Genomic DNA, 1,021,190 nt, shown 5'->3' with positions numbered 1-1,021,190 from the left:
TTTACATGAAAATAAATTTACATATTTTAAGGACAAGATGTTCATCACTTTAAAAACTGCATTGTAAATTATCAAAGCACTCAATAATTTAAGTTGTATTCTAGATTTTTCACTTGCATTTCACAAGTGAAAACCTATGGAATGCCACCACAATCAGTATTTAAATAGGTTCTTATTTTAAAAGATTTTAGTATTATTGCCATTCATGTGCACAGTTTGTTTGCACAGACTTGGGATGAAGAGTATATATTCCTTCAATGGTATTATTTAGACAATTGTGCAAGTAAATAATCAAGCAACTCTGCATATATACAAACTTTTGTGTATATGCAGAGTTGCTTATACACAAATATATGATATGTATCGACTTTACTCCTGTTTCTATGTAATTTATACATTCAGATTCTAAAATGTGTATAGAGGTTTATCATTTTATGCTTTAAAAAGATTAAATTCAGTATTTGATATGTAATGGAAAAGTGGTGGATAAAATGGTAATGAGAAAAAAAGTTGTCGCATATACAATTATATAAAGTGAAGCTGGTTTTTTTTTTATATATATATATATGTTTGTGATTGCCCAACTCATCTTAACATTCCATACATATTCAAAAATATGATAAATCATATTATTTCTTCCATTCATCATTAACAGCATCGTGATTCCTATTTAAAATTTGCCTATCCAAAATGCTTTGCCCATTTTGCCAATCCTGAAATGCCCTTTTTAAGTATGTAGTGTTTTCCCTTGTCTATATTTAATGCTACTTCATGGTTGAGTAAAATATATTTTGCATTGCTTTACACATATCAATTTGTCCTCCTACCTTCATATATTTGTGTTTGTTTGTATGTAATTCATATATTTTTTTTTACAATCTGTTTTATTATTTCACTCTTACATTGCAAGCAAAAACTGAATTGTTTCTTTTGAGTGAGTTTTATACCACTTCTAAAATACTGAAACTTTTAGTTGAATTGTTGTTATAAAGCATGTATTCTGCTATAAAACTCATTTGCATATTGAAGTGAAATAACATTTAATATTTTCAAAAAGGGATCCAGTGTTTAATATTTCTTTCTTAATTAATACAGTAACAGAAAAAAGAACTTTTTAACCATCTATTTTTACATCACAATTTTTTTTCTTGCTATTATTTCACGTGTGAGTTTTGAATACATTGATTATTAATATTGAAGATGTTCTGTACTCACTTGTTTAAAAGAACCGTTGCTATTATTAATTCCGCTTCTATTATATGTTATAATCATACTTTGGAACCTAAGTGAAACATATTTTCATAATCTGTATAAATAATTTGAACCTTTCTAAAAGCATCTGCCCAAATTTATGAATTCTCATAATCTTTAAAAATGTTATTCACATTTGAGCTCATGAATAATTACATTTCAGAGAAGTCTGTACAGATTGTGCCCAAACAAATAACTGAACATTGATGAATTGGTATGTGTGTAGGGGGGGGGGGCAGTTTAGTTTGCTTGAAGTTATTTATCTATTTTCAGATTTTTTTCCTGCTAATTTGTCATTGTCTTTTAAGTCCATAACAAATTATGGTTTTTGGTATGTGAGATTATTCACTATGGGTCTCCTTATCCTATATCATATACATTTTTTTTTTTTATTATTAATTAGTGTTACAGGATTATCGTGGGATTATCGCTTACACGGTAAAATGCCGTAACCGATAATCCCACAGAATAGGTTGGTTGCTCCTTATTCCCAGTAGTATCCCATGTCTGTTGATGTGTGTTCACAGGGCCGGTTTGCCTGTTTTTTGCAGGAGGAAATACTCCAGGATAAACTGTGGAAAAAAGCCCTGCTGTCCATGCCAAAGACCGGCTAACTTGGCTCTGGCTGAGGAAGATCCTTAAGCTCCTTGTGTCGTCGATGGGAATCGAACCTAGAACACTCCTTCCCCAGGCATATGGTTGCGAAGCACATAGCCACTTGGCTAACTGCGCAGACCATCATACACATACACACATTTTATTTTTTTAAAGCTTTCAATAATTACATTGATAATTATGCAAGCTTTAAAAATATTACCCATAAGCAGAGTTTGTTGTTTAATGAAACAGGTGCTGTTATATGATCCCCAACAAACTGAGTGCTTGAATGACAGTTTCATTCATCCTATTTTAATATTAATAATCTTGTTTGTTTTTCACATTTTCCTAATAAAGGAAAAATATAAATGTTTTCCAATTATCTTGTTTTGCGTATTACATTTATCTCAAGTATTTCATTGAATTTCAAATGTGGTCTAATTCCAAGTATATTCTGCTCTTATATTATGTAAGAACAGAGACAAAAGAGTCCCTTTTTTTTTTCATAAAAAGAACATATATACAAAAATCAGTTTGCTGACAATCAGTTGGCATTTAACATTGCTTGATAGTTGCCTATTTAGATTTCAGAAATGAATGGATTACATACTCAGAAAGAATAGGAGGCACCTTTCACACATCCCAGATTCTTCTGTTACCTGACATGTTTCATTTCTCAAAAGCATCATATTAGAATATAGAGAGGACATCTTCTACCCACCCACACACACACACCATAGCTAATTTGAAAAAACTTCACTAAATTTAAGGACTGAAAATTCTTTATTTAGAGTGGGCTGTAAAAATCTCATACTTAGTAAAGATGTCGTTAAGTGGTAATATAAACAAAAGTTCTCTTTTAATATTCAGCTAATGAAATGCAGGGATATCCTGACCAAAGCCCCATAGATACAATGCTATTCAAGGAAATTCACTGTAGCAAATTGTTTATCTTTTTCCAGCATGAGGTTACATGCAGCGCTTCCTTTAATTTTGATATATCTTCTAAATTATACTATGAATGTGGAATGTTGGTATCTCTTATAAGACTTTAATCAAATTATACTTCACAAGAAATCATATTCTTGTTTGCTCATTTAACCCAGGCATGAGCAAAAATCAGCAAAGGAGTTGACTAAAATTCATGTGTATAGCTCTGTAAAGAATCCATTTACTATATTTCCATGTCTTTCCCGATTTCAACTCAAATAACAACTATGAAAGGCAAGTAAAAACAAATAATTATGTGCAGATAAAGGCAAGCCCCCCCCCCCACACACACACCAAAATTCACTTGACAAATATATATTTGTGATGTGAATCACCAGCCTGGTTGGCCAAGTGATTAGCATATCTGCTCTCCAGCCAAAAGGCTGCAGGTTCGAATCCCACCATTGGCATGGATGTTTGTGATTGTCTGTGAAAATACTAGTGGTGGTGGTGGTGGTGAGTGGTAGATGGAGTTGGTGTAGATGATGGTAGTTGCTGTTCATTGTATAGTTGGTGGATTGAGTGGTGCCCTCCCTCCCTCGATGAGTCTTTGGACTCCCTGGAGGTGTCACGTAATAATAATATAAGGTCTCATTATGAACCTGTGATGTTCATTTTCATCTTCATTCTGCAGTACCACACTATTTACCATAACAGATCCTCTTTGACCCTTTCATCTCAAAAGTAGCATTGTTTGCTCTAATATACCATGTAATAAAATTTCCAACTTAGAATATACTCTTTTTGATCTTCACTAGCTAAAAACTTTGTGAATTCTATCAAATTCACCTATTATCTCTATTTCTCTTCTAATACCACTAGATATTCTGGTAATTTCCTTTCTTTAAATGTTGATTTCTCTAATCCAACTTTCTTAATAGTGAGGTAATATTCCTTGGAGATCTTAATGATCACAACTCCAACTGATTTTCATTTTCCAACTGCACAAATCAAGCAGGTAAAGTTGATGAGATATTTGTTATCACCAGTGATCTTGCACAAATTGTTCACGTGTCTATTAGATAACATAGCATCTAGTTGTAGAAAGTATCTACAACTCAGTATCTCACTTGGTTATAAATTAAATTAAAAATTGCAAAAAATTATATTCTTGTTTAATCCTTTATCCAGTTGTATAAAGGCTATATCTCCCATTAACTGCTTTAGTATTCCATAATGCAAAGCACACATCCTTTCAGGTGTGTATAATGGTATGCATTGCAGGAACGGCCACTACTCAGACCAGTTTCGACCTTTATTGAGGTCTCATCAGTGGAAGCCAGACCCAGAAGAGATACCAAGGTTGAATTAATGCAGAAGTCATATATATCCCATGTACAAGTACTTAAAATTAAATTTTCATTAAACTTTCCACAACTATTTCTAATCCAGATTATTTCAATAATAAGGTGTTACATCTTTTCACTACTTTGTATATGGTATATCACTTCTGCATTACTTGGTTACTACAACCTTGGTTACTACAGAGTTATCCAAATGCTGAAAAAAATCATTGCAAAAGAAAATAAATAAATTCATCCTAAACAAGAATGCAAAGTATGTAAAGTCCTTGGTTTCTCTTGTGAGAATAGATAACTGTTACAGATTCTTGTAAAAGTCTAGAGTAAGTTTTCTTTTAAATATGGCATGGTTGAAATATCCCTATCTGCTGTATAGCTAGTAGTTTGAGGAATGGTGGGCCTAACCAGATCTTTGCTTTCTTTTATGCTCAACATCTCCAACATGTTCTTTCTTTTTCACTTTAAATGTACAGCTTGTCTGTCCTATGCAGGTCAGATCACATGAGCAGTATGGTGTTCTATAGAGTTCAAGATGTTTGTAAAAGGGGTACTCTCCTTAAGAAATTTGAGAAGGCCGCAAACAGTTTGAATCAGCTTGAAAGTCACTCTGATATTATCTTTGAAAAGAACAGCAGTTCTAATGGATAGATTGCCAATGTATATGGAATGACAATGAAATCTCTGCACTGGACATTATGATTATGGAGAAAAAAAGGTGGTTTGGAAAAAAAATAAAATCTTGTTCAACTGTTTTTTTGGAATAACTATTAAGAAGATTAGAGAGGGCCTGTGGTCAGGGAAGGATTTAAGGTTGTTGTGGCTGCTAAGCTATAACTTTTAAGATACTCCTCTACTAAGTAAATTGTAAGTAAACTATACTGAGACAGAGGCCCCTTGTAATATGAGGTCCAGAGCCGTAGCTTCTCTAGCTTATGCATAAATCCAGCCCTGCCTATAATTCTGTCTTAAGTTGGTCTTCATTTTTTATTAAAATCAAACATGCTTGATTCTTGTGGATGCCTAGCTTTTGAAAAAGATAGTGAAGGGATAAAGTATGAAAATAGCATCCTGTGTGAATAGATTTACAATATATACCTCTATAACATTGTCAGGTTTCTTTATGATGAGGACATATAGCAATGTAAATTTACCATCCTTTTTCTAGTTCTAATGTGAAATTAATTGTGTTTAAAAGAATTGAGAAAATGAAAAAAAAAAAAAAAGCTGTAGACTTGCGAGGTCATATTTCCAAATAATGAAGACATAAAAATTAATAAAGAGATCAGCTGATGGAAGAGATAAGGGGCTATCCATTGCTAGCCTAAACAGTTGTTTATAAAAAATAAAAATAAAACCATTCTACTGAAAGAAATTGGATCAGATGCAGTGTTCAAACAGTTTGGTAATGTCTGGCAGAAAGATCTCCAGTATGGTCTAAAACATCATCCACTGGAACATTGATAAAAGAGATACTATATCAAGATTTCCAAGGATGTCTGAGGATGATATGTCTATATTAGACAGTTTCTGAGTGAAATTATCTGAACTTATGATTTCCTAAAAAACTAGGAATTTCAATAAAGCGTAAGTGAGAGAAAATTTGTATAAGTTGCATAATGACTTTGCTGCATGAAGGCTACTAAATTTTTAAGGTACTTTTACCTTTTTTTTTCAGAGGTTTTTTGTAAATTCATAATGGCCAACTTCTACCAACTAATACATGACATCCTATCTACCTTGGAGTGGAATAGGTCAGCAGGATTAATCAGATGCTGAAATTATGGATCCATTAAATTAACATTATTGTTAATAAAATACACTTTAATCATCAAAAGTTTCATATATATATATTTATATAGCCATAAGTTTTTCTCTAGAAGTTTGAGTTCCCCATGACCACTAATGACCAAATTTACCAAGACAAAAATATTTTTTTACTTTGTGTGGCCATTTCTATAGTGGTATTCTCTTTCTTTTAAATAAATATCACTAATGAAAGATGAATGTTTTTAAAAAAAAGTTATTATATTGGGGACAAAAAGAAAAAAAAAAAAAAAAAGAAGCTAATTAATATAAATAAGCCATCCACTGTTAAACTGTTCTTTTAAATTTTGCTCTGAAACAATTCCAGATCACTAAACTAGTATTAACAGATCATTTCTATTAATAAATGTTACATTAAAAAATTGCAAAGTAGATATATTCAAATTAAAAAAAATCATTAGCTCTTTTTCTAATTAAAAAAAATACAAATCAAATGTTAATTATATTAAGTGACATTTAGAAATGAATCACAATAGTTCAAAACTCAGTATCTCCTTTTTTTGCAGACAAAGATAGTGACTATCAGCTGGCAGCTAATATTATTCTATATATTGAAATCTATAAGAATACAAATGCATAAAATTATGAAACCAGTTTTTTTTTTAAAAAACAGTCTTGTGATTTTGAAAATGAAACATTAATAAATATAAAATGCTAGTTAAAATGAATTTAGGTTCTTGTTATTTCATTTCTTAAACAAATATTTCACTTTGCTTGGATTGGAAGTATTTCTTCTAATAAAGATTTTATCTATTAACTTACATTAACTTTTGATCAGGGTTTATAAATTTTACTCAAGTTAATGGACAGAAATTGAGCTTATTTTTCTAGTTCATCCATAACATTGAACTGATAAATTTTGTAATACTCTTTTTTTTTAAAAAAAAATGTTTCATTAGTTTTCTAATTCTTTCAGTCAACATCACAATACAGTAATATAGAGACTGGTAACCTTTCCGGTGAAAAAAGTGCTTTTCTTGGTTTCTTTTTATTTAAAAAGCTTTAAAAAAAAACACTTCCTGTTTGTTAGATTCTTAGTATTTTGCAGCAGAAGCCTGAAGGGAGAAAAATGCATGACACGGTATCCACTTACTTTGAAACTGTAACATCATTTGGGATCTTTACTACTAAAAAAAAAAAAAAAAGTAATCATAACACGTTAATGAATATTTTAATGTTTATTGGCTTTTTAAAGTTGGGACCTATATGAAAAGAGATGGTTATCTGTCATGCTTTTCTTTATTATTACCCTCGCTTGCTATCACACTACCATCAATCCTCAGTTCTGTTTATTGAGACCAATTATGGAATTAAAGTTAGTGCTAAACAACATTTGTCTAGAAATTTTGTAGCATGAAACATTTTATTTGTGCTATGCAGAACAAGTTTACAAAAATCTGGGCTTAAAGATTAATTACGGTATGAAGTCATTAATTAATAAATGAAGAAAGCAAAGATGCCGGCCTGGCTGGCTGAGTGGTGTTGCGTATCCGCTCTCCAGCCAAAAGGCTGTGGGTTCGAATCCTGCCATGGGCATGGATGTTTGTGAGTGTCTGTGGAAATACTAGTGGTGGTGGTCGGCGGTAGATGGCGTCGGTGTATTGAGCAGTGGAGACAGTTGTAGAGCAGGTGCCCTCCCTCGATGAGTCCTTGGACTCCCTGGAGGTGTCAAATAATAATAATAAAGATTAATCTTTGTTGTTAATTATTTAGCTTATGACAAATCAGAATTTACATTTTTCATATAGTAAGTAATGTCATTGAATACATGTAGTACTATTAATAAACAGTTATGATGATGTCAAGCACCGAGTGCCAAACATGGCTTTGCACGTAGCAGGTTGTTTACTAATAGAAAAATGCATTTTTTGAAAATTTCTTTACTAAAACATAATTGAAAAACTATGAAAGTTTGCATTTGTGTATAATCAAATCTTCAAATAAATTACATAATTAATGGGGGGGGGAAACATTCCATAGTGTCGCAGAACTCAAACTGCAAAAAGTTGGATTCTTTGTTTTGATACATATGTAGTTTTTCGTAGCCACATCTAAGAGGAAGTGAAAAAAAAAAAGAATTTTTAATGATGGTCCCATCCAGGCAACACCTGGCTTATTTGTGGTACATTAATATGAGTTTTTGAAATCCCAGCCATGAAAGGTTTCAAAGACAGTAATACCATGGATAAGCTAAAGATTAGATAATTCTTGATTCTTGCTCTTGAATGAATGGTTCAATAACCAGTCTTCATCATCAAATTCCTATGTACCCTCAAGGAGGTGTATAGGATGTTATGATATTATTATTATATGATTAAGCTTACATTATTATTAAACTCCTATCAAAAATTTTAATCCAGATTAATTATTATTATGATTCAGGCCTCCATGGAGTCAAAAGACTCATCATGGGAGGCCCATCCTAAAAAACATTGCATACAATATCACTCATTAACCGTTTGTGTGCTCTCATCATTCTATTAGGTAATGCATTCCACAGTTCAACCACCCTCCATGCAAAGAAACCATTCCTCACCTTCTTGCTCACAACTTCCTTTCATAACTTCCAGGGAGGACCCCTTGTCCTTGCTCCTTCCCTCTGTTCCACGAAGTGAAAAAACTCCCCAATGTCAACCCTGTAACTACCTCTCAACATCACATCGCATCACCTCTCCATCTATTCCAAATTCCCTCAACCTGTCTTCATAACCAACATTGTACAGTCCTGATACCATCTTTGTTATCTGCCTCTGCACTCTTTCAACAGTTAATTTATCCTCTTCAAATCCTGGGGACCAAATTTCAGAAACATAGTCCAAGTGTGGTCTGATCAGGGCTTTATACAATGGAGTGACAATTCTTTTATCCCTGCAGGTCAGCATCCTTTTCAGTATTGCAGCAGTTACCTTTACCACCTTTGCAATACGTTCCTTGAATTTCAGGTTTCTATTAATTGCCCCAGATCGCTTGCCTCTCCCCTTACCTCCTCCAGTACAGTTCCTCTGACAAAGTATGCAACCTCCCATCGATGTATTCCAAACTTGAAGACTTGACATTTTGCTACATTAAACTGGTATCCCCATTCATTTGCCCATTGTCCAGTTTATTCAAATCCTCTTGCAGGGCTGCCACATCTGCACTATTACTAATAACCCTTCCCAGCTTCACATCATCTGCAAACAATTAAATATCTCCCTGCAATCCACTGACAGGCATTGATATAAAGGTTAAACAATAGAGGTCACAGTACAGAGCCCTGTGGGACTCCCACTTGTAACCTTCTGCCTCCTTGATATTGCCCCCTCCCCCTCTTACACAACTCTCTGATACCTATCAGATAGCCAATCCTGAATCCTGTTCACTAATCTAACATCTAAACCCATGTGCTGCAACTTAAATATCAGCTTATCATGTGGCACCCTGTCAAATGGCTTTGCAAAATCGCAAAAAAATGGCAGAATATGCCTTTCCCTCATCAACCACCTCTTGTTATTTTATTATAAAAAGCAATCGTATTACTAAAGCAAGAGAGTCCCTTAACAAATCCATGTTGACTCTTACAGATAACATTACCCTCATCTGCCCAAAGCTGTATGTGGTCCCTCACTAATTTCTCCAAGATCTTAACAACTACTGACGAAACACAAACTGGCCTATAATTTGACACTTTCAGTCTGCTACCACCCTTATACAATGGCACTCTTATCCTCCTTCCACTCCTTGGGTACCTTTCCCTTGGCCAGACTTTCATTGAAAAGCCAGGTCAATGGAGCTGTCAATTCTTTAGCACATTCTCTCAAAACCTGTGGCAAAATTCCATCCAATCCCACTGCTTTATTGACATCCAGAGTAATCAGTATTTGAAACACACTCTCCTCTTGCACTTCTAAACCTCGAACCTGCCCTATCCCTCTAGTATCAAAACCTACTTCTCCAGGATTAAATATCCCAATAAAATGTTCATTGAACAACTCCACATATCCTTTGCATCAGTTCACTCTATTCCCATTTTATCCCACAGTGTCATTCTTCCACAATCATTTCTCCTCCTATTGGACACATAGCTAAAAAATTCCTTACGATTTTCTTTGGATCTCAGGGCCAAATCTCTTCTCATATTTCAGTTTTGCCTTCCTTACCATACTAGTCACTCTCCTGGCTTGAGTCTTATATTCTTCATGTATCTGTTCATGCCAAGTAACTGGATCCCTGAAGTGACAGAAGGCCTTGAGTGAGTGGAGTGAGATATTCATTTTACTGTGATTGAGGGCAGATTGCTCTTTAGAGTCGACCTATGAATCCATATACATTCCTGGTGGGGTGATCATGTTCAGAAAGTGATCTATTTGAAATCAAATCATCAGGCTACCCAAACAATGAGTAAGTATCATTTCTTGCATGAAATTCATTAATGTGATGTACTCATCCCTCCCCCTCCATTCGAGTTAAAGGTGTAGAGATTAGCTGTACTTGTTTTGTCGAATTGGGTTGACTTCTTTAAAACTAAATTGCATCTGCTTAATTAGCGAGTTTCTCTGTTTTGTTTCTAAACAAAAGATTTTACAGAGACTAATAGGAGAGATCGGAATCAAATAAGCGTGCAGACTGGTTTTCTACAAGTCTACATTTTTCGATTCAAAACAGAATCTTCAGCCCAACCATCAAGATCCTAAAGAAACTCAGAACTAGAAAACAAACTCATGAGAGACATGATGAAAGATGTCATCTGACAGGATCTGTGTGAAGGTACATTGGAGAAAGAACACAAACCAACAGGATAATTCAGTCATACATGCCACTGAATAGAATACTACAGTGCAAAAAAGGCAGCAACATTGCTCATAACACTAAAATTACAGAAATCATTTTCTTTGATAACTTTTTTTGTTGTTGTTGTTGACTGCAAACCAAGTTGTTTTTCACAATAAACATGCCAAGAAAATATCTTCGTAGCTTAATTGTCAGTTAGGGCAGCCAGGCAAGCAATAGCTTCTGAAGTCATTTGTGGAACAGTTTGGCAAAATGGTCACCAGGCTACAGCATCACTGTCCTCCCTAGAAAAACTACAATCACTTCCTTCTCAGTTGCAAACTCAGACTAGCTATCGGTACAAGATGGTGGGCAAACAGCAGGTGAAACTTGTTGAAGTAGGACTGAGAATCATGCAATAAGATCCTTCTACTATTTATGAGAATATTCCTTATGCAAGTTTCTATGATGACAGAGTAAATGATGACAGTGACATAGCTAGAGCTTTTGCTGCCTGGGACGGTCCCTGAGTTTGCCGCCCCTCTCAATACATGTGCTGTACCAAAAATACTACAAAAGTCAAAATGACATTTGGGAAATAAATTAAAACACTGTTTATTTTGAAGTAAAACTTTAATTTCAACATTCTAAAATTCTATTTTTCTTGATTTTCTGTTAGCAAAATTGTCAATGACATTGGCGAAGTCCATTTCATGGTAATGTAGGTAATTCTTAATCAATTTTATTTAGAAAAACTCCTCTCACAACTAGCAACACTTACAGCAATTGTGAGGAAAATTCGCAGTAGTATTACAATATCTGGAACTGAGTTCTCGAGATTGTATTTTAGAATTAACTGCAAAAATTCAAAAAAGGTTCCAAGTGCCACTTTGAACCTTTTTTGAACTTTTGTGGCTCCATGTGCTTCCTCATATATATTGCTTGGTGGCAAAGTGATGGTTGCAGAGAAGACACATGTAATCTACTAGCTTTTTGCCATTTCTGTTGTACATGCTACCAGCACGGGTCTTTGCCAGAAACAGACCTGGAAAAGGAAACTCTATCGTTACAATATTCCATATACAACACAATATGTATTGTATTTATAATACACAGCATAAATAATATATCCCTTCATTTATCAACAATGTTTTATAATGTATTACTTTCTAGTCGCACTATGAATTCTGACTATGTCTCAGGTGCTATAATACCCATCTAATGTATTACAGGAATAGTTGATCAGTGAAAATTTATTTGCATTGTGTCACTTAGCAAACAATGCTTTCAAATTTTCTTGCTTCTGAAACTGCTGTTTCTTCTTACTCCAAAACTTTTATACCTCCATGTGTGAGCATTTCTGATTGAATATCATCTGGTAACCTTATACAAATCAAAAATCTGCCCAGCTATGGAATACTGTTCTCACATTTGGAGTGAGGTCCCTAAGAGCTCCCTCAAAGATATATGGCAAATGTTAATCTATAACAGCATCAATAATTCCCCCACTTAGTACTAAGCCTGTTAGTACACGTGCAACTGCTGTCCAACATCACTTCACAGTGCACCTTGAAACCCACAGAACAAGTTTCTTTTCCTCCTCCTTCATCCCTGCTACTACTACTGTATTGTGAAACAGTCTTCCCTCTGATGTGTTTCCCATAGAATACAATATACAGTCTTTTAAATCAAATGTAAACAAGTTTGTCCTTTCCCAACCTCTCGTGTATGGGCTCAACATAAATTCTACTTCAGTCCACTTTTCCTCCTTTCAAGTGTCTGATTGTTTTTTCATACCTCAGATATGTACTTCCAATTGGTTGAAAATATTCAAGAGAAATGCACTGTTCTTCACTGCTTATTTCATTTAACAATCTTTCAAAATAATGACTCCAGACATCCAGAAAATCTTTAACTTCACTTTTATATCTCCATTATCATCTTTGATTCCATTTGCTATACCCTTTTCTCTATTCCTAAAGCTTTTTCAACAGCCTCCAAAACATTTTCACACCTTCATGACATTTATCTTTTGTCCACAAAGAAGTTTCAATATGCTTTCTTCTTTTCCAGGATTACCTCTTTAGTTTGTTGTCTCCTCCATGATGAAATTTTCTATCCTTGCAAACAACCAGTTTATTTTACAGTTAAAGATAACTGCCGATCAGTTACCATTCCCACTATTCCTGTTTAAACACAAGCAAATCTTGAGTATTTCTCCTTTAAAGGATCTCTCAGAGAGCCTTTATTGGTAACTGAAAAAGAAATGTCAGACAATTGGATGGAGGGTGACAATGGATTTGCTAATGCTTTGATGGGTTTCCCTTACATAATTTTATTTCACTAAAGTTATATGTGGTAATACTATATTAAAATTTTAATTTTTCTGTATTGTGGAAGCATATGAAAACGTGTGTGTGTGTCAGTGTGAGGACAGATTGAGGAAATGTAACTACAGAATTTAAAAATAGGACATGTGATATAATTGAGACATAAGATGTTGAGAAGTGTTCACCAAATAGATTGGAAAGACTTTTAAAGAGAAAAAACAAAGTACCATCACATGAAATATGAGCAGAGGCATGTAATGTAGATTTTTTTGCATGGTGTGATGAGCATGTACACTAAGAGAGTTAGCAAGAAAGTGAATGATTTTAAGAGATTTAGCAGAAAGTGAATGGTTTTAAGATGCGTTGTTTTGTGGAACATGGAGGACCTCTTGCAATAACTTTACAGACTGTGTGGAAGTCCTGTGGTGATGGTAATATTGTTACTGTTGTTATTTTAGCAGTCAGGCAGGAGACGTTTTGTTCATATAAAAGCTGAAAGACACAAACTCCATGTACTAAATTATATATACTACTAAATGTGTTAAGGACTGCTTTTATGTTTATGAGGGAGAAACAGGTGCACTTTCAGGAAATAAAACTACTTGGGGGAGGAGGAGGGGAGTTTGCTACCCTGCATGCAGGTTGGATTCTGTATGTTTTCACACTTCTAGCAAAGTGTGAAATTTATTTATGTGAATATTTTTTACAAATTTATAGCAGTGTTTTTTTTTTCAAGATACTATATTATACTACTTGAAATGCACTCCTTACGTAGTTCTGTATTAATAAAAATGAATATATATGTATATATATTCATTTTTATATACATATATATATATGTATATATTTTATATACATATATATATATGTGTATATAAAAATGAATTTAAATGACTCTATACTGAGAAAGAAAAGTTTAATGTTAAGATACGACTAGTTTTGTTGAAATTCAACTTCTTCAGGTATCACAGGCAAAGAATTACATAAAAAATAACAGAGACATGATAAAATACATTAACAGATCTAGTATAAAACACACAAGTACATTTAAAAACAGGAATGCATGCTTGAGTTCCAACTGAAGTTGACTACGTGTGTGAGCTGACACAAGTGCACCAGTATTGGACAGTGGCAATGTGTGCATCAGAAATATTGTAGCTAAGGCTGTTATTAATATGAGATGAATCAAGCGATATTTCTCTAGATTCAATTATTCTTCTTTCAAGTTCATCATAGCATACATGGATATTAGAAGTTTGTGGCCAGTCTATGAGGTGTTGGCGGCCTTCATCCGAGTTGACAGAGAAGAGAATGTGGCTAGAATGAGCGCTGGCCCTGGTTCTGTTGTAGGAAATGTCTCTTTGGAGTTCTCCCATGCGTAAAAGGATGGATTTAGCTGTCTGGCCGCAGTATGGTTTGCCACAATCACACAAAATCTTGTAGACTCCTGGATACTGAGTAGGAAGATGTTTCATTTTAGGTCTACTTAGTATGGAGCAAAGTTTAGGAAACGTAGTGAAGCAAGTCCTAATGTTGAATTTCTGAAGCATTTTGGCTAGTTTTGGGTAGAGAGAGAGAGAGCTGATATATGGTAACGAAATAAAAGCCCTTGATGGGGAAGAATCTTCAAAAGCAGTTGGGCGGTGGACAGAGAGAAACTTATTAATCTTTTTAAGAGAGAATCCATTGTTAACAAAAGACTTTTTAAGAAAATTGAGTTCATATTCAATTTCTGTTTCATCTGTTAATAAAGATCTGGCTCGATGTGCCAGGGTTGAAATAATACCAAACTTTTGTGGAGGGTAGTGATGGGAAGAAGCATGAAGGTATGTCTGTGTGAGTGGGTTTTCTTTTCATGTTCCCAGATGAAAAATATGATGTATTTCTCATCTGGGAACATGGTGTCAACAACCTCAACTTTTTCCGGGACCACCTCAACAAGTTTCATCAGAAAATCAATTTCACCTGTGAACTGGAATCCAACGACTCTTCCCTTTCTGGACTTAAAACTTAAGAGATGCGCTGAAAATATCAAAATCTCCATTTTTAGAAAACCCACTCACACAGACAGATACCTTCATGCTTCTTCTCATCACTACCCTCCAGAAAAGTTTGGTATTATTTCAACCCTTTGCACATTGAGCCAGATCTTTATTAACAGATGAAACAGAAATTGAATATGAAGTCAATTTTCTTAAAAAGTCTTTTGTTAACAATGGATTCTCTCTTAAAAAGATTAATAAATTTCTCTCTGTCCACCGCTCAACTGCTTTTGAAGATTCTTCTCCATCAAGAGCTTTTATTTCGTTACCATATATCAGCTCTCTCTCTCTCCCCAAAACTAGCCAAAATGCTTCAGAAATTCAACATTAGGACTTGCTTCACACGTTTCCTAAACTTTGCTCCATACTAAGTAGACCTAAAATGAAACATCTTCCTACTCAGTATCCAGGAGTCTACAAGATTTTGTGTGATTGTGGCAAACCATACTGTGGCCAGACAGCTAAATCCATCCTTTTACACATGGGAGAGCTCCAAAGAGACATTTCCTACAACAGAACCAAGGCCAGCGCTCTCTCTAGCCACGTTCTCTTCTCTGTCAACTCGGATGAAGGCCACCAACACCTCGTAGACTGGCCACAAACTTCTAATATCCATGTATGCTATGATGAACTTGAAAAAGAATAATTGAATCTAGAGAAATATTGCTTGATTCATCTCATTAATAACATTCATTAATAACAGCCTTAGCTACAATATTTCTGATGCACACATTGCCACTGTCCAATACTGGTGCACTTGTGTTAGCTCACACACGTAGTCAACTTCAGTTGGAACTCAAGCACGCATTCCTGTTTTTAAATGTACTTGTGTGTTTTATACTAGATCTGTTAATGTATTTTATCATGTCTCTGTTATTTTTTATGTAATTCTTTGCCTGTGATACCCGAAGAAGTTGAATTTCAGCGAAACTAGTCGTATCTTAACATTAAACTTTTCTTTCTCAGTATAGAGTCATTTAAATTCATTTTTATATATATTTTCTACCAAGTAAATTATGATCAATAATATATACATGCATGTGGATATGCATACATATAAGTGCATAATTTTTAATAAAAATAAATATTTAGCCACCGAATACTATCAACCTGTTCAACCTATCAATCAGTACAATCACTGCAACTCTGTAGAAACTTCTCTGAACAAAATTAAGAGATATTTAAATAAGATAGTTTATTTAGCAGTGTTTTATTCATCATTAATGAAAGAATATATTTTTAAAGGAGTCCTGTATTTTTAATTTATAAAATTATATAAATGAAAAGAATTTTTCAAAATCTCTTCATTAAAGAACAATTGAAATGGCTAATTCAGTTGAAGTAGGAGTTTTAATTTGAAAGAATTAAAACACCTACTTCATTTCTAATTAATACAAATTGAAAGAAAAGAGTGCATAATTTGAAAATTGGCTGTGTAATCACATTAGATGAAATAGTTGCTTGGCAAACTTTTTTTTCCAAAGTATATACTAGTGCTAGTCTTTGGTTTTTAGTTCCTCCTTTAGTTTTTAAATATGAGGTCAGTTCATTTAAATATTTTAGAAATTATATCATGTAAGATGTGTTTTAAAAATAGTAATCCTAATGTAATTGAGAAGCACAGTGATGATATTGTAATAGTTTAATCCTTAATGACTGCGCAGGGCATGGTTATCCAAATAAATTCGAAAAGTGATGTTAATTGCACAGAGTGTTAATAAGCCTTTGAATTTGAATAAAAATGATTTAAAATAGCTGTTTGTACAGAACACTGATACCTTTAAAAAAAAAAAAAAAAGTTGAAATGAAAATGCTACTGGGGAAGAGTGGAATGTTCTATATCATAACTGTATGCATTTCAAAAGAGGTCAATTGTTATGTCATTATTCTGATAACTATACTTATGTACACAGTTCTATGTTTTCTGTATAAGAAACATGAAGAAAATAATATAATTATTAGCATTTCTTTTAAAATTCTTATTACGTAAAATAAGTGTCTACCTCTAACTCATTTGAAGGAGAAAGTAGAGAGAGAGAAAAGTACTTTAATTAATATAGTATGGATCAATTGGAAAAAAAAAATTTCTGTATGAATTTTACTGGTATTCATTATTTTACTGATAGCCTGTTTGAAATAGTTTGAAATAATTTATATAAAATAGTTTAGTTTGAAACTAAACATTCATATTTCTGTATATGAATGTTTAGTTTTATTATTTTTGTTAATATACCTAAAAAAAAAAAAAGGAAAAGAAGCTGTTTAAAATAGTCATATTACCTCATTAATTAGACTTGGAACAGGGTAAGACCATGCACTTTTCTCAAATAGTTCATACTTCATTTTATATATTATGTATATGATCTTAAAGGATTTTTGTGTTAACACCATTTGAGCTCATCAAAATGTATAATGAAAAATATTCAGTAATATTTAAAAAAATTCATTGTAGTAAAAGTACTGTGCATCCACTAGGATGGACAGTATATTATGCCTACTAAAAATTATATTCTTGTTTTTGTCCATATTTTACCTAGTGAAAACAGAAGTTTGCATGTGAAGTATTTTTATTATAATTAATTGTAAAAATACATATCTCATATTTTAACACCACTTGTGTAAAATATAGTGAAAACAAGAGTATAATTTTATTTCAGGTGTATTGTAACTATTCAAATTAGTGGAAAAAACTCAGTTAATAATGTGATAAACATTGCTTGCGAGAAGTGTATGTATGAAATCTGCTATCAAGTTTAAAATAAAGTTTTGCAGTTGACTATAAAAATATGGTAATATACCATTTTGCTACTTGTATAATTGAAAAGTATGACTTTGCTATCAAGTTAATTCTGTTATCACTACAGATCCAGCTCCTTGCTGATGAAGTGTTTATGTGTGTGTGGTGAAGAACCTTCTATGATGAGTCATTGACTCCAGGAAGCAGATGAGATTTGGGATTGATGGTTGACAGTGTTTCAAAGATTGCATATCATAGTGCTTCTATGATAAGAAGTTCTCTGACATGTTGGGATAATGAAGTGAAGGAAGTGGCCGTGCCACTATATAAAGCACAGATCAGACTGCACTTGGACTATTGTGTTCAGATTTGGTCACCTGGTTTTCAGTGTGATATGGAAATATTGAAGAGGATCCAGAGATGAGTGACTAAGACAATATCAGGACTTTGGAATGCTGGCTATGGAGAAAGGTTAAAGAAATGTGGATTGCAGAGTTTGGTGGATAGGAGGAAAAGAGATGATATGATAGTAGACCTTTAAGTTAATGAGAGGATTTTATTGGATTAATCCAGATGGGATCATAAAAAGAGTAGAAGGGGAGATGGGAAGAAACCAGTGGCCATCCCTGGAAGTTATGTAAGAATGCTATGAAGAGGGATGTGAGGAGTAGATTTTTTACATGGAGAATTGTCAGTGAATGGAATGCATTACCAGAATGTGTTGTTAATGCAAGGAGCGTTAAGGATGATGAAAATGTTGTCAATTGAATGAACCTCCCGTGATGAGTTTGTCAACTCCATGGAGGGTGCAATAATAATAATAATATGTTCTGGTGCAGCTGACAAATCTTTTCTGGATAGTCTGCCAAAACCACAAAAGTAAGGGGCTGTTTCTTAGCTCGTGTGCCAAAATTTTATATTAAATACATTAATAATAAATTATTATATTTAATCATTGAATGATTTGTATATATATATATATATATTTTTTTTTTTTTTTAAAATTTTATGTTGGGTTGAGTAAATAGTAACGAAAAACTGCTTATGTTTTATTTTTCTTTATGCAGTTTATAAAGAAGTAGAATTCTGTTGAGAATTCTCTTATTTAGTCCAACATAAAAGTAGAGGGACTTATCAGACATGATTTTTTTCCCACAATAAATTATACATTACACCTTAACTTTCATGATGTGGTCATTAATTTATATATATTGTCTGATAATCAAATAATGATTTTTTTTTTACATTTTTTTTTTTTTATTTGGCTCCAGCATACTTTGATCTAACACTTGTGACTGTCTTCCTCGTTAGATGATGATTTGTTAGAGACTTGTTAAAATAAAGGAAATGTTAAGTTAGGATTCGGTTGTATAAGATGCTAACCCTGCCTTTGGTTTATTATCACAGATGCACTGTGCGACACAGTTTCCTCTTTTAAAATGTACATTTTGGATATACAGACTTCCTTCTCTATGTATCTTGGTATCTTGCCAACAAGTACTGTCTCATATTTCATTTTTCGCATGTATGCCATAGACTGTTGCTGTTTAATGGATGCCTGGGCAACTTGTAGTGAAGTCAACTATTCTCATTATGCAAGTAGCTAATCATGAAAATACTTCACACACAACTTTTATTCTTTGTTTATATTAAACTAAATATAAATGGGGAAAAAAAGTTATGTCTTGTCAAGTATAATGGGTTAAAAATAATAGCACTGAATATATCTAGATGTGTGTATTGTGCATAAGCATTTTCTTTTGAAAGAAAAAAATAAGCAAATTTAAGAAATTAATTTCATAAACTTGCTTTTTTTAATTTCTTATGAATGATGCTGCTATAATAGTAGTTCATTGCACTTTACATTAGAAAAACTGTGTAATATAGTTCATATATTAAAAGAAACTTTGCATGAGTCTTGTAGCTGTACTCCCATTTTAACTTTTAAGTGCTTTTTTCATGACATTTAACAATGGAAAAAAAAAAAGATTACCTGTTGGGAAATCTCTGATATTATATTTTCACTATTCTGATACCAGACATATACTGTATATTTCTTGCACAATTTCTTAAACACTGCCAAGCCTCTTTAAGAGAGTTGTCATATAAAATGACTACTTCATGCATATTGACTTTTATCACACCCATAACTTCATAAGGGTAAGTAAGCAATGAATCGGGTTGAAAAAGTTTCTATCTTTAATATGATTTTCTGCCTGTTTAAGTTGCAACTCATTTTAACAACACTTATTGCAGTTCTAAATTTGGGTCTCATATATAAACAAGTAAGAAATAATGGTACACAACACTGGTGGATTCTGGGAATGATGATTTTACCTCCTTCCCTGCCTGAAAAAAATCAGAACAAAAAATTATTTAAAATTTTCAGTTAAATAACAAAAAATAAACCTATCTATACTTTTTTTTTCTTCATTATAGTACAAATGAAAAAGTTGAAAGAAATATTTTAACTACAAAATAATTCAACTTGGAAAACTAAATAAATAAATTCAGATTTAAAATTTAACGATATGACTTGTAATTAAGAGTCTTAAGAGTCTGGCTTCAGTGTAACTTACATAGAAAGGAAGAATAACCAGAGTGGATTTCAAAAGTGACATGAAATAACATACAGTAAAACATATAGATCTGAAAGAGTTGTGAATAAAAGTAACTTTTTCTGTTCACCATTGTAAGATATATAAAGAATTTGAACCTGCATTTGTATTTTTGGCATTGTTAGTTGGTCAGTTAAAATAGTCTTAAAGTTTTTTACACTTGATTAGAAACTAAATTATACTAGCCTAGAAATTATATTCCTCTACTAGACCAGAAATTATATTCCTCTACTAGACCAGAAATTATATTCTTGAACAAAATTTGTATGTGAAGTATCTTCACAACTAGGTGACTTGTATATAGAGGCTGTTGACTTCACATCAAATTGCCTTCTGCATTGATTTAGTTTTCAGTATCTCCATGGGTCTAACTTCCACTGACAAAATCTTAATAAAAGTCAAAACCAGTCTGAGTAGTGACCCTTCTCATAATGCATGATAATATACACATCAAAAACTACTGTGTGTTATAAGCTACTGAGGCAATCTGATGAGAAATCATCAGTCTCGTATACCAATAGCTTAGTTGTGAAGATACTTCAGGAGCAAACAATGTTTGCTCACACTTGAGTAAAGGATTAAAACAAGAATATAATTTCTTGTTTAGTATCATTTAAAATAATTTCCCTTTTGCTAAATAGCATGAGAAGTGTATGTATGTGATAAATATATGTTGATTTCTCAGATGGTGTATAATCACTTCCTACTAACATCTTAAATGTAAACTGTAATATTTTATCTTATCCTATTATTCACTTGTATATCTATTCTGTACATTTTATGTTCTAAGCTTTTCCCCCTTCTCTCCCTCCTCCTGATGTGCTTGTATTCAGTTCTGATATCCATAGCCAGATTATTTGTATTCCAGAAGATAATCTATTCTACTTTTTTTGCTGTGGTACTTATTTATGTTATTTCTCATTCATTTCATTCTTTTGATCATTTTGTTTTATATATATATATATTTTTTTTTTTCTGTAGAATTTTATCATTGTATTTATTCATACTGGGCATAAGCAAATTAACAAGCTTTCTGTTTTTTTCTAACTAGAATTTGTAGCCTTCTATTTTGCAAGCTAGTTATCGAAAGTGTTTCACAATAAATGAATTGAGTGGTATGAATGGTGGATTGTATGGAATGGTATGCCCTCTTGTGATGAATCCTTAGACTCCTTGGAGGTGTCTAAGGATTCATCAATGCAAACTTTGTTTGCTTATGTTGGGATAAAGGATTAAACTAAGAATATAATTTCTTGGCATCTTTAATTTAATAAATAATTCTGTAAGGAGAAATATCCTGTTACATTATTTAAGAGAACATTTAAAATTTCCAAGAAGAAATAAAACATATGACAACTTATATTTATTCTGACTTTTGATATTATAATGTATAATAAATAAATAAAGTAGAAAGAGAACCCCCAAGTTGTCTAATTTAGATGGTTTTAATCTGGATGTCTGGAGGAGGCTGTTTCTTACATACTAACTGTTGTCTTGAACTGAGCTAACTTATTTTTCTAACTTATTTATCTTTCTTTGGTAATTTCCAAAGACTGGCTTGTGAGATTCTGGTCAGTATTAAAATAATCATCTCAGTGATTGACTCTCTTACAAATATGCTATAATGGTAAGCTCAGCAACTCATGGTGAAATCATGACATTTAGAAATGGAAGCATGAAGTTACTTCATGCACACAGAGGGAAAAAAAAAAACTATGTTTTGAAAAAAAAACAGACAGGTTGTTTTATTTGTGTGTGTATTAAGAATGGGTAACAAAAAAAGGGTGGCATAATTCTAATTATTACACCAAGCAGAAAAATCTAATTTCTTTTTAATGTCATGCATTAGGGGGAAGGGGATCTCCACTATTCCTTTGCACCAATTTATCCTTGCCTATTTAGTAAAACTCCCCCCCCCCCCCCCACACACACACACTGGACATCCAGATTAAAATCATCTCAATTAGAAAACTTGGGGTTCTCTTTCTACTTTCTTTGTTTATTATACATTATAATATTAAATAAATTGTACATTTTATTAAATTTTCTTTTGAATTATTAAAATACTTTGAAATAGATTAGGTTTTGTCACATTTTGAGCTTCAAAATTCACTCTGCTTGGTTTCAAGTGAATAGCATTTCTGCTTTCCAGCCTGCAGGTTTAAATCCCTTTGGAGTATGAATGTTTTGGAATATATATTAGTGCATGATTAGCATTGCACAAGCTGGCTTTCTTGGGTGCCTGAGATGGACTATCATAGTTGATCTCTAGATCAGACTTCCAGGATTAACTAATCCTTAGTTCACTCACAGTATTAATGCATTATAGGTTTATAACTTTTTACAGGCGAGATTGTCATAAATATGTGTAATTTTTCACAAATGTTTATGAAACTATACATCTGGATAAATATTGGCAGTAATTGACAGTGAAAATGATTTATTCATACGTGAAAACAAGGTTATACTGTTTTTTTTACATACCACTTCAAGCTTCCATTATAATAGCAGGGTGATAGTTTTATACTGGATGACAAAAGTGTACTACTTAATGTTTGTATTTAGATGAATGATTTAATCAATAAATAAGATTTAGAATATAGTTTGTTAGCAATTTAGATCTTTAAATAAATTTAGTAAAGTGAATATATACTTGATTTTTAAGCATTATTACCAAAAGAATCATATTAGCTATTAATTAACTCTAGTTTTACAGGGTAGGAAGATAGGGACTTACTGTGGTGGTGATAATCCAGCCTTGAGTGTTAATGTAAATCCCCATCCATGAAACATCATAAACTTGAAAGACACTTCCAGCAAACAGGGTGGTAATCTCACACCAGGCAATTGAAATGCATTTACCACCTAAGATTCACAAACATGCATGCTGTAGTAGGATTTGAACTCATGTCTGTTAGTTGAGAGCAGTGCCATCCACTTAACCAACGAGGCTAACTAATAATTATGTTCCTTCAGCTATTTGATAATATAGGATTTCATGTTTATGCTACATCTCTATGAACACAGAGACACCAATAGGTGATATGAAAACAAATGCTTAATGTATGTTATCTTGCATTAGGAAGGAAGGTGTTAGCATTCAGAATGTGCAAGCAGAGCTAATCTCAGGAGGTATGGTCACCTAAACAGAATGATAACGGTTAGAAAAACAGATATTTGATGCCAGTAAAAAAGATCCAGAGGAAGAATAAGATCTGAGTGGATCAATACAGTAGACAGTAGATGTGCCTTACAATACCAAAATAAAGATTTGACAATATTGGAGTCCTGAGAGATAAGACAAATTTAGAGGCAAATTGTCAATTATAGATCAGTAATGATGTACTATCTGAAAAGTTTACTAGTACAGTACATTCCTTGTGTGTACATGTGCAGGAATTTTTATATCAAAAATTGTCCAATTTAAATCAAAAGTGAATTTTGTCAATAAATTTCCATAAAAATAACATTAAATTTCATTACAATCCATCCAAGCAGAGCAGCTCTGCAACATCTCTATGAACACAGACACCAATAACTGATATGAAATAAAACAAAAGCTATATGTATCTTTCATTATTATCTTGCATCCTCAAAATTTATGCATGTCATCTGTTCAGTTACATCAAATAAGTAAATAGATGGAATGCATTGTGCACTGAGTAAAATAAACCATAGCATGAAAATCAAATGATATAATCTAAATGAAATAATAAAACAATCTGATATAATTTCTTCATCAAATTCCTGCTGTATATTCACTAAAATAACTTATAGAATTACCTAGTTATTGAAGAACATACTAAAAAGCAGAGATAAGAGAATCATCATAACTCTTTATAAGGCCTTGATATGGTGCCATTTTGACTATTGCACACAGATCTGGATTCCTTGGAGATGTAGAAGAAGTACAAACAATTCAGAGGCAGGTGACCATTTTGACTATTGCACACAGATCTGGATTCCTTGGAGATGTAGAAGAAGTACAAACAATTCAGAGGCAGGTGACCATATGGGATGCTCCTTATGAGGAGATTGAAGATTTGTGGGTTACAGAAATTGGCTATCAGAGAAAGGGGGGGGGGGATATGATAGAAACATATAAGATTGACACAGATGAAATTTTTCACTACATGACTAGTATGGGGAGAACTAGGAATCATCCCTGGAAATGAAGACAGAGTTTAACTAACAAGGGAATGAGGACTAGATTTTTCTCTTGGAGAATGGAGAGTGAGTGGAATGGGTTGCAAGAGTCAGTTGTGAGTGTAACAACGAACGAGTTCAAAACAAAGTATGACAGATGTGCAAATGACTGTTAATATTTGGTTTCCAGATTGTAAGTGGACCTCCTGCGATGAGTCTATGGACTTCATGGAGGTGTCCATAATAATAATAATCCTCAGGGGGAATGTACATAATACTACATTTTCTTCTTCAGTCCATCCATTCCTTAGGACGGGTAATCCCCTAATTAGGTGGGCACGGCAAAATAATACAATTGGCACATCGCTCATCTGCTCTCCTCTAAGGACCAAAAAAAAACTGAATTTCCTAGAGTTTCTACCAAAGGGCTCATCTATAGCAATTGAGCTACAGAGGCCCTATAATAGGACTACTACTACTGCATAATTTAGTTTATTATTCCATGCTTTCTATCAACAATTTTTCCTTCAAACAAATTTGTTATTTATCAGGAACTCCAAAACTGTTGAGTCTTACATTTCGGTCTTCTAAAGAACTAACTACATCATTCTCCATAGCTCTTGGAGAATGATGAACATAGACCAAGATATGCAAAAAACTAATGGCTGTTAGTCAATTGTAGTTATAATGTTAATTATAACTACATTTACAACTATTATAACCTTGAATGAAATGCATCCCTGTCTCCCCGAAGTACTTCCCCTATTTTTGGCTTCCATTTGCCTATTATCATTAGCAAAATGTTCCTTCTGTCCTCTCTGAAGATATTGTATCCTTTGCATTCTATTCCTATGACTTATATCATCATCCAAGGTGTAAAGGAGGCTGGCATCTCACAGCCCCTCCCCCCCGACCTATGAATAATGGAATTATCATCTAGTCTACCACTCTGCCAACTGAGCTCTGGAATCAATGCATTGCCGTTATGTATAATAAATTACTATCTGCCATTGCTCTTGAGAAAGCTAGTAGTAAAGTGGTAAAAAGCTTAGATTTTTGTATCAATAAAAAGAAATTGTGAATATTTCTTAGCCTGATTGACTAAATGGTTAGCATTCAATCAAAAGGCTGTCAGTTTGAATCCCAATATGATTTGAATGATATTTGTGAATGGTTTTAGGTGGTTGGTGATTTTTGTCGATTGGTGCAAGACAACCACCCTACTAATTAGAAGTCCCTTTAAAACTAAAAAAGTTACTTGCTTACTCTCCAGACCAGAATTTCTGCATTGCCTGTTAGTACACTCACAGTAGTAATGTGTGATAGGGATACAACCTTCATAGGTGCAATTCTCATAATAAATAAAATGATATCTAGTATAGTAATTGTTTTGCTAGATTGGGCTAAATACCTGGATTGTAAATCCACAAGATTAAGTAATCTGCTATAATATGATGATATGTCAACTGGAAATAATCTATCTGGCTTGAATAGGATATTCAGATCACTAACTTTTTAAAATGATAAGGCACACTCTTGGTCAAATTGCATTAAATATAATTTGCACTTTCAGTTAAAAATAAAAAATAAAAGTAATTGGCTGCATTGAAATCACTGTTATTAAGATGTGCAATTGATTTGCATTAGTTATTGAAATTAGCAGCTCAGCATTTTTCTTATATTGTGAAAGGATGTTGGGAGATTTTTTTTTTTTAAATACATTACCTCTCGTTATTTCTTTTATTTATTCTTGTGGGTATTAAACTCAAGTTGTGCTAGTCAAGTAAAAAAAAAGTTTGATATTAAAATTTAAGTTAGGCATATAAAATCTCTGTACATTTGAGATATCTTGTGGTTGAATCCAACTTAATATCTCTGCTAAGTATGCTTGACGATAAGTGAATTTGAGTGTGAAGGATGAAGAACAGGATGCATTTGAAAAGATGAAAAGAAAAATTGGAAGAAGAATGAAATGCTTATTCCACCAGGAAGTATTACTTTTAATTGTTACTATAGGTCTCAATTATTTTGTATGGAAGGAGCTAAATACTGTACACCACCACCATTGACTGACTATACCACCTTTTCTTTGGATGCCTCCAACCTTGCTCAAAAAAAAAAAAGATGATTTAATCAAATCCCTTGTGAGAAAAGTTGGAAGCATCTCATTGGAGTAGACCTCAAATCAGAAGGTAAACACTGATTTATCAAATATCATGTAATGAAATAATCCATTCGTAGATGCCATAGCTGTGTGTCATCATATTACCACTGTTTTTAGCAGCAAATTAAAGAGAAGCCTCATGTAGAACTTGATTTAAAATTTCAATCTATGTACATAGGGAATATGTCAAATTTTAATTTGTTTGAACATGTCAATGGATAGTCAACTGTACTGTAGTAAATATTACTGTGATTAACAATTATTTACCTGCAATTTAAAGGAAACTGCTAAATGTATTCAAGGACAGAAATGCCACAAACTGATCTCTTGTTCAATATTAATTGTGAGAAATAGAGAATAGTGATATGTGTCTTTATTACATCAGTGTCTTTTTTTTATATGAGTGGCAGCAGGTGGTAGTAACAATGCTCAAATAGTGCAGTCTTCTTTTATATGGAATGCTTGTATAAACCTATACGGGTGTCCCACTTGAATTCTTGGTGCTAGCATCAAAGTACAAGTTGTAAGTTGTACCAACTTGCCTTTGATAAAATTAATGTTTTATTCTCTAGTTAACCATTTTTCATTATATATTTCTTCATGGTATATACAGTACATATATATGTATATCTTACCTAGATATAAATGCATGTTTGTTTTCTTGCATCTCTGTGCATTAAGTATTCAGTACTTGGTTAACGTTTAGACATCTACATTTCTGTTCTTAATTTTTTTTTTAGTAGACTGTTTTAACTATGAAATTTCTGATGATTTATTTTTATAATGTTCACAGTGATAGTTTGTTGTAGCTTATCATACATCACACTTGCACTGGAAGAGGTGAGCATCATATATTTCTTCTTACTGTAAAATGTTTCACTACTACAATACTAGAAAAAAAATACACACACACACACACATATATATATATATATATATATATATACGTGTGTGTGTGTGTGTGTGAGTGAGTGAGTGATCAGTTTTCTGCCTAGTGATACATTCTGCATATTCATTTGTATATTATCATATGCTATATTGTATGCATTCATGTATCTGTACTTCTATTTTTTCTTCTGAACACTTGCTACAGTACATTTGGCATTTCTGAGGCCAGTGATGAATGATACAAACTAAAGTTTGTCAGTTTAAGTGGATAGCTATCTTGATTGATCAAATTCATAATCATAATTATAATGTATCAAATTATAAACAGTGGATAACTGCATTAACAGGTAGGTTTCATATATTCTCTAAATGAAATCTGAAGTTTGCTGAGGTAGATAAAATGCAATTTGAATAAATAGTTTAATGGGGGTTTTTTTCTACAAATCCATTAGTGATGTGAGGGGTCTAGTGATACAAATGTTTTTAATACAGTTTTCACATCAGCAAGAATAGCGATAATAAATTCCAGATATTGACTCTAGTCAGAGTTGTTTATGTTTTGTTTGTTTTTATTATTTTTTGTATAGAATTTTTTTTTTTTTTTTTTTTTTTTTTTTGTGAGAAAAGTCAAAAGTAAAGGACAGAGAATGCAGTGGGCTAACCATATGCCTTTTGAGAAGGGGGCGAGAGAAGTATTGTTAATTAAACTTTACCAAATAATGTAATTCGCTAGGTGCTTACAGAACTCATTAAAACAGAATTTTCTAATTTAATTTCCATTCACATTTATTGAATTGAGTTCTATAGTAGTAAATTAAACTGAAATAGTATAAACTTTATAGAATGATAGTTGAATCAACTCTCATATCATAGGGTGTTCTGTGAGCTGATGGTGTTCTTATTTTGGTATAAAATTTTATATAATCCTATCAGATAGACAGCTTTTCTTCTTTTTGGCATGTCTCATTGACAACTTTTTTTTTTTTTGGTTGGGGGGGGGGAACCCAGACAATTAAAATATTAGAATTAACTTATCTCAAAAGTGTTTATTGTCCCTACCACGTTTCTCTTACTGTGAAGATAATTTGACTCGATCATTATATTAAACTAATTCAATGAATTTCATTTATGGCTACTACATAATCATAACAACGCAACAACAACATATACTTGCACTGTAAGAACGAATTATTTTATAAGAGCAGCTGCAAGGATCTCTTAACATAGTATATACTACTGTAATGTTCTACTCTCATTCCAAGTTTTCTTACAGCTTGAATACAGATTCTGTTATCTGCTTAGAGCCCTTTAGAACATTTATACTGATATCTAAATGTTACCATGTTTTAACACATTACACACACTCTGTTTCTCTCTCTCTCTCTCTCTGATTATTTTATCAGCTGAAACTAACTTGCATTGTATATCAAAATTTATTACTGCTCATTTGATGCATATATTATATTCACACTAAGGTGTTTATTACATAAATTATTCCTTAAAAAATAACATAGGAATGGTGAGGAAGTGATGGAGAAATATTTAATGCACAGCTTGTCTTCAGTTGCTTTTGCTATTTGGTTAATTATCTTATTTGACAGAAGTTACAGGCACTACCTTGCACTCTGACAGTAAGGTAAGCCTGTATCTTTTCTCCTTTCAACACTCCTTAAAAGTTTCTTATATTCTCATTGCTTACAGTTCCAGGTTTTGTTTATCAGAGTTTCTTAGCATTTCACTGCTGACATATTATTCTCATATTACAATTATAAATTTTGGGTCAACCTTAGCCACAACCATTCCCCCCCGCCCAAAAAAAAAAAACTATCATTACTGTTCAAATTGGATCTTTTTTCTTTTGGGGAGGGGGGGGGGTTAGGGAATTGATAAGATAAGATAATCTTACTGTGCCTTTGGCTAGAACTGAAATTTCACTCCTGACAACTGTGACTAACCAGTTCAATTTTGTTGCAACCACCAACTTTTTTTTTTGTCATTTAAATTGTGACAGATTATCAAAATTTTTTTTACTATCGTTGTTGACTAACTTTTCATAATCACAAATGTTCAGTTGCATAGCATAAAAAAAACTTGAAATGATAAGTGCCTTGCTGCAATTTGGTGCTGAACTGAATTTCATTAGTGTCTGAGGCCCCCCCCCCCCCACACACACACACATCCACTTTGGTTTTTAATCATGCCAATACTTATTGTATATTGAAACTGACTAATGAAAATTGCTTCACTTATGTTCAATAGCTTTCTGACAGGTAAGCAAGGATCTAGAATTTAAATCAATCTCTAGCACCTACTGTGAGAACTACATAGAGATATATGAAAAATACTGTATTTCTACAGCAAATACTATAGTTAGTTATAAGGGATCTAATTTTATGGTTGTTTGCAGCAAACTATAAATGGAAATTTTACTTTAGCAACTGATGCCCTAGGATCAGAATTCAATGAATTTCAGGGGTTATGAAGAACAAAAAGCAATGATCAATCAAAAATAATCAAACCATAATCACACAAGTAATAAAAACAAGAGTAATGCTTTCTGCTGCTGAAGATGCAGAGTTTATATTCTTTACCAGTGATGCTAACAGTATCAAATGGTATCATTCTGAATCTTTCATCTGTTAAACTCATTAATGGTTTCTCCAAATTCAATTTTATTTCACAATATAATCTAGCTCTCACAGTAAAGTTTATTATTTCCATGTTCAGATTTCTGTAGTTGATAGTATAATTTGTCTGTTTTTCTGGCAAAAAACAGGAAAAAAAAAAATCAGCATAAGAAATGAAATTCTAATACCAATTTCAAATGACAAATACAAATCTTATTTTAATTGGACCTCTGTGGAGTCCAATATTCTTCATGGGAGCTGTGCCACAATTCATCAAACCGTATCTTAAATTCATTCACTGTTTCAACACTTACTTTCGAGCATGTCATTCTACTTAAACCATGCAAAACACATGCATTATACACTTTGTTCTATACTTGTTCCCCCTGTTCTAAAAATCTTTACATTAATCTGGTAAAACTGTTCATTTCCAATATCTCCAACCTACCTTCATCTCTCCAACACTTCAGAGATCTGACACCACCTTAGTTAGGTTCCTCTGGATACTACTGCTGTATGTCAGTGTTCTTTCTCATCACTACCATAATCCATGTATTATCCTCACAGTTCTAGCATTGTGTAATTGGACAAAATTGAGGAGGCATTTAAACCACTATAACAATTCTGATATTGTTAATATGATATCTGGATGATATTTGTGTCCCTTCTCATCATTGCCATAATCCACTATGTCAGCAGTTTTTTCACTTGGTTATACTATAAATTAAATAAATTAAAGATACCAAGAAATTATATACTTGGTTTAATCCTTTATCCAAGTGTAAACAAACAAAGTTTCCGTTTGAAGTATTTTCAGGACTAGGGCAACTCATATAAGGAAGCTAAGACTTCATATCACTTGCCTTAGTATTCCATAATGCAAAGCACATCTCCTTGCAGACATGTATAATTATGCATTATGGGAAGTGTCACTACCCAAACCAGTTTCAACCTTTATTGAGGTCTCTTCAGTGGGAGCCAAACCTGGAGGTGATACCAAGGTTGACTTCAGGCACAAACTTTGTTTGCTTACACTTGGATAAAAGGATTAAACCAAGTATATAATTTCTTGGTATCTTTAATTTATTTAATTTAATCCACTATGTCATCCTTACAATTTCAGCAATGTAGCACTTAAATTTCATATCCTTGTCTACTATTACCCCAGCTTCCTTATCTCTTCCACCTCCCTCACCAGTTGTATACTTGCATCCTATTCTTGCCTTTCAAATTTCAAAACCTTAGACTTCACAACATTGAGTTGGCAATCCCACTCAAGTAGCCATCTATTCAAATCAGCAAAAACACCTGCTTTATTCTGAATACCTCTCCCTAACTATATCATTAACACATCATTTTTTTAGCTTATTGCAGCATTAAGTTGAATTAAAACTATCTATATTGAGATATTTCTTCCAGTATATGCTTTTCCACCATATATAATGTAATTCAAAACCCAAACAGTATAGAAATGGTTTACAATACAATTAATTCATTGTTTAGGTGAAAATTAACAATTTTATCTTCCATTCACATATGACGTTTCTAAACCTAATTTTTACTAGCAAAGAGGCAGTTCATTAAAAGGGCAGAATATCTCTGAAATACACTTCATAAAAACAACTAGGAGTTATTAATCCAATTGAAGGGGTGCCACATCCCACTGCTTTTCCAATTGCACTACAAGTGTTATGGAGGAAAAAACCTCAGTTCAATTCTCATCATGAGGATGGATCATTATATGTTTTTTAGTTGAAGGTGAGTTAGTAGATTTCATAAGAAAGTACCCAATTTTTTCCTGGGAACCCTGGTTTTTCATCCCACATACAGACAAATTGACCAAGAGAATACAGCAATTTATGGACAACAAAATACTATTTGTGGGCAGTAGTAGATGTGTGTAGATGGAGGATCAATAGCAAAAATGTTGGTTGTGTGGAATGGAGTGCCTTCCTGCAATGAGTTCTTGAACTCCTTGGAGGTGGTACATAATAATAATTATAGCAGTAGCGGAATAAATTTTCATGTGGTTTGAAATTCTAAAAGTTGAATGTAAAATTGTTGGAATTGTTATCAATAATACAGCTATGGTATTTTTTGAAAGCTGTATATATGTTCTGCTAATTTTATGTGTGTGTCTAGCTGGCGGTAAAACCCTGCTATCTCTGCCTAAGACCAGCTGATTCCACTTTACTTATTAAAAACAGAAAATTCCTTGGAATTTTATGTGGTATGGTGTATGTGGTACAATCAAAAAACTAATACATGTCCCATTTCATTAGACCCTATACCTTTAAAACCAAGCTAAACTAGCTAGTCTCTAATGGAAATCACAGAACTAGTAACTAATGCAACAGACATCACCTCATGGCCTTAGCTACCTCAGCAATAATTAGAATTTGACTGAGCTGTTAATAATGCCAAGTATCCACTTTATATTGTAGAAACAAAGTTTCCTCATTTCAATTACAGAAACTCCTAAATGTGAATAACTGCCAGTGGAAAATGCTATTCCGGAAACGTAGATGCTATCACAAAATTTGGGGATGTTTTTCCTCATACCATTTTTTTAATGAGGTGGATAACTGAAAGTAAAGTTCCAAATAATTAGTATATTATATTGTAAATAACTTGCAAAGCACAAGAGAGTAATCTATATGGGAGGCTGTATGCTTTAAAATAGGGGTCAAACTAGTGAGCAGTTGCTTCATTTGTATTTCACCATTTCAACTTGCAAATGCACCAAATTTAATTTTATCTTTTCAACAGTATTACTCAGTAAACAGTTACATTATTAGATGTGAAAAAAAAAAAATATATATATATATATATGGAACAAAAAATTGGCACTTAAATGTTGCCAATTAAGTCAATTTTCTATATTATTTGTGTATAAAGACAGAAAAATCATTATAAAAGAAATATATAGGGAGTCTCTGTAACTCAGTTGGTATTGATTGACTATGCCTTTTGGTTGGAAAGATTTATGTTTAGATCTCATCTAGGAAGAGAAGAACATTTATCAGGGCTTTTAAACTGAAGATGAGTTACTCAGTTTCATGTGGAGGTGCAGAGTATTTCCTCCTGGTTTTTCGTCCATCCCAAAGAATACCTGCAATTTGCAGACAGTGCAAGTAGGATTAACTGCCCTATTATGAGAAGTAAACAGGTTTCTAAGATGCCAAGTGACTTGGCTGTGAAAAATCAATCAACCTAACATGAAAGAGAATATAGGATGGTATGTATAAGGTAAAAAAAAAAGAAGAAAAAAAAGATTGAATATATGAAATTTTGAAAAGCTAACAACACTAAGTTTTAGAAGATATTATTTATTAGAAGAATCCCTTCAACCATAAAATACTGCTTTTCACACCAGTTGCAAGAGACCATTACTATTGTCATTTGTCATGGCATGCGAAACAAAACTGGGTGCCATCTTTCTTGGTTATATATTACATGTAGGCAGTTTCTTGTTTGCAGCAATAGTAAACTACTTGGCTTTATCTTATTTATAAGTCTGAAATTCATTCTCTTCTAAAAGTCATTCTGTTAACTGTTGTCTTTCACTTTTGTTAAAATTCACCCAGTTTAAATTTTGTTCCTCTTGAAACTAACAGAATAATTATGTAATGAGATTATTATATCGAAAACAACACAACCCCAAATTGTGAAATATGCAGTTTGGTGCATAACAACTTCAACAAGGAAAGGGAGATCTTTACAGGATGCATGTCGGTCTCTTTCCTCCTTAAGATTTCTGCATCCTTTATGCACTGTGATACTTTGGCTAGCAGCTATTTCCACATTTTCATTGATGCCACTGCTGCATATGATCAGGGGTGCCCCCCATGGCTAAGAGGTGCCTTTGTTCAAAGTTATATTTCAGCACCCCCATAAAATAGAATTTGCAAATTAAAATGAAATGGTGCCCCCTCCTGATCACGGGCCTCTGTGCGCAACCTGCACATCCACATAGGACAGCCCATATGATAGTGTAATCCAATAGCAAGTCATTATTTGTTAATACTTGATGTATAACTCATATGCTGCTTATCTTTCTTACAGTATGTGAGAGAGAGGATTTTATTACTTCTCAACACTGCTGATCACTTGTTTAATATAATGGCTGCTTAGAATGGATTGTGGGTCATCAAAATATAGTTTCCAAGTATTCTACAAAATAGATTTGTTATGACAAAATTTGATATTATTATTATATCTCAATGCAGTATTCTAAGAGATCATCATAGGAGACTTACTGTAATAATATAATAAGTATGACAGTTAAGTTCATTCACTTACAATTACTCGGCATCCCCACTGGTAACCCATCCCATTTTCTTGGCATGAGAAAAATCATAAACCTCATAAAAGTTTGCTAACCATGTTTTTTTCTCAACTTCCAGGAAGACAGAACAACCTCCCCCCCCTGTAGCTATGTATTAAATCCTCATAATGAATGTTCTGCAATCTTATTGTCTTCATCTGTATATTTAAAGCTTTTCCAATATCTTCTTATCCCTATAGAATCCAGGCAACCAAATCTAAACATGGCAGAGACCAGCTTTCTTCATATGCAAGGCTTAAACAAAAAGAAATTCCTTATCCCTAAAAGTCAGTTGTCTTTAACATTACAGTAATCAACTGCATGTTGTCTTTATCCTTTAGTAATGTGACCTTTGTGAACTTCAGCTTCCTTTTTATTATTATTATTTTGGGCAACTCCAAGGAGTCGAGAGACTCATCAATGGAGGCCCTAACATCATGTCAATAACAACTATTCGACATTCGCACAGTATCTATCATACCTTGCCTAGAACTCATTCACGGTCGTAGCACCCACAACAGACTCTGGCAGCTTATTCCACTCATTCACCACTCTCCAAGTAAAAAACCTAGCTCTAACACCCTTGCTAACCACATTCTTGCCCAGCTTCCATGTATGGCCCCTAGTCCTCCCACCGCCAGTCCTATTCTCAAAAATATCTTCTGAATTAATCTTATAGAAACCCTTCAGTAATTTGAATGTCTCAATCATATCACCCCTTTTCCGCCTAACAACCAATTTTTGCAACCCACAAATCTTCAACTTGTTCTCATAAGGTTCATTCCATAGACCTGCTATCATCTTAGTCACTCGTCTCTCTCTGGGTCCTCTCCACCTCCTCCCCATCAGGAAGAAACCCTGGTGCCCATATCTGGGCACAGTAGTCTAGATGGGGTCTTATCAAGGCTCGATACAGGGGAACAATAACTTGTTTGTCTCTGCTCGTTAAAGTATTTTTCAGCAACCAAGTGATTTGATGAGCTGATTTAGCCACTTTTGCGATGTATCTCCTAAACTTCAACTCCCTATCCACCAACACTCCCAATTCCCTGGCCTCATCAATCTCCTGGAGTACGGTTCCACCAGTGTGATATACTGCTGCTAATCTTTTCACCCCAAAATGCATAACCTTACACTTTGCCACATTAAATCGACATCCATTTTCCTTAGCCCAGTCCTACAAACTATCCAAATCATCTTGCAAAATTTTGACATCATGTGCACTCACTATTGCTCTACCCAACTTTGCATCATCAGCAAACAAGTGAACACTTCCTCTCAGATCCTTTCCTATATCGTTAATGAACAAATTGAAAAGTAGTGGTCCAAGAACAGAACCTTGTGGGCACACCACTAGTCACAAGCTGTCTTTTGGACTCTACTCCTGAATAAACCACTCTCTGATATCTCTCCATCAACCACCCTCCTATCCATCTCTCCAACCCTATATCCATCTCCATATGCTGCAGTTTACTGATTAGAATTCCATGTGGTATCCTGTCAAAGGCCTTAGCAAAGTCCAGTAGAATCACTGTAAACCCATTACCTTTATCCATTCAGCCATCACTGTTATAAAACGTGAGCAAGTTACTGAGGCATGATCTACCCTTCACAAAATCATGTTGTCCCCCATACAGTATCCCATTTTCATCTATCCAATCCTGTATTTTTCTCTTGACTAATTTCTCCAAGACCTTGACAACGATTCCTGATATGCTAATTGGTTGGTAATTTACAACAGCAGTCTTGGAACCTCCTTTATGCAGTGGAACTATTTTCCCCTCTTTCCACCCCCTCGACTAACCCAGACCCGAGACTCAAATTAAACAAAATGGTCAAGGGCACTGACAATTCTTTAGCCACTTCACATACGATACGAGCTGGTATACCATCCAATCCCACAGATATATTGACATTGAGGTTTTGTAATAGACTACTCACCTCCACTTCATTCACCACAATTCCCAAATAATCTATTGGTTCATTCATTCCTGCAATGGCACCACCTGGATAATATATTCTTGGAAAGTGCTTGCTCAGTAATTCAACTATATCAACTGATTCAGTTACCTCCCTACCATCGGCATTCTTTAAAATCATTCTGCCATATACATTTTTTCTTTTACTTGCAACATATCGAAAAAACTGTTCGGGATTCTCTTTAGCCTGCATGGCTAATGTCCTTTCATAATCCGTTTTTGCTTTTCTTACCACACTCGCTACCCTCTGGCCTGCGCTTTGTACCGTTCATGTGCCTGCCGGTCACCTTTCTCCTTAAATTCCCTCCATAGTTGTTTCTTTTTTTGCAGCTCAAGCTTAATGGTGTTATTCATCCATTTAACCATGCTACCAGCCAAGACGTCTATAGACGTCAAGTTTATCATGGATGCAAAGTGCATATTAAAATTGTAATACCATTGATATTACATTGAAATATATGATGGATATGAAGCATATGCGGATGCGTATTTGATCCATAATGGCCGGTAAGGTGGTTAACCCCTACTTGATTTATTATGCAAACTTTAAGTATGCAGTCAGCCATTGCCTCATGCAAACACTTCCTAACCGCCTCCCATGCACTATCGACATCTAGCCCTTGCAGTTTTACATGCCATGGCACTGAACCAATCAAACTCCTAAGCTTGTCATACTTTCCAGCCCGATAATTCCACATGTACCCTGTCTTAATTGTAAATTCCACACCTTTAGCCACCTCCCAAGTCAAGATCCTATGATAACTCTCACCAATTGGTGGCAACGTGGTCATATTCGTTACAGCCAAATTCTCAGATGCAATTACTAGGTCAAGCACTGTGACCCCTAGTATTTTCCATTACATGCTGTCGCAGATAGTTATCCGTTAATAATCGCATAAAATCCAGTTCCTTCCTCACATGTGTCCTCTCCTCCTTCCAATCACTGTTACCATAGTTGAAATCACCCATAATAATACCCTTCTTCCACTCATTTCTTCTATTTGCTTATGCATACTATCTCCACCATCTATTCCATCACCTGGTCTATAGCAGCACCCAACTGTATATTTTGTTCTGCTAGTTTCAATCTCACACCAAATAGCCTCAAATGTGCTGTTTTCTCTATCCTGCAGTTCCACTTCTATTCTCCTTGACTGTAGCTAATCAGCTATCATCAATAACGCTCCTTCCCCATTTTATTCTCCCTGTCACTCCTGAACACACCATACCCCTCACATTCAATCCCACTAGCTATATCATCTTCTGTCAGCCATGTTTCACTAATGCCAATAACCTGTGGCCTGGAAGTGCCAACCAAGGCCAAAAATTCTTCCTTTTTGTTCCTAATACTTCTGGCATTAGTATACATGAATTGCAGAAGCCCATTTGTCCCATCCCTCTTTTGATGCCTTATACTAACTATCCCATTCTGATTCACAGTCTTTCATATTCGCTTGGGCATATTACACACATTCATACACTCAACTGTCTCCCTAAAGTCTACATATCTACTCCCCCTCCCTTAATAACTCTAGTTTCCCTGATTCTGCACATCCACTTCCACTACATTCGACAACACCTTTTCAAGTCTCCGTATACCAAATCCATTCAAATGTAAACCATCCATCTTATATAAATCCTTTCGCCCATCGAACTCACTCCACACATCCACAAATTCCACACCACTCATCCTACATAATTCACGCATAAAGTCATTTGCAATTATGGCCCTCCTTCTATACTCTTCACTGTCATACCACGGCAACAGACTCGCCATCCTAACTCTCTCACTCTTCTCTTTTGCTACCTCAAGCAATTCCTTCACATCCTCACTCATAGCCATTTTGTCTCCTTTAAAATCATTTGTACCTGCTACCACTATCAATTCTTTCGCTTGCTGCTTTTGCATTCTAATTGACTTGCTTACATCCTTAACGTTCGCACCAGGTTGGTACAATTTTGTTAAACTCTCAACTAACACACCTCTTACGAAGGAATCACCATACAACACTCGCTCTTTCATTTTGTTTACACTCACTATCATACGCTTATTTTTTCTATCATACTTTTGCCGTTTATTAGTTAGTATGCTCGGTAAACATTTTTGCTAACGCTCTAGCTGCCATTTTGCCCTGTGTATCGCTCCGCGTAACCGAGCGATCTCACTCCTTGCATCAGTCTCATCATTTTTATTCTCGGATAATTCATTTATTCATTCTGTATGTTTACCTTCATTCTCACTTTCAACGCCACTCTCACAGCTATCTGGTACTACCTCGCAAATGTCACTATTAATACCTCGCATATCACTATTTTCCAGATTCTCACTTTCAACAATGATATCACTCTCACGACCTGAAACACTCTTTAAATCTTCACATTCTTTACACTTTACGCACACATCCATTCCACTATTGTTGTTTAACCAGACTCCAACCACTCTCCTCAGTGCATATATTTTGCAAACGGTACACTGAATCAAATCCTTTAAATTAAAATTTTTAGACAGAGATGGCGACCTGGATGCCATCTTTGTTGTATTCCTCTTTATGGGGACCATGTGCACAGATAATCATATCTATCAATTTATTATTTAAAATACTCAGAAAACACACAAAAATCACCCAGACATGCTAAAATACGAAAAGTAAACAATACTATGTAAATACTGCAAATTAACAATTATTACTCAAAATAACACTTATCTGTTCAGGAGCTCTCCACAAACACTACACACCATGTAGCCCTCTAGTCTAATAGTTCATATCACTTCTAGTCATTCAAAATTATGAAAAGGAATGCTTATCAGTATCTGTTATTATTTTATACCAAGTAGGTAACAATTTTTACCTTTGAAACTAAAAGTTATAAAAATGATCACAAATTACAAAAATACAACTTGCAGTATGAACTGTGTTTAGTATTGCACTATTTAAAAGGCACAGACTCAGTGTGTGTGTGTGTCTATGTATTTACTTTTCATTGGTGTTTTTGATTAACAATTCACTGGTCATTTTTTTTTTTTTTTTTGAATTGTGGATTCTCATTGGAGACTGAGCAGAACTCAGAATACCTCAGTAGCTCATTTATATTACATATATATAATGTAAATATATAAAGCCTTTCACTTTTTTTTCTTAATTATGATTTACATACTGACGAAGAGTTCAGATACAAGAAAAAGACATCTTTCAAGCTATTGAAATATTCTGGGTTCTCTAATGAGAATCAACAGAATTCTCATGAAAAGGTTCTTGCGTGAACCTTTTCATTATGAGCACTAATAAAAGATAAATACACATGCTCCTGAGCAGAGCAATACCAAGGCAACTCATTCTGAATACTTATTTTCTTGGTAAGCACTTGCAAAACCTTTGTTTCAAAGACAAACATTATTTGCCTGCTGAGTGTAGATTAATAATGGCTATTTATTACCCTTCCTTTTCATATGATTAACTTCCAGGTTCTTTTATTTATTAATTAGAAATTATAATTTGAAGTGTGAATACTACCCCATAAACATCCATTAGGCAGGAATTTCTAAATATTTCAGCTTTCTCTGAGGATGGTTTATGTGGATAGTATCTCTGCTCTCTAATCAACAGATTCTTTGCTCAAATCTCATTATGGATATGAATATTTGTAAAAGTTGTTGGATTGTAGATCATTTATATTGCTGCTGGCATGAAAACCCTGCTTATTAGAGATCTGCAATGGCTTAAAAAAGCTTCATGTAAACACTGAAAACATTCTAAATTTAACCCCCATCCCTATCAGAACAATCAATCATAAAACATTATTATATTAGAATTATTACAAAGAATTATTACATCTATATACTGGTATTGGTTACATGGATATGATGCAGTTCTTTATTGCATTCAGATAAACTTGGCTGAGAAAGTGATTCACAAAGTGGGAAGAGAGAAAGAAAAGGGATTTTTTCTTTTTTTAATGTTTCTTGAGGAATTAGGAAGTTGCCAAGATCACTTGTGTCAGAATAATTTTACAAGTTATCTAAATTGTCACAATAAAAATTTTAAAAAAGGCACATCGCTATGAATTTGCCAAGGGTGCCAAAAACCTAGCTTTTACACTACTGGCTTAAAAAAAAAAAAAAGTTGTTTTAGAGCAGGGTCTCTGTTGTATTATCTAGGCCACCCACAGCACTAATAATAATGCACTATAAGCTAACAGCATTTAGTGGGTGTAAGGGTGTAATCCACATAAAAAAAAATAGTCTTGCATTTATATTATATAATAACAATTTTAATAGTAACATTTAGTCCCACTTTGCCAGAGAAGTCTGAATTCAGCACCAATTATAAATCCTTTCTGAATTAGATATGAGCTATATATCACTTAGGTTCTAGGAAGAGGTGCTAAACTTAATTTAAAAAGGAAAAAAAGGCAGAATCTATTATGAGCATTAAATACAACATTCTCTTTGCCCTCTCCTTAACTAGTTAACGTGAGGATCTGCCCTCTATAAATGCACCCTTTCATTATTTGAAATATAAAAGGAAATCTTGCAATTATATACTGAGAGGTTTTTATTTCCATTTGGCTTCTTAATCTACAATTTTTTCCCCATATTTGGAAGACAATCTGTTACAACAACTGAAACATTTGCATTATTCTTAGTAAGCAATTTATTTTAATAACGAAATCATGCCCATTATCAAAATTTCGAGCCATTTACTACAGCTACTTATCTACAATAATGGACAAGGCAACAAAACCACATGACAAAAATTGCTGACATACCCATTAAACTCTAATTTGGTTTTAATTTTCTAGTACAGTGTCATTAAAATATTTTCGACGGGAATGGAGACACTATTCACATAACGCAGAGACATCGGATAGTAATGCTAATTAATGTAGATAATTTGATTCGCATTAACGCTATATTCATCCATTCATTTCATATTCATGTACAGTTTCACAGTAAAGCAGCAAAATGTTACACGGATATTATCGTATGCATTATTTTTAGTGTATTTTTCCCCACGAGAGAGGATGTGTTTGTTTTCTCTACGTTGATAGTGAGCGAACTGCATTAAACAGTAACATGCGGCTTTTTAATCAACTCCTGATATCGATCAGGGTAGAAAGCTAACTTGTTGAGGCACATTAATGGCGACATGCTCTTAAATAAAGTTCTTTACAATATATATACATATAGCAAATAAATTTAAATTGCAATTTTTTGTCATAATATAAAAGAAATTAAGGGAAATACCCAAATCTCCGGCACATGGGTTTAAAACTGTCCGTATTGCAAAGGATTAATTAAACTTCCGTGTAGTATTTTTTTTAATCGTTGAATGTGTTAAATAGCGATCTTCCTGTAAAGAAATGAAGGTCATTTTTTTATTCTCATCTGAACTGTGACGACATTGCTTCACAAAGAATTTTTCTTCATCATTGAAGTTATGTAAGTTTTTAACTCGGACTTTCGTGCTCTTTATAATAACCATAGTTTGCAGTAATACTTCATACTGCCATCGCATATGATTCCGACCACTAGCACAAAAAAAAAAAAAAAATCAGATCAGAACTACCTCTTTCATACGTAACGTTTAGTGTGATAAATGAAAAAAAAAAAAAAAAGTACTCTAAACGATAATGCTAGTCCTTTAAAGAATATTACCGTTAGTTGATTTTTGTTTTCACTCATATCACGAAGCATATATGACATTCAGGGATAAATTTAAGTTTGTAATACCCATAAGCACTGTTTCGCACTTGTTTTTTCTTTTTTTTTTCTCGATTTACAAATGCATTCGTTATATGTTATTTAGACACATTATTTCATAAACTTTCTAATTGTAATGTTTATTATAAATTTCAAAGCGAACATATAGATCCTTTCATAATTCGGCCGCTTCGGTTGCGTTTCAGTATACATGATTTTTTTGTCATTTTTGGAAAACTTTTTTTTTTCAAGTGCATGAATATGTGTTATCTTTATTATTGACCACATCCATTTATTGATTTCTGTTCTTGCTGTGCTGTTACGGGGTTAATAACTTAATTTGTTGCTATCAGTTACACATGACAGCTCAAAGAATCGTGATTCGCCCTTATCGAATTTAAGTTATAAAGTGGGTGGGAGAAAAAATAAATAAATAAAACCACCATCCCTGCCCTTTCCGTCCTGAAACTCAGAATGTACTTTGACCGGCAATTTTACCATAGTACTTACTCTTCGTTTTCTTTTCTTCTTTTCTCATGTGCCTACAGGCAGGGGGTGCTCTGGTTGGCACAAATACCCTAGTGAAATAGTGATATTCTCAAGTTCATTCGTTTCCTTCATTTGCCCCTCCTCAAAAGCATAACATAACATTTATATATATTAAAAAAAAAAATCTCATTTATACAATGAGAGCATGCCTGGTGTTCTACGTGATAAGCCTAATGTGTGTGTGTTTATTTTCCATTGTCTATATATCAATTGTGGAACTCCGTGAAATATATAATAATAAACAGTCCTGTGGTTGATGTGGGGGAGGGGGGGGGATCACATAAGTTGAGATTCTGTGTTTCATGAAACAAGTCAAAAAGAAAAAAAAAAGTTATTAATGCATGTTTTCTGGATGTATGTTCCATGTAGTATTGTAAAAAAATGTGTAATTTTGAACCGTGTAAGTTTACCTAAAACAATCTTTCAAATGATCTTATTTTGGTGCATTACTGCACGTTGTTATTAATTTTATTATTGCAACTAAAGCATATTAAATAACTGGACATCAGGTTTATACCTAATTGTAACTGTTGTAATAATGACTGCTCTATTATCGGTGTGGCCATCTTTATAGCATTTGCTGGGATTATAAATGTGAAATTTGGTTTCTAAACTGTGTATTTAACTGTATATAAATATGACTGGTAGCGGTGCCACCTACAATTTGTACTGACTTGCATTGCTTGCTGAAGGTTTTTTCATAATAAAATTCACTTCATCTATATTTGCCTGCTGTTTATTATTTCAATACTCACTTTAATAAAATTCAGGAGGGGGTCAAAAACTCATTTACATAGTATTAAATTCATGGTCAAACTTAAAAGGGATCAAGCCAAAAGATTCAACTTGAAAAACATGATTTTCTTTAAATCCTATTAAAGATATTTTAACTAGTGTATATGTATATCCCTATGTCTTGCTCTCTTAAAATCCCCCCCCCCCACACACACACACTAGTTTAGATAACAGTGGGGGGAGGGGGGGAGCATAATATAAAATAGTATATTTTATTCCTGTTTATAACTTCTTACATAGGGAACTCCCACTCGAAGATAATGTTACAGTGTGGGCACCACGGATTGTCCATAGGTTAATGTCAGGAGGGCAGGCAGATCATGGAAGGCCGCTGGAAGCTTTTCACTTAGACCAGTGTGCGCACCTTTTTCTTTTGGGGAGGGGGCCAAGGGGCACTTCCTCCCCAAAAGAAAAAGGAAAAAACACTAGAAAAATTTCCAAAAATCTTTTCCTAATTATTATTTTTTTTTTTTATTTATGTTGTGTCTTCTATTTCTATACTACTTATGAATTAGCGGTCACATAAGGTGGGAATACCCTATAGCTCTCGGGAATCACGGCCGCTGTGAACGCAAGGCAAACGAAGTAGTGCTCTTGAGGACCGAGCGCTACTTTGTTTGCCCAAGCCGGGTCAGAGGAAATCACCGGTATCATGTATTGGGCGATCACTGCAGATGCTCAGTCATAGGTCGTATGCAATGTAGTGTGCATTCTCAAATCGTCGACTCAACTCTCCCCCCCCCCCAAGATTAAATTCTGAGTGCGCTATTAGCTTAGACTATAAATTATATATATTTAGTTTAATCCTTTATTCAAGTATAAGCAAACAAAGTTTACGCCGGAAGTATCTTCAGGACTGGGGCAACTCGTAGCAAAGGTGGACTGAGTTCTCATCACTTTCCTTGGTATCCCATGTAATACTATGCATTATGGAAAGGAGCCAGACCCAGAGGTGATACCAAGGTGGAAGCAATGCAGAAGTCATATTTCCATATGCCAGCTGCATTGCTCTCACTGAAGAGACCTCACTAAAGGTCGAAACCGGTCTGGGTAGTGACCCCTTCCCATAATGCTATGCATTATGGGACCAAGGAAAGTGATGAGAACTCAGTCCACCTTTGCCACGAGTTGCCCCAGTCCTGAAGATACTTTAGGTGCACGCTTTGTTTGCTTACACTTGGATAAAGGATTAAAGTAAATATATAATTCATGGAAGGCCGTACATTTGAGGCAATTAGTGCGCGTTAAAATCAGTTCAAGGCAAAATATATAGTCGGTTGATGCTATAGGCTTAGAGGTGGAGTGCAAAGGAAGATATAGATAGTATTTATCGGCAAATTAGTTCAATCAGCACAGGAATGTAATAATTGAGACTTCAATAATGTGAATGCAGATTGAAAGGAGAAAATGACACAAATATATAGAAATTGGAATTGATGTAGGTGCCCAGAGAATTACCAAAAACATCACGTGACGACTAAGGGGCTAGAGGTTTTAGAATGTTCAATTTGGTGATAACAGCAGAGGATTTGTTCATATCCACGGCAGCTCATACCTCCGATGGAGAGAATAATCGTTTTAAAAAGGGTACATGCAAAACTACACAGCCGGTGATTAGTGACAGTGACAAATTTAAGGAGAAGCTTGAGCTATGCCATGCCAATAAGAAAATGCAAGAAAAGGATGATATCGTACATAGGAAATGGTCGTGGAGGGTTTCAGGGAGGCGCACTAGACTGCATAACGATCAGGAGGACAAATCAGGTGGAAGTTAAATGGATGGGAGTAAAATAGCACAGCAGGAACTACAGAAGAAAATATGGCGAGACTGTCTCGCTATAAGGTGAAATGAGAGCAGCGTACTCGAACAGTACAAAGCCTAGGTAAGAAAGGTGATCAGCTTGGTAAGGGAAGGAAGTGAAATCAGATTACGAAAAGAAGTTGGCCGAGCAGGCCAAATGAAATTCCAAAGAGATCTTTACTATGTAGCGAGTAAAAGGAAGAATGGTTATGGAAGGATATCTTTAATAAATGCGGATGGCATAAAGCGGACAGAACTAGAAGAAATAATTCAATTATTGAGAAAATGCATCATTATGGAGATGATACAGCGATCGATGCTGAAAAACCAATGTGAGGATTGAAGTAAATGAACTGGAGGTACTTAGAATATTGCAAAATCTAAGTGCAAATACGGCTGTGGGATTAGATGAAATATCACTCTGTTACCCGAAGAGATGGCATTACCTTTAACTAGGCTCTAAGTTCCTGCAAACAGAGTCCCAGGAGAGTAGAAGGAAGATAACATAGTTCCATTACACGAGAGTGGATCTAAAACAGAAGTAGGAAATTATCGACCTATATAAGTCTGTCAGGAGTGGTGGAAGTTGAAGATCAGAATTAGGAATGGATTACTGTGATTAGGATACTCTATAGAGGACAGCATTACTTTATTAGCCTGGGGGATCTACCCTTAGCAATTTACTCTGCTTCTATAATTGCTACAATTGCAGTGGATAACAGAAATGGCTATACTATGATATTGCTTTTTTGCTAAGGGTTTCCTTTTAGAAACTAGGGTTTTTCATCCCACAAAAAAAAAAAAAAAAGGGGGCGAAATGGCTAGAAAAGCACGCATAATTTAGAAACAATACATGCTGACCTCATGGCCTTAGCTGCTTCGATTGTAATTACAAAACTTTGCAAAGACATTTGGAAGGATACAATACGATAATCTTAAGTAAGTTGAAACACATAAGGGAGGTATATGAAGTCGGACATGGATAAGAGTGGCGTATAATGGTGCAGAATAATAATAAGGTGGTATGCTTCGGGGCTCTGTACTTAGTCCACTGCTATGGGCATTCATGATATCGGAAATGATTTAAAGAGTAATAGTTGCTTATTAATGATAAATTATTAATATTAATAAAGTCAAGTTTTACAACAATTTGTTTTTTGTTGTGTCAAAACACAATTGAAAAAAATCCTCCAACCGTCATGGAAGAGGTTGGAGGCAAAGTGTTTACTAAGCTGCCTGGTTTAAAAATAAAAATGCACTGGGATAAGGAAGATACAAACAAAGCCCTCCTCTTTGGTCAGCGTCTAGGAAACATTACATTTATATCAGGAACAACCTAAAGATGTAGCTAAAGATGGCTGAATCAAAAAAGCTCTCGCGAGATAAGCTTATCATTCCATCAGAAGACTAGTTTAACTTGGTAGGTTTTATAATTTTTTTTTTCTCCTTCAAGGAGCACACTACCTAAAGAAACTGGAATAATTAAGGCTTTATGCGATGCAGTGGTCGCAAAATATCTTCAGGTGCACCAGTGTTCTTGAAGTGTGCGCGTGCATAAAAACTATATCTCGCTTACAGCACCAGAATCTACAACCAGGATGTTCGGTATCACAAGGATGGAAGTGGAAATATATCGCTGTTTCAAAGCAGAGTTAAGATAAAGAAAGATCGATAAGTATATTTAGTTGTATGATACTTAAGTAAAAACATTCGCAAAAATGCTCTAAGTAGGTCACAGTTAAATGTTAATGAACAAAAATGCTGGGGTACATTGAAGGAGCCTCCTCGTAGATTGTGTTATATACAAAGGCGATCACTCAGAAATCACAATCGGATGTACCCTGGGCAACGTTGAAACTCAACATTGGCTAATCCTTCAGCTACCGAAACAATCACGCGAACTATAAATCAGCCTTCTTCAAGGCTAGCTTTTAAGACGACTTCAATAAATATTGAAGGACTGTCATCCGAAAAGGAAGTTTTATTAGCAGACATATGTGATACACGTAAATGTGATGTTTTAGTTATCCAGGAGACTCATCGAGGGGTAAACAACAGTGGACCAAAAACCCATGGCATGAAATTAGTAGCTGAGAGACCACACGAACAATACAGTAGTGTTATATTTGCTAAACCAGCAAATATAACAAAAATGCTGACATTAACAAAACACTTCGCTTTCTTTTGAACAGTAAATATGTAGGCAGTTCAACAAACCGATGTTCAATACATATATTTCTTTAATATCATTTATCGCAAAAGAGGGAAACCATGTTGGCAAGGAATTGATATCATTTTCACATTTCTCAATGTTGCCGGTTGATGTGGAAATCAAAGTTTAGTGATTTTGACTTCCACATCAACTGGCAACATTGAGAAATGTGAAAATGATATCAATCCCTTGCCAACATGGTTTCTCTCTTTTGCGATAAATGATATTAGTTAAAAACACTGGATTCAAGTTTCGAATTCCAGCTTACAGGTCGTCGTTTGCGATCATCAGGAAGAAATGCAGTATATCCTCATACAATTCTACAAACGGTGTTCCAATACTTATATTTGAAAGAAGTGAACGGACCCCCCCCCCATTAGCAAGATGTATCGTGTGCTATGTAACGGGTCACGTGTTTGTAGCCAGTATAAATTGCGCGAACGTGATCTCGAGTCAGTGCAACTGTGTCCAAGAGAACTGGTTGTGAGTACTGTAGTGAATTAACGGAGTTTGAAGGAGGCGTTGTGATAGGATGCCATGTGACAGACCAATCTGTTTGGCAAATTGGGCCGTCCTAGGTCAACAATCAATGATACCATACTGATGGAAACGCAGGGAGTCAACTGCAAACGCTATCCACAGTGGACGACTGAACTGACCATCGGGTACTACGAATGATAATGTGTAAACACCACCATTCGTCGGCCGACACTTTGAATGCGGAGTTCTGGACGTCGACTGGAACACGAATCTGCACAAAAACAACGGATTTTAATGGTAAGCCCGTAATATGCAAGCCCCACATTACCCGAACCAACATGCAACGTCGTCTTCAGAGGTGCAAGGAGCTTGGAGGAACGAATCATGCTACATCCTCCACCGAGCACATACACGGGTGTGGTGGATGCCCGGTGAACGTCTCTTACCAGAGTGCGTAACCCCAACTATGAAATTCAGAGGTGGCGGTGTGATGGTATGGTCCTGGTGTGACCTCGTACCTCTGTTTACGGTGCCACGAACATTGAACTCCGAGAGGTTTCTGGACAATACAGTCTTCCTACTTTGTGACATTTCTACGAAACTGTCCATTGTCTCATTCAGCTAGACAATGCACTGTCATAAGACTGCTGCTATATCTTCGTGGTTTGTGGACACGAACATTACCATATTGCCTGGCCTCCATTGAGACCTGATCTGAACCCTATTGAACATCTTTGGGATGAACTGGAGCGTCAGCTGAGGTAAAGGGCCATCCACTCCACTAAAGGAGGTCCTACATAAGGTGGACGCCATGGTTCGTTCGTTGTTCTTCACGCTATGGTGTTCTATGACTTCTTTCTAAGTAGTGTATATATATATGTGTGTGTGTGCGCGCGCGCGCATCCTTTTGGTTGGAAAGACCTGGGTTCCAATCTCGTCTAAGATGCAAAGAGCCTTCATAGTGGTTTTTCAACTGAAACTGAGGGTCTCAAAAGAAGGTAGAGGGTTTTCCTTCCGGAAATTGGGGTTTTTCATCGCGCAAAACAGGAAAATCGACCGGAAAAACACACACTTAAAAGAAACACCTTATAGCATTAGTATCTTTGATGCCTTAACAAAACACTCTCTTTCTCTCCGTCTCTTCTCGCCGTGCAGAGGAAAAAAAAGAAGCTTGGGATGCCACTACTTAGGGGAAACCTAGTGACGCTGTACTTGTTATCAAATGTAGTGTTCTTAGACCGATTTGTCTGTTTTGAAAAAGTAGGAGAAACGAATTCCCAACATTTATCTTTAGTAAGACGCTGGCTTAGCCTTGCTTAAACAATATTAAAAAAAAAAAAATACATTTCATGTAGACAGGACTTGAACCCCTGGTGAATCTTAAGACGCCTATAAATGTTTTAAAATATATACAATAAAATCTCATAATTTTCCACCCATCAATATATATATATGATGCTCTTCAAAGCAATTTAGTGTAGTAAATGCTGATTCTTTAATAGTATCTGTAATTAATTTTCTCGAGAATTGACATCTTATCATGTGGAGCGCAAAGTACTGTACTTGACAGAATAATTAGCAGAACTGTTATCCTTAGCAGGATCGAGCATTCACAATGAGAAATAGGATTTCGTTCCCTTCCTACTTTTAACGCATCCTTAGATAACAACCAAGAGTGGAAAGCAAACACGTTTAGTTTACACCACTGAAATACTGCAAATCTATCGCAGGTTCATTTATACATATCTGTGAATAGATATTTCACTGCAAGCTTTTTACGACTTGTTTCTACAAATGCACTTTATAATATGCTTGTTGTTAATCATATAGATGCACTTCGTAAATGGCGTTCGTATCGTAACGCTGTTCATTATTACAAGAGTTGAGCCTCAAGTCATTTTTTGCGTAGACATAATTTTGTTTCATTTAATTTTGCCATTTATGATGTCCGACTGAAACGATTCTACACTTTTTTTTTTTTTTTGAATACACATCTTAAATATCAAATTTTATTAAATCTCATCCAGCTAGTTGCAGAATTATTAAACACAGACATATTGAAATGCACATCTATATTAAATGTCATCCAACCCACAGTTATTACAATGATTGATACGTTTTCTCCCTTTGTGTCACAGTCCGAGTGCAATAAAAATTGAGATGGCTCGACATACTTTCGTAGGGATTTCAATAGAGTTCGTGTAACTAGTATTCAGGTTATAACTACTGGGGGGGGGGGGGGGGAAATGCTTACGAAATTGCGAAACACTTAAAAAAGAAATCGTCTGGACCACCATCTTAATTAACGTTTAGGAAATAGGGCGACAAAACGAGGGGGTTAACTGGCAGCTGAGCAGTAGAAATCGGCAAGATTGCACTTAGAACTCCATCCTGCTTTAATTTATTTATGAAATAACCGTTTGTGAGTAATGTCACCAGCGGTGAAATTTCAAAAAAAAAAATAATAATAATAATAAATAACACACACACACACACACACACACACACACATGTATATATACACATAATAAATGCATTGAGAGCATCAATGCCGTTTTCGTGGAAAGTAAGCAGGTTGATACTGAAACGTTTACGTAAATGGGTCGAAAATATGTATGACTGTGGAACAGCTCATGAAGTGAGCAAGGATGGGAAACGTTCCACTAGAAAAGCAATATTTATCTGTGATAAAGAATACACTCACGTCAGTCCTAAAAAAAAAAAATTTAAAAAAATCAATAAATAAAACTGTAATAGTGTTGAATACCCAAAATAATTTACACCAAATAGGTATTTACAACCAGTGTCACCAGGCACATTAAAATTTAAAATTCCGAGATAGCTTTGGACAGCAGGTAACGTTTCTGTTATTTCATTTATTATTATTATTAATTTAGTGACTTTAATCTAATATATATGCATAATAATGAATAATATAAGCATTTTACGGTAACAGATGTTAGTTATATTCAACTCAGTTATTTTTCAAAATACCAATATATTTAGAAATATAAGAGGAATTGTTTAAACTTTTACTTTTTGTGATCACAGACTAGGCACCTCTTTGTAACAAAGTAATCCTAAGTCATCTTGAATGGCAGCTCCATTTCTTTAGTATTTTAATGTGAACTGTCACAACAGTAATGCACTCTTATTGTACACGTTCTGTTCGCCCTGATCCATAAGCTCGCAAGAAAATACATTTCCTTGTAAGTATTGCATTTGCAGATCATTTCCTCTTTCACATCGATAGCAAAAACGTCGAGTTTCTTTTATTCTGCACGACATTACGAAGTCTCCTTCACACCGTATTCGCGCGCCGTATAGAGTTATGTTCAATGCGGGAATACTGTCCGTCGGTTAATGCATGTAATAAAAAAAAAAGAAAAAGAAAAGTTAATGCGTTTCTTTTTCAATATTTGTGTACAACCGCGCTACATTACGATCCAGTGGGTTGAGTAGCTCACTCGCTTTCTCGCCCGCTGATGGTGATGGTACAAGACTATCAAATTTTAGTATAGCAAATTAGTTGACACAGGCCAATAAACTGGGAATCGCTACCAGAGAGAAATGCATTTTAAAGATCGCATAAGAATACCTTCAAAGGAAAAAAAAAAAAAAAACGAAAAGGTTTTGACGAGAGAGTGAAAGGAACAAAGAAAGGTCATGAACCCATGAGGCTGCCAGATATGCAATCAAATTATATTTGACTCGCCAACTAACCGTATTTGAAAACATACACCATAACATGAAGCAAAAAAATTTTTAACTGACACTTTATAACACATTACCTATATACTAACATGTGTTAGAAAATTCATTTTGAACATGGGGGGGGGGGGGATGAAATAAAATAAAGTAGAGCGAATGTACCTGAGAACTGCCAGTGCTTTATACACAAGCAGGTCAGTGAGATCTAAGTTCTCCAGCTATATTGTTTCATAATAGTTTAATATTAGCGGAAGGTTTGATAATTATAAATAATTACTCTTAGTTCATATTTACATAATAAGGTTTAAATTAATATTAAAAAAATTACATTTTTTCATAAAATAATTTCCATTATGTAATGACTGTTCCAGATTACTTTAAAATAATATAATGGAAACCTTTAATTAAATAAGTTTTTTTTTTCATACTTTCGGCGTTATGATTTTCCACCGCATGTTGTTACTTGTGAGGAGGATTGATGGTCTATATTTTTCCCTTTGCGTCCATTGTATTTTCATTTATTCTTTAAAGACGTAACCCAAGTCTAGGAAATGCATCTGAGACTGCATTATTCCGATGTAAGTTTTTCTTTGGCGTCTTTTCTTTTTTTAAAACTCGTGTCTCGTCTCGAAAGACTCATTAATCTTTCCCTAATCCATTTTTTTCGAGTGTTTTTCTTTTTCTTTTCTTTTTTTTTTTTTTTTTTCGTATTCCTAGAATAATTTTTGATACACTTTGTAAACTTCACCAGAAAGGCAACCACTTATGACGTAACGATTTTATTTTTATTCGTTAAACGGCGACTTCAGCTACTTGTCAGGTTCTGTTGTAACGCTCACAATCAATTCGCTCGTCGGTTGCCCACATAAACCAGAGCACTGGCAGTGTGCAAATTCGGTCAGAAGTCGAACCTGACAAGTTAAAGCAAAATTCCTTGGTTTATTGCAAGCGTCAATACTCTGTGGTTTGTTTGCGTGTAACTTCGTTTCACAAAGGAAGTTACCGAGTCGACCGTATGGTTATTTACACATAAAATTCATTAACAGAAGGTGACGGGAGAAGGGCATTCTTAACGCATCACCTCGAAACAGTCACGCAGTTGCATAGGAAATGATGTTAACTTTGCCCCCGTATAAGCAAACGAGTTTTCTTTTGTAAAATCGTTGCTTTCCTACCGTATGCTTACTAAAGGCTGAGATGCAGTTCTTTAAATCTTATTAGCTATTTGGATAAGAACATATTGAAGTGGAAGGTTTTCAATTATAATAAGCGTTCTCTTACTTGTTTAAGTTCCTTTAGTCCATGCGCAGTAACCCACATATCAATTTTCTGCCATGTGGTTGATATCAAGCGATTACGTTAGGTGCTCCCCCTACTGGCCTTTTCATAATTTCTTCTTTAAAATTTACAGGATCGTCAATATTCATTTATGATACTCATCGCAAATAAGGCGTTGAGTTACTTCAAACTTCGTTGTAGTTTAAAAATTATTTGTTTTGTAGACAACTATTGGTGTTTACATGGCACAAACTTCATTAGTAATAATCAAATAACGAAAATCGAGTGAGATCGTTGTCGACATGCGTGACAGACGCTATTTGTTATTAAGGAATTTTTCGTTTGGAATTAAACTTTACACATGGTTTTTATTTACCACACAGATTAAATAATGCTGTGGAATTATTTCTTTCGTTCTCACCGATTTTATTATACTGTTTCTGAAAGTCTGGGCACCAGAAAAATTGCTATAATCTCAAGTTAACTATAATTGTCTGGGCGGGCAGCTCATTTGTGTGCAGCACAAAGTAATTTTCTCGTAATTGTGTCAACAATCATTTCTCTTCAAGGCAAAGATTATCGAACCTAAATCGATTATTTTCACAGTGCACAAAGTCTGGTAAATAAAGCTTCTTCGAAGATTTGTCTCTGTCCCCAATTACCTCTCAGGTAATTCAGAAACAATTGACTATTTACAATATCAACAGCGTAATAATTTGCAAACCGTTGTTTGACATTCTAAACAACTTAAATTGCATGGTAACAGCTTATAAGAAAGTTCGCACATGAATATGACTTTGCTACACATAAAATTCGCCGAGCAATTTTAAAAATATTTGAATATTAAAATAATTACGAAAAGTAAGTTATTGGAATAAATTTTAAGTGGAAGGGGGGGGACTGCATATACAAAAAAAAACTTTTTTTTCCTATTCATAAATAAATTTACATATTAAAAATTGCTTTATTAAAAATATTTTATCCTTACCACGAACAAACACCAATAATAAAAGTTTCGTATCAATAGCAATGGCAAGTGCAAACGAATATCGGCGTTAGATCGCAGTGCATTTATTTCGTGTAACGATAATTGAAAAAATATTATTCTTTTCATATTTTAAACAGTGACACTCGTCATAATTCAGCCTTGTATCTATAATAAATAATTAATTATATGTTATTTTAATAAAATAAAATAAGATTTACAAAAAATAGTTCACCACGCACACGCACCAATAATAAACGTTTCATATCTCACAGAAATAATGTGCGTAAGGATACTAAAAATACACTGCCATTTGAGCAGTTCCAGTTGGGAATGACGTAACCATGCAATGACAAGCGCAAACTATCGGCGTTAGATCGCAGTGCATTTGTTTTGTAATCTAAAGCGTTAATCGAACAATTCCAATTATTAGCTATTCAATCAATGTTGAAATATAAGCTGTAACCTTTAACGTGTTGTATTGCATTTATATAATGTTGTAAGCATTGTTATTATTTATAAACACAAATTTTAGTTTTTTCATTTTTTTCTTGGGGGTACTACAGTGTCACAGTGCTTATATATACAGGGAAAGACAGGGTAAGGAGTACTAATTCTCTCCTGCAAAATTAGTTCTCTCCTGATATGTCTGGTAGAACATAGCAGAAGCCGATAATGCAGAATGCAGAGGCTGCTGTGAGAGACTACGTAGAAATAGGAAAATGATTCCGGAATGCTTCTGGATATCGGATCTCCTCAGTCAAGGAGACCCGATATCCCGAAGCATCTTCATCATGCTTTTGTAAAGAACAATGGATGTCATAAAGGGATAATATAAGGGGACAATTTAAGGTATGAAAATAAACAATTTGCGATTTGCAGATGATAATGATTATCGAAAAAGATGAAGAGGAACTTGAAAGAACAAGTTAAGTGAAGGAAAGAGATATGGGTTAATAATGAACAACGATAAAAACAAAAGCAGTGATATTCGGATGAAAAAGAAATTAAAGGTCAACGAACAAGAGCTGGAAAAGGTTAGCAACTTCACATACTTAGCGAGCAACATGACCAATGATTTAGACTGTAAGAAAGAAATAAGATCCCTGATAACAAAAGCTAAAGTAAACCAGTGGGCAATGGAAAAGTCCTTAAGTGAATCTCTCCATAAAGCTGAGACTGCCGGAAACATATATATTGCCCAGTACTTTCTATAGTTGTGAAACATCAATAATGGTCAGAGACTCTGTGACCAATACTGACTTTCGAAAGAACATGTGGTAGAAAGATTCTATGAATTGGATGGTTGCAAAATGAAGAACTGTATCGCAAAGTAAACTGCAAATGAATTCAATGTAGAAAATAATTCAATGGAAACTAAAGTTTTTGGTCATATCTGCAGAATGATAATGGTACGATGGGCAGAATAAATAGAATAGGACTGCCACAAGGCGAGAATGGAGAAACGATGTGAAAGAGTGATGTGGAGAGAGTTTGAGTTACCTGGCAATAGACAGAGGGAGAAATGCCAAAGAATGGTGAAACAAGCTTCAGACACCAACAGGCATTGGACTCGTGGACAATGATTATGATAACAACAAATAAGCTTCAGTTGCAATTGAGTAATAAAACGATATGACTTAAATTGCCATGGCAAGCAATTATCTCATTGTGAATTAATAAAAAAAATAAAATAAATAAAAAGATACCTAAGTCTATATCAACAGCATTTTGGTGAAGTCTCGTTACATTTTTGCCAAATAAAATAAGGTACATCATCAACAGAATAGATTATGTTAAAAAATGTGTCACTATAGAATTCCTTATATGCATATAGACTCATTAGCTAAAACATTATGACACCTAGCCTATTTCCGGCCAATCAAACTGCACGGTTAGCCTGAAACAGGCTGGCTAGAGGTAGTATGCTGGTATGGAGGTTGTTTTCACGGATATCACTAGGTCTTCTCATCCCCCACTGAACTCACCTTGATTGAATGAATATTTTGGCATCAATTAATCGCTAATTCTTATAATGGGGCCAATGTTATACGGCCCAATATTGTCCTACAGGGTAACAATGTGGAATCTGGACTCTTTCATATAATTAAGTATATTACGAATAATTATGCATAAATTATATGCAAGGGAAAAGATTAACGTTGGCAAAGACTAGTAAAACCCACCAGCACTGAAACTCCATGATCTTCGCTAAATTGAAACAAGCAAACTGAATAATTCGGTGTTTCTCTTGAAGATTTTTCTTCTTAATCCTTATCGTGCTTACGATAAAATCTATCTCTAGAGAACACAACTTTTTCGACGTGCAATAACAACAACAACCCAGATCTGGTTCTAGAAGGAATATTTTTTTAATTGTCATGCAAAGTAAAATTGTGAAATAAATGTTATCAGATAAAAATGAAATAAAGTATATATTGTACGCCCACCCTTCATAGAACCGAGGCTGGCAATGTGCCAAGAATAGCAATTCATGCTGAAGGGGAGAAAGTAATAAAGGATGTACGAATTAGTCACCAACACGCGAAATCATGCTTTATTACGTAAAATTTTCCAACTGTTGTACAAGCAAAATAGTTACCACTTCAAGAACTAGAATTTTCATCAAAGAAAAGCTAATTTTCCGAGATGTAATAATAAACACTCATCCTACGAAAATCATTGATTACCCTAATATCGGAATGGATTCTCCTTCTTCTGACATGCGCAGAAGTGTCTCGCATCCGTGGGCGTACAGTACCCAACAAGAAAGGTGAAAATGTTCAACGAACTTTCATCAACTGACTTCCCTTAAAATCTCAGTTTTCCCCACATTAAACTTGATCCGTGACCTAACGTGGCCCTTATTGGCATAAATGCATTATACGGCTTCTCAATGTCCAAAAGGGACAGTTAGATCAATCCATCAACCACCTCCTCTACATGTTCCTTAGATAAAAGCTAATAAATAATATTATTTCTGGTAATAATTTCACCAGGATGTTATCTGTAAAGCTCCACTTTCCTCTAAATCTGCATGAAAAGCAGATTCTGCAGAGAAAGACATTTTGGTTTTTTTTTTTTTGGGGGGGGGGGGGAGGAGATATTTTTAAAAATATTTTCTAAAAATTACAACCTCCATATTTAATGTTAATAATTTTCTCTCTTCCCAACTTTTCACCAAGCCAAGACATGCTTCTACCTCCTTTAATTTTTATTATGTGAATCTCATCCATGAAAGATTGTAAACGAATCTTACATTCGTTGGGTAGACTAAATGTCAGTTACAGTATTTTCCCGTGTATACGACGATACTTTTTTCTAAAATTTTTAGACCAAAAATTGGGGATCGTCAAACACGGGGAGAAGCAGTTGAGATACACGCGGTTGCCGTGGCGAAACTGCCGGTACTTTGTCTCCGCGATGAGGCTTCCGCCAATCACTAGCTTTTTTTTTTTTTTTTTTAATTGTCGATTGACAACAATTTTTTTTAAACTGTCGATTGGCGTCATAAACGGCTGATTCTGAGTAAACCAATCAGAACTCTGAAAGAGTCTGCAACTCGTTGGCGGGGTAAGTAAATGCATTAACAATATTTTGAGCACTAACCCATAAAAATGTCCGAAAATAAAAAACGATTGTCATATTCTTCAAAATTCAAGTTAAAAGTCATCAATTACGCAAAAGAACATGGAAATAAAGCTTCAGAGAGACAGTTTCGACCTCCTCCCACTGAGTGTATGATTAGACAGCGGAGAAAACAGGAAAAACAACTACTCGAGATGCCAAAAAAGAAGAGGGCCTTAAGAGGAAAATTAGCAAAATGGCCAAACTTGAAGCAGAGGCTTAAGACTTGGTTTATGGAGCAGCGCCAGAGTGGGATGGGTGTGTCAACCAAGCTTATTCAATATGAAGCAAAAAGGTTTGCAAGAGAAATGAACATTGTTGATTTCACAGGAAAGGCAAAATGGTGCTTCAACTTGATGAGTAGAGAAGGGTTGGCCATGAGAACACGAACCAAGTTAGCCCAGAAAATGCATCTTAGTATGTATCTTAAAAATATTACCTAATTACTAAATATACTTTGAATATTTTAAAAAATATCAAATGTGCTATTTTTTTATGTTTAAAATATTGATTTCTTAATTTTGGGTTCGAAAAAGTAGGGTTCGTCTTATTATTAGACACCTCCAGGGAGTCCATGGACTCATTAAGGGAGGGCACCTGCTCTACAACTCCGTCTCCACCATTCAATCACCAACTGACCGCAACTACACCGACGCCATCTACCGCCGACAACCACTGGTATTTCCACAGACAATCACAACCATCCACGCTCACGACGGGATTCGAACCCGCAGCCTTTTCAGCTGGAGAGCGGATACGCTATCCACTAGGCCGGCATGGAAAAATACGGTAATTTGGCAACCTTACACTAGAAATCAAACGGCCTCCTTCAAGCCGCTTCAATACGCAGAATGATTCGAACATACAACCTGTCGATTTGAGCAGGGAAACGCTTGATTAGCAAGTTCGGTAAATTCATGTTTGGGATTATCATTATAAAAAAAAAAAAAAAAAAGGAAAAAAAAAAGCATTCCGAAGCACAACGGGCTATTTTATTATCCGTTGGAAATTGCTGTAAGTGCTTTCAGCCAGTGAAACAGCAGTTGTCAATAGAATCGAGAGAGAGAGAGAGAGAGAGAGAGAGATGCCCATGTTTACCTTACCTACTTTGGATGCAAAATTGGTTTATCGTGCATTGATATTGGATGCGATGCAGAAAAATCTGTCAGTCAGTCACTATTTTAATGTCAGGTGATCTAAGAGCCTATTGAGAAAGCGTAGCTATAACAATCAAGGAGTAGTTGCAGATTTTTTAAAGGATATTTTTGCAAATACAGAAAATACGCCCGGTCAAACGAACACCAGTTTCTAAAATAAACCCGTGTGTTGCATTTGTCAGCTATTTGACAACAATAGAAGGGGACTGATGGACAATATCTACTTTGCATGCAACGTGTGAAAATAAATCTTCCAACTTCTCTCCTTTCTGACTGTTGGGACAGGTGTAAAATCAATACTGCGAAGAAACACGTTTCCATTTTGAATCCAGCGATCATTTCTGACTGTATAATCTACGGGTGTGCGACCAATCATACAAAATGCTATTGACGGTATTTATTTACTTTCGGAAATCAAAAATTTCAGATGCGCTCTTGATTAAGGTCATTCTTGTCACTTCAGCTTGAGAAGAATTGGAAGCAAAAACAGTTCCACGACTCGCAAAAGTTTGTATCCAATCTAAATAAGAGAAGTCTTTGTCCAGGGTGGATGCCTTTGTTCAAAATAGACTACACATGCGCCGGTATTGACACAAAACGTGCAGCGTTCCATCTGATTGTATTAAGTGCCGCAGTGGCTTTTTGAAAGCGGGAACACGTACGGATTCGCGGTGAAGAACGCTTGTCACGCGTCAATGAGATCCTTGGAGGCAGTCATTGACGGATCTAAGAGAGAAAGAGAGAGAGAGAGAGAGAGGAGATATAGAAAAAACCTTGGTTCTTTTTGCATCCCCCCCCCAGCTTAACATGTCAAAATCTTCTTAACAGAAAAAATTCGGAAAAGAATTTCAAAAAAAAAAAAAAAAAACGAGGCGCATACAAAGCGAAAAAAAAAAAGAAGTAAAACCTCGGAAAACGTTACGTCTTATATAATTTTTTTTCTATTGCAATATCACTGATCATAAAAAAATAAAATAAAATAAAATAAAAAAATTATATATTAACCTGTGCCAAACAGTTTCGAAAATAAAATATTGGATAGCAACCGAACAGCTTTAACTCTGTGATTAATCTCATAAAGTGCCAATTTGCAACAGCAGAGGTGTTGGTATTATGAGAGAGGGAAGGAGCTCAGATATAATCTTTGCTTTTTAATCTTGTGTACGAAACACTTAATAACACGTTGAAATTAAGTCCTGGAATAACTTGATGCAAATTCTAGAGTCGATTGATTCGATTCGCCTTCTAGTTTCGCTCGTGAGAGATCGGAGGAATCAATGAGTGACAGTCAAGACCAGATTGTAGCGGTTCATGTCGTGAACCATCGATTGTAGCGATGATGATTCAGAAGGTTGGCCGTTTGCACGCGCTGTCGGCGACGTTCGGTCTCGTTGAGGGTTATGTGCTGAGCAATTGAAAATCTATCGATGTTTAACTTTACTCAGGATCAGTATTTTTTTTTTCTTTTCTTTTTTCCAGTGACCACGTAACCAAGCCTTTCAGTTCATTATTTTGTTGTTCTTCCATCCTGGTATTTACAACAGTTTATAAACAAAAAAAGCTAATAATAATATTATATAATCATCTGATGTTTTTTGTTCAGGACACGGAATGGTTATCCGTAACATCATGTTTCAACACAAAGACAAAAGAAATAAGAAAACTCTCAAGAACCATGTTATTGTTGATCGAAATCTTCACGCAAGTTCAAGACAGCGAGTATCAGGGGATTTAAATTAGGAAGTGATCACTATTTAGTTTTGCACAGAGTGAAACTGAATATTATAATAGAAAGAAAGTGCGAAAGGAAGTTTTGAAAGAATCGGTCGAGCAGATTTCAAAGGCGAACTATAAACTCAACTATACAAATATTAATAAAAAAAAAAATCAGTTTTAAAACAAGAACGAAACATTGGAGTTAGTTGCAGACTGAAGAAAACTGGTTTATTCAGCAAGAGGACCATGTGGCGAAGTTCCCTGCAAGAATCAAAAAACCAGAACTCCGTGATGGATTCAGGAAGTTAAAGAAGCAGTCTTGAAAAAGAAGAAATCCTATCGAAAGTCTCTAGCAACTCAGTCACTATGTTCTCCAAGAATAATGTAAGAAAGCAAAGTACGTAAAAGTAACTAAACAGTGTCATGGGAAAACTGATAAGAATGAATAAAATACAGGTTGCAAAATGTTCTGGAGGCTGCTGAAAAAGATTAGAAATGGAGGAAATAATGGTTACATGAAAACTAAAGATATCCTAGATATCTGAAGTAATTACTTTGAAAGATGGTTAACATCAAACAAGAAGTGACAGAACATGAGTAGAAAATATTCAAGAAGAATACAATCACGGAACATGTCAATACTTGAGGCAAAAAAAGCCATCAAAAGCCTGAAATGTGGAAAGGCAGCTGGAGATGATATTTGACCAGAAATGCTGAAATATGGAGGAATAAAAGTTTTATAGTGGCTGCATTGCATAATTCAGAAGGGCTGGTCGGAGGGTTTAATTCCAGATTGAAGTGGTGCTCTCGTCTATAAAAAAGGGGAATAGAACAGAATGTGAGTATTACAGAAGAATTTCTTTATTGGGTGTTTCAGATAAGATTTATGCAAGTATACATGAGAAAGGGCTAAGAAAAAATTGTGGAAAGGAAACTTGAAGAACAAGCTGGTTCTTCAAGGACAAACAGGGATTATCAGGATTAGATTTTCACTAAAACAAATCATTGAGCAATCATGGAAATATAAACAGAATGTGTTTAAGTTTTGTAGAAATGGAACATATTGTGATTGTTATTATTATCACGTGACACCTCCAATTTAATCCTCCAACTACACACCACGCATCTACCGCCCACCATCAACAACAATAGCATTTTTTATCTGTCAACTGTGTTCTCACACAAGGATAAGATGCCTAGAGAAAAGCGATTCAAAGGGATACAGTTATATTTGAGTGTGAATTGTAATTCAGCAGTTAGAATCGTGAGAGTTATAGGAAGATGGTTTGATCAAGATCAAATCATCAATACATAATTGAAATAATAATGTATAAATATTAATGTATTAATAATGTATAAATGTAATGGAATTTTCATGTAGTACTGTCATAGTATTCTGTACATTCTCTTGGGGGTACAACATCAGGAATTTGATGATGATGATGACGTGTTCATTTAGGCTGGCTTGCGAATTAAATAAATGCATACGCTGTTCTTAACGGATACAATTGAACACAGTAAATGAAATGTGGAGTTTGTTTCAACATCTGCCATGTAGATATTAAAAATGAACTGTTCTAGCTAAGCCTTAAATTCTATTAATAGCGCTGCAGTGCGAAGAAACTAACATTTTTTCCTTGCGTTTTGCAAATTCGCATCCACGAAGGATTGTAAACTTATAGTACATTAATACCGTGCTGGGCTAAGGATTTTGGTTTCTATATATTAATTAATTTTTTTCTTATTTTTAACATAATCAAGAAACCCAACTCTATAGACCAAACGGAATTTTTGCCACTTCAAGCCTCCAATAAGGGGGAGATGATTTCACACTGCTCAATGAGATTCATCTCCCTCCTGAAGACAATAACAAGCATTGTTCAAGACCGGGTTCGAACCCTCAACCTGTTAGTTTGGAAGCGCATGCGCTAACCACTCAGCCAATCAGACTGACGACTTATTTGCACTTGGGAGCAGCTGTTCGAGTTTCTCTCTTTTCTGTCAGTCATACGCAACTGATCATCTTCTTACATGTCCCTACTATCTGATTCTACTTTCTTTTAATGTTTCTTCGACAAATACAAATCCACCTCCCTCTGAACATATTAATCCTGGATCTTTTCTTTCCTAAAATATTTACTCCACTATCTCAAAATTCTCATCTCAGATGAATTATTATTATTATTATTATTATTATTATTATTATTATTATTACGTGACACCTCCAAGACGTATTGATAGATTTTCGTAGGTGGGAATCAGATAAATTTTTTTTTAAAATCGTATTTCTAAAATGACATTTAGAAATACTTCAAAAATATAAATATTTAAAACTTATAATATAAAATAAATAAAATTTTATGTTAAAGTTTTAAGACTTTTAACTTTTTTTTTTAAATATTAAAAGCAGTTTAACTATCTGGAGATACTCCATTTCTTCGCTCGCTATTTTTTTGCTCTTTCTTTTTTGACCAAAGTGACCAAAAATAAACACGTTCATGCTTTATTTTAATAAATTTTTTATCAAAAATTTAGGGGGGGGGGGAATAAATTTTTAAAATAATTAAATTGATTGAAATTTTAGACAGAACTTGCAGTTTTGCTATAGGAAACATTTCTTTCCAACTTCCGATTCTCGATGGAATAACATTAATAAGCCCAAGTTCAAAGCAATTTGTTTTCCATTTCACTCTCCTGCAATTTTGAAGAACACATTTTATTTATTTTTATTGCAAAATATTTTCTTGAATTCGAATAGAACAACATGTTGACATATCAACGGAAACTGCGATACTAACAACGCGGAGTTCAGAGTGTTTCAAAACAAATCCACACATTCTGTACCGTATTTGGTAGCTCTACTGGCTCTTACCATTTAGTTTTTGATCAAGCAAAGAAGTCTGAAATATAAAAGGGCTTTTAGGGTGTTTTGTTTCATTTTTGAAATGTTTAGAAAAAGTCTAAAAAGTAAGTTCTAAAAATTCTTCGTGACATACGAAAAGCCCAAATAGGGGTTTAATTATTTGAGAAGTCTCTTCTAGTTCAATGGGTAATTTCCAACTAGGAATTGACATTTGATATGAGTGAAGGAGAACTCTGCTTCCACACAAGGTTTATTTATTTCCATAGAGAGAGAGAGAGAGAGAGAGAGAGAGAGAGAGAGAGAGAGAGAGAGAGAGAGAGAGAGAGAGAGAGAGAAGAACAAACAATTTCTAAGAGATTTGGTCCATTTTCTCCTAGCTTTATAAATTCTACAATCTTACACCAGTCTGGGAATTGGAAATCAACAACAACGATTAAAAAAAAAAAAATCTTTAAAAAACGTGTCACTGCTAATAAAGTTTCTTACTTCAAGCAGCCAACAAACCTTACGCGAAAAGAGGATGCAGAATGAGGGAAGAAAAAAAAAACCTCCAAAATTTAATTTACAAAATTACAACAGTGCATGTTTCCACCAAAGTTCCTTGTGTGCCAATCACTTTAAGAACCAAAGAAAATTTTAGGGAAAAAGAAAAGTGGACACCGATGCGAAACAAGATTCAAGGCTGTAGAATGCTTGTTCGTTAATGAGAAAACCAGAGGTGGAGCATCAATTTCAGAAGTCTACGATTTTGTTATTTTATTAATATTTTTTCTGTTTTCAACTAAAAAAAAAAATGAAAACATTCAGCGTAGGTAGTCTTGAAGTCTGGTTTCAACATAGGGGCAACTAATAGATTACCGTAATCAGGTTGCTTTCGCGTGCTGGTATTGTTTGATCGGACCGGCATAGATGAGAACAGTTAATAGCTTTGATAACCATTAGTCAGAAAAGATAAACAAGTAATACCAAACCAAAATTAACTGACTTTACTATATTAACAAAGTTCAAGTGTTTCGCCAACAAAGAATTATATAAAGTGCTCCACGTGCACATGAGGAAAAAAAAAAGAACTACAAAAGCCAAAATGGCTTTCACTCGAGAATCATTTGTTCGTCGTGCCCCAAACTACCACAGCATTATTTGCAATTCTTTCGGTCGGGAAAGTCGGTCTTGGAGCTACGATCATAACCACGAAGTGCAAACCGCCTCTATGAGAGATGCGTTCAAGGTCATTCCGTCAAATGACCTCACCATCTCTCCTCACTACGCCCGTCGTTCAGCAGACTGTGGCTATCATTCTCGGTTGAATGTCCGGAAATGCTGTCTGGCTGGTTTCGGGTTACCTCCCTTACTTGCTGTGCGATCCCTCGTTATTTATAGATCTTTCAGGGAATTCCCATTTGTCAGAAACTCCGCCAGATGTCGGCAGTTGAAACGTCGTGTGGACGCCATCCAGACATTAAAAAAAAAAAAAAAAAACAGAGTATAAAAACTTGCGGAGAACACGAGGTTGTGTCATTTTTCAGTCTTCTTGGTAAGCCTAATGCGTAACTAAAAATCTGAACCAAAGATCGCGATTATCTTGCCAGAAAGCGAGTTCTTACTTATGCTAATTTGAATGTGGCCATGACCTTTCTTTCCTGTAGGAACCCATGTGTAATGTCACGTGACGACGGGGAAGGGGAAGTGTAAATTCGTGCTACCAAAAATAAATATGAAAATGATTCAAAAGAAATCATTAAATTTAAAAAAAAAAAAAGATGTTTCATAGCTATATTTAGACCAATTAAAAGCGAGACCGACATGTGTTGATAATTTTTAATGAAAAAAAAAAAAATTACCAAATACAAGTTTCATTAACTTTCCTGTTTCTATGGTAACTGACAGAGACGACAAGTTTTTAGAAAATAAGCTGTTGTCTATTATCTGCCAAAAGATTTCCATTATCTATAATGAATTTTTCTTTATCGCTGTTAATTTTTTTTTATGACTGTAAGCGAATTTTCCGCCATCCTGCTAAACAATATCTTCATTAGTTAATCTTCGTCCTAATAATAAGAATTACAGCGACATTTTTTTTTTCATCCCCGAATTTCAACACCCAGCCGAGTATCAGTGTCTCGTTGGACATCGAAGATCATCAATTTATCTTTCGAAAAGAATGAGCTCAGCTTACGTTCCGATGTTTTATCAGTTTGCCTGTCATTACAGCAATAACTTCCTTACTTAATGTTGCTACTGGCAGTGATGTAGAAAAAATAAGGAACGCGTATCAGCGCAAAAGAGAAATGAAAAAAAGAAGAAGCTTCCTGTGGTGCTTAAACAGGAAAAGCAGACGCACTCGTATCGATATATTGGTGCGAAAGATAGGATTAACACCAATCTTATGTTTCCATTAAAATAAAATTACGGGATACAATTTCACATTAATGGAGTTTTTTTTTTTTTTTTAATGACGCAGCTGCATCTGAAAAGCGCGAACGAATCGAAGCAATTTTTTCATGTGCATGAAATTCAAAAAAAATCAGAATAATTAATGAATAATATCTTGGTAGTTTTGAAGCAAGTTTCTCTCTCTCTCTCTCACTCGCTATGTTTCCCCCCCCCCCCTATGAAATCAGAGAATGAAATAACGTGCTCAAGATTGATGTATTAGACCAGTAACATCACCTTCGGAAGCATTCATGGCTTGAGCTTTTTAACTAATAGTGAGAGAGTTAAGCCAGCGAAAGGATAAGATTAGCGACAATTCACGTTAGCTTAAGTCACATATTTTGGTCAACGAAATTAAGGACACGTAATCAACATTGGTTAAACATTAGATTGAATTACAACTCACTGAACTATTACATTACACGCTAATGATTATCCGCTACGAACTTCGCTGCATGGGAGAAATCTTCATGCTTGCTATGCTTGCTGCGCAAGCTCATTAATTGAGAGAGAAGTAATATTTATTTGTTAATAAATGCATGCATTTATAAGCATTCCATTTATTTTATTTTTGGCTTTTAGTTTTGTAGACAGAAGACGTCTTAAGCTTGAGCGGAAATAATTGAGCTTTGCGTTGTGTATCGAAGGCGGATGCTTGCTCGTCTAGTCAAAGCTACCTTCGCTTGCTCGGTTGTAGGAACTTCCAGATCCTCGCTACAGCACTGTGATTTCATGCGCACGCATGAAATCACAGTGCTGCAGAGTAATAGCAATTTTCGCTCCCTTCACGTCGTCTCAAACACAGGCCATACGCAGTCAAAGTAGCTCTAGCCAGTGAGCTTCAGCCAGCCTTTACAAGTGTGCGTGTTGCTTGGGAAAATTAAGTTACAACAACTTTTTATGACGATGTTATTGAGCAGTTCATAAAGAAGAACCGTAGGGTAGAATTTGTATTAAAATAGCTAAAATTGAAAAAGATAGAATATCATTTGTAAAATAAATGTTGTATTTGTATGATTAAATGTACATAGATTTCTAAATATATAGTTTTAAATGGTCAGTAATTGATTATTCCGCTAATCAGACTTAAATCACACCTCTCACTCCCTGAATGATAACAAGATTAAGCGTGAATTTCAAGACCAGCATTCGCTCCTGTTCGCTGGTTTAGTCAGGTCACTGTTTGACATAAACCCGCTTTCCAAAACATTTCCAAGCTTCCAGGACAACCCCAAGGCGAATTATAAAGAAATATAAAATGGACATAACTGGGAAGCTTTGGCTGTAGATCGGTCAAAAGGGAGAAAGGGGAATATAAAAGGTTCTCAGTATTTTGAAGCTGTATGGTGGACCCCAGAGACTGAGAAAAGAACAGGAAGAGGGCATCAGATATCGCATGGGCAAGTGCTCCTCAATCATCAGTATCTTCTGGGAACACATGTCATCACTTCGGAAAGTCGTGCAGATCACGCAGAGGCCTAATCAGCTGACTTCAGACTCCCAAGTAGCCACCAATAAATGAAAAATATTACATGGGAATGCGCTTGTGTTAAAATGATTTCCTTTCAAAATTCCAGTTTTGAAATAGAATTTCCTAAACTGCTAGGATATAATGTTTGTTCCATGCGGGCTCAATACAAAATAGTGCATATCCATCAGCAGAGCAGTTTCGAGGAGTTAGGTGAACGGTTTATTATATGTTATCAAAACGTTTTCTAAACTTCCGTTAATTTTTGCAATATTTCGATTTTCACAATATCTCTAACCCGTAATAGGATTTAGGATATTACCGAAGTCGGGGCTGAAGTCATCCCAACATGGGACCGGATGTTTGTAATTGTCTTTAGTTAGAAGATAAATTTCATCTCCTAACTAAGAGACAATTACATGAGACCACCACACTGCTTATCGGAGGCCTGAAGTGGTTGAAAAAGTTCCATGTTTGGTCTCAAGAGCAGGATTTCTGGATTATTTAATCCTTGGCCTATCACGATGCTAATACAAATGCAGTTCAAGTTTATATCCTCTCGTAAGTGGGTGGGATTCGCATAAAAAAAAACCTCAGTTGAGTTTCGGCTGCAGGTCAGTGAACGCTAATCATTTTGTTTGCTCTCAATGCTGAAAAAAAAAAAAACTAAACTAGTGTTTCTCAGCCTTTTGATAAACATAAAAAAGTTTCACATACCTTCAGGCTTGCTCCAATAATTTTATTTAAATGTAAAAATATATGAAATATATAGAAATAAAACGCAACAAATAAACAATTTACATATTTCTACATAATACCAACAACACTCTTCTCATACCCGATCAAAAGCATAGAGAAAGCAAGATAAAGCATGGAGAATGTTCTGTTTGTTGCGAAAAGTCTCGCTACGCCCCCTGAGATACCTCCACGATATACCGGATGCCACAACAACTTGTTGGAAACTAATGGTTTAAGGCAAAAAAAAGTGTGTGACGTTCAGTACTTGTTCTATAGGAGAGATTATTAGAAAATAATTCGGAATGCAGAACAAGTTTTTAAGGGGGGACAAAACCAAAGATTAACGATAAGGATTACCATCACTATGACAAGAAAAGGCAAAATCAATTTATTAAAACGCATTTTGTAACTGACAGAAAGTAAGACGTTAGAACGTGCTTATGACTTTGAAGCTTTCACTGGCATGTTGTGTAATAGGACGTGAATTTTTCATCGGAATAAAATCTATTCAGCCAAATCTTCGGATTAAAAGAAAATTCTGGTGGACTAAGGACTACAAAATCTAATCCAGAAAAGAAGAGCTTATGCAATTACCCAATGTAAGAGAATTTGTGGAATAAAAGCAACCATTTTGTTAGAAAAAAAAAACGTTAATCCGAAGGACTGAAGAATAACAGGATCCGAACGAAACGGAACAGAAGCTAATCGGATATGGCACAAGGCGAAACTACAGTTTCGCCTAATCTCATTAACACTCGCTAGCTTGACCTCTTTCCCCCCTCCCTCCCAAAAAAGAGGCTTAAGGTGGAAAGTACTTTTTTTGGGAAATCCTAGAGTCCTGTTGTTACTAATAACAGACGCAAATAGCAGTATTAGATCATTAATCTCCTTCGTTTTAATTTAAATGAACACACATACACACGCTACGATATTCAAGTCAGTGCAATACGAGAGAAAGAAAATGCTTTAAAATACCATGGGAGTACCTTAGAGTCCTTGCAAAAAAAAAAAGTGGCGAGGGAATGCACCGAGACCAATATTTGGTGACAGCTGTTAGTAGTATGGTAGCCACTTCTGACCAGATCAAGATCAAGATAAGATAAGGAATCGTGACGTGTTTGGTTGATAAGAAGATGACGTCATTGTGTGTGTGTGACGTCATGAGTTTGGAATTTCCCTGTGGGCATATGTGTCAATGACTTCAGTTCTTGTGTTTTGGCTCGCGTTTGGAATTATGGGTGATGTTAGAGATAAGGATTCGTGCGTGATTGGTGGGACACTTTGAACAATATAAAGATCAAGACAAGATAAGCAATCGTGTCGTGGGTGTGTTGTTTTCAGATGTAGATAAGTGACGTCATTTGTTATTATCGATAAGTGATGTAATTTGTTAGTTGTAAATAAGTGACGTTATTGTTTTGGGACACTTCTGACCAGATCAACATCAAGATAAGATAAGGAATCGTGACGTGGATGTGTTGTTATCAGATGAATATAAGTGATATAATTTGTTAGTTGTAAATAAGTGACATAATTGTTAGTTGTAAATAAGTAACGTTACTGTTTTGAATGGAAAAGGGAGATATATTAGTGGATAAGCATTCGTCTCGTGATTGGTGAGATACTATGAACCAAATAGGGGTAGGGTGAAAGGGGAGGCGATGTCAGTGTCCTGGATGTGTGTTGTTATGAGTTGTAGATAAGTAAATGGTTTGCATATGGTATTATGGGTGATGGATAGTGATAAGATAAAGTTTGGAAATGTTTGGAATTTTGCTGGGGAGCCCTCATCTGTCAAGTACATCACGTGGTGTGTTTGGATCGATTAAAGCATTGTGTGTGATGTTTAGAGATAAGGAATCGTGACGTTTTGTGTTTGAAAATTTATGGGGAACATACGTCTCTCTGTGATATCACATGGTGTTTTGGTTTGCATATGGAATTGTGGGCGATTTTTTGAAATACAATATCTTAGAATTTTCACAGGGTGACACATCTTTCATTGCCATCATGTTTTGTCTTTGGTTATCTATAAATGGCTGTACTAATTTTCCAATACATTTTAGGGTATTTCTTTCCTGTTAAAGGGTGAGAATTCTTAGAGTAAAGTCGTGATGGTGGCAGTGATTAGGCTTTTCTGAATAATTTAATTATATGCTGGTGTCCCTCAAACACACACACACATACACATATTAGACATGAAAAGTCGCTAACGTATCTATGTTGATACTGTAATATGTGCCCTATGATTATTCTTATGAAAAAAAAAACTCTTCAGTATTAGAATTACGCTTACCGAAACATACGAGCAGTGATTATTGAAATTACAATTATCAATTGTTATGTTTAAGTTAAAAAAATATAAAAAAATAACTTACATTTCTTTCCAGAATGGGAACATCTTTGTACTATCTAGGTTCCTGAATATTCCAAATTGTTGATTTTCAATATATATTCACAACACAGAACCCAAACACAAGTCTGAAAATGCAGTTGACTTTTTCATTATAGGTTACTGGGGATAAAATATATCCACAGCACAAAAACACACAAAACATAGGAGTTGAAAGATGTTACTGTAAATAACCAGAAAATATAGTTGACACATCGTTTAGATCACTACCCATTTGGTTCTGTTCGTTTTCTTGGAGATGACTCATTAATTTCCGGTCTTAGTTTTCGGTTCTCTTTTCAGACAATGGAACTATAGTTACTCATTTTGTATACAACTAATCACATCCTGTATTAGATGACATTCAAAAAGTATAATTTCCCACGTTTTTTTCCCGTGCTTCTGGAGCTTCTCTGATTACCGACATCATGGAAGAAAAGTAAACTCAGTGCTTGCCTTTCTGTTAATCTCATTTATTTCTGGTATTAGTATGTAGTTTAGTCTGTTTGTATTAATCACATCCTATAATATATGAGTTGCGGTATTGTTCAAATGGTATCGTTTTCCCACGGTTGGATGTTTCTCAAACACTTACATACGACTAAGTGATTAGCATTCACATGATTGTGATGACACATCCTAAACTTATTCATTCCTGATTAAGGATTTTATACACTTATTGTTTTCAAGTAGATGGCTTGTTTGTTTGTTTAGATTTTATGTAGCTAGGAAACTGGAATTTATTTCAAATGGATATTAGCTCTGTAATATATAATTTGTTAATTTCTATGTTATCTTTTATTTGACTATAATATTATTAAGAAATTATATTTATTGAATCTAATATACAGAAATTAAATAAAGTGAAAAGACATTTTTTTTCTATTTTATTCTTCTGATTTAACATTTGCGCTGATGTTCATAGTATGATTTTCCACTGGTGCTTATGTGTAATTCACATGATTTTTTCCATTTGACATTTCAAAACAAGTTGAACTATGGTTTTTACATAGTTCAACTATGTAAAACTCATTTCCGTTAGTCCCAATTGTACTCTCAGCCTGACATTTATTTCACAGTAGGGATATTTATATATATATTTTAACACAATTATTATATCAGATATTATTTTCAATACAAATAAATAATTATTTATTCTTATTTCAAATGAAAATTAACTCAGAAAGAAAGAAAGAAAAAAAAATGTTTACCCTCAAATAAATACTTATGATCACAGCAAACAAGAAATTCTTCAGCTTTTTCAAAGTTTTGAAAATCATACAAATATTGTTTTCATCATTTGGTATCATTTCAATGAAGAACGGATCTGGCTATTAAGTTCGTTAATGGTTTTTTTTATTTTTCTCTTCCAATGACGAGTATTATTTGATTTATGCATGTTGATTCACTTGATTTCATCTGCACACTATGATACCTTTTTTCTACAGCAATCTTTTTAAACATTTTAGTAACGTGTTGGTTTAAAATATCTAATATCTCTCTGTAAAATAACCAAATTCTAACAGTCATACTTTCAATACGACTGTTTTTTTCTAGTCTGTTGGATACAGACTACAAATATAATAACAAAATTGTGACTTTTCAGGTGAAATCTTCTCCACTAAAATTCTGTCTATTAATTTAATAACTGATTCCTTTTGCTTCCAAGAGTTGACAGTTTCTTGAAATATTTGAGGGCATGCATGAACAAATAAGACTTTTAATTTACTGAGTGGATTTTCAAAAAAAAAGTCTCTGCTTAATTTGTGGCATGAAATTTCACAAGGAAAAAAAATGTTATCATCTTACTTAAATTTGTATAATACATCAACAGCACCCAATTTGTTCATTTAAATTTATACATTTTATTTGAGTGACATATTATTTACAAATTGTATTTACTAAATCTAACATACAGAAAATAAATAAAGTGAAAAATACAATCTTTTTTTGTCCCTTAATCTTCTTATTGTTAAATTTGCACTGTTGTTCAAAGGTTCTTCCCATGCTTGTGGAATTGCCATCATGTGGTTTTTGACAATGTGACTCTCATCTGAAAGTTAATTTTCATTTGGTGATCATTGGGAATTTATTACTCTAGTAAAATTAAGGGTTGCATATTTATTTTTTTGAAACCAATACATATATTTCTGAGCATTATTAAAAGCACAGAATCTTTCATTATGTTTCCAAAAGCATTTCAAAGTACACATTATTTTTTAACCTTTTGGGCATCCAATTTCATTTAAATCAAGAACAGCCTCCCTATTAACTTCATTAATGTTTTTGATTTTTCTCTTCCTTTGGCGAGTAATATTTGATATTTGTATGTTGATATGTTGATTCTATCATCCAATTTCTTAGTTTGTCCAGAGATAGTGAACCAATTTCCCACTTCATCTGTTGGTTATATTTTATTAACCAAGAATTCTGTTTTTTAACTCTTTCAGGTAATTCTTTCCAACTACAAGGTGATTTTGTCAATGTATATCTTACAATAATTCCAAGAGAAATACAAATTTCTTTAGGAAATAAATTTGAAGTCTTATTCAAAAGAAATTGTACATCAATTATACAAATAATAACCGAAAATTCGTATTTTTCACCCAATGTAGATTTTGCATATTCGTTTTCCTTCATTCTTCTTCTTAGATTACTTCATTTGACACCACAAATAAATAGTTATTTATTATAATTATTACTATTATTTCACTGATTATTAGCTCTGATCTTATATTTTATGATAACTTTCTGTTACAAAATTCTGAACAATTAGAACTTTTCAGAAAGAAACTTTCAAAGAATTTTGTGGCTCACCCATTATTTTTACATTACCGAACACAAAACACCACAACACAATACAGCAGCTGCAGTGGATGAACGATTACCTAGAGTCCAAAGTCACTCAACTCTATGGTTTTTTCTTATAGTACTGTTTACCCTTACTATGCCCTACCCTGACCATTCCTTCAAAAATGAACCTTTGGCACAGATGGATCAACGACATGTTTTCACATGCTGTTGGATATACTGCTGGTGTGTTTTTATCTTACTTTGTGTGGGAAAAGGTAAAATTTGTATTTGTGTTATCTGGAGAGTACAAACATTTTTTCTATACCAAATTTTAAGAGTTTAAGTCACGTTTTTGGGTTAATTATCTGCTGTATCTCTGTAAAATAACCAAATTTTAACAGTTCGGATTTTCGATTATGTGAATGAATTGTTTTCAGATAACTCAAACAATGTCAATAGGTAGCATTAGACAATTTCTAAAATAATCAATTACATGGATATCAGTTTGCAACACTTTTTCCCCCGTTCCTGGCATTAATTTGACAGTAATGATTTTTTTAAAATAATTAAACAGAATTGCATTACGGTATAAAGTTGTGGATTTAAATATCAATTTCTAATCAGAAATTGATAACTGAATAAAAAAATTCGCTGTGTAAAAACACAATAACAAAAGCACACATCTTTGTTCATTTAATTTTACAAATGCATAATTTATTTTGCTGAAGTACTATTTACAAGTATATTCACAGAGAAAAATTCGAAACTTGTAATTACCTAAAAATATTTCACAATATTTAGTTTACACTCTATATTTTCCAAAGAGTTCAATGAATAAAATTTTTGTTACTCACTGTTTCTTGGTTACATTACATCAAAATAGCTGGTCATGCAAAAGAGTTTTTAAATCAGATACCATGGTAACCACACTTCCATACATTTGATATTGTATCAGTCTGGAAATGACACCATGCCTCCCTAAACACTGTGTATTCTTTTGTTACCAAATATACACAAACAGTTTTTGTAAAATGTTCTTCAATGTCCCAAAATAAAGAATCTTTATCGAATTGGATAAAATCTTGAAAGTCTAATTTTACCATTGATGAATTTAAATGATTAGCGATAATTTTCCCCATGATATGAATAGCTGGTAATTCAGTTTCCAAAAATAGTAAATGAATGTCGTACATTTTTGGTGAAAATCTCTTAGCTTCTTCACAAGTAATAGAAAAAACTTTACTTCCATCAGCTCCTGTATCATCAAGTATTAGTTCCCCATCTTGGCATTTCAGAATATAACACTCACTGAGGTCCATTTCGTAGTCAACTCTTCTTTGCAAGTAGCCAAGGATATCAGACCACTTCCTGAATAACTTTTCCCAAGTGGTCCTGGATAAATACATCACAATGTACGTGTCTTCTAAAATAGTAATCGGTTTCCATCCTTTTAGAGCTATGCAAAGAGTTTTGTCTCCTACTATTTTTCCAAAGAAAGAAAATTTCAGTGACTTTTGTGGCTCACCCATTATTTTACTTTACTTTCCTGGACACAAAACACCACAACACAATATGATAGCTACACCGGATGAACGAATTTCCATAACTGCAAAGACACTTGACTCGTTTGTTTTTCCTTATAGTACTGTTTACCTGACCCTTAACCCTGACCATTCTTTCCAAAATGAAACTTTCATGCAGATGATTCAGGGACATGTTTCTACATGCTGTTGGATATGATGTTGATGTGAGATTATCTTACTTTGAGACATCATGGGGCAAATCTTATCTCTGTGGCTCAAAGGGTGTTCTATATTATTTGCCCTTATTATGTTAAGTATTTTATCCTCAAAAAGTGTTTTTGATGTTAATCCATGTGACTAGTTCTCTCACTCATATGTCCGAAATTGTTGGGATGGGGAAAAAAATAACATTAGGTGGTGGAAGTGAAAAGGTAGTCGAGAGAGTGACAGAGGTCTTCCCTGAAATGCTCTCCCACCCCACCTCCTAACCCCATCATCCTCCTATTCCCCCCTCTCCTCCAGAAGATGTCTGCTCAGGCTAGTGGAGATTCATCATTTGTAGATATCTTTTAGTGATGTGACCTCCAACTGATACTGATAACTTTGGAGGAAAAAAAACCTCCAACTGATACTGATAAATGCAGAGCGAAAAAAGAAAGAAACGCTTCTGTGCAATGCTCCCCTACCCCATACTCTAACCCCCATCCCTCTCTCCTCCAGAAAATGTGTGAGCAGACATTTTCTGGAGTTATCAAATACTGATAACTTTGAAAAAAAAAAAAACAGTTTTTTTCCTCCAAAGTTATCAGTATCAGTTGTAGGTGACATCAATAAAAGATATCCACAAATGAGTCGCTCGCTCATCTCCACTAGGCTGAGCAGACATTTTCTGGAGGAGAGAGGGATGAGGAGTTAGAGTATGGGAGCATTGCAGGGAAGCATTTCTTTCTTTTTTTTGCTGTGCAGTTATCAATATCAGTTGGAGGTAACATCACTAAAAGATATCCACAAATGAAGAGCTCGCTCATCTCCACTAGGGTGAGCGGACATCTTCTGGAGGAGAGAGAGAGGGATGAGGGTGGGTTAGAGCATGGGGTGGGAGAGCATTGCAGGGAAGACCACTGTCACCCTCTCACCTCCACCACCTAATGCTATTTATTTTTTTCCCATCCCAACAATTTTGGACATATGGGTGAGAGAACTAGTCACATGGTCTTACATCCTGAGCAGACATATTCTGGAGGAGAGTAGGGTGAGGGATTAGGAGATGTGTGTGGGGGAACATTGCAGGGAAGACCACTGTCACCCTCTCACCTACCCTTTAACCTCCACCACCTAATGCTATTTTTTTCCCATCCCAACAATTTTGGATATATGAGTGAGAGAACTAGTCACATGCTCCAACATCAAAAACGCTGTTTGAGGATAAAATACTTAACATAATAAGGACAAATAATATAGAATACCCCTTTGAGCCACATCGATAAGGTTTGCCCAATGTGTCACAAAGTAAGATAATCTCACATCAACATCATATCCAACAGCATGCGGAAACATGTCTGTGAGTCATCTGTGCAAAAGTTTCATTTTGGAAGGAACGGTCAGTGTAAGGGTCAGGTAAACAGTACTATAAAGAAAACAATGGAGTCAAGGGGTTTTTTAGTTACTGCAATTTGTTCATCCAGTGCAGTTATCGTATTGTGTTGTGATGTTTTGTGTCCAGTAAAGCAAAATAATGAGTGAATCACAAGTCTTTGAATATTTTTAGGTAATTACATGTTTTTAATATTTTCTCTGTAAATAATATTTCAGCAAATTAAAATATGCATTTATAAACTTAAATGAACAAAGATGTGTGATGTTGTTGTTGTGTTTTCCACAATAAAATTTTTACACGTTTGTTCTGTTTAGAATTTGATAAAAAAATCCATAACTTTATATACCTTAATGCAATTCTGTTTAAAAAGGTATTGCACTGTGCAAGATAACACAAATACAAATTTTGGGGATTGAGAAGACAGGATAAATTAATGTTCATACAAAGTAAGAATAAGAAATAGACAGAAAACTTTTATGGTGCTTTCAAAATATAGAGAAGGTACATTTTCTTTTCTTTTCCCACATCTGTACAGATAAAACTTTAAAATCAAGTGACTGCGAGTCGAAACGTATTTCACAACTTTACCACCCATACTATTTTAGTGTAGAGAAATTAAAAACGGAAGTCTTAGCAAATAACAGGATTGTAGTTTTGAGAATAAATTACAAATGAAGTGAATAGTGACAATTTTGTTACTATATTTGTAGACAGCTCCACCAGACTAGAAGAAAACACTCATACCAAAACCATTTCACAATTCTAATGGCACGACTGTTAGAATGTGGTTATTTTACAGAGAGACAGTATATATTTTAACACATTACATTACTAAAACTCTTAAAAAGTTTGGCAAAGAAAATAAAAAGGTATCATACTGTGTGCAGAAAGCAAAAATACAAATTTTGGGGTGTGAGAAAACAGGATAAAGAAGAAATAGACAGAAAAGATTTATGCTGTTTTCAAAAATAAAGAGAAGGAACATTTTTTTTCTTTTCACACAAATGTAAATGATAAAAGTTAAAATCAAGTGACTTGAGTGCAAATCGAAACTAATTTCACAACTTTACCACCCATACATTCTAGTGATGGGGGAATTAAAAACAGAGACCCTAGCAAATAACAAAATTGTAATTTTGAATAAACTACAAATGAACTGAAAAATGACAATTTTTTTTCCTATATTTGGATAACTTCACCAAACTAGAAAAACAGTCATACCAAATTGGAACAAATAACTGTTAGAATTTGATTATTTTACAGAGAGACTGTAGATATTTTAACCCATCATGTTACCAAACTCTTAAAAAAGGTTGGTGTACAAAAGAAGAAACAACTGGAGAAACTGACATCCTGTAATTAATTATTTTAGAAAATTGTCTAATGCTACCTATTGACAATGTTTGAATTATCTGTAAACATTTTGTTCACATACTCAAACACCGAACTGATAAAGTTTTGTATAGAAAAAAGGTTTGTACTCTCCAGATAACACAAATACAATTTTACCTTTCCCCACACAAAGTAAGATAAAAATTTGATTATTTTACAGAGACTCCAGATATTTTAACCCATCACATTACCAAACTTAAAAAAGCTTGGTGTAGAAAATAAAAGAAGGTACATTTTTCTTTTCTTTTTAAACATTTGTACATGATAAAAGTTTAAAAGCATATGACTGACAGTCGAAACGTTTTTTTCAAAACCTGACAACACATGCTATTCCATTACAACAACGAAAAAAAAGAGACAGATGTGATAGATGATAATGTAATTGTGTCTTTTGAAATGAATAAAGTACAAATGAATTTTTTTGTGAAATTTCATGCCACAAACTAACCAGAGACTTTTTTGAAAATCCACTCCATGAATTAAGTCGTATTTGTTCATGCAAGCCCTCAAATATTTCAAGAAACTATTGACTCTTGGAAGCAAAAGGAATCGGGTATTAAATTAATAGCCCGAATTTTAGTGGAGAAGATTTCACCAGAAAAGTCACAATTTTATTATATTTGTAGTCTGTATCCAACAGACTAGAAAAAACAGCTGTATTGAAAGTATGACTGTTAGAATTTGGTTATTTTACAGAGAGATATTAGATATTTTAAACCAACACGTTACTAAAATGTTTAAAATGATTGCTGTAGAAAAAAGGTATCATAGTGTGCAGATAAAATCAAGTGAATCAACATGCATAAATCAAATAATACTCATCATTGGAAGAGAAAAATAAAAAAAATACATTAACGAATTTAATAGCCAGATCCGTTCTTCATTGAAATGATACCAAGTGATGAAAACAATATTTGCATGATTATCAAAACTTTGAAAAAGTTAAAGAATTTCTTGTTCGCTGTGATCATAAATATTTATTTGAGGGTAAACATTTTTTTTCTTTCTTTCTTTCTTTCTGAGTTAATTTTCATTTTAAATAAGAATAAATAATTATTTATTTGTATTGGAAATAATATCTGATATAATAATTGTGTTAAAAATATATATAAATATCCCTATTGTGAAATAAATGTCAGGCTAAGAGGACAACAGTCAATTGGGACTAACAGAAATGAGTTTTACATAGTTGAACTATGTAAAAACCATAGTTCAACTTGATTTGAAATGTCATATTGAGAAAAATCACGTGAATTACACATAAGCACCAGTGGCATATCATACACTATGAACATCAGCGCAAATGTTAAATCAGAAGAATAAAATAGAAAAAAATGTCTTTTTCACTTTATTTAATTTCTGTATGTTAGATTCAATAAATACAATTTGTTAATAATATTACAGTCAAATAAAATGTAACATAGAAATTAACAAAGTATATATTACAGAGCTAATATTCATTTGAAATAAATTTCAGTTTCATAACTACACAAAATGAAAACAAACAAACAAGCCATCTACTTGAAAACAATAAGTGTATAAAATCCTTAATCAGGAATGAATAAGTTTAGGATATGTCATCACAATCATCAAAAAAAATCAGCTAATGCCTATTTGTTCCAGTATAGGGAGTAGGTGGGCCGTTTACCCTATCTAACTTGTGGAGGCTGAGTGGGCAGTTCAATCTCCACTGGTAGCCAATCAGAGATATAGCTGGCCTGAGGCTATCACTGATTCATCGGTATGCAGTGAAGAAGGCGGCAAGCTAGTGCCGCCATCTCGTGGTCCCTAACCCTAACACAATATTTTTAATCTCTGAAAATAATGTCGGTTCGACGGTCGATTTTCTTGAGTTTATGGGACGAAAAACCCGAGTTTATAGGACGAAAAAACCCGCTCTCCCGTGCCAGAGATCGACTAACTCGGGAACCGGTCGAAAAAAGGCTTAGAAAAATTTCCTCTAGTCGGTGACTAGATTCGAACCACCAAATCCTTTCTTGGTGCAGTCAAGCATTGTAAAGTACAAACGCCACTTCTACTGAGCTACACAGGCCCATCACAATCATGTTAATGCTAATCACTTAATCATATGTAAGTGTTTGAGAAACATCCAACCATGGGAAAATGATACCTTTTGCACAAAACTGCAACTCATATATTACAGGATGTAATTAATACAATACAAACAGACAATACTACAGTTCCATACTGTGATAGAGTTCAAAAACTAACACCGGAAATAAATGAGATTAACAGAAACGCAAGCACTGAGTTTACTTTTCTTCCACGATGTCGGTAATCAGAGAAGCTCCATAACCACAGGGAAAAAAACGCGGGAAATTATACCTTTTGAACAAAACAAATCATCTAAGATAGGATGTGTGATTAGTTGTATACAAAATGACTAACTATAATTCCCGGAAATTAATGAGTCATCTCAAAGAAAATGAACAGAACCAAATTGATGCAACTAAACAATGTACTATATTTTCTGGTTATTTACAGAAATATTGTTCTTCACAGAAATAGTGTGAGCATTTATGTTGTGTTGTGGATGTAAAATTCAACTATTTTGGAATATGTTTTTTGGAATATTCGCATTTAGAAGAGCCATTCTGGAAAGACTGTATTTAATTTAAATTATCATTAGAATTTCTAGAAAGAATTCCCATAGTCTTTAGAATATGAATATGGAATATAATATTCATGAGCTATGTAAAAAAAAGTCTGTTTGAGGGACACCAGCATATAATTAAATTATTCAGAAAACCCTGAATAATTTAATTTAGGGTTTTCTGAAACTCAAAACATGACGACAATGAAGGATGTTTGTCACCCTGGGAAAATTCTAAGATATCGTATTTCAAAAACATCGCCCACAATTCCATAGGCAAATCAAAACACCGTGTGATATCACAGAGAGACATATGTTCCCCAGAAATTTCCAAACACAAAACGTCACGATTCCTTATCTCTAAACAACACACACAATACTTTAAGCGATCCAAACACACCACATGATGTCCCTGACAGATGAGGGCTCCCCAGCGAAATTCGAAACATTTCCAACCTTTATCTTATCACTATTCATCACCCATAATACCATACGCAAACCATTTACTTATCTACAACTCATAACAACACACATCCAGGACACTGACATCGCTTCCCCCTATTTGATTCATAGTATCTCACCAATCACAACATGAATGCTTATCCACTAATATCTTCCTTTTCCATTCAAAACAATAAAGTAATTTATTTACAACTGACAATTACGTCACTTATTTACAATTAACAAATTACATCACTTATATTCATCTGATAACAACACATTCACGTCACGATTCCTTATCTAATCTTGATCTTGATCTGGTCAGAAGTGTCCCACCAATCACGGCACGATTCCTTATCCACTAATATATCTTCCTTTCCATTCAAAACAATAACGTCACTTATTTACAACTAACAAATTACGTCACTTATTGACAACAACAAATTACGTCACTTATTGACAACAACAAATCACGTCATTTATTGACAACAACAAATTACGTCACTTATCTACATCTGAAAACAACACACAACCATGACACGATTCCTTAACTTATCTTGATCTGGTCAGAAGTGTACCACCAATCACGACACGAATCTTTATCTCTACCATCACCCATAATTCCATACGTGAACCAAAACACAAGAACTGCAGCCATTGACACATATGCCCACAGGTAAATTCCAAACTCATGACGTCACACATACAATGACGTCATCTTCTTATCAACCAAACACGTCACGATTCCTTATCTTATCTTGATCTTGATCTGGTCAGAAGTGGCTACCATACTACTACTGTTGACACTGTACTGAGGATAAAATGAATGGAAAATAACAAACTTTTGAACAATGAGTTGTAGGAAAATGATTAGGTCCAGAATCCCAATTTACAAGAAGACTTCCTTATGCTCGACTTTGAACGAAGGATCATTTAATTCCTAGTTATTTGAGACAATTGTCTTTCTGTTGGTAAGACTTGGGTTCGAATCTAATCTAGAATGCGTAGAACGTTTAGAAAGACTTTTCGAATGTAGCTGAATTATCTGCTTGTCTTATATAAAAAGGCAGGAAGGTTTTCTTCAAGAAACAGACAAACCAATCAGAAAACACACTCGATTAACAGACATAATGATACTGACCTGACAGGCTTAATTGCATTGGCCGTAATTTAAACTAGTCGAACCGCGACTGTTTGTAAGCCTGAGTTACACTGAAAGGGATGAATGTGCGTTGACCAAATGTTTATTATTCTGAGATCATTTCTGTTGAGGATGTGCTGGTTAAAAATGGTTTCATAGGCTTTGAAGTTTCTTTCTTGCTGGCATGTTCTTGTGATATGGAGCGGGTATTTTTCCAATCGATTTTATTGTCTGTTTTTAATAGTCATGAGCTACATGGGGAATAAAACGGATGTGGCGTTTATGTTCCTCCTTTCTGATGCATCCTGTCTTGTCGACATATATATAATTACACATTTATCCAATCTGCTACACTTCTACAAAGTGTTCTAAACGGTGAAGTTTAAAGATATTACGTTATATCTTGATGTGTCTTGACTCCAGGAGGTGTTCTAATGTTTGAGAAAGAGTGATTATACATACAAATTTCTGCATTTGCTTATAAGGATTACTCGTAGATGAGTGAGGCAAGTTAATCCCACCTACTTCGAAGCTTGGGTTAGCTTTTATGAAGAGAGTGGGATTTAGCCTTCACTATTTGTGTTGTTGCTACTGTTTATGTATGGGATGTAGGCATTGGATGCCAGTGATTTGTGATGTGTATATTAGTGTTAATGGTTTCTTAACTTTGTTGGTATATTTTCCAGAGTTCGTTTTTTAATGTTCTGTAGTTATCTACGTGTTTTAACTTTCTTGGTAGGTTGTTGAGTTGCGTGGGTATCTGATGTGATCTCACAAAAGAACCGTATGACTTGTTGAAGGGTGTGGGGATGTAGAGGATTGTTGTAGGTCGTGTTTGCGATATGTGTCTCTGTTGTTTCGATAGGTGATGTTGAAGTAATTCCTTGTTAATGTCATGTAGTGTTTCAGGTTTTTAATGCTCAGAATTCTGTGTATCGCCATGTGCTTGTCGGATATCGGTTGTTGCGTGTAAGGTGTCCAGATCACTGTTGACATGATTTCCCTGTGTAGTGTTTCTAATTTTGTTAGGTGGCTGTTTGATGTATTTGCCTAGACTGTTATTCCGTATCTGAGTAGGAATTCGCAGATACCATGATATAGGAGTTTTTTTATGTTGGGTGGAATAATGTTTTTAACTTGGAAGAGTTTTGCTGCGATGATCCGGAGTTTGGTGGGTAGGTATTCTATATCTTTTGTCCATTTAAGGTGGGAATCTATATAGAGACCGAGGTATTTTTCGTGTGTTACAGGTTTGATTTCGGAACATTGGCAGGTATTTTTGTTGTTAATGCAGCGGTATGTGTGACAATGTATCGATAGTGATGCAGGGCGTATGATTCTTAGGTTGTGTATTATCAACATCTGTGTTTTGGTGCCGTTGATTAGAATTGCGTTTTGGTGGAAGTATGTTGTGATTTCGTTTAGGTCTTGTTGTGCTTTGCAAAGAACTGCGTTAATGTCTGTGTGGATTGCTTGTAGTGCAGTGTCATCTGCGTATTGAAATATTTGACTTCTTATGGATATGTTATGAACATCGTTAATGTATATGTTGAATAGAGTGGGTGATAATATGGCACCTTGAGGTACACTGTGTTTTACTTGTATACTCCGACTGTGACATGTACCTATTTTTGTTACTTGTGTTCTGTTTGAGAGATAGTTCTTGAATGCAGTGTTCCTCTTATACCTATTGAGTATAGTTTGGTGAGTAGTATGTCATGTTCAAGCATGTCAAATGCTTTGGTTAGGTGTAACAGTATAAGGACGGCGTACTTGTTTTTGTGGAGAGCTTTGTTTATTGTGTCGGCGATGTCTTCTAATAAAGTAATGGTGCTTTTTGTTTTCTGAAAGCCGTATTGGTTTTGCGAGATGATGTTGTACTTCTGTGAATAGTTCTGTAGTCTGGTGAGAATAATAATAATAATAATTATAATTATAATAATTCTTTAGTGTAATATATATATACTATTAAATGAATTTAAACAACACTTTCTTAATGTAAATTAAAGTTACCAAGAAATTATATTCTTGGTTTATACCTTTATCCAAGTGTGCAAAGTTTGCACGTGAAGTATCTTCACGACTGGGCTACTTGTATATATAGAGGCTAATTACTTCACATTTGCCTTAGTATCCCATAATGCAAAGCACATCCCTTTTCTGACGACGTTTATAATGCTATGCATTATGGGAAGGGCCACTATCCAGAGCAGTTTCGACATTTATTGAGATTTCATCAGTGAGTGCCAGACCCTGAAGAGATGCTAAGGTTATAGTAATGAAGTAATACATTTCCCATAATGCATAGCATTATGGGAAACACAGTATATGACTTCTGAATTATATCATAAGTAATAATACAATTATAGTCCGTTGGACTCTAATTGTAATATTACTCGAAGTCTCCTTGTGAATAACAAAACGATGGTTTTGAAGTAAAAACATCAGTAAACATCGTTGCTATTCGTAATATTTCCACTGGTATTCGAAAAAATAAATAAAGAACAATTAAGAGAAGAAAGAAATCTTGGAACAGCGCGATATAGGAAACAAGTTTGCACTAAAAAAAAAGCAGCCAATCTATTAAAATTAAATGCACAGTATTTTTAAACACTATAAATTACAGGATGCGATTAGTCATAAAATTATTATAATTACAGGGATATTTACAAATGATAATTATAGCTTTAAACATTTATTACCATACAGAAGAAAAAACATAACACTAACAGACGCGAAACTTACCTTTAAGAACTATTCTCTGAAGTTTTTAATGTATCTGTTTACAATTATCGTAATTCAGACTTTGGCCACTAGGCGCGCACGTTGTGTTACTGCAATGGCGACCTAGCGGTAGAAAGGACATTGTTTTAGTGATTCCATAAATCCAGATCTGTATTGGTTATTCAGATAGGATTTGGAGAGCGTTTAATAGGGAGCCACAGTCTAGAACAATGGCTCCGAGTACGCTGAAACTGGCTATATTTCAGCGTAGTTTCATGGATAATACTAGAAAAAAAAATAATAAAGACATAAAATACTTGTTCTCAAACATTGATTATATTATTTAAAGATAAATCCTGATTTATTTTGGATATTGTTCTTGCTTCGCCATGTAAAAATCATAAAACTAAAGTACAAAACACTTATGCTAAGCCCCAAACGTAGAATCTAGCTAATACTCTCCCTGGTGCGTTGAATGAAATAGCGGCTGATGGGTCCATAAGGATATTCAAGGAAGGTAACATTGTAGCACAATATTCATTAATGTTAGTTGCATAAAAGATTAATATTCCTTTTTATTACAACCTGTTTTATAATACTAATACTTTCTAATCCTTAATTATTTTTACTTTTTTTTTCCCCAATACTTTAATGTATACATCTGAATACACATTTTTAAATGTATAAAATACGTTTTCATTTTATTTTTCTTTATAAAATATAATTTACTACTCCTCTTCTTTGTTTTTGGTATGCTTGGAACTGCAGCCGATGATTCTGGCTCCAATAAGAGTTCCTCACCTTATAAACTATTTAACGAGAAAGTTTACTGATGCAAAGTACTGCCCTGAGATCAGACGAAGAGTAGTTAAAATCGGTAAATAAGCAAAGAACTGGGAAATTGTATACAAACAACGAAAACAACATTTCATTAAACTTGCAACTTTTTTCTTCTTTAAGTAAATTTAGTTTATTACTTTGTATTACCTTCGTATTAATCGTACCTTTATTTAATGTTGTATTAGGCACTTTTATGAAAAGGCAGAATACGATAGTAATTTTCAATTACTTTCGTATTCTTTCTTTCTTTCTTTATTTTTTTTTTCTATTACCGTTAATTAATTCCTTTATCTTTTTTATCTTGGTGCTCAAGAAGAGAAATTCGTTTCCAGAAAATTTAAAATTAAAGAAAGCAAAGAGCCCTCCGATGTACAACGTACACATTTCTTGATATTTATTATTTGTAAACTCTGATTTGTTTTTTTATGCGGAACTCAAAGATATGAAACACAAGTAGAACAGAATGCTACAACAGTAATAACTGTATAATAATTTTTTGCCACATGTTCTCCAAATTTTTGCCCCCCCTCCCAATCCTAAGGTTCCCTTTTTTTCAGGTCACTGAAAGATCCTTCTGTTATGAGACTGTTATTTATATAATTAATTATCAATTAATTACGTTTTTATTTCATTATTATAAGATAATCATTTATTATAAAATTATTATATTATATATATACTCTATAATATAAAATGATAAGCTTTTTTTGTCACGTTTTTTGTCAATTTATTTGAAACGTTTGGAAACTCAGGTGCTAAGTCTTCAAAATTGGAGTCATCAGAATTCAAGGAGAACCGCCCTACTAGTCCGGAACTCGGGGGGTTGAGCGCCGTAGGCGTCAGGGGGGACGGAGCCCCCCTAGTATATATATATATATATATATATATATATATACGCGTGTGTGTGGGTGGGTGGGTGGGTGGTGATCGGCTTTTACTCGGTTGTTGTACATTTGAAGAAAATATAGATTTAATGACTATAAAACCGAGATATCATTAAAATCTTTATATGTTATCTCGGTTTTATAGTCATTAAATCTATATTTTCTTCAAATTAGCCTTCTTCAGGTAATATCCGTTTCAGATATTCTTAGCAAAGGTCTCAATTTTATTCCCTCACCAAAATTTATTCCTAAAGAATCTCTCCTTACAAAAATAGAAAAAGCAAGTTCACTCATTCCTAATTATTTGGCGAAACTTCTTCGTATGAATCGATTTTCATTATAAATAATGCCAAACCTCCAACAGATAATATTTCAGTAGCTGAAAGAAGAGCCCTAAAAAATCTAAAACAGAACAGCAACATTATTATTTTACCTGCAGATAAAGGCAACTCCACAGTCATCCTCAACTCCGAAGATTACCACAACAAAATGCTTCAATTACTTGGAGATAGTTCAATATATTCAATTCTTCAGGAAGATCCTACAAGAGAATTACAAAACCGAACAAACAACTTGTTAAAGACTGCGAGTGAACTTCCTCATAATGTTCGCCTCTCATTACGCTCTCTACATCCTCTTATCCCACGCATCTATGGAGTTCCCAAAATTCATAAAGAAAACACCCCTCTTCGCCCAATTGTGGAAGGAATTGATTCACCTACATATAAACTTTCAAAATATTTAGCAAAGTACCTCAAGTGTTTCTCAAATAAATCTTCATCTTTCATCAAAAACACCACAGATTTTGTTTCTCATATTAAAGATATTCCCATCGATGAAAATGACATTCTAGCCAGTTTTGACATTATATCTTTATTTACGAACGTTCCTACGGACGAGGTACTTACATTACTACAGGACAAATTATCCAAAAAAATGTTCGCTTTATTAAAGCATTGCATTCATTCTGGTTACTTCAGATATCAGGACTCCATTTACCAACAAAAACAAGGCCTGGCAATGGGCAATCCTTTGTCCCCAGTGCTAGCTAACATCTTCCTTGAAGATTTTGAAAAGAAAGCCATATCTTCCTTCTCACTTAAACCAAAAGTTTGGAAAAGATATGTTGATGATATATTCATTATTTGGAATCACGGGCACACATCTCTCACAGATTTTCTTCGTCATCTAAACATCCAACATCCCAATATAAAATTTACTGCTGATTTAGAAAGTAATAACTCCTTACCTTTCTTGGATGTTATGCTTACACGGTGCTCTGAAAGATTAAAAATCTCTATGTACAGAAAACCTACGCATACCAATAGATATCTGCATAATCTTTCTCATCATTTTCCACCACAAAAACTTGGAACTATATCTACCTTAGGACAGAGAGCACGTTCTCTCTTAAATGAACAAGATGAACTACAAAAAGAAATGAATCACCTCACTCTTATTTTTAAACAAAATGGATACTCTGAAAAAACAATTAAGAAATTGCTTCTGGATCCTCCTAGGCAGTGCACAACAGAGACTATTAATTTTAAAGGTAGCATCTCCATTCCATACATTAGCACAGTCTCCAAAAAAATAGCTAAAGTCCTTAAAAAATATAATATCAGGACCTTCTTCACCACACTTCCTAAAATCCGTTCTCTAATCAGCCATCCAAAACCTACTCATCACAACCTTAAGTACCCAGGAGTATATAAATTGTGGTGTGATTGCAATATCCCATACTTTGGACAAACTAACAAATCTATTGAACAAAGAATAGAAGAGCATAAGAGAGACATCTCTTACAAAAGATCTCATGCAACGGCGTTATCCAGTCATATTCTTTTTTCAAATAATCCTAATGATAACCAACAAAGCCACTCTGTTTGCTGGAATAGATCAGAAAATATCTTTCGCTGTGATGATGAGTTTGAGAGGAAAATTGTAGAATCAAGAGAAATCCTACTGAACCCACTCCACTTAAACAACAATTTAAGTTATAACATCCCAGATAGCCATGCTGCAGTTGTTCAATATTGGCGTTCACGTGAACCTGCACGCACGATTGCAATAAACAATGGCACGTCAGTTGGAACAACTTGAAAAAACACGTTTTTATGTATGGATTATGTGAGGCAATTTGTACCTGTAATTTCCAGTTTGCTTAAATAATTCAATGTTTATTAGTATTCCTTTATAAATACCTGAAGAAGGCTGCCATATGCCGAAACTAGTAGTATTCACTAGTAGTATTCTAGTATTCACGCATATATATATATATATATATATATATATATATATATATATATATATATATATATATATATATATATATATATATATATATATATATATATATATATATATATATATATATGCGTGAATGAACCCTTCCCACACTTAAAGATGTCAATGAAAATGGAAGAAAACAGAACTAGAAGATTATCTGAAGAATTCAATAATCACTTTGTGACGGTCAATGAAAGAATTCTGAGAAATATTAAACCCACCCTTCTGAATTGCACTTCCAAGAGAATTGATAACTCCGTATATCTTTTCCCCACTTGTGAAAACGAAATCAAAAGTGCTATAACTAGCCTTGCCTAAAAACAGCCACAACTTCAGAATACGGTGGCATTAGCACTAGCATTGTGAAAGAATACCAAATGTACATTATGGAAACCCCTAATGTACATTTTTAATTTATCACCGATGGCAGGCACGTTTCTATCGGATTTTAAGAAGGCCGTAATAGTACCGATTTATAAAAAAAAAGGAAACAAAAATGACTTGAAAAATTACAGACCGATCTCCCTTCTATCATCTTTTCGAAAATATTAAAAAAATTGGTAAAAATTAGACTCACGAAATTTTTGGACAAAAACAACTTCTTTGCAAAGAATCAGTTAAGCTTCAGGCAAAAGTTTAGCACAGAACATGCTCTGCTGAATTATAAATACAGTTTATACCTCGCTAGATGATCATAAACTAACATTAGCCTAAAACATTTTTAGATGGAGACACAAAACTTTTGACACTGTATCATGTGAGATTTTAATAAAACAAATTAAAAGTCATAGGAATATGGAGGTACTGCCCTAAATTGGTTAGAATATTAATTAAATGCTAGATCACAAATTGTAAAAATAAACTTTAGCAGTTGGGGCCAATTTTATTTAATATTTATATCAGTGATTTCTGCAATCTTAAACTAAACAGCAAAATAAACGCTTTTGTACATGATATCGTCCTAATTTTTTCTAAACAAATGCACACTAGTGAATGCAAATCTTTAAAAAGTAACAAACTGGCTCCAGTCAAATAAACTCAGTCTGAATGCCTCAAAAACTAAATGCGTAAATTTTATCTTGCGAAATACAACAGAAATAGAAAAAGTCAATGTAATAACCTATTTGAGATTAAAAATTGATAGTACTTTAAGTTGGAAACCGCACATCACCGATCTCGTAAATAAAGTGAGGATTATGTTAAACAGACTTTATTATTTAAATAGATTCTTAAATTTAAATATGTTAAAAAAAGCATATTCTGCATGGATTCAAAGCACACTACAATACGGTATTTTAAGTTGTGGAGGAACTATCGTACTACACTGAAACCTCTAGTTTCAACTTAGAATAAAGTAATTCGAATGTTAACCAGAAACAAATAAATACTAAATATACTACCGCTTAAATATTTATACGTTTATAGGGACTGGTATTCATAAGAAACGATAACGAATACATAAATATCAAACAAGTTTTTTTAGTAGCTAAATCAAATAAAGAAGCAATACACAAACATTTGTTTCAATAAGGAAATACCGTGAGTAGGCATATTTAAATAAATTATAATACCACAATAAACTCACGTAAAATATTCTTTTATTAGTATAATTTTCGCCTTAAGTATCAAAGGCATCTTAAGTACATGTAAAAAGCTAATCTAACAATAACCTGACGATTCCAAAAGGCGCATATGGAGTTAGTTTAGTTAGTTATCTGACTCGACACACACACACACACACACACACACACACACACACACACACACACACACATATATATATATGCAAGAGGACTTGAATACACTGTAATGGGTAAATGAGTGAGGATGTCAATTCAATGTTTCAAAGTGTAAGGTTTTGAAATTTGGGAAGCAGAGATGGGATGCAAAGTCACAATCGGTGGAAATATCTTGGAAGAGGTCGAGGAGATGAGAGATCTGGGAGTGATTGTAGACAAGGACCTAAAATTTCGGGGTCATATTACTAAAATGTGAGGACAACACAGTGGATAATGGGAATGATGCGGAGGACATTGACTTGTAGAAGTAAGGATGTTATGTTCCTTTGTATAAGACTTTGATCAGGCCACATATGGATTACTGTGCACAGATCTGGTCAGCTGGTTTTCAAAAAGATGAAAATGCGTTGGAAAAAGTTCAGAGGCGATTGACTAAGGTGGTTTCTGGTCTCTGGAATGTAGAGTATGAAGACAGATTGACAAAATGCAATTTGCAGAAATTGGTGCATAGAAGGAGGAGGGGGGGGGATATGATTGAGACATATAAACTGTTAAGAGGTTATTACCAGATTAATGTCAGCGCAGTTAGCCTAGTGGCTGGCTAACTGCGCTTGGCAACCATATGACTGGGAAAGGAGTGTCCTAGGTTCGATTCCCGTCGAAGACGTGAGGAATTTGAGGATCTTCCTCAGCCATAGCCAAGTTAGCCGGTCTTGGGCGCGATCAGTAGGATTTTTTCCGCCAGTTTATCTGGCGTTTTTCATCCCGCAAGCAGGCAAACCGGCCCCGTGAACACACACGGATCTACAGCCATAAATACTTATCCCCCCACATGAGGAGGCTCAACTCGCCCCAAAAGAGACGGGGGAGAAAAAGGGGGGAACTCCGTACGATTAAATAAATAAACCAGATTAATGTCGGGGGAGGTTTTGCACAGAATGGGTGAGGATAGCAGGAGAACAAGAAGTCAACCCTGGAAGCTGTATAAGGAGGGAGTGAGGAGCAGGTTTTGTTGCATGGAGAGTGGTGAGTGATTGGAATGCATTGCCCGAGGGTGTGGTGTGTGCAGAGACAGTGAATATATTTAAGGCACAGTATGATAAACTGTGTGTATAACAGTGGACCTCCCACGATGAGTCTTTGACTCCATGGAGGTTTTTATAATAATAATAAAGTCATTTTAATAAATTTTAATAGGAAATTTAATGACCTTTTTAGTTATCTGACATGGCGCCTTTTGGATTTGTCAGGGTATTGTTCGATTAGCTTTTTTCATGTACTGAAGATGCCTTTGATACTTAGGCGACATTTTACGTGGGTTTATTCCGGTATTATAATTTACACAAACATTATACAGTACTTAAAATATTCAATACACTACCTTTAACAGTAAGATGTGAAACCAAACCAAACAAATACAAAACTCTTAATCAAAGAATATGTATTTTTCTACATAAACGAGGAATCTGTGTTCAAAAGAATTGTATAAATGATTCGCTTTAGGCAATGGGTTCTAGCATATTTGTGTTGAAAGATCCAGGCTCATGCGTGAAATGTAAAATTTAAATGCTATTTAACTACTTTGTTTTATTTTTTTCAAAACCTAATCAATGTATGCAACTTTCTTTCTGTACATATCAGCATGTTATCAGGGTAACACACACACACACACAAACACACACACACACACACACATACATATCGTAACCTGGACGAGCTGTTGCTCTTAGGTTACACATATGACTGTTCAAAATTTTGTACTATAATATGAACTTCAGAATAAAGAATTTAGAAAAAAAATATATAAAGTTGCCGCATTTTTATGAGGTACTCTGAGCGGATGAAATAAATTGGAGAATGGAGGAAGGAAGAAACTTATTACAATTGGATTTGAATATATCTATCTGTAAGTTTGCAATGTTTGGAAAATACAAACGAAGGTTGTTCCAAAGAATGACGAGAAAATTAAGAGTTAAAAAGCTAATTCATCCAGTTCAGAGTTGCAATATGAACGGGCAACTGATGTAGTACGTGTTCTTAACAGATTGAAAAGAAAAGAAAAAAAAAAAAAAATTGGCTCGTGACATTTCGGACGAGAAAACAGTCTTCAATATATCTGTAGAGAATGCATGCAGCAATAATGTTCTGTACTGTAAGAAAGAGAGGGAGAGATAGCAGTAAATCAATGGAATGACTTTCTTTTGAATAGCGTATTATTATTATTAGGGACGGAGGCTTAGAAAGCAGGAAGTGCTACTCCAAATGCTGAATAGTATTCCATTGGACAGGAGCCTTAAAGGATATTAATAGCTGTTCACAAGAAAATAATGACGGAAACGAAAGAAAAGCTTTCATGTGGTGAAGGAAGAGAGGAAGAAAAGTTAGAACTTTTTTTTAATTAAAAAAAATACTGAAAAAGTTTCCACAACCTGAAGTTAATTAATTTCTTAGCGAAGACATTAGCGAAGTAAGGTAACCATTTTTAATCATGCCATTCTCAAGCAAGTCATCGTATCTCTTTATAAGGCCCTGATATTGTTCCATCTTGACTATTGCTCATAGATTTGGTAACCTGGGTTCCTTGACTTAGAAGAGGTGGAAAGGATCCGAAGGCGGATGACCAAGATGGTGGCAAGTCTATGGTATAGCTTTATACTGGCTATTGAGTTTTGAGATAATTTTATAATCGGATATACTTTGTTTCGACGGCCTGTTGTTTTAAGCTGTTTATTATTTCTGAATGATATAGAGCAGGGGTTCCCAACCCTATGCCCGCGGGCACCATGGCGCCCGTCGACCAGTTTGTGTGTGCCCGCCGCAGCTCAACCGTGTGCCGTATAGTTTGAAATAATCACGCAACAATTCATGGCATGCTATATGACGCATGCGTTAATGACACATGACGAGTATTAAACGCATACAATGTAAAGTAGACGCGCATTCGAAGTTGTTCATTCCAGTTTAAGAACTGGAATATCATCATATTCTCCTAATTATGAAGCACTGGCCAATGAAATGCAATGCCAAAGATCACACTAACTTACATATATATATTTAAATTTTTATATAATGTAAACTTTTAAGTAATAAAACATTTGATTATAATGTAAACTTTGTATGTATTCATTTAACAAAAGAATTCAAAAAATTTGCTTGAAAAATAGATGGTGCCGTCGCCCTATTGGTATTTTAGAATGTGCTCTAGGAAACAAAAAGGTTGGGAACCCCTGATATAGAGAATCAAAGGCTTCTTAAAAATCTACCAACACTAAGTACGCAGGAAGATTATATTCATTCACTTTTCTATTATGTACTTGGTTATTAGTGTGGATATGATCTGATATAGAGAATCTTGCTCTGAATCCTGCTTGTTCATATGGCTGTACATCATCCAAAAATCTTGTGATCCTATTTAATATAATGGATATAAACATTTTGTACAGATATGATAGTAAACTGATTAGAGTATAGTTGATATCATTCCTGCTGTCCTTTTTGATGTAATAAGATAATGAGGGATTTATGCCACTGCACCAGAATTTAAACCTGTAGTTAAAATATCACTGAACATATCCAACATGACTGTATGAAACTGGGAACCTCCTGATTTTATATGTTCTGCTAGTATTCCATCTTCTCCAGGACTTCATAATTCTTCCATCACGATGGGTGGTTCTGTATTAATCTTATCTAAATATAATAGAGGATCTGTTTCCTTGTCTGTATCGGTCCTTATAAAACTCACTACATATTTTTGTTATTTCTTCTCTATTGTATTGTGCTATTCCTTGCTTATTTTTCAATGTAACCCTTGTTTGATCTTCAGAGATTTTTTGTTTTTTTTTATTATGTTCTAAATTGTTCTTAAATTATATTTTCTAATATCTGTTTTGATTTCTCTTCTAACTTTCGCACTTCCACATATTGTATATTATCTTCGTTACTTCTGTCTCCTTTTTCTTAATTCTTCCATTTTTTTTAATTCGATGAAATGTCCATAAAGTAAGTTTTTTTTCTGTAGAAGTTCTATTTGTTGGTAATGATTTTCTTAAACTTTTAGCAACGTCTATTATTGCTGAAGCTGTTTCCTCCATTCTATCAGATAAGCCTCATTCATTCATACTTCTTCTCTCCGACTTTCCTTCCATTATTGCCTCAAATTTTTCTTTATGGTTTATTATATCTTCACCATCTGGTGTGGGTTTTTTCATTAACAATTTGAGGAAAAATCTCTCCCTCTTGATGTTTATTTTTATCCTTGCGGCTTGCTTTCACTAGCCTGTGGTATTATAATTAAACTGGCTGATAACAGAAACATCTAGTTTTCTATGCTGTTTACCACAATATGATGAATTTTATTAAAAACTTCTCCATTGGATAATCTCCAGGTCCAATTTCGTTTAGTTCGCTTTTTAAAGAACGTATTTCCTATATACAATCCCTCGTTTTCTGTAAATGCAACGTTTTTGTCCTCTCTCATTTCATTGGCCCATATTTTGAGCATATAAAACTTTCTCTCTCTCTCTCTCTCTCTCTCTCTCTCTCTCTCTCTCTCTCTCTCTCTGTTGTTTCATGCCCACTTTACAGTTAATATCACCCATTACAATTTTCCAGTGACATGTACTATTTGCGATAGCGTTGGAGAGATCCTCATCGAAATAATTATCCTTAGCGGTCTACAAGTTGTTAATTATTGGAAATACATGTTCTATTGCTACATTCGTTCCTGGTAAACAGTACTTAATGTAACCCATTTGAAGTGCTTCAGCTCATCGAACTGTTCTGCAGTTTCCAATATGACACAAAGTTGGTGTAGAAGTTCATGAATTCTTCAGCAACCCGTTTGTTTTGTATACCGCCATTGTTTATAATTTTATTTCACGAAGAATTTAAAATTGGTGGAACAACACAAGAAATTCGTTCCTTACACTAAAGATAAAATTGTTCTTTAGAACAATTATATATATATATATATATATATATATATATATATATATATATATATATATATATATATATATATATATATAAACATTAATTCGCCTTTTGAAATAATCTTTTGCTGTCAATTATATTTGTATGATAAACACCTAATCATGAACACTAAGGAAAAAAAAATCTTTAAAACCGAAATTCAGGACGTTTTCGGGCAATGTAAAAAAGTTAAAAAAAGTTTAACTGTTTTCTCGACAATGAACAGTCCAGCTACGTATAGTATATTTGCAAAATAAACGCGGTTTCGAGCAAGTCCTAAACAACATCCACCCCCCCTTCCCCGGAAATTCTTGGTTTTGCTACTACAAAAATAGACAAATCTGTCTCGAGAATTCATTCAATTTGCAAACCCAACATTGCTACTTTTTAGCCATCCACCGCTTACATAGGATACCAAGCTTAACATATGATTTCAAAATACTTTGGATAAAACGGCAGAGAATTTTTTTCCCTGCTTATTGATGCACATTTTAACAAAGTAATATTGCTGAGATAAGTCATGAATATAATTCATAAAATGTATTTATTTTTCATGCCTGTCTGACACGGCAGAATCGATTGGTTATTTTATATCACTGGAGTGGTTTATTCAATACTTGACATCAACTTCGGTAGAGAAACCATGAAAACTGTCGCCAGTATAAAATATATACCTACCCACGAAGAAAATTGAACGACAACCATATTTACAGATACTGCGGCCTTGATCATGAAGGGATTGAAGATATTTAAAGGATTCTATTATGGAAAATCTGGGAAATGTTCCCTTTAAAACTCGGAGGCGTAAAGAATCTAAATATTATTGCTTCCTCTTCAGAAATCTTCCATCTTTTACATGCGATACAGATGAAATATTTAAAAAAAAAAAAACTGTCTATCTAGGTTTTCACTTACAGAGTTGAATGACTTAGAACAGAGCCCTCTGCTAAATACCAGTTTCTTAAGTTGTTTGTGTCAAAACAGCGAAATTTCTGATTTTATGTTTAAAAAAAAAAACCTCTTAAGAAGAAAAAAAAAGGACTGCTTTAAAATTGACTTTTGCGAGTTTGTTTTTGCCTCGACATTCAATATAGGACGCATTTTGTATTAAAAGAAGAATAGCGGTTGAAAGAAGTATTTGTTTAGCCTGCGACAGCACCCAGAATTAAGTGAAATACGATTTAACTTGAGATTGCATATCGAAAACAAAAAAGGCATTTTTTGTGACAACAAATTCAACAGAAATATAGTATATACTGCTTCGAAAATAGTTTTGATAGAAGATGCAGAGGTTGAGTAATAAATCGATCAAAACAGAAAAAACTAATATCCTTCTCCTAGGCCATAATATTCGTTAAACTCTAGTTTCAGAATGAAATTACGTTCACGTCAATGCTTCCATTAACGTTAATGGGATTACAAAGGAATGTATCAATACATTGTGTTTTATACATGGATTAATAGTAATTAGCCAATGACTGGCATGTGTCCCTCTGAGTCCATACTGACGATGTCATGTTGGGCTGATAAGAACAGGTACTACATATGAAGCATAGCATCATTATCAGTAGAATCTTCTGATAAAAGGACCATTCAGTATATAACGTTATTTTGTATTCTACATAGAAGGAAAAAAAAAGCATCTAATTCTGGTGAATAAATGTTATTTTTTATTTATTTATTTTTGTCAAATCTATGGTAGGAGCGTCCTCCATCATCTTACACGAGGTAAGTATATATGTACTTTTTGCATACTGTTTCATTTCCTGTCATTTTTGTTATCGAAAGATGATACAAGAATAATAATAGCGGGCTTTCGTAACATAATTTTTTGAATGAGGTGATAAATTTTATGCCTAAATATATATCTACAAACTACAAAATAAACAATATAAATATATAACTACAAATAATTAATATAACGACTGGAAATCATGCCATTCTTGTCTCTTTCTAAAATGTGATATGTTACTATCGCTCTTAAAATCTTATTAATTTAGACTAAGAAGTGATACGTTTGGCTATTTGCATTTCAAGTTTTTTTTTTCTTAAATCACCGAAGTGCCGTTTAATTATTAAATTATCATTTCAGCTTTTATTTGCATTTAAATCATTTATATTTTACAATTTATTACAAGCATGTTTCGTTTGGTGGACGTATTTATGAACATATTTAATAAATTTGCCACAGGGATAAACTTCACTTTAATGATGCGCTTTACGAAATCGAAATTTATTATATATCATAATAAATTAGCCTAGGTTATCTGATTCTTAATAGGCGACTTTTGTTTGGTTTTTTTCGTTGGACGACTTGAAATTGTAATCCTTAATGCAGCACAAACAATTTCATTTTAATGATGCGATCGTTTCCGCTTTTCGCAAGATAAATTAAAAACGTAGGAAGAATATCAATTAACTTGACGAACATCAAAATATTTATTTTAAATCACCTATAACTAATATACTGAATGTAAACGATTCTGCAATCTAAACCTATTTTTGTCATATTTCAGCATACGAAGAAATGAACAAGAGTTTGAAATTTCTTTGTGGTTCTCAGATTACAGAAACCGCATAATGATTCTAATCATTTAGAGAGATCATTAGTCAAATGATTATTCGCATTTTTCGGTGAAGAAAATGACTTCAGGTAATTTGTGTATTGGTAATGGAGAATGTTTTTCTTAAATTGTTAATTCAAACGAAAACTGTAGAATGAACAGTTTAACAGTGTAGAGAATTAAGGCGATGAACAAAGAAATGAAAACTGCTCTTCTAGGTAGTGGGTTGCAGTGCTGTTTCCAACGTTAACTTTTATTGTATATGATATCATACTGTTATCTTGCTTTGCATTATTATTATTATTATTATTATTATTATTATTATAACCTTAGCACAAACTTCGAGGAAAACAACAGAAACGTCACCAGAACAAATAGAAAAAAAAAAAAAAAAAAAAAAGAAAAAGTGCAGAGCAGCAGTGAGAAAATTAATTATCAAAGTTAAAAATTATAAATTAATTATCAAAGTTAAAATTATAAATTAATTATCAAAGTTAAAAATTATAAATTAATTATCAAAGTTATTTATCAAAAATGAATGTCCTCAGTAAATTTTAACACTGCACATATCTCAATAATCCGTAAGATAACATTAGAATATACCTATTATTACGTATAAAATTAAAAATTATTACTATCATTATTATCATATCACTGATTATCCATGTTCAACCTTCTCTATGTGTTATTTTTAAGCTACTTAAGTCTTGTTAATTACTAATGTAAATAAATAAAAATAAATAACAAAAAAATTTCCAGGAGCTATAAATCCGTCTAAGGTGGCAACTGCATGAATTTCATAATTACTTAAGCTCATAAAGATACCAGGATCTTCACAAAAATACAATTATATTTTTGAGCACAAGAAGAATTCACGTTCATTAAGTGACTAAAAGTAGGATTTTTAAGTGTCTCCATCAGTACTGCATTTTCCGTCTATATAAACGTAAAAGCAAGCCTCTCTGACTGGATGTATTCTGATTATCTATCTTAATGAGTTTGAGATAAATTTATGTAAACATCAAAGATCATTGTTTCTTTTTTCTACTGCACTTTCGCCAGTAATCAAGGCAGAGTATTTGAATTTTTAATGCAGAAAACGAAACTATGTTATTCAAGCACCGGTGGGTACTCTCGTCAACAGGGAGCTTTGGGAACATCGGACTTTACGGCTCTGATGTTTTAAATTTCCCGTTGGATTAAAGTTGTGATTTGATTTAGTAAATTATTATGATTATCTTTCCATAGGGAACGAAAGCTTTTAAGTTTGTTTTTCTTTCTTTTTGCGTACGAAAATGCGATGGAGCTGATCTGTTTTCGTTGTAACTGAAGTTGCTTGTCTCGTGAGAATATTAACAAGTCAAGTTGATGCGACCTAGTTTTACGGTTTGGTGAATCACGAACTATTAAAAATTATTCTGAAACTTTGGGAAATTATTCGAGTAATTTAGAATATTAAATTGTATTATCAAATGCACATTAAAGGTGACCTGGAGTCCGTACTGTCATTACCTTATACTGATTAATATAAATTCAATTTTGAATGGAAAAAGGTATTGTAAAAAAAGCTGATACAAGCCGGATGGTAAAAAAAAAAAATTATATGGTTTTTACATGTAAGTTTTTAAAATTAGACACCAAGAAATTTTTTCTTTTATTATTTATTTATTTTTTTGTAAACTCTTTTGAGTTTCTAGTAAAAGTTGGATGCATGCATATACTACGGGATTTCAAATGCTACCTGATATAAAAATAAAATAAAATAAAAATAATCTTAAGAATTATTTCATAACATACTATTTCATTAAGTTCTTTTTTTTTTTTCGGGATTAGTTTAAGTGAGTAGCATTTTGTAGCTTGATATTAACTTCTATATGTTAAACTGGATATAAGTACGTTGCCGCTCGACATAAGATCGTATGCGTCGTGCAGTACAGTGATATCCATACCTTCCTCCCTGCTGCTGCTTAATTATTTGCATTAATCAAGCGATCAGAGGTGCTCACGCACGCACGCACATACACACACACACACACTATGAACTTTTTTTTATGTGACTCCCAATCACGAAACGTTGTAAGTCTTGTTGTACATTAGTACCGTGAGTGGACTAAGGATTTTCTTTTTATTTTTATATATAAAAACCTTCCAATAAACAGGGAAGTAGCCTCTCACCAGGTCACGAAATTCATCTCCTACCTAAAGACAATCGCAAACATTCATGCCTAATGCAGGATTCGAACCCACAACTTGTTGGATGGAGAGCGTTACTCGGTCAATCACGACGGTAACATTACCTTTCCTAGATTAGTTGGCAACCACAATACCTTTGGCTAAACAGAGGTGGGTTAGAATCCTCTCTAAGGCACAAAGAACCTTTGTAGGGGCCTTTTCCGAATGAAAGTGAGTTAGTCAGTAACATTATAGAGGTGGAGGTTTTCCCTCCCGGAAACTGGGATTTTTCATCCTGTAAGACAGACAAATCAGCCAGAAGAACACACGCAATTAACAGACATACTTGCAACTGACTTCAAACAACCACAAGACCGCAATTGCTCCCCCCGCATATAAATAGTGTGCTTCCTTGCAATTATAGTAAATTAGTGTATTTTTTCGAAAAGTAACTTTTTTTCCCCCCGATTTACATAACTTGTTCACCGAATAATGAGCTTTTCGAAATAGATTAAAAAGATGATTCAACAATTATTACAAATGTTGTTTTCAGTAAGCATATCTATGGTTGAGTCATTGACATATCGACAGCATTAGACGACGGAAGGAATAGTGTTCTATTTTAAGTAACCAATATACATAAATTAATTTCAAATTCAAATGCATTTTTCTTTGCTCAAGGATCGATATTCAGTTGCAGTGTTTGGCACCAGTTGAAAGTGTATGTGTGTGTGCAATTAGGTCGGGTTCACAAGAGATCAGCAGGGTGGCGAGAAAAGAGCTGTCATTTTCATGCAGCCCGTGATCCTGACTAAGAGGAAAAAGTTCTTTTAAATCTTCCTAATTATAATGCTATTACGTAATTTTGGCAGTCTGACCAAATAGCTAGTGAAATAAGGAACAAATGGTTCTGTTTTCTGGCACAAGTCCACAAAGGCTGTACGTATTTCTTGTTGGTAGTGGTTGGGAGGGGGGAAAAAAAGGAGGAGCAACATTCGTGCAGCGTTTATGAAGACTAAAATCAGTTCACGAAGACAGTGAAAACGAGTTCATTTCATTACCGGCATAAACTGCTGGGTATTGCCTTGTAAAGTGGACTCATCTCTCGAATACCATCTTATAAACCCAAGCTTATTTATTTCTCCGTATACATAAACACGACATTCTTTAGCTGATGTTTGGAAGTGATTCTGTGGCCACTTGTCATGTATCGGCTGAATTTGTGAGATATAACTTTCAACTCTAAGAAGTCTGGGTTCGCAAATCTAAGGCTCGATTCGCTGTGTCTCTCCTCAGTGTGAGTAAGAAGTTTACATGGATAAGTAGTTAGCCAGTAATGATGCTGGTGTTTTCAATCAGAAATTATTAAAGCATTCAGAGCAACCGTCATTGAGAAGAAAAAAAACATACGTGATGCAAATATTATGGCCACTACTAATGATGATATTAGTTGGTGCCAATCTTATCACTTTTTCATTTTTTGTCAAAAATAAACGAGTGGAAAATATGGCCAAGAACCAGCACGTACAGTAGGATGTAGAAACCATAGCACAGCGAAAGTGATATGGTTATTAGATAACATTTTTAAATCTGTGAAAAGCCGTGAAACTTGGCATGTCAACGTAACCAATGTTACCAAAACGAAAAGAGCAAAACGGTGAAATACTACTAAGTATTGACTATACGATGTGTTTGGGCAATAGTCATCAGGGAAAGGAAGAAAAGAATAGCAGTGGTATTCAACATTAACACGAAGATAAACTTGTGGAATGGTAATCACTTTCAAGTAGAGTGATGTGGACAAATTTCAGAATGGGAAATTGAACAATGAGACTTGTTTATTCAATACATTTCTATTGAGGATGTGGAATAGCCGTTACGAGTACTGTTCCGACATAAAGATATTCATAAATTCATACTGAGAGTGCACACAAGATATACGAAAAGTCATAAATTGAGTAAGTTATTTTTGATAGTGATATCTTCGTGTTGAATTCAGGAATACAAGAGGAGATAAAAAATGATGAAGTGGTCACCATTCAGTTTTGAGCCGAATAAAAACGATATCACATCAAGAAGAAAATATGTACCAAAGTTAAACAGAATCAAGGTCAAGCAGCTTTATGAGATCAACTGTAGACTCAAATATACGAATATTATTGGAGAAAAGTCAAAGAGTTTGAAAACAAGCCCAATCCCTATAGATTAAGTTGTAGACTAAAGAAAATATTGATTGCCTCAGTCAAAGAAGCATGTGGTGAAGCTCTTTGCAAGGACAGAAAAATCAGAACCTCACTTAAGAAGTTAAAGACTCAGTTATGAAAAAGAAGAAACCATACTGAAAGTGTATGACAAGTGAGTAGCAGGTACTACCCTTAGAGAATAGAGGAAAAAATGTAAGAAAAGCAAGCAACATGTAAAAGTTGCTAAACAAAAGCTATGGGAAGACTTTTCTTTAGGTGGTAGATAAGATTTAACATGGTACCAATTTTGTAGTTCACTTACAGTCACTACTGTCACAGAACTTATTTCTTGAGGTTGCATTTCTGAGGTCATAATTGTCAATAACCCCAATAATGTTCTAAAATAAAAACTATAATAAATGTTATGTCTTTAATTGTAATGTCCAAATATTTAAAGAGACGGAGATAAGCACTACGAACACTCTACTACTTGCGCAAACTGCATATAAACAACAGTGGAACTGCGCGACGGACAAAGCCGCATTACGCTAATAGCTCGCATCTCAATATGACGTGCATATGCTTGCGCGCGTGGCAATATGACACTGTGGTAAACACGGTGCTGCTAGCGTCCTTCGCCCTCCTAAGTGCTACAAGATGGAGTTTTATTATTTTTTTATAGAAAATAAGAGAATTGTATAGGATTGTTGATGATAAAATTAAATATTACAAGCAAATAGAAATAAATGAATAAATATATTTATATATCGAGAAAAATTGGGGGTGATGCAGTTCCGTAGTGCCTATACACGAGCCGTCCCTGAAGGTAACTGAAAAACATTCAGTGTTTTGTCAATGTCAAATCTATAGAACAAGTAAAGATGGCCAATTATTTTAAGGCATAATTTTTAGTGAAGAAAGCAAATTAAATTTGGAAAGATATAACAGAATAAACAATGATTTATTGTAGGGGGAATAAATGAATAAATGTATGGAGAATGAAAGAAAGAGAAAGAGAGAAATCTCTGAACATACCAAGCATAAGATGGTGTTAAAACTAGTTTTTAAATACAAATCCGAGGAGTTTGTCGAGAAAAAAAAAAAACAGTTGATCAAAGACAGGGATGGCATCAATGGGATGGCAACAGACGGCATCAATGGGAGAATTATATGAGAAACGAAGATAGAAAACATTATTAGCATTTAAGAGTGTGGGAACAGAGAACAAACAGAACTGAAAAGGGTAAAGCAGAAAAACGGATGTTTGATCAAAAGGAAAAAGATCTAGAGAAAGACCAAGACTGGACTGATACAGTCAGAAGTGCCTTCGAAGACCGAAACATAAGATTTGACGGTATTGGAGTCCCGACAGACAACAGATTAATTTAGAAGAAAATCATCGATAGGAAGTTAGTAATAAAGTAAAAAATTTCATGTAGTACTATCATATTTTGTACACTGTCTTGAGGATACAAAGCTGGAATTTGATGACGAAAATTTATAAAAAAAAAAAAGCTTAATTACCTGTTGTATTCGTTGTACGTCTCAACGCGTACAGTAACTATGATCTGGGTGGAGAGATATTAATAAAATATAGCACTTGGGATCTTTCCAACAAAAAAGTTTTGAAAGAATACAAAAAGTAACAAGTGCACTCCTCACTGAACGGAACGTACCAAAACTTGGTACATGGATCTCTTTTCCTTCCTTAACATCCTTTCTCTTTTTCTTTCTTTTTTTTTTCATGAATAGACAAACCGATCAGATAAATACGTCTAGTTAATTAACATTGACTTCATAGTCTTAGCATTTCGTCCTTAATTTCCAACAACCCAACCCAATCCAGAACTCCACTAAAATGTACAGCATCATTATAATTTTGGTTTTAATCGGTTCCATTTTAGTCGCAAAATTTTGCAAAAGGTTTCAAAACGATACAGACTTGTATGGTGCAAATAATGTTCGCAAACAACATAGGAAATTCCCTGCAGTAAAAAATTCTGATAGGCTTTCTTGTTTTAATAAGAAAGCGTAGAATAGCGCCTTTTATTCCCAAAAAGAGTAAAAGAGGCCGTTTAGCCCTAACTGGTGGACAGTCAATCTCCATCCTTACTACCACTGATAGATAAGACCAGGATTATCAATGATTTCAGAAGGCATTCTGAGAGGAGAGTACTGCAGACAACTCCCGCCATCTCGTGGTTTCTTACCCTAGCACTACATATTGTTGTCCGAAATGGTTTGAATTCTACGATCTCTCATTAAGTTGCTGGATTAAAAATCAGAAAAAAGAAGGGAAAAAAAATAAGCCTATTTACCCGTACCAGAGATCGACTAACTCAGAGCCCGTCAAAGATAGGCGTAGAAAAACTTCCTGTAGTCTGTGACTAGAATCGAAATTATACCGGTCTTTCTTCGGCCAGCCTAGCATTATAGATGAAAATGCCGTTGGGCAACATGTGCTTCGCTATACTTTATAAATGTTTAATATAAATTAATAATTTTGAATTATTTAGTTTATGTAATAAATATAACGAATGCTAAACGTTATTGAATATCTAAATAGTTCACCCATACTAATTTACGATAAGTTTGCAAGCATTTTGTGGGATTATGTTTTTACCGGAAAACATAATGCCTACAGAACGTCAAAGTGCGAAAAATCCATTACTGGTCGCTATATATAGTAATGTAATCACGAAAAGCATTTTTTTCTCGTGTCATTATTTTTATGACTTGAAGGCATACCTCAGATAGGATTGTAATATAAGATTGTATATCTTATCTGCTACACCTTTTTATCGCGACAATTAGCAGCACTGTTGAACCGACGATGAAGTACTATGTTAGAGCGATTCACGCTCTTCTCGTCAGTGGGATAAACACCTGTCGAGTGATTACGTTTTTATTAAGTGTATGTCTGATGTTCTCGTGACAAAAATGGAGAAGCGAAATTTTAAACAACGTTATAAGATTAAAGTTGTGTTGAATTGAACGACAGTGAAGTTCGTTAAAATTAAGCGGGCATGTGGTAAGGATTCTTTATCACCTGCTCAATAAATGACACAAGATATTTAGGAGGAGAAAAAGCATGAGCAAGTTCAAAACGAAAACCATGCTTGTCATCCTTTTCGAGAGCCATGGTGTGGTCCACCGAGAATTTGTACCTCCCGAAGAAATCCTTGAACGGTTGCGAAAATGCGTTTTACCGGTGGGTCCAGAGATTGCGAATGATTGGATCTTATCACGACAATGCACCTTCTCATTCTGCGGTGTTAATTCGCGACCTCGTAAAGAGTGAAGTTCCAAATATTATGATAGTCCAATACTAATGTTCCATGACTTAGTAGATCAATAGGTACCGACGTTAGTTGGAAAGAACCTGGATTCGTATCCTGAAGAACACTTATTAGAATTTTTCAACCGAACGTGAGTTAGTCGGTCTCATACGGAAGTGGCAGGAGTTTTCATACCACAAATTCGGGTTCATCATGCCGCAAGACAGACAAAATACATGCAGCGGACTATGCAAATAGCATTAATGAGCTTGTCAAAACCTTAATGAGGTTTATCTGAAGTCAAGTTACTTGGCTGTGAGAATCCACTAAGCTTAACGCGTAAGTATCGGTGTAAGTAATTAGCTGTCGACAATTTTCTTCCAAATTAGTCTATTATTTGTCAGGTACTGATTTGATCCGCTCTTGCATTTTGATTTTCTGTAGCATGTCTAACTGCATCAACCCCGCCGATATCTCGGTTTTCCTCTGGGTCTTTTCCTTACCAGTTTTGTTTCGAAGATTGTTTTGCCATTATCTCTCATCTCCTATTGTGTTTAGGTAATTCTTTCTAATAGGAGTTCACTCCCCTAATTTCCCACAGACGTCACATCTGTTCTCCAATTGCTTAAGGGGTTCAAGTTATATAAGTGGGAGGAGACATACGCAAAGTATGTAAGAAATGTTGAGAACTGATTGAAGCTTGTGACCAAAAGTCCAATTCTCGCCTCCCATGGTGCGCGCCCCGTTGCTAGATAGCGACCGAATGCTGAAGGAGGATGGGCTGGCAATTGAGACTTAGCCGACTACTGGATTCTATACAATATTTGGCTGAAACATGATGTTATTATACAATCAGATATCACGTCCATTGGAATGTCGTCCGATTATACAATGATTCGGCTGGAATAACCACAATTTTGATTCTGTTGAGAATTGAAATTGTGGCGATGGGCTCCATAGAAGAGATCAATGGAAATATGTCGACATAACGGGCATTGCTGAGCACTAAATAATAATTAAATAATAAATAACAAAAAAGTGAGCACTAAATAATAATTATAAAACGATTTTTTAAGCACTTAATGGTAGGCAATTTTAAGATGAGCATGAAGATAATTAATGAATCTGACAATGAATTAATTTGTGCGTCTCGTCTCAAAGAAAGTTTTGGAAGCGGAGAAGTACACAAATTTTCTATTATTATTATTATTATTATTATTATTATTATTATTATTATTATTATTATTATTATTATTATTATAATGTGACATCTCCAGGGAATCCAAGGACTAATCAAGGGAGGGTACCGACAAATAACCGACGGAAGTCTGTGACGGGATATAATAGAATGTTCGTAAACGTCAATAAAATGAAGGAGCGAGTGCTGTATGGGGATTCGCTATTAAGAGGCGTAATAATTGAGAGTTTAACGAAGTCGTACCAGCCGGGTGCGAACATAAAGGGCGTCAGCGAATCTATTCGACTGCAAAAACAGAGGGTGAAAGAGATGATAATAGTGGCAGGAACGAATGATTTGAAAGAGGACAAAATGGAAATGATAGAGGATGTGAGGGAGTTGTTTGAGGTAGCAAAAGAGAAGAGTGAGAGAGTTAGGATGGTGAGTATCTTACCGCGGTATGACAGCGAAGTGTTTAGAAGGAGGGCCATAACTGCCAATGACTTTATGCGTGGATTATGCATGGAGAGTGGTGTGGAATTTGTGGATGTGTGGAATGAGTTCGATGGGCGAAAGGACTTATATAAGATGGATGGGTTACATTTGAATGGAGTTGGTGTACGGAGACTTGAAAGAGTGTTGACGAATGATGTGGAAGTGGATGTACAGACTCAGGGAAACTAGATTTATTAAGAGGGGGGAAGTAGATATGCAGACTTTAGGGGGGGGGGCAGTTAAGTGTATGAATGAGTATATTATGCCCGGGCGAGTACGACGGACAACAAATCAGAATGGGATAGTTAGTATAAGGAATCAAAGTAGGGATGGGACAAATGGGCTTCTGCGATTCATGTACACTAATGCCAGGAGTATTAGGAACAAGAAGGAAGAGTTTTTGGCCATGGTTGGCACTTCCAGGCCACAAGTTGTCGGTATTAGTGAAACATGGCTGACAGAAGATGATAAAGCTAGTGGGATTGAATGCGATGGGTATAGCGTGTTCAGGAGTGACAGGGTGAATAAAAAGGGGGGAGGAGTGTTATTGATGATAGCTGATGAGCTTCAGCCAAGGAGTATAGAAGTTGAACTGCAGGATGGGGAAAAAAGCACATTTGAGGCTGTTTGGTGTGAGATACAATCTAGCAGAACAAAATATACAATTGGGTGCTGCTATAGACCGGGTGATGGAGTGGATGGTGGGGATAGTATGCATAAGCAAATAGAAGAAATGAGTGGAAGGAGGGTAATTATTAGGGGTGATTTCAATTATGGTAACATTGACTGGAAAGAGGAGAGGGCACATGGGAGGAAGGAATTGGATTTTATGCAGTTATTAAGGGACAACTATCTACGGCAACATGTATTGGAAAATACCAGGGGGCAGAGAGTGCTGGACCTAGTAATTGCAACTGAGAATGTAGCTGTAACGAACATGACCATGTTGCCACCAATTGGTGAGAGTGACCATAAGGTCATGACTTGGGAGGTGGCTAAAGGAGTCGAATTTACAATTAAGACAGGGTACATGTGGAATTACCGGGCTGGTAAGTATGACAAGCTTAGGTGTGTGCTTGGCTCAATGCCATGGCATGTAAAACTGCAAGGGCTGGATGTTGATAGTGCATGGGAGGTGGTTAAGAACTGTTTGCAGGAGGCAATGGTTGACTGTATACCAAGAGTCCGAATAATAAATCAGGTAGGGGTTAAATGGATGAATAACACTATTAAGCTTGAGCTGCAAAAAAAGAAACAATTGTGGAGGGAATTTAAGGAGAAGGGTGACCATCAGGTGCATGAACAGTATAAAGCTCAGGCCAGGATGGTAACAAGGGTGGTAAGAAAAGCAAAAGCAGATTACGAAAGGAAATTGGCCACGCAGGCTAAAGAGAATCCCAAACAGTTTTTTTAATATGTTGCAAGTAAAAGGAAAAATGCTCATGGTAGAATGATCTTAAAAAATGCTGAGGGTAGGGAGGTAGCTGAATCAGTCGATGTTGTGGAATTACTGAGCGAGCACTTTGCAAGAGTATATCATCCAAGTGGTGACTCTGCGGAAATGGAAGAACCAACAGCTTATACTGGAATTGTGATGAATGAGGTAGAGGTAACTAGTCTATTACAGAACCTCAATGTCAATACATCTGTGGGATTGGATGGTATACCAGCTCGTGTCGTACGTGAAGCGGCCAAAGAATTGTCAGTGCCCTTGACCATTTTGTTTAATTTGAGCCTCAGGACTGGGTCAGTCCCAAGGGGGTGGAAAGAGGGGAAAATGGTTCCACTGCACAAAGGTGGTTCCAAGGCTGCTGTTGAAAATTACCGGCCAATCAGCATAACAGGAATCATTATCAAGGTCTTAGAGAAAATAGTCAAGAGGAAAATACAAGATTGGATAGAAGAAAATGGGATACTGTATCGGGGACAGCATGGTTTTGTGAAGGGTAGGTCATGCCTCAGTAACTTGCTCACGTATTATAACACAGTGACGGCTGAACTGGATAAGGGTAATGGGTTTACAGTGATTCTGCTGGACCTTGCTAAGGCCTTTGACAGGATACCACATGGAATTCTAATCAGTAAATTGCAGCATATAGGAATGGACATAGGGTTGGTGAGATGGATAGGAGGGTGGTTGACGGAGAGATATCAGAGAGTGGTTTACTCAGGAGTAGAGTCCACAAGACGGCCTGTGACTAGTGGTGTACCACAAGGATCTGTTCTTGGACCACTGCTGTTTAATTTGTTCATAAATGATATAGGAAAGGATCTGAGAGGAACAGTTCATTTGTTTGCGGATGATGCGAAGTTGGGTAGGGCAATAGTGAATGCAGATGACGTCAAAATTTTGCAGGATGATTTGGATAGATTGGAGGTCTGGGCTAGGGAGAATGGATGTCAATTTAATGTGGCAGAATGTAAGGTTATGCATTTTGGGGTGAAAAGATTGGAGGCAGTGTACTGCATTGGTGGAACCGTGCTCCAGGAAATTGATGAGGCACGAGATTTAGGAGTGTTGGTGGATAAGGAATTGAAATTTAGGGGACACATTGCAAAAGTGGCCAAATCAGCTCATCAGATCACTTGGTTGCTGAAGAATACGTTGACAAGCAGAGACAAGCAGGTTATTGTTCCTCTGTATCGAGCCTTGATAAGACCCCATCTCGACTATTGTGCCCAGATTTGGTCACCTAGGTTTCTTCTTGATGGGGAGGAGGTTGAGAGGATCCAAAGGCGAGTGACCAAGATGATAACAGGTCTGTGGAATGAACCTTATGAGAACAGGTTGAGGATTTGTGGGTTGCAAAAATTGGTTGATAGGCGGAGGAGGGGAGATATGATTGAGACATTCAAATTACTGAAGGGTTTCTATAAAATTAATTCAGAAGATATTTTTGAGAACAGGGCTGGTTGTGGGAGGACTAGGGGACATCCATGGAAACTGGGCAAAAGTGTGGTTAGTAAGGGTGTTAGAGCTGGGTTCTTTACTTTTAGAGTAGTGAATGAGTGGAATGCGCTCCCTGAGTCTGTGGTGGATGCTGTGACAGTGAATGAGTTTAAGGCGAGGTATGATAGATACTGTATGAATGTCGAATAGTTGTGATGAAAATGATTTGGGGCCTCCCTCGATGAGTCTAATGACTCCCTGGAGTTGCCCGTAATAATAATAATAATAATAATAATAATAATAATAATAATAATAATAATAATAATAACACCTGCTCTAGAGCTCTGTTTCCACTACTCAATCCACCAACTAAACGAACCGCAACTACACTAACGCCATCTACCGCCGACCACCACCAGTATTTCCACAGACAATCACAAATTTTAGCATAAAGAAAAAAAACAAAAAAGAAAAAGCTGTTTACTACTATTTCTGTTTATGACATGAACTTCTCATTACTAATACGATGTTGTAACATAAAAATGTGCATAAATTCGCATGGATACACAATGCATAAACGATAACAAAAGTCTCATAAATTATGTTACTCTTGATAGTGACGTCCAGGGCCGACGAAAGGGGTTTGAGCCCCAGTGAAAACATTTTTTTTCTTTCCCAGCTGATAAGGATGTTTCCGAGAAAAATAAAAACATAAAAACATATGCAAGGTAATCGGACGGACTTCGGGTCAGCCCCTGCTGGATCTCAGGGCCCGGTAATTTGCACTACCCCCCCCCCCCCTTCTCATGAAGTCTTAGTGGTGATGGTGGTGTGCAAATTGATCCAACAAACTACCACCAAATAGATAAAAGAACAGATTTCTGGAAAACTGCAGCTAAAAAAAAAAAAGAAAAGAAAAGACATTTGTAACGTGAATTATAAAGACAGCGATCGTAAACGTTTATTTAGACAAAGAGAGAGCAGCGGTAGAGAAAACAAAAATTTAATTTCTCCGTATAAGCGAATCGTCCGTTCTATTCACTTTGTTCTAAGGATTGTAAAAAGGCTTTATCTTTTCTGTAACATGGAGCATATTGGAATATGGAGATTAGCGACTGTTGGCAGCCAGAAAGGGAAACGTGCAGTGTTACAAAAGTGAAGGATTAAGAAGGTTCTTCCGATAGCGAGGTTGGTAGGATTTTGTCGTAAGCCGCCAACAAACGACGCTTCTCTAGATACCGACAGAGGCTACACAACACATTTGGAATCTTACTGAAAGGTGTCTTTACAAGGACTTTAAATGCGCGCGACCTGGTTGCTGGGTAATTGTTAAATATGTGGCTTTGTAATTACAGGAACGTGACTAAGGAGTGGATTGGAGATTCAAATGAAATACAATCTAATGTATTATTCAGCGTTTCTCGGTTGGAGTTAGACTCAACGGAGCAGACGACGCGCGTGTAGCTACAAAACGGCACGCACAGAAGCCACTATTATGCACACAAACATTGCAGCGTGCAGCTGATACTGCTTTAACAGGCCACGCTCGAAATGACTTGAGTCTCGGTTACGGCTGTAAGAATTGGTTGTAATTAATTATGCTAATTTGAAGAAATTTCACTTTATTACACACGCGCTACGTTAAGACGCTGGTATACACACAGGTAAAGTGGTATTGGAATTCAGCCACAGAGTGTGTGTGCGTGTGCGTGTTGGGAAGTTAATGCCGCGTTAGGAAATATATTCCAAATATATTGTGCGCTGTATTCCCACTATTCAGAATGACTTAAATTTAATTGTTTTACTTGTAGTCAGTGCTAGCAAGCTATAAAAGCACGTAATGAATGTTTACAGAACGGATATAAAGTAGAAATAGGAAACCAAACGATATTCTGCACTTCAACTGCTGCAAACGACGCTAGCAATAAACTGCACGCGCAGCCAACCAGAGAAACTAAAGGTTTTCAAAGTACACAAATGCAATACAGGAGTTTTAACATAATCTATGAGGCTTATAATACGATTCTCAAACAACTACATCACTGTTTACGTTGAATTCGTACTTAAGTGAATTAATGTGTCACTTAAGTGACATCAGATGATATGTAATGACAGGTAAACATGAAATAACATATAAACATTATTTTCTCCTTTACTGATTTAAACCTACTTTTGATGTCAGAAGACAGCTATCACTTTGCGATCTATAACATAAAAGAACATGGATATAACATTTTAGAGTGATCCAAATTTATTAACGAATTCTCGTTATTTCATTTTAATTTTGATTTAACATTATATGTTTAGTTTGATGTTTCCAGTATTCATGCAGCATTATTCTGAATAGTTAATCTTATTGACGCGAAGAATTTTAATCTGGTCTCTTTCGACGAAAGGTGAGTTAGCCGGTCTCATACGGAGGTAGGTTTTTTTTTCATCCGGCAACTCGGGTTTTTCGTCCCCCAGAACAGGCAAACCGGCCTCGTGAACACACATAGTCATGAATATTGCCCTTAGGGGATGCAACAGAGGAGTGACGAACCGGTGCATTAATTCGTAGTAAGTCCCTAATTAAGGGAGGGACTTAATTAGGATTGAGTCTCCCCTAATGAGGAGCTTACTTGCCTCTATATTTCCCTTTGTTCTGTATAGTATAACGTTATATTCGGAATATCTAAAATCCCAATAAAATTTCGCTGACAATAGTACAATAATATATCATAATAGATTCGTGTACCAAACACAAAATTAACCATTATTTATTAACAAAAATACAATTATGTAGAATTATTTTCTCATCGAAATTCATATCTCCGTCTGTGATAGAGGTTACTAGACGTGATGAATAGAGCAGGACTGATACTCGGGTAATCTTCCCACAATATTGGCATATGAGAGCATTTGGATGCTTTGATACTACGCAAGAATCACATTAAATATTTTTGGCGATTACTATTTACATACAACTGCAGAATAAAATCGATGTTAATATAAATTCTCCATCATTCAAAATTTAATTTTATATAAAAGTTGGAGTTTTGTATACGCTACTGGCGAGGGACAAAAAATAAAAATAAAATAAAAATGGAGTAACTAAAACAGAAATCGACGTACTTGGGGAAGGAGGTATAAACTTACACTTTTCAACATAAACTGCGTTGAATAAGGATTGGTATAGCACTATAATTTGAGAAAAATCTAAAATGAACAGAGCTCAATAGTGCACGGCTTTCTCCTTGTCTCCGATCTCAATTTTTACATTTGATTATTGAGGCGCAGTCTTTTACTGATGTCGTGAATCAGCCCTCTGACACCTCTTTCCAAGTTTTCTCAACGTCCCACATGTATAGAATATACTTGAAAGAATTTCAATCTGTTTCAATTATATAGTAGTAAAATCCATGTGTGACAGCTCGGGTTACTGGATTTTTGAATTCCGACCGAAACAACTAAGATTACTTATGAAGTCAGCATATTATGTCTCTGAATTGTGTGTGTGTTCTTCAGGCTCATCTACCTGTTTTGCGGGAGGAAAAATTCCAGTTGTCTCAATACTTATTTAAACATAGTGCATAACATATGCGTAAATAGATCAATGCGTAAATAGATGGCCGAACTGTTGCTATTTGTTATACTGTACTTATGAGCAACATAACCAACGTACGCGAGAGAACTCTTCCTCTTTGAAAAGAAACCCGAACAATAACAACACCAAAAAAAGTTATTTTTAATTTACAAAAAAGAACGAGAACTATTATATAATGCAAATTAAAAATCTACAATAGATGTTGTTAGTGAAAACTGAATAAAATTATAATTTTTTAAATTTCTTTTTAAATTTTAATAATCTTTCCCGCCTTAGTTTAATCAATCATTTTTTCTTAAAAACTAACATCTGATGCACAAGTGACGAATAAAGAAGATTGGAAAAAAATCAAAGAATAGCCAGGTACGATCAAAAAATGAAAATTTCTTTTCCAATAACAGACTGCTTACTGCATGAGTGAAATTTATTTATCGATACGGTAACTGAGAGGCGTGTTATGTTAAGTTTCTACTTAACTGGTCTCCAATAAAAATGATTTCTTATCTCTGTTGAGTTTTTAACCGGGTTAAATGATTAAGAATGATTTACACCTATATGTTCTAATAATCTCCACTTGTTTACGCGTCACTTTCACATGGTATCAATCTTTTTTTATAAAATATATAAATAAAAGATAAAAAAAGCGTGTTATGAATTTTATTTTAAGGATTTTTCTAATTTTTATATGTACTACGGTAAATCCAGTCTTCAATGATGAAATTAATGTGTTGTTTTACTGGCTTCAAATTTCCAAATTATATCACAATCCAGAAAATCATGCATGCAGATTTCTTTTTTATTTTAACTGAAAATTACGATTTTTTTTTGCTACTCTGATTTCTACGTACAAATTAAAGTTCGTAAAGGAAAAACATTTCGAATTCTTTTCTATAGAAATATAAAAATTCAAAACTAAAACGGCTTTGCATCTGTTTCTTTCTTCTACTTTAATTTTACCTTTTCTTTACTTTATTTTTACGCCTAATACTATTTAGCACTGGGGCAGACGTACAAGGAAATATGTTTTTGCAGAGTCATGTCAATGCAGCCTTTTGTATTATATTTTATTTTAGTAGTTCCTATACGTTAATAACGCCTGGGATACTCCCAATAAATTTACATACATTTTGACAGTGTATGTGCACTTTTTCTATGTGTGAATGTGCTCTTAAAAGAGAACTCCATGATATATTTCTCGAGAGGGAGCCGCTAACGAGTTCCTTTCAGTTGTCATTAAGGACACCGTGAAGTCTTTCAGACGCTGTCTTGCAAACAGCTTCCGGGTTGACCTGGATTTGTTGACGAGTGCGGAAAGATAAAAAAGATTCCTGTCAAAGACCTGGAACGTTTTGGGACTTTTCTTCATTACTCAAAGCGTGGCATGTTCCGCATGAGCCTTATGACCCACACTCCCCACCCCCCTCTCTCTTCTCCTATCGTTGAGCTAAGCTTATAAAGCGCAGATTCTGATAACACCTTAAAAGAAAATCTATTCTGCTGTAATTAGTGGCGATAGAGATGAGCGCCATCTTCCTCTAAAACAGGAAGATATCTAACGATCTCATAAAGAAAGAAATAACGCCTTTTCCCCCCAACTAGACACGCGGTGTACAATCAAAGGACGCCTTTTCACTTACTGCAATATCGCATTCACAAGGCCGGAAATATCTAATAAAAGAAATGAGAGCCATAATAACAGTGATGAATGCGCACAATTGCTATTAATGGAGCATTCACACAGGAGCGTCTGTGTTTGAAGAGCAGCACTTCTGCGCTTAGAAATGAGCAATTTAAGCTCATTGTGCGATAACGAATAGCGCGGATATTTTGTAGGTTTCATTAATCCTCACTTTTACATCAAATTGCGCGAGATTCCTTTTCGATAAACAACTAAAAATTACCACTTTGAAATGTGCAATTAGATATGTGATTTGCATTTTTAATAAACAAAAAATCGAATATGAATTGCTTGATAAAAATCAGCTATATATCTGTACGCATAAAATGAATATACGAACAGAAAAAAAAAACTTTTAAATTAAATTATTGTACGTGATTATTTTCAGCTCGTTTAACTCTTAAAAACTAGTAACAAATTTAAAACAGAATTACTTTAAGTGGAAGTTAATAATTAAACTAAATTTTATTTTGCTCCCTATTCTTAACGAAGCAATCTCATATGCAAAGACAAAATTTTGTACAGCACAAAGGTCATTATAATTATAAGATTATATTCGGACTCAAATTTTTGAAGAACCCCCTATATTCCTTCCTTGGTATAAATTTTAACTTTTTTTTTTTTCTTAACTAGGTTTTTCGGGTACGAGATGTTTGTTTTCTTTTTCTTTCTTTCTATGTTTCTTTTATTTATTTTTTTATATATATATTTTTAAACCGACCACCATAACAAGCTGAACAAGCTCAACTAAATGGCAATTTACGTTTGTGTTTTCCAAACATCCTTCTATAAAAATAGTTATTTTTTTGTAAAAAATTAAAAAAAAAACTCAAAGATGATATTTTGAATTTATGTAAACGAATGTTTCTAAGAAAAACTTATATTAAGATTGTAATTAATATAAATCCTCCTTCTTTTTTTTTTTTTTTTGAAATTGGTAGACAGTAAGTTTCCTCGCTTAGTTCAACTGGTAAGAGTTCATGACCTCCACGATTTATAGCATCCACTGCCATTTTTAACTCGTATTATTGTGTAAAATAGAGAATTCTGTGATCGATTTTTCTGAAATTCGGCTTAAAAAAGACAAATTTCTGGGAGAAAAGACCTTACTTGCCTATTCCAGTGATCGGCGAAGTCAGGAACACGTTGAACAAATAAAATACAATAATGCAAAACCTGGGAAATGTTCTTTAATTCGGTAACTAGAACCGAACCTATAATGGGCTTTCTTTTATCAGTGGAGAGTTAAAAGAAGCATTTCCACCATTAAAAAAACCTCACTAAAGACCAACATAAAAACAACAACAACAACATAAGTCTACTTAATGGGGATTAGCACCTTTAACAATCTGTATCCTAAGCTAATGAAAAATTATTAGACTAACATTATTGCCCCCCCTCCCTCTCCTTCCACAGTTCAAACAGTACTTAAATTCTACCATGAACGCAAGTATCATCTAGTGAAGCAATTTGTCCTCGGTAATGCCTGGTCACATGTGGTGTCTTTTTTTATTTTTATTTTTTTTTTTATCCCCACTTACAAATATTGATTTTACGTTTACCTTCTGGACAATGCCCAGTTGCTAGGATGGCTATTAAGTTAAAATTCAGCATTATAAATTATTTATTACTACACGCAATAATGTAATGTAATGTGATATATAAATTAACGCTACTTTTTTTTTTTTCTGGATGAGTTACTAAAGGAATAAAGATAAATAACTTTACTAAAGGCTATTAACAAATAATATCCATCAGTGCACCGATTGTATCGACACTAATCAGAGAATGGAATTCGTTACTTAAGTCATTGTGTAACTTAAAACCTTGATTCTACGATGAGATTTCGTATTGGAATATCAAATTTTATCAACGCTAACAAGCGCCTTCGTAGCGCAATTGGAAGCGAATTTCTCTTCGATTGGAAAAAGCCTAAGTTCGATTCTCGTCGTGACAGCAGGAAGCTTTAATGTTTTTTTTTTTCCAATTGAAAGTGAGTTAGCCGATCTCATACGGAGGTAACAGGGTCTTTTCTCCCAGAAACTTGGGTTTTTCATCCCGCATACAAACAAATTGGCCTTTAGGACACACACAGTTTACAGACAAAAAATACTAGTGAGTGGTTGTAGTGGTCAGCAGTAGATGGCGTTGGTGTAGATGATGGAGACGTAGAGTTGTAGAATAGGTGCCCTCCCTCGATGAGTCTTTGGACTCCTTGGAGGCGTCACTAAATAATAATAATAATAATAATAATAATAATAATAATAATAATAATAATTAATTTGATGAATTTAAGCTTTGCTAATAGGTACCTATGTGCATTTTAGTAATTATCTCCCATATAAAATTCGATCAACATCTAGCCATAGTTAAAATGCCCTCGCTGCACACAGCTAGACAAACATTAGCTGCACATAAGCATTCTGCATATACCCTATATAGGAGGGAAAAAAATAAGGCGAAAAATTTATTCTAATTCGGAGAGATCGATATCAGTAAAGGAATCAATAATTAGTTTCCTTGTGTGTGTGTGTGTGTGTGTGTGTGTGTGTGTGTGTGTGTGTGTGTGTGTGTGTGTGTGTGTGTGTGTGTGTGTGTGTGTGTGTGTGTGGTAAAATTAGAAGAGGAAAGATAGAACAATAGAATAGCTGTGTATAGAAATGGGACGAGCATACGATAGTGTTTCGTGATAGGTTAGCCAATATTTTAATTCCCTGTCTATTAATAAAACACGTGATTAAGAGAATCATGTTAAAAACGGTGCATTTTGTAATATCAATTCTTTTATAACTATACCATTCCTTGGTTCATATATTAGAGATATAATTGTGATTGTCTAAGTTTGTTATCAGAATATTTCAACTGAAACAACTCAAACGTCAACAGTGATCCTAAATTATTATTGCTATTATTATTTCAAATCATTTTTGCCAATAAAAAATAATTTATAACGGAAAAAAAAACTCGTTCATCATAAACATGACTAGTTAAAAAAATAAAATAACTACACAACAACAACAACAACATGTAACTATATCAAACTTTGAAGGCTATTATGATCGTTTACGTACAACAGTTTGAACTTGTTTGGAGCCGAAATTTTCAATTATTAATATTTCTGCACATTTTATCGAGAAAATCATGATGTTTTTAATAACAAATCTGCAGCAGTCAAAGCGTTTTCTATCCCGTAATGGTATTTTTGTAAAAATCCATCTTAAAAATCAGACTTTATGGTGTGTGCGTATGACACGCCGGTATTCTAAGTATATAATCATTTTATTTTACTCCTAATTTTACTACGTTCTTCTTGTTGTTTGACTTCAAGCTGTGGGTTTTTAAGTCTGTTACGGCTCTTTCATCTGATCAATCCATCCTTTAATTGGACGGCCAATGTCGCTCCTTCCTTCCAATTGATATTCCATGATAAGTTTTGGCAATCGACTTTAATTCATTCGTTGTACTGTCGTGCCACCAGCTGGATCGATATTCATCGATGGCATGGAGACTGTGGACTCCAAGGTTTTCCCTTATTATTTCATTTCTAATAGAATCATTTCGTCACTCCACTCACTTCTAAGAAATCTTGTTACTGCTGCCTGAAGTGTCCTTCGCTATCTCTTTGTCAAAGTGTCTGCGTCTCACTTCCATAAAGGCCTGCCGATATTGCCATTACTTCGTATAATTTAATTTTCGTGTCGTTTCTAGATTATTTTGAAGTGTTTTTTTGGAAAATTCCATATATATATATATATATTATATATCTGCTATTTTCTGATGAATATCCGATGATAGGATATATGACATTCCAAAAAAAAAAAAAATTAAATTTGCTTACCAGCTCGATAATTTGATCAAATATAATTTTTTGATAATACAGTCCATTTACCTTTAAAAGGCAGCAATTTCTTTTTCTATTTTGGCATTATAAGATTTAGTTCCTTTGTTATTTTATATAGCTCGAATATACGTCTTTGTAATGTATTTTCTTCGCCAGATAAAATCATTTGGTTATCTGCAAGTACAATTTTTTAAAAATAAATTAAAAAACTGCCTGTTGATTGATAGTGTTCTCCAGCCGATTTTCCTGTATGCAATATGAACCGAATTTCGGGAAGAAAATACTCTGCCATATCCGTACGTGACCAACTAACCTTCAAATGAAAAACTCCATACAAAGATTCCTTTCGTCGTTGCCTATTAATTTGTTCCCTATTATTCCAACTGTCCTAAAGAGATGTTTGATTATTAATATCAGCTTAGCTGTTAATATCAGTTCGAATCATTTCGACAAGGTTTTGTCAATAAAAATAGCCCGACTGAAACTAAAATTTAACCAAGTACATCGAAAATATCCAAGTTATTAAATTCTTCCCAGTCAGAAAGAGAGCAGTTATTGGAATTATATTTTCGACGTCTCACCCTACTTATATATCTCAGTTTTTGCGTTCAGTGGGTTTGTATCTGCAAACTAGAGCAAATGAATTTCAACTGGACTAAAATTACGAAGAGTTAGCTTTGCATTAGGAACACCCACGATTTACATATTGGAGCGATAACGAAGCACCACGTGATATTAACATCAAGTGTGGCTACTATAAATGGATACACACATGTCCTCTGTACGTAATCAGTAAACGTTTGCCAGTAATGGGAAAAGTGGCGACGTAAGCCAATTTAACCGCGGGCAGATAGTTGGGGCCTGGAGGGCAGATGTCAGTATTTCAGGAACAGCTGCACTTGTTAGTTGCTCCCGTATTACTGTGTCAAGGGTGTACCAGGATTAGATTAACCATGAACAGACATCCGGTAGAAGGGCTCATATTATTCAGCCACGCGTGGCTAATCCTAGAGGCAAGCATTGGGTGTCACGACTGGTATCTCAGCAACGACGTGCAACAGTCACACGGCTCACCCACCAATACAACAGTGGGGCAATTCGATCCGTTTCCACATGCACCATACCTTGCTTCGCCTGGGGTTCCACAGTGGAAATGAACAACATGATGAGGCCAAGCATAGCAAACAACGCCTCGCAGGAACGTCGGCAATGGACCCTCAACAGATGGAAGAAGGTCGTCTGGAATGATGAGTCCCGTTTCTTACTGCACCATGCTGATGGCCAGGTTCACCTTTGGTGTAAATAGCATGAAGCCCTATCTCCTGGTTGCATAGTTGGGATTCAACAGGCCAGTGGAAGTGGTATTATGGTCCGGGGAGGTTTTTCCTGGCACGCCCTAGGTCGGTTGCTTTTCATCTCACAAACACTGAAGGGTGAATTACAAAGCCTGTTAGCCGATCATCTCCATCCATACCTGTAAGAAGTCTACCCCGACCACAGTGCCATTTTTCAACATGACAACGCACCTTGTCATCGGGCTCGTACAACTACTGAGTGGTTGGAGGAACACAGTAATGAATTCGCTACATTGCCTTGGCTCTCGAAGTTCCCTGGTAACCCAATTGAACATGTGTGGGATATGCTAGAACAGAGGATGTGATAATTGCTGATCCTCCTCCATGGCATGAGCGTGAACTGACAAAGTTGCTGCAGCGGACATGGGTTGAGTTACGCATGGAGGATGTTCCACACCTTGTGGAATCTGTTCCTAGGCATCTGTGAGCCGTGATTACACAGAGCAGTGGACCAACGCGTTCTTAGATGGGTCTTCCTAATGCAAAGCTAACTCATTGTGTATTCTTGTTTTTATCCTTTATCCGAGTATAAGCAAACAAAGTTTACGCGCGAAGTACATTCACGACGATACGGTCGTGAATGTACTTCACGAGTAAACTTTGCTTACACTTCGATAAAGGATAAAACAAGAATATAATAAGAGGGTCATTTCAAAAGTTCTACACACATCGCGCAGAATTTCTGAAATGACAAGAGCTCTCACCGATCTGTCAAACGTATCAACCAAAATAGTTAGCTAACAATTACGAGGCTTAGGTAGCATTTATAAAGCAGAATAGAGGTTATATTGAAGGTCTGTAAAAGTCCCTATTGTCAAGTATTTATTTAATGCTTGTTTGATAATAGGGATTACAGTGTGAAAAAGTTTTGAAATTAGTGCAAAAATTTTGCCTTATAAATTAAATAACTTTTTGTAATAATCTAAAAAACAGCATTATATTAAAATAGTAAATAAAAAAAAATTAACATTTTATTAAAAACTTAATTTTGTTTGTTAAAAAACTTTTCAAAAGTTCATAAAATTGGAAAAAGAAAGATAAACGCCACAGACAATTGCCAATTGCTATTTAATCCGATTATTCACTAATCGAAATGGCTTCGTTGAATTCTTTAAATTCGTTAAATTCTTTGCGACTAAAAAAAAAAAATAGATATGAAGAGTATAAAAATGTAATTTTTACAAGATGTAATTTTATAACAATTGCAATTAATTTTCTGCATTCATTACAAAAAAAAAACAAAAAAAAAACGAAAAGATAAAAACATAAAAGAGTGAAGAGAATAAAGTTGTCTTCAAACTGAAGCATATTATGCAGTGATTTGCTTTCTGACATTGTTCTATAACTCCCCCCCCCCTCCAAAAAATAACCATCGAAGCTAATATTCAGTGCGTTATACATATTCAAAATAAATATAAAAATATTAAAAAAAAAACAGCTTCAAAGTGAAAGCAATTGAGGCAAACCATTGTTCTTTCGAGGTGATTAAGTGCTAATTAATGTATTGTGCAAGTACTTAAATTACGAAGGATTTTCTAATGCTAATTCTTAAATGATGGCATTTTTCCCCTTCCGCTAATAAGCTTAAATTAGATTACTCTAATTGCATAATAACTAGAATATTCTAACAATCCATCTATCTACTTTGCGCATTTAATATCACTGCGTCTCTCAAAATGTAACTGTCTAATTACATGAACAATTTGTATAAATTCTTGGAACAAATTAGTCCATGTTGAGGGGACGGTTAGGTTTACCAAATAGCAGACAGAAATATTACCATTAGAATAGGGCACGCTATATTACACGAGTTAATTAGCTAAAGATTGTCGCTGTGAGGAAACAAAGGACACGTATTTCGAACATGTCTGGCTCACTTCCTATGCAGCGAGTATAGAGACGGTTTAACAAATATTTAGTAAATTGATTAACAATTTAGATTAATTAATGTAGTCGGTATTATCTTATCTAGTACAAACGAAAACAAGATGCAGGTTAATCGATGACTTGCAAGTGTTTCTTTATTACATTAAAAATATATTTCTACCAATGATTACGCATTAAATCAATTCTAGGATAATTAAACTTCACTCACCATCGTTAAAGTCATGGATACGAATCAATGATTCAAGCAAACCACTACTAGATGGCGCTCCAACTATTGTTTCATAAATAAATAAAAATATTGGACTTGAAAAAAACAATCGACGCTGACAAATATTAAAGCTAACGTGTGGTTTTAGTCAAACTAACAGATCTGACACTGTAATTAGCAGCAAATACAAGTATCTCACCTACTTCTCGAAAGACACCAGCAGAAGAGAAAAAGATATACCGTATAGTGTTTTTATTTATTTGTTTTATTAAAAATTTAATAAAACAGCCGAACGCTTTTCATTTCCCAAAAGGATTAGACAGAACTCTTTTATCCCTAATTTCTGAAAGTTTTGGGAAGAGAGTATGGCAGAGAACTGCCCTTTTGTGATCCTAAACCCTAACAATCATAGACTTGTCTGAAATAATGAGTTCTAGGTCATTTGTTTGTTTGTTTGTTTATTACAGATATAAATTAAGGGTTCTTCTGCCGTTTTGTAGCAACCTTTTTGGTCCCATAATGATAGACGGTTAGAAGAAAGAACGTTATACGTTCGGCTTCTAGTCGCGGACTAGAGAAACATTTTTCCCCTTGGCTTGTTTTCAGCCATTTCCTGAGCTAACTAATTTCCTGAGTTTAATGCAAAATGGCTTTTTTTGCCTTTTGAAAACTGAAGTTTTTAATCTCGCAACTCAGAAAACTGGCAATTAAGTATAATAATAATAATAATAATAATAATAATAATAATAATAATAATAATAATATATTAGTTAGGATTTAGGATCACGTGATGTTGCAGTTGTTTACCATACTCTTGTTCGGATGCTTTCAAAATAGCCGTGGACCCTGACTACAGGCAGAGGCCAATGCCCACGAATTTCCAAAAGTTATAACAAACAAACAAACAAAAAAAGCCCTACTCGCTACGCTTAGTGAACAAAAAGGAATTACAAGATTTTTTTATTGATTTTTAGTCTTCATGAGGGAGAATAAATACTGTGAAATAAAATTTGAATTAGTTATCGAAAATCTTAGGGATTCGGATCAATTTCAAGTAAAGCTATTGAAATAAAACTTTAAATGTTTTTAAATTGCATTATTTATTTTAAATATGTTTTTAGAAGGAAGCCATAATTTTGAAGCCATAATTTATTTATACAAAATAAATAAATAAATAAAAGAATTCTTATAAAACACTGACGTAAAGAACAACGTGCGTCACTTAATAAAGCCAGGTGATACATTTCCGATTTTATCACAGTTTATTAGTTGAAAAGGAAAAATACCGCGATAACTTGGAGGAAAGGGAAAAAAAAACCAAGAAGTTAGATACATCATCTAAAAAGTGACGCCGAGTGTGGTTATTGTATACGAATGAGTTACTGCATAAAAGTGGATTCATGTCTGGAGTAAGAACAAGACCTTTCGTGATAGCAAAATTCTTGGATTTGGCTGCAAGACATCATTTCACTTATGAATTCAGGTGCGAATCATCGCAGAGGCCTACCAAAGCCAGATGGCTTTGGTCTGATTCGTTTGGTTGCATACGAGTCGTTCCGTGTCCATGAGCTACAACTATAGTAGGTGACCGATATCTCCGATTATCTGCTCACCGAAACAGGAGAGCTACTCCGAATCATCTACGATCTGACCTCGCGTCGGCTATAGGAACATTGTTATCTACTTCTACTCTGCACAAAAGGGTTCACGAAGGTGGTATGTATGCTAAGCAACCAGTAGTGTGCGTGTCCCTGTCCCCAAACCGCAGGAGAGTACGTGAAAAATGGGCCATGCTCAATATCAAGTGAACCCAAGACCAATAATGGGATCGATATTCTTTCCAGACGAGTCCCGTTTGCTCTACAAAGTGATTCCAAGAGTGCTCTGATATGGAAAACTAGGGACATTATCATCACTCAGATATCTGTGAAATGAACAATGGAGGTAGTGTGATGATTTGGGGGAAGAATTTCGTTTGATAGATGCACCGACCTGTATGCGTTTCCTAGCGGAACCATGAATGCTGCAACTTACAAAGGTGAGATCCTGGACCCCCCCCCCCTCTGTTCATCCGTATGCGGGTGAGATAGGAGAGCCATTTATCCTACAAGACGATAATGCTCATCCTCATCGAGCGAAGCTCGTGGATCAATATCTTCGAGAAAAGACAATCGTATGTATAAACTGGCCAGCCAGATCTCCTGACCTTAATCCATTTGAGCATGTCTGAGATGCTGTAGATAGACATGTTGATGCTCTCGACTCCACTCTCGAAAACGCTGAGAGACTTATGAACAGCTTTGCAGGAGCAGTGGTTGTTATTAGCAACTGATCTCCTGGACACCATTATAAACTGTATGAAACATCGTTGTGAGCACTGTATTCCTGTGAAGGGTGACCACATTCATTATCGAGGCATTTTGACAATCTCATTTTGACTTTCTGATTTGGACTATTACCTTCATGTACACCTTTGTTACTGAATTAAACTATTTATTTACAACACAGAATTACATAGAAATTCATCATACAGTTTTTGAGTTATCGTGATTTTTCTTTTTGTTCCTTAATTTATGGAAACTGATGTACATACTTTGAAATATTATCTAATTTTTGGAAGTCTGGTGAATTATATAATTAAAAGCTTATACATCGTCCCATAGGTACGCTAATTTAATTATATCTATGAAAAATAGATTTTTTTTTTTACTTATACAGACTATTACAATTTTTGTTTCACTAAGCATTTTACGCCATATGAATATTTAAGAATGTATTTTTAATTACCCATCATCACCTTTGTTATTCACGTTTCACCTGGTTTGAATTACGCCATCTATTGCCTTTTTTTAAAAACAAGTTTTATTGCAAACGGATACTGACTTGAAATGCACCAAAAATTCATGTTTTATTTTATTTTATTTTATTTTATTTTAATTATCTTCAAGAAACAGTGACAAAATTTTTTTTGGCTATGTTGGTAGCTAAACAGTTATTTCAGTTACAACGGAAGCTTCAATGCAGACCACTTGGACGCTGTCAAACACAGGCTAATTATTAATACAACGTCCCACGCTATTCTAAAGAAAGGTGTACCTGTTTGTGACTATTCAATATGTATACAATGCCTGTTGGGACAATAAGTTGTTAAACTTGTTCTCTCAAGGGATTCGAATGTTAGCAACGTTTGCACGTATCGTTAACCTTTATGTTATTAAACGACAAGTTGGAAAATGTCACTCACGTACCATTCTGACAAGATAGACTCCTTCATTAATCCATTCACAATTGTTATTCATGTTGTGTGATAAAATGGCCACAAAGTTGTGTTCACACAAGCAGCGATTTAGGTTACATATGACAGCATGTATGCATGTACTTGTGGAAACATCTCCACAAGTATACACATAAATATATGTGCAGACATATATTTACTACTCAAGTGAGTGTCATAATTTGTAATTATTATTGACTAGTTTTGTAGTTATTATCTCGCATATTTCTGCTTTAAATATTTTTACAATAATAAATAAATAGATAATAATAATTTACTAGATTACAGTGATATTTTACTTCAGAATTCAATTTCTGGCTATATTATTCTTCTCGAATAAGATATCTGGCATGCATTTAAAAGAACTGCGGACACACATATACAAAACTTCAAAATAAGTTGAAAATTAAACTACATAAAAAAAAAATATTATTCGTGGTTGTAGAGGCGAAACTGATTTAAAGAACGTATTTAACAATAAACGTATTACTTTGAATAAATATTTCGTTCTCAATCATTAAAAAATATACATATATAGAATTATTATAACTGTTATTCTTACGTGACAACTCCAAGGAATTCAAGGACTCATCGCGGGAGGACTGCACAACCCACCGTTCACAATACCGAATTCTCCATCTGTCCGACCACAGATCCGAGACCCTAGTCTGGCAACGTGCCAAGAAGAGTCAATTCATGTTGAAGGGGAAAAAGAAATAAGACGGTGACCAATTCGGTCACCAACACGCAAAATCACGTGCTTTATACGTAAAATTTTCCTGTTATACAAGCAAAATAGTTATCACTTTAAAAACTATAAGGTTCATAAAAGAAAATTTAATTTTCCTACGTAATAATAAACAACTCATCCCGCAAGGCGGATTGATTACCCTATTATCGGAATGGATTCTCCTTCTTCTGACATGCGGAGAAGTGTCGAAGGGTGTCGTATCTGTGGGCGTACAGTAGGTCACTATTCTGCATCTACAAAACTACGTCACTATTCACCATCTACACACAACACCATCTACCGAAACAACAGTATTTCGTTTTGTTAATTGCGTGTGTTCTCTGACGGAGTTGTCTGTATGACGTATAAAAATTAGAGTTTCTAGGAAAAAAACCTTATTACCTCCCCATGAGATCGACTTACTCACCTTCTTCAATTGAAAAAGCCCAGATAAAGCTTCCTCTCATCAGTAGGAGAATCAAACTCAAGTTTTATTTTTATTTTTTTATTTTACAATCAAAGGTCCAACTACCCTACGGTTAGGAAAAATTAACTTAAGCTAACCGACACTTAAACACATCGACAGATTTGTTTACTATTCCAGCGACACACTCCTAAGATCTGTATCTATTTCTCTTAAGATAAAGTATTGTGGCCTATAATCCTCTGGGGAGGGATTTTTTTAATATCCTAAACCATCCTAAACATACGATGACGATATGGAAATTTTTTTTTAAAAAAAAGTTATAAATAAAATTAGATTAGGAGACGTGGAGCCATTTGTCAGGGCAGATTTGTTCAGTGTGCTGTTAATAATACTAATCATGTCACATACAAAAAATACTAATACGAAAGAGAAATAATGTTCACGAATTTTCTACAACTACTCCTTTTCGATTTTTTGCACCGAGTAAAAAAAATCATATAAAATATAAATATTTCCTGAAAATACAAAATGCTACTTTGAAATCTTAATAAACAATTTGAGAGCAGTTCCACCGTCTATTTCAAAAAATAATGATATATACTCCAATAGAGCAGCATAATTTGTGTGTGTGTGTGTGTGTGTGTGTGTGTGTGTGTGTGTGTGTGTGTGTGTGTGTGTGTGTGTGTGTGTGTGTGTGTGTGTGTGTGTGTGTGTGTGTGTGTGTGTGTGTGTGTGTGTGTGTGTGTGTGTGTGTGTGTGTGTGTGTGAGAGAGAGAGAGAGAGAGAGACAACGTTGAAAGAACATTAAAATCCTAAAGCCCACGAGGTTACCCAGTAAAACGCACTAAAAGCATTTTACTAAGCCTGGCGTCCTATATGCCAAAATATAACAGTAATCTCTTGATGGTTAACCAAGAGATTGCCAACAAAAATGCGAATGTCCAACCCGAACAGATTATGATCAAGATACATCCCGAAACAAGTAATAGTCACAGAAGAATCTAAAAATATAACTAAAAACTAGGACAAAAATAAACCAGAACTAACTCTCTATAGCTAATGATAAACTAAGAATTAAGTGGGATGAAAAAAAAAAGGGAGAAAATTTCAAAGAAAAAATCCTCCTTTAATTTTGTTTTACTTTTACAGAGATGTACTTGAAGGTGATTTGTGGAGATAATTCCATATGTTCGCTATCTCATTCAATACGGTAACCACACGAAATTCCTTAATGCATGATTCCCGAGAGCTTAGGGAAGCAAAACTAAGGCTTTTAGTTCCTCGACAGAAATTCTCAAGGTATTCAGGTGAAAGCCAATGAAACCTTGTTGAGAAGAATTCCAAAAATCCCATTTACGCCACCAGTTACAAGGACTTCGTGTATTGAACCTATAGCATCTTAAGGATGCTATTGAAGCAGTTAAGCTCATTTTTTAACCTTCCTACCGGCCGAGATGGATGAAAGAGATTAAGGACTAAAGAGAATGAAAGAATCTTCCAGATAATGCTGTAAAAGAACATTGAATTAATGTATGCATTTTGGTGGAAGCTGGACGTGCAAAATGTTTTCAAAGCAGCGACAGGCTTTGAAAACATTTTGAAAAATCAAAATTCTGCAGGAAAAGTGGAGTAGTACAGCAAGCATCAGTGTAAACATTATAAGTAACTAAATTAAGAATTAAGTGAGACGGGGGAAAAAGGGAGAACATTTCAAAGGAAAAATCCTCCTTTTATTTTGTTTTTTTTAAATAAAAAATTGGATAAGGTGGGATGAATGGATGGATGGATTTAATTAAGATATATGTTTCTTAAATCTTAAAATCGGAAAGAATTACTCTTTTTAGGCATTTTAATATCCTATCATTGATCTTCTATTTAAATATCATCTATTTAAATATATTTACCTAAAAAGAGTAATTCTTTCCAATTTTAAGATTTAAAGAACATATATCTTAATTAAATCCATCCATCCATCCCACGAAGGATAAGTATTTTAAGTCTGTAGATATGTGTGTTGTGTTCAGGGCGCAAGTTTGCATGTCTGCACCATGAAAAACTTTGTCAGTTCCGTGTGAGACCGGCTAACTTACCTTCGGATGAAAAGCCTTGATAAAGGTTTTTCGAGTCCTAGATGGGATTCGAATCCAGATATTTCTAACCAAAGTCTATACCGACTGAGCTATGGAGATTCTGTAATTAAATCGAACTATATAAATCAGATACAAACATACACTAGTACGTAATTACTTTACAAACATAACTTAATCTGTTGTCACTTTTTTCTTTTATTTCTTGTGTCTTAATTGATTTCCTCCCTCCTGTATTCGAATATGGTACACAAGTACAAAACGGATGCAAACTGTTGATCTAAATAACAACAGCTATCCATTGGAATACCTTTGACCATTTTAAGGTTGTGGTGGTAGTTCCAGTGCTATCACCGTTAAACCAGATGGCGTCGAACTGCACTGAAATTTGGGTTTCTTTCAATTGGCTCTCCTTTCTAGCTCTATTGTTGGCAATAAGATGCTCCATGGATCATGGAATATTTTATTGCCAGTAATGACGCCGGTGTTAGCTAACAAAAATCATTAAGCCGAGAGCATTAACGCCATTACTTGAAAATAAATTGGGTCAATGACATAAATATTTACGAAGAACGTAAATACACGAAATGGAAAATATGAATGAAACACGCATAGAGATTGGGAGGATAAGAAAGAGAAACGTAATATTTTAAGTCACGATCCTCAGGGTGAGTTGGCAGAGTAAGCAGAGAGCAGGAAAGCATCTGTCACTATGCTAAGAAATAGTGTAGATTTATTTGAATGCAAACGAAATGTCCATCGAAATGAATGCAATGAAAGGAGAGATGGCCTATCTCTTTTAAGCCTTAAATCTTTTGAAAATCGTGGAAAGCCGTCACCAATAGCTGAGTTCATGGCTATTTGCGATTTTTGAAGTCTTTCAAGGCATCGGGCAGAGAGAGAATGTTAGATAACTGATCCTAAATTCTCGTATTGTTGTTTAAAAATAGTTTTGAAAAAATAAGAAACCGCTGAAGGTCAATCTGAGGCTTGCGATGTTTCCTACACACATTATTTCCTACACTGATTGTTATTCTCCAATGGACCTCGCTACAGCCATTTTCATGGACCAATTGCTCAAAATCAGTACCAGGAAAATATACGGAAATAATTCAATATCATTTTTTATCATTTGTTGTCAATTCGCTATTCGCTCAAGTTCTCAGTTTGGATATTTCGGGGAAAATAAAAATCAGAAAAAAATCTCTCACTTATAGTACAGTATTTGATATATCAACAGCTTCTCAAGATAATAATTATTATTATTATTATTATTGTTCCGGGAAACTCCAAAGAGTCGACAGACTCATCGAGGGAGGCCCTAACATCATGTCTGGAACAACTATTCAACATTCACACAGTATCTATCATATCTTGCCTTGAACTCATTCACGGTCGTAGCACCCACAACAGACTCTGGAAGCTTATTCCACTCATTCACCACTCTCCAAGTAAAAAACCTAGCTCTAACACCCTTGTCAACCACACTCTTGCCCAGCTTCCATGCATGGCCCCTAGTCCTCCCACCACCAGTCATATTTTCAAAAATATCTTCTGGATCAATCTTATAAAAACCCTTCAGTAATTTGAATGTCTCAATCATATCACCCCTCCTTCGCCTATCGTCCAATTTCTGCAACCCACAAATCCTCAACCTATTCTCATAAGGTTCATTCCACAGACCTGCTATCATCTTGGTCACTCGTCTCTGGACCCTCTCCACCTCCTCCCCATCACGAAGAAACCCTGGTGCCCATAACTGGGCACAGAAGTCCAGATGGGGTCTTATCAAGGCTCGATACAGAGGAACAACAACTTGTTTGTCTTTGCATTTTAAAGTATTTTTCATAAGCCAAGTGATTTGGTGAGCTGTTTTAGTCACTTTCGCAATGTGCCCCCTAAACGTCAACTCCCTATCCACCAGAACCCCCAAATCCCTGGCCTCATCAATCTCCTGGAGTACGGTTCCACCAATGCGATATACTGCTGCTATTCTTTTCACCCCAAAGTGCATAACCTTACACTTTGCCACATTAAACTGACATCCATTTTTCCTAGCCCACTTCTCCAAACTATCCAAATCATCCTGTAAAATTTTGACATCCTGTGCACTCACAATTGCTCTACCCAACTTTGCATCATCATCAGCAAACAAGTGAACACTTCCTCTCAAATCCTTTCCAATATCATTGATGAACATATTGAAAAGCAGTGGTCCAAGAACAGAGCCCTGCGGCACTCCACTAGTCACAAGACGTCTTTTTGACTCCACTCCTGAATAAACCACTCTCTGGTATCTCTCCTTCAACCACCCTCCTATCCATCTTACCAACCCTATATCTATCCCCATCTGCTGCAGTTTACTGATTAGGGTTCCATGTGGTATCCTGTCAAAGGCCTTAGCAAAGTCCAGTAGTATCACTGTAAACCCATTACCCCTATCCAGTTCAGCCGTCACTTTGTTATAAAACATGAGCAAGTTACTGAGGCATGATCTACCCTTCACAAAACCATGTTGTCCCCCATACAATATCCCATTTTCATCTATCCAATCCTGTATTCTTTTCTTGACTAATTTCTCTAAGACCTTGACAATGATTCCTGATATGCTAATCGGTCGGTAATTTACAACAGCAGTCTTGGAACCACCTTTATGCAGTGGAACTATTTTCCCCTCCTTCCACCCGCTCGGGACTAACCCAGACCCGAGACTCAAATTAAACAAAATGGTCAAGGGTACTGACAATTCTTTAGCTGCTTCTCGCACTACACGAGCTGGTATACCATCCAATCCCACAGATGTATTGACATTGAGGTTATGCAATAGACTACTCACCTCCACTTCATTCACCACAATTCTCGTATAATCTACTGGTTTATTCGTTTCTGCAATGTCACCACGTGGATAATATATTCTTGCAAAGTGCTTATTCAGTAACTCAGCTATCTCAACTGATTCAGTTACCTCCCTACCATCGGCATTCTTTAAAATCATTCTGCCATGTACATTTTCCCTTTTACTTGCTACATATCTAAAAAACTGTTTAGGATTCTCTTTAGCCTGCATGGCCAATGTTCTTTCGTACTCCTTTTTTGCTTTTCTTACCACACTCGTCACCCTTCTGGCCTGCGCTTTATACCGTTCATGTGCCTACCGGTCACCTTTCTCCTTAAATTCCCTACATAGTTGTTTCTTTTTTTGCAGCTCAAGCTTAATGGTGTTATTCATCCATTTAACCCCTACTTGATTTATTATTCGGACTCTAGGTATACAGTCAGCCATTGATTCATGTAAGCACTTCTTAACTACCTCCCATGCACTATCAACTTCTAGTCCTTGCAGTTGTACATGCCATGGCACTGAACCAATCAAACTCCTAAGCTTGTCATACTTTCCAGCCCGATAATTCCACATGTACCCTGTCTTAATTGAAAATTCTACACCTTTAGCCACCTCCCAAGTCAAGACCCTATGATCACTCTCACCGATTGGTGGCAATGTGGTCATATTTGTTACAGCCAAATCCTCAGATGTAATTACTAGGTCAAGCACTCTCTGACACCTAGTATTTTCCATTACATGCTGTCGCAGATAGTTATCCCTTAATAACCGCATAAAATCCAATTCCTTCCTCCCGTGTGTCCTCTCCTCACTCCAATCAATGCGACCATAGTTGAAATCTCCCATAGTAATCACCCTCCTTCCACTCATTTCTTCTAGTTGCTTGTGCATACTGTCACCACCATCTTTTCTATCACCTGGTCTATAGCAGCACCCAATTGTATATTTAGTTCTGCTAGCCACAATCTCACACCAAATGGCCTCAAATGTGCTCTTTTCTCTATCCTGCAATTCAACTTCTATTCTCCTTGGCTGTAGCTCATCAGCTATCATCAACAATACTCCTCCCCCCATTTTATTCTCTCTGTCATTCCTGAACACACTATACCCATCACATTCAATCCCACTAGCTATATCATCTACAGTCAGCCATGTTTCACTAATACCAATAACCTGTGGTCTGGAAGTGCCAACCATGGCCAAAAACTCTTCCTTCTTGTTCCTAATACTCCTAGTATTAGTGTACATGAATTTAAGACCCCCATTTGCCCCAGCCCTACCTTGATGCCTTATACTAACCATCCCACTCTGGTTTGTTGTCCTTATTTGCTCTAGCATATTATATTCATTCACACATTCAACTGCCTCCCTAAGGACTGTATATCTACTTCCCCCCCTTAACAAATCTAGTTTCCCTGAATTTGCACATCCACTACATTCAGCAACATTTTCTCAAGTCTTCTTACACCGTAACCATTCAAATGCAAGCCATCCATCTTATATAGATCCTTTCGCCCATCGAACTCACTCCACATGTCCACAAATTCCACACCACTCGTCATACATAACCCACGCATAAAGTCATTCGCAATTATGGCCCTCCTTTTAAGCATTTCACTGTCATACCGTGGCAAAAGACTAATCATTCTAACTCTCTCACTCTTTTCTTTTGCTACCTCAAACAATTCATTCAGGTCTTCTATCATTTCCATTTTATCTCCTTTCAAATCATTCGTACCTGCCACAACAATCATTTCTTTCACCCTTTCCTTTTGCTCTCTAATAGATTCAGTTACGTCCTTTATGGTCGCACCAGGTTGGTACGATTTTGTCAAATCCTCTACTAACACACCTCGTACTAACGAGTCTCCATACAGCACTCTATCCTTCATTTTGTTCATGTTCACATTCATACGCCTATTTTCCCTGTCATACCTTTTATTATTGGTTGGTTCATTCAGTCGACTTTTGTTCATGCACTCTAGCTGCTGTTTTGCCCGTTCTATCGCACCATTCAACAACGCGATCTCACTCAATGCATCTATCTCATCTTTTTTATTCTCTGAGAAACCATTAATACTATCATTCACACTCTCATAATTCTCATGTACAACCTTGCCGTTTCTTGTCATATCGCTATTTTCTTCATTCTGAAGTTTGACAAAAATATCACACTCACGATCCGAAATACACTTCAATTCCTCATTCTCCCTACATTTTCTACACACATTCAATCCTTTATTATCATCTATCCACACTCCGACCGCATCCGCAAAGCGTACATTTCACAGCTAGTACACTGACTCATTTCTTTTAAACTACCGTTCTTTGATAAAGATGGCGAACCATCATTACTGGCCGCCATTTTCCTTCGTACAGGTGCCATAATAATTGCAACGTGTTTTATCAAATAATAAGTTATAACACACCAAAAACACACAAACAGACGCGCTAAAATACGCAAGGCAAACAAAACTACGCAATATTAAGTAAATTTTATCAACGATAACTGAAAATAATACTTATCTTATCAGGAGCTTGCACGAACACTACACGCTACGATATAACCTCGAACCCAACTTCAATTGGTATACAAAATCATATCTTTTGCATATCTTTTGGTATACCCAAAAGAATTTAAAAATATCTAATAGAATTAGATATTTTTAAATTCTATTTTTAGCTTCGAAATGGTTATTTTTTAAGTGTTAAATGAGAAACATTGTTTATGCTATTAAGAGTATAATTGTTTTGTTTAATATTTATTATTTTTTGATCAATATTTTAATAATAAACAATTTTTTTACTATTCTGTTTATTATTCCATTATAGATAATAATTACATGCTGGGTACGAGGTTACCGATCCATCTAGTAGCCACTGCTGTTGCTAAGTGAGTAAATTATTCATATCACGTGACATTACATGACAGGAATATATATATATATATAAAAATGTAATTCTCCGTGTTGAAATATTAAGCGCGTGATATGAATATCATTTACATAATTCTTTAGAGCACGCGTATTTCCTACACCGTTCTTAAATTTACTGACGTACAAAGTTAATGAAAGTCTTTTTCATATTCTTTGTAATGCAGTAGTATAATACATGCTTTTTCCTTCTTAGTATTTATTAGGGTTATAAACAAACACATATTTACCAAACGACAGTTCTACGGGAGGAAAAAAAAAACAGCCCTACTTCAAACAAGAAAAATATGAACATTAACACCAACACAAATGTTATCAAAACAGCTATTAAAATATACGATAACTTGTGTATGTCCTATTGATCTGTTCAAGGAATTTCGTTGCAAAAAACAGTAATTAAAAACATTAATTCTATTTACATTACATGAAAATATCACACCAATGGAATGTCTACATTTCTGTCTCCTTTTTTACAAGTGAGTTTTTTTTTAATGATAGACCTACTTACATCACAAGAAAAAATATTCACATCTTCCCTCCCCTATATATTATATGAATCAAACTATCCTACCGCAAGTCATGAAACACATTCAGAGATATAAATAAGACGTATTTATTGGCAGAAATCAACAGCGTGTTCGGCCTGAAATAACTGCTTAAATTTTCTATTTCTGTGCACAGATCTTCAGACGTCATCTGAAGAATGCAAATGCTTTCGTCAATGAGGATTTATAGCACATCCTTCAATTCAAAACGATGCACTAGCAGACAGAAAAGATTTAATTAGCCAAAGAAATCAATAATTAAGAGACATTTATTCCATTAGTCAATACTACAACGAGTGGCTGCACCAGATATTTCAAACAGTCAACAACAGGCGATTAGCTATTTAGAAACGTCATCTTTACCAAGGTCAGGTCATTTGTTCAAAACCAGACATTGAAAACTGTTTGTAATTACTGTGACTGATGCATTTTTACCTTTTCCCACATTGATGAAAGCACAGTATTCGAATTCATGTGAGCTAATTAAAGTTTTAAAAGAGGAGTTCACGTTTAATTTACGATCTTCGCACAAACCGAAGAATGTTGAAATCATGATAAAGCAGTTTTTTTCTTCTTCCCTTATTAGGCCTAGTGGCCTCTTACGGAGCTATCCTTAGCTCTTCTAAGTCGTACCTGTCCCGAGGATAAGTTAGCTAGTCCTATGTCTGTAGATACGTGTATTTCACGGGGCCGGTTTGCCAGCTTGCAGGAGGGAAAACCTCAGATAAACTGGAGAGGAAAAATCCTGATAAAGCAGTATAATAGCAAATTATGATGACTTAAAAAAAAAAAAATCCTAAGAGTGTTTTTTTTTTTTTTTTTTTTACAGTAAATGTTAAGATAATGACTTATCTTCTGTTGTTTTCTGAGCATTCAGAAATAACAAAATAAAATAAAATAAAAATAAATAAAAAATCGGGATCGCTATCGGTCATTTTGCTTTTATTAAATGTATTTAATTAACTTTTCTTAAGTGTATAAGTTGGAAAAATTATTGTTACGAAAGGATGACTAGAGAAATGGGGATTTCTCTCCATCTTACATAAGTATTTTTAACTGATTTATGAGTTTAAAACAGGACCAAGAAAGACTCCAAGACAATTCAGATTTTCATGACTCGTTTGTCTGAATGGTTACATCTAACATACCCAAGTGGGTTCGAATCCCACTTTAGTTTTCTTTTAGTCACATGATGTTCATCACCGGGTGTGAAACTACTATCATGGTTATTAGATACTCGAAGTGACTCCAAAACACACACACAATCGGCGCTCATTGTTTCCAATGATTACTATTGACTTCTTTACACTCTTTTTCTTTCCACATGGAATAGAATTTCTTCATGTAATATTTTATTTTTACTGGTGATGACAAAATTCACCTTTTGATCACATCCATTATTGCAAGCAGATTAAGTTTATCACAACCCAACGTGCCTTCTTATTAACTGCATCCTTTGATAACTATACAAGAGCTCATCTATCCTATGGCTGCCAGTTTGTTGGAGAGGCTTTTATGCCCCTATGATCCTTAGAGCACTGCCGACCGAATCGTATCCTGAAAGATCCATTCTAGGCAACATGGTCAAGAGATTTCAGATCAAGTGCGGACAAGGATCTTAACAGGTTATCCAGTGGGAAAAAAAAAAAAAATTATATTTCAATGGATGGAAAGAAAGATTTCCCTCTTGTCAAGTACTGTATGTATCGTCTAATGCCGTAACATTCCCCCATTAAACAAACACAGAGGTCTTCAAGATATTTTGTAATAAAATTACACTTCCAGAGGGTGACTGCTAATGACAAAGAACTCCTCTACGAATCCTTGAAGAAGGTCCAACAATAGATACTGTATTACGTATGCAATACTGGCAATGTAGAAAGCTTTAGCTTCTACCTCTCCAAGTACAATATTCTTTGTTACTTGGTGTGTCAATAGCTTTTACTATAAAGAAACTTCACCATAATGTGACTCTGGAGGAATAGGAGGAACGGATGCAGAAAGATAACTAGAATGTGTGGGATCTCTAGGGATATATTAGGAGAAATTGTAGGATGTGAGGATTGATGTGTTTGGGGATTATAGAGAGGAGAGTTTTATAGGATTGATAAAGAAAATATTTTCAGAGAATAGTTGAAGATTAGGTGTGGGAGAGGATAATAAGGGACATCACTAAAAGCTGTGGCGACTACAGAAACAGACTTTTTGTTTGTTTGTTTTTGTAGGAACAATGAATGAAGTAAGTTTCCGAGGAAGAAATAATAATAATAATAATAACAATAATAATTTTTATTGATTTCTAAAATATTTGCATATACAATACATATACATACAATACATGAAACATACATATATAATAACTGAGTGACATTCCAACTTAACTTCTAATTTTTAGAAAAGTCAGCACTAAGTGCTGCATATGTGATTCATTTCCTACGTTGGATTTAAATTAAATTTTTTAATAATACTTTTTGCCTCTATATTACGTATTTACAACACATGTTCTTCTAATATTCACAATGAAAATTATACAGAATTTTTTATATAATTAATAACTAATAGAATATTAATAAAAATAATTTTTGACAATGACAAGGTTTATTATCTTACAGAGTATTTACGTATATATACATGAGACATATTTTCTGTACAGTATAAGGATTCACTACAAAATGCAGATTACTTAATTCTTCATAAATACAATTATACCTTTTTTTAAACTAAATAAATATTTATCCACCGTATTTACATATGATTTGCATACAATTCACTACACAATGCAGTAATACAACTCGTAGTTCAATAGTAATAATAATAATGAAATGATTTTATGATTTATGATTTTTTTTTTTTTTTAAAGTTTGAGAAAGAGTGATTATTCATACAAATTTCTGCATTTCGTTATAAGGATTACTTGTAGATGAGTGAGGCAAGTTAATCCCACCTACTTCGAAGCTTGGGTTAGCTTTTATGAAGAGAGTGGGATTTAGCCTTCACTATTTGTGTTGTTGCTACTGTTTATGTATGGGATGTAGGCATTGAATGCTAGTGATTTGTGATGTGTATATTAGTGTTAATGGTTTCTTAACTTTGTTGGTATATTTTCCAGAGTTCGTTTTTTAATGTTCTGTAGTTATCTACGTGTTTTAACTTTCTTGGTAGGTTGTTGAGTTGAGTGGGTATCTGATGTGATCTCACAAAAGAACCGTATGAGTTGTTGAAGCGTGTGGGGATGTAGAGGGTTGTTGTAGGTCGTGTTTGCGATATGTGTCTCTGTTTTTTCGATAGGTGATGTGGAAGTAATTCCTTGTTAATGTCATGTAGTGTTTCAGGTTTTTAATGCTCAGAATTCTGTGTATCGCCATGTGCTTGTCGGATATTGGTTGTTGTAAGGTGTCCAGATCACTGTTGACACGATTTTCCTGTGTAATGTTTCTGATTTTGTTAGGTGGCTGTTTGATGTGTATGCATAGACTGTTATTCCGTATCTGAGTAGGGATTCGCAGATACCGTGATATAGGAGTTTTTTATGTTGGGTGGAATAATATCTTTAACTTGGAAGAGTTTTGCTGCGATGATCCAGAGTTTGGTGTGTAGGTATTCTATATGTTTTGTCCATTTAAGGTGGGAATCTATATAGAGACCGAGGTATTTTTCGTGTGTTACAGGTTTGATTTCGGAACATTAGCAGGTATTTTTGCTGTTAATGCAACGGTATGTGTGACAATGTATCGATAGTGATGCAGGGCGTATGATTCTTGGGTTGTGTATTATCAACATCTGTGTTTTGGTGCCGTTGATTAGAATTGCGTTTTGGTGGAAGTATGTTGTGATTTCGTTTAGGTCTTGTGCTTTGCAGAGAGCTGTGTTAATGTCTGTGTGGATTGCTAGTAGTGCCGTGTCATCTGCGTATTGAAATATTTGACTTCTTATGGATATGTTATGAACATTGTTAATGTATATGTTGAATAGAGTGGGTGATAATATGGCACCTTGAGGTACACCGTGTTTTACTTGTATATTCCGACTGTGACATGTACCTATTTTTGTTACTTGTGTTCTGTTTGAGAGGTAGTTCTTGAACCATGTATGTAGTGTTCCTCTTATACCTATTGAGTATAGTTTGGTGAGTAGTATGTCATGTTCAAGTGTGTCAAATGCTTTGGTTAGGTCCAGCAGTATAAGGACGGCGTACTTGTTTTCGTCGAGAGCTTTGTTATTGTGTCGGCGATGTCTTCTAATAAAGTAATGGTGCTTTTTGTTTTCTAAAGCCGTATTGGTTTTGTGAGATGATGTTGTACGTCTGTAAATAGTTCTGCAGTCTGGTGTGTGTTATTTTTTCTAGAATTTTTGAGATGACTGGTAGTGTAGCTATTGGCCTGTAGTTCTGAGTATCGTTTCTTTTGTCGTGTTTGTATATTGGCGTAATTACTGCAGTTTTTAGTTGTTGTGGAATAATGCCGGCGTCGAATATTATGTTCAAGAGTTTCAAAAGTATTGGATTTATTTGTTCAAAATGTGTGCTAATAATAATAATAATAATAATAATAATAATGGCGGCTATCACATTCAACACTGATGCACATTTGGAAAAGGTGACAAAATCTCTGAGAGATTTTCTCATGTGGTGGTGAAGATACATCGTTCACCAATCAGAAAAATATTACAGATTTTTCTTTTGTGTTAAATAATCAAAGGAGAATTTTATCAGGTTTACTATATATTTTAGTATATTATTTCGTAATGATTCACGTTAAAAACATACATTTCTTCCACAAGAAAGAACCAGATGGGATAGAATGCAATATTATTGAGTAGTCTACTAGTTTCGTGAGATTTCTTGTGTTTGCCATCATCATCAAAAGAAATATACGAATAAATAAGAAAAAAAAAAGATTATAACAGGTAACGTACATAATGAAAATATTTGAACAGAAATAACAAAGGCAAATACGCATTGCTATGACGTTGTTTGCTGGTTCGTGGTGTGCTGCACACGTGGTCACTACGTGAGTGTTGTGCTGAATTAGAGAAGACAAGACTTGGTGTAAAATCATCCCTTTTTTAGTTGTTGCACTGTTGAGGATGTTTGATTATTTCAGCTGATTCTTTGAACATTCTTGAGAAACATCTGTAATCTTTTGTTTATTGTCATAATACTTGATGTTTGGTTTCAGTTGTATGTGCTACCAGTCCTGTGTTTCGTGTTTCGTTTCGTTCTCGACATCCTTGATGTGTTCAGATTGGCGCACCTCTCGCGATCTGCTTATCTGTTCCATCTAGTGGAAACCACACCTCATTTTGTATACACCCACAGGAAAAAAAAAAAAAAAAAAAAAAAAAAAACTAAATTTAGCTTTTTACATTTTCTGAGTGATCGAGAAATAATACTTAAAATATTTTAATTTTTAATTCCATCCTGCCGATTGTCTTAAAATAAGGTTGTCCAAAAGTATAGGCAGTCTGTCCGATGTTGATAAAGTGAATGTGAGAGTGATTTTTTTTTTTAGGATATTGGCATGTCTTGTATAGTGTGCTTGGTAAAGACCAAGTCTTTTTTTGTTGTGGTTAGTTTTTGAGGGAGACTTATTTCAATCGCAATGCCGCTGTCATTCTTTGTTGTGTGTTTCATTTTTGATTTAGGACTAGATGAAAAGATCGAATAGGAACATGTAGTGAGAGGAGACACTCTCGGACGTGATTGCTGCATAAAGGTGGTTCCAAGGCTGCTGTTGAAAATTACCGGCCAATCAGCATAACAGGAATCATTATCAAGGTCTTGGAGAAAATAGTCAAGAGGAAAATACAAGATTGGATAGATGAAAATGGGATACTGTATCGGGGAAAGCATGGTTTTGTGAAAGGTAGGTCATGCCTGAGTAACTTGCTCACGTATTATAACACAGTGACGGCTGAACTGGATAAGGGTAATGGGTTTATAGTGATTCTACTGGATTTTGCTAAAGCCTTTGACAGGATACCACATGGAATTCTAATCAGAAAATTGCAACATATGGGGATGGATATAGGGTTGGTGAGATGGATAGGAGGGTGGTTGACGGAGAGATATCAGAGAGTGGTTTATTCAGGAGTAGAGTCCACAAGACGGCCTGTGACTAGTGGTGTGCCACAAGGATCTGTTCTTGGACCACTGCTGTTTAATTTGTTCATTAATGATATAGGAAAGGATCTGAGAGGAACAGTTCATTTGTTTGCGGATGATGCAAAGTTGGGTAGGGCAATAGTGAATGCAGATGATGTCAAAATTTTGCAAGATGATTTGAATAGATTGGAGGTCTGGGCTAAGGAGAATGGATGTCAATTTAATGTGGCAAAATGTAAGGTTATGCATTTTGGGGTGAAAAGATTAGGAGCAGTTTATTACATTAGTGGAACTGTACTCCAGGAAATTGATGAGGCACGAGATTTAGGAGTGTTGGTGGATAAGGAATTGAAGTTTAGGGGGCACATTGCAAAAGTGACTAAATCAGCTCATCAAATCACTTGGCTTCTGAAAAATACTTTAACATGCAGAGACAAGCAGATTATTGTTCCTCTGTATCGAGCCTTGATACAGAGGAACAATAATCTGCTTGTCTCTGCTTGTCAATGTATTCTTCAGCAACCAAGTGATTTGATGAGCTGATTTGGCCACTTTTGCAATGTGCCCCCCCAAACTTCAACTCCTTATACCCCATCTAGACTACTGTGCCCAGATTTGGTCACGTAGGTTTCTTCTTGATGGGGAGGAGGTTGAGAGGATCCAAAGGCGAGTGACCAAGATGATAACAGGTCTGTGGAATGAACCTTATGAGAACAAGTTGAGGATTTGTGGGTTGCAAAAATTGGTTGATAGGCGGAGGAGGGGAGATATGATTGAGACATTCAAATTACTGAAGGGTTTCTATAAAATTAATTCAGAAGATATTTTTGAGAACAGGGCTGGTTGTGGGAGGACTAGGAGACATCCATGGGAACTGGGCAAAAGTGTGGTTAGTAAGGATGTTAGAGCTGGGTTCTTTACTTTTAGAGTGGTGAATGAGTGGAATGGGCTGCCAGAGTCTGTGGTGGATGCTGTGACAGTGAATGAGTTTAAGGCGAAGTATGATAGATACTGTATGAATGTCGAATAGTTGTAATGAATATGATTTGGGGCCTCCCTCGATGAGTCTAAGGACTCCCTAGAGTTGCCCGTAATAATAATAATAATAATAATACGCAGAGCGACTTGCCAGAACGTGACCTTGACAGTGTCTCCCACATATCACCACTTGGACTCTCCTCTCCATGCACGACCTAGCAGAGTATGTGGCTGCGGGATTATGTACTCGATGACTAGGAAGTCTCCTGACTTTTTTAGTGACAAATTCGAGTCGGTTAACTACATGACAGCCAGCCTGTATCACCACCATTTTTACTGATATACCCTGGAAATGGAGTAAGTTTTAGGTTTCTAAGCACTGTTTGCCATGCTCTTGAAAATTAATCCCAGGCCAAAGATGGCATTTGCACTTCAGCATTCCAGTAAGCAGGTTGATGGTGTAGGTGTTTCACTCGTGAGTCAACTTAGCATTTCCTCCGACTATGATTTGAGATGGAAATTCGTGCTGGATACGCCAGAGCCCCATTTGTGGAATATTGCACATCACACCTGCCCATTCGTGGTTTAGCAATGTGTTATCACTGGGGGGGGGGGGGTTGTGAACCTGATGGACTTGGAAGTGGTAAACCTAAGTCAGATGTAAGCGTTATCTGTTACAGGGAAAGCATTCGTCTGAAATTTTGGAATATAAGCATTTATCTGCAAATCTGTTGAGACTTTTAAAGATCGATAGGATAATATTAAGAAATTAAAATGGCCGTAGGAAGAAATCGCGTTTATATTAATATATAGAGATACTATTTTATGATTATAAAATACTTATAAGGGACTACCAAGTGGTTTTCAAGATGTAATGATTAGTCGCATTCAAAGTACAGAGAAGAAAGATTTTTATAAAAAGTCAGTAACTGTAAAGATATTAAAGAGCTCCTATTCTACGAAAAAGGTGGTTGATAAACTGTACAAAATATTTTAAAAAATCTTTTGTGGACAGCTAATAAAACATAGAATCAATTTGTGTCTCTAAAAGAAGGTTGATAAAAAGCAAATCTGATTAAGGGTGTGTGTGTGAGGCGGAAACTTCTGCAGCGTGTCGCCCATTAATTAATACCCTGCAGACAAAATCATCCGCATCAGTTCTTTCCCTCCTTCGGTCAATCGATGTAAAATAATGTCAAAAAAAAAAAAAAAAAAGGTTCCAAGAAAACATGAAGAGGAGAATGCGTCATCCATTTTACTAGAGCAACTTACTCGATAGCATGTCCCAAAGGCTATCGTTAATAATAGCAAATGCATTTTTTTTATTTTTAATGTTTATTCTTTTAAAAAACTAAGACGGAAAAGATCGGATAGCTACGGCATATTTTAGTGTTGATGAATGAGTTAAAGGTTAGATAAATAATCTGAAAAAAAAGTTTGCCCTAAAGACCAACATTTTTTTTTTTTTTCAGCCAATTCAGGACTCCAGGAAGAAGACGAATATTGATTCGCAGAATCGCAGTGGAATGATGAGATGCAAAACTGGTGCATTCATTTTTTCGCCTCAACGCGAATACCAAATCTGAAGTTTGACTAAACTAATTATTTAAACCTGATTTTACTCTATTTCCCAAGTAAGCAAACAGACAAGTAAGTCAAGTTTGCGCCTGCATGTATTGCAAGTCTAGGTGACCCGTAAAGCAGTACAAGTCTAGGCAACTCGTGGTAAAGGTGGAATAACTCTGATCACTATTCTTAATATTTACCTTTAATGCAAAGCCCATCTTCTTGAGGAGATGTATGATGCTATGCATTAAAGGCAAGGGGCCACTATCCAGACCGGTTTCGACCTTTATTGAGGTCCCATCAGTGGGAGCCAGGCATAGAAATACCAAGGTTAAGTAATACAGAACTTATAAGTATTTTACCAAAACAAGTTACCATAAGGTGCTTTGACCTTATTAAATAAAAATCTCAGGATGAGAGATAGATGTAGAAAGTTTTTTACCTGGGTATAAACTTTCAACATCTTTCTCTAAATCCAGAGTAATTTAATAAAAAGGTAGCACACCCTTTGGCAACTCCTATAGGTAAAGATGACCTCGCTATTGCTTCTGCCTGGTATCTTCACCTCTGGGTCTGGCTCCCACTGAAGAGACCTCAATAAAAGTCGAAACTAGTCAGGGTAGTGGCCTTTCCCTTAATGCATAACATTATACATATCTGCAAGGAGATGTGTTTTGCATTATGGGAGATACTGAGATAAGAGTGCTGGTAGCTTTCTCCACCTTTGTTATGAGTTTCCCGGTGTTGTACTATCTTACCCCAGTCCTGAAGATATTTTCAGGCGCAAACTTTGTTTGCTCACACTTGGATAAATGATTAAACTAAATTTATTTTAGTCTAACCAAGTGAAAAATAAACTTTCAACATCTTAACATAAACTAATTATTATTATTTGGCTCCTCTATGAATACCCCAAATCGAGTTATTTCAACATCGATTATTTCACACGTCGCTTTCCACAATTCTCGCAACGCTGTTCCATGCATTAAATGTATTTTTGTCGATTTAAAACTTCTTAGGAATTCTTGTCTACTATAAACATCAAAAAAGTTTCTCAGTTTTTTTAAAAAAAAGAAACAAAGATTATATTCTATTATTGCTTAAAGAATAATAGAGAGAGAAAAATACTTTGCAATTATTTCGTTAGCTCTAGCATTATATTGCACTTATATTCTATTTGAGTCAACTCTTTAAACTTCCTAATAGGTATTTGAATGATAGATATAATCATCATCAAATGTTGTATTATACAGTATTTTCAATTTTTGTGCTAATGTATTAAACAGGTTCATATTTTGCCATTTGTCTCTTTATATAATAAGCTCGTTTCGTTTGGTTGTTATTGAACATGACAGATATGACGTCATGAACTCCATGTTGCCATGGCAATAATAAGTTCTGCCTTAGCACAATAATTAGTGCATATTTACCGATGACATCGTCTGAAGGAAATCATTAATAAATAATTTAAAAAAAATAGTTGTTTGTTACTGTAAGTTCTATTCGCACATATATGGAATAATTAATTGGGTCGTTTGCGGTTCGTATGATGATACAGTTAGTGAGTTTCGTCGTTTAAGGTAATATTCTTTTCTACAAAAGCGAAAATCATCTGCTGTCTAAGATAATGCTGTCTTCTAACATATTAACGCATTCAGCGATTATATATCTCTTGTAGCATGTATTTTTGTGTCGTTTCAAATCACTTTGCTTAATTGGTCCAATTTAAACCACCAATGAAATTACTGCACAGATTTTAGTAGTGTTTTTAAGTATTAATGTTCATTAAAATCAGAGCGGTTTACATTTATATACTTAAAGGTAACTATTTAACGATGATCTGTTAGTTAGCATATGTAGGAGAGTAAATCAAAATATAATAACATAAGTAATGGTAAAAAAAAATTCTTCGTAAATAAAAGATTACTGATGAATTAAGAAATTTGACACAGACAAAATAGAACATAGAAAATGAATAATCAGTGTTCTAACTATGGTAGCCTGCGATTTTGATCTGACAGACAGGTCGAAGGCAGGCCTTCTCTTTATTCTATTCTTTATCACCTATAGTGATAAAGAATCCCATATATCTACAGCAGTATTTCTCAACGTGGGGCGTACGGGACAATTTGAATATTTGGGCGGGGGGGGCAATTAGAAAATGTTCATGTACATATTTATACATATTTATATTATACTTTTTCAGAATTTGGCTGACTATTATATATCTACAGTATATGCAGTAAATGAACATGAGCTGAAAAATGATATGATGAATGTCTTAAAACTAAAAAATTGTAATTAAACATAAGATCTTAAAATATATTTTATTATATCTTTTAAAAATGGGAAATTTATTGGTCATTTAAAGGTTATTCACCTTCTACTACTATTTAAAGAAGATAAAAATGAAATGAAAAATTAGAGAACAATATCAATTATTATCAGTGGCAGCTCGTGACTTGAAATCGTGGGAGTGCTGCAACTTTCGAAATATACATACACACTGTAAGTACAGTGTATACGTGTTTGGATAAAATATCAAAATTATAGAAAAAAAAAAGTAAGCATGAAAAAATATTGTTTATTATCCATAAAATTATACAGTTTGGTATAATTCAAAATTACTTAAAAATAAAATATATTCTTCTTGTTTTGTTTCATGAAAAAAAATATTGTTTATTATCGATAAAATTATACAATTTAGTATAATTCAAAATTACTTAAAAATAAAATCCATTATCATAACCCCAATAATGTTCTAAAATAAAAACTATAACAAATGTTATGTCTTTAATTGTAATGTCCAAATATTTAAAGAGACGGAGTAAGCACGATAAGCACTACGAACACTATTGGCTAAAACTGCATATAAACGACAGTGGAACTGCGCGACGGACAAAGCCGTATTACACTAATAGCTGGCATCTCACTATGACGTGCATATGCTTGCGCGCGTAGCAAATACTAGTAATATGACTCTGTGGTAAGCACAGTGCTGCTAGCGTCCTTCGCCCTCCTAAGTGCTACAAAATGGATTTTTATTATTTTTTATGCAAAATAAGATAATTGTATAGGATTGTTGACGATAATATTAAATATCACAAGCAAATATAAATAAATTAATAAATATATTTATATATCGAGAAAAATTGGGGGTGCAGCAGTTCCGCAGTGTCTATGCGCGAGTCTCCCCTGATTATTATAATCATTTACAAAGGCCTCATAAACACATATCTACAACAACAACAAAAACCTAATAGTTGTTAAGGTGTTTTGTGAAACTCACTTGAAAAACGAAATAAGACACAAGTATATTTTTAATAATTCAGCACATGGAGACCTTTTTTTTTATAATTTAATTCACTGAATGTCGCAGTAGTAAAAGGTTTTGACTGTTTTAGTTTAGAATACGTTTTAGTTGATACCTTCTAATATATCCCAGATTAATAATTTTCTTCAATGCAGAAATAATTAATCACTTGATAGAAAGAGAACATTTCAATTTCATCATTTAATTCACAGACATGGTTTCGTATTTCCTGTAATGGTTGTTGCTGCTGTGGCATCGTTTATCAACCATAATATTGCCTGTCAGTCATTAACACAGTCTAAGTTAATTAATTCACATGATAATATGAACAATTTTCTTTACGTAAAAATTAGCGTGACCTGAAGTACTGTCGTGAAAACATTAAACTGCTTTAAATCTAATGCATTAAAGTGTCCTTTAAATTATTGATAATGAGAATGAATGAATGCCAGTTAATGGTAGAATTTATTTTTCATTTCATACAATTAAGCATTTTTATTACTTTAAAAGTTTAATATTTTATTTGAAAACTGGCGATAATGTTGATCATTTTATCAAAAATGTAACCTTTTATGTAGTCAAGTTATTTAATATCGACGCCTAGTGAATCGTCTGCTTAAAAATGCATGTTAATTTCATAGAGTTTTTATTTCCTGTTTATAGATGGCGTTTGACGAAAGCAAAGGATAGAAATGGATTAAATATTAATAGAGAAATAGCATTTTAGCAATTAAATTATCAGAGCTAGAAGTAATAGGAAAGAGCGTTATCATTATGAGATAATTTGTGCTTTTGCTTCGCTAATTGGTTATACCAACAGTTGTTACTATGACAAATTATGACGGTGTTTAACAGGCATTTATGCATAGGAACGTTTGCAATAAGGGACAATTACTTCGGTAATTAAGTTTAACAAGGACCAACGTACATATTTACACGACATTTTAGAAATGTTTTATGAACTGCATCATTATTCTTTTGATATTAACTTCAACTTTTTTTTGTTCGCTTTCACCTTATATCTAAATATTGTCGTGTAATTTATATCCTGCGGAGAAACAGGTGAAGAGTTTTGACTGGAATAAAAAGGTTTAATACTTTATACTTTTATAGTAATATTTTCAGTAACTACTTTTAAGTGCAAAAGTCGGGTATGTTAACGAAATTACAAGTTCGTTCCTTACTTATATTTAGCGTAATCCCGCTTGCGCTATCCTGTCTTGTGGCTATCTAAAAATAAATAAATAAAAATAAATAAAAAGTACAATCTAATTGAAAAGTTTCGCTCAGGATTCGCTTCAAGTAGCTCCAAGCGTCGAGAGACATGAGCATGAAATATTTTTAATTTATGTTATGGCAAAATTAAATAGAAGCTGCTCTCTTCGAAATTGCTACTCCAGCAGCAAACAATATATTTCCAACTCTTTTGCATATGCTTCGGGCGATGTTTTCTCACTATTGCTTACTTTTGAGAGAATTTATTTATTCAGAAAGAATTTTCTTCAGTACTATATAAATGAAGTAATCTTTATTGTAGAAAACATATTTTCACATAATAAGAAAACTTTTTCGATTACATATTAAACGTATGTTATGAGTGTCATCCTCAAATCAAAAAAAAAAAAACTAAATTGGAACCTTATAATTAACAATTAGTTTAAGGCAGTAATGATGAGGAAAAGCCAATAGACAAATAATATTAGATATTATTTTCACTAGCTGCTGTTTTAACTTTTTTATTTTTAATTTTTAACGCCTGATAATAGTAAATTATGTTAAACTAAATGCGAATAATGTTACTTTGAATAGTAAATTTTTTACATTATACAGATGCATTATAGGAGTAGAGAAGGAATAACAGATAGTGTTAGAATGAAAGAATTTTGCACACGGTTTATTTATTAATATGATGCAGCTGTATGTTTACTATTTTTTTAGAGAAAGAAAACACTTAAAATGAAAACACAGTATATTATTTATTTATTAAATAGCATTATATTATTTAATAGCAATATATTATATATTTATTTATTAAATAGCATTACTATTAATTCTAAACAGTGATGGGTTGAGTTGCAAATTACATTATCCTGTTTATCTTGTATTGGAGGATATGCTCGGTCTCCAATCAATAGTCTTCAGGTTCGAATCCCGACTTATTTGCGAATGTTTTTAAGTAGGAGATGAATTTAATCGCTGATGGGATTACGTTTTCGCTTCTAGAGACCTGAAGTGGCTTACAAAAGTTCCACGTTTGGTCTCTAGAGCAGGGTTGGGATTATGTAAATAAATAAATAAATAACTTCAATAAATAAATAAATAAATGACTTCTACCCTTTCGTGGGTAGAAGTCAATTTTTATGTGGTTTCCACCAATGAAAGGTTATTAGTAAACCTATAAGGTGGACTAAGGATTTCTTTTTTCATTTTTATCGGTTTTATACATTTTTTAAAATTTATTTTTTCATAGTCCGGAAACCCTGCTTTAGAGAACAAGTATGGAACGTTTTCAAGCCACTTCAGGATTCCAATAAACGGGGAAGTGGTCTCACACCGGGCGATGAAATTCATCTCCTACCTAAAGACAATCACAAACATCCATGCTCAAGGCGGGATTCAAACCCGCTGCCTGTTAATTGGAGAACGGGTAAACTAACCACTCGGCTAACCAACCGGCTTTAAAACAAAGAAATAAAAATAAATTCCAGCTACCCACATTAGAATGTCTCTACAGTAGTAATGACCATCTTCACGTTGAATCAACGCGGTTTTGAACACTGACACCGCAAATCATATCATCCAATAGCAACGGGTTACTTAATTTATTTGTAATTAGCTGCATGTAGCTTCCATTAATTTCTAGAAGCAGTTAACAAAATTATTATAAAAGTCTACAGGAATAATCGTAGCGAAAACACAGTTAAAGATTTTTATTAATTTTGCAGGTTTCATATCCCTCAGGAATACGCTTCATCCGGAATAATAATAATAATAATAATAATAATCACAGATGGTTTAAAGCAGAACAAACGTACATTTATTTATTTATTTATTCTTTATTTTAAGGGTTAGAAGAATCTGCAGGCGCCCATCGTGAGGAACATAAATTGTACACCTAGTGTCACGAACCAGAACAGTCTGGCTTAGCAGAACATGCCATCCCGACTAAACATAGAGTTATTTAGAAGATAACTAAACTCTTACATAAAAGTAGATTCCTTGTAGACCGGTTATACAAAGAGAGCCGTGAAGCATTTCGACACCGCCCGAATTAAAACTTATTATTTTTAATAGGAATTTACTGATCCGCTGTTCGCTGGAGTGTCACACACACACACACACACACACACACACACACACACACACACACACACACACACACACACACACACACACAGTCATTTCAAATGATTTTGAAATAACATTAGAATCGCGCATTTTTTTAAAATTAAAAAAAAAAAAATTTTTTATTAGATACAGCTGTAATTCAAATATTAATCCATGCTTTAGCTAATAAAATTGGATATCATAAAGAATGGCAAAGTTTCTGCTAAAATGCTGCAAAATTTTTAGTTAAATATAATCCAAAAAGATTTTTTTAAAAAGCAACAAAATTGCCTTTTTTTTTTTACTAAGAAAGCTCCTAAATTGGAATCGCTAGTCACTTTACCATTTTAGCAAAGTTTCATAGTAATGGAAATATCTTTCATCTGTTGCGCCTCCGAATATGTATTATACCTGGAATGAAAGCAGTTAAGTAATTGTACAATTTTATTTTTCTAGGTCCAAGTGTCGATTTCTCTGCTGCAGTTTGTATCACGTGCTAGTCAGAAAGACGCGGAATTTGTTTGAACAGCAGAAAATTTGCATTCCTTTTATCGCTCTGTGACAGCTGTAAATTGTCTTTTGTTCAATTTTCTCGCTTAAATTGCATCAATATAATAATAAAAAATCTGTTCTTACAGAGAGTTCGCCATCTTTTCTTTTCTTTTATTTTTTAAAAGAATATTATTGTTGAGGAATGTATGACTAATATTGTCAAGTTCTTTGCAGCTGGAACAAATAATATTGCTTGCTTCACGGAGCAGACGATATTTCGTAGAAATTGCCGTTTCAAGTACAATTTCGACCTTCATTAATTATAAATAAATTTTCGAAATAAAAAAATTTAATAAATAATATTATTTTTAAATGAAAAACAACTCCATTTCATAACTAGAAATAAGAAAGAATATTAACAACCGTTTTATATTTATAATTGATTATTTATATTATTGTTTATATTAAGAAATAAATGTTAAAACAGTATTTAACTTAATTTATTAGTTTCGATTGATAAAAGTAAAACCGAAAAGTTGGATTTGTTTAAATTATTGTATATTTAATATATTATTATTTTTTATTATTATATGGTTCGTTGTAATAGTTATTATGGCGAATGTAAACAATGTAAGAATGAATTGATATTTTCAATCGAAAGAGTGAGAGAGAGAGAGAGAGAGAGAGAGAGAGAGAGAGAGAAAATACAGTATGCATTTTACGATATTTTCGAGAAATTCACTTTCCTTATACAGAAGATACGGGGATCAGCAAAATTTTCTTTGAACTTGACTGTCGAGCTGGTCAATAAAATATTTCCTTTCAATGTAATTCTGAGTAGCATCTGAAGTGAATTTTCTTTCTTCGGATGCTACGAGACACTTTCTGAAGGAAGTCATGTAGATTTATAATTGCATTTGTTCAGATTTCAACGTTATACATGTTTAATAGCGGGATTGCTAGCTTATATAAAAGCAAGGAGAAGGATGAAATTGTAACGAAATAATAATATTGGTAATTTTAAGTTAAGTTTAAAATCACGATAATTGCCTCCCACTGAACGGCTCTCACTATTTATCTTAGACTTGCTTTTTCAAACAAACAAAAAAATAATAAAAAAAAATAGTGTGAAGTACTAAATAAAACTAATTTTTACATCGACGTTGTCGCCAATGACTTGGATCTAGTAAGTAGATAAGTAGAAAATGTTTAATATTTATCGTGTGACCAATAGATGGGGCTAGTGTTTTAGATTTATTATTATTATTATTACTGTTGTTGTTACAAATTAATGCCATTCGAAATTTTAAAATGTAAGATTTAACGCGTGTATGAACCCATAAGAATAGCAAAAGACTATTGTTTTATAATATTTATCATGTAATAAATATTTATTATCCTTATTTACTGATTGAATCGTTATTATGTTTTCTGTTGCTAGGCGCTGTGTTCCTACACATGCCACTTGTCCCCATTAAAAAAATCTGCCACTGAATTAAAAGAAAAAAAATACTATTAATCCAGAAGCATACGAAACTTGAAGATGCGCTATGGTATAAATCTCAGTTTACTATTGGAGGATTGTAGATACTAAATATAATTTTGTGATGTAATTTCACTAAATGTAATTGGGAATATGAATGGACATTACCAAGATTGGGTTACAACATGAAAGAGAAATACATGTGCCTCCATCTAGTAGCAAATTCTGATAGTTTAAGAATTTTAAAAATTCTTTGGGAATAGGGATATTCAGAATTAGTGCTGAAATTTATTGCGAGTGAAACCCCTACGGAAAGACCCAAGTGCAGAAAAGCACACGCACAGAAATAGTAGCGAAATATATCGGCGATTTATTATTTGAATTAAACGGTTTTAGTTCATGATAATGCATTTTGCTTTTTCGACTTTATTCACCGGAATAGGTTTCTGCAAGTAAAATCTTGGAGAACATAGCCAACACTTCACTGATCCATGTTGTTTAATTCACCACTTAAGAAATTCACTCGAAGTTTAAATAAATGATCACGTAACAGAAGATAAATTGTCTGAAGAGTTGTTCGCTCTAACCGGTACTAAATACGCATAGTAGAATCTTTTTTTTTTTTTTTTTTTTTTACTCAGTGATAGGATTAGCCAGGAAGAATCACGGCAGTGAGTGTTAAGCCAAATAGGACAAAATCATAACGGATCCAGATTCAACTTTCCTATAATTCCGGCTGTCAGGTTGAATATTATTGATTCTTCACTTTCATTCGCTAGAGATATTCAACAGAAAATAGCTCACGAGCTATTTTCTGTTGAATCATCAGTTTAAATTACTACTACTACTAATAATAATACTAATAGTAATAGCACTTTTATGAAAGTAGAAAAAAATGCTTATAAACGTTGTTTCGCTTTCTATGCTACAACTCGAATTCAACCCGATTTTCGATCACATTTGGAATTTATCATTTCTTGCATCGTATGAGATCTCTAGAAATGTTTACAGTAATTTAATAAAATTTCACTCGGTTATTATTCATCGTATGGTTTACTTTCTTTCTTAAGAAAATAAGTGATTCTTTCATAAGCAGTTGATTATGAACTGCAGTTAATTCTCTATGGTCTCAGTATACTTTAAAAAAAAATAGAAGAGAGACTGATACCCAGTATTCAATTTAAAGCTTGTCTCATCTAACCACAGATTATTATTATTATTATTATTATTATTATTATTATTATTATTATTATTATTATTATTATTATTATTATTATATTTCATTTTACGTGACACCTGCAAGGAATTTAAGGATTCATCATGAAAGAGCACTCTTCTCCAAATAACCCACTGTCTCAACTACTTAATCCTCCGTCTACATACAACGTCATCTACCTCCTACCAATAGTATTTTTGTGTGTAAATTGAGTGTCTTCTCTTGCCCGATTTGCCAGCATTCGGGATGTAAAATTCGAGAGTTTCGAAAGAAAAAAATCCGCTGAGAGATTGGTTAACTCACCTTCAGTTGAAAAGTCTATCATCTGAACTTCTACTCTCGAACAACAGTTACAAAATTCAACTTTTGGTTGAGAATCATCATCGTTGAACACATATAAGAGTTAAAGTTGTCAGCGTTGAACCTATACGGTTTCAAAGAAGCACATTCCTTAAAATATTATGGGTACACGATTTTCAGCTTGTTTCATTTTATACTATGCGTTTTACATTCAATTTCTCTTTGCAGTCCACTATACCCTGGCTAGATGATGAAATTTCGAACCACGTTAACTTCATAAAGTGGATCGTTATAGACTAAAGTAGATCCGTCAATTGATTTTTCAATGGATGAATTCCCAATAATCGGACTAAATTTTTCTTCACAGGAATAAGATAAGACTATCAAAGTGTGATAACATTTTTTTTTTTTTTTTTTTTTTTTTGAGACACGCTGCGCTGTTATCGAGTTTAATGATATTGTGGAATTAAGTCATCAGCTATGATGGGTTTCTTTTACATCTTTTTAAGCTATTTTTTTTCAGAAAAATGTGTTTCTTATACACACATTAGCCTGATTACTTACTAGAAGTCTCTATTATAGTCTCTCCATCCTTCTTTCTTTTTTTTTTTCTCTCTATTTAATGAAATGTACCGAAAGAAAAAAAAAATCTAATGGGTAAAAGTGACTAGTATAGGAAGAAAGAAAGACTTGTTGAGTTTAATTAAATTTTCAAGTGTCTAGTAATTCAGGCGTAGTATTTTGATTTCCAATTTCAGAATTCGTTGTTCAAAAGGTTTTTTTTTTTTTTTTTTTTTTTTTTAAGGTTATGCCTGACAGCACTTTTCTATAGCTGTTTTTCCATTCATGCACATCACCGTAAGCGAACACCAGTCAATCGCTACTCCCCACCCCTCGAATGTTGAGGGCGCACAATAAATGAGGGCAGAAGAAAGGCCACTAGTGAATTTTATTAGAAACTGCTATATCTATGCATGAAAGTATACTTTACGAAAGATTGCTACGTTATTATAACTCTAATTGTGTTTTTTTTAATTTTTTTTTTTTTTTTTATGGATATGTGATTATTGTGTGACAAAATTCAACATACAGTGGCCATCTTGGCTACAGAAGTTGGCAAATGTGTCGATGCGACTTTTCTGTGTAGACTTTTCACTAATTGTTTCTAAACAAAAGCAAGTAATTGGACTCATTCCTCCATCAAAATGGTCTAACTCTTTTCTGGTTTAGATACTGCTATAACATGCTTAAAGCTATATCATAACTATGAATATTCACAACATAGTTCTATTGTGGTATAAAAATGCTACTATTTCTATGTTACCTTTTTACACCTGGTTTGTGACGCAGTATAAAAAACTTGCGTTGTAATATTCTACTCATTTGAACGATCCTCATTAACACAAACAAATTAATACATTCTTAATAATCTACAGTTTTCATAAATTGAAATGAAATATCGCAAATGGTAATAAATTTCATTTGATTGTATTTCATCACAACTATTATACTGTTGGTGTCATGCTAATAATATTTCACACGACAAAATTCCCGTATGAGGAATCAGCCATTTATGGAGAACGACTTCTGTATTTTTTTTGGCTTAGATGGGTGAAGCAAGAATGCTTTTCATATTCCCCATTATCTGTTGAAGAAAATGTATGGATGGGATAATATAGACTGATCACAGCAAGAGGGTAACAGCAACAGCCGAGCCTCAGTTAAAACTTCATTGGCTACAGCATTACCCTCCCTGGGTACCCATTTTAGTCGCCTCGTACAACATGCATGGGCTGCAGTGGAGATATTCTTATCCCGGCCACCACACGGATTTATTTTCTATCTTTTTGTATAAAAGAATTATATTAACAGCAGAAAGGTGTACTTATAAAACTTGTATATCGCTTCAAAGTTTTCTTAATTAATTTAATACTTTAAAATTAGTATTCATATATAGATTTATTTCGTATTCTATATGAAATACTTAATTTCTGATACAAGAACATAAACAAGAAGTTTGTTATAATGATAATAGTGTATTCAAACTTCGAGTGATACTTTGGAAATTCAAAAATTGAAGAACTGATTCGAAGAGTTCGTCTTGACAAGTAGCTTTTTTTTCCCACTGACACGACAAGGGATCACCGCGTTAGTTTACAGTCCAGGCCTGGTTTCATCTGAGTTAGCTGGTCTCATACGGCTATGACAAGGTCTTTTCTTTAGACAGTTCGGGTTTTTCATCCCGTATAGCAGACAAAGCAGCCAAGTACGCACGCACGCACACACACACACACTTTAAAAAAAAATTTTTTTATAATTTTTTTTTTTTTACTTTTATATATTTGTTGCTATATTATCGCATATAAATGTAGGTTTATTCTATAATTAGATTACTTAGTTACTGAAAAATCGAAGTAAGTTTTAAACAAAATAATTCTCTTAGCACGTATGATCTCGACGGCATGATCTCGGTACGTATGCCGAGATCATGCCGTCTGGTTGATGGCACGATCGCGTTTCAACAACGTGGTTCGAACTGTTTGCGTTAAAAGTTGAAATTTAAATAGTTCCTTGTTCCCGTTTCATTTCTTTCCCTTGGTCGGCCTTGACCTCTACATCCTTCAACTGGAAAGTAGTGGAATATCTTTCTGGCTAGCCTGTGATGGTCCATTCTTTCAGTATCTTCGATCCATTTTTTCTGTATTTTTTTTATGTGATCCCTATGAAAGATCGTAACCCTACAGTACCTTCATACCATGATCGGGCATAAGGAATTCTTTTATAATATTTTATTATTACATTCACTTATTGTATTTTTATTAGTCGCAAGGTCAGAAATCCTTTCTTTAGAGACTAAACTTGGAACTTTTTTTTTTCAAGCCACTTCAGGCCTCCATCAAGCGGGAAGGTGATCTCATACTGGACCATGAAATTCGTGATCACCTAAAGGCGATTACAAACATTCGGACCAACGATCTCATACTGGACCATGATCACAAACATTCGGACCAACCGGTGGCCTGGGACATTTTCCAGATTGTTTTACCAAGGATGAATTAGCCAATCTTAGATGGTGATAACATTACAACCATTAGTTTCGTAAAATTTCACTTTACGAAACTAATGGTTGTAATGTAATTTTTGTCAGTAAACTGCGTGCATTCTATGGAAGACTTATCTATTTTACGGGATCAAAAACACGAGATTCAGGTAAGGAAAATGCTTTACACCTCAGTATGAAAAAAACCTTCTAAAGATTCTTCACGTGCTCGACAAGATTCGTTAACAACTGCGCTACGAAGGTACCGATTGCAAAAGTTGCTTTCGTTAATGCAATATAGAAGGAAATGTAGCAGAACACTGTTGAATAGCTCGAGATCAACTTAAATACAGTAATCATATTAACGGAAATGAACTTCCAACATTCGTTAAACATCAATAATGACGTTAAACTGATTGCATACCTGAAAGAGTTTTACATTTTTATTCCATGGTTTTTAAATCAATCAGGGGTGTATATTCCAAGCTGTAATAAGAGGAAAATTCACGATGAAATAACTTTTCAGCAGTTATTTACTTGAAATAATTTATTTATTCATTTATTATTTATATGGTGTTTATTTGAAATATTCATAAACGTTTTACAAATATCAAGCCATTCACGGTGATTATAAATCAGATACGGCGATCGTTTGCCATCGAAACACGCGTTGACTAGTCATACACTGCTCGGAAAGTCGACGAAAACTATAGTGTTAGGAACAAACAGTAATGGCGCCCACCTTAATAAGATAAAGGAACTCCCTTCTCTGCGATCATTGCAGCAATCCTAAGGGCATACTTTCCACATACGACAGCGATCAATGGAAATTTCGGACCATTCTTCCTGTAGGCATGCAATGAGAACGTAATTGTAACGGAATGTAATTGGCCTCACACGACGCTCAAGTTTACCAGACAGATGTTCAATAGGGTTGCTCTGTGGAAGCCAGTTCAGTATGGTGACGTTCATGTCCACAAACCACGCAGTTATAGCAGCAGCCTTACGACACGGTGCATTGTCTTGCTGAACGAGACAATGGTCAGTTACGTAGAAACGCTACAAAGTAGGATTGTCGAGAATGTTCAGATACATCTTGGAGTTCAGTGTTCATGGCAGCACAAATACGCATCCGAGGCCAAACCAGGAAAAATACGACTGTGCCATCACACAGCCACCTCCCCGAATTTCATGCTTGGGGTTACGCACTCTGGAAGAGACACAATCTGGTTCACAGCTGCATCTGCCATATCCAAACCCGTCCATCTACTCGGTAGATGGTGTAGCGTGATTGGTCGCTCCATAACAGAGCTTTCCAAGCTTCCATCCAACTGTACATGCTTTTTGCACCACTGACAACGACATTGCATGTTTGGTTCGGGGGATAATGTTAATGTGGAGCTTGCATGTTGCGGTCCAACCATGGAAACCCATATTGTGAGCCTCGGTTCTGAATGTTTTTTGTGCAGATTCATGGTGAAGTCGATCCCTGGAACTTCGCATTCAACGTGTCAGCTGACGTATGACGGTTTTACATATTATCCTACGTAGCACCCTACGTTGAATGCAGAGTTTCGGATTGCTACAGTGATGGCAGCGAATGGAATTCCTAGATGTTATTAAGGTGGGTACCATGGCTGTTTGTCCTAACACGATGGCGTCCGAAGACTTCTTTTCAAGCAGTGTATATATATATATATATATATATTAGGGTTACCAAGTAATTTTATAAGCTTGGTTATTTAACTCCTAATCCCAAGTATGCAAACAATTAAGTTTGCGCCTGAAACATAGTTCAAGTCTAAAGATGGTACAACACCAGGGCAACTCATTGTAAAGGTAGATAAAGCTCTGATCACTATTCTTAGTATTTTCCTATAATGTAAAGCACATCTCACTAAAAGATGTATACTGCAATACATTATGGGTGGGGTCACTACCCAGACCGGTTTCAACCTTTTTTGAGGTCTCCTCAGTGAGTAGCTAGACCTTAAATACCAAGGTTTTAGTAATACAGAGCCTTATCAACTTTACCTATAGAAGTTGCTGCAAGGTGTTTTTATTTTTAATAAGAATTTCTGGATAAGGTCTGGGTAGTGATCCCACCCATAATGTATTGCAGTATACATCTTTTAGTGAGATGTGCTTTACATTATAGGAAAATACTAAGAATAGTGATCAGAGCTTTACCCACCTTTACAATGAGTTGCCCTAGTGTTGTACCATCTTTAGACTTGAACTATGTTTCAGGCGCAAACTTAATTGTTTGCATACATGGGATTAGGAGGAGTTAAATAACCAAGCTTATAAAATTACTTGGTAACCCTAATATACAATATCCCCAAGTTAAAAAAATAATAATTACATATATATATATATATATATATATATATATATATATATATATATATATATATATATATATATATATATATATATATATATATATATATATATATATATATATATATATGTTAAAGATACCAAGACATTTTATACTTGGTTTTAATCCTTTTCCCAAGTAAGCCAAACAAAGTTTTGCATGTGAAATATATTGACATCTGAGCTACTTCCCCTTTCAGGCGTGTATAATGCAATGCATAATGGGAAGGGCCACTACCCAGACCGGTTTCGACCTATATTGAGGTCTTTCAGTGGGAGCCAGACTCAGAGGTGATATTGAGGTTGAAGTAATACACCAAGTATATAAAATTTCTTGGTGTCTTTAACATATATTACACCGAAAAAAACTTTCTACATCTTTCTCTCATCCAGAGATTTTCATTAAGAAGGTCAGGCACCTTTTGTCAACTTGTATATGAGATATATATGACTTCTGCATTACTTCAACCTTGGTATCTCTCCCGGGTCTGGCTCCCACTGAAGAGCTGAAGGGACTCAATAAAGGTCGAAACCGGTCTGGGTAGTGGCCCTTCCCATTATGCATTGCATTATACACGCCTGAAAGGGGGGGTGCTTTGCATTATGGGATACATACTAAGGCAAGTGATATGAAGTCATTAGCCTCTATATACAAGTAGCTCAGACGTGAATATATTTCACGCGCAAAACTTTGTTTTGCTTACTTGGATGAAAAGGATTAAAATCAAGTATATAAAATTTCTTGGTATCTTTAACGTATAATACGCTCAAGGTATATCTGATGACATTTTGAGTGTAAACGTATGTTCTGGGTTACACGTGTTTCTTTGTGACTTCTGTACTATCTAAATCTTGTAATCTTTTAAACAGCAGTCTTTTGTATTATTAGTATGTATAATAGATGGCGGCCCGCATAGTTTGCGACTCTGTGCATTTATATGGTCTAAGGATTGCTTCATGTCGATCCACATCTGCCGCAAACTTTCTTCAAAGTAGCTTTTAGATTTCTGAGTTGTGTCATTATACATTGTCCCTTAGCTGTTAAGATATCTAAATTCCTGCTTATTTACGTTTTTCTATAATCTGTATTTCTATTTCTATATTCACTCTGCATATGGTGTGGTGCATTTGCAGGCGAAAACGATTTTTAAAATTATACGAAGCAATAACTCTGCTCTTGCTAGATAGAATTTAACGAAATTTGTTATTTCTGATTTCTAATACGATTTGTCGTTATATCTAAATTTTAATTAGACCATTTGCAGTTTTAAAGTCGCTTGATTCTAATTTGTCGAAGCAGTAGTACGAATCTTACCACTCATCTACTAAACGCGAAATGTGCTGTTGTCATGGAAACATTACTTCCTGTCTATTGTCTTCCTGGAACGAAATTATTTTCATTGTACAGCGAGGTAAGAGGAACTTGATTTATAAAATGTTCGTGTTAGAAGCCAAAATGTCAAGCCACAACATGATTGATTCCACAGGGACAGGACTGATCGATCACTGGGCCGCATCTCTTTCTCTCGTGTGATAGTTGTTTTCATCTAATGAGCTTGTTATCGATTATCAACTTCTGTTCCAAAGTCATGTTGCATTCCGACTATTTCTAATGAATTATAATGCCCAAGAAGGTTATTATTATGTTTTTTGTTCTTCCTCTCAAAGGACTTGTTAAAGCAAAAAACATCCTGGACAAATTCAAATACTTTGTTAAATTTAGATTAATAAAAAGAGTAACGATTTCTCTCCAGAATGTAACTTTATTGCCACAGCGCTTATGGATACATTGTATGACACATCTTGCCATTGGAGATCTTAAATCCTAAAATTACACGATTTCAGTTCATTAATATTACTAGTAAAAATGTATTCATTCATTACACGATTAAAATACATATTTAATTTCAAATAAAGAATCGTTTCATGAGACCAAACTTGAACAGCATCATCTCATTATCATTTATTTGATAAACACGTAAAATACTGCTATAAATATGCAGCCAAACTTATTAATAAAATTGTTTATTACCCTTTTTCATTTTCAATATTATTCCAGGGGGCGCATATCACATATATTAAGACCGCAGTTGTTGTCAGTTTTTATGCTGCGCTTATTTGCAGAACATTCATTTGCTACAAGACACAATGTAATTACTTATCACCTTCGAAGCTTCGTTGGAGATCAAACACCGTACATGCTTAAATGTACGGTTTATGATCGTTAAAAAAACAAAACAAATATAACAGTTGTTAAATTTGTATCTCAGTGTGCCAACATAGCACCGAATCCGCTGATAAAATATAATCGAAACAATGAATTAATTTTTGTATAACGGATTCAAACATCAAATAGCATAGTAGCCAAAATCAGCAACACGTAAAGGCTTAATAGCAGTTCCCAAATACACAACTATGAATAATGTATGAGGAAAATTCATAAATAATAATGAGAGAATATTTTTGATGTGTTCTGTAGATTTGCTTGTTAGGAAAGTCTGTAGGCGCTACAGCGAAATACATCGCGAACTTCTGTGTGCATTTTCATGTGTCAGTTGAAGTTAGTGGGAATCAACAAATCTTGTTGTTCAAAGGTTGCAAAGGAAACTCTCCTTTAACTTTCTCGTGTAGCTTTGTTTTTCAAGTGAAGGCGAATTAGACGATCCTATACGGAGGCAGCATGGTTTTTTCTTCCATAAACACAGACATTTCATCTCTCGTACAGGCAAATCGGCCAGAGACACGCAGTTAACAGATAAAATACAATTAGCAGACAATAGATGGCGTAGGAGCCTTTGTAGCTCAGTAGAAGTGACATTTGCACTCTACGACCCTTGACCGCACGACTAAAGACTTGGGTTCGAATCTAGTCACAATAGAGGAACATTTTCTAAGCCTTTTCTCGATCGGTTTCCGAGTTAATCGATCTCTGGCACGAGCAAGCGGGTTTTTTTCTCCAGGAAACTCGGATTTTTCGTCCCGTAACTCAAGAAAATCGGCCGTTTGATCACAATTTTCAGACATTAAAAATTTTGTGTTAGGGTTAGGAACCACGAGCACTTGCTGGTCGCCTTCTTCACTGCGTACTGATTAATGAGTGATAGCCTTGGGCCAGATATCTCTGATTGGCTACCAGTGGAGATTGAACTACCCACTCAGTCTACAAAAGCTAGATAGAGCTAAAACGGCTTCGCCTACTCCCTATACGGGAACAAAAAGGCTTCAGCTGAATTTTTTTTTTTAGATGGCATAATGTGCGGATGGTAATTTATGTAGATATTAATGGGCAGTAGATAATGTAGCGTGGGCATTGGATCGCGCAGTGTGTAGATGGTGGATTAAGTAGCATAAATGCTGGATTTTTTTTTTTTGTTGTTGTTTAGCGTACCCTCCGCAATGAGTCTTTGGACACCAGGGAATGTTATATAATAATATTATTATTATCTCCCACAGCTTCTGATAATTCTGAACCGGATTGTACTGCGCCCTTCGATAGCCCATTTAAGAACGCAAAAGTCCAAAAATTAGAGATCAGAGTCGGAACGAATCTTGGAGATAGAGTTTAAATTGTTTGGTAAAAGAAGGGTTGAAGTATAAAATATAGTTACAGAAATTCGTGTGGTTTTAAGCACAGAAAACACACACTTCGATTTAACTCAACAATGCGAGTTGAGGCGTGTTGTTCTTCCGTCATTTGAAGTTCCAGGAACGCATTGTAAAAGCTGTAAAGGTTACACAGAAAGCTGCGTGCCATAATGGGAAGGATACATACTGACAAGTAGAGACAAGGAGGTGATAATACCGCTGTATAAGACATCGATAAACTCTCATCTAGATTTCTGAGCGCCAATCTAGTCACCTGGATATCTAGGTAATAAGAAAAAGCTACAGAAAATTCAGAGATTAAGACTGTCTCTTGACTGTGGAATGCTGAGTATGAGGATAAGTGAGGGAATGTGATCTGCAGAGCTTGACAGATAAGGGATGATATGATTGAGATAACTAAGTCAGAAGAGCCTATCTAACAGATCAGTTATTTGTTAACAGACGGTGGGAGAATGAGAGGTTTTCGATTGAAGTTGCGTACGTAAGGGTCATGTGAATAGTAAAGTAAGAAGAAACAGGTATAAAGGAAGCAGGAATGCAATGCTGGAGTGAGTGGTGAGTATATTCGAAGCAAGGTATGATACATGTTATGATCTGTAGAAAATTTTGTCTCCAAACAAATACGTGGGTGGTCTGAAACGTTCTCGGCCTCAACCATAAATGCAACACCATCGGCAAGATTTTTTTTTTCTAAGTTGGTACATCTGTCACAAACATCCATGTGAAATTGCAAGTCATTCTATCAAGTAGTTTTTTTTTTTATATAGCTGTCTGAAGCAAAAGTGTTGTCTGTATCTCTTGAATTGGATAAAATTGAGCATCGTGTGGTTATAAAATTCTTTGAGAAAGAAGGTTTAACGCCAAAAGAAATTCATTCGAAGTTCATAAAAGTTTATAGGCACTCTTCTCCTTCGTTTTCGACAATTAAGAAATGGGCTGCCGAGTTTAAACGCCATCTTACCAGCTTTGAAGATGATCCAGATGAAGGACGTCCAAAAAGTGTAACAACAGAAAAAATTAATCAGTGCACAATATGGAATTGGATGACCCGCGAGTCAAAGTGCGTGAAATTGCTGAGACTATAGGCATTTCAAAAGAACGTGTAGGATACATTTTGCATGAATTGCAAATAAAAAAGCGTTGTGCAAGATGGGTGGCATGCTTGCTCACAGCAGATCAAAAACGTATGAAAATTTCTGAACAGTGCTGGGAGCGTTTTAACAAGAATAAAACTGATTTTGTGCGTAGATTTATTACTATGGATGAGACTTGGATTCACCATTACACACCAGAATCCAAACAGCAGTCAAAACAGTGGACAGAAGCTGGTTGTTCAGCGCCAAAGAGACAAAAGTCGGTTCCAACGGCAGGAAACATCATGGCATCGGTGTTTTGGTAATATGAAAGGCATTTTGTTTATTAATCATCTTTTAGGTGTTTGGCAATAAGAAAATTAAGGGATCTGCACTATGAATTGTTGGAACATCTACCTTGTTTCCCAGATTTGGCTCCCTCTGACTTCTGTCTCTTCCCAAAACTAAAACTCTTCCTCGTTGGTCAGCATTTTTCTTCGAATCAAGAGGTGATTGCAGTTGTAGAGGAGTATTTTGCAGATCTTACTGAACGTGTAGGATACATTTTGCATGAATTGCAAATAAAAAAGCGTGATTAAGGGAGATTATGTTGAAAAATAAAAATAATTTTGAAATTATAAATTCGTTTTTTCATTGTTAGGCCGAGAACTTTTCAACCCACCACATAAGTTTTTGGACTCCATTGAACCTTGGAAAACAAACCACTAATACTAATTACTAATACGAATACTAATTTTCACGTTATCGACGCCAATCGTTGTCTCATTTTTCACTCTATTCTTCTTTTTTGTTATTTACCACATTCCCACTGTGTTAAATAGCAAATAATTAACAGTAATACTGTAAATCTTTATATGAGTGACGATTCCGTATTAATATTCCAATCAGCTTTATTTATGATCATGAAATTAAATATTTGGTTTCAAGATTATTTTGTTACTCTTAGATCTACTTTGTCTTATATAGCGATAGTTTCTCTTATAATATGTTGAAGCCTAATTAGCAACGTAGAGTGCAAATCTATAACATTTTTTGTACAGGAATGAAATACTAATTATACATCCCTCTAACTGGCTGACCATATTTCCTCGAGACAAAAACGGGACATTGGGATGACAAAAATGGGACGGGGTTTATGTAAGATTCTGTATTCATGAAAAAGTAAGTCGATAAAAAAAGTTTTATTACATAAACATATTGAGCTTACCATTATTATTGAGTGACAGAACCCATACAAAAAAATTATTTAGACGTAGAGGAGGACTGTATTTCATCACTATCGTACCATGAATATTTTTCCGATAAAGTGGTCTTACGCAGCAAATTTCGGTCTTTCAACACCTTATCATAAAACTTCTCACACTCCAAGACACAATTTTGTCTTACAACTAGCATAGCCCTCATTGTCTCAACACTTAATCTAGATTTCTCCTTTGGCCACATCCTGTTCATAACAGAAAATATTCTCTCAACAGGTGCTGTACTTCCTGGAAGACAAAGAATAAACTACAATATTACAAAATCTTGAAAGTGTAAGCGTTTTTCGCTCATTTCAGAAAAAAATCTATACTCATCTATCAGATACAAGGATGTTTTCTTTATTCCATGTATCCAACTGCCTCACAATTATAGACTTTATGAGGGTCAGCTGATCGAATACACGAGTTTCTTCTGTTTCTGTGCGTGTGATGAGTTCCTCGTTCAGGGTGTCCCATGTTTCTTTCCATTCAAGGTGTCTTCCTAGTAGCACACACTTGAACTTCTCAGTGTTTCCTAAACTGCACTTCCATCTGTTGACATATTCTAATCTGGTTTCATAGAAATTCTCAACTAACTAAAAAAACTTAGCCTCGTTAATTTCTCCTGAATCTACTAACATTTTTAGTTGTTTTTTGACAACAGTAGTTACAAACACTTCACTTTTTCTGGACTCTAAATTGTTGACAAGATTTTCGATGTTCATGGCTACTTCTGTAGCTGAAATATTATCTTTTTCAATTAAGCTAATGTATGTTTGGAACGTAAACACTTGATCTCTTCAAATGACAACCACAATTTCAAATAGGGATCTTTTTCGCAACATCACAGGGCATTTTTCTTGAGAAAGAAAATAAGAACGAAGCCCATCAAACATGCCTAAAATTCTGTCAATTGATGGACCCAAGGACAAAAATTTTGTATTTCCATGCTCTAACAATTTTACGTAATTGTTTCCTGCAAAGTCACTAACGTTTTTCAGTTCTTCAACTCTGACTTGTGTATATATTGAAGTATTTGTATACTTTCACTGCAAAAGATTCAATCTCAATTGGTAAACAGTCGACAACAGCAGCAAAATCCTACAGTAGAACAGACGCCTCGTCTGAGAAGCGCAAGTGTTGCCAATATGTTTTTTTTTTTTTTTTTTAATTTTCTCTGAATTTATTTTCACTGCAGATTCTATCTTTAGTATTTAACAATGCAACTCCATGGTTATACAAATTATTGATATCCATGATATTGATATACAATTATAGGTTATGAATAATAATTTATGAATGACCAATATTAAAGTATATTTATAGTTTTTATTAAAAACGGGACAAAAATGACATTTTTATTAAAACGACGGGATAGCCGGGAAATATGAAAAAAAAAAAAAAAACGGTACTGTCCCGTTCAAAACGGTACGTATGGTCAGCCTACCTCTAACTGATGTTTTCTTAGTTATTGATTTCTACTTAGATTCGTTTCTTCAACAAAAATACATTAATAAGCTAACTAGCAAACATAGTTTTAATTATTTATTTGTGCTTGTATTTTTATGGAAATTATTGTGTTCCTTACTTGTTGCGCCATCTATAAGTGAAAACTCAATTAGAATGAACCACGGTCAATTAAATAAAATTGTGGAAAGTATAAATTCTGGGAAATTAAAATTACACAATCTAAAGAAAAACGTGTGTTGTCTTATAGCAAAACTTTGGCAATTTAAAAATGCTTTTAAAATATTGGCGGAGTACATATTTGAACAGTTTAGTCCACAATAAAATTTAGTTTTCAAGCAACTCCAGGTTAATTTGATCGGTCACTGTTTATGACTATGTAACATGTAACAGAAATAAAATTTTAGTATAGTCATGTGGTGTACGCACAAAGTGCATGCAGCCATGCATTAACTAATTGAAATTATGCATCTGAGACAAGAGACAGTTGTGAATACTCACAGGGAAGGGAAGGGAAGGAGGAGGGAACAAGTCTATTTTAGAAGAATACCATGCTCAGAGCCGAACTATGAAGCGTAAAATTAGGGAAGCTTCTGCCCTTTAACAAACAAAGTCCAAACATTCAGAAAACGTAAATCCAGTGGAAACTTAACATTGTTCTTATAAACATTTGACAAACAACATACAAATCGCGTCATTTCCTCAAAAAAAACCCGTAAAGTCCAGGATCCTAAAACTGCACACACACACACACACACACACACACACACACACACAGAGTTTTGCCTTCCGTTATGCTAGCACTATAGTCATGTTTTCAATCTTTGCGCTTATGTTTTAGTAAACGGTTCGAAAATATAGCATGATTTCATCATAACATTTCTTGTTGCTAACATTGGCTTTATTATAAGGATCGCCAAGTAGTATTAATGAGATTTGCATCTTATCTCTTTTTCCTTTCCTTTTCTTTTTCTTTTATTATTATTATTATTATTTAAAATACGATAACGGTGTTGTCGCTCTATACTTTACTAATTCTTATTACTAAATCTGAGCAAGAGGAAGGAGTCAGAGTCGCAAACTCATCCTAGCCAAAGAGCACGTTCGCATCTCATTGTTAAATCCTATGGTTACTTACCCAACGTTAGACTACAAAAAATGATGAGAATTTCAATTTTATGTACAGGGAAATACACTGCTTGATAAGAGGTCACCGGACATCCCCATGGTCAAGGTGACTCGTTCCATGCAACGAGTCACATGCAGTCACATGTTCCATGCAGCCGGCGTTAATTGGAGGAATATGATGATACCAACGTGACCGTAGGGTCCTACGAAGGATAATACGTAAAAACCGCTACTCGTCTGCTGACACGTTCAATGTGGAGTTCCAGACATCGACTGGAACACGAATTTGCACAAAATCATTCAGAACCGAGCCTCACAACATGGGTTTCCATGGCAGGCCGTGTCAATATAATTATACGAAAACACAAAAAAAGAGAACAAAAATTAAATTGAGAGCGCGTGACATTATGTGCACTACCTGCTGCAGGAGAATAGTTTCATCTGCATTAATAGATATCCAAAATAAATTACAATAAAATAATTTAGTTAATAAATTATTTTTAAATATAAAGAAAAAATAATTAAAAATTAACGAACATATGAATGGTGAGTATCAGTCAGTATAACTTCCCAAAATTGAGAAAGTTTAGGCAATAATTTTTGTTTAGGTTTGGGTTGTGGATGTGTGCTTCACAGCTTTCTTTGTTACGTCTTTTCAGAAGTAAATAACTTCTGCGTAACACTTTGGTTTTGTTCCACTGAAACCCCCTGTTTTGCAGATAATGCGTGGCTTGCTAAAGGGGAATTTGTTGGATTATTTAAATGAAATGTATTCCACAAAACGATTGCTTAAAACTCTCTCTCTCTCTCTCTCTCTCTCAGTGTATTAGTGTACAGCTCCAGTTTCTATGTATAGTTGTGTAATACTGTACTGCATTATTAAACTATCGTTCTCTTCGTCATTTATCTCTGAAGTCAAATAAATGTGCAATTAGTAGACTGGAAGTTATGGGATATCAGTTAGTACTGTATTTGTGTTGTAAAGTACTTTAGTTACAATCTCTCTGATGGTAGGGATAAATGTTAACTTGTGGCATAGTTCATTATTTCTGACTAATTCGGATTTATTTTTATTATATATATATATATATATAAACACAGTATAGATCCAGATTTAGAGAAGACATGCCTCTTATATGACAGCAGACAAGCAGAAAAACGGTAATTTTGAAGCCGATTTAGATAGCTCTTTATCATCAAGACATTTCATCCTATTCATAAAATGGGTCTCAATAGATCGTAGTATGGTTTGCTGATTTAAATGGACATATAATCTCAGTAAGAAATATCCGATTATTTTTACTTATGATACTAATATCATGACCAATATTAATAGTGATGTTGAAGGTTTTTTCACTGGTTATACTATAAAGTAAAAGTCACCAAAAATTATATACTTGGTTTAATCCTTTATCCAAGTCTAAGCAAGCAAACAAAGTTTGCACCTGAAGTATCTTCAGGACTGGGGCAACTCGTAGCAAAGGTGGTATGACTTTACATCACTTGCCTTAGTATCCTATAATGCAAAGCACGTCTCCATGCGGACATGTATAATGCTATGCATTATGGGAAGGGTCACTACTCAGCCCGGTTTCGACCTTTATTGAGGTCTCATCAGTGGGAGCCAGACCCAGAGGTGAGGAGATTTCTGCATTACTCAACCTTGGTATCACCTCACCTCTGGGCCTGGCTCCCACTGATGAGACCTCAATAAAGGTCGAAACCGGGCTGGGTAGTGACCCTTCCCATAATGCATAGCATTATACATGTCCGCATGGAGATGTGCTTTGCATTATGGGATACTAAGGCAAGTGATGTGAAGTCATGCCACCTTTGCCATGAATTGCCCCAGTCCTGAAGATACTTCAGGTGCAAATTTTGTTTGCTTGCTTATACTTGGATAAAGGATTAAACCAAGTATATAATTTCTTGGTAACTTTTGATTTATTAATAGTGATGCTAAAATAACTCCGGTGTTAGGATAAGTTGTTGAATCGAGAGTGTAACGCCATGAAAATCAATCTGTGCAATGCGAAACTTTATGAGAACGTAAATGGGTGGAAAATAACGAAGGGGGCAAGCAGTAAGGGCGAAATCCTCCATTTTATATTTTAGTATTAGTAGTTGCAAAGAATTTGTTTTTGTGCAGACTGCTTTAATAAACTTGCTAGTGACATAAATCTGCTAGTAAGATAATCAGAGATTGAATTGACAACATACATTAGCACGGACAATTAACCCTAACAGTTGCTTACCGAATGTTGTGAAATTCATCGAAAAGAATGCGATTTATTTTTTTATTTCTTTCATTAATTTATTTATTTCCTTATTTAATATTTGTAAAAAAAAGTTTGAACTGTATAACTCGTAATGTTTATAAGTTTGTTTGTGTCAAATCTGATATTAAGTACTATTCGTGCTTCAATATCAGAGCGAGTTCATTAGCAAAACATTCTTTTTACTTCTGTCACATCGGATTGAAAGTTTCATTCCAAAAGACTCATTTCATCAACAGAATAATTAATTAACTAAGACATTAGAGCTGGAAAAAATGAGAGGAAAAAAAGGAACAAATTAATGAAAACATCAAGCAACAGTTGCAGTACAAATCCAACCGCATTTACAAGAATTGCAAACAAAATGGCACCTTGTTAAATAAACCTCTTTTAAGAGACTTAAGACATATAAAAAACATCCAAATGACAAGAAACTAGTTGTCCTTCTGTTTAGTTGAACAAAAAAAAAGTTTAATTAATGTCTCGGGGAAAAAAAAATTCGAATCAATTTAAAACGACTTCGACTTTGTAGTTTAGAAGAATTACACCTTCTCTGTGTAAGTGGTAATCTTTTCCTCGTTTGTGCCGCCTCTTCGTCGGAGAATTATAAAAAAAAAACAAGCGGTTGAGGTTTTACCGTAGATTGCTGCAGGTTTTACACTAAAAGACAGAATTAATATAGGCAAGGAAACAAAGGCTATTAAAAACGTTCAATTTGCTTGTGTCGATCTTGCAACGATAAGCCTTTTAATGAAATCCCAAGATGCACTGCGAACCATATCACAAAGCAATCGTATTTTATTTATTTTTTTTTTGCCGAAGAGGTTACAGTTTTCTTTGAGCGCTAATTGTATTTTTTTTTATATTTTTAACTCAAGAATATAGATTTGGCGTCTATCATTGGCAAATTTGTGTATAAATTCAATAGTTGGGAATAAAAAGAAGAGAAATATATATTAGTGTGTGTAGAGGAGGAATAATTTTACACGCTTCTGGCATTGTCATAGTTGCCCTTGTTTGTTAAGTTCTTTATCATCGTATTGTGAGTTATGGTATAGTGCTTTATTAATAACAAGATAAAATAAAAGCAAATAATATAATGAATTTGAACCAGTAGCGTTTCAGAATATGAGAAAAATTTGAATACACAATATTCTATAAATATTCCATTAAATATCTGTGCTTTTTTTTTTTTTTTTGCTACCTGAGTTCTTTAAAGTTAGCCGCTCATAAAGCAACACACTCCAGGAGCGCATCTGGTTATAAAATTAATTTTAAAAAAATGCAAGATCACAACGGAAGACTCACTGCTGCTTGTATCATTAAAGTAATGAAATTCAGTAATAAGCATGTACGTCTTAATGTACGTCTTAAATGCGTGTAACACTTCTTAGTTATGTGCATCAGTGTGAAATTACTAAAAAATATTTTAAAAAAATGCAATTTTTTCATGTGCAGAGTACCGAAACACCTGTTCCGAGTTTAGGAATAAATAAATAAAAATACTATATTACAAGAGCCTATTTATTTAATAAAACGAAGAATTTACTTACGAAGATAAATCAGTAACAAAATATCAGTCACAAAAAATACTTAGTATTTTGTATTGCATGCGTTTTTATATTAAACTTTATTTTATATTTTTAGTTGCCGATGTTCCCCTCCCCCGCCATAAAGTCGATTTTTCATCCCTCATACACACCGATCGGTTAGAGAACATGCGCAATTTACATACAAAAAGTGCCATTAGTGGACGGTAGATGGCGTTATGTGTATATCCAGGATTAAGTAGCGTAGACAGTGAGTGGTATGGTATTAGGATAATTTCCAGCGGCGAGTCCTTTGACTTCTTGGAGGTTTCACGTAATAATAATGATAATTATTGCACATTTATGTAATTCAAATAATGAAACACTTAATTAAGAACTCATGCTGAATTCTTAATTAAGTTTTCGTTATTTCGAAACGTATTAAAATGCTTCAGCGGTCTTCTTAGCTGTCATTGATTTTTAGAAACGTAATTTATCTTTCTGTGTCATTTCCTATTTCAATGACTGCTTTGTGGTGAATATTTTGGAGCCCTTCCAGGAAAGATCTACAATTCTCTCTCTCGCTTTCTCTTTTTTGCCACTGGGTATTAGTTAAAGCTGTCTATAAATTTACACAACATTCGCCTTAAAAGTTTATTACTAAGAATTATTTATATTCTATTCACACACGGCACTGACGTGCTATAGTCACATGACCTTTCTTGTGTGGATCTGCTTTAAAAAAAATATATGCACGAAATTATGGAGAATTCTTTTAATCTCTTCTTGGAAAAATCCGATTTTATATTTAAATTTTTAGCCACTTACTAGCTATTTCTTTTAAAGAATAGCTCATCATGGGAATGAAAAAAAAAAGTTTCCGGATACTGGTTCCTAATTAAAGTTTAAATACCATACGCTTTCCTCTCATATTCTTACCATTATCATACACATTGTCGGCATGCCATTCCGATTGAAATTTAATTCACGTTTTTGTTTGTTTTTGAGAGAATCAGTGAAATTTTTGATGTTTACAAAAATGATCGAATCATTGGTCTGTTTTACTTCACACAATTCAGCATTACTTTCTTGAGTACTTACAATCAGACTAATTTTTTTTTCGTGGACAATATCTGGAATACAGTCCACTATATTCGGACTGTATAAAGTCCGAATATAGTGGACTGTCGAGGGATATCGAGGGATACCTGTATAAAGTATTATACAGGTATCCCTCGATTAACGCAGTTAATTAATCCCTCGATGTTACCGCGTATATCAAAATCATGTTAATCAAATCTAATAATCAATGGTAAAAATTGCAATTCGTCCATGATCGATTACTGTATTAATAATTCGTTTTATATGGTACTCTTTTAGGAAAGATAAAAAATGAATGCAAAGTAAATGTTTAATAAATGATTGTGCCTACATTATTTACTGAATTTTTTTTTTTTTTTTTTTTTTTTATCAAAAGAAGTTATCAAGAGTCGCTTGAACAGTTTTAGCTTTTTTCTTATCGGCATAAATTCTACGATAACAAACAAAATGACTCTCCAGACCTCAGCAAACAAGTAATAAAACATAAAGAAAAAAACTGCAAATATAATACGTGATGGTACATATTCAGTGGATATTGAATCCAACATTATTTCATAGCCGAATACAGAAACTACAAGAGTTTCGTGCCGAATATATAGAAACTAAAAGTTTCGGCGAATGCAAGCATAAGCAACCTTATGGGCAACTCGTAGTAAAGGTGGAGTAAGCTCCAGATCACTTTCCGTAGTATTTTCCATAATGTAAAACATATCTCCTAGAAAACATGTATGATAAATAAGCCTTTGCCTCTCTATTTCAGCAATACATGATGGTTTATTTATTTTCAGTTACAATCTAGAAATTATTGAACAAAGAATAAAAAACAACAATAACTAAACCATACTATACTGACATCGGAGGTCGCGATATCTTTTTTATTTATTTGTTTTCGTTTGTTCTACAAACCACTTATAGAAGTTTACTACTGGAATGTTAATATACGCGCACAGGAAATTTCCCTTGATTGGAATAAAAGGAAATTAAATTTTCACAACAAGAGGGCCTTCGTGTTGCTGCGTTTATTTTTGAATTATCTTAATCATAAACTTTGTTTTCTACCACTGCACCATTGATCATACATTTTTGTGTGTGTGTGTGGGGGGGCTATATTTTAGGGAACCGCAAGAGATTTAAAAAAAATTTTAAAAAAATAAAAAAAAAAAAATTAAAAAAAATTTAAAAAAAAAACAAAAAAAACCCCCATAAATATCGATGAAAAAAAGAAAGAAAGAATAAGACTGATGCAGTTAGAGATTACAACCCACGTGATTTTTCGTATATAAATATTTGCTTATTTGATTTGAATTTCAAATCCCCCTTCTACTCAAGTAAATGAAGAAATAAAACCGCCACTATATATATAAACAGGGAAAGAAATTTAATCAAGTCAAAGGAATTGAACTAATGAATGTATTTTCGGCAATGTCACTGCCCTCTCGCAGGCAAGAGCTATTGCCTACGGAGTCGTGTTACCATGTTGAAATTATTATGTTGGCAGATGCACAGGATCTTAAGATTATGGTCCAAAGTACAGCTTAGATTTCATGTATATAGCCAAGCTTTATACATAAACAAAAACATTTCGAATGTAAGCTAATGGTTTTTTTGTAACGAAATGAGCCATGCTATCCGATTAAGGCGGTTTTTTAAAGACATTCTGCTTCCTAGTTGTGTGCCAATCAGGTCGATCGATACCCATTTAACCAGTGTATTTGAGAAAGTCCTGCAGATCATAATACACTACCTTCCCGTAATTTCTTTTCAGCGCGGCAACGTATCTTTTTTTTTTTTTTTTTCCCCTCCACTTCCAAAGCAACGTAATCATGTTTTTATGCTCACCAAAGAGAGGAAATGGAGAAGCGGAGGAATCACTAATAACAAAAACGAATGGAACTTTCGTGATAAGCTTACTGGAAATGAGAATGATTCGATTATTTGTTGCGTATCACACTTAGTCAATCAAACACTTTGTGATTGACTAAGAAGCTCAGGTTTGATTTTCAATTTATTGAGACTCTTCGTTATCTCTTCCCATATTACAGACAAGGATTAGCGCTAGAAGGCAAATAAGATATTTGTCCCAGGCGTGAAATAATAATAAAAAAATAAAATAAAAATATGCCAATTCACAAAAATAAATAAATAAAATAAATAAAAATAAAAAGGACGCTGATTTATAAAAATTGATAAAATAATAATCGCTAAATAATACTTATCTGGTATTATTTAGCAAAATTACAAAACGAAGTAGCAAAAGAAAAAAAAATAACCACTTGTGTTAAGAATTATAAACTATTTTCATTAAAAAAAAAAAAAAAAAACCAAACATATTAGATGTGTGAGTTGTGAAAACTCAACAGTGTTAGGCAAATTGTAATTATTCATCATTTAAATAGAAAGTCATAATAGCGTCTGGTATACAAATAGCACTTTCAGAAAGAAATATTAGCTATTAAAGTGAAAAGATCACATTCAAAACATTACAGAACAAACACGCATTTTTTAAATTTAATTAAGAATTTCTCTCCGACTGCAGTCGAAAACAGAATTTTGTTAGCTAAAACAGCAGAGCTTCACTGCAATGAATTATTAACATTACCCTATTTAAGTAAAGCAAAATACAGTTGATTAATATTCGTGACACTTCTAGTTGACAACCGGCTAAACTGGATATTTACCCAATTATTCTTCGGAACACCAACACTTCTCAAAGAATTCCCTTCAGTATATATCCTACAACTGGCTTTATTTCCACACTGTTTACGCTAAACTTTTTACATCTGATTCCATTCGAGAGTTACCGAAACTTCGTTGACTGTCTGATTGTGTATTTTCTATATTTAACTGCTGCAAATCTGATAAGTAAAAATAGCGGTAAGCAGACGAAGCTAGCTCATGTTTCTAGCAATTTATCTTCAACTGACAGTTTATTGGAGGAGAGTGACTACGCTGAATAATTGCTAGTACTAAGGTTAATTTATTATAATCTAAAAGAATTACTACCAATCTCAGTTAACACCACAAGAAGGTGAACGAAACTCTCTCTTTATTTTTTTAAAAGTAGTTTTGTAATTTGTTTTGCGGACCTTGCATAGGAAGCGGGAATAACGCGTAGTGAAAGAAGTTTTGTAATTTGTTTCTCAGTTTTAGTGGACACAGCGCCATCTGTAAGCAATTATGTTTACAATTCAACTTTTCACTTTCTCTCTCTCTCTCTCTTTTTAGTTGCGTTTTAGAAAAATGCGTTAAATGCGCTTATTAAATTCGTTTTTTTTATACATATACGCAAATTAATGAAATTTTATCCAGTTTCGTATTTATGACCGATGCTAAAATTTTTCTAGTTATCCGTCAAATAATCTAAGGAACAACAATTGTTGTTACCATAAATAATATGTAATGTCGATTTAATAAAAATAATGAAACAACTAAAAAAAGCGTTGATAAAATAACAAAAGTTCCGCTCATACACATCAACTAAGGAGATGATTTTCTACGATCTGTACTAAATTGACAAGATATTACAGAATTGAAAACTAAAAATGCAAAACAGGAAAGTGCGAATTTGGAACTGCGTGGTGGTGAATGTAATTAACGAAACAGTAGCTCACGAAATGAGTTAATAAATGCTAACTTGGAAACTGTGGGTGCTCCTGGAGAGCAGGCTGAAAATATATATGAAAAAAAAAAAAAAGTAAAATAAAGGTTGACTTTAATGAGGGCGAAATTGAAGTTGCGTCTGTTATTCACAACGGACACAGAAATAAAACTACTCTTAGAAAATTCAGAAATTTAATCCAAAGAAAATAAATCTAAGATAGTAAACGCTTTATGAGAAGAGGAAGATTCTTCCCCACACATGGTTCAGATGATCTCCTTCAAGTCTGTGATAACATTGGAACAAAACTGACTTGTGCCCCTTCATGGTTGAAGAGTGACAATATTTTGATATAATTTTTCATAAATGCTCATTCATTTAATAATTTAGTAGAATTCAGGAATTTCTTTAATCATATTTTAATCATTTTTAATCATGTTTAATTTTTAAAGCACATAAGGTAAACTATCAACTGGATATTTATCTCCATCATCGTCATCTTCTTGTATAGCAAGACCTGTGCAGTTCCATAATTAAACATTCACACCTGTGCCATAGAAATAAAATCATATAACGCCTTTTATTTCCGTATAGGGAGTAGGCGAGGCCTTTTAGCCCTATCTAACTTTTGGAGACTGAGTAGGCAGTTCAATCTCCACTGGTAGCCAATCAGAGATAGCTGGCCCAAGGCTATCACTAATTTAAGAATCCCGCAGTGAAGAGACGGCTTAACAAGTGCTACCATCTCGTGGTACACAATACTTTTAATGCCTGAACATAGTGTGGGTTCTGCGATCGATATTCTTGAGTTTACGGGACGAAAATCCCAAGTTTCTGGAAGAAAACACCTGCTTTTCTGTGCCAGAGATCAACTAATTCGGGAACCAGTTGAAAAAAAAAAGGCTTATAAAAAGTTCCTCTAGCCCGCCACTAGATTTGAATTTAAGTCTGTCTTCGGGCGGTTTAATACTGAAGAGCGCAAACACCATTTCCACTGAGTATATTTTATTAAACCAATAACAAATAAATGCATAGTAGTAAAAATAAATACAACATAAATAGAATATATACATCATATATTTACATATGCTTTAAACCTCCTTAAGGGTATTACTAATTGTTACGAGTACTGTAATTCATTTTGTGAATTTACTTCTCATAGTGATTAACAGTGAATAGTTACATGGCATTAATTACATTATTAGTTACATTCAGGTTTTAACTCTTAATACCTTTGTTTTACTGTTATTAATTATTTAATTGTTAGCTCTTTTAACACAGTTATTTGATTACACATTTTGATTTCTTAAAGTTCATTTAGCATTCCAGAAATTGTCTTATTAGCTGATGCTCTCTCTCTCTCTCTCTCTCTCTCTCTCTCTCTCTCTCTCTCTCTCTCTCACACACACACACACACACACACACACACACACACACACACACACACACACACACACACACACACACACACAACCTTATATATAAGGTTCTTTCTGTTCAGCTATCTGAAAGGTAGCCTTGGTTAATTCGATGCAAGTGAATTCCTAAGGACTCCCATTCCTCTTTGTTCATCTTTTTCAAAAGGATACAGTTTTCCTCATGACATCTTGAAGGTATCGATGGAACTTTGTATATTTGCATCGCCTGTTCTGTCATACATATGGTCACATCTGTATGTCCAAATAGTAAACATACTTATAATAATTATAATTGTTTGTACTCTGCTTAACTTTTTCTCGTTTACTCAAAATATTAGATTTTCATTTATTATTTGATCCTGTGGCATCCATTGCTTCACAAGACTTCCGATTTCTTCTGCTTTTTTACAATAAATCATCATGTGTAAAGTGTTTCTGGCTGTTGCCAGACCATCCATCCTTTTGCCACAATCCACATTATGGTTGGCAAACATGCATGATGAACTTTAAAGAAAAGTGTTTTATAGAACGGACTTACTGGAAGACTGAGCTTAGTTCGATCTCTCCTCTTTTTTGTTCTCGATGCTGAGGTATTGGAAAATGGTTCTAGTAGGTTTGCATATATTGCTCTTGATTTGGTACGTAGTAACTTCTCAATGCCGTAATTTTCTTTTATAAACTGGTATCCTTCAGCCATTTCAGTAAACATTCTTACACTCAGCTACACAGGCTATAGTAAAAAATAATATTTATTTTACAAAAATTTCGTCTTTCGTATTGTAAGACATCAGTGAGAGTTGAGAGCAATGATAAGGATTTTGAACAATAAAATGGAACAGCGCATATGCCAAATTTGAATCCCTCTGTACAAGTACTTAGGAATTTGTTAAGTTAAAATTATTGTACTGAAATGATAACTAATTAAATGAATTATTATAATACAATCTATTCAGGACACAAGTGTTAATAACGTATATTCTCTCGATTTTCCTTTTACTTGGGGAAAGGACCAGAGTTTCCAGAAAAACTCTTGCTAACTAAGTATGAGATTGGCAAACTTTTGGATCTTCAAATGCCTTTATAAGGGATTCTCGCATCCTAGACGGAATTGAAACGCAAGTCCTTCTAATCGAAATAGATCAAGATGAATTTTATCGTCCAGTGCGAGATCATGGACCTACATATTGGAGACTTGAAGTTGCTTGAAAAAGTTTCATGTTTGATCTCTGGAGCAGGGTTCCTGAACTATGCAAAAATAAATAAAATTGATAAAAACTTAATAAGAAAATGATTAGTCAACCTGTGGTACTAATGTGCTACAGGTTTATAACCATTTGTTGGCAGGAGTCACAAATAAAAAAAAAGTTCTGTTGTCCTCTCGACTTCGCTACGGGGTGGACGCTCATTAAAATTTATCATTCCCAGTGACTGAGGCAAACACTGTAGTGGGTTATTGACTACTCATGACGAGGGTTGTCTGAAACGTTCTCGGCCTCGATCATAGATGGCAACACTAACGGCAAATTTTTTTTTTCCAAGTTGGTACATCTGTCATAAGCATCCATGTGAAATTGCAAGTCACTCTATAAAGTAGTTTGTTTTATACATCTTGCTGAAGCAAAAGTGTTGTCTGTTGAGTATCGTGCGGTTATAAAATTCTTTGTAAAAGAAGGTTTAACGCCAAAAGAAATTCATTCGAAGTTCATAAAAGTTTATGAGCACTCTTCGCCTTCGTTTCCGACAATTAAGAAATAGACTGCCGAGTTTAAACGTGGCCGTACCAGCCTTGAGGATGATCTACGTGAAGGACGTCCAAAAAGTGTAACAACACCAGAAATCATTGATCAAGTGCACGATATGGTATTGGATGACCGGCGAGTCAAAGTGAGTGAAATTGTTGAAACTATAAGCATTTCAAAAGAACGTGTAGGATATATTTTGCACGAAGAATTGCATATGAAAATGCTTTGCGCAAGATGGGTGCCGAGCTTGCTCACAGCAGATCACAAACGCACTCGCATGAAAATTTCTGAACAATGCTTGGAGCGTTTTAACAAGAATAAAACTGATTTTGTGCGTCGATTTATTACTATGGATGAGACTTAGATACATCATTACACACCAGAATCCAAACAGAAGTCAAAACAGTGGACAGAAGCCGGTTGTTCAGCGTCAAAGAAGACAAAGTCGGTTCCATCAGCAGAAAAGGTCATGTCATTGGTGCTTTAGGATGCTAAAGGCATTTTGTTTATTACTCATCTTGAAAAGGGTAAAACAATAACCGGGGAATATTATTCCGATCTTTTAACCAAACTAGACGAAAAAATGTGTGAGAAAAAAACCCAGTTTGCAGAAGAAAAAAATCATCTTTCATCAAGACAACGCTCCTTCTCACAAAGGTGTTTTATGCACTATGACTTGTTGGAACATACACCCTATTCCCCAGATTTGGCTCCTTCTGATTTCTAAACTAAGACTCTTCCTTACTGGTCAGCGTTTTTCTTCTAATCAACAGGTGATTGCAGCTGTAGAGGGGTATTTTGCAGATCTTATTGAGAATCACTACAGGGACGGGATAATGGTGCTGGAGCATCGCTGGTATAAATGTATTAGTCTTAAGGGAGATTATGTAGAAAAATAAAAATAATTTTGAAATTATAAATTCGTTTTTTCATTGTTTGGCCGAGAACTTTTCAGACCACCCGCGTACATTGGCATGTATGCAAAAAATATGGCTTTCCTACTTCTGATAAGTGGCGACAGCATGATATAGAGACAGTATTGGAAAACTAAACAGCAAGAATTCTCTGGGACTTTCGAATATAAACTGATCGGCATTTGGAACACAATAGACCTGACATTACAATTATTGAACATCGACAGGTCTGGATTATTGATATCGCAGTACCTAGTGATAACAGCATTAACAACAAAGAACTGGGAAAAAATTACTAAATATCGAAATCTCACAATCGAATTTGGCCGGCAGTGGCTTAAACACATTGAAGTCATCCGTAGTTATCGCACTTGGTGCAATTTCAAAGAAGCTATCCAACTATTTACAGCAATTAAACATCAACGAATGACCTCCACATGATCTACAAAAAATAGCATTACTTGGAACAGTTCATATTTTACGACGCTACCTGACAGACTATTCTTAGAATCTTGGGTAGGATTTGAATTGCTCTATATCAGTCAAATTGTTGTTTGAAAGATATCTTGTTTTGACTGTGTATCAATTGTGTGAAAAAATAAATAAATAATAAATGCATCCCATAAATTAAAAGGCTTCATGTATACATTATCTTACGAAGTACAATAACAAAGCAATTCATATCAAAGATTTCTGCCTAAATATTATCTTAATTATTTTTGAGATTTTATCAGATTGGTATTTACAAAAAAATACTGCAAATTATTATTTAAGTTAAAGGATATTACATCCCATATTGTTTCATAGCCGAATAAGAAACTTAAAGAGTTTCATGCCGAATATAGTAAATATATAAAGTTCAGCGAGTCCAAGCGTAAGCAATTACCTGGACAGTGTTACAACTGACCCTTTAGGGAGTGCAACACTGAGGCAACTCATGGTAAGGGTGGAGCAAGCTCCGATCACTATTCTTGATATTTCCCCATAATGTGAAACCCAGCTCCTAGGAGCTGTATTACTGTTCTACATTATGATGTCGCCGAATTGAAGCCTTTGGCTCTTCATATAATTAATAATTTATTAGGACACCTTCTTGGCAAATCTCATAGTAATAGTAGGGTATATGTAAGTTCTGTTTGCTACAAACTTGGTATTTCTAGGTCTACCTACTCACTGATGAGAGGTGGACGCTAGATATATGAGAGGTTCTGCTTGGGATAGGTTTTTGCCTGTCTCTGAGTAGGGCCACCGCTGAGATTATGGCTCTGGCTGATGGTGGGCTGAGACTGCCACTGGGTAGAGCCAACGCTGAGAAGTTCTTCTCGGTGACGGAGTGAGTCTGTCACTGAGTGGAACAACGCTGAGTTGGACGGTCTTTCGGCCACTATTGAGTGGTCTAGGGATCGTCCTAATTTTTAGAGAGGTATTTACTTAAATACACCTCAATAAAGGCTGAAACCGGTCTGGGTAGTGACCTTCTCTCACTCATAATGTAGAACAGTAATACAGCTCCTAGGAGCTGGGTTTCACATTATGGGGAAATATCAAGAATAGTGATCGGAGCTTGCTGCACCCTTACCATGAGCTGCCTCAGTGTTGCACTCCCTAAAAGGTCAGTTGTAACACTGTCCAGGTATTTGCTTACTCTTGGACTCGCCGAACTTTATATATTTACTATATTCGGCATGAAACTCTTTGAGTTTCTTATTCGGCTATGAAACAATATGGGATGTAATATCCCTTAACTTAAATAAGTTTATGTCGCCGAATTGAAGCCTTTGGCTCTTCATATAATTAGCAAATTATTATTATTAATAATCATCCTTCTAAGAACAACAACAATAGTAATAAACGACATATAAACTTCATTACAAATATAAAAATAATAATTTCTTTCTATTAAAATTTTTTTATAATAACATATTATGTTTTAGAGCCTGTGTAGCTCAGTGGATGTGGCGTTTGCACACCACCGCGCTAGGCCGCACGAAGGAAGTCTTGGTTTCGAGTCTAGTCGGCGACTAGAGGAAATTTTTCTAAGCCTTTTTTCGACCGATTCCCGAGTTAGTCGATCTCTGGCACGGGCAAGCAGGTTTTTCCTCCCGGAAACTCGGGTTTTTCGTCCTGTAAACTCAAGAAATTCGACCGTAGAACCTACATTATTTCAGACATTTAATATATTGTGTTAGGGTTAGAGACCACGAGATGGCGGCACATTTGAGCCGTCTCTCTTCACTGCGTACCGCTTAATTAGTGATAGCCTTGGGCCATCTGTCTCTGATTGGGTACCAGTGGAGATTGAACTGCCCACTCAGTCTCCAAAAGTTAGATAGGGCTAAATGGCCTCGCCTACTCCCGTATATACGGGAATAAAAAAAAAAGGCGTTAGCTGATTTTTTTTTTATTATGTTTTATTGTGTATCCCTAATTCAATGGTAAACTTTTATTTTATTTATATTGGAAAATATCAATCTAGTATGTAGCATACTTTAAAACATACTTTCATAATTTTTACAGTTACGAAAACAAATAAATATACAGTGACACATGTTCGACTCAAGCATTGGTTTGTGATTTTTATATAAAAAAATTCTGTTTCTGACTATCGGTTCTGTGTACATGGAAGTTGATTTATGTGAATACTTACAGTGTCAGTTTAAATTCGCTTCAGTCATTTTTTTTTCTACGATGTTTATGTTCAGTTTTTAGAAGTTGAAGTTTTAGAAGAAAAGTTGGTTCTGAATATGTGACGGAGTAAAAAAAAAAGACGGTTATAAAAATTAGCGACTGAACTTACTGAATCAATACTTAATACCCCATTGAAGGAAAAAAAAAAACAAATTTGTTAGTTTTTTCTTGTTTCCCATTATCTCAGAGGTAAACTTTTCAATTTGAATAATAGGTTTTGTTTTACTTTAACCTTTGTGGCTGGATGGATCTCAAACCCTTGGATTATAATCCCTTCATCTCTATGAAAAATGGCTTAAATTAATGAGAATTTATCGAGCACCTGGCTCACCCATTTTAGGGCAGTGTGGAAGCGTCTGTACCGATGAGCAGAGCCGCTTTCGGACGCTTGTATTTCCACGTATCGTTTTCATCGTACTTAGATGACTCTCGAATGAGTTGATTGGGATGACTAGCTGCTTTGGTGAAATATGTAATGGCAGTATCACGGAGAAACATGTGAATATCAGAAATGTCAGCGTCTCGGTGGAAGAGAGTATTCCAGACAAACCACGGAGCATTGAATATCATACGGAGACATTTCTTCTGGATGACCTGTAGCTTTCTGATGTTACCAGGGGAGGTGTGACCCCAATTAGGTGATCCATAGGTCAATGTGGGTCTAATAATTGCTTTATAGATTTGTAGTTTGCTTTCAGTGCTGACACGGCTTCTTCGGTTGAGAAGAGAGTAAAGTTGCATAATTGCGGAGTTTGCCTTGCCCCGAAATTGTACAGAAATACGAGAAGCAAGGTGCTAAAACGGTCGTACGAAGATCAGAAAGATCCGTATCCTTTCGGAACGCTACAAAAGGGCAATTGCTAGAGAAGTCACGACGACTCGGAGGATCACTTCAGGCCATCACAACTGCTGTGTCATTGGACTCCCAGCTGGTTCTTCTTCCACCAACCAGTATGGTCCATCAACATGAACATACTGTTCATGTTGATGGACCACGTTCATGTTCAGTAAGTACATGTTCAGTAAGTACAGTATGTTCATGTTCAGTAAGTACAGCATGTTCTTCATGAGATGAGGTTTTTCTGGTGGACTGCGAAATGAAACTCTCATCTCGGAGGCGAATGCTTGGTGGCGTCTCTGCTGGTTTCAACAGTGTTTGCAATGAACCAATGACGAGTGGCGAATTGTCGGAAACGAAGGCGAAGAGTGCCCATAAACTTTTATGAACTTCGAATGAATTTCTTTTGGCGTTAAACCTTCTTTTACAAAGAATTTTATAACCGCACGATACTGAACAGACAACACTTTTGCTTCAGCCAGATCTATAAAACAAACTACTTTATAGAGTGACTTGCAATTTCACATGGATGCTTATGACAGATGTACCAACTTAGAAAAAAAAAATTGCCGTTAGTATTGCCACCTATGATCGAGGCCGAGAACGTTTCAGACCACCTTCGTCATGAGTAGTCAATGACTCTCTACAGTGTTTGCCTCAGTCACTGGGAATGAAAAATTTTCCAGTACTGATATTTAATGAGCGTCCACCCTGTAGCGAAGTCGAGAGGACAACAAAACTTTTTTTTTATTTGTCACTCCTGCCAACAAATGGTTATAAACCTGTAGCACATTAGTACCACGGGTTGACTAATCATTTTCTTAAGTTTTTATTTTTGCATAGTTCAGGAACCCTACTCCAGAGATCAAACATGAAACTTTTTCAAGCAACTTCAAGTCTCCAATATGTAGGTCCATGATCTCGCACTGGACGATAAAATTCATCTTGATCTATTTCGATTAGAAGGACTTGCGTTTCAATTCCGTCTAGGATGCGAGAATCCCTTATAAAGGCATTTGAAGATCCAAAAGTTTGCCAATCTCATACTTAGTTAGCAAGAGTTTTTCTGGAAACTCTGGTCCTTTCCCCAAGTAAAAGGAAAATCGAGAGAATATACGTTATTAACACTTGTGTCCTGAATAGATTGTATTATAATAATTCATTTAATTAGTTATCATTTCAGTACAATAGTTTTAACTTAACAAATTCCTAAGTACTTGTACAGAGGGATTCAAATTTGGCATATGCGCTGTTCCATTTTATTGTTCAAAGTAATTATCATTGCTCTCAACTCTCACTGATGTCTTACAATACGAAAGACGAAATTTTTGTAAAATAAATATTATTTTTTACTATAGCCTGTGTAGCTGAGTGTAAGAATGTTTACTGAAATGGCTGAAGGATACCAGTTTATAAAAGAAAATTACGGCATTGAGAAGTTACTACGTACCAAATCAAGAGCAATATATGCAAACCTACTAGAACCATTTTCCAATACCTCAGCATCGAGAACAAAAAAGAGGAGAGATCGAACTAAGCTCAGTCTTCCAGTAAGTCCGTTCTATAAAACACTTTTCTTTAAAGTTCATCATGCATGTTTGCCAACCATAATGTGGATTGTGGCAAAAGGATGGATGGTCTTGCAACAGCCAGAAACACTTTACACATGATGATTTATTGTAAAAAAGCAGAAGAAATCGGAAGTCTTGTGAAGCAATGGATGCCACAGGATCAAATAATAAATGAAAATCTAATATTTTGAGTAAACGAGAAAAAGTTAAGCAGAGTACAAACAATTATAATTATTATAAGTATGTTTACTATTTGGACATACAGATGTGACCATATGTATGACAGAACAGGCGATGCAAATATACAAAGTTCCATCGATACCTTCAAGATGTCATGAGGAAAACTGTATCCTTTTGAAAAAGATGAACAAAGAGGAATGGGAGTCCTTAGGAATTCACTTCTGGTTTCAACAGTGTTTGCAATGAACCAATGACGAGTGGCGAAAGTGACGTAATTGGATGGACGTGTGTGGGGGCTAGAGGGGCCCTCAAAACAGATATTATCAAGATTGTGGTGGTGTAGTCATGGTATTGGCAATGTTCTGTTTCTGGAGCGATGGCGGAGTTCTGTGGAAATTTAACCGAATGTTTCTTCCAGCAGGACAATGCGCCATGTCATGGTGCACATACAACATATAGGTACTTCACAGATTATGGCATTAGCTTAGCCTGTTACTTTGTCTGGCTCAGAGTCCCAATTTGAACCCCGGTTGAAGTGTTGTAAGATATTCTGGAGTGCCACATATTCCTGTGCAAGCTACCTGTCACCAGCCACCATTAACTGTTGCAGCCTTTGAAGGCCGAATTGCAACGTATCCCACCAGAACGGTGTCAGCAACTTGTGGCAGCATTCCACGACGTGAATCAGTGGTTATTGCTGGAAAGGGTGGCCCAGCAATAACCAATAGGCAAGTGGTGTCCAATATTTTTGGAAGGTATGGATACTTATGAAAAAGACAGCAGATTTGAAGTAAAGAAGCCTTTTTTTCTTTTTCTTTTGTTTAAAAAACCCCCTTACCTATCCTTTTTTTTATATTTCCTATTAAATTTTCCTTGTCCTTTAAAAATTATCTAAGGTTGATAGTCCTTAGAAGAATTTCTAAATTTCTACACAGAATTGTGGACAGATAAATATTTTAAAAAAAGATAACTGGTAAACATTTAATGAAAATGAAATAACTAGAGAAGAATTAGAAATCAGCCTGAAAGTAACAAGAAATGGAAAATCATCTGGAGAAGATACGTTAGGTTCAGAATTATATAAATATGCAGATAAGGTTTAAAGAAAGACTTCTTATTTTTAAATAACATCTATTCCACAAATAATCTACCAATAGAATGGAAAAAAGCAATAGTGATCCCTATCTTTAAAAGAGGTAGTAGTGATGATCCTAAAAATTATAGAGGTATAAGCATTCTAAATTCCTGTTACAAAATATATAGCAGAATTTTAAATAACGACTAATAAAATATTCTGAAAGATTTATTTTAGAAGTACAAAATGCATTTAGAAAAGAACGATCATGTATCGACCCGGCCTTTTGCATAAAATTAATAACAGAGAAAAGAAGAGAATACAATTTAGAAACACATACTGCATTTGTAGACTTTGAAAAAAGCATTGGATAAAGTTAAAAGAAGTATTTTATTTAACATATTAAAAGAAAGACAAATGCCAAATAATATTCTAAAAACTATCATAAGTATATATGAAAATAATAAAATACAAATAAAATTAAATTATGAACTATCATATCAGAGAGAGAGATAAACCAAGGAGTTCCGACAGGGATGTTCCCTTTCAGCAACTCTTTTTAATATTTATCTAAATGAAATAATGATAAAATGGAATAAAAATTTCCATCAAGGTATTAAACTTTCTCCTACTCTCCTTTTTGCTGATGACCAAATGATAATTACAAGTTCTGAAGATAACTTACAGAAGGATATTTTAAATTTAAATGAAAATAGCCAAAGATTATGCAATGATAATATGAACAGAAAAATAAAAAACGATGGCATTTAAAGGACAAGATCCAATAAGAATTAAAAGTTTAATAGATAACAAGATTTTAGAACAGGTGAATTCATTTGACTACCTAAGATGTAGGATTACATATGAAAATGAAAAAGATATAAACCTAAAAATTGGGAATATTTAAAAATAACAGGTGTAATTAATTCTATACAGCAGTGGTTCTTAAACCGGTGTTCCCCGGAACACTTGTGTTCCGCGAACTGGTTACAAGTGTTCCGCCGGTGAAAGATGTCACATGACATCAAAATATTGCCGGTAATATTGCATTACCGGCAATATTAAAGCCTGTACTAGACCAAGTTATAAATATGACAAATTACATCAAGTCAATATCTTTAAAAGCAGACCTTTTTAAAAAACGTTGCATATATATGGAAGCCAAGTACGAATCTTTGCTTTTGCACGCTGAAATAAGAGGTTATCCAGGAGTAAAGTGCTATTCCGAATTTTAGAACTTAAGAATGAATTATTGGCCTTTTTTCAAAATGAAGGTAGAGATGCTTTTGTATCTGTAAAATGTCTTCAAAATGATATTTGGTGTGCTGAAATGGCATATTTAGCCGATATTTTAATTACTTAAATAGCGTTAATACAAGTATCCAAGGGAAAAATGAAAATATTTTGACATCCACTGACAATTTGTCAGCTTTTCATAAAAAAGTATCTCTTTGGAAAAACCGCATATCAGAAAAAAATACTGTAGATATGTTTCCTTCGCTCCATAATACAAGTGTCGAGGGAATTATTTCCGTTATAATAGAACATTTAACGATATTGGAAGAAAAGATTCCAAGTTACTTTTCTTCCTTAAATACACACAAATATGACTGGATACGAATTCCATTTGGCACAGTTAATGATATATAATTTTGAATTTTCGTTACAAGAAGAAGAAGAACATTGTCAACGGATCGTATTGTAAGAATGAAATTCTCTGAAATAACTATTGAGGAATTTTGGATTTTTAAAATATTGTTACAGTTTCCAACATCATATTGGTATGAGCTCGGTTTCTCAATATTAACCAATATAAAAACTAAAAAGTGTGAAAGACTTCCTATAGACAGAGATGATGGTAGCTATATTCACATATTACACATCATGTTGCTGAAATGTGCAAAAGCCGACGAGTTCAAGTATCGCATTAAAATAAGTTCCATTTTTACAAAAGGCAAGTCCATGCATATTTTTATTGTTAGTTTTATGACCCTAATGCTTTTGGAGTTCCCCAAATTTTGCAAAATATACTCTGTTCTATCACAAAAGAAATTAAGAAGTTATGAAAGAATTAAACCAGGAATCAGCAATATAAAAAAATTCAAAAATATAAACATAAATGGATAGAACGTGTTGAAGGAATCAAAACAGAAAGATTACCAAAACAGCCTTAAATTATAAACCATTAAGAAAAAAAACCCAGGACGTCCTCTTAAGAAATTCAATGATGACTACTAAGGCCACTCTTGGCCTAAATCCTTGAAAAGCATTATAATGATAGTTCTTATATGAATAGTAACAGAATATCAGTGAACAGTCTCTTCTGGAATAGTTCAGATAAATATTCTGGTGTAAAATATGGGGAAACGAATAATAATAATAATAATAATAATAATAATAATAATAACTCAGAAAGAGAATGTATCAGAAAATACTGTACGCCCACAGATGCGAGACACTTCGGCGCATGTCAAAAGAAGGAGAATCCATTCTGATATTAGGGTAATCAATGCGTTTCGTGGGATGAATGTTTATTATTATACGTCGGAAAATGAGTTTTACTTTTATGAAAATTCTAGTTCTTAAAGTGGTAACTATTTTGCCTGTACAACAGTTGGAAAATTTGTGCATAAAGCACGTGACTTCGCGTGTTGGTGGCCAATTCATGCATCGTTTATTACTTTGTCCCCTTCAGCATGAATTGATTATTCTTGGCATAAAACCAAGGTAGGTTCTACGAAGTGTGAGCGTACAATAACTCAGTTTTTTTTTTCTCTTTCCGTTAAGCGCCGCCTTCCTCTATTTTTCATGATTTCATGGTTCCAGTTTATTTGCATGGTACCGTGATGTAGTGTGAAATACTCGTGTTAACTATACATTGTTGAGTAAATAAATTAAATTCTTTCAGGTTTGTACATATATTTGAAAAAAAAAAAAAATCGATGATAGATAACGTTTTATGTTTCAAAGTTTATACTGCATTTATGAAAAAAAAAAAAAAGTCAGTTTCGTCGAAATGAGAAATGAAAACATCTTCTGAGCACTCAGTTTTGATTCATCCGTCTTTGTAGTTTCATGGATTTCTGAATTTCATCATATTTAAATGTTTTAAAATTTCGCTAACAGAAAGAGTAAAATATTATCAGATTCTTTCCTGAGATCATAACATAAATTAGTCTAGTAAATCAAGCCATAAATTTTCATTATATATATATATATATATATTTTTTTTTTTATTTGAGGGGGTGAAAAGAGGGGAAAATAGTTCCATTGCGTAAAGGAGGCTCCAAAACTGCTGTTGCAAATTACCGACCGATTAGCATATCAGGAGTCGTTGTTACGGTTTTGGAGAATTTAGTCAACAGCAAAATACAGGAATGGATAGATGAAAATGGGATACTGTGTGTGTGTGTGGGGGGGGGGGAGCATGGTTTTGTGAAGGGTAGATCAGCCTTAGTAACTTGCTCACTTTTTATAATACAGTGACGACTGAACTGGATAAGGGTAAAGGGTTTACAGTGTACTGCTGGACTTTGCTAAGGCCTTTGACAGGCTGATGGAGAGATATCAGGTAATTTATTCAGGAGTAGAGTCCAAAAGAAGCCCAGTGACTAGTGGTGTGCCACAGGGTTCTGTTCTTGGACCACTGCTATTTAATTTGTTCATTAATGATATAGGAAAGGATATGAGAGGAACTGTTCATTTATTGGCGATGATGCAAAGTTGGGGAAAGCAATAGTTAATGCACATGATGTCAAAATTTTGCAGGACTATTTGGATAGATTGGAAGACTGGGCTAAAGAGAATGGATGTCACTTTAATGTAGAAAAGTGTAAGGTTTGCATTTTGGGATGAAAAGATTAGCAGCAGTATATCACATCGGTGGAACTGCACTCCAGGAGATTGATGAAGCCAGAGATTTGGAAGTGTTGGTAGATAGGGAATTGAAGTTTAGGGCGAACATAGCAAAAGTGGCTAAATCAGCTCATCAGAATCATTTGGTTACTGAAGAATACTTTGACGAGCATTGATAAGCAAGTTATTGTTCCTATTTATCAAGCCTTGATAAGACCCCATTTTCACTACTGTGCCCAGATCTGGGCGGCAGGGTTTCTTCTTGAGGAGGTAGAGAGGATTCAGAGGCGAGTGACCAAGATGATAGCTGGTCTATGGAATGAACTTTACGAGAATAGGTTGAAGATCTGTGAGTTACAGAAATTGGTTGATAGGCGGGAAAGGGGGCGATATGATTGAGACATTCAAATTACTGAAGTGTTTTTACAAGATTAATTCAGAGGAAATTTGTCAGAACAGGTCTGGTGGTGGGAGAACTAGGGCCAATCCATGGAAACTGAGCAAGGGTGTTAGAACTAGGTTTTTTACTTGGAGAGTGGTGAATGAGTGTAATAAGCTACAAGAGTTTGTTGTGGGTGCCATGACTGTAAATGACTTCAAAGCAAAGTATGATAGATACTGTGCGAATGCTGAATAGTTGTTCTTGACATGATGTTTAGGGCCTCCCTCGATGAATCTAAGAAATCCTTGGAGTTGTCCGTAAAAATAACACACACACACACACACACACACACACACACACACACACACACACACACACACACACACACACACACACACACACACACACACACACACACACACACACACACACACGATCAATCAGTCTTCTGTCTGGGGTCGGGGTACATTTTTGTAACATAACTTCTATCACTTACGTGCAATTACATAGTAGCCGTTTCACTGGAGTGGCTTTGACTTGATAGAAATGCCAGAATCCCTAAATTCTGTACACTTTCGTTAACAGATTTCTTAAGAATATCTAGAAACATCCATTTCTCCATATTTCTATCGAAATGTAAATTTCCAAGACCTGATTCCAGAATGCTACAGTCCCAGACCATCACACTCTTATTGTATTTTATCATTGCTTTCAGGTTTTTAAGTTTCAACTCTTTATTTGTTTTTCTCCACGCTGTTATCTTTCCATCTGATCCTTGCATATTAAATTTATTGTCATCAGTAAATAATGTATTTTACCAAAATTAAAAATCCCTGTGCATGTAATTCTACCAATTCCAGTCTCTTCTTTTTTCATGCATTGATATACAGCTTTTTCCCATCACTTGACAATGGGGAAATTTTTTCCCCCTTCAGTACTCTTCTAATATTCTTTTTTAATACTCTTCTAACCATGCTCTGCTTTTTTCGTTGTAGCAAGTTTGTGGAATGACCTTTATGAAAATAGATTGAAGGTCTGTAGGCTTCAAAAATTAGCTGATAGACGAAAAAGAGGAGATATAAGAGAATTTAAATTACAACGGGGGGGGGTTATAGGATTGACTCTGAAGACATTTTTCAGTACATGGAAAGAAGGGAGACAACAAAGGGTCACCAGTGGAAGTTGTGTAAGAGTATGGTTAGCAACGGTGTTAGGACTAGGTTTTTTTTGCTTGGAAGGTGGTGAATGGGTTGCCGGAGATGGTTGTGAGTGCTCATAAAAATTTAAAAAATTATAAAAAATTGCTTATAAAAAATTCTTTTAGTTTTCAACATAATCTCCCTTAAGACTAATACATTTATTCCAGCAACAGCGCCATTATCCCATCCATGTAGTGGTTCTCAGTAAGATCTGCAAAATACACTTCTATATCACCTCTTGATTCGAAGAAAAACGCTGATCAGTGAGAAAGAGTTTTAGTATTGGGAAGAGAGGGAGCCAAATCTGTAGAATAGGGTGATGTTCCAACAATTCATAGTGCATAAAACACTTTTGTTGGAAGGTGCATTGCCTTGATGAAAGATGATTTTTTCCTTCTGCAAACCGGGTCTTTTCTCACGAATTTTTTCGTCTAATCTGGTTAAAAGATCGGAATAATATTTCCCGGTTATTGTTTTACCCTTTTCAAGATGAGTAATAAACAAACTGCCTTTAGCATCCCAAAACACTGATGCCATGACCTTTTCTGCTGATGAAACCGACTTTGTCTTCTTTGGCGCTGAACAACCGGCTTCTGTCCAATCTTTTGACTGCTGTTTGGATTCTGGTGTGTAATGATGAATCCAAGTCTCATCCATAGTAATAAATCAATGCACAAAATCAGTTTCATTCTTGTTAAAACGCTCCAAGCACTGTTCAGAAATTTCCATATGTTTTTGATCTGCTGTGAGCAAGTGAGGCACCCAATCTTGCGCAAAGCTTTTTCATATGCAATTCTTCATGCAAAATATATCCTACAAGTTCTTTTCAAATGCCGATAGTCTCAGCAATTTCATTCGCTGGTCATCCAATACCATATCGTGCACTTGATCAATGATTTCTGGTAGGGTTACACTTTTTGGACGTCCTTCACGTGGATCATCTTCAAGGCTGGTACGGCCACGTTCAAACTCGGCAGTCTATTTTTTAATTGGCAAAAAGGAATGAGAAAAGTGCCCATGAACTTCGAATGAATTTCGTTTGCCGTGAAATCTTCTTTTACAAAGAATTTTATAACCGCACGACTCAATTTTATCCATTTCAAGGGATTTAGACAGCACTTTTTCTTCAAAAGTGTTGTCTATAGTGTTCCAAATTACTTGATAGAATGACTTGCAACTTCACATGAATGCTTATGACAGATGTACCAACTTAGAAAAAAAATCTTGCCGATAGTGTTGTCATCTATGTTCGAGGCCGAGAACTTTTCAGACCACCCTCGTAAATAAAGTATATGTAAAAAATAGGGTATTATACATTAAAGGTATTAATAAATAGTTATGTAATTAAAATTTATTATTATTTATATGGACACTCCAAGGAGCCAAAAGACTCATCGCGGGAGTCCCACTCTGCAGATTAACACAATACCTATTATACATCTTAAACTTATTCACTTTTGGGGCGCTCACACGGACTCTGGAAATCCATTCCACTCATTCACCATTCTCCAAGAAAAGAATCAATCGGCACATCCTTACTAATCACACTCTCAGACAGCTTTCAAGTGTAGTTCCTTGTTTCTTCCCTACTCTCTTCTGCGTCAATCTTATAGTGTTTCTTTAATAACCTATAAGTTTCTATCATATCCCCTCTCCTCCACCTGTCAGCTAAACTCTGCAACCCATATATGTTCAATCTATCCTCATAGGGAACAGTCCACAGACCTGTCACCAGCTTAGTCACTCATCTCTGAATCCTCTCCACCACTTCCTGATTCCCAAGAAACGTAGGGGATTAAATCTGTGCACAGCAGTAGTCAACATGTGGCAGAATCACACCTTATAAAGAGGGATAATAACCTTCCTATCTTGATTTGTCAATGTGCTCTTCAGCATCCAAGTAATCCTTTGAGCTATCTTGCCAACTTTTGCAATATATCTTCCGAATTTCAAATCTCCATCACCCAGAGAACCCCTAGTCAACTGTTGGCATTGGAGTGACAAAGGTCGTTAATTTGCCTCGACGTACAGACTAGGAATAGGCGATGCGCGAAATTCTGCAGTTGCAGTTCCGATGGCGAATAGAGACTAGACATCGGAGTTTACTCTTCTTGGCTGAAGTATAGACTTTGGTCCCCATAGTCAAGGTTTGATTTTATCAGTGCTTTGTACAGTTGAAGCATAGAACATCCATCACCATCCCAGTGGGTGGACGGTAGGGTACATGGAATGTTCACTGATTTACAGCTGTCTCGAAACTGACGTACCTGAGGGAGGAAAGTCAGTTTATTATCGCATATCAGTCCCATGAACTTGGCTTAGTGCAACTGGGATTAGTAATTGTCCTAGTCAGAGATCTGGGCGTGGATAGAGACCATGCTTGCACGGCAGAAATGCACAGACTTCTGCTGTGAAAATATAAACCCATTTGAAATAGCTCATTTTCTGTCATTCATATAATAAAATATGAATCATAGGAAGACAGCTGCGGCAAGCCATTGTTCATAAAACTCATATTTTATTATATGAATGACAGAAAATGGTAAAGTCATCCACATGTAGGGCATTGCTGTTGGAAGAAGTCATTCTGTTATCGAGTTGACCTTGATTGCAAAAAGTGTGACACTTAGAACAGGAACTTGTGGGAATCCCGCTTCTGGGTTATCGGAACGGGAGAGGGCAGTGCCCACCTGGACTTGGAATATTCGGTTGGACAAGAAGTTTCTGATAAAAAGAGGAAATTTCCTCTAAATACGAAATTATGTAAATCTTTCAGTGTTGGAAATCTCCGAGCAGTGTGATGCTTTTCTTATCGAAAAAAAACCGAAACTAGATTCTCGCCTATTAGGAAGGCATCTCTAATGGGTGCCTCCAGCTGGACTAGATGATCAGTAGCAGAGTGATATTTTAGGAAGCAAGATTATGTTCTAAAAAAAGGTTGTTTCTCTACAGAAAGCATAAAACACAAGAGCATAATCTTGCACAAGCAGCTAGTCAGAGCAACTGGACAGTAGTTATTTGAATCCTTCCACGGCTTAGGAAACTCAATTATAATTGCCTTTTGCCTGGTATTTGGAAATATGCTCTCACAGAAAATTCTGTTATATAGGTGCAACAGTTGATCCATAGCCGATGTTGACATGTTTTACCATCGCGTAATGGATATTATCAGGTTCAACAACAGTTGGACGACATTTAGGCAAAGTAGAAGTTGCTTTTAGTTCTACTTTGGTAAACGGTTTGTTGTATTTTTCCTTTGGCGTTCGAAGAAAACTGAATTTGTTTCTTTTTTGAGGACCTCAAGGGATAAGAAGATATTGCTGAAACCACCATGTTCAAGGTTTTCCCATACCTCTTAGTTGTTGGTGGATCTTGATATAGAAGTAAATTGGATTCAGGATTTTTAGGGCTTCTTTGGCTGCTGTGCAATCATCTTAGGCAAACGTGGGAGCCGACAAGATGTTTTAGGAACTGCAGTTGTGGTTTCTGCTATAATACATTGTTACATGCTTTACTGATAGATGGACTGGCTGTTGCTGAATCAAAATCTGATTACGAAGAAATTTTTCTTCATAATCCGTGATATAGTATTATAAGTACATGTAGGAAAGTGAATATCATGGGAAATCCCAAATAATTGTCATGTTTCCACTAAAACAGTGAATAAAGGGAGGGAGAGCAGATAGTTTAGTAGATGCAGTGAATGTCCAAGTTGCCATATGGAAGAGGGTGTTGCTTCGTGTGTTTAAGAGGAAGATATTATTGAGCATATGCTCAACAACTCTTCCTGTTTTCCAGCCTGTACCCGATAGTGTTGTTTATTTATTTAAATCCCCATTAAAAGTAAGGAGGAGATGATATCTGCAATGTGGCATTATCAGTCTTGAGAAATATCTTCCACAGGAGGAAATTAGATGCAACATACTGTTATATTTCCCTTTCTGACCGAGTCTTATAGCAACTGCTTCTACGTTGGTGTTTTTGTTGGAATGGGGTATGGCTGTGCACAAGAATGGTGACAACTCTGGGCAAGTCCAGCCCTTACGAATAATTGTCACATTAAGCAGAATTGTATCGACAACTTTAGGCGTTTATTATAAGAAGCATATTGGTCAGTATTCCTACAAGAGCATTGATATTATCCATGTTATGTCAGAATTCACAATTCCATTGTAGGAAGAATGTTTCCATTATTTCTTTTTGGTGCTATCACCTGCTTCCTCTGATGAGCGATTTTGTTTTCACTTGTGTTGGAATTTTTTTGTGAATTTTGGATTGCCCGTATCCATCCTTTCTGGAATTACATCCAAGACATCATCAAATTGCACATCCTCAAGGGCACTTGGAACAGTAATTGTTTTATCTTTCTGCAGGATGAGCACATGTATCCATGCTATCTGTTGATGGGTCCATCTAATAAAGGATCTAGATCAAGCCTGCACAACATACGGCATGCAATGCTATTTATTTTGGCCCGTCTGCCTGATTGAATTATTTAATCATACGGGGGAATATGAAATTAAACGATTTTTTCCTAGCGTTGAAATAAATTTTTACAAAGACTCTGAATGTTTACGTTCATGCGATTATTGTCACAATCATGTTTCTTTCAACCAGACAATAAACTACATTTCGAGTTATTCCCACTGCCGTATTTAATAACAAATTATTACAATCGCTTCGAGGTTTTGTTAGTGCTAGTGTCGCTACAGGGAAATTTAGTTACGTCTCAGTGATAACTTGAACGAGAACGAATCGCATTACACAAAGTTGGCCGTGCCTTGACTGACTTTGGCAGTGTAGTGGTTGGGTTTATCTGGAGTAGTACATTACATAACTGTTATCATAACCTGCATTATTGTGAGATTTCGGTGTGCCGAAAGCGTACAATCTGAGACGTAGACGTCATTTTCATTCGAAACATCCTAACCTTGGCAAGTTGGATGCAACTAAAAAGCAAATAAATAAAAGCAGCAAAGTTATTGAAAATCCTTAGCGGTGAGCAACAAGCCATAAGTGACATCTGCAAATGAAGTTGCCACAAAGGTGTAAGCTTAAAAATATCACAAGAAATAGTGTGTGCTGGCCAATCATTTACTGAGGGAGAGTAGATAAAAAGTGTCTGATGATTGCCATTTCCGAATTGGGTCCTAATAAGAAAAATAATTTTGAAAATATCAGTTTGTCCCGTATGACTGTTCAGCGCAGGGTGGCTGATATTGCCGAGGTTCTTAAAGATAACCTGCAAAAATCGGCTAGTGAATTTGTCTGCAAGGAGAGAAAAATTAGAACTCCATGGTGGACACAGGAAGTTAAAGAGGCAGTGAAGGAAAAGAAGAAAGCATATCAAAAGTTCCTGGCAAATAAGTCAACTTGTGCTCTTAGAGAATACAGAGACAAATGCAAGAATGCTAAACACTGTAAAACTAGCTAAACAAAAGCCATGGGATATTATTCGCTTGCTATGGATAAAAGTACTGACGTGAAAGACAGCTGTAAGAGGCATTAATAAGAATTTTGAGGTGACAGAGGAGCTTGTTGATGTGTTCAGTGAAAGGAAGAACACACAGGAAAGGAGATCGCAGAAAATGTAAGGGTGTGGGTAACCAAAAAACTATCCTTAAATTTCAAGAATTTAGTAGCAGTTTGCACTGATGGTGCCCCATCTATGTGTGGAAAAAATGTTGGTGCTGTAACATTTATTGAACAGTATGCAGATAAACATTGACAAAATTTCACTGCCTAATTAATCACCAGGTGTTATATTCAAAGGTTTTGCAGTTTGGAACACAGAATATTATTATTATTATTATTGTTCCGGGCAACTCCAAGCAGTCGACAGACTCATCGAGGGAGGCCCAAACATCATGTCAAGAACAACTATTCGACATTGACACAGTATCTATCACACCTTGCCTTGAACTCATTCACGGTCGTAGCACCCACAACAAACTCTGGAAGCTTATTCCACTCATTCACCACTCTCCAAGTAAAAAAACCTAGCTCTAACTCCCTTGTCAAGCACGCTCTTGCCCAGCTTCCATGCATGGCCCCTAGTCCTCCCACCACCAGTCATATTTTCAAAAATATCTTCTGGATCAATCTAATAGAAACCCTTCAGTAATTTGAATGTCTGAATCATATCACCCCTCCTTCGCCTATCGTCCAATCTCTGCAACCCACAAATCTTCAACCTATTCTCATAAGGTTCATTCCACAGACCTGCTATCATCTTGGTCACTCGTCTCTGGACCCTCTCCACTTCCTCCCCATCACGAAGAAACCCTGGTGCCCATAGCTGGGCACAGAAGTCCAGATGGGGTCTTATCAAGGCTCGATACATACGAACAACAACAACTTGTTTGTCTCTGCATGTTAAAGTATTTTTCAGAAGCCAAGTGATTTGATGAGCTGATTTAGTCACTTTTGCAATGTGCCCCCTAAACTTCAATTCCCTATCCACCAACACTCCCAAATCCTTGGCCTCATCAATCTCCTGGAGTACGGTTCCACCAATGTGATATACTGCTGCTATTCTTTTCACCCCAAAGTGCATAACCTTACACTTTGCCACATTAAATTGACATCCATTTTTCCTAGCCGTCCTCCAAACTATCCAAATCATTCTGTAAAATTTTGACATCCTCTGCACTCACAATTGCTCTACCCAACTTTGCATCATCAGCAAACAAGTGAACACTTCCTCTCAAATCCTTTTCTATATCATTGATGAACAAATTGAAAAGCAGTGGTCCAAGAACAGAGCCCTGCGGCACACCACTAGTCACAAGCCATCTTTTAGACTCCATTCCTGAATAAACCACTCTCTAGTATCTCTCCTTCAACCACCCTCCTATCCATCTCACCAACCCTATATCTCTCCCCATCTGCTCCAGTTTACTGATTAGGGTTCCATGTGGTATCCTGTCAAAGGCCTTGGCAAGGTCCAGTAGTATCAATGTAAACCAATTACCCCTATCCAGTTCAGCCGTCACTGTGTTATAAAACGTGAGGAAGTTACTGAGGCATGATCTACCTTTCACAAAACCATGTTGTCCCCCATACAATAACTCATTTTCATCTGTCCAATCCTGTATTCTTTTCTTGACTAATTTCTCTAAGACCTTGAGAATGATTCCTGATATGCTAATCGGTCGGTAATTTACAACAGCAGTCTTGGAACCACCTTTATGCAGTGGAACTATTTTCCCCCTCTTTCCACCCCTCGGGACTAACCCAGACCCGAGATTCAAATTAAACAAAATGGTCAAGGGTACTGACAATTCTTTAGCTGCTTCTCGTCCGACACGAGCTGGTATACCATCCAATCCCACGGATGTACGGACATTGAGGTTATGCAATAGATTACTCACATCCACTTCATTCACCACAATTCCTGTATAATCTATTGGTTTATGGGTTTCTGCAATGTCGCCACCTGGATGATATATACTTGCAAAGTTCTCACCCAGTAACTCAACTATATCAACTGATTCAGTTACCTCCCTACCATCGGCATTCTTTAAAATCATTCTGCCATGTACATTTTTCCTTTTACTTGCTACATATTAAAAACTGTTTAGATTCTCTTTAGCCTGCATGGCCAATGTTCTTTCGTAATCTTTTTTGCTTTTCTTACCACACTCGTTACCCTTCTGGCCTGCGCTTTATACCGTTCACGTGCCTGCCGGTCACCTTTCTCCTTAAATTCCCTCCATAGTTGTTTCTTTTTTTGCAGCTCAAGCTTAATGGTTATTCATCCATTTAACCCCTACTTGATTTATTATTCTGACTCTAGGTATACAGTCAGCCACTGCCTCCTGCAAAAACTTAACTGCCTCCCATGCACTATCAACTTCTAGTCCTTGCAGTTGTACATGCCATGGCACTGAACCAATCAAACTCCTAAGCTTGTCATACTTTCCAGCCCGATAATTCCACATGTACCCTGTTTTAATTGAAAATTCCACACCTTTAGCCACCTCCCAAGTCAAGATCCTATAATCACTCTCACCAATTGGTGGCAATGTGGTCATATTTGTTACAGCCAAATCCTCAGATGTAATTACTAGGTCAAGCACTCTCTGAACCCTAGTATTTTCCATTACATGCTTTCGCAGATAGTTATCCCTTAATAACCGCATAAAATCCAGTTCCTTCCGCCAGTGTGTCCTCTCCTCACTCCAATCAATGCGACCATAGTTGAAATCTCCCATAATAATTACCCCCCTTCCACTCATTTCTTCTATTTGCTTGTGCATACTGTCACCACCATCTTTTCCATCACCTAGTCGATAGTAGCAGCCAATTTTATATTTAGTTCTGCTAGCCACAATCTCACACCAAATGGCCTCAAATGTGCTCTTTTCTCTATCCTGCAATTCAACTTCTATTCTCCTTGGCTGTAGCTCATCAGCTATCATCAACAATACTCCTGCCCCCATTTTATTCTCCCTGTCATTCCTGAACACACTATACCCATTACATTCAATCCCACTAAATATATCATTTACAGTCAGCATTATTCACTAATACCAATAACCTGTGGTCTGGAAGTGCCAACCATGGCCAAAAACTCTTCCTTCTTGTTCCTAATACTCCTAGCATTAGTGTACATGAATTGAATACCCCCATTAGCCACAACCCTACCTTGATGCCTTATATTAACTATCCCACTCTGATTTGTTGTCCATATTCGCTCGGGCATATTATATTCATTCATACATTCAACTGCCTCCCTAAGGACTGTATATCTACCCCCTTAACAAATCTAGTTTCCCTGAATTTGCACATCCACTACATTCAGCAACATTTTCTCAAGTCTTCTTACACCGTAACCATTCAAATGCAAGCCATCCATCTTATATAGATCCTTTCGCCCATCGAACTCACTCCACATGTCCACAAATTCCACACCACTCGTCATACATAACCCACACATAAAGTCATTCGCAATTATGGCCCTCCTTTTAAGCATTTCACTGTCATACCGTGGCAAAAGACTAATCATTCTAACTCTCTCACTCTTTTCTTTTGCTACCTCAAACAATTCATTCAGGTCTTCTATCATTTCCATTTTATCTCCTTTCAAATTATTCGTACCTGCCACAACAATCATTTCTTTCACCCTTTCCTTTTGCTCTCTAATAGATTCAGTTACATCCTTTATGGTCGCAGCAGGTTGGTACGATTTTGTCAAATCCTCTACTAACACCTCGTATTAACGAGTCTCCATACAGCACCCTATCCTTCATTTTGTTCATGTTCACACTCATACGCCTATTTTTCCTGTCATACATTTTATTATTGGTTGGTTCATTCAGTCGACTTTTGCTCATACGCTCTAGCTGCTGTTTTGTCCTTTGTATCGCACCATTCAACAACGCGATCTCACTCATTGCATCTATCTCGTCTTTTTTATTCTCTGTAAAACCATTAATACTATCATTCACACTCTCACAATTATCTGGTACAACCTCGCCGTTTCTTGTCATATCCCTATTTTCTTCATTCTGAAGTTTGGCAAAAATATCACACTCACGATCCGAAATACACTTCAATTCCTCATTCTCCCTACGACATCACAAAACTACGCAATATTAAAGTAAATTTATCAATGCTAACTGAAAATAACGCTTATCTTATCTGGAGCTTTCACGAACACTACACACTACAAATCCCTCTAGCGGCGACTTTCCGACATAGATAAATTTATCAATGCTAACTGAAAATAACGCTTATCTTATCTGGAGCTTTCACGAACACTACACACTACAAATCCCTCTAGCGGCGACTTTCCGACATAGATTATGTTATAAAACACTTTAGTATACTAACTACACTAATAAAACTACAATAATATACTAAAATTACACAATTAAATCTAACAAAATATTAATAAATCAACAAAAATCACAAATCTTTCAGGAGCTCTCCGACAGTACCCTTTCACGAGCTAGCCTCGACACCACCCTATAGGTTTCTAGAATGTTACAGGCGTTTCTAGAAGAAAATGATGCCGAGTCCGGGGATCTACCATACCACACTGATGTACGTTGGTTGAGCCGCGGTCAAGTTTTGTCATGCTCTAAAAAATGAACTAGTTGAATTTTTGGAATCTCAAGATGATATGGAAAAATTCCCAAAAATAATGGAATCAAGATTTTTTTTTCCTTTGTGACATTTTGGGTCACTTAATGACCTTAACTTACAGCTTCAAGGAAAAAATAAGTTTGTTTTTCAGTTAATGTCTCTTATAAAGGCATTCAAAATGAAATTGTTTGTTTAAAAACAAACTTGCTAAGGAGGATATGTCACATTTCTTAACTTGTGGACAGAATATTCCATCAGAACATCATTCAATGGTGGGTGGAAAATATAAGCACATATCACTTCTAAGCGAGGAGTTTCAGAAAAGAATGCCATTGAGTAATGAAGATGAAGTCCGCATAAGTGATTGAGGATTCATTTTTTGTCAGGAAATCTACCTGTCGAACTCCAAATGGAAGTTATTGATCTCCAGTGTTCTGAAAACTATCAGATCAAGCATAGGGAGAGTAGTTTACAAGTTTTACTCTATTCTGGATCTGTATAAATATAAGTTTGTTGGATATTTCCTATCAGGTATTTTGTATGTTTGGGAGCACATATACTTGTGAACAAACATTTTCGGTCATGAACTTGAACACAAAACCAAATAGCGTTCATCTTTAAGTGATATATTTCACTAAGAATAAATGTGATATTCTCAGTGAAATTATTAGTAAACTTTGTGTTTAAGTGGTTAATATTGAGAAATTTTGCAACTATATCTATTTGTAAATAATTTTAATTGTAACTCTCTATAAAATTTAAATATGCATATTAATTAGTATTTACTGTAGACCTACTAACAAATTTACTTAAGTTTAGCTGCAGTGGAAGATTCTAGATCCAAAGTGATCTGGCCCTTGGCCCTCAAAGACAATCAAGTTGTGCAGGCCTGATCTAGATGCATGCTTTTGATCCTTGAAGAGGATTTTCATGTAGAGTAGAGGATCCTTTTAGGCATATCTCCAGGAGTGAGTCAATGATTTCTTTCATTTGTTCAAATGAGATAGCAAGTCATTTTTCAGGAATGTGTAAGGCAGGATCAACATCCTTGTCAATGTCCCAACTGCCATTTATTTTACCATTGCCTTCTCAGCATAAGAGGGTTAAGCAGATGTTGCTACTGTTGTGTATGTTGCCACTACCCCTCCTGCTGCAATGCATTGTTTTTAACTTTTGTATCTCCTTTTTGTTCCACCTTTGGCCTGCTCGGGAGTATGTCAAGTGGTTTCCCTCACAGAGCATTCTCCTGTTCTGAACTGTCCTGGCACCAATGGCTGAGCCATTAGCAGTTTGAGAATGACCATATTTCTGGCATGTAAAGAACTGTAAGTTGTTTGGGATATAGACTGTACTGGACAGTTAAGACATTCTGCTTTGACAGATGGTGGTGATATGTTAAAGGCAAGGTGGGAACCAGACTCCCATCCCTACATATTAGGATTCTTATGGCTGTCATCCCTCGAGTTTGGAGAATACATTTTCATCAGGAACATCATCAAGGTCCTACTCAGAGATTATACCTCTAGAACGTTTTGTGTGAGATGACCGTGATCAATATTTCTGATAGATGTTGAATGGAATACTTTTTCCTGCACACAACTATTCCAGAGGTGTAATATCTGAGTGATCTCCTTGATGTTCCCATTGAAGAGGTATGTTCTGAACTCAGGGACCAAGGAGTGACAGCCATAAGATGAATAGTGATACATTATTTTGGTCATCCAGATGAGCAAAAATATCAGTAGGAGCCAGATGCTCATCCTGAGGGATGAGCATCTGGCTCCTACTAGAAACATCGTTACCTTTAGCAAACCAAAACCACTAATATCTGTCAAAAAAGGATATCTCAACTGTCCAGCACCTCTCCCAAACCCATTTTTTTTTGCTTTAAATGTCAGAAATATGGTCATTCTCAGACTGCCTGTCATGGCTCTGTTACCTGTGCCTATTGCCACATCAGGCATTGGTGGTTTTGGTTTGCTAAAGGTAAGGATGTCTCTAGTAGGAGCCAGATGCTCATCCTGAGGGATGAGCATCTGGCTCCTACTGATATTTTTGCTCATCTGGATGACCAAAATAATGTATCACTATTCATCTTATGACTGTCACTCCTTGGTCCCTGAGTTCAGAACATACCTCTTCACTGGGAACATCAAGGAGATCACTCAGATATTACACCTCTGGAATAGTTGTGTGCAGGGTGAGTGTGATTAGTATTCCCCCAACAAATGTTGCATGGAGTAATTTTTCTGATTGTGCTACTGCACTGCTTCAAAGATCTACCAAACCCTTCTGGAATGAAGAACGGTGACATTTTTCTAATTGGCCATTCACATACTGACTGTAAGTGGTGTATTTATTGCAGCTTTTGATATATTTTTTCCTACTTTTTCAGTTGATAGTTCTCTGAACTTTGGGGTTGGAGCTTGTTAAGGGTCCCTAACAAACAAGAGGATGAAAAATTATTCATTCTCAGGAGGAATTTAGTTCAGTGCCAGAGCTCTCCAGCCACCATGGATGCCTACTGACCGGCAAGCAATGACTGCACTTGGGAGTGGAATGCCAGGGCTACCTTAGACACTATACAAGCCAACGGATCTTAGCCAGGCCACCACGACCCCATTTTTCGGATCGCACTGCAGAAAGGAACAACCACATCAGTGACAGACTGCCACTCAATAGAATAGTTAAGTCCTCCAAAATGTTACCTGATTCTGAAATGAACATCCTTTCCTATGGTTTACATTTTTGCAATCTCTCCCAGTAAGATTCCAAAATTGGATATTATGGTATAGTTTTACAAGCAAAAATTCATACAAATAATATCCCCAAAACAGACTTCAACTCAATCCTAGAAAGACAAAGATTATGGTTCCCAAAGGAAATACAAACAGGGAAGCTCTTAAGAAACAAGTGTACCTTAATCGGGAAAGAATTGTGGAAGTCAGCAAGTTTGAGTACTTGGGATCCATTATTTATGTGAAGAATTGCTGTTCAGAAGATCAGGAATGGCTAAAACAATGGTCAGAAACTTGTCTAAAATTTAAAAGGATGGATCTGTCTCCACAGGAACAAAGTTGAGGATTTTGGATGCAGCTGTTTTTCCAACAGCAAATTATGGATGCAAGACTTGGAACTTAAAGAAGACAGATAAGAAAAGGATAGCTGCTTTTGAGATGTGCTATTACAGAAGGCTGTTGAGGATATCATATACTGAAAGACATACAAATGAATGGGTGTTGGAAAAGATCAGTAGAACTTCGAGGCTCCTGAAGGATATTGACAGAAAGAAGTCGACAGACCCTGTGTGTGCTATACATTCTTTAAGTAATGCTACTTCTCTGCATTCATAAATTCTTAATGCACATTTAATCGTAGCTCGATCTTAAAAAACGAGGACACCATTTGTCTTTACACCTTAATAGAAATGTTAACCTATTGAGGAAGTTTTTTGTTTATGAAATTTATTCAATTTTGTAAGTTAATATCTCATCGATTGTTATTGTTAATAGTGATATCTTCACCATTGTTCTGAGCAGGATGAAACTTCACAGCATTACGACATTTTGCCTAGAGGCAAAATGTCATCTAAAACACAAACCTTATTTAAAAAAAAAAAAAAAAAAAAAAAAAAAAAACGAGTATGAAACCAAGAACCAATCCTCAGATACTCAGTAGCATTCTTATGAAAACATTGATATTAGCCAGAAGCTGAATGTTGTGAAGTTGTCTGGATGGGTAGAAAAATCAGACCTCCATGGTGGACTCAAGAAGTTAAATAAGCAGGTTGAAGAAAATGTAAGAAAGCAAAGCACTGTCCAAAAGTAATTAACCAAGCCATAGGAAGACTGTTTCAGTACTATAAAAAGAATCAGAGATGATAATGGTGAAATGAAAACTGAAAATATTCTAGATGTGTGGAGTAATTACTTTAAAATACTGCTAAATGACAGAAAAAGCCATCAAAAAACCTCAAATGTGGAAAAGCAGCTAGAGTAGATAACATTAAACCAGAAATGTTCAAACATGGAGTATAATAGTTTTACAGTGCACAGTATAATCTAGAAGTCACGGTCAGAAGGGCAATTTCTAGATGACTGGAGTAGAGTACTCATAGTAACCACAAGATGAAAATTACAGAAGAATTTCCTTATTGACTGCTCCAAGTAAGATTAATGAAAGCATACTTAAGAGACTAAGAAAAATTGTGGAAGGTAAACTTGGAGAATATGTTGGGTTGTTTGGGCCAAAAAGAGGATGTCAGGATCAGATTTTCCCTTTAAGACAAATAATTGAGAAATCATGAGTATATAAAACAAGGATCTGTATTTAAGTTTTGCAGATGTAGAAGGATGCTACATTGAACAATACTTTGTCAGCAGTTAAAACTGATTGATGCGCAAGATGGTTTGACATACAATCATGTCACAAGGATGCACACTATTGCCACTATTATTCATCATCTATAAAAATCACATTAAGAAGGAAAGTAGTATTAGGCCTAATATCAAAACTGGAGATGGTAATCTCAGTTCTTTATGCAGATGATGTTATAAATAAATCTAGTATAAGTTTGCAATTATTTAACTGAATAATTGCAATAAAAAGACAGAACTATGACAACAGTCAGGAACATTGAAAACATCAGCTGCAACCTGAATGGAAAACCCATTGAATAAGAAAAACATTTCAACTCTAGTTCAAATTATGGAGAACTGGGTTAGAAATAAACACTGGATGAAAAGTTGGAGAAGTGAACCCCATCAATGGCAGTATCATAATACACAAGGAATTAGGAACTTGATATTGTTAGCATCCAGGATTGTGTGAACTGAGCTAACCTCAGATGGTTTAGTCATGCAAAGAGAATGGGAGAGGAAAGGTTAGCAAAACAAAATTTGATGGCAGGTGAAAAAAAAGCTCACAAGATTAAGATGTTGACTGATGCAGTGCCATAGGTGAAAGAAATATAAGATCCGACATTATGGATCTGAGAGCTGGGTTAAAACAGCTGATTAAAGACTGGAGACCACAGATTTTGTTGGAAAACTGCTGACAGGAAGTTAGTAATAATGTAAATCTTTCATGTAATGCTAGTACTATCACCAATATCATCAGGAATTTGATAATGATAATATTGTTTTGTCTGTTCTGTGGAATGAAAAATTCCATCATTTTATAGCAGGAAATTATACTGCTGTATCTGAGTTCATAATTCCTAGAAAAAAAGTTCGTCGCCACTGGAATAGTAACTAAAGAATGAAATGACATTACATTTTCAGTAATAAATACATAACAAATTCCAATCAGGAATTTGCCATAAATCTGGAAAATAATAACTAAGTTTATTATTAATTACTGCATTGGCATTGCCTTACCAGAAAACAAATTTTAATTGCATTTCTAAGTGGCATTATATATTATGTCTTTTAAAATTGAGTAAAATGTGATTCTTAATTATAATGCTCATAATTACCATTTATGTTTCAACATTCTCTATTTTTCTATACTTTAATAATGTGTTACTGTTTGTGCATATACAAAAGAAATGAAACAGAGAGAGAGACAATATGACTATTTTATACACACCAGAAAACTTTCTTCATACTGATATATTATTTCAGGCAACTTTATTCCACTCACAAAGTGTATGTTTACATACAGAGGAAAGCAGAGGCTTGAGGTTAGAACATAGTCTGTTATCTAAACGTCATTCCGTGGTGGAATAAATTAACCTAAAAGGCAATATCTATATTTCTGGGAGGAGTCAGTGCACCTCTATATACAGAAGAGTTTCACAAGAATAATGCACTGACTTCAAACAGAAACCCCCAAGTGCTATATAACAAACTTGGATATGGTCACTACTTTTAATGGTTCATTTCTCCTTTCGCTTTAAAATTTCCGCTTCCAAAGTTCTTTTCACTTCTTACAGTTTATTAACAGACACAACTTACTGGCTTACAGTACAAAGACGAACAGGAGAAAATGAAGTTTCATGAATCATGCAATCTATCAATATTAGGACACCCAAAAAATGCAGATAATACAACAAATGTATAAAAATGTTTATAACTATTTTATACATCTCCCCCCCCCCATTTCTTGGACATGTTTTATTTACTTTCCCCCAGAATGGTGACATCGTTTCAAAGCTCTTGCTAGAATATAAACAGTTAAAAAAATATAACAACAACAACAGAAAAAAAAAAAAAGAAAAAACGTTTTAGATCAGACATAGATCACTGCAAACTGGAATCATTCACAATTTCATTCCACTGTAGTTAAATTTTCAAATAAGATGCAGTAATATATATACTTATACTGGTAGTTGGTTACTAGAGGAAAAATTTAATAAGGTGTTATTTGTAATATACATACATAAAAACAAAGTGCAACATTACAGAACTCTGTGATCTAGTAGTAAAAGCACCAATATTCAGTAAATGATTTATATCAAATTTTATAATTAGAAAGAACAACTTCTCAATATGACATTGTTGCTTCTTTAAAGTGATATTGAGTATTCAATAAATCTGACAAAATGAACTACTTTTTCAAACCTCAATATTTAAATGCCTACACACTTAAAATATTATGTATTGCATAAGAGCCTATCAAAATTAGATAAATTATGTTTAAAAAAAAAGCCATACTAAATAATACAAGAGTATTTATTTCCAATATTAAATATAAATAATTTTGCAACAAACACCAGGGGAAAAAAAAAAAAAAAAAAAAAAAGAGTAAAAGTATTTTTAAATCTCCACAACAGCATCAGCTGTCTGAAAGAAAAGTGTCCAGCTGGAATTTAATCTTATTTAAGAGATCAAATAAATTAAAAATATCAATACATATATTAAATAATCTTATCTGGAAATTCATGGAAGAAATCAAGTTAATATAGATTTAAATGAACAACTATAAAAGATATTTGGGTTATTACACAATTATTTTGTGTAAAATAGAGAATATATGCAATTATTTTTTTTCACAAGCCAGAACTGTTTTTTTTCTTTTTTACTTGGCAGCTATACATCAAGTTGCCAATAAAACCAATTTTTTAAAACTCTTTCATTTCTGCATTCCATAAGAAAAAAAGAAAAACATATATATATATATATATATATATATATATAAATGATAATAAGGTCTGTGAAATATATTTTAACAATTTCCATGAAAATAGTACCAAATTTTCAGTTTCAATTTTATGTTTATTTATTCCAAAAGTCCATCATAATAATAAAGTATAGTAACATTTTAAGATATATAAATGACAATCAGTGTTTAATAAAAATAATTTTTTTTCTCATGTCATTTTATCTTATATGATAAAAGGAACACTGTGAGAGAGAACCATTATTTTTTTTTTACACAGGAGGCAATTATGCTCATTTTAATATACTGTGAAGAATATTTTACAAACAAAATAAGATAAGAGAAATTAAACTATTCTTAGACTGGATAATGAAAACGGCCCACATCACAGCATTAAATACAGTTAGCTTAATTATGAAAATGAATTTATGTTTATATCCCAGACATATTTCATATTTCTAGCATTTATGGTTTCTGATCTAATTTTAACATTAATGACAGCGAAACATTTTCTCAGAATCTAAATCAATAAATTGAATTATGAAATTAATGAAAATAAATTTTAACTTGTGTTTTTCTATATTCTGTCTATTTTTCATGCATATACAAAGTTATCAAATACGGATTGGTAGGAAATACTGACATTCTTAACATAGCAAAAACATTATGTGAAACAAATTGCTTTATCTGAAAATTTACCAATCAAATTTTGCTATCAGTGTTAAGAGCTTCAAGATCAGGCAGTTCTGAATCAAAGCGTGATGAGCATAATTGTTCACATATTTAATTTTGCAGAAAGTATATTTTAAGCAATTAAGGGTTTATAGGTGTTTCAAGCTAATTATAGTATGAATCCTCAGAATGAGTTATGTAACTTAAAAATAAAGTATGATTAAAACTACCCAAGAAAATTCAGTTTTAATAACAAGAGATCTGGACAGGAAACTTTATCCACACATTACTTGGAGACAAAATTTTGAGAATGCATCATCAAAATTTACTAAAATAAATTATTAATACATTATTTGATGATAGGAATAATTTCCAAAGAAATTGAAAGCTGCAAATTACTTGTGTCCCAAATCATATCTAATAATGCAAGTTCTAACTAAATTTAGTTATGAATTTTTCTCAATGTTCATCATTATTACAAGATTACTTTTAATGTTATTACTAATATGCTTTTGTTTTTTTCTGTATTATTTTCATTATTGTATTTGTATTTTAACACACACAATCAAAATGGGGTTCCAATTTCACATAATAAAAATCAGAAAGCCATAAAAGCTGTTATAATATAGTCTAGGAATATAAATACGTTTTTCATTTTTTAATTAATGCAACTAAGAAACAGTGAGGAGTACTTTTACATTTTTAAATTGCAGAATATATCTCAACTATTAAAAGGTGTACAAAATGAAATATCCTTTCAAGTTCAATGACAAAATCACAACATATTTTATTTACTGCTTTACAAACCCTAAAACACTCATCAATAAACTAGCATGTTTCAGTTATAAGTAGAAGTCCACTTTTCAAAATAACATTTTAATTTAAACTCTTGGATGTTACATGTGATATTTGATAATTATAGACAGAAAAGTAATATACAATAGGAAACTGTTTTGAAGCGCTAATTTATATCATATTCTAAAAACAGGTCGTCTAATGAAAGCATTCATATTCTTTATTATTATTATTTTCCTTATGCATTCACATATGTGTATGTACACAAAACACAATGCAGGGAAAGTGAACCCCAAATATATATTGGGATATATTGTACATTAATGTCACCACATCACCAATGAGCTGCTTCCCACTCATCTCTATTTCATATTTTTTTTTTTTTTTTTTTTTTTTTGTATCTGATGCATATATAAAGGCAGGTAAAAACTGACTTAAATTAAAAAAAAAAAATATTTTGATCATTCAACTTTTTGGTCAGTAATCATCTAAATGGAATTATCGGTTACTAAATGTAACCTATAATTCTGACTTTACAAAGCACAAATTATCCTTCAATGGTTATATGGAGAGTGGGAAAAAAAGAAACAAACAAAAATAAAACCCTATTTTGAAGCTACTGGGAATAATGAGTCCACTACTTTTTCTTCTATGCATACACATTAGTCACCTCTTCATGTAGCTATGTCTGATCTGATGGTGCGAATATCTCAAGTTGTCGAAATAGGTCCCCTTTAACCTCATTCTATGTACAACGTGAAAAGTAAACGTGATATTTCACAAATGAAAACATAAGCACAGTGCATATACCAACAAATTAACATGATCATATAAACAAACTACAAAATGTTTTGTCTTAGAATTCAAGTACACAAACTACCATATCTTCTGAATGAGCAGTGACCACAAGTTATTAGAGTAACAATTCAGAACTGAAATTTTATTTGCCTTACGGCAGTACAATGGCTTCTGCATAAGCACAAGTACATATAGTCTTGTCCTTGGTGTCTCTGCTTAGCTTTGTTCCCCACAAAGCTATCTTCAGAAAATATCCCTTGTGCAACTCATAATTATCAATATTTACTAGGAATTAGACATAAAAGTGTTCTGACTTTTCCAGTCTTCTAATTCTTTTGTTTGTTGTCTTAAGAACAATATCCTATATAGGGAAAGGGTAAAAGAACAATTTAGAAATTATTACAATATACATACTAAAAACAATATACATTGTAGCTTTAGCTACAATGTCCAACTGTTAAATAATTTGATTCTAACACTCAATGATTATTACTAAATTTGATAAAATACACAATTTATGTTTTAAGAAACTATTTCATTTTTTTTGTGATATCATTATGATGAAAATGAACTTAATAAATAAACCTGAATGTTCCGGTTTTTTTAAACAGTAGGAGTCACCATCTGAGTTTCTTGGCAACACAAGAACATGCAAAAAAAATCTAAACTAACATCCTTCCATCATAAAAATTTCACTGTACAACTGGTGCACTACATACTAATGATAAAGATATCATTATCAAATTCCTGATATGTATCCTCAAGAGGGATGTACAAGATACAATAGTACTACATGAAAGTTATTACTATCTTCCTATTGACATCTATAAATGACTTATAATAGGCAAGAATCACGCAACACACACAGAGTACAGAAACTCCCAAATTGTGTACTTTTGTTTAGTATTGTTAGATCCTGAATGGACGAAAATTTAAGAAACTATTCATTCAGAATCTAACATGAGAATTTGGCTAACTCAGATAATACCTAGTTAACAGCACACAGTTCTGAATCTTTGTTGTATAGGAAGTTTTGTAATAACATGTAAATCGCATTAGAAAAATCTGGTAGTTGAAGACTAAACTGAAGGATTATCGGATTAATGAATTTGTAATAAGGAAAAAGTAGTATAATCTTGTCCCATTAAGCTGTCTTAAACTCAGTAAGTCGCCAAAGAAGTTAAGAGTACCAGTGCAAAGGTTGAGTTAAATACGCACGTATCGGCCGTAATGCCGCAAACACGATTCCCTAGAATACAGCACCTAAAGGCAGCTAGGACTTTGAGGATCATCTTGAGGGCATGAAAACGAAGGGTCGTGTGGAAAAGAAGGGATGAAATATAAGGCAATGCACACGATAATGCGAGGCTTTTTTCTGGTTGTTCCTGACTTCTCCTCGAGGATTCCTGACTAGTGGATGGAGAAGGGACGAGCAAGAGGGTCCCATAATGCCGGATAGTGGACAGGCACACTGAGTATGCTGAACAAGATTCCACGACGAGTAGCACGTGAATCGTAGGCCTACGCAGAAATTATGCCAGTCGCTGGATGTCCCATTCAAGTAGGAGCAGAGACAACACTGTATCGAGGAGGTGAGATGTTAAAGTCTGGAAGAATGTAAAACGGACGACGTAGTCATAAGCCTAATGCAGAAGCGACCGATCGAAGGAGGATCCGATTAACACGTGGCTGTTAACAGACCTTCGGAAAAAGATTGGGTAACGTAAAGACCTTTACTATATGTTTGAATGAGACAGAATTTAATATTAAAATTATAGTAAGCGGACAATTTATAGTGGACTATAATAAGAATTTGTGATTTGAGATAGAGTAATTCTGCTGAACAAAGGAATGTCAGGAGTGAAATTTTAGCTGCATGCGACTGAGATTATATGTGAATTTGTAATTTTGTAGATGATCTATACCAGAATAGTAACGGGTTGTGAATGTCTTTAAATGTAGCATGCAATAAGAGTTTGATTTAGAATAACATAGTTAGCTAGTTTTAATATTTTATAGTTTGTGTGTGATTAGCATTTTGATCTTTAAGTGTTTTGTTGATTTAGCATTGAATAACTAACTTAACAAGAGATTTTGAAAAGCTTAGTATCCAATTATAGCTGTAAAGTGTAATTTGTTCCAATAAACATGTTTTGTTGTATATGCCTGACTCATGCCTGATTTTGAGAATTCAAATTACCACTTCCAAAAATTTAGAACCATAGCAGGAGGAAACTTAATGAAAGTATTTTGAGTAATAGATTATTGGCCACGATTGCAATTAGTACCAGTATTTAGTGTATATTAGAATGAATGCCAATTAACCTAGGAATATTCCCTGAATTTGAATAAGCCCATATTACAGGACTCTGGCTGGTGCAGCAATAAAATTTAAATTTGCCAATGTCCAAAAAGGAAGCATTCCTGGGTGGGGTTGAGTAAGGCACACATAAGGAAGTATATAAAAGAGGAGTTTGTAAGGCAGATGAAATAAGTAAAGCGTTGAGATAAGAATAAATAAAAGGAATAAAAATAAAATATATACCAATAAATGGCATTTATAACAGTATGAAAATTACACCATTTTTTTTTTTTTGAAATAACTTTTTATATAATTTCAATACACAAATAGGCTAGTAGAATATTCTTCTTGAACAACTCATTCAAAATTAGAAAGTCTCCTTTCTCCATCTCCTTGCAGTTCTTCTGTGAAGTAAGGATAACTATAAGACTTCAATGCAAGGACTTTAAACACAGAACTGTCTCATAACAGATCTCGCTTCACTTTCCCTCATTTTTGATAATATTCAAATCTCAACCATAGCTTCATTAGCCTTCAAAATTCTAGATGTACTTTTCTGTTAAGACTAATTTTTACTTGTACAACTGCTGACACTGTATAAATTCCAAATCCACCAACACATTTGAGGTAGTGCACCTAAAACCTCCCTAAGGATGCCTGATGCTATCCACAACAAGTCAAGTCAAACGATGATTTCTCTTCTGCTGTACCTCCTCTAAAGACATTTTCATGGACAATGTTCTGTTGAATCAGCTACCATCGTTCTTCAACTTTCTTTCAAAACTGAAGGAATGCAAGCAACTACTTTCAACATCCATTTACTCTCCAGATTCAAACTTACCAAACCAACATCTCTTTCTCTTCTTTCATTATATTCACTTCTGTACTTTGAAACACCCTTCCCCACTCTGTCTTCCCAAAAACCACAACCTCCAAATGTTCAAGAAACACATCAAATTCCTTCTTTCTTCTTCACCTTCTACCCACACATGGTGCTGAGGTACTATAGGTTTTGCAATCTTTAGTGTGTGTGGGCTTGATTTTATATACAGTCATCTCTTGACCTTACATCAGGATTCTGTTCCATCTGGCAGGATACATTTAATTTAAGTTGATACATTAAATCAACAGAGTTATAGGGGTTAGGGACTTAATAAAAAGTATACTATCATTTTAATTTTTAAACCTTATAAACTGTATTGTGCATTACTCCACTATAAAACAGGACAATATTCATCCAAATCTTCCTCCACAATCACATCTTCATTACCTTCCCTATGTGAATGACCAGGCTGCAACTCTTCTGGTGTAACCTTTTATTTTTTGATGAAAGATTAAAAATTTTTATTCTATTATTGACCCTTTTTCTCCTATACATCAACAATCTTCTTTCACTTACCAATAATTCTATTTATAGTTCTGCTGAAGATAATACACTCAGTTAAAAATTTCATAATTTCAATTTAATAATAACAATAATTTCATCATATTTATGATCTTTCTCACAAATGGACCCTATCTTCAATAATACAGAAATCACTAATAAACCTTATTTTACACAACTCACCTCAACCTATAGAACATTAAATACCACTGCCCTCAATTCTGATCTCCAAGCCATCCTCCGATGGGGGGTTCAGATAACCTAGTCAATTTCGTTGCTAATAAAACCAAATACTATCTTATTTCTCATAAAAAAGAAATCTCAAACAACACCTTAATAACTCGATTGATACTTTCTCATTCAAAATCCGAAAGTTGGAAACAAAGCTTGAGATACTCGATGACGAGTGAACGATCGCAAGTGCATCTGTACTCGCAAATGAACTCCGAGATTTAATCGCATCAATGGCACACGCGTCGCTCGAGGCCGAAAACATGAGACTCAATGCCATTATTCTGTACTTTCTGGAGGAAAATGGTAAATCTTTAAAAGAAGATGTTAGCAAACTAGCAGGTGAATGCAACTTTGATCCTAGGAATAGCATCAAATGTCATAGTTTTGGACCCATAAACAAAAGAAAGGACAGAACGAACTTTCCACGTCTCGTGAAAGTGATCTACGATACACCGACAAACACATCCAAATTAATAACGGCGATATATAGCAAGTTAAAGGACAGTTGCCCCCAATCGCGTGTACGTGCTCGCCCTGACTTAACCTTTGCACAAAGGGAACAAAGACGCCAACTCCGAAGACAGCTAGAAGAAAAATGCCAAAATGGAGACAACAGCTGGACCATAGACTACAAACACCAAACTAGTGCAAAAACCAAGTGATGCCACTAATAGCCACCAAGGAGACGAGTGTGCAAGCACTGCATAGGAAACGTGCAAGACCCTTGCATATCCACTACACCAACATCTGTGGTCTCAACTCCAACCTTAATAGTGTCCACAACCACCTGCAGTCAACCAAACCCCGCCTACTCTTCTTAACATCAACTCAAATTTCACCTTTCCCCAGCACTATCCATCTCAACCATCCAAACTATACACTATTTAACTCCTTTCGACTCAAGGGTGGTGCGTATGCGCATATATCCGCTCTGACATACCCTGCCAGAGAGCACCTAACCTACAATCGCCCAACTTTGACCTTCTTTGGTTAAAAATACCCCCCCCCCCACTCAGTTAAATTCATCTGCTGTCTCTATCGCTCTCCTAATACCACCAACCACTTCGAGCTCTTTAATTTCATCTCCTCAAAAGTTGATTTTCTCCAGTCCCACTCTCCCAATAGTGAAATCATCCTCCTAGGTGATTTTAATGTCCATAACACCAACTGACTTTTCTCTTCCAGTTGTACAGGATCTGTACAATTCTGGTCAGTATGTTCACAAGCCGACCAGAATACTAGATAACCCAAATACCCTAGGTCTCTTCCTTACCTATGACCCTTCCAAATATACAGTGAATGTAATGAGCCTCCCTGGGTAATTCTGGCCACAACTGGCTCAAATTAAGAACTCCATCCTCCTTCAATGCCTATACCGAAGCCCGAAACAGATGCAAAAAAATTATCAATGATTCCAAAACAGAATTTGAATGGGCAAAAAGCAGGAAACGTGCAGCCTGTCCTAGCAGCAGTCACGCCTTTTGGTCTCATGCCAAAACAATTGGTCGCAACTTTTGCCCTACTACTCCCACCCTTATCATACCCAGATGACTCAATTGCAACATCACCCACAGAAAAAGCTAATTTCCTGGCTTCCCACTTTGCCTCCAATGCAAGCATAACTGATAATGGAAAATGCCCCCCCCCCCCCGCCCCCCGGTCATTCCAACTGCCCAACATACACTGCCCCTATATCCTTTTGCCAGAAAGAGATCATAAACTTGTTGTCAAAATTAGACAGACAAAAGCTCCTGGCCTTGATGGCATTCCTCCAATTGTCCTGAAGGTATGTGCAGCAGAACTGACTCCTATCCTGTCTCTTACTCCACTGGTGTGTGTATGTATGTATGTATATATATATATATATATATATACACACACACACACATATCCCAAAGCCTGGAAATTGGCCTATATTCAACCCATTCCCAAAGAGGATGACAAATCGCTGCCATCTACCGCCCTATCTCACTCACTTCAATCCTATCTAAAGTGATGGAGAAAACCATCAATTCTCAACTCCTACTCCACCTTGAAGGTACCCAGCTATTAAGCGACCACTAGTACGGATTCTGTCGATGCCAATCAATAGGTGATCTGCTCTCATATCACCCATTTCTGGACATATGCCATGGAAAAATTTGGGAAATCCCAAGTAGTTGCACTTGATATCTCTAAAGCCTTTGACTGGGTCTGGCACAAAGGCTTACTAATCAAACTTCCATCATTTGGACTGTCTCAGGATTTCTGCAGATGGCTTGCCAGCTTTCTGCCTGGACACACACACTATGTGTGGTGGTAGATGGCTCCCACCATCCAACTAATGCTGGGGTCAAACAAGGTTCAGTTCTCTCACCGACCCTCCTCCTTCTACTTCAGTTGACCTCCAACCCAATACAGTTTTGCAGATGACAGCACATTGCACTCCTCCCTTTCATTTGATAAACCTTACCCTACACATCTCACTTTGACCCACAGAACATCAACCATAACTTCCCTTAATTTGGACCTCCAAGACATCCTCCAATGGGCTCAGATAACCTCGTCAACTTCAACGCTAGTAAAACCCAGTTCTGTCTTATTTCCCAGAAAAAAATAACCATCCCCCCCCCCCCACTATTATTTTTGATAACAATCAAATTCCCAGACAAGATGAAATCTCTCTTCTCGGAATTACCATGACATCAGGCCTCTCCTGGCATAAACACATCACAACCATTGCATCCTCAGCTTCCAAAAAACTAGGCTTTCTCTTTCACTCAAAATGTTACTTCACTTCAAAACAGCTGTTAACTTGTACAAATCACAAATCCGAATCACATATTGAATTCTGTTCTCACATTTGGAGTTGGTTTATCAGTCTAATTGCTCACAGAGGAGAGCAATTAGACTGATAAATGATCCATCTCTTATCAACCCACTTCTCCCACTTTCACATAGAAGTTTAGTCTCTGCAATTTGTATATTCTATAAATATTTTCATGGAAAATGCTCATCTGAAACAGAATCAATAATTCTCCCACTCTGTACTAAACCCATTGGAACACATACAGCCACTGCCCAACATCCCTTCACAGTATACCTTGAAACCCACAGAAAAAGTTTCTTTTCCTCCTCCTTCATCCCTGCTACTGCTGAACTGTGGTGGAACAGTCTTCTCCATGATGTATTTCCAAGGAATACAATAAATAGGCTTTTAAATCGAATGTCAACAAGTTTCTCCTTTCCCATCCCACTACCTATATACGGCACTATAGGTTGACCAGCCAACCTCTCGTAAAATGGCCCGACATTAAAAAAAAAAAAAAAAAAAAGTTACTCCTAATAATTAAATAAATCCTGCATTATATCACTTAAGATCTACAACCAATATATAAGATCTTGAGTACAAGGATAATTTCATCATATTCATAGTCTTTCTCACAAAAGGACCTTATCTTCAATAATACAGAAACCACTAATAAACCATACTCTACACAACTCACCTCAACCTACAGAACATCAACCACCACTGCCCTCAATTCTGATCTCCAAGCCATGCTCGAATGGGGGGGGGGGGGAATTCAGATAACCTAGTCAATTTCAATGCTAATATTTTTTTATTAAAAAAAAAAAAAAAAAAAAAAATTTCTCCCAGTATTATTTTTGACAACACCCAAATTTCCAGACAATTTGAGATTGCTCTTCTTGGAATTAACCTGACATCAAGCCTCTCCAGACATAAACATATCACGACCATTGCATCCTCAGCTTCTAAAAAACTAAGATTTCTCTTTGGCTCAAGACGTTACTCTACCCCTGAACACCTTATACAAATCACAAATCTGCTTGGCCATTGAATACTGCTCTTACATATTGGGTGGGATCCCCAAAAGCTCCCTTGAAATGCTTGACTCAATATAGAGGAGAGTAATCAGATTTATTAATAACCCATCTCTTACCAACTCACCCCCTCTACTTTTGCACAGATGATTGTTCTCTATGTGTATTCTACAAATATTTCCATAGAAAATGTTCATCTGAAATAGCATCAATAATTCCCCCACATAGTACTAAGCTCGTTGGAACACATGCAGCTGCTGCTCAACATCCATTCACAGTGCATCTTGAAACCCACAGAACAAGTTTCTCCTCCTCCTCCATCCCTGTAACTACTGTACTATGGAACAACCTTCCCCTGTTGTGTTCACCAAGGAATACAATATACAGTCACTCAAATCAAATGCGAACAAGTACCTTCTTTCCCAACCCACTACCCATGCACGATACTAATATACTATAGGTTGATCAACCAACCTTCTTGAATGGGCTCAACATAAAACTAGTCCAGAGAAGATCTCCCTGGCATAAGTATATCACACCAAGAGCTTCCTCAGTGATTAAGAAACTGTGAATCCTTTTCTGCTTGAGACAATAGTTTTTCCCATCCAGCTATAGTTACAAATCCCAAATCTTCACAACTTTAGAATATTGTTCACGTTTGAGGTGGTACACTAAAAATCTCCCTAAAAAGTCTTGATGCTGTCCAGAGGAGAGCGATTTGATTCTAGATGATCCCTTACTCTTCTTCTTTTGCATTCCATTGGGCTCGCTAAAATAGAGCAGCACCCCATATCCTTTTACAATCCAACTGCAAACTCAACAAAGCTGCTTCTCTTCTTCCACTTTTATTCATCTGCTTCAGTTCTCCAAAAAAACAGCCTTTCTTACAAAACCTTCTGCAACAACTACAGAATATTGTCAATACGTTCATTCTATCCTAACCCTTGCCTAAATAACAGAACTAATCTACTATAAGTCTTACCACCTCCTTGTGTGGATTAATATATACACATATGTACTGCTTGGAAAGATGTCAACAGACACCATGGTGTGAGGAACAAACAGCCATGTCACCCACCTTAATAAGAAGTAGGATGTCCTTTCGCTGCGATGACTGCAACAATCCTATTGGGTATACTTTCCACAAGCATAAGATTGTGAGATAAATGTCCTTTGACATCACCCAGACAGATGTTCAATAGGGTGAGATCTGGGCTCTGTGGAGGCCAGTCAAGTGTGGTGATTCACGTCCACAAACCATGCAGTTAAAGCTGCTGTTGTAACTGCATGGTTTGTGGATGTGAATCACCACACTTGACTGGCCTCCACAGAGCCCAGATCTCACCCTATTGAACATCTGTCTGGATGGTCAGTTCTGTAGAAATGCCACAAAGTAGGAAGCATTGTATTGTTCAGAATGTTCAGATACCTCTTGGAGATCAATGTTAACGGCACTGCAAACAGAGGTCTGGGGCCAAACCAGGACCATACCGTCACACAGCCACCTCCAAATTTCATAATTGGGATTATGCACTCTGGTAAGAGACATTCAACTGGGCATCCACCATACCAGTCCATCTACTCGGCAGAGGGTGTAGTGTGATTCATCGCTTCATAACACAAATTTCCAAGCTTCTATGTTCCACTGTACACACTTTTTGCAACATACAGCGCAATCTTCAGTGGTGCAAAAAGTGTGTACAGTGGAACGTAGAAGCTTGGAAATTTGTGTTATGAAGTGATGAATCACACTCCACCCTCTGCCGAGTAGATGGACTGGTATGGTGGATGCTCAGTGAATGTCTCTTACCAGAGTGCATAATCCCAATTATGAAATTTGGAGGTGGCTGTGTGACGGTATGGTCCTGGTAATGTGGGGGCTTGCATATTGTGGTCCTACATGGAAACCCATGCTGTGAGCCTTGGTTCTGAAAGTTTTTGAGCAGATCTGTGTTCCAGCCAATGCGTGGAACTCTGACTCAACATGTTGGCCAACAAATGACGATTTTTACATATTATTCGTAGCAGCCTACAGTCACATTGGTGAGTCTGATGGGTCGTCCATTGTAGATAGCAGTTGACTCTGCACTTTCATCTCAGTATAGTATCACTGATTGTTGATCTGGGATCATCCAATTTGTCAAAATATGCTGAACAGATAGGCCTGCAACATTGTATCTTATCACAATGCCTCTTTCAAACTCCATCAGTTCCCTTCTTGCAGAGACACAGTTGCATTGATTTGGGAGCATCATATTAATCCAAATTTATACCGGCTACAAACAAGTAATTCATTCCATGGCATGATGCACCTTGTCCATAAGGGGTGTCCACTGACTACTTTCCAAGTGGTGTGTGTGTAGAAGGCTTGAAAAATATGCTTGTCTGTGTCTGACAAGTGAGAATTATTAGTAGATGAGTAAAAAATATCAGGAGAGGAGTTTTGGTTTTATCATCAGTTTCAATTAGGTAATGCTGATTCTGTTTCATTTTTAATGTCGTAATAGTTTTTTTTTTTGGTATATTTAACAAAACTTATCAGATCGCTAATCATTACGAATACTTTATTTTTGTTGATTGTTACCATTTAGTCATAATGGAATGCAACCAATAAAAGAATAAAATGTGCATGCATCATTTTCTTCTAAGAGAGCATTCAGTTTTATTGTGAAGTAACAAACTGATCGTGACACACTTACTTAACAAACTAACCTTAATTTATGTGAGCGTGTAACCCCTAGGGTTTTTATGATGCTGAATGTTTTTATTTTCTATGTTTGTTTATAATGGAAAGAAAAAAACTGTTTCCTTCCATAAACGTGATTCAAGAGAAATGTTAGAAGCAAAAAAAGTATCATTAATAAAAAAAAAAAAAACTATAGTCTGCACAGGTGAGAGAAAACCATAACTGGCAGAGCGCCAAAATAAATAAAAACAAAGGGATTTATGAATTCATTACCAACATGTGAAATCACGTGCTTTATACGTAAAATTTTCCAACTGTTATAAAAGTAAATAGTTACCACTTTAAAAACTAAAAATGTTCATAAAAGAAAAGCTAATTTTCTGATTGCATAAACATTCATCCCACGAAAAGGATTGATTACTCTATTATTGGAATAGATTCGCCTTCTTCTGCCATGCACAGAAGTCTCAAGGGTTGTCTCATCTGTGGTCGAACTATAGTCATGTATCACTTAGAAAATGCATTCATTTTTTCAGGAGAACACACTAATATATAAATAATACATGAACAAACTTGTTAACACTTATAAAATACTTTAAAATATTCTAAAGAGTATTCTACACTTGTAGTTATACAGAACAAAAATTAGCTTACCATTAACAAGCTTATAAATTGACCAGGCGATCGGTTAAGGGTCAAAGTCAAATAACTGGCAGGAGACCTCCACATCGCCTTTTAGGAATGCGGAGAACCAACTGGAGCTTCTGACCTAATGTCGAATCCTCACCTTCACATGGTGAGCTCTGTTAGTATACATCTACTAGGTACTGAATGAACATAGATATTCTGGCAATTTGGGACAGCCAACCAAATTATACTCTTTATTGGCTTAAACCACAAATGCACATGATTGTACAACATGATGAAATTTCATGCTGGCTGGGGCATTGCCCGGTTAAACAAGGTCCCTGGTGTTTTTGTTAGGGAACCAGGGCGAACAGTGAAAAGTCAACTAATGGAAAGGAAATCAAACTTGCAGAAGAATTGGAAAAGTACCACGTGGACGTAGTTGGCATTACTGAGACAAAAGAAGACAAAAACAGGTGAGATCTTACTAAATAATAAGTACAAGATATAATTTTCAGGCAATAATGATCAAAGAAAAGAAGGAGTAGTGACAGCTGACACCAAACATGAAGATAATCTTGTTCATTGCAAGGCACTTTCAAGTAGTGTTATGTGGGCAAAATTCAAAAGGGGAACATGGACAATGAAACTTATTTGTGCTTATGATCCCACAGAAGGTTCTACCAAGGAAGAAGTGGAGGAATTTTTTGAACCATTAGAACTTAGTATTAAGCAGAATAAAAATGGATATCACATGGAAAAGAACGGTATGTAAGAAAGTTTTAAAAAGAATTAAAGTTGAGCAGCTTTTACTAGTAAATTGTCGACTTGACTATACAAACACTATTGAAGAAAAAATGAAACAAATAAAACAAGAAGCAAACCTTGGAGTCTTAGTGGCAAACTCTGAAGAAGACACCGATTGATTCAGTCTGAAAGGATAGAAAAATGAGAGTACCATGGTGAATGCAAGAAGTTAAAGAAGCAATCCAGAAAAAGAAAAACACCATACCCAAAGTTTCTAACAAATAAGTCAGCAGATGCCCTAAAAGAATACAGAGAAAAATGTAAGAGCGCTAAGTTGTGTGTAAAAGTAGCTAAACAAAAGTAATGGGAAGACTTTGGTAAGAATATAGAAAATAAATATCAGGAGGGTGGCAAAATGTTCTGGAGGCTATTGAAGAAGCTTAGAAATGAAGAGAAGAGTACCGTAAAAGAATCAAAGATGATAAGAGTGACATGAAAACTGAAGATAAGGATACCCTAGAAGTCTGGAATAATTACTTTGAAACACACTTAAACAAACCAAGAGTGACAGAACCATACTAGAAAATCTTCAAGAGAAATGCAAACAGGAGTACATATCATGGGTACATATCAGGGGTGCTTAAAGGTCAAAGCTGTATAACTGAGAGGAGACCTCCACATAGCCTTTAAAGGAATGCGGAGAACCGACCAGGGCTTCTGACCTAATGTCCAATCCTCACCTTCTCGTGGTGCACCCTGTTGGGTATCTACTTTGATACTGAACGAACGAGGATGGGCTGGCAATTTGGGATTTAGCCGACCAAATTGTATTCTTATTGGTTAAACCAAAATAAAAAATGATGGTACAACATGACAAAATTTCATGCCGGCTGGGGCGTCGCCCGGTTAAACAAGGCCCCCGCTGTTTTCGCCAGGGAACCAGGGCGAACAGCGAAAAGTCAGCTACTGGAACAAATCTGAAAACAAACCCCAACTCAACATCACCAGAGTTAAGGATCGGTACTATCAACGTAAGAAGCCTGAATGGCAAAGAAATGGAGCTAGCTGAGGAATTAGATAAGTACCAGATCGACATAATAGGGGTGACTGAAACAAAAAAGACCAAAACTGGTGAGATCTTTCTGAGCAATAAATACAAAATGTTATATTCAGGCAATGACAATCAAGGAAAAGAAGGAGTAGCCATAGTATTCAACACAAAATACGAGGCTAATCTTCTTGAATGGCAGTCAGTCTCAAGTAGAGTAATGTGGGCAAATATGAGAATGGGGAACTGGACAATGAGACTTATTTGTGCCTATGGTCCCACAGAAGGTTCTACTAAGGTAGAAGTGGAGGAATTTTTTGAGGCTTTAGAAAAAGCAACCGACACAATGAAAAAGGAAAAGTTGGTCCTTGTTGGGGATCTAAATAGTAGAGTAGGAAATGATTGTGAGACATACAAAAAATATTTTGGGAAAATTTGGAGAAAAGAGCAAAGCTAATAATAATGGCAAATATCTGTTGGATTTCTGCTCAGGACATGGACTGGTTATTACTAACACCATGTTCCAACATAAAAATGTGCACAAATTCACATGGAGAGAAGAGGCTAGGAATAAGAAAAGTCTCATTGACTATGTTATTGTTGATAGTGATGTTTTCTCCCTGGTGCAGGACACCAGAGTGTACAGAGGATTTGAAATTGGAAGTGATCACTATTTAGTCTTGAGCAGGATAAAATTGAATTTCACATTGAAAAGAATAACATGTAAGAAAGTTTTAAAGCGAATAAAAGTTGAGCAGCTCTCAGATGTAAACTGTAGACTAAAATACAGAAATATTATTGAAAAGAAAATGAAAGAGTTTGAGAACAGGAATCAAACCTTGGAGATTCAGTGGCAAACTCTGAAGGAAACATTGATTGATTCTGCCAGAGAGGCATGTGGTGAGGTTGTGTGCAAAGATAAAAAAATCAGAACTCCCTGGTGGACACAGGAAGTTAAAGAGGCAGTGAAGGAAAAGAAGAAAGCATATCAAAAGTTCCTGGCAAATAAGTCAGCTTTTACTCTTACAGAATACAGAGACAAATGTAAGAAAGCTAAACAGTGTGTAAAACTAGCTAAACAAAAGTCATGGGAGGACTTTGGCAAGAATATAGAAAATAAATATCAAGAAGGTGGCAAAATATTCTGGAGGTTGTTGAAGAAGCTTAGGAATGGAGGAAAGAGTGCTGTAAAAGGAATTAGAGATGATAAAGGTGAAATGAAAACAGGAGAAAAAGATATCCTTGAAGTATGGAGTAATTACTTTGAAAAACTGCTAAATGAAACAAGCAGTGATGACAGCACAGTGATAAAAAACACTGACCAGGCATGCAGTCAGGAATACATATCCATACTTGAAGTAGAAAAAGCCATCAAAGGCTTGAAATGTGGAAAGGCAGCAGGAGTAGATGATATTCGACCAGAAATGCTGAAGTATGGTGGTATAAGAGTCTTACAGTGGCTGCACTGCATAGTTCAGAAAGCCTGGACAGAGGGACGAATTCCCGATGATTGGAGTAGAGCTCTCATAGTACCCATATATAAAAAGGGAAATAAAACTGAATGTGAGAATTACAGAGGTATTTCCCTACTGAGTGTTCCTGGCAAGATCTATGCAAGTATACTTGAGAAACGGTTGAGAAGAATTGTGGAAGAAAAGCTTGGTGAAGAACAAGCTGGATTCAGGCCAAATAGAGGCTGTCAGGATCAGATCTTCACTTTACGACAAATAGTCGAGAAAGCATGGGAATATAACAAAGATCTGTATTTAAGTTTTGTCGATTTGGAAAAGGCATATGACAAGGTGCCAAGAGAGAAGCTATTCAATACGCTGCAGTTATATGGTGTCATTGGGGCCTTATATCAAGCAATACTTAGTCTTTATTTGAGTTGTGAGTCAGCAGTTAGAATTGAAGGAAGTACAGGAAGATGGTTTAATGTTAAATCTGGTGTGAGACAAGGATGTACATTATCCCCTCTGTTATTCATTATCTATATGGATCACATTATGAAGGAATGTGGTATTAAACCTGATATCAAAATTGGAGATGTTAATGTCAGCTCTTTGCTTTATGCGGATGATGTTATACTTCTAAATAAATCCGCTACAAGTCTGCAAGATTCTCTGACTAAATTGAATAGCTGTTGTAATAGATATGGTATGAAGGTCAGCAATAAAAAGACAAAGACAATGAAAATAGGCAGAATCATTGAAAATGTCAACTGTGTTGTGAATGGAGAACCTGTGGAACAAGTAAAACATTTCAGCTACTTAGGCACAATTTTTACTGAAGATGGTAAACTAAATATAGAAATAGACAACAGAATCAGCAAAGCTGGTATCGTGGGAAGTCAATTGAATAAATTCATATGGAATAAGAAAGAAATTAGTCGGAACACTAAATTAGCTGTATACAAGACTGTGTTCAAACCAATTTTAACTTATGGATCTGAGAGCTGGGTCAGAAGTAAAACACTTGACCAAAGACTAGAGACCGCAGATATGAGAGTCCTGAGAAAGATTCGAGGCGTGAACAGATGGCACCAATGGCAATATCATATTAAAAATGAGGATATTAGGAAAGAACTTGACATTGTCAGCATCCAGGAATGCGTTAGCAGAGCTAATCTCAGATGGTATGGTCACTTAAATAGAATGGGAGAGGAAAGATTAGCAAAACAAGTGTTCTCTGCCAGGTTTGCAGGAAAACGACCCAGAGGAAGACCAAGATATAGGTGGATTGATACGGTACAAAGTGCCTTAGATGATAGAAATATAAGATCTGATAATGTTGGAGTCTTGACAAGTAACAGACTGATTTGGAGGAAAATTGTAGATAGGAAGTTAGTAATGATGTAATTTTTTCATGTAGTACTGTCATATCCTGTACACCCCTTGAGGGTACATGGCAGGAATTTGATGATGATGATGATGAGTACATATCAATACTTGATGTAGAAAAAACCGTCAAAAACTTGAAATGTGGAAAGGCAGCTGGAGTAGATGATATTCAACCAGTAATGCTTAAAGTATGGAGGTATAAAAGTTTTGAAGTGGCTACACAGCATAATTCAGAGGGCCTGGTCAGAAGGTCGAATTCTCCATGATTGGAGTAGAGCTCTCATAGTACCCACCAAAAAAAAAAAAAAGCAAATAAAACTGAATGTGAGAATTACAGAGGACTTTCTCTACTAAGTGAATTAAAGTAGAGCAGTTTTCACAAGTGTTCCAGGTAAGATTTATGCAAGCATACTTGAAAAGAGGTTGAGAAAGAATGTGGAAGAGAAACTTGGAGAAGAAGAAGAGGAAGCTGGGTTCATGCCAAATTGATGTTGTCGATCAGATTTTCACTTTAAGACAAATGATTGAAAAATCTTGGAAATATAACAAGGATTTGTATTTAAGTTTTGTTTATTTGGAAAAACATATGACAGGAGGAAAGCTCTTTAAAATGATACCATTATGTGGTATAAATGGAACATTATATCAAGCAACACACAGTCTCTATTTAAGCTCAACAGTTAGAAGTGAAAGAAATACAGAAAAATGGTTTGATATAAAATCAGGGGTAAGACAAGGATGCACATTATGAAACAAAGTGACAAGAAGCCTGCTTTAGAATTGGAGATGTCAAACTTAGCTATTTGCTTTATGCAGATATTGTATTCCTAAACATATCCCAGGCAAATCTCCAGGATTCACTAACTAAACTGAATAACAGCCGTAACAAATTTGGTATGAAAATCAGCAATAAAAAGCAACAAAAAACAAAACTATGAAAACAGGCAGAAGCACAGAAAACTTCAGCTACATTCTGAATGAAGATCTTATAGAAGTAAAATATTTCAGCTATTTAGGCACATTTTTTAGTGAAGATGGTAGGTTAAATCTGGAAATATACAACAGAATAAGAAAGCTGTATGGTGGGTAGCCAGCTGAATAAATTTATATGGAATGAGAGAGAAATTAGTCAAAACACTAAACTAGCACAATACAAGACGGTGTTTTAACCAGTCTTAAGTTGTGGACCTGAGGAGTTAGGTTAGAAATAAAGCACCTGATCAAAGACTAGAGACCACAGATATGAGGGTTCTGAGAAAGATTAAGGAAGTGAACTGATAGCATCAATGGCAGAATCATATTAAAAATGAAGATATTAGAAAGGAACTTGACATTATTAGCGTTCAAGAATGTGTCAACACAGCTAATCTAAGATGGTATGACTTCTTAAACAGAATGGATATTAATTAAAGGCAACTTTAATGAATAACTTCAATATTTCGGCAACGTCACGTTGCCATCTTCAGAAACATAAAAATATGGTATATGCATGCAGGCACTAAAAAAAGCAAATGAGGAAGAAGGCAAGAAACTAATATTGTTCTTAAAGTTCTAATGTTGCCCTCTGGCTGGCTAATTGGGTTGTCTTGGCCGTTGGGCTGAAGGTCTCATAATGTAGTCTCCCAAATTTGTTGAGGTTTGGTACATTTTTTAGAGCTGCTGATGATTCCTTGAATAATCTTTCGTACTTGAACTTGCTGCGGTGTATTATTTTAGTTTACTTCCAACGAATTCTATGGTGGGTATCTAAGGCATGGTCTGCCAACCCAGGGGCTGTACTGGTGAAACTGAATGTAGTCTTTGTGTTCTGAAATCCTGATATTTGCTGTCCTGGCTGTTTGGCCAAAGTAGGACAATTTGCAGCTGCAAGGGATCTGGTATACACTAGGTAGGTCTAGGGAAAATGGTTGGTCTTTGGTAGAGCGGATAAGGGATGCCAACTTTTTATATGGTCTATAACAAGAAGTCAGGTCATATTTTTTGAGGATATTGGTTATTTTCTCAAAGGTGCCCCAGATGTAAGGGATGGTGATTGATTTAGTGTAATCTTTATTGTGGAGGGGTGGTTGTGGTTTACTGGTTTTAGTATTTTTTGGGGATTATAGCCATTGGCTAAGAAAGTGTTGAGGATGTGGTTTAGTTCAGTGGTTAGGGCATCGTCATCTGAGCAGATTAATTTTGCCCTGTTATATAGTGTTTTTATAACCCCGTATTATTGTGAGGGGGGGGGGGAAGGATTGCTGGTGAATGTATCTGCCTGTATGGGTGGGTTTTCTGTAAACAGAGAAAACCAAAGATCCATCAGGCTGGCGAGTGATTAAAGTGTCTAGAAAGGGCAGGGTGTTGTTTTCCTCTTTTTCTAAGGTGAACTGAACTCTGGGTTGTTGGTTGTTTAAGTGTGTTAGGAAGGAGTGGAGTGTATCTGAGCCATTTGGCCAAATAGCAAACACATCATACACGTATCGAAGCCAAATAGTGAGTTTTTGTGGGGCAGAGTTTAAGGCTTTCTCTTCAATGGTCTCCATAAAGAAGTTGGCCAAGGTTGGGGAAAGTGGTGAACCCATGGATTTCCCCTCTATCTCTTTGTAGAATTTTCCTTGCTAAACGAAATAGCCTGAGTTCATTGTGAACTGAAATAGGGCTGAGATATCGGGAGGAAACTTGACTTGGATGAGCTCTGGGGCTTCTTTGAGTGGGGCATTAGAAGCACAAAAGGAGTTTAATAATAATGCAAACTTAATCATGTGGTGCTGTCATAGTAACCTGAACACCCCTTAGGAGTGCAAATCAGGAAATTGATGATGATAAATTGACCAGATCTGGATTAAACATGTGACTATGTTTGTCACATGTTTAATCCTTGGAATGCATGAAATTCATGTAAAGTGAACTTCTGTGTTAAACAAGGGATACTGTTTTTTTTTGTCTTTTGAATGTTTTTATATTGAATTTTTTTTTTCTTTTCTCATATGAATGCAGGTACAAAAGTGTATTATTTGTGCCTTGACGGGCATGAATTTTTGATTTTCTTTGTTGTTGTTGTCGTCTTGTCCTTTGAAGAGTCTTAGATGTTTCCGTGTGCTCCTTGAACTGCTTTGGCTATGTCGATGATTTTGTTTGTATAGAGTTGTTGTTCAGGATTAGAATATATTTCTTGCAAGGCTGCTGTAATTGGTGGATAGGTAAAGATGTGAGTGGGTGTCAGTTCAGTATTGGGGCAGTTGTTGCAGTTTCTATATGTTCTTGTATCATCCGTATTGATCTTCATTCCTCTATAATGTCCTGTTCGTAGTCTTGCTATCGTGGTGGAGGCTGTTACTCCCTCCTCAACAATTTTCTTTGTTGAGGAGGGAGTAACATTTTCACTCGCATCGTTAATTTTATCCTTACTTTAAAGGTTGTTCTTATTGTTGACCCACTTAATTTAAATTTATGCATGACGTGAATAATCTTAAAACCAGATCATCAGTTTTTGTATTATTTTTAACTTTTCACCCAAAATGGCTAACGGGATGCCTTATTTCATGTGCTAGCATATCCTTATTGCTGTGACCTTCCTTTGCTGGTCTTACTGACATGTTTAATAAGGATTCAAACCTGTAATAAATTATGTATGTGTGTGGAAACAATAGCATCGGAAGTGTATCGAACCAACATTTATGTACCTCTCTGATTTTCCAGTTTGTCTTCAAATCAGTAACAAATTTTGAACTCGCAAGATATGAGGTAATGCACGTATAAACATACAAGACAGTGGTTTAACACATGTACATGAGCACAGTGGCAGAAAAAAACTGCATAAAAGTGAGTCACTGTAAATTGGGGATTAGGCAACTATGGCAGAGTACATCCAGCCTAAAATTTCCCAATTACTGTTTGGGAAATTGTGTGTGTGTATAGCCACTCCTTGATTTGCAACCACTTGTACTTATGACAGCCATCAGCTGTTAACATGTTCACCAAATACGATAAGAATACTATATAAAAAGTTTACATTATTATTAACTTTCTGTTTGCCAATATTCCTCTAATGTAGTGTATTATTTGTCAGGACTTCAATATTGTGAGGGCTTATATTTCAGTCTTCTAAGAGATCTTCTAACTGTATTAATCCACCTCCTCTGGGTTTTTTTTCCAGCCATCAAACACATATTTTGCTAACCTTTCCTCTCCTTTTGTTTTAAGTGACCATAACATCCAAAATCAGCTTTGCTCAAATATTCTGAATGATGGCATTTGTTCAGTCCCCTAATTATTCTCAGAACTCTTACACCCGTGTTCTCCAGTCTTTGATCAAATGTTTTGTTTCTGTTTCTAACCCAGTTTCTCAGATCCATAGTTTTTTTTTTTTTTTTTTTTTTTTTTTTAAATTGGCCTGTGCTGTATATATTTAGTGTTTTGACTAATTTCTCTCGTCCGCACGGTTAGCCTAGTGACTATGCGCTTCGCAACCATATGCCTGGGGAAGGAGTGTCCTAGGTTCGATTCCCATCGGTGACGTGAGGAGCTAAAGGATCTTCCTCAGCCATAGCCAAGTTAGCCAGTCTTGGGCGTGGACAGCAGGGTTTTTTCCCTCAGTTTATTCTGGGGTTTTTCATCCCGCAAAGCAGGCAAACTGGCCTTGAGAACTTAACACTACAGGCCATAGGATATACCGGGGCATAGGGCTGGCCACCTTATCCTGTAAACGGATTGAGGTCCGATGATCAATGGACCCTCGACACCGCAAGGTAAAAGAGGGTATAAAGAAGATGAGATGAGACTAATTTCTCTCTTACCCAAATAAATTTATTCAACTGTATCAGCTTTCTTTATTCTGTTGTCTATTTTCATACTTAATTTGCCATTTTATTTCAAAAATGTGCACAAATAACTCAAATGTTTTTACAATTTAAAACAGAAATAAAATATAGAATTCAATTCCTCAAGATTTAAGCAAATGTCAGAAATGGTTACTAGCTCTCACAGCTAATAATAATCTCATTTCTATTGAGATGGGACAGGTTACATTTTTTTTTTATGTTGCTCCCGCCCATGAAGGTGCAAACTTATGGTACATTTTGCACTGTGAGTGGGTAAGGATTTATTTTTTTCTATTTTTATCAATTATATATATATTTTTTGTATTTTTAATCGAATTTTAATATAGTCCAGAAACTCTGCTCTAGAAGCCAAACATGGAACTTTTTCGAGCCACTTCAGGCTTCCAAATAAGTGGGGGTGGTGGTCTCGCACTGCGTGATAAAATTCATCTCCCGCCTAAAGACAATCACAGCAATCCATGCCCATGCAGGATTTGAACACACAGCCTGTTAGTTGGGTAACCCACACAACCAAACAAGCCAGCTACATATTATCAGCAAAATGTTGGAAGTTTATTTTTCACTTGGTTAAACTATAATAAATTTAGTTTAATCCTTTATCCAAGTGTAAGCAAACAAAGTTTGCGCCTGAAAATATCTTGAGGAAAGAGGTAAGGTAGTGCAACACCAGGCAACTTCGAGCAAAGGTGGACCAAACTCTCATCACTCCTTGTCTCAGAATCTCCTATAATGCAGAGCACATCTCCTTGCAGACATGTATACTGCTATGCATTATGGGAAGGGCCACTACCCAGACTGGTTTCAACCTTTATTGAGGTCTAGTCAGTGGGAGGCAGACCCAAACGTGGAGATACTAAGGCAGAAGTAATAGGAGAGGTCATATTTACCTATAGGAGTTGCCAACCGGTGTACCACCTTATTATTGAATTACTCTAGATTTAGAGAAAGATGTTGGAAGTTTATTTTTCACTTGGTTAGACTATAATAAATTTAGTTTAATCCTTTATACAAGTGTAAGCAAACAAAGTTTGCGCCTGAAAATATCTTCAGGACTGAGGTAAGGTAGTGCAACACCACTGACAAGACCTCAATAAAGGTTGAAACCCGTCTGGGTAGTAGCCCTTCCCTTAATGCATAGCAGTATACATGTCCGAAAGGAGATGTGCTTTGCATTATGGGAGATACTGAGACAAGGAGTGATGAGAGCTTGGTCCACCTTTGCTCGGAGTTCCCTGGTGTTGCACTACCTTACCTCAGTCCTGAAGATATTTTCAGGTGCAAACTTTGTTTGTTTACACTTAGATAAAGGATTAAACTAAATTTATTATAATTTTCAGCAAAGATGGCAGATTAAATATGAAAATAGATAACAGAATAAGTAACTGATATTAGCCAAGATAGTCTTCAAATTGCTTTTAACTTACAGATCTAAGAAAAGGGTTAGAAATAAAATGGTTGAAAAAAGATTAGGAACTATACATGGGAGTTTTGATAACTTATGTGCAGAAACTCAAAAGAATGTCTACATAATAGAGTATGTAGAAGAAATCTGCTCTCCTAACTAGGAGAAATTAAGATAACGAACAGATGATATTAATAATATAATCATAATAAATATGAAGATGTTAAAAAGAAACTTGATGTTGCTAGAATTCAAGATGTGTAAGCCAGTGGTTAAATACTAAACGAATAAGCTCTGGGGCCATTTAAGTAAGGATCATAAATGTGAGACTATTGCTAGATTGTCAGTATATTTTTTAAAATTGTATTTATTTATTTATTCTGGTGGAGTTTGTTTAGACCCTTCCCCTTTAATATGTATTAATCCATTTATCCACTCTGATGCTAACCGAATACCCTGATATGAAGAACTTGCACCTAAGGTCTGTACCTCTGCACATGTTATACACCCCAAACCACTGTCCTTACAAAATAACCAATTGTATTTATCTTTGAATGCGATCCACTGGTCGAGTGTCCAGCAAGTCGACAAATCTTTCCTTTCGTTCAACATATTAATATTATCGCATTGCAACTGATAGGAATTTTGTGTTTCTGTGGATTCGTTACAGACCTCTTTCTCTTCAGAAACTACACAAACTGTCATTACAAACTTGTTTTGTATTATCACTGTCATCCGAGCTATTTTTCCATTTAAAGAAGGTACCAATGTACTTATCTATAGTTGAAATACTGTACTTACTTGAATATAACTCGCCCTCGCATACTTACACCCCTGATTTTACTTTTTGAAAAAACAAATTAAAAAGTTTTGCATATATCTTGCATGAAAAAAGCTGAAACACGTTCACGTTGGGTGATAGTACCTTGCTCCTCATGGTAAACAACACCCTCCCCAATAGCCACTATACTGCAGAGGCAAGAAAATTGTACAATTTCAACACGATGGTCCATACACTAAAGTCGTAGTAACATGTTGAAGCTAGAGAGATTCAATGTGGACACCCTGTAGTTAGCTTGTGAAGCTGTACTACCTAAACAACTGTCAAAGAGATTCACTATCTCCATGTGGTCTGTGACAAATGACTAGTCGTTTTGATGAAACGGGACTGTAACATGTTGAAGCTAGAGAGGTCCAATGTGGACACCCTGTATTTAGCTCGTGAAGCTGTACTACTTAAACAACTGTCAAAGAAATTCACTATCTCCATATGGTCTGTGACGAATGATTAGTCGTTTTGATGAAACGGGATTGTTGGGAGTTAGACCTGGCAGAGATTGCAAACCAATCAGTTCATAACAAATGAATGAAGTTGCTAATGTCACTGTGGAGCAGGAACCAATACCGTTGGTTCCTGCACCTGCAGGACTTTGACTGGCTAAAGTGAATGCCAGTCAAATTTTAAAGTCCTGCTGGTGTAGAATTTTTCAGACAGTTGTGTATGCCATATCCATGTGTCTTGATATAGTACGTGCTATATCAAGCATCCAACTCCACTCAAGTGCACGTGCACTTGCTTGAGTGGAGTTGGATGCTGCATGGCCGTGGATGATTTTGTGGGGAGATAAGGTGCACTTTCAACTGAACAAAACTGTGAATAACCACAATTCCCAGGTATGAGCTACTCAAAACCAAATAAAATCCAACAAATTCCATTGAATTCACCCAAAGTTACTGTCTAATGCAGATTTACAGCTTTGTTTATAATTGGACCATTCTTCTTCGAGGACATTCACCAGCCGGGTCCTGTGAATTTCTCCATTACCAACGAGAGGTATTGCAAAATGATAAACAATTTTGTTGTGCCACAGCTACAGCAGCACTAGTGCATGGATTCAGTCATTTCCATGCAGGATGGGGGGCCTCCACACATCAGTCTATCTGTATAGAAGGGTCTTCGAGAACATTTCACAGAAGCCAGAGTGATGTATGGCCACCTCATTCACCTGATCTGACCTCTTGTGACACCTGGCTCCAGGGATTTCTCGAAGACAGAGGTTTATCAGGATCACCCTAATAACTTGCCAGTGCTGTAAGAGAGCATAACACAGAATGCAAGCAACTTCACTCTCGACCAGCTGTGTTCTGCTGTTGAACAGTACAGCCCATGAATGCATAAAGGAAGTGAATAAAACCGTGTTCTTTATGTTTGTGTCACTTTTCCCCTTCTTACACACACACACACACACACACACACACACACACACACACACACACACACACACACACACAGAAAAATTACTACATCTACATTCAGTACACCATGCAGTGCCTCCCTGGTGGCGAATTTTGGACCCCCCCCCCCCCCCAGATATTGCTTCCACATGATACAATGTATTCCTGCAAAAGTTTGCAGTATCTGGATCACTGGGTGGTGCTCCACAAGGCATTAAACAGGGATACTTTTGATTAAAGCATTACCCTGTATTATGTAACTGTTGTCGAGTACACTCGGGCTAACATCTGACGAACGAGATATTTGCCTGACTGGTGAGCCGCCACAAAATTTTTCAAGCCCTGATTACGTAGTACTATCCTGATATGTAGCCTTGAGGATACATATCAGGAATTGATGATGATGTGACCTCATATGTGAGGTCACATCATCATCAAAAAAAAAGTGAGTGAAGTACAGATAAAGTAGAAGTTTGGCTGCAATTTAGAATGGCTACTTTACTGATGTTTTTATTAGTGGTACTGCTGCTGTTATGGTATTACTTAAATTTCTTGGGGGGGGGGGGGGATTTATAAATGGAATAAACACTGAACTGTGAAGAGATGCAGCTGCTGTTTGTTTTTAACAGGCTTAGTGGAAATTAGAGGAATGTTGGATGATACTGTGGAATTTAACTATGAAAGTATTCATAGTTAAAAAGTCTGTGAGAAAGGATCATATTAGCCTAACTGCCCTCTTCTGAATAGCATCAAAATTTTTATTTTTAAGAAGGTCCTTGGTGCACTACCTCAAACATGAGAATGGAAATTCTAAGGTTTCATGGTTCTGGTATTTTTATGGGATTAGTAGCTGAACAAGTGTAAAGTAGTGTTAGTGCCTTGAATAGAAAAGAAATGGCACATGTTCATGCTCCGTCTCATCAGTGTTATACACACACCTGCTCAAATAAATTACATTTCCTGCATTGACTGACTCATTTTGAAAGAAGCATGTTAATATGTTGGATGATTCATATGATCTCTCCATTGGAAAATACAAAGGATACTATTGTAATTCTCGTGGAACTAGAGCTAATCCAAGCTAAATTTCTTCCTGATATCACAGCCCTATTTCAGTTCACAATGAACTCAGGCTATTTTGTTTGGCAATGAAAATTCTACAAACAAATAGAGGGAACAGCCATAGGTTCTCCACTCTCCCCACCCTTGGCCAACTTTTATATGGAGACTTTTGAAGAGAAAGCGTTAAACTCTGCCCCACAAAAACCAACCGTTTGGCTTCGCTATATAGATGATGTATTCGCTATTTGGCCACATGGCACTCCTCTCCTTCTTAACACACTTAAACAACCAACACCCCAGAATCAAATTCACCCTGGAAGAGGAAAAAAACAACTGCATTCCTTCCTTTCTTAGACACACTAGTCACCCGCCAGCCTGATGGAACCTTGGTTTTCTCGGTATATAGAAAACCATACAGGCAGATACATTCACCAACAATCCTCCTCACAACAATATGGAGTCATTAAGACACTACACAACAGGGCTAAACTTATCTGCTCGAATGACAATGCCCTAACCACAGAACTAAACCACATTCTCAACACTTTCTCAGCCAATGGCTACCCCCCCCCCCAAATCCAAAAAATATTGAAACCAGTAAACCACCCACTCCCCTGCCTCACAACAAGGATTACTCTAAATCCATCACCATACTCTACATCCGAGTCTTGCTGACCATACGCTAGATACCTGCCATAGAATACAGTGGAAGAAAGCCAGGATAATACACCGTAGCAAATACAGATACGAAAGGCTTTTCATGGAATCAGCTTCAGCCCTAAGAAACGATCCAAACCTCAACAAATTTGGCTGCATGAGACTTCCTCAAATTTGGGAAACCTACATCAGAAGACCTTCAGCCCAATCGCCCAAGAATACCAACATTGCCCGCTAGAGGGCACAATCAGGACTTTAGGAGAAATAATAGCTTCCTACTTCTTCCTCACTTACTGTTTTGTTGTGCCTGCATGTACGTGTCTTGTACTTAAGTTCTTGAAAATGGCAACGTGACGTTGCCGAAATATTGAAATATATTAAAATTTATTTTAATGTATATCCTAGTACGTTGTAATTTCCTTAAATTATATAGTGAAAATAAAGGATACTAAGTTTTTTTGCTAATAAGCATCAAAGACTGTTACACATGTTTACACCATGCAATGCATATATGTTTGGAACTGCACTTGCATAAAGATATCACTTGAAAATAAAATGCCAAAAAAGGCATAAAAAGCCAAATACTTTTATAAAACTTTTATAGTAACCAATGCCGGATTTAGGAGCAGGCTGACCAGGACCTTAGTTTTAGCACCACCTGCCTGTGGTGCTAAAACTAAGGCCGGCACTAGGGCCTTAGAGTCTGCACTCCATCCAAAAATAATGAAAAAAATTATTCACAAATTTCAAATTAAAAAAAATCACAATTTACTTCCAGAAAACATCAATTTGTGTTAGAAACTTTAAAATTTTTAAAAGCAACCAATTTGCAGAATACAGTTCCAAATACGTGGGTCGCATTGAGAATTCTGCTGACAATTCCTATAATGGTAGCAACAGCTGAAAGAAGTTTTAGCAAATTAAAACGTATTCAAAACATATTTGTAATCGACAATGGGGAGTGAGTGATTAAATTCTTTAGCCTTATTATCCATTGAAAATGCTGTTGCTCAGAAAATAGACATTATTCTTTCACTAAAGCTTTTGCAGATTTAAAATCCAGAAAAAAATATATCTAAATTATAATTGATTAAATTAAAATTACAGTGTAAAATCAATAATTTTTGTTTGTAATCATTTTTATTTGTTTCTTTTTTTTTATGTACTATATCTGATAATAATGAATAAATAAAAATGATAAGTAGAAATAATGAAGTTATGAAATTATTAATAATTTGAAAAAATACTCATACTTATAATCAGAAAGCACTTAAGAATAATAATAAAAAAAAAAAAACTTAGAGGCATCACACACGGAGTCTGCCTGGGGCGCAAAAATATCTTGGTCTGGTATTTATAGTAACATATATCAGAGTATCCAAAAGCTAAGAGTTAGGTTACATTGTTTTGGATTATGGCTGTATATGTGTGTTTCATTGGGTGATTTGCTTGTTTTGCAGGATGAAACATGTTTCTGAGAGAAAAATCCCTGCCACCTTCATATGCAGAAGCTATGGTGACAGTGAAGTTTCTAATAAGGATAACACCTATACTTATATAAATGGGAATAAAAAACTATATAAATACACACACATCGCTATACATATATAATAATCGCAGCATACTTCTGTTCCTGTAATGTGGCCTGAATTTCTGCTAATCTTACAAGAGATCTTGCCATCTTCAGTTCTGCTGATACTTGTGTACAATTTAAGCTACCTATATTATGAGCTTCTTCACTATAACGGCTAGCCTGAAAAGAAAGGAAAATTTATTTTTATGAATGAAATACTTTTATTAATCACTTTAAGGGGTATAGGCATAGAACTTTGCCTATATCCCTTAAAGCTGTCTTATCAAAAAAAGAGAATGTTTTTTTTTGAAAAAATAAAAATAAGAAACTCATAAAAATTTGTATAGCTAGGACTTGCTTATTTTCAATAAAATGAAGTTATTTTATTTTATCTAGCTATTTAAGAGAATATTTCTGCATAGAAGAAATTCTTCTTAATGCTATCACTACTTGATCTTTTAATTTATCTATTTAACAGTAATGTTCAAGGGTGGAAGTTCCACTCTGATATTACTCCTTGAGAAAGCTCAAGAGTCTTGTGACAGTTACTATGATGGGTATTTACAAGCAATGCTGCACAAAGGAGCTATCCCTTTGTGAATCACCTTTGTGCTTATGGCATATGACATAAGGAGTACTTTTTTTACTCCTATATAGAAGTAAATTTTTAGGGTTAATTTTGTTTTATTCCTATATAGCATGTGTTCATTTTTGTGCTTATGGAAAGATGTTTCAAGCAGGAATGCTCCTAAATGGAGCCCCCCCCCCCACTGATTTTGGAGATTTGTCAATCCTTATAAATAAAGAAGGCAACATTCTGCATGCAATATATTAATGTCTGATCATCAAAATGAGAAAAGATGATATATTTGTAGGTAACCCTGATTTTTTCTGTTTTCTTGTTATTTATTCAAGTGCAATGGTATCCTTACTAGTTTGAGGGCTCTTCATAAACTTGAGGATAATACTCATTTGCAAATGAAGGGATAATTTATTGCCAAAGTTCCCCACCTACCAAGAAGCTATGAATGGATGACCACTATCTGGAAAGCAACGATTGTGCTCAGAAGGTGAATGCCAAAGCCATCCTAGCACCATAGCAAGGTTTGGGCCCATGTACATGAACCATGAGAAGAACACTTAGTGCAACACTGCTGACCCTTGCAAGCCCACTAGCATGGCTAGGCCATTGAGGAATGCCAGTCTTGCTGAAACAGGTTCAAAGTAGTACAACACTACTAGAACTCATTTTTCCAGATGTTCATAGGCAGAACCACATGGCAAACAGAACAGAGTGTGGGATCCCGATAATGGTGGTCTGCAAAATAGGACAATACAAAAAGGCTCAGGAGAAGTAAAGTATGGGCAAAGATGAAGAGTGCCAGTACCATTACCGGGAGATATGGTCCTCTCCACCATGAAAAGATGCCTGACATGGAGGATTATAAATGTAGTGTTTTGAGCAGCTTTTCTCTTTGCACTTTGTCATATTCCTTTTGCCTATCTATGTATATGTTCATTGGGCATCCACAGATGCTGTATGGTCACTCCGATGCTCCACCGAGCATCGAGTGACCATACCACACCAGGCTTCGCCATGTAGTTCTGTAGTTTGCTTTTCTGGAGACCTCAACTCTCTGAAGATAATCACTCCACACACACATCATTCATCAGAGAAAGGATGGTCTACCCTCTTCCTCTTTTTCCAGGACTTTAAGTCTCTGACTGTTGTTTTCAGCCATTCCTAACCTTCTTCTGATGTCTTCTGAACAGCAATTCTTCACATTAATAATGGATTCCTTTCACCAAGGATCTTTATTTTCAAAACTTAAATACAGATCCATGTTATATTTCCATAATTTCCCGACCATCTGTCTTAAAGTGAAAATCTGATCCTGACAGCCCCTTTCACCTTGAAGCTTTTTCATGTGTATGTTTCTCTCAATTTTTCTGACCTCTTCTCAAGAAGGCTTCCATAAATTGTCCAAGAACCTTCAGTAGGGAATATAATGCCTTTTATTTTATTTTATTTTTTCAAATAGATGGATACTATGTGATCTACTCCAACTACCAGGAAGTAAACTTTCTAACTAGGCCTTTTCAATTATTCAGTTGGGCCTCTACAAAACATTTATACCCTCATATTTGAGCATTTCAAGTTTCTGATTATTATTATTTTTTAACTTCAAATACTGACACGTACTCCTGCTTGCATTCCTCTTGAATATCTTCTACTACTGGTCTGTCATTGCTTGTTTCATTTAACAGTTTTTGAAACTAATTAATGGCAACATCTAAAATATCTTTACTTTCAGTTTTCAGTCATCTTTTTAACATGGTTGCCACACATGAAAGTTTTTTTTGTAAACCTATAGTACATATGTACTGTGGGTGCAGTAAAGATTTTTTTTTAATATTAATTTTTTTATGTAGTCCAGAAACTCTGCTTTAGAGATCTAACATGAAATTCATCTCCCCAATAAAACAATCACAAACATTAATGCCCATCTGTTGGTTGGAGAGCAGATATACTAACTACTTGGCCAACTAGGAATGCTAGATTTCTTTTACAGTACTCTTTTCTAAACTTTTTCAATAGCCTCCAGAACATTCTGCCACTTGTTGATATTCACTTCTATATTCTTACAAGTCTTCCTGTGAGAGCTACTTTTACACACTGATTTGTTTTCTTACATTTTTCTCTGTATTCTCTCACTGTATATGCAGATCAACTTACAGGGAATTTTCAGAATGAATGTTTCTTCTTTTTCCAGGACTGCGACTAACTTCCCGAGTTCTGATTTTTCCATCCTTGCACATGACGATACATTCTCGCTGGCTGAATCAATCAGTATTTTCTTAACAGACTACTAGTAAATATCCTTTTTAAAATGTTTCTACTTATTTTTATTTTCAATATGAAATTTATTTTAAATTTAATGTAAATTATTTTATGTAAATTTAATGTAAATAGGAAGTGATTTCCACTTCCTATTTACAATCCCCTGTATATTCTTGTGTCCTGAACCAGTGTGAAGATATCACTATCAAAATTTGAGTCAGTGATTTACCTGCATTTAGAATTTAACCAAATCTATGAAGCCAATCCATCGATGGTATATGTATCAAGTGATGGTATAATTAATTTAGAGAAACTGGCAATGTTAAGCAACTTAAGTATAACCTGAGGACTTGGATAGAAAAGAAACAATTTGCTATCCAACCTTTGATTTCATTGCAAGAGACTTAATGAAGTAAAAAAAAAAAACGAATACTTAAAACTTTACATTTATTAAAACTAAATATTTCTCCTATGTAACACTAGTATGTTCAAAGCCAACACAATAATCAATAAACCATTAAGGAATAATAAAATTGTCAGCGACATAATTATGCTAAAATTATCAAGTAATCTTCCTCTAAAAAATAAAAATAAATAAATAATACAAATAAACAATATATATATATATATATTGTTTATTGTTAGCAAATTTAAAAGAAATATGATGAAGTGCTATTTAATATGCTTTTAAAGTTCACTAATCCTGGCATTCTGTGACAGAATTAGTGACCAAGACTCATCACATCTCATTTCATTTCAGTAGACTGACAATTTTGCCAAAATAATTAGGACCAAATGGGCATGAATTTCTGAAAACACAAGGTCAGATCACAAATGTGCTTTATTTCTATGGAAGGAAGTTGGTTTCTCGAAAAAAAAAAGGAATTTTTTAATGATAGGAACTTTTTCAGAAATACCTTTGACATAGGCAACAAATAGTCAGCATGACACTCCCAAAAAAGTGTGGAATTGTCTTTTTCTCTTTTCAGCAAATAGTAAATTTGAATGCATCAATAAATATGCTGATTATATCATATAAAAAATCCACACATAGCCAGATGATAAACAAACAATGAAACAACACTAAATAAAAGACTGGGGAAGTATCTCTCTGTAAAATAACCAAATTCTAACAGTATTGTGACTTTTCAGGTGGAATATTCTCCACTTTGGGATTTAGCCAACCAAATTGTATTCTTATTGGTTAAACCAAAATACAAAATGATGGTACAATATGACAGAATTTCATGCTGGCTGGGGGGTGTCACCCAGTTAAACAAGGCCCCAGTTGTTTTCTCCCAGGAACCAGGGCAAACAGCGAAAAGTCAGCTACTGGAACAAATCTGAAAACATACCCCAACTCAACATCACCAGAATTAAAGATCGGTACTATCAACATAAGAAGCCTGAATGGCAAAGAAATGGAGCTAGCTGAGGAATTAGATAAGTACCAGATTGACATAACAGGGGTGACTAAAACAAAAAAGACAAAAACCGGCGAGATATTTTTGCGCAATAAATACAAAATGTTATATTCAGGCAATGACAATCAAGGAAAAGAAGGAGTAGCCATAGTATTGAACACAAAATATGAGGCTAATCTTCGTGTATGGCAGGCAGTCTCAAGTAGAAGTAATGTGGGCAAATATGAGAATGGGGAACTGGAAAATGAGACTTGTTTGTGCCTATTGTCCCACAGAAGGTTCTACTAAGGTAGAAGTGGAGGAATTTTTTGAGGCTTTAGAAAAAGCGACTGACACAATGAAAAAGGAAAAGTTGGCCCTTGTTGGGGATCTGAATAGCAGAGTAGGAAATGATTGTCAGACATACAAATATATTTTGGGAAAATTTGGAGAAAAGAGCAAAGCTAATAATAATGGCAAATATCTGTTGGATTTCTGCTCAGGACATGGACTGGTTATTACTAACACCATGTTCCAACATAAAAATGTGCACAAATTCACATGGAGAGAAGAGGCAAGGAATAAGAAAAGTCTCGTTGACTATGTTATTGTTAATAGTGATGTTATCTCCCTGGTGCAGGACACCAGAGTGTACAGAGGATTTGAAATTGAAAGTGATCACTATTTAGTCTTGAGCAGGATAAAACTGAATATCATATTGCAAAGAAGAACATGTAAGAACAAGTTTTAAAGCGAATAAAAGTCGAGCAACTCTCAGATGTGAACTTTGGACTAAAATACACAAACATTATTCAAAAAAAATGAAAGAGTTTCAGAACAGGAACCAAATCTTGGAGATTCAGTGGCAAGCCTTGAAGAAACCATGATTGATTCAAGCAGAGAGGCGTGTGGTGAGGTTGACTGCAAGGATAGAAAAATCAGGACTTCATGGTGGACAAGGGAAGTTAAAGAAGCAGTGAAGGAGAAGAAGAAAGCATATCAAAAGTTCCTGGCAAATAAGTCAGCTTGTGCTCTTAGAGAATACAGAGACAAATGTAAGAAAGCTAAACACTGTGTAAAATTAGCTAAACAAAAGTCATGGGATGACTTTGGCAAGAACATAGAAAATAAATATCAAGAAGGTAACAAAATATTCTGGAGGTTGTTGAAGAAGCTTAGGAATGGAGGAAAGAGTGCTGTAAAAGGAGTTAGAGATGATAAAGGTGATATGAAAACGGGAGAAAATGTCCTTCAAGTATGGAGTAATTACTTTGAAAAACTGCTAAATGAAACAAGCAGTGATGACAGCATGGTGGTAAAAAAAAACACTGACCAGGCATGCAGTCAGGAATACATATCCATACTTGAAGTAGAAAAAACCATCAAATGCTTGAAATGTGGAAAGGCAACAGGAGTAGATGATATTCGACCAGAAATGCTCAAGTATGGTGGTATAAAAGTCTTACAGTGTTACACCGCATAGTTCAGAATGCCTGGACAGAGGGACGAATTCCTGATGACTGGAGTAGAGCTCTCATAGTACCCATATATAAAAAGGGAAATAAAACTGAATGTGAGAATTACAGAGGTATTTCCCCATTGAGTGTTCCTGGTAAGATATATGCAAGTATACTTGAGAAACGGTTGAGAAGAATTGTGGAAGAAAAGCTTGGTGAAGAACAAGCTGGATTCAGGCCGAATAGAGGCTGTCAGGATCAGATCTTCACTTTACGACAAATAGTTGAGAAAGCATGGGAATATAACAAAGATTTGTATTTAAGTTTTGTCAATCTGGAAAAGGCATATGACAAGGTGCCAAGAGAGAAGCTATTCAATACGCTACAGTTATATGGTGTCAATGGGGCATTATATCAAGCAATACTTAGTCTTTATTTGAGTTGTAAGTCAGCAGTTAGAATTGAAGGAAGTACAGGAGGATGGTTTGATATTAAATCTGGTGTGAAACAAGGACGTACATTATCCTCTCTGTTATTATCTGTATGAATCACATTATGAAGGAAAGTGGTATTAAACATGATATCAAAATTGGAGATGTTAATGTCTGCTCTTTGCTTTATGCGGATGATGCTATGCTTCTAAATAAATCCACTACAAGTCTGCAAGATTCACTGACTAAATTGAATAACTGTTGTAATAGATATAGTATGAAGGTCAGCAATAAAAAGACAAAGACAATGAAATAGGCAGTACAACACATCACAATCAACAATAACATATGAGACAAATAAATGCATCTTTGATGTGCTAAGCTGATCAGACTAGTAAGAAAGGGTACAAAAACATGACATCATCCTCCCTCATCAAATTGCTACATGTATCCTCTAATAGTGTACAGGATACCATGATAATACATGTTTAATTTTACATTCTTAGCTTCTTATTAACAATTTTCTTCAAGATTAATCTGTTGCTCATCACATCGTTAGTACATCAAATCTTATATTTCAGTCTTATCTTGGTCTTTCCTCTGTTTTTATTTCCCCCCCCATCATCCTGATATCAAACACTTGTCTTGCAAACCTTATCTCTCTCCATCTATTTAAGTTACCATATCATATGTTAACATATTCTTGAATGTCACTGTTGTCAAGTTGCTTTCTAAAATTATTTTTAACATGATTTTGTCACAGATGCACAATCTGTTCATTCCCGATTTTTCTCAGAACTCTCATATGTTTGTAGCCTTAGATCAACACAAACATGGCACTTTGTAAAATTGCAACATGCCATGTAAGAAAGAAACCAACTTGAATATTAGTTGGAATATGACCAATATACCTATCAAGTGCAAGAAGTGTGGCTATCTTTTCTAAAGCACCTTGGATATAAGGAATGAAATCATGGTTTTCTTCTGAAGGAAACAGAGCACAGTGACCATAGTCCTTTATCATCTTATCAATGAAACAACTGCTAGAACCCACCTAAGAATCATTCATCACAGGATCCAGTTTATTTTTTAGGAGCCAGATAACAGCTGCCTCCAATATTTAAATCTTATTCTAAAGCAACAACAAATGGAAATCTCCACTTCTCTATATACAGAAAGAATATTAACCAATACTAGGGAGCATCTGAATGCTATGTTTCATCATGATTCAAGTAAAGAGTTATATACTATTAAATGTTTGGTTCAACAATCCCACATGTTGTATAGATACCTAACGGCTAAAGTAGTTGCCCACAGATTAGATGAAGGTGAATGGTAATTGTGCACAAGCCCCAATAAGAGAATTTCCATTCTTTATATCCAAGGCATTTCGGAAATACTGTCATTATGAGATATTTGCTTTATAGTGAATTTAGAAGTATATGTACATTTAGAAAAAAAATTCTCCCAAATTCACTATAGTGAGTCATATTATAACAAACTTTTCTGGTCCCTATGGTTTCACTCAGTGTCTACTGCATAAAAGTCAATGTTTGTTTGTTAGAAATCTGTACTTTTGGATCTATAATAAATTTTGCATGGTATTTTATATTTGAAATGAAAATAACAAATAACATGCAAAGCAAGAATGGACATCACATACCTCCTAATAAATACACAAAAAATAATTTTTGTTATTTCTGAAGCAAAAAGTTTTACTTTTAGGACAGGTTTTTTTTAGCCCACAAATCTAGTAGCACAATGTAAGCCATCATTATGAGATATATATATATATATATTTGGACAAAAGCACTGGTTAAATAAAATGGAGTTAACCATACTACTTAGAATTATATAACTGTATTATAATTCACATATCAGAAAATTTGACATTAACAATCACAAAAAATAGACATCTGAATACACTCTAGATTAGACAATGGACTACTATGGCTAGTTTAAATAAAATTTAATCACCTGGGTGATGTCAAATATCTTGTAAATATAACATACACAATAAAAATTTAACTGTCTACATGGATATCATTCATTCTTAGTTTCAACGCATTGTAACAGTGAAATAACATGCTTCAGATGGGGTGCAAATTTTGTATGATATGGATGACTGTAAAAGCCAACTCAGGACAAGCTAATGTAGCTTCTTAAGTTTCTTTAAGATGTTTTAAAAAGATTTCAAAATTCTTTGAAATTCAGTCTGATTATAAAATGAAACAAAGAATTTGTACCTGTCTTTCAGCATGATCAGCTTGCCAACCAGTTACATGAGAAATGAGATCTTCACAATAATAATTGGCCAAAGATGGAGTTAGGGATGGTAAAGAAGGTTTTAAAACTGCAGTTGCTAAGGAACTAGTTCCTGTACCTGTTAGACTGTGTAAGCTACTTATACTAGATGTGGGACTGCCTCGCCTGTAACAATAAAAGTTTAATAAAAAAAAGTCAATATAAGGACGAAAACAAACAATTATTATTTATTGTTAACATATACAATAATCTACTATTTATCTGACCACACTGGAAAGGCAATTTTCCTGTTCTGATAACTGAAGGGGTGGATAATTGAAGTACAATTACATGGTGCTGCTGTGTCAGAATTCAGTTGATATGCAACGGTCAGTTAACTGAAGAGTCATTGTTTTGAAGGATGGATAAATGGTAGATTATATAATAGAATATAAGTAATGTATTTATTCAATTTTTATAACTGATTCAGTATCAAATTTTATCAATATAGGAATGCTGAAAAGTAAAGCCTAGTACTTTTTTGTCAAGTAGATATTGGAGTAAAAAAATGAGTACTTTTAACTTTAATCTGTTAAATAAACTTTGATGATTAATTATTTCTCAACAATTACTTCTATATCCATAAACTTCTGCCAATGACCACAGCTTCACTGGTCATCTCAACTGTTCTATCAGAGGGAGTCAAGTCTAGACTGTATGGTGGGTAGTTTAAGACACTACAACTGAGCTGGTCTGGTTGGGTTTTGGATTTAATGGCACAAGGACAGCTAAGGTTACACTGCACCAAAGACATGTCTCAGCATTAGACCGAGCAATAAATAAATAAAGCATGGAACAGGTATAAAAATTAGTGTAGAAAAACAAAACAAACCAGGTGTTAAAAGTATGTATGCATGGTAAGTTGAAATGATAAAATTAATATATATAATATGTGCATAATTTATGTAATGATAAATATTAATGCTTTGTAAAAATTTAAAAATGGAAATAATATTTGATAAATCTAATAAACTCTCCCATATCAGTTCAGACATATGAATATGACTAAAATAGTGACTGTACCCATTGATGAAGTGATGGCAGTAAATTAAAATTTGAATAATGGTAATTCTGGTACCACAGAACTCGCACAAAGGCATGTCATCAATAGGAAGGAGTGTGTAAGATGACAATGATCTATGCAGAGCTGAGCATGAACAACTTCCTCTTTATGGTCTCTTCAGAGATTAGACTGTCACAATTTGATTTCAGGTCAAATTTGATAACTTGTTGTTGGTCTCTCTGTTTCATGATGACTGCCACTGGTTCAAAACTTTGTCTGATGAGCTGATCAGTGTAGGAGATAAGCAGATGGTAAAAGATTGAAAAGCAAGCTGACCTAGCTGCAGTATCTGTAGCCTCATTTCCCATGATCCCAATGTGGCTTGGGATCCAACAGAAGTGTACATCCATATGTAGTTTACACATGTGAGGGAGGACATGTTGGATGTGAGAGCTCTGGATTTCTGTAGCCCTGGCCTCCTTACTGCCATTAAGGAGCTTTGTGAAATATATATAATGCACCTATGGTAACATTCCATACTGTTCAGTGAAGTTGTTACATTCCAGTGGGATCTGAGGATTATATTACTATCTGGGAAGACAAGAAAACCCACAGAGTTTCCGATTTTGAATTATCTATGTGCTTGAAAGGGTTGTTAGTAGACAATAGGAGAGGTGGAATATTTGGGTAACTGCAGAGAGAGAAAAGCTGCATGGCGGTATGTATGCCAAAGTGGTAGTCTATTTGATGGAATCCATGCAACATTGTCCACCCTAATATCTAGAGCTTCTATGAGTGCTTTTATAGTAGAGACAGCTGTTGACATCAAAGCAACAATGGTACTTCATTTACCTTGACATATAAAGGAATCGGTGAAGTTTGAAATGCTCCAACTCTTATAGCTTGATGGTGAATGGGATCCAGTCATCGAAGGGATATCTCTCTCTCTCTCTAGCACAGGGGTTCCCAACCTGGGGTACCCATACCCCCCAGGGGATACGGGAAGCTTGTCCAGGGGGTACGGTGAATAGCAGGTAAATAAGTATATTATGCTATTAATATATTCCAAAAATAGTTATGTTATCGACATTTCTGTGCTATTCCATGTTGGTACTGTCTGTCAGCCACACCAGCAACATTTCAGGTCTCTTTTCGGACACAGTGAGGTTGCATAGACTTTTTTCTCTCTGCAGGGTCCGATAACTCAAAATGCCTGGTTAAGATTCAAGATAGCAAGTGAAATTGCCAGATTGGCGCTCCCTCGAGGCTCGCCTCCACATTAACTGCAGCTCCAGTGCATGCGTGTGACGTACTGTATGGTACACACTCCAACTGCTTCATTTCGACATGCTCACAGTACACACGTTTTAGTGATAAACATAGGTTGGCTAAATTACTTTTGCTGACTAAATTTTAATCTAATCATAAGTAGCTTATAGTTTATTTTTAGCCTATTCTAAAAATGAAAGGATAGATCAAGATTTAAATACATTAAAATATTTATTTTTTAGCTTATTTTTAAAATGAAAGATTAGATCAGGATTTATATACAAAAAAATATTATTTTTGCAGACCCAAGGAATGACCATGCCAAAGAAACGTTGTTACCAAGATTCATATGTGCAATATGATTTTACTTTTGTGCTTGACAAAGAAGGTGTGCAAAAGCCGCAGTGCTTCATATGCTCCAAGATATTCAACAATGGCAGTATGAAGCCATCAAAATTGAAAGAGCATCTTCAGAATGTTCATCCTGAACATTCTAACGAGTCAGAGTCCTCATTTAGAATAAAACGAGCACGATTTAGTAAGAATATCACACTTCATGACCATGGATTTATTACCCCAAAGAAGCCAGCACTGGAGGCCAGTTATCGCATTGCATTGAGGGTCGCCAAAGAAAAGAAACCACATATAACTGCTGAGACATTAGTGAAGCCATGTGCTATGGACATGGTTGAGTTGATGTGTGGTAAAGAAGCAAAAGAGAAAATTGCACAAATACCGTTATCAAATAATACAATTTGTGATTGGATTCGAGAAATGTCAGAAGACATTAATTAGTTTACAGTTGGATGAATCAACTGTAAACTAATTGATGTCTCTAACTGTGCACAGCTTCTTGTTTTTACTAGATATACATACATCAGAATGAAATAAAAGAGGAATTGCTTTTTTGTAAACTCTTGAAAGAAACAAAAGGCAGTGGACATTATGAATTTGGTGAATGATTTTTTTTGATTCAAATGGCCTTTCATGGTAATTAGTAGAATCTATTTGTACTGACAGTTCTCCCGCTATGTTGGGGAAAAATCAGGTTTCACTGCTTTAGTTAAAGAAATCAATGATCATGCCCTGAACACCTTAAATGGAATTGACTGGAAAAGCACTAGTTGTCTACATCACACCAAAACATGGTATGAACGCAAATTTAAGGAAGCCTGTGAGATCACTATCAACCACCCTCAATCTGAACAATAATGATGGTCTAAAAATCTCATACATGTGGAAGGCATATATTCGTCCCATGAATCCTTCCTCTCTAAGACCAACTGTAAAAAATCCAGGATCCTAAATCAAAAATAACAATTGTAATACTAAAAAAAAAAAAAAAAAAAAAAAAAAAATAGAATATCACTGTTAAGGAAAAAATCTGTAAGAAAGAATGTTTATTCTTGTTGTAATTTATAATTTAAAAAAAGAAAAAAAATCAAAAATAACAATTGTAATAATAAAAAATAGGACATCACTGTCACTGGAAGGAAAACTATCTGTAAGAAAGAATGTTTATTCATGTAATCATAAATTAAATCTAGTTTGATGTAATCCCCCCCCCCCCCCCACTAGAGATCATGTCAGTAGAATAACATGTGATCAATTCATTGTTTCTCTAGCTTACGGTTTGTAATGTAACACAGCTTGTCTTGTATATTTGTGTATGCTCCAGATGACGGTTGTAAAATCCATAATTACAAAAAGCAACTAATTTGATTTGATTTGAACTGATTTGAGCAACTGATTAATTTCTTAAAATTATTGATTTTCCATCTTAACAGTAAGTTGATATCAAAACATTTTATAACCTCAAATTCTTCAATAAACCTTAAACATGGTATTTTAGTTTTTTCTTACAAGTGTCATATCATACCAGTTAGAAATTCGATCATGTCAATATAAAAAGTTATGCTTTCTTTTAGGCTTACACGGTGATCCGAATGCATTTTTGAAAATTATGGAGACAACTACCGTGTTTGAATAAAAACTTTTGTTTAATATATAATATTCAGGACATTACTGGTTTCTAGTCGTACGTTTACGTAAAAGGTAAATAAATTGGATTTTATCTACCACATTGAAAGAGGCATCAGATCCCTACCTAACAATATGGCAGATAAAATATGACTAGAAACCAGTAATGTCCTGAATACTAAGAAAACCATACAGAACAACCTGACAAAAACAGAATTAGCAGCAATTAAATCACTAAAAGCCAAACAAAACATAAAAATAACGAAAGCGGATAAAGGCAATGCCACTGTTGTCCTTGACAGGTCAACATACGTACTTCAAATGAATCAACTAGTAGCCGATAACAACACACATAAAATGGTAAATTATAACCCAACAAAAAGGATAAAACAGAAAAATTACTCAAGTCCGTCACTTCTTGGCCACCAGACACGGTTAAAAAACTCAAACCCCACTACCCCCCCCAGATTATGGGATTCTGAAAATACACAAACAAAATGTGCCCCTCCGACCAATCATGGAAGGAATAGACAGTCCCAATTACCACCTAGCCAAGAAATTAGCGGCAACACTCAAGGAGTTGATAGGTCATCCCCCCCCCTCCTACATAAAAAACACACAACATTTATAAACAAAATTAAAAACATAACACTCGACAAAGACGACTTATTAGTCAGTTTCGACGTTTCTGCCCTTTTCACTAATGTCCCCATCGATTCTCCTACTACAGAACAAATTTCCACCCGACATTACGGCCCTTTTTGCCCACGTACTAAAGTCCGGTTACTTCGTGTGGCAAAACAAATTCTACCTACAAAAAGAAGGTACAGCCATGGGCTCACCACTATCCCCCCAATCGCTAACTTCTACATGGAAACCTTTGAGCAAAGGGCTCTTGATTCTGTCACACTAAGACCGACAGTTTGGCTTAGATACGTTGACGTGTTCGAGATCTGGCCGCACAGCCGACAAACGCTAAACACATTCCTCAGCCACCCGAACAAACAACACGAACGCATACAATTTACCATCGAAATCAAAAACCAAAATTCGCTCCTGTTCCTAGACACACGTCTTCCTTCAGGCAGTCTATCCTTCACGGTCTACCAAAAACCGACACGCACTGGCCAATACATGCATGCTAATTCATACCACCACCCATCACAAAAATATGGAGTCATTAACACCCTTAAAAACAGAGCTACAACTATTTGCTCTAACTAGCAAGCTCTGAAACAAGAACTAAAAATCATTAGTGACACATTCATAAATAATGGCTATAACAAAAATACTGTTAATAAAATACTCTATAAAACTACAACAAAAACGAATCTAGATTACAGTAAAACCATAGCCATCCCATACATTAAAAGGTTATCAGAAAAAATCAACAGAATCCTACAACATTATAACCTCAATGCCACCTTTAAACCACCCGCTAAACTTAAAACCGTATTCAACTCCTCTAAGGATCCTCTCCTCCCCATTAGCACATCCTGGAGTCTATTGCATCCGCTGCACCTGTAACTTACCGTACATTGGTGAAACAGGACGGACAATCCCTATACGCAAGAAAGAACACATTAGACACATTAAATATAACCATTATGGTGAAGCAGGCCTCTCAGACCACACACTCAACACCTTACACCAAATCAACTGAAAAAAAGCACCCGCTCCTTACACCACACAAAAACTTGGTACGAAAGGAAATTTAAGGAATCTTGCGAAATCCTGATAAACCACCCAAATATCAAGAACAAAGATGGCATGAAAATTCCAAGGATCTGGATGGCACACATTCAGCCGACCTAATATGAAAGATCCAGCATAAGTCAGGACTCTAGCCAATCCTTAGCTAGTATTAGAAACCATTCCATACCAAATGGCTGGAATGATGTTAATATATGTATATAGTAGACAACACTAATAATAGGACTCTAGCGTTGATGCATAATTTTTTATTTTATTTCATTTTTAAAATTTTTATTTTTATTTTTTCTCACCAGAGGTCAGGCCAACAATTGTTGTAGCGGTTGGTCAGTGTCTTTAACAAACCAGTTTGATTGTAGCGTAGCTTGTTTTCTGTGTATAGTTGTATGCTCCAGAAGATGACCTTGACATAAAGGTCGAAACGTCGAATGTAGATTTTAGTTATATTAAACTAAAGTTTTTATTCCAACATGGTAGTTGTCTCCATAATTTTCAAAAATGCATAAAAAGTTATGGAATTTATCAATCCACAAAACCAGATTTATCCTAAGATATCCTATAATACATGTGTACAGTTTTTTTTTTTTGAGATGGTACATAATGGTACAGTGTAAAAGCACCTTATTAACAGTGACATGGGACTTGAAACTTGATTAACAAGTTTCAAGTTATAACCTGAAGCATGTAATGACAATGGTATAAAGCACAAACTGGTGACTGATTGATCGATGAATAAATACATTATGCATTTATGAGGATTAGAGATCGCCCCTGGGATTGAACCGAGGCCTTTCAATCTGCAGTGAAATGCTCTACCACTGAGCTACACCACCACTAACACATTGTATTATGAATGATTACACAAATGCTTCATTATACTTCTTCTTGAATTTATAGTAGATTGTGTATTGTAATGCTGACTTTGTGTCATGTTGTTATTAGTCACATTCACTCAAAAATTGGTAATTGCAATCGGTCTTATGAAGCAGCAAGTGATACAAAGTGTAGGGTTAAGAGTTGTCAAGCAACCCCTTCCTCACAAGTGTTAACAATGACACATGAGCATATATATTATTACCATAACTTAGTTGATTAACTCAATTATTTGACCTGCTCAGGTCCAAAAAAATCAGATGATAGAGGAACAAATGCACCTGTATTTTTTCACAATGAACTGGAAAGAAATTCTAAAACTATATTCGACATTTTTACTTAATTTAAAAATTAATATATCCATTTAACAACTTCTATTCTCATATTTTCGAAAAAGGAAAAAAAAAAGTTAACTTACCTTGAAGAATGTGTGCTATAATCTGATGATGGGGATATCCTCCCTTTGTCTAAATCTGTTCTGCCATCTACTGGTATGTGAGGAGCGGGCTGCTGCTGTGATGCAGGTTGTTGTATATGATAATTGGATACTGTAGTATGGCTGCTAGGTGGAGTGTGACTATGTCCACTGGAAATAGGTTGACTATGATTATTATGGTGGGGTACATTGGCATTGTGGGGCAATTGTAAGTGGGTAGTATGGGAATGACCTTGGGACATTAGTGGTGAAAGAGACTTTTGTGAGTGAGACTCTGATGGTGCTAATGAGATCATCGGAGAACGATTCACAACGCCTAAAAATTTAAATTGTTCATATAATTGATTTTCTATTATGATGAGTAATTATTTCAAAAAATAATGATTTTTTTTACATATATATACACATTATTTTATTTGTGTAGAGCAGTTGTATAAAACACTTTATATTATATAATTCACAATTAAGAAAGTATGATTCTTTCTTCTGATATTAAGTTTTGAAGTATCCAATTTGATCTTCAGATGATAATGTTCAACTGATCAGATTTTAAAGGCCTGTGTGGCTCAGCGGAAGCGGCGCTTACATCCTCTGTCCTAACATGCCTGAAGATGGACAAGTTCAAGTCTAGTAGTCGACTGGAGGAACTTTTTCTAAGCCTTTCTTTGAACGGTTCCCGAGTTAGTTGATCTCTAGCATGGGCAAGTAGGTTTTTTCTTCCGGAAACTCAGGTTTTTCATACCCGTAAACTCAAGAAAATCGGTTGTAGAACTCGCATTATTTCAGACAGTAACATATCCTGTTAGGGTTAGATACCAAGAGATGGCAGCACTTGTTTGCCCATCTCTTCATTGGTTGATGCTTACAATTACTGATAGTCATGGGTCAGATATCTCTGATTGACCAGTGGAGATTGAACTGTCTACTCAGTCTCCAAAAGCTAGATAGGGTTAAAAGGCCTCGCCTAAGGGAATAAAAGGCATTAGCTGATTATTGATTACTGATCAGTTTTACAAACCATATTAGTTCACATTTTCCCAATACAGCTACTATTAACTGTTAGTTTGCCCCAGTGCTCAAGTTAGACATAATAAATTTAGTGTAATCCTTTATCCAAGTGTAAGCAAACAAAGTTTGAGCCTGAAGTATCCTTCAGGACTGAGGCAACTCATGGTAAAGGTGGACCAAGCTCTCATCAATCCTTGTCTTAGTATACTTCAGGAGTAAACTCTGTTTGCTTACACGTGGATAAAGGATTAAACTAAATTTATTATAGTTTAACCAAGTGGAAAAAAACTTCCAACACCAAGCTCAAGTTAGATAATAGATAATGCTGCTCCTTAAAATAACCACTGTTCAGTTGTAGAAAGTTTTTGTTTTTCCACTTGGTTCCATTTAGAAATCAAACGAAACTTGGCAAGAAATTATATTATTGTTTAATCCTTTATCCAAATATAGATAATTATTTTCAAGAGTACTTGGCACAAATAGTAAAAGAAAATTAATGACAGGTGCAAGCAAGTCACCTTCATGTTCTATAAAAACACAAAGAACCAGAAGTCACTACTTCATCTGATCTTCAGGAAGAACAAAAGTGTCTTTTCTCATGGTCTTCCACCATTACCTCTTATTACCAATTTTTATATGGGACATTTTGAGGAAATAGCTTTGAACACATCTGCCTCTGAACCTAAATATGACTAAAAACATGAATTTTTTTGTAGTATGGTACCAAGGCTGTGATACTTAGGATCCCTTCCTCATCTCCAAGGAATCCAATTCACCATAAAGTTTATCTATGAAAATAACACAACTACTGCTATCCACTTTCTCTATATACACTATATATCACTAGAAAATTGTCACAGCACTGACATGACATTTATCCAAAATTATCTAAGAACAGAAGCTGTCTTCGTAGTTTAGTGAAATCGCTATGATACTTTTGATTCCCTTCTTTCTTTTTTGTCCCAAGAGTTAATTAAAAATTAACTTAATCTATCAAAAAACTGGCAGACTGTACTGTCATAATTGCAAGTTTTATCTGGTACAGTGCATTCTTGTTCAGTCTATTCCATGAGCTTCATCACTGATATATTGAAATTTTTTCCTTATGATTTGCATGTAATTGGTGTAAGGAACAGGATGGTATCTAAGGGTGACAAGCTCATCTAGGTGTAATGTCTGCAGCCTTGTTTCCTTGATCCTAACACTGCTTGGAATTTAACACAGGTTAATATCCCAGTGAAGTCTGCAGATGTCATGCAAAGAGAAGTTGGATCCATGCGAGCATGGATGTGAGGAGGGCACATAATTTCTCAATGTTTAGCAAACCTAATGATTCTAAATAATGTGCCATTGGTAGCATTTCATCTTTGCAGGATGCAATGCAAGCTCAAGGCAGGCCAGCAGCTAAGAAAGATAACTTTACATTCCAGATAGAGCTGTCAACTGTCATACTATGACCCTCATATTGTAGGAATGATAAAAAAATAGTAAAGTTGTCCAGATTACAGGCACAACTGTGTCCTAATTAAAGGAGGAGGAAGTTGTTCTGTTATTGGATTAATTATAACAGCAATGAATGTGACAAAGAGCCTTGTGGGGCTCTCATCTCCTCTTAAAAAAAGAATGGAAGCGAGTAGATCCCACTTAGACGGTTTAGTTAAACAGAAAATTTCTGATAAAAAGAGGGATGTTTCCTCTGACAACAAAATTGTCATACAGTTTTTAAGTACAGGTAACCTTCGTATAATGCAGATGTTAGGTTCCACAGAAATGCTGCGTTATATAAATCGCGTTATACGAGACTTAGATCACATAGAAAAAGTAGGGTGATCGTTTTTTTTTAAAATTATATAAACAACAATGACATATCCAACAAAAACAATATTTTTATTTAATTCAGGTAATTCATGTAAGTTAAGAAAACAAACTATGAGACAAATACGTAGCATAAAATTATACAAATTACACATAAATTTCATTGCACATAATGCATAAATGTTTTAGACACAATAAAATAAAACGCATAATTTAATCGTCATCACTGTCTTCAGAAATAACATTTCGTAGATGCTCTTTAAGTGGCCGGAGGTTGTCACCACTTGAAATCTCTTGGACATCATTTGTATAATTCTCATTGCATACTTCGGCTGGTTTAGTCATCAAGAAGTCAGTAATAAGACTTTGCTTTCCACTATGCTGCAATTTTTTATTAAGTTCATAATATGGCGCTAAACAAATATCCAATTGTCTCGTGAATTTTCCTGAGCGCTCCAATGAGGAATAATTATCTGTAAAATAACTGCCTAACTTTCTTGCCAAGTTCAATCCTTCTGCTAATTTCTTTAAACTGAATTCTTTAATGGATTCATCACAATCAGAATCTTGGCAGAACTATCTCCACCATCTATTAATTGTACCAGTTCCTCCATCAATTAATTCACTAATTTCATTTTCAACCATATCGCAAAAGCCCTCTCCACCAAAAATGTGTGCGACGTTTATCATACGACGTAGCTCGGCATCCACTAGGGATACGAAATTTTGTTCCAGAACGGCTTCAGGCCATATTTTTTTCCAGCAAGCATTCAGCATAGAGGGTTGTAATTCCTTAATGGACAGAGAAATAATTTTTACACGATTCAATATTGAAAACTCTTTCAATATTGAACTTTGAGGCAGTGTCATGTTTGGAGTAGATTCCATTTTTTCTAAAATTAATTGAAATGTTCCCCGAATATAATATGACTTAAACGTTGATATTATTCCTTGGTCGAGTGGTTGAATAAGTAAAATAGTATTAGGCAGCAAAAAAGTTATTTTAATATTCGGATGGCTTAAATTTGTTGGGTGGCCTGGCACGTTATCTAAAATTAGTTGAATTTTGAAGTCCATATTCTTTTTCTTTGTGTAACTTTCTACATCGGGTACAAAATACTTGAAAAACCAATTTTCAAACATGCTAGCCCAATGCCTTTTTGTTGGCCTGCCAATAAACAGGTAGGGTGGACTTGTCGAGCCCTTTCATCGCACGAGGATTTGCGGATCAGTTAATAAACATTGGTTTTGTCATGTAATCACCTCATGCATTACTATAAAACAGTAGAGTAATTCTATCTTTGGAAACTTTGAATCCAGGAGCTGATCTTTCATTTTTCGAAATATAGGTGCGTTTTGGCATTTTTTCTCGATATAACCCAGATTCATCTGCATTGAATCTGCATTGCAACTACCTTTTTTAATGATTTTTAAAAGTTCTGCTGGGTATTTCTGAGCAGCTTCAACATCTGCTGATGCTGATTCTCCCTGGATTTTAAGATTATACAAAGAAAACCGCTTTTTAAAGTTTTCGAACCAACCCTTACTGGCCCAAAATCCATGCTGAGAGATTTCTTCTAAAGAATCTTGATCGAGTTCTTTTAAATGTTTATAAACTTTGAGAGCTTTTTGCTTAATAAGGTGTCCATCCGAAGGAGTTTTCTTTTGAGTGCAATCTTCTATCCAAATCATTAGAGATTTCTCCATTATTTCTATAGAATATCGTGAACACGAGCAACGCGCTTTGCACTTACCGTTGACCCAGCAATAACACTTTTAGATTTTATGTTCATTTTGTTTGATTGTTCAAATTGTTGATTCATTTAAATTCAGAGTCCTTGCAATAACTCCTGGTTTTTCTCCAAATTTCAACCGATCAAAGATTTTAATTTTTTCTTCGAGAGAAATGAATTTTCTCTTCAATGTTTTGTCCTTTTCGTTGCAGTTAGTGGCCATTACAATAAAAATAAACTTTTACATAAAAAAAAGCATTACATATGTATGTAACTCACCAGAAAATAAACTGCTCAGCTTGAGAATAACACACTTGTGATTTTAAATGCGCTTTCCTGGCAGAAAACGAAGACAATTTTCAACAATAAACACTTCATACAGTAAACCCTAGATGGCGAACCTATGGAACTCGTGCCAGAGGTGGCATCTCTGAGAATTTTGCTGGCACGTCAACGATTTACAGGTGATATCCTTTTATACGCTTATAAATTATTCAAGTTTTTTTTTTAAAATTGTTACGATACGTACAAGCTGAATTTTGTTTTACACAGGACAGCAGCTATAAAGACGTGCATATGATTGGTGCGGTATTAACAAAAGATTGCGCGACCCAAAGACAAAAGCAACCGACAAGTGTTGAGTTGAAATGCTAATTCTCTTCAATCGAATTCCGTAACATCTGAAACTGTCATAACAACATTCAACAGGGTGTCATTAATCGTTCCGATGGAACTTCTCATTACTGACTGGCTCAACTCACATAAACGTTTCAACCCTTGGTTGAATTTTATGGCTTCTTGGCAGGCGAACTCACAATTCATTATATTGCATGTTTCAATTCTTGATAGTCTTTAATTTTAAGTTAGCCTTTGTGATCTGTCATAATGACATCGAGAATTTCAAATGCAATAAAACAAACACACTTATTTCATAATTGAAAAATTGGACAATAGTTTTTAGTTAGATACTGTGTTTCAGTGCAACGTATGGTTTTGCTTAAGTCTATATAGCATAGTTTCTGTGAGAAGGGACATGTGATTTATTACTTAGCGCTGTTTCTATTCCATCTGTCTCTAATTGCACTATTTGTTGAGAATGACACAGACTGCAAAAGCCTCTGTAGAGTACCTTATTCAGTGATACAATAAAACTAAATTCGATATTTATAACAATTTGCGTGATACGGGCAGAAAAATTTAACGAAGATAAAATATGATTTTTAAGTACCGCTGTGAAAAATATGAAAAAATAAATAAAGGGTTACTAGAAATTGTAGACAGCGTTATATCGAACCCATGTTGAACAAGGGATACTACAATTTGTAGACTGCATTGTATAAGTATCGTGTTATACGAGGGTTACCTGTATATCAAACAAGCTGTGTCATGCTTTTTTCCATTCAAAGAAAACCAATACTAAGTGCTCATGTTTTAGCAAAGTATCCTCAGTAGATATCTATCAAAAGTTATCTCATCTGATCCTGTGGCTTCCTCTCTTGAGAATGTTGCAGCTGATTACTAGGGAGATAGTGACGCAAGGTGGTTTCCTGTTGCTTTCCTTGCCTAAGTTATCCATGAATGATATTTTCAGATGCCAAGTTGTGCCTTGAAAAAGGACTTACTTATATAAAAATAACAGAGTACCATTTTTTTCAAGATTTTGCACAAGCAAATGGTCAGAGCTATTGGATGATAATTTGCCAGAATTTGTAGATCCTAATCTTACCTAGCTTTGGGAAGGCAAATACGAAATTTTTCTTGTAGAAGATTCTACAAGATTCCTGTTCTAATCTTATTTCATCTTTTCCTTGGTTGTCCTTGACTTCTGCATCTTCCAACTGGGTGGTATTGAAGTATCTACTTCTGAGGAAGTAGAGTTTCCACTCTACTTTCTCAGAAGGAACATCTATGATGTGACCGAAATGAACTCCATCCGTAGTATTTTGATAATTTTGGATTTCTTTGTAAATATAAAAAGTCTTATTTTTGCTTTAAGCTTCAGCTTGTTACATCATCAATACTTCAGTGCAGGCAGTCTGTCTGTTTTCTTGATCTATCATTTGATTTTTTTGTATTTGGGTTCCAGTTTTTTGTTAATTTAACTATACTCTTTGCAATCATTCTGTTAACATGTTTATTCCATTGTAATCTTTCTTTTTTTTATTCATTTGTTAATAGGTTGTGATTATCATTCTTTATAAATCTTTTCATTTTTTATTCTATCAAATTTTATTTTATTAACCATTTTTCTGAAAATTTTCATTTCACATTTAGCATTAACCTGTTGCATTTTTCATATTTCTATTCTTGTTTCACACATGCAATAGTGGTTGGTTACAGATTTTTTTTTTAGATCTCTATTATTCCATATAGCTAAATTTAAATATCCTGATATTGTAGCCTTCAGGGATTGTTTTACTTCATTCTGTTATATTTTCACTGTTCACAGTTCTTCCTAAGTTTTTAAATTTCATTAAATGTTTTAAGATTTTCTCATTTTGCATCTTATTGGTTATTTTGTACTTACTGCTGTTTTTGATTTCTCTGTTGATATTTTCAAGTTAGAACTGCTGCATATCTGTCGAAATTTAAACAAATGCTTTTTGAGATCTTCATTTACTGCAAGTAATACATCATTTGTATATCCAATCAAATCAAAATTTTCTTTCTTGATTTTTATTCCCTTTTAATTTCTATTTCTTCTTCAAAATAATTGTTATTATTTTATCCATAAAGAATCGCCTTGTCTGATCTATTTCACCCCTTCCTTATAGGGATTTCCTGTGTATTCTGTGTGTGTATATATATACCTTATCATATGACAATTTGTAGAGGTATCTTTCTTGATGGTAGTACTTTCAGAACATTCTGTAATGTGATTATGTCAAGAGTCTTCTTTAAGTGAATAAACACCATTTTGTTAAATTCTACAGCTTTTTCTATTATCTACTTTATAACAAAATATAGCTTCAGTGCATAATCTCCCCTTATGGAATCCTTGTTAATCATTATAATTTAGTCTTGATTCTAATTCATTTTTTGATAATCTTTATGAATGTTTGTTAAGGTAGTGCACAAGAAGTTTATTCCTTGATAGTTTTTGAGTTCAAATTTTATTCTCTTTTTTAAAAACTGATATTGTAATATTAATTTATCATTTGTTTGGTATTTCTCTTTTCTTAAAGATATATCTGATTAAATTTTCATGTTTTTAGTCATTTCTTTTGTTACCTCTGTATTTTAGTAATTCATAATACATTCCATCAATTACATTCCACAGCTGATTTCCAATTTTTCAGTATCATCTGTGTTTTCTGTAATATTTCTGACATTTTAAATTCTTCTTCATCTTCATATAATTTGGTAAAATAGTTTTGCTGCTGTTCTCTTTCTATGACAGTATATTTATGTATTTACAAATTTCTTTTCATTGATTTTAGATCATTCTCAATACTTGTTTCTGTGTTCTCTAAAAGATTCCAGTTGTTTAGAGTAGCCTTCCCAATATTTTTGCTTTATGAATCTTATTTTGTGTTTATTTCATTTCTTATTTTCTTTTTTATGCTCTTCATATTGCCTATATTTGTCATCGTCATCAAATTCCTGCCATGTACCCTCAAGGGGTGTTCAGGATATGATAGTACTACATGAAAAAATTACATCATTACTAACTTCCTATCTATAATTTTCCTCCAAATCAGTCTGTTACTTGTCAAGACTCCAACATTATCAGATCTTATATTTCTATCATCTAAGGCACTTTGTACCGTATCAACCCACCTATATCTTGGTCTTCCTCTGGGTCGTTTTGCTGCCAACCTGGCAGAGAACACTTGTTTTGCTAATCTTTCTTCGCCCATTCTGTTTAAGTGACCATACCACCTGAAATTAGCTCTGCTAACACATTCCTGGATGTTGACAATGTCAAGTGCTTTCCTAATATCCTCATTTTTAATATGATATTGCCATTGATGCCATCTTTTCATGCCCATAATCTTTCTCAGGACTCTCATATCTGCGGTCTCTAGTCTTTGGTCAAGTGTTTTACTTCTGACCCAGCTCTCAGATCCATAAGTTAAAACTGGTTTGAACACTGTCTTGTATACAGCTAATTTAATGTTCCAACTAATTTCTCTCTTATTCCATATGAATTTATTCAATTGACTTCCTACCATACCTATATTTGTCTTATCTTGTAAATGTTTATTAAATGCTATTTTCCCCCTTTTTCCTGATAGTGCTTTTATTTTTTCACTATACCAAGAGCCTATCTTGTTTGATGTTCATAATGATTCCAATGAGAATCTATATCTTCCTTATTACTGAAATTTTGTTTACATTGTTCTTTTAGTCTATTTTGATAAAAGTATTCTTATGCTTGTAATAATTCCATCTTAAATTATTTCCTTATATTTCTTTATTTTGATTTTTGACTTTATATTTTGTTGAGTCAAAATTTTCCCAAAAAGTGGATACAGAGATATCTATTTTGTGGGTAATGAGGCATTTCTTTGCCTTCTTTTTGAAATTTTGTTGTTTTCCATTATTTTTCTTAAATATGAATGTGAGACCACATTCATCCCCCCCACACACAACACACACCCTTCTTATAACCAATCTAGCAATAAGCAGAGTAAATCATAGTGTTCAGGGATGATGCAGTTGTGAGAAGATAGAACACTCATTCATTTTAATACTCCTCCCACTTCCCACGATACCTTCTCAGCATAAGTTTTTTACCAGATGTGATACACTCTCTTTCTCTTCTAATACTTGTTTCTGTGTTCTGTAAAATTCAGATTCCAGTTGTTTAGAGTAATCTTCCCAATATTTCTGCTTTATCAGTCTTATTTTGTGTTTAACAAAATGGCAGAGCCACAGCAGGCAGTATGAGCATAACCATATTTCTGCAGCAATGCAAAGGATATCGGATATAGTCTAACAAGGCAGTTAAGATAGTCTTTCACTGATACTGGAGGTAATAGGACATCAAATGTAAGAATGATATTCCGTGTCGACACAAAACCACCAATCCTGTGCATGAAAATTCTTCTTCACATGGCTGTCACTCTTTAATCTTTTAGTACAGAGAAAATCTCCTTGTCAGGAACAAACAATCTCACTCTGATATCACTCTCCTCTAGAAAGGTTCAATGTCCCTAATTAAGGTAACCTAACTGGGGTAATACCACTAATCCACATGTTGCAGGAAAGACGTTTCAACTAATACGTTCCATAAACAGAATTTTTTAAAAATAGGTTTTGGGGCTCTTGCCAACCTATCTAAACCCTACTAGATAAAGAAGAGTAACATTTTCACAATAGGACATTTACCCGTTGAAGGTATATAATGATAAAAGATGGAATATTTAGCAGTATCTCAGATGTTTTCTTTTTCTTTTTGTTCTTACTGTTAATGCAGCAATGGTTTCTGAACTTGGTTGAGACTTTCTGAAGGACTCTAATATGCTTTAGGATCAAAGACTCATATTCAAATGAAGGAGGGTTCAGAACTACCACAAAGCTACACATACATGTTCACTATTTGGCAAACTGCTGTTGTGCTTGGAATGCAAAGCTACTTCAAATCAATACTAACGTCACAGCAAGCTTTGAATCTTGTATGCAGATCCCACATTGAATGAGACTTACTGCAACACTGTTGGGCCTTTCAGGCAAGTTGAGTGATCTTGTCTAGTCCATTCAGGACTACTTGTCTTCCTGAAGCAGGTACAAAAGTAGTGCATGCACACTACTAGGATCCTCTTTCTGGATGCTCATAGGTTACACAGCATGGCAAACAGTGCCAGGACTTGGATCCCAGTAATGGAAGACAGAAGAGTAAAAATGACTCAGGAGAAACAGAGTGAAGAATGCAGAAAGAAAAGAATTGAAACAGAAGAATGAAAAGAGACAGCATCACTGAGGAGTCCCCACCACCGTGAACAGGTGTCCTATACGGAGAGGACCCATATAGCAGTATAGTGTTCAAATCAATTTTAGCATAGGCTAATCTAAAATAGATTACTTAAACAGAATGAGAAATGAAAGTGTTTGATGCAAAAATGGTAGATAAAAGACACAAGTGGGTTGTTGAAGGAGTGCTTTAGAAGATCTATAACTATTATTTTTCAGGAGACAACATATACTACAATATTAATTATAATAACTTTAATTAATACTTTACTATATTTTAGAAATGTTACATTGCCATCATCAGGGATCACAAAAACCATGATATGTGCATACAGACACTAACACTGGACGAATGAGGCTGAAGAAAAACAAACCAAAGTTGGGCCTAGATTCCTAAATGGCACTGTGTAGTGGGCTAGATTGGGTGGTGTTGGCTGCTGGGTTGAAGATCTGAGGATTAGTGCTTCCAAATTTGGGGCAGATTCGAGGAATAGCCTCTCATATTTGTATTTGCTGTGGTGTAATAGAGCGGCCTTCTTCCAGCATATCCTATGCTGGATGTCCACAGCATGGTCAGCAAGTCCTGACCAGCTGTAATAGCAGAACTGGATGTAGTCTTTGTGTTCAGAAATTCTGATATTGGCTGTCCTGCTTGTTTAGCCATATTAGGACAGTTTGCAACTACAAGGGACCTGGTAGGTCTAGGTAATGTGATTAGTCTTTGGTGCAACAGATAAGGGATGCCAATTTTTTATGTGGTGTGGAAGTGGTTGTATTTCCTTAGAATTTTTGGGATGTGCCCTGGATATATGGAATGGTAATAGATTTTGAGTAATCTCTTCTCTGAGAGGGAGCTCGGGTGCAGTTAAAGACTTAATATTTTTGGGGATTGTAGCTATTGACTAAGAAAGTGTTGAGAATATGGTCAAGTTCAGTAGTTGGGCACTGATTAACTTTGTCCTGTTATACAGGGTTTTTACAATCCCATACAGCTTGGGGGGGGGGGGGGGGGGCATGACTGCTGGTAAATGTATCTACCTGTGTGTGTGTGTGTGTGTGTGAGGTTTTTTTGTAAATGGAGAATACCAGGGATCCATCAGGCTGGCATGTAACCAGAGTGTCCAGGAATGGGAGACTGTTTTCATTTTCTAAGGTAACTGGATCCTGGAGGGGTGTTGACTGTTTAGCTATGTTAAGAAATGTTGAATGTATCTAGCCATGTGGCCAAATACACTGGCTACATCCAGCCTAATAAGTTTTAAAAGAGGTAAACCGTGAGTAGACATAACTATGCATAATAAATAACGGAAAAACTCACGTAGAAATATTATTTAATAGTATAATTTTCGCCTGTGTGTCACAGGCATCTTCAGTACAATTAGGCACAAAAATTAAACACTAACTGACAATTCCAAAAAGCGCCACCTAAGTAGCTGGTGTAAGATAACTAAAAAGGTCAATAACTTTCCTAAAAAAAAAAAAAAAAAAAAAAAAAAAAAATTAATACAATAAAAAGTTAGGAAAGATTAGCTGATTTGTAAAGTACTATCTCCCATAAAGGGGATAGACGTAAGCCGTCGGATCTGTTTAAGTTAGGAGAATGAAGTAGAGTTTCACATGCTTCTTTATAAAGGCGTTCCATGAGAAACTGACTTTTGTGAAGAACTTTTGTCTTTCTCCAATGAACTCTGTGTCTAGTGAAGATGGCATGTTCTGCAAGTCCAGACTTTTCAGGTTTAAAGTATTCAATATAAGATTGGTGTTCTTCTAGCCGAATGGAGGCAGATCTTCCCGTTTGTCCGAAATAACATAATCCACAAGAACACGAAATCTGGTAGACACCTGGATGATTAAGATGTGGAAGCTTGTCCTTTGGAGAAGCGAGAAAGGTGGAGATTTTCCTAAACGGTCGAAAGGCAACAAAAATATTCAGTGGTTTTAAAATTTTTGCTATACGTTCACTGATGTTGTATATAAGGGATGGTAATGCGCGTTATTTCCTCTGTGTTTGAAGAGGGAGACATATTAAATCTACTCAAAGTTCTTTTAATGAAGCAATTCTTATAGCCATTAGATAGAAAGGAAGAAGTTATATATCGTATTTCTTTCTGTAAAAGATCGTCTGTAGAACAAAAGGAGTGGGCCCGATGAACCAGTGTTTTAATAGTATGAGTCTTCTTTCTATAAACTGAGAAATGTAGGTTACCATCTGGTTGGCGAAGAATTAGAAGATCTAAAAAGTCTAACTGCTTATTTGATTCTACTTCTAGGGTAAACTTGATCCTAGGATGAAATGCGTTTAACTTATTGAGAAATTGTTGAAGTTCATCAGAAGAGCCATTCCATACAGCAAAAATGTCATCGACATATCTGAATACTTATCTTATATTGAATACTTTAAACCTGAAAAGTCTGGACTTGCAGAACATGCCATCTTCACTAGACACAGAGTTCATTGGAGAAAGACAAAAGTTCTTCACAAAAGTCAGTTTCTCATGGAACGCCTTTATAAAGAAGCATGTGAAACTCTACTTCATTCTCCTAACTTAAACAGATCCGACGGCTTACGTCTATCCCCTTTATGGGAGATAGTACTTTACAAATCAGCTAATCTTTCCTAACTTTTTATTGTATTAATTTTTTTTTTTTTTTTTTTTTTTTTTTAGGAAAGTTATTGACCTTTTTAGTTATCTTACACCAGCTACTTAGGTGGCGCTTTTTGGAATTGTCAGTTAGTGTTTCATTTTTGTGCCTAATTGTACTGAAGATGCCTGTGACACACAGGCGAAAATTATAGTAGAAATATTAAATAATAATAATATAATAATAAAAATCACGTAGAAATATTAAATAATATTTCTACGTGAGTTTTTCCGTTATTTATTATGTATAATCCAGCCTAATGTTGTTGGCAATATGGTTAGGAAGGCCGAGGATTACTCGTTCTACTTAGATCATTATTTCTTTCAGGTGCAAATGCACTAATTGCTTTGAAGCAATTATCAGAATTTCTGACAAGGACTACAACGGTTCCACCATTACAGCTGTTCAGGACTTACTAACCATGCTATGGATACCCACCATAGAATACAATTGAAAAAGCTCACTCTATGGTAGCAAACACAAATATGAGAGGTTATTCCTCGAATCTGCCTCAGTTATGAGATACTTCCCAGATCTCGACAAATTTGGGTGCATGAGATGGCTCCAAATTCGGGAAGCACTCATCCTCAGATCTTCAGTCCAACAGCTAACACCACCCAATCTAGCCAACTAAGAGGGTGCCATATTAGGACTCTAGGCTCAACTTTGATTGCCTTTCTTCAGCCTCATTTGTCCAGCAGTGCTTGCATGCACATAAAATTGTTTTTGTGATCCTGATGATGTAACACTGCTAAAATATCATCATCTTCATGTCATCAGAGGAGGTACCATGACAGTACTACACGAAGAAACTACATCATGACTTACTAACTTCCTATCAACAATAATCCCCCAAATTAATCTGTTATCTGTCAAGATTCCAATATCATTAGATTTTATATTTCTATCTTCTAAGACACTTTTTACTGTATCAATCCACCTATATCTTGGTCTTTGTCTGGGTCTTTTTCCTGCCAACCTGGCAGTGAACACTTGTTTTGCTAATCTTTCCTCTCCCATTCTGTTTAAGTGACCATACCATCTGAGATTAGCTGTGCTAACACATTCCTGGATGCTAACAATGTCAAGTTCTTTCCTAATATCCTCGTTTTTAATGTGATATTGCCATTCATGCTCCTAATCTTTCTCAGGATTCTCATATCTGTAGTCCCTAGTATTTGGTCAAGTGTTTTATTTCTAACCTAGCTCTCAGAACGATAAGTTAAAATTGGTTTGGACACTGCCTTGTATACAGCTACTTTAGTGTTGTCACTAATTTTTCTCTTATTCCATATAAATTCATTCATTTGACCTCCTACCACACCAGCTTTGTTGATTCTGTTGTCTATTTCCATATTTAATTTGCCATCTTCACTAAAAAGTGTGCTTAAACAGCTGAAATGTTTCACTTGTTCTATATGTTCACCATTCAGGATACAATTCAGGTTTTCAATGTTTCTGCCTATTTTCATTGTCTTTGTCTTTTTATTGCTGACTTTCATACCAAATTTATTACAACAGTTATTCAATTTAGTCAGGATATCTTGTAGACTTGTACTGGATTTATTAAAAGTACAACACCATCTGCATAAAGTAAAGAGCTGAGATTAACATCTTCAATTTTGATATCAGGTTTAATACCACTTTCCTTCATAATGTGATCCATACAGATAATGAATAACACAGGGGATAATGCATATTCCCACGTTGTCTCAACTATTTGTTGTAAAGTGAAAATCTGATCCTGACAGCCACTATTTGGACTAAATCCAGCTTACCTTCCGCAATCCTTCTCAAGTACACTTGCATAAATCTTGCCAGGAACACTCACAGGAAATACTTCTGTAATTCTCACATTCAGTTTTATTTCCCTTTTTGCATATGGGAAATAAAACTCCATACCTCCATGTATTCCTGCTGCCTTTCCACATTTTAGATGGCTTTTTTTTACTTCAAGTATGGATATGTATTCCTGATTGCATGCCTGCCTGTTGAGTGTTTTTTTACCAATCTTGAACTAAAGTTATTATAATTAATATTTCAGTATATGTTATTTCTTGAATAATAATAGTAATGAGTGAGCAACATATAAGCCTGTCTACCAGAATTAGTTAATTAAAATACATAAGCCGATCGTATCAGGGACCTGACAAATAATCAACCTATTTGGAAAAAATATGATCAGAAACTAGTCATGAAATATTGTGTTAGACTGTTATAATATAATTGCTAAAGATCATGAAGGTCAACATCAGAAAATTATGAACTACTTAGAGGTGTTCTAAGAAATTTCATCAAGACATTAATTATTGTGGTCTGACTGCTTTACCATATATTAATGGTAGCTGTGATATTCAAAGATATAATGGAATTTTGATGATTTTTGGAAGAGAAGTACTAGATTGATTACAATAAGTGATGTGTAAAGTATGGATAATGATAAAATAATCCATCATAAGTTACATTTAATTACAACTATAACATTTAAGACAGACTGTTTGTTTCCTGACTTAATTTTAATAAAAGATGGAATTGTTGTTTGGTAATAACTAGCACAAGTGAGGTGACGAAACTAACAAAAGAGACAACTAGAAAATGGCATTAGTGACATAGCTCTGAAATCTATTGGGCTTATGTTCCACTTTTGCCAAACAAAAAATACATTTGTAGGGATAGAAGCAATGGACAGGACTTTATCATTTATATTTTGCAGTATTACTGAATGTCTGATATGGAAGTGTCCACAGCCTGGGTAAAAAGTTTATGCTTCATATTATTAACTAATAGTTTTCTAATGTGCATGACTGTTGAAAACTGGAAATACACAGCTTAATTGGTGTTTTTTGAATATCATGTTTACAATTTTAAATATATGTGATGAATTTTTCAAGTAAATAATAAAATTCACATTTATAAACTGAGCCAAGGTAAAATAGTACTTGTCCTATTTGTGGAAACCAAAGTTTCAAAAAAAAAAAAAAAAAAAAAAAAAAAAAAAAAAAAAAAAAAAAAAAGCAATTTTTTTCAGCTATTACTTTAATAAAACTTTGGAATCTTGGAAAACAGTGAGTTCTTGATTCCTTAATTTATAAGAGGGGTGGATGTTCTGAATGTAATGCCTACAGAATGCAGTGTTTGGAATATAAATGGCTTTGAAAATGTTTAGTATTGTCCAGCGGTGTACGAGTCTTTTTACAAATTTGTTGAAGTGTGCAAAACAGAATGCAGTAATCATAAAATTGTGAGTGCTATTAAAATTCACTGCCAATTACAAGGCTTTTTATGGTGAAGCAGTATATGTAAGTATTGGACATCATTGGGCATGAAGAACAAGAAACAATAATTTTCATAAACATAAAACTCAGCAGTTAATTAGAGAAAATCAGCAAACAAGCACAGATCACTAGATATAAATGCTTCAAAAATTACACAAGGGAAGGTGAATTTTCTTCAAAAGTCATGACTGGGACAAAACTTGAGTTCATTATTATGACTGTGAAATGAAAATTCAATATATGAAATATCACTAACTTCCACAATGAGGGCCAAAAATAAAGTAAGACGAAACTTTCTAATCAGGAAGTGTACAAGTCTTCGGGGAGTACAAAGGTGTCATTAACCAGGACTGTATGGTGAAAGGAATGATAATAAATTTGAAAAGTTAAGAGAAGACCTCAACCAAATTGAAACAATGAATTAATTGTGTTTGTGCTAAAGAACAGCCACTGCTACATGACAAATGTGAGGATGTACATGAGTGTATGAGGATGGTCTGCAAAGTTCTCGGCCTCGACCATAGATGGCAACACTATCAGCAAGATCTTTTTTTTCTAAGTTGGTACATCTGTCATAAGCACTCATGTGAAATTGCAAGTCATTCTATCAAGTAGTTTGTTTTATACAGCTGTCTGAAGCAAAAGTGTTGTCTGTATCCCTGGAAATGGATAAAATTGAGTATCGTGCAGTTATAAAATTCTTTGTAAAAGAAGGTTTATGCCAAAAGAAATTCATTCGAAGATAATAAAATTTTATGGGCACTCTTCTCCTTTGTTTTCGACAATTAAGAAATGGGCTGTCGAGTATAAACGTGGCCGTACCAGCCTTGAAGATGATCCACGTGGAGGACGTCCAAAAAGTGTAACACCACCAGAAATCATTGATCAAGTGCACGATATGGTATTGGATGACCGGCGAGTCAAAGTGCATAAAATTGCTGAGACTATAGGCATTTCAAAAGAACGTGTAGGATATATTTTGCATGAAGAATTGCATATGAAAAAGCTTCGTGCAGAGCTTGCTCACCGAAGATCAAAAACGTACTCACATGAAAATCTCTGAACAGTGCTTGGAGCATTTTAACAAGAATAAAACTGATTTTGTGCATCGATTTATTACAATGGATGAGACTTGGATTCACCATTACACACCAGAATCCAAACAGCAGTCAAAACAGTTGACAGAAGGGTTGTTCAGCGCCAAAGAAGACAAAGTAGGTTCCATCAGCAGGAAAGGTCATCGTATCGGTGTTTAGGGATGCTAAAGGCATGTTGTTTATTAATTATCTTGAGAATGGTAAAAAATAACCAGGGAATATTATTCCGATCTTTTAACCAAACTAGATGAAAAATTCATGAGAAAAGACCCGGTTTGCAGAAGGGAAAAAATCATCTTTCATCAGGACAATGCACCTGCCCACAAAGTGTTTTGGCAACGGGAAAAGTAAGGGATCTGCACTATGAATTGTTGGAATATCCACCCTATTCCCCAGATTTGACTCACTGTTCCCAAAACTAAAACTCTTGGTCACTGGTCAGTGTTTTTCTCCGAATAAAGAGGTGATTGCAGCTGTAGGGGTATTTTGGAGATCTTACTGAGAACCACTAAAGGGACAGGATAATGGTGCTGGAGCATTGCTGGAATAAATGTATTAGTCTTAAGAGAGATTATGTTGAAAAATAAAAATAATTTTGAAATTATAAATTCGTTTCTTTCATTGTTAGGCCGAGAAATTTTCAAACCACCCTTGTATCTGCTCTACAAACAACAGGTTATGAGTTTGAATTCCACTACCTGATGTGAAACCACAGTCCCACATATTACAGGCCTGAAGCAGTTTGAAAAAAGTTCCACGTTTGGTCCCTAGAGCAGGATTTGAGAATAATGAAAAAATAAATTAAATTAATAAAAAGAAAAAATTCTTAGCCACCCATGGTATTAATATAGTATAAGTTTACCTTTCATGGATGGGAGTCGTATAATAATAATAATAAAAATATCTGAAGCTGTAGAACATCATCATGATGGTACTGTAGAACTACAGTACCATCCTACTTTAGGTTATTTCCTAAATTGGAAAAAAAAAAAAAAAAAAAAAAAAAAAAAAAACCCGCACCTTAATTATATCCATTTTGAAAATGACAAACAGATCAAAGCAGAGGTGAGAAAATAATTCTGAAAACAACCCCACCAAAAGTTTTACTAATGGCTTTGATAAACTTGTTACATGGTGTAAAAAATGTATTGAAAGGGATACGAAAGAGTCAACACTTCAAATTATCTCTCTCTCTTTTTACTTGACGAACATATCTCTTTTAGGTGGGGAAAACAAAAGATATTTTTAGGCATTCAATTAAGAATTTCTTGTTTAACAGTTTTACTTGCTTTTAGCTTTTGCAGAGTTGCTTTAATGATGAAAATGTAAAGTTTATAGAAAACAGGATCCAAAATTTATATATCTGCTTACCTGTCTGAGCTAAGCTTGTTACTTGCTTTGTTAACTGTAAAGCTTGTTGAATGGTTCTTAAGGCTGAAAAGAAACAGTTTATTCAATCAATTATATTGTATAACACTAAAACTCTTTTAAGGCAAAAGTATATGTGTATATTATTATTATTATTATTTCGGGCGACTCCAGGAGTCCTTAGACTCATCGAGGGAGGCCCTAAACATCATGTCCACACAACTATGCGATTACATTCTCACAGTATCTATCATACCTTGCCTTGAACTCGTTAACCGTCATAGCACCCACAACAAACTCTGGCAGCTTATTCCACTCATTTACCACTCTAAAAGTAAAGAACCCAGCTCTAACACCCCTGCTAACCACACTCTTGCCCAGCTTCCATAGGTGTCCCCTAGTTCTCCCACCACCAGTCCTGATCTCAAAAATATCCTCTGAATTAATCCTATAGAATCCCTTTAGCAATTTGAATGTATCAATCATATCTCCCCTCCTCCACCTATCAACTAGTTTCTGCAACCCACAAATATTCAACCTGTTCTCATATGGTTCATTCCATAGACCTGTTATCATCTTAGTCACTCGCCTCTGGATCCTCTCCACCTCCTCCCCATCAAGAAGGAACCGAGGTGACCAAATCTGGGAACAGTAGTCGAGATGAGGTCTTATCAAGGCTCGGTACAGAGGTACAATAACTTGCTTGTCTCTGCTCGCCAAGGTATTTTGCAACAACCAAGTGAGTTCATGAGCTGATTTAGCTACTTTTGCAATGTGCCCCCTAAACTTCATCTCCCTATCCACCAACACTCCCAAGTCCCTGGCCTCATCAATCTCTTGGAGTACAGTTCCACCAATGTGGTATACTGCTGCTAATCTTTTCACCCCAAAATGCATAACCTTACATTTTGTCACATTAAATGGACATCCATTCTCCTTAGCCCAGAACTCCAATCTATCTAAGTCATCCTGCAAGACTTTGACATCTTCTGCATTCACTATTGCCTTACCCAACTTTGCATCATCAGCGAACAAATGAATTGTTCCACTTAGATCCTTCCCTATATCGTTAATGAACAGATTAAACAGCAGTGGTCCAAGAACAGAACCCTGTGGCACACCACTAGTCACAGGTCATCTTTTGGACTCTACTCCTGAATAAACTACTCTTTGATATCTCTACATCAACCAACCACCTATCCATCTCACCAACCCTATATCCATTCCCATATGTTGTAGTTTACGGATTAGTATTCCATGTGGTATCCTGTCAAACGCCTTTGCCAGGTCCAGCAGTATCACTGTAAACCCATTTTCCTTATCCGGTTCAGCCGTCACCTTGTTATAAAACTTGAGCAAGTTACTGAAGCATGATCTACCCTTCACAAAGCCATGCTGTCCCCTGTACAGTATCTCATTTTCATCAATCCATTCCTGTATTTTTCCCTTGACTATTTTCTCCAAGACCTTGACAACGACTCCTGATATGCTGATCGGTCGGTAATTTGCAACCATAGTCTTGGATCCTCCTTTATGCAGTGAAACTATTTTCCCCTCTTTCCACACCTTCGGGACTAAACCAGACCTGAGACTCAGATTAAACAACATGGTCAAGGGCACTGATAATTCCTTAGCCGCGCAAGACCAGTGTCGGTATACCATCCAATCCCACAGATGTGTTCACATTAAGGTTCTGTAATAGACTAGTCATCTCCACTTCATTCATCACTATTCCCGTATAAACTAATGGTTCCTTCATTTTTTCAATGTCACCAACTGGATGATATGCTTTTGCAAAGTGCGCGCTCAGTAATTCCACTATATCGACTGATTCAGTGACATCCTTACCATCGTCATTCCTTAAAATCATTTTGCCGTGTACAGTTTTTTTCTTGCTTGCAGCATGTTGAAAGAACTGTTTGGGATTCTCTTTTGCTTGCAAAGCTAGTTTCCTTTCACAATCCGCTTTTGCTTTTTTTTACCACGCTCGTTACCTTTCTGGCCTGCACGTTCGTGTGCATGCAGGTCATCCCTTTCTTTAAATTCCCTCCACAGTTGTTTCTTTTTTTGCAGCTCAAGCTTAATGGTGTTATTCATCCATTTAACCCCTACTTGTTTTACTATTCGGACCCAAGGTATATAATCAGCCATAACCTCCTGTAAATGCTCCTTGACCACTTCCCATGCTCTATTGACGTCCAGCCCTTGCAGTTGTACATGCCATGGCACTGATCCAAGCAATCTCCTAAGCTTGTCATACTTGCCAGCACGGTAATTCCACATATACCCTGTCTTAATCGAAAATTCCACACCTTTAGCCACCTCCCAGGTCAAGACCTTATGATCACTCTCACCAATAGGTGGCAACATGGTCATATTCATTACAGTCAAATTCTCAGATGCTATTACCAGGTCAAGCACTCTCATACCCCTAGTATTTTCAATTACATGCTGTCTCAGATAGTTATCCCTTAATAATAGAATAAAATCCATTTCCTTCCTCACATGTGTCCTCTCCTCCTTCCAATCAATGTTACCATAGTTGAAATCCCCCATAATAATTACCCTCCTTCCACTCATTTCATCAATTTCCCTATGCATACTATCTCCACCATCTATTCTATCACCTGGTCTATAGCAGCATCCAACTGTATATTTTATTCTGCCAGTCTCAATCTCACACCAAATAGCCTCAAATGAGCTCCTTTCACTATTCTACGATACAACTTCAATTCTCCTTGGCTGCAGTTCATCAGCTATCATCAATAATACCCCTCCCCCCATTTTATTCTCTCTCTCTCTCCCTCCTAAACACAGTATAACCTACACATTCTATCCCACTAACTATATCATCTTCCGTCAGCCATGTTTCACTAATGCCAATAACCTGTGGCCAGGAAGAGCCAATCAAGGCCAGAAATTCTTCCTTCTTGTTCCTAATACTCCTGGCATTAGTATACATGAAATGCATTGATCCCTTAGTCCCACCCCTATATTGATGCATTATTCTAAATGACCCATTCCCATTTTTTGTACTTAGTGCTGGCTCGGGTACATTATATACATTCTTACACTCATCTGTCTCACTGATGTCTGCATATCCATTCCCCCACCCCCTCCTTGGTAGTTCTAGTTTCCCTGGTTTTGCACATCCATTTTCACGAATATATATACACGAACTGTATAGAAACACTACATGTTGCTTAAGAAAACATCTTTTGTCAAAGAAATCAGCAATGTTTAAAAACACTGAGTCAGTTCAAGACTAACACTCTCCAGAGTTATGCAGGTACTCAAGGATTATATCATTATATCTGACTGCGTAACAGTCACACTGAGATAGCCTTATTTCTTTGGATGTTACAAAGGAACCAAGATCTATTAGTGATTTCCCACTTTACATCCAAAGTATATTTCATATGATTTATTGATCAGAGGAATGAATACTGCTTGGCAGATTTTAATTATGCCTTTACAGCATGCACTGTTCACACACTTTTGAGATACTGTGTCATAAAAAATGAGACTATCCCAAAATGCCAGACTGGATTTGCGCTAAAAAAGGGACATGGTGCTCAGAGCAGTAACCGTATATGTATATATCATTGCTCTTCATGGTAGTGTGATTGCACCACATGATATGATGCAGTCCTTGAGTATCAGCTACCGTGTTATAAATAACTCTTTTAATTTTAATATTGTAGTCTGGTTTCTCTTTGTTTTTTTATTGAGGTCTTGTAGAGAATTTTGTTAACAAGACCGCAATAAAAAAAAATAAAAATAAAAAAAAAAGATAAACCAGACTACAATAAAACTATAACCATTCCTTACATTAAAGGGACATCATTAGTGACTTCCCTCACAGCCAACACTGGCCAGTTCTCCTAGATGTAGGAATAAAAATACCTCTTATCCAATCAATTCCCCACCCAAGATGGAATTTTCGAAGAGCCAATTGGGAAAAATATGCTACTAACTTGACAAGTATGCTTGCTTCATACCTGTACCCAATAACTACAACTGATTTGTAGAAATGGTCATCTCTATAGGTAAAAAACATATCCCCAGAGACTATAGAAAGGAGTATATCCCTGGATGGAACAAACTGAGTGAACAACTTTATGAGAAATTTCTGGAAAGCAGGGATTTGGAAATCGCAAACTACCTTCTCCATGAATTGGATGCAGCAAGACAACAGTACTGGATTGAAACAATTGAGGGACTGAACCTTAGGCACTCCAGTAGTAAGGCTTGGAGTATGTTACAGAAGCTAGGAGGCACTACAATGGTGACTACTAAAAAGACAGATGTTGCACCAAACCAAGTTGCTAATATATTAAAATATTGAGATGCCAACATGGCAGAAATCATACCATCGAAGTTAAAAGAGAAGCCAGAGAATTAAAGGGAAAGTTACAAGATGAATGAGGATATGCAAGACTTTTCAGTGACGAGGAAATCAAGAATGCACTAGCCGATACAAATAAGGGAAAGAACCTGGGGTTTGATGGAGTTCACCCAGAATTTCTTATTCACGCTGGTAAAAACATCAAAAAATGTTTGGTGTTTCATTTCTTTTCGGAAATGAACACTGGCGTGTTACCGAAAGAATTTAAGAAAGCTAAGATAATAGCTCTTTCCAAAAAACCTGGAAAATCAACTGATGACCACTAACTATCGACCAATCGCACTACTAATCTGCACACATAAGCTACTGGAAAGACTATTGTATAACCATATAAGCAACACCATCTTTGAACATGTTCCGATTGAACAGGCAGGCTTTAGGCCTAATCATAGTTGTTGTGACCAAGTTTTGGTGCTGACATCATACACAGAAGCAGGCTTTCAACAAAATTTAAAAACTCCTGCAGTTTTTTTTTATTTAACTGCTGCATACGACACTGCCTGGAGAGAGGGCATGTTGTATAAACTAATGAGAGTACTACCATGCCGAAGAACAATACAACTTGTTAATAATATGCTCGGCAATAGATATTTCTGTTTTGTCTGGAGAAAATATTAGTAACCAGAAGAAACTTAACAATGGCCTACCAGAAGGCTCAGTATTGGTCCCTCTCTTATTAAGCTTATATATAGCTGATATGACAGATACTTCTTGTTCTTCAACATTTTGGTTGTGTCCACTGCTGAATGAAGGTCTCCCTCATGATTCCAGACCACTCGGTTTTCTGCCTCTCCCATCCAGCTCACTCCTGCAATTTGTTCCAGTACATCCCTCCACCTTCTTTGTGGTCTTCCTCTTTGTCTTGCTCCATCCATTGGTCTTCACTCTGTTTTTTTCTAGTCCATCTCCTGTCACTGCATCCGGCAATATGGCCAGCTTTCTAGATACTGTATCTGTCATAGATACAGTATCTAGAAAATTCTGCTATGCATATGATATAGCGCTAGCCACCGGAAATAGAGAACTAAGACGGACAGAGGAAATCCTCATAAACGACCTTGCATCTATGCATATTTACTTTAAAAAATGGAGACTACAACCATGCAAGTAAAACTGAAGTGTCAACCTTCTATCTCAATAATAAGTTGGCATACAACGAGTTGAAAATCCCATTCAGAAATTCAGTCCTACACCATAATAAATACCCTAAGTACCTAGGAGTTACACTCAATCATACTCTATCATATGAGACACAGTTGGAAAAATAAGAACTAGAAATAACATCATTCAGAAATTATGTGGCACTTCCTGGGGTGCAGCAGCAAACATGCTATGAATATCTGCATTCGGTCTGGTTTTTTCGGTGGTGGAGTAATGTGCTCCAGTCTGGCTCAAAAGCTGTCATACTAAACTAATTAACAGTCAGCTTAACACCACAATGAGATTTATATCCAGAACTATAAATAACAACTCCTGTCTACTGGCTTCCAATGCTGAGCAACTTAATACCACCAAATCTATGAAGATATGATGCTCTATTACGAGAATATGACAAAATATTCAGAAATACTGAATTGCCTATAAATAATGACATATCAGAATTACAACTTAACAGACTGAAATCAAGAAAGCTCCCTCTTCGTGAAGCTAAACATCTGAGAATGACTAACTATAATATCAAAGATCAATGAAAATGAGCGTAGAGTATAAATACTAATGCCCAACTCAAAATTTGGTTTGATAGGCATTGCCACAACATCCTGGGTATGGCACTGAGCCGAAAGACATGGATTATTATTATTATTATTATTGTTCCGGGAAACTCCAAGGAGTCGACAGACTCATCGAGGGAGGCCCTAACATCATGTCAAGAACAACTATTCAACATTCACACAGTATCTATCATACCTTGCCTTGAACTCATTCACAGTCGTAGCACCCACAACAGACTCTGGAAGCTTATTCCACTCATTTACCACTCTCCAAGTAAAGAACCTAGCTCTAACACCCTTGTCAACCATGCTCTTGCCCAGCTTCCATGCATGGTCCCTAGTCCACCCACCACCAGTCATATTTTCAAAAATATCTTCTGGATCAATCTTATAAAAACCCTTCAGTAATTTGAATGTCTCAATCATATCACCCCTCCTTCGCCTATCGTCCAATTTCTGCAACCCACAAATCTTCAACCTATTCTCATAAGGTTTATTCCACAGACCTGCTATCATCTTGGTCACTCGTCTCTGGACCCTCTCCACTTCCTCCCCATCACGAAGAAACCCTGTTGCCCATAGCTGGGCACAGAAGTCCAGATGGGGTCTTATCAAGGCTCGATACAGAGGAACAACAACTTGTTCGTCTCTGCATGTTAAAGTATTTTTCAGAAGCCAAGTGATTTGGTGAGCTGTTTTAGTTACTTTTGCAATGTGCCCCCTAAACTTCAACTCCCTATCCACCAACACTCCCAAATCACTGGCCTCATCAATCTCCTGGAGTATGATTCCACCAATGCGATATACTGCTGCTATTCTTTTCACCCCAAAGTGCATAACCTTACACTTTGCCACATTAAATTCACATCCATTTTTCCTAGTCCAGTCCTCCAAACTATCCAAATCATCCTGTAAAATTTTGACATCTTATGCACTCACAATTGCTCTACCCAACTTTGCATCATCAGCAAACAAGTGAACACTTCCTCTCAGATTCTTTCCAATATCATTGATGAACAAATTGAAAAGCAGTGGTCCAAGAACAGAGCCCTGTGGCACTCCACTAGTCACAAGACGTCTTTTAGACTCCACTCCTGAATAAACCACTCTTTGATATCTCTCCTTCAACCACCCTCTTATCCATCTCACCAACCCTATATCTATACCCATCTGCTCCAGTTTACTGATTAGGGTTCCATGTGGTATCCTATCAAAGGCCTTGGCAAGGTCCAGTAGTATCACTGTAAACCCATTACCCCTATCCAGTTCAGCCGTCACTTTGTTATAAAACGTGAGCAAGTTACTGAGGCATGATCTACCCTTCACAAAACCATGTTGTCCCCCATACAATATCCCATTTTCATCTATCCAATCCTGTATTCTTTTCTTGACTAATTTCTCTAAGACCTTGACAATGATTCCTGATATGCTAATCGGTCGGTAATTTACAACAGCAGTCTTGGAACCACCATTATGCAGTGGAACTATTTTCCCCTCTTTCCACCCGCTCAGGACTAACCCAGACCCGAGACTCAAATTAAACAAAATGGTCAAGGGTACTGACAATTCTTTAGCTGCTTCTCGTACAACACGAGCTGGTATACCATCCAATCCCACAGATGTAATGACATTGAGGTTATGCAATAGACTACTCACCTCCACTTCATTAACCACAATTCCCGTATAATCTACTGGTTTATTCGTTTCTGCAATGTCACCACCTGGATGATATACTTTTGCAAAGTGCTCACTCAGTAACTCAACTATCTCAACTGATTCAGTTACCTCCCTACCAATAGCATTCTTTAAAATCAATCTGCCATGTACATTTTTCCTTTTACTTGCTACATATCTAAAAAACTGTTTAGGATTCTCTTTAGCCTGCATGGCCAATGTTCTTTCGTAATCCTTTTTTGCTTTTCTTACCACACTCGTCACCCTTCTGGCCTGCGCTTTATACCGTTCATGTGCCTGCCGGTCACCCTTCTCCTTAAATTCCCTCCATAGTTGTTTCTTTTTTTGCAACTCAGGCTTAATGGTGTTATTCATCCATTTAACCCCTACTTGATTTATTATTCGGACTCTAGGTATACAGTCAGCCATTGCTTCATGCAAGCACTTCTTAACTACCTCCCATGCACTATCAACTTCTAGTCCTTGCAGTTGTACATGCCATGGCACGGAACCAATCAAACTCCTAAGCATGTCATACTTTCCAGCCTGATAATTCCACATGTACCCTGTCTTAATTGAAAATTCTACACCTCTAGCCACCTCCCAAGTTAAGACCCTATGATCACTCTCACCGATTTGTGGCAATGTGGTCATATTTGTTACAGCCAAATCCTCAGATGTAATTACTAGGTCAAGCACTCTCTAACCCCTAGTATTTTCCATTACATGCTGTCGCAGATAGTTATCCCTTAATAACCGCATAAAATCCAGTTCCTTCCTCCCGTGTGTCCTCTCCTCACTCCAATCAATGCGACCATAGTTGAAATCTCCCATAATAATCACCCTCCTTCCACCCATTTCTTCTATTTGCTTGTGCATACTGTCACCACCATCTTTTCCATCACCTGGTCTATAGCAGCACCCAATTGTATATTTAGTTCTGCTAGCCACAATCTCACACCAAATGGCCTCAAATGTGCTCTTTTCTCTATCCTGCAATTCAACTTCTATTCTCCTTGGCTGTAGCTGATCAGCTATCATCAACAATACTCCTCCCCCCATTTTATTCTCTCTGTCATTCCTGAACACACTATACCCATCACATTCAATCCCACTAGCTATATCATCTACAGTCAGCCATGTTTCACTAATACCAATAACCCGTGGTCTGGAAGTGCCAACCATGGCCAAAAACTCTTCCTTCTTGTTCCTAATACTCCTAGTATTAGTGTACACGAATTTAAGACTCCCCCATTAGCCCCAACCCTACCTTGATGCCTTATATTAACTATCCCACTCAGATTTGTTGTCCTTATTTGCTCTATCATATTATATTCATTCTTACATTCAACTGCCTCCATAAGGACTGTATCTCTACTCCCCCCACCTAACAAATCTAGTTTCCCTGAATTTGCAAATCCACTACATTCAGCAACACTTTCTCAAGTCTTCTTACACCGTAACCATTCAAATGCAAGCCATCCATCTTATATAGATCCTTTCGCCCATCAAACTCACTCCACACATCCATAAATTCCACACCACTCGTCATACATAACACATGCATAAAGTCATTCGCAATTATAGCCCTCCTTTTAAACATTTCACTGTCATACCGTGGCAAAAGACTCATCATTCTAACTCTCTCACTCTTTTCTTTTGCTACCTCAAACAATTCATTCAGGTCTTCTATCATTTCCATTTTATCTCCTTTCAAATCATTCGTACCTGCCACAACAATCATTTCTTTCACCCTTTCCTTTTGCTCTCTAATAGACGCAGTTACGTCCTTTATGGTCGCACCAGGTTGGTACGATTTTGTCAAATCCTCTACTAACACACCTCGTACTAACGAGTCTCCATACAGCACTCTATCCTTCATTTTGTTCATTCACATTCATACGTCTATTTTTCCTGTCATACCTTTTATTATTGGTTGGTTCATTCAGTCTACTTTTGTTCATGCACTCTAGCTGCTGTTTTGCTCTTTCTATCACACTATTCAACAACGCGATCTCACTCAATGCATCTATCCCATCTTTTTTGTTCTCTGAGAAACCATTTATACTATCATTCACACTCTCACAATTTTCATGTACAACCTTGCCGTTTCTTGTCATATCCCTATTTCCTTCATTCTGAAGGTTGACAAAAATATCACACTCACGATCCGAAATACACTTCAATTCCTCATTCTCCCTACATTTTCTACACACATTCAATCCTTTATTATCATCTAACCACACTCCGACCGCACTCCGCAAAGCGTACATTTCACAGCTAGTACACTGACTCATTTCTTTTATGCTACCGTTCTTTGATAACGATGGCGAACCTTCATTACTGGCCGCCATTTTGCTTCGCACAGGTGCCATCCTTATTTGCAACGTGTTTTGTCAAATTATACGTTATAACACACCAAAAATAGACGCACTAAAATACGCAAGGCAAACAAAACAAAACTACACAATATTAAGTAATTTGTGTCGATAACTGAAAATGATACTTATCTTATCTGTAGCTTGCACGAACACTACACATTACGAATTCATCTAGCGGCGACTTCCCGACATAGATTATGTTATAAAACACTTTAGTACACTAACCACGCTAATAAAGCTCCAATAATATACCAAAATTACACACTGAAGTCCATTAAATTGAATCCAAAACACCAATAAATCAACAAAAATCACAAATCTCTCAGGAGCTCTCCAATAGCACGTCCGTTCACCAGCTAGCCTCGACACGATGGATAACACTGAACATGATTCGTACTGGCCATGGAAGATGTGCAAGCTATCTGTACAAGTGGGGGAAAATTCCCTCACTGGAGTGTGACTGTGGATACCTGAACCAATCAATCTGTCATATTTCTACTGAGTGCAGTCTTCGTGCATATATGGGTCAAAAAAGCTACTTCCTGGAGGCGACACCAGCTGCTATAGACTGGATCAGAGAACTTGATCTTAACTTAAGTGCTTTGTCCGTCGAAAGTGTAAGTGCCTATGTTTTACTCTAATTGTTTGTCATTTACATTAAAAAAAAAACTTTTTTTTTTTACATATTTGTACCGATATATGTGCATGTACTTTTATAACTGTATGTAGATTGCCATACAATAAATAAATGGAAATCTGGATATTACTGAAGATAAGGAGGGATGTCAGCTCTTTCTTGAAAGAGAGTAGACAGTATTAAATTTTACTGGCATTAAAATCTACAAAATGGTCCTTGTCCAGCTGAAGCTGGGAGATTGCAGTTCAGGCTACTGATCACAGTGGATCTTGAAGATTCTAATACTTGAGCACTACAAGGTTTATCAAATAAAAAGTAGGAATGGGGTGTAATGTCATCAGCAAAACTATGGATAGAATTAGAAGTCTGTGGGAGCAGATCGTTTATATACAAGAGGAAGAGAGTGAGTGAGAGCGAGAGAACAGAATCCCAGGGTACTCCTACACTGGTGAGAAAACCTGAGGAGGAGCCATTCACCATGACACACAGTGAGCAACCATCAAGAAAGTTGTTGATCCAGTTGAAGGGCATGGATGGCAGACCATAGGATAGCAGTTTGCTAAGTAGGGCACCATGTACCAAACCTGATCAAATGCCTTTGAAATGTCGAGAGCAATGATGTGAGTTTCTCCAAATTTTTCCATGCCTTGGGTCCAGAGGTGGGTAGTGAAAGCAAGAAGATTAGCTGTAGATCACAAGTGGCAGAATCCATATGGCTGGTCACTGATTAGTTGGTATGACTCTAGGTGGTTTGAGAGTTGGTTGTTGATGACCTTCTCTATAATTTTAGTGAGAACAGCAGTGAGAGCAATTGGACAGCAGTTTGGTGGTTGACTTTTCTTTGGGATGGACTGGATGTGGGCCTGTTTCATTTTGTAGGGTACATGCCAGTTGAATAAGATACATTGAAAAGGCACAAGTTTTTAACACAAAGGTGGGATACCATCAGGTTTAATTGCTTGATTGATTTGGGATTTTAATGGCACAAAGACAGCAAAGGTCACACTGTGTCGATCAGGACTAGATACCCTGTTTGTGTTCAGGTTATTAAGGATTCTTTAGATTTCTTTCTGGCAGAAGACTATGGGCGACATGGAGAGCAGTTCTTGGTGGAGTGGAGAGGAACTTGAACCAGTTCATCAATGCAGGAAATGGAAGAGAACAGTGATGCCAGTAAGTCGATCTTGTGTTTAGGTGTGGTGACTACAATACCATCTGGATATAACAGTAGTGGAAATCTGGGTGAAAAAAGTTGTGCAAAATGGCCTTGATAAGAGACCAAAAGGAGAGTTTACAGTATTTGGCCCTTTGAAAGTTTGATTTGGATTTGGTGATGATTCTTTTATAGCTGTTGCAAGCTGCAGTATGGGCAGAGTGGACAGCTGGAGTTTTGGTCTAGAGCCATTCGCAGTAAGCAGACATTTTTTTCTTTTACTACATTGGCACTTGGAGTCTGAGCAGGTATTTGGATCAGAAAAACTGGAGCAGTATTCAGACCACGGAAAGGAGGAATAGAGGTCATGAGACTGAGAACTTGTGAGTGAAGGTTGTTCTGTGGCAAAAGAGACTTGTATAAGGTTATGATCTGGGTCACCAAGAGAAGAACTGACATCGACAGCATACTTGAAAGGGGAGCTACAGTTAGGAAAAAAAAAAAAAGATCAAGTGTGTTGTCAAATTGGAGTGGATTGTCAGGTATTCTAGTAGGAAGAGCGATAATCTGTAATATGTTAATTTCTAATGGCAAACATCTCGGCACCCATGACTGCTTAATCATTGAAAACTAGAGAAAGGAAGTCAATTTTAGATGTCCAAGTTCCTAAAAAAGGATGACCTCACTATTAGGGTATTTTGACTAGAAAGTTGAATTCGAGAGAGAGAGAGCATATGAAAAGGAGGAAGATTCAATTTGCAATCTTAGGCATGGTATATATCAGTTCTGATGAATGTACACGTGTCACCATTGTAGTGAAAAGTGTGGCCAGTTGAGGTGGACAGTAATTCTCGTTTAGGTGACCACAGGTGGTGCACATTGTTTATATTGCTGTTGAGGCCACGGATGTCAGTGAAGTGGATGTATAAACTCTTTTTTATTGGGGTGGGTGGGTGGGAGTAAGAATTAAATGTTGGTGGTTGGTTTGTTTGTTTTTTTTGTTACATTTTTGTTGTTTCTTATGTTTTTTTTTGGTGGATTTTTTTGTTTTTTGGTTTTTTAAACTATTTTTTGTGGGATAATTTTTTTGATCTGTAGCAAAATTACATTTTTTTTTTTTTGGGTTGTGATCCATTTTATGTGGCGAAGTACAGATAAAAAGGAAGTGGGACATGGAGTAAAAGGTGACAGACTTGCTAACATACTGCTCCCATAGAGGGACCCCCCAGTTACCTATCCATAAGTGGCCTCAACAATTCACCCTGCAGTCACTGTACTTGACTTCCTCTAGTCACGAACTGGCAAAGTAACTAGCTGCAGGATTTGATGCTAGTTGATCAGAAGCCTCCAGATATGTTATTAACTGGTTTAGTACTGTGCACTAACCAGCCATATGTACTTACTGATGTAGTGCAAGTCTCTGGGACACAAGAACTAAATTGAATAACAGCTGTAACAAATTTAGCATGAAAATTAACAATAAAAAGACCAAAACTATGAAAATAGGCAGGAACACAGAAAACTTCTGCTGTATTCTGAATGGAGATCGTATAGAACAAGTAAAATATTTCAGCTATTTAGGCATAGTTTTTAGTGAAGATGATGGGCTAAGTCTGGAAATACACAACAGAATAAGCAAAGCTGGATGGTGGGTAGCTAGCTGAATAAAAGTATATGGAATAAGAGAGAAATTAGCAAAAACACCAGACAAGCAGTACAAGAAAGTGTTTAAACTAGTTTTAAGTTATCGATCGGAGAGTTGGGTTAGAAATAAAGCAATGGATCAAAGACTAGAGACCAAGGGTATGAGGGTTCTGAGAAAAATTAGGGGAGTGAACCGATGGTCTGGTGCATAGCAGAACATGCCATCCTGACTAAACATATTCTTTTGGAAAAAATCAACCACTAAGCTTTTACACAAAAGTAGATTCCTTATAGAGCAGTAATCAGGTCATCCCAAAAGTAATGTCACCTTTAGCACTAAGTTTTGGAAGGATATAAAAGAAAAATCACTTGCTAATTTAATCAAGTATACATTCTCCAATTGAATCAATAATGCTCTTGCAATGTTGTGAAAGCTTCATAATGCCATTTCTATAGAATTCAGGAAGTTTGGAGGCAAAGAAGTTGCATAGGCTCAATTTCTGCGCCTTTAATGTATCTTATTTTGTCTTTCATGTCTGCGCGGTTAGCCTAGTGGCTATGCGCTTTGTAACCATATGCCTGGGGAAGGAGTGTCCTAGGTTCGATTCCTGTCGCCGACGTGAGGAACTTAAGGATCTTCCTCAGCCATAGCCTAGTTAGCCGGTCTAGGGCATGGACAGCAGGTTTTTTCCCCAGTTTATCTGGGGTTTTTCATCCCGCAAGCAGGCAAACCTGCCCTGTGAACACATGGATCTACAGCCATAAATACTTAACCCCCCCATGAGGGGGCTCAACTCGCCCCAATAGGGAAGGGGGAGAAAAGGGAGGAAACTCCATATGAATAAATAAATAAAATTGTTTTTCATTAATGAAATGGTGCAAACTTCAAAATAAATGGTAACCTGAAGATGCAAGATTGGGAGAATACGGAGGATGTGGAGTTCCAGCTAGTTCCTCGAACTTGGAACAGGTGATTCTTGCAGTATGAGGGAATGTGTTATCATGGTGAAAAACAACACCCTTTCCACTGACCAGAGAGCACCTCTTTTCTTTTAGTTTTTCATTCAACTGATCAAGTTGTTCACAGTGTACTTCAGCCATATTCCACCAAACGCTTAACAAAACCTTCTAAAGATCTTGTTTTGGCTGAGGTTTAGCCTGTTCTCCTGAATGAACCCACTGCCTTTGGCACTTAACATTCTTGTAAAGAATCCACTTTTCATCACAACTCAAAAATGGAGATCAAACCTCTCAAGAATAAAGAGTAGTGTAGATGTTGACATGCTCTCTTCGATTCTTGTTTGTCAGGAACACACACTTGCCAAGCTTAGGCAATATCCCAAATTCTTGAAAACGGTGATGGATGGTCCATGACGAATTAAGATCTTTTGCTAAATCTTCAACAATTGCAGAGGCATTTCTTGCAATAGTGGCTTCCAGCATATCATTATCGAGAGAGAGACAGGGCACCCAGAGGGAGTGGAGTCTTTCAAACTAAAGTTCCCTTGTCAAAATTTTTTGAACCATCACTGGCACTTTCGCACATTCAAAACATTACTGCCATAAACTTCTTGCATATTTTTTACAGTGTTAGCAGCATTATAGCCTTTTTTGAACTCATAAAGCATGATGTGCTTTTCAGTGACCTCCATAGTAATAAAGCGTTATTTACAGAATAACTTATGTATGGTGTTCCTGCAAGGTGGAACTCCTTAGAATTAGGCTGCCTTAGCTTAATGGTATTTATAAAGCTTTAAAAATCCATGTTTAGACAAGCAGAGACAAGTTTGAACAAGTACAGCATAAAAAAATGACATTTTTGGAATGACCTGATATATAGAGAGAGCTATTAGGCCTTTAGTTATTCACTTTATGGGAAATATATCATTTTAATTCAAATTTCTGATTATTATATTTTGGTATTTATTTTTATAAATTGGGAATTAACTGATCATATGTTGTCCTACTGATGCTTTAGTGACACTTTTTGAAATAGATTCTTTTATTGTAATTTTATTTTGTGTTCCAATTGTTGTTATTGTAATGAGGATGTGTATGATCCTTCTTTGCTGATTTATGCTATGATAACTTTCGATATGCCTTCTTTTCCTTCACTGACTTTTTAACTTCCTGTGTCAACCATGGAGTTCTGATTTTTCTATTCTTACAGACAACCTCATCGCATGCCGCTCTGGCTGAATCAGTCAATGTTTTCTTCAGGATTTGCCACTGAATCTCCAAGGTTTGGTTGCTGTTCTCAAACTTTCATTTATTCTTGAATAAAGTGTAATTTAATCTACAGTTCACATCTGAGAGCTTCTCAACTTTTATTCGCTTTAATACATTCTTACATGTTCTTCTTTTCGATAAATGGTGATCATTTCCAATTTCAAATCCTCTGTAAACTCTGGTGTCCTGCATCATTGACAAAACCATCACTATCAAACACAATAACATAGTCAATGAGACTTTTCATATTCCTTGCCTTTTCTCTCCATGTGAAATTGTGTACATTTTTATGTTGGAACAAGGTGTTAGTAATAAACAGTCCATGTCCTGAGCAGAAATCCAACATGTATTTGTCATTATTATTAGCTTCGCTCTTTTCTTCAAATTTTCCCAAAATATTTTTGTACGTCTGACAATCATTTCCTATTCTACTCTTTTGGAATCTAAAGATTCCAAAAGAGAACCAACTTTTCCTGTTTCATTGTGTCGGTTGCTTTCTCTAAAGCCTCAAAAAATTCATTCACTTCTACTTTAGTAGAACCTTCTGTGGGACTACAGGCAAAAATAAGTCTCATTGTCCATTTTTCATTCTGATATTTGCCCACATCACTCTACTTGATATTGCCTTCCATTCAAGAAGATTAGCCTCGTATTTAGTGTTGAATACTATAGCTACTCTATAGTATTCAACATAGTTAAGTACTTTTTCTTGATTGTCATTGCCTGAATATAACATTTTGCATTTATTGCTCAGAAAGATCCCACCAATTTTTGTCTTTTTTGTTTGTCACTCCTATTATGTCCATCTGTTACTTATCCAATTCCTCAGCTAGCTCCATTTCTTTGCCATTCAGGTTTCTTATGTTGATAGTACCGATCTTGAACTCTGGTGATGTTGAGTTGGAACGTGTTTCCTGATTTATTTCAGTAACTTTTTCACTTTTTGCCCTGGTTCCCTAGCGAAAACAACAGGGGCTTTGTTTAACCAGGTGAATCCCCAGTCGACATGAAATTCTGTCATGTTGTACGATAATTTTATATTGTGGTTTAAGCTAATAAGAATGCAATTTGGTTGGCTCAATCCCAAATTGTCAGCTCATCATTGCTTGTTCAGTATCCTACACAGCTTTTAATATATGTAAGAGGCATTAATAAGAATTTTGAGGTGACAGAGGAGCTTGTCGATGTGTTCAATGAAAGGAAGAACAACAGGAAAGGAGATCGCAGAAAATGTAAGGGTGTGTGTAACCAAAAAACTATCCTTAAATTTCAAGAATTTAGTAGCAGTTTGCACTGATGGTGCCCCATCTGTGTGTGGAAAAAATGTTGGTGCTGTAACATTTATTGAACAGTATGCAGATAAACATTGACAAAATTTCACTGCCTAATTAATCAGCAGGTGTTTATATTCAAAGGATTTGCAGTTTGAAACACAGAATGTTATTATTATTATTGTTCCGGGCAACTCCAAGGAGTCGACAGACTCATCGAGGGAGACCCTAACATCATGTCAAGAACAACTATTCGACATTGACACAGTATCTATCATACCTTGCCTTGAACTCATTCACGGTCGTAGCACCTACAACAGACTCCGGAAGCTTATTCCACTCTCCAAGTAAAAAACCTAGCTCTAACTCCCTCGTCAACCACGCTCTTGCCCAACTTCCATGCATGGCCCCTAGTCCTCCCACCACCAGTCATATTTTCAAAAATATCTTCTGGATCAATCTTATAGAAACCCTTCAGTAATTTGAATGTCTCAATCATATCACCCCTCCTTCGCCTATCGTCCAATCTCTGCAACCCACAAATCTTCAACCTATTCTCATAAGGTTCATTCCACAGCCCTTCTATCATCTTGGTCACTCGTCTCTGGATCCTCTCCACTTCCTCCCCATCACGAAGAAACCCTGGTACCCATAACAGGTACCTGGATACCTAACAGGTGCACCACAAGGTGAGGATTGGACATTAGGTCGAAAGCCCTAGTCAGTTCTCCACATTCCTTTAAAGGCTACGTGAGATCTCTGTTATACAGCTGACCCTTAAGCACCTCCAATTATTTGTCTTAAAGTGAAAATTTGATATTATAACATCTATTTGGCCTGAACCCAGCTTGTTGTTCTTCAAGTTTTTCTTCCACAATTTTTCTCACGTCTTTTTCAATTATACTTGCATAAATCTTACCTGGAACACAAACACTTAGTACAGAAATTCCTCTGTAATTCTCATATTCATTTTATTTTATTTTATTTTATTTATTTATTTTTTAATAAATGGGTACTATGAGAGCTCTAGTCCAATCATTGGGAATTCGACCTTCTGACAATGTCTCTGAATAATGCAGTGCAAAACTCCATAGTTAAGCATTTCTGGTCAAATATCACCTACTCCAGCTGCCTTTCCACATTTCAAATTTTTGACTACTTTTTCTACCTCAAAAACTACTTTTGAGTACAAACTGACTACTTTTTCTACATCCTTTTTGTATTTCTCTTGAAAATTTTCTGGTACAGTTCTGTCACTGCCTGGTTCATTTATCAATCTTTCAAAGTAATTACTCCAGACTTCTGGGATATGCTTATCTTCAGTTTTCATGCCACCTTTATCATCTTTGATTCTTTTTACAGTACTCTACTCTTTCTTCCATTTTGATGCTTCTTCTATAGCCCCCAGAACATTTTTGCCACCTTCCTTCCATTTATTTTCTATATTCTTACCAAAGTCTTTCCATGACTTTTGTGTTTAGGTACTTTTACACAGCTTTGTTCTCTTATATTTTTCTCTGTATTCTTTTAGGGCATCTGCTGACTTATTTGCTAGGAAATTTTGGTATGCTTTCTTCTTTTCTAGGACTGCTTCTTTAACTTCTTGTGTCCACCATGATGTTCTTATTTTTCTATCCTTGCAGACAACTTCACAACATAACTTCATAGCTGAACCAATCAACATCTTCAGAGTTTGCCACTGAGACTCCAAGGTCTGGTTCTTGTTTTCTATTTAATTTTTTTCTTCAATAATGGTTGTATAGTGAAGTCGACAATTTACTTGTAAAGCTGATCAACTTTAATTTATTTTAAAACTTTCTTACATACTGTTCTTTTCAATGTGATATCCATTTTTACTCTGCTTAGCACTAAGTAATGGTCACTTCTAATTTCAAATCCTCTGTACACTCTCTTGTATGCTGAACGAGCATGAAGATATCACTATTAACAATGATGTAGTCAACAGGGCGTTTCGTATTTCTTGTGTCTTCTCCCCATGTGAACTTGTGCACATAATTATGTTGAAACATGGTATTAGTAATGATTAGTCCATTTCCTGAGCAGAAGTCCAGTAAATACATGTCATTATAATTAGCATGCCCTTTTCCCGAGATGTTGCTATATGCTTGGTAGGATTCATTTCCCAGTCTGCTGTTCAGATCTCTAACAAGGACTACCTTTTCCATTTTCTTTATGTCAGCTACCTGTTCTAATGATTTAAAAAATTCCTCCACTTCTTCCTTGGAAGAACCTTGTGTGGGACCACGGGCAAAAATAAGTTTCACTGTCCGCGTCTCCATTTTGAAGTTTGCCCACATAACTTCTCGAAACTGTCTCCCAATCATAAAGTTTATCTTCATGTTTGAGATTGAATACTATCACTACTCTTTCCTTTCCTTGATCATTATTGCCTGAAAATAACATCCTATACTTATTATTTAGTAAGATCTCACCTATTTTTGTTTTCTTTGTTTCAGTAATGCCAATTATGTCCATGTGGTACTTTTCCAATTCTTCTGCAAGTTCGATTTCCTTTCCATTAATACTCCTTATATTAATGGTTCCTATCTTCAGTTCTTCTGATGTTGGGTTTATTCTCCTTCTAGATGTTGAGTTGGAGCTTGTTCCAGTAGCTGACTTTTCACTGTTTGTCCTGGTTCTCTGACGAAAACAGCAGGAGGCCTTGCTTAACTGGGTGATGCCACAGCTGGCATGAAATCTCACCATGTTGTACAATCATATGCATCTGTAGGTTAAGCCGATAAAGAGTATAATTTGGTTGGCTAAATATTAAATGTCCAGCCCATCCTCGTTCATTCAGTACGCAGTAGATACCTACTAAGAGGGCATACCACGTGAAGGTGAGGATTGGACATTAGGCCAGAAGCCCAAGGTGGTTCTCATTCCTGAAAAGCAATGTGGAGGTATAACAGTTTCAGTAGTTACACTGTATAATTCAGAAAGCCTAACCATGATTCATATTCTAGATAATTGGATAGTAATCATCTATAAGAAAAGGAAACAAATCATTGTGAAAATCACAGAGAAACTTTCCTACTGAGTGTTCTAGCTAAAATATATGTAGCTCATGAAATGGCTAAGAAAAATTGCAAAAGGAAAAGTAAGAAGATGAGTTCATAAAAAATGAAAGAAATCAAAGAAAAAGAAAAAGAAAAAAAATCAAAAGAAATGCAAGATGAGTTCAGATTATATAAAGAATGTGAGGATCAGATTTTTACTTTAAGATAATCAGATGCTGTCTAAAATTGATATATTTTTTTTTTTTTTTTTTTTTTGCATAAGAATAGTTGATATATAATATAGCAAGTTTTCTTTCTTTCATGTTCAATAAGATACATAATACCATGTGGAGCAGTAAGTTACCAATCAGTGTTGGTTTAAACAGTGTGCATGAACATGATATAACACACATTCTCAATAACTCAGTTTTTCTTTTTTCTCATAAAAACAGAAATGCTTTTGAATCACAACTGATCTCAGACTTAAATAAGTGTTTTAACCATTATTAAATTCAAATAGTATTTTCATATGCAATTTATATTATCAGCAATAAGTATAAGTTATCAATGCAAAGTTTACTAATAACATTTTTTTTAATGTATTAATGAAATTATAATAGAATGAATATGAACAAACTTATTGTATATTGTAAAAATGATATAAAATATCATTTTTATAATATACATGCTTCTCATCATCCACCCCAGATAATCACAGTTTTTTCTGGGGTGGATGATGAATTATCAAAACATTAGTACACTGTGTACATATCTTATGCTCCATTGATTCTCATCTAAAAGCAGAAGTGACTTTTATCTCTAATGGCTGCAACTTCAGCATCATCACTAGAATAATAGACAACTAGAGGAAATTTCTGATGGTTCCATATATCCAAAAGTTATCTGAGAAACTTGCCAGACTTCTATATCAGAGTGACCTTCAAGTCTCTTTCTTCTTTCTAGTTGATAAACCAAATTCATTCTAATACACTCCAAAGGATATATATCTGCCCTTTTCCTATACAGGAATTTATTGAATTCCTAGCTCATACAGTTTCTCATATTATGGGCACAGTTTAGACTATTCGAATATGTTAACAACAAGAATACACCCATGATTCTGATAAATGGGATTTTGCCAGTCCTGCTATATCTTCTAGATACGAGATTCATTGGGATAAACCTAAAGTTTTACATCAGAACTGTGTTCTATATGACGCTGAGGAGCTGATATTTATCAACCAAAACATTGTCTAAAACAGAAATGGAATTCTAGAAAGTTATTCTACTCAATACCCCTCATGACTGTATTAAATAATTCATTATTTCAATAATTTCAGTGTCACTTCCTTGAATTCTAATAGAGATATCTTTTATTACAACACATGTACAATTTTTGACTGTTATTAGTTATTTTCTCTTTAACTGTATGCACTAAAAATGGTACTCAAACAAGACTGAAAATTCTGTTGTCACAAATTCATTACTTTCCAACATAAGTGAATTCTGTATCCTAATTACTTATAGCTAAACTTCACTGTATGGAACAATTGTTCCAAAAGATTATAAATCCACTGCTTCATCATGAAAATTCCTGAATTATGTTTTTCTTATATAAAATGTGTAAAACAATATGATGTTACAATACAATTACAAAAAAACAAACCAATTATATTAACTATCTAATAAAATCTTAATAAAATTGTAACACCTGAATTACACAGATAACATACACAGTTCTCGCTATAACAAACGACCAAAAAGTCATCTAAGTTTTTATATTAGCATATAATAAATCACTAGAGGAAATTTACTATAAAATCTTCTATTAACCAATTCTACAAACCAATTGTGGTTGTTATAATGGAAGATTTGGTACCTACAAGTTTGCTATAGTAAGAACAGAATGTAATATTGCTTCTTTGTAAACTTACCTTCTTGAGGAGACAGTTCTGAAAGGTTTGGTAATCCTTTTGTACCTGCTAGCTGAGAGATGAGCTTTGGCAAATTTGCTAAGGTTACTTGAGAGGGCGAAAGCAAATGTGACTGTGGTTGAGAATGGGGCACTGATTGAACAGACTGTGGAGGCTGAATCAACTGGGGAACATTAGGGGTTGGAAGGTGAGGCTGTGAAAGTGTAGAGGAAGACACTGGAGTCTGTGTTCTGGACTGAGGATAGCAGTCTGTTTGGCTAGTTGGAGTGTCACAACTTTCAGGAGATATGTCCATATCTTGTGTTTGAGAATCTAAAATTATAAGAAAATAGTTAATTTTGATTATGAAGTTTACAGATAATGACATCAGATAAATTACAAGTCAATCAAAAAAAATTATGACCAGTTTTGTCCCACCTTTCACGTAAATCTTAAGTAGCTAATGAAAGAGTTGAACATCCTTACTAGAATAAACTCCAGAACAATATAGGATAAAGCTTCATAGTCTCAATACTATTCTAAAATAAATTTACTATAGCAATTCTGTCACTAAAACAAACAATCTATACTTTTGGCCCCTACAAGTTTATTAAAAGATGACTGAAATCTAATATATATCCTAGACACAGGAGGTTGTGAAACCTATGGTACATCAGTGCTGTGCGTGTGGGCAGGCATCCACAAAAAAGAACCTGTTGATATGTTATTTATAGTCCTTACGGAAAACTGTGTGGAAGATTATCAGAGCAAAAAGTGAGGGTACGAAAGATGAGGACAAAAGGTTGATGTGAAATATTTGGAGCTGGAAACTGAATAGATGTTGATCAGCAACTGCTTTTGTGTTTATGGGCTTGAGAGAAAGTGGAGGAATGGTGTCGGCCAATTTGGCAGAACAGTGCCTATGAAAATATTCAGAGAAGAGGCAGCAGAACAGTATGTCTATGAGATAGAGACTGGAGTGAGCCAATGAGAGAAGAATTGCCAATTAACCAAATTGCTCTCTTCTGGGAAGCAGCAAATATTTTTGATGCACCACCCCATACGTGAGAACAATATTCTAAGCTAAGATGGATTTGCACGGTAATAAGGGTTGTAGGTGTGAAATAATGTCTTGAGTCAAAAATCACACCCAGTTTATGGATGTGATCTAGGAAGAAATGTCTTCAGTGGAGAACTGAGTACAGGTAACCCTCATATAACGCAGATGTTAGGTTCCACAAAAATGCCATGTTATTATGCAAGACTCAGATCACATACAAAAAGTAGGGTTAGGTTCCGAAATTTTTTTTAAAATTTTTTTTTAAAGATTATATAAACAATGACATATCCAACAAAAAATATTTTTATTTAATTCAGGTAATTCATGTAAGTAAAGAAAACAAATAAACTATGAAACAAATACATAGTATAAAATTATAAAAAATTATAAATTGTACGTAAACTTCATTGCACATAATACATAAGGTTTTAGGCAAAATAAAATAAAGTATATATTTTAATCGTTATCACTGTCTTCAAAACTAACATTTTGTAGATGTTCTATATTTACGATTGGCCAGGCGTCATCATCACTTGAAATCTCTTGGACATCATTAGTATAATTCTCATTGTATACTTTGGCTGCTTTAGTTATCAAGTAGTCAGAAATAAGACTTTGCTTACCACTATGCTGCAGTTTTTTTATTAAGTTCATAATATGGAGCTAAGCAAATGTCCAATTGTCTCGTGAATTTTCCAGAGCACTCCATTGAGAGATCATTATACATAAAATAACTTTCTAGCCAAGTCCAATCCTTCTGCTAATTTCTTTAAACTGAATTCTTTAATGGATTCATCACAATCAGAATCTTCGGCAGAACTTTCTCTGCCATTTGGTTCGACGTCATCTATTAATTGTACCAGTTCCTCCTCATTTAAATCTATTTCCACATCAATTAATTCACTAATTTCATTTTCAACCATATCGCAAAAGCGCTCTAAGTGGCCATTACTATAAAAAAATTTTTTTTAAATAAAAAAAGCATTACATATTGTATGTAACTCACCAGAAAATAAAGTGCTCAGCTTGAGATTAACACACTTATGATTTTTAATGCGCTTTCCTGGCAGAAAACGAAGACAATTTTCAATAATAAATACTTTATACAGTAAACAATTGACGTACATGCGTGCTAAAGAGTATATCCCCTAATATAAATTTGCTACTTATAACTACATGCGTGATACGGGCAGATGCAAATTTAACGAAGATAAAATTTGATTTTTAAGTTGCGCGTTGAAAAATATATAAAAAGATAAAGGGTTACTACAGTTTGTATGCCGTCTCATATCGAAACCACGTTGTATAAGTACCGCATTCAACAAGGGTTACCACAATTTTAGACCGCGTTGTATAAGTACCGCATTAAACGAAGGTTACCTGTATTATGAAAAGTGAAACGAGGTTTAGCTGTAGTTGGCTGAACATATCATCTACTCACCAACCAAGAGGATGCAGATATAAATCCTGTTTTGGATGTGAATGTTTGTGATTGTCAGGTGAGAAATGAATTTCATTGCCTAGTGTAAGATCACCGCCCTGCTTACTGGAGGCCTGAAGTGGCTTCAAAAGTTCCATATTTGGTCCATATAGAGTAGTTTCCAGACAAAGTAAAAAATAAATAAAATAAAAAAATAGAAGCACAATACAGATATCCTTCACTTAAAGCTCTAGATCATAGGTTCCCAAACTTTTTCGGGCCACTGCCCACTTTGCAAGACATAAATTTTGTAACGTCCCCCTATTATATACACATATATACATGCTCTGTTTCCTCATTGCCATAGAAAATTGACATCTATTTCTATCTGACATGGTAAATTTTCAAATGATTAAATAATTGAAATAGAAAATTGATAAAAAAATTGATCGTGTAAGACGGGCATAAGATGAATTAAAATGCAATATTTAAATTTTAAATGATTATCTAATTGCAAAATCACGAAAATAATTAATTTTTAAATATATATTATTAATTTCTTCTATAAAGAGCCACCGACCCCTAGACCGCCAAATGCTTCTGATCCCACTATAGCCCACCCCCACCTAGAAGGCTTCAGCGCCCACTGGGGGGGGAGAGCGGTGCCGCCCACTTTGGAACCTATGCTCTAGATAATGTCCATAATAATAATTTTTGAAAAGTAATTTTCCTGAGAACAAGTGACAATATTTTATAAACCCCAAATCTGCCTGACGTTCATAGGATGGTGTACTCTCAAGACCTCCTGTAGAATCCTTGACTTTACCTAGAAGAGCATTCTTCCTTTAATAGATGTTTCTCTCCCCGCAATTATATCACTAACTCCAATCACTTTCACACGTACATTTTATTTCTGTATTGTCTTTTCTATATTTTTTTTCCCTACAGGCATTGCTGAAATAAACTTGTCAGCACCATTCTTCTGCTTTTCTAATTTTTTCCAATTTCTCACTTTCTTCCTCTATGAATGCGAACTGCCAGTTCGCATTCATAGAGGAAGTTCTTCCTCTATGAATTCTTCCAGAAACATTAACAGATTTCTTTCTTCTCTCTACCTTCCCTAACCACTTGCCTATATATGGTACTATTGTGTTATAGGTCTTGAGACCTTTTGTGTAGTGACCTTTCCAGTAATACATGACAACATCCCATTACATTCCCAGGATCCTACTTCTTTCAGAAATGAATATTGCCATGTATTTTGGGATACCAGGGAATGTAATGTGTAGTTAACTGCCTCTATAAACAAGCCTAGTTATGGAGATACCTCACTAATTTCTTGACATATTCTCTTCCTCCTTTACATAAATGACCTCTCACCGACTTCAAATTGCCACAGCTATGCTGATAACAGTGCAGTCCATTCTCATTCTTCATTTGACAAGCCTAGAATTGCACAATCATCAAGGCCTCAAGATCTTCCACAACCAATGCTTTAAACTTAACCTCTTTGTTATCTGTCATTAGAGTAAACTTGGGAACTTTAATACTAAAACAAGCCTGTCCTTAACCAATGTTGGAACATTGCTAGTTGTTGCTATCACGTTCTGTGGTATCATGCATGCATGCTATATTCTAGGTCTGTGGCAGTTACATTTTTGATGAAAGCAGACATACTTGATGTAAAATTAAGGCTTGATTTTTATTGCATTGTGTAGAGATCAAAATTTCTACATTCACCAAAACCTCCACATCACCCCATGAAAAAAGTAGGAATCTATGAGATTCATTGCTCTTGTGGCACTTGTTATGTAGACCAGACAGGAAGGTTGCGACAAATCCAAATGTCTGAACATGTAAAAGACGTTGAAAAAAAGAGAGTATAAATTAGGCCTGGCATTCCACACAACCACTACTGGCCATCAAGTATTCTGGCAACAAACAAAAATATAATATATTGATTCTAACTGTTTTACAAGAAAATTTAAAGAAGCCATGCAAATGCTTAGGATCCCTACACAATGCAATAAAATTCAAGGCTTAATTTTACAAGTATGGTCTGCTTTCATCAAAAATTTAACTGCCGCAGACCTTGGATATAGAATGAATAATACCACAGAATGTGATAGTAACAACTGGCAATGTTCCAACATGCATACAAATGGTAACAAATTTACCATTTGTATTCTGTTTATCAATTATATTTAACAGTTGTGAGGTTATCAAAAACATCTAATATATGTAATTAATTGTTAATAGGTTTTTGTTGTGTAAACCTTTTATCTACCAGTACTACTGATGATGTAAGTCTTACGACGTACGAAACTTGTTGGGTTTTAATTGCTTAATCTTTATTAAACTCCTTATTTATATTATAATGTAAATTCAACACCAAAAACTACCAACACGGTTGTAACTATACCTCAAAATCTAATTTCATGTTCTTCTTTTTGCACATTAAAACCATCTCTTAGTGACCTCAGGTGATCTTATCCATAGCTTTGTTAATGACAGTTACACTCTGCTCATCTTCATTATTTAACCACCCTTATAGTGTGTGATTTTATTTTTTCTAAATTTTTGATATCCCACAAGAGGAAGAAGAAACTATAGGATATCATTGCTGTGTGAGAGTACTATAGGGTAAGGGTTGGAAAACAAGCTTACTGTCATATTTCTTGAAGAATTGAAGGTGGTAGCTGTTTGGTAATATTTCATGAGGGGGCTGTTCCAGAGGACAGAGGTGGATGGAATAAGAGGAATAGCAGAAGCAAGTCTGGTGCATTTGAAGATGTACTGAAAAGGGATATTCAGCAGCTGCTGCTCTTGTTTTAACAGGGTCAACAAAAAATGTGTGGTGGAAGTATCTCTAGAAAAGACACAAAGATGAAACAGTGAGTAGAGGTTGAAGTGAGTATGTGAGGGAAGGATCATCTATAAGCCAAACTAGTATCCTCTGCACAACATCAAGAATCTTCAGTGAAGTTTTGGGTGTATCATCCTAACATGAAAACAGTAATCTAAGGATGGGTTGATTTGGAGTTTGCATAGTTAATAGCTGGGTGGATGAAATCCACCCAGCTATTAACTCTATATTTCTGTATATATATACACACACTAGGGAGGCTCCACCCCCTGATGCCTACGGCAGCACCCCCCCCAAGTTCCGGACTGGTAGGCCGATCCTCCTTGAATTCTGATGACTCAGAAGGGGTTTCCTTCTGAGGAATTAGAAATGATAAACGTGACATGAAAACTGGAGAAAAAGATATGAAGTATGAAGCAATTACTTCGAAAAATTGCTAAATGAAACAATCAGTGACAGCACATTGGTAAAAAGCACTGACCATGCATGCAATCAGGAATACATATCAATACTTGAAGCCATCAAAAGCCTGAAATGTAGAAAGGCAGCAGAAATAGATGCTATTCAACCAGAAATGCTCAAGTATGGAGGCATAAAAGTCTTACAGTGGCTGCACCGCATAGTTCAGAATGCCTGGAAAGAGGGATAATTCCAGATGATTGGTGTAGAGCTCTCATAGTACCCATATACATAACCGAAAATAAAACTGAATGTGAAAATTACAGAGGTATTTCTCTACTGAGTGTTACTGGTAAGATATATGCAAGTATACATGAGAAACGGTTGAGAAGGATTGTGTAAGAAAAGAAAAGCTTGGTGAAGAACAAGCTGGATTCAGGCCAAATAGAGGCTGTCAGGATCAGATTTTCACTTTACGACAAATAGTTGAGAAATCATGGGAATATAACAAAGATCTGCATTTAACTAATTATATGAAGAGCCAAAGGCTTCAATTCGGTGACATGAACTTATTTAAGTTAAGGGATATTACATCTCATTTTGTTTCTTAGCCGAATATAGAAACTATATAAAGTTCGGCGATTCCAAGCATAAGCAAATACCTGGATAAGCAACACCTGACCCATTTGGTAGTGCAAACTGAGGCAACTCATAGTAAGGGTGGAGCAAGCTCCGATCACTATTCTTGGTATTTACCCATAATGTGAACTTAGCTCATAGGAGCTGTATTACTGTTCTACATTATAAGAGAAGGTCACTACCCAGACCGGTTTCAACCTTTATTGAGGTCTCATCAGTGAGTAGGTAGACCTAGTTAATACTAAGTTTGTAGCAAACAGAACTTACATCCATAATGAAGGTTTATTTTCTTGACCCTGAGAATTAGTAATAATATTTTTGGTTTACAGATCAAGTGTTCATCAATTTTATTAACTTAACCAACTAGTTTCGCCAAACTTTAACTGTTGGCGTCTTCAGGGCACTTACATATAGGTTGAAACAATCTCACAATTATGTGTAACTATAAAACTGACAAGAATAACTGTAAAAAACTGACTGGAATAATTACAAATAAAATAGTATCGAACTGCGTGAAACACGTATCGCGTGTGCAAGATTAGCTAGCTGTTGCTGAGGAACTTTCTGTAGTTTGTATTAAAGTTCATTTCTTTTGTTTTTAAAGATTTGATTAGGGTTTTCCATATCTCTGGGAGTATTAGGGCTCGATTTCGGTTAAGGTTGACCGTAGAACGGGCGACTGCGGCTGCTTCTTTGAAAATTCTTGAATGGTAATCTTCCTCTAAGTAAGGGGAACAACTTTTGTCCCACTCAATGACATGGTAGTTGTAGAGAAATGAGACGATAGGCCAGAAATGTCCTGTCTGTTGTTTTTGACATAGCCAATCTGCTCTTTTTGCCTGATTTCAAGGCTTCTCGAAGTCTGTCCGAAGTAACTAGAGCCACACAAGTATGGAATATTATAAACTCTAGCATATTTATAGAAAAGGTAGTTGTCTTTTGGAGATCTTAGTAGATCTCGACAGCCTCCTCAAACAACACAAAATAAGAGTAACATTTAAACCAACAGAATCTATTCGTAAACTACTAAGATCTCCAAAAAACAACCACCCTTCCTATAAATATACTGGAGTTTATAATATAATAATATAATTGTAGGATTCTATGTAAAGCTGAAGGTAAAAATTCCAGTCCTAGCAGAATCAAGCTGTCGCTGAAAAGTCCCATCGAGTTGTTCCTGAAATGCAAAAATTTGAGTCCGTTTTCGGCAGAAGGAATGAAGATAGCGTAACCCCTACGTTGGCGTATGGACAGCCAATAGATGAGAAGTATCCAGACATACACGTGGTGCAGAACGACGTGGAAAAAGCTCGGTAAGGTGCAATTACTCTAATTTTGTGTGAAAGTTCATTAGAAGAGAGAAGATTGTTTACGAATGTGAAATTAAGAGAACTTTATTAAGAGAATTAGAACTGTATTCTAAAGAACTCTGTGGACAGTCTCTATTTAGAAAGTTAACCTCCTTTGAGAGTAAGAAGAATTGTTTAGAAGAGATCTTTTGTAATTTTGTATGTGAGATAATGTTTGTCAGTTTTCTCTTACGAGTAATACTACTGAAAGGAATTTAGCTTAACGTCATATCATTTGCTATATATCCCAATGTGCAGTTACTGTGTTTAGCATGCCTTATAAGATTTAATTAGTTTAGAATGTGTTAATCTCTTAGTTTGAGTTTTATTTAGTACTGAGCATAACTGAGTGTATGAAATTTGTATTGCGTTTTAGACGTTCCAATAAACATGTCATATTTACCTGAACCTGAGTCATGCCCGATTATGATTCCAAATTACCAAATTTAGAGAGTGAATATAAATATAGATTTAGGTCACCACTGCAATAATCTAAATCTATACGGCAGTTTAAATAAGATATTGTGTAAGATTATTGTGTAAGCTAAGAATCTAGTATTGTCTCCCTGAGTAAGGATCTTTTCTACTCTAGGATACTGGCTGGCGCAGCAAAATATAAATTCGCCAGTATCCGAAGAGGAAACAATCCTAGATATAAGAATGAGATTAAAGTAAGAATAAATAACGAAAGGTGAATATATAACAATATAGCAGCTGGTAGGATTTTGATTATATAAGGTTTTAGGCAAGAAAGGATAGATATAAGTAAACAACAAATTAAGCATAAATCATACAGAACAACCTTTTAACAGTGTTCAAACCCATTTTAATTTATGGATCTGAGAGCTGGGTTAGAAGTAAAACACTTGACCAAAGACTGGCGACTGCAGATATGACAATCGTGAGAAAGATTAGGGCATTAACAGATGGCATCAATGGCAATATCATACTAAAAATGAGGAAATTAGGAAAAAATTGACATTGTTAGCATCCAGGAATGTGTTAACAGAGCTATTCTCAGGTGGTATGGTCACTTAAACAGAATGGGCAAGGAAAGATTAGCAAAATAAGTATTCTCTACCAGGTTGACAGGAAATAGACCCAGAGAAGACCAAGATATAGGTGGATTCATATGGTAAAAAGTGCTTTAGAAGATAGAAATATAAGATCTGAAAATGTTAGAGTCTTGACAGGTAAGAGATTGATTTGGAGGAAAATTGTATATAGAAAACTAGTAATGATGTAAATTTTTCATGTAGTACTATCATATTCTGTACATCCCTTGAGGGTACATGTCAGAAATTTGATGGTGATGTTGATACTGAAAGAAAATGCTATATGATTGTCACTGTGAAAGTGTGTTTGCGGCATCTGAGATGTGTTTGTCTACTGCTATTTCTAGAGCTTGGAGAAGAGAAGAGAAGAGCTTTTATCTGCAAACTGAAGGGTTTTATGGCAATCTATCAGGTGTCAGATACTTTTAAAGTGGGATGAAGTTCTTCTGTTATCAAGTTGACTTTGACTCCAAAAAATAATTTAAAACAGAAGCTTGAGGGACTCCCTGCTCTTAGATATAGGGTCAGGAGAGTGCAATTCCCACTCAGACTTTGAAGATTTGATTAGATAAGCAGTTATTATTATTATCCTAAGACCCCATGAAGTCAAAGCCCCATCTAGGAGGTATCTTTGTCATACACGTAGCTCATCATACTGTACATTAAACACATTCAAATTCTCTGCAGACACCACACTCTCAGGAAAGGCATTCAAATTATTCACAACTCTGCATACAAGAAACCTACTTCTAACTCCCTTCTTATACATCTTCCAGGAATGACCTCTTGTTCTCCCACCATTTTATGAAAAACCTCTTCAAGATCCTATAACAATCCCTTACCAACTAGTACGTCTATCATACTACTCCTCTCCCTCCTATCTACTAGACTCTGTAAATTGCATCTTCTCAATCTGTCCACATATTCAACATTCCAGAGATCAGAAACTACCTTAGTTAGGTCCAGAGGCAACCAATGTAGTTGCCTGTCCTTTTCAAAACCAGGTGACCAAACCTGTGCTCATTAGTTGATGTGCAGCCTAATCAAGGCCTTATACAACGGAACAAGAATCTCCTTACTTGTACAAGTCAGTGTCCTCCGCATCATTCCCAGAATTCGTTGTGTTATCCTCACAATTTTGACGATGTGCCTTCTAAATTTTAGGTCCTTATCCACCATCACCCTAAGATCTCTTATTTCCTCCACTTCCATCAATATATCTCCACCAAACGTAAATTCTACATCACATTTTTGTTTCCAAAATTTAAAAACCTTACATTTTGCAAAACTGAACTGGCATCCCCCACTCCCATGCCAATTCACTTAATCTATTCAATTCACAACATCTGTTATACTCCTCATAGTTCATCCCAACTTTGAATCATCTGCAAACAACTGAATATCCTGATCCCAAATCTTCCCCAATATCATTAACATGCAGATTAAACAGGCACACCACCGGTGATTTTCCTCTTTCAGGATATTACTCCCTCAATACACAACTTGCTGATACCTATCGGATAGCCAATCTCCGATTCAATGCACTAATCTAACATCCAACCCCGTCCGTTCTAGTTTGACTATCAACCTATCATGTGGTAATCTATCAAAAGCCTTTGCAAAATCTAAGTATATTACTGTGTGTCCATCTCCTTTGTTGGATGAAGCAATCACCTTATTGTAATAATTAAGCAGATTACTAAAACCTCCCTTTAGCAAATTCATGCTGTCCAACAAAGAAAACACAATTGTTGTCAACCCAATTCAGGATCCTGGTTCTCACCAGTCTTTCCAACATTTTAACCACAACATCTGACACACAGGCATATAATTTGATGCTTGAGTTCTATCACCTCTCTTATGAAGCGGCATAATCTTGCCCTCTTTCCACTCCTTTGGAACTTGATCCAGTGCAAGATTTATATTAAACAAATATGTAAAGGCAGATGCCAACTTCCTGACACATTCCTTCAAAATATTTGGTGGTATATTATCAGGTCCCACAGCATCATCGTAAAGTTTGCTGAATTTCCCATATACCTTTTGCTCACTTTTGTCTCCTTCTCATTATCAACTGCTCTCAAACTCTCCATGGTGTCACATTCACAAGAATGAAAGGCCTTTATGAACTGCTCATTAAATATATGAACTATATCCATTGCAGAAGATTTTCTTATATCATTTTCTTCAATCAATGTCATACTTCCATAATTATTCTGTTTTTTTTTGCTGGCTACATATCGAAATAACTACCTAGAATTCGTAAAAATCAAGTGGATATTAGATCCAGCATTATTTCAAAGCCGAATGTAGAAACTATGAAAGTTTCGTAAAAAGTAAGTTGACCAGAGAGCTTACAGGAATACGCCCGCCAGCATTTACGAGTCGCCCTAGCACGGACCACCTTATGCACACTGCCCAGGTGTGCATATATTTGCTTTCTAATTTGGTCTTTTTTTTAGGTTTCACTAGCTGACAGCTGTTTCGAACTGGTTTGGTTCATCTTCAGAGACCAGGCAGAAACCTTAAAAGAGCAAAAATCCCTCTTGCAATACTGAGAGCTGGGTCAGAAGTAAAACACTTGACCAAAGACTAGAGACCACAGATATGAGAGTCCTGAGAAAGATTAGAGGCGTGAACAGATGGCATCAATGGCAATATCATATTAAAAATGAGGATATTAGAAAAGAACTTGACATTGTCAGCATCCAGGAATGCATTAGCAGAGCTAATCTCAGGCAGTATGGTCACTTAAATAGAATGGGAGAGGAAAGATTAGCAAAACAAGTGTTCTCTGCCAGGTTGGCAGGAAAACGACCCAGAGGAAGACCAAGATATAGGTGGATTGATACGGTACAAAGTGCCTTAGACGATAGAAATATAAGATCTGATAATGTTGGAGTCTTGACAAGTAACAGACTGATTTGGAGGAAAATTGTAGATAGGAAGTTAGTAATGATGTAATTTTTTCATGTAGTACTGTCATATCCTGTACACCCCTTGAGGGTACATGGCAGGAATTTGATGATGAACTTGAAACGTCAGGAGGTGTATTTTTCATAAGTGAACTCTCGGTCGGTGAGTAAAAGCCTTTTGGCTCTTTATTTTAGTAAATCCCTAGAATTCTTTTTGGCTTCATTAGCTAACTGCTGCTCATACAGAACTTTTGCTACCCTTACAACTAAGTCGTCCTTCCTTCCCTGTTCTTTGTAATCTTATGTTGCCTCCATAATACCATTTTCCTCTGTATCGCATGCTAAATATCTTCATTCATCAATTTGACACCTACCTTCCTACTGACCCTTGGAATACATTTAGACATTGCTTCTACTAGACAGTTCATAAATATCACCCAAGAAGCACTGATCTCCTTTCCAGCCAACTCCTAATTCTATGCTACACCTGCAAGCTGTCTCCTTAGCTTCAGCATAATCACCAGCCTTGCAGTTCTACATATACCCTCTCCTAACAGAGGTCCTTCACACTGCTGGCAACCACCCAGGTAGTCACTTCATGGTCACTCTCACCAACTGAAGGATGATTTGACACCTCATTTATAATAACATCTAGTGATGAGATGATCAAATCAAAGACCCTCAATCCTTGTGTGCCCTCTGTTATATACTGCCTGAGGTAGTTGTCCCTCAAAAATACAAGGAAATATATTTTTGCATTTATTCCAGTTAGACTCCCCTAAATGTTTCCTGGCTTCTCATGATTCCTAAAATTAAACACAAGAAACTAATGCTTCATGAAGAGGGCAATTTTTGACATGTAAACATTGCATCCAATTCATGTTAATAGCCTGGGTGTGCATTCAAAATACATACACCTTTCAGTCCTTCAATCAGACGTACAGATGCACAGTGAGTCAAATTCTTAGTGTTGAGACAATTGCATCTAGAAATCAGAGGCTGTTGATTGGTTATTGTGTCATCCAATCCTAATGAAAGTTGTCATTTGTCATGAACTGCTATTTTTGTTTTCTGAGTCTCATCTGTTTTTTGTAGACAGGCTTAGACATTGGTTAGACACACTTCTAATTTTTTTAAGAAATGAGAATGTAAACTATATTGTTAATTATAAAAACTTTAATAACTACCCATATTTCAGCAAAGTTGCATTGCCATCTTGAGGGATTAAATAAATAAATAAAAAAAAAAAAGATATGTGCATGCAAGCACTAGCACTAAGCAAATGAGGCTGAAGAAGACAACTGAAGTTGTCCCTCGAGTCCTAAAGGTACTCCCTAGGGGGCTAAATTGGGTTGTCTTGGCAGTTTGCTGATGTTCTTAGAATGCAAGCTTCTCAAATTTGCGGCAGTCTCATACACCCACATTTATTGAGGTTTGGGAAGTTTTTCAGAGCTGAGGCTGATTCAAGGAATAATCTTTCATACTTGTACTTACTGTGGTGTAATAAAGTGGCCTTCTTCAGCATATTCTGCGGTGGGTGTCCAATGCATGATCAGCAAGTCCTGAGTGAATGTATTGGTGGAACTGAATGAAGTCCTTGTGTTCGAATATCTGATATCGGCTGTCCTGCCCGTTTGGTCATAGTAAGACAATTTGCAACTGCAAGGGACCTGGTATACTTGAGGTAGGTCTAATGCATAGGTGGCCAACAGCAGGACCACGGGCCGCATGCGGCCTGTAACGTGATTTTGTGTGGCCCGCGGCAGGATAAAAACTATATTAAATTATATGTATTATCAATTTAGTTATTAGTTTCGACTGCAGATTTTCTGATTGAATATATATAAATAAATATATCACAAATGTGTGTCTGCAATAACAAGCATTGCAGACACACATTTCAGTTGAATGTTGGATTATTGGTGGGCATTTGGTCTTTTCCAAATTCTTTCTCAGAATTTAAAAATTTTACACTACCATTCTGATTATAATTGGGTTGATTGTGAAGAGCTTCAACAAAACATTCTTTCAAGTGTCAAACTGGAAAGTACTATGTGCATTTTTCCATTGTCACATAGGATCCCGTGTCTAACAGAAACTTTGTGTTCTACAAAGATTAGATTTTTCACCTTGATGAAAATGGAAGTAACCCACATGTTCTGATTGTTGGATGTCTACAGTGGCGTAGTTATATTCATTATTTCTGATGACGGGAACAATCTATATTCTCAACACGGAATCAAAATTGCTTTAAAAAGATTATAAAATTTATAAAATCTACTGCTTCTCTATGCGAGTTGTAGTAGTGGTAGATTTCTATGCACTCCAGAGTAACGTATCATTGAAAGTCACTTGCTCTGCTCTGGTTACAGTGTTATTATTGCAGTTTGTGTTCCCTGGTCAGTTACTTCAGCCTTTATGTACTATGAGTAAGAAACGTCAGATCTGTGAAGAAAATAGATAATTTCAGGAGAAATGGGAAAATGAATTTCTGTTTATAAACAATAACGACAACAAACCACAGTGCCTTGTGTGTTTGCAAGTATTGTCTGGGCACAAGGAATATAACCTCAAATGCCACTACATACAGCACCATGCTGCTAAATACCAAGAATACGTTGGACAAGTACGTACTAAAATTGCACATAATTTGAAGAGAAAGGTTAGTGCTCAGAAATCTATTTTTACTAAACCAACATCAATACAAAAAAGCTCACTCTTGGCATCATTTGTTTTAAATGCAGAGAAAGCAAAAGCAAAAAAATCATTATCTGATGGTGAATTTGTAAAACACTGTTCTGTGAAAATGGCACGTGTATTCGGGGAAGATAAAATTGCCAGTAAGTTTGAAAGCGTCCCACTATCAAAACAAACAGTACAAAAAAGAGTTGAGGAAATAGGTTCTCACATAATAAATAAATTAAAAAGTGTTATTACAGATTCAGCTTACTTCTCATTGGCTCTGAATGAATCAACTGACATAGCAGATACAGCTCAGCTTCTAATTTTCATTCGAACTATCATTGCATAACACAGCCAAAGGTCAAGACATTTGTGATGCAGTTATGAAGGTTGTAAATGGTACTGGTGACATCAACAATCTCACAGCTATTGTGACAGATGGCACCAAATCAATGCATGGTACTCAAACAGGCTTAGTTGGCTTACTAAGGAAGGCTGGAATCAATTGCCCTGTATTGCACTGCATTATACAGCAGGAGGTTCTGTGCGGTAAAATTCTGGAGATAGAGGATGTTACGAAAACTGTAATGAAGTGTGCGAATCTAATTAAGGGCGGAAATCTGGCCTTGACACACTGCAAATTTCTTTCTTTTGTAACAGAAATGAAGTCAGAATATGACTATTTAGTGTTGTACACAGAAGTACATTGGCTAAGCAGAGAGAACTGTTTGAAATGGTTTTTTGCTTTGAGAAAGGAAATAAAACAGTTTTTAGAGGAACACAAGAAGACAAACAAAGAACTAATCACAAAACTATGTGATCCTCATTTTAACAGCTTACTTGCCTTTCTAACAGACATCACACACCACATGAATGAACTCAATGTGAAGTTAGAGGGACATAACCAAACAATCTCAGATTTTGTTGGACACCTAGATGAGTTCATAAGTTGACTGAAGGTTTTTAAATTCACCCTAGTCAGAGGGTGAATTTCAGTCAGAGGAAACTTGGTACATTTCCCTTCCTTCAGGGAGTTGATGGAGGAGAGTCATGACATTGACTTCAAGTTTTCTGTGCCAATGTTAGACCAACTTTTGGAGCAAATCAGTAAGCGATTTTCTGACTTCAGTGACATAGGGCCACAACTGACATTATTTAACAACCCAATGAAATGCGACATTTCAGAGCAGCATGACACTATTCGATTGGAGTTGTGTGACCCCTTTTTCCAGTTAAGAGTGGAGATAGGCACTGACTTTTGGAAACTGGTACCAAGGGAAAAATATCCTGCATTGAGTGATTTCACCTTGAGAATTGCATCTCAAGCTGAAATCAAGTGCATTCACATATGTATGTGAATGCACTTTCTCAACTATGAGGGCGGTTAAATCATCACAAAGAAGCCAACTGACTGATGACCACCTTCAGGATGTGTTAGGAATATTGTCATCATCGTTGAAAATCGACTTTTATGAACTTATTGCTGCACATGAACTCCCACAGTGATCTCATTAAGTTGCGTTACATGTAAAAAAAACAAAATTATGTAATTAAATTTAATTTAACAACTTATATTTAAATCAATCAAGTATTTTATATTGTTCTCCCAGTAGAAAATGATTTTAACAAATATAGTAATTCAATACATATAACTATTGCCTTGAAAAAAATGCAGAGTTTATTTTTATTTAAGTTCTGTCTAAAAGTGTGCAGTCCGTGACGCTACCACTCATCATATATTGGCCCTCGTATAGAATGAAATTGGCCATGCCTAGTCTCTGGATAAGAGAAAAATTTCTCATGTGGTTTGTAACTAGTTGTGAGATGATATTTTCTACGAATTTTTTTTTAGTTTTTCAGATGTACCCCAGATATAATGAATGATGATAGATTTAGAGTAATCTCTGTTATGAGGGGGGGGGGGGAGAGTTAACTGGTTTTAATAATATTTTTGAGAGGGTTGTAGCCATTAGCTAAGAAGGTGTTAAGGATATGGTAATGTTCAGCAGTTAGGGCATTGTTACCTGAAATAATAATTTTGCCCTGTTATATAGGGTTTTCATTATGTCATATTGTTGGGAGAAGGGGGGGGGGAATGAGACTGCTTGTGAATGTATCTACCTCTATATGTGTAAGTTTTCTGCAAACAGAGAAAGCCAGAGATCCATCAGGTGGCATTTAATCACAGTGTCTAGGAAAGGGAGACTGTTGTTGCTTTCCTTTTCTAAGGTAAACTGGATCCTGGGGTGTAAAGTATGTTGAGAAATTGTGGAGTGCATCCGGGTCATGCAGCCAAATAGTGAACCTATCATCCATGTAGCATAGCCAAACAGTGGGGTTATGTCAGGCAGAGTTTAAGGTTTTTTCTTCATAAAGAAGTTGGCCAAGGGTGGAGAGAGTGGAGAATCCATAGCTGTCCCCTCTTATCTGTTTAGAATTTTCCTTGCCAAATGAAATAGCCTGAGTTCATGGTGAGCTGAAATAGTGCTGAGATATCAGGAGGAAATTTGGCTTGGATGAGATCTAAGATATCTTTGAGTGGGACACTGGTGAATAAGGAGGAAACATCAAAACTGACCATTATGTCAATATGTTGGAGTGCAAGGTTTTCTATACTGAATTTAAAGTGGGCTGAGTTTTTTATGTGTGACGATGTGTTGCCAGTATATTGTGGAAGCATTTTGGCTAAATGTTTGGCTAATTTGTATGTGGGGGAATCGATACCAATTGCAATGGGACACCGCAGCAAGTACAGGTATGTAAGATTATTCCTTGAATCAGCCTCAGCTCTGAAAACTTCCTAAACCTGAACAAATTTGGGAAGCTTGCACTCTAAGAACATCCCAACATCCAAGACAACCCAATTTAGCATGCTAGGGGACATCTTTAAAACTGACTTCAGATGCACTATGCACTCTTAATATTTTCATATACATCAATAAAAATGTAATCATTCAGGTCAAACTTACGTGAATTTTGTAATGCAGGCTGCATGAGCCACAAATAAACAGTGTGGTTTTCTGCATATTGTTAGCAGCTCAAGAGAAATCAATAGCTAGTTTTAAAATGATAACTATATTAACTGTCATTTTACATCTCTACTCATACTTGAGTGGTCATTATGCAGAGCTGCAAAGTTTTGCATACATCTGGAAGTGGAATGAATTCAAATTCAGTTTCTTGGTGATGAGCTATCCACTTGGTCAAAATTTTTTCAACATAGGATCAGAACACAAACTAAAATTAATCAAATCATTCAAATTTTTGAACTTTATATATATATTTATTTACCTTCACTGTTTTTTCTAACCTCTGTCCTTCTATCTCCTTTTTCTCCACTTCGACACTCATTACGGATATGGTCTTCTTTAAATTGTATATTTCCACTATTACCACGATGGCTATGGTCAAGAGTTCTGCTTGAAGAATTAACTATTTTTCCTGTGCTAGTGGACTGATGAGTATGCCGTTCACTATGTGAACGTGATGACTGATGATGTGGATTTCGATCTGTACTTGTTGTGGAATGTTTTTCAGCTAAATAAATAAAAATAAAATAAAATATATATATATATATCATAATCATCAAATTCTGCCATGTACCTTCAAGGGGGGGGGGGGGGTGTACACGATGTGATGGTACTACTACATGAAAAATTTACATAATTACTAACTTTCCTATCTACAATTTTCCTCCAAATCAGTCTGTTACTTGTCAAGACTCCAACATAACCAGATCTTATATTTCTATCGTCTACGGCACATTGCACCGTATCAATCCACCTATATTTTGATATTCCTCTGGGTCGTTTTCCTGCCAACCTGGCAGAGAACACTTGTTCTGCTAATCTTTCCTCGCCCATTCTGTTTAAGTGACCATACCACCTGAGATTAGCTCTGCTAACGCATTCCTGGATGCTGACAATATCAAGTTTTTTCCTAATATCCTTGTTTTTAATATGATGATGCCATCTGTTCATGCCTCTAATCTTTCTCAGGACTCTCATATCTGCAGTCTCTAGTTTTTGGTCAAGTGTTTTACTTCTGACCCAGCTCTCAGATCCATAAGTTAAAATTGGTTTGAACACTGTCTTGTATACAGCTAATTTAGTGTTCTGACTAATTTCTCTCTTATTCCATATGAATTTATTCATTTGACTTCCTACCATAACAGATTTGTTGATTCTGTTGTCTATTTCCATATTTAATTTACCATACATACATCTTCAAGGCCCACCTTTCCTAATTGGATTTTGGGGGCAACAGCTGCAAGAGGAACTTCCAATGGTCACGATCCTCTGCCAGCAAGCTCAGGTGTTCTGGTGGGATTCCCAAACATGTCCACCCAAGGTTTTGGATATAATCTATCCAGCGAGTCCTTGGCCTTCCACGTGGCATCTCTTGTGGCATTCTGACCAGGTGCCCGTACCAACGTAATCTCTCAACACGGAGAAGCAGCAGTTGAGTATTGAGGGTTTCCCGATTTGCAGAGCTTCTGACTCTGTCAAATGCATCACCAAATAGAAAAGATGAGCACGAAAAGAGTAATCATAAGGAGATTTTAGTTATCCAAATATTGATTGGGTAGCAGTAGAATCTCATGAGAAGAATGTAAATGCATTTATTGAGCTGTTGCGGGACAACTTCCTCAAGCAGAAGGAACTCGAGGGCATTTCAGTTAAAGACGTAACTATTCTGCCTCCAGTTGGTGACAGTGATCATGCGGTACTCACTTAGGAAGTGACTAAGTTTATGAATGTTCCAATCAGAAAAGGTTACATGCTGAACTACAAAGCAGGAAATTATGACCAACTGAGGAGTATACTGAGTTTAGTGGAATGGGATCGGTTGCTGGATGGAAAGAATATCTACAGTGCATGAGAAGCATTTAAACAATTTAAACATCATTTAAACAATACTTAAATGATGCAATATCAGAATGTGTCCCAAGAGTTTGAAGAATAAATAGAGTAGGAGTCAAATGGATGTGTAATCTTATTAAGCAAGAGATTTAAGAAAAGGACGATGTGGAAGGAATACCATGTGCATAAGGATGACATCCGTTATGAACGTCATAAGCAGCAGGCTAGAATAGTCACAAGTGTAGTACGGAAAGCTAAGTCTGAGTATGAAAAGAAACTGGCTCTGCATGCTAAAGATAACCCACAAGAATTCTATCGATATGCTGCAAGTAAATAAAAGAACGAATATGAAAGAACTTGATATTGTCAGCATCCAGGAATGCGTTAGCAGAGCTAATCTCAGATGGTATGGTCACTTAAATAGAATGGGAGAGGAAAGATTAGCAAAACAAGTGTTCTCTGCCAGGTTGGCAGGAAAACGACCCAGAGGAAGACCAAGATATAGGTGGATTGATACGGTACAAAGTGCCTTAGACGATAGAAATATAAGATCTGATAATGTTGGAGTCTTGACAAGTAACAGACTGATTTGGAGGAAAATTGTAGATAGGAAGTTAGTAATGATGTAATTTTTTCATGTAGTACTGTCATATCCTGTACACTCCTTGAGGGTACATGGCAGGAATTTGATGATGATGATGATATGAAAGAATAACTCTTCTAAACCCTGATGGCATGAGGGTTACAGATACAGAAGAGGTTGTTCAGCTAATGAGTGCCCATTTTGTTAAAATGCTATCAACCTGGTGTACGTAACATTGAGCTCACTGTTATCTCTTCACTAGATGAAGAAACGCAGGTGTATGAGGATAAGGTATTAGAACTGTTGCACAAAGTGGATAAGAATTCAGCAATAGGGATGATGGGATATCAGCAAAGAGTGTTCCAGTTGAACAGGCCATTCCTTTGACCAGGCTGTTTAATATGAGTCTGAGAACAGAGAAGATTCCACAGGAATGGAAGGAATGTATGGTAATTTCATTGCACAAGGGTGGTGCAAAGACCGATGTATTCCATTATTGACCGATTAGTACCTCAGGAATAGTGGTGAAGATTTGGGAAAAATTGGTTAGGGCTTACATTAAGAAATGGGTTGACAGTGAGTCTCTACTTTGCAATGAACAACATGGGTTTAACAAGGCATGTTTTAGCAACTTGCTCACATTCTATAGCAATGTTACCATTGTACTAGACAAGGGGAATGGATACACCATGATACTTTTGGATTTTGCTAAGGCTTTTGACAGAATACAACATGGCAGACTGCTGCATAAATTGGAGAAAATGGATATAGATTATAGAATATTAGCATGGATAAGAGGATGACTGACTGACAGATATCAAAAAGTGGGTATATAGGGGATGCGAGTCTGCAAGATTAAAGGTAACTAGTGGTGTACCACAAGGATCAGTGCTTGGTCCACTGTTATTCAATCTGTACATTAATGATATTGGGAAGGATTTGACAAGCAACATACAGAATGATATATGCATGTAAACACAAGTAAGATATTTAATTAACCAAATATTTTGGTTGGAAATTATCATTCATATATCATTCAATCTTATGTCACAAGTATCCTTAAAACAGCAAGCAACATACAGCTATTTGCTGATAGTGTAAAGATAGGTAGGGTAATAAGGAATGCTGCCTGCTGATATGCAGTATCTGCAGAATAATTTGAATAGGCTGGAATTGTGGGCATGGGAAAATGGATGTCAGTAAATGTAAAGCCATTTACTTCAGTGTGGTTAGATAATCAATGTCGTATTATATTGTATTGGCAGGATTAGGCTAGAAGAAACTGATGAGGTTAGGGATCTTGGAATGTTAATAGGTAGGAAGTTGAAGTTCAGGGGTAATGTGGCAAAGATTGCAAATACAACTCAAAAGATAATTGTAATGCTGAAACAAACATTCATATGTAAAGATAAGGATGTTATTTTGCCTCTTTACAAGTCCTTCATAAGACCTCACTTGGACTATTGTGTGCAGGTCTGGTCTCATGGTTTCCGTTGTGATTCTGATATTTGTCGAGAGTAGAAAGGAGAGTGTTAAAAATGATATCACTGAGTATGAAGGCAGATTGAAATTTTGTAGACTGCAGACATTAGCAGACAGAAGTAAGAGGGGAGATATGATTGAAACTTACAAACTTCTGAAAGGACCATACAGGATTTCAATTGATGAAAATTTTCAATTTTATGGAGGGTGGGGAAAGGACGAGAGAGCGCATCCCTGGAAGTTGAGAATGAAGGCCGCTAAGAGGGGGGGGGGGAGTGAGGAGTAGATTTTTCTTTCACATGGTGGTGCGTGATTGGAATGAATTGTCATTGGATGTTGTGAGTGCAAGTAGTGTGAATGAATTCAAAAATAAGTATGATAGCTGGTGTGTGTAGTATATGGCCTCCCTCGATGAGGCTCTGACTCCCTGGAGGTCTCTCTTAATAATAATAATATTTCAACTTTTACAAATTCGTGCCAAATTTACAAGTGAAAACAGAACTCTATAATTAAATTACTGGTATGGATTACATTAATGATTTAATTACAAATTAAGTTGAAAGAATAATAAATCAGACATACCTGGGTAATATGAAAATCATCGATGGTGATGTTTAGATGATACATAAAACAAATTTTGGAAGGATCTTTAAATTCTGGATTTAAAGATTATAAGATTTACAAGCACACAAAAGTAGTACAGAAACCAGCCAGCATTATGATAGTAAGCTGACCATTTCAGTGGATTGTCACCAGATAAAGGATAAGAAAACTAGTTATGAGCTTGCTATATGGTTCACTAGATATTAGAGTTAGGCTGGTTTGAGAGCAAAGGTGAGATTAGTTTATTTAATTGTCAAGAGGATAAGATTCGATAGGGTCTTTGCATGTTTATGGTATAATTGTGATTGTGATATAAATGTGATTGTGATATAAATGTGATTTCTAGGTTTAAAACAGTGGGCGAGTACTTGTACACATTAATGAACTGTGTTAATAGTATAGATATTTGATATAATAAGGATCATAAGAAAGGAAATGTAAGTAATAATCAATGTTTGTGGGTTGGTAATAAAAAAAAAAAAAAAAAAAAAAGAGAGCAGTTCTTTTAATACAAAGCTTAGCTTTGTAGAAAAGTAGAAAAGAAAACTAGCTTTTAAAACCAAGAGTAGTTTTAAAAAAATATGAAAAACTACACAATGGTTTCATAGCAGCAAACAACAACAACCCAAGCTTTAATTTGCAAGATAACTGATTAATTCTTATGCATATATATATATATTCTATATATATAAAAAGATAAGCCGAATTTTGAAACGTTTTTATGTCACGTTTTTTGTCTCTTCATTGTTTTGAAACGTCCAACAATCTGTTTGCCTTCAATGAGACAAACCCATTGTTGTCTCATATCTCGAGTCATCAGAATTGAAGGAGAACCGGCTTACCAGCCCAGAAACTCGGGGGAATGAGCCCCATAGTATATATAAATTGATTATTAATGAAAGTCCTCACTTATCAAGAATTACAACAGTTGCATGCTTTATAATGAAAAGCCAAGCCACAGGTCAACAGTAACAATGATAATTTAAGCTCACTGCTGAAAGCAATTAAAGTCAATGAATTTTCTAGCACGCAATATTATATTTTATGTTTTGAAATCAATTATCTGTTGAATATAGACATGTTGATCTATATCTGATGATTCTTATTTTTAAAGGTACCTGTGGCATAGTATAATTATTAAAAGAACACGCAAGACCACAGTAATAACTTTTAATTAATAAAGGTACAGATATTTCATACCAAAACTAATAGTACATCTTCAGTGTCACACAAACAGTTATAGGAATGGAATATACAAGTAACGAACATTCAGTGGATCACCTATTAAAATATAATTGTTGCCACGTGCTAGGAAATGATAGAAAATAATAATTAATTAATATTTAAGATAATTGGTTTTTTAATTGGATTACATAAAATAAAAGTCTCCCAGATCTTCGAGAGAGAGAGAGAGAGAGAGAGAGAGAGACAATAATTTCAATTTAAATTCGGTCAGTGTAAAATAGCTTCACAACGAAATTTCTTTAAAAAGGGTTCATATTTGAACCTGCATCTATGGAGGAGAATAACTTTATCCCACTGGATATTATGAGTAGTGCTAATACTGTGTTGTGCTAGACCAGACTTCTGAGGTTTGTTGTATTCAATATAATACTGATGTTCTTTAATTCTTTTTTCCACAGAACAGCCAGTTTGTCCAAAATAAGAAACATTGCATTCACACGGTATTTGATAAATGCCAGCCAAAGATAGAGATGATAGTTTATCTTTTGTAGAAGGCAATAAAGAGGAAATTTTGTTCATAGGAACATACATGGGAATCAATTGGTACTTTTTCAAAATTCTACCTATAGGTTCTAAGATTCCTGGAATGTAATGGATTGAAACTGCAGACTGTTGAAGAAACCTTAGGTATTGGAACATAAGATTCAATTATCTGTTGGATTTGATTAGGGTTGTAATTATTCAATTCTATTAAATTTTTAATGATGGAAAGATCTTGTTGTAAGATTACTGGAGAAGGGAAAACTTTATGTGCTCTATTAATTAGAGATTTAAGAATGCCAATTTTCTGAGGTGTGGTGAGCAGACTTTTTATGAATGTATCTGATAAATGTGGGCTTTCTAAATAAGCTTGTAGATAAGGTACCAGAAGAAGTTCGAGTAAGGAGGTTGTCCAAAAATAGTAAAGTATCAGAATTTTCTTTTCCCATGGTGAATTGAACACGTGGGTGAAGGCTACTCATCTGTTATAGAAAAGTGGAAAGCTCATCTTCAGTATGTGACCAAATAGCAAAAACATCATCGACATAATGATATCAAAGAGATGGTTGAGGATGAATGGATGAAAACATAGTGTCTTCGAATTGTTTCAAAAAGTAGTTTGCCAAAGGTGGAGACAGAGGGCTACCCATGAGAGTACCTTCAACTTATTTGTAGATCTTGTTTTTCCAGCTGAAATAACCTGAATGGATAACAAATTCGAAAATCTTTGCGATATCTGGAGGGTAATCTTCATATAATAATTTGACTGTGTCGGCTAATGGAATATTGGTAAACAGAGAAACAATGTCGAAACTGACTAGCAACTCAGACTGATTTTTATATCCTTGATTTTTTCAAGGATATAAAAATTCTGTTGAATTTTTTCAACATTCAAGAAACTCTGCTGAATTTTTTATGTAGAATCTGGATAGCCTTCTTTATGGGTTTTTGGGAGTCCATAAAAATGGGGAATTCTTCCAAAGTAGGTGCGTAATTTATCCACGTAATTTGGGTCCCAACTGATAACCTCATCAAGTAATTTATTTAATTGTTTAATTTGTGAATTTGTAGGATTATGCATCATCTCTTGGTAGGTAGAAGTGTCTTCTAAAAGGCTGGATACTTTTGTCTCATAGTCTTATTCATGATTACAATAGCTTACCTTCATCGGCCTTAGAAATAGGTATGTTATTATCTCTCCTTAAAGAAGTTAGCCCTTTGATTTCAGCATTTGATAAGTTGCAGGGAGGTAATTTTCTTTTAAATAACGAAGTCGCAACTTCAAAACGAGGTTTGTTAGCATCGCCGCTAGAAAGTCCTGACAGATTACTTTCTATATTATGTAAAAAATCAAGACACGGAATACGTGTAGGAATAACTGCAAAATCAAGGCCTTTTGCTAAAGCACTTGTTTCGGCATCAGATAAAGGGCGATCGGAAATATTAACAATCCATTTATTAGTATAAGTGATGTCAGCAGTTAAGTTTTCCTTTTGCTTGTGATATAAAGAATTATATTTTTGCATAAGTCTGTGAAAATTTCTTTCATAAGAATGGGTTAAATATTGTTATGATCAACAAAGAAAAATATAAAAATATTTGTGATCCATTCAGGTTATTTCAGCTGGAAAAACAAGATCTATAAACAAGTTTAATGTACTGCCATGGGTAGCCCTCTGTCTCCACCTTTGGCAAACTACTTTTTGAAACAATTCAAAGACACTATGTTTTCATCCATTCATCCTCAACCATCTCTTTGGTATCGTTATGTCGATGATGTTTTTGCTATTTGGTCACATACCGAAGATGAGCTTTCCACTTGACTACAACAGATAAATAGCCTTCACCCACGAATTCAATTCACCATGGAAAAAGAAAATTCTGGTACTTTACCATTTTTGGACATCCTCCTTACTCGAACTTGTTCTGGTACCTTATCTACAAGCTTATTTAGAAAGCCCACATTTACTGGCAGATACATTCATAAAAAGTCTGCTCACCACACCTCGAAAAATTGGCATTCTTAAATCTCTAATTAATAGAGCACATAAAGTTTGCTCTTCTCCAGTAATCTTACAACAAGAACTTTCCATCATTAAAAAGTTAATGGAATCGAATAATTACAACCCTAATCAAATCCAACAGATAATCGAATCTTATGTTCCAATACCTAAGGTTTCTTCAACAGTCCGCAGAGTTTCAATCCATTACATTCCAGGAATCTCAGAACCTATAGGTAGAATTTTGAAAAAGTACCAATTGATTCCCATGTATGTTCCTATGAACAAAATTTCCTCCTTATTGTCTTCTACAAAGGATAAACTATCATCTCTATCTTTGGCTGGCGTTTACTAAATACCATGTGAATGCAATGTTTCTTATTTTGGACAAACTGGCTGTTCTGTGGAAAAAGGAATTAAAGAACATCAATATTATATTGAATACAACAAACCTCAGAAGTCTGGTCTAGCACAACACAGTATTAACATTACTCATAATATCCAGTGGGATAAGGTTATTCTCCTCCATAGATGCAGGTTCAAATATGAACGCCTTTTTAAAGAAAGTTGTGAAGCTATTTTACACCGACCGAATTTAAATTCAAATGATTCTCTCTCACTCTCTCGAAGATCTGGGAGACTTTTATTTTATGTAATCCAATAAAAAAAAAAAAACCAATTATCTTAAATATTAATTAATTATTATTTTCTATCATTTCCTAGCACGTGGCAACAATTGTATTTTAATAGGTGATCCACTGAATGTTCGTTACTTGTATTCCATTCCAATAACTGTTTGTGTGACACTGAAGATGTACCATTAGTTTTAGTATGAAATATCTGTACCTTTAGAAATTAAAAGTTATTACTGTGGTCTTACGTGTTCTTTTAATAATTATATCTGATGTTTTTAACTTTAACTACACAGAAATGCAATGTTGATATGGTGAAAGATATGAAAAGAGAACAAAATGACTTAGATATACCCAAAATTTTTTTTGGGTATATCTAAGGATCATTTCTCAGACGATCTTTTCTGAACATACCACACATCCACCTAATCATTCTCATCTCCACTACCTCCATCTGCTGATGTTATTTTTCATCAGGGCCACAGTTTCCATAGCATATGTCATAGCTGGTCTCACTACTCTCCTGTAGATTGTGCCTTTTAGATTGATCGGCACCCTCTTATCGCATAGCACTCCAGCCATCTCTCTCTTTCCAGTTCCTCCATCCAGCTTATATCCTGCATCCTACTTCCTTCTCAGCCTCTCCATACTCTTTCACTGTTGAACCTAAGCATCTAAAGTCCCTAACCTTCCTGATGACATTTCCTTCCAGTTCCAGATCTGTCTCATGGCTGTCATCCACTTTGCAACACCTCTGTCTTACCTCTCTATTCCAGTACTTTCCTCCATCTTTCCAGTTTAGCTGCCACTTCTTCTCCTGATTCTGCACACAGCACAATGTCATCTGCATACAACACTGTCCAAGGCATGTCTTCTCTCAGTTCCTACATCACCACCTCCATCACAATATTAAACAGGAACGGACTTAATGCTAACTCTTGATAGAAATCAACTGTCACTTGAAAACTTTCTGTCTCTCCCAGGCAAGTCGAAACTTTTCACATTTCTGTACATCTCCTGCACCAACCTGACATATTTAGTTATTTTTCGCTATCTGACTATTTATCTCTAAAAAGATTTCATAACAGCGTAATTACCAAAATCACGAGATTTTGATCCTACGAAACGTTCATATACAAACTGGCTCCCCTTCTCGAATTTTACAGATCAAGCCAGAAGGGAGGCTGAATTATTTGTTATTATTCGTGACCTAACAAAAATAATTAACCTACCAACCAGAATATTAGACAATCTTATCATTCTTCCAACAATCTGGACCTTTCTTAACCACCCTCCCCTTCAAATACTAGATATCTGCTCTCCTTTTGGCAACCCCCACCCATAATCTTAATCATGTTTCCTTTTCTGTAGATTAATCTGTATCCAGCCAATCTATCTGATATCCTATATATGCCAACAGTGGCGAATGGGATGACCTCAGAAATTCTTGCTCCTCTTTTCCATAATCTAATTACTGTTTAAGCTTTTTCTCAACTAAACACCTGCTCTGACCATAACTGAAATAATCCTAAATAGAATGTTGGCTTTCATTCTGCACATCACTGAAAAGTCCAGGAAAACTTTTATTCAAGCCTTGGTTGTCAGGTGCCTTTGCAGTCCATATAAAAAATACAGTATATATTTATACTGTATTTTTTTTAAATAGTTTGAGTCAAAAACCTGCTTCTCACTCAGCCTACGCTACAGCATAAAACAAATGTAAAAAATTAGCAACAAATCCAAAGGGCCAAATGCAATAAGGTTGTCTCCTGCTCAACTGGCAGTTAAGCCTTCTGGTCCCTCACTAAGACTGTTGGGCACAATTTCTGAGCTTCATTGTTTCCACTCTCTTACATCCTGACGATACTATGGTAATATCACTAAAAGATAAGGCAGGCCCTTGGCATGAGTCTTTTCCTCCAAATCTTTTTCGATTTGGAGGAAATTTTCATTGCTGATTTTCATGCCAAATTTGTTACAGCAGAGGTAAATCACCTCTTACAATACTGCAAACTCCTCACCACATGCTCCTTTGATCTTTCAACAGAAGAACATCAAAAAAATCTCCCTCAATCTTGATACCAATAAATCTCCTGGTGCAGTTGGTATCTTTCATGTTGTGCTCAAAACTTGTGCATACTGTACTGCCTATATAAGTTGTCATATTCATCTGGAATCTACCCAACAACATAGAAGCAAGTCCTGTCTCATTATTATCACCTCATTACTCACTTTTTAACTTTAAATTCAATTTACAGATGACAGTACTCTACACTCCTCTTCAATTGCAAAATCGTGTAGTAGTCAAATAATTCAAGCTTTAAGATTTTCCATAATCAATGTCTCACCATTCTGAAGACAACTTACTGAGTTTCAATAATATCAATACTCAGAACATCTTATTATACAGAACAAAGATCACATGCCACCCATCCCCTCTCACTTTCAACAAGGTCCAATTTCCATTCAAAATCAGTTTTCCCTTCCTGAGCTGATTTTCACATCTATAGATAGCCTTCTCATCAACCATAATCAATTTCCTGATGTGTACCTTCAAGTGATATACAAGCTACGATGAAGTACAACATTCAGTTAACATCACTATCAATTTCCTATAAATAATATTCCTCAAAATTAGTCTATCACCTGTCAGCACTCCAATATTTTGGTCTTCTAGGTCACTTCTAAAACAATCTGCCTAGATCTTCATCTTCCACTGGGTCTCTTTACTGCAATCCAAGCATTAAACATCTGATTTGCTAATTTTTCTACTCTGTTTAAGCGACCAAACCACTTTAGAATAGCTATGCTCACATATTCTTGTATGCTAAGAATGTCAGATTCCTTATTAATGTCTTAATTTTTAATATGATTCTGCCACTGATAACATCTGTTCCTCCACCCTAATTTTATCAAGAATTCTCATGTGTGATCTCTAGTCTTTGATCAAGTGCTTTTTTTTTTTCAATCAACTCTCAAATCAATAACTTCAAAATAGTTTGAATACTGTCTTGTATGCTGCTAGTTCAGTGTTTCAGTCAATTTTTCTCTTATTCCATATAAATTTATTCAACTGGTTCCTACCATAACAGGTTTGCTTATTCTGTTGTATATTTCCATATTTAATTTGCCATCTTCAGTAAAAACTGTGCCTAAATATCTGAAATATTTTACTTGTTATATAGGCTCGCCATTCAGAAATGCAGCTGAAGTTTTCTATGTTTCCTGCTATTTTGATAGTTTTGGTAAATTTTCATTACTGATTTTCATGCCAAACTTGTTTAAGGTTATGCAAGTTTAGTTAGAGAATCCTGGACTTGGATGTACATAGGAGTATAACATCTCATTTGCATGATGCAAAGAGCTCAGTTTGATACCTCCAATTCTAAAATTAGGTTTAACATCACATTTTCTCATAATGCAATCCATACAGATGATGAATAAGAGTAGACTAGTTCACACCCTTATCTTTGTAGACAATGTATTCCTGGTGTTTTCTTCAGAGGTTGCCACTGAGACTCTAAGGTTTGGTTCTTGTTTTCTATTTGTGTCTTCAATAACATTTGTATAGTCGAGTATGCAATTTACTTGTAAAAGCTGCTCGACTTTAATTATTTTTAAAACTTTCTTACATAATGTACTTTTCAATGTTATATTCATTTTTATCTTACTTAAAAAAATAAGAGATGATCATTACCAATTTCAGATCCTCTGTATGCTCTTATATGATGGTGGTCTGAAAAGTTCTTGGCCTCGACCATAGATGGTAACACTATCGGCAAGATTTTTTTTTTCCAAGTTGGTACATCTGTCATAAGCAACCATGTGAAATTGCAAGTCATTCTATCAAGTAGTTTGTTTTATACAGCTGTCTGAAACAAAAGTGTTGTCTGTATCCCTTGAGATGGATAAAATTGAATATCACGTGATTATAAAATTCTTTTGTAAAAGAAGGTTTAATGCCACAAGAAATTCATTCGAAGTTCATAAAAGTTTATGGGCACTCTTCTCCTTCTTTTTCAACAATTAAGAATGGGCTGCCGAGTTTAAACATGGCCGTACTGGCCTTGAAGATAATCCATGTGAAGGATGTCCAAAAAGTGTAACACCACCAGAAATCATTGATCAATGATATGGATGACCGGCAAGTCAAAGTGCGTAAAATTGCTGAGACCATAGGCATTTCAAAAGAAAGCGTCGATTATATTTTGCATGAAGAATTGCAAATGAAAAAGCTTTGTGCAAGATGGGTGCCACGCTTGCTCACAGCAGATCAAAAATGCACTCGAATGAAAATCTCCGAACCGTGCTTGGAGCGTTTCAACAAGAATAAAACTGATTTTGTGCGTTGATTTATTACTATGGATGAGACTCTGATTCACCATTACACACCAGAATTCAAACAGCAGTCAAAATAGTGGACAGAAGCCGGTTGTTCAGCACCAAAGACAAAGTCGGTTTCATCAGCAGGAAAGGTCATGGCATCAGTGTTTGGGGATGCTAAAGACATTTTGTTTATTAATTATCTTGAAAAAGGTAAAACAATAACCGGGGAATATTATTCCAATCTTTTAACCAGACTAGACGAAAAAATTCGTGAGAAAAGACCCTGTTTGCAGAAGAAAAAATCATCTTTCATCAGGACAATGCACCTGCCCACAAAGGTGTTTTGGCAATAGGAAAAGTAAGGGATCGGCACTATGAATTGTTGGAACATCCACCCTATTCCACAGATTTGGCTCTCTCTGACTTCTATTTCTTCCTCACTGGTCAGCGTTTTTCTTCGAATCAAGAGGTGATTGTAGCTGTAGAGAAGTATTTTGCAGATCTTACTGAGAACCACTACAGGGACAGGATAATGGCGCTGGGATAAATGTATTAGTCTTAAAGGAGATTATGCTGAAAAATAAAAATAATTTTGAAATTATAAATTCGCTTTTTCACTGTTACACCGAGAACTTTTCAGATCACCCTTGTATACAGAGGATCAGCTGACAATATCACTATTAATAATAACATAGTAAATGAGGCATTTCATATTTTTTGTGTCTTCTTTCCACATGAACATCTTTATGTTTTAAGATGGTTAAAATGTTAGTAATGATTAGTTTGTATCCTGAGCAGAAATCCAGTAGGTATTTACCATTATTAGTCTTGTGCTCTTCTCCAATTTTTCCGAAAACATTTCTATATGCCAGGAGGGATTCATTTCCTCCTCTGCTGTTTAAATCTTTAACAATGACCATCTTTTTCATTTTCTACTCTAATGTCTAAAACTTTCTTCATTTCTTCATTAAGAGAACCTTCTAAGGCACAAATAAGCTTCAATGTCTATTTCCTAATTCATTTCCTTGCTCATCAATGCCCGAATATAACATCCTATACTTATTATTCAGCAGGATCTAATTTAATCTTCTTTGTCTCAGTAACACGCCAATTATGTCGGCATGGTACCTTTCCAAGTTTGATTTCCTTTCTAATCATACTCCTTATGTTGATGGTTCCTATCTTCACCTCTTGCAATTTGGGTTTGTTGTTGTTGTTCTTCTAGATGTTGAGCTGGACTTTGTTCCAATAACTGACTTTTCACTGTTCACTCTGGTTCTCTGACAAAAACAGCAAGGACTTTGTGTAACTGAACAAATTCCTGGCTGTCATGAAGTCTTATCCCTTTTGTACTATCATGCTAATCTTTGGTTTAAGCCAAGAAAGAGTACAATTTGGTTTACAGACTCCTTAGCCTTTAAAAAAACATGGCATTCTTTTTTGATCTAAACATTACTACTCTTCTCAACTCCTAACTTAAAAAATTCCAAATCTGATCAAGCTTAGAATACCTTCCCACATTCTGGGTGGTGCATTCGAATATTCCTATGAACTGATGACTGAATACAGAAGAGGACATTCTGCCTAACAGATGACCTTATTCCCCCCCTTTTCTTTCTCATAGACTACCCCAATCACTTTCTCTGTTTCTGCAATATGCATTTTTTAAACAGGTACTTTAGTGGACATTACTCTAAATTGGTCACTACCATTCTTCTGTTTTTATTGTAATTAATTCTATGCATTGCAATATATAATTTCAATAACTAAACAATTTTTCTAATAATCTGAAATAGTCTAATCGAAATAAAAACTGTAAGGGCTTCAAACTTTCTATCTAATAAAACTCCAAGATCACTAGTCTGGTGAGTTTCATCCAGCAATATTATTATTATTATTAATAAAAACTGTAAGGACTTCAAACTTTCTATCTAATAAAACTCCAAGATCACTAGTCTGGTGAGTTTCATCCAGCAATATTATTATTATTATTATCTGAGACCTCTAGGGAGTCAAGGACTCATCAAGTGAGGCTATCTATACATCACCTAAACCAGCTGTCATACCTGCCTTTAAACTCTTATTCATGCAAGATGAACTGACTATCTCAAAAGACAAACTATTCCATTCATTCACTGCTCTGTGAAAATAAAAATTCAGCTCATACCCCTTTCTTCACCGTGAATAAACTTAACTACTATGGATGCTCCAAGTTCCCCCCCCCCCACCTTCCTTATAATGATATGCTATAACATCCATTCAGAAGTTTATAGATCAACATCATATCATCCCTCTATCTCCAGTTAACCAGATTCTGTAATCCACATACTCACAACAATCTGTCCTCATAATCTAAATCCTATAATCTCAACATAATCTTTGTAATGCTTCTTTGCATCCTTTCCACAGTTTCTTTATCCTCTTGAAACCTGAGCAATAAAATCTACACAATTTTCCAGGTGTGGTCTTATCAAGGCCTTATAATTATAGAGGCAAAATGACTTCCTTATCCTTATTATGCCAAGACCCCTAGTCTCATGCTTTTCTTGCAGCATAATCCTGCTAATATAATATGCTGCTGAAGATATCACACTAAAGTGCATAATTTTACACTTACTATGATTAAATTGACAGCCATTTTCATCATGATCATAAATTTCCTTATGTGTACCTCCAAAGGGATGTTCAGATTACCATGGCAGCACTATATGATTAAGTTTACTTTAGTATTAATCTCCCAGCAACAATTTCCCTCAAAATCAATCTATTACTTGTGAGTACTCCAATACTGCCATATCTACCATTCTGTGAGGCACTTCTGACTGAATCAATCTACCTAGACCAAGGTCTAGGTAGATTGATTCAGTCAGAATTCACTCAGGGTCTCTTTCCTACCATCTCGGCATCAAACACCTGATTTTCTAGCCTTTCTTCACCATTCTATATAAGTGGTCATACAACCTTAGATTAGCTCTGCTGACACATTCTTGAGCTAATAATCGAAGTTCCTTTCTAATATCTTCATTTTAATATGATTCTGTGATTGATGCCATCAGTTCACTCATCTAATTTTTCTCAGAACTATCATTATCTGCAGTCTCTAGTCTTTGATCAAGTGCTTTATTTCTAACCAACTCTCAGCTCATAATTTAAAACTGGTTTGAACACTGTCTTGTATACTGCTAGTTTTAGTGTTTTGGCTAATTTCTCTCTTATTCATATAAGTTTATTCAGCTGGCTACCCATCATACCAGTTTTGCTTATTCTGTTGTCTATTTCCAGATTTAACTTGACATCTTGAAGAATATCAATGTAAATACAGCTTTGGGATTAGATGGAATATCAGCTAAGGTATTGCGAGAATGTGCAAAATGGAACTGGCAATGCCTTTGACTAAGCTGTTTAATTTAAGTCTCAACTCTGGTAGAGTTCCAAGGGAGTGGAAAGTGGGCAAAATTGTTCCTTTGCATAAGGGAGGTTCTAAGACTACAGTAACAAATTATAGACCAACCAGTATATCAGGTGCGGTGTTAAAAGTACCAGAAAAATTGGTAAAAAAAAAGAATTCAAGAATGGGTAGATAAAAATATGATACTGTGAGGGTCAACATGACTTTGTGAAGGGTCGGTCATGCCTTAGTAATTTACTAACTTTTTATAATAGAGTAACAGCTGAGTTGGATAAAGGATGCAATGATTTTGCAAAGGCATTTCACAGAATACCACATGGAACACTGTTAAACAAATAAGAACAAAATGGGGATGGATATGACACTGGTTAAGTGGATAAGAGGGTAGCTGCTGGACAGATATCAAAAAGTGATATATGGAGGGGGCAGAATCAAGGCGAAAACAGGTGACTAGTTGAGTGCGGCAAAGTTCAGTGCTGGGACCATTGCAGTTTAATTCGTGAATAAATGAGAGTTAAAGTTGACAGGACATATTGCTAAGGTAGCCCATAAGATTACTTGGCTATTGAAGAACACATTAACAAGTACAGATAAAGACGTTGTCATTCCTCTTTATAAAGCCTTGACATGTCCACATCTGAATTAGTGTGCTCAACTCTGGTCCCCTAAGTTTCTTGGGGGATGAGGAATTAGAGTTGGTTGATAGGAGAAAAAAAGAGAGGATACGACAGAAACATTTAAGGTGCTTAAAGGATTTTACAGGATAGATGCAGGGGATGTTTCAGTACTTGGCTAGAGAGACCAGAACAAGGGGTTATCCATCGAAGTTGAATAAAGGTGTGGTCAGTAGGGGTGTGAGGACTAGGATTTTTGTTTGGAGAGTGGCGAATGAGTGGAATGGGTTGCCAGAGTCAGTTGTGATTGCATTTTCTGTTAATGGGTTCAAGGAGAGGTATGATAGATTGGGTCTCCCACGATGAGTCTTCGGACTCCATGAAGGTGCCTGTATAATAATAATAATCTTCACTAAAAACTGTGCCTAAATAGGTGAAATATTTTACTTTTTTTCTTATAGGATCTATATTCAGAATGCAGCTTAAGTTTTCTATGCTCCTGCCTATTTTCATGCCAAATTTGTTACAATTGTTATTCAATTTAGACTGAATAGTGAATCCTGGAGACCTTAGGAGTACAACATCATCTGCATAAAGCAAAGGTCTAAGTTTGATATCTCTAATTCTAATATCCAGTCTGATGCCACTTTCTTTCATAATGTGTTCCATATAGATGATGAATAAGAGCGGAGATAATGTGCATCCTTGTCGTACTGCTGATTTTACAAATCACCTTCCTCTATTTCATTCAATTCTAACCATATAATTGTAGTGTTTTGAAAAGCTTTTCTCTGGGCACCTTGTCATATGCCTTTCCAGATCTACAAAACTTAAGTATATGTCCTTGTGATATTCCCATAATTTCTCAACTATTTGTCTTAAAGTGAAAATCTGATCTTGACACCTCTATTTGGCCTGAACCCAGCTCATTCTTCTCCACAATTTTTCTTAGCCATTTCTCTAGAATACTTGCATAAATCCTAACAGGAATGCTCAGTAGAGAAATTCCTCTGTAATTCTCACATTCAGCTTTATTCCCCTTTTTACAGATGGGTACTATGAGAGCTCAATCATTGGGAATTTGACCTTCTGACCAGGCCCTATGAATTATTTCCATACTTATGGAAACTACATTTCCCTATGTATATTTCCATACTTAAGCATTTCTGGTCAAATATCATATACTTTAGCTGTTTTTCCAAATTTCAAGTTTTTGACAGTGTTTTCTACCTCAAGTATTGATATATACTCCTCTTTGAATTCCTCTCGAAAATTTTCTAGCATAGTTATGTCACCCCTTGGTTCGTTAAACAGTCTTTCAGAGTAATTACTCCAGATATCTTATTTTCCATACTCTTGATTTTATTTTCAATGAAACAAATTGAAAACAGCCTCCAGAACATTTTTCCACCTTCCTGATATTTATTTTCCATACTCTTACCAAAGTCTTTCCATGACTTTTGTTTAGCTAATTTTACACATAATTTAGCTCTCTTACATTTTTCTCTGTTAACTTCTTGTGTCCACCATGGTGTTTTTCTATCCTTGCAGACAACTTCACCACATACTTCCCTAACTGAATCAATGAATGTTTTCTTCAGAGTTCACCACTGAGAGTCCAAGGTTTGGTTCCTGTTTTCAATTTGTTTCATTATTTCCTTCAATTATGTTTGTATAGTCGAGCCTACAATTAACTTATAAAAGTTGTTCAACTTTAATTATTTTTAAAACTTCTTTACACACTGTGCTTTTCACTGTGATATCGTGCCATTTTCATTTGCTAAAATTTCTAGGCTATTCAGATCATGTTGTAAATGAAGGAAATGTCTGCGATTGTCCCGCCTATCTTTGCATTTTTGGCAAACAGTTGACAATGGTGCACATATGAAACAATATAATGTTCCACTGGATATATCAGCACATCAAAGTGCAAAAGTATACTTTTATTAACACTGAAACGACAGTAATTTTTCACAATTCCAGACTATTGAAATCATTCTACAAATACTGCATGTCAGTCATATATTAATGATTGCCTAGCCTATCTTTGCACATCCCATTTTTTGACATTTCTCAGCCAGCCATCCTTTTAACCAAGCTGATAGCTTAAAATACAATCCCATATCCTTCAACTTATGTAACAGCCTTCCATGCTATATCTAATCCCCTTGTCTAACCTATGACCTTCCCTTAGTAAAGCCACACTATTCAATGTAAAGCATAGATTCTTGGTCAAACTATTTCTGTGTGCAAGCTGTTAACAATTTTTCCAAAATTTTCACCACCACTCCTTGTGAAAAAAGGGATAATTTACATTCCTTCCACCCCTGTGCCGAGACTCAAATTATACAGCCAGTTCAACTAAACACTAGGTTAGCATCTGTGCTGATATCATATCAGTCCCACTGCCAAATTGTTATTCAGTTTATGCAGCATTCCTATTATCTCCTCCTCAAAGAAGTTTCTGAATCCAGTGTAGAGGTAGTATTGATGTACAGTAGTAGTATTCTATGTTGTATACACTAAATTAACAGCTTTTAGCAAAATGGGCACTCATTAATTGACCTATCTCTTCTGCATCTCTCACCTGCATACCATATGCTTTTAGTACAGTTCTTTCTTTCAAAAATTATTAATTATATTTTTTAAGCCAGTTTCTTTTTATACTTGCACTCAGGTTTCAATTATGCGTTCACTAACTGGTTTATCTCTCATATTTTTTTTGTTTAAAGGACATAGGGTTTTTCCAACTGTGAGAAAGAAATGTTCCTTTCTTCACTGATAAGTGTATTCTGATTCCCCCCCCCTCACAATTTTGCTTGCCTTCTGTGTTAAAGCTCTGCCATCAATGATATGTAGTACTTCCATCTAACCTGTATACTGCATTATGTAATGAAGCTGCTGTGACAGCATGCACAGCAAGAAAAATAGTTCCACATCAATCAACTACTATTAAGTTAGATTCCAACTAATAACCTTCCTTATTGCAGATTTAATTGAAAGTATTTTTCTGTTCATTCATTTAAAAATAACTAATTTTTAAATGAATTTTTTGCACTAATTTATTATTATTATTTTTTAATAACATGGATATTGTATATACATTCATAACAAATGCAACTTGTAGTGCTTCAATTCCAGGACTGAGTAAAATTTTTCATGAAAAATAAATATTGCATGCAATTATGGATAGGATAAATTGTTTTTCAGATGCTCTACACTAAGATTGCTTAGAGGAGAATTTGTACACATTGATTAATGTTAAACAATTTGAATCTCTTTATTAAAAAGCAATTAAACCCCTTACTTTTGCTACTTCCAACTGATGACTGACGGTCATGGCTTCTATCTTTTGATCTACTAGATTCATGTGGCAACCTATACAGTCCCTGCTGCCTGAAAATAATAAAGACATATTAAACTATTCTAAATGTTCCACGTGATTCAGAACTAATTTGCCATTAATTTTTTCAAAATTATTTTCAAAGAAAGGTTCATTTATATGCCTTGTGGGCTATCTTCCTAATTAGTAAATGACTTTCACTGCTCAATGAAATGGTAGCAAAGTATGCTTGTTGGAGGTAGTAGATAGTGTTATCTTTTGTCTACACTTTTTCTTTACACATACATGGCCTTGCTGGGTATGGTCTCTATACTGTAATTAATTAACTAGGGAGAAGCAATTCCTCCATTTGAGGGTACAGCAGTAAAACATTTTTTGGTAAAAGATCACTAGACAGTACTCAGTACCGAACCTGTTGCAACACTTAAGAGGCTTCCTGATCAGCCAGCAAGTAATCCTGTTGTTACTTACTCTGCCAGGTTGTTATACCAGGAGAAAGTCAGAATGCGGTAGCTTGCAGCACGTATTATTGAGGTCATGTTTGGATTGCAGTCTGGGAACTCTCCATGGGATCTAGTTGTCTACAAGTCCTTCATCCTTACTGTGTGCTACTACTCTATAGATTTCCTCCAGTATTTCACTACCATGAAAGTAAGCAAAAACTCAAAATTCCAAATAAAAAAAAATCCACATTGGCTTTATAATTATGTGGAGCATTAATACTAATATCAATGAATTACACTGAGGTTTTTAAGGGTCAAAGCTGTATAACTGAGAGGAGACCTCCACATAGCCTTTAAAGGAATGTGGAGAACCGACCAGAGCTTCTAACTTAATGTCCAATCCTCAACTTCTCGTGATGCACCCTGTTAGGTATCTACCTGGATACTGAAAGAACGAGGATGGGCTGGCAATTTGGTTTTAGCCGCCCAAATTGTATTCTTATTGGCTTAAACCACAATATTAAATGATGGTACAACATGATAGAATTTCATGCCAGCTGGGGTCATCTGGTTAAACAAGGTCCCCCGTTGTTTTCGCCAGGGAACCAGGGCGAACAGCAAAAAGTCAGCTACTGGAACAAATCCTAAAACACACCCCAACTCCATATCACCAGAATTGAAGATCGGTACTATCAACATAAGAAGCCTGAATGGCAAAGAAATGGAGCTAACTGAGGAATTAGATAAGTACCAGATCGACATAATAGGGGTGACTGAAACAAAAAAAAAAAAAAAGACCAAAAACTGGTGAACTCTTTCTAAGCAATAAATACAAAATATTATATTCAGGAAATGACAATCAAGGAAAAGAAGGAGTAGCCATAGTATTCAACACAAAATACGAGGCTAATCTTCTTGAATGGCAGGCAGTCTCAAGTAGAGTAATGTGGGCAAATATGAGAATGGGGAGCAGGACAATGAGACTTATTTGTGCCTATGGTCCCACAGAAGGTTCTACTAAGGGTAGAACTGGAAGAATTTTTTTGAGGCTTTAGAAAAAGCAACGCACACAATGAAAAATCCTTGTTGGGGATCTAAATAGCAGAGTAGGAAATGATTGTCAGACATACAAAAATCTTTTAGGAAAATTTGGAGAAAATAGAAAAGCTAATAATAATGGCAAATACTTGTTGGATTTCTGATCAGGACATGGACTGGTTATTACTAACACCATGTTCCAACATAAAAATGTGCACAAATTCACATGGAGAGAAGAGGCAAGGAATAAGAAAAGTCTCATTGACTATATTATTGTTGATATCCCTGGTGCAGGGAGAAAACATCAATTTCAAATTCTCTGTACACCAGAGTGTACAGAGAATTTGAAATTTTAAGTGATCACTATTTAGTCTTCAGCAGGATAAAATTGAGTTTCATATTGAAAAGAATAACATGTAAGAAAGTTTCAAAGAGAATAAAAGTTGAGCAGCTCTCAGATGTGAACTGTAGACTAAAATACACAGGGTGATTATTGAAGAAAAAAATGAAAGAGTTTGAGAACAGGAACCAAGCTTGGAGATTCAGTTTCAAGACTTGAAGAAAACTTGAAGAAGAGAGGCATGAGGTGAGGTTGTCTGAAAGGATAGAAAAATCAGAACTCCATTGTGGACACAGGAAGTTAAAGAGGCAGTGAAGGAAAAGAAGAAGCATATCAAAAGTTCCTGGCAAATAAGTAAGCTTGTGCTCTTAGAGAATACAGAGACAAATGTAAGAAAGCTAAACACTGTGTAAAACTAGCTAAACAAAAGTCACGGGAAGACTTTGATAAGAACATAGAAAAAAGATATCAAGAAGGTGGCAAGATATTCTGGAGGTTGTTGAAGAAGCTCAGAAATGGATATGAAAACTGGAGAAAAAGATAGCCTCGAAGTATGGAATAATCACTTCAAAAAATTGCTAAATGAAACAGTGATAAAACATACTGACCAGGCATGCAATCAGGAATACATATCCATGCTTGAAGTAGAAAAAGCCATCAAAAGTCTGAAATGTGGGAAGGCAGCTGGAGTAGATGATATTCAACCAGAAATGCTCAAGTATGTTGGTATAAAAGTTTTACAGTGACTACACAGCATAGTTCATAGGGCCCGGACAGAAGGACGAATTCCAGATGATTGGAATAGAGCTCTCATAGTATCCATATATAAAAAGGGAAATAAAACTGATTGTGAAAATTACAGAGGAGTTTCTCTACTGATTGTTACCTGGTAAGATTAATGCTAGTATACTTGAGAAACGGTTGAGAAGGATTATGGAAGAGAAGCTTGGTGAGGAACAAGCTGGATTCAGGCCAAATCTGTCTGGCTGTCAGGATCAGATATTCAATTTACGACAAATAGTTGAAAAGTCATGGGAATATAACAAAGATCTGTATTTAAGTTTTGTAGATCTGGAAAAAGCATATGACAAGGTGCCAAGAGAGAAGCTTCAATACGCTACAGTTATGTGGTGTCAGTGGATCATTATATCAAGCAATACTTAGTCTTTATTTGAGTTGTAAGTCAGTAGTTAGAATTGTAAGAAGTACATGGAGATGGTTTATTGTTAAATCTGGTGTCAGACAAGGATGTACATTATGAAGGAAAGAGGTATTAAACCTGATAACAAAATTGGAGATGTTAATGTCGGCTCCTTGCTTTATGCGGATGATACTATATATCTAAATAATTCCGCAACAAGTCTTCAAGATTCCTTGACTAAATTGAATAACTGTTGTGATAGATATGGTATGAAGGTCAGCAATAACAAGACAAAGATAATGCAGAAGCATTGTGAATGGAGAACCTATAGAACAAGTAAAACATTTCAGCTACTTAGGCACGATTTTTAGTAAAGATGGTATTAAATATGGAAATAGAAAACAGAATCAACAAAGCTGGTATGATTGGAAGTCAACTGAATAAATTTATATGGAATAAGAGAGAAATTAGTCAAAACACTAAATTAGCTGTATACAAGACGGTGTTTAAACCAATTTTAACTTATGGATCTGATAGCTGGGTCAGAAGTAAAACTTGACTAAAGACTAGAGACTGCAGATATGAGAGTCCTGAGAATGATTAGAGGTGTGAACAGATGGCATCAATGGCAATATCATATTAAAAATGAGGATATTAGGAAAGGACGTGACATTGTCAGCACCCAGGAATGCATTAGCAGAGCAAATCTCAGGTGGTATGGTCACTTAAACAGAATGGGCGAGGAAAGATTAGCCAAACAAGTGTTCACTGCCAGGTTGGCAAGAAAAGACCCAGAGGAAGACCAAGGTATAGGTGGATTGATACGGTAAAAAGTGCCTTAGAAGATAGATATATAAATATAAGGTCTGACAATGTTGTAGCTTTGACAGGTAACAGATTGATTTGGCAGAAAATTGTAGGTAGGAAGTTAGTAATGATGTAAATTTTTCACGTAGTACTATCATATCCTGTACACCCCTTGAGGGTAAATGTCAGGAATATGATGATGATGATAATGAAGTGCACCACCATCACTTACATGCTTCCACCCTTCTTCCTAGGAAAGTTACTCTCGCATCATAAAGCACTACAATATGCTGACCGGGATGGCCTTCAGGATTTCTATGCCTAATTTCCATGGTCTGATCTCCTGATCTAAGCAAAAAAACAGTGATCAAATAACTGATTATTCTTCCTGAAATGGGTGCTTTTATTTCCTATTGCCCAACAAATGTGCCAAAGCTGCCCAAAACAAAAATTTTGCATACATTCGATGACTCAAATTAAAAACTCCTGCATTTTATTTAGCTTATATTGCAATCCTAAATTCTGCAAAAAAAAATATCATTGACAAATTAAAAGCAGACTGTTAGGGCCCAATGAACTAAGATTTCCTGCTCAAATGGCAGTTGAATAGGGAGAAATAATTTCTAGTCCAACCAAGGTGGCTCAGCAAAAAACTTTCTCTAACATGTGTCCACCTCTCTTTCTCTCATCCTGGAGGTATAATGGTAACACTGCAGAAAGATGAGGCAGAACTCTTGGCATCAGCCTTTTCTTCAAATTCTTTTCTGCACAACCAAGGAAAATCTCCAACTATTCAATGAGCTATCCAAAGTATGTCTCCTCTTTTATCAGGAAACTACCTAATGGCCTTGATAATAAGTATCCTGGTCCAGATTTTAACTCCAGTTGTGTTAAAAACTTATCCTCCAGAATTAATACTTGTTCTGTATTACCTATATAAGATGTCACACTCATCTGGCATCTATGGTAGAATAAATTAATCTGAACAAGCCGAATTTCCATCAAGTGTTTGGTTTTTGTTTCAGTTTACTATCTTTGGTTTTGGTTTTAGTTCACTATTTTGGTTGAGTGCTGCAGTTTTAGAATAAGAGAGATAGTTTTAACTGTCTCTACGATAATAGATTTAGTTTAATCCTTTATCCCAGTGAGAGCAAACAAAGTTTGCGCCTGAAAATATCTTCAGGACTAAATATAGTGTTGTACTATCTTATCCAGTAAGTAGTGCAACACCAAGGCAACTCATGGCAAAGGTGGAGCAAGCTACCAGGCACTTCTAACCCAGTATCTCCCATAATGCAAAACACATTTCCTATGTGGATAAATTTTTCAAATAAAATTTTCAATGTCTCTACGATGTTTATTAATAGTGTTGTGCATTTTTAAGTGTAAACAAGTTGATATTTGTAGTGTTTATTCATTTTGTGTAGCTATAAAATGGATACAACCCCAAGAAAGCATTGAAAAATATGTACCCTTTCTCAGCACACATCCATGACTCAAAGACAAATTGCCAATGAGTGTGGGTGGTGTTGGTTTGGGTACTGTTAATGTGATTTTAAAGAGGGTTACCTTTTATTCTGACAGAAAAGAAAAATGAATCCAAGATTGTTTGCTGTAGACTTAAATAGAGAGTTGACAGCTAGTGTGGGATAAATGTTTCTGACATGACAGTCTGTTGGAAGCAGAGGACTGCCCACAGACCAAAAACAGAAACAACCGTTGACAAAGGCAATGCAGAAAAAGAGGCTCCAGTGGGCAAAAGCATACAAAGATTGGACTATTGAGAAGTGAAAAGTCATAATTTCAGATGACAGCCATTTCTTTGTCCAAGGAGAACAAGTACCCTATGTTCGCCAATCAGCTGCTGAGAAGACTTATTTCACCCACCTTTAACAAGCTCCTAAACTCCCAGCTAAAAAGATGTTCTGGGGTTGTTTTACACAGAACGGTCCAGGATCATTTGTGCCTGTTGACAGTATGATGAAAAGTGACCAATACATAAAAAATTGGAGAAAAGGGTGGTCCCACAGATCTAGAAAGACAAAGAATTCATCTTCCAACAGGATCTTGCTGCATGCCACGCTTCAAAAAAAGTGAAAGGGTCCCCCCAAAAATCACAACATCCAAGTGCTTCAGTGGCCAGGTAACTCCTCTGACATTAACCCAATAGAAAATTTGTGGGTGATAGTGAAAAAGAGACTTGGAAAATTAAATTGTAATACAAAGGATAACTTAATACAATCCATTATAAAAGTACGGTTTCGAGATGCAGAAATAAGAAAAATGTTTCTATGCTGGCAGTCCATGCCTAAGGGAATTAATGAACTTATTAGGAAGAGAGGAGCACATATAAATTATTAGATAAAGTTGGAGTTTGATTTTTGTACTTAGTTTCTTGTGAAATTAAAAGTTTTCTTTAAAATGTCAGCATTTAGATTAATTTGTTTGCCACAGTATCTAACAGCATGGAAGCATGCCTTTATCCCACTAAACTGACTCATTTTTGGACACAGGCCATGAAAAGATTTGGAGAAACTCATGTGGTTGCTCTCGATATTTCTAAGGCATATGATCATGTTTGGCATTAAGGTCTTAATCCAGCTACCATCTTACAGTCTCCTTCCTGCCTTTAGTGACTCCCAGCTTCCTCTCTCATCATTCAGCTGCATATCATGGCAGACGGCTTCTTCTCATCAGATTTCTTTATCAATGCTGGAGAATCTCAGGTTCTGAATTCCAATCCAGCATCACTAAATAAGTATAACTATATAAGTAAAAGTACAAACTATCATCATCATCATCATCAAATTCCTGCCATGTACCCTTAAGGGAGGTGTACGGGATATGAGAGTACTACATGAAAAATTTACATCATTACTAACTTCCTATCTAGAATTTTCCTCCAAATCAGTCTGTTACCAATCAAGACTCCAACATTATCAGATCCTATATTTCTTCTAAGCCACTTTTTACGGTATCAATCCACCTATATATTGGTCTTCTTAAGGGTCTTCTTCCTGCCAACCTGGCAGAGAACACTTGTTTTGCTAATCTTTCTTCTCCCATTTTGTTTAAGTGACCATACCACCTGAGATTAGCTCTGCTAACACATTCCTGGATGCTGACAATGCCAAGTTCTTTCCTAACATCCTCGTTTTTAATATGATATTGCCATTGATGCCATCTGTTAACCTCCCCACCGGCCGATGTGGATGAAATAGTGACACCAAATTGCACTTCTTATCCATGTTATTCAATGGGTGTTAGAGCTTCGTATCCAGATTTAGCTGAACGTCTATAGACATTGTGGCCGGTTGGGGGGGGGTGGGGGTAATGAGAAAGAAATTAATCTTTCTTAGGACTCTCATATCTGCAGTCTCCAGTCTTTGGTCAACTGTTTTACTTCTAAGTCGGCTCTCAGATCAATAAGATCAAAAATTGGTTTGAACACTAGAAGCTAATTTAGTGTTTTGACTAATTTCTCTCTTATTCCATATAAATTTATTCAGTACTAACTACCATACCAGCTTTGTTGATTCTGTTGTCTATTTCCATATTTAAATTACAATCTTCACTAAAAATCGTGCCTAAGTAGCTGAAATGTTTCACTTGTTCTATAGGTTCTACATTCACAATGAAGTTGATATTTTCAATGTTTCTGCCTATTTTCATTGTCTTTGTCTTTTTATTGCTGGCCTTCATACCATATATATATATTACAACATTTATTCAATTTAGTCAGGGAATCTTGCAGACTTGTAGCGATTGCCTGCATAAAGCAAAGATCTGACATTAACATCTCCAATTTTGATATCAGGTTAAATACCACTTTCCTAAATAATGCAATCCATATAGACAATGAACAGAGGGGATAATGCACATTCTTGTCTCACACCAGATTTAACATTAACCATCTTCCTGTACTTCCTTCAATTCTAACTGCTGACTTACAATACTCAAATAAAGACTAAGTATTGCTTGATATAATGCCCCATTGACACCATATAACTGTAGCGTATTGAATAGCTTCTCTCTTGGCACCTTATCATATGCCTTTTCAAGATCTACAAAACTTAAATACAGATCTTTGTTATATTCTCGTGATTTCTCAACTATTTGTTGTAAAGTGAAGATCTGAACCTGACAGCCTCTATTTGGCCTGAATCCAGCTTGTTCCTCACCAAGCTTCTCTTCCACAATCCTTCTCAACCGTTTCTCAAGTATACTTGCATAAAACTTACCAGGAACACTCAATAGAGAAATACATCTGTAATTGTCAGTTTTATTTCCCTTTTTATATATGGGTACTATGAGAGCTCTAATCCAATCATCTGGAATTGGAGTAGAGCTCTCACTGCATAGTGCAGAAGGCCTCTGTCCAGGCCTTCTGCACTATGCAGTGCAGCCACTGTTAAACTTTTATACCAACATACTTGAGCATTTCTGGTTGAATATCATCTACTCCTGCTGCCATTCCACATTTCAGGCCTTTGATGGCTTTTTCTACTTCAAGTATGGATATGTCTTCCTGACTGCATGCCTGTTGAGTGTTTTTTTACCACTGTGCTATCAGTGCTTATTTCATTTAGCAATTTTTCAAAATAATTACTCCATACTTCAAGCATACCTTTTTCTCCTATTTTCATGTCACCTTTATCATCTCTAATTCCTTTTACAGCACTCATTCCTCCATTTCTGAGCTTCTTTAACAACCTTCAGAATATCTTGCCACCTTCTTAATATTTATTTTCTATGTTCTTACCAAAGTCACCCCCCATGACTTTGGTTTAGCTAGTTTTACAGTGTTTGTCTCTGTATTCTCTAAGAGCACAAGCTGACTTATTTGCCAGAAACTTTTGACATGCTTTCTTCTTTTCTTTCACTGCCTCATTAACTTCCTGTGTCCACCATGGAGTTCTGATTTTTCTAGCATACAACCTCACCACATGCCTGTCTGGCTGAATCAATCAATGTTTTCTTCAAGGCTTGCCACTGAATCTCCAAGATTTGATTCCTGTTCTCAAACTCTTTCATTTTTTCTTCAATAATCTTTGTGTATTTTAGTCTACAGTTCACATCTGAGAGCTGCTCAACTTTTATTCGCTTTAAAACTTTCTTACATGTTATTCTTTTCAATATGAAATTCAATTTTATCCTGCTCAAGACTAAATAGTGATCACTTCCAATTTCAAATCTTCTGTAAACTCTGGTGTCCTGCATCAGTGAGAAAACATCACTATCAAACAATAACATATCAATGAGACTTTTCTTATTCCTTCTCTCCATGTGAATTTGTGCACATTTTTATGTTGGAACACTGTGTTAGTAATAAACAGTCCATGTCCTGAGCAGAAATCCAACAGGTACTTGACATTATTAGCTCTCTTCTCCAAATTTTCCCAAAATATTTTTGTATGTCTGACAGTCATTTTGTACTCTGCTATTTAGATCCCCAACAAGGGGTGCTTAAGGGTCAAAGCTATATAACTGAGAGGAGACCTCCACATAGCCTTTAAAGGAAAGTGGGGCGACCAGGGCTTCTGACCTAATGTCCAATCCTCACCTTCTTGTGGTGCACCCTGTTAGGTATCTACCTGGATACTGAATGAACGACGATGGGCTGGCAATTTGGGATTTGGCTGATCAAATGGTATTCTTAGTGGCTTAAATAACAATACAAAATGATGGTACAACATGAAAGAATTCAAACAGTAATTATGTTACAAATTGAAAGACAGTGATGTGTAGCATTAGACACATCAAGTGAAGTCTGTATATTGTTGTGCAAAACTCGTAGGTGATTGCTGATATGAGTTGTAAACTATACCTCCATTCTTTAGTTAGATGAAAACACATACTAGAATGTTCAAACAGTTCTGAAGTAATTCACTTGCATGGCACATTAATCAGAAAGCAAAGTATTATACTTAATGACATCTGGAAGTCCTTAATTCAAGTATGTAACATTTAACACCTCTGTTTTGCCAGTAATCATCTACAAATTTTGCATAACAATATAGACTGCATGATATGTGCAGTCTATATTACTGCTACGCATGACTGAGTGATTACTATCTTTAAATCTGTAAAATAATGGCTGTTCAAAGTATTTTAAATCTTTTTTGTACATTCCCTGTTTTCTTCCTGATGATGTTGCTGTTAGTCAAAAGACAATGAAATATGTAGAATAGTTTAAAATTCTACAAGTATTTATATTCTCCACTGTATACAGATGAGGACAATCCACCTAATAGACTCACTCCAGTCATTTTTTCAGCGGTACTCTGTTTCTGCATTATGTTCTTAAGAACTCTTTTATGGGAACAGGCAACTACCATTTTCCCACTTCCCTCTTATCATGTAAGAATACAAGCTGTCATTGCTTGTATTCTACTTGTTAACAGATTATTCAAACATACAGAATAACTTTGTATCTTCTTCTCCACTTCCAAAAAACGTTCTCCATGAAATATAATCCTCAGCTTTTCAAGAAATTTGTTAATAGATCTTGGAAGTTTATTTTTCACTTGGTTAGATTATAATAAATTTAGTTTAATCCTTTATCCAAGTGTAAGCAAACAAAGTTTGCGCCTGAAAATATCTTCAGGACTGGGGTAAGGTAGTGCAACACCAGGCAACTCTGAGCAAAGGTGGAGCAAGCTCTCATTATTCCTTGTCTCAGTATCTCCCATAATGCAAAGCACATATCCTTGCAGACATGTATACTGCTATGCATTAAGGGAAGGGCCACTCCCCAGACTGGTTTCAACCTTTATTGAGGTCTTGTCAGTGGGAGGCAGACCCAAACGTGGAGATACTAAGGCAGAAGTAATAGGAGAGGTCATATTTACCTATAGGAGTTGCGAACCGGTGTACCACCTTATTATTGAATTACTCTGGATTTAGAGAAAGATGTTGGAAGTTTATTTTTCACTTGGTTAGACTATAATAAATTTAGTTTAATCCTTTATACAAGTGTAAGCAAACAAAGTTTGCACCAGAAATATCTTCAGGACTGGTAAGATCTTACTCAGCAATAAATACAAAATTTTATATTCAGGCAATGACAATCAAGGAAAAGAAGGAGTAGCCATAGTATTCAACATCAAACACGAGGCTGATTTTCTTGAATGGCAGGCAGTCTCAAGTAGAGTGATGTGGTCAAATATCAGAATGGGGAACTGGACAATGAGACTTATTTGTGCCTATGGTCCCACAGAAGGTTCTACTAAGGGTAGAACTGGAAGAATTTTTTTGAGGCTTTAGAAAAAGCAACTGACACAATGAAAAATTGGTCCTTGTTGGGGATCTAAATAGCAGAGTAGGAAATGATTGTCAGACATACAAAAATATTTTAGGAAAATTTGGAGAAAATAGAAAAGTTAATAATAATGGCAAATACCTGTTGGACTTCTGCTCATGACAATATTCCAACATAAAAATGTGCAAACATTCACATGGAGAGAAGAAATAAGAAAAGTCTCATTGACTATGTTATTGTTTATAGTGATGTTTTCTCCCTGGTGCAGGACACCAGATTGTACAGAGAATTTGAAATTGGAAGTGATCACCAATTAGTCTTGAGCACGATAAAATTGAATTTCATCATGAAAAGAAGAACGTATAAGAAAGCTTTGAAGTGAATAAAAGTTGCTGCTCTCAGATGTGAACTGTAAATTAAAATACACAAACATGACTGAAGAAAAAATGAAAGAGTTTGAGAACAGGAAACAAACCTTGGAGATTCAGTGGCAAGCCCTGAAGAAAACACGACTGATTCAGCAAGAGAGGCATGTGGTGAGGCTGCCTGCAAGGATAGAAAAATCAGAACTCCATGGTGGACACAGGAAGTTAAAGAAGCAATGAAGGAAAAGAAGAAAGCATATCAAAAGTTCCTGGCAAATAAGTAAGCTTGTGCTCTTAGAGAATACAGAGACAAATGTAAGAAAGCTAAACACCGTGTAAAACTAGCTAAACAAAAGTCATGGGAAGACTTTGGTAAGAACATAGAAAATAAATATCAAGAAGGTGGCAAGATATTTTGGAGGTTGTTGAAGAAACTCGTAAATGGAGGAAAGAGTGCTGTAAAAGGAATTAGAGATGATAAAGGTGACATGAAAATAGGAGAAAAAATATCCTTAAAGTATGGAGTAATTACTTCGAAAAATTTTCTAAATAGAATAAGCAGTGATGACAGCACAGTGGTAAAAAACAATGACCAGGCATGCAGTCAGGAATACATATAAATACTTGAAGTAGAAAAAGCCATCAAAAGCGTGAAATGTGGAAAAGTAGCAGGAGTAGATGATATTCGACCAGAAATGCTGAAGTATGGTGGTATAAAAGTCTTACAGTGGCTGCACTGCATAGTTCAGAAGGCCTGCACAGAGGGACGAATTCCAGATGATTGGAGTAGAGCTCTCATACTACCCATATATAAAAAGGGAAATAGAACAATGTGAGAATTACAGAGCTATTTTTCCACTGAAATGGCAATGTGTTATCATAAGTGTTAGCAGAGTGTTCTTGGTAAGAGTTATGTAAGTGTACTTGAGAAATTGTTGAGAAGGATTGTGGAAGGGAAGCTTGGTGAAGGACAAGCTGTTTCAGGCCACATAGAGGCTGTAAGGATCAGATTTTCACTTTACGACAGATATTTGAGAAATCATGGGAATATAACAAATATCTGTATTTAAGTTTTGTAGATCTGGAAAAGGCATATGACAAGGTGCCAAGAGAGAGAGAGAAGCTATTCGAAATGCTACAGTTATATGATCTCAATGGGTCATTATATCAAGCAATACTTAATCTTTATTTGAGTTGTAAGTCAGCAGTTAGAATTGAAGGAAGTACAGGAAGGTGGTTTAATGTTAAATCTGGTGTCAGCCAAGGGTGTACATTATCCCCCCCCCCTCTGTTATTCATTATCTATATGGATCACATTATGAAGGAAAGTGGTATGAAATATGATATCAAAATTGGAAATGTTAATGTCAGCTCTTTGCTTTATGCGGACGATGTTATACTTCTAAATAAATCGGCTACAAGTCTGCAAGATTCCCAGACTAAATTGCATAACTGATGTAATAGATAAGGTATGAAGGTCAGCAATAACAAGACAAAGACAATGAAAATAGCAGAAGCATTGAAAATATCAACTGCATTGTGAATGGAGAACCTATAGAACAAGTGAAACATTTCATCTACTTAGGCACGATTTTTAGTGAAGATTGTAATTTAAATATGGAAATAGACAACAGAATCAACAACACTGGTATGGTAGGAAGTGAACTGAATAAATTTATATGGAATAAGAGAGAAATTAGTTGTACAGAAGACAGTGTTCAAGCCAATTTTAACTTATGGATCTGAGAGCTGGGTCAGAAGTAAAACACATGACCAAAGACTAGAGACTGCAGATATGAGAGTCCTGAGAAAGATTATAGGCATGAACAGATGGCATCAATGGCAATATCATATTAAAAACAAGGATATTAGGAAAGAACTCGACATTGACAGCATCCAGTAATGCGTTAGCAGAGCTAATTTCAGGTGGTATGGTCACTTAAACAGAAAGGGAGAGGAAAGATTAGCAGAACAGGTGTTCTCTGCCAGGTTGGCAGGAAAAAGACCCAGAAGCTGACCAAGATATAGGTGAATTGATATAGTAAAAAGTGCCTTAGAAGATAGAAATATAAGATCTAATAATTTTGGAGTCTTGACAGGTAACAGACTGAAGAGAAGGAAGTTAGTAATGATGTAATTTTTCATGTAGTACTATCATATCCTGTACATTTCTTGAGGGTATATATATCAGGAATTTGATGATGACTGCACATATTCGATACTTTGTTATATAACATTTGACATATATACTATGATAATATTATGACAGTTTAGGAATCTTACTTCTGTATATAATATTTCAAATGCTTCTTGAAATTGCATCTTCTGTAGTAAAGCTGTAAATTTAAGTCTGAGTTTTTGCAAGAATGTGCTGCAATCTCTTACAATTCTGATTTTTTTCCCCTTGTATTTATATGTCATAGAGGTGAGATATATCTATTCAACTTACTGCTCAAAAGGTTAAAGAGAAAGAAGGAATCTTTCTCTTTAACCTGTTGATGTGCTTTTTTGAACAGATGGAAGGTGTAGTAGTAGTAGGTGTAGTCCTTTGGGAAAAGAGTTTAATGAAGGCTGTTACAAAATAGAGGTAGACAGAATGAGAGAGAAGGATGTGAAGTTAGATTGATTGCTAAGATCAAAGCTGAACTATGAACACAAGCACAAGTAGCTCCCTCATATTTAAAGTCTTGGAGCAAGTGACAGTAAGTTTTTTGGAATTGAGGCCTTCCAAAATGTGATGTGTTTGTACCAGGTGAATGTTGAGGCAAGAGATGTAAGTATTATCCAAGGCGATGATAAGTGAAGATTGGAGTGAGATCATGAGATCCTTCTTATGAAAAAAAAAAAAAAAAACACCCATGTTTCAGTAAGATGTCCCTATTGCACCCTCCCCCCAATAAATTAGAAAATGCTAAGGAGATCAGTATATATGAAAACAGTTCGAATCCTGAAGCTATTCAGTTCTGTGGTAGATGGCACGAAGTATTCTACAAAGACTATGATCTCCAGCTCTTCAAGAAGAATATCAATAGATTTCTTTGCTTTTGATCCTAGCCCACACAAGGCATTTATTTGCTATAGGCTTTGCAACAACTTCTGTGTGGGAGTAATATATAAAAATCTAGGTACTCTGACATTGAGGGGAAAAAAAAAAAAAGGGGGGGGGGAGATAAATCCGAATAAAGAAAACTGGTACTCAATTACAAAGGCAAATCACGAATTTCTCAAAATCTTTCCATGGCTTGGCCAAAGGTGATTCGTGTTGGCTAGGAGATCTGATACGGATCTTCTCGTTATATATATTGGTGTCACTAATTAATTGGCAGACTTTCAAGTGAAGCATAGTGCGACCACAGATGCGAGACCCATCAACACTTCTGCGCATGTCAGAAGAAGGCGAATCCATTCCGAAAACAGAGAAATCAATGCATTTAATGGGATCAAATTCAAGATGTGAGAAAGAGGAATATTGGTGATGTCAAAATCCCCCCCCATCACTAATCTCTTTGACGTTGTCATCCAAACTAGTTACTTCATTTGGAAGGATATGCAGCTATGGTCTCTTGCCTCTCTCCTCCCCTAGACAATTTTTCTATGGAGAATTTTGTAAAATATGCCCATCATATTGCCATTAAAAAAAAAACAAAAACCCTTCTACCTGGCTAAGATACATTAATGATGTGTTCTCCATTTGGCCACATAGTTCAGACACGTTAGACTCCTTTTGCCCGACCATCCCACAGATGAGTGGGTATGATGCCCTTTGGTTGGAAAGATCTTACTGTAGCCTGTCTTGGGTGTGAAAAACCTTTATTAGGATTTTCCATCCGAAGATGAATAAGCCAATCTCATGGAGGTGACGAGGTTTTACCTCTCAGAAACTCAGGTTTTTCATCTCATATAACAGGCAGAGGGGGTCACAGAACACACACACAAACACAAGACACTGACTTCATAGTGTTAGTTCATTTGGTGGCAAATCCAAAGAACTTACTAACCAACCTCACCTGAACAGTCAGCACTGAGAAGAAGAAAACAACTAGATTTTCTAAACACTCTCATCATGTGCCTTGTCAATGATATTCGTTTTTATCTACTCACAGGCAAATATATCCAGAAACCTTTCCATCACCATTCCTACCAATACAGCATCACAAAAATCTTTGTTAACTTTTGTTTCAAGAAAGGAATACCATAAATAAGAATACTAAGAAACAAATACAAAAAAATGAAAATTCTCATGGAAAATTATATTTATTTGTAAATTTTTTCCGTGTTTCACAGGCATCTTCAGCACAAAAATAGAATAGCAACTAAACAATAACATAAAGTTCTAAAAAAAGTATAAAATAAAATATTTTTATATGATAAAAATGAATACCACATTGAAAAGATCAAATATCAGAAAGTTTCAAAAAGAATTAAAGTTGAGCAGACTTCAGGGGTAATATACAACTATATAAACATTATTCAAGGAAAAAAAAAAAAAAATAGCCACACATTGCAGTTTTGTTAGCAAACTGAAGAAAACATTGATTCACCTAGGAAGGTATGCGGAGAGGTTGTTTGCAAAGATTGAAAAATAAGAATGCATAGTAAAAGTTCATGGTAAATAAAGTTGGCAGATGATTAACAACAATATTCTAGATGCCTGGAGTAATTACTTTGAAGAGCTATTAAATGAAACAAGCGTGACACAGAGGAGGAAAACTATCAAAAGCCTGAAACATGGAAAGGCAGCTTGATATTCAACAAGAAATGCTCAGATGCACATTCAGACGCTCAGAGGTATAAAAGTTTTTTGCTGAAAAATGATGGTACAACATGAAGGAATTTCATGCCAGCTGGGCATTGCCTGGTTAAACAAGACCCCCCCTCCCACCATTGTTTTCATCAAAGAGTGAAAAGTCAGCTACTGGAACAACAAACCCAAACCACAACTCAACACCCACAGAGATCAAGATAGGTGAAATCAGCATAATCAACATTTATGGAAAAGAAATGGAACTAGCAGAATAACTGGATAAGTACCAGATCAACATAATAGGTGTTACTGACACAAAGAAGACAAAAAAACAGGGGAGATCTTTCTAGGCAACAAATACAAGATATTATATTCAGGCAATAACAATCAGGGAAAAGAAGTTGTAGCTATAGTATTCAACAGTAAATAGGAGGATAATGAAAGGCAGGCAATATTAAGTAGAGTGATGTGGGCTAATATCAGAATGGGGAATTAAGCAGCAGAGCAGGAAATGATTACCAGACATATACAAATGTTTTGGGAAAATTTGGAAAAAAGAGCAAAGTTAATAATAATGAGAAACACCTGCTAGATTTCTGTTCAGGACATGGATTAGTTATTACTAAAATGTTCCAACATAAAAATGTGAACAAATTCACATGCAGAGAAGAGGGAAGGAATAAGAAAAGTTTCATTGACTATGTTATTGTTGATAGTGATGTTTTCTCACTGCTGCAGGACAATACAGTACACAGAGGATTTTAAACTGGAAGTGATCGCTATTCAGTCTTCAGTAGGATAAAATTGAATTTCATATTGAAAAGAAGAAAATGTAAGAAAGTTTTAAAGCGAATAAATGCTGAGCAGCTCTCAGATGTGAACTGCAGACTAAATACACAAACATTCCAAATATCTGTGAAGTTCCACAGATGACCAGGAAGACATGCATTGCCAAATTAGTACAAATGAGTACACGTTTAGTGATTATTATGGGGGACTTCAACTATAGAGATATACTGGAAGAAAGAAAGAACACATGGCAGGAAGGAAATTGAATTTATACAACTGCTGATTATTGTGATATTGTTGGCATGGCACCAAAGACCACGTTGTCCAGCGATTTGAATTTGCAGGATGTTATTCAATGCAGTATATGCGAAATGTATTTGTCGAGAAAATTAAAGAATATGTGCAAGGAAATTGAAACTGGAGAGAGAGAGAGAGAGAGAGAGAGAGAGAGAGAGAGAATGTATTAAGTGTTTCAGAACTGAGTGTGTTAGGTGACAAGAACGCGACTAGGTCAATGGCATGCAGGGGGGACACTGTCCAAGGCCATACTTGGACTTGAGTCTGAGCACTCCCCCAATGTGCAAGATATGAACACAAGTCCCTCACCAGAGCTGCATATCCATATTCTTTGTTTCTTGAATGGGCTATCCTACACACACGTCAATAATAAAATTCTAGTGTTGTAACTGTGGATACAAAAAACTCATAAAAACTTACAAAAAAAATATAAAAATATGAAAAATATAACATAAAAAAATTGGAACAAATAATAAAAATATGTCCCAACCCACCAAAAATAATACCAAAATTTTTCCCAATTAAAAAAAAAAAAACTGATATCAAAATTGGTGATGTTAATGTCAACTCTTTGCTTTATGAGGATGATGTTATACTTCTAATTAAATCTGCTACAAGTCTGCAAGATTCTCTGACTAAATTGAATAGCTGTTGTAATAGATATGGTATGAAGGTCAGCAATAAAAAGACAAAGACAATGAAAATAGGCAGAATCATTGAAAATGTCAACTGTGTTGTGAATGGAGAACCTGTGGAACAAGTAAAACATTTCAGCTACTTAGGCATGATTTTTACTGAAGATGGTAAATTAAATATAGAAATAGACAACAGAATCAGCAAAGCTGGTATGGTGGGAAGTCAATTGAATAAATTCATATGGAATAAGAGAGAAATTAGTCGGAACACTAAATTAGCTGTATACAAGACAGTGTTCAAACCAGTTTTAACTTATGGATCTGAGAGCTGGGTCAGAAGTAAAACACTTGACCAAAGACTAGAGACCGCAGATATGAGAGTCCTGAGAAAGATTATAAGCGTGAACAGATGGTATCAATGGCAATATCATATTAAAAACGAGGATATTAGGAAAGAACTTGACATTGTCAGCATCCAGGAATGCGTTAGCAGAGCTATTCTCAGGTGGTATGGTCACGTAAACAGAATGGGCGAGGAAAGATTAGCAAAACAAGTGTTCTCTGTCAGGTTGGCAGGAAAACGACCCAGAGGAAGACCAAGATATAGGTGGATTGATACGGTACAAAGTGCCTTAGACGATAGAAATATAAGATCTGATAATGTTGGAGTCTTGACAAGTAACAGACTGATTTGGAGGAAAATTGTAGATAGGAAGTTAGTAATGATGTAATTTTTTTCATGTAGTACTATCATATCCTGTACACCCGTTGAGGGTACATGGCAGGAATTTGATGATGATGATGATGAAAAAAAAAACACTTTCGTATTCATTTCTCCAAACATTTGAGACATTAATATAAACATTAGTGACATACATCAAAACCTAATCTCTTTTTCCTAACAGAACCTCAGTTGGCATCCTCCACAACCCAGTCCACCTCAACTATCCCAACTACATTCTGCAAAAAGGGTAGAATATGTGCGCATGAAATCTGATATCCCTTGTCAAAGGCTATCCAACTTCGAATCCCTAGTTTTTGATCTCCTCTGGCTTAAGATTTTCTTACCTCATTTTACAGCCTTCACTTGGTGCCTTTACTGTTCTCTCAACTCTGACAATCCTGCTGCCCTTTTTGACCACCTATCACTAAAAATTGATTTCTTACAAATTATCCAAACTGTGAAAAACCCGCTCTCCTATTCCTAAATCACAGATCAAGCTAGAATGGAAACTTAATCATTTGCTATCAGTCATGACCTAACACAACTAGCCAATCTACCAACCAGAATACTAGACAATTCCCCATCATTCTTAACCAGTTCTCCCTCTAAATACACTGTGGATGTCTGCTGTTCCCTTGGCAATTCTGACCACAATCTTATTGAAGTCTCCTTCTCTACAGTTCGTCCTCATCCCAGCAAATCTCAACCATGTACCCTATGACACTATAATTGTGCCAACAGGGATTACTTCCAGAATTATGTCACTTTTCCATGGTCAGATTACTGCTTTTTGCTCTCATGATCTAAACACCTGAATTGGACTAATAACCGAAATAATCCTTGCTGGAATGAGAGCCTTCATTCACCACTCCACTGCGAATTCCTTGATCTCTATCCAAGCCATGGGTCTCAAAAAAAAGTGCCTCTGCCACCCACGATAAAAATGCAGCTTATGTTCAGTGGCCTACATTAAAAACTTCAGCTTCTCATTCAGCTTTCACAACAATTAGAAACTTGTAAAAAAATTATCAATGATTTCGAAACAGACTTTATAAGAATGAAATACCATAAACTTGCCTCCTGCTCAAATGGCAGTCAAGTCTTCTGGTTCCTTGTTAAGGCTGTTGGGTGTAACATCTGCCCTTCCCTGTTGCCACTTCTCTTACATCCTGATGGCACTATGGTAACCTCACCCAAGGAAAAGGCAGAACACTTGGCATCGGTTTTATTCTTTAACTCCCACTAGATCAACCAAAGCAAATCAGCTCTTGTACTTCGACAAACTGCTCACTGCATGCCTCCTCTGAAATTTTGCCAAAAGGACATCAAAAAAACTATCATTAATCTTGATATTAATAAGGCTCCTGGTCGTCTAGATGGTATTCCTCCAGTTGTGCTCAAGAGACTTGAGCTCCAGAATTGACATCATCCTGTATTACCTATATAAACTATTGTATTCTACTGGCATCTACTCAACAGCATGGGAGAAAGCCTACATCCAGCTTGAACCCAAAAAGGGAGATAAAAGTCGGCCATCTAACTATTGATTCATTGTTCTAATCTCAGTATTTTCAAAAGTGATAGAGAACACTCAACAGTTAATTAGTGACCACCAATATAGATTCCGTCATTCTCATCCTACAGCTGACCCCTAGCTTATTGCTCTTGTTACATCGTTGCTTTCTCTATATTTTACTGATTTATATCTTCCTATTCTATCTTTCAATCGCTAATCTACTTCTTTAGATATTGGGCATGATATACTTACATCTAGGATTGTTTCCTTTTTGGATACTGGCAAATTTATATTATGCTGTGCCAGCCAGTATCCTATAGCAGAAAAGATCCTTGCTCAAGGAGACAATACTAGATTCTGAGGCATTCTTACACACTGATTTAATTTTACACAGCCATATAGATTCAGACTGCAGTCGTGACCTAAATCTATAATTATATACACATTCTAATTCCTTCCCGCCAAAATAGGTTCTATTTTTATAAGTGGTAAATCGGAATCGTAGTCAGGCATGATTCAGGTTTAGGTAAATAAAACATGTTTATTGGAATATCAAAGCAATATCAATACACTAAGGAAATTCATACATTCAAGTATTCAATACAACAATTATGTCTCAATGCTAAATAAGGAAGCTCGAGTTAAGAGATTTAACATACTCTAAATTAAATCAAAGATTATAAAGCATGTAAAACAGTAATTGGAAAATGGGATAGATTGCAAATGACATGTTAAGCTAAAATTCCCTTCTTCAAGCTATTCATAAGATGACATGACAAACATTCTAATGTTATTCAGTTGCTATAAATCTACAATCCTAATCTCATTATGTTAATTCAATCACATGCAACACAAAAGATCTCTTCCAAACAATTCTTCTTATTCTCAAAAGGAGGGTAACTATCTAATCAGAGTCTGTCCACAAAGTTCTTTAAAATAATGTTCATAATTTACATTCACAAATAATTTTCTCTCTTCTAAGGAATTCTAAACACAAAATAGAGTAATTCTACTTAACCGAACTTTTTCTGACGTCTTGCAGCACCACGTTTGTGTCTGGTTACCTCTTGTTTATTGGCTGTCCTTACACCAGCGTAGGGGCTACGCTATCTTCATAATTACTGCCGATCACGGACTCGATTTTCGCGCCTCAAGAAACATCTCTATTCCTCTCAATGGGACTTCTCTGCGAGGGCTCGATTCTGCAAGGCTGGAAATTTCACCTTCAGCTCTGCGTGGAATCCTACATCATTTTCAGGAAAACTCGCCGTCCGACATCATAGCACTGATGCTTCATCCCCCTCACGCGAACCACCGGCTAACTTCCGAACCAGGAAAACGAATAGACAAGAGAGGCCGATACAGCGCTCATTCCCTTATATTCTTCGTTCGAGCGCCCCCTTTTTCGGAATCCCCTTTTGCACATGACCTACATCTTTTCTCCCCTTGGGTTCATCCCATGCTGTTATGCTCTGGTATTCATAGAATTCGTGTCGATGTACGTTCCACGTAAGCTACTGCCGCCGGCGTTACGCTGGACACGTGTAGTTGTATACCTTCTATGAATTGTTACTTAATATCTATCTGGTGACTCACAGTCATTCTATACAGCTTAAGTGAGCTTAAAATAAGTTAAATTATTCCACTTTTAATTTGATCTTAATATGATCACAATAGATTAAATACATGGTACATAAAATTAATGCAATTTTATACATATTTGAAGAAGTTTCACTTTAATTTCAGCTGATGTGCAGGTATTTCTCTTTGTCTCTGCGTAGTTTAGTATGTTAGATTCTGAATGAATGATTTCTTTGCAAGATTCCTTCATTCAGGATCTAACACGCTCACTATTTCAAAGGTATTTGATCATGCCTGACACCGAAGCCTCTTGAACAAGCTGCCTCCTTTTTACACTCTGAGATTGGATTGCTAGCTTTCCCATTGGTCGTTTACTGTGCATTATGGTGGATGGCTTCCTCTCATCAGATTTTCCCATCAATGCTGGAGTGCTCCAGGATTCTGTGCTCTCAACCACATTCTTCCTCCTTTCTCTGACATCAAATCCTATTTATAACTTCGCTAATGACAGTACTCTTCGTCCCTCTTCCTCAATGAACAAATCCTGCTACCCTAATATCAGATGACTCAAAATCTTCCATAACTAGTGACTTGAATACTAACTTCCTCAAATTGGGTGAAGACAACTCAGTAAATTTCAATGCCAAAAATACTCAGGCCTGCCTTATTCACTGCAAGAAAAATCCTACCTCACTCTGTCATTTTTTTTTTTATTCCTGTTCCAGTTTCTTTTCAAGATCAACTTTCTTTTGTTGGGTTGACTGCCACAGACAGTTTATCCTAGCAAAAACATATTACTTAGCCTCCTTTCTAAAACCTTGGTGCTCTTTTCCATTCTAAACGTTACTTCTCTTCCACTCGATTCTAATACTTCATAAGTCTCAGATCCAACCAAACTTGGAGTACTGTTCTTACAATTGGGATGGAGCACCCCCCCACCATACAAATTCTTGCTGATATTCAGAAGGGGGCAATTCGCTTAATAGATGACCTTTTTGTCACATTCTCTTCAGTCACTTTATCATAGGCACTCTGTTTCAGTGCTGTAACTTTTTTATAGGTACTTTCACGGGCACTGCTCCTCTGAATTGGCTGCTACCATTCCTCCACTTTCTTCTAACCATGTAAGAACCAGAGCAGCCACTGGCTAACATCCATACACTGTCTAGCTCCAAAAACACGGAACTAACTTCTCATCAGCTTCCTTCACTCCATTCACCTCTATTCTTTGGAACAATCTCCTTCATACTGAGTACAACATCTCACTCTTTAAGAAACATATCAACAGGCTACATTTTTCTCCTTGTTCGCTTGCCCACACATAGCACTGCAGTATTATAGGTCTTGTGACCTTTCATGTGTGGTAGAAAGTATTTTACCTTGGGTATAATAAATGTTAAAAATACCAAGCAATTTTAAACCTGGTTTTACTCCATTTCCCAAGTAAGCAAACAGACAAACAAGTCAAGTTTGCACCTGCAAGTGATGCAAGTCTAGCTGATCCTACAGGTAGTGCAAGACCAAGGCAACTCGTGGTAAAGGTGGCCTTGGAGATGTGTTTTGGCATTAAGGGTAAATATTAAGATTAGTGATCGGAGCTTATGCCACCTTTACCACGAGTTGCCTTGGTCTTGCACTACCTGTAGGATCAGCTAGACTTGCATCACTTGCAGGTGCAAACTTGACTTGTTTGTCTGTTTGCTTACTTGGGAAATGGAGTAAAACCAGGTTTAAAATTGCTTGGTATTTTTAACATTTATTATACCCAAGGTAAAATACTTTCTACATTTATATCTCCTCCAGAGATTTTTATTCAATAAGGTTAAAACACCTTATGGTAACTTGTTCTGGTAAAATACTTATAAGCTCTGTATTACTAAATCTTGGTATTTCTAGCCTGGCTCCCACTGATGAGACCTCAATAAAGGTTGAAACTGATCTGGGTAGTGGCCCCTTGCCTTTAATACAAAACATCATACATCCTCTCCTTGGAGATGTGTTTTGGCATTAAGGGTAAATATTAAGATTAGTGATCGGAGCTTATGCCACCTTTACCATGAGTTGCCTTGGTCTTGCACTACCTGTAGGATCAGTTAGACTTGCATCACTTGCAGGTGCAAACTTGACTTGTTTGTCTGTTTGCTTACTTGGGAAATGGAGTAAAACCAGGTTTAAAATTGCTTGGTGTTTTTAACATTTTTCATGTGTGGTGTCATCATAAAAAAATAAATAAATAAAAATGCTGTAATGTATGTAACATGTCTTAATGGTTTGATTGCAGTTATGGAAGGAGAAACTAAGGCTATGAAGATGTATTATGTCTGGTAATTGTGTATGTCCTCTGTCTAGTTTATGTTATCAGGGATGACAAACCCAAGTTTCTGGGAAGGGAAACCCTATGATCTCATATGAAATAAAATTCATTTTAGATGAAAAGTCTTTATAAAGATTTTTTATCTTATTTCTTCTAGATAAATCAGGAATGGTCAGGAAATAAATTTGAGAAACAAAGCTATATTAGAATTCATCAGCATTACTAGATGCATATATCCAACATTTTGGTTGGTTCAGATGGATTCAAAAATTAAATATCAAATGCTCCCCCTTCACCTCTCGAATACATACACTTTCTATTCAATAATCACTTCTAATATGTCTAAGCTTTCTTACAACAGGTTTTTAATCTATTAACATGTGAAAATTTTATCAGATTCATAACTATGAATTAAATTTATTTTTGAATATTAATTCAATCAATTAATTTGGCTTTGTATCTTACTTTTCCCAGTCAATCCATTCTTTTGGCTTTTCCCACTGGGAAACCTCAGTCTTGCAATTATAGTAATATTTCTTTCCAGAGGAACTAATATGTTCGGACCAATCTCCAACTTGTAATCGTTTTTCTTTTTCCTTAAGGGAGAAAAAAAAGTTCACTTGAAGAAAAAAAGCATTTGCTATTATAAAATAAAAAAAAAATACGTACAGCAAACAAGTGTTACTGGTATTTATGTGGAAGTTAGGTTGTACTATTAGAATATTTTGATATTAACAATTCTGTAAACTAAACAAAGCGTGCATGAGTGAGTGCACGCACAGACAGACAGAGCTTGGAAAGAAGTCAATGGATGCCATAGTGTGAGGAACAAACATTATGGCATTAACCTTAATAAGATGTAGGACCTTTCAGTGTGATGACATCAATCATATTCAGCATACTTTCCACAAGTGCAGGCTAGCAATCAATGGGAATTTTGGACCATTCTTCCTGCTGAAATGTAATAACTGGACTGTGGGACGGATGTCTCTTTACCTCACCCGACACTCCAGTTCACCTCACAGATGTTCAATAGGGTTGAGATCAGGGCTCTGTGGAGGCCAGTCACATGTTGAGACGTTCATGTCCACAAATCATGCAGTTACAGCAGCAGCCTTATGACATGGTGCAATGTCTTGCTGAAATAGACAACGACCAGTTCCATAGAAACATCAAATAAGGAAACACTGCATTGTCGAGAATTTTCATATACTCTTCAAAGATCAACGTTCATAGCAATGAAAACAGAAGACTGTGGATAAACCAGGAAAAACAGGACCATACCATCACACTGCCGCATCCGAATTTCATAGTTGGGGGTTATGAATTCTGGTAACATCTGTAGTGTGATTCATCACTGTATAACACAGCTTTCTTCAAGTTTCCACGTCCCACTGTACATGCTCTTTGCACTACTGAAGACAACACTGCATGTTGGTTCGGGTAATGTGGGCTTGCATATTGCAGTCCTATTATAGAAACCCATGTTAGGTATGAGCCTTAATTCTGAATGTTTTTGTGCAGATTGATGTTCTAGTCAATGTCCAGAACTCTGCACCAACGAATAGTGGTTTTTACATATTATTCTTTGCAGCACCCTACAGTCTTGTTTGATGAGTGTGGTGGGTCGTCATCTGTAGGTGGCACTTGCAGTTAACTCCCTGTACTTCTATCTCGGTATGGTATTACTCATTGTTGACCCGGGAAGGCCCAATTTGTCAACAATCTGCTGAAAAGATACGCCTGCAACATGCATCATATCATTATGCATGTTTCAAACTCTGCTAGTTTCCTTCTTGCAGCCATTTCACCCATACACAATTGTAGCAACTTGGGAGCATCATATCGCCCAATTTATACTGGCTATGAACACGTAATACAATGCACCTTGCCCATCGTGTCACGTGGGCAAGGTGCATTCGCGGTGTCAATTGACTACTTAATTGACTACTTTTCAACTGTGTGTGTGTTTTGACCTACATATTATGGTAGAGCAAATATAATAGAGCAAGGAACACATACTCTTATATCACTTATTATAAAAAACTCTTCTAGTCAGCAAAGGTATTTTTTTTTTTTTTTTTAAATATACATAGCCATAGCAGGGTTACTTAAGGATCAAAGCTGTATAACTGAGAGGAGACCTCCACATCACCTTTAAAGGAATGCGGAGAACTGACCAGGACTTCTGACCTAATGTCCAATCCTCACCTCACCTTCTCATGGTGCACCCTGTTGGGTATATACCTGGGAATGTATGAGGATGGGCTGGCAATTTGGGATTTAGCCGACCAAACTGTAATTCTTATTGGCTTAAACTAAATTATAAAATGATGGTACAACATGACAAAATTTCATGCCAGCTGGGCCGTCGCCCGGTTAAACAAGGTCCCAGTTGTTTTCACCAGGGAAAACAGTGAAAAGTCAGCTACTGGAACAAATCGTAAAAAACACTCCAATTCAACATCACCAGAGCTAAAGATTGGTACTATTAACACAAGAAGCCTGAATGGCAAAGAAATGGAGCTAGCTGAGGAATTAGATAAGCAACAGATCGACATAATAGGGGTGACTGAAACAAAAAAGACAAAAACTGGTGAGATCTTTCTGAGCAATAAATACAAAATGTTATATTCAGGCAATGACAATCAAGGAAAATAAGGAGTAGCCATAGTATTTAACAATAAATATGAGGCTAATCTTCTTGAATGGCAGGCAGTCTCAAGTGGAGTGATGTGGGCAGATATGAGAATGGGGAACTGGACAATGAGACTTATTTGTGCCTATGGTCCCACAGAAGGTTCTACTAAGGTAGAAGTGGAGGAATTTTTTAATGCTTTAGAGAAAGCATCTGACACAATGAAAAAGGAAAAGTTGGTCCTTGTTGGGGATCTAAATAGCAGAGTAGGAAATGATTGTCAAACATACAAAAATATATTGGGAAAATTTGGAAAAAAAGAGCAAAGCTAATAATAATGGCGAATATTTGTTGGATTTCTGCTCAGGACATGGACTAATTATTACTAACACCATATTCCAACATAAAAATGTGCACAAATTCACATGGAGAGAAGAGGCAAGAAATAAGAAAAGTCTCATCGCCTATGTTATTGTTGATAGTGATGTTTTCTCCCTTGATCAGGACACTCGAGGGTAAAGAGGATTTGAAATTGGAAGTGATCACTATTTAGTCTTGAGCAGGATAAAATTGAATTTCATATTGAAAAGAATAACATGTAAGAAAGTTTTAAAGCGAATAAAAGTTGAGCAGCTCTCAGATGTGAACTGTAGATTAACATACACAAAGATTATTGAAGAAAAAAATGAAAGAGTTTGAGAACAGGAACCAAATTTTAGAGATTCAGTGGCAAGCCTTGAAGAAAACCTTCATTGATTCAGCCAGAGAGGCATGTGGTGAGATTGTCTGCAAGGATAGAAAAATCACAACTCCATGGTGGACACAGGAAGTTAAAGAGGCAGTGAAGGAAATGAAGAAAGCATATCAAAAGTTCCTGGCAAATAAGTCAGCTTGTGCTCTTAGAGAATACAGAGACAAATGTAAGAAAGCTAAACACTGTGTAAAACTAGCTAAACAAAAGTCATGGGAGGACTTTGGCAAGAACATAGAAAATAAATATCAAGAAGGTGGCAAAATATTTTGGAGGTTATTGAAGAAGCTTAGAAATGGAGGAAAGAGTACCATGAAAGGAGTTAGAGAGATGATAAAGGTGACATGAGAAAGGGAGAAAAAGATATCCTTGAAGTATGGAGTAATTAATTCGAGAAATTGCTAAATGAAACAAGCAGTGATAGCACAGTGGTAAAAAACACTCAACAGGCATACAGTCAAGAATACATATCCATACTTGAAGTAGAAAAAGCCATCAAAGGCTTAAAATGTGGAAAGGCAGCAGGAGTAGATGATATTCAACAAGAAATGCTGAAGTATGGTGGTATAAAAGTCTTGCAGTGGCTGCACTGCATAGTTCAGAAGGCCTGGACAGAGGGACGAATTCCCGATGAGTGGAGTAGAGCTCTCATAGTACCCATATATGAAAAGGGAAATAAAACTGAATGTGAGAATTACAGAAGTATTTCCCTACTGAGTGTTCCTAGTAAGATATATGCAAGTATACTTGAGAAACAGTTGAGAAGAATTGTAGAAGAAAAGCTTGAAGAAGCTGGATTCCTGCCAAATAGAGGCTGTCAGGATCAGATCTTCACTTTACGACAAAAAGTGTAGAAATCAAGGGAATATAACAAAGATCTCTATTTGAGTTTTGTATATCTGGAAAAGGCATCTGATAAGGTGCCAAGAAAGAAGCTATTCAATACGCTACAGTTATATGGTGTCAATGGAGCATTATATCAAACAATACTTAGTCTGTATTTTAGTTGTAAGTCAGCAGTTAGAATTGAAGGAAGTACAGGAAGATGGTTTAATGTTAAATCTGGTGTGAGACAAGGATGTACATTATCCCCTCTGTTATTCATTATCTATAGAGATCACATTATAAAGGAAAGTGGTATTAAACACGATATCAAAATTGGAGATGTTAATGTCAGCTCTTTGCTTTATGCGGACGATGTTATACTTATCAATAAATCCACTACGAGTCTGCAAGATTCCTTGACTAAATTGAATAACTGTTGTAATAGATATCGTATGAAGGTCAGCAATAAAAAGACAAAGACAATGAAAATAGGCAGAATTGTTGAAAATGTCAACTGCATTGTGAATGGAGAACCTATGGAACAAGTAAAACATTTCGCCTACTTAGACACGATTTTTAGTGAAGATTGTAAATTAAATATGGAAATAAACAACAGAATCAACACAGCTGGTATGGTAGGAAGTCAATTGAATAAATTCATATGGAATAAGAGAGAAATTAGCCAGAACACTAAATCAGCTGTATACAAGACAGTGTTCAAACTAGTTTTAACTTATGGATCTGAGAGCTGGGTCAGAAGAAAAACACTTGACTAAAGACAAGAGACCGCAGATATGAGAGTCCTGAGAAAGATTAGAGGTGTGAATAGATGGCATCAATGGCAATATCATATTAAAAATGAGGATATTAGGAAAGAGCTTGACATTGTCAGCATCCAGGAATGCATCAGCAGAGCTAATCTCAGGTGGTATGGTCATTTAAATAGAATGGGCGAGGAAAGATTGGCAAAACAAGTGTTCTCTGCCAGGTTGACAGGAAAACGACCCAGAGGAAGACTAAGATATAGGTGGCTTGATAGGGTACAAAGTGCCTTAGATGACAGAAATATAAGATCTGATAATAACGGAGTCTTGACAAGTAACAGACTGATCTGGAGGAAAACTGTAGATAGGAAGTTATTAATGATGTAAATTTTTCATGTAGTACTATCATATCCTATACACCCCTTGAGGGTACATGGCAGGAATTTGATGATGATAGCCACAGCTTCTAATTTTTTTTAGAAAATGACAATGTTAACTAGATTATTAATTATAAAAACTTTAATTAATAACTAAATGGCTAAATGAAAAAATTAAAACTAAAAAAAAAAGTAAATGAAAAAAAAAAATTAATAGCTAAATGAAACAAGCAGTGACAGCACAGTGGCAAAAAACACTTAACAGTCTTAGAATGTAAGATTCCCAAATTTGTTGAAGTTTGGAAAGTTTTTCAGAGTTGAGTCAAATTCAAGGAATTTGTACGTGCTTGTACAAGCATGAAACACTATTCCTTGAATCTGTCTTGGGTGCATTAGACTACCCCAAGTTTATGAAGCATACATTATAAGTCCGGTCAACCCAATATAGCCCACTATGGGCACCGTTTAGGATCGACTTCTGTTGCCTTTCTTCAGCCTCATTTGCTTAGTGTGATCCCTGAATAATTGGCAATGTTACATTATAATTAATAGTCTAAAAATTATAAAATAAGTTTTTATAATTAATAATCTAGATAACATTGTTATTTCCTAAAAAATTAGAAGCTAGGTTTACCAAGGTATAAGCTTATCTAAAAGAAGTTATTGCCATATGCTGTCTGCTTTTTGACAGACCAACATACTGCACCCAATTTCAGATAACAGATGATAATCAATAAATTTCATATAATCATCAAGTGTTTCACACCCCTAATGGGCATATGACAAGTTCTGTAACTTCTTTTGTATAAAACTAATATATAATTACAACATCTGAATTTCTTGAACATCCATGTGTATAAGGATATTATTCTTATTAATGTACTCATAAATAGAATGATTGAAATGGTTCAGATTATTTATTTATTGTCACTTAGAATATATAATTCTGCATTGTTTCAATCATTCTACTTAATTTTGTCTGATTTAAAAAAAATAATGATAAATAAAAATAAAAAGTACAAAAAAGTGCAGGTAAAGAGAAAAAGAGTATTGCATAGAATTAGTGGGTGTCAAAATATTAATCGATTGGTCATTAGTTTTAGGATGTTAGGAAAGCACATAATCTACAATAATTTTAAATAACTTTGCTGAAAACCAGATTGAATGCAGATTCATTGATTATCATTTATGTTCAGCCTATAAGACCCTTCTAGCAAACAGAGAGCAATTAAATTTAAGCTTTCCTAAAGAGGGAAGAAAAACAGTAGAATAGCAGGTATCTTTGCTCCCTGTTTTGTATGATTATAAAAATTACATTATAGATAAGTGGCAATGAATACGATGTTTGGTGGCATACAATACATTCATGATGACAGCGTCATCTAGAATCAGAACAGTCAGATTACATCATTAAAAAAGGCAGCTGAATAATTGGTGACAAACATGATGAATAATTTTTCTGTGACAAAAGAGATACCGAACACTAATGAAACAAGAGGGTTTCCTAGGAAACATATCCATTATATATAAAAACATATTATTCATTCATTCGAATATTTTCAATAATTCTTTCAGAAATAATAATTACAAAAAAAAAAAGACAGATCTAATTTCTGTTTTCATGAAACAATTTTGGTTCCTTTTCCTGAATGGTCAAATTTAAGAACAGTTTAAAGATTGGCAACAAAATCATCTTATGAGATAAGTGAGCTCTATGAGCCTTTATAAATTTCAGTAATTTGCTGCAATATATTTCCTTTGTTCTTTCTTTATATTGCTATGTCAATAGAAAAAAAAAAAGTTAAAAGTAATTCAACAATTTTAATCCAAAAGCTATCCATTAAAAACAACATAATGGCAGATCACAGATGTAAAATACCTTGGTGAAATGCATATTTGAAGTTTGTCACTAAATTCTAGAATTATGCCAGTGAATAAAGTTAAATTAGGTAGTTTTTTTTTTTTAAACAGCAGCTAATAAAAAAAAAATTCTGGACTAGCAGACTGCTGTATATGAAACTCAGATGTGCCAATTTTTAGATCTTCAGAGTTGTTTCCACTGTAATATTCTTATAAAAATACATAATCTATTAATATATAACTTGAATGAAAAATTTGAATTGCATCAAATATTTTCAGGTGGCAATAATAAAGAAGTATTGCTTACCCTTCATTATATAACTGCATGCAAATTTTATTATTGTCTTCAAATTTCTCTTACATGCCCTCGAGAGTTGTGAAGGATGCTGTGATAACAGTAGATGATTAAGTTTAGATTATTAGTAACTATATCCTATCAATAATTTTCAGAGAGATCAGTCTGTTATTGTTCAGATTTCATTTATTCATCATAGATAACATTTCAGATATAATGCTTTCTTCTAACAAGTGTAATTCCATCAATCCACATAGGTCATGGTTTTCTAATGGATATTTTCCCTAACATCACACACCTGTTGGGCTAACCTTCCCTTTCCAATACTTGGTTCATTGCCATGTAGCACTAACATTGCATATTACGATACACAATTAAATAAACACACTCTAAACAGTCTAAAATCAGGAAAATACCAATAACGATTAGTGAGATCGCAAATATTAACTAAAAATAAAAGACGTGCAATGCTGCTGCTTCGAACGGGACAATGCTAGCAACCATTTATATGAAGGATTTTGGCTAAAACAACTTAGAGTAATCGTATTTCCTTTTTCTGTTGATCAAATGGAAAATGTATATACTATATTCTACTATAACCTGAGAAACTGGTTGAAAATTTTTATGTAAGGAAATGCATATGCAATGTGTTGCTGTCTGAGTGCAAATAAATTAAGATCCAAAAGCAGATGTTAGGCCAATAGCATGGGACAGAACCTAGCATATTCCTCAGCTGGTAATAATTTTCTGCTTTAAGTTCAGCCTGTAAATTTCTAAGTTACTTCCAAGGTCAATATACAGCACGATCACTATCACCAACTTTAGGCAGAAAAGTCACATCTCTTACTAAAATCCTTCCCAACACTGTAATCAATGTCTGATACTCCTTGACTTTTGAGTTCCTTCTGTCACATACCACTTAAGGAAATTCTTGCAACAGCTCAATTAAATTGGCTTCATTCTTTTCAAGAGATTTCACTGCACCCAATTAATGTTCAAATAATTAAAGTCATCCATGATGACTAATCATTCAGAACACATTAGCTTTATTTGGCCATGCATTTCATTGCCAATAGATGATCAAAACCATTGTACATCAGTATCTTTTTTTTCTTTGTTAATTTCTGCATATTTTAAACATCATCAAAACTTGCTTGAAATACTCAGAGTAATTATGGGCTGATACAGAATTCTCCAACTTCAGGATCTATTGCTACACTTTCACTTGGTGTGAAGGTTTGGTAAAAAAAACGATGGTAGAGGGGTTTCCCTCTACTCATTTTCTCACCAATGAAGGAGCACCCTAGAGTCTGTATTTTTCCCTACTCACTTCTTCCTGCACATAAATGAATTTCTCTCACTAGCTACAAATCCTATTAATATGTAGCTTTGCTGATGACAGTAGTTAGACTGCATTTTCTACCTCATTTGACAAACTTTGTAGTGTTAATCATTAGGATCCTCAAGATCTTTCATCATAATGAATGTAAATTCTGACGTTGAGCCAAGATAAATCTGTGAGCCTCAATACTACTAAAACACAGTTGTATCTTATTGCTCTCAAGAAAGCCACCCCTTCCTTCACTTATGCTTACCCTTGATAACACCAAGATCTGTACACATGATCAGATATCTTTTCTTGGACTGACACCTCCAGCTTTTCCTGACACAAACACATAGCTTCTTCAGTCTCCAAAGCTCTCAGCATTCTTTTCCACACACACACACAATGCTAAATAAATCCATCCTACTATGCAATGCTGTCACACATTTGATCTGGTGTACCAAAAACTTTCTAATAATGCTCAATGCCTTACAGAAGATTACAACTTACCACTTTTCTTTGGAACAGCCTTTATCAGTCTATCTTCCCTACCTACATGTGGCAGTTATATGCTATAGGGTTTGCAATGTTTCACAGGTGGATATAAAGAATTGGGAATGAGAGTGCTTGAAGAAGCTGAAATCTGAATTTCTGTTAGGGGAAGTGGTGTTCTGCAGACTGGAGAACTAAGATTTGGAGTTGGAACTAAGATAGTGTATATTTGAGAGTGTTTGGGAGGTTTTTTTCTGAATGAAATTTATTTCTCTTTGATTGACTTTTAATGATTTGTTTTGGAATAGTTCAAAATACATCAATTGCATAAGCATGAAAGCAAAATCTGGAAACCAACAGGTATCACAAATTTCATTTATTAGTTCATTGTACATAGTAATTAACAGTTTTTCCACGTGGCTATACTATAAATAAAGATGCCAAGAAATTATATTCTTAGTTTGATCCTTTATTCAAGCATAAGCAAACAAAATTTGCACGTGAAGTAATTTTACGACTGAAGTTACTAATGACTTCATATAATTTGCCTTAGTATCCCATAATGAAAAGCACCTATCCTTATGGACATGTATTTTGCTATGCATAATGGAAAGGGGGTCACTACACAGACAGGTTTCAACCTTTACTTAATTAAGGCAATTAATATGAAGTCATCAGCCTCTATATACAAGTTGCCCAGTCATGAAGTTACTTCATGTGCAAACTTTGTTTGCTTACATTTGGATAAAGGATTAAACCAAGAATATTATTTCTTGGCAACTTTAATTTATAGTATAAACAAGTGGAAAAACTTTCAACATTTATCTCTAATCAAGAGTATTTTAGTAACAAGATGTGACAACAAGGTGGTTACTTGTATATCGAAATATGACGTGCATTACTTCAACCTTGGTATCACTTCTGGGCCTGGCTTCCAGTGATGAGACCTCAAATAAAGTCAAAGGGTTCTTCTTGGTGGCAGGTTGGGCCTGCCACTGAGTGGAACTACTGCTAAGTTAAATGATATAATCCTTCAGATCACTCATTGTTGAGTAATCTGAGGGATCACATGAGTTTTTGAGGAGGTATTCCTGCACTTAAACAAACCTCAATAGAGGTCAAAACCAGTCTGGGTAGTGACCCTTCCCATAATGCATAAGGATATGTGCTTTGCATTATGGATTACTAAGGCAAGTGATGCGAAGTCATTAGTAAAGAATTAAACATAAGGATTAAACGAAGAATATAATTTCTTTCCATCTTTAATTTATAGTAATTAACAGTTAACTTTCTGGCAATCGGTTGTTGCAAAATTCCACAAATCATTAATTATAATAAGCAATATCAGTTTAAAATATTTTTTGATTTACTGAAATTAAATTACAGTTTCAGGAGTTTCTAAAGTACTAAACTTAAATTATTATTATTATTTTTACTGTAGTGCAACGTTTTTGCACATCAGAGGCCAAAATTAAAGAAGGCTTTAATTAATAATAAGCCAACAAATAGGTAACTGCTCACCACTCCATTATTTATTCAAAGAGTAGAGCAAAGATGAGTGTGGACCTTGAATATGATATAATACAGTACCCAAAAAATAAGAGATGAAAAACCATACTGGCAGTAAATTGTGTTAGGAATATCTAAGAAATGGAAAAGTGCCACAAACAACTCAAAGTTCAAAATAATTCATATAAAATGAAGATAAAGATATTTGGGATGTCTAGAGTAATTATTCTGAAAATTATTACATTAGGTGAGAAACAGAAAATATCCAGGAGGAATGCAATCAGAGGAGTGCACGCATGCACGCACACACACTCTTGTAGTAGGAAATGATGAAATATGTGGTATAAAGGTTTTGAAATGACTGTACTGAATAATTCAAGGGACTTCGTTGCAAGTTTGAATTGCAAATGACTAAAATAGAACCATAAATGTAAAAATGTATAAAAAATGGAAATAAAAATGAATGTGGAGATTACAGAGGAATGTTTCAGGAAAGGTTAAGAAAAATTACTGAAGCATACACTGGCGAAGAACAAGATTGATTCGAGCCAAATAAGATCGTGAAGTTCAGATTTTTATCTAATGAAAAATTGTAAAGAAATCTTTTTCTTCTTCATCTTCTCTTCAAGGATTAGGCATTTGCCCATTCCAGTTTCACTGGTCTTCCTATCTCTCTCTTTTTCCCTGTGGTCTATATATATATATATCCAATTGTTTTGGTAGCTGATATCTTTCCATTCTAAATAGATGTTCTTTCCATTTCTCTCTATATTCCTTGATCTTTTCATTTATGTCATAAATATCTAGTTCTTTTCTGATGTCTTCATTTCTTATATGGTCCAATTTTGTGCATCCTTTAATTGCTCTTAAAAATCTCATCTCTGTAGCTTGTATTTTACTTTCATTTTTCTTTTTAATGGCCCATGTTTCTAAGCCATATAACTGAATGGGAATGGCCATTACTTTATAAAATTTTAGTTGAGTTTCGCATGCTGTTTTTTTTATTCAATGTCCTTTTAATTGTTCCACAGATTTTCTGAAATTACTTTATTTTTCCATCCATATCTTTATGTTGAAGATATGTCATTATGCTTCCTGACTAGCAAATAATCCCTGACAGTTTATCAGATCATGCCTGGAGGGTCTGAGGGATGTGGTGTTTTATACAGATGGAACTGTCAAAGCCATGTGCGTGGACTAGAAGAATGGGTTACCTCTGTGCGACCAGTATCATCTTCCGTTACACATCCCTACACTTTATGTAACTCTTCCTTCAACTATGAACAAAGGCTAATGAAGAATATTCAAAATTCAAAGAGTTTTACTGCAGATCACACAGAACTTTTACAGATGGAACTGTAAACAACGCCACCACTACCACCACAAAAAAACTAATAATACTTGCAAAAGTTTCAATATCCATTTCTCCAATATTTTTGGCCATAACAACAATTTAAATTACATCCTCTGTCCAAAAAGAAACCAAACTTTTTGAAAATAGAAGAAACTAGTGACGCCACCTGTTGTATCTTTTTGTTGTCAAAAGCAGCAACTTCATTAGTGTTGTGTCAACTGTTTATGGCATTTGTTTCATTAGAAGCTGAGTTATAGTGCCAAGAGTAACAGCGTGTTTTGACGAACAGTTGGTTGTCACGATGTCCATGCCGTATGCGACGAATTCTCGCTATCAATCGCTTCAAAACTTCGAAATAAAATTCACCATTGACCGTTTGGCCAGGCAAAATGAATTCTTTCTGAATAAGCCCTTGGAATCGCAGAAACAAATCAGCATTGTCTTTACTTTTGACTTCTCCAAGCGACTTTTTTCGGATGCCCCTCTTCTGGTGGTCTCCACTCAGCACTCTGGCGTTTTGTTTCAGGCTCATACTCAAAACACCACATTTTGTCACCAGTAATGATCGTTTCAAGAAAGTTTGAGTCCTTACAAGCGGTTTTAATGAGGTCCTTGCAGTGTTCAATTTGATAAATTTTTTGGTCGTCGGTCAACTTGTGGGGAACAAATCGCGAATTCAATTTATGAAAGCCCAAACTCTCGGTCAAAATGTTGTGCACAGTTGATTTTGGAATCTCCAATTCATTTTCAATCTCATGGATGTTTTCGGGTTTTCTTTGAGGAAATCACACACTTTTTGAATGTTAACTTTGCTCAGTCCAGTTTTTGGACTGCTCAGCTTTTCGTCGTCTTCAAGTGTCTCACGACCACTTTGAAATCGCTTAAACCACTCTTAAACTTGAGTACAGGATAAGCATTCATCACTGTATGCTTTTTGAAGCATTTGATGCGTATCGCTAAAACTTTTACCAAGTTTAACACAAAAGTCAATCACAGCTCTCTGTTTGAAACTCATTTTCCGACCATTCGTCAAAACACACTGTCCCTCTTGGCACTATAACTCAGCTTGTAATGAAACAAATGTCATAAACAGTTGACACAACACTAATGAAGGTTGCTGCTTTCGACAACAAAAAGATACAACAGGTGGCGGCAATAATTTCTTCTATTTTCGAAAAGTTTGGTTTCTTTTTGGACAGAGGGTGTATGTGCACAACCATTTACAACAATCCAAACCAGACATGTTATTCCTAAAAGAACCCCAGCTGGAAACCTCAACAATCACTATCCACTTCAACTACTCAAACTACACTTTATACAATTCCTTCCATATCATATGGAAGGTTTAGTATCTTTGATATTCCATGTCAGAGAATGCTAAACTATGAATATTCCTATTCCTGCTGCAATGTTTAGAGAAATTAAGACAATGCAAATACACTATACTGAAATGAGTACCACTGAGACCTCCCATTTTAAAACATAACATACTGTTATATATTATTATTATAACAGTGTCTCCATGGAGTCGAGTCAGAAGACTCATTGTGGGAGACCCTACATTAACACAAACTAACCATTATTTCACATAATACCAATCATTCACAGACAAAGCACTCACACTTCTGGCAAAGCATTCTACACATTCACCACCCTCCAAGCAAAAAATCTAGTCTTAACACTTTTGTTAACCACAACTCTTATACAAATTTCCAGGGATGACCCCTTGTTCTCTCCCTTCCTGCATTGTACAGAAAATGTCACCAGTATCAATCCTATAAAACCACTTTAATAACTTATATGCTTCTATCATACCTCCTCTCTTATGCCTATCAACTAGTTTTTGAAGCCCCAGATTTTCAATCTATCTTCAAAAGAAACACTTCAGACACCTGCAACAATCTATGTCACTCGCCTCTGGATCCTCTCCACTGCTTCTATATCACCAAGGAATCCAAAGTGACTAGATCCATGTACAATAATCCAGATGTGGCCTTATAAAGTGAAACAATAACTTTCCTGTCCCTGCTTGTCAGTGTGTTCTTCAACAACCATGTAATTTGATATATATATATATATATATATATATATATATTCCTGTTATCATGTGTCTTCTATATTGCTATAGAAGATAAACAGTCAAATGTAGATCATACCATCAATGGAACATGGTGAAGAAATTATGGACTATAAAAGATGTGTTATCATATAATTCAATTTGTGCAATTAGCAAAGGAATACATCATCTAAAATCACTGTAGGCAACAATAGCAGCCAACAGAAATGTAATGATGCTACCTGAGCAAAAAAAGTTATAGGGAGACTCAAGAGGATAACACTAAGGGTGATATGGAAACCAAAAGCACAGCCATTTGATGTAGAAATAATCATTAAGAGTTTAGAGAATACAGATTAGTAATAAGATATTACACAGAGAGCTGCATCGTTTCAGCTTGTATGGAAGAGGCAGTGGATATCAGCCAAACATCAACCATGACAATCAATAATGCAGACTATACTGATGTAAAGAATGAGTTTTTGTAATGGCACTTGTGACATAGTAATGACATACTCACAAGTATAACAATTTTATCATTGCAAATATTTCAACCCGAAACTATCAGGTCATCATCAGTGCACTCTAGATCCTCTCTGGATGTTCAGTCTTCACCTTGTGAAGACTGAACAAAGAAATGTTATTCCTTTTTACAGATCTGAGTCATGTGCTGGTACCACCAAATGAATGGTTACAAAGTAAAATAAAAACATTTTGAAATACAATAGACAAACAAATAATTAAATCTAAATGACATGGAAAAAAATTGTACAAAAAAAAAAAGGGGGGGGGGGGCATGCTGTTGATTGCCATTTATGGGCAGAGTCTCCCAACTATTGCAATGGATAGACAGTCATTCCAATTTAAGGTTGGGCATTGTAAGAGCTTCAGCACTCTCTTCTTTATCTGCTCAAACTTGATACCAGTTTAAGTGCCAGTGCAAGTTTAAGTAATGGTGCAAAGAACATTACAATTGTTTTGTATTGTGTTAAACCTCTGCAATACGTAATGATAATCATGTTGTACCCTATTTTACGTGAAGGAGTACGAGTAAATGAATGCAGTTGTGGCAGAAGACTGGGTATGCCCAGGAATATTATCCCAACTATGATGTTTGGTAGTGTGGCAGTGATGGTCGGGACCCTGCTATGGACACAGACCTTTGACTTGAATGCTTCCAAAATTAATTGGCAGTTTTATGGAATAGACTGATGTCTCTTTACAAAATAATGCATTAATGTCATACTCTTATATGATTTGAGGAAAATAATGTGGAACTTAAATGGCTTTCAGAGGAACCCAAACTAACCCAAAAGTTTGGGATAACTGCAATGTCAGGTGTGAGCCAGACCAAAGTATCCAACAACAGACCATGCAATCTTTCTTCTACATTACATGATGAGAAATTACAGAGCAGACTGCCCTGTTTACTGTGCAACACTTGAAGCCCAGGATGTACATCTTGGACTTCAAAGTCCTGTATATCCTGGACTTTGAGGGTGCATATAAAAAAACACTGATGGTATGGTAATAAAGGAAATCAGTTATACTATTTCAAAATTAAATGTGATAGTGTAATTAAGCGTGCATCTTTGTCTTACACCTGATTTTACATCACATTTTCTTCATGATTGTTTAATGATTGTTGTAAACAATCCTGAAAAGTAGAAATTAGAAGAAACATGAAAATGATAACAATTAGCTCTGCAAATTCCTTCCTACAGCACACACAAAATTGAAATAAAAGTATTCATTAGGTACCTTCCTCTATAAGAAATATATAATAAAACATTGAATGCTAATTACTTAATACCCCAAAAGGTTTAAAGACAACATATACCTCTGTGTGACTCCTATCATGGTTACTACGATGAGCAGCAGCAGCTGTACCTTCTCCACTTTTTCGGGATGATACACTAGAGGATATCTGGTGATCTTTGCTATTACTGCTGCTGCTACTGCTACTACTGCATCCACTGATAGCCTTAATGCTTTTATGTGAAGGAGATTTACTGGACACTGAAGGAGAAAAAAAAAAAGATTGTTAACTATTTAATCAAATTTCATAAATATGATTCATTTTTTCAAGAAAGCTGCTCATGGATTCTTAATTAAAATTACATTATATGTTTATTTAAAGGCAGTGTAAAAAGTCGGAAATATTTAACAAAATCCTAAGGCTTATCTAAGTTAATATCTCAAAGCTAGATTAGTGAATTAAGTTTTACCTCACCAAAATTAAAAGGTCATTATTTTACAAGAATCCATAAATGAATTAAAAATTATACCGTTCAGTAAATCACAAAAATTCAATCCTGTATGAAGAGAACAGATGTTAAGAACATTTCAACACACTTCACAAGCCATTAGCTTGCAAACTTTGTGTACACTTTCCTTTTAACTTGGAATAAATTTTGTAAATAATAACATAATCTATTTTTAACCAAGAAATATTGTCACTGCTTTATAATGCTGAAGTATGCAAAATGAAATGTACTAACTGATGACAACCAGTATCTTCAATAAAGAAACTGCTTTATTTATTTATTTATTTTTATTAACAAATCAAAATTTTAGTAACAAATGGATAGATCATTTCATGGGGAAGGGCCCATTATTTAGACACCACCTTTGTCCAAATATAATAAAAAAATGTCAGTCCTACTCAAACAATGATGTATGCAATATATAACGCATAACTGACTTTTGATCCTACCCATTCACAAAAACGCTCCTAAAATTACTAGACTGTTATATCCAGGCCACCTGAAACCATTCAAAAACTTCACTTTATAATCATACCCCCCCCCCCCCATCTCCACCCACATATATGCAACAGACAAAATTTATGATTGCCAAAATTACACAAATACCTTTGAGACTAACAGTACTTATTCTCTTTCATATCAACTGGCCGCTCATGAGTGGCAATGATACCTCCAATGTCAAAATTCCATGCACTTCAAATCTTGCATCTCAAAGAAATAGGATGTTTTTCATCAAAGTTATGTGGCCAAATGGAGAACACATCTTCAGTGTAACATTTATCCATATTTTGAGTGTGAATGGAGTTGAGAACAATTTTTTAAAGTGTTCCATGAAAGATTACTGAGGAAGCTATAAGTGTGCCTTCGTTCTGTTTGCAGGTTTTTCATGCTGATTAAAATAACCAGATTGCAAGGTAAAGGTAATGATACCTCCAGGTAGAAATATCAGAGGGAAAAAAAAGAAAGTATGAATAAGTTCTGAGATTTCTTTTAGTGAACAAGTTCTTACTGATACCCAACCATAACATCAGTACATGAGGATTATGTCTGACAACATGGAGGCAGTGTAAACAGCAAACAGTCAAGAATCTATTTTACAATTGAAAACAAAAATAACTATCATCTTTCCCATGTCACTCGTCACCTGGCTACCAAGGATATTTATCCTTTTCCATCTGCAGAAATCATAAATAACAGGTGCATTCATCATCTCTTCCAACAGTACAATGTTATTAAATATAGCAAACAATAAAGAAATATGGAGTAAACCAAAAGTATATACAGCTAATAGAATATGTGAAAAAAGCAATCCTAGTATACTTGTATATGAATAAAGCAGCCTATTCCAAATAAGCAAAGAAGTATGCCAAGGAGATACTATCACATGCAAATTATTCAATGTAGTATTAGAATATGCCCTGAGTGAAGCAGATCAGAGAGAGAGAGAGAGAGAGACAAAGGGATTAATATCAATAGTAATAAAATAATCATTTACAATATGCTGATGATATTGTAGTAATACCAACAAAAAAACAGAACTAGAAGAAATGAATGAATTAAATACAGTATTGCATAAAGTAGGATTACACATAACTTACAAAAAACTAAATGAATGACAAATATCAAAGGAAACCAGATAATAAAACAAATAATAATAGACAATAGCAAAACAGAGCAAGTACAAGAATACATATATCTTTAAAGAATTTTTACATGTTAAAAAATAAGTTTTTATGAAGAAATAAAAAGAAGCTAGATGGGTGGCTTTTGGAAAACTGAAAAGATTCCTGTGCAGAAAAATAAAATCAGACTATAGAGCCACTTTTGAACTAGTGTAACACACCATTTATGACCTATGGTGTGTTACACTAGTTGACATGACCAATAACCAAACAAATACTGGACAAAATAAAGGAAACTGAGCATAGAATGAAGAGAGCTATGCTAACCAACAGAATGAAAGACAAAATAAGGATTGATGATATAAGAAAAGAAAGAAGAGTGCTGGATACAGGGGAAGAGATTTTAAAATTAAAAGGAGATGGGCAGGACATATTGCACAGCTGAGAAGCAAAAACAAGCACCCAATTCATGAAGAAGATGGAAGAATGTAGTAGAGAATGTTGGCATCAGGAAGCCTATAACCAAAAATGGTTATAAACTAGGGTTTAGAAGAAGAACACACACACTTGTATTTTTTCTATTATTATTTTTAGTCTCTAAGTGCAGGGTGTTCAAACAATGTTCTCTGAGACTAAACCTGGAACTTTTACAAGCCACTTCAGGCTTCCAATAAGAGGGTGGTGGTCACAACAAGTGATAAACAATCAAAACATCAATACCCATGGTGGAATTTGACATCACATCCTGGAGAACAGATCTGCTAACCACTTGGCCAACCAAGACCAGTATTTAAGTTTATTTTGAGCACCTTCACAGATTCTTTTAATATAGGAGACTCATTAAAACATACCAAAATGTCAAGATCAAATTTTGATAAGCACACTGCTATTTGCTACAGCAAATGATTCACTATAAACAATTAGTCCCGCGGTCTCTAGGAGTTTGCGAGAAATCTGGACACCATGCATCGGAAGATTAGCAACATGAGTGTGTGGGCAGAGTAATTATCATGGGGAAACTTCAACTATGGAGGATATACGAGGGTTGTTTGAAAAGTTTGGTAAATTTTCAATAGACTGTGACACAATTTGTTCATTCATACCGAGTCAAACCAGTTTTTTCTAGCAATGTGGCATGCAATAAATTGTGTTAATAAAGATGTGTTCTCACATTTTTATTAACCAAAATTTTATTTATCACATTTTATTTATCCAAAAATATCTTGCACATCTATCCTCCTATAAAAAAACTTCTTTCAATCTAACTTTACAGTAAGCATTTTGTGAAGCTTTCTGTTTTGCCAGCCTTGTTGGCAAAGTGGTTAGCATATCCGCTCTCCAAAAAACAGGCTGCAGGTTTGAGTCCTACTGTGTTTGTGATTGTCTTTAGGTGGGAGATGAATTTCATCACTGAGTGTGAGACTGCCCCCACTCCCTGACTAATTGGGGGCCTGAAGTGGCTTGAAACAGTTCCATGGCTGGTCTCTAAAGAAGGGTAAATGAACCAGGTTAAGAAATAAAAAAAGAAACCTTTCATGACAAAACAGCAAAAAATCTGAAGACAATAATCCAGATGTGGTCATATCAAGAGGGATAGTACCTTTCTTATGCATACCTGTGGATGAACACAAGTAGACATAGAAAAATGCACAGTGGATCGCTTTGTACATGGTTCACAAAGTGAGCCACTATGCTATTTTTGAACTTCAAAACCATTTACACCATCACTCTGATTGCTAATCACACTTATTTTTGTGCTATCTCATTAAAACACATAATCTGATACCGTGCAATATTTAACTACTAATCATTATCCTTTCTCCACAATATCAGACTTTCGCATCTCTTGTAATATTTCTCTGTATCATTTTAATTTAACCCTATCCTCCCGAGGTTAACATCATCAGTAGACAACTGAAAATGTTATTATCCAAATCATTCCCAATTATCATTAACATACAAACTAAAGGAGTGATCCGAGCACAGCGCATTCTGCCACATCACCATCAGTTTCCTTCTGATTCTCCACTACTGTACACTAGCCTCTGATAACTATCACCATCTTTTTATATTACCAGCTTCACACCCATTCTCATTTGCTCCAATTCGTATAATAGATTTTTGTCAGTATCAAATGCTTTCAAAAAGACAGCAACATCACTGTGTCACCATTTCTTCCTGTCTATTGCTATTATAGAAGTGAGTAAGTTACAAAGATCTCCTTCTGGCAAAGCCATGCCCACTCTTCAACAGAGTATCATATTCCTATATACCATTCTTCCAATCTCTTAACCACCATTACTACAGAAATACACCTTGTCTATAACTTGTTTATCACTCCTTTATGTCAATTTTTGCACGTGTTTGGGAACTTCTCATAAGTCTGGTCACCATATTACTCTTCACATTTCTTCCATGTTTTATTTTTCATACAGCTTCTGCTTAATGATAGTACTGATTCATTTAATTACTTCCCCCCTCCCCTAACTATTTTCCATATACTGATAATAGCTTTCCCTTGTAGCTTATGATGTCATGCACTGCCCCAAGTTAGTTTCTAAGTTTGTCATAATTACCTTCTCTGTATTTCTGCATATATTATTCTTAAGTGTAAACTTCACATGCCTGCCCACCTCCTGGGTCAAAGACTTCATCATTCTCCCTCAACTGGGACGAAATCCTTTGATGTTATTTGTCAAACAGAACACTTTCAAACTCAGGTCCTCTCCATCATAATGCTGTTTCCTCTTTCCACTTTATGCCATCACAGTTATCTTCCATGATGATTACTTGTCTTGTGTTCATCAAGCTGATATGAATACATTCTATACACCATTCCATTACACCCCAGGTCTATAAGAGCCAACTATGCATTTTGTCCTCTTGGAGTCCATAGTCCCCTCAAAACACTATTTCTTATGATCCTACTATGACTGTATTGAAAGCACAGTCAGCAAGACCAGATTAACCATAGTTATGACAGCAGATGTATTTTTTTATGTTCTTCCAGCAAGAAACCACTTACAGTAAATTCAGAAGAGAAAGACTATTTTTAGAATCTGTTGCTGCTCTTAAAAATCAGCCTAATTTAAATATGGTTGCATAAAGCTTCCATAAAGCTTGGAACACTTCGAGATCCAAGTTTACATCCTATGCTGCCAACAGGTGTCTATCGAGGGGTGCCCTAGTTAGGACTCTAGTCTTTCGTCCATTTGTGTTTTAGTTAGTTTTGTGCTGCCTTTGAGTGTATACATATTACAAGTCTCATTATGTACACTCTGATGATGTCTCTGTAACTGAGACGAAATACTGAAAGCATTAAATACTACTTTTAATTGTTCTAGTGCTATTTCACTCCATTAAACTTTTATCACGAGTTTCTCTCAGCACCTAAGCCTTAACACACGGAGTGAAGCCTTCTGCTAGAAGAAATAGCATGGTTGCAAATTCCCTTTCCACACACAGTTAGTAGAACAATCACTAATCCATGCCCAGAGGGATTTGAAACCACAGCCTCTTGGCTGGAGAGTGGATATACTAACCACTTGGCCAGCCAGGTTGGCTGATTTTCTTCACTGCTTTAGATAAGTGAAATATGCAGTAATAGATTCGATAATAAGTTATACGTATGAAGAATTTCATCAAACATATAGTTCTATTTTGTAAAAATATAACTAATATTTATGTCAAATATAGAATATAGACCTCTGTACGTTTTGTAATAGTGTGATTAACAAGGCCCATGAGCACTAGTTTAAGAGATTTTTAAAAAATTCATTTTGGTGTATTTTTTACTTATTCTGAAAACCCCACTTTAGAGGCAAAACATGGAACTTTTACAAGGCTACTTTAGTCCTCCAATAAATGGGGAAGCTGTCTCATACTGAGCAATGAAACCCATCTCTGACCATAGGAGAAAAAAGATTTCATCTCTTGGTCTAAGGCAACCAAGACTAAGATAGTTAAAGGGCAGTTCAGAGTATGCACTGAACATCAAAATGTTATCAAAAGCAGAAAGTTTTCAAATGACTGGGCTACACACATTTGATATGCCTACTATTAACATTGTAAATTCTCTATACATCTAACATATGAGTTAGCCAACCACTTCAAAATATGCCACTTTAAATTGTTTCGGTATTGTTTAAGAAATTTTTATGACTTCAAAAAAAAATAAATAAAAATAATTAATAAAAAAAAAACTGTTTTAATCCTATATTCAGATATGCCTATAAGACCACAAATTTATTTCCCTGAGTTTACCAATGATTCTTGTATTTTTTTCCCTAATTCTAAGAATTTAAATGAAAATACTTGTATGGCTGATCCTATTTGTTTATTTGGTGTTTTGGATGTGGCTTAAGATGGAATGAAGATTTTTACTGGTGGGGTGGTGTATTACTGCAAGTTCAATAACTGCAAGTTATTGAAATAAAGATAACTACTCAAAAAATGAATGTATAGTAAAATATCACAACATAAATACATAAAAAAATTCCATAACGAAAGGAATCAGACAAGGTGATTCTTAAAGTCCACATTTGCTTAACATAATTATGGATGTTATTTAAGAATAACATAATTTAATTTCTGTTACTTAAATTATGTTGTTCATCATCATCAAATTCCTGACATTTACCCTCAAGGGGGCATACAGGATATGATGGTACTACATGAAAAATTTACATCATTACTAACTTCCTACCTACAATTTTCTGCCAAATCAATCTGTTAAATGTCAAAGCTACAACATTGTCAGATCTTATATTTATATATCTATCTTCTAAGGCACTTTTAACCATATCAATCCAAGTATATCTTGGTTTTCTTCTGGGTCTTTTTCCTGCCAACCTGGCAGAGAACACTTGTTTGGCTAATCTTTCCTCACCAATTCTATTTAAGTGACCATACCACATGAGATTAGCTCTGCTAACACATTCCTGGATGCTGACGATGTCAAGTTCTTTCCTAATATCATCGTTTTTAATATGATATTGCCATTGATGCCATCTGTTCATGCCCATAATCTTTCTAGACTATCATATCTTCGGCCTCTAGTCTTTGGGCAAGTGTTTTACTTCTGACCCAGCTCTCAGATCCATAAGTTAAAATTAGTTTGAACACTGTCTTGTATACAGCTAATTTAGTGTTCCGACTAATTTCTCTCTTATTCCATATGAATTTATTCAATTGACTTCCCACCATACCAGCTTTGCTGATTCTGCTGTCTATTTCTATATTTAATTTACAATCTTCACTAAAAATCGTGCCTAAATAGCTGAAATGTTTTACTTGTTCCACAGGTTCTCCATTCACAACCCAGTTGATATTTTCAATGATTCTGCCTATTTTCATTGTCTTTGTCTTTTTATTGCTGACCTTCATACCATATCTGTTACAACAGTTATTCAGTTTAGTCAGAGAATCTTGCAGATTTGTAGCGGATTTATTGAGAAGTATAACATCGTCCACATAAAGCAAAGAGCTGACATTAACATCTCCAATTTTGATATCAGGTTTAATACCACTTTCCTTCATAATGTGATCCATATAGATAATGAATAACAGAGGTGATAATGTACATCCTTGTCTGATACAAGATTTAACATTAAACCATCTTCCTGTACTTCCTTCAATTCTAACTGCTGACTTACAACTCAAATAAAGACTAAGTATTGCTTGATATAATGATCCCCTGACGCCATACAACTGTAGCGTTTTGAATAGCTTCTTTCTTGGCACCTTGTCATATGCTTTTTCCAGATCAACAAAACTACTTTTTCTAGCTGACAGCTGTAAATTGTCCTACTTTCGCCAAACAGGCAGGAGAGCGAATATCAGGATTTCAGAACACAAAGACTACATCCGGTTTCACCAGTACAGCCACTCTGGGCTGGCTGACCATGCCTTAGATACCGGACATAGAATTCGTTGGAAGAAAACTAAAATCGTACACCGCAGCAAGTTCAAGTACAAAAGATTATTCATGGAATCATCAGAAGCTCTAAAAAAAGTTCCAAACCTCAAGAAATTTGGGTGCATGAAACTACTCCAAATTTGGGAAGCCTACATTATGAGAACTTCAGCCCAACGGCCAAGACAACCCAATTAGCCTGCTAGGGGGCACCATTAGGACTTTAGGTACAATACTAGTTTCTTGCCTTCTTCCTCATTTGCTTTTGTTAGTGCCTGCGTGCACATACCATATTTGTATCTTCCTGAAGATGTCAATGTGATGTTGCCGAAATATTGAAGGTATTCATTAAAGTTTGCTTTAATTAATATTTGTTATATGTGTTGTTGATTCCTTAAGCTAATTACCAGTTATGTATGACCAACATATAAGCCTTGCTACAAGAATTCTGAACTATGCAGTGTAGCCACTGTAAAACTTTTATACCTCCATACTTGAGCATTTCTGGTCTGATATCATCTACTCCAGCTGCCTTTCCACATTTCAGACTTTTGATGGCTTTTTCTACTTCATATGTATTCCTGATTGCATGCCTGGTAAGTGTTTTTTTATCACTGTGCTGTCATCACTGCTAGTTTCATTTAGCAATTTTTCGAAGTAATTACTCCATACTTCAAGGATATCTTTTTCTCCAGTTTTCATATCACCTTTGTCATCTCTAATTCCTTTTACAGCACTCTTTCTTCCATTTCTGAGCTTCTTCAACAACCTCCAGAATATCTTGCCACCTTTTTGATATTTATTTTCTATGTTCTTACCAAAGTCTTCCCGTGACTATTGTTTAGCTAGTTTTACACGCTGTTTAGCTTTCTTACTTTTGTCTCTGTATTCTCTAAGAGCACAAGCTGATTTATTTGCGAGGAACTTTTGATATGCTTGCTTCTTTTCCTTCACTGCCTCTTTAACTTCCTGTGTCCACCAGGGGGTTCTGATTTTTCTATCCTTGCAGAGAACCTCACCACATGCCTCTCTGGCAGAATCAATCAATGTTTTCTTATGTTGTTCTTAATTAACATAATTTAAATAACATTTTGATAAATGTCGTTATTAAGGTTTCACTGGCCTGATAGCTGTTTCATACTGGTTGGTTCTCTTCAGAGACCAGGCAGAAACTTAAAGAAAAACTCTCGTTCAGTACTAAAGAACGTGAAATGTCAGAGAAATGCATTTTTCATAAGCGAACTCTCAGCTGGTGCATAAAAGTAATAACTAAAATATATTATATAAGCAAAGTGGATATTAGATTGAGCATTATTTCAAAGCCAAATGTAGAAACTATGAAAGTTGATTGAGTTAAGTTGACCAGAGAGCTTACAAGAATACACTCCCTGGCATTCACGAGTTGCCTTAGTGCAGACTACTTAAAAGTCATAGGCAATGCCTAAGAAGCTATATTTCACCGTTTATTAGTCCATTTTGATAAGGTTTCACTGGCCTCACAGCTATTTTGAACTGGTTCTCTCTTCAGAGACCAGGAAGAAAACTTAAGAGAGCAAAAACTTTCATTCAGTACTAAGAAACTTGAAATGTCAGAGAAATGTATTTTCCGTAAGCAAACTCTTGGTCAGTGCATAAAAGTAATTATTAAAATAAAGAGCCAAAGGCTACAGTTTGGCAATGCAAAATTATATGCTGGAAATCCACTTTGCTTATACGAGGTGGTATCAAAAGGTTTCGAGACTGGGTTTGTAACACGCCAACAGATGACAGCACAAGGCTGTACGCACAGTCACAGCACCTACCTTCATGAGTCAGTGTGCCAAAAGACATCGTCCTGTGTACATCGGGAGATGTGCAACTGATGCTATTCTGACCACTTGCGTTACCACATCTGCGATTTCATCATGGACATCATGGACTGGGCATATCTACCACAGAGACATTTGACATGATTCGGCAACTTTACGGCAATACTGCAATGAGTCGTTCGAGGTGTTTTGAGTGACACGCGTGCTTCAAGAGCGGAAGAACATCACTGGAAGATGATGAGAGATCAGGAAGACCTTCAACGAGCTTAACCCCCAAAAATGTCGAAACCATTCGGCAACTTGTGCATGAGGATCATCGGAGAACACTCCACAACATTGCTGCCATTGTCGGTGTGTCGTACGGAACAGTCCAGCAATCCTCACGTATAATTTGAACATGTGGCGTGTTGCTGCCAAGTTCGTCCCCAGGAGCAGAAGGAACACCGCGTTGAAGTCTGCCAAGAACTTTGTCAGCGTGCCATGGATGACTCATCCTTCATGTAGAGGATTATTACAGTGACGAAACTTGGGTGTACAGGTACGCCCCTGAAATGAAGAAACAGTCTTCACAGTGGAATGGCCCATCATCTCCACGAATGAAAAAGGCAAGGGAGGGCCGCAGCTCGACCAAGTGCATGCTCATCATCTTTTTCGACATTCACGGCATTGAGAATTCGTCCTCAGGGGCCAGACTGTCAATAGCGAGTTCTACTGCTAGGTTTTAAGGCATCTGAGGGAGGACATTCAGCAAAAGGGACCAGATCTGTGGCGCACGAAAAACTGGATGTGCGATGACAATGCACCCTGTCACCGAGCTCTCCTCACACGCGAGTTTCTCGCCAGAAACAACATGATCTCACTTCTGTACCCACCCTACTTGCCAGATTTGTCTCCTGCAGACTTTGCCCTCATCCTGAAGATGAAGATCCAGCTCAAAGGTCACCGTTTTGACACCATTGCAGAGATCCAACACGAATCGCAGAAGGTGCTTGACATGCTTCGAAAAGAAGACTTCCAGGACACATTCCAGAAGTGGCAAGAACGCTGTATTGATATGCAAGGGGACTATTTTGAAGATGATAGTATGTAAACGTAGATAAATAAGTAATTTCTCGTAAACAGAGCTAGTCTCGAAACTTTTTGATACCACCTCGTATAATAATAAAGCTGTTTTCATCCTCAACATTGTAACTGATTATAATAACATAAAGGAGGGTGTTGACTGCACTGACCAGACTATCAGCATACCCAACATAAAGAGAGAGAAAATCTCTTAGATAAATGAGTGTGAGTGTTAGAAATCACATTGCAGAACTAGCAACTCCTGGGATACATGAGTGAGAGTGCAGAAATGACAGTATGCAAGGGTAATGCCAGAAGCATCAGAAATAAAGGAGAGATGCTTTTGGCATTGGCAGCTCAACTTGACCAAAAATTGTCACAAACAGTTAAAACTAGTTGACAGAGAATAATGTAGTTACAGGGAGAGAATGTAAAGAATATTGTATTTTCAGAGAAGACAGAGGGAATAAAGCAGATTCTGAGGGAGATGGTTCATTTGAGGCTCTCTGGTGTGAGATAGAGGCCAATAAAATAAAATATAAACTGTTGGTTGCTGCTATAGACCTGGAAGTACAGAGAAATGTGGATGCTATGCATCGGCAGATTAGCAACATGAGTGCAGGCAGAGTAATTATCATGGAAAACTTCAACTATGGAGATATACAAGGGTTATTTGAAAAGTTTGATAAATTTCCAATAGATGGTGACACAATTCTTTCATTCATTCATTATTAGTGTTGGTACCTATAATCTTTTTCATGACTCCTGGCAAAATTTTAGCCATGTGCAACTTGTAGCTCTCGTTGACAAACATTTGAAATGACCGTGTTTGCATTTTTCATAAAAATGGAGAAAAACGAGTTTCATGCAGTGATAAAAGACTCTTATTTGAAGAAGTGGACGGCTGCACAGATCAAAGCTGAGCTAGATGCAGTTCATGGGGACTCTGCACCAGCATTAAAGACTATTTACTTTTGGATAAATGAGTTTAAACGTGGTTGTAAGTCCATTGAAGATGAAGCCTGCTCTGGACGACCAACTGAGGTCACTACGAAGAAAATGATTGACAAAATCCATGGTATCGTTATGGGAGACCACTGAGTGAAAGTGCATGAGAATGCTGAGATTGTAGGCATCTCAACTGAACGAGTGTATAATATCCTGCACGAAAAATTGCACATGAAAAAGCTGTGTGCATACAATGGGACTGTCGATCAAAAACACATGTGAAAAGACATTTCAATGCAGTGTTTGGCAATGTTTAATCACAACTTGCAGGATTTTTTGTGTCGATTTGTGACTGTAGATGAAACTTGGATCCACCACTACACACCTGAATCCAAGCAGCAGTCAAAACAGTGAACAATGCCTGGTGAAAAAGCACCCAAAAAAACAAAGACCGTTTTTGTCAGCTGGGAAGGTGATGCCCACTGTTGTTTGGGATTCCCAAGGAATTTACATGATAGACTATTTGGAAAAGGGTAAGACAATAACAGGAGTCTATTATGCATCATTGTTGGACTGTTTAAAAGAAGAACTGTCCCACACATCGTCCATCGCAATGGCAAAATTGCACGGATTGGTTCCGCATCCACTGTATTCTCCGGACTTGACCCCGTGTGATTTCTTGTTCCCAAACTTAAAAATTTGGCTGAGTGGAAAAAATTTTCTTCGAATGAAGATGTCATCAAGGCTGTTAATGACTACTGTGCACAGTTTGACAAATCCTACTTTTTAGATGGGATGAAAAATTTGGAAACTCACTGGACCAAATATGTAGATCTCAATGGAGACTATGTTGAGAAATAAAGGTAATTTTTTTCCAAAAAAATGTGTTTAACTTATTTTTTTTTATCAAACTTTTCAAACAACCCCCATAGACTGAAGGAGGAAAGGGCATGTGGCAAGATGAAAATGTAATATTATGATGAAAATGTTACCATATATATTCAGTTACCAAGAAATAATTACCTGAAACAGCACATGTGGAGGGGATCAGAGGTTTAAGAGTGTTAGATTTACTATTAGCATCAGAAGATCTCTCTATAACCACAATAGCAACTCTACCACAGACTGGGGTAAGTAACCATGCAGTCTTGTTCTAGGAGGTTGCTCAACATGTGGAATTCTCAGTCAAGATGTGTAACAAAGTTAGTGGCAGTTTGGAGCACTGGCAAGGCATAAGAAGCTACAAGGAATGAATGTAAGTAGTACATGGGAAATGGTCAAAAATTCAGAGAGAGTAAGAGGCAGTATCAGACTGCATACCAAGGATCGGGGGGGGGGTAAACTGAGTAGGGATTAAGTGGATGAACAGTAATATAAAGCAGAGCAATTATTATGGGATAATGCATATCAAGCAAAAAAGCATTGTGGTAGGAATATAAACAAAAAGTTTATATGGTAAGGAAGACTAAATCAGATTAAGAGAGAAAATTAGTAAAGCAGGCCAAAGTAGATCCAAAATAATTTTTTTACCATATAGCAAGCAAGAGAAAGAATGATTATGGAATGATAACTTTGTTCAGTGCTGATGGTAGAAAAGTGATTGAAGCAGAAGAAATAGTCAAGTTACTATGTGATCACTTTGCAAGTGCACATCATCCAGGTGAAGACTTTGCAGTACTGATGTGAGAATTGAGGTAGACAAACTGGAGGTACTGAAAAATATTAATGTGAATATAGCAGTGGGACTGGTCAGTATGTCATGTCGTGTGCTAAAAGACTGCACAAGTAAAATGGCAGGGACCCCGACAAAGTTGTTTAATCTAAATCTCAGCGCTGGCAAAGCTCTAAGGGAGTGAAAAGAGGGGTAAGATAGTTCCATTACATAAAAATGGCTCCAAGACAGGAACTGCAAATTACAGGAGTGGTGGTTAAAATATTAGAGAAGTTGGTTAAAAGTAAAATTCAGAAATGTGTGGATATGAATATGATAGGAGCAGCATAGCTTAGTAAAAGGTAGGTCCTGCCTTAGTAATTTAATCACATTTTCTAATAAAGTGACAGAGGAATTGGATAAAGGAAATGGCTCCACTATGATAGCAAGGCTACATTCCTTGTAGCCCTGCTTGTAACTTTGCAAAGGTATTTGATAGAATATCACATAAGTAGGAGAAAGAGTAGAGAGGGTGTAGTGGATCAGTAGAGAATCAGTAGAGAGGGTGTAGTGGAGTGATTCAGGGCTCTCTACTAGAGCTACTACTGTTTAACTTGTATATTAATGATATATGGTGTATATCAGTGGTTCTTAACTTTTTTTTTGCCTGGTGCCCCTGCTCATTTTTGCACTAGGTTAATGACTCAATAAGATAATTATAATATATTATTAGGCAAACCTAAATTATCATCAACATATTTGAACTGATAGTTAATTAAAAATTAGTGACTGATTTAAATTAATTTTTACTCAAAAAATATGTAAACCTACTGTATTTAATAAGCCAATCATTAATGGCTACCCTGAGCCTGATGAGATTCTGCTAATTTTTCAATATTAGGTTCAATGTTTGACAAATGAAGTCTCGAGTTTTTTTAATTTTTTTCAAGTTTATTATTACATTAGTAGTATTGTAAAGCTTACCCCCTGCCCTAATCACTCCCTAACCGCTTACTGCCACCTCAGCATTCACAGCGCCTTCATGGGGAAGAGGGGAAAGCACTACTGCCAAGGTTAAGAACCACTGGTGTATATCATTATATATACATAATGATTATATAATGATTTAAGGAGTGCTATTTAGTTGTCTGTTGTTAATGCAAAACTGGGAAAGACAATAAAGGTCATGTAGATATCCTGCAGAATGATTTAAATAACTTGGCAGTATGGGAAAAAACAATGGTTGTTAATTTAATGTTGCAAAATGTAATGCACTTTGGGATGATATGATTAAACATTTTGTATTATATCAATGGTAGCGGATTACACAAAGTTGATGAGGCTAGGGATTTGGGAACGAGAGATATAATTGTGGATCGAGTTTTGAAGTTCAAAGGACATATTGCAAAAGATGGGAAAATAGCTCAAAGGATTATTTGGATGTTAAAGACACAAATGAAGACAGAGGTTATTATCCCTCTTTATAAGGCTATGATTAGGCCACATGTTAACTACGTGCACAGATTTAATCACATATGGATTTCTTGGAGATCAGGAAGTGATGGAGAGGGTTCAGAGACAAGTGACCATGCTAGTGAGGTCCGTGGAATGTTCCTTACAATGGAGTGAAGGTTTGTGGGTTGCAGAGTTTAATTGGCAGGCATAGGAGAGGGGACACGATAGCAATGTATAGGTTACTAAACAAATTCTATAAGATGAGTGGAACAGATTGCCAGAAAGAATTGTGAGTGGCTCAATGGTGAATAAGTTTAAGGAGAAGTATGGAATCTTGTCAAATGGGGATGGATATGAATCTGGTGATATGGATTAGAGGGTGGCTGATGTACAGATATTAAAGAGGATTTTCAGAGGAGTTGAGTCCAGGAAAAGGCAAGTGACCAGTGCAGTACCACAGACTTGGTCCTCTGTTGTTTAATTCGTATATCAATGATATACGAATAGGAAATGACTTGACAAGAGATATTCAGTTGTTTGCTGACAATGCTAAACTGGGAAGAATGATGATAAATGAAGGTGATGCAGAGATCCTGCAGGAAGACTTAATCAACTAGCTGTACAGGCAAAGATAAATGGCTGCCAGTTTAATGTGGCCAAGTGTAAGGTGATGTACTTTGGTAAAAGATCAGAAGTTATATACTATATTGATAGAACTGAACTACAGGAAACTGATGATGCTGGTGACTTGTGTGTGATTGTGGAAAGGGAGTTGACGTTAAGAGGGCATATTGAAAAGGAAACCAAAACAACACATTGGATTATGTGGTTGTTGAAGAATACACTAACAAGCAGGGATAGAGAGGTTACTGTTCCCCTATACAGGGCTTTAATAACCACATCTGGACTCCCAGATTCCATGGAGATGAAGTTGTGGAGAAAAACCAGAAGTGAGTGACAAAGAATGTCGCAGGTTTGTGGAATGCTCCCTATGAGAATAGATACACAGTCTGTAGGCTTCAAGAATTAGCTGATAGGCAAAAATAAGATGACATGATGGAAGCATTTAGGTTATTAACAAGGTTTTATAGGATTAACACTCATCAAGACTTTTTTTTCACTGCATGGCAAGAAGTGAGAGAACAACGGGTCACTAGTGAAGTTGTGTAAGAGTGTGGCTAGCAAGGACTTGATGAAAGACCTACAAGTGGTAATAATCCATTATTAATAATGGATATCCCACAATGAGTCATCTAACTCCAAGGAGATACCTGTATTTTTTTATGTTGCTCCCACCCACAAAAGATTATTTACAAACCTATGCAGTCTAACTGTAAATACTGCTACAACTTCCACACACCACTGTGCTGCCCACAGAATTACACAAGCTCAGTTCCGTTAGTGGTAGATAACATTCGCATGCATTATTAGTAAAGAGAGAATTATCTAGCTGTACAGGTTAACATGAAGTAAGGAGATTATGAGAACTGCATAACTGTAATAACACTTCACAAGATTGGAATGCAGCCACCTTATTTTCAACATGCTAAAATCACTCGGGATCAGTATGATGTTTGTGCATCAGAATATTAACTGGTATAACAATACAGAATATTTATCTGACTGCCAAAGGACAGGTCGCACATGCTATGTTAGGATGCAACAGCTTGTGAGAGCTGTGATGTCACACCACTGCCGTAATCTTCTGAGAATGCAGAAAGTGATGCCATGAGAGATCACATAGAATGATGACCTGGGGGTGAGAGCCTATCATCTACTGGACACTTCCTAACACTACAACTTATGCAGCAGAGGGTGATAAAATCAAAGGCAGTCCTCTGGCGATATATAAACTACAGACACAGGATATCTTCTTCAGAGATGAGATTTATCACCTACGAGTAGTTTAACTACCAAAAATGTGAGTATATGCCCCAGACGGTTGCACAGAACATGCCATGTACCCAGGATTCAGAGAAGTCGTCACTCTCCATCAGTAATGGTTTGGTATGGGATGCCATATCAGGGGATATCCAAGTTGCATTTCTGCAAGAAAGGGATCAAAACCTTCGCCAAAGTGTATCAGGACACTGTACTGGAACCTATGGTATGGTCCCAGAACAACACCTTGTTTCACGGTAGGAAGCCTTCTAAATGGACTCAGTTCCTGTACACAAGGCGAGGATCACACAACAGTGATTGGAAGTGAATGTGCCTGACCATATATCGCCATCTGATTGGCATTCTGGAAGTGCCAATCTGAATCCATTGGATTTCAAATTGTGGTCGAAGCTTGAGAGTAGCTTGCAAGAAACAACACCCCAGCATTGCCAGCATGAAGCTGGATTTGGAGTGAGCAGTGGCAGTGTGTCCATTGGATGTTGTGCATGCTGCCATTAATATGTGGCCTCAGACTTCGGGCATGCATGAAGGCAAAAGAGTTACATTTTGAACATTAAGTGCTAATATATGCATGTTATAGATATGGTTTGTATGTGCTGAAAGCTGCAATTTATTTACTGGTAGATTAAAGGTATATGTGCTGTGGGCTAAGGATTTTTCTATCTTTTTTTATCTGTTTCTATCTTTATCAATTTAATATCTTTTTTTTTTTTTTGTATTTTTAATTTATTTTTTTTAGATGTGTAAATAATAATAATAGTCATTATGCGAATAATAGTTAGTGCGAGTCTTTTGCCACCATGGAGATACCTTGAAATAATAATAATCCTCTGAATTTTATTTTATTTTTTTCTACTGGCAATAAATGTGTACCAGCACCTATTGTTTAGCATAGAGAGCACTATGTATATATATATATACAGTCATACCCTGACTTATGCGAATCTGGAGTTACGCGGTTTCTTATATGTACATATTCCCGTCCTGCTTCACCACTAGTCATATCTTTCCAACGCCAGCCGCATTCACCAGTGTTGCACATGCTGTGAACAAGCACTGATGTGTTTCGTGCAGTCTCCATTCATACACGATTTTTATATTCTACAAACCTTGCGATTGTTTAATGTTATGTTCTTGATAAAAATTTTATCACATAAAAAATAATAATGTCATCCAAAAGAAGCAATCCGATTCTTCTACAGCTAGTAAGAAAAGAAAAACATTGACTTTGGAAACAAAACTCAACATTATTAAGGATTTTGAAGGTGGAATGAAAATTTGTGAGCTAGCAAAGAAGTTCGATCTACAGGAATCTACAATAAGAACAATCATAAAAGAAAGGTTTACAGATTTTGAAGGACATAGATTCTAACGAGGAACGAATTGTAGCCACAAGACAAGGAATAAAAAAATCATTAGTTTGCTATGAAGAAATTTTGCATGACAAGAACAAGACATTATGCCGTCAGACGATTCTATTAGATTTTATGAAAACCATCGACATCGAAATAACTTTCTTTTTTTTTTTATGTACGAAAAACTACAATTATGATTATATTTCTTAAAAAACATAGATGTTTTTGTAAACCTTTGGTCCCAATTGTATGTATGTATATATAAATTACATGCAAAATTATACTCTGAGTTACGCGAATTCGATTTACGTGCTTTTTGTTGGTCCCACCTACCGCGTAACTTCGGGATTTTACTGTATGTATGTGTGTGTGTATATATATATATATATATGTCTGTGTGTGTGTGTGTGTGTGTTAAAGATACCAAGCAATTTTATAAACTTGGTTTTTAAACCTTTACATATATAATATATATATTCCTGAAGATAACCTTAATGTAAAGGTCTAAAAATAGAATTTTAATATTATTTAAGTTTATCTCAAATGGCAGCTGACTGCCATTTGAGATAAACCATAAATCCATACAAGGAGTGGTGGTGTTCACTGTTTAATTTCACTGAATAAAAAGATCATTATCTGTGGAATGAATATCCAAAGCTTTGCAGTTACTACAATGAGAGAAAAAAAACACGAATTTCTAATCTCATTAATCTCCTAAAGTTCATAAAAGATGCCGCGACAGTAACATAAATCCAAATTGCATGCCCTCTAAATTTATTTGTACATGGAGAAAGTACTACTAACAGAACAGATCCAACAAATAAGAAAGAATTTGGCAACCACAGATCAAAATAAAAGTGCAACAGATGCTATCAAATTTACTTTATCCATATGTGTGGGAAAAACCCAGAAAGAATTATCAACATCTTTTCACTTTAACATCTCATTTCCGAATTGGAAAGCTACAGCAACAACAACAGCAAAGCATCAACAATCACAGCCAATCAGTGATGCACAAAATAAACTATGTTGTGAATCTATCAAGTCCTAATCTTAATGAGGGAGAACTTTCACCACTCAACAAAGACCTAAACTTTACAGTTGCAAACAGTGGACAAATTAGACATGATCTAGCATATCAAAAAAGGTTTAAAATCCCTACCTTCTAACATAGCAGACAAAATTAGATTGGACACAAGTAACTTATTAATAAACATCAGAACTCATCCCAGGAACCAAACTAAGGAAGAAACGAAGTAGCAATTAAGTTGCTAAAAACAAGGAAGAAACTATGCATTACAAAGCACAACAAAGGTAACGCAACAGTGATCCTAAATAGCAGAGATTGCATAGAAAAGGTAAACGCACTGGTTTCTGATACCAATTCTTACCAAGCATTCAAAATTAAAACCCCACAAAAAGTTTTAATATAGAATCCTACCACAAAACACAAAAACTAGGAATAATAAACACCCTCAAAAAGGTAGAGCATTACACTTTGACTGAATGACAACGACCTCAAAAAGAACTTAGAACCACATTTGTCAAAAACAGTTATATAAATCAATGCTATACTGGACAAAAAAAAAAATAATGCCTCAGACGATTTCAGCAAAACTGTATCTATTGCATATGTTAAAGGTATATTAGAAAAAATAAGTAGAAATATAACAAAATACAACATAAAAACCACCTTCAAACCTCTTACAAAGCTAAAACATCTATTCAGCACATCTAGAGGAACTCCCCCCCCCCCCATCAAACAGTATACCAAATGAAATGTACTTGTAACCTTATGTGCATTGGTGAAAAGGGACACGTACATGATATCTAAAAACAAAAACATAAAGACCATATTTGCCTAATCCACCATGGTCTTTATGATAATATAGGAGATAAATATCAAGCAACTGGCAAAACGTTCTGGAGGTTAGTAATATAATTGCTCAGAAATGGAGAAAAGAGTAATTCTTGACAGAACAGCAGCGAAAAATTTTCAAGAGGCATGTAAACAAGAGTATATATCAATACTTGGGGTAGAAAGCTATCAAAAACTTGAACCATGGAAAGGCAGTCAAAGTAGATGATATTCAGCTAGAAATGCTCAAAAGATCTGTAGTGGCTACACTACATAATTCATAGGGCATGGTCAGAAGGTTTAATTCCAGACAAAAGTATAGAGCTCACATAGTCCCCATCTATAAAAAAAAAGAATAAAACTGAACGTGAGAATTACAGAAGCATTCTTTTTTAAAAGAGACTGAGAAAAATTGTGGAAGAGAAACTTGCAGAAGAACAAGCTGGAATCAGGAAAGATAGAGGTTATCAAGATCAGATTTTGAGTTTACAAAAAATAGTTGAGAAATCATGGGAATATGACAAAGGATAAGTTTCGTAGATCTGGAAAAAACATGACAAGATACACAGAGAAAAGATTTTCAAAACATTACAATTATGTGCAGGACCGGTGCCTAGTATTTTTCTTGTGTGTGCGATTCATGTTTGGCACCTATCCACAAAAAAAGTTTTTTTTAAATAAAGTGTGAATAAAACGAACAGGAAATGAAAAACAAATGAAAACTGCTTTACAGTATAATGTTACCTACAGATTAGTCGTGCTTATACAAATTTTTTCAAATTATATAAATTTTCAAAATAATATAAAATAGTAATATAAAGTTAAGAGATTTATTCAAATATTCTTTACATTAATTTTGCTAAAAGGGACTCGCCTGATTTTCATTTTAGCAAAATCCTGTCACAGTACATCAATGTTGATAGACTGAACAATATTATTTTCTATTGAAATTAGTGCCAAACCATTTCGTTTTTCTTGACTCAGGCTTGATCGCAGGTAGTTCTTTATTAATTGTAATTTAGAAAATGTTCTCTCTTCCTTAGCAACTAAAACGGGCAAAGTCAATAGTATTCTCAATGCAATCAGTGAATTTGCAAAGAATTCCTCAAGGTTGCAGATTATTTTGTGTCGCTGACGCTGCCTAACAGCCCGCTAATATAACAGGCTCCAATGTAGAGAAGAATGAGTTATCAGTAGTACGCCGACTTTTAGGGCTGGACCACATGCATCCAATCCAATTAAAATTAGGATATGACCCTTACATGGAACTAAACAATTAATCACAAGTTGATTTATGATACATCAAAAAATAAAGAACTATTTTAGGTATATTTTCGTAAATTTTAATCAAAAATTACAGTGATATAATCGGCTCCAGGATACAATTTCAGAATTTATTTGTTTGTTCAAGGGAAGATCTGAAGGGGCCCGAACGGAAGACGACGTACATTCATAATTATATGTACCATTCGTTGTTTGTTTAAACTCTTATCTCACATTTTTTGATCTTTTAGGCGCCATTTTTTCTGCGGTGCCTGTGTATATTGCACACGCCAGCAGCCGGGCCTGATTATGTGGAGTAAATGGAACATTATACAGAGCAATATATAGCATATATTTAAGCTGTAAGTCAGCAGTTAGAATTGAAAAAAAAAAAAAAAAGTTAGATAGTTTGATGTAAAATCAGAGGTAAGACAAAATTGCACATATCTCCACTCTTATTCATCACATGTATGGATCACATTAAGAAAGTGGCATTATATCTCATATTGGAGTTGAAGATATTGAACTTAGCTCTTTGCTTTATGCAGATAATGCTGTACTCCAAAACACATCCAGTGCAGGTTTGTTTCTATGACCCTCTAACTACACTGAATAACAGATGTAACAAATTTGACATGAAAATCAGCAGTAAAAAAATACCATCATCATCATCTTCAAATTCCTGACATGTACCCTCAAGGGATGTATAGGTATGATAGTACTACATGAAAAATTTACACCATTACTAACTTCCTACCTACAATTTCCTGCCAAATCAATGTTAAATGTCAAAGCTACAACATTGTCAGATCTTATATCTATATATCTATCTTCTAAGGCACTTTTTACCATATCAATCCACCTATATCTTGGTCTTCCTATGGGTCTTTTTCCTGCCAACCTGGCAGAGAACACTTGTTTGGCAAATCTTTCCTCGCCCATTCTATTTAAGTGACCATACCACCTGAGATTAGCTCTGCTAATGCATTCCTGGGTGCTGACAATGTCACGTCCTTTCCTAATATCCTCGTTTTTAATATGATATTGCCATTGATGCCATCTGTTCACGCCTCTAATCTTTCTCAGGACTCTCATATCTGCAGTCTCTAGTCTTTGGTCATGTGTTTTATAGTAATCCCTTGATTAGTGCGCCTCTAAAATTCGATTAGTGCACCTATATGCATCTTAAAAATAAATGTTACATATTTTAAAAATTTTATCTATACATTTTTATGGCTAACCATTTAAAAGAATCACTCACCAGAATGAAATAATTTAGTTACCGATTTAAAACATTTTACAAAGTTATTTTTAATGGCATACTACACTACTTCCATGTACACTATGTTCCAAATTTTTACCGCCAAAATTAATGTCGTCTGCTATAGTACGCCCACAGATTCGAGACCCTTCGACACTTCTGCGCATGTCACATAAAGGAGAATCCATTCTGATAATAGGGTAATAATCAATCCATTTTCTGGGATGAGTTGTTTATTATTACACGTTGGAAAATTAACTTCTCTTTTATGATCATTGTAGTTTTTAAAGTGGTAACTATTTTGCTTGTATAACAGTTGTGAAACTTTATAAAGCACGTGATTTCGCGTGTTGGTGACCAATTCGTACGTCTTTCATTTCTTTCTCCCCTTCAATGATAACGTCCAAGAGTTAATTAAATCTCATTCTGAAGAACTGAGTGATTCCGACCTGCTACATTTAGATGCACAGCGAGAAGATCCCAAAGAATATGAAGAAAATTTAACCACTGATAGTCAGCCAAAAGAGATTTCACAGAAACAATATGAAAATAATTTTCGTACAATCGAAGTATTTAAGCAGCAATGCTTAGAGGCTGACCCTGATGAAGAGAGAAGCAGTAAAATTTGCAGAAGAGTAAAAGCGGCAACAGGACCATACCATCGGTTGTATGAAAAAAAGAAACAGAACGCCCGCCAAACTACATTAGCTCAATTCTTTGTTAAGAAGCAGAATAATAAATTTATACTCTGAATATGTTTTATTGTATTTCAGCTTCATGGTTTTCCTTTAACTAGGCCCTGAGACATACCTTAATTCTTTTGTTTCCTGAAATTTGAAATTTAAAACAGAAATTTGAGGAACGAATTATACTTTTTTCCCATTGGTTATTATATTCGATTAATGCGCCTGTTTTAAAGAAACACATCAGGCGCACTAATCGAGGGATTGCTGTACTTCTAATCCAGCTCTCAGATCCATAAGTTAAAATGGGTTTGAACACTCTTGTATACAGCTAATTTAGTGTTTTGACTAATTTCTCTCTTATTTCATATAAATTTATTCAGTTGACTTCCTACCATCCCAGCTTTGTTGATTCTGTTGTCTATTTCCATATTTAATTTACCATCCTCACTAAAAATCATGCCTGAGTAGCTGAAATGTTTTACTCATTCTATATGTTTTCCATTCACAATGCAGTTGATATTTTCAATGCTTCTGCCTATTTTCATTGTCTTTGTCTTATTATTGCTGACCTTCATACCATATCTATTTCGTAAAAATATCACGACTATGAAAATAGGCAGCAGCATGGAAAATTTCAGCTGCATTCTGAATGGAGAGATCCTACAGAACAAGTAAACTATTTCAACTATTTAGGAACAGTTTTTAGTAAAGATGGCAGTTAAATCTAGAAATAGATAACAGAACAAGCAAAGCTGGTATGGTGAGTAACCAGCTGAATAAATTTATATGGAATAAGACAGAAATTAGTCAAAACACAAACTAGTCATATACAAGAAAGTGTTTAAAACTAGTATTAAGTTATATGGATCTGATTTGGGTTAGAAATAAGACACCTGATCAAAGATTAGAGATCACAGGTATGAGTTCTGTGAAAAATCAGGAAACTGAACAGATGGCATCAATGGCAGTATCATATTAAAAATGAGGACATTTTAATATGATACTGTGGGAAAAAGACCCAAAGTAAAACCAGTTTAGGTGGATTGATTCGGTCAGAAGTGGTGTCTTACAAGACGGAAATGTTATATACGATAATATTGGAATGCTGACTAGTAACAGACTATTTATTATTATTATTAAGAGACCTCCAGGGAGTCAGAGACTCATCTGGAAGCACATTTAGAGGAAAACTGTTGATATGAGATTAATAATAATGTAAACCTAATCATGCAGTGCTGTCATAGTAGCATGAAAACCCACCCCACCTTCAGGGTACATATCAGGAAATTGATAATGATATATAACCCTGACAACAACATAGATACTCACGACAATTTAAAAGTTAAAATTGGTTTGAATGCTGATTTGTATACAGCTACTTTAGTGTTTTGACTAATTTTTCTTTTATTCCATATAAATTTATCCGGTTGACATCCCACCATACTGGCTTTTGTTGATTCTGTTGTCTATTTCCATATATATTTATCATCTTCACTAAAAATTGCGCGTAGGTAGCTGAAATGTTTTACTTGTTCTACAGGTTCTCCATTCATGATGCAGTTGATATTTGCAATGCTTTTGTCTATTTTCATTGTCTTTGTCTTGTTTTTGCTGATTTTCATACCAAATTTATTACAACAATTATTCAATTTAGTCATGTGAGGTTCTTACAGAGTTGTACTGGATTTATTTAAAAGTATAACATCATCCGTATAAAGTAAAGAGCTGAAAGTAACATCTCCAATTTTGATATCAGGTTTAATACCGCTTTCCTTCATAATGTGATCCATATAGATAATGAATAACAGAGGGGATGATGTACATCCTTGTCTGACACTGGATTTAACATCAAACCATCTTCCTGTACTTCCTTCAATTGTAACTGCTGACTTACAACTCAAATAAAGACTAAGTATTGCTTGATATAATGCTCCACTGACACTATATAACTGTAGCGCTTTGAATAGCTTTTCTCTAGGCACCTTGTCATATGGCCTTAGCAGGTCTACAGAACTTAAATACAGATTTTATTATATTTCCATGAAATCATAAGCATATGCAAATGTACATATTCCCGAGGATGACCTTTGAGGTTGAAATGTAGAATTCTAATATTATTACAATTTTTATCACAAACAGTAGTTGACTCCATAAATCAATATAATGATCACAGCTTGTGAATTAGAGAGTGGATATACTAGCCATGTTTCAGTGAGCATTGCTGGAGTACTCACAGCATTCAGGTATATTTATAATTGACTTTATATAACCATAAGGGTAATGCCACGGAATACAATCGAAAAATGGAGATTATCCTCTGAGATCGGTCTACCTACACCCCCGTTAGAACACGACCCTACAAAAACACAAGCTAAAAAACTAAAAAACTTACTTAAAAAAGTGTCTTCCTGGTCCCGGAAATCACGAAAAAAAATTAAACCTTTCTGTTCCCATCCCCCCTGAATATACGGTTTACCAAAAATCCACAAATCCAATTCTCCACTAAGACCTATAGTAGATGCCACTAACTCACCTTGCTACAAACTGTCAAAACAGCTGGCCAACTCTCTGAACCCCCTTCTCACTGGACTTTCCACATCCTATATAAAAAACTCTACCCATTTCAAAACCCTCATAGAAAATTTAACCTTAAATAACACAGACATATTGGTAAGCTTTGTCATCTCCTCATTGTTTACGAATATTCCCTTAATTGATACCTTAACACTCTTAACAAACGTTTTTCCTTCTGACATCTTAGATCTCTTTTTTTTTGCCATCTATTCTGGTTATTTTTCTGGGAAAAACAAAATCTATAAGCAGACAGAAGGAACCGCCATGGGTTCCCCCTCACACCAATTTTTATATGGAAGATTTTGAAAAATGAGCCATAGACTCAGCCCCTCTCAAACCTTCCATCTGGCTAAGATATGTAGACGACGTGTTCTCTATTTGGCCTCATGGCCCAGACACATTAGACGCCTTCCTCAGTCACTTCAACAGCCTACATCCAAGAATCCAGTTCACGATGGAAAAGGAAAAGAACAATTGCTTACCCTTCCTAGACACCTTAGTTACACGCCTTCCCAACGGTACACTTTCCTTCACAGTATATAGAAAACCCATGCACACAGGCAGATACATCCACAAACGCTCCCACCACCACCCTGCTTAACAATATGGTATTATTAAAACTCTTACCAAGAGAGCCCACAATCTTTGTTCCAGTGGAACCGTCCTTACAACTGAATTTGACCACATACACAACACTCTCCTCTCCAATGGCTACAGCGATCACAGCATTAAAAAAATAATCAGGTCCTCCCCTATTCCCCAGTCTTCTCTTCAAAAGGAGTTTAAAAATGCCATCACCATACCCTACATCCGTGGCACATCTGAAAAAATAGCCAAGATTTTAAAAAAGTACAACCTGTACACAACATTTAAGCCCCCACTGCAAACTTACTACCCTTATCCGCTCTACAAAAGATCAGCTCCCTCCTCTCTGTGCCTGGAGTCTATAAAGTACCCTGTTCCTGTAAACTGGCATACTTTGGACAAACAGGCAGATCAGGTACTATCCGCCTGGAGGAACATAAGTCATACATCTGCAAGCACGACTATGGTCACTCAGGCCTGGCTGAGTGACCATGTCTTGGATACAACCCACAGGATCTCATGGAAAAAAACAACCATGCTCCACCACAGCAAATTCAAAAGAGAAAGACTATTCTTAGAATAGGCAGCAGCTCTCAGGAATCAACCATATCTTAACAAATATGGTTGCATTAAGCTTCCTAAGATTTCAGAAACGCTTCCAGGCCACCTACAGCCACCCTTAGAGGGCACTCCACCTAGATAGGACTTTAGTGTCACCCACGTAGTTGGGCTTAGTATTGTTTGTTATTTGTTTTTATGTTACATAAGGTTTTTTGTAATCCCTGAAGATGTCTCATTGACTGAGACAAAATATAGGAAGAATTAAATTCTGTTTTTAATCCTTTCTGAGTGCTGTATACAATCCATTAAGCCTCCAACATGATGTCCTCACAGCACTTAAGCCTCTACACACGAATTCTCACTATGCTGTGAATGTTCTTGATCTTATCTTAACTAACTCTTTTTCCAAATACATTACACAGTTCTGTTGGTAACTCAGACTATAACATTATGCATGCTTCATTTACTATGGATGCCTAGCTATTCTCAGATTCGTTTGACATTACAATGGTGATAAACAGAATATCAACACAACTTCTATGGTTGGATTACTATTTCCATTCTCCTGATTCAAACATTTGTTCTGACTAAATAAGAGAAATAATTCTCTTATTTAAACTGTAAACCATACATCACCCATTCCACCCAAAATCTCCTTGGTTCTTGATTCTCCAACAATGCATATTTACAGAGGCGTATATTCTTGGTGTGCAGTGAGGTTATTTGAAAGAAATTGATTTTTTTTTATTTATATCAGTTATGAAATAAATAGTCATGAATCATCATCAATTTCGTGATATGTACTCTCAAGGGGTACAATATCAGGAAATCATTACAATTTTTCTCTAAATCAATCTATTACCTATGAGCACTCCAATGTCATATCTAACATTCCATGTTCTAAAGCACTTCTGACTAAATCAGTCTACTTAGACCTTGGTCTTCCTTTGGGTCTCTTTGCTGCCATCTTGGCAGAAAAAGAGACCCAAAGTTTTATGTACAAATGGATAGTATACCCACTCTCATACCACTTTAGATTAGCTCTGCTGACACATTCTTGAATGCTAACAATATAAAGTTCATCACTACTCTCGATTTTTAATATGATTCTGTCACTTATACCATCGGTTCACTCCCCTAATATTTCTTGGAACTCTCATATCTGTGGTCTAATCATGAACTTTTTTTTTTTTTTTACTTGGTTAACAATGTCCAGGTCTTCCTAAACAAGTGTTTAAGAATGATACTGGGAATATATTGGCCAAAACAAATATCGAACGAAGAACTATGGCAGAGAACAAACCAGAAACCCATGTTGCAACAGATACATGAAAGGAAATGGAGATGATTGGGGCATGTGTTGAGGAAAGAAGATAAAATAATAGTAAAACAGGATCTAGATTGGAACCCACAGGGTAAAAGAAGATGAGGAAGGTCAAGAGAAACATGGAAAAGAACAATACTGAAAGAAATAACAAATATTAATAAAAACTGGAATCAAATAAAAGCAGAAGCAAAAAACAGAGTCCGGTGGAAAATGGTGGTGGAAGACCTATGCTCCCAGGTGGAGTGAAGAGGATTAATAATAGTCATCAACTGTTACAAATATAAAGACATTCAGTGTGACTATAAATCAAATAAGGTGTGCACTGCTGTCAAAGCATACCTTGACTAGTCATATATGAAGAGAGAGAGAGAGAGAGAGATAGAGGGGGGGGGGTAATGTGATTCCCTGAGCAGAGCCTGCGACAAAGCATCTGCATGGACTTTTAATGGCTGAAGGCGAGTAGAGACTAAGAGGCACACTTGCTGGCACATTTGTACTGACTAAAATCTGTATAGGAATTAAAAGCATGCAGGCCAGCTAAGTTCTATTCAGTAGAGCCATTAATGGGCAGGGATGTGCAATATACAGCTTCCCCCAGTAAAGTCAAACCTTACCATGGTGTGGTAAGGCAGGGTTGACCTGTTTCCAAAAAAAAAAAGAAAAAAAAAAAGAGGCTCTGGCATTTGCAGCAAGCATTCTCACTGCAAAAGGATACATTCCTAGCTGGAGGAAATGCCAACTAGACACTAGGTGGAAGATGTTTTTCATTGCTTTGTGAAATAACACCACTCAGATCTGCTCAAACAATTTCAGTTTGAGCAGATCTGAAGATCCATTCAGTTACCACATGTTGGTAACTGAAAGTGTACCAAGAAGAAAAAAAAAAAAAAAAGCTTACTACAAGTGGCTTCAAGAACTCCAGCTTCATACTCTGCCTATACCAAAGCATGCATCATATGCAAATCACTGATCAGCAGATCCAAATATGATTTCATTAAGGCCAAAAGAAAAAATTTGCCTCCTGTCCAAATGGAAACCGTGCCTTCTGTTCCCTCGTTAAGACCACTGGATACAACTCCTGCTTTCTTACACTTTCATCTCTCTCTCTCTCATCCTGATGGCATCACTGTTACTTCACCCAAAGATAAAGCTGACCTCGTTGTATCACTTTTTCCTCAAACTCCTGCATTGATGACCAAGGGAAATCACCTACTACCATAACGGAATCCAAACACCATATGCCTCTTTAGTTTTTAGACATAATCAGGAAACTACCAAAACCCTTGGATACTAAAGTCTTCTGGTCCCAACGACATCTCTCCAATTGTTCTCAAACATTGTGCTCAAGAATTAATACTTGTCCTACATCATCTCAAAAATCTACCATACATAATCTGGAATTATCCCAACGAATGGATGCAATCTCATGCTCATCCTATTCCTAAAAAGGGTGATAGAAGTCACCATCAAACTACTGACCAATTATATATTAAAGATGCCAATAAATTATATTCTTGGTTTGATCCATTATCGAAGTGCAAGCAACCTGAAGTAATTTCAGAGCTGAGCAACTCGTATATAGAGGCTAATGACTGAACATCACTTGCTTTAGTATCCCATAATGCAAAGCACATATATCCTTATACACATATCCTTATGGATGTGTATAATGCTATGTATTATGGGAAGGGTCATTACCCAGACCGGTTTCGACTTTTATTGAGGTCTCATCAGTGGGAGCCAGACCCAGGCTACTCGTATATGGAAATATGACTTCTGCATTACTTCAACTTTGGTATCACTTCTAGGTCTGGCTCCCACTGAACCTCAATAAAGGTCGAAACTGGTCTGGGTAGTAATCCTTCCCATAGTGCATAGCATTATACACATCCATAAGGATATGTGCTTTGCATTATGGGATACTAAGGCAAGTGATGTTAAGTCATTAGCCTCTATATACGAGTTGCTCAGCCCTGAAATTGCTTCAGGTGCAAACTTTGTTTGCCTGCACTTCGATAATGGATTAAACCAAGAGTATAATTTCTTGGCATGTTTAATTTACAGTATAACCAAGTGAAAAAACTTCCAAATACTGACCAATTGCTGTCACCTCAGTCCTCTCCATTATTTTTGAGAGGACTGAGCCAACTCTTCCACTACTTAGAGGCCCACCAATTAATGAACGACCACCAGTACGGATTCCACCATTCAAGATCCACAGCTAACCCTCATAGCTTACATCACTAACTACCAGACATGTGCCATGGAAAAGTTCAGAAAAACTTGTGCGGCCACCCGTGACATTTCCAAATCTTTTGATTATGTGTAGCATCATGGCCTGCTTAACAAGTTGCCATTCTTTGGTCCCATCTTCTGTAATTGGGTAGCCATTTTTCTCTCTGGTCGTTCTCTGCGATTTATGGTAGATAGTTCCCTATCCTCAAGCTTTTCCAGCAATGATGGTGGAGCCTAGCTCTGTCCTATCAATTACTCTCTTTCTCTTGTTCATACATGGCCTACTCGCAATCACTACTAATCTTATCCACAACTATACTGATGATAGTACTCTCCACGCATCCTACTCAGTTGACTAACCATGCAGCATTCTGACATACCAGACTACAAGATCATCTACAACCAGTGTCTTAAACACTGATCTTCACACTATTCTTTAATGGGGCAAGGATAACCCTGTAATGCTGAATGCCACCAAAACACAGTCTCGCCTTTTCTCTCGCAAAAGAGATCCCAGCTCGCATACCCTTACCCTCAGTAACATACAAATCACCATACAAGATCAGATCTCTCCGCTTGGTCTAACATTCGCCTCCAGTCTCTCCTGGCATAAACACATCACATCAATAGCCTTTTCAGCATCCTCTTTTGTTCAAAAAGGCATTTTACACCCAAACAACTGCTAACTATACACAAATCCACACATGCTTAGAATAGTGCTCACATGTTTGGGGTGGTGCACCTAAAACTTCTCTTAAAACCTTTAATGCAGTCCAGAGGAAAGCAATTTGGCTCACTGATGATCCCTCTCTTACAGATTCACCTCTATCTCATAGAAGCAATGTTTCGGCACTGTCTATTCTACAGGTTTTTTCCCATGGTCATTGCTCCAGTGAATTGGCAACTGTCATTCCTTCACTATAAGTTACACCTGTTAAAACAAGAGCAACAGCTTCCCAGCATCCCTTAACTGTGCAACTGCAAACATATTTGAACCTGCTTCTCTTCTTCCTTTTTTATTCTGTCCACCTCTGTCCTCTGGGAGAGCCTTCCTTGTAAAGTATTTCCAAACAATTGCAACTTGCAGCTCTTTAAAAAAAAATTAAAAAATCCACAAACTTCTCAGTCCTCATCTGTACCCCCACACAGCATTGATGTGCTTATAGGTCTCTTGACCTCTTGTGTGGGATGAATAAAAAGTAGATTATCAGCAGCCAAAAAGGGAAGTGCAGTTAGTTATTCCTTGTTGTTTCCTGTTAGATAATTGTGTGTTTTTTTAACCTGACATTTATTTTTATCCTTCTTAATAACTCAAAACAGTGTTGAAATATTTTGTGCACTTTTGATATTTTGTTCAAAAAAATTCTATTTCACTCTCCAAAACAATCAGATGAACAGGAAAACAAAGTGGATACACTTGGGCACAACTTCTGCCCACCCAGGTTTCCTCTACACTCGCATCCAGATGGTACTGTAGTTACCTCACTTAAAGGAAACATGACTCTCATCACTCTTCTCTTCCAATTCCTACATTGATGACATCAGCAAAGTCCCTTCCACTCCACTAAGAATAACTCTCTTCATGTCAGAAAGAAATTTGAAGAACCCTTAATAACCTGAACACAAACAAAACACCTATTCTGTACTTAGTTTTGGAAAAACTCACATGGTTGTTCTCGACATTTAATTGGGTTTGGCACAGGGGCCCTACTTAGCAAGCTGCCATCATATGGTCTGCCCTCCACACTCCACAACTGGATCACCAACTTTCTCACTGGTTGCTTAATGTGTCATGGCAGACTGTTTCCTCTCCTCAGATTTCCCTACCAATGGAGAATCCCAGGGTTCTGTTTTTTCACCCACTCTTTCTCTTGTATATAAATGACCTGTTCTCACACACTTCCAATCCTATCCATGGTTTTGCCGATGATAGTACACTCCATTCCTCCCTTACATTCAACAAACTTTGTAGTGATCTTGAGCATTACAAGAAATTCAGATCGTCTATCTATATCCCGGTGGGGCAAGGACAACCTTGTAAACTTCAATGACATCAAAACTCAGTTCTGTCTGATCTTGCTGATCTTTCCTGGCAGCACAAACACATTTCAACTATAGCTTCTGCAGCTGCCAAAAAAATTTGTACTTTTTTTGCACAAGACATCACACCTTCACATCTGCCAACTCTATACAAATTATAAATCTGCCCAACCATGGAAATATTGCTTCCATATTTGGGGTGGTGTAAAATCCTCTCTAAGATTGCTCGATTCTACCCAGAAGAGGGTAACCCGGTTAATTAATGAATCCTTTCTCACAGATATTTAGTTTCTGCCTTGCCTCTTCTACAGATATTTTCACAGACAGTGCTCTATTATTCCTCCACTTTTCAAAAGCATTAGAACAAGAGTCACTGCTGCTAATGAATATCCTATTACAGTCCATCTTGAAACTTGCCAAACCAACTGCACTGCCTCTACTTTCATTCCATCTACATCTGTTCTTTGCAACAGTTTCTCCCACTCTGCATTCCCCAAAGATAAAATAGCATGGTTTCTTTGCCAACAATACTTAAAGGTCATCTTCTACCCAATCGACAAGATCTCCAACCACCTGAAACCTCCACATCTGTCACTTCAAATAATGTTCAAATATTTCACTAGAGTTGTCAACTTTTCCTGAAGAAGTGAAACAAAATAATTTTCATGAAAATAGTCAAAAGCAATCAAAATAAAAATAGCTTCTACTGGATATTTTCCCCTCTTTTTTTTTTTTTTGTGGAAAAAGTACCAGAAAACATATTCATAGAATGTGCTATTTCTAAGAAGTTTATGTAATGACAAATTAAGAATTATTTAAGAGGGTAAAAAAAGTCTGACTCTTTCAAATTTACATAGCATTACATCTTGGAAATGAAGGATTGAAGTGATGTATAAACAGAATGTTTTATAACAATGTTGCCTCACCACAGTACACCCTATCCACTGCACACCAAGAGTATTAATGGAAGTTTTTTCACTTGGCTATGCTATTAATTATATATTGGGTTTTTATCCTTTATCCAAGTGTTAGCAAACAAAGTTTGCACCTGAAGTACTTTCAAGACTGGGCAACTCGTGGCAAAGGTGGTATAAGTTTTCATCACTTGCCTTAGTATCTTCCATAATGCAAAACAAATATGGGGGATACTAAGGCAAGTGATGAGAACTTATACCACCTTTACCACGAGTTGCCCCAGTCCTGAAAGTACTTCAGACGCAAACTTTGTTTGATAACACTTGGATAAAGGATAAAACCCAATATATAATTAGTAGGCCAAGAGTATATTTAATATTCAGCATATCACAAGTCAATTAGGAATGAAACTCCAGTTTTCAGTTCAGTCTACTGCACTTGCACTGGAAGAATTCTGAAAGGGTTAGACGTAGGAACTTGTCTCCTGTCCAAATAATGGCAATTAAAGCTTCTGGTGCTATGCCACCATATATTTAACATTCAGTATATCACAAGTCACTCAGGACCAAGACTCCTGTTTTTAGTTCAACCTACTACACTTGCAACAGCTGTCAGAATTTTGAAAGGGCTAAATATAGAAACCTGCTTCCTGTTCAAATAATGGCAGTCAAAGCTTTTGGTGCCCCACCAGAAACATTAGGGGTAACTTCTGCCCTCCCATGAGCTCACCTATTACCGAACCTAATGTTACAACTCAGACTATTATAGCACATTACCAAGAACAAATTATTCCATACTTCCTCTAATAAAAACTAAAGGTGATATATAAAGTGAGAGAAATCAGAATTCTGGAATTAGTGAGCTCCTCTTGGTAGCCCAGACCAAAATCTCATACAAGTTACATTTCTAGTAGAACTCTTTTGTCTCAGTCATGCCACTCTAAACCCCATGTCCTTTGGCATTAAAATGCCAAATGGGAAGACCTCTGAAACTTCTCCTTTCCACCAGTCTACAGTGAAGCCTGAAACTATAAAACAACTAATAAATCCAAGCCCAACCAGGAGAGCTAAATGCAGAAACCATGCATACATGGTAAATGTGCCCTCTGGTTCTTTTATCAATTTGTGCTCGTAGCTTTAACCAAGATGGCACTATTGCAACAAATCATCATCTCTTGCACAGACAACTAAAGCATAACATTTCCAACTATTCCAGGAACAGTGAAATAAATGCCGTCACTAGAGACACCAGAAGAATTTTGAGCAACCTAGATACCCAAAAGGTTTCTTGTCCTGATGGTATCACCCCCCCACTTGTAATTAACAGATGTGATTTTGAACTAACATCTATGCTTTACCATCTTCACCCTATTACACATAGCTGGTATCTACTGCAGAGCATGGAATAAGCCCATATATTTTCCTTCAAATTATCGACCTAGTGTTGTCACTTCATCACCTGGAGAACTGAAAACTTATAACTGACTATCTATGCATATTTAACCACTTAATATCCAGAGCAAATCCCAATTATGCTACTCACCTCTGCTGTTGCACTTAATATTTACAAAGTATTTCAGATGATTTCTGTTCAGTAAACTGCCATCTTTCATCCTTTGTAACTGGGTTACAGTTTTCATTTATAGATTAATGGTAAATGCTACTTTTTCTTCAGATTTCTCTACTGATGCAGGTGTTCCTCAGGCTCTGTTATAACACCTACTCTCTTCTTCATATACATAAATGATTTTGAATCCTGCCAATAGCATTCACCATTTCTCCTACTCATATGAACAAACACTGCAGAATTCAAACATCAAGTTCCAAGATCTACAACTGTAAACAATAATCTACATATCATTATTCAATATTTAATGCTTCTAAAACAAAACTATTTCTTTTCTCACAAAAAAGAGAAAGTTCTCCCCTTTCCTATGATAACACTCAACTCTAACCTTTCTTAGCACAACCACATCACTTCTAACATGTGGTCTGCCTGTCCAGCTCTAATTCTGTACAATTCCTAAATCAGAACAATGTGAGAATACTCCTCTCACATTTGGGATGTACTAAGTACTTCTAAAAATTCTAAATGCAGTCTAAAAAGAGGACAGTTTGACTAAGTGTCTGTTTCTGCAATGAATCTTTTCTATGGATACTACCATGAGCTAAACCTACAGTAATGTAAGAAACAGTTGCTCAATATCTATTTATAGTTCAACTTTAACCCAACGAACCTGTTACCATATCATACTTGTTTCATCCCATCTGCACCTCTGAACCAGATTTCCCTATGAAGTATTCCCTGGTTCAGAGATAGCTGTTGAAAGTTTTTCACTTGGTTACAAAGTAACAAGAAATTACATTCTTATTTAATCCTTTAACCAAGTGTAAGTAAAGTTTGCATGTGAAGATTCTTCATGGTCAGACTATCTGCATATAGAGGCTGTTGACTTCACATCAATTGCCTCTGTTTCCCATAATGCAAAAACATGGAAAGGACCACTACCCAGAATGGTTTTGACCTTTATTTGGTGTTGTCAGTGAGAGCTAGCTCCAAGAAGATAACAAGGATGAATCAATGCAGAAGTCATATATTTTTCATATCATCATCATCATAATACTAAATACAGGTATAGACCATATTGGTCTGTTTCTCATTATCCATCCAATATCCTTTGAGGTCTCAAAGCTTTCAACAGATATCTCTGATCTCCAGAGTATTTTAATAATAAGGTAATACACATTTTTACTACTTGCATATGAAAAAATTTTATTTTTGTATTTTTTGTAGCAAAACTGGCTACAAAACACACACGTTGTGAATTGCAATATAAAAAATATTGCAATTCACAAAACCTTATATCTTATGGACACTGGTAATATATCAGCATGCTTTTAAAACACCCAGGAAATTCTTGACATATACCATCGGAGGGGAGGGGTGCAGGATCTTATGATAGTACATGAAATATTACATCATTACTAACTTACTATCAACGATTTTCCTCCAGAGCCTGTTATTTGTCAACATTCAAATATTATCAGATCTTATATTTTCTAAGGCACTTTTTAATGTAATTCACCTACATCTTAGTGTTCTTCTGGGTCTTTTTTCCTCCCATCCTGGCAAAGAACACTTGTTTAGCTACTCTTTCCTCTCCCATTCTGTTTAAGTGGCTTTACCACCTGAGATTAGCTCTGCTAACAGTCCTGAATGCTAACGATGTCAAGTTCTTTCCTAATAGTCTTGTTTTTGATACTGCCACTGATTCCATCTGTTCATTCCCCTAATCTTTCTCAGAACTCTCATATCTGTGGTCTCTAGTCTTTGATCAAGAGTTTTATTTCTAACTCAGCTCTCAGATCCATAAGTTAAAATTGATTTGAACACTGTTGTACACCGCTAATTTAGTGTTTTGACTAATTTCTTTCTTATTCCATATAAATATATTTAGCTGACTTCCTAGCATACCATAGAAATGGAGCTGGCTTTCTAATTCATACACAAAGAGTACAACAGATAATAAGTAGCCAAGGAATATCAGGTAGAATGGCCCAACTGATTCTGAAAATAAACTCAAGATAAAAAATTAAAATCATTCAAATATATGCACCAACAACAAGCCACGAAGACAATGAAATAGAAGAATTTTATTAAAAAAAAAAAAAAAATGGAAAGCCATTTGAACAAAGGAAAAAACTCATTATACCTTAATCATAGGTGACAAACTCAAAATTGGAATAAAATCAAATGCACAAGAACTTCCAACAGGAAAATTTGGACTAAGAGACAGGAAGGAACATAAAGATTAATTGAATTTGCAACCAAAAATCAGCTAAAAATAGCCAACACCTTCTTTAAGAAAAGAAGGTGAGGGTCATTCAACAAGATGGACATGGAAAGGACCAAATGATATAACAATAAATGAAATAGACTACATCATAACCAATAGAATGAATATAATCAAAGATGCAGATGTCGTAAATAAATTCAACATAGGAAGCAACCATAGAATGCTAAGAGGAAGAATAAGTATAAATACAAGAGCAGAAAGAAGAAAACTTATACAAAAGGAAACAGATGATTCCATAACAAATGAAATTTAAACAGAATAGAAAAATATATCAAATGGAAATAAATAAAAAGATATAGGAAGCAAAAGATTTAAATACTCTAAACCAAGATATTATAGATATAATTATAAACAACTTAAATAAGATAAAAAGAATTAAAGAAAAACAGCAAAAACTAACAAAAGAAACTTTGAACCTAATTGAAAAAAGAAGAAAATTGAAGCAACAATTAAATCATATAGAAAAGGCAGAACTAAACAAAACCATCAAAAAGATATTATGAAAAGAAATAAGAGAACATAGCACAAAGAAACTAAAAGTAACAATTGAAAAAAAAGTAAAAGCATCAAATTACTATGAGAATATTACATGAAGGAAAAGCACAAATAATCAGTATTAAAGACAAGAATGGTAAATTGATTCAGGTATTACAAAAAATAATAGAAAGAATCTAAGAATTCTATTATATAGCTCTAAACAGCCAATCAGGACATGGAAATCCACCACAACGTGGAGGATTTCCATGTCAATTTTTTATTTCATCAATATTGATTGAAGAAATAGAAAAAGCCTTCAAAGAAATACCAAGTAATAAAAGCTCAGGACCAGATAAAAAAATTACAGTAGATATGATAAGACATGGAGGAAGAGAATTACCAAAAAAGATTCAAATGCTTGACAAAATCTAAAATCCAGATGACTGGAACAAAGCAGTCTTAATATAGAAAAGAGATCATACAGATCTATAGAACTATAGACCAATCAGCCTGCTTTCACACACACACACACACATTTATATATATATATATATATATATATATATATATATATATATCTACCAATATACTAGCCAATAGGATGAAAAACAAACTAGAGTTCTCAGAAACTAAAGACCAAGCAGGATTCAGAAGTGGATATTCAACTAATGCCCACCATGACACCTCCAAGGAGTCCAAAGACTCATCGAGGGAGGGCACCTACACTACAACTCTCCATCTCCACCACTCAATCCACCAACTACAGCGAACCGTATCATCTACTGCCCATTACCACCAATAGTATTTTCACAGACAATCACAAACATCCATGCCCATGGTGAAATTTGAACCCACAGCCTTCTGGCTGGAGAGCAGATACGCTAACCACTTGCTCAACTGGGCTGGCATGCAACAAGTAATATACAATTAAATAATCTAAAAGCAAAAATTAAAATAGAGCAATAAGACGAGGAGATACAATGTCACCAATAATATTCAATGCTTGCCTATAAGAAACATTTAAAAATCTAAATTGAGAAAAAAAAAAGGTATCAGAATAAATGGTCAAATCTAAGCAATTTAAGATTTGCAGATGACACTGTACTATTTTTTAAAACACCAGAAGAGCTAAAAGAAATGATTACAGAAAGCAACATGTCTGGTCTCAAGATAAATACTGATAAAACTAAAATAATGTACAACAAAAAATACAAACTACAACCAAAAGATAAAAATAAATGACAGAAAAATAGAAAATGAAACTAAATTAAAATATCTATGCCAAATAATTAACATAGATAGACTAGAACATGAAATAAAATAAAGAGTAAACGAAGGATGGAGACAATTTAGAAAATATAATAAAATTTTTAAAGAAAACATACCCATCTGTCTAAAAAGAAAAGCATACAAACAATGCATCATACCAGCTATGACATATGGAACAGAAACTTGGAGCATCACAAGAAAACTGAAAATAAATGAGGAACTGCACAGAGAAACATGGAAAGATCAATGTTAGATATAAAAAGGATAGATTGATAAGTAAAAAAACATAGATATCAAGAAAAAAACAGGATTAAAAGCATCATTAAAGAAATAAGGATAAAAAAAATGGAAATGGACAAGACAGGACGGTTCAAGAAGACCTGGAAGGCATTATTCAGCGGGAAATGACAGAAGGAGCTCATGGACAAGAGACAGAGAAATGTGGAAAAATATAGAGGAGATCATCATTCAGAAGTGGATGGATAAGGATTGATTATGATGATGATTTCCAAGTTTAATTTGCTGTTCACTAAAAATTTTGCCTAAATAGCTGAAATATTTTACTTCTATAAGTCAGGATGCAGTTGATGTTTTCAATGTTTCTGCCTATTTTCACAGTTCTAATGCTGATTTTCATACCAAATTTATTACAGCAGTTATTCAGTTTGGTCAAGGAATCCTACAGACTTGTACTGGATTTATTTAGGAGTATAACATCATCTGCATAAAGTAAAGAGCTGAAATTAATGCCTCCAATTTTGATACCAGGTTTAATTCCACTTTCCTTCATACTGTGATCCATATAGATGATGAATAAGACTGGAGATAATGTGCATCCTTATCTTACTCCTTGATTTTCCAAGAAATATGGAAAGATAAACCATCTTACCATCTTCTTCTTCTTCTACGCGTTATTCCCGCTTCCTATGCAGGGTCCGCGTGTTACTTAGATGCGACTTCTTGTTAGTACTACTCCCAACCGACCCGTCGCCTGGTCTGCCGCTGGGGGGGATATATTTTTGACTGTAGAGGCGTATGTTCACAGGGCTGGTTTGCTTGTTTGCGGGATGAAAAACGCCGATAAACTGGCGGAAAAAACCCTACTGACCACGCCCAAGACCGGCTAACTTGGCTATGCCTGAGGAAGATCCTCAAATTCCTCACGTCTACAACGGGAATTGAACCTGGGACACTCCTTCCCCAGTCATATGGTTGCGAAGCGCAAAGCCACTAGGCTAACCGCGCGGTCTCATAAACCATCTTCCCATATTTCCTTCAATTCTAATTGCTCATTGACAACTTAGATATAGACTGTGTACTGCTCTGTATAATGTTCCATTCACTCCATATAATTGTAGTGTTTTGAAAAGCTTTTCTCTGTGCATCTTGTCATATGCCTTTTCCAGATCTACAAAACTCAAGTACATATCCTTGTCATATTCCCATGATTTCTCAACTATTTGTCATAAAGTGAAAATCTGATCTTGACACCTCTATCTGGGCTGAACCCAGCTTATTATTCTTCAAGCTTATCCACAATTTTTCTAAGCCATTTCTCAAAGATACTTGCATAAAATTCATCTGTAATTTTCACATTCAGTTTTATTCCCTTTTTTAAGATAGGTACTATGAGTGCTCTACTCCAATCATCTAGAATTCAATCCTCTGAATTATGCAGTGTAGCCAATGTACAACTTTTAAACCTCCATATTTTAGCATTTTTGGTCGGATATCATTTACTCCAGCAGCCCTTCCACATTTCAGGTTTGTTACAGCTTTTTTTCTACTTGAAGTACAGATATATATTCCAGATGGCATTCCTGTTGAGTATTTTCTACCACCATGCCACCAATGCTCATTTCACTTACCAATCATTTTAGAAATTAAGGGCTTTACAACCATGTTATAAATAACTATTTTAATTTACCGATGGTTCGATCTTCATATTAAGGTCATCACCTGGAGTATATACAAATATACAAGGACAAGTTGAGTTACATTTCACACAGTAAGCTAAAGAAACAATGATCTGATCACTGGTTATTCTACTAACATGACGTCTAGTGGGGGAAAAAAAAATACAGATAAAATTACAAATTAATTATTTAGAAACTACATCACTAAATCCTATTTAAGATAACATGAGAGAAACATTCTTTCTTATAGATAGTTTTTTTACAGTAACAATGATGTCTTATTTTTAACATTACAGTTGTTATATTAGATTTAGGATTCTGGATTATCTACAGTCTTGTTTATAGATAATCCAGATAATACAGTCTTGTTTATAGATAATCCTCTTGGGGAGAAAGGTTCTGAGGGTAGAATAGTGCCTTCCATAGGCTTCGGATTTTTAGGCTATCATTAATGTTCTGATTGGGGCAGTTGATAAGAATTTCACAGGCTTCCTTAAATTTGTGTTCATACCATGTTTTGGTATGATTTAACAACTGGTGCTTTTCCAATCAGTTCTATGTAAAGTGTTCAGGGCATAATCAGAAAGGCCAGCTTCGCCATAGTTATTATATTTAACGTGTCGTTTATGTTCCTTTTGCCTGATAGGATTCGTGCATCCTGTTTCCCCTATATATGGTAGATTACAGGTGCTATAAATACAGTATACTCCAGGGTGGGCGAGCAGACAGAGTGGGTCTTTGGATGAGTTGAGTAAGCTTTTTAATTTTGCAGGAGGTTTAAAGGTGGCTTTGAAGTTGTATTTCTGTAGTATTCTGTTTATTTTATCTGATGTCCCTTTAATGTAAAGAAGGATTATAGTTTTATTGTAGTCTGGTTTATATATGTTATTTTTATTGAGGTCTTGTAGAGAATTTTGTTAATAGTGTTTTGGCTGTAACCATTTTTTAGAAAAGTATTGCTGATAACTTGAAATTTGTCTTTCAGTGCTTGTTCATTATAGCAGATCTTCAAAGCCCTGTTTTTTAGAATATTAACGACACCTAGTTTTTGTGTATATATTGGCCAGTATGTGTTGGTTTCCAGTAAACATTGAAGAAAAGACAGCCAGAAAGACGTGTGACTTGTTCATTATAGCAGATCTTCAAAGCCCTGTTTATTAGAACATTAACGACACCTAGTTTTTGTGTATATATTGGCCAGTATGTGTTGGTTTCCAGTAAACATTGAAGGAAAGACTGCCAGAAAGACGTGTGACTTGTTCATTATAGCAGATCTTCAAAGCCCTGTTTTTTAGAGCATTAACGACACCTAGTTTTTGTGTTGGATGGTGGTAGGAGTTTATGTGTATATATTGGCCAGTATGTGTTGGTTTCCAGTAAACAGTGAAGGAAAGACTGCCAGAAGGAAGACGTGTGACAAGTGAATCTAGTAACGGAAGTGTGTTCTTTTTTCAATATCAATTGCGAACTGTATGCATTTGTGTTGTTTGTTTAGGTAGCTAAGGTAAGTGTCTAGCGGCCATGGGACCAGATCGCGAAAACATCGTCAACATATCTAAGCCAGACTTTCGGTTTTAAAGGAGAGGAATCTAGAGCATGTTGCTCAAAATGTTCAATATAAAGTTAGCAATAGAGTGGGGATAATGGCGAGCCCATGGCGGTGCCTTCTTTTTGTAGGTAGAAAGCACTTTGCCATACAAAATAACCAGAACGTAATACATACGCAAAGAGCGCTGTTATATCTGGAGGGAATTTGTTCTGTAAAAGAAGGTTTGTGTCATTGATTGGGATATTCATAAAGAGAGTAGAGACGTCAAAACTGACTAATAAATCATCTTTTTCTAATGTAATGTCTTTGATTATGTTTATGAAGTGTTGAGTGTTTCTGATATAGGAGGAGGAATGACCTACCAACTCCTTAAGTGGTGCTGCTAATTTCTTCGCTAGATGATAATTCGGGCTGTCTATACCTTCGACTATCGGCCGGAGTGGTGTGTTTTGTTTATGTATTTTTGGTAGACTACAAATTCTCGGGGAACGAGCGTGGTGTAAAAGTAATTTTTTGACTGTATCTATTCCATGTAGTAATTGATTTAAGTAGTTTCTCTGTTTTATTTTTTATTCTATTGGTTGGGTTGTAGTTAAAAAGTTGGTGGTACTGTACTATTGTCCGAGACTAGCAGATTCATTTTTTCTAAATAAGTGGTTCAGTTTGGAATAACGGTGGCACTTCCTTTATTGGATCTAGTTATTATGATGTTTGGATTTGATTTTAATGATTTCACCACTGTTAATTCGTGTTTCGTTAAGTTGCTTGTTATTGTTTTCTTCTGATTTATATTTAAAATGTTGGGGGTTTCTAAACGTATTTTATCTGCTATGTTACTTGGGATGAATCTTAAGCCTCTTTCAATGTTAGAAATAAAATCCAGTTTGTTCATCAATCTGGGTGCTATGGCAAAATTTAGACCTTTGCTGAGTAGCGAGAATTCATCTTTGTTTAAGGTGTGGTTGGATAGGTTAACTATGTTACCGTTACCTGCAGGCGATTGGTGGCTCCTGTTATTTCTTGTTTCTGGTTGGTTGTTAGCATTCACTGTGCAGAAATTCGAAATGTCCGTTGGTTTTGTTGATGTTTTAGTCAATAAAATTTAGATATGAGATTTTCTTTCTTAATTTGAAGGATATGGTTTACCATGTTTTCCGTAATATTTTCGATGATAATCCAGATATCTGAGTTCAAGTAACCTGAAAGTTCAGATTTCACATTTTATACCTGGTTTTGAGTAATGGCCAAGTTTTTTCTCATCACCTAGATCGATATTCGAATTTCTTCACAGTGAATGGCGCTCTTTGTGCATGTATTACGTTCTGTTTATTTTGTATGGCAAAATGCTTTCTACATACAAAAAGAAGGCACAGCCATGGGCTCACCATTATCCTTCCCCCATTGCTAACTTTTATATGGAACATTTTGAGCAACATGCTTTAAATTCCTCTCCTTTAAAACCCAGTCTGCCTTAGATACGTTGATGATGTTTTCGCGATCTGGCCCCATGGCTGCCAGACACTTTCCTTAGCCACCTGAATAAATGCATACAGTTCACAATTGAGATTGAAAAACAGAACACACTTCTGTTTCTAGATTCACTTGTCACACGTCTTCCTTCTGGCAATCTTTCCTTCACTGTTTACCAGAAACCAATACATATGGGCCAATATATACACACATAATCTCCTACCACCACCCAACACAAAAACTAGGTGTCATTAATACTCTAAAAAACAGGGCTTTGAAGATCTGCTCCAATGAACAAGCACTGATAGACGAATATAAAGTTATCAGCAATACTTTTCTATAAAATGGTTACAGCCAAAACACTATTAACAAAATTCTCTACAAGACCTCAATAAAAAAACATATATAAACCAGACTACAATAAAACTATAACCATTCCTTACATTAAAGGGACATCAGATAAAATAAACAGAATACTACAGAAATACAACTTCAAAGCTACCTTTAAACCTCCTGCAAACTTAAAAAGCTTACTCAACTCAATCAAAGACCAACTCTCTCTGCTGGCCCACCCTGGAGTATACCGTATTTATTGCACCTGTAACCTACCATATATAGGAGAAACAGGATGCACGATTCCTATCTGACAAAAGGAACATAAACAACATGTTAAATATAATAACTATGGCGAAGCTGGCCTTTCTGATCATGCCCTGAACACTTTACATAGAACTGACTGGAAAAGCACCAGTTGTCTACATCACACCAAACCATGGTATGAACACAAATTTAAGGAAGCCTGTGAGATTCTTATCAACTGCCCCAATCAGAACAATAATGATAACCTAAATATCCCAAGCATATGGGAAGGCACTATTCTACCCTTAGAACCTTTCTCCCCAAGAGTTAACTATAAACAGGACAGTAGATAATCCAGAATCCTAAATCTGATATAACAACTGTAATGTTAAAAATAAGACATCATTGTTATTATAAGAAAACTATCTATAAGAAAGAATGTTTCTCTCATGTTATCTTAAATAGAATTTAGCTTTGATGTAGTTTCTAAATAATTAATTAATTTGTAATTTTATCTGTATTTTTTTTCCCACTAGAGGTCATACCAGTAGAATAACCGGTGATCAAATCCTTTTTTCTTTAGCTTACTGTGTGAAATGTAACTCAGCTTGTCCTTGTATATACTCCAGATGATGACCTTAATATGAAGGTCAAAATGTCGGGAAATTAAGACAGTTATTTATAGCACGATTGTCAAGTCCATAATTTCTAAAATGATTCCTGATCACCGTGCAACACTAAAAGAAAGGATTCACTTAGCAATCTTTGAAAGTTATTACTCCATACATCAAGAATATCTTTATCCTCAGTTTTCATGCCCAGTTCCTTATCTCTAATTCATTTTACAGTACTATTTCCTTCATTTCTGAGTTTTTCAATAGCCGCTATAATGAGGGTAACCAGATTTTCAAAAAAAAAAAAAAAAAAAAAAAAAAAAAAAAAAAAAAAAAAAAAAAAAAAAAGGGGGACATTTTGAAATTTTCAGCAATTAAAAAAAGGGACAAAAACGGGACGCTTTTGATATGCTCTACATAAAAATGGAATAACATATACAGTTACACTCCGGGTTACATAACACATGACTTACGTAAATTCGCAGTTACATAATAAATCTACTAGCATGTATTTACATGTTTGCGGCTTTGCACAGGTGAGTCTTTGACAGCCTTATTGCAGTACAGTAGTAGATGCCTCGCGCATTTAGCTGTCACTTGTTATCACTGCTAGTTTTGTTTTTTTTACCCTTAAAATGGAATGCAAACGCAAAACCGAATGCGCTGATAATAAATCTAAAAAACAAAGGTCTGCAATTACTTTAGAAGAAATGTTGAAAATAATTTGTATGTATGAAGGCATTAGCAAAATTAGAATCGATGGATTTGAACACTGAATGGTTATGAATAGATATGGCAGCTAACATTTTCAATGTAGCCGCTGTATCTATTCCGATATGTCTAGCTACATGACGATCTATGAGGACAAGAAGCCACACAATCTACTCCAGACATGTTTGTGAGATGTCATTCACAACAAAGTCAAGATGACAACTCAGATGACCTCGACTACCCTCAGCCTTCAATGTCGAAAGGGGTAAAACTTCCCGTAGAACAGCAAACTTAGCCGTCACAAGACATTTTTTTTATTTGAAAAGTGAATATTTAAGTTTGTTTTTATATTATGTATTTTTCATACTTTCATATTTACAGTGTGTATATGATTCAAATACAATTGCTAATTTTTTAATAACTGAATTTTTTTTTTTAATCACTCCCAATGAAAAATATTAAAAGTTTGTTTCAATAATACCTATTATGTTGATCTGGTACTAATACAATTCTTCTGCTAGTTCCATTTCTTTTCCATTGATACTACTTAAGGTGCCAATCTTGATCTCTGCAGATGTTAAGTCATTCAAGAAGATTATTCTCATATTTAGTGCTGAATACCATAACTACACCTCTTCCCTGATTATTATTGCCTGAACATAACATCTTGCATTTGTTGCTTAGAAAGATCTCACATGTTTTTGTCTCCTTTGTTTCAGCAACACCTATTATGTTGATCTGGTACTAATTCAATTCTTCTGCTAGTTCCATTTCTTTTCCATTGATACTACTTATGTTGAAGGTGCCAATCTTGATCTCTGCAGATGTTAAGTTGTGGTCTGAGTAGCTGACTTTTTGCTGTTCACCCTTGTTCCCTGACAAAAACAATGTGGGGCTTGTTTAATTGGGTGATGCCCCAGCCAGCATGAAATTCCATCATGTTGTATCATCATCATTATGAGTTATGGTTTAAGCCAATAAGAATACAGTTTGGTCGGCTTAATCCCAAATTGCCAGCCCATCGTTGTTTGTTCAGTATCCAGGTAGATACCTAACAGGGTGTGCCACGAGAAGGTGAGGACTGGACATCAGGTCAGAAGGCCTGGTCAGTTCTCTGCAAAAGGCCACGTGAAGGTTTCCTCCCAGTTATCCAGCCTTGATCCTTAAGTACCCTATAAATGTAGTAAGGAATGATAAATAGTAAGCTGATATTCCCACAGAGCAGCCTAAATCTATAGGGCACAATTCCAGAGGGGAAAAATAGGAGAATATCTCTCAGATACGAGTGGTAGATTGGAAATGAAGTAGCCTATAGACCAAAAGACAACAGCAGTCTGATCCATAGTGCGTGGCTGCAAACAGTGATTGTTTCCCATGTTAGGGGTGGCTGAAATAACCATTAAGGTTGGTCAGATGAGTGTTTGTGCGCTGACTGTAAAATTGAAACATGATTGAAATCTTGTGCAATATGAAAGTACAACATGCTGGCTCAGACAGTGCCTGGATAAACAAGGCCTGCATACTCAACTGAGCAATCAGGGTCAGATTGACACATTAGCTACCGAAAGAAGTACAATAACATTAAAACCAATCAGAGACATACTATCAAGTAGGAACATGGAAATGTCTGTATTTCATAAGCGCCAAGAAGTTAAACTTGCTTTGCAAGGAGATGGAGCAACACTGATGTAACATGCTCAGATTTGAATGAGAAGATTGAAAAGAGCAATGAAGGATAGGAAAGAATAATGGACAAACATGGATATGGAGAAAGCAATGAGAGGGGGGGGGGAAAGAGAATTCTTCAGTTTGTATTGACTGTAGGAAGAGGACATGCATCACCTAATTGGAAGAACTCTAGACATGATACTCATAAGCAACAGTTGGGACACATCTGTTCAGCAGCGTGGAACATTACAAGGAGCAGAAATGGAATCAGATTATAGCTTAGTTATTGAAAATATCAAGTTGAAATTCAAGCGACAACCGAAGGCATAGTTTTATAGTCAGAGACATGCAAACACTGTGTGAGTAAATCACAGGGGAGGTGTATAGGAAGATGCTCAAGGAAGAATTGAAATCCATTACAGAAAAAGAAACTGGAAGATAGAAAAGTAGTGTCTGTAATCAAGAGAGCAGTAGAACAATCAGTCCCAGAGACAAACAAGTCAAAGAATAGGTGGATCTCAAAGAAGACATTAAAGATAATTCAAGAAAAACTGAGCATTAAAGATTAGAGTGAGATCTCTGTGGAAATGGAAGAACAGTACAGAGTGACATGCAATGAAGTGAAGAAGGCAGTTAGAATACAGTAAAAAAGTGCCTTGGAAGACAAAAATATAAGCTCTGATAATGTTGGAGTCTTGAAAGGTAACAGATTGATTTGGAGGAAAATTGTAAATAGGAAGTTAGTAATGATGTAACATTTTCATATAGTACTATAATATCCTGTACACTCCTTGAAGGTACATGTCAGGAATTTGATGATGATGATGAACACAGAGGTAGAAACAGGTACACTGAGGAATAAAGTTGTAAAGGCAGTAAAATATCTGAAGAACCATTAAAGCTCCTGGAATGATAAGATCACTGGAGAGATGCTGAAACATAGTGGTGAGGCTTTTTTCTTATATAGTGAAACCTGTGGAGCATTCATAACTAAAAAATCATACATATGCCACAGTAATTAACGTTTTTAATTATGTAAATATTTTGTCTTAAGACATCACCATAATTATTAAACAACAAAAGGAATTAGATTTGAAAAAACATTAGTGCACATGCTTACATTGGAATCCCTCTATGTATACAGTAGCATGTTTAATGATTAAAAACTATTGGGCTGTAATTAAATTAAATTAAAATATAACTGATATATTTATTTTACATAATTGAGGATAACAATTTCCCAGACTTTTGGAATAGTGAGACAGTCATTCCGGTTAAGATTGAATCTATGACGTAAGGCTTCAGCACTTTCTTTATATAAGCGCTCATGTTTATATATGGATCTATGTAACAGCTTGGTGTTTTGCCAATGGATCCTGCGGTAAGCGTTTTCGACTCCATGTTGTGCGAGGCCAGATTTGTGAGGTTTGATAAGACAGATGTGGTCTTGATGTTCAGAGATGCATTTATTTATAGATCTTCCTGTTTATCCATAATAAGACAAGTCAAAAGAACATGGCACTTCATATATGCCAGGTAGCATCATTGGTGAGAGTTTGTCTTTTGGAGAAACAGGAAGATCACAGGATCCAATGGCAAAGCTACTACATAGATCCATATATAAACAAGCGCGTTTATATAAAGAAAGTGCTGAAGTCTTAAGTCATAGACCTAATCTTAACCAGAACGACTTTCTCACTATTCCAAAAGTCTGGGAAACTGTTATCCTCAATTGTATAAATAAATTTATCAGTTATATTTCAATTTAATTACAGCCCAATTGTTTTTAATCCTGAAACATGCTACTGTATACAGAGGGATTCCAATGTAAGCATGCACAGTAATGTTTTATTGAATGTAATTCCTTTGTTGTTGTTTAATAACTGTTGATAATGTTGAAAAGGTAACAAATTAATTACTGTGACATGTGTGTGATTTTTAGTTATGGTGGTGAAGTGATCATAGATGAATTACACAAGTCGTGTAACATTGCATGGGACAAAGGGGAAAACACCAAAAGAATGGATAAGATCATTTACAATATCCACACACACACACACACACACACACACACACACACACACACACACACACACACACACACACACACACACACACACACACACACACCTATAGAACAATTGCTCTAATGAGTAATATGGAAAAGTACATATGATATTGACAGAAAGAATAAAGAAACTAACTAATGGAAGAAAATCTGGCAGATGAGTAAGCAGGGTTTTTAGAAGAAACAGAAGTACTGTGTAAAAATAAAAATATTCATACCTGCTTTGTAGACTTTCAAAGAGTATTTGGCAGTACAGAACAGAAAGTGGCATGGGCTGTACTCAAATCTTAGGGAGTGGAACCCAATATGTCTAACTGCAGAACATCAATGACAATGCAGAGGACTGCTGTGAGGAATTGTGGAAAAATCAAAAGATGGTTTTGGACAACAAGAGGCACAAGACAAGGAGATCCACTATCCCAGAGAATCTTTATCTTTCTTTGAAAAGACTAATAAAGGGGAATTTTAATACAAGGTGCAACAATAAATAATCTACAATTTGCAGATGATAATCATTACCAAAGAAAACGAAGAGGAACTAGAAAGAACAGTGCTGAAGTTAAGTGAAGAAGGAAAGAGATATGGGTTGATAATGAACATCAAAAAAAGCAAAATGGACAGGAAAAGTTAGTAAACATGTGAAAAAGAGATAAGATCTTGGATAACAAAAGTGAAAGTAAACCTACAGCAATAGATAAGATAAGGAAAAAAATATCAGTAAGACTTTCCACAAAGTTGATACTGCTGGAAGCATGCATATTCACAAGTGCTCGAGATATGGGTAATGGTCCAAGCCTCTGTGAGATGAATATTTGCTTTTGAAAGAAAATCTCATAGAAAGATCTTATGAATTGGATGCGAAAGGTAACAAATGAAGAACTGTATAGCAAAGTACAATGCAAAGAGAATGTAATATAGAAAATAATTCCAAGGAAATTGAAGCTTTTTAGACATATCTGTAGAATGGATAATAGTAGAAAGAACAAAACTTTGATGCTTGATACAATAGACGATGGACGACAGAAGTTAGAATAGATAGATAGATGAGGGACAGAAAGAGTTTGCAGGATTTGAGTTACCTGGCAATGAAGAAATGTGGCAGAGAGAAATGACAAAAAGAATGGTGAAACATGCATCAGACAGCAACGGATACTGATGATGCTGTTATTATAGATATTTACTGAGCTATAGGATTTCAACTCAAAAGCTGAAAAATGTTTCTTTGTAATTTTTGCAATACCAAGTTAACAAGACTATTTATCAAACAGCAAAACAAATATAGAAAACTCCACACGTGCAAAAAATTATGTATGGCATTATCTAACATGCAGCAGGGATTTTTACCTGTTTTCAATTCTTATCCAGTTTTTTGTTTCATTAAAATAAAATAAAAAAAAAAAATAAAAAAAAAATATCAACAGATGCATTTTTGAATAGTATTATTCTTACAGAGAGACTAATTGCTTGATGGGAATTATTGACACATTTCCATAATTTTGGTTTGAAATCACAAACTACTGATGACAAAACTAGGGATAAAGTAGAACCCAAACTGAAATGGCTCCAAATTTAAACAGGGTTCTTAACCACCACATTTTATTAACATCCATCCAGCAAAAGCTATTTCATTTGGAATTCTTCTAGCAACAAAAGCCCAATTTTAATAATAGGAAAAAACAGTTCAAGTCTGAGCATCACCATTATCATCAAATGGCCAAAATATACCATCAAAAGGTGTAGAAGATACTATGATAGTAATAATAATGTAAACTTAATATGTAAAATTTTACTTAAATTATTTATGTAAAACTTTACATAAATAACGTAAAACTTACATAAACCTTTCATGTAGTACTAGCTTCCTTATTAACATTCTTCCTTTAAATTAGTTAGTTGAACTACTAATGCTGTCATGTCTTCTAAGTGGATCAGTCCACCCAGATCTTGGTCTTTGTCAAACTCCTGTTTTGCTAACTTTTCCTTTCCATTCTGTTTAAGTGATCATACCATCTGAGATTGGCTGCTGATAATGTTAAGTTCCTAATACCTTCATTTGTGATATTTCTGCCACTGACATCATGTTCAGTCATCTAAATTTTCTTAGAACTCTCCTAATTTAGCATTTTGACTAATTTCTCCCACATTCTATAAAAATGTATTCACTTACTCCTCACCATACCAGCTTTGCATATTCTGTTGTCCATTTAGATATTTAATTTGCAATCTTTATTAAAAATTATGTCCTAAATAACTTGAAATGTTTTAATGTTCTACAGATTTGCCATTCAGGAAACATCTCCAATTTCAATATATGATTTAATGTTGCTTTCTTTCATGAGATCTATATAGATGTTGAAAAACAATGGAGATGGTGTGAACCCTTGTCTCCTAATTTCACATCCCACCATCTTTATGTACTTTCTTCAATTTTAACTGCTGACTTACAACTGAAACATAGATGGTGTATTGCTTAATATAATGTGTCCTGTTTACACCACTTATATAAATGTAGCATTTTGAATAGCTTTTCTGTTGGCACTTTGTTATATGCTTTTTTCAGATAACCAAAACGTGAATAAAGATCATTGTTATATTCTCACAATTTCTTAATTATTTGCCTTAAAGTAAAAATCTGATCCTCACAACTCCTATTTGGCTGAAACTCAGCTTCTTCTCTTTCTTTGGCAATTTTTTGTCTTAAGTATGCTTGCAGAAATCTTACCTGAAATACTTCACAGGAAAATTTTGTAATACTTGCTTTCAATGAGATCACTATTCAAACCAACTGCTTTTCTGAAGTATGAAATGGTGCAGCTGTAAAACTTATACCTTACATACCTGAGCATTTCTGGTAGAATATTATTTACTCTAGCTGCCTTTCCACATTTTATGTTTTTGATGGCTTTTTCTACATGTACTGATATGTACTCTTGATTGCATTTCTTTTGATATTTTCGACCATCATTCTATCACTACTTGTTTCATTTAATAATCTTTCAAAATAATTACTCCAGAATATCTTCAATTTTCATGTAGCCTCTAGAATATTTTGCCACGTTTCTGATATCTATATTCTTACTGAAGTTTCCCATGACTTTTGTTTTGCTACTTTAACAAACTCCTTCACTTTCTTAAATATTTCTTTGTATTCTCTAAGTGCATATGCTGACTCGCTTGCTAGGAACTACCTTCACAATATGCTTTCTTATTTTCCATTACTGACTAAATTTCTATGTCCACCATGGAGTTTCTTATTTTTCTGTAGTCTCTAGAACGTTTTTTTTTTTTTTTTTTTTTTTTTTCAGGACACACCTTTCTGAAATTCATCTTCTATATTACTTACTAAAGTCTTCTTATTACTTTTATTTAGCTGCCTCACTTGCTAGGAACCTAAAATATGCTTTCTTATTTTCCATTACTAAGTCTTAATTTTTAGGTCCACCACGGAACTCTAAATTTTGCTCATTGCAGACAACTTGAACTCAAACCCAGGGTTTGCAGTCAAGTTGACCTTAAACCTCCCCAAGGTTTGATTCTTTCTTTTAAGGTTACACGTGGTCAGCATTCATAGTGAAGAATTTATCAAGACACAACACGTTATACTAATTACTTTACTCATAATTAAGAAAATAATATTTTCTTAGGAATAGATTTAGATTCATCTTACATTTGTGAAGTGTCACGTAACTTGGGTTCTATACATATGTATGTTTTCCTGATGATGACCTCAATACACAGATCTAAACATCAAATTTTATTTTCTTAATTATAAGTTAAGTAATTATTCTAATGTGTGTTGTGTCTCCATAAATTCTTCACTATGAAGGATTGATTCTTGTTTTCAAACTCCATTATTTTTTTTATCAGTGACTCGATTATTTTTTTTATCAGCACCTTTCATCAGTGACTATTATTTTCAATAAGTCACTGATGAAAGGTGCTCTAATTGGCAGCTATTTAAAACTTTCTTAGAGGTTTTTCTTTTTAATAAGATATTCATTTTTATATAGCTTACAATTAAACTGTCATCGCTACCTATTTCAAATCCTCTGTGTACTTGTGTCTTGAGTCTGAGCCTAAACCAGAATAAGCATAATGACATATGCATATGAACAAATATACATTTTTAATTAGCAGGCTCATATAATTACTACAATTTTAGAGAAACCAGACTTGGCTAAGCAGTACTGTTATATTTTGCTTAAAGTAGTTATGACATGCTTATTAAAATGGGAACAAATGGACAAAGAATGTTAAAATTCATAGTTAACATATCCCTTTATGTGTTACTACTGATACCCTATTGCAGTGATTCTTAACTGGTGGGCTGCGAAAAATTTATATAACATTTCTAGTTTTAAATTTTTGAATATCTTAAAATAATTATTTTTTGCTCATTATTTTACTTTGTTTCAAACTTGTATTGTTTTGTATTAGTAATCAGAATTATGCAGTAGTTTCTTTTTTTGGACTTTTCACTGCTGGCGACACTGCAAGTCGTGACATCTACCTACTGAACATGTGAATGAATGATAGAAGTGATTCTCTGACGTTTTAAACAATACTAGTACGAATGCATAGAAGTTAACGTCATTAAGTGCCACTTGAGTGCAATTACTTTTCAAAACATTCAGCGCTGTAATACTGATTTGTTATTTCTTAAAATTTATCCCTTATAAAATGAGCAAACAAAGAATATTATTTGATTTCCTAAATATAAATACAGTAAAGTTTTTACAGTAATATTTAAGTAAAGTTGATTTCTGTTTTCTGATGTTTTTTTGTCATTATAATCAGAAAGTAAAACTACTATTTAAAAAAATACTTTATTATTATTATTATGTTACTACAAACTAGGGTGCCACGAAAATACTTTAGGATACTTAGGGGAAACTACAACTACTAACCACTGCCCTATTGTATGCTAGCACCATGGATGGCCAATAAGCAACTTATTCAATTTGACTTCAAAAGCTGTGGGTTGTATTCCTTGGGAAATACATGTGGTGGAAGACTGTTCCCAAGAGTAGTAGTGGAAGGGGTAAATGAAGAGGAGAAATTTGTTCTGGGTTTGGAGTTGAACTATGAGAGAATGTTGGTTAGCTGCTACACGTCTGAACAGATTTGCAAGAGGATGGGGGAATTATTGATGCCAGTTATGATTAACAGCTGCCATAGAAATATTTATAGAAGATGCAGGCTACAGAGACCGAATGCTTGTGTGAAAGTGAGTGGAGTGTATTAGTGAAAGAGGGATCATCAATCAATCTAACTGTATAGAATCCAGTATTTTCAGGGAGCTCTTAAGGCCACCACCCTAAATATGATAACAGGATTCAATGGTCTGGTAGATTTGCAATTTGTATAGGATCAGATGCTGTCTGGAGTTAAAGTAATCCCTAGAGTGAAAGAGAAAGCTTAATTTTTTGGATGCAGAGGAGGCAATATTTGTGAAATGTTTCTGCTAAGAGAGATTTGAAGTAAGCATCATTAATTGTGAAGGTGAATCTTATCTTGAATAGAGATTTGAGTACCATCAAAAGTAAGATTGGAAGAACAGGGTTCTTTTTTGTGGGAAATAATGCAAAGCTAGGTTTTGCTAATGTTGAAGTTGAAAAAAAAGTGCCACCTTTTTTTGGAATTGTCAGTTAGTGTTTAATTTTGAGCTTAATGTACTGAATATGCCTGTGACACACAGGCGAAAATTATACTAATAAATAATCTTTCTACGTGAGTTTTTTCCGTTATTTATTGTGTACCGATATGTCTACTCACGGTTTACCTCTTTTAAAACTAAATCCACCTATATCTTGGTCTTCCTCTGGGTCGTTTTGCTGCCAACCTGGCAGTGAACACTTGTTTTGCTAATCTTTCCTCGCCCATTCTGTTTAAGTGACCATACCACCTGAGATTAGCTCTGCTAACGCATTCCTGGATGCTGACAATGTCAAGTTCTTTCCTAATATCCTCGTTTTTAATATGATATTGCCATTGATGCCATCTGTTCACGCCTATAATCTTTCTCAGGACTCTCATATCTGTGGTCTCTAGTCAAGTGCTTTACTTCTGACCCAGCTCTCAGATCCATAAGCTAAAACTGGTTTGAACACTGTCTTGTATACAGCTAATTTAGTGTTCCGTCTAATTGCTCTCTTATTCCATATGAATTTATTCAATTGACTTCCCACCATACCAGCTTTGCTGATTCTGTTGTCTATTTCTATATTTAATTTACCATCTTCAGTAAAAATGGTGCCTAAATAGCTGAAATGTTTTACTTGTTCCACAGATTCTCCATACACAACACAGTTGACATTTTCAGTGATTCTGCCTATTTTCATTGTCTTTGTCTTTTTATTGCTGACCTTCATACCATATCTGTTACAACAGTTATTCAGTTTAGTCAGAGAATCTTGCAGATTTGTAGCGGATTTATTGAGAAGTATAACATCGTCCGCATAAAGCAAAGAGCTGACATTAACATCTCCAATTTTGATTTCATGATTAATACCACGTTCCTACATAATGTGATCCATATAGATAATGAATAACAGAGGGGATAATGTACATCCTTGTCTCACACCACATTTAACATTAAACCATCTTCCTGTACTTCCTTCAATTCTAACTGCTGACTTACAACTCAAATAAAGACTAAGTATTGCTTGATATAATGCCCCATTGACACCATATAACTGCAGCGTATTGAATAGCTTCTCTCTTGGCACCTTGTCATATGCCTTTTCCAAATCGACAAAACTTAAATACAGGCCTTTGTTATATTCCTATGCTTTCTCGACTATTTGTCGTAAAGTGAAGATCTGATCCTGACAGCCTCTATTTGGCCTGAATCCAGCTTGTTCTTCACCAAGCTTTTCTTCCACAATTCTTCTCAACCGTTTCTCAAGTATACTTGCATAGATCTTGCCAGGAACACTCAGTAGGGAAATACCTCTGTAATTCTCACATTCACTTTTATTTCCCTTTTTATATATGGGTACTATGAGAGCTCTACTCCAATCATCGGGAATTCGTCCCTCTCTCCAGGCTTTCCGAACTATGCAGTGCAGCCACTGTAAGACTCTTATACCACCATACTTCAGCATTTCTGGTCGAATATCATCTACTCCTGGTGCCTTTCCACATTTCAAGCCTTTGATGGCTTTTTCTACTTCAAGTATGGATATGTATTCCTGACTGCATGCCTGGTCAGTGTTTTCTACCACTGTGCTGTCATCACTGCTCGTTTCATTTAGCAGTTTTTCAAAGTAATTACTCCATACTTCAAGGATATCTTTTTCTCCCGTTTTCATGTCACCTTTATCATCTCTAATTCCTTTTACAGCACTCTTTCCTCCATTCCTAAGCTTCTTCAACAACCTCCAAAATATTTTGCCACCTTCTTGATATTTATTTTCTATATTCTTGCCAAAGTCCTCCCATGACTTTTGTTTAGCTAGTTTTACACAGTGTTTAGCATTCTTACATTTGTCTCTATATTCTGTAAGAGCACTAGCTGACTTATTTGACAGGAACTTTAATATGCAATATGCTTTCTTATTTTCCTTCACTGCCTCTTTAACTTCCTGTGTCCACCAGGGAGTTCTGATTTTTTATCCTTACAGACAACCTCACCACATCCCTCTCTGGCAGAATTAATCAATGTTTTCTTCAGAGTTTGCCACTGAATTTCCAAGGTTTGATTCCTGTTCTCAAACTCTTTCATTTTTTCTTCAATAATCTTTGTGTATTTTAGTCTACAGTTCACATCTGAGAGCTGCTCAACTTCTATTCGCTTTAAAACTTTCTTACATGTTATTCTTTTCAATATGAAATTCAATTTTATCCTGCTCACGACTAAATAGTGATCACTTCCAATTTCCAATCCTCTGTACACTCTGGTGTCCTGCACCAGGGAGAAAACATCACTATCAACAATAACATATCAATGAGACTTTTCTTATTCCTAGACTCTTCTCTCCATGTAAATTTGTGCACATTTTTATGTTGGAACATGGTGTTAGTAATAACCAGTCCATGTCCTGAGCAGAAATCCAACAGATATTTGCCATTATTATTAGCTTTGCTCTTTTCTCCAAATTTTCCCAAAATATTTTTGTATGTCTCACAATCATTTCCTACTCTGCTATTTAGATCCCCAACAAGGACCAACTTCTCCTTTTTCATTGTGTCAGTTGCTTTTTCTAAAGCCTCAAAAAATTCCTCCAACTCTATCTTAGTAGAACCTTCTGTGGGACCATAGGCACAAATGAGTCTCATTGTCCAGTTCCCCATTCTCATATTTGCCCACATTACTCTACTTGAGACTGACTGCAATTCAAGAAGATTAGCATCGTATTTTGTGTTGAATACTATGGCTACTCCTTCTTTTCCTCGATTGTCATTGCCTGAATATAACATTTTGTATTTATTGCTCAGAAAGATCTCACCAGTTTTGGTCTCTTTTGTTTCAGTCACCCCTATTATGTCGATCTGGTACTTATCTAATTCCTCAGCTAGCTCCATTTCTTTGCCATTCAGGCTTCTTACGTTGATAGTACCGATCTTTAACTCTGGTGATGTTGAGTTGGGGTTTGTTTTCAGATTTGTTCCAGTAGCTGACTTTTCGCTGTTCGCCCTGGTTCCCTGGCGAAAACAACGGGTCCTTGTTTAACCGGGCGACGCCCCAGCCGGCGTGAAATTTTGTCATGTTGTACCATCATTTTTTATTTTGGTTTAACCAATAAGAATACAATTTGGTCTGCTAAATCCCAAATTGCCAGCCCATCCTCTTTCGTTCAGTATCCAAATAGATACCCAACAGGGTGCACCACGAGAAGGTGAGGATTGGAAATTAGGTCAGAAGCCATGGCCGGTACTCCGCATTCCTTTAAAGGCTATGTGGAGGTCTCCTCTCAGTTATACAGCTTTGACCCTTAAACACCCCACCAGTGAAATAAGAAAGTGTAAATAGGTGGCATAAAGTGGGAGTCAACTCTTGGGCAGCCCTTTAGAACAATTGGAAGGATCTTATAGGAGTTGACTATAAGACAACTCCTATAAGAGGAGATGACCTTGCTAATGCTTCTTCCTTGGTATCTCCACTTGGGCCTGGCTCCCACTGAAGAGACCTCAATAAAGGTCGAAACTAGTCTGGGTAGTGGCCCTTCCCTTAATGCATAACATTATACATATCTGCAAGGAGATGTGTTTTGCATCAAAAATAAACTTTCAACATCTTTCTCTAAATCATATAATTTAGAGAAATTATATCTGCACGGTTAGCCACTAGGCTAACTGTGCAGACTTTTTGCAGTGTAGCCACTGCATAACTTTTATACCTCTATACTTAAGCATTTCTGGTCAAATATCATCTAGTCTAGCTGCCTTTCCACATTTCAAGTTTTTGATAGTTTCTTCTACCTCAAGTATTGATATGTACTTCTCTTTGCATTCCTCTTGAAAATTTTCTAATATGGTTCTGTTCTGTAACTGCTTGGTTTGTTTAACAGTCTTTCAAAGTAATTATTCCAGACTTCTAGGATATCCTTACCTTCAGTTTTCACGTCACCTTTATCATCTTTGATTCCTTTCACAGTACTCTTTCCTCCAATCCTAAGATTCTTCAATAGCCTCCAAAACATTTTGCCACCTTCCTGATATTTATTTTCCATATTCTTACCATAGTCTTCCCATTACTTTTGTTTAGCTACTTTTACACTTTTAACTTAGCTGTCTTACATTTTTCTCTATATTCTTTTAGGCCATTTGCCGACTTATTTGCATGGATCTTTTGGTATGCTTTCTTCTTTTCCAGGACTGCTCGTTTAAATTCTTGTGTCCACCATGGTGTTCTTATTTTTCTATCCTTGCAGACAACGTCACCACATACCTCGCTAACTGAATCAATCAGTGTTCTTCTTTAGAGTTTGCCACCGAGACTCCAAGGTTTGGTTCTTGTTTTCAATTTATTTAATTTTTTAATTCAGTAATGGTGTATAGTGAAGTCAGCAATCTACTTGTAAAAGCTGCTCAACTTTAATTCTTTTAAAAACTTTCTTACATACTGTTCTTTTCAATGTGGTATCCATTTTTAACCTGCTTAGTCGTAGGTAATGGTCACTTCCAATTTCAAATCCTCTGTTCACTCTCTCGTATCCTGAATGAGCATGAAGATATCACTATTAACAATGATGTAGTCAATGGGGCTTTTTCTTATTTTTTGTGTCTTCTCTCTATATGAACTTGTGCACATAATTATGTTAAAACATGGTATTAGTAATGACTAATCTGTCCTGAGCAGACATATATTAAATACATACCATTATAATTAGCATTGCCCTCTTCTCCAAATTTTCCCAAGATCTTCCTATATGCTTGGTGGGATTCATTTCCTATTCTGCTGTTCAGATCTCTGGACCACTTTTTCCATTTTCTTTATGTCAGCTACTGTTCTAATGACTTAAAAAAATCCTCCACTTCTTGGAAGAACCTTGTGTGGGACTATAGTCAAAAATAAGTTTCACTGTCTGTGTCTCCATTTTGAAGTTTTCCCACATAACTCTATTTTGAAATTGTCTTCTAATCATGAAGTTTATCTTCATGTTTGGTATTGAATACTATCACTACTCCTTCCTTTCCTTGATCATTATTGCCTGAAAATAACATCCTATACTTATTATTTAGTAAGATCTTACCTGTTTTTGTCTTCTTTATTTCAGTAATGCCAATTATGTTCACGTGGTACTTTTCCAATTCCTTTGCAAGTTCGATTTCCTTTCCATTAATACTCCTTAAATTGATGGTTCCTATCTTCAGTTCTGATGTTGGGTTTATTATTCTTCTAGATGTTGAGTTGGAGCTTGTTCCAGTAGCTGACTTTTCACTGTTTGCTCTGGTTCCCTGACGAAAACAGCTGGGGCAGTGTTTAACTGGGCGATGTCACAGCTGGCATGAAATCTCATCATATTGTTCATTTATATGTATTTGTCTTATGGAGAATATAATTTGGTTGGCTATGTTCCAAATGTTCAGCCTATCCTCGTTCTTCAATACCCAGTAGATACTTACTAAGAGGGCGCATCACGTGAAGGCGAGGATTATACGTTAGGTCAGAAGCCCCAGTCAATTCTCCATTGAATTCTTTATTAAATAGTTATTCATTAAAACAAATGAATCTTGCTCTTTTGGAAAAGGTTTCAAAAACTCATACTGTGAATATGTAAATAAGAATTCTCCTTCAGGATTTCTAGTTACAGTAAATTAATTATGTTCTTTTTCTAAAAACTAAGTCTAGGATGATGGCTATTTGAATGCTTTAAAAAATAATTTAAATTATGGTAATGGGGTCAAATAGCAGACAAGCCCATTTTAACATAACTATAAGGACAATTTTATTAGTACTGAGGGTAGTTATTTTCAGAGTACCGTTTGTAGACAATACACTAACTAGTTAACATAAACTTTGAAAGAAAACTCTTAACAAGATCTTGACATCATTCCATGCATCTCCTGATGACTATCAACAACCTACTAACTGGAGACTTTAACCTGCTTGAAAAAAACATGTTTTGTTTAAAGCAGAACAAGATTATCTTAAAAATAGCCTTTACCTTAAAAACTCTTAACCTATCAAAACTATCAAATGTGTAATAGCTTTCTAATGTTTTGTAGTTGAGATTCAGATAAATAAAAAATAACATATCTCTCCTGTAGCCAGAGGAAAAATCAGATAATAGGTTAAATATTTTAGTTCTGAACTCATTTTCAGAGATAAAGAACAAAATAAAATTTTTCATTTGTTTCTTTTTAGATCCCAATTAATTATTTCAGAATATTCAAGCTTTGTGCAATGACATTGATATTCTGATTTTTCATAAAATTTTGCTACCAGTTCTTTACTGTTATATGCAATTATAGAAATCATTAATGATTTCTGCTCCTTTTTCAACTTCTCTGGAAACGATACCTACAAACTGGCTATTATCAGATGCCAAAGATTTCCTGCAAAAAAGGGGAAGGGTAATCTTATTTCCCGAGTGTTGCTAATAACAAACTGTTAACTGTGAATACAAAGATTAATTCCTCGTACTACCACCAGCAGAATTTGCTCAGAATTTCTGCACAAGAAGGCATTATCTGGATCATTTTTGTGAAGTAAAAGATGAAAGCTAAGTTTCCATAAATGTGAACCAAAAAAACAGTGAAGCAGTAACATCTACAATTGTTCTGAACTCATTTTCAGAGATAAAGAACAAAATAAAATTTTTCATTTGTTTCTTTTTAGATCCCAATTAATTATTTCAGAATATTCAAGCTTTGTGCAATGACATTGATATTCTGATTTTTCATAAAATTTTGCTACCAGTTCTTTACTGTTATATGCAATTATAGAAATCATTAATGATTTCTGCTCCTTTTTCAACTTCTCTGGAAACGATACCTACAAACTGGCTATTATCAGATGCCAAAGATTTCCTGCAAAAAAGGGGAAGGGTAATCTTATTTCCCGAGTGTTGCTAATAACAAACTGTTAACTGTGAATACAAAGATTAATTCCTCGTACTACCACCAGCAGAATTTGCTCAGAATTTCTGCACAAGAAGGCATTATCTGGATCATTTTTGTGAAGTAAAAGATGAAAGCTAAGTTTCCATAAATGTGAACCAAAAAAACAGTGAAGCAGTAACATCTACAATTGTGGTAAGTTACTGGGAAAACAAAACTTTTTTTTCCATCTAAATCACAGACAAATTTTTTATACAGTGCCACAAAAAAATACAATATTAAAAAGAAACTGATTCAAAAGTGAGACTTTTCTGGAGGCAGCAGGAGTAGATGATATTCGACCAGAAATGCTGAAGTATGGTGGTATAAGAGTCTTACAGTGGCTGCACTGCATAGTTCAGAAAGCCTGGACAGAGGGACGAATTCCCAATGATTGGAGTAGAGCTCTCATAGTACCCATATATAAAAAGGGAAATAAAACTGAATGTGAGAATTACAGAGGTATTTCCCTACTGAGTGTTCCTGGCAAGATCTATGCAAGTATACTTGAGAAACGGTTGAGAAGAATTGTGGAAGAAAAGCTTGGTGAAGAACAAGCTGGATTCAGGCCAAATAGAGGCTGTCAGGATCAGATCTTCACTTTACGACAAATAGTCGAGAAAGCATGGGAATATAACAAAGATCTGTATTTAAGTTTTGTCGATTTGGAAAAGGCATATGACAAGGTGCCAAGAGAGAAGCTATTCAATACGCTGCAGTTATATGGTGTCAATGGGGCATTATATCAAGCAATACTTAGTCTTTATTTGAGTTGTGAGTCAGCAGTTAGAATTGAAGGAAGTACAGGAAGATGGTTTAATGTTAAATCTGGTGTGAGACAAGGATGTACATTATCCCCCCTGTTATTCGTTATCTATATGGATCACATTATGAAGGAATGTGGTATTAAACCTGATATCAAAATTGGAGATGTTAATGTCAGCTCTTTGCTTTATGCGGATGATGTTATACTTCTAAATAAATCCGCTACAAGTCTGCAAGATTCTCTGACTAAATTGAATAGCTGTTGTAATAGATATGGTATGAAGGTCAGCAATAAAAAGACAAAGACAATGAAAATAGGCAGAATCATTGAAAATGTCAACTGTGTTGTGAATGGAGAACCTGTGGAACAAGTAAAACATTTCAGCTACTTAGGCACAATTTTTACTGAAGATGGTAAACTAAATATAGAAATAGACAACAGAATCAGCAAAGCTGGTATCGTGGGAAGTCAATTGAATAAATTCATATGGAATAAGAAAGAAATTAGTCGGAACACTAAATTAGCTGTATACAAGACTGTGTTCAAACCAATTTTAACTTATGGATCTGAGAGCTGGGTCAGAAGTAAAACACTTGACCAAAGACTAGAGACCGCAGATATGAGAGTCCTGAGAAAGATTAGAGGCGTGAACAGATGGCATCAATGGCAATATCATATTAAAAATGAGGATATTAGGAAAGAACTTGACATTGTCAGCATCCAGGAATGCGTTAGCAGAGCTAATCTCAGATGGTATGGTCACTTAAATAGAATGGGAGAGGAAAGATTAGCAAAACAAGTGTTCTCTGCCAGGTTGGCAGGAAAACGACCCAGAGGAAGACCAAGATATAGGTGGATTGATACGGTACAAAGTGCCTTAGACGATAGAAATATAAGATCTGATAATGTTGGAGTCTTGACAAGTAACAGACTGATTTGGAGGAAAATTGTAGATAGGAAGTTAGTAATGATGTAATTTTTTCATGTAGTACTGTCATATCCTGTACACCCCTTGAGGGTACATGGCAGGAATTTGATGATGATGATGATGATGACTTTTCTGGAAATCAGCAAATGTGTGATTTCCTGATATGAATTTGCATATTTATATGAAAACAGTGAATCATACTGGAAGGATTAAAACATTTTCGTCCAATATTTCATCACTCTCACTGAGATATTTTGGAATGTACAAACTAACACTTGTAACACACACACACACACACACACACACACACACACACACACACACACACACACACACACACACACACACACACACACACACAACATAAGGCAACAGAATACTAAATGAAACACATGTTATAACAGTAAGTCCTATCAAGCTGGGACACATTTGTAGGAAGCCTAGGTTGTGAATTAGGATCTCTGAGGATTAATGTTACCCAAGTTTCTTGCATCTGTATTTATTTAAATATAGATGCAAAAAAATAAAAATAAATAAAATAAAATAAAAAAATTTAAATTATGCAAAATATACAAACGCATCCCAAAATAGTTATAGAATTACCATTAGGGAGAGAGGCACAGTCTAGTCAAAACCTACATGCAATGAACAACAATTAACCCTTTAACTGCTGATTTTATATTCTACTGACATTGTCCCATGTGCTGAATTAATTTTGCAAAAAATTTATAAATAAAATCAATTAAAATTCTTACTGAAGTAAGAAGGCCGGACAGCATCATACATTCCTGATATACACTTGTTCACTCACAAAAATGGCAATAATAGTGTTTTATAAAATTTGCATAATCAAGGGGTGTCCACTTGATTAAGCAAATTACACACATTAATTTATGTAGAATCACCAGGATCTTCTTCATCTCAAGTACACAATTCACTTAACTCGGACAATTCTTCTCCCAACTCATTTGTTGTTAACAATTCATCAATTTGATTATCAGTAAGATAACGCAGATATTTACTGGTAGATGCCATGTTGTGACACCACGAAAATTCCAGTAGTCACGTGGTTTATGCATCGTGCTGCATATTATTATTCGTGACACCACCAAGGAGTCCAGAGACTCATTGTGGCAGGACACCTATTGTACAACTCTCAGTCTCCACCCGAACCTCTGCTACCAATCATCCACATTAACTTCATCTACTGCCCTCCACCACAACTAGTATTTTTTGTCTGTAAATTGCGTGTGTTCTGAAGGGCCGATTTGTCTGTATGTGGAATGAAAAATTGAGTTAAATCGATTGTAGCAATGTCGCCATTTTTTTCCGCGCTCGAGTTAATTCGACCGTAGCAGTTAAAGCTGTCATTCAAGGCTGGATTCCTTCTAGTGATACATCTTGAAAACCTGAGTTTACGAGATGTATCACGATTCATGATTTTTTGTTGCTGTTAAAGAAGCTTTTTTAACTAGACAGTCTTCAAAAATTCAAAATCAACCCAGAACCAATGAAAGATCAATCTGTGAATTCAACATCCATGAATGGATTATATAATGATAATGCAGCTAAGTGAAGTTATAAAAAAACATGATAAGTTTGAAACATATAGAAATAAAATAAGAGAGAAAGGGGTAAAGGCAATAAAGAAATGATTTCAGAATACAGATACAAATGATATATTAACAGCTAGCCAATAACTTCCTTAGAAAGTTTTGATAAGCATGAAATGATAATGCTTCTGTTTCACTATAAGGTCCCTTTTGCATATCAAGAAAACAAAAAAGTGCAAAAAAGTGTATCCTAAAGGTTTGTTTTTTTTTAAAGGTTAGCTGACAAAAGCAGTTCCCCAAATCGGAACTCATGAAAATCGACATTGTGTTATCAGCATTCACAGCTAGCTGGATAAGGGATTCAGGCAGATAATTCTGATAAAAAATAAATGCCAGTCATCTTTAGAAAATGAGTTTGGATAATGTAATGATGGTCAATCTAAATAGGACCCTTGCCTCTTAAAACTTGACCATGAGATGGACACAGAAAGTGGTATTTTAGTGCAAAAGCTGATAGACATATTCAAGGACAAATGTCATGCTTATGAAACTGGTGTTCATATCGAAGAGGAAATGGACAAAATATATTTAAGTGCTCATGGAATTGTTTGTGTGAAATAATATGTATTGTATTTTTTTCTTTCTTTATCCAGTGACTGGTGTATACTCCATTAAATTTTGTATCTGGATGATTATTATTATTATTATTCAGGCCTAAATGGAGTCAAGAGACTCATCGTGGATGGTCCTTTTTAGGAAACACAAAGCCTATCATACCACTCCTTGAACTCATTACCCGTTCTTGCTCTAATCACTCTCTCAGGCAATGCATTCTATGGTTCAACCACCCTCCATGCAAAGAAACCACTCCCCACCCTCTTGCTAACAGCTTCCTTTCGCAACTTACAGGGATGACCCCTTGTCATCGCTCCTTCGAAAGAACTCCCCAATGTCTGTCCTGTAAATGCCTCTCAACAATTTAAAAGTCTCGATCATATCACCTCTCCTTCTATCCAAACTCTAGTTGATCCTCGTAACTGACATTGTACAGTCCTGAAACCATCTTTGTTATCTGCCTCTGTACCCTTTCCACAGTTAATTTATTCCCTTCAAATCCTGGGGATCAAATATGAGAACAATAGTCTGAGTGTGGTCTGATCAGGGTCTTATCCAATGGAATGATAACTCTTTTATCTCTGCAGATAAGCATCCTTCTCAGTATTGCAGCAATCCTCTAGGTCACCTTTGCAATATGCTCCCTGAATTTCAGTTTTCTATCAATCATCAACCTCAGATCTCATCTCCCCTACTTCCTCCAATCGAGTATGCATCCTCCTATCGATGGATCCCAAGACTTTACATTTTGCTGCATTAAATCGACACCCCCATTCATTTGCCTATCTGTCTAGTTTATTCAAATTCTCTTGCAGGGCTGCCACATCTGCACTATTACTGATAACCCTTCCCAGCTTCGCATCATCTGCAAACAACTGAATGTCCCCTTTCAATCCATTAACAATATCATTGATATAAAGATTGAACAATACAGGTCCCAGTACTGAACCCTGTGGAACCCCACTTGTAACCTTCTGCTTCCTTGATATTGTCCCACCATACACAACTCTCTGATACCTATCAGACAGCCATGAATCCATTTGACTAACCCGACATTTAAACCCATGTGCTGCAACTTAAATATCAGCTTCTCATGTGGCACCTTGTCAAATGGCTTTGCTAAGTTCAAGAAAATGGCAGTATATGCTTTTCCCTCATCTACTGCTCTTGTCACTTTATTATAAAAGGCAATCATATCACTAAAGCAATAGCACCCCTTAACAAATCCATGTTGATTCTCACAGATAACATTACCCTCATCTGCCCAACGCTGTATATAGTCCCTCACTAATTTCTCCAAGACCTTAACGACTACTGATAACAAACAAACTGGCCTATAATTAGACACTTGCAGTATTCTACCACCCTTGTGCAGTGGGCACTATCTTACCTTCCTTCCATTCCATGGGTACCTTTCCCAGCAGCCAGACTTTTATCGAAGAGCCAGGTCAACGGAGCTGTCAGTTCTTTAGCACATTCTCTCAAAATCCATGGTGAAATACCATTCAGTCCCACAGCTTTACTGATATCCAGAGTACTCAGTATTTCGAACACACTCTCCTATTGCACTTCTAAACTCTGAACCTGTCCTATCCCCCCTCTAGTATTAAAACCTTCTTCTTCAGGATGAAATACTCCAATAAAGTACTCATTTGACAACTCCACTATGTGCTCTGCATCAAAAACTCTATTCCCATTTTTATCCCGCAATGTCATTCTTCCACAATCATTTCTCCTCCTACTGGCCACATAGCTAAAAAATTCCCTAGGATTTTCTTTTGATCTTAGTTCCAATCTCTTCTCATATTCCAGTTTCGCCTTCTTCACCATACTAGTCACTATCCTGGCCTGCGTTTCTACCCTCCATCCCTCTCCTTATATCACCATCATCAAATTCTTGATATATACCCTCGAGGGGTGTACAGGATATGATAGTACTATATGAAAAATTTACATCATCGAAAACTTCCTATCTACAAATTTCCTCCAAATCAGTCTCTGTCCTGTAAAGACTAATATTATCAGGTCTTATATTTCTGTCTTCTAAGGCACTTTTTACTGTGTCAATCCACCTATACTTTGGTCATCCTCTTGGTCTTTTTCTTACCAACCTGGGAGAGAACACTAGTTTTGCTGATCTTTCCTCGCCCATTCTGTTTAAGTGACCACATCACCTGAGATTAGCTCTGCTAATGCATTCTTGGATGCTGACAATGTTAAGTTCTTTCATAATATCCTCATTTTTAATATGATATTGCCATTGATGGCATCTGTTCATGCCCCTAATCTTTCTCAGGACTCTCATATGTACACAGCTCTCAGATCCATAAGTTAAAATTGGTTTGAACACTGTCTTGTATACAGCTAATTTAGTGTTTTGGCTAATTTCTCTCTTATTCCATATAAATTTATTCAGTTGACTTCGTATCATACCAGTTTTGTTGATTCTGTTTTCTATTTCCATATTTAATTTATCATCTTCACTAAAAATTGTGCCTAAGTAGCTGAAATGTTTTACTTGTTCTACAGGTTCTCCATTCACCATGCAGTTGATACTTTCAATGTTTCTGCCTATTTTCATTGTCTTTGTCTTTTTAATGCTGACCTTAATACCATATCTATTACAACAGTTATTCAATTTAGTCAGGGAATCTTGCAGACTTCTAGCAGATTTATTTAAAAGACATCATCTGCATAAAGCAAAGAGCTGAGATTAACATCTCCAATTTTGATATCAGGTTTAATAACACTTTCCTTCATAATGTGATCCATATAGATAATGAATAACAGCGAGGATAATGTATATCCTTGTCTCGCATCAGATTTAACATTAAACCACCTTCCAGTACTTTCTTCAATTCTAACTGCTGACTTACAACTCAAATAAAAATTAAGTATTGCTTGATATAATGATCCACCGACACCATATAACTGTAGCATATTGAATAGCTTCTCTCTTAGCACCTTCTCATATGCCTTTTCCAAATCTACAAAACTTAAATAGAGATCTTTGTTATATTCCCATGATTTCTCAACTATCGTAAAGTGCAAATTTGATCCTGACAGCGTCTATTTGGTCCAAATTCAGCTTGTTCTTCACCAAGCTTCTCTTCCAAAATCCTTCTCGGCCTTTTCTCAACTATGTTTGCATATATCTTACCAGGAACACTCAGTAATAAGATACTTCTGTATTTCTCACATTCAGTTTTATTTCCCTTTTTATATATGGATACTATAAGAGCTCTACTCCAATCATCTGGAATTTGTCCCTCTGTCCATAATCTCTTTTTCAACTGCAGTTCCTGTTTGATATTGTTTGTCATGCACTTTACACCAAATTGTGTCCGCTTCTTCACTTGTGAAATACAGCTTACTATTCCTGCTAACAAATATTCCTTCACAATTTCCCAAGCACTAATGATATCCTGGCTTTCTAATTCTGCCGTCCATGGAACTGACCCTAGTTTTTTTTTTATTTCGTATCAAAACAGAAGTGGTACAACATGATTTACAACAAATTAGGATATATTACAATGAGATCAGCTTAGATTTGGTAGGTGAATTATACAGGGAAATAATAATTAAATATGAAAAAAAGGAAACTATACATAACTTATATACAATAAACATGGTCAGATGTTCCTCCAGTATCTTGCACAATCAACTGCTCTTTCTGTGCAGGATATAAGGTCCTCTTTGTACAAGGTGATGGAAGAAAGGGGCAAGAAAAAAGGTGTTCCATGGACTGGATTGTCCCACACTCACAATTGTTTGGGCCAGTGAGGTAGCCCCATTTGATGAGGTTTTGTTTGCGGCGTCCTGTCGTTAGCAGTCTGTTGAGGCTTTTCCAAGTATTCCAGTTCAAGTGGGAACTATGTGGAAGATGTTTGGCTATTGGAATACCAGTATTATTTTCAGGATATAGTGCAAGCCTTGTTGAAGTCTTGTCTCTTGGAGGTTTTTAGGTGGTTCAACAGTTGCCAGGAAACTATGTTGGGATCTCAGTCTTTGGGACACTGCGGTCTGGCCGAATAGTGGGTGGTGTTCATCATTCATTTGTCTGCTTCTTTCATGAGCTGAGAATGCAGATCTTCGAATTGAAGGGGGTGCAATCCCAGCTAAAGTATACAGGTCTTTTAGTGGTGTTGGTTTCAGGCATCCTGTAATTAAGAGGTAGCTTTCATTCAATGCTGGAACAAGTTTTTCAGTATGGAAGGATCTAGACCATACTGGGCAGGTGTATTCAGCAGAAGAATAGCAAAGGGCCAAGGCAGAAGATCTCAGTGTGTTAGGGTCTGCACCCCATTTGGAGGAGGTAGGCTTTCTTAGTATACTGTTTCTTGCATTCACTTTTGCCTTTGTTTTTTCTATGTGGGCTTTATATGAGAGGGTGCAATCGAGAGTCATACCGAGGAGATTGGGTTCTAGGAATGTTCTATTTTAGATCCTTCCCAAGAAATCTGTAGCTTCCTGTTGGCTTCCTTATTGTTAAGGTGGAAAAGGCCAGTCAGGGTTTTCAAGGAGTTTGGTTTCAGTTGATTGCTGGTATAGTATGTAGTTAGACTATTTAAGGCAAGTGATAGAGTAGTTTCAATGGACTTGAAATTTTTTGATTGAGTAGCTACTGCAAGGTCATCAGCATAGATAAAATTTCTAGTTCCTGGAAAGATGGGGAGATCATTGATGTAGATGTTGAAAAGTAATGGTGATAACACGCTCCCCTGGGGAAGACCATTTTTTTGGAGGTGCCAGCGGATCTTCCTACCACCTAGGTCCACGTAAAAGCGTCTGTTTTCCAAGAGTGATTGGATCAGGAGGACAAGGCGGTAGTCTCTAGTTATTCTGAATATTTTATTTCTGAGTGTGAGATGGTTTATGGTATCATATGCTGCAGTTAGGTCTACAAAGACTGCTCCTGTGGCTAATTTTTGCTCATAACCATTTTCTATATATTGAGTGAGGTTGAGAATTTGTGATGTGCAGGATTCCCAGTCTAAAGCCAGCCTGCTCAGCAATAAGATGGGGTTCGATCAGGGGTTGTAGCCTATTCAAAATTAATTGTTCATAGAGTTTAAAGAGGTTGCTGAGGAGTGATATAGGTCTGTAATTTTTTGCTTCTGTTGGAGTTTTCCCTGGTTTCAGAAAGGCCACCACTTTGGCATGCCTCCAGATGGTATCCTCAGGGTTCTAAGGTAAGTGTTGTATAGGTTTAATAACCACTCTATAGTCCTGTTTCCAAAATGTTTAATCTGTTCATTACAGACATCATCAAGGCCTGCAGATTTTCTAAGTTTTAATAGGTTTATGGCAGCGTTGAGTTCAGTGATGGTGAAATCTGAGTTAATCATATTTTGTTCCTCACTTGGGGTTCTAAATACAGTCATACCCCGACTTACGCGGTTTCTATATATGTACGTATTCCCGTCCTTCTTCACCACTAGTCATATCTTTCAGGCGCCGGATGCATTTGCCAGTGTTGCACATGCTGTGAACAAGCACTGACGTGTTTTGTGCAGTCTCCATTCATACACGATTTTTATAGTCTACAAACCTTGCGATTGTTTAATGTTATGTTCTTGATAAAAATTATCACATAAAAAATAATAATGTCATCCAAAAGAAGCAAGTCCGATTCTTCTACAGCTAGCAAGAAAAGAAAAACATTGACTTTGGAAACAAAACTCAACATTAGTAAGGATTTTGAAGGGGGAATGAAAATCTGTGAGCTAGCAAAGAAGTTCGATCTACAGTAAGAACAATCATAAAAGAAAGGTTTACAGATTTTGGAGGACATAGATTCTAACGAGGAACGAATTGTAGCCACAAGGCAAGGAATAAAAAAAATCATTGGTTTGCTATGAAGAAATTTTGCGTGACAAGAAAAAGACATTATGCCGTCAGACGATTCTATTAGATTTTATGAAACCATCGACATCGAAATAATTTTCTTTTTTTTATGTACGAAAAACTACAATTATGATTATATTTAATTATATTTCTTAAAAAATATAGGTGATTTTGTAAACCTTTGGTCCCAATTGTATGTATGTATATATAAATTACATGCAAAATTATACTCGGAGTTATGCAAATTCGATTTATGCTTTTTGTTGGTCCCACCTACCGCGTAACTTCGGGGTTTTACTGTATCTTCTTTTTTTGTTTGCTTTTTAGGAAATTTTCCATTCAGCAGCAGCAGCTGGTGAGCAATTTGATTAGCTGTTACCTGCGGATGCTCACATGGCTTAGTGAAATCCTTCCTAATTCTGTTGATAAAGTTCCATGACTTTCTGCTACTATGGATCATATCAAGGGCCTCTATTTCTTTTTTCCATGAGGAATGCCTTTCCTCTGCCATCTTGGAGCATAATTTTTCTCCTGCTTGGATAGTCTCTTCTGAGAAGGGTTTGGTGTTGTAAAGTTGTAAGTAATCAGCATACTGGGCTCGTTTGTCACTGGAAAGGCCTGGAATGTAGTTTGTGCGGCATCCTTGGGGGATGTGTTTAGTGGAGATTTTCTGCCACTACTTGATACCTAAGACTATTATAATCAGCTGCCTTATAATTCCACATACGTTCCCGTTTCTTTGATACTCCTGCATGTCTATTCATCTTCCAAGTCAAAACCACATGCTATGACCAAATCCAAAACTCTTGAACCTCTTGTTCCCTCTATTACATGTTGCCTAAGACATTTGTCACTCAAGAAGTTTATAAATTCCATCTCCTTATTGCTACATGCATTTTCCTCTTGCCAGCTTATACTGCTGTAGTTAAAATCTTCCATAACAATCATTCTTCTTGCACTTGCCAAGCTCAACCGCCTAAACATCTCCTGCTCTCCACCCTCTGTGCTCCTTGGTTTGTAGCAACACCCACTAAAATCCTGTCTTGGCCACTTCTACCTCACACCATATGCTTTCAAAACCATTAGTGTCACTACCTTCCAAAGCCTCCACTCTTAGAGGACATGTCATCACTCATCATAAGCAGTACTCCACCACCACATTTTCCTTTCCTATCCTGCCGAAAAATGCTGTACCCTGCTACTTCAATTCCTGTTATTATATCATCCTTCGTCAATCACGTCTCAGAGATCCCAATAATCTTTGGCCAGGCTAATGCTATCAGCACCACCAATTCATTTCCTTTATTTCAGATACTCCTGGCATTAGTATAAAGCATAAAAGCATATGTCACTGCTTTATTACCTATCATTATCCCCTCTCGAACCCACTGGACTCAGCATTACCTGATGTCATCCCCCTTCCCCCAAGAGGCCACCCCTGCTACCATCCACCCTGGGAATTCTAGTTTCCCTGCACTGACACACTGACTCATTCAGAAAACGGCAATCTCTCCAGATGCCTTCATCCTTCCTCATTCAAATGCAAGAAGTCTCTTGCATACAGTTTTCTTCTATACTCAAATGCCCTCCAAGCATCCACATATTCCAATCCTCTATTCTGACACATTCTGGCTATTATGCTATTCAATATTACTGCTCTTCTGCTCAGCTTATCACTATCATACCTGAGCAACACACACACACAACCTTTCCTCTCTGTATTTTCTTTTGCACAATCTCAAGCAAGAATCTCAGATCTCTCACCACCCATTTACATTGCCTCTCAAGTCATTCATCCCATCATCACAAACATTTCATCCATCCTTTCACCCCTCTTAATCGCCATAGCCACACTTTCTATCATCCCTCCAGGCATCCTAAACACTCCTCTGGCATCCTATCTTGCATACCATGGATCATCGAGTCTTCATACATCACACCTCTTACCACTCTGTTCCTTGATTGCTCACCTGCAGCCCTCACTCTCTCTCTCTCCTCTAACCCTTTCTCTCTGTGTTCCCCTACTTACCTGCTGTCCGGGCATCACTATCCCTGGTTCCAGCACTCCCTCGCATTCTTCTCATTTCCTCTCTCTGACTTCTATCATTCCCACAACTTTCTTTCACTCCCTCTCTTCTACTGCTCCTATTCTCTCCTCCTCTTCTAGCATTCCCATACCTCTCTCTCCTACTGTTTCTATTCTCTCCTCTTCTATCATTCCCAAAACTCTCACTCCTACTCTGATTCGCATTGCATTCATCTCTTCCATTCTCCCAATCTCATCTTTCATACTTCTCATCTCATTCACAAGATATTCCACCTCCTCTTTCAGCTCATCTATTGCTCTCTGCAAGTTAGTCATTCTTACTTGCCATTCATTCTCCCAATCAAGACCATCTCTGAAAACTTCACAATCATTAAAGCCTTCCACACTCCCGACTCTTATTTTCTCATTCACATTTCACTCGTCATTCTCTCCTATCACACTACTCGTCTCTTGACATTCATTTCATATATGCCAGGATCACTGATGCAACCTGGTGTATACGAAGTGTCATGTTCTTGTAACTTGTCTTACTATGGACAAAAAGGAAGATCTGTAAATAAACGCATCTCTGAAAATCAAGACCACATCTGTCTTATCAAACCTCACAAATCTGGTCTTGCACAACATGGAGTTGAAAATGGCAACACACCAAGCTACTACATCGCTCCATATATAAAGAAAGCGCTGAAGCCTTACGACACAGATCCAATCTTAACCGTAACCACTGTCTCACTATCCCAAAAGTTTGGGAAATTGTTATCCTCAACTGTAAGTATAAAATAAATTTATCAGTTTTAATTTAATTTAATTACAACACAATAATATTTAGTCCGTAAAAAAACTCTACTGTATACGTAGAGGGATTCCAATGTAAGCCTGAACACTAATGTGTTTTTTTGAATGTAATTCCTATTGTTGTTTATAACTGTACTGATGATGTCTTATGATACTTAAGAGGAAATATTTACATATTATTAAAAAGTTAATTACTGTGGCAGACATGTGAATTTATAGTTATTTCAAAGGAAATTTTTCAATACATGATGAATACAGAGAGAGAGAGAGAGAGAAAAAGAACTAGAGGTCATCCTTGGAAGTTGTATAAGAAAGTAGTTAGTAAGGGTGTGAGGACTAAATATTTTGTTTGGAAGAGTGAGTGAGTAAGTGAGTGAGTGAACAGATTGCCAGAATTAGTTGCGGGTGTCCTTTTCCGACTCCATGGAGAGACCATTGTATTAGTAATATAATTATTATCATTCAAGGATGTGTAAGATGATAATCTAAGATAGTGGTACTGTCTCTAAGAAGAATGGAAGATAAAAGAATTAGCAAAACAAGTCGTGTGTAGCTCAGTGGAAGTGGCACTTGTGTCCTCTGCACTTGGTCCTTCTATGTTAGACTTAGGTTCAAGTCTAGTCACCAAGTGGAGGAACTTTTGATTATTCAATGTACTATCTGCGAAATGTATTATTTGCAGAGAGCGGTTGGAGTATGGTTAGATGATAATAACGGAGTGAAGTGTAGAAAATGTAAGGAAAATGAGGAATTAAAGTGTATTTCAGGTCATGAGTGTGATATTTTTGTCAAATTTCAGAATGTAGAAAATAGCGAGGTTGTACCAGAGAACTGTGAGGGCATGAATGTAGACAGCGTGAATGAAGGTATTAATACAGAGCAAATTAATGGTTTAACAGATAATAAAAAAGATGAGATAGATGCAATGAGAGATCGTGTTGTTGAGCGGAGCGATACATAGGGCAAAGCGGCATCTGGAGCGTATGCACAAATGTCTACCGAGTGTACCAGCCAATAATAAAAAGTATGATAGGAAAAATAACAGTATGATTGGGAACGTAAACAAAATGAAGGCTCGAGTGCTGTATGGAGATTAGTTAGTACAAGGTGTGATAGTAGAGAATTTGACAAAATCGTACCAACTTGGTGCAACCATTAAGGACTAAGTGGGTCTATTAGAGAGCAAAAGCAAAGGGTGAAAGAATTGATAGTGGTGGCAGGTATGAATGATTTGAAAGGAGATAAAATGGAAATGATAGAGGACCTGAATGAATTGTTTGAGGTAGCAAAAGAAAAGAGTGAGAGAGTTAGGATGATTAGTCTTTTGCCGCGGCATGACAGTGAAGAGTTTAGAAGGAGGGCCATAATTGCAAATAACTTTATGCGTGGGTTATGCAGGATGAGTGGTGTGGAATTTGTGGACATGTGGAGTGAGTTCGATGGCGAAAGGATCTACATAAGATGGATGGTTTGCATTTGAATGGATTCGGTGTAAGAAGACTTGAAAAAGTGTTGTTGAATGAAGTGGATGTGCAGAATTAGAGAAACTAGCTTTATTAAGGTGTGTGTGTGGGGGCGGGGAGAGTAGATATGCAGACCTTAGGGAGGCAGTTGAGTGTATGATGAGTATAATATGCCCGAGCGAATAAGGAGAACAAATCAGAATGGGATAGTTAGTATAAGGCATCAAGGTGGGGATGGGGGCTAACGGGGAGTCTGCAATTCATGTATACTAATGCTAGGAGTATTAGGAATAAGAAGGAAGAATTATTGGCCTTGGTTGGCACTTCCAGACCACAGGTTAATGGCATTAGTGAAACATGGCTGACTCAAGATGATATAGCTAGTGGGATTGAATGCGATGGGTATAGCGTGTTCAGGAATGACAGGGAGAATAAAAAGGGGGGAGGAGTATTATTGATGATAGCTGATGAGCTGCAGCCAAGGAGAATAGAAGTTGAATTGCAGGAAAGAGAAAAAAGCACATTTGAGACCATTTGGTGTCAGATTGAGGCTAGCAGAACAAAATATGCAATTGGGTGCTGCTATAGATGAGGTGATGGAAAAGATAGTGGAGATAGTATGCACAAGCAAATAGAAGAAATGAGTGGAAGGAAGTTAATTATTATGAGAGATTTCAACTATGGTAGCATTGATTGGAGGGAGGAGAGGACACATGGGAAGAAGGAATTGGGTTTAATGCGGTTATTAAGGGATAACTATCTGCGACAGCATGTAATGGAAAATACTAGGGGTCAGAGAGTGCTTGACCTAGTAACTGCGTCTGAGGATTTGGCTGTAACGAATATGACCACATTGCCACCAATTGGTGAGAGTGATCAAAGGTTCTTGACTTGGGAGGTGGCTAAAGGTGTGGAATTTACAATTAAGATAGGGTACATGTGGAATTATTGGACTGGTAAGTATAACAAGCTTAGGAGTTTGATTGGTTCAGTGCCATGGCATGTAAAACTGCAAGGGCTGGATGCTGATAGTGCATGGGAGGCAGTTAAGAAGTTTTTGCAGGAGGCAATGGCTGACTGTATATCTAGAGTGCGAATAATAAATCAAGTAGGGATTAAATGGATGAATAATACCATTAAGTTTGAGCTGCAAAAAAAGAAACAACTGTGGAGGGAATTTAAGGAGAAAGGTGACCGGCAGGCACATGAACTGTATAAAGCGCAGGCCAGAAAGGTAATGAGAGTGGTAAGAAAACCAAAAGTGGATTATGAAAGAACATTAGCCATGCAGGCTAAAGAGAATCCCAAACAGTTTTTTCAATATGTTGCAAGTAAAAGAGAAAATGTATATGGCAGATTGCTATTAAAGAATGCCGATGGTAGGAAGGCAACAGAATCCGTTGATATAGTAGAATTACTGAGTGAGCACTTTGAAAGAGTATATCATCCATGTGGTGACATTGCAGAAATGGAAGAACAAACAGCTTATACGGGCATTGTGGTGAATGAAGTGGAGGTGAATAGTCTATTACAAAACCGCAATGTCAATACATCTGTGGGATTGGATGGTATAAGAGCTTCGTGTCGTACGTGAAGCAGCTAAAGAATTGTCAGTGCCCTTGAACATTTTGTTCAATTTGAGTCACGGGTCTTGGTTAGTACCTAAGTGGTGGAAGAAAGAGGGGAAAATAGTTCCACTGCATAAAGGAGGATCCAAGACTGCTGTTGTAAATTACCAACCGATCAGTATATATCAGGAATTGTTGTCAAGGTCTTGGAGAAAATAGTCAAGAGGAAAATACAAGATTGGATAGATTAAAATGGGATACTGTATGGGGGACAGCATGGTTTTGTGAAGGGTAGATCATGGCTCAGTAACTTGCTCACGTTCTATAACACAGTGATGGCTGAACTGGATAAGGGTAATAGGTTTACAGTGATTCTAGTGGACCATGCTAAAGACTTTGATAGGATACCACATGGAATTCTAATCAGTAAACTGCAGCATATGAGAATGGATATAGGGTTGGTGAGATGGATAGGAGGGTGGTTGATGGAGAGATATCAGAGAGTGGTTTATTCAGGAGTAGAGTCCAAAAGATGGCCTGTAACTAGCAGTGTGCCGCAGGGTTCTGTTCTTGGACCGCTACTGTTTAATTTGTTCATTAACGATATAGGAAAGGATCTAAGAGGAACTGTGCATCTGTTTGCAGATGATGCAAAGTTAGGTAGAGCATGAATGCTCATGATGTCAAAATTTTGCAGGATGATTTGGATAGTTTGTAGGACTGGGCTAAGGAGAATGGATGTCAATTTAATGTGGAAAAATGTAAGATTTTGCATTTTGGGGTGAAAAGATTAGCAGCAGTATATCACATTGGTGGAACTGTAATCCAGGAGATTGACAAGGCTAGGGAGTTGAAGTTTAGTGGACACATTGCAAAAGTCGCAAAATCAGCTCATCAAATCACTTGGTTGCTGAAAAACACTTTAACGAGCAGAGACAAACATGTTATTGTTCCTCTGTATCGAGCCTTGATAAGACCCCATCTAGACTACTGTGCCAGATATAAATCCAGGGTTTCTTCTCAATGGGGAGGAGGTGGACAGGATCCAGAGACGAGTGACCAAGATAATAGGACTATGGAATGAACCTTATGAGAACAGGTTGAAGATTTGTGGGCTGCAGAAATTGGTTGATAGGCGGAAAAGGGGTGATATGATTGAGACATTCAAATTACTGAAGGGTTTCTATATGATTAATTCAGAAGACAATGGAGAGTGGTAAATGATTGGAATAAGCTGCCAGAGTCTGTAGTGGATGCCATGACTGTAAATGAGTTCAAGGAGAAGTATGATAGATACTGTGTGAATGTTGAATAGTTGTTCTTGACATGATGTTGGGACCTCCGTCGATGAGTCTAAGGACTCCTTGGAGCTGCCCGTAATAATAATAATAAGTCTTTGGAGAAATAATGACAAGAAAAGACTCTCAAAAGTCCAAGATATGTGAGATGATAATGACAGTGTTTCAGATGATCCAAAGGAAAGAGCTGATAGTTCTGATCCAATTAGAAATCTAGTAAATGATATACCATTTTGAAAGAAATCTAATTAAAAACTAGTCACCCTCATCATTTCCTAATGTGTAATCTCAAAGGAAATACAAGATATTATGCTGGCATGACATTTTACATTATTAGTAATTAACCTATTTTTTAAGTTAATCTAGAAGAAATTTTAGAATATTTTCTCCAAAATTAAACATTTTGATTTTTTAAAGTATTGCTAACTGCAATAATTCGCTCTAGATCTAGTTTTTTTTTTTTTTTTTTTTTTTATTATTCACACAATTTTGATGACCTTTCTTTCATTCTTTAAAAATGACTGATGTCACTGATTCACTCCTCAAACTTTCCCCTGAACTCTCATATCAGTAGTCTAGTCTTTGATACTACAAAGTTTAGTTTACGAGTTAAAATTAGTTTAAACACTACCAGTTTAATTGTTCAACTAATTTTTTCTTATCCACCCACATTTATTCACCTGGATTCCCACTATACCTGCTTTACTTATTATTTTTATATTTAATTTACATATTTGCTAAAAGCTGTGCCAAAATCCCCCCCCACCATTCTTGTTCTATACTTCCTGTTGTGGGTTGAACTGATATTAACAGTAGCAAAAAAGGATTAAAATCTATTTTAATTGTTCAGATATTTTATCTCCATGAATGAGACATCTTCAGGGAGCACAAATGCTTACTTGTACACACACACACTATTTTACGAGTTAAAATTAGTTTAAACACTACTAGTTTAATTGTTCAACTAATTTTTTCTTATCCACCCACATTTATTCACCTAGATGGGATGCCCTTTTTGGGGATTTGTAAGCAGACAAGGTTTGTAAAATGGGATCTCTAAGTATCATCATCTAATTCTTGCCATGTACCCTCAAGGAGTGTACAGGATATGATAGTACTACATGAAAAAAAGTACATCATTACTAACTTCCTATCTACAATTTTCCTCCAAATCAGTCTGTTACTTGTCAAGACTACAACATTAACAGATCATATATTTCTATCATCTAAGGCACTTTGCACCGTATCAATCCACCTATATCTTGGTCTTCCTCTGGGTTGTTTTGCTAATCTTTCTTCCCCCTTTCTGTTTAAGTGACCATACCACCTAAGATTAACTCTGCTAACACATTCCTGGATGCTGACAATGTCAAGTTCTTTCCTAATATCCTCGTTTTTAATATGATATTGCCATTGATGCCATCTGTTCACGCCTCTAATCTTTCTCAGGACTCCCATATCTGCGGTGTCTAGTCTTTGGTCAAGTGTTTTACTTCTGACCCAGCTCTCAGAGCCATAAGTTAAAACTGGTTTGCACACCGTCTCGTATACAATTAATTTAGTGTTCCGACTAATTTCTCTCTTATAAACTATTACACTTTTTTTTATAATGTTAGTCAAGTTGCTTTTTATTTTATCGTCCTACATGTTTCGCCAATTTTTCTATCGGCATCTTCAGGGAATACAAATTTGTAAACTATATGAAGGTAACAGACTAGGTTATAACTGATGGTTCTAATTCATCTAAAGCATCAAAAAATTCCTCCACTTCTACCTTAGTAGAACCTTCCGTGGGATCATAGGCACAAATAAGTCTCATTGTCCAGTTCCCCATTCTCATATTTGCCCACACTACTCTACTTGAGACTGACTGTCATTCAAGAAGATTAGCCTCGTATTTTGTGTTGAATACTATGGCTACTCCTTCTTTTCCTTGATTGTCATTGCCTGAATATAACATTTAGTATTTTAATGTTTCCAAAATTTTGAGAAGTTTCTTGCATCTGTATTTACTTAATTTCAGTTGAATTCTGAGTGCAGCTGCAGTCAGAGATGCTGAAACATTTGCCATCATTAATGACCTTACACAACTTGTTCAGATGCCAACCAGAATACCAGATGAGCACCACAATCTAGTGCTCATCTCCTCCCCATGCAACAACGGTTACAGAGTCACTTCCATACAAGAGTAGTTTGCCATTATAACAGTGCCAAGTGGGACAGCCTCCATTGGTTGGACTATCGTTCTCAGCATTCCAACTCTACCATATGAACTGAATTTATCACCAAAGTAATCCTGGAAACATACACTCTCCAACTAAACTCTGGTTCTCCAAAAGATGTGCCAAGGTAGTACAAATGGAAAACCAAACATACCATAACTGGCTCAAATCAAGAACTCCATCCTCCTTTAGACTTATACTCAAGCCCAAAATCAGCTAACGCCTTTTTATTCCCGTATACGGGGAGTAGGCGAGGCCATTTAGCCCTATCTAACTTTTGGAGACTGAATGGGCAGTTAAATCTCCACTGGTACCAATCAGAGATAGATGGCCCAAGGCTATCACTAATTAAGTGGTACACAGTGAAGAGAGACGGCTCAAATGTGCTGCCATCTCGTGGTCCCTAACCCTAACACAATATATTTAATGTCTGAAATAATGTGGGTTCTACGGTCGATTTTCTTGAGTTTACAGGACGAAAAACCCGAGTTTCCAGGAGGAAAAACCTGCTTGCCCGTGCCAGAGATCGACTAACTCGGGAACCGGTCGAAAAAAGGCTGAGAAAAATTTCCTCTAGTCACTGACTAGACTCGAAACCAAGTCTTCCTTCGTGCGGCCAAGCGCCGTGGTATGCAAACACCACATCCACTGAGCTACACAGGCTATCAACACAAAATAGATGAAAAAAAAAAAAAAAAAAAACAAAAAAAAAAAAAAAACAATCAATGCTTATAAAAGAGTTTGAAAGAGCAAAAAGCAGGAAACTAGAAGGCCATCAAAACAGCAGCCGAGCCTTTTGATCTCTTGTCAAAGCAATTTGTCGTAACTTCTGCCCAATACTATTCCCACCCCTATCATACCCAGAAGGCTCTATTGCATCATCACCGACAGAAAAAGCCAACCTCCTGGCTTCACACATTGCTTTTCCAATACATGCATAACCGACAATGGTAAATGTCCCCCCCCCCCACAACCAATCCAGATGCCCAAACATTCAATGTTCCCCTATATCCTTTTGCCAGAAAAAGATCAGAAAAATACTGTCCAAATTAGACACAAAATTCTCCTGTCCTGATGGCATTCTTCCAATTGTCCTGAAAGTGTGCACCAGAACTTACTCCTGTCCTATGTCGCTTGAATACTCTCTCTTACTCGACTGGTATCTATCCCACATCCTGGAAATTGGCCTATATTCAACCCATTCCAAAGGACGACAAATCATTGCTGTCCAACTACCACCCGATCTTGCTGACATCAGTCCTGTCTAAAGCAAGGGGAAAAAAACTCAATTCCTAACTCCTAAGCTACCCTGAAGGTACCCAGCTAATAAATGACTGCCAGTATGGATTCTGTCACTACCGATCAACAGGAGATCTGCTCACATGTCATCCATCTCTGGACAAATGTCACGATGATGTTTGGCAAATCTTAAGTGATTGCACTCGAAATCTCCAAAGCTTTTGACCAGGTCTGGCACAAAGGCTTACTAAATAAACTATCATCGTTTGGTCTGTCTGGACTACTGTGGTTGGATTGCCAGCTTTCTGTTTGGAGATACACTACGTGTGGTGGTGGATGGCTCCTTAACTTCTTACCATTCAACTAATGCTGGGGGTTCCACAAGGTTCTGTCCTCTCCCCAACCCTCTCCTTGCTATATATCAATAAAATACTTCAGTTGACCTCCAAACCAATACACAGTTTTGCAGATGACAGCACATAGCACTCCTTCCTTTCATTTGCACATCTCAACCACCACTGCCCTCAATTCTGATCTCCAAGCCATCCCCCAACGGGGGTTCAGATAATCTCATCAATTTCAATGCTAATAAAACCCAGTTCTGTCTTATTTCTCATAAAAAAGAACCATTTTCTCCCTGTATTATTTTTGACAACACCCAAATTTCCACATAGTTTGAGATTGGAATTACCATGATATCAAGCCTCTCCTAGCATAAACACATCAAAACCATTGCATCCTCAGCTTCTAAAAAACTAGGGTTTTTCTCTTTTGCTCAAGATGCTACTTGACCCCTGAAAACAGCTGTTAACATTTACAAATTACAAATTCACCCAGTTATTGAATACTGCTCTCACATATGGGATGGGGTCCCTAAAAGCTCCCCTCAAAATGTCTGACTCAATACAGAGGAGAATAATTAGACTTATTAATGACCCATCTCTTACCAACTCATCCCCCCCCCACTTTCATACAGACAAACTGCAATATGTGTATTTTATAAATATTTCCATGGGAAACGTCCATCTGAAATAGCATCAATAATTCCCCCACTTAGTACTCAGCTCATTGGAACATGTGCAGCTGCTGCTCAACATCCCTTCACAGTGTACCTTGAAACAAACAGAACAAGTTTCTTTTCCTCTTTCTTCATCCCTGCAACTGCTGTATTGTGGAAGTCTTCCCCCTGCTATGCTTTTCAAGGAATACAGTCTTTCAAATCAAATGTAAACAAGTTTCACCTTTCCCAACCCACTACCCATATACGGTGCTAATGTACTATAGGTTGATCAACCAACTTCTCGTGTATGAGCCCAACATAAAAAAAAACAAAAACCTGCAACAAAAACAGTCTCTTTCTGAAATTTACTGTGAGTGAGCATGGTAGTTTTTTTCCAGATGATCCTGCGAGTGGTATCCAATACATGGTCCGCAAGATCGGATTAATCATAGTCATGATTACATAAATGTCTTTTGTATTCATCTATGTGGATGGTGGTTGATCAATCTGCCTGTCCAAAGTATGCCAAGATAAGGAACAAGGCACTGAGAGAGGAGGGTGAGGAAGCTGATTGATTGGATGAGGGTAGCAAGTTTTTGGTGGAGCTTAAAAGCTATGCATTTTAAACTCCACAGAGATTTAAGCTGCAATGAAATTGCATATTTTTTAAGGTCCTGGCGATTTTTTGGAATGTACCCTAGATGTAGGGGATGGTGATGGCATTACTGAAATCCTTATGAAGAGAAGGTTCCTAGTATTGGAGGGAGAATTATATTTTAAATCTGTAAGAAATTGTAGGCCTGCATAGCTCAGTGGAAATGCGTTTTGCATCCTCTGCAGTAGGCTCACTGAAGATAGACCTAAGTTCAAGTCTAGTTGCCGACTGGAGGAACTTTTCCTAAGCCTTTGTGGCGTTTGCACACCACGGTGCTTGGCCGCACGAAGGAAGACTTGGTTTCGAGTCTAGTCAGCGACTAAAGGAAATTTTTCTAAGCCTTTTTTTTGACCGGTTCCCAAGTTAGTCGATCTCTGGCACGGGCAAGCGGGTTTTTCGTCCTGTAAACTCAAGAAAATCGACCGTAGAACCCACATTACTTCAGACATTAAATATATTGTGTTAGGGACCACGAGATGGCGTCACAGTTGAGCTGTCTCTCTTCGCTGCAAACCGCTTAACTAGTGATAGCCTTGGGCCATCTATCTCTGATTGGGTACCAGTGGAGGTCGAACTGCCCACTGAGTCTCCAAAAGTTAGATAGGGCTAAATGGTCTCGCCTACTCCCGTATACGGGAATAAAAAGGCGTTAGCTGATTTTTTTTTTTTTTTTTTTTGATTTCTTTAACCGGTTCCCAAGTTAGCCAATCTCTAGCACAGGCAAGTGTTTTTTCCCCCCTCCAGGAAACTCGGTTTATCGTCTGTAAACTCAAGAAAAGCAACCATACAACTCACACTATCCTGTTAGGGTTAGGCGCCAAGCGATGGCAGCACTTATTTGCCAGTCTCTTCACCGGTTGTCACTTACAATTAGTAATAGTCTTGGGTCAAATATCTGATTAGCTACCGGTGAAGACTGAACTACCCATTCAGTCTCCAAAATCTAATTAGGGTTAAAAGGCTTTAGCTGATTAAAGAAATTGTAAGCATTGTGTATATGGTTGAGTTTTGCTGAAATAGAGAAGTTTCACTTGAACAAAGATTGTAGACTACTTGTTAGGTTTAATGATACCATATCATGAGAAGTGGTAAATTTGAAGGTAGTAATAGACTGCATACAGTCAGGAAGTCTTCCTGATTATAAAGTCAGGAGAATAAATCAAGTGGGAGTTAAATGGATAAATACCATTATTAAGCTGGAGCTACAAAAAAGTACAGGGAATAGTAGGTACACGAGCAGTACAAAGCACAGACTGGTAATCAGTAGTAAAAAAGGCAAAAGTTGAATATGAAAGGAAATTAGCAGTACAGGTCAATATGTTGCAAGTAAAAGGAAGAATATTTATGGCAGAATAATTTATCATAGGCATTCATTAAAATGAATGCCTATGATAAAGAAGTAATTAAATCAGAAAAATAGTAGAATTACTAAGTGAACACTTTGCAAGAATATATCACCTTCTTCTTCAGCACTACAACCCTATGGCCTCCCATTTTTAGGTTTCATAATTCACTAAGAGGTGGGGTCGTTACCCCCACGCTCAACCATGTGTAATTGTCTGTGAAGCATTGTGTTCTTAAGGCCAGTTTGCCTGCTTGCGGGAGGAAAAACCCTGCAGTCAATGCCTAAGACTGGCTAATGTTGCTATGTCTCAGAAAGATCCTTAGCTCCTCACGTCAGCGACGAGAATCGAACGCAGGACACTCCTTTCCCAGGCGCGTAACCACTCGGCTAACTGCGTGGACAGAGTATATCATCAGGTGGAGATATTGCAGTAATGAGAGAGAGAGAGAGGCAAAGGCTTATTATGAAAACTGAGGTAAATGAACTTGAGGTGCACAAGGTGCTAGGAAATTGGCAGTACCTTTGACCATGTTGTTTAATCTAAGTCTCAGCTCTGGTTAGTCCCAACGGGGTGGAAAGAGGGGAAAAATTATTCCATTGCATAAAGGAGGCTCCAAACTAATGGTAAATCACTGACCGATATGAATCATAGTCAAGGTGCTGGAGAAGTTGGTCAAAAGGAAAATACAGGAATAGCTAGACAGGGGATATGGGGGGGGGGATATGGTTAAAACATGCTTCAAGTTTTATAATACAGTGACAGCTAAGTTGGATAAAGGTAATGGGTTTACAGTCTATGGAATGAGCCTTATAAGAACAGGTTGAAGATTTGTGAGCTACAGAAATTGGTTGACAGGGAGAAAAGGGGTGAAATGATTGAGACATACAAATTACTAAACAGTTTTCACAAGATTAATAGAGGAAATTTTTCAGAATGGTGGGAGAACTAGGGGCCATCCTTGGAAACAGAGTAAGAGTATAGTTAGCATCCTGCTAAATAGGCTGACAGAGTCTGTTGCGAGTGTCATGACTCTGAATGAGTTCAAAGCAAAGTATGATAGATACTACACAAATGTTGGATTTGTGTAGTATCTTGGCATGATGTTTAGAGCCTCCGTTGATGAATCTAAGGACTCTATGGAGTAGCCCATAATAATAATAATAATAATATTGTTGAGAGCAGTGGTGATCAGAAAGTTTCTGAATGTATTTGCCTGTGTGAGTTGGTTTTCTGTATAGAGCGAAGGAAAGTTTACCATTTGGAAGGTGTGTCTAGGTTAGTTTCCTTTTCCATCATAAATCATAAACTGAATTAAGATGACAGAGGAAGGACAGTATCTGAGCCAAAAGGCCAAATAGAGGACATCAGCATTTCTTAGCCAGATAGAAGGTTTGAGGGAGCTGGCTCTATGGCTTGTTTTTCAAAATTTTCAATGTAAAAATTGGCAAGTGAGGATGAGAGGAGGAGGAGGAGGAGAGGGGGACCCATAGCAATTTCCTTTACCTGTTTGTAAATTTTGTTCTTTCAAGAAAAATATCCAGAATTGATGTTGAGATGTGTAGAGTACATCACAAAAAAAAAAAAAAAATAATAATAATAAAATAAAATAAATAAATACATCCAGATCCTTAAAACATCGGCACAGCTTTCAAGCTTTGCTGAAAACTTGCTGCCTTCATCCATTCAACTAAAGATCAGTCCCCTCCTCTCTCAGTACCTGAAGTATATAAAGTACCCTGTTCCTTCAAGTTGGTTTACTTTGAACATTCTGGCAGATCAACCACCATCCACTTAGATAAACACAAAACATACATCTGCAATTACAACTATGGTCAATCTGGTCTTGCAGACCAGTACTGGAATACATGTACCACTCATAGGATCTTCTGGCAAAAACCACCATGCTCCATCACAGTAAATTTCAAAAAAGAACGATGTTTATAGAATCTGCAGTTTCACTAAGAAATCAACCAAATTTAAATAAACAAAGGTACAAGAAACTTTTCCGAATTCGGAAATGCTTTTCCTTAGAGATCCCCATTTTACAATCCAGGCTGCTTAAAAATGCCTACAGAGGGCACCCCACCTAGATAGGACTTTGAGTCAGATCCATGTATTTCATTTATTACTGTGTTGCCTTTGTGTGTGTGTTAAGTCTTTGTTTGTACTCCCTGAAGATGTTTTAGTGACGGATGAAATATTGGAAGAATTAAAATTTTTTAATTCTTTCTTAGTGCTGTTAATACTCCATTAAGCCTCCAACATGATGTCCTCTCAGCACTAAAGCCTTAACACACAGTTCTATAATTCCACATAAGGAAGTCCGTTACTGGTTTGATTCTAGTCACTGACTAGAGGAACTTCTTGAGTCAGTCAGTTAGGATTGTTTCTCTTGAAAACTTGCTCTGCAACTAAAATTATCATAAACCTCACACTTATTTCAAACAATAATATATACCTAGGGTTTAGAATCACAAGGTGACTTCAGTTTATTTACAGTCTTTCCTTCCCTGTTGCTTACAAATTGACTGGCTGCTTATCATTTTTCCAAAAAATTATGGCTAAAGGAGCTTCATGTACTCCAGCTAATGCCTTTTATTCCTAAAGGGAATAAAAAAGCATTAGAGGATTTATATATTTTATAGGTTCTCCACTGGAAATGTAGTCTATGTTTTCTGTATTCCTGGCTATTTTTATAGTTCTTGCCCTTTTACTGCTGATTTATGTACCAAATTTGTTACAGCAGTTATTCAACTTGCTTAGAGAATTTAAACATGTTGCATTTTTTTAAATTTTTTTTTTATGTGAATCCCACCCATGAAATGTTTGTAATTTTGTAATGTGGATGAGTTAATGGTTAGATAATCCAAAAAACCTGCATTAGAAACCAAATATGAAACTTTTGAAGCCACTTCAGTTCTCCAACAAGCAGTGTGGTAATGACATGCTGAGTGATGAAAGTAATGACTTCCTAAAGACAAGCACCTATTATTTGTGCCTGCAGTGGGATATGAACCAAGACTATCTGCATGGTCAACCAGACCAAATGGAGTATAACATTATATGCATAGTGTAAAGTGCTGAGAATATCTCCAATTCTAATAATGTATGATCCATACAGATGAATAGCAATAGGATAGTGTGTCTCTTTGCTTTAAACACAATTTTATGTGAAATCACATTCCATATATCCTTAAAGTCTAAAAAATAATATGTCACTCTCTATAATGTTCCATTTATACTGTATAACTTAAGTATTTTCAGGAGCTTTTCTCTTAGCACTTTTCATGCGCCTCTTAAAAAATCTAGAAAAGCTAAACACAAATCGCCAGCCTGGCTGGGCGAGTGGTTAGCGTATCTGTTCTCCAGTCAAAAGGCTGCGGGTTCGAATCCTGCCGTGAGCATGGATGTTTATGATTGTCTGTGAAAATACATGGTGGTGGCGGTCGGCAATAGATGGCATTGGTATAGATGCGGTTCGTTGAAGATGGAGCTGGTGATGGAGACAGAGCTGTAGAGCAAGTGCCCTCCCTCAATGAGTCCATGGAGGCGTTATGTGATGATAATAATAATAATAAAAATCTTTGTTATAAATGAAAACTTCCATAATCAGATAAAATTAACTTAATATTTTCCATAACAAGGAATATACATCTTTGGGCGAATGGTGGTCCTTCATAGCACCCTACAGTCATGTATAGTGAGTGTGGTGGGTCGTTCACTGTGGGTAGCACTTACTGTTTACTCCCTGTGCTTCCATCTCAGTATGGCATCACTGATTGTTGACCTGGATTGGTGCAATTTGTCAACAATTTGCCAAACAGATGGGCCTGCAACATGGCATCCTAATGCAATGTCTCTTTCAAACTTCGTCAGCATTTCGCCTGAAGATGGTTGCACTGACTTAGCATCACATTGCTCTCCAATTATACTGGGTACAAACATGCGACTTATTACGGTGAATGCGCAATGCACCTTGCCCATGGAGTGTCTGTTGACTTCTTTCCAAGCAGTGCATGTGTGTGTATGTATAATTCATCATCATCGGCAGACATTGTCAATCCACTGCTGGATGAAGGCCTTTCTGAGTTTACTCTAAAATTCTGTCCATGGCTCTCCTTTCCCATCTCACTCCTGCAAATCAAACTTGATATCATCAATACACCGTGATTTAGGTCGGTCTTGTGGTCACTTTTCCTCTTGTGAAATCCAATCCAGTACTTCTTTTGTTCATCGTTGATGTTGTCTTTGAGCAATATGCCCAGCCCATTGCCACTTCAGATGTTTGACTATTCCTATGATGTCAGAGACTTTAGTTTGATTTCTTATCAATGAATTTCTTTTGTGATGTGTGTATTCCCTATTCATAAATGAATAAATGATGATGCTGGCAATGAAATAAGACAAAGGATGTAATACTACTCTTCAACAGTTTGGGTTAAACTAGTAGACTAATATCACAGAAGGATTCAGAGTGAAGAAGACAGCAGTGATAACTTCATACAGGATTTTATATCTGTAGACTAGTTTTTAGGATGTATGGATGAAGGAATGTTGTTTCAAAAAGGGAAAGAAGAATAAACTTAATCAGTATATAGCTAAATGGATGGTTGTATTATATCCCCTGCTTCAGGTTTTAATTGGTTTAGACAGAAAAGTACATACGAACCGTATCCAATGAAGCTGTGCAGGATGATTTATTTTGGGAAATAAACTCAACTCTACTACTGTCTGGGAACATCCAAAGATTTGTACATTTATTATGAAATAACTTCTACTGTGAAAGTTAAAAATAATGGGTTAACAAAAACCATTAATTTTTCAGTATTTAATCACTGCATTAGTGATGATTGCAGCAAAATTTAACTTTCTTCTCACTTCTCTTTCCAATTTATTATATCCTTCTTAAAACATCATGCTTGTAAATAATCAACTTCAAACTTTTTTTTCCCCCATATAATATGCACCTTATTTTTGCTCATGTCAAAGATGGTAAAGCTGAAAAATAACGCATACAAGACAGAAATTTGTATCACTTATTCAACAGCTAAGAGAGAGAGAGAGAGAGAGAGAAACTTACCTGCATCATGGCGTTCTCGTTCTCTTTCTTTAAGTCTTTGTGAGTATGTTGATTTATTGTGGTATCGTGGACTATGCCTACTGTCAGGGCTGTCATTTCTTCCATAATTGTTACCATTACCAGTTGTTGGTGATTCTCGCATTTTGTCATTGTAACGATCACTAAAACCAGTCTTGGAGGAATACTTGCTTGTATTCTATGGAAGAATCACAGTAAGCACTTTATAATACCAATTTCCAGGTACCTGCAGAAAAAAAGTATATCACCAGAAACAAAGAAATAAAACTATGAAAATAATTACTGGTTAGCAATTACTTAATTTCAAAGTCGTAATGAGTAGAACAAATTTAGATATCTGAATATTAATTGTCATAGGCTCTAAATCTCTTGTTCAAATCACTTCTTTTTCCCCTCCTAATTATCACTAATCAAGTTTGATTAAACTCTCATTACAAACTTTGAATATCAAGATTACTCCGAGTTGCAAACTGTTAATCCACATTTAAGTTTTTGCCAGGCGTAATTATTCTCCTTTTTTGTCCAAATTCAGTTGGAGCAATACGCAGCAACTTATTTATTGTTTTATTCCTTTACCAAATATCAATCTTTTATCTCTCGGTAAATATTTTTTTAAAAAAGAAAACTCGCTACAAAGATTATATTATTTGCCAGTACAATTTAATATTACATCCATAAAAGTGAAAACTATTGTTTAAGACTACTATTACGGTAATTTTTATTCTTGGCCACCAACAGATTTAAGACACTTACTATAAAATGCTTTTCTTACTTAAGGCTGAGCAAGCAATAGGCAATGCTACAGGAAATGGAAATTAGTAACCATTCTATATTATGACCTCCAACATATATTCATAAATTCCACTTTGAAAAAGTCATTTCAACTGAAAAGCACATTACTCCAGTGCAACTGACCAACCAGTTGATAAATCAAAATCTGTTATTTGCTTTCTGCATATTAAATATATATAGATATACATTAAAACTTAAAAGATCATATATATAAAGCATATATATGCTTTATATATATTAAATATACATAGATATACATTAAAACTTAAAAGATCACACATATATATAAAGCATATATATGCTTTATATATATTAAATATATATAGATATACATTAAAACTTAAAAGATCACACATATATATAAAGCATATATATGCTTTATATATATTAAATATATATAGATATACATATATATGTCTACCTATATATGTTTTATATATACTAAATATATACATATCTATATATATTTAAACACAAAGCGAATCAATTCAGAGCAACAAAACTTACTGTTGACATTTATGTATTTACTCACTCTTCAAAATGGTAACTTTGTTCTTGTTAATGTTAAGGTAAGAAATTATGTTGGGCTCCATTATTTCATATTCTAAATATGTATAAACTTAAAAGATCAGCTGTAGAGTCCAAAATAAATATGGCTTCTAACCAGATCTATTGCAGTCACTTTTACTACATCTTTAATAGGTTAGTAAAAGTACTACCTTGATTTCATTTTACTTAGTACTTACAACAGAACTGTAAATGTACCCTTAGTGTTAAGTATTACTAATAGAAGACAGGGGCTGTTGAAAATTTCAACTTCTTCCTATAATCAGGGATTGATGAATGAACTGTAATCGATTATTAGTGAAGTAGCTTTTGAAGCTAATACAACTTACTATATGACTGAACTCTTTTTTAAGTATTAATAAAGTTTCTAGATGATAATACCACCGCATTAGATATTTAAGGCCAGTTTTGATTTAATACCAGTCCAATAGTCGTCTGCTGTCACTAACCTCATAGGGATGGGCTTGATTCCTGTCGAAGTACCTGCCAAATGAACAATAACAAGGACATTAGTATCCATTTATTAATAATAAATACATTAGTTAAAGTCTAAATACATATCTTTGATTAAATTCATATTGATTTTGATAAGAATGATGGGACGAATTGAAAGATGGCGTCCTTTTTCAATAATCAAACTTTAAGTATTCTTTATTTCAATCGTCTTAATACATAAAAAGATAGGCCTACAAACAATTAGAATGGGCAATTGTGCAAAACCGTACCCATCATTGAGCCTTGGAAGTTTCCTTGCATGCATTACCATTAATGCTAATAAGATTAAAATATGTAATGCAGATTATTCTCCCCAAGTGAAAAGAGTGTCAAGGGATATTTGGACCATTTACAAGAATACAACTTCGGTCACTTGATCCAACGCCATGACACATCCGGGCACCTTTAGAGCACTACAATTTGTTGAAACGTCACATAAACTAGATTTATTCAAGTATGCATTATTAGCATAACTGACTAGCTAAAAACATTTTTGTAATGGTTAGAAATATTAATAAAAGAAATTATAATAAAACCTTTACCAAAATATTAAGTCACGTGGGTAATTTTATTCCTCAGTATGGCGCTGTAAAGAACTGTCAATATATCCAATGTTCGCGTCAAGTAAAGTGACTTTTTCGGTGTCACTATTGTCTTATTTACGAATGTTATTTTTTCTCGTTCACTAATTACAAATGCTAGAAATGACTTTGTAGAGAACAAAATAAAATTATTGTTTCTTGTATTTCTTTTGAATGGATACTCACGTTAGATTTGATTATAGCTGAAGTCGTGGTGTTCGTGTATTTACTTTGAAATGACTGTGTATTTAGTGAAAACTTTCACACCTGTCTTCACTTTTGACTAAAAATGTTTACATATTATTTCATGAAGGTTTTCACTTGGTATGCACACGTTTATGAAGTGTCACTGCCAGTCTTTTTCTGAAAAAACTTACTGAATATGGTTACTGGTTTATGTACAGAATGATGTTAGCGTTTCAAAAACAAATGAAATCAAGTAAGTGAACTAACTGTTACAGCCGTTAGCTGGCACGATTTAATAAGCTTGTTTTATATTAATTTTCCACTTCTGTCTTGTTAATATGTGTTTGCATGCTTACAACATATTTTCTGTTTTGCTCGACAGTTGTTTTTTTTACTGTAAAATGAAAATTTAATGAGTTCAAGAAAGTGTACCTTGTTCTATCATCTAGTGTTACAAGATTTACTAAAATTTGCTAAAAACCATCCAGATTTTAGCAGCGACCGCTTCTATAAGCGAGGTGGAGACAGTTGTTTTTATCTTCACGAAATTACATTTGAATAATGCGAATTTCTGGTTAAACAAAAAAAAAAGCTGTGTGCTTTATTAGCGATAATAAAAGCTTGAAATTTTAATAAAAAAAAAATTAGATATGGTATTAATGCAACAAGAATTGATTAAAAAATTCTACCCCCCCCAAAAAAAACCCCTCAACATGTTAGGCTTAATGGCCTATCAACTAAGTAATTTTGACTCAATAGAAACCTATATATAATGATTTGCTAATCACAATTTGCTGTGTCTTTAGGATGCATGTTCTTTATGTATGTGTTACAGAATGAAAAAGGAGTTTTACAAGAGGGAAAATCATGGCATCTCAGGATTGAATCCAAGGTCAAAAAGTGGATCTGCTACCTGATTTCAGCTAAATAAATTGTTATTTTTCATAGGTCTTTTTCTGCAATGAATTTGTGAGGATAATGGTACCTTTGTCCCTTGGTTGGAAAGATCTAGATTCAGATTCCTATTCAGGATACAAGGAACTTTTATATGGACATTTCATTTGGAGGTAAATTATTTGGTTTTACATGAATATTGCAGAGGATCCCCACACACATACCTCAGAAATGTAAGTTTTTTTACTCTGCAATAACTGACTATACTGGCTTTGTAGGTGCAGGTTTCTTTAGTCATAATTCAGACAAATATCATTTTTTTGTAACTTAGTGAAGCAGGAACTAAACCATTGGGTTTGATTGTATGGTACTGGAGAACTTGATAAAATTGTCAGGACTGTCAACTTTGTAGTGCCTTAGTGGCACCTGTGGGTGAAGAAGAAAATCCCATCACTAAATTGCCACAATCATATCTCTTTTTTGCCTATTCTGTAAACTCCAATTTCCCTTTCCTTAATCTCTCCCTCCCTATTCCCATTCCAGAGTCTTGATATTGCCTTAGTTATTCCTCTCTGGACCTTGTTCAGAATTTTCATCATGATGAAAACTAGGTAACAAAATTTGAGCACAGTATTCCATATGATTCACCTAAGAGAAAAATGCAAACAGTACTACCTACTGTTGTACTTAGATTTTATAGACTATATATATAGTCTACTTTCATACTTAATGGATATTCTGAAAGAATTATTGAAAAATTCCTTCTTAATCCTCTTAGTCATCACACAGAAGAAATACATACATTTAAAGGCAATATATCTCTATTCTTTACATAAGTTCAGTTTCACAAAAATTAGCCAAGGTTCTAAGAAAATACAATATCAGAACTTTGTTCACTCTACTTCCAAAAATTCGCTCTTTAATAAGCCACCCAAAACCTTGTCATCATCATCATCTTAAATATCCTGGTGTATACAAAATATGGTGTGATTGTGATATTCCTTATTTTGGCCAGACAGACAAATCTATTGAATTACGTATGGAGGGACATTGCTTACAAGAGCCAGTGCCTTATCAAGCCATATCCTTTTCTCGGCTGATTCTAATGATGAAAACCAGGTCATACAGTCTGCTTGGACAGCTCTACTAACATCTTTCATTGCCATGATGAATTGGAGAGAAAAATCATAGAATCTAGGGAAATCATCCTCAACCCTGAACATCTAAATAATAACTTGAGCTACAACCTCCCAGATAGTCATTCAGCTCTAATCATGTACTGGTGTTCACGTGATGCTGCAAGCACGCACTCTCCCAACAATGCAACAAACGAAAGAACAGCTTTAAATACAACTACAACGTTTTCATGCTAATTATGTATACAGACTCTCTATGTTGTTCATAGTTTTTTTTAACCTTCAGTGTTTAGTGTTTTTCTTTTCTTTTATAACGTCACCTGATGAAGGCTGTTATAAGCCGAAACTAGTCTTGTTTTATTATTAAACCCCCTTTTTTTTTACCTAACTCTCGGTTTAAGTCATTCAACTCTATTTTACAATATGTATTTCAACCGAGTCAATGAATCGTCATACATATATGTATATATATATGTGTGTGTGTGTGTGTGTGTGTAGAAAGTTTTTTATTTCCCACCTTTACCATGAGTTGCCTAGACTTGCACTACTTTGCAGGTCACCTAGACTTGCAATACGTGCAGGTGCAAACTTGACTTATTTGTCTGTTTGCTTACTTGGGAAATGGAGTAAAACCAGGTTTAAAATAGCTTGGCATCTTTAACATATATATATATATATATATATATATATATATATATGTCTTTAACATTTATTATACCCAAGGTAAAATACTTTCTACATATATATATAAACCTTTGATTCAGTTGAAAAACCGTCCTAATAACAACGAAGAAAATGGAGTAAGGCAAAATTATCTACAGCTAATAAACAAAATACCGTATTTTTCGATAGACGGGTAGATGCTGCTGATGTAGTTAATTGGTAGTATTGGCTCGGTAGTGGTGGAGACGGAGAGTTCTACAGTGGGTGTCCTCCTACGATGAGTCTTCAAACTCCTTGGAGGTGTCACGAATAGTAATAATAATAATGCGTGCATTATCTATACAAAAAAAGTCTAAATTCATTAAAAATGAACATGTGCGGTACACATTTGAAAGGTATGAGAGGTAAATCAAATATAATAACAAAACTAAGGTAGAAGTATTCTTCTTCTTCTTTCACTATGCCTTATCCCATGTTAAATGGGGTCGGTGCACCGATCTTTAACCTTCCTCTTCCAAGTTCTCTGGTCCAGGGCATCCTTTGGACTCCATCCTTTCTCCCTAAGATCCTCTGTCACTTTATCCCTCCTCGAGCGGCAGAACTGCGCGTCGCTTACGGGGGACGCCCTAGCCGTGGTCCTTTCTCTGTTATCCAACATTTCATCATTGGTTTTGGCATGGTTTTTTTTTATGGCCGGATGATGCCCGTCTTGATATTTATTGAACATTACAGTATTCAAATCCAAAAAATTCTTCATCAGACTCAATATTGAAAGAATCAATTGCATTAAGAATTTCATTTGGTATTTCTTCAGCTTCATAATCATTGTCATTGGACACCACTGCATTCCCTTGTGCTTTAATGAAACCATTTCTAACACAGTTTTCACTTACAGCAGCTCAACTTGCTACAATCTGCGTAACTATATCTTTATATGACGTTCTTTTTATCTGTCCTGTTTTGTTATATTCATGGATGCCATTCATCATATAGTCTTCCCACTTTGCCTGCAAATGGTCTTTGAATGGTTTATTTACTGCAAGATCAAGGAGTTGGAGTTTTTTGTTAAACCACCTAGAATGACGGCCAATTTGGAATACTTACAATTGTTTTAACTTCGTACCCTATTGTAGCAACTGAAACCTATTTTGCTCCCTTTATATTCACAGTCCTAGAACTAGGCATGTCAAAACTTACGAGAACCTCATTCATGTTCCCAAAGTGACAAGCATAAACCCGACACAAGTTTTCTCTCAGGAACAAACGAAATTTAGCTATTTTCTCTTCCCAGTCACACGGCCAATTTTGTCCACCACTAGTGGAGGAGCACACACTTAAATTGTTTCTCTTCATAAATCCAAAAACCCAAGATGGGTAGGCCTTGAAATCCTTTATATTATTGTTTTGTGCAATTCTTTTAGATTCCTGCAACACACTGAGTAGATATTCTCATACCTTTAGCTCTTTCGCTAACAACCCAATCAAACAGTTTTTTTTCTGTGGTTGGCCACAAGCACCTTCTAAACCTCATAGCACGTTTCCTCATATGTAAACATTTCGGGACTGTTTCAGCCTTTCGCCATTCTACTTTCTCCAACACTGAACAATCTACCAGCTTCATTCGATTCCCTTTTTCCTTTGCTACTTCTGCCACTTGAACTGCGCTCTGTAGGATTTTCTCCGAGAAGTACTTCTGTCTTCCATGGGTAATTCATATCTAATAAAATATAAACAAATAATGATTTACTTTATGAAATATTTTAAAACAGGATGTACGGAATAATCGAACACTGCTACTAGCAACACACATGCTTTTAAAGAATTCCTCCATCCTCTGTCTGTACTTCCTAACTCTACTGCTAGTTGGCGCATGCACGTTATCTATACGTCAAAAGGAGTGATGAAAACGTTTGGGGTGCGCATTAGCTATTGAAAAATACGGTATATGAAAAAGGAACTGCTAGTATCTTTACATATGAGCAAAGCAGTATGTTTGAAATAATAACAAAAAAACAAATAACAATAGGCATTAATATTTAGAACACGGTTTACAAACAAAAAATAATGGTGGTAGTGGTGATGGGCAGTTAATGGTAGTTGTGCGTAGTAGGGGAGATGGTTAGATGTGTGGAGTAGAGTGCCCTCCCACGATGGCTCTTTGGGGATGTCATGTAATAATAATAATATAATAGAGCAAGTGCAAGAATACACGTTTTTTTTATTACTTATTTTTTTTATTAATTAATTACTTTAATCTCTCGATGTTTCGACCTTCATATTAATGTCATCTGGATTATACATATACAGTGACAAGCTGTATTACATTTCAAACAGTATGCCAAAGAGACAATCATTTGATCAATCATTATTTTACTGGCCTGACCTCTAGTGAAAAAACGAAAGTAAAAACCCTGTTGATGAAATCATTGTCTATTTGGCATGCATGCTGTTTGAAATGCAACATAGGTCATCTCTGAGTGTGTGTGTGTGTGTGTGTGTGTGTGTGTGTGTGTACACAATAGTGATGATTGATGGAGGCCTGGAGTTTAGGGGACATATTGCAGGGGTGGTGGGGGTGGCACAGAGGATTGCTGCTGTAATGAGAGGGATGCTGACCTGCGGATGTGAAATGATTGTCATTCCGTTGTGTAGGACTCTGATCAGACCACACTTGGACTATTGTTCTCAGATCTGGTCCCCAGAATTTGAAGGGGATAAATTAACTGTGGAAAGAGTACAAAGGCAGATAACAAAGATGGTGTCGGGACTGTACAATGTCAGTTATGAGGATCGACTGAGGGAGTGTGGACTGCAGAGTTTGGTGGACAGAAGAAGGAGGATTGATATGATTGAGACTTTTAAACTGTTGAGAGGTGGTTACAGGGTTGACACTGGGGAGTTTTTTCACTTGGTTGAACAGTGGGAAGAAGTCATGACAAGGGACCATCCCTGGAAGTTATGAAAGAAAACTGTGAGAAAGAGGCTGAGGAATGGTTTCTTCGCATGAGGGTGGTTGAGCCATGGAATGCGTTGCCTGATGGAGTGGTGAGAGTAGGGGTGGTCGGTGCGTTTGGGGAGTGGTGTGATGGACTTTGTTTTTCCTGGGGGGGGGGCCCTCCTTCGATGAGTCTTTTGACTCCATGGAGGCCTGATTAATAATAATAGATGCCACTTATTGTGATCACTTTGGGGCAGCTGCTTTTCAATAACAATAGCCAGTTGATAACATTAAGCAAAGGATATAAGCAATTGCATCATTTATTTCAGTTTATTGTTATGAACTTTATTTAATTTATTGTTAAAATCATCATCATCATTAAATTACTTTGATATACCCTCAAGGGATGCAGGATATGATAGTACTACATGAAAAATTTACATCATTACTAATTTCCTATCTACAATTTTCCTCCAAATCAATCTGTCACCTGTCAAGACTCTAATATTATCAGGTCTTATATTTCTGTCTTCTAAGCAGAGGCGTAGTGAGCCTATGGCCAATGTGGCCCCTGCCATAGGCGCAAAAATTGAGATTTTTAAAGTTTTTATTTTAGAACGGCACAATTTTCTTTCTTGGCCATAGCCACCAAAATTCCTCACGACGTGTCTGCTTCTAAGGCACTTTTTACTGTATCAATCCATTTTATCTTTGTCTTCCTTTGGGTCTTTTTCCTGCCAACCTGGCAGAAACCACTTCTTTTGCTAATCTTTTCTCTGCCATTCTGTTAATGCATTCCTGGATGCAAATAATGTCAAGTTCTTTCCTAATATCCACGTTTTTAATATGATATTGCCATTGATGCCATCTGTTCATAACCCTAATCTTTCTCAGGACTCTCATATCTGTGGTCTCTAGTCTTTGGTCAAGCGTTTTACTTCTGACCCAGCTCTCAGATCCATAAATTAAAATGGGTTTGAACACTGTCTTGTATACAGCTAATTTAGTGTTTTGGCAATTTTTCTTCTTCTATATGAAAAAATATAAAAAAATAAATATAAAAAAATCGTGCCTAAGTAGCTGAAATGTTTTACTTACTCTATAGGTTCTGCATTCACAGTGCAGTTGATATTTTCAATATTTCTGCCTATTTTCATTGTCTTTGTCTTGTTATTGCTGACCTTCATACCATATCTATTACAACAGTTATTCAATTTAGTCAGGGAATCTTGCAGACTTGTAGCAGATTTATTTCGAAGTATAGCATCAACCAAATAAAGCAAAGAACTGAGATTAACATCTCCAATTTGATATCAGATTTAATACAGCTCTCCTTCATAATGTGATCCATATAGATAATGAATAACAGAGGGGATAAAGTACATCCCTGTTTGACACCAGATTTAACATTAAACCATCTTCCTGTACTTCAATTCTAACTGCTGACTTACCACTCAAATAAAGACTAAGTATTGCTTGATATAATGCCCCATTGACACCATATAACTGTAGTGTTTCGAATAGCTTCTCTCTTGGCATCTTGCATACGCCTTTTCCAGATCTACAAAACTTAAATGCAGATCTTTGTTATATTCCCATGATTTCTCAACTATCTGTCGTAAAGGCAAAATCTGATCCTAAGAGCCTCTATTTGGCCTGAATTCAGCTTGTTCTTCAGCATGCTTCTTTTCCACAATCCTTCTCAACTGTTTCTCAAGTATACTTGCATATATCTTACCAGGAACACTCAGTAATGAAATTCCTCTGTAATTCTGGCATTCACTTTTATTTCCCTTTTTATTTTATATATATGGGTACTATGAGAGTTCTACTCCATTCTTCTCTCTGTCCAGACCTTTTGAACTATGCAGTGCAGCCACTGGATGATTTTTATATCTCCATACTTGAGCATTTCTGGTCGAATATCATCTACTCCTGCTGCCTTTCCACATTTCAGGCTTTGATGGCTTTTTCTACTTCAAGTATTGATATGTATTCCAGACTGCATGGCTGTTGATTTTTTTTTTTTTTACCACTGTGCTATGATCATTGCTTGTTTCATTTAGCAATTTTTGAAGTAATTACTCCATTCTTCAAGGATATATTTTTCTCCTATTTTCATGTAACTTTTATCATCTCTGATTCCTTTTACAGCCATTTCTGAGCTTCTTCAACAATCTCCATAATATCTTGTCACCTTCTTGATATTTATTTTTTATGTTCTTACCAAATTCTCCCCATGATTTTTGTTTAGCTAGTTTTACACACTGTTTAGCTTTCTTACATTTGTCTCTGTATTCTCTAAGAGTACAAGCTGACTTATTTGCCAGGAACTTTTGATATGCTTTCTTTTTTTCCTTGATTGCCTCTTTAACTTCCTGTGTCCACATGGAGTGATTTTTCTATCCTTGCAGACAATCTTACCATATGCCTCGCTTGCTGAATCAATCAGTGTTTTCTTCAGGGCTTGCCACTGAATATCCAAGGTTTGTTCCTTTTCTCCCTCTCATTTTGTGTATTTTAGTCTACAGTTCACATCTGAGAGCTTCTCAACTTTTATTCACTTCAAAACTTTCTTACATGTTGTTCTTTTCAATATGAAATTCAATTTTATCCTAATCAAAACTAAACGGTGATCACTTGTCATGCAAATGGTGATCAGCAACATAAAATAAATTTTATGTCGTTTCTTATTAAAAATTTGTTTATAACAATAAACAAATTTTTAATAAGCAACAACATAAAATTTATTTTAAAAACTTATCTAGTGTTGTATGTTGTGTGTTTGAATGTAGTATTTCATGTAGAAATTGCTCATACTGGTAATGCCTTTTGAAGTTGCTCTATGTGACACACTGCAACAAAGTATTCGTAGAGCTTCTTGCATCTGGGCATTGGTTGGAGGAGCTTCTAAAATTTGTTCTTCTATACTTGTATTAGGTTTGCTTTCTTCTACTAGTTTAAAGTTCTTATCAGAAGCAGCTTGACATATTTCCGACACTGTCATTGTAGCCACTACTTCAACGTTGTTATCATTATCCAACCGATTTTCAAATTCTTCTTTTGACACAGTTTGGGAGCTTTATCAAAAATTTCATTTGTAAGAAGTTTCAGAGTTTGTTTTAGAAAATTCACCTTTTTGGAAGCAGTTTTCAATAGTCTTCTCTTGAGACTTGCTTTCATGACATTACTACCAAATGCAATGCATTGAGAAGGGAAAATCTTTTTTGCAGTTGCACTTGCATCAGATGGCTCTTTTATATAATCAAGTTCAGCTATAATTTTCCATGAACTTCCCTGTGATAATAAGCTTTAAAAGCTGGTATGATGTCTTGGTCACATGATCATTGAATTAACGATGCAGTGTTGGAACTCAAGATTACTTCGATGTTTAACAATAAATTGTGTGTGCAGTGCAGGTGTCTATTAACAAGATAATTTTTTTGCTTTAAGATCCCAATTAACTAATTGTTGAAAATGGTATCGGTCATCCAAGCACTTAGATTGGAATGGCAGTCAACAGGCAAACTTTTAACACCTTTAAAACACCAAGGATTTTTACTTTTTCCAATCACTAGGAGCTCTCGTTTCTCACCTCTCATATTAGCACAACAGAGAACTCTCAATCACTCTTTTGAGGATTTAAATCCTTTAGTAGTTTCATTTTTAAACAAATAAGTATGCTCAGGCATTGCATTAAAATAGAGTATTGTTTGATCTGCATTGTAAATATCCTTGAGAGAATATTCAGCAATAATTTGAGAGAATATGCTAAAGAACTGACAGCTCCCTGGCCATGGGAAAGGTACCCAAGGAATGGAAGGAAGGTAAGATAGTGCCATTGCATAAGGGTGATAGCAGACTGGATGTGTCTCACTATAGGCCAGTTTGTGTTTCATCAGTAGTTTTAAGATCTTGGAGAAATTAGTGAGGGAGACCATATACAGTATTGGGCAGATGAAGGTAATCTTATCTGTAAGAGTTGACCTGGATTTGTTAAGGGGGTGCTCTTGCTTTAGTAATATGATTGCCTTTTATAATAAAGTGACAAGAGCAGTTGATGAGGGAAAGGCATATACTGCCATTTTTTTGGATTTTGCAAAGGCATTTGAATGGGTGCCACATGATAAGCTGGTGAAGGTAATCCAGAGAATTGCTTCAATACTGAGAAGGACGCTGACCTGCAGAGATAAGAGTTACCAATCCCTTGTATGAGATCCTAATCAGCCACGCTTACTGTTATTCTAAAATTTGGTCCCCAGGATTTGAAGGGGTTAAATTAACTGTGGAAAGGGTACAGAGACGGATAACAAAGATGGTTTCAGGACTGTACAGTGTTAGCTGTGAGGATCGGCTGAGGGAATGTGGACTGGAGAGTTTGGTAGATAGAAGAAGAGCTGACATGATTGAGGCTTTTAAACTGTTGAGGGGTAGTTACAGGGTTGACACTGGGGAGTTCTTTCACTTGGTGGAACAGTGGGAAGGAGCAATGACAAGGGGCCATCCCTGGAAGTTGCAAAAGGAAACTGTGAGGAATGGTTTCTTTTGCAGGGAGGTTGATTGAACCGTGGAATGCATTTCCTGATAGTGGTGAGAGCAGGGACAGTCAAGGAGTGGTATGATAGACTTTGTGTTTCCTATAAAGTACCTCTCATGATGAGTCTTTTGACTCCATGGAGGCCTGAATAATAATAATAATTTTTGGCTAGTTGGTCATAATCCACTCATCAGCTGATAAAAAATCTGCACTTTTTTCTTCACAATGAATACGCTTGTATACAATATTCTCTCACTTTTTCCACCTGTTAAACCATCCCTCAGTTGCGGTGAAATTTTCTTTGCCCATTGTTTCTGCCATTTCTTCTGCTTTTTGATGCATCAAAGGCCCATTAATCGAAGCATTCTTTCATGAACATTACTAAACCAAATTTTTAATGCTGATTCAACTTGAGTATCCTTACCAGATCTGACATTCTTCCAATCATGTTTTCATTAGTAAGCACTGAAGTCTCAATGTTTGATTTGTTTTTTAATACCTTGCACAAGAGTGGTTGTGAAAATTTTAAATGTACAGCCACACTATGCTTGACTCATTTTGGGCAACTTATCCTGACACTCCAAAATTCTTTTGCTTTTTTTGAAAAGATAAATCTTTGTTTTTTTGCTTCTGCCATAATGCTAGGGGGGGGGGAGTCTTTTAACTAGCACTTAATCAGATTCACTTACTGAATGCATGAAAATAAACTTGAAAAATCACAATTTGACTGTATTTATACCCACCTGTATTTGCATGTAGATGTCAGTTTACAAATTACAGAGGAGTGTCTGGATACTTTTGATCAGATAGTGTATATATTCAACTCTTGATAGAAACTGTTGTTGATTGACCACCTCCCAAGTCATTACTTCATAATAATGGCATTAGTATTGATACCACATTCACATTTCTTGAAGATGTCTCGAAATCTAACACTAAAAACCTTGCAAACCACACTGCAAACCAAACTCTTCAAATTCACTGTTTTCCTACACAATCTCCTCCTTCCAATCCATATTATAAAATCTCTCATTATCACTATTTTTACCTGCTTAACTATTTTGTCTATGCCTTTCATAATCGATACCTTCTACATTCCTTATCCTATAACATCCTATTATTTTAAAGCCATCATATGTAGTGTTGTTTTCCATCTTTTCATAATTCCTCTAATTGTTCTTTAGGCATTCTTTTCTCTTCTTTCTCTGATCCAGCCATAATTTCTTATCTGATCCCGCCTACTAATTACATATAACTACCAAACTACATATTATTCATGCTTGTTACACATTCCCAACTTTTTAATCCATTGGTATAGGAAGTGGTATTTATGATGGATAATAAATAAAATATATATGTATACCCATTTATATGTATATATAGTTGGTCTTCAACTTATAACATAGTTCCCTTCTGATCCTCCACAAAACAAGCAAACCAACCATTAGAATATACTGCTCAAAACAATTAGGGATATTTTAGTTTTTGTGTGATAATTATAAATTTCTGCAAATAATTAACTACACGAATAAATATTTCTTACTTATGGATAGGGTGTAATTGATGAGATATTGTTTAAATAATTGATATTTATTACAAATTTAACAAATTATACATTTTAGCATGAAATAATTTTAACAAGAATAGCCAAAAATGCTTTTGTTAATTTTTAATTTTTAATTGTTAATTTTAAAAATTAACAAATTTTTAATTTGTTAATTTTTAATTAACAAATTTTTGTTAATTTTTAATAGCCAAAACAGTGGTACATCTTGATTGCATGGACTGGATAAGATGATCAAACAGTTCTTGTGGGATATTTTCCCACTCTTCTGTGAGAGCAATTTCGAGCTCTTGAAGCGATCGTGGTGTCACCAGTCGAGCAGAAATGCCCTACCTAAAGCAACCCAGGCATGTTCAATTGGATTACAATCCAGTCCATTCGTTCAACACACCAAACTAACTTTTGAACATCTTCCTTCCCTCTATCCACTTTTATTCTTTGAAACAGTCTCCCACGTACTGTTTTTTCCCATTGAGTATAACCTCCCACTCTTTAAGAAACATTAGCAGGCTACATTTTTCTCCTTAATCACTTAGTGTTATAAGTATTATAGCCTGCTGATCAACCCATCTTTCTAATCCCATCATAATTTGAAAATCACTGCAAACCATAAAGATATGTTAACAATCAATGTGCCTGAATGCTGAAATGTGTAGGTCTGTTTTATACCTTTTAGTTAATTGTAATCTTCATTTATAGTGAAATAGTGTTCAAATGATAAGATTTTGTATACAGTATTGTACTCGAATAAATAATGAAACATGGATATGTATTGCATCTCTGCACTTAACAGTTAAATAATAACGAAATACATGGATCAAGAGTAATTATCCAAAGACGTTGCTTTATTAATTGGACAGTTCATCAGGAGAGGCCAGGCAGTCAAATTCTTTAGTCGGAATTACAACAAAGCATTCTGAGAATGGTGCTTGCACCATTTATTTATGCATCTGGTGGTTCACCAGATGCATAACTTGTAGAAGACTTCATCTTCAGATTTAGTATTATTATCTTGGCCTCCATGGAGTCACATCATCATGGGAGGTCAACACTAGTCACTGCAAAGTCTATCCTACCATTTCCTAAACTCCTACTGTTTGCACTTTCTCTACCCTCTCAGGTAGAGATTGCATTCCAGGCTCCTACCACCTTCCATGCAATAAACATCTTACTGACTAGTTTTGTAATTTATAGGATATGTGACAACAGGAGTGGGCTTCCTTAAAAATATGTACATTACATCCAACTTAGTCTGCACAGGTTTTCTTTTCTGCATAAAGCAATTGTATCATGTATCATTCTTCTGCTTTGCTAAATCTCTCCATGCTGGGATCCATTTCCTCAAACAACCAAACTGAGTTATTTACAGGCAAATGCCTCTACCAATTTTTCCCAGCAAACCTTTTTGGGAATCGACTTCCTCTTATTCTTCAGTTTTTTTCTGCAAATTTCTGTGCTTCTAACTCTGTCAGATCTTCATTTGACAGCTCTTTTTTTACAGCATTTCAGTTAATGCCTCTACATCTTCATTGTCAACCTCCAACTCTTTGGCTAGCAGCACTGTCCTGTTACCAATCTGTTGTAAAGATTTGGCTTTGTTGAATCGTGAATGTATGAACGCACATTTTTAGACATCATTCATACACTGCTGTCACCTTATTCTATGCTGCATAAATATTGTTCGTAGAAGCAAGTATACTTGAGAAACATTGAGAAGGATCATGGAAAGGAAGCTTGATTAAGAATAAGCTGAATTGAGGTCAAATAGAGGCTGTCAGGATCAGATTTTAACTTTACGACAAATAGTTGAGAAATCGTGGGAATATAACAAAGACCTTTATTTAAGTTTTGTAGATCTGGAAAAGGCATATGACAAGGTGCCAAGGGAGAAGCTATTCAAAATGCTACAGTTGTATGTATCAATCGGCATAATATCAAGCAATACTTAGTCTTTATTTGAGTTGTAAGTCAGCAGTTAGAATTGAAGGAAGTACAGGAAGATGCTTTGATATTAAATCTGTTGTCAGACAAGGATGTACATTATCCCCTCTTTCATATTTTCAAATTTAGGGAATCAAAACACGTTAAAATGATTATTGCACTTATTATTAATAAAATAACACTTGACGTTTCGACCCCTGTATTGAGGTAAGCCTCAGAGTGATGCATGTGCATAGGAAACCAAGCTACATGCTCTTGCACTCTGTACTGGTAAATTAAATCTATGCTGTTAATTAATCTTTTTCTTAACCTGACCTCTAATGATAATTAAATAAAATAAAAGTTGAAAAAAAATAATATATATATATATATATATATATATATATATAAGTTATAATTAATAAATAAAAAACTACAATAAACTGCTAAAGTCCTCATGTACTAAGATTCTTCTGGATTTGTACAGTTCAGATTGTTATATTATGATTTTCTTCAGGACTTGTACAGTTCAAGTTGCTATGGAATGCCAAGGGGGGGGGGAAAGCACTTCACCAAGTCTTCTTGTATTGGAACTTTTCTTTGTCTTGTTCTGGTTGCTATAAAGGTTGCAGATGCGTCCTCCACATTCTGAGAATGGTTAGGCCATCATTTTTGTTCAGATTTGGGTTATGTTTGAGCATTTCACATGCTTCTTTGAATTTGCTCTCGAACCAGGTTTTGGTGTGGTGTAGGGACTTGGTATTTTCTCAATCAATTCTGTGGTATGTTTGAAGTGCGTGGTCAGAAAGGCGGGTTTTTCCAAAATGGAGGTATTTAATGTGTCGTTTGTGTTTGTCCTTCCTAATTGGAATGTTTCGCCCTGTTTTCCCCTATGTATGGTAGGTTACATGTGCATTGTATTTTGTATACTCCCTGGGTGGTGAGCTAGGTGTGGAAGATCCTCTTCCACACCTAGCTCACCACCCAGGAAGAACTGAGTAGGTGTCTTAATTTTGTCATGGGTTTTGAGGTTGTATTTGTGTAGTGTTAAAGTGTAGCGAAAGCCCAAAATTTGGCTCAGATATGTCGACAATATTTTCGTCATTTGACCCCACAGCCGCGAAGCTAAATACATTCCTTAGCCACCTGAACAAACAACACAAACGTATCCAATTCACCATTGAAATAGAAAAAAACAACTCTCTTCCGTTCCTAGACACACTCATCACGTCTTCCCTCAGGCTGTCTCTCTTTCTCAGTCTACTGCAAATCTACACACAGACAGGCCAGTACATACACAAAAATTCTTATCACCACCCAACACAAAAACTAGGTGTCATAAGCACCCTTAAAAACAGAGCTCAAACTATCTATTCAAATGAACAAGCTCTAAATCAGGAATTCAAGATCATCAACCATACACTTATAAAAAATGGATACAGTAAAAAAACTATTCACAAGATCCTCCACAGAGATACTAGTAAAAACAAAAAAGATTTCAAGAATGCTATTGCCATACCTTATGTTAGAGGCATTTCCAAAAAAATAGAACACCACACAAATAGAACCTCAAAACCATCTTTAAATCCCTGACAAAATTAAGACACCTACTCAGTTCTTCCAAAGATCCTCTGTCACACCTAGCCCACCCAGGGGTATACAAAATACAATGCACATGTAACCTACCATACATAGGGGAAAGGGCGAACCATCCCAATTAGGAAGGACAAACACAAACGACACATTAAATACCTCCATTTTGGAAAAACTGGCCTTTCTGACCACGCACTTCAAACGTACCACAGAATTGATTGGAAAAATACCAAGTCCCTACACTGCACCAAAACTTGGTTTGAGAGGAAATTCAAAGAAGTATGTGAAATGCTCAAACATAACCTAAATCTGAACAAAAATGATGGCTTAACCATTCCCAGAATGTGCAGGACCCATCTGCAACTTTTATAGCAACGAGAACAAGCCAAAGAAAAATCCCAATACAAGAAGACTTGAAGTGTTTTTTTTTTTTTTTCCCTTACCATTCCATAGCAACTTGAATTGTACAAGTCCTGAAAAAATCATAGTATAACAATCTGAACTGTACAAATCCAGAAGAATCTTAATACATGAGGACTTTAGCGGAGTTTATTATAGTTTTTTTATTTATTTTATTTATTAATTATATATATATATATTTAATTTTTTTTTTCCGACTTTTATTTTATTTTATTTTATTTAATTATCGCTAGAGGTCAGGCTAAGAAAAAGATTAATTAACAGCATAGATTTAATTTACCAGTACAGAGTGCAAGAGCATGTAGCTTGGTTCCCTATACATGTGTCATTCTGATGACCTCAATACAGGGGTTGAAACATCAAGTGTTATTTTATTAATAATAAGTACAATAATCATTTTAACATGTGTGTTTTGTGTCCCTAAATTCGGAAATATGAATGCCGATCACCGTGTAACCTTAAAAGAAAGAATTATCCCCTCTGTTATTCATTATCTATATGGATCACATTATGAAGTAAAGTGGTATTAAACCTGATATCAAAATTGGAGATGTGAATCTCAGCACTTTGCTTTATGCAGATGGTGATGTACTTTTAAATGGATCCATAAGTCTGCAAAATTCCTTGTGGATTTAATTGAATAATTGTTGAAATAAATTTGGTATGAAAATCAGCATTAACAAGACAAAGACAATGAAAATAGGCAGAAAGAGCGAAAATATCAACTGTATTGTGAATGGAGAACCTATAGAACAAGTAAAACATTTCAGCTACTTTATACAATTTTTAGTGAAGACAGTAAATTAAATATGGAAATAGATAACAGAATCAACAAAGCTGGTATGGTAGGAAGTCAACTGAATAAATTTATATGGAATAAGAGAGAAATTAGTCAAAACACTAAATTAGCTGTAAACAAGACAGTGTTCAAACCAACTTTAACATATGGATCTGAGAGCTGGGACAGAAGTAAAACACTCGACCAAATACTAGAGACCGCAGATATGAGAATCCTGAGAAAGGTTATGATCAGATGGCATCAATGGCAATATCATATTAAAAACAAGGATATTAGGAAAGAACTTGACATTATTTGCATCCAGGAATGCATTAGCAGAGCTAATCTCAGGTGGTATATGGTCACTTAAACAGAATGGCAGAAAAAAGATTAGCAAAAGAAGTGGTCTCTGCCAGGTTGGCAGGAAAAAGACCCAGAGAATGACCAAGATAAAGTGGATTGATACAGTAAAAAGTGCCTTAGAAGACAGAAATATAATATCTGATGGAGTCTTGATAGATAACAGATTGATTTGGAGGAAAATTGTTGATAGGAAGTTAGTACTATCATCATGTCCTGTACACCCCTTGAGGGTACATGTCAGGAATTTGATGATGATAATGACAGTAATGACATCCTGATTCATGGATTGCAGAAGTGAGATGGTATTTAGTGAAAACACTAAATACCAAAAATGGGATGACTAGCATAAGTTGAAGTGATTTTAATTCAAGGACTTACTGTACAAATACATTTTTATTTTATTTTATATATCTGACACATGAGAGTTGCAAGACTTATAGCATATTGGTGTTGTGTTGTCAAGAAACTAAGAAGGTAGCAGCAAAAAAAAATTTTTTTTTTTTTTTGAACAGGTGAGAGTTCTATTCTCTGAGGAGAGACTCTTCCACATAACAGAAGTAGATGGAATGAAAGAGGAAGCAGAGAAGTTGTTTTGGAAAGTTTCACAGTGGAAGTATCTGTAGAACTTGCATGAGCAGAAACTGAAGATGTAAAGGAGAGGGATTGAAGTGGATCTGAGAGAGACAGATCATTAACTAACTAGATTGTGCTCTTTTGGTTAGCATCAAGCTGTCTTAGAGAGGATTTTGGTGCATCGCCCCAAATATGTGAGCAATATACATACATACATATGAATATGTACATATGCACTGCTTCTAAAGCAGTTAATGGACATTCCTTACATCTCATGATATACCATCAGCAAGGTACATCATGAGATGTAAAGAATCACTTGTTTATAGTTGATATAAATTGAGAAATATGATGCTCCCAAGGATTTCACCTAGACACAGTACAACTGTGTCTAGGTGAAATGGCTGTGAGAAGGAAACTGATGAAATTTGAAAGAGGTGTTGTGATAGGATGCTATGTTGCAAGTTGTTGACAAAATGGGCCATCGCAGGTCAACAATCTGATACCATACTGTGATGGAAGCACAGGAAGTCAGCTGCAACTTGCTACCTGCAGTTCTGGGCATCAACCAGAATGCGAATCTGCACAAAAACATTCGGAACTGAGGCTCACAACATGGGTTTCCATGGTAGGACTGCAATATGCAAGTCCCACATTATCCAAACCAACATGCAACATTGTCTTCAGTGGTGCAAAGAGTGTGTACAGTGGGATGTAGAGGCTTGGTAAGCTGTGTTATGGAACAATGAATCCTGCTACACCCTCTACAGAGCAGATCAATAGGTGTAGGTATACATAGTGGTGAGCAATAAGGGGCTTGCACGAGCCCTTTGTTAATTTTTTCTCAAATTTGCGAGCCACTTGTTCTTCTTGTTTAATAATCCTGTAGAACTAAAAAATACCACCGTGGAATGTATACATGCTACTGTAATTGCTACTTTAAATTCATATAGATTTTCTGATAACTTTATAAAAAATCATTTCATTGCATTTTGTTCTGATGGAGCTAGTGTAATGTTAGGAAACAAATCAGGTGTTGCAATCAAACTTCTACAAAAATTTCCCAATGTTGTGATTTGGCAGTGCGTTCATTGTTTACACTTAGCATTAGACGATTTGATAAAAAACATTAAAGAAATAAATCATTTTGAAATATTTATGGATAAATTATATGCTTTTTATCATCAATCATCAAAAAAATAACGAAAATTAAATATGATTGCAAAAGACCTTGGTATCGAAATTTTAAAGATCGGCCGTGTGTTTGGACCACGATGGGTAGCTTGCAGTTTACGAACGGCTCTTGCTGTGTGGAGAAATTACCCAGCTTTATGCAAGCATTTTGCATCGAATGATAAATATAAGGGCTTTTTAAACCGACTTCTCAATTTGAATTTTTAAAAGATCTTGCATTAATGATTGATATTCTACAGGAATTATCAATTCCTGTAGAATATCAATCAACCTGTAGAATATCAATAATCTCTCAGAAGCTGTACAAAGTCGCAGTATAAGTATTATAAGGGCTAATATTACAGGCTTTTTTTTGCTCGACAATGCGAGCCCTTCGTTAAAATTTCCATGGCTCACCAGTGGGTATACAAGATGCCTGGTGAATGTGTCTTACTAGAATGTGTAACCCCAGCTATGAAATTCAGAGGTGGCAGTGTAATGGTATGTCTGTTTTTCCTTTTTCCTGGTTTGGCCTTGGACTTCTGTTTGTGGTACCACAAACATTCAACTCCAAGAGATATCTGAACATTCTGGACAATATTCTGTTTCCTTCTTTGTGGTGTTTTTATAGGACCATTATCTCTTTCATCAAGACAATGCATTGTGTCATAAGGGTGCTGCTGTAACTGTGTGGTTTTTGGACAGAAACGTTACCACACTTGACTGGCCTCCATAGAGCCCTGATCTCAATCCTATTAAAAATCTGCGAGATGAACTGGAGTGTTTGCTTAGGTCAAGGGACATCTGCCTATCAACAGTCTAAGACTTCATTACATGCTGTCCAAAATTCCCATTGATCACTATTGTACACTTGTGGAAAGTATGCCGCATAGGATTGCTGCAGTCATTGCAGTGGAAGGAGGCCCTACATCTTATAAGCTTTGGCATCATGGTTAATTGTTCAAGTGATTATTATAGCAAGTGGTAATAACCACTTGCTATACCTATGAATCAGATAATAATAAATTTAGTTTAATCCTTTATCCAAGTGTCAGCAAACAAAGTTTGCGCCTGAAAGTATCTTCAGGACTGGGGGTAAGGTGGTAAGGTTTACCACCTGGGGTAAGTTTACCCCAGTTTACCACTGGGGTAAGTTTTACCACCTTACCCCAGTCCTGAAGATACTTTCAGGTGCAAACTTTGTTTGCTCACACTTGGATAAAGGATTAAACTAAATTTATTATAGTCTAACCAAGTGAAAAATAAACTTTCAACATCTTTCTCTAAATCCAGAGTAATTTAATAAAAAGGTGACGCACCATTTGGCTACTCCTATAGGTAGAGATGACCTTGCTAATGCTTCTGTCTGGTATCTCTACTTGGGCCTGGCTCCCACTGAAGAGACCTCAATAAAGGTCGAAACTAGTCTGGGTAGTGGCCCTTCCCTTAATGCATAACATTATACATATCTGCAAGGAGATGTGTTTTGCATTATGGGAGATACTGAGATAGGAGTGATGTTAGCTTGCTCCACCTTTGCAACGAGTTGCCTGGTGTTGTACTGCCTTACCCCAGTCCTGAAGATACTTTCAGGCACAAACTTTGTTTGCTCACACTTGGATAAAGGATTAAACTAAATTTATTATCGTCTAACCAAGTGAAAAATAAACTTTCAATATGAATCAGATAGTTGGAAGTGCAAAACAGCATGAATATCTGCACACAGCAAAGATACATGGTCTTGGTGGTTGTGTGGAATATATATGTGTGTGTATTGGCCCATCTATGGGCTTGTTATTGCACAGTATATATAGTCTCCTTGCAGCCAAATTAGTGTCTTCTCATGATTATGGTGTGTTCTACAAACTGGGCTCTTGCAAAGCAGATATGGCTATCTTAAAAGCATAGTTGGAGCAAATGCCATTTGGCCTTTTAGGTGATGAATGACATTCATTGTTGGGTAAAACATCACCACTTTGCTTATTAGAAGGCCATTAACATTTTGTTTCTAGAGTAAGGTTTTCATTTCCATCCTTTTCCTTATTTCTTGCATGTGGCCTTACTGTTCACGCTCTCCACACAATCATTCTTTACCTAGGGACACAGCACCGTCATTTTGAGTGTACAGCAGTGCAGTGGTTTCCATAGGCCAACTACCAAATCTGTCGGTTACAGTTGAGGAGGCTTCAGACTTCCTAATTTTCCAGACTTTGCAGGATCTGCCTACAGGGAATTATAATATGGCACTTTCTTTTAAGGTTACACGGTGATCGGCATTCTGTGTCCCTAAATTTATGAATTTAGGGACACAAAATACACGAGTTAAAATGATTATTTTACTTATTATTAATAAAAATAACACTTGATGTTTCGACCCCTGTATTGAGGTCATCATCAGAAAGATGCATGTATATTGGAAACCAAGCTACATGCTCTTGCACTCTGTACTGGTAAATTAAATCTATGATGTTAATTAATCTTTTTCTTAGCCTGACCTCTAGTGATAAAAAATAATAATAAATAAATAAAAAACTACAATAAACTCTGCTAAAGTCCTCCTGTACTAAGATTCTTCTGGAATTGTACTGTTCAGATTGTTATACTATGATTTTCTTTTGGACTTGTACAGTTCAAGTTGCTATTGAAGGTTAAGGGGGAAAAAAAAAAAAAACACTTCACCAAGTCTTCTTGTATTGAGATTTTTCTTTGGCTTGTTCTGGTTGCTATAAAGGTCACAAATGGGCCCTTCACATTCTTGGAATGGTTAGACCATCATTTCTATTCAGATTTGGATTATGTTTGAGCATTTCACATGCTTCTTTGAATTTGCTCTCGAACCAGGTTTTGGTGTGGTGTAGGGACTTGGTATGTTTCCATTCCATTCCAAGAATTGGAATTTCTAACTATTCCTAGTATGTGAAGGACCCATTTGCAACCTTTATAGCAACCAGAACAAGCCAAAGAAAAATCTCAATACAAGATGACTTGGTGAAGTGTCCCCCCCCCCTTAACATTCAATAGTAACTTGAACTGTGCTATTTCAGAAGAATCTTAGTGCAGGAGGACTTTAGCAGAGTTTATTGTAGTTTTTTTTTTTTATTTATGATTATTTTTATTATTTTTTATTTATTTATTATTGTTATTTTTTATTACTAGAGGTCAGGCTAAGAAAAAGATTAATTAACAGCATAGATTTAATTTACCTTTATAGAGTGCAAGTGCATGTAGCTTGTTTCCTATACACATGAATCTTTCTGATGATGACCTCAATACGGGGGTCGAAACGTCAAGTGTTATTTTATTAATAATAAGTGAAATAATCATTTCAACATATGTGTTTTGTGTCCCTAAATTCGTAAATATGAATTATAATATGACAGCTTGCAGGGGTACTGTCAACACTGCACTTGGAGTCTAGCCAATCCTTGTGTGGAAGTCGTGGTCACGAGTCCTTTGCTGCTGCTACATCCCATGCTCTATAAATTTTCTTAATATTCTGCCCACTACCATGAAAGACAACATAAAAAATTTGTGTTACTGTGGTTATTAAAAAATCTCTTACAAAAATCACCAAAAAATCTCAGAAATAAAAAAAAAAATCCATATCACAAATCAGTTTTACCAACATCTGGCAACAGCTCATTTCTACCAATAGTGATTTGCACCACCACTTACAGACATTGAAACTGAATATGCTGTTCATCACTGAATAGTTGCAAATGTGGTTTGCAACTATTTCTCTCCTAAGCATTCCACATTAATCATTCATGATGTCTTTCACATGAAGAGTTGGTCTTCTGCATTTGTCTCATCTGATATCCATCTGGCATCTATCAAAAAAACATAGAAGTCAGCTTTTATCCAGTCTGTTCCCAATAATTCAGTCATCAAATTATTGCACTATTGCTCTCACTTCAGTTCTTTAAAAAAATAATGAAAAACATCAGCAGTCAACTACTTCATTACTTGGAGACCACCATTTACTTAGTGATTGATTACTGGTATAGATTTTACCATTCTTGCACCACAGCAGATCTATCCTAGTTAATTTTATCCACCTTTGGACACAAGCCATGCAAAATTTTGAGAAACTCCAAGTAGTCACTCTTGATATTTCCAAGGCATTTGATTGAGTCTGATATCATGGCTTTCTGGCCAAGCCAACCATCTTGTATGATCTTCCTGGAGAAGAAGTTGGTGAGTGGATCACCAACTTCTCCTCCAGTTGTTTATTCTAGGTCATGGTAGATGGTCACTTCTCATCCGATTTTTCAGTTACAGCTGGAATATCCCAGGGCTTTGTCATTTTATTATTATTATTATTATTATTATTCAGGCCTCCATGGAGTCAAAACACTCATCGTGGGAGGTCCTTCCTAAGAAACACAAAGTCTATCATACCACTCCTTGAACTCATTGACTGTTCTTGCTCTCACCACTCCATCAGGCAATGCATTCCATGGTTCAACCACCCTCCATACAAAGAAACCACTCCTCACTTTCTTGCCACAGTTTCCTTTCATAACTTCCAGGGATGGCCTCTTGTCATTACTCCTTTCTGCTGTTCAACCAAGCAAAAGAACTCCCCAGTGTCAACCCTGTAACCACCTCTCAACAGTTTAAAAGTCTCAATCATATCAATCCTCCTCCTTCTATTCACCAAACTCTGCAGTCCACATTCCCTCAGCCAATCCTCATAACTATCATTGTACAGTCCTGAAACCATCTTTGTTATCTGCCTTTGTACTCTTTCCACAGTTAATTTATCCAGTTCAAATCCTGGGGACTAAATCTGAGAATCTGGGGACTAAAACTAAATCTAAACCTGAAACCATCTTTGTTATCTGCCTTTGTACTCTTTCCACAGTTAATTTATCCAGTTCAAATCCTGGGGACTAAATCTGAGAACAATAGTCCAAGTGTGGTCTGATCAGAGTTTTATACAACGGAATGATAACTGTTTTATCCCTGCAGGTCAGTGTCCTTCTCATTATTGCAGCAATCTTCTGTGTTACCTTCATCACCTTTGCAATATGTCCCCTAAATTTCAGGTTTCTATCAATCATCAATCCCAGATCTCTTGTCTCCCCTACTTCCTCCAGTATAACTCCTCCCATAGAGTATGCAGTGTCCCATTGATGTTTCCCAAACCACAAGACCTTACATTTTGCTGCATTAAACTGACACCCCCATTCATTTGCCCATCTATCTAGCTTATTCAAATCCTCTTGCAGGGCTGCTACATCTGCACTATTACTAATAATCCTTCTCAGCTTTGTATCATCTGCAAACAACTGAATATCCCCCTGCAATCCACTGACAATGTCATTGATATAAGGTTAAACAATATAGGTCCCAGCACTGAGCCCTGTGGGACCTCACTTGTAACCCTCTGTTTCCTTGAAACTGCCCCACCATACACAACTCTCTGATACCAATCCTGAATCCAGTTGAGTCAATCTGACATCCAGACCTATATGCTGCAACTTAAATATCAGCTTATCATGTGGCACCCTGTCAAATGCCTTCGCTAAGTCTAAGAAAATGGCAGTATATGCCTTTCCCTCATCTAATGCTCTTGTAACTTTATCATAAAAGGCTAGCATATTGCTAAAACAAGAGCACCCCTTCACAAATTCATGTTGACTCTCACAGATAACATTACCCTCATCTGCACAATGCTGTATACTGTCCTTCACTACTTTCTCCAATCTTACCTTCCTTTCATTCCATGGGCACATTTCCAGTAGCCAGACTTTCATTGAAAAGCCAGGTCAAAAGCACTGTCAGTTCCCTAGCACACTCTCTCAAAACTCTTGGTGAAATACCATCCAGTTCCACAGCTTTACTGACATCCAGAGTACTCAGTATTTGAAACACTCTCCTCCTCTACCTCTAAACCTTGAACCTGCCCTATCCCTTTAGCATTAAAACTTACTCCTCCAGGATAAAATACTCCAATAAAGTGGTCATTGAACAATTCTACTATGTCCTCTGCATCAGTCACTCTATTCCCATTTTTATCCCACAATATCATTCTTCCACAGTCATTTCTCTTCCTACTTGCTACATATCTAAAAAAATTCCCAAGGATTTTCTTTGGATCTTAGGGCTCTCCTCTCATATTCCAGTTTCATCTTCCTTGCCATACTAGTCACTCTTCTGGCCTGTGTCTTATACTCTTCATGCATATTCTCTTGTCCTGTCTCCTTATATCTCTTCCACAGCCTCTTTTTCGCATGCAATTCCTGTTTAATATTGTTTGTCATCCACCTTACTCCAAATTGTGTCCTCTTGTTCACTCGTGGTATACAACTTACCATTGCTGCTAACAAATGTTCTTTCATAATTTCCCACGCACTAATGATATCCCGGCCTTCCAATTCCTCCTTCCATGAAACTCCCCCAAGTTGACATCTTAGACTATTATAATCACCTGCATTATAATTCCACATACGTTTCCCGTCTCTTTGATACTCCTGCATGTCAATTTTTGGCCAGGCTGATGCTATCTGCGCCACCAATTCCTCTTCCTTATTTCGGATACTCCTGGCATTAGTATATAGCATATAAATGCTGTTGTTTCTATTCCCAGCATTATCCCCTCTAGACTCCACTGAGCTCAGTGTTACCTGATGTCGTACCCATTCCCACAAGAGACCACCCCTGCTACCATCCTCCCTGAGACACACTGACTTTTTCAGAACATCAATCTCTCCAGATGCCTACGTCCTTCCTCATTCAAATGTAAGTGGTCTCTTGCATACAATTCCTCTCTGTCCTCAAATGCACTCCAAGCATCCACATATTCCAGTCCTCTCTTATCACACATTCTAGCTATTATGTCATTCAATATTACTGCTCTTCTACTCAGTTCATCATTATCATACCTAGGCAACACACACACATTATCTTTCCTCTCTGTGTCTTCTTTCGTACCACCTCAAGCAAGAATCTCATATCTCTCGCTGCCCTATTTACACCACCACTCAAGTCATTTGTTCCCACCATCACAATCATCTCATCCACCCTTTCACCTGCCAAAGCCACCCATTCTATTGTTCCTCCTGGCAAACCCTCCTCATGCATCCTATCCTGAACACCACGGATCATTGAGTCCCCATACGTTATACCTCTTACCATTCCCTCTCTCCTACTGTTTTCATCTTCTTCTCTTCTAGCACTCCCATACCTCTCACTCATTCCATTCTCTCCTCTTCTAGTACTGCCATACCTCTCTCTCATTCCGTCTCTCTTACTGTTTCCATTCTCTCCTCCTCTAGCACTCCCATACCTCTCTCTCATTCCGTCTCTCCTACTGTTTCCATTCTCTCCTCTTCTAGCATTCCCATACCCTCTCTCCTACTGTTTCCATTCTCTCCTCTTCTAGCACTTCATATCTCTCTCTCCTGTTTTCATTCTCTCCATTTCCATATCCAATTCCATTCTCTCCTCTTTTATCATTCACAAATTTCTTTCCTCTCCTATCATTCCCAAAACTCTCTCTCTCTCCCCCCTACACCGATTTGCCTTGCATTTATCTCTTCCATTCTTATCTCATCTTTCATACTTATCATACTTCTCCCAAGACATTCCACCTCCTCTTTCAGCTCGTCTATCTCCCTCTGTAGGTCAGTCACTCTAAATCGAAATTCACTCTCCCAAAAAAACCATCTAAACTTTCACAGTCACTCATGCCTTCTACAATGTCAACTATTATTTTCTCATTCACATTTTTTTTCTTCATTTTCTCTCCTATCACGCCACTCATCTTCCTGTATTCATTTCCCGTTCCTGGAGCAACAAGGTCGGTTATTGAGATATCTGCTGCATTTATTTCCTCTCACTGCCTGCACTTTAAACACACACACCCCATCCTCTCTCATAAGCCAGACATCCAATTCCCGAGATGCATATATGCTGCAAATACTGCATGCCACAAACTCCCTTATTATGTTGCTTATAATAGAGTGCCCAAATGCTTGAGGACTTGGCGACACACCATTTGCGATTGCAGCTGAATCCGCCATCATTCGTTACTGCCGAGAGATTACTAGCGTAATCATTAATTATTCAAAATCAAAAATAAATAAATGCTAAATAAGTAAACAATTACAAGCAAAACAAAATATTAAGTACACTAAATAAAATGAAATAAAACTAAATACAGTAATGAAAACTTAGCTTTGTTTTGTCTTTCACTATTATGCATCTGCCCCGTCTTCTCGGTAAACAAAATACACAATATCATGACAGCACTAACTTCAAAAAACAACCACTATAGTACACTCATATTCCTGAGAAACCAATTTAAAATCTTATGATTTTATCAGTGTGACATCAGTTTTTTTTGTCGGCCTGGTTGGCTAAGTGGTTAGCATACCCCTCTCCAACCAGTCAGTGGTTTGAATCCTGCCACAGCCATGGATGTTTGTGATTAGGTAGGAGATGAATTTCATTGCCTTGTGTGAGACCACTGCTTCGCTTACTGGTAACCTGAAGGGGCTTGCAAAAAGTTTCTTTGTTAGGTCTGTAGAGCATGGTTTCTGGACTATGTAAAAATAAATTTAAAAAAATACAAAAAAACAATATATAAAATTGATAAATATGGGGGAAAAAAATACTTAGCCCACTCATGGTACAGATTTACTATAGGTTTACTAATAAACTTTACTGGATTAGAACCACATAAAAATAAAATCATCAGCAAAACTATGTATTCATAGTTTTGCTGATGGCAGTACTCTTCATTCCCCTTCTTCATTTACAAAATGCACTGCTCAGGCAATTCAGGCTTCAAGGTCTTTGAGGGGCATCGCTATCTATTTCACACAGGGCCCCAGCAAAGTATAGAACCGGGGCTGATGTGACCAGTGGAAAGAGGGAAAAGCTGGCATAGAATATTTTGCCATCATGTTTTTAGGTTTTTTCACATACTTATCTGTGAGCCTCTTATAGACGGGGGCAATATTCACGAGAAATTACACCATGATGGCAAATTACAATGAAAATTTAAAGGTATTTAATTAACGAATATTTTGCGTCGTCTGTGGCAGGATACATAGTGAATGCTTTCAAATCCTTTCATGAAACAAATTGTGATAATAACAAAACTAAACAATAATTCAATATACGCGTGGATAGGCTTATGTGTTCGTCAGACACGTTGTAATAGATTTCACGGTATGATATGAACACAAATGGATAAGAAAATAACTATTTATTAACTTAAAAGCTAATATTTCGCTAGTATTATATCTAGCATCTTCAGAGCACACAACACAAAGTTTGTTACAAATGCAAGACAACCACAATCCGGTGCAACAGTGGGGCTAGTATAATTCATAAGATCAATTGGAAGGAAACAAAAGTAATGCACAGAAGCTTCTACAAGTCGGAGAGGTTATTCCTGGAATCAACAGAAGCCTTAAAACACTCCAAACCTTAACAAGTATGGCTGTATAAATCTACCAAAGATTTGGGAGACAGTCATCCTAAGACCTAATTAATATTTATTACTTTTATTTTTTTTATTTTATTTTATATTTTTTTCAAACTTTCTAAGTTTGAAAAAAATATAAAATACTGTTATTTTATATTTAATGTTACACCGGATTGTGGCTGTCTTGCATTTGTAACAAACTTTGTGTTGTGTGCTCTGAAGATGCTGGATATAATACCAGCGAAATATTAGCTTTTAAGTTAATAAATAGTTATTTTCTTATCCATCTGTGTTCATATCATACCGTGAAATCTATTACAACAATAATTCAATATTTATTTTTATTGAAAAATAATTTTCAAAAATTTTTATAATAATTTCCAAACAGACATTTGATTTCACTAAAATTTTTCTCCTTTTTCCATCGTACCCTCGTATGTGTGGCCAATCTGTAATTTTTATTTATCCATGAATTTTGAAAGGTGTAGCGTCCCATTCTTTTAATTCTTTGCCCAGTTAATTAATCACCATGAAATCAGAAATATGTTCAACCATTAAACTGTTTCTAAGTTTTGAACATATCACGTTCATTAAACTAAATGTTGCAAGTTCTTGGAAATTCGCTGAAAAATAAGGCACTATTGTTTATTCAACTGCCCAGTATGGGAGTTTTGATAACGTGTTTAGGTTTTAACGAATACAGACATTGTTTATTAAATAAAATCATTTCCAAATTCCCATTCGTAAATTGAGTTTGTGTTTTTTGAATTCTCCTTTATGCATTTATTTTTGATGATGATAATATAAGTGTTTATTATACAATTTCAAAATATTTATGAGAAAAAGTATATACTATCATTCATCCTTTCATAAAAAAGTTTAATAACCGGCTCGCCCTACTTAAAAACATTAACAACCGGCTCGTCTGAGCCAGTCCCAACACACATTATACAATTTCAAAATATTTACAAGGAAAAGTATATACTATCATTCATCCTTTCATAAAGAATTTTAATAACCAGCTCGCCCGACTTAAAAACATTAACAACTGGCTCGCTAAATTTGAAAAGTTTTAACAACCGGCTCGCCCGAACCGGTCCCAACACACCAATGGATATAGCCATCTGGCACATTGAGGCTTAAGTGCTCTGAGGACATCATGTTATAGGCTTAATGGATTGTATGCTGCACTCGGAAAGGATTAAAACAGATATTAATACTAATATATGCCACTAATGCATCTTGCTACAAACTGTCAGTATAGCTGGCTAACTCTCTGACCCTCCTCACTGGACTCGCCACATCCTATATAAAAAAAACTCTATCCATTTTAAAACCCTAATAGAAAATCAAACTGTAAATAACACAGACATATTTGTAAGCTTTGACATCTCCTCACTGTTTACCAATATTCCCTTAATTGATACCTTAACACTCTTAGAAAACATTTTTCCTTCTGGCATCTTAGATCTCTTTTCTTTTGCCATCAATTCTGGTTATTTTTCTTGGAAGAACAAAATTCACAAGCAGATATAGGGAACCGCCATGGGTTCCCCCCCCCCTCTTGCCAATTTTTATATGGAAAATTTTGAAAAACGAGCCATAGACTTAGCCCCCCCCTCAAACCTTCTTTCTGGCTAAGATAGGTTGATGATGTGTTCTCTTTTTGGCCTCATGGCCCAGACACATCAGACTCCTTCCTCAGTCACCTCAACAGCCTACATCCAAGAATCCAGTTTACGATAGAAAAGGAAAAGAACAATAGTTGACTCTTCCTTAAACCCCTTAGTTACACTGCTTACTAATGGTACACTTTCCTTCACTGTATATAGAAAACTTATACACACAGTCAGATACATTCACAAACTTTCCCACCACCACCACCCCACTCAACAATATGGCATTATTAAAACTCTAACCAAGAGAGCCCCCATTCTTTGTTCCAGTGGAACCACCCTTTCAACTGAACTCAACCACATACACAACACCTTCCTCTCCGATGACTGCAGCGATCATAGTATTAAAAAAGTTATCAGTTCCTCCCTCCTTTCCCGGCCATCTCTTCAGAAAGAGTTCAGAAATGCCATCACCATACTTTACATCAGTGACACGCCAGAAAAAATAGCCAAGATTTTAAAAAAGTGCAACCTTCACACAGCATTTAAGCCCCACTGCAAACTTGCTACCCTTATCTGTTCTACAAAAGATCAGCTCCCTCCTCTCTCAGTGCCTGGAGTTTATAAAGTACCCTGTTCCTGTAAGCTGACGTACTTTGGACAGACAGGTAGATCAGCAACCATCTGCCTAGAAGAACACAAGTCATACATCTGCAACCATGACTATGGTTAGTCAGGCCTGGCTGACCATATCTTGGATACAACCCACAAGATCTCTTGGGAAAAAACCACCATGTTCCACCACAGTAAATTCAAAAAAGAGAGACTATTTTTAGAATCTGCAGCAGCTCTCAGAAATCAACCAAATCTAAATAAATACAGTTGCATTTATCATCCAAAGAATTGAAAAACATTAATCATAACAGATCCCATCTTACATTCTAGGCCACCTACAATCACCCATATAGGGCACACCACCTAGATAGGACTTTAAGAGTCACTCACATTGTTAGCTTAGTATTGTGTGGTATTTGTGTATATGTTACATTAGTTTTTTTTTGTAATCCCTGAAGATGTCTCAGTGACTGAGACGAAATATAGGAAGTATTAAAATCTGTTTTAATCCTTTCTGAGTGCTGTATACAATCCATTAATCCTTCATCATGATGACCATGAGAGGATTAGAAAAAATGTCAGATGAACTTAAACTCAAAATCAACCCAGATGAAACAAAACTAAGCATCTTTATTACAGACAGGAAAAATGGACATTCCTACAATCTCAAAGTCATGATTGACAACAGGCTAATTGAAAACGTCGCATATCCAAAATACCTTGGTATTATGCTTGATCAGGAATTACGTTTTGCTCAACACATCTCTGACACTTCCAGCAGGGCTTTCAAAAAGCTAAATATATTGAAAAGGCTTTGCAGAACAAATTAGGGTGCAAAGCCAAAAATTCTCAAACTACTTACACTACACTAATAAGGCCAATAATGGAATATTCAGCACCTATCTGGTCACCTTTGGCTTCATCGGTAAAGAAAAAATTAGACAAAGTACAAGCAAAAGCGTCCAAGATTATCATTGGTGCAGTTTCATCCACTAACAACATCAGAGCCCCAACAGGAATGTGGGCTTGACCTACTGGAGGACAGATGGAAATTTGCCACCATAGAATTTATTACCACTCCAACTGGCCATGACGTCTATAGACGTCCAGCTAAATCTGGATACGATTCTTTAACACCCGTTGAATAACATGGATATGAGGTGTAATTTGGTCTCGCTATTTCATCCACCTTGGCCAGTAGAGAGGTTAATAATATCAGCTACCAAAGCGATCATATCTCCCTAAAAACTTATGAACATTGGAATCAAAAATACAGACTTCATATATATCATCAACTTTACAATATGATGACACTATCAGGAAGGAAAAGGTCTTGATCATCTAAATGCCCACATAAGTAAAGAACCTCTATTTTCTAGTCCTTTAACATCAGATACCTCCATAAATCTAAACCTTACCAAATCCTGTATATAAAGTAAAGAATCAAAAGAAACACTCAAAGAAAAAGGCCTAAATACTATCAACCTTCTTTCATCCTGCAAACAAGTTATTTGTTATACTGACGGATTGTCAGACACCAGTATGATTAATGGAGGTGCTGGTGCTCTCCTTCTACTCTTGAAAGGTGAAAAACTTTTAATAAAAGTTGGATCTGGGAGAATTGCTTCCAATTTTACCAGCAAACTCTATGCAATAAATAAAGCACTTGAAGCTTATTTAAAATCATCATCGTCTCAACAATCAGAGGGAATTAAAATTTACAGTGACTCAAAATCAGCTATGAAGGCAATCAGAAATGGCAATACCAAACTCACACAAGACATCCAAAAACTCTTAAACCAATTAAAGTGTTTGAAAAAAGTTGCATTTTACAATGGATTCCTCAACACAAACATCTTGTATAAACTTCCTGGAACTTCTTTTTTTGCAAGAGTTCAAAAAAAAAAAATTTTTTTTTTTTTTTGGACTATTTTATCTAATTTATTAGATAAAATAGACAGTTGATAAATTTGGCTAATTTATCAACTGTCTCATTGTAATCAATATGAGATTACAATGAGACAGTTGATAAATTAGCAAAAGAAGCCAGAGAACTCAACCAAGAAATTGACACGATAACTTTTGCTGATGCTAATGTACTGGCAAAATCTAAACTAATTCCACTAAAATCAGGGATACACCATCAAATTCCCGAAATCAATGTTAATAGCAAGACCTAAACATGATAGCAAGACTCCGAACAGGACATTTTAGAGGAATGAAGATCAGTACGGATGTATTGCAGTTTCTATATGAGAACATATAGAAACTGCAATAACTGCGGTAATGCTGAACTGACAACCACTCACATTTTTATCTGTCCAGCAATTACAGCAGCCTTGCAAGTAATAGACCCTGATCCTGAACAACAGCTCTATACGAACAAAATCATCGACATAGCCAAAGCAGTTCAAGGAGCACATGGAAATATCTAAGACAATTTAAAGGACAAGACAAAAACGACTAAAAAAAATAGGCTTTTTTTTTGACTCTCACAAAACAGAAGTTCCAGGAAGTTTATACAAGATATTTGTGTTGATGAAAGCCTTATTTTATACAAGGGCTGACTTGGTTGGAAACAGTACATGCCGCTGAAGTGCTTTTGTTTCGTTTTTGAAATGCTTTGAACTTTATGAATCATCTAGTGGCTACACATATAATTAACTAATAATTTATACAGGTAAAGGCACTCAGGTATGCAGTTTACTGCCTATGCTGCTTTTGGTACATGAATTGTTACCTCAGCATCCTCTCTGCTGAATAAGGGGTACTGCATTTCCTTAGATAATTATTTCAATAATTATTGCTGATGTTTATAGGACTGCTAAGATGACCTGAAAAGATGATTGCCTGGAGACCTCAAAGTGAAGAAAAGAGAAATTTGTGTTTTTCAGCATGGGAAGATCTCTTCCTTGAAATGGAAAGAAGACAAGAAAGATGTCACTATGCTGAGCACCATCCATGGGAATGAAATGGAGGATGTAGAGACAAAGAAAGGAATGGTGAAAGGGGGAATCCAATCAGACCCACAGGAAGGTACTTTCCAGTAAAGCAAGCAGAGTTTTTGGTTATGCCTAGACGTTCTCTCCCACACATAAAGTTGATTCTAGGGAATGATTTCGTGATAAGATGTAACTTTGCATGTAATTATGCAAGGAGGGAGATATGTCTTCTTGGAAGAAGGTGAATCACCAAGGAAGATTGTAAATCACAGTCTTACGGTGAGGACAAGGACTCATTCAGCTTTAAACTTCAGATACAGAGTAACGAAGAGCAGGCTGATAGATCTGAGATCTATCAAACCCAGTATGTAATCAATTGAGCATGGAGGAGGCCTCTTTGTTAGAAGAGACAGGTCATCCAGCATGCAATAATTCGTTAATTGGAAGGTATCAGAAATAAATAGCAACTCAAACATGAGTTTGGATGAATTTCAACCTACAATGCTGGGTGTTAATTATGTTCGCATCAAAAAGAGGATTAGGAGAGCCTGCAGTGAAAGAAATCATATTCAGAGCATTTTACAAAAAAATAAAAAAAAACAACCCAAGTAATACATGTTACTTTTATAATCAGAGGAGTTCACAGCATAATGTGAGAAAAAAAAACAGAAGGTAAAAATTCTTAAAACATAGTCATGGCTAATGGCAATTTGAAAGACAGATTTATTCAAGACGACTCTCCCCCCCCCCAGGAATTGAAAGGGGAAACACAAAGGGAAAAAAAATTTTAAAAAGGGAGGGGAAACCTTTGTTAAATTGTGAATGAATACAATTCACTAAGGAATGTTTCATTCATAATTTGACAAGTTAAAACCCTTGAAAAGGATATGCTTGTATTTTAGTATAAGTTGTACATAGCCTGACAAATATTGGATACCGTAATTAATGTAAAACTTGTGAATATTCCCGTGTAAAATATCTACTAAATTGCATGTTAGACAATGAATTTGTTATACACATATTTTCTGTTAGAATTGATATAAAAGAATTACTGTGTAAATTGCATATAACGAACTGAGATAAGGTCAAAGTACACGGGCAAGACACCGGATTAGTAAGTTGCCTCAAGCGGTCATACGGCATGTGGCGACCTAAGTTTTTGGGGAAGACGTTACGAAAAGGCAAGACCCACGAGTGCAAAGGAATAATGTCTCAGGTGAAAATTTAGGGTTACAAGGAGTCCTGGTAGGGGTTGATATAAAAGGGTTGGAAAACCCCCAATAGGGCTTTTTATTTTTTGTCTGGAGTCTCTGTTCTCTCTCGGTGACAGAATTCGGAGGTGTTGGGTCATGATTAGAGGGATCGCGGATTCCAAGCCTACAATGGACGAATAGAGGATTTTCGAAGTAACGGGCAACTCCCGGAAAAGATAGTGGCCAGGTAGCGTGCCTTATGGATGCAGAATCGCCTTGCACTAAGAATATTCTAGATATAGATGATCGGTATGCAGACTCCATGAGGACCAACCTAAGCTGACAGGAATTTTAGCCTTAACATAGAGGGAAGAAAATGGAAGGAAAGGAATCCAAGAATCGAAAGGACAAGCATGAGGAATCCTCGAGTTTGGTATAGTAAACCTTTAATCAAGTAATGTGTGAGAAGAAGATAATTGTAACTTAAGAATCTTAGACCTTCATAAAGTTTTGAGACTCTATCTAAAATTAAGAACTGTGATATTTTAATCGTAGTCGGTGAGCAATATGTGCTATGTATGTATGACAGGGATAATGAAATGGGGGAAGGAGTGTTATTGATGATAGCTGATGAGCTACAGCCAAGGAGAATAGAAGTGGAACTGCAGGATAAAGAAAAGAGCATATTTGAGGCTATTTGGTGTGAGATTGAGGCTAGCAGAACAAAATATACAGTTGGGTGCTGCTAAAGACCAGGTGATGGAATAGATGGTGCAGGTAGTATGCATAAGCAAATAGAAGAAATGAGTGGAAGGAGGAGAGGACACATGGGAGGAAGGAATTGGATTTTATGTGGTTATTAAGGGATAACTATCTGCGACAGCATGTAATGGAAAATACTAGGGGTCAGAGAGTGCTTGACCTAGTAATTGCATCTGAGAATTTGGCTGTAATGAATATGATCACGTTGCCACCAATTGGTGAGAGTGATCATAGGGTCTTGACTTGGGAGGTGCCTAAAGGTGTGGAATTTACAATTAAGACAGGGTACAATGCAATTATCGGGCTGGTAAGTATAACAAGCTTAAGAGTTTGATTGGTTCAGTGCCATGGCATGTAAAACTGCAAGGGCTGGATGTTGATAGTGCATGGGAGGCGGTTAAGAAGCGTTTGCGTGAGGCAATGGCTGACTGTATACCTAGAGTCCGAATAATAAATCAAGTAGGGGTTAAACGGATGAATAACACCATTAAGCTTGAGCTGCAAAAAAAGAAACAACTGTGGAGAGAATTTAAGGAGAAAGGTGACCTGCAGGCACACGAACGGTATAAAGCGCAGGCCAGAAGGGTAACTAGTGTGGTAAGAAAAGCAAAAGTGGATTATGAAAGAACATTTGCCATGCAGGCTAAAGAGAATCCCAAACAGTTTTTTCAATATGTTGCAAGTAAAAGAAAAAATGTATATGGCAGAATGATTTTAAAGAATGCTGATGGTAGGGAAATAACCGAATCAGTTGATATAGTTGAATTACTGAGCGAGCACTTTGCAAGAGTATATCATCCAGGCGGTGACATTGCAGAAATGAATGAACCAATAGCTTATACGGGAATTGTCGTGAATGAAGTGGAGGTGAATAGTCTATTACAAAACCTCAATGTCAATACATCTGTGGGATTGGATGGTATACCAGCTCGTGTCATACGTGAAGCGGCTAAAGAATTGTCATTGCCCTTGACCATTTTGTTTAATTTGAGTCTCGGGTCTTGGTTAGTCCCAAGTGGGTGGAAAGAGTTGGAAATAGCTCCACTGCATAAAAGAGGTTCCAAGACTGCTGTTGTAAATTACCGACCGATCAGCATATCAGGAATCGTTGTCAAGGTCTTGCAGAAAATAGTCAATAGAAAAATACATGATTGGATCGATGAAAATGGGATACTGTATGGGGGACAGCATGGTTTTGTGAAGGGTAGATCGTGCCTCAGTAACTTGCTCACGTTTTATAACACAGTGACGGCTGAACTGGATAAGGGTAATGGGTTTACTGTGATTCTACTGGATCTTGCTAAGGCCTTTGACAGGATACCACATGGGATTCTAATCAGTAAACTGCAGCATATGGGAATGGATATAGGGTGGTGAGATGGATAGGAGGGTGGTTGATGGAGAGATATCAGAGAGTGGTTTATTCAGGAGTAGAGTCCAAAAGACGGCCTGTGACACACAGTGGTGTGCCACAGGGTTCTGTTCTTGGACCACTACTGTTTAATTTGTTTATTAACGATATAGGAAAGGATCTGAGAGGAAGTGTTCATTTGTTTGTTGATGATGCAAAGTTGGGTAGAGCAATAGTGAGTGCACAGGATCTCAAAATTTTGCAGGATGATTTGGATAGTTTGGAGTTCTGGGCTAAGGAGAATGGATGTCAATTTAATGTGGTAAAGTGTAAGGTTATGCATTTTGGGGTGAAAAGATTAGCAGTAGTATATCACATTGGTGGAACCGTACTCCAGGAGATTGAAGAGGCCAGGGATTTGGAAGTGTTGGTGGATAGGAAGTTGAAGTTTAGAGGAGCACATTTCAAAAGTGGCTAAATCAGCTCATCAAATCACTTGGTTGCTGAAAAATACTTTAACAAGCAGGGACAAACAAGTTATTGTTCCTCTGTATTGAGCCTTGATAAGACCCTATCTAGACTACTGCGCCCAGATAAGGGCACCAGAGTTTCTTCTTGATGGGGAGGAGATGGAGAGGATCCAGAGAAGAGTGACCAAGATGATAGCAGGTCTCTGGAATGAACCTTATGAGAACAGGTTGAAGATTTGTGGGTTTCAGAAATTGGTTGAGAGGCGGAAAAGGGGTGATGTGATTGAGACATTCAAATTACTGAAGGGTTTCTGTAAGATTAATTCAGAAGATATTTTTGAGAATAGGACTGGTGGTGGGAGGGCTAGGGGCCATACATGGAAGCTGGGCAAGAGTGTCGTTAGCAAGGGTGTTAGAGCTAAGTTTTTTACTTGGAGAATGGTGAATGAGTGGAATAAGCTGCCAGAATTTGTTGTGGGTGCCATGACTGTGAATGAGTTCAAGGCGAGGTATGATAGATACTGTGTGAATGTCGAATAGTTGTTATCGACATGATGTTAGGGCCTCCCTCGATTAGTCTGTCAACTCCTTGGACTTGCCTGTAATAATGATGATAATAATGTATTATAATTGCACTTGTGTTGATTGCTAGCTATGTTTAAGAGCTGTAGAAATGTCTAATCGAGACAGCTTGATTAACACCTAAAAGTCATTATTGGTTTTATAATCTAAGAATGCGATCTTTGAATCTTTGAACATAATGTTTTTGTAGTATTAATTACTATGCAATGTATATTGATTAATTAATTCTTTGTAATCTAGTAGTACAGTGATAATTGAATGTTCTTTATTCTGTATGATGATTATTATGTTAAATAAACCTTTTGCTCTTATTAATTTGGTTGCCTGTGTCTAAGAATCCGATGCACCGCTCATGAATTATTCGGATCTAAGTGGGAGATAAGTGTTAATTAAGATCACGGACTGCAAACATGGTTGATTATAGAAGATATTGATAATTGTTGACTTAGTATAGAAATAGTTTAGATTAACCACAAGCATATCTGAAGGTTCACTTCTTGACTGAGAAGTTTTTTCAATCTAAGGGTTCTGAGTGGTGCAGCGGAAAAATAAATTTTCCCAGAACCTTAAGAGAAATTAACTTCAGAAGCTTTGTTACTAAGGAGTTGGCTTAACCTTGAGACAATCTCTTTGTAGATCAGACTTGCGCACGTGATAATCTGAGGGGTTGAAGTATATAATAGTAAGACAAAGACAGACACATTATAGGCATTGCTGAAATAGGACAAATTATTCAAGAGATAGTTAAGTAAAGGAGTTAAACCATAATAAGTAAATAATACCTACGACAATGACACATTATAACACTGGTCTTTTAAGGTCTTTTGGGACATTAAAGAACCAAAAAGACCTTAAAGCAGCTTAAGGACTTTTAGTGGTGAATCCACAATCCGTCTTTTAAGGTCTTTTGGGACATTAAAGAACCAAAAAGATCTTAAAGCAGCTTCAGGACTTTTAGGGGTGAATCCACAATCCGGTTTAATGTCTTCTCCTTTATCTGTGTACCCAAAGCAGTGTTGCAAGGCCAGACCCACTCAGTTTATTTTGTGCTGAGGACTCATTTTTCTGAGCACCCACCATATGCATACTTTCTGAGAATTTAAAGAATCATACATTATTCTGTAGGTTAGTCTATGAGAACAACCTGTTGTGCTTGCTATGCTGTCTGTCCTTATCTGCCTTCATCTCAGATATCTGTTCCACACATCTCACTGTGGCTTCTGTCTCAGGCTCAACAGGATGACCAGATTGTCTTCATTGTTAAGTGTCGAGCATTGCTGCCAATTTTTCTGAACACAGTTGTGAATTGCTGTACTTGACAAACACTTCTCGCTATAAACAGAATACTTTTTTTTTTCTGAATGTCCTTTTGCACACAGCAGAATGCTGATTGATAGTTGTATACTCTTGAACATATTTGCCATTTTAGGCTGCTGAAAAAACATGCACCTATCCATCTACTACATGTACTGTTGTCATCTCAGACTGTGCTGTTACAGTGATGCATGCTGAAAACTATTCACTTCCAATTCATTTGTTCTGCTTTTGTTTGTAGCATACTTACTGAATTTTCCTCATATATATATCATCATCATCAAATTCCTGCCATGTACCCTTAAGGGGTGTACAGGATATGACAGTACTACATGATAAAATTACATCATTACTAACTTCCTATCCACAATTTTCCTCCAAATCAGTCTGTTACTTGTCAAGACTCCAACATTATCAGATCTTATATTTCTATCGTCTAAGGCACTTTGTACCGTATCAATCCACCTATATCTTGGTCTTCTTCTGGGTCGTATTCCTGCCAACCTGGCAGAGAACACTTGTTTTGCTAATCTTTCCTCTCCCATTCTATTTAAGTGACCATACCATCTGAGATTAGCTCTGCTAACACATTCCTGGATGCTGACAATGGAAAGTTCTTTCCTAATATCCTCATTTTTAATATGATATTGCCATTGATGCCATCTGTTCACGCCTCTAATCTTTCTCAGGACTCTCATATCTGCGGTCTCTGGTCAAGTGTTTTACTTCTGACCCAGCTCTCAGATCCATAAGTTAAAATTGGTTTGAACACTGTCTTGTATACAGCTAATTTAGTGTTCCGACTAATTTCTTTCTTATTCCATATGAATTTATTCAATTGACTTCCCACGATACCAGCTTTGCTGATTCTGTTGTCTATTTCTATATTTAGTTTACCATCTTCAGTAAAAATTGTGCCTAAGTAGCTGAAATGTTTTACTTGTTCCACAGGTTCTCCATTCACAACCCAGTTGATATTTTCAATGATTCTGCCTATTTTCATTGTCTTTGTCTTTTTATTGCTGACCTTCATACCATATCTGTTACAACAGTTATTCAGTTTAGTCAGAGAATCTTGCAGATTTGTAGCGGATTTATTGAGAAGTATAACATCGTCCACATAAAGCAAAGAGCTGACATTAACATCTCCAATTTTGATATCAGGTTTAATACCACTTTCCTTCATAATGTGATCCATATAGATAATGAATAACAGAGGTGATAATGTACATCCTTGTCTGATACAAGATTTAACATTAAACCATCTTCCTGTACTTCCTTCAATTCTAACTGCTGACTCACAACTCAAATAAAGACTAAGTATTGCTTGATATAATGCCCCATTGACACCATATAACTGCAGCGTATTGAATAGCTTCTCTCTTGCCACCTTGTCATATGCCTTTTCCAGATCGACAAAAATTAAATACAGATCTTTGTTATATTCCCATGCTTTCTCAACTATTTTGTCGTAAAGTGAAGATCTGATCCTGACAGCCTCTATTTCGCCTGAATCCCGCTTGTTCTTCACCAAGCTTTTCTTCCACAATTCTTCTCAACCGTTTCTCAAGTATACTTGCATAGATCTTGCCAGGAACACTCAGTAGAGGAAATACCTCTGTAATTCTCACATTCAGTTTTATTTCCCTTTTTATATATGGGTACTATGAGAGCTCTACTCCAATCATCGGGAATTCGTCCCTCTGTCCAGGCTTTCTGAACTATGCAGTGCAGCCACTGTAAGACTCTTATACCACCATACTTCAGCATTTCTGGTCGAATATCATCTACTCCTGCTGCCTTTCCACATTTCAAGCCTTTGATGGCTTTTTCTACTTCAAGTATGGATATGTATTCCTGACTGCATGCCTGGTCAGTGTTTTTTATCACTGTGCTGTCATCACTGCTTGTTTCATTTAGCAGTTTTTCAAAGTAATTATTCCAGACTTCAAGGATATCTTTTTCTCCTGTTTTAATTTCACCTTTATCATCTCTAATTCCTTTTACAGCACTCTTTCCTCCATTCCTAAGCTTTTTCAACAACCTCCAGAATATTTTGCCACCTTCTTGATATTTATTTTCTATATTCTTGCCAAAGTCCTCCCATGACTTTTGTTTAGCTAGTTTTACACACTGTTTAGCTTTCTTACATTTGTCTCTGTATTCTGTAAGAGTAAAAGCTGACTTATTTGCCAGAAACTTTTGATATGCTTTCTTCTTTAACTTCCTGTGTCCACCAGGGAGTTCTGATTTTTTATCCTTGCACACAACCTCACCACATGCCTCTCTGGCAGAATCAATCAATGTTTCCTTCAGAGTTTGCCACTGAATCTCCAAGGTTTGATTCCTGTTCTCAAACTCTTTCATTTTCTTTTCAATAATATTTCTGTATTTTAGTCTACAGTTCACATCTGAGAGCTGCTCAACTTTTATTTGCTTTAAAACTTTCTTGCATGTTATTCCTTTCAATATGGAATTCAATTTTATCCTGCTCAAGACTAAATAGTGATCACTTCCAATTTCAAATCCTCTGTACACTCTGGTGTCCTGCACCAGGGAGAAAACATCACTATCAACAATAACATAGTCAATGAGACATTTCTTATTCCTAGCCTCTTCTCTCCATGTGAATTTGTGCACATTTTTATGTTGGAACATGGTGTTAGTAATAACCAGTCCATGTCCTGAGCAGAAATCCAACAGATATTTGCCATTATTATTAGCTTTGCTCTTTTCTCCAAATTTTCCCAAAATATTTTTGTATGTCTCACAATCATTTCCTACTCTTCTATTTAGATCCCCAACAAGGACCAACTTTTCCTTTTTCATTGTGTCAGTTGCTTTTTCTAAAGCCTCAAAAAATTCCTCCACTTCTACCTTAGTAGAACCTTCTGTGGGACCATAGGCACAAATAAGTCTCATTGTCCAGTTCCCCATTCTCATATTTGCCCACATTACTCTACTTGAGACTGACTGCAATTCAAGAAGATTAGCATCGTATTTTGTGTTGAATACTATGGCTACTCCTTCTTTTCCTCGATTGTCATTGCCTGAATATAACATTTTGTATTTATTGCTCAGAAAGATCTCACCAGTTTTGGTCTCTTTTGTTTCAGTCACCCCTATTATGTCGATCTGGTACTTATCTAATTCCTCAGCTAGCTCCATTTCTTTGCCATTCAGGCTTCTTACGTTGATAGTACCGATCTTTAACTCTGGTGATGTTGAGTTGGGGTTTGTTTTCAGATTTGTTCCAGTAGCTGACTTTTCGCTGTTCGCCCTGGTTCCCTGGCGAAAACAACGGGGGCCTTGTTTAACCTGGCGATGCCCCAGCCGGCATGAAATTTTGTCATGTTGTATCATCATTTTTTATTTTGGTTTAACCAATAAGAATACAATTTGGTCGGCTAAATCCCAAATTGCCAGCCCATCCTCGTTCGTTCAGTATCAAAGTAGATACCCAACAGGGTGCACCATGAGAAGGTGAGGATTGGACATTAGGTCAGAAGCCCTGGTCGGTTCTCCACATTCCTTTAAAGGCTATGTGGAGGTCTCCTCTCAGTTATACAGCTTTGACCCTTAAGCACCCCTCATATATATATATATATATATATATATATATATATATATATATTCTCTTCCAGAGAATGTGCTCTCAAAGACTAACAAACAGAATCCTGAATTGAGTCCTTCAGGGGGGGGGGGGGGCAAAACTTTGCTGCAGTCATTGAAGGAAAGGTCACAGATGTTGAAAGTTTTTTCATTTGCTTATAATACTATAAATTAAAGATCCAAAGAAATTATTTTTGTTAATCCTTTTAACACAAACAACATTTGTGCATGAAGTATTATTTTCATGATTGGATACTTGTATAAGGTGTCCCAAAATTCACGCAAGATTTAAATTTAGCGCCATTTGTGCGGTAAAGTTTTGCCAATGAGAAAAAAAAGACAGCATGACAGCTGTCTTTTTTTTCTCATTGTTCAGGGTTATTAAAAATGGAGCGCTACACAAAAGAACAACGCATTTTCATTGTTGAGCAATATTTTAAAAATAATGAAGATTTGGCAGCTACAGTTTGCAATTTTCGTACAAAATATGGTCGGAATAGTGATTTAACTTCAACTGTGAAAAGATTAATTAAAAAATTCAAGGAAACTGGATCAATTAGTGATCTTATACACTCTGGCCGTTGTTCAACAGAAAACATCGAAGCAGTTCGTGACAGTGTTGCTGAGAGTCCAGGAACATCAATTGGGCATTTCAAGAAGCTCTCTACAGCGTATTCTCACGAAAGATTTGCATCTTTATGCTTACAAAGTTCAATTGACTCAAGAACTGAAGCCTACTGACCACACACAGCGAAGAGAGTTCGTTGAATGGATTATGGAACAACAAGTGGAAGCTTATTTTTCGAACAAAATCATCTTCAGCGATGAGGCTCATTTTCATCTTGATGGCTTAATTAATCGACAAAATTGTTGCATTTGGGGTTCAGAAAATCCACAAGTGATTGTTGAGAAACAAATGCATCCACGTGTCACTGTTTGGTGCAGAATTTGGGCTGGAGGCATCATCGGTCCATTCTACTTCGAAAATGCGGCTGGTAAGGCAGTAACAGTTAATGGTGCTCGCTATCATGACATGATAATCCAGTTTTTTGTGCCTAAAGCGCAAGATATGGATGTGGACGACATGTGGTTTCAACAAGATGGTGCCACATGCCATACAACCTGAGAAACAATTCAATTACTGCATGAGTCATTTCCTGGTCGTGTAATTTCCCGTTTTGGTGATCAGAATTGGCCGCCCAGATCATGTGATTTAATGCCGTTGGACTTTTTTCTTTGGGGTTTTTTGAAGTCTAAGGTTTATGCCAACAAGCCCACGACTACCCACGCCTTGAAGGAGGAAATTGAGCGCTGTGTCAACGAAATTCAGCCACATTTATGCAAAACGGTCATGAAAAATTTCGACCAAAGAGTGCATATGTGCCAGCAAAGCCGTGGAGGCCATTTACCCGATATGCTATTCCATGCATAACCCTATACTGTATACCTTATGAATCAATAAGAAATTACAATTTTTAATTAAAAACCTGTGTTTTCTATCAAAATTACTTCTTGCGTGAATTTTGGGACACCCTGTATATAAAGGCTAATGACTTCACATCAGTTCCCTCAGCATCCCATAATGCGAAGCATGTCTTTTTTTTTTGTGTGTATAATGCCATATATTATGTGAAGGACCAGTTTTTACCTTTATTGAGGGATCCAAAGTTTAAAATAATGCAGAAGTTGTTTTTTTCCCATATACTAGTAGTGAAAAGGTGTATTATCAGAATTATTATTAAATTACTCAGGATCAGAGATATTGAAAGTGTTTTTGATTTGGTTATACTACAAATTAAAAATGCCAAGAAATTATATTCTTGGTTTAGTCCTTTATCTTCAGCTAAGCTATCAGCTAGCACCTTTTATTACTGTAAAGCTCTAACCTTTGGAGATGGGGAGGACAGTTCAATCTCCTGCGGTAGCCAATCAGAGATAGCTTTTTTATCTGATCCACATGCGAAAGACCACAAGACCTATAGCACATTAGTGCTGTGTGTAAGCGAGAGGAATAGAAGAAAGGAGGAATCTCTTCACATTTCGCTTGATTACCTGAGGGTTGTAATCTTTTGAGAAGGAAGAAGACTGTTGTGAAGTTGGTTTGGTGGGTTTCAAAATGGATTGTAAAAAGGCATTGGTTAGCAGTGGCTCTTGTTTTGATGATTTTGGAGCTACAGCCATTCTCAAACCAGTGCTTTGGCTACGCTATGTTGATGATGTGCTTGCTATTTGGCCACATGGCCCAGACGCAGTGGATACATTCTTAGCACATTTAAATAGCCAGCACCCCAAAATCCACTTTACAATGGAACTGGAAGCTAAGCTAATGATGTCTGTCCTTCCTGGATGCACTAATCGCATGTCTTCCAGATGGTTCCTTATCATTTTCGGTTTATAGAAAATCCACACATACAGGGAGATATTTGCACAGACAATCACGCCATCACCTATCTCAACAGCATGGTATCCTAAAAACAGTAACCCACAGAGCTAGAGCAATTTGTTTTAATGACAGTGCTCTCACTGCTAAACTCTCTCATTTACATTGCACCTTCTTAGCCAATGGCTATAATCCCCGATAAGATAGACAAAATACTAAATGCTTCCCAGAAATCTCCCCCCCCCCCGTCCCCCACTGTGTACCACAGAAGACTACAACAAAACTATCACCATCCCATACATCAAGGCACATCTGAAAAGATATCTAGAGTTACTAATTATATGAAGAGCCAAAGGCTTCAATTTGGCGACATGAACTTATTTAAGTTATGGGATATTGCATACCATATTATTGCTTAGCCAAATAAGAAACTCAAAGAATTTCATGCCGAATATAGAAACTATATATAGTTCGGCGATTCCAAGCGTAAGCAAATACCTGGATAGTGCAACACCTGACCCATTTGGTAGTGCAAACTGAGGCAACTCATAGTAAGGGTGGAGCAAGCTCTGATCACTATTCTTGGTATTTACCCATAATGTGAACTTAGCTCCTAGGAGCTGTATTACTGTTCTACATTATGAGAGAAGGTCACTACCCAGACCGGTTTCAACCTTTATTGAGGTCTCATCAGTGAGTAGATAGACCTAGTTAATTTGCCTAGTTAATTTGGCTCTTGATATAATTAGTAATTTATTAGGACGACACCTTGGCAATTCTCATAGAAGGGATGTAAGTTCTGTTCGCTACAAACTTGGTATTAACTAGGTCTACTCACTGATGAGACCTCCATAAAGGTTGAAACCGGTCTGGGTAGTGACCTCTCATAATGTAGAACAGTAATACAGCTCCTAGGAGCTAAGTTCACATTATGGGTAAATACCAAGAATAGTGATCGGAGCTTGCTCCACCCTTACTATGAGTTGCCTCAGTTTGCACTACCAAATGGGTCAGGTGTTGCACTATCCAGGTATTTGCTTACGCTTGGAATCGCCGAACTTTATATAGTTTATATATTTGGCATGAAGTTCTTTGAGTTTCTTATTCGGCTAAGAAACAATATAGGATGCAATATCCCTTAACTTAAATAAGATATCTAGAGTGTTTAATAAACATCAACTACATACTGTATTTAAACCATTTGTCAAATTGACAACTCTCATCTGTTCACCCAAAGACAGTATCTCTTCTTTATCACATTCTGTTCGTGTGATTGTGTTTACTATGGACAGACAGGAAGAACTGTGGACATCTGCCTCATTGAACTTTAATACCTGCTTCTTTCTCTCTCTCTCTGTTTTTTTATTTTTTTTTTTCGAACATAGATAGCGCCTAATTAGGACTTTAGTCATTTTGTTGTACGTTATAATTGTTCAAACTAGTCCCATTATTATACCGTGTTTTTGATTGTTTCACATACTATGACAAATCGTACTCTTCACATACTGTTTTTGTGCTCTGATGATGCTGAATAGAATCCCAGCGAAATATTATTTTTATGTGACACCTCCAGGGAGTCCAAAGACTCATCGAGGGAGGACACCTACTCTACATCTGTTTCCACCACTCAATCCACCAACATAAACTCACCACATGAATGCCATCTACCTCCCGTTCCCACCACTAGTACTTCCACAGACAATCACAAATGTCCATGCCCACAGCGGGATTCGAACCCGCAGCCTTTTGGCTGGAGAGCAGATATGCTCTCCAGCCAAAAGGAGAGCATATCTGCTCTCCTTTTGATAGCAGATATGCTCTCATATCTGCTATCAAATATGAGAGCATATTTGATAGCAGATATGCTCTCATATTTGCTGAGAGAGGAAATATGAGAGCATAATTTCCTCTCTCAGCAAAGGAAATTATGCTCTCCAGCATAATTTCCTTTGCTGGAGAAATTATGCTTATTAAATTATCAGTGTTTTATATATTGTATTAGTGTTTTAGGGATAATATATAAAAAGTTAGATGACAAGCTTTCTCCCTCTGGTTCTGGAGAGACATTGTTTGGAATAATCAAATGTTGTGATATTTAAGAAACATTTTCTCCAGTGCTATATTAGATATATATTAAGAAATTGAAGTGAATTTTTAAATTTAAATTATTCATTTAGATGAATAAAATAAGTTAAGCTAGATTTATTTTGAATCATATAAATTTATTCTTAGTGGTGTGAATAAACTCCACAAAGTGATCAAATGAAACAGAACAAAAAAAAAAAAAAATTTCAATATGGCACAACAATACTCCTACTTTATATTGCAGTTGACTTGTAAGAAAAAGACACAGGAAACATTCATGTACACCACCGTTGCGGAATGGCAGTTGGTGGTAAACGCAATGGAAATAATGGGGAACCAGGTGAGAAGTTTCATGGATAATTCTTAAATGTATATGAAATAATATTTTGATGTACATATATAAAAATGTAATCTGTCAATTAATTGAGTTGGATTAATAATCCTTTTTTTTATTTTTAGATAAGATTCAGTTGTGATTTTACCCAAAACATAACTCTATATTAAATTTTAAAATTATTTTTTGCTTTTAATTTTGAGTGAAATTTTGGAAGTTGCTGAACTCTTCAGTTCATGGTGTTCATTTATTTACTCTTAAAGGCAGTCTGCTACTCAGCAGTTACCTTTAATCTACTTCTCCATTGTGACTAGTTATCCAGGTGTCTTCTTGCAACTGTCTGGCTCACATTGTCTCCACAAATTCTTCTCTACATGTCATTTGAGGTTTCTGTGATAACTAATTCATCTCTCTCTCTCTCTCTCTCGGGTCATCTCTCCTTGGGCATCCATTAAACACACCCATATCACTGTAAAGATCGATGCTCCAAACAGTCCATATTTTCTACAAATTCACTCTCTCTATGATCGTTTCATTCTGAACTGTTTGAAAGCGAGATATACACATACTTGTGCTCATTTTGTTTACTAATTCTAATATTGGCCTAATGGTGCCTTTGTCCTGCTGTGGAAATGGGATTTGTTTCTATAGTACTAGACTGCCTGAATAAAGACTATTATAAGGTTGATTCTAGTTTACAAGTAGATGAACTTTTTCTCATTGACCTCTGGCACAGATAAATAGGGTTCTTCCTTCTGGAAATTTGGGTTTTAATCCTGCAACTGAAGAGTATTAACCAAAGAACTTAAACTATTTCAGACTTAAACTATTTAAATATATGTAGTTCTGCTGTTTGCCATACTTTCTCTTGATGCATGTGAAATCATCAGTGTCCTTTGATTGGCTATCAGTAATGTCTAAGGGACCCACTGATCTTCAATTTTGAGTAACCCTATTATTTGTCTAACCCTCCTGTAGTCAAATTTAACACTACCTATCGTATTCATATCTGTCTTACTGAAAAATTGAAAAGCTATAGAAAATGGTATTGCTGAAGTTGGAGGAGCAATAGTTTCATTTTAGAACATTTAGATAATGTGCAGACTTTATATACAAATATGAATTTTTTATGTTTATTTATATTTATATACAGATATTTCTATACAAATACGAAACCTCGCAAAACCAGGTAAGAGGAAGTAAAAGTTTATTCAGATTTTTAAAAGGAGGAAAAGTAAAAAAAAAGATGTTTTAAAAAATATGAAATCTCCAGAATGAGAGATGGCTTATAATGTAAGCAATGATTTTTTTTTCAAAAGAAAACATCATTGGGTATGTGTGCACTTCAGTCATATACAGGGCATTCTTTTCTAATGGGGGGGGGGATAACCATGAGAAATCCACTGAAATAAAAGAATACAAGTAACCATGGCAAAGATATGTTAATAAGATTATGTTGTTGAATTACAGATATTTCAGTTTGTGTGTCACAAACCATCTTTGGTGTTGATCAGTGTTTCCCAAACTTTCAGGTACTATTCTCACGATGATTAGCAGTACCACTTTCATGCCAGATCAATTGTTGTCTAGAATCAGAGGAAAGACTAAAACAGCTCTCATCTGTAAAGAGAGCATCAGTCCATTGTTGTCTTGTCCAATTTTTATGAATACAACACCACTGAAAACATGCTCTACAATGAGCTTTGGATAAAGGAACTACAGACCTTCAGTCATGTAGACCTACTTGTCACAGATGCCTTGCCACAGTTTGTCTAGATATTCACGTACCTATGGATTTCTCGACAGTAGATATCTGCAGATGAGCTGACCTGCTATGGTGTGCATAGAGTACATTTTGCTGTTATAACTAAAAATGTCTTCTTGCTCCATGGTAGAGCAAGGGTCCCTCCATCTTTGCAAATGTTTGGAACACACTCCATTGGTTTGAAATGCTGCCCACAGTAATTCTGTGGTCTTCTTCAGGCTTTCCAATAATTCTTCCCTATATGAAATCACTTAGATGTCTTTAAGACATTACAAGACATCCAAGTTTGCAATTTGATTCCTTCACAAAAAGACTTACTTCAAACACAATTTTCTTAATGCAACCTTTTGCCTTTTATCCTGTTGAGTGCTACCATGTAACTTTCACGTCATTTGAAATTTTGAATGTGTACCATCTTTCTACTTGAAATCGTTAGTTATACAAATTGCCACAAGCTGATTAGTCTGAATTTATGGTTGTAATCTTCAGAAATAGTGTTTGTCCTTAGGTTTTGGGCACCAGTGTATGTTTTTTTTTTTTAGAGTCCTGGTTATTTTTTTCAGAGTCACTGTGGATATAGGGAATAATAATAGCATTACTATAGTCTTTGATGAAAAGGATGTGAGGTGAAAGAAGGAAAAAACAATATTTTTTAATCTTAGCATTGTAACCATTGGCAAGGAAAGCCTAGTGAATACAAGAGAGTTTAGTTGACAGGGAATCCCGGGTGGAACAGAGGTTTGAAACTCTTTTGACAATTGTTTTGGTAACACCATACTGTTGGGGGGGGGGGTGATGAGAAAGTTTATAACTGTGGGGGTCAGGGGTCAGTCCTCTGTAAAGTGAGAAAGAAAGGGTGTTGGTAAGATGTGTAATTAGAGTATCTAAAAAAGGCAGGCTATTATTATTTTCTTTTTCTATGGTGAACTGGATTCTGTGGTTCTGTCAATTTAAGTGGAGGAGGAAGGAGCCTAATGTGTGTGAGTCATGTGGTCAAAAAGAGTAAACATCATCGGTATATCTTAACCAGATAAAGGATTTGAGAATACCAATATCAAAAGCATGTTTTCAAAATGTTCCATAAAGAAATTGGCTGCAGGGAGAGAGCTCATGGCTGTACCCAGCCCTGATGAGAAGGGGGGGAGGGAAATAAGATTTCCTGGGTCCTCAATTTTTAAGGGCACAGGCATAAGTTTTTTCTACTTTTTTTCCACTTCAGGGAGCCCAGCGAGTTCTTTTCCCCAGACCCAGTGTTAGCTTTAGCTGTACCCTCTATCTGTTTATATATGGTATCCTGCCAAGAGAAGTAGTAAGCATGGATGGCAAAACTGATAAGATCAATGATATCGAGGGATAGGAAATATTTTTTAGTAAAAATAAAGTGTCAGAAAGGGGAATATTGGTAAATAAAAAGCTGACAAAGTTCATCCTAATATCATTATTATTATTTAAAACTAAATTTTGAATTGAAGACTTGAAATGAGTGGAAATTTTAAATATACATGACCAGTAAGTGGGGTAAAGATTTATCTAGACGTATAAAAGAGAATAGTGTGATAGGAAAGGTAGTAAGCATGTTGCTAGGTATGAAAGTGGTGAGATGAGGCAGAGAACAAGGATTATGAATGAATGATATGTTAGTGGAAATGTGTGAGGAGAAAGGAGTGCAGTTATTAATATGTGGAATGAGTTTGAAGGATGGGAGTGAACTGTATAAGAGTGGTAAGTTCTGGACTGCATTTGAGTGGTTTTGGTGTGAGTCACTTGGAGAGACTGATGCTGGAATGTAGAGAAGTGAGTACAGAGAATGAATCTGATCAAGTGGGAAGCGATGTGGAAGAGCAGGAGAGTAAGACAGGAGAGATTGAATAGGTGGCTATGAATGAAGAGGTGAGCTGCATGAGTATAAAAAATGAGAATGGGTGTGCAAGACAGATAAGGAAACGGGGAGGCTCAGGGTGGACAGGGGGACCACAGTGTGAGAAAGGTGGATGCTGCAAGAGGATGTGAATGCATGTATAGACAGGAAAGAAAGTGAATGACTTGGGATCAAGAGGAAACAGTTGGATTTGAAGAGGGTTCTAAAATGAATAAGGAGAAAGGGAAATGGTTTGAGTTGAGCATAGAGAAATCATATCGAATGAGTGGTATCAGTGGAACTAGCTATAGATCCAAGAATGAGCTGCTGTGTTTGTATACAAATGCCAGAAGTGTAAGAAACAAAGCAGATGAAATGGGTGCATTAATTGAGTCTGTTCACTCAAAAATTGTTGGAATAAGTGAGACATGGCTGGATGAGGACGACATCCTGACGGGAATAGAGATGGAAGGATATGATGTGTTTTATGAGGATAGCAAGGGTAATGATGTGTTTTATGAGGATAGCAAGGGTAAAAAGGGAGGAGGAGGAGGAGTGCTATTGATGATAGGGAAAGAGTTATGTCCATACAAAGTAGAGATGCAAGAGGAAAATATTACCAGTGGCTTTGAGGTAGTATGGTGCGAGATAGAGTTGAACAGAATTAAATACATGGTTGGATGTTGTTATAGACCTGGTAATGTGGATGGTACTGACTATGAAATGTATAGTCAAATTGGTCAAGCAAATAAGAAAAGGGTGATCGTTATGGGTGATTTTAATTATGCCAATATAGACTGGAAAGATGAGATTAGCAACTGGAAGTAAAGATAATGAGTTTCTTGTGTTTTTGAGGGACAACTACCTCAGACAGTCTGTAACAGAGGGCACACGAGGATTGAGGGTCTTGGATTTGATTATCTCATCAGAGGATGTAATTATAAATGAGGTGTCCAGTGACCATGAAATGATTACCTGGGTGGTTGCAAGCAGTGTGAGGACCTCTGTGAGAAAAAGGGTACATGTGGAACTAAGGGTGGTGATTATGAAGAGCTCAGGAGACAGCTTGCAGGTGTAGCACGGAATGACGAGTTAGCTGGAAAAGAGATCAATGCAGCTTGGGGATATTCAAGAACTATTTAGTAAAAGCAATGTCTAAATGTATTCCAAGGATCAGAAGGTTAAATAAGGTAGGTGAAATGGATGAATGAAGAGATTAAGTATGTGATACAGAGAAAAAGAGCATTAAGGGGGCAGCATAAGAGAAGTGGTAATAACCAATTCCATGAGGATTACAAAGACCAGCAAGGTGGGTGACTGGGTTGGTAAGGGTAGCAGAAAGTGAGGTATTAGCAGCAGTTAGCTAATGAAGATATAGTGGAGATACTTAATGAGCAGTTCATAAAGGTCTCTTTCATTCTTGTAAATCTGACTTCATGGAGAGATTGAGAGCATTTGATGATGGGGAGGAAAGACTGACTGTAAATGAGCAAGAGGTGTATGGGGAGTTGTGCAGACTTGATGGTAATAAGCCTGCGGGACTAATATATCACCATGTATTCTGAAGGAATGCGCCAAGGAGTTGACATCTGCCTCGACATATTTTTTTAATAATAGTCTTGCACCGGGTCAAGTTCCAAAGGAGTGGAAGGAGGGCAAGATTTTGCCATTTCATAAAGGAGGTGATCAAACTCAAGCATCAAACTATAGGCCTATCTGTGTGTCAGGTGTTGTAGTTAAGTTGTTGGAGAAGCTTTTGAGAACTAGGATCCAGAATTGGGTTGACAACAATGGTGTTATCTTTGATGGACAGCATGGATTTGCTAAGGGGAGGTCATGTTTTAGTAATTTACTTATTACAATAAGGTGACGGCTTCCTTGGACAGAGGAGAGGGATACACAATAATATACTTAGATAGGTTTTTGATAGATTACCGCATGATAAGTTAATAGTCAAACTAGAACCGGCGTGGTTGGATATTAGATTAGTGCATTGAATCGGAGATTAGCTATCCAATAGGTATCAGCAAGTTGTGTATTGGGGAGCAATATTGTGAAAGAGGAAAGTTACTAGTGGTTTGCATCAGGGGCCTGTTTTAGGGCCATTGTTTAACTTTTATGTTAAACACATTACTCCTTTTCCCTCAACCTCAATAGCCAGCATTCCAGAATCCAGTTCACCATTAATAATTATATCCTGCCTTTTCTCAATACTCTAATCACATGTCTTACCAATGATACCCTTTCTTTGGCAAAGATTTGGATGGAGATATTCAGTTGTTTGCAGATGATGCAAAGTTGGGACAAACTATGAAGAGTAGAAAAGATGTTGTGGCCTTACAAGAAGACTTGAATAAATTAAGTGATTGGGCATGGGAATGGAGATGAAAGTTCACTGTTGCAAAATGTAAGGATTTCAAATTTGGGAAACAAAGATGGAATGTAGAATTTACAATGTAGATCTGAAATTTAGCTGACACATTGCAAAAATTGTGAAGACGACACAAAGACTTCTGGGAAAGATATGGAGGACACTAACTTGTAGAAGTAGGGAGATTCTTGTTCCATTGTATAAGGCTTTGATTAGGACACACGTGGGCTACTGTGCCCAGATTTGGTCACCTGGTTTTCAAAAGGACGAAGAGATGTTGGAAAGAGTCCAGATGTGACCGACTAAGGTAGTTTCTGATCTCTGGAATGTCAAATATGAGGAAAGATTGAGAAGATGCAATTTATACAGTCTAGTTGATAGGTGGAATAGGGAAGATATGATAGAAACCTACAAGTTAATAAGCAGTTGTTATAGGATCAGTGTTGGAGAGGTTCTACAGAAAAGAGTGAAAGATCAGCGGAAAACCGTAGGTCATCCCGGGAAACTGTATAAAGAGGATGTGAGTGAGCAAAGGAATGAGAGGCAAGTTTTTTGCATGCAGAGTTGTTAATGATTGGAATTCCTTGCCTGAGAGTGTGGTGTCTGAGAGAATTTGAGTGTATTTAAGGTGTAGTATGATGAACAATGTGTATGATAAAAGAACCTCCTAGATGAGTCTTTGACTCCACGGGGTCTTGGGGTAATAATAATAATTGTTAGGCTAACTTAAAGGAGGGGGAAGTCAGTAGTAATCACTATAGAATGAAGAGGAAGTCACTATAGAATGGAGGGGAAGTCAGTAGTAATCACTATAAAATGGAGAGGATTTATTGAGTTAATGAATTTTTGGGCAATCTGTATGTCGGGGGGGGGCTAAAGGGAGGAAGAACTAAACTGTTTGAGTTTTTTTTTAACTGTTTCAGGAGACGAAGAAGTGGCATTTTTAGATGCCTTTTTATTTATTTATTTATTTTTCTTTATGAGAATTGGTGGTATCATAATCAATAATTTTATAAGTAGGACAGCCTCTGAGCAACACATTCATTTTCTGATTATAATCACTGATATTGATGACCACAGTAGCATTACCTTTGTTGGGTCATTATTATTATGTTATTGTTTATTGTGTAATGTTATTTTGTAATTTATGAAGAATGTGCTACTGACTCTCGGAAGGATTTCTTTTAGGTGGTGATGCTTGCATATGTCAAGCCTGATGTTATTGGCATTAGTAGGAGGCAAGTGGCAGATGCTGCTTTCCATGTGCAGCATGATGTCTAATAATGAAACTTGATGAGGCACCACTGCAAAGTTGTGGCTGATGCTAAGAATACTAACAGTTGCTTCATCAAGTCTTTTTGATGAAAGCTTAACAACAACTTGAAGAGGCTGACTAGGTGGCCGAGAAACACTTTCTAAGGTTGTCATACTTTTTGATATGCTTATTCTTAATTTTTTAAAATTCCTTTTGAGTTTTTCAGAAATATCAGAGAGAATGCCCCACAGTTGAACAATGAGAACAGAAGACAATTCAGATTGAACTATTTGCTATTAATGGGTGCATTAATAGCAAATAAGATACTGCAAGTAGCAGCGATCTGTTTACCTAGTAATACAATGCTAGTGCATCTGTAGATACGAAGAAGAGCTTTACATGAATGAAATTTTATCTTAAACTCTTGACACAGAAGGCTAGCCAATTAACTTCTCTGGATAATCAGTGTTTTCACTTACCATATTTTTTAGCTTTGTGGGCTATGCCTACTCTATAAAGAATTAACAATCTTGTATTTATGCTTATGTGCTAGTTTAAACAGATTATAACATATCTAATAATAATATATTATTATTATTATTATTTATATCTTATAAGGCTTAATATCTTGACAGGATGCCATAATTATATAAACAGATAGAGGGTTTTTATTCCTAGTGCTCTGTTCACAACACATTTCTAGCCTTCTAGCCAATTTCTTTATTGCACATTTTGAAAAACATGTCCTTGATACTGCTATTCTCAAACCTTCTATGTGGCTAATATATATTATGTTTACTCTATTTGGCCACATGGCTCAGACACATTACTCCTTTTCCCTCAACCTCAATAGCCAGCATTCCAGAATCCAGTTCACCATTAATAATTATATTCTGCCTTTTCTCAATACTCTAATCACATGTCTTATCAATGATACCCTTTCTTTCTTAGTTTACAGAAGACTCACCCACACAATTGTAAACTTTCCCATCATCTCTCCCCCATCATAAAGGTATGGTGTTATCAAAACCTTTGTCAAAAGAGCCTCTAACCTCTGTTCCACCCAGGCTTCACTGTCAACTAAACTCTCCTTTATTAGCCAGACCTTCTTAGTCAATGGTTACGATGCTAAGAAGATTAACAAATTGGTTTTTCCTTCCTTCCTTCTCATCAAACAAGCTACAGTAATGCTATTACTATTCCCTATAATCCGAGGCACCTTAGAAAAAATAACCAGGACTCTAAAAATGGTATAATCTCTGTACTGCTTTCAAACCTCATCTGAAGCTGACTGCCCTTATCTGCTCTCCCCAGGATCCACTAACACACCTCTCTCTGTTCCAGTTGTTTACGAGGTTTCTTGTTCTTGCAAATTATATTATGATCAAACAGGGAAATCTGCCATAATTTGCCTAGAAGAACACAATAAATACATCTATTAGTATAACTATGGTCAGTCTAGTCTCTGGCTGATCATGATTTTGGATACCTTGCACAGAATCAAATGGGAAAAAAAAACTACTATGCTTTGCTGCAACAAATATAAACTTGAAAGACTTTTCTAAGAATCAGTAGCAGATTTATTATATCAGCCTAATCTTAATAAATATGGATGTGTTATTCCAAGATTTGGAAACTAATCATTGGACTCTCCTGTCTAACAGCCTTAGCTGTTGGACAGGAGGCCTAAGGATTAGTTTCTGAAGAAGAAGACCAAAGGCCAACAGCACACACAAAGGGAGCCCCATCATAGGACTGTAGGCTTTTAGTCTATTTTTTTTCCACTTATTATTTTGAGTTCTTTTGTGTGTAATTATGACATAGACAAAATAGGATCTAATGAACTGATATTTTATTGTTTCTCTGTGTTGTATTCTTTCCATTAAATTTTATGAGCAGTTATGAGACAAAATACACTAGCCACATAGCCTTAGTTCCTTTAGCCACAATTCCGAATAGCCAGCCACCAGCAGAACAGTTACATCTTTAACTGAAACCCATGATACTATGATTAGGACCACCTGACCTCAATTTCCCCTCTATCATATGCTGCTTGAGGAGTCACTCGCAATAGGTCAAGAAATTGAATTTCATTTTTCTCATTAGATTTTGTTGCTATCCAATTGATGAGATAATTAGTCTCCCATGAAAATTAGTCATTTCAACACCTATCAGCTAAATTGGCAATGTGGTTAATCTTCACAGCAAATGAATCACCAGGCATGTAAAAACATCCACCATGTATTTCATCTTGATAGACAGCACTTCCCACTCCATAGCTTCAGACATCTTTATTCATATCCGGTGCCTCACTTATGCAGATATCCTTGCATACCTAATAAGTCTGCACCTGGCAAGCACACAGTCATCATTTCATCACACTCACTTTCCTGACTGTGCACATTCTTATCATCACAATTACATAACTTAGTTGCTTTTATGTATAGATGCTAATTTGAATACTCACCATTTTTCTCAGCATAATTCTCTGTATCAGGTCTCATACCAATGAATAATTTGTACAGACTCTTGATACCATGTGCAGGCTGTTCTTTTTATATGGTATACCAGCCAATTGACATGAAGTTATTAACGTCTATATAAAAGTAGCTTAGGAAGATATTTCATGTGTGTTTAGACTTGGGTAAAGGATTAAACAATAATATAACTACTGAAATAGAGTGCCAAAAGGCTACACTTCAGCGATGCAAAATTATTCAAATATAAGTGGATATTAAATCCAACATTATTTCAAAGCTGAATAGAGAAACTACAAGAGTTTCAGAGAAATTGCAAGCATTTCATGTCGAATATAGATGGAAACTATAAAAGTTTCTTCAGATCCAAGTGTAAGCAAACTGTTACACCCTGATAACCAGGAATGTAAAAATTTCAGTTATCATGGTGTAACATGAAAATAAAAATATAAAACCCTATGTAAGTAGCTAATACAAAATATTTAAAGACAGAAAATATGCTTGCATCTAAGTAAAATAATTATAGCAGAAATTGTTTATTTGACTAAATAATAAAAGGGGAATCTTATTACAAAAAAAAAAGGATATGAAAAAAAATAGGTTAAGAGTAAGACGAAGAAGATTAGTGATAAGAATTTGTATGTGAGAAGCTAGTTTAACACTTGAAAAAATGAGATTAAAATATTCAAGTAAATTCTAAAAGGGGATTAATTTAGTATAGAGGCTAGCTAACAAGGGAAAGAAAATCCATACAGAAGTCAGTGCCCACGTGATGAGTTCCATAGTGATAGAATAGAAGATCCTGTGTGTCCTTAATTCAAGCACGAAATCTATAGATCGTGAAAACTAGGGTTCGTCCTAGAAAGGTACTGTAAAATCTTGTATCAATTGAAATCGCATGTAGTTGCAATCATTGTTAATTACTGGACAGTTGAAGATATACTAGGACTTTACAAGACAGAGTAGAATGAGAGTAAACTAGTTTATATTATATGATAAGCATTCATGTGCAAGAGATTTATGTTTGCGCATGGTATTTCATATGAGAGTCTTAAAGGTCAAATATATGTATGGGCATAGCGAAAGGATAGTTTAACCTGTATTGTTTTGTTTTGTAAGTTAGATAAGGTAAACTGAATATTAATATAAATGTCCATGTTATTATAGCAATATAGAGCATTCTGACTAGTATAAGATTAAGTAAAGTGTTAATTTGTTCCAGGATTATATGTGTATATTTATATGTATAAAATCTGTTATCACAGCAAGATCGCAAATTCCCATATAGGATTTTGCCCTAATACTTGTATTTTGCTTGTGTAATTTTGTAATTTTATTCTTAGTATTGAATTGTGTTTTACATAATAGAAATTGAATTGTATACCATATTTAAGATTTTAAATAAACTTTTGTTCATTGATAATACAGTTGTCCGAAATTGCTGCCTAATGCACCACTTGAAAATACATACGAACCTAATCACGCGGGAAATTAGTGAGTTAAGTTACGAGATAAAGGGTCACGACTGCATAATAGTTTCACACTCAGACATATTTATGTAATTGCTCCTTGTTTTCGAATTATATATCTTAAACTAAATGTCCTGAAAGGTGCAGTATAATATAAATATTAGGGACACTAAGGAGAGAAAAAGCTTAAATATTTGAATTTTGTAATATCGTATATAATTAAGTTTTGAATAAAGATATGTTGAGTTTCACTTGAAAGGATGAAGGAAAGTTTAATAATCGTAGGTAGGGACACAACAAAACCTTCCATGACAGGGGCAACTCGTAGTAAAGGTGTGTTAAGCTCTGATCACTATCCTTAGTGTTTTCCCATAATGTAAAACATCTAGGAGATGTATGATGTTATACATTATGGGGGGGATGGGTTCAATTCCCAGACCGGTTTCGACCTTTGTTGAGGTCTCATGAGTGAGTAGGCAATTTGTAAATACTCAGGTTGTAGTGATGCAGAGGTTATACTTTACAATACGAATTGCCAAGAGATGTCACGTTACAAAAAAGCACCAAGAATTACTGAAATGGAGAGCCAAATGGCTTCACTTTGGCGATGCAAAATTATTCAAATATAAGTGGATATTGAATCCAACATTATTTCAAAGCCGAATAGAGAAACTGCAAGAGTTTCAGAGAAACTGCAAGAGTTTCATGCCAAATATAGATAGAAACTATAAAAGTTTAGGCGGATCCAAGCGTAAAGTATGGTAAAGTATAACCTCTACATCACTACAACCTGAGTATTTACAATTTGGGTCTGTTCTACTCACTGATGAGACCTCAACAAAGGTCAAAACTGGTCTGAGTAGTGAAACCCCCCCCCCCATAATGTATAACATCATACATCTTCTAAGAGATATGTTTTACATTATGGGAAAATACTAAGGATAGTGATAAGAGCTTAACCCACCTTTACTACGAGTTGCCCCTGTAATGAAAGGTTTGCTTACGCTTGGATCTGCCGAAACTCTTATAGTTTCTATCTATATTCGCCATGAAACTCTTGCAGTTTCTCTGAAACTCTTGTAGTTTCTCTGTTCGGCTTTGAAATAATGTTGGATTCAATATCCACTTATATTTGAACAAGAATATAATTTCTTGCCAAGTATAATTTACTCTGTCCTATATAAATCCATTCTTCTATTAACACTGTACGCATCCAAAAACTCACAACCATTTCTACACAGCCCACACATAAAGTTGTTTGCCATCACAGCCATTATTATCATCAGTAGTTTTGACTGGTTGTGAAAAGAGCCCTGATATATTATTCAGTCTAGGCAGCTGTTGAGTGAACACATTAACTATGAGAATTTATGCCTGTGCTGTCAGAGAGAGAAAGTGGCTGAACAGTGTAATCTAATTGCAATTCAGTAATACTGGTCTCTTCAGTTGCTAGAATATGTTTCTATTGTGCCACATATGCTGATATTTCAGTGGCTCTATTTATTTTCATAGATATCTTTTTTGTGTGTTTTTTCTTGTTCGCTTTAGATGATCAGGAATCAGAATTTTACAGTGCCATTTGTTCAGACAGGCAAGAATAAATCAGTGGGATCATAATTTCAAGGTACATAGTGTTACATCCAGATTGACAGTGGAACTTGTATTCTATTGAAAAATATTGTATTGTGCCGATATGATTTCATTTGTTAAGAAATTCTATAATTTCAAGCTAGTTATAAAAACGAATTTATTTGTTTGTTTTTAAAAATTGAAATTGAAAAGAAAAAAATGTATATATATTTAAATATTCTGCAGATAATCTTCGAAGAGCTGAATCAGTTTTTGTGGGGGGGGGAGTGGAAACTGGTGCAGATATTTGTTGGTAGGAATAACATTCTTGATTAACTGTTCAAGATAGTGATGGTTTTGAATTTGATTTTAAGCAGTATAATTTCTTTATTTAAAGCTATTGATGATAATTATATACATACTTTGATCAGCTAAATAACTGAATTAAAAGGATTGATAATTTTGTACAATAAGGATGATAGGACAAAAAATGCAGATAGTTTCTGATATTTGTAGGTGCTTGTGGTAAACCTTGATGCTGATGTTTGGGGGGTGATGCAATAGTCTGATCTGGTAAGCATTAGATTTAAGGAATTTATTGATTTATTCTTTTCATATTCAGTAGTGAATTGTAGAGTATGGTTGTAATTGTGAATTTATTTAATAACCAGTTTTTTTATATATCATCCTGATGCACAAGAGGTCACAAAACCTCACAACACTTGTGAGAAAACAAGGATTAAAAGAAATAAGGAATCTGTTGGCATCTTTCTCAAACATAAGAAAGGAAACTGTGAGCAAGAGGGTGAGGAGTGGTTTCTTTGCATGGAGGGTGGTTGAACCATGGAATGCATTGCCTGATGGAGTGGTGAGAGCGAGAACGGTCAACGAGTTCAAGGAGTGGTATGATAGACTTTGTTTCTTAGGGGGGGGGGAGACCTCCTCTCGATGTGTCTTGATAGACATTGTGTTGCTTAGGAAGGACCTCCCACGATGAGTCTTTTGACTCCATGGAGGCCTGAATAATAATAATAATAATAATAAGTCCATAGTCCTTGAGAAAGAGATGATATACAAAAGGCTGTTCCAATGAACAGAGGTAGGTGGAATGAAAGAGAAAGATGAGAAATTGGTTGACAAGTTTGAAGCTGAACCTTGATGAAGCTGGATGTTGTCTAGCAGCTGCTCATGTTTTTACATGTTTATAGAAAAGCAAATAGTTCATATCTGTTAAGAGACAGAGCAGAAATAGAGTATACTTGAGAAAGTGATTGGAATGAGTGTTATGGAAGAATCAACTATTATATGAAGTATCTTCTTCTGAATATCATTGAGCATTTTTAAGATTTTTGGTGCACCATTCCAAATTTGGAAAAAAAACTAATCTATGGTTTTGTGTGTGTGTGGGGGAGAATCTTTAGTATTTATATGGTGGTAAGAATTGTGCTAGCAAAAAAGTAATGGCTTTATATTCTTGGAAGAGGATACCAAGATATACTTTTGGAAACCATGGAGGTGATGTTATTATACAGTGGTACCACAGTAAAAAATTGATTTATTATTCAGATATTATATAGATCCATGGATACTATTACATAGGCCCATGGATATTACATGGATCTGTGTAATATTTTGACATTTTACATATATTTAAAGGCATCTCTGAAAAAGAGTGGGAAAAATTATGAGAAAATATAACTCATTATTACCTACAAACTCATCAACTAAATTCATAATTTGTTGCCTTCTCCAAAAGACAAATCTCACCATTGATACTACCTGGTGCATACAAAGTACCAAGGTCATGTAATTTGTCTTACTATAGACAAACAGGAAGATCTGTCTACAAACATATCTCTGAACATCAAAACCACATCCGGCTGATCAAACATCACAAATCTGGCCTAGCACAACACTGGATTGAAAATACCAGCCAAAGGATCTGATGGGAAATCAGATCCTTTGGCTGGTAAACATCAAACTATTACATAGATCCATGTATAAACATGAATGTTTTTACAAGGAAAGTGCTGAAGCCCTAATTCATTAGCCTAACCTCAATCATAATGACTGTCTCAAAATTCCCAAAGAGGGGGAAATTATTATCCTTAATTGTACTAAATAATTGTGTTCTTGAGGATTTTTTTTTCTCAAAATTATCCAATTTAATTTTATTCACTCTAATAGTTTGTAACCAATCTACACACGATTGAATATGTGTGTGTGTGTAGAGAGAGATTCCAGTGTAGCACATGTGTGGTAGTGTTTTTTATTTAAATTCCTTATTGTTGTTCTCTGTCTTACAATGTGTAAGATGAAATATCTGAATCATAAATCAATTTTTCGCTGTGGTACATATGTGATTCTATAATAATGGATAGGTCACAGGTTTCATTATACAAAAAAATGGATGTGATGTGTTTGTACACTTGGAAGGCCATTGGTGAAGGTCAGCTAAGAAGAGAAATCTGATATTGGTTGAAGTTCTGAATGTCATCAAAGGAAAGTGAAGTGAACTCTTTCTTAGAAAAAATATGACAGGACTATGTTTTGGTACTGTTGAAGTTCCATAAGTTATCCTTTTCTTATACACACAGGAGAGAATTGCAGGAAAATCCATCGTTAAAATATTGATTATGAAGGATCTTGAAGTTTGAACACTGCAAGGTTGTCCAGATGTAGATCATTGGAATGTACTATACTGAACTGCCATCAGCAAAACTATGGATAGAATTTGAAGTTAGTGAGAGCAGATCATCAATGTAGGAACAGCATGGATAAAAACACACATTCTGGGAGTACCTCTGCATTGAGAGAGAAATCCAAAGAGAGGGAACCATTCAGTATGTAGTTGAATAACTAGGGAAGAAAGAGATGATCCATTTGCTAAGGAAAGAAGGCAGACCATAACATGGCACTTGGTAAAGAAGCCTAGCTTTGACCAAATATCCAAAAAATGTGAAGAGAGACTACATAACTTTCTCCAAAAGTTTGCAAAGCTTATTTATAAAGGGGTAAGTTTGGCTAGATCTGCTTCGTGGACCATCAGACAGTAAAGAGGGCGGCTTTTGTGAATGACCTTCTTCAAAAGGATTACGCTAAGGACTCCAGGATGATAATTTGATGCCTGAAGTTTATTTTCCCCTATTTTTTACAGATGAGATGGATGTTGTCTTGCTTCCAGTTGTTGGATAGATTTCAGGAAGAGCGTATGACAACTTATATAGGTGATATAGATTGGGTATTCTGGAGCATGAATTTTGAGCAAAATTGGGAATACCATCTGGTCCAGGAGTTTATTGATATCCAGACTACTAAGGATTTTTTTGAGACGCCTTTCTGGTACAAATCAAAGAATGAAGAAATTTTCAAACAGATCAAATGGGAGTGTAGGAATAAAAATAGTAATGGGGAAGGCTTTTTTTGCTTTCTTATGTTAAAACAGTCACAAAAAAAGAGGAAAAGATTGTTTTATTTTGGAAACATTGCAATTATTGCCCTTGTGGCTCTTATTTGGAACTATTTTTATTTATTCTTTTTTAATTTTTTTTTCATGGGAAATTATTATGATTCAGTGGCGGCTCATAAGAGTTTGTAGTGGTGGGGCTGCAATGCTACCAGCCCAAACTGCACATAAATCGCACGTGTTACCCTCACTACGTTATCCCCACCAGGTAGTTTGGTGGGGTCTGCAAATTTACCAGCCAGTACTGAACCTAGCCCGCACAGCACATTGACTATTGCAAAATACAACCATTGCTACAAAATGAATTATATAAAATGCTATCGAGCGGTATTGTATTACAAACAAGAAAATAATGGTTTTTAGATAAATTTATAAAAACTTAAGAATGGCAATAATAAAATGGGAACTTTCATTTTATACTGGAGGGACTTCAGCCCTGCAGCCCTTATGGACAAGTCGCCACTGCTATGATTTGAGGAAATTCCCAAGGAGGCGTAATTGGACAAGGACGTTGAGTTGAATGATAGATCAGAAACATCTAGAAAATTGTTTTCAGCTGCCAACATCATTATAGCAGTTTAAACTTGTTTTAGAAACAATCCAAAATGAATAGCAATGAATTGATTAATCAGATGGTGAACAATTATAGATTTTAGAGTGATTCATTTAGCTATGTAAGTTATAAAAGTGATTTTAATTAGATTATATGGTGCTTACTTGACTGATTATGAGAATCTTTTGGCTAGGAGAATCAAGGAAATTAGGATTTATATGCATATTTAACATAACATAAAAAAAAAAGAAAAAAAGATACTGATCACAGTTAGCACTTTTGAAGGGTATGGGGGTACATCCGTAGGATGAGGATTAGATAATCCAGAGACCTTGCTTTATAGGAACTTTATCAAGTCACTTTGTTCCTCCAATAAGCAGGGTGGACAACAAAAATCATCTGGCACCAGATAAAAATCATCATAGCACCCATACCAGCGGGATTAGATCCACTCTGTTTAGAAAAGTAGAAATTCTTTTTACTTGGTCAGTTAATTATGCTCTATTCATAAATTGTAGTTTTGCTGTGCATATGTATAGATATATTTTAGGTGCAAAAACCAAGTAATTCTAGGAATAATATTTTAAAATTTAAATAGTGGATACCTGTGTCAGATTAATTTAGAAGAAAATTGTTTATAGTAATGTATGCTTTATTATAGTACTCTCATTGTATCCTCATTGTGGATATGCAAATGATGATAAATGATTAATTATTCCTAATATAATATTGTAACAATTTATTTTTATGAAAGTACATAACTGAGAGTTAAAAAATGTTTCTTTTATATGAGAAGTCTACTTAAAAAAAAGAAAAATAATAAATAAAATATAAGTAAAATAAAATCTTTCTTCTTATATATATATATACAGGGTGTTCGGGATAAATTTGACAGTTTCGTAAGGAAAAAGAAAATCTTCTTTGTATCTATTAAATTTAATGAATTGACAAAAAAACATTACAGGCAGAGTTAATTACAATACTATCAACAAGATTTACTCAAAATAACCACCATTAGCATCGATCACAGCTTCAATTCTGCTTCGGAACCTCGAACAAGCTGATGCTACAGTCTCCCTGGGAAGGGCCGCAAAAACTGTTTTAATTTTATCCATTAACTGGGCTTTTGTATTACTGGAAGTGCGATTGGTGTCTTTTTCAACTGCGCCCCATACAAAATAATCCATGGGGTTAAGGTCTGGGGAGTTTGGAGGCCAAACATTTGGACTGGTGAAGTCATAGAAATTTTCAGACAACCATTTTTGACTTTTCCCAGAGGTGTGGCAAGGGGCCGAATCCTGCTGCCATACATACGGCCTACCATTGGCTACCCTTGTTATCCAGGGCTTGACTACAGTTAGCAACTCCACGAACAAAGCCCGAATTCCAATGCCAGGGTTCTTCAACACCTGTTCCTGCAGATTTGCGAGGAATTCTGCTGTACGAATGCAATCAGATCGTCTGCTAGGGATCTTTCTTCTTGCTACATCCTCGTAGTCACCATTGCAAGTCTCTGGTTCATGCCTGATTGTTTTTACTGTATTCAGGGAGCATTGGGCAGCAGTCGTAATATCCTTATTTTGATGGCGGGCACGAATCATCATGATACAAGTTATTCTCTTCCATGATTCAGGTGGGTTCCAGCTATCCATCCTTTCTGACATCTTGTATATGAATGAAGAAGGGTCCAAACTTTTAAATGAAGAGAAGTGTGTGTTAATACATGTAACTTACGGAAAAATATAATTAATTATAAATATGTCAAATTTATCCCGAACACCCTGTATATATATTGACAATCTATAAAATTCAGCCTAACTAGCAGAATAGTGCAATATGCAATCAAATGAGGTTCCCCCCCCTGCCCCAGTATGCAACATGTACAATATACAGCTTTACATGAATGTCTTGAAGAATGGTATAAATATCAGTTTTTAAGGACAATTGTAATTAGGAAAAAGAAAACCAGGACATCCTCTTAAACGATTCAACGATGACTTCTAAGGCCGGAACAGGCCATACTACCTAAATCCTTGATACGCATGATGATGATTGTATATTGCCCAAAAAGAGGAAGACCAAGGAAACAGTTTTGGCAATGCATAAGTAAAGTTTTTTTTGAAAATGAGGCTCATGAACCATTTGACATTTATTGGCACATAACAGAGCAACAATTTGGCTCACTTTTAACACAATAGACTTTGTCTCCATGAGTTTTTGTTAAATGAATATTTCTGTATATATTTCCCTATTCATACATGAGTAATTTATGATGCTCAAGAACAAGTTTGTGGTACCAGTTGACAAACCTTATAGCATTCAACCATTGGAAGCTTTAAATACTTCCATAACCAGTATCTTAAACACTGATCTCCTTCTTAAGGGTGAGAACAACCTCATTATCTATGTTACCAAAACACAGCGCTGTCTTCTTTCTTGCCAAAAAGATCAGATTTCATTAAATTTCTTTTCTTGGGCACATATAACACTTTCCTTTCCTGATAACACATTGCATTTGCAGCTACCAAGAAAATTGGCCCTTTTTTGCTCAAGACACTACTTCTTATTTGTATAACTGCTAACTATATAAATTCCAAATCTGGTCAACATTAGTATGCTCTCCTCACAGTTGGGAGTTGTGCAAAAACTTCCCAAATAATTCTTAATCCTATCCATATGAAGATAGTCTGGTTAGTTGACCTTTCTCACAGGCTCACTCTACCCGGTGAGTTCTGACCACTGAGTCTTATTTATTTTTCATAAGGATTTAATTTCGAATGCTCTGATTTTCTGTTTATTTCTAATTCAGTGTCCAAGTCTTGGCTCTATATATTGCTGTAGGTATAAATAACAGTTTTATAGAGTTTTAATTTGAGGCTTTTTTGAAGTTTGTTATTTTTCCATATTTTGTATAATTTATTCATATTAAACCATCCTTTGTTAACTCTTTCTTTTAAGGTTACACAGTGGTCAGCATTCATATTTCTGAATTTAGGGAAACAGAACACACACGTGTTGAAATGATTGTTTTACTTATTATTAATAAAATAACAATTTGACGTTTCAACCCCTGTATTGAGGTCATCATCAGAAGGATACATGTGTATAGGGAACCAAGTTACATGCTCTTGCACTCTGTATACTGGTATATTAAATCTACACTGTTAATTAATCTTTTTCTTAGCCTGACCTCTAGCGATAATTAAATAAAATAAAAGCTGAAAAAAATTATAATTAATAAATAAAAATAAATAAATAAAAAACTACAATAAACTCTGCTAAAGTCCTCATGTACTAAGATTCTTCTGGATTTGTACAGTTCAGATTGTTATACTGCGATTTTCTTCAGGAGGGTGTCTTAAGTGTGTTGTCAAGGTTGTGAGTAATGAGACTGCCAAGATATGTAAATTGCTTTATTTGTTCAAGTATATGATTTTCTAAGTTTGAGATTCACCTTCTCAGAATAACACTAATCTCAAATCTCTCTTGGAAGAAACATATCAAATATTTCATCCTCCCAATATTTCCTCAAAAATATCTCTTTTCTGCATCCAATAAATTAGGCTTTCTCTTTCACTCGAGGCATTATTATAACTCAAAACAACTCCTAACCCTATATAAATCGCAAATCTGCCTGACCACTGAATACTGTCCTCGCATGTGGGGTGGTGTCCCTAAGAGCTCCCTGAAAATACTGGTTTCTATATAGGCAAGAGCAGTTAGATTGATTGATGACTCCTCTCTCTCTTTCTTATCAATACAGTCCACTCACTTTTGCACAGGCATTGTCTCCACATCTTGCATCTTCTATAAATATTTCTATGGCCACTGTTCATCTGAATTGTCATAATTCTCCCATCCCCTTGCAAATCCATCCAGACACATCCATCAGCCAACCAACACCCTCTCACAGCTGAACTCCAAACTTACAAAACAAATTTCTCCTCCGCCTCCATTCATCCCTTCCACTGCTGCCCTGGGGAATAGTCTCTCACCACACGTTTGTTAAGGAATACAATCTGTAACTTTTCAAGCCAATGTGAACAAATTCCTTATTGTCCATCCATGGTACTAGTGTTCTATAGGTTGGCCAACATCTTGCCAACTGCAAACAAAAGGTAATAAGTATAGTTCTGAGATCGTTTAAATCCTGTTTTCACATTTTCTTCCATTTCTTTACTATCATCTACAATTACGTAAATAAAGAGATTGCAGCTCTAATGAGCAAGGGGCTACGACTATTTTAATTTTTGCATATTCCCATACAATTGCTCACTGTTATAACAAGCATACTACATGGATATACTGTACAAATTTTGATAATTGTGTAAACATTCTTAATTGTAATTGTTGGGTAGTTCTTGGAATAGACAAAAATGTTTATGACCACCTGCATCAGATTATGGGTCAGTTTATAACTTAATCTTGCCCTTGGGAACTATTCCCACTCTACTTTCCTCTCCAATATCTAGCTTCTAGCTCTCTTCCCTCATTCTACCCAAATACTGCCACGACTAAAATCAGTTACAAATGAACCCTTTCATTGTAAACAGTTCTACTAAAAGAAAGAGTCAGAATTATTCATGAGTTAGAATGTGGCCTGAAAATGTTGAAGTGTCTAAAAAGTTTTCTCTGTCCTCTTCAACATTATCGACATTGTGGAAGAATAAAGATGTTTACATATCAGCTCTGCAAAACGACATAACCCAAAGAAAAAAGGTTTAGAAAGTGCTACCTTACAAACATGAGGAAGCATTGCTTCAATAGTTTACTCACAAAAAAGTGCTGCATTTTCAATAGATAGTTTAATCTTGAAGGCTTCAGCAGAAAAATTTGCTCATTTGGATGCAACGATTTTGTATGTAATGACGGGTGGCTGAGTAATTGAAATTGTATTTATTATTAATTAGTATTGTTTTTAATTCTGGATAAATAAACTGTGTTTGTTTATAAATCCAGAGAAAAATAATTTGTTTAATATTAAGTGTATTGCAGCTTATACAATCATGTTCATACAAATAATATCTAGGTATGCAATTACATTATTATTTTTCTCTCATACTTGTTTTGTTTTTTGGGACATAGGAATGAAAGAGGAAAGCAATTAATAGAATTTTGTACACAAAAATAGTTAGTTATAGCAAATACACTATTTCAAGTTCCAAAAAGAAGATACACCTGGTTATTCAGGTCAAGAAAAGATACAGAAACCAAATAAAAAATTGCAAAAGCTATCCAGGTGCCAACATTAGTAGTGACCATAACCCTGTCTTAATGAAAACAGAACTGAAACATAGGAAACAAATCGAAAGATACAAACCAATAAGATGGAACCTTGAAAAATTAAAGAGTACAGAAGTAAAGAGAGGATACCAAGAGGCAACTGATCATAACATTCCAGAAAACATAAATAGTCAGAATAATATTGAAAACCAATGGAATATGATTAAAGAGTTAATTATAAATTCATCAAATATCAATTATTGAAAAATGCAGAAAAAGAAAAAAGAAAACATTGGATAACAGATGAAATACTTGGCCTTATGGATGAAAGAAGAAAATATAAAAATTCTGTTAAAGAAGATGTGGCCAAATACAAATATCTTAAAAATCAAATTACAAGAAAATGTAGACAAGCCAAAAAAGAATACCTGGAAGAACAGTGTAATAACACAGATGAATTATTTAAAAAAAGAAAACATAGAGAAAGCCTATAAAGAAATTAACAAACTGACTTTCAAATTTAATAAGAATAGCAAAAACAATGCCATCAAAGATGAAAATGGAAAATTACTAATAGAATCTGAGGATATGTTAATGGAATGGAAGAATTATCTTGAAAATCTCTATAATGGCGACGAACTTGATGTTGATATCAGCATAGAAAATCAAAATGAAGATAATCTAGGACCCCCAATAATGCGAGAAGAATTTGATAAAGCACTGTCCGAAATGAGTAAGGAAAAAAGTCCAGGTGTAGACAATATTCCTATAGAACTGCTACAAAATCTAGGTGATGAGACAAAAACCTTACTTTATCAATTAATAGCCCAAATCTATGATAAAGGAGAAATACCAAAGGAGTTTATGAAATCAACCATAATACCAATACCAGAAAAGAATAATGCAAACAAATGCAGCCAATTTAGAACAATAGCTTTAATCCCACATGTTAGCAAAATTCTGCTAAAAATTATTCAAAATAGAATTTATTCAAAAATAGATTGTCTGTTGTATGAAGACCAATTTGGATTCAGAAAGAATAAAGGAACAAGAGAGGCAATACTCTGTTTAAGAACAATAATAGAGAGAAAATTAGACCTTAGTCAAAATACTTACATTTGCTTCCTTGATTTAGAGAAAGCGTTTGATAAAGTAAACCAGCAAATACTCCTAAATTGTCTAACTAATATCGGCATAGATTTGAGGGATAGGAAAATAATTTATGAATTTACAAAAATCAAAATGGACGGATTAAAATCAATGATAAGGAGAAAATAATAAATATCAGGAGTGGAGTAAGACAAGGATGTATACTTTCACCACTTTTATTTAATTTATATATTGAAAAGGCCATTCAGGAAACTAAAGATAAAATAAATAGTGGCATAAAGATAAATGGTGACCAAGTCATGTGTATAAGATTTGCTGATGACATAGCCCTTGTAGCAGAAAACAGAAGAACGTTAAAAACAATTCTAGAATTACTAAATAATAACCTTGAAAAATATAAAATGAAAATCAACACAGATAAGACTAAAATCATTGTTACAGGCAAAATCCCTATCAATACAGAGCATATAGACATCAGCAGGGAACAAATAAAACAAGTGAAAAGCTTTAAATATTTAGGAAGCCTAATAACAGAAGATGGCAGAACAAGAGAAGACATAAGATCAAGAATAAACAATGCAAAAGCCCAATTCTCTGAGATGAAAAGCATTTTGACTGGAAACCTCAACCTACAATTGAAAAAAAAAATAGTAAAGACATTGAAATGGAGCATTGCACTGTATGGATGTGAAACCTGGATTCTAAGCAGAGAAGATGTAAGAAGATTGGAGGCTTTTGAAATGTGGTGCTGGTGTCGTATGAACAAAATAAAATGGACAGAAAAAAAATCAAACCAACAAGTCCTGAGAGAGATAAACAAAACAAGAACTCTAATAAGATTGATCAAAATTAGAAGGGATAGGTGGTTTGGACATATACTTCGACATGATGGACTTGTGAAAAGAATAACTGAAGGCAAAATAGAGGGGAAAAGAAGAAGAGGCAGACCAAGGAAAAGCTTTCTTGACCAAGTCAAAGACAGCACGGGTTTGAGGAGTTACCAGGAGGTTAAGAAGAAAGCCAATGACAGAGCGGAATGGAGGAAATTGCTGCTGAGCTACCAGTCCCAAGACTAATGCAGCTGATGATGATGATTGAGAATTTAAAAAAATAATAATAATAATAATAATAAAAAAAATAGGAGGTAGATTTAATTCCTCACTGATAACTGATATAGTGAGTAATGATTATGACGAGGAACTTTTGTTGGCCACCTGGTGCTCGTTATAACCAAGTTTCACAGTATATAGATATTAAATAACAGTGGTGACATTGGGCATCTTTAATGGAATCCTCTCTTTATTAGTTACTGTTCTGTATTTTTTGTTTCATTGACTTTTACAGATATTTGATTGTTCTGTTACATGTTAGTTATTGCTGAGAGCAGCTGATTTGGAATGTTTAACTTCTTGAGTTAAATTGGTTCTTTGACATTTCATAGGCTTTCTGCAATCTATACATGTTATGTGTGTTCCTATGCTGAATCCATAATGCTTTACCATTAGGATTTTTAATAAATCTTGTAAAGAATTTCAAAAATGAAAGGGTTGTAAATCAGAAGTTAGAATTCAGGGAAGAGTACAGGAAGTCAATTTGATGTTAAATCAGGTGTGAGACATAGATGTACGTAGGCTGTTCAATAAGTAATAAGACTATATTTATACAGAAAACAGATTACCTTTAACCGTCATCATTTACAAATGCATCGCGTCTCACAGTAGTGAGACGCGATGCATTTGTCCCAACGTTGCGTCCACTTCTTAAACACATGTGAAAGTCCGTTTTTTGAGAGTTCTTTCAAAACAGCCTCCGCAGCTTTTACACATGCTTTGCTGCTTTCAAAATGGTGGCCTCTTAGTGGTTTCTTGAGCTGAGGAAACAGCCAGAAATCGCACGGTGCAAGATCAGGACCGTATGGAGGGTGTGGTAGGATATATGTGTTGTTCTTCTGCAAAATGTCCACTACACAACCAGCAATGTGTGGCCTTGCATTATCATGGTGCAGTAAGAAGCCATTCTTCAGCAATGGACGCTTCCTTTTGACGTGCTTGATAATAATCGCTGCTGTGTTGATCGTTGTCTCTGTGATGGATGTTGAAGGTCTTCCCTCATGTTCAAGATCTTCCACATTTTGCCTTCCTTCCTTAAAAGTTTTATGCCAGCGAAAAACACTTGCCCTCGACATTGCTTCATCGTGGAAAGCTTCGCGTATCATGTTAAAAGTGTCTGATGCTGATTTGTGCAAACGCACACAAAATTTAATCGCATAATGCTGTTCCAAGGACGCTTCCATTTCGAAGACTGGTCGCGCCTTGTAGGCGCGCCGAAACAAGCTTGCGTTTAGTCACATGACACTGGCACATCAGCCCATATATGCCATCTATCAACCTCTTTTGTTAATACAGACAGCAACATTTCTTTATTCCACAGAAATTAATATTGTGATGAGTGGTTTCGCCACAGTAAAATTAGTCTTATTACTTATTGAACAGCCCACATATATTATCTCCTCTGTTATTAATCATCTATATGAATCACATTAGGAAGCAAACTAGTAGTAAACCTGATGGAGATGTTAATCTCAGCTCTTTACTTTATGCAGATTATGTTATACTTCTAAATAAATCCAGTACAAGTCGGCAACATTCCTTGATTAAACTGAATAACTGTTGAAATAAATTTGGTATGAAAATTATCAATAAAAAACCATGAAAATGATTTTACCTACACCCTGAATGGTGAACCTATAGAACAGGCACAATTTTTAGTGATGATGGCAAATTAAATTTGAAAATATACAACAGAATTAGCAAAGCTGGTATATGGTAGGAAGTCAGCTGAATAAATTTATATGGAATAAGAGTGAAATAAACAGGCATTCGACTCAATAAGCAGAGTAACTTTATTAAGAATATTAAAACAGAAACAAATCGATGAAGATACCCTAGACTTCTTAGAAAGATATTATAGTCTCACAGAAGCAATAATTAAATTAAACAGTATAACAATAGATAAAATAAACATCAGTAAAGGAGTTGGCTGAGGATGTCATCACATCTCCCCATACCTTTTTAACATCTACCTAGATGATATGGTTAACCAAGCCTTGGAAGAAGAAAAAGGGTCAACCTAAATGGTTATAACCTTAATAACATAAAATATGCAGATGACATTGTAGCATGATAGCAGACACAAAAGAAAAAATGATGAACTTAATAACCAAACTAAGCAATATGGCTAAAGAATATAGCATGACCATAAATACAGACAAAACAAAAATCTTGATAATTGGAAAAAAAACGAAGAAAAAGTAACCTTCTCCTTGAATGGATCAACAATTGTGAACAGGTAAAACAATCCAACTATTTAGGAACAATAATAACAGAACACTTAGATACCATGACCACTATTAAACATAGAATATTGACTGTGTGGTCATCATTTAATAAGCTAGGAAAAATAATGAAATCTCCAAACTTCTAAAAATAAAATTATATAATGCAATTATAATACCCACTGTGCTATATGCTTCAGAAACTTTGACACTCAAGAAGACAGAGGTATGAAAACGGGAGGCTTTAGAAATGAAATGTTTCAGAAAAATAAATAAAACCAAATGGACAGAAAAGAAAACAAATGAAACTGTAAGACAAGACCTAAAATATACAGACTCATTAATGGAAAAGATCAAAAGAAGACAACTTCAGTCGTACGGACATGTCGAGAGAATTCCATCAAAAAGACTACCCAACCTTGCTCTGTATGCAAGATTAAAAGAAAAAAAAGGAAGACCATGAACTAAATGGATAACATCAATAAAGGTAAACTCCGGATTACAAACATATAGACAGCTCACCAACCACGCAAGAAACCGAGACTCCTTGAGGTTGCTGTTCAAACAGATGTGGCAACCCATCCCCAACGGAAGAGGACAGTAAGTAAGAGCGAAATTAGTCAAAACACTAAATTAGCTGTGTACAAGACGGTGTGCTAACCAATTTTAACTTATTAATCTGAGAACTGGGTAAGAAGTAAAACTTGACCAAAGACTGCAGCTACAGATATGAGAGTTCTGAGAGAGAGATTACTGGAGTGAACAGATGACATCAATTACATTATATTAAAAATGAGGATATTAGAAAATAACTTGCCATTTTTAGCATTCAGGAATGTGTTAGCAGAGCTAATCTCAGGTGGTATGTGGTCACTTAAACAGAATGGGCAAGGAAAGATTAGCAAAACAGGTGTTCTTTGCTTGGTTGGCAGGAAAAAGACTCAGAGGAAGACCAAGGTGGATCAACAGTTTTCCATTCATGTAGGACTCTTAACAGAAATCAAAGACTCAATGAAAGACATCTGGAAATCTCTTGTTAGATCTTTTAACATATTTAAATTTTTTCAAAAATTATCTTCCATCTTTATCTGGTGACAGTTGATGCATGCCATGTGAATCTGCATTCTTTTTTGTAGTGTTGAACAACTCTGTAATCTATTTTTATGTACTTTTCATAAATCCTGAAGGTGACTCTATTCAGGTGTGAGTGAAATTAGTTAGTTTTTAAATGTACAACTACTAAAAAAATCCTTTGATATCCTCATTTATTTTAGTCATAAATAAACTCAATTCTAAAAATGTTCCTAAGTGCATGGTTCTTTGTTTAATGAATTGAGAGTTGGAATTTGTTTCTTGAAAGTTTGTAAGTAGAGGTTTGCCTACATATATACAGGTAGTCCTCGACTTACGATGGGGTTCCGTTCTAACGTCTCTGTCATAAGTCGATTCTGACGTAAGTCAAGGACTTTTCTTAAATTCTTGATTTGTGTGATTTCTGTTATATTATTTTCATAAATTAGGTTTCTATTTACTTATAATGGTTAAAAATGTATAAACTTACATAGACATTTATAAATTATTTATTAGTACATATACATATAAATACAAAATTAAGAAAGAAAAATTTAAGAAAAAATACATAAACACATATCAAAAATGGTTTACTTACTTTAATTTGAAATTCCTTTAAATATTAGTTAACATAAACAAAAAACTTATTAACAATGTCTTTATTTCTTGCGATCGGGAGTAGCTTTTTTAATCAGAAAATTAGTTAATATTGTCTGTTGGGTTTTTTCTTCATATATTTCACGATAACATCTGACTGCTTCTCGACTTTGACGAAACGATCAGTGTCTTGATCCATATTTTCGAATTTTGAAGTCCTTGATTTAGTTTAGAAAATACTTCAACTAACCCTTGTACAGTAAATTTTTTTAACGATCTTTCTTCTTCAACTCTTTCATTTTGGAAAATCAAGTCTTGATCAGTCAGTTCACCTTCTTTGTGATCTGCTAATTCTTCTATATCGGTAATATTGATTTCTAGATCTAGTTTTCTTGCAATTTCAACGATATTCTTCACCAATTTGTTCTGACATGCTATGCTCATTGTACTCTTCAAGTGTCTCCTGCAGTAGTAACTTCTTCCAAATTCCTCACATACATTGTTCCGATACTTCCTTCAATGAAGTTCCAATGTTCTGGATACATTGATTAATATCGTAATTTTTCCAAAATTGCGTAATGTTATAGCGTCATTGTCCATTGCTGTTATTGCTTGAGACAATGTAGTTTTCAGATAATATGGTGATAGGCTTTGCTTTTCAACTAATGGCGACACTGTGATGTGTATACAAAAGCAATGTGATATATGTATGTATATACTGGCGATAAAGTTAAATTGGAGAATTTTTAATAATAATGTTTGGCCATCGTAAGTCGAGGACTACGTGTGTGTGTGTGTTCACTTTATAACATGATTCATTATTATTATTGTTTATTTTATTTTGTTTTATTTTTATTTTTTGCTTTGTGAAAGTTTCTTAGTAAAAAAAACTTGAATTTGAACTATTCCCACAGCCATTGAGCAGAAAGAACAGCAATTATTTTTGAATTCCTTCTAAATCCAAAGAACAAGCTGACTTCTGAATAAACAGTTCCAAATCAAGCATTTTTTTTAAAAGATTGTTTCAAAAAACAATTCTTTCAAAAAAAAAGCTCAATTATCCTAAAAAAAAGAACCCTTACCTTAACACCCATACTGTTTGAACAAAATCTTAAATTATGGTATTGAATATTAATTGTTGAATTATTTTTGATTCTGGTTAATTTCATTTGATATTTTATACAATAGTTCTAGTTTAAAATGCATTTGCATTAGTAAGAATAATGTGCAGTGCCCTACTTGCCAGCACTCCTTCTGCCAGAATGCCAGATAGACACACATTTAGAATCTTGTTGAATTTATTATTATTATCATTACATGACCTCCAGGGAGTCCAAAAACTCATCAAGGGAGGGCACCTACTCCACAACTCTCCATCTCCACCACTCAATCCACCACTTACAATGAACCGCAGCTACTTTCATCATCTACACCATTGCCATCTGCCTCCACCCACCACGACTAGTATTTTCATAGACAATCACAAACATCCATGCCCATGGCAGGATTCGAACCCTCAGCCTTTTGGTTGGAGAGCAGATACAGTAACCACTTGGCCAACCAGACAAGCTGATAATTTAAGATAATAAAAAAGACTTCTGGTCCTTGTGGCATCCCCTCTCCCCACACCAAATTGTACTTAACACATGTGCTCCTAAACTAAGCTAACACCTGTCCTTTAACATCTTGTCACTTATACTTAGTGGTCAGTCACTCATCATTCGAGCTCCACAGCAGATCTTGCAATTACCCACCTTTGATCATATGCCATGAAACAATTTGAAGAATCCTGTATTGTTGCATTTGACACATCTAAGGCATAGAGGGTTTGCTCGGAAGTTGCCATCTTGTGCAGTGATGTAACGAGGGTATGAAGCGCCTGTGGCAAGTGTCTAACTCGTGTCCCCCCCCAAACCCAAAAATGACAAAAATGTTATAGGTTTTGCACCCCAAACCTAGTTGCGCCCGTGGTGGGCGCCTCTTTCACCACACCCTCGTTAGGGCACTGATCTTATGGTCTCCTTTCTACTCTTTGTGATTGTTGTTCTCAGGTTGTTCACTGCATGTAGTGTAATCTCTCAAGACTGGTTAAAGTCGACCTTCATCATGCTACCTAAAAAAGCAAATGCAAAAACTTGTGATGACTATAGAATGATCAGCCTAATGAGCCATGTTCTCAAAATGTTTCAGAAAATGATTCAAAAAAAGAATATACAAAAAATGTGACGACACCATCAATGATACCCAATTCGGTTTTAGAAATGGTTTGGGAACAAGAGAGGCTCTTTTCTGTTCTCAAATCTTATTTCAAAAAGTTATTGACCAAAACAAGGAAATATTCATTTGCTTCATTGACTTCGAGAAAGCATTTGATGAAGTCTAACATTCTAAAATGATTGCACTATTAAAAAGAATTGGATTAGATGGTAAAGAATTCTTTACCATCTAATCCATTGAATGCTTTTATTGGAACCAAAAGGCATCTGTTCAGGTTGATGACATTATTACAGGCTCCATTAACATTGAATGAGGAGTAAGGTAAGGATGTGTGCTGTCACCTCTTCTTTTTTTTAAGGGATTAATGTAAATGGTGAAATTATCAGTAACATCCAGTATGCTGATGACACAGCTCTCCTGGCTGACAATATTCAGGATGTTCAAAATTTTCTGGAACTAGTGAATTAAGAGAATGAAAAAATGAGATTAAAAATAAATATCACCGAAACTAAATTCATGGTCATAAGCAAGAAACCAATTCTTAATTCAGCATTTTATTTAAATAGAAAACAAATAGAAAGAGTGGCAAAGTTTAAATATCTCAGATGTTGGTAAAATGAAGATTGCAATCCAGAAATGGAAATAAAAGTTAGAATTGAAATGGTAAGAAAAATATCTTTTGATAAAATCAACACTGTGTAACTGCAGTTTAAATTTAGAGCTTAGAGTACGCATGGTTAAATGCTATGTATGGTCTGTACTGTTGTATGGTGCAGAAACTTGGACCTTAAAGACAACATCAATAAAAAGACTTGAAGCCTTTGAGATGTGGTTATACAGACAAATGTTAAAAATCCCATGGACAGCAAAAACGTCCAATCAGGAAGTTCTGGAACAAATGGGGAAATCACGTGAACTTTTAGATACCATAAAAAGAAGGAAAACTGCATATCTTGGTCACCTACTTTGTAATGCAAAATATAAGATACTTCAATTGATTATAAAAGGGAAGATAAATGGATATCTTGATATCCATTTATCTTCCTTTATAGATAAAAGAAGGAAAACTGCATATCTTGGTCACCTACTTTGTAATGCAAAATATAAGATACTTCAATTGATTATAAAAGGGAAGATAAATGGAAGAAGAGGACAAGGAAGATGAAAAAAATCTTGGCTGGCAGAAATTAAACAGTGGACTAGCATGAACTCTGAGAGACTACTCAGAGTGGCTGAGGATCACTCAAAATTTGCCAAGGTGGTCGCCGACCTCCAATAGGAGATGACACTCAAAGAAGAATTGAGATAACCTGGATGCAAAGTGCAAGATGGTTGGTATATTACATTCATGTGGACATTTGGGCATTTAAGTGTGGTTAGGAATCGTTGAAGTCTCAACTCATCGAAGAGACTAGATTAAGAAGCCATTGACCATGCATTTGCCCGAATGTTGAGTTCAGTGTAAGTGTGGAATATCCATTTTTTTGAATTGGTGAAGAACAATCTAACAGCAGATAATGTCCCACCCACCCACCCACCCACCCACCCACACACACCAGTCCCTTTGATTTGCTGGTAGATTGTTTTCTCTTTATAAGAGGAAATATTTTAAATGCATGTTATGTCAGCCTTCTTTCCTGAGCAGATAGCATGCCTGTGCTACAGGATGTGGATTCAAATCCCACCATGGACATGAATGTTTCTAACTATCTTCAGATTGATGAATTTCATTGCACAGTGTGAGACCATCACCTTTTTTGTTTTTTTAAGACATTCATAAAGTTCCAGGTTTGATCTTAAGAAGGGTTTGTGGGTTATCTAACTTTTAACTCATTCATAGCTGCACTAATACGGTTGTAAGTTTGGATAAAGGTACATAAATAATCCGAAGTTAATTATATCGGGTGGATATAGCTGCTTGAAAAGCTCCAGGCTATCTTGTAATGGAATAGTGATGAATCTAATTTCTTGAGATAGCACCTGTGGTATTTTTTATTTTTATTTTATTTTTATTTATTTTATTTTATATTTATTTATTTATTTATTTTTTTGTGGGAAAAATCACTATATTGGTTTCTCACTGAAAAGAATTTCTGTTTTGTGGGTTGGTGACTTAATACAATACAGTTTGACTACAGACACATAATCGACTTTATCCAAAAGTTCCTGGCTTTTGAGTTTTGTACAGGCTAACAGTACGACAAGGATTAATGGAAAACTTGGTGATGATTCGTACTGCTAGAATCCAAGGTAGTAGCATAATTTAGTACTTTAATTTTTTTCACTTGCCAATTCATAGTCTTGCTGTAGTTTATATGGGGAGCTCTTTACAAAAGAGAAACATTTGTAAGATAATCACTGGCATTTATCATAACTGATGCTCAGCCTGTGCCTGCTTTTATAATAATTTTATTGGAAGCATGATTTTTATAGTTTTGTTCATTATTTGCTAGATTGCAAATCCTGGACAGTATTTCAATCCAGGAATCCCTTTTGCTTATAGCCAATTATGCTGGATCGCCAACCTTTGAATTAGTAAGTCCTTTCAGCATTTCACCAAACTAACAATCATACTTTCTGTATAGAAAATACTAGACTTTATCTCAAAAATTAAACATTTTGTATCTGTAGGAGGGCTGCCTGTACTAGAACTCTGACCTGCATCTCCCCCCTCCAACCCTGAAATATATGTATATATATATCCTTTCTTTTAAGCTTGCACGGTGATCTGAATACATTTTTGAAAATTATGGAGACAACTGTGTTTGAATGAAAACTTTAGTTTAATATAACTAAAATCTACATTTGACGTTTCGACCTTTATGTCAAGGTCATCTTCTGGAGTGTACACACTATACACAGAAAATAAGCTGCACTACAATCAAATTGGTTTGTTAAAGTTACTGACCAACCGCTACAACAATTGTTGGCCTGATCTCTGGTGGAAAAAAAAAAAATTATACATCACCACTAGAGTCCTATTATTAGTGTTATCTGTTGGTTGTAGAAATACATTGGGTGCAACAACAACATGTTAATATATGTATATCTATCTATATACGTATATTAACATCATGATTATACATGTACATTCCAGCCAGTTGGTATGGAGTAATTTCTAATACTAGCTGAAGATTGGCTAGAGTCCTGACTTATGCTGGATTTTATATATTAGGTAGGCTGAATGTGTGCCATCCAGATCCTTGGAATTTTCATGCCATCGTTGTTGTTTATATTTGGGTGGTTTATCAGGATTTCGCAGGATTCCTTAAATTTCTTTCCATACCAGGTTTTTGTATGGTGTAAAGAGCGGGTGCTTTTCCAGTTGATTTGGTGTAAGGTGTTGAGCGCGTGATCTGAGAGGCCTTCTTCACCATAATGGTTATATTTAATGTGTCTTATGTGATCTTTCTTACGTATAGGAATTGTCCGTCCTGCTTCACCAATGTACGGTAAGTTACAGGTGCAGCGGATGCAATAGATTCCAGGATGTGCCAATGGGAGGAGAGGATCCTTAGAGGAGTTGAATATGGTTTTAAGTTTAGTGGGTGGCTTGATGGTGGCATTGAGGTTATAATGTTGTAGGATTATGTTGATTTTTTCTGATAACCCTTTAATGTATGGGATGGCTTTGGTTTTACTGTAATCTAGATTCGTTTTTGTTGTGTTATGGAGTATTTTATTAATAGTATTTTTGTTATAGCCATTATTTATGAATGTGTCGCTGATGATTTTTAGTTACTGTTTCCAGGCTTACTGGTTAGAGCAAATTGTTGTAGCTCTGTTTTTAAGGGTGTTAATGACTCGATATTTTTGTGATGGATGGTGGTATGAATTAGCATGTATGTATTGGCCCGTGTGTGTGTCGGTTTTCAGTAGACTGTGAAGGATAGACTGCCTGAAGGAAGACGTGTGATTAGTGTGTTTAGGAAGGAGCGTGTTTTGATTTTCGATTTCGATGGTAAATTTTATACGTTCGTGTTGTTTGTTCAGGTGGCTAAGGAATGTGTTTAGCATTTGTCACCCATGCAGCCAGATAGCGAACATGTCGTCAACGTATCTAAGTCAGACTGTCGGTCTTAGTGTAGCAGAATCGAGCCCTTTGCTCAAAAGTTTCCATGTAGAAGTTAGCTATTGGGGGGGGGAGATAGTGGTGAGACCATGGCTGTACCTTCTTTTTGTAGGTAAAATTTGTTTTGCCACACGAAGTAACCCGACTGTAGTACGTAGGCAAAGAGGGCCGTAATGTCGGACGGAAATTTCTGTAGTAGGAGAATTGTCATTGATGGGGACATTTGTGAAAAGGGCAGAAACGTCGAAAACTGATTAATAAGTCATCTTTGTCGAGTTTTATGTTTTTAATTTTGTTTATAAAGTGTTGTATGTTGTTCTTTATGTAGGACTGGGAATGACCTACTAACTCCTGCTAATTTCTTGGCTAAGTGCTAATTAGATACGTTGACGACGTGATCGCTATCTGGCTGCATGGGCGACAAATGTTAATACTGTTACAATTTCAGCACCAATGCTGCACACAGAATTGAATGAGCCCAGTTCTATTAGCGGCACTGTGTGCAGCCAACATTCATGTATTTATCATTAGAAAGAGAGAGTTGTCTAGCTGTGGGTTAACATGCAGTGGGAAGATTATGAGAACTGTGTAGCTGTAATAGCACTTCACCACGGGTGAATATTCCCAGGTGTGCTAGGTGAATGGTGCTCATCCACAAAATATTAGTATTACCAATATTATATTTTTGCATTTATTCCTGTCAAATACTCCCCTAATTATTTTTTGGATTTGCGTGATTCCTAAAATTAAACACAATATACTAATGCTTCATTGCCCTCATGAAGAGGGCACTTTTCAACGCGTAAACATTGCATCACATTCGCGTTAATCGCCTGGGTGTGTTTTCAAAATACGTACACCTTTGAAAAGATGTAAAGAGGGAGCAGCATGTCAAATTCATAGAGTTCTAGTAGTTTTGAACCGTTGAGTAGGTGAGCGAGGCTGGGTGAACTCTGAGACAATAGCAGAGGCTGTGATTGGTTATTGTGTCGACGAATCCAATTGAATGTTATCATTTGTCACGAGTTGCTGTTTTTGTTTTTTTACAGAGCATGCACAAAGATGCATGATCAGAGTATATGAGGCACTTCTCTATTTCACAATACAGTACAGTGGAATCATTAAGTGGATGTGAAGTGCAGTCAAGACTTTTTTGTTGGCATTGTTTATTATTCTCCAGAGAGAATAATCTCTCTGGAGAAAATCAGGAAAAGATTCCATCATTTTTAAATCTCAAGATGTTTGGAAAACAAAGAATTGACAGTCTCATAAGAAAAATTGAAGTTACCTGTCATAATGATAGGTAAAGAAAAATACAGACATTTTAAAAAGATAAATTGATGCTCTATTCTATTTGGCTAAGCAAAAACTTCTTTTGAGCGGTCATGATGAGTCTGAAGATTCAACTAATTCTGGAAATTATATAGAATTTTTAAAAGTGCTCCGTGATAGGATGGCTTCTTTCAGACAGTCGTTTCGAGGAACTCCTTCCAGAGTACAAAATTATATCATTAGCACTATATCTGATGTGGTTAAAGATGCTATAAAAAAAAAAATTGCTGCCACTACATTTCTAGCCATTATTCTGAATGAAACATCTGATGTCATGTCAAAATCGCAGCTATCAACTATTTTCTGTTGATTTCAAGCTTTCTACTGCTACAGTTGAGTGTTCTTTTTTGGCTATGAAGAGAATACATGCATGTTATAGAGGAACTCAAACCCAGGAAAGGCTGTGCGGCCTAAGCTTAATCACTATTGAAAAGACATCGATGATTGAACTGAAAGAAAACCTTCATTTTATGATCATGTGCTAACACATTTCCTAAAGAAAAACAGAATATTGGAACTTGTGTATAAATAAAGTAAGTAAAACAAGTTATTTCAGCCTTTCTTTGATTCAGTCAGTAAAAATGATAATTTCCCAAGTGATTACTTTTTCCAATTTCTTTGTAAATTATATATGGCTGTATTTAAAAATCATGTCAAAATTCAGATTATCCATATTTCACTCTATTATTTGCCAATGATAATATAACCTCACCCAGAAGCATAAATCTTTTGTTTCTCAGAAAAATGGTATGCGCAAACCTTAGCTATTGTTCATTTCACTTTTATGCTTTCCATATTTAAAATTATATTAACACTTCACATTCACACCTGGGTGTCTGTGGGAATTCTAGGGAACAGAGGTACTAAAAGCTAGTACCTCTGTTCCCTCAGAGGTACTAGCTTTTAGCATATCTATGCTGCTTCTGGGTCGAGTGGTCGCATTTTCACAAAGCTTATATGGCATGTTAGTCCAACTTCCGTGGTAGAATTTTATTTCTAAAATTAACATTTGTTAAATGTCTGGATGATATCAAATATCTCAAATGCAATTCAAACTGATTTCAAGTTATATATGAATGAATGAATGAATAGACATGCAGGAGCATCAAAGAGAAGGGAACATATGTGGAATTATAAAGCAGGTGATTATAATAGTCTTAGATGTCAACTTGGAGAAGTTTCATGGAGGGAGGAATTGGAAGGCTGGGATATCATTAGTACTTGAGAAATTGTGAAGGATTATTTGTTAGCAGCAATGGTAAGCTGTATTCCACGAGTGAAGAAGAGGACACAATTTGGAGTCAAGTGGATGACAAACAATATTAAACCGGAACTGCATGCGAAAAAGAGGCTATGGAAGAGATATAAAGAGACAGGTGAAGAGAAGATGCATGAAGAATATAAGACACAGGCCAGTAGAGTGACTAGTATGATAAGGAAGGCAAAACTGGATATGAGAAAAGATTGGCCCTTAGATCCAAGGAAAATTCTAGGCAATTTTTTAGCTATGTGGTCAGTAGGAGGAGAAATGACTGTGGAAGAATGGCATTGTGGGATAAAAATGGGAATAGAGTGACTGATGCAGAGGACATAGTGGAATTGGGCAATGAACACTTTATTGGTGCATTTCATCCTGGAGGAGTCAATTTGAATACTAGAGAGATAAGGCAGGTTCAAGGTTTAGAGGTGCAGGAGGAGAGCGTGTTCCACATACTGAGTACTCGAGATGTTTGTAATGCTGTGGGACTGGATGGTATTTCACCACGAGTTTTGAGGGAATGTGCTAAGAAACTGACAGTGCCTTTGACCTGGCTTTTCAATGAAAGTTATACTTTCATTGATTGCGCGAAAGGAGCCCATGGAATTGAAGGAAGGTAAGATAGTGCCGTTGCATAAGGCAGTAGCAGACTGGAAGTGTCTAATTATAGGCCAGTTTGTGTGTCATCAGTAGTTAGTAAGATCTTGGAGAAAGTAGTGAGGGACCGTACACAGCATTGGGCAGATGAGGGTAATGTTATCTGTGAGAGTTAACATAGTTTTGTGAAGGGGTGCTCTTGTTTTAGCAATATGCTAGCCTTTTATGATAAAGTTACAAGAGCATTAGATGAGGGAAAGGCATATACTGCCATTTTCCTAGACTTAGCAAAGGCATTTGACAGGGTGCTACACGATTAGCTGTTATTCAAGTTGCAGCACATGGGTCTGGATGTCAGATTGGTCAACTGGATTCAGGATTGGCTGTTTGGTAGGTATCAGAGAGTTGTGTATGGTGGAGCAATATCAAAGAGGCACAAGGTTACAAGTGAGGTTCCACATGGCTCGGTATTGTTTAACCTTTATATCAATGACATTGTCCGTGGATGGCAAGGGGATATTCAGTTGTTTGCGGATGATGTGAAGCTGGGACGGGTTATTAGTAATAGTGCAGATGTGGTAGCCCTGCAAGAGGATTTGAATAAGTTAGATAGATGGGCAAATGAATGGGAGTGTCAGTTTAATGCAGCAAAATATAAGGTCTTGAGGTTTGGGACACATCGATGGGACGTTGCATACTCTATGGGAAGAGTTAAACTGGAGGAAGTACGGGAGACAAGAGATCTGGGGTTGATGATTGATAGAAACCTGAAATTTAGGGGAGATATTGCAATGGTAGTGAAGGTAACACAGAGGATTGCTGCAATTAATGAGGACACTGACCTGCAGAGATAAATTGGTTATCATTCCGTTTTATAAGACTCTGATCAGACCACACTTAGACTATTGTTCTCAGATCTGGTCCCCAGGATTTGAATGGGATGAATTAACTGTGGAAAGAATACAAGTACAAAGGCGGATAACAAAGATGGTGTCAGGACTGTACGATGTGAGTTATGAGGATTGGCTGAAGGAATGTGGACTGCTGAGTTTGGTGGATAGGAGAGGTGATATGATTGAGACTTTTAAACTGTTGAGAGGTGGTTACAGGGTTGACACTGTGAAGTTCTTTCGCTTGGTTGAACAGCGGGAAGGAGCAATGACAAGGGGCCATACCTGGAAGTTATGAAAGGAAACTGTGAGAAAGAAGGTGAGGAGTGGTTTCTTTGCATGGAGGGTAGTTGAACCATGGAATGCATTGCCTGATGGAGTGGTGAGAGCAAGAATGGTTAATGTGTTTAAAGAGTGGTATGGTAGACTTTGTGTTTCCTATGGGGGCCCTCCCTCAACGAGTCTTGATAGACTAGTGTTTCTTAGCAAGGACCTCCCGTGATGAGTCTTTTGACTCCATGGAGGCCTGAATAATAATAATAATAATATATATATATATATATATATATATATATACAGGGTGATTTTAAAATAACGTCAAGTGTTCAGAGTCCTCTAGTGAGTAATGTATTGGACGAACCACACCAAATATTCGGTAGACGTACGCATTTTAACATGGGGATTCGATTTAACGAAAAAAAATAGTACCAAAAGTCACCAAAAGGGGAAATTTTGGCACTGCCAAATTAATTTTAGTAGGTGTGAGTAATGAATGACTAAATAGCAAATGAGAGACAGCACACATCGATTTCATGACGTTTATTGTTAATTACAAATGAGGTTCAATATGACCACCATTCTGATGTTCCAGGAACTGCATACGGTACATGACATTTTCCACAGTGGCTCGCAACATATCGGAATTGATTTGTCTCACGTGTAACGTTATTCGATCTTCCAAAGTTGGAATATTGGGTACATGTCCTTGATACACAATGCTTTTAAGAAATCCCCACAGTCAAAAGTCACAAGGATTGAGATCAGGCAATCTTGGTGGCCATTGCATGGGAAATGCATGACTAATGATTCTTCTGTTAGAGAAATGTTGTCACAAAACATGCTGTACCTGAAGTCCGATGTGAGGTGGGGCACCATCCTGCATGAGATGGTTGAATCGAGACATCCTCTTTGCTGCAGTTGTGGAACCACAGTTCTGTAGCATATTGGCATACCTGTTAGCATTGATGGAACAGGTCTGGTCCATTTTGGCAATTTTCCTCATAAAAGTATGGACTGATGATAAAAGATGCCGTAAATCCGCACCACACTGTGACTTTGGGCTAGTGGATAGGCATCTGCAGACACATGTGCGAATTAGTTGCAGCCCAAATGCGACAGTTGTGTTTGTTAATATCGCTGTTCAAATAAAAGTGTGCTTCGTCACTCCATAAAATCTGCTATGGCCATGCATTATCCACTTCCATGCGTGCTAAGAATCTCAAAGAAAAAAATTGATTCGTGTGGTTGTATCACCAGGCTGCAATTCTTGAACATGACTGATTTTATAGGAGTAAAACTTCAACATCTGATGTAGGATTTTCCACACCGTTGTGTATGCGATATCTGTTTGCCGGGATATTGCTCGTGCACTGCTGGTACCCTGCACATTCATCATCTCCTGTTCCACAATAGCAGTTGCAACTTGTTCAACTTGATGATTCATTGGTTTGCGTCCCCTGCCTACCTGCATTGCTAGAGTTCCAGTAGTTTCAAATTGCAGAATCAGTTTTCATAAGTTTGTTACGCTAATCGGTCCTTTTCGTAAATTTTTCATATGCCGAAAATCACGAAGACAAGCACTAGCATTATTGTTCTGCTGATAATAGAGTTTGACTAACAAAGCACGCTCACATAAGGTAAGAGGCATTGAAAAGCAGTTCGTCTACGAATGATAAGAAAAGTCACAGGCTTTTCTTTTATTGCATGATCACTCACAAGAAACGCAATAATGCAAATTAAGGCATTTTACTCGGTAAACAGCGCCAAAATTTCCCCTGTTGGCGACTTTTGGTACTTTTTTTTCGTTAAATTGAATCCCTATGTTCCACTGTGTACGTCTACCGAATATTGGTGTGTTTCATCCAATACATTACTCGCTAGAGCTCTGAACACTTGATGTTATTTGATAATCACCCTGTGTATGTATGTATATGTATATATATATATATATATATATATATATATATATATATATATATGTGTGTGTGTGTGTATATATATATATTCAATATTCATTTTGCTTTTCATAAATTGAGTGCTTTCTGTATCCACTGGCTGTATTACAAACAGCTGTACACATATTTTCCTTAACTGAAAATTTGAAAGTGGATATTAGGACAAATGTATTTAATTAGGTGTTATGTTTAGTGCTATAATAAATCTGTTCTGTTCGCATGCATGCAGCATAGCCTGCGGGAGCGGAGTGTTTCTCCATTAAGTGTGTCATTCGAGTTGTCTTACACTAATTGTTCCTAAATATAGTGCACAGATGTTAAATATCTGTTTACTGTATTTAGTGATAAAGAAAGCTAATTGGTTTTCTTGCTTTTGCAGTGTAGCATCTGTTGAAGTTGGAAAGTTTTTAAATGGTTTATGGACATTTTTATTCTAATCTTCAGAAACAATAGACATTAAAAATTTATCTATTCCTGAATAAAAATAAATACTTCTGTGCATTATAAGAAGTTGTTGATGTTGATAAGGCAGAAGAACTTCTGACACTAAAAAAAAAAAAAAATGAAGGAAGTGGGGATAATTTTGATAATGATCAGATATGTATCCTATTATACATTTTATCCTATTGCATAAATTGTATACTGAGTATAATAAAATTCTTAGAAATATACATAAACCAGAGAAATACGCATAACATGCACGACATATTTTACGAGATGATTTGCTGCTCCATCAAACCTCATTTATTCCTGCCATGCCTAAATGAATTACCTGATCAACATTATTAATTCATTGGATTAGCCTCTCCTGGTTCTAGCAATATTCTGCGTAAACATTTTACTGTAAAATGTTTATGTAAAATGGTAAATTTCTATAGAATTGTGCAAAGTTGTTGAAAGAACTTCTAATAAAATACTGTTGTTCGTTCTCGGCATATTATTAGAAGTTCTTTCAACATTTATGCATGACACTACTGTTGACATCACCTTGTTGAGCCACAACGACTGTGCACAGAGACTTTCTTGGTGTATGATGCAGTGGCATATAATTAAATCACTTGGATCAAGACTGAGACGATTCAGTTCTTTCTTGACAAATGCAATTAACCCTTTTTGTGAGCCAACCATGGCTTGAGCTCCATCTGTAGTAAGGCCACTTAACTTATGTTAGCTCAAGTTTTTTCATTGATAAAACAAATCTCTCAAACAAGTCCTCACCTCTTGTAATGTCATGTATGGCTTCCAGTGACAGCAGTTACTCTGAAGTGTCAAACTCTGTAGTTGTCCCAGAACGAAAATGGCCAATTGAGCAGTATTTGTTGTCAGTTGTCTCGTCACAAGCCAGAGAGAAAAATTGGAAATCTCCTGCAGAAGCCTTCAATGTTTTTTCAATATATTGTGCTAAGTCAGTAATCCGATCTGAGATGGTTCTCCGAGACAAACTAACACTTCATGTTGGAGGCTTAATGGATTGTATACAGCACTCAGAAAGGATTAAAACAGAATTTAACACTTCCTATATTTCGTCTCAGTCACTGAGACATCTTCAGGGATTACAAAAAAAAAACTAATGTAACATATACACAAATACCACACAATACTGAGCCCAACCACATGGGTGACTCTAAAGTCCTATCTAGGTCGAGTGCCAAGTGCAGTTGTAGGTGGCCTGGAATGTAAGGTGGGATCTCTGATAAGTGTTTCCCAAATCTTAGGAAGTTTAATGCGACCTAATACCATATTTATTAAGATTTGGTATATCTTTGTGTGGTATTTGTGTATATGTTACATTAGTATTTTTTGTAATCTCTGAAGATGTCTCAGTGACTGAGACTAAATATAGGAAGTATTAAATTCTGTTTTAATCCTTTCTGAGTGCTGTATACAATCCATTAAGCCTCCAACATGATGTCCTCCCAACACTTAAGCCTCTACGCACACAGACACAAACTAACACTCTGAAACCATTTTACTTTGTCTGGTGCTAACAACTCTGCATCAGCCACCATGCATTCTTTCAAAAACTCTCCCTCCACATGAGGCCTCAGCTTCTTTGCGATTAGCTTGCTCGCTACATAACTCGTCTGAATAATGTTGTCTCTGTCACAACGAGGCCTAGATTACAAACTCCACTGAAGAGCATTGATTTTATCCAGATGCATTTGTCCTTCCAATTCATTGAGTTTAGCATGTTTTGAGCTGTAATGATACTCCAGATTGGCTTTTTTCATTACACAGGTTTGCCTTTGACTTCAACAAAAAAAAAAAAAAATCATTTGTTCATTTCTCTTGGAAAGATCAACGCTCTGCATCAACTTTTCTTTGTAGTCGCCATCTGTAGGATGTCACACTACTTCAGTTTTAATAACTATCCAGTGTGTGTGTGTGTGACGCGATTATTTTGATTTGATCACTGTTCTAATCCTGCATCTTGGATTTGGAACATATCCAACGTTCTTATACCATCGACTCTCGAGGTCTTCTCTTCATACACGTACTCGTGTGTATCCTGTAATGGACGCTCCTAGCTTGTCCCTCAAAATTTACTTAATTGTTATGATTCACTTATTATAAATTTATGTTGCTATGAAAAAAGCTCATAGATTTATTAAATTTTGAATGTGCAGCAAGTTTTGAGTCCTGCGTGCAGTTGCCTTGGCAAGGCCAGATGAAATGATTTCACTGGCCATATAAGGCCCACGGGCTGGATGTTCCCCACCCCTGGTATACACCATTATAACGGAGTTAGTGGATAGAAATATTTATCAAAGGAAGCACATGAGCAGGCTGTCAGTTAGAAAGCTTAATTTTAAAGAAATTACCTTCCTCTAACTCAGTGATTCTTTACCTGGGCGGTAGCACCCCCCATGGGGGAACTCTACATGCTGGGGGGGTAAGCATTACCATATTTACTTGAATATAACTCATCATGTGAGGGTGATAATAACTCGCTCCCCATAGTAATCAACACACCTTCCCCAACAGCTATACTGCAGATGCAAGAAAAACAAATACATGTAGATTTATTGTATCACTGAATGCGATTTATTAGTTAGTGCCGTTTTAATCCCAGTTGTCTCTAATTGCACTATTTAAGAAATATATTATGCAGACTGCAAATGTCTCTGTACCTTATACAGTGATACAACAAAAGTACTTGCTTTTCTGGCACATGCAATTCATTAGTTAGTGCTGTTTTTTGCTGTATAGACTCAAGTAAAACCATATGTTGCACTTGCAAACACAATATCTAACTAAAAACTATTATTCAATTTTTGAAATTTTCGATGTGAACATATGGTTTTACTTGAATCTATACGGCATAGTTTCTGTTGGAGGGCACATGTGATTCATTAGTTAGTGCCTATTTTTGCTGTATAGACTCAAGTAAAACCATATGCTGCACTAGCAAACACAGTATGTAACTAAAAACTATTATCCGATTTTTGAAATTTTAGATGTTCATTAAGACATCGCAAAAGCAGAAGTGGCAAGCAAACAACCAGCAATGAGTTAGCCAGTAATGAGAAGTTCCATCAGAATGATAAACAGGCAAAACATCACCCTGTCGTAAACGTGTTAAAACTAAGAAATATATAGTGAATGTTATGGCAGTTGAAGCTCGAGTACAATTTCAACAGTGTGGTTATGAAAGGCCTAATAATATATTATTGCTATCTTATTGAGTCATTAGCCTAATGCTCACTGAATGTTTTACATAACGTCACCAGATTTTTTTACGGGGAAAACGTCTTACGCCGAAAATGTCTTGCAGCATAAATGTTTATGGTGAATTTTCCGGCCACGAGCCTCTCCCTATGGTTTTCAACTGAACTACTAAATGTATTAGTGGCTGTTTATTGTTGGTTGGTTAGTTATACTTTGGACACAAATCTCTTTTCCTCTCCATGTCCTTTTTTTTTTTCTTTTAATTATGGCATCATAAATTCACTTATTCATGTCTAGACTTTATACGATCACATGTTATTTGCTCTACCAAGTTATGTGTGTGTTCCATAAGTTGCTCTACCAAGCAGCTTATGGGACACACATATCACAGATGTTAATTATTAATAATTCGTTTTCCATTAATGAAAGTATTTTTACTTATTCTTTCCTTTCATTTCCCATTCTCACGTCTTATAAATGATGGTTCACATATTTTCACCTTCGAGTAATTCAGATATAGCATTCTCCTTCATTGTTGTTTTCTAATAAATCCTAAAGCAATTTTTCCTCTACTCTATGCAGATTTGATTACAATTAATTGATCACTTGACATATTCAAAGCTATCCAGTTAATTGCATTGGACTAATTAGGATGAGTGCTGATGCACTCTGAAAACTTTCATACATCAATAAAAATGCAATCATATGGTCAAATTGATGTTCATTTTGTAGTGCAGGTTTCATAACCCACACGACAGCACACCGAACTGAAATGGGCACGTGATGTCACTGCACTTCACAATACTGGAATGCAGCCACCCATTCAACATGCTAAAAACACCTGGGGATCAATAGAATGTTTGTGTATCAGCCTTTTAACCATTATAATGATACAGAATACATATTTGACACAACTGCCGAAGATCAGGTCAACCATGCTGCATGAGGATGCAGCAGCTTGTGAGGGATGTAAAGGCACACCTCTGACATAATCCTGTGAGCACTCAGAAAGTAATGTTGTGCGAGATCCCTGATGACCTTGGGGTGAGAGCCTATTGTTCCACTGACACCTAACACCACAAGTTATGTGGCAGAGAGTGATTGAAGAGTTGTTTAACCATTGAATAAAAAAACATCATTGAAGAGTTGTTTAACCACCAAAAAACGATTGGATATGTGCCCCTGATGGTTGCACAGCATGTCCCATAGCGCCCAGTATTCAGAGAGGTCATCACCCTGCATCAAGTGGTGGTTTGGTTAGGGGGGGGGTTGATGTATCAGGGCATATCCAAGTTGCCTTTCTGCAAGAAAGGGATCAAAACCTCAGAAAGTGTATCATGACACTGAGCTAGAACCTGTTGTATGGCCCTTGAGCAACACCTTGTTTCACAGTAGGCAGTAGACCTTACAATAGGACTCAGCTGCTGCACACAAGGCAGTGGCTACACAATGGTGGTTGGAGGTGAATGTGCCCAACCACATATCACCATCTGATTGGTTGTCTCGAAGTCCCAAACCAAAAAAAGAGATTTCAAAAATTTTGAAACAAATTTGAGATTTCAAATTGTGGTCAGAGCTTGAGAGAGTAGCCTGCAAGAAATGAAACCCCAGCATTGCCAGCCTGAAAGTGAATTTGGAGCGAGCGATGGCAGTGCTCAGTTGGATGCTGTGCACACTGCCATTGATAGAGGTCATCACCCTGCATCAAGTGGTGGTTTGGTTAGGGGGGGGGGGGGTTGATGTATCAGGGCATATCCAAGTTGCCTTTCTGCAAGAAAGGGATCAAAACCTTGAGAGAGTAGCCTGCAAGAAATGAAACCCCAGCATTGCCAGCCTGAAAGTGAATTTGGAGCGAGCGATGGCAGTGCTCAGTTGGATGCTGTGCACACTGCCATTAATAGAGGTCATCACCCTGCATCAAGTGGTGGTTTGGTTAGGGGGGGGGGTTGATGTATCAGGGCATATCCAAGTTGCCTTTCTGCAAGAAAGGGATCAAAACCTCAGAAAGTGTATCATGACACTGAGCTAGAACCTGTTGTATGGCCCTTGAGCAACACCTTGTTTCACAGTAGGCAGTAGACCTTACAATAGGACTCAGCTGCTGCACACAAGGCAGTGGCTACACAATGGTGGTTGGAGGTGAATGTGCCCAACCACATATCACCATCTGATTGGTTGTCTCGAAGTCCCAAACCAAAAAAAGAGATTTCAAAAATTTTGAAACAAATTTGAGATTTCAAATTGTGGTCAGAGCTTGAGAGAGTAGCCTGCAAGAAATGAAACCCCAGCATTGCCAGCCTGAAAGTGAATTTGGAGCGAGCGATGGCAGTGCTCAGTTGGATGCTGTGCACACTGCCATTGATATGTGGTCTCACAGAATTCCAGCGTGCATGAAGCAAGCAAAATTGGGTACATTTTGAACATTGAGTGCTGGCTATATGCACGTTATATATGTGGTTTGTATGTGTGTTGAAAGCTGTAAATGATTTGCTGATAGATTAAAGGTTTATGCACTGTTCAAGTTGTAATAGTATTTATCGCTGGACTTAGATTTATACATAGCTTGAGAAATTATGCAAAATCATACTAACCATTCAAAAAATGTACCTCGCCTAAATTCCCCATTTTTTTTAACGGTGTCTTAATAAGTCTGTAGGAATATCATAAACTGAGCAGTGGTGCTTCATCTGTGCAGTATTACTTCATTTTTTTTTTTTAACCTGGCGTTAGTAAGGTGGGAAAATGTAATAAAAGTGGTAAGATGGGGTCCTACACTAAACTTTAAGTTGAAAGTTTTCTACACTAAACTTGCTTGTGCACAACAGTCTGTCATCTATGGCATTGAGTATCAGGTTATGACTCACTGGCATGCGTTGTTAAAAAGTTATAGTCAATTTAAAATCATTGAGGTCTATGACTCCCACCTTACTAATGCCAATGCCGGGTTAATTTAAAAAAAATATTCTGTTTTGTCCATTTTGCAGCTACTTGCCAGCTGGCAATAAAAAAGTAATCTTAATGAAATTACAGATCCACACACCTCTACTATTCAGAAGCAATCTTCAGTATCTCATCCTTTCTTTTCTCGTGTTCTTGTCTTTCCTCAGTTATGTTTCTCAGTGCAGCTGATTGGCAGCAATCTGCATAGATGAACACAAACTACATAAGATTACATTGAAAAGGACTATGTGATCTACCTGATCATACCCATATCCACAGACCACTACTTAAATAGGTACATTTAACTAGGACAATCAAAATGATATATTTGTCAATTGCCTTGTTATAAGATCTTACCTCATTCAGTATTTATTTCGTATAGGGTTCCCTCATACGAAATAGAAGACTAGAACACTGTTAGAAGAGTCCTCCTGAGAAAGATTAGAGGCATGATCAGATGGCATCAGTGGCAACATCATATTAAAAACAGGGATATTAGGAAATAACTTGACATAGTCAGCATCCAGGAATGCAATAGCAGAGCTAATCTCAGGTGGTATGGTCACTTAAACAGAATGGGCGAGGAAAGATTAGCAAAACAAGTGTTCTCTGCCAGGTTGGCAGAAAAAAGACCCAGAGGATGATCAAGACCTAGGTGGATTGATACAGTAAAAAGTGCCTTAGAAGATAGAAATATAAGATCTGATAATGTTGGTCTTGACAGGTAACAAATTGATTTTGGATGAAAATTGTAGATAGGAAGTTAATAATGATGTAAATTTTTTATGTAGTACTATCATATCTTGTGCACCCCTTGAGGGTACATATCAGAAATTTGATGAAGCCTTGGGTATTTTTCCAGAAGAAGAAATGATAGATACTGGTCATCCACAATTTTCAAATAAGATAAAAATCCATGACTAATGAAAAGAAAACCTCTCATCATCGGAAGCCAGATGACTCCACCAAAAAGAAATAATGGAAACATTCCTACAATGGAATTGTCATGGATTCCAACATAACCTTGACATAGTCTGTTTTGTTGGAATCCATGACATAAAGATATGCTTCTGCTTGCAGGAGCATTATTTGTAATTGTTTATTTGTTATGATAGGACATTTTAGGACACCATTATTTGTAATGATAGGACAGTTAATAGACCGACCCATGGAAGATTCACCATCCAATGAATCCAAATTAACACCAGTACAAAAGCAGTTGTTATAAGACTTTGTCAGAAATATAATAACAATATGTTGCATCTACCTTCCTCCTACTGCAAATTTTTCTGCATATCACAGTTGCTATCTCCCCTTACTTACCTTAATGGAGGATTTAAATGGAAATAACACACTCTGTGAGGTAGTGCCCAAACAAACATCAGAGGAAAAGTAAAGCATATGCTTGACAACAATCTCTCCCTCTTTAACACTGTAACCAACACCTTCTTCCATATGTCTACCCGAACATTCACTGCCATTGACTTAACTATCTGCTCATCCTCTCTTTTCCCATTGTTTAAGTGGGAAACTGATGAATGCTTATTTGAGAGTGATCACTTTCCCATGATATCCACCTTCCTGCATAGGCAGCCATGCACTGCATCACGGATGTCACAGTGGAAAATTGAGCATCCTGACTGGCCCACGTTTGCCTCATTAGCAGTTTTTGATTATGCAACAGTCAGTTCATCTCCTATCAGTGATGCAGTGAAGCATGTAACAGAGTATATTATAGCAGCAGCCACCACTGCAGTTCCTGAAACATCTAGTTGGTATCCATGTTTTCCTAAGTCATAGTGGAATGATGATTACACAACAGCCAAAGATGCCCAGAAGAAACTTGGCATATTTTCCTCAGATGCCCCACAACAACAAACTTAATGCTTTCAAATGAGCTTGAGCTCATTTGATTAACCAAGATGAAAGAAGTGTGGGAAAAAAATCCAGAAAATAAAAGGTTGATATCCCATCTACCCACTGGCTCTCTATTCTTGAGCGCATTGTTGCACAGTTGCTGATCCAACAGCAATTGCAGACATTCAGGTACACTTTTGCAAGAAACATTGGCAACAAATTCATATTTCTTCAAATGGCACAGAAGAATACAACAGACCTTTTACCAAAAAAGAAACTAAAGTCCATTACAAGATCTGTCAACATCAGCTGTGGATCAACTGCTGGACCTTTACAACAAAATTTTCTGTGAGATCATATTTCTCGATACCTGCAAATGGTGATTATAATTGCCTTTCCTAAACTAGGGAAGGATCCATAATTCCCAAATAATTACTGTCCAATTGCTCTGACCAGCTGTTTATGGAAGATTCTATAAAAAAATGCCTAACTCTAGTCTTTTATGGTTTCTAGAGAGAAATAACTTCTTTTCCAGAACACAATCTGGCTTCTGAAAATATTCTACTAAAGATCACCTTGTTTGGCTTGAGGCATCCATTAGAAATGCCTTCCTAAAACTCTAGCATCTAGTATTGGTTTTCTTCGATATGGGGAAAAAAGCATATGACACCTTGGAGATTCAAAATACTGAAAGACTTGCATAATTTATTGAAAACTTCTTATCTAACCAAACTATCCAAGTCCGAGTGGGAACTACTCTCTCTCCTGCCTGTATAACCAAGTGGAGGGTGTCCCACAAGGTTCTGTGTTAAGTGGCATGCTTTTTGCAATCAAGGTTAACTCGATAACAGAACAACTTCTTCCAAGTGAGTAATGCCCTGTGTGTGAGAATGACTTTACCATCTTCTGTCACTCATGTAATACACTGTTGTCCAAAAGCTAAAGACGAACTACAGTTTTACCTGTATATGAAAAAATTTTTTGTGATTACAACAAAGAACATGTAGTTTATGGACATAGTACACTGGCCTTATAGCTGTGGTTGCTTTGGCTCCAGGCAATCACAAACTAAATTTCTAATTCTTTGGTTAGTTTCACATCTTTTCCTTGGATACCACTTGCATAGATCATAGCTATAGAACAGAGTATAAATTTGAAAGTAGGTTTTAATTAATTGGCTGCTCAGTAAAAATCAGGAAAATTAGTTATTGGTCTATTCACCAATGTGTAAAAGAAGACTGAAACATAGAATAATTAATGAAACAAATTTTAATATGATTAAGAATTGTAGTTATTGATATTGCATCACCATGTAAATTTTCACAAAGACATTCAGCTGACCTGACTGCACTTTCTTGTTGATAAAACAAGATTTTATATTTAAACCAAATGAAATGTAATTGCCCAATATAATTCAACTTTTCTGTTTTCCAGCACTCCAGAAGTTACTAACTTCACTTGAGCAAGTATGTCAGAAAGCTGATAGTAGACAAGATGACAGGAACTTTCTTCGTGAATTACTGCAGAGTCGTTCTCTTCAGGCTCTTGTTTTTGTGAGCAGTTTTATATACTGTGTGTGTACATGTGCTGTGCCATTTTATTTATTTAAGTTGTGATTAATGATGTTATGAAACTTGACATATGTGCCTTCTCTGAGGATGTTGTTATACTTTATAATATATATATATATATATATATATGCAGACTAAGTTTAATGTCATTTCAGTTTTCTTCATATGCTTTGTTGCATGTGGGACAAATATATTTTGATATATATGTCAAAAATGTTTCATCTTGACATTGAAAGCTATAAAATGAAAATACAATAAATATCTTGTTCTTTTGTAGCTAATTTATTAAACTTTGTTTGATAAACGTTTGATAAATTTGAACGATTGTAGAAATACAAATCTTTAGCATGTATTGCACATCAAAAGACAGAGGTCATTTCACAAGTGAAACCCTTTTAAGTGCACTGATAAAAGGCAAATGTACAATCTTGTGGGTAGAGTTTGTGTTTTAAATGATAAAGTATCAAGGCAGCTAATATCAAAAACCATGTTTGGATATGTCCAAACATGGTTTTTGATATTAGCAGCCTTGTCCTCCTCATCATTTTAATTTAGCATCAGTATGAGCAGTGCTTTGGATCACTAACATTAGATCATTATCACGAGACCCAACATTTCTTCTTTCCAGTAGGAATTGAATTTTAACATATTTATTCTACAGACTGACTGCTTGGGTTTTTGGTCCTTTTGGACTGAAGACATTCTTCTTAGGATACCCATGATAGATTTGCATGATTACATTATCTGAGGATAAATCCTATGTTGTCAAGTGGTTAGAATACCCACTCTCTAACCAGCAAGCTGTGGGTTTGAGTCTGTCGTTATTGATGTTTTGTAAATTGTATAAGTGTGAATATTTTGTGTGAAGTTGGTAAATGAATTTCATCTCTTGATGGGAGACTGCCACCTTGTTTAGTGGAGGCCTGAAGTTACTTGGTAAGAGACATTTGGTCACTAAAGTGGAATTTCTTGATTATATAATCTTTATCTCATTCAAAGTACTAATACTGACTGCTAACAGCTTTTTGTAAGTGATGCCATTGGGGAAAAAAAAAGTCCTCAGGCATTTGTGGGGAAATCTGAAGAAAGGTAGTTATCCACCTTGACATATAATGAACAGCCAAAGAGAAATTAGCAGTCGGAAGGCCTTTGTGCTAGACCTGATGCATACTACCTGAACAGTTTCTCAGAGATGTCTAAAGTAAACGTGGATTTTGCCAATATTTTCATAGCTTGAGTCTATATAATATGTAGGATGTTGGCAATGCAATCTGCTATGAGACTGAGTGTACACTCTACATTGGTAGCTACTGGTCAACTGTTGGGATTCTAGTTGATGAAGGATTTGATTATTGATGGCTTTCTCCATTATTTTCAATAGAACAGAAGTGAGTGCAGTGAGACAATAGCTGGATGACTTTTTTCTTCTTTCTGTCTTTGGGGCAAGTTCGATATTAAAAATACAACAAAAATAATTGAAAAAAAAATACAAAAAAAACATGCCACCCCCATTTTGATGTCTGTAAGTGGTAGTATGCATTACTAACATTTGTAGTGATGCCTTCAAGCTTGATCTGCGAAGATGGTTTAGGAAGGCCAGTTTTTGTTATGGATGTTGAAGTCCTCTAAAAAGACAATTTCAAAATTTGAATAATTAGTTTGTAAAATCAATTTTTAGTGATAAGTAATGAAAAAAGCACAACATGGTTGTCATAGTTAGGAGAGTGGTGAAGGCAGCAAATGAAGGCTATAAAGCAGTTTAAGGAAATCTTGAGTTATTTTGTTTTTTTGGGGGTCCAAATAACACCAAAAATTTCTTCCAATAAAAAATACTTCCACATCCATTACACCAACATTTGAGGCATCACTAGAAACGTTAGTAATGCATACTACCACTTATAGACATCAAAACATGATCTTCTTTCCCTAACAGAACCCTAATTGACATTCACGATCACAGCCCACCTCAAACTGTCCCAACTACATCCTGCATAATGCACTCTGTAAAAAAGGGAGAAGCACGTGCTTTTGTAAAATCTGATATCCCTTGTCAAAGGCTACCCACCCTGGAATCCCTCACTTTGATCTGTTCTGGCTCAAGATTTCCTTAAATTGATTTTTGGCTTCATTTGCTACCTTCACCACTCTCCTAATTATGACAACCATGCTGTGCTTTTTTCACTATTTATCATTAAAAATTGATTTTACAAACTAATTATTCAAATTTTGAAATTGTCTTTTTAGAGGACTTCAATGTCCATAACAGAAACTGGCCTCCCTTGGATCTGATTTTACTCTCCCTCCAGTTACACTGTGAATTTCTGATCTCCCCTTGGCAACTCTGAGCACAATGTTATTCATGTTTTCTTCTCTACAGTTTGTCTTCCTCCCAGCTAATATCAGCTTTGTATCCTATGGTACTACAATTGGGCCAACTGTGATGACCTCTAATTATGTCTCTTTTCCATAGGTAGATTACTACTTTTGCTCTCCTGATACAAACGTTTTACTGTTAATAAAGATGATGCAGACATCTGCAGGATGATTAAAATTGATTGGGTGTATGAGCAAAGAATAACTGTTACCAGTTTCATGTGATAAATTGTAAAGATATGCACTCTGTAATTTATTTATTTATTTATACGTATGGAGTTTCCTCCTTTTTTCTCCCTCGTCCCTACTAGGGCGAGTTGAGCCCCCTCATGGGAGTTAAGTATTTATGACTGTAAATCCATGTGTGTTCACGAGGTCGGTTTGCCTGGTTGAAGGATGAAAAACCTCAGATAAACTGGTGGGAAAAAACTCTGCTGTCCATGCCCAAGACCGGCTAACTTGGCTATGGCTGAGGAAGATCCTAAAGTTCCTCACGTCACCGACGGGAATCGAACCTAGGACACTCCTTCCCCAGGCATATGGTTGTAAAGTGCATAGCCACCAGGCTAACCTTGCAGACACTCTGTAATGAAAGTGTAAGGAAGGTTGTGGAATGAATGGAATATTGTAATTTATATATATTAATGCCAGAAGTATGGGAAAGAAGTCTGAAGAACTTTAGGCATTAGTTAGCTCAACTTGGTCAAATGTTATATGCATTGATGAGACTTAATTGACTACAGGTGATATGGTCATAAGAATAGAATGCAAGAGATATGATGTCATCAGAGAAGATAACACCTTGATGTAGGAGATTGCCAGACATGCAGAATTTTCTATTAAGAAGGGATATGTGTGGAATTATCATCATCCGACTTCCATGGAGTCAGAGACTGAGACTCATCACAATATTGCACGCAATGCTCATCTAACCGTGCCTTAAACTGATACAAATTGTGTCTACATTCATGACACACTCAGGCAGTGCATTCCACTTGCCAACCATTCTCCATGCAAAGAACCTTCTCCTCACTCATCTGCTCACACCCTCTTTATACAGTTTCCAGTGATGGCCTCTTGTTTTCTATCGCCCTCTCCTTCTATGAAAAATATCTTCTATGTCAACTTGATAACCTCTGACTAGCTTATAGTCTCAATCATATCCCCACTCCCTTCCTCCTATTCACAAGGCTTTGCAACTTATATTCTCGATCTGACCTATATACTCCACATTCCAAAGACCACTGACCACCTTTGTGAATCTTCTCTGAACCCTTTCTAACATATCCTCATCACCAAGTTTTCTTGGTGATGAGGATATTATCTGTGCACAATAATTCATATAAGGCTCGATCAAGGCCTTATATAATGTCATCATAACCTCTCTATTTCTACATGTCAGGGCCCTCTGCATCACTGCCATTATCTGATCTGACATTTTCATAATTTGTGCAATGTGGCCTCTGAATTTCAGATCTTTGTCCACCACCATCACTACTAGATCTCTCATCTCCTCTACTTCCTTTAAAGTTTCCCCACTGTGTGTGTACTTTGCATCCCATCATTGCTTACCAATTATCAAAACCCTACTCTTTGCAATATTGAACTGACAGTTCCACTTACCTACCCATTCATGCAATCTATTCAAGTTCTCCTGTAAAGCTGTAACATCTGCTTGACTCTGCATTGCTCTCCCCAGTTTTGCATAATGCAAACAGCTGCATATCACTAGTTAGACCCATCCCAATATTATTAACATCCAAATTGAACAACAGTGGTCCCAAAACTGACCCCTGCGGTACACCATTAGTGATCTTCCTCTTTCAGGATATTGCACCCTCATATACAACTTTCTGATACATATCTGACAGTCAATCAATGATCTAATTCAAAAGTCTGTTATCCAATCCTATCTGTTTCGGTTTATTTAACAGTTTGTCGTGTGGCAGTTTATCAAAAGCTTTTGCAAAATCCAAGTATACCGCTGTATATGCATCTCCCCTGTCCAAGATATTTGTCACCTTGTTATAGTACATAAGTAAGTTAGTATAACATGATCTCCCATTACCAAACCCATGCTGTTATCACACCATTTCTGTATCCTACTTCTCACCAATTTCTCCAGTACCTTCACCACAACTTCAGATATACAGATTGGCCTATAATTTGAAGCTGCAGCCCTATCCCCACCTTCATGCAGTGGAACAATTTTACTCTTCTTCCACTCCCAGCAGTGGCATTGTGTGCCCATTTTGGTTGGGTGTGCTGTCGTGGCTTATGCAACCTGCACTACAAAATTCACGTCAGTTTCACCATATCATTGCATTTTTATCGATGTATGAAAGTTTTAAGAGTATACAGCACGAGTGCTCATCTTAATTGGTCTAATGCAATTAATTATAGGATAACTTTGAATACTTTAATTTATCAATTAATTGTAACAAAATCTGCTCAGAGTGGGAGACGTTTGTTTTAATATACTGTATATTAGAAAACAATAATGAAGAAGAATGCTATATTTGGTTGGTATATTTGAATTACTCAGAGGTGTAAAATTTGGAAGAGGAGGATGAAGCTTACCTTCTTCGACTACAGTACTGTTTCCCCCCATTGTAAATATGGGCAAAAAAGTTATACATTTATTGAAAATTATATATTTAGAAACTTATCTATATTATATTTAAAAACTTGCCTACCACATCAGTTCACACTTCATTCACACAAAACAGATGTAACTCAGAAAACAAAAACGGCAACTCATGACGAATGACAATGTTCAATTGAATTGGTTGACACAATCAATCACAGCCTCTAGGTGCTATTGTCTCAGAGCTCATTCTGCCTTGCCTTCTGAGTTGTTTAAAACTACTAGAATGCTAAGAATTTGATCCACTGTGCCATCTGTACATGTTTTCAAAGGGCTCAAAGGTGTATGTATTTTGAATGCACACCTGGACTATTAATGCATATATGATGAATGTTTACACATTGAAAAGTGCCCTCTTCATGAAGCATTAGTATATTGTGTTTACTTTTAGGAATCACACGAAGTCTAGAAACAATTAGTGGAGTCTTTAACAGGAATAAATGCAAAAATATAATATCAGTGATATTGCTATTTGGTGGATGAGTACCACACACTTAGCACACCCTGAATATTTGCCCCTGACTCCCAAAATCTCAATTCAGATACAACAATTGAATTAGATGGCATATTGTCCCAACCATGTATTATGAGAATGTGCAAGGGAATCATCAGCTCTTCTGACCAAGACGTTTATTTTAAGCCTCAGTCCTGGGAATGTGCTAATTACAAAGCAGGTAATTATGACAAGCTAGGAGTTAGCCTTTAGCAGTGCAGTGGCACGAGAACTTGTCAAAGGGTTTTGAAGAAAGTGGTATCAGAATGTATACCTAGCGTGAGAAGGATAAATCAGTTAGGAGTTAAATGAATAACTTCATTAAGCAAGAGTTGCAGACAAAAAAAAGAAGTTATTGAGGGAATAAAAAGATAAAGGAGATCAGCATGCTCTTGAGCAGTATAAGGCATGTGCAAGAAGGGTGACTTGTGTATGGTGAGGAAGGCCAAAGCTAATTATGAGAGAAAGCTAGCTGATGAGGCCAAAAGGAATCCTAGAGTTCTTTCACTAAGCTGCAAGTAAAATGAGGAACAGCTATGGAAGGATGACTTTAAAAAGTGCTGATGGTAGGAGGTAATAGAACCAAACCAAATAGTTGAATTACTGAGTGAACATTTTGCGAGGGTGTACCATCTAGGTGGTGACATTGCATTGCCAGATGTCACTTTGACTGATAGGAGAATAGAGGTTGAAGAAATGGAGGTGCTTAAAATATTGAAGAATCTGAATGCAGACACAGCCATGAAATTAGATGGCATATTGCTCTATCTATGTATTATGAGAATGTGCAAAGAAATTATCAGCTCTTCTGACCAAGCTGTTTATTTTAAACCTCAGTACTGGGAAGGTGCTAATAAAATGGAAAGAGGGCAAAATATTGACACTACATAATGGAGGCTCCAAGACATAAGTAGCAAATTTATAGGCCAATCATTGTCTCAGAGTGGTGGTTAAGGTATTGGAAAAATTGTTAAAAGACTGAGTGGATAGGAATATCCACCCAGGAATTCCTTTCAGGAATCTGGTAGATGCCTGACAGAGATGAAATGTTAAAATGATTAAACATGCTGCTTAATTATTTCTCTTTATGCTGTAGTTATTCCATTAAATTATATTGTAAATGTAAACCAGCATCTAAGCCTAAATACTCATTTACAGTGAAGAAAGATTTCACATTTCTTTATAAAGTTTTTCTATGAGGAAACGACTTCTATGAAGGATTCTTGTTTAGTTCCAATAAGCTATGTTTAGTGCAGATAGCATGCTCAGAAAATCCAGATTGTTCAGGCTTATGATATTTAACATAAGACTTATGTTCTTCTAGATAGATAAAAGCAGATCTTCCAGTTTGTCCAAAATAAGATAGCCCACAAGAGCAAGGAATCTGGTAGATGCCTGAAAATCCTAGAGGTGGAAGCTTGTCCTTATGAGAGGCAAGAAAGATGGAGATTTTTCTGATGGGGCACAAGGCAACAAAAATATTTGGTATTTTTAAAACTTTCACTATGCATTCAGAAATGCCTCGTACATAACAGATAGGAATGTGAGCTATTTCTTCTGTATTGGAAAAGGTAGAAATACTGTAATAACTGTTAATTTTTTTGATGAAAGAATCCTTGAAACCAATTGATAAAATGGTGGATTTAATATGTTGTAATTCTTTCAGTAAAAGTTCATCTGAAGAATGTGAAGAATGAGCATGATGTATTAAGTTCTTAATAGTTCCAGCCTTTTGACTAGGATAGAGATGAGATTCAGCATGGATATAACAGCCTGTATGAGTCTTGTTCCAAAAAACTGAAAAGTGTATGGGTTCCATCTGGTTGACCAAGAATTAGAAGATCTAGAAAGGCTAATTGGTTATTTACTTCTCCCAAAGTGAATTGGATTCTGGGATGAAGTGCATTTAATTTGGAAAAAACTGCTGCAACTCAGAGGAAGAGCCATTTCAAATTGCGAAAATATCATCCACAAATCTACCAATGTACAAGTCTAGGTGAAATTCAAAGATGCATTGTTCAAACTGTTCCATGAAGAAGTTTACAATAGTAGAAGAGATAAGGATTGCCCATGGCTGTTCCTTTGATTTGTTGATATAATTTGTTTTTAAGGTGAAATAATGAGAATGTGTAACACAATCAAATTGTTTAACAATATCTCAAGGAAATTCTTCTTGAAGTAATTCAATGGTGTCCAATAAATGAATATTAATAAACAAGGATACAATATTGGAAGTATCCAGATACAAATCAGAAATTTTATTTTTAAATTCTAAAGTGTTTTTTTTATATAAGAAGTTCTTATAGTCAAAGTAGCAAATAAACTCGATAAGAATTTAGATATCTTGTAAGTGGTCTGTCCCATACAGTCAATGACTAGTCTTAATGGAGAACCTGGTTTATGAACTTTCAGAAGACTATGTAATCTAGTTGGATGACAATAGAAGGTTTTAATCTTTTTCTTCTGTTCTTCACCCCAGTTAGAAGCATTATCGATAAGAGAATTAAGTCTGTTTATCCGACTACAGGTAGGGCCAGATGTGAGGGGGGCCTATAAATTGAGTAGTCTCTAAGTAATAGAGACATTTTTCTATCATGTTCTTTTTTATCTTGAACAACTGCTTTTCCCTTGTCAGCTTCAGTAATAATTAAATTATTGTTGTTCTTCAAGGACTTCAGCACTTTAAATTCAGAAAAGGAGATTGGGATAAGTAGATGTAGTACTAAAAATAATTTTTGCATATTCAAACGAATCATGCTAGCTGCTTTAAGAGATTGGGATCAAAAGCCTCTATGCTGTGGGGGGGGGGGGAAATAATAATAATCCATAAACAGTACCTTGTCAGGAGAAACACCAAAATCATGTCCTTTTGACAAAAATCAAAAGTTTATCATGTGTTAGTGGAAGGCTGGAAATAATGAAGATGAGTTTATCTGTCACTGATATTATGAGTGCTGGTTCTAAAGTGGCTCACAAGTGAATCATCACGCTTATGCTTTAAATTATCACGAGAGGCATTAAAAATGCGTCAGTAAGAAGATGATGCAAAGAATAGTGTTAAAAATTTTAAATGCTGTAGTCCTTGAAGAATAACAATTCATTATTACTAATACAGATTCTATAGCAATTTTGATAGAATCAAATCAATATCCCTATTTAAGAGGGCTAAAGATTTCTTAGCTTTGCAAAGTTGATCATGCTGGCTGGGATACTTTCTCCTGTTTAGCAAAATTTGATTTTGCAATATTGTTCCCATTGCAAAAACAGTGAATCATATTGCAGAATAAACTCAAAACTTGGGAGTGTTTCAATGATGTCTTGCTATAGCATACTTAATGTTTAGAGAATTTTTATTGAACTTTGGGTTTAAACTCAGAATGTTCTTCAATGGGTTTTTAAATTGAACATCATGGAAAAGAAAATTATGTAAGAAAATTTTAGAACGAATCAAACTTCAGCATGTTTAAGAGGTGAACTGCAGAGTTCAGTAAACAAATATTATTGGAAGAAAATGAAGGATTTTGAAACTAGTAATCAAACCTTGGTGACAGACTCTGAAGAAAACAGATTGATTCAGCCAGAGAAGCATATGGTCATCTATCAAGGATAGAAAAGTCATAAATCTGTGGTGGACTCGGAAACAACACGTTTGTACCTGAACTATTTTCAGGACTGGGGCAACTTGTATAAAAAAGTTAATGACTTCACATCAATTGCCTTAGTATTCCATAATGCAAAGCATATCTCCTTGAAGACATGTATAATGCTATGCATTATGCGAAGGGTCACTACCCAGACTGATTTTAACCTTTATTGAGATCTCATCAGTGGAAGCCAGACCCAGAGATGATACTAAGGTTGAAATAATGCAGAAGTCATATTTTCATATATGAGTAGCCAAAAGGTGTCACACCTTTTGGCTACTCATATATGAACATGTCTGCAAGGAGATGTGCTTTGCATTATGGGATACTAAGGCAAGTGATGTGAAGCCATTAGCTTCTTTATACGAGTTGCCCCATTCCTGAAAATAGTTCATGCGCAAATTTGTTTGCTTACACTTGGATAAAGGATTAAACCAAGTATATAATTTCTTGGTATTTTTAATTTATAGTATAACCAAGTGGAAAAACTTCAAGTAAAAAAGTGTAAATGTTTGTTTAGCTGTGTAAAACTAGCTAAACAAAAGTCATAGGGATAAAATGTTAGGCTATGGAAAAAAAACAACCACCACCACCTTAGAAATGGAAGAAAGAGTACTGTAAAAAGAATCACATGATAAAAGTGACATGAAAACTGAACTCAAAGACATTCTAGGTTTCTGGATTAATTATTTTGAAAGACAGTTAAATGAAATAAAAATGTGACAGAATGATGATAGAAAATATTTAGGTGGAATGCAGTTGAAATACATATCAATACTAGAAGTCGAAAATGCCATAAAAATTTGAAATGTGGGAGGGTTGCTGGAGTAGATGGTAATCTAAAAGAAATGTTCAAGCATGGAGATATGAAAGGTTAACAGTAGTTACATCTGTATAATTCAGAAGGCATGGTCAGAAAGTTGAATTCCTAATGATTAGAGTAGAGTAATATAAATTCATATAATAAATTCATATGGAATGAGAGAAAAATTAATCGGAAAACTTAATTATACCTAGAGATTTGGGTATAATTAACAGTGTTCAAACCAGTTTTAACTTATGGATCTGAGAGCTGGGTCAGAAGTAAAACACTTGACCAAAGACTAGAGACCACAGATATAATAATCCTGAGAAAGATTAGAGGCGTGAACAGATGGCATCAATGGCAATATCATATTAAAAACAAGGATGTTAGGAAAGAACTCGACATTGTCGGCATCCAGGAATGCGTTAGCAGAGCTAATCTCAGGCGGTATGGTCATTTAAACAGAATGGGTGAGGAAAGAGTGGCAAAACAAGTGTTCTCTGCCAGGTTGACAGGAAAATGACCTAGAGGAAGACCAAGATATAGGTGGTTTGATAGGGTACAAAGTGCCTTAGACGACAGAAATATAACATCTGATAATATTGGAGTCTTGACAAGTAACAGACTGATCTTGAGGAAAATTGTAGATAGGAAGTTAGTAATGATGTAAATTTTTCATGTAGTACTATCATATCCTGTACACCCCTTGAGGGTACATGGCAGAAATTTGATGATGATGATGATGATAATCATAGAAAATATTTGAGATTTAAAAAAAAAATACTCTTCAGCGTTTATAATTGTAATTCCACTCCCTTCATGTGTGTCATTGCCTATGCAATGTGAAATTGAGGTTAGTAAAAAAAAAAAAAAAAATTATTCACAATCATTTAATTTTCAATAATTCTTTTTGAATACAGTCTAATTTAACTTACTGTCAGTAGAAAAAAAATGTGTAAAACAAACAAGGAATGTTTGTGATATTTTAAAAACGATTCTAAAAATCAGATACATTGGCAAATCTGTTACAAAGTATTGCAATGCAAAACATCAAGTTGAACTTTACTGTCATCTTGAACATATTCTTCTTCTCTTCAAAGATTAGACATTTCTCTGTTCTAGCTTCCCTGGTTTTTCCATCTTGCAGCTGGTGTCCCCCCCCCCCCCTTTGGTCTATTTATCCTTTAGCCAATATCTCTCAGTCTTAATCCTAAATTGATGTTCTTTCTATATTCATGGAAAGAACATATTCACAACCATATTCATGGCATAAACAGAATGAAAAGCAGTGAAGATGATAAGCAAATGCTGCCAACTGAAGTATAACATTTTAATTTGTCAAATAGCACTAGATGAAATTTCTTTTATTACTATTGTAAAGAGTACTTTTATTTGAGAAAGCTTGTCTAAGTGGCCGGTATTATCAAAAAAAAAAAAAAATCATCTGTTGGGATTATTGTGTAGTTATTATTATGAAAAAAAAAACATCATATCTACTCTGAAATCTACTTTAAATTGCAAAAATGAAAACGAGCATTTCTCTACATGGATGGACCAATAATAGAAACTGAAGGTACATGTACCTTTGTATATATTACAAAGCAGATTAAATCTTGGTTTAATAAGAATTTATAATACTTGTTCCACAGAAGTTGGGAGCTGTTTATATCTTTTAGATAAAGATTGGACTCCTTCAAGATTTGTTTTGAAACAGATCAAATTGCTTGTTTGTTTGGATGGGTGGGTGGGTGAGTGTGGTTTAATACCAGAAAATAATAATTCTAATATGTCTTTACTCCACAGAAGCCTACACAATTAGTTTCAACAGTTATTCCGCTCCCACACATTTCATCTTACTGTGATAAGTGTTTTATGTCAAAAAATCGAAAGATAGCAATTACAGTAGTGAAATTAACAATGAAGACTATTTAATCTGAATGTGTCCATGACAGTATCTAGTGTAAGAAGAAATTCTATTTTGCAAAATGAAATAATAAACAGTAACAAAATAAAGTTGGAAGTCATTTTAGAGTTTGGATTTTAAATCATCTGTTCATTGGGCATCCACAGATGCTGTATGGTCACTCTGATGTGCCACATCAGTCCTCGCCATGTATTCCTGTTATATGCTTTCCTCAAGGCTTCAACTCTGAAGATCAATCACTTCACACACACACACACACACACACACACACACACACACACACACACACACACACACACACACACACACACACACACACACACACACACACAGCATCCATCCATCTCATTGACAATCTACCCCTTCCTCTTTTTCCAGGAACTTAACCTTCTATTACTGTTCTGAGAAGTTCTCCTTCCATCCTTTCAATGTGTCCAAAATATTTTAACATTTTTTAACCTCTGTCCTTATCCTTAAGGAGTCTTAAAATCCTACAGATCTTTTCTAACACCCATTTATTTGTATACCTATCAGTATATGATATTCAACAGCCTTCTGTAACACCACATCTCAAAAGCAGCTATCCTTTTCTTATCTGATTTCTTTAGGTTCCAAGTCTTACATCCATAAGTCACTGTTGGAAAAACAACTACATCCCATTGCTTATAGGTTAATTTCAAGCATAAGTGGTTTACAACAATTTGTTATCTATCTGTATACTGTACCAATATACTTTTTTTTTAATAATATTCAAATATAAGACTGTAAAATAAAAGTAATACTAATTAGGAACAGATGAAGAAAATATTTGTATAAACTTAGAAAATCATGCTTGAACAGCAGTTTACATATCTTGGCAGTCTCATTATTTATTCACAACATCAACAACACAGAAACAATAAAATAGAGACTTAACAAATGGTGGACTGATATGAATAAATTAAACAAAATATAGAAAAATAGCAGCATTTCAAAATGCCTCAAACCAAAACACTATAAAGCCATTATTATACCTACAGCATCATATGGAGCTGAGACATGGAGACCCAATCAGAAATACAATCAGAGCATTTGAAATGAAATACTTAAGAAAAATAAACAAGACTCACTGGTCAGAACACAAAAGAAATGAACAAGTCAAACACAAATTAAACTATAGAGAAGATATAGCTATAATTATTAAACAGCAATTAAGATAGTTTGGATCCCTCCAGCGAATGACCTTTCAGAGATTACCAGATATACTCTTGAATAGAATTATTGGAGGAAGCAGATCAAGAGGCAGACCAAAAAGAACGTGTCTACAGTCTTTGAAGGAAAGATCACAATTATTGAGCTTCAGAGAGATGGCAGAAATTTTGAAGTGTCTCCAATAGCGTTGATTCAAGCTTAACATTTATTGTTCCATAGCTAATGTTTTGCATTTTGTTTACTTTACTTGTTTTTCTGCCATTACTGATTATTTTTTGTGTACCCCTGAACGGCTCACCACGTACCACCGGTTGGGAACCAATGGACTAAGACAACAAACTCTATCTCTTTGTTTCCTTGATACTCCTAGCATAATAAGCTATCTGCATTTTTTTTTTTTTATATACTCTTGTCTGTAGTCTGCATGACACAGTTGGAAAACTTGCAGATCTCTGTTCTTATCTAGTCTTATTTATGTAGACATCTTTGGACCCGCTGGATAGATCCTAACTGGATGACAAAATCGTTCTCTCCTTATAATCATTTTCATGATATTGCCTATTCCCAACATTAACACAGTTACATAACATTGTTGCTCTTACACAGAGATTCCCACCATTCTTCACATTATAATTTAGTTTCTCTGACTCTGTCAGAATCTCATACCAATTATGTATTTTCAAGACTTCTGATACCAAACGCATTCAGTCGTAGGCCGTCCCTCCTATACAAATCCATTCTTCCCTCAGACTTACTCTACACATCCAAAAACTTGAATCCATTCCTTCTACACAGCCTGTGCTTCAAATTGTTCCCCATCATAGCCCTTCCTCTTAATTCATTTCTATCATATCTAAGTAATATACTTACAATTTTCACTTTCTCACTCTTCTCTCTCACTTTTTCCAACAACCCAGTATCTTTCTCTCAATTGAGACAAATGTGTCAACAAATAATGTTCATAGTCATCTGGTCTTTGCTGCCTTATTTTGTTAATTCCAATCTGCCATATTCTTGTTATTATCTGAACTTGAATAATCTGTTTGTTGTGTTAATTCATAATTATCTCAGTACTGTTAACATTTCTCAACTTATCATAATAATGAAATTATAAGTTTTCCATGATGACACTGTTTGTTTATTGTTAAATATCATATCCACACGCAAAAGGTTGAAGACCTTTTGCGTGTGGAGCACATCAATAGTGTGTAAGAAAGAAGGAATCTGTTGATGTGCTATGGAACAATCATAGGTTGTTGTCTTCGGGAATGACAGAGTGAGGCAGACTGCTCTGAAGAACAGAAGTAGATGGAGTAAAAGAGAGGGAAGAAATGTTGGTTCACTGTGTGTGTGTGTGTGTGTGTGTGTGTGTGTGTGTGTGTGTGTGTGTGTGTGTGTGTGTGTGTGTTAGTAAATAAATGTAAGGGAAAGTGATGCAATATATATATATATATAAAGTTTTTTACCTTGGGTATAATATATGTTGTTAAAGATACCAAGCTATTTTAAACCTGGTTTTACTCCATTTCCCAAGTAAGCAATTAAGTTACTCCATTTCCCAAGACTTGCAGGCACAAATTTGACTTACTTGTCTGTTTTCTTACTTGGGAAATAGAGTAAAACCAGGTTTAAAATAGCTTGGTATCTTTAACAACATATATTACACCCAATGTGAAAAACTTTATACATCTATCTCTTATCCTGAGATTTTTATTTAATAAGGTCAAAACACTTTATGGTAACTTGTTTTGGTAAAATACGTATAAGCTCTGTATTACTTAAATCTTGGTATTTCTAAGCCTGACTCCCACTGATGAGACCTCAATAAAGGTCAAAACCGGTCTGGGTAGTGGTTCCCCTTGCCTTCAATACATATCATCATACATCTCCTCAAGGAGATGTGCTTTGCATTAAGGGTAAATATTAAGAATAGTGATCAGAGCTTATTCCACCTTTACCATGAGTTGCCTAGACTTGCACTACTTTGCGGGTCACCTAGACTTGCATGCAGGTGCAAATTTGACTTACTTGTCTGTTTGCTTACTTGGGAAATGGAGTAAAACCAGGTTTAAAATAGCTTGGTATCTTTAACAACACACACACACACATATATATATATATATATATACACACACACACACACACACACACACACACAGTCATACCCTGACTTACGCGAATCCGGAGTTACGCGGTTTCTTATATGTACGTATTCCCATCCCACTTCACGCCTCACCACTAGTCTTATCTTTTCGGCGCCAGTGTCGCACATGCTGTGAACAAGCATTGACGTGTTTCGTGTGGTCTCCATTCATACACAATTTTTATAATCTACAAACCTTGCAATTGTTTAAAATGTATGTTCTTGATAAAAATTTTATCACATAAAAAATAATAATGTCGTCCAAAAGAAGCAAGTCCGATTCTTCTACAGCTAGCAAGAAAAGAAAAACATTGACTTTGGAAACAAAACTCAACATTATTTAGGATTTTGAAGGCGGAATGAAAATTTGTGAGCTAGCAAAGAAGTTCGATCTACAGGAATCCACAGTAAGAATAATCATAAAAGAAAGGTTTACAGATTTTGTAGGACATAGATTCTAACGAGGAACAAATTGTAGCCACAAGGCAAGGAATAAAAAAATCATTAGCTTGCTATGAAGAAATTTTGTGTGACAAGAAAAAGACATTATGCCGTCAGACGAATCTATTAGATTTTATGAAACCATCGACATCGAAATAACTTTTTTTTTTTTTATGTACGCAAAACTACAATTATGATTATATTTCTTAAGAAATATAGGTGTTTTTGTAAACCTTTGGTCCCAATTGTATGTTTGTATATATAAATTACATGCCAAATTATACCCAGAGCTACGCGAATTCGACTTATGCGCTTTTTGTTGGTTCCACCTACTGCGTAACTTCGGGGCATGACTGTATGTATGTATATATATATATATATATATATATATATATATATATATATATAATTTTTTTTTTTTTTTTTTTTGTAAAAAATTAGACAGGACCGTGTTTGGGTAGCACTGAACTGAAATTGACAAAGACAAAGCTATCCTCATCTTACTAAAAATAGTATGGAGATAAGCATTTAGGGAATTAGTTACGGAAGACTTAGGCTATGATTGGGCACTACAGAGTTTGTCAAATGAGGAAGCAAAATGATGTGTACTGTCATCAGCAAAGCTACGGATAGGATTAGAGAAGATTATCGGCTATTCCAGTAATAATAAAATTAGTTTAATCCTTTATCCAAGTGTGAGCAAACAAAGTTTGTGCCTGAAAGTATCTTCAGGACTGGGGTAAGGTGGTACAACACCAGGTCAACTCGTTGCAAAGGTGGTGCAAGATACCAACACTCCCATCTCAGTATCTTCTATAATGCAAAACACATCTCCTTGCGGATATGTCTAATGTTATGCATTAAGGGAAGGGACACTACCCAGACTAGTTTCAACCTTTATTGAGGTCTCTTCAGTGGGAGCCAGGCCCAAGTGGAGATACCAGGCAGAAGTATTAGCAGGTCATCTCTACCTATAGGAGTTGCCAAATGGTGTGCCACCCTTTTTTAATAAATTACTCTGGATTTAAAGAAAGATGTTGAAAGTTTATTTTTCACTTGGTTAGCGTATAATAAAATTAGTTTAATCCTTTATCCAAGTGTTGTACCACCTTACCCCAGTCCTGAAGATACTTTCAGGCGCAAACTTTGTTTGCTCACACTTGGATAAAGGATTAAACTAATTTTATTATACGCTAACCAAGTGAAAAATAAACTTTCAACATCTTTCTTTAAATCCAGAGTAATTTATTAAAAAAGGGTGGCACACCATTTGGCAACTCCTATAGGTAGAGATGACCTGCTAATGCTTCTGCCTGGTATCTCCACTTGGGCCTGGCTCCCACTGAAGAGAACCTCAATAAAGGTCGAAACTAGTCTGGGTAATGGCCCTTCCCTTAATGCATAACATTAGACATATCCGCAAGGAGATGTGTTTTGTATTATAGAAGATACTGAGATGGGAATGTTGGTAGCTTGCTCCACCTTTGCAACGAGTTGACCTGGTGTTGTACCACCTTACCCCAGTCCTGAAGATACTTTCAGGCGCAAACTTTGTTTGCTCACACTTGGATAAAGGATTAAACTAATTTTATTATACGCTAACCAAGTGGAAAATAAACTTTCAAGGGCTATTCCTATTGGTTGGAAAATCTAAGGAAAGGAAACCACCTGCTATGACACATAATGAGTAGCCATGGCAGATGCTTGCAACCCAATTACTAAGGGTAAAAGGCAGACTATAGTATAAATAGAAGTTTGTTGAGCATGCATTTTTTTTTCAGACTTGATCAAATGCTCTTGAAATGTCACAAGCAACCCTGTGATTTTCCAAGCTTTTCCATTGCTTGGATACAAAGGTGAATGGTGAAGACTTGGAAGATCATCTGTTGAGAGTGGTAGAATCCATATTGACAGTCACCAATTAGTTGATGGGAATTTAGAAGTTTTTTTGACATTAATGACCTTCTTTATGGTTATTGAGAACATTTAAGTTGAAGTAAAAGCAATTGGACAATAGCTTATCTTATCAACTTTTTTGAGTATTCTAAATGTATGCTTGTTACCATCCTGTAGGATAGATGCCAGGTTGATTAGAAAGATAGAAAGATGGTATAGGATTGGTGTTAGTACTGGAGCACAATAGGAAAGAGATATCATTAGCAGTAGATGATTTGTTGGTGTACAAGTTATTTAGCATTCTGCTGATTTCTTTCTGACAGAAGACTAGGGATAGCATGGGATATATGTGATTTGGACAGAAGGCAAATTTGCAGGATTTGATGTTTTTAGAATTGGGTTTAGATTTTTTCGGTTATAAGTTAAATGTTGGATTTTTGGCTTCAAGCTGCTTATGTTATGCTGAATTTTATTTCTTGGACTGCTTTTGCGTGCTTGTTAAACAGTTTTCAGTTATTAGATATATGAAGAGCCAAAGGCTTCAATTCGGTGACATATAACTTGTTTAAGTTAAGGGATATTACATCCCATATAGTTTCTTAGCCGAATAAGAAACTCAAAGAGTTTCATGCCGAATATATAGTAGAAACTATATAAATAAAGTTCGGCGATTCCAAGCGTAAGCAAATACCTGGATACTGCAGCAACTGACCCTAAAGGTAGTGCCAGTTGAGGCAGCTTGTGTCAAAGGTGGAGCAAGCTCTGAACTTTATTTATATAGTTTCTACTATATATTTGGCATGAAACTCTTTGAGTTTCTTATTCGGCTAAGAAACTATATGGGATGTAATATCCCTTAACTTAAACAAGTTTTATGTCGCCGAATTGAAGCCTTTGGCTCTTCATATATCTAATAATTTATTAGGACACCTCATGGCAAAACTCGTAGAAGGATTGTAAGTTCTGTTCGCTACAAACTTGATATTAACTAGGTCTGCCTACTCACTGATGAGACCTGAAGGTTGAAACCGGTCTGGGTAGTGACCTTCTCTCATAATGTTGAACAATAATACAGCTCCTAGGAGCTAAGTTCACATTATGGATAAATATCAAGAATAGTGATCGGAACTTGCTCCACCTTTGACACGAGCTGCCTCAGCTTGCACTACCTTTAGGGTCAGTTGCTGCAGTATCCATACGCTTGGAATCGCCGAACTTTATATTTATATATTTATATAGTTTCTACTATATATTTCTACGAATATATATTTATATAGTTTCTACTATATATATATATATATATATATATAGGGTGTTCGGGATAAATTTGACAGTTTCGTAAGGAAAAAGAAAATCTTCTTTGTATCTATTAAATTTAATGAATTGACAAAAAAACATTACAGGCAGAGTTGATTACAATACTATCAACAAGATTTACTCAAAATAACCACCATTAGCATCGATCACAGCTTCAATTCTGCTTCGGAACCTCGAACAAGCTGATGCTACAGTCTCCCTGGGAAGGGCCGCAAAAACTGTTTTAATTTTATCCATTAACTGGGCTTTTGTATTACTGGAAGTGCGATTGGTGTCTTTTTCAACTGCGCCCCATACAAAATAATCCATGGGGTTAAGGTCTGGGGAGTTTGGAGGCCAAACATTTGGACTGGTGAAGTCGTAGAAATTTTCAGACAACCATTTTTGACTTTTCCCAGAGGTGTGGCAAGGGGCCGAATCCTGCTGCCATACATACGGCCTACCATTGGCTACCCTCGTTATCCAGGGCTTGACTACAGTTAGCAACTCCACGAACAAAGCCCGAATTCCAATGCCAGGGTTCTTCAACACCTGTTCCTGCAGATTTGCGAGGAATTCTGCTGTACGAACGCAATCAGATCGTCTGCTAGGGATCTTTCTTCTTGCTACATCCTCGTAGTCACCATTGCAAGTCTCTAGTTCATGCCTGATTGTTTTTACTGTATTCAGGGAGCATTGGGCAGCAGTCGTAATATCCTTATTTTGATGGCGGGCACGAATCATCATGATACAAGTTATTCTCTTCCATGATTCAGGTGGGTTCCAGCTATCCATCCTTTCTGACATCTTGTATATGAATGAAGAAGGGTCCAAACTTTTAAATGAAGAGAAGTGTGTGTTAATACATGTAACTTACGGAAAAATATAATTAATTATAAATATGTCAAATTTATCCCGAACACCCTGTATATATATATATATATATATATATATATATATATATATATATATATTTCTACGAATATTTATATAGTTTCTACTATACTATATATATATTTCTACGAATATTTATATAGTTTCTACTATACTATATATATATTTCTACGAATATTTATATAGTTTCTACTATACTATATATATATTTCTACGAATATTTATATAGTTTCTACTATACTATATATATATTTCTACGAATATTTATATAGTTTCTACTATACTATATATATATTTCTACGAATATTTATATAGTTTCTACTATACTATATATATATTTCTACGAATATTTATATAGTTTCTACTATACTATATATATATTTCTACGAATATTTATATAGTTTCTACTATATAGTTATTTCTACGAATATTTATATAGTTTCTACTATATAGTTATTTCTACGAATATTTATATAGTTTCTACTATATAGTTATTTCTACGAATATATATATATATGTGTATTCGGCATGAAACTCTTTGAGTTTCTTATTCGACTAAGAAACTATATGGGATGTAATCGGCATGAAACTCTTTGAGTTTCTTATTTGGCTAAGAAACTATATGGGATGTAATATCCCTTAACTTAAACAAGTTTTCAGTTATTTTGAGTGGAATTTCGAATGAAAGGCTTTATTCCAGTAAGATTATTTCTGTTATTCAGTCTGTAAAGGTGTTTGGATTAGGAACAATATGGAAAAGAAGAGATGCCATGGAGATCATCTTATTTGGTATCTTCGTAATGCCAGAATAATAGGTCTGGTTTAGATGGCTAAGTGATGGTGCACTTTGTTGTTGTTAAGACTGAATGTTAGTAAAATGGATTCGGAAACTTTTTTATATTTACAAGAATGTTTTATGTTTGTGAGGCTTTTTGGATTTCTTGATTTTTGTTTAGATTTTTATCATTTTTTAAAATTGTTTTTGTGGAAGATATTTTGTGATTCACAGTAAAACTTTGGTTACATTATCTTTCATTGCTAGTATGTATGTATATATGTATGTATGTATGAGGGGAAGAGAGGAGGAGAGAAGTAAAGAACATGAACATGCAATTGGAGATGAGAGACAGAGACTCATAAATATACCTCCCACTCAGGGGAATCCCGATCTCCATGCATGACCACCGTGTTCCCTCCTACCTACTATCATACTTAGAATCCCTGTGAGCATGACTGGCAGAGTGAGTGGCAACAGGATTTTCTGCTAGCTAGTCAGTAAACATCGTGATACATTATCATGTTCAATTCTGTATACTGTCTAGTGCAGTGATGTATAAAATCTATGAATTCATATTATACAATTAATTTAATAAAGTGAAATTACAAACTTACATTACATTTAATGACTTTTCTGTTGCTGAGTACTGGTAGAAAGTTGCTTTATAGAAGGGCTATAGTGTGTACATTTTAATGCTACACAAGCAATGCTCAAATCATTACTCTATTTCTCCCTTTCAATTTGATATTATTTAAGGCAGAAAATAGAGTTTCACAAGAGTATGTTGAAGAGAAAATTGTTAGAAGAGCTTTAGCAAAGATTTTAAGAGCATGAAAGTTTTCTTGAAGGCCATTCACACGCTTAGAATTTCACAGTCTGAATTTTTACACGTGGTATCATGCAGATGTTCCTGCTCAAGTTCTAATTCATTTCTAACAGCAATAAACTTTCTTTTCCAGATAGGATTACGCTGGAAGTCGGCTAGTTGCATTTCTAGATCTTTTAAATCCAACCACTCAAAGCCATCTAATTTAAGATCCATGAATTCTGTTTCATCGGTATACTTCATGAATTGGATTGTTTGTTCCAACATTCGAAATTGCTCAAATCTAGAAGAAAACTGCTCAGTTACTGACTTTAGAACTTCGATAGATTGGTTGATATGTTGTTCACGATTTTTTGGGCTGGTTTCGTTAAAAAAAATTTTCACTCTTGGGAAATACTTAAAATTGTTACTTTCTAAATCACTTTGAAATATTTTGAGTTTATTCTCAAAGCTCTTGATCGTGCCAAACATAACATCGACAGATTTTCTGAAACCTTGCAATTGTATATTAAGTTCATTCAGGTGCAATGAAAAATCCGTGAAAAACATCAGCTTACTGAGCCAAGCAGAATCTTTCAACTGAGAAAATTCGTGCTCCATGCCATTCGTATTTAAATATAATTTAATTTCATTTAAACATTCAACAAACCATTCAAGTACTTGGCCACGACTCAACCATCGATTATTATTGTACATTAATAGACCATTGTACACTGATTCAACTTCGCTTAAAAGTGAATTAAATTCTCATTTGTTTAAAACCCTGGCTACCATAAAATTAGTTACTTTTGTCACAATTCTCATCACATCATCCAAATCCTTTAATCCTGATTTTGCACACAGTGTCTCCTGATGTATAATACAATGGAAACAAACCAGGAGATGACCAACATATTCTGTAAATTGTTTGATAAAACCGACATTATGGCCAACCATATTAAGCGTGCCATCAGTTGTAATCGAAAATATTTTCGATAAATCTGTTTCTCACGGAACACTTTAACAACACAGTCGCATGTGTCTTTACCTGTCGTGTTTTGAGGTAAATTTTCTAACTTGAGTGGGAAAATCACCGTGAACATACCTTCCAATAATAGCCAATCAAGCTGATGATGTAATATCTGTAGTTTTGTTGAGACAAATGGAAAAAACAATGGCATGAGTTCAAGTCTTGTATTTGATTTTCTATACTAGCATTCATTGATATAACTTTGTCTTTAATAGTATTCCTACTTAATGGTAACTCTTTCATGCGCTTTACAATAGCTTCCTTATTATGAAAGTCCTCAAGTAAAAATGGTGCAGACTTTACGAAAGCTTCTTTAATATAATCACAGTCACTAAGTGGTTTCCCATGTTCAACAATAGTATGTGAAATACTGCAACTTGCAGCTTTGAAGGTCCTGAAACAAATTTAATTAAAGTCCCTGATTGTGATTCTGCCAGTTTTAGATGTTGCGATATGTATTCTTTGCGTTCTTCAAAAGTTTTTTCTAGGAGCCATTTGTGCTTAGTTTCAAAATGTCTTCTTACATTCCAAGTTCTACTCACAAATAGCTCGCCACACAATTTACAGAGAACTTTATTGCCTCTATCAATAACACCATATTGTTCAGTCCAGGCATCTTGGAAATTTCTTCCACTTCCTTTCTGTGATAATTTTAGTTTTTTTATTAGTGCTAGCTGCCATTGTAAAAGGGTTCACAAATTATAAAAGAGCACAATTATATACAGTGGTAATTCTTCTTTAGTATTCTGCAATTGAGCAGGTTCTTTTAGTAGCAGAAACTTTCCTTCCACTCTCTTCTGTTCTGAGCCTTCTCTTTCAAGGTTGTGTACCTGTCTCCATTGAGCATGTCATCTAGTATTGTTTTCCTTACTCTTCCTCTGGGTCTTTTTCTGTCTATTTTTCCTTCGATGGCATCTCTGATGATTCCATTCCATCTCAGAATATGTCCGATCCAGTTTCCCCTGCTTCTTTTTATCCTCCTTAACAGACTTCTTTCTTCTTCTACTCTTTTTAAGACCTCTTCATTAGTTATTTTATCTGTCCATTTGATTTTTTCCATCCTTCTCCAAATCCACATCTCAAAGCTTTCCTAAATCTTAATTTCTTCTTTCTTCAATGTCCAAGTTTCAGATGCATAGAGGGCAACACTCCACATATAACATTTTATTAGTCTTTTTTTTTAGGTTTCTATCCATTTTACTTCTGAATAAATTCCATTTTCTATTAAAGTCATCTCTTCCCATCACTATTCTTGTTTTTATGTCACTTTTACATCTTCCATCGCTGCTAATAACACTTCCTAGATATTTAAATGTCTTTACTCGATCAATTTTTCCCCATTTATTCTGATATTCATATTTGCCTCTTTCCTTGCTATTTTCATCATCTTTGTTTTTCTGATGTTAATTTTCATTCCATAATTAAGCAGTTATAATTAATAAGAAATAACAATTACTGGAAATAAATTATACACCAGCAACTCAAATTACTTAAGTGGCAGCCAATGCAAGATTACCAGTATTTCTTTCAGCAGGGTTGCCAGATTTATTACCGGTACGTTCGTAGTAACATTGTTACGTTTTACTCTCTATCATGCTTCTTGATTCAATTTTTCCCCATTTATTCTGATATTCATATTTGCCTCTTTCCTTGCTATTTTCATCACCTTTGTTTTTCTGATGTTAATTTTCATTCCATAATTAAGCAGTTATAATTAATAAGAACTAACAATTACTGGAAATAAATTATACACCAGCAACTCAAATTAAGTGGCAGACCATGCAAGTTATAATTAATAAGAACTTACAATTACTGGAAATAAATTATACACCAGCAACTCAAATTACTTAAGTGGCAGACCATGCAAGACTACCACTACTTCTTTCAGCAGGGTTGCCAGATTTATTACCGGTACGTTCGTAGCAACCTTGTTACGTTTTACTCTCTATCATGCTACTAAATAGCAGTTATTTAGTAGGTTTTGTTGTGACGTCATCGTAAGTTGTTACTATTTGCATTATTTATCAAAATTTACTGAATTTATTGCAACTATAAAAATGTTTTCATTATTTACTCAGATAAATTCAGTATTTAATGCTGCAAATTATATTTTCTGTTAAAGTGGTTTTAAATGTGTTTGGAACTTGTATTACCCAGTTGAGAGACGACTTGGAATGCATGCATGAACGAATTTCACACAGAAGTCAAATGAAAACTAAGTTTATAATATATAAAGCACGTATTTATAAGTTGATATTGTATAATATTGATATTAATTTTTTAAGTTTGTATCATATAATGATAATTTTTATAATATCATGACTGTGCAGAAATTATAATGACTAAGAAAGAAAACGTGAACTTAAAACGCTCGTTGTTTATAGGCTAGTTTACAAAATAAAATAAAAATAAGCTAACTACAAAATAAAATAGAAATAAACTAACTATAAAATATAATTCTTTCAATGAACTGAAACCTACCTTCGCCTTAACTGAGAGCGATCTTACACGATTTATCGCAGTTTTTTCATCAGAATACCAATATCTTTCAACATCCAAGGTGTGTCACCTGAAACCCTGAAGTGTGTCAGTGCTGACACGTGTCAGCACTGAAGTGTGTCAGTGCTGGCACATGTGTCATAGGTTCGCCATCACTGGTCTAGTGACTGGCCTGTGCAACACCATGTTACTCCTATACACTTAAATAGAAAAGGGTATATGTCCCTGCAGTGTATAATGTCTTTGTAGTATGTCTTCTATACTGTATGTGAGAAGGAGGGAACAGAAACTGGAGCCCTTGCTTTTGTGACTATATTGCAGTAGCCACTTAATGACTCAAATAATCCAGATAGTGGTGTTTCATCAGATGATGAGGGATGTCTACCACCTAGATATCTAGCTGGCCATTTCTTCCAACAATGCAAGCTATGCTTTTGTGGTGTACTTACACATATGCTGGCACCCTGTTTATGGAAATTAGCAACGCTGCAAGAAGCTATATATTGCACATCATTAGCCAGTTAGTAGTTTACTTTTATTTATTTATTTTTTTTTTTTTATTGTAATAACTAAATGGTTTCTCTGTTATTATCAATGCAGGAGTGCCACTCGGCTCTTCATGCTCTACCAGGAAAAAATAAACAAAAAAGAGGAACAAAATTTTAAAAAAATTTTTAAAAAAAAGAGAGAAGAGGGAGTAAAAAACAGCGTTAATAAAAATTACTGCAATAAAAGAAGTTTAATTCAAAATACATTAAATGAAGTTTACTTTGAACAATTAGAATAATTTTTAAGTCGAAACACAATTTGCTAGTCAAAACATAAGGGCCTTCCTTATATCCATTTCCTTATTAAGCTCCTTTAAATTAGGTCTAATTAGTCAGAGTTCTTACAAGCGCTTTCAAATGTTCATAATTTAAAACTGATCTATATTTAGATTTAATACACTTAAGAGTCGAATGTGGTGCTTCACAGGAGTATGTGGTACCAAAAATGGATATCAGTTTTCTGGCACATTGTTTAAGTGTTGGATACCGTTGATCTAAAACTTGCTTCCAAAACTCAATTATAGAACATTGACTTTGCTTCAGTCCTTTTTCCTCTTGAAGTTCCAAAATCTCCAATTATGGAGCTGTGACATCAATCGCAATTGATTTTGAAATGTGACAACCATGCTCAAGCATGTCCGTGAGGAAAGGATTTTCCAAAAAAAGCAAATGGTGGCTTAAGTTTTCGAAGGTTGCAAAATCGATTGTTGAGTTCTTCGACCAGATCATTTAATTTGCTGACATAAGATCCGTTTCTAATTCCACTCCTAGCGAATTTGTCAGTATTTTCTTCAGACCAACAAAGTGATTGAAAATTTTATTTTCCAAGTCTCTGGAAAAGTTGCAATTTGCTTTGAAAGCTTAGCATGGTCTGTGGAAGATCAGTTATTAGTTTTTTTCTTTCCCTTGAAGTGAAATGTTTAATATCTGTAGATGCTGGAAAACATCGGTGAAAAATGTCATGAGTGTCTTTGAGATGGAGGAAAAATTTCTCCTCTCTAAGAAACTGTTTGATTGGGTCTAATAACAAAAAAAAAAAAAAAAAAAAAAAATTTTTTTAATATATTTCTAACTAAGAGCCATCTTACTTTAAAACACTTGACAACTAGATGTTCCACATTAATAATGCAATGTATAGGTAAGAAAGCAGGATACAAAACATGCTAATCAGGTTGGAAGAATTTTAATGGTCTATAACCATTAAAATTCTTCCATTTTGGCAATAATTACTAGTATAACGCTTTTCACTTCACTTAGAACTTTGTTTTTAACAACTGGAACAACAGTAGTGTGAGATAAGCCTTGCTAGGCTTAGGCTCCCTTAGTTTGAATTTTATCTTCCATCTGTTAACAACAATAAATAATAGATATAAACCATTTATAATTCACAATGAAATGAAACAGCAAAATATGGAGAAATGTAGTGAGGAATGACATTAATAAATTGAATTTATGAATAATGCACATCATTGATTCATGGCATCTTATAAAGGAGCATTGGTTACAATTAGAAAGTGTCATACGAGTGGAGCATTGTAAGACATGGTATTACTGCACTATAAAATATACTGAAATTATAAAAATATGCAGATTCTGTTAGAGAATTACATATTTCATTATAGCATATGTATCATAGCTAATCGTTCAAGGAAAACTTATTTTCAATCTTTGTGTGTTAGTGATTGTATTAGCTTGATGAATTTTCTAATGATCAGTTAATGTAAATAATTGAGTAGCCATAATAAGTATTCTTTGTGTTATGGAGTAAGGAACTGGTATAGATTCAGTTTTACCTGTTAAATTTTGAAAGATTTTTAAATAAACGTCCTCATGTAATTTTGTTTTATTTGATAGGTACATAACAAAATAACCAATCATGAAGGAAGAGATATTCAGCCCTATAGTTTTCAAGCTAGGGATCTTTGTGAAATGGTAAAAAAAAATGGTTTTGCATATGTGATAGCATAAACTGATTTCAAGAAAATAATTATATGATGATTTTTATATAACATTACTTTCCTTTAGTGTTACACGGTGACCAGCATTCATTTTACACAAATTATGGGCTCTACAAGCGTGTTATAAATAATTCTTTTAATTTCCCAACATTTCGACCTTCATATTATGGTCATCATCTGGAGTATACACATGTGTCTTCCATATCCTTGGGATTTTTAGGCCATTATTATTGTTAAGACCGTCATGATTAATAATAATGATGGTCTAAAAATCCCAAGCATATGGAAGGCACATATTCAACCCACTTAACCTTTCTTCCTAAGAGTTAATTTTAAATAGAACCATAGGTAATCCAGGATCCTCAATCTAATATAACAATTGTCATGTTAAATTAGGACATCATTTTCACTGTAACAAAACTATTTATATGAAAGAATCTTTCTCTGATGGTAACTTAAATAGAATATAGCTTTAATATAGTTAATTTATTTTATTTCATTTATAAATCTCTGAAACTCATTGGACAGGAGAAGGATGCTTAAACATACCAGAGGGTAAATTATTCTATTGAGGAAGAAGAGATAATGTACATAGAGAAGGAGTTGAAATCATAATAAAACAATATCTTACTGCAAGTGTAACAGATATTAAGTCTATCTCATCCAGAATAATAGGAATTAGACTAAAAGCCAAAGAAGGACTACACATAAAGGTTATCCAGATTTACACACCGGACGCAAGTCAAAATGAAGAAGACATCGAACTATTCTACAAAGATTCCAAAAAGAAATAGTTATTTATTATAAATTTATTTTATTTTCACTAGAGGTCAGGCCAGTAGAATAATCATCGATCAAATCATTCTCTCTTCAGCATACTATGTGAAAAGTAATTTAGCTTGTGTCCGTGTGTGTGTGTGTGTGTGTGCGTACTTCAGATGATGAACTTAATATGAAGGTCGAAACATCAGGAAAGTAAAATAATTATTTAAAACACTGTTGTAGAGTCCATAATTTGTGTAAAATGAACACTTAGCTTCATAATGTTCATAAATTATATGGATTAAAATTATGGCATGGAAGAGGTGTGATTAATTAACCTAAATGGAACTGAAGATTGTTAATAATTGAAGTTGTCAGTTAATAATAATAATACAGTTTTATAATACAGTGACAGCTGAGTTGCATGAAGGTAATGGGTTTACAGTGATATTGCTGGACTTTGCAAAAGCTTTTGACAGGATACCACATGGAATTCTAATCAGTAAACTGCAGCTTGGGGGAGACCAGACTCCTACCAGGAGTGTCCCTTGGGTGGCAGATGAGGGAAGCTCCAACAGATTGCTCTGAATAAAGAGCAATGGACCAAAGAGTGTGGCAGAGGAAAGGCAAGCCGGCCACACTAAAATGCCAAAAACCTCCATGGATTACACGATTACCAGCAATACATCTCGCACTGTCGCATACGGTTTAGCCGATGCGCCAACATGAGCCTCACATAGTGTTGGTGAGAAATCTATGTGGTCAGCAAAATGCGATAAGTATATAGCTACTGAAAATATCAGATCTCTATACAAAGCAGGAAAATTCCAAATTCTACAAGAGAATCTGAAAAGGATAAAGTGGGATATCATAGGAATTTCAGAAACTCACTGGACAGGAGAAGAATGCTTAAACATACCAGAGGGTAAATTATTCTATTCAGGAAGAAGAGCCAATGTACATAGAGAAGGAGTTGCAATCCTAATAAAACAAAATCTTACTGTAAGTGTAACAGATATTAAGCCTATCTCATCCAGAATAATAGGAATTGGACTAAAAGCCAAAGAAGAAAGACTACACATAAAGGTTATCCAGATTTACGCACTGGACGCAATTTACAATGAAGAAGACATTGAACTATTCTACAATGATCTCCAAAAAGAAATAGATAATACAAACTCCATGGGCATCTTACTGATAATCGGGGATTTCAACGCTAAGATCTCAACTTTCAGAGAAGAGCTGAAAGATGTAATTAATGGGGAAATTTGGAATTGGAACCAAAAATGAAATTTCTGCAAAGAAAACAACCTTGTTATCTCAAACAGTGTTTTATCATAGACCTAGTTTTAAATACACCTGGACCTCACCAAATAGATAAATATGAAATTGTATAGATTATATCCTAATTAGAAGTAAATGGAAAACCTCAATCATAAACGTAAGAACACTCAAAAGCCTAGATCTGGATACAGACCATGAACTCCTCTCTGCAACAATGTGGATAAAAGTCAAAGTAAACTATAAAAGAAATAGAATTGATAAATTCCACATGGAAAAGTTAAAAAAATAGCCAAATAAGATTAGACTAGATTAGGAAAATTGAAGAAATAAATAGGACTCAAACAGATGAAACCGGAAACCTTTGGAAAACAGGAAAAGAAAAGAAATATTAATTAACTCAGCAAGAGAAACTTTAGGAATTGATAAGAGCCCTGATAATAAATGGATAACATCTGAAATATTAGAAAAATGTGAAGAAAAAAGGAAACTAAAAACAAAAATAAACAGACATACCTCATAAGACAACAAGAAGAAATACAAACAACTCAAAAATGAAATTGATAAACTCTGTACACAGGCTAAAGAAAACTGGCTAAACAAAAAAGCAGAAAAATGCAATGAGGCATATTAACACCATAACTCAAAAACATTACATAACACAATTAAAGAAATTACAAAAAACTTTTCACTACTGCTGTTAATAATGATCAACCATCAGGGCGAGGAAACTGGAAATCCAAATGCAATAAAGGCAATATGGATGGAATACTACCAAGAGACCTTTAAGAATGAAAGCAATAACTACCTAATAACAAAGTCCCGCATTAACTCAAGACATGATACCTTAATGATCCTTCCATCGAAAGTGGAGAATGCTCTAAAGCAAATGAAATCTGACAAAGCACCAGGGATATACCAAATTCCATTAGAACTCTGGAAAGAAGGAAAGCAAACAACTTTAAAATTCCTTACGACACTTTTCAACAAAATCATTAAATCAGGAGAAATACCAGAAGATTGGAGAACAGGAATTATCATACCAATTTACAAGAAAGGTGATAAGAAAAATTGTAAAAACTACAGACCAATCACATTACTCATCCATGCTTACAAAATATTTACAAGAATCTTACAGAACAGAATAAAGAGCACATATGAGATCATTAGTGAAGAACAGGCAGGCTTCAGAAAGCATTGCTCCACATTGGATCAGATCTTCATAATACAAAGACTAGCAGAATTATACTGGGAATATAACAAAAATATCTATTACTATTTTATAGATTTTAAACAGGCATTCAACTCAATAAACCTTATTAAGAATATTAAAACAAATCGATGAAGATACCCTAAACTTCTTAGAAAAATATTATAGTCTCACAGAAACAATAATTAAATTCAATAGTATAACAATAGATAAAATAAACATCAGTAAAGGAGTAGCCCAAGGATGTCGCATCTCCTTTTAAACATCTACCTAGAGAATATAGTTAACCAAGCCTTGGAAGGAGAAAAAGTAATGATAGCAGACACAAAAGAAAAAATGGTGAACCTAATAACCAAACTAAATAACATGGCTAAAGAATACATCATGACCATAAATACAGACAAAACAAAAATCTTGATAATTGGAGAAAACGAAGAAAAACTAAACTTCTCCTTGAATGGATTAACAATTGAACAAGTAAGACAATTCGACTGTTTAGGACCAATAATAACAGAACACTTAGATACCATGACCAAACTGCATGGTCATCATTTAATAAGCTAGGTAAAATCTGGAAAAATAATAAAATCTCCAAACCTCTAAAAATAAAATTATATAATGCAATTATAATATCCACTGTGCTATATGCTTCAGAAACTTGGACACTCAAGAAGACAGAGATACGAAAACTGAAGGCTTTCAAGATGAAATGTCTCAGAAAAATAAATAAAACAAAATGGACAGAAAAGAAAACAAATGAAACTGTAAACAAGACCTAAAATATACAGACTCATTAATTGAAAAGATCAAAAGAAGACAACTTCAGTGGTATGGGCATATCGAGAGAATGCCATCAAATAGACTACCCAACCTTGCTCTGTATGCAAGAATAAAAGAAAAAAAGGAAGACCAAAAACTAAATGGATAACAACAATAAAGGTCAACTCCGGATTACAAACATATAGACAGCTCACCAACCACGCAAGAAACCGAGACTCCTGGAGGTTGTTGTTGAAACAGATGACCCAACCCATCCCCGACGGAAGAGGACAGTAAGTAAGTAAACTGCAGCACATGGGGATGGATATAACGTTGGTGAGATGGATAGGAGGGTGATTGATGGAGAGATATCAGAGAGTAGTTTATTCAGGATTAGAGTCTAAATGACGGCCTGTGACTAGTGGCTTGCTGCTAGTTAAAGGCCTTCTGTAACTTGCTGCAGAGTTCTGTTCTTGGACCACTACTGTTTAATTTGTGCATTGAAGATATAGGAAAGAATCTGAGAGGAACTGTTCAGTTATTTGTCGATGATGCAAAGTTGGTAGAGCAATAGTTAATACAGGTAATGTCGACATTTTGCAGGATGATTTGGGTAGATTGACAAACTGGGCAAAGGAGAATGGATGTCAGTTTAATGTGGCAAAGTGTAAAGTTGTGCATTTTGGGATGAAAAGATTACCAGCTGTATACTATATTGGTGGAACTATACTCCAGGAAATTGATGAAGACAGACTTGAGAGTGTTAGTAGATAGGGGCACACATAGCAAAAGCTGCTAAAGCATCTCATCTGATCACTATGTTACTGAAGAATGCTTTGATCAGTAGAATCAAGCAGGCTATATTATAAATCTTAGTATCTCCCATAATGGGAGATACTAAGACACGTAGTGATGAAAGCTTGGTCCACCTTTACCACGAGTTGCCTCAGTCCTGAAGGTACTTCAGGTGCAAACTTTGCTTGCTTACGCTTGGATGGAGGATTAAACTGAATGTATTATAGTCTAACCAAGTGGGAAAAAAACTTCCAACAAGCGGGTTATATTGTTCCTCTTTATTGAGCCTTGATAAGACCCCATCTTTACTACTGTGCACAGATCCAGGCTCCAGGGTTTCTTGGTATGAAGAAGTAGAGAGGATCCAGAGGCGAGTAACCAAGATGATATCAGGTCTATGGAATGAACTTTACAAGAACAGGTTGAAGATGTGTGGGTTATAGAAACTGGTTGATAGGTCGAAAAGGGGTGATATGATTAACACACAAATTACTGAAGGGTTTTTACAAGATTAATTTAGAGGAAATTTTTTAGAACAGGTCTGGTGGTGGGAAGACTAGGTTTTTTGCTTGGAGAGTAGTGAATGAATGAAATAGGTTGCCAGAGTCTGCTGTGGGTGCCATAACTGTGAATGAGTTCAAAGCAAAATATGATAGATATTGCACTAATGTTGAATAGTTCTTGACATGATGTTTAGGGCCTCTCTCGATGAGTCTAAGGACTCCTTGAAGTTGCCTGTAATCATCATCATCATCATCAAATTCCTGCTATGTACCCTCAAGAGGTGTACAGGATATGACAGTACTACATGAAAAAATTACATCATTACTAACTTCCTATCTACAATTTTCCTCCAAATCAGTCTGTTACTTGTCAAGACTCCAACATTATCAGATCTTATATTTCTATCGTCTAAGGCACTTTGTACCGTATCAATCCACCTATATCTTGGTCTTCCTCTGGGTCGTTTTCCTGCCAACCTGGCAGAGAACACTTGTTTTGCTAATCTTTCCTCTCCCATTCTATTTAAGTGACCATACCACCTGAGATTAGCTCTGCTAATGCATTCCTGGATGCTGACAATGTCAAGTTCTTTCCTAATATCCTCATTTTTAATATGATATTGCCATTGATGCCATCTGTTCACGCCTCTAATCTTTCTCAGGACTCTCATATCTGTGGTCTCTAGTCTTTGGGCAAGTGTTTTACTTCTGACCCAGCTCTCAGATCCATAAATTAAAACTGGTTTGAACACTGTCTTGTATACAGCTAATTTAGTGTTCCGACTAATTTCTCTCTTATTCCATATGAATTTATTCAATTGACTTCCCACCATACCAGCTTTGCTGATTCTGTTGTCTATTTCTATATTTAATTTACCGTCTTCAGTAAAAATCGTGCCTAAATAGCTGAAATGTTTTACTTGTTCCACAGATTCTCCATTCACAACACAGTTGACATTTTCAGTGATTCTGCCTATTTTCATTGTCTTTGTCTTTTTATTGCTGACCTTCATACCATATCTATTACAACAGCTATTACAATTTAGTCAGAGAATCTTGCAGACTTGTAGCAGATTTATTTAGAAGTATAACATCATCCGCATAAAGCAAAGAGCTAACATTAACATCTCCAATTTTGATATCATGTTTAATACCACTTTCCTTCATAATGTGATCCATATAGATGATGAATAACAGAGGGGATAATGTACATCCTTGTCTCACACCAGATTTCACATTAAACCATCTTCCTGTACTTCCTTCAATTCTAACTGCTGAATTACAACTCAAATAAAGACTAAGTATTGCTTGATATGATGCCCCATTGACACCATATAACTGTAGCGTATTGAATAGCTTCTCTCTTGCCACCTTGTCATATGCCTTTTCCAGATCGACAAAACTTAAATACAGATCTTTGTTATATTCCCATGATTTCTCGACTATTTGTCGTAAAGTGAAGATCTGATCCTGACAGCCTCTATTTGGCCTGAATCCAGCTTGTTCTTCACCAAGCTTTTCTTCCACAATTCTTCTCAACCGTTTCTCAAGTATACTGGCATAGATCTTGCCAGGAACACTCAGTAGGGAAATACCTCTGTAATTCTCACATTCAGTTTTATTTCCCTTTTTATATATGGGTACTATGAGAGCTCTACTCCAATCATCGGGAATTCGTCCCTCTGTCCAGGCTTTCTGACTATGCAGTGCAGCCACCGTAAGACTTATACCACCATACTTCAGCATTTCTGGTCGAATATCATCTACTCCTGCTGCCTTTCCACATTTCAAGCCTTTGATGGCTTTTTCTACTTCTAGTATGGATATGTATTCCTGACTGCATGCCTGGTCAGTGTTTTTTACCATCTGTGTTGTCATCACTGCTTGTTTCATTTAGTAGTTTTTCAAAGTAATTACTCCATACTTAAAGGATATCTTTTTCTCCCGTTTTCATGTCACCTTTATCATCTCTAACTCCTTTTAGCACACTCTTTCCTCCATTTCTAAGCTTCTTCAACAACCTCCAGAATATCTTAGCATCTTCTTCATATTTATTTTCAATGTTAGTGCCAAAGTCCCCCCATGACTTTTGTTTAGCTAGTTTTACACAGTGTTTAGCATTCTTGCATTTGTCTCTATATTCTCTAAGAGCACAAGCTGACTTATTTGACAGGAACTTTTGGTATGCTTTCTTATTTTCCTTCACTGCCTCTTTAACTTCCTGTGTCCACCAGGGAGTTCTGATTTTTTTATCCTTACAGATAACCTCACCACATGCCTCTCTGGCAGAATCAATCAATGTTTTCTTCAGAGTTTGCCACTGAATCTCCAAGGTTTGATTCCTGTTCTCAAACTCTTTCATTTTTTCTTCAATAATCTTTGTGTATTTTAGCCTACAGTTTGCATCTGAGAGCTGCTCAACTTTTATTCGCTTTAAAACTTTCTTACATGTTATTCTTTTCAATATGAAATTCAATTTTATCCTGCTCAAGACTAAATAGTGATCACTTCCAATTTCAAATCCTCTGTACACTCTGGTGACCTGCACCAGGGAGAAAACATCACTATCAACAATAACATAGTCAATGAGACTTTTCTTATTCCTAGTCTCTTCTCTCCATGTGAATCTGTGCACATTTTTATTTTGGAACATGGTGTTAGTAATAACCAGTCCATGTCCTGAGCAGAAATCCAACAGATATTTGCCATTATTATTAGCTTTGCTCTTTTCTCCAAATTTTCCCAAAATATTTTTGTATGTCTCACAATCATTTCCTACTCTGCTATTTAGATCCCCAACAAGGACCAACTTTTCATTTTTCATTGTGTCAGTTGCTTTTTCTAAAGCCTCAAAAAATTCCTCCACTTCTACCTTAGTAGAACCTTCTGTGGGACCATAGGCATAAATAAGTCTCATTGTCCAGTTCCCCATTCTCATATTTGCCCACATTACTCTACTTGAGACTGACTGCCATTCAAGAAGATTAGCCTCGTATTTTGTGTTGAATACTATGGCTACTCCTTCTTTTCCTTGATTATCATGCCTGAATATAACATTTTGTATTTATTGCTCAAAGATCTCACCAGTTTTGGTCTTTTTTGTTTCAGTCACCCCTATTATGTCTATCTGGTACTTATCTAATTCCTCAGTTAGCTCTATTTCTTTGCCATTCAGGCTTCTTACGTTGATAGTACCGATCTTTAACTCTGGTGATGTTGAGTTGGGGTTTATTTTCAGATTTGTTCCAGTAGCTGACTTTTCGCTGTTCGCCCTGATTCCCTGGCGAAAACAACGGGGGCCTTGTTTAACCGGGCGACGCCCCAGCCGGCATGAAAATTTGTCATGTTGTACCATTATTCTATATTTTGGTTTAACCAATAAGAATACAATTTGGTCGGCTAAATCCCAAATTGCCAGCCCATCCTCGTCCGTTCAGTATCCAAGTAGATACCCAACAGGGTGCACCACGAGAAGGTGAGGATTGGACATTAGGTCAGAAGCCCTGGTCGGTTCTCTGCATTCCTTTAAAGGCTATGTGGAGGTCTCCTCTCAGTTATACAGCTTTGACCCTTAAGCACCCCAAGTCAAATTTTATCTTCGTTAAATTTGCATCTGCCCTTATCGCTCGTAGTTATAAATAGCGAATTTATATTAGGGGAATTACCCTTTAGCATGCATGTACATCATTGTTTACCACATGAAAATTGTTTTCGTTTTCTGCCAGGAAAGCGCATTAAAAATCATAAGTGTGTTAATCTCAAGCTGAGCATTTTATTTTCTGGTGAGTTACATACAATATGTAATGCTTTTTTATGTAAAAATTTTATTTTTATAGTAATGGCCACTTAGAGAGCTTTTGCGATAAGGTTGGAAACAAAATTAGTGAATTAATTGATGGGGAAATAGATTTAAATGAGCAGGAACTGGTACAATTAATAGATGACGTCGAACCAAATGGCGGGGAAAGTTCTGCCAAAGATTCTGATTGTGATGAATCCGTTAAAAAATTCAGTTTAAAGAAATTAGCAGAAGGATTGGCAGATAACTTTCCTAACTTAGCAGATAACTTCCTAACTTTCTTGACAAGAAAGTTAGGAAGTTATTTTATGGATAATGATCCCTAAATGGAGCTCTCCTGAAAATTCATGAGACAATTGGATAATTGTTTAGCTCTATATTATGAACTTAATAAAAATTTGCAGCATAGTGGTAAGCAAGGTCTTATTACTGACTGCTTGATAACTAAACCAGCCAAAGTATGCAATGAGAATTATACAAATGATGTCTAAGAGATTTCAAGTGATTATGACATCCAGCCACTCGTAAATAAAGAATATCTACGAAATGTTATTTTTGAAGATAGTGATGACAATTAAAATATGCACTTTATTTTATTTTGCCTAAAATATTTATGCATTATGTGCAATGAACTTTACATATAATTTGTAATTTTTATAATTTTATGCTATGTATTTGTTTCATAGTTTGTTTTCTTAACTTACATGAATTACCTGAATTAAATAAAAAATATTTTTTTTTTGTTGGATATGTCATTGTTGTTTATATAATTAAAAATGATTTCGGAACATTACCCTATTTTTTCTATGTGATCTGAGTCTCGCATAACGCGATTTATATAACACACCATTTCTGCGGAACCTAACATCCGCATTATATGAGGGTTTCCTGTGTTTTCTTTAACATAATTCATGAAGAGAAGTAAACATTTCCATTTTATTATCCTTAAAACTTTTTAACCATGCAGAAAGTTTACTTTGAAATGCTTGTAATTTAATGTTTAGTGTTAATATATTAGTACTTTTTCCTTGCAGTGAAAGATTCACTTCATTAACATTTTCAAAATAATCTGACAGATAAGAAATGAAACAACCAATTTTAATCACAAAAATGAAATGATAATATGGGATTCTTATCAAGAAGAAAAATTCGTAGTTCATCTTTCAGTACTAAAACTCATTTTAGAACTTTTACGCTGGATAACTATCCATCCCTTGGCATAAAATACGAAACAGTCTTGTATTAGTAGCATTATTTTTTATGTAATTAACTATAGTAAAAACTTCTGATAACACTTTACTCAGCGATTCTTCCATTTGTCGAAATTTTTCTCTATGGATAAGGTAATGAACATGTCATGCATTCAGAATTTTTTGTTATTTTTTATATTTTAATGGACACATTGGGTCACAAATTTGCTTACTACGTATTTTGCGCTTAATGAATATTAGTAAATATATGCTTATTCATATAAGTATTCAGATAAACACCACAGACTAACAAGATGAAATTAGTGAATTACGTGAATAAGAGAATCCCACCGTTTATAGTTCTGATGCATGTGATCTGTGCTATCAGCACAGTCACCCTTCACCCAAGCATATTTCATTCCTGCGCATCACCAGCACCTGTGTACACTGGCAATAAATATTAATTTAAAGTACGAAAAACTTGGCCTTTTTAAATGAATGCAAGATTTTGCGTTTATAAGCTTTTTTGTGCTTCTCAATACCTTTGAAGTGAAACTTATATGAATAAGCATATATTTACTAATATTCATTAAGCGGCGAAATATGCAAGAAGCAAATTTGTGAACCAATGTGGGATGTTTTTCCATTAAAATAAAAAAAATAACAAAAAAGAAATAATAAAAATTAAAAATTCATGAAGAGAAGTAAACATTTCCGTTTTATTATCTTTAAATACGTTTCTTTTAAGATAAAAATAATACCCAATTAGTCTTGACATTTTAAAATTTATTTTCATTATTTCATGGCCTCCTCAACAAAACTAATGGCCCCCAAGGGGGCCATGGTCCACAGTTTGGGAGGCATTGTTCTAAGGCATTCTCAACTTCAGCAGTATGTCTATATTTGTTCTTTCACAAGACCTTTTCTCTGTTGTTTTTGCTTTCTCAGATAAACTGAATTTATCATAATATCAATTATTTTCCTGTATCTTTATTTTTTAATATAGTTTTGTCATTTGTTAAACTCCTTCATTTTTTTGATAGGAGAATTTCATTTTTTTAATTATGTGATACCTCCATGGTATCAAAGGATTCACCATTGGAGGGCACTCTACACCACACATTTAGAATAAAATGAGTTGATCAAATTTTCATATCTGTTAGTTTTTATTTACTATTGTATACTGTTTATTTGGGCTGACTTGACTGTTCCATCTAAATTGAACTGGTTCCTCATCACTCCATCTGTGCTAATCATATTGGTTATATCACCATATTGCTTTTCCCTTCTGCTAAATTTTTTTTTTTTCAAAATTGTCACATAAAAAGTACCTAAAATGTATTATTTATGATATTGATAAAATATTGATAATGAAACTGATATATCCTGTTTATGTTCTATTTTTTATACAGTTGACTTGTTAGATCACAGGAATAATTTATAGTGTATAGCAAACTATCCACTGAAACAGATTTCTATATTAAAATCTAAGCACACAAATAAGATCTTAGATATATGCATTTTGCTATGATAATTCTCTATTATTCTCAAAATTCTATTTTAACTTCAACAATAATTAAGTAAATTGGGTCTTCACACTTCAGTATGCAAAAATCAGTTTAATAATACTAAAATTAAAAGAAATTTAAAATATTCTGAACTTTAACCACAGCGTAAAATCTAAAAAGATAATTAACTAAATCACATCTTACCTGGTTTTGGGGCACATAAATATACCAGCTAAAAAGAACATTGTGTGTCTTAACTACATCTGAACCCTTCTTGAAAGAAACAGCTTAAAAAAAAAAACTTTCTACAGCTTCTTTATTTCTTTGGTGGAAACAGTTCTCCTGAAAACCACTTTACTTAGCTTTACACACGTTGATGCATGAGACCAAATATTTTACATATACGCTGTGTAAGTGATGTCCATGTACGTCTCCAGTCATTTTTGTTAGTTTTAAAAATGCAACATTGGATCTGAAACTCTAATAGTCCTAAAATTTTTCTCAGTTTATCATTAAAACTGTTAACAATTTCAGAGCTAACAGATTTCATTATTAATTCAGCCTTACTGTTAGCTTTATTAAACCTAGAATTTTGCTAGATTTAATAAAGTTAAAGCTAAAGCTGTAATATAGAATTTTAGCTAACTAAAGCTATTAGAAACACTACTTTATTATGTATACCAATTAATTCACAATAATTTTAGTATGTTTCAATTTTTGAAAACAATTTTAGTACTGTAATTTTAATTTTCTACAGATATTGCACTGTAAGAAGCCATATATTAGTTATTTTACCATACCAATTTGGATGTTAAGCTTTAGTTTCTGTTGAGCTGCTCTTTTTAAAATACAGGTTTGTTCTGATGGGTTGAAACAAAACATAACAGATGATGAAAGAGCATATAAAATATTCACTATTTTATTATTTTTGCTTGATAAAAGGAAACTCTTTTGAGTTTCTTTATATTTTTATTTTTTTGTAATATAAATAATTGATGATTAATTTATTATTAAAGACTTTTTTTTTTTTTTTTTTTGTCTGCTCACATAATCAAAATTAATTCAACACTGTTTTAACTTTTAAAGGTTAATTATGGGAAATATTTGTCTTATATGTCATCTGTTATTAAGTTAATAATGGTACATCTTTCTTCCATCTATGAATTTAAAATGCTGTGAATATTCCACATATTTTAATTGGATATGTAATATAATACTATTAATGTGATGGTTAATTTGCTGTTTTAAAAATATCTCTTGTAAAACTCGTACAAGAGATTTCAGTAGCTAGCAAGTGTGTCTTTTGCTTTCAAAAAATAGTTACTATAATTTTATTTCTTTGGTTATTTTATTGCAATGTATCATGTATTCCAATATATGGATTGCATTCAGCTATAAAATTAATATTCTAGTTTATTTTTTTCATCTTCATTCATACTCTAGATTCTTGAAACACTAAAGGAGATTGATTTGGAGGATGCCCAAGAATTGGTGAAATTATTAGATAATCCTTATTTCCAAGTAAGTTTTATATACAATTTATTTGAGTGATAGTAGCTTGCTCCACCTTTACAAGGAGTCGCCCTGGTGTTGCACCACCTTACCCCAGTCCTGAAGATACTTTCAGGTGCAAACTTTGTTTGCTCACACTTGGATAAAGGATTAAACTAAATTTATTATATTCTAACCAAGTGAAAAATAAACTTTCAACTTCTCTAAATCCAGAGTAATTTATTAAAAAGGTGGCACACCATTTGGCAACTCCTATAGGTAGAGATGACCTTGCTAATGCTTCTGGCTGGTATCTCCACTTGGGCCTGGCTCCCACTGAAGAGACCTCAATAAAGGTCGAAACTAGTCTGGGTAGTGGCCCTTTCATTAATGCATAACATTAGACATATCCGCAAGGAGATGTGTTTTGCATTATGGGAGATACTGAGATAGGAGGGATAGTAGCTTGCTCCACCTTTACAAGGAGTCGCCTTGGTGTTGCACCACCTTACCCCAGTCCTGAAGATACTTTCAGGCGCAAACTTTGTTTGCTTACACTTGATTAAAGGATTAAACTAAATTTATTATATTTTATGGATAGTTAACTACAACAATTAAGATAATTCTTTGTTTTATAAATTTATGCTTATGTGTATTTACTTTTTCAGAATAACCTAGTGTATACACAATTTTTTTTTTGCTTTTATTTCAATCTCCAAATTATTATTATAATATTGGCACCTCCATGGAGTCCAAAGACTCATTGCAGGAAACTCAATTTACCCACACAATCTTCATACTTCTCCTTGAACCTTAGCAGACAAAGCACTCATAACTGACTCAGGCAACCCCATTCCACTCATTCACAATTCTCCAAACAAAAAATCTAGTCCTCACACCCATACTAACCACTCCTTTATTCAACTTCCAGTGATGACCCCTTGTTCTAGTCCCTCTAGCTAAGTGCTGAAACATTTCCCCTGCATCAATCCTATAAAACCCATTCAGCATCTTCTATGTTTCTATCATATCCTCTCTTTTTCTCCTATCAATCAACTTCTGCAATCTACACATCCTCATAGGGAACATTCCACAGGCCACTCACCATCTTGATAACTCGCCTCTGAACCCTCTCCACTGCTTCCTTATCTCCAAGAAACCCAGGTAACTAAACTTGAGCACAATAATCCAGATATGGGTGTATCAAGGCCTTATAAAGAGGAAAACAACTTCCTTATTTCTACTTGTTAATGTGTTCTTCAATAGTCAAGTAATCTTATGGTGAACCTTAGCAATATGTCCTCTAAACTTTAACTCTTCCTACAGTGCCATCAATATGATACATGGCTTGTAATCTATTTTTCCCAAAATGCATAACTTTACATTTCTCTACATTAAACTGACATCCAACATCTTTTGCCCATACTGAGCTCATTTAAATCATCCTGCAAGCTCTCCTCATTGCCTTGATTAACTGTTACTGTTACCTAATTTTACATCAGAACAACTGAATATTTCCTTTCAGGTTATTTCCTATATCATTTATGTACAAATTAAACAGCAATGATCCCAGCACAACCTTGTGGCACACCACTAGTCACCTATTTTTGCCTTGATTCTGCCCCTCCATATACCACATTTTGATGTCTGTCCAGCAGCCACCATCTTATCCACTTAACCAGTGTCATGTCCTTCCCCATTTGTTTTAATTTGCATAACAGAGTTCCATGTGGTAGTCTGTCAAATGCCTTTGCAAAATCCTAAGGCATGACTAGCCCTTCACAAAGCCATGTTGACCCTTATACAATATCATATTTTTATCTACCTACGATTGAATTCCTATAAAGAGGAAAACAACTTCCTTATCTCTTCTTGTTAATGTGTTCTTCAATAGTCAAGTAATCTTATGGTCAACCTTTTGGTCTCCATTTTACCAATTTTTCTAGTACTTTTACCACCTCAGATACATCATCATCATCATCAAATTCCTGACATGTACCCTCAAAGGGTGTACAGGATATGATAGTACATAAAAAATTTACATCATTACCAACTTCATATCTACAATTTTCCTCCAAATCAGCCTGTTACTTGTCAAGACTCCAACATTATCAGATCTTATATTTCTATCGTCTAAGGCACTTTGCACTGTATCAATCCACCTATATCTTGGTCTTTCTCTTGGTCGTTTTCCTGCCAACCTGGCAGAGAACACTTGTTTTGCTAATCTTTCCTCACCCATTCTGTTAAAGTGACCATACCGCCTGAGATTAGCTCTGCTAATGCATTCCTGGATGCTGACAATGTCAAGTTCTTTCCCAATATCCTCTTTATTAATATGATATTGTCATTGATGCCATCTGTTCACCTCCACCCCAATCTTCCTCAGGACTCTCATATCTGTGGTCTCTAGTCTTTGGTTAAGTGTTTTACTTCTGACCCAGCTCTCAGATCTATAAGTTAAAACTGGTATACAGCTAATTTAGTGTTCCGACTAATTTCTCTCTTATTCCATGTGAATTTATTCAATTGACTTCCTACCATACCAACTTTGTTGATTCTGTTGTCTATTTCCATATTTAATTTACCATTTCAGTAAAAATCGTACCTAAGTAGCTGAAATGTTTTACTTGTTCCACAGGTTCCCTGTTCACAACACGGTTGACATTTTCAACAATTCTACCTATTTTCATTGTCTTTGTCTTTTTAATACTGACCTTCATACCATATCTATTATGGCAGTTATTCAATTTAGTCAGAGAATTTTGCAAACTTGTAGCGGATTTATTTAGAAGTATAACATCATCCGCAAAAGCAAAGAGCTGACATTAACATCTCCAATTCTGATATCATGTTTAATGCCACTTTCCTGCATAATGTGATCCATATAGATAATGAATAATGGAGGGGATAATGTACATCCTTGTCTCAGACGAGATTTAACATTAATCCATCTTCCTGTACTTAATTCAATTCTAACTGCTGATTACAACAACTCAAATAAAGACTAACTATTGCTTTATATAATGCCCCATTGACACCATATAACTGTAGTGTATTGAATAGCTTCTCTCTCTTGGCACCTTGTTATATGCCTTTTCCAGATCGACAAAACTTAAATACAGATCTTTGTTATATTCCCATGCTTTCTCAACTCCACAATTCTTCTCAACCATTTCTCAAGTATACATGCATAGATCTTGCCAGGAACACTCAGTAGGGAACTACCTCCGTAATTCTCACATTCAGTTTTATTTCCTTTTTTATATATGGGTACTATTAGAACCCTACTGCAATCATCATCAGGAATTCGTCCCTCTGTCCAGGCTTTCTGAACGATGTACTGCAGCCACTGTAACACTTTTATACCACCATACTTCAGCATTTCTGGTCGAATATCATCTGCCTTTCCACATTTCAAGCCTTTGATGGCTTTTTCTACTTGAAGTATGGATATGTGTTCCTGACTGTATGCCTGTTGAATGTTTTTTACCATTGTGTTATCACTGCTTGTTTCATTTAGCAAATTTTCGAAGTAATTACTCCATTCTTCTAGGATATCTTTTTATCCTGTTTTCATGTCTCTTTTATCATCTCTAACTCCTTTTAGCACCCTTTCCTCCATTTCTAAGCTTCTTCAACAACCTCCAGAATATCTTAGCATCTTCTTCATATTTATTTTCAATGTTAGTGCCAAAGTCCCCCCATGACTTTTGTTTAGCTAGTTTTACACAGTGTTTTGCTTTCTTATATTTGTCTCTGTATTCTCTAAGAGCACAAGCTGACTTATTTGCAGCAACTTTTGATATGCTTTCTTCTTTTCCTTCACTGCCTCTTTAACTTCCTGTGTCCACCATGGAGTTGTGATTTTTCTATCCTTGCAGACAACCTCACCACATGCCTCTCTGGCTGAATCAATCAGTGTTTTCTTCAAGGCTTGCCACTGAATCTCCAAGGTTTGGTTCCTGTTCTCAAACTCTTTCATTTTTTCTTCAATAATGTTTGTGTATTTTAGTCTACAGTTCACATCTGAGAGTTGCTCAACTTTTATTCGCTCTAAAACTTTCTTACATATTATTCTTTTCAATATGAAATTCAGTTTTATCCTGCTGAAGACTAATTAATGATCACTTCCAATTTCAAATCCTCTGTACACTCTTGTGTCCTGCACCAGGGAGAAAACATCACTATACAATAACATAGTCAATGAGACTTTTCTTATTCCTTGCCTCCTGTCTCCATGTGAATTTGTGCACATTTTTATGTTGGAACATGGTGTTAGTAATAACCAGTCCATGTTCTGAGCAGAAATCCATCAGGTATTTGCCATTATTATTAGCTTTTCTCTTTTCTCCAAATTTTCCCAATATATTTTTGTATGTCTGACAATCATTTCCCACTCTGCTATTTAGATCCCCAACAAGGACCAACTTTTCCTTTTTCATTGTGTCAGTTGCTTTCTCTAAAGCATCAGAAAATTCCTCCACTTCTACCTTAGTAGAATCTTCTATGCGACCATAGGCACAAATAAGTCTCATTGTCCAATTCTCCATTCTGATATTTGACCACATCACTCTACTTGAGACTGCCTGCCATTCAAGAAGATTAGCCTCGTATTTTGTGTTGAATACTATGGCTCCTTCTTTTCCTTGATTGTCATTTCCTGAATATAACATTTTGCATTTATTGCTCAGAAAGATCTAATTGGTTTTTGTCGTTTTTGTTTCAGTCATCCCTATTGTGTCAATCTGGTACTTATCTAATTCCTCAACTAGCTCCATTTCTTTGCCATTCAGGCTTCTTATGCTGATAGTACCGATCTTTAACTATGGTGATGTTAAGTTGGGTATGCTTTCGGATTTGTTCCAGTAGCTGACTTTTTGCTGTTCGCCCTGGTTCCATGGTGAAAACAATGGTGCCTTGTTTAACCGGGCGATGCCCCAGCCGGCATGAAATTTTGTCATGTTGTACCAGCATTTTGTATATTGGTTTAAGCCAATAAGAATACAATTTTGTCGGCTAAATCCTAAGTTGCCAGTCCATCCTCTTTGTTCAGTATCCAGGTAGATACCCAACAGGGTGCACGACGAGAAGGTGAGAATTGAACATTAGGTCAGAAGTTCTGGTCCATTCTCTGCATTCCTTTAAAGGCTATGTGGAGGTGTCCTCATTGCCTTTAAAGCTTTGACATTATACTGCTTTGACCCTTGAGCACTCCACCACCTGAGATACTCATTGACCTATAATTTGCTACTGCAGTCTTAGAACTTCTCTTATGCAAGGGAATCATTTTTCCCTCTTTCCACTCCATTGAAACTCTACCACAGCTGAGACTTAAGCATTGCCCTTGCACATTCTTGCAAAACCTTAGCTCAGGGATGGCAAACATTTTATAGTTCTTGCGTCAATTTTTTCATTTTTTAGTTAAGATGCGCCATACAAGCTTATACCACTTTTCAGCCCTTTTAAAATATGGTAATATGGATATATTTAACATTTATAAGTGTCCATATTACCATATATATATATCTATATAAAATGATTTATTATATATATATGGTAATATGAAGGGTCAAAGCTGTATAACTGAGAGGAGACTTCCACATAGCCTTTAAAGGAATGCGGAGAACCGACCAGGGCTTCTGACCTAATGTCCAATCCTCACCTTCTCGTGGTGCACCCTGTTGGGTATCTACTTTGATACTGAACGAACGAGGATGGGCTGGCAATTTGGGATTTAGCCGACCAAATTGTATTCTTATTGGTTAAACCAAAATAAAAAATGATGGTACAACATGACAAAATTTCATGCCGGCTGGGGCGTCGCCCGGTTAAACAAGGCCCCCGTTGTTTTCGCCAGGGAACCAGGGCGAACAGCGAAAAGTCAGCTACTGGAACAAATCTGAAAACAAACCCCAACTCAACATTACCAGAGTTAAAGATCGGTACTATCACCGTAAGAAGCCTGAATGGCAAAGAAATGGAGCTAGCTGAGGAATTAGATAAGTACCAGATCGACATAATAGGGGTGACTGAAACAAAAAAGACCAAAACTGGTGAGATCTTTCTGAGCAATAAATACAAAATGTTATATTCAGGCAATGACAATCAAGGAAAAGAAGTAGTAGCCATAGTATTCAACATAAAATATGAGGCTAATCTTCTTGAATGGCAGTCAGTCTCAAGTAGAGCCATGTGGGCAAATATGAGAATGGGGAACTGGACAATGAGACTTATTTGTGCCTATGGTCTCACAGAAGGTTCTACTAAGGTAGAAGTGGAGGAATTTTTTGAGGCTTTAGAAAAAGCAACTGACACAATGAAAAAGGAAAAGTTGGTCCTTGTTGGGGATCTAAATAGCAGAGTAGGTAGTGATTGTCAGACATACAAAAATGTTTTGGGAAAATTTGGAGAAAAGAGCAAAGCTAATAATAATGGCAAATATCTGTTGGATTTCTGCTCAAGACATGGACTGGTTATTACTAACACCATGTTCCAACATAAAAATGTGCACAAATTCACATGGAGAGAAGAGGCTAGGAATAAGAAAAGTCTCATTGACTATGTTATTGTTGATAGTGATGTTTTCTCCCTGGTGCAGGACATCAGAGTGTACAGAGGATTTGAAATTGGAAGTGATCACTATTTAGTCTTGAGCAGGATAAAATTGAATTTCATATTGAAAAGAATAACATGTAAGAAAGTTTTAAAGCGAATAAAAGTTGAGCAGCTCTCAGATGTGAACTGTAGACTAAAATACAGAAATATTATTGAAAAGAAAATGAAAGAGTTTGAGAACAGGAATCAAACCTCGGAGATTCAGTGGCAAACTCTGATGGAAACATTGATTGATTCTGCCAGAGAGGCATGTGGTGAGGTTGTGTGTAAGGATAAAAAAATCAGAACTCCCTGGTGGACACAGGAAGTTGGCAGTGAAGGAAAAGAAGAAAGTATATCAAAAGTTCCTGGCAAATAAGTCAGCTTTTACTCTTACAGAATACAGAGACAAATGTAAGAAAGCTAAACAGTGTGTAAAACTAGCTAAACAAAAGTCATGGGAGGACTTTGGCAAGAATATAGAAAATAAATATCAAGAAGGTGGCAAAATATTCTGGAGGTTGTTGAAGAAGCTTAGGAATGGAGGAAAGAGTGCTGTAAAAGGAATTAGAGATGATAAAGGTGAAATGAAAACAGGAGAAAAAGATATCCTTGAAGTATGGAGTAATTACTTTGAAAAACTGCTAAATGAAACAAGCAGTGATGACAGCACAGTGGTAAAAAACACTGAAGTATGCATATCCATACTACTTCTAGTATGGATATGCATACTTCTAGTATGCATATCCATACTAGAAGTAGAAAAAGCCATCAAAGGCTTGAAATGTGGAAAGGCAACAGGAGTAGATGATATTCGACCAGAAATGCTGAAGTATGGTGGTATAAGAGTCTTACAGTGGCTGCACTGTATAGTTCAGAAAGCCTGGACAGAGGGACGAATTCCCGATGATTGGAGTAGAGCTCTCATAGTACCCATATATAAAAAGGGAAATAAAACTGAATGTGAGAATTACAGAGGTATTTCCCTACTGAGTGTTCCTGGCAAGATCTATGCAAGTATACTTGAGAAACGGTTGAGAAGAATTGTGGAAGAAAAGCTTGGTGAAGAACAAGCTGGATTCAGGCCAAATAGAGGCTGTCAGGATCAGATCTTCACTTTACGACAAATAGTCGAGAAAGCATGGGAATATAACAAAGATCTGTATTTAAGTTTTGTCGATTTGGAAAAGGCATATGACAAGGTGCCAAGAGAGAAGCTATTCAATACGCTGCAGTTATATGGTGTCAATGCTGCATTATATCAAGCAATACTTAGTCTTTATTTGAGTTGTGAGTCAGCAGTTAGAATTGAAGGAAGTACAGGAAGATGGTTTAATGTTAAATCTGGTGTGAGACAAGGATGTACATTATCCCCTCTGTTATTCATTATCTATATGGATCACATTATGAAGGAATGTGGTATTAAACCTGATATCAAAATTGGAGATGTTAATGTCAGCTCTTTGCTTTATGCGGATGATGTTATACTTCTAAATAAATCCGCTACAAGTCTGCAAGATTCTCTGACTAAATTGAATAGCTATTGTAATAGATATGGTATGAAGGTCAGCAATAAAAAGACAAAGACAATGAAAATAGGCAGAATCATTGAAAATGTCAACTGTGTTGTGAATGGAGAACCTGTGGAACAAGTAAAACATTTCAGCTACTTAGGCACAATTTTTACTGAAGATGGTAAACTAAATATAGAAATAGACAACAGAATCAGTAAAGCTGGTATCGTGGGAAGTCAATTGAATAAATTCATATGGAATAAGAAAGAAATTAGTCGGAACACTAAATTAGCTGTATACAAGACTGTGTTCAAACCAATTTTAACTTATGGATCTGAGAGCTGGGTCAGAAGTAAAACACTTGACCAAAGACTAGAGACCACAGATATGAGAGTCCTGAGAAAGATTAGAGGCGTGAACAGATTGGCATCAATGGCAATATCATATTAAAAATGAGGATATTAGGAAAGAACTTGACATTGTCAGCATCCAGGAATGCGTTAGCAGAGCTAATCTCAGATGGTATGGTCACTTAAATAGAATGGGAGAGGAAAGATTAGCAAAACAAGTGTTCTCTGCCAGGTTGGCAGGAAAACGACCCAGAGGAAGACCAAGATATAGGTGGATTGATACGGTACAAAGTGCCTTAGACGATAGAAATATAAGATCTGATAATGCTGGAGTCTTGACAAGTAACAGACTGATTTGGAGGAAAATTGTAGATAGGAAGTTAGTAATGATGTAATTTTTTCATGTAGTACTGTCATATCCTGTACACCCCTTGAGGGTACATGGCAGGAATTTGATGATGATGATGATGGTAATATGGACACTTTTAGCAGTTTTAAAAAAAATGATTTCATATAAAGACAAGATAAACATTAATTATTTTATTGACTTTTGAAATTGCTTTGCTTTTGCTAAGCTTGTAATGTTTGGAGTTAAATCAGTTACAGAAAGCAACAAACATTTTTTCAAATTTGAACCAGTCACTCGTGACTGTAGTTTGTTCTTAATCATTTTCATTTATGAAAATGCTTGTTCGCATCTGTATGTAGTTCCAAAACGACAGATATAACTCTGAGCAAATTTTCTCAGTTCTGGAAAATGTTCACAGGGCAACGATCACCAGAAATTAATTATATCAGAAGCATCTGGGACTGATGGAAGTTCATTAAATTTAATTTTCAATAAAGAATTGGTTCTGAGATCAATAAGTTCCATTTGTATGTTACTAGGCATTGTCAAGATTTTTTGTTCAGTAAATGAAAAGTGATTTATAAATGCAAGTCTTCTTCTTCGGCAAAGTTGCTAAAATGAATGTTAAAGGACTCTTGCAATAATCTGAGTTTCTCAGTATATTCTGTAAAGTTGCCATTATCTTTAACAGATTCACTATGTTCTTTTAAATGTGGAAATTGACTTAAATCCCCGTTTTTCTAACTGGGAGGTGAACAATTTTAATTTCATTTTGAATGCACTGATGTCATTTACTAAGCTAGGAAACAATTTGTTCTTGCCCTGCAGTTTCAAATTTAGATCATTGAGGTGGCTGGTAACATCAACTAAAAATGCTAAATCAAATAGCCATTTTTTTCTCATCACACAACAGGGCTTTTTCCTCATGCAGCTCATCCTTCTCTTCCAGAAAATTACAAACACTTTCTTTCAGCTTCCAAAATCTACTGAGAACTTGTCCTTTAGAAAGCCAGCGCACCTCACAATGAAGGATGAGATCATCATATTCTGTATCTAGCAGTTCACAATATTCTCTGAATTGTTTTCTGTTTAACCCTCTTGCTCTAATATTATTCATACACTTTACAACTGGTATGATAACATGCTTCAAATTTAGAGTTTTTCCACACAGAGGTTCTTCATGTATAAATACAGTGATACTTTAGTAGAGAACAACCTAAAAACCTTTCAAGTAAAGTTACAGTCCCAGAAACTACTTATCATCGATGGTGCTCCATCAGTGCAAACACTGATGAGCTTACTAGAATCTAGTTGTTGATTTTCTAGACATGACTTTACTTTGTCAAATATGTCTGACCCTCTGGTTTTTCCATGAAGTGACTCAAGACCGATAAGTTCTTCAAAGATGTTAAAATTACCATCAATTCCTCTTATAAAAATGTTTAATTGGGCTACATCACATATGTCAGCAGATTCGTCCAAGGCTAAAGAAAAGAAAGAACAAGCATAAACATGGTCTTTTAATTGCTCAGTAACATCATGGGAAAGTTCTTCGTTACATCTTGTAATTGTTTGCTTGGACAGAGCAATTTGGTTTACTTTTCTTTCAACATTCTTATCACCAAGACATTTTGCAAATTTTTTGAGACAGAGCTTAACAACTTCCTCTCCATCAGAGAAAGGCTTGTGTTTTTTTAGCCAACACAAAGGCAATTTCATAAGATGCCTCAAGCATTGCAACACTTTCACAACTTCGTTTCAGAAATATATTTTTTGTCTTTTTTATTTCTTCCTTTTTCTTAACCACCTATTCTTTCCGCAAATCAGACCCAGAAATTAACTTCAGTTTTTCTTCTAATTCAGCTTAATGTTTTCTATAGTGTCTGTTAAGATCATGTCTTCTATTATCTGAGAGAGTGCTTTCACAAACAATGTACGATGGTTTTCCTGAAGGACCCACAATAAATAAGAACTAATTTTCCCACAGTTCATTAAACTAGCGCTTGCTATCACCTTCTGCTTTCCTTCTGCTCATTTTCTTTTGCAAAGTAATGGGTAACTGACTATAAAAAAATTATTTCAAAAAGTAAAGCTTATTATTAAATAATTTATTTAAATTATTTTATGGTTTTAAACATTATGAACATTCAAAAATAGTTCTACAAGTTTAAGATAAGATTCCTGTTTCCATGAAGGCCTAATGCAGTTCTATAAGTTTAAAAATATTATATATATATAATTTTTCATAGTGTTTTTGTCTCTCTCTTGTAATATATTATGTCCAATGAAATACGAGATCGCTTCCTGCCATAAAACAGTCGATCAGCTGGCAATCACACACACAACCCAAACATCCTCATTACGAAAGCTTTGCTGATCAGTTAAATTTTAGGAATAAACCTACTATACGTAAATAAAAAGGAAAGATATTATATAAAAAAAATATAAAAACACACACATACAAATACACCGAATAATTGCAGGTTTCAGTAATCAGCAAATTAGGGGAGTGGGCAAGAACTTGACATACGCGTTCAAAATGAAAAAAAAATTTTTAAATTTACACAACTATATTAAGCCTTCATGAAAACAGAAATCTTATCTTAAACTTAAAGAACTGCTAATAAAAACATATAAGTTCGAAAACGCAGAATTGTTCACTCACATTGAATCAGAAGTTCATCGAACGTTATGACGAGAGTCAGCTGTAAACTGATTGAGTAACTGGTGGCGCATGTCAGCATTTGCCGGTGCCTGTTGCTTCAAGATCAAACAAGTATAATAAGTGCGCACTCTAGAATTCAGTGGTAGGTTAATTGTGTGTGTGTGTGTGTATATATATATATATATATATATATAAAAATAAATCATATACAACATTTTTTAAAATTTTTCTCTGGGGTTCAGTGCGCCACTTCTAGTCATGCAGTGTGCCACTTTTGGAGCATGCACCATAGGTTGGCCACCCCTGCCCTAGCTGATATCCCATCATAATCACCTGCTATGTAGTTCCACATATTCCCCTTCTTCACAGAATATTCCTCATGTTTTATAATCTCCCAAGTCATGACCTCATGGTCACTTTCACCAATTGGAGGCAGTGAGGTCACCTTGGTTATGGATGGCTTTGATCCTATGATCAGGTCCAGTACTCTCCCACCGCTAGTCCCCTCCATCACATGCTACCTTAGGGATTAACTTGTTGTAGGTGTATTAATTCTATTTTCTTCCTGTCATGTGATCTTTCTTCCTTCAAGTCTATATCACCATAGTTGAAGTCCCTCTATAATAATCACTTGATCTGTATTGATTGTACTAATTTGGTAATGCATATCTTCCAGATCACATGTGGAACTCCCTGGCCTATAGGAACAACCAACTGTATATTTTCTTACTGGACTTAATCTCATACCAGACTGCTTCAAATGAACAACCACCCTCCCACCTATCATGCTACACCCTTTACAAAGCAGATGGATGGGTGTTGTGGATGCCTGGTGAACATCTCTTGCCAGAGTACAGCTATGAAAGTCACAGGTGGTGGTGTGATGGTATGGTCCTGTTTTTCCTGGTTTGGCCTCAGACCTCTCTGGTGCCATGAATATTGAACTCTGAAAGGTATTTTAACATTCTGGATAATGCAATGCTTCCTGCTTTGTGGCATTTCTATGGAACTGACTGTTGTCTCTTTCAGCAAAACAATTCATCATGTCATAAGGCTGCTTGTAACTGCATCCTTTGTGGACATGAACGTCACCACACTTGACTGGCCTCCACAGAGCCCTGATATCAACCCTGTTGAACATCTGTGGGATGAACTGGAGCATTGAGTGTGGTCAAGGGATGTCTGCTCCACAACAGTCCGGGATCTTATTTTCACTTAAATTTCTTGACTTATGTTCTCAAGTACCACAACCATAATTATCAGAATCAAATTCTAAAGACTGAGATTCTTTATCTTCTCTAACCAAATTTTGAAGTATTTTCACTTTCTACTGGTTTTTGTAATTCTAAGTTAGCCAACCAATTTAATTCTGTTAGTAGAATATGATACTCTGCCATTATTTCATCCATTTTAGATTACTTGTTATTGTTAAGATTACAACATTGCACATTATCTGAGTTATGCACTTTTGGGTTTGTGGGATTTCTTCTTTGATCAGATTTTATTTTACTAGAATTTCTTTCCATTCTTTTGTATTTGAATTATGAGGTGTTAAACCATTTCCCCTTCATGCTATTTGACTACAAATGTGATAGACAGTTACTATCAGAAAACCTTTATCCTTCAATATCTTATTCATATTTTGATCTTATATAACTACATTTTTACTTCTTAAAAAGTATCTTTTTAACCTGTTAGCCAAAATTTACAAGACAAAATTGGTCTAAAATCCTATATAGACTCAAAGCCTTCTTTCCTAATTTTTCTACCTTTTTTAAACGATATTTATTATCTAACACTATTAAATCTCCTGGTGTAATGACTTGTACTTTCTGAAACAATCTAGTTATCTCTCTTGTTAACCTGTGAATTGTAGAAAATTTATCTACTACTGTTTCCAGGTGTTCATTTATGTCTTCTTATCCTATATTACAAATAACTGAAATGAGTTCATTAGGAAAAATTGGATCAAAACCATGTAAAGCAAAAGCTGGTTTTTCTTTGATAGCAGAATGAAAAGAAGACCTGCATGCAAATAAAACTTGTGAAAGATATGTATCCCAATCATTCATTTTAGTGTTTGCCAGGTTGGAGAGAATTTGTTTAATAGTTTTATTAAATCTCTCACACATACCATTATACCAAGGATGATAATGTGTGGTATAAATCTTCGTAACTTTTAGCAGTTTACAAAATTGTAACAATAGTTCAGATGTAAACTTTGCTCCCTGATCTGAAAGTAAGGTTAGAGGAGTACCATGTCTACAAATAATCATATTCAAGAACTTCCTTGCAACAGTGTTGCAGTTTGATCTTTCATTGCAGCTGCTTCAGGAAATCTAGTTAGAATATCTATGGCTGCTAAAATATATCTATTGCTTTTTTGTATTAGTGGACCTAATACATAAATAGCAACAGCCTGAAAAGGTCTTATCATAATAGGAAAATGATTGCAGTGGAGATTTTCCTCTGAAGGGGGATTTTAATTGACTCGTACAGCATTATTTTACGTGAGTAAGTATGTCACTTTTTGCACCTATCCATTATTCTTTGCCATGTTCTAGAAATTCCTTGGTGTCTTGCCAAGTTCATGGAAAGTGTACATAATCCAAGGAATCAAATGAGTTGATGCCAATATCTTCACTTTCAACCTTCCTTTTTCCATTTGTCTGGATAGGAGTAATCCATCGTTATCCAAATATAAGTTTTCTAGGTTTAAAAATGTGTCTAATTTTGTTTCATCTCTCTGTATATCTCCATAAATAGTTTTTAGAACAGGATCATCTTTCTGAGCTAAAATAATTTGATCCTTTTCCCAGAAGCTAGATTCTTTATTCACTTTATCAATAGCAGTCTCTTATGGAGATGGAGTTATCCTCCTGCAGTTGATAGAATATATATATATTATCACGTGCTTGCAGTTTAAGTGGATTTGTTGTTGTTGTGTTTATCTCTTTTCAGCTGTATTGACAGTTGCTAGAAAAGCTAGCCAAAAATTCCACAAATATATATATATTTTTTAATGTAAGTGTTATCCTGTTCCTCCATAATTTTATCATTATGTTGTCTGTTTACATGTGGATATTTAGATCTATTCATTACATTTTTAGTAGCTGTCAGTAGTAGCTATTCAATAGGCTGTCATTATGATGGAAATAGGATTGACCACCATACCATTTATCAGAAAGATTTCTACTCTGAATAGCAGAGTAGAAATCATTCTGATAAATGAATAATTTGTAAAGAAAGATGCATAAAATGTCAACTCCTAAAGCATTCTACTTTTTTAATTGAAACTATTAGTTTTGTTTTAACATGAAGAGAGTACAAGAAGCAATCTTGTGTTGTGTTTCCATAGCACCATTGGTAATAATGCCATTTGGTTAAAATGATCTTTATTTCCTGTTTGAAAAGCCCTTAGAAATGTTCTTTGCATTTGAGCCAGCAAATTGAGATCATTTTCACCAAATATGATTGTTACTACCAGTGGTGTTATAGAGACACTCATGTAACAATATTGTCTCCATAGCTGATTTGATGATGTTTTCTTCTGGAATCTGTGTTTTTTTTTTTTCCCTTGAAAAGCAGAAACTGGCACACACACACACACACTGTACAGATAAGATCAACTATCTTATCATTAGTAAAAGTAGTTTTTTAGACGATAAGCTGTTGACTTTTAACACCATTAGATCCCTTAATTAAGAGATAAAAGGTAGATGGTACAGATCATCATCATCATCATCATCATAATAGGTTATCTGTACGATCATCAGATGGTACAGATAACCTATTATTATTATTAAGAGAGACCTCCAGGGAGTCAGAGACTCATCAAGGGTGGCTACATACTACACGTATCATCTATCATAATTCTTGAATTCTGTCACACTGCTTACACACACACAACATCCAATGGCAATCCATTCCAATCATGCACCACCCTATGAGAGAAAAATCTCACTTCCTTCTTAGCAGTATTCATTCTCAGCTTCCAAGGATGCCCTCTTGTCCTTTCCTCACCCTCCATAGGATGAAAAATTCCATCAACTGAAAGAATGTATGACCTCTTTTTCTCCTGTTTGCTTGTGTCTGCAGTCTGGAAATTTTTAATCTGTCTTTTTGAAATCAGTATTCACAATCCTGATATCATTTTTAACACACAGTATTCCACTGTATCAAAATGACAATGGAAACCAGGAGACTAGATCTGTGTACAGTAGTCCAATGAGGTCTTATCAAAGCCTTGTAAAGAGGCAAAATGACATCCTTATCTTTACATGTGAAACTTTGTTTCAGCATTGCAGTTATCTTTTGAGTTGTATTTGCAATCTTTGCTACATGTCCCTGAACTTCAACTTGCTATCTAATAATACTCCAAGATCCCTAGTCTGATCAGTTTCTTCTAGCATAATCCCACCAATATAATACGACATTGGATATCTAATCACTCAAAAGTGCACATTGCCTTACATTTCTTAACAGTGAAGTGACATTCATTTTCATATGCCCACAATTCTAGCCTGTTCAAATCATTCTGTAAGTACTGCATAGCAGCAGCCTTCCTGATTACCCTACCTACCTATCTTAGCATCATCAGCAAATAGTTATGTCACCTGTCAAATCCTTCCAAATATCATTAATGTACAGATTGAATAACAGTGGAGCAAGGACTGATTCTTGTGGTACACTACTAGTTACCTTAAATCTTGCAGACTCACATCTTCCATATACCAGTTTTTGATATCTATTAGTCAGCCATCACCTTATCCATGTTAATATTTTAAATCTAAACCCATATTCTCCAATTTCCATATTCATGCAACAGTCTTTTATGGCTGTATTCTGTCAAAAGCCTTAGCAAAATCCAAAAGTATCATGGTGTATATCCATTACCCTTGTCTAGTTCAATGGTAACATTATTATATAATGTCAGCAAGTTGCTAAAACATGACCTTCCCTTAGTAAACCCGTGCTATTCATTGCAAAGTAGAGATTCACTGTCAACCAGTTTCTGAACGTGAGCCCTAACCAACTTTTCCAAAATCTTCTTCACCAATCCTGAGATACTGATTGGTCAATATTTGGATACATCAGTCTTTGCACCATCCTTGTGCAATTGGGTTTTCATACATTCTTTCCATTTCTGTAGAATCTTCCCTGTTATATCAGACACAAATTATAGAGCCTGGTCAAAGAAATAGCCAGTTCAGAACATTAGTTTTAAAAAAGTTAATCCTAGAAGGTTAAAAATTTACTTTAGCATACTTTGGTCAAATTTCAAAATGAAGAAAGATCAAAAAATGTGGTGTAATAATACTTCACTTAACTATGTATTCACATGAAAATAAAAAGAACCATTCTTATTTCATAACTAAATATATAAGTTTTTTCAAAAATAGACCAGGGAGCTTATGAGAATACAACTGTAATATGGCAGTTACTTTAGTTTGCACTACTTAAAAGATATGACTGCTACACAGGCACTCATGTATTCACCTTTTATTAGTGAATATTTTGATTAAGGTTTTGCTGGCCTGATAGCTCTTCAAACTGCTGGTTTGTGTGATCAGACAGAAACCTGAAGAGGACAAAAACTCTCAATACCAAAGCAATCCTGTGTCAGAGAGTTGTATTTTTCATAAGTGAACTGCATCCAAAGTGTAAGAGTAATTATCAGATATCCTAAAAGTGTGTATCAATGCAAAATAAATAGATCAATCCATATTTCGGAGAAATGGTACCCAATACATGGACAAATGTAAGAAAGCTAAACACTATAAAACTAGCTAAACAAAAGCCATGGGAAGACTTTGGTAAGAACATGGAAAATAAATATCAATAAGGTGGCAAGATATTCTTGAGGTTGTTGAAAAAGCTCAGAAATGGAGGAAAGAGTGCTGTGAAAGGAATTATTATTATTTAGGCCTCCAAGAAGCCAAAAGACTCATCACAGGAGGTGTTTCCTAGGAAACAAGTCTATCAAGACTCATCGTGGGAGGTCCGTCTTAGGAAACACAAAGTCTATCATACCACTCCTTAAACTCATTGACTGTTCTCGCTCTCACCACTATCAGGCAATGCATTCCACGGTTCAACCACCCTCCATGCAAAGAAACCACTCCTCACCCTCTTGCTCACAGTTTCCTTTTGTAACTTCCAGGGATGGCCCCTTGTCATCACTCCTTCCTGCTGTTCAACCAAGCGAAAGAACTCCACAGTGTCAACCCTGTAGCCAACTCTCAGGAGTTTAAAAGTCTCAATCATATCACCTCTCCTTCTTCTATCCACCAAACTCTGCAGTCCACATTCCCTCAGATGATCCTCATAACTAACATTGTACAGTCCTGAAACTGTATTTGTTATCCACCTCTGTACCATTTCCACAGTTAATTTATCCCCTTCAAATCCTGGGGACCAAATCTGAGAACAGTAGTCTACGTGTGGTCTGATCAGGGTCTTATACAACAGAATGATAACTCTTTTATCTCTGCAGGTTATCTCGCCATATCATACTTCACCTTGAATTCATTTACAGTCATGGCACCCACAACAGACTCTGGCAGCTTATTCCACTCATTTACCACTCTCCAAGTAAAAAACCTAGCTCTAACACCCTTGCTAACCACATTCTTACCAAGCTTCCATGGATGGTGTCTAGTCCTCCCACTACCAGTCTTATTCTCAAAAATATATTCTGAATTGATCTTACAGAAACCCTTCAGTAATTTGAATGTCTCAATCATATCACCCCTTTTCTGCCTATCAACCAATTTCTGCAGCCCACAAATTTTCAACCTGTTCTCATAAGGTTCATTCCATAGTCCTGCTATCATCTTAGTCACTCATCTCTGGATCCTGTCCACCTCCTCCCCATTGAGAAGAAACCCCGGCGCCATATCTTGGCACAGTAGTCTAGATGTGGGTCTTATTAAAGCTCGATGCAGAGGAACAATAACCTGTTTGTCTCTGCTCGTTAAAGTTTTTTTCAGCAACCAAGTGATTTGATGAGCTGATTTTGCCACTTTTGCGATGTGTCCCCTAAACTTCAAGTCTCTATCCACCAACACTCCTAAATCCCTGGCCTCGTCAATCTCCTGGAGTACAGTTCCACCAATGTGATATACCGCTGCTAATCTTTTCACTCAAAAATGAAAAACCTTACATTTTTCCACATTAAATTAATATCCATTTTCCTTAGCCCAGTCCTCCAAACTATCCAAATGATCCTGCAAAATTTTGACATCCTGAGCATTCACTATTGCTCTACCCAACTTTGCATCATCTGCAAACAGATGCACAGTTCCTCTCGGATCCTTTCCTATATCATTAATGAACAAATTAAACAGTAGTGGTCCAAGAAGAGAACCCTGTGGTACACCACTAGTCACAGGCCGTCTTTTGGACTCTACTCCTGAATAAACCACTCTCTGATATCTCTCCATCAACCACCCTCTTATCCATCTCACCAACCCTATATCTATTCTCATATGCTGCAGTTTACTGATTAGAATTCCATGTGTTATCCTATCAAAGTCTTTAGCATGGTCCACTAGAATCACTGTAAACCCATTACCCTTATCCAGTTCAGCCATCAGTGTGTTATAGAACCTGAGCAAGTTACTGAGGCATGATCTATCCTTCACAAAACCATGCTGTCCCCTACAGTATCCCATTTTCATCTATCCAATCTTGTATTTTCCTCTTGACTATTTTCTCCAAGACCTTGACAACAATTCCTGACATGCTGATTGGCTGGTAATTTTCAACAGCAGTCATGGAACCCCCTTTATGCAGTGGAACTATTTTCCCCTCTTTCCACCCCTTGGGACTAACCCGGACCCGAGAATCAAATTAAACAAAATGGTCAAGGGCACTGACAATTCTTTAGCTTCACGTATGACACGAACTGGTATACCATCCAATCCCGCAGATGAATTGACAACGAGGTTTTGTAATAGACAATTCACCTGCACTTCATTCACTACAATTCCAGTATAAGCTGCTGGTTCTTCCATTTTTGCAATGTCATCACCTGGATGATATACTCTTGCAAAGTGCTCACTCAGTAATTCTACTATATCAACTGATTCGGTTACCTCCCTACCATCAGCATGCTTTAAAATCAATCTGCTGTATACTTTTTTCTTTTACTTGCAACATATTGGAAAAAGCTGTTTGGGATTCTCTTTAGCCTGCATGGCTAATGTTCTTTCGTAATCTGCTTTTGCTTTTCTTACCACACTTGTTACCCTTCTGGCCTGGGCTTTATACCGTTCATGTGCCTGCAGGTCATCTTTCTCCTTAAATTCCCTCCACAGTTGTTTCTTTTTTTGCAGCTCAAGCTTAATGGTGTTATTCATCCATTTAATCCCTGCTTGATTTATTATTCACACTCTAGGTATACAGTCAGCCATTGCCTCCTGCAAACACTTCTTAACCGCCTCCCATGCACTATCAACATCCAGCCCTTGCAGATTTACATGCCATGGCACCGAACCAATCAAACTTCTAAGTTTGTCATACTTACCAGCACGATAATTCGACCTATACCCTGTCTTAATTGTAAATTCCACATCTTTAGCCACCTCCCAAGTCAAGACCCTACGATCTCTCTCACCAATTGGTGGAAATGTGGTCATATTCGTTACAGTCAAATCCTCAGACGCAACTAAGCACTCTCTGGTCCCTAGTATTTTCCATTACATGCTATCGCAGATCTTTATCCCTTAATAACAGCATAAAATCCAATTCCTTCCTCTCATGTGTCCTCTCCTCCTTCCAATTAATGTTACCATAGTTGAAATCTCCCATAATAATTACCCCTCCTTCCACTCATTTCTTCTATTTGCTTGTGCATACTATCTCCACCATCTTTTCCATCACCTGGTCTATAGCAGCACCCAATTGTATATTTTGTTCTGCTAGCCTCAAATCTCATACCAAATGGCCTCAAATGTGCTCTTTTCTTTATCCTGCAATTCAACTTCTATTCTCCTTGGCTGCAGCTCATCAGCTATCATCAACAATACTCCTCCCCCCATTTTATTCTCCTTGTCATTCCTGAACACGCTATACCCATCGCATTCAATCCCACTAGCTATATCATCTTGAGTCAGCCATGTTTCACTAATGCCATTAACCTGTGGTCTGGAAGTGCCAACCAAGGCCAAAAATTCTTCCTTCTTGTTCCTTATGCTCCTAGCATTAGTATACATGAATTGCAGAAGCCCGTTAATCCCATCCCTACCTCGATGCCTTATACTAACTATCCCATTCTGATTTGTTATCCTTCTTATTCTGGCATATTATACTCATTCATACACTCAGCTGCCTCCCTAAGGTCTGTATATCTACCCCCCCCCTTAATAACTCTAGTTTCCCTGATTCTGCACATCCACTTCATTCAACAACAACACTTTTTCAAGTCTCCTTACACCAAATCCATTGAAATGCAAACGTCCATCTTATATAGATCCTTTTGCCCATTGAACTCGCTCCACACGTCCACAAATTCCACAAAACTCATCCTGCATAACCCGCGCATAAAGTCATTAGCAAGTATGGCCCTCCTTCTAGACTCTTCACTGTCATACCGTGGCAACAGACTAACCATACTAACTCTCTCACTCTTCTCTTTTGCTACCTCAAACAATTCCTTCAGGTCCTCTATCATATCCATTTTATCTCCTTTCAAATCATTCGTACCTGCCACGACTATCATTTCTTTCACCCTTTGCTTTTGCTCCCTAATAGACTCATGTTCTTAATGGTCGCACCAGGTTGGTACGATTTTGTCAAATTTTCAACTATCACACCTCATACTAACGAATCTCCATACCGCTCAACTGTGCGATCTCAATAATCTCATTATCGCAGCAATTCTCTGTGTTACCTTCACCACCTTTGCAATATGTCCCTTGAATTTCAGGTTTCTATCAATCATCAACCCCAGATCTCTTGTCTCCCCTACTTCCTCCAGTATATCTCCTTTAATAGAGTATGCAGCGTCCTATCGATGTGTCCCAAACCTCAAGACCTTACATTTTGCTGCATTAAACCGATACCTCCATTCATTTGCCCATCTATTCCAGTTTATTCAAATCCTCTTGCAGGATTACCACATGCACTGTTACTAATAACCCTTCCCAGCCTTCACATCATCTGCAAGCAACTGAATATCCTCCTGCAATCAGTTGACAATGTCAATGATATAAAGGTTAAACAATACAGATCCCAGTACTGAATCCTGTGGGACCCACTTGTAACCTTCCACCTCCTTGATATTGCTCCCCCATACACAACTCTCTCTGATACCTATTGGGCAGCCAATCCTGAATCCAGTTGTCCAACCTGACATCCAATCCCACATGCTGCAACTTAAATATCAGCTTATCATGTGGCACTCTGTCGAATGCCTTCACTAAATCCAAGAAAATGCAGTATATGTCTTTCCCTCGTCTACTGCTCTTGTAACTTGATTATAAAAGGCTAGCATATTACTAAAACAAGAGTGCCCCCTCGTAAATCCATATTGATTCACACAGATAACATTACCCTCATCTGCCCAATGTTGTGTATGGTCCCTAACTAATTTCTCCAAGATTTTAACAACTACTGATGACACACATACTGGCCAATAATTAGACAATTTCAGTCTGCTACCGCCCTTATGCAATGGCACCATCTTACCTTCCTTCCATTTCCTGGGCACCTTTCCCGTAGCCAGACTTTGATTGAAAAGCCAGGTCAAAGGAGCTGTGAGTTCCTTAGCACATTCTCTCAAAACTCGTGAAATACTATCCAGTCCCACAGCTGTACTGACATCCAGAGTACTCAGTATTTGGAACACATTCTCCGGCTGCACCTCTAAACCTCGAACCTGCCCTATCCCTCTAGTATTAAAATTTACTCCTCCAGGATGAAATACACCAATAAAGTGTTCATTGCCCAATTCCAATATGTCCTCTGCATCAGTCACTCTATTCCCATTTTTATCCTACAATGTCATTCTTCCACAATCATTTCTCCTCCTACTGGCCACATAGCTAAAAAATTCCCTAGCATTTTCTTTGGATCTTAGGGTCAATCTCTTCTCATATTCCAGTTTTGCCTTCCTTTCCATACTAGTCACTCTCCTGACCTGTGTCTTATATTCTTCATGCATCTGCTCTTCACCTGTCTCCTTATATCTCTTCCATAGCCTCTTTTTCACATGCAGCTCCTGTTTAATATTGTTTGTTATCCACTTTACACCAAATTGTCTCCTCTTCTTCACTTGTGGAATACAGTTTACTATTGCTGCTAACAAATATTCCTTCACAATTTCCTAAGCGCTAATGATATCCCAGCCTTCCAATTCCTCCCTCTATGAAACTCCCTTAAGTTGATGTCTAAGAATATTATAATCTCCTGCCTTATAATTCTACGTACGCTCCCATCTCTTTGATGCTCCTGCATGTCTATTCATCTTCCAAGTCAAAACCACATGGTCACTCTCTCCAACTGGTGGGAGAGATGTCATCTCAGTTATCAACTCTTCTGATGCTATGACCAAATCCAAAACTCTTGAACCTCTTGCTCCCTCTATTACATGTTGCCTAAGATATTTGTCTCTCAAGAATTCTAGAAATTCCATTCCCTTATTGCTACATGCATCTTCTTCTCCCCAATTTATACTGCTGTAGTTAAAATCTCTCATAACAATCATTCTTCTTGCACTTGCCAAGCTCAACTGTCTGAACATCTCCTAGTCTCTACCCTCTGTGCTCCTTGGTTTGTAGCAACACCCCACTAAATATCCCATCTTGCCTATCTCTACCTCACACCATATGCTTTCAAAATCATTAGTGTCACTGCTTTCCAAAGCCTCCACTTTTAGAGGACATAAGTCGTCACTTATCATAAGCGGTACTCCACCACCACGCTTTCCCTTTCTATCCTGCCGAAAAATGCTGTACCCTGCTACTTCTATTCCTGTTATTATATCCTCTTCTGTCAACCACGTCTCAGTGATCCCAATAGTCTGGCCAGGCTGATGCTGTCAGCGCAACCAATTCCTCTCCTTTATTCCAGATACTCCTGGTGTATTAAGTATAAAAATGCCACTATTCTATACCCAGCATTATCCCCTCTAGACTCCACTGGGCTTGTCGCTACCTGATGTTGTCCCCCCTTCTCCCAAGTACCCTTTTCCACAAGAGGCCACCCCTGCTACCATCCACCTTGGGCATTCTAGTTTCCCTGCATTGATACACTGACTCGTTCAGAACAACAATCTCTCCAGATGCCTACGTCCTTCCTCATTCAAATGCAAGCGGTCTCTCGCATGCAATTCCTCTCTGTCCTCAAACGCTCTTCAAGCATCCACATGTTGTTTATTATTTTAACGGTATAATAGAACACAGAAACTAAGTAAATAATTGATTTATTAACTTGATGCTGATATTTCGCTGGTATTATAACCAGCATCTTCAGAGCACAAAAACACTGTTTGTCACAATACGCGAGACTAAAACAACATGGTGTACATTAACAAAATTGTAGCAGCAACACAAAGACTAGAGTCCTGATTTTGGCGCCCTCTATCTGGAAAAAAAAAAAAAAAAAAAAAAACGCTATCATATATTGCTAGAGTCCTAGAAAAGTGCTAGTTTTTCCTTAATATGACTGTCTCCCAGATCTTCGGCAAGTTAATACAGCCATATTTGTTGAGATTTGGAGTGTGTTTTAGGGCTTCTGTCGCCTCTAAGAACAATCTCTCTGATTTATATGGGTTTCTGTGTAGTACTTTTGTGTTTTTCCAGTTGATCCTGTGTGCAGGGGTATCCAGAGCATGGTCTGGCAGGCCCGACTTCCCATAATGATATTTCCGGACGTATCGTTTATGTTCGCTGATGCGGATATTCACAGTTCTTCCTGTTTGATCGTAGTAGGCTTGATTGCATGAGCAGGGTACTTGGTAGACTCCTGGATGTGATAAAGGAGGAATGCTGTCCTTGGGTGAGCGGATGAGGGTGGCTAATTTGCTACATGGTCTGAATGTAGTGCGTAGTTTATGTTTAATGAGAATTCTTGAGATCTTTTCGGATGTGCCTTTAATGTAAGGGATGGTGACTGTTTTGTTGTAGTTCTCTGTGGTGGATGGTGGGAGGGGTTTCTTAGGAGTGTTTAGTATTTTGTTTATTTTTTGTGGATTGTAGCCGTTGGCCAAGAAGGTGTGGCGTAAGTGAGTCAGTTCAGCAGTAAGAGCCTTGTCATTTGAACAGATTGCTCTCGCTCTATGGGTTAGCGTTTTTAATATGCCATATTGTTGAGAAGGATGATGGTGTGATTGTTTGTGTAAGTATCTGCCTGTATGTGTGGGTTTTCTGAAAACTGAAAATGATAAGGAACCATCTGGGAGACGTGTGATGAGTGTATCCAGGAAGGGCAGACAGTTGTTGGCTTCCGGTTCCATAGTAAAGTGGATTTTTGGGTGTTGGCTATTTAAATGTGCTAAGAATGTTTTCAATGTCTCAGGGCCATGTAGCCAAAGTGTTGGTTTGAGAGTGGCTGTATTGATTGCTTGTTTTTCCAGGTGTTCTATGTAAAAGTTGGCTAGGGGGGGAGAAAGGGGGGAGCCCATGGCTGTCCCATCAATTTGTTTGTATATTTTCCCTTTCCATGTGAAATATCCTGCATGTATTGTGAATTTGAATAGTTCAAATATATCAGGGGGGAAGTGTGACTTCAGTAGATTGAGGGTTTCTATTAGTGGTACATTTGTGAATAGTGAAGTGATGTCAAAGCTTACTATTAAGTCTGAGCTTTTTAGGGTGAGGTGTTGTAAGATGCTTTTTAGGTGTGCTGAATTTTTGATAAAGGAGGGAGAATTGTTAGTGAGAGTGGCTAGTAGCTTTGCTAAATGTCTAGCCAGTTTGTATGTGGGACTATTTATACTGTCCACAATTGGGCGTAGGGGTGTGCCTGGTTTGTGAATTTTTGGTGATCCATAGATCCTCGGTGTTCTAACATGGAAGGGTTTGAGTTTGTTAACTGTGTCTTTGGGCCAGGAAGTGACTTTTTTTAATAATTTTCGTGCCTTATTCTTTTGTGTGTTGGTGGGATTGCGATCTATAATTTTGTATGTTGACTGATCTTGTAATAGTGTGTGCATTTTGTTTTCATATTCAGTTGTGTCCATCACCACGGTTGCATTTCCTTTGTCTGCTTTTGTTATGGTAATCTGGCTGTTGTTGTGTAGCTCTTTTATAGCAATGAATTCCTTATGTGGGATATTACTTTTTGGAGGCTTGGACTTGATTAGGATGTTGGCCACATCTAAACGTATGTTGTTAGCTATTGTTGGAGGCAGGTCGTAAATTCCTCGTTCGATGGACGCCATTATTTCGGCTTTTGGAACTTGCTTGGGAGTTATGGCAAAGTTGTGCCCTCGACTTAAAGCAGTTGTGGCTTCTTTGATTAAGGTGAGCGACGATAGATTCACAACGACGAGGTCTTGTTGTAATTGCGGTCGTTGTATGGTGTTCCGTACAACGACCGCAATTACAACATACAACGACCGTTGTATGGTGTTCCGTTGTTGTAGATTTTCGAACTTCTTTTGGTGCCGGTTTTTAACTCTGTCGAATTCTTTTTTTGCCGTTGCGTCGGTGATGTTCTCTAAGATCTGCCAAAGTTCAGTATTTAGAATATTATGCAGTGATTCTCGTAATGCGCTGATGGTTGTATTTGCTTGTGCTAATTCCCGGCGAGTGGTGTTAATTTGTTCGCGTAAAAGCGCTACACTCGCTCGTTTATAGATGCGTTGGGCTTTGGCCGAGTGAAACTTGTTTTTGATTTTAAAACAGTTCGGTATTAATTTGGTGTCTCGGCACCTCTTTAAGAAGGCTAACCTGTTTAGTTGCCGCGCCAATTTCAACTTCCACTTACCATATCGTCGTGTCTTGCGTACGATATCGTCTCCGTGAAGAATCCTTAAACGTGTGGACAGACTTATGTGTTCGTCGAACATGTTGTTTATTATTTTAACGGTATAATAGAACACAGAAACTAAGTAAATAATTGATTTATTAACTTGATGCTGATATTTCGCTGGTATTATAACCAGCATCTTCAGAGCACAAAAACACTGTTTGTCACAATACGCGAGACTAAAACAACATGGTGTACATTAACAAAATTGTAGCAGCAACACAAAGACTAGAGTCCTGATTTTGGCGCCCTCTATCTGGGAAAAAAAAAAAAAAAAAAAAAAAAAAAAAACGCTATCATATATTGCTAGAGTCCTAGAAAAGTGCTAGTTTTTCCTTAATATGACTGTCTCCCAGATCTTCGGCAAGTTAATACAGCCATATTTGTTGAGATTTGGAGTGTGTTTTAGGGCTTCTGTCGCCTCTAAGAACAATCTCTCTGATTTATATGAGTTTCTGTGTAGTACTTTTGTGTTTTTCCAGTTGATCCTGTGTGCAGGGGTATCCAGAGCATGGTCTGCTAGGCCCGACTTCCCATAATGATATTTCCGGGAAGAACTGTGAATATCCGCATCAGCGAACATAAACGATACGTCCGGAAATATCATTATGGGAAGTCGGGCCTAGCAGACCATGCTCTGGATACCCCTGCACACAGGATCAACTGGAAAAACACAAAAGTACTACACAGAAACCCATATAAATCAGAGAGATTGTTCTTAGAGGCGACAGAAGCCCTAAAACACACTCCAAATCTCAACAAATATGGCTGTATTAACTTGCCGAAGATCTGGGAGACAGTCATATTAAGGAAAAACTAGCACTTTTCTAGGACTCTAGCAATATATGATAGCGTTTTTTTTTTTTTTTTTTTTTTTTCCCAGATAGAGGGCGCCAAAATCAGGACTCTAGTCTTTGTGTTGCTGCTACAATTTTGTTAATGTACACCATGTTGTTTTAGTCTCGCGTATTGTGACAAACAGTGTTTTTGTGCTCTGAAGATGCTGGTTATAATACCAGCGAAATATCAGCATCAAGTTAATAAATCAATTATTTACTTAGTTTCTGTGTTCTATTATACCGTTAAAATAATAAACAACATGTTCGACGAACACATAAGTCTGTCCACACGTTTAAGCATCCACATGTTCGAGTCCTCTCTTCTGACACATTCTAGCTATTATGTTATTCAATATTACTGCTGTTCTGCTCAGCTCGTCACAATCATCATACCTAGGCAACATGCACACTATCTTTCCTCTCTGCGTCTTCTTTTGTACTATCTCATATCTCTTGCTGCCCAATTTACATTACCTCTCAAGTCATTTGTTCCTACCATCACAATCATCTCATCCACCCTTTCACCCCTCTTAATTGCCATAGCCACACTTTCTGTTGTTCCTCCAGGCAAGCACTCTTCACGCATTCTATCTTGCACACCACTGATCATTGAGTCACCATACATTACATCTCTTACCATTCCCTCTCTTCTACAGTTTCCATTCTCTCCTCTTCTATCATTCCCATAACTCTCTCTCATTCCCTCTCTTCTACTGTTCCCATTTTCTCCTCTTCTATCATTCCTATGCCTCTCTCTCATTCCCTGTCTTCTACTGTTTTTATATTCTCCTATTCTATCATTCCCAAACCCCTCTCTCATTTCCTCTCTCCTCTTCTGTCATTCCCAAACCTCTCTCTCATTCCCTCTCTCCTACTGTTTCTATTCTCTCCTCTTTTATCATTCCCAAAACTTTCTCTCACTCTTACTTTGATTCACCTTGCATACATCTCTTCCATTCTCCTAATCTCATCTTTCATACTTCTCATCTTGTTCACAAGATATTCCACCTCCTCTTTCAGCTCATCTATCCCTCTCTATAAGTTAGTCACTCTTACTCGCTATTCATTTACCTAATCAAAACCATCTCCGTAAACTTCACCGTCATTCAAGCCTTCTACACTCCCGGCTCTTATTTTCTCATTCACACTTCACTCGTCATTCTCTCCTATCACACTACTTGTCTCCCGTTTGTCATTCTCTCCTATCGCACTACTCGTCTCTCAACATTCGTTTCCTGTCCCTGAAGCAACTAGGTTGGTTATCGATATATCTAATTCATTAATTTCCTCCCATTGTCTGCATTTTGCACATATATGCACTCTCCCTTCTCTCAACCGCCACATATCCAACTCCTGGGAAGCATACTGCCGCAATCACTGCATGCCACAAAGTCCTTTATTATTATATTACGTATATTAGAGTTCTTAAATGGCGGAGGACTCGGTGACACGCCATTTGTGATTGCGGTTAGGTCCACCATCATTCCTTACTGCCAAGTACGTAATTACTAAACTAATTGCTAAAAAATATATATGAACACTGTATCACAGATATATATATATATAAATAAATAAATGCTAAATATAAACACACATATATAAATATAACACTATATTCAACGCTATATACTATACTAGATAGCGAAAACTTCTCTTCCACCGCAATGCTGCCAACTGTGACCTCACCTTCTCAGTAACCCAACGAAACTCGGTAACGGTGAAACTCTAAAAGAAAACCACTAAATAACACTTGTGTTACTGAGAAAAAAAAATGCAGCACAATTCACAAAAGAATTCACACTACACACTGTTTAAAAAACACTTTTCCCTACCACCGCTCAAATCTTCAGCTACCCTAGCGCCTCCCATTAGAGATGATAAAGGTGACATGAAAACTGGAGAAAAAGATATCCTGAAAGTATTGGAATTCTTTAAGGATATCAGTGATAGCACAGTGGTAAAAAAAAACACTTTGACCAGGCATGCAATCAGGAGTACATATCCATATTTGAAGTAGAAAAAAACCATTAAAAGCCTGAAATGTGAGATGGCAGTGGGAGTATATGATATAATTCTTAAATAAAAATTGTAAATGAAACAATCAGTGGCAGCACAGTAGTAAAAAAACAGCAACAGGCATGCAATCAGGAATACATATCCATACTTGAAGTAGAAAAGCCACAAACCTGAAATGTGAGAAGGCAGTAGGAGTAGATGATATTCAACCAGAAATGCTCAAGTATGGAGGTATAAAAGTCTTACAGTGGCTGCACTGCATAGTTCAGAAGGTGTAGGCATTGGGACAAATTCCAGATGATTGGGGTAGTGCTTTCATATAGTATCATATATAAAAAGGGAAATAAAACTGAATATTAGAATTGCAGAGGTATTTATGTACTGAGTGTTCCTGGTAGGGAAATACCTCTTTAATACCTCTAAAATATTTTTCTTGTTTTTATCTTAACTACATTAATTTTTTCTTAAATAGTATTATAAGCAGTTGCTCTGTCTTATTTTCTCATATTAGGCTTTACTAGATACGCATGACCAAGTAGCAAGAAAAGAATTTCTACCTACTCTTCCTGAAGTCCCACATGAAGTAGAAGAGGATGAAGAAACTGTTAAAATTGTTCAACTTGTCAAAAGCAACGAACCACTGGTAATTATTTAAAAAAAAAGTCCTAATGTGTTATGACTTTCAAAGCAAAATTAAGAATCTGAAATTAAGAAATAGTAATTATTTAAAACAAAGTCCTAATGTTTTATGACTTTCAAAGTAAAATTAAGAATCTGTATTGATTCTCAATATAAATTCTCTGTCTTGCTTGAGCTAATTGGTTTCTGAATAGTTGTGTTATAACACAACTTGTAGCTTTATTAATTTATGGAATCAATTTTTTAATAATCAGAAATTGGTTAATGGGCAAAATAATATCTAATTGCTAGTGGATTTGTTTAGACTATGACTATAAAATACATAACAGTAATAAATATTTTGATTTAACACCAAAATAAATTTGACAGTTGGAATTGGCAGGTATGCTACTCAGTATATGTATGTATAGCACTGTGTATGGTACTCAGAGTAATAATTTAAGTGTTTCATAATATAGTGTTTTGCCAGCCTTGTTGGCTGAGTGATTAGTGTATTCGCTCTCCAGCCAAAAAATGTGCAGATTCAAATCCCTTCATGTTCATGGATGTTTGTGAGTGTCTCTGAAAATACTAGTGATGATGGGCAATAAATGGCATTGGTGTAGATGATGCGGTTCACTGTAGTAAGTGTACTTATTTATGATGAGGAGTGTATTTATTCATGCTTTTAGTATTTATCTACATATACACTAGTATCCAAAACCTAGTGCTAAACACTATTTCTGAAGATTACAAATTCATATGAATCAGCTTGTGACAATTTGTATAACTGATGATTTTGAGTTGAAAGCAGGTGCACATTCAAATTTTCGAATTGTCTGCAAAGGGATCACACTGTACCACTCAACAGGATAAAAGGCAAAAGGTTGTGCTAAGATTTCAAAATGTCTAGTGTCTCAAAAATATCATCTAGATGAATTCACACAAGCAAGAATTATTAGAAAACTTGAAGAAGGCTGCAGAATTACTGATTTTGCAAGAGAGTTTGGAATCTCACATAACATTCTATCCAGGCTCTGGGCATTGTTTCAAATCAGTGGAATGTGTTCCAGACATTTGCTAAGAGGTCATCCTCACTCTATGACAGAGCATAAACACAGATTTTTGATTATAACAACAAAATGTAATTAATGCATGCAGTCGGTCAGCTTGCAAGTTGGCTCCATTCGAGCACAGGTACGTGGATATCTTGACAAACTCAGACAGGATGTGTGTGACAAGTAGGCCTATACATCTGAAGGCCAGTAGTCAGTGTCCCTCTATCTACAGCGTGGTGTTGTATTCATAAAAATTGGGCAAGACACCAATGAGCTAATGTACTCTTCTCAGATAAGAGTCGTTTTAGTCTTTCTTCCAATTCAAGATGACACTTGATCTAGCATGAAAGTGGTACTGCTTACCATCGCAAGAATGCCCTTGAAAGGGATAGATACTGGGATGCTGGTGTGGGGAGGCATTATGCTTAATAGTTGCACTGAGCTGCAAGTGCTGGAAAGAAAGGACTGACTGGTGAATGTTATTGCAATGAAGTTCTTGTTCTGTGGCGGTGGTGTAGGCGAAGAATTCATTTTTATGGATGACAATTTGATGTTTTAAGGATACTTGTGACATAAAGACTGAATAATATAAGCACGTAAACACAAGAATGATATTTAATTAAACAAATATTCCGGTCTGGAAATAGCAGACCATCTTCAGTGGCACTACAAGAACAGTTTTAAAAAAAATACAAGGTGGAATTCTAACAATAGATCATTTAAAAATAGAACAAGCTGTGTGATGTTATATCACTAAGTATTAAAGGGAATATTTTTAAGCAGAGACATGATTGAAATCAAGATATTAATTAATAATATTAAATAACATAAAATTAATATGAATTAATGAGTTATCCTGATTAAACTTTCCCAGATTTTTGATATAGATATACAGTCATTCCGATTCAATTTAGGACGATGGAGCAAGGCCTCTACGCTTTCTTTGAATAAACATTCAAATTTATAACAGGATTTATGTAAGAGGCAAGTTTTTGACCAAAGGATGTTGTAGTTAGTTTCAATCCCGTTGAAATAATTTTACAACAAACCTGAAAAATCTGGATTGGCTCAGTACAGAATTGAAACTAACCACAACATCCTTTGGTCAAAAACTTGCTCTTACATAGATCCCATTATAAATTTGAACGTTTATTCAAAGAAAGCATAGAGACCTTACTCCATCGTCCTAACCTGAATCGGAATGACTGTATATATCTATATCAAAAATCTGGGAAAGTCTAATCAGGATAACACTCATTAATTCATATTAATTTTATGTTATTTAATATTATTAATTAATATCTTTATTTCAATCATGTCTCTGCTTAAACATATTCCCTTTAATACTTAGTGATATAACATCACGTGGCTTGTTCTATTTTTAAATGATCTATTGTTAGTATTCCACCTTGTATATTTTTTAAAACTGTTGTTGTAGTGCCACTGAAGATGGTCTGCTATTTCCAGACTGAAATATTTGGTTAATTAAATATCTTTCTTGTGTTTACGTGCTTATATTATTCATGGATGGCAATGCTACATCACATTGTACACGAGCAGTGCAGATACTTCTGGAGATGGAATATATTAAGTTAATTGAGTGGTCAGTATGCTCCTCAGATCTCAACCCCATAGAACATGGTTGAGATGCAATAGAGAGAGAGGAGACCTCCACATAGCCTTTAAAGGAATGCAGAGAATCAACCAGGGCTTTTGACCTAATGACCAATTCTTACCTTCTCATGGTGCACCCTGTTGGGTATCTACCTGGATACTGAACGAATAAGGATGGGCTGGCAGTTTAGGATTTAGCTGACCAAATTGTATTCTTATTGGCTTAAACCATAAGATAAAATGATGGTACAACATAACAGAATTTCATGCCGGCTGGAACGTCACCCAGTTAAACAAGGCCCTGTTGTTTTTGCCAGGGAACCAGGGTGAACAGCAGAAATCAGATACTGGAACAAATCCTAAAACACACCCCCATCTCAACATCAGCAGAGTTCAAGACCAGTACTATCAACATAATAAGCCTCAATGGCAAAGAAATGGAGCTAGCTAAGGAATTGGATAAGTACCAGATCAACATGATACGGGTGACTATCACGTTGAAACAAAAACTGAAAAGACTGAAACAAAAAAGACAAAAACTGGTGTGATCTTTCTGAGCAATAAATACAAAATGTTATATTCAGGCAAGGACAATCAAGGAAAAGGAGGAGTAGCCATAGTATTCAACACTAAATATGAGGATAATCTTCTTGAATGGGAGGCAATCTCAAGTAGAGTGATGTAGGCAAATATAAGCATGGAGAACTGGACAGCAAGACTTATTTGTGCTTATGGTCTGACAGAAGGTTCTACTAAGGTAGAAGTGGAGGAATTTTTTTGAGTATTTAGAGAAAGCAACTGATATAATGAAAAATGGGGATCTAAATAGCAGAGTAGGAAATGATTGTCAGACATACAAAAATATTTTAGGAAAATTTGAAGAAAAGAGCAAAGCTCATAATAATGGCAAATACCTGTTGGATTTCTACTCAGGACATGGAATGGTTATTACTAACACAATGTTCCAACATAAAAATGTGCACAAATTCACATGGAGAGAAGAGGTAAGAAATAAGAAAAGTCTCATTTGACTATGTTATTGTTGATAGTGATATTATCTCCCTGGTGCAGGACACTAGAGTATACAGAGGATTTGAAATTGGAAGTGATCACCATTTAGTCTTGAGCAGGATAAAATTGAATTTCATATCGAAAATAAGAACATATAAGAAAGTTTTAAAGTGAATTAAAATTCAGCAGCTCAGCTCTCAGATGTGAACTGTAGACTAAAATACACAAACATCATTCAAGAAAAAATGAAAGAGTTTGAGAAGAGGAACAACCTTGGAGATTCAGTGGAAAGACCAGAAGAAAATGCTGATTGATTCAGCCAGAGAGGCATTTGGTGAGGTTTTTTCTGGAAGGATAGAAAAATCAAAACTCCATGGTGGACACAGAAAGTTATAGAGCCAGTGAAGGAAAAAAAGAAAGCATATCAAACGTTCCTGGCAAATAAGTCACCTTGTGCTCTTAGAGAACATGGAGACAAATGTAAGAAAGCTAAACACTGTAAAACTAGCTAAACAAAAGTCATGGGAAGATTTTGGTAAGAATATAGAAAATAAATATCAAGAAGGTGGCAAGATATTCTGGAAGTTGTTGAAGAAGCTCAGAAATGGAGGAAACAGTGCTCTAAAAGGAATTAGAGATGATAAAGGTGACATGAAAACTGGTAAGAAAGATATCCTTGAAGTATGGAGTAATTCAAAAAATTGCTAAATTAAAGAATCAGTGTCAGCACAGTAGTAAAAAAACACCAACTGGCATGCAGTCAGGAATTCATATCCATATTTGAAGTAGAAAAAGCCATCAAAAGATTGAAATGTGGGAATGCAGCAGGTGTAGATAATATATAACCTGAAATGCTCAAGTATGAAGGGATAAGTCTTTAAGTGGCTGCACTGTATAGTTCAGAAGGCCTCGACAGAGGGATGAATTCTGGATGATTGGAGTAGAGCTCTCATAGTACCATATATAAAAAGGAAATAAAACAATGTGAGAATTACAGATGTATTTCTCCACTGAAATGGCAATGTGTTACCATAAGTCTTACCAGAGTGTTTCTGGTATGACTTATGTAAGTGAACTCGAGAAATGGTTGAGAAGGATTGTGGAAGGGAAGCTTGGTGAAGAACAAGCTGTTTCAGGCCAAATAGAGGTTGTCAGAATCAGATTTTCACTTTACGACAAATAGTTGAAAAATCATGGGAATATAACTAATATCTGTAGTTAAGTTTTGTAGAGCTAGAAAAGGCATATGACAAGGTGCCAAGAGAGAAGTTATTCAAAACACTACAGTTGTATGTAGTCAGTGGGGCATTATATCAAGCAATATTTAGTCTTTATTTGAGTTGTAAGTCAGCATTTAGAATTGAAGGAAGTACAAGAAATGGTTTAATTCTGTTGTCAGATACATTATCTTCTCTGTTATTCATTATCTATATGGATCACATTATGAAGGAAAGTGGTATTAAACCTGATATAAAAATTGGGGATGTTAATGTCAGGTGTTTGTTTTATGCGGATGATGTTATACTTCTAAATAAATCCGCTATACTGCAAGATTCCCTGACTGTTGTAATAGATATGGTATGAAAGTCAGCAATAACAAGACAAAGACAATGAAAATTGGCAGAAGCATTGAAAATATCGACTACATTCTGAATGTAGACCCTATGGAACAAGTGAAACATTTCAGCTACTTGGGCATGATTTTTAATGAAGATGGTAAATATTGAAATAGACAACAGAATCAATGAATCTGGTATGGTAGGAAGTCAACTAAATAAATTTTTAATGAATAAGAGAGAAATTAGCCTTAACACTAAATTTGCTGTATACAAGACAGTGTTCAAATCAATTTTAACTAATGGATCTGAATGCTGGGTTAGAAATAAAACACTTGGCCAAAGACTAGAGACTGCAGATGTGAGAGTCCTGAGAGAGATTAGGAGTGTGAACAGATGGTGTCAATGGCAATAGTATATTAAAAACGAGGATATTAGGAAAGAACTTGACAATGTCAGCGTCCAGGAATGTGTCAGCAGAGCTAATCTCAATTGGTATATGGTCACTTAAACAGAATGGGAAAAGAAATATATCAAAACTAGTCCTCTGCCTTGGCAGGAAAAAGATCCAGAGGAAGACCAAAATATAGGCGGATTGATACAGTAAAAAAAAATCTTAGAAAATAGAAATGTTAGATATGAGAATATTGGACATAGAAATATAAGATCTGATAATCTTGACACGTAACAGATTGATTTGGAGGAAAATTGTAGATAGAAAGTTAGTAATGATGTAAATATTTCATTTAGTACTATCATATCCTGTACACTCTTGAGGGTACATGTCAGGAATTTGATGATGCATTGCTGCTCGAAATTCCACTCCAGAAAACAAACAAGGCCTTATCCTTGCTCTGAAGGAGGAGTGGGCCATTTTGCCTCAAGAACTTCTGAATCACTTGGTACTAAATGTACGACATTGTGAGAGCTGCATCGCTGTTCGGAGTAGACATATTCCTTACAGAAATGTCTCTGCATAGTTTTCTGTAAGCACTGTACATTAATTCTTTAACTATGTCCTTAGTAAATTTATAACTTTTGCTAAAAATGTATTGATTGCAATTTAATTTGTACAAAATTTATAACACATTTTTTGTGTAATAATATACGTTATTAATATGCTGGCAATAAATTTATGTCCATGTTTGAGTGTAATCATGAAACTTTTTCGTATTCTGTAAAAATGTAATTCATGCTTAACTTTTGAATATTAGTGTATATCAACTCTATAACATAACACAACAGTGTGGCTACTGATTAGGATGAAAGAAGGAATCTGTTGATGTGTTTCTTGAACAGCTGTAAGGTCATAGTCATTAAGGAAAACAATACAGTTTTCCAAACAACACCCATATACTGTCTAATTCCAAAATAGAATTAGACAGTGTATTGGTGTTGGCTAGTGGTTGCTCCAGTTCTTACATGATTTGAAGAAATTGGAGATATGTTAGTGGCCAGTTGAGCAGAGCACTGCTCATAGAAGTACCTATAGAAACAGTGCAAAAACAGAGCACCTCTTTGGGGGGGGGGGTGACTGAGGAAGGGATCGCCTATTAAGCAAAAATCCCAGGGAGGCTTTGGTTGCACCACCTGAAATGAAGCAGTGAATTGTTGTTGTTGTCTGAATTCCTTTGTGTGTGTGTAAGGGGGGGGGGATTATTTCACTAGGATAATCAGATGTTAAGGACTCGGTGTTTGAATTATAGGAAAATTATAGACAATTATGGAAGATGCAAGGAATAAGAAAAGTCTCATTGACTATGTTATTGTAGACAGTAATGTTTTTCCACTATTTCAGGATACAAGTATACAGAGGATTTGAAATAGGAAGTGATCACCATTTACTGTTGAGCAAGATAAAATTAAACTTTATATTGAAAAAAAAAAAAGGTGTGTAAGAAAGCTTTGAAACGAACAAAAGTTTAACAGCTATTAGATGTGAACTGTACACTCAAATACACAAATGTTATTCAAGAAAAACTGAAAGAGTTTGAAAACAAGAACCATACCTTGGAGATTCAATGGCAAAAAAGAAAACTTTGGTTCAGCCAGAGAGGCACATGGTCAGGTAATCTGCGAGGATAGAAAAATCAGAACTCCATTTGACTCAAGAAGTTAAAGAGGCAGTCAAATAAAAGAAAGCATGTCTAAAGTACCTGGCAAGTAAGTCACCTTGTGCTCTTAGGAAATTCAGAGAAAAATGTAAGAAAGCAATGCATTGTGTAAAATTAGCTAAACAAAAGTCATGAGATGACTTTGGTAAGAACATTTAAAATAAATATCATATGGTGATAAAATATTCTAGAGGCTATTGAAAAAGCCCAGAAATTGAGGAAAGAGTACTGTAAAAGTACAGGCAGCCCTCGGTTTATGGCAGTTCAGTTTACGCCGATTCACAATAACGGCGGATGGCTGCGCTTGCTTTCTTACTGTAGTGTGGTCTGACTGAGAAACGACGCTAGCAGGCACTCTAGTGTTTGAGTGTTTACCGAGCTACTAAGACGTATATGTATCATACCTAGTTTTACTGTTAAATCTACCTAATTGTTCTTTTTTTTTTTTTTTTTACTTACATACGTATTTAAATTGATAAAGTACGTAATTACATACCATGTGATAAAAGAAGTGCAGAAAAGTTAGCAGAACTTGGTGTTAAGAAGGTGCAGAAATCAATCACACTTGAAAAGAAGATGGAGGTGATTCAAAGAATGGAAGATGGGCAGACATGTGCTAATGTCTGTAGAAGAGTGAATTTGCCTCCATTGACTGTTACTACAATTATGAAAAATGCAGATAAAATAAAACGGTCTGTGCAGCAGTCTACGGCAGTACTAAATGCAAAACTTGTAAGTTATAGCAGGGGTAAACTTCATGAAAAAATGGAAAAATTTGGATGGATGACTTGAATCAGAAAAACATTCTTCTGACGCAGGTTGATATAACTGAGAAAGCAAAACAATTTTTGAGGATCTTAAAAAGACAGATGGAGGTGAAGAAACATTTTTAGGAAGTAAATATTGGTTCATGAGATTTAAGTCTCGAAGTAAGTGCCATAGTGTCAAAGTATGTGGTGAGGCGGCAAGTGCAGATGTTTTGGCAGCGGCTGCTTTTCCTAAAGAATTTTGAATGAGGAAGTTATCCTCTGATCTCATTTTTAATGTTGATGAGACTGGGCTCTACTGGAAAAAATTGCCATCACGCACCTTCATTTCCTGTGAAGAATGTTCCGCTCCAGGTATTAAAGAGACAAAGGTGAGACACGCTTTCATTGGGTGCAAATGTCTCCAGAACTTTGAAGCTTAAACTTTTTATATCTCTCATCTTATTTCCTTCCTTCCTCCTTCACGTCTTGTGTTCTTCTAGGGGGATCTATAGCTGAGCGATGATTTTCTAGAAAAGATTTGACATAGGGATTCGGATTAAATTCATTCAAGGGTTTCCCATTTATACATATTGTCAATGTTGCTGTATCATTCACAGACACCACGCCCTTCAAGGGTCTAAAAGCCATGCTGCCAGTCTATTGGAAATGGAACAAGAAAGCTTGGGTTACACAAGACATTTTTATAGATTGGTACACAAATTATTTTTGTCCTACCGTGCTTTGCTTCTGTAAAGAAAATGATTTGCCAGCCAAGGCATTGCTTCTCTTGGGTAATGCCCCTGGACATCCTCAAACCTTGCTGAAGTAAGAGTACATTGGATGTCAAGGTTGTTTACATGCCCCAAATACATCATTGCTTTTGCAACCGATGGATATCATGGGATTATATCAATCTTCAAAACCTATTACCTCCGTATAACATTTATGGAAATGGTAAGAGTCTTGGACACTTCAGGAAAAACTATTAAAGACTATTGGTGGTCATTCGGTATTTTGAAGGGCATTAACAACATCAAGGCAGCTTGGAACGAAGTGTCAGCAAAGTGTTTAAAAGGAGCATGCCGAAAACCTCTTCCAGCATTTATGCACGACTTCAAGAAATTAGAGCAAGAGGAGAATGTTATTGAAGATGCTACCAAGCTTGCGCAAGATGCGGGATTGGACGATATTACAGCTGAAGATGTGACAGAAGTCTTAGAGAGCCATAATAAACCGCTTTCCAATGAAGACTTAAAAGAATTAAGTCAACAACCAAAGGAGGAGGAAAAAAAATGAAGGTCCTCTGAGAGATATAAAAATGGCTGATTTACAGCGTATCCTTGCAAGCATAGAGACATTGGCTGATGAACTCTGCGAAATGGACCACGATTTGGAATGGAATGCAAACATAAAAAGGAGTGTAGTCACATCTATTTGACCTTACACTGAACTCTTTAAAGAAAGAAAAAGAAAATCTAGGCAGTTAACACTGGATACTTTTTTCGAAAAAAATGCAGGTGATCAGAAACCAGGAACTTCAACATAGAAATATGTAAGATCTTTTCGAAGTTTCATATTTTTTGTATATAATTTTGTTTTGTTTCCGTGATTAATAATTTTATTTTAACAAATATATATGTATGTATTATCAAAGCTTTAAATATAATAATGTTACACATACTTAATGCACATATTTTTTGACTGCGCGGAACATAACTTTATACCTCCCATTAAAATTGGGTTCGTTTTATGCCGATTCAGTTTACACCCTTTTTTTCAGGAATTGAAGTGAGGCGTAAACCTAGGGCTGCCTGTAACTAGATATAATAAAGGCAGTGGTGAGCTATGGAAATTTTAACAAAGGGCTCGCATCGTCGAGCAGAAAAAAGCAGTATTTCACACAAAAACTTTTATTAATACAGCTTGTGTATAAATGCCAATCAAAAAGTATGAGGGACAATCAACCTGTAAAGGCTATAATTTTTGAACAAATATTTCATGATCTAAACATGAAATATTTGCACACAATCATCTGTTAATTTATCTTACATAAGAAAAACATTTTTTTAACTATCAGTCTATAAATAATAAATCAAGTACCAATCAAGGGGCATTATTTTATAGTCCTATTTATTTATATGGGATTACCAAAAGTGAATTATTATTTGTGAAATGGTAGTAACAGTAACTATAATATTTTATTTAGCAAATAAAATTGCATAACATAACATACATATAACATACTTTTGAGACGATGAGATGATTTTACATGAAAAAAAAAACTCGCTGTCTGGTGCACATTTACCCAGGAAATACTTATGACAACAGCTGCCACACCTTATTCAAAGGTTTCCCATTTATACATATTGTCAATAAATCCGAAATATGTTTTATAGTAAGAGAAGATCTCTTTGTCGTTATGATATTATTCATCACACTAAAAGCTCATTCGGCTTCATCGCTGCAAACTGCAATTGTTGCCATAATCACTTTGGCTTTTTTCACCGTGCTGGAAATTTCGTGTTGTAACTTTCCAGTCAAAGCCTTTTCCACTAAATCTTTAAAATCATTAATTTTAATTTCATATTTCAAAATAAAATTTAAAGATCTTATTCTCTTTTCTCCTTCTAACCATGGAAGCGTAACTTCTTCCATATTCCATGTTTCAGGAGAACATACATTTAAAATGTTTTTCAGTTCTTCATCTTCCAAACCCTCATAATTTTCCTTTTTAAGTTTAAAATTACTTTGCTGCATTAATCTATCCTTTAAAGACATTATAAGAGTTTAGTAATGTTTCTTGCGGTAGTTTGTGAAATCTGATTTTACTTTCAATTTCTATTCCTTCAAATTCTTTTGATTTTAACATGGTATCAATTTTAGATTCATAAGAACCTACAGAATTTTTAAAATCATTAATTACATTAATTGTTCACATGATTAAGGAATTAGCTCTTATAATTCTTATATTGGGACTTTGTAGAGCTTCTGACAGATATGATAATTCCTATAGGATATCAATCATTAATGCTAGATCTTTTAAAAATTCCAAATTGAGAAGTTTAAAAAGCCCTTATATTTATCGTTCAATGCAAAATGCTTGCATAAAGTGGATAATTTCTCCACACAGCTTACAAATTTGAGAAAAATTTAACAAAGGGCTCGCGCGAACCCCTTATAGTTCACCACTGAATAAAGGGCACACAAAAGTTGAGGATACAGATATTCTTGATGTGTGGAGAAATTACTTGGAAAGATTGCTAAATGAAATAAACAGTAACAGCATAGTGATAGAAAACACTGAACAGGAATGCCATCTGGAATATATAACTGTATTTGAAGTAGAAAAAGTTATCTTAAAACTGAAGTTTGTGGAGTAAATGATATTTTACCAGAAATGCTAAAATATGGAAGTATAAAAGTTTCATAGTGGCTACACTGCAGAATTTCAGAACAGAACCACACTTCAGAGAGTCGAATTCCAGATAGAGTGCTCATAGTACCCATCTATATATATATATATATATATATAAAGGAATAAAGCTGAATGTGAGAATTACGGAGGAATTTCTCTACTGAGCATTCCTGGTAAGATTTATGCAAGTATTCTTGGGAAATGCCTAAGAAAAATTGTGGAGAAACTTAGAGAAGAACAAGCTGGGCTCAGGCTAAACAGAGGTTGTCAGGATCAAATTTTCACTTTAAGACGAATAGTTGAGATATTATGGGAATGTAGCAATGATCTGTATTTAAGTTTGGTAGATCTGGAAAAGGCATATGACAAGGTGCCAAGAGGAAAGCTGTTCAAAACACTCCATTTATATGGTGTGAATAGGACATTATATCAAGCAATACACAGTCTCTATTTGAGTTGTAAATCAGTAGTTAGAATTGAAGGAGGAAGATGATTTGATGGTCAGGTGTGTGAGCTCTATCAATTTTTGAGTCTGTTTTCAGTGGTGCATACACCACTGGAAGTGGTGTATGCACTCCTCAGTGCCAGATCACCCGAAGAAAGGGTGCCGTGAGTTCGATTGTAGTCGTTGACTAGAGCAATTTTTTCTAATCTTTTTTTTGACTGGTTCCTGAGTTAGTTGATCACTGGCATGGGCAAGCGGGTTTTTTTCCTCTCAGAAACTCATATTTTTAATCCTGTAAACTCAAGAAAATTGACCGTAGAACCCACATTGTTTCGGACATTAAAAATATTGTGTCAGGGACCATTAGATGGCAGCACTTGTTATTTGTCTCTTCATTGTGTGCTGCTTAAATTACTGATAGCCCTGGGCTAGCTATCTCTGATTGGCTAATAGTGGAGATTGAACTGCCTACTCTGTCTCCAAATGTTAGAACTAAAACGGCCTCGCCTACTTCCTATAAGGGAATAAAAGACATTAGCTGATTTTGATTGATGTTATGATTAATAATATTGTTAATCATATTTTTGATGAACAACTTAGAATCACTATAAAAAACTTTCTCCTTCTTTTCCTTCTTTGATTTTGGTGTTTATACCTTGCTCTTCTCTTGCACCATTTCTTCCTTGGTCTTATGAAGGATCCCATATAAGCATACTGTTTCTCTCTTCATTCTTCTGACCTTCCAATGACATTGGTTCTATACCAAGCGCATCCAGTATAATATATACAACTTTTTCTTACCTGCTAATCAAAACACACACACACACACTCTCTCTCTCATGAAAAGTTTCACAGATTAACATAATGCAATTGACTAAATTTAAACAAACAAGGGGGAGGATATATATAGATATAGATATATATACAGGGTGTTCGGGATAAATTTGACATATTTATAATTAATTATATTTTTCCGTAAGTTACATGTATTAACACACACTTCTCTTCATTTAAAAGTTTGGACCCTTCTTCATTCATATACAAGATGTCAGAAAGGATGGATAGCTGGAACCCACCTGAATCATGGAAGAGAATAACTTGTATCATGATGATTCGTGCCCGCCATCAAAATAAGGATATTACGACTGCTGCCCAATGCTCCCTGAATACAGTAAAAACAATCAGGCATGAACCAGAGACTTGCAATGGTGACTACGAGGATGTAGCAAGAAGAAAGATCCCTAGCAGACGATCTGATTGCGTTCGTACAGCAGAATTCCTCGCAAATCTGCAGGAACAGGTGTTGAAGAACCCTGGCATTGGAATTCGGGCTTTGTTCGTGGAGTTGCTAACTGTAGTCAAGCCCTGGATAACAAGGGTAGCCAATGGTAGGCCGTATGTATGGCAGCAGGATTCGGCCCCTTGCCACACCTCTGGGAAAAGGAAAAAATGGTTGTCTGAAAATTTCTACGACTTCACCAGTCCAAATGTTTGGCCTCCAAACTCCCCAGACCTTAACCCCATGGATTATTTTGTATGGGGCGCAGTTGAAAAAGACACCAATCGCACTTCCAGTAATACAAAAGCCCAGTTAATGGATAAAATTAAAACAGTTTTTGCGGCCCTTCCCAGGGAGACTGTAGCATCAGCTTGTTCGAGGTTCCGAAGCAGAATTGAAGCTGTGATCGATGCTAATGGTGGTTATTTTGAGTAAATCTTGTTGATAGTATTGTAATTAACTCTGCCTGTAATGTTTTTTTGTCAATTCATTAAATTTAATAGATACAAAGATTTTCTTTTTCCTTACGAAACTGTCAAATTTATCCCGAACACCCTGTATATATATAACTTGTATTTAAAAAAAATTAAGTTACAGTAAAGTTAGCTGAGGATAAAAATACAGGATTCTTTGATATGTGCATTTAGCAGTCAATACTGCAATAATTAGTACTAATTATCTGTGCAGTAGCTGCATTTCATGTTAGAGGTTTTGTTAATTGTATTGTCATTTCTTGATGAAATTATGTTTTTTCTAGGGTGCCACAATAAAATATGATGAAAGCTCAGGAACTATAATAATAGCAAGAATTATGCATGGAGGAGCAGCAGATAGAAGTGGTAATTAATTTTCTTAGAAAAAAAAGTAACGTTGTGTAAATAATTTGTTCGGAACCTATAATTCAAATTAGAATTCATAATAAAGAGGAAAAAAGATTGCCTTGCTTTTTTGTTCCCTCATATGAGAAAGTATGCCTATATTGTATTCACATTAATTGATAATGACTCAGCTTTATATTACCAAGAAAATACATTTCTTAGCAGCATATGTGGGAAATACTCAATACCTTGGCTTTCTGGCTAGATGGTAGAAATGCATATCTTTCCAATGAGTCATTTTCTATGCTGACTGCAAGTTTTAATCTTGGCTCACAACAATCCTGTTTTCTGATAATGTGCACATTATCTTTAAAAAAGAAATGGGGGGTGGGGACTGCATTTATATATGGGAAAAGAAAATTAACATTCATTTCCCTTGCATTTGCTCTTGGAGCTATAGAAACATTTAGTGCTCTCTCAAATCCAACATGCCTTTTTCAGTTATGGAAGCCACACTTGGATATATGCTTCTGTTGGATTCTAAGCCACAGTCTGTCATTATTTTGTAAACCTTTATAAGGAGCTTTGCTTTATCAGTACATTCTCATTATAGTCAATATTTCAAAACTGACTGTAGAGCTTGAGAGTACAACCTTTGACATCAGAGTTGCCTTGCCTTGGTTTTTATAGAGACCAAACTCTGCCCAGTAGCCTGTATGCTTAGCTTTTATTAATGCTTTTGATAAAGGTCACACTGACCTGACAGCTGTTTCAAACTGCTGATTAATGTCAGAGGCAAGGCAGTAACGTTTCATGGAGATGAATGGAGATTTTGTTAGTCCCATCTACAAGAGGCAAGACACTGTTTATTATTTTATGATTGTCTATTCAGCTGTTCCAGTTATTTAAAAAAAAATCTGTCAGCTGTGCCATTGTTTATTATTTTATAATTTTTCATCTTTGTAATGAGATTGTTTTTTTACACCAAGTGTTAAGTAATTTACACAAGAGTTCAATTCCAATTGGTGCAATAACTTTTAACTCTATTTCTTTTATAATCCAGAAAATTATTGACTTGAGACCAAATAAAAAATATATACATTTAATGAAACTAAAAACATTATATACATTTTAAATAAAATTACATAAATAACTAAAAAATTGGATCCAAGGCCTTCAAGATAAGTCTACACTTCAGAGATTTTCTTATCCTAAAAAAAAATAAAATAATTCATTCTATTACTGGGTTGTTTAACATATACTTAATCATGTCTACCAGACTAAACACCTTGTTTTCACAACAACAAAATGTTCATCAGAAGTCAGTTTCTTTGTTAGGCCCTTTCAAAAAATACTAAATTTTCTTTTTCCATGGGATACTTTTTTTATCTCCCTTATGTGGCATACATTATTATTTCTCATATCTCACTTGAAGTATAAATATTCTTACCTCTCACAGTTCAATTTAATGCACAATTTACTAATTTTTGAGTAAATTGTGCATAAAAAAAAAGACAGTTTCTTCTACTAATTCATAAACAACACATCTAAGCTGAGCTTTTCATGTTAAGCCACTTTATAGTTTCAGATTTCAGCAATTTTTTTGCTTTTTCCCATAGAATAATAAATAGATCTGGTGTCCTTCAGGCAGAATATGAAACTTTATTTAGCGTTTATTTGAACATCGAAATAGAATATCACTCCAGTATCTTCTTTTATTTACTAAACAGTTGTTGACAGGCTTAACTCTTCCAGTTTAAAGATTCACAGTGCTAAGATTCCTTTTTGGAATCTTATATTAATATTCTTCCGACTGTCATGTTTTTTAAAAACTTCCTAGAGCAAAATTCTCTGGTTGTCTTTCTCAAGTTTGCATTCTCTCTCTGCTTGTTTACTATGGTGCTGAATGCTCTCTCTCTGTCAACTGTCATCACCTATCAGTCTCCTCAGTGAGCATATGCATGTCATGTAAATGGCAAGCGAGAAGTTACGTAGTAATGGCTGAACGTTGTCTTCATTAGGGTAAAGAGAATGTCTTCACAAGGAACAAAAGATATCTTAACTTAACAAATATGAATTACAATAAAAAAAGACTGAAATTATTGCAAACTCTCAGAATCTAGTAAGTACATCAAATCACATATGAACAGGCACATCACAAGTGCTGATCATACGTGTTATGAAACCAAAACTAATAACATATTAGAATAGAGAAGCAATTCTAAAAAGATTCATAATTTTAAATTATGATTATTTTTACAACACTTTAGTATGTGCCAGATAATCTGGGAACCCTGCTGTAAAGACCAAACATGGAACTTTTTAAGCCCCCATCAGTATGATGAACGGTAGTCTTATACCGGGTGATGTAATATGATCTTCTGATTAGGTTATTAATAATATCTAATTTGATTTCATGCAAATGTAAACTGTTCAGTATTCACTATAATCTGCATTTGCTTGCTTTTATCATGTTTGCATAACATGCTATACTGTCATCCTTTCCCATTTTTTTTAATACTCCAAGTAGGTCAATATCTTTAACTATATTATATTTTATCTCACCATTTATTCATCTTTTGATACTTGCAGCAAAGAACTGTACAGATTTAGTGAGCCAGAGAAGAAGACACTTGTTAATGTCATGGGAGTATTTCAGTGCCACTGCTGACTCCAAAAATAATCTTTCTGACCTCTAATGTAATATGATCTTCTGATTAGGTAGTCTTATACCGGGTGATGTAATATGATCTTCTGATTAGGTTATTAATAATATCTAATTATTATATCTAATTATTATTAATAATATCTAATATCTAATGTAATATGATCTTCTGATTAGGTAGTCTTATACCGGGTGATGTAATATGATCTTCTGATTAGGTTATTAATAATATCTAATTTGATTTCATGCAAATGTAAACTGTTCAGTATTCACTATAATCTGCATTTGCTTGCTTTTATCATGTTTGCATAACATGCTATACTGTCATCCTTTCCCATTTTTTTTAATACTCCAAGTAGGTCAATATCTTTAACTATATTATATTTTATCTCACCATTTATTCATCTTTTGATACTTGCAGCAAAGAACTGTACAGATTTAGTGAGCCAGAGAAGAAGACACTTGTTAATGTCATGGGAGTATTTCAGTGCCACTGCTGACTCCAAAAATAATCTTTCTGACCTCTAATGACTCCTTATATAGCACCGTAGTTTCTTTCCATTTGAATCTGTGTAAAGGTGTCCAAATCATGGTTTTGACAGTCTTCACTAGTCATGATGATGATAGTGAATATACTTGTATTTTCCACAGTGGATGTTAACGTATCCGTTAATAAGTCATCATCCACCTTGTAACTTGACCTAATGTGTGTGTGTGTGTGTGTGTGTGTGTGTGTGTGTGTGTGTGTGTCTATCCACATTAGGCTAAGTTACATGCACGGGGCACTTCATACAGAAACGATGTTGTTCTTTGGAGCAGATAAGGGTTGTTAAATATAGATATTATATTTATTTAGTAAGTTAGCTATCATTCCAAATGGACCCAGGATATAAGGGGATAGGAATAATTGTTTCCTTTAGTCTTGTGTTTGAAAGGAGGAAGAAATTAGGCGTGTAGTGTTTTGTCATTTTATAGGGGAGTAGTCATAAACTAAAAATGTATGGTGAAAGTAGTTCAATTTTGCATTAAGAACTGGATCAGTACAACAAATAGCCTACAACAAATAATCTGTGAACTGGTGTTTTAAGGATAGCATATTGTTGGGTTGGATAATGGTGTGATTGTTTATGCAAGTGTCTTCCAGTCTGTGTAGATGTTTGTGGATGTGCATGCAGGCATGTTTGCTTTTAGTAAGTAAAAACAAGTAATGAACCATATGAAAAGATTTTTCTTTTGTGAAATATATTTTAGGATGTTGGCTGTTCAATGTAGTAAAAATGAATTGAATACATATAGCGATAGGTGTCGACTGCACCATTGTAACGTATGATGTTGAATGCGTTTTTGTAATGATGTCTGTTTGCCTATGTTGTGAGCCTGTTTGGTTACCGCTCTATTGTAATGTCTTTATTCTAATTAGCGGTGCACTTTTTCTTTTGTAACCTTTCTTACTTATTCTACTGTGTACTATGTTTATCCACTTTTTGTATTTACCAGTCATATGTCTTTGAACACTGGAAAATTTATTTGCAAAGACTGCGCTACCAGTATTTCTATATTGGCGTACGACTCAATAATACGTCTGGTAGATCTCTCTCTCTCTTACTAGCATAAATTCCTTCAATAAAGTTTACATAAACAGTCGTGTGGTTCTGAAGTACTTAAACTACACTTTTAATGCCTTAGTTGTTTCCTGCTCACAGAACTGAGTTTATTTAGGAACAGTGCATTTTAAAATAAAAGATCAGGCATCACTCTATTGACATATAATTAAAACACATTTATTTACATTAATAACAAAGTACATTAATTAAATGATAGGGAGGTTACTCTCTCTCTACCTATCCTTTAGACTTTTAGCATAAAGAAAAAAACTTTCCTTTTTAATTACTAAATAACTATACAATATAATTACTCAATTCTTCACTTATTAAATCAAATTATCGAAACTCTAATTTACTCACAAAGAGGTTAGCTAGCTATGGCAAGTTATCTCACAAATTATATTCCAATTAATAACAAATCAGAGGACTTCTTATGGATACTTCTTATTACTGTTTCTTATCAGTCCATCTATAACGTATCTTCTAGATTACAAAAGGAATTTACAGCAAAAGATGGAACAAACTTACAGAGGCGCTGTGTCGCACACTCATCCAAAAGTCTTGCACTAAAGTCCCTATGCCTTTTCTTTCATTTCGGGTCTTATGCTTCCTTCTGGAGTGTCTTGCTTCAGCGGCATCTCATCGGGATATTCGCTGGCTTTGGACTGCAATCTGCGGTACACAAATAGCTCAGGGAAAAGGACATCCGACCGACACTTGGCTCGGGTATTTACATAGGCATTTTTCTCAACGTTTTCATTTGGCTTCTCCTCTGACCTGGCCTCGCCGTAACGTCCCATCCCCGAAAAGCCCCCGATGTTCAGCTAAGTCCCTTTTTTATTTCGCATTCTCTGGGACCTTGCTCCAAGGGTTGTAACCCCCGAAGAAATCAGCACGATTCCTTGATCTTCTGTTAAGACCGACCCGTTCTTTCTTCTGCTCCGTGCACTCCTTTAATCCTATCTTGTTGGGCAACGAAAACTTGTCTGAACGTTGCCGATCTCTTAGACACTGACTTTGAAGATGTTTACACGCAGAGCTCGCAAACAACTTTCTTATACACTTAAATCGTAAACAACTTTCTTCTGCCCTTACATAGAGCTATTATACAAAGTTCTGGTGGCAAATGCATTGCCTTTGTTTTTGACATTCTAGAAATTTTTGTTAAGCAGTAAGTACAGTCAATTCCCATAGGGTTATTTACATTAATATTTAGCATAAAATATATAGAGACATACAAGGTTATTTTTTGTAATATTCTCATGAGACTTGACCTCTGTAAAAATCAATGTAAAGTGCTTTGGTACTTCCAAGCTACATCGAGTTTTACATACATGTATCCTGTTCCCAGGACTGAATAACAAAAGCATCACCTATGTAGTAGAGCCAGTCTAAAAATTATGTTGCTGTTTTTAGTGCTTTGTTCTCATCATCATGATCAAATTCCAGCCATGACCCCTCAAGGGGTGTACAGGATATGATAGTACTACATGAAAAATTTACATTATTACTAACTTCCTATCTACAATTTTCCTCCAAATCAGATCTGTTACTTGTCAAGACTTCAACATTATCAGATCTTATATTTCTATCGTCTAAGGCACTTTGAACAGTATCAATCCACCTATATCTTCGTCTTCCTCTGGGTCGTTTGCCTGCCAACCTGGCAGAGAACGCTTGTTTTGCTAATCTTTCCTTGCCCATTCTATTTAAGTGACCCATCTGAGATTAGCTCTGCTAATGCATTCCTGAATGCAGACTATGTCAAGTTCTTTCCTAATATCCTCATTTTTAATATGATATTGCCATCTGTTCAGGCCTCTAATCTTTCCAAGGACTCTCATATCTGTGGTCTCTAGTCTTTGGTCAAGTGTTTTACTTCTGACTCAGCTCTCAGATCCATAAGTTAAAACTGGTTTGAACACTGTCTTGTATACAGCTAATTTAGTGTTCTGACTAATTTCTCTCTTATTCCATATGAATTTATTCAATTGACTTCCTATCATACCAGCTTTGTTGATTCTGTTGTCAATATCAATATTGAATTTACCATCTTCACTAAAAATTGTGCCTAAGTAGCTGAAATGTTTTAATGTTCCACAGGTTCTCCGTTCACAACGCAGTTGACATTTTCAACGATTCTGCCTATTTTAATTGTCTTTGTCTTTTTATTGCTGACCTTCATACCATATCTATTATAACACTTTTCAATTTAGTCAGGTAATCTTTCAGACTTGTAGCGGATTTATTTAGAAGTATAACATCGTCTGCATAAAGCAAAGAACTGCCATTAACATCTCCAATTTTGATACCATGTTTAATACTTTCCTTCATAATGTGATCCATATAGATAATGAATAACAGAGGTGATAATATACATCCATGTCTCACACTAGATTTAACATTAAACTACCTTCCTGTACTTCTTTCAATTTGAACTGCTGACTTACAACACAAATAAAGACTAAGTATTGCTTGATATAATGCCCCATTGACACCATATAACTGTAGTGTATTGAATAGCTTCTCTCTTGGCACCTTGTCATATGCCTTTTCCAGATCGACAAAACTTAAATATAGATCTTTGTTATATTCCCATGCTTTCTCAACTATTTGTCATAAAGTGAAGATCTGATCCTGACAGCCTCTATTTGGCCTGAATCCAGCTTGTTCTTCACCCAGCTTTTAGTCCACAATTCTTCTCAACGGTTTCTCAAGTATACTGGCATAAATCTTGCCCGGAACACTCAGTAGGGAAATACCTCTGTAATTGTCACATTCAGTTTTATTTCCCTTTTTATATATGGGTACTATTAGAGCTCTACTCCAATCATTGGGAATTCGTCCCTCTGTCCAGGCTTTCTAACTCTAATTCCTTTTACAGCACTCTTTCCTCCATTTCTAACCTTCTTCAACAACCTCCAGAATATCTTACCACCTTCTTGATATTTATTTTCTATGTTCTTGCCAAAGTCCTCCCATGACTTTTGTTTAGCTAGTTTTACATAGTGTTCAGCTTTCTTACATTTATCTCTGTATTTTCTAAGGGCACAAGCTGACTTATTTGCCAGGAACTTGTGATATGCTTTCTTCTTTTCCTTCACTGCCTCATTAACTTCTTCTTTTCCTTCACCACATGCATCTCTTGCTGAATCAATCAGTGTTTTCTTCAAAGCTTGCCACTGAATTTCCAAGATTTGGTTGCTGTTCTCAAACTCTTTCATTTTTTCTTCAATAATCTTTGTGTATTTTAGTCTACAGTTCACATCTGAGAACTGCTCAACTTTTATTCACTTTAAAACTTTCTTACATGTTATTCTTTTAGTATGAAATTCAATTTTATCCTGCTCAAGACTAAATAGTGATCACTTCTAATTTCAAATATTCTGTACACTCTGGTGTCCTGCGCCAGAGAGCAAACATCACTATCAACATTAATATAGTCAATGAGACTTTTCTTATTCCTTGCCTGTTCTCTCCATGTGAATTTATGCACATTTTTTGTTGGAACATGGTGTTGGTAATAACCAGTCCATGTCCTGAGCAGAAATACAATAGATATTTGCCATTATTATTAGCTTTGCTCTTTTCTCCAAATTTTTCCAAAATATTTTTGTATGTCTCACAATCATTTCCTACTCTGCTATTTAGATCCCCAACTTTTCCTTTTTCATTGTGTCAGTTGCTTTTTCTAAAGCCTCAAAAATATCCTCCACTTCTACCTTAGTAGAACCTTCTTTGGGACCATAGGCACAAATAAGTCTCATTGTCCAGTTCCCATTCTCATATTTGCCCACATCACTCTAGTTGATACTGCCTGCCATTCAAGAAGATTAGCCTCGTATTTAATGTTGAATATGGCTATTCTTCTTTTCCTTGATTGTTATTGCCTGAATATAGCATTTTGTATTTATTGCTCAGAAAGATCTCACCAGTTTTTGTCTTTTTTGTTTCAGTCATCCCTATTATGTTGATCTGGTACTTATCTAATTCCTCCACTAGCTCCATTTCTTTGCCATTCAGGCTTCTTATGTTGATAGTACCGATCTTTAACTCTGGTGATGTTGAGTTGGGGTTTATTTTCAGATTTGTTCCAGTAGCTGACTTTTCGCTGTCCTCCCTGGTTTCCTGGTGAAATCAACGGGGGCCTTGTTTAACCGGGCTATGCCCCAACCAGCATGAAATTTTGTCATGTTCTACCATCATGTATGCTTTGTTCTCTCTGAATGTAATATACGGAATAGCAAAAGGGGTGGAGAAGATCATTGCATTTACAAACGAACAGTTCCATCTGTTTGTAAATTTTTCGGTTCCCTGTGGATAACACGCACATACTTTAAATATGAATAATTCAATAATGTCTTGTTACGTCATTGGGTTTCCCTAAATATTTTACCTCTATTGTTCTCCTTGTGCCTACTGAGATCTGGCTTCTAAACTGACTTTCTGGGGCTGTTTCTCTCTTTGAGCTCTGACGAAATTTATTCGTTTATGCTGCGCCAGTCAGAACTCTAGGATAGAAGATGAAGAATAATAAATTTAGTTTAATCCTTTATCCAAGTGAGAGCAAACGAAGTTTGCGCCTGAAAGTATCTTCAGGACTGGATTAAGGTGGTACAACACCAGGGCAACTCGTTGCAAAGGTGGAGCAAGCTACCAACACTCCTATCTCTGTATCTCCTATAATGCAAAACACATCTCTTTGCGGATATGTCTGATGTTATGCATTAAGGGAAGGGCCACTACCCAGACTAGTTTCAACCTTTATTGAGGTCTCTTCAGTGGGAGCCAGGCCCAAGTGGAGATATCAGGCAGAAGCATTAGCAGGTCATCTCTACCTATAGGAATTGACAATTGGTGTGCCACCCTTTTTTATCTAGGATATCTAGGATAGAAATTCTTATCTGAAGAAACTTTCCCAGAATTCAAGTAATACGTGTAGATTGAGTTCTCAGTATACAGTCATGACCTTGACAATCTTAAATTCCCCTTTTTTCTCTCTAAACATAGATTCGCTATTTTCGTGAGTGGTAAAATTCAATCTCTTACTTAGACAAACTCAGGTATACATGGGAAAACATATTTATTATTTATCTAAGAAGATTACAATTTAAATAACACATATAATCAAGCAAATCAAGGTTAATACTAAAATACAAATAAAGCAGGGTAATAATAATCAAACAGATAGGCTATTCAAACACACTTATAAGAATCTTATGTTCATCTATATCACAGACATGGATGTCGGTATTAAACTAGATTACTGCTACTAACGACCCGTACACATTAAACTTGGTCTATACAACTTATGAACGTAGACCACCAGTCCAATTCGATTAACATTACACATGAAACTGTCTCAAAATTCTCTCTCTCTTCTCCTCTAAACTGATCATTTTACACCTTCGTCACCAATAGATAACACATAAAAGGGAAGATTTGTACATTACCACCTTGTTAGATGTTTTCTCATCTATAACAAAGAACATCCTTCCGTCTGTTCTTTGTTATAGATTGTCCCTCTGTACGATGGATTGCCGCCATGTGGGAGTCACGTGCTCATCCCGAATATGCCACTTTTTTCTTCTGGACTTACGAACTTTTTGCATCGCTGCTTCTAACACGATTTACTTTCAAAGGAATCCTTTGCTGTTTTCTCACCAGATTGATCCACACCGATGGTCTAAAACTCGAACACTGCTGTCATCTCGTGCTATATTTTCTTTGATTCACATCGCTCAGCAATGAGAAACACGCTGCCACTTTTCCATCTTCACGCGTCTTGTCGGGTATCAGGCATGCTGATCCGCTCTGGAACTTCGAGCAGGAGATTCATGGGGAGGGCACATGCGACCGGGGAACACCACAGGAATTAGGAGAAAAACGTAAAAGGAAGCAAAAAAGAGGCCTCTCTCAACGATGTGAATCCATTTTAAACCCCATTATAGCACCCTCTTTTCGCACTCCAAAATTTAAAGATGTCATTCATTTATCATCATCATCATATGCTTATCTTTTTGCATTTTAACATCTTATGAGTACACTAGCAACCTTCTGGCACCCTTTGTTCCAAAGCCTTGCTGGACCAGCTGAGGTCACATAATAATTCATCAGTACCTATCTGAAATACATATTTTAGTACGAGTATAAATGATACAAGTTTATGAATACAGTACTGTATAAATAGAACCAGATTTTTTATTTGTTCTACTTACAAAGAAAATATTAAATCATGTAGTTATTGCACAATTTCATCAGAAGAATTATCAAAATCAAGATAGGTCACAGCTTAAATGAGTATTTCTTTAGTGGTGAGCGAGATTAAGTCTTCATAGAGTGTAATATTCTTTGATCTTGGGGTTGGATAAGAGATTTACAGTTTGGTGATAAACATGCTACATAGACATTTTTCTTATACCAGAGTTCAATTTTAGGGAAAGCTGAACAGTTGTCCAAATTGAAAATTTTACAAGCATCTCACACTCAGCCATTCATTCACCTCACACATGCAAACTTTTCAAACTGTTTCAACACAATCTGACTGATAATACAAACATTTTTATTTGCATGGTGTAAATTTTAACTCTTTTTAAGGCACCAGAACATTTAATTTCACTGTCACTGGGCCTATTGATATAATCTTGCTGAATGCTTGCTTGCTGGATTTTAGCACCTAAGGATAGCAATCATCATCGTCATCAAATTCCTGCCATGGGGTGTACAGGATATGATAGTACTACATAAAAAATTTACATCATTACTAACTTCCTATCTACAATTTTTCTCCAAATCGGTCTGTTACCTGTCAAGACTCCAACATTATCAGATCTTATATTTCTATCTTCTAAAACACTTTTTGCCATATCAATCCACCTATATCTTAGTCTTCCTCTGGGTCATATTCCTGCCAACCTGGCAGAGAACACTTGTTTTGCTAATCTTTCCTCTCCCATTCTATTTAAGTGACCATATCACCTGAGATTAGCTCTGCTAATGACTTCCTAGATGCTGAAAATGTCGAGTTCTTTCCTTATATACTCGTTTTTAATATGATATTGCCATTGATGCCTTCTGTTCATGCCTCTAATCTTTCTCAGGAATCTCATATCTGCAGTCTATTCTTTGGTCAAGCGTTTTACTTCTGACCCAGCTCTTAGATCCATGAGTTAAAATTGGTTTGAACACTGTCTTGTATACAGCTAATTTAGTTATTTGATTAATTTCTCTCTTATTCCATATAAATGTATTCAGTTGACTTCTTACTATATCAGCTTTATTGATTCTGTCACTAAAAATAGTGCCTAAGTTGCTGAAATGTTTTACTTGTTCTATAGGTTTTCCATTCACAATGCAGTTGATATTTTCAATGCTTCTGCCTATTTTCATTGTCTTTGTCTTGTTGTTGCTGACCTTCATACCATATCTACTACAACACTTTTCAATTTAGTCAGGGAATCTTGCAGACTTGTAATGGATTTATTTAGAAGTATAACATCGTCTGCATAAAGCAAACAGCTGAGATTAACATCTCCAATTTTGATATCAGGTTTAATACCACTTTCCTTCATAATGTGATCATGTAGATAATGAATAATAGAGTGGATAACATACATCCTTGTCTCACACCAGATTTAACATTAAACCATCTTCCTGTACTTCGTTCAATTCTAACTGCTAACTTACAACTCAAATAAAGACTAAGTATTGCTATATAATGCCCCATTGAGACCATATAACTATAGCGTTTAGAATTACTTCTAGCTTCTCTCTTGGCTCCTTGTCATATGTCTTTCCCAGATCTACAAAACTTAAATACAGATATTTGTTATATTCCCATGATTTCTCAAATATCTCTCGTAAAGTGAAAATCTGATCCTGGCAGCCTCTGTTTGGCCTGAATCCAGCTTGTTCTTCACCAAGCTTCTCTTCCACTATCCTTCTCATCCGTTTCTCAAGTATACTTGCATATATCTTACCAGGAACATTCAGGAGAAATACTTCTGTAATTCTCACATTCAGTTTTATTTCCTTTTTTATATATGGGTACTATGAGAGCTCTTTTCCAATCATCCAGAATTCATTCCTCTGTCAAGGCCTTGTGAACTATGCAGTGCAGCCCCTGTAAGACTTTTATACTTGAGCTCCATACTTGAGTATTTCTGATCGAATATCATCTACTCCTTCTGCCTTTGATGGCTTTTTCTACTTCAAATATGGATATGTATTCCTGACTGCATCTTGTTGAGTGTTTTTATCACTGCTTGTTTCATTTAGAAATTTTTCAAAGTAATTACTCCATACTTTAAGGATATCTTTTTCTCCTATTTTCATGTCACCTTTATCATCTCTAATTCCTTTTACAGCACACTGTCTTCATTTCTGAGCTTCTTCAACAACCTCCAGAATATCTTGCCACTTTCTTGATATTTATTTTCTATGTTCTTACCAAAGTCCTCCCATGACTTTTGTTTAGCTTTCTTACATTTGTCTCTGTATTCTCCAAGAACGCAAGCTGACTTATTTGCTAGGAGATATGCTTTCTTCTTTTCCTTCACTGCCTCATTAACTTCCTGTGTCCACCATGGAGTTCTGATTTTTCTATCCTTGTAAACAACCTCACCACATGCATCTCTGGCTGAATCTCCAAGGTTTGTTTCCTGTTCTCAAACTCTTTCATGTTTTCTTCCATCATGTTTGTGTATTTTAGTCTGCAGTTCACATCTGAGAGCAGCAACTTTTATTCACTTTAAAACTTTCTTATATGTTCTTCTTTTCAAGATGAAATTCAATTTTATTCTGCTGAAGACTAAATAGTGATCACTTCCAATTTCAAATCCTCTGTAAACTCTGGTGTTCTGCATCAGTGAGAAAACATCACTATCAAACAATAACATAGTCAATGAGACTTTTCTTATTCCTTGCCTCTTCTCTCCATGTGAATTTGTACACATTTTTATGTTGGAACATGGTGTTAGTAATAACCAGTCCATGTCCTGAGCAGAAATCCAACAGGTATTTGCCATTATTACTAGTTTTGCTCTTTTCTCCAAATTTTCCCAAAATATTTTTGTATGTCTGACAATCATTTCCTACTCTGCTATTTTGATCCCCAACAAAGACCTACTTTTCCTTTTTCATTGTGTGAGTTGCTTTCTCTAAAGCCTCAAAAAATTCCTCCACTTCTAGTAGAACCTTCTGTGGCACCATAGAGACAAATAAGTCTCATTGTCGAGTTCCCCATTCTTGTCCACATCACTCTACTTGAGACTGCCTGCCATTCAAGAAGATTAGCCTCGTATTTAGTGTTGAATACTATGACTACTCCTACTTTTCCTTGATTATCATTGCCTGAATGTAACATTTTGTATTTATTACTCAGAAATATCTCATCAGTTTTTGACTTTTTTGTTTCAATCAGCCCTATTATGTCGATCTGGTACTTATCCAATTCCTCAGCGAGCTCCTGAAATATAATCAGAACTAAACCTGATTCCAGGCACAAAGTTTGTGTGCTTACACTTGAATAAAGGATTAAACCAAGTATATAATTTCTTGGTATCTCTAATTTATAGTATAAACAAATTGGAAAAACTTTCAACAGTTATCTCTAATCCAGAGTATTCTAATCATAAGGTACGACACCTTTTCGCAACTTGTATATCAAAATATGACTAATGCATTACTTCATCCTTAGTATCACCTCTGGGTCTGGCTCCCACTGATGAGACCTCAATAAAGGTCGAAACCACTATGGGTAGTGATCCTTCTCATAATGCAAAGCATTGTACATACTTGTAAGGATATGTGGTTTGCATTATGGGATACTAAGGTAAGTGATGTGAAGTCATTAGCTTCTATATACTAGTTGCCCTAGTCCTGATTATATTTTAGGGACAGACTTTGTTTGCTTACATTTGGATAAAGGATTAAACCAAGTATATAATTTCTTGGTATCTTTAATTTAGTATTTACAACGGAAATGATTAACAAAATCCATGGTATCATTATGAAGACCTCCGAGTGAAAGTGCGTGAGATTGCTGAGATTGTAGGCAACTCAACTGAACAGGTGCATGATATCCTGCATGAAAAATTGCACATGAAAAAGATGTGTGCCGCGATTGTTGACTATTGATCAAAAACACATGCGAAAAGACATTTCAATGCAGTGTTTGGCAATGTTTAATCGCAATTTGCAGGATTTTTTGCATTGATTCATGATTTTTTGCATGGTATCATTATGGAAGACCTCCGAGTGAAAGTGCGTGAGATTGCTGAGATTGTAGGCATCTCAACTGTGAACAGGTGCATAATATCCTGCATGAAAAATTGCACATGAAAAAGATGTGTGCCGCGATTGTTGACTATTGATCCAAAAACGCATGCAAAAAGACATTTCAATGCAGTGTTTGGCAATGTTTAATTGCAATTTGCAGGATTTTTTGCATTGATTCGTGACTGAAGACGAAACTTGGATATACCACTACATACCTGAGTCCAGGCAGCAGTCAAAACAGTGGACAATACCTGTTGAAAAAGCACCGAAAAAGCGATGCATTTTGTCAGCTGGGTAAGTGATTGCCACTGTTTTTTTGGGATTCCCAAGGAATTATCATGATAGACTACTTGAAAAAGGATAAGGCAATTACTGGAGTCTATTATGCATCACTGTTTGACCGTTTAATTGAAGAAAAAAATGGCCAAGAATGGCACACAAAAAATCGCTCTTTCATCAAGAAGATGCACTGTCCCACACATCGGCCATCGCAATGGCAAAATTGACCATTTGAGGTTTGAATGGTTCCACATCAACCATATTCTCTGGACTTGGCTCCCCGTTTGACTTCTTGTTCCCAAACTTAAAAATTTGGCTTGTCGGGAAAAAATTTTCTTCGAATAAGGATGTCATCAAGGCTGTCAGTGACTATTTTGCACAATTTGACAAATCCTACTTTTTAGATGGGATGAAAAAATTGAAAACTTGCTGGGCCAAATGTATAGACCTCGATGGAGACTGTTGAGAAATAAAGGTGATTTTTCCCAAAAAAATGTGTTTAACTTATTTTTTACTAAACTTTTCAAACAACCCTCGTATATAAATTTTATTATGATAGTCTCACCCACAAAAATTGGGTGAGACTATCCTAGTACCATCGGTTCACTAAGGGTTTTTTCAGGCTATGATGACAACACTACACAATTAAGTTTACATTATTGTTGATCCTGCATCAACAGTTTTACTCCAAATTAGTCTACTACTTGTCCTCATTTCAATATTGTTATATTTGATATTTCATGCTTCTTAGGCACTTCTGACTGAATCAGTCCACCTAGACCTTGGTATTTCTTTAGGTCTCTTTCCTGCCATCTTGAAACAAACACCTGTTTTGCTAACTTTTCCTCGCCCATTCTGTTTAAATACCCAATTAAAAATCAAATCGAAAATCACCAATTAAACATCCATATACACAGTAAACAGTGTCAAGTTCCTTTCTGATATGTTAATTTTTAATGATTCTGCCGTCGGTTCACTCCCCTATTCTTATTGATCAAAGACTTTATTTATAACCCAACTCTCAGATCCATAACTTAAAACTGATTCTCGTGGAAAGGCTTAGACGTTGGTTATGCATTTTCACTATATAATTTAAGGAAATTACAACGTACTATGATATACATTAAAATAAATTTTAATATATTTCAATATTTCGGCAACTTCACATTGCCATTTTCAAGAACTTAAGAACAAGACACGTGCACGCAGGCACAACAAAACAGTAAAATGAGTAGTAAAAGTTTTATGAACAGTAAAAGTTTTTTTCTGCCTGTGTGCACGTCTTGTTCTTAAGTTCTTGAAAATGGCAACGTGACGTTGCCGAAATATTGAAATATATTAAAATTTATTTTAATGTATATCCTAGTACGTTGTAATTTCCTTAAATTATATAGTGAAAATAACTTAAAACTGGTTTGAAGATCATCTTCTCTACTGCTGCTTTTGCGTTTTGGATAATTTCTTTCTTTTTCCATATAAATTTTTTCAACTGGCTCTGCACCATACCAGCTTTGCTGATTCTGTTGTTTCTTTCCAAATTTAATTAGTCATCTTCACTAAAAACTGTACTTAAATAGCTGAAATATTTTATTTGTTCTATAGGTTCACCATTGAGCATGCAGCTAAAGTTTTCTATGCCTATTTTCATAGGTTTGGTCTTTTTTATATATAAATTTGTTTGTATATATAAATTACATGCAAAATTATACCCTGAGTTTCCCAAATTCGACTTGCGTGCTTTTTGTTGGTCCCACCTACCGCGTGACTTCGGGGTATGACGTATTTTAAATATTTGTACTAAAGTGAAAGTCTGATCTTGACAACCTCTCCATTTTGCCTGAATAAAGCTTTTACTTCTCCCAGTTTCTTTTCCACATTTTTCTCTACTTCTTTTCATGTATGCTTGTATAAATCTTACACATCGAACACTTAATTCTTACATTCAGCTTTATTCCTTTATATAGATGCAAACTATGAAGCTCAAACTCCGATCATCTGAAATTCAACCTTCTGACCAAGCTGTTTATTTTTTTACTGGCAACAGCAGTTTCAGTTATTTAAAAAAATCTGTCAGCTGTGCCGTATATGCTATATCTCTGTAAAGAGATTGTTTTACACTGAGTGCTTTTTCCCATAGAATAATAAATAAATCTGGTATCCTTAAAGACACTGTTTCCTCAAACATTGAATTAGAATGTCAACTCCAATATCTTATTTTATTTACTAAACACGTTGACAGTCTCAACTCTTCCAGTTTAATGGTTCACGGTGCCATGATTCATTTTCGGAATCGTATATTAATATTCGCCCGACTGTCCTGTTTTCCTAAAAACTTCCTATGAACAAAATTCTCTAGTTGGTGTTCCCAAATTTTCATTCTCTCTCTCTCTACTTGTTTCCCTCATTACTCAGATACAGAGTGCTCTCTTTCTCTCTCTCTCTGTCAGCTGTCAATCTCCTCAGTGAGCATGCGCACTTCATTCATGTAAAAATGCCACACGAGAAGTTGGGTAGTAATGGCTGACATGCTGTCTTCGTTAGTTACCGTCTTCACGAAACACAAAAAATATCTTAACACTTAACAAGTATGAATTACAGCAAAAAAAAGGTGAAATTATTACAGACTATCAGAATCTAGTAAGTTCATCAAATCTCAACTAGTTTACATTTCATTTTAACATTAATAATATCAGTAATGAACACATCACAAGTGCCAATCATGTGTGTTATGATCGGCACTTATATATGAACAGAGAAAAATAATTGTAAAAAGATTAGTAATTATAAATTATGATTATTTTTACATCACTTTTATCTTTCTCTCTTTTTTTTAATTTTTAAATATTTATTTTTTCATCATCATCATCATCATCAAATTCCTGTCATGTACCCTCAAGGGGTGTACAGGATATGACAGTACTACATGAAAAAATTACATCATTACTAACTTCCTATCTACAATTTTCCTCCAAATCAGTCTGTTACTTGTCAAGACTCCAACATTATCAGATCTTATATTTCTATCGTCTAAGGCACTTTGTACCGTATCAATCCACCTATATCTTGGTCTTCCTCTGGGTCGTTTTCCTGCCAACCTGGCAGAGAACACTTGTTTTGCTAATCTTTCCTCTCCCATTCTATTTAAGTGACCATACCATCTGAGATTAGCTCTGCTAACGCATTCCTGGATGCTGACAATGTCAAGTTCTTTCCTAATATCCTCATTTTTAATATGATATTGCCATTGATGCCATCTGTTCACGCCTCTAATCTTTCTCAGGACTCTCATATCTGCGGTCTCTAGTCTTTGGTCAAGTGTTTTACTTCTGACCCAGCTCTCAGATCCATAAGTTAAAATTGGTTTGAACACAGTCTTGTATACAGCTAATTTAGTGTTCCGACTAATTTCTTTCTTATTCCATATGAATTTATTCAATTGACTTCCCACGATACCAGCTTTGCTGATTCTGTTGTCTATTTCTATATTTAGTTTACCATCTTCAGTAAAAATTGTGCCTAAGTAGCTGAAATGTTTTACTTGTTCCACAGGTTCTCCATTCACAACACAGTTGATATTTTCAGTGATTCTGCCTATTTTCATTGTCTTTGTCTTTTTATTGCTGACCTTCATACCATATCTATTACAACAGCTATTCAATTTAGTCAGAGAATCTTGCAGACTTGTAGCGGATTTATTTAGAAGTATAACATCATCCGCATAAAGCAAAGAGCTGACATTAACATCTCCAATTTTGATATCAGGTTTAATACCACATTCCTTCATAATGTGATCCATATAGATAATGAATAACAGAGGGGATAATGTACATCCTTGTCTCACACCAGATTTAACATTAAACCATCTTCCTGTACTTCCTTCAATTCTAACTGCTGACTCACAACTCAAATAAAGACTAAGTATTGCTTGATATAATGCCCCATTGACACCATATAACTGCAGCGTATTGAATAGCTTCTCTCTTGGCACCTTGTCATATGCCTTTTCCAAATCGACAAAACTTAAATACAGATCTTTGTTATATTCCCATGCTTTCTCGACTATTTGTCGTAAAGTGAAGATCTGATCCTGACAGCCTCTATTTGGCCTGAATCCAGCTTGTTCTTCACCAAGCTTTTCTTCCACAATTCTTCTCAACCGTTTCTCAAGTATACTTGCATAGATCTTGCCAGGAACACTCAGTAGGGAAATACCTCTGTAATTCTCACATTCAGTTTTATTTCCCTTTTTATATATGGGTACTATGAGAGCTCTACTCCAATCATCGGGAATTCGTCCCTCTGTCCAGGCTTTCTGAACTATGCAGTGCAGCCACTGTAAGACTCTTATACCACCATACTTCAGCATTTCTGGTCGAATATCATCTACTCCTGCTGCCTTTCCACATTTCAAGCCTTTGATGGCTTTTTCTACTTCAAGTATGGATATGTATTCCTGACTGCATGCCTGGTCAGTGTTTTTTATCACTGTGCTGTCATCACTGCTTGTTTCATTTAGCAGTTTTTCAAAGTAATTACTCCACACTTCAAGGATATCTTTTTCTCCTGTTTTCATTTATCATCTCTAATTCCTTTTACAGCACTCTTTCCTCCATTCCTAAGCTTCTTCAACAACCTCCAGAATATTTTGCCACCTTCTTGATATTTATTTTCTATATTCTTGCCAAAGTCCTCCCATGACTTTTGTTTAGCTAGTTTTACACACTGTTTAGCTTTCTTACATTTGTGTCTGTATTCTGTAAGAGTAAAAGCTGACTTATTTGCCAGGAACTTTTGATATGCTTTCTTTTTTTCCTTCACTGCCTCTTTAACTTCCTGTGTCCACCAGGGAGTTCTGATTTTTTTATCTTTGCACACAACCTCACCACATGCCTCTCTGGCAGAATCAATCAATGTTTCCTTCAGAGTTTGCCACTGAATCTCCAAGGTTTGATTCCTGTTCTCTAACTCTTTCATTTTCTTTTCAATAATATTTCTGTATTTTAGTCTACAGTTTACATCTGGGAGCTGCTCAACTTTTATTCGCTTTAAGACTTTCTTACATGTTATTCTTTTCAATATGAAATTCAATTTTATCCTGCTCAAGACTAAATAGTGATCACTTCCAATTTCAAATCCTCTGTACACTCTGGTGTCCTGCACCAGGGAGAAAACATCACTATCAACAATAACATAGTCAATGAGACTTTTCTTATTCCTAGCCTCTTCTCTCCATGTGAATTTGTGCACATTTTTATGTTGGAACATGGTGTTAGTAATAACCAGTCCATGTCCTGAGCAGAAATCCAACAGATATTTGCCATTGTTATTAGCTTTGCTCTTTTCTCCAAATTTTCCCAAAATATTTTTGTATGTTTCACAATCATTTCCTACTCTACTATTTAGATCCCCAACAAGGACCAACTTTTCCTTTTTCATTGTGTCAGTTGCTTTTTCTAAAGCCTCAAAAAATTCCTCCACTTCTACCTTAGTAGAACCTTCTGTGGGACCATAGGCACAAATAAGTCTCATTGTCCAGTTCCCCATTCTCATATTTGCCCACATTACTCTACTTGAGACTGACTGCCATTCAAGAAGATTAGCCTCGTATTTTGTGTTGAATACTATGGCTACTCCTTCTTTTCCTTGATTGTTATTGCCTGAATATAACATTTTGTATTTATTGCTCAGAAAGATCTCACCAGTTTTGGTCTTTTTTGTTTCAGTCACCCCTATTATGTCGATCTGGTACTTATCTAATTCCTCAGCTAGCTCCATTTCTTTGCCATTCAGGCTTCTTACGTTGATAGTACCGATCTTTAACTCTGGTGATGTTGAGTTGGGGTTTGTTTTCAGATTTGTTCCAGTAGCTGACTTTTCGCTGTTCGCCCTGGTTCCCTGGCGAAAACAACGGGGGCCTTGTTTAACCGGGCGACGCCCCAGCCGGCATGAAATTTTGTCATGTTGTACCATCATTTTTTATTTTTGTTTAACCAATAAGGATACAATTTGGTCGGCTAAATCCCAAATTGCCAGCCCATCCGCGTTCGTTCAGTATCAAAGTAGATACCCAACAGGGTGCACCACGAGAAGGTGAGGATTGGACATTAGGTCAGAAGCCCTGGTCGGTTCTCCGCATTCCTTTAAAGGCTATGTGGAGGTCTCCTCTCAGTTATACAGCTTTGACCCTTAAGCACCCCCATTTATTTTTATTTATATTTATATTATTTATTTATATTTATTTATTTATTTTTTATCTAACAAAATTATAATTCTTTTAATGCTTACTCCTAGATCTTAAATAATAATAAGGTTCTTGCTGATCATTATTTACAATCTCTGAATGGGTACTAGTTTTGGAATCATCTGATGCTAGAGATAGGAATTTACCTCTCCCTATTCATTATATTTACAAATTTCATTTCTGTACTTTCACATATTTCACTTCATTTACATGAATTATGTTCTAAATTTACAGAATCATCACTATCAGAATCGAATTCTACTAGCTGAGATTCTTTATCTTCACTAACTAAATTAGAGGTATTTTTGCATTCCTCTGGTTTATTTACTTCTAAGATAACTAATTTATGATTTTCTGCTACTATTTCATCCATATTAGAATCTTTATAATTATCACTCTGATCTGCAATATCTGAATTATGTACTTGAGGGTTTTGTTTTACCAGAATTTAATTTTTTCCTTTCCCGTGTATTTGAATTATTAGGTTTGAAACTATTCTGTTTTCTACTATCTGATTGTGAATGAGATGCACATTTAGTATCAGGAAAATAACCTTCATCTTTCTATATTTTATTCATATTACTTACTAACATAATTAAATTTCTACTCCCTAAAAAGTACCTTTTTAACCTATCAGCATGTACATTTACAATCTTACTAGGATTTGTCACATCTTGAATCCCTAAAATTCACATGAGAAAATTGGTCTAAAATTCTATATGGATCGGATGCTTTCTTTCCCAATTTTCCTACCCTTTTTTATACTAGATTTATCATCCAACAATACTAAATCTCCTTGTGCAAATGACTTATAATTTCTATAATGATTAATATACTGTCTGGTTTTCTGTGAACTTAATTTACTTATTTCACTTGCTAACCTATGAGTCGTGGAAAATTTATTTACTACTGTTTCTGGGTGCTCATTTATGTCATTGTATTCCTGTATTTGGAATGACTGAAACAAGTTCATTAGGAAAGATTGGATCAAAACCATACAAAGCAGAAGATGGTTTTCTTTGATAGCAGAATGAAAAGCAGATTTGCATGCAAATATTGTTTGAGAAAGATATGCATTCCAATCATTCATTTTAGTGTTTGCCAGATTGGAAAGTATTTGCTTTATATTTTTATTCAACCTTTCACATATACCATTAAACTGTAGATGGTAAGGTGTAGTAAAAATTTTCTTATCATTGAGTAATTTACTGAAGTGTAACAACAGTTTGGACAGTAAGATTGAGGAGTTCCATATCTACAAATAGAGAGTATTATTATTTGTAGATATAGAACTCCTCAGATCTTATCGAGACTGCTTCAGGAAAATCTAGTTGGCATATCTATGGCTACTAGAATATGCTTATTGCCTTTTTTAGTAGTTGGCAGTGGACCTACTACATCAATAACAACATCGCCATCGTTATCAAAGAACGGTAGCATAAAAGAAATGAGTCAGTGTACTAGCTGTGAAATGTACGCTTTGCGGAGTGCGGTCGGAGTGTGGTTAGATGATAATAAAGGATTGAATGTGTGTAGAAAATGTAGGGAGAATGCGGAATTGAAGTGTATTTCGGATCGTGAGTGTGATATTTTTGTCAACCTTCAGAATGAAGGAAATAGGGATATGACAAGAAACGGCAAGGTTGTACATGAAAATTGTGAGAGTGTGAATGTAGAAAGTGTGAATGATAGTATAGATGGTTTCTCAGAGAACAAAAAAGATGAGATAGATGCATTGAGTGAGATCGCGTTGTTGAATAGTGCGATAGAAAGAGCAAAACAGCAGCTAGAGTGCATGAACAAAAGTAGACTGAATGAACCCACCAATAATAAAAGGTATGACAGGAAAAAAAGACGTATGAATGTGAACATGAACAAAATGAAGGATAGAGTGCTGTATGGAGACTCGTTAGTACGAGGTGTGTTAGTAGAGGATTTGACAAAATCGTACCAACCTGGTGCGACCATAAAGGACGTAACTGCGTCTATTAGAGAGCAAAAGGAAAGGGTGAAAGAAATGATTGTTGTGGCAGGTACGAATGATTTGAAAGGAGATAAAATGGAAATGATAGAAGACCTGAATGAATTGTTTGAGGTAGCAAAAGAAAAGAGTGAGAGAGTTAGAATGATTAGTCTTTTGCCACGGTATGACAGTGAAATGTTTAAAATGAGGGCTATAATTGCAAATGACTTTATGCGTGGGTTGTGTATGACGAGTGGTGTGGAATTTGTGGATGTGTGGAGTGAGTTTGATGGGCGAAAGGATCTATATAAGATGGATGGCTTGCATTTGAATGGTTACGGTGTAAGAAGACTTGAGAAAGTGTTGCTGAATGTAGTGGATGTGCAAATTCAGGGAAACTAGATTTGTTAGGGGGGGGGGAGTAGAGATACAGTCCTTATGGAGGCAGTTGAATGTAAGAATGAATATAATATGCCAGAGCAAATAAGTACAACAAATCTGAGTGGGATAGTTAATATAAGGCATCAAGGTAGGGTTGGGGCTAATGGGGGTCTTAAATTCATGTACACTAATACTAGGAGTATTAGGAACAAGAAGGAAGAGTTTGGCCATGGTTGGCACTTCCAGACCACAGGTTATAGGTATTAGTGAAACATGGCTGACTGTAGATGATATAACTAGTGGGATTGAATGTGATGGGTATAGTGTGTTCAGGAATGACAGAGAGAATAAAATGGGGGGAGGAGTATTGTTGATGATAGCTGATGAGCTCCAGCCAAGGAGAATAGAAGTTGAATTGCAGGATAGAGAAAAGAGCACATTTGAGTCCATTTGGTGTGAGATTGTGGCTAGCAGAACTAAATATACAATTGGGTGCTGCTATAGACCAGGTGATGGAAAAGATGGTGGTGACAGTATGCACAAGCAACTAGAAGAAATGGGTGGAAGGAGGGTGATTATTATGGGAGATTTCAACTATGGTCGCATTGATTGGAGTGAGGAGAGGACACACGGGAGGAAGGAACTGGATTTTATGCGGTTATTAAGGGATAACTATCTGCGACAGCATGTAATGGAAAATACTAGGGGTCAGAGAGTGCTTGACCTAGTAATTACATCTGAGGATTTGGCTGTAACAAATATGACCACATTGCCACCAATCGGTGAGAGTGATCATAGGGTCTTAACTTGGGAGGTGGCTAAAGGTGTAGAATTTTCAATTAAGACAGGGTACATGTGGAATTATCGGGCTGGAAAGTATGACAAACTTAGGAGTTTGATTGGTTCAGTGCCATGGCATGTACAACTGCAAGGACTAGAAGTTGATAGTGCATGGGAGGTAGTTAAGAAGTGCTTGCATGAAGCAATGGCTGACTGTATACCTAGATTCCGAATAATAAATCAAGTAGGGGTTAAATGGATGAATAACACCATTAAGCTTGAGTTGCAAAAAAAGAAACAACTATGGAGGGAATTTAAGGAGAAGGGTGACCGGCAGGCACATGAACGGTATAAAGCGCAGGCCAGAAGGGTGACGAGTGCGGTAAGAAAAGCAAAAAAGGATTACGAAAGAACATTGGCCATGCAGGCTAAAGAGAATCCTAAACAGTTTTTTAGATATGTAGCAAGTAATAGGAAAAATGTACATGGCAGATTGATTTTAAAGAATGCCGATGGTAGGGAGGTAACTGAATCAGTTGAGATAGTTGAGTTACTGATTTGCAAAAGTATATCATCCAGGTGGTGACATTGCAGAAACGAATAAACCAGTAGATTATACGGGAATTGTGGTTAATGAAGTGGAGGTGAGTAGTCTATTGCATAACCTCAATGTCAATACATCTGTGGGATTGGATGGTATACCAGCTCGTGTTGTACGAGAAGCAGCTAAAGAATTGTCAGTACCCTTGACCATTTTGTTTAATTTGAGTCTCGGGTCTGGGTTAGTCCCGAGCGGGTGGAAAGAGGGGAAAATAGTTCCACTGCATAAAGGTGGTTCCAGGACTGCTGTTGTAAATTACTGACCGATTGGCATATCAGGAATCATTGTCAAGGTCTTAGAGAAAATAGTCAAGAGGAAAATACAAGATTGGATAGAAGAAAATGGGATACTGTATCGGGGACAGCATGGTTTTGTGAAGGGTAGGTCATGCCTCAGTAACTTGCTCACGTATTATAACACAGTGACGGCTGAACTGGATAAGGGTAATGGGTTTACGGTGATTCTACTGGACCTTGCCAAGGCCTTTGACAGGATTCCACATGGAATTCTAATCAGTAAATTGCAGCATATGGGAATGGACATAGGGTTGGTGAGATGGATAGGAGGGTGGTTGACGGAGAGATATCAGAGAGTGGTTTACTCGGGAGTAGAGTCCACAAGACGGCCTGTGACTAGTGGTGTGCCACAAGGATCTGTTCTTGGACCACTGCTGTTTAATTTGTTCATAAATGATATAGGAAATGATCTGAGAGGAACAGTTCATTTGTTTGCGGATGATGCGAAGTTGGGTAGGGCAATAGTGAATGCAGATGACGTCAAAATTTTGCAGGATGATTTGGATAGATTGGAGGTCTGGGCTAAGGAGAATGGATGTCAGTTTAATGTGGCAAAATGTAAGGTTATGCATTTTGGGGTGAAAAGATTGGCGACAGTTTACTGCATTGGTGGAACCCTGCTCCAGGAAATTGATGAGGCACGAGATTTAGGAGTGTTGGTAGATAAGGAATTGAAATTTAGGGGACACATTGCAAAAGTGACCAAAACAGCTCATCAAATCACTTGGTTGCTGAAGAATACGTTGACAAGCAGAGACAAGCAGGTTATTGTTCCTCTGTATCGAGCCTTGATAAGACCCCATCTAGACTACTGTGCTCAGATTTGGTCACCTAGGTTTCTTCTTGATGGGGAGGAGGTGGAGAGGATCCAGAGGCGAGTGACCAAGATGATAGCAGGTCTGTGGAATGAACCATATGAGAACAGGTTGAGGATTTGTGGGTTGCAAAAATTGGTTGATAGGCGGAGGAGGGGAGATATGATTGAGACATTCAAATTACTGAAGGGTTTCTATAAAATTAATTCAGAAGATATTTTTGAGAACAGGGCTGGTTGTGGGAGGACTAGGGGACATCCATGGAAACTGGGCAAAAGTGTGGTTAGTAAAGGTGTTAGAGCTGGGTTCTTTACTTTTAGAGTAGTGAATGAGTGGAATGCGCTCCCTGAGTCTGTGGTGGATGCTGTGACAGTGAATGAGTTTAAGGCGAGGTATGATAGATACTGTATGAATGTCAAATAGTTGTGATGAATATGATTTGGGGCCTCCCTCGATGAGTCTAATGACTCCCTGGAGTTGCCCGTAATAATAATAGTAATAACAACAGCCTGTAAAGGTCTTGTTGGGATTGGAAATGGTTGTAGTAGAGCTTTTTCTTTGAAAGGGGATCTTAATTGTCACTTATGGCATGATTTTACATATGTATGTCACTCTTCATACCTTTCCAGATATAACGATCCTTTATTCTTTCCCAAGTTCTAGAAAATCCTCGGTGTCCTGCCAAGTCAGAATCATGGAAAGTGTACGTAATCCAAGGAATCATTTGAGTTCGTGCCAATATTTTCATTTTCAACCTTCCGTCTTTCATTTGTCTAGACAGGAGTAATCCATCTTTATCTTAATATAAGTTTTCCAAGTTTAAAAATGTATCTAATTGAGTTTACCCTTCAATATTGCTTCATAATTAGTTTTGAGTACAGGATCATCTTTCTGTGCTTGAACAATCCCATCCTTTTCCCAGATTTATGAACTAGATTATTATTCATCTTACGAATAACACGAACTGCAGACTTCTCTTCATCTTGAGTCAAATGATTATCCCTGGATGATTTATCATCATCAGATCCTAGAGATCTAGATAGGTAATCTGCTACTGCATTTCTTCTTCCTGGTTTATAAGCCACACCAATATTATATTCTTGCAGTTCCAGTGCCCCCTAATTGTATATTGATTTTTATCTTTCATAGTAGTACTTAGGAATGACAAAGTCTGGTGATCAAATCTTATTTTAATAGGTTGTCCTAACAACAAGTATCAAAATTTTCTCCAAGGTAAAATTATCACTAGTGCTTCTTTTTCTAAGGTTGAATAGTTCAGTTCTGAACTTGATAATTTCCTACTAATAAAGGCTACTGGCTTAACATCTTCTCCTCCTTTCTGTTTTAATACAGCAGCGGTGCAGTCATTTAAAGCATCAGCAGAAAGATAAAAATTTTCACCAAATTTAGAATAAATGAGAACTGGAGCTTTAGTTAATGCCAGTTTTAGGTTATTAAATGCTTCTTGTCAACTGAATTTGTAACCTTATTGATGGCTCTCAAGTCTAAGACAAACTTTGTTTCCATTTCGTTTTTCAGTTAAGATGAATGAGCCATTCCACTGAGAATTTGACTTCTTAATTATTCCTGCAGTAGTTTCTGAAAATGCTCCATATACTTCAATGGAATATGTTGATATCTTGTCAACTGAATCTAACAATTTTCTTTGTCAAGTACACAATGGGTCTCAACAGCTGTGAACAATTAAAAATAAATTTTCTGTAGAAATTTAACATGCTAATGAATCTACAAACTTTTCTAACTGTTTTTAGATGTTTGGCTTATAATATGCCTTCTACATTTGTCTGAGTTGACATAATTCTTTTGTTGCTGCTGATTTTATGACCTAACTCAACTTCTTTTAAGAAAAATTGGCATTTAGAGCACTTTAAAGATAGATTTGCTTTCTAATCTCTTTAAAACATTCCACAGTGTTTTACAATGGCCATCTAGATCCTTTGATAAGATAGAATTCATTAAAAATTGGAATGACATAGCTGATATTTCTGCCATCTAATAGTAAATGCAAAGTATTTTCTGTCTTCTTTCTTCAAAGGGAAAAATTCAATTTAAATCTAGTTTTGTAAAATATTGTGCTCCTTCGAAATGGAAACAGATCAATAATTCCTGAATCTTACACGGTGAGAAATCAGTAGGCTTTGTAACCTTATTGATGGCTCTCAAGTCTAAGACAAACTTTGTTTCCATTTCGTTTTTCAGTTAAGATGAATGAGCCATTCCACTGAGAATTTGACTTCTTAATTATTCCTGCAGTAGTTTCTGAAAATGCTCCATATACTTCAATGGAATATGTTGATATTGCCTAATGTAAATAGAAAATTGAGTACAAATCTGCACTGAGTGCTCTACTGCATTGGTGCAAGACATTGAAACAATATCCTCTGTGAAAACACCAGAGAAATATTCAAAGGCAGATTTAAAGAATTTCAGAATTCTGTTCCTTTCTTCACTAGTGTTTGCTAATTTCAATGAATTCTCTGCTAGGTTTTCTTTTATTTCCTCAATGTTTTCCCTTTCATCCTTTTTTATTCTCAATATTAAACACTTGATCATTATAATCAGTGTCATTAAGAACTTCAGGGGACTGCTCTAATTTTCCTTTGTCATCTGATATCCAAACAGTATTCTAGTCCACACAAGGACACTGTACCATCAATAAAATTACATGCAAAAGCATGATGTTTCAGAAAATCAGTTTCAAATATTACTTATACATTTGGATTAGAGAATTCTGGAAGAACTATCAACGAATGACAAACTTTCAAAGGAAAACAAGGAATTGAAATAAAAGCATTTATTGCAATCAGCTGAAATTTCTGATTCAAATATGTCCTTTAGCCTAATTGGATAACTTAAAACTGAAATGTCATTTGTAATTAGTTTTAATTTTGTTAAGCAAACTATAAGAAATGAGTGAAATATCTGTGCCCATGTCTAGTAACATTTCACAAGGCACATTTTCAGTAAATCCTTGTAGAACTTTCAAAGGATTATCTCTATTAGCATAAAGAGCTAATGCTACATCAAACACATCTGTCTTCAGATGTTGTTACATTAAATTTTTGAGCAATGCTCAAAAGTCTGAGATAATACTCCGAAACAGACTCTCCCTATTCCTTGAATACACTGAGTTTTGGTTCTAATTCTCCAACACTTGAAAATTCAGATATTAGCAAACTTTTAAAGATTGTATAATTGTCAATCTTGTGATAAAAGGAATGCGTTTAAGAATGTTTTGGCTTTGCCCATTAATTTATTACAAAGTATAGTTAACAAATGGAAATCTGACCATTTTCCTAAATCTCTAATTTTTTCTGCATATTTAAAAAAAAATGCTTCTATGCTTTCATGACTATCACCTAAGAATGAAGGTATTACTAAATTTGGATTAACTAACTTAAAAATTCCTCATCTTTAATTGAAAAAAAACTTCACTACTACAATTACTGTCTCCTGTAGCCATTTCATTTCAGTCAGAATTACACTTTTTGGAGTCTGAAATAAAATTAAGTTGCAACCAATCCTGATAGTCGACTGCACCATTCTTTATTTTTTTTAATCATTTACTGTCTCTGTAAAGGAATTGTTTTACACTGGGTGTTTAGTATACACACACGAGTTCAATCCTATTGGTGTAATGACTTTTAACTCTCTTTCTTTTAGAATTCGAATAAACAAGAGACCAAATAAACAGATGTATACATTTAATGAAACTAAAACATTATATACATTTTAAATAAAATTACATAAATAACTAAAAAAAATAACTGGATCTAAGGCCTTCTAAAATAAGTCTACACTTTGGATATCTTCTTTTCTTAAAAGAAGACAATCATTCACTCTCTGACTCTTTCTATAACTGTTTTTATTTATTTATTAATTTTTTTTTTTTTTACTTAATATTTCTACCAGACTAAATACTTTGTTTACACAACAACAAAATCTTCTTCAGAGTTAGTTTTCTTGTTAAGTCTTTTCCTGAAAACAGAACCACCTCTTCACCTCCATGGAATTTTTTTTTAAAAATTCCTTATTTAGCATACAATTTTTGCAATCATTCCTCCTGTTTCACTAGAGTAAAGTCCGCACGGTTAGCCTAGTGGCTATGGGCTTCACAACCATATGCCTGGGGAAGGAGTGTCCTAGGTTCGGTTCCCATTGACGATGTGGGGAGCTCAAGGATCTTCCTCAGCCATAGCCAAGTTAGCTGGTCTTGGGCGTGGACAGCAGGTTTTTTTCCACCAGTTTATCTGGGGTTTTTCATCTCGCAAGCAGGCAAACCGGTCCCGTGAACACACACGGATTACAGTCAGGAATACTGACCCAGCCATAACTTGATTCGTCAGCTATGCCGGTTCTGGTGCCCAGATAAAAATTTTTTTGGTGGGGCGGGGGGGGGGGGGACTCAGATGGTGCCGTACATTCCCATAAAAGGGAACTCACGGTACCATCACACGTAAAGGACTAGAGTAAAAATTATTCTTGCATCTCACAGTTTCTTCTACTAATTCATAAACAACATATCTAAGTAGAGCTTTTCATGTTAAGCCATTTTACAGTTTTGGATTTCACCAATTCCTTTGCTTTTTCCCATAGAATAATAAATAGATCTGGCGTCCTTAAGACAGAAGACAAAACTTTTCATTCAGCATTTCTTCGAACATTGAATTTGAACATCAACTCCAGTATCTTACTTTATTTACTAAATACTTGTTAACAGTCTCAATTCTTCCAGTTGAAAGATTCACAGTGCTATGATTCCTTTTTGGAATCTCACATTAATATTTTCCTGACTGTCATGTTTTCTTAAAAACTTCCTAAGAACAAAATTCTCTGGTTACCATTCTCAAATTTTCATTCTCTCTCTCTCTCTCTCCCTACTTGTTTTCCTAATTTCTCAAATACCGAACGCTCTCTCTCACTCTCAGCTGTCAATCTCCTCAGTAAGCATGCACACTCCATGTAAATGGCAAGTAAGAAGTTGGGTAGCAATCGCTGACATGCTGTCATCGTTATCATAAAGAGAATGTCTTCACAAAACACAAGAAATATCTCAACACTTTTAACACAGACTATTAGAATCTCGTAAGTATATCAAATCTCAACTGGTTTGCATTTTCTTTTAACATTAATAATTTCAATAATGGGCACATTTCAAGTACCAATCATACGTGTTATGAAACCAAAACTAATAATATACAAACATAGTGAAATAATTGTAAAAAGATTCATAATCATAAATTATGATTATTTTTACAAAACCCTACTCCAGCTGCCTTTCCACCTGTTTGTATTCCACTTGAAAATTTTCTACTGTTGTTCTGTCACTGCTTGTTTCATTTAACAATCTTTCAAAACAATTACTCCTGACATCAAGCATACTCTTTCTCCCATTCTAGGTTTTTTTAATAGCCTCCAGAATGTTTTGCCACTTTCCTGATATTTACATTCTATGTTCTTCCCATAGTAAGAACATAGAATGTAAATAGACTCCAGAAGAAGAGTATTATGGAGGAATGTGGATATAAGAAACAGATGGAGAATATACTTTGAAGGACTTTTGAATGAGAAAAATGCAAGGACTCGCAGAGAAGATGGGCAGCCTTCTGAGGGGATGGTGCAGAACATCAGTAGAGTGGAAGTGAAGGAGGCTATGATGAGGATGAAGAATGAAAAATCAGTGTGCCCTGACAGGATTCCAGTGGAGGCATGGAAGGCACTGGGGAAAGAGGGAATTGACCTGTTCTGGAACCTGTTCATGAAAGTTTGCCAACAGGAAATTATACCTGAGGAATGGAGGGAAAGTACTCTTGTCCCCATCTACAAGGGTAAAGGGGATGCACAAGACTGTAAGAATTACAGAGGAATAAAGTTGATGTCCAACACAATGAAAATCCTAGAAAGGTTCTTGATGGAAGATTGAGGAAGGAGGTGGAGATTGCAAAGGAGCATTTTGGCTTCATTTTGGCCTGGGTCAATCAACAACAGATGCTATTTTTTGGATTATGGCAGATGATGGAAAAGTTTCAAGAGAAACAATGGGAGCTACATCTGGTGTTTATTGATCTGGAGAAAGTGTCAAAGCAAGAAGTCTGGAGGTGTCTGAGGGAGAAGAAAGTTCCAGAGAAATATGTCAGGTTGATGCAGGAGATGTACAGAAATGTGAAGACAAGAATTTGGACCTGCCTGGGACAGACAGAAAGTTTTCAAGGGTCAGCATTAAGTCCGTTCCTGTTTAATATTGTGATGGAGGTGGTGACAGAGGAGGCGAGAGAAATGCACCTTGGACAATATTTGTATGCAGATGATATCTTGCTGTGTGCAGATTCAAGATGGCAGCTAAACTGGAAATTTGGAGGAAAGTACTGGAAGAGAGGGGTATAAGACTGAGCAGAAGTAAGACTGTGTGTTGCAAAGTGGACTGGAGCTGGAAGGAAATGTCATCAGGAAGGTTAGGGACTTTAGATACTTAGGTTCAACAGTGGAAGAGGATGGAGAGGCTGAGAAGGAAGCGGGATGGAGGAACTGGAGAGAGAGAGAGAGATGACTGGAGTGCTATGCGGTAAGAGGGTGCTAATCAATCTGAAAGGCAAAATATATAGGACATTAGTGAGACCAGCTATGACATATGCTATGGAAACTGTGGCCCCGAGGAAAAATAACATCAGCAGGATGGAGGTAGCGGAGATGAGAACGCTTAAGTGGATGTGTGGTGTGACCAGAAAGGATTGTCTGAGAAATGACTATGTGAGGGGAACAGTGAAAGTTATGAACTTAGGAGCAAAGATGCAGGAGGCAAGGTTTGAGGTGGTTTGGTCATGTGATGAGGAGGGAGGACGAATATGTGGAAAGAAAGGTCATGCAGATGGATGTGTGCACGGAAGGAGGAAGTGCAGGCAGCCAAAGAAGAGATGGAGGGAGCTGGTTGAAGAGGACTTGAGGATGAAGAACTTGGATGTGGTTACAGCCCAAGACAGGAGTATGTGTAGGAGACTCAACGAAAACAGTGAATCCACTTAAGCTAGACAAGCTGCAGAAGAAGAAAATTCTTACCATAGTCTTCCGATGACTTTTTAACTACTTTTATGCATAGGTATCTTGCATTTTTCTCTGTATTCTGTTAGTGCATCTGTCACCTTATTACTAAGAACTTTTAGTATGCTTTCTTCTTTTCCACAACTGTGTAACTGCTTATGTGCATCATGGTGCTCTTATTTTTTTTTATCCTTGCAGACATCTTCACTACATGCCTCTAGCTGAATCAGTGAATGTTTTCTTCAGTTTGCCACTGAGACTCCAAGGTTTGGTTCTTGTTATCAAACTGTTTAATTTTTTCTTCAATAATGTTTGTCTATTTGAGTCTACAGTTTACCTGTAAAAGCTGCTCAAATGTGATTCTTTTTAAAACTTTCTTACATACTGTTATTTTCAGTGTGATATCAATTTTTATCCTACTTTGCACTAAGTGATTCATTTCCAGTTTCAAATCCTCTCTACGCTCTTGTATCTTGAATCACAATTTAGGGTTATATCGTTTAGAAATCCTATTCTTGAGACCAAACATGGGCCTTCTTCAAACCTCCAGTAAGCAAGTAAATGATTGTACACCAGGCAGTGAAAATTATCTACCATATTGGCATTCAAATTGAAATCCTCTAGATTGGGGAGAAGGGACACTGTACACTTGGATTTTTAATGTTTCTATGGTTTTTGTTTATTTTAATCGATAAGAATGATTAATACAACACACTTTCCTAATTAACAATATACTTATTATGACAGTCACATAAGTTAATCTTTAACCTTTCTTTTTCCTCTCTTATGTTTCTGCTTGGTTGTAATTCATTGCAGTACTGGAGATTACAACACCCTTTAGCAGTTATTTTCTAGTCACTTTTCAGTTATTACTATTCAAGTGCCATAAGATTTAAAATTTGGACCAGTATACCATATTTCTTATTCATATTTTATTAGACAGTCAGTTCAGCAGGTTTTGTAACTTAAGCTCTTTTGGTAACAGACAACAGCAAGAGAATGATCTAGCCATTGATGTAGTGATTCTGCATAAATTTGGCCTACCTTCTCCTTAGTAAGTCTTAGATTTGAGTAAATAGTTCACTTGATTCTGAAATTACCTCTAAAATTTGAATAATGAAAATAAGAATTGAAATAAATGTGACATGTAGTTTAATGGCATAGAATTTCATTACTTTAAAATTATAGGATTGTTCTAGCAAATTTAAAAATTCTTCATATTTTAAATTCAAGTTGATTTAGTTTCCTATCCTCTCCCCCTCCATTCTTGTATTTCATTCTGCTATTACTAATCTTTGTAGGTCTTATACATGTTGGAGATGAAGTTCATGAAGTGAATGGTATAAGTGTCAGAGGAAAAACACCACTTGATGTTGTTAGTATTTTGGTAAGTAAAATTAAAATTTTCAATATTAACTCATCTAATACATGCTAGGGTCTTATATATATATTGTAAAAAATTTCATAAATTAACTATTCACTGGTATTCATTTATTTAAGCACTTCTTTTGTACAGATTCCAGTAATTAATTCTGCCTCTTTTATTTTTTTGTCGAATTTTTTAAAATTGCAATATCAACATCATCCCAAATCTTTCTATTGAAATTGCTGTGGTCAAAGCATGAAGAATATGACAGAGAAACTAGTGAAATATTTCTTAGGTAAAAGATTTGGTTTATCAGATGTAAAATTAGTTCTATGCATTTAAGGCATGATCAGAAAGACCAGCTTTATCATAGTTATTATATTTAATGCGTCATTTATATTCCTTTTTTTCTGATGGAATCGTGCATCCTGTTTCCTGGAAACTTACAAATACTGGCCAATATATATCCATCCAAACATGGTATGAACATAAATTTAAGGAGGCCTGTGAGATTCTTATCAATCACCCTAATCTTAACAATAATGATGGTCTAAAAATCCCAAACATATGGAAGACACATATTCTACCCACTTTACTTTTCTCCCTAAGAGTTAATATTAAATAGAACCATGGATAATCCAGGATCCTAAATCTTATATAACAATGGTCATATTAAATTAGGACATCATTTTCACTGTATGTCTTAAATAGAATATAGCTTTGATGTAGTTAATTTATTTTATTTTCACTAAAGGGCAGGCCAGTAGAATAACTGTTGATCAAATCATTGTCTCTTTAGCATACTATGTGAAATGTAATTTAGCTTGTTTCTGTATGTGTGTGTATATATATATATGTGTGTGTGTGTGTGTGTGTACTCCAGATGATAACCTTGATATGAAGGTCGAAACATCGGAAAATTAAAATATTTATTTATAACACAGTTGTAGAGTCTATAATTTGCGCAAAATGAAAGGACTATATGATAGCATTGAAAAAGGCAACTAAATTGCTATTATTTAAATCAGTGCAAGTTATGTCTAATTGGTAGTGACAGTCCTACTGTTAAGTGCAAAGTCACCAGGGAAAGAGCTTTCTAAGATAGAATGGAAAGCTCCCATAATCCTCCCAATTAAAAAGAAAAAATCCTTTCTTTTAAGCTTACACGGTGATCTGAATACATTTTTGAAAATTATGGAGACAACTACCGTGTTTGAATAAAATCTTTAGTTTAATAAAACTAAAAATCTACATTCGACGTTTCGACCTTTATGTCAAGGTCATCTTCTGGAGCATACAACTATACACAGACAATAAGCTACACTACAATCAAACTGGTTTGTTAAAGTTACTAACCAACCGCTACAACAATTGTTGGCCTGACCTCTGATGAAAAATAAATAAATTATACATCAACGCTAGAGTCCTATTATTAGTGTTATCTGTTGGTTGTAGAAATACATTGGGTGCAACAACAAGTTTATATCTATCTATATACATATATTAACATCATGATTATAAATTTACATTCCGGCCAGTTGGTATGGAACCGTTTCTAATACTAGCTGAAGATTGGCTAGAGTCCTAACTTATGCTGGATCTTATATATTAGGTAGGCTGAATGTGTGCCATCCAGAGCCTTGAAATTTTCATGCCATCTTTGTTGTTGTATTTGGGTGGTTTATCAGGATTTCGCAGGCTTCCTTAAATTTCCTTTCATAGCAGGTTTTTGTATGGTGTAAAGAGAGGGTGCTTTTCCAGTTGATTTGTTGTAAGGTGTTGAGCGCATGATCTGAGAGGCCTGCTTCACCATAATGGTTATATTTAATGTGTGTAATGTGTTCTTTCTTATATGTAGGGATTGTCCGTCCTGTTTCCCCAATGTACGGTAAGTTACAGGTGCAGTGGATGCAATAGACTCCAGGATGTGCCAATGGTAGGAGAGGATCCTTAGAGGAGCTGAATATGGTTTTAAGTTTAGTGGGTGGCATTGAGGTTATAATGTTGTAGGATTCTGTTGATTTTTTCTGATAACCCTTTAATGTATGGGATGGCTATGGTTTTACTGTAATCTAGATTTGTTTTTGTTGTTGTTTTATGGAGTATTTTATTAATAGTATTTTTGTTATAGCCATTATTTATGAATGTGTTGCTGATGATTTTTAGTTCTTGTTTCAGGGCTTGCTGGTTAGAGCAAATTATTGTAGCTCTATTTTTAAAGGTGTTAATGACTCCATATTTTTGTGATGGGTGGTGGTATGAATTAGCATGTATGTATTGGCCCTTGTGTGTCGGTTTTCGGTAGACCGTGAAGGATAGATTGCCTGAAGAAAAAACGTGTGACTAGTGTGTCTAGGAACGGGAGCGAGTTTTGATTTTCGATTTCGATGGTAAATTGTATGGGTTCGTGTTGTTTGTTCAGGTGGCTAAGGAATGTGTTCAGCATTTGTCACTCATGTGGCCAGATCGTGAACACTTCAACATATCTAAGCCAGACTGTCGGTCTTAGCGTGGCGGAATCAATGCTCAAAGGTTTCCATGTAGAAGTTAGCGATTGGGGTGGGGATAGTGGTGAGCCTCTGGCTGTACCTTCTTTTTTGTAGGTAAAATTTGTTTTGCCACACAAAGTAACCGGACTGTAGTAAGTGGGCAAAGAGGGCTGTAATGTCTGCTGGAAATTTGTTCTGTAGTAGGAGAATTATGTCATTGATGGGGACATTTGTGAAAAGGGCAGATACATCGAAACTGACTAATTAAGTCGTCTTTGTCAAGTGTTGTGTTTTTAATTTTGTTTATAAAGTGTTTTGTGTTCTTTATGTAGGAGGGGGGAATGACCTACCAACTCCTGGAGTGTTAACACTAATTTCTTGGCTAAGTGGTAATTGGGGCTATCTATTTCCTCCACAATTAGTCGAAGGGACTCATTTTGTTTGTGTATTTTCGGGACCCCATATATTCTGGGGGGGGGGGTTGAGTTTTGTAACCGTGTCCGGTGGCCAAAAAGTGACGGACTTGAGTAGTTTCTCTGTTTTATCCTTTATCCTGTTTGTTGGGTTATAATTTACCAGTTTATATATGTTGTTATTGGCTTCTAGTTGATTCATCTGAAGTATGTATGCTGACCTGTCAAGGATGACAGTGGCATTGCCTTTATCCGATTTCGTTATTATTATGTCTTGGTTGGCTTTTAATGACTTAATTGCTGCTAGTTCTGGTTTTATGAGATTTTTCTGTATGGTTTTCTTAATGTTCAGACATTACTAGTTTCTAATTGTATTTTATCGACTATATTGTTAGGTAGGAACCCGATGCCTCTTTCTATGTGGTAGATAAAATCCAATTTGTTTACCTTTTTAGGTGCTGTTGTGTAGTTAAGTCCTTTATTCAGTAGCATAAGTTCGCCGCTGTTCAGGGGTGTGGCTTGATAGGTTGATCACATGGTTCTTGCTTGAACCATGTGATCAACCTATCAAGCCACCTAACAATATAGCCGATAAATACGATTAGAAACTAGTAATGTCCTAAACATTAAGAAAACCATACAGAAAAATCTCACAAAAACAGAACTAGCAGCAATTAAGTCATTAAAAGCCAACCAAGACATAATAATAACGAAATCGGATAAGGCAATGCCATTGTCATCCTTTAAAGGTCAACATGCATACTTCAGATGAATCAACTAGTAGCTGATAACAATCTATATAAACTGGTAAATTATAACCCAACAAACAGAATAAAGGATAAAACAGAGAAACTACTCAGACACGGTTAAACAGAGAAACGGAGAAAAAACGGAGAAAAAACTCAAACCCCACTACGCTCGCTCCCCCAGAATATACGGGGTTCCGAAAATACACAAACAAAATGTGCCCCTTCGACCAATTGTGAAAGGAATAGATAGCCCCAATTACCACTTAGCCAAGAAATTAGCATCAACACTCAAGGAGTTGGTAGATCATTCCCCCTCCTACATAAAGAACACACAACACTTTATAAACAAATTTCAAAACATAAAACTCGACAAAGACGACTTATTAGTCAGTTTCAATGTATCTGACCTTTTCACAAATGTCCCCATCAATGACACAATTCTCCTACTACAGAACAAATTTCTGCCTGACATTAAGACCCTCTTTGCCCACGTACTACAGTCCGGTTACTTCATGTGGCAAAACAAATTTTACCTACAAAAAGAAGGTACAGCCATGGGCTCACCACTATCCTCCCCAATCGCTAACTTCTACATGGAAACCTTTGAGCAAAGGGCTCTTGATCCGCCACGCTAAGACCAACAGTCTGGCTTAGATATGTTGACATGTTCGCGATCTGGGCGCCAAACGCTAAACACATTCCTTAGCCACCTGAACAAACAACACGAACGCATACAATTTACCATTGAAATCGAAAATCAAAACTCGCTCCTGTTCCTAGACAGACTAGTCACGTCTTCCTTCAGGCTGTCTATCCTTCATGGTCTACCGAAAACCGACACACACGGGCCAGAACATGCATGCTAATTCATACCACCACCCATCACAAAAATACGGAATCATTAACACCCTTAAAAATAGAGCTACAATAAATTGCTCTAACCAGTAAGCCCTGAAACAAGAACTAAAAATCATCAGCGACACATTCATAAATAATGGCTATAACAAAAATACTATTAATAAAATACTCCATAAAACAACAACAAAAACAAATCTAGATTACAGTAAAACCATAGCCATCCCATACATTAAAGGGTTATCAGAAAAAATCAACATAATCCTACAACATTATAACCTCAATGCCACCATCAAGCCACCCACTAAACTTAAAACCATATTCAACTCCTCTAAGGATCCTCTCCTCCCATTGGCACATCCTGGAATCTATTGCATCCGCTGCACCTGTAACTTACCGTACATTGGTGAAGCAGGACGGATAATTCCTATACGTAAGAAAGATCACATAAGACACATTAAATATAACCATTATGGTGAAGAAGGCCTCTCAGATCACGCGCTCAACACCTTGCACCAAATCAACTGGAAAAGCACCCGCTCTTTACACCAAATAAAAACCTGCTATGAAAGGAAATTTAAGGTAGCCTGTGAAATCCTGATAAACCATGCAAATATCAAAAACAAAGATGACATGAAAATTCCAAGGGTCTGGATGGCACACATTCAGCCTACCTAATATATAAGATCCAGCATAAGTTAGGACTCTAGCCAATCTTCAGCTAGTATTAGAAACCATTCCATACCAACTGGCTGGAATGTACATTTATAATCATTGTTGTTAATATGTGTATATAGATAGATACATAAACTTGTTGTTGCGCCCAATGCATTTCTACAACCAACAGATAACACTAATAATAGGACTCGAGCATTGATATGTAATATTTTTTATTATTATTATTATTATTATTTATTTTATTTATTTATTTATTTATTATTTTTTTTTTTTTTGCACCAGAGGTCAGGCCAACAATTGTTGTAGCGGTTGGTTAGTAACTTTAACAAACCAGTTTGATTGTAGTGTAGCTTGTTGTCTGTGTATAGTTGTATGCTCCAGAAGATGACCTTGACATAAAGGTCGAAACGTCGAATATAGATTTTAGTTATATTAAATAAACTTTTTATTCAAACACGGTAGTTGTCCCCATAATTTTCAAAAATGTAAAAAGAAAAAAGTTGTTTGAAAATCAATAAATGTAACTGGTTGGTCATTATTATAACCAAAAAATAGTCCTCTACCAATGACTATAACCAGAATATACGAGATCAGAAATATATATAGGTTGACAAACACACCACAGATCTTACCAAGGCAGCTCATTGAAAAACAAATGATCTCATTAAAGATGATCCAATGAGAGGAAGATATTAAAAATAATTAAACTCCTCTTGATCCTACTCATATATGATGCACCTCGTATACATAAGTGGAGTGTTCCATATATCCCATTTTAGATGGAATGAGCCTCTCACTTGCCTCCTACTCACAATACTTAATAAACTTGTTCAGTGACAAAGTGTGCACTGTACTGCTTGACATTCTACTTAGCCTTAGCATGACATTTCCTCTCACCATTGCATTTGTAGAAGCTATGCATATTACAAAGGAAAAGTTTCTATTTCACATCACTATTACATATAATAGTGATGTCAGATACACTTTGCAGACATTGCCTTAATACTTCTTCAAGCAAAATAATAAAATTTGTTAAGAGAACTTGTGGATTTGCAATAAATTCTTCTCTCTCTCTCTCTCTCTCTGCCAATAGCATATGTGTATATGCAAAAGTTGGAAGAATTAGCCTTGGAAAGACAGCTTGACACCAACTATTTGGTAGAAGTATGTGAATGTTGACAACTCATAATCTAACTATGTATGAGTTGCAAATTTCTTATATTTGAACCAGACCACAGCAATTAAACTTTATGACAGAGCTTTAAAAAAGATAGCATTGTGCATTATCTAGTACATCTTCTTCAATTTCCTGATATGTATTCCCATTGAGTATACAGGCCACTGTAACAGTACTATATGATTAAGTTTACATTATTACTAATTTCCTATCAACAATTTTCCTCCAATTAATCTATTACTTGTCAGCACTCCAATATTGTCATATCTAATATTTTAGTCTTCTAGGGCACTCCTAATTGAATCAATCCACCTAGACCTTGGTCTTCCTCTTGATCTTTTTCCTGCTATCTTAGCATCAAACATGTGTTTTGATGTCTGCAATTCTGTTTCCATGTTACCTTAGATTAACTCTGTTCACACATTCTTGATGCTAACAATGTCAAGTTCCTTCAATTATATCTTCATTTTTAATATGATTCTGTCACTAATATCATCTTTTCATTCCCCTAATTTTTCTTGGGACTGTGACATCTGTGTTCCCAACTTTCAGATCCATGACTTAAAACTTAAATCAAAAAGTATTTTTCTGTTTATTCAAATTCTGCAGCCACTACACCTCTGAATCAAAAAATTAGAATAATCAAAGAAAATGTGTTGAATGATTTGCAGTTCTAATTTATTGCATAGAAAATAGAGAAATTACCAAATATGAATTAGCGTCATCTAAAAATACGTACTTTGTAGATTATATAATCATGTAAACAAATAAAAAAAATAATATTAATTATAAGAAAACTGTATTTGAAAACATTTACAAAATTAGAATAATTTTTAACATGGTTCAAAATATTAGAATAAAGCAAAAATAAATGCACAAAAATAACAGTCAAAGGGAAACAACATGATAATTAGTACTTTGTTGCATCCCCCTTAACATTTATGACTATTCGTAAATGGTTGGGCATATGATTTACTAGCAATTCAGGTTTTTTTTTATCAAAACATACCCATATGGTCTGCAGACTAGAAACAGGTTATTTTTTTTCTCTTGGGAAAACTTCTTGAAGATATTTCTTCATAATTCCACACAAATTCTCAATGGGGTTTAAATCAGGTGAGTTTGCCAGCCAAAGAATTACATTGATTTACCTTTCTTTGAGCCATCTATTAGTGGAAATGTGACACGAAGCTGAATCTTGCGGAAAAAGGAAATCACCATCACATAATTCTTTTGATGCTGGTAACATAAAGTGCTCAAGAATTTTTGGTACACTTTGGTTTGATGAAAGTACGTTTCGTACACAATACACAGCTTATCTTGACCATCTATGGTCATACAAGCCCATATACCATGACAGATGTTGCAAATTTCACCAAATGTTTCATGCATTCTTTATCAAATGCTTCTTGCTTAAGATGCCAAACACTTATCCCTTGATGACCATGGGATAAGAAGCTGAATCACAAAACATACTTTCATCACTAAAATGTGCCTTTTTCCAGTCCTCTTGACCCTACAAGTCTTTGCTTACACAATCGCACTTTGGCTGCTTTTTGGTTGGAAGTCATAAGTGGCTTCATCTTACGCACACGCAATTTAAAACTCGATTTGTGAAGTCATCTAAATGTTGTAGATTTAGACACATTTACACCTAGTTCTTTCCATCTATATCATAGATTTAGACACATTTACACCAAGCCATCTTCTGTAAAAATATCTTACACTTCAGAAGTGGTTTTTCTTCATAATATTCTTCAATCTCCTCTCATCTCTGTAGTTATTACCTTTTGACTGCTATTGCAGCAATTATTTTGAAAACGCTGGTTATTGAGTCAGAATACTGTTTCAATACTCATCTCACACTTGCTTGAGAACATTTCAATTCCTTAGTTGTAAACTGTGGAGTTTGGCCTTCTTTGTATAGAGACACCATACGAAACTTCTTAGCTTCTGATATGTCACTCGTTTGACCCATGTTTAGCAAATGATTAACTGAAATCCGCATGCAAATGATTCCTCACACACGTCAGTCCTGCAGCTTCTGAAATATATGCTATTTCTATGCTCTCCTCAAAACCAATTGGAAAAATTTGGAATATTCTAATATTTTGCACCATTAAAAATTTTAATTTTGTGAATGTTTTCAGATAGCAGTTTGTTATAATTTGTTACATTTTTATGAATTTACATGGTCATATAATGTACAAAGTATGTAGATTTAAATTATGCTAATTCTTCATCATCATCATCAAATTCCTGCCATGTACCCTCAAGGGGGTACATGGCAGGGGTGTAGTACTACATGAAAAAAATTACATCATTACTAACTTCCTATCTACAATTTTCCTCCAAATCAGTCTGTTACTTGTCAAGACTCCAACATTATCAGATCTTATATTTCTATCGTCTAAAGTCACTTTGTACCATATCAATCCACCTATATCTTGGTCTTCCTCTGGGTCGTTTTGCTGCAAACCTGGCAGAGAACGCTTGTTTTGTTAATCTTTCCTCGCCCATTCTGTTTAAGTGACCATACCACCTGAGATTGGCTCTGCTAATGCATTCCTGGATGCTGACAATGTCAAGTTCTTTCCTAATATCCTCGTTTTTAATATGATATTGCCATTGATGCCATCTATTCACAGCTATAATCTTTCTCAGGACACTCATATCTGTGGTCTCTAGTCTTTGGTCAAGTGTTTTACTTCTAACCCAGCTCTCAGATCCATAAGTTAAAACTGGTTTGAACACTGTCTTGTATACAGCTAATTTAGTGTTCCGACTAATTTCTCTCTTATTCCATATGACTTTATTCAATTGACTTCCCACTGTACCAGCTTTGCTGATTCTGTTGTCTATTTCTATATTTAATTTACCATCTTCAGTAAAAATCGTGCCTAAGTAGCTGAAATGTTTTACTTGTTCCACAGGTTCTCCATTCACAACACAGTTGACATTTTCAATGATTCTGCCTATTTTCATTGTCTTTGTCTTTTTATTGCTGACCTTCATACCATATCTATTACAACAGTTATTCAATTTAGTCAGGGAATCTTGCAGACTTGTAGCAGATTTATTTAGAAGTATAACATCATCTACATAAAGCAAAAAGCTGAGATTAGCATCTCCAATTTTGATATCAGGTTTAATACCACTTTCCTTCATAATGTGATCCATACAGATAATGAATAACAGAGGGGATAATGTACATCCTTGTCTCACACCAGATTTAACATTAAATCATCTTCCTGTACTTCCTTCAATTCTAACTGCTGACTTACAACTCAAATAAAGACTAAGTATTGTTTGATATAATGCCCCATTGACACCATATACTTGTAGCGTATTGAATAGCTCCTCTCTTGGCACCTTGTCATATGCCTTTTCCAAATCGACAAAACTTAAATACAGGCCTTTGTTATATTCCCATGCTTTCTCGACTATTTGTCGTAAAGTGAAGATCTGATCCTGACAGCCTCTATTTGGCCTGAATCCAGCTTGCTCTTCACCAGGCTTTTCTTCCACAATTCTTCTCAGCCGTTTCTGAAGTATACTTGCATAGATCTTGCCAGGAAAGGGAAATACCTCTGTAATTCTCACATTCAGTTTTATTTCCCTTTTTATATATGGGTACTATGAGAGCTCTACTCCTATCATCGGGAATTCGTCCCTCTGTCCAGGCTTTCTGAACTATGCAATGCAGCCACTGTAAGACTCTTATACCACCATACTTCAGCATTTCTGGTCAAATATCATCTACTCCTGCTGCCTTTCCACATTTCAAGCCTTTGATGGCATTTTCTACTTCAAGTATGGATATGTATTCCTGACTACATCCTGGTCAGTGTTTTCTACCACTGTGCTGTCATCACTGCTTGTTTCATTTAGCAGTTTTTCAAAGTAATTACTCCATACTTCAAGGATATCTTTTTTCCCATTTTCATGTAACCTTTATCATCTCTAACTCCTTTTACAGTACTCTTTCCTCCATTCCTAATCTTCTTCAACAACCTCCAGAATATTTTCCCACCTTCTTGATATTTATTTTCTGTATTCTTGCCAAAGTCCTATTCCATTCTTGCCTGTGGTTAGTAGGTGTGTGTGAGGACTAGAATTTTTACTTGGAGAGTTGCCAGAGTCAGTTGTGAGTGCTTTTGTCTGTTAATAGGTTCAAGAAGTGGTATGATAGATTGCGAGGATAGTTTGGGTCTCTTGCAATGAGTCTTCGGACTCCATTGAGGCACCCATACAACAACAATAATAATAATTAGATATATATGTATATCAGAGTTAATCAGTCTGCTTTTGCTGATCCTCCATGCATTACTGAGGTAGGTTGGTAATGATACTTTCTGATTGGAAGTTTACAGTCATTAATAAGAGGGGTCATGTTTCATCTCATATGTATCTAAAATGTCACTCTCATTCACATTAGATACTCATCATTTCAACAGGCAAACTGTTTCACATACTCATTGCTCTGTAGTAGAAAAGTATAGCTCTTATCCCTTTCTTAAGCGCGAACAAACTTAACTCCCATGGATGCTCTTGTGTTCTCTCCCCACCTTCCATGTAATGGAAATTTCATCAGACGATATCAGAAGTTTATTCAGTTTACCATCATTCTCAGTGTTGGAATTATGGAATGCAGATTATGAGAACAGGCATCAATTATATCACCCCCCCTTTCTCCTATTAACCAGAGTCTATAGTCCACATACTCTAAGTCTCTCCTCATCATCATCTATATTTGATAATCCCAATTTAATCTTTGAAACTCTTCTTTGCACCCTTTCTGCAGCTTCTTTATTTTGTTGAAACATAAAGACCAAATCTGTGCACAGTAGTCCATGCACAGTCTTATCAAAGCCCCTTGTAAAGAGGCACAATGACTTCCTTATACTACATGTCGAGGTTCATTTCAACATTGCAGTTATCCTCTGAGTTGTGTTTTCAATTTTTGTTATGCAACCTTTGAACTTCATATTCTTATCCACCATAAAGCCAAGATCCCTTGCCTCATCAGTTTCTTTCATCATAATAACCCTGCTAATATAATATGCCATTGGAAATCGGATCATGCCAAAGTGCAAAACTTTTCACTTACTAACTAACTATTATCATTTGCCCAAATTTCCAGCCTATTCAAATCATTCTGTAAATGTTAGCTATCAGTAGAATCCCTGATTGCCCTATCTTTCTTTGAATCATCGGCAAACAGTTCAACATCTCTTGTCAGACCCTTCCCAATATCATTGATGTCTAGATTAAACAACAGTAGTCTAAGGACTGATCCGTATGGTTCACACTGATCACCTTGAATCTCACAGATTCACACCCACCATATACCTCTTTTTTATACCTGTCAACCATCGACTTATTCAAGTCAAAAATTTATATTCCAATCCCACATTCTCCATTTTATGCAACAGCCTTTCATATGGAATCCTATCAAATGCCAGTGCCTTCCTTGCAGAGTATAGCTTGTCTGTTATCCCATATGGGAGTTCTTACCAACTTCTCTAAAATCTTCACCACCACTCCAGAGATACTGATATCTTGGTAGTTACATCGGTTTTTGCACCACCCTTATATGTTTTTTCATTCTTGTGGTGTTTTTCCTGAACTGCGATTCAAGTTATACAAGCATGTCAATGGCTTGCTCTATTCGACTGAACATTCCTTTAGTATACGTGCTTATATTTCATCTGTCCCTATTGCTGAATTGTTATTCAGGTTATGCAACAGCTCTTCAACCTTATTCTCGTTTACTTCTATCTCTTCACGCAATGTACTGGTAGCACCGTTGCACTATGTTACATACACCTGGTTGATATATCTTGGCAGAATGAGCAACCCTTAATTGAACAACAATCTCATCAGCTTCTGACACAAGAGTACCATCTGCATTCAGCAAAGTCCACATTCATTCTTTCTTTTATTTGCAGCACAGTAATAAACTTCTTTTGGATTCCCAATTTCTTGTCATGGGAATCCAAAAGAATTTTATTGCTGTGCTGCAATAAAATCGTGGATTTCCAATTTCTTGTCATGTTCCAATTAAGTTTCCACATAATATTTGTAACTTTTTTGGCCTGTGTTATATATATATATTTCATAACATCTCTCACTTTTTTTCTCGCAACATAACTTCCAGATAATTTTCTTCTTATGGATCTCTTGTTTGATAAGGTTGCACATCCATTTCACTCCCACGCAATTTGTTTTTTGAATTCTAGAGATGTATTCGGTAAACCAAACTTTGTAGTTCAGTATGCAATTTTCCTCCACAATCACATTTTCATTACCTTTCCTATGTGAAGGACGAGGCTGCGGCTCCTCTGGTGTAACCTTTGCATTTTTGATGAAGATGCATGTGCTCTGATTATTCCTCTTCTTCTTTTCATCATAAATTTGTTTATAGCAAAGGTTACACCAGAAGAGCGTTACATGATGCGTTACACCAGAAACGCATCCTGTACTTTCCTTTCTACTAATAAGTAGCGTTCAACATCGGGGTCCACATCTTCAGCCATTTTGAGAACATCGCTACTGCAGAGAACATTTCTGCAAGACCTGTCACTGTGAATTGTTTAACTACCTTTCCTTGTTTCCCTTTTTCTTCTTCCTTTTCTCGTTCTTCCTCTTTTGTAACAAGATCCTCCAGTTTGATCAATTCTTCGTTGGTCAACTCTTCAGGGGTACTTCCTATGAGTTGAACTATGTCATCGTAATTCACTTCGAGATTCAGGTTGTTTGCTCGGCCCACTATTTCTTCACTCGATTTACGAAGGTCTTCATTTTTTTTCAAAACTTCCAAAATCGTGCATGAGAGTCTGGTCATTTCCTTCATTAGCAGAAATGGCTTGTGAAAAAGTTCTCCGTAGATAATAAACAGGGAGTTCTAGTGTTTAAATAACTTTAAACACTAGAACTCCCTGATTCATTGGTTGGATCAATGAAGTAGTTTTTGGAGGGAGAAACATGACCTTGAACTTGGTGAAGATCACCGATATAAGACATGACCTGGAGCATTATCTAGAATTAATAAAATTTTAAATTCTACATTTTCTTTCACACAATAGCTTTCCATTTCACTCGCATAACAGTTGATTAAGGCATCTGCAAACAATTTTTGATTCATCCACAACTTCTTATATATCTGTTGTTTATTATTTTAATGGTATAATAGAACACAGAAACTAAGTAAATAATTGATTTATTAACTTGATGCTGATATTTCGCTGGTATTATAACCAGCATCTTCAGAGCACAAAAACACTGTTTGTCACAATACGCGAGACTAAAACAACATGGTGTACATTAACAAAATTGTAGCAGCAACACAAAGACTAGAGTCCTGATTTTGGCGCCCTCTATCTGGGAGAAAAAAAAAAAAAAAAAACGCTATCATATATTGCTCGAGTCCTAGAAAAGTGCTAGTTTTTCCATAATATGACTGTCTCCCAGATCTTCGGCAAGTTAATACAGCCATATTTGTTGAGATTTGGAGTGTGTTTTAGGGCTTCTGTCGCCTCTAAGAACAATCTCTCTGATTTATATGGGTTTCTGTGTAGTACTTTTGTGTTTTTCCAGTTGATCCTGTGTGCAGGGGTATCCAGAGCATGGTCTGCTAGGCCCGACTTCCCATAATGATATTTCCGGATGTATCGTTTATGTTCGCTGATGCGGATATTCACAGTTCTTCCTGTTTGACCATAGTAGGCTTGATTGCATGAGCAGGGTACTTGGTAGACTCCTGGATGTGATAAAGGAGGAATGCTGTCCTTGGGTGAGCGGATGAGGGTGGCTAATTTGCTACATGGTCTGAATGTAGTGCGTAGTTTATGTTTAATGAGAATTCTTGAGATTTTTTCGGATGTGCCTTTAATGTAAGGGATGGTGACTGTTTTGTTGTAGTTCTCTGTGGTGGATGGTGGGAGGGGTTTCTTAGGAGTGTTTAGTATTTTGTTTATTTTTTGTGGATTGTAGCCGTTGGCCAAGAAGGTGTGGCGTAAGTGAGTCAGTTCAGCAGTAAGAGCCTTGTCATTTGAACAGATTGCATTCGCTCTATGGGTTAGCGTTTTTAATATGCCATATTGTTGAGAAGGATGATGGTGTGATTGTTTGTGTAAGTATCTGCCTGTATGTGTGGGTTTTCTGAAAACTGAAAATGATAAGGAACCATCTGGGAGACGTGTGATGAGTGTATCCAGGAAGGGCAGACAGTTGTTGGCTTCCGGTTCCATAGTAAAGTGGATTTTTGGGTGTTGGCTATTTAAATGTGCTAAGAATGTTTTCAATGTCTCAGGGCCATGTGGCCAAATGGCAAGCACATCATCAACATAGCGTAGCCAAAGTGTTGGTTTGAGAGTGGCTGTATTGATTGCTTGTTTTTCCAGGTGTTCTATGTAAAAGTTGGCTAGGGGGGGAGAAAGGGGGGAGCCCATGGCTGTCCCATCAATTTGTTTGTATATTTTCCCTTTCCATGTGAAATATCCTGCGTGTATTGTGAATTTGAATAGTTCAAATATATCAGGGGGGAAGTGTGACTTCAGTAGATTGAGGGTTTCTATTAGTGGTACATTTGTGAATAGTGAAGTGATGTCAAAGCTCTATTAAGTCTGAGCTTTTTAGGGTGAGGTGTTGTAAGCTTTGACATCACTTCACTATTCACAAATGTACCACTAATAGAAACCCTCAATCTACTGAAGTCACACTTCCCCCCTGATATATTTGAACTATTCAAATTCACAATACATGCAGGATATTGTGAATGTAGTTGAATTCATAGTTGTAATTCGGTCCTGCTTCCTCCTTCAACATGTTGAAGAGGTATGCGCTTTTGGTTCAGGTCCTCTATTCTTGATGCAAGTAACTTTTCCAGTCACTGATAGGATCTTGTTGCTTTGTCACTATCGTTGAACTTGCAATTTTGTTTCAAGATCAATTGCTCGCCTCTTTTTCTGTGATTCTTCACTTGCTTTTTTAATTGGGCATGGGGGCCCATGTTGCACAATATATTGCAAAATAATTAACAAATAATTTATTTCTCAAACACAAAATCAACAAAGCAACTGTTGAAGACGTGCTGACTGCCGAAGGAGGTTGCTGCTGAATGTGCAACATTGCCACTACATTGTTGCTAAATAAAAACCTGTTTAGTTTGCACTCACTTGAGTCTTGTTCGAAAATGTTATTTATTCCATAATGGGATCATGGACGTATCTTTGAAAGGACGTAAGTCAAGGGATGACTGTGTATGTGTGTGTGTGTATGTATATATATATATATATATATATATATATGATTAGTACTATTAACTCAGGGTTGGGATATGTTCATTTTTCTAAATTAACTGACTTAAACCCGAGAATTATAACACAATGACATTTATTTGAAAAAACGCAACATGTTTCGTCAAGAATGACTTCATCAGGCGATAAGAACATAGAAAGATATTAAAAGACACTTAAATTAACATTGACACACTCTAAAGCTATACAGTTATAAAGCCATAATGTTCGACTGTAAATTACAGTTATTATGAGCTTGAACTACAGTCCGAGTTAAAGTTCTGTTGTTGTACACCTGTGCGTGTGTGGAATCACGCGATCTCCAGTATCTAATAGTAGAGTTGAAAGAGTCAGGCAAATTATAGCTAAGATTATTATTCAAATGACAAGGGTCCAAGGTGATTTCTTTTGACTCGACAATGCGGCGCTCTATCTCATCATGGCAGATGTGTAGGTTTGAAGTTGATGTCCAATTTATTTCATGTTGGTGGCTTTCGTTGTTCGTGTTTATTGAAAGCAGGACATGGCCTGACAGAGCAGTTGCTCTGGTTCTGTTATAAGCAATGTCGCGCTGGTGCTCTTCGAGACGTAGTAAGATAGATTTCTCTGTCTGCCCATAGTAAGGCTTTCCGCATTCACAAGTGACCTTGTATACACCTGGGAATTGTAGAAGGTTGTGAGGTTGTTTATAGTTGTTGAAGCATGATCTTATTTTTGGCAGAGTCGAGAAGCACGTTTTTATGTTAAACTTCTTTAGAATTCTACTCAGCTTTTTGGATAGTGTGCTGATATATGGCAAGACGATATGACCTTTGGAGTCGTCCTGTGTCTCTACGTTGACGGTGGGATAATTGGTTGTTAATATTTTTTACAGAGTAGCCATTGTTTTTAAAGGTCCATTTAAGATGTTGTAGTTCCTTTTTCAGTTCTTCTTCATCTGATAGTACAGATCTTGCACGATTCGCTAGAGTTGATATAATACCCAACTTTTGTGCTGGATGGTGATGGGAGGGCGCATGCAAATATCTCTCTGTGTGTGTTGGCTTTCTAAAAATAGAGACTTTAATTGATTCAGGCATCTTGGTTAGTTTAACATCTAGGAAACAGATGGAACTATTTTCTTCAATCTCCATAGTCAATTTTATATCTTGATGGCGGTTGTTTAAGTGGTCGAGAAACTTGTGAAGATTCTCAGTACCATGCTCCCATATGAGGAATATATCGTCCACATATCTAAGCCAAATTTTTGGTTTTAAAATAAAAGAGGAGATCGCCTTTTCTTCAAAGTCCTCGAAAAAAATGTTGGCTAACACAGGAGAGAGGGGACTTCCCATAGCTAATCCTTTGACCTGTTTGTATAGTTTACCTTCGAATTCAAAATAGCCAGAGTTTACACAGTGAGATAACAGAGAGAACATTTTATTTGAAATCTTGTTTTTTAAAATATGGAGAACGTCCTGTGTTGGAACGTTCGTAAAGAGTGCTACCACGTCAAAGCTCACCATGATATCAGAAGATTTTAGTTTTAGGTCCTTTATTTTAGTGACAAAATCTGTTGAGTTTTTAATATAAGAAGAAGATTTTCCCGCATAAGCTTTTAACGATGACACCAAATATTTGGATAACCTGTATGTGGGTGAGTCAATGCTGTCTACTATAGGTCTCAGTGGATAGTTTTCTTTGTGTACCTTCGGGAGGCCATATAACCTTGGAATAAGGGGGTGTAAAGAGCGGATGGAGAGCCGTGTATTCCGTGGAATTTCTGTGGTCTTTTGTAGGAGATTATTGGTTCTATTGTGTATTTCTCTTGTTGGGTCTCTCTCAATTTCCAAATAACTATCTGAATTTAACAGTGCTAAGATTTTTTCTCGGTAGTCTATTTTATCTAGAACTACAGTTGCATTCCCCTTATCAGCCTTTAAGATGACAATGTCCTTGTTAATCCGTAGATTTTTAATTGCAAGTCTCTCACTAGGGGATATATTATCAGAAGGAGGTTTTGCGTCGTTGATTGCAAGAATTGCTTCGATGTGAAGTAAACTCGCGTCTGCGGTAGGAAGTAGCGAAGCTGCCTTCTCCATCTTAGTTAAAATGCATCCCTAAAGAACTACTTTTAACTAAGATGGAGTTAATTTATGCATAATTAATTTATAAATTCGAAAGATTATTTATGGAATCAGCCTCTGCCATAAGAAACTCTCCAAACCTCAACAAATTTGGTTGTATGCGACTGCCCCAAATTTGGGAGGCATACATCAGCAGACCTTCAGCCCAACGGCCAAGAACGCCTACTTAGCCCGCCAGAGGGCACCATCAGGACTTCTAGGAGAACGATAGCTTCATATCTTCATTCTCAGTTAGTGTATTGTTATTGCCTGTGTGCACCTGCCTTTTTGTAAGTTCCTTTAGAAAATGGCAATGTGACATTGCCGAAATATCGGAAATATCTATTAAAGTATAGTTTAATTTATATTCGGATCTACGTTGTTTCAATTCCCTAAATTATTAGTAAAGCTATTAAAGCATTGCCGTTTGGACATTTAAACTCGTTTGGACTCTGGGTAACCTCATTGTTGGGAGTGCGCATGCATTCAGAATCATGTGAATGCCAAATTTGGATAGCAGCACAATGACCATCTGATAGGTTATAACTAAGGTTATTATTAAGATATATAGGATTAAGGATGATTTCTTTAGATTCAATTATCCTTCTTTCTAGTTCATCATAGCAACAAAAAATATTATTTAATCTGTCCCATAGAACTGAATGGATGATGCTTTCTTCATTAGTGTTAGCATAAAACAGAACGTGGTTAGACAGAGCACTAGCCCATGTTTTGCCATATGTAACGTCCTATTGTGTCTTTAATAATAGCTCAATGAACTTTCCAGTCTGGCCAAAATATGGTTTTTCACAGTTACACCAGATTTGGTAGAAATATCCCAGCAGCCTGAAGTATTTTTAGGACAGGGCAACTCGTATATAAAAGCTAATGACTTCGCATCACTTGCCTTAGTATCCCATAATGCAAAACACATATCCTTACAGACATGTATAATACTATGCGTTATGGGAAGGGTCGCTACCCAGACCAGCTTTGACCTTTATTGAGCAGTACTTCAACCTTAGTATCACTTCTGAGGTTGGCTCCCACTGATGAGACCTCAATAAAGGTAGAAACTAGTCTGGGTAGTGACCTTTCTCATAATGCATAGCATTATACATGTCTATATAATGATATATGCTTTGCATTATGGGATACTAAGGGAAGTGATGGGAAGTCATTAGCTTTTATATATGAGTTGCCCTGTCCTGAAAATTCTTTAGGTGCAAACTATGCCTGCTTACACTTGGATAAAGGATTAAACCAAGAATATAATTTCTTGCCATCTTTAATGTATAATATTGTTTTTAATTATAGAAAATAAACTGTTTAGTATTATCTATATGGTTTTAAAATTATGGACAAATAAATTGTTTAATATTAAGTGTATTTTAGTTTACACAAGCACATTCATACAGATAATAACTAGGTATGTAAAGGTATTCATATAACCAAGTTCAACTATATATATATATATATATATATACACACACACACACACAGTAAAACCCTGAAGTTACTCGTTAGATGGGACCAACAAAAATAGCATAAGTAGAATTCGTGTTACTCTGGGTATAATTTTGCATGTAATTTATATATACAAACATACAATTGGGACCAACGGTTTACAAAAACACCTATATTTTTTAAGAAATATAATCATAATTGTAGTTTTTCGTACATAAAAAAAGAAAGTTATTTCGATGTTGATGATTTCATAAAATCTAATAGATTTGTCTGATGGCATAATGTCTTTTTCTTGTCACGCGAAATTTCTTCATAGCAAGCTAATGATTTTTTATTCCTTGCCTTGTGGCTACAATTCGTTCCTCATTAGAATCTATATCCTCCAAAATCTGTAAACCTTTCTTTTGATTGTTCTTACTGTGGATTCCTGTAGATGGAACTTCTTTGCTAACTCACAAATTTTCATTCCAACTTCAAAATCCTTAATGTTGAGTTTTGTTTCCAAAGTCAATGTTTTCCTTTTCTTGCTACCTGTAGAAGAATCGGACTTGCTTCTTTTGGACGACATTATTATTTTTTATGTGATAAAATTTTTATCAAGAACATACATTTTAAACAATTGCACGGTTTGTAGATTATAAAAATTGTGTATGAATGGAGACCACACAAAACACGTCAGTGCTTGTTCATAGCATGTGCGACACTGGTGAATACGGTCGGCACCTGAAAGATACGACTAGTGGTGAGATGTGAAGCAGGACGGGAATACGTACATATAAGAAACCGCGTAACTCTGGATTTGCGTAAGTCGGGGTATGACTGTATATGTATATATATATATATATATATATGGTTATGAGATGAGCATGGATTTTTAATATCCCTTATTTCTGTTTATTAAGAATTAGTTTACATTGCTGAAATTTCTCTCTTATTCCATATAAATTTATTCAGTTGACTTCCTACCATACCAGCTTTGTTGATTCTGTTGTCTATTTCCATATGTAATTTATCATCTTCACTAAAAATCAACGAAGTAGCTGAAATGCTTTACTTGTTCTGTAGGTTCTCCATTCACAGTGCAGTTGATATTTTCAGTGCTTCTGCCTGTTTTCATTGTCTTTGTCCTGTTATTTCTGACCTTCATACCATATCTATTACAACAGTTATTCAATTTAGTCAGGGAATCTTGCAGACTTGTAGCAGATTTATTTAGAAGTATAACATCATCTACATAAAGCAAAAAGCTGAGATTAGCATCTCCAATTTTGATATCAGGTTTAATACCATAATGTGATCCTTCCTAAAGTGATCTATATAGATAATGAATAACAAAGGGACAGTGTACATCCTTGTCTGACACCAGATTTAATATTAAACCATCTTCCTGTACTTCCTTCAATTCTAACTGCTGACTTACAACTCAAATAAAGACTAAGTATTGCTTGATATAATGTCCCATTGACACCATATAACTGTAGCATTTTGAATAGCTTCTCTCTTGGCAGCTTGTCGTATGCCTTTTCCATATCTGCAAAACTTACATATAAATCTTTGTTATGTTCCCATGATTTCTCAAATATCTGTCGTTAAGTGAAAATCTAATCCTGACAGCTTCTATTTGGCCTGAATCCAGCTTGTTCTTCACCAAGCTTCTCTTCCACAATCCTTCTCAATCATTTCTCAAGTATATTTGCGTAAATTTTGCCAGGAACACTCAGTAGAGAAATACCTCTGTAATTCTCACATTCAGTGTTACTCCCCGTTTTATGTATGGGTATTATGAGAGCTCTATTCCAATCATCCAGAATTTGTCCCTCTGTCCAGGCCTTCTGAACTATGCAGTGTAGCCTCTGTAAGACTTTTATACTTGAGCATTTCTGGTTGAATATCGTCTACTGCATTTCTACATTTCATGCTTTTCATGGTTTTTTTTACTTCAAGTATGGATATGTATTCTTGACTGCATGCCTGTTGAGTGTTTTTTACAACTGTGCTGTCATCACTGCTTGTTTCATTTAGCAATTTTTAGAAGTAATTACTCATACTACTTCAAGTATATCTATTTCTACAGTTTTCCTATCACCTTTATCTTCTCTAATTCATAATAAATAAGAGTAACATTTAAACCAATAGAATCTATTCGTAAACTACTAAGATCTCCAAAAGACAACCACCCTTTCTATAAATATGCTGGAGTTTATAATATTCCATGCTCGTGTGGCTTTAGTTACATCGGACAGACTTCGAGAAGCCTTGAAATCAGGCAAAAAGAGCACATTGGCTATGTCAAAAACAACAGACGACATTTCTGGCCTATCGTCTCATTTCTCTACAACTACCACGTCATCGAGTGGGACAAAAGTTGTTCCCCTTACTTAGAGGAAGATTACCATTCAAGAATTTTCAAAGAAGCAGCCACAGTTGCCCGTTCTACTGTCAACCTTAACAGAAATCAAGGCCTAACACTCCCAGAGATATGGAAAACCCTAATCAAATCTTTAAAAACAAAAGAAATTAACTTTAATACAAACTACAGAAAGTTCCTTAGCAACAGCTAGCTAATCTTGTACACGCGATACGTGCTTCATGCATGTTCGATACTGTTTTATTTGTAATTATTCTAGTTAGATTTTTACAGTTATTCTTGTCAGTTTTATAGTTACACATAATTGTGAGATTGTTTCAGCCTATATGTAAGTGCCCTGAAGACGCCAAAAGTTTGGTGAAACTATTTGTTTAAGTTAATAAAATTGATCAACACTTGATCAGTAAGCCAAAAATATTATTACTAACTCTTATCTCCATTTCTGAGCTTCTTCATCCACCTCCAGAATATCTTGCTTACCTTCTTAATATTTATTCTTCTTGCCAAAATTTTCCTATGACTTTTGTTTAGCTAGTTTTACACAGTGTTTAGCTTTCTTACATTTGTCGCTGTATTATCTAATAGCACAATCTGACTTATTTGCCAGTGTTGGATTCTGAATATATAGAGATTGGAGTAATTATTATTTGCTTCAGAATCCAACATGATCTTCCATCACAAAGGCTAGACTTGTAAATGTTATTTAATGTAAACAACTTATTTTACAATTTAATATTCATATAACTACTTTAATTTTGTCTAATATCTAATTATTTAATCAAAGATATATGTATTAATAATGAAAAGACTGTATTTAAATATTATTAAGATATTTTATTTATTACTATATTAATATTATAAGAACTTGTATTTGATAATTTAACTGCGCATTAATTGAAATGTAAATATTCTTTATTTATTCTTATTTGTAGAAGTTTAGCATTATGCAATACCTCAATTTTATTATATTTTGTTTGGTTGTCATGGAGACGTATGTAAGTTAGCGAGCACGTTTTGGAACACCACGCGAAGAGAAGGTTTATTGAAAAGAGTTTTAGATCACGAGAACAATTTAGGCGGGAAGAAGGGATATAAAAAGCAATGAATGCTGAGATTATTGGAGATTTGTAAGAGAGAGAGAGAGAGTGGCATTAGGTTGGAATCGGAGCATTCGGCATTTGGAAATCACAGTACGTTAATAGCGAGTCGGCAAGTCACTCAAGCAGCTAAATAAGGTCTACTAGTCGAGAGGCGGTTAGCTAATAAGTTGAAGAATAACAATTATAGCTAAGGAAGACAGCTGAGTGACTACTAAATAGACTAGCGATATTTGAGTTGAGATTTAATTTCAGGGCTGACCTGTCAAGGACACACAGAATCTTAAAATAAAGCATGGAGTTACTAGAATAGAAGAGGCTGTAAAAATTGAAGTTTACCGTTAGCTGTGCTTAGAATTATAGTGCCTAAAGAATTAATCGAATGCCGGAGAAATGAACAGCTGTGCATATAAAACCTAAAGTTAAGGAATTATTGTGTATTACCTTATTTCATAAGTGATCAGTAGTACTTTATGCAACAACGTTTGTTTATGTGTATTGTGATGGATGATTAATTCAGTTATTGCTTAGAAGAATTTATTTAATGAGTGCCGTTTACTGTTTAAAGTGCTTACAGAATACAAAAAGTGTTCGCACATAAGTATATGAAGAAGGAAAATTGTCGGTAAGAATATTCCTATGCAGAGATGTCAGTGTGTTTCATCCTAGAATTTCCTTATGTTAACAGTAACTATTGTGAAGATTAACTTGAAGTGTAAATTTAAAAGTGTTTGCTTGTAAGGAAGTGTTACTGTGATTTTATTGTATTTGGAACTTAAGGAACTGTGAGAAGACTGTATTAGAGATAACAAATTTACCATTGTCTAAGTTTGTATGACAGTATTATCAGAAAGGCTGAAGTGTTTATAATATCTTAATTAGTGATTTGATCTTAAGTGTAAAATTTGTGATTTTAAAATTAAATGTTTGTTTTTGTTAATCAAAAGTTGTATTTTGCCTGAATCTCTTTTACTGCACCACTCATAAAATATTCGAACCAAAGCGGGTAAATTAAGTAAGTCAAATATACTTGGCCAGTATATATTTTAAGGAGAAATAGTTGAAAGTTGATTTTTCTTCAATTATTGAACTGATTCAGATATAGAGTGGTGCAGTCTTTAAATATAAATTTTCTCTATATTTGAATTAGAAACCAACTAGCAACTTATTATTTTGTTTAAGAACATCATAGTGACTAACATGTCGGATCCAAAGTACAGATTAAGAAGTAGTAGGATCCAACACCAGGAACTTTTGGTATGCCTTCTTCTTTTCTCTCACTGCTTCTTTAACTTGCTGTGTCTACCATTGAGTTCTGATTTTTCTATCCTTGCAGACAACCTCACCACATGGCTCTCTGGCTAAATGAATCAGTGTTTTTTTAGACTTGCCACTGAATCTCCAAAGTTTGATTCCTGTTCTCAAACTCTTTCATTTATTTCTTGAATAACATTTGTGTATTTTAGTCTACAGTTCACATCTGAGAGCTGCTGAATTTTTATTCACTTTAGAACTTTCCTATATGTTCTTCTTTTCAATATGAAATTCAGTTTTATTCTGCTAAATGGTGATCACTTCTAATTTCAAATCCTCTGTACACTCTGGTGTCCTGTACTAGGGAGAAAACATCACTATCAACAATAACATAGTCAATGAGACTTTTATTATTCCTTGCCTCTTCTCTCCATGTCAATTTGTGCACATTTTTATGTTGGAACATTGTGTTAGTAATAACCAGTGCATGTCCTGAGCAGAAATCCAACAGGTATTTGTCATTGTTATTAACTTTGATCTTTTCTCCAAATTTTTCCAAAATATTTTTGTATGCCTGACAATCATTTCTTACTCTGCTATTTAGATCCCCTACAAGGACCAACTTTTCCTTTTTCATTGTGTCAGTTGCTTTCTCTAAAGCCTAAAAAAATTCCATTTTCTGCCTTAGTAGAACCTTCTTTGGGACCATAGAGACAAATAAGTCTCATTGTCCAGTTCCCCATTCTTATATTTGCCCACATCACTCTACTTGAGACTGCCTGCCATTCAAGAAGATTAGCCTCATATTTAATGTTTAATACTATGACTACTTCTTCATTTCCTTGATTGTCATATCGATCTGGTACTTATCCAATTCCTCAGCTAGCTCCATTTCTTTGCCATTCAGGCTTCTTATGCTGATAGTACCGATCTTTAACTCTGATGATTTTGAGTTGGGGTGTGTTTTAGGATTTGTTCCAGTAGCTGACTTTTCGCTGTCCTCCCTGGTTCCCTGGCGAAAACAACGGGGCGCATTGTTTAACTGGGCGATGCCCCAGATGGCATGAAATTCTGTCATGTTGTACCATCATTCTATATTTTGGTTTAAGCCAATAAGAATACAATTTGGTCGGCTAAATCCCAACTTTTCCAGCCCATCCTTCGTTCATTATCCAGGTAGATAACCAATAGGGTGCACCACGAGAAGGTGAGAATTGGACATTAGGTCAGAAGCTCTGGTCGATTCTCTACATTCCTTTAAAGGCTATGTGGAGGTCTCCTCTTAGTTATACAGCTTTGATCCTTAAGCACCTTGTTATAGGAAAATGATTGGATTTCTCCACAGAAGGCTTCACGAAGGTGGTCTGTGTGCTAGTGGACTGGTAGTCTGCATGCCCCTATCCTGACACCATAGGAGTGAATGGTTAAAATGGGCAAGGCTCCATGTCAATTGGACCCAGAACCAATTGGGGGGGGGGGTCACTGTGGTTTATAAACAAGTCCTGATTTGCTCTTAAAAATAAGACCAAGTGTGCACTGATCTGGAGAGAATCATGAATATGTTATCTTCCCTCTAATATCCATAAAAGGAACACTTATTATGATAGAAGTAGTGTTTGATGGTTTTGGGGGGGGGGGGCATCTCGTTGGGCTGACTCGCCAATCTGTATGCGTTTCCTAGTGGAACCATGAATTCTGAAACTTATAGAGATGAGGTCATGAATTGTATATTCATCTGTATTCAGGAGACATTTTTTTTCCCAACAACACCATAACACTTGACCTCATTTGAGCAAAGCTCATTGACCAGTATCTTTCAAAAAAGAGATTATTTTATGAATGAACTTACCAACCAGCTCTTCTAACCTTAATCCTGTTGAATATGTCTGTGATGCTCTAGATAGATGTGTTGTGGCTCTCAAAACCTTGAGGGACGACCTTTTACAGGAGCAATGGTAGTTATTACCAACTGAGCACTATTGCTGTGAGGGGTGACCACAGTCCTTATAGGCACTTTGACCTGCTGTTTTTGACCACAGTCTTCATGTACTCATTTGTTTTTGAATTAAACTATTTACAATTTTTGTTTCTTTCACATCTGATATGATAATGTGTTTCAACGAATTGTATAAAAATTCGTTATACAGTTTTTCAGTTATCATCCTTTTTCTCTTTGTTCCTTAATTTATGGAAACTAGTGTAGCTTGTTGGATGATTTGCTATGTGGAATATCTGTTACCTCAACATTGTATCTGTGTGAATTTAGTTAGGACTTCATAGTTTTTCTCATAACAGCAGTGTTATTGCATTATAAGATTCATTCGTATGTTTAAGTATTGTTTAATTTGTTTTAAATTGACCTTAATTTTATGATCTTAATGAGAACTGTTAATGAAATATAAGTAGGTCTTTTCTTCTGTTATAATTTATAAATATGTGCAGTTCCCCACTAACTTTCAGTAATTATTATTATTATACGGGCACCTCCATGAAGTTCGAAGACTCATCACGTGAGACCCAATCTATCCACACAATCTATCATACCTCTCCTTGAACCCATTAACAGAAAAAGCATTCACAACTGACTCTGGCAACCCATTCCACTCATTCACCTCTCTCAAGCAAAAATCTAGTCCTCCCATATTGAAATGTTTAAGAAAAAATTCAAATGAAAGTTGTAATTATTAAAATTTATTTTAAATTAAATGTTCAAAAGATCACTATTGCATTACATTTTACTATATGTTACTCATTTCTCCAAAGTAAGGATTAGGATGGAATAATGAGGATTGTTCAGAAACAGAATAGAATGTTCTTCTACATATACACATTTGTATATATTAGAGATAGAATTATTTGTGTGGATAGTGAAATACTATTTAACTATATTGTTAAAAAAAAAGTTTAAAACTTATTTAAGTTTTTATTGATTGATATTTATGGAGATCTGTCTCATAATAATACAAAATGTTGGCACTGTATTTAATTCTGCAAAGTAAAATTAATTGAAATAACTTGTGCAATGGAGACTTTTTTTTTAATTTTAATGTCCAGCAAAGTAAAGAAGGCACTATTACCTTCAAATTGGTTCCTGGAGATGACTGTGTTCCAAGTAGAGAAAGTCGTGTACGTGTAAGAGCTCATTTCAGTTATGATCCATCAACTGATCCACTTATTCCTTGCAGAGAAGCTGGTTTGGCCTTTCAGAGAGGGGATATTTTGCACATTGTGAACCAAGAAGATCCTAATTGGTGGCAAGCAAGAAAACATGGAGAAAGAAACTCAAGAGCTGGTTTGATTCCTGGAAGGCAGCTACAAGAAAGGTAGACCAGACTATATTTACTGTTGTGATTGATGTTATTTACTAGTTATTTCTTACACATGTAGTGCTTAATACATTTTTAGAATACATGATACATAAATTAATTGTTAAATAAAACTTAAGTAATCGATTTGTTTGATCTTTTTGAATAGCAGTTCATTCCATCATTTTTGTCTAATTCATATCAGCATTATTTCTGGTCTGATATTTTCTATCAATCTCATGGACTTAATAACTTAGGTTTTTTTTAGTTGAAGAAGTGGGGATGCCAATAGCTTTATTTCAAATATTTACTGGCAGATATTGCTGTGAAATGGTAAAAATAAGTTCTTCATAGACTTACATTATATACTTTCACATTAATGTATCTGTTCATCTTCCTGCATCTTTTTACATTATTTCTACTAGCACCACATCTACAAACACCAAAGGTATCTGGTTGCATATAATTATGTATAGGGGTAAAAAAAAATGCATCCAGATTTTGTAGTTAAAAGGTAAAGTATGCATCACTGAAATTGGTGTTTTTCTTGAAGAGTTTAAGGTTGTAGTTGTTTTTGGAAAATATTTATGAGAAAGACTGTTCCATAGGACAGAGATAGATGGAATAAAAGAGAACTGGGGGGAGCCATTTTGGTGTGTTTCAGTTATACTGAAAAGGGGTGTTAGGCAGTTGCTGCTGCTGCTCTTGTTTTAATAGGCCTAACGGAAATTGGAGGAGTGGTGTTTGCACTTCAGTGAATCAGCAAACATGAAAGTACTTATAGAAAAGGCATAGAGCTGAAACAGTTTGAGATAAAGGTTGAAGTGAATCTGAAAAAATGGGATAATGTATGAGCAGAACTTCTGTGCTATGAATACCATTGAAAACATTTTTGTGAGGTTTTAGGTTCACCACCCCAAGCACACGAGCAGTATTCTAAGAGTAGGTGGATTTGGAATTTGTACAGAGTTAGTATGTGGGTGAGGGAGAAATAACATCATGAATGAAAAAGGAATAGATGAAGAAACTATCAAAAGACTTGGAACATATCATGCAAAGCCTCCCAGAATATATGGTTCACCAAAATTACATAAAAGTAACTGTCCACTCAGACCTATTATGGATTCTATAGGCAGTCCCACATAAAATATTAAGATTCCTGTCTAACCTTCTTCGTCCTCTCACTGGACACTCAACCTCTTCAATAAAAAAAATTCCATAGAATTTCATACAAGGATAAAAGACGTTAAACTGTCAGATACAGATATGTTAGTGAACTTTGAAAGTTCTAAAGTAAAAAAAGCAGAAGAGGAATTTGTTTAATCTTCAGTTTTATTCATGCAATGCCAATTCTGTTCTATGTCATAAATATGTTTACAACCTATTATAGCATCTATTGGGAAATGCTGATCGTTATATCTTTATTGTCCATTATCACTTATTTTGTCATAATGAAATATATCCATTGGCAGGATATGATATGCACACATCATTTTATCCAATTAATTGCAACACTGCAACCCAAAAGAAATAGCAGTAATTAGTTTATTTCATACCCCAGTGATGGAGCATGCAGAATTCACAGAAGCATTTATTTGCCCAAAATATTTTTTATTATCAATTCTAACCTAAATGTTTTTCAATTGTTTTTGAAGGTTCTACCATGTCATAACACATCACTGGCCCTGTCCATCTGACAATGTTTTGGAGCCAATCAGAAATGAAAAATATAGTTCTATATGTAGACCTATCTCCCCTCCCCCCATGATGTCTCCATATCATGGGGGGGGGTTGCACATTCCAGTGAGCTATACTGGCTGTAGTATTCCTACCAGCAGGGCTTCCCAAGCTGGACAGGTTACAGACTAAGGGAAGCTCAGACTAAGAGAGTCATCCTGGTCCTTCAGGTTAGGAGTTGAGCATGAGGCTGACAACCCCATCTCATAAATCAACTAGTCATATGACATGATGATAATTAAAGGCAAAAGTGATAAAAATAGAGAGGAACAAAACTAACATCTCAGTCATCCTAAATGGAAAACAAATAGTTACTTGTTTATATTAGAACAAGTAGATAACTTCACATATCTTGGATCAAAACTAACAGAAACAATAGAGGCACTCGACACAATCAAACACAGAATAGCGATAGGATGGACCACCATGGGAAAATTACAGAAAATCTGGAAAACAAACAAGATATCTAAACAAGTCAAAATCAAATTATATGAATTAATAATTATACCAACAGTTATCTATAGAGCAGAATTATGGACAATTAAGAAAAGAGAAGAGAAAAAACTGTTGGCATTTGAAATGAAATGCATAAGAAAAATAAATAAAACAAGTTGGATGGAAAAGAAAACAAATAGCACAGTTAGACGAGAATTATCGTATAAGAAGACAATATTAGGGGGAAAAAAATTGATTTCAGCCAAGAATCACCTCGCTGAAATCAATAAAGAACATTTCAGGATGTAGAACTTATAATGAGCTTTTTTGAAAAGCAAGGAATAGAGAAGACTGGAAGATCCTGCTCAATGGAAGACTCAACCTGTTTTAGATGGAAGAGAAGAAGAAGTCATAAAACATGTACCAAGTAATCTTCACTGGACAGACTTAAATGGATATTGACCCAGGCTTTGGAATAATGGTTTACGAATAGGTTCATGGAATGTCAGAAACTTGTATAGAGTTGGAGCATTTCAATAAATCATACATGAATTAAATAGACATAAAATGAATGTTGAGTTGTAAATCAGCAGTTAGGATTGAAGGAAGTACAGGAAGATGGTTTAATGTTAAATTTGGTGTGAGACAAGGATGTACATTATCCCCTCTGTTATTCATTATCTATATGGATCATATTATGAAGGAAAGTGGTATTAAACCTGATGTCATAATTGGAAATGTTAATCTCAGCTTTATGCAGATGATGTTATACTTCTAAATAAATCTGCTACAAGTCTGCAAGATTCCCTGACTAAATTGAATAACTGTTGTAATAGATAAAAGGTCAGCAATAAAAAGACAAAGACAATGAAAATAGGCAAAATCGTTGAAAATGCCAACGATTTTGAATTCTCCTTGTGAATAGAGAACCTGTGGAACAAGTAAAACGTTTCAGCTACTTAGGCACGATTTTTACTGAAGATGGTAAATTAAATATGGAAATAGACAACAGAATCAACAGAGCTGGTATGGTAGGAAGTCAATTGAATAAATTCATATGGAATAAGAGAGAAATTAGTCAGACCACTAAATTAGCTGTATATAAGACAGTGTTCAAACCAGTTTTAACTTATGGATCTGAGAGCTGGGTCAGAAGTAAAACACTTGTCCAAAAACTAGAGACCGCAGATAGGAGAGTCCTTAGAAAGATTAGAGGCCTGAACAGATGGCAATATCATATTAAAAACGAGGATATTAGGAAAGAACTTGACATTGTCAGCATCCAGGAATGCATTAGCAAAGCTAATCTCAGGTGGTATGGTCACTTAAAGAGAATGGGCGAGGAAAGATTAGCAAAACAAGTTTTCTCTGCCAGGTTGGCAGGAAAATGACCCAGAGGAAGACCAAGATATAGATGGATTGATACTGTACAAAGTGCCTTAGACAATAGAAATATTAGATCTGATAATGTTGGAGTCTTGATAAGTAACAGACTGATTTGGAGGAAAATTGTAGATAGGAAGTTAGTAATGATGTAAATTTTTCATGTAGTACTATCATATCCTGTACACCCCTTGAGGGTACATGGCAGGAATTTGATAATGATGATGATGATAAAATGGATATAGTAGTAATACAAGAGACATGATGGACAAGAGAAGGAAATTTGAAGAAAGAGAACCTTTTGTTAATTTATGGTGGAAACAACTGTAATAAACATGAATCTGGAACAGGTTTCATCATTAGGAAAAATTTGTGATCATCACTGATCTAATTTGAAACTTTTAATGAAAGAATAAGCAAGCTAAGAGTACAAGTACTCTTCTGCAGCTTTGGTGCTACAAAAGTTGCAGAAGAGTCAAAAGATGAATTCTATATGAAAAACTGGAATTAATCCTAGCAAAAATTCCTTGGCAGGATATAATCATTCTATTAGGCGATTTCAATGCAAAAATTGGAAAAGAAGAAATATATAAAAAAATTATTGGAAACCAGTGCCTTCACGAAGAGACAAATATTAATGTAGAAAGATTAATTAATTTGGCCACATCCAGAAATTTAATAATAAACAGCAGTATGTTTATGAAGAAGAATATACACAAACAAACATGGAAATCTCTTGATGAGCATACATTCAATCAATTAAACCATATCATAATTAGTAAAAGACCTAGGAATTGCATAATATCTGAAGCTTCAAACTAGATATAGCAGAAGAGATAAGGAAATATGAGTATGAGTTAAAACAAATCAAAAAATATGCAACTGGAAGAGAATGAAAATATCTGGAATCATATCAAGGATAGCAGAAAACTCAATTGGAATTCAAAGTAAAATACAGCATAAAAAATAGTTCAGTGAAGAATATGAATTGGCAGTAAAGGGGGAAAAAAAAGATAGAATCACTTGGCTTAATAATCCAACTGAATTCATGCTGCTCAAAGATACAAAGAGAGCAGGGTAAGGGAATGCTGCTGTTTATGACTGGTCATAAAAATTGCCTGCAGGCCGATTGCAACAATGGGTGGCGTATCCTCTGTTCTCAAAACAGCGAAATAACATCTGTGTTGCAAATGTTAGTGACCAATCAGCAAGGAAGTATAAAGAAAATTTTTCCACTGAAATTGAAGATCAATGTAGTCTGTATCTGGTTCTCAAATCTAGTAATACTGAATACTTTCTTCCCAAGTTCGCATTGTATGGTGAAAGTGCTTGTTTTGAAACCATAGTACCATGATTTTTTAAAAGTAATAGGCCTACAGATTTTAATTTCAATATGAATAAGAGACAAGGGACTTTAATTTTTGGTGTTAAGAAATCTCTTATTTGAAGGTGTTTGTGATGCAACAGATTCTTCCACCTCCAGCCTACAAAGCAATCTCCAGGATGTACAAAAGAAAGGGAAAACTACCAGCACACAGGAGAAAATGTCTGCATTCACTTGTAAGTACTTATAATAATATTATAAATTTTTGCTAATCAGAATGCTATATGTTAATGAAAATCAGCACAAATTAATTTAATGATGTTGACCTGAGGAAACTACAATATTCTACAAGATATCATTAGTCCAATGATTGATAACTGATTTAAATGTAATTTTATATTTGTCAACATGTCACACCGTATACATAAGTATACTAATACTTTATGATTACGCCATAATTAATTATTAATACATTACAAAATAACCAAGGTGTTCCGTGAAAATTTCAAGATTTGTGAAGTGTTCCATCGTAGGAAAAATCTGGGAAATGCTGTCTTAAACAATGATAATTTTTGCTGTAGGAATTTAGAATGTTAATGATCTGACTTAGCTCTAGACATTTTAATTAGATGATTAGATATATGATTTGAGGTGACCTCAGCTTTAGGTTGAACACAATATGAAGCACTACCCAGTTTTTTGAATTTTAGACTAGAATATCTAAAAATTCAAATTTGTGACTGTCTCACTTATCTTTTCTAGCTCCTTCTGGTTCGTGAAACAACAGTTTATTGACCACATCTGCTCTTGATTATCATTATACAGTTTTTTGTGTTTCATTCCATTCTGGTATATGTTCTATACAAAATCCTCATAGGGTCATATTTTTTGCTGTGGCTGTAATCGTATTCACAAATGAGGAATGAATTACTGGTATTTGGGTGTTGACTTCCAGTAGAATAGGTTGATTTTGGGAATGTGGGAAGTGTGAAAGTATCTATCATGTAATAGGCAGTGCATTTCCAGAAATGCCTTTTGTAGTGGAAGTCATAGGTTAGGATTAGTTTATCTACCCCATCTTCCTGATTTAAAAGTAGATGTGTCTTTGGAGTCAAAAATCCAAAACATGTTATTAATGTCAACCCATTCCACTATACTTACACCATCTGTCTCATTATCTCAGTAGTTTGTTGTGTATGGTGGATATTTCAATCCCCCACATACATGGTGAGATGCTCCATTATAGGAAGCACAAAGTCAGGCCCTGAGACAGATAATGACATATAGACTTTAATAATCTTGATACTGTTAACCTCAGCAATTATAGTAAATATGTGATTTTCATCATTCACAGATATAAAATTAGTGTTGATTAATGAGTTTTACCCATAAGTTGCTGTACTGTATAAACTATGATACTTGTCTGCTAATACAGTAATCTAGGAATATTTCCTCTTGATTGTAGTTGTGCCTTACTAGCAATGTGAGTTTCTTGTACAGTGGCTATGTCAACTGTATTATCCAATAAAAGTCAAGGTAGGCAGTCTCTAGCTCTGCTTATACTCTACATTAAACTGGCAAAGTCCTTTTGCATCTGGTTCTGAGAAGCCATTACTGATGTGTATATGCATGTGATCAAATGTCAGGAGATCTTGTTCAGGATAAGCTGACTGCCTAATTGTGCTAACTCTTTAGCATTACACAGTATGCAACCTGTGGAGAGGAGCTAGATTTGCTCCCCAACAACAGTAGTAAAGGGACTACAGATTCGTTTCCCAGGAATTAGGGGTATACATTTTTGTTTTAGTGTAATATGCATTTTACATTGTCTTCTTGCATGTATGAACTTTTTTTTACCCACTACTAAAACAACTACTAAAAATATAATTTAAGGACAATAAATATGTGCATAAACTTTTGGATACAGTCATTGATAATCCACATCACCTTACATTTATTTATCAAAGATATTTCTTGATTCTCTACTCATTTTTTAACAACTGAATAAAGTATATTACCATCTGAAATATAAATGGGGAAAAAATTATTATAAAAAGAAAACACAAGCAAAAAACTATCTTTGCTTTATACCAACCATAAGGGCAAACAAGCAGTAAATCCATTGCCAATAACAAGCAGGTGAAAGCTGCATTCCTCCTTAGCATAATTAAGAATAGATAACAGTGGTTCACAGAAGATGAATCATAAGTTTCAATATAACAAAATGTATAAGGAGTAGAGTTTGTTTATATTTCATATAAATGCTGAAAATTGTAATTTCGCAGTAGAAAAGTTTATCTTCATTAAGAAAAATATGGATTTGATTAATTGCAGTCCATGTTTTTTCTTAATGCACTAAATATCTTATCTTCTGATGTAACTTTTTTTTTGTTAAATACACAAATTGAGATGCTCAGATTTAAAAGGCAGTGGGCTAACCGCTACCTGTTAAATTACATTCCTCAACTTTCCTATGCCTACAACAAATACAAAATGCATTAGCTGATCAAGCATTCATTCTTAGAGAATAAACATTAGAATTAATTCATTATATATTCTCTCAACTTAATTTGTCCCATAATTTCTGTGATACCTTCCTTTCAGATGTATGGATCACTCATCCTACTTTGTATATTACCTCTAAATTTGCCTATCTTATATTGCTCTTGACAGATTCATACTGGGCTGTTTTTGCATATATTTTGCATCTGGCAGGAGCTTGCTTGGCTATTTAACATGTCCCTTCTGCATTGGGCAGGCACATTTTTATTCATTGTCAATATACATGGCACACCAATTTCAAGTTTTATTGATAGAATTTTTAATATTTGTAAACTGTTTTCGTGGTGTAGAAAATATCTCAAAAGCAATGTATTCTTATTTTGAGTTTGTAAGGTTTGCTTTTAAAAACTTGAAATTGGTGTGCCATGTATATTGACAATGAATAAAAATGTGCCTGCCCAATGCAGAAGGGACATGTTAAATGGCCAAGCAAGCTCCTGCCAGATGCAAAATATATGCAAAACAGCCCAGTATGAATGTGTCAAGAGCAATATAAGATAGGCAAATTTAGAGGTAATATACAAAGTAGGATGAGTGATCATTTATGTAATGTTTGCTTTTAAAAACAATATGCATTACATCAGATGGCTTGTTTTCTGCACCTAGTGAAATATATATGTATAGTATGTATTTTATGATTATATCCCATTGCATGTTTTCTACATAAATATCAAAAGAAAACAAGGGCAGTTATTGCAATCAGTAGCCCCTACTCCTATTTTTAGCAAAATAGTATTGCACTTGTATATGCAATTCTATTGCATATACAGGCACAATCTAATGAGTAAAATAAGTAAAAATATAGGTATCTATATTTTACTTATTTTCTACATTGCATTGAGAATTTTGGCATGTGTATCCAAATTATTAATCAATTCAACTTGCACTTATTCACTATGCACAGATTTATTGCAGCAGTTTGAAAGCATAGAATTGGTTCATGCTGGTTGAAATATAATTATCTGCATCTTTAGAAATTTAAGGATAGAATTTCTTTTAAATATCAGTTATATGTATGTATGTGTATCAGTGGTATTGCATTCCCATTTCAGTTGGATGTGCTATCGTCTGGCTTATGCAACCCATGCTACAAAATTCATGTCAATTTTACTGTGATTGCATTTTATCAATGCATGAAAGTTAAATTAAACGAATTGGTCTGAATACTTTAATATTATAATAATGATGTACAATGCTATATTTGGTTAGTATATTTGAATTACTGAAGGTGTAAATATAAAATATAATAGTAAATTTGGAAGAGAAGGACAAGGCTTACTCCTTCAACTGCAATCATACAATCTGCAAAAGCTCTGGCTTTTGCAGATTGTATGATTGTCCCAGAAAATGGGATATTTAGTAGATCATCAACACTGTTTCTTATTGTTAATATGGGCAAAAAAGTTATAAATTATTTATAGAAAATTGTCTTTTAAAAACTTGTCTATATTGGTGTCCTAAATACATCAGTTCACACTTCACACATGAAAAACAGATGAAACTCGCAAAACAAAAACAGCAACTTGTGACAAATGACAACATTCAATTGGATTGGTTGATAACCAGTTATAGCCACTGATTTCTGGGTGCTATTGTCTCAGCACACACCATGCCTTGCCTTCTGGGTGGTTTAAAACTACTGGAACACTAAGAATTTGACCCACTGTGCCATCTGTTCAAAGGGCTCAAAGATGTTCCTATTTGTGACCACACATGGGCTCTTTAACACAAATGTGATGCAGTGCTTACATATTGAAAAGTGTCCTCTTCATGAAGCATTAGTATATTGTGTAGGAATCATACAAAGCCAGGAAACTATTAGGGGAGTCTTTAATAGGAATCAATACAAAAATATAATATCGGTGATACTGCTATTCCATGGCACACCTACCACATCCAGAATATATGTCCCTGATGTGTGTGTGTGTCCTGAAACCAATAAATAAATAAAATAAAATAGATAGCATTGCTTTTGCTAAAAAAAACACAACAATTTGTTGTGTGTCCATGAGACAAACTTGAAGCATGATGTGATTTGTCACATCCTGTCCCCATGACCAAATACTGAATGAAATAATTTTTATAATGCCCAGCATGAATGAGTTAATTTCCTTGTTCATTATTATACAGTTGTCTTTCAGTTATCCATTCGCATTGGTTTGTGGGTCAGTTACCTAAGAATTGGTTAGTTGAACATATAGTTACATAATAACATAACCAAGGACTAGTTAACTAAAAGTTTAGTTCATGACTTATTTTTTAACGATATTAAAACACCAAATGAACTATTTTATAAAAAGATGTTTTATTAACTTGCTTGTACATTTCGCTGAATTTCATATTAGAATCATCAGAACACAACACAGCATGTATACGCGACAGTAAATGAAACAATACAATTGTAACCATAAAAGATCTCAAGTCCTATTTTGGTGCTCTCTAATGCTGTAAAACAAACATTGCAGCTATGTGGGAGTTGCTCTTAAGATAATAGTCTCTCAAATTTTTGACAAATTAATGCAACCATATTTGTTAAATATAAGCAAGTTAATAAAATATCTTTTTATAAAATAGTTGATTTAGTGTTGTTAATACCATTAAAAATAAGTCATGAATAACTGTTGACACCTAAGCTTATCTGTTAGATTAAAAGTTTAGTTATTTGAAAGTCAAATAATTGGGAGATTGTAGTATATGGTCTCTTTACTCTAAAACCTGCTGTTTGATTATGAAAGTTTTTTTTTTTTTGTTTTACACCAGATGGTAGTACAAATTCTTCATAGTAAAAACATTACTGAGAAAGAAAATAGTACATAATGTGTTTCAGATTATGCATAATTACTAAATTATTACAAAATATTAACATTAGTAGGTAAAAAAAATGAAAGGGAGAGGATATTTAAGTTAAAATGACATATTTCATGAATTTGGTTCTCGTAGACAGGCTTATACGTTGGTTATGCATTATTAAAACACTTAAGGAATAGAACAACGTCGTTAAGGATATAAATTAAATTAAACTTTAATAAATATTTTCCGATATTTCGGCAACGTCACGTTGCCATTTTCTAAAGGAACTTACAAAAAAGTTATGTGCACGTAGGCACTACAACACAGAAACTGGGAATGAAGAGATGAAGCTATTGTTCTCCTAACATTCCTGATGGTGCCCTCTAGCGGGCTAAGTAGGTGTTCTTGGCCATTGGACTGAAGGTCTGCAGATGTATGCTTCCCAAATTTGGGGCAGTCGCATACAATCAAATTTGTTGAGGTTTGGAGAATTTCTTAGGGCTGAGGCTGATTCCGTAAAGAGTCTTTCAAATTTGTATTTGCTACGGTGTATCACTGTAGCTTTCTTCCACCTTATTCTGTGGCGTGTATCCAGAGCATGGTCCACAAGCCCAGAATGACTGTATTTGTGAAAACGGATGTAGTCCTTGTGTTCCGAAATTCTGATATTCGCAGTCCTGCCTGTCCAAAGTAAGACAGTTTACAACTGCAAGGGACCTGGTAAACACCAGGTAGGTCTAGGGGAAGTGGTTGGTCTTTAGTGGAGCGGATAAGGGATGCCAATTTTCTGTAAGGTTTGTAACAGGAGGTCAGGTCATGTTTTTTTAAGATTTTGGTAATCTTTTCCGAGGTGCCTCAGATGTAGGGAATGGTGATGGATTTAGAATAATCCTTGTTGTGCGTGTGTGTGTGGGGGGGGGGGATCTGTGGTTTGTAGGTTCTAATATTTTTTGGATTTTTTTTGGGGGGGGGGGTATCCATTGGCTGAGAAAGTGTTGAGGATGTGATTTAGTTCAGTGTTTAGGGCCAAGTCGTTTGAATAGATTAGTTTAGCCCTGTTGTATAGTGTTTTCACTACTCCATATTGTTGTGAGGGGGGGGGGAATTGTTGGTGAATGTATCTGCCTGTACGGGTGGGTTTTCTGTAAACTGAGAAAACCAAGGATCCATTAGGCTGGCGGGTGACTAGTGTGTCTAGGAAAGGGATTCTGTTGTTTTCCTCTTTTTCCAGAGTGAATTTGATTCTGGGGTGTTGGTTGTTTAAGTGTGTTAAGAAGGAGAGAAGTGTTTCAGAGCCATGTGGCCAAATAGCGAACACATCATCAATGTAGCGAAACCATATGGTTGGTTTTTTTGGGGCAGAGGCTAAGGCTTTTTCTTCAAAGGTCTCCATAAAGAAATTGGCCAAGGGTGGAGAGAGTGGTGAACCCATGGCTGCCCCCTCTACTTGTTTGTAGAATTTTCCCTGCCAAACGAAATAGCCTGAGTTCATTGTGAACTGAAATAAGGCTGAGATATCGGGAGAAAATTTAGCTTGGATTAGCTCTAAAGTTTCCTTGAGTGGGACATTTGTAAATAAAGAGGACACATCAAAGCTGACCATTATGTCAGTATGTTGGAGTGTAAGGTTTTCTATGCTGGCTTTGAAATGGGCTGAGTTTTTTATGTGTAATGGTGTGTTGCCAGTATAGTGTGTGAGCTCTTTGGCCAAATGTTTAGCTAATTTGTATGTGGGGAATCAATGCCATCCACTATGGGACGTAATGGCACATTTTCTTTGTGTATTTTCGGGAGTCCGTAAATACGGGGGGGGGGGTATAGAGTTAAACGGTTTTAATCTGTTGGTAACTTCTACAGGCCAAGAAGTGACTCTCTTAAGGAGCCTGTGAAGTTTTCTAATTTGAGAGTTGGTGGGATTGTAATTGATAGGGAGGTAAGTGGCCCGATCTAATAGAAGAGCATTCAGCTTACCTGTGTAGTCCTTTTGGTTAAGTACTACAGTTGCATTTCCCTTATCCGCTTTGGTGATAACTAATTCTTTATTATTCTTCATTTCCTGTAGAGCTTTATATTCCTTGTTTGATATGTTGGTTTTTGGTGGTCTTGTTTTGGAAAGGACACAGGCTACATCCAGTCTTACACTGTTGGCGACTTGATGTGGAAGGTGGCGGATTCCACGCTCGATCTGGATCATAATATCCTCACTAGGTATTTTATTGGGAGCAGTGGCAAAGTTGTGTCCACGTGACAGTGCGTTGAGTGCTTCAGGCTTCAGGGTGACTGAAGAAAGGTTGATTACCGTGTTGGTAGCAGGTTTTGGAAAGACGGTAGAGTTCTTTTTTAATTTTTCGAACTTTTTCATCTGTCGGCCTCATATTTTTTTAAATTCTTTTTCGGCAGCGGTACATGAGACGTCATGTAAAATCGACCGAAGTTCGTGGTTCAAAGTGCGCGAAAGCTCATCTTTGACGGCACCAATAGCTTCGTTAATGTCTGCTAAGAGCCACCGCGTGGCGGTGATTTGTTCGCGTAGCTAGCGCAGTTATATATTCGGAGAGCTTTTTGTGACACAAACCGGTGCTTAAATTTTACACAGTTCGGGAGTACTTTATTATCCCGGCAGCGTTTCAGGAACGCTAGATGATTTAATTGTCTAGACAGCTTCAATTTCAATTTACCGTATTGGCGGGCCTTCCGTGCGATTGTATCTCCGTGGATGATGTTGATTCTTGTAGACAGGCTTATACGTTGGTTATGCATTATTAAAACACTTAAGGAATAGAACAACGTAGTTAAGGATATAAATTAAATTAAACTTTAATAAATATTTTCCGATATTTCGGCAACGTCACGTTGCCATTTTCTAAAGGAACTTACAAAAAAGTTATGTGCACGTAGGCACTACAACACAGAAACTGGGAATGAAGAGATGAAGCTATTGTTCTCCTAACAGTCCTGATGGTGCCCTCTAGCGGGCTAAGTAGGTGTTCTTGGCCGTTGGGCTGAAGGTCTGCAGATGTAGGCCTCCCAAATTTGGGGCAGTCGCATACAACCAAATTTGTTGAGGTTTGGAGAATTTCTTAGGGCTGAGGAGGCTGATTCCATAAAGAGTCTTTCAAATTTGTATTTGCTACGGTGTATCACTGTACACAAATATTCACAAGTACAGTCATTCTGGGCTTGCGGACCATGCTCTGGATACATGCCACAGAATACGGTGGAAGAAAGCTACAGTGATACACCGTAGCAAATACAAATTTGAAAGACTCTTTATGGAATCAGCCTCAGCCCTAAGAAATTCTCCAAACCTCAGCAAATTTGGTTGTATGTGACTGCCCCAAATTTGGGAGGCCTACATCTGCAGACCTTCAGCCCAACGGTCAAGAACACCTACTTAGCCCGCTAGAGGGCACCATCAGGACTGTTAGGAGAACAATAGCTTCATCTCTTCATTCCCAGTTTCTGTGGTGTAGTGCCTACGTGCACATAACTTTTTTGTAAGTTCCTTTAGAAAATGGCAACATGACGTTGCCGAAATATCGGAAGATATTTATTAAAGTTTAATTTAATTTATATCCTTAACTACGTTGTTCTATTCCTTAAGTGTTTTAATAATTCATGAATTTGGATGAGCAACAGTCATAAAGGTAAATTTTGAATAAGTGAAAACAATGTAATGTATATACATTTAACTCATTATAGCAAGCAGTGTTATAGTGAACTTGCTCACTATGACAAACTACTTGAAAAGTCATGACTAATGCATCATAACACAGTGCTATTCTCAAGAAGATTCACTATAGCCAAGATATAGCAAAAAAAGTTAAAACTAGAAAAATACAAATAAAATACAAACAAATAATACTAGAAAAATACAAATAAAGTGGTGGAAATCAGCAAGTATTCCTACTGCAAAGGGATACCTTCCTAGTTTGGAAGAAATGTTATATCATTCACTAGGTGTAGATGACTTCTTCATTGTCTGGTGAAACACCATCATATTGCATATCAGATGCCAAAAAAAATTGGCTAATGCCAGCCATGTTTGATATCTCTAGAGCAGTGGAGCCAACTTTTGTTTCCCCCAACTTTAAACGTGGTGTTGATTATGACACCCTTTTAGGGCCTGCCAATCGGTTCTATTGGTTGGCTGTTGAAGATCTTTAGAAGATCAAAATATGACAAATAATAGACCAATTTGGAAGAAAGTTGTTGACTGGAATGCTGGCTAACTTCTGTTTAGTCCACAAAATTGCATTTGATATTGACAGGTTGTTCCCAAGGTCACTGAAGCATGGAGCTCTGAGATCTGCAAACTAGCCATTCAGTTCTTTTTATAATATATGATGCTATTGAGGTAATTAAAAAAAAATTAAAAAGTTTCTGATTGTGCTATGATTTATGTTTATGATGATAAAGTGAAAGTGTTCTGGTTAAAGGTAGAGTATAATTTGTTGCTTTTGAATAAATAGAATGAATGAATATCTGTTATGATATCTTTTCAATGTATGGTGTTTACAAAATTCGGCATAGTGTTTTAAATAAGAATTTTTTTCATTTATGAAATAGTTCCCTCTCTTTCTCTTTATTATTATAATGTAAGCATTTATGGGTTTTTTTTAACTATAGAATTAAATTCAGTAGAGCCAAAATGTTTTGTAATTTTTAAAAAAAAAAGTTGATTACTCAATTTTTCCTTCCCAACATATAGGAGATTAGCAGCAATGCGTGATTTGTCATCAGAGAATGGAGATGATATAATTCCTGGTTGTCAGTTTCCTGTTAAAAAAGAACATAGGCCTAGAAAAATAAAAAAAATTATGTATGATGCCAAAGAAAATGATGGTATGTTTTTTTACATATATAACTATATATATATATATATATAACATTACTTGCCATTTTTTCCATATAGTTCAGATTATAGGTTGTTAATGATAAATATGAGAACTCAGCAGCCATGTGAACTACACAGATAACCTGAAACTGGCAGAAATACCAAAAAGATTACCATAATAATGATGAATCTAGTCGTTATGCTGTTAAAGGGCTAGACAAATGATTTTGAGAATTTGATTATAGTGGTTGATTGGGGAAGTAATGAAGAACAACAATAAATCAAAATTCGGAGTCTGAAGAACAGTAATTATTAATTACTGACTCCATAGTTTATGGAATAACCCATACAGAGCAAGAGTCTTTTTGAAACATAGAAATTAAATATTTAAGTAAATGGAAACAGTAAACAATATTAGAATAAGCCCAAATCGTACTATTTGAATTGTGCAGCATAGCATAGAATGGTAACATAAAAGGATTATCATTCAACTGGTCTTCAAAGAAAGCCAAGTAGACTGACGAGGAAATATAGCAATATAATTTATGATATTCCCCAAATAAACAGCTGTTTTTTTGGGTTTTTTTAATAAGTTTTTGTAGATAATAAGGTGTAGTGTACAAAATAGTCATTATACCAGTGGTTATTCTTTTTTTGATGCTATCTGAACTGGTTCATTCATCAAGTTTTCATTCCTTTCCTTGTTCACAAGAGCTTGCATTATCATCATCATCATGAGAAGTATTCTATCAAGAAGGGGTATATGTGGAACTACGGTGATTATGCTTATTAAGAAACTTAAATCTGTGCCATGGCATGAAACACTGCACGGAGGATGTTAGTAGTGTATGGGATATAGTTAGAGGTCATCTAGATTAAAAAATACTAAATTGTATACCTAATATAAGGAGGGTTAATCAGATAGGAGTTAGATGGATGAGTAATATCATTAAGCATGAGCTGCAGAAGAAGAAAATGCTGTAAAGAGTATATAAAGAGAAAGGTGACCAGCAAACTCATGAACAGTACAAGGCTTTGGCAAGAAAGTTGACCAGCATGGCAAGGAAGGCAAAATCAGATTATTAGAAGAATTTAGCTGAGCAAGCTAAAGGAAATCCCAAAGAGTTCTTTCATTATATGGCAAGTAAGAGGAAGAATGACTACTGAAGGTTAACCTTAATGAGTGATAATGGTCACGAGGAGACAGAAGCAGATAAAATAGTTGAGTTACTGAGTGACCACTTTGCATGGGTATATTATCCTAATAAGTTTACTGCTTTAACCTATGTGACACGCTAATGTGGGAACAGAGGTGGATGAATTGGAGGTTTTTAGGATATTGTAGAATCTCAATGTAAATACAGCTGTAGGATTAGATGGGATATCAGCTTAGGTTTTACATGAATGTGCATGGGAACCGGCAATGCCTCTTACTAGGCTCCTTAAGTCTAAGCTCTGGTAGAGTTCTAAGGGAGTGAAAAGAGAGAAAAATAATTCCCTTGCATAAGGGAGGTTCTAAGACTGCAATAGCAAATTATAGACCATTCAGTATCCAGGCATGGTGGTAAAAGTACTAGAAAAATTGGTCTAAAAGAGAATTCAAGAATGGGTAGATAAAATTATGATACTGTATGAGGGTCAACATGGCTTTGTGAAAGGTCGATCATGCCTTAGTAATTTACTAACTTTTTATAATATAGTAACTGCTGAGTTGGATAAAGGAAATAGCTACACGATAATTTTGCTGGATTTTGCAAAGGCATTTGACAGAATACCACAGGGAACTCTCTTACACAAAAATTAGAACAAATGGGGATGGATATAACACTGGTTAAGTGGATAAGAAGGTCGCTTCTGGACAGATATCAAAAAGTGGTTATATATCAAATTTTCGCCTCAATTTAGAGGGACCGAATTGAGGTGAAAACAAGTGACTAGTGGTGTGCCACAATTCAGTGCTGTTTAATTTGTACATAAATGATATAAGAAATAACCTGAAAGGAAATATTTAGTTGTTTGTTGATGATGTGAAATTAGATAGAGTAAGAGTTAATTAAGGCGATGTGCAGAACCTGCAGGATGATTTAAATAGACTGTCACTATGTGCAAAAGATAATGGGTATCAGTTTTATGTGGAGAAATGCAAAGTTATGCATGCATTTTGGGATAAATAGATCACATTGATGGCACTGTACTCCAGGAAATAGATGAAGCTACAGATTTAGGTGGTGGTAGACAGAGTTAAAGTTTAGAGGACATATTACTAAGGTAGCCCATAAGGTTACTTGGCTATTGAAGAACACATTAACAAGTAGAGATAAAGAAGTTGTTATTCCTCTTTATAAGGCCTTGATATGCCCCCCCCCATCTGAATTACTGTGCTGAGGTCTGGTCTTGTAAGTTTCTCGGGGATGAGGAAGCAGTGGAGAGGATTCAGAGGCAAGTGACCAGGATAGTGAGTGGCCTGTGGATTGCAGAAGTTGGTCGAGGAGGAAAGAAGGGATATCATAGAAACATTTAAGTTGCTTAAAGGTTTATAGGATAGATGCAGGGGAAAATGTTTCAGCACTTGGCTAGAAGGACCAGAACAAGTGGTTATCCCTGGAAATTGAATAAAGGTATGGTATGGTTAGTAGGAGTATGAGGACTAGTTTAAGCAGTCCATCCTAAATCATGTATTAATCTTGACCTATCTTACATATGACTTTACTATTAAGTTTATGAGATTAGAGTAGTGACTATAACTCTACCTTAAGGATTGTTTTGGAGAGGATTTGCAGTAGTTCAAAGTAATATGCTGCAAAGTCTCGTGTGGCATAAAATAAGGTATCACGATTTTTTAAAATTACCGTATTTTTTGATAGATAACACGCACGTTATCTATACAAAAAATGTCTAAATTCATTAAAAATGAACATTTGCAGTACACATTTGAAAGATATGAGTGGTAAATTATGAGTACTTTGTCTCTTAATGGATTCAAGGAAAGGTATGATATTTTGGGTCTCCTGCGATGAATCTTCGGACTCTATGGGAGGTGCCTGTATTATAATAATAATATCATGTCATATGGTAGTACACTGAGGGTTGCAAAAATGTTTTTATTCACCTTGAACACACATATTATGTTTAAATACATCACTCTGCTTTTTTATATATATATATATTTTACTGAATTTTCCTGATTCAAAATTCTCTGCTACCAATTCATATCAATTTAGTCACTAGTAATTTTCCAGATTATAAATAAAAGAAATAAAGCTAATTATTACATGAATGAATTGCCCTTTGCTTTCTCAGGAAAGCTAAGGTATTCACACAATATCTGTGAATAACTGTGGGACTAAGAACTGGATTTAAGCAGTCCATCCTAAATCACGTATTAATCTTGACCTATCTTACATATGACTTTACTATTAAGTTTATGAGATTAGAGTAGTAACCTGTGTAACTACCATAAGGATTGTTTTGGAGAGGATTTGCAGTAGTTCAAAGTAATATGCTGCAAAGTCTCGTGTGGTATAAAATAAGGTATCGCGATTTTTTTAAATTACTGTATTTTTTGATAGATAAAAATGAATTTGAATATGAATTTAGATATTTTTTTTTAGACCAAATTTTTGAATTTAGAATTTTTGAATTTAGACCAAAAAATGTCTAAATTCATTAAAAATGAACATTTGCGGTATACATTTGAAAGATATGAGTGATAAATCAAATGTAATAACAAAACTAAGGTAGAAATATTACTTAATATTTATTGAACATTACACTATTCAAATCCAAAAAATTCTTCATCGGACTCAATATTGAAAGAATCGATTGCGTTAAAAATTTCGTTTGGTATTTCTTCAGCTTCATAATCATAGTCACCGGACACCACTGCATTCCTTTGTGCTTTAATGAAACCATTTCTAACAGTTTTCACTTACAACAGCCCAACTTTCTACAAACCACGTAACTATATCTTTATATGACGTTCTTTTCCTCTGCCCTGTTTTGTTATATTCATGGATGCCATTCATCATCCAGTCTTCCCACTTAGCCCTCAAATTGTCTTTGAATGGTTAGTTTACTGCAAGATTGAAAAATGCCATTTTTCTCTTTCACCACACATTCTCCAACCAAAATCGCAATTCTTTTCGATTCCTGCAACACACGGACAGTAGATATTCTCATACCTTTAGCTCTTTCACTAACAACCCAATCACTGCTACTCGCAATGCATGTGCCTTTAAAGAATTCCTCTGTCTGTACTTCCTAACTCTACCGCTAGTTGGCACATGCACGTTATCTATACAGCAAAAGGAGTGATGAAAGTGTTGGGGAGTGCGCGTTATCTATCGAAAAATATGGTAGTTTAAAAAGTGAGAGAGAAAATTTTCTTTAAAAATTTCTTCTGATAAAAGTTCACCTGATAACACACACACACACAGAATTCGGTGGAATTGTCACTTTTAGGAGTAAGCAGCAAAACTGTAAGTACATTCTCTTAAACTTTGTATCTTAGAAAAGTTAGCAGTTCAATAGGAAAGTTATTATACTACAACTTTGATGATACTAATTGATTATACTACAACAATTTATTTTAACACTAAGATGGTGGCATGGGATGAATTATAGTTCGAAAAAAGCCCTCAATTTGCTGCATAACATTGCCAAAGAAAGTAATTTAAAAAATGATTTAAAAAAGGACATACTAACTGCAGTGAGTGAACTAATGAAGCTATTCAATAAAATGAAAAATTAAACAAAAATATTGAAAGACTTTTGTTTAATACAGTCAACTACAAACAAGCAGGAACAAGTTAACTTAGCTCAGCCTGTTCAGCTATACTCACAAGTCATTAAAAGCAATGCTAAAAACAAAAATGAATCTGAAACAATCCTTGCTATAAATTAATAGTGAAACCGATAGCTCAACTAAACAGTGAACCAAAAATATCATAAAAGAAAAAATACACCCAAGAAAAATCAAAATTGGAATCACAAAAATGAAGTTTTATTAACAGAGGAGTCTTAATTGAATACAAAGAAAAGACTGCATAGGCTTGCTACATAATGAAATCTCTAAGGAATGAAAAGACACGTTAATGGCAAGTCCCAGTAAGAAACAATTTCTAAGGCTAGTTATATACAATATTCCCAGCGAAATTGATATGAACAATGCAATTAACTTGATACGCATACAGTGGCGATATAAAGATGACACTGAAATTCATCATGACAAATAAAAAAAAATAAAAAAAACTAAGAGAAACTTAATTATTGAAGTCAATCCTGACTTCAATAATTAAGTTTCACACCATTTTAACACTGCTGAGTGTTAAAATGCTGTGGAAAATTTTGCCATTGCACACACTACGTAAGCGTTCTGAAGTGCTTTAGCTGCAATAAATTCCACCATCATACATGAGACTGTAGGAGAAAAATCCACCGATCTGCTTTAAGGAGCACAAGTTCAGTGAGTTCCCACAAAATGAGTCTGAGATGAACTGTATAAATTGCCAAAATCATAAGAAGCATGTCAAAAACGACTGCAAAGGCTGCCAGGCATTTACTACGGTCAACTTAAAATTCAAAACACAGATTATGGAAAGCAATAATAAAGTTAGCAGAAATAGCACTACTTCCCTGGCATGCCTTCAAATAAATCTTCAATGCTCTATGAAGGCTGTAAATAACTTAATAGAACTCATAAATAGAAAAAATATAGGACTAGCATTCATACAAGAACCTTACGCCATCAACAACAAAATATGTGGCTTTCCAACCAATTATAAAATATTTTCCATAGGATCAGAAAGAAAGACATCTGCAGTACTCATGGTCACCATGAAGTTGAGGCAATATTAATGTCTCAGCACAGCAACGAGGACTCAGTACTTATCGAAATTATGTATAGAGGAATTAAAACTTTTGTCGGGAGTATGCATCTAGACTATCATACTGACCTAAAATACGACTTAGAAAAAATGGGCAACATCATGAATTTTACCATCGATCATGTCCTAATCCTTGGAATGGATAGTAATGCCCATTCAATTGTATGGTTTAATGAGAGCACAGACATAGAGGCAAAATCTGGAAGAGTTTTTAGCTTCATATTCCCTACACATACTAAACGATGATTGTAATATCTCATCATTTGTAAAAACCAGAGAAAGCAGCTTAATTGATCTGAAATAGCAAACGACACTATCTTATCCATGTTTCTGAATGGAGATGTGGGGAAGAGGAAAGCTGTTTTGATCATTGCATATTAAGTTTCATCATCAATAACAAAAATTTAAACAGAATATGCAAGACAAACCATCATATTAACATCAAGTACTTCAACAAAACCAATCTAGACTTATTTGTAAAAGCATTAAAAATAGAATTTGCATGCCTAATCTCAGAGCATCACTTTAATGGGATCAGTAAACAATAGCTCAGCTTAAGCAAGAACCTGGCCTTCTGCGCTTTTGTCAGGTCTGAAAAATCCAGCGACCAATTACTCAGAACAACCAAGAAGCTAAACATCGATGGAAGAAAATCAGCACCTTGGTGGAATAATGAGTTAACAGTCCTAAGAAAATGTGTAAATGCACTCAAATGACTATCAAATAACATCCAATAATCAAGATTTAAGACAGAGTAGAAGACTAATTATAAAGTCAAATACAGCTATCAGTCCAATTACAAACATGAAAACAGAATTATGGAAATAATTCTGTAATGTTTCAACCGTATCATATCCTTGGAACTGTATATATAAATTAGCAGCAAGCAAGAATAAGGCAACACCTATATTATCAACTATCAAGAAAATAGATGGCTCCTACACTAAAAACTTAGCAGAATCTGCAGATATTATGATAAACAAGTTTATTCCTGAGGATTACGAATTAACAGATGAAGAAATCCACAAAACTTACGAAGAATGGAAATGGACATAGACCCTCCTAACAATGATTTATTTACAATTAATGAAATTGAGTCTATATTAAGATCAATGGATTTAAGAAACACTCTGGAGTGCTTAACCAGTGATATACTCCTAAAAGCATTTGTCAAATTCCCTGAATTCATAACAACAATTCAATGAATGTCTAAAAAGAGGATGATTTCCTTCATTATGGAAACATTCATCAATTAATTAATCAACAATCAATTAATTGAAATTATACCCATAATCAAATCAGGAAAAGAAACATCTGATGAAATTAGCAAATATAGGCCAATCAGTCTCATAAATGTTGCTGGTAAGGTACTAGAAAATCTTCTGATAAATTGAATAATGCACTTTGTCTATCAAGAGACCTATTAAGCAGCAATCAATATGCAATTAGACCTCAATCAAGCACAACAGATGCAATTATACAATAATTGTGTCTGAATGTTTTTTGCTGAGTTCTAAAGTAAAAAAAAAAAAAAGACATACTATTGATCTCGCTCGATGTCCAAGAAGCCTTCGATACTACGAGGTGGCCAGCCATAATTAATCAATTAAAAGATTTCAAATATTCAAAAACCTACTCTACCTCACAAAAAATTATTTTACAGTTAGAAGAGCAACCATGATATTAAAAACAACAGCTGTAACGAAAGAAGTCAAACAAGGCTGTCTGCAAGGTTCCTGCTGTGGACCAGGTTTTTGGAACATTCAGTACAATGCGCTATTAAGACTTCCTTTCACTACTGAAACAAAAGTAATAGCTTTCGCCGATGATGCGATGATAATGATTCAGGGATGCGATAGTTTACACTTAGAAGTAATGGCCCGTGAAGAACTCTAAAATTGCAGAGTGGGCACACAAGAAGGAAGTTACCTTCAATAGCACCAAGTTGAAATTGCTCCACATCTCACGTAAAAAATCAAAACAACCTATAATGACTTCCTAAATGGGGAAGTTCTCGAGGTGGCCAGTGAACTAAATTACCTTGGAGTAACAATGAAAAATTTACCTTCAACAGGCACATCTCATATGTTGCCAAAAAAAAGCTTACAAATAGTAAACCTAGCTAAGTTGGCAAGATAAAGTTGGGATTAGACCAACGGGCGCTGAAAACAAATCATACCAGGGCTATACTACCATTGATATCTTATGCTGCACCTGCCCGGAACATCCTCTTCACTACAATAGATGGCCTCACCCAGCAAAGAAAACATATATTAAAGGGAAGCTCTGAAAGTGACAATTTCCATATATACACTGACAGAAGCAAAACTGAAGGGAACGTCAGTTGTTCTTTCATTGCATATTACAGACAGTAAGTCTAATCTTTAGACTTATTGTCTAAATTGAATTATGAATTAAAGGTACAAATATTTCATACTGAAAGTAACAGTACATCATCAGTGTAGAACAAACAGTTAAAGGAATGGAATACAAAGTACAGAACAGTCGGTGGATTATTAATTAAAATTGTTGCCACGTGCCAGAAAATTACTATTAATAAAATATTATTAAATAATTCTTAAAAACTATTTCATTGATGGTTGCATAAGATAAGAATCTCCCAAACTTTTGGGGGAGAGAGAGACAGTCATTTCGATTCAAATTCTGCCAATGTAAAAGGGCTTCGCAACTTTCTTTAAAAAGGCGTTCATATATAAACTTACATCTGTGGAGAAGACGAGCTTTATCTCACTAGATATTATGTTTAGTGTCAATACTATGTCATGCTTGACCGGACTTATGTGGTTTCATGTATTTGATATAATACTACTGATATTCCTTCATTCTTCATTAGCTAAAGGCCTTGATTTTGCTGTAGTACCTAAACGCATCCCTTATCTCGATTTTTTGCATAACATTGAATGTAATCTGTTGGGACTTTCTAGTGAAGATGCTAATAAACTGAGATTTGAAGTTGCTACCTCACTTTTTAAAAGCAAATTACCGCCATGTAATTTATCGAGTGCTGAAATCCATGTGCTAACTTCAATAAGAAAAATAGTGAAATATCTATATCAAAAGCTGATAAAGGAAAAGCTGTAGTGATCATGGATAAGGCTGACTATGAGAGAAGAGTAACCTGCCATTTACAAGATGCCTCCACCTATCAAGAAATCAATCATAATCCTACAAATTCGCAAATTAAACAATTAAATAAGTTGCTTGATGAAGTTATCAGTTGGGATCAAAATACTGTGTATAAACTGCGCACTCATTTTGGAAGAACTCCTCGTTTATATGGCCTCCCAGAAATCCATAAAGAAGGTTATCCAGTAAGACCCATCGTGAATTGTATTGACTCTCCCACTTATCAAATTGCTAAATTTTTGGCAATTTCATTAACTGCCCATACTGGACATTCTAGATCATTCATCAAAAATTCGACACAATTTCTTGAACAAATTAAGGATGTTCAAATCAAAGAGTCTGACTTGTTAGTCAGTTTTGATATTGTTTCCCTTTTTACCAATATTCCATTAGTTGATACTGTCAACTTACTATATGATGATTACCCTCTGGATATTGCAAAGATTTTTGAATTTGTTATACATTCAGGATATTTAAGCTGGAAAAACAAGATCTACAAACAAGTTGTAGGTACTGCCACGATTGGTCCTCTTTCTCCACCTTTGGCAAACTATTTTTTGAACCATCTGGAAGACACCTTGTTTTCATCTATTCATCCCCAACCCTCTCTTTGGTTTCATTATTTCGATGATGTCTTTGCTATTTGGCCACATGCTGAAAAGGAACTTACCACATTCCTACAACAGATAAATAGCCTTCACCCATGCATTCAGTTCACCATGGAAAAAGAAAAGGCTGGTAGTTTACCATTCTTGGACATCCTCCTTACTTGCACATCCTCTGGTACTTTATCAACAAGTGTCCATCGAAAACATACCTTTACTGGCAGATACATTCATCAAAAGTCTGCACATCACACCTCTCAAAAAATTGGTGTTATCAAATCTTTAATTAATAGAGCACATAAAGTGTGCTCCTCTCCCCCCCCCCCCTTAAGCTTACAACAAGAACTTTTCACTATAAAAAAGTTAATAGAATATAATGATTACAGCTCTAATTAAATCCAGCAGATAATTGACTTCTATGTTCCAACACCTCAGGATTCTTCAACAGACTGCAGAGTTCCAGTCCCTTATATTTCAGGCATCTCAGAACCTATTGGCAGAATTTTGAAGAAGTATCATCTTATTCCCACATATTTTCCTATCAACAAAATTTCTCACTGGTTGCCATCTACAAAAGACAAACTGGCACCTCTGTCATTAGCTGGTGTTTACTGGATATCGTGTGAGTGTAATTTATCATACTTTGGACAAATAGGCCGTTCTGTGGAAAAAAAAATGAAGGAACATCAGTTTTATATCGACTACATGAAACCTCATAAGTCTGGCCTAGCACAACATAGTAGTGACACTAAACATAATATCCAGTGGGATAAAGCTTGTCTTCTCCACAGATGCAAGTTTAAATATGAACACCTTTTTAAAGAAAGTTGTGAAGCCCTTTTACATCGGCTGAATTTGAATTGAAATGGCTGTCTCTCTCTCTCTCTCTCTCTCCCAAAAGTTTGGGAGATTCTTATCTTATGCAATCATCAATGAAATAGTTCTTAAGAATTATTTAATAATATTTTATTAAATTAGGCCTGTTTAGCTCAGTAGATGTGGCGTTTGCCAACCATGGCGCTTGGCCGCACGAAGGAAGACTTGGTTTCGAGTCTAGTCGGCGACTAGAGGAAATTTTTTCTAACCCTTTTTTCGACTGGTTCCCGAGTTAGTCGATCTCTGGCACGGGCAAGCAGGTTTTTCGTCCTTTAAACTCAAGAAAATCGACCGTAGAACCCACATTATTTCAGACATTAAATATATTGTGTTAGGGACCACGAGATGGACATTTGAGCCGTCTCTCTTCACTGAGTACCGCTTAATTAGTGATAGCCTTGGGCCATCTATCTCTGATTGGTACCAGTGGAGATTGAACTGCCCACTCAGTCTCCAAAAAGTTAGATAGGGCTAAATGGCCTCACCTACTCCCCATATACGGGAATAAAAAAAAAAAAGGCGTTAGCTGATTTTTTTTTTTTTTTTTTTTTTTTAGTAATTTTCTGGCACATGGCAACAATTTTAATTAGTTATCCACCGACTGTTCTGTACTTTGTATTCCATTCCTTTAACTGTTTGTTCTACACTGATGATGTACTGTTACTTTCAGTATGAAATATTTATATCTTTAATTCATGCAAGTTATTGCTGTTGGTTTTATACGTGTTAAGTTATTAATATTACAGACAGACAGTCCATTATACAAGGATGCTGCTCTAGACTGCATTCCCTCTGTTCCAACAACCAAGCAGAATAACTTGCTATAGTTCATTCACTTACTTATCTCCTGGAATTAGAACTCAACACCTCTCATCAAAAGACAACAAAAATTTACAGCGATAGTAGAAGCACTATTTTTCAGCCAGAGTCTGCTTCTGATACTTGACAAGAATTATTTTGATGTTTTCCATTCTTCTTCTTCTTCCCACAAGTTTATTCTTATTTCTTTTGCAAATGTTTTTATAGCAGATTTCGAGTACTTCTGGCAACTTGTTTCTAGCCATTTGTTTATAGATGCTTCTTTAGCCAACTGATCCTCTCTCGTTTCCTGCTACTCCGGTATGCACTTTCACCCAGCAGAAATTGATTTCCCATTCCTCTAGAGTGAGATTCCAAACCAGATTTCTAGTCTATTCTATTAACGCTATATGGTTGTTCTATTTTTGTATGCCATCTATAGTAAAACCAGAACAACTATATAGAATGGTTTGAAGTTTGTATATGGACTGAATTTGATGGAAGTTGAACGATTTATATAATGTCAGTGGACTGCACTTAATATCTCATTATATCTAAGTGGATTCACACTTAGATATACTGAGAAAGCTTTATTCACTGAGAATGTGGAAGTGCAAAGTCAGAGAAACTAAAACTGTTAGTGTGGATGCATGTATGTGTCTATATGTAGACAGGCAAGCACATGAGAAATTAAAAAATGCAGAATCCATTCTCTCAAGTGAAAGAATCAAATGGGATAGTTATTACAAGGTGTACAGATAGTTGCAGGACTAAGGGATTAATGTATATTAATGCCAGAAGTATCAGGAATAAAAGGAAGGAGATTTTGGCATTGGTTGGTGTAATTTCAGACTCTACCATAAGTTATATGCATTAGTGAAACTTGATTGATAGCTGATGTAGGAATAAAATGTGAAGTATTAGAAGTATCAGAGTATATTATTTTTAGAGAAGATACAGAAAATAGGATGTGGGTTGGGATACTGCTAATGATAGCAGCTGAATTAACACCAAAAATAATAGAAAATCAGGAAGATAGGAATGTGGATGGCAGTTTTTTGAAACAATCTGGTGTGAGATAAAGGCCAATAGGACAAGATTACAGTTGATATGGTTGTTGCTATAGGACAGAGAATACAAGGGATAATGTGGAAAACATGCCTCAACAAATTAGCACAAGTGAAGGTAGAGTAAGTATTAGGGAGACTTCAACTACAATGATAGGTTGGAAGGGGAAAGATGACATGGAGGGAAGGAAATGAAATTTATTCACCTGATAAGAGATAATTACTTGAAACAGTATGTGATGGAAGAGATTCAGGAGTTTGAAAGAGTTGGATCTGGTCCCAGGATCATAAGATCTCTCCATAACTAAGGTAGCCACATTGCCTCTGATTGAGGAGAGAGTGATCATATACTCTCGATTTGGGAGGTTGCTAGACTTTGAATTTTCACTTAAGAAGGGTTGGGTGGGGGTGGGGCAGTCTGCCCCAGGCAGCATTTTTTTGAGGGTTGAGACACAATTCTATGTTTCGACGATTCGTTTATGTTAACTTAGTAATTTTTATTACTTAATTAATAATTAGTTTTTAGCAACTTTTTTATACTTACACTAAAATAAATAAAATATAAATATAGCAAAACTATTACATTTCCCTATCATATACTTAAAAATAAAACAATAAAATGCATGGCATGGCGCTTTATTGGTTTATTGCTTAAACTGCGGCAGATACGGCACCACACAGTCAGTACACATTTGCAAAAACGTTTTTTTTTTTTTTTTTTTTTCATTCTTCTAATTTTGTGTATAACTAAAGCCATCGACAGGATTTTAGGGCACCAGTAATAATATTTCTGCAGACCCTATTATATTAGGGGCCTATTATATTATACATCGTTTTGACTTTTTTGTAATAATTTTGGTGTGTATTGAGAGGGGCAGCAAACTCAAGGACTGCCCAGGGCTGCAAAAGCTCTAACTATGCCACTGGGGTTGGGTATATGTGTAGTACTACAGAGCAAGTGATTTTGATTAGCTTTGCAGACTTCTTGAAACATTGTCATGCTCCCAAAGTCAGAAAGATAAATCAGTTGCCCGGCCTGGTTAACTGAGTGGTTAGCATATCCATTCTCCAACTAAGAGGCTGCAGCTTCAAATCCTGCCTTGAGCATAGACGTTTGTATTGTCTTTAGGTGGTAGGTAAATTTCATTGCTTTGTGCGAGACCAATGTCTCCACTTATTGAAGGCATGAAGTGGCTTGAAAAAGTTCCATGTTTGGTCTCTAGATTAGGTTTCCATACTATGAAAAAAATAAAAATACAAAAAAATATGAAATTGATAAAAATCATCATCATCATCAATTCTTGACATGTGCTCTCAAGGGGTGTATAGGATATGATAGTACTACATGAAAAATTGATAAAAATAGGGGGAAAAAATCCTTAGCTCACCCACTGTACAAAATGTGCTGTAGGTTTGCAAATAACCTTTTGTGGGTGGGAGCAACATAAAAAAAAAAGTTATAAGTAATTCATTACTTATAACTGACCTCCCATCCCTGACCTTTTTCCATCAATCCTTCCTCTTCTCCAAAAAATAGTTTCTATTTTCAGATCCTTCCCTCACCTCCCTCCTTCCAAAGCACTCTCTACCCACCCTTAATAATAATAATATTATACATATAAAAAAAACCGTTTTTTTTTCAAATAATTCCCCCCACATTACTTTACCCCCCCCCCCCCCCCAACAGCTTAACAGCAGATGAATACATATCGCCGGGATAAGGAGACATCCAACAACATCCATAAAAGGTATGTCCGACTTTTCCTCCTATATTATTCTTTGTATATTAGTTTTATAACACATCAGTAATGGCCTAAGATTTGAGTAAGAAGCCAACGACATTGTAAAAAGGGGGCACTCCTAAACGAAAGTAGGCTATATTAGTGACAGTAGCAGACAAGAAAGTAAGGTACTAAGTAACGCTTTGCAGAAGTTTGTCATTCAAGTGAGGAACGTGGTCAACGAATTGGAACTACTACTTTGGGATATCAGCTCGCATATTACGAGAACATGCAAAGGACTTGTCATTGCCCCTGACTAGACTAAGTCTCAGTTCTGGTAACGTTCCAAGGGAGTGGAAGGAGGGCAAAATCATTCTGGTGCATAAAGTAGGCCTCAAGACTGTGTTAATAAATTATAGACTAGTCAGTATTTTGTGAGTGGGAGCAAAAAGCATTGAAAAAATTAGTCAAAGGTAGAATTCAGGAATGGGAATAAGAATGTGATACTCTATGTAACAGCATTGCTTTGTCGGGTAGGCAAACCTTAATAATTTAACTTTTTATAATAGAGTAATGGCTAAGTTGGATAAAGGCAATGGCTACATGTTGATACTTCTAGATTTTGCAAAGGTTATTTGACTGGAATTCTGCATAGAATCTTGTTATGCAGATTTAAAGAAATGGGGATGGATATGAGGATGGCTGATGGACAGATACTGAAGATTAGTATATAGAGAAGCAGAATTAAGGTAAAAACATGTGGCTAGCAGTGTGCCAAAAGGCTCTGTGCTTGGACCAGTACTGCTTAATTTGTACATAAATGACAGGAAATTATTTGAATTGAAATAGTCACTTATTATTATTATTATTATTATTATTATTAGTTATTTACTTATGATATAAAATTGAATAGTGTAATAGTAAATCTTGGCAATGTAGAAAGCTAACAGGATGATTTAAATAGGCAGATAATATGGACAAAAGATAATGGGTTCCAGTTTAGTGTGGAAATGTTTAAAGTTATACATTTTGGTAGGAGAAGATTACAAGTTGTATACCACATATGGATGTTGGTAGATAATGTAACAATAATACATTTAAAGTTGTTTAGAGGACATATTGTTAAGGTTGCAAGGTAGTTCATAGGATTACTTGGTTATTTAAGAACACACTAACAAGCATAGATGAGGAAGTTGTCATTCCTTTTTATAAGGCCTTGATATGGCAACATCTCAATTACTGTATTCAGGTCTGATCACATGGAGATGGGCATTCAGCCTGTTTGATTAAGATTAGGATAATTTATTATTATTGCTATTATTATGTGACACCTCCAAGGAGTCCAAAGACTCTTAAGGGAGGGCACCTACTCTACAACTCTGTCTCCATCATCTACACCAATGCCATCTACTACTCACCACCACTAGTATTTTTGGTCTGTAAATTTTGTGTGTACTAAAAGGCCATTTGTCTCTATGCAGGATGAAAAACCCGAGTTTCCAGGAGGAAAAAACCCTGCTTCCTCTGTATGAGATCAGCTAACTCATCTTCAGTGGAAAAATTCCCATATAAAGATCCTCTTGTCATGACGAGAATTGAACTTAGGCCTTTTCCAATTGTACCATCATTCTTCCAATTGTGCTACTGAGATGCTGTTCCCAGCAATGTCCACAAATATCCAGAATATATTTTTTGAATGGGAATCTTTCTTATACCTGACTTCGGTTCGCTTGTGATGTTTTCATCAGCATCTTTTGCATCACCAGTTGTACTTGTGTAGTGTTTTACACATTTCAAGGAATAGACAATTAAATTTAAATCTACATACAATAACATCTTTGTGTGATCCAGTGAACTCTTATGTCTAGTGTCAATGGCATGAGAAGCAAGGCCTGAACCTTCTGATTCTAGAAATCTTATGTAATCCTGGTGTTTTTGATTCTGGTCCTAGCAGAATGGTCACTCTGTCCAAAATAGCACAGTCGATATGACAAGATGCTTAAGAGAACCAGGCAAAGATAGTAGAGGTAATTTATCTTTAGTAGGTGGTAAGAAAGATGGCAACTTTCATGTTTGAAAGTGGTGTACAGATTCCAAAGTCTCTTTAATGTAGGGTATGGAAATCCTTTTCACACTAGATTGTGATACCAATTATTTTCTGGATGGTAGTTTCTTTATATCCATTAGATAACAAAATGATTTATATTTTATTTATTTATGATAAAAAGCTGTCCGAAGAACAAATTCACCATGCTTGTGTACAAGACTTTTGATATTACCTGTCTTGTGTGAAGGATGATGATGATGATATGTGAAGCTTGTATCTGGCTATGTTTTGTTGATAATATATTTGCAGTGTCTGTATACATCATAATGTGTCGGTTATACATGGAATCAGTTACTGCACATATATTTTCAACAAGACAGCCAGATACAATTTTGAGGAAAAATGGACTTAAACAGTTTCATGCTTAAGATGCTCCATGAAGTAATCAGCTGAAGCAGGTGGGATAGGACTGTCCCTGTCTGTTCATTCTATTTCTGATACAATTTGTTCTGCCATTGGAAATATCTTTCATTGATAGTAAATTTAAACAATTTAGCAATGTCTTGAAGAAAATCATGTTATGAAAACTGAACAGTTTCTTGGAGAAGTGCTGTATATATTTGTACATAGAGAAACCACATAAAAGAAAACCATAATTTCCAAGTCTAGCAAATGAACATATAGAAATTTGGAGAGTATATTCCTGTGGGTAGTATTCATAATTATTAAATTAATACTGACAAAAAAAAACGTAAAACTTTTCATGTTTTTCACCATGCGACTTGAAAATCAAATTTTATCTTCGTTAAATTTATATCTGCCAATATCGTGCATGTATTTGCGAATTTATATTAGGGGAAATGCTCTTTAGCATACACGTACATCAACTGTTTACTGTATAAAGTGTTTATTGTTGAAAATTATCTTCGTTTTCTACCAGGAAAGCACATTAAAAATCATAAGTGTGTTAATCTCAAGCTGAGCCCTTTATTTTCTGGTGAGTTACATACATAATTAATATGTAATGCATTTTTTTATGTAAAAAAATTATTTTTATAGTAATGGCCATAAACTGCAAGGGAAAAACCAACATTGAAAAAAAAAATTAAAATCATGGATCGGTTGAAAAATGGAGTAAAACAGGAGTTGTTGCAAGGCGTTTGAATTTAAATGAATCAACAATTCGAACAATCAAACAAAATGAACATAAAATCCGAATGATATAATCACGTAATCACAAGAAAGATATTTATTTAACCAAATATTTCGGTCTGGAAATAGCAGACCATCGTCGGTGGTATTACAAGGTGGTATTCTCTTGAAAAAAGAATCCAAGAACATCAATCATCCATTCTTCACAATAAACCTGAAAAGTCTGATTTGGCTCAACACGGGATTGAAACTGACCACAGCATCCTTTGGTCCAAGACGCGCCTCTTACATAGATCCCGTTACAGGTTCGAACGTTTGTTCAAGGAAAGCGTGGAGGCCTTGCTCCATCATCCCAACCTGAATCGTAATGACTGCATATCTATATCAAAAATCTGGGAAAGCCTAATCAAGATTACTCGTTAATTTTTTTTTTTTTTTTTTTTTTTTTTTTTTTTTAATAGCAAATTCAATCATGTTTCTACTTCAAAATATTTCGTTTCATACTTAGTGATATAACATCACGCGGCATGTTCTAATTTCAACGATCTATTGTTAGTATTCTAGCTTGTATATTTTTTAAACTGTTCTTGTAATACCACCGACGATGGTCTGCTATTTCCAGACCGAAATATTTGGTTAAATAAATATCTTTCTTGTGATTACGTGATTATATCATTCAGTCTTATGTCGCAAGTATCCTTAAAACAACGAACATAAAATCCGAGAAAGTGTTTATTGCTGCGTCAACGATAAGTGTAAAACACGTTGCTCGTGTACGTGATATTCTAATCGGAAAAATGGATAGAAGATTGCACTTAAAAGAAAATTCCTTTGGATGGAAATTTTATTAAACAAAAAGCTCTCAAAGTTTATAAACATTTATAGTGCAGACCAGGTGTTCAATGCTGATGAATCTGGGTCATATTGGAAAAAAAATGCACCTATATTTCGAAAAATGAAAAGATCAGCTTCTGGATTCAAAGTTTCCAAAGATAGAATTACTGTTTTGTAGTAATGCATTAGGTGATTACATGACAAACCAATGTTTATTAACCGATCCTCAAATCCTCGTGCTATGAAAGATTAAAATATGCACTTTATTTTATTTTGCCCAAAACATTTATGCATTATTTGCAATGAAGACAGAGTACAATTTGTAATTTTTATAATTTTATACTATGTACTTGTTTCCTAGTTTATGTTTTCTTAACTTACATGAATTACCTGAATTAAATAAAAATATATTTTTGTTTGGATATGTCATTGTTGTTTATAAAAAAAAAATAAACACCAACAAAAAAAAAAAAACGATTTCAGAACATAACCCTACTTTTTCTATGTGATCTGAGTCTCGCATAACGCGATTTATATAATGCAGCATTTCTGTGGAACCTAACATCCGCGTTATACAAGGGTTACCTGTATGTAATTTCTTGGTATCTTTAATTTATCAAATTGATACAATGATCACAATTATTATTGTTATTATTATTATTGCATGACACCTCTAGGGAGTCCAAAGACTCATTGAGAGAGGGCACCTACTCTACAACTCTGTCTTCACCATTCAATCCACCAACTGCAACCACCATCATCATCATCTACACCAACACCATCTACTGTCTGCTACAATCATTACCAGGAAAATACCTAGTATTTTAATAATAAGATAATAATCCTGCCCACAGCAGGATTCAAACCCGTAGCCTTTTGGCTGGAGAGCAGATATGCTAACCACTCAGCTAACCAGGTCGGCATATAAAGAGGTATTAACATGAAAATTTCTAAATAACAAACCATCCTTCTTTTAATTCATTCAACACATTACAGACGTTGAATGTAGGAACAAGATAACATGAGCATGGGTCATTGTTACAGGATATAGCATATTTTGTCTCACAGCCTAATTCATCAGTATGTAAGTCTGTTATATATGCTGCCAAAGTTGGTTTAATATCAGGCCTTGGATTTTCTTCCAAAATTGAGATTTTTCTTCTCTTGAAACATCGGTGAATAAGCCTTTTACATCCAAAGTAGTCAGGATGCCTGTAGGATTAAGTTTAATGTTTCTTTTTTTGTTTATGAAATCCTTAGGCCTTTTTTTTTTTTTTTAATAAAATGCCGTTTTTCCTACATGTGATGTTAGTAGGTTGAATAGATTGTGAATATATATATATATTTTTTTTTTGGCCTCCAACTTAATTTTAGAATAAGATTACTTTTTTGACCAATGAAATTAATGATAAATTATGCCAACAAGTTTCACCAACTGGGCTCTTTGGCTTCTTCAGGGCATACCAAGGGCAAAGACAACTCAAAGTTGCTAGTATATAGAACAAACAAAACATAAAATATAACAAAATTAAAAATACTCATAACATATGCTCCATGCATATGATGTTATGCGTCTTTTTAATTTTGTTATATTTTATACGTTTGTTCTATGTGTACTAGAGACTTTGATACCGTTTGTATGCCCTGAAGAAGCCAAACAGCCCAGTTGGTGAAACTTGTTGGCATAATTTATCATTAAATTTATTGGTCAAAAAAAACCCAGTGTAATCTTATTCTAAAATTAAAAAAGGTTGAATAGATATTTATGTAATATATTGCCAAATATCTTGCATCCACTATGGATCTAAGTGCAATATCCACCTTGTGGACTTTTGGAGCACCATAAATACACCCTCGGTCCAAAAAGAAACTGAACTTTTGATAGAAAATTACACAGGCCAATTATAATTATTCAAATCATTTATTTCAATCAATATACTCTCCCTCAGCTTCAATACAGTGTTTGGCATGGTCAATTAATTCGTTAAATGAGTTTTTTATATCTGTTTTTGGTATACTGTTGAGGGTTGTGGTTACTGCCTCTTAAACGTTTTCAATAGTGTCATATCGCTTCCCTTTCATAAATCAGGTGAATACGGCGAGTTGGATCACAGAAACCAAGTTTGTGATCCAACACACAAACTTGGTTTTTGCTCAAAAACTGTCTCACAATGTTCGAACGATGAGATGGTGCATTATCGTGCAAAAGTGATAGTGCATAGTGCATTCCAATTGGATAGTGCATTCCAAGGGCACTATCCAATTGTGGATAGTGCCCTTGGAATCGTAGAAATAAATCAGCATTATCTTTACTTTTGACTTCTCCAAGCAACTTTTTTTTCGGATGACCCTCTTCTGGTGGTCTCCACTCAGCACTCTGGTGCTTTGTTTCGGGTTTATACTCAAAACACCATATTTCTTCACCAGTAATGATCATTTCAGGGAAGTTTGAGTCCTTATGAGCGATTTTAATGAGGTCCTTGCAGTGTTCAATTCGATACTTTTTTTGGTTGTCGGTCAACTTGTGGGGAACAAATGCCGAATTCAATTTACGAAGGCCCAAACTCTCGGTCAAAATGTTGTGCACAGTTAAATTTGGAATTCCCCAATTCATCTTCATCAATCTCATGGACGATTTTGGGTTTTCTTTGATGAAATCACGCACTTTTTGGATGTTAACTTTGCTCAGTCCAGTTTTTGGATGGCCTGGCTTTTCGTCTTCCTCAAATGCCTCACGACCACTTTGAAATCACTTAAACCACTCGTAAACTTGAGTATGGGATAAACATTCATCACCATATGCTTTTTGAAGCATTTGATGCATTTCAGTAAAACTTTTACCAAGTTTAACACAGAAGTCAATCTCAGCTCTCTGTTTGATACTCATTTTCTGACCTTCGTCAAAACACACCGTCACTCTTGGCACTATAACTCGGCTTCTAATGAAACAATTGTCATGAACAGTTGACACAACACTAATGAAGGTTCCCACTTTCGACAACAAAAAGATACAACAGGTGGTGCCACTAGTTTCTTCTATTTTCTAAAAGTTGGTTTTTTTTGGACAGAGTGTGTACATGGAATAACCACAAGTTTTGAAGTAATTCCTACTTTGCCTCTTGCCAGTTAGAGATTCTCATGTCTTATTATGAATTATCCAGGTTGGGTTAATAATTAATTCCCTGTATGTGTTGATATAATTTAGTAGATCATTCATTTTGTTTATATAATTAATTTAATTCAAAATAACAGTAGCATTTCCTTTGTCAGCTTTTAAAATTCGGAGGCTGTCATGTTTTAAGACCTTTCAAAACATTGCATTCATCATTGAAGATATTTCTAGATTATGGTTTAGAATGTAATAAAATTTCTGCTGTTCTTATGCATATGATGCCTGTTGAATCTATAGGAATTCTATATATAGTTTTATTTTTATTTTTTTATACATATATTTGCTATGATGTCAACTTTGGGAACGTGTTTAGGAGATATTGCAAAATTTAACTCTTTGGCTAGTATACTCTGCTGTGTATGTGAGAGAACATAAGATGAATGATTAACTACTATTTTTTCTACTATCAGAATGTTTTGTTGATTAGATATACCTTTTAAGAGATTGTTAAATTTCTTTTTTTAATGTAATCTGTTTATGAGCTAACTATTCCAATTTAATTGCAGTTAGCCTGTCAATAAATTCCATGGATCTTTTGAAGGACTTTATGCTAAATTTAAATGATATTCATATAGCTCTTAGTCTGTTTCTGATAATACAAATCAGGTGTTGATTATTCTTTCTTGCCACAGTGTTAAAGAAGCTCTTTTGTAAATTATACCAGATTTTGTTGTTCTTTAAATGATTCTTCATTCTAAGAAACTTGAGAATAAGTCGTGGTCCCAGCATCTCTTCAGAAAATCTAGTCTGTTAAGAAATCTGTTTTGTTTTTTATGTATCTTTTCAAATTTGTGGTATTTATTGAAAAGAGACTCACCATGAGTCTGTACAATCGAGTTTATATTCCCATGGCTGATAGTATTAAAAAAAAACCACATAAAAATGTAAAACAGTTGAATAAATCAATTAATAAACTGGTTTTGTACAATATTAACATGGAGATTTCTAAATAACAAACCATTTTTTTTAATTCATTCAACACATGACATATGTTGAATGTAAGAATGAGATATCATGAACAAAAAAGCATATAAATCTGGATTGAACTTTTGCACTACCAACAAAAACTATCAAGTTAATTGGCAAATCACAAAAATACCATACATAGAATTTACTACTTATGTACACAAATTTAAAGAAGCTAGTGAGATGATACGATGTCTGACCCAGTGTAATAAAAACCAATGCCTGATGTTAGCTGTGGGCAGCATACATAAGAGATCTCTGTATTGATGAATTTGACTGAGACAAAATGCATCATATCCTGTAACAGTGACCCAAACTCATATCTTTTTCCTACATTCAATGAATTGCATGAATGGATTAAAAAATAAAAAAAAAGATAGTTTGCTATTTAGAAATCTCCATGTTAATATATCTTTATATTTTGTGTTTATTGTATCAATCTGAAGAAGTACAAAACTAGTCATTGATTTCTTAAATTATTTTACTTTTTTTATGCTTTTTTTTTTGTTAGTATTAATTTAATAATTATCTGAGTTTCTAGAATCAAAAGGTTCAGACCTTGCTTCTCATGTCATTGACATGAGAAGCAAGACTTGATTAAGATTCTATTAAGATTAGGATGATGAACTCATCACCTCCTAATCATAATTAAACAGACTTTTATCTCCATGTTTTGGGAAGTAATAGCAATACATTCTTCATAATTTTTTTTATTATTATTTTAGTGTTGTTATTTTTTTTTTAATTACAAAACTATATCTGACCTATTCCATGGAACTTTAATAGCATTGTCTCCTGCTCACTCAGCTGCCAACATTACACTTGACAGTATATGATTCATGCTTTTTTAATTCATTCTTATGTTAATATTTTGATGTTTAATCATGAACATCTGAATGATGTTCATGTTACAGTGAGCAAAATGCATAGGAGTTGTAAAAAAATTCTAATTTCTTTTAGATATGTTAAACTGTTTTTTTAAAATATATAATGATGTGGGGAATATTAACACTTGTGACATTGAAAACAAAATCTGAAACATGCTAACACAAGAAGTTTGATAACACTTCTTTAAATCAAATATTTTGATGCGAGTGAGTAGACATATCAAACAAGGTAGAATAACAGTAGTGGGTTTCAAAAGATAAGAGCCATTTCTAATATAATACAGTAGAGTAAATTGTGAGATATTATTTTAAAAAAAATTGCTTGTAACTAATAAGAATAAGGTTCTCCTAAATTTTAGATGAAGAAAGACCATTGTTACAGTTCAGGTTGAGGCATTGTGGTAGTGTCAGCACTCTTCGAACAAATACTCAAATTTCATGCAGCAGTGGCGTAGTAGAAGAGTCCTAGACAGAACATTCTGTAGTCAGTGTCATCTCTATGCTGTGCTAGACCACATTCTCAGGAATGTTATCGATGATATGTTGCTATAGTCTTTTCTCAGCAGAACCTCCTGTTTTTTGAAAGTTAGAGATGACAGTCACATGGAACTTGGTAAATGCCTGGGAAGGATAGAAGAGATTTATCCTTGGTGAACAATAAAAAGTTTGTTGAGCAGCAGAAAAAATATATTATACGTAGGCTGTTCAATAAGTAATAAGACTAATTTTACTGTCGCGAAACCACTCATCACAATATTAATTTCTTTGGAATAAAGAAATGTTGCTGTCTGTATTAACAAAAGAGGTCGATAGATGGTGTATACGGGCTGATGTGCCAGAGTGTCACGTGACTAAATGCAAGCTTGTTTCGGTGAGCCTACGAGCGATTAAATTTTGTGTGCGTTTGCAAAAATTGGCATCGGACAAGCTTAAGAAGTTGTCGCTTTCTTGTTCCAGTCTTTCTTTCCATTCTGTGCATACATCCACTCGATTCTGCATTTGCTCCAGTGTCAAGAGTTTGGGAATCCATTGGGCGCAAACACGTTTCAGTCCCAAATGAGTGAACACTTCCCACAGAAATATTCAGGACAACATGCAGCTGGCGTACTGTAATTCTGCGGTCCTCCTTGATGATAATCGCTGCTGTGTTGATCATTGTCTCTGTGATGGATGTTGAAGGTCTTCCCTCACGTTCAAGATCTTCCACATTTCGCCTTCCTTCCTTAAAAGTTTTATGCCAGCGAAAAACACTTGCCCTCAACATTGCTTCATCGTGGAAAGCTTCGCGTATCATGTTAAAAGTGTCTGATGCCGATTTTTGCAAATGCACACAAAATTTAATCGCATAACGCTGTTCGAAGGACGCTTCCATTTTGACGACTGGTCGCGGCTCGTAGGTGCGCTGAAACAAGCTTGCATTTAGTCACGTGACACTCTGGCACATCAGCCCGTATATGTGACGAGTGGTTTCGCGACAGTAAAATTAGCCTTATTACTTATTGAACAGCCCTCGTATATCTTGAAATTGATTCAGATCTGCCAGCAACATTAGGAATCGGAACTCTCTGTACAGGTGTAAAAATTTTATATACACTTGTTCCATTAAATTAAAGAACAAAGTGAAAAATCACGATAACTCCTGGTGGGGAGGGGCTGATGTATCTAATTATCTGCTTGCTGAAACAGGAGTGTTACTTCGGATCAGCTATAATCTGACCTCATGTTGGCTTCAGGAACATTATCTGCTTTCACTGTGCACAGAAGACATCCCAAAGGTGGTTTCTATTCTAGGCAGCTGGTAGTCAATGCATCCTTATCCCCTTGCTAAAAGAGAGAACATTTGTAATGGTTCCACATCATCAGGTGTGGCCTGGTTGGCTGAGTGGTTAGTGTACCCATTTTCAAACCAACAGGCTGTGGGTTCAAATCCTGTCATGGGCCTGGATGTTAGGAGATAAATTTCATTGCCTGATGCATGACCACTGCCTCACTTATTGGAGGCCTGAAGTTGAAAATAAATTAAAAATACAAAAATAAATTAAAACTGCCAAAAATATACATATAATTGATAAAAATGGGTAAAAAATCATCATCCCACTCGCAATACAAAAATGCACTATGTGTTTGCACATAACTTTTCGTGGGTAGACACATTTTCACATTTGATGTTTGTAGACGCCATATGGTCACTGCTGTACCTCACATGGTTTTGGCAATGATGTCTTCTGCTAGAATAACTGGTAGGGTTGCAGATTCCTTTTCCACAGTTTGTAGGACAATCATAAACATCCATGCTCATGGCAGGATTCTAACCAGCAGCCTCTTGGCTGGAGAGCAGACATGCTAACCACTCGGCAAACCAGGCTGGCTCGTGGGTAGAAGCAACATAAAAAAAAAATGTGGGTTGGTATTTTTTACAGATAAGTACTGATTTGCTCTACAAAGCGATACTGTGTTCTCTGATCTGGAGAGAACAATAGACATGTTATCATTCTTTTAACACCCGTGGAAGAGACACTTACGGAGGATGTAGTGTAATTAATGGTTTGGAGATGTGTCTTGTTGAGTGGCTGCACTGACCTGTATGTGCTTCCTAATGGAATCATGACAGTTGCAACTTATAGATACAAGATCCTGGAACCTTATGTTCACTGTATGGGGGTGTGATAGGGGAAATATTTATCCTACAAGGTGATAATGCTTGCTGTCATCAAGAGAAGCTTGTGGAGACCAGGAGCCACCCTGGTCTCCTGGCCTTAATCTTACTGAGCATGTCTGTGATGCTCTAGGTAAATGTGTTGTTGTTCTCAACCTACTCCTCAAAACTTTGAGGGACCTAGGAGAGATTTGCAGAATCAGTGGTTGTTATTACAAGCTGAACTCCTGGACACAGGATATAAACAGTATGAAATATCATTGTGAGCAGCTTTAAGGGGTAGATACATTCCTTATTGATGCCCTTTGACAGTTTCATTTTGGCCATTGTCTTCATTTATCTTGAATTAAATTTACTGAATTAAATTATTTATTTACAATTTTTATGGATGTTTTTTTCACATCTAATGTCATACTGCTTTTCACTGAATTACATAAAAATTCGTCATACAATTTTTGAGTTATCATGATTTTTCTCTATGCTCCTTAATTTATGGAGACTAGTGTGTCTGTACAGGACTCAACAATATGTTCACTCACTTGCCTGTGGCACCAAGATTTTATCAGCTGGCGAGTAACTGCAGATCACACAATTATTATTTAATAAAAATAACTCTTTAAACATTTTTTTTAAGGAAACAAAGAAGAATATGCATAATATAAAAGGTCATTCTAGACAATGTAACAAATTATATATTTTCCAAAACATCAATGTTGATGGCTTCTGCTTCTTGGACTATTTTTACATGAAGGAAATGGTCTTTCACCAAACAACAATATGGCACTATTGCTTTCTGGAACTCCTGTTGACTTATTGGGATGTATCATTAAAATAATTTGTTGGTGGGGTGGGGGGAATCTTAGGCAAGTACATTTTTTTCATGGCAAGTGGGATTTTGCATTATATATATATATATTTTACCCATAAAGAATGCAGGTTTGAACGTGGTTCCGCTTATATGTGTGTTTTTTTGTTTGTTTGTTTGTTTGTTTGTTTTTTTAAATAAAAATATCAGAAAATTTTTTGCAGATTTGTGGCAATTGAAAAAAATTCATAAGTGAACCTTGTAGTTTAGAAATATCAAAAAAATTTAAGAAAAAGTTAGATATGTCATGAATGCATAAAATATATGTAGACACTAGTCTGTTTTATCATTTACTACCATAAAGTATACACAAATCTATTAAAAAAATTTATCAAAACTTATGCATGCAAACACTTACGGAATGTACATGGCCATTTGCAGTCAAGAAAAATGTAAACAAATGTAAAGATTCGGTATTAAATCCTAACTGTATAAAATTAACTGTTGTTAATTAGTTAATTAGCATAAAATAGAAATTTTATAACGATTCATTCATTAGTGTATAAGCCACGCTACCATGAAGTAATCATATCGCTGCTTCTTTGTTATCAGTGCATGAATCATTATACCTCTAAATAAATATGAATTTCTTTTTCACATTATCTTTTCATTTTTGATGTCTAGTGTTAGTAATATAAATATATAAATATAAAAACATAGTGAAGAATTTATGGAGACACAACACTCATGTTAGAATAATTACTTTACTTATCATTAAGGAAGTAACATTTGATGTTTTAACCTCTGTATTAAGGACATCATCAGGAAAACATATATATGTACAGGAAACAAGCTACTGCACTATACAAAAGTGAAATGAATCTAAATGTTTGTTCATCATTTTTCCTAGCCTTACCTCTGGTGGAAAAAAAATAACAGAACTACATTAAACAATTTCTGAAGTCCTCTTGTATTAAGATTTTCTTCTGTTTGGGGTTGTTCTGGATGCTATATGGGTTGAAGATGGGTCTTACAAATTTTTGGAATAATTAATCCATTTTTGTTCATATATGGATGATGTTTCAGCATTGCACAAACTTCTTTGAATTTTCTTTCAAACCACATTTTGGTGTGGGGTGTAGGGACGTGGTGCCTTTCCATTCAGTTCTGTGACATGTTTGGAGCGTGTGGTCTGATAGGCCTGTTTTATCATAGTGGAGTTATTTAATGTGCCATTTGTGTTAATTTTTTCTAATTGGGATGGTGCACCTGTTTCCCCTATGTAAAGTAGGCTACAAGTACATTGACTTTTATAAATCCCTGGATGGGCAAGGTATGGAAGAGGATCTTTGGAAGAGCTACGTAAATATGGTGGCTTATAAGACAAGGCCTAAATTTTAGGCTATTTTTAGGTTTTAAGCTTATGTCGGTTGTATAAGACAACCCCCCCCCCCAATTTCTTCTTTCTTGTATTAATGCAACTTTAGGTATTGTTGTTATATCCGTTATTTTTATATCTATGCATATTCGTTATTTTTTTTGCATAGCATAGATTTAGTATATACACGAATTACCCTAATTAAAAGTGATTAGCCCCAATTTTAATTAATTATTCATTTTGAATTTTTTTTTAATTTTAGGATTATTAAAATTGTTATCATTTAAAATCATGGAACAGCAACAAAACAAAGAAAGTATGAAGCTCGATTTAAAATAAGGGTAATTGAAATGGCAAAGCAAACTAATAACTGTGCTGCTGCAAGAAAGTGTGACATAACCAAGAAGATGACAAGAAAATGGAGGAAGGAAGAAGATATTTTAAAAAAATTGCCAAAAAAAAATGTGCGATGAGAACGGGGATCACCTGATGGCTGCAACTAGAAAATCACATTGCAGAATGGGTATTTGAACAAAGGCAGAATGGTTATCTTGTTACAAAAAATATGATTAGAGTATATGCACTAAAATGGCCAAGATTGAATCCCGATGAAAGTATAGAATCTCAGGCTACTTCAGGATGATGTAATCGGTTTATGAACAGACAAAATCTGGTCATATGACAAAAAAAACGAAAATTGTTCAAAAACTATCAGCAGATCTTGACCACAAACTTACCAGTTTCCATAAATTTATTATTCAATTGAGACAAGAACATAAATTTCTATTGTCAAATATTGGAAAAATGGATGAAACTCCTTTGAGCTTTGATATGATAAGCAATAAAACAATGGAGTCTAAAGGTAGTAAGAGTGTGCTAGTTCGAAATACAGGTCATGAAAAAACAAGGTTTGCAGTTGCGTTGTCATGTTTGGCTGATGGAACCAAGTTAAAACCGATGGTCATCTTCAAACATGAAACTAAACCTAAGATAAAATTTCCTTCAAGGGTTTTTGTACATTTTCATGAAAAAAGATGGATAGACGAAAATGGTGTGAAATTATGGATAAATAATGTGTGGAACAATCAAGCAGGCGGTATAATGAAGAAACGCAGTTTGTTATTAAGGGATATGTTTTGTAGTCATTTAACTGAGAATACTAAAAGTCTTATAGAAAAAAATAACACAAAAATTGCTGTTATACCAGGTGGTTTAACTTCTATATTGCAACCACTAGACATCTGCTTGAACAAACCATTTAAAGATCACATGCAAGAAGAGTGGAATAATTGGATGTTGACTGGTGAAAAATCAATTACAAACAGTGGATCTAAGCATGCTGCATGACTTGATATGTTGTGCAATTTTGTGATCAAAGCATGGAATAAAGTAAAAGTAGAGCTGTAATAAAATCATTTAAAAAGTGTGGTATCTCTAATCTTATGGATGGTACGGAAGACGATCTGTTGTGGGGCACTGATGATGATGAAAATGAAATCAATTCACCGGATTGAAAATGGGATCCATATGATGATCATTGAAACAATGAATCTGAAGAAATGTTTTCATCAGATGATGAAGAAAATTAACATGAAAATTGAGGTTAATAATTATTATTTGTTTTTTAAGACTTACATCTATTGTTATATTTTAAATAAATTTATGTAACAAAAATTTAATGATTTGTTTATAAACACTGCCTATTTTCTTATATAACTATGTATTGTAACTACCTAAATGTTCATGCAAGAAATTAAGCTTCCCTTTTTATACTCACCGTATAAGACGACCCATGATTTTGAGGAGTTTTCTGTAGTATTTGAGAGTCGTCTTATACGCCGACATATACAGTAAGTAAATTTCTTAATTTTGTCAGTGATTTGAAGGTTGTCTTAATATCATATTTAAGTAGTGTTCTTTTTTTTCCGAAATGCCCCTAATGTAAGGTATGGCTATAGCATTCTTGTAATCTTTTTTTGCTTTTAATGGCATTTTTATGGAGGATCTTGTGAACTGTTTTTTTTTTATTGTAGCCATTTTTTTTACGAATGTTTGATTAATAATTTCAAATTCTTGGTTCAGAGCTTGTTCATTGGAGCAAATTGTTAGGACTCTTTGTTTGAGAGTGCTGATGAAAAAAAATCACGGAATGGGAATCGGCGTTGAAGGAAGATGTGTGACAAATGTGTCAAATGTTTTTTCCCATCAGAGGCTAAGCTAAGGTAAATGATTAAAAAACATTTAGATTCATTTTACTTTTGTATAGTGCAGTGTCATGTAGCTTGTATCCAGTACATATGTATGTTTTCCTTAATGACTTTAATACAGAAGTCTAAATGTTGAATGTTACTTTCTTAATGATAAGTAAAATAATTATTCTGACACAAATTATTCTCCATAAATTCTTTGCTATAAATGATGACCACCATATAATAACCTTAAAAGAAAGAAGTGTTAGTAGTACATATAACATCTACAGTATTTTGTATCTATTAAGACAATATTGATGTAGGTACTGACAGACATATGATTGTAAACAGACAACGTAAACTTATGGTATCGATATATACAGTACAATACTGTAAATCTCTTTTCACTTCCTTATGATTTTCTTTAATAACATTTTCTTTTCTCTAACTTACTTTATTGTAAGAATATAGTATATAATACATACATACATACCATACAAAATATGTGTTCATCGACTGTTTATGTTATCGGTAAGACTTCGGGTCAACAGTAAGCTATTAGTAGTTAAGTTTTTGGGGTGTCAAAAAATATGTAGATCTTCGAACAATGTGGGGGGGGGGGGGGCTTGAAATAAATCACTTGATTAAAGACTGGAGATTGCAGATATGATAGTTATGAAGAAGATTAGGGGAGTGAACAGATGACATCAATCCTTTCTTTTATAAGTTGAAGTAAACTAAATAATCCAACATGTTTTTGTCCTCATGGATGTCATCAATATCTGTATTATATTAAAAATGGATGTATTAGGAAAGAACTTGACATTGTTAGCATCCAGGAATGTGTTATTCAAACCAGTCTCAGGTGAATTGGCTGCTTAAACAGAATGAGAGAGGAAAGTTTAGCAAAACAAGTATTTTCTTTGTCAGGTTGAAAGGATAAAGACCCAGAGGAAGTCCAAGATTTAGGATTTATACAGTAAAAAAAAAGTGCTCTAGAAAACAGAAATCTAAGATCTGATAATCTTTGGAGTCTTGACAGGTAACTGGTTCATTTGGAGGAAAATGATTGGCTGTTTGAAATGATGTAACTTTTTTTATGTAATGCTATCATAATATCCTGTACTCCCTCCCCCACGAGGGAACATATATCAGGAACACCAGAATAAGTTGATAATATTTATTTAATTGGCAACATGACATTTCATCCTAATATACACTATCTACCAATAATTGTCTGGACACTTTAGCAATTTGCAATTGATACCAGCAGGCGAACTCTAATATCGGGTATGTCTACCTTTAGCTTTGATCAGCCCCTTCACCCTTTGAGGGAAGCTTTCCACCTGTGTGCAGCAGACATCATGTGGAATTTGTCTCCATTCCTCCATCACAGCAGCATTGATCACAATCATGCTGCTCTGGACTTCAATCGCCACTCCAGTTCGTCCCACAGGTTTTCGATGGGATTGAGGTCAGGGCAGTCATTTAACACCCATCTCTTCATACCATTCCATAACAGCTGCAGCTTTGTGGGATGGGGCACTATCGTCTTGATAGTAACACGAGTCTGTTCCATAAAAACTCCACAGTGTAGGAGTTTTTATGGAACAGATTATCCTGAATATCAAGGTACCTGATTATCCTGAATATCAAGGTACTGAGCTGTTTTCAATGAACCATGGACAATGACCAGTGGTTCCACCCTTAAAACCAGCTGAATGCACCCCACACCATTACTCCTGCGCCAAACTTCACTGTGGGAACAACACACTGTGGTAACAAGCGTTCACCAGGCTGCCTCCACACATACCCTGCAATGAGATTTAGAAACAGGTAAACCTAACCTTGATTCATCGCTTCAGAGTACTTCTTGCTGCTGGTCAGTTGTCCAGTTCACACGCTCTTTACACCAGGCCAGACAAGCTGCCTTATTTGTTATTGTGATGTTTGGCTTGTGTGCCGCTGCTCTTTCGTGGAAACCCAATAAATGGAGTTCTTTTCGTACAGTATTAGCACCAAACTTTACTGTGGGTACAACACACTGTGGTAACAAGTTCATTCACCAGGCTGCCTCCACACCCATATCCTGCCATCAGACTGGAAACAGGTGAACCTTGATTCATCGCTTCAGAGTACTGTTTTCTGCTGGTCAGTTGTCCAGTTCACATGCTGTTTGCACCATGCCAAGCAAGCTGCCTTGTTTGTTGTGACATTTAGCTTGTGTGCCACTACTCTTCTGTGGAAACCCAGTAAATGGAGTTCTTTTCATACAGTATTAGTTCTCACCATGGGGTTACTGGTGCTCTGGAATTCATCACAGATGATTTGTGCCGATTATAGCCAATTTTTACGTACCACCTGTTTTAACACCCTCCTATCCGTGTCAGTAATTTTCAGCAGCCGCCCTGGGTGATTTCCTGCACTAATGCCAGAATGTCTTCATTTGTTGATCACATTTCCAACCATTGATTTTGGATGCTCCAGTTGAATGGCAATAGCACATATGGACGTGCCACCAATGTGACAGCCCAGGATGACACCTCTCTTGAATTCACTGAGTTCATGTGTTGCCTATTCAACTACTATGATGAAATACTGCTTCCTGCTATCTGTACACCAGCTTTTATGTTATTAACAAACCTAGAATGTTCCATAACTTCAAATAACAAGGGTGTCTGGACAATGATTGATTTGTGTGTGTGTGTGTGTGTGTGAAACTTCATTCATCAAGTTCCAAAGTCTCTTTAATTTCTCTTACAGTTATTCTAGTTTTTTTTCTTGATATTCCATATTAAGATAGTCTTTCATCACATTTAAGAAATTAATGAATTGGATGATCTCAAGCAATAAGATTGTCACTTTTCTGAAGTGCTCTATTAAAAGTACCCCAGTGGTGTCAGGAAGGTTGCTACAGGTCATTCTTCTGAGATGCAACTTCATCTGCTTATATAATGTCCTGACAGAATTCATAAAGCTATTTTGTGTTTTCTTTCTTCTACAAGAATATTTTAAAGGAGCCTCCTTATCTCAGTCAGTATAGACGAAGTCCTTTGGTCAGAAAGACCTGGGTTCGATTCCTGTCAGTGACATAAGGAACTTTTTTTTGGTCTCTTTCGATGAAAGGTGAGCTAGCTGGTCTCATACAGAGGTAGGGTATTTTTTTCGTCTGGAAACTCGGGTTTTTTTGCCCCCCTCCACAACAGGTCAACTGGCCCCCTGAACACATGCACATCTACAGACATAGGACACACCGGGAGACATGGGGCTGACCACCTTATCCTCAGGAGAGGTATGGTTTGTAACAGGCCACTTGGCCTAATATGAAAAAGGAAATTATTCTAGTTACATTTGCAACACAGCAGCTAAAAACTTTATGCTAAATTAATGTTAAATATTACTGTTCTAATAGCACATATGGACATGCCACCAATGTGACAGCCCAGGATGACACCTCTCTTGAATTCACTGAGTTCATGTGTTGCCTATTCAACTACTATGATGAAATACTGCTTCCTGCTATCTGTACACCAGCTTTTATGTTATTAACAAACCTAGAATGTTCCATAACTTCAAATAACAAGGGTGTCTGGACAATGATTGATTTGTGTGTGTGTGTGTGTGTGTGTGTGTGTGAAACTTCATTCATCAAGTTCCAAAGTCTCTTTAATTTCTCTTACAGTTATTCTAGTTTTTTTTCTTGATATTCCATATTAAGATAGTCTTTCATCACATTTAAGAAATTAATGAATTGGATGATCTCAAGCAATAAGATTGTCACTTTTCTGAAGTGCTCTATTAAAAGTACCCCAGTGGTGTCAGGAAGGTTGCTACAGGTCATTCTTCTGAGATGCAACTTCATCTGCTTATATAATGTCCTGACAGAATTCATAAAGCTATTTTGTGTTTTCTTTCTTCTACAAGAATATTTTAAAGGAGCCTCCTTATCTCAGTCAGTATAGACGAAGTCCTTTGGTCAGAAAGACCTGGGTTCGATTCCTGTCAGTGACATAAGGAACTTTTTTTTTGGTCTCTTTCGATGAAAGGTGAGCTAGCTGGTCTCATACAGAGGTAGGGTATTTTTTTCGTCTGGAAACTCGGGTTTTTTTGCCCCCCTCCACAACAGGTCAACTGGCCCCCTGAACACATGCACATCTACAGACATAGGACACACCGGGAGACATGGGGCTGACCACCTTATCCTCAGGAGAGGTATGGTTTGTAACAGGCCACTTGGCCTAATATGAAAAAGGAAATTATTCTAGTTACATTTGCAACACAGCAGCTAAAAACTTTATGCTAAATTAATGTTAAATATTACTGTTCTAATAGCACATATGGACATGCCACCAATGTGACAGCCCAGGATGACACCTCTCTTGAATTCACTGAGTTCATGTGATAGAACATTTAATATCTGATAAACATTTTTCTTTATTTAAAAAAAAAATCCTTCATTTATCAAGTTCCTTTAATTTCTTTCACAGTTATTCTAGTTACATTTGTTATGCAACAGCTAAAACTTTTAAGCATCTTTCTTATATTGTGAAAAACTAATACTAATGAAACTTTCACAAATTTCTTCTAAAAATCCTTCCATCTCTCTCTCTCTCTCCCTCTGTGTGTGTGTGTGTAGTGATTGGTTGTGTAATTTAGTGCTTATGTGAAATAAACAATTTTTATCGGTTTTGTTGTGTTTTTCATTGGAAAATCAGAGTATTATAGTGTATTAGTAGATTTTCATGTTTTTAGAGTATTAGTATATTTATAACATTTTTATTGTGATATTTTTGGCATGGCACCAATGCGAGGAACAATGGCAGTAAAGACTGCATTGTCCAGCGACTTGAATTTGCAGGATATTATTCGGTGCAATGTATACGTCGAGAAAATTAAAGAATATTTGGAAAGAAGTTGAAATGGGAAGAGAATATGCATTAAATGTTTTAAAAGTGAGTGTCTGTTAGGTAATAAGAATGCAACAAATACCAGTAATAAGACGGAAAATGATGTTAATAATATCGAATCCATGGCAGTGGAAATAGACAATAATGAAATGGATATCGATAAAGAAATATTGCGCTTAAATATTATCCTTCCTATCACAAAGCGTGGATTGAAAAATTGCAGAAGCAGCAAGAGTTAAGTGGGCTGAAAAAAGAAAGAAGCAGGTGATCCAAAAAATAATAAAAACCGACTGAACAAACAAGAAAAACGAGTAAAGGAGAAAATTATGTATGGAGACTCAGTAATCAGGTTAGTACTTAACGAAAGTATAACAAAATCGTGTTTCCCGGGTGCAAAAATTCATGATATTAGCCATGCCATCCAGATGAAAAAGGTAAGTCAAAAGAAATGATTGTCTTGGTTGGTTCCAATGATTGAGAGGTGAGAAGTATTCTATGAGGGAGGATGTAAAGGAGTTGTTAGAAGAGGCAAAACTGAAGAGTGAGAAGGTGAAGATTGTAAAGTCTCCTACCATGCCATGATAGAGGTGAACTTAGGAGGGCATTGATAGCCAATGAGTCCATATGTAGATTGTGCAAAAGAAACGATGTAGAATTTCTGGATCTGTGGTCTTTGTTTGATGGAAAGAAGGATCTGTACAATGCATGTGAACTCATCTGAATGGTTTTGGTGTTAGATATCTGGAGAGAGCTTTGTTCACCGAGCATGCTGACGTGCAAATTCAGGGAAACTTAAGCAATCTAACAGATAAGCTTAGGTGTTGATGGTTATTCATGACTTATTTTTCATGGAACACTTTGAAAATAAAGTACTTACCATAGCTAATACAAGCCACAAGTGTGGTTACGCTATGTAGATGATGTGTTTGCCATCTGGCCCCATGGACAAGACACTTTGGATGCTTTTGTCACCTACCTAAACAGCCAACACCCCAAAATTCACTTCACAGTAGAAAAAGAATCAAATAACTGTTTACCATTTCTTGACACATTAGTCACCTGCCTTTCAGATGGATCACTATCTTTTTTTATTTACAGAAAGCCTACACACACAGGAAGATACCTACATAAACAATCACATCATCATCCAGTCCAACAGTACGGCATTTTAAAAACACTTGCACACAGAGCCATTTGTTCTAATGATACAGCTCTGACCGCTGAATTCCAATACCTGCGCCATACGTTCTTAGCCAACGGCTACAATCCCTACAAAATAGATAAAATACTACATAGGCCCATTACTCTGCCCTCCCCTAATACACAAGAATACAACATGACCATTTCTATTCCCTATATCAGAGGTACATCGGAAAAGATAGCCAAAGTATTGTTGAAACATAGCCTTCGCACCACTTTCAAACCTCATATCAAGCTGGCAACTCTGATCTGCTTTATTGAAGAGACCTCAATAAAGGTCGAAACTAGTCTGGGTAGTGGCCCTTCCCTTAATGCATAACATTACACATATCCTCAAGGAGATGTGTTTTGCATTATGGGAGATACTGAGATAGGAGTGTCGGTAGCTTTGTCCACCTTTGCAAGAAGTTGCCTGGTATTGTACCACTTTACCCCAGTCCTGAAGATACTTTCAGGCGCAAACTTTGTTTGAACACACTTGGATAAAGGATTAAACTAAATTTATTATGTACCTGTATTGATGATGCCTGTGATACTCAGGTGAAAATTCTACGAATAAAGAATAATTTACGTGAGTTAATTCCGTTATTATAATAGTTAGTAATAATATATATATGTATAATTCTTATGCTGTTTATTAAACTTTACTCTTTTTGCTCGCACATCCTCCAGCATGTATTATATTTCTGGTGTCCACTTAGCTGTCCTGAAGTTAGAGAAGAAGACACCATTATGGTTATCATCATGTTGCTTTACTTGAAAATGGTAAAATCTCACACTTTCAATGAAATAAGTCTTTTAACCTACTTACTCACCAAAGAGATGAAATACTCAAACCACCTAAGGTTTTTTCCAAAACATGAATGGTATCTTCCTTTTATCATGCAATTATCCTTCTTTTTCATCCCACAGTCCGTAAAGCACCATTAAGTAGATATTATGAAATATTCCTCAGAAAGCTTCCACTCCAGCCCTTGATTGACACTTTGCTTTCGGCTCTATAAGTGAACCACCTGTCCAATTTTTTATATTGTCTAGGTTTATTCATAGGCTGCCTCTTTTTTTGAGTTCTTGGAATAAGTCCTTCAAGAACTTGCATTGAGCCTCCGTAGCTCAGTTAGTATAGATGAATCCCTTTAGTCCAAAAACCTCGGTTCGATTTCCGTCAGTGACTTGAGGAACCTTTATCTGGTCTCTTTCGACTAAAGATAAGTTAGCTGGTCTCATACGTAGGTAGGCAGTTTTTTTCACCCAGAAACTCGGGTTTTTCGTCCCCCAGAACAGGCAAACCTGCCCGTGGACACACATATCTACACACATAGGACACACCATGAGGTATAGGGCTAACCATCTTATCCTCGATACGGTAGTGGTTAAATTTAGAAAAAATCCTCAACACTGCAAGGCAAAAGAGGAGGGAAGGAATAATAAGAAGAACTTGCATTGGTGGGTTGATATGATCAAGCCATATAAATTGTTTCCTTCAAATCTTAGTTATGATGTTATCTCTTGGAATGACAAAAAAACTGATTCTTTGTCTTACTTCAAAATTTGTGAAGGGATCAGTATGGTATATTTAGGAGTCATCTATAGCATTTCATTGCAAATGCCAGCAATCTCATTTCATGTTCTTTTAGGAGGGTCTAAGTTTTACTTCCATATAGAAGAACAAAATTAACTAGTGTGTCAATAAGGTGTAATCTGTTTGTAATTATAAGCTTGTTATCTATCTATAATGGTTTTATTTTTTTGAGTGCTGTTGTTGCTTTTGCAATTTTTGTTCTAATAACATTTCTTGATCTTCTATCTTTATTAAAGATATTGCCTAGGTATTTCAACTGATCTTCTATTAGTGTATCCTTAAGTAGGATTTTTTTCACTTTCTGTTACAGCACTTCCCTCTTGGTCAGAAACAGATATTTGTCATTGTTTTTGATTTTTGAGTACTTAGGTTAAGCCATAGTTTTTTAAGAGAATAAGCTAATTTTTGATAATTTCCTGAAGATCGAGTTGTTTTCTGCTAGAAGATCAGTATAATCTTCTATTTGTCAATAAATATAGAGCAAATATATTCCCAAAGATAAAAACGAATTTCATGTATGTGAAAAAGTATGTAATTATTTTGAAATATGACAAGAGATTAACCTTAGCAATGAATTTTACTAATGGCGAATTTTCTGCTGTTTACTTTTCAAATGTAAAATGTAATGGAACAATGCATTTTATATTCTTTCATTTTACTGACAAATTGCAGAAATTATCTTTACACTATCATTATATTAGATATTTATAGATAACAATGTTTTCAAATAGCATTTATTGAAATTAATATGATTTGCACTTTTTCAGTTTTAGATAGGAGTTTCTGTTTTTATGAACAACAAGTGATATTAAATTGCATTACTTGCTTTCTAATTTTGGGGCTTTTCTTTTAAATACCAAAAATTTTTATCCCGTAATGAGTACAGTTTCTGTTACCATAAAATCACCTTAGTGCTTAAAATGGCAATCAGTGATTTTGTTTTTCTATTTGTAGAGTGCTGATTTCAATAACATCCATTGCCTAATTGCTGTAGATATGATGTAGTAAAATATGTGAAAGATATCCTATACGGCAGGGTTTCTCGAACTTTTCCTATCACGAAACACTTCACAAACCCTGAGATTTTAATGGAACACCTTGGTTAGTCGAGTATCATTGGTCTCGTATATGTAAAGTGAAGTGCACACTATCTCCGCAGTAGGCTGTATTGCATCGCAAAAATATGATAGCGCACCCTACGGGCATGCCGGGCCACAGCGCATTGCATTGACCTTGCTTGTGACTGCACGTTTCCTAGAATAGATACCTCCGTACTTCCCTTGCACTCAGAGGTGTCGAAAACTGAAGGCAGCTGAGTCAAGGCCAGCACCCACTGGCCTTAATAGCACAATCTACATGCAAAGAGGAGCTCCTGATTTTCAAACATGTTTGAACTTGTCGCATCATTTAAAACCATTCCAAGCTCATATTAATTTTGATAATTTTTCATGGAACACTGGTGTTCTGTGGAACATAGTTTGGGAAATGCTGCTATACAGTCTACTTCAAAATTTATGCTCCTTTTGAAGATTTCTGGTTGTATCTCCTCACCACCACTTTAGGAACTGAATTATAAGTAGCAGCTCTGTCTAATTATGTAATGGTTTGAAAGTTTTCGTAGAGAGTATTTGAAATCCATTACTTCATTTTACTGTTTTGACAAAAGAAATACGATAATAATAATATTGTCTGTTGAAGCAGGTATTTCTAAAACCGGACTGTTTCTTTGCAACTTGTGCAACTATTTTATTCAATCCCTACTTTCTTTTCTGTGAATTCTTCAGCTGTTTGTGGAAATCCTTTTGCTTGATTTGCAGATATCCCACCTTATGATGCTCTGTTGATACATTAATTTTCAGTTATGACCATTGCCAATTTTCATTATGCTTCCCTGAATCATCTGATGCACAATTTTTGTGAACTGTTTGTTCATGATATCATTGCTCGCTACATCTCTCTCTCTGGTTTGTTGTTTCACTGTGAATTATAAACTGTTTATAACTGTTATTTTATTTTATTGTTGTTAATATTAGTCCTGTCTTCTTTTCTAAATTTTTAAATTTCTACATTACATACTAAGATTAAAATTATTAAATTTAGTAATGATGGTGTATCAGACACTGATATAGGCTACAGGCTAAACTTACCTCATGCTGTTGTTATTGCAGTTACTTCTACATTAGTTAATAATACAGTTATCCATAAATATGACAATCTTATTGCTAAAAATGGAAAAACTTTAAAGATGTAGATTGATGACCAAACTTGTTAGCATGTTCCCTTAAGAATGATGTTTTTTGTTTGTAAAAGTATTGTTCGAGTTTTCATGGTGTTTACGTACAGTTGAAATTATAAGCTTTGGAATATATAGTAGTAGATTATTTACTAAATCATACATATGGAGAGTCTCATCTAACTCCTCTGTTAGTTGTATCCTTACTAATGACCACTTCACATACCACTACTCTGGTTCTCTCCAGGCACATATGACAGCAAAGCGGCAGTAAGGTTATTTGCTATCTTGTTTATCATTATGCTTGTCCAGTGTGTTTTCTAGTGACCAGTTCACAGCATAATCATTTTAAAGCTGTACTTTTAAAAATGAAAAATACCGTGTTATTAAAATACCGTGTGACTTTCAGAGTTTGCATAATTGTGAAAACGTCACTTGTTATTTGCCATAGAAAAAATGAACTGGTAAAAAAGTAAACTAAGGGTTTAATGTGCAGTCAAAACAGTTTAATAAGCATTGATGTCACACTGGGTGATGAAACTCATCTACCACAGAAGCTTGACCTTTCTTTTGTGGTAAATGAGTTTCATCTACTACAACAGGTATTAAGGTTTAATACCTGTTGGCCAGGGAATGTATTCAGGGCTCTTAACAGGACTCTCATCATGGAAGTGTAGACAGAAGATTTAGTTTCAGCAAATTGTGACTGGGCTTCACTGAACCCCACAGTGTGGTGGCCACCATTTTTGTCAGTGTTTCATACCTCTAAGGTTTAATCTCAGGCACTACAATCTGTATATCTCGAAGGCCTTCAATTCAGTTCAGGCCTAATGCTGAGTTTATTCTCAAGCTCTGTAATTGTTTGAATGCTTGAAATGCCTGTCAGGTGAAAGTATTCATGTGAATGCTTAAACTGACTGATTTTGACTGATGACCGACAGTAAGAAATTTCATACCATCTCGCTTAGAAAAAGAAATTAGATTTGGACATGTAGCTCTTTTTCCAACTTCATTATTTGCATATCACTCTATCATCCACTCCATTATCAAATTCTCAAAACTTTAAACAGTGCACTAATGGCATTTTTGAAGAGGGTAGATAGACACAATAGTAATTTAAAGATAAATTTCTTTGTGGTGGTGTTTATTATTATGCTCATGGTTGCAAATATCATGTTTTTATTGGGTGTTCTTAACTTTGTTTTCAAGTATCTATTTCAACACAAAACACATTGTCAAGTAGTCTTTACTATAATTATTGCTGATTTTAATTGTGCTTCCAGGTGAGAAATATTGGCAGCCTTTACTCAGTATACCTAATAAATTTGCTTCTACATTCAACATTCAGAGTTGTCTCATAAATTCTGAAAACCACAAGCATTTGATCCTCCCATGCTATTCATGGTACTTGAATGAATTGTCTCTGGAAACTTATTAGAACATATTAACTTGTTTGAGTTAGCAGTTTCCTAGGGATTGACAGTTCCCTTCCCCTTTGTCTTAGCAACGTTTGTTAAAGTGCTTGGGGGGGGGGGGGGGGGGGCAACATCAGGACACTATAAATCAGTGTTTTTCAAACAATAAGACTAAGCTGTGGACTTGTTTTAGTATAATTTTTGTGGTCCATCATGTATACATATGAGGGTGGTTTGAGAAGTTATCAGCCTAACAATAAACAAACAGATTTATAATTTCAAAATTATTTTTATTTTTCAAAATAATCTCCTTTAAGATTAATACATTTATTCCAGCGATGCTTCAGTGCAATTATCCCATCCCTGTAGTGGTTCTCAATAAGATCTGCAAAATACCCATCTACAGCTGCGATTACCTCTTGATTCGAAGAAAAACGCTGACCATCAAGGAAGAGTTTTAGTTTTGGGAAGAGATAGAAGTCAGAGAGCCAAATCTGGGGAATAGGGTAGATGTTCCAACAATTCATAGTGCAGATCCCTTAATTTTCCCCATTGCCAAAACACCTTAGTAGGCAAGTGCATTGTCCTGATGAAAGATGATTTTTATCTTCTGCTAACTGGGTCTTTTTTCACGAATTTTTTCATCTAGTCTAGTTAAAAGATTGGAATAATATTCCCCAGTTTTTGTTTTGACCCTTTTCAAGATAATTAATAAACAAAATTCCTTTAGCATCCCCAAACACCAATGCCATGACCTTTCCTGCTAATCGAACCAACTTTCTCTTCTTTGGTGCTGAACAACCGGCTTCTGTCCACTGTTTTGACTGCTGTCTGTTTGGATTCTGGTGTGTAATGATGAATCCAAGTCTCATCCATAGTAATAAATCAACACACAAAATCAGTTTTATTCTTGTTAAAATGCTCCAATTTTGCGCATGGGTGAGCACGTCACCCATCTTGCGCAAATTTTTTTCATTTGCAATTCTTTGTGCAAAATATATCTACACGTTCTTTTGAAATGCCTATAGTCTCAGCAATTTCACGCACTTTGACTTGCCAGTCATCCAATACCATATCGTCCACTTGATCAATCATTTCTGATGTTGTTACACTTTTTGGAAGTCCTTCGTGTGGATCATCTTCAAGGTTGGTACGGCCACGTTTAAACTCGGCAGCTCATTTCTTAATTGTCGAAAACAAAGGAGAATAGGACTCCATCAACTTTTATGAACTTCAAATGAATTTCTTTTGCCGTTAAACCTTCTTTTACAAAGAATTTTATAACCACACGATAATCAATTTTATCCATTTCAAGGGATACAGACCACACTTTTGCTTCAGACAGCTGTATAAAACAAACTACTTATCAAGTAGATTGTCAAGTAGAATGACTTGTAATTTCACGTGGATGCTTATGACAGATGTACCAGCTTAGAAAAAAAAAAAAATCTTGCCGATAGTGTTGCCATCTATGGTCGAGGCTAAGAACTTTTCAGATCACCCTTGTACATATATGCATTTAAGTAGTTTGCTGAATTAAATAAGTAACTTGTAATATCAGTAAAAATAACATATTTTTATTGGTAAGTGATATTGCTTAGGCACTAGGCCTGGATTAATATTTTTTGTGTGGGTATGCACATTAAAGCTAAATAACCAATAGTTAGACATCTTTAATAGTTTGGTTTTTTTCTATTGACAACTTACATGCCATATTGAATTATTTTTTCTGAGAACGAGTGATTTTTTTCTGAACAATCAATACTGTGCTACAAACAATACTTTAGGAAATGCTGCTCTAGATAACTTGTAGTTGCCTGTTAAAATATTTTGGATTTTTGGAAAACAAAGAAATAAGTGGAGAGTATTCAGAGATGAGTGACCAAGCTTGTGACAACTCTGTGGAATATTCCTCTATGAGGATAGATTGAAGGTGTGTGGGTTACAGACTTTAACTGACTATCAGAGGAGAGGGAGTATGATAGAAAGTTATTAGTTACTAAATTGATTCTATAAGATTGACACTAAAGAAATTTTTCAATGCATGGAGAGTAGGAGGAAAACAGGTCACACTTGGAGTTGTGGTTAGTAAGGGTTTGCAGACTAGTGTATTTACTTGGAGAGTGGCAAATGAGTAGAGTGGATTGCCAAAAGTGGTTGTGAGCACCCCAATAGTATATAAGTTTAAGGAGATGTATGATAAGTATTGTGTTGATGGATAGTGTGGGTCTCCTGCGATGAGTCTTTTGACTCCATTGAGTACCCATATGTGACACCTCTAGGGAGTCCAAGGACTCATCGAGGGAGGGCACCTGCTCTACAGCTCTCTCTCCACCACTCAATCCAACTACAACGAACCACAACTACACCAACGCCATCTACTGCCCACACCACCATTAGTATTTTCACAGACAATCACAAACATGCCCACAGCAGGATTCAAACCTGCATCCTTTTCGCTGGAGAGTGGATACGCTAACCACTTGACCAACCAGGCCCGCAATATGAAATTATAAATATTTGAATCTTTCTATGTGTGAATTGGTACTAACTGTAAAGTTCAGTAAGCTCACTCATTGCCAGTTAATGAGAACATTAACACATAAGTTTATTGGATATTCTTATAAGTTTTGATATTCCTCATTATTATGAACTAGACAAATAGGCAGACACAACTATGATATTAGATATGCATGCCAAACTTGATAATTCTGAAGTCATTGTACTATGAATATTAGTTAAAATTCATCTATTCATCAGTTGAACAGATGCTTTAGTTTAAGATGTAATTCTTAAAGCATATCCTCCACTCTTAAATAGTCATTGTTTCTATATATGTGGATTATTACTACTAATGAAATAGTAGAGACATACTATCTTTAGCAATTCATATTAAAATTCAATAAGCATTGTTTCATACTGTATTTAAATGTCGCTTTATTATTGAAATAAATATTTTATTACAGATTTTGACAGAGAAGAAATTGCAACATATGAAGAAGTAGCCAAATTATATCCAAGACCTGGATTGCACAGACCAATAATTCTAATAGGTATATTATATGCTGCATTTTAGTACTACACTGCCATTCAGTCTCTTTACTATAATTACTCATAGGAACAACAACTTTCATAGTTTCTTATAGTGAAAGTTGCTCTAGCAGATTTCCTTCAAAATAGATAATTATTAATGACACTTTGGTTGGGACTTCATGTTTGTTATAGTGAATGAGTTAATAAAAGTGAGATATATTGAAATAAATACAGGGTGGCCATAATTAAAGAGGAGGTGTCCAGAGCCCTGTAGCAAAAAATGTATGGACGAAATTCAGCCAAACTTGGTGTAAGTACACTCTGGAACATGGGGGTTTTTATTTACAGAAAATATAAAATAGTATAAAATTCTGTCCCCAGGGGACAGAATATATATCCATCCTTATATTTTCCTTATATCCATCAACTGACAAGTTGATGGATATAAGGAAAACTGAAATGGATTTGCCTCATTCTGATAAGACTGAAGTGCTATGGATCTCAGCTTACTGAAATGTGCATTGCTAGTAATAGTTAATAGTAAAGCTAGTCAAGCTTTACTATCAACAACATAGTAATGCTTCAAGAATTCCGGTGTTTAAAGGATAGGAGAAAAGGTCCAATGACAATAACAAATCTTAGAAAAATGATTTTTCGATTTGAAAATAGCAAATCTTCAGGAATGAGACCAGGACGAGAGTACGAATGGATTATTCCTCAACAAGTTGATGAAGTTGCAACTGGAATGAATAACACACGTGTCCAACTGTGCATGGGCAATAGCAAGGCAACTGGACATTCCATACTGAACTATGTTGAAAATCCTGCTTCAAATGCTAAGGTTTTTCCTCTACAAGATCTCCCATACTCGAGCTTTGCTTCATGGTGATGCAGAAACTCGACTGCAGTTTGCACTGATGTTCCTAGCTCGAATGGAAGTGGATGATACATGGCTGTGAAAGATCTTGTGATGTGACAAGGCACATTTTTATCTGAATGATAGTGTTAAATCGCACATTTGCTGCATTTGGGCTGTGAATAATCTCACGTGTTCCGTCAGACCCCTTTACACTCACTGAAAGTCACAGTGTGGTGTGGTTTCACTGCATTGTTTATTATTGGTCTGCACTTTTTTGAAGAACTTCACCTGACAGGACCAGTGACTTGTACCATCTCTGCTGTTAGGTATCGAGAGATGCTGTGCAGCTGTTGTTCTGCAACTGCAGCAGCGAAGATGCCACTCTATATTCATGCAGGATGGAGCACCACCTTACATTGGATTGCCAGTACAGTGAATGTTACAACAACACTTCACAAACCACAGAGTGATTACTCATGCATTTCCCACAGCATGGCCATGTTCTTCTGATCTTGATCCCTGTGAATTTTGGTTTTGGGACCATCCGCAATGCATGATATATGAAGGACATATTCCTGATATAGCAACCTTGAAAGACAGAATAACGCTGCATTTGAGGCAAATCAGTGCAAATCTGTTGCATTCTGCTGTAGAAAATGTCATTCACAGAATGCAGTTCTTAGAACATCTGAAAGGAGGATATATTGAACCACATCTGTAAGTTACATGAACACGAAAATTGATTTAGTCTCTTATAGCCATTGTTGTTTAATTCATCCCATCACATTCTACTGATCTCAATCCCTGTGACTTTTGGTTGTGTGACCATCTGAAATGTATACACTCTTCATGGCCATGGAAGATCTTGTGGAGTGACATTGCACATTTTTATTTGTGATTGAATTTCATTCAATACATGTTTGCTACAGAGCTCTGAACACCTCTTCTTTAATCATGGCCACCCTGTATTAGTAAACTGTACTTTACAGTAAAATGCTCTTATGTATAAATTCTTATCACATGTGACCTATACTGCTATGTAAGCAAAACAGATGAATCCTAGAGTTGCTGGCATATAGGGAGCCTAAAGAACTCAAGAGATAGATTTATTATGGGATGTCATGTCACTGGCATGCTCAGTTCATAACACTGATATATAAATACTCAAAGTACAAAAAAATCAAATGTGGAAAAAGCAAAAATGCTGAGATATCAAGGTATAAAAGTTTAACAGTGGCTGAACTGTGTAATTTAGATGGCCTGGTCAGAGGTTTGAATTCTGGATGATTAGAGTTAGAGTACTCATAATACCAATCTATCAACAGGAAAATAAAACTGAATGCAAAAATTAGAGAAAAACTTCCCTACTGAGTTTTCCTGGTAAGATTTATGTAAGTATACTTGAAAAATGAATAAAAAAAATTAGGGATAGGGAGGTCTAGAGAATAACAAACTAGGTTCAGGCCAGATTCAAGTTTTTACGATCAGATTTCACTTTAGGACAAATAGTTGAGAAATCATAGGAATGTAACAAGGACCTGTATTTAAGTTTTGTAGATAGAGAAAAGACATATGACAAGGGGCCAAAAAGATGCTTTATTTATATGGAGTAAAAGGGACATTATATCAAGCAGTACTTAGTCTACATTTGAGACTAAGTAAGAATGCTTCAATTCTAACTGCTGAGTTGTAAGTCTTTCCTTTCCCATTTTGCTTCAGTGACAATATCACCTGAGATTAGCTCTGCTAACACATTCCTGGATACTAACAACGTTGAGTTCTTTCTTAATATCCTCGTTTTTAATATGATATTGCCACTGATGCCATCTGTTCATGCTTCTGATCTTTCTCAGAACTCTCATATCTGTGGTCTGTAGTCTTTGGTTAAAGTGTTTTATTTCTAACCCAGCTCTCAGAACCATAAGTTAAAATTGGTTTGAACACTGTCTTGTATACATCTAATTTAGTGTTTTGACTAATTTCTCTCTTATTCCATATAAAAAGCCGAGTGGTTAGCGCATCCGCTCTCCAGCCAAAAGGCTGTGGGTTCGAATCCTGCCATGGGCATGGATGTTTGTGAAAATAGTGGTGGTTGGAGGTAGATTAGATGGTGTTGGTGTAGATCATAGGTTGCCAAACTTTTTCTTATCCACCATCCACTTTGCAAGACATAAATTTTGTAACGCCCTCCATTATAACAGTTTGTAATAAAACCAAATTTCAAATATTTGAGACTGAATAAAACCATATTTCAAATACTCAATACTGTACTGTTGACATTTCTTCTTATATTCGGACATAATGAAGTAATAAAATTTGCAAAAATATTCGCAAAATAAAATATTTAATTTACACTTTGTATGACTCCACTTATCTATCACACTTTCGACTGATGATTGTTGGCAAAGCACACAAAAAATAATGAAACTTATTCCTAAACAATTGGTATTTATAGATTTGAAATCTACTCAGAATCGACTTGCATTCATTGACTTGTTTGCGATACCATCGTACTCGTGTTTTGAACAAGTCACTGCAAGCACCTATATTCCTGTTAAAACATGCTGAATTGAGTGAATTACCTACGTAATAATTGACCAACATACTACTAGTTAAGACTCGTCTGCTGCGTGGATAGACTAAAGCCCATATGGCATGATCAATTTTTACAATAGCAAAAAATGAATAAATTTTTTAAGTATATAAAAAATAGAAGTTAAAATATCCTGTATGACATGTTCAATTTTCTCATTGACATCTATTTCTATCTGACATGGTAAATTTTCAAATGATTAAATAATTGAAATAGAAAATTGATAAAAAAAAATTGATCGTGTAAGACGTGCATAAGATGAATTAAAATTCAATATTTAAATTTTAAATGATTATCTAATCGCAAAATCGCAAAATAATTAATTTTTAAATATATATTATTAATTTCTTCTATAAAGAGCCATCGACCCCAAGACTGCCTGAACCCCCCCCCCAAATGCTTCTGATCCCACTATAGCCCCCCCCCCCCCAGAAGGCTTCAGTGCCCATTGTGGTGGGGGGGGGTTCAAGGTTTCTGTCTATTTTAACTGTCTTTCTCTTTTTATTGATGATGACTTTCATACCAAATTTATTACAACAGTTTAGTAACAAATTCATTCAGGGAATTCTACAGACCTGAACTAGATTTATTCAGAAGTATAACATCACCTGTATAAAGTAAAGAGCTCAGATTACCATCTCCAATTCTGATATCAGGGGTTAATATTACTCTCCTCCATAATGTGATCCAAATAGATGATATTTGGATCACACTGTCTTGCATCAGATTTAACTTGCATCTGAAATGAAAACCCTATAAAAGAAGTAGATAACAGAATTAGCAAAGCTGGTTTGGTAGGTAGTTCATCAAATTCCTCATGTACCTTCAAGGGGATGTACAGGATATCAGAGTTACATGAAAAATGTACATTATAACTAACTTTCTATCTACATTTTTCCTCCAAATCAATCTGTTACCTGTCAAGATTCCATCATTATCAAATCTGATATTTCTACCTTCTAATGCACTTTTTACTGTATCATTCCATCTATCTTAGTCTTTCTCTGGGTCTTTTTCCTGCCAACCTGGCAGAGAATACATGTTTTACTAATATTTCCTTTCCCATTTTGCTTCAGTGACCAATATGATATTGCCACTAATGCCATCTGTTCATGCTTCTAATCTTTCTCAGGACTCTCATATCTGTGGTCTGTAGTCCTTGGTCAAGGACTACAGACCACAGATCTGAGATGTTTTATTTCTAACCCAGCTCTCAGAACCATAAGTTAAAATTGGTTTGAACACTGTCTTGTATACATCTAATTTAGTGTTTTTACTAATTTCTCTCTTATTTCATATAAATTTATTCAGTTGACTTCCTACATACCAGCTTTATTGATTCTGTTGTCTATTTCCATATTTAATTTATCATCTTCACTAAAAATCGTGCCTAAGTAGCTGAAATGTTCTACTTGTTCTATAGGTTCTCCATTCAAATGCAGTTGATATTTTCAATGCTTCTGCCTATGTTCTTGTAGAGAGGCTTATACGCTGGTTAGACATGATGACTAATAATTAAGGAATTGACAGCGTAGACTAGAAATATAAATTAAATAAACTTTAATATATACTTTCCGATATTTCGGCAAATGTCACGTTGCCATCTTCTTGGGAACTTAATACAAAGACAAGTGCATGCAAGTACTACATAACAGCAAATGAGAACAGAAGCTAGGAAGTTACCGTTTTCCTAAAGTCCTGATGGTGCCCCCTGGCGGGCTATATTGGTAGTTCGTGGCCTTTGGGCTGAAGTTCTTTTGATAAATGTTTCCCAAATTTGGGGCAGTCTCATGCATCCAAATTTGTTGAGGTTTGGCATGTTCCTAAGGGCTGAGGATGATTCCATGAATAGTCTTTCATATTTGAACTTGCTGTGGTGTATTACTGTGGCTTTCTTCCATCTTATTCTGTGGCGAGTATCCAGAGCATGGTCTGCAAGCCCAGAGTGGCTGTACTGGTGAAATCAGATGTAATCCTTGTGTTCTGAGATTATGATATTTGCTATCCTGCCCGTTTGGCCAAAGTAGGATAATTTACAGCTGCAAGGGACCTGGTATACACCAGGTAGGTCTAGGGGAAGTGGTTGGTCTTTAGTGGAGCGGATAAGGGATGCCAATTTTCTATATGGTCTGTAACAACTGGTCAAATCATGTTTTTTTAAAATTTTGTTGATTTTTTCTGAGGTGCCTCGGATGTAGGGAATGGTGATGGATTTAGAGTAATCTTTTTTTGTGAAAGGGGGGGTTTGTGGATAACTGGTTTAAGTATTTTTTGGATTCTTTTGGTGGGGGGGTAGCCGCTGGCTGAGAAAGTGTCACGGATGCGATTTAGTTCAGTGGTTTAGGGCTTGATCATTTGAACAGATTATTTTTGCCCTGTTGAATAGTGTCTTAATAACTCCATATTGTTGTGAGGGGGGGGGGGGGGGGGTGATGGGATTGTTGGTGAATGTATCTGCCTGTATGGGTGGGTTTTCAATAAACTGAGAAAACCAAGGTTCCATCAGGTTGGCGGGTGACTAGTGTGTCTAAGAAGGGGAGGTTATTGTTTTCCTCTTTTTCCAGGGTGAACTTGATTCTAGGGTGTTGGTTGTTTAAGTGTGTTAGGAAGGAGAGGAGTGAATCCGGGCCATGTGGCCAAATAGCGAACACATCATCAACGTAGCAAAGCCATATGGTAGGTTTTTGTGGGGCTGAGTTGAAGGCTTTCTCTTCAAAAGTCTCCATAAAGAAGTTGGCCAAGGGTGGGGAAAGTGGTGAACCCATGGCTGTCCCCTCTATCTGTTTGTAGAATTTTTCCTGCTAAACGAAATAGCCTGAGTTCATTGTAAACTGAAATAGGGCTGAGATATTGGGAGGAAATTTAGCTTGGATTAGCTCTAAGGTTTCTTTGAGGGGGACATTCATGAATAAGGAGGGGATGTCAAAACCGACCATTATGTCATTATGTTGGAGTGTAAGGTTTTCTATACTGGCTTTGAAGTGGGCTGAGTTTTTTATGTGTAATGGTGTGTTGCCAGTATAGTGTGAAAGCGCTTTGGCTAAATGCTTGGCTAGTTTAGAAGTGAGAGAATCAATGCCATCCACTATGGGACGTAATGGCACATTTTCTTTATGTATTTTTGGGAGTCCATATATCCGGGGGGGGGGGGGGTCTAGAGTTATATGGTTTTAGTCTGTTGGTAATCTCCACAGACCTTCTTAACATGACTTGACCAACACTGTAGTTAACCTTTCTTCAGTTATCTTGAAGTCTGAACCACTCAACGCTCTGTCACGTGGTCACAACTTTGCCATGGCTCCTAGAAAATTACCGGCCGAGGAATTAATGATCCAAATTGAACGCTGGATTTGCCACCTTCCAAACCACATCGGCAATGATATTAGATTGGATGTAGCCTGTGTTCTCACAAAAGCAAAACCTCCAAAAACCAACATATCCATTAGTGAATACAAGTCACTACAAGAATTGAAGAAAAACAAAGAAATAGATTTCACCAAAGCGGATAAGGGGAATGCCACTGTGGTACTTAATCTTAATGACTACACAGGTAAGCTTAAGGCATTACTATTAGATCGAGCCACTTACCTCCCTATTGAATACAATCCCACCAACTTTCAAATTAGAAAACACCATAGGCTCCTTAAGAAGGTCACTTCTTGGCCTGCAGAGATTACCAACAGACTAAAACCATATAACTCTAGACCCCCCCCCCCCCCCGCATATATGGGCTCCCAAAAATACATAAAGAAAATGTGCCATTACGTCCCATTGTGGATGGCATCGATTCTCCCACTTACAAACTAGCCAAGCATTTAGCCAAAGCGCTCTCGCACTATACTGGCAACACACCATCACACATAATAAAATACTCAGCCCACTTCAAAGCCAGTATAGAAAACCTTACACTCCAACATAATGACATAATGGTCGGTTTTGACATCTCCTCCTTATTCACGAATGTCCCCCTCAAAGAAACCTTAGAGCTAATCCGAGCTAAATTTCCTCCTGATATATCAGCCCTATTTCAGTTTACAATGAACTCAGGCTATTTCATTTGGCAGGAAAAATTCTACAAACAGATAGAGGGGACAGCCATGGGTTCACCACTTTCCCCACCCTTGGCCAACTTCTTTATGGAGACTTTTGAAGAGAAAGCCTTAAACTCAGCCCCACAAAAACCTACCATATGGCTTTGCTACATTGATGATGTGTTCGCTATTTGGCCACATGGCCCGGATTCACTCCTCTCCTTCCTAACACACTTAAACAACCAACACCCTAGAATCAAGTTCACCCTGGAAAAAGAGGAAAACAATAACCTCCCCTTCTTAGACACACTAGTTACCCGCCAACCTGATGGAACCTTGGTTTTCTCAGTTTATAGAAAACCCACCCATACAGGCAGATACATTCACCAACAATCCCATCCCCCCCCCTCACAAAAATATGGAGTTATTAAGACACTATTCAACAGAGCAAAAATAACCTTATCAAATGATCAAGCCCTAACCACCGAACTGAATCGCATCCGTGACACTTTCTCAGCCAGCAGCTACCCCCCCTTTCACAAAAAAAAGATTACTCTAAATCCATCACCATTCCCTACATCCGAGGCACCTCGGAAAAAATCAACAAAATTTTAAAAAAACATGATTTGACCACTTGTTACAGACCATATAGAAAATTGGCATCCCTTATCTGCTCCACTAAAGACCAACCACTTCCCAAACACTTACCTGGTGTATACCAGGTCCCTTGCAGCTGTAAATTATGCTACTTTGGCCAAACGGGCAGGACAGCAAATATCAGAACCTCAGAACACAAGGATTACATCCGATTTCACCAGTACAGCCACTCTGGATACTTGCCACAGAATAAGATGGAAGAAAGCCACAGTAATACACTGCAGCAAGTTCAAATATGAAAGACTTCATGAAATCAGTATCAGCCCTTTGGAACATGCCAAACCTGAACAAATTTGGATGCATGAGACTGCCCCAAATTTGGGAAACATTTATCAGAAGAACTTCAGCCCAAAGGCCAAGAACTACTAATATACCAGGGGACACCATCAGGACTTTAGGAAAACAGTAGCTTCCTAGCTTCTGTTCTCATTTGCTGTTATGTAGTACTTGAGTGCACTTGTCTTTGTATTAAGTTCCCAAGAAGATGGCAACGTGACGTTTGCCTAAATATCGGAAAGTATATATTAAAGTTTATTTAATTTATATTTCTAGTCTACGCTGTCAATTCCTTAATTATTAGTTATCATTATCTGCCTATGTTCATTTTCTTTGTCTTGTTATTGCTGACCTTCATACCAAATCTATTACAACTGTTACTCAATTTAGTCAGGAAATCTTTATTATTATTAGTCAGGAATCCATGGAGTCAAGACTCATCGCGGGATGTCCTTCCTAGGAAACACAAAGTCTATCATACCACTCCTTAAACTCATTGACCGTTTTCACTCTCACCACTCTATCAGCCAATGCATTCCATGGTTCAACCACCCTCCATGCAAAGAAACCACTCCTCATCCTCTTGCTGACAGTTTCCTTCTGCAACTTCCAGGGATGGCCCTTTGTCATCACTCCTTCCTGCTGTTCAACTAAGCGAAAGAACTCCCCAGTGTCAACCCTGTAACTACCTCTCAACAGTTTAAAAGTCTCAATCATATCACCTCTCCTCCTTCTATTTACCAAACTCTGCAGTCCACATTCCCTTAGCTGATCCTCATAATTAACATTGCACAGTCCTGAAACCATCTCTGTTATCTACCTTTTTACCTTTTCCACAGTTAATTTATCCGCTTCAAATCCTGGCAACCAAATCTGAGAACAATAGTCTAAGTGTGGTCTGATCAGGGTCGTATATAACGGAATGATAACTCTTTTATCTCTGCAAGTCAGCATCCTTCTCATTATTGCATCAATCCTCTGTGTTACCTTCACCACCTTTACAATATGTCCCCTGAATTTCAGTTTCTATCAATCATCAACCCCAGATCTCTTATCTCTCCTACTTCCTCCAATAGAGTATACAGTGTCCCATCGATGTGTCCCAAACCTCAAGACCTTACATTTTGTTGCATTAAACCGACACCCCCCAGTCATTTGCCCATCTGTCTGTCTTATTCAAATCCTGTTGCAGGGCTACCACATCGGCACTATTACTAATAATCCTTCCCAGCTTTACATCATCCGCAAACAACTGAATATCCCCCTGCAATCCACTGACAATGTCATTGATATAAAGGTTAATATAGGTCCCAGTACTGAGCCCTGTGGGATCCCACTTTTAACCCTCTGCCTCCTTGAAACTGCCCCACCATACACAACTCTTTGATACCTATCGGCAGCCGATCCTCAATCCAGTTGACCAACCTGACTTCCAAACCCATGCGCTGCAACTTAAATATCAGTTTGTCATGTGGAACTCTGTCAAATGGCTTTGCTGAGTCCAAGAAAATGGCAGTATATGCTTTTCCCTCATCTACTGCTCTTCTAACTTTATTATAAAAGGCTAGCATATTACTAAAACAAGAGGCCCCTTAACAAATCCATGTTTACTCTCACAGATAACATTACCCTTATCAGCTATGCTGTATACGGTCCCTCACTAATTTCTCCAAGACTTAACTACTGATGACACACAAATTGGCCTATAATTAGACACTTTCAGTCTGCTACCGCCCTTATGCAATGGCGCTATCTTACCTGCCTTCCATTCCCTGGGCACCTTTCCCGTAGCCAAACTTTCATTGAAAAGCCAGGTCAAAGGAGCTGTGAGTTCCTTAGCACATTCTCTCAAAACTCATGGTGAAATACTATCCAGTCCCACAGCTGTACTGACATCCAGAGTACTCAGTATTTGGAACACGTTCTCCGCCTGCACCTCTAAACCTCGAATCTGCCCTATCCCTCTAGTATTAAAATTTACTCCTCCAGGATGAAATACACCAGTAAAGTGTTCATTGCCCAATTCCACTATGTCCTCTGCATCAGTCACTCTATTCCCAATTTTATCCCACAATGTCATTCTTCCAGAATCATTTCTCCTCCTACTGGCCGCATAGCTAAAAAATTCCCTAGGATTTTCTTTGGATCTTAGGACCAATCTCTTCTCATATTCTAGTTTCACCTTCCTTAGCATATTAGTCACTCTCCTGGCCTGTGTCTTATATTCTTCATGCATATGCTCTTCACCTGTCTCCTTATAACTCTTCTATAGCCTCTTCTTCACATGCAGTTCCTATTTAATATTGTTTGTCATCCACTTTACTCCCAATTGTGTCCTCTAATTCACTTGTGGAATACAGTTTACTATTGTTGCTAACAAATATTCCTTCACAATCTCCCAAGCGCTAATGATATCCCAGCCTTCCAATTCCTCCCTCTATGAAACTTCACCAAGTTGATGTCTATGACTATTATAATCACCTACCTTATAATTCCACATACGTTCCCATCTCTTTGGTGCTCCTGCATGTCTATTCATCTTCCAAGTCAAAACCACATGGTCACTCTCTCCAACTGGTGGGAGAGATGTCATCTCAGTTATTATCAACTCTTCTGATGCTATGACCAAATCCAAAATTCTTGAAGCTCTTCTTCCCTCTATCACGTGTTGCCTAAGACATTTGTCTCTCAAGAATTCTAGAAATTCCATTCCCTTATTGCTACATGCATCTTCCTCTCCCCTAATTTATACTGCTGTAGTTAAAATCTTCCATAACAATTATTCTTCTTACTCTTTCCAAGCTGAACTGTCTAAACATCTCCTGGTCCTCACCCTCTGTGCTCCTTGGTTTGTAGCAACACCCAACTAAATATCCCGTCTTGCCTATCTCTACCTCATGCCGTATGCTTTCAAAATCATTATTGTCACTGCCTTCCAAAAGCCTCCACTCTTAGAAGACATCATAAGTCGTCACTTATCATAAGCCATACTCCAACACCACGCTTTCCCCTCCTATTCTTTTGAAAAATGCTGTACCCTGCTACTTCTGTTCCTTTATTTTATCCTCTTCTGTCAACCATGTCTCTGTGACCCCAATAATCTTTGACCAGGCTGATGCACTCAGTGCCACCAATTCCTTTCCTTTATTCTGGATACTCCTGGCATTAGTATAAATCATAAATATGCCACTGTTTCTAAATCCAGCATTATCCCCTCTAGAATCCACTGGGCTCAGCATTACCTCATGTTGTCCCTCTTCTCCCAAGTACCCATTCCCACAAGAGGCCACCCCGGGCATACTTCCACTATTTCCATTCTAGTTTCTCTGCATTGACCCACTGACTCGTTCAGAAAAGCAATCTCTCCAGATGTCTACGTTCCTTCCTCATTCAAATGCAAGCGGTCTCTTGCATACAATTCCTTTCTGTCCTCAAATGCCCTCCAAGCATCCACATATTCAAATCCTCTCTTCTGACACATTCTAGTTATTATATTATTCAATATTTCTGCTCTTCTGCTCAGCTTGTCACAATCATACCTAGGCAACACGCACATTATTTTTCCTCTCTGCGTCTTCTTTCATACAATTTCAAGCAAGAATCTCATATCTCTCGCTGCCCAATTTACATTACCTATCAAGTCATTTGTTCCTACCATCACAATCATCTCATCCACCCTTTCACCCCTCTTAATTGCCATAGCCACACTTTCTATCATTCCTCCAGGCAAACACTCTTCACGCATCCTATCTTTCACACCACGGATCATTGAGTCCCAATACATTGCATCTCTTACCACCTTGTTCCTCAATTGCTCACATGTGTCCCTCTAACACTTTCTCTCTGTGTTCCCCTAATTACCTTCTTTCCTGACATCTCTCTATCTCTGGTTCCAGCGCTCGCTCACATTCTTCTCATTCCCTCTCTCCTTCTGTTTCCATTCTCTCCTTTTCTATCATTTCCATAACTCTCTCTCATTCCCTCTCTTCCACTATTTCCATTCTCTCCTATCATTCACTTAACTCTCTCTCTCTCATTCCCACTCTTCTACTGTTCCTATTCTCTCCTCTTCTATCATTCCCATAACTCTCTCTCACTCCTACTCTGATTTGCCTTGCATTCACCTAATCTCATCTTTCACAATTCTCATCTCATTCCCTAGACATTCCACCTGCTCTTTCAGCTCATCTATCTCTCTCTCTCTCTCTCTGTAAGTCAGCCACTCTTATTTGCCATTCATCCTCCCAATTGAGACCATCTCAGAAACTTTCACAATCTTTCAACCTTTCCATACTCCCCACTCTCATTATTTTATTCATATTTCTCTTGCTATTCTCGCCCTCTGTCATACCACTCATCTCTCTACGTGGAGAATCTCCCGCCTCTGACTCAACAAGGTCAGTTATAGTCATCTCTAATTCACCAAGTTCCTTCTGTTGCCTGCATTTTGCGCATATATGTATTTCCCCTTCTCTCACCCGCCACATATGCAACCGCAGGGACGCAGCAATTCTACAAGTCCCGCATGCAACAGAATCTCATATTATATCATGCAAAATGGATTCCTTAAATGGGGGAGGACTTGGTGATATGCTATTTGCAATTTTAACTGCCACTGCTGCCATTATTCAAAATAGTATTGAGGAACTATCACAACTAAATACTAAATAAGTATAACTATATAAGTAAAAGTACAAACTATCATCATCATCATCAAATTCCTGCCATGTACCCTCAAGGGGTGTACAGGATATGACAGTACTACATGAAAAAATTACATCATTACTAACTTCCTATCTACAATTTTCTTCCAAATCAGTCTGTTATTTGTCAAGACTCCAACATTATCAGATCTTATATTTCTATCGTCTAAGGCACTTTGTACCGCATCAATCCACCTATATCTTGGTCTTCCTCTGGGTCGTTTTCCTGCCAACCTGGCAGAGAACACTTGTTTTGCTAATCTTTCCTCTCCCATTCTATTTAAGTGACCATACCACCTGAGATTAGCTCTGCTAACACATTCCTGGATGCTGACAATGTCAAGTTCTTTCCTAATATCCTCATTTTTAATATGATATTGCCATTGATGCCATCTGTTCACGCCTCTAATCTTTCTCAGGACTCTCATATCTGCGGTCTCTAGTCTTTGGTCAAGTGTTTTACTTCTGACCCAGCTTTCAGATCCATAAGTTAAAATTGGTTTGAACACAGTCTTGTATACAGCTAATTTAGTGTTCCGACTAATTTCTTTCTTATTCCATATGAATTTATTCAATTGACTTCCCACCATACCAGCTTTGCTGATTCTGTTGTCTATTTCTATATTTAGTTTACCATCTTCAGTAAAAATTGTGCCTAAGTAGCTGAAATGTTTTACTTGTTCCACCGGTTCTCCATTCACAACACAGTTGACATTTTCAATGATTCTGCCTATTTTCATTGTCTTTGTCTTTTTATTGCTGACCTTCATACCATATCTATTACAACAGCTATTCAATTTAGTCAGAGAATCTTGCAGACTTGTAGCGGATTTATTTAGAAGTATAACATCATCCGCATAAAGCAAAGAGCTGACATTAACATCTCCAATTTTGATATCAGGTTTAATGCCACATTCCTTCATAATGTGATCCATATATATAATGAATAACAGAGGGGATAACGTACATCCTTGTCTCACACCAGATTTAACATTAAACCATCTTCCTGTACTTCCTTCAATTCTAACTGCTGACTCACAACTCAAATAAAGACTAAGTATTGCTTGATATAATGCCCCATTGACACCATATAACTGCAGTGTATTGAATAGCTTCTCTCTTGGCACCTTGTCATATGCCTTTTCCAAATCGACAAAACTTAAATACAGATCTTTGTTATATTCCCATGCTTTCTCGACTATTTGTCGTAAAGTGAAGATCTGATCCTGACAGCCTCTATTTGGCCTGAATCCAGCTTGTTCTTCACCAAGCTTTTCTTCCACAATTCCTCTCAACCGTTTCTCAAGTATACTTGCATAGATCTTGCCAGGAACACTCAGTAGGGAAATACCTCTGTAATTCTCACATTCAGTTTTATTTCCCTTTTTATATATGGGTACTATGAGAGCTCTACTCCAATCATCGGGAATTCGTCCCTCTGTCCAGGCTTTCTGAACTATGCAGTGCAGCCACTGTAAGACTCTTATACCACCATACTTCAGCATTTCTGGTCGAATATCATCTACTCCTGCTGCCTTTCCACATTTCAAACCTTCGATGGCTTTTTCTACTTCAAGTATGGATATGTATTCCTGACTGCATGCCTGGTCAGTGTTTTTTATCACTGTGCTGTCATCACTGCTTGTTTCATTTAGCAGTTTTTCAAAGTAATTACTCCATACTTCAAGGATATCTTTTTCTCCTGTTTTCATTTCACCTTTATCATCTCTAATTCCTTTTACAGCACTCTTTCCTCCATTCCTAAGCTTCTTCAACAACCTCCAGAATATTTTGCCACCTTCTTGATATTTATTTTCTATATTCTTGCCAAAGTCCTCCCATGACTTTTGTTTAGCTAGTTTTACACACTGTTTAGCTTTCTTACATTTGTCTCTGTATTCTGTAAGAGTAAAAGCTGACTTATTTGCCAGGAACTTTTGATATGCTTTCTTCTTTTCCTTCACTGCCTCTTTAACTTCCTGTGTCCACCAGGGAGTTCTGATTTTTTTATCCTTGCACACAACCTCACCACATGCCTCTCTGGTAGAATCAATCAATGTTTCCTTCAGAGTTTGCCACTGAATCTCCAAGGTTTGATTCCTGTTCTCAAACTCTTTCATTTTCTTTTCAATAATATTTCTGTATTTTAGTCTACAGTTCACATCTGAGAGCTGCTCAACTTTTATTCGCTTTAAAACTTTCTTACATGTTATTCTTTTCAATATGAAATTCAATTTTATCCTGCTCAAGACTAAATAGTGATCACTTCCAATTTCAAATCCTCTGTACACTCTGGTGTCCTGCACCAGGGAGAAAACATCACTATCAACAATAACATAGTCAATGAGACTTTTCTTATTCCTAGCCTCTTCTCTCCATGTGAATTTGTGCACATTTTTATGTTGGAACATGGTGTTAGTAATAACCAGTCCATGTCCTGAGCAGAAATCCAACAGATATTTGCCATTATTATTAGCTTTGCTCTTTTCTCCAAATTTTCCCAAAATATTTTTGTATGTCTCACAATCATTTCCTACTCTACTATTTAGATCCCCAACAAGGACCAACTTTTCCTTTTTCATTGTGTCAGTTGCTTTTTCTAAAGCCTCAAAAAATTCCTCCACTTCTACCTTAGTAGAACCTTCTGTGGGACCATAGGCACAAATAAGTCTCATTGTCCAGTTCCCCATTCTCATATTTGCCCACATTACTCTACTTGAGACTGCCTGCCATTCAAGAAGATTAGCCTCGTATTTTGTGTTGAATACTATGGCTACTCCTTCTTTTCCTTGATTGTCATTGCCTGAATATAACATTTTGTATTTATTGCTCAGAAAGATCTCACCAGTTTTGGTCTTTTTTGTTTCAGTCACCCCTATTATGTCGATCTGGTACTTATCTAATTCCTCAGCTAGCTCCATTTCTTTGCCATTCAGGCTTCTTACGTTGATAGTACCGATCTTTAACTCTGGTGATGTTGAGTTGGGGTTTGTTTTCAGATTTGTTCCAGTAGCTGACTTTTCGCTGTTCGCCCTGGTTCCCTGGCGAAAACAACGGGGGCCTTGTTTAACCGGGCGACGCCCCAGCCGGCATGAAATTTTGTCATGTTGTACCATCATTTTTTATTTTGGTTTAACCAATAAGAATACAATTTGGTCGGCTAAATCCCAAATTGCCAGCCCATCCTCGTTCGTTCAGTATGCAGCGTATTGAATAGCTTCTCTCTTGGCACCTTGTCATATGCCTTTTCCAAATCGACAAAACTTAAATACAGATCTTTGTTATATTCCCATGCTTTCTCGACTATTTGTCGTAAAGTGAAGATCTGATCCTGACAGCCTCCATTTTGCCTGAATCCAGCTTGTTCTTCACCAAGCTTTTCTTCCACAATTCTTCTCAACCGTTTCTCAAGTATACTTGCATAGATCTTGCCAGGAACACTCAGTAGGGAAATACCTCTGTAATTCTCACATTCAGTTTTATTTCCCTTTTTATATATGGGTACTATGAGAGCTCTACTCCAATCATCAGGAATTCGTCCCTCTGTCCAGCCTTTCTGAACTATGCAGCGCAGCCATTGTAAGACTCTTATACCACCATGCTTCAGCATTTCTGGTCGAATATCATCTACTCCTGTTGCCTTTCCACATTTCAAGCCTTTGATGGCTTTTTCTACTTCAAGTATGGATATGTATTCCTGACTGCATGCCTGGTCAGTGTTTTTTATCACTGTGCTGTCATCACTGCTTGTTTCATTTAGCAGTTTTTCAAAGTAATTACTCCATACTTCAAGGATATCTTTTTCTCCTGTTTTCATGTCACCTTTATCATCTCTAATTCCTTTTACAGCACTCTTTCCTCCATTCCTAAGCTTCTTCAACAACCTCCAGAATATTTTGCCACCTTCTTGATATTTATTTTCTATATTCTTGCCAAAGTCCTCCCATGACTTTTGTTTAGCTAGTTTTACACACTGTTTAGCTTTCTTACATTTGTCTCTGTATTCTGTAAGAATAAAAGCTGACTTATTTGCCAGGAACTTTTGATAAGCTTTCTTCTTTTCCTTCACTGCCTCTTTAACTTCCTGTGTCCACCAGGGAGTTCTGATTTTTTTATTCTTGCACACAACCTCACCACATGCCTCTCTGGCAGAATCAATCAATGTTTTCTTCAGAGTTTGCCACTGAATCTCCAAGGTTTGATTCCTGTTCTGAAACTCTTTCATTTTTTCTTCAATAATCTTTGTGTATTTTAGTCTACAGTTCACATCTGAGAGCTGCTCAACTTTTATTCGCTTTAAAACTTTCTTACATGTTTTTCTTTTCAATATGAAATTCAATTTTATCCTGCTCAAGACTAAATAGTGATCACTTCCAATTTCAAATCCTTTCTACACTCTGGTGTCCTGCACCAGGGAGAAAACATCACTATCAACAATAACATAGTCAATGAGACTTTTCTTATTCCTAGCCTCTTCTCTCCATGTGAATTTGTGCACATTTTTGTGTTGGAACATGGTGTTAGTAATAACAAGTCCATGTCCTGTGCAGAAATCCAACAGATATTTGCCATTATTATTAGCTTTGCTCTTTTCTCCAAATTTTCCCAAAATATTTTTGTATGTCTCACAATCATTTCCTACTCTGCTATTTAGATCCCCAACAAGGACCAACTTTTCCTTTTTCATTGTGTCAGTTGCTTTTTCTAAAGCCTCAAAAAATTCCTCCACTTCTACCTTAGTAGAACCTTCTGTGGGACCATAGGCACAAATAAGTCTCATTGTCCAATTCCCCATTCTCATATTTGCCCACATTACTCTACTTGAGACTGACTGCCATTCAAGAAGACTAGCCTCGTATTTTGTGTTGAATACTATGGCTACTCCTTCTTTTCCGTGATTGTCATTGCCTGAATATAATATTTTGTATTTATTGCTCAGAAAGATCTCACCAGTTTTGGTCTTTTTTGTTTCAGTCACCCCTATTATGTTGGTCTGGTACTTATCTAATTCCTCAGCTAGCTCCATTTCTTTGCCATTCAGGCTTCTTACATTGATAGTACTGATCTTTAACTCTGGTGATGTTGAGTTGGGGTTTGTTTTCAGATTTGTTCCAGTAGCTGACTTTTCGCTGTTCGCCCTGGTTCCCTGGCAAAAACAACGGGGGCCTTGTTTAACTGGGCGACGCCCCAGCCGGCATGAAATTTTGTCATGTTGTACCATCATTTTCTATTTTGGTTTAACCAATAAGAATACAATTTGGTCGGCTAAATCCCAAATTGCCAGCCCATCCTCGTTCGTTCAGTATCAAAGTAGATACCCAACAGGGTGCACCACGAGAAGGTGAGGATTGGACATTAGGTCAGAAGCCCTGGTCGGTTCTCCGCATTCCTTTAAAGGCTATGTGGAGGTCTTCTCTCAGTTATACTAACTAATACAAACAAAACCTTTAAGTATACTAAATAAAATAAAACTAAATAATGAAAACTTATGTTATTTTCGTCTTCTCTTCCACCATCATGCATCTGATTCCAACCTCGTCTTCTCGGTAACCAAAATACAGAATATAGCGACAACAACTAACTTCAAAAAAACCACTGAAGGACACTCATATTCCAGAAAAACAATGTAGCACAATTCTTGACAGAAGTCAGACTATTAATCAATTAAAAAGCACTTTTCTCAGAACAGTTCAAAATCCTCGCCACATTCTCTGGCAACTCCAGTGCTCTCATCAATCTTGCAGACTTGTACTGGATTTATTTAGAAGTGTAACATCATCTGCTTAAAGTAAAGAGCTGAGATTAACATCTCCAATTTTGATATGAGGTTTAATACCACTTTCCTTCATAATGTGATCCATATAGATAATAAATAACAGAGTGGACTATGTACATCCTTGTCTGACACCAGATTTAACATTAAACCATCTTCCTGAACTTCCTTCAATTCTAACTGCAAACTTACAGCTCAAAGAAAGACTAAGTATTGCTTGATATAATGCCCCATTAACACCATACAACTGTATAGTTTTTATTATTATTATTACATGATACCTCCAAGGAGTCCAAATAGAGTTTTGAATAGCTTCTCTCTTGCATCCTGTCATATGCCTTTTCCAGATCTATAAAACTTAAATACAGATCTTTATTATATTCCCATGATTTCTCAACTGTCTGTTGTAAAGTGAAAATCTGATCCTGACAGCTTGTATTTGGCCTAAATCCTGTATATGAGAAATGCTCAAAAATGAAAATATAAAATTTATAGTGGCTACACTCCATAATTCAGATGGTCCAATCAGAAGTTTTAATTTCAGATAATTGCAGTAGACTTATCGTCTTTAAAAAGGGAAATAAAATTGAACATGAGAAGTACAGAGATTTCCCTGCTGAGTATTCCAGATATGATTTATACAAGCATACTTGAGAAAGGGTTAAGAAATATGGTGGAAGAGAAACACGTGGAAGAACAGGCTGGCTTCAGGCCAAATAGATCAAATTTTTAATTTAAAAAGAATTCGGGCACATAGAGATCAATATTTAAGTTTTGTAGAAAAAGGCACATGGTGTGCAAGGAGAAAATCTGTTCAAAATCCAACAGTTACATGCTGTAAATAAAATGTTATAGAAAGCAATATATAACCTTTGCTTAAGTTGTAAATCAGCTGATAAAACTGAGGGAGGTTCAGAAAGGTGCTTTAATATACAATCGTGTGATCCATGTTCATCTACATGGATCACTTTATGAAAGAAAGTGCCATTAAACATGATATCAAAATTGAAGGTTGCACACAAGCCTGACATCTGCAAAAAGCAATGCTAAGTTCTGCCATTGGATTCTGGAGCAGTGTAAATGTGTTCTCTGGAACGATGAATTATACTTCCTCTGGCAGTCCGATGGATGAATCTTTGTTTTCTCGATGCCAAAGGAATGCCACCTGCCCGAACATGTTGTACCAACTGTGAAGTTTGGTGGAAGCAGTATCATGATCTGGGACTGGTTTCATGGTTCAAGCTGGATCCTAGTTTCAATGACAGGCAGTCTTAATGCTCAGGCCTATATAGACATTCTGGACCAGTGGTCTGCAACCAGCGGGCCGCATACAGCCCAAACGTGCATTTTTGGTGACCCATAAAAAGTTGACCATACTTATATGGCATGTGGCCCAAATGTTGAATTATTTAAATAATGTTTTATAATATGAATAATAAATTAAAAATAATTTTATACCTATACTTCGTGATATCGGCGTGCAACTTAGTGCAAGTCAGTCACGTGAGTCATCATGAGTTGGGATAACAAAGGTGACTTCATCCGACGACAATCGAGATTTTGGTGCACTTTTGCAGTTGCGTTCCCTGGTCCATCTTTTAGTATAAGTCAATAACATCAACTATTATTTTCAGAGGATATATATTTGTTAAAAATAATTTCCAAAATGGGTTCAAGAAAATGTAAAATTGCAGATAAAGGAAGAAGGTTTAATGATGAATGGAACAACAAGTACTTCTTTATTGAAAATGGGAATAAACTCATTTATCTTATTTGTCATAAAAGTGTTGCTGTTATAAAAGAATATAATATCAGACGTCATTAAGAAAATGTCGCACTTTATCTCATAATCTCGTACTTTAAATATTTCTGCGTTTTTTTTAAGATTGATATAATAAAAATTGATAACTTAAGTATTTTTTCACTCACTATTTTCTCTTAATTAAACGCTTGCAGCCCAATTATTAAAAATAAAAGTTGAATGTGGCCCATGAGTCTGAAAAGGTTGCCGATCCCTGTTCTAGATAGTTTCTTTTGAGTGGGGCTGAGTGTGGGGCCAAACCTTCTATCTGGCTAAGATATATAGATGATGTGTTCTCTATTTGGCCTCATGGCCCAGACACGTTAGACTCCTTCCTCGGTCATCTCAATAGCCGACATCCAAGAATCCAGTTTACTATGGAAAAGGAAAAGAACAATTGTTTACCCTTCCTAGACACCTTAGTCACGTGCCTGCCTAATGATACACTTGCCTTCACTGTATACAGAAAACCCACACACACACAGGCAGATACATTCACAAACTCTCCCACCACCACCCCTCACAACAATATGGCATCATTAAAACCCTTACCAAGAGAGCCCACAATCTTTGTTCCAGTGGAACCGCCCTCACTACTGAGCTTAACCACATACACAGAACTTTCCTCTCCAATGGCTACAGCGAACACAGCATCAAAAAAATAATCAATTCCTCCCCCATTCCCCGTCCCTCTCGTCAACAAGAATTTAAAAATGCCATCACCATACCCTACATCCGTGGCACTTCGGAAAAAATAGCCAAGATACTAAAAAAGTATAACCTACACACAGCATATAAGCCCTACTGCAAACTGGCTACCCTTATCCGTTCTACGAAAGATCAGCTCCCTCCTCTCTCTCTGCCTGGAGTTTACAAAGTACCCTGTTCCTGTAAGCTTGCGTACTTTGGACAGACAGGCAGATCAGCATCCATCCGCCTGGAGGAACACAAGTCGTACATCGACTTGTGTTCCTCCAGGCCATTCAGGCTTGGCTGACCATGTTTTGGACACCACCCACAGAGTATCATGGAAGAAAACCACCATGCTCCACCATAGCAAATTCAAGAAAGAGAGACTTTTCTTAGAAGCAGCAGCAGCTCTCAGAAACCAACCAAATCTTAACAAATACGGTTGCATTAAGCTTCCGAAGATTTGGGAAACAGTCATCACCAGAGGTCCCACCTTACATTCCAGGCCACCTACTACTGCCCTTAGAGGGCGCTCCACCTAGATAGGACTTTATTGTCACCCACGTGGTTGGGCTTAGTATTGTAAGTTTTTGTGTGCATGTTACATTAATTGTCTTTGTAATCCCCGTAGATGTCCTAGTGACTAGGACGAAATATAGGAAGTATTAAATTCTATTTTAATTCTTTTTGAGTGTTGTAAAAAATCCATTAAACCTCCAACATAATGTCCTCGCAGCACTTAAGCCTCTACACAACAAACAACAATGTATATCTACAGTATGAGTCAAAAATGGATCTAGGTTCAGTCATCGTATTAAAGTGTCACTATATAAGAATGCTGTAGTGAATTGTTATCTGTTTATTATTGTCTGCAAATAATTTCCTATTTTTTTTTATTTGTTTATTACATGCTAATTATTAAGATCCAGTTCAGTAATATTGCATTAAGGTGAAAGTTAAATTACATTGTCATTTTCATATTGACAGAAAGAAAGACCTTAAGTTAACTTCATAAATTAAACTTATTTGGAATCTTAAATTTATTGATGCTTACAGCTGATGATTTTTAATTCCTTCATCATATCCATTTGTGAATTTTCATGCAGCTTATATGAGATAAATCTCTGTATATATGTCAGCTATATTTATGTTATATATATATAATATAGAACTATTAGACTGAAACATGAGAAATTATTAGGATATGAGAGAGAACTTTTAATGTTTAGTGTGTTGACTAAAGGTACATCTGTCGAATCAATTTATTTCATATGAATTTTCATAAATTTATAAACTTTTTTCCTTTGTGAAAAGTTGCACCGCTATGTTGCTTGGCTTCACTAAAGCATGTTTCACTTGATTATCATGTAATGTTTCATAACTCTAAATGGATTGCCATGTTTTCAAGATACATGTGGATACAAATAGGTGCTCTGTGGAGAGGGGATGTTCACAAGAGTTTCTCCGGATCTTTCATAGAATCCGTTGAAAACAGGATTGATTCTATTAAAGCATCTGGAGAAACTCTTTTGAACACCTGTCTCTATGGGGCACCCCTTCATGGTGGAGGGGATCTCTCACTGATGTTACTGACCCTTTTCATTCTTCCTCTTTTTCTTGCTTTTCTTCCCATATTCTTCACTCCACTTCTCCTGAGTCTTTTTTTTTACTATTCTGTTTTCCAACCACCATCATTGGGATTTCAATACCTTTCTACCGTGTTTGTCATGCTCTGCAACCCGTGGACACCTAAAAAAAAAAAGGGGGGGGGGGTCTTTGTAGTCTTGTGCTACGTTGGCTTCTGCTTTGGCAAGATGGGTGGTCCTGGATGGCCTGGCCAGGATCAATTAGCTAGTGGGTCAGTAGTGCTGAAGTAAATTTCCTACCCCATGGTCCAGGGACAGGGCTCAAGGCTTGCTGTGGTGATGGTATAGCATCTGGAGTAGCCTTGGCATTCCACTCTTGAGCACAGTCATTACTTGCTAGTCAGTGGGTGTCCATGTGTGGCTCTGTGGTGGGGTGGGTGGAGAGCATTGGTGTCAAACAAATCTCTTTAGCATGAATCTTTCATCCTCAAATATTTCAGGGTTCCTAGGTCCCAACTAAGTACTGATACTGTAGATTCATCATTTGATAACAAAAGTAAAAAACAAAAGATATGTGATACCAGTATAAATGTACCAGTGTTTCTGATCATCCATGCAACAAGTGAAAAACCAATAGGGAAAATGTTCACCCTTCTTTATTCAAAAGGTTTTAGATTTTGATCCCCCGAAAAGTCAAGAAACTATATTCTGGTGATTTCCTTGTGGAGACATCTAGTTAGCAACACTCGGGAAAATTACTAAAGGCTACATCATTGGGTGGAATATGAATTACAGTAACACCTCATAAAATACTAAACTTTTCTAGAGGAGTGGTATCAGAATGGGATCTCCTTGATGCTCCAGATAAGGAGATATGCTTAGAGTTTGAAAATCAGGAAGTGACTAGTAGGAGGTGCATCCTGATACATAGGGATGGTCACTTGGTTACAACCAGGAACATCATCCTTTTTTTTGATACACCTAAGCTTCTAACATCTGTAAAAACAGGGCATCTCAACTGTTTAGGGATGATTAGGGATGTACAACCTATTAGGTTGTACATCCCTAATCCACTGAGAAGCTTTAAATATCAGAAATATGTGCATGCCCAAAGTGCCAGTCGTAGATCTACCACCTGTGCCTGATATAATAGTAAAGAGCATGCTAACAAATCTTGTTCTGTAAGGAAAGCTAAATGTATCAGCTGTCAGGGTGATCATCCAGCTTACTCTTGTGCATGTTAGAAGTGGAAGGATGAAAAAGAAATATTAAAGCAGAAAAATATATCATATCAGAATGTGAAAAGGAAGTTAGTCACCCCCACCACACCTGTCCTGAAATCCTCTTGTGCTTAGAAGGTGACAGTCAAGAAAATATCAACAGCAACTCAAACTCATATGTCCATTCCACCATTTGATAATTTTATCATTCCTGAACTTTATGAATGTAAGTGCTTCTCTGTGGACTGCATTGGTCATACGACCTATAGTCTCACTCCTAAAAAAAAACTTCAAAAATTTTCCCATTCAATGACAACCCACTTGTCAAAAAATTATGGCGAGAATATCACTTCAAGATAAACCACAGACAAACTCAAAGAAAAAAAAAAAAGCATACTTTGATATCCATTTTTTCTGTGGAAGTATAAATTAAACTTACCAAATGATTCAGACATGATGGACTGAACATTTTTCCAGAGGAGGACATGGACACTGTCCATTCACACTTCAGAAAATCATTAGTAAAATATAAACCTGACAATGGTAAACTCTCAGCCTCTTGGAAATTGAACAAGTCTACAAAGCCAAAACAAGAGATTAATGTTTACAGTAAAACTGTTAGTTTTGCCAGAATATTGATAATATCAAGATTCTTCTGCAGAAACCCAAACATTTCTGTTTCTACTGCAGGAAAATATTTAAAACCCAGTGAGGATCTTGCCTTAAGGAATTTTGCTGTTGATCTTGAGGATAGAACTGGAGATAGTCTTGCTCATTCATGGTGGTGTAGCTATCCTAGTGGGCAATCATACTCTTTTCCAAAATGTCCAGCTTAATACTGCTCTGGAAGCAATAGTAATTCCCCTATCTGTTGGATTTCTTATTACAGTATGTGCAATTTATTTACCACCAGGTTATGATTTAAATGAGATGGAATTGATAATCTTATATTGCAACTGCCTTTGCCCCTACTTACAGGCTTTTTCAGTGGGCACAACACTCTGACCAACACAAATGGACAAGATCATATCATTGAGCAAATGCTTAACAATAATGACGTCTCCCTTCATGATAGATGCAACACCTTCTTCCATATGCCTGCCTGCTTGCAATCCTCATTAGGTCTTACAATTTACACTCTCTGCCATTTTTCCACTGCTAATGTGGGATGTCAAAAAGAACATATGTGGCAGCAATCATTTTCCTGTTATTTGCACTATTTCTTCATAAGAACCATGTTCTTCTTCATGGATGCCTATATGGAAAATGGACTAGGCTGACTGGAATACTTCATCTCATCTTGCAAAATTTAATGCTGAAGCAGTTATCAACACCCATTGACGAAGCATTGAGGTATTTAATAGATTGTATTGTCCAGGCAGCAACAGCCATAATTCCAAAAATGTTACCTTGATTTCCACTGTATCCAAAACCTTGCTGGAACCCTAAGTGTCAAGCAGCCAAAAGCGATCAGGACAGAGAATGATGTATATTTTGTAGATACTGTACTGCATCAAATCTCATTGCTTTCAAATGTGCATGGGTCAAAGCATGTTATCATAGCCATCAAAATCAAAAGCAATCTTGGATCCAATTCACATCATGTATTAATCAAACAACTAATTCAAAAATTGTATAGGATAAAATCCAGAAAATGAAAGGTAGATGTACACTGGTGTCCAAAAGCTAAGGATGAATTACATTTTTACCTGTATATGAATATATTTTCATGTCAGATGAAACTTACTCCCACATTTTATCATTATTGTGTTTCTCATGCAAAATAACCAGTAAACAGAAAACTAAAGTGGGTACTAAGGAGCCAATTACTTTTGCACAACCTATAAGTACCTATAGTCCATTAAATCAGTTATCTTTACAATTAAAAAACAGCCACATGCAAGTGCCCGCTATACCTACCATACAAAGTAAAGATGGCAACAACAAAGGCCAACAACGAAAGAGCACCTCGAATCTTGTTAGCATAGCTTCGTTGATTGCCGACAAACCTAGTGACAATATGAAGTGCTGCAGCTGTAAAACCAAAGTTACCGATAAAAAAAAAAGGGGTATATTCTGCAATTTCTGTTGCCACTTGCTACATGCTTCATGTATGAAAATGGATGAATCGGTGCACAAGCTTTTTATTTATTAATCTCCACCAGCCTTTTTTCTGTTCGCTCTGCCTCCTTTCTGTAAAACATCTTCTGAACTTAGGCAAACAAGTCGAAAACCTTGAACAATGCCTCAATACTATGATCAAAACCTTCTCTTCCAAAATCTGAATGCTGGAAGCTAAGCTGAAGCTACTCGACAATCAGCGCAGCATCACAAGTGCACCCTTGCCTGCCAATGAACTCAGCAATGACCTAATTGCATTAATGGTGCATGGCTCGATTGAGGCTAAAAACAAGAGACTCAATGCAATTATTTGAACTTTCCAACAGAAAATGGTAAATCATTAAAAGAAGACATCAGCAAATTAGCAGGAGAATGCAACTTTGATCCCAGAAATCTCATCTGATGTTGTTTCAGACCCATAAATAAAAGAAAGGATGGAATGAACTTTCTGCATCTCATGAAAGTGACTTGACAAGCACATCCGAATTAATAACAGGTTCAAGGACACTTGTCCCCAATCATACATATGTGCTCAATTTGACTTAACATTTGCCCAGAGGGAACAAGGATGCATCTTCGAAGACAACTTGAAGAAAAATGACAAAACGGAGACAACAGTTGGATCATCAACTACAAACAAGTTAAATTAGTGCAAAAATCAAGTGACACTGCTAGCAGCCACCATGGAGACCAGTATGCAGGCACTGCATAGGAAATGTGCAAATCCCTTGCTCTCAAATATATGCCCCACAGAATCTTGCACATCCACATCACTAACATCTGTGGCCTCAACTCCAACCTTATTAGTGTCCACTACCAATTTCAGTTCACTAAACCCCACCTACTCCTTTTAGCAGAAACTGAAATCTCACCTCCCCCCAGCACTATCCATCTCAACCTTCCAAATTACACACTCTTTAATTCCTTTCAACCCAAGGGTGGCATCTGCACATATATCCACTCTGACATACCTTGCCAAAGAGAACCTAAACTAGAATCGCCCAACTTTGACATTCTTTGGTTGAAAATATCCCTTCCCCACTCAGTCAAATTCATTTGCTGTCTCTGTTGCTCTCCCCCCAGCACTATCCATCTCAACCTTCCAAATTACACACTCTTTAATTCCTTTCAACCCAAGGGTGGCATCTGCACATATATCCACTCTGACATACCTTGCCAAAGAGAACCTAAACTAGAATCACCCAACTTTGACATTCTTTGGTTGAAAATATCCCTTCCCCACTCAGTCAAATTCATTTGCTGTCTCTGTTGCTCTCCTAATGCCACCAACCATTCTGATCTCTTAATTTCCACTCCTTAAAAATTGATTTTCTCTAGTCCTACTCTTCTAACAGCGAAATCATCCTCCTAGGAGATTTTCATGTCCACTAACTGGCTTTCCTCCTCCATTTCTATAGCTCTTGCAGGCAGAGATGCTGAAACATTTGCCATCACTAACGACCTTACACAAATTGTTCACATGCCAATTAGAATACTAGATAACTGGAACCACTCACCTAAACACTCTAGATTTCTTTCTCACCAATGTCCCTTCAAATATACAATGAATGTTTTGAGCCCCGTGCGTAATTCAAACCACAATCTAGTGCTCATATCCTCCTCCATGCAACAACACTTACACAACCGCTCTCATACAAGAGTAGTTTGACATTATAACAGTGCCAAATGGGACAGCTTTCATGACTTCTATGTCTCATTCCCATAGTTGGACTATTGTTTTTGGTCTTCCAATCCAAACATATGCATCGAACATATCACCAAAGTAATCCTCACAGGCATGGAAACATACAATCATTCCCAACACTTCTCTGAACTGCCATCACCTAACTAAACCCTGGTTCTCCAAAGATGTGCCAAGGCTGTACAAATGAAAAATCAAGCATACCACAACTGGCTTACATCAAGAACTCCATCCTCTTTCAATGCTTATACTCAAGCCCAAAATAAATGCAAGAAAACTATCAATGCTTTCAAAACAGAATTTTAACAGGCTAAAAGCAGGAAAATTGCAGCCTGCCCAAATGGCAGCTGTGCCTTTTGGTCTCTTGCCAAAGCAATTGGTCGTAACTTTTGCCCAACACTATTCCCACCCACCCACCCCCATCATACCCTGATGGCTGTATTCCATCAACACCACAGAAAAAGCCAGTCTCCTGGCTTCACACTTTGCCTCTAATGCACCCATAACTGACAATGGTAAATGCTACCCCAACCATTCCAGCTGCCCAACATACAATGCCTCCTGTATCTTTTTGCCAGAAAGAGATCAGAAATCTATTGTCTAAATTAGACACAAAAAAGTCTCCTGGCCCCGATGGCATTCCTCCAATTGTCCTGAAGTTTTGTGCACTGTTGATTCCTATCCTATGCTGCCCATACATACTCTCTTACTCCACTGGGAGTAAGAGAGTATGTATGGGTATCCCACAGCCTGGAAATTGGCCTCTATTCAACCCATTCCCAAGAAGGACGACAAATCACTGCCATCTAATTACCGCCCTGTCTCACTCACCTCAATCCTATCTAAAGTGATTGAAAAAACCATCAATTCCTAACTCCTGTTCTACCTTGAAGGCACCCAGCTATTAAGTGACCACCAGTATGGATTCCATCACTGCCGATCAACAGGAGATCTACTGTCATATATCACCCATCTCTGAACAAATTCCATGGAGAAATTTGGCGAATCTCAAGTAGTTGCACTTTATATTTCCAAACCTTTTGACCAGGTCTGGCATAAAGGCTTTATAAGCAAACTCCCATCATATAGACTGTCTCATGACTTCTGCAGTTGGATTGCCAGCTTTCTGTCTGGATGCACACCATGCGTGATGGTGTGCATCCAGACAGAAAAGATAATCTTGTCAATTACAATGCTAGTAAAACCAAGTTCTGTTTTATTTCTCACAAAAAGAATAATTTTCTCCCAGTATTATTGTTGATAACACTCAAATTTCCAGACAAGGTGAAATTTCTCTTCTTGGAATTACCCTGACATCAAGCCTCTCTTGGCATAAAACACATCACAGCCATTGCATCCTCAACTTCCAAAAAACTAGGATTTCTCTTTTGCTCAATGTTACCTCACCTCTGAAGCTTATACAAATCACAAATCCACCCAGCTAATGAATACTGCTCTCATTTGGAGTGGAGCTCTTAAAAGCTTCTCAAAATTCTTGAATCAATACAGAGGAGAGCAATTAGACTGATAAATGACCCATCTCTTACTAACTCACTTCCTCCACTTGCTCACAGATGTTTGGTCTCTGCAACTTGTATAAATATTTCCATGGCAAATGTTCATCTGAAATAGCATCAATAATTTCCCCACTCGGTATACACGTTGAAACCCACAGAACAAGTTTCTTTTCCTCCTCCTCCTCCATCACTGCTACTGCTGTACTGTGGAACAGTCTTCACCTTGATATATTTCCCAAGGAATACAACATACAGGCTTTTAAATCGAATGTAAACAAGTCTCTCCTTTCCCAACCCACTATCCATATATGGTCCTAATGCACTATAGGTTAATCAACTAACCTGTCATGTTTGGGCTCAACATAAAGAAAAAGATGTAGACATTCCTTTATTGCCAGCACACACAAAATGTGTTATAAATTTTGTACAAATTAAATTGCAATGCATAGAAAACTATGCAGAGAGACATTTTAGTATAGAATATGTACACTCACAATATCGTACCATGCTTATCACCAAGTCATTCATGAGTACTTGAGGCAAACTGGAACACATTTCATTCTTTGAAACGTTGCCCAGAGTTTCAAGTAAGAGAAACTCTGTGAGATTGCAAACTCTCTTGCAATATCAGGCAATATCTCTGGCCTTCTTCAAGCTTTCCAGTAATTCCTCCCCACATGAAATTATCTGGATGATGTCCTTCAGACATTACAAGACATCCAAATTTGCATCTTTATTCCTTCACAAAAAGAGGTTCCTTCAAATACAATTTGTTTAGTGTAGCCTTTTGCCTTTAACCCTGTTAAGTGCTACCATGTGACTCCCTTTGTGTGCAATCCAAAAATTTGAATGTGTACCCACCTTCTACTTGAAATTGTCAGTTATACAAATTGCTACAAGCTGATTCATCTGAATTTGCAGTTGTAATCTTCAGAACTAGTATTCATTATTAGGGTTTTGGGCAACAATGTAGAACATACCATTTATCTACCTTGGATCATAATGGATATGTATGCTGTTGTTGCTGAACCCAAACTCATGACCAACATTTTGGGAGAAAATTTTACTAGCATCTCAGCAACAGCTCCTGTATTTTTGATACTGAAAGAACAACAAATACAAAATGTTATATTCAGGCAATGACAATCAAGGAAAAGGAGTAGCCATAGTATTCAACACAAAATATGAGGCTAATCCTCTTGAATGGCAGTCAGTCTCAAGTAGAGTAATGTGGGCAAATATGAGAATGGGGAACTGGACAATGAGACTTATTTGTGCCTATGGTCCCACAGAAGGTTCTACTAAGATACAAGTGGAGGAATTCTTTGAGGCTTTAGAAAAAGCAACTGATACAATGAAAAAGGAAAAGTTGGTCCTTGTTGGGGATTTAAATAGCAGAGTAGGAAATGATTGGGAGACATACAGAAATATTTTGGGAAAATTTAGAGAAAAGAGCAAAGCTAATAATAATGGCAAATATTGTTGGATTTCTGCTCAGGACATGGACTGGTTATTGCTAACACCATGTTCCAACATAAAAATGTGCACAAATTCACATGGAGAGAGGAGGCAAGGAATAAGAAAAGTCTCATTGACTATGTTATTATTGATAGTGATGTTTTCTCCCTGGTGCAGGACACCAGAGTGTAGAAAGGATTTGAAATTGGAAGTGATCACTATTTAGTCTTGAGCAGAATGAAATTGAATTTCATATTGAAAAGAATAACATGACACAAGAAAGTTTTAAAGCGAATAAAAGTTCAGCAGTTCTCAGATGTAAACTGTAGACTAAAATACACAAAGATTATTGAAGAAAAAATGAAAGAGTTTGAGAACAGGAATCAAATCTTAGAGATTCAGTGGCAAGCCTTTAAGAAAGCCCTGATTGATTCAGCTAGAGAGGCATGTGGTGAAGTTGTGTCCAAGGATAGAAAAATTAGAACTCTATGGTGAACACAGGAAGTTGAAGAGGCAGTGAAGAAAAAGAAGAAAGCATATCAAAAGTTCCTGTCAATTAAGTCAGCCTGTGCTCCTAGAGAATACAGAGACAAATGTAAGAAAGCTAAACAAAAGTCATGGGAGGACTTTGGCAAGAATATAGAAAATAAATATCAAGAATGTGGCAAAATATTCTGGCGGTTGTTGAAGAAGCTTAAGAATGGAGGAAAGAGTGCTGTAAAAGAAGTTAGAGATGATAAAGGTGACATGAAAACGGGAGAAAAAGATATCCTTGAAGTATGAAGTAATTACTTCGAGAAATTGCTAAATGAAACAAGCAGTGATAGCACAGTGGTAAAAAACACTCAACAGGCATACAGTCAAGAATACATATCCATACTTGAAATAGAAAAAGGCATCAAAGGCTTAAAATGTGGAAAGGCAGCAGGAGTAGATGATATTCGACCAGAAATGCTGAAGTATGGTGGTATAAAAGTCTTGCAGTGGCTGCACTGCATAGTTCAGAAGGCCTGGACAGAGGGACGAATTCCCGATGAGTGGAGTAGAACTCTCATAGTACCCATATATAAAAAAGGGAAATAAAACTGAATGTGAGAATTACAGAGGTATTTCCCTACTGAATTTTCCTGGTAAGATATATACAAGCATACTTGAGAACGGTTGAGAAGAATTGTGGAAGAAAAGCTTGGTGAAGAACAAGCTGGATTCAGGCCAAATTGAGGCTGTCAGGATCAGATCTTCACTTTACGACAAATAGTGGAGAAATCATGGGAATATAACAAAGATCTACATTTAAGTTTTGTCGATTTGGAAAAGGCATATTACAAGGTGCCAAGAGAGAGAGAGAAGCTATTCAAAATGCTACAGTTATATGGTGTCAATGGGCATTATATCAAGCAATACTTAGTCTTTATTTGAGTTGTAAGTCAGCAGTTAGAATTGAATTAAGTACAGGAAGATGGTTTAATGTTAAATCTGGTGTGAGACAAGGATGTACATTATCCCCTCCATTATTCATTATCTATATGGATCACATTATGAAGGAAAGTGGTATTAAACATATCAAAATTGGAGATGCCAATGTCAGCTCTTTGTTTTATGCGGACGATGTTATATTTATCAATAAATCCACTACAAGTCTGCAAGATTCTCTGACTAAATTGAATAACTTTTGTAATTGATATGGTATGAAGGTCAGCAATAAAAAGACAAAGGCAATGAAAATAGGCAGAATTATTGAAAATGTGAACTGGGTTGTGAATGGAGAACCTGTGGAACAAGTAAAACATTTCAGCTACTTAGGCACGATTTTTAGTAAAAAAAAAAAAAAAAAAAATCAGCTAACGCCTTTTTTATTCCTGTATACGGGGAGTAGGCGAGGCCATTTAGCCCTGTCTAACTTTGGAGACTGAGTGGGCAGTTCAATCTCCACTGGTACCCAATCAGAGATAGATGGCCCAAGGCTATCACTAATTAAGCGGTACACAGTGAAGAGAGACGGCTCAAATGTGCCGCCATCTCGTGGTCCCTAACCCTAACAATATATTTAATGTCTGAAATAATGTGGGTTCTACAGTCGATTTTCTTGAGTTTACGGGACAAAAAACCACAGTTTCCGGGAGGAAAAACCCGCTTACCCGTGCCAGAGATCGACTAACTCGGGAACCGGTTGAAAAAAGGCTTTGAAAAATTTCCTCTAATCGCCGACTAGACTCGAAACCAAGTCTTCCTTCATGCGGCCAAGCGCCGTGGTGTGCAAACGCCACATCCACTGAGCTACACAGGCTCTACGACTTTTAGTGAAGATGGTAAATTAAATATAGAAATTGACAACAGAATAAGCAAAGCTGGTATGGTGGGAAGTCAACTGAATAAATTCATATGGAATAAAAGAGAAATTAGTCAGAACACTAAATTAGCTCTATACAAGACAGTGTTCAAACCAGTTTTAACTTATGGATCTGAGAACTGGGTCAGAAGTAAAACACTTGACCAAAGACTAGAGACTGCAGATATGAGAGTCCTGAGAAAGATTATAGGCATGAACAGATGGCATCAATGGCAATATCATATTTTAAAAAAAAAAAAAAAAAGAGAATATTAGGAAAGAATTTGACATAGTCAGCTTCCAGGAATGCATTAGCAGAGCTAATCTCAGGTGGTATGGTCACTTAAACAGAATGGGCGAAGAAAGATTAGCAAAACAAGTGTTCTCTGCCAGGTTGGCAGCACAACAACCCAGAGGAAGACCAAGTTATAGGTGGATTGATACGGTACAAAGTGCCTTAGACGATAGAAATATAAGATCTCATAATGTTGGAGTCTTGACAAATAACAGACTGATTTGGAGGAAAATCGTAGATAGGAAGTTACTAATGATGTAATTTCATGTAGTACTATCATATCCTGTACACTCCTTGAGGGTACATGTCAGGAATTTGATGATGATGAAGAACAACAAAAGAAACAGCAGTTAGTCTTTTTCTACGAATGGGCTAGATCCATATAATCAGCCATTCATGAACGATCACTCTCATCCCAGTGCAGTAGGGCCTGATGACATCCATTATGAGGTGATAAAATAAATATCTTCTATCATATATTTTGGACCTTTTCTTCTCTTATTATACAACAGAATACTTACAAAGAAAGTGTTTCTGGATTCTTGGCATAGGTCAGCTGTTTGGAATTTGCCTTCGATTGCCATCCCAAAACTTGGAAAAGATCTAACATAAGTAAAGAATTATCGAGCTATCACTTTGATCATCTCTCTTTGTAAGATATTTGAAAAAAAGCAGTAAATGCAAGTCTTCTCTGGTACTTAAAAAGCGGCAAACTTCTTTCCAATACACAATGTTGTTTTTGTAGATACTGATCAACATTGGACCATTTGGTCAGTTTCGAAAAATGTATAAAAGATGCCTTCCTGAAATGAGAACATCTGGTTTCAGTCTTCTCTGATGTAGAAAAAGCTTATTACACAGCCTGGAGATATAGCATATATAAAAAAGACCTCTTTTATTAAAAATTTTTTTAATAAAAAATTTTTAATAAAAATGTTTTTATTAAAAATTTTTAATAAAAACACCTTCCTGTTTTTATTAAAAACTTTCTGTCCAGCTGAGTCTTCCAGTCTGGAGTGGGAGGCACATTATCTCAGCCATATTATCAAAAAGGTGTTCTTCAAGCTCTGTCTTAAGTGTGGCTCTTTGCTATCAAAATTAATTTAACCACTGAACAGTTTCCTCTCACAATAGGCAGTTCTTTTGTCGATGACTTTACAATTTAAAGTAACTCCTACAATATGAGGGTAATTGAGACAAATTCAAGTGGTTGATCGTGTCTCTTCATGTACTCTTAGTAATGGATTCAGGTTTTCAGCAGAAAAAACTTTCTGTGTACACTTCTGCCAAAATTGTATTATTCCTGTTGCACTGGAGGCCAAGTTCTTGGGAGTCATTTTTGATAGAAAGCTTACATTCCTTACACACATTTTTGTCAGCTTAGGGACAAGTGCAAAAAAAAAAAAAAAAAGTATTGAATATCCTTTACACTCTATCCTCTACAGCAGGACTGTCCAAAGCACAGGCTGCATTCAGGCCCACTTGTGGGTTTTGATTTTCACAAGCAAAAAAATAAAATGACAATTTGAATCGAATGCATATTAGATATTTTAATTCTATCACTAATCGATAATCTCGACATTGGCAATTTTATTTGATGCTTTTACATTACTGTATACCCACATGTTTTTCAAATATTAGATGTGTCAAAGAAGCTCCGGACGCTCGTTTGGAATGTGAGTGCGCAATTAGTGTTGTTTGTTTGTTCGTTCAGCTTTTGAGGTTGTGTCGCTGCTACTCACCAAATTACTAGATTCGCATTGTCATGCGTCCCTCCAATTACCTAAGGTTGGACAGCCCTGCTCTACAGAATGGGTTGCTAATCAGTGTTCCTTCTTCCACGTTTATCATGTATGGGCCAAGCTTGATTATAAGTCCTGGATTAACAGTTCTGCAAGGGAGAGCATGCTCCGATGTTTGGACCCTATCCCTCATCAGGGTATATGAATAGTTACTGGTGCTTTTCACACATCATCCATTGTAAGTCTTTATGTGGAAGAAAATTAACTTTCTCTGTCACTTAGATGAAACAGTTGTTTCTTAACTATGCCCTAAAAATGAAGTCTCTTCGAGAGCCTCCTGCATGGACTAGATATCTTTTCTCTGCATTGGGAAGCTCAATATCATGCACGTCAAATTGGTATGCTTGTTAAAGAGGTTATACAAGATTATATAAGCTATTAGTATGTCAACAACATTATGCATCAAACATAACAGCATTCCTCAGGCAGATTTTATCAGACTTCGACAAATTGCATGAGGTTTTTAACTTTTTAGAAAGAATTGATTTATATAAGGCAGGTTTGCATTCCATCCTGCAACTTGTTACTGTGCCATCTAAGACAGTCTCATTCCCCACCAACCATTTTCATGCAGTTATTTAATGCACCTGGTTCAGTGCACACTGATTTCCTTCCTATCTACATGGATGACTCAAGATTTGAGATCTCTGTTAGTTGTGCTGCTATGTTGCTGCTGACATTACTCTATCCCACCAGATCCCACTTAATTTCGGTAATTACACAACAGAGTTGCATGCCATTCAGCTTGTGCTTATAAAAGAAAAATACTAATAATTTATACAGACTCATTAAGTTCTTTGGAGGCCATCTCATCTCCTGTGTAATCCACATTCGGTGCTTTGTGAATTTTTACAACTGTTATACAAAATGAACACCCTTAATTTTGATTCCAATTTCCTTCCAATGTGATTTCCAGTCACATTGGAAGGAAATTAGGTTGCAGTTGCAGGTGCTAAATCAGCTCATATTTTTTTCCCATTACTTTTGGACAGTCCCATATACAGACATCAGACAGTTATAAGATCAAAGCTAATTACTCAATGGAAATCTTAATGGCAAGAAGCCATGACAAACAAGTTATGTCATTAAGCTTGAAATTAAGCAGCATTCTAGTCAGTGTAAAAAGAGAAGAGTGGAAGTTGTTCTTGTTGACTCTGCATAGTCATCTTACACCTTCTTATTTACTGAGGGCTGATGGCCCACCTGTGCATGAAAAATGCAATTTGCATCTTACTCTGTCATATTCTGGTAGAGAGTCAGCACTTCACATGAGAGGGGAATGACATTTTTACTAATCTAGCCGAGACATATGCACTCAGACAGATCTTATCAGACTTGGACAAATTGCATGAGGTTTTTAACTTTTTAGAAAGAATCAATTTATATAAGCACATTTGATTATGAATTCTATTTTTGTTTAGATACTGTATTGCTTAAGTTATATATTTTTTAATTTGTTTTTTGTACAGAACCTGTTATTTACTAAGTTATTGCATTATAATTTATTATTACCTTGTATACTGCTTATGCGATGTCACCTTGTCACCTTTGCTGTCTTTACACCAATAAACCATAAATCAATCAATCTTGTAAATCATAATTAATTATAACTTCGTACCTATTTCAAAAATTTTAGAAGGCTATTCTCTGTAATTATACAAATTTACAACTAGTAAAGGCCATAATGGTCTACAAAGCTGCTGGTAATAATAGCAGATGTGCATACTTATGCTCTGAGAATAGTATTCTCAGAGCATAAGTTTCAGCAACCATGAATATCAGTGAATTAATGTGTTTTTAATTTCTGCTAAATTTAGATATCAATTCTGATGAAACATCAGAATTAATGTCTGATGTATGTCTTTCTGAAGAAAGTTGTGTTATGTTCTCTTAATTGCTTTTTGCTAAAATAAGGGGGAAGGGCAATTACACAAATGGCATTCACTGGGAAAAAGAGAGAATCGAATAAAAAATTATTTAATGTTTATTTTTTGTAACATTGTTTTTAATACTTTTAAAATGAAATTATTAGAAATAATTAACTAAATTTGTTTGATAGGGCCACCTGGTGTTGGAAGAAATGAGTTGAAACGAAGACTCATATCTACAGATTCAGAGCACTTTAAATCTACTATACCTCGTATGTAATTGATATGTATTTTGATTTCTGTGAAAATTATTTTTTTTTATAAAGTTAGGGCTATTTTTGTTTATCAACGCTGTATCTGAAATATCATTTCACACACTATACATTTTATTTTATTATTGTGAATACAGGCTATTTTAAATATAAAGATGACTTTTATGTTAAAAAATGTTAATTTTCTTGACCATAACAGTTATAAAAAGACTTCTAATGGCTTCAATTCAGCGACATGAACTTATTTAAGTTAAGGGATATTATATCCCATATTGTTTCTTAGCCGAATAAGAAACTCAAAGAGTTTCATGCCGAATATAGAAACTATATAAAGTTTGGCGATTCCAAGCGTAAGCAAATACCTGGATAGAGCAGCAACTGACCCTTGAAGGTAGTGCAAGCTGAAGCAACTCGTACAAAGGGTGGAGCAAGCTCCGATCACTATTCTTGATATTTACCCATAATGTGAACTTAACTCCTAGGAGCTGTATTATTGTTCAACATTATGAGAGAAGGTCACTACCCAGACCGGTTTCGACCATTTTTGAAGTCTCATCAGTGAGTAGGTAGACCAAGTTAATACCAAGTTTGTAGCGAACAGAACTTACATCCCTTCTATGAGAATTGCCAAGAGGTGTCCTATTAAATTACTAATTATAATGAAGAGCCAAAGGCTTCAATTCGGCGACATGTACTTATTTAAGTTAAGGGATATTATATCCCATATTGTTTCTTAGCCGAATAAGAAACTCAAAGAGTTACATGCCGAATATAGAAACTATATAAAGTTCAGCGATTCCAAGCGACATGAACTTATCATGTTGCTTCGTTTTAAGGCTCTTCATTATAATTAGTAATTTAATAGGACACCTCTTGGCAATTCTCATAGAAGGAATGTAAGTTCTGTTCGCTACAAACTTGGTATTAACTTAGTCTACCTACTCACTGATGAGACCTCAAAAAAGGTCGAAACCGGTCTGTCTAGTGACCTTCTCTCATGTTGAACAATAATACAGCTCCTAGGAGTAAAGTTCACATTATGGGTAAATATCAAGAATAGTGATCGGAGCTTGCTCCACCCTTTGTATGAGTTGCCTCAGCTTGCACTACCTTCAAGAGTCAGTTGCTGCTCTATCCAGGTATTTGCTTACGCTTGGAATTGCTGAACTTTATATAGTTTCTATATTCGGCATGAAAATCTTTGAGTTTCTTATTCGGCTAAGAAACAATATGGGATATAATATCCCTTAACTTAAATAACTTCTAATGGGACTATATTGATCAAGTACATATAATAAACAACTATGCTTTACCAACTAGTTTCACCAACTAAGGCTGTTGGCATCTTCAGAGTATATAACTGATGTAAGGCACTAAAAAGTAAAAAACTGTTACAAACTATAATCAAATTCAAATTATATTAGACAAAAGAACATAGCGTGTACAAAACATGCATTGAGCGTGCATCATCTCACTTGTTATTTAGGAACGTTCTATGGTTGGCACTGTAATTCAGTTCTGGTGAGTTACGAGATCTAATAAGGGTCTTCCAGATCACAGGCAAGATTAGTCCTTGGTTCCTGTTAAGGTTTTGTGTACAGCGGGCAAATGCTGTAGCTTCTTTAATAAATCGGGAGCGGAAGTCCTCCTCTATATAAGGAATTGTGCTTCTATCCCACTCTATGACATGGTTCGTTCTTGAGAAGAGAAAAGCTAACCCTGATTTTTCTTCTCTGTTATTATTGACGTCACCAATGTGTTCTTTTTGCCTAATTTCAAGGCTCCTTGAAATCTGACCGATATAATTCAAGCCGCACGAGCAGGATATGTTGTAAATTCCAGCATATTTGAAGAAAGGATGGTTATCTTTTGGAGATCTTAAGAATTGTCTAATCATTTCTGCAGGTTTAAAGGCCACTCTTATTTTCTGTGGTCTAAGGAGTCTTGCAGTCTTATTCGAAACTGTCCCTAAGTATGGAATGACGATGGTAGAAATATAATGTATGTCATCTCGTTGTCTTTGTGGGGGGTCAGAGAAAAGTATCTTGTGGACGAGTCTTCGAGGAAATCAATTCATGGTAAGGTTGTTAGATATCAGAGATAGTTATTCCTGGAGGTCCTGTTGCTCTGTTGTAAGGAGAGGCATGGTTCTTCAGCATGTGCACAATGCTAAGTTTCTGAGAAATGTAGTGGGAGGAAGTGAAATATAAATAACGTCCTGTATTAGTAGGTTTGCAGTAAACTGAGAGGTTGATACCACCATTCGTTTGCTTCTTAATTAAAGTGTCCAGAAATGGTAATTGGTTATCTTTTTCAAGTTCTAGAGTAAATTTGATTGTGTAGTGTAAAGAGTTGATCTTGTTTAGGAAGTCTAACAGGTCCTTTTTTGTGCAGTTGCAAACAATAAAAATATCGTCCACATATCTCCACCATACTGTGGGTTTAGGGTCTACTTGTGATAGGATTTTACTTTCAAAATCCTTTATAAAGAGATCAACACAAGATGGAGAGAGGGGGGGGGGATACCCATTGCAAGGCCAGTCAATTGCTGATATATGGTTTTATTCTATGTGAAAAAGTCTGATGTTAAACAATGACAGAACAGAGAAGTAATATCTTGTGGGAGCAAACTTCCTAAAATGTTGATGACTTCGTCCACAGGGATGTTAGTGAATAGAGATGTAACATCTAAGCTGGTGAGTAGATCTGTATCGGAGACTGAGAAGTTGTTCAGTTTCTCTACAAAATGTTGTGTATTTCATATATAAGTATTCAAATTATGGACGTGTGGTTTGAGGAAGCCTGCCAGGTGTTTAGATAACAGATAAGTGGGCGAATTGATTCCATCTACAATCGGTCGTAGTGGTATTCCATTTTTGTGTACTTTAGGAGCACCATATAGTCTTGGAGTTAGTGGATGCATAGATTTCAATCTTCGTTTTAAGTCTATAGGCCAGTTCACCATGTGACGTATTAAATCGTTTGTGTCATTGTGATTTTTTAGTGTTGGATCTATGGCTAAGACATGGTAGGTAGGTTGATGTATCCGATAGTAAGCTGTTAATCTTATCTTCGTAATCACTGGTGTTTAAAATCACTGTGGAATTACCCTTATCTGCTTTTAATGTGATAATCTCTTTCTTTTTCTTCAAATTGTGCAATGTTCTTTTTTTCCAAAGGAGTAATGTTTTTGTGAGGAGTTCTTGAAGATGAGAGGATGATGCTACTTTTTAATCTAATATCATTAGCTATGGGTTCTGGTAATGACGAGAATGCCTTTTCTATATTACAAATGATATCCACTTTATGGACATGATCAGGTGTTATCGCAAAATTGAAACCTTTTTTAAGTATACTGATCTCTGGTTTTGTTAATACGTGATCCGATAAATTAAAGATAACTTTATCAGGTAGAAAAGGTTTAAAACGTTTTGTATAAAGAATGTTAATTTTTTTTATTTGGTTTCGTTTGCTTGTTGTAAAGGCTTTATCATAGCTCGTATTAACCATTCTGTCCAAAACTGATCATATATTTTGCTCTAAAGTACTAGAGATATCATCATAAATCTGATAACATTCTTAATCTATTTGGCTTAAAAGACATCTGGTATGCTGTATCCTGGTATGTAGATGCCAAAGATGTTTTAAAATAAATATGTTTCGCTCATCTGGAATGGAATTGTTCTTTTAAAAATAAAAACTTTGGAATAATCTTGTTGTTCCGACATCTCTTCAAAAAAGTGAGGTGATTTAATAGTTTGGCTTTTTTACATTGAAGGAGTTCAAAACAGCATACCTTTCTTTTGGTTTCCAAATGGATGCTATTCATGTTAAAAAATGTTAATTTTTTGACATTAACAGTTATAAAATAACCCTGCTGGCAGGTATGACAAGCTTATTAGATTGCTTGGATCAGTGCCATGGCATGAAAACTGCAAGGGCTGGATGTCGATAGAGCATGGGAAGTGGTCAACGAGCATTTACAGGAGGTGGTCCGAATAGTAAAACAAATAGGGGTTAAATGAATGAATAACACCATTAAGCTTGAGTTGCAAAAAAAAAAAAAAAACCTGTGGAGGAAATTTAAAGAGAAAGGTGACCTGCAGGCACACAAACGGTATAAAGCGCAGGCCAGATGGGTAACGAGTGTGGTAAAAAAAGCAAAAGCAGATTATGAAAGATAACTAGCTATGCAAGCTAAAGAGAATCCCAAACAGTTCTTTCACTATGCTGCAAAAAAAAAACTGTACATGGCAGAATGATTTTAAGGAATGCCAAGGGTAAGGAGGTCACTGAATCAGTCGATATAGTGGAATTACTGAGCAAGCACTTTGCAAGAGTATATCATCCAGGTGGTGACATTGAATAAATGAAAGAACCAACAACTTATACGGGAATTATGGTGAACGAAGTGGAGGTGAATAGTCTATTACTAAACCTCAATGTCAATACATCTGTGGGATGGGATGGTATACCAGCTTGTGTCATACGCGAAGCGGCTAAAGAATTGTCAGTGCCCTTGACCATTCAGGTCTGGGTTAGTCCCGAGGGGTGGAAAGAGGGGGAAAATAGTTCCACTGCATAAATGAGGTTCCAAGACTGCTGTTGTAAATTACCGACCGATCAGCATATCAGGAATCGTTGTCAAGGTCTTGGAGAAAATAGTCAAGAGAAAAATACAGGATTCGATAGATGAAAATGGGATACTGTATGGGGTACAACATAGTTTTGTGAAGGGTAGATCATGCCTCAGTTACTCGCTCAAGTTTTATAACACAGTGACGGCTGAACTGGATAAGGGTAATGGGTTTACAGTGATACTGCTGAACCTGGCTAAGGCATTTGACACGATAACACATGGAATTTTAATCTGTAAACTGCAACATATGGGAATGGATATAGGGTTGCCGAGATGGATAGGTGGGTGGTTGATGGAGAGATATCAGAGAGTAGTTTATTCAGGAATAGAGTCCAAAAGACGGCCTGTGACTAGTGGTGTGCTGCAGGGTTCTGTTCTTGGACCACTACTGTTTAATTTGTTCATTAACAATATAGGGAAGGATCTAAGAGGAACAGTTAATTTGTTCGCTGGCGATGCAAAGTTGGGTAGGGAAATAGTGAATGAGAAGATGTCAAAATCTTGCAGGACGACTTGGATAGATTGGAGTTCTGGGCTAAGGAGAATGAATGTCAATTTAATGTGACAAAATGTAAGGTTATGCATTTTGGGGTGAAAAGATTAGCAGCAGTATACCACATTGGTGGAACTGTACTCCAGGAGATTGATGAGGCCAAGGACTTGGGAGTATTGGTGGATAGGGAGATGAAGTTTAGGGGCACATTGCAAAAGTAGCTAAATCAGCCCATCAACTCACTTGGCTGTTGAAAAATACTTTGACGAGCAGAGACAAGCGAGTTATTGTACCTCTGTACCAAGCCTTGATAAGACCTCATCTCGACTACTGTGCCCAGATTTGGTCACCTAGGTTTCTTCTTGATGATGAGGAGGAGGTGGAGAGGATCCAGAGGCGAGTGACCAAGATGATAGTAGGTCTATGGAATGAACCTTATGAGAACAGGTTGAAGATTTGTGGGTTGCAGAAATTGGTTGATAGGCGGAAAAGGGGAGATATGATTGAGACATTCAAATTGCTTAAGGGTTTCTATAGGATTAATTCAGAGGATATTTTTGAGAACAGGACTGGTGGTGGGAGAACTAGGGGACACCTATGGAAGTTGGGCAAGAGTGTGGTTAGCAAGGGTGTTAGAGCTGGGTTCTTTACTTTTAGAGTGGTAAATGAGTGGAATAAGCTGCCAGAGTCTGTTGTGGATGCTATGACAGTGAGTGAGTTCAAGGCAAGGTATGATAGATACTGTGAGAATGTCGTATAGTTGTGTGGACATGATGTTTAGGGCCTCCCTCGATGAGTAAGGACTCCCTGGAATCGCCTGTAATGATAATTCATCAACCTACCATGTCTTAGCCATAGATCCAACACTAAAAAATCACAATGACACTAACGATTTAATACGTCACATGGTGAACTGGCCTATAGACTTGAAACGAAGATTGAAATCTATGCATCCACTAACTCTAAGACTATGTAGTGCTCCTAAAGTACACAAAAATGGAATACCACTATGCGAGATTGTAGATTGAATCAATTTGCCCACTTATCTGTTATCTAAACACCTGGCAGGCCTCCTCAAACCATACGTCCATAATTCGGATACTTATATACGAAATACGCAACATTTTGTACAGAAACTGAACAACATCTCAGTCTCCAATACGAATCTACTCGCCAGCTTAGATATTACATCTCTATTCACTAACATCCCTGTGGACGAAGTCATTGTTTAACATCAAACTTTTTCACATGGAATAAAACCATATATCAGCAATTGACTAGCCTTGCAATGGGTAGCCCCCTCTCTCCATCTTGTGCTGATCTCTTTATGGAGGATTTTGAAAGTAAAATCCTATCACAAGTAGACCCTAAACCCACAGTATGGTGGAGATATGTGGATGATATTTTTATTGTTTGGAACCACACAAAAAAGGACCTGTTAGACTTCCTAAACAAGATCACACACAATCAAATTTACTCTAGAACTTGAAAAAGATAACCAATTATCATTTCTGGACACTTTAATTAAGAAGCTAACAAATGGTGGTATCAACTTCTCAGTTTACCGCAAACCTACTAATACAGGACGTTATTTATATTTCACTTCCTCCCACTACATTTCTCAGAAACTTAGCATTGTGCACATGCTGAAGAACCGTGCCTCTCCTTACAACAGAGCAACAGGACCTTCAGGAATAACTATCCCTGATATCTAACAACCTTACCATGAATTGATTTCCTCGAAGACTCATCCACAAGATACTTTTCTCTGACCCCCCACAAAGATAACGAGATGGCATACATTATTCTGGTAGTAAGACTTATACGTTGGTTAGACATAACTGGTAATTAGTTTACGGAATTAACAACGCATATAAAGTATATTAATTAAAGGTAACTTTAATGAATAACTTCTATATTTCGGCAATGTCACATTGCCATCTTCAGGAACATAAAGATATGGTATGTGCACTCAGGAACTAACACAAAGCAAATGAGGAAGAAAGCAAGAAACTGATATTGTTCCTAAAGTCCTAATGGTGCCCTCTTGCGGGCTAATTTGGTAGTCTTGGCAGTTGGGCTGAAGTTCTCATAATGAAAGTCTCCCAAATTTGGGGTAGTTTCATGCACCCAAATTTGTTGAGGTTAGGAACGTTTTTCAGAGCTGCTGAAGATTCTTTGAATAATCTTTCGTATTTAAACTTGCTGCGATGAATTATTTTTGTTTTCTACCAACGAATTTTATGGTATATCCAAGGCATGGTCTGCCAGCCCAGAGCGGCAGGCAGTACAGCCGCTCTGGAAATATAGAAGTTATTCATTAAAGTTACCTTTAATTAATATACTTTATATGCGTTGTTAATTCCGTAAACTAATTACTAGACATACATAATATTTCTACCATCGTAATTCCATACTTAGGGACAGTTTCGAATAAGATTGCAAGACTCCTTAGACCACAGAAAATAAGAGTGGCCTTTAAACCTACAGAAACGATTAGACAATTCTTAAGATCTCCAAAAGATAACCATCCTTTCTTCAAATATGCTGGAGTTTACAACATACCCTGCTCGTGCGGCTTGAATTATATCGGCCAGATTTCAAGGAGCCTTGAAATTAGGCAAAAAGAACACATTGACGTCAGTAATAACAGAGAAGAAAAATCAGGGTTAGCTTTTCTCTTCTCAAGAACGAACCATGTCATAGAGTGGGATAGAAGCACAATTCCTTATATAGAGGAGGACTTCCGCACCCAATTTATTAAAGAAGCCACAGTAGTTGCCCGCTGTACACAAAACCTTAACAGGAACCAAGGACTAATCTTGCCTGTGATCTGGAAGACCCTTATTAGATCTCTTAACTCACCAGAACTGATTTACAATGCCAACCATAGAACGTTCAAAAATAATAAGTGAGATCATACATGCTCAATGCATGTTTTGTATGCACTGTGTTCTTTTGTCTAATATAGTTTGAATCGGTTGATTATAGTTTGTAACAGTTTTTTACTTTTTAGTGCCTTACATCAGTTATGTACCCTGAAGATGCCAACAGCCTTAGTTGGTGAAACTAGTTGGTAAAGCATAGTTGTTTATTATATGTACTTGATCAATATAGTCCCATTAGAAGTCTTTTTATAGATGACTTTTATATCAAAAAAACAACAAAAATATTCTCCTCCTCCTCTATCCCTCTTCCCCAAAAAAAGGGATAAAAACTTTTCACAATGATAGTGCCAGTGACATTGAAAAAAAGAAAAAAGTTTTGCAATATCATAGAATATTTCTTCTGTTAAAGGATATTTACCTAGTTGGAGGAAATGCCATCACATTGCCTGTTTTTCCATCCTGCAGTCTTCACATGAAGAAAGGATTAAATGTAGAAAACTTGCTACCAACTTTGTCACTGGGAGTAATGCTTTCTGGTTTCTTGCAAGAGCTGTCAAACACATTTTATGTCTGTCTATGCTCCCACCTCTATCTTACCCACATTGAAGTATTGCAACATCACCTAAAGAAAGTTGACCTCCTGGCATTATTCTTCTCATCCAACTGCTGCATAGATGCTGCAAACATTAATGATGCACACCACTGCTTACTGAATATCAGCTGGAAACCTCTCCAGCTACATTTCATTTCAGCTATTCTGACTGTGCCTTCCTTGAAATGGATGAAACGTGCTTCTATCAGGTGTGATAGTCCATCCCAGAGATTACTAAAATACATTGCATTCCCTTTATACAATCTTCTTTTACTCAAGATTTATGTGTCTCATTTAGTTGCATTCATTTGCTGTCTTCATCACTCTGTTAATTCAAATGACCATGCTAATCCCTCTGGTTATTTCGGACAGTTAATTTCTTACTATCTTGCAATCCAAACAGATTATCTTTCTTGGAGATTTCAATTTTTTGTTTCCCTCTGCAGCTGGAAGGGAAGTGGAACTGTTTGCCGTCAGTAATGATGTAACATAAATTATTCGACTTAGCTTCTAGAGTACTGGATAATTGGCATCATTCTTCCAACACATGCACCTTTTCTTAACATAAACACAGATACACTGCAGATATTAGCTCTCCTCTTAGCAACTCCAGCCACAAACTTGTCCATGTTTTCTTTTCTGTATATTGACCTTCTCCCAGTTAATATCAACTGGGTGCAAGGAGCAAATACTGACAGTGGTTTTGAAGAAGTAGGTGTGAAGTGGACAGGAATGACGTGTTTAGTAAGATATTGCTATAGACCTGATAATGTGGAATGCAGTGAGTCGGAAATGTTTAGGCAAATTGGTTTAGCTAATAAGAAAAGGGTGATCGTTATAGTAATATAGACTGGAATGAAGAGACAGCATCAGAAGCTAAAGAAAATGAATTTCTTGAGTTTTTGATGGGTAACTACCGTAAGCAGAGTACACGTGGATTGTGAGGGTCTTGGATATCATCAGAAGATATTGTTGTAAATGAAGTGATCTCACAAAAATCCTGATATGGCCAGCCATATCAGGATTTTTGTGAGAAAGGGCTATATATAGAACTATAAGGCAGGTGATTGGGATAAACTCAAGCAATATGGAATGAGGAGTTGGATGGGAAGGAAATCAATGCAGCTTGGTCTCTACTCAGAAATTATTTGGCAGAGACAGTGACTGAATGTATTCCAAAGGCAGGAGATTAAATAAAGTGTAAAATGGATGACTGAAGAGGTGAAGCATGCAATCTGGAAGAAAAAGGCATTGTGGAGGCAGCACAAGGAAGGCAACTCACTTGGTAAGAGTAGCAAAAGTGCAGTATGAACAGCAGTTAGCAGATGATGCTAAAAGAAATCCTAGGAAGTTTTTTTGACACTTAAGTTTTTTAACTAATAAACTAATAAAGATCAACAATATGCCTTTGATCTTTGCCAGGAGATTAAAAAATCCCTATACCAAAGAAAGCTAATGTTACAGGTTATAAACATTACTATACAATAAATCTCTTGTCACATGTATCCAGAATACTTCTCAAAATAATATAAATAAATAGCTAGAAACAATAGCTATAAAGTGTGACGTGAACTCTATCAACGTACACAGGCCCTACATAATCTCTGAGGATTGGAAGCTTCACAACATAAAATTGAGGTCACAACCCCGACCAATAGGCGACAACACAAACACTTCAAAAGCAGAAGCACCTACCCGACCTGACATAGCATCCACTTTCCAAATGTGTTCAGATGATGACCAAGAATAGTCGAAACGGACTGCACCCCGTCAACCACCTTCCCCCTCCCTATTTTAAAAAATCAACCCTTTCACCTTTTCCCCCACCCTATATAATATATATGTTTATATATATTACAGAAAAAACCCTGGGGTTTTCTAACTTAATTCTCCCAAATTGCCTACCCCACACACACTCAGTAGTTTTTCGACATCGCAGAAAGAGGAAAAGCCGCAACACCCAGAAAAAGGTATGTGTAAATTTCTGTTTCTTATGCTACATATACTTTTTGGTAAATTGACACCTACAATGCCCTAAGAATCCATGAGTAAATAGCCAATGACATTTAAACAGGGGCACTCCTAAACTGAAGCAGGCTAAATAGCCGTAATTATAATAATAAATATAAATAAATAATATAAATAAATAAATAAAAAACTGCCGGCCTGGTTGGCCGAGTGGTTATCATATCCGCTCTCCAGCCAAAAGGCTGCTGGTTCGAATCCCGCTGTGGGCATGGATGTTTGTGATTGTCTGTGAAATTAATAGCGGTGATGGTGGACAGTAGATGGTGTTGGTGTAGATGAGGTGATTTGTGGAAGAGGTTGAGTGGTGGAGATGGAGAGATATAGAGTAGGTGTCCTTCCTTGGCAAGTCTTAGGACTCCCTGGAAGTGTCAAATGATATAGTCATATATATAACCAGTAGAAGGAAGAATTATTAGGGAGGATGATGTTAGTCAGTGATAATGGTAGAATAATAAACTCTGAGGAGGAGGAGGATATAGTAGAGGTGTTTAATGAGCAGTTCATTAAAGTATTCCATCCTAGCGATTGTAACATAATGCAGAACTTGAGAGCAGTGAAGGGAGGAACCAATAATAGTGAGTGAGCAGGTGGTATATGAGGAATTGAGTAAACTTGATGTCTACAAGGCCATGGGAGTTGATGGTATATCACTGTGTCTTGAGTGAATGTTCCAGAGAGTTAACACCTTTAACATACATTTTCAGCATGAGTCTTAGATTAGCCCAGGTCCTCAAAGGAATGGAAAGATGGCAAAATGGTTCTGCTTAATAAAATGGGGAGGGGATAAGATTACAGCTTCCTATTATAAGCCAATCAGCTTGTCTGGAGTTGTGGTCAAGGTGTGTTGGAGAAGCCAGTGAGGACAGCAGCAGAATTCTCTTTAATGGAAAGCATGGATTTGCTAAAGGAAGATTATGTTTTAACAATCTGCTTATTTATTATAACAAGGTGATGAATGCATTGAACAAGGGGATGCATATACAAAAGTATATTTAGATTTTGCAGAGGCTTTTGATAATTGCCATATGACAGACTAGTAGTTAAATTTGAACAGATGGGGTTGAATAGTAGATTAGTGCATTGTATTGGAGATTGGCTCTCTGATGGGTATCAGCAGGTTGTGTATGGGAGTCACTAATGCTGTGCTCCAGGAGTCTGTTTTGGGGTCATTGTTGCTTAATTTGTATCTATAGAATGGTTTTAAATGATGATATACAGTTGTTTACAGATCGTGCAAAGTTGGGGAGGGTTATGAGAAGTAGAGCAGATGTTGTTTACATGAGGATCTAAATAGACTGTCTGGGTGAGTGTGTGGGGGATGTCAGTTTAATGTAGCAAAAGTGTAAGGTTTTAAAATTTGGGAGGCAAAGATGGGATACAGAGTATAGGAGTGTGGATATTTTAGAGGTGGTGGAGGAGATGAAAGATCTGGGGGTGATAGGGACTCTAAATTTTGTGGACATTTTGCTAAAATCGTGTAGAAGCAAAGATGTTTTAATTCCATTGTACAGGACTTTCATCAGGCCACATATAGATTACTGTGTACAGATTTGGTCACCTGGTTTTCAAAAAAATGATGAGGTGTTGGAGAGTATTCAAAAATGATTGACTAAGTTGGTTTCTGGTCTCTGGAATGTGGAATATGAGGAACAGGTTGAGAGAATACAAATTACAGAACCTACTGGAGAGAAGGAAGAGCAAAAACATGTTTGAGATGTATAAGTTGTTAAGGGGTAATTACCAGATTAATGTGGATGAGATTTTCCATAGAATATCTTGAGATGGGGGGGGGACAAGAGGCCATCCCTGGAAGCTATATAAAGTGGGTGTGTGAGCAAGGGGATAAGGAGTAGATTATTTGTATGGAGAGTGGTGGGTGGATGGATGATTAGAATGCATTGCCTGATAGTGGGATGAGTGCAAGAACAGTGAATGCACTTAAATCAAGGTATGATGAGCTGTACATGTTAGAGTGGGAACTCCTGTGATGAGTCTCTTGACTCCATGGAGATCTGTTGATGATGATAATAAATGCAAAAAAAAAAAAATTCTTCCTGCTCAAACAGCAGTTGAGCCTATTGCTAACGATGTGGAGCATAACTCCTGTTCCTTGTTTTCACTTCTCTCGTGTCCTGATGGTACCAAGGTGACATCAACTAAAGATATGACAGATCCCTTGGCAACAACCATTTCTTCCAGCTTTCTTATATACAACAAAGGCAAATTCCTCCCACTATACTAATAAATGCTAACAGTATGCCTTCTTTGATCTTTTGCCAGGAGATTAAAAACTCCCCATACCAAAGAAAGCTAATGTTACAGGTTATAAACATTACCATACAATAAATCTCTTGTCATATGTATCCAGAATACTTCTCAAAATAATATAAAAATGAATAAGAAATAAAATAAAGGGAAACTTAAGTGAAGATGAGTTTGGATTTAGAAAAAATCCAAACTGGTATGACCGCATATGTGAATAACAGAGAAGGGTATCAGTTTTAGAGCACATTTGGAGGAATATTATCTAGACCAGGGAACTTAATGCTTTTGCTTTGTGGAATACTATGACAATTAATGTGAAGTCAACAGCTTTTATATATAAATACATTAGTCATGAAGGTACTTCATATTTATGCCTATACTTGTATATAGGATTAAAACAAGAATAATTTCTTGTCATCTATAAGTATTAAACATGTAACCAAGCAGAAAAACTTTTCACAGTCTCCTGGAATATTATGTAACATATTCAAGGAGTCCATGGAGACTCGTCATAGGATGTTACTCTACACCACATAACCCACCTTATTTTTCTGAGTTTTAAAGTGGGTAAAATCATAATTGTTCTACAAAAAAGCTTTCTGATTTATCTCTCTTTATTCTGTTTTATGATATTTTCAAAAAGCTTTCTAGATACAGGGTGAACCAAATGCTACAAAACTTTGCAGGAATACATGTGCATCATGCAGAAGCATTATCTGGGGGGGGGGGGGGTAGAACATGGGATTTTTTTCTCTTCATTCTGGTTAATACTGTTCACGGTGATGGCATTAACCTTGCCCAAGCAGGCTTTGCTCCTGAAGCTGCACTATCTAAACAATTGCAGTGCTGTTGCTGAATGCCAAGAATTTCATTGCTTGAACAAATGTCAGTGAGGCTCACTATCTCCACATGAATGATTAGTCATTTTGAAGAAACAGTACTGTTGGGAGTTAGACCTGGCAGAGATTGAAAACCAATCAGTTCGAAATAAGTAAATTAAGTTGCTACTACCACTGAGGAGCAGGCTATGAATAGTAGTGTTAGTTCCTGCAGTGCATGTGCATCAAGACATATGGATGTGCCTTATGCAACTGTCTGGAAAATTCTACAGAAGATTCTGCATTTCTACCCATTCAAGATAACCCTGACACAGAAGTTGCACCTGCAGGACTTTGAAAGTCGACTGACATTTGCCTTAACATTCCATTTAAGTGGAGTTGGACACTGTGTGGACATGGATGATTTTTGTGGGGAAAATGAGGCTCACTTTCACCTGAACAGTCCTGTGAATACCCCCACAAATGTAAGCTAGGCTAAAATCTGCATTCAATCCAACAGATTCCTTTGCATTCACCCAAAGTTACTGTCTGGTGCAGGTTTACAGCTTAGTTTATCATTGGACCATTCTTCTTTGAAGACATTTACCAGTGTTGTCCTGTGACCTGTTCAGTTACTGCTGAGAGGTAATGCAACGTGATAAATAATATTGTTCTTTCAGCAACACTGTGCATGGACTCACTCATTTTCTTGCAGGATGGAGCTCCTCCATACATCGCTCAATCTATACAGGAGGTTCTTCAAGAACATTTTACAGAAGCCAGAGTAGTCAGCCATACGTTTCCCACTGCATGTGACTTCTGGCTCTGGGAATTTCTCAAAGACAGAGTTTATCTGGATTATCATGATAACTTGCAAGCACTGAAAGACAGCATGTGCAACATCAATCCCAACTAGTATTTGCAGAGTGTATTTAATGTGTTCCACCATTAAATACACTCTGCAAAGGGTGCAGTTTGTGTCATACTGGGAAGGGCAACACATTGAACAGTACAGCCTGTGAATGCATAATGGAAGTGAATAAAAATATATTATTTATGCTTGTGTCACTTTTCTCCTTCTTACACACACAGAAAAATTACTACATTTACATTCGGTACATCATACAGCACTCCTTGGTGGTGAATTTTGAATCTCTCTCTCTCTCTCTCTCAGATATCGCTTTTGCATGATGCACAATGTATTCCTGCAAAGTTTCGCAGCATTTGGATCACTGGATGGCACTCTACAAGGCCGTAAACAGGTATACTTTAATTTTGATCATCCTGTATATAGTCTCTAGTTTTAGCAGTTAAGTATTAGGAAAAAAGAAGAATTTTGTTAATATAGGCTTGAATACCTTTAACCAGTGGATTGGCCTTGACATGTTTACATGTCACTAAATACGTGGATGTAAAGTAACATTGAAAGAACATTTGCATACTAAGCATAACATGGATACAAAGTATGAATTTTTGATTTCATTGATATGGCTATTTGAGTAGTTAATTCATTTTGAATATACATATGAAGGAAGAATTTTCCACTTCATTTCCAATGGATGTAATGAAAAGTGTTAAATAAAATTTACTGCATTGCTTTTGGAAATAGGTTACACGTTTTAGTAGGTTCATAGAAAAATGGAAGATATATTTATTTATAGTGAAAAACTGATATCGAACATCTTTCCTTTGATGTTACATGGTGATCAGCGTGTGAAAAGGCTTATGTGTTCGCCATATATGTTGATTTATTTTTAACGGTATTGATGAGAACACAGACATATAAGAAAATAATTACTATTTATTAACTTATTTGCTGATATTTCGCTGGTATTATATCCAGCATCTTCAGACCACAAAAACAGTTTGTGACAGTACACAAAACAACAACAATCTGGTATAACAATGGGACTAGTTTAAACAATTGCAACAGATAACACGAAGACTAAAGTCCTAATTAGGTGCCATGTATGTTGGTGGTGGTGGGGGGGGGGGGAGAACAGAGAGAGAGATAGAGAGAGCAGGTATTAATTAGGTCTTAAGATGACTGTCTCCTAAATTTTCAGTAAATTTATATAGCCATACTTATTGAGATGTGGAGTATGTTTCAAGACTTCTGTTGATTCCAAAAACAATCTTTCTGACTTATAACGACTTCTGTATAGCACTTTTGTTTTTTCCCAATTGATCCTATGTCCAGGAGTATCTAAGGAATGGTCTGCTAGACCCAACTTGCAATAACGATAGTTCCGGTGTATTTTTTATGTTCACTGAGGCGGATGTCCACAGTTCTTCCTGTCTGTCACCATAGCAAGCTCAATCACATGAACAGGATACTTCATAGATTGGTCGATGTGATAAAGAAGAGATTCTCTCCTTGGGTGAATGGATGAGAGCTGCCAATTTCACATAAGGTTTAAATATGGTGCATAGCTGATGTTTATTAAACACTCTAGATGTCTTTTCAGATGTGCCTTGAATATATGGGATAGCAACAGTTTTGCTGTAGTCTTCTGTGGTCATCAGGTGATCAGCACTCATGTTTCACTAGAGGTCAGGCCAGAAGAATAATGGTTGATCAAATCATTGTCACTTTGATCATACTGTTCGACATGCAATCAGTGGCGGCCCATACATAAGCACTGCGAGACTGCAGCACCCCCAAGGAAAAAATTAAATTTTGTTTGTGTTTATAAATAATAACAATGCTTACAACATTATATAAATGCAGTACAGCATGTTACAGCTTATGTTTTGACATTGATTGAATAGTTAATAATTGGAATTGTTCGATTAACACTTTAGATCACAAAACAAATGCACTGCAATCTAACACCGTTATTCGTTTGCTCTTGTCATTGCACGTTATGTCGTTCCCAACTATAACTGCTCAAACGGCAGTGTATTTTTAGTAAGCTTACGTGCCTTATTTCGGTGCGATATGAAACGTCTATTATTGGTGCGTGTGCCTGGTGAACTATTTTTTGTAAATCTTATTTTATTTTGTTAAAATAACATATAATTATTTATTTATTATAGATACAAGGCTGAATTATGATGAGTGTCACTGTTGAAAAATGAAAAGAATTATATTTTTTCAGTTATCGTTACACGAAACAAATGCACTGCAATCTAATGCCGATATTCATTTGCTGTCATTGTACGTCACGTCATTAGATACACTGCCACTTGGACAGTGTATCTTATGCCTGAGCTCGTTATTTCTGTGAGATATGAAGCGTTTATTATTGGCACATGTTCGTGGTGAACTATTTTTTTGCAAATCTTATTTTATTTTGTTAAAATAACATAATTATTTATTTATTATAGATACAAGGCTGAATTATGACGAGTGTCACTGTTGAAAATATGAAAAGAATATTTTTTCAATTATCGTTACACGAAACATGCACTGGGATCTAACGCTGATATTAGTTTGCTGTTGTTGCAAGTTACGTCATTAGATACACTGCCGCTTGGGCATTGTATCTAATGCCTGCGCTCGTTATTTCTGTGAGATATGAAACGTTTATTATTGGCGCGTGTTCATGGTGAACTATTTTTTTTGTAAATCTTATTTTATTTTGGAGCCTGTGTAGCTCAGTAGAAGTGGCGTTTGCACTCTACGGTGCTTGACCGCACGAAGAAAGGATTTAGTGGTTCAAATCTAGTCGCCGACTAGAGGAAATTTTTCTAAGCCTTTTTTCAACCGGTTCCTGAGTTAGTCGATCTCTGGCACAGGCCAGTGGGTTTTTTCTCCTGGAAACTTGGGTTTTTCATCCCGTAAACTCAAGAAAATCGACCGTCGAACCCAAACTATTTTCAGACATTCAAAAAAAATATTGTGTTAGGGACCATGAGATGGCGGTACTAGCTTGTTGCCTTCTTCACTGCGTACTGATGAATCAGTGATAGCCTCTGCCAGCTATCTCGGATTGGCTACCAGTGGAGATTGAACTGCCCACTCAGTCTCCAAAAAAAGTTAGATAGGGTAAATGGCCCCGCCTACTCTCTATACGGGAACAAATAGGCATTAGCTGAATTTTTTTTAAATTTTATTTTATTAAAATAACATATAATTATTTATTGATTATAGATATAAGGCTGAATTATGACTAGTGTCACTGTTGAAAATATGTAAAGAATTATATTTTTTCAATTATCATTACACGAAACAAATGCACTGCGATTCTAATGCCGATATTCGTTTGCACTAGTCATTGCTATTGATACGAAACTTTTATTATTGGTGTTTGTTCGTGGTGAGGATGAAATATTTTTAATAAAGCAATTTTTAATATGTAAATGTATTTATTAATAAATTCATTACTGATAAGGGAAAAAAAAAGTGTTTTGTATGTGCAGCACCCCCACTTAAAAATTTCACCGCCCACCACTGCATGCAATATAACTTGTCTTTGTATATACTCCAGGTGATGACCTTAATATGAAGGTCAAAACATTGCAAAATTAAAGCAATTATTCCTAACACGGTTGTAGTCTCTATAATTTACCAAAATGATATCAAACATGCTTTTTTCCATTTTACAGTATTTTCTATGTTTGTTTCATACTATTGTAAATTGTCCCAGTTTAAAGATGTTTAAAGTATTAACTCTTGCATTTTAAATATTCTTATTAGTGTCAAAAAATTCATAACAAGGTTACAAAATATGCTTAGATGACAAATTATCTGAAACATTACTTGTTTATTTGTAGGTATTATTTTAAAATCACCAATAAATAATCAATAATAAATAATGCAGCCCTAGTTATAAAAGATTTTAAATATTCAAGTATCGTGGATGAATTGAGGAAAGGAGGGATAACTTACTAGATTTTCATGTTCTAGTCTTTTGTTAAATTAATCATTTGTTGTTCTTTTTTAATCTATTCAGTGGTAGAATGTGATTTTTGAATTCATTGAATTTAAATTAGGTCATCCAGATAGCAATTAGGTGCTGCTTATTATATTTTTATAGAATTTCAGTTGAATAGTGCCTATATTACAGACACAGATTATCTCTGTTATGGAGAGACAAAGAATGTAGCAATTATTGTGAATCATAATTTATCTCCCTCTACCAAACAAAATAGTGATTTTTGAAGTGAAATGTAGGAAGAATATTCTGCATGAGTCGTATTTTTTGAATATGTATCTGACTTTTCACTGCTAATTAAGTAATTACTAATTAATAAGCATTTGAACCACCTATTAATAGAATATTTACATGGAGAGACTGGAGGCTAATATCTGTGTAATAAAGAGCAAGAGAGAGAAGTGGTAATCATGGGTCATTAATTAATTTACTTTTTAAACAAATAAGAATAGTGATTTTTAGAAATATTTAAGTGCACTGACAAAGCAATGTAGCACAAGTCAGCTATAAAAATCCAAATGCGTGACAGACAGATTCAGATTTTTAAAGCTGATGTATCAGTATGTTGTAGTTACTGATTATTCAGGAAAGAAATAAATCTGAGGATGAAGCTGCTACAAATATATTTATCATAGAAAGGCTAGAGATTAATATTAATCTAAGAAGAGAGATTGCATTGAAGCATGATATTTGTATCCAAGTATGATATGAATATCACTATATATTTTTCTGGTAGTAAATGTTCTTATTGTTTTGTTTTATGTGATCCCACAAGCGAGATTGGTCAACCTATAGCACATCAGTACTGTGGATGGGCAAAAGGTTAAAGACTTTTTCACATTTGATTTTGAAGACCTATGGATCTTATTCTTGGTGTTAGATCCTGAATGGAGAGCTTTACAAGTAAATTCTTTATTCAGGACTTAACATGATAACTACTACTAATTAAGGAGATATCTGCACATCAGCTAATAATTATGAAGTATTGTTTTATGTTATGTAATAATGTGTAGTCCATGTGTGCCATATAGTGAGAGTTATTGTTAGGTTATTTGTAATTCCCAAGTAAGCTGTCTAGTACATTGTGAAATTCTGAGAAAAATTATTAGTAATCCGGAATTATCGCGTATAATCTGTACGAGTCGAGCGTAGCGATGGATGCTATACCTATGCGGAAAAATGATGTCAGAGCGGCTACCTAGAATAATTTAACCTGACAGGTTAGGGAGAGTGTAGGATCATCCAAAGGGCATGAACGATGGGGTTCGTGGGTGAAAACCACATCGAATAGAGGGCGCCCGAATAGAGTGAATAAAAGACGAAGCACGCTGTTTTAGGGGGCCTTTTGATCTTCAGGTGCCGGATTCGAGTTTTAGGGGAAGTTTGTCGGAGGATTCGTGAGAGAACGGTGGGTCGACTACGGTAATGACGGACGGCAGGTTCTTTTCTTGAGAATGCTTGAAGATTTTCAAGCGGAGCTGATTGCGATATGACGGCCTATGTGGAATTGAGCCTTAGCAGAATGTCCCATTGGAGAAAGTTTCCTGCGGAGCAGTAGACAGCACGCAAAGATGGTCGAGAATATGCAGTAAGGTAATCCAGACCTACATGAGATGGCGGCATGAAATTTGAAAAGATCCGGTAATGTAAAAGTTTTTGTTCCATGTTAAGATTCGTTTAGAAGAACAAGAAATTTGTGTGCATTGTAACTAAAGGACACTAGTAGAGAACTTTTAGTGAGAATTTGACTGAATTAATTAAGCCCTTGTGGAACAAAGAAGAGTTGTTAATAGGCAGTAATTTGTGAATGGCTAGACTTGCTTAAATGAAATTTAGAATTAAGATAATTATTGATAGAGTATTAATGAAAGTATTAATGCGTATTCTGTAACTTGTGAAAGGAATTATATAGTAGTAGTATTATGCTTAAACCTAATCTTATCCTTTCATAATTGAAGGATTTAACTTGCTCTGATTCATTGTGATTTAGTATAACTCTTAACTTAGAGTGAATTTTGATCCATTGAGTATTTTAACTTACATAGCTGTAAATGTTTTATGTTTTTCCAATAAACATGTTTTGTACCTTATACCTGAGTTTATGCCTGATTACGAATCTAAACCACCACTTATGAAATAGAACCTTTTTGGCGGGAAGGAATTTAGATATAATTGCTTAAGTGAGATTTGGTCTACGACCGCTAACTGAATCTGCACAGCACTAGTGTGAGATAAAATAACTGTGTGTATCCCTTTAGAATTTAGAAATATTTCCCTGAACAAGAGTCTCTTCTGTTATAGGATATTGGCTGGTGCAGCTAAATATAAATTTTGCCAATATCCGAAGAGGAGATAGATCTGAATTAATATCTTAAGGGCATGACAGTAGATTAGAAGGAGAGTTATTATAGAGGTAGAACAAGATGTAATATAGAGAAATAGCAATATAACAATAGAGCAGCCAGTAGGATCTTGATTGTATAAAGTTTTAAGGTAAGCAAAAGGATAGATTCAAGAAACAGTAAATTAATGTATAATAAGATTAAACTGACGATTTAACAATAGAAATTACAATTTAACATTGGGAAACAAGAGGGAATGCTCCAGAGGACAGCAGTAGAAGAAATGAATGAAAGAAAAAAAAATTTTTTCTTTCAGTTTGAAGTTGAACTGTGAAAGGAATGAGTAGCTTCTGCATACATTTCAATGGATTTAGTAGAGATTGGGGAATTTATTGATACCAGTTGAAATGAACAGTAGTTATGAAAGTATTTGTATGAGATGCAAGCAGCAGAAACTGAATGCCTATGTGATAGTAATTGGAGTGGATTGTTGAGAATTTGGTCATTAATTAATCTAATTCTAATTGCTCTTTTCTTTACAAAATCAAGTATTTTTAGGGAGCTCTTAGCCCCCCCCCCACACACACACACAAATGTGAGAACAGTATTCACTGGTTGGCTGGAATTGTGATTTGTGTAAGTAGCTGTTCAGAGGAAAATAATGCCTTGAATTAAAGAAAAATCCTAATTTTTTGAATTCTGAGGGGGACAATAATCGTGATATTGTAATATTGGTCTCCCTAGTTTCTGAGGTGATGCAGATACGGCGGAGAGGATACAAAGGAGAGTATTAAAAATAATATCAGGACTATGGAATGTAGATTACGATAATAGAGAGATTGAGAATTTGTGGACTGCAAATGCTAGCAGATAGGAGAAAGACAGTGATTGATACTTCCCTGTATCAATCCACCAAGATTATAGAGATCTGCAAACTTCTGAAAGGGTCATACAGCATTACCAGTACATGGAATTTTTCATTTTATGGGGGGGGGGGGGGGTAGCGAGAGAATGAGAGGACATCCATAAACATTAAAAATAAAGACAGTCAAGAAAGGGTGAGGGGTAGATTTTTCTCTAGTACAGCAGTGAATAACTGGAATGGCTTGCCTATGATGATTGTGAGTCCAGATAGTGTGAATGAATTTGAGAGAAGGTATGACATTGGTTTGAGTGATATGTGGCCTCCCACAATGAATCTCTGACTCCATGGAAGTTTCTTATAATAATAATAATTATATTTTATTACCCTCATCAATTCTTGTCTAGAAATTTCAATCAAAAGTAGTAGTAGAAGAAAAAGGATTCTTTATTGTGGGAAGTAAGGCAGGAAACTTTTGCTAGCATTCGAATTAATATAATCTTATTCAAACTCACTGAAGAATGGTTTAGAAATCATAATTTAGCATAGTAAAGGTTGGCGTTCTGGAGGTTCATATTATTTGCCTTAGTATCCCATAATGCAAAGCACACATCCCTTTGGACATCTATAATGCTATGCATTATAGACAGTTTCAATCCATATTGAGATCTCATCAGTGTGAGCCAGACTCAGAAGAGATATAAATTTTGAATTAATGCAGAAATTATATAGACCATGTTTTTCAATAAGGGATCATCATCAAATTCCTGATATACACCCTTGGGGTGGGGGGAAGGGTTACAGAATATTACAATAGTACTACTTGAAAAAAATTTGTTATCATTCTGTCAACCATTTTGCTCCAAATAAATCTATCTGTGAAGACTCCAATATTATCAGAAATATTTCTGTCTTCTAAGGCATATCTTTCTATATCAATTTCCTTTCTCCAAGCATGAGTCTTCCTCCAGGTCTTTTTCTTGTCATCCTGACAAGAAACACTTGTTTTATGAATATTTCCTCTCCCATTCTGTGTAAATGACCATACCATCTGAGATTAGCTGTGCAATCACATGCATGAATTCTAGCAACATCAAGTTATTTCCTAATATCCTAATTTTTAACAGTATACATCCATTGATGCCATCTGTTCACTCCCCTAATCTTTCTCAAAAACTCTCATATCTCTAACCTCCAGTCTTTGATCAACTATTTTATTTCTAACCAGCTCTAAGATCTATAAGTTAAAATTGGTTTCAACACTGTCTTTTATATAGCGAGTTTAGTGTTTTGACTAATTTCTCTCTTATTCCATATGAATTTTATTGGTTAGCTTTCTACCATATCTGTTTTGCTGATTATTCAGTCATCATCACTTTCCTGATATGTACCCTCAGGAAGGCGTATAGGATATTATGTGATAGTAATACAGTGTATGTGAGAAAGTTACATCATTACTTACTTCCTGTTGACAAATTTCCTCCAAATTAATTGATTATCTGTCAAGGCTCCAAAATTATCAGATCATATATTTGTGTCTTATAAGTCAATTTTACTGTATCAATCCACCTAGATATTGGTCTTCCTCTGGGTCTTTTCCTGCCATCCGTTTACTCCCTGAATCTTCCTCAGAGCTCTCATATCTGTGGTGTCCAGTCTTTGATCAAGCATTTTATTTCTAACCCAGCTCTCAGATTCAAAAGTTAAAATTGGTTTGAACACTGTCTAGTATATAGCTGGTTTAGTGTTTTGACTAATTTCTCTCTTATTCCATATGAATTTATTCAGTATGATTTCCTACCATACTAGCTTTGCTAATTCTGCTTCTATTTCCATTTTTAATTTGCCATCTTCACTAAAAAAAATTGTGCCTGAATAGCTGAAATGTTCTACTTGTTCAATACTAACCCCCCCTCCCCCCCCAGCTAAAAGGCTGCGGGTTCGGATCTCACCGTGGGCATGGATGTTTGTGATTGTCTGTGGAAATACTGGTGGTGGTGGTGGTCGGCGATAGATGGCTTTGGTGTAGTTGCGGTCAGCTGGTGGATTGTGAGTGGTGGAGACAGAGTTGTAGAGCAGATGCCCTCCCTCGATGAGTCTTTGGACTCCCTGGAGGTGACAAATAATAATAATAATTATTATTATTACTCAGGTCTCCATTGAGTCAAAAGACTTATCACTGGAGGTCCTTTCTAAGAAACACAAGTCTATCAAGACTCATCGAGGGAGGTCCTTCCTAGGAAACACAGTCTATCATACCACTCCTTAAATACATTGACCGTTCTTGCTCTCACCACTCCATCAGGCAATGCATTCTTTGGTTCAACCACCCTCCATGCAAAGAAACCACTCCTCACCCTCTTTCTCACAGTTTCCTTTCGTAACTTCCAGGGATGGCCCCTTGTCATGACTTCTTCCTGCTGTTTAACCAACCAAGCATTTCTTTGCCTTTTTATTGCTGATTTTCATACCAAAAATTTCTTGCATCCTGGAGAGTTGCACTGGATTTGTTTAGAACATAATCAAATTCCTAACATGTACTCTCAAGGTGTGTACAGGATTTGTTAGTATTTCATGAAAAATTTACATCATTACTAACTTCCTATCTACAATTTTCATCCAAATCAATCTGTTACCTGTCAAGACTCCAATGTTATCAGATGTTATATTTCTATCTTCTAAGACACTTTTTACTACATCATTCCACCTATATCTTGGTCTTCCTTTGAGTCTTTTTCCTGCTAACCTGGCAGAGAACACTTGTTTTCCTAATTTTTCCTCTCCCACTCTGTTCAAGTGACCATTATCACCTCAGATTAGCTCTGCTAACACATTTCTGGATGCAAACAATGTAAAGTTCTTTCCTAATATCCTCGTTTTTAATATGATATTGCTATTGATGCCTTCTGTTCACACCTGTAATCTTTCTCAGGACTCTCATATCTGCTGTCTCTAGTCTTTGGTCAAGTGTTTTACTTCTGACCCAGCTCTCAGATCCATAAGTTAAAATTGGTTTGAACACTGTCTTGTATAAGGCTAATTCAGTGTTTTGACTAATTTCTCTCTTATTCCATATAAATTTATTCAGTTGATTTCCTACCATACCAGCTTTACTGATTCTTTTGTCTATTTCCATATTTAATTTACCATTTTCACTAAAATCGTAAATTAAATAAGTAATTGGTTTTCTTCATACCATATCTATTACAACAGCTATTCAATTTAGTCAGGGAATCCAGCAGGCTTGTGGATGATTTATTTAGAAGTATAACATCATCCGCATAAAGCAAAGAACTGACATTAACACCCCAAATTTTGATATCAGGTTTAATACCACTTTATAATGTGATCCATATAGATAATGAATAACAGAGGCGGTAATGTACATCCTTTCCTGACACCGTATTTAACATTAAACCATCTTCCTATACTTCCTTGAATTCTAACTGCTGACTTACAACTCAAATTAAGACTAATTATTGCTTGATATATGAGGGTGGTCTGAAAAGTTCTTGGCTTCAACCATAGATGGCGACACTTTCGGCAAGATTATTTTTTTTAAGTTGGTACATCTGTCATAAGCATCCAGGTGAAATTGCAAGTCATTTTATCAAGTAGTTTGTTTTATACAGCTGTCTGAAGCAAAAATGTTGTCTGTATCCCTTGAAATGGATAAAATCGAGTATCTTGCGGTTATAAAATTCTTTGTTAAAAGAAGGTTTAATGGCAAAAGAAATTCATTTAAAGTTCATAAAAGTTTATGGGCACTCTTCTCCTTCGTTTTTGACAATTAAGAAATGGGCTGCAGAGTTTAAACATGACCATACCAGCCTTGAAGATGATCCATGTGAAGGACGTCCAAAAAGTGTAACAACACCAGAAATCACTGATCAAGTGCACGATATGCTATTGGGTAACCAGCAAGTCAAAGTGCGTGAAATTGCTGAGACTATAGGCATTTCAAAAGAGCGTGTAGGATATATTTTGCACAAAGAATTGCAAATGAAAAAGCGTTGTGCAAGATGGGTGCACGCTTGCTCACAGCAGATCAAAAATGCACTTGAATGAAAATCTCTGAACAGTGCTTGGAGCATTTTAACAAGAATAAAACTGATTTTGTGTGTTGATTTATTACTATGGATGAGATTTGGATTCATCATTACACACCAGAATCAAAACAGACAGCAGTCAAAACAGTGGACAGAAGCTGGTTGTTCAGCACCAAAGAAGAGAACGTTTGTTCCATTAGCAGGAAAGGTCATGGCATCGGTGTTTTGGGTCATTTTGTGTATTAATTATCTTGAAAAGGGTAAAAAAAAACCAGGGAATATTATTCCGATCTTTTAACCAGATGATGAAAAAATTTGTGAGAAAAGACCCAGTTTGCAGAAGATAAAAATCATCTTTCATCAGGACAATGCACCTGCTCACAAAGGTGTTTTGGCAATGGGAAAATTAAGGGATCTGCACTATGAATTGTTGAAGCATCCACCCTATTCCTCAGATTTGGCCCCCCTCTGACCTCTATCTCTTCTGAAAACTAAAACTCTTCCTCACTGGTCAAGTTTTCTTCGAATCAAGAGGTGATCGCAGCTGTAGAGGGGTATTTTGCAGATTTTACCGAGAGCCACTACAGGGACTGGATAATGGCACTGGAGCATCGCTGGAATAAATGTATTAATCTTACGGGAGATGATTTTGAAAAATAAAAATAATTTTGAAATTATAAATTCATTTTTTTATTATTAGGCCAAGAACTTTGAGACCACCCTCATAATGTCCCATTGACACCATGCAACTGTATGGTGTCAATGGGGTATTTTTTGTAAAGTGAAAATCGATCCTGACAGCCTCTATTTGGCCTGAATCCAGATTGTTCTTCACCAAGCTTCCCATTCACAATCCTTCTCAACTGTTTCTCAAGTATGCTTGCATATATCTTACCAGGAACACTCAGTAGAGAAATGCCTCTGTAATTCTCACATTCAGATTTATTTCCCTTTTTATATATGGATATTTGTTTAGAACAGTGTTTCTCAAAGTGTGGTATACGTATCCCCCCCCCCCCCTGAGGAGGAGGGCAGTGGCAATTTTCAGCTATGCATTATTAATGCATGAAATCATTATTAAGAAAAAAATAATTATTTTAAATGTATATATTTCTCAATATATACATTTTAAATGCTTTTAAATTATATATTATGTATGAATTGTCCTACTCGAATTGTGATAACTGCTTCATTTGAATAGTTTGCAAATTTGTGGGCGATCACTCGTGAATCTTCATTCAGCTTCCTATATGAATGTACAATGCGAGCCTGCAACAACACCAAGAGCGTACAACAGCGATCGAAAAAAAAAGTAATTATATGAATCGTTAGTAGATGTAATTAAGACAGTTAAGCAGATAATAATCAATGTGCTTCATTGTTTGATCATATTACGGATGTGTTGTTAGTTAAAATGATATTTAATAAGTTTGTACTTCTTTTACAGTGATATAATTGTTTTAATAATGTACGGAAATCATAATATCTATAATAAATATTCTAATTTTTTTAGTTTTCAAATTCTTAAGTATGAATCATTGGTTAAAGACTGGATTTATAATTTTAAAATGCACAAGAGAGAGCAGCAATATCTAAGTAGCTATAATCAACAAGAAAAGGTTGATATTGTATCTGAATCAAGCGAAACTGATAAGTGTGTGTTGTCTGACATCTCTAAAGAACCAGCTAGGAAGAAGATGAAAAAACTTCATAAGTATGATACGAATTACTTAAAATGTGGATTTTCATGGATGGGAAATGAAGAGGAACCTATTCCATTATGTGTCATTTGTGGTGAAACTTTAAAAAAGGAAAGCATGAAAAAACCATCTAATTTAAATCACTATTTTGAATTGAAACAATTAATACAAGGACAAATCTAGAATTTTTTCAAAATAAACTAAAAAATTTAAAAGAATCTCAAAAATGATGTCGATTGTGTCAGGAGGTGACAGTGAGAAGGATTTAGATTATTCATATCACATGTCACTATTAATTGTAAAAATAATAGCAGAAATCATGATCGGAGAAAATGCAAAAAGGTCTTTTGATTGGATTTGCCTTTCAAATAGTATGTTCATCGAAGAATCATTGAAAATATAAAACAAACAAACATTGTTATCCGATATACGTAAGCATCGTTATTATGTGCTGCAAGTCAATGAATCCACTGACATAAATTTTGCAAATCTTCTAGTGTTTGTTAGATATGAAAAAAATCTAAAACTTCATGACAATCTTTTATTTTGCCAACCCTTGCCAGAGCATACACAGGAGAAGAAATACTCAGCAATATAAATACATTTATGCATCAAAACAAGCTTGATTGGAAAAGTGGAATAAGCATGGTCGGATCTAAAAAAAAAAAAAAAAAAAGGCTTGTTTCCAGGATTCAAGCCATTCCACCAGATGCAAAGTCGACACACTGCTGCATACACAGGGAGGCTTTGGCTACAGCACATCTGGTGTGTAATGGTGTGTGTGAAGCTGTAAAAATCATAAATTGTATTATAAAGGCTGTCCTCTAAATGCCAGACTTTTCTCTCAACTTTGCAAAGAAATGGGAAGTAATCATACACGCTTCTTTACCATACTGGTGTTCGTTGGCTTTCTCTTGGAAAAGTCCTTACTTGTTTATGTGAACTTCAGAATGAACTAAAAGTTTTTCTTGATGAAAATTTTGAATTGAAAAAACATTTACATAATTGGAAATGGCTCATTCAATTTGGTGAATATATTTGCTGTATTAAATAATCTTAATTTGTCTTTACAAGGAAAGGAATTATTATATTTCACGTCCAAGATAAAGTGAACAGCACATTGGCAAAAATGAAGTTATGGAAACAGCAGGTTGGTAATGGAGAATTTCACGTGTTTCCATCTCTTCATGAATTGCTTACAACTTTAAATGAATAAATTGATGGTGATGTGAAAATTACTATCATGCAGCATTTATAAAGCTTACAAATGAATCTAGAAAAGCATTTCCCTGAATTGGACATTAATATTGAGTGGATAAGATACCCTTTCGATATCGACAAATCTATGCCAAAGGGTCTGTCGCCAATAGAACAACAACTTTTAGAACTAGCTTCTAAATATTATGGTTTCCTAAAAAATAAATACAATGAGAGTACATTATCGTCATTTTGGCTACAAATACAGAATGAGTTTCCTGAAGTAACAGATAAAGATCTAAGGTTCATTTTTCCATCTCCAAGTTCATATCTGTGCGAAGTTGGATTTTCGGCCCTTGTAGATATTAAGATGAAGAAGAGGAACTGCATTATAGATGTCAAGCCACATCTGAGATTGAAATTAACAACTATAGAGCCAAATTTTGGTGAAATTTTATTCCACCATATGCAGTTTCACTCTTCTCATTGATAATAAATTTAAATTAAGTAAAAATTTATAGTGTCTTTATAAATTTTGTTCTATTAAAAAATAAATCTTTTTTTTTTTGTTTGTTTAAATGTACATCTAAATTCAAATAAAGCAGACATTTACAATGAAATATAGTTTTTTATTTTTTCAGTTTATTTATTATTATTATTATTATTATTATTTTGATAAGGAGGTACTTTGGTAATGCAAATTTAAGAAGGTGTTCACGGATATCTGAAGTTTGAGAAACACTGATTTAGGAGTATACCAACAGCTGCATAAAACAGAGCACTAAGTTTCATATCACCAGTTCTAATATAAAACTTAATACCAATTTCCTTCATAATATGATCCATATAGATGACGATGAATAACAGTGAAGATACTGTACACACCTGATTTAACATTAAATCATCTTCCTGTATTCTTTTAAGTTCTAACTGCCAACTTACAACTCAAATATAGACTAACTATTGCTTGATATAATGTTCCATTTACACCATATAGCTGTACAGTTTAGAAAAGCTTTTCTCTTGGCACCTTGGTATATGCCTTTTCCACATCCATAAAACTTAAATACAGATCTTTGTTATATTCCCATGATTTGTCAGCTATTTGTCTTAAAGTGAGAATGTGATCCTGACATCTAATATTCAACATAACATAACATAACATAGCTGCAGCCAAGGAGAATAGAAGTTGAACTGCAGGATAGAGAAAAGAGCACATTTGAGGCTATTTGGTGTGAGATTGAGACTAGCAGAACAAAATATACATTTGGGTGCTGCTATAGATCAGGTGATGGAATAGATGGTGGAGATAGTATGCATAAGCAAATAGAAGAAACGAGTGGAAGGAGGGAAATTATTATAGGAGATTTCAACTGTGGTAACATTGATTGGAAGGAGGAGAGGACACATGGGAGGAAGGAATTGGATTTTATGCGATTATTAAGGGATAACTATCTGCAACAGCATGTAATGGAAAATACTAGGAGTCAGAGAGTGCTTGACCTAGTAATTGCATCTGAGAATTTGGCTGTAATGAATATGACCACGTTGCCATCAATTGGTGAGAGTGATCATAGGGTCTTGACTTGGGAGGTGGCTGAAGGTGTGGAATTTACAATTAAGACAGGGTACATGTGGAATTATCGGGCTGGTAAGTATGACAAGCTTAGGAGTTTGATTGGTTCAGTGCCATGGCATGTAAAACTGCAAGGGCTGGATGTTGATAATGCATAGAAGGTGGTTGAAGAAGTGTTTGCAGGAGGCAATGGCTGACTGTATACCTTGAGTCCAAATAATAAATCAAGTAGGGGTTAAATGGATGAATAACACCATTAAGCTTGAGCTGCAAAGAAAAGAAACAACTGTGGAGGGAATTTAAGGAGAAAGGTGGCTGGCAGGCACATGAGCTGTATAAAGTGCAAGCAAGAAGGGTAACGAGTGTGGTAAGAAAAGCAAAAGTGGATTATGAAAGAACATTAGCCATGCAGGCTAAAGAGAATTCCAAACAGCTTTTTTGATATGTTGCAAGTAAAAGAAAAAATGTACATGGCAAAATGATTTTAAAGAATGCCGATGGTAGGGAGCTAACTGAATCAATTCATATAGTGGAATTACTGAACGAACACTTTGCAAGAGTATATCATCCAGGTGGCATTGCAGGAATGAAAGAACCAACAACTTATACGGGAATTATGGTGAATGAAGTGGAGGTGAATAGTCTATTACTAAACCTCAATGTCAATACATCTGTGGAATGGGATGGTATACTAGCTTGTGTCATACACGAAGTGGCTAAAGAATTGTCAGTGCCCTTGACCATTTTGTTTAATTTGAGTCTCGGGTCTGGATTAGTCCCGAGGGGGTGGAAAGAGGGGGAAAATAGTTCCACTGCATAAATGAGGTTCCAAGACTGCTGTTGTAAATTACCGACCGATCAGCATATCAGGAATCGTTGTCAAGGTCTTGGAGAAAATAGTCGAGAAAAATACAGGATTCGATAGATGAAAATGGGATACTGTATGGGGTAAAACATGGTTTTGTGAAGGGTAGATCATGCCTCAGTAACTTGCTCACGTTTTATAACAGTGACGGCTGAACTGGATAAGGGTAATGGCTTTACAGTGTTTCTACTGGACCTTGCTAAGGCCTTTGATGGATACCACATGGAATTCTAATCAGTAAACTGCAGCATATGGGGATGGATAATGGGTTGGTGAGATGGATAGGAGGGTGGTTGATGGAGAGATATCAGAGAGTGGTTTATTCAGGAGTAGAGTCCAAGAGATGGCCTGTGACTAGTGGTGTGCTGCAGGGTTCTGCTCTTGGACCACTACTTTTCAATTTGTTCATTAATGATATAGGAAAGGATCTGAGAGGAAGTGTTCACTTGTTTGCTGATGATGCAAAGTTGGGTAGAGCAATAGTGAGTGCACAGGATGTCAAAATTTTGCAAGATGATTTGGATAATTTGGAGGACAGGGCTAGGAAAATAGATGTCGATTTAATGTGGCAGAGTGTAAGGTTATGCATTTTGTGGTGAAAAGATTAGCATCAGTATATGACATTGGTGGAACTGTACTCCAGGAGATTGACGAGGCCAGGGATTTGGGAGTGTTGGTGGATAAGGAGTTGAAGTTTAATGGCACATCGCAAAAGTGCTAAATCAGCTCATCAAATTACTTGGTTGCTGAAAAATACTTTAACAAGCAGAGACAAATAGGTTAATGTTCCTCTGTATCGAGCCTTGATAAGACCCCATCGAGACTACTGTGCCAAGATATGGCGCCAGGGTTTCTTCTCAATGGGGAGGAGGTGGACAGGATCCAGAAACGAGTGACCTAGATAATAGCAGGACTATGGAATGAACTTTATGAGAACAGGTTGAAGATTTATGGGTTGCAGAAATTGGTTGATAGGCAGAAAAGGGGTGATATGATTGAGACATTCAAATTACTAAAGGGTTTCTATAAGATTAATTCTGAAGATATTTTTTAGAGTAGTACTGGTGGTGGGAGGACTAGGGGCCATACATGAAAGCTGGGCAAGGGTGTTGGAGCTAGGTTTTTTCCCTTGGAGAGTGGTGAATGAGTGGAATAAGCTGCCTGAGTCTGTTGTGGGTGCCATGACTGTAAATGAATTTAAAGCGAAGTATGAAAGATACTGTGTGAATGTCGAATAGTTGTTGTTGCCATGATGTTAGGGCCTCCCTCGATGAGTCTATGGACTCCTTGGAGTTGCCCATAATAATAATAATAATAAATCCAGCTTGTTCTTCTCCCAGCTTCCCTTCCACAATTTTTCTTTGCCTTTTCTGAAGTATATCTGCATAAATCTTATCAGGAATGTCCATTAGGGAAATTCCTCTATAATTCTCACATTCAGTTTTATTACCTTTTTTATAGATGGGTACTGTGAAAGCTCTAATCCAATTATCAGGAATTCTGAATTATGCAGAATGGCTTCTGTAAACCTTTTATACCTTTATATTTGAGCATTTCTAGTTGAATATCATCTACTCCATCTACCTTTCCACATTTTAGATTTTTTATGAAATTTCTCCTTCAAGTATTGATATATATTCCTGATGTACAAGAGTGGTCTAAAAAAGTTCTCAGCATAACAATGATAAAACGAATTTATAATTTCAAAAAAGAAATTTTTTTTCAACATAATCTTCCTTAAGACTAATACAATTATTCCAGCGATGCTCCAGGGTCATTGTCCCGTCCCTGTAGTGGTTCTCAGTAAGATCTGCAATCATCTCTTCATTCGAAGAAAAACGCTGACCAGCAAGGAAGAGTTTTAGTTTTGGGAAGAGATAGAAGTCAGAGGGATCCAAATCTGGGGAATAGGGTGGTTATTCCAACAATTCATAGTGTAGATCCCTTAATTTTCCCATTGCCAAAACATCTTTGTGGGCAGGTGCATTGTCTTGATGAAAGATGATTTTTTTTCTTCTGCAAACCGGGTCTTTTCTCAAGAATTTTTTCATCTAGCCTGGTTAAAAGATTGGAATAATATTCTCCAGTTATTGTTTTACCCTTTTCAAGATAATTAATAATCAAAATGCCTTTAGCATCTCAAAATGCTAAATGCATTTTGGAACCTACTTTGCCGTTGAACAATTGGCTTCTGTCCACTGTTTTGACTGCTGTTTGGAATCTGGTGTGTAATGGTGAATCCAAATCTCATCCATAGTAATAAATTCAATGCACAAATTCAGGTTTATTGTTGTTAAAACATTCCAAGCACTGTTCAGAGATTTTCATGCTAGTGCGTTTTTGATCTGCTGTGAGCAAGTGCAGCACCCATTTTGTGCAAAACTTTTTCAGTTGCCATTCTTCGTGCGAAATATATCCTTCACGTTCTTTTGAAATGCCTATAGCCTCAGAAATTTCACTCACTTTGACTTGCCCATCATTCAATACCATACCATGCACTTGATCAATGATTTTGTTGTTACACTTTTTGGACGTCCTTCATGTGGATCATCTTCAAGGCTGGTACAGTGACATTTAAACTCGGCAGCATATTTTTTAATTTTCGAAAATGAAGGAGAAGAGTGCCCATAAACTTTTATGAACTTTGAATGAATTTCTTTTGACGTTAAACCAAAGAATTTTATAACCACGCAGTTCTCAATTTTATACATTTCTGGGGATGTAGACAACACTTTTACTTCAGAACAGCTGTATAAAAAAAATCTACTTGATAGAATGACTTGCAATTTCACATGGATGCTTATAACAGATGTACCAACTTAGGTTAAAAAAAAAACAAAAAAACTTGCCAATAGTGTTGTCATCTGTGTTCAAGGCCGAGAAATTTTCGCACTACCCTGTTATTGATTCGGTGAAGAGACGTGCTATTAGAGAGTTCCTGAAAGATTTGTCATTTCTGTTGATTTATCGAGTGTTTTCTTAGATTTAATTGTTTATTTTTAGTATATCATTGTAGTTTTTTAATGTAATTATTGTACTACAGCATTTTATAACATAATTGCAGAAATATTGTTAGTTTTTACTATTAAAAAAGGCCCCAAAAATTTGTTGTAACAAGGCAGTGTCTAAAGCTCAAGTTATTGCTACTGATTAGAGCTTTTGTCCTGATGAACAAAAGTACTGCTGCAATGATGATGACAGTTTATCTAAGGATAAGTTAACATTAGAAATATCTCGATTAAGATTAGAAAATCGACCAGGTAATTGGAAAAGGTAGAAAAACGTTTGACTAAACTTATACAGGATAAGAAAATGGATCAGAACAAGCAGAAAGTACTGAACTTTGTAATCAGAATATTAATAACAACAAGATAAGTCAGTTAAAATCTTAGAAAAAAATAGGTGATTATGGTATGGTGACTCAATTTTAAAATTTGCGCTTGCCGAGGGAATCACCATTTCTAGTTTCCCGGGAGCAAAAATTAAAAATATGACAAATGTAATTGAAAAGCAAAAAATAACAGTAAAAGAGATGGGAGTTCTGGTAGGTACTAATAATTTAAGTAGTGAAAATATGGTATGAGAGAAGATATGAAAAGTCTTTTGGAAGAAGCGAGAAAGAAATGTGAGAGAGTAAAAATTGTAGAATTACTACCCGGATATGACATTACTAAGTTAAGAATTAGGGTGATGATGGCAAATGATTTTATGCGCAGGTTGTGTAGAAGATAAGGATGCGACTTTTTAAATGTGTGAGGGGTGTTTGATGGCAGAAAAGACTTGTATAAGAAGGATGGCCTGCACTTGAATTCATATGGCATCAGAAGACTGGAGAAATTACTTTTTGGTATGAGAGTCAGGGAAACTAGATCATCAAGGGAGGAATGGGAAAAGTGTGTGTGAAAGTTCTGCTGTGGTATGCAAATGTGATAAAGATATGAATGTCTTTCAAAATGGTTATGTATGTGATGAAAAGGGTGGAAACACATGCTTTGGGTTCAGACCTTTTAAATATGTCTGGGGAGGGAAAAGAGAAAATTCTAGAATAAGACCAAATAGATTGCATATCTAATTATAAGAATAGACTAGATGGTAATTTATTATGTCTATACACAAATGCCAGGAGCATTAGAAACAAATGGAATTGAGTTTGTTGCTTTATTGAATACATTGTGGCCTAAGATTGTTGGCATTAGTGAAACCTGGCTATCAGAATCAGATATGGTAAGTGGGATCGAGTATAATGGGTATACTATTTTTAGGAATGACAGAAGAGATAGAAGAGGAGGAGGAGTGCTACTGATGATATCAGATGACTTAAGTCCAGTTAGAGTACAAACACAGGAAAACAATGATGGTAACAATGTCCCATGTAGCGGTGAGTTTGAGTCTATTCTGGTGTGAAGTGGAGGTTAACAGAATGAAATATGTGGTGGGGTTTTGCTACAGACCTGGCGGCTCAGTTGCAGGGGAGGAAAAAATGAATCGCCAGTTTAACCTTATGGTGACTTTAATTTTCCAAACATTGATTGGGTAGAAGAGAAATCTCATAAGAAAGAAGAGGAATTTATTGAATTGTTGCAAGACAACTTTCTTAAGCAACATGTGAAAGAAGGACCTCGAGGTCAGAGAGTGTTGGATTTGCTCATATCAGTCAAGAATATCGCTATTTTACCACCAGTTGGTGATAATGATCATGCTGTACTTTCTTGGGAAGTATTAAATATAACTATTATATATAACCTGATTAAAACAGGTTACATTCTGAATTACAAAGCTGGAAATTATGACATCTTAGGAGAATACTATTTTTGGTCCCATAGTATCAGTTACTGAATGGGAAAAATGTCAGTAATGCATGGGAATCTTTGAAAAAGTGCTTAAATGAGGCGGTATTCAAAAATTAAGGATAAATTCAGATACCTGAAGGTATCTGAATTTATCCTTAATTTTTGAAGAATAAATAGGTTGGGAGTGAAATGGATGTGCAACCTTATTAAGTAAGAGATCCACTAGAAGATGATGTGGAAAGAATATCTTGAAAATAAGAGGGACAGGAGTTATGAAATATATAAAGCTCTAGCCAGAAAAGTAATGAGTATTGTGAGGAAAGTTAAATTGGAGTATGAAAAATTGGCCATGCAAACTAAAGGAAGTCCAAAAGAATTTTATCATTATGTTATAAGCAAAAGAAAGAATGAACGTGAAAGAATAATTTTATTGAATGCAGATGGTACTTGAGTGTTGGAAGCTAATGAGATTGTTCAGTTAATGAGTACTCACTTTGCTAAGATATATTAACCAGGTGTATCGAACATTGTGCACAGTGCTACTGCTACATTAGATGAAGAGTTTAGAGGTTCATGAAAATTGAGTTGAAGAGCTGTTGCATAACTTGGATAAGAATTTGCATACAGGAACAGATGGAATACAACCTGTTTGTTAATGGAATGTTCAGCCGAATTGGCTAGGCTTTTCACTTGTTTGTATAACTTGAGTCTCAGCTCAGCAATGATACCACAGGAATGGAAGGAATGTATAATAATCCCATTGTACAAGGGTGGTGCAAAAACTGATGTGTCTAGCTACCCACTTATCAGTATCTCTGGTAGTAAAGATTGTAGAGAAGTTGGTAAGAACTCGCATACAGAAATGGGTAGACAAACATCCTATATCTAACAAATAAGCTTAGGTGTTGACGGTTATTCATGACAATTTTTCACAGTATTAACAACACCACACAATTTTATCAAAGAGATGTTTTATTAACCTATATTTCGCTGTAACTGGTAATTAGTTTACAGAATTAACAACGCATATAAAGTATATTAATTAAAGGTAACTTTAATGAATAACTTATATATTTCGGCAATGTCACATTGCCATCTTCGGGAACATAAAGATATGGTTGGTATGTGCACTCAGGAACTAACACAAAGCAAATGAGGAAGAAAGCAAGAAACTAATATTGTTCCTAAAGTCCTAATGGTGCCCTCTTGCGGGCTAATTTGGTAGTCTTGGCAGTTGGGCTGAAGTTCTCATAATGAAAGTCTTCCAAATTTGGGGCAGTTTCATGCACCCAAATTTGTTGAGGTTAGGAACGTTTTTTAGAGGGCACCATTAGGACTTTAGGAACAATATTAGTTTCTTGCTTTCTTCCTCATTTGCTTTGTGTTAGTTCCTGAGTGCACATACCATATCTTTATGTTCCCGAAGATGGCAATGTGACATTGCCGAAATATAGAACTTATTCATTAAAGTTACCTTTAATTAATATACTTTATATGCGTTGTTAATTCCGTAAACTAATTACCAGTTATGTCTAACCAACGTATAAGTCTTACTACTAGAATTATATTTCGCTGATTTTCAACTCAGCATCATCGGAGCACAACACACGTGACAGTGAGTGAGTGAAATAATATAATTGCAAAGGACAAAAGATCTAAAGTCCTATCCTCCCCATTATCAAATTTTTACATGGAACACTTTGAAAACAAAGTACTTACCACAGCTACATACAAGCCACAAGTGTGGTTACGCTATGTAGATGATGTGTTTGCTATCTGGCCCCATGGACAAGACACTTTGGATGCATTTGTCACCTACCTAAACAGCCAACATCCCAAAATCCACTTCACAGTAGAAAAAGAATCAAATAACGATTTACACCGTTTCTTGACACATTAGTCACCCGCCTTTCAGATGGATCACTATCTTTTTCTCTTTACAGAAAGCCTACACACACAGGAAGATACCTACATAAATAATCACATCATCATCCAGTCCAACAGTATGGCATTTTAAAAACACTTACACACAGAGACATTTGTTCTAATGATACAGCTCTGACCACAGAACTTCAATATCTGCACCATACGTTCTTAGCCAACGGCTATAATCCCTACAAAATAGATAAAATACTACATAGGCCCATTACTCTGCCCTCTCCTAATACACAAGAATACAACATGATCATTTCCATTCCCTCAGAGGTATATCAGAAAAGATAGCCAAAGTATTGATGAAACATGGCCTTCCCACCACTTTCAAATCTCATATCAAGCTGGCAACTCTGATATGCTCACCTAAGGATAAACTTCACCCTTTAGCACACCCGGGAGTGTATGAAGTTCCTTGTGACTGTGACTTGGCCTATTATGGGGAAACAGGAAGATCAGTTAACATCCACCTGGAAGAACATGAAAGATACATTTGCTACTATTACTATGGCAAGTCAGGACTGACAGACCACACTTTGGACACTCCTCTGTTGTTTCCTCTGGCCACAACCAAATTTTTTTTTTGGTTGTGGCCAGAGGAAACAACAGAATTAATCAATGAGTTGATTAGTTCTGTTGTTTTCTTTTTGATGTGGTTAATAGGATTGTAGTTTACCATTTGGTTTGTATTGTCTTCAGATAAAAATTGGTTCATTTTTTCCAGGTATACTGTCTTGCCCACATACTTCACTCCAGGTATTTCTCGTGGCAAAATAATTTTTACCTACAAAAAGAAGGTACATCCATGGGCTCACCACTCCATGGCGGTGGGGAGTGGTGAGCCCATGGAAGACTTTTAACGAGCTCTAGATTCTGCCAGCATAAAAAAATAAAAAAAGCCCAAAGTCTGGCTCAGATAGATATGTTGATGATATTTTCGCCATTTGGTCCCATGGCCGCAAAACATTAAATACATTCCTAAGCCACCTGAACAAATAACACAAATATATCCAATTCACCATCGAGATTGAAAACAACTCTCTTCCTTTTCTAGACAACTTGTCACATGTCTTCCCTCAGGCTGCCTCTCCTTCACAGTCTACTGAAAACATACAGGCCAATACATACATAAAAATTCATACCACCATCCAACACAAAAAACAGGGGTCATCAGCACCTTCAAACACAGAGCCTTAACAATTTGCCCCACTGAACAGGCTCTGAACCAAGAATTTCAAATTATTAGTCAAATGTTTGTAAAAAAAAATGGCTACAATAAAAAAGTTCACAAAATCCTCCAATAAATGCCATTTAAAAACAAAAAAAAAATTCCAACAATACATAGCCATATCATATATTAGAGGCATTTCGGAAAAAATAGAACACTATTTAAATACAATATTAAGACAACCTTCAAACCTCCTGCAAAATTGAGAAATTTGCTTAGCTCTTCCAAAGATCCTCTTCCATACCTTGACCACCCAGGGATTTGCAAAATTCAATATACCTATAACTTACCTGACATAGGGGAAACAGGACACACCATTCCAATTAGAATAAATGACCACAAACGGCACATTAAATAACTCCACTAGGGTGAAACAGGCCTAACAGACTATGCACTCCAAACATGTCACAGAATTGATGGAAAGGCACCAAGTCCCTATCGCAACAAAACTTGGTTTGAAAGAAAATTCAAAGAAGCCTGTGAAATGTTGAAATATCATCCAAATCTGAACAAGAATGATGGATTAATTATTCCTAGAATTTGGAGGACACATCTTGAAGCCATATAGCATCTAGAACAACCCCAGTCAGAAGAAATTCTTAATATGAGAAGACTTTAGAAATTGTTTAATGTTGTTACGTCCTGCCTTGTCACTTTTACTTTTATTCTTATGTTATAATATTGTATATGTATTATTTATCTCTCATGCATATCAGTTATCTCATTGCCGACAAATTTATATTTTTTGTTTAGAATGACTGCGCCAGCCGGCAACTAAATTCTGATACACAAATAAATAACGTTAAGCAACAAAGGGATCATGTGATGTGCAGTCGTGGCCTCCCCCTTTTCTTTCTTATGTAAATTGCTTCCCCCTTTACTTATACAAGTTTGAAAGTTTTATAAGTGGTAATTCAATCTCGGAGACAACAGACTCATGAACTTTGATATAAAGAAATATATTTATTATAAACACTTGCATAGATACACTTTAAGTAACAATTTCAATGCTAGAGAGTCTGAACTCTCCCCCCCCCCCCCCCTCTTTAGGTTAAGATATCCAAAATCTCAATTATGTTTAAATGAAACTGTCCTGTCTCCCTGTTATATTATTATGTTCAGACTCAATTATTCCATACAGGGTTACTCACTGCTCACTTTCTAAGCACAGTTATATACAAATTTTATACAAAGTATGTCAGACGCATTCCGTCTTGTATTTTAACATGGAAAAATATTCTAATTTGTGCTCCATCCCCTCCCCACAACTTAATTAAAATTCAGGCTAACATCTAACATTATATCATATAGCTTCTTCCTGACAAACAGTTCGAAGGTTAGGTTCCTTTCTCAGCACAAGCTTAGAGTGGCACCAGCTTATTTGACACAGACAGATCAGTCCAAGCAGTCTTTTAGGCATTATGGGTACGTTAGTGTGTGGAGCACCTTAAATCTTTGATTCCTATTCCTTTTACGATTACCATACTATAATGAGTATGAAAAATCGTACATTACCATCTTGTTCTTTTCATGGGGTTTCCGTGTCTTCCCTCCATGCTTTCACTTTCGATATGCAAGACTTCCATATTTTCTCACCACATGTTTCTGTAGCATCACGACTTACTTCCACTATCTTCGAAGGTTGCCCTTCGCTGACTTCACATTGGCATAGCTTACCAACGGCTCTTTACTGGAATTCTGACTTCATTCCTTTGGTGGCTTTATTCGACTCAGTACAACAGCAACCGGGAGATTGTTGCTGGGCACCGGCGACAAGCTTCCGTAGCTATCCAGGATTGGACGGAAACACAGGAACAGAAAACGAGAGAATGTTTGAGTCTCACGCTGCGCCTTATATTACAAATGCGAGCTCTCTCTCTCAGTGGCTCTGTCATACTCTTAGCCACGGCCGATTGGTCACCCCAACTCCGAACTGTTTTGACATGGTTCTAATACATGGATCTCTTATGCACATTTAATAATAACAATTTCAGTCCTGAGACACAATTTCCCTTTGCTTATCTTACACAGACATTATCAATTCTAAATACAGATTTCTTAAGTTTATTTAATATAACAATCTCAGTCGGTTTGATATACTTTTGTGTGAACATATATACAATACTCTCTTAGCCCTTTCTCTGGAGGCATAAGCATGTCCTTATCCTTAGGTCTAATCGTCACCGTGTGTTGGGTCGGAAACAAGATGGCTTACAAATAGTGAGTCAGCTCTTTTTCCGACACAACAATGTAGTTCTACTTTTTTTTATTTATTTATTTTTTTTCCACCAGAGGTCAGGCTAGAGTAAATGATTAACAAACATTTAGATTCATCTTACTTTTGTGTAGTGTATTGTCATTTAGCTTGTATCCTGTACATATGTACAGGATACAAGCTAAATGTTTTCCTGATGATCTCAATACAGAGGTCGAAACATCGAATGTTATTTTTTTAACGATGAGTAAAGTCATTATTCTAGCAAGTGTATTGTATGTCTCCGTAAATTCTTCACTATGAATGCTGCCCACTGTGCAACATTAAAAGAATGAATGTCAGAATTATGGAGGAATTGTTCCACTGAGTGTTCTTGGTAAAAATAAAGAACAAGCTAAGTTCAGGTCAAATTAGAGGCTGTTAGGATTAAATTTTCACTTTAAGAGAAATAGTTGAGAAATCATGGGAATATAATAAGGATCAGTATTTACATTTTGTAGATCTGGAAAAGGCATGTAACAAGGTGCCAAGAGAAAAGCTATTCAAAATGCTTCATTATATCATATAAGTCGGACAATAGTCTATATTTCAGATGTACGTCACCAGTTAGAATTGAACGAGGTGGTACAAGGAAGATGGTTTAATGTAAAATCAGATGCGAGACAAGAGGACGTACATTATTTCCACTGTTATTCATCATCTATATGGTTCATATTATGAAGGAAAGTGGTATTCAACCTGATATTAATATTGATTGGGTAGTAGTAAAATCTTATCAGAAGAATGAAACTGAATTTATTGAGCTGTTGCGAGACAACTTTCTCAAGCAGCATGTGAAAGAAGAAAGTCGAGGTCGAAGGATTATGGCGCCAGAGAGCATTTCAGTTAAAGAGGTAACTATTCTGCCTCTTTATTATATAGTTGGTGACAATGATCATCCAGTATTCACTTTATGAAGTGGCTAAGTTTATGAATGTTCCATTCAGAAAAGGTTACATATTGAAAAGAATAACATGTAAGAAAGTTTTAAAGCGAATAAAAGTTGAGCAGCTCTCAGATGTAAACTGTAGACTAAAATACAGAAATATTATTGAAAAGAAAATGAAAGAGTTTGAGAACAGGAATCAAACCTTGGAGATTCAGTGGCAAACTCTGAAGGAAACATTGATTGATTCTGCCAGAGAGGCATGTGGTGAGGTTGTGTGCAAAGATAAAAAAAATCAGAACTCCCTGGTGGACACAGGAAGTTAAAGAGGCAGTGAAGGAAAAGAAGAAAGCATATCAAAAGTTCCTGGCAAATAAGTCAGCTTTTACTCTTACAGAATACAGAGACAAATGTAAGAAAGCTAAACAGTGTGTAAAACTAGCTAAACAAAAGTCATGGGAGGACTTTGGCAAGAATATAGAAAATAAATATCAAGAAGGTGGCAAAATATTCTGGAGGTTGTTGAAGAAGCTTAGGAATTGAGGAAAGAGTGCTGTAAAAGGAATTAGAGATGATAAAGGTGAAATGAAAACAGGAGAAAAAGATATCCTTGAAGTATGGAGTAATTACTTTGAAAAACTGCTAAATGAAACAAGCAGTGATGACAGCACAGTGATAAAAAACACTGACCAGGCATGCAGTCAGGAATACATATCCATACTTGAAGTAGAAAAAGCCATCAAAGGCTTGAAATGTGGAAAGGCAGCAGGAGTAGATGATATTCGACCAGAAATGCTGAAGTATGGTGGTATAAGAGTCTTACAGTGGCTGCACTGCATAGTTCAGAAAGCCTGGACAGAGGGACGAATTCCCGATGATTGGAGTAGAGCTCTCATAGTACCCATATATAAAAAGGGAAATAAAACTGAATGTGAGAATTACAGAGGTATTTCCCTACTGAGTGTTCCTGGCAAGATCTATGCAAGTATACTTGAGAAACGGTTGAGAAGAATTGTGGAAGAAAAGCTTGGTGAAGAACAAGCTGGATTCAGGCCAAATAGAGGCTGTCAGGATCAGATCTTCACTTTACGACAAATAGTCGAGAAAGCATGGGAATATAACAAAGATCTGTATTTAAGTTTTGTCGATTTGGAAAAGACATATGACAAGGTGCCAAGAGACAAGCTATTCAATACGCTGCAGTTATATGGTGTCAATGGGGCATTATATCAAGCAATACTTAGTCTTTATTTGAGTTGTGAGTCAGCAGTTAGAATTGAAGGAAGTACAGGAAGATGGTTTAATGTTAAATCTGGTGTGAGACAAGGATGTACATTATCCCCTCTGTTATTCATTATCTATATGGATCACATTATGAAGGAATGTGGTATTAAACCTGATATCAAAATTGGAGATGTTAATGTCAGCTCTTTGCTTTATGCGGATGATGTTATACTTCTAAATAAATCCGCTACAAGTCTGCAAGATTCTCTGACTAAATTGAATAGCTGTTGTAATAGATATGGTATGAAGGTCAGCAATAAAAAGACAAAGACAATGAAAATAGGCAGAATCATTGAAAATGTCAACTGTGTTGTGAATGGAGAACCTGTGGAACAAGTAAAACATTTCAGCTACTTAGGCACAATTTTTACAGAAGATGGTAAACTAAATATAGAAATAGACAACAGAATCAGCAAAGCTGGTATGGTGGGAAGTCAATTGAATAAATTCATATGGAATAAGAAAGAAATTAGTTGGAACACTAAATTAGCTGTATACAAGACTGTGTTCAAACCAATTTTAACTTATGGATCTGAGAGCTGGGTCAGAAGTAAAACACTTGACCAAAGACTAGAAACCGCAGATATGAGAGTCCTGAGAAAGATTAGAGGTGTGAACAGATGGCATCAATGGCAATATCATATTAAAAATGAGGATATTAGGAAAGAACTTGACATTGTCAGCATCCAGGAATGCGTTAGCAGAGCTAATCTCAGATGGTATGGTCACTTAAATAGAATGGGAGAGGAAAGATTAGCAAAACAAGTGTTCTCTGCCAGGTTGGCAGGAAAACGACCCAGAGGAAGACCAAGATATAGGTGGATTGATACGGTACAAAGTGCCTTAGACGATAGAAATATAAGATCTGATAATGTTGGAGTCTTGACAAGTAACAGACTGATTTGGAGGAAAATTGTAGATAGGAAGTTAGTAATGATGTAATTTTTTCATGTAGTACTGTCATATCCTGTACACCCCTTGAGGGTACATGGCAGGAATTTGATGATGATGATGATGATGAAATTAATATTAGAATGTGTCCTGACAGTTCAAAGAATAATTAGGGTAGGAGTCAAATTGATGTGTAATCTTATTAAGCATGCATTTTACAGCCTGTCCTCTTGCCCTGCATATTTGGAACAGATTATGTGATATGGGCATTCCATTACTTACAACAGAACCTTTTTTTTAGCAGTACCCACCAGCTCTCAGCAATGGGGAGAGAATTTTGATTTTTATAATTATGAATTAAAATACCATTTATGGGAGGTTAGACATGGATTTGAAAACCAGTAGTATGATGCAAATGCTTTATAATATTGTATTGTGAAAATCTTATTGTTCAGTCAGATGATGTTTGTATTTAGAAACAAGCATTCTAGGAGATATCAAATTTTTGGCTAGGTGGTGTGGACCACCCACAATTATTATTATTATTGTTCCGGGAAACTCCAAGGAGTCGACAGACTCATCGAGGGAGGCCCTAACATCATGTCTGGAACAACTATTCAACATTCACACAGTATCTATCATATCTTGCCTTGAACTCATTCACGGTCGTAGCACCCACAACAGACTCTGGAAGCTTATTCCACTCATTCACCACTCTCCAAGTAAAAAACCTAGCTCTAACACCCTTGTCAACCACGCTCTTGCCCAGCTTCCATGCATGGCCCCTAGTCCTCCCACCACCAGTCATATTTTCAAAAATATCTTCTGGATCAATCTTATAAAAACCCTTCAGTAATTTGAATGTCTCAATCATATCACCCCTCCTTCGCCTATCGTCCAATTTCTGCAACCCACAAATCTTCAACCTATTCTCATAAGGTTCATTCCACAGACCTGCTATCATCTTGGTCACTCGTCTCTGGACCCTCTCCACTTCCTCCCCATCACGAAGAAACCCTGGTGCCCATAACTGGGCACAGAAGTCCAGATGGGGTCTTAATCAAGGCTCGATACAGAGGAACAACAACTTGCTTCTCTCTGCATGTTCAAGTATTTTTCATAAGCCAAGTGATTTGGTGAGCTGTTTTAGTTACTTTTGCAATGTGCCCCCTAAACTTCAACTCCCTATCCACCAGCACTCCCAAATCCCTGGCCTCATCAATCTCCTGGAGTGCGGTTCCACCTATGCGATATACTGCTGCTATTCTTTTCACCCCAAAGTGCATAACCTTACACTTTGTCACATTAAACTGACATCCATTTTTCCTAGCCCAGTCCTTCAAACTATCCAAATCATCCTGTAAAATTTTGACATCCTGTGCACTCACAATTGCTCTACCCAACAATATGCAATATTCACCAGGGTGACATAAAATTCTGTCTGTTTTTAGTACAAGAGGTTTTTTAAATGGTTCCATCCTCTTAGTTCAGTGTGATCTTATGGTCAATTGCAGGGATGACTGGAAAGCAATCCCAAGCAGAAAAGGCCAACTCAAGGCAGTTAACTCAGATATGGCTAACCACCTGGTTATCAGTCATCTCTGCACTTTACTTTCAATTGGTCTTTTGGTTGTTCATCTGCATGAGACTGGTGAAAAAGAAAACTGATAGCCTTTGGCTATATTGATATAAAAGAGCAGAGGCCTTTTCTCTGTCTCTTATATTATCTATATGTCTTTCCTTTCTCCTAATACTATCAGGCTCTCTTTCACCCTTATACTAACTACTCCAGGCCTATGATGAATGCCCTCTTACTTTTTCACCTCAATAAAGTTTGAAACTTGTCTGGGAAGTGGCCCTTCCCATGATGCATAGCATTATACATGTCCATAAGGATATGTACATTGCATTATGGGATATTAAGGCAATTGATGTGAAGTCGTTAGCCTCTATATACAAGTCCAGTCACAAAGTTACTTCACATGCAAATTTTATTTGCTTACACTTTGATAATGGATGAAACCAATAATATAATTTCTTGGCATCTATAATTTATAGTATAACCAAGGGAAAAAAACTTTCAGTATGTGAACTTGCTTTCAAATGAAATTAAACTAACATCTTTTTTTTGAATAGAAGTAAATTTAATCAACATCATAATTCACAGTATAAAATCAGTTTCATAATCATCTATTCAGCATCATTTTCATGCAGATGTAATAGAAATTGCACAAATGATTTATAACATAAGAGTACTATATGTCTGTTGTAAAGTTAGTTGCAATGATTTCTAATTTTAGATACTAGCAGATTAAGAAAAATATGGGAAATAGATGGCAAAGAATATTATTTTACATCACGTGATGTTATGGAGGAGGAAATCCATCAAGGAAGATTTGTAGAATATGGTGAATATAAAGGCAACCTATATGGTACCAGTTTAGAAACCGTGAGATCTCTTGTGAATGCAGGCTATGCATGTGTTATGAATCCACATCCTCAGGTGAGACATTTTTAATTATTTTACTTTAAAATTCCATAGTGAAATATTTTTCATAATTGCAAAATACTGATATACCAAAAACCTGAATTCTGAAAGCTAAAAAATCTGCTTGGAGTAGCTATGTAATGTAACTTTATTTATTTATTTATCTGATTTATTATTTGGTTGTTTAATAGTCAAAGCTAGGAAACCTTCACATAACCCATAAGAAATGTGGAAACTGATTAGGGCTTCTGTCCCAGAGAAGTTCAGTGATGGTGGACTAGATACATTTATTAGCAGTGTAATGAAATTGAAGTGTCTTTACCACTTGATGCCTCTTTCCTCTACTTAGCATTAAAAAAAAAAAAAAAAAAAAACTATTGGTAGTTTCGTTTTCATATTGTTTTCTTAAGAATCTCTTTCTTAATAAGCTTGTACATCTATTTCACTCCCACCCTGTTTATTCTTGGAACTCTAGGGACACATTTTGATATTGCATCATATACACTTGTTTTGTTGCTGTTAGATGAAAACTGTTTAAATCAGTGACTTTAACCATTGAGGTATGGTGAGGCTTAATAGCCTCACTAGTCATCTCTTAATAGTGAAACCACAAGTAATACTGCTGCATTCTTTTTACAACATGATATTATTTTGTCAAACAAAATGTTATCAACATAATGATAGTTGTACACATCTTTTATTCCAATTTTTAATAAAGTATTTTTTATTAAATTTTAATAAAGTTTCCGAGTCTCAATCATATAACCTCTCCTTCTCCTGTTTACTAGTATCTGCAGTCTACAAATTCTCAATCTGTCTTCATAATCAGTATTCCACAATCTTGATATTATTTTTAACACAATCCTTTGCACTTCTCTGCACTATATTGGATTCACAACGGAAAACAGGAGACCAAACCTGCAAAAAAATAGTCCACATAAGATCTTATCAATAAAAGATAAGAACAAAATGTTATCAACATAATGATGGTTGCACACATCTTTTATTCCAATTTTTAATAAACTGAGCTAACAATAATCACTTTTGGTTTGATTCATTTCCTTCAAGTGGAATTAAGGAAATGAATTTTTATATAATAATAATTTCAGTGATGTATTCAGAGCATACACTCTGCTGAAATGATGTGTTCAGTGCAAATAGTTGATTAGAAAATGGAGCATAATAATCCAACCAACAAAGTAAACCTTTTTAAGACAAATTGTCAGGCACATTTGTATAGTAAGGAAAGAATATCCACATTTAAAAATAAAATAAATTATTATTATTAAGAGAGAGACCTCCAGGGAGTCAGGGACTCATCGAGGGAGGCCACATACTACACTTACCAGCTATCATGCTTATTCTTGAATTCATTCATACTGCTTGCATTCACAACATCTGACGGTAAACGATTCCAATCACGTACCACCCTATGAGAGAAAAATTAGCCCTCACCCCCTTCTTAGCAGCATTCATTCTCAGCTTCTAAGGATGCCCTCTTGTCCTTTCCCCATGCTCCATAAATTGAAAAATTCCTTCAACTGAAATCCTCTATGCCCCTATGAGAAGTTTCTGAGTCTCAATCATATAACCCCTCTTTCTTCTGTTTGCTAGTATCTGCAGTCTACAAATTCTCAATCGGTTTTCATAATCAGTATTCCACAATCCTGATATCATTTTTAACACTCTCCTTTGTACTTTTCTTCACAATATCGGATTCACAACAGAAACCAGGAGACCAAACCTGCACAAAATAGTCCACATAAGGTCTTATCAAGACCTTGTAAAGAGGCAAAACGGCATACTTATCTCTACATGTGAATGTTTATTTCAGCATTACAATTATCTTTTGAGTTATATTTGCAATTTTGCTACTTGGCTCATGAACTTCAACTTCCTATCTACTAACACTCCAAGATCCCTTGCCTCATCAATTTCTTCTAGCACCAATATAATATGACATTGGATATCTAATCACACCCAAGTGTTTACATTTACTGACATTGAAATAACATCCATTTTCCCAAGCCCACAATTCCAGCCTATTCAAAGCATTCTTCAAGTACTGCATATCAGCAGAATTCCTGATTACCCTACCTATCTTTCCATCATCAGCAAATAGCTGCATGTCAAATCCTTCCCAATAATGTATAGATTCAATGACAGTGGACCAAGCACTGATCCTTGTGGTACACCACTGGTTACCTTAAATTTTGCAGACTCACATCCCCCATATACCACTTTTTAATATCTGTCAGTCAGCCATCCTCTTATCCATGCTAATATGCTGTGTTCTGTTAAAAGCCTTAGAAAAATCCAAAAGTATCATGGTATATCCATTCCCCTTTGTCTAATTCAATTGTAACATTATTATAGAATGTGAGCAAGTTGCTAAAACATGACCTTCCCCTTGTAAATGTTGCTCATTGCAAAGTAGAAATTCACTGTCAACCCATTTCTGAATGCGAGCCCTAATCAATTTTTCCAAAATCTTCACCACCACTCCTGAGATACTAATCAGTCGATGGTTGGGTACATCGGTCTTTGCACCACCATTGTGCAATGGAATTACCATACATTCTTTCCATTCCTTCAGAATCTTCCATGTTCTGAGACTCATATTAAACAGCCTGGTTAAAGGAATAGCCAGTTCAGCTGAATACTCTTTTAGCATACATGCTGATATCCCATCAGTCCCTATTGCTGAATTCTTATTTAGTTTGTGTAACAGCTCTAATATCTTGTCCTCCTGAGTTTCTTCATCTAGTGAAGAGGTAGCAGTTAGCTGAATATTACTTACTCATTAGTTGAACAACCTCTTCGGCATCTGTTACCCTCATGCCAGCTGCATTTAGAAGAGTTATTCTTTCATATTCAATTCTTTCTTTTACTTGCAGCATTTCAATAGAATTCTTGTAGGTTGTCTTTAGTAAGCTGAGCCAGTTTCTTTTCCTACTCAGACTTTGCTTTCTGTACGACACTTGTGACTGTTCTAGCCTACTGCTTATAATTTTCATAATGGACATCATCCTTATGCACATGGTATTTTTTTCACATCATACTTTTCTTACGAATCTCTTGCTTAATAAAATTACATATCCATTTGACTCCTATCCTACTTACTCTTCAGCTCTTGGGATACATTTTGATATCACATTATTTAAGTATTGTTTAAATGCTTCCCATGCATTGTCGATATTCTTCCCATCCCAGCAGCCAATCCCATTCCACTGAACTCAGTATACTTCTCAGTTGGTCTGTTTCCTGCTTTTCAGTTCAGCATGTAACCTTTTCTGAATGGAGCATTCATAAACTTAGTCACTTCCCAAGTGAGTACCACATGATCATGTCTTTGACTATAACACGCTCTGACACTATAATCAAATCTAACACTCGTTGACCTCGAGTTTCTTCTGTTACATGCTGCTTGAAGAAGTTCACCCACAACAGTATGCTTAGAAGAATCATAGAGATGAAAAATGTTTTCAGAGTGGTTAAGTCATTTGGTATTCTTGTAAGAATGTGAATGGTTCGTATAAGATCATTAATCATAGCAGATGCCTTGGCAGTTGGCAATGAAAAACCTGTTGGAGTGATGAACCTTCATATCTCCAAGGAAGATGACTTCACTATTAGGAAAGGTGGACAGAGGAAATTGACATTTAATGAAAGGAAGGAAATAAAGTTTTCAAAATGGTATGTATATATAAGGGCACCAATAGAGGCAGTAACAGTAAAACTTCATTAACTCAATTAAAAAAAAAAAGTTTAGAATTTAATGTTGCCGCAGTACATAAATACGGCTGTGGGATATTTACTGGAACCATTAAAGCCTATCACTTTGTCATCATCATCAAATTCCTGACATGCCCTCAAGGGGTGTACAGGATATAATAGTACTACATGAAAAATTTACATCATTACTAACTTCCTATCTACAATTTTCCTCCAAATCAGTCTGTTACTTGTCAAGACCCCAACATTATCAGATCTTATATTTCTATCGTCTAAGACACTTTGTACTGTATCAATCCACCTATATCTTGGTCTTCCTCTGGGTTGTTTTCCTGCCAACCTGGTAGAGAACACTTGTTTTGCTAATCTTTCCTCGCCCATTCTGTTTAAGTGACCATACCACCTGAGATTAGCTCTGCTAACACATTCCTGGATGCTGACAATGTCAAGTTCTTTCCTAATATCCTCATTTTTAATATGATATTGCCATTGATGCCATCTGTTCACGCCTCTAATCTTTCTCAGGACTCTCATATCTGCGGTTTCTAGTCATTGGTCAAGTGTTTTACTTCTGACTCAGCTCTCAGATCCATAAGTTAAAACTGGTTTGAACACGTTCTTGTATACAACTAATTTAGTGTTCCGAACTAATTTCACTCTTATTCCATATGAATTTATTCAGTTGACTGCCTACAATACCAGCTTTCTTGATTCTGCTGTCTATTTCCATATTTAATTTACCATCTTCAGTAAAAATCATGCCTAAGTAGCTGAAATGTTTTACTTGTTCCACAGGTTCCCCATTCACAACACAGTTGACATTTTCAACAATTTTGCCTATTTTCATTGTCTTTGTCTATTTAGTGATGACCTACATATTTATTACAACAGTTATTCAATTTAGTCAGGGAATCTTGCAAACTTGTAGCGGATTTATTTAGAAGTATAACATCATCCGCATAAAGCAAAGAACTGACATTAACATCTCCAATTCTGATATCATTTTTAATGCCACTTTCCTTCATAATGTGATCCATATAGACAATGAATAACAGAGGAGATAATGTACATCCTTATCTCACACTAGATTTAACATTAACTGCCAATGATTTCATCTCTTTACCTCCCCTGATCTTTCTCATAACAGTGCTCTCCAGTCTTTGATCAATTGATTTATCTTTAACCTAGCTCTCAGATACATAGGTTAAAATTGGTTTGAACACTGTCAAATATATAGCTAGTTTAGTGTTTTGACTAATTTCTCTCTCTTATTCTGTATAAATTTATTTATTTGACTTCTTGCCGTACCATCTTTGCTAATTCTGCTGTCTGTTTCCTAATTTAATTTGCAAACCATGCTTAAATAGCTTCCATGTTGTGCTTGTTCTGTAGGTTTCTCCATTTAGAATGGAGTTGACGTTTTCAATGTTTCTGTCTATTTTCATGGTCTTTGTATTTTTATTGCTGATTTTCATACCAAGTTCTAATTAATGTTTTTAATAATGGTTTCACACATGTAAGAGAAAACTAAATAGAATTTCTTACTTCTATATATATTTGTCTAATTCATGAGCTTCATTGAGAGAAGTCAGAAGAATTAGTAACGAAATTTAAATTATGAATACGTGAAAAAGTCATACAGCATATGTATAATATCACTTGTCTCAGTTTGCGGTACGTTGAACTCATGTCTAGTTCTCGATGGCATGAGAAGCAAGGTCTTCTTGATGTTCTTGGATTCAAATAGTAGCAGAACAGTCAGTGTCTCTCCGAATTAGCAAAGATGACATGGATAGGGCATGATAAACACCATGCAAGGATAGAGGTGATAATATATCTTTGATATGCTGTAAGAAAGAAGGTGGTATATCTGGAAGGTATATATCAAAAAATTGATGAAGATGAATTTTATCCAGAAATTGAAGTAGTTCTGTTTCAGAGTGACAATAGATTGCAAAGATATCCAGAAAATGTAGCAAAATGTGACATCAAGGAGAAATGGTATTAGAAATCCAATTCTCAGCATGTCCTATAAAATAATCAGCCAAAGCAGATAAATTATTAGATCAAACATATTCCATAGATACCATTACTATTGAAAAGTAACAGATTCAGCATGCTTGTCCCCTAGCATTTATGGTCTTCTTAAACTAAAGTGCAAAATCTGGTTATCCATTACATCCAATAGTTGAATTTGTAAAATCGCCTTCTTATTATTTAATAAAATATCTTCAAGACTTCTATAGAACTTTAGTGGAAAAACCACCCAATCTCTTATATCAAAAATAGTTTTGACTTCAAAGAAAAAAAAAATTAAAGAATTTCTTTTTCAAGTGTCTGAAAGGATGGTTCCTTTGATGTGGTTTCACTGTTTACAAATATACCACTTCGAGAAACTCTACGGCCTTTACAACTAGATTTCCCCGATGAGGTTATCAGATTATTCAAGTTTACTATCAATTCTGGTTATTTTACATGGCATTATAAAATATTTCAGCAGACTGTGAGGGTACTGCAGTGGATAGTCCTATATCATCTGCTTTGGCTGATTATTTTATGGAATATTAGAGGATCGGATATCTAACACCATTCCTCCTCAACCTTGCATTTCAGTATGTTTTGTGGATGATATCTTTGCAATCTGGTCTCACTCTGAAGCAAAACCACTTCAATTTCTGGATAAAATTAACTCCTTATATATTTCGCAGCAAGTTTACTATTCAATGTGAATCTAATAACAGCCTCCCTTTTTGGATTTAATACATTGTTAACTCAGCTGGTAATATTGGATTTTCTGTTTATAGGAAGCCATCCTTTACAGGCAGATATATCCGTGCATCTTCACATCATCCTTCACAAAAATAGGTATTATCAAAAGCCTTGTGCACTGAGCATGCACAATTTGTTCTTCTGAGTCTCTTATATTAGAAGTAAATAAAACAAAACTTACTCTATTACTTAATGGATACAGCTTTGGTATCTGTCTCCCAGGTTGCAATCTGATGTTAAAAGGATCTGCACACTCTACCTTAAAAGAAAATCTGACAAGTAGAAAAGGACCCTTTACAGATATAATCTGTCTAATACCTTCAAACCATCTTTCTTTACTGCCTATCAAAGATACATTATCACCTCTATCCTTGCCTGGTGTTTTATCAAATACCCTATTTGTGTCATCTTTGCTACTTTGGACAGACTGGCCATTCTGCTACCATTCGAATCCAAGAACATCATGGTTTAAATTAAAGATGCCAAGAAATTATATACAGTAGACGCCGCTTATTGTGATTGCTTTGGGACAGTCGCTTTTCAATAACAATAACCGGCTGATAACATTAAGCAACGCATATAAAAAATTGCATAATTTATTTCAATTTATTGTTATGAACATTTCTTATAAACAACTTTTTAATAAACAACAACATAAAATTTATTTTAAAAAATTATCTAGTGTTGTCTGTTGTGTCTTTGAATATAGTAGTTCATGAATAAAATGCCTTTCGAAGTTTGTCGCTCTATGGTGCACACTGCGACGAAGTATTCGTAGAGCTTTTTGCATTGATTGGAGGAGCTTCTAAAATTTGTTCTTCTATACTTGTATTAGGTTCACTTTCTTCTATTAGTTTAAAGTTCTCATCGGAAGCAGCTTGACATATTCCTGACACTGTCATTGTAGCCACCACTTCTAGGTGTTATCAGCATCCAACCAATTTTCATATTCTTCTTTTGACATATCATCTGGGGTTTTATGAAGATTATTCTCTGAATAATCTTGCTTCCATGACATTGCTACTAAATGCAATGCATCAAGAAGGGAAATCTTTTTTAGCAATTGCACTTGCATCAGATTGGTCTTTTATATAATCAAGTTCAGCTATAATTCTCACACAAACTTCCCTGCGATAATAAGCTTTAAAAGCTCATACAATACCTTAGTCACATGGTTGAATTAACGATGTAGTGTTGAAAGGCAAGAAAATTACTTTGTTCTTTAACAATAAATTGTTTGTGTGCAGTGCAGTTGTCTACTAACAAGACAATTTTTCACTTTAATTTAAGATGCCACTTAACTAACCAGTTGTTGAAAATATCATTAGTCATCCAAGCATTTACAAATGCATATTAGTACAACAAAGAACTGTCACTCACTCTTTTGAAGATTTAAATCCTTTAGTACTTTCATTTTTAAACAAATAAGTATGCTCAGGGCATTGCACGAAAATAGAGTCCTGTTTTGTCTGCATTGTAAATATCCTTGGAAGAATAATCAGCAATAATTTTTGGCCACTCGGTCTTAATCCACTCATCAACTGATAAAAAAAAATCAGCACTTTTTTCCCTTTCAGCATGAATACCTTGTACACAATATTCTCTCGCTTTTTCCTCCTGTTAAACCATCCATCAGTTGCAGTGAAATTTTCTTTGTCCATTGTTTTTGCAAGTTCTTCTGCTTTTTGGCACGTCAAAGGGCCTATTAATCGAAGCATCTTTTTCACGAACATTACTAAACCAAATTTTTAATGCTGAATCAACTTGAGTATCCTTACCAGATCGGGATCTCTTCTGATCTATCTTCTCATTAGTAAGAGTCGAAGTTTCAATGTTTGATTTGTTTTTGAAGATCTTACACTAGAGTGGTTGTGAAATTTTGAAATGTACAGTTGCACTACGCTAACTCATTTTCAGCAACTTATCATAGCACTCCAAAAAAATTCTTTTGCTTTTCTTGAAAAGATAAATCTTTACATTTTTTACTTGCTTCTGCAATAATGCTAAGGGCATTATGATATGTTGCAGTTAAAACAGTTAAATCAACTGTTTTAATGAGCACTTAAAGTCAAATTCACTTACTGAAAGAGAGCACGAAAGAAGCAGAAGCAGCGGAGAAGTCATATTTACCTATACGAGTTGCCAAAAGGTGTCTCACCTCACCTTATTATTAAATTACTCTGGATAAGATGTTGAAAGTTTTTTTCCACTTGGTTAGACTATAATAAATTTAGTTTAATCCTTTATCCAAATGTAAGCAAACAAAGTTTGCACCTAAGTATCTTCAGGACTAAGGCAACTCATGGTAAAGGTGGACCAAGCTCTCATCACTTGTCTTAGTATCTCCTATAATGCAAAGCACATCTCCTTACGGACGTCCAACATCTTTCTCTAAATCCGGAGTAATTTAATAATAAGGTGAGGTGCCTTTTGGCAACTTGTATAGGTAAATATGACTTCTCCATTGCTTCTGCCTTAGTATCACCACCTCTGGGTCTGGCTCCCACCGATGAGACCTCAGTAAAGGTCGAAACTGGTCTGGGTAATGGCCCTTCCCATAATGCTATGCATTATGGGAAGGGCCACTTAATTATCTCCCATGATGCAAGGAGATGTGCTTTGCATTATGGGAGATACTAAGACAAGGAGTGATGAGAGCTTTGGTCCACCTTTACCATGAGTTGCCTCAGTTCGGAAGATACTTTGTTTGCTTACACTTGGATAAAGGATTAAACTAAATTTTTCATGCAGGTATTAGTATCACCATAATTGTTGTTTTGAACAAATATATTATTTTCTGATATCATTTACTAAATAGCATTCATAACTTTATCATGGATATTCTTTTTAACTTTATGAATGATGAAAGAAGAGAAAATTGTTATTTACAGTAAAGTTCACAGATCTCTTCCCCCACCCCCCTCAATTTGTAATGATAAATATTCAGCAGCAGTGATAGAAACATAGTAGATAACTTAGGGCATTTGTTATCTACAGTTCTCATCCATTAATTTTTTCCCTTTATTCAGAGTTATAATTCAGATCTGCAACGTGCTTGTTTGGGTATTGACTCTATAAAACATTTCAGGTACTATACCTCGTGGGAAATTCAGATTTGATGATTATGTGTGCCCTTTTGCTGTACTACAGCAAATACAGGCCAGCAGTCTATCTTTGAAACAAAAAAAAAAAAAAGTTGGAAAAAATGGAATTTCCATCATTTTAAAGATAATGTTGCTGATAAACTGTCATTATCATTAATACTGTAAAATTAATTTACTCTAGAAAATATAAGCAGAAATTTTTTGTTACATTGACATTTTGAGAACAGTCAATAAATTATAACCATTGGAATTAAAAGTCCATTGAAACTACTTCATCACTTGCCTTAAATTATCTAACCACATATTATAGCAATAATCAATTAAAACCAAACCCCTTGAAAACCCAGACTGGCCTTTTCCACCTTAACAATAAGGAAGCCAACAGGAAGTTACAGATTTCTTGGGACGGCTCTAATATAGAACATTCCTTGAATCCAATCTACCTCGGTGTGACTTTCGATCGCAATCTTTCAGATAAAACACACACAGAAAAAGCAAAGGCAAAAATTAATGCAAGAAACAATATACTAAGAAAGCTTACCTCATCCAAATGGGGTGCAGACCCTAGCACACTTAGATGTTCTACCTTGGCTGTATGATATTCTTCTGCTGAATATGCCTGTCCAGTATGGTCCGGATCCTGCCATGCTGAAAAACTTGACCCAGCACTGAATGAAAGCTGCTACTTAATTACAGGATGCCTGAAACCAACACCACTAAGAGACCTGTATACTTTGGCTGGTAAAGTACCCCCCCCCCCCTTCAATTTGATGATCTGCATTCTCAGCTGATGAAAGAAGCAGACAAATGAATAATGAATGTCACCCACTATTTGGCCAGACCACAGTGCCCCAAAGACTAAGAACCCAACAAAGCTTCCTAGCAACTGTTGAACCACCTAAAAACCCTTCAGAGACAAGACTTCAACAATGGCTTGCACTATACCCTGAGAATAATACTGGTATTCCAACAGTTCACTTGGTGCCCACTTGGACTGGAATACTTGAAAAAGCCTCAACAGATTTCGAACAACAGGACACTGCATGCAGAACTCATCAAATGGGGCTACTTCACTGGACCAGATAATTGTGAGCATGAGACAAACCAATCCATGGAACACCTTCTTTCTTGTCCCTTTCTTCGGTCACCTTGCACAAAAGAGGATCTTATATCCTGCACAGAAAGAGCAGTTGACTGCACAAGATACTGGAGGAACATCTGACCATATTTATTATATATAATTTATGTATAGTTTTTTTTTCTTCATATTTTACTTATTATTCTCTTTATAATTCATCTACCAAATTTAAGCTGTTCTCATTTGTAATGTAAATGGAATTTGATATCTTCATACATTTTAATGATATATCTTTCAGATATATATATATATAGAAAGTTTTTTACCTTGGGTAAAATATATGTTAAAGATACCAAGTTATTTTAAATATAAACTGGTTTTTTTACTTCGTTTCCCAAGTAAGCAAACAGACAAGTCAGCCAAGTTTGCGCCTGCAAGTGTTGCAAGTCTAGCTGACCCTGCACGTAGTGCAAGTCCAAGGCAACTCATGGTAAAGGTAGAATAAGCTCTGATCACTATTCTTAATATTTACCCTTAATGCAAAGCACATCTCCTGGAGGAGATGTATGATGCTATGTATTAAAGGCAAGGGGCCTTTAATACGCTCAATAAAGGTCAAAACCGGTCTGGGTAGTGGCCCCTTGCCTTTAATACATAGCATCATACATCTCATCCAGGAGATGTGCTTTGCATTAAGGGTAAATATTAAGAATAGCGATCAGAGCTTATTCTACCTTTACCACGAGTTGCCTTGGACTTGCACTACGTGCAGGGTCAGCTAGACTTGCAACACTTGCATGCGCAAACTTGACTGACTTGTCTTTTTGCTTACTTGGGAAATGGAGTAAAAAAAACCAGGTTTATATTTAAACTAACTTGGTATCTTTAACATATATTATACCCAAGGTAAAAACCTTTCTACATCTATCTCTCATCCTGAGATTTTTATTTAATAATAACAATATATATATATATTCTTATAATTAAACACAAATGAATACGTGTGTAGAGGCTTAAGTGCTGTGAGGACATCATGTTGGAGGCTTAATGGATTTTTTACAACACTCAAAAAGAATTAAAATAGAATTTAATACTTCCTATATTTCGTCCTAGTCACTAGGACATCTACGGGGATTACAAAAACAATTAATGTAACATATACACAAATAACAAACAATACTAAGCCCAACCACGTGGGTGACACTAAAGTCCTATCTAGGTAGAGCGTCCTCTAAGGGCAGTAGTAGGTGGCCTGGAATGTAAGGTGGGAACTTTGGTGATGAGTGTTTCCCAAATCTTCGGAAGCTTAATGCAACCGTATTTATTGAGATTTGGTTGGTTTTTGAGAGCTGCTACTGCTTCTAAGAAAAGTCTCTCTTTCTTGAATTTGCTGTGGTGGAGCATGGTGGTTTTCTCCCATGATACCCTGTGGGTGGTGTCCAAAACATGGTCAGCCAAGCCTGAATGGTCATAGTTGTGTTTGAAGATGTACGACTTGTGTTCCTCTAGATGGATGGATGCTGATCTGCCTGTCTGTCCAAAGTATGCCAGCTTACAGGAACAGGGTACTTTGTAAACTCCAGGCAGAGAGGAGTGAGCTGATCTTTCGTAGAACGGATAAGGGTAGCAAGTTTGCGGTGGGGCTTATATGCTGTGTGTAGGTTGTACTTTTTTAGTATCATGGCTATTTTTTCGGATGTGCCACGGATGTAGGGTATGGTGATGGCATTTTTAAAATCTTGTTGACGAGAAGGACGGGGAATGGGGGAGGAGTTGATTATTTTTTTGATACTGTGATCGCTGTAGCCATTGGAGAGGAAAGTGCTGTGTATGTGGTTAAGCTCAGTAGTGAGGGCGGTTCCACTGGAACAAAGATTGTGGGCTCTCTTGGTAAGGGTTTAATAATGCCATATTGTTGAGAGGGGTGGTGGTGGGAGAGTTTGTGAATGTATCTGCCTGTGTGTGTGGGTTTTCTGTATACGGTGAAGGTAAGTGTATCATTAGGCAGGCGTGTGACTAAGGTGTCTAGGAAGGGTAAACAATTGTTCTTTTCCTTTTCCATAGTGAACTGGATTCTTGGATGTAGACTATTGAGATGACTGAGGAAGGAGTCTAACGTGTCTGGGCCATGAGGCCAAATAGAGAACACATCATCTACATATCTTAGCCAGATAGAAGGTTTGAGTGGGGCCGAGTCTATGGCTCGTTTTTCGAAATCTTCCATATAGAAATTGGCAAGGGGGGGAACCCATGGCAGTTCCCTCTATCTGCTTGTAGATTTTGTTGTTCCAAGAGAAATACCCAGAGTTAATGGCAAAGGAAAAGAGATCTAAGATGTCAGAGGGAAAAACGTTTTCTAAGAGAGATAAGGTGTCAATTAAGGGAATATTGGTAAACAAAGAGGAGATATCAAAGCTTACCAATATGTCTGTCTTATTCAAGGTTAAATTTTCTGTGAGGGCTTTAAAGTGGGTTGAGTTTTTTATATAGGAAGGGCCTTCCGGTGAGGGGGATCAGAGAGTTGGCCAGCTGTTTAGATAGTCTATAGCAAGATGCATTGGTGGCATCTACTATAGGCCTGAGTGGGGCATTGGGTTTGTGGATTTTTGGTAAACCGTATATTCGGGGGGGACGGGAGCGGAAAGGTTTAAGTTTTTTCGTGACGTCAGGGGGCCAGGAAGATACTTTTTTGAGTAAGCTTTTTAGTTTCTTAGCTTGTGTTTTTGTGGGGTCGTGTTCTAGCGGGATGTAGGTAGCATGATCGCGGAGGATAATGTTCATTTTACGATTGTATTCACTGGTATTAAGAACGACTGTGGCATTATCCTTATCCGCTCTGGTGATGACGATACTTTTTTCTTTACGTAGTTTCGGAGAGCTGTACGTTGGGCATATGATAAATTACTTTTTGGCGGCGAAGAATGCGCGAGGTTGTAGGCTACGTCAAGTCTGATGTTGTTAGCTATCTCCGACGGTAAGTGACCAAGTCCCCGTTCGATGTTCACCATTACGTCAAGCACCGGCACTTCCTTCGGAGCGACGGCAAAATTACGGCCGAGGCAAAGGGCGCTGACGGCATCGTCGTTGAGCCTTTTGGAAGAGAGGTTTATTACTGTCTGGAGCGGTTGAATTTGTGGTTGTGGTTTGTTTTTCACAAGGTTGCTATATTTCTTGATGTGTTTATTTTTTATTTTTTGGAATTCTCTCTGTGCGGAAGTTTCCGAAATGCCAGAGAGAATTGACCAAAGTTCAGGGTTAAGAACGGTGGAGAGCTCCGAATGTAAGGAGCCAATGGTGGCGTTCGTCACTGCGAGGGTAGCACGTGTAGAGGCAATTTGCTCGCGGAATCATGCCTGGCTGGCACGGTCATATATATACGAAGTGCTTTTTTGGAATGGAAATTGATCTTCATTTTAACGCAGTTTGGTATCACTTTTTTATCCCGACATTGTTTTAAAAAGGCCAGCCTATTTAGTTGCCTAGATAGTTGTAGTTTTGACTTACCGTATTGCTTGGATTTGCGTGCTAATTCTTCTCCATGGATGATTAGAATACATGTGTAGAGGCTTAAGTACTGTGAGGACATCATGTTGGAGGCTTAATGGATTTTTTACAACACTCAAAAAGAATTAAAATAGAATTTAATACTTCCTATATTTCGTCCTAGTCACTAGGACATCTACGGGGATTACAAAAACAATTAATGTAACATATACACAAATAACAAACAATACTTAGCCCAACCACGTGGGTGACACTAAAGTCCTATCTAGGTAGAGTGTCCTCTAAGGGCAGTAGTAGGTGGCCTGGAATGTAAGGTGGGAACTCTGGTGATGAGTGTTTCCCAAATCTTCGGAAGCTTAATGCAACCGTATTTATTGAGATTTGGTTGGTTTTTGAGAGCTGCTGCTGCTTCTAAGAAAAGTCTCTCTTTCTTGAATTTGCTGTGGTGGAGCATGGTGGTTTTCTTCCATGATACCCTGTGGGTGGTGTCCAAAACATGGTCAGCCAAGCCTGAATGGCCATAGTTGTGTTTGAAGATGTAAGACTGGGATACAAGTCTTACATCTTCAAACACAACTATGGCCCTTTATGTGATGAAGGATTACCAATTTACCTACAATTTGACTAGGACGAAATATAGGAAGTATTAAATTCTATTTTAATTCTTTTTGAGTGTTGTAAAAAATCCATTAAGCCTCCAACATGATGTCCTCACAGCACTTAAGCCTCTACACATGTATTCTAATCATCCATGGAGAAGAATTAGCACGCAAATCCAGGCAGCTCTATTTTTGGTTGAAAATTGAGTTACAGGTTACACTGTATGTAACAAAATTGCTAAATAGATTGGTGTAAGAACAAGGTAGCTCCATTAACTAGTGCAGAGTTATAATGATTATAGTACTCGCATCTACAATTTTGTGACTAATATTCTTGATTTCTTATAAATATTTCATTGTAATTTTCCTAAGACTGTGTTGTTTGATTTTCTGATATATTCCCATGTAGTAATAAATTGTTTTGTAACAATATTTTATCACTTATTTTAATTATTTATAATTAATATAAGTAACAGATTTTTAAACTTATTTTAATTATTTTAATGGATTTTTTTGCAATTTTTATGCAATTTGGTGCAAAAAGGAGCAGCTCCAAATTTTGAAATTTTGAAAATTCATCCATCTTTGGGGGGAAAGGACCTTAATAATAGTGCTCAAATGTGTATTCATATGTATATTATACATTGACTATTGCTATTAGACTACTCGAGGACCATGGGGTCTTTCCATTTCTGGCCTATATCTATGTCCCCTCTATAAACCTCTACTGTAATTCTACTATAATCTACTCTTTCCTCCTTCAATATACCCTATTCTTCCTATGGGTTTAAATTTGGTAGAAGGCTAATTCAGAAGCCTTAAGGTAGCAGCCCTACCACTGGACTATCAATTGCCAAGCTTGTCACCTGACATGGAGAACATTTTTTTTTTTTTGTTCTGGATACCACATTGAATTCTAATCAGTAAACTGCAGCATATGGAGATGGATAATGGGTTGGTGAGATGGATAGGAGGGTGGTTGATGGAGAGATATCAGAGAGTGGTTTATTCAGGAGTAGAGTCCAAGAAACGGCCTGTGACTAGTGGTGTGCTGCAGGGTTCTGTTCTTGGACCACTACTTTTCAATTTGTTCATTAATGATATAGGAAAGGATCTGAGAGGAAGTGTTCACTTGTTTGCTGATGATGCATAGTTGGGTAGAGCAATAGTGAGTGCACAGGATGCCAAAATTTTGCAAGATGATTTGGATAGTTTGGAGGACAGGGCTAAAGAAAATGGATGTCGATTTAATGTGGCAAAGTGTAAGATTATGCATTTGGGGTGAAAAGATTAGCAGCAGTATGTCACATTTGTGGAACTGTACTCCAGGAGATTGACGAGGCCAGGGATTTGGGAGTGTTGGTGGATAGGGAGTTGAAGTTTAGGGGGCACATCGCAAAAGTGCTAAATCAGCTCATCAAATCACTTGGTTGCTGAAAAATACTTTAACAAGCAGAGACAAATAGATTATTGTTCCTCTGTATCGAGTCTTGATAAGAGCCCCAAAGAGACTACTGTGCCCAGATATGGGTGCCAAGGTTTCCTCTTGATGGGGAGGGGGTGGAGAGGATCCAGAGACGAGTGACCAAGATGATAGCAGGTCTATGGAATGAACCCTATGAGAACAGGTTGAAGATTTGTGGGTTGCAAGAATTGGTTGACAGGCAGAAAATGGGTGATATGATTGAGACATTCAAATTACTGAAGGTTTCTATAAGATTAATTCAGAAGATATTTTTGAGAATAGGATTGGTGGTGGGAGGACTAGGGCTATACATGGAAGCTGGTCAAGAGTGTGGTTAGCAAGGGTGTTAGAGCTAGGTTTTTTACTTGGAGAGTGGTGAATGAGTGGAATAAGCTGCCATAGTCTGTTGTGGGTGCTATGACTGTGAGTGAGTTCAAGGCGAGGTATGATAGATACTGTGTGAATGTCGAATAGTTGTTCTTGACATGATGTTAGGGCCTCCCTCGATGAGTCTGTCGACTCCTTGGAGTTGCCCGAAATAATAATAATAATATTTTATTATAATGGTGTTTGCTGTAGTGTGAGTTGACTGTGCTACAGAATTTATTTCATGGCTACTACTTCTTATTTCATATTGTTTTGCTTCTCTTTAGGATTTTTTCTCTCTCGCTCTTGTAAAGAAGCAATTTGAAGGTTTCACCCCCCCCCTTAAAATGATTTTTGTGTAAAGGTGTGTGTGTGTAATGTTTTTGATTCCAGTTTTTCTTATGCCTTTCATTTTGTAACATAATCATGAAGAACACAGTGATGTCAGAATGGATCAAGTGATGGTTCTTAATAAGGAACATGTTGAACTTTTTCTTGATATATAAATTTTTTAAATATACATTGCTATAAATTGTCTATAGCTTAGTTGGTAATAGTATGGTATGTTGGATTTTTAATTCTTCAAAATAGACAAATTGGTGGTAAAGAATAATGCATGCAGTTTGGTAGACTGTGTTGACCAGATTAATTTTCCTGACATTAATTAGTGTTTGATGAAGTCAGATTACTTGAATATGACACAGGCCAACTGATCTGCTTAACCGCTTTGTGGTTACTTGTTGCACCTGTGTATACTTTTTGGGGATGTGGATAATGTTTCTTTATTTTAATAAACTCAGTAATGAATGCAGCAAGTGGTCTTTGTATAAACAGGTCATCTACCACTTAACATTTTTTATGTTGGGTATGCACGAGGACTGTTCAGTAAGTAATAAGACTAATTTTACTGTCGCGAAACCACTCATCACAATATTAATTTCTATGGAATAGAGAAATGTTGCTGTCTGTATTAACAAAAGAGGTTGATAGATGGCTTATACGGGCTGATGTGCCAGGGTGTCACATGACTAAATGCAAGCTTGTTTCAGCGCACCTACGAGCCGCGACCAGTCGTCAAAATGGAAGCATCCTTGGAACAGCGTTATGCAATTAAATTTTGTGTGCGTTTGCAAAAAATCTGCATTGGACTCTTTTAACGTGATACGCGAAGCTTTCCACGATGAAGCAATGTCGAGGGCAAGTGTTTTTCGCTGGCATAAAACTTTTAAGGAAGGAAGGCAAAATGTGGAAGATCTTGAACGTGAGGGAAGACCTTCAACATCCATCACAGAGACAATGATCAACACAGCAGCGATTATCATCAAGGAGGATCGCAGAATTACAGTACGTCAGCTGCATGTTGTCCTGAATATTTCTGTGGGAAGTGTTCACTTAATCATGGCTGAACATTTGGGACTGAAACGTGTTTGCGCCCGATGGATTCCCAAACTCTTGACACCGGAACAAATGTAGCATCGAGTGGATGTGTGCACAGAATGGAAAGAAAGACTGGAACAAGAAGGCGATAACTTCTTAAAACGCATCATTACAGCAGATGAAGCTTGGTTGTATCACTATGACCCTACAATGAAACAACAAAGCAGTGAATGGAAGCATCCGTCTTCGCCTACCCCCAAGAAAGCAAAAACTGTAAAATCAGCTGGTAAAATTATGACCATAATTTTTTTTGACTACAAAGGCATTGTTTACCAACACGCTGTAGAACCCGGAATACTGTAAACGGTTCATACTATGCAGATGTTTTACGGACAATGGTACAGCATGTCAAAAGGAAGCGTCCATTGCTGAAGAAAAGCTTCTTATTGCACCACGATAATGCAAGGCCACATATTGCTGGTGGTGTAGTGGACATTTTGCAGAAGAACAACATAGATATCCTACCACACCCTCCATACAGTCCTGATCTCGCATTGTGTGATTTCTGGCTGTTTCCTCAGCTCAAGAAACCACCAAGAGGCCGCCATTTAGAAAGCAACAAAGCATGTGTAAAAGCTGCGGAGGCAGTTTTTGAAAGAACTCTCAAAAAACGAACTTTCACATGTGTTTAAGAAGTGGACACAACACTAGGACAAATGCATCGCGTCTCATGGTATTTACTTCGAAAAAGACCATGTAAATGATGACGATTAAAGGTAATCTGTTTTCTGTATAAATATAGTCTTAACTTATTGAACAGCCTATGTATATTATTATTATTGAGACTTCCAGGAAGTCAATGACTGTTCTATCTGTTCTTGAATTCATTAACACTACTTGCACACACAACATCCAATGGCAATCCATTCCAATCATGCACTACTCTATGAAAGAAAAATCTACCTCTCATTCTTTCTCCACCCTTCATAAAATAAAAAATTCCATCTGTTGGTATCCTATGACCCTCTCAGAAGTTTGTAAATCTGAATATTATCTCTCTTTTTTTTACTGTTTGGTAGCATCTTAGGGCTGCACATTAACAGTCTGTCTTCATAATCAGTATTCCCCAATCTTGATATCATTTTTAACACTCTTCTTTGCATTCTCTCTCTTTACACAGTCGCAATGGAAACATGAGACCAGACTTGCGCACAGTAGCCCAAATGAAGTCATATGAAGGCCTTATAAAGAGGCAAAATGACCTTATCTTTACATTTGTTTCAGCATTGCAGTTATTTTTTTGAGTTGTATTAGCAATCTTTACTACATTGCCCCTGAACTTCAAATTTCTGTCTACTAACACTCCAAGGTCCCTTAGCCTGATCAGTTTCTTCTAGCATAATACCACCAATATAATATGACATTGGATACAGTGCCGGCTGTATAGAATTATAGGAAAACAGTCATAAAAAAGAGAATAATTCAGTTTAAAGCACGTGACATATTGTTACACTTGATATCTTAGGAATATAGTATTCTCAGCTATCATGGTGTAACATGAAGAATAAATATCATAAATTAAAACCCCTGCATAAAAAAATGAATTATTTAATGGAAAATTTCTTGCACCCAGTAATATGTATAAAACTTAAGGGTTGTTGTTAAAGTAGCTGATGAAGGAAGGAATGTATTAATATTGTAATATGACTTAAAATAAGGAATTCTAACTAAATAAGTAGTTAACAAAGGAAAGTATATATTAATATTGTAATACGATTAAAAATGAGAGAATTAAGTAAATAAGTAGAAATGGGTGAGTCATAAAATACGTTATGTGAGCGATTAAGTTATTAAGTAGCATTCATAGAAAAAGTTTGAAAGGGGATTAAGTCAGGCTAGCACAAGAAAAGCAAAGCTATTGCTTAGGGCCGATCCCCGGATTGAAACATTGAGAACGGGCTTGCCGATCAAATGACGTTTGGCAAGAAAACGCCACCCTAATTGGTCGATGATTAAAAAACAAGTAGAAGGAGGAGAAAGGAAGTAAGAATAGGTGCCGTTAGGGAAGCAGCTATAAAAGGGTTGGTAACCCCCTGGGGGGACACTCTTTTTGGATAGTCGCTTTTGGCCTTGGAGTTTGGTTTTGGTTCCGGTGGAGTTCACGGGGTTTTCGTGAGTGGCGACAGGGGTGATATCTCCTCGTCACAACACGGAAACGAAAGTGAGCGGGATTTTGATTCCCATTTTCCCAAGTAGGAAGCAAAGGAAAAATTGCCATAGAGTCCTAGAAAAGGAGGGATCTTCTTCGTTTCGACGCTAGTGATAACTACGCAAAGCAGAAAGCTGTAAAGAGATCGATGTCCTCGTTGCTGATAGTAGAGCAAGTATATGTGTGTTAAAGTATTCCAGAGTTACAAGAAGTTATACCAGAGGTTCGTTTGGAAAAAAATAAAGGCCTATACGAAGAGCTCAAGAAAGGTACTGTAAATCATAACCTATGTTAGCTAGAAATTTGTTTGTGAAAAGTATCGTGATTCCAATACAGAACTGTTGAAGTTATACTAGGACTTTAGTACATGATAGAATGTGTTATGTGTAGATTGACTAGTGTTAAAGATTTGTGAATGATTAAGAGTCCTAAGGTATTTTTGTGTGTCTAATATATTGCACAAGATATTTAAATGACATAATTGTGTGTTAGTGCATATACCAGTATAACGGAATAGTGTGAATTAAGTAATTACGTATCCTAAGAATTGAATGCCTAATGTAATGTATAAAATAATTGAAATGTCACAAGTATGTGTTAGCAGTGAATAATTTGTTAATCTACTTCAGTATGAAAAATCAGATAGTGTGAATTGATCTAATTTGTTCACATCAGGTGAATTTATGAATTAATGTGTATGGCAGCATAATCACAAATAGCCATATTGCTTGTAATGATTTAATGTTAGTCTATAAGTATTTTAGTTTGGTATTTGAATTGTACCATGTTTAGAAACATAATAAACCTTTTGTTCAATGATAAAAGAGTTGTCTGATGTTGCTAATCCAATGCACCGCTTAAAATCATCGTACCTAATCATGCGGGAAATTTAATGTCGAGGAAAGAGATTAAGAGTCACTACTGCAATAATATTTAAATACTAAGAGATATATTCGAGATTGACTTTCTTCCTATTCATGACAACATAAATGGTGCAGTTGATAACCACTTGAAAATATTGTACTTAGTCACGTGGAAAATTTAAGTTGAGAATCGAGTTAAGTGTCACGACTGCAATAGTTGCACTTTCAGATATATTTGAGTTCTTTCTCCTTGTTTATGTTTGTAATATCCTAAACTAAATATCCCAAAAGGCGCAGTATAATTACAAATATTAGGGGTACTACGGGGAGCAATTACTTAGATATTGGTATAAGTTTTGGTAAAATCTCGGGCATAGAAGTTAGAAGAATATAGATAAAAGGAATTTGTAAGATTAGAGTAGAAATCGTAAATTGGGACACAACAATATGTACTATTGGCTGTAGGAGAATAGCTGCATCTGCATTAATAGGTACACAGAAATAATTACAATAAAATAAATTAGTTATTAAAATATTTTTAAATATGAACAGTTATAAAAAGTTTAAGGCAATTGTTTTTGTTAAGGTTTGGATTGTGAATGTGTGCTTCACAGCTTTCTTGGTACATGTTTCCAGAAGAAAATAACTTTTATATAACACTTTGGTTTTGTTCCACTGAATTTTGTGTTTTGTGATATGCATGGTTTGCTAAACAAGATTTGTTGGGTTCTTTAAATGAAATATGTTCTTCAAGATGAATTTGTGCAGAAAGACCAGTTTGTCCATAATAACATAAGCTGGAAGAGCAGGGGATTCTATAAACTACAGGATAAGAAAGAGGTGGATATTTGTCCTTAGGAGAGATAAGGAAGGTATTAAGTTAACTAACTGGAAAGAGACTTGGTCAATCTGTCAAAGTAGTCTTGCTATTTTTTCTGAAAGTCTTTTAATATATGGAATAGAAATTCTGTTAACTTCTTCTTGAGGTGGGTTAAGACGACAGCAGTAATTATTATTTTATTGATGGTTTTTGTATTATAATCATTAGAAATAAAATTAGCTCTGATAATAGATAGTTCTTTGTTTAGAAAGAATCTATAGCACATATTCTGACAAGGGTGATGGTGTGAGTTAGAATCAACATATTTACCAGTATGAGTTGGTTTCTATATATTGAGAATACCATTTGGCTGACGTAGAATGAGAACATTCATCAAATGTATAAATTTCAATCTTGGGTTTATTGAATTATTTTTTTTCAAGAAATTCATGAAAATCAGACAAGGAGGAGTTCCATAAAGCAAAAACACCAACATATCTGTACTATTGGTTCCACATCCAGAATACGTTATTCGAAATGTTCCATAAACTAATTAGCTAGAGTTGGAGAAAAGGCAGACCCCATAGCTGTTCCTTCTATCTGTTTATACAATTTGTTCTGGCAGCTGAAATATCCTGAATTGATGACAAAGTCAAATTATTTTACAATATCAGTGGGGAAAGTCATTATGAAGTAATTCAGTCATATCCTTCAGAGGAATATTTGTAAAGAGTGAGGCTACATCAAAACTTACTAGATCTGTGGGTTGCAAAAATAAATAATCTTGAAATTTTATTCTTAAAATCTGTTGAATTTTTTATAAAAGAATCAGTTTCTTGTAAATGCAGAGAGAAGATTAGATAGGTATTTTGAGAGTTTATGTCAGACATCCTATGCAGTTTGCAATAGGTCTTAACGGCATATTTTCTTTGTTTAATTTAGGAAGGTCCACAGTTTTGGAGGAAAAGCATGATGAACTTTTAGCCTTTTTACTGTTTCTTCATCCAAAAGGCTGTTAAGTTTATTGATTTATGATTCAGTTGGGTCTTTATCAATGCTTCTGTATGTAGAAGGTTCTTGAAGTAGAAGATTAAGTTTTTTAAAATAATTGTTCTTATCATAAACTACTAACCTCACAGCCTTTATCGACCTTGATAAAGGGTGATTATGTTTCACCTTGGTAATTATGTTACAGAGAAGATAAGGCTTGAAATTCTTTTTTTAGATGATTGCATTCAGAGATATTGATTTAAATAAAATATACGCTGCTTGAAATCTAATTTTAATTGCTAAATTATATGAATGGTTACGAAGGCCTTATCTATATTACACATGAAGTCTATGTTGGAATGGTGTTTGGAGAGCCACTGCATAATCTAATCCTTTGGATAATACTGATATTTCATCATTAGATAAAGAATTGCTTGAAATATTAATGACAGTTTTTGTGGAGCCAATCTGTTTATTGGCATATTTTTCTTATTCAGTAGAAATTGAAACTTCTGTATATGATGTTGTTTAATTGACATAAAAATTTTATTTATTGAGTTTGAAGAGATCTTGTAAACAGCAGCATCAAATTCTTCAACAAATAATATATTAGATAATTTTGTCATAACAGAACTCTCCTGCATTGGTTTTTAAAAACTATTCTATTTATACATTTTATTCACTTTAATAGTTCTTTTCCTAATGTAGATGTTAACTTGAAAATATGCTCTTCATAAAGTAAATGAATTGATCTAAAAATCAAGATGTAAGTGGAAGAATTCATTATAATTAATTAATAACACAATCACTTACATTAATTTAAATCTTTTTATTTGGAGAATTTTTGGCTTTTCCATTTTCTTCTGGAAAGGCTGTACCAAGAAATCTGTGAAGTATACATTCACAATCCAAACCTTAACAAAAATGATTGCCTTGAACTTTCTCAATTTTGGGAAGTTATACTGATGAATTCTCACCATTCAGATATTCCTGTAAATGGTAATTAATTAATCGTTTATATTTTAAAATATTTTAATAACTAATTTATTTTATTGCAGTTATTTTTGAATATCTACAGATCAAACTATTTTCCTGCAGCCAATAGATTGACGTTCTCTTTTTTATGATTTTCCTATAACTGTATTGAAAATGCCTGAAAATTCCACAAATATAAAAGATTTAAATTAATGTAAGTGATTATTTTAATTTTATAATGAATTTTTCCACTTACATCTCGATTTTTAGATCAAAACTGCTTTTTGATATCTCTCAGTCAGCCATTATCTTATTCGTGCCAATATTTTACAATCTAGTCTCATATTCTCCAGTTCGTACAACAGTCTTCTATGCTGTATTTCTGACAAAAGTCTTTGCAAAATCCAAAATATCATGGTGTATTCATTCCACTTGTCTAATTCACAGTAACATTAAACTGAAATATATATTTATCATTCATTGACCAGTGATTTATAACCGTACAATGCCAACAAGTTTCGCCAATGGAGCTGTTCGGCTTCTTCAGGACATAACGGTAAGGGAAACTCAAAGTGGAAACTCATCATAGAAATTTCAAGGAAGTGTAGTAGTCCTCTGTTCTGGAGAAAATCTTAACAGAAACAAGGGAATGAGAATGGCTGACATATGGAAAACCTTAATAAGATTGCTCAGTCTGCCAGAATTTAATTTCGCTCAAAACTACAGAGCGTGCTCACACAACAGTGACTAATGTAACATGCTCCATTCATGTCATGTTACGCATCTGTTTTAATTTTTAATTTATATGATAGTGTTACTCCATTTTCTCTGTACTAGCCACTTTGAGTTTTCTCTTGCCATTATAAGCCCAGAAGAAGCCGAACAGCTCCGTTGGCAAAACTTGTTGGTGTTCTATGTTTATAAATCACTGATCAATTAAAGATCAATAGATATTTCAGTTTTAATTATCTATTTGAGTGAGCAACTTGCTGCTCAAACCTAACCTTTCCATAGTAAACTCATTTCTAACTTACATTCTAACTCATTTCTAACCAAACTTAACTAACTTTTCCAGAATCTTCACTACCAATCTAGCGATACTGATAAATCAATAATTAGATACATCAATCTTTACACCACCCTTGTGTAATGGGATTACCATACATTCTTTCCACTTCTATGAAATTTTTCCTGTTCTGAGATTCATATTATATAGCCTGGTTAAAGAAATAGCCAGGTCATCTGAACACCCCCTTTTAGCATCTATACTGATATCCCATCAGTCCCAATTGCTGAATTGTTATTCAGTTATACACAGTGGTGAGCTATGGAAATTTTAATAAAGAGCTTGCATCGTTGAGGAAAAAAAAAAGAAAAAAAAAGCTGTATTTCACACAAAAACTTTTATTAATACAGCTTGTGTACAAATTTCAATCAAAAAGTATGAGAGGACAATCAACCTCTGAAGGCTATCATTTTAAAACAAATATTTCATGATCTAAACATGAAATATTTGCACACAATCAACTGTGTTAATTTATCTTGCATAAGAAAAACCTTTTTTAACTATCAAAATATAATAAGAATAAAATCTTTTATAATCTTTTATAAAAAATTTGATTGGCTACTGGTTTTACGAAACGATTGGCTACGAGAAGGGTAAAGATAGTGCATGCGCTTATTTTATTTTCAAACTTGGGTGCATTCGTTATAGAGGAGTTGAAACAATAATTCCAAATAATCTATACGCTGCCGAATAGACTAATTTTTGTTAGGTTATCGTATGAGTTTGTCGCTTAATATGTTTCAAAAAAAAATTAAAAAGTAAACAAGAAGAACAAGGGGCTCGCAAATTTGAGAAAAATTTAACAAAGGGCTCGTGCGGGCATTTTATAGCTCACCACTGGTTATACAGCAACAGCTATGGTATCTCCTTTTTATATATCTTCTCTTATAGACTCACTTTATCCTCTATCTCACATAGAGGATAAAGTGAATATAGTTCCATTGAGCTATATTCAACTGCCATTCCTTCATTTTATGTTTGGCCTATTAAAACAGACCAGCAGCTGCCTAATATACTTTTTCTATTCAGCTGCAAACACACTCACCTGCTTCTTGACTTTTTTGATTTTTTTCTATCTGCCTCTGTCCTCTGAAATAGCCCTCCTCATGAAATATTCCCAATTACGACCTGCAACTCTTGGTGAAAATGTTCAATACTCTTCTTCTTTCTCAACCCTCACCTACATCCCACACAAAGCGCTGATGTGTTTATATGTTCTTCAACCTCTTGTGTATGGAATCAGTATATAATGTGTATGTGTGCATTGCTTCCCCTTCATGATCCTGAATAATTGTGAGTACACTGTATTTTAAATCAGAGTTCAAAATTGGAAATGAAGCAGAAAGCATTTAACTTTCTATACTTCATAGAAGGGGGTTCACTGAGATGTAGCCTCTGAACACAGAAGAATAAAGAATGTGCATCAGAATATTCAGAGATTTTTGAAAGGTGGAGTATTGGTAAAACTGATGCTATTCTCAGTGAACAAAATTAAAAATCAACTAAGAAATTATCATTGAGAACAATAACTAAAAGTAATATATGCAGTGTTTTCAAGGACAAATACAAACTGGAAAATGTAACATAGTGCAAAATGAAATGAAAGAATGTAGAATTAATCTCTTAGGAACAGCTAAATTTCACTGGAAAGGTAATAGGCATCTTACTACTGAAGCAAGAAATTCCTGCTGCTTTGCCATATCATGTAAATTTAGTAAAATGGAGCAACAATTATTGTGAGTAAAAATATTTAATAAATTCAAATTTCAGTATATAGTTTTATCAATAAGCAAATATTGTCATTAGGGATTGATGCTAATCCAACCCCTATAACTTTATCAAAATGTATGTGCCCCAACAGTTGCAGGAAAAAAGGCTATGGAGAACATCTGTTAAAAACTTAACAGAGTTATAAAAATAATCCTGAATATAGATATTATAATCATCCAAGGATCAGAAATGGAAATCCTTTGTGAAAAGAATTCATCTCTGGAGTTGATACATCTCTGATCATCAATTTCTTAACATGTTCTTAAAATTCCATCTGTTCTAAGTTATAACTCCTGAAAGATCTTTTTTATAATTTTTGTCGAAATTATAAAGTAGAAAACAGAAAGGCATTTGGTAATGTAAAAGAGGAAGATAATTTAAAACAGTAAAACAAGATAAAGAAAATTTTATTAGACTTGTGAAATGATAATAGCAAAAATGACTAAAAGTATTAGTATCAGCTTGGATCTAAGAAAATAATTTTGAATGTATACCTTGTCTCTAGTTGAAGGAAATGCCAACTAGACTCTAGATGACTTCTATTGTCCTATAAAACACCATTGCTCTGCTTATTGGATGTCTAAAGTGGTGGTTATCATGTTTCATCTTCAGAATAGGTTTTTCAGTTTTTGTCCCCTTCCTTTATACATGTGCCTCAGAGGATAAATGAACAGTTGCTTTAAAGGACTACAGTCAACCCTCCTATAACGCGATTAATTCGTACCGCGTTATGTGGAAACCGTGTTATAAGAAACTCAGATTTAATGTGCAAACCAGGTTAATTCGTGCCGCGTTATATGGAAACCGTATACCGCGCTATAAGAAACTCAGAATTAGTACGAATCAGATTGATTCGTACCGCGTTATATGGGAACCGCGTTGAGTGAAACTCGGAAGTAAGTAAAATCACTTGTTAATCAGTTTGATTCGTTCTGCCTTGTATGAAAATTGCATTCTCAGAGCGTCAAGTTACGGTGCATACAGTTGTGGAAAAAATTTTACAAACACAAAAGGCAAGATAATATGTTAAGTACAATAAAATTATCTTTATTGAATCGAAGAGTTCATACAAGGAAATGATAAAAAAAAAAAAAAAACTAAAACTAAACTAAACTAAAAAACTGTTTTCAAACAAAACCAAGAAAATTATGTAAAATTGCGTAACATAATTTCACGTGTATTGAACGCTTTTAACACTCATCCTCGCTTTCAAATATGAGTGGCCTAACTCTTCGTCTTTTAATGGGCCAAATGTCTTCCTCACTTGACAAATCTTCATGTTGATTTTCAATCGTAGCTTTTTTTCTAACTGTACTAAAACCTCTCCACACGGAGCGAAGCAGTTTCTTAATTCTTTTTTAAACTTTGCGCTGCACACCATTGAACAATCAGTTTGAGCGAAATGAAGTTTTAATTCTTTAGCCAAATTTAGCCCTTTTTTCACATCATATAAATTGAGATTTGGCACCCATTCGTTTTTCATATTTTCGTCTACCAATGCATTTGAGGTAGATGCATCAACTAATTCCATCAATTCTTCCTCATCTAAGGTTTCTTCCTGAAGTAGTTTTTCTACATCTTGATGGTTTAATGCAAATCCTTCGCCGCTTAAACGAGAAGCAATGTTTACTATTTCTGCAACTGGGAAACCTGGGGTTAACAATTATTTTATTATTAATTTATTACAACAAATAAAAAATATTACCTACAGTATTGTGTAATGTTGTCCAATTATGATAACACAAATTAAGCGAGCAAAAGGCACTTTATTGAACACTAATCGTGATATGTACGTCTGCACGGATTTACAGACAGTTTCCTACTAAGTTGCACTTAAAATTGATGACAAAGTGGGTGGTTGCAACAGCAAAAGTTCGCCAGCGCTATTGGACAAAAAAATTCACACAAATATGCAACAGCCAATCATACGGTCTATTTTAAGCATTAAAACAAAGCACTGTGAACAATCTCGCATCGTTTCTTCACTTATAGGGAAATTCCCTGATAACTGAAATTGGAAAATGGTGATGTACCTTCACCAAAAAGAAGGGAATTCCCCGTTAATTTCAACTGTAAAAATTTAACACATAGATAAATTCATGCTATAGAGAATCTTCTTAAACCAATTAAGTTGGTGGAATATTGTTGATTGAACGGAAACCGTGCTATAAGAGTACCGCGTTATAGGAGGGCTGTCGCAATTTTGGCTCCGCGTTATATGGAAACCGTGTTATAAGAGTACTGCGTTGTAGGAGTGTGCAGGGTCATTGTTTTGAAGATAAATTGCCAATTACTGTACCTGTTTTGCTAATCTTTCTTTTCCCATTCTGCTTAAGTGACTAAACCACTGTTTAGCTCTACTTGCACACTCCCGAATGCTAACAGTGTCGGGTTCCTTCCTAATGTTCCAATTTTTAATGTGCCTTTTATTACTGGTTTTCATACCAAATTTATTACAGCAATTATTCAGTTAGGGAATTGCATACTTGTATTGGATTTATTTATTTATTTATTTTGTTTTGGGTCCATGCACGAGAGATTGGTTGGTCAATCTATAGTATGGTAGTACTGGATATGAGAAGACTTTTGTGATAAGAGGAAATTTATTCAAATTAGGAATGCAATACACAGAAGGCCTGTGTATTGCATTCCTTGTGAAACTCATAGGGGGTGGGGGGAAGGCTTTTCCAGAGTGAAATAACAGCATGAATGAAAGAGGAGGAAGAGAAACCCTTTTTGTGAGTTGGAGTTGGACTTTGAAGTGATGTTCGCTGGTGACTGCACCCGTTTCAATGGATTTGATAGTGGTGGTGGAAATTTTGATCCTAGTTCTGATAAACGTATGCAGTAGAAACTAAATGTTTTTTTGAAAGTGGTTGGATGGGTTGGTAAGAGAGAGAAAGAGAGAGAAATGAGTCATTAATCAAATGTGTGAGCAATACTTGATGGATGGGCAGGTTTATGATTGCACAGGGTTAATAGCTATAATAAATTTAGTTTAATCCTTTATCCAAGTATGAGCAAACAAAGTTTGCGCCTGAAAGTATATTCAGGAGTGGGGTAAGGTAGTGCAACTCATTGCAAAGGTGGAGCAAGCTTACATTACTCCTATCTCAGTATCTCCCATAATGCAAAACACATCTCCTTGCGGATATGTATAATGTTATGCAGTAACGGAAGGGCCACTACCCAGACTAGTTTCGACCTTTATTGAGGTCTCTTCAGTGGGAGCCAGGCCCAGATGTGGAGACACCAGGCAGAAGCAATAGCAAGGTCATCTCTACCTATAGGAGTTGCCAAAAGGTGTGCCACCTTTTTTTTTTATTAAATTACTCTGGATTTAAAGAAAGATGTTGAAAGTTAAAGACGCAAGCTTGCTCCACCTTGGCAACGAGTTGCCTGATGTTGTACTACCTTACCCCAATCCTAAAGATACTTTCAGGTGCAAGCTTTGTTTGCTCACACTTGGATAAAGGATTAAACTAAATTTATTATAGTCTAACCAAGTGAAAAATAAACTTTCAACAGAGTTAATAGCTGTTCAGTAAAATAAAGTAATACCTTGAGCTAAAGAGGAATTAAAATTTTTTGGATGCCAAAGAAGCAATGCTTGTCATGAGTTTATGGTAAGAGAGGCTTGATGTCAGGTTAATCTTAAGGAGAGAAATTTTGTCTTGCTTAGAGATTTGGGTTTTGTCAAATATAAGGCTGGAAAAATAGTTTCTTTGTAGGAAATGAGGCATTGAAATTAGCAAGGTTATCCACTCTCTTCAAAACTGGTTTGGAGATCAGAATTTAGGGCTGCAGTGGTTGTTGCTCTGTAAGTTATGGTGGTTTGTCTTGTTCAAGGTTTGTCAAATGAGGAGGAGGAATGTAGCATACTGTCATCGGCAAACTGTGTATTGGATTGGTGGGTGAAAGGACAGACCTTATGGGACACTAGCATTATTTACATGATTAGAAGGTATAGAGTCATCCACCATCACACACAATGCAGTTGCAGGAGTCATGGGACAAACCAAATGATGGGAGCTTACTAATGATGATTTACCATTCTTCTTAAGAATTGGCTGTACATGGACTAATTTCCAGCATATAGGATAGATACCTGTGGAATAAGAGAGCATGAAACTTCATCTACATAATTAAAGAGCTGAGTTGAATATCTCCAATTTTGATATGAGCTTTAATGCCACTTTCCTTCGTAATGTGATCCATAGAGATGAATAACAGTGCAGATAATATCTCGCACCTGACTTATCATCTTCTTATACCTCCTTCAATTGAAACTTCTGACTTATAACTCAAATATATACTATGTATTGTCAATATGTCACATTTATGTCTTATAATTGTAGTGTTTTGAACAGCTTTTCTTTGGGCACCTTGTAATATGCCTTTTCCAAATCTACAATGGCTTAAAAACAGATTGTGCTTATGTTCCTATGATTTCTCAACTATTTCTCTTAAACTGCTCCTGTTTGTTCAGAATCTAACTTGTTTATTCTTATTATTATTGTAGGCAACTTCAAGGAGTCCTTAGACTCATCGAGTCTAAGGACTCCTTGCATTCACACAGTTTGAACTCACTCACAGTCATGACACCTATAACAGACTCTGGCAGCTTATTCCACTCATTCACCACTCTCCAAGTAAAAAAATCCTAGTTCTAACACCCTTGCTCAGTTTCCATGGATGGCCCCTAGTTCTCCCACCACCAGACCATTCTGAAAAATTTCCTCTGAATTAATCTTGTAAAAACCCCTCAGTAATTTGAATGTCACCCCTTTTCCACCTATCAACCAATTTCTGTAACCCACAGATCTTCATCCTGTTCTCGTAAGGTTCATTCCATAGACCAACTATCATCTTGGTCACTCACTTCTGGATCCGCTCAGAACAAACCCTGGTATCCAGATATGGGCACAGTAGTCAAGATGGGGTCTTATCAAAGCTCAATAAAGAGGAACAATAACCTGCTTTTCTCTGCTCGTCAAAGTATTCTTCAGTAACCATTGTAGATTTGATCTGATGAGCTAATTTAGCCACTAATGTGCCTTTTGTTACTGGTTTTCATACCAAATTTATTATAGCAATTATTCAGTTAGGGAATTGCAGACTTGTATTGGATTTGTTTATTTATTTATTTTGGGTCCATGCACGAGAGATTGGTTGGTCAACCTATAGTATGGTAGTACCGGATATGAAAAGAGTTTTGTAATAAGAGGAAATTTGTTCAAATTAGATTTTAAGGCCTGTGTATTGCATTCTATTCACCAACACTCCCAAGTCTCTGGCTTCGTTAGTTTCCTGGAGTACAGTTCCACCAATGTGGTATACTGCTGCTAATCTTTTCAACCCCAAAATGCATAACCTTAGCTCATTTTGTCAATCTATTCAAATCATCCTGCAAAATTTTGACATTATGTGTATTCACTATTGCTCTAGCCAACTTTGCATCATCGACAAATAAACAAACAGTTCCTCTCAGATCCTTTCCTATATCATTAGTGAACAAATTAATAGCAGTGGTCCAAGAACAGAACCTGCGGCACACCACTAGTCACAGGCCTTCTTTTGGACTCTACTCCTGAATAAACTACTCTCTGATATCTCTCTATCGACCACCCTCCTATCCATCTCACCAACCCTATATCCATCCTCATGTGCTGCAGTTTACTGATTAGAATTCCATGCGGTATCCTGTCAAAAGTCCTAGCAAAGTCCAGCAGTATCACTGTAAACCCTATCCAATTCAGCCATCACTGTATTATGAAACGTGAGCAAGTTACTGAGGCATGATCTACCCTTTACAAAACTATGCTTCCCCCCCATACAGTATCCCATTTCCATCTATCCATTCTTGTATTTTGCTTTTGAATAATTTCTCCAAAACCTTGATGACGACTCCTGATATGCTGATCGGTTGGTAATTTGCAACAGCACTCTTGGAGCCTCTTTTATGCAATGGAACTGTTTTCCTCTCTTTCCATCCCCTCAGGACTAACACAGAGCTAGGACTTAAATTAAACAATATGGTTGAGGGCACTAACAATTCCTTTGCTGCTTCACATAACACTTGAGCTGCTATACCATCCAATCTCACAGATGTATTCACGTTACGGTTCTGTAATATACTAATCACCTCCATATCGGTCACTTCAATTCCAGTATAAGCCATTGATTCTCTCATTCCTGCAATATCACTGCCTGGATGATATACTCTTCAAAGTGTTTGCTTAGTTTTCCTAAGTTTCCCTTCCACAATTTTTCTTAGCTCTAGTACTTGCATAAATCTTACCTGGAAAACTTAATAAGGAAATTCCTGTATAATTCTAGCATTCCATTTTATTTCTTTATTTTATGGATGAACTTTATGAGAGTTACACACCCATCTGGAATTAAACCTCTGACCAAACCATCTGAATTAACATGTTCATTGCCAATCACGCGATATTGCGTAATGCGAGTTCTCACCGCCCGGCCGATCACACGTTATCGCGTGGATGTCGCTATCAAGTTTCTAAGCGGAATAGTGGCCACAGCGAAACGGCGCATAATATTTATATTGGCCACTAGGGAAGGGATCGACTTTCATGGAGTGGGGATGGCTGCCAGCCATTGTCTATTGTTTATGTTAGCCAGTGGCACAGTGGCGGCATTCGGACAAGGCGACGACGTGACGATTTTGTTTAGTTATTCGTTGATTTAGCTTGCTTGAAGTTTGGTTTTTATTTATTTTGAGTATTGTTTTTTTTTTTTAGTAAGTTCCCTATAAATGTTGATTTTTGATAATTATTTTTTTCTATTTGTACGTTATTTTTAAAAATTCTATGTGATTATAAAAGACTGATAATTAATTAAAGTTATAATTATTATATTTAAATGTTTTTTATTTGTAAAATATATAACATTTGACCGAATTACATATCACGCGATATCGCGTAATAGATATTTAGAGTACATAAATCCTATGTACATAATAATAAAAGCATATAAATAATATATTAACTTATTTTGAGCACAAGGAAAACTAAATAACAAAATATAAAAAATTTGTCCACCACATGAAATTCCAATTTTCAGCTTGGCAGTGAACGTGTTAATGCAGTGAAAACTTTTATACCTTCATATTTTGAACATTGGTCAAATATTATCTATTCCAGCTGCCTTTCCACATTTCAGCAGAATTAGCAAAACAGCTAAAAATATTAATATAGCCATGATAACAGAAGCAAAAAAGAAATTGAAGGGAACAAAAGATATAGATGATTTTTGCTAAGTCTGCTTAAATATCATAGGAGTATATGCCCCTGAAGAAGGTAGAAAAGAGGATTCTGGACAATTTTATGAGGAACTACAAAAACAGTTAATTAAATCTAATAAAAATGACTATATTAATAGCAAGAGATCGTAATACTAGAATTGGAAATAATTCAATCCCAGATGTCTTAGGAAAATTAGAGAACTTTGCATGAATAACAATGATCAAGAACTGCTAGACTTCTGTATTTTCAGTAATTTTAAAATAACTAATTTTTTTTTTCAAAAATAGAATATAAATAAATATACTTGGAATGACAAATGAACAAGATCTATAATGATTATATCATTACTAATCAGAAACTAGCTCCATGTGTAAGAGGTGTACATGTTTACAAAGGAAATAAAAAATTTTCAGATCATTACTTAGTAGTTTCTAAAATAGAAATACTAACAAAATGGCAAAAGGTGGTAAATAAGAAAAAACAAATAGAACAAGTATACAAAGTATATCTATGAGTATTACAAGAAGAAAACATTAGAATTCTATATCAATCATGATTAACAAATTACATTAAAGAAGCCAAAATCAATGAGATATAGAAGAAGAATGAAAAACCTTAATAAAAATAATTCATAAATTTATGAATTATTTTTATGAATTATCTGCTTTATGAAGTATTCGGAAACAAAAATAAAATATTAAACATTTGGAACACAGATATAGAAAATGCCGTAAAAGGAAAAAAAAAAGTGGCATACAAATCATTCCTTCAGAAACATACGCGGGTGTCCAAAATCCTAAGGACAAACATGATTTCTGAAGATTACAGTTGCAAATTCAGATGAATCAGCTTGTGGCAATTTGTATATTGAGAATTTTGATTAGAAAGTGGGTACGCATTCAAATTTTTGAATCGCATGCAAACAGGTCATGTGGTAGCACTCAACAGGATAAAAGGCCAAAGGATGTGCTAAGCAAATTGTGTTTGAAGGAAGCTCTTTCTGTCAATGTTTGCTAAGAGGCTGCCCTTAAAATTCTATCTTTATGGAGCATGAAGATAGAATTTTGGTTATAACAGCAAAATGTAATTGAAGCACCATGGCAAGGACAGGTACATGGATAACTCAACAGACTGTGGCAAGACGTCTGCAACAAATAAGCCCATAGTCTCTGTCCCTTTATCTGCAGTTCATTACATAGCATATTTTCAGTAGTGCTGTATCCATAAAATTGGACAAGACATCAATGAGCTAATGTACTCTTTACAGATGAGAATCGTTTTAGTCTTTCCTCCAATTCCAGGTGACATGATCTGGCATGAAAGTGGTACTGCTTACCATCATGAGAATGTTCTTGAAAGGAATAGATATGGTGGTGATGGGATCATTCATGGTGTGGGGATGCATTATTCTTAATGGATACACTGAGCAACAAGCGCTAGAAAAAGAGATTGACTGATGAATGATAATACAATAAAGTTCTTCAATGTAATTTTTAATTGTTCCATGGTGCTGTAGGCAAAGAATTCATTTTTTATTGATGATAGTGCCATGCCACATCATACATGAGCATTGGAGATACTTCTGGAGACTAAGGATATTAATCGAATCGAGTGGCAAGCATGCTCCCAGATCTCAACCCAATGGAACACATTTGGGGCACAATAGGAAGATGCATTGCTGCTTAAAATTCCCCTCCAGAAAACAAGCAAGTTCTTATTCTTTTTCTAAAGGAAAATTTGGCCAGTTTGCCTCAAGAACTCCTGAATCACTTGGTGCTAAGCATGGTACAACACTGTGAAGCTGTGTTGTAGTTTGTGGTGCATATATTCCATACTAAAATATCTCTCTGCATAGTTTTTCTAAGCCCTCTACATTAATTTCTTAACTACGTTCTTAAGAAATTTGTAACTTTTGCCAAAAATTTATTGCAATTTAATTTGTATGAAATTTATATCACATTTTTTGTGTAATATGAGTTATTAGTATGCTGGCAATAAATTTATGTTCACATTTGGCTGTAGTCATGAAAATTTTTTTTCGTACACAGGTAAAAATGTAGTTCATCCTTAGTTTACAAAATAAACAGAAGAAATATACAAAAACAAAAAGAAAGAAGAAAAAAAATAGCTAAAACAGTAGTATACAGAAAGCTCAGCAAGGTTTCTTGGGACAGATTTATTTAATAAAATAGAAGACATACTTGGATGACAAGACATAGCCAACAAAATATTAAGGATAGTAAACAATGAAGAAAGAGATAGTAGTAAGACTTATACGTTGGTTAGACATAACTGGTAATTAATTTACGGAATTAACAACGCATATGAAGTATTTTAATTAAAGATAACTTTAATGAATCACTTCTATATTTCGGCAATGTCACATTGCCATCTTCAGGAACATAAAGATATGGTATGTGCACTAAGGAACTTAACAAAGCAAATGAGGAAGAAAGTAAGAAACTACTTTTGTTCCTAAAGTCCTAATGGTGCCCTCTTACGGGCTAATTTGGTAGTCTTGGCAGTTGGGCTGAAGTTCTCATAATGAAAGTCTCCCAAATTTGGGGCAGTTTCATGCACCCAAATTTGTTGAGGTTAGGAACGTTTTTTAGAGCTGCTGAAGATTCTTTGAATAATCTTTCGTATTTAAACTTGCTGCGATGGATTATTTTTGTTTTCTTCCAACGAATTTTATGATGGGTATCTAAGGCATGGTCTGCCAACCCAGAGCGGCTGTACTGGTGAAAACGGATGTAGTCTTGGTGTTCTGAAATCCTGATATTTGTTGTTCTGCCTGTTTGGCCAAAGTAGGACAATTTGCAGCTGCAAGGGACCTGGTATACACCAGGTAGGTCTAGGGGAAGTGGTTGGTCTTTGGTAGAGCGGATAAGGGATGCCAACTTTTTATATGGTCTGTAACAGGAAGTAAGGTCATATTTTTTGAGGATATTAGTTATTTTTTCAGAGGTGCCCTGGATGTAGGGGATAGTGATAGACTTGGTGTAGTCTTTATTGTGGAGGGCGGGAGGGGGGTTGTGGTTTATAGGTTTTAGTATTTTTTGGATTTTTTGGGGGTTATAGCCATTGGCTAAGAAAGTGTTGAGGATGTGGTTTAGTTCCATAGTCAGGGCCTTGTCATCTGAGCAGATTAATTTTGCCCTGTTATATAGTGTTTTTATCACCCCATATTGTTGTGAGGGGGGGGGGGAGATTGCTGGTGAATGTATCTGCCAGTGTGGGTGGGTTTTCTGTAAACAGAGAAAACCAAAGATCCATCAAGCTGGCGGGTGATTAAAGTGTCTAGGAAGGGGAGGGTGTTGTTTTCCTCTTTTTCTAAGGTGAACTGGATTCTGGGATGTTGGTTGTTTAAGTGTGTTAGGAAGGAGTGGAGTGTGTCTGAGCCATGTGGCCAAATAGCAAACACATCATCCACATAACGAAGCCAAATAGTGGGTTTTTGTGGGGCGGAGTTTAAGGCTTTCTCTTCAAATGTCTCCATAAAGAAATTGGCCAAGGGTGGGGAAAGTGGTGAACCCATGGCTGTCCCCTCTATCAAGATTATTCAAAGAATCTTCAGCAGCTCTAAAAAACGTTCCTAACCTCAACAAATTTGGGTGCATGAAACTGCCCCAAATTTGGGAGACTTTCATTATGAGAACTTCAGCCCAACTGCCAAGACTACCAAATTAGCCCGTAAGAGGGCACCATTAGGACTTTAGGAACAAAAGTAGTTTCTTACTTTCTTCCTCATTTGCTTTGTTAAGTTCCTTAGTGCACATACCATATCTTTATGTTCCTGAAGATGGCAATGTGACATTGCCGAAATATAGAAGTGATTCATTAAAGTTATCTTTAATTAAAATACTTCATATGCGTTGTTAATTCCGTAAATTAATTACCAGAAGAAAGAGATATGACACATAATACAAGAGAAACAATGATAGAACATTATATGAATTTATGTTATTACCAAAAGTTAATAACAGAAAATAATAGTAAAGAAATCAGTACTGATATAGGACCAATTAGATTAGAAGATCTAAAATAAACAATAAATATGAAAAATAGAAAAGCAGCTGGATTAGAGTTCATAAATACAGAGCTTGGGAAATATGGTGGAGAATATTTACATCACAGATTCTTAAAATTAATAAATAATTGTTGGTGGAAACATGAGATGCTGTTGATTGAAAGCTGAGGACAGATAATTGGAAATTACAGAGGAATAAGTTTATTAAGTACAGGTTACAAAATTAACAGTAAAATTCTGAATAAAAGACTTAGAAATATTACAAACAATCTACTCTCAGAAGAATAAAATGGTTTCAGACATGAAGGAATGTGTATAGACAATATTTCTGTATTAAAACAAATTATGGAAAAAAGATGAGAATAAATTTAGAGACATAGCTGTCCTTATAGATTATGAGAATACACAGAGAAAAATTATGGAAAAAAGATGAGAATAAATTTAGAGACATAGCTGTCCTTATAGATTATGAGAATACACAGAGAAAAATTATGGAATATAATGAAAAAACAAGGATATCCATTACATTTGATACGAGCTATATAAAGTTTACATAAAGATACAAAAATACTGTTACAGTTAGGTAATAAATTGACATAAGAAATTGAAATTAATTAAGTTGTTAGATAGGGATGTATCTTATCTCCAACTATATTCAACGCATATATTTATCAGATTATTAAAATATGAAAAACAACAAAACAATGTATCTGGTAACATTGTATTGACAAATGTTGTATGCAGATAATCAGATCACATTACAAGCCAATGTAGATGACCTTCCAAAATCAGTTTATGAATTTAAAAAAAATAAGCCAACAATAGTTTAAAAATTACACAAAGAAAGCAAAAAGTCATGGCATTTAAAGGTCAAGATCACGTTGGATCAAAAATAGTCAGAAAATAAAATAATAGAACAAGTGACACAGTTTAATTATTTAGGCTGCCTAATAACATATCTAAAAGATAAAGATATAGATGAAAAAATAAAGAAATTTTAAAAAATCTGTGGAACAATTAAAAGGATACAATAAAAAAACAAGATGAGAAACTCAACTAAAATTTTATAAAGTAATGGCCACTCCCACTCTATATATAGTTAAGAATGTGAAGTGTTAAAAAGAAAGATGAAAGTAAAATATAAGCTGCAGAAATGAAATTTTTAAAAGCACTTAAAGGATGCACAAAATTGGACGAACACAGAAGAAGGCTAGATATTTACAACATAAATGAAAAGATCAAGAAATATACAGAGAAATTGAAAGAGCATCTGTTTAGGATGGAAAGATGAAAATATGCATCTGATTTTTCTGTTTTTGCAAGGATTCTCATCACATACCAAAAGAGATGGATCGCATAGACTGGGGGGGGGGGGGGAGAGACCAGTGAAGCCAGAAAACAAATGCCTCATCCTTCAAGAAAAGAAGGTATTTGATGGTCTTTTCCACTTCAAGTGTTGATATGTACTCTTGATTGCATTCCTCTAAATGCTGTTCTGTCATCACTTGTTTCATCAAAGTAATTATTCCAGATATCCAAAATATCAGTCATGCTATCCTTATCACATCTGATTCCTTTTACTGTATTTTGTTCTCCATTTCTTTAGATTTTTCAATACCTCCAGAACATTTTAACAACTTCTTGATACTCATCTTCTATATTCTTACCAAAATCATCCCAGTAGTTTTACATTACTTTGTTTTCTTATATTTTTCTCTGTATTCTTTCAAAGCACATGTCGACTTACTTTCTAGAAACTTTGTCTGTTTTTTTTTTTTTTGTTGTTGTTGTTGTTGTTTTTTCAGGCATTCTCACCAAATGCCTCTTTAGCTGAATCACTGTTTTGTTCAACATTTGATTCTTGTTTTCAAATTCTTTCATTTCTTTCTTGAATAATATTTGTGTATTTCAGCCTACAGTTCACCTCTGTAAGCTGCTCGGCTTTGATTATTTTTTTTTAACCTTATACACTTTTTCTTTTAAATATGATATTCAATTTTATCACACTCAAAATTAAATGCTGATCACTTCCTAATTTGTATCCTGTGTATGCTCTCATCTCTTGAACCATCATGAATGTGTTGCTATCAACAATAATACAAAGTGTCCACATTGGACCTCTCTAGTTTCAAAGAACAGTAAAAAATCAAAATGCAGAAATATGTATGGTTTGGGTTGTTCAAGCATTCCAGAGACAAGTTTCATCCAGAATTTTTTCCTGCTTTCTCAATGTGGTGGCGCTGCTGAACAGGGCTTAAACATGGCATCAGAGGCAGAGAAAGTGCAAGTTATGTGGTGGTCAGCTGAGCTGAAATCTATCAAAGCAGTGCAGCAAAAAGGCAGCACCCGACTCCAAGAGTATCCATTTGTGGAAAGAAAATTTTTTAACGATGGGAAACATTTAGAAACAACACGGAGGAGGGAAGCAGCCAATATCCAAAGATAAAGAGGATTCACGAGACCTTTCCGTGAAGCCAGAAAAAATCCAACAGGAGAGTGTCCTGTGAACTGCAAATACCCCACTCTGCCTTTCACAAGGTTGTCCATTTTATGTTGCATGTACAAAGTGCAGGTGTTGCAGGGAATCAAGCAAAATGATAAGCTACAACGAGTAATGTTTGCAGCCAAAATTCTGGAATGTGTCAACGAGAATCCAGATTTGCTTTTCAGATGAAGTCACTTTTCATGTCGGCAGAAAGTGAACAGTTAATAATTTTAGTGTTTATTTTTGTTGCAATTAAAAGAATGGCTTCTATCTTATTTTATGACTTTAGTTAACGTTGCTCTTGCTCTGATTTAAATAGATATTCTCCAGACAATAAAAGTTTACTCAATGATTTTGGAATTGAACTGTGAATGAATGCAGGTGATTGTCGTATATCTTAATTGGAGAATTCTGATAAAGAGAATTGCTAGCCTGGTTTGCTGGGTTGTTAATGTACCCCACTCTCTGACTAGTGAGCTGCGAGTTGAAATCCTGTCATGGGCATGGATGTTTGTGACTGTCTTTAGGTGGGAGAAGAATTTTATTGTTCTCTGTGAGACCACTATCCCATTCATTAGAGGTCTGAAGTGACTTGAAAATGTTCCCTGTTTGATCTCCAGAACAGTTTTCAGATTATGTTAAAAATAAGTAATATATATAAAGAATTAAGAAAAAAATCTTTAGCCTATGTATTATGGTTTACAATCTTTTACATGTGGGATCAACACAAAGCTTTTGAAATATCTATAAAATGCATGCAGCAATAACAATTCTCAGAGGCACAGGAATAGTATTGGGGTTGAATTTGTATAAAATTATTAAAGATGTCTTTAATAATTTTATACAAATTTATATTTATACAATTTTATACAAATTTATACAAATATACAAAGATGTCTTTAATAATAACTAGTCACCCACCAGCCTAATGGATCCTTGGTTTTCTCAGTTTACAGAAAACCCACCCACCCATACAGGCAGATACATTCACCAACAATCCCCCCCCCCCCTCACAACAATATGGAGTAGTGAAAACACTATACAACAAGGCTAAACTAATCTGTTCAAACGACTTGGCCCTAAACACTGAACTAAATCACATCCTCAACACTTTCTCAGCCAATGGCTACCCCCCCAAAAACATCCAAAAAATATTAGAAATTACAAACCACAGATCCCCCCCAACCCCACAACAAGGATTACTCTAAATCCATCACCATTCCCTACATCCGAGGCACCTCGGAAAAGATTACCAAAATCTTAAAAAAACATGACCTGACCTCCTGTTACAAACCTTACAGAAAATTGGCATCCCTTATCCGCTCCACTAAAGACCAACCACTTCCCCTAGACCTACCTGGTGTTTACCAGGTCCCTTGCAGTTGTAAACTGTCTTACTTTGGCCAAACAGGCAGGACAGCGAATATCAGAATTTCGGAACACAAGGACTACATCCGTTTTCACAAATACAGTCATTCTGGGCTTGTGGACCATGCTCTGGATACACGCCACAGAATACGGTGGAAAAAAGCTACAGTGATACACCGTAGCAAATACAAATTTGAAAGACTCTTTATGGAATCAGCCTCAGCCCTAAGAAATTCTCCAAACCTCAACAAATTTGGGTGTATGCGACTGCCCCAAATTTGGGAGGCCTACATCTGCAGACCTTCAGCCCAACGGCCAAGAACACCTACTTAGCCCACTAGAGGGCACCATCAGGACTGTTAGGAGAACAATAGCTTCATTTCTTCATTCCCAGTTTCTGTGTTGTAGTGCCTACGTGCACGTAACTTTTTTGTAAGTTCCTTTAGAAAATGGCAATGTGACGTTGCCGAAATATCGGAAAATATTTATTAAAGTTTAATTTAATTTATATTCTTAACTACGTTGTTCTATTCCTTAAGTGTTTTAATAATGCATAACCAACGTATAAGCCTGTCTACGAGAATTATTAAAGATGATATGGATATTATTACTAAAAGATAAAAGCAAGAAAAAAAATTTTTTTTACCATATTTAACAGATAAGATGTGAATGAGTTTTACTAGCACTGAAGTTAGACATTGTAAGATGGTTGGTAACTGGTAGTAGGTGGAAGTTTTTTCACTTGGCTATGCTACCAATTACATATTTGGTTTAATCCTTTATCCAAGCGTAAACAAACAAAGTTTGCACCTGAAATATTTTCAGGACTGGAACAACTTGTGGTAAAGGTGGTATAAGTTCTGATCACTTGCCTTAGTATCCCATAATGCAAAACTTAGTATCCCATAATGCAAAGCATTATGGGATACTATACATACCCATATCCTTATGGGTATGTATAATAATAATTATTATTATTATTATTATTACAGGTATCTCCATGGAGTCAGTAGACTCATCATGGGAGACCCAAACTAGCAAAATAATATCTGTCATATCTCTTCTTGAATTCATTTACAGACGAAGAGCTCACAACTAAGTCAGGCAATGAATTCCACTCATTCACCACCCTCCAGGCAAAAAACCTTGTTCTGACACCCTTGTTAACCACACTCTTCTTTAATTTCCAGGGATCATCTCTTGTTCTTCCATCACTATCACACAGCTGAAACATTTTCCCTGCATCAATCCTATAAAAACCTTTTATAGGATTGATGCAGATCAGTAATTTAAATGTTTCCATCATATCCCCTCTTCTCCACCTATCAACCAACCTCTGCAATCCACAAGCTCTCGATCTATCAATGTAGGGAGCATTTTTTACATCACTCACCAACTTAGTCACTCTTCTCTGAACCCCTACACAGCCTCCTCATCTCCAAGGAATCCAGGTGACCAGACCTGAGCACAGTAATCCAAATGTGGAAATATCAGTGCTTTATAAAGGGGATCACTACCCAGACCGTTTTGACCTTTATTGAGGTCTTGTCAGTGGGAGCTAGACCCAGAGGTGGTGATGCTAAGGTGAAAGTAATGCAAAAGTCATCACCATATACTAAGGCAAGTGATCAGAACTTATACCACCTTTGCCATGAGTTGCCCCAGTCCTGAAAATATTTCAGGCACAAACTTTGTTTGCTTACACTTGGATAAAGGATTAAACCAAATATGTAATTGGTAGCATAGCTAAGTGAAAAAACTTCCATCAACTATCTCTAATCCAGAGAATTTTAATGATAAGGTGTTGACACCTTTTGGCAACTGGTATATGGCGATATGACGTTTGCATTACTTCCACCTTAGTATCACCACCTTTGGGTCTTGCTCCCACTGACGAGACCTCAATAAAGGTCGAAACCGGTCTGGGTAGTGATCCTTTCCATAATACATAGCATTATACATACCCATAAGGATATGTGCTTTGCATTATGGGATACTAAGGCAAGTGATCAGAACTTATACCATCTTTACCATGAGTTGCCCCAGTCCTGAAAATATTTCAGGCACAAACTTTGTTTGCTTACACTTGGATAAAGGATTAAACCAAATATGTAATTGGTAACCGCTAGTAGATGTTTTGGAGCATTGCTGGTTTGTATAGCTCAACATTTCTTGTGAATTATGTAATTGTGTGAACAAATTGAAAGCTGAGATATCCCAGTAGTCTGAGTTTGAGGATAGAGTGTACAGCCAGAGAGAAAACTGGCTGTACACTCTATCCAATAAGCCAATAAGCTCTGCTCACACAGTCATTCATTAGATAGAATTATGTTTTTTATACACAGTAATATTTAAATTAAATTAACCATGCTACCGGCCAAGGCGTCTATAGACATTAAGTTTATCATGGATGTGAAGTGCATATTAAAATTGTAATACCATTGATATTACATTGAAATATATATGATGGATACAAAACGTATGAGGATGTATATTTGATCCATAATGGCCGGTAAGGTGGTTAATAACTTGCAAGAGCTCCTTTATGGCTGTTTTGTCTGTATGAAAAAACTGCTAAATATAACATTACTCATTTAATTAAATGTTTCAGTTTTATTTAATTATATGTTAATCATGGTAATAATATGTTACATTTTTTAAGAATATGAATTTTATTTTCAGGCTCTAAAAATTTTGCGCACACCAGAACTAAAGCCATATATAATATTTGTTAAACCACCTTCCTTTGACCATCTAAAAGAAACAAGAACTTTTGCCAATGCAAGATCTACATTTGATGAAACTTGCTCTCGTGGGTTTACAGTATGTATAATATCCTGTTTTTAAGATTTTCAAAATATATGAAAGGTTGAAAATTTATGAAAGAGAATATAAATCCATCTATAATTTCTTTCTAAGATGGAAAGCTGCTTGGAAGATGGGCATACCAAACTCAATCAGTTGTTATAATCAAGATTTGGTTGGAAAAAATCATATTATCAAGATGATTAGACAAATACCTAGAAATTAAATGAAAGGAAGTTTTTTTTTTTTTTCAAGTGCATTGTATGGATTGCATATGCACTTAGTACGTTCATCCATTTCATGTCATCCACATATATTCGTGTTAACCGGGGCTTTATGGTTGCTTTTTTTTTTTTTTTTTTTTTTAAATTTGGTGTTTTGAATCCTAGCGGAAAAAAAAGGGTGAGGGGTTCTTCTTTAGGGTCAAAGCTAGATAACTGGGAGGACACCTCCATGTTACATAAACGAAGATAGAAAAGTGATGAAATTATTTGATCTAATATCCAATAATCACCTTCTTGTGGTTTGGGTACATATCCAAACAGATTATATTCTGTGTTGACTTAAATCAAAAACAAAATAATGGTACAAGATAATGAAATATCATGCTGACTGAGCCACTACCCAGTGAAATTTACCTGTTTTCATCATAGAAACAGGTAAACAGTGCAAAGTCAGATAGGCACCATCAATGGATGGAACTGGCAGAAGAATTAAACAAGTATCATGTTGACATAATTGGAGTTTCTGAGACAAATGAAAAAAATCACATGAAATGCTGCCAAATAATAGCTATAAGGTGTTATATTCAGAAAATAGGAGGAAAGGAAGGAATATCACATTAAACAGAAAGATAAATTTCTTTAATTGTAAGTAGTATTCAGTAGAGTAATAGCAAATTTCAGAATGGGAAATTGGACAAAGATCTGTTTATTCTTATTATTCAGCAGAAGTTATACCAAGGAAGAAGTGGAGGAATTTTTAGAGTCATTACAGATGGCAGCTGACATAACACAAAAGGAGACATTGGTCTTTGTTGGAGATGTAAACAGTAGAGTATCCTTTCCTTTAATGTACACACAGTTCAATCACTAAAGTAAGCTAAAGCTGCGTGTTTCTTTTTTTTTTTTTTGAATAATCAGCTGGCATTTTTAAAATGATGCAAAGATGGCAATCTTGTTCGTAACTGCATCAAGCTAAAAAAAAGGAAATGCACGTTGGCTAAAAGCCAAAAGTTAAGAATTTGCAACCATTTGGAGAAAGCAGTGCTCAGAGAGCAGATTCACAAAAACTTAGCACTTGGTCAAAATCGTGTTCTAAATTTAAAATTGGAACTTTTTAGGTATTATTGCTGGGAAAATTCCCATGTTACTCCTCTAAAATAAACTATTATTTTTAATGGCTAACATGGGAATTTTCCCAGAAATAATACCTAAAAGTTCCAATTTTAAATTTAGAACATGATTAGGAGTGCCCCTTTTTTTACAATGTCATTGGCTCTTTACTCAAATCTTAGGGCATTACTGAAGTGTTATAAAACTAATATATGAAGAATAATATTGAAGGAAAATTCAGACATACCTTTTTTGGATGTTGTTTTCCTTCTCCTTATCCCAGCGATATGCATTCATCTGCTGTTAAGCTGTTAAAGGAAGGGGGTTTGGGGGAAGTGGGGGTAAAGTAATGTGGGGAATTATTTGAAAATTTTGAAAAAAACCCAGGTTTTTTTATATGTATAATATTATTATTATTATTAAGGGTGGGTAGAGGGTGTTTGGAAGGGGGAGTGAGAGAAGGATCTGGGGAAGAGGAGGGATTGATGGGAAAAAGTCAGGGGTGGGAACTTTTTAGTTATTTAAATCCAGATATTTTTCATGTCCTCTAAAGGATTACTGACAACTCAGCTAAACATACCCTGGAAACAAAGTAAAATTTGCAGCAAGATTTAAATAATGTACATTTAAATTTCTCATCATTGAATGTCTTTGAAAACAACCAATCACAAGCCAGTGATAACAGGAGCAACCAGCTACCTTCAATGAACAGTCACGTGTTTAACCTTTTAAGCCATGCCCTGAATAATAATGAACTCTCGCTTTCTTAGTAAAAGCCTAAACTTTGCTATGCAACTCAGGACAGTTAACAAATTAGATTTTATATACCATATTGAAAGAAGCATAAGATTTCTCCCAACTACCATAAATGATAAAATGTATTCAGAAACGTAGAAACATTTAGAAAGTGTTGACACTAGTTTCTTGGCCAGGTGATAACTGAGGCTGTCAATACCTTTAACTATCAGCTGAAGAGGTATGTTTTGCTTATGAATCTTAGGCGAACCGTAAATTCTTGGGAAACAAGTATAGTGTGGAAGTAGGTTTTTAACTGTGTTTGCAGGCCAGGAAGTAACTGATTTAAGTAATTCTACTGTTTTCTTTTTAATCCGACCAAAAGCAGGTGCTTTTGTCCAAGACCAATTGATTCATTTTTTCAAAGGAAGTTGTTCGGTTTAAAATTATGGTAGTGTTCCCTTTATTGGCTCTAGTAATTATGATATCCTGACTTTTAAAGATTCCATAGCTGCTAATTCAGTTTTGGTGATGTTGCAATGTCACCAAAACTGAATTAGTAGCTGTGAAATCTTTAAAAGCAAATATCAGGATATTGTAATTACTAGAGCCAATAAATGGAAAACTACCATCATTTTGAACCAAACAACAGCACCTATCCATGTGTAAAATATAACCAAACTAATCAGATTAAAATAAAACAGTAGGATTACTTAAATCAGTTACTTCCTGGCCTGCAATCACAGTTAAAAAATTACTTCCACATTATGTTTGTTTCAAAAGAATTTGTCTAAGATTCACAAGCAGAACATACCACCTCAGCTGAGAGTTGAAGATAGATATTGACAACACCAGTTATCATCTAGCCAAGAAACTAGTGTCAAAACTCAACACTCTGTAAATGAAATTAAAGGCATTATACTTGATAAAAGTGATTTATTAATCATTTGCACAATCCTTCTTTTACAGGATATATTCTACGTTCTGGTTATTTTGTCTGGCCGAATACTTTTTACATGCAAAAAGATGGCATAACCATGGGCTCACTGTTATTCCCTTCCCTCTTCCCAATTGCTAACTTTTATATGGAAGGTTTGAGCAACATGGTCTGGATTCCTTTACTTAAAACCCAAAGTCTGGCTTAGGTACATTGATGATGTCTTTATTATCTGGCCCAATGGCTACCAGACTTTAAGACACCTTCATCAGCCACCCAAACAAACAACACACACATACAATTCACAATTGAAATTGAAAATCAGAATAATACACTTCCATTTTTAGATACCCTTGTTACGTGTCTTCCTTCAGGCAGTCTTTTCTTCACTGTTTACCATAACTCTACACATACTGGCCAATATTCCCATGATGAGTCCTATGACTGCAGAGGTTAGAAAAATAATAATAATATACATGTAAACTCTTACCACCACCCAACACAAAAATTAGATATCATTAACACACTAAAAAACTGGACTTTAATGATTTGCTCCAATGAGCAAGCACTTAAACTTGATTTAAAAATCATCAGCAATACTTTCCTAAAAATGGCCACAGCATACTATCAACAAAATTCTTCATAATACTGCACCTAATAATAAAAATATACACAACTTCAAATGAAGAGAATGCACCAGAAATAATAAAAGTGTCATTCACTATGTTATTGTTGTAGCAATATTATCACACTGGTTCAGAACACAAGACTGTGCAGGAGTTGAAATAGGAAGTATCACCATTTAGCTTTGAGTAGGATAAAAATTAATATCATGTTAAAATTAATATATGTAATATATAAATATAATATTAAATTTAGTTTAATCCTTTATCCAAGTGTAAGCAAACAAAGTTTGCACCTAAAGTACTTCAGGACTAAGGCAACTCGTGGTAAAGGTGGACCAAGCTTTCATCACTACTTGTCTTAGTATCTCCCATAATGCAAAGCACATCTCCTTGCGGACATGTATAATGCTATGCATTAAGAGAAGGGCTACTATCAGGACCAGTTTTGACCTTGATTGAATGTTCAAGTATAGGTCAAACTTGAAAAACTCGGTGTTCCCCTCAGTAACAGGCACACCCTGCCACTGAGAAGAACTCTCAACGTTGGCTCTCTACCCCTGTGGCAGGCTCACCCCACCACTGAGCAGAGCCTCTCATTTGCTCATGTGTCATCTGAGGGGTAACAGCAACAGCCGTGCTCAGTTAACTTCATGGACTACAGCATTGTCATTCATTACCCCCACCCAGGTCCTGGGTGACTGCAACAGCCAAGCCAGACAGCAGTAACAACAACTCGTGGTAAAGATGGAACAACCTTTACCATGAGTTGCCTCAGTCCTGAAGATACTTCAGGCACAAACTTTGTTTGCTTACACTTGGATAAAGGATTAAACTAAATTTATTATAGTCTAACCAAGTGAGAAAAAACTTCCTACATCTTTCTCTAAATCCAGAGTAATTTAATAATAAGTTGAGACACCTTTTGGCAACTCGTATAGGTAAATATGACTTCTCCATTGCTTTCACCTTAGTATCACCACTTCTGGGTCTGGCTCCTGCTGACGAGATCTCAATAAAGGTTGAAACCGGTCTAGGTAGTGGCCCCTTCCCAAGCTTTTTTCATGTCACGGCACACCTCACAAGCATAAATAATTTCACGACACACTATGAAGGAACATTTTTCTATTAACATGATTAATTTCTTCTATTTCATACAGGGATTCAATTAATAAGATCTTTCTTTCAAATATTTTTGCATTATAATACATAAACATTCTAGCTAGACATTCGTTTCAGATAAGTCTTCTTATGCAGTCATAAGCACGAAATAAATGAAACAAATGGAATGAAAATACCTAATCCATACATCCTCAGTGACTGATATTTGACATAGTTTTTATATCGCATCTATGAACTAAATTGTCAGATTTGACTGAGTGAAACTGTGATTAAATTTTTAGAACACTTATTTTATAAAATTATGATGTGAAAATACAAAAGTAAAATTAATTATACACAAAATAATTACTGACTATGTATAAATATGCTAATAATAATATTTTAAGTATTAATATAAATATCTACAATATTCTTTTGCCACAGTTAATACATATATTTCCTTCTTATTTCAGTGAGATACTTGGACTTGTTTCTGTGAACACAACTTTTTTATATCTGGGTCTATGGTCGAAGGAGCTGCACGCAGTTCATGATCAAGACTCTTCAATGATGATCTCTTTAAATTCTTGATAATGAGCATAGAAGAGAAACTTTGTTCACATATCTATGTTGTCGCAAATGGTAAAAGAATGTTTATAGCTTTTTCGCCGATGGATGGAAACTCCTTTTTTGCAGTTACCTAGAATTGAGATAATGGAACATCCTTAAACTCAACTTCAAGGGTACAATCACTTTTTAAGTCTAATAACTCCTCCTTTTCTTTCACTGATAAATCAAATGCCATGTGATCTAATGAAGATCCAAATGAATTTCGAATCCAATCGAATTTCTTTGTCTCCGTTAATTCAAAGTAGTGATGAAGCTTTCTCTCAAAGCATTCATAGGTGTTGATCTACAAGTTCTAGTAGTTCTTCTTTTTTTGGGATTCGAACTACAACACCGACTAAACATTTCAAGGGAACCATTTTTCACCACATCTTTCCAAAGTTGAATTTTGTTTTTGAATCCATTAATTTTGTCAGTGCAAGTTAATATATTCTCAAGCGGTCCTTGCATTTTATGATTAAGTTCATTTAGGTATTCAAATATGTCAGCTAAGTAGGCTATTTTTTGCAACCAGTAATTGTCTTCCAACTTAGCTGAATACTGAGAGTTACCCTCAAAAAATGCTTTTAATTCTTCTTTCAACTCATGAACTCTGGACAGAATGCTCCCTCTCGACAGCCAACGAACTTCAGTATGGAACAACAAAGATTGATGTTCTGATCCCATTTCATCACATAAAATTGAAAAAAAGATGCGATTGAAGTGGTCTACTTTTGATCAAATTCATCATTTTTATAATGTCATTAAGTGTGGACTTTAATTCTAGAGTTAAACTATTTGACATGAGAGCTTCTCTATGAATAAAGCAATGTATTATTTGAACATCAGGGTTTTCAGACTGAACTTCGGACACCAAGCCTCTGACCCTTCCTGTCATTGCGGTCCTGCCATCAGTACATAAACGTATGCAATTTTTCCATGAAATTTTGTTTGTATCAAAGTATTCATTGATCACTTTAAAGATTTCCTTCCCAGTTGTTTGTTTCTGAAGTTCTTTGCAGAATAAATAATGCTCTTTCAACCCTTTCTCATCGGGAATTTGAACAAGTGCAATTAGCTGACAACAGTTGCTAACATCTGTTGATTCATCAACCTGTAAGGAAAATTTCTTAACTTCACAAATTTTCTGGATTAGCATTCCTTCTATGCTAACTGACATGTCTTCAATGTGCCTGCTGATCATATTATTTGAAAGCGGTACTTTTTCAATTTCTTTTACTTCATCGATTCCAAGCATAGTTTTGACAATTTCCACACAAGCTGGTAAAATTAATGATTCGGCAATTGTGTGAGGCTCCTTGGCTTTAGCTATCAATCTTGCGACTTTGTAACTTGCTTCTAGAGCTCCATTAGATACCGTTGTGGCTGATCCCATGAAAGAACTTTGCATTTGAATTTGAGTTCGCAGACATTTAAAATAGTTAAAATCCTTATCTACATACGAAGGATGCTTGGTAGAAAGGTGTCGATGTAGTTTACTTGGCATCATCGCTTCATTTGACAACTTTTCCAGGCATATGAGACATTGAGGCACAGAAGAATTATCGGAGCACATGAAACCAAATTTCAGAAAATCCTCTTTATATAGTCTATGACTATATTGCGCCTTAAACTTTTTCTTTTGTTCACTTTCTCGGGCTCGCGAATTTGATGGCTTTTCTGATTTTTTTAAATATTTATCCATTATTGTGGGTAACTGAAAATTAAATTTAATAGAACTAAAATATATGCAAATAAACAAGCCATTGAATAGAAAGATATAAATCACATGAAACTAAAAATACTACATTATAATCGAGGATATCAAATAGGCATTGTAACTAGGGCATCCAAAATACCAGAACACGCAAAACTATGTTAGGAAATGCCTATTAATGACAGAAAGTCTACGTTTACCAAGCTTAAGCTATACAAATTACACAATAATCATTTTGTAACTCATAACGTCGGCGTCCATTGTCCAAAAAATATCTTGGATACCTTTTGATTCCGAAGAAAATACATTAGAAAAAAATGGTTAACTATAGGAAAAAAATGACTTGCCAGTGTTTATTTTATCATGCTAAGGTACTTCTTTCTTGTATGACCGTTATAGCTTCAGCTAAAATGAATGTTATAGATCGACGGTAACAGGAAAAAGCATCTTTGTCAGCAAATAATAACAATTTGACTTATGTTCCACAAACTATCACATTTGTTAAAACACAAATTCAGAAAAAGACGCAATAAGACATTCCTGCTAAGGTGTTTTACACAGACCACTTAGCAACACTGAACATTCACTTGAACGCAGTTCTTACAAAAATGATACGCTCTTGAAACACTCGACTGGTACTCTCACAACACAACAGACGAGTTGGAACTGAAGCAGAGTGATGATCTTCTGAGTCATAGATGCAAAATGTGAGGGAGGGAGTAATGGTAGGAATGGCACCTATGACATTCTGGGAGGTCGCCGTCACACGTGCATAGCTAGAAAAGAGCAATAAAGCGAAAAGGGAACCACTCGGCAGCCTAGTCCTTCGGTACTGTCGCCCCATAATCAGGACTTTGCAGTTAAATGTTTCGCAGCACACCAGTGTGTTGCGGCATGTCGGTTGGGAAGCACTGCCTTAATGCATAGCATTATACATTCCTGCAAGGAGATGTGCTTTGCATTATGGGAGATACTAAGACAAGTAGTGATGAGAGCTTGGTCCACCTTTGCCACGAGTTGCCTCAGTCCTGAAGTACTTCAGGTGCAAACTTTGTTTACACTTGGATAGAGGATTAAACTAAATTTATTATAGTCTAACCAAGTGGGAAAAAAACTTCCAATAAATAAAAAAAAAAAAAATCATCTAACGCCTTTTTATTCCCGTATACGGGGAGTAGGCAAGGCCATTTAGCCCTATCTAACTTTTGGAGACTGAGTGGGCAGTTCAATCTCCACTGGTACCAATCAGAGATAGATGGCCCAAGGCTATCACTAATTAAGCGGTGCGCAGTGAAGAGAGACGGCTCAAATGTGCCGCCATCTCGTGGTCCCTAACCCTAACACAATATATTTAATGTCTGAAATAATGTGGGTTCTGCGGTCGATTTTCTTGAGTTTACAGGACGAAAAACCCGAGTTTCCAGGAGGAAAAACCTGCTTGCCCGTGCCAGAGATCAACTAACTCGGGAACCGGTCGAAAAAAGGCTTAGAAAAATTTCCTCTAGTCGCTGACTAGACTCGAAACCAAGTCTTCCTTCGTGCAGCCTAGTGCCGTGGTGTGTAAACGCCACATCCACTGAGCTACACAGGCGTATATATTATATTCCAATAAATATAATATATATATCTTCTTCTTCTTTTTCTCCCTTCTACATGTTAGGCTAACTGGCCTGTTACAGAGCTATTTTAAGCCCATATTATTATTATTATTATTATTATTATTATTTGACACCTCCAGGGAGTCCAAGGACTCATCGAGGGAGGGCACCTGCTCTACAACTCTGTCTCCACTATTCAATCCACCAACTGACCGCAACTACACCAATGCCATCTACTGCCGACCACCACCACTAGTATTTCCACAGACACTCGCAGACATCCATGCCCACGACGGGATTCGAACCCGCAGCCTTTTGGCTGGAGAGCGGATATGCTAACCACTCAGCCAGCCAGGCCGACATATATAGATATATATATACAGGTAAGTATTCAAAAATCCGGACCTGAAGGGTGCCGGATTTTTGAAAATGCTGGATTTCAGATGGTTATATATGCTGTATATTTTTAACAAAAAATGACTACCTGTACAATCCTTTAAAGAAAAAAAATTAAACACTAAATGAAAAGCTTATGAAATTTTAATGTTCACCAACTAAATATAATGGTTCTACAGAATTTTAGTTCAACTGAATAAAATAGTTCTTCAGAATTTTAATTAATAAAATGTTGATGGTGGTGACAGCACATTTGGTTGACTTGAAGTTAATGGTAGTGGGTTATCAAGTGTGGACACCACTGCTTCTTCTTCCTGCTTCCTAGGTATTTTCTTGAATATATTGTGCAGTGTCTGCTGCTTCATATATTTGGGTCTTTCTCTAATAAGTTTATCTTGGAGCAAGTAAACATTCATGATTTCTTGTTCACTTACAAAACTTCGTTGCTCTAGTCCAGCCAGCAGTTCAGTTGTCAATGGAGATTCTTTCTCTCACATCTTCCTCATTTTTGTCACTTCTTTCATCTTCATTACTACCTGCAGAGGCATTTCTCTCCAGACTTTTAACTATATCTACAATTTCAGAATCAGTGTAATGATGAACTGTAGGCACATTATCATCGACATTCATCCATTCCATTAAAACATCTTCATTTATCCTTGATGAAAGCTCCTTGGCATCAGGATTAGTTACATTTTTTTTAATGTAAACAAGAAGTTCCTGTATAAGCTGCTTTTCTTTGGGAACCCTAAATCCTGCAATATTATTTTCAGTGTCTTCGTTAAAATGAGAAGTAAACATTAAACTTGGCCACAATTTATGCCATCCATTTTTCAGTGTTGATGTTTTCACAGACTTCCACGCATTGGCAACACAGTACACTGCATCCTTAATGTTGAATTCTTTTATGAACTTCTGTATTGGGGTGCCTAAATTAACTGAACTCACTAGGCATCTCATTAACAGGGATTGATACTTACACTTCATAGAACATATAATACTATTGTCCTGTGGTTGAATTAGTGATGTGCAGTTGGGTGGGAGGTAGACAACAAAAACATTATCTTTCACTAGAAGATTGGCTTTTGGATGTGCCGAACAATTGTCTAAAATAAGAAATATCTTGCAATTAGGGTCTAATCCAACCGAGTTAACAGTGAACCCTAGCTTCAGGAACAAAACAGTTTTGAAACCAATCCAATGTAATATCAGTGGTAACTCACCCCTTCTTGTTGGCACGGTAATGGATAGGAAACTGTGTCATACTCTTGAAGGCCCTCGGATGTAAACTTTTTCCGATAACAAGCAACTTACATCTATGGGTACCTGTAGCATTAGAGCAGCACATTACTGTGACACGATCCTTCGAAGCTTTAAACCCTGATGGCGATTCTGCATCCTCAGCTGTTAGAGTTCTTTTTGGCGTACATCTCCAAAACAAGGCAGTCTCTTCAGCATTGTACACTTGTTCAGGACTTAAATGTTCATCACTAACTAACTTTGCAAATTCATCCACATATGCACTAGCTGCATCTTTGTCTGTTGAACATTTTTCCCCACACACCGCATGAAACTGTAAACCATGTCACAACTTGAAACGATGCAGCCAACCTTCTGAATATTCACACTTGTGTTGCAATCCCAGCTCTTCATGAAACATTTTGGCTTGTTCCTTTAATAAATCACCAGAAATTTCCACACCTTCACTTACACGAAAATTAAACCAGGTTATGAGAACTTGGTCCAGTTCCGAACTTTTTCCCTCTGTCATTGGCTTCCTTACAAACATTTGCTTTTTTGATACACTGTCAGAAAAGAACTTTAACAGTTTTTTTTTCTGTTTTTTTAATATCATACACTGTTGAAGAGCCAATGTCGTATGTTTCACAAATGGTTCGCACATACATGCCACTATCAAGTTTTTTTGGCACTTCCACTCTCTCTGCAATCGACAACGCATGATGTTTACGTTTTATGCCACCTCTTTTCTTTGCTGAATCCATAATGGGGCTATACAGCAGCAAATAAATGATAAAATGAGAAGGAATAAGCAGGTTATCGCAATGCTTATCGACTACAGCGCCATCAAAACATAAACAGAAAACAGTGGCGCACGGTAAATTTGAAAATGTGCACTCCGAAATCCATGCAGGAGATCTGAAGGAACCGGATTATCGATGGCTGGATTTTTGAATGCCTACCTGTGTGTGTGTGTGTGTGTGTGTGTGTGTATATATATATATATATGTATGCATATACATAAGAAAAATGTATGCAAATGCTTTAAAAAGAAGCAAAGTTGAGCATCTTTCAGCATGTAAATTCAAATGCACAAATGTTATTTATTTAAAAAATGCAAGTTTGAAAACAAGCACCAAACCTTTGAGATTCAGTGAAAAACTCAATAAAATTGATTGGTGCAGCCAGAGAGGCAGCAAAGTTGTTTACAAGTACAGAAAAATCTGCAGACATTGTGGACTAGAAGTGAGAGGCAGTCTCTGAAAGGAATATTGTAAAATTTGTATTGAAAGTACTTATTAAGTAAGTTCAGAGATTTTCTGAGAGAATATATGGGGTGGAGCCAATATTGTGTAAAAGTTAATTTTAACTTTTGTTTAATTTTTTATGGGAAGACTTTTTTGTAAGAATATAAAAGATAAATTTCACAGAGGTGCTCGTTGTTGAGTCCATTGAAGAGCTTCTAGATATGACCATGGATCTGTAGACCTGCTTTGGCAATCTGGTGAACTTTGATGGAGTAGAGCTTTTCTTTAGAGTTATTGTCAATTTTCTGTAGAGAAGCAGCAGTTGCTGGACAAGAATAAATATGGACAGGTGTTAGTTCGACTCCTGGACAGTTTTTACATGTTTCATAGCTACAACTACCGTCTGGCTGAATTTTCATGCCTTTAAAATGTTCCGTCCTTAGTCTGGTGATGACTGTGGTTATTTCTCTATTTTCATTAATTTCACTGATTTCATTCTTCTTCTTCATAGTTTGTTTTACCAATCTTATTTTGGTGACAGCGTTAGCATCGGTCAGTGATTTTTGAGGTAAGCATCTTGCTTCTTTGGCTAGTCTGTTTGCTCTTTCATTGCCTTCAATATTTACATGGGCTGGTATCCATTGCAGTGTGCAGTGCTTATTTTTCAAATTTAAGGTAGTTAGTAGTTCATGAATTTCCTATGTGAGATTTGTTTTTCCATTTTTTAATGCATATTTTGAGTCACTGTGATGGCTATTCCTTCTATAATGTTTATTACTGGATTTGAGAGATAGAATTTGAGAGCTGTTTGTATGGCTGTTAATTCACAAGTGAAGTTTGAAGCTATTTTGCCAGCTGGTGTTTTGATTTGCATTTCTTTGCCTCCAGGTACAGTTAGAAAAACAAAATCCCTGAACCTCCTTGGTTGAATGCTTCATCAGGTGATGTATAGTGTCAAGTCCTTTTCTTTTATTTTCTTGTTGTGAATCCTTTTTTGAACAAGGTTTGAGGAGATTTAAGTTTATCTTTGTGTTTTTTGGTAGAATAGTGGAAAAGAATGGCTCTTTGCTTATTTCAATGGATAGGTGCTCTAAGTCATTCTGTTTTCTAATTTCATGATCATATTATAATGGGCAAAGGAACTTAAACTACAGATAAACACAGAAAAAAACAAAACTGAGCATCTTCTCCACTGACAGAAAAAAATAGACACAATTACAACCCCCAAATCAAAATATATAATACCAAAATAGAAAAAACAGTGTCTCCAAAATATTTAGGCCTAACCCTAGATACTGAACTGAGATTTACAACTCATGTTACTAATATATCCAATAAAGCTCTTAAAAAGCTTAATATCATCAAAAGGCTTTGTGGAACAAAGTGGGGTGCAAAACCGAAGACACTCAAAACTACATATATGGCACTCATACGACCCACTATGGAATATGCCTTCAATCTGGGCTCCAGCTTCTACTAGCTCAAAAGAAAAACTTGACAGAGTACAATCAAGAGCAGTAAAAATTATCATAGGTGCAGGCTCAACAAGAGTGTGAGCTTCATATACTAGACGACAGAAGAAAACTATCCACAGTTAAATTCACTAACAGAATCGGGAACCACCAACACGATCACATCTCACTCAGGACTTTCGATGCCTGGACAAGAAAATCTAGACTAAAGAGATCATCCTACGTTACACAGAGGTGGTATTTGAAGGTTATTGAAAAAGCTTAGAAATGATGGAAAGAGAACTGTAAAATTAGAATGCAAAATTAAAATTAGATGATAAAGATTAAATAATTAAAACTAAAGATAAAGGTATTGTAGATCAGCACTTAAGCTTTTTCCATTTGTGACCCCTTTTCACCCAAAAAATTTTATGCGCATCCAGGTATATAGGTATATAAAATAGGTATACAAATCAAACATTTACTGATAATAAATCATAATGAAATTTATTTTAAAACAGTTCTTTGGTATACATATAATTTTACCATTTATATAAAGAATTACAAACAATAGCCTTGAATCTGAATTAATTTTTGGTCGTTGCGTGTTCAGAAACCTTTTACTCTTGCCAAATTTTTCACGACCCCCACATTTGCTAGAAAAACCTTGGTTTCAGCCCCATCTAAAAGAACCTTTTTTTAATGACTGTGATTGAAAGTGAATTAACTATTCTCATGTGGTGGTGATGATGGCAGGTTTTTCTCTGCTAGAAATTCAGGGTTTTCAGCTGGCAAAATAGGTAAACTAACTCGACATGCAATTTACAGATATAATGCACTGATCCTTTCTTTTAGTGTTACACGGTGATCAGCATTCATTTTTGAAATTATGGATTCTACAACCGTGTTAAAATAACTTTTTTTTATTATCCCGACGTTTCGATCTTCATATCAAGATCATCATCTGGAGCATACACAAATATACAAGACAAGCTGTGTTACATTACAAACCGTAAGCTAGAGAAAAAATGAATTGATCACATGTTATTCTACTGGCATGACCTCTAGTGGGGGTAAAAAACTATCTGTAAGAAAGAATGTTAATTCATGTAATCATAAATTAAATCTAGCTTGATATAATTTTTTTTTTTTTCACTAGAGGTCATGCCAGTAGAATAACATGTGATCAATTCATTGTTTCTCTAGCTTACGGTTTGTAATGTAACACAGCTTCTCTTGTATGTTTGTGTATGCTCCAGATGATGATCTTGATATGAAGATCGAAACGTCAGGATAATAAAAAAAGCGTTATTTTAACACAGTTGTAGAATCCATAATTTCAAAAATGAATAATGCACTGATCTTATAGGCTTATATTCAATATCTAATACAGTAATGCAACAGTTAACTGATTACAGGAAAGTAAAACAGTTTGCTGGTTGGGTAATTGAAGGATTGGAATATGGAAGGTATAATTACATGATGCTGTATGAGAAATCACTTGACACACACAATCCCATTCAAGCGTTGGTTAATAGAAGGTTCAGTCATTTGAAGATCAGATAAATGAGAAGTCATTATTTTGGAATAAGAGCTTTATCTGTAAGTTGAAAGCAACAACAATAATAGCAGGGATAACAGAACAGTGCCAAAAAATATTCAATTCAACAGGACTGCAATCAAAAGTACATATCAGTACTTGATCTAGAAATGCAACCAGAAATTTGAAATATGGAAAGGCAACTGGTAAATGATATTTACTCAGAAATGCTCAAATATGGATGTATAAAAGTTTTACAGTGGCTGCACTACATAATTCAGGTCTGATCAGAAAGTGAATTCTGAATGATTGGAGGAGACTTCTCAGTATAAAAAAGGGAAATAAAACTTTATATTAGAATTAAAAGACCATGTGGTTTTTGACTTGGAAGATGAATAGACATGCAGGAGTATCAAAGAGACGGGAATGTATCTGTAATTATAAGGCAGGTGATTATAATAGTCTTGGACATCAACTTGGGGAAGTTTCATGGAGGGAGGAATTGGAAGGCCAGAATATATTGTTAGTGCTTGGGAAATTGTGAAGGAATATTTGTTAGCAGCAATAGTAAACTGTATTCCACAAGTGAAGAAAAGGACACAATTTGGAGTTAAGTGGATGACAAACAATATTAAACAGGAACTGCATGTGAAGAAGAAGCTATGGAAGAGATATAATGAGACAGGTGAAGAGCAGATGCATGAAGAATATAAGACACAGGCCAGGAGAGTGACTAGTATGATAAGGAAGGCGAAACTAGAATATGAGAAGAGATTGGCTTTAAGATCCAAAGAAAATCCTAGGAAATTTTTTAGCTATGTGGCCAGTAGGAGGAGAAATGATTGTGGAAGAATGACATTATGGGATAAAAATGGGAATATAGTGACTGATCCAGACGACATAGTGGAATTGTTCAATGAACACTTTATTGGTGTATTTCATCCTGGAGGAGTAAATTTTAATACTAGAGGGATAGGACAGGTTTAGAGGTGCAGGAGGAGAGTGTGTTCCAAATACCGAGTACTCTGGATGTCAGTAAAGCTGTGGGACTGGATGATATTTCACCATGAGTTTTGAGAGAATGTGCTAAAGAAATGACAGCTCATTTGACCTGGCTTTTCAATGAAATTCTGGCTACAGGAAAGGTGCCCATGGAATGGAAGGAAGGTAAGATAGTGCCATTGCATAAGGGCGGTAGCAGACTGGAAGTGTCTAATTATAGGCCAATTTGTGTGTCATCAGTAGTTAAGTCTTGGAGAAATTAGTGAGGGACCGTATACAGCATAGCTGATAAGGGTAATGTTATCTGTGAGAGTAAACATGGATTTGTTAAGGGGCCTCTTGTTTTAGTAATATGCTAGCCTTTTATAATAAAGTTAGAAGAGCAGTAGATGAGGGAAAAGCATATACTGCCAATTTCTTGAACTTAGCAAAGCCATTTGACAGGGTGCCACATGATAAGCTGATATTTAAGTTGCAGCACATGGGTTTGGATGTCAGGTTGGTCAACTGGATTCAGGATCAGCTGTCCGATAGGTATCAGAGAGTGGTGTATGGTGGGACAGTTTCAAGGAGGCAGAGGGTTACAAGTGGGGTCCCACAGGGCTCACTACTGGGACCTATATTGTTTAACCTTTATATCATTGATATTGTCAGTGGATTGCAGGGGGATATTCAGTTGTTTGTAGATGTGGTAGCTCTGCAAGAGGATTTGAATAAGCTAGACAGGTGGGCAAATGACTTGGGGGTGTCGGTTTAATGCAACAAAATGTAAGGTCTTGAGGTTTGGGACACATCGGTGGAACACTGTATACTCTATTGGAGGAGCTGTATTGGAGGAAGTAGGAGAGATAAGAGATCTGGGGTTGATGATTGATAGAAACCTGAAATTCAGGGGACATATTGTAAAAGTGGTGAAGGTAACAAAGAGGATTGCTGCAATAATGAGAAGGTCACTGACCTGCAGAGATAAGAGTTATCATTCCTTTGTATAAGACCCAGATCAGACCACACTTGGACTATTGTTCTCAGATTTTGGTCCCCAAAATTTGAAGGGATAAATTAACTGTGGAAAGGGTACCAAGGTAGATAACAAAGATGGTTTCAGGACTGTACAATGTTAATTATGAGGATTGGCTGAGATAATGTGGACTGCAGAGTTTGGTGTATAGAAGAAGGAGAGGTGATATGATTGAGACTTTTAAACTGTTGAGAGGTGGTTACAGGGTTGAAACTGGGGAGTTCTTTCGCTTGGTTAACAGCGGGAAGGAGTGACAAGGGGCCATCCATGGAAGTTATGGAAGGAAACTGTGAGCAAGAGGGTGAGGAGCGGTTTCTTTGCATGGAGGATGATTGAACCATGGAATGCATTGTTTGATAGAGTGGTGAGAGCGAGAACGGTCAGCGAGTTTAAGGAGTGGTATGATAGACTCTGTTTCCTAGAAATGACCTCCCATGATGAGTCTTGATAGACAGGGCCGGCCATCTCGGGGGTGCAATGCACCCGGGCCCCCGCGATCGAGTGGGCACAATCGGTACACATTTGCGGAAACATATTATATTTCAAATGCGTTTTTTTTGTTTTCCTGTGCCTTTTTTGTTTTCCTTTGAGTGTGCCAAAATCATTTGCAGGTAAGAGGTTTTACAATATGTTTATTTCGAATCCTTTAATTTTTACATTTGAAAAATATTTTAGGGCCCCAAAAGGTTTCTTGCACCCGGGCCCCCTTTATAGAGAAGGCCGGTCCTGTTGATAGACATTGTGTTTCCTAGGAAGGACCTCCTGCGATGAGTCTTTTGACTCTATGGAGTCAAATAATAATAATTATAGAGGAATAATAATAATAATTATAGAGGAATTTCCATTTTGGGCTCCAATTAAAATTGATGCAAGCTTGCATAACAAGATGCTAAGAAAAACTCTGGAAGTAAAAAAACTCTTAGTTGTAAGTCAGCAGTTCGAATACAGGAAGATGGATTGATGTCATATCAGGTGTAAGACAATGGTTCACACTATCTCTACTTTTATTCAATCTGTGTGGATCACATTACAGAGAAAAGTGCATTATATCTGATATCAAGAGGTGAAAGAAGGGGTGCTTAAGGGTCAAAGCTGTATAACTGAGAGGAGACCTCCACATAGCCTTTAAAGGAATGCGGAGAACCGAACAGGGCTTCTGACCTAATGTCCAATCCTCACCTTCTCGTGGTGCACCCTGTTAAGTATCTACTTTGATACTGAACGAATGAGGATGGGCTGGCAATTTGGGATTTAGCCGACCAAATTGTATTCTTATTGGTTAAACCAAAATAAAAAATGTTGGGACGACATGACAAAATTTCATGCCGGCTGGGGCGTCGCCTGGTTAAACAAGGCCCCCGTTGTTTTCGCCAGGGAACCAGGGCGAACAGCGAAAAGTCAGCTACTGGAACAAATCTGAAAACAAACCCCAGCTCAACATCACCAGAGTTAAAGATCGGTACTATCAACGTAAGAAGCCTGAATGGCAAAGAAATGGAGCTAGCTGAGGAATTAGATAAGTACCAGATCAACATAATAGGGGTGACTGAAACAAAAAAGACAAAAACTGGTGAGATCTTTCTGAGCAATAAATACAAAATGTTATATTCAGGCAATGACAATCAAGGAAAAGAAGGATTAGCCATAGTATTCAACACAAAATACGAGGATAATCTTCTTGAATGGCAGTCAGTCTCAAGTAGAGTAATGTGGGCAAATATGAGAATGGGGAACTGAACAATGAGACTAATTTGTGCCTATGGTCCCACAGAAGGTTCTACTAAGGTAGAAGTGGAGGAATTTTTTGAGGCTTTAGAAAAAGCAACTGACACAATGAAAAAGGAAAAGTTGGTCCTTGTTGGGGATCTAAATAGCAGAGTAGGAAATGATTGTGAGACATACAAAAATATTTTGGGAAAATTTGGAGAAAAGAGCAAAGCTAATAATAATGGCAAATATCTGTTGGATTTCTGCTCAGGACATGGACTGGTTATTACTAACACCATGTTCCAACATAAAAATGTGCACAAATTCACATGGAGAGAAGAGGCTAGGAATAAGAAAAGTCTCATTGACTATGTTATTGTTGATAGTGATGTTTTCTCCATGGTGCAGGACACCAGAGTGTACAGAGGATTTGAAATTGGAAGTGATCACTGTTTAGTCTTGAGCAGGATAAAATTGAATTTCATATTGAAAAGAATATAAAAAGGGAAATAAAACTGAATGTGAGAATTACAGAGGTATTTCCCTACTGAGTGTTCCTGGCAAGATCTATGCAAGTATACTTGAGAAACGGTTGAGAAGAATTGTGGAAGAAAAACTTGGTGAAGAACAAGCTGGATTCAGGCCAAATAGAGGCTGTCAGGATCAAATCTTCACTTTACGACAAATAGTTGAGAAAGCATGGGAATATAACAAAGATCTGTATTTAAGTTTTGTCGATTTGGAAAAGGCATATGACAAGGTGCCAAGAGAGAAGCTATTCAATACGCTGCAGTTATATGGTGTCAATGGGGCATTATATCAAGCAATACTTAGTCTTTATTTGAGTTGTGAGTCAGCAGTTAGAATTGAAGGAAGTACAGGAAGATGGTTTAATGTTAAATCTGGTGTGAGACAAGGATGTACATTATCCCCTCTGTTATTCATTATCTATATGAATCACATTATGAAAGAAAGTGGTATTAAACCTGATATCAAAATTGGAGATATTAATGTCAGCTCTTTGCTGTATGCGGATGATGTTATACTTCTAAATAAATCCGCTACAAGTCTGCAAGATTCTCTGACTAAATTGAATAGCTGTTGTAATAGATATGGTATGAAGGTCAGCAATAAAAAGACAAAGACAATGAAAATAGGCAGAATCATTGAAAATGTCAACTGTGTTGTGAATGGAGAACCTGTGGAACAAGTAAAACATTTCAGTTACTTAGGCACGATTTTTACTGAAGATGGTAAATTAAATATAGAAATAGACAACAGAATCAGCAAAGCTGGTACGGTGGGAAGTCAATTGAATAAATTCATATGGAATAAGAGAGAAATTAGTCGGAACACTAAATTAGCTGTATACAAGACAGTGTTGAACCAGTTTTAACTTATGGATCTGAGAGCTGGGTCAGAAGTAAAACACTTGACCAAAGACTAGAGACCGCAGATATGAGAGTCCTGAGAAAGATTAGAGGCATGAACAGATGGCATCAATGGCAATATCATATTAAAAATGAGGATATTAGGAAAGAACTTGACATTGTCAGCATCCAGGAATGCGTTAGCAGAGCTAATCTCAGGTGGTATGGTCACTTAAATAGAATGGGAGAGGAAAGATTAGCAAAACAAGTGTTCTCTGCCAGGTTGGCAGGAAAACGACCCAGAGGAAGACCAAGATATAGGTGGATTGATACGGTACAAAGTGCGTTAGACGATAGAAATATAAGATCTGATAATGTTGGAGTCTTGACAAGTAACAGACTGATTTGGAGGAAAATTGTAGATAGGAAGTTAGTAATGATGTAAATTTTTCATGTAGTACTGTCATATCCTGTACACCCCTTGAGGGTACATGGCAGGAATTTGATGATGATGATTGAAATGAATAACATGTAAGAAAGTTTTAAAGCGAATAAAAGTTGAGCAGCTCTCAGATGTGAACTGTAGACTAAAATACAGAAAGATTATTGAAAAGAAAATGAAAGAGTTTGAGAACAGGAATCAAACCTTGGAGATTCAATGGCAAACTCTGAAGAAAACATTGATTGATTCTGCCAGAGAGGCATGTGGTGAGGTTGTGTGCAAGGATAAAAAAAATCAGAACTCCCTGGTGGACACAGGAAGTTAAAGAAGCAGTGAAGGAAAAGAAGAAAGCATATCAAAAGTTCCTAGCAAATAAGTCAGCTTTTACTCTTACAGAATACAGGGACAAATGTAAAAAAGCTAAACAGTGTGTAAAACTAGCTAAACAAAAGTCATGGGAGGACTTTGGCAAGAATATAGAAAATAAATATCAAGAAGGTTGCAAAATATTCTGGAGGTTGTTGAAGAAGCTTAGGAATGGAGGAAAGAGTGCTGTAAAAGGAGTTAGAGATGATAAAGCTGACATGAAAACAGGAGAAAAAGATATCCTTGAAGTATCGAGTAATTACTTTGAAAAACTGCTAAATGAAACAAGCAGTGATGACAGCACAGTGATAAAAAACACTGACCAGGCATGCAGTGAGGAATACACATCCATACTTGAAGTAGAAAAAGCCATCAAAGACTTGAAATGTGGAAAGGCAGCAGGAGTAGATGATATTCGACCAGAAATGCTGAAGTATGGTGGTATAAAAGTCTTACAATGGCTGCACTGCATAGTTCAGAAAGCCTGGACAGAGGGATGAATTCACGATGATTGGAGTAGAGCTCTCATAGTACCCATATATAAAAAGGGAAATAAAACTGAATGTGAGAATTACAGAGGTATTTCCCTACTGAGTGTTCCTAGCAAGATCTATGCAAATATACTTGAGAAACGGTTGAGAAGAATTGTGGAAGAAAAGCTTGGTGAAGAACAAACTGGATTCAGGCCAAATAGAGGCTGTCAGGATCAGATCTTCACTTTACGACAAATAGTCGAGAAAGCATGGGAACATAACAAAGATCTGTATTCAAGTTTTGTCGATTTCGAAAAGGCATATGACAAGGTGCCAAGAGAGAAGCTATTCAATACGCTGCAGTTATATGGTGTCAATGGGGCATTATATCAAGCAATACTTAGTCTTTATTTGAGTTGTAAGTCAGCAGTTAGAATTGAAGGAAGTACAGGAAGATGGTTTAATGTTAAATCTGGTGTGAGACAAGTATGTACATTATCCCCTCTGTAATTTATTATCTATATGGATCACATTATGAAGGAAAGTGGTATTAAACCTGATATCAAAATTGGAGATGTTAATGTCAGCTCTTTGCTTTATGCAGATTATGTTATACTTCTAAATAAATCCACTACAAGTCTGCAAGATTCTCTGACAAAATTCAATTGCTGTTGTAATAGATATGGTATGAAGGTCATCAATAAAAAGACAAAGACAATGAAAATAGGCAGAATTATTGAAAATGTCAACTGTGTTGTGAATGGAGAACCTGTGGAAGAAGTAAAACATTTCAGCTACTCAGGCACGATTTTTACTGAAGATGGTAAATTAAATATAGAAATAGACAACAGAATCAGCAAAGCTGGTATGGTGGGAAGTCAATTGAATAAATTCATATGGAATAAGAGAGAAATTAGTCGGAACACTAAATTAGCTATATACAAGACAGTGTTCAAACCAGTTTTAACTTATGGATCTGAGAGCTGGGTCAGAAGTAAAACACTTGACCAAAGACTAGAGACCACAGATATGAGAGTCCTGAGAAAGATTAGAGGCCTGAACAGATGGCATTAATGGCAGTATCATATTAAAAATGAGGAAATTAGGAAAGAACTTGACATTTTCAGCATCCAGGAATGTGTTAGCAGAGCTAATCTCAGGTGGTATGGTCACTTAAATAGAATGGGAGAGGAAAGATTAGCAAAACAAGTGTTCTCTGCCAGGTTGGCAGGAAAACGACCCAGAGGAAGACCAAGATATAGGTGGATTGATACGGTACAAAGTGCCTTAGACGATAGAAATATAAGATCTGATAATGTTGGAGTCTTGACAAGTAACAGACTGATTTGGAGGAAAATTGTAGATAGGAAGTTAGTAATGATGTCATTTTTTTCATGTAGTACTATCATTATCCTGTACACCTCTTGAGGGTACATGACAGGAATTTGATGATGATGATGAGAGGTGAAAGAAGAGAGATGGGAAGAATAAAATCAGGAACATTCAGCACTTTTCTTTAATTTATGCAGATGATGTTATATTCCTAAATGAGTCCATCTGCTCTTAAGGAGGTACTGAATTAAATTGAATAACTGCTGTAAAAAATTTGTCATCACATCAGCAATAACAAGACAAACTGTGAAAGTCAGAAACACATGGAAACCATCAACTGGATTTTGATCAGTGAAAACCCATGAAACATATTAAACACTTTTGCCATTTATGCACAGTTGTTAGTGAAGATAACAATCTAAATCTAACAATATAATGGGAGCCAGATCAATATATTTAATGGAATAATAAGATTACTGTAGTAATCTTATTACTACAGTATACAAGAGAGTGTTCAAACAGATTTTAAATAATGGATTTGAGAATTGCATTAAAACAATTGAATCAATAACTAACAACCACAGGTATAAGAATGTCTGTATTTGGGGGTGGGGGTGGTAGAATGATCAGATAAATCAGTTGCATGATCATATTAAAAATGAAGATTTTAGGAAGGAACTTGATATTGTTAGCATTCAGAAATGTGCAAGCATAGCTAACTTCAGGTGATTTGGCTACTTGAACAGAATGGGACTGGAAATATTAGAAAACCAACATTGAGGTGAATTGATGCATTTAGATGTGACTTAAAGGACTGAGATATAAGATCTGAGAATATTGGGCTCCTGATGAATAGTGGACTAATTTGGGCAGGGGGGTTGTTGATAGGAAGTTAGTATTGTAAGGTTAATCATGCAGCACTATCAGAGTGTCCTTTTATACATCTCTTGAGGAATATATCAGGAATTTGATAACGATAACAAATTGCTATAAACAACCACAAGTTGGTTTTTAAAGAAATAATTTTACTCACATATTGTTTGTATTTTAATATATTAAAATGTTTCATGACTGTTTTTACTTTCTAGGATGATGAATTTCATGAAATCATATATAGTGCTCATAAACTGGAATTCCTGTATGGTCATATGTTTGATGCTGTTATTATCAATGATGATCTTACTCAAGCCTTCCAGGAACTTCTTAATATAATAAAAAGAGTAGAAGTGATGCCTCAGTGGGTTCCTGCAAGTTGGGTAGCTTCTAGTTAAAAATAATAAATAAATAATAGAAAAAACTATTTTTATAGTTGTTGGTAATAATTTCAGGTGAAACGTTAGCGACCAAAGAGAAGTATTTAGTGTTAATTTTATCCTATGATTTATATTTTTGTATATTTGAACTGAAATTTGTTATTTGAAATATAAATTGCTGAAAAATGGCCTTGTAACATTGTCTTTTAACAGACAATTTATTGTTATAAGAATATTTTTATTATAGAGATAAAAGTAAGGAAACCAGATACAGATATTTTGTAATATGCAATCATTTATTATCTTGAGGTTGTTTTTAGGTTTTATATATAGGATGTAACATTCTGTCTTCTTTCATCCTTTGATAAGAGATATATCTGGTTCACAGACATACATTGTTTGTATATATTGTTTATTTGGGGTATTTAATTTTTCTTTAATTTAGTATAGAAAAAAATTATATGATCCAAACATATTCCACTTAATGCATTTAAACAAACTTGTGTAGGTAAATTAGTAATGCCATGACATTATATTTTTAGTGGTCAGCCATTGAGTACTTCCTTTGGAATACTAGGTATAGAGTATTTTACATGACTTCACACATTATTTTGATCATAATCCCATGAATTTGAATTAATACTGGAGATCATCCAGGTATTTAATTAAGTGATACTTTTTTTTTTAGACAGTAAAGAAGGCATTGAAACTGAGCAATATCTCTTTAATAGAAACTCTACCATTACATAACCAAAGTAATGCTCTACTAAATCCATTTAACCAAACTTTTGTATACCATGTTCTTTCCAGTTCAACACTTCTTCTTCTCTCTTTTATCTTGCGGTGTCGAGGGTTTTCTATTCATCTAATCCCAACTGTTCACAAGGATAAGATGATTATTCCTATGTCTGTAGAAGCGTTGAGTTCTCCAGGCCGGTTTGCCTGCTTGTGCGATGAAAAACCCCACATAAACTGGGGAGAAAAACCCTTCTAACTTGGCTCTGTCTGAGAAAGATCCTAAACTCCTCGCATCAGCAATGGGAATCGAACCCAGGCATATGGTTGTGAAGCGCATAGCCACTAGGCTAACCTCATGGACTCAGTTCAACACAAGATTTGTTATTACTATTCTCCCTATAATGTAAATTTAGTTTTTTTTTGAATTGATGTTACAATGTTGTCAAGTTCTGCTTATGTGTATATCATCATAAAGGTGTCGAGCAGTGTTTCCCAAACTTTCAGTACCCACGTGTCATTTTTAAAATGTTAGTAACTCTGACACTCTCTCCATCCCCCCCCACCCCACCTCTCAGGCAAAGACAGTTTGGGAGAAGTTATAATATTTCATTCAAACATGAATAATTATAAAGGTGTTTATTTCTTTACATTTACATTATAGTAAATTACAATAGAAATAAAAATTATGAAATATAAATTTTCAATAATTAAAAAGTTAAATGAGACAAATGAAATTGTCTTTTGGGAAGAAGTTAGTTTAGTGAAGTCCAGTTCTGTATTTGTTATATTTAGCTGTTGAACTGTTTGCATTAAACTTTAATACAAACAGTTCAAATTACATGATTGGAATGTGATCATGCCATCGACCAGACTCAGCCATACCAGAGGTCAGTCAGTACATGCCAAGAGACACATTTATATATTATTATGATTATTATTGCACAGACACCTCCACGAAGTCCTAACACTCATCATGAGAGACCCAAACTAACAATAAACCAATACAATATTTCCTTTGGCAAGGAAAATTCTACAAACAAATAGAGGGGACAGCCATGGGTTCTCCACTCTCCCCACCCTTGGCCAACTTTTATATGGAGACTTTTGAGGAGAAAGCCATAACCTCTGCCCCACAAAAACTAACCATTTGGCTTCGTTATGTAGATGATGTATTCACTATTTGCCCACATGGCTTCGATGCGCTCCTCTCCTTCTTAACACACACACTTCAACAACCAACACCCCAGAATTAAATTCATCCTGGAAGAGGAAAAAAACAACTGCATTCCTTTCTTAGACACACTAGTCACCCGCCAACCTGATGGAACCTTCGTTTTCTCAGTATATAGAAAACCCACCCATACAGGCAGATACATTCACCAACAATTCCCCCCCCCCCTCACAACAATATGGAGTCATTAAGACACTACACAACAGGGCTAACTTATCTGCTCGAATGACAATGCCCTAACCACAGAACTAAACCACATTCTCAACACTTTCTCAGCCAATGGCAACCCCCCCCCCCCCAAAAAAAAAAAAAAAAAAATCCAAAAAATATTGAAACCAGTAAACCACAACCCCCCCTTCCCCTCACAACAAGGATTACTCTAAATCCATCACCATACCCTATATCCGAGGCACCTCGGAAAAAATCACAAAAATCCTAAAAAAACATAACTTAACTTCTTGTTACACCATATAAAAAATTGGCATCCCTTATCCGCTCAACTAAAGACCAACCTCCCCCCCCCCCCAGACCTACCTGGCATATACCAGGTCCCTTGCGGTTGTAAGCTGTCCTACTTTGGCCAAACAGCCAGGACAGCAAATATCAGAATTTCAGAACACAAGGACTACATCCGGTTTCACCAATACAGCCACTCTGGTCTTGCTGACCATGCACTGGATACCTGCCATAGAATACGGTGGAAGAAAGCCAGGATAATACACCGTAGCAAATACAGATGTGAAAGGCTTTTCATAGAATCAGCTTCAGCCCTAAGAAACGATCCAAACCTCAACAAATTTGGCTGCATGAGACTTCCTCAAATTTGGGAAACCTACATCAGAAGACCTTCAGCCCCAATCACCCAAGAATACCAACATTGCCCGCTAGAGGGCACCATCTTAGCTTCATACTTCTTCCTCACTTATTGTTTTGTTGTGCCTGTGTGCACGTGTCTTGTACTTAAGTTTTTGAAAATGGCAAAATATAGAAATATATTAAAATTTATTTTAATGTATATCCTAGTACGTTGTAATTTCCTTAAATAATATAGTGAAAATGCATAACCAACGTCTAAGCCCTTCCACAAGAATATCAATACAATATCTATTGTACCCCTTCCTTGAAACCATTAACAGACAAAGCACTCATGCAAGCATCCTGTTCCATTCATTCACCTCTCTTCAAGCAAAAAATCTAGTCCTTTGATAGAACTCCTCTAGCTGAGTGGTTGCATCAAACCTCTAGACCTGGTGTTCGTATCAAGGCTTTATACAGAGAAATAATAACTCCCTTATTTCTGTATGTTAGTGTGTTCTTCAATAACCAAATAATCCTGTGAGCTACTTGCTACTTTAGAAATCTACCCTCTAAACTTCAACCATCTATCTACTACCACCTCAAAATTCCTGGCTTCATTAATTTCCTGGAGTATAATTCCCTCAATATGGTACACAGCTTCTAATCTTTGTATCCCAGAATGCATAACTTGACACTTTTCCACATTAAATTGACATCCAGTATGTTTTGCCAATACTATCAACCTATTTAAATTATCCTGCTAGCTCTCTTCATCATCTTGATTAACTATTATCCTACCCAACATTGCATCATCAGCAAACAACTGAATGTCTCCCTTCAAATTGTTTCCTATATCATTTCTATACAAATTAAACACTAGTCGTCCAAGCACAAAGCCCAGCTGTACACCACTAGTCACCTGCTTTCTCCTGGATTCTGTTCTTCCATATACTGCTTTTTGTTATCTGTCCATCCATGAGCCACCCTTTTATCCATATCATCAGTTTCATATCCATCATTTGTTGCAGTTTGTATAACAGAGTTCCATGTGGTGTCAAACAGCTTTGCAAAATCCAGCAGTATCATCATGTAGCCATTCTCTTTATTCATCTAAGCTGTCACCCTATTATAAAAAGTTAATAGATTACTAAGGCATGACTTACCCTTCACAATGCCGTGCTTCCCCTCATAGAGTATCATATTCTTATTCACCCATTCCTGAATTCTCTTTTTGACCAACTTCTAGTACTTTTGCTACCATTCCTGAAATACTGATTGGTCTGTAATTTGCTACCACAGACTTAGATCCTCTGTCATGCAAAGGAATTATTTTACCCTCTTTCCGCTCTCTTGGGAACTTGCCAGAGCTGAAACTTAAATTAAGCAGCCTAGTCAAAGGCATCGTCAGTTCCCCTGCACATATTCTTAAAATGCTAGCCAATATCCCATCCAATGCCACCTGCCTTGTAGTTCCCATATATCCCTTCTTAACTGGAATTTCCACATGTTTTGCTATCTCCTAAGTCAAGACCACATAATCATTTTCCCCAATTGGAGGCAATGTAACCACCTTAATTATAGACAGGTCCTCTGATCTTGGAACCAGATCCAACACTTTCATGCTCCAAGGCCCTTCCATCACATTTTGCTTCAGTTATTTCTCAGTAAGTGTATAAATTCCATTTCCTTCTTACATTCTATATCTGTAGTTGAAGTCCTCCATAATAATTACTCGACTTACACTCATGCTAATCTGCTGATGCATATCTTTCACATCATCTCTAGCAACCCCTAGCCTATAGTAGCAAGAAATTTTATATTTTGTCGTGTTAGCCTTAATCTCACATCAAATTGACTCAAAAGAACTACTATCTAACCAGCTGACTCATACTCTTGTTGGCTACAATTTATCTGCTATCATCAGCAGTACTACTGCACCCAAATGTCCTGTCTACTCTATCCTCCCTGAAAATATTATCTATCACATTCTGTCCCTGTAACTATGTCATCTGCTGTTAGCCAAGTCTCACTAATGCATATAACTTTTGGCAAGGTTTCACTAATCGATGCCAAAAATTCCTCTCTCTCATTCCTGATGCTTTTAGCATTAGTATGTGGAAACTGTAATTAGGCCTCTAACCACCTTTACATCTTGAATTAACTACCCCATTCAATATTGTTGTCTGAGAGACTAGATTCCACATTTTTTGTTCATCTTCATTTATACACTCATTTGCTTCAAGTGCCTTCACACACACTAATTTCTTTTGTTTTCCTTACTTTGCACTTCCACACTCTCAGTGAATAAAGCTCTCTCTAGACAACTAACACCAATACCATTTAGATGCAGTCTGTCAGCTTTATACAAATTCTTCTTTCTGTCCATCAAACTCAGGCCATAGGTTCACAAACTCTACATCATTCCTTCTGTAAAACTTACACATTGATTCATTAGTTATCATTGCCCTTCGTCCCAGTTTGCCTCTATCATAATACGGCAGCAGACCTACAAACTTCACCCTCTTGCTCTTCTTTTTTGCTTCTTCCAATAACTCTCTCACATCCTCCCTCATACAATACTTCTCACCTCTTAGGTCATTGGCTCCAGCCAAAACAATCGACTCTCTCACTTTCTTTTTCCACATTCAGACAGCTTTTCTAATATCATTAAATTTCACAACAGGGAAATAAGATTTTGTAGTGCTTTCTTGGAGTACTCCCCTTATCATAGAATTGCTGTAAAAATTATCTGCTTATGCTCTTTCTCTCGTTTATTCTTATGATTTTCATTTTTGCTTTGAACCTTTTGTTTTTTTTTCTTCTCGGTTTGACTAATCTCATGCTGTTCTGCAGCCTTTCAATCTTGCGCTTTGTCCTGTGAAGGACTACATGCAAACATGCTATTTCTTTATTCAGGTCTTCTATGCTCTCTCCTGAACTTCCACCACTGTACTTTCAGTATTATCACTGATATGTACATATTCCCCCATCTTTTTTCAATACTCTCTACTCAACTGTCACATAATTTGTTATGTGATATTCTATATTCTCTCTATATTCACACTCAAAACATTTATTAGACACTTGCGCACTAGTTTTGCTCTCCTTCCACAAATCTTGCAATTTTCATTACAAATACATCTCATAAATTTTACACTGGACAAAATCATGCAAATTTAGCTGGCCCAACAATTCCTTGGCCAGTTCTTCTATGCAATAGATGCAATACTGACAATACATATTATTTAAGGAAATATACACATTTTATTTAAGTCTAAATAGCTCAGTCTATCTATCTCACACACTAATAAAAACAAATAAATATAATAAATTAACTCAGTATTATTAGCAAAAGTTTGAAAAAAATTTCTTATGTTTCTATAGCATTAGAAATTGACATCTTTAGCAAATGTCCTTGAACCCGAATCCTGAATTTTGTTTAAAACTTCTTTTAGATTCTTTTTGTCGAAAAATTAATTATAGAATTATCTATAACAATATGGCGACAGAAAAAAAAAAAAAAAAGTGCCTGGTATCCTCTGAAGACTTCTTGTGTATACCCCTGGGGGTATGCATACCACATTTTGGGTAACACTAGTGAGAGTGCAGTGGCAAAACATGTTGACATGACAGCAACAGGCTATTTTTATGTTGCAAAGTAGTCAGTTTGTGTAGAGCACAGTGGTACAACATGCACTAATGCTTTTGGAAATTCTGCATTCATATCCAACTTACTCCATGAAATATCCTTTTGAATTGATGTATTTCTGCTTCAGAACTCCTGTTTATAATAATTTGTCTCCAATTCTGTATAATTTTGACTCCAGTTCCTTTTTAATATTTTCATTTTCAATATACTTCTATTATTTATGCCATCTGTTTACTTGACTAATATTGATTAGAACTCTTGAACATCTCTTGTCAGTAATGGATGCCCTTTGGTTGGAAGCCATCGATTCTTCCTTCTATGGAGCAAAAAATGGTTTTGAAAGTTTTCTTCTTGTAAACTTGGATTTTTATCTCCTGCAGGGTGTGTGTGTGTGTATGGGTGGGTGGGGATGCTGAGGAATACATGGTATTAGCAAACATGATATAATGGCCTCATATGGCTTAGTTGATTTAACCATCATTCCATCCATCAAACAAAATCCCTCCACAGAGTTCTCAGAAACTTATTGTGAGAGGCTGCTGTATATTACAAAACAGTTTTTTTTCTCCTGTTTTAGTGGCAAGTCAGTAAAATTTGGGTGGAACAATTGAGGAAGGGAAAACCCTGCTTTCTCTCTTTGTGAAATTTGCTAAATCACTTTTATTTAAAAAAAAAAAACACATGTAACAATTCTTCACATCTTGACAAGAATGGAACCTAGAGTCTTCTCAAGTTGAATGCATGTGTCTCATAATTCTTCCATCTGCATTACAGAGATGCCATTAACACTAGTTGTTAATGTTAGGAATAACAGTGTTATTCCTTTGTCATTTTTTCTGACTTCTCTCGTTTCATAAAAATATTGGTCAACAGGCTTTACACCATACTGATCTAGCACTCTAAACCAAGATAGTACTTTGTCTAATTACTGCACGATTCAACAGTGAAATAGAATTGACTAGAACTCTTGAACATCTCCAGTCAGTAATGGATGCCCTTTGATTGGAAGCCATCAATGCTTCCTTCTGTGGAGCAAAAAACGTTTTTGAAAGTTTTCTTCTTGTAAACGTGGATTTTTTATCTCCTACTACAATGATTGTAATAAATTTTTAAGCTTGAAAAGCAAGCAGCATCCTAACCATAATTTTTATTAATTTAAACTACTAGTGATTCATTATAATCATAACAGCTAATGTACAATATGCAACATGTTGACAGCACTTATTCCAGGTGTGTCCAACTATAAAACTTAAAGATAAAAGATTAATTTTTTTTAACTTAAATTTCTTTTTAATGTTCCTGTTTTGAATAATTACTTTTGGATAATTAATTCATGGTGTAAGCTTAGAATCATTCAAGTTCAGTCTGATCTGTGAGGTAGCACTTGACAAGATTCGTTAAACAGTGTTTCAAATTTCAAAGGTAATGAAGCAGTGTTGTTTGGTTCCAACTGATTGCATGGTCAGCTAGCTCGAGCTTGACTTCTGTAAAGAAATCAAGTCTGATTTTTCTGTTCATCTCTTCTTATTTTATCCAGTTTTCTTGGAATAATTTGTAAACAGTTGGGAGAGACTATGGATAAATTCTATCTGTAGAGTAGCAAGAATGGAGGATATTTTTCTCACAGGTGAAAATGATATGTAGAAACTAAATTTCTTCAGGATATGTGACTTTCAGAGATGCTTTTCATGTACTCCAGTTTACCTTTGCTTATGAATGAATTACCTGTGGTAGTGTTGTAGTTTATAATAACCTTATAATGGGATGGTAAAAAGTTGATCGACTTTGTAGTTTATAATAACCTTAAAATAATGAATTCTTTCTATAAACATAAAGACATGCATAAATATGCTTGGACAGCAAGAGGATTGAAATCAATATTAGAATATTTTATCTTAAATGAAAAGACATCAAAGTTCTCTTTAGATTTCACAGAGGATATGAAATAAGTAGTGATCACTTCCTCGTTAAAATAAAATTAAGATTACCACCTAAATGGTTACAAATAACAAGAACAGAAAGAAAATTTAAACCATTTGTTTATAAAACTAGATTATTAAATCACACAAATATGCAATGGCTATATGAACAAAGAATTAACCAATATTTAGATAAAATAAAACAAAATGAACTTAATATAGAAATGATACTAAATACAGCAGCAAATGAAAGCTTAGGAAAGACCAAAAAATTCAATAAAAGGAAACAACTGAAGTTATGGGATGATACAATCAAAGAAATAATCAAAATGAAAAAAGAAGCCTATCATAAATGGTTAGGGTAAAAGATTAGAAGATGAAATAGAATATAAAAGAATAAGAGCCATAGCTAAAAGAGAAGTCTGAAAAAGATAGAATCATGGAACAAATTTGTTTCTAATTTAGAACGATTTATATAAAATAAACCCAGTGTATATAAGATTTTGAAACACTTTAAGTACAGATACTAAAGAAAACATAAAATTAAACACCAAATTGAAATTAGAAAACCTGTGGTCTTCCCATGGGGTTTACAAGGATGGTCTGAAAAGTTCTCGGCCTTGACAACAATATCAGCAAGATTTTTTTTTTCTAAGTTGGTACATCTGTCATAAGCATCCATGTGAAATTGCAAGTCATTTTATCAAGTAGTTTGTTTTATACAGCTGTCTGAAGCAAAAGCGTTGTCTGTATCCCTTGAAATGGATAAAATTGAGTATCGTGTGGTTATAAAATTCTTTGTAAAAGAAGGTTTAATGCCAAAAGAAATTCATTCGAAGTTCATAAAAGTTTATGGGCATTCTTCTCCTTCATTTTTGACAATTAAGAAATGGGTTGCCGGGTTTAAACGTGGCTGTACCAGCCTTGAAGATGAACCACTTGAAGGACGTCCAAAAAGTATAACACCAGAAATCGTTGATCAAGTGCACGATATGGTATTAGATGACCGGTGAGTCAAAGTGCGTGAAATTGCTGAGACTATAGGCATTTCAAAAGAACGTGTAGGATATATTTTGCATGATGAATTGCAAATGAAAAAGCTTTGCCCAGGATGGGTGCTATGCTTGCTCACAGCAGATGAAAAATGCACTCGCATGAAAATCTCTGAACAGTGCTTGGAACATTTTAGCAAGAATAAAACTGATTTTGTGCATCAATTTATTATTATGGATGAGACTTGGATTCACCATTACACACCAGAATCCAAACAGCAGCCAAAACAGTGGACAGAAGCCAGTTGTTCGGTGCCAAAGAAGACAAAGTCGGTATCATCAGCAGGAAAGGTCATGGCATTGGTGTTTTGGGATGCTAAAGGCATTTTGCTTATTAATTATCTTGAAAAGGGTATAACAATAACCTTGGAATATTATTCCGATCTTTTAACCAGACTAGACAAAAAATTTCATGAGATAAGACCTGGTTTGCAGAAGAAAAAATCATCTTTCATCAGGAAAATGACCTGCCCACAAAAGTGTTTTGGCAATGGGAAAATTAAGGGATCTGCACTATGAATTGTTGGAACATCTAACCTATTCCCCAGATTTGGCTCCCTCTAACTTCTATTTCTTCCCAAAACTAAAACTCTTCCTCACTGGTCGGCGTTTTTCTTCGAATCAAGAAATGATTGCAGCTGTAGAAGGGTATTTTGAAGATCTTACTGAGAACCGCTACTGGGATGGGATAATGGTTCTGGATCATCGGGGGAATAAATGAGATTATGTTGAAAAATAAAAATAATTTTGAAGTTATAAATTTGTTTTTTCATTGTTAGGCCGAGAACTTTTCAGACCACCCTCGTATAAATAGTCCTTGCTTTTGTAATATGATTTATTATAGACAAATCGGATGTACTACTCAAATATAAAATGATGTATGAAGTAAAATATACTTCAAATTATTGATATGGGGGAGTCCAGTCCAACCTAGTTAACCATGCTTTATCCACAGAATTTGCAAAAGTGTACCCTCATTGAACGAGTCATTATACAATTAATTCTGTGCCTATCTCATGGGTATGGGAAGTAGTTATCTGAAACAGGAATATTTAAAATTTATTACTTTTTTTTATTGAATCTAATATGCACTTGCAGATACATTATTACTGCTGATATCCATTCTACTCATAATTCTCATGTTGGACATCACATGCTGTTTTAAATTTGTTTCTCTTCCTTATGCTTTTCCAGATATGTTGATGTAACGTTTCGATTGGATAAGGGAAATTGCTATTCATTGATATTAATAAACTTTGCAAAAGCATTCAACATGAAGTTGGAGGAAGATTTTTGTTAGGATGTAAATTATACTTGATGGAAAATTATATTTTTGTTTTTCTTTTACTCCATTATTATGATTGTTGTATGGGCACCTCCATGGAATCTGCAGACTCATTGCAGAAGATTCAAACTTTCCACACAGTATCTATCATACCTCTCCTTGAAACCATGACAAAGCAATCACAACTAACTGGCAATCCATTCCATTCATTCACCACTCTCCTCCAAGTGACAAATCTAGTCCTGACACCCTTACTAACTACACTCTTACTCAACTTCCGGGAATGACCTCTTGTTCTGCCTCTCATATCCCCCCCTCTTTTTCACCTATCATCCAACTTTTTCATGCTGCAAATCCTCAGTCTATCCTCATATGGAGCACACAGACCACTCGCCATCTTGGTCATTGTCTCTAGATCCTCTCCACAAATAGGATACCAAGGACTGGTGTCCTTGGTATCCTATTTGTCATGCGCTGATGGTAACACCAGATCGCCAGTGTACCCTGCAGGGCCCCTCAAAGAAATAACTTTAGCATCACATTTGGATAAACCAAGTAAAGACAAGTCTCTATAGCTAGCGACACTCCACACGTTGTTCATAGAGAGATGGTGAACCTTGCTCTTATAGCAATAGGTAAGTGAGTACCCACTACCTGCACATCAATCACCCAAACACTGCCATCTCTCCTCATTACTATATCTGGCTTTCTTTCTAATGCCAGAAGTTGTTCTATAGTATGGTTCAACTGTGGTCTCCCAACCTTTGTCATTAAAACGGTTAGCCAGTATGAAGACCACAACATTATGTCTCTGCACATGGACACCATGTGTCCAGAAACAGCATTGGGAAATATGAGACAAAGTCTTGCTGTAACGGCAGCCAGCCTTACAGCTAATGTCTTCACTGCCCCCATCGGGCTGTGTGGGCCCCAGTGGAAAGGGCATTTATTCTAGTCCTTATTAAACTCAAAACCTGGAAGTAATCTAGTCCCTGTCATGTACCCACTGATGTTGTGGAGGTACCAAGTGTGACTAAGGAGGCACCCATCTCTTATACTCATCTCTTGCTGTCTCAATCTGGGCACCCTGATACTGAGTCCACCCCTTCACACGTCTAAAGTCCTGTTTGATACTAGGGCTATGAAAAGCCTCTAGAGATAGGAGAGGATGAAGCAGCAAGTTTTCCTATTCTAGATAAGCGGAGCCGTGGAATCAACCGCCGTAGTGATGGGACCCCTGAGCCCGCCGTCCTTCACCCAAGCATGGAAATACATTATTGGGTTGTCTGGGTAATTGGAGCCATGATCAAACAGCCCTATCCATTAGTACTGAGATATACATCCTACCAAGAACCAACTTGAGCTAAAATCGAGGTAGGAGATAATAGGACAGAATAAAGAGCCTTTGCTGGGGCTTAAGAGGAGCTTGCCTCAAAACGGTAAGCCCAGATTCTAAGGCAGAAGAGACAGAAGGCCTCCCCTTTGGAGTGAACATAACACCAAGGTATCTCCACTCCTCTAGGATGGTCAAAGCATGCAATGGTCTCTCTTGCAGGGAAAACTCTATACTCTCGACCTTTAACTTTTTGTCGTGACCTGAAGGGACAAGAGCTAATGAACAGGACTTCTCAACATTAATATTCAGGCCTCTAATATGAAAGAAGTCAACTGCCCGGTCAAGGAGTTCCTGCAAGCCTATCTTTGTGGAGGCTACGAGAATAAGGTCATCAGCAAAGGCCATAGCATTGAAGAAAGAGGCACCCAGAGAGTAACCAATATTGAGTTTCTTTTCTCTCTTCCTAACCAATATTGGTTAGGAAGAGAGAAAAGAAACTCATCTATGATGCAATTAAAGAATAAAGGAAATAGAGGGTCGCCCTTACGAACACCCTGCACCGTGGGTATTGTAGTCACATGGGATCGTGTTGTGATAATAGAGATGGAGCCACCTATATAGAGCTCCCTAACATAGGTAAGAAAAGGTTCTGGACATCCGGTAACAGATAGTACTCTAAGGATAGCAGGAAAGGGGATGCTATCAAAGGCCTTTTGGAGGTCCAAGGATGCCATGTATAGAGATTTAAGGCGGTGTCGGGAATCTAAAAGACGAGAGCAAAGGAGGTAGATGTTCTCTCCACAGCCATCCAAAGGGATAAAGGCTCTGCGAGTAGTCGTGCTGTACATATTGCTGTAGTTGTCTGACCAATATCTTATGGAAAAGTCTAAGAATCACTGGTGATATAGTAATAGGCCTGTAGTCTGCAGCATGTGTAGAAGTTTCCTTCTTGGGAATAAAAATAGTTCTTAAGGCACGAAGATATAGTGGAATCACTCTTTTAGAGAGAAGATCTATTAAGTACTATAGGATAGGGAGAGGCATTCATACGAAGTCTTGATGCTGGGAAACTGTCTAGTCCAGGTGCAGATGAATTTGCAGGGAAAGCTGATTTTATTTCTTGAATGGTTATGGGACGATAAAGCTGTGATGCAGAAATAGACCACAATACTGTGGGTGAGTCACTCTCAGAAAAATGCAGAGGTGGAGTGGAGAACACCGAACTCCAAAACTCCACGAAGTTTTCGTGTTGTTCTTCCAGAGGTGCAGGGGGAAGTGCCATCTAAAATGGTTTTTAGATGGCGCATCCCTCTGTTTTTCTTATAGAGGGCATGCATTACTACATAGGGCCTCTTCCTCTGCTTTCCCCTAGACACAACTATGGGTGGGCAGGGTTGAGGCTGATGATGATGATGAGGCATCCGGTGTTGAGAGAATTCCTTCTGTAGGTAGCGATTCAATTGATCTTCAACATCCTGTCCCATCAAATGGACACTGATAATTTCTTGCAAAGAGCTATGGCTGAACTCAGAAAGAGGAGGCTTGTCCAGGGAAGATGCCAGTCTGGAGATCAAAACCACCTCAGCTGATTCAAAGGACAGCCTATGGGATTAATGGATGAAAGAAGAAGCTGAAGGGACGGGAGATACGGAGGTATTACCCGTCCCTTCCTGAGATGGATGTTCAGTCAGTTCCTGAACCAGCCTCTTGTAGCTGGCCTTTCTTCTATGGCTTTTGATGGCATCTAACGATATATGTTGAAACACCTTAGCCAAGGCCTCATTAATGTTCTTTATGCCTTTAGCCAACAACTGGATCTCTTGAGTGGCTAGAATCTTTTCCTCTTCAGTGGTCTAACGCGCTTTAATGCATTCAGTGCAGATAGCAGCATTCACCGCAACAGGATGTTTAGCAGTGTGATGTACTCTGAGGCCTACTATGATGGAAAAAATGCACAACTGCAGTCAGGGCAGACGAAATGTCTCAAAGCCAGAACTGATGGACCACTGGAAGGTTATTGTCTCTCTCTAGCTGGTACAAAATGTCAGCAATGCGATGATGATTATTCTTTTTCTTCAGGATGCTGCTGCTGGGATGAGTGAGTGACATGCCACCAAACAAGTCCTGGACCTTGGGATCTACTCTTGAGAAGTTTCCTAACTCCAACCAATCACAGCCAGAGCTGTTCTCATCATAGAAAATCAGTTTAGTGGTCTAAATTTTATCTCTCTGTCTGCTACCACTCTATTTCCTGGAGTACAGTTTCAGTGGTAAACAGTTTGTAAATCTATTTCTCCCAAAATGCATAACTTTATATGTTAAACTGATACTTATTATTTTTTGTCCATACTGAGAGCCTATTCAGCAAACAACCGAATATTTCCCTTCAGATTACTTCCTATATTATGTACAAATTAAACAGTATTGTATCTCAACCACAAAAATGGTTAAGATACAATACTGGATTTATTTATTTATTTATTTTAACTATTTTTTTAATAAAATTGAACAAATACAAGCATAACATTAAAATAATAATAAACAATGAAATAAGCAGTAATTAAATATTTACTTTTCTAGCCTTTTCTAATAAAATTCAGCAACAAGTTCTTCTAAATTTAAATATTGTGCAGTCTAATTCTCACTTGAAATTGTTGTTAGGTCTATTAATGTTTGTTGTTAAATTTTGATTTAATATTAATTTTAATGATTCCTGTGCTCCAGTACCTGGTGAAATGATTGTTTGAATATTTTTAACTCTTCAAAGGAAGTTCTATCCTGTCAAGATCTGATTTATTATTATTCATTAATAAAACTTAAAGTAAGCTAAGCCATGTTTAAAAGTAGCTAAACAAAAGTCATGGGTAGACTTTGGTAAGAATATAGAAAATAAATATTAGGAAGGTGGCAAAATGTTCTGGAGGCTATTGAAGAAGCTCAGAAATGGAGGAAAGAGTACTGTAAAAGGAATATCACCCTTACCAAAGATAATAAGGGTGACATGAAAACTCAAGATAAGGATAACCTAGATGAGTAATTACTTTGAAAGACTGTTAAACGAACCAAGTAGTGACATAACTGTACTTGAAAATTTTCAAGAGGAATGCAAAGAGGAGCACATATCAATACTTGAGGTAGAAAAAGTCTTCAAAAACTTGAAATGTGGAAAGGCAGCTGGAGTAGTGATATTCCAGAAATGCTTAAGTATAGAGGTATAAAGGTTTTGCGGTGACTACACTGCATAATTCAGTAGGCTTGAACAGAATTTTGAATTCCCAATGATTGGAATACGATTTGGAAAAGGCATATGACAAGGTGCCAAGAGAGAAGCTATTCAATACGCTGCAGTTATATGGCGTGAATGGGGCATTATATCAAGCAATACTTAGTCTTTATTCGAGTTGTAAGTCAGCAGTTAGAATTGAAGGAAGTACAGGAAGATGGTTTAATGTTAAATCTGGTGTGAGACAAGGATGTATATTATCCCTTCTGTTATTCATTATCTATATGGATCACATTATGAAGGAAAGTGGTATTAAACATGATATCAAAATTGGAGATGTTAATGTCAGTTCTCGTAGATAGGCTTATACGTTGGTTATGCATTTCTAAATAACTTAGGAAATTGAAACAACGTAGATCCGAATATAAATTAAATAATACTTTAATAGATATTTCTGATATTTCGGCAATGTCTCGTTGCCATTTTCTAAAGGAACTTACAAAAAGGCAGGTGCACACAGGCCCTAACAATACAGTAACTGGAAATGAAGATACGAAGCTATCGTTCTCCTAGAAGTCCTGATGGTACCCTCTGGCAGACTAAGTAGGCGTTCTTGGCCGTTGGGCTGAAGGTCTGCTGATGCATGCCTCCCAAATTTGGGGCAGTCGCATACAACCAAATTTGTTGAGGTTTGGAGAGTTTCTTAGGGCAGAGGCTGATTCCATAAATAATCTTTCGAATTTATACTTGCTCCGGTGTATTATTTTTGCTTTCTTCCACCGTATTCTGTGGCGAGTATCCAGAGCATGGTCTGCAAGACCAGAATGGCTATATTTGTAAAACCGGATGTAGTCCTTGTGTTCAGAAATTCTGATATTCGCTGTCCTGCCTGTTTGGCCAAAGTACGACAGTTTACAACTGCAAGGGACCTGGTATACACCAGGTAGGTCTAGGGGAAGTGGTTGATCTTTGGTAGAGCGGATAAGGGATGCCAATTTTCTGTAAGGCCTGTAACAGGAGGTGAGGTCATGTTTTTTTAGAATTTTGGTAATTTTTTCTGAGGTGCCTCGGATGTAGGTAATGGTGATGGATTTAGAGTAATCTTTTTTGTGGAGGGGGGCTGTGGTTTGTAGGTTTTAATATTTTGGGGGGGGGGGGTAGCCATTGGCTGAGAAAGTGTTGAGGATGTGATTTAGTTCAGTGTTAAGGGCTATGTCGTTAGAACAGATTAGTTTAGCCCTGTTGTATAGTGTTTTTACCACTCCATATTGTTGTGAGGGGGGGGGGGGGATTGTTGGTGGATGTATCTTCCTGTATGGGTGGGTTTTCTGTAAACTGAGAAAACCAAAGTTCCATCAGGCTGGCGGGTGACTAGTGTGTCTAGGAAGGGGAGGCAGTTGTTTTCTTCTTTTTCCAGGGTGAACTTGATTCTGGCGTGTTGGTTGTTTAAGTGTGTAAGGAAGGAGAGGAGTGTTTAAGAGCCATGTGGCCAAATAGCGAACACATCATCAACGTAGCGAAGCCATATGGTTGGTTTTTGTGGGGCAGAGGCTAAGGCTTTTTTCTCAAAGGTCTCCATAAAGAAATTGGCCAAGGGTGGGGAGAGTGGTGAGCCCATGGTTGTATGCGACTGCCCCAAATTTTGGAGGCATGCATCAGCAGACCTTCAGCCCAACGGCCAAGAACGCCTATTTAGCCCACCAGAGGGCACCATCAGGACTTCTAGGAGAACGATAGCTTCATATCTTTATTTCCAGTTACTGTATTGTTAGGGCCTGTGTGCACCTGCCTTTTTGTAAGTTCCTTTAGAAAATGGCAATGAGACATTGCCGAAATATCGGAAATATCTATTAAAGTATTATTTAATTTATATTCGGATCTACGTTGTTTCAATTCCCTAAGTTATTTAGAAAAGTTAATGTCAGCTCTTTGCTTTATGCAGATGATGTTATACTTCTAAATAAATCTGCGACAAGTCTGCAAGATTCTCTGACTAAATTGAATAGCTGTTGTAATAGATATGGTATGAAGGTCAGCAATAAAAAGACAAAGACAATGAAAATCGGCAGAATCATTGAAAATGTCAACTGTGTTGTGAATGGAGAACCTGTGGAACAAGTAAAACATTTCAGCTATTTAGGCACGATTTTTACTGAAGATGGTAAATTAAATATAGAAATAGACAACAGAATCAGCAAAGCTGGTATGGTGGGAAGTCAATTGAATAAATTCATATGGAATAAGAGAGAAATTAGTCGCGGAACACTAAATTAGCTGTATACAAGACAGCGTTCAAACCAATTTTAACTTATGGATCTGAGGCTGGGTCAGAAGTAAAACACTTGACCAAAGACTAGAGACTGCAGATATGAGAGTCCTGAGAAAGATTATAGGCGTGAACAGATGGCATCAATGGCAATATCATATTAAAAACGAGGATATTAGGAAAGAACTTGACATTGTCAGCATCCAGGAATGTGTTAGCAGAGCTAATCTCAGGTGATATGGTCACTTAAACAGAATGGGTGAGGAAAGATTAGCAAAACAAGTGTTCTCTGCCAGGTTGGTAGCGAAAAGACCCAGTGGAAGACCAAGATATAGGTGGATTGATACGGTACAAAGTGCTTTAGACGATAGAAATATAAGATCTGATAATGTTGGAGTCTTGACAAGTAACAGACTGATTTGGAGGAAAATTGTAGATAGGAAATTAATAATGATGTAATTTTTTTCATGTAGTATTATCATATCCTGTACACCCCTTGAGGGTACATGGCAGGAATTTGATGATGATGATGATTGGAATAGAGTTCTCGTAGTTTGTTATGTGCCATCCAGTCATTTTCAACTTTTGATGATCTTGTGAACAAAGGCTGTCCATCCTATTCAGCCTCTTATCCTTTCTTTTGACAATGTAAGTTCAAGTTAGTAAGTTCATAGTACCCATCTATAAAAAAAAATGGAATGTGGGGGGGGGGATTTTTTTAGGAAAGATAGAGAGGATAGGAGAGGAGGGGGGGGGTGCTGCTATCAGGTGACTTGAATCCAGTTAGAGTTGAGACCTATGATTATAGTACTACTACTAACAGTATTTCATGTGGCAGTGAGTTTGAAGCCATCTGGTGTGAGGTGGAATCTACCAAGATCAATTACATAGTGAGGTGTTTCTACAGCCCTGGTGAATCAGTTGCTAGTGATGAAGAAATGCATTACCAAATAGACAAGATGAGTCCAAAAAGAGTAATCATAATGGGAGACTTGAATTATCCAAACATTGATTGGTAGCAGTAAAATATCATGAGAAGAATGAAAATGCATTTATTAAGCTGTTGCAGGGTAACTTCCTCAAGTAGCATGTGACAGAAGGAACTCAGGGTCAAAGAGTGTTAGATTTGATTATGGTGTCAGAGGGCATTTCTGTTAAGATATAACTATTCTGCCCCCGGTTGGTGACGGTGATCATGCGGTACTCACTTGGGAAGTGACTAAGTTTATGAATGTTCGATTCAGAAAAGGTAACATGCTGAACTAAAAAGCAGGAAATATTACCAACTGAGGAGTATACTGAGTTAAGTGGAATGGGATTGGTGGCCGAATGGGAAGAATATCAACAATGCATGGGAAGCATTGTACGGAAAGCAAAGTCTGAGTATGAAAAGAAACTGGCTCTTCATGCTAAAGACAACCCACAAGAATTCTATTGATATGCTGCAATTAAAAGAAAGAATGATATGAAAGAATAACTCTTCTAAACGCAGATGGAGTGAGGGTTACAGATGCAGAAGAGGTTGTTGAACTAATGAGTGTCCATTTTGTTAAAAGCTATTAACATGGCGTATGCAACATTGAGCTCACTGGATGAAGAGATAGCACAGGTGTGTGTGTGAGGATAAGGTATTAGAGCTGTTGCACAAACTGAATAAGAATTCAGTAATAGGGACTGATTGGATATCAGCATGTGTGCTAAAAGGGTGTTCAGCTGAAAACCAGGCTGTTTAATATGAGTCTCAGAACAGGGAAGATTATGCAGAAATGGAATGTATGGTAATTCCATTGCATAAGGGTAGTGCAAAGACGAATGTATCCAACTATCAACCAGTTAGTATCTCTGGTGGTGAAGATTTTGGAAAAAATTGGTTAGTGCTTGCATTCAGAAATCGATTGACAGTGAATCTCTACTTTGCAATGAGCAACATGGGTTTACAAGGGGAAGGTCGTGTTTTAGCAACTTGCTCACATTCTATAACAATGTTACCATTGAACTAGACAAGGGGAATGGATACACCATGATACTTTTGGAATTTGCTAAGGCTTTTAACAGAATACAGCATGGTAGACTGTTGCATAAATTGGAGAAATATTGGTTTGGATGATAGAATATTGCATGGATAAGAGAATGGCTGACTGACAGATATTAAAAAGTGGTATATGGGGGATGTGAGTCTGCAAAATTTAAGGTAACCAGTGGTGTACCACAAGGATCAGTGCTTGGTCCACTGTTATTGAATCTATACATTATTGGGAAGGATTTGACATGCAGCTATTTGCTGATGATGCAAAGATAGGTAGGGTAATCAGGAATTCTGCTGATAGGCAGTACTTGAAGAATGCTTTGAATAGGCTGAAATTGTGGGCTTGGGAAAATGGATGTTATTTCAATGTCAGTAAATGTAAAGTGATGCACTATGACGTGATTAGATATACAATGTCATATTATGTTGGTGGGATTATGCTTGAAGATACTGATGAGACCAGGAATCTTGGGATGTTAGTAGATAGGAAGTTGAAGTTCAGGGGCTATGTATCAAATATTGCAAATACAACTCTGGATTATGGAATACTGATTATGAAGACAGATTGAGAATTTGTAGACTGCAGACACTAATAAACAGGAGAAAGAGGGATGATATGATTGAGACTTATAAACTTATGAAAGGGTCATACAGAATTTCAGTTGGTGGAATTTTTCAATTTATGGAGAGTGGGCAAAGGACAAGACTGTATCCTCGGAAGCTGAGAATGGATGCTGCTAAGAAGGGGTGAGGGCTATATTTTTCTCTCATAGGGTGGTGCATGATTGGAATGGATTCTCATTGGATGTTGTGAGTGCAAACAGTGTAAATGAATTCAAGAATAAGTATGATAGCTGGTGCATGTTGTGTGTGGCCTCCCTTGATGAGTCCCTGACTCCCTGGAGGTCTCTCTCTCTTGATAATAATAATAATAAAAGCTGAATGTGAGATTTACAGAGGAATTTCTCTACTAAGTGTTCCAGGTAAGATTTATGCAAGCATATTTGAAAAGAGGTTGAGAAAGATTGTGGAAGAGGAACTTGGGGAAGAACAAGCGAAATAGAGGCTGTCAAGATCAGCTTTTCACTTTAAGTATTTTAAGTATTTCTCAACTATTTACTTTTCACTTTAAGTAAATAGTTGAGAAATCGTGGGAATATGACGAGAATCTATACTCAAGTTTTGTTGATCTGAAAAAGGCATATGACAAGGTGCCCAGAGAAAAGTTTTCAAAACACTTCAATTGTATGGGGTGAATAGAATATTATACAGAGCAATTAACAGACATGTAAAATCAGGGGTAAGACAAGAATGCACTCTCCACTCTTATTCATCATCTATATGGATCACATTATGAAAGAAAGTTGCATTAGACCTGATATTAAAATTGGAGATGTCCAACTTATTCTTTGTTTTACAAAAATGATGTTGTACTCCTAAACACATCTAGTGCAAGTCTCCAGGATTCATAAACTAAATTGAATAACAGCTGTAACAAATTTGGCATGAAAATCAGCAATAAAATGACCAAAACTATGAAAATAGGCAGGAAATAGAAAACTTCAGCTGCATTCTAAATGAAGACCCTATAGAACAAGTAAAATATTTCAGCTATATAAGCACAGTTATTAGAGAAGATGGCAGGTTAAATCTGGAAATAGAGAACAGAATAAACAAAGCTGGTATGGTGGGTAGCCAGCTGAATAAATTTATATAGAATAAGAGAGAAATTAGCTAAAACACCAAACTAGCAGCATACAAGACTGTGTTCAAACCAGTTTTAAGTGACTCATCTGAGAGATGAGTTAGAAATAAAGCACTTGATCAAAGAATATAGACAACAGATATGAGGGCTCTGACAAAAATTAGGGAAGTGAATCAGTGGCATTGATGGCAGAATCGTATTAAAAATGAAGATATTAGAAAGGAACTTGATACGATTGGTATTCAAGAATGTGTAAGCAGAGCTTATCTAAGGTGGTATGGCCACTTAAATAGAATGGGTGAAGAAAGGTTAGCAAAACAGGTGTTTGATGCCAAGATGGCAGGAAAAGAAACTCAGAGGAAGACCAAAGTCTAGGTCAGGGGTCACCAAACTTCTTTGACTGCCGACTCCTTCAAGAGTTTCTTGACTCTTTATCAACCCCTTCTATTTTACTATTATGTAATTATAATAGGACAAGCGAAAAAGACGCTTATGTGAGTTTTTAGATTGTTTATTTGTTACAGCATTTATTGTATGTATAATATAGTATATATTATTATATTACTATTACTACTACTATTACTATCATTAGTAATATCACTGGTATTACTAGTGCTGTTAATAAACTACTGGTATTACTACCAGCCCTGCTCAACTCTTCAGCATAGAGAAGTTTAGTTCATGAATGAATAATGATTGAATTATAATATGTATGTTTATGAATTTTAGAACATTAACGCTCACTTGTATGTCGATGCGCAAAAATGAGACTGGGATCAAATATATGTAAGTAAATAAGAACCGCACATGTGTTGCAATCTTGCTCCTGCCGCGCCGCCGGTCAGGAACCACCGACATCCGTTTATTGGTAAATATGTCATTTTGGCCTACTTGATTGGCCTCCGTAACTATTTTCATGACCTTGCTCCATCTTACAGGTCCTATTCATGTCACTGTTCCCACGATTCACTCTTAATTGCGTTGTCATTCAGGATGGAGGTAATCCAAGTTAACCGAATTAAATATTACCCATACAATGATGAATCTTATATTTTTCTATCAACCACTGGTCTAGGTGGATTGATTCGATCAGAACTGCCTTAGAAAAACGAAATGTTAGATATAACAATATTGGCGTGCTTACATGTGATAGACTCATTTGGAGGAAAATTGTTGATAGGAGATTAATAATAATGTAAACTTAATCATCTAGTGCTGTAATTGTAACCTGAACAACCCTTGGAGATACATATCAGGAAATTGATGATGGTGATGATAAAACTTATAAATTTTTACAATAATTCAGTACCTTTGCTAAATGCAAATCTTTTAATGAATAATATCATATAAAAAATTAAAACGAACTGTGGCATTTTATATAAAAAGCTATTGGGAGATAGATATGCTAACATATCTGAAGTAATTACATTGAAAGACTGTTAAATTAAAAGCATTGACAGAACAATAGTAGAAAATTTTCAAGAAGAATGCAAACAGGAATACATATCAGTACTTGAGGTAGAAAAAGCAAAAACATGAAATGTGGAAAATGGACTAGATGATGTTTGACTGGAAATGCTTAAATACGGAGGTATAATGTTTTGCAGTGGGCTGCATAATTCTGATGGCCTGGTCAGAAAGCCAAATTTCCAGACGATTACAGTAGACCTCTCATAGTTCCCATCTATAAAAAGGGAATAAAGCCCAATGTTTGAATTACAGAAGAATTTCTCTTCTAAGTGTTCTACATAATTATGCAAGCATACTGGAAAAGAGAATGAGAAAAATTGTGGGAAAGAAACGTGGAGAAGAACCAGCTGGATTCGGGCCAAATAAAAGTTGTCAAAATCAGATTTTCACTGTACATCAAGTAGTTGAGAAATCATGGGAATATGTCATGGATTTGTACTTATGTAGATCTGGAAAAGGCGTATGCCAAAGCGTCCAGAGGAAAGCTTTTCAAAACACAATGATATCGGGTAAATGGAGCATTATACAGAGCAATACTTAGATTGTAAGTCAGCAATTAGAACTGAAAGAAATACAGAAAAATGGTTTGATGTAAAATCAGGGGTAAGGCAAGGATGCACATTATCTCTACTCTTATTCATCATTTGTATGGATCACATTATTAAAGAAAGTTGCATTAAACCTGAATTTGAATCAGAGATATCTAACTTAGTTCTTTGCTCTATGCTGATGATATTGTACTTTTAAACACATTCAATGAAAGTCTCCATGGTTTTTTTTAACTAAATTGCATGATAGCTGTAACAAATTAAGCATGAAAATCAGCAATAAAAGACTAAAGTGGGAACAAAGAAAACTTCAGCTGCATTTCAGATGGAGAAGTTATAGAAGAATAAAGTATTTCATCTATTTAGGCACAGTCTTTAGAGGAGAAGCAAATTAAATTTGGAAATAGACAACAAAATAAGGAGATCTAGTATTTTGGGAAACCAGTTGATGAATAAATTTATTGTGGAATAAAATAGAAAGTAGCCAAAATACCAAACTAGCAGTACACAACAAGTAGCAGTTAGCAGAGCTAATCTCAGGTGGTATGGTCACTTAAACAGAATGGGAGAGGAAAGATTAGCAAAACAAGTGTTCACTGCCAGGTTGGCAGGAAAAAGACCCAGAGGAAGACCAAGAGATATAGGTGAACTGATACGGTAAAAAGTGCCATAGAAGATAGAATATTAGATCTGACAATGTTGGAGCCTTCACAGGTAACAGATTGAGTTGGAGGAAAATTGTCGATAGGAAGTTAGTAATGATGTACAAAAGAGAACAAAAAATGGGTCTTGCTTTCCATACCACTTCCACTGGACATGATGTGCTCTGGCAAAAAACGACGATGTCATACATAGAAAACAACAGTTATATAAGAAAATTTAAAGAAGCTGCTAATATGCTAAAAAACCCAACCCAATGCAATAAAAATCAAGGTTTAATTCTCCATCAAGTGTGGTCAGCTCTAATAAAAAAATTTACCTCAATCTGAGCTCGGACTGTATGAACGAAAACAAGAACACGTGACATCGTCCAGTTTTGTTCAACGTCAATAACGTTTTATATCTGTATTCTGTTATTTGAGTTTATGAATAGCCAGACAGTTATGATTTGTATTAATTCTCTTGTTTAAACTTTAAGTTATACTATTTACCCCCTGAAGATGTAAATCCTACGATTTACGAAACTTGTCAGGAACTATTATTTCAGTATTATGATATAACTGAATAATAAAAAATGTGGTGTAATCACCGAAATATATCTTTTGAGTGTTCACACTATTAAGTTATGGATCTGAGCACTGGGTTAAAAATAAAGCAAGACCATAGATATGAGAATTCTGGGAAAAATTAGGAGAGTGAAAAGGTGGCATTAATGGCAGAATCATATTAAAAATAAAGATATTAATAAGGAACTTGACATTGTTTGCATTCAAGAATGTGTGAACAGAGTTAATCTGAGGTAATATGTCACTTATTTAAGAATGAATGAGGAAAGATTTGCAAAAGCACAGGTGTTTGATGTGATAAACGTTGTCTGGAAAGACATCCAGTCTTTGGCCAAGGTCTAAATAGATTAATTCAGTTAGAAGTGCCTTGGAAGCACAAAATGTTAGATACGACAATATTGGAGTGCTAACAAACAATAGAGTAATTTGGAGGAAAATTATTGATATGAGATTAATAATAATGTAAACTTAATCATGTAGTGCTGTCATGGTAGCTTGAACACCCCTTGGGGATACATATGAGGAAACTGATGATGATAATGACTTGTTTTTATTTTTTGAAATCTGTTTGCTAAAGCCAATTATAGTGGTATTTTTAAGTTTAGAATAAGATTATACTGGTTTTTTTTTTTTTTTACCAATAAATTTAATGATAAATTATGCCAACAAGTTTCACTTCTTCAGGGCATACAAACAGTAAGGACAATTCAAAGTTGCTAGTACATAGAACAAACGTATAAAATATAACAAAATTAAAAAAAAAAAAAAAAAGATGCATAACATCATATGCATGAAGCGTGTGTTTCATTAGTTATTATGGTGTGTGCACTTTCTGTAGTTTGCAGTGAAATTGAATTGTGGCAAGCTTAGCGATCTTATTAGTGTTTTCCATATATCAGGCAGGATCATTCCTTGATTTCTGTTTAGGCTGCTTTCAGAACAGAGAACCATTGTGGCTTCTTTGAAATTGCAACACTGGAAATTTTCTTCTAGATAAGGCATGGAACTTTTGTCCCATTCAATGGTGTGGCTTGTGTTGAAGAAGTGGAGTGCTAATCTGGAACTATCTATTTTGTTGTTTTTAACATCCCCTATGTGTTCCTTTTTTCTTATTTCAAGACTTCTTGATGTCTGACCTATGTAGTTTAGACCACAAGAGCAAGGAATGTTGTATACTCCAGTGTATGGAGGCATTGCTGTCTTTTGGTTACATTAATATGTTTCAGATCATCTTGATCGGTTTGAAAGTTACTCTAATTTCAAAAGGTTTGAAGAGTGTGGCAATCTTTTTTGACTGTTCCTGCATAAGGGATGGCAATTGAGGATTTATATTGAGTTTTGGCAGATTGTTGTTGTGTGGGGTTGCTATGAAGAATCTTTTTAATTAAATTTCTTGGATAGCCATTGTTTACCAGGGTCTGTGATATGAGTTAATTTGTCCTGGAGATCTTTTTCTTCTGATATGATGCTGGTGGCTCTATTTTTGAGCATGTGATGCTAAGTTTTTGAGAAATGTGATGAGTAGATGAGAAGTGAAGATAACGTCCAGTATGGGTTGGTTTACGGTAGACTTTAAGTCTGATATGTCCATCTGCTTGTTTTTTGATTAGGGTATCTAAAATGATAGTTGTCTATCCTTCTCAAGTTCCAAGGTGAATTTGATTTTCTGATGAAAGGAATTTATCTTTGTTAGAAAGCCAAAAGTGCTGTTTTAGTGTTTTATCAAATTATAAAAACGTCATTAACATACCTCCACCATACTAATGGCTTAGGGTCTAATTCGGAAAGGATGTCATTTTCTAGTTTCTCCATGAATGGATCTGTACACGAAGGAAATAGGGGACTCCCCACAGCCAAACCAGTTAGTTGTTCGTAGATAGTGCGGTTCTATTTAAAGAAGTTTGAATTGAGGCAATGACTGAAGATGTTAGCAGTATCTTGAGGATACAGATTGTATAAAATGTTGATAACTTCTTCTACCGGGATGTTGGTGAATAAAGATACCACGTCCAGGCTGCCAAAATTATCTGTTTCAAAAAAGGAGATGTTTTTCAATTTAGTAATGCAGTGCTTTGAATTCTTTATGTAGGTATCAGAATTTCGAATGTGATCCTTTAGGAGACGAGCAAGGTGTTTAAACAATAGGTAGGTTGGAGAATTTCTTCCATCTACTATGGGGCATAGTGGGACTCCACTTTTGTGAACTTTAGGAGAACCGTATAATCTCGGTGTCACTGGGTGCAATGACTTCAGTCTCCATTGTAGATCTGTAGACCAACTATTCACATTACGTAATAAATTATTAGTGGCCTCGTGGTTTTTCCCATGTAGGGTCAGAGTATAATATCCGATAAGTTGATATATCTGACAGTAACTCTGTGATCTTAGCTGTGTAGTCAAAAATAGAGCCACCAGCATCATATCAGAAGAAAAAGATCTCCAGGATGAATTAACTCATATCACAGACCCTGGTAAACAATGGCTATCCAAGAAATTTAATTAAAAAGATTCTTCATAGCAACCCCACACAACAACAATCTGCCAAAACTCTATATAAATCCTCAATTGCCATCCCTCATGCAGGAACAGTCAAAAAAGATTGCCACACTCTTCAAACATTTTGAAATTAGAGTAACTTTCAAACCGATCAAGATGATCCGAAACATATTAATGTCACCAAGAGACAGCAGTGCCTCCATACACTGGAGTATACAACATTCCTTGCTCTTGTGGTCTAAACTACATAGGTCAGACATCAAGAAGTCTTGAAATAAGAAAAAAGGAACACATAGGGGATGTTAAAAACAACAGAATAGATAGTTCCAGATTAGCCCTCCACTTCTTCAACACAAACCACACCACTGAATGGGACAAAAGTTCCATGCCTTATCTAGAAGAAAATTTCCAGTGTCGCAATTTCAAAGAAGCACAGTGGTTCTCCGTTCTGAAAGCAGCCTAAACAGAAATCAAGGAATGATCCTGCTTGACATATGGAAAACACTAATAAGATCGCTAAGCTTGCCACAATTTAATTTCGCTGCAAACTACAGAAAGTGCACACACCACAATAACTAATGAAACACACGCTTCGTGCGTATGATGTTACGCATCTTTTTTTTTTTTTTTTTAATTTTGTTATATTTTATACGTTTGTTCTATGTACTAGCGACTTTGAGTTGTCTTTACCATTTGTATTCCTTGAAGAAGCCAAACAGCCCTGTTGGTGAAACTTGTCATAATTTATCATTAAATTTATTGGTCCAAAAACACCCAGTGTAAACTTATTCTATAATTAATTAAGTTAGTGACCAAAAATATACTCACAGTGTATAGTGGTATCTGCTAAAGTCTTCTTCTTGCTTTAAGTTTCAGCTTTTTGTGTCTCCAATACTTTGATGCAGGCAGTCTCTCCATCACTTTCTTTGTCTACCAACTGGTCTTTTTGTATTTGCTGTGTTATGTTTTTCAGTCTCTTGCTAATTTAACTATTATTTTTGGGTCCATTCTATTAACTTGTTGATTTCATTCCGATCATCTCTTTTTTTTTTTATTCATACATTTGTAGTTGACATTCTTCATAAATCTTTTCATTTGTATCAAACTTTGTTTTCTTAACTACTTTTCTTAATGCTTTCACTTCACATGTATTTATCTGTTGTGTTTTTGATCTTTCTATTCTTGTTTCACAAACTGATGTCAATATTGGTTGGATTACTGAGTTATATATTCTTGCTTTTGTTTGATCTTTATTTTTCCATATAGTTGAATTTAGACATTCTGATATTTTATTAGCCTTCAGGGATTTTTATTTTACTTCAAGCTATGTTATATTTTCGCTGTTCACTGTTTTTCCAAGTATTTAAATTTCATTATTTGTTCCAGTATTTTTCAATTTATTTCTTATTTACATCTGATTGTTGTTTTTGCAGTTACTGTTGTTTTTGATTTCTCTGTTGATAAAATTGCTTGTTAAAACTGTTGCATATCTGTTGGTGTTTATTTTAAACAAAATTTAATATTAAACAAAATTTCTGTTTTTGGTTTTCCTTCTTCAGGGATATAGGCTGATACTTTTTTAGTTTTATTTTGTAATTTTATTTTAATCTGAGTATCCTTGCAGATATATATTTTCATTCTTTTATTTCATTTTGAAAATCATCATGTATTATTATTCCCACAGCTGCTTTAGTTCTTTCTTGTTTCTCTACTCTACTAAAAAATTGTGATAGTTATTTAATTTATACATTCCTTTGCCATTTTTTTTGTTTCTGATATATAAGCTATTTTTATACTTAGCTTATCTATTTCCTCAATTAATTCTTCTTGTGTTTGATTTAAGGAATGAATGTTTCAACTTCCAATCCTTAGTATGTTCCATTTCCAGTGCCTTTTCTGTTTTTCTTTCCTGGTCAGATTTTTCTTGACAGTTCTGGTGCATCATGTATTGTTTCTATGAGTGGTTAAATTTTACATCATAAAAGCAGGTTGCTAGCCCTACTTGTTGATGTCCCCCTTCTTTAGCCAGGCATGTTGATATGCCTTTCAATCTAGGGTGGCCCTACTGGCACACATTGCACACATTGCCCGTTCATTTTCTCACCACATTGAGGTAGCAGGTATGATTGATAAAGATTTACTGAAGTATTAAAAAATTCAACCTTAATTTTTTTTTCTGGTTTACTTACAGTTTTGTCTTGACTTTCATATTCGTGACTTTTTTTAAACTTGAATTTCTTAATTCAGTTACGAAATTTACAGGTATTTGAAGAATATTAGAAAGTTCTTTAGCTGTTACTTTTATTCATAAAAATCAGTTCTTTTGGTATTCTTCCATTCTTACTGTATTTTCTAAAGTTTTCTCAGCAAAATTAATGTCTGTATGATAATTGTTTACTGAACTAGTGTTCAAAAGTTATGATTGAACTACATTTTTACCTGTATATGAAAAAATTTTCATGACTTCAGCCAAATGTGGACATAAATGTATTGCCAGCATACTAAGAATTTATATTACATAAAAAATGTGTTATAAATTTCTTACAAATTTATAACACATCATAAAAGCAAAAGTTACAAATCTCCTATAGTTAAGGAATATGAACACCCCCAAACTGCAATGCAGCTCTCACAGTGTTGTACCATTCTTAGCACCAAGTGATTCAGGAGTTCTTGAGGCAAACTGGCCCACTCCTCCTTCAGAGCAAGAACAATGCCTTGTTTGTATTCTAGAGGGGAATTTTGAGGCACCAATGCATTTCCCTAACTTGTACTTTATTTATTTAAAGGAATTTTATGGGAATAAAGAAATGGTGAAGAGGATCCAGAAGCAAGTGATAGATTGTGGCAGGTTTATGTTAGATTGATGATCTGTGGGCTTCAAAAACTAGCTGATAGGTAAAAAGGAGGAGACATGATACGAGTATATAAGTTATTATAAGGGGTTTTATAGGATTGAGATTGAAGATTTTTTTTTTTTTTTCAGTTCATGGCAGGAAGGAAGAGAATGAGAGGTCACCCATGGAAATTATTTAAGTGTGGTTAGCAAGCTTATTAGGACTAGATTTTTTGCTTGGAGAGTGGTGAATGGGTGGAATGGGTTGCAGAGGTGGTTGAGTGCTCTGTCAGTGAATGAGTTTAAGGAGAGGTATGATAGTTATTGTGTGAATAATGGATCTCTCATAATGGGTCTTCTGACTCCATGGAGATACCTGTCTAATAAGCTGAGATTAATATATCCAATTTTGATATCAGGTTTAATGCAACTTTATTTCATAATGTAATCCATATAGATGATAAATAACATGTAGACTATGAATAATGTTCCTGTTTACACTATATTTGCAGATGTGGTTGAGTGCTCTGTCAGTGAATGAGTTTAAGGAGAGGTATGATAGTTATTGTGTGAATAATGGATCTCTCATAATGGGTCTTTTGACTCCATGGAGATACCTGTCTAATAAGCTGAGATTAATATATCCAATTTTGATATCAGGTTTAATGTAACTTTATTTCATAATGTAATCCATATAGATGATAAATAACATGTAGACTATGAATAATGTTCCTGTTTACACTATATTTGCAGATGTGGTTGAGTGCTCTGTCAGTGAATGAGTTTAAGGAGAGGTATGATAGTTATTGTGTGAATAATGGATCTCTCATAATGGGTCTTCTGACTCCATGGAGATATCTGTCTAATAAGCTAAGATTAATATATCCAATTTTGATATCAGGTTTAATGCAACTTTCTTTCATAATGTAATCCATATAGATGATAAATAACATGTAGACTATGAATAATGTTCCTGTTTACACTATATAATTTTGTGGAATTTTTGCCCTTCTCTAGGTGCCAAACCTAGTCATATGCTTTTTCAGATGTAAATACAGATCTTTGTTATATTCTTAGGATTTCTCAACTGTTTGTCTTAAATTCATAGCGAAGAATTTATGGAGTCACAACACACGTGTTAGAATAATACTTTATTGAAACTTTAGGAAAGTTTAAGTAAAGTCTGTGGGCTTAAGTGAAAATCTGATCCTGACAACATCCATATTTGGGTCTGAACCAAACTTGTTCTCCCCTCTCTTCCATAATTTTTTCTTAACCTCTTCTCAGGTATACTAGTATAAAATTTACTTGAGATCACTCAATAGGAAAATTCCTCTGTAATTCTCACATTGTTTTATTTCCATTCTTATAGATGGGTACTATGAGAGCTCCACTTAAATCATCTGGAATCCATATTTGAGAATTTTAGATTTTTAATGGCTTTTGATATGTGCTCCTGATTGCATTCACCGTGAATATTTTCTACCATTGGTTTTCCACTTCTGGTTTCATTTAGCAGTCTTTCAAAGGAATTACTCCATACAGCTCATTTTTCATGTCACGTTTATCATTTCTAATTCCTTTTACAGTATTCTTTTCTCCATTTCTATGCTTTTTTTCAATAACCTCCAGAACATTTTGTCACCTTCCTGATATTTATCTTCAGTATTCTTATCAAATCTTCCCATGAACTTTGTTAGCTATTTTTACACATAGCTCTGCTCTCTCACATTTTCCTGTGTGTTCCTTATGGCATCTGCTGACTTATGAGAAATTTCAATATGCTTTCTTTTTTTTCATGACTGCCTCTTCCTGAGTCCACCATGAAGTTTTGATTTTTCTGTCAGCTGAATCAATTAATATATTCTTCAAAATCTGCTACTGATCTCTAAGGTTTGATTCTTGTTTTCAGACTTATTTTTCCATGAATAATATTTGCATATTTGAGTCTACAGCTTACTTCTGAAAGCTGCATGAGTTTGTCTTTTCAATACTTTCTTCCATATTTTTTTTTCTTATATCACTTCCACACTAGAAGCCACAAGACTGTACCAAATAAATGCTGTGTGTGTGGGCTCAATATGTAATTTGTTATGTAATTCCTTATTATTATTATTATTATTATTATTATTATTCTAAGACCCCCATGGAGTCACAGACTCATTTAAGAGGTCCATTTGTTCATGCACACAGCTCATCATACTGTGCCTTAAACACATTCAAATTCTCTTCAGACACCAAGCTCTCAGGCAATGCATTCCAATTAGTCACAACTCTCCGTGCAAAAAAAAAAAACCTGCTTCTCACTCCCTTGCTTACACCCTCCTTATACAAGCTTACAGGGATGACATCTTGTTCTCCCCCAGTCTCCCACCATTTTATCAAAAACCTCTTCAACATTAATCCTGTAACAACCCCATTCCAACTTGTACATCTTTATCATATCACTCCTATTCTTCCTATCCACTAGACTCTGCAAATTGCATCATCACAACCTTTCTTCATATTCAACATTCCAGAGATTAGAAACTATTTTGGTCAATTCCCTCTGGTCCCTCTCCAACATCTCATCATCCTTTTGAAAACTAGGTGACTAAATCTGTGCACAGTAATCCATGCATGGCCTAATCTGAGCCTTATATAATGGAACCAGAATCTCCTTACTTCTACAAGTCAGTGTCCTCCACATCATTGCCAGAATTCATTGAGTTGTCCTCACATTTTTGCCAATATGTCCTCCTCTAAATTTTAAATCTTTATTCACCATCACCCCAAGATCTCTTATTTCCTCCACCTCCAACAATATATTCCCACCAAGAGTAAATTCTACATCCCATCTTTGTTTTCCAAATTTTAAAACCTTACATTTCAGAACACTGAACTGGCATTCCCACTCCCGTGCTCATTCACTCAGTCTGTTCAAGTCTTCTTGTAAGGCCACAACATCTGCTCTCCTCCTCATAGTTCTTTGAGGAGGAGAGCAGATGTACCAGATTACAACTTTGCATCATCAGCAAACAACTGTATATCCCCATTCAAATCTTCCCAATTATCATTAAAATACAGGTTAAACAGAATGACCCTGAAACAGATCCCTAAGGCAAGCTACTAGTGACTTTCCTCTTCTGGGATATTGCTTACTCATACACAACTTGTTGATACCTGTCAGATAGCCAATCACCAATCCAGTGCACTAGACTAATATTCAACCCCATCTACTCTAGCTCTTGACTATCAACTTATCATGCAGTAATCTATCAAAAGCCTTTGCAAAGTTTAAGTGTACTACTATGTGTCCATTTCCCACTTCCAATGCTACTATTACCTTATTGTAATAAGTACATAGATTACTAAAATATGACCTCCCTTTAGCAAATCTGTGCTGTCAATCAAAGATAATACCATTGCTGGTAACCTAATTCTGGATCCTGATTCTCACCAGCCTACTCAAAACTAAATGGTGATCACCTGCTGTTTCAAATTCCTTGTATACCATTGTGTCCTAAACCAGCATGAAAATATCTCTATCAACAGTAACACAGACCAAGAGATTTTCTTATTTCTTGTGTCTTCTCATCATGAAAATTTGTGCTTAACTTTATGGTGGAAGTATTAGTAATGATTGATCCATATCCTGAATAGAAATCTGCCGGGTACTTATCATTAATATTAATAGTTTAATGTAATAGTGTACTGTTCAAATTTAAATGCATATACTTATATTTTTTCATGAAAAATTTTGGTTTGACTTTGACTTTGAAATGTTAGACTTTGATTAACCTGTAAAAAAATTCCACGCAGTGTAGCTCAGTTTTATGATCACTTTATTATACCATAGCTGTGAGCCTCCGTAGCTCAGTCAGTATCGATGAAGCCCTTTGGTCAGATAGACCTGGGTTCTATTCCCACCCATGATGTGAGGAACCTTGATCTAGTCTCTTTGGACTAAAGGTGACTTGGCCAGTTTGATACAGAGGTAGAGGGTTTTTTCACCTGGAAACTTAGGTTTTTCATCCCTCAGAACAGGCAAACTGGCTCTGTGAACACACGGATCTACAGGCATGAATACTTACAACAATGTGGAAGAGATAGGGTCCTCACCACATTACCCTTACACCTGTAGTCAACTTCCTGGATGGAGACAACACAGGATGATGATGATACCATATTGTAATTTTACTCTATATTACATTGTACATCACAAGACCTAATGAATAATTTACTTGATGCCAATTTTAATTATAATAAGTATTCATATAATTCATTGAATTTTTTCTTTTCTTTTATTTTGTTTATGTTTTTGCTATCATTGTCATCTGCTCTAATAGTTTCACTAAAAACATAAATTGTAAGTAATTCTTTATTTCTAAGAATTTTTCAATAGAACTTTTGTGTTAGTTTAAATCATTTTAAAATGTCCATCCATTTTTTTTTTAAAGTATACCTAATATTTTGTGGGGAGGGGGGAAGAACAGATGACAGTACAAGTATTTGTGGAAGAGGTGCATTTGTAGAATACTAGGATATCCTGTTAGTTTTGTCCAAGATTCCAACCAGTCCCAGTGAAGAGTGCATGACATTCAGAATCATTTGATGCTAATATATGTTATTTATAAATCTGATTAGCAAATTTTAAGGGTTTTTTTTTTTTTTTTGCATGATTTTGTTTGATAATTAAGTGGTTATCTCATATGCTTCATCTCTGGTTTCCTGTACACAAAAAAGGCCAGGTTTTTGTTATAATCAAATAACAAATTTCCTAAATTATAGACAGAATTTAAGTTAAATGCAAAGGCAATTTGTAATATACTATGAAATTATTGTCAGTATATTGTGAAAATTGTAAATATGTAGAAATAGAAATTGTATTCTTGATATGATTTTCTTGTAATTTTTAATATTATTTCTAAGTGTTTCATTTGTGTGTTGTATTGCAGTGTTGAGTATATTCTACACATCTTATATTTGTTTATCTTTCAAGATTTCTTAAATGGATACGGCAGCTGATAAAAAAAAAAAAAATATTACACATTATTTCTATATTTAATAATGTACTTCAGTTTTAAAGTGTTATTCAAGATTGAGTAATGAATTGATTTCAAAAGGGATAAACTGTATATTTATTAATATTTAAATAGAGTACCATAGTGAGAATTGCTAACTGAATTGTGCTCAGGTTTGACTAATTACTGTTGCCAGTCAGTATATAAGAATTTATGTGTTGTTACCTAATATCAGGGCCAGATTTAGACTTGCTGAGGCCCTAAGCTATATAAAACCTAGAGGCCCCCTACTGTTTTAAATTACATCAGCTGGCCTTTTTGTTTTTTTTATTTGAAGCCCTGGCAGATTGCGAGCCTTAAGCTGTAGCTTTTTTAGCTTATACGTAAATCTGGAACTGCCTAATATATTTCTGCCGTTCATTTAGTTCAATATTATTTCTAATTTATTTATAGAGTGTATTGTATTCTATTTTTTTTTTAAATCTCAATGAATATATTATATTTTTTTAAATGTTTTAAATTTTTATAAACAGTATTAGGAGATTATAAATCCAAAGAATGGTCTTTGTTTTATGCTGCTATTAGTTTTTATATTTGGAACTATTGAACTTTTATTTTCCCATCATGCAAAAACAGATACTATGCTTGCACTGCACTCTGTCTGATAATTATTTTTAAATTAATGATAGAACTTTTTTATAGTTCATTAAATAGAAGAAACCTGAATATATATTTTGATATTTTTGAATTATAAAATACTTATACATCCGTAAATCTGAATTTTTATTATGTTAATAATTATGATAATTTGTAGCAGCTTTTCTTTTCCATAATAATTACTGACATTTGCTATTAAATAAATTTTGTGCTGTGTATGCTTGTGTGTACACATGCATACATACCTTTAAAATATCAAGTTCATAGATGATAAAATTGAGACTTTGACATCTGCGACTTATCCTATAATCATGTATCTGTACCAGAATGGTTTCGGTTTATTCTGAAGATGTGATATTTGCAGATACGAAGTAAATTTTCTTACTATGTGATTTGCTTAAAATCAGATTTTAAGCGGAATAAATTTTGGGACTTTTCCAACATAGTCTTCATTTAAAATTGTTCTACAGATTGGATGGAAATTCATATCCCTTAAATAATAAAAAAATCCTGATGATCACGATGATGCTATACAAGGAAAATAAGCTGATTTAAATTGAATATTCTTTTCATCTTAAGGGATGCATATACATTAATCATTTCTTTGATTTTGTAATCTCTCTTTAAAGTACACTATCCCACCAAAAGTACTAAACATCCCTGCAGTCAGAGGGATGTCTAGGACATCCCTCTGACTGCAGGAAACTAGTCAACTATGCAATATGTAAATTTTGTGGCTTGTGAAGGAGGTCATTAGTTCATTCAAGAAGTCATTTCAATCTTAAGCCGAACAATGAATACACAGAAAGGATTAAGCATTTCAGAGGTGAATGATAGATATCATTGTGATAGTGGAAAGGAGTTGTGTTATTGCAGACTAAATTACTGACTGACAAGAGCTGATGCTCTTTAAGAAAGCTGGTTACCTCATTAGTCCTAGAGAATCTATGTTTAGAATCTGAGCAGTCATGGGCCATAGATATAATTTTCTTTTTGGGATCATCATAATAATGGACACAGCTTTTGTTCCCAGTCAAGATTTTGGGAAGGAAAACAATAAACAGTACCTTTCCTTTGGTAATGTTGAAGCATTTTGGTGACAAACTTCCAATCTCATCTACATCATTTTGCTACTCAACTGATGTATCACCCAATGTACACACACACTTTATTGGATCTGACTTATGTAGCAATTTGTTGACTCTTTCTAATGAGGTTCAGTTTCATTGCTAGTGATCTCTTGACTTATTGGCTGATGTCATCTGCTCATATTTCTTTTCTTAGTTAATATTCTCCCTCCCCAAGTGACCAGCCATCAATGTCAATTATAAAACTTCTAATTGACAGTGAATTTCAGCAGTACTCACAAATTTTTGTGGGTCAAAAATCCAACTGCTGCACACTGTTTTACTTATTAAAGGTTTGTGGGAAGAAAAAAAAAAAACTTGCCCATTATACACATAGTTTCAGTTTACTTTTGACAACAACAACACATTGTTGTCAAAAAATAAACTGAAAAAATATGGTCCTTTTTTGTGAGAAATAAGGTAGTTCAAATTGTGCTTCTACTCTTGAAATTGACAAGGTTATCTGAACCCCATTGGAGAATGGAGATCAGCCTTTATCTGTGTTATATTTCAAAATGACTTCTATATACAAACTTTTGGGCTCTCAATAGACCAAAATATCACAGTCGGCTTTTTATTTTTGGCACTTCTGGAGTCAAAGATGTTGAAAGATTTTCCACTTGGTTATACTATAAATTAAAGATACCACGACATTATATATTTGGTTTAATCCTTTATCCAATTGTAAGCAAACAAAGTTTTCTCATCATCATAATCATCATCAAATTCCTGCCATGTACCCTCAAGGGGTGTAGAGGATATGATAGTACTACATGAAAAAATTACATCATTACTAACTTCCTATCTACAATTTTCCTCCAAATCAGTCTGTTACTTGTCAAGACTCCAACATTATCAGATCTTATATTTCTATCGTCTAAGGCACTTTGTACCGTATCAATCCACCTGTATCTTGGTCTTCCTCTGTGTCGTTTTGCTGCAAAGCTAGCAGAGAACACTTGTTTTGCTAATCTTTCTTCGCCCATTCTAGCTCTGATAACGCATTCCTGGATGTTGACAATGTCAAGTTCTTTCCTAATATCATCGTTTTTAATATGATATTGCCATTGATGCCATCTGTTCACACCTATAATCTTTCTCAGGACTCTCATATCTGCGGTCTCTAGTCTTTGGTCAAGTGTTTTACTTCTGACCCAGCTCTCAGATCCATAAGTTAAAATTGGTTTGAACACTGTCTTGTATACAGCTAATTTAGTGTTCCGACTAATTTCTCTCTTATTCCATATGAATTTATTCAGTTGACTTCCTACCATACCAGCTTTACTGATTCTGTTGTCTATTTCTATATTTAATTTACCATCTTCAGTAAACATCGTGCCTAAGTAGCTGAAATGTTTCACTTGTTCCACAGGTTCTCCATTCACAACACAGTTGACATTTTCAATGATTCTGCCTATTTTCATTGTCTTTGTCTTTTTATTGCTGACCTTCATACCATATCTATTACAACAGCTATTCAATTTAGTCAGAGAATCTTGCAGACTTGTAGCAGATTTATTTAGAAGTATAACATCATCCGCATAAAGCAAAGAGCTGACATTAACATCTCCAATTTTGATATCATGTTTAATACCACTTTCCTTCATAATATGATCCATATAGATAATGAATAACAGAGGGGATAATGTACATCCTTGTCTCACACCAGATTTAATATTAAACCATCTTCCTGTACTTCCTTCAATTCTAACTGCTGACTTAGAACTAAAATAAAGACTAAGTATTGCTTGATATAAGGCCCCATTGACACTATATAACTGTAGCGTATTGAATAGCTTCTCTCTTGGCACCTTGTCATATGCCTTTTCCAAATCAACAAAACTTAAATGCAGATCTTTGTTATATTCCCATGCTTTCTCGACTATTTGTCATAAAGTGAAGATCTGATCCTGACAGCCTCTATTTGGCCTGAATCCAGCTTGTTCTTCACCAAGCTTTTCTTCCACACTTCTTCTCAACCGTTTCTCAAGTATACTTGCATAGATCTTGCCAGGAACACTTAGTAGGGAATTACCTCTGTAAATCTCACATTCAGTTTTATTTCCCTTTTTATATATGGGTACTATGAGAGCTCTACTCCAATCATCGGGAATTCGTCCCTCTGTCCAGGCTTTCTGAACTATGCAGTGCAGCCACTGTAAGACTCTTATACCACCATACTTCAGCATTTCTGGTCGAATATCATCTACTCCTGCTGCCTTTCCACATTTCAAGCCTTTGATGGCTTTTTCTACTTCAAGTATGGATATGTATTCCTGACTGCATGCCTGGTCAGTGTTTTTTACCACTGTGCTGTCATCACTGCTTGTTTCATTTAGCGGTTTTTCAAAGTAATTACTCCATACTTCAAGGATATCTTTTATCTTCAATTTTCATGTCCCCTTTATCATCTCTAAATCCTTTTACAGTACTCTTTCCTCCATTCCTAATCTTCTTCAACAACCTCCAGAATATTTTGCCACCTTCTTGATATTTATTTTCTATATTCTTGCCAAAGTACTCCCATGACTTTTGTTTAGCTAGTTTTACACAATGTTTAGCATTCTTGCATTTGTCTCTGTATTCTCTAAGAGCACAAGCTGACTTATTTGACAGGAACTTTTGATATGCTTTCTTCTTTCCTTCACTGCCTCTATTAACTTCCTGTGTCCACCAGGGAGTTCTGATTTTTTTATCCTTGTAGACAACCTCACCACATGCCTCTTTGGCAGAATCAGTCAATGTTTTCTTCAGAGTTTGCCACTGACTCTCCAAGGTTTGATTCCTGTTCTCAAACTGTTTCATTTTTTCTTCAATAATCTTTGTGTATTTTAGTCTACAGTTCACATCTGAGAGCTGCTCAACTTTTATTCGCTTTAAAACTTTCTTACATGTTATTCTTTTCAATATGAAATTCAATTTTTCCTGCTCAAGACTAAATAGTGATCACTTCCAATTTCAAATCCTCTGTACACTCTGGTGTCCTGCACCAGGGAGAAAACATCACTATCAACAATAACATAGTCAATGAGACTTTTCTTATTCCTTGCCTCTTCTCTCCGTGTGAATTTGTGCACATTTTTATGTTGGAACATGGTGTTGGTAATAACCAGTCCATGTCCTGAGCAGAAATCCAATAGATATTTGCCATTATTATTAGCTTTGCTCTTTTCTCCAAATTTTTCCAAAATATTTTTGTATGTCTCACAATCATTTCCTACTCTGCTATTTAGATCCCCAACTTTTCCTTTTTCATTGTGTCAGTTGCTTTTTCTAAAGCCTCAAAAATTTCCTCCACTTCTACCTTAGTAGAACCTTCTTTGGGACCATAGGCACAAATAAGTCTCATTGTCCAGTTCCCCATTCTCATATTTGCCCACATTACTCTACTTGAGACTGACTGCCATTCAAGAAGATTAGCCTCGTATTTTGTGTTGAATACTATGGCTACTCCTTCTTTTCCTTGATTGTCATTCCCTGCATATAACGTTTTGTATTTATTGCTCAGAAAGATCTCGCCAGTTTTTGTCTTTTTTGTTTCAGTCACCCCTATTATGTCGATATGGTACTTATCTAATTCCTCAGTTAGCTCCATTTCTTTGCCATTCAGGCTTCTTATGTTGATAGTACCGATCTTTAACTCTGGTGATGTTGAGTTGGGGTTTGTTTTCAGATTTGTTCTAGTAGCTGACTTTTCGCTGTTCACCCTGGTTCCCTGGCGAAAACAACGGGGGGCCTTGTTTAACCGGGCGACGCCCAAGCAGGCATGAAATTTTGTTATGTCGTCCCATCATTTTTTAATTTGGTTTAACCAATAAGAATACAATTTGGTCGGCTAAATCCCAAATTGCCAGCCCATCCTCGTTCGTTCAGTATCCAGGTAGATACCCAACAGGGTGCACCACAAGAAAGTGAGGATTTGACATTAGGTCAGAAGCCCTGGTCGGTTCTCCGCATTCCTTTAAAGGCTATGTGGAGGTCTCCTCTCAGTTATACAGCTTTGACCCTTAAGCACCCCTTCAGGTGGAAACTTTGTTTCCACCTGAAGTATTTTCAGGACTGGGACAACTCGTGGTAAAGGTGGTATGACTTCACATCACTTGCCTTAGTATCCCAAAGCACGTTTCCTTACGGAAATGTATAATGCTATGCATTATGGGAAGGGTCACTACCCAGACTGGTTTCAACCTTTATTGAGGTCTTATGAGTGGGAGCCATACCCAGAGGTGATACCAAGGTTGAAGTAATGCAGAAGTCATATTTTTAATATGAGTTGCCAAAAAGGTGTGACACCTTATTAATAATACTCTCGATTAGAGATAGTTAGTTGTTGAAAGTTTTTCCACTTGGTTATACTATAAATTAAAGATACCAAGACATTATATACTTGGTTTAATTCTTTATCCAAGTGTAAGCAAACAAAGTTTGCTTAAAGGATGCATATACATTAATCATTACTTTGATTTTGTAATCTCTCTCTTTAAACTGCTGTATCCAACCAAAAGTACTAAACATCCCTCTGACTGCATGAAACTAGTGAACTATTCATTATGTATATTTTGTGGCTTGTGAAAGGAAATCATTGGGGGACGTACAATCCCTGTCCGTTAAAAAAAAAAAAAAGAGAGAGAGAGAGAGAGAGAGACTCAAATTAAGTGGATATTGAATCTAACATTATTTTAAAGCTGAATAGAGAAACTACAAGAGTTTCATGTCGAATAGAAAAACTATTAAAGTTTCGGCAGATCCAAGCGTAAGCAAACCTTTCATGACAGGGGCAACTCGTAGTAAAGGTGGAGTAAAATCTGATCACTATCCTTAATATTTCCCATAATGTAAAACGAATCTCCTAACGGACATGTATGATGTTATACATTGGGGGCGGGGGTCACTACCCACACATTCAATTTAATAATTTTGGTGGAGCAGGCCTCTCAAATCACTCTTAACACTCCACCAAATTGAATGGAAAAGTACCTGTTCTTTACATCATATAAAAACCTATTATGAATGGAAATTTAAAGAAGCCATTGAAATTTTGATTAACCGCTCTAATCTTAACAATAATGTGGCATAAAGATCCCAAGAAATTGGATAGCACACATTTAACCCAGTTAGTTCTTCAAGTTTTCCAGCAAACTCTGACTTTAGCACTCTAAGCAATTTTTCAGCTTTTATTGGCCACCATCTATACTGGTTTGTTTTAATTTATATGTATACTTATATGAGTAACTTTTTTGTGTGAACAGGTTGCTCTCTAGCTTACTTTAATTTGTAACCTAATAGATAATAATAACAGGACTGGAGCTTTGATGTAGTACGTTTTTTTTTTTTTTTACTAGAGGTCAGGCCAATATTTTTTTAACAGTTGGCCAGTAACTTTAGCATACCATGTAGATTGTACTACAGCTTGTTTCTTTGTATATATGTATATACTCCAGATGATGACCTGAATCTACAGGTCAAAACATCGAGTGATTATTTTGGTTTATATTAAACTGGAAGTTTTACTCTAACACGGTAGTTGTTTCCATAATTTCTAAGAGCTTACTCCACCTAAGATGCATGCTAACATCCTAGCAAAAGTAAGAGCGGTTAGCCTTCAAAATAAATCATATCTTCGAAAAAAAAAAATGTTCCAATTTTTTGAAGTTCTAAAAAAATTAGATAATTTTATATAAATTATCTAATTTTTTCAGACCTTCCAGGATAAAATTTGATCAAGAAATTTTCAGTATCACAATGTAACATATTGTTTCCATGTCAGTCAAACTCTGATTTGCTTTATTGGATCCATGATCTGATGACTGTGGTGTCAGTTATGGACATTTTTGAGTTAGCCAGTGGGAATCCTACTGTCTCAAAAATATTCACACTTGAAATATCCAATCACAAAAATTTATATGCATTAATAAAAATTCTTTAAAATAATTATAATACTGGAGGAAACTTGCATAAAATATCTTATCAGTGTAGAATTTTTGCCTAAATATCATGGGCATTGTCAATATAAGAACTTTTCTTGTACTTAGAATGTAACCATTCCACAAAAACTGAAAAGGTTACAATTCTTAATTTCCAAGAAATAACAAACTTACATATATCCAAAATTTTAGCAGTTAAAACTGACATTAATGCAATAGATATCCATTGTCCCTATGTAATATCAGAAATCTGGCAACTCAGTAATATTAAAATCAACTCCATTATTTTTAATAAATCAGAATACATCCTGTTCGTCGATACCATCTGAATTCTCACATTTCACACTTCTGTGGACAACTGATTTGAAATGACCTCACTCCACAAAGGTTTTCATTTACTTTTCTTTTTTTTTTCTTTTTTTTTTCATCAAGTCTATATAAGCAATATCACTTTGGTCAAATGTTCTCTTCCTTCCTTTCTTCCTTTGTTTTCAGCCATTAATATTGATTGCCTATAGTGTCTCATTTATTCAGAGTTTTATCATCCTTTCACAAAATATTCCTTCTAAGGGGTTTATTATATTATTAATCACACTTTATCACAGTTATCGGATAATTTATTGCTCTGTTTAAATCGTTAGAAGTTGGAAAAATTTTATATGCATCTATTAACTGTGCATAACAGTCTTAGATTCAAACTACTATTCATATAGTAGATGAAATTGATGAAATTACTTCATTCAGCTTTGGAAATTTTAAACTAGGCCATTCATACCATTTCATTTTATTTTAAGTTTGGTAAATAAAATGTTTTCATTTAGTCAGTTTAACTTAAACTACATTTCTGCTTTTATCCCTCATAAAGGGTTACCAAAAAGTAAATTTAATGTGAGATGCTTTACTTTTTGGTAACCAAGTCTGCATATCTATTTCTATATAATTCACATAATTTCTGTGTTGTTGTTATTATTATCCCAAGACCTCATGGAGTCAAAGACTCATCTGGGAGATCCTTTTATCGCACACACAGCTCATCATACCCTGTCTTAAACACACTCAAACTCCCTGCAGACACCACACTCTCAGGCAAGGCATTACAATCATTCACAACTCTGCACGAAAAAAACCTGCCTCTCACACCCTCTTTATACAGTTTCCAGGGATGACCTCTGGTTCTCCTCTGATCTACTACTATTTTCTGTAGAACCTGTCCAGCATTGTCCTATAACAACCCCTTGCTAACTTGTAGGTCTCTATCATATCATATCTCCCCTCTTCCTCCTGTCCACCAGACTGCAAATTACATCTTCTCAATCTTTCCTCATACTCGACATTCCAGAGGTCAGAAACTGCCTTAGTCAGTTGCCTTTGGACCCTTTCCAACATCTCTTCATCCTTCTGAAAACCAGTTGACCAAATCTGGGCACAATAGTCCATGTGTGGCCTAATCAAAGCCTTATACAGGGAAACAAGAATCTCCCTACTTCTGCAAGTCAGTGTCCTCTGCATCCTTCCCAGAAGCCTTTGTGTTGTCTTCACAATTTTGGCTATGTGTCCCCTAAATTTCAGATCTCTTATTTCTTTCACCTCCAACAATATATCCTCACCAAGTATAAATTCTGCATCCCATCTTTGTTTTCCAAATTTTAAAACCTTACAATTTGCAACATTGAACTCATATCCCCATTTCCGTGCCCAATCACTCAATTTATTCAAGTCTTCCTGTAAGGCCACAACATCTTCACTACTTTTTGTGGTTCGTCCTAACGTCACATCATCTGCAAACAACTGAATATCTCCATCCAAATCTTCACCAATATCATTAATATACAAGATAAACAGTAATGGTCCTAAAACAGACCCCTGATGCACTCTACTAGTGACTTTCCTTTTCCTGGATATCGCTCCCCCATACACAACTTGTTGATACCTATCAGATAGCCAGTCTCCAATCCAATGCACTAGTCTAATATCCAACCCCATCTGCTCTAGTTTGACCGTCAACTTATCATGAGGTACTCTATCAAAAGCCTTTGCAAAATCCAAGTATATTACTGTGTATCCTTCTCCTCTGTCCAAGGAAGCAGTCACTTTATTGTAATAAGTAAGTAAGTTACTAAAACATGACTTTCCTTTAGCAAATCCGTCCTGTCCATCAATGATAATACCATTGTTGTCAACCCAACTCTGGCTTACAAGCTTCTCCAACAACTTAACCACATCATCTGACACACAGATAGGCTTATAGTTTGATGCTTGAGTTCGATCATCTCCTTTATGAAGTGGCAAATCTTGCCCTCCTTCCACTCCTTAGGAACTTGACCGAGTGCAAGACTCGTATTAAAAGAATATGTCAATGCAGGTGTCAATTCCCTGGTGCATTCCTTCAGAATACGTGGTGATATATTATCATATCCTATTGCCTTATTAACATCTAGTTTAATCAACTCCCATACACCTCTTGCTCACTTACAGTCAGTCACTCCTCCCCATCATCAACTGCTCTCAATCTCTCCATGAAGTCACATTCACAAGATTGAAAGACCTTTAATCTTTATACCAATTTCTCCAACCAATGTCATCCTTCCATAACCATTCTTTCTTTCGCTGGCTACATATCGAAAGAACTCCTTAGGATTCTTTTTGCCATCATTTGCTAACTGCTGTTCATACCTCTCTTTAGCTGCCCTCACCAACCAAGTCACCCTCCTTGCCTGGTCTTTGTAGACCTCATGGAATTGGTTATTTCCACTTCTCTTATGTTGCCTCCACAATGTTTATTATTTCTAATTCTATATAATTTCTAAATGAATTCCAATTCTATATAATTTCTAAATGATTTCTAATTCTATAATTTCTAAATGATTCAATGTGAGACACGTTGAGTCATTTTAAGGCACGGTTGGATAAGCATTGTGTGCAATCGTGTGTACCTCCCAAGATGAGTCTTTCTCCATGGAGGTTGAATGTTAATAATAATAATATCATAAGACAGTGAGAAGTATATAAAATCATATTATTGATCCAAATTATTTTTTGCATACATCCCCAAGGTGAAATGGCAAGATGAAAACTTATTTTATCTGCATACTTTGGTATGTGGATATGATGATACGCAGATAAAATAATTATTTTCATAGAAAAGTAATGTACATTGCTCATAGAAATTATTTCATTTCTAGCATAATATTTCAAAATAGTTTTTAAAATGGTTTGCAGATTAAAGCCGAAAATATTTGAAAATATCTCATAAAGCATTATAACACAGATATCATTAGGCTTATCTAACATGTACAAAAGACAATTTTTTACATAAAGCACAGTGCTGGTTACTAACACTCTTCCGTAGAGATTACAATTCAAACTTTAGGATGCTATTTAAAAATAAATTCAAGATACCAAGAAATTATATACCTGGTTTAATCCTTTATCCAAGTGTAAGCGAACAAGTTTACACCTGAACTATTTTTAGGACTGGGGCAACTCCTATAAAGAAGCTAATGACTTCACATCACTTGCCTTAGTTTCCCATAACGTAAAGCGCATCTCCTTGTGGGCATGTATAATGCTATGCATTTTGGGAAGGGTCACTATCCAGACTAGTTCCGACCTTTACTGAGGTCTCAAAGTAGTATTATGGGATACTAAGGCACGGTTTGATAAGCATCATTTGTGATGTCATTAGCTTCTTTATACGAGTTGCCCCAGTCCTGAAAATAGTTAAGGCACAAACTTGTTTGCTTACGCTTGGATAAAGGATTAAACCAAGTATATAATTTTTTGGTATCTTTAATTTATAGTATAACCAAGTGGAAAAACTTCCAACAACTTTCTCTAATCCAGAATTATTTAAAAAGGTTCAGAAGTGTTGACCCAATAAATTTCATTGATGGCTGTTCAAACAGCATAGCTCTAAAGAAAAATTGAAGAAGAATAATGCACTATATTTATCACTCTCTCATACACAAAGGATTGCAGAACTTATGGCTTGTGGGGGGGGGGGGGGTCCATGGATAAAACAGATGACATGCAATAGATGTCTGGTTTGGTGGGTTATAATTTAGACTATTATTATTATCCAGGCCTCCATGGAGTCAAAAGACTCATTGTGGGAGGTTGTTTTTAGGAAATACAAAGTCTATCATACCACTCCTTGAACCCATTAACTGTCCCTACTCCAACCACTCTTTCAGGCAATGCATTCTAAGGTTCAACCACCCTCCATGCAAAGAAACCACTCCTCACCCTCTTGCGCACAGCCTCCTTTCATAACTTCCAGGGATGGCACCTTGTAATCGCTCCTTCCCGCCGTTCCACCAAGTGAAAGAACACTTCAATGTCTACCCTGTAACTGCCTCTCAACAGTTTAAAAGTCTCAATCGTATCATCTCTCCTTCTATCCACCAAACTCTGCAGTCCACATTCCCTCAGCCGATCCTCATATTGTACAGTCCTGAAACCATCTTTGTTATCTGCTTCTGTACCCCTTTCCACAGTCAATTTATCCCCTTCAAATCCTGGGGACCAAATCTGAGAACAATAGTCTAACATAATTATAATATAATATAATAGTCTTATAATTTAGACTATAAATAAATTTAAGCCCAAGTTGCTTAAAGATTTCTTATTCACCTTTCTTCACATTCCCTTGCCTATAGCAACATCGAACTAAATATCTTTTCCTATCAACCTCCACCTCACACCACACTGCCTCAAAACCATTGATACTATTTCACTCTTTTGTGTCTGCCTAATATGGACATAATTCCCCTGCGATCATCAGCAGCACAACCCCCCTCCCTCTCCATTTCTATTACCATCAGGATATCTTCATTCAACCATGCTTCACTTATTCCAATGATTTTGGGGCAGATAAACTCAATTTGTGGAACAATTTCATCTCCATTATTTTCTGATATTCCTGGCATTTGCAAATAAATGCAGCAGTTCACTTGTTGGTTGGGATTTTCCTACCATATCTATCCTTTCTCAGTCACCTTTATCACTACTTAACTCATATATCTCCTCACACTCAACCATCCCACCAACATTCCAATCCATTCCATTCCTGATCATCTCCATGCCTGTTCTCTCTTCATCTCTCACACCATTACTGTTTCCATTGCTGAGCACTTTAGTCTCTTCTGTTCCATTTTCTGGTTCTTTCACTTCACCTCTTACTTCTGATTTCTTGCTTGCATGCATTACACATTGTTCTTCCATATAGCAACAGTTTCTCCAGTTCACTCACTCCAAAGCCATTCAAATGCATTGTCACTTCTGTATAATTCTATTCTTCCCTCAAATACATGCTGCATATCCACAAGCTGCACTCCATTCTCCTCACGCAGCTCTGCCAGCATACCATTCATGATTCTCACTCTTCTTCTCAGCTCATCATTGTCACACTTCAGCAACCTACTTGACAGCCTTTCTCACTATACTGTTGTCTTTCACTCTCAATAACCTCCTGATATCCATTCACATTTTCTTTACATTCACCTAAATCATTTATTCCCACAACCACCAGTAACTTTCTTGCTCATTTCCTTCTCATATTCAAAGTGTGAATTATCTTGCTAATTCTCCTTACTGGATAGCAGACCATATGGACTCTCTCATTAACCAATCCTCTGGCAGTGGAATCCAAATGTACTGCTATTCTCTAGTCATTCATCATCTCATTTTCTCTTTTGTCTTTCATTCTATTCTTTTGCACTTTCATTTGATTTCACTAAACATCTTATATCACTCTGCATATTCCTCATTTCATTTTTATTATGAACAACTCTTTCTTCAAATCTTGCATTCTGGCAATTTCACTCTGTAGCCTCACTACCTCTTTTCTTCCTCACCTTTCTTTTGTTTCCGCATTCCTACTTCCTTTTGCTTCCATATGACTTACTTTTGTTTCTTCATTCTTGCATTCTTTCACTCCATCAGTTTCACTAGCTCTCATTCTGTTTACATTTTGTTTATTTATGCTAACTTTCATTCCTCCAGTCTGTTTCACATTCACTGACAAAATATTGCTTTCTACATGTTCTCAAATCACTTTCTACCATCCATACCTTCTCTTGTCTCCTATTCAGTTCATTCCACAAACACATATGTTGCAGCACTCATGACATTTAACCATTTTTGAAAAGTCTACAGCATTAACAGCATTTCATCTTTGTGTTGCATATGGCACACCTTGTGCATACTGCTATTGTATTCTGTTCAAGGCAAGATTCAAAAATTCAATAAAAAAAAAATGTCAGTAACAAATCCACAAAGTCAGCAATCACACAGGTACACTAAACTAGTGGTTCTCAACTGGTGCTCCCCGGAACATTGGTGTTCCGCAGAAGGTGAATAGGTGTTCCGCGAGAAGTTCTGGAATTTGTCATTTTTAAATTAATTTGTCAGCACAAATTAATTTAATGATGGTTTAATTGATGTTTAATAATTAATATTATTGATTAATAATAAAAATCAGCTAAATTACCAATTAATTATTAATTTATACATTATAAAATAACCAAGGTGTTCCGTGAAAATTTCAGGATTTGTGAAATGTTCCGTAGTCGAAAAAAGTTTGAGAAACACTGCACTAAACTATCAAAAATAAACAATGTTATACTAAAATTTAAGTAATATCAACAATTATTACACAAAATAGTACTTATCTTTGCCAGAGCACTTTACCATTGACAAGTACATAGCGACCCTCTCCTTTTCCTTGAGTGTACAGGATTCTGATAGTTCACCATACAATTAAAACTTTATTACTGATTCTACGTCAACATCTCCCCCCCCCCCCCCCCCGGCCAATTCTAATATTTTCTTTCTAATCCTGTTTTGTACTGTCCTTGTTGCATACTACTTTGCAAAATTCTAAACAGCTGCAGCCTTCTTGGCTTTCCTTACTTGATATATCCTATCATATTTCAAAGCTAGACAGTAGATAGGTTATTTTTTGTAAGTAGTTTAGCTTACTTGATTGGAAATATACCAAAGAACTGTAAAGGAGCTTCATTTATAGTTTAAGCTACTATCAAACAAAATATAGACCTAGAACTTTTGAAATACAGTAGACTCTTACTACTTAATTTCTTCCTGGAAAACTGTTGTTAAATGAGCTGTCACAAATTGAGCCCCACATTTACCATAGGTCCAGTGTCATGAAGTGAGGTTTTGTGTCTGGAAATGCAGTTTGAACTCTGAAATATCACACCAAAAAGCATATGTCATTCTTTTCTGCAAGCACTTAAATAAAGAAATGATATAGAAGCTCATTTAAGTATTCAAAATTAAAAATGTTATAAAATTCACTGTTTTAAAGCTTCTTAAAATAAATAAAAAATTGATGTGCAGTTTCTTCTGCACGTCAATTTTTTTCTGCTTATTTATCAAACTCATGTTAGACTAAGAGCGAGCAAGTTGCTACAACTGCAGTCTGTAGTCTAATTTTCCTCTGCACCTGTGAAGTGATCTGCACATGACGACTCATTGCAATTTTTTTAATGCAGTCATGTATACAGTATTTTGTGAGGTAAAACTTAGTTATTGGATAAAAAAATAAACACAGGGTGATTCATTTATAGAAATTAATTCATACTAGTTAAAAGTTTTATTTTCAGTTGTATACTGTGGACTTAATCATGCAACAACCTACTGTAGAGTGGTACAAGTTGGTTGTAATGCAAGTGGTCATATAGTGGAGGGCTGCTGTACTTGGAAGTTTAGGAACAGTATTTGAAAGATAAGAGATAATAAAGGAATTTCAGATTATAATTAACATTTTTTTTTTTTTTTTCAATCCTCCATGGAGTCAAAAGACTTATTATGAGAGGTAGGTCCATCCTAGGAAACACAGTCTGTCATACCACTCGTTGAACTCATTGACCGTTCTTGCTCTCACACTCAATCAGGCAATGCATTCCACAGCTCAGCTACTCTCCATGCAAAGAAATCACTTCTCACCCTCTTGCTCACAGCTTCCTTTTGCAACTTCCAGGGATGGATCCTTGTCGTTGCTCCTTCCTGCTGTTCCACCAAGCAAAAGAACTCCCCACTGTCAACCCTGTAACCACCTCTCAACAGTTTAAAAGTCTCAATCATATCACCTCTCCTTCTATCTACCAAGCTCTGCAGTCCACATTCCCTCAGCTGATTCTCATAACTAACATTGTACAGTCCTGAAACCATCTTTGTTATCTGCCTGTACCTTTCCACAGTTAATTTATCTCCTTCAAATCCTGAAGACCAAATATGAGAATAATAGTCTGAGTGTGGTCGGATCACAGTCTTATACAATGGAACAATAACTCTTTTATCTCTGCAGGTCAGCATCCTTCTCAGTATTATAGCAATCCTCTGGGTTACTTTCACCACTTTTGCAATATGTTCCCTGAATTTCAGTTTTCTATCAATCATCACCTTCAGATCTCGTCTCCCCTTACTTCCTCCAGTACACCCTTCTCCAATCGAGTATGCAGCCTCCCATCAATGTATCCCAAACTTCAAGACTTTACATTTTGCTGCATTAAATCGATACCCCATTCATTTATCCATCTGTCTAGTTTATTCAAATCCTCTTGCAGGGCTGCCATATCTACACTATTCCTAATAACCTTTCCCAGCTTCACATTACCTGCAAACAACTGAACATTCCCCTGCAATGGATTGCAGGGGGATATTCATATCATTGATTCAATACAAATTCTAGTAATTTTTAAATATATAGTAATTCATCAATTATTTGAATGCAGTGGAAATCAGTTTTGTTGGCCAGATAACTGAAAGTACAGTTACATGGTGCTGTACCAGAAGTTGGTTGACCCACTAAATTATCCAAGGATTGGATAATTTAGAAATCATTGTGTCTTCCTCTGCACCTATAAAACAGTTATTTTCTTTGAAAGTGTTAGTTTCTAAAAAGACATGTTCTTAATTTTAATCTGGTTTAGAAAGTTTGCTCGTAAAAGAAATAATGTTTACAGAAATTTTTTGCTTGTTTTTGTGTGCTTTTGAAAACTAAAAAGATTTGTTCTTATAACATTTCTTTTTATACAAAAGGAATGTTATAAAAACATATTTTTTCCAAACAATACCTGCATTAAATAAATCTGAATTATAGTTATAAATAAATCAGAATTATAATTCAGTTTTATTTAATGCAGGTGTTGTTTTGAAAAACTTCATTTTATATTTTTGGATTTCATGAAGTTTTATATTAAATGACAAAGAATAGAAATGTGTTGTGGAAAAGCATGCATATTCTATTCATTAAATTGGTTTTACTATGAATAAAATACTATTTTTGTCACATAAAAAAAAAATAAATAAAAAATAGTGTGAAAAATTAGAAATAACATACTTGCTCAGCTTTGCTTATGAAATACTATATATTCTACTTCTCTAAAAATCATAGTTAACTACCACCTACCTCTGATCATTAAGTAATCCCACTACAATATGCAGGAAAAAATGAATAAGTATATGACTAGAAAGAAATCAAGTGTGTTTACAAAGATGCAGTAATGGCACACCAAGATATACTGGCAATTTTGTAAGAAAATAAATTTAAAAATTAAAATGAAACAATATTTGGAAAGTTGAGCACTTTGGATTTATTATACGAATCTGTACCATAAAGTACACATTAATACATCACGAGAGGTTCAAGCCAAAATTCACTGTTGGCAGAGTAGAGAGAGAGCAAGAATACTTTTTTGTTATTCATATTATTCAATTAAAATGAAGTAGCACTGGTTAAATGAAGGCCAGTGATCACTTACATTCCATAGATAGTAAAAGCACTCAGAATAAAATAAACTGCTTGTGTTTATTGGAATAACGAATTCAATTAGTTGTCAGGTATACAACCGATATGTACATATCTTAATTTCAGTAAAAAAATTTGGTATTAATCATTTCATTATTTACATAACGAGCAGATAACTTGTTTCAAAATTCACAAAAACGTTAAAGACGTTTTGGGAATGACACATTATACAGTGCTCCCATGTCTTTTCATGTGGCCATATAGTTTTTAAAATTCATAATGCTTCTTGTATTCATTGCTGAAATTAGAGAGAAATTTTCAAACCAGGAGGTGTTAATTAACCAGTTTGTTAAATATGTAAATTTCTTTGAATCTGTTAGTAACAATCAGTGGTGTGTGTACACACACACCAAGTATATTATGCATACCACTTGTTAGAGCTGCCATATATGAAAATGTGTGTCTAGAACCATCTAAAAAGTAAATGCTGAATTTCAGTATGTTTGGTTGTGTATAATGTATTGTGGACGATACAAATTTTCTTATTGAATTTATCTTTATGATTGCATTTTATAATATTGTTCAGCACAGTTTAAAAGTGATAAAAGTTTGGATTCATATACTCCAAATATTCTTCTTTATGTGCCTTAAAACTTTTTCCTTCCCATTTTCTTAATATTATCTACAAAACACTTTAATGCTGTCTTCATGAAGAATGCCTAATTTTTGAACTGTAGATACTTTGAATTCCATAATATACATATACACGCTAAAAAAAAAAATACCACAGGTTATATAATTGTCTTGAAAGCTTATGGTTTTATTTCAATAATGCATTTAATTTTATGTTAAAATTTTAAACCTTAGAAATATAAATGTGATGATTTTCATTTAAAATTTTATTTGTGTAATAAAAGATGAAATACATTTTTAATATAACATTGAAATTCTCATTTATTTTTTATGTATATAATGCAAAATCTTGGTTACTTCATATGTAGATGTATCCAAGAAACTTCCTCAGAGAAAAATGTTGCCTTACCAAGATCAGCTTGTGTGTAATAAGGAAAAAAAAGAAAAAAAACTGGGAAAAAGTGTATATATAAATATATTCTCTGTCAAAATTGTGTTTCATTTATTCCATATTACAAACTGTGACAAATTCCAAAAGCATAAAACTTTATACTAGCACAAACCTACAAATCAAAATGTCCAATGAAGTTTTTATTTTAATAACTTGCTATGCCTAAGTTTTTTCATACGGATTTTAAAATATCCATTTTTTCCCCTCATCCATAAAGAGTTTTCATAAACCACACAAAAATATTATCTGACCTCCATGGAGTCAGAGATTCATTGTGAGAGATGCACACAATGCTCATCCAACTGTTCCTTAAACTGATTCAATGTGTCTACATTCACAACACACTCAAGCAATGCTCTTGTTCTATCACCCCCCCCCCCTTCCTCTCTCATTCTATGAAAAATCTCTTCCATGTCAACCTGAACAACCCCTGATTATCTTACATGTCTCAATCATATAAGATATGATCCCCCCCCTCCTCCTATTCACGAGGCTTTGCAACTTACATTCTCTCAATCTGTCCTCGTACTCCAAAGACCACTGACCACTTTGGTTAATCTTCTCTGGACACTTTTGAACATCCTCATTACCATGAAAACCCGGTGGCCAAATCTGTGCACAATAATGAGGCCTGATCAAAGCCTTATATAATTATCATAACATCTGTATTATTGCATGTCAGGTCCTCCACATCAACATCTTCCCACGATCATTCTTCCCTCTACTTGCCACTTATCTAAAAAAAAAAACTGGAGTTTTTCTTCAGCTGATTTTCCAATTTCTGCTCATACTGCACTTTTGTTTTCCTTACTGAGTCACCCTCCTGGCTTGTTCTTTATACTCCATGTAACTGGTTATTACCATTGTTCATCTTGTACTGCCTCCAAAGTACCTTCTTCCAGATTTCATGCGTAAGCTCCTCATTCATCCATTTTACATCTATTTTATTTAGCCTTTTGGCCTTCGAAATACATTCACACATTGATACTGTTACTTATTTCTTTTTCAATATCCAAGCACCATTTATTTCATTACCACTCAACTCCTCATTCCATACTATAGTCCAAGCTGTCTCCTAAGCTTGTCACAATCACCAGCCTTCTAACAGGTGAAAATAAATATCCTGTATTCATATATGTGACTATCCATCTTGAGTGTGTGTTTCAGGGCTGTTGTAAGCAACTTGCTGTTTCTACCCAATGCCTAGAAACAGCAAGTTTGGAAGACAGGCAAAATTGTACCTCAACCATAAAAACACCTTTTTTTGTTTAATTTAAGGGCAGCAAAATAGGGTTTGCCTGGGGAAGCATATACCCTAACAATGGTCCTGGTGTGTGTACATATGTGTTTATACACACACACTATGTCAGTGGTTCTCAACTGGTGTTCTGCGAGAAGTTCTGGAATTTGTCATTTTTCAATTAATTTGTCAGCACAAATTAATTTAATGATGGTTTAATCGATGTTAATTATTAATCAAGAATTATCAATTATTGATTAATAATAAAACCAGCTAAATTGCCAATTGATTATTAATTTATACATTACAAAATAACCAAGGTGTTCTGCGAAAATTTCAGGATTTGTGAAGTGTTCCGTAGTCAAAAAAAGTTTGAGAAACACTGCACTATGTTGACAAAAGTATTTGGATACCTTACTTGCCATGCAAATATTCAGGGAGTATCTGTGTAAGTGGTGATAAAAGTTGAGATGCACTGTATTCGATGTCAAGATGCCACATTCAGCTGAACTGACAGAGTTCAAACATGGGATGGTAGTTGGGTGTCAGTGTTCTCTCTGTCTGTGACATTACTACCTATCTCAGTATACCAAAATCCACCATTGCTTATGTCATTCATAGATGGAAAATTGATGGTGCTCCCACAGGAGGGAAAAAGCTCTGGGAGGCCACCAACACTTGCTGACAGATCAACGAGCTCTGTCTCAGAGTGTTCGAGCATCCCGCATATCATCTGCGGCAGATCTCGCATTCAACATGGAAAATGCTGCAGGGACATCTGTCAGCATTACAACTCCACAGAGAGCTGCATGCCTTTGGTTACCATGGCAGAGCTGCGAATAAGCCACACACACATTACCCACCGCCTCAACACAAAACAATGTTTGGACTTGTGTCTTTCACACCATTCCCATACCATTGATGATTGAAAACGGGCATGTCAATGCTGCTGCCAATACGAATCACACTTCCAAATGTTTTATGGTCATGTTTGCATCTGGAGATTATCTGAGGAACGGTTCCAGCAGGACTGCATCATTTCAACTGTCAAATTTGGTGGATGCCTGATAATGGTATTTGAATGCTTCAGTTGGATAGGGATTGGTCCTATTTGTGAACATTCCCAAAACCATGCCATCTGATGGGTATGGACATCCTAGACATCTTCATGTTTCCGACACTGTAGAAGTACTCTGGCAGTGACCCTTGGACGTTTCAGCATGACGATGCTCCATGCCATACTGCACTGTGTGTCTGAGACTGGTTTTGACAAAACATTGCAGTGTTGGACTGGCTGACTCAGAGTCCAGACCTCAAACATCTTTGGGACAAATTAGAGTACAGAATTCACTCCAGACTACAGCAGCTGTTATCAGGAATAGGGTAACTGTGCATGAGGAATGGAAGAATATTCCTGTTGCAGCATATCAAAAATTGATTGAAAGCATGCTGCCCAATGGTTAATTGCTGTCATTCAGCCCAAATGTGGTCCCACTCAGTACCAGAAATGTAATTAAAATACAGTTTTTTTATTTTTAACACAACTAGGTGTCCACATAGCGTATATCATTTATGCATTTTCAAAAAGATAGAATACTATTGTCCAATCCATTTTAAGTCTCATATGAAGGTTACAAGGAATTAAACACACACGCACACACAGCATGTTGGCTTCATAGCTTTATTTGCATTAGTTGTAGTTCCAAATGAGATCAACATTCAAAACAGTTAATTTTTTATCATACCCATCTTTCTAACAGCAGTTATCTTCTAAACTAATTCTCCAGCACTTAGCTCTTACATTTCAGTCTTCCTTTGGTACTTTTTTGGTCCAAGAAATGGACTAATAGTCACTAACCACATTCTAACACAGAGATGTTCATAATTTTGCCTGGAGAGAGAGGATGCACTAAATAAGAGAATTTTCATTGACTATATTGTTGATAATGATATCTTCATGTTGGTTCAGGATACAAGAGTATATGGGGGTTTTGATTTGAAGTGAAGAAAAAACATATTGAACAGAGATATGTAAAAGAATCAGAGCAGCTTCCAGAGGTGAACTGCAGATTCAAATATACAAGTATTATTCAGGAAGAAATGCAAGAGTTTGAAAACAAGAATCAGACCTTAGAGATTCATTGCAGACTGGAGAAATAAACGATAGAGAAATCAGAACCCCATGGTTTACTAAGAAAGTTAGGCATTTTTGAAAATAAGTAAGCATATTGAAAGTTCCTAGCAGATAACTCAACAGATGCTCTCAGAGAGTACAGAGAAAAATATAAAGCAAAATAATGTGTATAGGAAGCTGAAGGTAGCTATTACCTTTGCGGCCTAATGGATAATGCAATTATTATTATTCAGGCCTCCATGGAGTCGAAAGACTTATCGTGGGAGGTCCTTCCTAAGAACATAAAGTCTGTCAAGACTCATCGAGTGGAGATCCCCCCCCCCTAAGAAACAAAGTCTATCATACCACTCCTTAAACTCAATGACCGTTCTCGCTCTCACCACTCCATCAGGCAATGCATTTCACGGTTCAACCACCATCCACGCAAAGAAACCACTCCTCACCCTCTTGCTCACAGTTTCCTTTCGTAACTTCCAGGGATGGCCTCTTGTCATCACTCCTTCCCGCTGTTCAACCAAGCGAAAGAACTCCCCAGTGTCAACCCTGTAACCACCTCTCAACAGTTTAAAAGTCTCAATCATATCACCTCTCCTTCTGTCCGCAAACTCTGCAGTCCACATTCCCTCAGCCGATCCTCGTAACTATCCTTGTGCAGTCCTGAAACCATCTTTGTCATCCGTCTTTGTATCCTTTCCACAGTTAATTTATCCCCTTCAAATCCTAGAGACCAAATCTGAGAACAATAGTCCAAGTGTGGTCTGATCAGAGACTTATACAATGATCCCCTAAACTGCAGACTGAGTTCTGCCGGGGGTAGTATTTTTTAGGCGAGAGATAAATTTCATTGCCTGGTGTAAGACCACTGCCCCATTCATTTGCGGCTTGAAAAAAAGTTCCATGCTTGGTCTATAGAGCAGGATTTCTGGACAATGTAAAAAATAATTTTTTAAAATATATACAAAATTAATAAAAATATTAAACAAAATTTAACTCGCCATGGTGCTAATGTGTTATAGGTTTACACAAAACCATTCCTAGATGAAAACCTCAAAAAAATATCAGGAAGGTAACAAATTGTCCTGCAGTCAATTGAAAAGGTTAGAAATGAAGGAAAGAGTACTGTAAAAGGAAAATGTGAGATATACTAGGTAGTAGGAACAATTTTTGAAAGATTATTGTTGAGCAAATGCAACAGAACAGCAAGGCCTGTGTAGCTCAGTGGAAGTAGTGCTTGTATCCTCTACGCTTGGGCACTCTAAGTTTGACTTAAGTTCAAGTCTAGTTGCCGACTGGAGGAACTTTTTCTAAGCCTTTCTTCAACCGGTTCCTGAGTTAGTTGATCTCTGGTATGGGCAAGCAGGTTTTTCATCCCATAAACTCAAGAAAATCGACCGTAGTACACACATTATTTCAGACTAACATATTTTGTTAGGGTTAGGTACCAAGAGATGGCAGCACTTGTTTGCCAACCTCTTCATCGGTGGCTGCTATAATTAGTGTTAGACATGGGCCAGCTATCTCTGATTGGTTAACAGTGTAGATTGAACTGCCCACTCAGTCTCCAAAAAGCTAGATGGGGTATAAAGGCCTCGCCTACTCCATATAAGGGAATAAAAGGTATCAGCTGATTTAGCTGAACAGAACAGTGCTAAAAAATATTCAAGAGGAATGCAATCAGAACATATCAATACTTGAGATAAAAAAAAAGCCATAAGCCTGAAATGTGGAGAGAGAGCATGAGTAGATAGATGATATTCGACCAGATATGTTTAAAAGTAAACATGGAGGTATTAAAGTTTTACAAGGACCACTGCTTATTTCAGAAGGTTGAATTCTGTATGATTGGAATAGAGCTCTCATAGTACCCATCTATAAAAAGGGAAAACTAAATGTGATGAGAGGAATTCTTAACCAGTGTTAACAGTAAGATTTATGCAAACATACATAGCTTGTAAAGAAGATAACAGACACCATAGTGTGAGGAAGAAATAACCATGGCATACACCGTAATAAGATGTAGGACCTTTTGCCGCAATGACTGCAGCAGTCCTACATGGCATACTTTTCACAAGCTTACTATACCGATCAATGGGAATTTTGGACCATTCTTCCTGTAGGCATGTAATGAGGTCCTGGACTGTTGTGAGTTGGATGTACCTTGACCTCACCTGATGTGCTCCATTTCATTCCATAGATGTTCAATAGGATTGAGATCAGAGCTTTGCGGATACCAGTCGAGTGTGGTTATATGTCCACAAACCACTCAGTTACAGCAGCAGCTGCCTTGTGACACGGTGAAAGAGACGGTGGTCAATTCTGTAGAAAGCATTGCATTGTCTAGAATGTTCAGATACCTCTTGGAGTTCAATGTTTATGGTACCACAAACAGGTCTGAGGCCAAAACAGTACCATACCACACTGTCGCCTCTGTATTTCATAGTTGGGGTTAAGCACTCAGGTAGGATGTTCGCTGGTCATCTGCTTGGTAGACGGCATTTGCCCCTTCATAACGCAGATTTCCAACCTTTTGATTCCAAAGATTCCTTCTGAAGACGATGCTGCATGTTGGTATGGGTAATGTTTGGCTTGCATATTGCGGTCCTACCTTGGAAAACCCCATATTGTGATCCTGGATTCTGAATGTTTTTGTGCAAATTCGTGTTCCTATCTATTGCCGAAGCTCCGTATTCAATGTCGGCAGATGAATAGCAGTTTTTAAATATCCATAGTACCCTATGGTCACGTTTGGTGGGTTATCCACTGTGGGTAGCACTTGCAGTTGACTCCCTGCACTTCCATCTCAGTATGGTATCACTGACTGTTGACCTGGAATGGCCCAATTTTCCGAACAGATAGACCTGCAACATGGCATCCTATCACAACACTTCTTTCAAGCTCTGTCAGTTCTTGTAGCCAATTTACCCAGACACAGTTGCATTGACTTGGGTGCATCATATTCCTCCGGTTTATACTGGCTACAAACATTTGACTCGTTTTACACGGCACGATGCACCCTGATCGTGAGGTTGTCAATTGACTTCTTTCCAAGCAGCAAGGCTAAGAAAAATCGTGGAAGGGATGCTTAGAGAAAAACAAGATGAGTTCAAGCGGGGGGTCTCTGGATCAGCTTTTCACTCTAAGACAGTTTTGAAATCATAGGATGCAACAAGATCTGTATTTATGTTTTATAGATCTGGAAAACGAATATGACATGATTCTGGGAAAAAGTTGCTCAAAACACTAATTATATGGATAAATGGAATATTATACAGTATTTCATATACATAATCTATACGAGTATATAAGTTGTAAGTCAGCAGTTAGAAGGCTTGGGAAGATGATTTGATACAAAATTAGATGTATGTCAAGAATGCACGCTCTCTTCACTGTTTTTGTTGATATATATATATGAAGTAAAATGGCATTAACCCTGGCATCAAAATCGGAAGTGTATATCTGCTTTAGGCTGATTACATTATTCTCTTAAATAAACTCAATGCAAGTGTGCAGGGTTTCTTAACTAAATTGAATAACAGCTGTAACAAATTTGGTTTTAAAATCCAATATAAAGACAGACTATGAAAAATTGAGCCATATGCTGAATGTAAAACTATAGATAAAGGAAAATATTTCAGCAGAAGTGGGATGAGTCAAGAGTGGAAGAGGACAGAGAGGTGTACAAAGAGAGAAAGCAAGAAGCCAAGAGAGTTGTGGCACAGGTGAAGGCCATGGCATATCAAGACCTGTATGATCAATTAGAAACAAAGGAAGGACAGAGAAAAATTTACCAACTAGTGAAATGTAGAAATAAAGCAGCAAAGGACATCTTACATGTGAGGCAGATCAAAGATGCTGAAGGACGAGTATTATGGAAGGATGTGGACATAAGAAACAGATGGAAAATATACTTTGAGGGACTTTTGAATGAGGAAAATGCAAGGAGTCAGAGGAGATGGGCAGCCTTCTGAGGGGATGGTGCAGAACATCAGTAGAGTGGAAGTGACGGAGGCCATGAAGAGGATGAGGAATGGAAAATCGGTGGGCCCCGACAGAATTCCAGTGGAGGCATGGAAGGCACTGGGGGAAGAGGGAATTGACCTGCTGTGGGACCTGTTCATGAAAGTTTGCCAACAGGAAAATATACCCGAGGAATGGAGGGAGAGTACTCTTGTCCCCATCTACAAGGGTAAAGGGGATGCACAAAACTGTAAAAATTACAGAGGAATAAAGTTGATGTCCCACACAATGAAGATCCTAGAAAGGGTTCTTGATGGTAGATTGAGGAAGGAGGTGGAGATTGCAAAGGAACAATTTGGCTTCATGCCTGGTAGATCAACAACAGATGCTATCTTTGGGTTACGGCAGATGATGGAAAAATATCGAGAGAAACAAAGGGAGCTACATCTGGTATTTATTGATCTGGAGAAAGCATACGATAGAGTGCCAAGGCAAGAAGTCTGAGGGAGAACAAGGTGCTGGAGAAATAGGTCAGGTTGGTGCGGGAAATGTACAGAAATGTGAAGACAAGTGTTCGGACCTGTTTGGGACAGACAGAAAGTTTTCAAGTAACAGCTGGCTTGCATCAAGGGTCAGCATTAAGTCCGTTTCTGTTTAATATTGTGATGGAGGTGGTAACAGAGGAGGTGAGAGAAGATGCGCCTTGGACAATGTTGTATGCAGATGACATCTTGTGTGTAGATCCAAGAGAAGAAGCAGGAACTAAACTGGAAAGATGGAGAAAAGTACTGGAAGAGAGCGGTATGAGACTGAGCAGAAGTAAGACAGAGTATGTGTTGTGCAGTGGGCGGCGGCCAGGAGACAGATCTGGAGCTGGAAGGAAATGTCATCAGGAAGGTAAGAGACTTTAGATACTTAGGTTCGACAGTGGAAGAAGATGGAGGAGGTGAGAAGGAAGTGGGATGCAGGATACAAGCGGGTTGGAGGAACTGGAGGGAGATGGCTGGAGTGTTATGCGATAAGAGGGTGCCGATCAATCTGAAAGGCAAAATTTATAGGACAGTAGTGAGGTTTCTATAGCTATGACATGCTATAGAAACTGTGGCCCTGAGGAAAAATAATATCACCAGGATGGAAGTAGCAGAGATGAGAATGCTTAGGTGGATGTGCGGTGTGACCAGAAAGGATCGTCTGAGAAATGACTATGTTAGGAGATCAGTGAAAGTTACGAACTTAGGAGCGAAAATACAGGAGGAAAGGTTGAGATGGTTTGATCATGTGATGAGGGAGGACGAATATGTGGGAAGAAGGGTCATGCAGATGGATGTGCAAGGAATGCGGAAGCGTGGGGGGCCAAAGAAGAGATGGAGGGAGCTGGTAGAAGAGGAAGAACTTGGATGTGGTGACAGCCCAAGACAGGAAGGTGTGGAGGAGACTCATTACAAACAGTGACTCCACTTAAGTGGGAGAAGCTGCAGAAGAAGATTTCAGCCATGTGGGCAATTTTTAGTTAACATGGGGAATTAAATATGGAAATAGATGACAATATTAGCAAAGCTAGTATCATAGGAAGTCGATTGAATAAAAAAGAAATTAGTCAAAACACTAAAGTAGCTATAAATAAGAATATTTAGTTAACTTATCTGAAAGCTAAGTTAGAAACAAAACACTTGATCAAAGAATGGAGACTACAGACATGAGATTCCTGAGAAAGAGTGGGGGAATGACATCATTGGCAGAGTTGTGAGGAAATTGAGACAAAACTTGTTAGCATTCAGGAATGTGCGCAGTGCTCATCTAGGGCGGTATGATACCTTAAACAAAATGGTAGGGGGGGGGGAGATTGGTAAAGGAGAAGATGTAGAGAAAGATCAAAATCTAGCTGGATTAGTGCAGAATTGCCCTAGAAGGTCACCATTTAAAATCTAGTATAAATCCAGTATAAAATACTGGAGTTCTTGACAGGTAAATCTGAAAAAAAAAATTATCGATAGGCAGTTATTGCATGAAAAGTTTACATTATTGCCATTGTATCCTGTACACCTTCCTGAACATTCGTACCAGAATGTCGCCGCTGCTGAAAAGGCAAAAAAAAATAATAGTAACTTGCTGACAGTGAAGTGCAAAGAAAATATAACTTTTTCTAAAGTTACATCTTGCTTAAGTTAGATGTATTTCACTGTGAAATGTTAGTTTTAGCTGTATATTTGTTTTTTTTTTGTGTGTTTTATGTACACAGGCATATCCCAGTTATACGACAAGTTTGATTCATAACTACCTTCGTATAGATTATTTTGTCGTATCACTTCTCTTCCCCCTCTTAGATACATATAACGATTTGATAACACTTTTGAGCATTCATAATGTATATAAATAAAACATTTATTTCTTCACCTTGCTATGTGCCATCAAATCATTTTCTACTATTGGTGATCTTGTGCCTCTTGTCTTTTCGTTCAGTAATTGTAAGTGCAAGTTAAGTTCGTTTATGTTGTCAATCCAACTCTTTTGTAGTCTTTCTCTCCTCAAGCCCTCAATCTTCCCAAAACATAACTGCCTTTTCCATTGCTTCATCTACTCGCATAATATGTACATTAACTTCTGTTTAGTGAACAGTGCTTCCAAGGAGCATTCTGTCTTTATACTATCTAAAATCTTATTAGTCATTCTAGCAGTCCACTGGGTTTTTAACAGTTTCCTTCATGCCCATAATTCAAATGGATCAATTTGCTTTCTGTCTTTCTTCTTAATAATCCAGCTTTCACATCCATACATCACTACTGTAAATATCTTTGCTTTCACAATTCTTACTTTGTGGCCTTACACTTCTATCTTTCATAATTTTGGTCAGGTTTAACATAGCATTTTTTATATTAATATTCTTTTAATTTCATCTTCACATTTACCATCATTTCTTATTCTGGCCCCAATAAATCATAACTTTCAACGATCTCTTGTTTATCTCCCTTTATCAAAAATTCATCTAAATTGCCAGAGATCATCACTGTTTTACTGATGTTTAAATGAAGCCTGGCTTTGTTATTTTCCCTCTTAATTCTGGTTAGGTCTTTGTCTAAGTTAGCCATTGCCATAATATATTCACTTTAAACATTAAAAACATAGGGCAATAGTATACAACCCTACTGTATCCCTTTTTCCACTCAAACACTGTTTCTCCAAAGATTGTTTTTAATGAAACTTCTTGGGTGTCATACAGCTATCTTATTAAGAGAATTGGATGCTCGGGTATTTCCATTGATCTCATTACAATCCATCCATAGTGTATTCTGATCCACTCAATCAAAAGCTTTCCTATAATCAATAAAACAGATGACTACCTCCTTTGAAATTCTGTTCTTTTTATAATCCATCTCATGTTTGCTATCTGGTCTCTAGTTCATCTACCTCTCCTAAAGCCTGCCTGTTTTTTGTGACATTTCTCTATTCACTTCTGGCTCCAGCATAACTTTACTTACATGCGAAATTAAACCGATGGTTTTGTAATTCTCTCAATTTCTGGACTTTGATTTTTGTTGTTTTAATTGGGATAAATATTGATGTTTTCCGAACTCTAGGCCAGCATATTTTCTTCCAAACCTGTGGACAAATTTCAGTTAGCATATCCACTACTTCATACCCAGCTGCTCTCAATTCCACTGCCACTCCATCAGCTCCTTTTGGCAGCTGTTCTATTTGTGATATAACTTCATTTTTCATTATCATGGGTTCCTCAAAAAATTCTCTGCTCTCAATTTCTCCTTCTATGTTAATATCTTTCTTGTACATTCTTCTACATACTCTTTCCATTTTTTTTCAGTGCTTCCATCACACATTTTCTGGAATTACGTTTTACTACTCCTAATCTGGGAATAAACTTTCCTATAACTTCATTTATCTTTCGAAACATCTCTTGTTCTACCCATAATATTGCTTTCTTCAATTTTCTTGTACTTCTTCCTAGCCTGTCTGTGGAAATCTGCATTCAGTAGTTTAACCCTTTCTTTGTTTCTCTGAAATTTTTTTCTTCTTCTTTCCTTCTACTATTACCATGTTTCTCTTGTTGCTTTGCTTAGTATTCTTAACTTCTATTGTACATTTTGTTTTTTCCCACAGTTTTTCCAGTTCTCTTCCTGTCTGCAAACTTTTAAATTTCTTTCTGACTTCTACTTCGACTGCTTCATCCATTCGACTTAAATCAAATTTTTTCCTTCTTAGTCCTTAATTTAAGTTTAACTTCAGCTATCGAATATTCATGATTAGTTCCACAGCGTGCACCAGGTAGTATTTTTGCTGCTTGTATAGCACTACATCTGGTGGATGATTTATCTGATTTCTCTGTTCACCATTAGGTCTTCTGCTATGTCTTTGCTTCTTCTCTTACTGTACATTTTATTCCTTCCCACAGTTTTAATTCTCTTCCTGTCCTCTCCAAACTTTTTAATTTCTTTCTGAATTGTTACCTCCGTAGCGCGATTGGAATACTAATGGAAAATTCTGCGCTTCAATTAGAAAAGATTTGAATTTGATTTTCGTCCTGACGAGAAGCTTTATATGGGCTTTTTTTTTATTGAATGTGACTTAGCTGATCTCATGCGGTGGCAGCAGAGTTTTTCTCCGTGAAACTCTGGTTTTTCATTCTGCTTACAGGCAAATCGGCCCTGAGCACAAACGCAATTTATAGACAAAATATACTACTGGTGCTGGAGGTAGATGGCGTTCATGATAATTGTGTGTAGCAGGAGAAGCAGTTAGATATGTGGAGTAGAGTGCCCTCCCGCAATGAGTCCCTGGAGGTGTCATGTAATAATAATGTTGAAAGTAATAAAGTTCTCAAAACAAAACTTCAACATCCTTTCTCCTGTTTCATTCCTGTCAAAAATCAAATTTTCCAGTGATTCCTGGCTTTTCGTTTAATCCCACTTTTGCATTCAATTCACTTCATATCAAGAGAAAATCTATTTTATGATTACTGTATACTACTTGTTGCAATCTATTGTAAAATTCTTCGACCTCATCTACACTTGCATCTGTAGTTAGTAGGTGCGTACAGCTGTATGAGTGTAACATTCACTGGATATGCCTTTATTTAGAATTATTCTGTCAGACACTGGGTTGTACAAGGGTTGTTTGAAAAGTTTGGTAAATTTTCAATAGACAGTGACACAATTAGTTCATTGATACCAGAGTCAGCACGTATCATCTTTTTCATGACCTCTGGCAAAATGTTAGCCACGTGCGATGCGTAGTTCTCCTTTAGCAAACATTTAAAATTACTGCTTTCGCATTTTTCATAAAAATGGAGAAAAACGAGTTTCGTGCAGTGATAAAACATTTTTATTTGAAAAAGTGGACTGCAGCGCAGATCAAAGGCGACTTAGATGCAGTCCATGGGGACTCTGCACTAGCATTAACTCTTTCTGACCTGAATTTTTTTTTTCCAAGTGAAAAAATGTCAACATGCCATGCGGATGTAAACACGCAAAAGGAAAATGCACGCGAACAAGTGATCATGATGAAACAGCAGACAGCTGCAATCTGTCGGCAAAAAATGGAACTACGACGTACGATACCAATTGGAATCATTCGCCACGTGATATGGGCTACGAAAGCCAAGAAAATTAGTGATTCCAATTGGAATCATTCGGGCAGAAATGGTTAAAGAGTATTTATTTTTGGATCAATGAATTTAAACGTGGTCGTAAGTCCATCGAAGATGAAGCGCGCTCCGGACTCCCAACAGGTCACTACGAAGGAAATGATTGACAAAATACATGGTATCGTTATGGAAGACCGCCGAATGAAAGTGCGTGAAATTGCTGAGATTGCAAGCATATCAACTAAACGGGTGTATGATATCCTGCACGAAACATTGCACATGAAAAAGCTGTGTACGCGATGGGTGCCGCGATTGTTGACTGTCGTTCAAAAACGCATGTGAAAAGACATTTCAACGCAGTGTTTGGTGTTTAATCGCAATTCGCAGGATTTTTTTTTTTTTTTGCGTCAATTCGTGACAGTAGACGAAACTTGAATCTATCACTAGACACCTGAGTCCAAGCAGCAGTCATAACAGTGCACAATGCTTGGGCACAGAAAAACGCTATGACCATTTGGTCAGTTGGGAAGCAGTGGCCATCACGGCAACTATTTTTGGGGATTTTCAAAGAATTATTGGGAATTTTTTATAAAGGGTAAGACAATAACAGTTTATTATGCGTCATTGTTGGACCATTTAAAAGAGGAACTGAATTAAAAACGGTCAAGATTGGCGCACTAAACATGCTCTTTCATCAAGACAATGTACCATTCCACACATCGGCCGTCATAATGGCAAAATTGCACGAATTGAGGTTCAAATTGGTTCCATATCCACCGTATTCTGCGGACTTGGCCCCGTGTGATTTCTTCTTGTTACAAAACATAAAAATTTAGCTCGGGGGGGAAAAAATTTTCTTCGAACGGGGATGTCATCAAGGCTGTCAATGACTATTTTGCACAATTTGACAAATCCTGCTTTCTAGATGGGATGAAAAAATTGGAAACTCGCTGGACTAAATGTGCAGACCTCGATGGAGACGAAGTTGAGAAATAAAGGTGATCTTTTTCCAAAAAAAAAACAAAAAACGTTTAACTTATTTTTTTACAAATTTTTCAAACAACCCTCGCAATCCAAAATGTAATTTTGTATTCTCTTCTAACTATAAATGCTACTCCATTTCTTTGAAAGTTTTCATGTTCAGAGTAACACGTCATGAGATCATTAGTATTGAAGTGACTTGTTCCTGTCTATCTCACTGATTCCTAAAATCTTAGCTCGAGTTCTCATTTCTTTCTTTACAAGTTCCAGTTTTCCTTGATACATGCTTCTTGCATTCCAAGTTCCGATTTTATATAAATCAGTAAAGCAGAGGCGTCTTCTGAGATTAACTCTATCAGAAGTTGAATTTCCAAAAGGTTTTGATCCAGCTTCATCATTCTTGTTACTTTCATGGAACATTCCTTTCTTCAGTTCCCCAGTAGCCATTCCGACAACTTCCAGCCTGGGTGTCCCATCTTCCAGTACCATATCGCAATATCTTAAGCCTCTGCTCACAAGATATTCTAAGCAAAATACAGGATGACTATAAAATAACTTTTCCTCTTTGTAGGCATCTGTAACTAAAACCAATAAACGGAATGAGACCAAATTTTCTATTGAGACTTTTGAAGGCATGGGGAGATGATTTCCGCGAAAAAAAAAAGATTTAGACCAAAAGGCATCGATAGGGGAAATTTTGGCGCTGACAGAGCCGAAAACAAGTGGATAATTATATTCAAGGCAGATAAAATGGAATAAAAACATTTCGACGGTGTAAGCGACAGCCGCGTCACTCATTCCAGCTGGATATGTGGCGCATTACAATATAATAATAATAATAATAATAATTAAACTAAAACAACAACTTGCGAGAGAGACAGAAATTAATGTAGTGATTGAACTCACAGGAAATAATGTTTCATCAGGGTCCCCTGGATCACATACACGATTTTCAATATGCTGACCTTTCTTGTGTACAACAATTTGCATCAGATGTGTGACATGCTCTACAGCTGAGCATAAGGAGTTGGATTGGATGTTCATAACAGCCTGCTTCATGTTCTCTTTCAAGACATGCAAGTTGGGAATACCAACATACACAACGGATTTTGAATACCCCCACAGCCAAAACTCACACGGAGTGATGTCCCGGGATGGAGGCGGCCATGCCGTCAGAAAGAATTGAGTGATAACCCTCTCATTACTGAAATGCTGGCGTATAAGGCGCTGTACTGAACGTTCAATGTGTGGCCGTGCTCCATCCTGCATAAAAATTATGGAATCCAAACATTGTCTTTGCTGCAGTGCAGGAATGACAAAATTTTCCGCATTCGTCGATAAATCTCTCCAGTAATGGAGCAGGTTATTACAGGACCTGTAGGGGTAATACGCTCAAAAAAGTATGATCCTATTATGAAATCGGCTATGAAACCACACCATACGGTTACTTTTGGAGAATGCAGTGGTACTTGCTGGATCGCTTGGGGATGTTCAGATGCCCAAATTCTGCAGTTGTGAGTGTTGACCGACACTCATTCAGATAAAAATGAGTCTCATTACCCCACAATATTCTCCAAGGCCAGTCATTGTCAACCCGCATTCGGGCAAGAAACTTTAGCACGAAAGTGATGCACTTATCATAATCTGCGGTAGTTAGTGCTTGCACACGACTGAACTTATGCAGATAGAAATGAAGCATTTTCCATAAGATTTTCCAGACTACCATAAGCCATATCAAGTTTGCCACCTGTGGCACGAGCACTTGGACCAGTACTGGTCCTTGTGTCGTCGAACACAGCAGTAGCAATGTTTTTTACTGTCTCTTCTTGCACTGCTTTCCGTCCTCTGCAGGTCTAACTCCTAGTGATCCAGTTTCTTTAAACTTCTTAATCATAGCTCTCAGTGCTACAGCTGACATAGGACCTGTATGCAGGTTATGAAGCCTTCTAAATTCCCGAAGGGCCACTACGGCATTGCACTGTTTAACGTAAAACAATTTAACAAGTAAAGCATGCTGAGGCAAGGTCGGACGCATAGTGAGCACAATCGTTGGTCATTCGAATAACTGCCTGAACGTTCCCAATCCCTTTTTAAGTGGAATTGGTGGCGCTGATGTCACGTACGCACACTAAAATTTGCATACTCCTTTTTACTTGCATTTACCGCAAATATTTGACTGCTTTTGGCTCCACCAGCGCCAAAATTTCCCCTATCGGCGACTTTTAGTACTAAATCTTTTTTTTTCCGCGGAATTCATCTCCCCATGCCTTCGAAAGTCTCAATATAAAATGTGGTCTCATTCTGTGTGTTAGTTTTAGCTACAGATACCTCCAAAGAGGGAAGGTTAATTTATGTCCACCCTGTATATACAGAAATGGTTATGCCATTGCATTCTGTGTTATATACGCAAACGAAAAATTTATCTAATTTGTGCAAACAAAAATGTTATTCTTAAATAACTTGGCTTAAGGGAACACGCAAACCACTTTGCCATCGGTCTACACTAAAACGTTTTTCTTTTCGGCAATAAGATTGTCGTGTTTATGGATATTAGTATTAGCTAGTGTAACACTTTTCAATTCACTAAGAACTTGATATATATTTTTTAACTTTAAGAACATAATACGAGGCGAAATGAAAAAAAAAAACTTTCACTTCTTAGATGTCTCTTGACTGCGTGCTGCTTAATTAGTGATAGCTTTCGGCCAGCCATCTCTGATTGACTACCAGTGGAGATTGAACTGCTGAACTTCCCTCTGGTGATCAATTTTTTGATACCATGGAAGCCTGATAATATGTTAGGATTAGTGACTAGGAGATGGCCGTCGCCTACTGTACTTTCCTTCTTTGATATCAATAACCAATTAATTGCCTTGGGCCAGGTATCTGTGGTTAACTAAATGTAGAGATTGGCTGCTCTCCATTCTTCAAAAGTTAAGCTTAAACAGCCTTGGCATATTTATGGGCTAAGGAAATGACAAAAGCCTTGATGGATAGTTAATGAATCTTGCAAATGAAAATTTGTGACATTTTGGAAGTGGAAGGAGGATAACATAGGGTCAGTACAAAAAAAAAAATCAGCTAACGCCTTTTTATTTCCATATAGGGAGTAGGTTTTAGCCCTATCTAACTTTTGGAGACTGAGTGGGCAGTTCTATCTCCACTTGTACCCAATCAGAGATAGCTGGCCCAAGGCTATCACTAATTAAGCAACATGCAGTGAAGATGCAGCCCAACAAGTGCCGCCATCTTGTGGTCCCTAACACAATATATTTAATGTCTGAAATAGTGTAGGTTCTAAGATTTGTTTGAGTTTAAGGGACGAAAAACCCGCTTGCCCGTGCCAAAGATCGATTAACTCGGGAACCAGTCGAAAAAAAGGCTTAGAAATATTTCCTCTAGTCGCCGACTAGATTCGAAACACGAAGTCTTCCTCCGTGCGGTTAAGCGCTGTGGTATTCAAATGCCAATCCACTGAGCTACACAGGCTCTCCTAATAAGAAAAGAAATAATGTAAAGTTAAGCAAAGAATAATGTAATTTAATAATATATATTATATATTATATAATAATCATATATGTAACACAACGCAACTCATTTGAAATGAACCAAAAACACCTAATTTTCAAATTTACTGGTATTTGGTTATTGGTGCCTACTTTTCTGTTTTCATATTTTTGGATACTATTTGTTTGAGTTGGGCCTGTGATTTTTTTTTCCGTTTCACTGACTTTAAACGGTTTGGTTAGTTCTCGAAATTCGGCTGCCCTCTGCGCTAACCTGTTCGTTTAAATTCAGTGAAATAAATAAATCACCCCAACTCCCTAAAAAAAGGATACATCCAAGAACATAAAAAGAACAATGCCAGAAAGACGAGCAGGCACCAACAAGTAAACATTTTTGGCCCATGGTGAGTGTACATGACTAACGTAATGTACACTCACCCACCCTGATGACGACCACCACCACCTCAAAAAACGCATTACTATACAGAAATGCGAAACAATAGCACACAAACACTCCCTCTCTAAAACACTTCTGAAACTTCGGTTCCTAATTTAACACGCACGCACACGTCTTGTATGGATGAAGAAGTATTTATCTTAAGCGGCCAGAAGGACATATTCACTTTACAGAAGTAATACACATGCTTCTGCCTTAGTTGTTCTGGTCGTAAGCAGAGAATAACAGTAAGAACTGGGCAGTCTTGTTGAGGTCTTAGATTTTTCTGGAGCAAAAAGTTACTCCTTTGTTAAACAGTAGGCTACTGGATAGTGGATAAATAAATTTTGCCACAGGCTACAATGCATATAGTATTGATGTTGCAAGTAGAAATTGCAGCTCATTTGCTTCCTTAATATATTTATGCGAATTCCACCTACGCAAAGTTGGCATAGCGTCAATGCTCTACGACAGGGAAGGGTTAGCTAATCTGAAATGCCTGATAAATTTAATTACATCATGATATGAGCATTTTCATTCTAAATTTAAAGGACGTCCGTTTAAGTAGTAAGACTTGAATCACCTATCGGATGGAGATCAGAAGTACTGTCGCATTCAGTCATCCAGGCCTGTGGAAATTTTGAAAGGCAATTTTCACAACCTTTCAAGGTTTTTAGTCAGATGCCAGAATTTCTCCCTCTCCTCCCACAAAAAGCTGCAATTCTCTTTTCACTTCCGTCCACGTGTGTGGTGTTCTAATTTTATCTTAGTTCATGCTCTTTATTTCTTAGCACTTGAATTCAGATTATCATTACCTGACCTTGGTCATCTAACTTTGTCGATATACTATGAATTACCACGTACCACTCTATGAGAGAACAATCTGGCTCAAAGTTCCTTCTTGATGGCATTCATTCTCAACTTATAAGGATGTGTATCCCTTGTCTTTTCCCAACCTTCCATAAAATGAAAATATGCATTGGCCCACATGCTGTTATGTATTATTGTTCCACTATAATTTCATTTTGTTAGTAGAAGTGAATATATTTCCCGAAACATCCTGTGCATTGTTTTTTCCCAAATGAGTGGACGAATCTCCTTTTAGCAGCCAAAAATATCCTGATTTGGAGGCATTGAAACTGAACAGTTAATTGTAATTGAGAAGGGGATGGTTCTTGTGAGCACGTGAATGTGTATTATTAGAAATCTATATTTAAAAAAACAAATTCTTGCATTATAACAGTAATCGATGTCTTATACTAAAAACCAGTACATTTTAACTTTTAATAATTAGCTCTGGAATTTACTTAGGAATTTTCAATTGGAAAAACGCCTTAGGCTTTACTAGAGGAATCTTTATATGGGCTTTTTTCAATTGAAGTTGAGTTAGCCAATCTCATATGGAGGCAGCACGATCCTTCTCCCAGAAACTCGAGTTTTTCCTACCGCATACAAGCAAATTGGCCTTCGGAACACATGCAATTTACACACAAAAAATATTATCCATTGGCTTTGGTCGTATATCTCTTCACTTAAAACAGGTAGCGGTCCAAAAATCTTGAAAGTATCCATGACTAATCATAGACTATGGACTTTTATCAGAGAGACTGAGCTTTTTCCAATCAAAGGACCTTTACAAGAGATTTTTAGTTGAAGGTAGGTTAATTGGTTTCATTAAATGGATAAGTTTTTCATTCCACAAAACAGACTAACATACAGAAGACATGGTGGTCTTTGAATCGAATTTATGATCTCCTGAGGCTATAAGGAGGGCCAGCTAATGTGAGCTGATGAGGACAACTAACACATACCTCTTTCATGCCACCACTTCCTCCCCGTACCCATATTCACCCCCATTCCCTCTCCCCCACGGATACTTCACGACTCCACAAAAAACAGAACCAGAGGAAACAGCCAGGGGACAATGAACTACTGACATTCTGTCCTTCTAGCTTCTCAAGCGATGAACTGTTCCAAGATGACTCCCGAGTCTCTCATAATCACAAGCCTTATAGTGGAATATAAAGGCATCATGCAAAATTTTCACTTTTTGCAGGATTAATTAAATACAAGGGTGGTCTGAATGGTTCTTGGCCTAACAATGAAAAAACGAATTTATAATTTCAAAATTATTTTTATTTTTCAACATAATTTCCCTTGACTAATACATTTATTCCAACGAAGCTCCAGCGCCATTATCCCATCCCTGTAGTGGTTCTCAGTAAGATCTGCAAAATACCCCCTCGACAGCTGTAGTCAACTCCTGATTCGAAGAAAAACTCTGACTAGCGAGGAAGAGTTTTAGTTTTGGGAAGAGACAGAAGTCAGAGGTAGCCAAATCTTGGGAATAGAGTGGATGTTCCAACAATTCATAGCGCAGATCTCTTAATTTTCCCATTGCCAAAGCACCATTGTGGGCAGGTGCATTATCCTGATGAAAGATGATTTTTTTCTCTTCTGCAAACCGGGTCTTTTCTCACGAATGTTTTCGTCTTGTCTGTTAAAAGATCGGAATAATATTCTTCGGTTTTTATTTTACCCTTTTCAAGATAATTAATAAACAAAATGCTTTTAGCATCCCAAAACACCGATGCCATGACCTTTCCTGCTGATGAACAGACTTTGTCTTCTTTGGCTCCGAACAACCGCCTTCCGTCCACTGTTTTGACTGCTGTTTGGATTTTGGTGTGTAATGGTGAATCCAAGTCTCATCCATAGTAATAAATCGACGCACAAAATCAGTTTTATTCTTGTTAAAACGTTCGAAGCACTGTTCAGAGATTTTCATGAGAGTTGGGTTTTGACCTGCTGTGAGCAAGCACGGCACTCATCTTGCGCAAAACGTTTTCATTTGCAATTCTTCATGCAAAATATATCCTACACGTTCTTTTGAAATGCCTATAGTGTCAGCAATTTCACCCACTTTCACTCGCCGGTCTCCCAATACCATATCGTGCACCTGATCAATGATTTCTGCTGTTGTTATACTTTTTGGACGTCCTTCATGTGGATCAGGCTGGTACGGCCACGTTTAAACTCGGCAGCACATTTCCTGATAGTCGAAAACGAAGGCGAAGAGTACCCATAAACTTTTATGGCTTTGAATGAATTTCTTTTGGCGTTAAAACTTTTTTTACATAGAATTTTATAACCGCACGATACTCAATTTTATCCATTTCAAGGAATGCAGACAACACTTGCTTCAGACAGCTGTATAAAATAAACTACTTGATAGAATGACTGGATGCTTATGACAGATGTACCAACTTAGACAAGAAAAATCTTGCCGATAGTGTTGCCATAAATGGTTGAGGCCGAGAACTTTTCAGACTACCCTCCTATATATAAATAGAAAAAGTAAAGCTAGGAAAGATTAGCTGATAAGTACAACTCCAACAAAGGGGATAGACATAGACTATCGAACTATCGAATGTGTTTAAGTTAAGAGAGTAAAGTAGAGTTTCACACGATTCTTTATAAGCAGTTAGCCTTTTTAGATCTTTTAATTCTCCATCAACCAGAGAGTAGCCTACATTTCTCAGTTTTTCAAAAGACTCATACAGTCCGTTATATTCATGACATATCTCATCACCATGCCTGTCTTAAGGCTGGAACTATGAAACATTGGTTCATCGGGATCATTGCTGATGTTCTTCAGATGAACTGTTACAGAAAGAATTGTAGCATATTAATTCCACCTTCTGATCTAATTCTTTTTAAGGATTCTTTCATCAAAAGAGCTTTTAACAATTATGGCATCTCAATCTCTTCAAATACAGAAGAAATAACCCATACTCCTTTCGCTATATGTGCAAGCCATTACTGAACGCATATCAAAAGTTTTAAAACCGCTGAATATTTTTGTTTCATTGTTGCCTAATCGATTGCCACTGCACCCGTGGGGTTACAGGAAAATTCATCGAAAAGCGAATTCATCGAAAGACAATTCATCGAAAAGGCAATTCATCGAATGAACAATTCCCCGAAAATTTTAAATTTTCGATAATGTTATGGTAAAAGTGATCCATTTAGAACAAAAACTGAACTATGTAGACAGCTTCTTGTACCAACAACTTCTACTAAGTCATTTAAGTCAGAGAGTTTTTGTAATACAGTACATAATTTGGACACATTATTTCATTGTCTCCCCGAATATAGCTCAACTGAAAACTGGAACGGTTCGACATTTTCTTGTAAAAGTTTCAAATAGGGAATCTGAGTAAAATTCATCCCATAATAATTGCTGTATTGAAGTCGCATATTACTACTAGCAACAATAATAATAATGAAGCCCTCATAGTTCAGTCGGCAAAAACGAAGCCGTTTAGTTAGAAAGACCTCTGTAGTTGGTCCCATTTACGCATAATTTTTATCAGTCCTGTTCTGCTAAAGGTAAGTTAGCAGGCATCTTATAGATACGGTTGGGCTTTTCTTTCGGAAACAGGCAAATCAGTCCCATGAACAGACATGAAACAGTTATCGGACAAGAAAGACTATAAGAACCATATTGTTCTATAATTTTTCCCTATGAGAGTAGCATTGTAATCTCCTTATTCACGGTTCAGGGTTTGTTCAAAGTGGATCAAATTTTCTCATAACATTTTCGAAAATTTTAAATTTTCGGTAAACTGTTTTTTCGATAAATTGCATTTGGGACGAATTGTCGTTCGATGAATTGTTCATTCGATGAATTGCTTTTCGATGAATTGTCTTTCGATGAATTGCCTTTTCGATGAACTCTCCGGATACCGTGGTGTAGATATCTTGCAAGATGATTTAAATAAATTGCCATTGAGAGAAAAATAATTGAGGGCAGAATAAGCTTATGCACTTCTGGTTGAAAGGGTTACATATGGTGTATCATATTTATGGCATTGGATTGTAGGAAATTGATGAGGCTACGGACTTGCAGATAATGGTGGACAAAGAGTTGAAGTTCCAGAGGGAATATTTCAAAAAGTCAGTAAAATAGCTCAAATGATTCCTTCTATGTTGAAACACACGCTAAAAGTAAAGATAGGGAAGTTATTATTACTCTTTATAAGGCTATGATTCGGGCACATCTTGACTACTGCGCATAGATTTGGTCAGCAGCATTTCTTGGCGACCAGGAGGAGGGTCAAGAAGATTCAGAGACGAGTGACCAAGATGGTAACAGGTCTGTAGAATACTCTCTACGAGGATAGGTTGAAGGTTTGTGTGTTACAAAGCTTAGTTGATAAGGCGGAGAAGGGGGGGGGGCATGATGCGAAGGTATCTGGAAAGTTCTGATAAACAAATATGTGCAAAGTATGCAATTTCGACAGAACCAACGTCAGTTCTTTCAATCTCTCCAGAGAAATGCAAATGCAAACAATCATTCAACTGAAAAAGAAGAAACACTCAAATTTTGGAAGACAATCTTATCCTATCGAACACAATAAAGATGCCTCGTGGATTAAGGAAATAGAATCAGAAATGAAGCAAAAACAAATGCAAAATGTCATTATCAGTAAAGAAATAGTCAGTTCACAAGCCAGAAAATTAAAAAAAAATCGAGTGTACCTGGTAAAGACGAACTACATGGATTTTGGTTAAAGCATCTAACCAGTCTACATGATCGAATGGCAGAATAATTTCATTATTTGTTGCAGTCATGCTCAGTGGTAGACTGGATGATATCTGGGCGCACTTTTCTTTTCCTGAAAGATGAGGATAAGGGTGCAGACCCAAGTAACTATTGCCCAATAATATGCCTACCATCGCAAATGACGTTATGCAGATGGTGTGGTGTGGAGTGAGTTTGATTGGCGAAAGGATTTGTACAAGATGGATGCCTTACATTTTAATGAATTTCGTGTGCGGAGACTGGAAAAAGTGTTGCTGAGTGAAGTGAGAGTGGATGTGCAAAATCAGGGAAACTAGAACTATTAAGGAGGGGAGGAAGTGGATTTGCAGACAGGGGCACACCAAGGGTAATTGCCGCCCGGATGCAAACTTTTATCGGCCGCCCCTAATACTGTATTGTATAATCCAAATTAGATATTAGCTACATAAAATGCCGCCCTATCGATGTTGTCGCCCGGGTGCGGTGCACCCCTTGCACCCTCAGGTTGGCGCGGCCCTGTTTTCAGACATCAGTGAGGCAATTGAGTGTAAGAATGATTATAATGTGCCAGAGTCAGTACGAAGAACAAGAAATCAGATTGGGACAGTTAATATAACGCATTAATATAGGGTGGGACAAATGAACCTCTGCATTTCATGTATACTAATGCCAGGAGAATTAGGAACAAGAACGAAGAATTTTTGGCCTTGTTTGGCTCTTCCTGGCCACAGGTTATTGGCATTAGCGAAACATGGCTGACAGAAGATGATATAGTTAGTGGAATAGAATGTGTAGAGTATAGTGTGTTCAGGAGGGACAGAGAGAATAAAATGGGGGAGGAGTGTTATTGCTGATAGCTGATGAACTGCAACCAAGGAGAATAGAAGTTGCATTGCAGGACAGTGAAAAGAGCTCATTTGAGGCTATTTGGTGCGAGATTGAGACTAACGGAACAAAATGTACAGTTGGGTGCTGCTATAGACCAGGTGATGGAATCGATGGTGGAGATAGTATGCATAGGCAAATTGATGAAATGAGTGGAAGGAAGGTAATTATTATGGTGGGATTTCAATTATGGTAACACTGATTGGAAGGAGAAGAAGACATGTGAGGAAGGAACTGGAATTTATCAAATTACTAAGGGATAACTATCTGAGACAGCATGCAAGGGAAAATACTAGGGGTTCCAGAGTGCTTGACCTAGTAATAGCATCTGAGAATTTGACTGTATTGACTATGACCATGTTGCCACCTATTTGTAAGAGTGATCATAGGGTTTTGACCTGGGAGGTGGCTAAATGTGTGAAATTTTCGATTAAGACAGGGTACATGTGGAATTATCGGGTTGGTAAGTATGACAAGCTTAGGAGTTTGATTGGTTCAGTGCCATGGCATGTAAAACTGCAAGGGCAGGATGTTGATAGTGCATGGAAGGTGGTTAAGAAGTATTTGCAGGAGGCAATGGCTGACTGTATACCTAGAGTCCGAATAATAAATCAAGTAGGGGTTAAATGGATGAATAACACCACTAAACGTGAGTTGCAGAAAAGGAAACAACTGTAGAAGGAATTTAAGGAGAAAGGCACACGAACCTACAGGCACACGAACGGTATAAAGTGCAGGCCAGAAGGGTAACGAGTGTGGTAAGAAAAGCAAAAACGGGAATTATGAAAGAACATTAACCATGCAAGCTAAAGAGAATCTCAAACAGTATTTTCAATATGCTGCAAGCAAGAAAAAACTGTACACGGCAAAATGATTTTAAGGAATGACGATGGTAAGGAGGTCACGGAAACAGTCGATATAGTGGAGTTACTGAGCTAGCACTTTGCAAAAGTATATCATCCAGGTGGTGACGTTGAAGGAATGGAGAAACCATTGGTTTATATGGGAATTGTGATGAATGAAGTGCAGGTGAATAGTCTATTACAGAACCTTAATTTGAATACATCTGTGGGATTGGATGGTATATCAGCACGGGTCTTATGTGAAGCGGCTAAAGAATTGTTAGTGCCCTTGACCTTATTGTTTAATCTGAGTCTCGGGTCTGGTTTAGTCCCGAAGGGGTGGAAAGAGGGGGAAATAGTTCCACTGCATAAAGGAGGATCCAAGACTACTGTTGCAAATTACCGACCGATCAACATATCAGCGGTCGTTGTCATGGTTTTGGAGAAAGTAGTCAAGGGGAAAATACAGGAATGGATTGATGAAAATGGGATACTGTATGGGGAACAGCATCGTTTTGTGAAGGGAAGATCATGCCTCAGTAACTTTCTCAGGTTTTATAACACAGTGAATGGGTAATGATGAATCGATTATGAACTGGATAATGGTAATCGATTTACAGTTATACTGCTGGACCTGGCTAAGGCCTTTGACAGGATACAACATGGAAGTCTAATCCGTAAACTGCAATATATGGGAATGGATATAGGTTTGGTGAGATTGATAGGAGGGTGGTTGATGGAGAGATACCCGAGAGTAGTTTACCCAGGAGTAGAGTCCAAAAGACGGCCTGTGACCAGTGGCATGTCAAGGGGTTCTGTTCTGTTCTTGGACCACTGTTGTTTAATTTGTTCATTAACGATATAGGGAAGGATCTGAGAGGAACGGTTCATTTGTTCGCTGATGATCCTAAGTTGGGTAGAGCAATAGTTGAGTGCACAGGATGTCAAAATTTTGCAGGATGATTTGAATAGATTGGAGGTCTGGGCTAAGGAGAATGGATGTCAATTTAATGTGGAAAAATGTAAGGTTATGCATTTTGGGGTGAAAAGATTAGCAGCAGTATATCACACTGGTGGAACTGCACTCCAGGAGATTGACGAGGTCAGTGACTTGGGAGTGTTGGTGGAGAGGGAGTTCAAGTTTAGGGGCACATCGCAAAAGAGGCTAAATCAGCTCATCAAATCACTTGGATGCTGAAGAATACTTTGACGAGCAGAGATAAGCAAGTTATTGTTCCTCTGTATCGAGCCTTGAAAAGACCCCATCTTAATTACTGTGCCCAGATCTGGTCACCTAGGTTTCTTCTTGATGAGGAGGAGGTTGAGAGGATCCAGAGGCAAGTGACCAAGATGATAGCAGGTCTATGGAATGAACCTTATGAAAACAGATTGAAGATTTGTAGGTTGCAGAAATTGGTTGATATGCGAAAAAGGGGAAATATGATTGAGACATTCAAATTGCTGAAGGGTTTCTATAGGATTAATTCAGAGAATATTTTTGAGAACAGGGGTGGTGGTGGGAGGACTAGGGAATATCCATGGATGCTGCGCAAGAGTGTGGTTAGTAAGGGTGTTAGAGCTGTTTTAGAATAGTGAATGAGTGGAATAAGCTGCCTGAGTCTGTTGTGGGTGCAATGACAGTGAATGAGTTCAAGGCAAAGTGTGATACTGTGTGAATGTCAAATAGATGTGATGGATATGATGTTTAAGGCCCCCTCGATGAGTCTAAGGACTCCTTGGAGTCGCCCGTAATAATAATAATAATAATAATAATAATAATAATAATAATAATAATAATAATAATTTTTTTTATTGTTCTTTCAAATATTTACATATGTACAATGATCATCTATTCAGTATATTATTTCTCAGGGTTCAGCACGTTGTGCTACATATAATGAGATTTAAATAGTAATGATGATAACAGTTTTTTTTATATATATAACAATCATAATAATAATTTACAATTATATATAATAATATATATATATATATATATTTATATAATAAATATATATTAGTAATATATAATAAATATATATAATAATTATAATAATAATAATAATAATTTTTTTTTACATATTGAGTGACTTTATTTACAATAAAGATTATACAGAATTTTTGAATATAGAATATACATATTAATAATAATAATAACAATAATAATTTATTTATTTATTTATTATTATTATTTTTTATTTTTTATTATTTTTTTTTATGTCTAAGATAAATTGCATACATAGATGCTGTAATAATTATATATATATATATAATATTTATAACATGTTACAATTGTGATTAACAGATACTTGCAAGTTAATTTTCTTCCTCGAAGCTTAGCAGAGCTTATCTGAGGAAGATAATAGATGGTAGATGGTGGTGGTTTCATGGTTATGTTCCTGTAATGGTCACATAATAATAATAATCTATGCTTAAGCTGTTCACTGTAATCATAGCAAATTTCATATACCACTACTTATCAGATAATCAGATTTATCTAATTGAACAAAAAAGCAATTTTCAAAAATCCAGAGGAACAAAAGACCAGATCCTTATTAATAAAATGATTCTTAGAAATTCAAAACGACGAAAAACTAACTTAAACATGGCATTTCGATTCTCTCCCACACTCCTGGATCCTAAAATCACTACAAATGTTTGGAATTAGCAAAAACATATGTTCCTTTCAAGCTGCCTGCTATGAAATCATGGAAAACAACTTTAATAGTGAATAATGGAGGATTCGGAGATATCAACATTAAACGTGGAATTTTCCAAGGCGATTCTTTGTCACCATTGCTCTTTAACATTTCTTTGATACCTTTATCTATGATTCTGAAGAAAACAAAACTTGCATATGAAATTCTTAAATGTAATATTAAAATTTCCTATCTATTGTATATGGATGACTTGAAGTTATATGGAATAGCGGCCCAGCAAATAGACTCTTTATTGAACACAGTTCGTATTTTCAGTCAGGACATCAAAATGGAATTTGGTTTAGATAAATGTGCAATTTTATCTATTCAATGATGAAAAATTAATGACACCAGCAATTTTAATTTTGATCAAGAGAAATATATAAAAGCAGTTTCAGTTGACGAACACTATAAATACCTAGGAATATTAGAAGGCAGTGACATTCTCCACTCGAAAATTAAACAACAGGCAGCAGCAGATTACACTAAAAGAGTTAGAAATTTTCTGAAAACAAAATTAAATGGATTTAACACAATTAGAGCAACGAATTCTTGGGCTATACCAGTGATCCGATACACAGCTAGCATAATAGAATGGACAAAAGAAGACCTGGGCAAATTGGAACGCAAAAGTAGAAAACTAATGACTATGCATCATGCATTACATCCATGAAGTGATGTTGACCGGTTGTACCTACCAAGGAGAATAGTTGGATGGGGTCTGCTGCAAGCGAGACAGACTGTGGAAGAAGAAGAAGAAATTAGCTTAAAAAGTTACATCGACAATAGCTCTGAGCAAATGCTTCAAGCAGTTACACAAGAGGGTCTTCCGAAAGCAAGAGAAAACAAATGCGATTACAAAAAGAAACAGCAAAATAACCGACATGTTGCGCTCGAAAAATAAACCTTTGTATGGCCAATTTCTTAGAGATACTGAGGATAAAATTGACGTGAACGAGATGTGGCAGTGGCTACAATATTATTATTATTATTATTATTATTACTACTATTATTATTATTTCGGGCGACTCCAGGGAGTCCCTAGACTCATCGAGGGAGGCCCTAAACATCATGTCCACACAACTATACGACATTCTCACAGTAGCTATCATACCTTGCCTTGAAATATGGATATGGATATCTATCATACCTTGCCTGAAAATATGGATATATTAAACAAGAAACAGAAGAATTTATTCTAGCAGCTCAAGAACAGGCATTACAAACTAATCCAATAAAAGCAAAAATTTTGAACATCAATAATAACAGCAAATGATGCAGATTATGCGATCAGAAAGATGAGACTGTAGAACATCTAATCAGTGCCTGTAGCTCAAACTGACTATAAATATCGCCATGATCAAGTGGCCAAAATAATTCATTGGCATGTATGCAAAAAATATGGCTTTCCCACATCTGATAACTGGTGGCAGCATAAAATAGAGACATTATTGGAAAACGAAACAGCATAAATTATCTGGGACTTAAGGATACAAACTGATCGTCATTTGGAACACAATGGACCTGACATCATAATTATCGAACATCGACAGGTTTGGATTATCGATATCGCAGTACCCAGTGATAACAACAAAGAACTGAAAAAAAAAAAAAATACTAATTATCGAGATCCGGCAATCAAAGTTGGCCTGCTGTGGCTTAAACACGCCAAATAGTTATCCCAATAGTTATAGGTGCATTTGGTGCAATTTCCAAGAAGCTATCCAACTATTTACAAGCAATTAAACATCTACAAAGTAACCCCATATGACCTCCAAAAAATAGCATTACTTGGAATAGTCCATATTTTACGACGCTACCTGACAGACTATTCTGAGATTCTTGGGTAGAATCTGAATTGTTCTGTATCACCAGTCAAATTGTTGTTAAAATAATATTTGTTGTTTAAAAAATGTTATTTAAATTCTGTTTTGACTGTGTATCAATTATGCGAATACATTTTTTTAATAACATTTTATTTATCATGTTACAGAGCATTTACATGTATACACATATTTGCATATACTGTATTTACTTATTATATATATATATATATATATATATATATATATATATTTTTTTTTTTACAGTGAATTCCATACAAATTTTTCCGTTTTTTGTATTCTAAAATGCGTTAATAATAGTTACTATGGGTGGTAATTTATAGTTTGCAATTGGATAAGGTTACATTTTTTTAACAGCATTTATAGTATAACAGTAAGTGCTATATATTTTACAAATTTTGCTTTTTAACAGCAGTAACTATAGCACTTCAATGTAGTAAATAATGCTTTTTTTTTTTTTTATCTCGGTTGAGATGTAATGTCTCTACTTGCATCATCAAAGCTTTTTAATGAGTTTATCTGAGGATGACACCGGTTAGATATATGTATTTTTTTTATTTTATTGATTTGATTGCTGTGTTGGAAGTAGGCTGATGTTTGGGAGGTCAAATGAATGTTCTGAAAGGTCTGATTAAAGTGAAATTGTTGGTATGCTCTGGTGTTATTTGCATCTTTTTTGGTCTTCTTTCTGAACTAATTAGGAGACTTTTTTTCTTTTTTTTTACTGTGGCAGCCTTTCTATGCCTTCTGAGCTTTTAATTTGTATCGGTTTTGAAGTTTGTGACTTCCTCAAGAATATTTTGGCATCTCTGATCCAAACAAATTGGTAAATTTTTTTCTGTTTTTGCTTTTTTTTTCTTCGTACAACAGATTCTGGTTGAATAGTGTTAAATATTCGGATAGGTCGATTGGTGTGTTGTCTTGCAATGCGTTATTATTATTATTATTATTATTAAATTAGAAAAACAGACTGGATGCAGATAGCATCTCTAGACTCTGCTGAAGCTGTATATAATAATTTTAAACTTGCATTTAACAAAATATATAACAAAGCATTAACAAAAATAAAAATACGCCCCCAAACGAAACAAAATCCATGGATAACAGACAACATACTAACAGACATACAAAGAAAAGATGCCCTATGGAAACAACTTAAGAAGTCGCCAAACAATATCGCTTTAAAAGCTGAATACAAAAGAAAACGGAATCTCCTAACAACCCAGATTAGAACGGCAAAAAGAAACTATTACAGCAACAAATTAACAACAGCGCAGAATGACATAAACGAAACCTGGCACCTGATTAATGAAATGTTGGACAATATACACAGAACCACTGCCTCAGAAACAATAAAACACAGCTTTGCCTGCGACCCCAAATCCCTCAAACAGTTGGCAGACAACTTTAATCAGCACTTCGTGAACTCTGTCCAAAAGCTACAAGAAACAACCTTTCCTCACACAAACGAACATTCTCCACTAGGTCCACGAGCAACCCAGTCGATGTGGTTCCCACAGTAACAAAAGAAGAACTATCACTGGCAATTCAACAAATTAATCCTAACAAAGGACCGGGGATAGACGGAATCAGACCAAAAGACATCAAGAAACACTCAACCGACCTACTTCCAGTTATACAAAAACTGTTAAATAAAATCTTCGAAACGGGACACATACCTGAAACACTGAAGACTGCATTAATCACACCCATACACAAACAGGGAAAAAGAAACATAATAAGTAATTACAGACCTATCGCCACGCTGCCTGTAATCAACCAAATCATGGAGCGCATTGTACATCAGAAACTCTCCACATACGTTGAAAAATTTCAAATCATATCCAAAACACAATATGGCTTTCAAAAAAATAAAGGAACACCAACACTCCTGGAAGATTTCACAGATCTAATAAACGCTGCATTGGATAAAAACAGAATAACATTAGTGGTCTTCATTGACCTAACAAAAGCATTTGACACACTAACACATAAAACCTTGTTAACAAAACTTACCCATATCGGAATTGGAGGTCGTCTGATCCAGTGGTTTAAAGCATACACGAAAAACAGAAAGCACATCACATGTATAGGATCAGCACACAGCAAAGAGGTACATGTAACCTGTGGAGTACCGCAAGGAGCTGTCCTATCTTCCATTCTATTTAACATATACACACACGACATAAGCCAACTCCCCCTAAAAAGTAAAATCTTCCAGTATGCAGACGACACGGCCATAGTATCCATTCACAACAATGCAAATATCGCTTACAAAAATATGCAACACGACATCAAATCACTAACTGGTTAACCGAAAACGGCATATATATAAACCCTGGAAAAACAAAGCTAATGATATTCAAAAACCCCCAAACCCTGCCCATAGAAACTAAATATCTCACTATCAAACATTCATCCTCCTATACACAAAGTGCAGAACCTAAAATCACAACCATCACACAGGTGAAAACAACACGCTATCTTGGACTTCACTTCGATGCTGATCAAAGTTAGAATAGCCATACAAACTACCTACATACCAAGCTTAGGATAATAGCAAGCAAACTATACAGATTAAAAGATATTGCCCCAACCCACATAAAAATACTAATCTATAAAGCATTATGAGAAAACATTTTAAGATATGCAATCACATCATACGCATTCTGCGCAGACTACAGACTTAACAGGCTACAATGATTGCAAGATAAAATGATAAAACTGATATTCTGGGAACAACCCACTCTTATGCAGGAAGCACGGACAAAACACAAAATATTTAAGGTGAAACACTTATGCCACTATACAGTCATGTTAAAACATTACTACAGCCCAACATATAGAGTAACCAGAACAACATATCAAATAACAAGACCACAGTCAACAAACTACATAACATATAAGTACAACAATCACTACAGCAAAGCCACCCGAAACTTCTACGTACCTGACATGATAAACAAACTGCCGTTCGACAACAGAAACCTAGGAACATACAGAGAGCTGAAACAGGCACTAAATAAATATTATAGCGAGAATGAAAATTAGAGCAATTCCTGTCTCTCTCTCCCCCACCACACACACACACACACACACACACACACACACACACACACACACACACACACACACACACACACACACACACACACCTATGACAACCCCCCCTCTCAAAACTATCACTACAAGAACACAAAGAAACAAACACACCACGTCTAAATCCAACCCTATTTGCACAAAAAATAAAAATAAAAAATAAAATAAAAAAAAGTTAAACTGTAATAGCAGTCGAAGTCTTTCAAGCACGTACCAACAAACAGTAAAATCAACACCTGGCTTGTGACCAGTATAGGAACACAACCATGAAACCACAACCCTCTGTCATCTATTATCTTCCTCAGATAAGCTCTGCTAAGCTTCGAGGAAGAAAATTACTAACTTGCAAGAATCTGTTATACACACTTGTAATGCGTTATAAATATTATATACATATAATTACTACAGCAATGTATGCAATTCATCTGAGACATAAAAAAAAAAAATGACAATAATAAATAAATGAATAAATTAAATAAATTATTATTATTATTATTATTATTATTATTATTATGTATATTCTAAAATCAAAAATTTTCTGTATAATCCTTATAGTAATTACTGTAAATATTATTATTGTATGTAACTTATACTGAGACATAATAAATTGTTTTTTTTTTTTAAATTAAAAAAAAAAAAATTATTACTATTATACTCAAGATAACTATTGTATATATGTATGTGCAAATATTTTAGCAGTGAACAAAAATATTATTTATTTAAAAAAAAAAAAATTATTATAATATAAAAATATTAATAACTCGCCAGTATTTGTTATTCACAATTGCAATGTATTATAAATATTATGTATATATATATATACACGTGTATATAAAACTATTGTTGTATCTATGTATATAATTTATCTGAGACAATAAAATGTTTAAAAAAAAAATTATAATAATAATAATAATAATAATTTTTTTTAGTTTATTATCTCTCAAATAATTACATGAATATACTAATATTTAGGCAACAATGCATCTTTTTCTTGCAAAATGGTTCAGTAAGAATTATAATTACTCTTAATATCAGTATCATTTGCAGAATTTTTCATTGACACAAGAGTAAAAAGTGTGTATTATTACTATTAATAATAATCATAGTAATCGTGTTTATTATTAATGACTCACAGTTAAACAATATTACTTATGTTGCAGTTTACATAATAATAATTTGTTTTAATTTAAATTATAAATTAAATATATAATTTTAAACTTAAATATATAACTGAAGTATTACTATCACATTTTCTGTTTATTGCTAGAATTCATTACAGAATGTTAAGTGAATAATGTTAGATAAATACTGCTACTGGGTTGTGACTCAACTGCACCCTCGAAGCTTTGTAATTAGCTTATCTGAGGGTGATACTGGTTATATATACATATATTTGTTATTGATTTGGTTGCTGTGTTGGAAGTAGGCAGATCTTTGGGAGGTCAAATGAATGATCTAAAAGGTCGGATCAGAGTGAAATTGCCGATATATCCTGTGTTATTGCATCTGTCTTGATGGTTCACGTTTTTTTTTATTGTGGGCTTCTTTTTGAACTATTTAGGAGACTTTTTTCTTCACAGTGGCAGCCTTTCTATGTCTTCTGTGCTTTTAATTTGTATCGGCTTTGAAGTTTGTGACTTCCTTATGAATATCTTGGCATCTCTGGTCCACAAAAATTGGTAATTTTTTTCCATTTTTGCTTTTCTTGTTTGGTACAACAGATTCTGGTTGAATGGTGTTAAATATTCGGATAGGAAGATTGGTGTATTGTCTTGCTGTGCGTTCAAGTCCTTGGCAACTGATTTTTTCTGCCTGCTGGCTTTTATGAGATTGTCTCTTGTGGACTTGCTCTTAAGACGAATTATGACTGGTGCAGGTCGTGGGAAGTCTTGGTTTCTGCTCTTCCTAGGAATCCGATTTACGGTCTGAATGTCGTTAAGCTGTAGGGAGATATCAATTATATGGCCTAATTTTAAAACCACGTCTCTGAGGTTTTCTGTAGGTGCAGTTTCAGGAAGACCGTTTATGACAAGATCATTTTTATGTTGTTGCTGATTTAAACGTTCGTATTATAGTTTTAGAGAATGAAGTTCTTGACGGAGTTCGGATGTCTCTTTCATCAAATTGTGTTGCCTGTCTTTTAGTGCGTTAATGCTCATTTTAATGTCTTTTACCGTTTGCAACACTTCTATAACTGCTAAATTATTATGTTTTACCAAATCTTCATATTCGCTAGATTTTTTTGTTATTTGTTCGTTCTGTTTCTTAAAGAGTTCTTGCACAAGATCTACTAAGCTGGCTTTTATAGTCACTAGACCGTTTTCTATTAGTGTACTTAAAGAGTTTAAATTATAGGACTCACCTGCGTTTTTTTGTCTGTTCAGTTCGTCATCTGATTTTGCCTCCGGTATAATCGGCTGCATCGTAGGTGGCTGCCTTACGTGCGTTTCTTTGTTCCTCATGCAGATTACACACTTCCATTCCTCACGTGTTACATCGGGTTCATATTTATGTTGCCCGGTTGTTTCTGAAAAGCCGGCACATTTTAAGTGTAGAATCCTACTGCATTTCGTACAAGTTATATTATTTCCGTTGGACGATAACTCCTCCAGGCATTTGATACACTTCATGACTCACCTTTCTTCCCTTAGGTAGTGAGGCGTGATTATAAAGATAGCGACGTCCTTTGTTCTTCGCTGGTTGTTGACCACGGTCCTCTCTGTTCCCTTTTCAACACTTCAAAATTTGATTTCTTCTTAGCCGATCTCGTTGAATTTTATATCACTGTCTTCGGCGTGATAAGTAGGGTTACTTGGGAGCAGTTTCAACTTAAAACAGGAGTTGGAACCACTTTAAAACTATAAAAAACTGGAGCAGCAATATCACCGTGCGACCGTTCGTATTCCTACACAGTGCCCTCTTAATAATAATAATAATAATAATAATAATAATAATAATAATAATAATAATATGATAATAACAAAAGTTTCTCTTTCACCATTTTTCTGACTCTTCAAAAATTCTTGCATAAATCTTACCTGGAACACTTTAGAGAAATTTCTTTGCGGTGTATATTCCCTTTAGTACAGATGGCAACAGGGAGAGCTCTATTCCGATTATCTGGTATTCAACCTTCTAACCAGGCCCTCTGAATTATGAATCGTAGCCACCGCAAAACTCTGGCCTTTATTGGTTGAATATCACCTATTTCAGCTGCCTTACCACATTTCAGTTTAAGATGCTTTTCCTTTCTCAAATATTGCTATATACTCCAATTTCTATTCCACTTGAAAATGTTCTACTATTGTTCTGTCACTGCTTGATTTAGCAGTCTTTCAATGTAATTACCGTAGTCATCCAAGATATCCTTATTTAGAGTTTTCATATCACCTTTATCATCTTTGAATCCTTTTATAATACTCTTTCCTCCATTTTCTAAGCTTTTCAATATCCTTCAGAACATTTCCCATCTCCCTGATATTTTCTATATTCTAAACTATGTGTTCCTATGACTTTTGTTTATTTACTTTCACACAAAGCTAAGCTCTCTTACATTTTTCTGTCGTCTTTTAGGGTATCTGCTGACTTCTTTGCTAGGATATTTCGGTATGCTTACTTCTTTTCCAGGACTGCTTCTTTAAATTCTTGGGTCCACCATCTTCTTCTTATTGTGCTATCTTCTATCGAAGGTCAGCGACCATCTTGGCGAACAAACTGCGCTCTTGTGCTAATCTGAGCAGTTGTGCACTGCTCTCTCCTGTCCACGTCTTGATGTTGTCAAACCATGATATTCTTTTTCTTCCTCTAGTTCCTTTGCCACCAATTCTTCATATCAAAATAGTTTGTAGAAGTTGGTATTTGCTGTTTCTCATGATGTGGCCAAGATATGATGTTTTTCGTTTCTTGATTAATTGTACAAGATGTTTAGCTTTGTGAATGGATTTTAAGACATCTTCATTGATAATTTTTTCTGTCCATGATATCTTTAGCATTCTTCTGTATAGCCACATCTCAAAGGCTTCGATTTTCTTGATGGTTGTCGCCTTCAATGTCCATGTTTCAACTCCATAAGAGCAGAATAGACCACACATAGCATTTCAGCATTCGGCATCTGACTTCCATGTTTAGGTCTTTATTGCAGAATAGTGTTCTCATTTTCATGAAGGACTGCCGTGCAACTTCAATCTTTGTCTTTATATCTATTTCTGGATCCCACCGTTCATTAAGCCAGCAACCAAGATATTTATATCTTGACACTTGATCAATATTTTTTCCATTGAGTGTCAGTTTCATTGATGAGGATGGATGTTTGCTGATGATCATGTATTTTGTCTTCTTGATGTTTATATTTATTCCCATTCTTTGGCTTTCTATGTATACTCTGTCAATGAGTTTTTGGAGATCCATAATATTATCTGCAATTAGCACGGTGTCATCTGCATATCGAAGGTTGTTAACAATCTTTCCATTTATTGTGATTCCCTCTGAACATTCTTCCAATGCTTTTTTAAAGATTACCTCTGCATGTATGTTGAACAGGAGTGGTGAGAGCACACATCCTTGTCTCACTCCTCTTTTGATGTTAATATCACTGGTGGTAATGTTGTCTAATTGAACGGTAGCTGACTGATTCCAATACAGATTTGTTATTAGTCTTATGTCTTGTTCGTCTAGCCTTATTTGTTGAAGGACTTCTATTAAGTTAGTGTGTCTGACTTTGTCGAATGCTTTTTCAAAATCTCTGAAACACATAAAGACAGATTTCTGTTTTTCTATGCATTTTTGTATCAATATTTGGGTACAGAAAAGGGCCTCTCTAGTACCAAAACCATTCCGAAAGCCGAATTGTGTTTCACTTAGAGTTTCTTCACTTTTTCTATAAATACGATTCTGAATTACTTTCAAAAATATTTTTAATGTTTGGCTCATTAGACTAATAAGTCGGAAGTCACCACAAGAATTCGCTTTGGGTTTCTTTGGGACAGTGATAAATGTAGATTTGAGCCAATCTGATGGAAATTCATCACTTTCATATATATTATTAAATAGTTTTTCAAGAAGTTTGATGTTATCTGGTTCTATTAATTTTAAAAATTCTGTTTGAACACCATCTGGTCCACTGACTTTTCCTGTTTTACTTGTTCGTATAGCATTCTCTATTTCGCTTTTCATGATTGCTGGTCATTGAATGTTATCTTTTATATTTATAGGCTTCTGTCTAGTATCATTGAAAAGTTCTGTTACATATTTTAACCAAATCTGTGCTTTATTCTCTTCTTCTAGAACTATTTTTCCATTTTCGTCTCTTAGAGACACTATTTGCTTTTTCCTCAGTTTTCCAGAAATTTCGTTGATTTTCTTATACAGATTGAAATTATCATGTTTCTTCTGAAGCAGTTCAATTTCAGTACATAAATTTTTCATCCAATTTTAAATGGCTTCTTTTATTTTTTTCTTGATGATGTTATGTGTTTCTGTATACCTGGCAAGGTCTTTGTTTTTGTACATTCTTCTTGTATCAATAAGAGAAAGAATCTCATCTGTCATCCATTCCTGTTGTTTTATATTATTCACATAACCTACTTCTTCAATACTTGTTGTTCGATGGCATTCTTTAAGCTATTCCAAAGAGATTCCACACTTTTATTTTCTTCTATGTTAATCTGTTGTAATCGCAGGTTAAGCTGTGTCTTGGCACTTTTATTTATGTTCGGGTCTTTCAGTTTTTCTACATCAATTTTCGTTTTCTTCTTTTGTGATTTTTTAGCTGATTTTAATCTAAGACGTACTTCTGCAACTATGGGATTGTGGTCTGATGAGATATCTGCTCCAGGATAAGTCTTTGCACTCTTTATACTACTGTGGAATCTTTTATTTATTAGTATATAATCAATTTGATTTCTGACAATGTTATGTTGGTTATCTTGAGGCGATTTCCAAGTGTACAGTCTTCTGGGTGGAAGTTTAAACCAGGTATTTGCTATTGTTAGATCTTCTTCCTGACAGAACTGGACTAGACGATCTCCTCTGTCGTTTCTGGTGCCTAAGCCATGTTCGCCAACAATTTCTCCATCACCCCCTCTTCCCACTTTTGCATTGAAGACACCCATCACAATGTTTATATCATGTTTCTTTGTTAGGTTTTTAATCTCTTTTAGGTGTACATAAAACTCTTCAACATCTTCTTCACTTTTGTCAGCTGTGGGTGCATAAGCTTGGATGATTTATATGTTAATGGGGTTTCCCTTAAGTTGTAACAGCATTATCCTTTCAGAAAATGGAATCCAATTTATTACTGAGTTATTGATTTCTTCATCTACTATTACAGCTACACCATGTAGATGTTTGTTCTCATCATTCCCAGAGTAATACATTGTAGTATTATCTTGTTGACACTTTCCAGATCCTGGCCATCTTGTCTCGCAAATTCCCAAAATCCGGATGCCCAGCCTCTTCATTTCTCTTGTGGCATTTCTTAATTTGCCAGCTTCATACATAGTTCTGACATTCCAAGTTGCAAAATTAAGAATCCCATGGGTCCACCATAGAATTCTTAATTTTCTATCCTTACAGACAAATTTATAACTCTCTAACTGAATCAATCAATATCTTCTTCAGAATTTGTCACCCAGACTCCAAAGTTTCGTTCTTGTTTATAAACTGCTTTAAATTTTCTTCAATAATATTTCTATAGTCAAGTCTACAGTTTACCTGTAAAAGCTGCTCAACTTTTATTCTTTTTAAAACTTTCTCAGACACCGTTCTTTCCAACGTAATATTAATTTTTATCCTGATTAGAACTAAGTAACTTCCATAATACTTAAAGACTTATTCTGTAAGCTAGCAAGTAAATAATAGTTTAATATCCAACGTTTCACTGACTAATATCTGTCAGCATTTTGAAAGGAATACACTGGTAGGTGACAGAAAGTAACAAAAACTAGGAACTAACCGACAATTCAAAAACTTATATAAAGTTATCACAGAACGTGAAACAGTGATATGATACGCGTGTACAACGTTTTATTTGTTGAGATATTTAATGTAATTTTCATGAAAGTTCATTTCTTTTTGGTTAAATGATCTAATTAGAGTTTTGCATATATTATTATTATTCCAGGAAACTCCAAGGAGTCGACAGACTCATCGAGGGAAGCCCTAACATCATGTCAAGAACAACTATTCCACATTCACACAGTATCTGTCATACCTCGCCTTGAACTCATTTACAGTCGTAGCACCCACAACAGACTCTGGCAGCTTATTCCACTCTTTCACCATTCTCCAAGTAAAAAACCTAGCTCTAACACCCCTGCTAATCACATTCTTACCCAGCTTCCATGTATGGCCCCTAGTCTTCTCACCACCAGTCCTATGCTCAAAAATATCTTCTGGATTAATCTTATAGAAACCCTTCAGTAATTTGAATGTCTCAATCATATCACCCCTTTTCTGCCTATGAACCAATTTTTGCAATCCACAAATCTTCAACCTCTTATCATAAGGTTCATTCCACAGACCTGCTATCATCTTAGTCACTCCTCTCTGGATCCTTTCCACCTCCTCTCCATCAAGAAGAAACCCTGGCGCCCATATCTGGGCACAGTAGTCTAGATGAGGTCTTATCAAGGCTCGATACAGAGGAACAATAACTTGTTTGTCTCTGCTTGTTAAAGTATTTTTCAGAAGCCAAGTGATTTGATGAGCTGATTTAGCCACTTCTGCAATGTGCCCCCTAAACTTCAACTCCCTATCCACCAACCCTCCCAAATCCCTGGCTTCGTCAATCTCCTGGAGTTCAGTTCCACCAATGTGATATATTCGGTTGCTATTCTTTTCATCCCAAAATGCATAACCTAACACTTTGCCACATTAAATTGACATCCATTTTCCCTAGCTCCAAACTGTCCAAATCATCCTGTAACATTTTGACATCCTGTGCACTCACAATTACTATACCCAACTTTGCATCATCAACAAACAAGTGAACACTTCCTCTCAGATCCTTTACTATATCATTGATGAAAAAATTGAAAAGTATTGGACCAAGAACAGTGCCCTGCGTCACACCACTAGTCACAAACTGTCTTTTAGACTCCACTCCTGCATAAACCACTCTCTGGTATCTCTCCTTCAACCACCCTCCTATCCATCTCACTAACCATATATCCATCCCCATCTGCTCCAGTTTACTGATTAGAGTTCCATGTGGTATCCTGTCAAAGGCCTTGGCAAGGTCCAGTAGAATCACTGTTAATCCACTACCCTTATCCAGTTCAGCCGTCACTGTGTTATAAAACGTGAGCAAGTTACTGAGGCATGATCTACCCTTCACAAAACGATGTTGTCCTTCATACAATATCCCATTTTCATCGATCCAATCCTGTATTCTTTTCTTGACTAAAATCTCCAAGACCTTGACAACGATTCCTGATATGCTAATCGGTCGGTAATTTACAACAGCAGTCTTGGAAGATCCTTTATGCAGTGGAACAATTTTCCCCTCTTTCCACCCCCTCGGACTAACCCAGACCCGAGACTCAAATTAAACGAAATGGTCAAGGGTACTGACAATTCTTTAGCTGCTTCACGTACAACACGAGCTGGTATATCATCCAATCCCACAGATGTATTGACATTGAGGTTATGCAATAGACTACTCACCTCCACTTCATTCACCACAATTCCCGTATAATCTATTGGTTCATTCATTTCTGCAATGTCATCACCTGGATGATATATTCTTGCAAAGTGCTCACTCAGTAACTCAACTATGTCAACTGATTCAGTTACCTCCCTACCATCGCCATTCTTTAAAATCATTCTGCCATATACATTTTTTCTTTTACTTGCAACATATCGAAAAAACTATTTAGGATTCTCTTTAGCCTGCATGGTCAATGTTCTTTCGTAATCCTTTTTTGCTTTTCTTAACACACGCGTTACTCTTCTGGCTTGCGCTTTATACCGTTCATGTGCCGGCCGGTCACCTTTCTACTTAAATTCCCTCCATAGTTGTTTCTTTTTTTTTTTTTTGCAGCTCAAGCTGAATTGTGTTATTCATCCATTTAACCCCTACTTGATTTATTATTCGGACTCTAGGTGTACAGTCAGCCATTGCTTCATGCAAACACTTCTTAACCACCTCCCATGCACTATCAACTTCTAGTTGCAGTTGTATATGCCATGGCAATGAACCAATCAAACTCCTAAGCTTGTCATACTTACCACCCTGATAATTCCGCATGTACCTACCCTGTCTTAATTGTAAATTCCACACCTTTAGCCACCTCCCAAGTCAAGACCCTATGATCACTCTCACGAATTGGTGGCAATGTGGTCATATCTGTTACAGCCAAATCCTCAGATGCAATTACTCGGTCAAGCACTCTCTGTCCCCTAGTATTTTCCATTACATGCTGTCGCAGATAGTTACCCCTTAATAACCGCATAAAATCCAATTACTTCCTCCGGTGTGTATGTCCTCTCTTCACTCCAACCAATGCGACCATAGTCAAAATCTCCCATAATAATTACCCTCCCTCCACTCATTTCGTCTATTTGCATGTGCATACTATCTCCACCATCTTTTCCATCTGGTAAGATTAGGCCTTGATTCTTATTTAAGTTACCTGTTGAACGGGCTTTTGTAGCAGCTTCTTTGAAAGTTCCAGAATGGTAGTTCTCTTCTATCTAGGGCATATGACTCATATTCCATTCAATATTATGGTTGGTAGAGACAAACTGGGATGAAAGGCCTGATATATCATGTCTGTTATTCCTAACATAGCCTGTGTGTTTCTTCTTTCTTGTTTCAAAACTTCTTGATGTCTGTCCGATGTAATTGAAATCACATGAACAGGGTATGCTATAAACTCCAGAGTATTTGTAGAAATGATGGTTATCTTTCAGTGATCTTATAAACTTTTGTATGGTCTCAATAGGTTTGAAGGTTACTCTGATATTATAAGGTTGTAGAAGAAGAGCTAATTTTTTGGATATGTTACTAACAAATGGAATTGTTATAGAGCTGATGTATTGGGTTGCAGCTCGTTGTCTTTGCTGTATGTCACTAAAGAGAATCTTGTTGATGATTCTTGTAGGGTATCCATTTAGGGATAGATCTCTATATATTTCATTAATTCTTCTTGTAATTCGCCAGGGTCTGTGGTAAACTGAATAGCTCTTTTTTTGAGCATATGGATGATGCTGAGTTTCTGAAATATGTGGTAACATGAGTCGAAATGCAGGTAGCGTCCGGTGTTAGTAGGTTTTCTATATACCGACAGCTTGATGCTATTGTCAGTTTGTTTCTTAATAAGGACGTCCAGGAATGGAAGTTTATTATCTTTTTCAAGTTCCAATGTGAACTTAATTGTGTTGTGGTATATAGAAAACCTACTAACACTGGACGCTACCTCCATTTCGACTCATGTCACCACATATTCCAGAAACTCAGCATCATCCATATGCTCAAAAAAAGAGCTATTCAGTGTACTACAGACCCTGGCGACTTACAAGAAGAATTAATGAAAATATCCAGCTACCCTACAAGAATCGTCAACCATATTCTCTTTAGTGACATACAGCAAAACAACGAGATACAATCCAATACATCAGCTCTATAACAATTCCATTTGTTAGTACCATATTCAAAAAATTAGCTCTTCTAAAACCTTATAATATCAGAGTAACCTTCAAACCTATTGAGACCATACAAAAGTTTATAAGATCACCGAAAGATAACCATCCTTTCTACAAATACTCTGGAGTTTATAGCGTACCCTGTTCATGTGGTATCAATTACATCGGACAGACATCAAGAAGTTTTGAACCAAGAAAGAAGGAACACATAGGCTATGTTAAGAAGAGCAGACATGATATATCAGGCCTTTCATCCCACTTTGCCTCTACCAACCATAATATTGAATGGGATATGAGTTATATGCCCTACATAGAAGAGAACAATCATTCCAGAACTTTCAAAGAAGCTGCTACAGTCGACCGTTCAACAGATAACTTAAAGAATCAAGGCCTAATCTTACCAGATATATGGAAAACT

General features: G+C 35.8%; 2 protein-coding genes and 1 long non-coding RNA gene across 5 annotated transcripts; 1 reads left to right on the top strand and 2 right to left on the bottom strand.

Moving 5' to 3' along the window:
* Positions 1-7,307: 7,307 nt before the first annotated feature.
* Positions 7,308-20,165, bottom strand: LOC150109518 (uncharacterized). Its single transcript, XR_016549882.1, has 2 exons — positions 19,815-20,165; positions 7,308-7,622 (listed from the first exon to the last, which is right to left on the bottom strand). It is a non-coding gene; the product is annotated as an uncharacterized LOC150109518 (long non-coding RNA).
* Positions 20,166-209,908: 189,743 nt separating this feature from the next.
* wcy (WW domain-containing adapter protein with coiled-coil wacky) lies at positions 209,909-467,081 on the bottom strand. Of its 3 annotated transcripts, none has more exons than XM_090413481.1 (13): positions 466,927-467,081; positions 466,651-466,684; positions 464,825-465,020; positions 374,231-374,409; positions 358,611-358,741; positions 334,115-334,203; positions 313,863-314,108; positions 296,208-296,519; positions 274,148-274,210; positions 255,272-255,605; positions 247,958-248,141; positions 239,631-239,758; positions 209,909-212,497 (listed from the first exon to the last, which is right to left on the bottom strand). In XM_090413481.1, the coding sequence occupies exons 1-13, from the start codon at positions 466,965-466,967 to the stop codon at positions 212,422-212,424; spliced, it is 2,013 nt and encodes a 670-aa protein (XP_090269607.1). In that variant the 5' UTR covers positions 466,968-467,081; the 3' UTR covers positions 209,909-212,421. The 3 variants fall into 3 exon arrangements, with proteins under 3 accessions (XP_090269607.1, XP_090269626.1, XP_090269615.1); XM_090413500.1 differs by having other exon boundaries at positions 464,825-465,068; positions 466,927-467,029; XM_090413489.1 differs by lacking the exons at positions 466,651-466,684; positions 466,927-467,081 and adding an exon at positions 466,531-466,633.
* Positions 467,082-467,338: 257 nt separating this feature from the next.
* Positions 467,339-923,969, top strand: metro (membrane palmitoylated protein 7-like protein metro). Its single transcript, XM_090408766.1, has 16 exons — positions 467,339-467,716; positions 514,624-514,719; positions 565,332-565,450; positions 592,730-592,807; positions 606,084-606,161; positions 635,949-636,080; positions 650,054-650,135; positions 684,375-684,460; positions 691,830-691,835; positions 711,445-711,713; positions 726,638-726,771; positions 771,252-771,338; positions 808,791-808,871; positions 855,631-855,833; positions 900,342-900,482; positions 923,787-923,969. The coding sequence occupies exons 2-16, from the start codon at positions 514,677-514,679 to the stop codon at positions 923,967-923,969; spliced, it is 1,722 nt and encodes a 573-aa protein (XP_090264892.1). The 5' UTR covers positions 467,339-467,716; positions 514,624-514,676.
* The last annotated feature ends 97,221 nt before the right edge of the window (positions 923,970-1,021,190 follow it).

The sequence above is a fragment of the Typopeltis vanoorti genome, chromosome 2, assembly GCF_054136105.1.
Source record: "Typopeltis vanoorti isolate ZY-2024b chromosome 2, IOZ_Tvanoo_1.0, whole genome shotgun sequence".
Taxonomy (NCBI): domain Eukaryota; kingdom Metazoa; phylum Arthropoda; class Arachnida; order Uropygi; family Thelyphonidae; genus Typopeltis; species Typopeltis vanoorti.
The sequence above is the reverse complement of the archived record's forward strand: the minus strand, read 5'-3'. Positions and strand labels throughout refer to the sequence as shown.

Coding starts and splice junctions, on each gene's coding strand:
- wcy (XM_090413481.1), bottom strand. CDS start 466,967: ATGGTAATGCATGCAAGGAAACTTCCAAGGCTCAATGATGG. Junction 374,410..464,824: donor ACGAGAACGCCATGATGCAG/GTAAGTTTCTCT, acceptor TTTCTCCTTCAG/TGTCCAGTAAATCTCCTTCA. Junction 274,211..296,207: donor AGAACTGTCTCCTCAAGAAG/GTAAGTTTACAA, acceptor GTTTCTTTTCAG/CCTTAAGAACCATTCAACAA.
- metro (XM_090408766.1), top strand. CDS start 514,677: ATGGCAGTTGGTGGTAAACGCAATGGAAATAATGGGGAACCAG. Junction 565,451..592,729: donor CTCTTCAGGCTCTTGTTTTT/GTGAGCAGTTTT, acceptor TTTATTTGATAG/GTACATAACAAAATAACCAA. Junction 636,081..650,053: donor TCAAAAGCAACGAACCACTG/GTAATTATTTAA, acceptor TGTTTTTTCTAG/GGTGCCACAATAAAATATGA.